This window comes from Dermochelys coriacea, chromosome 1 (genome assembly GCF_009764565.3).
Source record: "Dermochelys coriacea isolate rDerCor1 chromosome 1, rDerCor1.pri.v4, whole genome shotgun sequence".
NCBI classification, from domain to species: Eukaryota; Metazoa; Chordata; order Testudines; family Dermochelyidae; genus Dermochelys; species Dermochelys coriacea.
In genome coordinates this window covers 351,349,120-352,502,552 of record NC_050068.2, presented here as the reverse complement: position 1 = coordinate 352,502,552, position 1,153,433 = coordinate 351,349,120, and the positions used below count along the sequence as shown (strand labels likewise).

Sequence of the window (1,153,433 nt, the reverse complement as noted above, 5' to 3'; positions counted from 1 at the left end):
CATAGCTTCCTATGGAAGGAGACGCTGCTGAAAGAGAACGCCTGTGTTTTGAACAAGAACAGAGAATGGCATATATTCGATTGCAGGAACTAGAAGCTAAGGCAAAAGTGGACAGACTTAAGCTCCAATTCCAGAGAATGAAGGAACAGGAACTGTGTCATCATGGAAAACCAGCTCCTCCCAGCAGCAAAGATGGGGGTAGAATCTATCCAGTTTGTGACAATGTTGGTACGTTGTTTGACTCTCAGCAGTTAACTGTGTGGAACCAAATGTACCCCAACACTGCCAGCTTTTATGTAAAAAGAAAAGGAGAACTTGTGGCACCTTAGAGACTAACAAATTTATTAGAGCATTTATGCTTTTATGTAAATGCTTTTACTGTGGGCTTGGGTGAAGGTAACCCCATAACTTGTGCAGAGAATGTAAAAAGTCAATAACTATGCCTTGTAGGGGCGAAAAAGAATTGTTTCTATTGACTCTTACTGAGCCGTTGTTGATAGTAAACAGTCTCTCTTCTAAAAAAGAAAAGGAGAACTTGTGGCACCTTAGAGACTAATACATTTATTTGAGCATAAGCTTTCGTGAGCTACAGCTCACTTCATCGGATGAAGTGAGCTGTAGCTCATGAAAGCTTATGCTCAAATAAATTTGTTAGTCTCTAAGGTGCCACAAGTACTCCTTTTCTTTTTTGCGAATACAGACTAACACGGCTGCTACTCTGAAACCAGTCTCTCTTCTGAGGAAAGTGTATTGGTGCCTAGTGGTCAAAGTCTTTCAAATGAAAATGAATCCACTGAATTTGCTTTGAAAAAATCCAGTGTGGATAGCTTTGAGGAGATTTCAGATAGAATAAAAACTGTTAGGGAGTTTAAACAACCCTATAAGCTTAACCAGCTTGTCGGGGAGACAATGGTGTTGGGACAGGACTGTCTCCATGTTGGTTCTTTGAGTGAACAGTCTGTATCTCTGGTTCAGAGCGAGAGAAGACTGGGTAGCCGAGTCTGCAGAGCAGAACAGCTGGGCAGTTAATCTCTTGAGAGTGCAGGGGATGGCAGGTAAACTCTCATCTTTAGATACTTTGGATAGGACTTGGAGTCTCTCAGTTCACTTGACATCGGATTCCATGTGGAAGCCGAGGTTGGTAAGGGAAGGACAAAAGAACCTTGAGTCTAAAGTGCTCGTGAAAATGGACGGTATCTCTTTAAGACAGAGTCCACCCTTGGAATTGGTGAAGCTCGAGGATCTGAAAACTAGTAAAGAAGCTAGTTGGGGGGGGGGGGCACAGTCTGGGCTGGGTGGGTGGCGTGTGTGTGGGGGGGCGGGGTTCCTGACTCTTATCCACAGTGCTGACATAAGGCTTCTGTTGGCTCCCGTTGAGACATCCTGGGGTGCCTTCCCCTCCCCCCGCCCCAACTCTCAACACCCTGCTGCTGGGGCCAGCTGCCCAAAGGTGCTGTGGGGGGAGGGAACAGCAGCAAGACCCCTGGGGCTTTGCCTGTGGGCAGGGGCTAACTGGGGGTCTCTAAGTGAGGGGCTCCCCTTGTGCCCCTGGGTTCCATGTGGGTTGCTTTCCCCCCGGGTGAGCACCAGCCCTCTGGTCCTCCCCCTGCTAAAGTGTGGGGCTCAGAGAGCTGCATTACACTAGTGTGGTCTCTGGCTGGCTAGCTGGGACCATGGTCTCCAGCGGGGGCAGGGGGGAAGAGGCAGGTGATCTCCTTTGCTTTGAAACAGTGGAGCCAGGTGGCAAAAAGTGTGAGACCCCTTCCCCACTCCGGGCCAAGGGCGGGGCCAGAGGCAATTAGAGCTAGACTGGACAATGCACTTGGGACTGAAGAGAGAGCATCCTCCAGGGCCAGGGAGTGGCTGGGAAAGGGCCTAAACCTCTCCCATCTCTGATGTCCATAGGCCAGAACCCCAGCTGCTATTAATCCCTGCAGCTTCATTGACACCGACACCCATTCCCATCAGCAGAGGATCTGGCCCTATGGTTTTAACTACTTCCCAACAACAGCAGCTGGGGATCTGGCTCCTCTCCTGTGCTCCAGCAAGCCTGGGCTGTCAGATAGTGCTCTGGGGCTGGCGGCTGTTGGCACAAACTTGGAGCAGCCCTGCAGCTGCTCTGAACTGCCCCCCGGGACTGGCCCAGTGCTGAGGTGAGCCAAGATTGGGCAGAGGTAAAGATACCTGAAAGTCCACTTTGCCCGACCCCATCCTGAGCTGCACCAAGCACAGCTTGGGCTAAATTCTTTGCTGCTGTAAATGCATGTGGATCCACAGACACAGAGTGCGTCGGACGTGGCTGCAGAAAGCTTTCCAATTAGCTGCTTTTCCAATTGCTTTTCAGCAAAAGAAACAACTGATTTTGATTGATGGGAGGTGGGACAGGAGCGTGGAAGAGACTGAGAGAGGGCTGAGGGGCTGGGCTGTAACTCTGGCTGTCTCCTCTCTCCTAATCCATTAGCATTCTCCATGTCATCTCCTTGTTCCTTAGCTTTGGTGGGGAAACAGCTGATTCAAATTCTTACAGGAGTTTTTTCAAACCAACCAGGGCCTGTCTCGGCTCAGCCTCTCCCTGGGGATATACCCTGGGACCAACCCAATTTAGCACTGACACACCTGCTGCTGAGAGACAAGATGGAGAAGATCACAGCTTTTATTGGACCAGCTCCTGTGGGTGGAAGGGGAAGTTTTCAAGCTACGCAGAGCTCTTTGTCAGTTCTGTGCCGCTCGAAAGCTTGCACTGTCCACAGCCAGAAGCTGGGCCAATAAAGAATGTTACCTCGCCCACCTTGTCTCTGTCTCAGGGAGACTGTCACTGCTACAACAACACTGCAAAAGACGTCTCGGTGGGTATTAGTGTTCAGCACCCATGTATTTGTTATGGAGGCTGCAGCCATGATGGGCCGGACCCGGAACTGAGGTGTAAAGTGCCCGCTGTTAGAAGCCCTGGGCCAGACTCACTGCTGTGTCACTCCAGTTTGCCCCTGGCGGGCTCCGTCAAACTCAGAGCAGCGATGCTGGTGTCAAACTGGAGTGATGCAGGCCCAGGGCTGGCTGTGAGGGAGATAGTGTCACCTGGGCCCTAGTCACCCTTGCCTGGCACCTCGTGTGGTTATTCGCACCTGTGCAAATGGGTGCAGGGTGGGTGTCTAAGGGAGTGAAGAGTCCTGGCTGGGGGGGCACAGGTGTAAATGTCAACACAACAGGCCTGATTTTCATTTACACTACAGGCTTATCTACACGGTGCCTTGTCCTGCACCAGAGGAGTGTAACCTCTAGTGTGCACTATCGCGTCATACGCTAACGGGTCCATGCGGACCCTGCTGGCATGCACTAAAAGTTCCCTAGTATCCGTTAACATCTAGCTGCTTCAAACAGTGCTATGGCATCGCAGCCCAGGCACCTGTGTTAATGTAGGCCCGTTTGAAACAGGACTCTGTTAACACACACTACAGAACTTTTCGTGTGCATGCGTAGGGTTCAAAGGGGTCAGTTAGTGCGCAGGAAGATTGGCTCCACTCTGGTGTGGACGAATGCATCGTGTGGACAAGGCCTATGGCGGGGTGAAGTGCAAATAGACTCATAGACTTTAAGGTCAGAAGGGACCATTATGATAATCCAGTCTGACCTCCTGCACAATGCAGGCCACAGAATCTCACCCACCCATTCCTGCAATAAACCTCTCACCTATGTCTGAGCTATTGAAGTCCTCAAATCATGGTTTAAAGACTTCAAGGAGCAGAGAATCCTCCAGCAAGTGACCCGTGCCCCATGCTACAGAGGAAGGTGAAAACCCCCCAGGGTCTCTTCCAATCTGCCCTGGAGGAAAATTCCTTCCTAACCCCAAATATGGCGACCAGCTGAACCCTGAGCATGTGGACAAGACTCACCAGTCAGATACCCAGCAAAGAATTCTCTGTAGTAACTCAGATCCCACCCCATCTAACGTCCCATCACAGGCCATTGGGCATATTTACCATGAATATTTAAAGATCAATTAATTGCCAAAATCATGTTATCCCATCATACCATCTCCTCCATAAACTTATTAAGCTTAATCTTGAAGCCAAATAGGTCTTTTGCCCCCACTGCTTCCCTTGGAGGCTGTTCCAGAACTTCACTCCCCTGATGGTTAGAAACCTTCGTCTAATTTCAAGTCTAAACTTCCTGGTGGCCAGTTTATACCCATTTGTTCTTGAGTCCACATTGGTACTGACATTAAATAATTCCTCTCCCTCTTTGATATTTATCCCTCTGTTATATTTATAGAGAGCAATCATATCTCCCTTCAGCCTTCTTTTGGTTAGGCTAAACAAGCCAAGCTCCTTGAGCCTTCTTTCATAAGACAGGTTTTCCATTCCGTGGATCATCCTAGTAGCCCTTCTCTGTACCTGTTCCAGTTTGAATTCATCCTTCTTAAACCTGGGAGACCAGAACTGCACACAGTATTCTAGGTGAGGTCTCACCAGTGCCTTGTATAACGGTACTAAAACCTCCTTATCCTTACTGGAAATACCTCTCCTGATGCATCCCAAGACCGCATTAGCTTTTTTCACAGCCATATCACATTGGCAGCTCATAGTCATCCTATGATCAACCAATACTCCAAGGTCCTTCTCCTCTTCTGTTACTTCTAATTGATGCATCCCCAACTTATAACTAAAATTCTTGTTATTAATCCCTAAATGCATAACCTTACACTTCTCACTATTAAATTTCATCCTATTACTATTACTCCAGTTTACAAGGTCATCCAGATCTTCCTGTATGATATCCTGGACCCTCTCTAAATTGGCAATACCTCCCACCTTTGTGTCACCCGCAAACTTTATTAGCGCATTCCCACGTTTTGTGCCGAGGTTAGTAATAAAAAGATTAAATAAGATTGGTCCCAAAACCAATCCCTGAGGAACTCTACTGGTAACCTCCCTCCAGCCTGACAGTTCACCTTTCAGTATGACTCACTGTAGTCTCCCCTTTAACCAGTTCCTTATCCACCTTTCAATTTTCATATTGATCCCCATCTTTTCCAATTTAGCTAATAATTCCCCATGTGGCACCGTATCAAATGCCTTACTGAAATCGAGGTAAATTAGATCCACTGCGTTTCCTTTGTCTAAAAAATCTGTTACCTTCTCAAAGAAGGAGATCAGGTTGGTTTGGCACAATCTACCTTTTGTAAAACCATGTTGTATTTTGTCCCAATTACCATTAACCTCAATGTCCTTAACTACTTTCTCCTTCAAAATTTTTTCCAAGACTTTGCATACTACAAGATGTCAAACTAACAGGCCTGTAGTTACCCAGATCACGTTTTTTCCCTTTCTTAAAAATAGGAACTATGTTAGCACTTCTCCAGTCATACAGTACAACCCATGAGTTGACAGATTCATTAAAAATTCTTGCTAATGGGCTTGCAATTTCATGTGCCAATTCCTTTAGTGTTCTTGGATGAAGATTATCTGGGCCCCCTGATTTAGTCCCATTAAGCTGTTCGAGTTTGGCTTCTACTTCGGATATAGTAATATCTACTTCCATATCCTCCTTCCCATTTGTCATCCTGCCATTATCCCTAAGCTCCTCATTAGCCTAATTAAAGACTGAGGCAAAGTATTTGTTTAGATATTGGGCCATGCCTAGATTATGCCCATTAGGGCCAGTGTGTGATGAGACTCGGGGCCGTCATGCCCAGCAAGAGAGGGTCATGCTCGGGGATCGGGTTCAGAGGCGGATACAGGACGCCCCATCTGGAGTAGATCGGTGTAGTTCCCTTGCTTTGATGCTTTGCAGGCTGGGTGGCTCAGTGAGAAGGGCTGCCATGAGATTCACCTTTGAGCTCGGGCCGATCTATCCCACTGGATCTTTTATTTAACCCTTTGCATGCTACAGGGGTTGCTGCCAACTATGTTCTCTCCTCAGCAAGCAGCACTGGATACTGCAGGATTTGCCATCAGTTCCCCTCCCTGAGAGCATCTGACCTGCCACCCTTCCCGCTCTGAGCACCAGGGAGGGGTGGTTCAGAAATGCAGGTAACTCCCCCATTGATGTCAGTGGCAGTTTTGCCTGTCAAAAGACTGAGTGAGATTGTCGATTGACAATCTGCCAAACCCCCTGAAACGTCGGCCCCCTCCTGGCTGTGGCGCCACCCCCAGGACTTGAAAAGCTTCGCTCAAATTCAGCCAGAAGCCATGGGATCGAAGCAGAGGTCCTTGGCCCGTGGGATGCCGGAGGTCTGCCTAGATGATCATAATGGTCCCTTCTGGCTCTATCATCTGTGAATCTCTGAACCTATAAGTTGCCCCAGCCCAGCAGTGCTCCCCATACCCCTTGGGGTCTGCACCGGCGGAATGTACCCCCAGTTTCCTGCTCTCTCCTGTGCAGTTTGATTTGGGAGTCAGAGGGTTAATAAAGTCTGGTCCTGCCAAGGCCTGAGCCAAGCCTTGATTCCAGATTCCTTCATAACCTCCTGAGCCAGAGGCTAGAGTCAACTTTTCCACTGAGCCCCTTTGGGGGGTGTGAAAATGCTGTCGGGGGATGAACGATTGTCTGGCGCGGCCCCAAGGTGAGCTCAGCTGCTCAGCCATGCTGCTGTGGTGCAGCCTGTTTCCCTCGGCTGTTCCCAGGGCTGCCTGTACGTCACCTGCGGAGATTCCTTGGCACAGACTCGCTGCTCTGGCCTCCAGCGTCTTCTCCAGCTACATGAGGCTTTGTCTTCCCATCTGTGGGCCAGCAGCCAAACCCGGGCAGAGCCAGGGCAGAGGAGATGCTGCATTTCCCCGACTCCTCTTGCTGTTCCTGCTCTCTGCTTCTCCTTCTGGCTGGAACCAGCCACTATGGCCCCATCTCATGCGCATCTGGAGCTGACGCCGCCATGCTGGCTGGGACGGGAGGGCAGATCAGCAGCTCCCAGGACCTGGCTGCCCACAGACATTGCCCTGCTAGAAGTGATGCCAGCAGAGGGGCTAACTTTTGCAATTTTCATAGAATCATAGAAGTGTGGGGCTGGAAGGGACCTCGAGAGGCCACTTAGTGCAGCCCCCTGCGCTGAGGCAGGACCTAGACTATCCCTGGTGGGGGTTTGTCTAACCTGTTCTCAAAGCCCTCCAGTGACAGGGATTCCACAGCCTCCCTTGGGAACCTGTTCTGGAGCTTCACTGCCCAGAGTTAGAAAGTTTCTCCTAATATCTGACCTAACTCTCCCTTGCTGCACATTAAGCCCATTGCTGCTTGTCCTGCCTTCAGTGGGCACAGAGAATGATTGATCCCTGTCCTCTTTATACCAGCCCGTAGCAGATGTGAAGACTGGCCTGAACATAAGAATGGCCACACTGGGTGAGCCCAATGCTCCATCTAGCCAGTATCCTGTCTTCTGACAGTGGTCAGGGCCAGGTGCCCCAGAGGCAATGAACTGAACAGGGAATCACCAAGTGATCCATCTCCTGTCACTCATTCCCAGCTTCTGGCAAACAGAAGCTAGGGACACCATTCCTGCCAACCTTGCAAATAGCTATTGATGGACCTTCCCTAAGTCTTTCTGTCTCAGAACTAAACATGCCCCATTTTTTTAATCTTTCCTCACAGGTCAGATTTTCTAAACCTTTCATCATCTTTGTTGCTGTTCTCTGGACTCTCTCCAACATAACGACATCTTTCTGAAAGTGCAGCACTGTCATGGGGTAGGGACACCCTGTTGCCGGGTGCTGGGTCACGTGTGGTCAAAAGAAAGGGCAGAGGCTGCACTGCAGCCGTTAGGTCCTATGCTGATGACCCTTACCATAAAACATGGTAGTATTGCCTAGTGACTGGAGTCAATAGAGTGGCCCTTCCATGCAGGGCAGCATGGTCTAATGGCTGGAATCAATAAAGGCTCCCACTGCTGGGGTGCGGCGTGGCCTATTGACTTGTTGGGAAAGTGGGGCACCACGTAGTAGGTGTGTGGTGCCCAGGATAGGGGGCTTGGGTCCTCCCTGCTCTTCCAAGTCCCAGCTTGGGGCCCTGGCAGTGCTGGGGGTGCTCACCACCGAGTCAGCGGGGATCTCAAGAAAAGTCTAAGTCCCCGGGGCTGCTTCCTCCCCAGGCGAGGTGCTACCGGTCCCCCTGGTCTCTGAGGTCCTCCAGGGGTGAAGCTCCTGCCAGTGTGATCTCTTCTCCGGGCTCGTCAGGCAGCCTGCAGTCCGTCTGGGGCTCTGCGTCCCTGAGCTCCATAGTGGGGGCCTGTAGCCACTCCCTGGAGAGACCCTGCAGCCTGCATCCTCCCCCTTCAGCAGCCTGCTCAGGCTGAGCTGGGCTCCTTCCATTTATACTCAGTCTCCAGGCTGAGCAGAGTGTGTGGGGGGGGACAGGACTTCCTTAGCCTGCAAAGCACAGTTAACCCTTTGGGGGCTGGTGCGGGACAGGTAAACCCTGTCACAGGCACACAGACCTGGACACAGTATCCAGCTGGGGCCTCCCCAGCGCTGAGCAGAGCAGGGCAGGTGTCACGGAGTCCCCGGGTGATGCTCTGGGACTGCTCCCTACGAAGCCAGGCAGGACTCTGGGGGAGCCCCCTCTCTGGGAGCAGCCTGTCTGCAGGACCCACAGCTCACCCGGCTTCCCCTTTGTGTCTGACCTCGGAGCATTCAGCATCCTCTGCCCCTGCGTGCGCTTCCCACAGCGAGTCTGCCCAGGCGGGGTCCTGGGGAAGCCACAGGGTCCTGCCCCCCAACTCCACAGTCAGACGTGACTCTCAGTCAGCCAGGAAAACAGAAGGTTTATTAGATGACAGGAACATGGTCTAAACAGAGCTTATAGGTGTAGAGAACAGGACCCCTCAGCTGGGTCCATTTTGGGGGGCAGTGAGCCAGACAACCACGTCTGCACTTCACTCCATGTCCCCAGCCAGCCCCAGACTGAAACTCTATCCAGCCCCCCCCTCCTCTGGGCTTTGTCCCTTTCCCGGGCCAGGAGGTCACCAGATCCCTTTGTTCTCCAACCCTTTAGCTCTCACCTTGCAGGGGGGAAGGGCCCAGGCCATCAGGTGCCAGGAAACAGGGTGTCGGCCATTCTCTGTGTCCAGACCGCTGCACACACCTGCCCTCTGGGGCTCTGCAACGATCATACACCCTTATCCCACCCCCTAGATACTTAAGAACTGCATAGGGGAAACTGAGGCATCCCCACACTATTCAGAGGAAACATTAAGAACAGTCCTGCTTCGTCACATCTCTCCTCCCTTCGAGACCAAACTGAGCAGGGTCACTTTAGTTGGTGACCTGGGGAAGTTCGAAGCCACCAACGTTCCCATGGATGCCCCAGCATCTCTCTTGTTCCTTGGTGGGAGTTACACCAGGCCCTTCCATTTTCACGCCCTCCCTTAGGTCGGGGGTGGTCGACATCACTCGCATGCCGGAAGGTTTATGTGGCCTGTGCCCTTTTGCCACCCCAAAACCCCCGGGGGTCAAACTGGGATTGGGTCTTCTCCCAGAGCTCCAGTCTGGAGGGCTGCAATTCGGGCTCTCTTGGTTAAGAGCCCCCATCTTGACCTGGGCCACAGACTGTTCACTTACAGAACTAGCATGGAGACATCCCTTTCTCAACAACCTTGTCTCCCCAACAAGCTGGCCAAACACAGCCACTTGGTTAGAGGACGGTTTAACTTTCTTAACAGCTTTCACTCCATCTGAGACCTTCTCAAAGCTATCCACACTGGATCCTCCAACAGGAAAGTCAGTGGATCCATTCACAACAGAAAAGTTCTGGCTGTTAGGAACCAATACTTTCTTGATTAAATCACTTTCCCACCCTTCAGTGGCAGTAAACTGCTTGCAAAGACTCCATGAGGATTCCTTTCCCCAGGGGCTTTTCTATGCAACAATTCACCCTTCACAGAAATTCTGCCCTTACCCTCTTCACCTAGGGCTTGCTCTAGAGGAACACTTTCCTGAGCAACAACAGACTCTTTCTGGGTCTCACTTACATCCAGAATCACCTCTGGCCCATCAGGCAGATTCCTACACAATCCCCTTTCAGGCAAACTTTAGACTTCCTAGAGAAAAGGTTGGAAGTCTTCTCCTTCCCTTTGCCACACACAAGTTCAGGAATCTTTTCCTTCTTGCTACAGGTTTCCACACCCTCAGTAGGTAACAGGATCAAATCCCCTTTCTGCTCTCCTTGTGCCCTGGCTAGGAGATTAGACAGAGTTGCTACACTCTTTCCCAACAATACACTAGCAACAGGCAAAATACAAGCACCAGAATTGTCTGGTCTCTGGGATTTTACATAGAAACTAACTGGATGCGACCTAGTTACAGGGCCATTCTCCTGAGCAGACACAAACTTAGGACCATTCCCTTCCTGGGTTTTAGCTGAATCCAGAACCAGCTCCGAGACAACTGCACTATTCTCACCACCACAGGCTGAAAGGCCCCTTCTGTCTTCTCCACAGACAAAGAAGAGCCGGAGACACTTTCTCCTTTCCCAGACACACAGCTCGGGATCTCATTCCCCTGGTCCCAGCACACAGGGCTGTTCACAGACAACTGCTTGGAGACCGGGGTAGCTCCCTCCATAGGCGAGTCAATACCCCTGACAGACACAGGCACGTTTCCTTCCCTGTCCCAATTCTCCACCCAGCTAACAGGTAAGGTCCAGGGACACTCGTCTTCCGCTCTCCTCGCCTTCCCACCCTGCTGACTAGACACAGCCATCAGCTCACAGGGCTGCCTAGGCTCATCCAGACTTTCCTTACCAAGCACCTTGCCACTCGCAACAGATCCCCTGCCCTGCCTGTGTCTCCCCCCCTCAGCTGGGGTCTCAGCTCCTACTTTGCTCAGCGCTGCCCTTGCTGTCCCAGTGGGGGTAGGCAGCGAGCTCGCTGCTTTCCTCACTGCATTAGAGCCAGCGTGAGCTCCCTCTCTAGTGTGCAAGGGGGTGGGGAGCATCTCTCTGTCCCACCCAGCCCCAGGGGGCTGGTTACAGGCAGGCAGCCTGAGCGTAGCAGCTCCTCCCTGCTGCCAGCCAGATCAGCTGCATTTTCACTGACCATTTCCCTCTCCACCAATTGGTTCCCTGGATTCAAATTCAAACCCTCGGCCATTACAGGAGCAGGGCCTGGATCCTGTCCCAAAGAGACACAGTCACCCCCCAACAGGGTCTCACAGCTGGTATCCTGGAGAACCCCAACAACCAGCCAGTCCCACCCCTCCTGGGTCTGCACAGGGATTTGGGCCATAGGCAAGGTGAGGGGCTTCATCCCTGGGACCCTCACACAGCTCACACAGCCCCCCAGCATCTGAGGCTGCACCACCAGGGGCCTGACACCAGTTCTCTCTGTCCCAGGATCTCGACACCCCAGGAATGTCTCCCCATTGACCATCACCTTCCGCTCCCACTGGGGGTCTGAGGGGCCTGACCCCAGGAAACTCCACACAGACATATAGGTTGGGACCAGGAGTGGGAGCCTGTTCATCTCCCCACCCATCTGGCTGACGGAGTCCATGGCCTTGGGACCCAGCAAGGGAGCTGGACACCAGGGCTGTTCCGCAGGGTCCAGCTCGTTCAAATCGCCAGCCTGCTCAAAGGCGGTGAGGGGGGCATCTGCATCTCACCTCCCTTAACCAGGGGCAGCAATTTAGTCTCGAGGTTCCCTGCGGAACTGGCACCCCGGGGTCTATCCCCGCTCACCCCTGGGAGGTCCCCTCTGCCTCTCCACTCCACCATCGCCAGTTCATGCTGCTGCTGTGTCTGCAGCTCTTCCTCGGGCTCTCGCTGCCTCTCACAGTCCTCTTGCTCTCTCAGACTCGGCCCCAATCCCGTCCGTCTCCGATCCCCCAATGGGGAACCCAATCGTGAAGACCCTTGTCTGGTCGGGGACAGGAGTCTTGGGGGAGCCTGGCTACTACTCCAGCTGCTCCCAGATCCTGCTATAACCCCATTTGGGTCAGGAATCTGCTCCTTAGAGTGATCATCCTCCTCCAGCTGCACGATTAACTGTGCTTTGGGAAACTTTCCAATGCGCAACCCTCTCTTTTTGCACAGGGCTACAATGTCCTTTTTAAGGAGATGGTGACAGGCCCTCACTCCGCTGTCCCTAAGTTGCTGTGGACTCACAGGCCTGTGTGCTCTCAGCTCCCCATGGTTTCCAGGGAGAACCCCTCGTGTGCCAGCCCTTCTCGAGGTCACCACCTCTTTGCGAGGTGCAGACTCCTCCGCCCCTGGGACCACTCGCTGCAATCCCCAGGGGACCCCTGTTACTGCAAAAGACCTTCTCTCTCCCTGGGCCAAGCTGCAGGCTCCTCCTCCCTGGCAGCCCACCTCTGCCACCAGTTGTCAGGGAGTCCCCGGGCGATGCTCTGGAACTGCTCCCTATGAAGCCAGACAGGACTCTGGGGAAGTCTCCTCTCTGGGAGCAGCCTGTCTGCAGGACCCACAGCTCACCCGGCTTCCCCCTTCCTGGGTCTGACCTTGGAGCATTCGGCATCCTCTGCCCTCCGTGTGCTTCCCACAGTGAGTCTGCCCAGGCGGGGGAATCCTGGGGAAGCCAGAGGGTCCTGCCCCCCAACTCCACAGTTAGACGGGACTCTCAGCCAGCCAGTAAAACAGAAGGTTTATTAGATGACAGGAACATGGTCTAACACAGAGCTTGTAGGTGCGGAGAACAGGACCCCTCAGCTGGGTCCATTATGGGGGGCAGTGAGCCAGACAACCACATCTGCACTTCACTCCTTGTCCCCAGCCAGCCCCAAACTGAAACTCTATCCAGCCCCCCCCTCCCCCCGGGCTTTGTCCCTTTCCCGGGCCAGGAGGGCACCTGATTCCTTTGTTCTCCAACCCTTTAGCTTTCACCTTGCAGGGGGGAAGGGCCCAGGCCATCAGGTGCCAGGAAACAGGGTGTCGGCCATTCTCTGTGTCCAGACCCCTGCACACACCTGCCCTCTAGGGCTCTGCAAGGATCATACACCCTTATCCCAGCTCCTAGATACTTAAGAACTGCATAGGGGAAACTGAGGCACCCCCACACTATTCAGAGGAAACATTAAGAACAGTCCTGCTTCATCACAGGGAGAAATATAACTGACCACGGGTTATATGGTGAATGCAGAAGCGAGAACGGAAAGCCCGGGTCACCCCCGTTCTACGGGAACATTTGGAAAAGGTGCAGGAGGCCCAGCGAAGCTATTACAATCGCCAGGCAAAAGTCCGACAGCTCCAACCAGGGGATTGGGTGATGGTGACGGTGTTGGTATCTGCGGCAGAAAGCAAGCTTCTGGCCCAATGGCAATTATCACAGACCCTGGGGCAAAGGTCACTTTAAGGCCCTATCGGGTCCCAGCGGCAAAAAGGGAGGAGATCAAGGCAGAGGTAAAAAGGATGTTGGAGCTGAGAGTCATCGAAGAGTCCCGCAGTCACTGGTCAAGCCCGAGTGTGTTGGTGCCCAAACCCCATGGCACCACTAGGTTTTGTAATGACTTTCGCCGGCTGAATGAGATACCCAGATTCGATGCATACCCCATACCCTGTATTGATGAATTAGTTGACTGCCTGAGCAATGCCCGATTTTTGACCACCCTTGATTTAACAAAGGGATACTGACAGATTCCCCTTGCCAAAGATGCAAAAGAAAAGACGGCATTCTCTATCCCAGAGTGTCTGTTTCAATATACGGTTCTTCCATTTGGACTGCATGGGGCATCTGCCACCTTCCAGTGTCCTATGGACAAGCTCCTATGGCCCCATACCAGTTATGCAGCGGCATACCTGGATGATGTGATTATTCACACCCCCGAATGGGAAACCCACTTAGGAAAGGTGGAAGCGGTTCTGTACACGCTAAGACGGGTTGGCCTCACAGCCAACCCAGCCAAGTGTGCTATAGGGCTAGCCGAGGCTAAATACCTTGGCTATGTTGTAGGAAGGGGCAGGGTCAAGCCCCAACTAAACAAACTAGAGGCAATCCAAAATTGGCCCTGGCCGAATCGGAAAAAGCAAATCCGGGCATTCCTGGGTGTGGTGGGGTACTACCAACAATTTATTCCCCATTTTGCTACCAGAGCGAGTCCCCTGATAAAAGCCTGGGATCAAAACATGGTGAAGTGGACAGATGCCGCAGAGAAAGCATTCATGGATCTAAGGCCAGCCCTCTGCAGTAACCCCGTGCTTATAGCCCCTGACTTCAACAAAAAGAAAAGGAGTACTTGTGGCACCTTAGAGACTAACAAATTTATTAGAGCATAAGCTTTCGTGAGCTACAGCATGTAAATGTAAATGTAAATGCATGTAAATGCATCCGATGAAGTGAGCTGTAGCTCACGAAAGCTTATGCTCTAATAAATTTGTTAGTCTCTAAGGTGCCACAAGTACTCCTTTTCTTTTTGCGAATACAGACTAACACGGCTGCTACTCTGAAACCTGACTTCAACAAAGAATTCACTTTACAAACAGATGCATCTGAAGTAGGACTGGGAGCTGTCCTATCGCAGATGGTCAGAGATGAAGAACACCCAATCCTCTACCTCAGCAGGAAACTCCTCCCGGGATAGCAGAAGTATGCCGTGGTTGAAAGAGAGTGCCTCGCTGTGAAATGGGCCATGGAAACACTATATTATTTCCTTCTGGGACAACGGTTTACCCTTGTGACTGACCATGCACCCCTCCAGTGGATGCAGCAAAATAAAGAGAAGAATGCAAGGATGACCAGATGGTTCCTGTCCCTACAACCTTTCCAATTCACCATACGACACCAGGCTGGAAGCCACCATGGCAATGCAGATGGCTTGTCACGAGTACACTGCCTGACGTCCCAAGTTGCCCAACCTCGTAGTGTTGAGTGGGGGGCGGGGGGGAGGGGATATGTGACAGGGTCGGGCCAGATAGCTACAGGAGAGTAATAGAAGGCAGATATATTAGCCCCAGGTTAAGTAGGTTCCGTTTCCCTGGGTAAGGTAACAGGGAAGGTTCTAGAACAATCAGGAACCTTCTGGAGACAATTAAGACAGGCTGATTAGAACACCTGCAGCCAATCAAGAAGCTGCTAGAATCAATTAAGGCAGGCTAATCGGGGCACCTGGGCTTAAAAAGGAGATCACTTCAGTTTGTGGTGTGCGTGTGAGGAGTGGAGAGCAAGAGGCACTAGGAGCTAAGAGTGAGAACGCGGACTGTTGGAGGACTGAGGAGTACAAGCTTATCAGACACCAGGAGGAAGGTCCTGTGGTGAGGATAAAGAAGGTGTTGGGAGGAGGCCATGGGGAAGTAGCCCAGGGAGTTGTAGCTGTCGCACAGCTGTCCCAGGAGGCTCTCTAGACAGCTGCATTCCACAGGGCCCTGGGCTGGAACCTGGAGTAGAGGGTGGGCCCGAGTTCCCCCCAAATCCTCCCAACTCCTGGTCAGACGCAGGACAAGTTGACCTGGACTGTGGGTTCATGAAAATGGCCAAACTGAGGGCTGCTGTGAAGCTCCAAGGCGAGCAAATCCACCAATAAGCGCAAGACCCACCAAGGTAAAGCAGGAACTTTTTCACACTATCTACCCCCAGACAACCCCCAACCATCTACCCCCAGACACCCCCTATCCATCTACTCTTAGCACCCCTCTATCCATCTACCCCCAGAGACCCCCTATCTGTCTTCCCCCAGAGACCCCATCTATCTATCCCCAGACACCCCACATCTATCTATCTATCTATCTATCTATCTATCCACAGAGACCCCTCTATCTACCCATCTACCCCCAGAGACCCCTTTATCTATCCATCTACCCCCAGAGACCCATCTATCTACCCACCTCCAGACACTCCTCTAGCCATCTACCCCCAGCACCCCTCTATCCATCTACCCCCAGAGATCTATCTATCTATCTATCTACCTATCTAATCTATCTATCAACCCCCAGAGATCCCCTATCTATCTATCTATCTATCCCCAGACACCCCATATCTCTCTATCTATCCCCAGAGACCCCTCTATCTACCCAGCCCCAGACATCTATCTATCTATCCCCCTGAGACCCATCTATCTATCCCCCTGAGACCCATCTATCTATCCCCCCAAGACCCATCTATCTATCTATCTATCTATCTATCTATCTATCTATCTATCTATCTCACAGTCATCACTAGAGCATTTCTGTGCCTGACAAAACAGCTACAGCCATATGGGACCTACTTTCTTTCCTCGTTCCCCTGAAGCAGAGCAGGGGCATTTCTAAAATTCCTCTTCTGGCATCTTCCACATGGTCCCCCATGGCTGTGGGAAAGCTCCATCGACCGGAGTTGCCGCCTGTTGTCTGGAAGCAGGGAAGTTCATGGTCATTTGCGCCTCCCCCAGGGAGAGTTTCCCGGGGATTTGGCCCAAGGGCTCTGTGCCCTGGTCTCATTGAGTTTCCTTGTTCCTGAGGGACACAGCAGCCCGAGGGTATGATGGCCTGGGAGATTAGTCCCAGATTAGCCAAGCATTGGTGCGAATGCCAAGCCAGACTCTGGGGATGTCTTGAGTAGCAGCCTTACCGCATGCATGGCCCTCACAGCCATCTCCTGCACTATGGCAGGACGTGTGGGTCACCAGTTGGACTCCACGGCCATCAGCAGGTCAGAAGCCGTCCAGCTTGTGCTCTATATGATTAAATGCCAGTTCGCCTCAGCACTCAGACACCATGGTGACAGGGCCTTCAGAAAATCTGGACAAAGCCATTCCTGCGAGGGCAAGTCAGGTCACTGATATTCTTGATAAACCTTGCCTTCCCTTCGAACTGGGGATCTGCTACGGTGGGACACTGGACCAAACCCTCTGCTAGTGCCAGTCATGTAGCTTCGTTGGTGGAGGGAGGGAGGGAGGCCAGTGCGTGCCAGCTGAGCCTCTGGCCCAAAACCCAACAAAGTGAATAGAAGGGGACCTGGAAGGATGCAGAGGGAGAGATGGAAAGATAGAGGGAAACCGATCAGTCGAAAGGGCAAAGAGAGATGGGGAGAAAGAGGAAGAGATGAGAGAACCTACTGGAAAGAAGAGAGGAGACAGAGAGGAAGGGAAGAGGGAGAAAATGGTCTGAGAGAAGAAGAGAGACAATAGAGGGAAAGAAAGAAAGAAAGAAAGAAAGAAAGAAAGAAAGAAAGAAAGAAAGAAAGAAAGAAAGAAAGAAAGAAAAAAAGCAATGAATGAGACAGAAAATGTCTTGGACTGACACACACAGCAGCTCCGGGGGACAGGAGAACAGATTTCACATCTCAAGGAGAAGAACTTGTGAGTCCCCCTTGCAGACTCCACCATGAGCAGCTTACTGTTCACTTAAAAGAAAAGGAGGACTTGTGGCACCTTAGAGACTAACAAATTTATTTGAGCATAAGCTTTCGTGGGCTACAGCTCACTTCATCGGATGCATTCGACTGTTCACTGACAGCTAAAACCAGGGCTTGCCAGCGAAGGCACCACCTGGATGAAGAATGGGGTTCGTGCTGGCACTCAGCAAAACCGAATGCTCAGATGAGGTCTTCTGACTGCCCGGGGCTAGTGGGTGCCTCTCCAGGTGGACACATGACTGATGATGAATGTGGCCAGACTCAGTGCAGTTTTTCTGTTGGCTGGGTGAATGGCCATGACTCCAGAATCCGCCTCATCACCCCTGGGCCCTGCAGTTTGGATGGAGGGCACCTGATGTCAGCGCCCGCCCTGGGACGGGGAGCAGATGCGTGTTCTGTGGGGCGTCTGTGGAGGCTCAGAGAGCCGTCCCGGAACATTTCCCGCATGCAGCTCACACGCCAGCTGCAGAGGCAGACAAACGGCTGGCAGTGTTTCCGTAGAAGCATTCCACTAACAATGAGGCTACAAAGAATTCCAGGCTCCCGCAGAGGCTGATGCCCTAAGGATATATGACTGAGTCTGTTTGACCATGTTAGGCAGGATAAGAGAGTCCCATGATGCACTGAGGAGCTATTTCTAGCCATCTAGATGACAATCCGCTGCCAACAACAGCTGCCCTCTCTGATGAAACATGGCCACACCTTCTCCAAGCAGCTTCAGGGTCCAACAAGCGAGGACCAGACGGCTATTCCAGGGATACCTGATTTGTGCTTTTGACACACAGCAGCTGCTGCAAACATGTCCGAGTTGTGCTGTCATCATCCTAATCACACCACAGGCAGCAGCACCTGTCCCAGAGCGAGACTCGCGTTACTTCGGCCGTCAGGGCAGGCGGAATCCCAGAGCACGAGACTCTCCGCACATTGGCACCTGGACAAGACTTCAGCCGGAGATGGCAAAGGCACCTGTGATGGTCAAAGCATGTAGAGGAAGTGACTGCATTTACATAGTGGCATCTGGTGCCATTTAAAGAATAGCCATTTGCTGCACTTTTCTTCTGCCCCAGGGAACCATGCGCCAGGACATAGAGCCTGATATGATGGACAAGGTAGATGCAGTGGTTGGGTCTTCAGCAAATTGTCCAGATCAGAGAGCAAATCCGCAGCTAGCGTCGTGTGTCACAGCACCATTGGTTCCATGGCACAGCTTCTTCGACGCCAGTGCAGCCCTGACCATGCCCAGCAGTGGAGGAGCTGCCCCAGCGTCTGCCCAGGGGAGAAGTGGTTTGTCTGGGACAGTGGTCGCTGTTTTGCGGCAATACACTTTAAAGGCATCACACAGCCGAAAACCGGCCTGGTGGCTTGTAACATTATTTTGGAAACGGTGTGTGGTGAAGTAATGACCCCCAGGGGGGGCAGAACGAGCATCGCTCAGCAAGCTGAACTTTGATGCTTCCTTCCTTTTGAAGGCCAAACTGGGCACAGTGAACCTTTCGGAATGTTGCTTTTTCCCCCTGACACTGAAAAAAAAATTACAGAATTGGCCAATATTGGGCAAGACTCCACTGGAATCTTCCGGCCCACAAAGGGCCTGGGATGTTGTACAGGCACCCACTTCTGAGTTGTTCTTTCAGGCACTTTTGTTCCCTGATTTCTCTTGGTCAGAAGTCTTCCAGCTCCCCTTCCCCAAAGAGCAAAGCACCAGCCTGTGTCCTTACTAGAGCAGCTTCCTCAGAGTCTGAACTGAGAATTTCCCAAGAGATAGCGGATTCTGCAAATATTGACACACGAATCATTCATATCAGTTCCAGGAGAGCTAAAGGAGCGTATTGGACATGAGAAAATGGGTCCTCTTCTCGGTACCAGCCCTCTAGAGCTGATTGTTCCGCGGTCTTGTGCACTGGTTTTTGTAAGCAGCACAGAGGGAGCGTGCACATGTGAAGAGCTCTGCTACGCATCCCGACCAGAAGGGAGTGAATTTAAAAACAACCCAAGAGGAAAATCATACTTTTAAAAGTTAAAGTTGCAAATGGAAAAAGAGTCTTACCCCTTTTGACCTGAGCAGTTGGCCAAAGTTTGGGGTCCAGCAGGTTGCTTACATTAGACAGAGAAATTGATGATGGAGTCAGGAACCTTTGAGGCAATCCCGTTTATGTACAAAGAACATACAAAGTCCTGTTTCCCCAAACACAGGAAGAAGCAAACAGTGAAAGAGTTTCTTTGCTTACAGTTCCAAACCCTTTTCAGCCAGCACTCAGCTCAAAAGCTCTCTCTTGAGGCTTTTCTCAGCACCTGCTCAGTTCTTGTTCAGACAGTGCCTGGATTTCTGCTCCTTCCGTGTCTCTTGCATTTCTCTCCTGCTCTCCCTCACACACACCTCTACCAAGCAATAGCCAGTGAAAGCCCTTGTAACGATGCTGGTTCTGCTGGGACCCAATGGAGAGTGCCAATTCAGGATAAATTGCTTAAAGCAGGGCAGTTACAGTCCAAGGCTGGGGTTTCTGTGCACACCAAGGCAAACCAAACCAGCCAAACAGAGAAGACTTTGGTTTTACCCCACTGGCTAACCACAAGTCACACAAGCAATTCCCTTAGACGCTCCAGTTTCCCAGTATCACCACCAGGGCCACTTGTTATGGGGACAAATGGTTATGAAAACTGTTAGAGAGCTTATTCCTCCACTCTCCCACTTCCCTCGTCCTTCTCACATGAACAAAGAGCAACAATACCTGAAGTCCGGAGGTGCAAACAATTCGATGTTTATTGGGTTGAACTTCCAGCAAGCTTAAATCCAAGTTCCTTTTTCCTTATTTTCGAATCCCAACTTACTTTTTGTTTGCCCATAATTAATATAATATTCTTAGCTATACCTTAACCAATCATTCTACTGAAATTTAACTAACCAATCCTAACATATTGTAACATGATTAGCTAACCAATTATATCCCACCACCTTAATTAGTTTACACCCAGCAAAATTAATTATACAGCAGATAGAAACAATCACAGAACCAGACAGAGACCATGCCAATAAACAATAGCAAAGTGGGAACTATAATGACAAAACAATACAGAAGTGAGGATTTCACAACTACATCTATAACGACATAAGGGTTTCCCAGCTTTGTCTATTGATAAGTGAGTTCTTACCAGACAGAGAACTATCAACCTATATTTCCTTTTACATCTTCTAGGCTCTTCCCTTTCTCTGGAGGTGATAGATCGGATCCCCTTCCTGACAGCCCCATATTGACTAGTTTAGAATGTGAGGATGTGACCAAATGCAGAGGTCAAATACGTTCTCTGCTCCTAATTGAGATTGCCCTGTTCATGTGTCCCAGGATGGCATTAGCCCTTCTGGCCACAGCAGCACTCCAAGAGCTCCTGTTCAGCTGATTGTGCATTTTGAGCCCCAAATCTTGTTCAGAGTCACTGCTTTCCAGGAGAGAGTCCCCCATTCATGGAATCGTAGATTCATAGGGCTGGAAGGGCCCTTGAGAGGTCATCTAGTCCAGTTCCCTGCACTAATGGCAGGACTAAGTATTATCTAGACCAGGGGTTCTCAAACTTCATTGCACCATGACCCCCTTTTGACAACAAAAATTGCTACATGACCCCAGGATGGGGAACTGAAGCCTGAGCCCACCAGAGCCCTGCTGCCTCGGGTGAGGGGGCCAAAGCCCAAACTCCACTGCCCTGGGCGGGGGCAAAGTTCCCCAGGCAATGGGGCTTGGACTTGGGCTTTGGCCCTGGGCCCCAGAAAGTCTAAGCCAGGCCCTGTGACCCCATTAATACTGGGTCACTTTGGGGTCCCAACCCACAGTTTGAGAACCGCTGATCTATATCATCCCTGACAGGTGTTTGTCCAACCTGCTCTTAAACATCTCCAATGATGGAGATTCCACAACCTCCCTGGGCAATTTATCCCAGGGCTTAACCACCCTGACAGTTGGGACGTTTTTCCTAATGTCCAACCTAAACCTCCCTTGCTACAATTTAAGCCCATTGCTTCTTGTCCTGCCCTCTGGGGTTAAGAAGAACAATTTTTCTCCCTCTTCCTCGTAACAACCTTTTATGTACTTGAAAACTGTTATCATGTCCCCTCTCAGTCTTCCCTTCTCCAGACTAAACAAACCCAATTTTTTCAGTCTTCCCTCATAGGTCATGTTTTCTAGCCCTTTCATCATTGTTGTCACTCTGCATATGCATGGCCTGCGTTCTTTGGTTCTAGCTGTATGACTTTACATTTTATTGTACAGAAACGCACATTGTTTGCAATCCACCCAGCCCCCCACCACCCTCACCAGTGGGGTACCTCTTCTACCTGACCTTCAGGAGCCTGGAGCTGTTCTCGCCTGTGCATAACTGTGGCTCCCACAGGAACCAGGAACTCTCAGCCTCCTCCCCTGCCACCAACTTGGGAGAAACCACCCATGTACATGGACCGTCAGCCTCTCCAGCGCGGCCTGGTTGGGCAATGTTTTGGGTGTGCCCTGACGCACCCCTCCCCCTGCTACGGAGGCTCCCTGGCGCTGGTGTAAATCAGGAGTAACTCTGCCCGTCTCGGGGGCGTCACCCCGCTGGTGTCAAACTGGTGTGAGATCAGAATGGCCCAGGGTTAGCAACTCCCACCTCCAGCACCGCATGTAGGGTCTGAGAGTCTCTCCCACCCCCTGGCGCGAGGGGTGGGGATCTCCCCGGGTGTCCAGACCGGCTGCACTAACCCACTTTTCCCCACTTAGACATGGGGGGGCAGATCCTTAGCTGGTGTAAATTGGCCTCTGGTGCTACACTGATTTACCCCCACCAGGGACGTGCTCCACAGAAATGGGGTTGGGGGGCAGATTTCAGGGTTAAACCTGCTCCAGAGGTTCCCCGGGGCACCCTTCCCATTTGTTCTGTAAGCTCCTGGAGGCAGAGACCATGTGTGCTTGTGCCATGCAGAGCAGCCCACTTCGCAGGGCCACATTGGTGCCAGTTGATGGGTAACCCCCCAACCCCCAAACCATTTGGCATCACGGGGCATTTGCTGACAATGTGACACCAGCGGGCGTTGCCAAGTGTCATAAGGTATCTTGCCCTTTAAGGGGGAGACAGGCCACCCCACCTGGGATGCACTTAGCTCATCCCCCGCAGGTGAAGGAAATGAGCGCCCCAGCCCATAGAGACCCGGCCTGAGCACAGTGCTAGTGATCGTTGTTCTGGATTTGTGCAGACCCTGCCCCAAGCCACGCCAGGGGCCCTGCTCACACAATGACCAAGCCTCGCAACCAGCAAGCTAATAGCAAGGGCAACAACTGTTTGCTTGAAGCTTTTCCAAACCCCGGCGGGGAGGGATAGTTAATTGCCTGGATGCTAACATGCATGGGCCGGCCCCTCCCAAACATGGCATCGCTGCCTGTGCTCAGGGAGTGTCGATGCCACCAAGCCAGAGTGTGGGTCGTGCCCACCTGGCACAGGTATCAATGACCCACAAACTGCCAGGCACAGTGGAAGGATGGTGCAGTGGGTTGGCACTAGTCTGGGGCACTGACTGTGTTAGCTCCAGCCATGGCCAGGGAAGAGACCTAGAGCTCTTAGAAAAGAGATGAAGAAGGGGGGATACGATAAAGGCCTAGATAATCATGAACGATGTGGAGAAAGTGAACCAGGAAGTGTTATTTACGCCTACATGTAACACACGAATCAGGGGTCACACCATGACATTAATAGGCAGCAGGTTTAAAACAAACAGAAGGAAGTACTTCTTCACACAACAAACAGTCAACCTGTGGAACTCCTTGCCAGGGGATGTTGTGAAGGCCAGAAGTATAACTGGATTCAAAAAGAATTAGATAAGTTCATAGAAGATATGTCCAGCAATGGCTTTTAGCCAGGATGGTCAGGGATGCAACTCCGTGCTTTGGGTATCCCTAAACCTCTGGCTGCCAGATGCTGAGACTAGACGATAAATAAACTCGATAAATTGCCCTGTTCTGTTCATTCTGAAGTACCTGGCACTGGCCACTGTCAGAAGGCGGATACTGGACTAGATGGAGGCTCTTATGTGAGGCTCCCAAAGGCCTGCAGGACTTGCCCTCTCCAGGGCAGCCCTGATACCATCACCAGATCCCTGGCAGGATGTTACTCTCAATCTACAGCTGCTCTGAGCAGTGTCAGTCCCTGGCCTTAGAAGTCAGTAAATGACAGCTCTCCGGGGTGACTCACTTCCCTGTTCTCCCATGGCTTTTCCTCGCTCATGTGGCCCAACTCATTCTGATTCCAGGTCAACGGACTGCCAGTTGTAGGCCCTGCAAGGAGGAAACAAAGGCTAACTACAGACAAAGCCTGAATTCACAAGCGGCCTTGTAAATAACATGTAGATAGTAGATAAAGGAATAGCAAGCAAAAGAGCAATGTGTGATAAGTTTGCAGCTGCAGGTTCGCTTGCTAGAACATTTTGTAGCGCATGGATAGCTCATGATTTGTCTGCACAGGGACTGGGTCACAACATTAGGATCTGTCGATACTGGCACTTATGTCACTAAAACTTTTGTCACTCAGGGGTGTGAAAAAATGCCCCCGAACGACAAGCTTTCACGATGGAGGTGGGAGGGCTGGGAGTCGCGCTTCCGTCGCTGTAGGTGATTTGATTTTGTCGCCAGGAGAGCTCTCTCCCAGCAATGAAGAGTGGCCACACAGTGCATCTTACAATGGTGGAGCTGCAGGGGTACAGTGACACGGCCTTAGTGTGCCAATCACAACGCGGGAGATACAGCGTCAAATGTGATGCACACATGATAGTGTTCTTTGGAATGTAGATAATCGGGTTTATAATCATGTCCTTTGGGATTGCAATGCCCACTAACCCACCCCTCCCGGGGAGCCTGATCACCACAGCTGTAGCTTCATGAAATGCCAATAGAGAAACCTCTGGGACGAGTTTTGGACTCCAGAGAACTGGACGAAGAGTTTTCTCAGAACTGGATGTGGTGATCTGGAGAAGAAGAGTGGAAAAGGTCTCAGAGGGAATCCCAATGTTTTGGCGCCGTATCCAGCAGACAAAGTAACCTCAGTGAGGAGCCCGGAGTAAACATGGGATCCACTCGTCTGGAGCAGGCCTGGGGGTGAGGGTCGTGCTACTGAACAGTAAGGGAAATGGCGCTGAAAGGGTTTAAATATGGGGAATCCAGCCAGATTAAATCCAAGCGGGGACCCAATGGGGTCCCCAGTAAAGAACCAGAGAGAGACCAGTAATTGTAGTAAAAGAATAAGTTCAAAAAAGCACAATGATAAGCTCAGAGCTGCCGGAAACATTATCTGAGAAATGTGTCCTTGTGGGAGACATGTACATGATTTACGGAAAAGGAAGGTGCATTTAGTTGGGGATTGATTTAGTTGGGATTGGTCCTGCTTTGTGCAGGGGGTGGGACTAGATGACCTCCTGAGGTCCCTTCCAACCCTGATATTCTATGATTCTATGATTTCAAAGTCCCTTTTGCACAAATGAACACTGCTGAGCTAGGAGGGTCGAGAACTAACCAGTCAGAGTTTTGAAAGAGTTACAAAGTGGAAGGAGGTTTCAGAGTAGCAGCCGTGTTAGTCTGTATTCGCAAAAAGAAAAGAAGTACTTGTGGCACCTTAGAGACTAACAAATTTATTTGAGCATAAGCTTTCATGAGCTACAGGAGAAGTGTTAATGTGGGTGGCAAAGTGTTTAAAGCCTGGTTTAATACTGAAACCCACTTATGGCAGTACATTGGGTAGTCACGCCCAGTGGACTCCTGGCATTAGTCAGGTGGTGACTCCTGGCACCCGATGTTTGTGTCCCTAGGAGCCTTTACAGCCAGTCTGAAGGAAAATGGGTCCTTTGCCCAAAGAAATGCTCTATGAATAATCAATTGTAAATGGCTGCTGCAGGCAGAGGGACAATATCATTTGACTATGGACGATTCAGTCAAAATCACTGAAAAGGACAGAGGGATTTCTATGAGGTTGGACTGCTTCCCAATGTACCAGTGGGGATGTAACCTGGGTACAGTTATGCAGGCAAATTATTAAGTGCAACATGAGGGGCGTTGATCAGCTCAAAGAACAGATTGTAAGAAAAAAGGAGAAACCATCTAGTAAGTTACAAAAGAAATCCTGCCTGTCAGAACAAGACAAGGCTGAGTGTAACGATCAGCTCACTGACGTCTCCGATAGCTGAGACAGAGAGGGGAAATAAGGGAGGAAAAACAGCAGTAAAACAGAACACTGCTAGGATATAGCAATTACCAGTGCCCAGGCCAGAACAGTTCTTGCACCTGTGGAAAAACTTATTCAAAGCTTAAATCTCAAAATAAAATGGCAGGTTAGAAACGTGAGCAACTTCAGTGTGTCCTCAGCTCCTAACTAGCAATTTACAAAGGGAAAACTTGGGAGCATCAAAACGTTTTGGGAAAGAAGAATCAGCTAGTTTAAAATATTGATTTGGTCTCTCGTAATAAGATGTTTACAGCCCAGCGAGGAGCCGCAGGATTTAAAAAAACACCAACTGAAAAAGAAAACGTAAAATGTGTGTGTGAAATAAATTAGCTTTCAAAGCTTCCACTAAAAATGTAGCCAACTCTTTCATTCCAGGTTCGCAAAGCTGCCACAGGCACTCTTTGGGCAGCAGCCAATGTCTCCTGGCAGCCATAACTCGCTAGTTAACTCTTCGGGTATCTCCATGCTTTGAGAACATGGAACATTTTTTTAAATTAGGTTATAAATGTTAAATATAAATTAGTAAATGAAAAAATGGACTAAAAGGGTAGCAGCAGCCAGGATACTGGGGAGAGACCCTTGGTCCCTTTTTCAGTAATAAAAGAAATGTTACCAGATCATGCTACTTACTTAAAATCCTAGGAGGGCTCCAAAGAGGAGCCACGATAGGTTGTTTTCTTTTTCAGATGGCTGTGTGCTTGGAAAGCAGAAACCAACCCAGCACCAAGGAAAATCAATAAAGATAAGGAGTGAAGCCCAGCCACAGAAATCCTATTTGAAAGTGCCTCCAAATTTGAGGGTGCTGAGGGAATTGGCTGATGTGATTGCAGAGCCATTGGCCATTATCTTTAAAAATCATGGTGATCGGGGGAGGTCCTGGACGATAGTAAAAAGGCTAATGTAGTGCCCATCTTTAAAAAAGGGAAGAAGGAGAATCCAGGAAACTACCAACCAGTCAGCCTCACCTCAGTCCCTGGAAAAATCATGGAGCAGATCCTCAAGGAAACCATTTTGAACCACTTGGAGGAGAGGAAGGTGATCAGGAACAGTCAACATGCATTCACCAAGGGCAAGTCATGCCTGACCAACCTGATAGCCTTCTATGATGAGATAATTGGCTCTGTGGATATGGGGAAAGTGGTGGACGTGATATATCTTGACTTTAGCAAAGCTTTTGATACAGTCTCCACAGTATTCTTGCCAGCAAGTTAAAAAGTATGGATTGGATGAATGCACTATAAGATGGATAGAAAGCTGGCTAAATTGTCAGGCTCAACAGGTAGTGATCAGTGGCTCAATGTCTAGTTGGCAGCAGGTATCAAGAGGAGTGCCCCAGGAGTCAGTCCTGGGGCCAGTTTTGTTCAACATCTTTATTAATGATCTGGACAATGGGATGGATTGCACCCTCAGCAAGTTCACGGATGACACTAAGCTAGGGGGAGAGGTAGATATGATGGAAGGTCGGGATAGGGTCCAGAGTGATCTAGACAAATTGGAGGATTGGACCAAAACAAATCTGATAAGGTTCAACAAGGACAAGTGCAGAGTCTTGCACTTAGGACGGAAGAATCCCATGCACCGCTACAGACTGGGGACTGAGTGGCTAAGCAGCAGTTCTGTAGAAAAGGACCTGGGGTTCCAGTGGACGAGAAGCTGGATATGAGTCAGCAGTGTGCCCTTGTGGTGAAGAAGGCTAACGGCATATTGGGCTGCATTAATAGGAGCATTGCCAGCAGATCGAGGGAAGTGATTAGTCCCCTCTATTCGGCACTGGTGAGGCCACATCTGGAGTATTGCATCCAATTTTGGGCTCCCCACTACAGAAAGGATGTGGACAAATTGGAGAGAGTCCAGTGGAGGGCAACGGAAATTATCAGGGGGCTGGAGCACATGACTTATGAGGAGAGGCTGAGGGAACTGGACTTGTTTAGTTTGCAGAAGAGAAGAATGAGGGGGGATTTGATAGCAGCCTTCAACTACCTGAAGGGGGGTTCCAAAGAGGATGGAACTCGGCTGTTCTCAGTGGTGGCAGATGACAGAACAAGGAGTAATGGTCTCAAGTTGCAGTGGGGGAGGTCTAGGTTGGATATTAGGAAACACTATTTCACCAGAGGGTGGTGAAGCACTGGAATGGGTTCCCTAGGGAGGTGGTGGAATCTCCTTCCTTAGAAGTTTTTAAGGTCAGGCTTGCCAAAGCCCTGGCTGGGATGATTTAGTTGGGGATTGGTCCTGCTTTGAGCACAGGGTTGGACTAGATGACCTCCTGAGGTCTCTTCCAACCCTGATATTCTATGATTCTATTATTCTGTTTTCTTTCAATGGTTATTAATTGTGGATGATGGAGCCACTTTGGCCATTCAAAGACATGACAAAACTTGCTAGTGAAAAGTTTTGCTTAACTGTGGTGTCAGATAAATGCTACTAAGGGAGTAAAGACAAAAACTATACGGTGGAGTTTTGTAAATAATAATAATAGTTAAAGATTAAAATGTCCTAGACTGAAAACAGATCCAAATGGTTTAGAGTTAAAACCCACTGGGGCAAGATTGTCCAGAAACGTTCCATTTATTTCTGTGTCCGTGTTCTTGCGGAATGCGACCCGGGGCAGTTACCTGGAGGAATGAGCCCACTGAAGCTGGGTGGAAGATGGTTAGGAACTGTTGAAAGGACTTTCTGGATAACAATGTTTACGTTAGAATGGGTAAAACTAGCAGGGTGGAGAAGCAACTAGACCAGAGGAATCTGCCTAAGATTGGCACACGCCCTGGCCTGTTTCAAATGATGACTTATTGCAACAATATATAACCCACTCAGAACCTCCCTCCCCAGCCCCGCCATGCTATGCCCCCTCCTTTCCTTTCCCTCCATGACTGGAGGGGTGTTAACAGGCCACTTCACCTTGAATGGTCCCTTGAGATATGTGTTAACTCCTTATGCTGAATGGCCTGGCCCCCATTGTGTGACATTCTGAGTCAGTTTCCCAGAGCAGCAGACAAGCTCTGTGTGAGCTCCAAAGCTCGTCTCTCTCACCCCCAGAAGTTGGTCCAAGAAAAGACACCACCTCCCCAACCTTGTATCCTATTGGTATGTCACCCTGACACCAAGCTGACAGAGAGATGCGGTGGGAACATGACCAAGCATTTCAACAGAAGAGAGCAGCAAAAGTACTGCATCCACCCAATCAGCAAAGCCAGGGACTCATTCATAAAGCGTTGTTAACTGTAGATAACATGCATGCTGTTGTAATTGCTTTTAAGGGAGTACGGCATTAAGTCAATGTGCTCTAATAATCATGTGTAGTGTGTGGAGGATACATGTCATGCAAAGTTTCAGAGTAGCAGCCGTGTTAGTCTGTATTCGCAAAAAGAAAAGGAGGACTTGTGGCGCCTTAGAGACTAACAAATTTATATGAGCATAAACTTTCGTGAGCTACAGCTCACTTCATCCGATGCATCCGATGAAGTGAGCTGTAGCTCACGAAAGCTTATGTCATGCAAAGTAAATGCTGCCTTAAGTAACAGGGAGCAGGAAATCTTGCCCTGTTATCACCCCAGGAAAGTTAAAAATTTGATACAAGAGCGGTGACGCCCGGTCGGTGCCAAGTAGGGAAATGAACCAGGGTCCAGGACCAGGATGTTCGATGTGAAAGTACTGCACCCCACACGGTGGTTTTCCCTCCTCAAATACTGCTGCAAGACAACGCAGGGCCTGGGAAGCCCCAGGCTTGTCTGGCTGTTTGCACCTGCGGGACACTAATATGGGTAGGTTTCAGGTGCTACAGACAGAGTTGCTGGCATGTAGGTTTACTCTGGGGAACAGTCTGCAAATTGCACAGTGCGGAGGAGGTGCTGGGAAGCTGGTAACAAAAAACCTGCCTGAGCTGGGGCTGGCGAGTATCATGGAGTGGCACGAGAGGCCGGACCCAGGGAATGTGATCTGAATTGGCCTAGGTGCTGTTTCACACCAGTGCTGATAAATGAAAACGCTTATATCCCCTGCCAGTGTTTATAGTGTAATTGAAATACAGGGGAAGCTAAAGTTGCAGGACGCCCTCAAAGCAGTACCCAGGTCTGGGTATCCTATTCCTTCCTTAAGCCTGGGTCTTAAAGGCTTAATGGCCAGAACCTCTGAACATCTTATTAATAATAATGTGTTCAAGGCTATTGCAGCGATATAGCCATATATACAGACTCCAACGAGAAACTGCAAAACTGGAATTAATTTGCAAACTGGACACCATTAAATTAGGCTTGATAAAGACTGGGAGTGGATGGGTCATTACACAAAGTAATATTATTTCCTGCATCCGATGAAGTGAGCTGTAGCTCACGAAAGCTTATGCTCAAATAAATTTGTTAGTCTCTAAGGTGCCACAAGTACTCCTTTTCTTTTTGCGAATACAGACTAACACGGCTGCTACTCTGAAACCAGTCATTATTTCTCCATGTTTATCTTTTCCCCCTACTGTTATCAAACCTTCTCATCAACTGTTGGCAATGGGCCATCCTGATGATCACTACAAAAGGTTTTTTCCTCCTGCTGATAATAGCTCACTTTAACTGATCACTCTCCTTACAGTGGGTATGGCAACACCCATTGTTTCATGTTCTCTGTGTATATATATATATCTTTGTACTGTATTTTCCACTGCATGCATCCGATGAAGTGGGTTTTAGCCCACGAAAGCTTATGCTCAAATAAATTTGTTAGTCTCTAAGGTGCCACAAGTACCCCTCGTTCTTTTTGCTGATACAGACTAACATGGCTACCACTCTGAAAGTAATACACTTGTAACTCATTCGGTTTAGAGAATAGAAGAACTAAAACAAAAGGTTGACAGAATGCACTTTGATACCCATCTCCCAGCTCATATCCGAACAGAATAATGAGGTACATGCCACCCCTGCAAAAACAATCTACCCATGCAGTGCCATTCCAGAGGCAATAGGCCTCCAGCCTCCGGTTCAGACACTGTTTACTTTTAATTGCTGTACAACTAGTAACACCACTGCAGTTCTTGGAATGTGTTGCTGGTAATAAACCTTAAAAAACCCAGGCAAATAGAGAAAAGAATATGTCTGGCATGAAAAGACTGCACTGAAAAAATCAAAATGAGGAATGGAAGTGTAGACCTGCAGGAGCAGTGAAAGAAAAAAGAAGTGAGGAAACGGAGGTTCACCATGGACATAGCCCGAATTCAAAAGTGGCCTTGTAAATAACATGTAGCTAGAGTAAAAGGAATAGCAAGAAGAAGAGTAACGTGTGATAAGCTTGCAGCTGCAGGTTCCCTTGCTAGATAGAACACTTTGTAGCGCCTGAACGGTTTGTGATCTATACAGGAATTGGGTCACAAAATCTATGAGCCAACCACAAAGCGTGTGAGACAGTGTAGAATGTGACGCACACGGGCTAGTGTGCTTTGGAACATGTATATCGTCGGATTTATAATCATGTCCTTTGGAGTTGCAATGCTCACTAACCCACCCTCCACCTGAGCCTGATCACCACAGCTGTAGTTTCATGAAATGCCAAGAGAGAAACCTCAGGGACGAATCTGGATTTGCACTGAGTTCCCGGGTTCCAGAGAACTGGATAAAGCACTCTCCCAGAACTGGGCGAGGAGTTCTGGATAAGCCACGTGGAAAAGGTCTCGGAGGGAATCCCAGCACCAGTCGGGGGCTGAGCAGGCATTAGCTTCCCACTAACTGGTGCCTTTAATTCTCCAGCTCGTTAAGCATTCCTGGGAAAGCTGGCTGGAGCAGAGCAGTCTGCCAGGAATTAGCCAGCCAAACTGCTGGTCAGCCCAACATGACCCCCCTGCCCTCTTCTGCCCAACTTCTAGGAACTCTCCTCCCCCTCGGATCATGTTGGGCTGACCAGCAGAATCTGTGATCCCACGGCCGGAGAGGAAAGCCTTTAAACACGTCACGCTGGGATGTCACTGTTCATTTATTTGCATCCTTATGTCTCCTGTCACCCTCCTCCTGTTGAACTGACCTGCAGAACTCACTGCTGATGGCAGTGGCCACATGTCTGGGCTCTAATGCGCAATACAGGCTTGTGAAACACAGGCCTACGACAGAACATCAGCACCCCCAGCAAGGTGGTGAAGTGTTGTTATCCCCAGGGCACAGGTGGGGACCTCAGGTAGAGAAAAACTAAGTGACTTGCCCAGTGCCTCCCAGTGCATCTGTGGCAGAGCCTGACTGGAGCCTGGATCTCCTGTGCCATAACCCTTTGGAGCCAGCCCTGCTCAGATCCATCCCCTCGCCTTGCCACATGTCAAACCCAGGCTCTGGCAAACCAAGGCTGGAAGCAAGTTCCAGGGCCCCCTGCCAGAAAGCTGCCCCATTCTGTGTGTTGGCTCAAGCGCTTTTCACAGCTGCCAAGGTGCCATGATCAGAGCCTGAGGCATAGCCATGTGATTTGTGCTGCAAGCGTTTGGTTTAGAAAAGCGAACTCATCCCTACGGAAAGGGCCTGGACCCAGCTGCTGAGAGGCTTTACCTGGGCCAGGGCCCATCGCTCCCGGAATCCTTTTCCCATTGATTGAAGCCCTTTGGGACTGGCTTGGTTCTGGCCTTGCTCATGTATGTGTCAGGCCTCATGACAGCTTCCGACACCTCACTCCTGGCCGGGGGCACCCCAGCCCCGCTCTCCAGAAGCCACCGTAGTCGTCCAGCAGAGCAAACCCTGGATCAACCCCCTTGGAAATGGCACTTGAGGATGGCAGGACCCTGGGCTGGGCGGGACTCAGCAGCTCTGCCAGGCTGGAGGACACTTTGCCCAGTCCCAGTGACTGAGAAAGCTTCCAACTGTGCGTCCTCACCTGCTGCCAGCACCTGGCCTGGCTCTGCGGTCTGCCGGGAGGAGGACAGAGCCTTCTGCAGAGCTTGGGAGTGGCAGCATCTCCAGGACCCGGGCAGCGCCAAGGGACCAGCGATGGCTTGGCTGCGCCAGTGCTGGGATCCCCTGCGTGGCAGCCCTCAGAGTCCGTGCCAGGCCCCAAGGTGTCTCTGACTCAGAGCTGGGGGGAGGAGCATCCACAGAAGCAGGGCTGTCAAGTGAGACAGACAAGGACTGGGAAGTAAATACCCCTGGGGCGTAATCCTGGCTTAGGCACAGATGCCTGGGGCGAATCACTTCCCCTCTCTAGGGTGGGGCTAAGGAAGACTAGCCACCTGCACGCGCCCAGGGCAGCCATGGGACACGTGTACAGATGCTGGGTGCTCTCAGCTTCTCCACAATTGTCACCCCCAACCAGGCGGGAGCAGAGCAGCTGCCTCCAGCTGCAGCGTCCAGGGCTGCAGACAGGGAAGGGCTGCATTGCTGTCTTCTCCACGCGTGGGAGCAACAGACAGGCGTGGTGTCCCCTGGGGGCTCCCAGCTCTGGGGTGCCGACAGGAAGTATTCGGTGGAGCATGCTCTGGAGGTGGGCTGGTCTCCCTGCATGGCACCACTACCGCAAGCCATCCCAGCGGAGACGGGGAAGTGCTGTCAGCACTGTGTCTCCATTGCCTGCTGCTGCAGGGCCGTGGGGCCTCTGTGACCTATGACATCCGGGCTCTCTGTCCCATTCCTGCACCGGGAGGCTCGGCCCCTCTGTTCCGGGCATTGGCTGCTCTCGCCACTATCAGTAAAGTTCAGCCTGCCCCGGCTGCTCCTTTTGGGGCGCAGATCCAGTGGTGAGCCAAACAGCAAGCCAGGTGCAGCCCAGTCACCTCCCTGGCTCATCCTGCATCCCCCACAGCTGTAGGTAGCGCTCAGATTGGGAAGGTGGATTCTGGCCTCTCTCCTGCCCTGCTCACGGGCCACATGATCTTGCTTCCCCATTGCACTGGCCCAGATTGTAACCATCACCATGGGCGCAGTGCCAAAAACCTCCTCCCCTCACCCCCTGGCAGACTCAGTGTCCTGGTGTGAGCCCTGGCAGGGCTGGTGTGGAGCAGAATTTTATATTTGTACTATAAGAATTAATGTATGATTGGATCATCCTGCCAGCTACCCTTTTTGAATAGCAGAAAGGAATGACTCTCTGGGGCAGTGGTAGAAATGCATCTGACAGACTGCCAGTGCCCGTACTGATGTTAAGGCAGGGGCAGACCAGAATAATCCTTATGACTGATTATGTTTTACCCTTTTGTTTTAGAGTAGCAGCCATGTTAGTCTGTATTCGCAAAAAGCAAAGGAGGACTTGTGGCACCTTAGAGACTAACAAATTTATTTGAGCATAAGCTTTGCATCCGATGAAGTGAGCTGTAGCTCACGAAAGCTTATGCTCAAATAAATTTGTTAGTCTCCAAGGTGCCACAAGTACTCCTTTTCCTTTTGTTTTAGGATAAGTTATAAAGTCTACTATGGTTTCATATATGTATTATAAATTCGGCACTCTTGTTAAATATACATTTCTTTATTTTAAGGTTTAGTAAGTAAGTATTGTATTGTGTCTATGTTAAGGAGATTAGAAGAATGTTGAAGGCCTGGGCCACAATAATGTGAACTGTTTTGATTAGAAGATTTAGTAAGGTTTAATTTACAATGCCTTTCTTGCTCAGCATAAAAACTGCTGTGTGCCTTTGAAGGTCTCTGTGAAAGACTTTTTGTGTGAATGAGGAATGTATGCATCAGGAAAAGATAAGGTGTGAAGGCCATTGTTATAGCCAGATGGTCAAGGAAGAAGGAGTGAAGAGATTTAAGGACATCAGAGAACCATCAATGCGCATCCATAATGAAGGAAGAGCAGATTGACAACCCTGAGATGGAGGTTGGCACCCCTAAAGACAAGACAATTGATTAAATTGAAACCAGGACATGATGACCCTCTCAGAGGTGTTTTGGACCGTTAACATCAAAAGATAACACCAATTAAGAAGTAACCCAATCACAAACTGACACAGCAAAATCTATAGACTTCAATCCATAGAGAAAAAAGATTCTGGGCATGGCTACCCTTGCAGATGTAAAAAGAAAAGGAGTACTTGTGGCACCTTAGAGACTAACAAATTTATTAGAGCATAAGCTTTCGTGAGCTACAGCTCACTTCCTAATAAAATGAAGTTGACAGATTTCCACTCTATACGGCTAAATTCAGTGCCTTGCATAATGACAGGTTTCAGAGTAGCAGCCGTGTTAGTCTGTATTCGCAAAAAGAAAAGGGAGGACTTGTGGCACCTTAGAGACTAACAAATTTATTAGAGCATAAGCTTTGAAGTGAGCTGTAGCTCACGAAAGCTTATGCTCTAATAAATTTGTTAGTCTCTAAGGTGCCACAAGTACTCCTTCTGCTTGCAGATGTAGAGCGCTTTGAGTTAAACCAGCCTTCGTAGAGCGCAGTAGGGAAAGCTGCAGTCTGTCCACACTGACAGCTTCAAGTGCACTGGCGCAGCCACATTTGCCGCACCTGCAGCAGCATTGGGTGCAGTGCATTATGGGCAGCTATCCCAGCATTCAAGTGACTGCAAAGTGCTTTTCAAATGGGGTGGGGGGGGTGGAGTGTGACGGAGTGTGTTGTGTATGTGGGTGAGAGTGGGTTTTGGGGGGGCTGAGCGCATGTCAGCATGCCGTCTTGTAAGTTCAGACAGCAGCAGACCCCCCCCCCCACCGCCTCTCTCTCATACAGCATTCCACACTAATGGTTGCTGTGTATCAGAGCAGATAAGCAGCCGGCTGTCAGAAACGGAGCTTTCAAAGGGCATTTCCGCATTCCTACAGTGATTCAAAAACAATGACAAGAGTGGCCACTTGACTTAAGGGGATTATGGGATGTTTCCAGAGGCTGATCAGGGCGCAGTAATGCAACAGCTTGTCCACACTAACACTTGGGCATTTCAGCCAAGGTGCAGCAAGTGTTATTCCACTCGCTGAGGTGGAGTTCCAGCAGCGCTCTAGCCAAGGAGACAGAGCACTCTACGTGCCTTGCCAGTGTAGACGGGTAGTGAGTTAGTGTGCCCGGGGCTGCTTTAATGTGCTCTAACTCGCAAATGTAGCCAAGCCCTATAAGAACAGGGTGCTTGACCGTGGGACTTTGGGTTCATCTTGCCACACTCCAGGAGCATTGAGTCGCGACCGACAGAGCCCTGCTCCCCTCTGCGACCAATCTGGCTGGCCACTAGATTGATCCAGACTCTGGACTGGTAACTATAAACATCAACTGGCAAGACTGTGTGTGTGTGGGTGTGTGTGATTGAAAAGCATATGCTAACTGTTGTATTCTCAATAAATGCGGCATGCTGCCTTCTCCCCTATAAAGATCCTGTGTGCTTCTTATAGAGATAACACTGGGAGCTGGGTCTGTTCTCTGAACCGTCTCTCCACTGGTATCACTCTCCCCTCCTGTGTAGCTGGGGTGTACCCAGAAATAACCCCCCCATCTACAGGCAGGGTGGTCACGCTACCCAGGTGAGAGCCCTTGGCTTAGCATGAGTGCCCTTGCTCTTCTCACTGGCTCCCCCTAGAGCTGGAGCAGATAGCAGGAAACAGGAGGGTGGGAGAAGTCAATAGCTGTTAAAGACAGGAGGGACCAATACATCTAGTCTGACCTCCCGTACCCCCTGCCCCGTACCTCCCCCCGTACCCCCTCCCCTCGCTACCCCTGTGCTGAGCTGTGCATGGACCGGTGGAGTCAAAGAACCTGTGCTCTAGAGTCACTGTGGAAGCCCAGCTGAGCAGCTGTCTATTGTGGTTCTGGATCTGGCTGTGCCAGGGCTGGTGACTTCCTGGGGGCAGTGAGGCTGTTCCGGCTCCAGCTGATGTCCCTGCGCTGGGTGGGACCAGGACTAGGTGGCAGGTACGTGGGCAGGAATAACCGCCGTCCTCTGGGGCCTGACGAGGAGCGGGGAGAGAGAGGCCTGGCTGGCTGCTCCTTCATGGCGATGCTGCACCAGGGGCTGGGCATTCAGGGGAACATCTAGCTGGCTTTTTAGGGGAGCTGGGCTCAGCCTGGCCTGGCACCTGGCAACCCACTCAAGTAACCAGTGACCCCAGCTGAAGATGTCTGGGAGGTTTAATTATACTGACCAGCCCCAGCTGCAGGGAGGGACTCAGGAGCCGCAAAAGGCCAGTAGGGGGCACCGCAGAGCAGGCACGTACTACTCCCTGCGCCCCAGCCCAGCGCCAGGCTCCCTGCGCCCCAGCCAGCCCCTTCACCTCTCTCGTGCACATTCCCGCCCAGTCCTCCTGGTGTCAGGGCTTGGGAGGCCTGCCAGAGTCTCCAGCTCTCCTGCGCTGAGCCGTCGCTCCAACCTGTCACCCTGGCAGGGCCCCTGCGGGTCAGGATGGAGGCGTTTTAACAGGCCGAACCCCTCGTCCGTGGGGTGGGCTGCATCCCCCAGGGAACAGCCAGGCAGCTTTCATCTGGTGCCTACCCCAGATGGGCAGGGCCAGGCATCATTAAGGATGATCCCCACGTGAGCGCTGACCAGGGGCAGTTCTACAGGGACAGAGAAGGACACGTGCCAGACCCAGCCACATCACTTTGCCGGTGCCGCTGGCCCCTGGCAGGTGCTTGGCTTTCTGGCCTGCCCTGCCCTACAAATGCGGGTGGCACCGGGGCAGTGCTGGTAAAGTAGACAGTGGTCGCCTCTTCCAGCAGGGACCTGCAAACACCTGCCGATGCTTAGCAGCCTCCCAGTTGGGTGCCCGGCATGCGTCTCCTGAGGCTGCAGTGTGCAGGAGTCGTGGCTTTCTCCAAAGCCTGGGCATCGGGCACTGCCAGAGGCACCAGAGGGACCACGCGCCTGTAGAGCAATCCTGACATCCCTGCTTGTCCCTTAGCACTCCAGTGTCCTGGCTGGCAAACTCCACTGTGCCACCTTCAGAAGGGCCCAGCCACGCTTCCGGCTGGGATGGAGTCTTGCTGGAGGCCCCAGCGGGGGCAGGAATCTGGGCAGAGTCTGGCCTGGAAAAGATCTCATTCAAACAGCAGCTGGAGCAAGGCCAGCAGGAGCTGAGAGTCAGCCCAGCTCTGGCCTGGCTCATGGCTGACATGCTAAACGGCTGGTGGGCTGGATGCACTGGGAGACTCAGGGTTTCACTTCCCCAGCAGAGTGGATTTCCCTGGTGCCAGCAACTGGACAAGCTCAGAACAAGCCCTGAAATTACCAGTCTGTTGCTCTGAGCTCTCTCCTCCCTCCCTACTTGTGTCTGGACAGCATTGCAGCCTCAGCGACATGGATGGCACCATCACCTCCCTGGCCCAGATGTTGCCTCCTGCCTGACCTCAGGGCATTCTCCCTGGTTAGCCCAGCTGGGGCTGCAGTTCTCCAGTCATTTTCCCCGCATGGCCCTTGGTCCGAAGTCTCCAGATGTTGACCAGATGGAATCCTTCTCCACACCCCGTTCCCACTGCCAACAGATGGCTCCGGCTGCCTTCCAGGCTGCCTGCAGCTACCGCCTCCGCAAAGCCCCGAAATGCTCAGGCTGCCGGCTAGTGAGCTGGCCTGTGGAGAGAGGGGGACACACACAGGAGGGAGCCCGTCCCGTGGAACAGGAGTCTGAAGGCCAGGAGCTCTGGGGCCTGGATGGCCACTGGGACCCTCCCTCACATGCAGAGATGCTCCAAAGGGCTGCAGCTGTGGGATCTGAAAGAGGGAGTGGACAAACAGCTCACTGGGACGTGGGGCTGGGACACGCCTGTAACAATGCTGGTTCTGGCGGGACCCAACGGAGAGTGCCAATTCAGGACAAATTGCTTAAAGCAGGGCAGTTACAGCCCAAGGCTGGGGTTTCTGTTACACCAAGGCAAACCAAACCAGCCAAACAGAGAAGATTTTGGTCTCACCCCGCTGGCTAACCACAAGTCACTCAAGCAATTCCCTTAGACACCCAAGTTTCCCAGTATCACCACCAGGGCCACTTGTTATAGGGACAAATGGTTATGAAAACCAATACCCCAGTAAAAGAAAAAAGGTTCTCCCAATCCCAAAGGACCAAGCCCCAGACCCAGGCCAATATACAAATCAGATCTTACCCACAAATCACGCTGTTGCCAATCCTTTAGAATCTAAAATCTAAAGGTTTATTCATAAAAGGAAAAAGATATAGATGAGAGCTAGAATTGGTGAAATGGAATCAATTCCATCCAGTCATGGCAAAGTTCTTGGTTCAGGCTTGTAGCAGTGATGGAATAAACTGCAGGTTCAAATCAAGTCTCTGGAGAACATCCACAGCTGGGATGGGTCATTCAGTCCTTTGTACGGAGCTTCAGTTTGTAGCAAAGTCCCTCCAGAGGCAAGAAGCAGGATTGAAGACAAGATGGAGGGGTTTCCAGGGCTTTTTATATTCTCTGCCCTGTGGAAGGATGCCACTTTGTTCTTACTGTGGAAAAGCACAGCAGCAAGATGGAGTTTGGAGTCACCTGGAGAAGTCACATGTCCATGAATGATATCAGCTTTTTGAAGGCGGATGCCATTGTTTACATGTTAGTTTGAATGTTCCTAGGAAAGCTCACATGTGGATTGGCGTCTCCCAAAGTTCATTGTCAGTTAAGTGTTTCTTGATTGGGCACTTACTGAAAATTGTCCTTTCTCAAGAAGCTGACCAAATGTTTCACTGAGGCTACTTAGAATCAAAACACATTGAGACACAAGTACATAGCCAACATTCCTAACTTCAACTACAAAAACGATACACACATACAGACAGCACAATCATAACCAGCAAATCAAACCTTTCCAAACCAAAAAGACACCTTACTGGACCTCCTTTGTATAAGATTTGGTGCAACTATAGGACCTTGGTTCCAACAATGATCTATACGGTCACAATTCATGTTAATAACGTCACAATGCCATCTCAGCCCTGGGAGGAAGGGTTGAAGTTAGAGAGAAGCTGGTAACTCCTGAGATCCCCTTGAATGTCGAGAGCCCCCCTGACTCTGAATCACATGGGAGGAGGCTCCCAAGGTGTTCTTGTGGCCTGTGTGCAGGGCCTGGGGCTGGACAGAAAGGGGGCTCTCGCTGGGAAGGTGTCACGGCGTCCCCAGGCGATGCTCTGGAACTGCTCCCTACGAAGCCAGGCAGGACTCTGGGGAAGTCTCCTCTCTGGGAGCAGCCTGTCTGCAGGGGACACAGCTCACCCGGCTCCCCCCTTCCTGGGGCTGACCTCAGAGTATCCAGCATCCTCTGCCCCTCCGTGCGCTTCCCACAGCGAGTCCGCCCAGGCGGGGTCCTGGGGAAGCCAGAGGGCCCTGCCCCCCAACTCCGCAGTCAGACGAGACTCTCAGCCAGCCAGTAAAACAGAAGGTTTATTAGACGACAGGAACATGGTCTAACACAGAGCTTGTAGGTGCAGAGAACAGGACCCCTCAGCCGGGTCCATTTTGGGGGGCAGTGAGCCAGACAACCACGTCTGCACTTCACTCCACATCCCCAGCCAGCCCCAACTGACTCCCCATCCAGCCCCTCCTCCTCCGGGCTTTGTCCCTTTCCCGGGCCAGGAGGTCACCGGATTCCTTTGTTCTCTAATCCTTTAGCTCTCACCTTGCAGGGGGGAAGGGCCCAGGCCATCAGTTGCCAGGAAAGAGGGTGTTGGCCATTCTCTGTGTCCAGACCCCTGCACACACCTGCCCTCTAGGGCTCTGCAATGATCATACACCCTTATCCCACCCCCTAGATACTTAAGAACTGAATAGGGGAAACTGAGGCACCCCCACAATATTCAGAGGAAACATTAAGAACAGTCCTGCTTCGTCACAGAAGGTCTCTGGGTTTGCTGGTCAGAGAGAGGCCCAGGATAGCCAATAAACTCGTCATAGGGCACGCCACTAGCATTGGGACACCCAGCGTCTAGTGGCCAGACGCCCCACAGAGCGGAAGCTCATCCCCAGGAGACAGTGGCCCACAGTCCCAAGGACGGCGTCTAAGTTTGGGAACTCAGGAGAGTGATACTCATTGTGGTTGGGCCTCGGAAGAGCACCCGCCCATCCCTGCGCATCACCCCGCATTAGCCTGGAAACCCCATGGCATGATCCCTCTCCCTTCTTGGCCCTTACGCCCCGTGACATTATTGACATAAACTGTGACCAGATAGATCATCGTTGCAACCACTGTTATATATTTGCAGCAAATATTGTACAAAGGTTGTCGTATAAGATGTCTGTGGAAAAGTTATGATTTGCTGGTTATGATTGTATGTGTGTATCGTTTTTGTAGTTGAAGTTAGGAATGTTGGCTATGTACTTGTGTCTCAATGTGTTTTGATTCTAAGTAGCCTCAGTGAAACATTTGGTCAGCTTCTTGAGAAAGGACAATTCTCAGTAAGTGCCCAATCAAGAAACACTTAACTGACAATGAACTTTGGGAGACGCCAATCCACATGTGAGCTTTCCTAGGAACATTCAAACTAACATGTAAACAATGGCATCTGCCTTCAAAAAGCTGATATCATTCATGGACATGTGACTTCTCCAGGTGACTCCAAACTCCATCTTGCTGCTGTGCTTTTCCACAGTAAGAACAAAGTGGCTTCCTTCCACAGGGCAGAGAATATAAAAAGCCCTGGAAACCCCTCCATCTTGTCTTCAATCCTGCTTCTTGCCTCTGGAGGGACTTTGCTACAAACTGAAGCTCCGTACAAAGGACTGAATGACCCATCCCAGCTGTGGATGTTCTCCAGAGACTTGATTTGAACCTGCAGTTTATTCCATCACTGCTATAAGCCTGAACCAAGAACTTTGCCATGACTGGATGGAATTGATTCCATTTCACCAATTCTAGCTCTCATCTATATCTTTTTCCTTTTATGAATAAACCTTTAGATTTTAGATTCTAAAGGATTGGCAACAGCGTGATTTGTGGGTAAGATCTGATTTGTATATTGACCTGGGTCTGGGACTTGGTCCTTTGGGATCGGGAGAACCTTTTTTTTTTACTGGGGTATTGGTTTTCACAACCATTCATCCCCATAATGAGTGGCCCTGGTGGTGATACTGGGAAACTGGAGCGTCTAAGGGAATTGCTTGTGTGACTTGTGGTTAGCCAGTGGGGTAAGACCAAAATCTTCTCTGTTTGGCTGGTTTAGTTTGCTTTGGTGTAACAGAAACTCCAGCCTTGGGCTGTAACTGCCTTGCTCTAAGCCGTTTGCCCTGAATTGATACTCTCAGTTGTGTCCTGCCAAAGGCAGCATCATTACAGCCCCTCAGAATCTTGTGTCTATTTATCATGCCCGGAGCCAGCTTGACCGACTCAGGGTACATCTACAGTGCACACCCCCCGCAGCAGCCAGTCTCTGAGCTGGGGCAACTGACTCCAGCTCATGATATGGGCTCAAAATAGCAGTGTAGACATTCCCACATGGGCTGGGGCCTGGGCTCTGACACCCTTCCCCATGCTGCGTGTGACAGTGCTGCCTGTGGGAGCCAGCTGAGGTCCACTCAATCAGGGTGAAGTGCAAACAAAATGGGGCAAACAAACCCCAAAGGCTGGTGGCTATTCCAATACTCAGATTTACCCAGCCTGCCCAAAACAGCTTCTATAGCCCCTCCCTGGTTACTCAGACATCCAAATAATGCAGTTCCCTTAAAGTGCCCAGCCTCCGGCCTCCATCCACACACACCTGTCAAACACAGGATGATAAATTCTGAAAATCTTATTTCATCATAGAAAAGAAAAGGTTCTCCTGATCCCAAAGGACCAAGCCCCAGACCCAGGTCAAATGGTAACCCAGTTCTTAGCCAAAATACACGCTTACAGTCAATTCTTATTAACTAAGCTAACATGTATTAAAAAAGAAAAGAGAGAGAGCATTGGTTAAAAGATCAATACACAGACAGACTTGAATTCAATTCTTGAGGTTCAGATACAGAGCAGGGATGAGCTTGTAGTTGCCAAAAGTCCTTTTAGAAATGGACCATGGGTTATAGTCCAATGTCCATATTCAGGGTTCAGAGTAGCAGCTGTGTTAGTCTGTATTGGCAAAAAGAAAAGGAGGACTTGTGGCACCTCAGAGACTAACAAATTTATTTGAGCATAAGCTTTCGTGAGCTACAGCTCACTTCATGGGATGCATTCAGACTGGGGATCTCAATCCTTATGGCTTAAGGTTTCCCCCTCTTGAAATCCAAAGCAGATCTGAGATGAAGAAGGATCGTGTCCCAGAGTTTTTATACATTTCCTGCAGCCATTTGGCCTGAGAAAAAAATAGACTTAACTTTCCTTCTGCCAAACATCATGGCAATTAGCACAGGATAATTTATCCATTAAACAGTTCAGACACAGGTTACCACAACCTTCAAAGAGACAGAGACAATAATACTATTTCACTCAAGTATCTTCCTAAATGTTAATACTCCTTTTTTGATCTTCGAATCAAAGCTATAGCCATCGACAAGACTTGTTTGCTGACATCACAAGACCTGAGCAAACATCTACTCTTCTATCTCTCACAATACAGGCTGCATTTCAAAGCTCTGTTCATTTCCATCTCTTCCTAACCAGTCTCTAAAGTTCGGCCATGGGTCAGGTCAGTCTGTGAGTTAATTAACTCTTTCTGGGCCTGTCACCTTTCAATGAGATATTAATTTTATTAAGATAATGTTGAAGTAAAAAGAAAATGGTACAGAGTTTGAGCATAGAAGATTCTGGTTATCAGGGAATAAGTTACAGATTATCAAGGGGTGTGAAATTCGGTTTAGGAACAGGTGGCATAAGGAATACATAATCTGCAATCTCTCCGATTGGGGGTAAAAGTTTAACGGGTCAAAGTACAGACATTGAGATATGAGGGTATGTTGTCCATATAATGGCTATGTTCAGGTGTGGAGTATAATGAGTGGATACGATGATGAGGATGGATTTACCCTCATTTGGTGAGATGTAATGTTCTGTGAGTTTATGGTTCCAGTTCATATGTCCAATGGAAAAAGTCTCTCAGTCCCTTTCCCATAGTTGATGCACAATGTCGTATTGGTTCACACCTCCTGGTACTGTCGGTGGCCGGTGATGTGTTCGATGTAGATGTCCCTGGACCATCGGACTGTGTCCGAGACCATGAGGCACCGCATGAGCCGTGCGTAGTGTTGACCAATCCCGCAGGTCCGCAGCACACGCTCGTTGCAGAGGTCCCAAGAGCCCAGAGCTCTGACGATCAGGGCATCCATCTGCACCTCATAGCCCTTCGCGCTCAGGGTGTCGGCCATCACACTGGGTTCCAGAACCCAGGCTCCAGCCGGAGTGGAACGTCTACACAGCTATTTCTAGCCTTGTACATCTGAGACTAACTCATAGATTCATAGATACTAAGGTCAGAAGGGACCATTCTGATCATCTAGTCCGACCTCCTGCACAGCGCAGGCCACAGAATCTCACCCACCCACTCCTATGAAAAACCTCACCCATGTCTGAGCTATTGAAGTCCTTAAATCATGGTTTAAAGACTTCAAGGAACAGAGAAGCCTCCCTCAAGTCAACCATGCCCCATGCTACAGAGGAAGGCGAAAAACCTCCAGGGCCTCTAGAATCTGCCCTTGAGGAAAATTCCTTCCCGACCCCAAATATGAATCATAGAATCATAGAATCATAGAATATCAGGGTTGGAAGGGACCCCAGAAGGTCATCTAGTCCAACCCCCTGCTCAAAGCAGGACCAAGTCCCAGTTAAATCATCCTAGCCAGGGCTTTGTCAAGCCTGACCTTAAAAACCTCTAAGGAAGGAGATTCTACCACCTCCCTAGGTAACGCATTCCAGTGTTTCACCACCCTCTTAGTGAAAAAGTTTTTCCTAATATCCAATCTAAACCTCCCCCATTGCAACTTGAGACCATTACTCCTCGTTCTGTCATCTGCTACCATTGAGAACAGTCTAGAGCCATCCTCTTTGAAACCCCCTTTCAGGTAGTTGAAAGCAGCTATCAAATCCCCCCTCATTCTTCTCTTCTGCAGACTAAACAATCCCAGCTCCCTCAGCCTCTCCTCATAAGTCATGTGCTCTAGACCCCTAATCATTTTTGTTGCCCTTCGCTGTACTCTTTCCAATTTATCCACATCCTTCTTGTAGTGTGGGGCCCAAAACTGGACACAGTACTCCAGATGAGGCCTCACCAGTGTCGAATAGAGGGGAACGATCACGTCCCTCGATCTGCTCGCTATGCCCCTACTTATACATCCCAAAATGCCATTGGCCTTCTTGGCAACAAGGGCACACTGCTGACTCATATCCAGCTTCTCGTCCACTGTCACCCCTAGGTCCTTTTCCGCAGAACTGCTGCCGAGCCATTCGGTCCCTAGTCTGTAGCGGTGCATTGGATTCTTCCATCCTAAGTGCAGGACCCTGCATTTATCCTTATTGAACCCCATTAGATTTCTTTTGGCCCAATCCTCCAATTTGTCTAGGTCCTTCTGTATCCTATCCCTCCCCTCCAGCGTATCTACCACTCCTCCCAGTTTAGTATCATCCGCAAATTTGCTGAGAGTGCAATCCACACCATCCTCCAGATCATTTATGAAGATATTGAACAAAACGGGCCCCAGGACCGACCCCTGGGGCACTCCACTTGACACCGGCTGCCAACTAGACATGGAGCCATTGATCACTACCCGTTGAGCCCGACAATCTAGCCAGCTTTCTACCCACCTTATAGTGCATTCATCCAGCCCATACTTCCTTAACTTGCTGACAAGAATGCTGTGGGAGACCGTGTCAAAAGCTTTGCTAAAGTCAAGAAACAATACATCCACTGCTTTCCCTTCATCCACAGAACCAGTAATCTCATCATAAAAGGCGATTAGATTAGTCAGGCATGACCTTCCCTTGGTGAATCCATGCTGACTGTTCCTGATCACTTTCCTCTCCTCTAAGTGCTTCAGGATTGATTCTTTGAGGACCTGCTCCATGATTTTTCCAGGGACTGAGGTGAGGCTGACCGGCCTGTAGTTCCCAGGATCCTCCTTCTTCCCTTTTTTAAAGATGGGCACTACATTAGCCTTTTTCCAGTCATCCGGGACTTCCCCCGTTCGCCACGAGTTTTCAAAGATAATGGCCAAGGGCTCTGCAATCACAGCCGCCAATTCCTTCAGCACTCTCGGATGCAATTCGTCCGGCCCCATGGACTTGTGCACGTCCAGCTTTTCTAAATAGTCCCTAACCACCTCTATCTCTACAGAGGGCTGGCCATCTCTTCCCCATTTTGTGTTGCCCAGCACAGCAGTCTGGGAGCTGACCTTGTTAGTGAAAACAGAGGCAAAAAAAGCATTGAGTACATTAGCTTTTTCCACATCCTCTGTCACTAGCTTGCCTCCCTCATTCAGTAAGGGGCCCACACTTTCCTTGGCTTTCTTCTTGTTGCCAACATACCTGAAGAAACCCTTCTTGTTACTCTTGACATCTCTTGCTAGCTGCAGCTCCAGGTGCGATTTGGCCCTCCTGATATCTTTCCTACATGCCCGAGCAATATTTTTATACTCTTCCCTGGTCATATGTCCAACCTTCCACTTCTCGTAAGCTTCTTTTTTATGTTTAAGATCCGCTAGGATTTCACCTTTAAGCCAAGCTGGTCGCCTGCCATATTTACTATTCTTTCGACTCATCGGGATGGTTTGTCCCTGTAACCTCAACAGGGATTCCTTGAAATACAGCCAGCTCTCCTGGACTCCCTTCCCTTTCATGTTAGTCCCCCAGGGGATCCTGGCCATCTGTTCCCTGAGGGAGTCAAAGTCTGCTTTCCTGAAGTCCAGGGTCCGTATCCTGCTGCTTACCTTTCTTCCCTGCGTCAGGATCCTGAACTCAACCAACTCATGGTCACTGCCTCCCAGATTCCCATCCACTTTTGCTTCCCCCACTAATTCTACCCGGTTTGTGAGCAGCAGGTCAAGAAAAGCGCTCCCCCTAGTTGGCTCCCCTAGCACTTGCACCAGGAAATTGTCCCCTACGCTTTCCAAAAACTTCCTGGATTGTCTATGCACCGCTGTATTGCTCTCCCAGCAGATATCAGGAAAATTAAAGTCACCCATGAGAATCAGGGCATGCGATCTAGTAGCTTCCGTGAGTTGCCGGAAGAAAGCCTCATCCACCTCATCCCCCTGGTCCGGTGGTCTATAGCAGACTCCCACCATGACATCACTCTTGTTGCACACACTTCTAAACTTAATCCAGAGACACTCAGGTTTTTCCACAGTTTCGTACCGGAGCTCTGAGCAGTCATACTGCTCCCTTACATACAGTGCTACTCCCCCACCTTTTCTGCCCTGCCTGTCCTTCCTGAACAGTTTATAACCATCCATGACTGTACTCCAGTCATGTGAGTTATCCCACCAAGTCTCTGTTATTCCAATCACGTCATAATTCCTTGACATCACCAGGACCTCCAGTTCTCCCTGCTTGTTTCCAAGGCTTTGTGCATTTGTATATAAGCACTTGAGATAACCTGTTGATCGCCCCTCATTCCCAGTATGAGGCAGGAGCCCTCCCCTCACAGACATTCCTGCCTGTGCTTCCTCCCGGTATCCCGCTTTCCCACTTACCTCAGGGCTTTGGTCTCCTTCCCCCGGTGAACCTAGTTTAAAGCCCTCCTCACTAGGTTAGCCAGCCTGCTGGCAAAGATGTTCTTCCCTCTCTTCGTAAGATGGAGCCCGTCTCTGCCCAGCACTCCTCCTTCATGGAACACCATCCCATGGTCAAAGAATCCAAAGCCTTCTCTCCGACACCACCTGCGTAGCCATTCGTTGACCTCCACGATTCGACGGTCCCTACCCAGGCCTTTTCCTTCCACGGGGAGGATGGACGAGAACACCACTTGCGCCTCCAACTCCTTTATCCTTCTTCCCAGAGCCACGTAGTCCGCAGTGATCCGCTCAAGGTCATTCTTGGCAGTATCATTGGTGCCCACGTGGAGAAGCAGGAAGGGGTAGCGATCCGAGGGCTTGATGAGTCTCGGCAGTCTCTATGGCGACCAGCTAAACCCTGAGCGTACGGGCAAGATTCACCAGCCAGATACTACAGAAAATTCTTTCCTGGGTAACTCAGATCCCATCCATCTAATATCCCATCTCAGGGGATTTGGCCTATTTACCCTGAATATTTAAAGATCAATTACTTACCAAAATCCCATTATCCCATCACACCATCTCCTCCATAAACTTATCAAGTAGAATCTTAAAGCCAGATAGATCTTTTGCCCCCACTGCTTCCCTTGGAAGGTTATTCCAAAACTTCACTACTCTGATGGTTAAAAACCTTCGTCTGATTTCAAGTCTAAACTTCCTGGTGGCCAGTTTATACCCATTTGTTCTTGTGTCCACATTGGTGCTGAGCTTAAATAATTCCTCTCCCTCTCCTGTATTTATCCCTCTGATATATTTATAGAGAGCAATCATATCTCCCCTCAACCTTCTTTTAGTTAGGCTAAACAAGCCAAGCTCCTTGAGTCTCCTTTCATAAGACAAGTTTTCCATTCCTCGGATCATCCTAGTAGCCCTTCTCTGTACCTGTTCCAGTTTGAATTCATCCTTTTTAAACATGGGAGACCAGAACTGCACACAGTATTCTAGGTGAGGTCTCACCAGTGCCTTGTATAACGGTACTAAAACCTCCTTATTCCTACTGGAAATACCTCTCCTGATGCATCCCAAAACCGCATTAGCTTTTTTCACGGCCATATCACATTGGCAGCTCATAGTCATCCTATGATCAACTAATACTCCAAGGTCCTTCTCCTCTTCCGTTGCTTCTAATTGATGCGTCCCCAACTTATAACTAAAATTCTTGTTATTAATCCCTAAATGCATAACCTTACACTTCTCACTATTAAATCTCATCCTATTACTATTACTCCAGTTTACAAGGTCATCCAGATCCTCCTGTATAATATCCCGATCCTTCTCCGAATTGGCAATACCTCCCAGCTTTGTATCATCTGCAAACTTTATTAGCACACTCCCACTTTTTGTGCCAAGGTCAGTAATAAAAAGATTAAAAAGATCGGTCCCAAAACCGATCCCTGAGGAACTCCACTGGTAACCTCCCTCCAGCCTGACAGTTCGCCTTTCAGTAGGACCTGTTGCAGTCTCCCCTTTAACCAATTCCTTATCCACCTTTTGATGTTCATATTGATCCCCATCTTCTCCAATTTAACTAATAATTCCCCATGTGGCACGGTATCAAATGCCTTACTGAAATGTAGGTAAATTAGATCCACTGCATTTCCTTTATCTAAAAAATCTGTTACTTTATCAAAAAAGGAGATTAGGTTGGTTTGGCACGATCTACCTTTTGTAAAACCATGTTGTATTTTGTCCCATTTACCATTGACTTCAATGTCTTTAACTAATTTCTCCTTCAAAATTTTTTCCAGGACCTTGCATACTACAGATGTCAAACTAACTGGCCTGTAGTTACCCGGATCACTTTTTTTTCCTTTCTTAAAAATAGGAACTATATTAGCAATTCTCCAATCATTCGGTACTACTCCTGAGTTGACAGATTCATTAAAAATTTTTGCTAATGGGCTTGCAATTTCATGTGCCAATTCCTTTAATATTCTTGGATGAAGGTTATCTGGGCCCCCCGATTTAGTCCCATTAAGCTGTTTGAGTTTCGCTTCTACCTCAGATATGGTAATATCTGCCTCCATATCCTCATTCCCATTTGTCATGCTACCATTATCCCTAAGATCCTCTTTAGCCTTATTAAAGACTGAGGCAAAGTATTTGTTTAGATATTGGGCCATGCCTAGATTATCTTTAACCTCCACTCCATCCTCAGTGTTTAGCGGCCCCACTTCTTCTTTCTTAGTTTTCTTCTTATTTATATGGCTATAGAACCTTTTACTATTGGTTTTAATTCCCTTTGCAAGGTCCAACTCTACTCGACTTTTAGCCTGTCTCACTTTATCTCTACATGTTCTGACCTCAATTAGGTAGCTTTCCTTGCTAATCCCTCCCATCTTCCACTCCCTGTATGCTTTCTGCTTCTTCTTAATCACCTCTCTGAGATGCTTGCTCATCCAGCTTGGTCTACAACTCCTTCCTATGAATTTTTTCCCCTTTCTTGGGATACAGGCTTCCGATAGCTTCTGCAGCTTTGGTTTAAAGTAATCCCAGGCCTCCTCTACCTTTAGATCCATAAGTTCTTCAGTCCAATCCACTTCCCTAACTAATTTCCTTAGTTTTTGAAAGTCAGCCCTTTTGAAATCAAAAACCCTAGTTGCAGATTTATTTTTGTTAATACTTCCATTTAGTTTGAACTGAATTAGCTCATGATCACTTGAGCCAAGATTGTCCCCTACAACCGATGGAAAACTGATGCATTTTATTTTGTTTGTTGCTGTGTAAATGCACCTTCAGGGCCTGGTCTGACCCCCGTGATCCAAGGGGAGGGACTCTGCTGATTCATTGGAGCAGGCCTGTCGCATCTCCCCCCATAATCAACCCCGGATCTACCCAGACATTGTGGACTGAGCCAACAGCAAGAGGCAACTTCAAAGCAGGAGGAAGAGAGCCCCTGCCACGCCACTGCACTCAGTGCCCATGGGGCATCGGCAGAGCCCCTGCCACCCCACCGCACTTGGTGCCCATAGGGGTGTATGCAGAGCCCCTGCCACCCTACTGCACTCAGGGCCCTCGGGGGGGGGGTGCAGAGCCACCCCACTACACTTGGTGCCCATGGGGGCATCTACAGAGCTGCTGCCACCCCACTGCTCTCGTTGCCCACGGGGGGGGGGTGCAGAGCCCCTGCCACCCCACTGCAATCGGTGCCCTGCCCCATGGGGTGTCTGCAGAGCCGTTTGGAAAACAAGCCATCAGTCTCACAAAGAACTTTTTTCAGAGTATCAGCCGTGTTAGTCTGTATTCGCAAAAGAGAAAAGGAGAACTTGTGGCACCTTAGAGACTAACAAATTTATATGAGCATAAGATTTCGTGAGCTGCAGCTCACTTCACGAAAGCTTATGCTCAAATAAATTTGTTAGTCTCTAAGGTGCCACAAATACTCCTTTTCTTTTTTACAAAGAACTTTGATATCTTGACATTTGTTTCCATGTCCAGTATGGGACGAAGCCAACCCCTGAGAAATGTGTCATGGCGAGAGAGAGACAGACTGACACTCCGGGATAGCCAGTAACCTGGAGGTTAGGGATTTCAGTGTCTCTGGGAAAAATTATGGATGGGGGCAGGGTGGTGGAGGAAATACATGGTGGCCTCTTGTGGCATGAGATGCTCAGGGTCATTCATGCAGCTCTGGGACCCTCCCTTGCCTTTCTCCTGAGAGGAATGGAATCGTTAACTCTGCGCACACTGAAATTCTCGTTGCTGGGCGTCTGCGTTAAATCTTCCGTGAGCAGCATGGGGCCCTCACCCCCCTCCAAGCTCCTGCAGACTCCAGCATCTCTGCTTTGCTTACACTTGAGATGCGGTTCTAAGGATTTCTTCTCAGCTGACACCTGACTATCATCCCTGCTATCGCTGTCATGCTGGTCGTGGGCCAGGACCCCCATCTGCCAGGCCCTCGGCAGGCACAGAACAGAAAGCCGGGTGGTGCCCCACGCAGCCAGCAATCGAAGGGCTCAGCTACACATCAAATGCTGCGGCGGTGGCTCTGGAGCGCTCCAGTGTAGATATGACCTGTGCCGACGGACGGGGGTCTGCCATCGGCAGCGCTAACCCCGCTCCCCAGGGGTGCTCGCTGGGGTGACAGAAGAATTCTTCCCTTCACAGGGACTTGGGTCAGCTTAATAACGCCGGGGGGGGGGGATGGTTCAGAGCCCAGAGCAACGTAGTTAAACCGACCTCATTTTCTAGACCAGACCCAAGTGGGAGACAAGACGAGAGACAGGGAAGGAAGCCCTGGGACGAGACCGGTGATCGGCAGTGCTCGCAGCTCGGCTGAGGCTGGAGAGCGCGATGGTAACGTGGGAGAAGCGCGGCTATGACCCAGCCCAGTCCGAGCCCCCCGTGAAATTGCACAGAAGAGAACACGGGCGGAGCCCTGTCCCGTGGGGAGAGCTCAGAGACGGAGCAGCTGGCCAGGTCTCCCCGGGGAAGCTTTGCCGGTCGAGCTAGACTGATGGACTAGGGCAGCAAAGCGCTCCTGCTGTGGACGGCAGTTTAGAGCAGCAAAACAGGGCTTAAGCCCCAACCCCTCCCTGGCCCATCCCGAGCAAGCCAAGCTCTACCAGTCAGAGCACAGATCTGCCGGTGTAACTGTGTCTACACTGGGGACTTCTGCCACCCAGCAACCTCTCCCCCCTCCTCCCCTGTCTGGGGGGCTCGTTTGCCAGAGCTCTTTGTTTCCCCAAACAGTCATTTCCCCAGGCCTGCCCAGCTAGGGGGGAGGGATAGCTCAGTGGTTTGAGCATCCTCTGCCATGGGACGCTCACTCAGGCGACAAATTCCCCGCTCGTACGTAACCCAAGCTGCCACTCCGCGGCACAGAGCGAACCCTGACACGCTGTGTCAGCACACGGGGCCCACTCCCTCCAGCCCCTCCGGCTCAATTCCCCAGGAAGGCAGATTCAAGTGAAGTGCGCTGGGCGAGCAGGGATCCCTCAGCACAGGGAGGCTGTAATGGTCGAGGTGTCACCAGCGATCAGCTCAGTCCCGCTGGCAGTTTAACCAAGCCCCTCAAGGACTGAATCCAAGGCCAGACAATTTACGGTAACCTGAGCTCCGCAGCCCACGTTCACACACACTCAGGGCACTGATCCACCCTGACGGAGCTGAGGAAGAATTCAAACGGCACAGCCCCCACACATTCCCTTTGCTGCAAACCCCAGCGCTAGCCATGACGTCTGCCTCAGCACGGGGGACTGATGGATCCCTCCCCACATCACTCTAGTCGGGGCCCAGACACTACATAAAACATGAGGATAGGCAGCATAAAAGCCCTCCCTCATGCTGACCCAGCCAGCTTCTGGCTTAAAAAAAATTCTTCCACTGTGTTTTAGTCTGAAAGAACCATCTGCTGCCTTTCTCTGTAGAGTTGATTCTCCTCCGACGCGTACCAGCGTAGGTCTGGAGTGAAAGTGTTGTTACCGCTCTTTTGTGAGTGAAGGGCAGCCAAACTGTGCTTGGCATGCCCTGATGGAGGGCAGTCACTCTCAGCTGAACTGCACTCGCTAAGCAGCGGGTAGGGGTGCCAAAGGCCAGTGGGGGGAAAAAATGGGGGATATGTTTGGTGTCAGTGGTGGGGGTCCTGGCTAATGACCCTGGCTACTATTGATTACTTCTTCTCTTGATTGTTTAAGGGTAGCGCTGATTAAGAATCAATTGAAAGTCTTTTTTTGTGGATCAGTAGAGCTGAAATCATTAGTAACTAGCTCTATGGGATAGTGTCTCTGGGGACAGAGCCTGTGCTAGCTGGGAGGGTCCCTCGCTAACAGCTGAGATCACAGAGAGCTGCACCGAGTGATGGGACCACTCACGAGATGTCTCAGAGGCTGCAGTAAAGGGCAGTGGTGGACTGATGGCAGCGGAGGTGAGCAGCGAGTGGAGGAGCTGCAGATTGAGCCATTGCTTGATGCCTTCCCAACACACACCAGGGTTGGGGGTGAGCTCATGTGAATGCACTTCTGAATGCTGGGTCGTGGCTGACCAAGGACAGCAGCTGTGAGTGGGGTGCGGGGAAGGGAGAGGGGAGTGTGGATTAAAGGGACATTTGTTCACTGGACTTTCACACCGCAAGGGGAGAGATGGAAGGAAAAGATCCTGCCCAGTGTACTCTGGGGTGGGTGTTTTTCTCACGTCATATTTTCGAATAATGCTCGTGGGGTTTTCATGAGTTAATGCCAGGTTCCTTTCCCTTTTTTTAAAGGGATTTTTTTTCCATACGCGGACCCAGTGCTTGCGAGGGGAGAAGTATTGCCTCTCAGAAGCGCCCAGGGCTGTTGTGGAATTGTTCCAGGTCACTGGGTGGGGGCTGGAGCCAGCTCTAGGTTGCGTTGTTAAGAGGAACCCCTGAATATTGAACCCGGCCCTCATTGCTGCCGACTCCACCTGGCAGAAGGTTCCACAGACACCCCTTTGTGCTTTCACCCATGCTGCCCCCCATGTTTGCTGCTCCCCATAAACATCCACAGAGCCCCCCCCCATCATCCACCTTCAAATCCCACCTCGGAACGCTCCCTGACCTGAGACCTACAAACAGTGACAGTGGGGAGGCTGCGGGGTGCAGAGACCCCTGCCTGTCATGCTGCCCAGCCCTGGCTCATTGGTTCCTTCTACTCTCCCATCTGGTATCTCTTGTCTTATATGTACATTGTCAGCTCTTTGGGGTAGCGGCCATCAGATTGTACAGGGCCTAGCACCATGGGCCCTGGCCCCTGAATAGGGGTCCTAGGGGTCACAGGCTTAAAGTGCATCTCTGGGTGTAACTGAGCAGAAATACTTGTGTCTGGGTGTAGCAGGGCCAGGCAGGCTGCCAAGGCCTGGGGGTTGATGCTGAATGCGATGCAGTACGGGGATCTGGACACTGCAATTTCTCAGTATCCGAGTGCCGCTGGCAAACTAGAAACCGGCTGCCTTAACTCAGGGCATAATACTTAGTCCTGCCTTGAGTGCAGGGGACTGGGCTAGATGACCTCTCGTGGCCCCTTCCAGCCTTACCCTTCTATGATTTTCTGTTCTTGAAAAGTTCCCTGGCCAAGGAACTCTGGTGCAGGGAGAAGTTTCAATGTTAGAGCTGGGGAGGGTTGGCTTGGTACACGTGAATGAGTGTGCAATGCTGCTCTCTAATGGCTGGACCTGCAGAGAGGTTAAGAGACTTACTATTGCAGGCCGTTGCAGGTGTTTTGCTTTGGCTCAAGTGGGAAAGTGCTGGGCTCTACAGCCACAAGACCAGGGATCTAGACTCAGCGGTGTGTGTTGGACATATGGAGCCCTGGGGGCCCCAAGGAGCACTGTGAGTATACCCATGGGATGTCAATGGGACTGCTCCCAGGAGCAGGTCCACTCTGTAGCCAGCAGTGCCTGGGTTTGTTATGTGCTTGCTGATTCCATGAGCCACTGCAGCAGGGGCGAATGTGTGTGTTGGACAGTCTTCTAGCAGCCCACGGCAGGAGCCCTGGGGCAGCGATGGGGCTGTGGGCTTCAGCAGAGCCAGCCAGGTTGCGAGTCATGGCCTCAGATCAAGATGAGTCCCTGCTGGCCTCCCAAGCACCCTGTTGCTGAGAGTGTTTGGTCTCAGGATCGTGGGTGTGCTTTTGGGTGGGACGGTAGAGGACGGGGCCAAGGCACAATTCAGCTCAGTAAGATTTGGGTACGTACATCACGATGCCCTGATGACTTCATCATAAATCGGTATGTGCTGGAAATAATAGTCCAGGATGCAAAGGGTTCTGAGAAATGGGAGCGGGTCAGAGGAGAATCATGAAAATATTGGAAAATCTGCCTTATAATGATAGATTCAAAGAGCTCAATCTGCATAGCTCAGGGGTTCTCAAACGCCATTGCCCCACGATCCCTTTCTGACAACAAAAATTACTACATGACCCCAGGAAGGGGTCCGAAGCCTGATCCCACCCGATCCCCACTGCCCTGGGTGGGGAGGCTAAAGCCCAAGGACTTCAACCCCAGGCAGGGGGCCTGTAACCTGAGTCCTGCCCCCCAGGGCTGAAGCCATTGCGCTTCAAGTTCAGCCCTGGGCGGTGGAGCTCTGGCTTTGGCCCCGGGCCTCAGCACATCTAACACCAGCCCTGGTGACCCCATTAACTCACTTTAGGATCCTGACCCAGAGTTTAAGAACTGCTGGCCTTAGCTTAACAACGAGGAGGGTCAGGGGTGACTTGATCACAGTCTGTAAGTACCTACCTGGGGAGCCAGTCTCACAGAGGAAGGTCTAACATGATCCAATGGCTAGAAGTTGATGCGAGACAAATTCAGACTGGCTATAAGGTGTCAATTTTTAACAGTGAGAGTCATTAACCATTGAAATAACTTACCAAGAGTCAAGAATTCTCCAGCCCTGACAATGGTTAACTCAAGTCTGGATGTTTTTCTAACAGCTCTGCTCAGGGACTGATTGTGGGGCAGGTCTCTGGCCCGTGTGATGCTGGGGGTCAGACAAGATGATCCTGATGGTCCCTTCTGGCTGAATAGCATGATGCACAAGACACTTCAGCATATAAAGACATAAAGCCGGATTCTCAGCTGGTAGGAATTGATGTAACTCTGTTCTATTTTATGTGGGTTTTATACCCTGCTCATCACTGTCGAATCTGAGCATCTTTCAGTAGTGTTACTGAGCAGTGTGACTCCTATCTGTCTCTGGGGGGAGCAGGGTGCAGAGGCTATGTAAGTATGTTACCGTAGAGAAGGCAAGGCCAGAGAAATGCACTTTTCACTTAGAGCAGAAGGCAATGAGGTGTGTGATGGTTCTTAATTCCTGGGGCATCTATCCTGCAGGCTTCAGCTGGCTCCCCAGAAAGTTCTGTCTTCCACTGAAATCAACAGAGCTATGCTGACTGACACCTGATGAGGCTTTGGCTCCTTCTTTTATGTGCTATAATCCAATATTTGCAGGGGTCCATGCAGACTTCTAAACTCTGAAGGTGACCCAGTTATGGTCATGATATGCCTTATAGTTAAAAAGAAACAAGCAAGGAAATTCCCAGACAAAAACTTTGTTAACTTGTAAAGTTATGGTCGCTATAGTAAGAATTAAACATTAGAAGAAAAAAACAGGTTAAAAATCCTACCCATGAAAAAGTCTGGAGATAAGTTAATGTGCACATAGGCTGGGTTACACATGTACAGTTTTCTTTCTCTGATAGAAATCTAGACGTGAAAATTAGCATAGTTGTTCCAATAGCCATCTTCACTCTGTCCTTTTCCCTTGTGTTCTATGTCATACAATTGCTTGAGAATCTCTCTCATAACTATGGTATGGATTGGGGAACATCTGCATTAGGGCAATGAATATCACAATTATAGGGTGTCACCGCAGATATTATGGGCTTAATCTGGAGGAGGATGTTGGAAGATAGATCCCGGTGCCATCTCAGCATTAGCTACGAAGCAATGATCTCTGGGCAATGTCTGCTCACTGTAATCTGATAATTAAAATATCATTATTTGGCCGTTAGAAAACGCGTGTGCAACAGACCCTGACGGGTATCGTTTAGCTGCTCGACAAAAGATAGTTAAATGAATTGCAGCTCTCCATGGGCTTTCTATGCCGCTGCACAGGTGTGCAGGGAGTTTTTATCCTGTCTTGCTACTGCTCCAAGGCAGATGTCTGTGTTTCCTGGTAGGTTTGCCGTGGGGCTCGGCGTTGAGGATCCTACTGGGCTGCCAGGTGTCAGTGCCGGGTTTCTGTCCCCAGGCTGCGCGTACTGTCAGGGGGCTAGAAGCCATAGGACTGGGGCAATCAGACTTTATGCCAATCCACTCAGCCCTTTGCACACCTCTCATCTCCATCCGTGGGTTATTTCCATGCTTTTCAGAGGGTTTGACAGATTTTTAACTTCAGAGGTTCTCCAGTGTCCCCCCACTCACTGAAGCAGCCATCACTCTTGTTTCCCAGAGAGCTTTGTGGGAGAACGTCAGGCAGCACTTGAGCCCAGGGCAAGGCCGACTTGACCCATTATTGCTTTTAGGAGAGAAGTTTTTTGGGGGGAGGGGAACCTACAAGCTCTGGAGTTGAATGCAAGTGCAGCTCTGCCCCTCTGCCAGCAGGTGACGGGGAACAACGTGAACTAATGGAGATGGTGGACAGACAGAAGAGCAAATCCAGCTGGAGGGAAGAGCAAGGGAATGAGCTCATGCAAACAGGGGAGGCCAGGGTAGAATGGCTGTGGGGCTTTCCCTGTTAGTGCTTGGACTGATCCTAATGTCACCCTTCAGAGTATCTGGAGTGTACATGTGTGGGTGTGTGCATCCCTGTGTGTGCACGTGTGTGTGCGCATGTGTGTGTGTGTGTGTGTTTATGTGGATGTGTGTGGGTGGCCCCCCCATAGTCATAGGCAGAACCTGGCCCAGCAGAGGAATGCTACTGAAGTCCCTGGAACTATCCTCTGAGTGACTCAAGCAGGATTTGGCCTCATGCTTGCGCCTATCTTCTGATTCTGTTGCCCGGCCTGCTCTCTGTACAGGGGGGACCAGAACCCTTCCTTTCTGGTGTGGGGTGACGACCATACCTTCATTAGGAAGCTCTGATGAGACACGGAGACAGATGCACTGCTCGGAGCTGTCCGCTCTGAATTCAACCAGTTCTTCCCTGGCATGTTTAAGAGAGGGGTGTTCTGGTTACCTGTTAGAGGGGAACAAATACTCTCAGTGATTCTGTGTCTAGGCACCAGCCCAGCGGGGAAGAGAGTGGGGCGGTTTAAACCAGCTCGGCTCATTTCTCCCCAAGAGGGGAGAGGGGACAGCCGGCCCTCTCCTCCAGAACCCTCACTGGGCTGGTTCCTGCAGTCCCCTCCCGTGGACAGCCAGGGAACTGATCGGCTCTTGGGCATTTCGGTGGAAGGCAGAACCAGACCCTCTGTGAGCCCATTTTGTCGCAGAGCTCAGGGACCTCACAGCAGAAGACCCAGGAGTGCCCCAAGACCTCTCTGATTGTATCTCCATAAGCACAGGACCCCTAACCCTGTACCGAGGGGCTGGCTCACTCATTCAGAGGGAAGACTATGCCCATGGCAACCCTGCTGTCATAAGTCACCAGTGGGGTTTGAACTTGGGCCTTCAGCTCCATAGCAGAGATCTCTGCCATCTCAGCGACTCCATCGATTGGTAGCAGTAGTAGGCTGTGTCCACCAGGCAGGCACAGCAGGCCACAAACCTGGGAATTTCCCTTTGCAGGGACATTTTATCCTGTTCATAGAATCATAGAATCAGAGAATATCAGGGTTGGAAGGGACCTCAGGAGGTCATCTAGTCCAACCCCCTGCTCAAAGTAGGACCAATCCCCAACTAAATCATCCCAGTCAGGGCTTTGTCAAGCCTGACCTTAAAAACCTCTAAGGAAGGAGATTCCACCACCTCCCTAGGGAACCCATTCCAGTGCTTCACCACCCTCCTAGTGAAAAAGTTTTTCCTAATATCCAACCTAAACCTCCCCCCTGCAACTTGAGACCATTACTCCTCGTTCTGTCATCTGCTACCACTGAGAACAGTCTAGAGCCATCCTCTTTGAAACCCCCTTTCAGGTAGTTGAAAGCAGCTATCAAATCCCCCCTCCTTCTTCTCTTCTGCAGACTAAACAATCCCAGCTCCCTCAGCCTCTCCTCATAAGTCATGTGCTCTAGACCCCTAATCATTTTTGTTGCCCTTCGCTGTACTCTTTCCAATTTATCCACATCCTTCTTGTAGTGTGGGGCCCAAAACTGGACACAGTACTCCAGATGAGGCCTCACCAGTGTCGAATAGAGGGGAACGATCACGTCCCTCGATCTGCTCGCTATGCCCCTACTTATACATCCCAAAATGCCATTGGCCTTCTTGGCAACAAGGGCACACTGCTGACTCATATCCAGCTTCTCGTCCACTGTCACCCCTAGGTCCTTTTCCGCAGAACTGCTGCCGAGCCATTCGGTCCCTAGTCTGTAGCGGTGCATTGGATTCTTCCATCCTAAGTGCAGGACCCTGCACTTATCCTTATTGAACCTCATTAGATTTCTTTTGGCCCAATCTTCCAATTTGTCTAGGTCCTTCTGTATCCTATCCCTCCCCTCCAGCGTATCTACCACTCCTCCCAGTTTAGTATCATCCGCAAATTTGCTGAGAGTGCAATCCACACCATCCTCCAGATCATTAATGAAGATATTGAACAAAACCGGCCCCAGGACCGACCCTTGGGGCACTCCACTTGATACCGGCTGCCAACTAGACATGGAGCCATTGATCATCACCCGTTGAGCCCGACAATCTAGCCAACTTTCTATCCACCTTATCATCCATTCATCCAGCCCATACTACTTTAACTTGCTGGCAAGAATACTGTGGGAGACTGTGTCAAAAGCTTTGCTAAAGTCAAGGAACAACACATCCACTGCTTTCCCCTCATCCACAGAGCCAGTTATCTCGTCAGAGAAGGCAATTAGATTAGTCAGGCATGACTTGCCCTTGGTGAATCCATGCTGACGGTTCCTGATCACTTTCCTCTCTAAGTGCTTCAGAATTGATCCTTGAGGACCTGCTCCATGGTTTTTCCAGGGACTGAGGTGAGGCTGACTGGCCTGTAGTTCCCCGGATCCTCCTTCTTCCCTTTTTCAAAGATGGGCACTACATTACCCTTTTTCCAGTCATCCGGGACCTCCCCCGATCGCCATGAGTTTTCAAAGATAATGGCCAATGACTCTTCAATCACATCTGCCAACTCCTTTAGCACTCTTGGATGCAGCGCATCTGGCCCCATGGACTTGTGCTCGTCCAGCTTTTCTAAATAGTCCTGAACCACTTCTTTCTCCGCAGAGATCTGGTCACCTCCTCCCCATGCTGTGCTGCCCAGTGCAGCAGTCTGGGAGCTGACCTTGTTCGTTAAGACAGAGGCAAAAAAAGCATTGAGTACATTAGCTTTTTCCACATCCTCTGTCACTAGGTTGCCTCCCTCATTCAGTAAGGGGCCCACACTTTCCTTGACTTTCTTCTTGTTGCTCTTAACATCTCTTGCTAGCTGCAACTCCAGGTGTGATTTGGCCTGCCTGATTTCACTCCTGCATGCCCGAGCAAGATTTTTATATTCTTCCCTGGTCATTTGTCCAATCTTCCACTTCTTGTAAGCTTCTTTTTTGTGTTTAAGATCAGCAAGGATTTCACTCTTAAGCCAAGCTGGTCGCCTGCCATATTTACTATTCTTTCTGCACATTGGGATGGTTTGTCCCTGTAACCTCAATAAGGATTCTTTAAAATACAGCCAAGTCTCCTGGACTCCTTTCCCCCTCATGTTATTCTCCCAGGGGATCCTGCCCATCAGTTCCCTCAGGGAGTCAAAGTCTGCTTTTCTGAACTCCAGGGTCCATATTCTGCTGCTCTCCTTTCTTCCCTGTGTCAGGATCCTGAACTCGACCATCTCATGGTCACTGCCTCCCAGGTTCCCATCCACTTTTGCTTCCCCTACTAATTCTTCACGGTTTGTGAGCAGCAGGTCGAAAAGAGCTCTGCCCCTAGTTGGTTCCTCCAGCACTTGCACCAGGAAATTGTCCCCTACACTTCCAAAAAACATCCTGGATTATCTGTGCACTGCTGTATTGCTCTCCCAGAAGGTATCGGGGTGATTGAAGTCTCCCATGAGAACCAGGGCCTGCGATCTAGTAACTTCAGTTAGTTGCCGGAAGAAAGCCTCGTCCACCTCATCCCCCTGGTCTGGTGGTCTATAGCAGACTCCCACCATGACATCATCCTTGTTGCTCACGCTTCTAAACTTAACCCAGAGACTCTCAGGTTTTTCCTGCAGTTTCATACTGGAGCTCTGAGCAGTCGTACTGCTCCCTTACATACAATGCAACTCCCCCACCTTTTCTGCCCTGCCTGTCCTTCCTGAACAGTTTATATCCATCCATGACAGTACTCCAGTCATGTGAGTTATCCCACCAAGTCTCTGTTATTCCAATCACATCCTAATTCCTTCACTGTGCCAGGACTTCCAGTTCTCCCTGCTTGTTTCCCAGGCGTCTTGCATTTGTGTATAGGCACTTGAAATAACTTGCTGTTTCCCCGCTGGCTGCTCCTTTTTGTGGCGAATGTTCAACTCCTGCAGCCTCTGGCAGGAGCCGTGCCAGCTGTGGATGTGGGGCACCCTCTCCTCTGTGTTATGGGGAGATAGGCCTGATACAGGCCACTCAGGCACCCCAGCATCTCCCCACTCCCACAGCCTAGCAACTGCCTGCAAAGCTCAAGAGCTCTTCCATCAACTGGCCACTGGGTGTCGCTCTTCCACCGTGTTACTCCCACGCCTTGGCCATGGCTGGTTCATCGCCTGGAGAGCCCGGGGCTGCGACTGAGGACAGGGGCTGCTGTGGTCCAGGGCGGCCAGTGGATGCTGGGAAGCTCCCGCGCGGGGCTGAGGGGAAATGCACAGGGAATAAACCGCCTCAGTTGTGTGCAGAGGATAAGACTGTTTTACCCATCTGTCCGTCCATCCCCACAAACACACATCTGTTCGTCTGTCCAGCCAGCCATCTCCCCACCCCCAGACTCACGCTGTCCTGTGGCGGCTCATGAGCGTGGGTGCCAACCCCAGGGTGCAAACCCCAGATGGGGCCTGAGTTCCGTACTTCCATTCAGTGTGAACTGCTCAGACGCTGTAACAACCATGGAGTCACAGACAGTCCCCGTGGGTTTCGATCTACCTCCCCACCCCGGTGAGCCTCTACAGGGACTTTGGCAAACCAGTAAAGTGCCTGAAACCACTATGGCTTATTGCTAAAAGCAGCCAAGTCAGCAGGCTGTAAATTGGCCATTCAGCACTCTCAGTTTGACCGAGGCAGGAGAGGGGGGTGGGGGGAGTTTTGGGTGCCACAGAAAGGGCAGCTGGACCCCGCATCCTTCCTGATAAGAATTGTGTTGAAGTTGCAGATTACATGTATTTTCGAAGAGCAGGATGTGCCCCAGGAATGTCTGTTGGGGTCTCAAGGCTGCAAACTTTGGAAAAACCCACACCTGGTTAATCGATAATCAGAAGGAACCTCTTGCTTGACTATTGAAACTGCTTGCTTAACAAGTTTTCTCTAAGGGACATGTCATTCTATTACTAATGTATAAATAAGGGGGGAAAGTTTGAGGTAGTTGGATCTTTTTTTGGACTCTCCCTCTGGATACATCTTGCAGTCCCCATCGGCAGATGGAAGATTTGGCCACTGGAAGCCTGCCGCTGTGCCACACGAGAGCCACACTCTCAGCTTTGGTAATTATCAAGGGTTGAGGGTGTTTTACTAACCTTTTGCAGACATGTGTTAGTGCTTGAGACTAAGTAAAGTTTAGCTTTAAGTGAAAGCACTTTTGTGTTGTCCTGTTTGTGCCATCTATCGGTCGGACGGCTGTGTCTCCCCTGATTTATTTCCTGACACCACCTCGCACAGAATAAAAGTTACCAAGAGCTTTGGGTTGAAAGAACCCTGGGTAACAAGCCTGCCTGTGTGATAGTGGGGCCCTTATGCCAAGGATCACAGCAATAGTCAGGTTCCTCCCAGGCCCAAGGGACCAGATGCTTACCCCAGGTCAGTTGCACTGGAGAGCTCATGCCAAAGACGGCGCATGTAGCCAATAAGGATCTAGAGATGGACTGAGTAGGAAAAGGAAACCAGAGAGTCACTGACAAAGTTAAAGCAGATAAACATGGATGCACACAAATCAGTTCCACTCTGAAGTTTCAAAAAATAATAGAAGCTTCTATGATAAATAAGCTCGTGGGTACGTCTACACTGCAACTCCTAGGGGACATGGCTCAGTGGTCATGTTGCACTCCCTGTCAGTGCCCGGGCTGGCTGGGACAGCTACTGATCCAACCAGTGGATCAACTTCGGGGATGACTCCTGGCCACGTGGCACTGGAGGCACATGGCGCATGTGCTAAGAACCCTCAACTAACCACCCTCGGCTGCCCCAGGTCAGCTGATTTGGGCTAAGGGGCTCAGGCAAGGTGTAGACATTCAGGTTCATGCTGGAGTCTGGGCTCTGAGACCCTCCCCGCTCATGGGATTCCAGAGCTGGGGCATCAGCCCAAGCCGAAACGTCTAGACCACAATTAAACAGCACTGTGAGTCCAAGTCAACTAACTCGACATAGGTGAGGTTTTTCTTAGGAGTGGGTGGGTGAGATTCTGTGGCCTGTGCTGTGCAGGAGGTTGGACTAGATGATCAGAATGGTCCCTTCTGACCTTAGTATCTATGAATTTATAAACATGGGTCAGCCTCAGGTTTTTTATTGCAGTGTAGACATACCCCATGTCCTTTAGGGCTAACCCAGGCCAAGCGCTGGGGATCTTCTGCTTATGCCTAGAAATCCTTAACCCTCAGCGTCCAAGCAGAAAAAGACACAATTCCTCTTTGCTGGGGTTTATTATCTCTTCTCTCATTCTGCTTTGAACTGCAAACTCAGCTGAGGAGAGGAATTGACTTGCACGGCTCTGCTCCATTGGGAGGGGGAAGAGCAATCAGCAAAGGCTTGTGTCCTCTTCCATGTTCCACAATAGTTCGCCTAGTGCTGACAGGCCTTCCCTGTGGGGCAGGAGGGGACATCTTCTGTTGGAGGCAGCTTTTCCCACGAGTTAATGTGTCTCTCCTGTCCAGTAATTCACACAGTCACAGAGACTCACAATGCAAACGCTGAAATGTACCATACAAGGTAGGATTCAGCTGTTGTAAGTGAGATTAATACTGGCAGCAACTCACGAGTATTCAGTAAAGTCTGAACACTAACATTCGTATGACTCCAATGCCTGTTTTAACCATACTGACGCCCGGCTGAGCTGCACGGGTTCTAGCTGTCTATTTGTCAATGTTCAGCTGAGACATTTGGACCTTGGCATCAGCTGGCATCTGGTCTGCCAGCATCTCACACACATCCACCCACTAATCTACACACGCACACACACACACACATCCATACATCCTCCATCCATCCACCCAGGCATCTCGCCATGCACTGCACACATTCATCTTCCGTCCATCCATCCATCCCCACAAACACTCATCCATCCATCCATTCATCCATCCACCCACCCACCCCTCTCCCAACCCGAACATCCATCCATCCATCCAAAACAAAAGTTGCCTCTCTCTCCCTCTTTCTCATCCTCTCCCCCCATCTCTCCCACACACACCAGCCTGTCAGGGACAGAACTGGCTTAGTTAGCAGTTGTGAGTTGTGAGTATGTCGATCTCACTCTGTGTGTTTTTGGGAAGGCCTCATGGGAGAGCTGAGTGTGACATGTAGTTGTGAGTGTGGTGAAGCCTGTGGCAGTGAGTTCCAAAGTCTAGTCCCAGCTCCCAGGACACCTCCTTGTCTCACACTCACAAGCGTCCCCACTGGCTCAGTTTCCTGGCCCTGGTGGAAGGCAGCTGCCATGGGAGGCTGCAGTGAGGGGTGGGGGGCACTGCTCAGGGAGGCAGGGCAGAGAAGCCAGGGCAGGGAGGGCAGCACCAAACAGGTGATGTGCTCTCGCAGCCCTGCTGCCTTCAGTGCCCAGGCAGGCAGATCAGCCCTGGGTGGAATGAGCTGCAGGTACCAGGCAGGAGGCTGGCAGAGGTAGGTGTACATGGACAGGTCTGGGTTGGATCAGATGGGGCACAGTCCCCACAGTAGGGCTGGGAGTGGGTATTTTGCTGCCATGACTGTTTGGCCGGCAGAGCCGGCGGGGTGAGGCTCAGAGCAGGGCTGCTGTCGCGTACAGAGAGGCGGGTCATAGAAAGTGCTTCCTCCTCCCACCAGCATCCTGAGTCCAAGTGCCTTCCGCCCCCAAAGTCTGCAAACAGCTCTCTGCCCACGGCCCCCACCCTGCTCTGAAAGGCAGCCCAGCGCCCCCTAGCGCTGCGCTGGGGCATCGCGGCTGTGCTGACCCAGAGGGGAGAGCGCCCCTCGCGCCGCGCTGGGGCATTGATCCCATCCTGTACACGTCCACAGGGGACCCTGCACTCAGCCAGTGCTAATTGGCGACATTTAAATTAAAGGCTACTTCTAAGTAACAACAGTTTGCATTTCCCCAGCAGCGCTTGTCCCGCCCCACACAGAGCTTGCCTGCGGCCCTTGGTGTCAGCTCCACTTTGCAGACAGGGTAGGCAAAGCACAAGAGAAGCTGTGACTCCCCACGGCAGGGCCGGGAGTGAAATCCAGCTCTTCTGACTCCCAGCCCAGTGTCAGGTCTGAGGCCTTTGTCCGCAGCCACACTAGGACAGCAGCAGCCAGGAGCCTAGAAGCAGAGAGTCCCATCCTCACATGCCCTCTAAATTACATTAAAACCATGTACTATCCAGCTGTTAAAAAGGCTCCTGTGTGAACAGCACCCACAGTCACCAGATGCAGAAAAAAATCTTTGTGTGGCAGCATCCTGTCTGGCAAGAAATCACTTATCAACCATTGTGGTTGTGAAATCTCTGCTTCATTAGGGTTTTGCTTTTATGATCCCCACTTCTCTATTGTTTGTCTGTCTGTCCCATCTCTGTCTGGGTCTTTCACTGTTTCTGTCTGGTACAGAACTCATTTTGCTGGGTGTAAATTAACTAAGGTGGTGGGGTCTGATTGGGAAGAGAATTGTTTCACAATATGTTAGAATTGGTCAAAGAATTCTTTTGTAATATTTTAGTAAAATCATTGGTTATGGTAGAGCAAAGCAGGATGCAGGTTTCACTATATAAACTGGGGTCCAAGGAGGAGACCGGCTGGGAAGGAAAAAGAAAGGAAAAGAATAATAAGAAGGAAAGACCTGGAAGGAGAAAAACTCAACCCAAGACTCAGCCTAAGATCAGAGCTGCTAAGAATCCTCTGCACGACCATGACGTGCAACGACTAGGACCCAGACGAGACCAACCTTGCCTGGCCAACAAGGAAAGGCCGCCTGCCTGATCAGGACGGGTGAGCGTAGCATTGTATGCTTAGCGTGTGTATTCTGCTTGGTGATTGTTAATAGAAGATAAGGATATTACTGTGTGAGGCTTTTTCATTGGTAAAAAGATCCTGCAAACCCACAGAAGATTACGCCTTGAGCCCTAGGAACTGGGTCAGGGTGGGGGTGCCTAAATCAATTGGATTACGCCTTGACTCCTAGGATCTGTGTAAGGGTCGGGGTGCCTAAATCAATCAGGTTGCGCCTTGAGTCCTAGGAACTGGGTCAGGGTGGCGATGTGTGACGAAGCGGGACTGTTCTTAATGTTTCCTCTGAATAGTGTGGGGGTGCCTCAGTTTCCCCTATGCAATTCTTAAGTATCTAGGTGGTGGGATAAGGGTGTATGATCGTTGCAGGGCTCTAGAGGGCAGGTGTGTGCAGGGGTCTGGACACAGAGAATGGCCGACACCCTGTTTCCTGGCACCTGATGGCCTGGGCCCTTCCACCCTGCAAGGTGAGAGCTAAAGGGTTGGAGAACAAAGGAATCCGGTGACCTCCTGGCCCGGGAAAGGGACAAAGCCCAGAGGAGGGGGGGCTGGAGAGAGTTTCAGTCTGGGGCTGGCTGGGGACGTGGAGTGAAGTGCAGATGGGGTTGTCTGGCTCACTGCCCCCCAAAATGGACCCAGCTGAGGGGTCTTGTTCTCTGCACCTACAAGCTCTGTGTTAGACCATGTTCCTGTCATCTAATAAACCTTCTGTTTTACTGGCTGGCTGAGAGTCATGTCTGACTGCGGAGTTGGGGGGCAGGACCCTCTGGCTTCCCCAGGACCCCGCCTGGGTGGACTCGCTGTGGGAAGCGCACGGAGGGGCAGAGGATGCTGGATGCTCTGGGGTCAGACCCAGGAAGGGGGGAGCCGGGTGAGCTGTGGGTCCTGCAGACAGGCTGCTCCCAGAGAGGAGACTTCCCCAGAGTCCTGCCTGGCTTCGTAGGGAGCAGGTCCAGAGCATCGCCCGGGGACTCCATAACAGGTGCCTCAATCAATTGGATTATGCCTTGAACCCTAGGAACTGGGTAAGGGTCAGGGTGCCTAAAGCAATCGGGTTACGCCTTGAGCCCTAGGAACTGGGTAAAGGTGGATGCCCTACAGTGTGCAGGTAACAGGTGCTCTTGGCTGGGATGTTCAACCTCCTGCCTTAGAGCTCCGAAGGAGGCCTCCCCTTTCATGCCTCCCTGGATCCAAGCGCCCTGGTTAATTCCCTAAACGCCGGCTCCCCACAGCAGGCAGCTCTGCTTCCCAACCGGGGATTTATTATCGGAATAAATAATAATAATAAGTAATAATCAAATCTCAGGTTTCAATAACTGCACTGCCGGTTAGTCCTTAAACGTCCCTGGTTAGCCCTGGAGATCAAACCAGCACCCTGCCTGCTCCCCACCTTCGCCTCGCTGCTCAGGGTGGCACCTGCCTGCCCCGCTCCCCACAGGCGCTTGAGAGACTGGGGCATCAGGAGAGGGTTGTTTAGCTTCTCTCTTCTCCGCAAGGAGGTTCTGCATTTTCTGCTCTTCCCCAGCCAGCTATGGGAAGGGCATGCACCACGGGGAGGCTGTGGGAGAGAGATGGGGCGTGGGGAGGGGTGACTGGTCAGTGTCAGACCCAGATGCCCGCTCCCCCCACTTTGCTTGCTGCTGTGAAGGGTCTGCAGAGGGCAGAAGCCCCAGGCCTGGGGAGCCTGTCCCCAATTCTGCCAAGATCCCCCAGTTTGATGTTCTCACTTTGTGCCATGCTCTGGCAGCGGCTGGGCAGGTGTAGGAGAGTGACTGTGGTTGTGGTCCCTGGAGCAGGTGTTGCTTCTGGAAGTCCCCCTGGGGGCTCCATGGGGGTTAAAGAGTGAGCTCTTAGGGGCCAGGGGTGGGTGCGAGTGTATGTGTGTGTGCTCAGAGCCCTGGGCCTGACTGCAGGGGATGGGCCTGTGGGCTCGGCCATCGGAAGACTGGGGTTCTGTTCCTGGCTCCCTAATTTCACTGAGATGCCAAGTTCCCACAGCTCCCAGTGATTGCCCTGGGAGCCAGGCTCTGGACATCAGGGCTCTCTAAGGCTCAGAGCGCCCCGCCTCCCCAGCTGCAAGAGGGGCCTGGAGGAGTTGTTCCTTGGTTTGGGAAGGAGCCCAGATAACAGGGTGATGGGAGACACGGGCGCAGCTGCACAGGTGGGTGCTAGCGAAACACAAGAACCAGGTAACCAGAGTAAAAATGGGCTCAGCTCCACAAGAGATTCAGGCTGCAAGACGAGGGGGCCCAAGTCTTGTGGGGCCATCTGACCCTGTTCACAGTCCTGCCGCTCGGCCGCCCCACCGGTTAGCCCTTTCGGAGGCAGGCGCTGGAAAGTGGAAGGTCTGAATGGCCACCCAACTGGTTAATCTCCCAGTCCCCACGCACCGCCCCCTCATTTCCAGGGCAGGTTCTTCTGCCAGAGATGGCAGCCACCTTGGCAGATCTTTCCAGTTCTGCCTGTTTCCACGTTGCAGACAATTCCCAGGCCTGTTTGACTGGAGGCTGGCGACAGCGATTAGGGGTGGGAGAAAATGGTACATTTCCATGGAGGTCATCGTGCACAGTGGGGATGCTGCGAGAGATGCTGGTGCACTGGGTAGCCCTTACAAAGTCTGGTTTCAGAGTAGCAGCCGTGTTAGTCTGTATTCGCAAAAAGAAAAGGAGGACTTGTGGCACCTTAGAGACTAACAAATTTATTTGAGCATAAGCTTTCGTGAGCTACAGCTCACTTGTGATGAAGTGAGCTGTAGCTCACGAAAGCTTATGCTCAAATAAATTTGTTAGTCTCTAAGGTGCCACAAGTCCTCCTTTTCTTTTTGCGAATACAGACTAACACGGCTGCTACTCTGAAATTTGTGGAGCATGGCACAGATGGCCAGGCCTCAGCTGATACCGAGCCAATGGAACCTGGAAATAGGGAAGGAAACAGAGTCTTTTATACCCCACTTTGATGGGACCTGTTGGCTACCTAGCCATATTTGACTACCTTCCATGACCATAACAAAATCAATACCAGCCCCTTACCCATAGATTGCCTTCCAGGTGTCCATAACCAGGCCCCTGGTCATTAATATTAATAAGCTGCCTCACACATTTCTTAATGCTTCCTTTATGTAAATGCACTCAAACTGCCTAGCTACTGCATAGCAACCCAACTGCTGCAGCCCCCCCGCACCCCCCCAATCTTCCTTCTTGCAGAACCCTGCAGCTCTGTCCCTGCTTGTCTCTTGGGATAATCTCCTCAGGCCTAGCTCACAGCAGGTGTATTGACCCACTGAAATGTCACCCGCAAACCACCCCTGCTTCTGCCAGCCCGAAGACCTGGCTCCTCCAATCTGGAAGGACTCCCCACTTCAGCCATCCCCCCAATCAGTGGCTCCACCACAAAGACACAGGATGGTGGTTCAGTGGGCACCTCAGCATGTAGAGACACTGGCAGGGGGCCCCTGTTGCCGGCTGACCAGAGGAACACCGGCTGCGTGAACAGTCATGCACAACTTGGTCAAAGGTTTACTCAGACCCGTCCTGCGGACCTCGTGCCCTGGCACCAGACACTGCACAGAGATCCGCGAATGAGGCTGCAATTAGCCTGCCCATCCTGCACTCGCTGGCGCAGAATGGAGGGGAGCAGGTGGTCCTGGACCAAGCATTGGAAGCCACACCCTCGACAGGATTTTACATCTGTATGAAGCAAAGCGAGAGGCCTCCAGTTACCCAGGGGCAGTCTGTCCCGCACCGTGCCCACCAAGATGAGGACTCCTGTACTTAAGGATTCCATCAGTTCCCTTGTAATCGGAGTTTGACCGAACCCCCCAGTTGGCGTTCTAGCAAACGCGTCTGGGAAGGTCTGATACTGCTCACCTGTCAGACCGTCTGTGCCTGAAGAAACGAAACTGCCCCCACCCCTTCCAGACAGCTGATCGGGGCCCTCACACTGTCCTCTGGATCTGGAGTGACCCTTGGTAGCACCAGAGACCCCAGAACAAAGTTAATCTCCGCTCATCTCTCTTGCCTACTCTCTTGGCCTTTGATTCTTGTGATCCCCCTTCCCACTGTCCCATGGGCGCCTCCTTCCTTCCCCGTGGCTTGGAAAAGATCAGAGTAATACTCGAAAATGATTCTGAGCATCCCTTCTGGGACTGTCCTTAAGTGCCCCTTTAAGTCCCCCAAGCCCAGCATACCTGGGGTCCCCGCCTTTCCTTAGCATTATGCCAGGCAGCCCTACGCTGAGTTGCTGGGGCTGCCTGGCCCCCTGCGGAACCCAGAGTCTGGCTGCCCCCTTGCCACTGGACTTTTTCCTCCTTGGGCCCGTCCCATACATCATGACAGCCTTGGGCTTTAAACCTCTGGCTGTGAAATTCTCTCATAGCCGCCTTCAGGGCAGATTTCTCTTTTCCTACACTTCCTCCAATCATTGCTTGAAGAGAATTTGCACATTCGAGGTCTCTTCCTTCTCCCCTGGGATCCGCCTGTAGCATGTGAGAAACCTTCCCTAGCCTCTGGCTTCCCACCCTGCTGCCAAGGAAGGATAAAGTCCTGCAACACTTCCGCATCCCCAGCCGCAGAGAGAAAGGCAAATGGCCAGGCACGCTCCTGATTTCCCTCCCAGGGCTGGGGTTATCTTCCATGTACCAGTCCCAAAAGTGCTGGGTGAGACCATGTGCCAGGATGTACGACCCAGACAATGTCCGAGACATCTCTAGGCAGGGCAGAATAGCCTGCACGCTGTATCCCCTCCTTTACGTAGGTCGTAGCAATTCAGGCTCCTCGTCCCCCGTGAATACAGGTGAACCCTGTGAGCAGCACTCCTGCGATAAGGCCTGTCTCACTCCCCGGGCTGGGACTAGAACCGCCAGACAACGCTGCTGCCCTGCAAACAGATGGTCTTTTAGACTGCTGCAGTATCCAGCATCCTGTCTTTGCCGGCCTGCATCCCTCAGCCCTGCTCCTTCTGTTCCACCCTCCACTGGAAGTTAAATCCCCTCCCGCCCAGAAGCACCAGTGTCAATGTAAACACACAGGCACTCGCATCCTCAAACAATGAGACCCTTTCCTATGCATGACCAGGGCTCCCATAAATGTCTGCTAGTGAGTAAGAGACACCCCCCCACCCCATCCTCCACCAGCAGCTCTTCCAGGACAAATCCTATCCTAGGCGTGGCCACCTTACGCACACAGAAAATAATTTCCATGCTGTCTGTAGTGCCTTCACCAACTGACCAGAAAGAGCAGCCCCTCCTCTTCCCCGGGGATGTGTGTTCGCAGCCCTCTGCTGTCTGGAACCTCGTGGTAAAACCCCAAGGCCCTGCACGTGGCAAACGGCAGCCAACTTCCAGGGCCTGCCCTGCCACGTCTGGACACGGTGCATCTTCAGAGTCACTGTTACCAAAGAGACCTTCTGTTCCCTCCAGCAAATTCAATTCAGCCTGGGAAACTGAGGCCCTAGAGTCTGACATGGCTAACTCAGTCACACACATTAAATCCAGCCCCACTGGTGTGAAAGAAAAACCCATAACAACAATATCCCCTCCCCCAACTTGCCTGTCCCTCCCCCTTCTTCTGCATCGCTCCCCGTCCTGCAGACCCCATGGCAGCACACTCTGGGGGAAACCGGGTCATTCTTTGCACCCTAACTGGTTGCCACTATTCAAGGCAAGACCGCTTGCCCCCACTCAATTCCCCTTTGCAGCGCATACCTGCTGCACAGCCCCGCTGAGAGCCAGGCCACCCCTGATGCCCTCTGGTCCTGCCCGTCTGCCCCAGCAGAGGCTTCGAAGCCAGAGTCCCTGCGGCAAGGATTGCCCTGGCTCCGAGGGAACTGACACGTCCAGCCCTCGCCCTCCGCAGCCAAACCAGGGCAGGGCACCCGAGCCAGGTCAGAGCCCTGTGAGGCTGGTGCCCCCACTCACTGCCCTGATCTCCATCCCTTCCCCCTCCACCCCCACCTTCCCCGAAGGCCCGGGGGCCTTAGGAGCCTTGCCCTGGACCTCCACTGCCTTTCCCTTTCCTCCTTCTGCGTCAGCTGTGCCACCCCAAGACAGCTCCGTGCCCGTGCCAGGGGCACCCCTCTGCCCTGGCTCCCTCTCCCCTGTCCTGCCACTTCCCGCAGCTCCCCGCTCCTGCCCCCTACCTACCGCCGCTGTCCATGCAGCCCCCATCCAGAAGGGGAGCAGCGCCAGCAAGTTCATTCCCACCTCCTCAGCAGCGTGGGGGGGTGTGTGTGTGAGGGGGTAGCTGGGTGGTGACCCGCTCCGGGGCTGAAAGGGCTTGGACCCAGCCCTGGGAGAGGGCTGCTGCTGAGGAAAGCATCAGGCCTCCGCTGATTGGGGAAGCAGCCACGGCTGGGCCATGCCCCAAGCAGGGCGCAGCTGGGCCCCATGAACGGCTGAGAGCAGGTGCTCAGGTTGTCGCTGTAGGGAGGGAAGGACCTGGCTGCCTGGGGACTGAGCAAGCTACCAGAGTAGAGCAGCGCCGGGGAGCTCCAGCCTGGCAACCCCCCAGGCTGCAGGGCCTTGTGCGGAGCCTAAACAGGCTCTGAGGCTGTGAAGGGGCAGCCCGGGGCTAGTTGGTCCTACCCCCCTTGCCTATGATGACTGGCTCTTATACTGCAGTCTGCCCCAGGGAGCGGGGGCTGGATGACAACTGGCAGTAGCTGCTGAGGCAAGGTGAGGTTGGGAGTTCCCTGGAGAGGGGAGACTCTGAGAGTGGGGGGAAACTGCTGGGGCAGAACCCCCAGATAAAGGGGCACCGGGGTCCGGGAGGGACACGGGGGCTGGCAATAGCACTGGCCTTCAGAGGGTGCTCAGGAGCTGGTAAAAAGAGCTAATTCCCGGACAACCAGCAAGGTTGAGTCTTGCGCGGTTACGGGTGGGTGCGTGCACATGCATGAGGGAGTGTGTGTGTGTGTGTCTGTGTGTGGGGATGTGTGTGTGGGTGTGAGGGCTGTTTGTGAGAGGAGAGATGTGTGAGCATGTGTGTGCGGATGTGAGGGGAGAGTGTGTGCGTGTGTGCGTGCGTGTGTGTGCGTGCGTGTGTGAGGGGGTGTATCATTGCAGTAGGTTCGCCTGCCCCTCCTCTCTTTCCCAGATGCCATCTCTTGCCTTCCAGGAGCAATCTGCCATCCCCATGTCTCTGTTTCCCTGTTTCACCAGCCTCCCTGTGTTCCCTTGGCACATCCCTCCTCACTGTGCCCCCAGTTCCTACACCCTGTGCTCATGGCTGGTGTAACAGGGGCACTTGGCTGCTGAGTGGTTCAGCCCCCCACATTGTATCAGAGGGCAAGAAGCAGCAAACTGCTCAGCCATCCTGCATAACGGACCCCCTGCCCCATTCTGCTGCCATGAAAGAGCTGCGTATGTGCAGCACACCTGGCACTTGCACCAGGACGTGGCCAAGCGCACCGCAAAGGTGTAGCCCTTCCCCGGTGACTCAGGACTTTCCTGCCAGGGCCCGGGAGAGTTGCCTGTGCTCTCAGAGGGCACTGGAAACTAACGGAATGGTGGGGGGCCTTTATAATACCTGGTCTCATCACCCCCGCCACCCCTGCTGCCAGTCCCCACAGCCTGGCGAATGCCTCCAGACCCCTTCCGGTCGCCCATCTGACCAGCAGCACAGACCCATTTCCCTGGACTCAGGCAGCTGTGCACAGCTACACAGCCCTCTGGGGAGACATGTCCGAGCACTCCCCAGCACCTGCTGGCTGACACACCGCAGAGACTGTAACTGCACCATGGATTTCTCCCTCTGTTTGCCCCCTCACTCATGTCCCATTTGCCGGAGCAACCCCCCTACCCCTCGCTTCCTAGGCTACGTCCTTCCCTTACGTTGCCACCCACGGCGGCAGCATCGAATTCAAAGGGCTGTTTGCAGCCACCGCAGGTCCAGTGTGTAAGCCTGAAAGCGCTGGCCTCTCCTTCCTGGCAGCTGGGCCACTGGCAGCGTTTGCTTTTCCTGCTGCTGCTGAGGTTCTGGGTCAGGCAAAGACTCTACTGTACCCACACCAGCTGGGACTGCTGAGCTCCCTGTCAGTGTAACCGGGGCCGCTGCTATCCCTGTCCCATATCAGCTGCTCCTTTATCTTGCCTGGGATCAATGTCACACTGACAGGCCCATAATTCCCTGGGTCATCTTATTTACCTGTTTTAAATATCGCCACATTAGCTTTCTTCCCATGTTCTGGAACTTATTGAAAATGAACTTTAATAGTCCAGGCTTCAGAGTAGCAGCCGTGTTAGTCTGTATTCGCAAAAAAGAAAAGGAGTACTTGTGGCACCTTAGAGACTAACAAATTTATTAGAGCATAAGCTTTCGTGAGCTACATTGGATGCATCCGATGAAGTGAGCTGTAGCTCACGAAAGCTTATGCTCTAATAAATTTGTTAGTCTCTAAGGTGCCACAAGTACTCCTTTTCTTTTTTTAATAGTCCAGTGAGTTCCACAGCCAACTCTTTTAAAACTCTTAGATGGAAGTTATCTGAACCTGCTGATTTAAACATTTAGTAGCAAACTTCAGTACCTGCTATTTAGCATCCTCCTGAGATACCAGCAGACTGGGAGACTGGGGGCTGTTCGGATTCTTTATTGGGTTGGAGAGTGTCCCTCTGTATATCTAGGCCCTGTGGACTCAACACTCTGTCTTATTGCTGGGGGGGGAGGCTCCCCACTGAGGGCCTCCAAATGGTCGCGTGTACTATTGGAGGGTTAGTGTTGGTTTATAGCTGCGTGCAGCTTGTGTTTGTGGGGTTAATTTCTGCCTGCCCCCAGGCTGGGGAAAGGAAGCAGGGTGCTTGATCCTGGCCGGGGGGGGGGCACGCAAGATCCTCTCAGGCTTGTGGCTTAGGATCCACTGAACGAACCCAAGGTGCCCCCACCACATCACTTGCTGGGCCAGTGGCTCTGTTGCAGGCCAGAAGGAGGGGAGCAGAGGGGCCTGTTGTACCAGACCACTTGTGACGCAGCAGGGAGGGGGGAGTGTTGACCTGGGGATGTGGCAGGGGAGTTTCACTGGGGATGGGAGACCTGAGAACCTGTCACCTGAGCCGGGAGGGGGAGGGGGAGGTAACACCTCTGCCCTGGGAATGTGGACAAAGGCTGCAGGAGGGAGCCTGCTGGGGGGGGTTAGTTTCAGTTTGGGGCTGGGTGGTGGAACGCAGGGAACCCAAGGGCTGGGGTCTAAGCTCCCTGCTCCCCCAGAAGGACTTGACGGAGGGGTCCTGGTTGTACCCACAAGCTCTGATGTAGACTGTGTTCCTATTGTTCAATTTTACTGTTTGGCTTCCGTTTTATTGGCTGGCTGAGAGTCACAGTGAATCCCGGGAAGAGGGGTGCAGGCCCCGGACTCCCCCACACTCCGTGACAACAGTCCCCCCAGTGCAGGTAGTGCTGCTTTGACCTCTGCCCCCAAGGGGCCATTGCACCAACTGGGGATTGCCGCAATGCCCCAGCCGGCCCCGGGCGGAGCGCTCGGAGAAGGTGAGCGGCACAGGAGCCGCTGCTATGCATTTGGGTTTCCCTTGGTCCTCGCCCACCTCCTGCTCTCTCTGGCCTGGGATGTCCCAGGATGTCAGTCCGGTCCCTTCCCCAGGCTGAGCTAGGGCCAGATGGGCAGATCTGAAAGTTGCATGGGAATCGCAAGCTCTCCTCCCCTCCTGCCACGGGACTGGCCTGCCCCAGCTGCACCCAGCAACTCCTTTGTCTCCAGCTTCCGCAGGAGCACGGCCCAGCTCAGCACGGCCCCACCTGGCTCGGCCAGGGGAAGTTGCAACCTGGGCTGAGACCAGCCCGGGGGGAGGGGCCCCACTGCCCAGATTGGCCCCGCCCTGGGGAGCAGGACCCATAGCCAGAGCAGCTCAGCCCAGCTCCTACCCGCCCAGCCCACAGGAGAAGGGTCTCAGCTCGGCCCAGATTAGCACAGTTCCTCCGGCCTCTTCTCCCTTCTGCTGCCCCTCAGTCTCTCCGATGGTTGTGGCACAGCCAGTCACTCCCTCCTGCAGGCGAGAGCACTCCGATCCGTGGCCGGAGCCAGAACTGGGGTGGTGATGTAGACATGGCCTAATGGTGACACAGCAAACTCAACCCCCTGCACCCACAGCCCGCGGACCGGGGCAGCCTTTGGGCTGGGTAACCCACTGCTCGGGGCTATGGGTGCCTGATCCACACAGGAGGTGGCTTGGCACAGTTGCTAGGGAGGTGTCTCCATTGCACAGCTGGAGCCGTAGCAGCTCCTGGTCCAGCTTTGGGGGCCTGGGGTTGACGAGCGAGTGGGCGGTTGGGATACCTGAGGCTGACAAAGGCCCCGGGGCTTGGAGCAACATGCACCTGGATGAATCAGGGCCCACGCATGCTTCACTGAATACTTGTTCCTTTAGGACACCCCCCCCCCCGTGCCTAAGCAGTGCCCTCTGCTCATGGACGGGCATTGGCATCAGCCCAATTCATCCTGCTTTACGCTGGCAGGAGCCCGCTCAGAGCCAGACCTGCTACAGCCTGGGCAGCAGGAGCCTGATTCTGATTCACGCCGCACCAGTATAACCCCGCCCCAGCTACGGTCCTGAGCCAAAGCCCTGGGAAGTCATGGCGAGTCTCCACTGATGTGACCTGGCCTTGGTTGAGGCCTGCAGTGAGATCAGAATCAAACCCAGCAGGTGCCCATGCTCTGGTCCCTCACGACCCGGGATCCAGGCGCAATCCTTGTCTGCCCAGGGCAAGGGGGCACGTGGCCTTCCCTTACTGAGGGCCAGTCCAGCTTTACAAGCTGGGATTCCGTTCGCAGGTGCAGCTCTGGCAGTGGCTGCTGCAGGTGTTTGCCACCTGGCAGGTGCCCCGGTGCTTCTTGAGTGCTGCCAGCTGCACTGCGGCTCGCCAACATGCTGCAAAGCCAGGGGGCGAAGCCAGGGGACACCAGGAGCGAGCTGGGATTATTGGTAGCCCTGTAACCGGCCAGCAGACAGGCTGTACGCACACAGCAGCACGGGCTGGGGACAGAAATCCAGTGCAGGTATGTGGCAGCCAATCAGACTGCGCTTGAGAACGTTTATCCAACGTCTGATCTGAGCAGCCACATCTCGCGACCACACATGTGGCATCAAAACATGTATTAGGTGGGCACCATTCCACAATGAGGGGCGGGGATTGTTTGCAATGGATAATTCAGGCAGCTCTAAATGTAATGAGGGCCAGATGGACAAAGGGATTTAAGTGCACAAAGGCGCCTAGTGGTATGTTCACCTCCCAAGGGAGTTAGGCACCCAGGTGCTTCTGAAAATCCCTCTAGGTGCATATCCTGCTCCTTGGGTGCTGAAACCTTTGTCCAGCTGCCCCCGAGCACCTGGCTCACCTCTTGCTTGCACCAGCCTAGACCAGAGAGATCAGTGGGCTGATGGGCGCACAGGGTAAGTGAGGAGAGAACCAGCCTCTTCAGGGATATTCAAGGGACCCAAGTCAGCAGCGGTGTCATGTCGAATACACAGCAGTGCTTTCGGCCTGGCCCACACAGGGGCACAGCACGGTGCCAAGAGCCCCAGGGGAAAAGCTGATGAACAACACAGTGCAGCCCCATTAGCTTATAGCAATAGTAGGCTGTTATTTTTCACATTGGCCAGCCACTAGCTGACATGTGTGTGTGTGAACGGAACAGACAGCTGCTGGCTCTCAGGATCAAAGCCCTGGGTGCCAAATTGAGTGTAAGTGGCTGAGCATTGCAGTCAGTTTGCCATTGGGTATGGGGGGGAGGGGGCTGCAAAGTAAGTAGAACTGGGGTACCTGCCAAGGGGCCAAATTTAGCACGTGCAACGCCCATTGGCGTCAAAGGGAGAGGTACCCGCATGCATCAAGGTGGGACTTGTCCCTAGGGCACTGGGGAGGGTGTGAGAGTAAGCCAAGTGCACCAGTAAACTCTGACTCTTTGCACCGCTCCAGGAGGATGCAAACAGCCTCATGCCTGCAGTGTGTCTCCTGCAGTGCTGGGAGTGAACTGGTACATGTGGGTGAGTCAATGGGTGGGCGGCTAGCTGTCTTTCACTCCCCCCCACTCAATCAGCGCGGAAGTTATGCCCCCTTCAGCCAGCTCTCAGGCCCCATCAAATCAGCAGTTGCCATGGACTCACTTGGGCCCGGGGGGGGGCAGGGGAGGACCCCCTTTTGCACTGTCACTGACTCTGATTCTGGCCTGCCTGGCTCCCTGTACAAAGTGGGTGAATTCTGGGCCTAGTTTCCCCATGGCATTTGTTTGATCCAGTGCCACCCCACTGGTGTCAGCAGAGTTACATCGGTCCATCTGAGCTTGACTTATTGGCTGGGACAGACTGTGATCTCAGTTATGCTGGTGTAAATCCAGAGTCACTCTAGATCGCCTGTTGGTGTAAACGGGCATAGCTCTACTGAAGTCAGTGGTGCAAACTGGCATAGTTCCGCTGCAGTCAACAGAATCATATCCACACCAACTGAGGATCTGGCTCATTGACATCCCTGGAGTTACTTCAGATGTGTGCTGGTGTCACTGAAATCAGAATCAGGCCCAGCAGACTCAGTCCTCAGCAGGGCCCAGTACCCACCAGCTGGGCAGTAGGAGATCTCCCTCGGCTTTGATGGCGTTATCCCTGAGTTACGCTGGTAGGAGGACGCTCAGAATCTCACCTGACGTGAACATGAATCTGCTGAATTTGGCCCAGTGACTTCCCCATGAGTGGTTCCCACTTACCCAGGCTGCAATTGGCCCAGAAGCCTGTTGGCCCCGTGGGCTTGTTGGATGACGGCTCCATGGTAAAGCCCAAGCTGGGAAGAGGTCACTGTCCCCTGGCTGGGCCAGGAACCCATGGGAGCTTGGCTAGTGTCAGGTTTTCTCCCCTCCTCTGAATGGCTGCACATGGACTGGTGTGGGTTTTGTACTCTGCTCCAGTGGCGTCTTCCCCAGCCAAGTTCCCGAGCAGAGAGAACTGCTTGCCCAGGGAAATCTTCTCCACTTGAGCATCTCGCCAGCGTGTGTATGGAGATCACGCCAGCTCTTCTTCCCCCTCTCAGGCTCACGTTGCATTGCCTGGACTGCATGGCAGCCTCTGGGCCAATTTTCAAGCCAGGCTGCACTGGAGCAAGTTGCCTCCATGCCTCTGCCAACGTGGCGCTCCCTGTTCCCTGCTGCTCATTGCACAGCTTTGCTATGAGACATTCCAAAGCTTCCAGGGGGACGTCAGACCCTCGGAGAATGCCAGCCCCCACAGGCATTCCCAGGCGGCAGGGGGCTTTGCATAGTGCTGGATCACAGGCAAGGGAGAAGCTGATGGATGCCTTCAAGGGCAGTGATGTGACATTGGTCCGGCAAGGTCATCTGCCGGCAGAGGCTCAGACACCAGAGCCCATCTCGGGTGCCAACTGCTGGCCTTCACAGCTCCAATGGAAGGCAGGCCTGGGCTGGGCTGTCCGGATGCCTGCCAGACATCTGCTTCCAGGAGGGGAAACACAGTCATGTGAGGCTGGTGTTTTTAATCTGCTTGGCATCAAAATTTTAGCTAGCAAGTGAGAACTCGGCAGGATCTTGCCAGCCTGTGGGTAGCAGGGGCATGCAGGGGATGGGGTGTGTGTGGGAGGAGGGACACCACATGACCAGCTCTGTGTGGGACCCTGGGAGAGGCACCATGAGAATAGAGAGGAGCCATCTTGCAGGGCTGGAAGGAGGGTCTAGTGGTTACAGCTGGGACTGGAGAGGCCGGAGTTCCAGTCCCTGCTGTGGGTGGCAGAGGGAAAGTTACTTCAACCAGATCTTCCCCAAACACAACATGTGCCTGGCAGTCTGTTCTCCAGGCTTTGTGCAGTCATACGTGTCCCAGCAATGGGGCTCTTGTCTCTCCCCGTGGTTGCTGGTACGGTGGGCAGGGGGATACAGGGACTGGATGTGGTGGGGTGTCTGGCCCAGGATGTTATTTCTAGGGCGGGGGAGGGAACACCTGTGGCAGCGACTCAGAGCGGTCTTAGGGGTCATCAGAGCTCATGATGTCTACTTGCGTCGTTCTCAATGCCGTGCTGTGGCTTAAATGGTTTGTGAGGTGCTGGGCTGTATGAACAGGGAATAGCAAGCAGCAGGAGGGAAGTGGTCTCTGTACACAGCACGGGGGCGGCTGCTGGTCCAGTTCTGGGGTGCACACAGGCTGTGGAAGTGCTCGTCTTAAAGTCTGTGAAATGTTGGTCCTTGAGACCCCAAAATGGGGTGTTCCCACAGCACCCTGCCCTCCGGGGAGTGGCAGAGAGCACAGAGCCAGCTCCAGGCAGGGAGGGACGTCTCCTCGCAGCCCAGTCAGGTTCCCCAGCATCTGTCTAACCTTGCACCTCATTGCACGGTCCCACGTCTGGGTGCTGGCCAAGCCCTTCTCTGTGCCACACACAGTCCTGCTGGGGAGCGTGGGCGGCTCCGGTGCACCAGGCAGACAGATGCCTGCTGAGGTCTCTCGCTGCCTCGCATGCACTCCCTGGCTCCATCTTCCCCGCCCAGTGTTCCTGGGGCAAGTGCCTGTTCTGGCCACAGGGAGGCGCTACACAAGGAAAGCGGGAACATGGGCCAGGAGTCTGCGGTGCCGTTCTTTGGGGCTTACGTTTCCTTTTGGTTGGAGGAGCCGCTCTCCCACGCGTCTTCCTCAGCCGCCCGGTGCTAGGAGCAGGCAGGCCAGAGAGCAGCCGGGATGTATCATCGTCGCGGGGAGCCATTGGGCCCCAGCTCCGAGCCAGAGCAATCCCTGCAAGGAGGTAAGCGAAGCATCAGTGGGCAATAGGGCGAGAGCATCGCGTGCCCCCACAGCTCCCCTTTTCTGCCCCCCGTTCTGCAGCCCACCTTCCCGCTGGGGCAGGCTGCACCTGGGGCACTAGGAGGGGGCGCTTGAGAGGGGTACTGGTGAGCCGCACACTAAATGTGCCAGCCGCCCACGCAGGCTTCTGCAGTCCCCGTACTCGGGCTGCCGGCTAACGAGCGTGTTCAAACGCAGCTGGATCCCAAAGGCCGTCGGCATCCAGGGAGCCCTGGGCAGCCATGGCCAAATCCTGGTGTGACATTCTTAGTGTAATATAATAGCTCATTGAAAGGTGACAGGCCCAGAAAGAGTTAATTAACTCACAGACTGACCTGACCCAGGGCCGAACTTTAGAGACTGGTTAGGAAGAGATGGAAGAAACAGAGCTTTGAAATGCAGCCTGTATTGTGAGAGATAGAAGGGGAGATGTTTGCTCAGGTCTTGTGATGTCAGCAAACAAGTCTCGTCTATTGCTATAGCTTTGATTGAAAGATCAAAAAAAGGAGTATTAGTATTTAGGAAGATACTTGAGTGAAATAGTATTATTGTCTCTGTCTCTTTGAAGGTTGTGGTAACCTGTGTCTGAACTGTTTAATGGATAAATTACCCTGTGCTAATTGCCACGATGTCTGGAAGAAGGCAAGTTAAGCCTAGTTTTTTCTCAGGCCAAAAGGCTGCAGAAAATGTTTAAAAACCCTGGGACATGATCCTTCTTCATCTCAGATCTGCTTTGGGTTCAAGAAGGAGAAACCTTAAGCCATAAGGATTAAGATTCCCAGTCACTGACTGGAGTCACCCTGAATATGGACATTGGAGTATAACCCATGGACTATTTCTAAAAGGACTTTTGGCAACTACAAGCTCATCTCTGCCATGTATCTGAACCTCAAGAATTGAATTCAAGTCTGTCTGTATATTGATCTTTTAACCAATACTTTCTCTCTTTTCTTTTTTAATAAATTTTAGTTTAGTTAATAAGAATTGGCTATAAGCGTGTATAGATCTGAGTTATCATTTTACCTGGGTCTGGGGCTTGGTCCTTTGGGGTCAGGAGAACCTTTTCTTTTCTACGATGAAATAAGATTTTCAGAATTTATCATCATATCTGACAGGTGTGTGTGGAGGGAGGCCAGAGGCTGGGCACTTTAAGGGAACTGCATTATTTGGACGTCTGAGTAACCAGGGAGGGGCTATAGAAGCTGTTTTGGGCTGGCTGGGTAAATCTAAGTATTGGAATAGCCAGCAGCATTTGGGGTTTGTTTGTCCTGGTCTGTTTGCAGTTCACCCTGATTGAGTGACCTCCGCTGGCTCTCACAGGCAGCACCATCACACCTGGCCCTTCTGACAGCTGTGGGGTGGATCCCCGTGAAACCCGCTGGGGCAGGGGGAGCTGGGGGCTTAGGCCCAGGACAGACTGGGCTGACATTGGCCTGGGAGGTGTCCCTGCAAGGCCGCAGCGGGACGCGGGGAGGTGCTTGGAGGAAGCGCCTGCTGTTACCATACCTAGCCTGTGACTTCACGGAGGGCTCCGGGGTCCCTGCTTGGGCACTTTCCACCACCATGAGCTTCGCCTTTGAAGGAGGGGCAAGAAAACCGTGAGCAGGGAGTCCAGCCTGACTCGATTTCCCTCCTCCTTGGGGGGGGACGAATCTCTTCATCGGGAACCTGCCCAGAGGCCTGCCTGTGCCAGGGCTAGAGAGGGGTAAGTAAGAGTCCCGTTCCTGTGCCTACAGGCTCCCCGGGGGAGACCGCGTGCCTGAGGGGACAGGACTGGGCAGACAACCTGGTTTCTACTCCTCTCCCTGCCACTGAGCTTCGCAGAGTCCCTTCCCTGCCATGCCTCCATCTCCCCCCTGTAAAACGGGGATAGGGCTACAGAACTGCCCTACAGCGGGAGTGAGCCGGCGCAGAGGGGGCTGCTATCACCTGGCAGGCTCAGCGTGTGGGTTGGGAGCCCAGTCCTTTCCCTCTTTGTTTCCCCAGCTGAGGACAGTGACACTCGCCCAGCTGTGTGAGACCGTAGAAAGCGCTCGCGTGGCTAGACACTAAGATCCCAGGGCTGGCGCCTGTCTCTGTGTTGCCCTGAAGCCGAGGGTGTCTGCTGACAGCGTGAAGCAATGGAAGCAGCTCCAGGCATGGCGGAGAGCGCTCTGTGTCCAGAGCATCCCCAGGCTGTTACCAGCCACCTCTGAGTTCTGACTGTACGGATTGTCCTCGTGCGCTGCACGGCTAGTGTGAGCAGTGGCATTGGGTGTATGAGGGAGATTGGGTGTCTGAGCACTCCAGTGTAGACGCTACTGACGCCGACGGGAAGGGTTCTCCCATTGCTGTAGTTACTCTGCCTTCCCAAGAATCCTCCTGGAGCCCTAGCGCTGTCTACACCAGGGTTAAGTCAGGTTCACTCTGTCACTCTGACAGGTTTCAGAGTAGCAGCCGTGTTAGTCTGTATTCGCAAAAAGAAAAGGAGTACTTGTGGCACCTTAAATAAATAAATAAATTTGTTAGTCTCTAAGGTGCCACAAGTACTCCTTTTCTGTCATTCTGGGGCATGGAGTTTTCATCCCCTCCCCTCCCAGGCAATGTAGCTGGGTCAACCTAACTTTTTAGCATAGACCAGGCCTGAATGTATTACATCATGTCAAGTGCCACAGAAATGGAGCCACCTCTGAGTGGGAACAGAGCAGCTGTTTAATATCAGGGTTGGATGAAATATTCCAAACAAAACATTTTCCTGTCAGAAAATGGTGTTTCATCAAAATCAAATTTTTCCTCAGGAAAAGATCAGTTTTGGTGGAATCTTGTTTTGGTGGAATTTTGACCTCCTGAGGTCCCTTCCAACCCTGATAGTCTATGATTCTTCCAGTGGGACAAAGGAAGCATTTTGGGTCAGATCAACCTTAATTTCAGAGTCCCTCATGCTCCAGTTCTCCTCTGTGGGTCCTACTCCCTGCTGGACTATATTTCCCATGATGCACTCGTAGAACTGATAAATGAAATTGTTTTTAATTGTTCACTTTATTAATATAATTTCATAAGTAAAGTTTTATGAATGAGACTACATTCATTCATAAAACCAGGTACCCCAATAACTGGCTAATTGAGTTTCACTTTCAATCCAATTGCTGCTTAAATCGCTGAAACTTGCACTGCTTCAACATTCAGGTTTCAGAGTAGCAGCCGTGTTAGTCTGTATCCGCAAAAGAAAAGGAGGACTTGGGGCACCTTAGAGACTAAAATTTATTTGAGCATAAGCTTTCGTGAGCTACAGCTCACTTCATTGGATGCAATCAGTAGAAAATACAGTGGGGAGATTTATATACACAGAGAACATGAAACAATGGGTGTTACCATACACACTGTAAGGAGAGTGATCAGGTAAGGTGAGCTATTACTGGTAGGAGAGCGGGCGGGGGGGGGAGAGGGGACGGGACCTTTTGTAGTGATAATCAAGGTGAGCCATTTCCAGCAGTTGACAAGAACATGTGAGGAACAGTGGGGGGAGGGGGGAATAAACATGGGGAAATAATTTTACTTTGTGTAATGACCCATCCACTCCCAGTCTCCATTCAAGCCTAAGTTAATTGTATACAGTTTGCAAATTAATTCCAATTCAACAGTCTCTCCTTGGAGTCTGTTTTTGAAGTTTTTTTATTGAAGAATTGCCACTTTTAGGTCTGTAATTGAGTGACCAAAGATTCATAGACTCATAGATATTAAGGTCAGACGGGACCATTATGATCATCTAGTCTGACCTCCTGCACAATGCAGGCCACAGAATCTCACCCACCCACTCCTGCAATAAACTTCTCACCTATGCCTGAGCTATTGAAGTCCTCAAATCATGGTTTAAAGACTTCAAGGTGCAGAGAATCCTCCAGCAAGCGACCCGTGCCCCATGCTACAGAGGAAGGTGAAAAACCCCCAGGGCCTCTTCCAATCTGCCCTGGAGGAAAATTCCTTCCCGACTCCAAATATGGCGATCAGCTGAACCCTGAGCATAGAGATTGAAGTGTTCTCCGACTGGTTTTTGAATCTTATAATTCATGACATCTCATTTGTGTCCATTTATTCTTTTATGTAGAGACTGGCCAGTTTGGCCAATGTACATGGCAGAGGGGCGTTGCTGGCACATGATGGCATATATCACATTGGTAGATGCGCAGGTGAACGAGCCTCTGATAGTGTGGCTGATGTGATTAGGCCCTATGATGGGGTCCCCTGAATAGATATGTAGACAGAGTTGGCAATGGGCTTTGTTGCAACATTGTAACTTCTGCTCACTGTTTGTCATTCATTATACTTGTCTATATTGTAACTTCTATTCTCGGTTTGCCTTCCTTACACTTGTCCATATTGTAACTCAAACTCCATTTTAACTTGTCCTAAACTCCATTTTGAAATGCTCACTCCATTTGGTAAAAGCTTGCTGCAACCTTCATTTTTGGAAAACCCTGCTGTAATCTTATTAGTTTAGTTTAAATGTGTGCATGAGGTATGTATGGATAATGGAATCAAACTCCAGCACCAGCCTGTCCTGATGAAATAAAGTTCAAACACCAAGGGCTGAAGATGCAGACAACAGCCCTAACCAAGTAAGAAGGGTCCACCCTAAAAAGAAAAGAACAACAAAAGTACAATGGAAGGAAGATCAAAGTCAGGTTCCAGGCTGAAAGTCATGTCTGCAATTGACAGGTGATCAATCACACCCAACCCAGAGGCAGCATGACACAGCAAAACCTATAGACTTTGGATTCAAACTAAAAACCTGTAAAAAAGATGGGTGAGAATGAAGACTTTGGGTAACATTCTGCTTCCAGCATCAAGGGGTATCGGTGCGCGCCCGACAGAGTTAGTTAGTTAGCCACCATGAGCTATGATTCCAAGTTGCGAAATCAAGCCATGAACTCAACTGGTAACTATCTAGCAGCTGCAGAACATTGCGTGTGTGTGTGTGTGTGTGTGTGTGTGTGTGTGAGAGAGAGAGGGAGAGAGAATATATAGGTTTCAGAGTAGTAGCTGTGTTAGTCTGTATTCGCAAAAAGAAAAGGAGGACTTGTGGCACCTTAGAGACTAACTAATTTATTTGAGCATAAGCTTTCGTGAGCTACAGCTCACTTCACTTCCACATGCATTCAGTGGAAAATACAGTAGGGAGATGATTTATGTACATAGAGAACATTCCCCCCACCACCACCCCCCACTGTTCCTCAGACATTCTTGTCAACTGCTGGAAATGGCCCACCTTGATTATCACTACAAAAGGTTTTCTCCCCCCGCCCCCCCGCTGGTAATAGCTCATCTTAAGTGATCACTCTCCTTACAGTGTGTATGATAAAACCCATTGTTTCACGTTCTCTGTGTATATAAATCATCTTCCCACTGCATTTTCCACTGAATGCATCCGATGAAGTGAGCTGTAGCTCACGAAAGCTTATGCTCAAATAAATTTGTTAGTCTCTAAGTGCCACAAGTACTCCTTTTCTTTTTGTGAATATATAGATACTAGATATTAGTTATTGGTCTTAAATCAAATTGTGTTATTATAATAAACGTTTCAGAGTAGCAGCTGTGTTTGCATCCGATGAAGTGAGCTGTAGCTCACGAAAGCTTATGCTCTAATAAATTTGTTAGTCTCTAAGGTATAATAAACGTGACATCTTGTCTTGTCCCCTGAAACGATCCTGTATAGTTTTATCTGTGTAACACACTGTGGTCTCCCCCCCGGCTGAGCTGCCGCAGTGCACCATGGGAGTCCCCTGAAGCATCCAAGTGGCTCAGCCCTGGGGACAAACCGAAACCCAGTGGCTGGTTCCAGAATGTCGGAATTCTCCATTTCCTTGGGAAATGTCGAAATGCAACGCTTTGGAATTCTCCAGTCCAGGGAAAGCATCACTATTTTGATGTCTCATCCCCATCCAGAATGAAAACCAATGTGGACACATCAGACTCTTCTGGGCATGGAAATGGGGTTTTTCCATCAGCAAATCAAAGTGTCCAAGTGGAGCACGGAATGGGGAATCATCCATTCCTAGCTGAACCTGTAGGGTGATTTTAGGGAAGCGGAGAGTAAATTACCTACGCCTGGTCTTGGCACTGGGGCTAACTGCTCCTACTCATGGGGGGAAAAACACTAGAGGATCTTTAATGACGAGGGGTCGGGAATTCTTTTTTACACCTTCTCTGAAAAATGGCGCCTTCACCAGCACAGCGCCCCCTAGCGTTCCAGTGGAGGATTGCTCTTCTCCCCTATTTACAGCTGGGGCTCAGAATGCAGCATGGTAGCCTTCAAATCCCTGCTCTGCCCCGACTCCCTGCGTGACCTTGCTGGGGGACAGTACTGGGCCTGCCAGTTAGACTGCGTCAGCTTGTCTGTCTCCACGCCAACTGGGTCCCCTGCAAAGGGGCTGACTTGCTGCTGATCTGCACCTTGTGTTGCCATTTGCCCAGGTGCAAGGGGGGTGAAATGCTGCCCTCCAGTCTGACAGCATGTTACACTTGCTGGGCACTGGGGTGAGGGACAGCGGGAGCTCCCAGGGTTCTCCGCCATCCCAGGGCTTCACCCCAGGCAGGCCAGGTGGGTGCACTCAAAGAGCAGCAGAAAATGGCTCCAGAATGCCCCACCCAGCCTTTCCAAAACAGCCTCCCCAAAGGCCTGCAGTCTCACCGAGGACGAATGGCTAAAGCAGCTGCGACGTTTCTGGGCCAAACCACTTGTCAGACATTACAAAATAGAGAGGCACCGTGAGGAGACCTTGTTATCCACCTCTCCAATCTCCTGAATGCCCAGTCCGATGAGCCTCTCAGAGCCCTGCCTGGGTCCGTAGGCCGTGCGGGAGATGGCCGGGTGGCAAGGGGAATTGGTGGTCACTGGGGCAGAGGGAAGCTTTAGAGTAGCCCCACATCACACCCTGGCTATGTCAGCCTGAGGGCATTGTGTGGCCACCACGAGGCGACTGGCAAATAGGAGGTGGGAGCTGCTGCTGGTCTCCTTTGGGCCAAGCGGAAGTGTCTGCACAGCCGCTGCTGCCCAAGTGTGTAGCGAGCATCAGCCAGGATTGCCCCTCCCACCACGCACGGGTTCTACACCACCCCAGGAACAGTCGCCCCTTTTCCCAGCTCACCCGGCGTGTGCTGTGGTTCCCTGGTTCATAGCTCCCTACAAGCCATGTGCCACTCACTGTGTGCGTTCACTAGTGCACAGGGCAGTCTGCATTTTCAATGGCCCAAGCAATTGGGCTTCCACCCCTTCCCTGGGAGACAGCACCCTGGTCCCATAGATCTCACTACCAGGCTGGGTTTCCTGATCCTCCTCTTCCATTGTCCCTCCCTCGGTGTCCCTCCCAGCTCCCCTAAGCGAGCCCAACTTCCCCCTGGTGTGCTCAAACCCACCCCCACCCCACGTGGCACTGAGCAGGCCTCTCCCCCAATGCAGCCCATCAGTACCGGGCTGCACCAGGTGGGGTCAATCTGCCCCTAGCCCCTTCCTCCAGCTTCTTGAGCATTTCTGGGGCTCTTCTCTGAACTCCCCCAAGCTCCTCGTGTCTGTCAGGTAACGAGATGCCCAGTAGTGAACACAATGTGCCAGGTGCATTCCTACCAGAGACATATGGGGGGGGAGGGGCACTGTGACCTCCCAACTCTGTGATTCGATGCCCCTCTATCCATCTATCTATCCCCATCCACCCTCTCTATCTATCTAGGTTGCACACTCCCATCACTGCAGGATCTCAGCTCTTCCAGGGGTCTGTTGCTGCCGTATCCCCCGTCCGACTCCTTTCTAACAAACCTCTCGCTGTCCTGCTTGCTGCCAGTCTCCCCAGCCATTCCCACTGGGCTCTGCTCTCCCGTCCTGTGCCCAGGGAGTTCCCTCCTGATGCGCTCTCTGCATTTTCCCAAGTGGGGTCCCCAATCCCGCAGCCCCCATGTAGAGTCCACTGCAGGATCGGAGCCTGAATCTCTCCATTTAGTGTCTTTTGCTTGCTCCTTGCCTCCCCTGCTCCTTTGTGGGGTTTCCCTGGCCTCACTGTGGCTCCTCCCCATTTCTTGCCCTTTGCAGATGCCATAAGCATGCAGCTGTCTCCCTCTCCCAGGAGACTGGGCCTTCCTGAGACCCTGCTGCCACTTACCTTCGGCCTTGGGTCCCCCGGCCTTTCTTCCCTGCTGATTTTATCCCTCGCAAATACTTTTTGGGGTAAGGGCTTCCTGACTACTGATTGGAGGAACAGCAAGCCCAGACCGCAAAAAGATCCAAGAGAGAAAGAGACGGAGAAAGGTAGGATCTGTCATCTGTGCGCCCCGTTGAGGTGGATATGTTCCGGCACTGTGAGGTAGGAGGGACACCGCGGCTGAGAAGAGAAGAGAAGCAAAGGTGATGCACCGGCTGTCTGCGCCCTGGCATGTTGCTCTTCCCCCTGAGGGGAGATCACTCTTAATATTGTTGTTCTTGTGTATTATGGTAGGGCCTACAGGCTGTAACCAGGATCAGGACCCTGCCATGCTGAGTGCTGCTTAGACCCTAACCCAGGGGAGCTGGAACAATTTGTATAGTGGGGGTGCTGAGAGCCATTGAACCAGACTGTAAACCCTGGATAGGATGGAAACCATTTCAAGCCAGGGGGTGTGGCAGCTCCCCAGCACCCCTAGTTCCAGCACCTATGCCGTATCCAGGATCAGGGTCCCATTGTGCCAGGTGTGGCACAGACAGAGTATAGGGTTGCCAATTTTCTAATTGCACAAACCCAAACATCCTTGCCCCGCTCCTGACCTGAGGCCCCACCTCACCATACCCCCCTCTCTGAGGCCATGCCCCACTCACTCCATCCCCCTCCCTTTGTTGCTCACTCTCCTCCACCCTCGCTCACTTTCACCGGGCTGGGGCAAGAGATTGGGGTGCGGGAGCAGGTGAGGGGTGCAGGTTCTGGGAGGGAGTTTGGGTGCAGGAGGGGCTCAGGGCTGGGGCAGGGGGTTCTGGTTCAAGAGGCGGTGCGGGGTGCAGACTCCGGCCGGAAGGTGCTTACCTCGGGCTGCTCCTGGGCAGTGGAGCAGCGGGGCTAAGGCAGGCTCCCTGCCTGCTCTGGCCCTGCACTGCTCCCGGAAGCGGCCAGCCTGTCCCTGTGGCCTCTGGGCGTTCCCAGCCAATGAGAGCTGTGGAGTCGGCACTCAGGGCATGGGCAGCGTGTGGAGACCCCCCTGCCCCCACCAGGGGCCACAGACACATGCTGGCTGCTTCCAGGAGCAGCGCAGCGCCAGGGCAGGTAGTGAGCCTGCCTTAGCCCCGCTGCACCACCAGACTTTTAGCAGCCTAAAATCTCCTGGTTTGGCTTCGGTAGCCTCTGGGAGATTGAGCCCAATCCCGGGAGACTCCTGGCAAAACCAGGAAGGGTGGTAACTCTTACAGAGCGAGACAGGCAGGCTCAATAGACAAGACCGACAAAGGAAGGGCATACTGGACCCTTTAAGAGCAGGCACTAGCATCCCAACTGTACCTCTAGCTTGGCCCTTTAAGGTCAGGTATTTAGGGTGGGGCCTGGAGAGATCATGTGACCAAGACACCCATGTGACTGGAATGGCAGGACTATATAAAGAGCTGCCTGTAATTTTTTGGCCCTAGGTCATTGAGGTAGGTGGAGGGTTGTCTTGTCTCTGGGTTATCCCCTGTCTCTGGGTGGGGATGTCTTTGTTGTGTGGTTAGACTTATCTACCCTACTTGATCAGCAGGGAAACTGAGGCATAATTTGCCCTGCCATGAGAAGGGAGCTGCAGACAGGATCAGGAAGATGGAGGATGAGTCTGTGACTGGTGCTGGAGAGCTAAGGGAGTCTCTAACAGAAGGAAAGCTATCCTTGCTTCACAGGGGAAACTGAAGTACAAGGGGGTGATGCACTCAACGTGGCATCAAGCTGGAAATTGACCCCTGGGCTGCTGCAGTAGTTGGAGCCAGTACAGAAGAGAGTGAATAGCTGGAAATGCTTTTCACTCTGTGAGTGTGCGGAAGGGGGGAATTCCTGTGGAAAGTTAACCATTTGTGTTTGTAAGCAGTAATTCTTAAAATTAAAAATAAGAAAAACAAATTCAGCTGTGTGGCTAAACTGAGCCCTCTCCCCAGGGCCGTCCCTACCCATACGCAAAGTACGCAGCTGCATAGGGCACCAGGAAATTTGGGGCACCACATTTCCTGGTGCTGTGTGCTGCCCCACCCCTACTCCACCCCTTTTCCAAAGCTCCCACTCCCCTGAGGAGTGCAGCAGGGCTTGGCCTGCACTCACTGGGGGTGGGAAGTGCAGAGCTGCAGCCGGTGAGTGCTGCGGGGTGGTTCCTCCTGCCCCCCAAATTAGCCCTGCCCCCTCCCCCTGTGGAGGCCTGGGGCCCCACACTCCCCCCTGCAGGGGGGCTGTGTAGGGCCCCAGAATAGCTAGGGACAGCCCTGCCTCTTCCCCCCGCCCCCACACATGCAAAGAATTCAGATACTTGAAAAGCTGCCATAAAAAAGATGGAGAAAAGCTGATCTCTTGCCACAGAGGGCAGGACAAGGGGCGATGGGTTCAAACTCCAGCAGAGCAGATTGAGATTAAATCTCAGGAAAAACTTCCTAACTGCAAGAGCAGCAGGACGATGGAACAGACGCCTCGGGAGGTTGGGGAAGCTCCTTCCCTGGAAGTTTTCCAAAGGAGGCTGGAGCCATCTGTCCTGGGTGGGTCAGACCAGTGGTTCTCAAACTGTGTGTATGGGCAACCCCTTTCAGACAGCAAGCCTCTGTGTGCGACTCTCCCTTATAAATAAAAACACATTTTTGACATTAACACTATTTTCAATGCTAAATGTATAATAACCTGTTTAAAATGAATTGACTTTTTCTCACAGCTTTGAAATGGACTAAAACGCATTTTTATCAAATTATTGTTATAAGCAGAAAAGGTTGTTTGTTTTTTAAGCAGTTCCTGTTTAATACTGGAGGGTGTGCAAAGAAACTGTCCGTATCACTTTTCACAGCAGACCCAGCGCCACCCTTACTTGTGCTCTGGGTGGCCGGAGAGCAGTGGCTGCTGGCCAGGCACCCGGCTCTGAAGGCAGCTCCGCCACCAGCAGCTGCGCAGAACGTCAGAAGTTCGGGTGGCAATGCCATACTGAGCCACTCTTACTTCCGCATAATGTTTGACGTTTGTGCTGGGAGGGATGACTGGAGGGGGGGCTAAGGCAAATTTGGGATGGCTGTAGCCCCCCACAAGACACCCCCAGTGCTGCCCCTGCATGTGTGTCTGACTGTTAAATTATAAGTGATTTTTTTTGGGGGGGGCGAATCTCGGTGTTCTGATTGGTCTGTGGTTTAATGCACCGCTTCAGCTGCTGACCCATCGAGCCCTCTCGTGTTGTCTCAGTCCCAGATAACAAAACTGCACACACGATACAACAACCCCCGGGGTCCAGTTTCCTGAAAGAGGTACTAATACCAAGATACATTTTGTTTAGGAACAGCGATTGCTGCATTATCTGTTTACAATACATTTTGGAATAAATACACTCCATTGAGATGGAAAGGTGTGAGTCCTTTTCTAAAACACTAGATTGAAATGATATCTTCTAGAGCAGTTGCTCTCTGTTTTGTGCATTTACTCGCAACCTCCATGGAATATTCTCACAATCCCCAGTGTGAGAAGCCTTGGATTTGACACAACAAATCCTGCATCTTGGCCACCCTTGTGGTCCCTTCTAAACCCGGGTCTGTGGTTCTAAGATTAAACCAATGAATGGGGTGGAAAAAATGTTTCCATAAAATCCCTCAAATGGAGAATCTCAAGGGGATAGTCTTTGGGGGGGAGAAAAACCTTTCCATGCTCAGAGTCCAGCCTAGCTCTGTCCAAGGCTCATGGCATGACAAACTCCTGCCAGCTGTATCTTGCCCCGCATGTGTGTGAGCAGTGGCCAGAGGGAGGCTGAGCTGCTGGGGAAGTCAGTGGAGCCATGCCGGGCTGCCCCAGCCGAAGCTCTGGCCCATTGACCTGGGAGGGGGGTCTGCAGGGTGTGGGGAGCTGGAGCTCTCCTCTGAAGGGAGGGGTGTTGGCTGGGTGGGGTCCCCAGGTGCTTGTTTCTGTCCTCACTACAGAACTGGGGCAACCCTGCCCCCTTGCTTTGTGCTAATTAGCCCCATGGGTGCTGGTGGGGGCAAGAGGCTGACTCAGCTTCCCTAAGGCCAAGCACTGAGTGCCTCCACTCCCACCTGCCTGCCCTTTCCCCTGCCCCTTGCCAAAAATCAGGGGCTTTCGCTGTCCATGGATGGGTCGGCTGCACCTTCTGTGGAACTATGTCCCATGCTTTGCAGAGCCCTGGAGAGATGAGGGCCCCCCGGAGCTGGGCAGAGGCTTCCCTTCCAAAGTGCGGCACAACCCTGGATGGCTGTGGGCGGCTGGAGGAGAAGATTTGGGGATCCCCAATGAGCTGCTGTCCTGCCTCACCTCTGCAGTGATTGCAGCTCCCTTCCTGCCAGTGATGCTGCAGAGCCACTGCCTGCAGTGTCTGTTGCTGCAGTGCCTGCAGCATCTGGCCCAGCTTTCCTACTGCAGTCTGTCGTGACTGCAGTGCCTGCCTGTCCCTCCCCCAGCACCTGCCCTTTTCTCTGCAGTGATCCCCCCCTCCAGCTCTCTCCCATTTGCTGCATTTCCCTCTCTGGGAAATAATGCAGCTGCATTGCCATTATTTTCTCTGCATGGCCCAGCAGGGGAAGGGGCTGCTGGCTCTAGCACTCTCCCCGCTGGCTGAGCACCCACCCTCTCTTCCTGGTCTAGATCACCCTGTGCCACCACGGCTCTCCTGCCTGCCTTCCCTCTGGGGCTGTGCACACCCACTCATGCGGGCAGTGCTGCTGGCCAACGAAGCTGCCCATGCTGAGCGCCCTGTGTTGTTGCGATGAAGCCACGTGCACAAGGAAGTACTGCTGTGTCTGTGGACCCGTGCAGGGGTGGGTGGAGCAGCAAGTTCCCTGCCTCTCAAAGGCAATACCTCCCTTCCCTGCAGGCGCCGCATGGCACTCATGTTTAAATGAGTTTGGCAGGCCCTCCAGGGTCCCAGGGAGAATTGCTCCAACCTGGATTCACTCCAGTTTGACTCAAAGCTGGACCTCCCTCCATCCAAAGTGTCAGAGCTGGGGCGAAGACCCTGAACTGAGAAAAGGTAACAGATGGAGGAGACAAGATTAACGAAGCACAGCTGCCAAACGAAGGTGTGAAGTCTCCAGCCCTGCAAAGAGTAAAGCGTGAGTCACTCCGCCCATGCGAGCAGGCCGTCTGGCTTCAATAGGCTCCCTCACGTACACCAAGTTATGCAGGTGTCTGCAGGACTGGGGCCGTGCATGCCAGCAGGGGGGTTAATAAATGATGGTGCTTTACTTCATTGGACGACTGGGGTCGTGGAAGACTTAATGAAATCCACTAATGCAAGAATATCCTGGAGTCTTTGGAAAGGGAGGAGTTACTGGAAAGAATTCCCTGTCTGATTGATCCCCACACCGAGTGTGATGGTCCCTCGCCCCCAGGCCATACTCTGGAGCTAGGACAGGTATCTCTCAGCACCAGTCCAAAAACACACTTTAAAAATCCAGACAACTTCAGCACTTTTGAAGCTGGCGGGTTCTGCTGGGCTTTGGAATGGGACGAGATAGTTAAAAAACGGCCATGATTCTCTTTTTTCCATCAGACCGTTTGTTTGTTTATTTATTTTTATTTTATTTTTGGTAAAGTTTCTGTTTTGAAACGGACACATTTGAGTTTGACTCGCACCCGGTGTCTCACCCGACTGACCCAAGCCACCAGCGGAGCAGAGAGCCGCAGAGTGGCTGCAGCTGCTCGTCATTTCCCAAAACGTGACTTTTGTAATGACGTTTTTGCAAGTTCAAATTTTGATTTTTTGTTTGTTTGGGGGAGAGGGGAGACATTTCTAGGGACAAATGTTCCTGTTCTGCAGTGAGCTCTAAAAATGGCGAACAATGGGCCGGGCCTGGGGAGCCAGGCGTGACTTGCGGATAGGGCTGGGCCCGGGATCTTTCAGAGAGGTTGCTGAGCCATGCTGAAGATAAACTCTTAGTCTCTAAGGTGCCACAAGTACTCCTTTTCTTTTTGCGAATACAGACTAACACGGCTGCTACTCTGAAACCTCTCTTGAAATAGGCGTTGGTGACATTTAACTACCGCAGACGCACTGTTCCGGTGGGAGCCAGCAAGAGGCGATGTTACATGGAGTCTGATACCGTATTTTTCTTCGCATGTGTGAGATTTGGGGAACCTGTGTCCACCCTGTGAGTTCGGGCTGATCTTGTGAAGTTGCTGTGACACTGCACGTCATGGTGTCTGTGAGCCACCGAGATGCTGTCAGGGCTGTGTCATGTGTTCCCCAGACTAGGACAAGGGGACGGTCGCAGCCTGGGGAAATCAGCCTGACCTCGTTTGTGTGCAGGGCTGCGTGGTGTGATTTTGACACTGTTTTCCAAACAAGCTACCCCTTTAAATTAGGAGGGCTTTCCTGGTCCTGCTGGCAGGCTAGGGGGCTCTGCAGGAAGGCATGCCATCTGCAGTAAACCAGCCGAGAGTAAGGTGAGCTGAGTGACACTTCTCTGCCTTAGGGAGCAGCCTGCTTCGTCTCTCTCCTTTGGAGTTCTGGTGTATTATCATTCTGAATTCTAAGACATAAAGAGGCTGGGTGTTATCGCTGGGTCTTCACAGCCACAGAGCCAGAGAGACTCAAGGTGAATTCACAGGGACGCACACAAACAGAAAGCTTGGGGATTGGGGAGGAGTGTGGGGCTGGGGGGAGGAGGGCAGCAGCTTTGGTAACAGGGGATGGTCCTTTTTAACTGTGGGCCCCGCTGAGGAAGAAGGAAACTAGCAGCACAAGAAGAAATTCTCCATAATTTGGAAGAGAAGCCAGGGGAGGGGGATCTTGGACTCCTTAGAAGTCTCTGCCTTAAGCCAGAAAAACACTCACGAGTGGAGAGGACACTGAGACAGGTATTTTTATTGTTTTCTCTGGGTCTGTATATTTCTCAGGCTCTCTAAAGTGAAGAGTGATTGGGGTTTTGCGACCCATTAGCAAGCCTGAGTCTCAGCTTGCTTCACTATCACCTGTCCCCAGAGTGGGGACCTGTAACCAAGGGTGCCCACAAGGACGGGAAGTAGCTGTGCTTAAGCTACCGGGGATTCTGGGGGCTCAGCCCTGGGGGCCATGGGCTGCTAGGCCAGAGCGCCCCATTCCTGTGATGGAGCAACAGGCAGAGACTGTCCCCAGGAAATGTGCCCGTGAGGCCAAGGGAAGTTTAGCAGCACATGGGGCCCTGTGGGGTGGGACCTCCACACAGCAGCCCAGAAGAGGGAGAGCGACCAGGGCTGCAGCGTACAGCAGGGTGCAGCCTTAGAAGAAATGCTGCGTTGTTCAGTGCAAATTCTTTGGCAGGTGGGGGGCGGGAAGCTCTTGCAAAAGGCAAACTCTTGCTCTTTCTTAATCTCTCTAACGAGCATCTTGGGACAGTAGCTTCCTGGGAGCAGAGATGCCAACTCGTGAATGTATTGCCCGAGGCGCGATTTCCAAGTAAAATTCTGCCTCACTCAGGGTCTCACAGTAGAACCCTCACAGCAGGGGCTCCCCTGCCAGCCTAGGAAGTGGGAGGGGGACTCCACTGCAGTGTCCCCCCCCAGGCCTGGGAGGGCTGAACTATGGCCTGGGGGCTGAAGAGCGGGGGGGGGGGTTGATGGGGGGGCGGTATTGATGGTGGGTTCTGAGCAGATGGGGTGAGTGCTGGGAGGGAGAACTGAGGGCAGTGGGGGTTGATGAGGCAGGAGGGATGAACTGGTGGGGGCTGGGGGGGAGGATTAAATTCTGGGCAGGAGATGGGCAGATGTGGGCGTGCGAGCTCCTGCAGCAGGGGCCATAATCCCCTTGCCCAGTACTTGGGAGAGTGGGTGACACCAATTGTCACATGCCCACACCCTGGGGATGGGCAGTGGGAGAACAGTCTCATGATTTTTGGTCTCTTGGAGCTGGCGTGCCCGTGGGAGCCAGGCCCTGGCATTTGGGCTGCGGATTCTGCCCAAGGGGGATTGCCTGTGCAGTGTGTCCCCACTTCTGCCTTGTGCTGCTTTGGCAATTTGTGAGCAGCTACTTCCAGCCTTTGTGCAGATGCTCTGGGTTTCCCTTTCCCATCACTGCATATCATTCCTAGCTCCCACGGCCAGGAGGGATCACTGAGGTCACCTCGTCTGACCCCCGCACAGCCCAGGCCAGAGACCTGCCCCACAGTCACTCCTAGGGCAGAGCTGTTGGAACAGAACATCACCAGCGCTGGACTATCCACCCCGACCCTTGGCACGTTGTTCCAGAGGTTAATTATTGTCACTGTTACAAATGTACCCTCATTTCCAGTCTAGTGAACCGGTCTAGTGTCAACTTCCAGCCCTTGGATGGGGTTAGACCTTCTTCCTCTAGAGTGAAGAGCCCGTCATGAAATACTTCTTCCCCACGTAAGTACTTATAGACTGTGATCGAGTCACCCCCAAACCTGCTCTTTTTTAAACTAAACAAATTGAGCTCCTTAAATCCATCCCTACAAGGCAGGTTTTCTGATCCTTTAATCCTTCTCGTGGCTTTTCTCCAAACCCTCTCAATTTATCAACATCCTTCCTCAATGGCAGGCACCAGAGCTGGACACAGGATCCCAGCAGTGGTCGCACCAGTGCCCAAACCAGAGGAATCACTGCTTCTCTGAGATTCCCGTTTATTTTGTCTCAGGATCACGTTAGCCTTTTTTATCAGGGGGTAGCCGTGTTAGTCTGTATCTACAAAAACAACGAGGACACCGGACTCCTCATTGTTAGTCTTTTTGGCCACAGCGTTGCACTGGGAGCTCCTGTTCATCTGATCATCCACCTCCACCCCCAAATCTTTTCCAGAGTCTCTGTTTCCCACGAGAGAGTCCCCCATCCAGTAATGGCTATGTTCTTTTTTCCGAGCCATGCATATATTTACACTTAGCTGGATTAAAACACATATTGTTTGCTTTTGCCCAGTTTACCAAGCGATCCAGATCACTCTGAATCAGTGCCCGCTGCCCTATTTGCCACTCCCCCAACTCTTGTGTCATCTGCTAACCTGATCAGTGATGGGTTTATGTTTATTTCCAGGTCATTGAAGAAAATGTTAAATAGCGCAGAGCAGAGAACAGACTCCTGCTGGATCCCACCAGAAACACACCCATTTGATGATGCTTTCCCCCTTTACAATTACTTTGTGAGACCTATCCCTTAGCCAGCTTTGAATCCATTTAACATGTGCCATGTTCACTTTGTATCATTCTAGATTTTTAATCACAATGTCATATGGTGCCAAGTCAAATGCCTTACAGAAATCTGTTATGTCAACCCTATTGAATGCATCCAATGAAGGGAGCTGTAGCTCACAAAAGCTTATGCTCAAATAAATTTGTTAGTCTCTAAGGTGCCACAAGTACTCCTTTTCTTTTTGCGAATACAGACTAACACAGCTGCTACTCTGAAAACTATTACCATTATCAACCAAACTTGTAATCTCATCAAAAAAAGATATGAAGTTAGTTTGACAGGATCTATTTTCCATAAGCCATGTTGATTGACATTAATTATATTATCCTCCTTTAATTCTTTATTAATCGAGTCCCATATCTACTGCTCCATTATCTTGCCCAGGATCGATGTCACAGTCACAGCCCTCTAATTACCCTGGTCATCCCATTTACCCTTTTAAAATATTGGCACAACATTAGCTTTCCTCCTGTTTTACAGACCTTCTCCAATGTTCCAAGACTTAACGAAAATCATCATTAATGGTCCAGCGAGCTCCTCTGCCAGTTCTTTTTAAATTCTTCAATGTAAGTAATTTGGACCTACTGATATTAAAATGTCTAACTTTCGTAGCTGATATTTAACATACTCATGACATACTAGTAGAATGGAAAGAGTGTTATCGTATGATGAGACTATGTCATCTGTTTTTCCCACCAAGTGCATAATAGTAATAACTATTGAACATTTCTGCCTTTTCTGCATTATTATTGATAATTCTACCATTTCCATCTAGTAATGGACCATACCATTATCAGAATTCTTTTAGCTCCTTAGACTTTTAAAAATTTCTTCTTTTTGTCCTTAACTCTGCTGGCCATAGATTTCTCCTTGTTCCTTTGCTTCCCTTATCAATTTTCTACAATTCCTAGCTTTTGATTTATATTCATTACTATCAAATTACAGCGCCTCACCCTTCTGGTGAAGCATTACCTGTTGACAGTAAGGGCAATTCTAGATTAAAGTGCACCAACTCATTAGGATTTGTTCAGTTTGGAATTTCTACCAGGTGACTCAACTGTTCATAGAATCATAGAATCATAGAATATCAGGGTTGGAAGGGACCCCAGAAGGTCATCTAGTCCAACCCCCTGCTCAAAGCAGGACCAAGTCCCAGTTAAATCATCCCAGCCAGGGCTTTGTCAAGCCTGACCTTAAAAACCTCTAAGGAAGGAGATTCTACCACCTCCCTAGGTAACGCATTCCAGTGTTTCACCACCCTCTTAGTGAAAAAGTTTTTCCTAATATCCAATCTAAACCTCCCCCATTGCAACTTGAGACCATTACTCCTCGTTCTGTCATCTGCTACCATTGAGAACAGTCTAGAGCCATCCTCTTTGAAACCCCCTTTCAGGTAGTTGAAAGCAGCTATCAAATCCCCCCTCATTCTTCTCTTCTGCAGACTAAACAATCCCAGCTCCCTCAGCCTCTCCTCATAAGTCATGTGCTCTAGACCCCTAATCATTTTCGTTGCCCTTCGTTGTACTCTTTCCAATTTATCCACATCCTTCCTGTAGTGTGGGGCCCAAAACTGGACACAGTACTCCAGATGAGGCCTCACCAGTGTCGAATAGAGGGGAACGATCACGTCCCTCGATCTGCTCGCTATGCCCCTACTTATACATCCCAAAATGCCATTGGCCTTCTTGGCAACAAGGGCACACTGCTGACTCATATCCAGCTTCTCGTCCACTGTCACCCCTAGGTCCTTTTCCGCAGAACTGCTGCCGAGCCATTCGGTCCCTAGTCTGTAGCGGTGCATTGGATTCTTCCATCCTAAGTGCAGGACCCTGCACTTATCCTTATTGAACCTCATTAGATTTCTTTTGGCCCAATCCTCCAATTTGTCTAGGTCCTTCTGTATCCTATCCCTCCCCTCCAGCGTATCTACCACTCCTCCCAGTTTAGTATCATCCGCAAATTTGCTGAGAGTGCAATCCACACCATCCTCCAGATCATTTATGAAGATATTGAACAAAACGGGCCCCAGGACCGACCCCTGGGGCACTCCACTTGACACCGGCTGCCAACTAGACATGGAGCCATTGATCACTACCCGTTGAGCCCGACAATCTAGCCAGCTTTCTACCCACCTTATAGTGCATTCATCCAGCCCATACTTCCTTAACTTGCTGACAAGAATGCTGTGGGAGACCGTGTCAAAAGCTTTGCTAAAGTCAAGAAACAATACATCCACTGCTTTCCCTTCATCCACAGAACCAGTAATCTCATCATAAAAGGCGATTAGATTAGTCAGGCATGACCTTCCCTTGGTGAATCCATGCTGACTGTTCCTGATCACTTTCCTCTCCTCTAAGTGCTTCAGGATTGATTCTTTGAGGACCTGCTCCATGATTTTTCCAGGGACTGAGGTGAGGCTGACCGGCCTGTAGTTCCCAGGATCCTCCTTCTTCCCTTTTTAAAGATGGGCACTACATTAGCCTTTTTCCAGTCATCCGGGACTTCCCCCGTTCGCCACGAGTTTTCAAAGATAATGGCCAAGGGCTCTGCAATCACAGCCGCCAATTCCTTCAGCACTCTCGGATGCAATTCGTCCGGCCCCATGGACTTGTGCACGTCCAGCTTTTCTAAATAGTCCCTAACCACCTCTATCTCTACAGAGGGCTGGCCATCTCTTCCCCGTTTTGTGTTGCCCAGCACAGCAGTCTGGGAGCTGACCTTGTTAGTGAAAACAGAGGCAAAAAAAGCATTGAGTACATTAGCTTTTTCCACATCCTCTGTCACTAGCTTGCCTCCCTCATTCAGTAAGGGGCCCACACTTTCCTTGGCTTTCTTCTTGTTGCCAACATACCTGAAGAAACCCTTCTTGTTACTCTTGACATCTCTTGCTAGCTGCAGCTCCAGGTGCGATTTGGCCCTCCTGATATCTTTCCTACATGCCCGAGCAATATTTTTATACTCTTCCCTGGTCATATGTCCAACCTTCCACTTCTTGTAAGCTTCTTTTTTATGTTTAAGATCCGCTAGGATTTCACCATTAAGCCAAGCTGGTCGCCTGCCATATTTACTATTCTTTCGACTCATCGGGATGGTTTGTCCCTGTAACCTCAACAGGGATTCCTTGAAATACAGCCAGCTCTCCTGGACTCCCTTCCCTTTCATGTTAGTCCCCCAGGGGATCCTGGCCATCTGTTCCCTGAGGGAGTCAAAGTCTGCTTTCCCGAAGTCCAGGGTCCGTATCCTGCTGCTTACCTTTCTTCCCTGCATCAGGATCCTGAACTCAACCAACTCATGGTCACTGCCTCCCAGATTCCCATCCACTTTTGCTTCCCCCACTAATTCTACCCGGTTTGTGAGCAGCAGGTCAAGAAAAGCGCTCCCCCTAGTTGGCTCCCCTAGCACTTGCACCAGGAAATTGTCCCCTACGCTTTCCAAAAACTTCCTGTTCCTCTTTGTTAATGTCATTGTGGTAGCAAGCAGCAAAATACAAACCTTGGAGGACTTGATACATTAGTTTTTGGAATATGTCAGAAGCGTTAAGTATACCAAATGCCAATCTCTTACTCAGAAAGGTGGGTGAGGTAATAACTTTTATTGGATCAAGTGTCTCTGTTCAGTCCATGAATTGTAGTGTCTAGCAAAGTTATGAAATTAAGCTCCCAGGCTCGTCTTTTGCATGTGTTGTGCAGGTTTCCTTTGAGGATGAGGGCTGAGAGATCAGATATAGAGTGATCACTTTGTGAAAAATGTTCACCCATAGATGATATGGTGTTTTTGTCATTTATCCTTTTCCTGTGTGAGTTCATTCAAGAGCACAGTGATTGTCTGGTTTCACCCACATCGTTATTGAAGCATTTAATGTACAGGATGAGGTACCCCACATTTTGTGATTGGCATATGTAGGACTCATGGATCTTAAAAGGTGTGTTGTGGGGGGTGTTAATCATCATAGCAGTGGAGATATGTCAGCAGATTTTGCATCTGCAGGGTCTGCTGCCACTTTAAGTTGGTGTATTCTGGTCTGTGGGGAGCTTGCTTCTGATGCTGAGCTTGGAGAGGCTGAGGGGTGTTTGAAGGCTAGAAGAGGGGGTTCAGGAAAGATTTATTTCAGGATAGGGTCCCATTGAGTATGAGTTGTAGGTGTTTGATGGTACCCCATCTGAGTTCCCATGTGGGGTGCAGATGACAACTAGGGGTGTGCAGGGTGATGGGGTTATTTCTGTATTGAAGCAGGTTCTGTTCAGATATGTGGGTGGCCCATTCCATGATGTGATCTGCTCCTCTGGGGTAGAATCTTTGTTTGGTGAAAGCGGTTCTGAGTGTGTTATGCTGTATATCTCAGATGTTCTCCTCGAAGCGTGTTCTGGGGTATCTGAGGGCTGGCTGCAGAGCACAGATCTCTTGGGGTGTAGTTGTCTGTCGGGTTCCATTGTTGAAGCTGATCATGGTGTCCAGGAAGTTGATGCTGGCATGAAAGTGTCCCAAAGAAAGTTTAATGGACAGGTGGTGGTGGTGGTTGAAGTTGTGATGGGATTCTATGAGGAAGTGTAGGTTGTCTGTCCAGAGAATGAAAATATCATCAACGTATCTCAGGTAGATCACTGGTTTCATGGTGCATTTGTCCAGAAATTCTTCTTCAAGGTAGCCCATGAAGATGATGGCATACTGGGGAGCCATCCTAGTATCCGGGGCTGTTCCCAAGGTTTGGTCAAAGTGTTTGGTTTTGAATGTAAAATTGTGGTGGATGAGGATGAAGTGGAGGAGTTTGACGAAGTGTGTGGGTTGGATCTCTGAGGGTTGTCTGTTTTCTTGTAAATATTTGAGGTGGGCAGCCCTGCCGTCGTTGTGAAGGACGTTGGTGGATAGGGAAGTGACATTCATGGTGGGACGGATTGTGTTCTGAGAGAGGCTGTTAATGTTATGGAGTTTGGAGATGTGACAAAGTGGGGGATTTTCTTGGTTTTCCTATGGTTTGCATGCAGAGGGTGTGGGACTCAGTTTCCCTACGTGTTAAAGGTTTAACGAGGTGATGGGAGAGGGAGTTTGTTGTTACAGAGGACCGGCGAGAGAACTTGGGACCCCAGCGACGGGTGACCTGGTGACCCGGAGGCCCAGCTCAGGAGTCCCAGCCGGGTCTGGCCAGTGGGAGAACAACGGGGTGCGAAGAGAGGAGAGGGGGCCCAGGTGACCCTGTTTACCTGGAGAGAAGACAATGGACAGAGGCGGGGCTTCGGGCCAGTGATCTCAGATGCCCAGCTGGGAAGCAGGGGGGCTCAGGGCTGGAGGGAGGGGGCAGGCGGAACCCCTCTGGATGCAGGGGAGACTGGGATGGGCTGTGCTGAGGGAGGCCAGGCCTGAGGCCCTGAGAGTTTCCTGTGCTTTGTTCAACGCTCAATAAACCCTCCTGTGTTACGCTGGCTGAGAGTCGCTCCAGTCTAGAGAACAGGGGGGCATCATCCCCTTTGGAGGGTGGAGGCCCCGGGGGTCCAGAGCGAGGGGACTCCCTGAGGGGGCCCACAGCAAGAGACAGGCATGCTAAGGCTCAGAGAGGTGCGGCTCCAGGAGGTGGAGGGGCTGAACCCCGAGAGAGAGTGGCCCCCCCAGGAGAAGGGCTGTTTCACTGAAAGGGGCACCCCCCACGGACTACACAGGGCCAAGAGTGGGCACGACCTGTGAGTCCATGACAGGAGAGGAAGTCAGTTGTGCCCTGGAAGAAGCTGGCCCTTTGCGTGGTGAAGGGTGAGTGGGTTGAGGAGGGTTTTGGGGTCCCAATAGTGCTTCAGCAAGAGTGCTGTGGCCAGATGGGAGCCCAGGCAGATCCGTCCTCTGTTTGTGTATCTGGGGAAGCACGCAGAAGGCCCCTTGGTGAGTTCATGGGGGGTGAGTTTGCAGAAAGCTCGTCTCTCTCACCGACAGAAGTTGGTCCAATAAAAGATATCACCACGCTCAGCTTGTCTCTCTAATATCCCGGGACCAGCATGACTACAGCTACATCCCTTCCCCAGTCAGCTCTGAGTGGGTGTTTTCTGTAAGACTGGGTGCTCTGAATCTGGCTCAGTTCATACCCTGGGGGTGGGCTGCATTTTGTAAACTTCATCCCTCCAGTCAGTTCTGTAACTAATATTGTTACTCTGGAACTTAGCTGGACGTGAATCATTAGCCGAGATGTTATGGAAACTTGACAGTCCCACTGGATCTTTGTTCTCCAGCCATTCCAGGAATTCTCTCAATTGGATCATCCCAGTAACTAAATTCTACAGGTGAAATGATCCCTGGTTCTTCAGATTCCTCTGAGATCTGTAGGCACCAGATGAACCTCAAGCGATGTAGCTCTGGCCTTTTTAATTGCATGTCATTTGGCAGCTCTACCTTTCACTGCACCCCAATTGCTGACAAAATCAGATTTAATGTCACTAGTGGATCAAACGCATGACACCTGGTACCCCTGCCAACTCTACCTCGTTCAGCCAATTTTTATCAATTAGTGAAGGACCATTTCCTTTGTAACAATGAAATTTAACAGCGAAGGAGTCCCCTTGTCCTTTACATTGTCCTCATGCTAAAATCTTGGTCTCCCCTGTCTGTAGCTTTTCAATACTACATCCATTTCTGCTCAGCATTGCATTGGCGCATCTTTGTCTTGTACATTTCTACAGAAACTACAGATGCCGCATCTGCCCTATCAGTTGCCACCTTCTTGCTTATATTATTTAGAGGAACCCGAAACGGAGCATTGTGTCCCATTTATCCTGCAGGGCACACTTTTCTCAGAAGGGCTTTCTATCACAACCCTTTTTCTCATTGCTTATTTCCTTTTATAATGGCATTTTAAAAGACCCCCCCACACACACACACCCCGTCTGCTGCTCTGAGCATCTTTTGAATTAATTAATAAACAATACAACCCAAACAAAGGCTCCAACCATTCCCAGCACAACTCCAGCCCAGTATCATCCAACCTTTCCAACCAAATTCCACCCCACTAAACAACCACCTGCACCATTAGTGAGATACAGTATTCTTCCTCACTTCCTGTCCTAAACTGGTAAGCAGCTGCGATGTTCCACCCCAGAGATGGCTGCATTTCAGGGTCAGGCCAAATGAGCCATGTGTATTCTCTTTAGTTTGTAAAGTGAGAGATAACCCTGCAGGATACCTACAGAGAAAGGAGAGCTTTGTGATTCTGGCTCTGGATGGAGAGTTGGCAGTTCTGGACTCTGTTCCTTGTTCTACCAGAGTCTGAACAAATGACGTTGTCTCTCTGTGCCTGTGTTTAGTGAGGATGACCGTGCTCCTTTACATAATACTGGGCTGAAGAGGATCAAATGGCTGGTCTGTGAGGTGCTCAGACACTATGGTGATGGGGAAGCCTGGCAGGAGCACACAAATGTCAGCTATGGTTTTAGCATCGTACTACTCATGGAGGGAGAGTGCAGGCAAAGCTAATGTAAAAACTGTTTGTATGGGCCACTAACAGGGTTTGATCCTCGGTCCTTCAGCAGCAAAGCCCAGGAATCAAGCACTTGAGGTAAAGGATGAATTGCGCTTGCTGGTAGCAGTAGTAGGTTCTTATCTTATAGCAGGGGTTCTCAAACTGGGGGTTGGGACCCCTCAGGGGGTCGTGAGGTTATTACATGTGGGGTTGCAAGCTGTCAGCCTCCACCCCAAATCCCGCTTTGCCTCCAGAATTCATAATGGTATTAAATATATAAAAAAGTGTTTTTAATGTATGGGGGGGTCACACTCAGAGGCTTGCTATGTGAAAGGGGTCACCAGTATAAAGGTTTGAGAACCACTGTCTTATAGGTACCAGCCTGTGGCTCATTGATGGCTTGATGCAAGCATATCTCCTAATGGCTTGAAGCCAGTGTAGTGGATCTATTTGGTAATCAGCCCTCCTGACTGACAAGCAGCCTGATGACCCAGTCAGAGGGCATGGAGTTACCGATTCCCATTTCTCTTAAAGGGCCCACACTCCGCTCGGCTCTGTGGAATCTCCTTTTCGATACTGAAGAGCGGGTTTCCAGGAGCTCAGATCTGGCATCTCCATCAGAGGTGCCAGGAAAAATGGAATGGAACTTAAAGAGCCTCTGTCATCAATCTGCAAGGGCAGCACTGCAGCCCGAACAAGGCTCCGCTGCTCTGCCTTGGCCACGGCATTAGAGCTCATGGCATCATATTAGCACTTTCCCTCCTTTTCTCCAGGGCACCTCTGACCTCTGCCTCCAGGCAGGACTCCAGTCATTCAGGCAGGAGCATCGGTAGCTCAGACTTGGTGAAAGCTACCCCACCTGCCCAGCCCTCTGCTGGTGGCTGCATTTGTATCCCATGGCATGGGGATGTAATTGGTATCAAATATGCCCCCCCCCAACTCACATTGGCTCTGAGAATGGGACCTGCTGCCTGGAATGCATTTTTTGGGGGTGTGGCTTTGCTAACAGAGAACCCTTGTTTCATGTCAGGGGAACCCCCTGGCAGTGAGAGGAAGTGGCAGTCTGTGAATATGCCCGAAGGGGTGTGTTGTGAGGATCAAAGAATCATAGAATATCAGGGTTGGAAGGGACCTCAGGAGGTATCTAGTCCAACCCCCTGCTCAAAGCAGGACCAACCCCCAACTAAATCATCCCAGCCAGGGCTTTGGCAAGCCTGACCTTAAAAACTTCAAAGGAAGGAGATTCCACCACCTCCCTAGGTAACCCCTTCCAGTGCTTCACCACCCTCCTTGTGAAATAGTGTTTCCTAATATCCAACCTAGACCTCCCCCACTGCAACTTGAGACCATTGCTCCTTGTTCTGTCATCTGTCACCACTGAGAACAGCCGAGCTCCATCCTCTTTGGAACGCCCCCCCTTCAGGTAGTTGAAGGCTGCTATCAAATCCCCCCTCACTCTTCTCTTCTGCAGACTAAACAAGCCCAGTTCCCTCAGCCTCTCCTCATGAGTCATGTGCCCCAGCCCCCTAAACAATTTTGCTGCCCTCTGCTGGACTCTCTCCAATTTGTCCACATCCTTTCTGTGCTGGGGGGCCCAAAACTGGACGCAGTACTCCAGATGTGGCCTCACCAGTGCCGAATAGAGGGAAATAATCACTTCCCTCGATCTGCTGGCAACACTCCTACTAATGCAGCCCATTATGCCGTTAGCCTTCTTGGCAACAAGGGCACTCTGCTGACTCATATCCAGCTTTTCATCCACTGTAATCCCCAGGTCCTTTTCTGTAGAACCGCTGCTTAGCCATTCGGTCCCTAGTCTGTAGCGGTGCATGGGATTCTCCCGTCCTAAGTGCAGGACTCTGCACTTGTCCTTGTTGAACCTCGTCAGATTTCTTTTGGCCCAATCCTCCAATTTGTCTAGGTCACTCTGTATCCTATCCCTACCCTCCAACATATCTACCTGTCCCACCAGCTTAGTGTCATCTGCAATTGAATGCTCATCCTTTGCCTTCTCTATCGTTGGCTTGCTTTCCTGGCACTGGGATACCAAGGGGATGGCTGCCAGGCGATGGCTGCAGCCAGAGATGGGACCTGCCCCCGTTGAGAGTGTACAGCCACTTGCTGCTCGGTGCCACAGTCTTCTATGACGATTGTGGCTGATGTTGCCTTAAGAGGAGGCTGCAGGGATCAGTTGTAACAGCTCAGCTGGCTAAGTAAGAATTGAGGGCCAAACCCTGAAGCTCTTACTCAGCCAGGAATCCCACTGGCTCCAGTGGGCATGCTGCCAGAGCGACACGTCAGCACTTGGACCCCCCCTGTCTCTAGAGGTACCAATCAGGGCTGCACATGGTCTGGTGTCTCTGGGCTTGCTCATTCTTGGCAGGAACCCTGCTCTGCTGCCATCTGAGATGCCAAGACACAGCAGCAGCTGGGGTGAGTTATCATCCTTTGGTTTGGATTTTTTAGACCACTTAAAAAACAAAAACTCTGGAAAATACCTGCCCTCTTCTCAAATGCTGCAGCACTTCCCTGCCTCCAGCAGTGCCACAGGGCACTACACGCTGTCTCGGCTGCACTGCACCACGGGGGTCAGCGAGTGAGGAGGCAGAAGGGAATTACCACCTGCATCCAACCTCAGATGCCAGAGAGGTGACAGAGAAACCTCAGACACTGGAGGGCCCTGCCCAGGGGGCTGATCCTGGGCCAGTTTCAGGAGGGAGCTCCTAAGAGCTCAGCCAGCCTCCTGCCAGACCGGGTGTCTAGGAGTCCCCTGAACACAGAGCATGGGGTGACTTTAACAGCCATGTAGGTGAACCCTGGCCCCTCCCTCCCCAACCACCAGCAAACGATGGGGCAGAACCTCCTCTCCTCCTTGCCTGGGCCCCTCTCCTTAGTCCCAGCCTGGGGCTCACCCTCACTGCCCCGCTGCACTGTTACACTCCTCCCTGCCTAGAAACAGATCGGCCCCCAACCTGCCCCAGGCCGCCTCAGGTTTCCAAAACTCCCCTGCCGGAAACGCCGCCCTCCCTGAGGGCTGATGCTCTGTGAACACTCACCACCATCTGCCCACAGCAAAGGCCACTGCCCTCCTGAGAGCCCCTGCTGCACACACAGGCCTGGGCTATGAAGCTGGAGCGCTCCAGTCCCGACTGATGGAGGCATGAGATTGTCATGACTGCTAGGAGTTTGCAGGGTGCCACGCTGCAGCAGTGACCAAGCCCGGAGGAGCCCTCTCCTTGACTACGGTTCTCCAAGGCTGGCCAGAAGGAGCTGTTCTGACCTGTCAAGCTGGCCTGGCTGCCCCCCACCCCAGAAAGCACCCCTCCTGCTCCACTGACAGTGCTGTACATGACTCCACCTCTTTGGGCCACGACTCAGCAGAGAAGACCTGGACATTATCCCTGGCCCGTCCCCCAGGGAGAGGTGCTGTGACCTGAGCCTCACGGCTTGTCAAGGGATGCCTTGGCCAGCTGCTAATGGAAGCTGCAGCCACCTACTTCAGGGAGCCCCTCTGCCATGCAAGTGTGGGAGCCCCTTGTAACAATCCAGCAACGCATCCCCGCAGCCTCCAAGAGCCTGGTTCTTCATCGCCACTAGCGCGACCGCCAGGATGCAGACACCAAGGTGCGTGCCATGTGCCGCTCGAGTGGCTGGCCCTGCAGAGTATAACAACCTACTGCTGATACCCACTATGGGAGTCACTGCTTTAGCTCAAGTGGGAGGGGTCTGTGCTCTATTCAGCAGGGAGTCAAGAGGCTGTATGGCCACCCTATCTTTATAACAACTTGGTGAGCAGGTCAGCAGCAGAGTTCAAACCAGCACGGTCAGTGCTGCAAGGTGGACCTCTTCCACTTGAGTAACTCCAGCGGCTGATAGCAACAGTAGGCTGTTATGCTCTAAGTGAACCAGCCCTTATTGGATGTGTTGTGTATTTCACACTAGAGAAATACCGAGTACAAACTACCTGCATGGACCATTACAGCTTATGTCTCTTTATCGTGTTTAGTGATGTGTAAGGGGCGTTGTTACAGCTCCAGTGGAGAAGGACCCAAAGGACTCCCTCCTGTCCTAGCCTCCTGCCAATGGAGGGCCTCCTGGCCTCCTGCCAATGGAGGGCAGACTGCCTTAGTCTTGGATGTCCCTGTGACTGCCCAGAGTCAACCCTATTTGCTAGCAGTGGAGTCTCTTGGAGACATTCACCATCAGCTGTAGTGAAGACAGGTGGTCACGCCGTCAAGGATCTGCTCTGGGGCTCAAGCAATCTGCCTTCAGTTCCTGGCTCCGCTGGTATGGCAATGGCCACATTACTTAGTCAATTGCATTTTTACATCTGGGGAAACTGAGGCACTAGCTTCCTTTGCCTGTCTTGTCTATTTAGACTGTGAGCTCTTCAGGGATTCACTGACTATTTATACTGCACCAGGGGCCAGCTGCAAGTGAGGTCCTACAGTGCTACCCTACTACAGCTAAGGGCCCCTTTCACTGGTTACTGAATAGTTAATGAGCCAACCCTGACTTTCCTCGTTATTAATAATTATCCTTGAAATAGTTCCAGTAAAAGATCTCCGGCCCCTGCAATGTTTGCCCGCTGCTCGCGTCAACTCTGTAGGTCACATGGCTCTTGTTCCTGCTCCCCGATTGGTCGCCTGAAACACTTTGCGCAGGAGCCTAGCAAATAGCACCTCCTGCGTAAGGCCCTCGCTGGCTGGAATTCACAGCCGGCTGCCGCCTGCACCCAAGCACCTGAGGCTCTGGAGGGGCAGGTACCAGCTGCCTGTGCACATGGGCATGAGTAACCCCAGACGAGGACCTCCCTGGTTGGGGAACTGAGCCTGGCGCCTTGCCCTGCGGCTCTGTGATGGCTCACGGATGACCTGCTCTTCCCAAGACCACGCTTGCCCGGGAAGGGGGCTCCCGCCCTGCCAGCTGGGGGAGGCCATGCTGCCAGGCCAGGAGAGGACTCGCCCAGGCTGCATGTTCATTTTGCCGCAAATCAGGAACAATTGCCCCTCACTTGTGGTAACACCAAGCTCCTCCTCACACAAGCAGCTCCAGCTCCTGGAGCCGTCAGCATCTGTCAGTGGCCAGCACTAGCTGCTTCAGCAGAGGGGGCAAAACAAGCTAGGTGATCGGTTCTGCAATAACCTGCCTCTCCAGCAGATCTCTGCGTGGCCTCGCCACTTGGAGGTCTGGCCCATGTCCTTATAGCCCTCCCAGAGCAAGATGGAAGGAGCTGAGCCTAACGAATGTAATATGGATGGTCTGACTGTCCATGGAAATGAAGCTGTCACCGGCCACAATAGGAACAGGAGACAATCCAATCGAGTTACAAAAGTGACCCATCCATTCTGTGCAGGCCCTGGCTTCCCTGCGGGTGTCTGCAGGTCACACGAGAGGTCCGGGCTCATCTGTCCCCTTCCCCTGGCAGCTACTTCCGCAGCATGCATGTAACAAAGTGCAACACCTCTTTGACGTGCCGCTCAGCTGCTCTGCGCAAAGCACCGCAGTGGGGACAGAATTCGGTGGCGAGCGTGCCAGCCGTGATTCAAATAGCCCTGCGTGCTCCATTTGCAGGCCCAGCCATAGGGGAGTCCACTGCATAGACCTCCCAGCCATGGGGGAGCGAGGCAGGATGCTGACTTGGGAGGAGGAAGGAGGTGGCACAGTGTGAACTAGGAGCCCCAGGTTCCTTTGGGCAGATCAGGACACCTGGTCTCTTCCCATCACACCCCGACTTGCTGCGTGCCAGCTCTGAGCCTGGACCAGGGCTGGGGCTTGCACTGTGCTCAGCAGCTTGCGCAATCACTCAAACGGAGGAGGAGGGTTTGGTGTCATGGTGCTCTAGGTAAATTCTCAGAAGGGCTGAGGCCTGGCCTCTACCTTTGCAGATGCAATTCCCTGATTGACAGGCTTTGGTGAGGAGGAGCGTCCCACCTGAACTCTTCACAGACACTAATACATTTATCCTGACGTCTCCCCAAGAGCTATGGAAGGGTTTTTCAGTTGGAGGAAACTAAGGCAGAGCTAAAGCAACTTGCGCAGAGAGCCAGGAACTGACCCCAGATATGAGTCCCCAACACAAATCCGATAGTACCATCTGCTGCTGGCTTTTTACAGACACAAGAATTTGCTAATTTTGCAAAAATTTACCCCAGGGGTCTTTGCTGCTTCAATAATTCAGCTGACTTTCCTCTGCTACATAACTACTGTCCTTGGAGAGCACAGGCTGTCCTGAGTCACTGAGGCCCCTTATCCCTGAGAATCTCTCCTGTCCTCCCTCTCGCCTGATCCGAGAACCCTCTCGTGGAGAGTTCGAATGATCCTTAGCACGCAGGCAGCTCTCTTCCTGCCCCGAGCTTCCTGCAGGCATGAAGCGATTCCTTCACCCCACTGTTGGTGGAGGCAGTTCTGGGGAGAGCTGTTTCCCTGTGTCTCCTCGGCTCTCTCTAGGTCTCACTTCCTTCACATCCCCCTCCCACAAGTTTTTATTCATGTCATTCCTAAACATGACACACACACACACACACCCCGCCTCCTCTGAGGCCTAACCGGGGCAGTGAATAATTCTTGTTTGCTTTTACATTGGTAATAATCATAGAAGCCAAGCTGGCATTGGGTTGTCTGCAGCAGCACCCCATTGCTGACTGGCATTCAGTTCCGCATCCCCTTGAGCCCCATCTCATCCCCCACAGCTGACCATGGCGCATCCCCAGCCCCCTTGGCTGTATCTATGTATTTGACTCTCCCATTCTGTGCAAACCAGGTTCCATTTTGCCTCTCCTGGTATTGATTTCACACGGTTTCTCCAATCTATCAGGGTCATACCATATTATAATCCAGTTCTCCAGAGCCTCTCCCGGCTTCAGAGCCTGTCAATTTAATTAGCATGTTCTGTGATCTTTTTCAGAATCTGACATTCATTCTGTTAACCTCCGCTCTGCGCGCCAGGGCTGCAGCTGCCGGGAGGGAAGGGGCTGCACCCTGACACGTGCCTGAAGGGTCATGTTGGGATCTGAGGCTGGGACGTGGCCCAGCCATGGCACCTGGGCCAGAATCTTGCCTGAGTTTGTAAGGATTGGCCCAAGGGCGGTTTAATGGAGGCAGACGAGGGGCCTGTGTGCAACACTCCCCTCTGCCCCCCAATTTCCTGGGTGACCTTGGGCACCTTGCTGATCCCCTTTGAGTTCAGGGCGGCTTGCTGGGCTGAAAGGGGTTAATTTTATGGCTCTGTGACTGGCAAGAGTCCAGTTCTCAGCTGATCCGAATGAAGCAGCACCTGACTTCTGCTGTTGTTAAAGCGGCAAATGTCCCAGGCAGAGGAAGGACCACCTGGGCTGCCCCTGGTCCTGCGTGGAGCCAGCACAGGAAGGTCTGGCTCAGGGGGAGGGCCACCTACACCCCCCACCCCCCATTCACCAACCTGCCACCTTCTCCACATTCAGCTTCTAGAACGCAGCTCTCACCCAGTGACGAAGAATGAGAAGTCTCCCTACGTCTCCTGCCCTGGACCTGTCCCGCCTGTCTTTGTATTGTACACCACCGAGCACACTGTCCGTACTAACCAAATATGCATTATAGCACCTGGAAACGCATTGCAAGAGGCTTCTCTGAGCTGCCAGGTTCTTAGATACCCCACCCCACCCCACCCCACAGGGAGCATCTGAGTCCTCCCATACATTAATAAAGACTATCCCTATTTTGTGCATGGGGAAACCACCCCAAGTCTCACATGGAGTCTGTAGCAGAACCAGGAATTGCATCCAGACCTCCTCGGTCTTAAACCAGAGCCTTCCCCGTAAGCTCAGCCATCTGCCCCTACCGGCTGCAGAGGGGAGGGCCTGGAGGGGTGGATAAGAGAAGGTAATGTTGACCTTGAAACTCCTGAGCTAATGGTCACATACTGAGATGAAGGTCACGGGCTCTTCCAACATCAGACATGGGCTAAAAAATCAACACCTGGCCACTCTATTCTGAGTGCCTGGCCCGCAGCCAGCCAAACACAAGTCACTATCGTGGCGGGTAGCACCCCTGGGAGGGATGCACAGAAAGCGGTTCTAGGCCATGGCTGGGCCACCTCAAGGAAATGCCAGAGCTTACGGCTATAGCCATACAAACCTGGAGCAAGCTTCTCTTCCCTGAGCCCTCAGGTGGGTCTGCAGCACGGGATACACTTGTTCAATGCACTGAAGAAGTGTGATGGGCAACAGAGGCCCTGGCCGGAGCTAGGGCCCCACCCTATGACACAACGAAGAGGAGAATTTTGCGCATGGACTCGACAAATTGTCAATTGATTGCTAGCCCCTGAAATGTCCTAGTGGTCCTTCACCTTGCGCCAGCAGGCCAGAGACCCACAGTGAGAGGACACCAGCATGTCGCTTGTTCCTTAACCATAACTGTTGGTCTGTCTGGGTTCTAGCATCGCACCCATCCCCATGGTGTCTGAGCACAGGGGCATGGAGCATTTCCAATCACCTCAGCTTAACTAGTCCATGCTTCGGGTGGATTTACCTTGCAGCTGCTGAAGGGGGTGAGGAAGCCCGGGTCCGAGTGAGCCTGCAAGGAGGCCCCTGCTCAGCAAAACAGCCCCATCATTCAACACACTCAGCTGCACCACCATTGAATGAGTCTGCAGGTTTGAAAGCCAAGACAGCGGCAACATTTGCAGGCTGCAGCTCTGCTACAGCCAGGTCTCGGAGGGTGCTGGCAACTGGACATGGCCCATTCAACAGGGGCTCGGGGATTGGGACTGAGGACTGGATCCTGCTGTCATCAAGCCAGAGCAATCCCCCTGCAGCCAGTGGGTTTACACCGGCTGCAGGAATGGTCAGCCCCAAGTGTGGGTTAGCTCATTTTTTCTCTCTCACTCCTTCCTACGTGTTGGGCATTTCCTGGTGAGGTTTTAGTTTGATGCAGCTCAGCTTTGCCACCTATGAAAAACCAAGGCCTGTCTCGCCCTGTCCTTGGGCCGGACTGTGCCAGGCTCGTGGCGGTGATCATCCCTTTTCCCACCAAGAGCCCCATCGGGCGAAGGAAGTCAGGCCTGGCAGAACCTGCCCTGTAACAGCTCCATTCAGCCCCAGAGCCAGGCTTGTCCATGTGTGGCCTCAGGGAAGGAATTGGTTGGTCCCTCCGTAGATGTTGTGCCGTTTGATCCCAATGAGATCAAGCCTCACTACTGCTCTAAAAGCCATCAAATTCAGAAGAATTACACCCCAGGCATGACTCTGGCTTTCACAAAGCACAGCAGTGGCTCGCTATAGGTTTTGGCTGGATGACTTGTTTGTGTGTGTTCGTATAATCTTTCTAGATATCAGAGTAGCAGCCGTGTTAGTCTGTATTCGCAAAAAGAAAAGGAGTACTTGTGGCACCTTAGAGACTAACAAATTTATTAGAGCATAAGCTTTCGTGAGCTACAGCTCACTTCATCGGATGCATCGGATGCATCCGATGAAGTGAGCTGTAGCTCACGAAAGCTTATGCTCTAATAAATTTGTTAGTCTCTAAGGTGCCACAAGTACTCCTTTTCTTCTTTCTAGATAGAAGTCTCTGCATCTGAAAACATGGTGGTGTGTGCCCAGAATCATTCTCCAATGCCAAGGGACAGCGCGAAGGAATGTAAAGCATTGGTTGGACCCCATTACATCCCTGGCTGACTGGACAGACAGAGACATGCCTGGCTGGAGGCTAGGAGACTGGGGATGATTTTTTTTCATTCATCACTCAGACTCAGGGCTTTATCTGGGGAGCTTTTCCTTGCAGTGCTTGGGGTGCTGGGGAATCTAGTGGGCTTGGTTAACCTGCAATGTGATTGGTTTCCCGGTATAAAATAAGGGACCAGGCTTGGGTTAGACACCAGCGCCCATGCAGCTGGTAGTGCCTGCGGCTTGGCATGCCGCACCCTGCACCCTGGGGCACTTAGTGCTGGGGCAGAGCAGAGGGGCAGCTGGTTGCAATCCCCTTGTTCAGTGGCACCGATCCCTGGATCTGGGGAGCAGACCTTTGCCTGCACTTCCGGGCTTGCCCAGTGCCCCAGCCAGGGGGCTATGCGAAGCCCCGGGCCCCATTCCTGCTGGAAAGCCCAGCCTGGCCCTGTGGCTGCTTTAGCAGGGCAGGGCAGTGGGGCCAGGCGTGGCTTTGCACCGCCCGGCAGGGGGCTGGGAGCGGCCAGAGCGCAGGGCCAGGCGTGGAGGGCTGGAGCGGCCCTCGGCTGGGGAGGGGCTGAAATGGGGGGCCGCTGGCTGATCCCTGGAAAGCCCCGGGGCTGGGCGGGCGCGCCGCTCTGCAGCTACACCCGGCAAGGGGCGTGTGTCCCACCCGCGCTGCTCGCGGCCCGAGTGGGGCCGGCCTGGCTCCAGCCCGGGATTCGCCCGCCGCCCCGGGCGCCCGGCGCTTGGCGTGTGGCGGCCGCTGCCGGGAGTGTGGGAAGCTCCCACGGGCCCCGCTGCCGGAGCAACTTGGGAAAATCCTTCGCCGCTGGGCAAGGAACTTCGGCTGGGCTGGATGCTCCTTCCCCAGCCCTCCCCGGGGGCTGCGAGCTGCTTGGAGCGGGGCGGGGGGCGGGGGCAGGGCAGGCGGGACCTGCCGGGGAGCCGCTTGTGTCCCGGTCTCCCAGCTGCCGGGGAAGGGAAGGAAGCAGCGGCCGTCTGGGGGGAACCTCCCCTTGCTCCCGCTGCGTTTGCACCCAGAGGTGGGGCGGGGGGCGCCCTGTTGGAGGGACGGGGGGGCAGAGTAAAGGGTTTAGTGCACATCCCCCCCCCCCAACAGATACGGAGAGTGGAAACCCAGCCTGGCGATGGGAACAACAGGAGCCCCGCTCCAGATCAGATCCGGAGCCAGCCTCGAACAGCCCAACTCCAGCCCCAACCCCGGGCGGGGGAACTGGCCGCGGTGCTGAAAGCGGAGCTCGGGCTCGGCTGCCCGCAGTCCCGCGCGCAGAGCCAGTCCCAGCTGCGGGGGAGCCCGGCGGGGCGGGTTGGGGAGCGGCACCGTCCGAGGGAGGCAGCCGGGTTCTGGGGGACAAGGATCCTGCAGCCCCCACCCCCGTGCTTCCAGCATCTCCCTTCAGGCGGGGGCTGCGAGTCGGGGCTGCAGCTCTGTGGAGATAGCGGTGGGTGGCACGGAGCGCTCAACACGTCTCCACACACACACAGAGGGAGAGACCCAGAGAGACACACGCACACAGATACAGAGACACAGACACAGGGATACACACACGCAGAGACACGGACACACACTCAGTGTGGACGTGCAAGGAGACACACGGCTTTCCAGCGGATTCTCTCTCGATCCCGGAGCTTTCTGCCCAGGCATATGGCGGGGGGGGTCCCCAAAGTGGCTCTGCCTTGGGCACCGACCCTCTCTTTAAAGCCCCCGCCCCCCCGCCGGCTTGCGGAGCCCCCGCCCCCGGGCTCTGCAGCCCGAGCCGGGGCCCCGCAGGCAGTTTCCCCCGCCCCACATTTCCAGGCTGGGTGGGAAAGGGGCGACCCACATCAACCCCCCCGCCCCCCAGCCCCGAGGAACAGCGCCCAGGTGCCGCCTACCTTCGCCGGGCAGGTCTTCGCCCCCGTCCGGTCCGCTCCAGCCGGGGGAGCCCGCAGCCCGCGGGCGGCCGGGCGGAGCAGCCTCCTCGGGCGAGCCGGGAGCCGGGGCGCTCGCCAGCTCCGTCCCCCACGCTTGGGCCCCCCGGCTCCTTGCCCGGCCCGGCCCGGCTCGGCCCGGCGCTGCTCCCCCGGCGCGGCTCTCGCTGCCCCGAGCGTGCGGGGGACCCGCCAGCCCGAACCGGAGCCGCTCGGTTCCTCCGGCCGGCTAGTGACCTGCATTGACGTCATTGCGTCATTAGGGTTCCCCTGGAAACACTGGAGCGCCCAAAATAGTAACACACGGATCCCTCCCCCGAGGGCCGGAGCCAGGCTCGGGGCCCCTGCCTGAAACCCCCCCGCGTGCCCCTCCGGGCGGGCTGGAGAGCAAAGCAGGGAGCGGGAGATTGACCCCCCAATGCAGCTCTGCACCCCCAGCGCTCCCCAAGCCGCCCTCCTGCTCTGCCGGCCCGCCCGGTGCGTGTCTGTCACACGCGGAGCTGCAGAGTCGTGTCCTTCACACGCGCACACACACCAAAATGCGCCTTCCTCGCTGACACACCCTTGTCTGTCGCTCTCTCTCTCTCACACACACACTATTGGCCTTCACATTTACACACCGTTGATATAGTTTATTCTCTCTCTGGCTCACAGACACACAGGTGTAGGGTATCTGCACACACATGTGGCGTGCACACATCCATGTAGTACACACCTGCAGATTGTTTGCAGACACCACCCCCGGTGTTACATGCATGCACATCCCGATATAGCCTTTGTATATGTAGTTTATTCACACACCCACATCTTTGACATGCGCGCACACATGTGTCACACATGCACACACAGATGTGGACCATTCACACACATCTGTGTCACATGCACACACACCCAGCTATAGATTATTCACCCACACAGACACATGTATGTCACACGCAGACACAAAGATGTAGATTATTCACACACAGAGATTATTCATACATAGACACACCTGTGTATCACCCACAGATGTAGGTTATTCACACATACACATCTGTGTCAAATACACACATAGTTTAGTCACACACACACTCACAGATGTAGATATCCCTGCACACACACACACACCTGCACACACATGCACACATACAAGCACACACATACCCACACACAGACACATACAAGCACACACATACCCACACACAGACATGCATGCACGCACACATGTACACACACTCACACCAACACATACACACACATGTACACACCCAGACACACACATACACACCCACAGATGTACACACACGAACACATACACACACGTACGCACACATGAACACATATACACAGATACACACACACAGACACATACAAACACACACATACCCACGCACAGACATGCATGCACGCACATATGTACACACACTCACACCAACACGTACACACCCACAGACACACACACACAGGTAACTCTGTGGTGCTGCTCAAGGTCCCTGGCTGGGCTCTGTGCCAGGCTGGAGGAGGAGTGAGCAGCCTGTGGGCTAAAAATAGAAAGTGCTCAGCTGTCAGCCCAGAGACCCTGCAGTGGAAGGCGAGGCCGGCTCTGCCTGCTGCGGGATTCCTGGCCGTGTGCGTGGGCAGCTAATGACCGGCCAGGACCCTGCCTGCCTTCCCGCTGGGCCTGGGGCTGGCCCGGGCGTGTCTGCCATAGACCAGGCTGTGCCCGGTCTGGGGGATGCAGCCTGCCCCCTCCCTCCCCTTTCTCTCCCGTTCTGGAAGTGCAGGGAGGATAGCTTGGCCATCCAGCCTCCCTGTCTCTTTCCCATAGCAGCCACCTCCCTCCCCTCCCTGATGCAGCTGCCCAGGGGTCCTCCCACGCTCCCCCCATGCCCTGCCTAGATTTCCTCTGTGCCCCTTCGGCACGGGGCGCTAGCCCTCCCCAGGTCCCTTCCAGCCCTACATTTCTAGGATTCTGTGCTGAAGTCGCCCCAGGCGCAAGGTTCCCAGAGAAGCCGTTCACCAGGGTTCCTAGATTTAGCTCCTCTCCAGCTGGCATGGGTGAGATGAGGCATGGCCAGCGTTCGCCAAGCCAACTCCTGGCTGGCTCTGCACTATCTGGGCCCCACCGATGGCCAGCTTTGCATTCCCTGACTAGGGGTCAGGCCTTCCCTGTTGCCAGGTGCAGGTCCTGCCGGCAGCCCAGCATGGTGGTAGCTGGGGTGTGGACAGTGCAACAGAGAAGAGCAGCCTGCCTGCTGCTGTGTGTTGTCAATGACTCTTGTGCAAAGGGGTGGGAACATGTCACCTGGAAGCATCTGCTGCTCTGCCTTGCCCAGGCGGAAATGCTGATGTGACGAAGTGGGACTTTTCTTAATGTTTCCTCTGAATACTGTAGGGGTGCCTCAGTTTCCCCTAGGCATTTCTTAAATCTCTAGGTGTGGGATAAAGGAGTGTAATGGTTGCAGAGCAAAGGGCCAGGGTACATAAATGGCTGACACTCTGGCAACTGATGGCCTGGGCCCTTCCCCCCTGCAAGGTGAGAGCTAAAGGGTTGGAGAACAAAGGGATCAGGTGCCCTCCTGGCCCGGGAAAGGCACAAAGCCCAGAGGAGGAGGGGCTGGAGGGGGAGGCAGTTTGGGGCTGGCTGGGGACGAGGAGTGAAGTTTAGACGTGGTTGTCTGGCTCACTGCCCCCCAAAATGGACCCGACTGAGGGGTCCTGTTCTCTGTACCTACAAGCTCTGTGTTTGACCATGTTCCTCTCGTCTAATAAACCTTCTGTTTTCCTGGCTGGCTGAGAGTCACATCTGACTGTGAAGTTGGGGGATAGGACCCCCTGGCCCCACCAGGACCCTGCCTGGGCGGACTCGCTGTGGGAAGCGCACGGAGGGGCAGAGGATGCTGGATGCTCTGAGGTCAGGCCCAGGAAGGGGGGAGCCGGGTGAGCTGTGTGTCCTGCAGACAGGCTGCTCCCAGAGAGGAGACTTCCCCAGAGTCCTGCCTGGCTTCGTAGGGAGCAGCTCCAGAGCATCGCCTGGGGACTCTGTGACAATGAGAATGACCCAGGGTCTGGAAATAATCTTCTGTGAAGGGGCATAGGAGGAGTGGGCTTGTTACCGCAGAGCCGAGACAAAGGAGCGGGAATGTGTTAAAAGTCTATCAAATAATGCCTGAGCTACCTCAAGGAGATTGGGACCTTCTGCCCTTCCTGTCTCAGCAGAAGAACAAGGGGATGGGCAATGAAATGAATAGGTGGCAAATTCTACACTAAGAGAGGAAACGTTTTTTTTTCTTCTTCACACACTGTGCAATTTACCTGTGGAACTCACTGCCACTGGACAATGGTGAGGTCAAGAATTCAGCAAGATTCAAAAAGGGTCTGGACGTTTATAGGGCTGATGAGAGTAGGCAGGGTTAGAATAGCTAATGCTAACGAAAGCATTTTGGAATGGATATACAACCTGTTTCAGGGTTTAGGTCAATCTCTGTTTGGGGAGCAGATTACCCCACATCTGGTGCCATAGGATTCCCACATCTCTCATAAGCCATTGGGAATGGGCCCTGTCATAGGCAGGACCCCAGACTAGGTGGACCTCAGGGCTCCCCCAGCCTGCCCATTCCTGTGTTCCTCTTCCCCACTGCCCCTGGCCTCCTAGCACCAGCCCTCCCCTCCAGCCCCTTTTCCCACCTTCCCCATTGCTGCACGAGTCTTCTCCGCAGCAAGGGTGTGTGTGTGTGAGAGAGAGGGAGAAACGTGATGGGGCATCCTCCAGCTTTTGGTGCGGGTGCAGGTGCAGCTCCCTGGGGGGCTGGAGGTGGATTTGGCTGGGCTACGGGTTCTCAAGGAACACTGTTTGGAAAGACCTGCCCCCTCATGCTCAGCCTGGTGAGCCAGGGAGACAGGTGATGCCTCGTGATATGTGGGGCAGCCAGGCCTCTCCAGCCCTGGGCGGAGGAGGAGCTGCCCCTGGTGGCCATAGACACCAGCACAGATCAGAGAACGCTCTGGCCAACTCTTACCTTTACGCCCTGGTGCCGAGGCCTCCATGGAGAGGCTTTCTGCAGCCAGCCAGGCCTGCTTGGACTCAGTGCCCTGTGGGATGGCTTCTCCTCACCCCATTGAGTGCAGAAGGGGGGTGGCTCAGAATTCGGAGGGGTGGCTGAATTGGAGACCAGCAGCCCTGCAGGGAGCCATGGGCCCATCCCCTTGGCATAACTCCACAGCCCCGCTATGGCCTCCTGCATGGCCCAGGCCTCAGTGTCCAGGGGCCAGGAGGCTCCTGCTGGGCAGGCCTCATCAGCTCTGCTGTTCTCTTCCTTTCTCCCCGATGTACAGGGATCTCTTGCCCTCTCCCACCTGGCCCTGCTAATGCTGCCAGCACCCCAGTAACCCCCCCACACACACACACACACAACACACACACAGACTCTGGGAAGGTCACAGGAGAGGTCTGGGGATCCAGCAAAGGAGCCAAGGACCCACCTGGAGCCATGAGCCCCATCCTGGATTGATCATAAGGGAGCAGGATGCTCCACACACAGCAGCTGCTCTGTCCCTGGCTGAGGGGCTAATGGCAGCACCGTCAGTGGAGGGCTCAGCTGTGCCGAGGTCCAGGAGCTGCTCATCTGTCCCTCTGGTGAGATGCTGCTAGTGCTCCTCCCCACTGGTTACTTCCCACCCTTCACACACCCCAGGTGGGGTCCCAGCTCCTGCACGCTCCCTCCATCAACCAATAGCTAAATGACAAGCACCAGGAAGTCCTGTCTGAACCTTTCCACTGAGCTGGCCTAGCCCCAGGCTCCTCTCTCAAGGCTGCTCTGCCCACACCCTGCATCCTTGGGCCTTCACACTCAAGACCCAGTTCTGAAGCCTGCTGTGACCCAGACATGCCCTGGCAGGTACAGAACAGCCACCCTTTCAATATTTCACCATGTGGGGTCATGGGGAGCCTCTGTCTAAAGCTAAGAACTAGCTGGTTATCAAAGGATGTTTGGATTGGAAACATTTTTAGGGTGTTGTAACCTGTCTGTTTTCTATGGAGTATTGAGCTGTCAGTAATTCAGGCAGCATTATATAAAAACTAGCATGCCCCTCTGCAGCTAGTACGTCACATTCATCCCTGGTGTAACTTCAGTGAAGTCAGCAAAGTTATGCTGAGGAGGAATTTGGTGTCTAATTCCCTTTTCCTATGTGAGCCAAAAATGCGGATGCTACTATGATTATGACAGTAGGTCTATCCATGAATCACAGAAAAATTATACATAAGAACTAAAGTGCTGACCATAATCTAATCATCCTTGAGGTCAGGTTGAATGCAGACATTTAAAAATATATCAAGACGACTGAAACTTTGATGGGGCATATATAATGGAATAGGAGAGAAACAGGAAACAGCCCCAATCTCAAGCTTCCAACTTTCCTCCCTTAAATTAAATGTATCTCTTGGTCTCTGATCTGTTGGCTGATAGGGATCTAGCAGTCACTGTAGGGCCAACAATTCTTTTCAATCTAATGAGTATTAGGATCTCCCCAGGATGAGAATCCGGGGCAAACTATTCCGGGTGGGGGGTTGACAATGGGAGGCTCTAAAGTAGTGATACTCAGACCTCAGTGGTTCAGGAGCCAAATTAGCAATCAACATTACCCAAAAGAGCCACAGTCATGTGACTTCATTGGTTCATTTACTATTATATCTATATCTATATTATTGTCACTGCAAAATGACTGACCAAGTATCATTATTTTATCAACTCCAATTGGTTAGTAATATAGTAAAACCATCCTGATTGGTTAATAATTAAATCACACAGTGTTTTAATATCATGTACCCCAAAGAACCATGGGAGACATATTAAAGAGCCACTTGCAGCTCCCAAGCCTCAGTCTGAGTATTGTAGCTGCAGAGTGTGTAATATACAAAGACTGCTGCCAGCTGGAGCCCAGCTGACTGAATAGGAGGCAACCCTGGCCATTGTGATGTCACCAAAGGGTAGGCAGCCTGTGCCAGGAGAGGGAGTTGGGTGATGAGAGAGCTCATTGGGGTCAGAGAGAGAGATGCTTAGATGCTCACTTAGATGCTCCAGGGCAAAACATCCAGGAAATGAGGTTTATGCTCATGGAACAAAATCAGGTGGGTGAACACCAGCCAGACCCCTGGGGATGAAATGAGAATGGGGGGAATATAGCCTGGGCGCAACTCCCCCAGCAAAGGGGGAAACAGCCTGGCACCGTCCTCAGCAAAGCAGCCGTCCGGCTGGAGATGAGTGGGTTGGAGCTGGTGAAATTCGAAAAGGAAGAAGAGCATCGGAGGTGGATAGCGGAGCAAGCCTACAAGAAGGCAGTGGAAGAAAGAGCCTAGGAGAGAAGAAGGCAGTAACGGGCGAGAAACAGGAAGCAGAGGAAGTCGCCTATCAGAGATCGTTGGGGCTGGAAGAACAAAAGTGTGACGAGAGGGAGCGTGCGCACAAAAGGCTGGAAACACGAAATAGGAACCCACCAGTGACGGGGTGGACTCGGCCCTGTGGCCCCCTGCTGGAGGCCTTGTGACCCTGCCACGCCACACCCCAGAAAAGGGCAGAAGAGAGGTCCTCCGAGCTGCCTAGAACGGCTGTGTGGGAAGCAGCCAATCAGGGCCCAGCAGGGCAGTATAAGAAGAGCTGCAGGGCCAGCACGAGGTCAGTTCCTTGTTAGAGCTGGAGGAGGGTGGAAGGGGAGCCTGGCCGGCCGGCCGCTGGGACGCCACCAGGGCAAGGCACTGAGGTCCGTGTGAAGAATGTGTGGGAGCCACGGGGAAGCGGCCCAGGGAATTGTAGCAGCAACACAGTTTATTGAAGGGGACATGGCAGATGGCTGCTATCTATAGGGTCCCTGGGCTGGGACATGGAGTAGGGGGTGGGCCCTGGTTCCCCACACTAGCCACTGGGAAAGTGGCCTAGGCTTTGATTGTTTTTAGTGGCCCAACTGAAGAGCTGGGCCCAGAGAGGTGAAGAGTCTCCAGGGAGGGAGCCCTGGGGGATGTGGCCCCACCCCAGGGCCGGGATTGCTTGAAGAGCAGGGACAACTTGAGAGAGTCTGGAAGGAGCTGAGACGGTTCGAACCAGGGTACTGTGATGGCCCCTGCTGGACATATATCCTGAAGGGGGTTTTGCTTTTATCCCACATATAGACTGTGTGACTCGGCCAGAGGGCTGAGTCACCGAAAACCCACCACAAACAGAGAGAGAGTTCAGGCACAAACACTGAGACAGGGGCACTTGCAGGAGGTGAGTGCAGCCCATTACATCACCTCCCACAAGTGATCCTCCCCCGGGATAACCCAGCTAGGAATAACTAGGTCCATGCTGCCAGGACGAGATTGCATGAAGGAATGCCTGACAAGCTTTGAAAGGCCATGCGGAGTCCACCAGATTTCCGATGCACAGAGAAGGACCGTCTTGCTTCCCAAACTGTCTGGAAAAGCCCTGCATGGTTTTAATGATATGGATCTGGGCCAGGCTGTGATTTCTGTTCAGTTTAAGGAAATTGTGTTGAAAAGGTTCCACCCCAGAGGTTCCTCACCTAAAATGTAGAGACCTCCGCAGACATCATAAGATGACTCGGGAATGGGTTTATATGATGTTTATATGATGATACAATATTTAAGGAGCTGGATGAGGGGAAGGGGCAGAGGATGATGAAAAGCTGGTAGACCTCCTGTCCAAGAGCAGTTCTGTGATGCCAGCACTGATGAGGGAGAGGCAGCAGGCTGATCTGTGCGTGCAAGCCAGGCCATTCCTAGAGCGTAGGTCTCAGAGGGGTGGGCAACGCCCTGGTGTCACGGGGTGTCTTCATGTTGTGCTGAGGAAGGAGGAGGGCGAGGGTGGGTTTAAGCCCATAGCACCCAGAAATGGCCCCTCCTGGGAGCCCCAGTAACTAACTCCCGGCCCAGGGGGACGGCCCAAGGAGCTGTTACCTGTGTGGTTCCACTGAACCTGGAGGAAGCAATGTGCTTTGTGTGTGGAATCCAGACGCCAGCCCTGAACTGCCCTGGCTAATGTGGCTACTCCCCCAGGTCCCGGTTCACTTTGTCCAGGCTCACCTCCTGCAGCTGCGTCTGTTAAAGATGCCAAGGTCAATGGTAGGATGTGCCATGCGGGGAGGGACACAGACCCAGATCGCGCTTGGCAGGAAGGATCTGGCTAAGGAATCTGATCTGCTCCCAAAGGAGAGAGTAAAGCCCCTTGCCTGGGGGGAATCAACCCATCGGGCCTTTAGGTTGCATCCAGCTGGAAATGGCAGGTTGAAAAGGTACTTTGAAGGCGGGAGTTCTCCAGACTAGACCTGTGGATGCACTGGTGGGAAGGGATATTCCATCATTGCCTAGGGCTGTTAGTGTGAGCCACAGCCAGTGGGAGTGTGTCCCCAGGCCCCCAGCCAGACACCCCACAGAGGGGGAGCTGAGAGCTCTCCACCCTTAGCAGCAAAGAGTCGCGATATGCAGTACGAGCAGGAGCCGAGTGGAGTTTGCTGCTGAACAAAGTGCAGCCATCTCCCTGGAGAGCAGAAGGGAGAGTGCCCTGAGCAATGCCCCAGCAGAGAGAACAGGGGGAGATGCCTTCAGGAGGAGGGCAGAACACACAGGGAAGCCCCAGTGGGGAAAATAGATGTCCAGGTTAACCCTCCAGAGAGCTAATAGTGCCCACCAAACACCGTGCAGAGCTACAGCTGCCAGACCCCTGGGAACGGACAGAATATCCGAGCAGCTAACAAAAACTTTCATTGGCCAAATACCCAGAATGAAGCAGAGGAATGCAGCAAAGCTTGCCACTTAACTCACGAGCAGAAAGCGAACCCAGGTCTCTGCAAGGCTCCTTTACATCCATTACCAGGGATCAAGCCAGCATTTTGCAGGGTCGCCATGGATACTATAGGGCCATTAGAGGAAAAGATTTATATTCACAGCAGTGGATTTTGCCACCAGAGAGCCAGGAGCAGTTGTTCTGTCAAACGTGGAGGCTGGAACGGTGGCAGATGCCCTGTTTTCCATATTCAGCATGGTGGGCTTTCCAGAGGAGATCTTATCAGGCTATGGCTCAGATTTCATGTCCCAGCTGTCTAGGGAGTGATGGAGGATGTATGAGGTGAGATTGTTACAATCTGCCCCATTTCAGCCAGAAACAAATGGTGCAGTCGAGTGGTTCAAAGGGATCCTAAAGTCTGTTACAATGCATGTGAACAGAAGGGCAAGTGATTGGGGTGTAAGGTTGCCCTATTTGTTATTTGCTTACCAGAAGGCACCCCAAGAGTCCCTGGGGTTTGCCCCATTTGACATACTGGATCAACAGATTTGACCCACTAAATCAATAGAGTCAAAGATTCCAAGGCCAGATGGGACCACTGTGATCATCTTGTCTGAACCCCTGTGTAACCCAGGCCAGACACCTGCCCCACAATGATTCCTGGAGCAGAACTGTTAGAAAAACATCCAGTGTGGACTTAAAAATTGCCAGTGATGGAGAATCCACCATGACCCTGGATGAATTGTCCCAGTGGTTAATTACTGTCATTGTTAAAAATTTACACCTTATTTCCAGTCTGAATTTGTCTAACTTCAACTTCCAGCCATTGGCTCATGTTTGATCTTCCTCTGCTAGGCTGAAGAGCCTATTGTAAAATGTTTGTTTCCCATGTAGGTACTTACAGCCTGAGATCACCTCACCCCTTAGCCTTCTCTTTCTTAAGCTCTTGGACTCTATCACTACAAAACATGTTTTCTAATCCTTCAATCATTCTCGTGGCTCTTCTCTGACCCCTCTCTAACTCATCAGCATCCTTCTGGAACTGTGGGCACCAGAACTGGACACAGGATCCCGGCAGTGGTCGCACCAGTGCCAAGTTCAGAGGTCAAATAACCTCTCTGCTTCTACTCGAGATTCCACTGTTTATTCCCCAGGATCACATTAGCTCTTTTGGCCACAGCATCACACTGGGATATCAAGTTCAGCTGATTGTCCACCCTGACCCCCAAATCTTTTCCAGAGTGCCTGCTTCCCAGGACAGAGTCCCCCAGCCTGTAAGTATGGCCTGCATGCTTTGTTCCTAGACTTATATATTTACATTTAGCCACATTAAAACATATGTTTGCTTGCACCCATTTTACGAAGCAATCCAGATCACTTTGTATCCGTGACGGGTCCTCTTCACTATTTATCACTCCCCCAATTTTTGTGTCATTTGCAAACTTTATCAGCGATTATTTTGTTTTCTTCTAGGTCATTGTTAAAATGTTAAATAGCATAGGGTGAACAATGGATCCCTGTGAGACTCCACTGGAAACCGACCCACTCAGTGATGATTCTCTGTTTACAATTACATTTTGAGCCCTATCAATTAGCAAACAATAAATGGATTAAAAACTGGCTGTATCAATTTTATATCACATTAGTTTTTAATCAAAATGTCACACGATACCAAGTCAAATGTCCTACAGAAGTATAAGTACATTACACCACACTATTACCTTTATCAACAAAACTTTTAATCTCATCAAAAAAAGATATGAAGTTAGTTTCACAGATCTATTTTCCTTAAACCCATGTTGAGTTGTATTAATCACATTACCCTTCTTTAAACCTTTGTCAATCAAGTCCGTGTCAGCTGTTCCATTATCTTGCTTAGGATTAATATCAGGCGCACAGGCCTATAATTACCAGAATCATCCCATTTGCCCTTTTAAAAAATTGGCACAATATTAGCTTTCTTCTGGAACTTCTCCAGTGCTCCAAGACTTATTGAAAATCAACATTAATGGTCCAGCTAACTCCTTAGCCAGCTCTTTTAAAACTCTTGGATACAAGTTATCTGGAACTGCTGATTTAAAAATATCTGCTTTTAGTAGCTTCTGTTTTACATTCTCCAGAGCTACTAATGGAATGGAAAGAGTGTCATCACCACATGATGAGAGACTATCATCTGATTTTTTCCCCCAAGTACAGAACAGAAATATTTATTGAACACTTCTGCCTTTTCTGCATCATAATAGATCATTCTGCCATTTCCATCTAGAGAGCACTGATCTACATGAAGGGTTAAGCCCCATCTGAAAAGTCAGAAATTATGGCTGTGTGGCGAAGTCCTCTGCAGCTATTTTCCTCCCAGCCAGGCTTGACTAACAGAATGTTTCTTGACTTTAGCAAAGCTTTTGACACGGTCTCCCACAGCATTCTTGTCAGCAAGTTAAGGAAGTATGGGCTGGATGAATGCACTATAAGGTGGGTAGAAAGCTGGCTAGATTGTCGGGCTCAACGGGTAGTGATCAATGGCTCCATGTCTAGTTGGCAGCCGGTGTCAAGTGGAGTGCCCCAGGGGTCGGTCCTGGGGCCCGTTTTGTTCAATATCTCATAAATGATCTGGAGGATGGTGTGGATTGCACTCTCAGCAAATTTGCGGATGATACTAAACTGGGAGGAGTGGTAGATACGCTGGAGGGGAGGGATAGGATACAGAAGGACCTAGACAAATTGGAGGATTGGGCCAAAAGAAATCTAATGAGGTTCAATAAGGATAAGTGCAGGGTCCTGCACTTAGGATGGAAGAATCCAATGCACCGCTACAGACTAGGGACCGAATGGCTCGGCAGCAGTTCTGCGGAAAAGGACCTAGGGGTGACAGTGGACGAGAAGCTGGATATGAGTCAGCAGTGTGCCCTTGTTGCCAAGAAGGCCAATGGCATTTTGGGATGTATAAGTAGGGGCATAGCGAGCAGATCGAGGGACGTGATCGTTCCCCTCTATTCGACACTGGTGAGGCCTCATCTGGAGTACTGTGTCCAGTTTTGGGCCCCACACTACAGGAAGGATGTGGATAAATTGGAAAGAGTACAACGAAGGGCAACGAAAATGATTAGGGGTCTAGAGCACATGACTTATGAGGAGAGGCTGAGGGAGCTGGGATTGTTTAGTCTGCAGAAGAGAAGAATGAGGGGGGATTTGATAGCTGCTTTCAACTACCTGAAAGGGGGTTTCAAAGAGGATGGCTCTAGACTGTTCTCAATGGTAGCAGATGACAGAACGAGGAGTAATGGTCTCAAGTTGCAATGGGGGAGGTTTAGATTGGATATTAGGAAAAACTTTTTCACTAAGAGGGTGGTGAAACACTGGAATGCGTTACCTAGGGAGGTGGTAGAATCTCCTTCCTTAGAGGTTTTTAAGGTCAGGCTTGACAAAGCCCTGGCTGGGATGATTTAACTGGGACTTGGTCCTGCTTTGAGCAGGGGGTTGGACTAGATGACCTTCTGGGGTCCCTTCCAACCCTGATATTCTATGATTCTATGATTCTATGAATGGTCCATAAACTCAGCACTGAAAGACCACACCCTGCACCTAGCAGAGCCTATAGGACACCTGGCAGAATGGAGGAGCAAGTCCATAGGGAGATAGGAAGGATGCTGGAGATGGGAATAATGATAAAGTCCAATAGTCTTCCCCGGTCTTCATGGTCCCAAAAAGAATGGAACAATAAGATTTTGTGTTGACTACAGGAAACTTAACGCTATCCTGGTGCCTGATACACACCCCTTCTGGACACTTGAGGCAAGGCAAAGTCCCTGGACACTGTGGATTTAACCCAGGGGTATTGGCAAAGCCCCCTAGACAATGAGGTGGAGAAAAAATGCACCTTCATAACTGATTCGGGACTTTTGAGTTTCAGGTGTTACCATTTGGATTCATCAACGCCAGAGACACATTTCAGCAGCTTGTTAATCAAGTGTTGGCCTTTACTCATGCCTACATGGATGATAGTGCCATCTTCTGCCAGTCCAGGGCAGTTCATCAGGATCCCGTGGGAATTGTGCTGAAGAGACTCGGAGATGCAGGTCAAACCGTAAAAGTATAAAAATGTTAGATAGGGACAGCCCACATCTCTGATCTACTCAGCAGGGGCAGGTTTGCCTGGATCCCTTGAAGTGGAATCCATTGATAACTGGCCAATTCCCCAAACCAAAAAGCAAGTCCAGTCACTCACAGGCTTAGCAAATTCTCACTGCAGGTTTGTGAGGCTTTCAGCCCCCCTGTGGCTGCTATCACAGAGCTCTGCAGAAAGCCAGGCGTGGAGTTCAGCTCGTCAGGCAGGCTTTGAGGAAGGAAAGAGGATTCTGCCAGGAAAACCTATGTGGCCAGTCCAGGCTTTGACCAGGTGTTTGGACTCTGCACTGATGCATCCAGCACTGGCCTGGGACTGGTGCTGATGCAAGCAGGAGATGGTCACAAGAAGCATCCCGTCGCCTTTCTGTGTAAAACACTGACACCAAATGAAGGGAATGATTCGGTTACAGAACACGAATGCCATGCAGTCATGCGGGCTGTCACGCAGCTGAGCCCATGGGTCCCAGGTTCGGAGAGACCACTCCCCGTCTGCATGTCTTCCCAGAACAAAAGCCACCGACTCTGAGTTGTTATGCTCAGTACATCACTCCAAGAATATGGGGGTCAGATGAGGTGACCCTGGCAGTCCCTGCTAGCCCTACAGAGATTTTACAGACCAAAGGCAAGGAGAATGTAGTGGCAGATGCCCTGTCCAGGCAAGAGGGCCCAGAGCAGGTGCATGCAGAATAGCCAGTGGCTAACCCTATGGTGTCAATGTCAGGAGAGGGGGAAGGGGTGGACACGGACCTGCCCAGCATACCCTCGCTGCTCTCCAGTCATCTCAATGTTACACCGAAGGGGGTCATGTGGGGTCTCCGCCAAAAGCCAAGAACTAGCTGTTGTCACAGTTATTGCGAGAGGTTTGCACAGGAAACCCGTTTAGAGCCAAGTAACATGTCCAGTCCTGAGTTCCAAAGCTGGTGGAGGTGAAACTTGTCCCCTGAGGCAGGGCGGGGCTCCGAGCTGACTCAACCAACATGGAGAGCAATCCACGTCCCTCGACCCAGCCCCACCCTGCGCTTACAGTGTGGGGCACAAGCAGACTTGAGCACTGACAAAACCACAGGGCTGGGACTGTACTGGAAAGGGACCGAGGACACACACGCTCCATCCCGGGGGTGATATTCTGCCCGCAGGAACATCTGCTGAAACGTGGATCCCGTGTCCTGCTGTCCTACAGTAGTGCAAGAGCGTGAGTCCCAACCTGAGGGGAGACTGTTAAGAACTGGTTGTGAGGTCTATACCAACAAATTATCAAGCGTGAACCCCTCAGGCACCATAACAGCCTTAGCATGGAGTCCCTGACCGTCTCCCTGGGTACTCCGATCTGTCTTACCACTCAGGTGAGCCTGCCTTTGTCAGAGATGGTCCCTTACACCAAAACTCACAGTAATATTCAGTAATACTCCCGGACCCAAAGAACCAGTCATTTACGCCAGGTCAATTGCACTTTAGATCTCACACTAGAGATAATGCTTACAGCCAATCCTGTAAGAAACTACATACAGATTTATTAAATAGGAAAAGGAAACGAGAGTTACTTACAAGGTTAAAGTAGGCAAACCTAGGTACACACACTCAAGGGTCAGTCCTGGGGACAGTTTTTTTCAATATCTTCGTTAATGATCTGGAGGGTGGCGTGAATTGCACCCTCAGCAAGTTTGCAGATGACACTAAACTGGGAGGAGAGGTAGATACACTGGAGGGTAGGGATAGGATACAGAGGGACCTAGACCAATTAGAGGATTGGGCCAAAAAAAATCTGATGAGGTTCAACAAGGAGAAGTGCAGAGTCCTGCACTTAGGACGGAAGAATCCCATGCACCGCTACAGGTCCGCCACCGGGGACCGAGTGGCTAGACAGCAGTTCTGCAGAAAAGGACCTAGGGGTTACAGTGGACGAGAAGCTGGATATGAGTCATAGAATCATAGAATATCAGGGTTGGAAGGGACCCCAGAAGGTCATCTAGTCCAACCCCCTGCTCAAAGCAGGACCAAGTCCCAGTTAAATCATCCTAGCCAGGGCTTTGTCAAGCCTGACCTTAAAAACCTCTAAGGAAGGAGATTCTACCACCTCCCTAGGTAACGCATTCCAGTGTTTCACCACCCTCTTAGTGAAAAAGTTTTTCCTAATATCCAATCTAAACCTCCCCCATTGCAACTTGAGACCATTACTCCTCGTTCTGTCATCTGCTACCATTGAGAACAGTCTAGAGCCATCCTCTTTGAAACCCCCTTTCAGGTAGTTGAAAGCAGCTATCAAATCCCCCCTCATTCTTCTCTTCTGCAGACTAAACAATCCCAGCTCCCTCAGCCTCTCCTCATAAGTCATGTGCTCTAGACCCCTAATCATTTTTGTTGCCCTTCGCTGTACTCTTTCCAATTTATCCACATCCTTCTTGTAGTGTGGGGCCCAAAACTGGACACAGTACTCCAGATGAGGCCTCACCAGTGTCGAATAGAGGGGAACGATCACGTCCCTCGATCTGCTCGCTATGCCCCTACTTATACATCCCAAAATGCCATTGGCCTTCTTGGCAACAAGGGCACACTGCTGACTCATATCCAGCTTCTCGTCCACTGTCACCCCTAGGTCCTTTTCCGCAGAACTGCTGCCGAGCCATTCGGTCCCTAGTCTGTAGCGGTGCATTGGATTCTTCCATCCTAAGTGCAGGACCCTGCACTTATCCTTATTGAACCTCATTAGATTTCTTTTGGCCCAATCCTCCAGTGTGCCCTTGTTGCCAAGAAGGCTAACGGCATTTTGGGCTGTATAAGTAGGGGCATTGCCAGCAGATCGAGGGACGTGATCATTCCCCTCTATTCGACATTGGTGAGGCCTCATCTGGAGTACTGTGTCCAGTTTTGGGTCCCACACTACAAGAAGGATGTGGAAAAATTGGAAAGAGTCCAGCGGAGGGCAACAAAAATGATTAGGGGACTGGAACACATGACTTACGAGGAGAGGCTGAGGGAAGTGGGATTGTTTAGTCTGAGGAAGAGAAGAGTGAGGGGGGATTTGATAGCTGCTTTCAACTACCTGAAAGGGGGTTCCAAAGAGGATGGATCTAGACTGTTCTCAGTGGTGGCAGATGACAGAACAAGGAGCAATGGTCTCAAGTTGCAGTGGGGGAGGTTTCGGTTGGATATTAGGAAAAACTTTTTCACTAGGAGGGTGGTGAAACACTGGAATGGGTTCCCTAGGGAAGTGGTGGAATCTCCTTCCTTCGCGGCTTTTTAAGGTCAGGCTTGACAAAACCCTGGCTGGGATGATTTAGTTGGGGATTGGTCCTGCTTTGAGTAGGGGGTTGGACTAGATGAGCACCTGAGGTCCCTTCCAACCCTGATATTCTTAATAAAAAAGTTCTCTATGTCCTTAGGGCAAACCCAGGCTAAGCAGCTGGGGCTTCCTATGCCTAGAAACCTTTCCCCCCAGACTCCAAGCAGCACAGAGATCCAGTTCCTCTTTGTTAGGGGATTTAATTCCCTTTCCCCCTTGTGCTTTGAGCTGCAAACTCAGCTGATGGGAGGAATTCACTTGCACAGCTCATCTTCATGGGGGGAGAGCAATCAGCAAAGTCTTTTGTCCTCTTTAATCTTCCACAATAGCTTGTCTGGTGTTGAAGGGTCTTCCCTGTGGACCAGGATCTAACATTTTTTGTTGAGGTCAGCACTTTATACTAAATTCATGTCAGTTCAGCCAACATGAGGAGTCTCTGGCAGGACTCATCTTCCTGGGAGGAGGCAGAATAATAACAAAAGTCTGTTGTCCTCTTGTTGACAGTATGGAGGGAAACTCCAGGAGCAACGTCCCACAATGGTCTGTCTGGTGCCCATGGGCCATTCCTGCCCTTCCCACTAGTTCATGTCTCTTTCTGGGTGGGTGATTCACCATCCAACTGCTCAAATGTTACCGTACAATGTGGGATACAGATGTTCTAATTGAGATTAATGCCAGCTGCAACCCACAAGCTGCAGGAGAAAGAAAGAGCCCGAAGCATGGTCCCGGTGCAAGGCCTGAGGCCTGAACCAAAGTCAGCCAAAGTTATGTGATGAACAACAGTCAGGCCCTGTCAAAAGTAGACGCTCTCCTGGAAGCCAGTGTCTGGCACACAAACTCAGCACCGGTATTGCTAGCATTGCCAAAACACACTGAATATGTAAACACATCCCAGCAGGCCAGCACAAGAACTCCCCAACCGAGCACCCAATAAAAAGGTTTCACAAAAGTGATAACTAGGGATATTTTGTGTGAAACATCAGAAGGAAAGTCCAAGGGGAAGTAACAAACACGTCATGAAATGTGCAAGGGGCTACATAAGTTGTTTATCCCAGATTGTTTGTCTCAGTCTATAAATGTTGAGATACCTCACTTTAACCCTTCATCTGGCTTAGGGGGCATGTGATAAATAAAGGGGGGTAGTTCCCTTTGATGGACACCCAGCCAGCCAGTTAGCTATAAAATCCCGCTTGGTGGCTGTTCTCTACTTGCTTTACCTGTAAAGGGTTAAAAAGTCCCCCAGGTAAAGAAAAAAAGTGGGCACCTGACCAAAAGAGCCAATGGGAAGGCTAGAACTTTTTAAAATTGGGAAAGAAACTTTGCCTTTGTCTGTTGTTCTCTGGGCTGGAGGGACAGAGCAGCCATGCTGTAAGCAGCTGAAGCCAGGCATGATTATAAGTCATCAGATCACACCTAGAACTACTTATCTGAACTCCAATGGGTCCATAGACCCAAGTGTTTAGCTAGATGCGATCAGGGTTATTTCTTTTATTTCTTATTGGCTTGTGCTAACCCCTGATGCTTTTTTTTGCTTGTTACCTTTAAGCTGAACCCTCAAGGACGCTAGTTTGGGTGCTTGATTTTTGGAATTGCTCTTTTAAAATCTAGCAGAAGCCTAAGTTCCAGATGGATTTTTTCCTTTTTGTTTTTAATAAAATTTACCTTTTTTAAGAACAGGATTGGATTTTTGGTGTCCTCAGAGTTGTGTGCATGTTGTTAAATTAGCTGGTAGCAACAGCTGATTTCCTTTGTTTTCTTTCTCAGCTCTTTCCTGAAGGGGGGGTGAAAGGGCTTGAGGGTACCCCACAGGGAGGAATTCCCAAGTGCTCCTTCCTGGGTCCAAGGGGTTCTGGGTTTTTTGCATTTGGGTGGTGGCAACGTTTACCAAGCCAAGGTCAGAGAGAAGCTGTAACCTTGGGAGTTTAATACAAGCCTGGAGTGGCCAGTATTAATTTTTAAAATCCTTGCAGGCCCTCTCCTTCTGCACTCGGAGTGACAGAGTGGGGATTCAGCCTTGACAGGGGCAGTGGAAAGTCCGGCCACTGACTGATCTGGTCCATTGTCATGGGCATACATGTGTTAGTGTACCTGTAACCACTGAGCCGGGGCATTAGCACCCTGCTTTGTTGGCAATAAACCTGGCCGAGTGCCTTCACTACTAACGGGTCTGTGGTTATTGGGCCGTTCGGTCGGAGCCTGTTGGACAGGCTATCTGCGCAGAGCCAGTGCAGTAAGCAGAGACAACGGACGCACACAGCCGAACAGCTGATGACACAAGCATCCAATAAAATCTGAACACGGAGCCCATTTGTATAACTCTGATACCTGTTTGAACGATCCTATCACCCAGGTGAGCCAGGCGGATGCCAGTCGTGTATTTGTCAGCATTCCACTGAGGCCTGGGGACCTTGGCATGAGCTGGCGCCTGATCTGCCAACATCACCCGCCACCCTCTGGACTGGACAAGCGCTGTCAGAGAAACACGGAAAGTAATGTGTAAATCAGCACAGGCTGGAGATTGTGCGGTATATTCTTGGTTTGTCTGTAATCTTCTGTTTCCAAAGCTTTTCACTGGGACAGTGGGAGGAGGAGAGAAGCCCAGTGCCCTGCTCTCTCAGAGGCAGCTGATCTGGGTGCACTGCAGGTGGCCAGAAGACCAGAGAGTGGGTGCTCCAGTGTAACAAAGTGGGTGTGTGAGCTGCCAGCCTGCGGGGAGAGAGCAGGGCTGGCAGACCCCAGAGCAGAGCACTGCATCTGGGGGGATTTCCCCTGGAGGCACAGATGAGCAGGTGGGAGTGATTTACCCCGGACACCATGGGTAATCTCCCAAAGTGTCACACGTGCATCTTCCCTTTATAGTCCCTCCAGTGAGTGCACCCTGCCTCCAGCTTTGTTTGTGCTGGGCATGGCTGGCTTCAGACCTCTCTATAGGGCAGGCTATTAACCCCTTCCTGCCTCAGTCCAGGGTGCGGCTGTGATGTTCCTCTCTGGGGTTATCTGGATGGTGATCGGCTAGGTCACTCCAGTCCTTGACTCTGGGAGCCAGCGTGACCCTGCTGTGCTGTGAGAACCCCCACTCCTGGGCTGGTCACACACGGCCTCTGGCATGTCAGCTGCTCCTTGGTTGTGCAAGCGAATGACACTAGCCGATATCTCAGGTCCCAGACACAACCCTAGGAACCTCCATCTTGCAGTGTACAGTTATGTCCAGGTTTCAGAGTAGCAACCGTGTTAGTCTGTATTCGCAAAAAAGAAAAGGAGGACTTGTGGCACCTTAGAGACTAATAAATTTATTTGAGCATAACCTTAGAGACTAACAAATTTATTTGAGCTCACAAAAGCTTATGCTCAAATAAATTTATTAGTCTCTAAGGTGCCACAAGTCCTCCTTTTCTTTTTGCATTTATGTCCACTGAGTCAGGTGAGCATTACTTAATCGCAGTCCCAAACTGGCCAAAGGAAGGGGGGTGACTTACTCAGAGTCTAAGGATTAGTCTACACTGGCAAAGTAGCTACCAGTGCTGGTGCACTGTTTACACTGGCACTTTACAGCGTTGAAACTTGCTGCACTCAGGGCGGTGTTTTTTCACACCCCGGAGCGAGAAAGTTGCAGCACTGTAAATTGCCAGTGTACACGAGCCCTAACAGATTCTTTTGTTGTTGCCTAGATTTGATGCAGCAGGGACGGGGGAGTGTTGACCTGGAAATGTGGCAGGGGAGTTTCACTGGGGATGGGAAACCTGAGAGCCTGTCACCTGACCCAGGAGGGGAAGGGGAAGGTGACACCTCTGCCCTGGGAATGTGGACAAAAGGCTGCAGGAGAGAGCATGCTGGCGGAGGGTTAGTTTCAGTTTGGTGCTGGGTGGTGGAACGCAGGGAACCCCAAGGCTGGGGTCTAAGCTCCCTGCTCCCCCAGAAGGACTTGACGGAGGGGTCCTGGTTGTATCCCAAGCTCTGTTTTAGACTGTGTTCCTACTGTCCAATAAACCTCCCGTTTTACTGGCTGGCTGAGAGTCACAAATAATCCCAGGAAGAGGGGTGCAGGCCCCGGACTCCCCCACACTCCGTGACACTAGGCCAGCGTCCTTTGTTCCTGTGAAGCTGGGCTGGGTTTGTCCCATACATGCCCTGATGAGGTGTGAACTGCCCCTCTGTTTCTGGAGAGTTTTTGCATGAATCATTTTGCAATGAAAATTCACTTCCCCTCACTTTCCTCCCACAAGAAAACGGGGGGTGGGGGGTAAAATACAGGGGAGGTCAGTTCCCCCACAGAAATCACAATTTGACTTTCACCTGCGTTTTCATCGAGGAATGTAAAAGCCGACATTTTCCATTTTGGGGTGAAAACGTTTTGCAAAAGACATGGAGCTTTTCTTGACCAGTTCTCGTTGGACTATTTTGGCCCTAACAAGTCAGCCCAGTCGAGGGCGGGGGAGGAGTGGATCTGAAATATATGGGGAGGGCAGATGCAGGGTAAATCTGCATCCAGGAGTGATCGAATTAGACTTGCCTTAGGGCTAGAAGTGTGATTTTGTGGTAAGGGCACTGTGCTGCACTGGGACTCAGTGCTCCTGGGCACCATTCCCAGCTCTGCCACTGACCAGCTGGGGGACCTTGGGCAGGTTCCTTCCCCTCCCTGGGCCTCAGTCTCCCCTCACACCCTCTGTCTGTTCCGACCCTGAGCTCTTTGGGCAAGGTCTGTCTCTCGCTATGCATGCACAGCACCTGGCACAATAGTGCCCTGACCTTGGCTAGGTGCATTGATCTCATCAATATGACTAAAGGGAGCCAGGCTGCCCCTGGCTCCTTCTGTGGCAGCTTTGCCTCTGGGCGGAAAGGGCTGAGTTGCTCAGAGGGTCCTGAGCCGCGTGGTAGCTGCTGCCCTCCTGCAAAGCCAGCTGGCCAGGAACGCTCTGACTCCAGGAGAAGAGGAGGAACTGCCCCGGGGGTGTCGGGAGCCATAGCTAACGGGTCCATCTGGAGAGTTCTGCTAGGACACTGAGGAGGTGACATCCTGTGACGTTATTGAATTAATCTGGGACCGTATAGATCATCGTTGCAACCAAGATCCTGTAGTGGCGCCAAACCTTGTATAAAGGGGGTCAAATGAGGTGTCTAAGACAAGGTTATGGTTTGCTGGTTATGATTATGCTGTCTGTATATGTGTATCGTTTTTACAGTTGAAGTTATGAATATTGGCTCTGTACTGTCTGTATTTCAAACTTATGCTATGCTTCTGGGTGACACCCCAGACAAGTTGGTGTCAGCTCTGCCTAGCCTGCTGGATGGAGCATTAAGGACCATCAGCGACACAACTGACCCATTGAGAGAAGGCAGACACGCCTCGGGACTCAGCCAGGTGTGCAGGGACCTGCCTATGGACAGAACTCAAGAGGTTTTTCCAGACCATGTGATGAACAGCATGTCCTTGGGACAAAGAAAGAAAGACCACATGGCAAGAGACTATAAAAAGCTGCGGCAGCTCCTCCATCTTGTCTTCAATCCTGCTTCTGACCTCCAGAGGGACTTGGCTACACTGAAGCTCTGAACAAAGCACTGAATGACCCATCCCAGCTGTGGATGTTCTCCAGAGACTTGATTTGAACCTGCAGTTTATTCCATCACTGCTACAAGCCTGAACCAAGAACTTTGCCATGACTGGTTGGAATTGATTCCTTTGAACCAATTCTAGCTCTCATCTCTATCTTTTTCCTCTTATGAATAAAGATTTTAGATTCTAAAGGATTGGCAACAGCATGATTTGTGAGTAAGATCTGATTTGTATATTGACCTGGGTCTGGGGCTTGGTCCTTTGGGATCAAGAGAACCTTTTTTCCTTTACTGGGGGTATTGGTTTTCATAACCATTTGTCCCCATAACGAGTGGCCCTGGTGGTGATACTGGGAAACTGGAGCGTCTAAGGGAATTGCTTGTGTGACTTGTGGTTAGCCAGTAGGGTCTTCTCTGTCTGTCTGGTTGGGTTTGCCTTGGTGTGCATAGAAGCCCCAGCCTGGGGCTGTAACTGCCCTGCTCGAAGCCGTTTGTCCTGGACTGACGCTCTCCGTTGGGTCCCGCCAGAACCAGCATCGTTACACATCCCCAAGCTGACAGCTCAGACATGGAGCAGCTCACGGCCCTGCCCTCGCCTCACTGCAGACTCCGCTCAGCCGGGGGGCTCGAGCAGCCCCCAGTCCATGTCCCTGCCCCCAAAGTCCCCCGCCCAGTGTTCCTGTGGATATAAAGCGGATACTCGCAGGTTTTCAGGGCTCTGCCCATCACCATGGTATCTGAGCTGCTCCTGCTGGTACATTAAGTGATGTGGCACTCCCTTGATGCAGGTGGCACCTTCTCCTCTGCTACTGAGATTTCCGGTGGATCTGCACCAGGGTGGGTGGCTGGGACCTTGATGCCAACTGGCAAGGGCGGTTTACAGGACCCTCCTGGTTCTGGTTCCCCCAAAAACATCAGGGGAGGTTTCAAATGAAAGCCAGTGTCACGTTAGTCATTAATATGGTGGTGAAATGTACGTACAGGTATTGTGTAAGGAGTTAGATATATAGTGACTGAAGATACATTCTTAAAGTCTGTATCAGGGTGTTAGTCACCAGCAAAGGTGAAAAGCAGGTTTTCTGTTGGACAGGAGATGTCTGTCCATCTGCCTGTTCACATGTAAACTGAGTAGTGTCTTGTTCACAGGGGGTCCCCTAACTCCAGTCTGAACTGAATGCACATGAAGAATTGTGAGGACTTCAGAAAGAATCTAACGGGAATTGAAAACAGCAGAGGTGGAGGGAACCCTGTCTGGTGGGTGCCCATAAAAGGTTTGCCGGTGGCACCTTAGAGACTAACAAATTTATTAGAGCATAAGCTTTCGTGAGCTACAGCTCACTTCATCGGATGCATTTGGTGGAAAAAACAGAGCCTCTGTTTTTTCCACCAAATGCATCCGATGAAGTGAGCTGTAGCTCACGAAAGCTTATGCTCTAATAAATTTGTTAGTCTCTAAGGTGCCACCGGTACTCCTTTTCTTTTTGCGAATACAGACTAACACGGCTGCTACTCTGAAACCATAAAAGGTTTGCTTGACTATATTTGGGAAGCAAAGGAGACACCTTACCCCCCTTCACTGAGGAAAGAAAAGTACCACAAATTTGCTTCATGAAAAAGGGCATCTGAGACAGGCTTCGCTGAAAACCCTGGAGATACCTTTGGGTGAGATGAGCTTCTCTAGCCAGAGAGGTTTCAGAGTAGCAGCCATGTTAGTCTGTATTCGCAAAAAGAAAAGGAGTACTTGTGGCACTTAGAGACTAACAAATTTATTTGAGCATAAGCTTTCGTGAGCTACAGCTCACTTCATCGGATGCATTCAGTGGAAAATATAGTGGGGAGATTTATATACACAGAGAACATGAAATAACGTCCATTTATTCTTTGCAACAAAGCCTGTTGCCAACTGTGTCCACATATCTATTCAGGGGACCCCATCATAGGGCCTAATCACATCAGCCACACTATCAGAGGCTCGTTCACCTGCACATCTACCAATGTGATATATGCCGTCATGTGCCAGCAATGCCCCTCTGCCATGTACATTGGCCAAACTGGACAGTCTCTACGTAAAAGAATAAATGGACACAAATCAGACGTCCAGAATTAGAACATTCAAAAACCAGTTGGAGAACACTTCAATCTCTCTGGTCATTCGATTACAGACCTAAGAGTGGCTATCCTTCAACAAAAAAACTTCAAAAACAGACTCCAACGAGAGACTGCTGAATTGGAATTAATTTGCAAACTAGATACAATTAACTTAGGCTTGAATAGAGACTGGGAGTGGATGGGTCATTACACAAAGTAAAACTATTTCCCCATGTTATTCCCTCCCCACCCCCACTGTTCCTCAGACGTTCTTGTCAACTGCTGGAAATTGCCCACCTTGATTATCACTACAAAAGGTTTTCTTCCTCTCCCTCCCCCCCCACGCCCCCGCTCTCCTGCTGGTAATAGCTCATCTTAAGTGATCACTCTCCTTACAGTGTGTATGATAACACCCATTGTTTTGTGTTCTCTGTATATATAAATCTCCCCACTGTATTTTCCACTGAATGCATCCGACGAAGTGAGCTGTAGCTCACAAAAGCTTATGCTCAAATAAATTTGTTAGTCTCTAAAGTGCCACAAGTCCTCCTTTTCTTTTTGCGAATACAGACTAACACGGCTACTACTCTGAAACCTGTGAAGAGGTAAATAACACTTCCCTAGTCACTTTCTCCAACCAGTCATGATTTTATAGACTCACTTGATCATACCCCCTGATTCGTCTCTTTTCTAAGATGAACAGTGCCACTCTTTTTAATCTCTCCTCATATGAAAAAAGAACAGGAGGACTTGTGGCACCTTAGAGACTAACAAATTTATTTGAGCATAAGCTTTCGTGAGCTACACCTGTATAACCTCCCCAACATTGTTTGCTTTTTTGACGGCTGCTGCACATTGAGTGGATGTTTTCAGAGAACTATCCACAGTGACTCCAAGATCTCTTTCTTGCGTGGTAACAGCTAATATAGACCCCATCATATATAGTTAGGATTGTGTTTTGCCAAATGTGCATTACTTTGCATTTATCAACATTGAATTTCATCTGCCATTTTGTTGTCCAGTCACCCAGTTTTGTGAGATCCCTTTGTAGCTCTGTGCAGTCAGTTAAGTCCAAAGCTATCTGGAGTAATTTTGTATCATCTGCAAATTTTGCCACTTCATTGTTCACCCCTTTTCCAGATCATTTATGAATATGTTGAATAGGACTGGTCCCAGTAGAAATCCTTGGTGGACCCCACTGTTACCGCTCTCCATTCTGAAAACTGACCATTTATTCCTATCCTTTGTTTCCTATATTTTAACCAGTTACCAATCCATGAGAGAACCTTCCTTCTTACACCATGACTGCTCATTTTGCTTAAGAGCCTTTGGTGAGAGACCTTATCAATGGCTTTCTGAAAATCTAGGTACACTATATCCACTGGATCCCCGTTTTCCACATTTGTTGACCGCCTCAAAGAATTCTAGTAGATTGGTGAGGCATGATTTCCCTTTACAAAAGCCACATTGACTCTTCCCCAACAAATCATGTTAATCTATGTGTCTGATCATTCTGTTCTTTACTATAGTTTCAACCTATTTGCATGGTATGGAAGTTAGGGTTACTGGCCTGTAATTGCTGGGATCACCTGTGGAGCCTTTTAAAAAAGTCAGCATCACATTAGTGATCTTCCAGTCATCTGGTGCAGAGACTGTTTTAAGCAATAGGTTACATATCACAGTTAGTAGTTCTGCAATTTCATATTTGAGTTCCTTCAGAACTCTTGGGTGAATCCCATCTGGTCCTGGTGACTTATTACTGTTTAGTTTAGCAATTTGTTCCAAAACGTCCTCTAATGACACCTCAATCTGGGACAATTCCTCAGATTTGTCACCTAAAAAGAATGGCTCAGGTGTGGGAATCTCCCTCACATCCTCTGCAGTGAAGACGGATGCAAAGAATTCATTTAGCTTCTCTGCAACAACCTTGTCTTCCCTGAATGCTCTTGTGCACCTCAATCATCCAGTGGCCTCACTGATTGTCCGGCAGGCTTCCTGCTTCTGATGTACTTAAAAAAAATTGCAGTTAATTTTTGTGTCTTTAGCTAGTGCAGGCCTTGCATGAGCAATGAATGAAAACATAAGTAAGGGAACAGAGGTTAGCAGTGGGCAAAGCCTGAATTCACAACATATAGCTGGTAGTAGTAGGAATAGTAAGAAGAAGAAGAAGGTGTGATAAGCTTGCAGCTGCAGGTTCGCTTGTTAGGACACTTCATAGCACATGGACAACTCATGATCTGTACAGGGATTTGTTCACAAAATTAGTGAGCTAATCACAAAGCATATGATACAGTGTAGAATGTGATGCACACGGGCTAGTGTGCTTTGGTTGGAACATGTATATCATCAGGTTGATAACCATGTCCAGTGGAGTTGTAGTGCACGCTTACCCACCCTGCACCTGAGCCTGATCACCGCAGCTGTAGCTTCATGAAATGCCAAGAGAGAAACCTCAGGGACGAATCTGGATTCAAACAGAGTTTTTGGATTCCAGAAAAGCAGATAAAATGCTCTCCCAGAACTGGACCAGGTGTTCTGGATAAGCCAAGTGGAAAAGGACTTGAGGCAACTGCCAGTTATTCTTCAGATTCTTTTCTGGCTTACCTAATTATACTTTGGCACTAGACTTGTCAGTGTTTTTGTTCCTTTCTATTGTCCTCAGTAGGATTTGACTTCCCATTTTTAAAATACATCGTTTCAGTTCCCACTGCTCTTTTTCTCTTTTTTACTGGTTGACTCTCACTGGGTAACCAGGGTGCCATTGCTTTGGTCCTCTCACTGATTGGTTTATTTGAGAGACACATTTAGTTTAGACACACTCGGTTAGGGTGTCTTAAGTTTCCTTGCAACTTGCAGCCATTTCACCCTTGTGACTGTTCCTTTTAATTTCCATGTCATAGAACTACAGGCTTAGGATGGACCACAAGGGTCATCTAGTGACATGTACAAGTCAATAAGGGGATAGCTGAAATCCCCCGTTATTATTGGGTTTTCTGTTTTTGTAGCCTCTCTAATCTCCCAAGCATGTCACAGTCGTGGTCACCGTCCCAGTCAGGTGATCAGGAGAATGAGAAAAGCCCTTTTTCCTACAGCTCGAAGGGGTTACCACAGGTCAATTAGGGACCCGTGAGTCCACTTAAGGGCTGTCTGGGACCTTTAAAATCTCCTCCTCTGATGGGGGGAGAGACAAGCTGCTGCAGGGAGACAAACTTGGGGGTAAGGGGAAGAGGCTGCTCTTCTCCCTATAGGGGAAACAACCGGAGCTGAGTGCCTTTTTAGGGGAAGGACTGACACCTGGGGCCAACAACAGGCCAACACCCATCCCCACTGAGGGGGCAGGAAAGGTACCCTCTCTGGTTTGTGCATGTAAATTGTTTTTAATTTGTTTGGGGGAGGAGCGTGTTTTGGGGAGACAAACACAGTCTGGAGTGAGGCCCCACCACACTGGAGGGGGAAGTGCTAAGTCCAGCAAGCCAGAGGGGTGGCGTGCCACAAGTCCTACTGCGAAACTCTTATTATTCCAGCCAGGAATTTGTACCTAGAGAATCTATGGGGCTGTTGGAGTCACTGAAGATATTGGATTCTCTGCTTTCCTTCACTTGTTTCCACAGCTTCTGTACCCCGGTATTACCGTGTCCCACTGATTATCATCAGTCCACCATGTTCTGGTGATGCCTGATGTACCAATCTCTTCATTCAGTACCCAATTTAGTACTTAGACTTCTTGCATTTCTTTATGAGCCCTTATACAAGCTGTCAATATTTAGCTGTCTGCCTTCAGGTGATGTAGCTGAAGGGGACTCTTTCCTATGACTGTTTCTCTTCAGTTCCTACCTGTGCTTTAGCAACTTCTATCCTCTCCTTGATATAGAGTATCCCCTGAATAAATCCTCCCCTAAGGAATGTGTCTGTCCCAGCTGTGTGCTCCTCTGCACCTGTCAGCTTTCCCCAAGCTCTTAGTTTAAAAATACTTTTGTGACCTTCTTAATTTTACATGCCAGCAATCTGGTTCTGTTTTGGTTTAGATGGAGCCCATCCTTCCTGTATAGGTCCCTCATTCCCCAAAAGGTTCTCCCAGTTCCTAATAACGTAAACCCCTCCTCCCTACACCCTCAACCCTTCCACACATTGAGACCTTGCAGTTCTGCCTGTCTAACTGGCCCTGCATGTGGAACCGGAAGCTTTCAAAGGCAGTCCTGAACATTAATCTCTTACCTAGAAGCCTAAATTTGGCCTCCAGGATCTCTCTGCATTGGTACCTACATGCACCACGACCAGCAGTTCCTCCCCAGTTCTGCACATAAGCCTGTCTGGAAGTCTCAAGAGATCCACAACCTTCACACCTAGCAGGCAAATCTCTACTCTTTGATGATAAAGTTATGCTTGTTATCACTATAAATATATCTCAGTACTGTGGTGTGAAGCAAAGTGCTCATCTGGAATTGAATCTGCCAAGCTGGTGTGTTCAGCCCCTCTGGGAACAGCCGACCTAGCAGTTCTGAGAGTGCTCAGTGGAGAAGGGACTGAGCACCAGAGGGAATGCTAGGAGGACTTGGGGGTTGGCGTGTGCCTGGCGCTGCCTGTACAGAGAGAAGGAGGCCTGGCCTTTGATATCTCGATTTTAGCAAAGCTTTAGATACGGTCTCCCACAATATTCTTGCCAGCAAGTTAAAGAAGTATGGGCTGGATGAATGGACTATAAGGTGAATAGAAAGCTGGCTAGATTGTCGGGCTTAACAGGTAGTGATCAATGGCTCGATGTCTAGTTGGCAGCCGGTATCAAGCGGAGTGCCCCAAGGGTTGGTCCTGGGGCAGGTTTTGTTCAACATCTTTATTAATGATCTGGATGATGGGATTGATTGCACCCTCAGCAAGTTCACAGATGACACTAAGCTGTGGGGGAGAGGTAGATACGCTGGAGGGTATGGATAGGGTCCAGATTGACCTAGACAAATTGGAGGATTGGGCCAAAACAAATCTGATGAGGTTCAACAAGGACAAGTGCAGAGTCCTGCACTTAGGATGGAAGAATCACATGCACCGCCACAAAGGATGGGGACCGACTGGCTAAACAGCAGTTCTGCAGAAAAGGACCTGGGGATTACAGTGGTTAGAAGCTGGATACGAGTCAGCAGTGTGCCCTTTGTTGCCAAGAAGGCCAACGGCGTATTAGGCTGTATTAGTAGGAGCATTGCCAGCAGACCGAGGGAAGTGATTATTCCCCTCTATTCAGCACTGGTGAGCCCATGCGAGGAGTATTGTGTCCAGTTTTGGTCCCCACACTACAGAAGGGATGTGAACAAATTGGAAAGAGTCCAGCAGAGGACAACAAAAATGATCGGGGGCTGGGGCACATGACTTATGAGGAGAGGCTGAGGGAACTGGGGTTATTTAGTCTGCGGAAGAGAAGAGTGAGGGGAGATTTGATAGCAGCCTTCAACTACCTGAAAGGGGGGTTCCAAAGAGGATGAATCTAGACTGTTCTCAGTGGTGGCAGATGACAGAACAAGGAGCAATGGTCTCAAGTTGCAGTGGGGGAGGTCTAGGTTGGATATTAGGAAACACTATTTCATGAGGAGGGTGGTGAAGCACTGGAATGGGTTCCCTAGGGAGGTGGTGGAATCTCCATCCTTAGAGTTTTTTAAGGTCAGGCTTGACAAAGCCCTGACTGGGATGATTTAGTTGGGGATTGGTCCTGCTTTGAGCAGGGGGTGGGTCTAGGTGACCTCCTGAGGTCTCTTCCAACCCTGATCTTCTATGATTCTATGGAGGGCAGGGCTTGTGCTGCCAGAGGCTGGTGGTTTCAGGGAGCTGGTCCATAGCAGGCACAGACGAGGCTGATTCATGCAAAGGTGAGGTTTCTTGCAACCCTGGGGACCCCCGTTAAGCGTCCAAACATTCCCAGACCCATGGTTGTCTCCTCCCTGAGATCTCCTCTCAGACCTCAGTGGCAACTTCAACCCACTGGCAAAGCGCATGTTGTATCCTTGTTCATGGGCCATGGGCAATAAGAGCCTACTGCTGGCTAATGGGGTGGCAGAGGTGTGTGTTATGGTGCTGAATGTTCTGGGTTCAAACCCTGCTGGGGACCCCTCGGAGGTTCATTATGCAAATCTCTCTGAATTTCTCTCTCGTCCAGCTCTGTGGTTTACTGCCGCCCTGTGTTTGGGGACAGCGTGTATGAAGGGCAATACACAAGACAAAGCTGTCTTGCATTTTATGGAGAAGATTCTGTTCTTACAACTTACTAAATTACACATAATGGACCTCAAATAATTACCCAGGAAAGAATTCTCAATAGTAACTCAGATCCCACCGCATTTAACATCCCATCACAGGCCATTGGGCATATTTACTGCTAATAGTCAAAGATCAATTAATTGCCAAAATTAGGCTATCCCTTCATACCATCTCCTCCATAAACTTATCAAGCTTAATCTTGAAGCCAGATAGGTCTTTTGCCCCCACTGCTTCCCTTGGAAGGCTGTTCCAGAACTTCACTCCTCTGATGGTTAGAAACCTTCATCTAATTTCAAGTCTAAACTTCCTGATGGCTAGTTTATACCCATTTGTTCTTGTCTCCACATTGGTACTGAGCTTAAATAATTCCTCTCCCTCCCTGGTATTTATCTCTCTGATATATTTATAGAGAGCAATCATATCTCCCTTCAGCCTTCTTTTAGTTAGGCTAAACAAGCCAAGCTCCTTGAGTCTCCTTTCATAAGACAGGATTTCCATTCCGCGGATCATCCTAGTAGCCCTTCTCTGTACCTGCTCCAGTTTGAATTCATCCTTCTTAAACCTGGGAGACCAGAACTGCACACAGTATTCCAGGTGAGGTCTCACCAGGGCCTTGTATAACGGTACTAACACCTCCTTATCTCTATTGGAAATACCTCGCCTGATGCATCCCAAGACCACATTAGCTTTTTTCACAGCCATATCACATTGGCGGCTCATAGTCATCCTGTGATCAACCAATACTGCAAGGTCCTTCTCCTCCTCTGATACTTCCAAGTGATGCATCCCCAGTATATAAAAAAAAAATTCTTGTTGTTAATCCCTAAATGCCTGACCTTGCACTTTTCACTATTACATTTCATCCTATTGCTATTACTCCAGTTTACAAGGTCATCCAGATCTTCCTGTATGATATCCCGGTCTCTCTCTAAATTGGCAATACCTCCCAGCTTTGTGTCATCCGCAAACTTTATTAGCACATTCCCACACCTCACACACACACACACACACACACACACACACACACACACACACCTACTTGCTGGCACATACTAGCACATGGTGGGCCAGGGAGAGTGGGCAGTTGAGTACGGTGCAGCAGCAGGGTGAGCTCCTAGGCTGCCCAGGGGGCTGGGCCCTGCCCAGGGGAGGTGGCCCCAGCCACAGTGATCCTGATGTCTGACGATCAGCCTCAGCCAGCCCAATGCACGGGACCGGGGGCCTTGGGGAAGCGCCAAAGCCAGCTCCTCACCACGCTAGCCCCCCGAAAGGTTTAGCCCCCCTCTCCCTCCTCAGTCAGGACGTGCTGTGATGGCTGCAGGCATAGGAACTGGCGGGCTAACTGCTAGATCTCCAAATGTAACTGAAAACAGGGAGTCACCACTGAGCGGGCATGTTCCCAAGGGGGTCTCCAGGGCCCTGTGCTCGTTAACATTTGTGTTGCTAACAGGGAAGAAAATGTCAACTCATCCCTGATAAAGTTTGAGGATGACAAACATTTTGGGGGGTGGTAAGAGTGAAGTGGCCAGGTCCCTGATAGCGAGCGAGCTGGCTCGCTTGGGAAGCTGGGCGCAAGCAAACAGTTTGCCTTTTAACTCGGCTACAGGTAAACGTATCCATCTGGGCCCAAAGAATGCAGGCCACACATCCCGGGAGGGGGACTCTAACCTGGGAAGCAGCGACTCTGAGAGCGGTCTGGGAGCCATGGTGGACAATCAGCTGAACAGGAGCTCCCAGGGCGATGCTGTGCCCAAAGGGGCTAGTGCCAGCCTGGGATGCGTGAACAGGGTAATCTTGAGGAGGAGCAGAGAGGTTATTTTACCATATACTTGGCACTGGTGTGATGGCTGCTGGGATCCCGTATCCAATTCTGGTGTCACAATTCAAGAAGGATGCTGCTAAGTTGGAGAGGGGTCAGAGAAGAGCCGCGAGAAAGATTAAAGGGTTAGAAAACCTGCTTTATAGGGACAGATTTAAGAGCTCAATCTGTTCCTTGTAACACAGAGGAGGCTCGGGGGTGATTTGATCACAGTCTGTAAGTACCTACGTGGGGACAAGTATTTGATCACGGGCTCTTCAGCCTAGCAGAGGAAGCTCTAACCCAGCCCATGGCTGGAAGTTGAAGCGAGACCAATTCAGGCTGGCAATGAGGTTTAAAGTTTTAATGGTGATAGTCATTATCCAGTGCAACAAGGTACCAAAGGGCATGGTGGAGTCTCCATCATTGGCCATTTTTAAAGGAAGTCTAGCTGGTTTTCTAACAGGGTTTTCTGCCCTAGGAGTTACCGTGGGGCAGATCTCTGGCCTGGGTTACACAGAAGCTCAGACAAGATGCTCCTCATGGTTCCTCCTGGCCTGGGAATCTAGGAATCCACAACTGGGGGGAGGCTTGGAGCAGGGGCAGGTCCAGCAAGTTCCTGCAGGGCTCTCATCCAGAGCGATTGACCCCCTGCAGGGCACCACGACAGCCCCAGCACCCAGCTGCAGCCACCTCCCAGGGTGGGCACAGGGCCTGAGGGACAGCCCAGCTGGGATGGGAGGGGAAGGGAGCGCTGGAGGACACGTGAGAGGCTGGGAGGGACAGAGATCAGCTGCAGCTGATGGCTCAGGGCTCCTCAGTCTCCGTCTGGCCAGCGGGTGCCCCCCGCGAGCAGTGCGTCAGGCTGGGAGTATCCGGGGGGATGGATCGAACACTGAACCGCTCCTGGCTGGGCAGCCAGAGGCACCGGGTCAGTGCTTTGCCCTGTTCCCAGGATCCTGCACCGCAGCCACCTGTCCCTGCTGGGGATGGGTCCTGGGGTCTTCCACTGGGGCTCCTCCTGACTTATCTCAGAGGCAGAGAGGGAGAGCCTGGCTCGCTCTGGTGTCTCGAATATTGCGGTGATTCCCCCATCAGGTGGGCAGCTCCCCCAAGAGCGCCGGAGAGTCCAGGCTGGCACAGTGAGCAGGAGCACAGTGAGGGGCTAGCCTAGGGCAGGCCCTGGCTCTCAGCCCCGATGCCAGGAACTGGCAGGGAGAAGCCGAGGTGTTAACATCTCTCCCCCAAGGGGTCAGCAGTAGGATCGGAACCTGGCGCCAGCGACACAGACCTCTCTCACTTGCTGTAAAGGAGTGACTCCGTCAGTTGGCAGCAATGGAAGGCTGTTATCCTCCATGCAGACTAGCTAGGGATGGGACACTTACTTAGAGACAGATGCTAAAAATCATGCCTCTGGAGGTTTGGGGGGGGCATGTTTCTGCTTGGGGGAGGGGTTGTAGACGCAGTCTCTGCTCTGTCTGACTGAGCAATGTGACATCTGGGCACTTGAAGCATCACTGCACCTGGGGACAACCAGGTAAGGATGGTGGAGCTCTTCCCCGCCCCCCCCCCACCCCAAACACACCCAGCCAGGAGAGACCAGGAGCGGAATTCGGGACATACAGCACCGTGTACTTTTCAGTTACCTAGAAGCTCCAGGGATGGGCACCCCAGAAACAGCTAAGAAAGATCAGCTTATGGTGGAATCAGACCCTCTTCCTGCAATAGGCTTGGTCTCTGCCACCTGGGAATCTCCACCAGTTGTTAGCAGTATGGGGCCTATGACCTATAATTCTGACTGCACCCAGCAGTGCAGTGTTATAAGCCGACACTGACAAGGGGTCGTGGATCATCTGCCCACTCCCCAACCCTTTTCCTGCCCATGGAGATGGGGTTCAGGGACCCCCTTTTTCTGTCCATGGGGAGCTGCCTGAATTCACCCCTGTCCCTGGGGAGGTGGCTCAAGGCAGGATCCCAGCATGCCCCGCCCCCTCCTCCCTCCCCCACAGGGGCCAAGCTATCCACCCCCCAAAGCGGGTGGGTGCGTGACCCAGGGGCTGGGAGTGATGCTGCAGCTGCATTTCCCCCCTCCACCAGTGCTACCCCAGGCAGCCCCAGAACCTCTTTCCGGCAGGCAGAGTGTGGCAGGGATAGAGGGGTCACTGCTCCCTGGGTCTGGGCTCATGAGGGGCCGAGAGCCTGGTTGGGTCTCATGGACGCATCCCCGAAAAGAGGACAGGGAGAGCTCTGTGCCCAGGAGGGGCCCACACAGCCCTGTTAGCAGTGTGGCAGCTGCATTTATAGTGTGTAACAGTGAGGGGCATAGGCCAAGCTCCCCCCCGCCCCAGATCTGCCGGTGCCCCTCAACCCCTACCTGCAACCCCTGCTAGCCCCACCCTGGGCTCCCTACGCAAAGTTCTGCTGGTGTCCCTCGGTTGACTTGCAGTTCTCCCCAGCCTCGGTTTCCCTTTGGAGCAGTGGGGAGGCGGCGGTAGCTGCGTGCTGCACTCCATCACGGTGTCACTCCGTGAACTGCTCCCTGGATATTAACAGCCTAACACGCTGCAAACAGGGACAGCCTGTTGGCCTCAGCTGGCTCCAGGCAACACGGGAGCAAGACCGATCCCCGGCCAGGCCACTCCATGGACTTCTCGCCGCTGCCCGCAGGATTCACACTCGAGGCCACCAGCACCTGTTGCCACTTTGGGCACTGAAGAGCTGGTGTGCTGTGCGGGTTCTGGGCACTAGAGGGAGACAGGGCCCCACACTCTGCAGCCCCGCACACCAGCTCCAGCCGCTCCAGGCCCACGCACCAGCCTGGGGCAACGCAGCGCAGACGTGACACCCGCGTGGAGGCTGCGGGTGCAGGGAGCCTGCTCGGGGTCGCACTCAGGGGCCCAGGAGCGAGCGGACCCCAGCTCTACTGCCAGGCTCAGTAACAGCTGGAAGGGACAGGGCCCCTCTGGGATATGCCCCCACCCCTGAGGCTGGCTCCCAAGTCCTGAAGGGGCAGCAGGGCTTGACACCAGGGAGTGAGGCCCCCTGCCCACATCCTGCTGAGGCACTGGGCCAGGTGCAGCTTGTTAAATCTGCCCTGGTCCCAAGGGAGGCCAGAGGGAGGCGGCAAGCCTCAGCCTGGCTCACAGAGAAGACGCAGGGGCAGGTGACTGAGTTCCCAGGACAGCCGTGGGGGGAGCTGGGGCACCAACTTGGGGTGGGGTGGGGGGCTCTGGAGGGGGGGGTCGGACTCAGACCAGTCCCTATGAGGAAGCAGGATAAAGGAAGGCTGTGAGCTGCCTTGGGAGATCTGAAGGGTTATGCTGGAAGGTGGGTTTCCAAGCCCATGTGAGGTGCTCAGCCCGGGAGGGCAGGGACTGCGGGAGAGAAGGTCCAGAAGCCGAGTGGAGCCGGAGGTGGTGCAGGGCTGGTGGGGAAGGGGACAAGAGACAGGGGTCAGGGCACTAGCCTGGGGGGCAGGGACATGGCTCAGTTACTGTCTCTGCCACAGATGCCCTGTGCAACCTTGGCCAAGACACTCAGTCTGCGTGCCTCAGTTTTCCCATCTGCCCAACGGGGTTGATAGCCCTGCCCTGCCTCCTGGGGGGTGCGAGGGTAACTGCAGCACAGGTGGTGACGGGGGCCGGAGAAGGATCCTGGACGGATCTGCCTAGGCGGCAGGTTGAGAGCCTTCTTCCCTGCCCGAGGCAGAGGGATCTGCGATGCTTTGCTGAGGAACAGGGCTGCAGGCAGGGCCTGGGATAGATGCAGTCGCCAGCTGCTCACTGGCAGATCTGGAGGCCGCAGACGACTCTCTCCAGGCGCCAGCAGTTCCCCTTTCAAAACTGGTAGAGGCCACAACGAACACGGAGCAACGAGAGCCTGGGCGCAGCCGGAGCCCTGGCAGGAACATTTCATCAGAGCCAGATGGGGTGGGCTCCGGCTATGGCATGTCGGTGGCTCTGCTCTGAGGCCTTGTCTCCCTGCGGCTGCCGAGCTGCCCCCTCTGCCAGGCAGCCTGAGGAGACGTTGCCACAGCTGCAGCTTCTGCCCAGCCAGGCTGAAGCCGGCGTCTCCAGAGAGGTGGCGCTTTTCGTGCACAGAGCCGAGTGTCCGGTCTCCGTCCCTACACGGCAGGACTGCTGCCGACAGAACCTGCCACGTGCCTGCAGCAGAGCCAGGAACCGATCTGCTTTGTGACCTTAGGAGAGCCCCTTCCCCACCTGGTGCCTCAGTTTCCCCTCAGTACGCTGGCCAGCAGCACCACACGCTAAGGGCTGTGGACGTGAAGTGTCTATAGCCATACAGAGCGGTATTAACCTGCAGGGTGCCCCCCCCACAGCTGCTCGCTTACCCCAAGGCCAGGGGAGTTACCAAGTCCTGGCTCCTGCCTGGGCTAATCCCCATGGAAGGGGGTGCTCAGGAATAAATGGCTGGCATTGGAGGCTGAGGCTGACTCTGGATTTTACTTCATAGTACACACTGATCCCTCGTGCCCAGCATGCGCTAATCGATCCGCTCAATGGGCATCTCTCTATCTGCTTTGCAGGTGGGGAAATTGAGGCAGAAAGGCTCAGAAACTTACCCACAAAGGGAATGTGTGGGAGCCCAGGCCTGTCAGACTCCAGCTCACTGGCTGTCACTGGCATACCCTCTCATTAAAGCAAACCCTTCTGCACCTGTATTCAGTGTGCAAGACCCCATGGGGACGGCCGGGTGCCATCTAGTCCTCAAAGCCCAGCCTACACCGAGCCCCGGCTTTTGGATCTGCTGGGGCATTTCCTGCATTCCCATCCCATCTTGTGCTTTTGCTGCGTGTCCCCGGGTAACCGACTAATGCTTGAGCTTTGAACTGGGCTGGGAAGGGTCTGCAGATGCAGGAACGCAGGCAGGGGGCCAAACCGCTGCAGGGCCAGCTGGCTTTCCATCTGAAAAAACTGGCCTTTGAAAGCCTGAGACCAAGCCCTAGATCTGCCTGCCTGCAGCGATGCTGTCAGCTGCCTGGCATCTCTCGACCAGGCCAGTGCCAATATGTAGCCTGGGTCATTGGAGAATTGATGAGGCTAGAGGGGAGAATCCAGCTGGCCACCAAATGGCCCTGTGGCCTCATGCAGACACATGTATCTGCATTTCAGCCTGATACACCTTGCAGACCAGCAGGGAGCCTCTAGACTGGGGCATGTTCCTGGCCCTGGATAATGTGGACAGGGCCTTGGCATCATCCTCTAAAACTGACTGCACAATGCCCGTGCAAAGGGGGATTTTAACCAGCCATCAGCAGCTCTCTACCCAGGACAGCTGCTTCTGGGGCGCTGGCTGGGGCTAGCACAGGGGATGGACAGAGCACATGCAGAAACTCCCAGACAGGTGACCTGAATTCTCCATCCAGCTAATCATTGGGACTGTCTGCCGGGTGTCTAGCTCTGTGGGAGTGCAGGGGGCTGGGCTGGGAGCGGGGAGATGGGAATCCGGTTTCCCCAGAAACTTTGCCTTGATTCTTGAGTGCCCTCAGGTTTGGGGGTGTCTGTATGACTGAACCTAGGAACTCCAGGCTTGACCCTCTCCTGCCAGAGCTAATGGAGAGCTCCCTCAGCTGGCTGTAGTAGACCGGTAGCCGTTTTCTTGGAGCAGCCACTAGAGGGTGATGGAGAGGCATAGTGGGCTAGCATGGGCTATGTGCCATCCTGGAGTCTGAACTTCTAAATTCACACAACTCGGCTGCCTGGCCACGGCCCCTCGCCCTGCACACAGCTGCCCCCGCGCCTGCCGACGGGCCGTAAGGAGAGACGAGCTAGCTTTGCATTTCCAGGGCTGCCCAGACGGTGTGTGCCGGTCCTCTCCTTCCCCTGGCGCTCCTGGGCCTGACCCCTCCCCTCTCCCCCGGGACAAGCTCAGGCTGCTCTCCTGGCGCTGGGGAGAGGAGAACCCGGCCAGGACCGAAGAGCATGTCCCAGACAGTCGAAGGCAAACCCAGCAGCCACGGGCATGGCCACAAAGAGCCATAGGGCTACCCAGCACTACAGTGGCAGAAAAGCTGGGCCAGCCCTTCAGAGGGGTACGTCCTGGCTTTGGCCTGGGCCCCTGGCTGCTCAGTTGCTGAAGCAGATTAAAACTTGGGAACTTGGGAAGTTGACGTGGCCCCACATGTCTGCTGCTGCTGGGAAATATTCCGGCTCCTTTTTCCCTCCTCTGCACGAGTCTGATTGTACAGCTGGTAGTCAGGTAAATGGTAATTTCCGCCCTTGTTCATTGTTCGCCTTTCATCCCGGTGTTTTTGTTGTGTATAAACTGGCTAAATTTAGTTTAATTGTTCAGTCAATTAATTTCTTCATCTGCGAGACACCTGCGTGGCCCTCCTGCCTCTCGCAGAGCTCAGGGTTTCATCCTCCGCCAGGACCAGTTGCTCCCTGAGGCTGCCTCCTCTTAGCCCCACTTGGCTGAGGTCACTGACCCTGCCCAGGGGCCTTCAGCCCCACCTCTGCCACGTGAGCCAAAGCTCTACTGCCCACCAGCTGCCAGATGGAGCAAACACACGAGCGTCTGTGATTCAGCATCTGGGGGGGACGTGGTGCCCACTGAGCGTTGGGGGGCAGCGTCTCTCTGGCAGCCTTTGCTTGAAACACTCCACTCTCCTCAGCGGGTGGGGGGTGTCAGGCTGTGCTGACTCCCTGGGACAGTGGGTGCTATCCCTCACTCAGCTACAAGAGAGGTGGGAGTGGCTTTCTGGGCCAGCGAGGACCCAGGGTAGGGGCTGAGCAGACCTGAAGGAGGAGCCCTAGGAGTGGCCCAGTGTAGGAACTAGGTTCAGGGTGAACTGGTCTCTCATTCTTTTCTTTGTTACTAAAGCCAGTGCCCAGGAGAGGGGGAGTCTGAGCAGAACATACTGCACGGCCTGTGTCTGGGGAGCAGCCCAGCAAAGAGACCCCCAAACAGTCTGACCCCTCTCCCCAGAATCCCAGCCTCCAAGGCCTGGCATCCTGCAACCTCTCTTGCCTCTACTGGGGGATGGTCCCTGTGGGGCAGGGATTTGTGGATGTGCAATTGCTAGTGCTTGCGCTAGGCCTGCCCTGAGACCCAATAATCCCCTGCAGCTCCTTTCTGCAGCCTGAGATTCACACCCGCCTGACGGCGGAGCATGCTTGGGACGCTAAGGGGAGCGCTAACTGGCCCCGTCTCGAGGGGAGGGGCAGTACGTGTGCACGGCAGGGAAAGAGTCCAGCCAGGAAAGGCTGCTGTACTGGGTTCATCCGAGAGAGACCGAGCCTCCAACAGAGACATGCCGCTAGAAGTGGCCAGCGCCCGAGGCCTCTCCAGTCTCTGCGCTGCTCGCCGGGACACACGGACCTTCCTGGTGAGAACACCCAATACCTCCTGCATGGGAGCCGGCTAGGCCCTGCTGGGTCCGTAGGGCAGAACACGCTGTATTTCTCCTCAGCTGAACTGAGTGTGCAGCATGCTCCCTGGTAGGCATGGCACAGGGCAGGTGTGCCGGCCTCGTGGGAAAGGGCTGGGGACTTGGGAGCTCTGTGTTCAAGTCCTGCCTCCGTCACAGACTTGCTGTGAGATCTTGGGCAAGTTCCTTAGCCTCTTTGTGCCTCAGTTTCCCCATCTGTCCAATGGTTGGCATATTCTCCTTGGGAACTCTCTGGGGCAGGGACTGTCTCTCACTCTCTGTCCATGCAGTGCCGAGCACGACAGGGCCCTGAGTTCCGTTGAGGTCTCTGGTGCAGCCGTAATATATGTAATTAAAACAGATGTTTGTGCTCTCCAGTGCCTGAAATCAGGATCCTTGGCGCCTCAGTGAGTGGCCTGACGCACTGATCCTGGAGCTCAAGAGAAGTTCAGCACCTGCCTACCCTGCCGGTTTCCCTGCGGAGCCAGAGCCTTCAGGCCCCAGGTTCGAAGGCTGCGACTATTATTATTTGTGTTCAGATAGCACCGAGAGGCCTCCACTGAAATCAGAGTCCCCACTTCTGCACCCGTCTCTGAGAGGAACCCTCCAACCATTCCGCTGGAGTCTCGGGCGCCCAGCACCTCACACAATGCTGATGCCTTGTCTTGCCTCCGTTAGCTGGCATTGGCTTGTTCACCTGCTCTCAACATCCTCTCCGAATCTCCACCCTTGCTGGGACCCTGAACCTCCAGCTTTTTTGGCCTGGGCGCAGAGCTTGGCTGAGCCTGGGACCTACACACTGGGCTTTGGTGTGTAGGGCGGGAAGGCGGTGGGGGGGCTTGCCCTGCCCAGAGCTGAATCTGCCAGTTGATGGGACACAACTGGCTGAAGGAGTTAGACCAAATGATCAGGGAACGTTTCCTAATGGGGAGAACGGGGAGAGATCAGGCTCTTCTGGCCTCCTGGATCGCCCTGGCCACAGCCCCTCCCTCAGAGATTCCTGTTTCCAGCCCAGACCTCCTGGCACAGCTGTTAGCCCAAGATGTTCAGTGGTGAGGTGCAGACTTCAGGTGAGGAAGGAAGCCTCCATCATATCCCAGGTCAGCGCTGTCAGGCAGCAGAATTGCCTCCCCTGGGGAGCGGAGAGAAGCCCCATTGAATACTGGCCCCGACGCAGGACTGGAGAACAGAAGTTGGACCAATGCAGGATTGTCCCCCAATGGAAGGGACCTTGAGAGATCACTATTCCAGCCCCCTGTGCTGAGGCAGGACCACGTAACCCTAGACCATCCCTGGCAGATGTTTGTCCAACGTGTTCTTAAAAGCCTCCAGTGACAGGGGGGTTTAATGAGCATGGGTCTCACGGCTTCAGTGACTAGAGAGCAGCACAGGATCAAGTCCCAGGGCTGCTCCGTGCCAGCACCCAGCCTCCTTCCATCGCAGCAGGAGAAGCCGGGGGCTTTTGCAGCTCCGGTCTGGGTTCTGTCCCTTGTGCCGCATGCAGCTCAGCCAGCCAGTGTGACCTCTGTCTGTCCACTGCCCAGCTGGATGCACTGAAGCTGTGGGCCCCTTCCCTCCGATTCCGCTCCATCGCCGCTCGTCCTGTGTGTCCCGCACAGTCCGGCTGCAGGAAACGGCAGAGGAAGTGCGAGGAGTGGGTATGGGGCCACATCTGGCCCTCTGGATGCAGCTTAGTGGGCTGTAGCCCACGGAAGCTTATGCTCAAATAAATTTGTTCGTCTCTAAGGTGCCACAAGTCCTCCTGTTCTTTCAGCTTAAATGCAGATGCTCACCCCTTCATTCGCATCCGCCTGACGGTATCTATTGACACCAGTGGCCGTTGTGAATTGAACCTGGCTGCACATGGGGTTGGAGCGGCTTTGGGATCCCATTCATTAAATGTGTGTTTAATCACATGTTGAGAGCTCTGCTAGGATCCTGGCTTCAGTGATAGACTGTTAATGAAACATGCTAATTACCAGACACCTATTCCTCTGCATGTCATTTGAATGAGACACAATAATTTGGTCTGAGATGAGCTGCAGAAAGTTGCCAGTTTAATTTAATTTATTTCAACTTAATTTTAATTTAACTTTAATCTATTCTCCATTTGCTCCTTTGGCTGGGGTCTGAGGTTGTTAAATTGTTATTCTGTCTTGTCTTGGCTTTTTGTGTAATGGAAAAGGGGGACGTGTGCTGAGCAGCAGCTCTGCTGGGGTCACTGTACCTCCTCTCGTGCTATTGTGGGAACCGCCTATCTCCAGCTGTGCTGCTGGCCGCTCTGGCAGGTCGGGGAAGTCCTGGGACGAGATAGCTGTAGGAGCATTCAGGGCTGCAGGCCGTGGAAGCTCTGAGCCAGTAGATGGGACACTGTCTCGGAAATATGCATGGGGCAGAGGCGGGAGGGATGCCCCAGTGTGGGGTGAAGGCTGCCATCTTTCTGGCCCTGGCCACATGGCTCCTTTTTCCAAGAGTCAGTGTGTGAACCCCATGTCCTGGCTAAAGTCGGACACTGGGAATTCAGCATCCCTACAATTTCCCCTTTTCACTTTCAGTTACATTCAAGGGTTCTCCCTGCTTCCTGTTCTGAGCTGCTGTTCAGCATTTCTGTGCAGCTGTTAAATAGCTGCCAAGCTCAGCCCCAGAGGTGGCTGCATTTCAGTGGCTGATGAAGTGGTTAGGGATCCATATTAATGTGTAATAGCATTATTGCAGTAGTGTGCAGGGCTCTCAGTCAGGATCAGGGCCCTACTGTGCCAGGCACTGTCTAGATACCTAGAATCATAGAATCATAGAATCATAGAATATCAGGGTTGGAAGGGACCCCAGAAGGTCATCTAGTCCAACCCCCTGCTCAAAGCAGGACCAAGTCCCAGTTAAATCATCCCAGCCAGGGCTTTGTCAAGCCTGACCTTAAAAACCTCTAAGGAAGGAGATTCTACCACCTCCCTAGGTAACGCATTCCAGTGTTTCACCACCCTCTTAGTGAAAAAGTTTTTCCTAATATCCAATCTAAACCTCCCCCATTGCAACTTGAGACCATTACTCCTCGTTCTGTCATCTGCTACCATTGAGAACAGTCTAGAGCCATCCTCTTTGAAACCCCCTTTCAGGTAGTTGAAAGCAGCTATCAAATCCCCCCTCATTCTTCTCTTCTGCAGACTAAACAATCCCAGCTCCCTCAGCCTCTCCTCATAAGTCATGTGCTCTAGACCCCTAATCATTTTTGTTGCCCTTCGCTGTACTCTTTCCAATTTATCCACATCCTTCCTGTAGTGTGGGGCCCAAAACTGGACACAGTACTCCAGATGAGGCCTCACCAGTGTCGAATAGAGGGGAACGATCACGTCCCTCGATCTGCTCGCTATGCCCCTACTTATACATCCCAAAATGCCATTGGCCTTCTTGGCAACAAGGGCACACTGCTGACTCATATCCAGCTTCTCGTCCACTGTCACCCCTAGGTCCTTTTCCGCAGAACTGCTGCCGAGCCATTCGGTCCCTAGTCTGTAGCGGTGCATTGGATTCTTCCATCCTAAGTGCAGGACCCTGCATTTATCCTTATTGAACCTCATTAGATTTCTTTTGGCCCAATCCTCCAATTTGTCTAGGTCCTTCTGTATCCTATCCCTCCCCTCCAGCGTATCTACCACTCCTCCCAGTTTAGTATCATCCGCAAATTTGCTGAGAGTGCAATCCACACCATCCTCCAGATCATTTATGAAGATATTGAACAAAACGGGCCCCAGGACCAACCCCTGGGGCACTCCACTTGACACCGGCTGCCAACTAGACATGGAGCCATTGATCACTACCCGTTGAGCCCGACAATCTAGCCAGCTTTCTACCCACCTTATAGTGCATTCATCCAGCCCATACTTCCTTAACTTGCTGACAAGAATGCTGTGGGAGACCGTGTCAAAAGCTTTGCTAAAGTCAAGAAACAATACATCCACTGCTTTCCCTTCATCCACAGAACCAGTAATCTCATCATAAAAGGCGATTAGATTAGTCAGGCATGACCTTCCCTTGGTGAATCCATGCTGACTGTTCCTGATCACTTTCCTCTCCTCTAAGTGCTTCAGGATTGATTCTTTGAGGACCTGCTCCATGATTTTTCCAGGGACTGAGGTGAGGCTGACCGGCCTGTAGTTCCCAGGATCCTCCTTCTTCCCTTTTTTAAAGATGGGCACTACATTAGCCTTTTTCCAGTCATCCGGGACTTCCCCCGTTCGCCACGAGTTTTCAAAGATAATGGCCAAGGGCTCTGCAATCACAGCCGCCAATTCCTTCAGCACTCTCGGATGCAATTCGTCCGGCCCCATGGACTTGTGCACGTCCAGCTTTTCTAAATAGTCCCTAACCACCTCTATCTCTACAGAGGGCTGGCCATCTCTTCCCCGTTTTGTGTTGCCCAGCACAGCAGTCTGGGAGCTGACCTTGTTAGTGAAAACAGTGAAAACAGAGGCAAAAAAAGCATTGAGTACATTAGCTTTTTCCACATCCTCTGTCACTAGCTTGCCTCCCTCATTCAGTAAGGGGCCCACACTTTCCTTGGCTTTCTTCTTGTTGCCAACATACCTGAAGAAACCCTTCTTGTTACTCTTGACATCTCTTGCTAGCTGCAGCTCCAGGTGCGATTTGGCCCTCCTGATATCTTTCCTACATGCCCGAGCAATATTTTTATACTCTTCCCTGGTCATATGTCCAACCTTCCACTTCTTGTAAGCTTCTTTTTTATGTTTAAGATCCGCTAGGATTTCACCATTAAGCCAAGCTGGGTTAGGAAGACCTAGGAAGACCCAGCCCCTGCAATCGGCAGCACTAGTGAAATGCTGGCTGTTCTTCCACGGGGCACATGTTCTTTTAGTGTGGCGTGCTGTTGCAGGGGTCTGGGAGAGGGGGTGTTTTTGTGGGGGAGGCCACAGACCTCGCCCGCAGGACAGGAGGGCTTCATGGTGAAGCAGCTGGTGGAGCAAGTCAGAAAGTGCCTGAAGAAAGAAAAGCCGCAAGCTGCACCTGAGCAGGGAGGAGAGCACAGTGGCTGCGGACGGGCGCCTGGAGTGATTCTGGCCACACGCTGGACCAGGCCGATCTGCTCCCCGCTGGACCCTGCAGGGCAGGGATCGATAACCTGAACACGTGTAAATAACCAGTCCCATTTCAGATTCTGCTCTTATCTGGCCTTAGTCATAGCAACAGGCAGTAAAGTCTGTGCTGCCATGCCGGGGAATCCGTCAGCTTCAGGCCCTCGGATGGCTCTGAGTGAGAGCACTGAGTTATGAGCATCTCTGACCCCGGACCATCTCTGTTGCCGATCTTGCCTCACTTCTCCTGTTGCCTCTGTATTGATTTGGTCTCTCGTTGGCTTCTTTCTCCACCTGCCTGGATAATTCTGCACAGAGCCGTCCATCCCAGCTGTCTGCTGGGTCTCCCTGGCTCCTGGCCCCGTTGCATGGGGCCCCTCCAATAGCCGACACAGAAGCTAGGCATGGAGCAGGCTGCCAGCTCACTGTTCATCTTCAGGGCAGCTCTCACCCCGTGAGCTGTCCTCAGAGGGAGGCCAAGGATGGGGGGAGTGGGGGTCATGGACTCCCTTCACCTCACGCTGATTCCTTCCCTCTGTGCCTCTTCTCCCTGGTTGTGGGCAGAGCAGGTCATTCTCCAGCCTGTCACCCCTTCCCAGCTCCCCCGCAATGTGCCCCACGCCTGGCCTGGAGGAATGGCCTCTAGGCATGGACCCAGCCAGACATCAGCCTCCGTGCACAACTGCAGGGTGCAGCATGAGACCCAATGACTCGTACCACGGCGGCCGGGGTTAATAACGCCTCGCAGCCCTGACTTGGACGAGAGCTGGTGACTTTTAGGGCAGTGGATCCCTGTTGCATCCCTCTGAGCCCTGCTCCCCAGAGAGCAACAGCAAGGCCAGGGGGAAGGCAGTGTTGGGGCAGACAGGGGCCCTGGGGGTCAGCCGCAGGGGGGGAGATTCACTGCCTACTCACCTCTGCTTAGGAGGCAGCATCTTGGGGCCAGGAGGCTGCTATTGATCCCTCATTAGTGCGGCTTGTGGTTAATACAAATTGCCGCCTGCCAAAGGTTATGTTACTCGTCAGCGAAGCAGAGCGGCTGAGCAGGGCGGCGAGCTGGAGCTGTCAGCTTCAAGTGGAAATATGGATCTCGCCTGGGCAAGGGGACAGGGCAGCCGGGCAGGGGCTGAGCTAGAGAGAAACCACGTGGCATGAGCCGCAGGCTGAAGGGGGTGCTGCCGGGAATTGGTGGGAATGCGCAGGCGGGGAGGGGTTTTCAAACCTCCCCCTCCAGCTTCCCCGAAGCTGTTCCATCTCAGCTGGGGCGGGGGATTCTCCAGGGGGATTTGGAAGCAATCCCATCCCGTCAGTGCGTTCTGCCAATGGAGCGGCACTTCCCACCAGGAGCCTGTCCCGCGCTTTGCAGGGGTGTCATCGGGCACAGAGCTACCCCCCCCACACACACACACACACCAAGGGGCCTCCATCCACAGGAAATTCTCCTGCACAGGCTATCGGCAGGGTGACCTTCCTGCAGGATCTTTTCCCACCATGTCTTTCCGAGGCTGGCCCTTTGCATGGGACCGAGACCAGCAGCTGCAGCCCTTTCGCACGCTCCAGCTGGGAAGGGCCTTTTGTGATCCCCTTTCCTCCTGTAGGGAGCTGGGCCGTTCTGACACATGGCCCAGGGCCCCACATTGCTCTGGGGCGGGCGCTGTGACGGAGATGGGCCTTTCACTACTGCGGCTGGGCTGAAAGCTGCCTGTATGACTGTAGCCAGACCAGGGCCCCGCTGCGCCAGGCACTGCAGACACAGAGGGAGAAAGGGGGTCCCTGCCCCACAGACTGGCCAAGGGGTCTCAGGCCACAGCCGCTTCTCAGTGCTGACCGGCAGCCACACCACAGGGATCTCCATCAAGCAAGAACTGAGTCAGCCTAACGTGCGCTCTGCCCTGAGCCACCCGCGGGGCAGCTGCCCCCAGTGCAGCCCTCAGCTCTGTTGCCAGAGACAGGTCCAGCAATGGCGATTCGCCAGGGTGGTCAGGGATGTAGCCCCACGCTCCGGGTGTCCCTAAACCTCCCACCGCTGGACGCTGGGACTGGACAACGGGATGGATCACGCAGTAACCACCCTGTTCTGTTCATCCCCTCGGAAGAGTCTGACACCATCAGAAGACAGGACACTGGGCTCGATGGACCAGTGGTCTGACCCAGTCTTTACGCCACCGACAATTGTGGGGGGTTAACAGGGACAGTCCAGCCAGACCTTGCCATATTTCTCTAGTGCAGGCCAGGCCAGAGAGCCGGAGAGGAAACAGCTAAGAAGTGACTTGTCCAAGGTCCCACAGTAGCTCAGTGGCAGAGCCAGGATCTATACCCAAGTCTCCAGAGTCCCCGTGCAATACCCTCCCCACTGAGCTGCGCTGGCACACAGACTCTTGTCGCAGTGTGAATGAAATCGGTCGATGAACCATCTGTGTGCACAACTTTCTGTCCGGTCCCAGTATGGACTGTCTCGGTCCGACTGGTCCCAGTGTGAACTGTCCCAGTCCATTTGGACCCAGTGTGAACTATCCTGGTCCAACCAGTCCAGGTGTGAACTGTCCCAATTTGACCAGTCCCAGTGTGAACTGTACTGTCTGACCAGTCCCAGTGTGAACTGTCCTGGTCTGACCGGTCTCTGTGTGAACTGTCCTGGTCTGACTGGTCCTAGAGTGAACTGTACTGTCTAACCGGTCCCTGTGTGAACTGTCCTGTTCTGACCGGTCCCTGTGTGAACTGTACTGGTCTGACATGTTCTCTCTCATTCATGACTCTGATCCTTTGTAAAGTGTGAGTCGTGGGTTTTGCTGTTTCGCCTCCTTGCAGGAGTTGGAGATTGGGCAGGCTAGGGGATTGGGTTGTGCAGGATGGGACATCCCCACTGGCTCATGTCACCCTTTGCTGGGAGCACCTCACAAACATTTAACGCATGTATCCCCCCCAGCCCCCCGTGAGGCAGGGCCGGGCTGTTATCGCTGGGAAGCTGAAGCATTGAGCGGCTATGTGATTTACTCCCGGTCACACCTGGAATCTGTGACAGAGCATAGATTTGAGCCAGGCCAGTGCCAGACCAACGGACCATCCTTCCTCTCTACTCTGGGTGGAGTTAAAAGATAAAGGTTTCTCCCAGCTGACACTTTGGCTAGCCCAGCACGGTACACCAGAAACTTTCCCATGCTTACCATTGCTGACACCTTCCCGTTAGAAGCAGATTTTCAATGCTTTTCCCTAGCAGAAACTGGCCTTCCTAATATTCTGCCTGCCGCATCTCATCCCTGCCTCAAGCTTTTCTCTGGGGATCTTGGGAAAGCTCAGACTTGTGGGTCTAAAGTTGTAGCATTGTGGAAGAAGCAGCTGGATTCTGCAACTGCCCGGACAACCTTCACTTTGCTCCCTTTATATCGGGTGAAATTCACCCCTCTGCAGGGAGCCACAGCGCCAGTTAAGACTTTTTTGGTGGCCCAGGCCTGGGTCCGTACATGTGAAGTTAAGAGGAACATATTCATAGAACCATAGAATGTCAGGGTTGGAAGGGACCTCAGGAGGTAACTTGTCCAAGCCCCTGCTCAAAGCAGGACCGATCCCCAACTAAATCTATATTGCGAGGAGAGTGTGAGATCCTACTTCAGTCAGGCTACTTCCGCTCACCCCAGCTGAGGATGTGGTTTTATAGGTGAACCCACGCTACATTTGCTTCCATGCATGTAAGCAGCCTGCTCCATAAACCCAAAGATCACATCTTCCCTCTTATTCCTAAAAACAGCATCTTGCCGCTCCATCAACATATCACGCTAGCAGCAAGCATATGGAGCTGGGGCGCCTGGAGACTAAATTAGTTTGGAAACCTTTTTGTTCTGATTAAACAACATATTCTCGTCTGTAGATGCAGTGTTATTTCCAAAGGCAGCCATGGGAGCAAGGTTTGAGCTGGAGCAGAAGGGGCTGGCACTGGTGGTGGCAGGGGGTTAGATGGCTGGATGGCCTTCACTGTTTGCGTCCAGGATGTCTGAGTCCAGGATGTCATAGTTTGGGGAGGGTTTTACTGGGATAGAATTGTTTCCTAGGAAAGCAGACCAAGAAACAATCACTGGAAGCTGAAGCCAGACAGATTCCGGTGAGAAAGAAGGCACAAATCTTCACCAGTGCCAGTGATTAACCGTTGGAAGAAACTCCCCAGGACAGTGGTGGAATTATCATTTCTTGATGGCTTCAAATCCAGACTGGATGCTGTTCTGGAAGATGGGCTTAGATAGACTCAGGCCGTGGGGAACTGGGTGAGGTTCTCTGGCCTGGAGGAGATCAGACTACATGATCTGCTGGTCCCTGCTAGTGTGAAAGCTATGAAATCTGACCCTGATTTCCACAGCCCATCCCTATTCAGCAAAACACTTAAACACGTGCTAAGTCTCACTGCAAGTATGTCTACACTACACACTAAGCTTGGGCTCTGAATCAGGTTTGAACCCAAAGCCCCCCTTCCATGCATATACAAATCAGCCTGACTCGGGTCAGCAAGCGCTCAGGACTGGGGTCCTAGGACCCCGCTGGGTGGGTGAGTCAGAGCCTGACTCCCGCTATGATTAAGGTCCAACCCCTGTCTTTTTGCAGTGTGGATGCAGCTCAAACCACAGACCTGAGTCAGAAGGTCTGCACAGAGCAGTGTGGATGTGCTCGCATGGCTGTGAGACTGGGTCTAGGTTTACACATTGGAAATAGACCCTTTGGTAAGGAAATAGGGTCTTGCAATCTCCTAGCAGTAAGTGCTTCTTAAACCGTCACAGAAGAACTAGATAAGTTCATGGAGGATAGGTCCATCAATGGTTATTAGCCAGGAGGGGCAGGGATGGGGTCCCTAGGCTCTGTTTGCCAGAAGCTGAGAATGAGCAACATGGGATGGGTCACTTGCTGATTCCCTGCTCTGTTCATTCCCTCTGGGGCACTTGGCCCTGGCCACTGTCAGAAGACAGGATACTGGGCTAGATGGACCTTTGGTCTGACCCAGTGTGGCCGCTCTTGTGTTCTTATGTTCTTAACTCCAAAGGTGCAAAAATCATGCGTCAGGCTCAGAAAATATCCTGAGATTGACAATTTGGGCCCTTTCTCTTTGCCTTCTGGCTTTTGAGCCTTTAGGGTACATGGAGGTGGGGGGAGGCGGTGTCACGCTTTCATGCTGCGTTTGGCAACCGGGAGGGTTAGACATTTACTTTTTAAACAAAATGGAAGGTGAGATTTTCTTGTGTTCACCTGACTCTATGAGCTGAGGCTTTATGTGAAACACCATTGAGCGCAAGAGTTGGCAGCACTAGTATCTTCACATGTATACAGCCAGCCCCAGATTTAGGCATTACTTAACACAATAAGAACATAAGAACTGCCAAACTGGATCAGACCAAAGCTCCATCTTGCCCAGTATCCTGTCTTCTGACAGAGGCCAGTGCCAGATGCTTCAGAGGGAATGAACAGAACTGGGCAATTATCGAGTGATCCATCCCTGTCGTCCAGTCCCAGTAGCTGAAAGTTAGAGGTTTAGGGACACCTACAGCATGGGGTTATGTTCCTGACTATCTTGGCTAATAGCCATTGCTGGACCTATCCTCCATGAACTTAGTTAATTCTTTTTTGAACCCAGTAATGTTTCCAGCCTTCACAATATCCCCTGGCAATGAGTTCCACAGATTGACTGTGCATTGTGCAAAGAAGTACTTCCTTCTGTTTGTTTTAAACCTGCTGCCTGTTAATTTCATCGGGTGACCACTAGTTTGTGTGTTATGTGAAGCAGTAAATAACACTTCTCTAGTCACTGCCTCCACACCAGTCATGATTGTATAGACCTCTAGCCTACCCCCCACCCCTCCCTCATTGTCACTTTTCTAAGATGAACAGGCCCGGTCTTTTATCTCTCTCCTCACATGGAAGCTGTTCCAGACCCCTCGGCATTATTGTGTCCGATCTCTGAACCTTTTCCAGTTCCAATGTATCTTTTTTGAGATGGGGCAACAAGAACTGCATGCAGTATTCAAGATGTGGGCGTACCATGGATTTCTATACAGGCAGCATGATATTTTCTGTCTTATTATCTATTCCTTTCCTAATAGTTTGAAACATTCTGTTTGCTTTTTTGACTGCTGCAGCACATTGAGCAGATGCTTTCAGAGAACTATCCACAATGACGCCAAGATCTCTTTCTTGAGTGGTAACAGCTAATGTAGACCCCATCATTTCGTATATATAGCTAGGGTTATTTTTCCCAATGTGCATTACTTTGCACTAATCACCATTGAATTTCATCAGCTCTTTTGTTGTCCAGTCATCCAGTTTCATGAGATCCCTTTGTAACTCTTCACAGTCAGTTTTGGACTTAACTATCTGGAGTGTTTTATATTGTCTGCAGACTTTGTCCCCTCACTCTTTACCCACTTTTCCAGAACATTTATGAATATGTTGAACAGCACTGGGCCCACTACAAATCCCTGAGGGACCTCACTATTTACCTCTCTCCATTGTGAAAACTGACCATTGATTCCTACCATTTCCTTCCTGGCTTTTAACCAGTTACTGATCTATGAAAGGACTTCCCTTTTATCCCATGACAGCTTACTTTGCTTAAGAGCCTTTGGGGAGGGACCTTGTCAGAGACTTTCTGAAAATCCAAGTACACTATATCCACTGGATCCCCTTTGTCCACACGCTTGTTGACACCCCTCAGAGAATTCTAGTAGATTGGTGAGACATGATTTCCCTTTACAAAAACCTTGTTGACTCTTCTCCAATGAATCATATTCATCTATGTGCCTGATAATTCTTTTCTTCAGCCAATTTGCTTGGTACTGAAATCAGGTTTACCATCCTGTAATTGTCAGGATCACCTCTGGAGCCTTTTTAAAAAAATCAGCAATACATTAGCTATCCTCTGTCGCCTCATACAAAGTCTGATTTAAGTGATAGGTCACATACCACAGTTAGTAATTCTGCAGTTTCATATTTGAGTTTCTTCAGAACTCTTGGGTGAATCCCATTTGGTCCTGATGATTTTTGCTGCTTAATTTATCACTTTGTCCCAGATCAAGGTGTCAATAGAGGAGGTTTTGGAACAGCTCCTCAGATTTGTCACCTAAAAAGAATAGCTCAAGTCTGGGGATTTCCCCCATGTCCTGTGCAGTAAAGACAGATGCAAAGACCAAGGCTGTTGCAGAGAAGCTAAATTAATTGTCTTCCTTGATTGCTCTTTAGCACCTTGATCATCCATGGGCTCCACTGATGGCTTGGCAGGCTTCCTACTTCTGATGCACTTAAACAAATTTTGCTGTTAGTTTTTGTGTCTTTTACTAATTGCTCTTCAAATTATTTTTTTGCCTCTTAATTATACTTTTACACTTGACTTGCCAGAGTTTATGATCCTTTCTCTTGTCCTCAGTAGGATTTGACTTCCAATTTTTAAAGGATGCCTTTTTGCCTCTAACCTCCTCTTTCACTCGGCTATTGAGGCATTTTTTGGGGTCCTCTTACTGTTTTTTTTTAAATTTGGGGTATATATTTAGTTTGAGCCTCTAGTATGGTGTTTTTAAATAGTCTCCATGCAGCCTGCAGGCATTTCACCCTTGTGACAGTTCCTTTTAATTCCTGTTTAATTAGCTTCCTCATTTTGAGTAGTTCCCCTTTTTGAAGTTAAATGCTCCTGTGCGCGGTTTCTTTGGCATTCCGCCCTCCCACAAGGATGGTAAATGTAATTACATTATGGTCACTATTACTGAGTGGTTCGGCCATATTCACTTGTGTCCTCCAGGCGCCTCCCTGTATGAGGCACCAGTCCTCTCACACGCCAGCCCTCCCAGAATGAGACTGTGATTGCAAGGGTGGTGTGGGATTTTTTGGGGGGCCCAAAGGGAGGCTACTTAGAGGAGCCTTGTTTCTCAGAGGCTGGTTGCTCAGCACCTCCTGGAATCCAGGCCCCCTTTACCCGTTCCCCCCAGATGAAGGTGGCTGATATGGCCAGTCACCGCTGGCAATGGAGGGCTCCTGCTCTGGGCTGGGCTCCCAAGTGCTCGGATGGGGCTAGGTCCTGCAGGAGGCCCTCCATGCTGACATGGGGCACTCCTGGAGTCAGGGGGATCTGCTCAGGCAGGGTTGGGTGCAGGTGCAGGGCAAGCGGGCACATGGCCCTGATGCTGGCAGCTCTAGAGGGAGTGGACGGAGAGGAGGAAGGCAACATTGTGACTGGGCTGACGTGATTTCAAACTCCATCTCATGAGTAATGGGAACAGAAACACCTGCAGTTCACCCTGGGAAATGCATGAGCCCCAGCTCACCAGCAGGGCATAACATTAGCTTCTATTGCTACAAGGTCCTGGTCCTGGTCCCTAAGATCGGGCAAAAATACAAGCCATTTCTCGGTCTTCCCCAACCCCTCCAGATCCGCCTATCATGCCTTGAGTGACAGGCAAAGCTCAGAGGGTGCCGGGTTGGGCTTGGAGAAGGACCCAGAATTCTGGATGTTGGTGCCAGAGCCCCTTGGGCCCATGGCATGATTGGGATGCCCCTGGGAACTGGTTCCCTGCTGCATTTTGGCTCTCCCTGCCTGGGAGTGGGTTGGGGCATCATGGGAATGGAGACCCTCACTGTGCTTTGCCTTTGACACACACCAGTCAAACTGCAGGGGTGCCCCTGTGTACTGGACCAGCCTCCTCTCCATGCTACAGATGGGGAAACTGAGGCAGACAGGCAAAGTGACAGAGATGGGATTAGAACCTGGTGCTCCTGGTATCCTGTCCTGTGCTGTGATCATTAGAGCACCCTTAGTTCGGGGCAGAGAGTCAAGCAGGAGCTTATATGATTCTAACCGGGACCCTCTCCCTACCAAGACGTGGCCCTACAGCTGACCCGGTGCATTCACACCTACTTAGGTCTGATGGCAATGACTGCTCCCAAACCCAGGGCTGCACTAGGCCAGCTTAGCCATGGGAAGACCAGTGAATGGCTGGCTTGTGAAAGCTCCCAGGGCAGCACGTGTGGGCCTGCCCTCACGGCTAACCTTCTCTCCCACCTTCCTGCCTCCTTAATGCCGCAAGCCCTGGGGGGCCCTGGGCCCAATCCTGCCCTGAGGTTGGTGCACGTCAGGATGGGCACGACACTTCAGGCCGTGGAGTCCAGCATGTTCTGTAAGGCAGGAACGAGCAGCACCAGGACTGAACTCCCAGCTTTTCCCTGAGAACGGATGAGGTTTCACCAAAGCAGCCGAACACCCCCGGGGGGACGGCACAGAGCCCTGCTGCATGGGAGAGCTATCCATCAGCCGGGCCACGGCCTGCCTCAGCAGGATTTACAGGACTGTTTACCACTCTGATCCCGCAGGGGCTACATAGATCACACCACGAGGCCTTGTTAACACAGCTCAGTGGAAAGATTTGGGCAAACTTCTCTGAGCGACACAGAGGTTTTCATCCGCTGGGGCAGAGAACACGGCAATCAGCTATTGTACAAACAGACGGGAGCGACGGAAATGAAAAGACAGCAGCCAGCCGAGCAAACTGAACAGCTCCGGAGTCATGGCTCAGCTACGGGGCGCGCACCGGCCTCCCGCCCTCTGCTGTCAGGACACAGTGTGCCAATGGGTCTGGGGAGGGCCGTTAGCACAGCAGCCCCAAAATCAGGGCCCCACCTTAAAGGGCGCAGCATAGAGCCCAAAAGCTGAGAGTCTGAGCAGATAGGACGGGATTGGCATCTCCATGCCGCAGCTGGGACTTGGCCCAAAGAGGTCTGAGGTACGTCCGTACAGCCCACATCAGCGCTTGCTGGAGCATCGGGTCTGACCAACCCCCATCCCCAGGCTTCTGAGCCTGAGCCGCAACATGGACACGACCCTCCTTAGTGCACAGCCCAAGCCCCGCGAGCCCGGATCTCTCCAGCTGGGCTGGGCGGCCAAGCAGACGCCCTCGGGGACCTGCCCAGGGTCAGGCAGGGAGTGTGAGGCAAGGCAGGGCTAGAAACCAGATCTCCTAGGTCCTACCAGGGCACCCTTCCTCTCCAGCACGTTACACAGGGCTGAACCCAGGGGACAGCTGGAACTTGCACTTCATTAGGATAATTCTGACACCCCTCTGGGGGCAACTCCCCCCTTCCAGGGGCAACTCCACCCCAGCAATTCTTTTCCTCATGACATTTCCCTGGCCCGCTCTCCAGCCACGGGAGAGATGCTGCCTGTCAGCTCTTCCCTGCGAAGTTCTGTTGGGACAGACACACTGACCCCGAGCCAGGCAAACCACAGCCCTGCCTGACCTAGCTCTGCCTGCACCCCCCACCGCCGTGTAGACGCCGTGATGCCAGCACCAGATTGCTTCTACCGGCACAGCCCACGTCACTCGGGGAGCTGGAGTTACTATGGCAACTGAGGAACGCCTTCTGTCCCCGGAGCACTTGTCGGGTAGCCAAGGCCTTACATGCCATGGTGATGGGGAACCTGGGCAGTGCCAGGCGTCGCCGAGAGCAGGCAGGTGCCTTCAGCTTGTGACGGGAGGCCCGTGACAGTGTCCGCTCTGCCTCTCCTCCCTCGCGATTTTACTGTAACTCTTGGCTGGGGGGAGTCAATGGCACCCCAAGTCACAGCCACGGGGTGGGGGACTCAGCAGGGGGCGCTCTCCCCACACGGTCAGAGGTGGCACCAATGTCCCAGGGTGGCAGTGTGAGGGGGGGTGCTGTGCTGCAGGGGACCCAGCAGGGGGCGCTCTCCCCTGGCCATCAGTGCTGGCCCTCTGCTCAGCCACATGCCTGGGGGGCTCTGCACCCTCTGCTCAGCCACATGCCCGAGGGGGGCTGCACCCTCTGTTCAGCCACATGCCTGGGGGGGGCTGCACCCTCTGCTCAGCCACATGCCCGAGGGGGGCTGCACCCTCTGCTCAGCCACATGCCTGGGGGGCTCTGCACCCTCTGCTCAGCCACATGCCTGGGGGGGCTGCACCCTCTGTTCAGCCACATGCCTGGGGGGCTCTGCACCCTCTGCTCAGCCACATGCCTGGGGGGGGCTGCACCCTCTGCTCAGCCACATGCCCGAGGGGGGCTGCACCCTCTGCTCAGCCACATGCCTGGGGGGGGCTGCACCCTCTGTTCAGCCACATGCCTGGGGGGGCTGCACCCTCTGCTCAGCCACATGCCCGAGGGGGGCTGCACCCTCTGCTCAGCCACATGCCTGGGGGGCTCTGCACCCTCTGCTCAGCCACATGCCTGGGGGGGCTGCACCCTCTGTTCAGCCACATGCCTTGGGGGGGCCTGCACCCTCTGCTCAGCCACATGCCTGGGGGGGCTGCACCCTCTGCTCAGCCACATGCCTGGGGGGGCTGCACCCTCTGCTCAGCCACATGCCTGGGGGGGGCTGCACCCTCTGTGCAGCCACATGCCTGGGGGGGGCTGCACCCTCTGCTCAGCCACATGCCGGGGGGGGGCTGCACCCTCTGCTCAGCCACATGCCTGGGGGGGGCTGCACCCTCTGCTCAGCCACATGCCCGAGGGGGGCTGCACCCTCTGCTCAGCCACATGCCTGGGGGGGGCTGCACCCTCTGCTCAGCCACATGCCCGAGGGGGGCTGCACCCTCTGCTCAGCCACATGCCTGGGGGGCTCTGCACCCTCTGCTCAGCCACATGCCTGGGGGGGGCTGCACCCTCTGTTCAGCCACATGCCTGGGGGGCTCTGCACCCTCTGCTCAGCCACATGCCTGGGGGGGGCTGCACCCTCTGCTCAGCCACATGCCTGGGGGGGGCTGCACCCTCTGCTCAGCCACATGCCCGAGGGGGGCTGCACCCTCTGTTCAGCCACATGCCTGGGGGGGGCTGCACCATCTGCTCAGCCACATGCCTGGGGGGGCTGCACCCTCTGCTCAGCCACATGCCTGGGGGGGGGCTGCACCCTCTGTTCAGCCACATGCCCGAGGGGGGCTGCACCCTCTGTTCAGCCACATGCCCGAGGGGGGCTGCACCCTCTGCTCAGCCACATGCCTGGGGGGCTCTGCACCCTCTGTTCAGCCACATGCCTGGGGGGGGCTGCACCCTCTGCTCAGCCACATGCCTGGGGGGCTCTGCACCCTCTGCTCAGCCACATGCCTGGGGGGGGCTGCACCCTCTGCTCAGCCACATGCCTGGGGGGGGCTGCACCCTCTGCTCAGCCACATGCCTGGGGGGCTCTGCACCCTCTGTTCAGCCACATGCCCGAGGGGGGCTGCACCCTCTGCTCAGCCACATGCCCGAGGGGGGCTGCACCCTCTGTTCAGCCACATGCCTGGGGGGGGCTGCACCATCTGCTCAGCCACATGCCTGGGGGGGCTGCACCCTCTGCTCAGCCACATGCCTGGGGGGGGCTGCACCCTCTGTTCAGCCACATGCCCGAGGGGGGCTGCACCCTCTGTTCAGCCACATGCCCGAGGGGGGCTGCACCCTCTGCTCAGCCACATGCCTGGGGGGCTCTGCACCCTCTGCTCAGCCACATGCCTGGGGGGGGCTGCACCCTCTGCTCAGCCACATGCCTGGGGGGCTCTGCACCCTCTGCTCAGCCACATGCCTGGGGGGGGGCTGCACCCTCTGCTCAGCCACATGCCTGGGGGGCTCTGCACCCTCTGTTCAGCCACATGCCCGAGGGGGGCTGCACCCTCTGCTCAGCCACATGCCTGGGGGGGGGCTGCACCCTCTGCTCAGCCACATGCCTGGGGGGCTCTGCACCCTCTGCTCAGCCACATGCCTGGGGGGCTCTGCACCCTCTGTTCAGCCACATGCCTGGGGGGGGCTGCACCCTCTGTTCAGCCACATGCCTGGGGGGGGCTGCACCCTCTGCTCAGCCACATGCCTGGGGGGCTCTGCACCCTCTGTTCAGCCACATGCCCGAGGGGGGCTGCACCCTCTGCTCAGCCACATGCCCGAGGGGGGCTGCACCCTCTGCTCAGCCACATGCCCGGGGGGCTCTGCACCCTCTGTTCAGCCACATGCCTGGGGGGGGCTGCACCCTCTGCTCAGCCACATGCCTGGGGGGCTCTGCACCCTCTGCTCAGCCACATGCCCGGGGGGCTCTGCACCCTCTGTTCAGCCACATGCCTGGGGAGGGCTGCACCCTCTGCTCAGCCACATGCCTGGGGGGCTCTGCACCCTCTGCTCAGCCACATGCCCGGGGGGGGCTGCACCCTCTGCTCAGCCACATGCCCGGGGGGCTCTGCACCCTCTGCTCAGCCACATGCCCGGGGGGGGGCTCTGTACCCTCTGCTCAGCCACATGCCCGGAGGGGGGCTCTGTACCCTCTGCTCAGCCACATGCCTGGGGGGGCTCTGTACCCTCTGCTCAGCCACATGCCCGGGGGGGCAGCACCCTCTACTCTGCCACATGCCTGGGGGGGGGCTGCACCCTCTGCTCAGCCACATGCCTGGGGGGGGCTGCACCCTCTACTCTTTGCCCCGGAGCAAAGCACCATTTGCCAGGCGGGAGAGGGGCCGGACACTAGCCCCAGCTCTGCCACCCTCCCCGAGTCATTGCTTTGAGCCCCAGTGTCCCCTGGGTAAATGGGAATGATGCTGCTCCCTGTCCCCAGGAGCTGATGGGGTTCAGGGCCCTGAGGGCTAGAAGGCCATGGGGGGGCTCCCGCCCTGAGCAAGGTCTGGGCCTCAGAAGGGGACTGTTAGGGCCTCCACATCGCTGACCCTCACCCTCCCCAGGAGCTCAGCGCAGGCCAGCCCAGGCAGTGGGATGCACCAGCCAGCGGGAGCTACCCAGATCCCCAGGACAAATCCCCCCAGGCCCAAGGGGACCCCGCCGAGCCATCTTGGGGGGCTTGAGGCCAGCCAGTCTGACAGGGCTTTCCTCTGGCCATGCCCCTGCCAAGCCCCATTATCCTCCGGCTGGCCGGGGGGCAGCAACCGAGCACAGGGAAATGGAGGGGAAAGCCAGATGGCCTCCCCGGCACGGAGGTGGCACCACCAGACCCATCCATCATTGTCGGGGACCATTAGTCCCAGAAGGAGCAGGCAGGGGGGCCAGGCGCTGATCCACCCATGGGGCAAAGACCCAGCAAAGCGGGGACATGGAGTCCAGTCAGCAGCTGGGGGAAGGCACTGGGAGTTCCTGGGCTGCCCTGGCCTCCCCCAGCACAACACTGCCGGCACCCCGACCCACAGCTCCCCCCCACCCAGAGCTCCCCCCAGAACAACACTGCCGGCACCCCGACCCACAGCTCCCCCCCACCCAGAGCTCCCCCCACAACAACACTGCCGGCACCCCGACCCACAGTTCTCCCCCCCACCCAGAGCTCCCCCACCACAATACTGCCGGCACCCTTCCGGCCTGACCCACAACTCTCCCCCCGGGCTTCTCCCCACAGCTCTGCCAGCAACCCTCAGTCCTGACCCACAGCTTCCCCCCAACCCAGGGCTCCCCCCACCACAGCTCTGCCAGTGCCCATCTGGCCTGACCCCAGTTCCGGTCCTGAGTCTCACCTGAGCACAGCCTGACACTCCCTGCCCCAAACATAACTGACCTGTAATGTGGACACTCTGCTGGGGCTGCTGGACTCGCTGCACTGGTGAGTTTGCTGCCTGCAAGGTGGAGCTGAGCCAGCCCCTGGGGCAGGAGGCGGGTATTTCCCTGCTCGCCACCCTGGCCAGTGCAAGGAGTGGGGCAGCCCCCCCCGCAGCCATGGCCTCTTTCAGCTCCATGGCCCGGCACTGAGGTGGTTAAAGTGCTGCCTGTCTGAGCCATGGCTCAGTGAGCCCCTGTGGGGCCAGGGAGGGGGCCCCGGGTGTGCTGGGCAGGGGCGGGGGGTGCTTAGCCAGCCTCCTCTGGGCCATTCACTGAGCGAAGCACAGCTCAGTGTCTGGGGCTCGGAGAAAAATCCAGCCAGCCAAGTCCTCGCTGAGCCTCATCGATCCAGCAAGCAAAGCGAGCCCAATCAACGGCCCCCAGCCCCCTGCTCCTCTCCCTACTCCTCCTCCTCCCTTCCTGCTGCCCAGAACAAGCCAACCAGAGTGGGGTGGGAAGGCCAGGTTACGGGGGGAGGGCCCGGGCCCTGGCCAGAAAAGGGGTGCAGAGGACGGAAAGCCAAGGGCAGGTGTCTCCCTCGCCCTCTAGGGGTGGCTCAGAGCAGGTATAAAAGCCTTAGCACGAGTGCACCTAAGGGGGACGCTCCCATGGCTGGCGGCAGGGAACAGAGGGTGCTGGGGTCCTTTGCCGGTGCCCCCTGTATGCGGTGCAGCACCTTGGCGCAGGGCCCCCGGGGGAGAGATCAGGGTCACCCGCAGGAGGCCAGGGGAAGCTGTGCACAGGGGAGGCGCATCTGTCCCGGGAGCTCACAATGCAGAGGGGACACAGCGGGCCCCTGGGGCACTCTCTGACTCTAGTTCCCAGCCTGCGCTCTCGAGGCTGCCACCAGGGATCCCTCTGGCCCGGCCCGGGTCCCACCGGGGCCACTGCCAAGTGCACTGTAATTGATGTAAGATCTAGGGGAATAAGAGCAAGCGGCACCTGGAGCAGGCAGGATTTTATCTGAGTCAATATTATAAAGTCTGCTGGAGGGTTTTTAAACCTATTTAATCCAAAAATCCCTGGCAGATGCCATGCTGTGTTCATCCCTTTCTCAGCACATAAGCAAATCAATTCGCTATTCCACACACTTGCCAGGCTGAGCAAAATCCCTCCCCTCCCATCTTGCTTCTGGGGTTGGCCCTCAGGTGGCCCCTGGCCAACACCTTGGGCCAGAGCCACGGCCTGATCCTTACTGACTGGATCCTAGGAGCATCTCTCTGCCCCCAGCCATTTCACCTGATTCTCTCATCCCTCCAGCTCTCCTCCATCGTAAGAGTCCCTTGTGCTCTGCAGAAGGCAGGGACTGTGTGTGAAACATGTTCACCTGCAGTATATTATTCAGCCACTAAATGTCTCTGTGTGCTGTATGGAGTGCCAAATGTGGTGTGGTCCTGGTAAACACAGGGGACAAAGGTGGAACTGGAGCTATGCAGACACCTGTTTGTCTGTAGTGTGGAATGGCTCACACTTCCTGTTTAAGGAGGACTGATTCCAGACAACACGAATGGATGTGCCTATGTACACCCCTTGGGCACACCTTGCCAGGAGCAACTCGCCAGTGGAAGATCTTGCACCTTGGATTCCAGAGAGGAGCTACAGATATTTTAAATGCATGCAGAATTAACCTGTGGAACCCGCTGCTGCAGGGTCTTATGGAGACCATTAGCTTGATAAGATCTCAGTTCTTCAACTGTTGCACAGGGAGCACTGGCTGCAGGATTCTCAGGGGACCAAGCACTGGAGCAAGACCCTGATGGGCTGGAGATGGTCCCAGGTATCCCCCTCTCTTGCAAAGTAGTCAGCAGAATGGAAGAGTGTGGCCACTTCGGGCTGGGCACAGAGCCAGGCACCGCTCACAGTCCCTGCCCAAAGAGGCAGCCTAAATCCAGGGAGAGTGAGCCATTAGAGCAGCTCTCAGACCCGCGTGTAAAATCTCTGGAGGGGGTCACTCTGAGCGTGGGAGACACTGTCCCTGCATGGGGGGAGCGGGGGCTGGAGTTGGAGTAGCCGGACTGGCTGGGAGCTGCTGCAGAGAGACTCCTGGCCATTAGAGAGGGGAAGAGCTCTGTTCAGTCCCATCCGGACCATCTCCCTGGGGCAGGACTGTCCTGTACAGTCTGGTCTCCAGGGCTCTGTTCTGTCTCGTTTGGCGCAGCTCCAGTGACGGAGTCAGAGGGTGATGAGGCCTCGGGTGGGGCGGCCGGGAGCGAGGCTCCCAGAGATGCAGCCAGCCATGGGAAGGAGAAAATGCAGCTGCACTGCAGGCTCAGGCCCTGGAGGAATCTGCCCCGCCGCCGAGGAGACAGATCCTGTTTCCTTTAGCATGAATCACCCGGTGCCAAGCCGCAGATTCAGCTCTCAGCAGGGCCAGCGGGGCTGATTGGGAGCAGAATCGCTTCCGTGAAACAAACCCTGTTTCTCTAACAAGGCTGCGGAGAGTCCTGGGGGACCCCCCATCCCTAGCCCTGCCCAAGCGCAGGACAAATAGCCCGGCAACCGCTCCATAGCGCTCAGGCCCTGAATCATTAATAGCTCCATTCCTCTAGCCTCCCTCTGTATTCAGGGAAAGCCCCTGGGAGCCCTTAGCAGGACGTGCTCTGTATGCACACGCGGCGTCTGCAGCCCTGCCCGGCATCAGGGCAGCACAGAGGGGTCCTCGGCCAGGACGGTGTTGGGCTGGGAGACATTGCAGGGAGGATGGGGGGCTCCCCTTGGAGTTAGTGCTGACCCTCATCCCTGGGGCTAGGGGGCGCTGTGCTGCAGAGATCAGTCCAGCGTGGGTCCTGTGTTCCATTCCCCGGCCCTGCAGCTGCAATCAGAGCCCTGAGTGTGCAGATGTTAAACACCTCTGCTAAGTTCCACCCCAGAATTGGCTGCAATTGAGTGGACGGTGACAGGATCCCTGTGGGCGTTTCTTTGGAACGAGCTCTAGAAATGTAAGATCATAGTGACGCGCAGGGAGCTGGCCTGTGCTGGATGTGATCATTACGCACAGCAGAGACATGCCCTCTGGACACAGCAGTGTGGGACTACGTGCAGTGGTTTTTCACGGTGCTGCACGACAAGGCGTCCTCCCACAGTGCAGTGTCCAAAGAGCCCATCTCTGTTGTGCCTTTCCACCCCATCAGAGTTGGTTCCAAGGTGATTACTCTCAGCTCCTAGCAATTGTGGGAAAATCCAAGTCCAGCTGTTTCCACCCAAAACAAGGGTGATAGACAGCCAAACATCTGCCAGCCCCCTTTTTAGTGTATGCACTCACTCAGCCCCCCTGGACTGCTTGTCTGGGGCTTTACTGAAACAGGAACAAGTCACCGCTCGCACCTAGGGAACGGGGTTGCCCCCTGGGCCCTGGCTGGGCATGTCATTCCAGCAGCCCAGGGTTACATGGGCATGTCATTCCAGCAGCCCAGCTAGACAGGCAAGGGGGTAATCGTAAGCTAGCGCCTTCTAGCGCCCGGTGTGATTCACAAAGTCATGTGTAAAAACAGGCCAAAATGGCTGAGTGTTTACTCGCTGAGCGGTAACAGACTGGGAACCCCAGGGAGCGAACCCTGGGGACTCTTTGACCCCCCAGAGCACTCAGTCCTGCTCAGAGCTGTTCCCAACACTGCCCGCTTGCACAACAGATCCTGGGTCCAGAGCCACATGTGGGGTTATTGGGTGTGCAGGCTGGGTTGCGCGGGGGTGGCTGTGTTGCGCTGGGAGATTTGTGTTGATTTGTGTGCTGTTGAATAAGGGTGTCTGCTGCAGTGAAGGGCTGTGTGTTTGGGGTTACTGCGTGTGTTGGTTGTGTCAATTTGTGTCTGGGTGTGCTGGAAGAGTTGTGTGGATTTGTGCGGGTGTTGAATGAGAGTATGTGCTGCGGCATGGGGCTGTTTGTATGGGGTTATTGTCTGTGTTCGTTGTGTCATCCGTGTGGTGGTGTTGCGCTGGGAGAGTTGTGTTGATTTGTGTGGGTGTTGAATGAGGGTGTGTGCTGCGGTGAGGAGCTGTGTGTTTGAAGTTACTGCGTGTGCTGGTTGTGTCGTGTGGGTGGTCGTGTTGGTCTGTGTCTGGGGGTATGCTGGGAAAGTTGTGCTGATTTGTGCAGGTGGGGGATGAGGGTGTGTGCTGTGGTGAGGGACTGTGTGTTCTGGGTTATTGTCTGCGCTGGTTGTGTCATGCAGGTGGTTTTGTTGGTCTGTGTCAGTGCTGGGAGATGTGTTGATTTGTGCAGTTGGCAAATGAGAGGTGTGTGCTGGTTGTGTCATGCAGGTGGTTGTGTTGGTCTGTGTCTGGGGGCTGTGCTGAGAGAGTTGTGTTGATTTGTGGGGTGGCGAATGAGGGTGTGTGCTGTGTGAGGGGCTGTGTGTTTGGGGCTATTGTCTGTGCTGGTTGTGTCGTGCGGGTGGTTGTGTTGGTCTGTGTCTGGGGGCTGTGCTGGGAGAGTTGTGTTGATTTGTGCAGGTGGGAGCTGGGCACACGGGTGCGGCATTACAATCTCCGGTTTCAGAGTAGCAGCCGTGTTAGTCTGTATTCGCAAAAAGAAAAGGAGTACTTGTGGCACCTTAGAGACTCACAAATTTATTAGAGCATAAGCTTTCGTGAGCTACAGCTCACTTGAAGTGAGCTGTAGCTCACGAAAGCTTATGCTCTAATAAATTTGTGAGTCTCTAAGGTGCCACAAGTACTCCTTTTCTTATTACAATCTCCCTCACACTCCCAGTGCCGCTGCTCCACTAGCTGAGGTGTAAGGGTGGCGATGGGCTGAGCTAGCTGGGCTGTCCCAGGGCTCTAGGACGTCTGGTCTGGCACAGACACAAGCCTCACACTAGCCGTGCAGTGCACGAGGACAATCCGTACAGTCAGAACTCAGAGGTGGCCGGTAACAGCCTGGGGACGCTCTGGACACAGCGCTCTCCGCCATGCCTGGAGCTGCTTCCATCGCTGCAGAGGGGCACCTGGGCTCCGGCCACGGTCACATCAGCCACCTCCTGCAATGTCTGTGGAAACGTCTCCCCAGATCCATGCCAGGTTTGACGAGGTGCCGGCAGTGCTGCATGGGGTACCAAGGGGAGTAGGGGGGTGACAGAGTGTTGGGTGCTTTGCCATAGAGACTCAGCACTCTGGGGAAAGGACCCCACCCCTCCGCCCTCCCCTGGGCAGGCCGAAGGGGCTTAGCAGCCTGGCACAGCCCTGGGACCTTTTCACACCTAACAGCTATAGGAAGAGGCTGGGACACTTACCCAGGTAGCCGCAAGGCCCACCTGTACCATCCTCCCCAGCCCACCCTGGACACACGCGCAGCGGTAAGGACCCCCCAGAGCCCCAGCTCTGCCTGCTGGACCCACAGGGGGTTTGTTCTGTGCAGTGCGAAATGCACGCAGGGAGCAGAAATGCACTGGGATCACCGGTGAGCACTCCTGGTGCCGGGGCAGGGTGTGTGGCTGCATCACTAGCCCAGCCAGGTGCTGTTCGAACTGCCCAGCCCCGGCGGCAGGAGGGGACGGCGCGCTCTGGTACCTGGCAGGCTGTACACCCGAGCAGCAGCCCAGCCAGTCCCAGCCCAGCACTGATCACAGCTGACAACTGGCTTTCCCACCCCCAGGCACCTCGATCCCGGAGCAGGCCAGCCGTCACGCCACAGCGCGACCCAGTCCTCCAGAGCTGGCAGAGGCAGCGGGTCGGGAGTCAAACGCTGCAGCTGGGCTCTGAAAGGGACTGCATAATCGTATGGCCATTAATAACATTTGCGGCTGTGCAAGCATGGATAATGAGCCGGGTTTAATCACTGCTCCTGCCCCAGGGGCAGGGCCAAGCCCACTGCCTGCTGAGGACAGAATTTTAATGGATGAAGTTCTCACTTTCACGGAGGCGTTTAAGGGAGGGCGGGATCATGGCCCAAGCTGCCAGTCTGGGCAGCCGGCTGTGTGCTAGCAGGTCTGATCCGACACAGGGCGGGGAAAGGCTGAGCTAGTGGGCTCTGACCGGTGCTCTGACCCTGCCGAGCAGGGCCAAAGCAAGATCCCAGGCTAGAGAGCACGGTGCTGGTCTGTATCGCAGGAAGTAGATGCCGGACAAGAGGTGCTATGGCTGGAAGTCTGGGGTCTGTGCAGCGCCTGGCACAATGCGGGGCTCTGATCTCAGTCGGGGTCTGTGCAGCGCCTGGCACAATGCGGGGCTCTGATCTCAGTTGGGGTCTGTGCAGCGCCTGGCACAACGCAGGGCTCTGCAACCATAATATAAATAATAAATAATCGTTCTGATTGGCTGGGAGCCAGGCAGTTTGGTGTCCCTTGGCCAATCAGAATGTAGATGAGCTTTTAAAACCCAATCCACTCCTCCCCCAGAATCAGATGGGCTAGTATTTACCTCACTGAGCCAAGGGGCTGGGATGGATTCTCCGGCACTCCTGCTCCCTGCCTCCAGCAGCTGCCTGTGCTCCTGGTTCAGTGCAATGTCTGCAATATCTGGGCAGAGACCTGCCCCCCCCACCCCCCCGAAGGCCCCAGCAGAGCAGCAGGCCCCATTAAGGGTAGCCTTCCTGAGCGCTCACTGAAGTGCAGCCAGGACAGCCCCAAGCAGGACAGACATCCAGCAACAGACCATGCCCAGACTCACATTAGCTGGCCGGTGACATGCCCTGGCTGCCTGCTTGGGTATTATCCAGCTGTTAACACAAATGGAAAGATCAAGCAGGATGCCTGGGAGATGGGTGGCTGGAGCATTCAGGCCAGGGTCCCGTGTGTGCATGCAGGGAGCCTGGGGGTACGCATAGGAGGGTGAGAGGTTAGGCATGCAAATGTGTGCATAGACGGGTGGTGCACAGGCTGTGGGGATGTGTGCACGCGCAGAGGTATATGTATTACCACCCATTAGGTGGATAGCACCTAGGGCCCTGGAATCATCGCGCCAGGGGCTGGACACGTTCCCGTAGAACGCAGAGCCCCTGCCCCGGAGAGCTTCACCATCTCTGGGAACTTGTGGCTGTGTTAAGGTCTGTGCAGGGGGGGAAAGGGGGTGTAACAATGCTGGTTCTGGTGGGAGCTAACTGAGAGTGCTAATTTAGGACAAAAATGCTTAAAGCAGGGCAGTTACAGTCCAAGGCTGGGGTTTCTATGCACAGCAAGGCAAACCAAACCAGCCAAACAGAGAAGACTTTGGTTTTACCCCGCTGGCTAACCACAAGTCACACAAGCAATTCCCTTAGACACTCCAGTTTCCCAGTATCACCACCAGTGCCACTTGTTATGGGGACAAATGGTTATGAAAACCAATAGCCCAGTAAAAGAAAAACGGTTCTCTCGATCCCAAAGGACCAAGCCCCAGACCCAGATCAATATACAAATCAGATCTTACTCACAAATCACGCTGTTGCCAATCCTTTAGAATCTAAAACCTTTATTCATAAAAGGAAAAAGATAGAGATGAGAGCTAGAATTGGTTTAATGGAATCAGTGACATCCAGTCATGGCAAAGTTCTTGGTTCAGGCTTGTAGCAGTGATGGAATAAACTGCAGGTTCAAATCAAGTCTCTGGAGTCCATCTGCAGCTGGGATGGGTCATCAAGTCCCTCCAGAGCTCAGAAGCAGGATTGAAGACAAGATGGAGGAGCTGCAGCAGCTTTTTATAGTCTCTTGCCATGTGGTCTTTCTTTCTGTGTCCCAAGGACAGGATGTCCATCCCATGGCCTGGAAACCCTCAGAGTTCTGTCCCAAGGCGTGTCTGCCTTCTCTCAATGGGTCAGTTGTATAGTTGATTGTCCTTAATGGGCCATCAAGCAGGCTAGGCAGAGCTGACACCAACTTGTCTGGGGTGTCGCCCAGAAGCATAGCATAAATTTGAAATACAGACAGTATAGAGCCCATATTCATAACTTCAACTGTAAAAATGATACACATATACAGACAGCATAATCATAACCAGCAAACCATAACCTTGTCTTAGACACCTCATTTGACCCCCTTTATATGAGATTTGGTGCCAGTACAGGACCTTGGTTGAAACAATGATCTATATGGTCCCAGTTCAAGTCAATAATGTCACACCCCCAACGCAAAATTGATACAGGAAGGGATGACACAAACGTCACTGACTGCATCCCAAGAGCTCCCCATCCTTGGTTCTGTCTTACTACAGCAAGTATTCGGTTAAAAGCTGTACCAGTATATAACAGAAATGGTTTATCAAAGTCATGTTCAATAACATGATTGAATCTCTTTACAAACTCAAGGTAAAACTTGGTTAGAACAATAGAGGATTGGAACTGCTCTTGCAACAGGGTTCCTGTATGTCTTATATGCTCTTGCCAAGAGCTAAAGATAGCTCAGTGGTTTCAGCATTGGCCTGCTAAACCCAGGGTTGTGAGTTCAAGCTTTGAGGGGACCATTTAGGGATCTAGGGCAAAAATTGGGGATTGGTTTCCCCAATTTGGATTCCTCCTTGAGCAGGGAGTTGGACTAGATGACCTCCTGAGGTCCCTTCCAACCCTCATATTCTATGAATACCTACTTTATCCATACAAGCTCTGGCAAATGTTTGAAACCCAATTAACATCAAGTCAATGTAGATATTAATGTTGTCCATAGTATAGAAATCTTGGCATTTAGCTGTGAAAGCAATATGGTAGTGTACCTCAGTTTCCCTTTTCATACAACACATCGGGTTTGAAATGTCTTTTTCCCTGTGAAAAGTTTCAATACTGTTTACAGGCATTAACTTTGCATCATCAGTATAACAAGGCCTTTTAACATAAAATGTATTCTCGTGTATCGGTTTTAACATAGTCAAGGGTTTTTTCAAAAGATTAGGCACATTGTACATCTTTACAGTTCTTGGTAATAATAACACATTAGTTACAAGAATTACCATCAGCAATAATGACAGGTTCCAGAGTAGCAGCCGTGTTAGTCTGTATTCGCAAAAAGAAAAGGAGGACTTGTGGCACCTTAGAGACTAACACATTTATTTGAGCATAAGCTTTCGTGAGCTACAGCTCACTTCATCGGATGCTTTTGGTGGAAAATCCACATCCACATCCGATGAAGTGAGCTGTAGCTCAAGAAAGCTTATGCTCAAATAAATTTGTTAGTCTCTAAGGTGCCACAAGTACTCCTTTTCTTTTTGCCATCTACAGACATGTGTGTCTTGCCACACCTCTGGCTCAATACCATTGGAGTTTGGGCCTTTTCGGGTTAGCCTGTGCCTTCACTTTGCAAAATTAAGGTGTCTCTTTCCTTCCTGTCCTGAAGGATCAAGCCCTGATTTCCCTTGCTTAACAGAATTCACTGGCTGATTGGGTGTGCTCTCTCTGCTAAGAACTATTAGCAAGTCCTCTCCCTGCCAGCCAAATAATTTGCATTACCACAGACAGGAGCCAGTTCACCAGTTTTCAGATCCTTAACTGCTACCCACCCAGCAATATTGTTAATCTATCCAACTATACTCTTAGCCCAGCAGAAGAATCTGTCCTATCTCGGGGCCTCTCCTTTTGCCCCTCCACCCCCACGAACATGATACAGTTCTGTGGTGACCTAGAATCCTATTTTCGACGTCTCAGACTCAAGGAATATTTCCAACACACCTCTGACCAACATATTAACCCACAGAGATCTTCCTGCCAACACTACAAAAAGAAGGATTCTGGGTGGACTCCTCCTGAAGGTCGAAACAGCAGCCTGGATTTCTACATAGACTGCTTCCGCCGACGTGCACGAGCTGAAATTGTGGAAAAGCAGCATCGCTTACCCCATAACCTCAGCCATGCAGAACACAGTGCCATCCACAGCCTCAGAAACAACTCTGACATCATAATCAAAAAGGCTGACAAAGGAGGTGCTGTCGTCATCATGAATAGGTCGGAGTATGAACAAGAGGTTACTAGGCAGCTCTCCAACACCACTTTCTACAAGCCATTACCCTCTGATCCCACTGAGAGTTACCAAAAGAAACTACAGCATTTGCTCAAGAAACTCCCTGAAAAAGCACAAGAACAAATCCGCACAGACACACCCCTGGAGCCCCGACCTGGGGTATTCTATCTGCTACCCAAGATCCATAAACCTGGAAATCCTGGACGCCCCATCATCTCAGGCATTGGCACCCTGACAGCAGGATTGTCTGGCTATATAGACTCCCTCCTCAGGCCCTTCGTTACCAGCACTCCCAGCTATCTTCGAGACACCACTGACTTCCTGAGGAAACTACAGTCCATTGGTGATCTTCCTAAAAACACCATCCTAGCCACTATGGATGTAGAAGCCTCTACACCAACACTCCACACAAAGATGGACTACAAGCCGTCAGGAACAGTATCCCCGATACTGTCACGGCTAACCTGGTGGCAGAACTTTGTGACTTTGTCCTGACCCATAACTATTTCACATTTGGTGACAATGTATACCTTCAAATCAGCGGCACTGCGATGGGTACCCGCATGGCCCCACAGTATGCCAACATTTTTATGGCTGACTTAGAACAACGCTTCCTCAGCTCTCGTCCCCTAATGCCCCTACTCTACTTGCGCTACATTGATGACATCTTCATCATCTGGACCCATGGAAAAGAAGCTCTTGAGGAATTCCACCATGATTTCAACAATTTCCATCCCACCATCAACCTCAGCCTGGACCAGTCCACACAAGAGATCTACTTCCTGGACACTACGGTGCTAATAAGCGATGGTCACATAAACACCACCCTATATCGGAAACCTACTGACCGCTATTCCTACCTACATGCCTCTAGCTTTCATCCAGATCATACCACTCGATCCATTGTCTACAGCCAAGCGCTACGATATAACCGCATTTGCTCCAACCCCTCAGACAGAGACAAACACCTACAAGATCTCTATCATGCATTCCTACAACTACAATACCCACCTGCTGAAGTGAAGAAAGAGATGGACAGAGCCAGAAGAGTACCCAGAAGTCACCTACTACAGGACAGGCCCAACAAAGAAAACAACAGAACGCCACTAGCCATCACCTTCAGCCCCCAACTAAAACCTCTCCAACGCATCATCAAGGATCTACAACCTATCCTGAAGGACGAGCCATCGCTCTCTCAGATCTTGGGAGATAGACCAGTCCTTGCTTACAGACAGCCCCCCAATCTGAAGCAAATACTCACCAGCAACCACACACCACACAACAGAACCACTAACCCAGGAACCTATCCTTGCAACAAAGCCCGTTGCCAACTCTGTCCACATATCTATTCAGGGGATACCATCATAGGGCCTAATCACATCAGCCACACTATCAGAGGCTCGTTCACCTGCGCATCTACCAATGTGATATATGCCATCATGTGCCAGCAATGCCCCTCTGCCATGTACATTGGCCAAACTGGACAGTCTCTACGTAAAAGAATGAATGGACACAAATCAGACGTCAAGAATTATAACATTCAAAAACCAGTTGGAGAACACTTCAATCTCTCTGGTCACTCGATCACAGACCTAAGAGTGGCTATCCTTCAACAAAAAAGCTTCAAAAACAGACTCCAACGAGAGACTGCTGAATTGGAATTAATTTGCAAACTGGATACAATTAATTTAGGCTTGAATAGAGACTGGGAATGGATGAGTCATTACACAAAGTAAAACTATTTCCCCATGGTATTTCTCCCCCCCACCCCACCCCCCACTGTTCCTCTGATATTCTTGTTAACTGCTGGAATTAGCCTACCTGCTTGTCACCATGGAAGGTTTTCCTCCTTTCCCCCCCCTGCTGTGGGTGATGGCTTATCTTAAGTGATCACTCTCCTTACAGTGTGTATGATAAACCCATTGTTTCATGTTCTCTGTGTGTGTGTATATAAATCTCTCCTCTGTTTTTTCCACCAAATGCATCCGATGAAGTGAGCTGTAGCTCACGAAAGCTTATGCTCTAATAAATTTGTTAGTCTCTAAGGTGCCACAAGTACTCCTTTTCTTTTAACTGCTACCAATTCCAAGGCTGGACTCTGTTTTAAAGAGATACCATCCATTTTCACTAAAAAGCCAGACTCCAAGTTCTGTTGTCCTTCCCTTACCAACCTCTGCTTCTACATGGAATCAGATGTTAAATTCACTGAGAGACTCCCAAGACCTATCCAAAGTGTCTAGAGATGAGAGTAGACCTGCCATCCCCTGCACTCTCGAGAGATTAACTGCCCAGCTGTTCTGCTCTGCAGACTCAGCTCCTTAGTCTTGCCTCTGAACCTGAGACAGCGACTGTTCACTTACAGAGTCAGCATGGAGACATTCCTCTCAACAACCTTGTCTCCCCAACAAGCTGGCCAAACATAACCACTTGGTTAGAGGACTGTTTAACTTTCTTAACAGCTTTCACTCCATCTGAGACCTTCTCAAAGCTATCCACACTGGATCCTCCAACAGGAAAGTCAGTGGATCCATTCACAACAGAAAAGTTCTGGCTCTTAGGAACCGAAACTTTCTTGATTAAATCACTTTCCCACCCTTCAGTTGCAGTAAACTGCTTGCGAAGACTCCATGAGGATTCCTTTCCCCAGGGGCTTTTCTATGCAACAATTCACCCTTCACAGAAATTCTGCCCTTGCCCTCTTCACCTAGGGCTTGCTCTAGAGAAACACTTTCCTGAGCAACAATAGACACACAGCTTGGGATCTAGATTTGGTGCCACTACAGGACCTTGGTTGCAACAATGATCTATATGGTCCCAGTTCAAGTCAATAAGGTCACAGGGGGGTGCGTGTGAAGTGAGAGGGTGTTTGGGAGGGGGTCAGGGTTGTGCTGGTGTTGGGTGGTGAGGTGTTGCATCGCAGGGCTCCAGGCTGGAGCAGTTCGCGGAGCTGGCCCACTCGGAGGGCGTTGGCAGGGCTGTCGCCCCCCGTTGGCCCCCTGCGGCTGGAGAGGGCGTCGCAGGGTCTGGGCAGCAGCTCCCATGCAGAGGCGCTGAATGGCCTCGTCCCACCCCTCTGCACCCATTGCTAACCAGCCCCAGCAGGCTGGCTGCCCAGCACTAGGCGGTCCAGGGGTGACTGGAGGGCTTTCTGTGCTGGCCACATGCAGACCCCCGGAGCTGGCAGCTGGGACCAGCCCTGGCTCATGGCACCCGCTAGGACTGAGAGTCCCAACAAGGACATTAGCTTGTGGAAGACACGTCTGTTGGGAGAGCCCCATGCGGCCGCTGTAGGAGTGGAGGCAACCGAAGGCTGGGAGCGAGGGGCAGGGATACCAAGTGATCAAATATTTATCGTGAGCCATGGGGGAGATTATCCCAATCGCCCCAACCCACCCACTGCCACCACTGCCACTAGTGTCGCTACTGGCTGGCCAGAGCCACTGTATCCCAGCTGGGGCTTGGGGGTCCACTGGCAGAGCTCAGGGGTGCAGAGGGTTGGGATGCATTGGTGGAGTGGGGGTGCAGGGTGATGGGTGCATTGGCAGAGCTGGGGGTGCAGGGTGAAGGGGTGCACTGGCAGAGCTGGGGGGTGCAGGTTTGGGTGCACTGGCAGAGCTGTGGGTGCAGGGTGAAGGGGTGCACTGGCAGAGCTGGGGGTGCAGGGTTTGGGTGCATTGGCAGAGCTGGGGGTGCAGGGTGATGGGTGCACTGGCAGAGCTGGGGGATGCAGGTTTGGGTGCACTGGCAGAGCTGGGGGATGCAGGTTTGGGGTGCATTGGTAGAGCTGGGGGTGCAGAGTGATGGGTGCACTGGCAGAGCTGGGGAGTGCAGGGAGAAGGGGTGCATTGGCAGAGCTGGGAGTGCAGGTTTGGGGTGCATTGGCAGAGTTGGGGTGCAGGGTGAAGGGTGCATTGGCAGAGCTGGGGGTGCAGGTTTGGGGTGCATTGGCAGAGCTGGGGGTGCAGGGTGATGGGTGCACTGGCAGAGCTGGGGGTGCAGGGTGAAGGGGGTGCATTGGCAGAGCTGTGGGTGCAGGGTGATAGGTGCACTGGCAGAGCTGGGGGGTGCAGGGTGAAGGGGTGCACTGGCAGAGCTGAGAGTTCAGGTTTGGGGTGCATTGGCAGAGCTGGGGTGCAGGGCAATGGGTGCACTGGCAGAGCTGGGGACTGTAGGGTGAAGAGGTGCACTGGCAGAGCTGGGCGGTGCAGGTGAAGGGGTGCACTGGCAGAGCTGGAGGTGCAGGGTGATGGGTTCACTGGCAGAGCTGCGGGGTGCAGGGTGAAGGGGTGCACTGGCAGAGCTGGGGGTGCAGGGTGAAGGGGTGCACAGGCAGATCTGGGGGGTGCAGGGTGAAGGGGTGCATTGGCAGAGCTGGGGGTGCAGGGTGAAGGGGTGCACAGGCAGAGCTGGGGGTGGAGGTTTGGGGTGCACAGGCAGAGCTGGGGATGCGGGGTAAAGGGTGCATTGGCAGAGCTGGGGGGGTGCAGGGTGATGGGTGCACTGGCAGAGCTGGGGGGGTGCAGGTTTCGGGTGCACCAGCAGAGCTGGGGGTGCAGGGTGAAGGGTGCACTGGCAGAGCTGGGGGGGTTACCAGGGCTGGAATAGCAGCAAGTGAGTTAGCCTCAACCTTTGCATAGGGGAGAGCTGACAGCAGAGAGTTCACTGACAGGGGCGGGTCTCGTCGGCCTTGGCGCTGCTGACCTCAGAGGCTCCCCATGCTGTGCCCTCAGGGCCCTGGGGGGTCATTATGCCCCGGGAGGCTCCTGTGTGACATGGTGGCTCAGGTGCCCAGGGCATGTCCTCTGCGCACTCCGTGTGTGTTTGCACATTGCCATGCCCGCGGCGTGGTGCCAGCCCACTCCTACGCTGGCTGCTCCCAGGGGAGGCTGCCCTCGCTGACCATGCCACAGGCCCCTCTCCTGTCTGCAGCCCACGTCCCCTGTGGCAGGCGGGCAGCCGGGTCCCGGGCCTGTCCTCTGGCTGGGGCCTGTCGTTCTCTCCTGGGGGGACATGATCATATGATCAGCTGCTGTCCTGGGAGCCTGCAGACCTGCTCTGACAAGGAGACTTGGCTGCCTCTTGGGAGACTCCAGGCTGCGTGCCCTCCCACGGACACAGGCAAGATCGGCTGGGGGAGGCAGAGGGGCCCAGTCTGCAGAACTGAGATCAGACCCACAGCGGTGGCTAGTGCCAGGCTGACGGGAGGAGCTGGCTGTAGCTGAAGGGGCAGGAGCACAACTGCCGTCTGGCCTGACTCGCAGACCCTGCATCCCTTAAGGTGCTTCTCCGAGGGAGGGCGGTGGCCAGGGCGCTGGGTTCAACCCCCTGCCCTGCCACTGGCGCCCTGTGTGACCTGGGGTAACTCACCAGCCACAGCCCGGGCCTGCCTCGCGGGGGAAGGATTCCTGCATTGAAGACAGTGATGTACACAGATATGACAGCCATGGGGCTGCGTAAGGCTCTTGGATGAATACAGCCATCTTGAGTGGGAAGGGGTCATGGCCCCACTCGGCTATGGCCATTCACTGCACCCTGCGATGGAACCAAAAAGGGGCCAGAGACATAACAGCCCTGGAGGAAATGGCCCGGTGTCTCAGAGGAGATCGGCGGGAGAGCAGCCAGCCTGCCGCACTGAGACAATCGAATGCAGTGTTACTCTGTATGCAGCAAACCCTGCGGTTTGTCAGCAGGATTTGAACCCAGGCCCTGCAGAAGCAGAGCACACACATCTACTGCTTGAGCTACAGGAGCAGCTGTGAGAGCAGGCAGCACTAGGAGGCAGCTACGCTCCAGCGGACGCTGCACCCTCGGCTGCCGTGCTCCATGCCCACGCAACGTTTCTATCCCGACTCGCTGGGCCAGGAGTTAAAAGCTAGAATGGAGGAGAGAAAAACCAAGAGGCCTCTTCACTGAAGGTGAGACAAGGGGGCCCAGCTGAACATTGGGAAAGGTTCTTACGCCAACAGTGGGGAGAGGCAGAGGAAGCTGCTACCAGGCTCGAGGTGGGGGACATGTGAGCCCCCGCTGGACCAGAGGTCGAGAAGATGTGTGGCTTAGAGGCTGGAGAAGAAGCACTAGCCATGGAGCTGCTGCCAGGAGCCAGCCTGCAGGATCCAGGCTCATGATCGCTTGGACCCAGCAGTCTGTCAGGGTACAGAGGGACTCAGCCCCTTAAAGCTGAACATAGTGTAGGCAGGGGGGAGGCCTGGCTAGGGCAGGACTGGCCCATTCAGTCTATTCCCTGAGGCCTCCACCATGAGTGACAGACTCTGTATTAGCATCACCCCACGAGGGCCAGCTGGAAAAGCTGGTGGACTGGTGGGCCCCTGTGCAGCTGCGATGTCCAGCCCTGTGCTGGGCGGAATGTGTTCAACCTGCCTGGGAGCCTGCCACTTCCCGGGGGTGGGCGGCTGTGCCTGTGGGCGGATGGCTCTGGGCGTGGGCGGCTGTACCTGCATACAACTGTACCTGCAGGCGGAAGGCTGTGTACCCAGGCGGCTGTGCTTGCAGTCAGATGGCTGTGTATGTGGGTGGCTTTGCCTGCGGGCAGATGGCCGTGTGCCCAGGCGGCTGTGCCTGCGGGCGGATGGCCGTGTACTCGGACGGCTCTGCCTGCAGGCGTGCACATGACTGTAAGCACACAGCATTTGTAAGGCATGTGCATATCTGTGTGTGTGGATGCATGCACGCACTTCTGTGTAGCTGCATGCCTGTGTACTTGTGGGTCCATGGGCACACTCCCAAGTATGGGACACCCACCACGGTGCCTTCCACAGGATGGAATTCGTCAGTGCTGCGAACAGCTGTGTCGGTTCCCGCCCGTGGCTGAGCACCAGGCCAGTGACTCAGTCAGAGCCCCATGCTCCAGGGGTCCGGTTCACTCCCCAGTGCCACGCGTGAGGAGCACAGACACTCTGCATGGTGACCATGGATTGCTGACTCCTGCTGACTCCTGGGCCATTGGCAGGGGTGCATCTGGTGGTGAAGCCTGCCCAGTGGTGTTTGGGGCTCAGAGGACTGCAGTCAGGTACAATTCATCAGCACTGGCTGGGCAGCAGGGGCCGGGACCAATACAATCAGATCCTTTGTATTGAGGTTAACAGCAGTTTGTCTGGCCTCAGAGCCAGGCAGAGGGGAGTGGTTTCTGGGAGTGGTTCTAGTTTTCAGATTTAATTACATCAGGTGCTATGGGCCTGGAGGGAAGGGCAGCCCCCAGATGTGCATGTCAGGGTGGGGGTGCAGCAGGGCGTGGCCAGGTGGGGAAGTGAAGGGAATGCCCAAAGTGCTGGGGGCTGGGAACAGAAACAAGGCCTTGCAGGAGAGGAACAGGCCAGCTGGGGCATTGTGTCCTAGGTGAACGGTACCTGTCAGCTGTAACTGAAAGGTAGCGGGGTGCGTGTGCATTCACAATCTAATAATTTGTACCCCAAATCCAGCAGCCTCAGTGGAAAGGACTCTCGTGAAGAGGGCTCAAGTGTTTTACTACCATGCCATGAAAAGCAGCAGGTTTGTTCAGAGAGAGAGTGAAGGAGACCATGGAGAGACCATCCTCCAGCTGGCCAGCACCCCTGCTGAGCCCCCCACCCTGCTCCCTGCAGCACAGCGCCCCCTAGCACTGCACTGGAGCATGAGGGTCTGTGACGTGGTGGACTAGCCTCAGAGGCCCTCCTGATGGAGACCTCAGGGTCCTACCACACCTGTCCCAGAAAGGAGCAGTAGAGAAGTCCTCCAGACCTCTTAGAGTGGCTGTGCGGGAAGCGGCCAATCAGGGAGAGACAGCAGGGAGCCTCCAGTCAGGGCCCAGCAGGCCCATATAAAAGGAGTTGCATACCAGAAGACTGGTTTCAGAGTAGCAGCCGTGTTAGTCTGTATTCGCAAAAAAGAAAAGGAGGACTTGTGGCACCTTAGAGACTAACAAATTTATTTGAGCATAAGTTTTCGTGAGCTACAGCTCGCTTCATCGGATGCATTCGGTGGAAAATCAGATATGGAATACCAGAAGACAGTTGCTGCCTGGAGCTGGAAGATGGTGCTCCTGGCTGGCTGAAAGACTTGCAGGGATCATGGACTGAGCAGTTGCTGGCAGGGACTGGGGGAGCAAGAAGCAGCTCCTGGCTGACTGCCGGGACTGAGTACAAGACTTCAGCCCTACCGTAAGGGTGAAGTGTTTGAGAAGGTGCTGGGGCCATGGGGAAGTGGCCCAGGGAATGGAAGTGCAGGTTAATTAAAGGGATGCAGCAGGCAGTTGCTAATTTTAGGGTCCCTGGGTGGGACCCAGAGCACTGGGTGGGCCTGGGTCCCTACTCCCCCCACACCAGCTCCTAGGGAAGTGGCTTAAGCCCTAAGGAAAGGAGTAGAGAAGGGGCTGATTATTGAACTGTGAAACACCCCTGGAAAGGGATCAGACAGTTTAGTGACCCAGCTGGGACCAGAGCGGGTGAAGACGGTGTGTCTAGGGAGGAAGCCCTGGAGCTACGGCCCCATGCCAGTGCCGGGACTCTAAAGACGAGCCCTGGGAGGGCCACGGAGATACCAATGGAAGGTACGGGGATAGACCCCTGTTGGACGGGATACCCCAGATGGGATCTATTGGTTTCACATACAGACTATGTGAGTGACTCGGCGGAGTCATTGGCAATCGCTGGAGAAGCCACCGACAGAGGTCACTGCAGACGGACAGAGTGCAGGCACCTGGCCAGAGGGCACTGGGGAGAGGTGGGTGCCACCCTGTTACAGCCAGCACTGACTCAGCAGGCAGAGCGCCCCTACTGAGCCCCCAGCACCCTCCCTGCTGCCCCTGGGTTTCCCCATTCCGGTACTGACCCGGCCCCAAGCTTCTGGGCTTGTGAGCTGCAGCCAAAGCCACAGTGCCGAGCAATATTTCTGCTCCCGCGCCGCACAAGTCTCCTCGGCTCGCTCTCCAGCTCCCAGTGATATGGGGTCAGGTGCATGGCCGTGTTCCCTGCCACTGCCCTGGGGTGCTGTATGCCACCCTCAGCTCTCCCCAGATCCTGCCTGTGTCGGGGTGGTGGAGGCATTGGGGAGAACCACGCTCTTCCCAGGCTGCCTGCCCCATCCCGGCTGGTCTCTTCCTAGCTTCCCCCTGGGTCTGCGGCTTCCCCTCCCTCCCCTCACAGTGACAGGGAGGGAGGGACACCCTCCCACTCTGCCCCCACCTCGGCCCGGGGCCCGTGCACCCCAACTCATGGCCGTCTAGCAGCGCTGTGTGAGCCGGCTCCAGCATCCTGCCTAGGCTGATCACCTGTTGTGCGGGTACAGGCAGCAAGGGGACCTGCAGCAGGGGGTTGGGGGGGGTATTCTGGAGCCCGGGGGCCTGGGGTTAGCATCCCAGCCCTGGGGGGGGGGCTGCAGAGGAGGAGGGGCAGACACCCCACACGTGTACCAGGGTGAGGGCGGAGGGGACATGGTGTTTTTGCCCAGAGAAGCCAGGGGTTGGGAGAGTGAGGCCCAGCCAGAGGGGAAGTGGGGGAGTCACTTAGCACAGGACTGACACCTGCTCAGGTAAGTACCGGAGATCACAGTGAGGGGTCGTACGGGGGAGTCCCCTGATGGGAGGGGGGCGTTCTGCAGTGTCATTAGGGGGTTGAACCCGGGCCTGTTTGCATGTTTGCATGGCAGAACCATCCTTTGCTTCCTGGGCTAAAGGAATGCCTCTGGTAGCAGTAGTTGGCTATTATCTTCTAGTGGACGGGCCATAGCACATGCCTCTATTGCGGTCCGTGCTGATTGATGCCAGCTGAGCATCTGGCTCCCGCCCTTCCACTGGCATTAAATTCACAAAAGCAAAAACCTCCCTTCAAATAAAAAACGACTCCATGGAGATCTTCGGACAAAGCCAGGGCTGCCCCATCCACTCCTGCAGCCAGGCTGCTAAGGAAAGGTTGAAGCCAGACAGCAGAGCACATTTCCCGTGATGAGGTTTGAAAAGAAAAGGCCCTCTCTGGAAGGTCTAAAGAAATGGTTTTCAGATCCCATTAGCTTCCTGAAAAATAACTTGTCTGGGCTGATTTGTGGCTGTTGGCCAGTCCCCTGCCACACACACCCCATCCGTCCTCTGGCCCTAGAAGGACCTAGAAGCGGTTCCATAGGGTCAGCGCCTGAGGCCTCCCTGAGAAGGGGCAGGTAGTGGCAGAGGCAGAGAATGGGAAAGCTCCAGGTCTTGGAGGAAAGAGAAACAGAACAAGGAGAAAGTGTGACCTGGGGACTCAGGACTCCTGCTCAGGGAGGGGAGTGGGGTCTAGTTTATACAGCATATAGGTCTGTGTGATGAAGCGGGACTGTTCTTAATGTTTCCTCTGAATATTGTGGGGGTGCCTCAGTTTCCCCTAGGCAGTTCTGAAGTATCTAGGTGGTGGGATAAGGGTGTATGATCGTTGCAGAGCCTTAGAGGGCAGGTGTGTGCAGGGGTCTGGACACAGAGAATGGCCAACACCCTGTTTCCTGGCAACTGATGGCCTGGGCCCTTCCCCCTGCAAGGTGAGAGCTAAAGGGTTGGAGAACAAAGGAATCAGGTGCCCTCCTGGACCGGGAAAGGGACAAAGCCCAGAGGAGGAGGGGGCTGGAGAGAGTTTGTTTGGGGCTGGCTGGGGACATGGAGTGAAGTGCAGATGTGGTTGTCTGGCTCACTGCCCCCCAAAATGGACCCGGCTGAGGGGTCTTGTTCTCTGTACCTACAAGCTCTGTGTTAGACCATGTTCCTGTCGTCTAATAAACCTTCTGTTTTCCTGGCTGGCTGAGAGTCACGTCTGACTGGAGTTGGGGAGCAGGACCCTCTGGCTTCCCCAGGACCCCACCTGGGCGGACTCGCTGTGGGAAGCGCACGGAGGGGCAGAGGATGCTGGATGCTCCGAGGTCAGACCCAGGAAGGGAGGAGCCGGGTGAGCTGTGGGTCCTGCAGACAGGCTGCTCCCAGAGAGGAGATTTCCCCAGAGTCCTGCCTGGCTTCGTAGGGAGCAGCTCCAGAGCATTGCCCGGGGACTCGGTGACAGTCTGGGACTCAGGACTCCTGGGTTCTATGCCTGACTCTGGGAGGGGAGCAGGGTCCAGTGGTTAGAGCAGAGAACTGGGAGTCAGAACTCCAAGGTTCTGTTCCTAATTTTCCCACCGATATGCTGTATGGCCTTGGGAAGGTCATGCCCTCTCTCCAGCTCTTAGGTTCCCTATCTATAAGGGGAGACTGACGCTTCCCTTCTCCTGGATACAAACTCTCCCCACAGGATAGCTCATGACAGGCCTTAGCACCTTGCCCCAGGGACCTACCTCCCTTCCAGGAAATCCCACTTCTCACACCACCCATGTTCTGCTGCCATGAGTGCGGAGGAGTGAAAGACTCTAAAACCCCTCAGCAACCATCACAGGGTGCAACACACTGACTCCCTCTCATCTGGGAAGGCAGCACAGGCAGGAAGAAAGAGCTAAAATGCTCCCTTGCTAGTTGGCCACCCTGGTAGCTTGGCAGGTTTCTGGGGCCAGTTTCTGCGTGGTAACTGTGTGTGGCCAGGCCTGTGCGCGGGGGGTTGTAAGGTAGCACGATGAGGGTGTCTGTCACTATTTATGGGACTTGCAAATACATAAAGGTTATGAAACCCAAGCAGGCTGCACACAGAGTGACCCCCTCGGGCGCTGCACCTCAACCAGTCCTTTGCCACCCCCCCCACACTCCCATTCCTAATGGATAGCGTTTGACACCTGGTTTGCACACGTGTGCCCAGGAACACAACAGCCCGTCACCAAACCAAGTGGCAGCAAGCAACCAGGGTCAGAGCTATATAGAGAAGTGCTAGCTCCACCCCCTGGGGCGGGGCTTATGCGATATATAACCCGTTCTCCGTGTTGGATGCCTGTCACAGAGCAGCTGGTCAATGCCAGGGCTGCGCTGAGCAGGGAACGAAAGGAGGAGCCAGGCTCAGAGGCGGTGGCAGTGCTAGGGGAGAGCATGTGCCTCAGCCTAGCCTCCCCCCAGCGTGCACAGGGCAGGCACATGCTGAGCAGAGCCCGGTAACGTGTTGCTGGAGCTTTCCATTGTCCACGCCCTGCTCGGGCAAGACTTCAGCTGTGCTTCGCTCTGGGTGCATTCTGCTGGGCTGCACCCCAGAGCTGGGGCTGCTGCAAGGCACCAGGGACCACTCTGCTCATCTAGTCTGACCCCCTTGCTTGGCCCAGGTCCAAGACCCTTCCTGGGGACCCCAGCAGCCAGCCCAGAGCTTATGATAGAGCCAAAGCATGTCTGTTAGCAACAGCCCTTCAAACCCCAAGTGGCAAAAAACCCCTCACCTGCCCAGGTCAGCAGCCCTAGCGGGAGCGAGCGCATGGGGTGCCATGGGTGAGGGTCCCAGTTTTCGGCTTTCCAGTGCATCAGCAAAGTGGATTTCCGAGGGGCCAAGGGAGAGGCCGCCAGGCCTGGGGAATGGGGCTAACGAGCTGGTGTGTGCAGGGAGCGTGGAGAGGCTGCAGGGCACGAGGACCGGAGCGTGGGCTGGTCCATCGGGTGAGCAGGTGCATTGGGACTGTCACTGGCACGTTGCCAGCATGGGACCCAAGGAGTGGCTCACCTGGGCTCTACCCACACTAGTCCCCCCCACACACCTGCTAGCACCAGCTCAGCTCCACCAGGGTGTGCTCTAGTGGAGACAGGGCACCAGCAGCCTTTGGCAATGCCCTAGCCCCGCTCGGAGCAAGTACTCTGAGACCCACCAACTCATCCCACCGCGATGCCACCAGTGGACGGCAGCAGCTCCCAGTCGCTATGGCCCTGGGCCAGCTGAGCCCTCAGGGCAGGGATGGGAGCAGCTCTCCCTTGCTATGCTGGCCCAGAAGAATTGAGAGCCTCACGGCGCACCAGGGCAGGGCTGCTCCTGCCAGGGATTCGCACCCCTGGCAGCTGCAGCAGGCTCAGATTAGAGAAGTGGGTGCCAGCCCATGAACCCCCTGCTCTTTGCTTCGCACTGGCTGGGAGGGAAAAGCTTTAATCTATAAGGACACTCAGAGGCTGGGATCTGCTGTGCCAGCCCCCGTGACCCATTGGCCATGAGAGGAGGCCGCTGGCAGGACGTCTTTGCAATGCCTCGCTCCCTGCTTGGTCCCTCGCAGCCACAGAGTGCCCAGCCGGGAGGGCTAAGGGCATTTCAAAGCAGGCACCTCACGCCCTGCAACTCCTTCCAAAATCCACCCTCAGTAGAAGCTGGAGTGGCAGAGCTGACGGCCCAGGCTCCAGTCAGCAGCGCCGCCTGGTCACACCCTTTGCCTGCACATCCTCCGAGGAGAAGGAAAATGGCTCTCCTGCCTTTGAAAGACATCAGAGTAAATCCCTCCCCGCCGGATAGTCCCAGCTGAGCGCTAAGCTGGGGGCCAACTCCCCCGCAGCAGGAGGGGGCTGGCCATGGGCTAAGAAGCTCTCTGTAATCTCTCCATTTGCCTTGATCTCATGAGCCAGATTCCGAGGCGCTGCGTCTCCTCTCATTGCCGTGTGCCTGAGCTAATGTCGTGCATTGAAACAGGCCCACTCAGTGACTTCTCCCCTCTTCCCTCCCATGGCCGGCTAATGCCGGAATCTATTCCACACGCCGGAGAAGTGCAAACCTATTAGAGCTCTGCTACAGCTCAATTACACTCCCTGCGAAATGCAAATCTCTCATTTTCTCCTCCGCACCGAGTGCTGCAGGCATCTGACTTTCTTAATTAGACTGTTTCAAGTTATTAGCTTTGTGAAGGCGACTGTTTTAAAGGCAGAAACAAACATGCAGCTGGAATATTAATGACTTCCTTCCCCACGCCAGCCTGTGCTCTTTTCTCAGCCTTCATCCCGTGCAGCACACGGCCCCGTGGGGAGCCAGCCTGCGCCTTCTGGGAGAGACAGCATGTTCTGTGCCCATTGGCGGGGGGAGCAGAGAGTCTCTCTAACTACTCACATGGCCCCCCCTTGCTGCTATTTCTGTGACACCCAGACGTCCCAGCGACGGTCAGGGCCTCGTTGTGCTGGGCACTGCACTGAGTGAGAGACGGGCTCTGCCCTAAAGGGCCCACAGTCTAAACAAGACAAAGGAAACATCGCTGTCCTGATTTACAAATGGGGAAACCGAGGCACGGAGTAGCTTAAGGGACTTGCCCACAGTGATGCTGGGAATTGAGCCCAGGACTCCTAATTCCCAGTCCAGGCCTTGGTGGGGCCAGCCCTCCATTTGGGATGGGGTATCTTCCCATAGCCTAAACCCCTCTCCCCTTCCTCACAAAGCCTGGCTGAAGTGAAGCATGTTGCAGGTACAATGTGAGGGGGTTTGGTCCTCAAGCAAAGGCCACATGTCAGCCAAGCTGCCAGTCGGACCCTGCTGCTTTGCCCGTCCGTGCCCGGGTGCTATCATCGGCACGCTTGCTTGCTCAGCACCTAGCGGGCGACGGTGTTTTGAGCAATCTAGTCCCAGCTCGGTGCAGCACACGACTGGCACTGATCCAGCTGGGCAGGAATCCGAAATAGTCAAATTCCTGCAGCTGGCTGCCTTGCCAGCTGAGATTTTTTTTTTACTTCCGTAATTTGGATGCAGCCGGCTCTGTGCAGGGGGTTGTGTCAATCAGCAATCAAGACCTTGGCTTTTCTAGAAGAGGAGACAGGAACTCTGGCTGCCACCCCTTCAGATATGTTACAGGCCCTTCTGCCTGCCCTGGGCCCAGCCTGTGCCGGTGACACTGAGGGGCCAGCAGGTTGGCTCAGCAGCAGCGGGACCATTCTGCAGTGTCTCTGCATCATTTCTGTGGCTCCTGTTCTTTGTTGTGAATTAGATCGAGCCAGATTCCCCCTGAAACTGGAGTGTCTCCAGCAGCCTGTGCTCCGCCGAGTCCCTCAGAAACCTCCTTCAGCTGCTCTTGTGTGTTTAGTGCCTCTCAATGTGGAAAGTGTGGGCTGCGTTTCGAGTCCTCCTCCCACTCAGCACAGCTGCATGGACCCGTAGAGAGACGCTCCCCTGAGAGCCATCAGCAAGCTGGGGCATCCACTGTCTTTTTTTTCAGCCAATCTGCTGGGAAGCTGATGATCATAGAAATGTGGGGCTGGAAGGGCCCTCGGGAGGTCACCTGGTCCAGCCCTCTGCGCTGAGGCAGCACCAAGTAACCCGAGACCAGCCCTGACAGGATTGTCCAGCTGTTCTTAAATCCCTCCAGTGATGGGGATTCCACAGCCTCCCTTGGGAGCCTGTCCCAGGGCTCTTGGCTTTTCTCCACATGCCTTAGGGCTGTGTGAGGTGTTGCTTCTTCCTCAGTGAGAGGCAAACCCCTGGCGAGCTCACTGCCACATCTCAGAAGGACAGGACCCTCACACCGGAGCCACTTCCTTATCTTTTCATTCCACTTTTGCTGGCTCAGGAAGCGGCCAAGCCCATCTTGCCGGACCGTCCTCTACGTTCTGAGACAGCATCTGCAGTTACAGGTGTCCTGCATGGGGTGGAAATGCATTTCCCCCTCTCTGGATGCTTGTGGCCACCATCAGGTCACTTCTCGTCTTTGATTCACCATCTTGCCCAGCTATCAATGTTGATTCTTGAAATTCTCCCTCTCATTTGGGCTCTGTATGTTCCCTTGTGGCATCCAGTCATTCAGTGGCACAGTTGAGCTTGAGGAATCAGAAGAATCTAATTTTCTGCTCTTGCTGGAATGGGCGTAACCCCTTTCTCCATTGCCACTCGGCAGTTCGTGGCAAGGCATGCATTTCATTTGAGAAGGATTAACTGCTTTCCCTGCTGAATCCATCTATCTGGCCACTGGTTTCCTACTGCTTCCTCCAGCTTCAGGCAGGCTGAGTCAAATCAATTCATGCACTGATATTTGGTAATTACTGAGCGCTAATCACCCATCTGCAGGACTGATCGGCAGCTTCCACTTTTACTACAGCTGGAATTTGAAATAACCATGAGTGAATTCAGCTCTGCGAGGACAGAAAGCTGGCTAATGCCCCCTGTTTTTCAATGTAGCATCCTCGTCTGCTCTGACCACACCATACAATCTTCTATATCCCCCCAAAGAGTTCGTCATGCCATGTGCTGCTGTCACCAGTACCCAGGTACAGTTCATTCTACCCACTAGTGACTCCCTTCTTTCCAGTCACCAGTCCCCTTCCCATCTGGGACTGCAGACAATTCAGCACCATGCTTACCACTCCCCAGTACACGCTCATCCCATCCTTCTCGCTTTTCTTGCTTATGGGTCTTTGATTCCTTCCTCTGAGTGTTCCAGTGCCATGCACCTTTCAGTGTTGTTGGCGTGGTCCCTTCATTCAGCCTGGACAGTGACACCAGCCTGGTCAATCCCACTGTCTGGTGTTTACATGTAGGCACCATGCCATTGATCTTGGGAGCCCACCCAGCATAGGGGGCTGTCTAGACGGCAGAGTCGGTAGGCTAGCTTCTTTGGTAACCCTGTCAAGTGCTCAGACACTAAGCAGGGCCAGGCTGGGTCAGCCCTGCAATGGGAGACCTGCAGGAAATCCTGCTGGGAATCAATAGTAGCTTTATAGGCTCATCGATGTCAAGGCCAGAAGTGATGATTATTTAGTCTGAGCCCCTGTAAAACCCAGGCCACCGTGATCCCTGTAGGAGCCCAGAACTCCTGGCTGAGCAGAGCCTGCCTGTTAGAAAGAGATGCCTGATCTCGATTTAAAGACACCAGGTGATGGACAATCCACCATGTCCCCAGGCCAGCTGTTCCTGGGGTCCCTTGCCCTCATTGCAGGTTAATCTGAATCTCTCTAGGTTCACCTCCAGCCGCTGGATCTCACTCTGCCTTTGTCAGCCCGAAGGTGAGCTCTCTGCTCTCAGAAATCGTCACCCCATGGAGGACCTAACAGACCATGGTCAAGTCCCCTTGTAACCTTCTCCTGGATAAACTAAATAGCCCGAGCTCCTTCACTTGTTCACTGTCAGGCAGCTTTCCTGGATTTCGAGTTGTTCTTGCAGCTCTTTGCTGAACCCACTCCAATTTTTGTCAACATCCTTTTTGAGGTGTGGACTCTAGAATTGGACCCTGTCTCCAGAAATATCTCACTAATGCTGTAGACATAGGTAACACTACCTCCCATCTCCTACCTTATCCACCCCTGGTCATGTAGCCCAGATCACATTCAGCCCTCCAGTCCCAGCACTGCACTGGAGCTCATGTGCCGATGGTTTCTACCATGACCCCAAGTCTTTTTCGCTGCTTCCCAGGATCTAGGCCCCATCTTGTAAGTGTGACCTACATTCCTTGCTCCTAGGGGGATGACTTGGCATCTCGTTGTAGTTGTATGAAAACACATGTTGAAATGACCCCACCTCCCCCCCCGGGGATCCAGCTCGCTCCGTAGGACTGACTTGGCCCCCACATTATTTACCATTCCAACTGGTTTAGTGCCATCTGCAAATTTTGCTAGCAGTGATTTTCAATTTTCTTCCAGAGCATTGATTAAAAGAGATTGAAGAGAAGGGGGCTCAGAACAGATACCTGCAGGACCCTACTAGAAACACCCTCAGACGGGTTGCCCCCCTTCGAGGTGCCACCTGATGTGCTGAGATACCACCTGTTCTGCCAGCATGGGCCCCCTTTGGCCTGTCTTGTTGAGTCAAGCTCTAGCACACACACAGGCAGGGCCACACCCAGCTGCAGAAAGACACAGACACTGAGATCAGCTCTGGGAAGACTCAGCTTAAGGGATTTACCCCCAGCACTCAGGTGCCCACCTCCTTTGGAGCGCAGACCCAAAGGTATATTGTCTTGCACTGTATATGCACCCCTTCTTGCCCCCCACAGTTAGATATTGCACAAACTGGGTTTAATAATAAACAAAACAAATTTCTTAACTATAAAAGGCAGATTTTAAGTGATTATAAGGGACAGCAAACAGAACAAAGCAGATTACTAAGCACATTTTAAATACAAATACATGGTCAATATTCCTAACTTCAGATACAGGAATGATATAGGCACACAAATTGGATAATCACATTCAGTAAAGCATAACCTTTCCAATGGTATCTTATATGAGCCATCTTGCATAAAGTATATCTCCATTACGCCATATTTATATCATAAGCATATTTCCATAAAGTATATGGAGAGTAACGTCACACACCCCATTGACTGAACTGTTACCGTTCTCAACCAAATTTATGAAAATAACAAGTTTGTCTGACAAGACCTACTTGCCATAAAGCCATGCTGAGCGGCATGTATGTGCCCATCCATTAATCCTGTATTGGTTGCTTCCTATCTGAGGCTTCCCCTAATTTCAGCCTTTGATATCAATCCCAGCGTTCAGCCTGTAGCTTCCAAGATTGTCCCATTTACCTTTTTAAAACATTGGCACCATGTTAGCTTTTCCCCCAACCCTTTGGAACTTCCCCAACATTCCAAGACTTGCTAAAGATCCGAATCTATGACTCAGAGGGCTCCTTGGCTCTGGCTAGTCTTTGGATGTAAGTTACCGGGTCCTGCTGTTTTTAAAAGTGTTAAACGGTTGCTATATAACTCCCTCCCGAGTTACTGATGGAATACAGCATATGGCTTTATCTCTGGGAGAGATGAACAAGTTATCCTGTTTCTTTCCAAACACAGAACAGAAATATTTATGTAATACAGCAGACCCTCACTAGAAAGCGCATCTAGATAGTGCGAAGTCGCATATAATACGTGCGTGGTCATGGATCCCAAATTTAATTACTTTAATTGGAATTCATTTTAACGTGGTCCCCGCTATAACATGGTCCCCGCGTTAATGCAGTACCGCGCCTGGATCCTAAATCCCGCATTCTAGCAAGGGTCCGGTGTACCTCTGCCTGCTCTACATCATGACTGACAATCTTGTGGTCCTTATCTAGCATCGGCCTTCTGCCATTGCTAGGCTTTCCTTTGTTCCTGATAGATTTAAAGAATTCCTTCTTATTGTCCTTAGCCCTGCTGGCCGTAGATTTTTATAGATAATTTTAACTTCCCTTATTTCCCAACGGTTGATTTTCACTCATTGCTATCAACTTCCCTGGTTTTCTGCTTGTTGTTATTATTTGGGGGGGGGGAGGGGAGGCTAATTTCTACTTTCACTTCCCCTCTGACCCCAGGATGTCTTTTTAACCAAAGAGGCCGCCTTATACTCAATTGCTTTATTAGATGCCCAGCAAACCCACATTCTTAAAGAACACACAATTACCATTGACCCAGTCATGGTTGTGTGACATTTGTCCCTCTGAGTCAGTGGGTCTCAACCTATTTACCATTGTGGGCTGCATATGCAGCTCTCTGTGGGCTGCAGCCAGGCAATATATGCTGCCTGTATGGCTCTGAGGATGTCATATGGGCCGCAGCTGTGTGCTGATTGGGCCGCAGGTTGAGGACCACGGCAGTACTAAAGCAATAACTCCGATTGTTCTCAGGGGCACTGTGCTGAACACTGTGGGATGGGGGGCTCAGCAGGGGATGCTTTCCCCTCTCCCCCATGCCCCAGCACGCGGGTTCTGTGCCACTTTCGGCTGAGACGCACTGTCAGGATGTTGCCATTCTGTGCTCGTTAACAGTCTCAATGGCAGATTCCCTAAGAGGTGAATGTGAACAAGGTGTCCTGGCCAGATTCCAGTGTGGGTAATTCCATTTCACTCTCCTGAAACCCCCGCTTCCACCACAGTTTCTTCCCTTCCAGCCTTGAGCAGCGACGTGGCTTTGCTGTAGGTTGTTAAGCAGCTGCTGCATCCTGCCTCAGAGGTGGCTGCACTTGGTCCATTGAGGATTCCTGCCTAAACAGGTAAGAAAGGCAGCAAAGGGCTTGGAGCCCCATCAAGTGACCCCTCTCTTGGGGCGTAGATGGCCAAATCTCTCTTTAGTTACAGGCTGTGTAAGTCCTGCAAAAGCGGGTAGAGGGTGGAATTGCAAACAGCTTCAAAGAGCAGAGACCCGAATGTTACAGGCCAGCCACAGAGAGATTTTCCTGCAACTGCAACTGCTTCCCCAGCGAGTGTGACTCAGGGAGCTGCGTCACTCGTGATAGTAACAATCCTGCCAGACATCCCCAGCCACCTACTCCCTGCATCCTCCAGCTGCCAGCCTCGCCTATCCCCTCTGGAGCTGGCTTGTTTGGGTTGGTAGCTCTCCAGGGCAGACAACGCAAGTGCGTTATTATAATAATGCATCATTCATAGCTAACGGTCATTCATAGCTTTGCGGGGGCTTGGTGCCTGCACAGAATGCCCAGGTACAGACAAAGGGTGGGCAGCCTTGTGCTAAGGGCACAGTATTTGGGACTTGAGATGTGGGTTTGAATCCCTGCTCTGGCACAAACTCTGTGTGATGAGCTAGTCACTAAATCTCTGCGAAAGTCTGCCCGACAATTAAAAAACGATGGCTGGCCTGTGCCAGCTGACTTGGGCTTGGGCTAAGGGGAGGTTGGGTGATTGTGGGGCAGATTTTGGGATCAAATCTGGGACCCTCCTACTTCCCAGAGTCCCAGAGCCTGAGTCCAGTACAGCTACAGAGCAATTAACCAGCCCCTTAGCCCGAGCCAGGCAGCATGGCCCAGCCGTGGGTTTTACCTGCTGGGCCTTGGATCTCCCTCTGTCGCCGGGGATGATGCTCTTCCTTTGCTGTGTCTGTGCAGACAGGGGGTCCCCCAGGCAGGGGCTGTCTCTCCCTCTGGATCTGTGCCCGGCAGGGCCCTGTTCTCAGCTGGGGCCCCGATAGCCACTATAATGTACATACCAATAAAGGCTCATAATGACAAATGTGGGTGTCCCCCAATTCGCAGCCAGACAACACCGCGAACAACAGGTGAAGACGTGGTTGTGAGCCACAGGGCCTGGACAGTCTGGTTGTTACGGCTCAGGCTGGGAGGTCAGGACTCCTGGGCTCTCCCCCACAGACTCCCTCAGGCAAGTTGCTCTGTGTACAGCTCAACAGATCTCCCGCAACCCCTCTCCCCAGGCTTCATTCATTCAAATCTGTCCAGAGCCGGAAGGTGCTAGAGAAGGAGGAACACCCGCTCTGTGGCTGAGCTCGCCATCAGCACCGTGGCTGGGGATGGGCATCAGGCCATTGACTTGGATGGGAGTGGGACCAGCTGGAGAACCCAGCATTGCTGCGACATGCAGGATCAACTGAGGCTGCCTGATTGTGCAAAGGGCAGCGGTACAGGGTACGGAGCTGTCTGAACAGCGCTAGCGCCTGGGTCCCCTCTGCCCTGCAGACAGCTGCTGCCCACTTAGTTACAGATGGGGCCTGGCAGACAAGGACATCTTGGTATTTATTCCCTAAAGTTAATGTGAGTTTGTAAGACCTTGAGATCTATTCCCAGCCCTGGAAGGGAGGTGGGCTGGTTTGGTGCTTAGAGTAGGGGCAGACAGAGACAGGACTCAGGGCTCTATTCTTGGCTCTGGCAAGGGGATGGGGTCTCACAGTCAGATCTGAGGGGACCTGGGAATCCGGACTCCTGGATTCTCCCCCTGGCTCTGGGACATGCACCAATCCGCAAACTGGCGGCCATTTTGAAGTGGTTGTATTTTGGCCCCATGTGCAGTTTTGTTTGCTTGTGTGGGTGCAACCTGTAGGCAGCAGCTGCACCTCAGAGATAAATCAGCCAACGAGAGAAATTCAGGCAGAACAGATTTTCTGTGGTGTCAGCCCCACGTGGTTAAAAATCATGAACTAGGACACCAAAAAGCATGAGATATTTTTTGAACGGATTAGCAATGGGATTTGTCCTTCACCTTCTGGGTTTTCAGTCATTACGGGGTGCTTGCTTCCTGCTGCCAAGCTTTCATCCACAACCACTAAGTCCAGAAAGGTACTTTTGGTTTTAAATGAAAGCTGAGATTCTCATGAAATAGCATGATTCCAGCAGCTGAAACTTTAAGAAAAACCCTAAAAATGGGGAGAGTTGGCAACATTGTGATTGTCTCCATTTCCGAAAGGAACTGCACCGCAGCTGATAACAAGCATTCCCTTCCACGGCCGGCTGCCTTCTCTTGGAACACTGTCTGGGGCAGTGCCATCTGGTGACTCCCCGTAGTATTACAAGCTATGGTTCTCCCCTGGCACAGGCTGTGCTTTTTAAGCTCCTTTCCCTCTCCCACTCCAACTACTCAGCAGTCAGGACATCTGAAGTCTTCTGACACCTTTTTCTTTCCCCTGTTGCCTCTTGTGATGCTCTCAGAAGGCCGGGATATCCCTGAGCAGTGTGTCCTTCCACGTGTCTTTAGGGCCAGGTCTGAGGGCGACACACCTCTCCTGATTGTTTGCCTCGCTGTGGTGGTGAAAGACCAGCCAGGGGATACAGAAGTAGTTCTCCCATATTAGAGCTTGGGGGGCTAACTGCAGAAGAAGCTGCAGTCCAGCCCTGCTGTAGGAGGTGATAGACACATCTCTGTAATGGTGCATTTAGTGCAATAGGTTGCCAGGTCCTGGATCATTGTCTGTCTTAGCCACATGCCTCTTCCCTGCCCAGCACTGCTGCAGCCAGTCCCAAGCCAGCCAGAGAGCAGTGCCCTGGAGCGTGGCTGCCTGCCGACCCAGGCAGGGTGGCACTGGGGTGGCTCCCTTCGGGGATCTGTTCTGCAGACATGAGGGAAAGTCGGACGTTGGATGAAGTTTGGTTTTTAATTTGCATTTTGAAGGAGTCACTGACCCTGGTGCAGCGCCCGAGCCGCAGCTTTTGTATTTTCACTTTCTGCCTGTAACTGCTAACAAATTATGGAAATCCCTTTTAATTTTGATTAGAGTTATTTTTCCCCGGCTTCCCATGACATGATTCGTTCTTCTTTAGCAGCACTCGGATTAGAAGAGGGTTTGTGTTTTTTAACCAAAGCAGGTTATCAAACCTGCCAATCAGGAAAGCATCTGCTCAGGGAAGAAATTAAACAGAGAGAGCAAGAGCATACATGCCCACACGCACCATTCTGGGTGTGTGCGCGAACCCACCCACCCACCCACACACACACACACACACACATCCCTGCTTGTGTGTATACACACAGCTGCTTGGGTAGATATACACAGGGCTGGGTGTGTACGTTATCCATATTGTTAATCCATTTGATCTGAGCGGTTAGCCACAATGTGCAGTCTTGCTGGTGGTTTTCTAGCCAGCACTGTGCCCAAAGCTCTCCACTTTTTCTCAGGGTCATGCTACCAGTGCTTCTGTGGCTGTGTCCAGTGCTTCCATCCTGCCTTCGCTATGTGATATTTCTGGCTGTGTGTATGTACGTACATTTACATGCGCGGACACACTCACTTTCTCTCTCTCTCCCATAAACTATACCCAGAGAAACTTCTCCAATCTCTTCCTGACCAGCCCTAGGGCAGGGCAGCAACTCCTGTTATTTCAAGTCTATGCCGTAGAGGAGCTTGATTTGCACTTTCCTTCTTACATTTACCCTGAGTGAAGGGCGGCTGTGTCTCCCGCCAGTTTCACCAAGGTTTTGCCCAGCCCCCAGCATAACCTTACCCCCCTCCTGCCTAAGCTCTGCCCATCGCCCGATGGAGTCTAAGGGGTGACAACAGCCTTCGTGCCCCTGATTTCCCTTTTTCGTGATTCAGGGCCAGGACTCTGTGGCAGGAGGAAGCGTGGCATCTCCCCATCACCTGTGCCCCTCATGTCCGTGTGTGGTGCTGCAGAAGGGCCGTCCCTCGGTGCCGCAGTACCAGGGCACTCTGGGGCGACCCCAGGTATCCGAGCTCTGGCTGGGGGGATGCACGCGGGGGTGGGGCCATTCACCGCTGTGTGTCAGACCCAGCCCCACATAATTTGTTACAGCTGAGCCCTTCCACAGCCAGGTGGTTAGACAGCCTGCCCCTCCCACACTGCCCCACGCAGGGGATGGGAGGGAAGGACCGGCTCAGCACGCCTTGCCCTGGCCCAGCAGGGCCAGGCTCGGGCTAGACTGGTCCTAAATGAGTCCTGGGTTGTGTTCACCTTCCAGCCAGCTCAGACGCACACCCTGAATGTCACCATTAGTAATGAAAAGACGCTTTGGGCTCCTGCCCCCTCCCCACCCCACTCAGAAGCTATTTCCTGGCCTTGCCTGTCAGCTCCAGCCCTGCCCCAAACTATACTGGTGACTCTTTCCTGCAGGTTCAGCCAGTCGCCCAGGAGGGCTGCAGGGATCTCTAGGGCCAGCTTGGTAGTCTGCCTGGGGGGCAGTGGAGGGGTCTGGTGTGTCAATTTAGATGGCCCGGAGAGTGAAAGATGCTAACGTCTCCCTGTAACTGTGCAGCGTTCAACAGCGTTACACGAGCTCTGGGTTTGGTACGCAGAGACCTCCACCTGCTTCGCACCATGGCAAACGCACCGCTGAGCGTCCCGTTAACCTTTGTTAAAGACACGGAAAGGAGAAGACACAGGTAAGGCCTGTGAGATGTAAAGTATCAAGTGAGGCTTGCAGTGTAACAGCATCCAAAAAAAGCCCCTTGTTTGCCAGTCCCTGAGACGGTATCAGGTGATAACTGTCCTGTTGGGATCCAGAGATGTGAGTGGAGAATGGCTGGAGCTGACCCACGTTGCTGTTGTGGATAAAGTCCAATATTGGCTCCTGGAAGACAAAACAAGACGAACGCACCTGAGGGGGAGAGGAAAGACCAGCAAAGGCAGAAAATGCAGCGTCTGTCTCTGGTGCTGACTTTTACCTGAAGCCTGACTGCTGGAGAGAGACAGGCCTGACACGTGGTCGTCTCAGCCACGGCGAGACCCGGCAAACTTAAACCAGCATTGGCATGTTTGGGGCATTGCTTTTAATTGCCTCTCCCTGGTCACAGGCTCACAGCAGTGTTGCAAAATATTCCATCTTGGCTGGCTCAGCCAGACTCTTTCTAGACAGATGGGAAAAGGCGAGAGAGAGAAGAAAGAGAAGAAATCAGGTGGGGAAGGAAAAGAACACACTGGAGGAGGGAGAAAGGTGATATTCGGGATTTAGCTGGAGCCAGTGGAGGTGGTGGTGTGGTCTGGGTCCCACGCTCTGAACGGATCTGGTCAAGACATCTTTAAAGATGAGGCTGAAGGAGGTCTGGGGGCCCAGGCGACCGTGAGGGGGCAGCTCACTGCAGTAACCAATCCCCCATCAAGTCTCTCTCTTTAAGGCCCCCTCAAGAGAGTAGGGAGCGGAATAGCCCGTCCCCTCGTTACTGCGTCCACTAATGGGCTTGGTGTCTGACACACCAGTTTTGGTTCATTGATCTTTGGTCTCCCACTGTTGTTTACCAAGCATGTTTTTAACAGAGTGGAGTTCTCTCCGGAGGCCTTTGATCTGGGCTAATGCCGTCCGTCCATCCGTCCGTCCGTCTCCCGTTGGTGCCTTGGCCCATCGGCATTGATTGGCATAGGCTGTGGTGACCTTTGGCAGCTGGGTTCACAAGTCGGGTAAACGCGTGCCAGCTTCTCACCAGAGGGCTGCCCGGCTGGCACCGAGCCCTCCCCCTCCCCTGGCTGTCAGGGAGGAGGCGCCGAGCAGCTGAGTCAGACGCGGAGGAGAATGTCAGGCACTCGCTGGGAATTCGCAATGAGACGGCGCAATGGAAGCAGGCCATAAATCCCGCTCCCCCCGCTCCCTGCCCGCTGTGCCGCAGGAATCACCCCGCAGGCAGGGAGAGCAGCCCCACCAGAGCCCGCTGTGGGCCAGCACGTGCTCTTCCCCCGCCAGGGTTCTCCAGCCACAGCTGTAATGGGGCAGAGCCTGCAGCCCCGTTATACGGGCCAGGGGACGAGCTGTGGGGGCAGGGGCAGAATTTGGCCAGGGTCATACAGCAGTTAGTGCTGGGTTGGGAACCCCAAAGTCCTGGTGCTTTGTGCACTTTACGCAGCTGTCTCCTGGTGACGTCACCCATTAATCACTGCAGCTGAGCGGCCTGGCACCTCCAGGTGCGGCTGGGAGGTGGGTGCCCACCAGGCCTGGAGCACTGCAGATCGGAGCATCTGGGTGCGGTGCCCGCTGAGTGCCCTGGGTGCGGCATGGAGGCCCAGCCTGCAGGGCATTAACCTTGGCCTTCCAGTGGCTGTGAAGCGAGTCCACCCACTGGCACTGCCTGGAGGCTCCGTCTGGGCCCGAGGACGTGCTGCAAAGGCAGGCAGCCCAGCCATGAATTAGGCCGGGAGCAGCAGCCTGGGTTAGGGCCAGATGTCCCAATTTTATAGGGACAGTCCCGATGGTGGGGCTTTGTCTGGTGCAGGCACCTATTACCCACCACCCCCGTCCTGATTTTTCACAGGCGCTGTCTGGTCACCCAGGGCATGGAGCAGGCCCAGCAAACCCAGCTTGATCACCTCCGGGAGGGCGGCTGGGATTGGCCATGCCAAGCGGGTGGCAGCTGGTACCAGGATCCCAGTACATCCCTGCAGAGACGGGAGGTGAGCAGGCCCCAGGCCCTGCTGCCTCCATCCCAGTGCTTGGGAGCCTCCCGCGTCACCCAGTGAGACAGTCTCCCTTCCCCCTCTGAGATGGGCACTGGCCACGGGTAGGGATGGTCAACCCATCGGTCCAATGGACACCGGGGCGGTGAGGGGGGTTCAGACCTGGGCATCTCTGGGTGGCTCAGTCAAGGGGATGTTTAGAGGCAAGGTTTGAAGGAGAGGTGGGGTTCCCCGGCAGATGGGGGTAGGGTGGGGTTCCCAGGGAAAGTGTGGGGTTCCCCAGGAGACAGAGGAGGGCTGGGGCTCCCCGGGAGATGGAGGAAAGGGTGGGGCTCCCCAGGAGAGGGGGGAGGAGTGGGGGTTACCCAGGGTGACAGGGGAGGGGTGCGGTTCCTTGGGAGATGGAGGAGGGGTGGGGCTCCCCAGGAGATGGGGCAGGATTGGGGGTTCCCCAGGAGAGGGAGGAGAGGTGGGGCTCCCTGGGAGGTGCTGGGGAAGGGGTGTGGTTCCCCAGGAAAGGGAGAGGATTGGGGGTTCCCCAGGAGAGGGAGGAGAGGTGGGGCTCCCCGGGAGGTGCTGGGGAAGGGGTGGGGTTCCCAGGAGAGGGAGAGGATTGGGGGTTCCCCAGGAGACAGAGGAGGGGTGGGGCTCCCCGGGAGGCGCTGGGGGGAGGGAGGGGCGGAAGCAGCAGTGCTGGGAGCAGGCTGCAGGCAGGACCAGGAGCTTGGCCATGATCCTGAAAGGCAGGGGAGCGAACGAAGGATCTGGAGGAGGGGACCGATGTGCCGAGAGGAGGCCACAGCCACTGAGGCAGGAGATGGCCCTGCAGGGCTGCCTCTGAGCTGTGGAAATGGGCAGGGATGAGCCGAGATGCCAGCAGCTCCTTTGGCTTCCAAGAAGTCCCCCGTTTTTCCCCTGGGGAGCAGGGAGGTGGGGCCGGCAGCCCCAGTCACCACCTTTGCTCAGCGTGGGCTCTCCAGGGCTACCAGAGTTCCTTGTGGCCGGCTGCTGTTTGGATGCGGGGCTTAGCCCAAGAGCCGTGTCTTCCCACGTTGCCCTGCCAGTGGGCACCCTCCTCGAGGTTCCCCAGCGAGAGGGCAAGGTGCTTGGGTTGGCCCTGGGGGCTGCAGGGAGCCTTTTGCCTCTAGGGCACTGCATGGTGGATGGGGGGAAAGGAGGGTCTGTAACGATGCTGCCTCTGGCGGGACACTACAGAGAGTATCAATTCAGGACAAATTGCTTTGAGCAGGGCAGTCACAGCCCAAGGCTGGGGTCTCTCCACTTCTAAGGCAAACCTAACCAGCTAGACAGAGGACTTCAGTTTCACCCCACTGGCTAACCACAAGTCACACAAGCAATTCCCTTAGACCCTCCAGTTTCCCAGTATCACCACCAGGGCCACTCGTTATGGGGATGAATGGTTGTGAAAACCAATACTCCAGTAAAAGAAAAAAGGTTCTCCCGATCCCAAAGGACCAAGCCCCAGACCCAGGTCAATATACAAATCAGATCTTACGCTGTTGCCAATCCTTTAGAATCTAAAATCTAAAGGTTTATTCATAAAAAGAAAGAAATATAGATGAGCACTAGAATTGGTTCAATGGAATCAGTGACATACAGTCATGGCAAAGTTCTTGGTTCAGGCTTGTAGCAGTGATGGAATAAACTGCAGGTTCAAATCAAGTCTCTGGAGAACATCCCCAGCTGGGATGGTTTAGTCCTTTGTGTAGAGCTTCAGTTTGTAACAGTGTCCCTCCAGAGGTAAGAAGCAGGACTGAAGACAAAATGGAGATGCTGCTGCTGCCTTTTATGGTCTCTTGCCATGTGGCCTCTGCTTCCTTTGTTCCAACCACAAACCACGGAAAAACCTCAGCGTCCTATCCATAGGCAGGTCCCTGCTAGGCAGAGCTAACGCCTGGGGTGTCACCCAGAAGCACAGCACAAGTTTGAACTACAGACAGTATAGAGCCAATACTTATAGCTTTAACTACAAAAATGATACATGCAGACAGACAGCAGAATCATAACCAGCAAATCATACCCTCCTCGTAGACACCTTACTTAGCCTCCTTTGTACAAGATTTCATGCCACTACAGGACCTTGGTTGCAACAATGATCGATACGGTCCTAGTTCATGTCAATAATGTCACATGCCTCGATGGAGATACAGCGCCGCCTCTGCAGGGGGGTGAAGGGGGGAGCCATGTTTGGGGCACGGTCTGTGCTGGTCCTGCCCTGGGCCAGCCCGGTTGGCTGGCCTGGCTCCGGACAGCAGCCCAAATCCGCAGGATGGCAGAGCTCCGTCGGGGACAGCGTGGGTGTGGGGAGCTAGAGCTCCAGCCTGCTGCCCGGAGCTCACAGCTCCACCTTCTGGGGGGTGACACCCCCTTGCTCCTCTTTGGCTCAGTCCCCCTCCAGGTGCCTCCCTGCCATCGCTGCCCGGCTCCAGTTGCTATGACACTGACGGGACACGGGCCCAGTGCAGCTCTTTAGTCCCTAAGGGCTAATTAGCCAATTACCTCGGGCCCTGCTGGGCCTGTCAGGACAGGCTGTGAACCTGTTGAGTGGCATGTTGTTAGCGTGTCCGGAGGGGCTCTCCCACTGCCAGTGGTCAGGGTGCCCTGGCATGCCAGCCTGTGACAGGCAGAGCCTCATCTCTGCCACCAGCGCCCCAGGGAAGACAGGCTGCCCCAGCCAGTCCCAGGGAGACGCCATGGTGCCAGCCCAGATTTTATCTGCGCTGGGCAGAGGTGCCAACACTGCCCTCTGACTGACATCAGGGATCCCCGCCCAGAGCTGTTCTGCTCCCTGGGCCAAACATCTGGGTTGAGCCCAAGGCTGGGTGTGCCTGGCCGAGTTGAGCACCCCTGCAAGCTGGTGGATGGCCGGGCTAGGCACACAGAGCCAGGATTGCTAAATGTCAGCACAGTGCACAGGGAGCGCTGTTCCATCGGGCTGTGGCACAGCCCCCCCCCCCCACGGGTACCAGGCAGATCTAGTCCCCCAGCACCATTCTTGGTGACGCCTGCCGTGTGTCATGGCGTCTCAGGTGATGCTTTAAAAAAACCAAAGGGATTAAACTCCTCCAGGGAAACATCCCATCTGATGAGAATCCACCCACTCAGGAAAAGGAAGAGTTAAGAGAAGGAAACAAGGAGAGGAGAATAGCAAATACAGTGAGTTCAGGTGGGATATAATTAACAGCATCCTCCACCCCCATACTCCAGGGCACTTTCTGAGCCCCACTGTGGCCAGGAAGGAACAGTCCTGAAGGATTATTAGGTACTGTATGCCCCTTCCTCTGAACCATCCAGCCCTGGCTCACCAGAGACAGACTATAGAGGGATGCAACAGCTGTTCTGTTAATTCCCCATCTCCTGCCAGGTTGGGTCACTGAGCCAGCTGCACACAAGCCTCTCCCCTCACATGCCTCTGTGACCCAGTGGGAACTTTCTATATTAGTTTTGAGCCCTGTGTGTGCCTCAGTTTCCCCTATATGTTGCACAGCTGGACTCAGTTTGCTCTCATGGCAGGCTAAGAGACATGGGCGTGTCTCCTCCCTCTCTGGGTGGACGGAATAGTTGTCAGGACAGTGGCTGAAACCCATCCACAACACAGCCTCCAAGGACTGGATTTCCCCACCACTCACCAGGGAAGCTGAGCAGAGACCCCCAGCTCAAGAACAAAGGCCTGGGAAGCTGTGAGCTCTCATCCCGTGGGAACAGACTGGGGAGGTCAGACTGAGAGCCGCGACGCAGCCTGAAAATCTCAGGCATTGGCACTCTGACAGCAGGATTGTCTGGCTATGTAGACTCCCTCCTCAGACCCTACGCTACCAGCACTCCCAGCTATCTTCGAGACACCACTGACTTCCTGAGGAAACTACAATCCATCGGTGACCTTCCTGAAAACACCATCCTGGCCACCATGGATGTAGAAGCCTCTACACCGACATTCCACACAAAGATGGGCTACAAGCCATCAGGAACAGTATCCCCGATACTGTCACGGCTAACCTGGTGGCTGAACTTTGTGACTTTGTCCTTACCCATAACTATTTCACATTTGGTGACAATGTATACCTTCAAATCAGCGGCACTGCGATGGGTACCCGCATGGCCCCACAGTACGCCAACATTTTTATGGCCAACTTAGAACAACGCTTCCTCAGCTCTCATCCCCTAATGCCCCTACTCTACTTGCGCTACACTGATGACATCTTCATCATCTGGACCCACGGAAAAGAAGCCATGAATTTCACCATGATTTCAACAATTTCCGTCCCACCATCAACCTCAGCCTGGACCAGTCCACACAAGAGATCCACTTCCTGGACACTACGGTGCTAATACGCGATGGTCACATAAACACCACCCTATATCGGAAACCTACTGACCGCTATTCCTACCTACATGCCTCCAGCTTTCATCCAGATCACATCACATGATCCATCGTCTACAGCCAAGCTCTATGATACAACCGCATTTCCTCCAACCCCTCAGACAGAGACAAACATCTACAAGATCTCTATCATACATTCTTACAACTACAATACCCACCTGCTGAAGTGAAGAAACAGATTGACAGAGCCAGAAGAGTACCCAGAAGTCACCTACTACAGAACAGGCCCAACAAAGAAAATAACAGAACCCCACTAGCCATCACCTTCAGCCCCCAACTAAAACCTCTCCAACGCATCATCAGGGATCTACAACCTATCCTGAAGGACGACCCATCACTCTCATAGATCTTGGGAAACAGCCCCCCAACCTGAAGCAAATACTCACCAGCAACCACACCACACAACAGAACCACTAACCCAGGAACCTATCCTTGCAACAAAGCCGTTGCCAAATGTGTCCACATATCTATTCAGGGGACACCATCATAGGGCCTAATCACATTAGCCACACTATCAGAGGCTCGTTCACCTGCGCATCTACCAATGTGATATATGCCATCATGTGCCAGCAATGCCCCTCTGCCATGTACATTGGACAATCTCTATGTAAAAGAATAAATGGACACAAATCAGACGTCAAGAATTATAACATTCAAAAACCAGTCGGAGAACACTTCAATCTCTTTGGTCCCACTCGATTACAGACCTAAAAGTGGCAAGTCTTCAACAAAAAAACTTCAAAAACAGACTCCAACAAGAGACTGCTGAATTGGAATTAATTTGTAAACTGGATACAATTAATTTAGGCTTGAATAAAGACTGGGAGTGTATGTGTCATTACACAAAGTAAAACTATTTTGCCATGTTTATTCTCCCCCCTCCCCCCTGCCACTACTGTTCCTCACACACTCTTGTCAACTGCTGGAAATGGCCCACCTTGATTATCACTACTAAAGGTCGTCCCCCCCCCGCATTCTCCTGCAGGTAATAGAGCTACTAGAGTGATGAGGACATGGACACAGACTTCTCTCAAAGCACGTGCCCTGGCAATGTGGGCATCATGGTGCTAATGGGGCAGGTTCATGCTGTGGAACGCCGATTCTGGGCTCGGGAAACAAGCACAGACTGGTGGGACCGCATAGTGTTGCAGGTCTGGGACGATTCCCAGTGGCTGCAAAACTTTCGCATGCGTAAGGGCGCTTTCATGGAACTTTGTGACTTGCTTTCCCCTGCCCTGAGACACAAGAATACCAAGATGAGAGCAGCCCTCACAGTTGAGAAGCAAGTGGCAATAGCCCTGTGGAAGCTTGCAACGCCAGACAGCTACCGGTCAGTCAGGAATCAATGTGGAGTGGGCAAATCTACTGTGGGGCCTGCTGTGATGCAAGTAGCCAACGCAATCAAAGATCTGCTGATATCAAGGGTAGTGACCCTGGGAAATGTGCAGGTCATAGTGGATAGCTTTGCTGCAATGGGATTCCCTAACTGTGGTGGGGCCATAGAGGGAACCCATATCCCTATCTTGGCACCAGAGCACCAAGCCAGCGAGTACATAAACCGCAAGGGGTACTTTTCAATAGTGCTGCAAGCACTGGTGGATCACAAGGGACGTTTCACCAACATCAACGTGGGATGGCCAGGAAAGGTTCATGACGCTCGCATCTTCAGGAACTCTGGCCTGTTTCAAAAGCTGCAGGAAGGGACTTTCTTCCCAGACCAGAAAATAAATGTTGGGGATGTTGAAATGCCTATAGTTATCCTTGGGGACCCAGCCTACCTCTTAATGCCATGGCTAATGAAGCCATACATAGGCAGCCTGGAGAGTAGTCAGGAGCTGTTCAGTTACAGGCTGAGCAAGTGCAGAATGGTGGTAGAATGTGCATTTGGACGTTTAAAAGCACGTTGGTGCAGTTTACTGACTCGGTTAGACCTCAGCAAAACCAATATTTCCACTGTTATTACTGCTTGCTGTGCGCTCCACAATATCTGTGAGAGTAAGGGGGAGACATTTATGGTGGAGTGGAAGGTTGAGGCAAATCGTCTGGCTGCTGGTTATGCACAGCCAGACACCAGGGCGGTTAGAAGAGCACAGGAGGGTGCGGTGCGCATCAGAGAAGCTTTGAAAACCAGTTTCATGACTGGCCAGGCTACGGTGTGAAAGTTGTGTTTGTTTCTCCTTGATGAAATCCCCCGCCCCTTGGTTCACTCTACTTCCCTGTAAGCTAACCACCCTCCTCTCCTCCCTTCGATCACCGCTTGCAGAGGCAATAAAGTCATTGTTGCTTCACATTCATGCATTCTTTATTAATTCATCACACAAATAGGGGGATAATTACCAAGGTAGCCCAGGAGGGGTGGTGGAGGAGGGAAGGACAAGGCCACACAGCACTTTAAAAGTTTAAAACTTATTGAATTCCAGCCTTCTGTTACTTGGGCAATCCTCTGGGGTGGAGTGGCTGGGTGGCCGGAGGCCCCCCCCCACTGTGTTCTTGGGCGTCTGGGTGAGGAGGCTATGGAACTTGGGGAGGAGGGCGGTTGGTTACACAGGGGCTGTAGCGGTGGTCTGTGCTCCTGCTGCCTTTCCTGCAGCTCAACCATACGCTGGAGCATATTAGTTTGATCCTCCAGCAGCCTCAGCATTGAATCCTGCCTCCTCTCATCACGCTACCGCCACCTTTCAGCTTCAGCCCTCTCTTCAGCCCGCCACTTACTCTCTTCAGCCCGCCACCTCTCCTCCCGGTCATTTTGTGCTTTCCTGCACTCTGACATTGTCTGCCTCCATGCATTCGTCTGTGCTCTGTCAGTGTGGGAGGACAGCATGAGCTCAGAGAACATTTCATCGCGAGTGCCTTTTTTTCGCCTCCTAATCTTCGCTAGCCTCTGGGAAGTAGAAGATCCTGTGATCCTTGAAACACATGCAGCTGGTGGAGAAAAAAAAAGGGGGCAGTGGTATTTAAAAAGACACATTTTATAGAACAATGGGTACACTCTTTCACGGTAAACCTTGCTGTTAACATTACATACATAGCACATGTGCTTTCGTTACAAGGTCGCATTTTGCCTCCCCCCACCGCGTGGCTAACAGCGGGGAATATTTCTGTTCAGCCATAGGCAAACAGCCCAGCAGGAACGGACACCTCTGAATGTCCCCTTAAGAAAAGCACCCTATTTCAACCAGGTGACCATGAATGATATCACTCTCCTGAGGATAACACAGAGAGATAAAGAACGGATGTTTGAATGCCAGTAAACATACACTGCAATGCTTTGTTCTACAATGATTCCCGAATACGTGCTACTGGTCTGGAGTGGTGAAGTGTCCTACCATGGTGGATGGAATAAGGCTGCCCTCCCCAGAAACCTCTTGCAAAGGTTTTGGGAGTATATCCAGGAGAGCCACGAATGCCAGGGCAAATTAATCATTAAACATGCTGGCTTTTAAACCTTGTATAGAATTTTAAAAGGTACACTCGCCAGAGGTCCCTTCTCCGCCTGGCGGGTCCGGGAGGCAGCCTTGAGTGGGTTTGGGGGGTACTGGCTCCAGGTCCAGGGTGAGAAACAGTTCCTGGCTGTCAGGAAAACCGGTTTCTCTGCTTGTTTGCTGTAAGCTATCTACAACCTCATCATCAGCGTCTTCCTCGTCCCCAAAACCTGCTTCCGTGTTGCCTCCATCTCCATTGAAGGAGTCAAACAACATGGCTGGGGTAGTGGTGGCTGAACCCCCTAAAATGGCATGCAGCTCATCATACAAGCAGCATGTTTGGGGCTCTGACCCGGTGCGGCCATTTGCCTCTCTGGTTTCCTGGTAGGCTTGCCTCAGCTCCTTAAGTTTCACACGGCACTGCTTTGGGTTCCTGTTATGGCCTCTGTCCTTCATGCCCTGAGAGATTTTCACAAATGTTTTGGCATTTTGAAAACTGGAACATAGTTCTGATAGCACGGATTCCTCTCCCCATAGAGCGATCAGATCCCGTACCTCCTGTTCGGTCCATGCCGGAGCTCTTTTGCGATTCTGGGACTCCATCATGGTCACCTCTTCTGATGAGCTCTGCATGGTCACCTGCAGCTTGCCACACTGGCAAAACAGGAAATTGAAATTCAAAAGTTCGCGGGCCTTTTCCTGTCTTAATTTCCTTTTCCTGGTCAGTGCATCTGAGTTGAGAGTGCTGTCCAGAGCTGTCACAATGGAGCACTCTGGGATAGCTCCCAGAGGCCAACACCATCTAATTGTGTCCACAGTACCCCAAATTCGACCCAGCAAAACTGATTTCAGCGCTAATCCCCTTGTCGGGGGTAGAGTAAGGAAATCGATTTTAAGAGCCCTCTAAGTCGAAAAAAAGGGCTTTGTCATGTGGACGGGTGCAGGGTTACATCAATTTAACGCTGCTAAATTTGACCTCAACACTAGTGTAGACCAGGGCTAACAAATTTATTTGAGCATAAGCTTTCATGAGCTACAGCTCACTTCATCGGATCTCTCTCATTACAGTGTGTATGGTAACACCCCTTGTTTTATGTTCTCTGTGTATATAAATCTCCCCACTGTGTTTTCCACTGAATGCATCCGATGAAGTGAGCTGTAGCTCACGAAAGCTTATGCTCAAATAAATTTGTTAGTCTCTAGGGTGCCACAAGTACTCCTTTTCTTTTAGCCGGAAAAAGGCATTCACTGCAGCTTGGGCTCTGAGTCTGAGCGCACCAGGATGGGCCATGCTTTAACTTCCATTTCTCTGTGCTCAGGTCTTGTGCTGGGTTCCCCTTGACTGCTAAACTGGCTGTTCTGATCACGCTGTCTGGGGGAACCCTGCAAATACTCGGTGAGGTGCATTAACCTGGACATGTCTCTCCCAGGCATCTCTCTTAGTCGGACTCGCCGTGCAGAGCTCACAGTATGAAGCGGGAGGGCTGAGGCCCAGAGCCCTACCCTGGAGGAAGAGTGAGACCCCCAAGGGGGTCTGGCACCCTGAAGGGGGTCTTCCTACAGACTGTTCCAAAGCTGGGGGCGTAGCACTGATCTGGTGGATCTGGGACTCCCCTCCCTGGGGTCTAATCCGGCTCTTGTAGAAAGGGCGGCAGGCGGGATCCCTTCTCCCAGCTCTGCAGCGCGTGAGGAGTCTGGATGCATCTCTCTCTGTGTGCCTCTCCCAGACAGTGCATGGATGCCCGCAGCTCACCCCGCTTCAGGGCGCATGCAGCGCAATCAGGAGTTCCTGGGGAAGAGCTTTCACAGTGAGATGGGCCATTTGGAGGAGCAAGAACCGGCGGTTCCTTCTACCCTAGAGCATGCATCCCTACGGAGATGAATTAGTTCAGAGTTGCTGGCCATGTGTTAAAGTGTCTGGAAGGAAACAAAGTGCCACTAATGAGTCTGGAGGTGGGTGACGTTGCCTGGTTCTCTTCGCTGCCAGTGGCCGTACTAATCACTCTGCGATTTCCCTGCATTAACGGCTGACCTTTCCAGGCCTTTCCACATTTGGCAAGTGCAGGAGCCTTTGATGCATGGCATGGGCACGGAGGAAAAATGATGCAGAGAGAACAGCAGCCGCAGCAGCGTTGGAGAGAGCGAAGGGGAAGGCCAGTGAGCTCCTGGCTGGGCTACGGGGTTCCTGGCTAGCCACACACAAGCCCACATCTGCCCTCATAGGTCTCATTCTAGGAGCTACAGAGCAAATCCTGAGATTGGAACGCTGCAAAGAAGGTGAGCATCAGGGTCCGCTTGGCACCCAGGGATCTGACCTGGTGTCCATGCTCAGCTGGGGACATCCAGGTGGGATTCCCCAAGGAATAACGAATCTCACTGTGCAGGCAGCCCCTGTATCCTTCCACCTAGTGAGGCAATGATTTAACACAGCAAATTCCCCTCTTCTCAGGTCACTGACTGGAACAGATGAACACCCCCACCCCCACCCCCCCAACACACACACACAAAACCCACATGACCCCACTTGTCTGCCAGGTCCTGGCAAAACTGAGAAAACAGAAAAGGTCTCTAACATTCCAGTCTGAGGGGTCTGGGGTGCAGCCAGCGGGTGGCAGGGGACACTCGGATAATCCTTTTTCATACAGCCCTCGGGGCAGCGCTTACTTTTTGCCAAAGCTGAGCCCCAGCACCCCCGGGCCCAGCAGTTCAGAGCCCGGCACCTCTGGGCCTGGCAGTTCAGGGCCCCGGCACCTCCAGGTCCAGCAGATCAGAGCCCCGGCACCCCTGGGCCCGGCAGTTCAGGGCCCCGGCACCTCCGGGCCCAGCAGATCAGAGCCCCGGCACTCCTGGGACCGGCAGTTCAGGGCCCCGGCACCTCCGGGCCCAGCAGATCAGAGCCCCGGCACCCCTGGGCCCGGCAGTTCAGAGCCCCGGCACCCCCGGGCCCAGCTGTTCAGGGCCCCGGCACCTCTGGGCCCGGCAGCTCAGGGCCCCAGCACCGCTAACTAGGAGAACTAGCTGGCCTCCATCCCAACAGGTCAGCTCCCTGTGGGAACCGCCGCGAAGCCGTGCTGCCAGGTTCCGGGCGGAGGGGCTGGGGTGGGTCCGGGTCCCTGCGTCCTGCGACAGGAGGTCCTTCCTGAGAGGAGGTTGGAGGGGCTTTGCCGCAGAGCAGTGGAGGTGGCGTGAGGACCACACTGGCCTGGCCTGGTGTCCTTGGAGCGAGCTTTGGCGGATTAGCGGTAGCAAAGGGTAAGCGTATGGCAGGGTAGGGCCCGTGATGTTACCAGTGCGTCTCCCAGGGAGTCGCGGCCGTATCCTCCCCTGGTGTTGAAAAGACGGCATTCTGCGCTGGTCAGGCTGGCAAAGGGGCCTGCTTCTGTGGAACCCCAGGTCTGGGAAATATTGCGGAAGACATAAGCACAGAGCCCCCCATTGTGATCTCGAAGGACGTGTCTGCTCAGGGAGTCGGCCATGGCATTCTGGGGGCTGGAAGATGGGCGGCTGAGATGTCGCTGTCTGATGGGAAATGCAGCTCTGGGCATAACGACGGGGCTCTCGCTCCTCCATGTCAACTGATATAAGACATTGCAGCCCCGTGTCCAGCATGCCCCCGATGGCGTCGCCCAGTCTGGTGTGGAGGGAGTGTAGAAACATAGACTCATAGGGTTAGAAGGGACCACGAGGGTCATCTAGTCTAACCCCCTGCCACGGATTGGTACAGAGCACAACCTCATGTGTGACCCACTTGCCTTGGGCTGTGTCTCCTTGGAGGTGAGCCCCCCACCCATGCCAACAGGGAAGTGTCTGGTGTGAGGATCCTTGGGAGAATGGGGCTCCCCACTCAGACCTCCGCCCCCTGAGAGAGTCCAGACCTTTCTGAGGTACTATGATGGGTTTGGAGAGACTGTTTGTATGGGGTATACACAGATCTCAGCCATGTCTGTCATTTCTCCTCCTTCCCTGACTGCCTGCCTGGCCCTCCCTGAGCTCTGCCATGCCTGGACATGGCACGCCGGAGCCGGAGGATCCCTGTAATAGCGTAACCAGGGCGCAGCCTTCCCCAGAGACTCCACGGTTGTCAGCAGCTCTCCATGGCTGGAGCTCATGAGCCCCTGCACCAGAAGCACCAACCTTGTGCTACGGACCACTTAGTGTTCACTTAGTAGTCAGGTTTCAGAGTAGCAGCCGTGTTAGTCTGTATTCGCAAAAAGAAAAGGAGTACTTGTGGCACCTTAGAGACTAACAAATTTATTAGAGCATAAGCTTTCGTGAGCTACAGCTCACTTCATCGGATGCATTTGGTGGAAAAAACAGAGGAGAGATTTATATACACACACACAGAGAACATGAAACAATGGGTTTATCATACACACTGTAAGGAGAGTGATCACTTAAGATAAGCCATCACCAGCAGCAGGGGGGGGAAAGGAGGAAAACCTTTCATGGTGACAAGCAAGGTAGGCTAATTCCAGCAGTTAACAAGAATATCAGAGGAACAGTGGGGGGTGAGGTGGGAGGGAGAAATACCACGGGGAAATAGTTTTACTTTGTGTAATGACCCATCCATTCCCAGTCTCTATTCAAGCCTAAGTTAATTGTATCCAGTTTGCAAATTAATTCCAATTCAGCAGTCTCTCGTTGGAGTCTGTTTTTGAAGCCTTTTTGTTGAAGGATAGCCACTCTTAGGTCTGTAATCGAGTGACCAGAGAGATTGAAGTGTTCTCCAACTGGTTTTTGAATGTTATAATTCTTGACGTCTGATTTGTGTCCATTCATTCTTTTACGTAGAGACTGTCCAGTTTGGCCAATGTACATGGCAGAGGGGCATTGCTGGCACATGATGGCATAGATCACGTTGGTAGATGCGCAGGTGAACGAGCCTCTGATAGTGTGGCTGATGTGATTAGGCCCTATGATGGTGTCCCCTGAATAGATATGTGGACAGAGTTGGCAACGGGCTTTGTTGCAAGGATAGGTTCCTGGGTTAGTGGTTCTGTTGTGTGGTGTGTGGTTGCTGGTGAGTATTTGCTTCAGACTGGGGGGCTGTCTGTAAGCAAGGACTGGTCTGTCTCCCAAAATCTGTGAGAGTGATGGGTCGTCCTTCAGGATAGGTTGTAGATCCTTGATGATGCGTTGGAGAGGTTTTAGTTGGGGGCTGAAGGTGATGGCTAGTGGCGTTCTGTTGTTTTCTTTGTTGGGCCTGTCCTGTAGTAGGTGACTTTTGGGTACTCTTCTGGCTCTGTCAATCTGTTTCTTCAATCTGTTTTCTTGCAACAAAGCCCGTTGCCAACTCTGTCCACATATCTATTCAGGGGATACCATCATAGGGCCTAATCACATCAGCCACACTATCAGAGGCTCGTTCACCTGCGCATCTACCAATGTGAAATATGCCATCATGTGCCAGCAATGCCCCTCTGCCATGTACATTGGCCAAACTGGACAGTCTCTACGTAAAAGAATGAATGGACACAAATCAGACGTCAAGAATTATAACATTCAAAAACCAGTTGGAGAACACTTCAATCTCTCTGGTCACTCGATCACAGACCTAAGAGTGGCTATCCTTCAACAAAAAGGCTTCAAAAACAGACTCCAACGAGAGACTGCTGAATTGGAATTAATTTGCAAACTGGATACAATTAACTTAGGCTTGAATAGAGACTGGGAATGGATGAGTCATTACACAAAGTAAAACTATTTCCCCATGGTATTTCTCCCCCCACCCCACCCCCCCACTGTTCCTCTGATATTCTTAAAAAGAAAAGGAGTACTTGTGGCACCTTAGAGACTAACAAATTTATTAGAGCATAAGCTTTCGTGAGCTACAGCTCACTTCATCGGCTGCTACTCTGAAACCTCTGATATTCTTGTTAACTGCTGGAATTAGCCTACCTGCTTGTCACCATGAAAGGTTTTCCTCCTTTTCCCCCCCCTGCTGTTGGTGATGGCTTATCTTAAGTGATCACTCTCCTTACAGTGTGTATGATAAACCCATTGTTTCATGTTCTCTGTGTGTGTGTATATAAATCTCTCCTCTGTTTTTTCCACCAAATGCATCCGATGAAGTGAGCTGTAGCTCACGAAAGCTTATGCTCTAATAAATTTGTTAGTCTCTAAGGTGCCACAAGTACTCCTTTTCTTTTTACTTAGTAGTCAGCAGCATAGAGCATCTCACTCGGGGCTGAGGAGTTCTGCTTCCAGCCAGTAGGAGGCAGTGGCACATCTATGCGCCCACACCCACCTCATTGCACCCCGCTCTGTATTACAGCCTAGTTCTTTATTATTCTACCCAGGCTTCCTAATGATGTTAACGACGCAGCTTTGTGTTAATATAATGAGTAAATTACACACACGAGCACAAAGTCTGTAAACCTCATTTTTCATGCAGCATTTAATGAGGAGAGGAGGAGATGCGGCGTGACAGACACGTCACCCAGAAAGCTGGTGCCAGAGGAGACCGGTGCTGCGAGGACAAGCGGGTGTACGATGGAGGCGCTAGGAGAAGCAGTCTCCAGCTCTTCACCCCAGGGCGTGAGCTATGTGGGACCTGACAGGGCCTCGGCCTTCCATTTCTGGAATTCTCTAATGCAATTAAAAGGGAGCCAATCTGAAGTGGCTAAAAGGACTGACCTTTACTGCTGCAGCAGCAGCAGCACACAATTAACCTGTGGAACTCACTGCAACAGGATAGCATCGGGGCAAAAAGCTCAGTAAGCTTCAATGGACCCCTCCACAGCAATGCTGGCAGATTTCTCTCCTCAGCAAGGTTTATGCAGCGGCGACCAGCCTTACATTCAGTAAGGGGTCAGGGTGGGCTATGAGGTGGGGAGAACTGGGAGATGCTGCAGGGGTGGGGTGAAAGCAGGACACATCTCCAGTGACTGACCTCTGTCACTCACAGCGAGGGAGAGGTCAGTCTTGGGGAGAAGCGCTAGCTGCAAATCTCTTGTCCAAAATAAGTGTTTTGCATCAGAAAATGGCCTTTTTTGGAAGAATTAATGTTTTTATTTAAATGGCCTGAACCATTGTGGTTTTTTGGTGGAAAAATGTCATGCCCCCCCGCCCCCCCCAATTATTACCAAGAACTGTACTGAGAGAAATCCCAGGGTTTGGTAAATGAATAACGTTAGTAAAGACGTGGGGCTAGTCTTTAAAAAAATAATTCCAAAGAATGTGGCCCACCCAGTCTGGGCCCCGCCCACGCAGCCATGTGGCAGCCAGAGGGGGGGCCCAACGAGGGGCTCGTGGTCTGTCCAGGAGCTCCAGGGATCAGCATCTCACTAGTGCTGGCTCTGCTCTGGGGTCTGAGCGGCTCTATTCCAGTCCCCGTGGCAGGGAGAGGAGTGGGAGGAGGAGGGGTGCGGGGGTCACTGTTGCTGGGCGGGGGTGGCTGCAGGATTCCCGCAGTGTAGGACCCGGTTCAGACTCCCCCGCCATTTCACAGAGACCTTTCCACCGAGGGAGGGGAATGGGCAGAGCCCTCCAGAGCCTGGCCACGGGACACACATCCAAGGGATTCGGGCAAGTGGCCTCCAGGTAGCGAGCCCTGGGAAGTGAGGCTCGGCCCGGCTGCTCCCTGCAGGCGCCGGAGGCCGGGTTCTGGGCTGCTGTGGGGTTAAACGTGACGGATTCGCTGTTCGGGGCCCGGCAATCGCTGCAGATCCAGGTCACTTCAGCCTCGAATCACATCGCCGGCTTTGCAGCAGGCGCCCCGCCTGGAGGGCTGGGAATAACCATGCTGCGGGGATGACTTGCTGTCACGGCTCACTGCCGGGGGTGGGGGGAACGCCGCTCCCGGGGGCTGCAGCGGGCGCTGTCTCTCTGGCAGACACTGGCCTAGCTCCCGGCTAGGAGGGGAAGGAGCAGCCCCTGGCCATTCCCAAAGCACCTGGAGCACAGGGCAAAGGGCCGGGGATGGAGCAAGCCAAGAACCGGGGACTCAGGTGGGAGCAGAGCGGGTGGGGGGAACCAGCGAGCCCTTGGCCGGAGCATGGGGCTGGCACTGAGGACTCCTGTCTCACCCTGGCACCGTTCAGCTCTGCCCCGTGTGCTGCCTCCCTTCTTTCTCCTTTGCCTGGCCAGCCTAAGGCCGCTCCCCCACGTGCCTCCCTAGCCTGCGCTCCCCCCCGCCCTCTGTGCTCATCCTTGGGGTGCTGCATCTGACCGGGCGACTGGCTGGCACGGAGACCGTGACATGCCCCAGAGCAACGGGGCACAGCCAGCAGTGACTCGGCCAGGGCTGCTGGGTCATCGCCCCAAGAGCTGCCCGCATGGCTGTGCACTCCCCCCACCCTGGGCAGCATGGCAAGCCCCCCCACACACACACCCCAGGAGAAGGACAGGAACAGGGGCTGGGCTCCAGGCCTGCTGCAGAGAGAGCAGGTGTCCTGGCTGCCAGGGCCTTTCCCAGCATCTCCTGTGTGTGGGGTCGCAGCACTGCAGAGGAAAGTCCCTTTGGTTCATGTCATTGACCCCAGAGAGGGGCTGGGGGTCTCCCAGCAGCCAGCCAGAGCCCCCTGCAGGGGGAGGAGCCGCTCTCTGCCTTGGGACCCCACAGGTCACACCTCCCTCATGGGTATACACACACACACACACTGCACGCTCAGCTACACAACATGCATCACTCCCAGAAGCTGCTGACACGTCCCTCCGGTCCCTGGGAAGGGCAGGGGATCTCCGCATGCTGCCCATACCTACAGGCACCACCCTCAGAGATCCCACTGGCCACAGCTCCAGGCCAATGGGGGCTGCAAAGTTGGTGCTGGAGGAAGAGGCAGAATGCAGTGGCCCCTTGCCTTCCTGCTCCTCAGGGGCCGCAGGGACATGTCAGCAGCTTCTGGGAGCATCGTGGGGCCAGGGCAGGTAGGAAGCCTGCCTTAGCCCTGCTGCCACACTGGACAGTTAGCACCTAAAATCTCCCGGTTTGGCTGCAGCAGCCTCTGGGAGACAGAGCCCAATTCTGGGAGACTCCCAGCAAAACCGGGAGGGTTGGCAACCCTGTGACACACAGCAACTGTACCTAGACAACCGCAGAAAAATGCTCAAATAAGGCTATGCACAGACCCCCCGCACACAAACACACACACACACACACACAACCAGACCTTGTTCCACTCAGTTCCCCAAGAACTCAGGTCGACTCCACTCTCATCACTCAGGTGCCCAGACCTGGCAGGCAGCAAAGCTCCGCTGTGTTGCTTAGACTCAATACAGGGGGTGGGAGCAGGGCATACCCCACATCCAGAGTTACACAGCAAACCTCTGCCTTCAGCCACGTTCACACAGCTCGCTGCATGGACTGGCCATTGCACCACACGCTGGAGGACTGGCGTGGTCGCTGCGTAGGAACCGATCCTGTACAGCAGGCTCTGTCCATGCACGACTTCCTCTTTGCCTCTCTTGCGTTCCTGTCTTATGCTGCCCATTATTCTCTTGTGCATTGTCAGCGGTTCCCTGGGGGTCCCCCTCATCTTAGCTGGGACAGACTTTCTGTTTCCATTAAGCCTGGGCCCCAAGAAACAAGGCCTCCCCCATGTCCCATTACGCATGTCAAGCCAGGCCTACAACACAGCACATGATCCAACCCACAGCTACTGTACCCAGAGATGTACACGCCTGTGCACGCGCACACACACACACTCCTGCAGCGCTGCACTCTGAATGTGCACACACATGCACACACTCCTGCAGCACTGCACTGTATACACACACACACATGCACACACTCCTGCAGCGCTGCACTGTGCACACACACTCTCAGTCCAGCCTGTCTCTGCTGCATGCAGGTTGGCTGAATATACCTAGTGAGGCCGGGGACCGGGCGTCTGGGCAGAGGCATGGGTGCATTTGGTGTCTTTGCGGTTCTCCCGTCAGAGATGCCAGGGAGAGCCTGGGTGAGACACCAGAAGGCCCCGCTTTCCCAGCTCCAGCCTGTGTCCCAGACCCATCAGCCAGGGCCTGCTCCCACCCTGTGCAGTGCCGTGGCATCAGTGGCACCTTGCAGCCTGCGCACACTGCTGATCCAGGCTGCTCCCCAGTGCTCCCGTCCTGGCTCCCTGCCCGCTGGGCTGGGTGCCTGCCAGGTCTCACAAGGGCCGTGGCTGCAGGCCTGGGGAAGGTCTGGCAGGAGGGGTGCTTTGGGCATTGTTTGGCCATGCCGGTGCCTGTGCCATGAAGTAATGTGGGGGGCACAAGCAGCTCTTGGCTTGGGGGAACCTCTGTGTGTGTACACACATGCACCAATACTGCCTGGGAACAGAGGGATCCCGGTGGGTGTGTGCCTGTGCACACAAGCAAGCGAGCATGCATGCACCAATGCTGCTTGGCACACAGGACGTGTGCACGTGTGCCAGTGCTGCCTGGAAACGTGTCACTTTGCAATGCCTGCGTCATGGCTCCCACCCGCCTCTCCCTGGGAGAGCAACGAGCGCTGGCTGGGTCAGTGCCGCCCGCCGGCTTTTCTGAGCACAAAGCGCAGGGGGTGAGGGGGCTGCTCGCACGGTGGCTCGGCCACCAGGAACCATTGCCATGGCTTGCAGGAATCCTGCTGCCAAGGAGCATGGGAAGCCAGGCAGCCTCACCCAGCCACCGCAGCATGTCAGCCAGCAGCCTCTCCCACTCCTCTCTCGCTGCTTGAGCGCAGTGCTCCTGGAACAAGGGCCGGGGGCGCCGGGTCCTGCCCTGCCCGTGCCCAGGGTGTCCAACTCGCAGCCCAGGCAGGGAGCGTGGCCTGCGTCTGTTACACCTCAGGCATCATGCGCTCAGCAGGCGCCGTGTGTACACGAGCAGGGTGTTCCCTCGTGCCCTGGGTGAGGGCAGGGGCTGCTGGGCCTGCCTGAGAGGCACCTAGACACCATGGTGATAGACGTCAAAAGAAGAACCAGGAAGCCTCAGGTTTCCCACCCTGGCGGGCCCAGGCAATGGCCTGGCCACACCCCTGAGCCCCCTCCCAGCTCTGCAGCCATGGGGCAGGCAGCGTCCCCAAAGCTTGTGTAAATATTATTCCAATTACAGTAATTGCCTAGCATGAATTATTGAAACATGCCATACAGTGCACTATACTGTAATTATGTTCAAATTAAATTAGCATGGCCTCTAATTAGCACATCAATAACAACAGGCAAGAGGGGAGGCTCCCAAAATAGCCTCCAAGCAGCAGCAGGCGCAGCTCACCCAAGGGAATTCTCTGCTGCACCCGCCCTGCTCCCCCCAACAACAAAGTGAGCAACCCAATCAGTAAAACATCAGCTCCAGGGACAGGAACCAAAACCCACCCAGCCACCCTCCCGCTCAGCGCCGGGACTAATTGGCTAAGACTAGCTGGGGAAAGAAAGACATGAGAAGAGACGTTCCTCCCTCTGCCACAGACCTGTCCTAATGCGGGACAGATAGATAGGTAGATAGATAGATAGAACGGGTGTTCGGACATAGATAGATGGGGAGGGGGTTGGGGAAGGATAGACAGATAGAGTATATGAGGATAGATAGATAGATGGGGGGGCTGGGGATAGATAGATAGAGGGGGTGTTTGGCGATAAATAGATACACAGATAGATAGATGGGGTGTTTCAGGATAGATAGATAGATAGATAGATAGATAGATAGATAGATGGGGTGTATGGTGATAGATAGATAGATCAATCGATGGGATGTTTGGGGATAGATAGATAGATAGATAAGTGCACGGAGACCGGCCACCCTGGACCCTGCATCCCCCTGAAGCAAACGGCCCCCCAAAGCACGGGGCCCGGGGCCCGGGGCGGCTGCCCCGGTCTGTCCTATGCATGAGACGGCTCTGCTTGGAGCTGTTCTGGGCACCACCAGAAATTTTACATACCTGATGGCCTCCGTGGGCCCACCCACTATAGCGCAGCGCCTCTTCCAGACAGAAAGCCGGCGCGTTTCATAGGGCCCCACCCAGCGAATATGGGTAGCTGGGCTTTGGCATGGCCCTTGGAGTGCCCGAGAACCAGTCCAGCTGAGCAGGGGCCAGCAGCATCTGCCCCGTGGCTGGGGAACCGCCAGGCACCGACCTTGTGTGGTCAGAGACAGCTCGGCAGAGGCTCAGCGCTGGGTCTGGACGCCCTTGATGGGTTAGTGAGCTGCGGTGCCATGGACCGAGCGCCATCATGTTCCACGTCACCTTCATTAGCAGAGCCGGGACAGCCCCATTAACTGGGTCTGGGAGGAGCGGCTTAGTGCGTGGCTGGCAAAACAAGCCCTGCTCCCCATAGTGGGCCGCTCACCTGAGGAACTCCCTGCTGCGGGGGCCACCCAGCTAGAGCCCTGGGACGGGAGACATGTAACAGAACACCCCTGTCTTTGCAGCCTCTCTCTGCAAAGAGGGACCTCACTGCAGCCATCCTCGGCCTTCGGTCATGGCAACTCTGTCTGCTCAGGGCTACCCCGGTGAAGTACTCAGGGTCATGGGCTAGAGCAGCTTGCAGTGGCCAAACCCCAGACACCAGGACCAGCCCCGGCCTCCCACCAACCTCAGGCGCAGTGGGGTGCGGGGATGCTGGCCTGGAGTCTGATCTAACATGGCAAGAGGCAGGTTCCTGGAGCCTGTCTGCGCAGTAATGCAGGGCAGCGGACTAGCTGGCCCAGGGCTGGAGCAGGTGTGGTCTCCCTCTAACCTGTTACTTCTCGCCTCACACCCGCTGGTCCCGCAGGGCGCTTACCCCAGTGGTTCTAGCAGCAGGGTCATTTGCGCTAACTAACATTGGGCGTGTGGGGAGCTCCCAGGGGAGCAGGAGTGCAAGGGCTGGTGAGTAGCGTGAATCACAGAATATCCGGGTTGGAAGGGACCTCAGGAGGTCATCTAGTCCAACTCCCTGCTCAAAACAGCACCAATCCCCAACTAAATCATCCCAGCCAGGGCTTTGGCAAGCCTGACCTTAAAAACTTCTAAGGAAGGAGATTCCACCACCTTCCTAGGGAACCCCTTCCAGTGCTTCACCACCCTCCTCGTGCGTGAAATAGTGTTTCCTAATATCCAACCTAGACCTCCCCCACTGCAACTTGAGACCATTACTCCTTGTTCTGTCATCTGCTACCACTGAGAACAGCCGAGTTCCATCCTCTTTGGAACCCCCCTTCAGGTAGTTGAAGGCTGCTGTCAAATCCCCCCTCATTCTTCTCTTCTGCAGACTAAACAATCCCACTTCCCTCAGCCTCTCCTCGTAAGTCATGTGCCTAGGGCCGGCGCTAGGGTTTTGCCGCCGAAGCAAAAAAAAAAAAAAAGCCGGCGTGCCACCCCTTGAACTGTGCCGCCCATGGTACATGCTTGGTTTGCTGGTGCCTACAGCCAGCCTGCATGTGTTCCAGCCCCCTAATCATTTTTGTTGCCCTCCGCTGGATGCTTTCCACATCCTTCTTGTAGTGTGGGGCCCAAAACTGGACACAGTACTCCAGATGAGGCCTCACCAAGGTCGAATAGAGGGGAACGATCACATCCCTCAATCTGCTGGCAATGCCCCTACTTATACAGCCCAAAATGCCACTGGCCTTCTTGGCAACCAGGGCACACTGTTGACTCATATCCAGCTTCTCGTCCACTGTAACCCCTAGGCAGGGGTAAAAGTAAGTCTAGGGACTTATCAGTACGGAGCTGGGGTGGGGCTGGGGCTGGCTCTGGCTCCTGGAAGGGGCGGGGCTGGGGGAGGTCAGAGTCAGCCCCAGCCCACCCTGTACCTGCAAGTGCCTCCTTCCCCCTCCCTCGGGTAACAGCAGCAGTCGGGGGCTCCGGGGACGATTTAAAGGGCCCGGGGCAGTAGCAGTGGCCGGAGCCCTGGGCCCTTTAAATCGTCCCCGGAGCCCCACCACCGCTTCTCCAGGGCTCTGGCAGCAGGGTTCCGGGGATGGGGCTCCAGTCGCCACAACACCCCGGGCCCTTTAAATCGTCCCTGGAGCCTGCCGGAGCCCTGGGGAAGTGGCAGTGTGGCTCCGGGGACAATTTAAAGGGCCCAGGGCTCGGCCGCCATTACCGACCCGGGCCCTTTAAATCGCCGCCCCAGCCCCACCGCCACTACCCCAGGGCCCGGCAGCGGGACTCAGGCAGCAATTTAAAGGGCCAGGGGCTCCAGCTGCTTCTGGGAGCTGCAGGCCCTTTAAATTGTGCCTGGGGAAGCCGATCCACCCCAGTACGGTGCACCAGCTCTTCCCGGTATGCTGTACCAGGGCGTACCAGCTTACTTTCACCTCTGCCCCTAGGTCCTTTTCTGCAGAACTGCTGCCTAGCCACTCGGTCCCTAGTCTGTAGTGGTGCATGGGATTCTTCTGTCCTAAGTGCAGGACTCTGCACTTGTCCTTGTTGAAGCTCATCAGATTTCTTTTTGCCCAATCCTCCAATTTGTCTAGGTCACTCTGGACCTTATCCCTCCCCTCCAGCGTATCTACCTCTCCTCCCAGTTTAGTGTCATCTGCAAACTTGCTGAGGGTTGTCATGGAGTCCCCGGGCGATGCCCTGGAGCTGCTCCCTATGAAGCCAGGCAGGATTCTGGGGAAGTCTCCTCTTTGGGAGCAGCCTGTCTGCAGGGGACACAGCTCACCCGGCTCCCCCTTCCTGGGTCTGACCTCAGAGCATCCAGCATCCTCTGCCCCTCCCTGCACTTCCCACAGCGAGTCCCAGGCGGGGTCCTGGGGAAGCCAGAGGGTCCTGCCCCCCAACTCCGCAGTCAGACATGACTCTCAGCCAGCCAGGAAAATGGAGGGTTATTAGATGACAGGAACATGGTCTAACGCAGAGCTTGTAGGTACAGAGAACAGGACCCCTCAGCCGGGTCCATTTTGGGGGTCAGTGAGCCAGACAAGCACATCTGCACTTCACTTCACATTCCCAGCCAGCCCCCAATCTCTGGGCTTTGTCCCTTTCCCGGGCCAGGAGGGCACCTGATTCCTTTGTTCTCCAACCCTTTAGCTCTCACCTTGCAGGGGGGAAGGGTCCAGGCCATCAGGTGCCAGGAAACAGGGTGTCGGCCATTCTCTGTGTCCAGACCCCTGCACACACCTGCCCTCTAGGGCTCTGCAACGATCAGACCCTCTTATCCCACCACCTAGATACTTAAGAACTGCCTAGGGGAAACCGAGGCACCCCCCCACAATATTCAAAGGAAACATTAAGTACAGTCCCGCTTCATCACAAGGGTGCAGTCCATGCTATCCTCCAGATCATTAACAAAAATGTTGAACAAAACCGGCCCCAGGACCGACCCTTGGGGCACTCCACTTGATACCGGCTGCCAACTAGACATGGAGCCATTGATCACTACCCCTTGAGCCCGACAATCTAGCCAGCTTTCTATCCACCTTATAGTCCATTCATCCAGCCCATACTTCTTTAACTTGCTGGCAAGAATACTGTGGGAGACCGTATCAAAAGCTTTGCTAAAGTCAAGGAACACGTCCACTGCTTTCCCCTCATCCACAGAGCCAGTTATCTCGTCAGAGAAGGCAATTAGATTAGTCAGGCATGACTTGCCCTTGGTGACTCCGTGCTGACTGTTCTGTTCTGGAGTGGTGTCTCTCCAGCCTGCAGGGCAGCACAGGGCTGCCGGCACCTCTCCTGCCCTCTGGACAGGAGTGTGGGTCTTTTGCTCTGGGCACTAGCCTCTTCCTTCTAGTGGGCACAGTCTCGGTTGGCCAGGCCCCATCCTGTCTCCGCTTGGTGCGGCGGTCTCAACCTGCGAGCCTGGCGCAGCCCCAGGGCAGCATGAGCCAGAGGGGTACGGATCAGGATGAGGGGCACCAGCAGAGCTGTGGGGGGAGGATCCCAGGACTGGGCTAGCCAGGGGCTGCAGGTTGGGATTGAGAGGCTCCGGCAGGGCCATGTGGGGCGCGGGGAGCTCCCAGCCCCTCCCTGACTCTGCCGGTGCTATCGACCTCTCGCTCCCACGCACACCTTGGGGGCTGCAGGCCCAGCCCCGCCTCACACCAGCCATCAGTGGGGCAGCATCCCAGACGGGCCCATCCGGAGTGTGTCCAGCGGAGGCCACGGACCCTGCTCGCGGCAGTCACTGTCCCATCTCCCCCGGCACGGTGCCCGCTCCCACCCCAGCTGTGATTCCTGCCGCAGCCGGCTCCAGCCCACATCGCTCCAAGCCCAGGCTCCTCGCGCAGGTTGCCCTAGGGGAGGGACCGCGCTGGCTGCCAGTGCCGCTGGCCTGTGGGCGGGCTCGGAAGGCACCCAGCAAGGGGGGGTTAATTGGCACACACTGGGAGAAGGGGCAGGAGGGGCGGCCTGCGGGTGGGTGCGTCACCCTTCCCTCCCGGCCTCAGCACTCAGCCGCCAGAGCCAGTTCCCTCCCTAGCCTCCGGTCTGTCCAGCTTGGCCTTTTGGGCCTCTCTTCCCTGCAAGGCTCAGGCCCCCCTAGCCTTCCTGGCCTGTTACCCAGCTCCCCTTCCTGCCCTGCAGGCAGCCCGTCCCCTGGGGTGCATCAGCTCACCCCAGGCCAGCTGTTCCCTCCCCCCAGTATCCCAGCCCTTCTCCCCCACCATGGCCCATCTCGCCCTGCCTGGAGCTGGAGGACGCTCTGTGTTCCAGCACCGCTGAGCACTTCCCTGCGGGCACCGGCTGTCCATTGTGAGCCCAGGCCGGGGCCACGGGGCTGAGGTCTGCCCCGAGGGCGGCTGCGGCTGGACGCAGTGAGTTAGAGCCCCGGGAACTTGTGCCCTGCTCAGATTCTCCAGACTCGTTCCCCATCTCTCCTCCCCAAAGGGGCATTCACGCTGCGGTCGGCGGCTGTAAATCTCCCGGCGAAGGCAGCTGGACAGCTTTAGTGCCAGTGCTGCTGGGAGTGACAAGGCCAGCGGCTCCTCTGTGCCAAGGGCCACGCCTATGCTGAGCCATAAATCCCGAGTGGCTGTCGGCACTGGTGCCTGCAGCGGCCCTGCTTGCTGGTAATTGGCATTAAATAACCCTAATGGATGGCCTTACAGCGCCCATGGGGGGCTGGGTGCATTAATGCCCCATAAATCCCACAACAGCCATGCCAGAGCGTGTGCCCCTGGGGCTGTGCTTAACGAGGCTCAGCAATTAAATGATAATGTTTATGCCCCAGCCGCCAACACTGGGAATGGGAGGTGTCTGCTGCCCAGGAGATGGGGGTTAAGCCCCAGCTCTGCAGTAAGACTGACAGTTCTCCAGCTGGGGGGGGTGCAGGCTCATGGCTGCCCAGCCCACAGCAGAGAAGGGGCTGGGCTCCAGGACAGCTGGGTTATACACCTGGCTCTGCTGCCAGTGTCTACTACCTCAGTTTCCCCAGCTGTAACAGGGGCTAACCAGTATGGCCTGATTCCAGGAGGGGGCTGAGGTGGGACTGGGGAAGGGGCAACCATACAGTGGTGCCAGCAGCCTATGGATAAAGTATCCCATGTCCAGCAACACCTAGTGCCTGATGTTTGGGGGGGGGCAGCCCCCATAATACCCCTTGTGGTACCATGCTGCGACTGAGGGACATAACCCTGAGCTCACATCCCTGCACACCCCTCCTCATGCTCTCCCTCCCCCCCAGCAGCTTGGGTGTCGGGGGGGCAGCCTGCAGGAGTAGGGCTGGCAGGGTCCCCCAGAACAGTGGGGACTGGGAGTTAAAACCCACATAGAGCTGCACAGGGCAGCGTCCCCCTCTCAGAGCAATGGGCTCAGGCTCGCTACAGACTCAGCCAGTGTCCCTGCATCAATCACACCCAGGGCAGAGTTTTCCAGCTTTTCTCTCTAACTGAAGAGACTTCTTTTTAAAATGAAGATTGAAATCCCCTGACTCTGGGAGCTGGAGCTTAAAAATGGTTCCTTCCGACCCAGCAGGGAGGCCAAGGGCAAAGAGCCAAGAACACGACCCCCACTCCCTCACCCGGCTGGGTAGGGCTGGGACCCTGGGGAGCTTGTCCACTGGCTCGTCATCATGGTGATGGGCTCAAGGAGCTGGGGCCCATAAAGTCACACTCAGCCTGACTGCAGGCACTACCAGATACGCAGGCAGAGATGGGGGTGGGGGGCGGGCATTCCCCTCACAGCGAGGTCCCAGCTGTGTGTGTGAGAAGCGAAATCCTGGCATCAACCCCCTCACACCCAGCTGGCTCCCGATTCCCTTCAGCACAAGTGAGAATTTCTTCGTCACCAGCACTGCTGGGTTTCCATGGCACCGCTGGCTTCCGCCATCCCCCTGGCCCCAGACTCAAGCGTGTACCAGGCCTGTGTGACCCCATAATCCCAAAATGCCAACTGAGAGGGGTCACAGAAACCTCATGATTTTGGGGTGCACATTTCTAGTTCACCAGAGAACATCAGGCGAGGGGGCAAGTGGAAGCCGGAGTCGCACTGATTATTACTATCGTTGGGACAGATACTGTAGAAGGAGTTACACCTGAACATGCTGACAGTGTGTTTGCAAGTCGGTATCAAGGTGTTAGTCACCAGCAAAGGTGACAAAGAGGTTTTCCTCCAGCCTGGAGGTAAGGAAATGCAGTCCCAAGCGGGTGTCCATGACGCACTGGGGGCTAACACACCCAATGGCCATTTACACACAAAGTCCAATGGTAACAAAGAGAAGTGAAGTCAAGAGGAAAGGAGACCCAGGAAAGAACAAGCGCTAGAGGGGTTGGGGGGATTATCCCATCTCTGTGTGCAAAGACAATGAAGCTGGGGCACGGGGGGGTACTTCCAGAAGACACCCCGCATCCTGCACCTAGGAGGTCACTGGACAGTGCGTTTGCCTCCATGAAAATGGGGTGTCAACCAGCCTTGGTTGAAAACACTGAACAACTTTGAGTGAGTGTGACGTGGTGTACCAACCCCACACTGGTCAGGCAGGGCTTCACTTTGGGTCATGCCCCCTTGCCCTTGCTGAGCATGCTCCTGGTGGAGGGTGCAGATAAAAGGAAGCAGCTCCAGTCTGGGCTGGCCAAGGAGACAACCGGATGTGCATTGTGGGCTCCCGCCGAGGCGCCACTGAGACTTCAGAGGGCTGCAGCCGGGCACCCTGTCGTGCCACAGAGAACTGGTTGACCACGGGGATGCCGAGCTGCTGCCAGCTGGAGGGTAGGAAGCGACCCAGGGAATGACATGGAGCCTGGAGCTCTGCATGAGGATAACTGGTTTCATAGGGCCCTGGGTGGGAACCTGATGGAGCAGGGTGGGTCCAGGTTCCCCTCCCCTCCCCGCACCTACGTCTAGGCATTACTACCCGGGGGCTGCTGATACTAGGCGCTATTGCGGTGGACACTCACTGCCAGGCCTGGCTGCCCTGAAGGAAAGGACGGCTCTGGGAATCCTTAGCACTAGATGTCATGACCACAGCAGGGGGGGCACCCACCCCTGGAACTCGTCATCCCCCGTGACCGCGAGAGAACCTGTTAACGTGCAGTGAAATTTAGTCTCTAGCAAGCCCGTTACGATTTTGGTTTACATGTAACTTTTTGTTTCCAATAATCTTACTCACTATAACTTGAGTCTTTGATAACAACCCTATTCCTGTTTTCATTATAAATAGATCTCAGTGGTGTGGGGTGAAGCCAAGTGCAAGCCCTGAGCTGAATATTACAAGCTGTGTCGATAGACTGCCAGACTGGTAGGCCAGGAGCTATCCTGATCATCCAGCCTGACCTCCTGCACATTGCAGGCCACAGGACCTCGCCCACCCCCTCCCGTAACAGGCCGCTAACCTCTGGCTGAGCTACTGACCTCCTCAGATCTTGATTTAAAGACTTCAAGTTACAGAGAATCCACCATTTACTCTAGTTAAGAAATATTATCCCGTTCCTTCAGGAACAGCATGCCTGGTACATCTGTGAGCAGCCAGTGTCAGGGGCTGGATATCACATGGGTGCACTTACCGTTAACCTGCCTGGCAAAGTAAGGGCTGGCCTAGGCCTGAGGAGCTATGTGAGGGGCTAACAAGCTGGTGATAGCAGGGAGCTGGAGGCAAGGGGGTAACAAGGTGACACATCCTGGGTACCCCAAAAACCATGAGTGGGGCAGCCGGCAAGAGCTGCACAGTTTGCTGGTTAGCTGAGGCTCCAAAGCCAAGCGCTTGTAAACTAGATTCTAAGCAAGGAGGCTGGGAACAGACAAGATTACAGCTTGTTGTCTTCGGGTAAGGGAAATAGAACAAAAGGGTGAGGCGGCCAGATGGCCAAAAGATCCACCCCAAGGACTGGAGGGCAAAGGGGATGCAAGCTCAGAAAACCAGCCTAGCACATCCCCCAGCGAAGCAGCCCCACGGCGTGGAGACAAAGCGCTTGGAAAAGGAACGGGCACACCAGAGCTACAAGCTGCAAAGCAAGAGGCAGAGATGGCACCCCAGGAAGCAGCACCCCAGCAAGCCTGGAGCTGCGGAAGCAGACGTGTCCGGCCAAGGAGCATGTGTGCAAGGTACTGGAGATGCAGCTACAGAAGCCTCAGGCCCCAAGCTGCCCCCTCCGAGGGCCGCACGGCTGGGACAAACTGTGCCTAGTGACAAGGTAACTGGCTGGATTGAAGAGTAGTTAAAGGCTCTGCAGTGCACAGAACAGCCCTGGGGACTGGAAAACAGCCGTTCCACTCCCCAGGCTCATGGGTAAAGTGCTACAAGGGTTCTCACATTATGGCTGTAAATAGTTATGACCTACGATAGGTTGAATTTGTCTCTGTTGAAAAGGTTTCTGATGATGCCAGAAGCTCAGTGCCTCAAACTCGGGCTCCTCCTCCGGGGCAGTAAATGGTGTGGGGAATAGCTGCATAAAACGGTTCCATTTTCGGAAAAAATGAAGAGGAAAGAGGCAGCCCCATGACATGCTAGGGGAGCGGATGGCAAGCTCTCTTGGGGGTTTGCACAGAGGTAGTGTGACCCACTGCATGGGAGAAAGCACCCACTTGCCAGTGACAGAAAAGCCACCACCCTGGGCACATTGTTCCAATGGTTCATGTTACCGTTAAAATTTGTACCTTATTTTGAGTCTGAATTTGTCTGGCTTAAACTTCCAGCATTGGATCTTTTCAGACCCCTGGCTGCTCGATTGAAGAGCAATTCTGTTCCAATTTCTGTTCCCCAGATAGGTGCTTACAGTGATCAAGTCACCCCCTAACCATCTCTTTGCTAAACGAAATAGCTTGGAAAAGAGATGACTAAGGGGAGATATGATTGAGGTCTATAAATCATGGCTGGTGTGGAGAAAGTTGAGATGCTAATGACATGAACTGGGACCCGTACAGATCACGGTTGCAAGGTCCTGTAGTAGCACCAAATCTTGTATAAAGGGGGTCAAACAAGCATCCGATGAAATGAGCTGTAGCTCACGAAAGCTTATGCTCAAATAAATTTGTTAGTCTCTAAGGTGCCACAAGTCCTGCTTTTCTTTTTTTTAAGACAAGGTTATGATTTGCTGGTTATGATTATGCTGTCTGTATGCATGTATCATTTTTGTATTTAAAGTTATAAGTAGTGGCTCTATACTGTCTGTAGTTCAAACTTGGGCTATGTTTCTGGGCGACATCCCAGGTGTCAGCTCTGCCTAGCCTGCTGGATGGCCCATTAAGGACCATCAGCGACACAACTGACCCATTGAGAGAAGGCAGACACGCCTCGGGACTCAGCCAGGTGTGCAGGGACCTGCCTATGGACAGAACTCTCAGGTTTTTCCAGACCATGTGATGAGCAGCTTGTATTTGAGACAAAGGAAGCACAAACCACATGGCAGAGGATATAAAAGGCCCTGGAAACCCCTCCATTTTGTCTTCAGTCCTGCTTCTTACATCTGGAGGGACTTTGCTACAAACTGAAGCTCTGTACAAAGGACTGAAAGACCCATCCCAGCTGTGGATGTTCTCCAGAGACTTGATTTGAACCTGCAGTTTATTCCATCACTGCTACAAGCCTGAACCAAGAACTTTGCCATGACTGGATGGAATTGATTCTATTGAACCAATTCTAGCTCTCATCTCTATCTTTTCCTTTTATGAATAAACCTTTAGATTTTAGATTCTAAAGGATTGGCAACAGCGTGATTTGTGGGTAAGATCTGATTTGTATATTGACCTGGGTCTGGGGCTTGGTCCTTTGGGATCGGGAGAACCTGTTTTCTTTTACTGGGGTATTGGTTTTCACAACCATTCATCCCCATAACGAGTGGCACTGGTGGTGATACTGGGAAACTGGAGCGTCTAAGGGAATTGCTTGTGTGACTTGTGGTTAGCCAGCGGGGTGAGACCAAAATCTTCTCCGTTTGGCTGGTTTGATTTGCCTTGGTGTGCACAGAAACCCCAGCCTTGGGCTGCAACTGCCCTGCTTTGAGCAATTTGTCCTGAATTGGTACTCTCAGTTGGGTCCAACCAAAGCCAGCATCGTTACAAAAGTAAATAAGGAAGTGTTATTTACTCCTTCCCCAGTCCCAGCTCAGCCCCCTCCTCAAGTCAGTCCATGCTGGTTAGCCCTCCTCCTTCCCAGGGGTCACCACATGAAATTAATAGGCAGCAGGTTTAAAACAAAGAAAAGGAAGTATTTCTTCACAGAACTCAGTCAACCTGTGGAACTCCTTGCCATAGGATGAAGGCCAAGTCTATAACAGGGTTCAAAAAAGAACTAGATAACTTCATGGAGGATAGGTCCATCAATGGCGATTAGCCAGGAGGGGCAGGGATGGTGTCCCTAGTCTCTGTTTGCCATAAGCTGGGAATGGGCGACAGGGGGTGGATCACTGGATGATTCCCTGTTCTGTTCATTCCCTCTGGGGCACCTGGCATTGGCTGCTGTGGGAAGACAGGACACTGGCTAGATGGACGTTTGGTCTGACCCAGTGTGGCTGTTCTTTTGTTTGAGTCTATCACTCTATGGCAGGTTTTCCAACCCTTTAATCATTCTCATGGCTGAACTCTCTCATTTATCAACATCCTTCTCGACTCGTGGACACCAGAACTGGGCACAGGATCCGAGCAGCGGTCGCACCAGTGCCAAGCACAGAAGTAAAATCACCTCTCTGCTCTTACCTGAGATGCCTGTTCATGCATCCCAGGATCACATCAGCCCTTCTAGCCACAGCCTGACCTGGGAGCTCCTGTTCAGCTCATTATCCACCATGGCCCCCTAAATCTTTTCCAGAGTCCCCCATCCTGTAAGTGTGGCTGCACTCAGTGTTCCTAGATGTACATTGACATCAAAACACCCAGTTTGCTGATGCCCACTGTACCAAGCAGTGCGGATCATGCTGTAGCGGTGATCTGTCTCCTCCCCAATTACCACTCCTCCCATTTGTGTGTCATCTGCACACTTTACCAGTGATGAGTTGATGCTTTCTTCTAGATCATCGATAAAAGTGTTAACTAGCACAAGGCCAAGGACCAAGCCCTGTGGCCCCCCAGGCATGTGCCCGCTTGCTTGTAAGGGTCCCCTAACAGAAACCTGTCAGCCAGCATTTAACCTGGGCCAGGTTCATCGTTTATCATTCTAGTTTCCTAATGAAACGGTCATGTGATAGCAAGTCTGACATTGCATTACAGGTACCAACTACCATCACCTGCCGCTCCTGCCCCCGTAACCCCTCCAAAGAACAATGCCCAGCTCCATCCCCATACCCCCAAACTGATCTGCATTCATCGCATCACCCTCCCGTAATTCTTAATCCAGACCCCTACCAGCTGCTCCATTTCCGTGCCCAGGATCGACGTCAGACTGACAGGCCTGTAATTACCCGGGTCACGGCTTTGCCCTTTCTAACTTTGGGCATGGTGATGCCCAGCAGGGTGGGAGGGCCAGGGGAGCCGTGAGGCTCAGGGCCAGGCGATGGGTGGTGGGGTGCCTGGCCCTGGGGTGCAAAGTTGGGGACACAGGCAGGAGGAGGGCTCCTGTGTGGGATCAAGGCGCCCAGGGAGGAAGGGGGTCTGCGTTTCAGGAGAGCATAGCAGGGGCCGGACTAGTTCCCTTGTCCGTCCCAGCCCACGACCCCCTCGGCTGGGGCAGCTGCAGGAGACAGCTGGACTCGGGCTTCCCCTTGGCTCTGTTCTCCCGGTGTGTGGCACAGCCACCCCTGGGAGGAGGAGGGGAGGCAAATAAACCCCTGACTTCCCTGAATGAGGCCAAGCTCCTCAGGACATCTAGGGAGTTAGACCAGGGGGACCCCAATGGGCAAGGAGGGCCAGGGGTACTCACCGAAGGGGGATGGGTGCAGAGCCATGGCACAAGGGGAGGGCAGGAGAAATGGGGAGTCAGGCTTGGAGCCCTGCCCCACATTACAGCTGGGATCCCCCCCAGTCCACACAGGACCTGACCCCCTCCTGAATTGGTGTAAGCCTGGCATTTCCCAGCTCAAGGGCCTTTCTCCCCCAGACTCCTGGGTTCCATCCCTGGCTGCTCACAGGTGTGCCTGTGCAGCCTGTGGACGAGGCCGGCTGGCAGGGTAGGGGCCATGTGCCCTCAGCCCAGACCCTCCTGAGCCAGCCCCCCTCTCCACGCTGGGCCAGGCCGGGCAACCGGAAATGGCCCTTTGTACCTAACTGAGCCTCCAGCTCCTCCCCACGCCGGCGGGCCCTGGCCGCAAGGAGACAGGGTAGCACTCGACTACTTTATTGGGCCTCCAAAGCTTTAAATACAGGCCAGAGCCGGCTCCGCGCGGGACAGAGGCAAGAGCAGATCCCCCGTTGGTTGGACGGGGGCAAGGGGGACCAAGAGCCCCCCCCGACCCGCACCCCCAGAGGCTTGCTGCCCGGGTCGTGGAGCCGAGGCGAAGGGGGGCGGGGTGATGCAGAGCCGGGCCCCGGCCCTGCGGTGACGTGGCGGCTGGGGGCGCTGGGGAGGAGATGAAGGAGAGACGGCGGCATGGTGGCTGCGGTGGGGCTGGAGCCCGGGGCCTCCCCTAGCGGCTGTAGCCGAATTCATCTGCATCATCGGCCCGGAAGTCGCCGTAACGCCACAGATTCAGCTGCAGGGGAGAAGGGCAGAGGTGAGAGCCGTGGTGGGCCGGGGAGAGGCCTCCTGCTCCCACTCCGCCCTGCCCCACAGGCCCCTCTGCCTGGCTGCTCCCCCCAGACCCTCCCACTGTGTTCCCCACCCCCACAAACCTGACACCACCCCAACCAGCCCTCAGGCCTCCGCTGCTTCCCCCTTCCCCTGCAGAGCAGGAGCCAGCACCGGCCCCGCTCCGGCTCCCCTGGGGCTGGGAGACGGGCCGCTGCGAAGCCTGATCTGGGCCGGGTGCAGGGGCCTGGACTCACCCGATTGGTCTTGGCCAGCTCCTGCGCATTCAGGTACTCGGTGATCTGCACGAGACAAAGGCGGTCACGGAGGGTGGGGATGCTTCCCTCCCGCTGAGCCCAGCCCCACTCGAGCCATGCCCCCCAATTGCCCGCTGTGCCAGGTCACCTGGGGATTCCCTGGGCCGGGGAGCTCAGCAGCGACACAGAGCATGGGGGGCCTGAGTCAGTCAATTCCCATCACCCCCAGGTGAGTGAGTATGTGCGTATGTGGGGTGTCAGCAAGCAATCAAAGTCCGGGTCCGGCTCGAGTCGCGGTTCCCCCCCATTGGGCCAGAGCCGCAGGCCAAGCCCATGGACCCCCATCCTGCTCCCGCTCTGCAGGGGAGGGGTTCACTTACCACTTTCTGGAACTGCTTCTCCTTCCGTGCCTCCACCATGACCAGCCCTTCCTTGACCAGCCCCAGCCCCACGTCGCCCTTGGAGTCGGCGAACTGCAGGGTGACTTGGGGGCAGCTGGGCCCGAGGTGCTCCACGTTCAGCAGGCACTGGGTGTTCTGGATGTCCCGGACCACGCTGTCCACCGCGTCGGCACGCGCGTCATCCTGGAAGAGCCGGGAGAGAGACCGTCGCCGCACGGCTGGGCATGGATGACGTGCGTGGCCAGAGCAGTGAGCGGGAGCCGGGCCCTGTACTGAGCGCACGGGGCAGTGTGGAGTGTGCCGGAGGGGTGTGCGAAGCCGGACAGAGAAGGGGGAGACGGCTGGACAGAGATGGACACATGGAGAGAATGGCCGATGCGATCGGCCCCTCCCTGGAGTCGGGAAGAGATGCATTTTGCCTACTGTGGGCAGCAGGGCTCTGGGCAGGTTGGGTCCAGGCCCTGCGTCTATGGAGAGCCCCACCCCTGCCCCACCCCCCTGGGATCCCCACCCCTGCATACTTACATCCTGTGGCACCTGGATGAAGGCAAACTTGTACTCGATGGCCTGGGCGGGCAGGATGCGAGTGCTGAAGGCAGGTGGCAGTAAGCCAAGGCGTGTGGAGGGCAGGGTCTCCTTCTGCACAGAGAGCAAAGGGACAGCGGGTCAGGGGCCCCACAGGGTGGTGGGCGCTCCGGCATGGTGGGCAAGCTCTCCTGCTGCGTGTCGTGGCAGCGCAGACAGCGTGGCAGGGCCAGAGGATCTCACCCCCTCAGTGTGAACCGCGCCCGTGCAGTGCGCCGAGCACCTCGCCCGGCCGAGGCGGGGACCCGGGTGTGGCAGCGAGGGGACAGCCAAGCCGCGCCTGCCCCGGGCGATACACAACAGGGTGGGGGCAGGGAGACCAGTGCTGCTTTACACCCGGCCCGAGGATCTCAGAGCTTGGGTGCCAGGTGGGGTGGGCAGGTTCCTGACCCTCTGCACTGGAACTGTGTGATCCCCGCGCCCACGTTCCCTTCTCAGCCCGTCCGCCGGGGCCGCTGTGGCTTGGCCCTTCGTCAGCACGCTGCTGACACCCGCGCCCCTAAGCTCTCTGGTGATTGCTGGGGAGGGAAAGCCGCCGAGCCTAGACACTGAGTGGCAGATTGGCCCACGGCCCCCTGGGCCAGACACAGCCGCCGGGTGCAGGACTCAGCCTGGCCATCGTGCAATGACCCCGGGAACTGACAGCAGGGTGGGGGAGGGGAACCAAGCTTTGGCAACCGCCAGCCCAAGGCTGGGGCTGAGTGGGCAACGACGGGGCCTCCTGCGTACGGCTCTGCCCTGCGGATCTCAAAGCGCCCAGGTCCAGTCATGCTGGAGGCAGGCGGCCCTGCTGCTGGCTCTGCTTAGCCGGGCCGGCTGGGGTGGTGAACATGCCGGCAGCTTCCCAGCTGGCCACGGTGCCCCCATGGAGGGGCCAGGTACTCACGTTGCCGTAGTCGATGTAGAAGATGTGCACCCTGGCTGGCGACTCCACCTTCTCCACGCGGGCCCGGTACCTGGCCAGCAGGGAAGACGGGTGAGAACCAGCCCCACACGCCCCAGCCACGCAACAGACATGAGCAGGCAGATGGGACCGAGAGACCGACTGGGGCAGAGAGCCCCCTCGACAGACCCCCAGTGGGCTCCAGAAGTCCAGCCTGAACCCAGCCCTGCTCAGACCCCCCAGTGCTGCCCCTCCCCTGCTGTCCCTGCCCCCTGGTCAGGCTCCACGCCCAGATGAGCAGCCAGCTCAGCCACCGAGAGGGGAGGAACAGATTAATGGGCCCTTGGAGCATAAAGCACCGCGACTAATGAACAGATTGATGTGCGCTGCTTAAACCAACATGCTCGCCACGGCGGTAATTAGCCGGCAGATCCGGCTGGGGCTTCGCACTGACAGAGATGCCCGTGGTGGGACAGACACCTCAGCTTTGCCCTACCGCAGAGCCAGGCTGCCTCCCCCCAAGGCAGCGGGAGACAGAACCGAGAGCCTGGCAGCCACTGACTGTGTGCTGGGCCTGGCGTGACCCGCATGGCTCTCCGGGAGCCGGGCACGGAGTCCCTGCACAGAGCCCCCCGGGAGAGATCTGCACCCCAGTGCAGGCCACCAGAGCAGCAGCTGATTCCAGGGGGGCAGGCGCAGAGCCCCCCGCTGAGCGCCCCCTTCTCACCAGGCGGAGTCCTGGGACTGGCAGAGGGAACCCCCACTGGCCTTCCCTGGGTGTGAGAGCAAACAGCAGCCTCCACCCGAGCCCCTGCCAAGGCCCCAGCTTTGCTCAGTGCCCAGCAGGGAGTGATGCCCGCCAGAGGGGGCTGCAGGAGCTAGTGCAGATAGAATGGGGGCTGCCCTGCTGGAGCGGGGGGCAAGGACCCGTCCCGTGCTAGGAGCAGCAGGGTAAGACAGGTTGGAGCAGAGATGCCGCTGCTGGGGGTTCAGACCAAGGCACAGCTGAGCGCCCCCCCAGGCCTGTGCCCTGAAGCATTGGTGGGGAGGGGGTGCAGCTGGCTGGGACCCGCAGTGTCGAGATGTGAACAAAGCGTCAGCAACATCAACGCCACTCACAGCTGCCTAGGTGCTGGCACCCTCCCCGCCTCCCAGCACAGCCGCCACAGGCATTTCTGGCACCAGTTCAGTTCTACCCTCCCCCCGTCCCCGAGCTGCCCTGGCTCCTGCCTGCCAGTGATCCCCTGCTGGGCCTGGGGCCAGTGATTCCCGAACCCGCCCATCCTGCCCTGGGAGGCTGCAGGGTGAACAGACACGGCTGGGATGGGGACAGCCCTTCTCCTGTGCCCACCCCGCCCCGTAATACTGCACTGAGCCAGCGCCCCCTCCTGGGCTAAGGCCCCGCCCTGGCTCCCAGGCACTATTCTCAGGCATGGCATTCAGCAGGAGCTGGTGTATCCAGCGCATGCCCAGCAGCGCTGCAATCAGATCCCTGCCCCCGACGTCCATGGGAAGAGGACACCCCCCCGGCTGGCCATGTGGCTCCGTGCCCGGCCCAGGGACTGCTGTGAGGGCAGCTCTGTGGCTCACCATTCCCCATCCACAAACTTAGCGATGCAGTAGTCCCCGCGGCGCGGCACATAGGACCCTTCCACGGGCGGGTGGCTGGCGATCTCGCTCCTCATGTTCTCCATCAGCTTCTCCAGCTGGGTCCCTGCAGGGGGAGAGACCTGGTCAGGCAGGGGGCACCTGTCAGAGCCAGTCCAAGGGCCGGGCTGCCTGGGCACTGAGTGCAGAGCGAGCGGCCTGGCTGCGTTTAATTAGAACATAAGAACAGCCAGACGGGGTCAGACCAAAGGTCCATCCAGCCCAGTATCCTGTCTATTGACTGTGGCCAGTGCCAGGTGCCCCAGAGGGAGTGAACCTAACAGGTGATGATCTAGTGATCTCTCTCCTGCCATCCAGCTCCACCCTCTGACAAACAGAGGCTAGGGACACCATTCCTTCCCCATCCTGGCTAATAGCCATGAATGGACTTAACCTCCATGAATTTATCCAGTTCTCTTTTAAACCCTGTTACAGTCCTAGCCTTCACATCCTCCTCAGGCAAGGAGTTCCACAGGTTGACTGTGCGCTGTGTGAAGAAGAACTTCCTTTTATTTGTTTTAAACCTGCTACCCATTAATTTCATTTGGTGGCCCCTAGTTCTTATATTATGGGAACAGGTAAATAACTTTTCCTTATTCGCTTTCTCCACACCACTCATGATTCTATAGACCTCTATCCTATCCCCCCTTAGTGTCCTCTTTCCAAGCTGAAAAGTCCTAGCCTCTTTAATAGCTCCTCATATGAGACCCGTTCCAAACCCCGAATCATTTTAGTTGTCCTTTTCTGAACCTTTTCTAATGCCAGTATATCTTTTTTGAGATGAGGGGACCACATCTGTATGCAGTATTCATGATGTGGTCATACCATGGATTTATATAAGGACAATAAGATATTCTATGTCTTATTCTCTATCCCTTTTTTAATGATTCCTAACATCCTGTTTGCTTTTTTGACTGCCGCTGGACACTGCGTGGACGTCTTCAGAGAACTATCCACGATGACTCCAAGATCTTTTAAATTAGCCCCCATCATATTGTATGTATAGTTGGGGTTATTTTTTCCAATGTGCATTACTTTACATTTATCCACATTACATTTCATTTGCCATTTTGTTGCCCAATCACTTAGTTTTGTGAGATCTTTTTGAAGTTCTTCACAGTCTGCTTTGGTCTTAACTATCTTGAGCAGTTTAGTATCATCTGCAAACTTTGCCACCTCACTGTTTACCCCTTTCTCCAGATCATTTATGAATAGGTTGAATAGGGATAGGTCCTAGGACTGACCCTTGGGGAACATCACTAGTTACCCCACTCCATTCTGAAAATTTACCATTTATTCCTACCCTTTGTTCCCGGTCTTTTAACCAGTTCTCAATCCATGAAAGGATCTTCCCTCTTACGCCATGACAACTTAATTTATGTAAGAGGCTTTGGTGAGGGACCTTGTCAAAGGCTTTCTGGAAATCTAAGGACACTATGTCCACTGGATCCCCCTTGTCCACGTTTGTTGATCCCCTCAAAGAACTTGAATAGATCAGTAAGACACGATCTCCCTTTACAGAAACCATGTTGACTTTTGCGCAACAATTTATATTCTTCTGTGTTTGATAATTTTATTCTTTACTGTTGTTTCAACTAATTTGCCCGGTACTGATGTTAGACTTACTGGTCTGTAATTGCCAGGATCACCTCTAGAGCCCTTCTTAAATATTGGTGTTACATTAGCTATCTTCCAGTCATTGGGTACAGTAGCTGATTTAAAGGACAGGTTACAAACCATAGTTAATAGTTCCGCAATTTCACATTTGAGTTCTTTCAGAGTTCTTGGGTGAATACCATCTGGTCCCAGTGACTTGTTACTGTTAAGTTTCTCAATTAATTCCAACACGTCCTCTAGTGACACTTCAATCTGTGACAATTCCTCAGATTTGTCACCTACAAAAGATGGCTCAGGTTTGGGAATCTCTCTAACATCCTCAGCTGTGAAGACCGAAGCAAAGAATTCATTTAGTTTCTCTGCGATGACTATCGTCTTTATGTGCTCCTTTTGCATCTTGATCATCGAGGGGCCCCACTGGTTGTTTAGCAGGTTTCCTGCTTCTGACGTACTTCAAAAACATTTTGTTTTTACCTTTTGAGTTTTTGGCTAGCTGTTCTTCAAACTCCTTTTTGGCTTTTCTTATTTAATTTGGCAGTGTTTATGCTCCTTTCTATTTACCTCATTAGGATCTGACTGCCACTTTTTAAAAGATGCCTTTTTATCTCTCACTGCTTCTTTTACATGGTTGTTAAGCCACGGTGGCTCTTTTTTTAGTTCTTTTACTGTGTTTTTTAATTTGGGGTATACATTTAAGTTGAGCCTCTATTACGGTGTCTTTGAAAAGTGTCCATGCAGCTTGCAGGGATTTCACTCTAGTCACTGTACCTTTTAATTTCTGTTTAACTAACCTCCTCGTTTTTGTATAGTTCCTTTTCTGAAATTAAATGCCACAGTGTTGGGCTGTTGAGGTGTTCTTCCCACCACAGGAATGTTAAATGTTGCTATGTTATGGTCACTATTTCCAAGTGGTCCTGTTATAGTTACCTCTTGGACCAGATCCTGCGCTCCACTCAGGACTAGATCAAGAATTGCCTCTTCCCTTGTGGGTTCCTGTACCAGCTGCTCCAAGAAGCAGATATTTAAAGTATCAAGAAATTTTGTCTCTGCATTTTGTCCTGAGGTGACATGTATCCAGTCAAAATGGGGATAATTGAAATCCCCCACTATTATAGAGTTCTTTATTTTGGTAGCCTCTCTAATTTCCCTTAGCATTTCATCATCACTTCGCTGTCCTGGTCAGGTGGTCGATAATAGATCCCTACTGTTATATTCTTATTAGAGCCTGGAATTACTATCCATAGAGATTCTATGGAACATGTGGATTCATTTAAGATTTTTATTTCATTTGACTCTACATTTCTTTCACATATAGTGCCCCCCCCCCGCACAACCTGTTCTGTCCTTCCGATATATTTTGTACCCCGGAATGATTGTGTCCCATTGATTGTCCTCACTCCACTAGGTTTCTGTGATGCCTATTATATCAATATCCTCCTTTAACCAGGGAGGTTAATGACCAGGGAGAAGTATAAAAATATTGCTCAGGCATGCAGGAGCGAAATCAGGAAGGCCAAATCACACTTAGATTTGCAGCTAGCAAGGGATGTTAAGAGTAACAGAAAGGGTTTCTTCAGGTATGTTAGCAACAAGAAGGAAGTCAAGGAAAGTGTGGGCCCCTTACTGAATGGGGGAGGCAAGCTAGCGCAGAGGATGTGGAAAAAGCTGAAGTACTCAATGCTTTTTTTGCCTCTGTCTTCACGAACAAGGTCAGCTCCCAGACGGCTGCACTGGGCAGCACAGCATAGGGAGGAGGTGACCAGATCTCTGTGGAGAAAGAAGTGGTTCAGGACTATTTAGAAAAGCTGGATCAGATGGGGCTGGATGCGCTGCATCCGAGAGTGCTAAAGGAGTTGGTGGATGTGATTGCAGAGCCATTGGCCATTACCTTTGAAAACTCATGGCAATCGGGGGAAGTCCTGGACGACTGGAAAAAGGCTAACGTAGTGCCTATCTTTAAAAAAGGGAAGGAGGAGGATCCGGGGAACTACAGGCCAGTCAGCCTCATCTCAGTCCCTGGAAAAATCCTGGAGCAGGTCCTCAAGGAATCAATTCTGAAGCACTTAGAGGAGAGGAAAGTGATCAGGAACAGTCAGCATGGATTCACCAAGTCATGCCTGACTAATCTAATTGCCTTCTATGACGAGCTAATTGGCTCTGTGGATGAGGGGAAAGCAGTGGACGTGTTGTTCCTTGACTTTAGCAAAGCTTTTGTTATGGTCTCCCACAGTATTCTTGCCAGCAAGTTAAAGACGTATGGGCTGGATGAATGAACTATAAGGTGGACAGAAAGCTGGCTAGATTGTCGGGCTCAACGGGTAGTGATCAATGGCTCCATGTCTAGTTGGCAGCCGGTATCAAGTGGAGTGCCCCAAGGGTCGGTCCTGGGGCTGGTTTTGTTCAATATCTTCATTAATGATCTGGAGGATGGTGTGGATTGCACCCTCAGCAAGTTTGCAGATGACACTAAACTGGGAGGAGAGGTAGATACGCTGGAGGGTAGGGACAGGATACAGAAAGACCTAGACAAATTAGAGGACTGGGCCAAAAGAAATCTGATGAGGTTCAACAAGTGCAGAGTCCTGCACTTCGGACGGAAGAATCCCATGCACCGCTACAGACTAGGGACCGAATGGCTAAGCAGCAGTTCTGCAGAAAAGGACCTAGGGGTTACAGTGGACGAGAAGCTGGATATGAGTCAATAGTGTGCTGTTGTTGCCAAGAAAGCCAATGGCATTTTGGGCTGTATAAGTAGGGGCATTGCCAGCAGATCGAGGGACATGATCGTTCCCCTCTATTTGACATTGGTGAGGCCTCATCTGGAGTACTGTGTCCAGTTTTGGGCCCCACACTACAAGAAGGATGTGGAAAAATTGGAAAGCATCCAGTGGAGGGCAACAAAAATGATTAGGGGACTGGAACACACGACTTATGAGGAGAGGCTGAGGGAAGTGGGATTGTTTAGTCTGCGGAAGAGAAGAATGAGGGGGGATTTGATAGCTGCTTTCAACTACCTGAAGGGGGGTTTCAAAGAGGATGGATCTAGACTGTTCCCAATGGTGGCAATGACAGAACAAGGAGTAATGGTCTCAAGTTGCAGTGGGGGAGGTTTTGGTTGGATATTAGGAAAAACTTTTTCACTAGGAGGATGGTGAAGCACTGGAAGGGGTTACCTAGGGAGGTGGTGGAATCTCCTTCCTTAGAGGTTTTTAAGGTCAGGCTTGCCAAAGCCCTGGCTGGGATGATTTAGTTGGGGATTGGTCCTGCTTTGAGCAGGGGGTTGGACTAGATGACCTCCTGAGGTCCCTTCCAACCCTGATTATTCTATGACTCTATGATTAACACAAGGCACTCTAGTTCACCCATCTTATTATTTAGACTTCTAGCATTTGTGTACAAGCACTTTAAAAACTTGTCACTGTTTATTTGTCTGCCCTTTTCTGATGCGTCAGATTCTTTGTGTGAATGTTTCTCGTCTGATCTGGCCCATACTTTGTCCTCTTCCATCCTCTCATCCTGACTAAAACCTAGGGAATAGACTCTCCTCTAAGAGAAGTCTCTGTCTGATCCACGTGCGCCTTTGCAGCAATCAGCTTTCCCCCATCTCTTAGTTTAAAAACGGCTCTGCAACCTTTTTAATGTTAAGTGCCAGCAATCTGGATCCACTTTGGTTTAGGTGGAGCCCATCCTTCCTGTATAGACTCCCCCATCCCAAAAGTTTCCCCAATTCCTAATATATCTAAACCCCCTCCTCTCTACACCATCGTCTCATCCACGCATTGAGACTCTGAAGCTCTGCCTGCCTACCTGTCCCTGCGTGTGGAACTGGAAGCATTTCTGAGAATGCCACCATAGAGGTCCTGGATTTCAGTCTCTTTCCTAACAGCCTAAATTTGGCCTCCAGGACATCTCTCCTACCCTTCCCTATGTCATTGGTACCTACATGTACCACGACCACTGGCTCCTTCCCAGCACTACACATAAGTCTATCTAGATGCCTCGAGAGATCTGCAACCTTCGCACCAGGTAGGCAAGTCACCATATGGTTCTCCCGGTCATCACAAACCCAGCTAAAAGAAAAGGAGTACTTGTGGCACCTTAGCGACTAAGAAATTTATTAGAGCATAAGCTTTCGTGAGCTACAGCTCACTTCATCGGATGCATTTGGTGGAAAAAACAGAGGAGAGATTTATATACACACACACAGAGAACATGAAACAATGGGTTTATCATACACACTGTAAGGAGAGTGATCACTTAAGATAAGCCATCACCAACAGCAGGGGGGGGAAAGGAGGAAAACCTTTCATGGTGACAAGCAAGGTAGGCTAATTCCAGCAGTTAACAAGAATATCAGAGGAACAGTGGGGGGTGGGGTGGGAGGGAGAAATACCAGGGGGAAATAGTTTAAATTTATGTAATGACCCATCCATTCCCAGTCTCTATTCAAGCCTAAGTAATTGAAATGCATCCGATGAAGTGAGCTGTAGCTCACGAAAGCTTATGCTCTAATAAATTTGTTAGTCTCTAAGGTGCCACAAGTACTCCTTTTCTTTAATTGTATCCAGTTTGCAAATTAATTCCAATTCAGCAGTCTCTCGTTGGAGTCTGTTTTTGAAGCTTTTTTGTTGAAGGATAGCCACTCTTAGGTCTGTAATCGAGTGACCAGAGAGATTGAAGTGTTCTCCAACTGGTTTTTGAATGTTATAATTCTTGACGTCTGATTTGTGTCCATTTATTCTTTTACGTAGAGACTGTCCAGTTTGGCCAATGTACATGGCAGAGGGGCATTGCTGGCACATGATGGCATAGATCACATTGGTAGATGCGCAGGTGAACGAGCCTCTGATAGTGTGGCTGATGTGATTAGGCCCTATGATGGTATCCCCTGAATAGATATGTGGACAGAGTTGGCAACGGGCTTTGTTGCAAGGATAGGTTCCTGGGTTGGTGGTTCTGTTGTATGGTGTGTGGTTGCTGGCGAGTATTTGCTTCAGGTTGGGGGGCTGTCTGTAAGCAAGGACTGGCCTGTCTCCCAAGATCTGTGAGAGTGATGGGTCGTCCTTCAGGATAGGTTGTAGATCCTTGATGATGCGTTGGAGACACATATAGGGTGGTGCTTATGTGACCATCGCTTATTAGCACCGTAGTGTCCAGGAAGTGGATCTCTTGTGTGGACTGGTCCAGGCTGAGGTTGATGGTGGGATGGAAAACCCAGCTATCTCACATTTGGGGACAATGTATACCTTCAAATCAGAGGCACTGCGATGGGTACCCGCATGGCCCCACCGTATGCCAAACATTTTTATGGCTGACTTAGAACAACGCTTCCTCAGCTCTCGTCCCCTAATGCCCCTACTCTACTTGCGCTACATTGATGACATCTTCATCATCTGGATCCATGGAAAAGAAGCCCTTGAGGAATTCCACCAGGATTTCAACAATTTCCATCCTACCATCAACCTCAGCCTGGACCAGTCCACACAAGAGATCCACTTCCTGGACACTACGGTGCTAATAAGCAATGGTCACATAAACACCACCCTATATCGGAAAGCTACTGACCGCTATTCCTACCTACATGCCTCTAGCTTTCATCCAGATCATACCACTCAATCCATTGTCTACAGCCAAGCGCTACGATATAACCGCATTTGCTCCAACCCCTCAGACAGAGACAAACACCTACAAGATCTCTATCATGCATTCCTACAACTACAATACCCACCTGCTGAAGTGAAGAAACAGATTGACAGAGCCAGAAGAGTACCCAGAAGTCACCTACTACAGGACAGGCCCAACAAAGAAAATAACAGAACGCCACTAGCCATCACCTTCAGCCCCCAACTAAAACCTCTCCAACGCATCATCAAGGATCTACAACCTATCCTGAAAGACGACCCATCACTCTCACAGATCTTGGGAGACAGGCCAGTCCTTGCTTACAGACAGCCCCCCAATCTGAAGCAAATACTCACCAGCAACCACACACCACACAACAGAACCACTAACCCAGGAACCTATCCTTGCAACAAAGCCCGTTGCCAACTCTGTCCACGTATCTATTCAGGGGACAACATCATAGGGCCTAATCACATCAGCCACACTATCAGAGGGTCGTTCACTTGCCCATCTACCAATGTGATATATGCCATCATGTGCCAGCAATGCCCCTCTGCCATGTACATTGGCCAAACTGGACAGTCTCTACGTAAAAGAATGAATGGACACAAATCAGACATCAAGAATTATAACATTCAAAAACCAGTCGGAGAACACTTCAATCTCTCTGGTCACTCGATTACAGACCTAAGAGTGGCTATCCTTCAACAAAAAGGCTTCAAAAACAGACTCCAACGAGAGACTGCTGAATTGGAATTAATTTGCAAACTGGATACAATTAACTTAGGCTTGAATAGAGACTGGGAATGGATGGGTCATTACACAAAGTAAAACTATTTCCCCGTGGTATTTCTCCCTCCCACCCCACCCCCCACTGTTCCTCTGATATTCTTGTTAACTGCTGGAATTAGCCTACCTTGCTTGTCACCATGAAAGGTTTTCCTCCTCCCCCCCCCCCCGCTGCTGGTGATGGCTCATCTTAAGTGATCACTCTCCTTACAGTGTGTATGATAAACCCATTGTTTTATGTTCTCTCTGTGTGTATATCAATCTCCCCTCTGTTTTTTCCACCAAATGCATCCGATGAAGTGAGCTGTAGCTCACGAAAGCTTATGCTCTAATAAATTTCTTAGTCGCTAAGGTGCCACAAGTACTCCTTTTCTTTTTGCGAATACAGACTAACACGGCTGCTACTCTGAAACCAGCTATCTATGTTTCTAATGATCGAATCTCCCATTACTAACACCTGCCTTTTCCTAATGACTGGAGTTCCCTCCCCCGGAGAGGTAACCTCAGTGCGAGAGGATATCCCAACATCATCTGGAAGGAGGGTCCCAGCTATGGGAAGGTTTCCCTCTGCTCCCGTTAACTGCTCTCCTTCTCTGAGCCTTTCATCCTCCTTAACAGCGCAGGGGCTGTCTGACCGGAGGTGGGACAAATCTACAGTGTCCTGGAAAGCCTCATCAGCATACCTCTCTGCCTCCCTTAGGCCCTCCAGTTCCGCCCTCTGGCCTCCAAAGCCTGTACATGGTCTCTGAGGGCCAGGAGCTCCTTGCACCGAATGCACACATACGCCACCCGCCCACAGGGCAGGGAATCACACATGCTGCACTGAGTGCAATAAACAGGATAGCCCCCACTCCACTGCTGAGCTTCTGCCTGCATGCTCTCCTACAGCTACCTGAGTTAATGATAGGGGGTTTTGTTTAAATCAAGAAGTTTTGATTATAGTTTAGTGTATAGGTTTTAAAGAATGGCAAGTGTACCTCGCCCCCTTCCCACTCCCCTGCCAAAGTCCTTCTCGAAACTCCCTGTTACCAGCCCCTGGTCGCTTGCTCACTGCTTCATAAAGCCCTGGCCTCCTTGATAGCCCCACCCCTGACTAAGGCTCAGCCAGTGAACAGAGGCGTCTAGATTTCAAACCTTGTTTAGAAGCTCACGGCTTCCAACTGCCGGCCACAGCACACGGTCCTTCAGACAGACACACGCACACACACAAGCTCAGCACCCAGCCCGTAACCCCCAAACACAAACTGCAGACAGCTCGCGGCGCTTCCGGTAACCCCGGCCGCCTTGCACCGATACCGCGGCGGCGCCTTACAGGGCCAGACCCTCCCGTCTGATGCATGACACAGGCATGGCACTGCCCCGAACCAGAGCAGATCCACCCTTCATTTCCGAATAACACCCCCCGAGCCTCGGTACGTTATTCCACTGATTAATTACCCTCCCTGTTCAACTGACACGGTTCATTCCAGCCCAAATTGGTCTCGCTGCAGCTTCCTGCCGTGGGATCGCATTTGACCTCCCTCTGGTACGCCCACGAGCCCCTGAGCAAATACTTGTCCCCAGGTAGGTGCTGACAGACTGGGATCAGGTCATCCCTTCGCCGCGTCTCTGTGATGCTGAACAGCCTGAGCTCAAGTCTCTCACTCCAAGGCAGGTTTCGAAGCCTTTAATCCAGCGCTCCCCAAACTTTTCACAGTCACACCCCGCTTTACCCTAGTCTGTGCGCCCCCGCCCTCTTGGGAGCCAGGAGCAGGGACACTGCTTGGGGGGGAAGAAGGCGCAGACAGAAGTAAGGGGGCCAATGCTGGGGCTGTACCTGGGGGTGGGTCCGGGGCCAGGAATGGAACCATGGTCTGGTCCAAGGCTGGGACCAGGAATGGAGCCACAACTGGGGGCCGAGGCTGTGGGCAGGGCTGTGGCTGGGAATGGAGCTGCGGTCAGTGAGAGGCTGGGGCAGGGGGCACCGGGAGCAGAGCCGCAGCTGTGGGCCAAGGCTGGGCTGGGGCTGGAGCAGAGCTGGGGGTGGAGCAAGGCTGGATGCCACTCCCACCCCCCTGTGACGAAGTGGGACTCTTCTTAATGTTTCCTCTGAATAGTGTGGGGGTGCCTCAGTTTCCCCTATGCAGCTCTTAAGTATCTAGGGGGTGGGATAAGGGTGTATGATCGTTGCAGAGCCCTAGAGGGCAGATGTGTGCAGGGGTCTGGACACAGAGAATGGCCGACACCCTGTTTCCTGGCACCTGATGGCCTGGGCCCTTCCCCCCTGCAAGGTGAGAGCTAAAGGGCTGGAGAACAAAGGGATCAGGTGCCCTCCTGGCCCGGGAAAGGCACAAAGCCCAGAGGAGGAGGGGCTGGAGGGTAAGTCGGTTGGGGGCTGGCTGGGAACGTGGAGTGAAGCGCAGACATGGTTGTCTGGCTCACTGCCCCCCAAAATGGACTCAGCTGAGGGGTCCTGTTCTCTGTACCTACAAGCTCTGTGTTAGACCATGTTCCTGTCATCTAATAAACCTCTGTTTTCCTGGCTGGCTGAGAGTCACGTCTGACTGTGAAGTTAGGGGGCAGGACCCTCTGACCCCGCCAGGACCCTGCCTGGGCGGACTCGTGGTGGGAAGTGCATGGAGGGGCAGAGGATGCTGGATGCTCTGAGGTCAGACCCAGGAAGGGGGGAGCCGGGTGAGCTGTGGGTCCTGCAGACAGGCTGCTCCCAGAGAGGAGACTTCACCTGAGTCCTACTGGCTTCATAGGGCGCAGTTCCAGAGCATCACCCCTGGCTCTGGGGAGGGAAGCGGGGTCTAGTGCTTACAACAGGGAAGTCTGGGAGTCAGGACTCCTGGGTTCTATTCCCAGCTCTGCCAGCGGGTGAGCACACCTCTTGCAGGGCTGGGCCTGGCATCTATTAGCCGGGTATCAGGGTGGCACCGCAGGGCTCCATTGCTGCGCCAGGCCGGCCCCGGGCTCCCTACAATCATCACCTCGTAATTAAACAGGGGCGGGGAAGGAATAACTATACGGAGGAAGCAGAGCGGCAGCACCCAGGCTGCAGGGAGATGGAAGGAGAGACCGGGCAGCTTCTGGGGAGCTGGAGCCTCGCCCCTGCTGGCCAGAGGAGGGGAAATAGCCAAGCTACTCCCCGTGGCCCCAACCCCCAACCACCCTCCCCATGAGCCCGTCCTGCCCCACAGCCCTCCCCGTCTCTGCTGCACAGCCCCGTACATAGCCAGTGCCCAGGTGGGCCGAGCTGCAAGAGGAGCTGGTGCAGCTACAGGCGTGAGCGTGGGGAGAGACCCCCACCCAGGCCTTGCTTGGCGGCACCACTCGTTACCGAGGGCCTGGTGCTGCCCACACCCTGCTGGCCACATGGCCTCACCCGGCCCAGCCAGGCAGGGAGCAGTGGAGACGCTGGGCGGGGGGGGGCCCTCTGTGACTCAGCTCTGATTCCTCATGGCTGGTCCCTGAGCTCGTAGCTCCTAGCCAGATGGGAACAGCTGCCCACAGGCCGCAGAGGAAGGAAAGGGGAGTGGGGGCAATCCTGCCCCATTGGGGAATGGGTCCCCCTGCAGCCTTGTCCCACCTCACTGCGGTTACACGATCGACCCCCTTGCCCCAAGGCTGGGCTCGGGAGCCGCCCCGCACCTGTTTCCACGTCCTGCACGTAGAAGTGCAGCTCGTCGGTGATCTCCGTCACAAAGACAGGCTTGTAGCTGGTGGTTCGCGCCTTCTCCTCCAGCACCGGCATCACCTCCTCCGCCGGCACCTCCTCATACTGGGACCAGACCTGTCGGGGAGAGGAGACTGGGGCTGAGAGATGGAGCGGGCGAGGGGCACTGAAATGGGATCAGTGTCAACCCGAGTTGTTCTCCGCGGGACCCCCCGGCCCAGCGCTGACCCAGTGCACCGTGCAGCCTCCGCTCCCGGGAGCCCAGAGCTGGCACAGCTGGAGTCCCATGGGGCTCCCCACACAGCTATGCAACAGCCCTGCCTGGGACCCCACTGTGTTCTAGGTGGGAAAACTGAGGCACAGGGCAGGTGAAGGACCCTCTCCACAGGCACAGAGCGATGCTGCAGCAGCACCAGGAACTGAACCCAGGAGTCCTGACTCCCAGCCCTCCCGTCTAGCCACTAGACCGCAGTGGGCACCTGGAGAGCTGGTGCAGGGAAGGGAGCCAGCCACAACAACCGGTGCGGCTGACTCCCTCCCCACCCTGCTGGTACTAGGCGTGCATTCATTCCCCGGCAGGGCAGGGCAGGGCAGGGCCAGATACTGGGAGACACAGCCCTGCCTGCTACTCAGCCCCATGGGAGCCTGGGTTCCTGTCTTTTTTTCTGGCAGCAGATTTTCCCAGAGCTGACGGGTCACCCTGCCGCCTGCCAGGTGTCCCAGGCCTTTCACGCTGCAGCCCCGTGTGTGGAGAGCCCCACCTGTCTATTAACCCAAAGCCAACGCACTCCCCGCAAAAGATAGGGGCCATCCCTGGCTGGGGGCCAACTGGACCGGACCAACGTTGGTGCATGCTCGGGACTGTACAGGAACTGGCAGACTCAGGGCCGCCCGGGGAGCTTAGAGGGGAGGGCTCCTGGCACCAGTGTGTTATTAACCATCCAAAGCTCCCTTCCTCTGGGCCAGCTTCACCACCTGCCCCCGCTGACTCTGGATTCACACCAGGTGCAGCAGCCCATGGCCTGGAGCCACCGGGAGGGGGAAGGACCCTGGGCTGGCACAGACCAGATATACGGTGTGCAGCACGGGCCCCAGGGCTTGGCCAGGTGGCTGGGAGATGCCGGGATGGCAGTACCTCCCTACCAAACCCAGGTGGAGCCGGTGCGGCTCAGGTGCCCTGCAAGGGACTGCATCCCTTGGAATCGCCCCAGGTGGCAGTGCCCAGCCAGCCCAGCCCATGCCCACGTCCTGGGAAGGGCGCAGCTGTCGAGCGGTGACCTCTCCTTGCCCCGCCTGGCGCTCCCCTAGCCCGCGCGGAGCGGTACCGTCACCCCGGCGTTCAGGTGGCAGGAACGGCCCGGGACGCTGATTGGACGTGACAGCGTGTCAAGTCCAATCCAGACGCTCGGAGGCTGAACATGCAGCGGGGTCTGTCACAGGCGGCCAGCGACACAGGCCAGCCGAGTTTGCGGGCGCAGCAGAACGCACACACACCTGCTGCCACGGGGAGCAGAACCCCCCCCCCCATTTGTCTACGCAGCAGACAGGGTCGAGCAGCTGCCGGGGAGCAGACCCCAGCTATCCCGGCCCCACATCCAGCTGCCCTCGGGAACGGCACAGGCTGGCTCCCTGCAGAGAGCGGGTGTCCCCCCAGCCCTGGACGGGGCAGGCAGCCCCTGCCAGGTGAAGGGGGCACCCAGAGCCTGCAGGCCATGCAGCTGGGTTACCGGCACAGCCAAGCTGGATGGAGCTGCCCCGGCTCATGGCAGTGAAGAGGAAGGATCGGATCAGAACCAGCCTGAGCCACAAGAATGGATCAACCTGACACATTGACTGAACTTTCTCACCCCTGGCCGATCACTGGCCAGCCCAGACAGCTCCCCACAGGCTGGGGGCGCGCAACAGACACCAGAGACCAGGCTCGGGCAAAGCAAGAAGCCCAGTGAGCGAGCTGCAGCCCGGGGTGCCACCTGGGGCCACAGAAAGGGCATGGCTGGCGCAGCCCCCCTCAGACACCAGTGCTGGGGCAGGGGAGCAGCCAGGGAGACGAGGCGCCTGCTTCGGACCGGGACCTGCTCTGCTGAGCGCTGCGTCCCCGCGACGGGGCCTCTTTGGAGCCACCAAAGCGCTGCCCCTCCCATACCTTGACCCACAGCCACCACTGAGAACGGGGCCTGGAGTGACCTGCCACGGCCCCTCGCTGAGTCAGCTGCGGCACGAGGAACTCTCCCTCTCCAGCCAGCACCGGCAGGAGCCCTCCCCCTGGAAGCCACCGCAGGGCCCCTGCATGCGGACACCGTGGGGAGATGCCACTGGGCACAGGCAGGACAGGTCCCTGGGCTGAGTTCTCAGGGGCTCGCAGTGCCCTGGGCTGTGCACTTCCCTTCACTCAGCTCCCTCCAGCCCCCCAGGTCAGTGTCCCCCACCTCCGGCGCTGAAACATGGCACCCCCGGCAAGGCTCCCGGCACCCCCAAACCAGGGGTGGCCATGCTACGCTCACCCCACCCAGCCCCTGAACCCAATCCCTGGTCACCCCCCCCATCACTGCTGTGCTCAGAGAGACGTTGGACCCTGGCCACACATGTAACCGGGGACCCCTCGCAAGCCCTCTAATTCAACCGCCTTCCCATGAGCAGCCCGGGCCGGATCCAGGCTCAAGGCCTCCGTGGCTCAGTCACGTGGCGGGAGCTGCCGACTGGATGCGGAGCCTGGCACCCTGGAGAACTGGTCTGTGGGAAGGGGGGTTAACCAGGAGGGAGCAGGGACAGAGCACCCCCTTGCCAGCCACACCTCGGGACACAGTGACAGCAGGGAAAGAGGAGCTGCCGTATGGCAAGGAGGCAGCTGAGAACCAGGAGCCGTTGGCTCCCGCCATGTGGGCTCCCTGGTGCATGAACGTCCCAGCTCACGGACCAAGGCAGCCACCATCCTGGGGAGGAGCTGACAGCGGGGCGCCCAGCCAGGCCTTGCGTCCATGGCACCTGAACCACGGGGATGGCATGCCAGGGGAGCCAGCACCTCCCACACGACTGCCTGTCCTGCTGCCCCGTGCCAGACGGGGGGTCATTCCAAACTGCCCCTGGGTTGTGAGGGGCTCCAAGACGCAGGCTGGAGGAGCGACATGATCAGTGCTGGTGAGATACCGCGGTGACAGGCGGGCACCTCCCAGGACAGAGAAGAGGGCGTGGGCATCTGGGCGAGTGGCGCCCATCACAACCGAGTGCTGCGGGCTGCTGGAGCTACAGCCCCAGGGTCCCACGTCTCCTGCTGGCGTTGCGGCTGCTCAGGCCTGATTGCATGGGCAGCAGGGGACCCCAGCTCCACTCGCCCGCCTGGCATTGGGCTCTATCTGGCCGGGGGAGGAGCCCATCAGCCATCTCCCAAGGATGGAGCTGTGCTGCCCCAGCCCTGAGACCCTGCACACAGACACCGAGCCAGGGCTGCCCGCAGGGCACGACACATGCAGAATCCTAGAGACGAGGGACAGCAAAGCCTGACTTCTGTCTAGAGCCCATACCCTAGAGCACTCCCCGCAGTGCACAGCCCAGGGCTCTGTCAGTGGCACACCCTGGGCTAGAACCCAGGAGTCCCGACCCCATTTCCACACCCCCCCCAACCCACAGACCCCCGCCCTGGCCCAGAGTGAGGAACCCAGGAGTCCTGGCCCCACCCCCAACACACTAGAACCCACTCCCCTCCCAGACTGGGAGAGAACCCAGGAGTCCTGGTGCCTGCTCTAAGCACTGACCCGGGAACACAAACCTGACATGCACAGCCCGAAGGGCAGCCGAACAGCTGCTGTACATGGCTGCGTGAGGCAGCTTGGTACCAGGGGGCCTGGCCAGTCTGTCATCGCTAGGAAGGAGCTGGGGGGCTCAGAACAAACACCGTCTGCCCCGGACAAGAGTCAAGGCACTGGCAACGCAGGGCCCAGCCCCAGACAATGCCCATGGTTGGCACAGCTGCTGGTACTGGGGGGGGGCTTGTACTCGCAGTGCCAGCCAAACCCATTGCCAATCCCTCCGGCCCCATGCCAGCTGTAGCCATGGCTCTGCAGAGGGGGCTCTGCCACACACGATCCTGCTGGGACAGGATGGAGAGGGCTCTCCAGGGCACGCTGCCAAATGCAGACTCCAGCCTCGGCACATGGGGCTATGCCAGCCCAACGCAGGGTCTTACGGTGCTTACCGAGGGCCAGCACTGCAGTCCTATGGTTGGGGAGGAGACCGCCCCTCCCACATCCACGGGGGACGTTGCAGCCCATGGGAATGCACTTGCCAAGCTCAGCCCAGCCCAGCCCCGGGGAGCACAGGCCTCTGGGGACAGACGCCCGCTTGTGGAGCCCCTGGGCATCCCAGTCAGCGGCTGGAATGGCTCAAGCTGGGCCTGGATTCTCTGCAGTCCAAGCCGGGACGGAAAGGGGCCGGTGTCGAAGAGAAAGACTGAAAGGCACTGGGGGCAACTGGAGCTGAGACGGTAGCCGGACAGAACCCGGGCGCTGCCGGGACTCCAGTGGGGCTGGAACAGAGTCCCTGGGCTGAGCACAGTGCTGGATTAGCCTGGGCGGCCAGGCCTTCCGCTGGCGTACAATGGCAGGGCTCCACCAGCTGAGGATCTGGCCTGGACAATTTGGGGATTTGATTTACGGGACTCTCGCTGCCTGTGTGGGGCTGGTGGGACCGGGACTGCCCCTGAAGGTGGCTCTTCTCCCAGGGACAGGGTGGAGCAATGAGGGATGCCCACTCCAGGCCGACACTGATTGACATGAGCGCTGGCTAGGCTCTGCCCCTGCTGCGACTGGGCACTGCACCTCGGGCTGCTCCTTGTCTGGATCCTTGCCAGCCTGTAACCCAGCAGAGAGGCCCCTGGGCTGGGGCTGCAGCAAGCTGAGGGCGGCAGGGAACAGGACAGCCCTCTAGGATCATCCGGTCCGGGGGCCAGCACAGGGCTGCTCCCCCCCATGCATGCTCCAGCCCTTTGCCCTGTTACAAAGCATCCCAGGCATTGGGGAGACGATGCCCCAGCTCGGAGCATCTCGCTGCCAGGGGGTTTGCTGGTATCCAGGCTAAATCAACCGTCTCCACTCTCACCTCATGCTCCTTTTGCAAATCACAGCCGCCGTCAGTCACCAGTGGTACATTTAGGTGGATGGCACTGCTATGTGCTGCCCGGCGCTGCCAGCTCAGAGGGGCCAGGGGTCTGCCCGCAGCAAGCACCCAGGCGAGGGGGCAGAAACCGAGCAGGCCGGCCCTTCCCGGCCAGGGGAGCAGCTCACTCTGCCGGGTACTGTTCAGTGTCCCTCCGCCTGCCCCAGCCAGGGCTGCGGGAGCCTGGAGCTGGGACGCAGACAGTGGTGGCTGCAGGGACCCCGCAAAGGGACAGAGATCAAGCATAGGGAACATGCAGCACCACAGAGAGAAGAAAAGCAGCAGGTGGCAAGCCCAGGGCAGGGACACAACGTGCAGGATTCACTCGTTTGCTTTCTGACAAGTGAACTCCCAGCACGTGAGGTCTGCCAGCCTCTCCAGGGGGCCGGGAACCAGGGGGGGCAGCCAGACAACGCTGGGGACCAGGGGGGCACTCAGGAGGCAGCAGCCTCTGCCCGCTCCCCCAGCTGGGCTAGGGAGTGGTGGCACTCTGGGTTACCCACGCGATCCTACAGCAGCTAGCCTGTGCTGTGGGTCACTTGATCTCAAGCTCAGCTCTCACAGACATGAGGGGATAAAGAGGGACTTAAGCGCGCTGGCCCCTGCTTATCAGAGCACACACACTGTCATGTGAGCTCCCCGCATGCTCCCCCAGCTGCTGAATCAGCCCTGGATGTAATTAACGGAAGAATTAAGTGGACTGCTGGCTGGAGCCCCAGGGGCCCTGCACGCTGCTTGCGAAGCACTCCCAAAAGAGCACATTCAATTAAGCCTAGAAGACGGCTAGCTGGCTCCGTGCACCACGGGGGCTTCCCTTGAATGTGGGAGGCTCACTACCCGCTCCCTGAACCCCAGCGCGGGCTGGGTGTTCTGCAGAGAGGGTGTTTCGGAGGGGTTGAAGCTATGTACATCGATGTCACTTTCCACTTCCCATCAGCACCAGAATCTCGTCCGGTGCAGCGTTGGCTGCTGGCATCCCGCCGTTACAAGGCAGGCACTTGGGGATCCAAGCCAGCCATGGGATGTTCTTCTCCCCATTTGCAGAACGCCCTCCTCCACCCGGATCAGTCCTGCCAACGTCTGAGAGCACAAGGTGTCCCTTTTCAACTCACGGCTGTGGATTGCTCCGCGCCTGGCAGACCTAGAAGGTGCCGTACTGTGAGTGGCCTTTGCGATCGTAGGGTACGGCGTGGCTGGGGAGAGCGTGCGTATTCAGCCCCTCTGACCGGGTGGCTTTCGAGCCTGCCTGCTTGTTTGCGGCATGAGCAGTGCCTTGGCAGCATGGCAGCCAAGTGGATGGTGTCCAAAGGCAGCAGCCAGAGGTAGCGCAGCTCCTGTCGGCTTATAAACATTCCCTCAATCTCTGGATCAGACAGCTGCCCACTTGGTGGGGTTCATGAAACCCCGCTTGCTTGCTCCGAGTGGTAGCTGGTAAGTGACAAGGTTAGTTTAGGCCAAACTACATGGAATTCATTCACCCCCCATCAGCCCTGCAGTACAGGCCACGTGGTACTCTACGAAGGCCTGACGCTGGACTAGATGGGCCAATGGTCTAGAAGCAGTAGAGGAGGTGGGGACTCCAGACCTGAGCTGGGACAAACAGGTGACCTACTTTAAGCGGTAGGACTGTTTGGAAGATCTCTGTGATTCACATCTCACGGCTGCCCTGTCCCCCCTTCCTCTAACACGCCCCTCTCTGCTTATTAACTAAACCAACCCCAGACTCACTTGGCCAGGCACTCTGCCCTCTTGGGCTCCCCCTCCGGCTCTGTTCCAGCCGCTGTCTCCCACCTTCACCTGCCAATACCCACGATGGCGGATGGTATTTAAAACCTCAACCACGCAGCCCTGATCCACTCAGATCCAGGGCTGCAGCAGACGCCAATGCAGGAATCGGCCATATCCCCTGACTAGCCCGGAGGGGTGAAGGAGCTTGGTGCTGGGATGGACCTGCCAGGCCACTGGATCACCCTGGCCGAGATTCGTCTGGGGCTACCGGAGCGGCGCCAGGGCCGGAGGTGGCGCAGGATCTCCAGCTGGGGGCCACACAGGATTGTCCCAACGCCCCGGACGATCAATTCCAAACCACTGGCGGTGTTTGGGCACCATTGGCAGGACCCGACTGGTTTGGGGGGAGTGAGGGCTGAAAGGATCCCCTGGTGTCTGGTCAGCAGAGCCCCAGCCTCCGCCACTGCAAATTCTCTACGGATCCCAGCAGAGCCTCACCCCTTCCAGCACCCCCTATCTCATGCCACCTCCCAGTACAGCTTAAACATGCCGACACCTGGGGGGGTAGATAGGAAAGGAAGGCATTGGAGGGGTACATGGAGCCCCTGGCATGGGGGAGGTGAGAAACAGGGGGAGGGTAGGAACGCGGTGTGATGAAGTAGGACCGTTCTTGATGTTCCCTCTGAATACTGTAGAGATGCCTCAGTTTCCCCTATGCATTTCTTAACTCTCTAGGGGGTGGGATAAGGGGGTGTAATTGTTGCAGGGTACATAAATGGCCGACACTCTGTCTCCTGGCAATTGATGGCCTGGGCCCTTCCCCCCTGCAAGGTGAGAGCTAAAGGGTTGGAGAACAAAGGAATCCGGTGACCTCCTGGCCTGGGAAAGGGACAAAGCCCAGAGGAGGGGGGGCTGGAAAGAGTTTCAGTTTGGGGCTGGCTGGGGATGTGGAGTCAAGTTCAGACAGGGTTGTCTGGCTCACTGCCCCCCAAAATGGACCCAGCTGAGGGGTCCTGTTCTCTGCCCCTACAAGCTCTGTTTAGACCATGTTCCTGTCGTCTAATAAACCCTCTGTTTTCCTGGCTGGCTGAGAGTCCCGTCTGACTGCGGAGTTGGGGGGCAGGACCCTCTGGCTTCCCCAAGACCCCGCCTGGGCGGACTCGCTGTGGGAAGCGCACGGAGGGGCAGAGGATGCTGAATGCTCTGGGGTCAGACCCAGGAAGGGGGGAGCCGGGTGAGCTGTGTGTCCTGCAGACAGGCTGCTCCCAGAGAGGAGACTCCCCAGAGTCCTGCCTGGCTTCGTAGGGAGCAGTTCCAGAGCATCACCTTGGGACTCCGTGACACGGGGGGCACACAGAGCCCCTGGCATGGGGAAAGGGAGGGTGCACAGGGAGTTTGGGGTGGAGGGAGGGGTACAAAGCACCCTGGTGACTGCACTGAGCTCAGCTGCCAGGAGCAGCGGAGGGAGTGACGCCCCAGTTCGTCACCCCAGCCCAAGGGGAGTTAGGGGTGGGGAGAGGTGGTGATGTGGCCAGGCCTACCCGGAGAGGCAGCGCCGGAGCTGGGAACAGAACGTAGGAGCCTTGAGTGCCCCACTACCCCCCAGAGCCATCTGCCTGCTCACGCCCTAGCACCTGTCCTGCTAAGAAGGCACCACGCTGGGAGCAAAGGAGGTTTCCCCGGCTAGACCCTCCGGCGACCTCTCACCTTGCTGCTGTGTGGTGGAGCTGGGGGCACGGCCAGGCGGCCGGGGCAGAGGGCACGGTTTGCTGGGATCTCCAGGGATGCAGGGACCCCTCACCGGGGCCGCCCCAGGGGGGTGGGCAAGGGGTTGCCTTCCCCAGGGGGAGAAGGCAGCAGCAGATTGCCCACATCAGCCGGTCGAGGCAAACCCCAGGCTGCTCTCTAGTGCCCCCGGGCAGGCCCCTGAAGGCCGTGGCGGTGCAGCCGAGCGGGATCCCACCCCAGGCCAGGCGAGTGGGTATTGCTGGGCTTGGACCCATGTGGGCATTGCCAGCCGCCTGGTCTCCAGGAGTCGGAGGCAGGGATGTAGGGTAAGGAGCTAGGAGGACAGCTGGGGGGCTGGGCCGGCGGAGGCCCCCTTTGCCCTGGGACGCAGCGGGAGAGCCCCAGGCAGGGAAGGGACCACGCCCCCTCTGCCGCGGATCACACCCATCTCTTACCTTCTCCTTCTTCTGCTTGGCGGCCTCCTCCGCGGCCAGCAGCGCCTTGTAGTAGGAGCTGCGCTCGGCCGTGAAGTGCACCTTGGAGAGCGCGTGCTCCACCAGTGCCACCGACAGGTTCGCCCCCTCGATGTGCAGCCAGCCAATGAAGTTCCCGGCCTTGTCCATGCCCTCCACTTCCACCTCCACCTGTGGACAGACGGGCAGGCGGGTTAGTGTGCGGCTGGGGGGAGCACAGGGAGGGGCAGGGCCGGAGGAGCACAGGGGGGCGGTGCCAGTGGGCATGCAGCTGCAGGGCAAGGGGGGGCACGCCCCCAGCTGCAGCTCAGCCACTGGGGCTTCACAGCTGCTCCCCCAAGGGGCTCTCCAAAGCACTCCAGCTCCCGCCCAAGGGCTCGCGTTGACTGCTTGGGAAGTAAACCCTCTGCCCCACGGACAGCCACGTTCCAGCAAATTCTTTAAATCACTGGGCTCTGCGCTCAGCCCCACGCTGTCTCTGGGGCCGCCGTGGTTCAGCAAAGCGATCAGTGCCGACCCAAGCACCAAGCAGACAGCCGGGGGGACACCAGGGGCTGGCAAGGTACCCGCCACCAGCACAGCCTGAATGCTAGGCCAAAGTATTCCCAAAAGAGGGGCCAAAACGGCTGTCCCTAGGTTCCTGCTCTGGCACCAGGGTGAGCAGCCATGAAGGTTGGGGAGGGGAGGGGAACGTCTCCAAACACAGCCCCTGCCCGCCCCCCTCAGTCCCAGCCGGCCGAGAACCAAGGCGTGGAGCAGCTGCCGGGGCAGGCCTGGCGCACGAATCGGCGGGGCAGGCGGGCTGCTCGGGGACGAATGACATGCCCTTCCCTCGAACGCTGCGTAAGTCCCCACCCGCAGAGCCAACAGCGGGGGGAGGGGCTGGCGCCGAACCAATGGGGGGAGACGCAGGGCCCCCCTCTGGAGCACCCCCAAACTCTATGCTGGCTCCCACAGCTCCCTGCCCACCAGAAGGGAGGCTTCCAAGGCCCTGCCATCAGACGCTGCCACCGGCCCCTGCCCGCAACACCATGTGGGAGTTTTTCTGTTTAGAGCTGCTGCGTGCCTCAGTTTCCCTCTATGTGTTACAGGGCTCCCTGGGGAATCGGGGAAGGATTAAGCTTGCTCTCAGGGCAGACTAGGAGAAACAGGTGTGTCTGTGGCGCCCAGCTGGCTGAGTGCCCTGAATGGGTCATTAAAAGACCTGGCCAAGGCTGGCCTGTAACAACGGAAAATCCCAGAAGACCAACCACCAGGCCTGGACACCTGGCGAGCAACACCCCAGAGGGAGGGGGATTTCCCCACCACCCCGCAGGGAAGCTGGGCACAGACCACAGCTCGAGAACAAAGGCAGGAGGGTGGGGATGAGCGTGGGGGCTCTCACCTGGGAACGAAGGAAGGAGCCAGAGAGAGGGGGCCTGAACCTGGGAGTCACCACAGCTTGGCTGGGCTCTGGCCTCAAAGGCCCCTAGGCCATGGCCCGTTGGCTAATACACCCGGCTGTTGTGATAACGCTGCGTCAGCCTCCCTGCAAATGCGGCTGAGTGCACAGCTACCGGCACCATGGCCTTGTCTCTCCCAGGGCCCATCTCGGCCAGACTCGCCCAGCGGAGCAGAGCGGGAGGCTGGAGCCCCGAGTTCAGTCTCAGGTAGTGGTGAGGCCGCGCGACCTACCCTGGAGGAGGAGTTTCAGAGTAGCAGCAGTGTTAGTCTGTATTCGCAAAAAGAAAAGGCGGACTTGTGGCACCTTAGAGACTAACACATTTATTTGAGCATAAGCTTTCGTGAGCTACAGCTCACTTCATCGGATGCATTCATTTTCCACTGGATGCATCCGATGAAGTGAGCTGTAGCTCACGAAAGCTTATGCTCAAATAAATGTGTTAGTCTCTAAGGTGCCACAAGTCCTCCTTTTCTTTTTGGAGGAGAAGTGAGACCCCAGGGGGCTGGCACATTACAGAGGTTCTGCCCAAAGACTTGTCCAAAGCTGAGGGCCCAGCACCGATCCAGTGGCTCCGTGACACACGGGGCGGCTTCGGCTGAGAACGGAGCCATTGCTAAGGGCTTGTCTACACAGGGATATTCAGGAAAGTAAATCCGCATGAACTAAAGGTGCGAGTCAAAGCGGGTCAGTTAAATCGTATTAACCCCATGTGGATGTTCTTTATTCAGACTTAAAGTGGTCTAAGTTCAGTTTACTTCATTCACCCTCTGGTGCCCCACCCTGCTCTCCCCCCAGACAGCTACTCCCCGCACTGCACCCAGTCCCCTCCCGCAGCCGCGGGGAGCACAAGCCTTTAATCAACTCGTCTTTGCTTCACTGAGTCAGTTCTCTGGTGCCTCCTCCCCTGCACGGAGCTGTTGGCCTCCGAGATCCAGGAGCCAGGGTTTGAGGCTCCCGCACACACCTTACACGAGTGCTAGCAGATGGTGGCGCCCCGTCCATGGGCAGCTGGCCCCCTCTGGGTTAAGGGAGCTGGAGAAATCTCACCAGGCCGCACCGTCGCCTGGCACCTGCCAGCCCAAAGCCCTTCCCAGCAGCAGCCGCACGCCAGCATCCTGTCTCCAGCTGATCCTGCAGGATGTGGTTCCCCATGTCGGGGCGTGGCTGGGGCACCATGGCACATGCTCAGACGCTTGCAAACCGTGCAATGGGCCCCGGGGACCCCACGTAGCTGGTGCACAGTGCCTCCCGCAGCACTGCTCCCAATATTGTGCTCCCAGGGCCTCGTGATAGCAGCAGCCAGGGGGTCCCTGGCAGGTCGCCTAACCCCCGCTGACCTGGCTGGCGCCAGCGTCTCTTGGGAGATCTGATGAGCTGGCTAAATGAAGTGGCAAGGCTGTGAGCATCGAGAGAGTGGGAAGAGAGCTCAGCCAGCAGTCAAGCGCGCAGCACCGAGAGCGAGGCCCCGGGCACACTGCACCAGGGCCCTCTTCTCCTGCCAGTGCAGTGCCACAAAGCTTCCCATCCATTTGAGCTCCCCTTGTAAACACGGGAGACGCCAGCAAAGAGCAGCCCTTACAATACGGCGCTGGCCTCAGGGAGGCAACAAAAGTAAGCTTCAGCGCGCATAGTCCGAGCGGGGATGGCCGGAGACGCGGGTCTGTTAGGAAGCCTGGCATGATTTGCTTCCTGACCCTGATCTACTGCACAAGAGAGCTATGAGAGTGGGAACAACGCTTAGCTTTCAGCACTTCAAGGTACAATTACGGTTTGCCGTGCGGACGGACTTCCCGCCTGGTGCAATGCCATGTTAATCAATCACTCCCGCCACTCTGCACAATTGCAGAGTGCCCGCACCCCGCAGTAGGGCTGCCTGACACCCAGGCTCAGACACGGCGCCCGCCTCTGGGCACAGCCTGCGTGTCAGAACCCCTGCTAAAGTCACTGCCTTTCTTGGCAGCTCCCTGCTCTGGAGTTCACCAGCTGTCGGCAGCTGCCATCAGTGGCACGGACAGGACGGGCGATACCAGCTGCAGACTGGCGTTAATGCTGCGCAGAGGGTCTGGCTGGGATGGAGGCGGCGCCAGTGAATGGGTCACAAGCTGCTCCTGGCTCCCAGAGTGATGGGAGATCCCCCCCGTCCCAGCGCCTCGCTGCTAATACCCACGCTCTGCCCTGACACTCAGTCCCCTTGCCAGAGAACGCCTTGCGCTGCCTTGCAGCTCCTGACCCAGGCAGGTCGGGGCCTCCTGCCCTGCCTGCATCCCCCTAGCACCCCCTTCCTGCAGCATGGCATGGGCATGGCACGGGGGCTCCCCTGTGCCAGCCTCTCGGCCAGCGGTGCAGTGCTGGTGGACAGGTACCAGCAGCAGGGCCGTGCTTGGGACCTCAGTGCGGGGAACCTGCCCTGTGACATTATACTCCATATTCTTATGAAAATATGCTGTGGTAGGAATAGGACATTAAGATACGATCTATGCAAGACAACTCTTGCAAGGTGTCATTGGCAAGGGTCTGATTTACTGCATGTGATGACCCAACGTGTGCCTGTACCATTTCTGTATCCGAAGGTAGGAATACTGGCCATCTATCTGTATTTCAGCTATGCTTCTGTGGGTGACACCCCCTGCTAACACTGCAGGTATAACAATGGAAAAGCCCGACAGGGCCGATGGCCCATCAGCAAGAGACAGTGGGCTGTAAAAGAGCTTAGTCTGCCTGTGAAGGTGTGGATCAGCCTGGGAACAATGGCTCCAGGGGCCCTACAGAGGCATGAGACCATCACCTGAGAGAATCAGAGAGTATCAGGGCTGGAAGGGACCTCAGGAGGTCATCTAGTCCAACCCCCTGCTCAAAGCAGAACCAATCCCCAGTTTTTGCCCCAGATCCCTAAATGGCCCCCTCAAGGATTGAACTCACAACCCTGGGTTTAGCAGGCCAATGCTCAAATGTATCCGATGAAGGGAGCTGTAGCTCATGAAAGCTTATGCTCAAATAAATGTGTTAGTCTCTAAGGTGCCACAAGTCCTCCTTTTCTTTTTGCAAATACAGACTAACACGGCTGCTACTCTGAAACCTGTCAAATCACTGAGTTATCCCCCACCCCCCACCAGTACTGGAACCCATCTTGAATTCTGTACTTTTCCATAAGAAGCTGGGGGGGGGGTTTGAACTGGGAGAAAAAGTACTCCCGCCTTATGCAATCCTATTTAAGGGTGGGGAGTGAGGTAATCCCGTCCTGGTCAGTTCTCCCCTGCTGCCCTACCCAAGATGACTGCAGGGAAACAACTGAGGACTTGTCTACACTGGCAATTTACAGGACTGCAACTTTCTCACTCAGGGGTGTGAAAAAACACCCCCTGAGGGCAGCAAGTTTCAGGGCTGTAAAGCGCCAGCGTAGACGGTGCCCAGCGCTGAGAGCTGCGCCCCTCGTGGAGGTGGGTTTTTCAGAGCGCTGAGAGCTCTGTCCCAGCGCTGCACCGCGACCACACAAGCCACATTGAAGTGCTGCCGTGGCATCGCTTTACCGTTGCCAGTGTAGACAAGCCCTTAGACTGAACTAGGGGAAGAACTGGACCCAGGCTGGGGGGGGGGGTGACTGGCAGAGCACGGGGGTCGAGGGGGACGACAGGGGACTGGGGACAAGTGGAATGGGGGATGGGGACAGGCAGAATGCAGGGGCCGGGATGGGAGGACGGACTGGTGGAACACGGGGGCCGAGGGGGGCGACTGGCAGAGCACAGGGGCCGGGGACAGGCAGAATGCAGGGGCCGAGGGGAGCGACTGGTGGACTGTGGAGGGATGGGGACAGGCAGAATGCAAGGACCAGGGAGCGGGGGCAACTGGCAGGAGCGTGGGGGCTGAGGGGAGCAATGGGGGACTGGCAGAATGCAGGGACTGGGGATGGGGGGCATCTGGCGGAGCATGAGGGCAGAGGGGGACGACGGGGGACTGGGAGATCAGTGGAATGGGGGATTGGGACAGGCAGAATGCAGGGGCCGGGGGGTGGGGACGGACTGGTGGAGCATGGGGGCCAAGGGGGGTGACTGGTGGAATTGGGGACAGGCAGAACACAGGCTGCTCACGCTCTCCCATCCCCAGAGCAGGTGGTGACTGCATTCAGGAGGAGCGATTTGACAGATCACCCCCTTCCCCGGGGTCTCTGAGTAAATCCAAGCTGGACAGATGCCCAGAGGAACGTCCCCTCCTGCGCTCAGGGCTTTCTTTCCTACCTACCACGGAGTCATGACATGGCCAGCATCACGGCCTTCTACTGGACAAGTTCAGAACCACCAGCATACGGGTCATAGGTCCTATATGCTAACAGCTGCTGGGGAGTCTCCTGTAGCTCACGTGGTCAGAGCTGTTGCTTTGAGAGCAGAGGGGGCTGGGTCCTAACCTTGCTATTGTTGGGAAGTCCTGGGCCAGCCCAGGGGAGAACTGGAGTATTGTGGTTGTTTGCCAAGGGGTTAACGCCCCGCATGCGCTGTCACATCTCGCACACGGAACAAGCTGGCGCCTCAAGCAATGCCAGTCTCCAGGCCAATGGACGCTTGCTCAGGAAAATGCCTGGACCAGCCACGGTCTGCGGGGACCCCGAGAGGGGCTCACAAACCAGGGAGGGCTGCGGCGCTGGCATTGAGAAGGCGTTTGGAACAGGACAGAGCCAATCACTGCCCAGTGGTCTCGGCATTAGTGCTGGAACCAGGGGGCCTGCCACACCCCCGGTTTGAAGTGGTTTCCATCATATCCAGGCTTTACCGTTTGGTTCAATGGCTCTCAGCACCCCCACTATTCAAACTGTTCCAGCTCCCCTGGGTCCCTCCAGGTAACACCCCATCGTAGTCAGGTGAAGGCCGAGGGGCGCAGGCCACGCCCCGTATCAGAACGGAGGTCGTTTGCACCCCCCATGGCTGCCCCCCCTGCTGCAGAGCTCATCTGGGACTGGTGCACGGACGACAGCCCCCACCCATTTCAGCATCAGCCCCCCTGCATGCCAGCCACTGCCCGGTCGCTCTGGATCCACGGAGAGGAGCTTGGGAGCGCTGGCTGCGAGAGCTGCTGTTAAATATGCAAGGTCCCTCCCTCCCGCAATTACATGCCACAAGGATCTCAAAAGGGAACCGCAGATGGGGAAAATGACACTCAATGCAGCACAACTGATAAAAATTAGGTGTTCTATTCAGACAGCCGCACTGGCTGCCATGGCAACCAAAGTTCAACCGATGAAGTGTCCTGCACCTCGCTGTGTCCTCCAGCAAAGCCCACCCAGAGGCACATGGGCAGGGGAGCAAGGCCACCATGCTAAGCAGGCAGCAGGGCCCCCATGTCCGGAGCTTGCCTTGGGTTGGCAAAATAGGGGGCACTTTAGGGGCACTGCTAACACTCGGCTTGGGCACAAGGGAATCCTCCAAGATCAACCCTCCATCACAATCCACAAGGGCTTCCAATGCCCATGCTTCAGGGCTCCCACCTGATCCCCAGGCTGGGTCAGGAGGAGACTCGCCCCAGGCTATTGGATGAGCCACCACTAAGGCTGCTTCTCTGCCATGGCACAGGGCACTGGAGGGAAATGTATGCACCAGCCCTGCCGCCACAGGGGCAAGGCACGTCCCCGGCAGCAGCCCCGGCACACAGCTGTGCTGATGGGTGGTTTTGCACTAAGCGTTATTGGAGCCGGGGCCCCAAGGCAGACAGAGATTGAGAGTGGAGCAGGATGGCACTCAAGACACCCTGCCTGGTGCTGACCCTCTCTGGCTATTGTGCCATCTTTGGGTCTCCCCACAGCGTCCTCCCTGCAGCCCTTGGTCCAGGCGATCACAGGCTGAGCTCAGATCTCTGCCTCCTGCATTCACCTCTCCAGGCTGGACCAATGCCCTTTTTCACGCACATTAAGATACACCCTATACAAATCCTACAGCCGGCCACCACACTGCAGTTTCATGGTGTGACGCTGGGGGCCAGCTCAATCAGGGTCCCCGGGCCGCAGCTGAACACCGCCAGCTCCGTAGCTGGAACCCGTCTGGCTCAGCTGTGTGTTCGGATCGTTAGAACAGGTGTTAGCGCTACAGGAACGTGCTCATTGTTCAGGCTTTACTGGATGCTCGAGAGTCGCTGCTGGCATGAACCTCGCTTAGAGCATCTGTGTCCCGTATTGTATGGTAACATCCGAGAGCCTCTGTGGCTGTAAACCACCTGCCAGGAGAGAGACACTAACTTGTAGGAAGGGCTGAGCTCCAAGAAGGGGTCATGCCCTGCCCAACAGGAACAGTCCATCCACACCAGACAGACCATTGGGGGACGCTGCAGCTGGAACATCCCTAGGTATGGTCAACGAGAGGACACCAGACTTGTTATTCTGCCTGCTTCCAGCAGCTCAGCTTTGCAGCCCAAAGCACGTTGGGAGAAGAGACTAAACCCCCTAAGGAGGAGGAAAACATGGTTCCTCTTCTGTAACTTGTTCTTCGAGATGTGTTGCATGCGCCCATTACCCTGGAGATGTGCGGGCACCTCGTGCACAGTTGTTGGAGAACCTTCTTCCCCTCAGTGGTACCCATCGGGGTGGCCTCTGCTGTCTGATGCCACTGCACGCGGGGAGCAGAGCTGCTTCCGACCCCCTCAGCTCCTTCGCCCCAGACAGACTCCAACAGAGAGGGGAAGGCAGCGGGGCGTGCAAGGGACACGTGCTGAACATCTCGAAGCAGCACGGTTACAGGAAGGTAGGGAACCGTTTCGTCTTCTTGTGCTTGCACAGGGTCCATTCCACCGCGGGCGAGTTCCAAGCAGACCAACGCGGAGGAGGGCTTGGAGTCTGAAGAGCAACAACCCGTCTGAAACTGGCCTCGTTTGTGGGCTGGCAGGGAATGGCATCAGGAGAAGCAGAGGTGTGGACTGATGACCAAGTTGCTGCTTTGCAAATGTGTAAGATTGGCACTTATAGAACCATAGAGTTAGAAGAGACCTCCAAGGTCAGCTAGGTTAACCCCCTGCCAAAAGTGCAGGATTTGTTGTGTCTAAACCACCCAGGACAGATGGCTCCAGCCTCCTTTGGAAAACTTCCAGGGAAGGAGCTTCCCCAACCTCCCAAGGCGTCTGTTCCATTGTCCTGCTGCTCTGACAGTTAGGAAGTTTTTCCTGAGATTTAATCTCAATCTGCTCTGCTGGAGTTTGAACCTATCGCCTCTTGTCCTACCCTCTGTGGCAAGAGATCAGCTTTTCTCCATCTTTTTGTGGCAGCGTTTCATGTATCTGAAGACCACTATCACCTCCCCTCTTCATCTCTTTTCGAAGCTGAACATACTCCTTTCCTTCAGCCTTGGCGCTCATGGCTGGCGTTCCATCCCTTTGTGCACTTGCACCGAAAAGCTGCTGACGTTGCCTGGGCTCTAGTGGAACGGGCCGACGCTCTAGCTGGCAAGGCTGTATTAGCCACCCGGCAGCACAAACGGCTGCCCGGAGAGACCGGAGGAGTTTCTCCGAGTGGAAACTGGATCAGCCCTTAGCCCTGTCTGCAACCACCACGAAGTGTGTGGGGATCTAAGGGTTTGGCACACTCCAGGGAGGAAGCTAAAGCCATTCTCACACCCCATGAACCAAGTCTCTCCTCATCTTGCTGTGCAGGGGGGCTGGGAAGAATGGGAGAGGGTGGAAAGAAACGTCATCCTCCTGGAAAACCGTCTTGGGAGGCTCTGCCACTCCCCCACCCTCTGGTTGCAGGGATGGCCACCAGAAATGCTACCTTCACAGAGAGCCAGTGGCAAGGGGTTCCATGGGTGAAACCTAGTCACTTGGCTAGCCCAACGTTCAGATCCCAAGGTGCGTGCTCTGGGGACCGGATGGAGCAGTGCTTCCATTTAGCCAGGTTAGTGCCCCTAGTTGAGAGTTTTCTCCTATTCAGATGCATTTCCTGGACCCCGAGAACAGGCTCTCTCCAAAGGCGACAGCCACGAAGCAACCACACCGTCACAAGGAGGGCTCAGAGGCGGGGGTGGAGCAGATGGCCACAGTCCTGAGAAATCCCATCTGGATCCAGCCAGAGAGAGCGCGGAGATTTGACTGAAAGGTCAGTAGGGTCGAGGCCCCGCTGGTGCTACAAGGATGAGACCAGCATGATCTCATCTGACTTTGACCAAGACTTGGAGCAGGAGGCGAACCGGGGGAAGGTGTACTGGAGTCAGTCTCTCCAGGATAGCAGAGACGCATGTGTCAGGCAGCCTGGGCTGAGATCACCCCAGGAACGGAATCCAGGACGTTTTCGGTTGGACATGGCTGCAAACATGGGGAGTCCCCCAGCGCCAAGTGTGGATCTGGTGACGGGCGGTGATCGGAAAGCTCTGCGGATGCGTTCTGGGAGGTATGTAGCCCTGAGATGAATCGAGCTGGTTATGGACAAGTCCCAGAGGCAAATTGCCTCCTGATGTCTATGTAGAAGAGCCAGAGCAGCCGGTTCAAATGGACAGGCTCTTTCCTGCAGTGGGTGGAGGAAGGCCGAACAGGCAAATCCCACAGCTCTTAACTCCCTGACATTGACACGAGCCATTAGATCCTGAGGCGACCGGAGACCCACAGGAGCCCCCCAAGCCATGGCTGCTGCATCTGTGACTAGCGGGAGGGTTGGTAGCAGGGGACAACGGGGACCCCCCCAGACTTTCCATCCCCCAATCGAGAGGAGAAAACCGTCCCGGCACTTGAACCAGCTTGTCCAAATGGGGCCAAGTCAGGCACGTGCCAACACTGACCATGCCCGCAGCTCGCTGACGTGCGGCCCGGTGAGCTGAACACCTGGAGCCACATGAGCCAGGAGGCTGAGGCAGACCCGTGCCGCAGTGAGAGGATGCCCCCCCCCCCCTCGCAGGCTGCAGAACTGGTTTGTCCCCATTTCCCAGGCGCCCCAGTGCGCTGAATGTGGACAGGATGGCGGAGATGCTGGGGGACACCTGAGCCTCACATCGACCTCTGCTCAGTCCGGGCATGGGAACAAAGAGCGGGAACCAGGGAACGGGCATCCTGCCCTCGACCAGCACATCAGAGCGGCTGTTCGGACCAGGGAGCTGATGCTGTCTCCTGGAACTCCTGCCCTCTGGAGGCCTCCCTGCGTCTCTGCCCGGCTGAGCAAGGAACCCAGGGAGCCTGGCAGCCTCGGCCCCAGTCCCGGCACCAACATGGCTCCCATAATGAGACAGGCCAATTAACATAGGCCAGCCTATCATCCCGGGCTAACTCTCTGCACCACCAGGATCCAGTCTGGAGAACTGGTGACCGGTCAGCTGCTCCAGCCACATGGCAGAACCTGGCGAGAGTCTCGAGGTGCCGCCCCTCCCTTGGTCTGCCAGCTGATGCACCTGCTCTGCAGCACCCTGCTGGGCAAGACCCCGGGTGCCCCAGACAGACCCCAGCAGCACAGGCAGGCTGTACCCAGAGGGATACTGGCAAATTGGCAGGGGCGCAGAGAAGGGACAAGAATGGCCTGGGGAGAGCAGCGTGTGGGGAACGAGCAACAGATGCCACTTGGCTACGGGAGGAGTAAGCAGTGATCACAAGCGTCAGAGAGACAGCTGTGTGCAAAGCTGGGAGGGAAGGGAGCCCGCAGGAGGAGAGTATTCGATTGCTCGGGCCACTGGGGTGCCACTCACCAGGTCTCATCAGGAAAATTTACACTGACTATCCGAGGAGCTTCTGAGCTGCGGGATGTGCCAGGCTGGAAAATCTTTTCCCCAGGGATGGGGTGGGAGCCCCCACTGCTTGGGCCATTTACAATGGGACCACGCTCAGCCCAAGTGAATGCTCCTACATCAGCTGATCCCCGCATCTCCAAGGCCTGGGCTGAGGTGAGGGGAGCACGGGCATGGCTGGGTTTGGGATGGCGTTATCCAGCAAAGACACCGTGGTCTCACACAGCAGCGAGCCGCACCTTGAACTCACAGGCACCATCAGATTTTGGAAGCGATGAGCTTTTAAATCCTCAAGGGGATTTGAAGGCAGCTGCCCCGAGTAGACGGTGCCCCTGCCTCTGCAGACAGAGCTCTCCAGCTGACATGCACTGGGGGTACTTGTAGAGAGGAGGAAATAATTTCAAGGCAGCAAACTGCTCTTCCATGGCCCTGCATGTGCCACCTGCTGGCACCAGGGCAGAGGGTGTTGGCAAGCTTTTGGCAGTGGCTCAAAGTGCAGGTACACCAGTCTCGGGGCAGGCTTCAGGACCAGGGCACACACCTGACTGGCTATGAGTTCTAGACTTACATTTCACCAACTAGTCACCCAGTGTGAACTTCTCAGGCCCCGTAACAACCTGGAGCCACACACAGTCCCTTTGGGCACACCGCTCTGCCTTGCCACCCAGGTGAGCCTGCCTCCCTCTCAGCAATAGTCAGGTTACTGCCAGTCCCAAGGGACCAGTCTCTTACCTCTGGTCAACTGAACTTTAGATCTCACCCCAGAGACAACGCGTATAGCCAGTCCTGCAATCACCTATCTAACTACGAAAAGAGAAACAGAGAGCTATTTACAAGGTTAAAGTAAGTGACACACACCAATGAGTTACAGCCTTAAGTTTTGAAAGACACTAGAAGCATCTATACTAAGCAAGCCCTCTGTGTCCTTTAGGGTTAACCCAGGCCAAGCACCGGGGATCTCTTGCTTATGCCAGGAAAACCTTGCCCCTCAGACTCTAAGCAGCAATGAGACCCAATTCCTCCTCGTTTGGGGTTTTTATTCCCTTCCCTGCTTCTGCTCTGAGCTGCAAACTCAGCTGACAGAAGAATTTCACCTGCATGACTCATCTCCACTGGGCACAGGGTGAATAACAAAGTCTTTTGTCCTCATTAATGTCCCAAACTCGTGCGCCGGGTGTCCATGGGCCATCCCTGCCAGGCAGACGTCCCACCTCTGCTGGAGAGCAGCATGTCCCACTAGCTAATGGTTCTCTCCTGGCAGGTGGTTTACAGAAGCTCACAACACAAAACACTCCGATGTGCCCATACAATATGGGACACAGATGTTATCTGGGAGATTCATGCTGGCAGCCACTCAAGCATGCCATAAATTCTAAGCACTGAACACGTTCTCATATCTCCAGTCCCTGCATTACCAACCCTCATACCGAGCTCTGGGTGTCAGTGGCCAGCTGAGAGATGGGGATCTTGGCATGAGCTGGCACCTGGTCTCACAGGACACCTCTGTGCACCTGGCAGAGCTCATGCTGCTGTCTCGGAAGCACTGGCAAACTGCAACCCACCTTCCCAGGCTAGCGTGGGGCAGGGAGCCAGGGGCTGCCCCGTTCTAAAGGCATTCATGATGCTCCGGGCGATCCACACCCAGGATCATTACAGCAGAATTCCAGAGGCCAAGAGACCATTCCCACTACTCGAGCCTGGCCCATCTGCTCCCGTTGGCAGGAAGGGGCTGTGCAGACACGGCTGGGGTGCAGCAGGGAAGACCAAACCGCTCGGAGGGCAATGCAGAGCTGTGGTCCAGGCGTGCACTGGAGCAGGCACCCACGCGCCGTGCCAATGGAGGTGGCTCCCTGCCTTGTTTTCCAGAGTCGGGGACAGAGTGGGCACTGGCGGCGCCGGGCACAGTCGTGAGGGCTGCCGAGTGCAGCCCAGCTCTGGCTGCCTCGGCCGGGCACGCAGCACCCGCTACTGCGCTGGCCAAGGTACCGCCTCCACCAGCCAGTACCCCAGGCCTCCCACGGCTCTCCCAGAGCCGGCCACTTCCACAGGGAGCCTCAGCGGGCAGCGGAGGCTCCGAGTGAGCCAGTGGCTTCCAGGGAGGGTGCTGCGCCGGGCAGCAGGGATCAGGGTGTAGGGGGGAGTGGGAGCTGAGGAGACTGGCATGACCAAGGGGAGGCAAGGAGGTGGATGCAGGGGTCGGGGCATTTCTAACCTGGTGCCCGGGCTGTCCTGTCAGGAGGTGACAGAGTAGGGGATGGTGGTGCAGCCAGAGAGCAGAAGCTGCAGGAGACTGAGAGGGGGGTGACCCTGCTGCCAGCACCTAGCTGACGGGAGCTCGCATCCAGGCGTCCTGCACCTATGGGTGGCCAGCACAGTCACAGCTGTTCCTATCGGCCTCCAAGCCCCACGGTGGCTGGAAGGAACCGAGCATGGGGCAGGGTGGTCCCACGCCCTGGGCTGGAGAGAGGGAGAGGCCAGGCCAGGCTGGCGGCCCTGGAGTCGCTAGCCTTGCCGGATGGGCTGATGCGAGTGGCTTGGCTCTCCGTGAAGCGCGGCTGCTGTAATGGTGCGTTTTGCCCTCATGAACACTGAATGAGAGCTGCAGTGTGGTGCTGCGTGCGGGGACAGCCCCGCGTTCAGCCAGCACCCGGGAGCTGACGTTCACCAGACATTAGCACTAATGCGATACCATAAATAATGGCTCGCCGGGTGCTGGAAAATGCAGGTTTGTGTCAGCTGTGTGCGCGGCCCTGATTAACGCCGGGCCCACTGCGTGTGTGGAGCCAGCTGTGCCTCCGAAAGAGGAGCCCGTCATCTCACCATCACTCGCACGCAGGCAACACGGCACCGTGACATGCCCTGCCGGGGCCCTGCTCCTAAGCAGAGTCTGGGGTGTTGGAACATGGAGGGGCGCCCGAGTCGGGGCTGAACCACAGTGCCAGCAGCGAGGGCAGAGCCCGTGTATGTGCAGTGCCTAGTACCTGGGCTCTGCTCTCAGCTGCTGTACATTAATGAGGAGTGGGCTATGGTGTGGGGGGGGTGTACCAAGGTGCTCAGACCTGGGGCTTAACCCCATTGTCCCAGCCACACCCCAACCATCTGCCCTGCGGCATTCCTGGCTAATGCCAGCTGCAGGTGGGACTCCTCACGGCGCCGTATAACCAGATGTGGCGTCCCACCCCAGAGGTGGCCACACTGCAGCAGGGGCTAAGCGAGCCCTGGGGAGTTTAACTCCAAGCAGTGGGCTGGAGGCGCGTCAGGAAAGGCAGGAGGCTGTTCTGAAGGGGCTCGTGCTGGGAGACACGGACTCGCAGCCACGCCCGTGAGTAAGCAGCAGAGCCCCCCTTTCCCGGCCCAATCAGTGGGCCGTGGGGCCTGCAGGAGGGACACGCCCGTCCCTGAGCAGTGACTGAACCTACTGCCAACGCCCGCCCAATTCCTGAGCAGCAGCTCCTCTGTAAGAGGAACACAGGCCTGCGCGGTGCCAGGGGGCGGGCCGGCCGGCCGGCCATGGGGGAGCTGAAAGCGGCAGTGGATGGAAGGGGGGAAGTGACACATTTGGCTGGGCAGGGGCTGCGGTGAAGCCGAGCTGGTGTGCTGGGATGTGGGGGGGAGGAGAATACCAAACCCGCTGACGGAGGCAGCTCTGCAGCGACTGGGCCGTGAGGTGCCAGCATGTGATATGGGGAGCAGCCCGCTGGTCTTCACAGGGGACCCGTTGCTGCAGGCTACTGCCAGAGCTAAACCTGTCCCCACCGGGCACCTCTGCTGAGCCACCCACGGGCCAGGGAGGGCCAGCGCTGGGATCCCAGTCGTTTAGCACACTGCGGGAGTCCATATGGATGCAAAGGGTATTTAACCACAGAGGGGCCGAGTGCAGCTGCTGGAGCACCCAGCCTCACGTCGCTAGTGCCTTCTCAGAACCCTTCCCAAGCGCCCACCCTCCTAGAGGCTGGGCAAGCCTAAGGGGCAACTGAGGCACAGAGGGGGCAGTTACTGCCTGGACACATAGCGGGGCAGTGGCACCCAGGTGGTGGTCCCCTCGCCTTGATCCAGCCTTCTCCTGTGCTGCGTGACAGGCTGAGGATCCAGCACCTGACGCCGAGACACCCAAGACAAGGCTAGCACTGGGTCCTTCCAGCTCTTGCCACGGGAGCGAGAATCCATGGGAGCCACGGCTGGGGGATCAGGCTGGGGACCATCTGAGACCCGGTGGCTGGAGCTGAAGCTAGGGAGATTCAGATTCAAGTGCACAGTTCAGGTAAGCGGGTTCTGGAATGACAGGGCAGGGGATGTGGGGTATTCTCCTGTGAACCCAGCTTGGGTGGCTCTTTCCAAGGGCTCGCTGCAGGAGTCCCTGGGGGAGGGTCCCTGGCCTGGCCCCTGCTCTCCAGCTGCAGGAACATTTCACTGTGCACACAACACAATTCATCACGTGTCCCGACAGTGCCGGCTCCAGCCCACGGCTGCCCCAGGCCAGGCAGGGGCTGGCTCTTTGACTTTGTCATACCCCACTGCAGGAAGGGTCCTGCCAGCCCAGGCTGAACCTGCTGTCCAGACTCCTTGGCCTTTCCAAGCCAGCCAGATGGAGGAGACACAAACAGTTCCCACCAGCCTCACTCCCTGAGACAACCACTGCAGCCGGGGGAGAGTTGTCCTCTGCCAGGCCACGTGGCCCCGGCCACCCTACAGCTCCCCCCTTCTCCAGCACAGCAAGCTCAGACACTGCGATGCAACACAACGCCGGCTCACTGCCGCATCACCGCAGCTTGCAGGGGCCGGGGCCTTCCGTGCCCCACACGCTGTGGGTGTGCTGCACGTGCCACCCTCCCCTGCCTGCGCCGTGGGGCTCCGGCAGCCTGAGGCGGGAAGACGCCGGGCGCAGTGGCAGCCAGCAGAGCGGCACACCTCCCCCAGCCAGGCCAGATAAACGGCTGCTTTGATCGCCCAGCACATCTCCCCAAGTACTGGGCCTGGCAGCAGAGACACCCGCTCCCCGAGAACGTGTCGATTGCCGCTCGGGAAGATGCGGGGCTGTCTCTGCTGCGTGGTGATAAACGGGCAGGCGTGGCCTGTTCCAGAGAAAATGGGAGACTTGGCAGGCTGGGGACACGGCTGCTGCCGCTGCTCAGAGCTGGGTTTGGAGTCCTGGGAGGGAGGGGGGCTACCAATGCAGCCTCGCCTCTGGCAGCGATCCAGGCCCGTTCTTATCTCCGATGCCCAGCTCATGAAAGCTGTCCCCTGCTGCGCCGCAGACAGCTCTGGCTGGCGCGCCGGTCCCCTCGCACGGCCTTGGGGGACAGATGTGCACGGCAGGGGCTTCCACCTGAGTCAGTCATTCCCAGTCCGAGCACGGGGCCGGCCCCACGTCCCAGGCTTCCCCACTGCTGGCTGTCGCAGATAACGCAGCCGCAGCCCTGCTCCTCGGCAGGCCGGGAAGTAGCCATCTCAGCCCGCGGGCATCAGCGAAAGCCACAACCTGCCGAGGGCTGCCCTTTTGCCAGGCAGCGTGCCAGGGCCCGCGGGGGCTCCAGGGCAGGGCAGCACGCTTGCTGCCATTGAGACATTCGAAGCGGAGAGGAGATATCTGCCACCCGCAGCCTGTCCCCCCGAGACGCTGTGGAGAAGGCAGAAATCTCCAGAGTCCAAGTGCTCCCTGGTGCAGACTTGCTCAGCCAGGATCCGGGGAGGGGAGCTCCGGAGACACGGTCGTTCCCCCTCTTCTAGGCACATGCAGCTGCACTCCCTCTGCCCACCAAGGAGAGCCGACTTCCAAGCCCCATCCCTGGACCCCGCGGATTTATTGCTGCGCGGAGGAAATTTAAAACCCAGAACAAGGCCGCTGGCCGTCAGATCAGGGAGCTAGTTCCCCATTAGAATAACTGCACACTCCTCATATCCGACCTATGGAACTAAATGTTTAAAGGCGTATTCTCCTCCCCCCCCCCCGCAGACACTGCTCGTGGTTTTCTCCTCACCTGTCCGAGTACATTCATCACCCCATTCTCCTGCCCCGGTCGAGACGGGCTTTGCAGTGACAAACTGCTGAGCAGCGTCCAAGCTTTGCCTCGCGCATTCCGCGGTGCAGGCGACGGCTCGGAAGCCAGGGAGGCGAGATTTAGTGCTTCGGCTGCGGCTCATCAGTGAGGGAGGGGGGCAAGGCACAGGAGACAGGATGACGAATTTAAGAGCTGGCTGGGTCAGAGGCCCAGCCAGTCTGGCCGATAAAAGCAAAAGCTCCCGGGACCCAGCGTTGCTATTATTGTCACCCCTCATGCATACGAGATATTTATACACAAATAAATCCACGCCGCGGGACGCTGAGTGAGGACTTGTGCACACGAATTGGACATCATGAGCCAGAGCAAAGAGAGGAAAGACCCTAACTTCCCTACCCAGTGCGGCTCCCTTCCCAGGAATCCCGCAGGCCAATAGCTTCCTGCCAGAGAGCCAAGCTGTCACCGAGTCCCCGGGCGATGCTCTGGAGCTGCTCCCTAGGAAGCCAGGCAGGACTCTGGGGAAGTCTCCTCTCTGGGAGCAGCCTGTCTGCAGGACCCACAGCTCCCCCGGCTTCCCCCTTCCTGGGTCTGACCTCGGAGCATCCAGCATCCTCTGCCCCTCCGTGCGCTTCCCACAGCGAGTCTGCCCAGGCGAGGTCCTGGGGAAGCCAGAGGGTCCTGCCCCCCAACTCCGCAGTCAGACGTGACTCTCAGCCAGCCAGGAAAACAGAAGGTTTATTAGACGACAGGAACATGGTCTAACACAGAGCTTGTAGGTGCAGAGAACAGGACCCCTCAGCTGGGTCCATTTTGGGGGGCAGTGAGCCAGACAACCATGTCTACACTTCATTCCACGTCCCCAGCCAGCCCCAACTGACTCCCCGTCCAGCCCCCTCCTCCTCTGGGCTTTGTCCCTTTCCCGGGCCAGGAGGTCACAGGATTCCTTTGTTCTCCAGCCCTTTAGCTCTCACCTTGCAGGGGGGAAGGGCCAGGCCATCAGGTGCCAGGAAACAGGGTGTCGGCCATTCTCTGTGTCCAGACCCCTGCACACACCTGCCCTCTAGGGCTCTGCAACGATCATACACCCCTATCCCACCCCCTAGATACTTAAGAACTGCGTAGGGGAAACTGAGGCACCCCCACACTATTCAGAGAAAACATCAAGAACAGTCCCACTTCGTCACATCTCTACCCCCCTTCAAGACCTAATTGAACGAGGTCACTTTAGCCAGTGACCTGAGGAAGTTCGACCCCACCAACGTTTCCATGGATGCCCCAGCATCTCTCCCATTCCTTAGCATCGGCTTGCATCAGCCCCACCCTGTGTCTGAGGCATCGGTGAACTCTATAAAGGCCTTGGCAAAGTCAGGGTTTACCAGATTTACTGGGCCTCCTTCACCGCACAGAGAGCCCTCTGGCACTGCTTGGTCCAGACCAGCTCGTCTGGCTTCCCCTTCTTACATAGCTTAGTGATGGGGGCAGCTAGGGAGCTCAAGTGGGGTACAAACCTCCAGTAGTACCCCTCCATCCCAATAAAGGCCTGGACATGTTTCTTGGTCGGGGGAACAGGCCAATCTCTCATTATCTCCACCTTACACTTTTCAGCTTTTACCATCAGTCCTGCCTCCTTGAGGTAGCCCAGCACCCTCTTCACCTGGGACACAGACTGTTCACTTACAGAATTAGCATGGAGACATTCCTAGATAAAAGGTTGGAAGCCTTCTCCTTCCCTTTGCCACACACAAGTTCAGGAATCTTTTCATTCTTGCTACAGGTTTCCACACCCTCAGTAGGTAACAGGATCAAATCCCCTTTCTGCTCTCCTTGTGCCCTGGCTAGGATCTCACCCTGATTAGACAGAGTTGTGACACCCTTTCCCAGCCACACACTAGCAACAAGCAAAATACAAGCACCAGAATTGTCTGGTTTCTGGGATTTTACATAGACACTAACGGGATGCGACCTAGTTACAGGTTTCAGAGTAGCAGCCGTGTTAGTCTGTATTCGCAAAAAGAAAAGGAGGACTTGTGGCACCTTAGAGACTAACAAGTTTATTTGAGCATAAGCTTTCGTGAGCTACAGCTCACTTCATCGGATGCATTCGGTGGTTACAGGGCCATTCTCCCGAGCAGACACAAATTTAGGGCCATTCCCTTCCTGGGCTTTAGCTGACTCCAGAACCAACTCTGAGACAACTGCACTATTCTCACCATCACAGGCTGAAAGGCCCCTTCTGTCTGCTCCACAGACAAAGAAGAGCCGGAGACACTTTCTCCTTTCCCAGACACACAGCTCGGGATCTCATTCCCCTGGTCCCAGCACACAGGGCTGTTCACAGACAACTGCTTGGAGACCGGGGTAGCTCCCTCCATAGGCGAGTCAATACCCCTGACAGACACAGGCACGTTTCCTTCCCTGTCCCAATTCTCCACCCAGCTAACAGGTAAGGTGCAGGGACACTCGTCTTCCGCTCTCCTCGCCTTCCCACCCTGCTGACTAGACACAGCCATCAGCTCACAAGGCTGCCTAGGCTCATCCAGACTTTCCTTACCAAGCACCTTGCCACTCGCAACAGATAAACTGCTGGTCTTCTCATTACCCTGAGCTACTTCCAGCAAATCGTAATTACCCTTGTCAGGGTAGCTGAGCTGTGCTCTCAAAGCTGTTTTCCTTCCCTTACCAACCTCTGCTTCCACGAGGAACTAGATGTTAAATTCACTGAGAGACTACACGTCATATCCATAGTGTCTAGAGATGAGAGTAGACCTGCCATCCCCTGCACTCTCGAGAGATTAATTACCCAGCTGTTCTGCCCTGCAGACTCAGCTCCCCAGTCTTTCCTCTCGCTGGCTGGGGCTGGGGTCACAGCCCTGTCCCTGGTAGCTCCATCCCTGCCCTGGACTCACTTCCCAGCAGCACGTCTGGACCTGGCAAACCTGGTTGGTAGCCGACCTGCCCTGCCTCTGTCTCCCCCCCTCAGCTGGGGTCTCAGCTCCCACTGTGCTCAGCGCTGCTCTTGCTGTCCCAGTGGGGGTAGGCAGCGAGCTCCCTGCTTTCCTCACTGCATCAGAGCCAGCGTGAGCCCCCCCTCTAGTGTGCAAGGGGGTGGGGAGCATCTCTCTGTCCCACCCAGCCCCAGGGGGCTGGTTACAGGCAGGCAGCCTGAGCCTAGCAGCTCCTCCCTGCTGCCAGCCAGATCAGCTGCATTTTCACTGACCATTTCCCTCTCCGCCAGTTGGTTCCCTGGATTCAAATTCAAACCCTTGGCCATTACAGGAGCAGGGCCTGGATCCTGTCCCAAAGAGACACAGTCACCCCACAACAGGGTCTTGCAGCTGGTATCCTGGAGAACCCCAACGACCAGCCAGCCCCACCCCTCCTGGGTCTGCACAGGGATCAGGGCCATAGGCAGGACGAGGGGCTTCATCCCTGGGACCCTCACCCAGCTCACACAGCCCCTCAGCATCTGAGGCTGCACCACCAGGGGCCTGACACCAGTTCTCTCTGTCCCAGGATCTCGACATCCCAGGACTGTCTCCCCATTGACCATCACCTTCCGCTCCCACTGGGGGTCCAAGGGGCCTGAGCCCAGGAGACTCCACACAGACATATAGGTTAGGGTTTGGAGTGGGAACCTGTCCACCACCCCACCCATCTGGCTGACGGAGTCTGGCCTTGGGACCCAGCAAGAGAGCTGGACACCGGGGCTGTTCCGCAGGGTCCCCCTGGTTCAAATCGCCAGCCTGCTCAAAGGCGGTGAGGGGGGCATCCGCATCTCACCCCCCTTAACCAGGGGCAGCAATTTAATCTCGAGGTTCCCTGCGGAACTGGCACCCCGGGTCTATCCCCACTCACCCCTGGTCCCCTCTGCCTCTCCGCTCCACCATCGCCAGTTCATGCTGCTGCTGCGTCTGCAGCTTTTCCTCGGGCTCTCGCTGCCTCTCACAGTCCTCTTGCTCTCTCGGACTCGGCCCCAATCCCGTCCGTCTCCGATCCCCAGATGGGGAACCCGATCGTGAAGACCCCCGTCTGGTTGGGGACAGGAGTCTTGGGGATGCCTGGCTACCACTCCCGCTGCTCCCAGATCCTGCTATAGCCCCATTGGGGTCAGGAATCTGCTCCTTAGAGTGATCATCCTCCTCCAGCTGCACGATTAACTGGGCTTTGGGGAACTTTCCAGTGCGCAACCCTCTCTTTTTGCACAGGGTTACAATGTCCTTCTTAAGGAGACGGTGACAGGCCCTCACTCCGCTCTTCCCAAGTTGTTGTGGACTCACAGGCCTGTGTGCTCTCAGCTCCCCACGGTTTCCAGGGAGAACCCCTCGTGTGCCAGCCCTTCTCGAGGTCACCACCTCTTTGCCAGGGTCGAGCTGCAGACTCCTCCGCCCCTGGGACCGCTCGTTGCAATCCCCAGGGGAACCCTGTTACTGCAAAAATCCTTCTTTCTCCCAGGGCCAAGCTGCAGGCTCCTCTGCCCCTGAGACTGCTCCCCGCAGTACCCAGGGGGACCCCATTACTGCACAGTCCTTCTCGCTGGTCACACACTCCCAGGGGTTAACTGCCCCCCAAAACCGCTCCTCTTTGACCCTTCAGCACGCCAGGTCCTTGTCAATCCCCCTTCATTTTACTGCTCTCCAGTCACTTACTGCAGGAAGCGCCATCCACAGGGTGCAGTACATCCCACCGCTGCCACCAGTTGTCAGGGAGTCCCCGGGCAATGCTCTGGTACTGCTCCCCATGAAGCCAGGCAGGACTCTGGGGAAGTCTCCTCTCTGGGAGCAGCCTGTCTGCAGGACCCACAGCTCATCCGGCTTCCCCCTTCCTAGGTCTGACCTCGGAGTATCCAGCATCCTCTGCCCCTCCGTGCGCTTCCCACAGCGAGTCCGCCCAGGCGGGATCCTGGGGAAGCCAGAGGGTCCTGCCCCCCAACTCCACAATCAGACATGACTCTCAGCCAGCCAGGAAAACAGAAGGTTTATTAGACGACAGGAACATGGTCTAACACAGAGCTTGTAGGTGCAGAGAACAGGACCCCTCAGCTGGGTCCATTTTGGGGGGCAGGGAGCCAGACAACCCTTTCTGCACTTCACTCCATGTCCCCAGCCAGCCCCAAACTGCCTCCCCCTCCAGCCCCTCCTCCTCTGGGCTTTGTCCCTTTCCCAGGCCAGGAGGGCACCGGATTCCTTTGTTCTCCAACCCTTTAGCACCTTGCGGGGAGAAGGGCCCAGGCCATCAGTTGCCAGGAAACAGGGTGTCGGCCATTCTCTGTGTCCAGACCCCTGCACACACCTGCCCTCTAGGGCTCTGCAACGATCATACACCCTTATCCCACCACCTAGATACTTAAGAACTGCACAGGGGAAACTGAGGCACCCTCACAATATTCAGAGAAAACATTAAGAACACTTCGTCACACAAGCCAGGAGCTGCCTTCCTGCTCCCGGGCCACCAAACCAACCCCCAGCCCAAGTGGCAGGGAAGGCACTGGAGTCCCCACGCCTGCTCCACCTGGCGACGTGGCCCCCCCGCTTCCCACTCACCCGCATGCAGAGGCTAGGGCCTGGAGCACATGCAGCTGGTCAGGAGGTGTTGTAGGGGCAGCACACACGGGCCTGGACCAGGGGCTCGGCATCACATGGCAATGTGGGGCCTGGAGGACTAGGCCCAAGAGATCATAGAATCATAGAATATCAGGGTTGGAAGGGACCCCAGAAGGTCATCTAGTCCAACCCCCTGCTCAAAGCAGGACCAAGTCCCAGTTAAATCATCCTAGCCAGGGCTTTGTCAAGCCTGACCTTAAAAACCTCTAAGGAAGGAGATTAAGATTAACCAGGACGCAGGCCTGGTTGGGGCACCACGGGGCTGAAAACGGCAGGTGTTCCAACAGCCAGCAGAGGAGCTGGGCCCTGCCTTCCCCTCTCCCCAGACAGATTTGGGAGGGTGGGGGGGGGCAGAGAGTTCCCCACTAGATCTCATGCTGACTTGCCAGCAGCAAGTGCTGGCGAGAGTAGCCGGAGCGGAGTCCCCCGGTGCCCAGAACAGGACACGAGGGGGCAGCACACCCCCCCGGCTGGGGGGTCCCAGCCTCCCCTCCCGAGGCTGCCCTGAAGGAGACAGCAGGCATCTCAGTCTCTGCTCCACGGCTGATTCGGTCGTCAGCCCCTCCGCTGAGGCCACCAGCCAGTGCCAAGCATACCGCGTATTCACCATGTGGAATCGTTCGAAACTCGCTAGCTTGTCCTGCCCGAGTCGCCCTGCACCAGCTGGATTCGACCCTGCGCCCCCGAGATTGAATGCTGAGCACACACAGGCCATCTCCGTGATCCACCTAGTCTCCGGCGACAGCCTATTCCCTGCTTGTAAGCCGGGGATAAAAACACCCCGCTGGCCACGCTAGGGCCAACAGCGCTTGGCCATGGAGCCGGTCCCTCGCTCAGCACAACCCAGGAGCCACCAGCACCGGAACGGGGTCAGGTTTCTGCAGAGACTTGGCAGTGATCACTAGCTCCATGAAAATCCACGGCCAGTGCTTGCGCTGCCTTCCCCGGGGCCATGGTGGTGCACTGCTAATTCCCATCCCTTGGCTTCCTTTCATTCTGCTGCTGCCACGCGGCCCAGCCCATCCGCTCCGCTAGCGGTGTATTGCCAGGACCAGGACTCTCACTGGTCCGAAGGGGAAAGCGCACTGCGTGCAGCGGGCTGCTTAGCGGGGCCCGGCTCAGTGAGATCGCCGAAGTCAGCGGCACGTGGCTTGCATGGATGCAGCCCAAACAGGAGGCAGATGCCCTCCTTGGGGAGAAGCGCCCAGCTTTGCCTGGCTGAGGGGCAGGCTGCCACCCCTGGGAGTTTCACTGCTGCTCTCTGGTTAATGTGGAGCGTGAGATGCTTCCTGGGGATGGGCAGGGTTGAGAGACACTGGGCCACCAGCTCTCTGCAGTGAGAGAGCCTCAGGTCCCCGACACTCCCAGCCACAGGCTCTCAGTCCTCACGCAGGCTAGCGGCAGGTGCGCCCCGCTGCATCCAGCCTCGCACCCACTGGACGCTGCCAGACTTCCCAGGCCTGTGGTTCCCAAAGGCACCATTCACACCAGCTTGGGAGCGGCTCTGCTTAGCACCCAGCACTGTGCAATGACGAAGGGAAGCCAGGCTGCGGGTAACAAAGACCCTCTGCTCAGAGGGCAGAAAACACAAATATGGGACACAAAGGGTGACGTGTAAAATAAAATTGCAACCTGCACTATAGAGCCTAACCATTGCCAACATGCTGCCGTCTGGTCTCCTGGGTCCTACTCACCCCATGCCCTTCTCACAGCGCGATCAGAAGATCAAGTGTCCCCCTGATGCAGGGCGCCGGGGGGGGTGGGGGTCTGGCTGCACCTCCAGATAGATCAGCTCTGATGGGTGATCTTCACCTGAAAACAGCCCCCCCGCTCTTTATCTCTTCCCGTTCATTTCTTCTCCTGCAGTTCCTGCCAGCTCCTCCTCAGCAAGGGACTCCGGCCGAATATGCCAGTGGAAGACAGGGCACACACCGGGCAGCTGGGAAGTGAGCGTCTCTCTCGGCCTGTCTGGTGGGGCCTGGCAAAGGATACTTCACCTCTGGGGCCCTGCTGCTAACTGCCCCACGTAGGAACATGAGCTCCAGGGTACAGACCCCTCTCCCTGCACATGCGCTTCCCGAAGATCATGCTAACCAGTGCGACACGGGCTTTCGGCAGAGACCTCGCCCAGTGAACTAGAACAGACCCCAGACCTTGAGGGTCCCTTATGTACCTCTGTGTCCTCTGCCAGCAGGTCCCTGGGTCGGGGGGGTCCTGCCCCAGCAGGCAACAAACCCAAGAGTCTCTGTCTCTGCTCGAGATGGCACAGGCAGGCCAGAACCTGTCCCAGGCAGGGACTGAGGGGCACATGTAACCTGAGCTTTGGTCTTCTGGGAAGGCCTGGTGCTGCCAGGTATGTACGGGCAGGGATCCATGCAGCTGCTGCGTCACAAACACAACCAGGAGCACAGAGCCGGCCATTCACAGCAGTACGGGGACCGGATCAAGTTCCCCCGTCTGGCCTTGGCACAGCTTGGGGGTTACAGCTCCCCTGGCGCTTCTGGGACCGCCCAGAGATTGCCCCACCAATCTGCAGACAGGCGAGAGCCCGCTGCAGGCCAGCTCCGAGTCCTGCGTCTAGGACGACACAGCCCTGACATGCAGCTGCCATTGTCCCTCGGGAAGCAGCGCCGATCCCACTCTGCTGCAACACAGACTTCTCCCTGAGCCCCACTGCCCTCTGACCCCCAGGGGAGCAGGTCTGCAGCCCCTCATTAGCCCAGACTCCCCGCTGCAGTGGGTTCGGCAGGGCAGCAAGAGAGACAGCAACTCTTCTGCTAGGAGCACTGTCAGCTGTCATATCCGGCCAGGCCGGAAAGCTTCGCGGCTGAATGTTCGACAAGCCTTGTCAGGTAAACACGCGGGCACTTGCCTGTCATGCTAAACCTCTCCCCTGACAAGCCTCTACCAGCGCTGGGGCTTATCTCCAGAGCACGTCAACCTCCTGCCAGAGACAGACAGCTCCGGACCTGCCGCGGAACCATCACCGGGAAGCTAGGTCTTATCCCAGCCGGCAGAGCCGGCGCCCTCCCACCGCGCTCTCCCCAGCCCAGCCTGGCAACACGGGCACCCTCCCACCGCTCGCAGCACGCTCTCCCCAGCCCAGCCCAGCAACACGGGCACCCTTCCACCGTGCTCTCCCCAGCCCAGCCCGGCAACACGGGCACCCTCCCACCGCGCTCTCCCCAGCCCAGCCCGGCAACACGGGCACCCTCCCACCGCGCTCTCCCCAGCCCAGCCCAGCAACACGGGCACCCTCCCACCGCGCTCTCCCCAGCCCAGCCCAGCAACACGGGTAGCCTCCCACCGCGCTCTCCCCAGCCCAGCCCAGCAACACGGGCACCCTCCCACCGCGCTCTCCCCAGCCCAGCCCAGCAACACGGGCACCCTCCCACCGCGCTCTCCCCAGCCCAGCCCGGCAACACGAGCACCCTCCCACCGTGCTCTCCCCAGCCCAGCCCGGCAACACGGGCACCCTCCCACCGCGCTCTCCCCAGCCCAGCCCGGCAACACGAGCACCCTCCCACCGCGCTCTCCCCAGCCCAGCCTGGCAACACGGGCACCCTTCCACCATGCTCTCCCCAGCCCAGCCCAGCAACACGAGCACCCTCCCACCGCGCTCTCCCCAGCCCAGCCCAGCAACACGGGCACCCTTCCACCATGCTCTCCCCAGCCCAGCCTAGCAACACGGGCACCCTCCCACTGCTCGCAGCACACTCTCCCCAGCCCAACCTGGCAACACGGGCACCCTCCCACCGTGCTCTCCCCAGCCCAGCCTGGCAACACGGGCACCCTCCCACCGCTCGCAGCGCGCTCTCCCCAGCACAGCCTGGCAACACGGGCACCCTCCCACCGCTCGCAGCGCGCTCTCCCCAGCACAGCCTGGCAACACGGGCACCCTCCCACCGCTCGCAGCGCGCTCTCCCCAGCACAGCCTGGCATCATGGGCACCCTCCCACCGCTCGCAGCACGCTCTCCCCAGCCCAGCCCAGCAACACAGGCACCCTTCCACCGCGCTCTCCCCAGCCCAGCCTGGCAACACGGGCACCCTCCCACCGCTCGCAGCGTGCTCTCCCCAGCCCAGCCTGGCAACACGGGCACCCTCCCACCGCGCTCTCCCCAGCCCAGCCTGGCAACACGGGCACCCTCCCACCGCGCTCTCCCCAGCCCAGCCTGGCAACACGGGCACCCTTCCACCGCTCGCAGCGCGCTCTCCCCAGCCCAGTCTGGCAACACGGGCACCCTTCCACCGTGCTCTCCCCAGCGCAGCCTGGCACAGTGAGCGCCCTCCCCCAGCCCAGCCTGGCAACACGGGCACCCTCCCACCGCTCGCAGCGTGCTCTCCCCAGCCCAGAAACACGGGCACCCTCCCACCGCGCTCTCCCCAGCCCAGCCTGGCAACACGGGCACCCTCCCACTGCGCTCTCCCCAGCCCAGCCTGGCAACACGGGCACCCTCCCACTGCTCGCAGCGCGCTCTCCCCAGCCCAACCTGGCAACACGGGCACCCTCCCACCGTGCTCTCCCCAGCCCAGCCTGGCAACATGGGCACCCTCCCACCGCTCGCAGCGCGCTCTCCCCAGCACAGCCTGGCAACACGGGCACTCTCCTACCGCTCGCAGCGCGCTCTCCCCAGCCCAGCCTGGCAACATGGGCACCCTCCCACCGCTCGCAGCACGCTCTCCCCAGCCCAGCCCAGCAACACAGGCACCCTTCCACCGCGCTCTCCCCAGCCCAGCCCGGCAACACGGGCACCCTTCCACCATGCTCTCCCCAGCACAGCCTGGCAACACGGGCACCCTTCCACCGCGCTCTCCCCAGCCCAGCCTGGCAACACGGGCACCCTCCCACCGCTCGCAGCGTGCTCTCCCCAGCCCAGCCTGGCAACATGGGCACCCTCCCACCGCCCTCTCCCCAGCCCAGCCTGGCAACACGGGCACCCTCCCACCGCTCGCAGCGTGCTCTCCCCAGCCCAGCCTGGCAACACGGGCACCCTCCCACCGCTCGCAGCGTGCTCTCCCCAGCCCAGCCTGGCAACACGGGCACCCTCCCACCGCGCTCTCCCCAGCCCAGTCTGGCAACACGGGCACCCTTCCACCGTGCTCTCCCCAGCGCAGCCTGGCACAGTGAGCGCCCTCCCCCAGCCCAGCCTGGCAACATTGGCACCCTCCCACCACTCGCAGCGTGCTCTCCCCAGCCCAGCCTGGCAACACGGGCACCCTCCCACCATGCTCTCCCCAGCCCAGCCTGGCAACACGGGCACCCTTCCACCGTGCTCTCCCCAGCCCAGCCTGGCAACACGGGCACCCTTCCACCGTGCTCTCCCCAGCTCAGACTGGCACAGTGAGCGCCCTCCCCCAGCCCAGCCTGGCAACATTGGCACCCTCCCACCGCTCGCAGCACGCTCTCCCCAGCCCAGTCTGGCAACATGGGCACCCTCCCCCACTGCTTGCAACGCGCTCTCCCCAGCCCAGCCTGGCACAGTGAGTGTCCTCCCCCAGCTTGCAGCGCGCTCTCCCTGGCCTAGCCTGGCACAGTGCCCCACTCCTGGGACCTCCCGCTAACCAGCGAGCAGAAAGAACTACCCAGTGATTGAACAGAATCGCTGTTTGTAAGAGGTCATGACGACGCCCCAGTCTGACCTCCTGCACGGCACACGCCAGGGAACCACACCCAGCCCCTATCTTGTGGTTAAGCTAGCCCATGTCAGACCCCTCCATCTGTCTGTCACTGCCTCCTGCAATTATTGGCATGATCGGCATCACAAGGAGCTCCCCAAGTCCCCAGCCGTTCGAGGTCTGTTGTGCCAGGTGCTGCCTGGACAGCACGACACACTCTGACTAGCCAAAACAGATGGAAGGTGGGAGGGAAACAGGCCCAGTGAGGAGAAGAGACCTGACCAAGGTCATCCACAGAGCAGTGACAGAGCTGGGCTTGGAACCCATGTAAGCCAAGCCCCTGCCAGCGGCCTGCCCACGGGCCATGGTGCCTCTCTGTGGCCATGTGATCTGCTCCCCATCACCCTCCTGTCCTCCCGTCCTGCAAACTGTGTGCCAGTCCGTGCAGCACCCGCCACCTGCGGGGCCCTCCTCTGGATCCACAGGCCAAAAGGGACCCTGGGGATCAACCTCGTGTAACCCCCAGCACAGCCAGGCCAGAGACCTGCCCCACAGCCACTCCTGGAGCGGAGTGGTTAGAAAACCAGCCAATCTGCACTGGGTGAATTGTCCCAATGGTTAATTACTGTCACAGCTAACAAGTTACTCCTTGTGTCCAGCCTGAATTGGTCTCGCTTCAACTTCCAGCCATGGGCTGGGTTAGAGAGTTTCCTCTGCTAGGCTGAAGAGCCCGTGATCAAATACTTGTCCCCACGTAGGTACTTACAGTCTGATCAAATCATCCCCGAGTCTCCTCTGCGTTACATGCAACAGACTGTGCCTTGAGTCTATCCAAACACGGCAGTTTTCTAACCCTTTAATCATCCTCCAGGCTCTTCTCTGACACTTCTGCAATTTATCAGCATCCTTCTTGCTTTGTGGGACCAGAACTGGACACAGGATCCCAGCAGCCGTCGCACCGGCGCCAAGTATATGGTAAAATAACTTCTCTGCTGCTCCTCGAGATTCCCATTTATTGCCCAGGCTGGCACTAGCCCCTTTGGGCACAGCATCGCCCAGGGAGCTCCTGTTCAGCGGATTGTCCCCCACGGCCCCCAGACCGCTCTCAGTGTCACTGCTTCCCAGGCTGGAGTCCCCAGCCCCCCAGGTCCATACACCTTGGGGTGTTGCGGGAACAGAGACTGCTGTGCAAACTGCTCGCTGTGCAGGAGAAACGCCACGCCGCTGGAGCCCAGTGCCGGAGTGACAGCAGCACACGTCCAGCCAGGCCTCTCGAGAGCCGTGGGTACCAGGGCGCGCATGCCAGTGCCCTCCTGTGGGGCCGATGGGTTCCAGCATGCACTGCTCCACCTAGCCCGGCCTGCACAGCGCACCAGGACAGATCTCGGTGCCCCCTCCCATACCCACACCCCAGCTGGGGGCAGCAGCGGGACCCCCGATCGGGAAGCACAAGCCTCTACGGCTCGTCAGCCCTGTGGGAGGGGGACAGAGCGGCCCCGAGCTTGTGTGAGCGACCCCCGCACTGCAGCAATGCCAGGCACCGAGGCTCTTACTCTGCAGAATGCCGCAACCTTGGTGCTGCTCGGTGCCGTCAGCAGCCGAGGACAAGGCCAGTGGCATAGGCAGAGGACACTCGGTGGAGCCTCTCACGTGGCCCTGGCTCCGGAGCCAGCAGGTGACCAAGAAGCACCGCAAAGCACCGGGCGCAGCAAGGGGAGGGCTGCACGGCCACCACCCGGCGGGTATCTGGTGCAGCACGCGCTGCCTCTGGTGGGGAGGAAGGTCCGAAGTGCACCGTGACTTGCACGTGCTGCCTCTCCTGGGCCGGCCTCAGCGGTCTCACGGGAAGAGGGGCTTGCAAAGCAGGGCTGACCAGGACTCAGGGTGAGCTATTACTGGGGGGTGCACAGGAGCTGGCAGCATGAACCCTCGCCCCTGGGCAGCGGCTCGAGGCAGGAGAGGAACCCCTGTGGCTCCCAGACAGCTATAAGCGATCAGGCCAGCTAGAAGTGCGGTGACAGCTGCTGCCGATAGGGGAACAGCGGACCCTCTCCCTGGCCCCCGGGGACATGAGGCCCTGGCAGACCCCCCCAGCTAAGCTATGAAGAGGAGGTTGCAGAGCAGGATGGGAGCATGTGGAGAATTGGTCTCTGCACACCGACCCCAGCCTCTCCCCACTCCCCCTGCTGAGCGAGCGCGCGGGAGAACACTCCTTCAAAGCGCTGGGGAGAGCGTCTCATCAGCACGCCTGAGCCCACGCCCATTGCCAGGAAAGGGAACATGGCTCGGAGATTTGAAAGGTTCCCCTTTGGCCCGGGCTTTGAACGTCACGTGCTCCGGCTGCTTTCTGCTCTCCACCAACTGGGGCTTCTGGCAGCACTAGCTGGAGCTCACGTGGGGCCTTCTGCTGCCCGGGGGCAGGGAATCCCCCGGAGAGCAAGCCGGGGGGTGGAACCCAGCCCAAGAAAGGAAGCCCAGCTGTTTGGCCAGCAGCGGGGTGAGAGCGCGTGGGCAGGAATACTGGATGGGCGAATTCTCCAGCACCAGACCCTACCTTGGGATGTGCTGCCCTCCGAACTACAGAGCCCGTGAAAAATTCACACACAAGCAACCTAACTCAGCATGGGGGAGAACTCCGCCATCCCAGCACCACTGACCAACCTGCAATCTCCAGGGTCCCTGGCCCCCAGCAGCGGTGACCTCCCTGCAGCGTAATCATGCTGCCAATCCTGGCGAGCGGCTCTGTGCAGATCCCAGCAGCCACGAGGAGCTACCAATGGGCACCGCAGCCCCCAAAAGGTGTGGGGAAGGAGCCCTGCTCTGATGGCTGCAAGACTGACAGCCAGATGGGGTCGATGGAGCTGTTCTGCTGGGGGAAGGAGCAGACTTGGTTGATTTATAAACACCCCAGTGTGGAGGTTAAAGCCCCCCTGCGCCAGGCTCACCTGCCGTTCCCTGCAGCCACCTTTCCCAGTATTTACCCCCAGCAAACTGAACAGGCCACAGAAAAGGGACCCAAGCACCGTCCTTGTTGGGAAAATGCTGCGTTAGTGAGTGCCCGATGTCCCAGGAGACGCACAAGGGTGGGAATACGCCCTGATTAAGCCGGCTCAGTAGCCTTGCGAGGCTCTGGGAGGGGCTATACAAGCTTAACACAGCAAGTTCCAAACGGTAAGACGGCTTTCTTCACGCCGGTCGACTTTTGCCAAGCCACTGTGCGAGGAAGATTAGAGATCCCAGCCCTGCCCTGCCGCATGGGGGCTCCACGCCCCGGCACGGAGCCTGCAGCACAAACTCTGGCAGAGCATTACCGGCTTTCCTGGCCACGCTGCCTCAGGAGGTGGGGTTGGTCTGGTTATGGTGCTGGTGCCCTGCAGGGCGTCCATGCCACCCATCCCCATGCTCAGCATCCACAGTCAGAGCTGGACTTTCCAAAGAGCCCAGGTCCCATTTAGGCAGGCTAGTAAGCAACCAGATCTTGTGATGGGCTCAGAGGCGCCTCCCATAGGCATGGGAGAGAGAGTGGCAGAGAGAGTGGCATCCAGCCTGCCCAGCAGGACACTGGCTGTGCACATGCATCCTCCTCCAGCCATGCAGCCAAGCACTGGGATCTCACTCACGGAGCCACAGAGGGTCTGTCTACACCGCACGGTAAACCCGTGTCTGTGGGACTGGGCGCGTGCACTCGGTGTTTCCAAGCTCACGCCCGAGCGTGCGAACTGCATTGCAAACCCGAGTCTCCAGCAGCCGGACCCTGGTGTCTCAGCCATTGTAACGTCTGCACGGTGCCGACATTCTGAGTCGGGGCTGAGGCTTGAGTTGCGGCCACACTGCAAAATGACAGGGCTTGGATCTGAGTCGCAGAGGGACTAGACTCTGCCCCCAACCTGGCAGCATCCTAGGAGCCAGGCCCTGTACTTGCTAATCCCTCAGGTTGACTTGTGTGTGGACGGGAGTGGGGTTTGGGCTCAAACCTGAGTCAGAGCCCAGGCTAAGGGTGCAGAAGCAGACACACTCAGAGCTCAGGTGTGCTAATGGGGACACACCAGAGGCCAAAGCCCTGAGGAAGGAGACCAGGAAAGTTGCGGGGGTGGGGATGGGGGTATGGAGAGAGGCCCCCATTGGTGGAGAGCCCTGGGTGGATGAGATTCTGGGAAGCAGCAGCAGTTAAATCTGACCGCTGCAGGGGAACGGGGTGCAAGGTTGCTCCAGCAGCAGCCCCAGCCTAGGAAAGTCTGTCAGGCTACATTAGCACCACAGACTTTGCCCTCCCGGCAGCTGACTGGGAGGCGAAAGAACAGCACGTTCCCCCTCCTCGCACCCGCACTCGCCCCGGCTCCACAGGTCCCCCGGGGCAGCTCCAGTGGCACAGCCATGGCAGGAGTGCTAGGCTTGGTTCTGGGCGTGCATGCAGAGCGCGCCCAGCCAGCCCCACACCCCAGTGACACATCACCGCCACCCGGGCAGGCCCACCAACCTCCCATCCAACCCTGGCTGTTAAGAGCAGAGGAGAGCCAGGGCCAGCCCAGCGCCCTCCACGGGTCAAGCCGCACCGGCGGGCAGATTTCAGGGCCGGCCCAGTGCAGACACATCATGATATAAGCCCAGGGACAAAGCAGCCGCCAACGCCCACTGTGCCGCACGCTCTGCCCCGTGGGCAGTGCCCACGGGGGGAACCTGTCTGGGTGGGTGTTCGACCTCAGCTACTCTGCCCCTGCACTCGTGGGCTCTGAGACACCCTGGCAGGCAGGAGGCCGCGGTGTGCTCCAGAGCTACAGCAACGAAGAATGAAATTTACATGCGATGAACTAGGGGCCCAGACTACCCACTACCCAGGAAGCTACCCTGATCTGTAACCCTTGGCGCTGCTGGAGAGCACCGGCCACCTCCTCGCCTCTCCTGCACACACCAGCCTTCAGCGCGTGTCCCCTTTGGATGGGGGAACCAGCGCCCTCTGCCAGGGAACCCGCTCGCAGGACGGGTGGTCGCTGGTGTCTGGAACTGGCTCCTAGCTGGGCAGGAGAGGCGACCCCTTGCTCAGCACCCTGCCCCACTGCATTCAGACTCTGCATTTTCTCCAGCTCAGCCCAGTTAGCGGAAACTGAAACACTACAATATCCAGCGCATCAGCCCAGCTGAGCCTTCCTGCCAGAGCCCCACGCCCTGCCCCGCAAGCAGCACAAAGGGCAGGCTGTCTCCGGGACCTGCTCGGAGGGAAAAGGCCCACGGATCGGTAGCGTGGGGCATGCACTAGCTGAGTCAGGGACCCCAACTCCCTGCAGCCATAGCGACACCCTGGGATTTCCAACAGCAGCCTGCCTTTAAAGCAGAGTCTACAAACCCCTTCCTCGCTCAGCAGCAGAGCCTGGGTGTGCTAGTGATTATACTACACTGGTGCACAGCACGCAGCGGGACCAGGCCCCCATGGTGCCGGGCGCTGCACAGACACCTGGAGAGGCAGCCCGCCCCCCATAGCTCAGAGTCTGCACAGACAAGGAATGGGGGTTACTACCCCCTGAGCACTGAGACAGCCGATGACAGGCCCGGGGCAGTGGCGGAGCTGGGGAGCACGCCCCCGCCGGTGCCTTAGCCACCAGGCCCCTCGTCCCCTCCCAACAGGGTGCAAGCCACCCAGAATCACCGTCGCCCTCCACCACGGCCAGGGAGCTCACATGCCGCTGAGTTCTGCCCCGACTCCGAGTTCAGTTCAGAGCCCGGAGTTCCAGGGTACAGGCCCCTTCTTATACCAAGACTGATGGCCCCGTTCTTGGATGCACGACTTTCCGTTTGACTGGCTCAACACACGTTTGGAGATGAGGCCCCTGCCAGCCATCTGAGCGCTCTGGGGGATGCACTGGCCCCAGCATTATTTACTGTTCCAGTTGGTACTGGGTCATCTGCCACGTTTCCAGCAAGGACTCTACATTTCCTTGGGGACGACTGCTGAAGCTACTGAATAGCACTGGGCTGAGACCTGATCCTTGCAGGACCCCCAGTGGATACCCAGTCCCCATTTATAGTTACTTCTTCAGATCCAGCAGTTAGCCAGTTTTACCCCATTTGATACAGGACACAGGGTTTTTTATGGTGTGAATGTTTTTAATCAGAAAGTTGAGGAAGGCAAGTTAGATGCCATATAAAGTCCAAGTCGCCACAAACTCATGTCTCATCACAGACCCAATCACAGTTGTCCAAGACCCATTTCTTTAATGCCAGGCGGACTGGTATTGATTATGCTGCCATCCCTTAATTCAGCCAGTGCATATCAGCCTTTCCATGATTTTGCCCAGGATCGCGGTCAGGCTATCCAACTGATAGTTACCCAGTTCATTCCATTTGCCCCTTTCACACAGTGGCATGTTAGCTTTTCCCATCCCTCTGGGACTTCCCCAACGTTCCACGATTTGTTAAACACCAGCGGCTGAAAGAGCTCCTCAGCCGAATCTTTTAATACTCTTGGGAGCCAGTTATCTGGTCCAGCCTATCTAAAAACGTTTCATTTTAGTAGTTACTATTTAACACCCCACCTCGTTACTGGAGCGAGATGGGAGAGATGCATTCCTGTTCCTCCCTCCAACAGCCCTTCCAGATCAGTGATGGGGGCTTCCAATCTTGCTGCCCAGACTTTAAACATCTCAAACAATATCCTCGTTTCCAGAGGCCCCGCTGACTCAGAAGCATGGGGGAGAAGGCAGGATTTACCCAGCAGGAGCAACAGAATGGGATCTTCCAAGGCCACAGCAATCGCACCTCTGAGGGAATGGGGTACTGCACCCCCAGGGAGCACAGAAGCACCCCTATAAAGTACTGGCTGAGCAGCCAAGGGAATTGCTTACCCAGCAACAGAGTGCAGCTGCAGGAGCTGTTTATACAGGGACTCCTCACCCAGTGTCAAGACGCAGCCCCTCTGGGGTCCAGGTCCTACCCGATCACTCCAGTGGGGGGCTGAGGAGCAACTGGAGGCAACCAGAATGAGACCCGAGAAGGGACTCCCTGCTCCCTGGCAGGTGCAGGGTGGGGGTGGCAAAAGAAAGTCCACCCTGATCTGGGGCACAGGTTCACTTGCTCCCTGGGCATTTGTTTTAGCCCCTGGTCACCCCAACCCTCCTCACAACACGTCCCGAAAAGCAGAGCTTCTGCTCTTGCAAGCGACAGGAGAAGGCAGCCTCTCCCCCACCGCCACCCCGTCAGCCACCTCCTCCGCACACAGCGCAGACGTCAGCAGCGAGGGTGGGGGCACAGATAGGCAGCTCCTGAGAAAAGGGGTGGCGTGAGCAGCCCACCATGACACTTTGGGGCACAGGGGATGCCAGCACCAGGTGCGGGGGCGCCGGTACCTTGCAGCCCTATCCAGAGCCTGGCACGGCTGGCAGCCATCCCGCTGTGGCTGAGGAGCTCCAGCAGCTGGCTGGCAGTTCATTACGTGCGCTGGCTAGCCTCGTGGCAGGGTACAAGGAGAGACGGTGCATGTGCGGGCCCAATGGCCCCTGCTCCTGAAGTTCTCCACAAGCAGCAGCGCGGGGATGCAGACACTTCTGGTGGAGCACCCATAGAGATGCTACTGGGAGAACTCCCTGGTTCCCAGCCGCAGCCAGATCGTCGTCCTGTTAAAGAGCTCGGCGGGAGAAATGGAGCCGCCCTGCTAATCTCCGCTAATCCTGTAAGCGGGAGTAAAAGCCCCCGCACACAAGTGGATTTGCAGAATAAGGCTCCTTGCAAAGCAAATGACATTAGTCGGCTTTCAACTGAAAGAGGAGAGCGAGACGCGGAGCACGCGGCGATGTGGCAAACCGGCACCCTGGAGACTGCCCCCTCCTGGCCAGACGGGCACAGTGCAGGCCTTAGCACATGTGTAGAGTTTGGCTCTTCTGTAATCGGATTCGCCCTAGGCAAACTCTGAAATTTGCACCTATAAATAATTTGGCCCCCCTGTTACCCTGAGGCCAAGCCAAATACCCCCAACGGCAGAAATGTAACTGAGCCTCTCCAGGCCCCACCCCCTCTGGGCAAGGGGAGAGAGATGTCTGCGCAGTGCACAATGCAGCAAGCGAACTCCGGCTGCTACACAATCGTGCTCCAAAGGCTTTCGCTTGCATAGGTGCAGCAGCTTTTATACGCTGTGTACACGCACACGCCCCCCCCTTCCACCCTGATTACTACCAAGTGGCAACGCAACAGCAGCTCTACGTAACAGCTCAACTCTTCCACTGAAACCGCGGAGAGTTCGGGGAGGTGGATTTTACCCAGTCACATCACTTAATGCTCAGGACCTCAAGTCTGTCAGCACAAAAGCCAAAGCAAGCCCAGCGCCCCATAAAACCACACGGGGCACTGATGCAGGAAGACTCAGACGAGCGCGCCCTGCTCCCTGCAGCACTGGGGTCGGCACTCTGCCGTGCCGGGGTTTTCCTCGGAGGTCTCCTCTCCGCGGCCTCGCAGCGCACTTTCCCCAAGCGGCAGTGACATGAATCCGGAGTGTGGGTATTGTGTGTGTGAACTGTACATAGATCCAACACCACAAACTCAAGCCTCGGGGCCCAGGCTGCCAACCCAGACACAACTTGCTGTCAAAAGCGATGTCTTCCCTTCGCTGGGCTGAGCGCGGGGAGCCCTGTCCGGACTCCGGCCCACTCGGACGGTCAGAAGATGCTCAACATTCCTTGGCAGGAGCCCTCTCTCAAACCTCGCCAGCAAGGGACAGTGCGATGGGAGGGAGAGGGTTAACGGGAGAGCAGGCCTAGAGCAAGGGAGCCTGGAACACGCCCAACAGCTGGTGCTGAGGACACGGTTTCCCACCTCCAGGGAAGCTCCCGCGCCGAGCGCCAGGCCTGGGGCGAGGCATGACAGCAAACGGCCAAGAAGGTCCTTAAAGCAGCAGGATGCATGCAGGGCATTCCTACCCCTGGCGGGAAGGGACCACTTGGCTCCAAGGTGGGACGGGGCGTGCCAGCACCCTCCGTGGGTATGAACGACTGGCACCTCCTCTCCTGCCGCGCTGTCTCCTCCCCCAACACAGAACCCAGTGTCACCCGACTGGCGCTCCCGGACTGGGGGAGCTGCGGCACCGGGGCGAGGAGGGGTGTTTAGGGCAGGGGCAGTGGGTCATACTCTGCTGCAATGTCCTGCGATTAGGAGACGTTGGGCACAGCTCCAAGTGGAGGTTTCGGAGCCTCAGCCCCTCCCTGCCTGCAATTACATGCGCCTGGTTCCCGCCACCGAGCCTGGGACAATCGAACTCCTGCGCTCTGCCGTGACTGCAGCCGGTCACCACAGAAACACCCTCAGAGTGGCCAAGGCTATCCCTGAGCACCACACCACCGCGTCCCCCGGGAGACCCCACTCGGAGCCGCCCGATCCAAGGAGGCCAGAGCAGGAAGCCAGGCCTGGGGCTGAGGCATGGCTGTGGTGCTCAGGAGCTGCGTGTGACCCGGCTCACTCCGAGTCAGCAGAAGCAGAGAGGCTAAGAGTCCTGACTGCTCTAATTACTAGCCCACACTCCCCTCCCAGAGCCTGAACAGAACCCAGGAGTCCTGACTGCAGCCCTCCTTCCCTCTCCACAGAGTGGGGTGGAGCAGGGGAGCCCCAGAGGTCAGGGTGGGAGGCCGACAGGCAGTACATGCAGTGTGCGCCCCCAGGGGCCCCTGCACACCCAGAGGCCAATTTCCGAGCGAGCAGAGCGGGCTGGACGATCCCAACGGACAACGAGCCCCGCCGCACCTGGCACTTCACCGCTGCAGCCATGCAGAGGAGCATCCTGGCCCTGCCCTCCGGGGGCCGTCTGGGCATCTAGTGGCTGGTTCGGCGACGGAGAGACGGCTTGTCACGGAGTCCCCGGGCGATGCTCTTGAGCTGCTCCCTACCAAGCCAAGCAGGACTCTGGGGAAGTCTCCTCTCTGGGAGCAGCCTGTCTGCAGGACCCACAGCTCCCCCCTTCCTGGGTCTGACCCCGGAGCATCCAGCATCCTCTGCCCCTCCGTGCGCTTCCCACAGCCAGTCCGCCCAGACGGGGTCTTGGGGAAGCCAGAGGGTCCTGCCCCCCAACTCCGCAGTCAGACGTGACTCTCAGCCAGCCAGGAAAACAGAAGGTTTATTAGATGACAGGAACATGGTCTAACACAGAGCTTGTAGGTGCAGAGAACAGGACCCCTCAGCTGGGTCCATTTGGGGGGGCAGTGAGCCAGACAACCCCGTCTGCACTTCACTCCGTGTCCCCAGCCAGCCCCAAACTGAAACTCTCTCCAGCCCCCCCTCCTCTGGGCTTTGTCCCTTTCCCGGGCCAGGAGGTCACCGGATTCCTTTGTTCTCCAACCCTTTAGCTCTCACCTTGCAGGGGGGAAGGGCCCAGGCCATCAGGTGCCAGGAAACAGGGTGTCGGCCATTCTCTGTGTCCAGACCCCTGCACACACCTGCCCTCTAGGGCTCTGCAACGATCATACCCCGTTATCCCTCCACCTAGATACTTAAGAACTGCATCGGGGAAACTGAGGCACCTCCACAATATTCAGAGGAAACATTAAGAACAGTCCTGCTTCGTCACATCTCTCCCCCCTTCGAGACCAAACTGAGCAGGGTCACTTTAGCCGGTGACTTGGGGAAGTTCGAAGCCACCAACGTTCCCATGGATGCCCCAGCATCTCTCTTGTTCCTTGGTGGGAGTTACACCAGGCCCTTCCATTTTCACGCCCTCCCTTAGGTCGGGGGTGGTCGACATCACTCGCATGCCGGAAGGTTTATGTGGCCTGTGCCCTTTTGCCACCCCAAAACCCCCGGGGGTCAAACTGGGATTGGGTCTTCTCCCAGAGCTCCAGTCTGGAGGGCTGCAATTCGGGCTCTCTTGGTTAAGAGCCCCCATCTTGACCTGGGCCACAGACTGTTCACTTACAGAACTTGCATGGAGACATCCCTTTCTCAACAACCTTGTCCCCCCAACAAGCTGGCCAAACACAGCCACTTGGTTAGAGGACGGTTTAATTTTCTTAACAGCTTTCACTCCATCTGAGACCTTCTCAAAGCTATCCACACTGGATCCTCCAACAGGAAAGTCAGTGGATCCATTCACAACAGAAAAGTTCTGGCTCCTAGGAACCGAAACTTTCTTGATTAAATCACTTTCCCACCCTTCAGTTGCAGTAAACTGCTTGCAAAGACTCCAGGAGGATTCCTTTCCCCAGGGGCTTTTCTATGCAACAATTCACCCTTCACAGAAATTCTGCCCTTACCCTCTTCACCTAGGGCTTGCTCAGGAAAGTGTTCCTCTACAACAACAGACTCTTTCTGGGTCTCACTTACATCCAGCATCACCTCTGGCCCATCAGGCGGATTCCTACACAATCCCCTTTCAGGCAAACTTTAGACTTCCTAGAGAAAAGGTTGGAAGCCTTCTCCTTCCCTTTGCCACACACAAGTTCAGGAATCTTTTCCTTCTTGCTACAGGTTTCCACACCCTCAGTAGGTAACAGGATCAAATCCCCTTTCTGCTCTCCTTGTGCCCAGGCTAGGATCTCACCCCGATTAGACAGAGTTGCTACACCCTTTCCCAGCCACACACTAGCAACAGGCAAAATACAAGCACCAGAATTGTCTCGTTTCTGGGATTTTACATAGACACTAACGGGATGCGACTTAGTTACAGGTTTCAGAGTAGCAGCCGTGTTAGTCTGTAATCGCAAAAAGAAAAGGAGTACTTTTGGCACCGTAGAGACTAACAAATTTATTTGAGCATAAGCTTTCGTGAGCTACAGCTCACTTCATCGGATGCATTCGGTGGTTACAGGGCCATTCTCCCGAGCAGATACAAACTGAGGACCATTCCCTTCCTGGGCTTTAGCTGACTCCAGAACCAGCTCTGAGACAACTGCACTATTCTCACCATCACAGGCTGAAAGGCCCCTTCTGTCTGCTCCACAGACAAAGAAGAGCCGGAGACACTTTCTCCTTTCCCAGACACCCAGCTCGGGATCTCATTCCCCTGGTCCCAGCACACAGGGCTGTTCACAGACAACTGCTTGGAGACCGGGGTAGCTCCCTCCATAGGCGAGTCAATACCCCTGACAGACACAGGCACGTTTCCTTCCCTGTCCCAATTCTCCACCCAGCTAACAGGTAAGGTGCAGGGACACTCGTCTTCCGCTCTCCTCGCCTTCCCACCCTGCTGACTAGACACAGCCATCAGCTCACAAGGCTGCCTAGGCTCATCCAGACTTTCCTTACCAAGCACCTTGCCACTCCCAACGGATCCCCTGCCCTGCCTGTGTCTCCCCCCACTCAGCTGGGGTCTCAGCTCCTACTGTGCTCAGCGCTGCCCTTGCTGACCCAGACATAAAATCTATAAATATTAAATTTATATAAATATAAAAATAAAATAATACATTTTTTAGTCTCTAAGGTGCCACAAGTACTCCTCTTTTTTTGCGAATACAGACACAAAACCAGTGGGGGTAGGCAGCGAGCTCGCTGCTTTCCTCACTGCATTAGAGCCAGCGTGAGCTCCCTCTCTGGTGTGCAAGGGGGTGGGGAGCATCTCTCTGTCCCACCCAGCCCCAGGGGGCTGGTTACAGGCAGGCAGCCTGAGCCTAGCAGCTCCTCCCTGCTGCCAGCCAGGTCAGCTGCATTTTCACTGACCATTTCCCTCTCCACCAATTGGTTCCCTGGATTCAAATTCAAACCCTCGGCCATTACAGGATCAGGGCCTGGATCCTGTCCCAAAGAGACACAGTCACCCACCAACAGGGTCTCACAGCCAATATCCTGGAGAACCCCAACGACCAGCCAGTCCCACCCCTCCTGGGTCTGCACAGGGATCTGGGCCATAGGCAGGACAAGGGGCTTCATCCCTGGGACCCTCACCCAGCTCACACAGCCCCTCAGCATCTGAGGCTGCACCACCAGAGGCCTCACACCAGTTCTCTCTGTCCCAGGATCTCGACATCCCAGGACTGTCTCCCCATTGACCATCACCTTCCGCTCCCACTGGGGGTCCAAGGGGCCTGACCCCAGGTAACTCCACACAGACATATAGGTTTGGGTTAGGAGTGGGAACCTGTCCACCACCCCACCCATCTGGCTGACGGAGTCTGGCCTTGGGACCCAGCAAGGGAGCTGGACACCGGGGCTGTTCCGCAGGGTCCCCCTGGTTCAAATCGCCAGCCTGCTCAAAGGCATCCACATCCCCCCTCCTTAACCAGGGGCAGCAATTTAATCTCGAGGTTCCCTGCGGAACTGGCACCCCGGGGTCTATCCCCACTCACCCCTGGGAGGTCCCCTCTGCCTCTCCGCTCCACCATCGCCAGTTCATGCTGCTGCTGCTTCCGTAGCTCTGTCTTGGGCTCTCGCTGCCTCTCAGACTCGGCTCCAAACCCATCCATCTCCGATCCCCTGATGGGGAACCCGATTGTGAAGACCCTCGTCTGGTTGGGGACAGGAGTCTTGGGGATGCCTGGCTACCACTCCAGCTGCTCCCAGATCCTGTTATAGCCCCATTGGGGTCAGGAATCTGCTCCTTAGAGTGATCATCCTCCTCCAGCTGCACGATTAACTGTGCTTTGGGGAACTTTCCAATGCTCAGCCCTCTCTTTTTGCACAGGGTTACAATGTCCTTCTTAAGAAGACCAAGGTGACAGGCCCTCACTCCGCTGTTCCCAAGTTGTTGTGGACTCACAGGCCTGTGTGCTCTCAGCTCCCCACGGTTTCCAGGGAGAACCCCTCGTGCGCCAGCCCTTCTCGAAGTCTCCACCTCTTTGCCAGGGTCGAGCTGCAGACTCCTCCGCCCCTGGGACCACTCGCTGCAATCCCCAGGGGATCCCTGTTACTGCAAAAATCCTTCTCTCTCCCAGGGCCAAGACGCAGGCTCCTCCGTCCGTGAGACTGCTCACCGCAGTACCCAGGGGGACCCTATTACTGCACAGTCCTTCTCGCTGGTCACACACTCCCAGGGGTTAACCGCCCCCCAAAACTGCTCCTCTTTGACCCTTCAGCACGCCAGGTCCTTGTCAATCCCCCTTCATTTTACTGCTCTCCAGTCACTTACTGCAGGAAGCGCCATCCACGGGGTGCAGTACATCCCACCGCTGCCACCAGTTTTCAGGGAGTCCCCGGGCGATGCTCTGGTACTGCTCCCTATGAAGCCAGTCAGGATTCTGGGGAAGTCTCCTCTCTGGGAGCAGCCTGTCTGCAGGGGACACAGCTCACCCGGCTCCCCCTTCCTGGGTCTGACCCCAGAGCATCCAGCATCCTCTGCCCCTCCGTGCGCTTCCCACAGTGAGTCCGCCCAGGCGGGGTCCCGGGGAAGCCAGAGGGTCCTGCCCCCAACTCCGCAATCAGACGGGACTCTCAGCCAGCCAGGAAAACAGAAGGTTTATTAGACGACAGGAACATGGTCTAACACAGAGCTTGTAGGTGCAGAGAACAGGACCCCTCAGCTGGGTCCATTTTGGGGGGCAGTGAGCCAGACAACCACGTCTGCACTTCACTTCATGTCCCCAGCCAGCCCCAAACTGAAACTCTCTCCAGCCCCCCCTCCTCTGGGCTTTGTCCCTTTCCCGGGCCAGGAGGTCACCGGATTCCTTTGTTCTCCAACCCTTTAGCTCTCACCTTGCAGGGGGGAAGGGCCCAGGCCATCAGGTGCCAGGAAACAGGGTGTCGGCCATTCTCTGTGTCCAGACCCCTGCACACACCTGCCCTCTAGGGCTCTGCAACGATCATATCCCATTATCCCACCACCTAGATACTTAAGAATTGCATAGGGGAAACTGAGGCACCCAAACAGTATTCAGAGGAAACTTTAAGAACAGTCCTGCTTTGTCACACAGCTCTTAGAGCAGGCTCCAGGAGAAGGCACTGCAGGCAACATCTAAACCAGGAAGGGAAAATGGCCATGTCCTGACGCCCCTGGGGCCTGGCAGTGCCGCGGATGAGCCCAGGAGTGCTGTTGCATTAGAGCAGTGCCGAGATCGGGGGCTCCTGGGCAGAGCGCTGCAATGAGAGACCAGAACGGCCCTGCACAGCACACGGCCAAAGAGCTCAGACTGGAAAGAGGGAGCACCGCTCCGCAGGAAGACTGGTGACCTTCCCTGAAACTGACTCCCACCCCTGGCACCGCTAGGAACCAGCTCTGCGCCCACAGCAATGTCCAGTCACCCGCTCACCGCTCCAGCTGGGACACGCAGCTCTCAGCCCTGTGCCGATCCTAGCAAAGCCCCTGGGAAAGGGAGGGGAGCCTGCTTTTGCACTGGACCGCCCCGCAGCAGGCAGTGTTGCCAGGCTCTGGGGAAAGATGCGTCCAGCTTCCCCAGGCTGGCAGACTGCTATGCCACCCAGGGACCATGACTCAAACCCTTCGCTGCCCTGCATGAGAATGCGGGCTCTGGGCTCCCCACGGGGTGTGTGCTCTCCCCTCCAGAGACCACGGAGGAGTTAATGCTGCAGCATGCACAGCTAGCCTAGAGACAGCTGGGGGCTCAGACAACCTGAGCCCTTGGCCAGGCAGGACTTGGATGGGAGAGGTCAATGGGAGCCCCAGCTGTCCTCTGAGCCAGCCTGACCCCAGGCAGGGGGCACGGTGCTGCCAGAAGCACCTTCAAAACCAACAGCCTGACCACTCTGGGCCAAAGATCCCCGGCCATTTTCTGTAAAAGCCACCGTTGGTTTCCCTGGCCTGCCCACTTCCCACCTGGGGAAAGCGCTACCTCCGGGCCCTGTCCCCTGGAGAGAAGATCCATCACTTCCTGCCCCAGCTGGCCCTCCACCCTGCTGCAGTGTGGGGCTGATGACCAGCGGCTGGGTTCCACCCCAGAGTGGGTGCATTCCCGCGGTGAGTGCACAGGCCAGGCTGTAACCCTCGGGGATTTCCCAGGACCACTGGGCTCACTTGGGACACGCCGCATTTTGTGTGAGATCCAGCACACAGGGTGCATTGTTCGTTGGGCTGGTACCGGAGGTGGAGGCACCGTTCTTGTGGCTTCTCCATCCCAGCTGGCACCCCGAACCCTCAGAGTTCCCCAAGACAAAGAGATTCTGAACACTCAAACCTTCAGCAGCGCCTCCATCACCATGACTCGGGCGACTCTAAAGGGGCTGGCTGAGGCTGGGATCCAGCTCGGGAACTGTGGGGCCTTCCAAAGAGGGGCACGCTGGCTGCCAGGCACCCCGATCCCCCGCCTCCTCTCATGTGCATCCTGTTACATGAAGTAGCATCACCTGTTACAAAGCTAAAGGCAAACTGAGCCGTGATAAGATCTTTGCCTCCTTCCTAGACAGCACCACGATCTAGTCGTGCCTGACAGCCGTATCCCTGCCCCGGGTACGGGCCCGAACCTTCCACCGCAACGGAGGCGGTGCAGATGGGGCCTCACCTCACCCGCGTGCAGAGGGCAGATGGCAAAACTCCTGTCCAGACCCAGCTCCCGCCATGTCACAGGCTCCCTGGGTGACGTGGGGCAAGCCACAGGACCTCTCTGGGCCTCCGTTCCCAGCTCTATAACGGGACAGCCCTTCCTTTTGTCCTGCCCACTCTGACTGGGGCAGGGGCTGCCTCTCATTGTACAGCAGGGCAGCTCCTGGCTCAACGGGGGACCCCGGATCCTGGACTGGGTCCAGGCAACTCCCGGCTCAACGGGGGACCCCGGATCCTGGACTGGGTCCAGGCAACTCCCGGCTCAACGGGGGACCCCGGATCCTGGACAGGGTCTGGGCAGCTCCCGGCTCAACGGGGCTCATCACGGTGCTACCACAGTATAAACAATTAGCAATCATCCACCACATTCAGTTTCCACTGGTGCTCGCTCACAGGGTAATTTTTCTCCCACAATGCACAGGGGCTCTGCCAGCAACTCAGCGAACATCCGCCACGGACCTGCTCCCCCGCAGCCAGAAACCTCCCCCCTCGTGCCCCGGACCTGCTTCTGCGGGGCTTGGAGCTGGAGAACCCGCGATGGGGCATATCTGCAGGGCCCAGCTCTGGTGCGCGCTCATACACCGCCCAGCCCGGGGTGCTGGTCGGGGACCAGTTCTCCTTGGCGCTTCACCACCACAAACACCAGTAACCAGGGTGCAGCAAGGCAGGGACATGGCAGCACGGAGCCTGGCAGGGAGCGAATGAGCCGCTATCTAAGCCAGCCCAGCGCGAGCTCAATTCCTGCCCCACCACCTGCTCAGGGCTCAATTCACTCCTGCCCAGCTGCTTGCTGGGGCACTGTGGGCATCCCACAATGGCAGTGTATGAGCCGGCAGGGCTGAAATCAGGCAGAGCAGACACTTGCACAGAGTAAGGCGGAGCAGGGGAGAACGATTCCCATTAGGCCAGACAGAATTACATCCCATTACTCTCCACCCGACGTAGCCAGCCCAGCAAAATTAGCCCGATCTATCTTGGTGCCGGCAGGGCTCCCACCACCAAGGCGTCGAGTGGCACCAAGTATTTAAAAATAGCAACCCTAATCACCCCCCTCCCCCCGGCAGCCTGCCATCAGCGGAGCCGGCTGATCTCACAGACCCTCCCAATCCATTACAGGCACTAGGAGGGTCCCCGCCCTAGCCAACGGGCACCTCGCTCCACGCTCTGCTTCGGAGGGGAGCTCCAGCGGGCCTGGGGTGTTACAGGGGGGAGAGGAGGCCCACTCCTGCCGAGATCAGAGGAGATCCCGGGCTATTCCGCCGGCCTGGGGAGAGGCCAGGGAGGCACAAGGCCGACAGCCCCAGGGACCATTTATTTTGATTTATGGCACACGTTAGAAACGCAGTCCGGGACCCAGTGGCTGCTCCACCCTGAAGAGGCCATCAGCTGCCCACTCCTCCCCTAGCCCTAGCCCTCGCCAGGACCCTCCCTCCCCGCTGCTGTGCAGCATGACCAGAAGGTCCTCAGGTTGGGGCTACAGCAGACGGGGCGGGGCGAAGAGAGGGGGGCTTCTGGAGAATGCCCAGCTGGCAGCTCCTTCTCTGAGACCCACGAGAGGCTCCAGCTCCACCTCTGACCCCTGTCACAGCCGTGTGCCTCCGACAGGCCAGCCCCGAGCCACACAGGCCACATCCGGTGCAGTCGTGTCACTGGCTCACAGCTGCCCAATTCTGTGCCCGTTCCTTGGTGAATGTAAGAGGCAGCCCCGTGCGGCATGCACGACGGGAGCCTACGCCCCAGCTACAAAGGCCTGGCCGACAGGAGCGAGGCCCGGGGCCGATGGAACTGCTGTGCTCACCTAGCCGGGGGGAAGACGGGAAAGGCCCACTGAGAAGATGCTGCTGTGTGATGCCAGATAGCCGCTGGACTCCCCAGACCATGAATTCCGACAGCACATGCCCTCCGTACCAGGGACGGGCACAAACCTAGCTCTCCCCTGCCCACCAACAGCCCCCAGCACCAGACAACCACCACCTGTGCACCCAGCTCTGCCTGCCAACAGGACACAGAGCGACATGAGAAACCAGTGTGAGCTGCTGCATTCACACCGGGCATAGGTCCCCGCTAGCCAGTCAGCCCCTCCCGGAATTCACAGTCCATTTGGACCCGCTGCTCACACCGTTTTGGTGCGTACCTGCCTGAGAAATTTCCCCCTAGAGTGATCACAACTGTGCACCCAAGGGGGTCTAGCTAGCCATGGGAGGGCACAGTGACTGGATTTCTACACCGAGTCATAGTGATTGTGCATGGAACTGAGACTGCATCCTGCACACACAACTGTGGCTAAGGGCACAAAATCCACACCGCACCCATGTCTCATCGGCAGAGCAGAAGCGACAGCCTAGTGATGGGACCCGAGCACGTTCCATTACGTCTGGATAGAGCCTTTGTCCCAATACAACGGGCTCGCAGGTGCCGTACGTGCGACACGGCGTGCACGTCCTGACGGCAGCGGACAGATTTCAATGCTCATGCGTCTCAACCACAGCAGCACATGACAAGACAACCACAAGGTGCGACCGACCTGCCTCCAGGACACAGATGGAGCATATGGCAGCACTGGTCACTCCTCTCCAAACAAATCTAGCGTGGTCACAGGCATCTGCCCCTGCGCTCCAAGGGCGCCCCAGTTCAGGGTCCCCCAAAGATCCAGCTCACCTCCCCTGCTCTCTGGGAGCACTTGGAGAGGTGGTGCAGCCAGGCCGCCCTGCTTGTCAATATGGCTTCCCCACCCTCACCAACAGGCTGCCTGTTGCACGCAAATCATTACCCTAAAGGAGCGCGACGGCCAAGTGGAGCACTCAGAAGTCAGGAAAGGCCGGGAAGTCACCAGCCAGAGCGCTGCGCCCCTTTCTGCAGCATGAGATGGGCTGGGCACTGTCCCAGGCTGTTCCTTCCACAGGCCTCCCACCTCCGTCAGCGAGCGACCCAGGCCTGATTTCACATGCCCCAGGCTCCCCCGCACCGAGTGCACATTTATTTCTTTCCTCCTGGGCGTTTCCATGGTGCTCTCACCGCAGAATCCAAGCGCTTCACACGTTAGTGGATTTCTCACCACAATTCCCCGGTGAGATTAGGGGGAGATTATCATCCCTGTTTACAGCTGGGGGCTGAGATTTGCAGAGATTAAGGCCAAAATTGTCAAAAAACATCTGTTAATTTTTGGCACCCAACTCGAGACACCTATGGGCTGGTGTTCCAGTGTACCTAGCAAGTGCATAGCACTGTTCGAAGCACAGCTACCATTGACTGCCCTTCTCCAGGTCTGCCCCCGGGGTGCCCGGCTAGTGAGGAACCCCCAGCTCATGGCCAGCTGAGTATTTTCCTTTGTGACTTGTCCAGCGTCGCACAGAAACGCTGGGGCAGCGGGTGGGGGAGAATGCAGTTCTCCCGGGCAGCATTCGACTGTCTTTGCCGTGAGACCTTCCTTTCTCTTCCGGCATCCCCCGCCTCAGTCACTGCACACCCATGTCTGCAGCGGGGTTCTGCAGACCCCAGCCTCCTTCGCTGCCCCGCCCTCAGGCACCTCTGGGGCGGTGTGGAAAAACCAGCGTGTGATCGTGTCATTAAAGCCAGCATCATCGCGTCCGACGGCACAGAGCTCAGGTTGCACAAACAACCTCAATTGTGGCCTTCCCTGACTGCAGAGGGCTCCACTTCGCTCCCTTAACGTTCTTGTCCTAGGGTTTTTGGATGTAATGTCCAGTAACAGGCAGCAGCAGGTGCTGTGGAAACCCAGGGCGCTGTTCCAACTCCAAGACCACCCGTCCCGCTCATCATGCCATGTCTGCCCTGGGGGGAAAGGAATTAACCCCAAGGCTGCTTGGGGGACAACTTGCTCCCCTTCCCTGCTCTCCAGACTGGGCTAGGAGAAGCCAGACTGCCAGGCATGCTCGCCAGCCACGCAACAGGGTGCCATCCCGCGCCCATTGCATTGCTAAGCCAGCCCCGCCGCTTTCCCAGCCTCCCCTTGGGGGCGGTGGGGAGCTGGGCTTGGTCTGGTGTGACCCACAGGTGGGATGGGATGGGATGGGATGGGATGGGGTGGAGTGGGGTATGGCCTGGCCTGGCGGAGCCAGCTGTGGGCGCGAGAGACCTGCAGCCCTTTGGGATCCTGACCTAGCGTTGAGGTACCGATCAGCCACGTGGAACATCAGCTGAGAGCCCCCAGCTGGCAAGGCAGCGCACCTGGCCTCCCTGGCAGCCCCGGCCACAGAGAGATCCAGCCACGAAGGGCACAAAGGGGCCTCACAAACACCCCAGCCTGCTGCCCCCCAAGAAGGGAGCCAGGCTGCACACACCTCTCCTGGGGCATGGGGAGCCAAAGAGGGGCCGCAGGCAGCATCACAGCCCCCCCCCCACACTGCTCTCTCCCCTGCCCCTGCACACGAGGCTACAAGTGAGCTGCCCTTGCCCCTGAATACAGGTTAACTTCAGAGCTCCCAACCTTTCCCAGATCACGAGACGGGGGCAACTCCAGACACCCCCCACCCATCCCAGGTCACGGGACAGGGGCGATTCCAGACCCTCTCCCCTGGGACAGGGTGAATCCAGACACACACAAACACACACCCAGTCATGGAACAGGGCGACTCCAGACTCCCTCCACCCTAGGTCACAAGGCAGGGTGACTCCCCACTCCGAGTCAAGGGACAGGGCGACTCCAGACATGCCCCTGCCCATCCTGGGGTGACCCCACTCTCCGCCACCCAATCATAGGATGGGGCAACTCCAGATACCTCTCTCCCGCCAAGTTCAAGGGATGGTGCAGCTCCAGACCCCCCTACCCCTTGGGATCACAGGATGGGGGTGACTCCAGACACCTCCTGCCCATCCTGGGGTCAAGGAATGGGGTGACTCCAGATCCCACCCCCGGGACAGGGTGACTCCACACACACACACACACACACACGGGTCACGAGACAGGGCAACCTCCGCTACTTCCTCCCCCCACGGGGCCACTCTCCCCCCGATGATAGGATGGGGTGACTCCAGACACCTCCCTCCTCCCAAGTTGAAGGAATGGCACAACTCCAGACCCCCCTCTGCCCTTTGGGGTCACGGGATGGGGGTGACTCCAGACACACATACTGGGGGGGGAAGAGATGGGGTGACCCGACAACTGCCCCCCAGGGTCCTGGGACAGGGCAACTCCAGACACCTCCCCCCACCCATTCCAGGGTCACAGGATGGGGAGAATCCAGACACACACCCCCGGGTCACAGGACTGGGCGACCCCACTCCCCCGCCGGTCACGGGACGGGGCGACGCCTGACACCCCTCCTCCCCCGGGATCACGAGGTGGCGCAGCTCCAGCCACCCCTCAGTACCCAAAAGGGCTATGGGCCAACTAAATTCAGAGACCCCGAGCCCCGGGACATGGCCGTTCTACCCCCAAGCCGCCCAGCCGCACTCCCCTCCTCTGCGGATCGAGGGCACCTGGGAAACCCGGGGGCGGGCCGGAGCCCATGGGGGAGGCAGAGGAACGGGCTGAGCCCAGGCTTCCCGGCTGCCGCGCCGCCTGCGTCTGGCCCTGCGCCGCCCCCTCACCCGGGACCCCACGCGGGCCCCCGGACAGCAGCCCGCTCCGCGCTCGGCAGGGCGTCGCTGGGCCTTTCCCCCGGGAGCCGGGGGGCGGGGCGCGGCGGGGCGGGGGGCCGCCGGCGCCCCGTCCGCGGCCACCCTGCCTCCTGTTGCAGCACGGCCCGAAGCCGCTCGTCCCGGCGGCTCCCTGGCCCTCCTTGCAGGGAGCGAGGGAAGGCAGCCTGGCCGTTAACCCCTGGAGGGGAGGCGGAGGAGGGGGAGGCTGCGAGCCCTGCATCACGCTCCCGCTCTGCCCAGCACACGATGCGTCAGCAGCACATCCACGTTCCCACTGAAGGACAAAAGGATGAGAGAGCAGCCTGCACGGCTGCCGCCTGCACCAGCACCGCCGCGGGGAGCCCGGGCGCCGGGGGAGAGGGCTGCCGCCGGCACGGGTAGGAAGGGAAGATGTTACCGGGGTCCGGTGCGTCTCACGCCGCCGCCGCCGCCCCGCCTCCGCCTCCTCCCGCCGCAGTCGACGGGCAACCAAGACGTTAACGGCACCGGAAGGCTGGCGCCACAACTCACTACCTCAGAGCCGCGGGGGAGCCGGCCGGGGCCGCGGGAGGGGAGCCGGCCGCCCTGCCCATCCTGCGCCGGGGCTCGGCGCTAACGGGGGGCTCGGCGCTGGCGCGCTCCCCTCAGCAGGACAGCGGCACTCCAGAGCGGCCCCCCCTCCGCACGGCCGCGCGCCCCCCTCCCCGGAGAAGCCGCCGGGTCGCCGCGAAGCGTGAGGAAGCTGCAGCCGGGCCAGGCACCGCAGCCCCGCACAGGGAGGAAGGGGGGGCGTGCAGAGTGACCCCTTGGCACAGCTGCCAAAAGCGACCGACCGCGATGGGCTGCCGCTAGCCTCCGGCGATCCCCAGCCGAGCCCCCCGTGGGGAGGGGGGCGAGCACGGACCGAGCAGGGCCGGAGGAAGAGGCTGGCAAAGGGGCAGCGAGCAGAGAGCACGATTCTCTTTGGCTCCTTGTCTGGCTGTTCCCGGCGGGGGCGGGGGGACAGGGTGCATGCTCCAGCCATGGAGCAGCAGCCCCAGCAGCTGCTTGCAGCAGCCGGCGCTCGGAGCCAAGGACAAATTTGCAAAGCGCTGGCTGCGTTGCTCCCCGGGTCAGAAGGCAACTATGCACCTGCCTAGCCGAGCGGGCCTCACCTCCAGCCGGGCTCCTTCCACGCTGCTTTCCCGGCTCCTGCTCTGGATTTACTAGGAGCCATTTTGTCTTTCACCCCCCTTTCCCCTTCCCCCCTCCCCCTTCTTCCCCTTTGTTAATTCAAAACTGAACCGGAGAGGGGATGGGGAGGATGGAGCGGCGTCCTGCGGTGAGAGCTTAAAGAGCAGCTCACAGACCCCTTCCTCCCCAGACAGGTGCCAATTACAGAGCAGGGGGCTCGGCTGGGGGGGCTTGTGCTTTGCTTTGTTTCTTATTTTTTTTTAACCCCATTTTCCCCTGATCCCCCCAACCCCAGCTCCCTCCCCTCCCGCCCCTTTGTTAGCTGGCGAGAGGAATGAACAGCTGGTTTAAGCTGGGGGAATAGGGCCCCCTTCTCCTTTCTGTGCCAAATCCCGGACGATGGTGAATTATGTACGTGCCACATCATGAAGCTCTTGTGGCAGGTAACTGTGCACCACACCTGGAACGCTGCCCTGCTCTCGGTCGTCTACCTCACAGCGCAGGTGTGGGTTCTGTCTGCAGCAGCTGCCTGGGCCGGAGCCCCGAACTGCCCCTCCGTCTGTTCCTGCAGTAACCAGTTCAGCAAGGTGGTGTGCACACGCCGCGGCCTGGCGGAGGTCCCTCAGGGCATCCCTTCCAACACCCGCTATCTCAACCTCATGGAGAACAACATCCAGCTGATCCAAGCAGACACCTTCCGGCACCTGCATCACTTGGAGGTCTTGCAGCTGGGCAGGAACTCTATCCGCCAGATCGAGGTGGGTGCTTTCAATGGGCTAGCCAGTCTCAACACCCTGGAATTGTTTGACAACTGGCTGACCGTCATCCCGAGCGGGGCCTTTGAGTATTTGTCCAAGCTGCGGGAGCTGTGGCTCAGGAACAACCCCATCGAGAGCATCCCCTCGTATGCCTTCAACCGGGTCCCGTCCCTCATGCGCTTGGACCTGGGCGAGCTCAAGAAGCTGGAGTACATTTCTGAGGGGGCTTTTGAGGGATTATACAACCTGAAGTACCTTAATCTTGGGATGTGTAACATTAAAGACATGCCAAACCTCACGCCCCTGGTGGGGCTGGAGGAACTGGAGATGTCGGGGAATAACTTCCCTGACATCAAGCCAGGATCTTTCCATGGGTTAAAGTCTCTTAAGAAGTTGTGGATTATGAACTCCCAGATCAGCCTAATTGAGCGTAACGCATTCGACGACCTCACCTCGCTGGTGGAGCTCAACCTGGCCCACAATAACCTGACCTCGTTGCCGCACGACCTTTTTGCCCCCCTGAGATACCTGGTGGAGCTTCACTTGCACCACAACCCCTGGAGCTGCGACTGCGACATCCTGTGGCTCTCCTGGTGGCTGCGGGAGTACATCCCCACCAACTCCACCTGTTGCGGGCGCTGCCACGCCCCGATGCACATGAGGGGCAAGTTCCTGGTGGAGGTGGACCAGACCTCCTTCCAGTGCTCCGCACCCTTTATCATGGACGCCCCCATGGATCTAAACATCTCGGAAGGACGAGTGGCGGAGCTCAAGTGCCGGACTCCCTCCATGTCCTCTGTGAGGTGGTTGCTGCCTAACGGGACCGTTCTGAGCCACGCGTCTAACCACCCAAGGATATCTGTCCTCAATGATGGGACCTTGAACTTCTCCCATGTTTTGCTAACGGACACTGGGGTTTATACGTGCATGGTCACCAATGTGGCAGGGAACTCCAACGCCTCGGCCTACCTCAACGTGAGCACGGCCGAGCTCAACACTTCCAACTACAGCTTCTTCACCACCGTCACGGTGGAAACCACAGAGATCTCCCCCGAAGACATCTCCCCGAAATTCACTAAGCCAGTGCCAACGACTTCGACAGGGTACCAGCCGGCATACACCACCACCACGACAGTGCTGATCCAGACCACCAAAACGCCCAAGCAGGTGGTGGTGCCCACAGCGGACACCAACGACAAGATGCAGACCAGCCTGGACGAGGTGATGAAGACCACTAAGATCATCATCGGCTGCTTTGTGGCCGTGACGTTGCTGGCGGCGGCCATGCTGATTGTCTTTTACAAACTTCGCAAGCGGCACCAGCAGTGCAGCACGGTGACAGCCGCCCGGACCGTGGAGATCATTCAGGTGGATGAGGACATGCCGGCAGCACCAGCAGCTCCAACCAGTGTATCAGGTGAGGGGGCAGTTGTGCTGCCTACAATTCATGACCATATTAACTACAACACCTACAAATCGGCACACGGGGCCCACTGGACAGAAAACAGCCTGGGGAATTCGTTACACCCCACGGTAACCACTATCTCTGAACCTTATATAATTCAGACCCACACCAAGGACAAAGTACAGGAAACTCAAATATGACTTTTTTCAGAAATTATAAATGCAATAGAATGCACAAAACAAAACAAAAAAAAGTCAGCAACTTTTGTACAGAGTGGGGGAGAGACTTTTTTTTTTCTTGTATATGCTTATATATTAAATCTATGGGCTGATAAGAGAAGCAGATTATATTAAAATTAAAAAACCTATTTTCTAACTTGTAAGTTCTATTTAAAAAAAGAGGGGGGCGGGGGGGACAATCAAAATCTAAAACAAAAAAGAAGCTGGAATGACTTTCTGGAGTGAGGCTGAGAACACAACTAGCGAAGAGACAGGTGGGGAGCGGGGGAAGGAAGTATCAGTTTTTAGAAGCTGCTCCACAGAATGCGGTAACAAACCCGTTTCTATAAAGATCGTTTCTTAAAGCCCAACATTGATATTTACAGATTTATCTTATTTAAAAAAATAAGGAAAAAAACGCACCAAGAATTTGTACTGTGCCAAAATGTTACAAATGCAATAATGGGTTTTTTGTGTGGGTGGGTGGGGGAGAGATGAAGAGACCGTGGGGCTAAATATATATATGTATTAAAGAAAAAATGCCAACATTTGCCATGTATCTCAATAGGGCTGTGCGTGTGCCCGCGTGTACCGGCTCTGTGGGTATCATGTATCCCAACAGAGCTTCTACAGAAAGATCAGTGAAAGCGAGAGAGAGAGAGAGAGAGAGAGAGAGAGAAATTGGCGTCGCTCTCAGTCAAATGGTTCCACACTGCACCAGATTCCTGCAGTTCAGTTTAACCCGCGGTGCGCAGGGAGCGTGTGCGCGCCTTTGACTTTCCCAGGAGGGAAGGTTAGGTCAGGTTGACTAAAGGGGACATCCTAGCAGCATGTGTGTGTGAGAGAGAGAGTGTGTAGAGCTATGGTGCAGGAGAGCTGACAGATGATTGTAGACCATGCTCCAATTTTAAGATTTTTTTCCATCTTTTTTAAGGTGGCAAGAGATGAAGCTTTTCCCCCCTCCCCAATTGCTGGGGTTCCCCAATCAATTGAGGGCTCTTTAGATATCTGTCAACTGGTGGGGGTGGGAGAAAAACTGACCGGAGCTGCTGCAAGGCAGAAATACTCTCACTTGTTTATAGAAATACAACCAGATTACGCATGGGGGAATCGTCATATTGACAGAAAGTCTCTTGCTCACACGAGCATCTGGTGAACCCTAGAAGGGGGAAAAAGGCTCTCCTCCCTGTCACATTTACCCCCCAAAGCAGCCCGTGAAAGGTATTTAGGGAGCAGAGGAGCATTGTGGGGAGGTCGTGTGCATTTCCTTCTGGTCCATTTAAACAATGTAACTACTTTCCTTTCTTATCTGAGCTTTAAAAAACAAAGTGAAAGGATTCAAATCTAAAGGGTGAGAACAGAAAGAGCAACTTCAGAACAATCTGACTGTACTCTGAGAAACAAGTGTATTTTTGTATTTTAATAAACATTGTTCAAATTTTTAATGAAATGTCCCTAACGGATTAAATTGACCAGCTGACCCGAGGAGGAAATCAAACAGAATCAAATCCAAAGGGTTTTGACCTGGTACTGGTCAGAAAAGTGGGGGGATAGGGGAGAAAAACCAAAGAGGTTCATTTAAAAAAAAGTTCTGAACATTTTTAAAGCTGGCTGTAGCCTCTCCTCAAATTAAACAAAACCACTGCGAGCGCTAGCAACCGCAGCTGAGTCCAGTATCTTCCCGGCCGGTGCAGGGCCCTGGTCTGAGTGGGTGCACAGTGAGGAGTGACAAGGCCTGCTGAGCTGCCCGAGGAGAGGGGAGAAATAAATGCAACCTCATCAAACCGCCCCCCCACCAAGCAATAAGCCAGCTCCCCGCCCCCTTCCCCTGGCTTCGGGATTGCTGGGCAATTAACGCTTGCTCAGGGTTCCCAGCAGTTCTCTCCATCGCAGGGTATTAGATTACCTGCCTGTCTGAGTGCTATTTACACGCACATCCTAAACAAGTTAATGGTGCCCAGAGGGCTGGCTTCCTGAATGGGAGCCTGGTGGCTTAGCAAGGCGTGCGTTAGCATATTGGTGTCCTGGAGCAAGCCGGTGCGCGCAGGGAAACAGCTAGGATAGTGAGGAAGGCCAGACAGGTGCCTGGGTGAATGGACAGACAAGACAGCCAGTGCTTTCTCCCCAGCCTCACACATGTTAAGCTGCAGATGCTGAAAGCCCCTGGCCTGGGCTAGTTTACATGTTGGAATTAAATTGTACAAGAACTGGCAGGATCTTATTAAAAACAAGAAAAAGGCCAACCCGGCACAGGGCTAGCCGACGCCCTCCCTCACTCGGGTCCTGCTCCCTGAACCGGAGCCTCTGAACCAGGCCGACCCCCCCTGCAGGGAAAGTGCCCGGCTGTCAGCGCCGGACTGATCAGAAGTTACGCAAGGAATCCATGGGGCAGCGGAGGCCACCCGCTGATTGCATGGTGATCCCCTCAGCAAAAGCCAGAGCACGCAGCCATTGCGCGAGTCCATTAGCCGGCGTGAGTGCTGCACCTCAATAGACTCGGCCAGCAGAGAAATTGTACTGAAAGGAAATTCTCCCAGGGAGCACGGGCCGTTTGAAAAGCAGCTGGGAGGAAGAGCCCGTGCCTGGTGCGGGGGCTCTGCAGGCAGCGAGAGACGTGGGGGGCTGGAAGGAGAAGTGCAGAGGGACAAAGCCCATTAGCTGTGTGTGTGTGTCGGGGGAGGAGGGGACAGCCCTGCCGCCAGGAGCTGCAATGGTGGGTCTCCTGGCCAATGGTGGGGGGTCCTTCATTAGCCCTTTTCTCAGCTGCCCTCCCCCTAGCTCCAAAGCGAGCTCAGCAGCACAAGTGTCCAGCTCTGGGATGCTGGACCCTCCAGCTGCGTAGGGATTTCATCTTGTCCCCACACCAGGAGACGGGCTCTGGGAGAGGGCTGCTGAAGGGAATTTCAGCGCTACGGGGATTATTAAAGCGACAGTCTTTAGTCACCATAATGTGTCTCGGCTCGATCCTCCCCAAATCCGTCCCAACCACGATAGGCCAAAGCCCTCCAGACTCTGAGAATGAGATGTAAGGAGCAAGCTCCCCCCACCCCCGGTCACTTTCTTCGTGCCAGCTGATGCCAGCTCCTCATTGTGCACTGGCCAGACAGAGCCGCCACCTGAACACACAGTTCTTTTCCCAGGGACTCCTGCCAGCTGGGCATGGCCTGCACATGGGGGCTGGAAAGGCCTGTGTCACAGAATATCAGGGTTGGAAGGGACTTCAGGAGGTCATCTAGTCCAACCCCCTGCTCAAAGCAGGACCAACCCCAAGTAAATCATCCCAGCCAGGGCTTTCTCAAGCCTGACCTTAAAAACTTCTAAGGGTGGAGACTCCACCACTCCCTAGGTAACGCATTCCAGTGCTTCACCACCTGCCTAGTGAAAAAGTTTTTCCTAATATCCAACCGAAACCTCCCCCACTACAACTTGAGACCATTACTCCTCGTTCTGTCATCTGCTACCACTGAGAACAGTCTAGATCCATCGTCTTTGGAACCCCCTTTCAGGTAGTTGAAAGCAGCTATCAAATCCCCCCTCATTCTTCTCTTCCGCAGACTAAACAATCCCACTTCCCTCAGCCTCTCCTCATAAGTCATAGGTTTCAGAGTAGCAGCCGTGTTAGTCTGTATTCGCAAAAAGAAAAGGAGTACTTGTGGCACCTTAGAGACTAACAAATTTATTAGAGCATAAGCTTTCGTGAGCTACAGCTCACTTCATCGGATGCATCCGATGAAGTGAGCTGTAGCTCACGAAAGCTTATGCTCTAATAAATTTGTTAGTCTCTAAGGTGCCACAAGTACTCCTTTTCTTTTTGCTCATAAGTCATGTGTTCCAGTCCCCTAATCATTTTTGTTGCCCTCCACTGGATGCTTTCCAATTTTTCCACATCCTTCTTGTAGTATGGGGCCCAAAACTGGACACAGTACTCCAGATGAGGCCTCACCGATGTCGAATAGAGGGGAATGATCACGTCCCTCGATCTGCTGGCAATGCCCCTACTTATATATCCCAAAATGCCATTGGCCTTCTTGGCAACAAGGGCACACTGTTGATTCATATCCAGTTTCTCGTCCATGGTAACCCCTAGGTCCTTTTCTGCAGAACTGCTGCCTAGCCATTCGGTCCCTAATCTGTAGCGGGGCATGGGATTTTTTCATCCTAAGTGCAGGACTCTGCACTTTGTCCTTGTTGAAACCCATCAGATTTCTTTTGGCCCAATCCTCTAATTGGTCTAGGTCCCTCTATATCCTATCCCTACCCTCCAGTGTATCTACCTCTCCTCCCAGTTTAGTGTCATCTGCAAACTTGCTGAGGGTGCAATCCACACCATCCTCCAGATCATTAATGAAGATATTGAACAAAACTGGCGCCAGGACTGACCCTCGGGGCACTCCGCTTGATACCGGCTGCCAACTAGACATGGAGCCGTTGATCACTACCCGTTGAGCCCGATGATCTAGCCAGCTTTCCATCCACCTTATCGTCCATTCATCCAGCCCATACTTCTTTAACTTGCTGGCAAGAATACTGCGTGCACTGCGTTCTATGGGGCTGCACAGCCAGGCGCTCGGGCATGGCAGGCAGGATAGGGGCCAGGTCCCTAGCCAGGCACAGGTGAGGCAGTTAACGCTGTGATTTATAGGTTCCCCTGCTGTAAAATATTAATTTGTCATTAAACAAGAGAGGGGCTAAATCCACGAATGAATCACTCACAAGCTTGTTCCAGGGGAGGGTGCATGCTGCAGGTTGCCGTGCGCGGGGCTGGGCCGGTGCAAGAACGAGAAAACAGGCCAGCCAAAGCCAGACCTCACCTCTAGGCGGTCCCTGCCCTGATCCGACCCCAGACTACCCAGCGAGCCAGCTGCCTGCCCAAACACCCCTTAGGGCCACGCGCCAGGCAGGCAGCTGCAAGGAATGGGATCACTGAGCACCCTCATACCACCATGCAGTGGCCATCATCAACAGAGAAGTTCCCCATGATTGGGGGGAATGAGAGAACCATTGGTGCTGATCCAAGCCCAGAAAAAATTAAACCTGTCGCCACTTGCCCTGGGACGCTGCAGGGAGAGGAAGTCCAGCCAGACAACAATGGCCGCCAAACAAAAAAGGACTTGCCAGGCCACCACACCCTGCCAGGGGCTTGGGCATCGCAACCCCCAGAAACAGGGCAGTGGGTGGCTGGCTGTACCCAGAGGGTTCCTGCCTTCCTGACCTAGACACAACTTTTGCCAAGATACCACATCCAGGAGGAGCCATGAGCTAAACCCCAAATCAACCTGCAGCCCTGTCAACCCCCCAGACCCAGTGGAGCGAGAGGGATCCCCTCTCTCTAGGAGCCAGGGTGCTCTGGAGGAGGGGAGGGCTCATTTCCAATGTCCTGGCAAACGGCCCAACCCCCCCGCCAGCTGGAGGAAGCACAGCCAGGCAATCTCTAGGAGTCTCCTCCGGCAGGCGGGCACGGGGCACTGATACCCCAGTGAGACTTCTCACCGGACACCTGCTGGGGGGCAAGGCTCTGTCTGCAGGAAAAATGGCCTGCTGAACTCCAGGGGCGAGGATGGGGAGTCACGGCCCCCGAGACAGGATGGCACGAGGCTCAGCACAGACTGGCGAGCCTCCCCGTTTTCTATAATTAAAGAACAAATTGCTGAGTGTTTCCACCCACCCCAGCATTTCGGGGTCATGTGTCTGGGGAGCATGACTGTTGATTTTGGCTCTATGGCAGGAGCCTGCCAGGCACACGGCCAGGTCCAAAGGTCCGACTCTCAGGACAGGGGCCTGGGCCAAGTAGAAGACTGTGTCCTGGAAGCGAGCAGGGCGGGCTGCGTGTCGTGGGGGTGCCAGTACCTCGCAGTCCTGTAGCAAAGGCAGGAAGGTCATTAACCTCCCTGCCCCAGGCTGCAGAGACCCCAAACCACTGGGGGAGCCACCCACCCTTGTGACCTCTGCACCTTGCAGAGGCAAACGCTCCAACAATTCAGACTTTGACAGTGCCTGCAGGAGCTTCCCGCTGGGGTTCTGTACATTTAATTTCGTCCATTTATTTATTTATTTCATGGAAACTGGGAGTGTTTCTGTCAAAACATATGTCTGATTTTATCTTCCTGGCCAGCTTCTATCACTCCGACTGATCGGCTAATGAAAATGCTGCACCACTTCGCTCGGATTTCTGCTTCAGCTCAGCCACAAACTAGGTCTGTGCTCCGGGCTCTTCCTGCTCTGTGGTCTCCTCCCCCAGTCTCGCCTCCGCCCTCCTACTCCTGGGGGGATGGGGGGGGGAATCTCCCCCTAAACCCTTTAATACATCGGCAGACAGACAGGGATCGGGCTGGAGCCACATAGTGGTTTTATTTAAGCACTCAGTTTTAATTTGGGCTTTACATTAAAATACCAAAGCAAATAATGTTTCTGCTTATAGCAAAAAAAAATGACTTTAGAGGGAGAGCGAGAACAGCCGCCTCTTTCTTCAGGAACTCAGTTCTGTGGTGGAAAGCAAGTGTCTCAGCGCTCCGGCGAGGGGAGAGCTTTTGGCCGGGGCTGAGTTGCTGCCCGAGAGCACGGCTGCGGTAGAGCCCTACAGCTGTGAGAGGCAGCAGAGAGCAGAGAGATCGTTCGCTTCCCTTCCTCCCTGAGCACTGCCAAACTTTGCTCCCTGAATATCGTTCAGTAATAATTAAGGCTACAGGAGGCAGTTTATTCGGGGGCTGCAGAGACATGGCTGATCAGCCAACAGCCCAGGCCAGCTGGAGAAGCCAGAGGGGAGGTGTACGGGGATGGAGAGCAGGGCAATCTTTGCAGGGGATTCTGGGCAGAAGCCTTTACCATTGATTTCTCACAGACAAGCAGGCACTGGAATGGTTTTATGACTCCAGGGCTGGGCTCACCCTGGCATTTCCCCCCTCCCCCTAGCTTGTTTGGAAATCAGGGGGCTGAGTCAAGACTCAGAAGCTATTTTAGAAGGAATCCCAAAAAGCCAGCAATTCCTAGCAAAACTGGGCAGGTGTCCAGGGGAGATGCAGGAACACAGCCAACAGCCACAATGGGGTGGAAGCAGTTTCCATAATAGCCAGGACCCATTCCCTGCCCCCTGCGCCTACCAGCAGAGCCCCCTATCGAGGGGGCAGCTCGTGGATCACACGGACAAGGTGGGGAGGGAGAAGGGACAGGCAGAGCAATCTGAGCTATTCCTCTGCCATACCAGTCATGGCCTGCAGTACAGGACTCTGAGATAGGGAGCCAGGCCCCCGGGGAGGGCTGTGGGGAAAGGGGCTGCAGGAGGGGTGCATGGACAGCAGACGGAACATAGAACCTCCCAGGGCAGCGCTTGCTCTGACGACACCCGGGGTGGATTAGAGCAGCCTGGGAAGGGCACTCCCTCTGCGCCTCGCTCAGGAGCGAGGAGACCTCGCTGGGCCAGGCCCTGTGCATTGTTAGTGCTGCTGGCAGACAGTGCAAGGCCCTAACGCCGCATCCTGGAGTCCTTGTCAAAGCTGCTTTGAATACTCCTCCGTCGCCTCCAGCACGAGATAAACGGCGCCTCGAGGCCAGCACAACCTCCCAGACACACCCACTCCGGCTCCAGGCATACCCAGTGCCACGCATGCCAACCAAAGAGACCCCAGACACAGGTCCGGAAGCCAGCTCAGAACCTGGCCTGGATTCCTAAAATCCAGAGGTCAGGCACTCCCAGGGCGAGTTTATCAGATGATCACAGAGTCACAGAACGGCAAGGTTAGAAGGGACTGCAAAGGCCAGCGAGCCGAACCCCCTGCCACGATGCAGGCTGTGTTGTGTCTGTACCAATGGCATAATGACGCAGGCGCAGGCTTAGACCAACCTAGAACAGTGACTGGATTGTCCCACAAAAAGCGACAGGATTTTAGAGACATTTCCATACCACACCCCCGGGCTCTGCTATACTTGCAGTGTGAGCGCGCGCGAGGGAAACACTGCATAATACTAGCTCCTGCCCGTGGCTGAGAGACGGGCCACAGGGATGGGGAAATGACTTGTCCAAGGTGTCAGCGGGATTAGAACTCCTGGCTCTCAGGGGCAGGATGACAGCCAGGTTAGGTGGGTTCCCCAGCTCTGGACTCTCTCAATGAGTCACTGGTGAGGCCCGTCGCGCCCCTCCCGCCCCCGCCCCCCAGGTTGCACCAGGGAACGTGCAGCAATTAGCTGCAATGCCTGCAAAAGGCAAATATTTACTAACAAAGATGATGCATTTTCAAAAGAAGTACTTGTCGCAGCAACACGGAGAAATCCCCCCCCGGCACCGCAACCTCCCCATTCTGGGATGGCGCTGGCAGGGGTCTCGCCCACCACACTGCTGTGGGGAGCTGCTGGCACCTCCCAGAAGGAAGCTGGTTGGGACAGAGGCGGGAGGCTGTCAAGGCTGCCAGGGCCATCTATTGAGAGCAGGTATTCTCACCCTCTTCCTCTCCCAGCCATTCCAGGCTGAGGCTGCGTTTCTTGTGCCCGAGGGCTAGGGCATGTGTCGGGCACTGAGACAGATTGCCACGTGATTCTGGCTTTCAGTGCCACTCTCGTGGGCAATGAGAACCAGGCAGGGTGACTGGAGGGAGTCCCACTGGAAACATGACACCAGCCTCACACTGGGCCAGCTTTGTGGGTTCCCGTGAAGGGCTGGGTGGGACTAGCCCCAGTGGAGAGCACTTAGGACAAGCAGCTAGTTTTTCCAGGGTGGCCCGACTGACAAATAACTGTAAGCTCAGCAGATCTGCTCCCAGGGCGGATTCAGACTCCCAGCGGCTGCCCTTAATGACAACACCGTTGTCACTCCTTTTTACTCCCCTTCAGCCTGCAGAGCCAACACAGCCGAAGGGGAGGCTCTGTGCCTCTTCGAGCATCATCAAGACGTGCCAATCGCAGGGCTTCGGCTGAGCTCCTGCAGCCTGCACTGCAGACAATGGAGTTCCACAGATGTCATCAAGGACTGAATTTGGCTAGCAGGATTCTCTCTCACCGGTGATGATGCTAGAACAGGAAAGATCACAGCTTGCCTCCTACAGCCCAGGCAGAATCTGCAAGGCTGGCAGCTAGGGGAAAAACAAGCAGTCGTTTACTTTGAAACAGAGCAAATTTGTTATGGCATCAGTGTGACACAACCATGGAATCCAACGAGGAGACAGCACCAGTGACTTTTCAGAGTCAAACCATGCTTTGCCTAAGGAAAATCCTTCCCTTCGGTGCCGGTATCCCTGGGTGAAACCCTCTGGCTGCGTTACGCAGGAGCTCAAGCTAAAATAGTTCCCTTCCAGCCTTAAAACGGCCAATTGCTTTTGCAATGAAACTGATCAGAGGCAGCTGAACTACAGGAGTCCTTCCTTGGATTCGGTCACTTTCCCCTCTGAAAGAGCTTCCCAAATGGGCCCAGCCCAGCTGCCGTGGGGGACAGGGGGACAGGATTAGGGTGTCGCTATGTGGCAGTAATTATGGTTCCTGTCACAGAAATTGCATTCAGGAGTCTGGCCTTGATTCTGAGCAATTTCTCAATGGAACCCAGCAGGTACGCAGCGAGGGGCCGCTCGGTGCTCCAGTCCGTTCTAAGGAGCGCTCAAATGCCTTCCTCTGGGGACAGTCCCCACATATGGACAAGTCGATGCCAAAGTGCCCGGGCTGTTCAGACAGAGGGCTCAGAGACGTTCCACGCAGAACCCAGCTGGGGTTAACGTTAATTATTCTTTCTGCTGCAGATATTTTTGGCTTCGTTGCTGCGGATGTTTTTGCAGATCTGCATGAGTTTACAGTAGCAGCAGCCGACTGGCACGCACCCTTGTGGGGGGTCTCGTAGTCCCACCCCTTGGGGTTTTTCTACTTTGAAGAGGTGCCCATGTGTCGCAATGAGGGACACAAAAGATGCATTTAATTTAAAAAAAAAAAAAAAAGATTTTTTGTAATTAGAATCTCTTTATATCCCATGGTAGTTTTCCTGTAACCCACGAAAAATATACCATGTGCATATGGGTGCGTACACATTCATCAGATGGGTGGAAGCTACGCCAGCCAATTATGGAGAAGTTTAAAGAACTACAGTCCTGTATTTCACACTTTAATGATTACATTTAGTCTCCAGTTTTTACATATACATACACATATGCATACACACACACACACACACGTTTGTCATATATTAGTATGTATATATAAATGGTTCATGGTTTTACAGTGTATAGAGTTAAATGTCTCTATTCTGCATGTGTATTAGCCATATGCAATACAGATAATGCACATTTACATATATTGTGTGATTGTAATGTCCCTACTATATACTGTAGATTGCCTACAGCTTTGTACATTACATTGATATAGTTTAATATTTATGATGCGTAGAGATATCGCACAAAACTTTGTGTGTACTAGTGTGTGGGTGTGTGAGATCTGCAGTGGCGAGGTACGACGCACACACAAATTAGAAGATACTGTTTCCAATATGACTATAAAACCACAAGCCATTTATCCCCTTCCAGCACAACCAACTGCTAGAGGCCTGTTGTCAATCTGAATGTGATCCTTCCCCAAAATTAGCTAGCGCTGGGTTAGTCATAGGCTCGCTTGCTTCACCTGGCTGGTGAGTCAGCAGCAAGCCAGAGACAATATTTTAAAAATACATCCCCCTTCTCCTGCCAGACGAGGAAAATTAGAAGGTATTTGGTTTTCACTTCTCCCACCAAGACTCTCCTGTCCCCACTAGGTGGGTACGTCCACGCTCCCTCTGGCATCCCAACAACTCCCCTCCCCGGAGGGCTGAGGCCACGAACGGCTCTGCCCGCTCACCCTAGAGAGCCTAACGATTTCAAGAGAGCTCTTACGCTGTTCCCAGCCAGAGAGCAGGCTACAGCTCTGCCAGCGGTGTGGCCGGTGCTGGTGTCAAAGGAAACACCCACTAAGAGGTAAATGCTCAGACAGGACCACGGAGGCAGGACCCAATGCAGCCTATTTTCAACCCTGCTTGGCCCACGCCCCAGGGAGCAGTTACGAGCTGTAAGCTATTGCTCCTGCCAGGAGACAATTCCTGGATGTAAAGGAGCTGGAATAATACTTTATCCTATTAGCATCAGCCTCCCTGATTTCCCAATGGACTCCACTGCTGGTGACATGACAGCCTGTTTTCCCCAGTCAGTTGGCTTCCTCAAGGTTGGAGAAGGAAGGTGCCGCATGGCTGCAAGGTGGGGATGGGGGAGTGACTGAAGGGAACGGGGTGGGGGGAGGGGTGAAGATAAGCCGGAGCAAGAGCCGGTGGATGGACCATGCACACGTGCGAGCATGTCACACTTGGAGCAGTGCTGGGCTCTACAAGCGTGCAAACACACACACACGCACCTGAACCATCCGCGGGGTGGCCGTCCCGTGCCAGATTCTGAGCTCGCTCACTCCAGCGACCCTCCTGGAGTCAGAACTACTCCACACTTACAGTAGCCCGAGGAATCAGACGGTGGCCCTTCTGTAGCCCCTGGCTAGTGAGCCTCACAACCACAGCAACGCTTTCATTAGTCAGACTTCAGAGTAGCAGCCATGTTAGTCTGTATTCGCAAAAAGAAAAGGAGGACTTGTGGCACCTTAGAGACTAAAATTTATTAGAGCATAAGCTTTCGTGAGCTACAGCTCACTTCATCGGATGCATCTCCCCTCTGTTTTTTCCACCAAATGCATCCGATGAAGTGAGCTGTAGCTCACGAAAGCTTATGCTCTAATAAATTTGTTAGTCTCTAAGGTGCCACAAGTCCTCCTTTTCTTATTAGTCAGACTGATTTGCATTGTTTGGTTTCTGTTCCCCTGCTATGGTAGTAGAGAGAGAGAGAGAGAGAGAGAGAGAGAGAGGGAAAGTGTGTGTGTAACAACCCTCTTTAGGCGCACGCCGGAAGTTGAGGGAGCATTGCACCTCCCCCCCTTTCCTTTGTTGGCCGATCCCCCAGTCCCAACCCCTCTCTTCTTCCACACAGACAGTTACTCTTTAGAAGACTCTCAGCAGCTGGGTCCTTTTGCTGACATGGGTTTCCCTGAGCTCTCGCTCCTCTGAGGGGCAAGTTGTGGAGGGAACTCATCAAAGCCAGGCTGTCATTCCCCCAAAGCAAATGGCCTTGCTACAGGATGGGCTGTTATTCCAGCCACTCCAGCAGCAACAGCATCCCTGCTTTAACCCCGAACCTTCAGGGGCATGGCCAGTAAATCCTACCCCCTTCCCCAAGAGACCTGGAATTTGGGGGGATGGGGGTGGAGAGAGAGAGAGAGAGAGAGAGAGAGACTTATCCAGTCAGCTCTTCTCCACCAGCATTTCCTTTAAAGGAATATTTGGCCTTGCTGGTCCAGTTCTCTTTCATCCTCTCTGCAGACTGGGCTGGGGTAGCTGCAGCTTTGGTCTCAGGGGCCCAGTGGGCAGCAGCAGGGAAAGCGCTGGCCTAGGAAACCTACATTCAATTCCTGGCTCTGCCACTGACCAGCTGAGTGACCTTGGATAAGTCTCTTTGCTTCTTTGTGCCTTGTAGAGGACCGTGAGCTCTCTGAGGCAGCAGCGTGTCTGTGCTGCACTTAGCCCAGCCGGACTCAGCTCCCTAACGCTGGCTGCGAACAACAGATGCAGCTCCATTGATCCCAACATGGGAGCAGAGAACAGATGTGCTCGGGGAATAACCCGGACAAAGGACCCCAAGGGGCGGAAGAGTTCCTCTGGCCCTAGAGACCTGCCACCCCCCAACACCACTTCAAGAGGGTCAGAGCAGTGAGCAGGTGAGGGGAGGAACACTGCGTGGACAGGAAGGCAAATCCCCGTGCTCTGAGCTGGGGACCCCACCACTCAAGGATGAGTGGAGGAGGAGCATGGAGGCCATATGAGCCATGCAGCCAGGCCATATAGGTAGGTGGCACGGGCAGAGAACGCTGGTGCCAAAGGATGTCTCAGAGGCTGCTGGGAGAGAGCCTTTTGTCAGACTGGGCCGTGGCTGAGTCCAGCAGGCAGGGCCTCTGGACAGACGGCGACAACTCCTTGTGTTTTGGTTGCTGTCCTGGAGCGATCACAGACCCATGTGGAGATGGGATCCTGGACCCGCCCTGGCCTCGGGTAGATCTCCAGGGCTCTCCTGATGTCTAACACGTGCCAGAGGCTCTCTGGGCTGCGAGGCAGCCCTCAAGGAGCTACGAAGCACTGAGCTTCCAGCAGCTGTGAAATCTTCCAAGGAACACGAACCTCTCTATCTTGGGGCAGCACATGTGGGAGCTGCTAAGAACATCCCCAGCCCTCCAACTCCAAAGCCAGGCAGGCTGAAGCACTTGCCACCGAGGAGCTGCCCCTGGAGGTTACAAAGCAGGAGGCTGCTCATGCTGTAGAAATGGCTGCAGTGGGTGAGGACATGCAAGACCAGATGGATGGAATGAGGATTAAATAATGAGAGGGACAGAGATTGGGGCTCAGGAGCATCTGCTCAGCCTGGCTCCATTCAATATCAAATTCAAAACCAATCAAATTCTACACAAGGTGACGTTAGTCTGTGGAACTCCCTGACACTGGATGTCACTGAGGTCAAGACTTAGCAAGATTCAGAGAGGGAATGGACATTTTGGTGGATCACAAGAATTATCCAGAGTTGTTACAGCTAACGGAGTGGATATAAAACCTCCAGCTTCAGAGCTAAAGCCAATCTCTGCTGGGGGCTGAGGGTGGGTGGGTAAGAGACCTTCATGGGGGGCTGATCATCCCCTAGCTGCTACTGCACGGTTCTTGCATCTTCCTCGGAAGCAGTTGGTGCTGCCACTGTCAGAGACGGACGCGGGGCTGGATGGACTGGGGCGGGAGCCAGTGGATGTGCTGAATGTGAAGCGCTGGAGAGACGCTCTCTTTTCAGATGCCACATGGGTGTTTGGCACTGTAGACAGACTGTTTTCTGGCCAGCACATGCTCCAATGGCCCTGCAGGCCCCTCTTCTGGCTCTGCTCAGCCACCAGGCTCAGACCTCAGGATCTCAGCACCGTGGGTGCTGGCTGCAAGAGGATGCATCATTGCAGGGCGCGCCATCTCCGAGAGCAGCCAAGGCTTCTGGAGCCAGCGAGGAATCCTGGGGAAGGCACTGAACTGCTCCCTCTTGATCTCCCATGTCAGCCTCGTCAGCAGCAGAACCTGAGGGAAGGCGCCTGGAGAAATACTTCCCTGCCTTGCCATTTGCTGGCTCCTGCAAACTGCTCTCTGAGCAAGCTCTCGGGTGAGGCTCTGGCTTGGCGATCGCTCTCCAGGGTTCAGCATCCTCCTGCTCTCACATCTTGGAGACCTCCACGGTGGGCTGCTGGAACAGCACCAGACCATACAACGGCCAAGCTGTGTCAGAGCAACGATCTCTCTAGCCCAGTATCCTGTCTTCTGACAGTGGCCAATGCCAGGCGCCCCAGAGGGAAGGAACAGAACAGAGCAGGGAATCATCCAGTGATCCATCCCTGTCACCCATTCCCAGCTTCTGGCAAACAGAGGCTTAAGACCACCCAGAGCATGGGGTCGCATCCCTGACCAGCTTGGCTAATATCCCCTGATGGACTTATTGTCCAGGAACTTACCTACATCTTTTTTGAAACCAGTTATTCTTTTGGCCTTCACAGCATCCCCTGGCAATGAGTTCCACAGGGTGACTGCGCGCTGTGTGAAATACTTCTGTACGTTTGTTTTAAACAGCACCATTCACTGGCCCCTGGCTTTGCCTTGGTGGCTAATCCACGCCTCTGCTGTGCTGACTGGCCAGACGCACCATGGCCTGACTCCTTGCTCTTGATCCCCACGAGAGCGGTGGCCCTTTGGCCATCAGCCTTGTGCCAAGAGCTCTGATTTGGGGACCTCCCAGTCCCTCATGTTGACGTCAGTCTGGGAGCCCTCCCTGCGTGGCGCTCTCCACCTGGGCCTCTTGCAGGACGTCCCTACCACAGGGCATGTGCCCACCCAGGGCCATGAGTGCCCTGGACCCTGGTGCCGGGAGGAGATGCTACCGCTCCTTTCTTCTCTAGGGGCTTCAGGGCAGCCCCTCCACACCATCACCGAACAAGCCAAGGGAACTTGCCTCATTGCTCAGGTTGGCATGGGGCGCCCTGCAGCCTGGCTGGCCCAGACATTCAGCTCTTGCTTGGTGTGGACACGCTGACTCAGTCCCTAAAGGACACAAACCCTGTGCTCCTCAGAGCCTGGTCCCCGTTGCACCCGCTCAGCAGCCTGAATGGCTCCAACGTGGCCCACGTCACATGCAGCATGGCTGGTGACCGACTGGGCCAGGGGCCTGCAGGTGCTGGGACACAGTGCCGGGTTTAGGGTTGCCGCCCACGGGGTTACACAGCGTAGGCAGGGACTTTGGGTCCCCTGTGATGTGGTTACTGCAGCGACACTAAATCCCATAATCCCCACCTACCCCCAAGTGCCCAGCAGCAGGTAGCTGAGAGCGAGCTGCCCGCCCTGCGCTCCAGCACCATAGCCCTCTGCCCTAGACAGCAGCGCAGCCAGGCCCTGCCAGCTTTGCACTCTGAATTCACACGCTCCAGGGGTCAACGGGCTGCCCAGATACCAGACAGCAACGCCATCCTGGGCAAACACTCCCCTCTTCTACCCAAGTGCTTTACAATCAGCAGCATCCCAATACCAGAGACGGGGAAATTGAGTCACGGAACCTTGCCCAAGGTCACCCAATGAATGATTGCATAGCAGGGATGGGACCCAGGAGTCCAGACGGCCAACTCTCCACCCTGCTTTACAGAATACCCAGCACGGCCGTTTGAATTGCCGCTTCACTTCTGCAGGCCGGCTACTTGAGAACCAGAGCCTGCAAAGTGCCTCCCATGAGCACCGCCCGTCCTCTCCCACCCTCCATGTGCACCGCCCATCCTCTCCCGCCCCCCGTGAGCACCGCCCGTCCCACGAGCAACATGGCGCTGGGGTCAAGGGCTCGACCCAAAATCGCTTTTCAGTCCTGCAGCGTGACGACAATCCACCCCACGGGACCTGGAATGGCCTCCGCGATGATTTAATCACCTGCGTTTAATTAGAATCTCTCCCCGTCCTGACTGTTTCAAGCAAAATCCCCCAAGGTAGATTCTGATACAATGAACGTGCGGTGCAGCGCCATCTCCCTCCCAACCGCGTTCATTTCGCAGAAATCGGCCACCTTGCAGCCGGCAGAGCAGCTGCTTTTGCTGAACTCCAAAGCTGGGTGCGCACGCATCGGGGTGCGCGTGGGCCTGTCGTGTGGGGGAGGGGAAGAGGACGGGTTCCCAGGGTACCTTTCCATTATTAAAGAGAGGTCATTCCTCCCAGCGCCCCAGAAGGCAGGGCCCACCCTAATGGGCTGAACAGAGCTCGGTTCGGGTCCCTCCCACCTGGGATTAAGGCCCCCCTGCCAGGAACCCAGCCGTGGCCCGAGCCTCCGGCGCTGCGCAGAATCTGCCAAGAGCTATGCTGCCTCTCCAGCACCCCCCTCTGGGCAGCCCAGGGTTGCACTGACTGGCTCTGGAGCACTGGATTGGACCGGGGGTGGGGTGAGAGGCAGGACTCGGAGGGTGGGAGGAGTAAAGGGGAAATTCTCCAGGCCCCACGGAACAGAAACCACCGCCAAGGGCAGCTAAGGATGCAGTGGCCACCAAAATGCAGCCCCCCAGCTGGCGAGAGCACCAATGAGGGCAGCAGGAAGGGAGGCTGCTGGGGCTCATGGCGGTCACTGTGCTTAGCCCAGAGTTTCCAAGGCTGGGATTTTTTTAGCCCTATCTGTGCCTCCCCCGCACTCCTTGCAGCACGGCTCTGCCATAGCCGTGTCATCACTACAGCATGCTTGTAAGTTCCAGGCTCATCCTCCCCCCGGTGAACAGCCTCTCCCCAGCGTGGGGTCAATCCTTCACCTTGGAGGGGGGGGGGATTATTCAACTGGCTTTACGGACTGGGAACTGACTTGGGGAAGATCACGCAGCAAGTGGGTGCTGGAGCAGGGATAGAGCCCAGGTGCTGGCTCCCAGCCCCCGCCACCCTGCTCTCAGTGGGGCTCAGCATCTCCGGGGGAGGATGGGGTTACTCCATGCAGCCGCTGTGACTGATGAGCTAATCATTCCATGTCCTGCGACTCAGCGGACTTCATCAGCCGCGTTTCAAAGGCAGGCGCGAGGGGTCAGAGCATGGGTGGGCAAACGCCGGCCCACCAGCTGTTTTAATCTGGCCCTCGAGCACCCGCTGGGGAGCAGGGTCTGGGGCTTGCCCTGCTCCTGCGCTCCAGCCCGGGAGCAGGCTCCTGGAAGCAGTGGCATGGCCCCACTCCAGCTCCTATATGGAGCATACTCTGCATACTGCCCCCGCCCCAAGTGCCACCCCCACAGCTCCCATTGGCCAGGAACCACAGCCAATGGGAGCTGCAGGGGTGGTGTCTGCAGGCGGGGCAGCATGCAGAGCCGCCTGGCCGCATCTCTGCATAGAAGGGACATGCCACTGCTTCAGGGAGGTAATTGCCGCCCGGAGCCTGCACCCCTGAGCCTCTCCCCAGACCCCAACCCCAGCCTTAATCCCCCTCCCACCCTCTGAACCCCCTGGGCCCAGCCCAGAGCATCCTCTTACACCCCAAACTCATCTCCAGCCGCACCCCAGAGCCCGCACCCCCAACCAGAGCCCTCACCCCCTCCCACACCCCAACCCCAATTTTGTGAGCATTCATGGCCCGCCATACAATTTCTATTCCCAGATGTGGCCCTCGGGCCAAAAGGTTAGCCCACCCCGGATCAGAGGAAAGATGTCGTCTGCAAGAGTGATGGATGGCTGCTGCGTCTTGGTCACTGCAGGACCGGGTGCTGCCCCACTGCCAGGTGAGGGGCTTACCAGAGCGGCTTCCCCCCGCCACAGCGCTGGAGCAGCGGGCTGTCCGACGGGGAGCTCAGTCAATAAGCCTCTGTATCGGGGGTGGGAGCAGATGCCTGGGCTGGTGGCAGATCAGAGAGGAGCTTTCTGGCTGTAGCGCCCCTCTCTGGGGGGGGGGCCTGGCACGACAAGGGCGTCACGATGACGCCAACTTGCTCCCTTCCTGCTCTGGAACACACACACAGGGAAGAGGAGCTTAATTAAATTACGGCATAAACAATTACGGCGGTTCACGGCAATGTCTGAAACTGGGCTCACATTAACATGCGGATCAATCTGCACAAAGCCCCAATGCTTGCGCTCGCTCGGCCGTGGGCAGCTGAGTTCGATTGGCACCACCCGGCACGTGGGCTTGGAGCCGGTATCTTTGCTGCAGCCTGTCTGTACGAACAATGCCGCTCCAGAAAGCCACAGATAGTGCCAGTGATCTTTCCCTTCCCGATTAACCCTGGAGCACACGGATCCCCCTTCGCCCAGGGAAAACCCACCCTGTGATGTCCTGCCTGCCCAGCCAGCAGCCCCCAGGAGCAGGGATGGCAGAGGCCCACAGGTCCAGCTGCCCACCCCTCTCCTGGCACAGAGTGGATCCCGCAGCACAGACAGCAAGACAAGATGCTGGTGTAATTCAACATCAGCACTGCGCCGTGCGCCTGGCGTTGCCTCCCTCCCAGCCGGCAGGGGAGCAGCACCCCGGTCACGTTTGGGGCTCTTCTCTGAACTCCCTCCAGTCTGTGCCTCCCCCTCCCATGCCAGGGTGGCCCTAAAGCACAAGGCTTATTGCCGGGATCTGCGCGGAGCTGGCTTGGGCTACGACCCAGCGAACGACCCCAGGAGGCGCTGTAGGGACCTGTGCACCCGAGACAGAGGCCAGCACCGCCAACAGTTACCGGGCACTTCACGGGGTCACAGCGAAACTGACGCATCCCTGTACCCACTCGTCGGAGCGCCGGCAGGTGGAAGCGAAGGTGTAAGCAGTAGTGAGCGGGGAGTGCGCCGGCCTTTCCTGACATGGTACCACCAGGCAGCCTGGCGTGGCTCCCCGCCACATCTCTGCCCAACTGGCGAATACAAGCCATGCCCTGGAGCACCAGGCAAAGGTCAGAGACTGATTCATGCAGGCTCCCAGCCCACCCCAGGCAGGGCCAAGGCCTTCGGCAGCCCGGCCAGGGTATCTGAAAATCTTCACTAAAGCCTCTTTTGCTACAAAACACCCCATCCCAGCCCTGGGCTCCCCACCCACCCAGCTGTGCGAGTGCCCCTCACTCCCAACCCACAGTCCTTGCTAACCCAGCCCCGCCCTGGGCTCCCCACCCACCCTGCTATGCCGGTGCCCCTTGCTCCTGACCCGCAGCCCCTGCTAGCCCCGCCCTGGGCTCCCCACCCACCCCACTGTACCGGTGCCCCTTGCTCCTGACCCGCAGCCCCTGCTAGCCCCGCCCTGGGCTCCCCACACACAAAGCTCTGCTGGTGCCCCTCAGTCCTGACCCGCAGCCCCAGGCTCCCCACACTGCCCTGTTGTGTGTCTATAATTTAGACTCAGAAGTACAAAGCCTCCAATCTCCTTTCATGGGCTGAGCTTGGACCTGGCTCCCCGAACGGAAAGCCAGCGCTGCACCCGCAGCTTGCACACGACCGCCCCCACCCCTCCCCTTGTCTTGTGGGAGGTTCTGGAGCCCACGAAGGAAACTCACGTCAAGCCCCATCAGCCCAGTGCATGGGCAGGTGCCTAAGTGACAAACCTGACAAACGGGGTGGGGGGTCCACGAGGAGCTGCTGCCCTGGGAACCTCCAGAACCATCCCCTAAGCCTGACGCCAGAGCTCAGGGGATAGGTGCCACCCCATGGCCTGGGCACACCACAGAGAGAGGACAGACGTGTGCCAGTCCTCCTGAGGACCCAGCTGAGCACACGAGGTGCTGCTCTAGGCCATGCCAGTAACCACGGAATATACACAAAAGCCTGGCCAAGGCGCCACCCTGTCCTGCATCGGCCCCATGCGCTCTGGGGCTGGGGACGCACGCTGGCTGGGCCATGCTGGGCTGCAAGGGGAGGGTTATGCTAGTGGGTTTAACCCCCTTCCCAGCTCCACAGAGAGAGGATCGGCACCCAGGCCTGGCAACACCAAATGCCCCCTTCCCTCCACTTAAAGCCGCCGAGGATCTCGCTGGCATGGAACAAAGTCACCGGGGTCCTGCCAGGCTGGCGCTACTCGGCTCTGCTCTCCAGCCACATCAGGCTGCCGCCAGCTACACTCTCTCCATTACACACTATTACAGGTGCGAATCCCAGATGCCCGTAGAGCTGGTGCTACAAGTTCTCACGCCCGAGGCCGCCTTCCAGCGCAGGGAACAACAGCTGCGAGCTGTGGTCAAAGGAGCGGCCAAGCCAGCTTTCTCCTCTACCCTGCAGCCTGCTAAGCCAGGCTGGTGCGGGCAGGTGAACCAGCCCCAGCGGGGCTCACCAGGCAGCCGAGCGCTGAGCTAGTGAAACAAGCGCGTGCTGGAGGGCAGGAGCCAGCTGAGGTGGCGTGGCCGGGAGAGGGGGTTGGTCAGCTGTGTTTAAGTGATCACATAACATATTTAAGCGAGGAGAGAGGCAGCTCAGGAACTACATACCAAGGATTCGCGCTGGAGGAGGGAGGCTGTGGACTCCGGAATCGGTGCGAAGGCAGCAGAGTTGAGCACGCACCCGGTGCCTGGCAGCATCAGCTCACCAGAGCCAGCTCTTGGTGCTGTGTCAAAGCAGAAAGGCTCTCCTCGGGCCCAGGCCAACTCGCCCCCCATCCCCACATGCCAGGGGCAGCACTGCACGCAGAGGGCAATGTTTGCAGGGAGAAATGGAGCAGCCAGTTCCGGGATGGGAGCGGCTTGCAGAGCCAGAGGCAGCGGTGGGCGTGCAGGCAGCCGGACGTCCTCGCCAAGATTAAAAACATCCAGGAGCAACGACCACCAAGCTGCCCACGCGGAGATGAACAGCTAGTGCCAACACACAGGACCCCTGTGCTAAATCAGCAACCAATCGCAACCAATCTCTCACAACATTAACCCCTCCCTCCCCCACGTGCGAGGGACTGGCTGTGCCCGGCAGCGCCCTACAGACCCCGCTGTAAATGGAACGGGGGCAGATATTGGAGGGGATTTCCCCTCCCCGCCCAATGCCGCCAGCACGATTCCCCAGAGACGCCCACCACCTGAACAGAAGGGGTCGCCGTGCGTCGGGGGGGGGGGGGGGGCTGTGGGGAGGGAGCCAGGACTGGCACAGTAGGGGAGATCAGAAACTGCGGGTCAGGACTGAGGGGCACCGGTAGAACTCAAGTGGCGAGGATGGAATACCAGGGGGCTGCAAGTCAGGGCTGAGGGACACTAGCAGAACTGGGGGTGGGATTCAGGGGGGGACACCAGGGCCGGTGGTGGGGGCGAGCGGCCTCAGCGGTGGAAAGGAGTCTGCAGGGATCTGAAAACCCCTAATTTCCCTACGGGCCTAGGCTAGAGCCCACAAGCTGCTCCATGCCACCCCCACGCTGCCACCTCCTGCTAGTCCTGCCTCTCCCCGGGCTAAGGCTGGGGGGCTGGTGAGCTCCTGGTCAGCCAGGGCAGCCAAAGGCTTTGCTGTGGTGACCCTGGCTCTCTTGGCCAAGCAGCCTTGGCTTCCCCAGAGTGAGGCACTGCTAGAAAAGCAGGACTGGTAAGCCCTCGGCCCAAGGGCTAGCGAACCCGGCCAGCTCCCTGCGTGATGCCAGGGCCCCGGTCTGCATTAGGCCAGGAGGTGCCTCTCCCTCACGAAAGGGGAATTCACTGGGAAAAAAGCCCCGGAAAACCCCTCTCCAGCTAGGACACAGCCTCTGTGGCAGCACAGTGCCAGGCCGGGCCTGCAGCGTGGGGCCGGCTCACGCCAGGATTGCTGCTTGGAGACGTTTGCTGCACCTTTTGCCCCCTTTGCTGGGAGTTTTCCAAGCTGCTGCCATCTGCACTTCAAGTTTCTTTTGGGAGGGTGGGAGGCATTTCATGGCTGCTGCTTCCCGCTCCCCAAGCAATTCCCTGGCAGGAACACTGGCTGCTGCTGGGTACATCTGCATAAACCGTTTAGCAACTGTGCCGCCGCTAAGTGCTGTTTATTACCGGGATTGCTTTTCCGAATGTGGAGTTCCACCCACTCCGGACACCTGACGGGCCTGCAGAGCTTTGACCTTGGAAACTGGGTTAAAGCTGGAACCTGACGGCACAAGGCACCAGCCCGGGTGGAACATCTCAATTCCATGGGGGCACAGCCGGAGAAAACTGATGCTGGTTCATTTCTGCACCGTCTGTCTGTGCTGGGCAGGAGTGCGCCAGGTACGAGGACAGCTGGCAGAGTCATGCCAGGCCCAGCCCCCACCAGCCCCAGGCACCCTCGGCATCTGGTGCAGGCCGCAAAAGCTGGAGGGAAGGAAAGCTGCATGCGACTCAGGGGCCAGGCCTACGCCTGGCTATGCCCCTTCCTGCAGCCGAGGAAACCCGCTAGCATCTCAGCAATTCCTGCCCCTGCCCCACTCCCTGGCACAGTCACCTCCCCCTGCAAAGGGACCGTAGCACCTCGTGCACCGCTCAGGGTGTGGGCCCGGTTCGCCTGCCCCTGGATTGAAGCACAGAGAGGAGGAACACCGCCCCAACTCGACCCCTCTGCCCAGCCTGCCAGGCGGGCAAAGCACAGCTCACAAACCCACATGGCTTGCCAGGTGCTGGCACACTGCGGCTCCCCTGCACAGGCCCCAGTGCCTGCAGGGTCGTGCAGCTCCATGGGGGGACTGCTGCCTGGCGGGGAGAAGTTGAGACACAGGTCAAGAAGCATGACATCAAGGACAGGTGCGATGGCCCCAGTGCAAATATCACGTCCCCTCTCAGCTGCAGGCCCTGCCAGCTTCCCCAGCACCCAAATACTGCACCATCTCTGCGGCCACATCCCCCCGAGCGGGCCCAAGCCAGAGCCCCTTGCAGGTCAGTTCCAGAGAGGAGTGCCATCTGCAGGGGCAAGGCCAGTCCCTGACAGGGCGCTGTCCTTTCAGGCAGCTTGAGCAGTTCTGCCCGCCCAGCCAGGGGGTTCAGCACCAGGGCAGCTGCTTCCCAGGGGACCCCGGCAGACCCTAAGATCAAGACGGTCTGGCCAGTCTAACCACTGTCAGCATCACCCCTGGGGAGAGCACCCTGCAGGGCCCATCCTGCACTGGTCTGGTGAGGCCTGGACTGGCCACAGATCTCCTTCATCTTTACGTCTGTGGTGAATGTTATGACGGACAGGGCTGGGGCAGGACTACATAGAATCATAGAAGATTAGGGTTGGAAGAGCCCTCAGGAGGTCATCTAGTCCAACCCCCTGCTCAAAGCAGGACCAACACCAACTAAATCATCCCAGCTAGGGCTGCGTCAAGCTGGGCCTTAAAAACCTCAAAGGAAGGAGATTCCACCACCTGCCTAGGTAACCCATTCCAGTGCTTCACCACCCTCCTCGTGAAATAGTGTTTCCTAATATCCAACCTAGACCACCCCCACTGCAACTGGAGACCATTGCTCCTTGTTCTGTCATCTGCTACCACTGAGAACAGCCGAGCTCCATCCTCTTTGGAACCCCCCTTTCAGGTAGCTGAAGGCTGCTATCAAATCCCCCCTCACTCTTCTCTTCTGCAGACTAAACAATCCCAGTTCCCTCAGTCTCGCCTCATCAGTCATGTGCCCCAGCCCCCTAATCGTTTTTTTTGCCCTCCGCTGGACTTTCTCCAATTTGTCCACATCCCTCTGTAGTGGGGGGCCCAAAACTGGGCACAATACTCCAGATGTGGCCTCACCAGTGCCGAATAGAGGGGACTAATCACCTCCCTCTATCTGATGGAAACGCTCCTACTAATGCAGCCCAATATGCCATTGGCCTTCTTCACTCATATCCAGCTTCTCGTCCACTGTAACCCCTAGGTCCTTTTCTGCAGAACTGCTGCCGAGCCATTCGGTCCCTAGTCTGTAGCGGTGCATGGGATTCTTCCATCCGAAATGCAGGACTCTGCACTTGTCCTTGTTGAACCTCATCAGTTTTTTTTTTGGCCCAATTCTCCAATTTGTCTAGGGCCCTCTGTATCCTATCCCTACCCTCCAGCGTATCTACCTCTCCTCACAGTTTAGTGTCATCTGCGAACTTGCTGAGGGTACAATCCACACCATCCTCCAGATCATTAATGAAGATATTGAACAAAACCAGCCCCAGGACCGACTCTTGGGGCACTCTACTTGATACCGGCTGCCAACTAGACATGGAGCCATTGATCACTACCCATTGAGCCCAACGATCTAGCCAGCTTTCTATCCACCTTATAGTCCATTCATCCAGCCCATACTTTTTTAACTTGCTGGCAAGAATACTGTGGGAGCCAGCATCAAAAACTTTGCTAAAGTCAAGATATATCATGTTCAGCGCTTTTCCCTTAACCACAGTGCCTTCTATGATGAGATAACTGGCTATCAGGTTGGTCGGGCATGACTTGCCCTTGGTGAATCCATGTTGATTGTTCCTGATCACCTTCCTCTCCTCCAAGTGCTTCAAAATGGATTCCTTGAGGACCTGCTCCATGATTTTTCCAGGGACTGAAGTGAGGCTGACCAGTCTGTAATTGCCAGAGTTCTTTTTCTTCCCTTTTTGAAAGATGGGCACAATATTTGCCATTTTCTAAGCGTCCGGGACCTCCCCCGATCGCTACAAGTTTTCAGAAATAGCAGCCAATGGCTCTGCAATCACATTAGCCAATTCCCTCAGCACCCTCGGATGCATTAGATCTGGACCCATGGACTTGTGCACGTCCAGCTTTTCTAAATAGCCCTTAACCTATTCTTTCACCACTGAGGGCTGCTCACTCCTCCCCATGCTATGTTGCCCAGTGCAGCAGTCTGGGAGCTGACTGTCATGGAGTCCCCGGGCAATGCTCTGGAGCTGCTCCCTACGAAGCCAGGCAGGACTCTGGGGAGTCTCCTCTCTGGGAGCAGCCTGTCTGCAGGACACACAGCTCACCCGGCTTCCCCCTTCCTGGGTCTGACCCTGGAGCATCCAGCATCCTCTGCCCCTCCGTGCGCTTCCCACAGCCAGTCCGCCCAGGCGGGGTCCTGGGGAAGCCAGAGGGTCCTGCCCCCCAACTCTGCAGTCAGACGGGACTCTCAGCCAGCCAGTAAAACAGAGGGTTTATTAGACGACAGGAACATGGTCTAAACAGAGCTTGTAGGTGCAGAGAACAGGACCCCTTAAGCTGGGTCCATTTTGGGGGGCAGTGAGCCAGACAACCACGTCTGCACTTCACTCCATGTCCCCAGCCAGCCCCAACTGACTCCCCATCCAGCCCCTCCTCCGGGCTTTGTGCCTTTCCCGGGCCAAGAGGTCACCGGATTCCTTTGTTCTCCAACCCTTTAGCTCTCACCTTGCAGGGGGAAGGACCCAGGCCATCAATTGCCAGGAGACAGAGTGTCGGCCATTTATGTACCCTGGCGCTTTGCTCTGCAACAATTACACCCCCTTATCCCACCCCCTAGAGACTTAAGAAATGCATAGGGGAAACTGAGGCACCCACCACAGTATTCAGAGAGAACATTAAGAACAGTCCCACTTTGTCACACTGACCTTGTCTACAAGTACTTCAGTTTTTTCCACATCAGTCACTAGGTTGCCTCCCCCATTCAGTACGGGTCCCACACTTTCCCTCACCTTCTTCTTGCTGCTAACATACCTGTAGAAACCGTTCTTGTTACCCTTCACATCCCCTGCTAGCTGCAACTCCAATTGTGCCTTCACCTTCCTGATTACACCCCTGCATGCTCTAGCATTTTTATACTCCTGCCTAGTCATCTGTCCAAATTTCCACTTCTTGTAAGCTTCCTTTGAGTTTAAGCTCACCGAAGATTTCATTGTTAAACCATTTCCCATCATGCAGTGCTTTGGATGCATGGCATGACCCAGACGAGTGTGGCAGGGCTTGGGGAGGCTCAGCATGGCCGTTAAGTAACATCCCCGCTGCGGGCCAGGCCGCTGTGCCATGCAGGAGCTGGGGCACGCATGTAACACAGCTGGATTGCGACCCAGCTGGCAACAAAGCACTGAGGCAATGGCCCAGCAGACCTGCTCCGTCTGCTCTGGGAAGACGCGCAAGGGGTCGGCTGCAATAGGGACTGACGCCTTGTCCAGACCACCAAGGCCTTTCTGGAGCCAGATGCTCTTGCAAGGGAAAGAACTGGGGCCACAAGGTGGATTGTTCACAGGCCCTGGAAGGTGGCCACTGAGGAACCCACAACAACTGGAACAAAGGGATGTCTCCGGGAAGCCAATAAAGTAACCCAGAAAGCAGGACCATCTGCAACTGAAGTAGGGAGGGGGGGAGGCTGAGTGGCAGCCGCAGTCTGGGCACACTGGCGTTTAACAGAGATCTAACACCTCCTCTCAGCTCCTGGCTCCACCAGGGACCCATTTTCCTACTCATTGAGAAACTCAAGTGGGTAAATTGCTTCTTGAAGCTGGAGTGCAAAAACCCACAAGAGCTCTAATAATATCATCATTGGTGTCAGCACTCCTGAAGCTCTGCCTAACCAGGAGGCCTTTGGCACCCCGCCAGGCAAGCCGAGGCGTGCCCAGCTCAGTGACGTGGACAAGGTCACCCTGCAGCCCAGTGGCAGAGCCCAGTTTGGTGCCATGCCCACAGGGCCTTGCTGCACCCAGTGTCCAAAGATCGCTGCGTCTCAGGGCTAACAGGCAGGGCACACTCACGTCTTGGGCTGTGTCCACGGTGCTTGCCCCAGAGACTGAGCAGCCAACTCACCATCCTTCCGGGCTGCAATTAGCAGAGTCCAGGCACTTTCCGAGGCACGGGACATTCAAACAAGACTCAAATCCCACGTCCCGGATGTTAAAACCCCCCACCTGCCTCGTAAGAGCAGGACTTTGACTCTGAACTCCTGGGGCTGTGATTCCCCTCCCTGCTGTCTCCTTGCAGTGTGCCACGTGCCGGCTGGATGCCCCTCATCCCCAGAGCTGGATGCATGTTAGTGCCGGGTGAGCGAGCCCCCAGTGTTGTTTGCGAAGCACGTTGGGATCCTAAGGATGGATGACTCTGTATAAACGCAAAATATTATGCACCTTGGGAAAATACGGCAGCTTCTCTAACATAATTAAATCAGGCACCTTGTCAAAATAAGGCTGCTCATTTGCACAATGCGAGCGAGCAAGGGGAGGGGTGGGCAGGCCGGGACGCGCTCCAAAACTCTGCCTTTGTGCAGGCTGCATTAGGAGCTGGCGCCTTCACGTTTAACTCCCTGGCAGGACTGCAGAGACCGGCTGGCCTAGGTCGAGGACAGGCCAAGCTGCCCCTGACATGAAGTGACCCATTTGGGGACTGCAGCCAAGGGATCAGTTAATCCATACAAAAGAGAGACAGCCTCCCCCAGCCCTGTGACACCCTGAGGTGCTTTTAACTCTACGCTGTCTGGCCCTGCCGCAGAGATGCCGCTGGGGGACGGCAGCTTTTGGAGTTCTTTGGCTGTCTCTGACAGATGGGGGCATGTGCCCAGGAAGGGCAAGAACTACAGCAGGAGGTAACCAAAGCCCTTAAACCCCAAGGCTCACAATGCCATGGCTTCCTGGCGAGCCCCACGGCACATCCTCTGCTAGCACCTGTGAGATTGGGAGGCTGTCCCTCCCCCAAGCCTAGCACCCATAGCTCAAGGAAGTGCTGAGTTGGGTGTCCTGCATGCTGTGATATTTTGGGGTGATGATTGTCCCTCTCCTCCTGCTGGACTGGGGGCAATGACCCCACAGGGGAGGGAGGGAGAGTCAGACACCCGTGTTCTGTACCCTGCTTTGCTGCGCACCCTTAGGCACGTCCCTTGCCCTGCGTGTATCCCCATCCGTGCTTTGATGGCCCGGCAGTACCCGACGCCATCTCCTGCACCCCATTTATTACTCGCTGTAAAGCACCCTCGGCTGGAAGGCCCTATGGGAGTGTCGAGAATCACCACAGCCTACCAGAGCCCCCTGGACCTGTCCCGTGCCCCCTGCCACACATCGCAGGTGAGCTGCCCTGGAGGGGGAGGGGGTAACCAAAGCCCAGAGGGCCAAGCTCCCAAAGCGCAGTGCTGCCCAGAGATGCCAGGGTGTAGCATAATGTGCAGCAACACTGCTGATGCCAACTGGCCAGTCTGGTTTGTGCCTTGTTGGGACTCCCGCTGACACGGCTGGTCTCAGCCCCTGCAGGGCAGGGCTGTGCTGGGAGATCACGAGGACACGGCTCGCACAGATGGCCAATGGCTAGCCGTGCAAAGGCAAGGCACCTGGGCCAGCCCTTCCGGCTTGGCCTAGACCCTCTGAAGGAGGATATGTAGAGAACAGGGAATGCCAGCTCCTGTGCTGGCCGCCTGGTGAGAAAGACGCCAGCTTGCGGCAGAAAGCTGGCACCGAATGGGTCCCACAGGGCCGCTCTCTGATGGACAGACTGGCAAACGGCAGGAGACAGCAGCAATTTGCTCAGGAACATGCGTCACACACCTAGGTCGGCCAAAGGAGATAAACACTCGGGTCCCAGATCCTGTGCCCAGCCAGATGTGACGCAGCAGGGAGGGGGGAGTGTTGTCCTGGGAACCTGGCAAGGGAGTTTCACTCCCCGCCGATGGGAGACCTGAGAGCCTGTAACCTGACCCAGGAGGGGGAGGGGGAGGTAACACCTCTGCCCTGGGAATGTGGACAAAAGGCTGCAGGAGGGAGCCTGCTGGGGGGGGTTTAGTTTCAGTTTGGTGCTGGGTAGTGAAACGCAGGGAACCCCAGGGCTGGGGTCTAAGCTCCCTGCTCCCCCAGAAGGACTTGACTGAGGGGTGCTGGTTGTACCCCCAAGCTCTGTTTTAGACTGAACCTTCCGTTTTACCGGCTGGCTGAGAATCACAGTGAATCCCAGGAAGAGGGGTGCAGGCCCCGGACTCCCACAGTCTCCGTGACAACTGGTGGTAGCGATGGGATCTACCGCACCCCGTGAACGGCGCTTCCTGCAGTAAGTGACTGGGGAACAGTAAAATGAAGGGGGATTGATGGGGACCAGGCATGCTGAAGATTCAGAAAGAGACTGTTTCAGGGGGCGGTTAACCCCTGGGAGTGTGTGACCAGAGAGAGAGAGACTTTTGCAGTAACAGGGTTCCCCGGGGGATTGCAGCGAGCGGTCCTGGGGCGGAGGAGTCTGCAGCTCGACCCTGGCAAAGAGGTGGTGACCTGAAGAAGGGCTGGCACACAAGGGGTTCTCCCTGGAAACCGTGCAAAACTGCTGAGGCCTGCGAGTGGCCAGCAGGGAGATGTTTGCTAAACACCTTAAGAGCGACCTGGTGGAGCTGTGCAGGCAGAGGGGGCTGCGCATCGGGAGGTCCACCAAGGAACAGCTGATTGCCCAGTTGGAGAAGAGGGATCGCTTGGATGACCCGATCCCTGTCCCTGAGGGAAGCCGCCTGGTGGATGCAGCGTGGGCCCTCATCGGGCTGGGAGGGATCAGACTGCTGCCGAGGACATCCTGAGACCCTTCCTACCTATGCCTGGGGCAGAGGTTGGGGGAAGCCCAGCGAATAGTGAGGACACCCTGACCCTGGCAGCCAGCAGGGGATCCTCCCGGCGGAGCTCCCCATCCCTGGAGTGGAGGCGGCTGGAATAGGAGAAGGAGATGAAAATGAGGGAGCTGGAGGATCATGAAAAACAGTGTCAGCATGAGCAAAGAGAAACAGAGGCAGCATGAGCTGGAGCTGGCCAGGCTGAGGAGCACTGGGGCCCCGGCTGCGGTGAGTGAGGGGGGACCCAAGATTGCAAGGAGCTTTGATAAGTGCTTCCTGGCCCAGCGTAAGGACGGGGGGGACATAGATAACTTCCTGACGGCCTTTGAGAATGCCTGTGCGATGCACAGGGTTGACCCTGCAGACAGGCTCCAGTTTCTCACCCCCCTTACTGGACCCCAAAGCCGTGGAGGTGTACAGCCGAATGACAGGGGTGGAGGCAGGGGACTACGAACTGTTCAAAAAGGCCCTGCTCCGTGAGTTTGGGCTGACCCCCGAGATGTACCGGAAAAGGTTCCAGAGTCAGCGTAAAACACCTGAGGTCACATACCTACAACTGGTCAACCGAATGCAGGGATATGCCCGCAAGTGGACAGCTGGGGCCCAAGCTAAAGAGGACCTGCTTGACCTAATTGTACTGGAGCAACTGTATGAACAGTGCCCTTCCAACCTGAGGCTACGGTTGGTGGACAAAAAGCTAGAGAACCCACAGCACGCAGGGCAGCTGGCCGACGAGTTTGTGAACAGTCGGTCGGGGGTAGCAGGGAGGAGTCCCAAAGGAACAGGCCCCCCACGATGCAGAGAGAGAGGCACCATGGGACCTTCCAGCAGGGAAATATGGAGAACCCCCTCCCCAGGGGAACGCCTGGCATCAGGACCATCTGACCCGCTCAAGAGGGCCAACGTGACATGAGCTGCTATCCCTGTGGCCAGAGAGGCCACATACGGACCCAGTGCCCCAGGCTCAGGGACAGTCTGAGCAGACCTAACCTATCCAGGGTTAACTGGGTAGGGACCCAGTTGGATGAGGAGCAGATGGCCCAGGCAAGGGGGGCTGCCAGCTTACCACCTGCTCAGGAGGGGAGTACCCCAGGCCAGTTCTGCCAGAGGGCTGGAGACTCTGGACTCAGGGTTCTCAGGTTACAGGGTGGGCGCGGGGCTGTCCCTCCAGAGAGAGGGCCTTGTTCTCCTGGAGGTGGATGGGAGGAAGGTCAATGGATACTGGGATACAGGCGCAGAGGTGACGCTGGCCCGGCCCGAGGTGGTGGCCCCAGATTGGGTGGTGCCCAACACCTACCTGACCCTGACAGGGGTGGGTGGGACCCCATTCCAGGTGCCTGTGGCAAGGGTACACCTGAAATGGGGGCCCAAGGAGGGCCTCTAGGATGTGGGGGTTCACCACCATTTGCACACTGAGGTTTTGATGGGGGGGACCTAGAGGACTGGCCAAGCAATCCCCAGACCGCCCTGGTCGTGACCCGTAGCCAGAGCCGGCAAGGGGCACTGCGCCCCGACCTTGGGGAGGGTACCACACTGGAGGCACAGGACCCTACCCTGGTGGGGAGGGAACGCCGAGGGGCACAGCTCAGAGAGGCTGTGGCCTCAGACCCAGCCAATTAGCGGGAACCGGGCCCCATCCCTTCCCCAGCCACCGAGTTCCAGGCCGAGTTGCAGAAAGATCGCTCCTTGCAGAAGCTCCGGGACCTGGCCGACCTCAGTGTGGGACGGACCATGAGGAGAGGTTGCCAGGAGAGGCGCCTGTGGGAGGAGGGGTTCCTGTACCGAGAATGGGCTCCCCCAGGGGAAGTGGAGTCCTGTGGGGTCAGGAGGCAGCTGGTGGTACCCCAGAAGTATCGCCACAAGCTCCTGTACCTGGCCCATGACATCCCCCTCTCAGGGCACCAGGGAATCCGGTGCACCCGGCAGAGGCTGCTACAGAACTTTTACTGGCCTGGGGTCTTTACCACTGTCCGGCAGTATTGCCGATCCTGTGACCCCTGTCAGAGGGTGGGGAAGGCCCGGGACAAGGGGAAAGCGGCTTTGAGACCTTTGCCCATCATAGAGGAACCTTTCCAGAAGGTGGCCATGGACATAGTGGGGCCTCTCTGCAGGACGACCCGGTCGGAGAAGAAATACATTCTGGTGGTGGTAGATTTTGCCACCCGCTACCTCGAGGCAGAGCCCTGAGCTTCCATTGAAGCAGACACCGTGGCAGATGCGCTGCTGACCATTTTCATCCGAGTGGGTTTCCCCAAGGATGTCTTGACAGACCAAGCATCCAGCTTCATGTCAGCCCTGCTCTGGTGCTTGTGGGAGAAATGTGGGGTCTGGCACAACTGGGCCTCAGCATATATCACCCCCAGTCCAATGGGCTGGGAGAGGTTCAATGGGAAGCTAAAGATGATGCTGAAAACCTTTATGAACCAGCACCCGCAGGATTGGGACAAGTACTTACCTCACCTGCTGTTCGCGTACAGGGAGGTACCCCAGGAGTCTACCGGATTTTCGCCTTTCGAACTGTTATATGGAAGGAGGGTAAGGGGCCCCCTGGACCTGATGAGAGACGAATGGGAGGGGAAGGCCACTCCCGATGGAGAGTCAGTGGTGGAGTATGTCCTGATCTCCCAAGAGAGACTTGCTGAACTCATGGGCCTGGCCAGGGAGAATCTGGTCGGAGCCCAGAGGAAGCAGAAGGTCTGGTATGACCGCATGGCGCGGGCCCGCGTCTACGCCACCGGGGATCCGGTGATGGTTCTCATCTCTGTGAGAAAGAACAAACTACAGGCCGCCTGGGAAGGCCCTTTCAAGGTTGTCAAGCAGCTAAATGAGGTAAACTATGTGGTGGAGCTGTCGAACCGGGCGCACCACCGCCAGGTGTACCATGTGAATATGATAAAGCCATATTATGTCAGGCGGAATGTGGTGTTGGCCGTGTGTGGACATTGGGAGGAGCAGGGAGATGACCCTTTAGTAGATCTATTCCCTGGGACCAGAGCTGGTTCCCCCGTAGAAACAATTCCCCTCTCGGATCAGTTAACCCCTGCCCAGCAAGCTGAGGTCAGGGGGGTGCTGCATCCGTACCGACAGCTGTTTTCCAACCAGCCTGGACGCACTAATCTGACTGTCCACCGGGTGCAGACAGGATCGCACCCGCCGATAAGATGCCCCCCCTTCTGAGTTGCAAGGAAAATGGCTCGGGACCTGGAAAGAGAGGTCAGGGACATGCTGGCTTTGGGGGTGATCCAGCCATCGGGCCTCACTGGTGGTGCTGGTCCCCAAAAAGGATGGATCCATTCGGTTCTGTGTGGACTATCGGAAGCTCAATGCCATCACTGTAGCTGATGCCAACCCCATGCCCAGGCCTGATGAGCTTCTAGACCAATTGGGAGAAGCTCGGTACCTTACCACCATGGACCTTACAAAGGGCTACTGGCAAGTGCGGCTGGATGCAGATGCCCGGCTGAAATCGGCCTTTATCACCCCTCTGGGGCTCCGAGTTCCTGATCCTGCCTTTCGGCCTCAAGGGAGCATCGGCCACCTTCCAACGCCTGGTGGATCAGCTATTGAGGGGGATGGAGAGTTTTGCCGTGGCGTATATTGATGACATCTGTGTCTTTAGCCAGACCTGGGAGGACCACGTGTCCCAGGTTAGAGAAGTGCTGGACCGACTCCAGGAGGCTGGGTGAAGTATCTTACCTGGGCCATTGGGTGGGAAGCGGCCGCCTAAAGCCGGAACCAGCTAAGGTGGAGGTGATCAGAAACTGGCCCGCTCCCCACACCAAAAAGCAGGTCCAAGCCTTTATTGGGTTGGCAGGATACTACCGAAGGTTTGTGCCCCGCTTTAGTGCCATAGCCACCCCCATCACCGAGCTATGCAAGAAGGGGAAGCCAGACAAGGTGGTCTGGACCGAGCAGTGCCAGGAGGCTTTCTGGGTGCTGAAGGAGGTTCTGGCCAGTGGCCCAGTTCTGGCAAACCCAGACTTTGACAAGCCCTTTATGGTGTTCACCGACGCCTCAGACACGGGTCTGGGGGCGGTGTTAATGCAGGAGGATGAAAAGGGAGAGAGACACCCCATCATGTACCTGAGCAAGAAGTTGCTACCCCGGGAGCAACACTACGCGGCCATCGAGAAGGAGCGCCTGGCCATGGTGTGGGCCCTCAAGAAACTAGAGCCAGATCTCTTCAGGCGACGCTTCACCGTGTGCACCGACCACTCTCCCCGACCTGGCTGCACCGGATGAAAGGAGCCAACGCCAAACTCCTGAGGTGGAGCCTGCTCCTGCAGGACTATGACATGGACGTGGTCCATGTGAAGGGAAGTGCCAACATGATAGTGGATGCGTTGTCCCGGAGAGGGGGCCCTGAACTTCCCTAGGTCACTGGTCAGAGTGACCCTGCTCAGTTCAGTCTCGAAGGGGGGAGAGATGTGACGCAGCGGGGGGGGGGGGGGAGTGTTGACCTGGGAATGTGGCAGGGGAGTTTCACTGGGGATGGGAGACCTGAGAGCCTGTAACCTGAGCCGGGAGGGGGAGGTAACCTCTGCCCTGGGAATGTGGACAAAGGCTGCAGGAGGGAGCCTGCTGGGGGGGGTTAGTTTCAGTTTGGGGCTGGGTGGTGGAACGCAGGGAACCCCAGGGCTGGGGTCTGAGCTCCCTGCTCTCCCAGAAGGACTTGACTGAGGGGTCCTGGTTATATCCCCAAGCTCTGTTTCAGACTGTGTTCCTATTGTCCAATAAACCTTCTGTTTTACTGGCTGGCGGAGAATCCCAGTGAATCCCAGGAAGAGGGGTGCAGACCCCGGACTCCCCCACACTCTGTGACACCAGCCCCGCGCCAGCAGCCAGAGAGTGGGTCTGGCTGCCAGGAACAGGGCGTTGCTCGCTTCTCTGGAGGCAGTAGCCGGCTGCCTCCAGACGCAGCCCACCGTGTGGGAAAGAGCCCCTCCTGGGGCAGGAGGGGCAGGGGCTGGCCACTCTGGAGAGGGGAGCAAGTGAACGGGCTCTTCCAGAGAGACGGCACCAACTGACCAGGAGACTCGTCACACGCTGGACAGACCAACCGACACTGCACCTCCCATTCAGGCACCCACCTGGAAAGGGCTCCGCGGTCCATAGAGCCCCTGCCCCGGCCATTAACACACCCCCACCCCGCCCCAGCCATTCCCACTCCGCAAAGCCAGAACCCACCCCCCGGCCATTCCCACTGCCCCCACCGCAGCCATTCCCTCTCCGAGCCACCAGTCTGGGCCCCCCCCCATTCCCACTCAGAGCTGCCAGAGGCCCTCCCTCCCAGCCATTCCTGCACCCCACTTCCTAGCGACCTCGCTGCAGAGTTCCCCTGGGGATGAACAACCCCTCTTGGGGTGCAGTGGGGCTCTCACGCCATCTGCGGGTTCTTAGCTTCCAAATTTCCTTCCCTTCAGCCCATCCCTTCTGCGGCCACGCCCGATCCCTCCTCCAGGCCTTTGCACAGCCTGTCCTACTGCGGGCGAGGGGCTGCTCCCAAAGCCTCACCACTGGCCAGGGGGGAGCCCCACAGCACCCAGCTCCCTGCACTTCCCAGGCACTCAGATGCCAAGGCCAGACAGACAATAACGCTGCCTCCTCCCAGCTCAGAACAGAGCTCAGCGTCCCCACCCCATGTCTGTGTATTTCAGCCCAGCCAATCCTTCGGGGATGTCCCCGCCAGCAGACAATTAACTGGCTGGAAAACAGCAATCAGCCCTGTGACTCCAGAGGTGAGGAAGAGCCCAGCTGGTAACAAGGTGGATAATGAGCCAGTTAAAGACTAAAAGCAGCGTGGCCACTCTGGTCCCTCTGCTCCACACCCTGCAGTCTGTGAGCGGGGATGGGATCTCCTTTCCCAGGCCCCAGCCTTTCCCACGGGATCCAGCCACCCCCCGTGGGCACCCAGCTCCCACGCTTTTTAGAGCACCGATAAAAAAAAAAAAGGTGCCATGCAGGGAGCCATTTACCCTCCGCAGGCAGCTCGCAGCCCAGTGCAGCAAATCCCCGCAGTGACGTCTATCTCACTGTCTCATTAACAATAAAATACAGGCCAGCCATGGCTCAGCACGCCACGCGCGGGCTCTGCCGCAGGAAAGGCAGCCCTTTGCAGCGTGGCTGGTGCCCACCACAGCCCAAGGGAAAGGAACGGAAAACACCAGGTCCTTCTCTCTGCCCACTCCTACACAACTTTCTCCCCCAACTCTGCTCCGCTCTCGAGCCTTCGAGCTGCCAGCCTCAAGCAGGGAAAAGCTCCTACTTTAGGGCTCCCACGTCCACCCATCCCGCTGTCTGTCGGTTTCATCCCTGGCAGGCCCCGTCACAAACCAGCGTGTGAACTCTCGGGGGCAGCAGTTTGTACAGCCCGGGTGGAGGGGGGCCGGGGTGCTGCGGGAATACCAGGCATTCAGGACAAAGGCCTGAATTCTGCGTCCCATTCAGTGCAGCGCTGGTCTAGGGGGAGCGGGCTTTGGAGTGGGACCAAGGGCAAAGGGACAGACAGACGTTTCCTCCATCTGCAGGTCAGTCACCGAGGGCCATGCCCTTGCCACCGGACACAGCTTTGCTACCTGGCGCAGTAAAGTCCTCAGCTCATCGGCTCTGTGCACAGGGCCAAGGGCTGGCAGGGAATGAAGCTGGGGCCCTGCCCCGCATGTTTGCAGGGCTTAGCAACCAGCTCCCTCCCATACACCCATGCTGCTAGTGACGGCTTTCCTGGGATGCCCATCACCCTTGCGCGTAGGCTGCAGGAAACTCATTTGGCCCTGGTAGGAAGTTTTATGGAATCCACTTTCCCTGCAAAGCTCCAATGCCAGCTTCTAAGAGTGCAAACGCTGCAGGGATCTTCACCCCCGGCACTCGCTGGGCACGGGCAGGGGCAGGGGCCTGCTCCACGGGTCTGAAGCACGTGACATCACCAGGGGAGGGGGCTGAGCTGGACACTTTCCTTTGCTAGCAGGGTTTCGGGAGCTTTTACAGAGCACAGACCAGACCTAAAATCGAGAGGGGCTCTACTTCTTCTCCCCTCCCCCATTGCCCATCACTTGCCCTCCTCCCCACAGCACCTGGTGTCTAGCATCCCTGGGCCAGCTACAGCTGGGCCCAGGGGCACATCCCCGGGAGAGCAGCTCTGCTCTAGCCCGATGGGAGTGAGGCATATGTTCCACATCCCTCCCACCTGCCCCGGGCTTCCCTGCCCCTTCCCCTACCACCTGTGGACCTGGCCTAGCAACCTGGTCCCCAGCCCCCATCTGGCCTGGCTCACTCCCCCTTTCTCCCCAGCTGGCTGCCAGCTCCCTGTCCTCCCCTTCTCCTCCAGGGCAGGCTCAGTAACCTCCTGCCCCAGCTCCCTGCGTATCCTGCCGCGGACCCAGCACCAAGCGACCCGGCGGTTCTCCGCAGGCCCCCACCCGGCACCACCGGGGGAACCACTGCTCTGTGTGAACTTCTAAAAATGGAGACGCACTGGCTGGCCCACCAAACCTGGTAAACAGGAGCCGGGCAGAGAGCCAGATCCCAGTGACACCCCTTTCATGCAGTATCTCAAACCCACAACAGGTCGCTGCCCGCAGGAGCGTACAGAGCAGCGACAGCCCAATGCCGACTCCAGCTCCCCAGCATGGTCACAACGGCGCCTGGCAGATCGAGAGGGCGCTGATCTAGGCGGAGACAGTACAAGGGTTTCCGCTATCCCTCCTGTGATCTGAGAGATAATGTCAAATCAGTTTCCAAGCAGGACTTTGCTGTATGAAATGCAGGGACGCCTGCCCCTCCCCCCAGACTCCCCGCGCTCGCTCCCAACCAGCCAGCGTGAGGGCGAGTGGCATGTACGGGGATGGCAGGTGTGCCAGGGAGAAGACAGCCGCACTATGTTGCTCTCCAACAGGATACAATGCAAAGTCATGTTTTGCTCAGTGATTTGAAACCTAGAAACCCCCAGTGGTTGGGAATGTGGCGCCCTCAGGAATCGGGCGCTCAGCACGTGTTAGTGATCTCCATGCAGAGCACCGGCATCCTCCTCCGAATCCACCCGCCAGCAAGGAGTCAAATCCTCCGCTCACCCTCTCCAGCACGGCTACCACAGCAGCAGGTCAGAGCCAAGACAACTCAACAACCACAGAGTGGAGAAGAGCCCACAACGGGCCAAGGAGATCAGCGAGCCCCATCTAGACTAGCCTGTCTACATGCTTACGCCACGCTCACCACCCGGGCACAGTCCGGCCCTGCACTAGCCAACGGGCAGTAGCAGAGAGCCTGCGGCTGTGCGCCGAGCGACCACTGTTCCCTCCCCCGCTGCCCGCGGAAGGAGTGGGCGCAGCGTAGGCTCTGCTTTGCCGTTAGCCGGGCCAGGTCAAAGTCAGCACCTTGTGCTGCAAGAGGGGTTACTGGGGGGAACTGAACCACTTCCCACTGGAAAACGTGGATTCTACGACCAGACCAGTCTGGCAGGAAGCCGTGCTCCAGCCGAAACGAAAGGCGGCGTTCCGAGCTCAGCGAGGGGCCAGAAGCCAGCTTGCAGCATTTCCGCCCATGGGAAGCTGCGAGTTTCTGTCCCAATTCAAGATGAGAGGACGTTTCCCAATAAGGGGATTTCCCACAGACAGGAATCCCCCAATGCAATCAGCTCCGGGGGCAGATCTGGGATGATCCTTGGGGGGGATTCCAGCATCCACTGCAGGGACGGGGCTCAAACCCTGCACACACCCTTAGCGGCAGGGAGCGAGCTTGCGAAACCCCAGTGCCTCTCCCCCTCCTTGCTCCGCCAAGTGCTACAAGCTGCCTCTTGCTGGGAAGCCCTCAGCCACCCTCGGAGAACGCTGCTGGGAGCCAGCGCTGGGTTCCTGGTATACGTCTCTTCCCGTTCTCCACTGTCTGGCCAGGCTGCTGGCTCCCGGCAAGGCTAAGGCCACCGGACCTGCGGCGGCAGAAGGGCACGGGAGGGTTTATGGAGCTCTCAGCAGGCCCACACCGAACTCTTCACTCCCCACAGGATTCGGATTAAGCAACTTTCCCTCCGGCATTTTCCAGCATTTAATTCCTTAAAGGCATCTCAAGTTCTTGTCCCCAGGATGCTGCCCCCCCGCGGTGCCTGCGGTACAGAGTTTCAAGGGAACCGCTGTCGTGGGAGCTCCGGCATCATAAAAGAGGCTTTCAAGGGTATCAGGAATCAAGTGGCGCGCAGCCATTAAGTGGAGAGTTACGCCTCCCTATTAGAGCAAGGAAAATGTATCTGAGGCAGAGAATTACACCTTGACGGGGGGACATCGTGCCCACGGACTAAATGAATTGTTCTTTTTAGCCTGGCTATCAAACCCAAGCTGAACGCAGCACAAGACAGGGAGACAGGCCAGGCCACGGCACACTCCCAGAGCCTGGAGCAGAAAAGGCTTTTCAGGGGCTGCCTGCACCAGTGCCCTGGCTGGGCTCCAGCAGTGGGAGCTGGGGTGGGGAGCCCATGATGTGGGGGACTAGCTGGCTCAGATGGGATCGCTGGCTTCAGGATGGTCCCACCCCATCCAAGATCCCCATAGATCATCAGTCCCATAAGTGCCAAGGCCCGGAGCAATGGAGTTACTTATGTCTATCTTGGTCAGGGGCTGGTCTGTGCAGTGCCTGGCACAGCATAGACCCCAATCTCGGTGTGTGTCTGCAGGGGGAGGGGGCGGCTGTGAAATGCCTGGCACAGCATGGACCCCAATCTCAGTGGGGGGGTGGGGTGTCTGTGTAGCACCTGGCACAGCAGTAACCCCAGTCTTGGGGGGAGGGGGAGATCAGCCAGCACCAGGCCCCAGTCTCAGTCAGGACACCTGGGCACTCTTGTAACACATACGGGACAGTGCTGTGCGGCGTGGATGGGGACCCCAGCAAAGCAACATATTTCAGCACTGATTCTGCTCCCATTTCTCCTTGGAAGAACGCAGCTCCCTTTTAGCCCAGAGAAACCAGCAGCCTCCTGCTCCATTCACAAACCTTTGACATGCCAGCCAAAGCCTCTAATTAAAACCATAATCATAAAGCAGAAACGTGGGTTGCACAGTGAGTGCTAATGGAACAACACACTCCGGAGAAGGCCGGTTTGCTCGATCTCAGGTCCCATCAGGGCTCTGCAAAGCCATTACCCACATGGTCCCAGAGCAAGCTCATCGATTGCCCTGTTATCGGCCCGGGAGCATGGGGACAGGGCCGGCCCAGTCCATCGGCCCAGGGAGTGGGGAGGGAAGGCTGGCCCGCTGGCTGGGGATGGCACTGTGACGCAGCACGGAGGGGGGAGTGTTGACCTGGGAATGTGGCAGGAGAGTTTCCCTGGGGATGAGCAGCTGCGTTAGGCTGTATTCGCAAAAAGAAAAGGAGGACTTGTGGCACCTTAGAGACTAACAAATTTATTTGAGCATAAGCTTTGCATCCGATGAAGTGAGCTGTAGCTCATGAAAGCTTATACTCAAATTTGTTAGTCTCTAAGGTGCCACAAGTCCTCCTTTTCTTTTCACTGGGGATGGGAGACCTGAGAGCCTGTAACCTGAGCGGGGGGGGGGGGGGAAGGCAAGTTAAAACCTGTGCCCTGGGAATGTGGACAAAGGCTGCAGGAGGGAGCCTGCTGGGGGGGGGGGGGGGAGGTTAGTTTCAGTTTGGGGCTGGGTGGTGGAACGCAGTGAACTCCAGGGCTGGGGTCTAAGCTCCCTGCCCCCCAGAAGGACTAGATTAAGGGGTCCTGGTTGTACCCAAGCTCTGTTTTAGACTGTGTTCCTGTCGTCCAATAAACCTTCCGTTTTACCGGCTGGCTGAGAGTCACAGTGAATCCCAGGAAGAGGGGTGCAGGGCTCGAACTCCCCCACACTCCTTGACAGTAACAGAATATTTTATGATAAATGGCCTAGAGCTGCCAGATCTCTTTCACCCGCCATCTGAATCAATAAAGGGAAACGGTGAATTGCTATCGATCTTCCCGACTCCTCTCAGCATCGCTGTACAAGTTACGGGAACACTGGGCCAGAGAGAAAGAGCAGGGCCCTGCCACAGGCACCGTCTCCCCAGGACTGCTGCTCCTCAGCTCCATGTGCGTGCCAAGCACGGACACTGAATGTACATGTCGCTGGGCACAAGCCAATCGAGGACGCCTTTCCTGTGAAGCTTCAGAAAGAGTCCGGAGGTCAGACATGTGAAAGGGGGAGAGTCGTGGCAGAGAAGGCAGGCATGCTCCGGCACCGGCTGACAGAGAAGGGCCGGGGGCGGCGTCTGGCAACAGCACTAGCACTGAAATGCCAGGTACGGCAGGGCCTGCCTGGCTCCTGCAGACAAAAATTTGACCCACAGGAAGCCCTCTCAGGCGGGCGAGCCCAGGCACGTGCCTTGCAGAGGCTGGGGAGCATCTCTGGCCATGGGCCGGAGAGTTTGACCCGGAGTGCTGTGCACAGCCCACGCAGGCCCTGCCGACGCTGACCCATGTGGGCTGTGGCTGCATCGCCGACGCCTTCGTGCTCCGAAACAAAAGCTATACTGGGATTGCCGCGAGAGCCGGGACCGGTGCTGCGAGGCGCTGACTGACTCTGGAGCAGCCCGGCACCCGGCAATCTGAGCCGGATTCTGCCAGTGCCCAGACAGACACACCTGCTCTACGGGCGGGCGAGCGAGGGAACCGCCGGAGCAGAACCCTGCCTTAGCACACACGTGGCAGAACCTCTGTGTCCTGGTTTTAAACCCAGACAGGGTGGAGGAAGGAACAGGGTAGCCGAGGCCAGGAATCAACAGGAGTTTGCCTCTGCTCCTGGCAGAGCTGTGCCCAGGGCGCCTGGAGCTGGAATAGCAGCAGGGTTGCGGGTCAGGACTGAGGAGCATTCCCGGGGAGTCCAACACTGAATTGCAGGGAGGCGCGGGCTGAGGTGCGTGGCTTGCACAGCCCCGGTGCTCTATGCCCGGCTGCGCCCTGAGCTCTCCAGGGCTCCGGGTTGACACTGCTGACCAGAGCGCTCAACTCCATCGAGGAGCCCACGCAAGACAGGGGCCCTGGCGCGCTGCAGACTGACGTGCCAACAGGGCCAGAGGGCACCGGCACACCCGTACCAAGTCCCCAACAGGATACCATGGGGACTAAGGCCAGCAGGGAGAGGATGGAGCCCCCTGCTACCCGAGGCGACACCTGCACTGCAGCTGGGAGCAGCAATTCCCAGCCCGAGCCGCCATCCGGGAAGCTTCCTGCTACCCGTCCACACCAGCGCTTCAGGCCAGGAACTCCCCTTATGCAGCACCTGGCAACCCTCAGAACGCCCCCTGCAGAGACGCTTGCTCAAAGCCATGCCCGCCCCGCCCCCCACGCAGCCCGACCAACGACGCCATCATCCCCACTGCTAAACCGGGCTGCGCCCAGGACACCCACAGGACTGCAGACACCTCCCTTGCCCCCCACGCAATCCCCACCCGTGGCTATGTGAGAGCTCCCCCTCCACGGCTTTCCTCTTGCTCCTCACGGCAAAACCCAAAACCCTTTGGGAGTCCTCTGCCAACAGGGGCTGGATCCGGGCCTTGGGGAGCCCCCACAGCCACTCCCCCCACCTCGACCTATGGCACTGCCAGAGTCCCCAGGGGGCCGGTCCTCAGCCACGGCGCGCACCGGGCAGGACTCGCTGCAGCGTGCCACTGACAAATGGCCCACCAAGCTGTACAAGTCATGCATGGCCATTTCCATAGCCCAGATCCCCTCTGGCCCCGTTCTGGGGCCCAGACGATCCTCACTCGGCTGGATGGGAGCTCCTGCCGGGTAACATAGTCCAGTGGACAGGGCACCCAAATGGAGTCAGGGCTCTGGGGTTCTGTCCCCAGCTCTGCCACTGACTGGCTGGGTGACCTTGGGCAAGTCTCTTCCCCTCCCTGTGCCTCTCTCTCTCCCCTCCCCACATTGTCCATGCAGGGCCTGTCTCGCTGTGTCTGTGCAGCACCCGGGGGCTCTGATCTCAGCTGGGGTCTGTCCGTGCTACCGTAATACAAAATAATCATAAGGCAGGCCCCTAGCTTCCGGGGGTTTGCTGCGAAGTTCCCAGCTAGCCTGTGGGTGCGACAAAATAATAAATCAGCTCTGCCACAGGCCAGATGGCAGATTACACCTTGCAGAGGTCACCAAGGGAGCACTGTCATTAACACGGCTGAATCATTTCCATGGTATTCAGACCCCGAGAGCTGGCTGGAAAATTGACCTCTCCAGCTGGAATTCCCCAAGCCCGGTCTCTGCCTGAAAGTGCAGTGCTAAGTACACACGCCCATGAGAGCATGCTCTCTACACCCACACTTTCTCCACTGTAAATCTGGTACTTTTCCATTTAGAAGGAGGGGTGGGAACCCAGAGAGACAAAAGATTCCCGCCTTGTGCCAGAGCTATAAAAAGGGGGTGGAGCAGGACAAAGGGAGTCCCATTCATGAGAAAACCCCGGCTTCCCACCTGAGATGTCTGCTGGAACTAACAAGAACTGTGCCGGGGAAAGGATTGGGCCCGGACTAGGAAGGAGTCTAGTCTGTGAAAGAAGTTTATAGGAACATCTCTGAGGGTGAGATATTACCTGTATTCAGTTTCTTAATCTATTAGGCTTAGACTTGCGTGTTTTGTTTTATTTTGCTTTGTGATTTGCTTTGTTCTGTCTGTTATTACTTGAAACTATTTAAATCCTACCTTTTATACTTAATAAAATCATTTTTGTTTATTAATTAACCCAGAGTAAGTGATTAATACCCAGGGGGGCAAAGAGTTGTGCATCTCTCTCTATCAGCGATATAGAGGGCGGACAATTTATGAGTCTACCCTGTATAAGCTTTATACAGAGTAAGACGGATTTATTGGGGGTTTGGATCCCATCGAGAGCTGGGTGTCTGGGTGCTGGAGATAGGTGACCTGCTGAGCTGTTTTCAGTTAAGTCTGCAGCTTTGGGAGTGTGGATCATACCCTGGGGCTGGCCTGCAGCAGGCTAGTGTGTCTGGCTCAACAAGGCAGGGTTCTGGAGTCCCAAGCTGGCAGGGAAAGCAGGCTCAGAGTTAATTTCAGCAAATCAGGTGACAGTCCCAAGGGGGTCTCTGTGACCGAACCCATCACACCCTCCATCCTGGCTGGCCCTACTCAGTCTCCATGCCCACATCTTGGCCAAGACCGCACAGGCTGATGGGCCGCACCCCCTCGGGGCAGGGCTGATGCCTGTGAGCAGAGAAAGCTTTTGCCCCCACTGCCCGACTAAGGAGACCGCTGGGTCTCCAGGGCTCTGAACCTCCCGCTAAATCCACCTCCTCCAATAACTAACCAAAGGAAAGAGCCCTGCTCCCGCTCGGGCCCCGGAGGACTCCAGCGTTTAGCAAAAGAGTTTAAAGTTGCTGACCTGGCATGGGTTGAAGTGTTGAGATGATTATGAGAAAACCTTTAACTGTGCCCTAGGTATTTGGGGGGAAGCTGCAGAGCTGTAAGCTGCTAGAGGATTAAGTCCTGACGAGCCTGGCCAAGCGGTGTCGGTGCTGCGCTGGCGCTAGCCTCCAAGGAGGACATGTTAAATACGCACTAGATCCATCCTCCGGCCAATCTAAAAATACAGCCCTGACCCCGTTCTACAATTACCGTTTGACATGGGCAGCTGGCAGGCGAGCAGCCCAGAAATCCATCTCCAGCAGCAGCCAGGGACCGGCGGGTGCATTTCCATACCTGAGATTGCTGCAGCACTTCAGAGGTAGGGGCCTGGCCCTGCTCAGCAAGACAGAGGCTCTGCACTTTAATTAATGACTCACTTAGAACACCGTGGCAGGAGGGAAGACTGGCAGCAGGACCAGCAACACCTCGGCATAGGCCATTACCCATTCAGCTAACGGTGCAGCTCTCTTAGCTGACAGCAGTAGTAGGCTGTTTTCTTGCATTGACTGATGATGGGTTTGTGGCAGGGTGCTAGCAGGGGAGAACAGTGTTATCATTACACAGCTCACGACTGGCTGGAAAGAGGGCAGCCCTCACAGCAGCAACCACGACAACTCAGGGTAAGAGTGATGGGACCACATGTTGCCTCCACGGCTTGCAAGAGGGAGCCTGGTCGAGGGGGCTGATTTGGGGCAGAGACAAACCGGCCTGGAGTTGCTAGCCCTTCTCCACACATGGGCCAGCGTGGAAAGCCAGCCACTCCGGGATGCACCCAGCCCTGGTGCAATGGAGCACTCCAGCCCAGCTGTCCAAGCGAGCACCAACCCCGCTCAGCACACTCAGCAAGCAGCCCGCATCTCCCGCCTCCCCAAGTTATTTAAACAGACAAGTTCATTATCCCCTCTGACAATTTGTGGGGCGGCCTCAGTGCCGCCAGCGCACAGGGCTTAATTAGAGGCTCTCGCCATCTGGAGACGCATTCCAGGCAGAGCATACAGCCGCTTAATTAACAGCGCCTGACCCAGAGAGCACCAGCCTACCCACGGGAGCGCCAGCTGGGCTCCGCTGAGCACAGGACGCGCCCTGACGGGCCTGGCGTTAAGGCGGAGGCAGGCTGCGGGGAGGCCGCGCTTTGCTGGGGAAGGGGTGATAGTGAAATGCAAACAAGGGGAGACGGCGCCTCAGAGGTACTGGAGCAGCCCCAGCCTCGCCACAAGACCTGTGGGTGCAGATTGCCACCTCTCCGGGCGAGTCGAAGCACATGCTGCCCAGCTGGCACCGCGCTACCGAGAACGTGCTGCTGCTGCGTGCCCAGGATCAGAGCCCCCCTCTCAGACACAGGCCAGCTCCCCGCCACGCTGGGGCCCTCGGCTCCCAGATACAAGGCAGCCATGCTACGAGCCCAGAAGGGACCTGCATTGGGGCTAGTTTTGCCCTCCCGTCACACTGCCTCCTCTCCCGATGCAGCAGGGGAAACGCACTGGGAACATCCAAAGAATTAGATCTGGCAGGTTTCGGACAGCTGCAAGAACAGAGTCAGCAATGGAGCCTTCTGCTACACCCCCCACGTTGCCTTGCCGGTGGGGAGCAGCCCCGCAATCTCAGGCAACTCGCAGGAGAGGGGTCCCTCCCACCTGCAGCGAGAGCGGAGTTCCCCACACTGGCCCCTGGCTGATTCCTAGAGAGAAGCTGACACACCAGGGAGGTCTCATCTTATTTGCTCAGACGCACTAGGAGATCCCAGGGCAAACCCAGCCCCACACGGGGCAGCCAGATGTTCGTCCTTTACAACCAGCTCCTTCCACCCGACCCCTCCTTGCCAGAGAACCACCCACCCTGGGCCATGGAGTCCTGCAGAGGCAGCGCCACACACAGAGGGGAACAGTTTCTGGCATTGAAAACACCATGGCAATTCCCAAAATCTGCTGGCCTCTCAGCCTGCCGCTCCCTGCAGCTGGGGTTTGCTAGCCAAACGGCATCGCAGCTCTGGCTCTCATCACACGACAAGCCATGGGCATTGGGCCAGGGAAGGGGTGCAACAGGACACAGCCGAGCAGGGTGCTCAGGCAGGCCCGGGCACGGCTGTTTCACTGGACTGGGAATGTAACCCGGCCTCCTTCCTGTGGGGATGTGGGATGAGGAATCCTGCTCTGTCATGCTCCTGGGTCTATTTCTCTGGCTTCTCTCCCCAGGTCCCTCCTGCTGCTCCCCTCCCCAGCAGCATCCACTGAGCATCAGGAACAGACAGTGGGGCCAAAAGTGGGCACAAAGGGGAGCCTGGGAGGGAAGGACCCCTCCACAAACCCAGTCCCCAAATGCGGCTGTCAGCGGGGGCAGCGTGTGCTGGGCGTCTGGGAGAAACCGGGCACGTGGGCTCCAGAGTCTCAGCCGGCTGCAGCCCAGGGGCCAGATGGCCCAGAGGCTTCTGCTCCATCTCTTCCCCTCGCTCCGTTCCTGGGGGAAAAGGGGAGGCGGGGCTCTGCTGAGCCCTGACTGACAACTCACCCGCATGCCCATCGCCCCTCTCCCCTCATGCAGGCAGATCATCCCCCAGCATCTTCACTACCCTATTTCATGCGCCATCACGCCTCGCAACCTACCAGCGGACGCTCCATTCATCAAACCAACGGACGCTCAGCTGGCCAGCCATAGCCAGCCCGGGGGGATGTCACTGCTCCTACGGGAGAGCCAGGTGGCATGGGGGGCACAGCCTGTGATTGACATCAGCCCACCCCCGCATCTGGGTCTAGTGGCCCAGGGGAGGGCAGGCAGTGAGCCAGCGATTCCTGGGAACGCTACTGGACAAGTCCCACCTCTCCCCCTGCCAACGCAGCAGCCCAGTGTACGCTGGTGCTGGAGCTTGCTTTTCAGCCTCAAAGTGCCCAGCCGGACCGTGAAGCAGCCCTCGACTCTGCGTGGGAGAGTCCCAAGGGCCTGCCCCCGAAGCTCAGCCCCTCGGCTTCAGTGCACAGGGCCTGTAGTGCGAGGAGGAGCCAGTGACGTGCCAGCTCACGGCACCCAGGGGAAGCCCCAGCGCCAAACAGAACTGGCTGCTCCTGAAACCAATGTAACCATGGAAAACCCAGGACCACAGCGAACACCCCTGACCCATCCAGGCCAACGGGGCTGGGAATCCCTCTTTTCAAGAGCTGAGCTGAAAGGCAAACTTGCAATGCCCCAAAGAGACAGCACCCTGATCTCAGCTGGGGCCACTGGGCACCACCCTACTCGAGATCGGGCTGTAGCAGTGCCATCGGGCAAGGCACCAGGCACACCCTGGCTGGAAGCCTGCGTGCAGCTCTGGTCACCCATGTTCGAGAATGATGCAGAGAAGGACGACCTGGGGGATCAGGGCAATGGACGGCCTGGCTGAGCTTGGCTTGGGGAGCCTGGATTGCTCTATAAATACTATGTGGGAGCCACCAGGGAGGGAGAAGAGCTGGTGAAGATAAAGGACAGTACTGGCACAAGAGCCAATGGGCATAAACCTGCAGAAAAGGACCTGGGGTTACAGTGGACGAGAAGCTGGATATGAGTCAACAGTGTGTCCTTGTTGCCAAGAAGGCTAACGACATTTTGGGCTGTAGAAGTAGGGGCATTGCCAGCAGATCGAGGGACATGATCGTTCCCCTCTATTCGACATTGGGGAGGCCTCATCTGGAGTACTGTGTCCAGTTTTGGGACCCACACTACAAGAAGGATTTGGAAAAATCAGAAAGCGTCCAGCGGAGGGCAACAAAAATGATTAGGGGACTGGAGCACATGACTTATGAGGAGAGGCTGAGGGAACTGGGATTGTTTAGTCTGCAGAAGAGAAGAATGAGGGGGGATTTGATAGCTGCTTTCAGCTACCTGAAAGGGGGTTCCAAAGAGGATAGATCTAGACTGTTCCCAGTGGTAGCAGATGACAGCATAAGCAGTAATGGTCTCAAGTTGCAGTGGGGGAGGTTTAGGTTGCATGTTAGAAAACACTATTTCACTAGGAGGGTGGTGAAGCACTGGAATGGGTTACCTAGGGAGGTGGTGGAATCTCCTTCTTTTTAAGGTCAGGCTTGACAAAGCCCTGGCTGGGATGATTTAGTTGGGGATTGAGCAAGGGATTGGACTAGATACCTCCTGAGGTTCCTTCCAACCTGGATATTCTAGGAATCCCTGATAAACCAGCCAGGAGTAAACTTGGGCTGGAATGAGAAGCAGGTTTCTAACCCCCAGAGGACAGGCTCTGGCCCAGCCCCCGCCAGGAGGAGTGGGGCTAAGGACCCAGCTAGGTTTAAAACCGAGCTTGTTAAAGTTATGAATGGGACTCTAGACCCGGGGCTGCTTGCACTAGAAGCAGATGGGATTCACTGACCCAGGAGGTCCCTTCCAGTCCTATACACGTAATAAATAATTCAGGGCCACAAACTGGCTCCAGTCTCCAGAGCTCGTCAGAATTCAGTAGCCACAAATCTTCCCCCACACAGGCAGGCATACAGAAGGCGCCGGGTTTCTCCACCCAGCCTGGAAACGTGCATTTCAGATGAAGGAGACAGTGCTGAGAACCCTGCTCGAGTCTTCCTGCTTCTCCATGCCCAGCTCACAATGCCGCTGACAGATGCCTCCTGAGAACCCAGCATTGCAGCCCCCGGGAGCGAGGGGAGTGACTGGTGAGCCCAGATGAAAAAGGAGAGGCAGCAAATTACTAATAACCCAGGGTTTAGTTTTATGCAACCAACCTGCAGCTGGTTGACTGTCAAAGGAATTTCACGTGCCCTGACCTTTCGCCAGTCTTGCCCGACCTGCAAGGTTGGCAAACTACCAGCAAAACACAATCTGTCGTGCTCCGAGCAAGCCGAGACTTGGAGCGGAGACGGCTGTTTGCAAACAAAAGCATGAGAGGCATTTTCAGAGAATCATAGAACTGGAAGAGACCTTGAGAGGTCATCTAGTCCAGTCCCCTGCACTCATGGCAGGCCTCAGTATTATCTAGACCATCTCTGACAGGCGTTTGGAGATTTTTAAGAGCAGGTTGGACATTGATGGAGATTCCACAACCTCCCTGGGCAATTTATTCCAGTGTTTAACCACCCTGACAGTTTGGACATTTTCCCTAATGTCCAACTTAAACCACCCTTGCTGCAATTTAAGCCCCTTGCTTCTTGTCCTGTCCTCAAAGGTTAATAAAAACTATTTTCCTCCCTGCTCCTTGTAACAACTTTTTACATACTTGAAAACTGTTATGTCCTCTCTGTCTTCTCTTCTCCAGACGAAACAAACTCAATTTTTTCAAATTTCCCTCAATCTTTTTCAACCTTGTTCTCAACCTGCTGCACATGGGCCCCCCTGTTTAGCAGTAGGGGGTAGGATGGTCCAGCTGCCTGTCTGTGTCCCCACACCCCGAGGTGGAGGAGGAAGGTTTCTAGCCGTGCCAGGAAACGAGCTGGTAGCCATTGCTAATGTTGGGGTGATGCAGTACCTGGGAGACTCTTCCAGTCCACTCCAGGGCTGGCCAAATGCTGCTCTAAGGCTACCCTTGGCCTGGCTATGGCAGAGCGTCTGCGGAGACGAGGCTCCATTGCCCTCTGGATGTGGGGGTGCCATTAGCTCGATGCTATGGGCTGCCAACATGGCCCTCAGCTCCCAGTCCCCGCTCCTAGGCTAAACTCCTCTGCCCAAGCCAAGGGAACAGTCTGCTCCACATGCTAGCGCGCCGCTGGCCGCAGGAGCGATCACGCTGCGCGGCACGTACGAGCCTCCATCCTTCCTGGAGGAGTAAGGGATGGCTGGTACGTACCTAGGCAGCCTCAAAGGTCCCAGGCCCTCCTCAGCCCAGACAGCGCCCCTCGCGCTATTGCTGGCTCCTATGGCCATGCTGGGAAGGACCACTCCAATGCCTATTGCAAGGGGCAGGGCAGTCAGACCCAAGGGGTCAGTTCCACCGGGCGGCAGCTCAGCCCTGGCTGTTGACAGATCCAAGCAGCATGCAGACCTTAGCTAGAGTGTCCTGCTAACCGGGAAGTGCCTGGAGAGTAGAGGGGCCTTGCTCTGTTTGGGAAAACACTAGGCAGGCACTGGTACCACTACACCCTGTGGAGGGAGACGCAGAGACATCCCCACGCCAGGTGCCTTTTAAACACCTGTAACCACCGATACACGTTACACAGAACAAACTGCACCTAACCATACAGCTCTGGTTTATTCACAGGTCTCCCACAATGGCCATGCCAGCCTGCCTGACTACAGCCTGCGGACGACAGGACGACTGTCCCTTCCAGGAGTTGCCGTGCCTAGACACAGTGTGAACACACAATCCATGCTAGCAGAGTGCGGGGCAGGTCACGTCTCCTCCTAGCACCTGGCCCTCTGGAAGATAACAGCCTACAACTGCTGCCAGCTAATGCAGTTGCTCTTTAGCTCACGGGAGAGCCATGCTGGAGAGCTGAAGGCCCCAGTGGGTTCACACCCTGCTACGGATGCATGCCAGGAGAGAGGGGAAGTATGCCGAATGCCCACATTCCTTCTCTTGGCATCACAAGGGAGTTTAACTTCTGCCTTTGTTCTCTCTGCTAGTGCCCTGGGATGGGGGTGCATACCTATGCAGGGTGCGACTGCCACAAGGTTTGAAAGGGCCTGCTCCAGATGGAACTAGAAGCCCAAATATGCCACCAGAGCCATCAGTGGGATCCCACACTACCCTCAACAGTGCTAAGAAGGGCCAAGGGAACTACCTGCCACTAGAGCTGCTCCCCACCCCAGGGCAGAACTCAGATGCCTGCACCACCGCTGCCCGTGCTATCCCTGCTCTCCCGCGCTAAGAACCCAACGTTCACCCGGCTCCATCGCCCCAGAGAACGGCTGCAGCTTTGAGCACAGACAAAATGCAAAATCTCCCAATCGAAGTTCAACGAGCATCGAGACCAGATGGAAACAAGCGCTGAGGGGTCAATGCATGATAAAAACCTAACCTGGCGCCAACACTCCCTGCAAAAGCTGCTCTCCGCATGGCCACTCAGGCACAGATAGGTGGACAAGCTGCCTCAGAACGTCCCATTCATTTATTAGGTTTCTCTGCTCTGCGCCTGGCCAAGACGTGTTCTGCAAAGACACAGACTGTTCCTGGGAGCGAAGAGCCAGTCCCGCTCCCCACCCCTGCCCTCCTCGACCCACCCTGGGGGAGCTGGGCCTGGAAAGCCAGAGGGACCAAGGGGCAGGAGAAATTGCAGAGTCCACGGCCTGTCCCCAGCTCCTTCAGGCCTAATGCTGGCAGCTCTGTCCCAGCTGATTGCAGCTCTCCAGTAGCCAGGACCATTCCAGGCCACACAGGTCCAAACAAGCGTCACCAGCCCCACACAGCAGCCCCTGGAATGAACACCACAGAGCCGGCAACCGGCTCCTCTGACACCAGCAGCGACACGCCGCACTCTGACCTACCCTCCCAGAGGTGACATGGACCCAGCTGTGCCTAAAGATTTGTAGCCAGCAAGGCTCCCGCCCCTGCTCCCAGGGAGCGATCTACAGCTCACCCATTCCCAGGATCCAGCCCACCGCCTTGAAAGGGTTTTGCACTGACCTGCGCAACAGCCAGCAGCTGCTCTATCGAGGGGAACCTGCCTCTTCACCTTGTGTGGCAGAGCTTCCAGCTCTCATTGCTGCCACAGTAACCACCAGCTCGTACAAACCCCTCCCCACGTGGGCAGTCTGCTGGCTCCTCAGCCCCTCTGGGACATCACCCAACTCTGACCAGGCCAGGCAGAGGCTTGGACATGTGGATCAAGTGCTGGGCCCAGTGGGGTTTCACAGGAGTGGATGCAATTCTGTGCTCAGCTAGCCGTGAAAGCAATGAGCCGAGGAAAAGCCGAGCGTGCTGCAGATCGGAGCTGCACACAGGGAGCGGGAAGCAGCACATGCTCTCAGCCCTTCCTGCCCCGGGGCTGAGCACACCCCTCCAGATCAGACACAAGCTGGCATGGGGCTCAGCCACACGGCTACGCCCTAGACATGTCTGTCCGTCCGGGGGATACCAGAGGCCCTTTGTTCTCGATTTATGACCTCCCAGTAATGGGCCGTGTTGCTGCTGCCAGCCTACCCAGGGGTGACCGTTACTAGCACCCAGCGGCTGCCATCAGGAGAGGGACCTGCTGTGCCAGACTCTGCACACAAACTCGGGCCCTTTCCAATGGAGCCCACAGTCCACGCAGGCATCCAAAGTATCACGCAGAGCGGGGAGGAGATCCCAGGAGGTTCTCCTGCAGGTTGCTCCCGGGCACAGCTCATGGTACAGCAATGTCAGGACACGTACCATTAATTATGAGCATGACAGTAGTCCCTGGAGCCCCCAATGGGGGCAGAGCCCCATCGTGCCAGGCGCTGCTCACATGCAGTAATGAGAGGCCGTTCCTGCCCGAAGAACGCATGTAATTGAGGTTATATTTCACATTTACCTTTCCCTCCTCCCCACTAGTCCACTGAGACCGAATTCTGCCCACCCCAAATGCTATGTTCCAGGAAGTCATGCAGGGTCGCCTTGAGCTCTTGAACACCGGCCGGGTTCCACCCCAGAGGAGTGAAGAAATCCCTACCAATGGAGGCCCAGGAGAGATGGATACAAGCCCATCACAGGCTCGTTAGAGGCAGTTCATTGTCACCTGGTTAGTAACAGCTTGCTAACCCCCATAGCCCCCAAAGAAGTTAATCACTGAACTTCAGCACGTGCTAGGAAACGGCTTTCCTAGTTCAATCTGCAAAGTGAACAAAGTGGGGCACTACTGGGAGAAGGTGTCTTGGAGCAACCTCTATTTATAGCAAGCTAGTGCAAACACAAGACAAGGCGAGCGCCTCCTCCGTCTAATAACTGTAAAGCCTTTCCTCGAATGGCTCTGAACGGCACTCCGACCTCCCATTGAACAGCTGCTCTGCTACAGTCCACCCGCATGCAGGATCCTGCAGCAATTTCACACCCGCAGATTAACGGGAGTATAGTGTGCAGGCTGCCAACTGCCACTCCAGCCAAGGGAGCTGCAAAGAGTGTCTCAAAGAGCCACACACCAGGGTTCAAGCAGCAAAACGGGACCAACGGTAAGAGCTGAAATGGCAAACGTGATGGCTTCTGGCTACTGCGTTGGCTAAGCCCCAGCAAGGGGAGCATGCACGCGTGTGTGCATGAAGCATGTGTCAAACACGAAGCAGAAGGTATGGATTGTGCCCAGGGACGGCAGCAAATTTAAATGGAAAGGAGATTTAGCACTACCACCAATGCAACGGGGTAAACGCAGCCTGCAATGGAGGAAGGAGTGAGAGCATAAACTGTCTATTTTATCTTAATCATTCAGAGAGATGAGGGTAGGGAGAGCATCTTTCCCCTCCATTGAAAGGATGAATCACAGGGTAATGATACAAAACGGAACCAACGCTCTGGTGTGACACAGACGTTGCAATCAGGGACGTTGCACGAGTTAGCGAATTTTAATATCAAGAGACTTTAATGTGCTCTCATTAAGAACAGGGGGAGGCAGAGACAGGAGATGGGTTCTATGACAAATTCCTTCAAACTCTCCATGCTCTTCAAAGCCTTCAGTAAGGAACGGGCACCGGTTGTCTTTTGCCTTCCAGCAGACAAGCGCTCACGACTCCATCCGGGGCCACCTCTCCTCCCGTGAAACGAGCTTCAGCAAAGCAGCCCTCAGGGAATCTAGATGCTTGAACATTCACACCTAGGCTAGGAGATGGAGCAAACTCTTGGCATACAGGGGGGGCCGATCTTTCCAGCATGGGGCTAAACCCCCAGCTCTCATCTGCCTCTCCCTCCCAGGGCCTTGCAGCTGCTGATGCATCGCTAGCAGGAGAGCAGACATACGGAAGATGCTGGGTGGAGAAATAGCAAACGTCTGACCTTCCATTTCTCTTCAACAGCAATTTCTCACCTCTCCTTCTCCGCCCCCCCAGTCAGATGGGAAACCTCCACACGTGCACCTAAGCAGAGATCTGTTAGGTTGTTTAGACTGTTTCCCTTGGAAGATCAAAAGAAAAAGTAATTTAAATGTTCCTGTAAGAAGGGAGAGAAGCCCCTTCTGCAGGGTGACTTGTGTAATTAGAGCGAGCTGGGGCTAGCCAAGGCCAGGAAAATGCCATAAATTCGGTGAGTCACAAGCTCGCAGACAGAGCCTCGGAGAGTCCCTTCCCTCCGTCCCTCCTGTGTCTTAGCTAAGGTGCGGTTTCCGGCTCCGTGTCAGCCATGCATCCCTATGCAACCCCTGGCTCCTAGAGGAGGCTGCACAACCACTGGGAAAGATTCCGATAGCCTGGCCTATCTTCTCTAGATGGGAGGCCACAAACCCTGCACCCAGCCCTGCCCACCCCCATACTGCTTAGTGGGGGTTCTGCACCCCTGCAAGCAACTGCCTGGCTCTGCGCTGGGAGGCTCGTGTGGACTTCACCCACAGCGGGGCCAACACAAAAGCAGCTCCTGCTCCTCAGGCCTGAGTCTCCTTCCAGCGGCTCCACAGAAGGCTGGGGGTAGGACAGCACTGCCAGCTCTCCCTCCCTTGTCATCGAGAGGCCAAGGGTTATGGGGCATGCCACGCTACATGGGCATAGCAGGGCTGCACTAACGGGCAAAGCATACAAGAGGCAGGCTTCCCAATGGCTGCTTTACCAGGGGCCTGCTTGCCACCTTTCCACCTCCCGAAGTCCCTGGCCTTCATGTCCTCATGGAGCCCAAGATCTAAGTGGGCCGTCCGGAGTGAGCCCTGCAGATGGGCATCAGGATCCCAGCCCCAGAACCGCCACCACGTGCCAAGCCACCCCCAGCTGAGGAGTGAGGGGATCCGACCAGCTCTCCAAGGGCATGCATGGCCAGGGGCATCTGACAGGATGGGGGATTGTTCAGTCCTCCCACCACCCCTCCCAAACATCTGGTTAAGCAAAGGGAGTGGGCAAAGGGGATTTGAGAGCAAGGGCCAGCACAGCCCCAAGCAGTGCAGTTGCCAGGAGGTATTTGGTGCGGCCGGGCTTGGGGGAACTGGGGGCACAGCACACAGGAGGCCCAAAGGCATCCAGGCAATGTACTTTGTCCTGTGGCTCAGAAATGCATCCCAGCGACAGCCCCACCGCCTGTACTGCGTGGGACCGACGGACCGACAGGGACGTTCTTCGGGGGGTGAGAAGAGCTGCATCTCCCACACCGCTCCTACTGTGACATGGCACGGCACGCCGGGCACGTCGCCCGCTCGGCACCGTGACGGCACAGCACCCTACAGGCAGCAGCCTCTCTGCACTTAAGGTGAGGGCAATGCAGCCTTCAATGGCACACGATCTGGGCAACCCCTGGGTCCCTCCATCACCATCCACACTAGCATGGTGAGGAACTCCCTGGCCAGGTTCTGCAGGGTTTTATGCTCCTCACTGTGGCTGGCCTTAAAGGTCAGTGACAAAAGGTTCCTCATCTCTGCCCATCTCCCCAGCTCAGTGGAACTGACACACCCCATGGACTTAAAGGGCCAGCTCACCTATTCCTGTCTTACAGCTGAGTCCTTGTTCCACTTCGCAGTCTGGTCCAGGCACTGCCTTAGTCACTAGCCTGCGAGTCAGGCGCATGCAGCTGCAAGTGTGACATCTCCAGCCCTTGGCAGGACGCCCTCCCCACAGTGCAAGTGTTACGGAAAGCCATCTGTTCTCCTACCGCCCCAGACCCCTGACTGATCCCTACCACCACACCGCCACCTCCAGAGCATGGCAGGGCAGGGCAGCCAAGGGCCAAAATGGGCTTTTATTAATTAGTTTTAATTGCAGCAGAACCTCATTAGTTCACACTAACGAGCGGGAGACTCATGGTGAGGAACCGGATTTTCTGAGTGAGCCAATCGGCAAATACCCACACACGAGGGCAAGGATGAAGCATCACTGAGCGCACTGCGTCTGACAGGTGTAGCTCCAATTATTTGTAGTCCCCATTGGGCCAGCTAATAGGTGCTGTATGTTTCGGGAGCATATGCGAGTGTTGCGGGTGGAGGGAAGGGATGGATGGTGTTCCTGCTGGGATCAGCAAAGTGCTCAACGGCCCAGCACTGCTATCAGCTGAGGTAGGCACTGGACAAAATCCAGCTACGTTCCCAGGAAACTGACTCCAACCCACAGTTCAGCTGTCCACTGCCAAACTGCCTGTCCTCACTGCTTCACAGCACACCCTGAGGGTCAAGAGCCCAACCGGACTGGGGTAAGCAACCTCCAAGGTGGAATGCGCCCAGACCCTGGGGCCTACAGGGCATCACAGCTTCTCTTCCCGTGGTGCCGTTCACACTCAGCTACCAGCCGAAGGCTGCACGAGAGCGGGCTGGATCCCGTGCCAGGAGGCGAACGGAGCAGCCCACCCAGCCCTGCACACCAGCATGCTGCCTTTGCTCCCGCGACAGCACATCGAGCGGAGGTCTCAGCGGAGACGCTCACCATCCATTCAGAACCCAGCACTGTGTCTAATCACTTCAGCTCACTGCTTCCCTATGCGTCAGGCTGCCCATTCCCCAGCTCGGTCCCGCTGACATGCTCACAGTCTGCTCTAAAGAGCTGAGTCACTTGCAAGCCGGGGACTGGCCCCTTGGGAGCCTTTTGCTGGAACTTGACCTCTGACCCCAGTGTTTGCTGGCTCATCACCGGCTCCCAGCTCAGGGCCACGCTTTCCCTTTCGCACCAGGTTCCAGAGCTTCCTTCCTGCGCTCGCGGGAGGAGCTTTGGGGAAGGCACTTGGGACCCCAAACAAGCTGCACCGCCCGCTGCTCTCGACACGCTGTTCTATGGATGCGCACAAAGGCGCCCCAGCGATTTCCAAGGCAGGCTGTCATGGCACCGAAGCCAGGCGGGTCTGGCCTTACCGTACCTCGTTTGTCCAGGGGGTCTGTGACCCTCCAGTGATCATTTTCACCACCAGCTTGGCACGGAAATAAAGCTCACCAATTAAGCACCAGGTTTAGCCGTACTGGAGGGTGGGGCAGTGGGCAGGGCTCTAGCCTAGGACTTGAGAAACCTGGGCTCAAGTCCCTTCTCTGCTGCAGACTCCCTGTGTGATGCTGGGCCTGGTGTGCCTCAGTTTCCCAACGGCTAACAGCCCAGGGATAATAGCACAGATGTTGGGAGGGCAGATACATTCAAAGACTGTAAAGCACTCAGATACTACAGCGACAGGGGACACAGAAGCACCTAGATCTCTAGATATCTACCACCCCTTTTCATTGTACCTATTACGTGGGCTCTAGCCCTCCAGTGTGGTAGCCAATTAAAATGAGGGACGGCATCTATTTAATAGTGGCTTGGCCACTCCATCCTGCAGTCCCGTCAGAACTCCTGGGCTGGCTGGTTCTCTCAAAACGTTCATCTGCCCCCTGCTTTCAAGGCCCAAAGCGACCACTGCGATAACCCAGTTCTAGCCTAACCTCCCACATAGCTGGGCCAGAGAACTCCAGCTGGGCACCAAACCCAGCAGGTCGATGGCTGAGCTAGAGCAGCGCTCTGGAAAGCGACCCCTGATAGGAACATCACAAGCCCCCCACATCCCTTGGCCAGTTGTTCCAGCGCTGTCCCTTTTCACCTCAAATCTCTACAGCCTGAAAGCGACGGGCGGCAGGGAGCTCGTCTGGCTGGCTGCACGGACCCATGGGACTTCATGTCTCTACCGTTTATGCTCTAGAGCTGGAGAGCCCCAAGTGACAAATCTTCCATTGGCAGACTATTCCAGAGGCAAAGCATGCTGCACCTCCCGGCAGATTTTCCTCGCAGTCCTTCTATAGACTTCCTTCCTCAATTTCAATTTCCCCTAGCCCCACCAACAGCCTCGAGTTAACGCCACTCCCTTCCTTGGCGTTTACACCCTTAGGCAACACAAGCCCTCCCAGCTCCCTGGCTGAAGGATTTGGGGACACTCAGCGGTCCAGGCAGCCTCCCACAGAAATGAAAGCTGGCCAAGGACATGCTCATTGCTACCACAGACCCTGCAAAGCTGCCTGCACAGCCAAAGCACGGATCAGTTTCCCTGTGCTACAATGCTAGTTGCTCTTGAAAGTGCAATAGAGGAGCAGGAGTGCTTATCTACCGGAAAGAGCCCATAAATGCACAGCTGAGGAACACACACACACTTCTATCACACAGCAGACAGAGCAGGAAGGGAACGGCAACAGGAAGTTCTCTGGATGGCACTTGTAGTAATGGATTGAAGCAACTGAGATTGGACGGCTCTTTAACCCTGCCAAATGGGAAGGGCATTTCTTCCACAACGCCCGTTTGCAAACTGCTGTGTAGCTCGCCGGCAGGGAGAGAACCCACCCAAAGCGTATCCCAGTGCCAGCAAAACAGTGGGAGCACCCGTGATGTAAGTTAGTGATTTTACACAGCAGACCATCACCCTAGTATCGGGGCGCCCGCCACTTAAAATTGGCAGCAAGAGTGAAGTCCCTAGCGGACTTCATGGAGTCTCTGGAATAATTTTCCTTTCCAGGGTGAAATCTCAGCATGGGGGTAGGATGGGCTTTTAAAGATTTTATTAATTGCCTCGTTTTTGGTAGGCTTGTGGTAGAAGGGGACTAGATGGACCTTGGCTCTGATCCGGTCTGGCAATTCTTACGACCCTAACCAATTTCTCAGGGTAGCTATTCCACGGGGACATCCCCTCCACCCGAACTCCACCTCCAGTTCACTGCCATCCCGGTGCTGTCTGCCTGGACAAAGGCAGCTTGTTCAATCCCACAGGACGGTGGGGAGTGCCCAATCTCATTCCTGACGGGTAATTGTCTGTGGCTGATCAAACTGGCACCAGAATCATCTTCTCCGCGGGGTCGGAGTAATTGCATGCGTGTGGGGGAGGGGGAGAGGAGAGCTGTGTGTAGCTATTAGAGACTCACACACTGACTTTGATTTGAATTGCTGGTTTCCTGGACAGGGAAGGACAGAGGTGGGGAACCCCCGCAACTTGCCTATTACAGCAGCTTCTGTGCGACCCCAGAGAAGGCTCCCGCGCCGGACCGCAGTACACCATGGAGCCCAAGGAACTCTGCTCGCTGCAAGAAGTCTCAAGTCATTACTGTGTATTAGAAAGCTTGTGGAAGTGGCAGCTTTGCTGAATGCAAACGCAGCGGGGTTGTGCCGGGATAGGAGAGACCTCAGAAACTTGCCAAATGGAGACCTTTCCTTCTGAAAGGGAGCCGGGAAATGCAGCCGGGGCTGTGGAATAACTTGACAGTGAATGATGGCTGGAAATGTCAGCTTCTCAAAGCGGGCTGGCTTTATGCAGCGGATGCGGAAAACGAGTTTAAGGGGAATTGGGTTGACAGTTCTCGAGATAACCAGTTCTTAAATCAATTTAAACCGAACGGGTGGGAGTTAGAATACAGGGCAATGATGCAAAATTGATACAAATTTTCCTCATCTGAAGCGTGGATCCCTTGGAGGGGAATGTGCCAAATGAATAAAACAGAGCACACACGTCAGAGGGGGACAAAGCACAGCACTGTGGTGCTGTCCACACACCAGGACGCACCACCAGCGAGATCCACACACGTGACAGTACCGCCTGGCCTGCAATACACCCCGGCATTCTGCCTCCCCACCGCGCGCGAGCTATTCCCCACTCAAGAGTGGATTGACTCATCTCTGAAAGAGCCCCCTGCTCCCCTGCCCAGGGGCCAGCTCCCAGCCCCCTCCAAACACTGCAGTCAGCCTGATCTCAAGTGTTTGCCGCATCTTCTGTAGGGTTCACCCAGGGATCCCCATGGCTTGGGAAGAAGCTGCCAAGGTGAAGGGGCACGAGGGTGGGATTCGGAGAGGGGGAGGGGTCCTTCCTGGTGTTTTAAGATGCTAAGGTCTGATGAAAAGGTCACTGAGAATTCACGAGCGAGTCGCGGGCAGGAGCGGAAGCCTGATGGAAAAGCCCCGGCGTGCAGAGGTGCCCAAGGTCGAGGCAAAGATCTCTCTCAAAGAGAAAAGAGAAAGTGGCTCGGCGCCACATCTGGCAGCCCCTCTGACAATTGGGCGGGTGGGGGGCACACAGGGTGTCCCCCCGTCCACTCCTCACAGGCCACAAGGTGAAAGTGCTGCTAGCCCTGCAGGTCACTGTCCTGCCTTGGGCCTGTCCTGGGCCCAGCCAATGCCTGTCTGTGCAAGAGGAGAGTAAGCAGCACACGGTGCCCATCTGCCAGGGAGCTGGCACGCAGGAGCAGGGGGAGCTGGGCTGGCTTTCTGAGAGGTGAAAACGTTACATGCTCTGCGGCCGGGGAGCAGCCTGCTTTCTACTAGGATTAGTACGACTGTTAACAGTGCTCCATCCCCGGCACTGCCCGAGCAGAGCAAGTCCCCCAGAATTGCTCAGTCTCCATAGACAGGACACTCAGGGGGTGGGGGAGAGAGACTGGACACACAAGCAGAAGTGAGGACAGATGTGACAGCAGCAAACAGCATGGCAGTGCCAGGACGGGCAGGGATTCATTCGCTACTTAAATCCGAGGCTAGCAGGGGATTGGCTAGATGGAAAGACCAGGGCAGGACAGGGCAGGGACGGGAGCAGCAGGCACAGGGCGTGGAACATGCCATGAGAACATGGTACAAAGCAGGTGCAGGTCTCTGGCTGGCTCCTTCCCAAAGGCCCCGTGGCTGGGGGGCAGCCAGAGGGGGAGTCTCCCCTGCATGGTTCTAGGGCTGGGAGAAGAAGGGGCTGGGCTGGGCTCCTTTGAACCCCCTTCAACCTGGTGCAACAGGGCCTGCTCAGAGAGAGACGTCACAGCGTGGGGGTGAGCGGCCACACGCTCCCTGTGGAACAGAGCTGGTGCTTCACAGGGGTGAGAAACAGCCCCAGCCTGAGCCCAGCTGCAGGAGTCAGCCCGAGCGCTTTCAACTCAGCGCCAGCCAGACCCGACCCTCTGATCCACCTCCTGCAGAAACGCAGAGTCCCTTCCGCAAACCCAGAGTTAAACACCTGGTCATGCACCCCCACTGCCCCGCGCCCCCCAAAGGACTGCCGCCAGCACGCCCCGCGCCCCCCAAGGGACTGCTGCCAGCACACGCGCCGCCCCCACTGCCAGCATGCACCCCACCCCCGAGAGGTTGCCCCCTGCACATACAGCAACCCCGCCATTCTTACACACTTCCAGTTAGACCCCTTGATCTTTCCCAGCTGAGCTCTTCTGTCCCGGGAAATGGGTTCTCAATATTTTAACCAGCTCCCAGGTGCCTTCCAATTTCAACCAGCAGCACAGCCACCCTTGGGTGCTCTTCAGGCCTGTGCCAGTCAGCCCATGGAGCTCTCTCAGCTGCAAGCTTGCTAGGCCTATACACACTGACTCTAAGGTCGGAAGGGACCATCATGATCACCTAGTCTGACCTCCGGCACATCGCAGGCCACAGAACCTCACCCACCCACTCCTGTGACAGACCCCGACCTCTGGCTGAATTACTGACGTCCTCAAATCATCCGAGTGGCACCCTGCCCACGCTGCAGACCTGACGTCCCGGGCTGGTTTGGACCCCAGCAAAACAGAGCGAGGCCAGAACCGTGAGATGCAGATCTCAGAACAAGGTCCGAGGCCAGTTACCATGGGAGTCGGGGTTCAGGGGGGCTTGTCTGCCTGCCAGGGACCAATGTTGCAGCATCTACCCTTCCAGCCCACTTCCAGGCAGGTCAGCAGAACGCCGAGCAGCCGCAGGGCTCCATAGCTGGGGAACTCGACCAGCCAGCAATTGCTGTTCCTCTCCCGAATGGCACAAAGGGCACAGCTGGGCATTTCACCGGGGAACGGGCACAGCCCCACCGCCAACAGACCCTTCTAATCCCAAAGGCTGCTCCCTCTGCTTGAAAACGTTTCACTAACCCAAGCCTTACCGGTGAGGACGCTATGTTATAAACAAACTTCCCCACCGAGAGCAGGGAATAACGGCCAGGGAGAAGTGCGACTCCAGAGCACACCCCAGTGAGGTGCAGCAACCCAAATCAAATGCCGTCCACCGGGACCTTGCCAGCTAGGGCTCTGCTGACCACAACCGCGATGCTTCAGTGCAGCGAGCCACTCGACCCGCTCAGCAAGTCCCCAGCTGGAGCCCCGGGGTGCCCATGGAGCCCAGTCTCCGCTCAGGATCAACCAACACACTGCGGCACTGCTCATGGGGAGGCAGCGGCCCAACAGGGGAGCATGAGCACTCCCTACCGACCGACCGGGAGCCAGGGCCACAGCCCTCTACCTCGCCTACTTCAAGGCAGAGCCTCAAAGCCAGCCACGGTGGCCACTGCGTGCACGGGGAGGTGGGGGCACATATCCTACCTCACGCTGCAGCACCAGCTCCTTGGTGAAGGCAGTGGCTTCTTCGCTGAAGGGTTCTCCCTCCTGGACCAGGCCGGGAAGGTTTCGTGCTCCGCGGGGACACTCGATACCTGAGTGGGGCGATAAACACACCTTGGTGAGAAGACGAGCCTCCAAGGGCCTGGCGTGGTGTCACGGGTGCGAGGGCGGGGGCAGGTTCTCGCTGTGCTGAACCAGGCCCCTCATCTTCACCCGCTGTAAAGTTACCCGGACAGACATGACAGCACCAGATTTCCAAGCTCCAGACCCCTCAGCGTGAGAATCACCTGCTGCTGCAGGGAGGCTGGCACAGAACTTGGTACAGAAGGTTCCATCTCCACGCCTGGCCGGAAGACCACACAGAGATGTCGCTCTGCAAAGCCAAGAGGGAGCCTTTCACCCTGGGTGCCACGGTCCCTGCAGGCCCCGGAAACATGAGACCCACTGCACGCAAGCTGGGCACGGCTCCTGGTTAGCTGCCAGCAAAGCCTCGGGACGGGCACAGGAATATCTGTGCTGCCCTACGCGTTAAATCACTGGGGGCCTGACCCAAAGCTCACGGAGCCAGCGGGAGTCTCCAGCGACTTCAGGAGTCTCCTGATCAGGGCCAAAGGGCCTGGGATACCCGCGGGGGTTCAAGGAAAACATTTATGGACAGGGAAGGTGCCCAGACACTATGGTGATGGGCACTATAGAGATTCCACAGGAGCAGACAGCCAAGCCCTGGGAGGGGAAGGAGGGCTAGGCTCTTCCCAAAACTGGCAGAACGCATTGCCCACGTCCCCCCAGCAGAGAGGAGGGGGTGGCTGAGGAAAATGCTCTGCCAGGAGCCAGGTGCTTGAATTAATCTCTGAGCTTTGGGGGGCAGGGGGGAGAGAAGAGGAGGAGGAGAAAGATCTAAATAAGGTATCACAACTTCCGCCAGGATGATCAGGATAATTGTCAAGCGAAAGGCAACTGTGTGGACAGCCCTGAGCCTGATGCGAGGAACGCTTTTATTAACTCCTTTTACAGCGAGCGAGCGAGCAAGAAACCCCCACTCCCTTGCAAGGCGAGCGCTGGATTTCCTCTGAAGCTTGCAAGCTGAATGCTGATCAGCTCAGGCCCAGACCAGGAAGGGAAGTAGTTTAAAGTCGGGTGAAATCTACTAAGCTGGGGGAGGAGGGGGCTTCCATTCAACCCAGGAGCCCATTTCTGCAAAACAATTCTAAAAAGTAATAAAAGCTGGGAAAGCAAGCGCCAGGACGGAACCTGAAATAAATGTTTAGTGAAGGGAATGTGCTGTCAGCTGGAGAACAAGGGGACCACAGAGCATAAAGATACTTTATTACAGCCACCGCCGCATCTGTCAAAAGGCTCATTCACCGAGCGTGCGCGCTCTGCGAAATGTCAGCGCGGCTTCGCCAGCAGCGGGGAGCGCTCAGAGCTCCCTGCCCAAGCCGGCTCAGCTCCTCTGACCCCCAGCGACAGCCCCCCTCGCTCCTGACAGCCTGGATAGCCACCCACGAATCCAGTCAGAACGCACATCCGCCCTTCCTACCAAGGGTCGCTCGCTATGCTGGAGACCCGGGGGGGGAGAGCTCCAGAATGCACCCTCCTTCCCATTCATGCCGGGCAATGCCCGCATGGGCAGCTACACCGGGAGTGAAGGTGAGCGAGATGGGGATGCCCATGGATTCACAGTGTCAGAGACCCTTGCCCAGTGCCGCCTGCACTGGCACTCTGATTGGGCCCCGTCAGGCCTTAGAACCAATTCTATACATGCCGGGGTCTCCCGCTTCACCCACTCCATCCAGTCTGCCCCCCTGAAAAGCCCAACTCTAGGGAGAGCCCAGTCACCTGGGCCAGCGAACCCATTAACTCTTCCGTGAGCCAGCTGGACTCGCGTCACCAGGCTGGGAGGGGGGACACAGCGCAGAACCGAGTGTGGGTGGAGGCGAGAACCACGATGCTCCAGCGGGAAGGGAAGGGGGTTTCCTCTCTCAGGGAGCAGCGCAGACACTGCAACCTGCTGCCAGCAAATCCAGCTCCTGGGCTGGGGGAGGAAGGACCTGGCCGCTTGGTTTAGTGCCTCACAATTGCCACGCTGGGGAGGAGGGAAACCTCTGGGCTGCAAAGCGTGCCTTCGCAGGAAGAGATCTCTGCTATACCCGGGAGATGCCTGCTCAGGCCAGCACAGCCTATCCCAGCCCAGCTTCCTCCCACGGGCTAGGACCGCCTCGACCCACAGCACCCAGCACAGCAGGGCTCCAGGCCCAGCAGCAGCAACACCCCGAGCCAAACGCCCAGGGGCCGGAGTCACCCCTAGCGCTGGAGCTTCCCGACAAGCACACATGTCAACAGGGAAGCCATTCCCACTGGAGCCCCATGCCCTGCATAGCTCTTCCCCTGCTCTGGAGCATGCCCCGGTGCAGCCAGTTCAGGGGTGCTGCACCTTCACACCCAGGCCCCACCCTGCTCCTGGCAACTGAATAGACTTGGGGAAAAAAAAAAAAAAAAAAAAACAGGGCACCAGGGCGCCTGAGCCATAAGCAGTTGCAGCCGCACTTTGCCTTTCTGTAGCGCCTTACTCAATCTCCAGGTGCACCCAAGAGCTAAACGGGAGCAATCCCTGCAAGGATTTCCAGATGGGGAAACTGAGGTGCACAGAGGCAGCCAACATTCAAACCTGGCTGCCTACAGTTCGCCACCTCAACAAGCAGCCCGATTTTCCGAGGTGCTGCCCCATTGAAGCCAACAGGAATGGTGGGTGCTCAGCAGACTTAGTTGTCTACCCCTCGGCAGTCAAGAGCCCAATCCTGGGGAGCAGTTACACTGACCCAGTGGGCAGAGTTCTGGAGGAACAGAAATCGTTGCAGGCACGTGGCCCAATTTGAAAATGCTGCCCCTAGCAAGCAGCCCAAGGTCACCCAGTGTGGCAGCGACATAGCACAGGTAGGACTTGGACACCATCTCCTACACTCGGCTCTAAAGACAGAGGAGCGGCAGAAGCCCTACCGAGAGGCAGACAAAGCATAAAACATTACCCAGAGCCAGCTAAACATCTGAAGGGAGATACTGCTGGAGGTACAGACACTATCCCAAGCCAGTTTAATAAGCGCGCATAATTTTGGGTTGTGCTTATTACCTTTAATAGCTGCCTTTGCTGATAACTCCGACTGGGCACTGCCTGATAAGCAAGTATTAATTCTGCCATGTTATTACAGACACAGAAGCAGGTCAAGTGCTAGTCTTACCCCCCCATCCCCCATCATGCAAGTCATTACTAAAAATAAAAGAGGGCTAAAAGCTGGAACATTCACAATCCAGTTCCAAGCTGCGAGGGTGATTTCTAATGGAGATGCTGACAGCAAGAGGTAGCGTCCCTATGCTTTAAGTCTCAGCCAAGAGAGCGGAAGAGCCAAAGACGCTATGTGAGAATGCACCATGCTCCCAGTTTTGGGGATCTTCCTTCTGACAGTCACCCTGGCACCAGCCCTCAGCCGCATTACATTCACACAGCCTCAGTCACTCAGCTGGCCGGTCTGCAGTGGATTTAGCCATATGGGTTAGTGAGGGATGGAGTTTACCATGAAGCTAGGATTAGAGGGAGGTTGATGCAAGAATGTACTGATAATAACCCTCCAAAATGTACAGGGCTACTGACCCATGGAGACTCAATCACTTTAGGAAGAAGAGTAACACACACAGCACTGCAATGCGGCCACCTCTGGGGTGCAGCTGACTGACAGTCCACAGCACGCTAACCAACAGATTAGGGCAGGAAGGGAAAACCTAATAATGCAACTGAAGCTGCAAGGGGTATTTAGGGATTACAATTTCCTGTCTAGGCATTAGGATGCATGTCTCCCAACTGGCTGGCTGTGTTTCAATCCCACAAGAAGTGGCCAAAGCCACGTGCTGGCAATCCCAGGCATTGGCTGGATCCACATTAGGCTGCATCCTGGGGTGGGCGGAGGAGAGAAGTCTCAGCTCTGCTCAAAGAGAGGATGGAAACCAGGGCCCACCATGGTCAGCATTCATGGTACATGTGGTGTCAAAGCTCTCAGGAACAGAGCCCTAAGGGGTCTCCCCATGGGACTTGGGGAGCCTGGGCACGGGCCACATCACAACACCAGGTTGCACTTCCAGCCCTAACAAGCCACAGAGAGTGCACGTGAGGTTAACACCATTTATGCTTCAGAAGCCATGATGCTGCCACGCAAGAGAACCACCAGGAGCCAGTCCCAAGAGAGGAGTGAGCGCCCTGGAGCAGAGAAAGGGCAGAACTGTGTGGAAAGGGCAGAACTGCCATGAATTGGGAATGCGAGCAGCCGCAGGGCGGGGCCAGCTCTTCCATTTGAACTGGGGAAGGGGCAGCAGCTCCATTTGGAGAGAGGAAGCCTGCTGTCCTCTTCTGAAGGGCCTTTGTGCGGGGCTGACAGACCAGGGCTGGCTCTCACCTTCCTGCACTCTCACAGGTTTTAATGCTGAAGCTTTTGCACTCAGGTGGGAGGAGGAGATTTCCTGGCATGGGCAGGCATATGGGAACCCCCTTTGGAAAATCTCTGCTTTTGCCACTGCCTGGCATGCTCCCTACTCCACTGGCTGGGCAGAACTCTGGCCCAGCAAACGGGGGGCAGCGTGGCTCACTGGGGAGAGAACCTAGGAGACCTGCATTCTAGGCCTGGCTCAGAAGTCAAACTGTTGCGTGACCGTGTCCAAATCCAGGCCTCCCTCTGTGCCTCAGTTTCCCCCTCTGTAAATGAGGTGTCCTGAGTCCTCCTCCAGTCCTATTCTCTGGGCCACACTGCTGGTCATGCAGTCTCTCGCCTGCCACATGTTACCAGGGAAGCTGGACTCTGGAACAGCAGGGAGAAGGCAAGTTTCCAGATGTGACCGCAAAGGAGCCAGCAATTCAATGGGCCAGGCACACCCAGGGAGGCTGTTCTGCGGGGTGGGAGCTGCAGAGGAGAAGGCTCTTGCACCAGCAGCAGTGGGATGCTGGAGGGACACAGGGGAGGCTGCTGCTAACAAGCAGAGGGAAGCAGAGAGCAGGCCCATGAGAGCAAGTCCACAGAAAGCTCTAAATGCATGGAGGGTCACTTCAGGGGTCCCAGCTGTGCCTAAAGCAGAGGGCAGATACAGATCGAGGCAGGGCATTTCAGCTGAGGGTGACTTTTGCAACGAGGCGATGGCGGCGGCAGATAGAGGCATCTTACCCTGCCCTCGGCGCTAAGGTAGCTGCGTGCTTCCCACTCGTGCAGTGAGCGATGTGAGGCCCATTCTCTCCCGGGGGGGATGCTGGATGTGTAGGGGTGGGGTCTAGTCTTTTAATTCTCATGATTCGTCCACACTGCTCTGGACTCTCGCTGGGGAGGGTGGTAGCAGTGGGAGATCTGGGATGCTCCTGAGGAGGGGGCGGGTTTGTTCCCCAGTCGGGCTGGCTCCCCAGCGAGTGCCATCTCCATCACAGACAAGCTCTGCCCTTGCAGCAGGGAGCCCCGCTGTGCCCGAGGAGCGGAGCTGCTGACTGCAGTCCCTGTCCCACAGCATCACGCGATCTGGGGTAGCCTGAGCCCACGCCGTTGGCCGCCTTGAGACAGACTCTGAACTCTGCCAAAGGAAGCCAGTGCAGACAGCGGAAATGGGTCGGAGCCTTCTTTTTCCCACCAGGTTTACTATTGTATCCCAGCTGGCCCCATTTCCGGTTACCCAGAGCAGCCGACCCCTGGGCCAGCCTGGCCCATTTGAAGGCACTGCCTCCCCAACACCAGGGAAGGTGGGACAGATCGTGTGTTCCCGAGGACACTTGCTGCCAGCGAGGAAAAGCAGCAGGCTCGTGTGCAGTTTCCCATGCCTCCAGGGTGGGTTTTGCCAGCAGCTTGCTTCCATTCGGCTGCACAAGAGCGTGACCCGTCCAAGCCGGATGAGCCTGCTCCAGCAGATGGGACTGGCTCAGTGGATCGCGTCTGGGCCTCCACGTAACCTCTCCTCGCTGGTGATTTAAAAGCCCACACACTGATGGGTTGATGAATGCCGTCCTTCCCTGCATGTCGAATGCTAAGAGTGCGGCCATAAACCATCTGCACAGGCTGGGGATGTCTGGCGTGACAGGGTGTCTCGTTCCAGTACAGCTGTTCATCTTCAGCTTTGCTGTAAGCACTGGTTGCAATAATGTCGCTGTCAACAGCACAAGGCGGGAAGAGCCCGCACAGCTTGAGAGACAGGCGCAGAGTGAGTGACAGGAACCACCAAGTTCTAATCCTGCTCCGTGCCCCACACCCGGCCGCACAGACACATCTGGAGCAGGGTCAGTTCATTTCTCTGGTCTCGCGCACAGCGGGGACAACGCTGACCTCGCCAAGCAGACTGGGAGGACTGGTTAGTCCTTGCCATGAGTGAGTCTTAGCTCTGTTTTCACCTTCCAGAAGAACAGCCGTTTTGGGGCAGACCAAAGGTCCATCTAGCCCAGTATCCTGTCTTCTGACAATGGCCGATGCCAGGTGCCCCAGAGGGAATGAACAGAACAGGGAATCATCAAGTGATCCATCCCGTCACCCATTCCCAGCTTCTGGCAAACAAACAGAGGCTGGGGACCCCATCCTGGCTAATAGCCATTGATGGACCTATCCTCCATGAATTTATCTAGTTCTTTTTTGAACCCTGTTATAGTCTTGGCCTTCACAACATCCTCCAGCAAGGAGTTCCACATGTTCACTGTGCGTTGTGTGAAGAAATACTTCCTTTTGTTTGTTTTAAATATGTTGCCTATTCATTTCATTTGGTGACCCCTAGTTCTTACAGTATGAGGAGTAAACACCACCTCCTTATTCACTTTCTCCACATCAGTCATGATTTTACAGACCTCAATCATATCCCCCCTTAGTCTCTTTTCCAAGGTGAAAAGTCCCAGTCTTATTAATCTCTCCTCATACGGAAGTTGTTCCAGACCCCTAAGCATTTTTGTTGCCCTTTTCTGAACCCTTTCCAATTCCAATACATCTTCCGAGTGCGTAAGTGTCACCCCACCACCAGTAACATGGCAAATCGTACCACACCCCCGGCCCCGAGACATCGGCAGAGCCCTCCCGGTCTAAGGAAATGGCATGGACTCTTGCAGGAGGGAGGAAGAGGTCTGGTGGCCAGGGCCCTAGGTTGGGACTTGGGAGACACAGGGCCAATTCCCTGTTCTGCCACGGGTTCCTTTGTGTGACCTTGGCTGTGTCACATAGCCTCTGTGTCGGCCCTGCCTGCCACCCAGCTCTGACTGCAGTGAGGGCCAGATGAGTGCCACAGACCCCAACAGCTATGACTGCCAACTTCTGATCTTCCCCTCCCCACGTACACACGCTACGCTTCAGCGCCATGAATCTAAGAACCAACTTCCTCCCAGCGTGAGCGGCGCATTGCTCCTGGAGCGAGTATCTTGTCTCTGCTTCCCAACCCCCTTCAGCCTGCTTCTGGTTTTTAAGTCCAGTAATTACTATGGAAACTATGCTATCGTCCCTCTGAGCGGAGCTTGGCGACAGGGAAAGGCAGGCAAGGCTGTGGAGAGTGAAGGGCACTGTAGGAGCAGATGCTTAAAGCTGATGAAATAAAGGTGCGAGAGATTTGAGCGTGTTGGCTGAAATTGTTTTGTGCCTGGACCCGGTGGGGAACCTGCCCTTCCATGGCCAAGTAGTACATGGAGATGAATCTCTCCCCCTAGGGCCCAGGCGTTTGTTAAAACTGCACACGAAAGATACAGACGTCCTGCTCCAGGCCTTATTCCTGCACCTGTTGGATAGGAGCATTCCCCATATTTGTATGGCAGCTGCTCTCAGGCATGTTCAAGAACAACTAGAGAGATAGAATCAGGAAACAGAGCCAGGACTCTGCCCCCAGAGAAGAGTCAGAAGGAGGAAGTACAATGGGAGAGCGAGGAGGTGAAATGGAGTAAAGCAATGCGGTGACCATTGATAAAGACACAGTGGAAAAGGTCTGCACTGCAACAGAGCCTGGACAAGGCTGGGAACTCAGCACTGACCAGTACGTCTACACAAGAGACTCTCAGCACTGTTGCACTGGCTCAGGTCAGCTGGCTGGGGCTGCGGGCTATAGAATGGCAGTGTAGCTGTTCGGGCTCAGAGACCCTCTCCCTTTGTGGGGTCCCCGAATGTCTATCCTGCAATGCTATTGTGCTGAAGCCCTCCTCCCAGCCAGCTTTTACTGCAGTGTACACACCCCCTTAGCAAGAGGTGAGAATACCCCCAGGCTAGAGAACTGTACACCTCCACACTCTCAGAGGATTGTTCCCACAGATTCCCGCTGGATCCAGGGCCGGTATCAAGGAGAGCCATCTGCCCCAGCTCCTGAGGATCAGACCAGACAGTGACAGGAGGAACGGATCATATCTGTCTCCATCAAGCTGCTCTGCACCTGGTGCTAGGGACTGACACACGCACGGCCCTCGCTAAGCGTCCAGCCTGGCTGGAATGCACGTGGAGCGCTCGTGGCTGGCGGCATGCACAGGCTCTGGGGCTACAGTTTGCAGAAGAGAAATCACATGCGCTAACCCCTTAGATTGGAAAGAGGTGACTGCTGGGATAAATGCTGTTTGAGTAACTTACCTACTGCCCCATTACCTGTGTAACATAAAGCCTCTGCCTTGTAACCCTGTTAACTCGGCCCCTGATAATGCCAGTATTTGAACGGGAACATGCAGGGAGCCGGTGTTGGGGGCCTGGCCCCTTGTGGTCCTTTCTGCACCGTGCTGGATGCGGTTTGGCCTTTGATTTCTGGCTGCCACAGGGGCAGTCACAAAAGCAGGATCTGGGTAGAGGCCTGGGACCGGCCTCTGGGGACGGCGATCAAGCTGGGCTTCCCTTGAGACGGTTGGCCTCCCCAGAGAGCTGTGCGGGCGCTAAGCAGGAGTTTGTGTAGCTTGGTTTCCAGCGGCCCATGAGCCCCTCCAGCGTGCGTGGAGAGAGGGCGGGAACAGGCACATGCACACACTGTTACTGTCTGATAGAGAAAGGCAAAGCCAGGGCCGAGTACCCCTCAACTTCCATGGAGTCAAGGCATTCACAGGGCTTGGTACCTCTCAGAATCAGTCACAAGTTGCCAGCCGGGCACCTCCTCGCCCTCCAGCTACAAACCCCGGGGCCATCCCTCTGCTCTGAGCTGCAGCGACAAGTCCCATCTCGTCTGCGATTCAGACCTTCCCAACAGAAAGAGCCTGGCTCCCTTCAGAGTAAGTAAAACCCTCCTGGGTGTCGGGCTGTGCCACCAATCGGGGTATAAAGGAGAACTGGAGCGCAAGCTGACCTCAGAGGTAATAAGACTCGGGGACCAAAATGCATGAATCAAAATCCCAGAAGAGAAACACTTTGCAAGCATCCTTCACCTCGCTCAGAAAACTAACAGCGAAGTGGAGAAGCGATTCAAAGCACCGCCAGGAGAGAGATCAGCTCAGCAACATAAATACTGATCCGCTTTGATCTACACTCTCAGCCCGGCGCCGCTTGAAGGACTGGGCTCATTCTTTTGGTGATCATATTATGAAGAATGGTGGCACTTGAAAAAATTACAGGGAAGGGTCACAACGTTCAACTGCTCTTAGCCCTGGTGTCAGCAAAGGTGATAGGATTAAAATACGCACTACAGAGCTCTAAATCTGTGTGGCTCCCGCTGGTGGGTGAGATGAACAGCCAGAGGGAACAAGGGGAACTGCTGAAGTGTGCAGCTGCTTCCTGCATGCGAAACAGGAGCCAGGGAAATTAAATCTAGGGTGCAATTAAACCCCAATCTGAAGACAGATCTCTGTGGCACTGAACTTTACAAAGCCATCTCCAGAAAAGGAGAATTCTAGAGTGAGGGAGTGGTAAAGAATAAAGAGCAAGGATGGGACCATTGGGGAATCCAAAAGACACGCAGCCCAGTGGGTCCAGGTGATGTGAACCCAAGGCACTGAGGGAATAGCAACCATTATTTCTCATGTGTCCTGGAAAAAGGGCAGACCCAAAGAGCTGGAGGGAAACAAAGGGGATGCAGATTTTCAATTAAGGAAAGACTATCGATCCTGGCAATTACTCTTCTGCAAGTGGAACTGCTGCTGTCCCTAATAAGTGCTGGACCAAGTATAAAGAGGTTGCGGACCACCTAAGAGGAGCAGCTCACTCGAGAGGTCAAGATTAAATGGGTGGGCAGAGGAGTTAGCGCATGTTTCTGTAGGCATCATGGCAGGGGAGGGGAATCACAACCCACCTCGTCTGAGATGCGAGGCTCCCGGAGCACTTCTCCCTGCCTGCCCCCAGTGACGCATGTTTGACAAGTGGCGGAGCTAAACGGAGGCAAGAACAGAACCTCAGAGCGCCCGACTCCCTGCTCTCTCCCCTGGACCCTGCACCCTACAAAGGCAGATGGCCCGAGCAAAGGTGGGATTAGAACGCAGCTCCCTGCTGAGTTCTCTGCCAGTGGGATTAACGCGGCAGCCCTCCGCGCACACACGGGGCTGGCAAGGAAAGGGGGAACCCTCCCCACATCCGACCCCTCCCGCCCGCCAGGACCCTCCCCCAACACCTCCCCCCATTTCTACTGCACAATCCTAATTCACCTGCTTCCAGACTTTTCTGCCCAGTTTATCACAATCTGAGCAATCAAATCAGCTGCCAGCTTCTTTCTGAACAGCCATCCTCATGTCTTCCCAGGAGTGGGTCTGAGAGGAGACCCCAGACTCCATGGGTCCCACGCTTGGCCATGACCAACACTGCTCAGCCCCTTCAGTCCCCACATCCAGAGCAGCGGCCTCTCCCCCTTCACCCAACATCCACTTCAGCTCCCTTGGAAGCGACCGTCCGCAGAAGCAACACTCCCCATGATGCCAGCCCTGCCTGGCGGGCTTCTCTCTAGCGCAGGAGTTTCTTGGACCTGATCTCACAGCACAAAAAGCAACTGGAGGAAATAGGTGAATAAATCAGAAAGAAAGTGCTTTCTGCAGCAAAATCTCCCCCCAGCGCCTCCACATATTAATGACCCTGGGGAAGCTGGTGCAGGTTTGCTTTCGGTGGATGTTCCCTAGCATATCCATGTGACCCGCTTTGCAAGGCGAGTGAGTGGGGGGGCTGCACTCTGGAAGGAAACAACCCCGCTCGCATCCCAGCCAGCCTGGCCTGAAGGAGGCTCTGCTGAAGCCAGGCCACACTGGGCAAGGGCCAGGAGCACTGGAGAGTCACTGAGCTCCAGTTCTCCACGGCCAGGTCCCGGAGAACACCCTCTGGGATGCTACGCGCTGCCACCACCCCAATAGGTGCACCCACGCTGGGCCACACACAGAGGCACAGAAGGGCCCCGCTCGGCCGGGGGAGGGTTAAGGGCCAGGGCTGCAGGGGCAGGGTTTACACCTGGGAACGTGGAGGAAAATGAACGGGAGAGACCGGGTTGCTCTTGCGCCCACTCACAAGTCTCCACGCCAGGTGCCTGAGCAATCTCAGAGCTGCTGCCCTCGCTCCATCGGGGGGAGAAGCCAGCGCTGTGTCCAGAGCTGGCCTCCGCTCAGCTCCCTGTTACACCTCCTAACAGTCCATGGCCTAAGGCAGCTATCGAATCAGGAGCATCGCTAGGGGGCCTCTTCCCCCGCCCAGCCCCAGAAACCGCCTTCATTCCCTGCCCCGATGCTCCGCTAGCCTGGTCTCCTTGGCAGCTACAATGCTGCTTGGCCTCCCCCACTGCAGCCTGCCAGCCCCCTGCCCTCGACCCATCCGCTAGCTCCTCCGTCTGGCCGGCAGCACCACCCTTGGTGCTCCATTCTCCTTACCAGAGCTGCTCCTCTCCGCCCTAGAGGCCCCAGGCTCAGCGGCCCCTCCCTCTCCAGCGGACAGGGGACCATGTTGAGAGGCCAGGAAGCAGCGTGGTCCCACACCCTCCCCGCCAGCAACCATGGCAATGCAGGACCCAAGCTAGAGGTCTGTCTGGGGGAAGCCGAGCCTGCACTTGTGTCTGCTTCAATCCAGAACTCCGAACCTGGAATCCTGAGGGGGCAGGACTACCTGAGACTGGGACCCAAGCACCCCGACGGGGTCCTCTCCGCATGGCTCCAGCTACGCGGGCTAGATGGCACCGTCATCCCCTAGCCCATCCCCAGCTGTCCGTGAGGAGAGCAGGGGTTCGGGGCCTGGATAGCAGCAAGTTGCTTCTCTTCTCCTGCCCAGCCCAGAGAGGGGCAGGCGGGCAGAGTCTTGCACATTGCACCACTCGGACCTTCGGACACTTGCATCTGTCCAATGGGGATCGCGGCCTCCAGGAGCATCAAGCAAGTTACTAGGCGCTCAGCGAAAGCCCCTGGCCTCCCTTCCGCACCACCAGACACCTGCGGCTCCCTGCTGAGCGGATCCATGCCCACGCACGGTCCTGGGGGAGGCCGAACTTGTTTTTACCAGAATCGGGGATGTCTGAGCCATGGGCCGGGGTCCCAGCCCCGTTCCTCCGGAACTTGCCAGGGTCACACATGGCTATGCACCTCCCTTCCCATGGGTGCAAACCTGGAGAGGCAGCCCTCCCCGATTCCCTCGCCCCCCCCAGCCCACTGCCTTCCCCGCCAAGTGGGGACTGCAGAGCCGCGTAGCAGCGCTGGGCAGCAAAGCATTTTCTCCGCTGGGCTGGCTCCCAAAAAGCAAAATGTTTCAAGGGAGCCTGGCAGGAGTTTAACAAAACGTGAGACATGAGCTGCTTTCCAGACAGCTCAGCTGCCACCCCTGCCCTCCCCCCGGCCCAGGACTGTCTCCGGGACCTCCACCGGCATTGGGATTTCACAGACTTACACAGCACATGAATTGGAAACAGGCTCTGGAAACGGGACAGGCACCATGAGTGTTGCAGGGAGCGGTGACTTCCTGTAACCACATGCAGCCCTCAGCCTAGTTAGCAAAACCCACCCAGTTCTGAACAGGGTGGAGCTGCTAACGCCCGAGAGGGCAGAGAGATCAGCCGAAGGGGCTAGAGACATGGGCAGGAGCCCCTGCTTGGCAAACACGTGGCTAGCATGCCTCGGGGAAGCAATGCCCGGCGCAGGGGAGAGAGTTGGCCGCAAGAGTGCGGCTTTCAAAGTGCCGGTGCAGAGGCCGCGTGTCGGTGGGCAGGGAGTCCTGCAAGGCTCCACCCAGGGCCCCACGGCCCCAGAAAGGGATTGACAGACTGGAGGGGTGCAGAGAAGAGCAGCTGCAACAGCTGGAGGGACTGTGAGAGGAGGGACAGTCGAAGAGCAAGCCAGGAACAAACGAAGGGGCTGGCTCCTGACGGTGCCATGTGTCGGCCGATCTTAGGGAGCTCATGCTGCTCAGCGCTCCTCAGGGTCAGCCCCAAAACATCTCCGTGCTGCAGCTAGCAGGACATCTCGCACCTGATCAACTGCAGGGGCCTCCGCCCATCTGGAACACAACAGCCTGCTCTCCTGACATGCTCCAGTCTAACCCAATCCAGGTGTAACTGGGGCCTGTTACACGCAGGAGATCAGACGAGAGGAAGAGTTGGTCCCTCCTGGCTTCATCTGCTACGGAACAAAGGGAGGAATAAAGCCTTCAAGTGTCTGAAAGGGGCAAACACCCGGGGGGGGGGGGGAGCTATTCAGGGTGGGACAGAGGATCATTGGCAAAGGAGACTGGAAGAAACAGACAGAGATTGACCAAGGCTACAGGATCAGCTCATCCAGGAAAGCGAGGGAGCCCTGTCCCTTGGGACACAGAAGGTCAGCAGAACAGAACAGACAGGGCACTACGGGGATGGGCCCTGAGGAGGTGGATGGTGGAGCCGATGGGAATTCCCCATCTCTTAGCTTGGATTCCACAGCAACAACTCAACTTCCCCACAGCATCAGCGCAAAGCCAAGTGCTACATCCACAACACGCACCTCTGCCATGAGCCGCGGGCTCCTGCTCCCTTCCCATCAGGCACACCTGCACTCGAGTTACCTGACGTGACACCAGCGCTTGTTCCTGGGGCTGCAGCCGAGGGTTAAATACAATGATCAACAACTGCAGGCACGTGACCTGGCCATGCTGGAATTGACTCTAGTGGTAGGGGACACGTGGCAAGGCACAGCTCTGAGTTCAAGGGCGGAAAGATCTGGTCGGACTTTTTACAAACCTTTGATTAATTCCTAGGGGATAAAGAAAAGGAGTACTTGTGGCACCTTAGAGACTAAAATGTATTTGAGCATAAGCTTTTGTGAGCTACAGCTCACTTCATCGGATGCATTCAGTGGAAAATACAGTGGGGAGATTTATATACACACACAGAGAACGTGAAACAAAGGGTTTCATCATACACACTGTAAGGAGAGTGATCAAAGGTCGAAACAACAGACTGGACTTTTACATAGAGTGCTTCCGCCGACGTGCACGGGCTGAAATTGTGGAAAAGCAGCATCACTTGCCCCATAACCTCAGCCGTGCAGAACAGAATGCCATCCACAGCCTCAGAAACAACTCTGACATCATAATCAAAAAGGCTGACAAAGGAGGTGCTGTCGTCATCATGAATAGGTCGGAGTATGAACAAGAGGCTACTAGGCAGCTCTCCAACACCACTTTCGACAAGCCATTACCCTCTGATCCCACTGAGAGTTACCAAAAGAAACTACAGCATTTGCTCAAGAAACTCCCTGAAAAAGCACAAGAACAAATCCGCACAGACACACCCCTGGAGCCCCGACGTGGGGTATTCTATCTGCTACCCAAGATCCATAAACCTGGAAATCCTGGACGCCCCATCATCTCAGGCATTGGCACCCTGACAGCAGGATTGTCTGGCTATGTAGACTCCCTCCTCAGGCCCTTCGTTACCAGCACTCCCAGCTATCTTCGAGACACCACTGACTTCCTGAGGAAACTACAATCCATCGGTGACCTTCCTGAAAACACCATCCTAGCCACTATGGATGTAGAAGCCTCTACACCGACACTCCACACAAAGATGGGCTACAAGCCGTCAGGAACAGTATCCCCGATAATGTCACGGCTAACCTGGTGGCTGAATTTTGTGACTTTGTCCTCACCCATAACTATTTCACATTTGGGGACAATGTATACCTTCAAATCAGCGGCACTGCGATGGGTACCCGCATGGCCCCACAGTATGCCAACATTTTTATGGCTGACTTAGAACAACGCTTCCTCAGCTCTCATCCCCTAATGCCCCTACTCTACTTGCGCTACATTGATGACATCTTCATCATCTGGACCCATGGAAAAGAAGCTCTTGAGGAATTCCACCATGATTTCAACAATTTCCATCCCACCATCAACCTCAGCCTGGACCAGTCCACACAAGAGATCCACTTCCTGGACACGACGGTGCTAATAAGCAATGGTCACATAAACACCACCCTATATCGGAAACCTACTGACCGCTATTCCTACCTACATGCCTCTAGCTTTCATCCAGATCATACCACTCGATCCATTGTCTACAGCCAAGCGCTACGATATAACCGCATTTGCTCCAACCCCTCAGACAGAGACAAACACCTACAAGATCTCTATCATGCATTCCTACAACTACAATACCCACCTGCTGAAGTGAAGAAACAGATTGACAGAGCCAGAAGAGTACCCAGAAGTCACCTACTACAGGACAGGCCCAACAAAGAAAACAACAGAACGCCACTAGCCATCACCTTCAGCCCCCAGCTAAAACCTCTCCAACGCATCATCAAGGATCTACAACCTATCCTGAAGGACGACCCATCACTCTCACAGATCTTGGGAAACAGCCCCCCAACCTGAAGCAAATACTCACCAGCAACCACACACCACACAACAGAACCACTAACCCAGGAACCTATCCTTGCAACAAAGCCCGTTGCCAACTCTGTCTACATATCTATTCAGGGGACACCATCAGAGGGCCACGCTATCAGAGGCACCTGCACATCTACCAATGTGATCTATGCCATCATGTGCCAGCAATGCCCCTCTGCCATGTACATTGGCCAAACTGGACAGTCTCTACGTAAAAGAATAAATGGTCACAAATCAGACGTCAAGAATTATAACATTCAAAAACCAGTTGGAGAACACTTCAATCTCTCTCAGTCACTCGATTACAGACCTGAGGGTGGCTATCCTTCAACAAAAAAACTTCAGAAACAGACTCCAATGAGAGACTGCTGAATTGGAATTAATTTGCAAACTGGATACAATTAATTTAGGCTTGAATACAGACTGGGAGTGGATGGGTCATTACACAAAGTAAAACTATATCCCCATGTTATTCCCCCCGCCCTCCGAACTCCCACTGTTCCTCAGATGTTCTTGTCAACTGCTGGAAATGGCCCACCTTGATTATCACCACAAAAGGTTTTCTTCCTTTCCCCGCCCCCCTTCCTGCTGGTGATGGCTCATCTTAAGTGATCACTCTCCTTATAGTGTGTATGGTAACATCCATTGTTTCATGTTCTGTGTGTGTGTATATAAATCTCCCCACTGCATTTTCCACTGAATGTATTCGATGAAGTGAGCTGTAGCTCACGAAAACTTATGCTCATATAAATTTTAGTCGCTCAGGTGCCACAAGTCCTCCTTTTCTTTTTGCGGATACAGACTAACCCGGCTGCTACTCTGGTTCTTAGCGGATGGGAACAGATAAAGCACTCCTTTCCTCTTCCTGTCCCCCTTTCCCTTCTCCTGGTTTCTGTTCTCCCCAAGTTGGGGTGGGGGCAGGCCCATTACTCACAGCCCAGGCAGGTGCCTGGGGTCCTGCCTCCCTGACTCCAGGGCAGATGTGGCCCCAGCCATCAGATACAAGGCCTCCAGCCTTCTGCTCTGCAGGCCAAATCTGCTCATGCCCTCACTACTTGGGGCTCTTTAACACCAGAGCATGCAGAACAGAGGTGCTTGGAAGAGGTCAGTGGAGCGGGGTGGATAAAGAGGGATGCTCTCTAGGGCAGGCGCCTGGACACAGTAGCTCCCTTCCCCATGGTGTCCTGACCCATATTTGCATTCACTGGAGATTTTACCATTGAGATTTAGATGTGGAAAGTTCCCACCTAGCTCATCCACTGGGGCAGGACCATTCAGGTCGTTAGCACCCTTCCGACATGAAGGGGCCCGGAACCCAAGACGCCAGCTAGGACTGAGTAGCATTCAGGGGCCCAACTCGAGACACCTGACAGGAGTCTGGGCCAGCAGAGGCCTTGGCCCATCCTACAGATTAGGACCCTTTAAGGCATCTCTGCATAGGCCCCCCAAGAACCGCAGCATCCTCAATCAGCAGCCCAGCAGTAAGCCAAGGTTAGGATTTGTAAGTGCAGTCACCCCTGAGCCGCGCAGTGTGGGGTACCAGTGCTGCACAGGGACCAAGGCCCCGAGAGGACGCTGCATCACGCTGCAAACTCACCTAACTGCTGCTCACTCCCCAGCCAAGACACACGCTCCTGTACAGCTTAAAAATACCCCAGAAGTTCCTGGCACCCCATTACAGAGGAAGGATTCAGAACTGCCCGTTTTCGGGTCCGGGTCCCCAGGGATCAAAGTGGGCCTGGCTGAGGGAGAGCCTGTTTCTCCAGCGGGGAGGGGGAGGCTTGGCTGGTCTCCCAGGCTGCACCGGGACGGGATTCAGCAGCAACAGGCAGCACTTGAGGAACTAGAGAGGGCAGAAGGCTCTGTCCTGTCCCAAAGAGCCCCGGTCCCTTCTCTGCCCCCTCCACATCCTCCCCTCCTCCGCCTGCTGCATCCCCACACCCAGTGCCAGGGGCACGGCTACGCCACTCCTCTTCCTTTCCAGAGAACACGGATTGCGAGACTACAAGGCACACAGAGGGAGGGACACACACAACACACACCTTGTAGGTTCTGCTGAAGGGGCTACTTTGATGGCTTGGAAAGCCAGAGGCCAATGAAAGGAGGGTGCACATTGTCACCGAGTCCCTGGGCGATGCCCTGAAGCTGCTCCCTACGAAGCCAGGCAGGACTCTGGGGAGTCTCCTCTCTGGGAGCAGCCTGTCTGCAGGACCCACAGCTCCCCCGGCTTCCCCCTTCCTGGGTCTGACCTCAGAGCATTCAGCATCCTCTGCCCCTCCGTGCGCTTCCCACAGCGAGTCCGCCCAGGCAGGGTCCTGGGGAAGCCAGAGGGTCCTGCCCCCCAACTCCGCAGTCAGACGTGACTCTCAGCCAGCCAGGAAAACAGAAGGTTTATTAGACGACAGGAACGTGGTCTAACACAGAGCTTGTAGGTGTAGAGAACAGGACCCCTCAGCTGGGTCCATTTTGGGGGGCAGTGAGGCAGACAATCACATCTGCACTTCACTCCATGTCCCCAGCCAGCCCCAAACTGAAACCCCCTCCAGCCCCTCCTCCTCTGGGCTTTGTCCCTTTCCCGGGCCAGGAGGGCACCGGATTCCTTTGTTCTCCAACCCTTTAACTCTCACCTTGCACGGGGGGAAGGGCCAGGCCATCAGTGGCCAGGAGACAGAGTGTCGGCCATTTATGTACCCTGACCTTTTGCTCTGCAACAATTTCACTCCCTTATCCCACCCCCTAGAGACTTAAGAAATGCCTAGGGGAAACTGAGGCACCCCTACAGTATTCAGAGGAAACATTAAGAACAGTCCCGCTTCGTCACACACACACACACAGCCAGATTTTTTTATTTCCCACCAGCGCTTTCCTCCTTCCTCACCGCCATCGGCTGAGTGAGGCTGCCCACTCCTCACCGGTTTCACCCACTCCTGGAGATCTGCATTTCCAGAGCCCCATGGAAGGCCCAGGGCTCAGCCTGGGAGGGGAAGCTGGAGCCCGAGGCCAGCGCTGTGGGGAAAGCCCAACACCCAGATGAAGCGGGAGGGTTTCCAGGCTGCACGGTTACACGCCAAGGGAAAAGCTGCTTTTGCACCATTCTCCTGCTGGGCGGCTCCTGGCAGGCTCCCATGTGCCTCTGAAGAGTGCTCGCAAACTCAGCTCCTTAAAGCTGGTTTCAGAGTAGCAGCCATATTAGCCTGTATCCACAAAAAGAAAAGGAGGACTTGTGGCACCTTAGAGATTAACAAATTATGAAAGCTTCTGCTCAAATAAATTTGTTAGTCTCTAAGGTGCCCCAAGTCCTCCTGTTCTTTCTTCTTAAAGCTGGGATGTACCATCGAGGGAGGCTCCTCTGCAGCGTGGGGCATGCTGGAGAGAGCGGGAGGGGCAGCAGCACCCAGGCATCCTCCCGATGACCTGAATTAGAAAGAGGATTTCCCACTCTGCAGCCTTCATGCCTCAATGAGTCGCACCAAATTGAGCGGCAAACGGGCAGGAACCTCAGCGCTGAGACTCGGGCGTGTGGCTGGAAAGCCACCAGGCAGAGCGCTGGCACCGGGCACCCAGACCATGTCTGGCGCTCTGGGATGGCAGGAGAACACGGCTCACCGCAGGCAGGGCCCACTCCTGGGGTTACTCAAAGAGCCTGGAGCCGGCAGCCAAGGCCCCTGCCCCAGGGCACCAGGTGCTGCATAGGCACCGAGCTAGGGGCGGGCCCTGCACCAAAGAACTCGCCACCTAACCAGACCCGAGAAAGGAAGGAGCATCATCCCCACGATACAGCTAGACCTCAGGGCCCCAGAGAAACTGAGCGACTTGCCCAAGGTCACACAAAGTCTGGGGTAGAGCTAGGAAGCAAACCCAGAGAACCAGAGCCTCCTGCCTCAGTCACTGGGCTGTCCAGTGCCCTAACCGCACGAGCCCCTTTCTGGTCCAGGCCCCTGGCCCCCCAGCACTTTGCTCACCTCTGCCATGATGCCAAAGAACTCGGAGAGGCCACCTGAGACAGATGTCCTCCAGCCACGAGCCAGCAGGGGTGGCACAGACAGAGGGGCAGCAGCCTAGGATCAGGCCATGCTGGATACAGGGTTAGGATTCCTTCCTGGCCCTGATGGCCGCAGGCCTTGGAGTCCTCCCGTTTGGGGGTCAGGGGAGGCGAGGAAGATTTCTCCCTGGCTCTACACTGCCCCTCGTTAGCTACCAGCAAAATCTCAGCCCAGCCAGGAAGACTGTGGGCTCTGGCAGTGAACACAAGGGAAACGCACAGACTAGCTCTGCTGCCCCTGGCCAGAAACCAGGCTGGAATCACTGTGCATGGTACAACTACCCAACCTGCCTGTGATGGGAGGCAGAAAGAGCAGAGCTTGGCCCCACATCCCCCCCGAGCCACCCTTGCCCTGTAGAACCTGGCTGGCTCTTCTCTGGTTCTTGGTCAACAAGTCAGTCAGGGTTTCCACACGCGCCATCTGCTTCATTACAGGCTGGCTCCTGCTGCCTCATCTCCCCAGCAAGACCAGTTATCAGGCCATCAAGTGCGGCTGCCAGCCAGCAAGCTGCCCCCAAGGCCAGCTGTGTTCACGGGGGGAAAAGGGCTTTCCAACAACACTGCCCTGTTCGATCGCCCCCACGCCTGCCCCAGCCTGTGCCACCAGGCCCCAGCAGTTCTGAGAAGAGACGCAGGAGCAAAGGCAAGGGGGGCACTGGCTCTCCAGGCAGTGATACATGCAAAGCGAACAGATGGGCCCACATTTGGTAGCGGGGAGGAAATATGCTTTTTGCTGAAATCGAAACAATCAGAAATTTGCTTTTTGCTGCACATTTGCCTTCAGTCTGAACTGAGCAGACATACTAGCCAGGCTTTCCAACGTGACTGGCTCCGCTGGGCCCGCTCTGCAACATTAGGGCTGCAGCCATTGACCCGCGTTCAGGCTGTGCTGCCCTGCTTCAGCCTACGGAGCAAGGGACGCTGGGAAATAACACAGCCGGATTTGTAAACCATTCTCACCTGGAGGGGAGGTGCCTGGAGTCTTCTCACCCCCTGAAAGGCAGAGAAATTACAAACCACAGCAGATATTTTTGTAGGACTTGCAAACTTTCATGCTCCCTCTGCAGCAGCAATAAAAGGGGGGACATTATGCTGCTAATTGGCTCTAACAATAGTGAGTTTAAAAAAAAAGAATGTTTTTAAGAAGTAGCTGAGAGTGTCCAAGTTCTTAAATCAGCCCATGAAAAGTGCAGCATTTTTACAGTGCAGCTAATGCCTCCGAGCCTCAGGGCCAGACGGACGAAGGCGTTTGGGAAGGGGACTAACTCCAGTGGAGACAGCCCCATGAAGAAACCTCGAACCCTGAGCGAACTGTATAGCAATTCAAGGGGCTGCGTGGGATCCTCTCTCTGCCTCTGATGCCCCCTAAAAGTGCAAGGAGGAAGCTCGCTTTAAAACCATTTGGTTTTTTAAAGCACAAAATGAGCATGACCAACCCAAAATGCACCCTCTGACACACGGGAGGGGAGGGGGGCGCTCTGCCATCACCACCATCCAAGCGAGCCGGTCTGAGTTACCCGGCCCTGAACTAACTAAATAAAGGGACCCGAGAGCCTGTCTCTGTCGCTCTCCCCAGGAAGAGGTAATGCATTAATCTGGATAGATGAGTTATGCAGTTTAAAATACTGCAGTGTTTGGCTGCCATTTCTCTCCCGTGGGGTCTCTGCCACAAATCCCTTTTACCAAACACTTGCTCAGGGAGCATCTCTCCGCAGGAACACTGAGCTGATGTAAGCTGGGGAGCCCAGCGTGAGGCAAGGCAGGACAAAGGGTGACGCAGGAGAGCTTTCCCGTCAGCCCTCGGTGTGAAGACAAAGCAAACGGGGGATGGAGGGGCTCTGGGGAGATCACTCAGCCAGCCCAAGAGGGGCTGTCCCAGGAAGGCCTGGCCTGACTCAAGACACAGCTCCCAGGCAGGCCGCCACCCCAGGAGGGATGCCCAACCGCACCCAGACTGCCATGCAGGCAGTGCCTTGTCCCTCCCTTGGCTGCAGGTGCCAGATACCAGGCTGCAGCTGATGGGCAATCGGCCAGAGCTTCCATGATAAAAGGCACCTGGAAAAAACCTGCTTTGCATTTATCCCCAGCCCTTTGCGCATGGCTCCTGAGCACAGGAGCTGCCCGTGCCAAGGGCCACGTCTCAGAGGGACTGGCACCCCACGGTGGAAGCTGCCCATTTCTCAACGGAAAGACGCACCCTGCTGATAATGGCAGGCGGACTGCCACCTCCTCCACAGGCCATGCTCCTTCACAGGTACAGCTTGCCTGCCAGCTTCCCCCACCTGTTGACTGGCCAGCCCCATCTACCCCCCACCGCAGTTTGTCTCCTGCACCAGTGAGCTCGCAGCTAGACAGACATCATGTTCTTCGGGGACGGGGCTATCATTTATTATGGGTCTGTGCAGCACCCAGGGCAATGAGCCCAACCTGGGTGAGACCCTTCGGTGCTATCACAATACAAGGGCAAGAAGACGACAAAAAGAGCTGTTCTGAGCCCTCTGGGTCTGAGACAGTTATCACTTTTGTACAGCACCAAGCACCCAGGGTCCTGGCCCTTCACCGGAGCCCCGAGACATGAGGATAACAGAATAGTTACCTAGGGAGGGAAAGCATTCAACCCTTGGGTGGCAAGGAGTCTGTGCATCAGGTCACTGCATTCTTCTGTCCCTCCTAACACACTCACTGCTAACCTCTTGTCACGGAGTGTGGAAGAGTCTGGGGCCTGTAACCCTCTTCCTGGGATTCACTGAGACTCTCAGCCAGCCAGTAAAATGGAAGGTTTATTAGATGACAGGAACATGGTATAACACAGAGCTTGTAGGTGCAGAGACCAGGACCCCTCAGCCAGGTCCATTTTGGGGGGCAGTGAGCTAGACAACCACATCTAAACTTCACTCCATATCCCCAGCCAACCCCAAACTGACACCCCCTCCAACCCCTCCTCCTCTGGGCTTTGTCCCTTTCCGGGGCCAGGAGGTCACTGGATTCCTTTGTTCTCCAACCCTTTAGCTCTCACCTTGCAGGAGGGATGGGCCAGGCCATCAGTTGCCAGGAAACAGGGTGTCGGCCATTCTCTGTGTCCAGACCCCTGCACGCACCTGCCCTCTAGGGCTCTGCAATGATCATACACCCTTATCCCACCACCTAGATACTTAAGAACTGCATAGGGGAAACTGAGGCACCTCCACAATATTCAGAGGAAACATTAAGGGCAGTCCCGCTTCGTCACATCTCTCCCCCCTTTGAGACCGAACTGAGCAGGGTCACTTTACCGGTGACCTGGGGAAGTTCGAAGCCACCAACGTTCCCATGGATGCCCCAGCATCTCTCTTGTTCCTTGGTGGGAGTTACACCAGGCCCTTCCATTTTCACGTCCTCCCTTAGGTCGGGGATGGTCGACATCACTCGCATGCCGGAAGGTTTATGTGGCCTGTGCCCTTTTGCCACCCCAAAATCCCCGGGGGTCAAACTGGGATTGGGTCTTCTCCCAGAGCTCCAGTCTGGAGGGCTGCAATTCGGGCTCTCTTGGTTAAGAGCCCCCATCTTGACCTGGGCCACAGACTGTTCACTTACAGAACTTGCATGGAGACATCCCTTTCTCAACAACCTTGTCTCCCCAACAAGCTGGCCAAGCTCTAGCCATTTGGTTAGAGGACTGTTTAACTTTCTTAACAGCTTTCACTCCATCTGAGACCTTCTCAAAGCTATCCACACTGGATCCTCCAACAGGAAAGTGAGCGGATCCATTCACAACAGAAAAGTTCTGGCTCTTAGGAACCAAAACTTTCTTGATTAAATCACTTTCCCACCCTTCAGTTGCAGTAAACTGCTTGCAAAGACTCCATGAGGATACCTTTCCCCAGGGGCTTTTCTATGCAACAATTCACCCTTCACAGAAATTCTGCCCTTACCCTCTTCACCTAGGGCTTGCTCTAGAGGAACACTTTCCTGAGCAACAACAGACTCTTTCTGGGTCTCACTTACATCCAGCATCACCTCTGGCCCATCAGGCGGATTCCTACACAATCCCCTTTCAGGCAAACTTTAGACTTCCTAGAGAAAAGGTTGGAAGCCTTCTCCTTTCCTTTGCCACACACAAGTTCAGGAATCTTTTCCTTCTTGCTACAGGTTTCCACACCCTCAGTAGGTAACAATCAAATCCCCTTTCTGCTCTCCTTGTGCCCTGGCTAGGATCTCACCCTGATCAGACAGAGTTGCTACAGCCTTTCCCAGCCACACACTAGCAACAGGCAAAATACAAGCCCCAGAATTGTCTGGTCTCTGGGATTTTACATAGACACTAACTGGATGCGACCTAGTTACAGGGCCATTCTCCCGAGCAGACACAAACTTAGGACCATTCCCTTCCTGGGCTTTAGCTGACTCCAGAACCAACTCTGAGACAACTGCACTATTCTCAACCATCACAGGCTGAAAGGCCCCTTCTGTCTGCTCCACAGACAAAGAAGAGCCGGAGACACTTTCTCCTTTCCCAGACACACAGCTCGGGATCTCATTCCCCTGGTCCCAGCACACAGGGCTGTTCACAGACAACTGCTTGGAGACCGGGGTAGCTCCCTCCATAGGCGAGTCAATACCCCTGACAGACACAGGCACGTTTCCTTCCCTGTCCCAATTCTCCACCCAGCTAACAGGTAAGGTGCAGGGACACTTGTCTTCCGCTCTCCTCGCCTTCCCACCCTGCTGACTAGACAAAGCCATCAGCTCACAAGGCTGCCTAGGCTCATCCAGACTTTCCTTACCAAGCACCTTGCCACTCGCAACAGATCCCCTGCCCTGCCTGTGTCTCCCCCCACTCAGCTGGGGTCTCAGCTCCTACTGTGCTCAGCGCTGCCCTTGCTGTCCCAGTGGGGGTAGGCAGCGAGCTCCCTGCTTTCCTCACTGCATCAGAGCCAGCGTGAGCCCCCCCTCTAGTGTGCAAGGGGGTGGGGAGCATCTCTCTGTCCCACCCAGCCCCAGGGGGCTGGTTACAGGCAGGCAGCCTGAGCCTAGCAGCTCCTCCCTGCTGCCAGCCAGGTCAGCTGCATTTTCACTGACCATTTCCCTCTCCACCGATTGGTTCCCTGGATTCAAATTCAAACCCTCGGCAGTTGCAGGAGCAGGGCCTGGATCCTGTCCCAAAGAGAGACAGTCACCCCCCAACAGGATCTTGCAGCTGGTATCCTGGAGAACCCCAACGACCAGCCAGTCCCACCCCTCCTGGGTCTGCACAGTGATTTGGGCCGTAGGCAGGGCGAGGGGCTTTATCCCTGGGACCCTCACCCAGCTCACACAGCCCCCCAGCATCTGAGGCTGCACCACCAGAGGCCTGACACCAGTTCTCTCTGTCCCAGGATCTCGCCACCCCAGGAATGTCTCCCCATTGACCATCACCTTCCGCTCCCACTGGGGGTCTGAGGGGCCTGAGCTCAGGAGACTCCACACAGACGCATAGGTTGGAGCCAGGAGTGGGAGCCTGTTCATCTCCCCACCCATCTGGCTGACGGAGTCCATGACCTTGGGACCCAGCAAGAGGGCTGGACACCGGGGCTGTTCCGCAGGGTCCCCCTGGTTCAAATCTCCAGCCTGCTCAAAGGCGGTGAGGGGGGCATCCGCATCTCACCCCCCTTAACCAGGGGTAGCAATTTAGTCTCGAGGTTCCCTGCGGAACTGGCACCTGGAGTCTATCCCCGCTCACCCCTGGGAGGTCCCCTCTGCCTCTCCGCTCCACCATCGCCAGTTCATGCTGCTGCTCCTGCAGCTCTTTCTCGGGCTCTCGCTGCCTCTCACAGTCCTCTTGCTCTCTCGGACTCAGCTCCAATCCCGTCCGTCTCCGATCCCCGGATGGGGAACCCGATCGTGAAGACTCTCGTCTGGTCGGGGACAGGAGTCTTGGGGATGCCTGGCTACCACTCCAGCTGCTCCCAGATCCTGCTATAGCCTCATTAGGGTCAGGAATCTGCTCCTTAGAGTGATCATCCTCCTCCAGCTGCACGATTAACTGGGCTTTGGGGAACTTTCCAGTGCGCAACCCTCTCTTTTTGCACAGGGTTACAATGTCCTTCTTAAGGAGACGGTGACAGGCCCTCACTCCGCTCTTCCCAAGTTGTTGTGGACTCACAGGCCTGTGTGCTCTCAGCTCCCCACGGTTTCCAGGGAGAACCCCTCGTGTGCCAGCCCTTCTCGAGGTCACCACCTCTTTGCCAGGGTCGAGCTGCAGACTCCTCCGCCCCTGGGACCGCTCGTTGCAATCCCCAGGGGAACCCTGTTACTGCAAAAGTCCTTCTCTCTCCCAGGGCCAAGCCACAGGCTCCTCCATCCGTGAGACTGCTCACCACAGTCCCTAGGGGGACCCCATTACTGCACCGTCCTTCTCGCTGGTCACACTCTACCAGGGTTTAACCGCCCCCCCACCCGAAACCGCTCCTCTGAGCCTTCAGCACGCCAGGTCCTTGTCAATCCCCCTTCGTTTTACTGCTCTCCAGTCACTTACTGCAGGAAGCGCCGTTCACGGGGTGCAGTTCATCCCACCGCTCACACCAGTTGTCACAGAGTGTGGGGGAGTCCGAGGTCTGCACCCCTCTTCCTGGGATTCGCCGTGACTCTCAGCCAGCCAGCAAAACAGAAGGTTTATTGGACAATAGGAACACAGTCTAAAACAGAGCTTGTGGGTACAACCAGGACCCCTCCGTCAAGTCCTTCTGGGGGGCAGGGAGCTTAGACCCCAGCCCTGGGGTTCCCTGCGTTCCACCACCCAGCCCCAAACTGAAACTAACCCCCCCCAGCAGGCTCCCTCCTGCAGCCTTTGTCCACATTCCCAGGGCAGAGGTTACCTCCCCCTCCCGGCTCAGGTGACAGGCTCTCAGGTCTCCCATCCCCAGTGAAACTCCCCTGCCACATTCCCAGGTCAATACTCCCCGCTCCCTGCTGCATTACACCTCTTCCCCCAGTACGGCTCTCCTAGTTCCAACACACTCCGCAGATCACACAGTTACACTCCACGGATCAGACCTCCGAGCTGGAATGTTTTACTATCAGACACAGGCGCTGACTTTCTCATTTCCTCAAGGGTGCTCGACCCCTACTCTGCCCCTGCCCTCAATCCACCACTTCCCCCAATGCCCCACCCCTGCCCCGTGTCTTCCTGCCCCCTTCCGCCACCATCCTGCCTCTTCCCACCTCCTGCCCGCTGCTGAACAGCTGATCAGCACTGGGAGGGAGGGGGAAGAACTGATTGGCGGGGCCCCCGGGTGGGAGAGGGAGTGGCTGAAGGGCGGGGCGCATTGGGGGATGCTGAGCACCCATCTTTTTTTTGCCATGGGTGCTCCAGCCCCGGAGCACCCACACAGCCGGCACCTGTGCTCTCAGATGGACCATGGCTAGTGTGTGGAATTTTTAGACTTGTTTGTTTTAGATTTGTTTCTACTCATTCAGTTCCTCTCCCTTCCTTCCTCTCAGATCTGAAAAAGGATCCCAGAAAACAAACAAAAACTCACTAAAGCATTAAAAAAAAGCCTCCTCCCTTACCTCAGCGGCCTGCCAGAACACACAAGACTAAAGTGCAGAGTGGAGGTGTCAGTAAGAGCCAAACTAAGTGTGAGATGTGTCTATGGACAATGAGACCATCTGCAGTAGCATTAGATAGCAGGGCTATAAACCCTCATGCTTCAGGGCATGAGCCAACCTCTAACTGTAAGGGTCAGGAAGCAATGTCCCCTGGGGGCAGGTTCCGTAATTGTCCACTAGGTCTCCTCCTGCAACTTCCTCCAAAGCGGCCAGCTCCAGCCCTTGTCTGAAATGCAACGCTGGAAACCTGGGGCCTGGCCAAGGGTGGTAATTCCTAGGCTTTTGGTACGCCCTGACTTTCTCGACTAACACCGTACTCGTCACCATGCTCTCTGAGCGCCGCTGCATCCCTCACACACGGCTGGAACAATCGCAGCCTCGCACTGGCCCAAGCCATCTGGAATTTGTAGATTTATAATCTCTAGCCCTAGAATGCAGGTACCATGGAGATGAGCATGGCATGAAACCCAGAGGGGGACATCCTCACTGTCAGGTCCTACCCAAGCCTGGCATGCCTCACTGTCACAGCCACGCCCGACTCCCGGGTCTGGCTAAGGGGCTGACCCGGCAGCCCTACACACTCAGGGCTCCCTAAGGAAGCCTTGCAAGATTGGGCCGATAGGGCTGCCAGGCTGTGGGCATTTCTCTGGGAAACCATCCCAGAGGGAGCTATGCTCAGCACCCCCAACGGGACAGGAGAAGGATGTGGCCTGCAAAAAACGTTTGATGTGGCAAAGATCAGAAGCCCCACAGGAGACCCCCTCCCCACTCCGAGAAAGGCAGCTGCTGACAGACTCTCTGCTTGAGTGGGGGGAAGTGGTGTCCCCACCCCCGGCCGGGGATAAGAGTCATTCCCTGCAGGGCCTAGGAAGGGGCTGAGAGCGTTAGCCCAGCGAAATCTCGGCGCTCTCCAGACGTAAGCAGGCTCGAGCGATCTGGCTGCGATTACTGCCTCTGCGCTCCACCTCAGCGTCCATGCCGCCGGGACCTGCCCCCCCAGCCCCGGAGATCACTGGCAAGCCTCCCATGCACAAAGACTTCAATGGTGCACCATCAGGGCCCTGGAGAGAGCCAGTAGCTCACCACGGGGCGTCTCCAAGGACTCACCACTGCTTCCAGACTGCTGGCTGCCAGGCCCCCATGCCCTCGAGCACAGAGTGAGCCCAGCTCTACGTCAACGAAAGCTACACCAGCTGAGGACCTGGGCCGTGATGTAGCTGGGACCTTCCCTTCAGAGTAAGGCACACTAAGAAAGGCAAGTTCACCTCTTCCTAACAGCCCCCTCTTGCCGGGCAGGCCCCCCCCGCTCTACCATCTCAGCCAGGCCGGGCGAGCTGGGAACCACAACAGCATGCTGCAGCATTTAGCAGGGCCTCTGCAGATCTGGGGCATACCTTGCTGCATCCTGTCAGTTCAGCATAGGAACAGTTTTTCTTTAAGCACAGATTGCGAGCGCTGATTTCATATTTGTCATATGGATAAACTAAAGGGGGGGGGGGATACGACACTAATCTCTTTATTTCACACACAGCTGCTGTCAGATGAATGGGAATTTTCCAGCAAAGCAGTTAATAAACTTTTGAGCTAGCTGGCTTAACGGCTTCACCTGCAGAATATCCCAGAGATTCCAGCCACTATATTAAAGCCAGGCCATTTCTCATCAAAACTCCATCGGAGGCAATATTCACACTCACACACACACCAATTATCATACACTCCCATCTCCTTGAGAGGGTGCAGGAGGGATTTGCCGAGTGGCACAACAATGACTAGCGTCTGATGCATTTTCCCCTACAATTCAAAAAAACGTTATTCAAATTTCTCTAGAGAAAACCTCTCCTTGATTTCCCATTGACTACCCATCAGTGCACGGGAACTTCTCATCAAATGAAAACACTAAGCACCCAGAGGTCAGACCGTACTGATTTCTGGTCTGTGCCGTAGCCTTGAGAACATCCCTGGGCAGGGAGAGGAGATTACACCAGTGGCATTCGGTGGCTCGCCAGCACAATTCCCCTCCCTGGGGGCGTTTTGACAGTTGATGAATGGGGAATATTGATCTTTGGGGGAATTTACAGACTTTTTAAGAAATATAAAAACCAGCACGGGAGGACAACAGAGGTCCGGTAGCATCAGTCACTTGAATGGAGCCACCCGTTAATTACGGCCAATGCTCCAAGGCGAGACCTGAATGTTTAAGAACAGCATTAAATCCTGCTAGACACCCTCCAAAAGATAATGTGGATTCAAAGAGCCACCCAACCTCAGCAGCTACCTTCTCTGGGGGTTGGGCCCGGCTGCTGAAGGCTGGCAGGACTGTCCCCACAAATGCACACGGTTAATCATGGGGTGCGTTACAGCTGCCCCAAGGTGCAGCTAATGCAGTGTCCTGTCTGTGACAGCGGCCATGGGCTTCCAAGGAAGGCGCACGAACCCTGCAGTAGGCCAAGAGGCCTCAGTCAAGATCCAGGAGCTGCACAAGTCGGAGTCCCTGTCCCAAAGAGTTCACACTCAAAACAGACAAGACAACAGGGTGGGAAGGAGGGCAGAAAGGGGACACAGAAAGGGAAAGCAACCTCCCTCAGGTCACAGACCAGGTCACTGGCAAAGCAAGTGTCGGGCCCAGATGTCCTGAGACCCAGCACAGCACTCGCGGCTGCAAGAGGCAAGTTTGCTTGTATCCAAAGAGCAAGATCCTAGAGGGGCAAAACGGTGGAGGAGAGAAAAATCTCCAAAAGTTCTGGGGTGAGGAAGTGAGAGAAGGGTGTGGAGGCAGGGCAGCACACCAGCTCCTCTCCAGCAAGGGGAGCACAGCCTGGGGAAAGGCATCAGCTGCGAGCGGCTGGGATGCCAGCAGCCCCAGCTCTGCAGGAGAATTAAAGGGACTTTGCCAACTCCCCTCTCCTGATCTGGTCTGCTTCCCCTCAGCACCCTCACATGCCCTGTATGGCAGAGAGGCAGCCGGTGCCGCTGTGCATTCGCTTCCTCGTGCGGGCAGCAGCCTCCCTGGCGTTGGCACAAACTCATCCAACTCGCAAAGTCGTGATGGAAGCTTGGCTGCTGTCGCAGAGCCAGTGTGGGAGCGATGCATATTTTTAACATGGTCCCTACAAAAATAGAGGCTGCAGAGAACAGAGAACCAGACGGTGGCAGGAAGAAGTGAGGCTGGCCTACAGCCACTTGCTCTCCGAGCAGCCACGCGGCCTCCTGCCTACAGCCTCCAAACCTGCTTAGAATTTACAGGCCTAAAAGATAAACCATGTACAATATAAACAGAGATAAAATACCCCTAAGATACAAATTATAAAATAACTATACCTCCTGGGCAGTACCTTGGAGGCCCCAAACGAGATCAGGGCATCCTTGTGCCAGGTGCTGCACGGACACAGAGCAAGTCAAAGGGTGAGAGAGGAAACTGAGGCACAAAGGGGCCGTGACCTGACAAGGCTGTCCAGCCAGTTTGTGGCAGGGTTGGAGAGAGAACTCACAGCTCTGTGGACTCATAGTCCGGTGCCCTAGCCCTCCGACTTCAGCCCAGCCCAGTTCTCTCCCCCCATGTGACAGGCTGCTTTCAGCTCCCAGGCACATCCTGGCGCTGGCTGGGCTACAGGGCTCTGGCTTTCAACCCCATGCTCCAAGGGAAATCAATCAAACATGATAGAGGAACAAAAAAAGGCCAATCACTCTCTGAGCTGCATGGAGCTGGGAGAGGACAGCCTATCACCACAGCACCTGGAGCGCTGCGGTAAGCCCTGGACAGCTGCATAGAGTGGCCAGCTGGAGGGAATTCAGCTAGAGGATTTATTCGGGGCCGGAGGGACTCCAAATGAAGGGGCGAGTGCAAGGAAAGGGGCTGCAGGGGAGATGTAGCACACTGGAGGGGAAGAAGGATTTAGATGGAGGAAATGTCTACGCTACAGTGGTGCCATAGCGCAGACTCCTCTGTGGAAGGAAGCAAAAAAGAAAAGGAGGACTTGTGGCACCGTAGAGACTAACAAATTTGAGCATAAGCTTTCGTGAGCTATCTGATGAAGTGAGCTGTAACTCATGAAAGGTTATGCTCAAATAAATTTGTTAGTCTCTAAGGTGCCACAAGTCCTCCTTTTCTTTTTGCGAATACAGACTAACACGGCTGCTACTCTGAAACCTGTGGAAGGAAGGGGTTTCTCCCTCACGGAGGTTAACCCTCCTTCCGAGAGCGGTACCCAGGTTGACAGAAGAATTCGTCAATCAACTGCAACACATCTGCACCGGGTTAGGCCAAGCTAACTACGGTGCTCAGGGTGTGACGTTGTTCACAGCCTGAGCCATGCAGCTAGGGCGATCTGGCCAGGCCTGAGTTAGTGAGCTGGACGGGCTGCAGAACCAGCTCCCCATGGCGAAAGGCTGGCAGCCCATCATAACACTCGTATGCAGGCTGGACAAAGCCTCAGAAAGCACACACTGGGGAACCATCCTCCCTTGGACAGGGCAGCAGCTGGTGCTGGAAGGGGGGTTACATCTGGCGTAAGGCGCCTCTGCAAGCCTAGCCTGCACCGGAAGGGTGGGGCCCTCAAGCTTCGGGGAGGGGGTGGTGTGCAAGGCTCTCACAGGAGTAGTGCTTGGGGAGCTGGGGGTGCTATTCAGGGCCTGCCTTATAACTATCCATGCCCCAAAGGAGCAGGTGCCAGCGATCCAGCACCAGAGAGCCAGCCTTGCTTGCTGCCCCTGCTTCCAAAGCTGCAGGGCCCCTGGGGCACTTGGGTCCATCTCCCTCCCGCAGGGCGATTTCTCACGGTCCCCCTAGAGCAGGGGCTGCAGAGAGCACGAAGGAGAGGACAACAGGGAGAAGCCCAGCCTAGGAGCCGGCTCTGGCTGTTGGGACACCCTGGCAGCATCGTGGGGAGAGGGAGAATGAATATTCAGAAATATTCTTCTGAAAGCAGCGGGCCGCTAGCGATGCTGGGGAGCCACCTCCGCCCTGGGTCGGCAAAGGGGGAGCCGCTGCAGCTCAGCCCGAGCTAACCCGGTTTTCCATTCCTCGGGCATTGAACCAGTCTCCTGGGCTTGCTTTGCGGCCAGCCTGCGGCCCCAGCACTCTGCTGCTTGCAAGGCTTCCTTTCTTGGGGTGGGGTTTCTAATGCACAGCCCCTCCGTGGAGCCAGAACCCCGCTCACCCCTCCTCATGAGGCAGGGCTTTCTTTTCCTGCAGCGCTTGGAGGCAGGTCTGTGGAGCTATCAAACCCAGGAGCAGGCACCCCGGCTCCGGCAAAAGTGCTGGGATCACCATTACAGCCCAGTTGCCAGGGAGCGCAGGAGAGCAGCAAGCAGGCTCCACACACCTGGATCACTGCAGGGACAGTCCCCGTGGGCAGGCAGGATTCATAGCACAGCAGATGGGAGCCCAGGCTGTAGGAGCGGCTTATCTTCACGGGGGCTTGGACTCCTTTCTGCTTGGCAGTGACTCTGGCCTGTCCCCGGTCAGATCCCATGGTGAGAAGGGAGTATAAGGATCATCTAGCCTGACTCCCTGCATAGCACAGGCCAGAGGACTGTCTCGAATGAATTCCTAGAGCAGATCTCTTTGAAAAACAGCCACCATTGCCAGTGACCGAGAATCCACCATGACCCTTCGTGAATTGTCCCAGTTGTTAATGACTCTCACTTAAAAATTTACACCTTATGTCCAGTCTGAATTGGTTTCACTTCAACTTCCAGCCATGGGATCGTGTTAGACCTTCCTGTGCTAGAGTGAAAAGCCCATGATCAAATACTTGTCCCTGGGTAGGTACTTACAGACTGTGATCAAATCATCCTGACCCTCCTCTTTGTTAAGATAAATAGACTCAAGGAGCTCAATCTATCATTATAAGGCAGGTTTTCTAATTCTTTAATCATGCTTGTGGCTCTTCTCTGACCCCTTTCCAATTTATCAGCACCCTTCTTGAATTGTGACACCAGAATTGGATACGGGATCCCAGCAGCCGTCACACCAGTGCCAAGTATATGGTAAAATAACCTCTATGCTCCTCCTCAAGATTCCCCTGTTCATGCATCCCAGGCTGGCACTAGCCCCTTTGGGCACAACATCGCCCTGGGAGCTCCTGTTTGGCTGATTGAGAAAGGTCTGGGAGCCGTGGTGGGCTGTGTCACTGCTTCCGAAGCTAGAGTCTCCCATCCTGGCTTTACCAGATGGAGAGTCCAGATCTTAGAGCCCGCACACAGACCCAAAACTGCAGAGGCCAGAATGGACCGTTAGGATGGTCTCCCCTGAGCTCCTGCTTGGCACAGCAGACAACCTGACCCAGCAATGCTGGCACTGTTCTCTCCCGCTACGTACATGACCCAGAGCAGTCCCTCGGCAGCGTGGCTACTGGGCATTGCAGTTACACGCTGAAGGCAGGAAGAGGACCTCTCTCAGGCCAGGCCTACACTGCGATCACAGGGTGCGACCGTAGCTCACGTGGACAGAGCTGAGCTAGCTTTAATCTAGCCTCCTCAGGTCCTGGGGCAGTGCAGCCCCGGCAGCGCGCACTCCTCCCCAGCTCGGCCCCACCCTGCGAATTACCCAGGGTCATTCAGCCCTGCCTGCCCTGGTTAGTTTACAGCTAGCTGGTTATGTCTATCCAACCTGCAATCCCACACCTGCATGGATGTGTCTTCAGTCCATGACCCTGCTGGCTGGGGTCAAAGCTCAGACACTCTCTGCTCCAGCTCAGCAGAGACAGGCCACCCAGGAACCTGCTACGACAATAGCAAAGGGGGTGGGTGGAGCAAGCCCAGCAATGCAGCATCCTGGGCAAGCCCCTGTGAGCTGCAGCCAGGCTCCAGCAGCCGCCCTACCTGCCCGCCCACTCCTGGGAGGGGGAATTACTGGGCAGCAGCAGAGCCCTAGGTGCAAGGGGGACTTGAGAGGATCTGTGTGAGCTGAGACTTGGAGATGACCATGCACCAGGCTCGTGATGTCCATCGCCACATCGCCACAGTGAAAGGGAGAGGAACTGCCAGTTACTGAACTCTACCAATTGGAAGCAAGCCACCAAGGATGGAAAAGCAAAGAAAATATCCATAATGTGCTCCGCTCCTTTACTTTGACAATTGTCGTTTGGTTTAATGCTACATTGAAACGTATGAGTAAACATTCTCCAGGATACTGCACACACAGAACAAAGCGTTGGTAAGACAAGGCCTTAATCACCGCTATGCAAGTCTGGAGAGACCACAGATTTTTTGGCACAGATTAGTAAGGCTCTTCTATGTTACTTCTACAACATCTTCACTTCCAAAAGCTCGCAAGGTGCAGCCACCTCTGGGGTGGAACACAGTAGCTGATCAACAGCAACATTACGCAGCAGTTTAAGGCAGTAAGCCAAGAAAATCTGCTCCTTCGTAAGTGGAGTCAGACACACAATTCTTGGCAGGGGTGAGAAAGAGAACCACACGACAGACGCTAGTCACACCTGACTCCATTTCTGAACACGGCGGGTTGGCATCTTAGCGAGCTTCCCCCCAGCCTGAAGACACTGAGGCAACGACCAACCATACAGCTGAAGCACGGACTAGAGGCACAACTAGGAACTTCCAGCAGAGCTGGATGCCACAGGGCAGCAGCGCAGGTGGCTCTCCGGCAGCACACGAGGGGCAATAAAGACAAAGTGCCTCATCTCCCTTGAATCGACCAGCAGGGAGCTACTGCCTTAGGGTACATCTACACCTAGCGCTGGGGTGAGACTCCCAGCTCCAGGAGATGTACCCGCTTCCGTTCCCACTGAGCCAGCACACTGAAAATAGCGTAATCGTGGTGACGAGAACTCTGATGGGGACATACTGGGGAGACTAGAGCCTCCTGCTGCAGCTATGCTAGGTTTGAGAGCGAGCGTGAGCAGGTCTCCTCCAGCGGCAACTCGCACCCCCAGCTCCAAGTGCAGACATACCAGACTTGCCAACTCAGGATTTTACAGAGCTTTCTTAAAGCCCCAAGGCCTGGAGTCCCAGGAACTTAAAACCATGAGCAAAGTGCAGCCTAACAGCTCAGCAACAAAAAGAACCCGGCCGCTATTTATTTAAATCCCAGGCTGGGCAATTTTCAATGCATGGGGTTAAGCGGTCTGTGCCCAGCCCAGAACCAGGCCTCGGTGTGTGCGTGTCACACGCTTGCTGCAGGAGGCGGCAGAGAAAAGCTTCCCCAGCGCTGGAAGGAGCAGGAGGGGAAAGCCGCTTGGAGGAGTAAAACTGAAAGGAATGACCTTGAAGTCAGATTCTATCTTTTCCTCTTTCCATTTTTTTATTCTTCTTAGGCCCAGACGCGAGGGGCTGACGGCACCCAGCACACAGGCTCACCACACTTGAGGAGGCACTGCACAAAACTAAGAGCATAAATACTGCAAACAAACAGGTTTATGCTTCTGCATTAACACAGCCTGGCAAAGGGCAAACGAGCCGCAGGGATGAATGGGAAGAGGCATTGCCCCATCCACACGTCCCTCTGGCTCTCTTAGTCACCTGGCCATAAGGGTTTGATTGGCTGGTGGTGGGAAGGTGCAACCGTCTCCCGTGATCGATGGACAGACACAGCCTAAGCTGTCCGGCCATCCTGGCACCTTTATCACAAGCCCTGTGACCACAAGGCTCGCAGGGCATACTTGATGGCAAGAACTCAGCTTTGGAATCCAGGGACAAGCCCAGCCACATCTGCAGCAGGAAGCAAGACAGAGCTTTGCTAATTGGAGCTGGGAAAATCCCATTAGTAGGGAAGTTCCCAAAGGGGAAATGGTTTGGCCAGCAAAGGAAAGATGTGGGGTACACGCTTCCCACTTTGGGGGGACTTGGCTCCGCTCGTCAAGCCCATGGTGCCTAGCAAGGGCAGACAGCAGAGATGATGTGTCCGAACTAGAAATTCACTGATCCGCTCGACACCCCTGCTTCAGGCTGCTGCCTCCTGCTTAGTGAGAATCCCAACCCTGGAGCCACACCAGAGCACGGGCTCAAACCTGAGAAGCGGGAGCATATTGCAAATGCAGCTAGAGGGAAAAGGAGGCTGGCGTAGGCAGGGTCTGCAGCTTTGGCAACGTGCTCCAAATGTTCCTTGCCCCGTCCTCTAGAGACAGTGGCTGGTTCTAGAGAGACAAAGGGTCATTCCTGCGTTGGGGAGATGAATGGGGCCAATGCATACGGCAGGGACCTGGGGAAGGAAGACTGTGGAGGCAGGATAAAGGCCCACCCACTGCCCTCTGCGCGCAGCCAAACTCACAGTGGGCACGAACGCTTCCTGCTGCAATGGCGGAGCCCCGGGGACACAAGAACAGAGACAGCACTTGGTAATTCTCATCCATAATACCGACTCCAGCACCCTCCAGCTTTACGGACGCTCCGGAACCCCTGCTTGCCTCCCAAGAGGAGGATGAGGTGCAGAGCAGGGACGGGGCTCTTCCCAGGTTACGCAGACCATCAGAAACAGAACGCGGCCATCTTCTGTGGGGAGGTGGGTTGCAAGCAGCCCCCAGGGGAGCAGAGACATTCATCCCTTGGGAGGCAGCCAACACATGCAGCTCCCACTCTCACACGGACAGATAAAAGCAGGTGACCCTTTTCTGTGGCTGGCTAGGGCTGGTAAATTTCGACAGCGTACTTAATGCGTGGAGAGATGGACAGCAGCGGCCGGGCAGGACTCGGGCATTTTACAGCTGGATTCTAATCAAGAGAGCTAAGAAATTTGGAAAGCAAGCAGACGCCAGGCTCACAATTTGCCAGAGTAAGGCCTGCAGGCAAACAGCTTATCAGCTAAGCTGTCCCGCAGGCCCCGGAGTGCAGCCAGTGAGAGGCCCTCAAAGATTAGTTTAGGGATTGAGCAAGAACAGCCACATCGACAAGAGGCAGGCATCATGGCAGCCTGTCCCTCCAGCTCCTCTCCCGCTCGCCTGCCCAAAGTGCCTCGCTCAGCTCTGTTTCCGTGCTGAGCTGTGAAATGAACAGGAACAAGTTTCTCCCTGGTTTACTGACTCCATGCACCCCGCTCATTTAGGGCTGCTTTGCTAACAGCCTCGCCCCCTCCCCGGCAGAACAGCCAGAGGAAACCAGCCAGCTCTGCAGAGTTTATTTTGAAAAACGTATTTCAGAAAGGACCATGCAGCAGACACAGGGCAAGGCGCTGACAAACTGACTGCGGCTGGCCCTGATCTACGGCGAGACGCTGGCTTTTAAACATACCGGGGAAGGGGCTAAAGCCGGAGCACAACACTTGGGGGCTCTCTGGCTCCCATGCCAACATTACAAACATGGGGCCATTTAACATAAATTGCAGCTTGCAGAGCAGCCTGGCACTATCTCACTGGGATAAAGAGGCATCTCCCTCAGAGGGAGCGGTATCCCTTGCCTGCATTTCAGCCACTCTGCACGGCACAGAGCACGAGTCTGGAGCCATCGGAGAGCCGCGGTGCCCTCAGACAGGATGGCCTTTTACCTTAACTTGGAGTCATAAGAACAATGTGGGAAATAGAGCAAAAGTGTTGCGTTATCCAGTGTCTGGGGAGAAGTAGGCTGGGAGTCAGGACTCCTGGGTTCCCCTCCTAGTTCTGGGAGGGGAGTGGGGTCGAAAGGGTTGTGGAGGGCTGGGGGGTGGAGTCTGGACAGCAACACTAACATTACTGCATCATTCCCTGGAGACGCCCTACCTACCGCCCCCAGGAGCGCCCTAGCCAGGCCGAGGGGCACGCTGCCCGGGACAGCTTCCACTCCATCAGTCTCCGCACGGAAGCACCCAATGGAGGCGCTGGGAGAACAGCCTGGGCAGGGGAACATTCTGCTCCCGAGCCAGGAGTATCCATCACGGCGCCTATGGCTCCGAGGAGCTGAGCTCTGCTCCTTGACGGATGGCGCCAGAGCTGGAGACTGACGGGCCCCTCTGCTGCAGCGGCATTATGGCTCCTTATCATAGAATATCAGGGTTGGAAGGGACCTCAGGAGGTATCTAGTCCAACCTCCTGCTCAAAGCAGGACCAATCCCAACTAAATCATTCCAGCCAGGGCTTTGTCAAGCCTGACCTTAAAAACTTCAAAGGAAGGAGATTTCACCACCTCCCTAGATAACCCATTCCAGTGCTTCACCACCCTCCTAGTGAAAAAGTTTTTCCTAATATCCAACCGAAACCTCCCCCCTGCAACTTGAGACCATTACTCCTTGTTCTGTCATCTGCCACCACTGAGAACAAGTCTAGATCCATCCTCTTTGGAACCCCCCTTCAGGTAGTTGAAAGCAGCTATCAAATCCCCCCTCATTCTTCTCTTCTGCAGACTAAACAATCCCACTTCCCCCAGCCTCTCCTCATAAGTCATGTTTTCCAGTCCCCTAATCATTTTTGTTGCCCTCCACTGGATGTTTTCCAGTTTTCCCACATCCTTCTTGTAGTGTGGGGCCCAAACCTGGACACAGTTCTCCTGATGAGGCTTCACCAATGTCGAATAGAGGGGAACGATCACGTCCCTCGATCTGCTGTCAATGCCCCTACTTATACAGCCCAAAATACTATTGGCCTTCTTGGCAACAACAGCACACTGTTGACTCATATCCAGCTTCTCGTCCACTGTCACCCCTAGGTCCTTTTCCGCAGAACTGCTGCCGAGCCATTCAGTCCCTAGTCTGTAGCGGTGCATGGGATTCTTCCGTCCTAAGCGCAGGACTCTGCACTTGTCCTTGTTGAGCTTCATCAGATTTCTTTTGGCCCAATCCTCTAATTTGTCTAGGTCCCTCTGTATCCTATCCCTACCCTCCAGTGTATCTACCTCTCCTCCCAGTTTAGTATCATCTGCAAACTTGCTGAGGTTGCAATCCACACCATCCTCCAGATAATTTATGAAGATATTGAACAAAACCACCCCCAGGACCGACCCTTGGGGCACTCCACTTGATACCGGCTGCCAATTAGACATGGAGCCATTGATCACTACCCGTTGAGCCTGACAATCTAGCCAGCTTTCTATCCACCTTACAGTCCATTCATCCAGCCCATACTACTTTAACTTCCTGGCAAGAATACTGTGGGAGACCATGTCAAAAGCTTCGTTAAAGTCAGGGAACAACACGTCCACTGCTTCCCCCTCATCCACAGAGCCAGTTATCTCGTCAGAGAAGGCAATTAAACTAGTCAGGCATGACTTGCCTTTGGTGAATCCATGCTGACGGTTCCTGGTCACTTTCCTCTCCTCTAAGTGCTTCAGAATTGATTCCTTGAGGACCCGCTCCAGGATTTTTCCAGGGACTGAGGTGAGGCTGACTGGCCTGTAGTTCCCAGGATCCTCCTTCCCCTCCCCCCCGCCTTTTTTTTTTTTTTTTAAAAGATGGGCATTACATTAGCCTTTTTCCAGTCGTCCAGGATGTCCTCTGATCGCCATGAGTCTTCAAAGATAATGGCCAATGGCTCTGCAATCACATCTGCCAACTCCTTTAGCACTCTCGGATGCAGCGCATCCGGCCCCATGGACTTGTGCTCATCCAGCTTTTCTAAATAGTCCCAAATCACATTCTCTGTCACTAGGTTGCCTCCCTCATTCAGTAAGGGGCCCACACTTTCCTTGACTTTCTTCTTGTTGCTAACATATCTGAAGAAACCCTTCATGTTACTCTTAACATCTCTTGCTAGCTGCAACTCCAGGTGTGATTTGGCCTGCCTGATTTCACTCCTGCATGCCCAAGCAAGATTTTTATATTCTTCCCTGGTCATTTGTTCAATCTTCCACTTCTTGTAAGCTTCTTTTTTGTGTTTAAGATCAGCAAGGATTTCACTCTTAAGCCAAGCTGGTCGCCTGCCATATTTACTATTCTTTCTACACATTGGGATCGTTTGTCCCTGTAACCTCAATAAGGATTCTTTAAAATACACCCAGCTCTCCTGGACTCCTTTCCTCTTCATCTTATTCTCCCAGGGGATCCTGCCCATCAGTTCCCCGAGGTTGTCAAAGTCTGCTTTTCTGAAGTCCAGGGTCCATATTCTGCTGCTCTCCTTTCTTCCTTTTATCAGGATCCTGAACTCGACCATCTCATGGTCACTGCCTCCCAGGTTCCCATCCACTTTTGCTTCCCCTACAAATTCTTCACGGTTTGTGAGCAGCAGGTCGAAAAGAGCTCTGCCCCTAGTTGGTTCCTCCAGCACTTGCACCAGGAAATTGTCCCCTACACTTCCAAAAAACATCCTGGATTATCTGTGCACTGCTGTATTGCTCTCCCAGAAGGTATCAGGGTGATTGAAGTCTCCCATGAGAACCAGGGCCTGCGATCTAGTAACTTCCGTGAGTTGCCAAAAGAAAGTCTCGTCCACCTCATCCCCCTGCTCCACGGGTCCGTAGCAGACTCCCACCACGACATCACCCTTGTTGCTCATGCTACTAAACTTAATCCAGAGACTCAGGTTTTTCCTGCAGTTTCATACTGGAGCTCGGAGCAGTCGTACTGCTCCCGTACATACAATGCAACTCCCCCACCTTTTCTCCCCTGCCTGTCCTTCCTGAACAGTTTATATCCATCCATGACAGTACTCCAGTCATGTGAGTTATCCCACCAAGTCTCTGTTAGTCCAATCACATCCTAATTCCTTGAGTGTGCCAGGACTTCCACTTCTCCCTGCTTGTTTCCCAGGCTTCTTGCATTTGTGTATAGGCACTTGAGATAACTTGCTGTTTGTCCTGCTTTCTCAGTATGAGGCAGGAGCCCTGCCCTCTCGCACGCTCCTGCCTCCTCCTGGTATCCCACGTCCCCACTTACCTCAAGGCTTTGGTCTCCTTCCCCCGGTGAACCTAGTTTAAAGCCCTCCTCACTAGGTTAGCCAGCCTGCTTGTGAAGATGCTCTTCCCTCTCTTCGTTAGGTGGATCGCGTCTCTGCCTAGCACTCCTCCTCCTTGGAACACCATCCCATGGTCAAAGCCTTCTCTCCGACACCACCTGCGTAGCCATTCGTTGACTTCCACGATTCGACAGTCTCTACTGCTCTAAGGTACCAGGAGAGATGGGCCATTTCCCCTCCCGTACCATCACCATCCGCCTGCTTACCTCACCCCCACCTCGCCGGCTCTCTGCTGCCGCTTTAGCTAGGGCCCTCCCTAGCCAGCACCCTGGCATGAGGGACACGCAGTTCCCCCCACGACTGTGCTGCCCGTTCCCCCCATGGCGCTTGCTGCCATGCCGAGCTTGCACAGAGCCTGGGGAAGGCCCAGGCAGGCACAGAGGAGGCTGAGAGCTCCCGGCTGCACTGCCTGCCCCATGCTGCTGGTGGGGTGAGTGATGGCTGCTCTCCTGCCTCAGTCCATGAGCTGATCCCCAGCCTCCACCATGCAGATCAACCCCCCGGCATCCAGAGGGAGTTGCCGCAGCTCCCGACCCCACCTCACAGTTAGCGGGATCGGCCCTGTGCCAGGGCAGGGCTGTCCGGCCTTCTCAGCGGGGAGCGCAGCATGTCGGCAGCCCCAGCAAAGAGCCCAGCGGGCGCCCCAAAGCCCGTCGGCCAGGAGTTGGATTGCTTGGGCTGCTCCGTCAGAGCTCCCTGCCCTGTTTCCCACTCAGCCGGCCACTAAGGCCAGAGATAGGCTGTCACCACTGGGCTTCACTGCAGGATCGGGCCCCTGGCTTCCCCACCCCCCCAACCAACTTGTTACAGCTCTGCCTTCACAGCCATGCACCCCCTCTCCCCCATCACCACCACTCTCTGGCTAAGGCCTCCAGCCCCCCCAGCCATCCTTCCCCAGCTCCCTATGCCCTCCACTGTGCACACATACCCCCCAACGTGAGGCCTGGCCCAACCCCATTGCCCTCATTTCCCAGCTGACCCTTCTCATTGCCTTCCAACCCCTTGGGCCATCCATGCCAGCCCACCCCGTGCCCACACTGCCCTTTGTGCAAGCAATTCCTGGCTCACGTGGCCACCTTCTCTGCACCCCACTCTCCCTGCTGGGGAGTGGGACACCTGCAAGTCCCCCAAAGGTAACTGCACCGTGTCAGACAGGGCCCTCAGGGTACTGGGGTCTGATCTCAACCACATGCACCGTGCGATGCCCAGCACCCTGTCAGGGCTGGAGACATCACAGCGACGGGGGAGGAAGGCAGGCACTGGGATCCCACTGCGACAGACACTGCCAGCTGCCCCAGTCCCTTGGTGTTATTTCTTGTGCGTTCTCCCTCTGAACACACCAGCCGGCACCACTGCCATCCCTCGCTTGCTGCCTGAGAATACGGGATTCAGAATCATTCTGGGAGAATGAAACGAGCCAGTGAGATTCAATTATGACTCTATTTGCAAATATTTATAGCACCAGAATATATATATTTCAGCTGGAAAGACAGCATCAATCTCCACCGAGAAGATCCCTGAAGTCGTGTTACAATGGGCCTGGTTCCCCTGTATCAGGAACGTTTGCATGAGATGGGTTTTACTTTTCAGCATCAGTGATTACAATAAATAATTTTGTAAATAAAAAGGAAAATCGAAGAGCGCAAATGGACGTGCGGTGGCAGCGCGAACTGGGGGTGGCAGGAGCAGTTTGGTGATATGCTGGACAGAACACTACATCTCTGATCATTAGCAAAAGCCACGAAAAAGGAAACAGGCCCATGACTGATTTATGAGGAAAGAGCCAATGGAGTAAATCCAGACAGCATTTTGGCCAAGAGATGACTAGCGGGGGACATGAGGGGGGCAGCACCTAGCATGAGGGGGGAGGGCCGAAAGAGGGGAGATGCACAGGGCACAAGCTCTAAGAGGGGGGCTGGCAGAGGGAGAGGAAATTACTGAAAGGGAATAGGGTTGCAGAGCTTGAGCTTTGGTTTGCTCACAGGGACACAGGCAGGATATCGCCTGCCTCGGAGAAGCCCCTTCAACTGGGGCATCAGCAGCTGGCCTGAGCAAAGCCCTGGGGAACAGACCCGAGGGCTCCGGATGCCCAGGCCCTGCCTGCTCGCAGGGTAGATCTATCACCAGCTACAGGCACCAGGGCAGTGCCCAGGGCTGCACAAACTCCACCTGAGCACCTCCAGGTTTTCCTGTACCCAATTCACAGGCTGCCCCTCTCTCCCCAGACCCTGCTGTTGCCCTCTGCAGAGGGCTCTTACTTCCCTCCCTCCTGTCCCACTCTCCCCACTTCTCAGCAGCTGGCTGCACTAAGCCCAGGAGCCCCCATGTCCCCTGGGTGGAGTAGTGTGTGTTGGGGGGGATCTGGCAGCAGGGAGAGGGAAGCAGAGAGGGAGTGTGGGAAGGGGTGGAGGACTCATGGACTCCTTTCTGCTCCCACCAGCACAGACTCCCTGCAACACCACTCGCGATGGACACCATCAAACCGAGGCAGCAAGGCTGCCTCCAGCAGGCTCCCCAAGCGCTTAGCAGAGTGTGATGAAGCGGGACTATTCTTAATGTTTCCTCTGAATATAGTGGGGGTGCCTCAGTTTCCCCTACGCAGTTTTTAAGTATCTAGGTGGTGGGATAAGGGTGTATGATCGTTGCAGAGCCCTAGAGGGCAGGTGTGTGCAGGGGTCTGGACACATAGAATGGCCGACACCCTGTTTCCTGGCACCTGATGGCCTGGGCCCTTCCCCCCCGCAAGGTGAGAGCTAAAGGGTTGGAGAACAAAGGAATCTGGTGACCTCCTGGCCCGGGAAAGGCACAAAGCTGAGAGGAGAGGGGGGGCTGGAGAGAGTTTCAGTCTGGGGCTGGCTGGGGACGAGGAGTGAAGTTTAGACGTGGTTGTCTGGCTCACTGCCCCCCAAAATGGACCCAGCTGAGGGGTCCTGTTCTCTGTACCTACAAGCTCTGTGTTCATGTTCCTGGCGTCTAAAACTTTCTGTTTTACTGGCTGGCTGAGAGTCACGTCTGACTGCAGAGTTGGGGGGCAGGACCCACTGGCTTCCCCAGGTCCCCGCCTGGATGGACTGGCTGTGGGAAGCGCACGGAGGGGCAGAGGATGCTGGATGCTCTGGGGTCAGACCCAGGAAGGGGGGAGCCGGGTGAGCTGTGGGTCCTGCAGACAGGCTGCTCCCAGAGAGGAGACTTCCCCAGAGCCCTGCCTGGCTTCATGGGGAGCAGTTCCAGAGCATCGCCCGGGGACCCGTGACACAGGGTTGATCAGCATGTCCCCCTGCTTGGCCTCGCGTAGGGTCACCGCCAGCCGCTTCCCAGCCAGCTCTCTCTACGCACACCCCATGCTCCAGTCCACGTGGAAGCACTTGCTGCGGAGGGCTTGAGGCCTGGGTGCTGGCAGCTCCTGGTTTCTCTCACGCCTGGCTGAGATTTTAAAATCTTCTCTTCAAATTCCTAAACAAGCCACATCCCCTCTCTGGTTCTGATGGTACAGGCTTGCTTTAAAGGCGGGTGTGCAATCCCCACCAAGGGGGTGTCTGGCTGGCTTGGAGGAGGCTAGAGAGCAGCTCTGGATCAAGCAGTTCATAAGCCCAGGTTGGCCAAGCTCCTGGCAGGGAGGGGCTAGGATTACTTGGTCCTGCCTCAGCGCAGAGGGTTGGACTCAGTGACCTCTCAAGGTCCCGTCTCGCCCGACAAATCCATGGTTCGATGGCTTTGGCTTGCCTCCAAGAATCAATACAGCCCTAATGCTCCCAGCTCCTAGGCAAGCAGCAATTTAATATCAATCCTGCACATTATTCTAGATGATGTAATTATTTTGGCAATTAATCAATTAGCCAATTATCAACAATTGTTCTCCAGACACTGCCCCTCCTCAGCGGGCCATGGCACGAACACACAGGCTAGCATCAAAAACCATCGGATGAAAACCAGTCACGGGGCCGACTCCACGGAGCCCGCCAAGCTTTGGAAACAAAGGCCTCATTTCCAGAAACTAACCTGCTGGAGGAATACTCACCTTATGGCCAAGAGAGCACCCTGGGAGACCTGGGTTCTAGCCCGAGTGCTGCTACTGCCCCTTTGTGCCTCAGTTTCCCCACCTGGAACAAGTGGCTAATAACGCTGCCCTGCCCTGGTGTCTGTAAAATGCTTTAAGATCTGACTCAGTAACGAGAGGGTAGGTGGCCTCTCCCTGTGTCCCACAGCCATGGACTCAGGACACCAGCCACAGAGAAACTAGGAAAGCGACTGCTCCTGCAAGTTCCTCTCTCCTCCCACACCTAGCAATTGGGAAGTTCCTACACAGACCGTGACCCTTTCCTCACTTGCATCCGAGCTCCAACAGAACCCGCCATAAGTGGCTCCCGTCTCAGGTGCCTGAGCTCCTGCGAGGGGCTCTTCCACTCCATGTCACTGGAGCATGTAGCTCACCCTACCCATCTCCACAGCCTCTGTCGGAGGGGCTCCTCTGGGGCCAGAAGTCCCAATTGCCCAGGAATTAGAGCCTGGAACCAGAGGCATTGGCCAGGAAGTGCGGGGGGGGGGGGGAAGAGGGGGCTGTGAGTTTCCCTGGTCTGACCAGCAGGCCGCGATTGTAGCGCTATGGGACTTCTCATCCAACTAATGCGCCCCAGCAAATCAAACCCTCACCAAAGCACAGGGCAGCCCCGAGCAGGGGCCAGGAAGTTCTCCTCCCTGGGCAGGCTGTTCTGAGCTCCAACGGGCTGCCAGCCAGAGGAGGCCTGGGCCAACATGCCCTCCTCACCCCTGCCACAGAGGGGCCTAGCAGCCAGGGCTCCTGGAGTCCTCCCCTCCAGGCCCCCTGGTCCTCCAGGCTCTCCCCACCAGGCCACCTGGCCCCCTGCCCTGTTCCGTACTAAGCCCTAATTCTAACGGGCTTTGTCTCTGTCTTGCAAACCAGAGATTATTGACCTAGCATTCAATTTTGCTTTCAAACAAGGGAGAAGAAAAAAAAGACACCCAAGCAAGTTCCCATCTACTCAGCAGAAAACAAGCAAACCGCAAGAGAATAAGAGAAAGAAGTTGCCAAGTGAGATACATTAAACACAGCTGGTGATTAGAGCTGACAAAGGCTGAGGGAAGCACCTTTCCCTCCCCTAGGAGGGTTTAACCCACATTGAAAACCGCCCACTCCAGCAGTGCCTGCATCAGCACTTCCAGCCGGAGTGCTGCCCCCCAGCTCCCTGGACCTGGGGCGGGGGGACAAGGCCAGGCTGGAAGAGGGTGGTCAGGGTTATGGCCATTGATGCCCAGTGAGGATCAGCCCCAGCATGCCCAGCGTTGCCCAAACACAGGCATTGCTCCAAAGAGCTTACACAGCCCTATTGGAAGCCTGATGGATGGACTCGGAGCTGATGGCTGGATGGGTGAAGCAGGGATCACCAGGGTGGAGACATCAGGGCAGGGAACGCCCTAGGGAAAGGACAGGGCCCTTGGCAGTGGGCATTGACAGAGGGGAGCCAGGGGAAGTGGTCAGCAGGATGGGTCCGGAAGATGCTCCCAGCAAGAGAGGTGGGTGACCAAGGGACAGCTGAATGGGTGGAGAAAAGGGGAATGGTCATAGCACACTCAGGCCCTGCAGCAGGGTCCCGCTATCCAATCATTCAACGACCTCGAAAGGTGCCCACCAAGCAGGTAAGACAAGCTTGCGGCATGCCAAGCTGCAGTGAGAGGAGCAGGTAGGAGGGGAGGGTGCGGAGCAGTGTAAATCGCCAGTGACTCGAGTGGAGCTCAGTCAGTCCGTGCGAGATTCAGATCTGGCTCAGGATTGCCTCCTCCTCCAGACTGATCTGCAGAAACTGCTGGCGCTCAGAGAAATGACAGCAATAATAAATATCCCCTTTCCCTGCCACTAATTGCAGGGCTGGGAGCTGGATCAATTGCGTTAGCGCTAGCCCATGGCTAACACCTCCCTAGTCAGAGACTTAAAACACAAGGTATGTCAGCTAATTAGAGAGCGTTTATCTGAGGAGTGGAGTATTTGAAGGCAGCTCCCAGAGCCATCGGCTCCTGCCTACTCATCCCCTTCCTGGCTGGGGGACAAGTCCTGCATGCGACCAGGCCTGCAGGGAGCTCTGACTGCTCACCAGGTGACAGACCCATATCCCGCACCTTCGCCATGCAGTGCAGAGGGGCGGGGAGAACAAACCGGTGCCAGGACACGGCGAGAACTGCCGTCGCACACCCCTCCCGCAGCAACCTGGTCACCGGGGCAGGTGCTGATGCCACTCACGTGGGGCAGTCAGGCTGCTGAGCACTGGCAGGACCCCCAGGAAGCTCTGCTCCAGGGCTGTAGGCCTCCCTGTCCTGTCTGGGAGGGCATGACACACACTGCATCCCCCCATGATTCCCCACAGCACAGGGGCTCCCCACACCTTGCCCTGCCTTCTCCACTCACTCCATTCCGCACGTGGCAGGCCGGGCACAGGGAAGAATCAGACGGCAGAAGGGAGCTGCCCACACAGGGATGTGTCTCTGTTCCCAGCCTTGTCCCACCATCCAAGCCTGGGGCGGGGGAAAAAGACTGCTGCCTTGGAGAGCTCTGTCCAGGCAGCCTGCTCAACACTCAGCCCAGGATAAGGCAGCCACGCAATGCTCCCAGTGACAGTGTGATGGGTGCCTCCCTGCACCAAGGACAGGGCTGAGATCGGACTCATCCCACACAGGAAACGAGCAGCAGCGAGAGCTCCTGGCCCCAAATGACCCAGTCTGAGCCAGCAGCCTCCCGATTCGAGGCACTGCTGGCCCCCGCGCTCACCAGCCTGCCCCAGGAAAGAACGCCATCCCGCTAGCAATCACACAGACTTCGGCGTCCACGGAGACGGTCTAGCCTGCAAGAAAACAGAACTCACCTTTCTCTCCACTCTCCAGCTTGGAGTCCCCCATACTCAGCTCTGTACCCCACACCAAGAAGTGGGGGGAAGCCTCCTGCATCCCCAGCTCTCTCCTCCACTGGGATCAGGCCAGCCCAGGGACTCCTCCCTTCCCCACACAGGAGCATCTACATTTGGTTCCCAGTTGTGGGGCTGTGCTCTCCAGTAAGGACTCCGTCTGCTGCTAAGCCCCACTCGCAGGGAAGGCCCCATCACACTGTGGGGGTCTGAACTGCCTGCTGCACCCCACCTTCAGCAATTTCCAATAGCCCAGCTGTCCATACAGAGCCTCCCTCTCCTAGGCGAGATCCCCCCAGGCAGGTTGAACTGTGTAACTATCTACATCATAGAATATCAGTGTTGGAAGGGACCTCAGGAGGTAACCCCCTGCTCAAAGCAGGACCAATCCCCATCTAAATCATCCCAGCTAAGGCTTGGTCGAGGCTGACCTTAAAAACCTCTAAAGGTGGCAATTCCGCCACCTCCCTAGGGAACCCATTCCAGTGCTTCACCACCCTCCTCGTGAAATAGTGTTTCCTAACATCCAACCTAAACCTCCCCTACAACAACTTGAGACCACTGCTCCTTGTTCTGTCATCTGCCACCACTGAACAGTCTAGATCGGGGTAGGCAACCTATGGCACATGTGCCAAAGGCAGCACATGAGCTGATTTTCAGTGGCAGTCACACAGCCCGGATCTGGCCTCCAGTCCAGGGGGCTCTGCATTTTAATTTAATTTTAAATGAAGCTTCTTAAACATTTTTAAAACCTTATTTACTTTACAAAGAATAATTTAGTTACATATTATAGACTTATAGAAAGAGACCTTCTAAAAACGTTAAAATGTATGACTGGCACGCGAAACCTTAAATTAGAGCGAATAAATGAAGACTCAGCACACCACTTCTGAAAGGTTGCCAACCCTGGTGTAGATCCATCCTCTTTGGAACCCCCTTTCAGGTAGTTGAAAGCAACTATCCAATCCCAGTTCCCTCAGCATCTCCTCGTAAGTCATGTGCCCCAGCCCCCTGATCATTTTTGTTGCCCTCCGCTGGACGTTTTCCAATTTTTCCACATCCTTCTTGTCGTGTGGGGCCCAAAACTGGACACAGTATTCCAGATGAGGCCTCACCAATGTCGAATAGAGGGGAATGATCACGTCCCTCGATCTGCTGGCAATGCCCCTACTTATACAGCCCAAAATGTCGTTAGCCTTCTTGGCAACCAGGGCACACTGTTGACTCATATCCAACTTCTCGTCCACTGTAACTCCTAGGTCCTTTTCTGCAGAACTGCTGCCTAGCCACTCGGTCCCTAATCTGTAGCGGTGCATGGGATTCTTCCATCCTAAATGCAGGACTCTGAAGAGGTTCAACAAGGACAAGTGCAGATTTCTTTTGGCCCAATCCTCTAATTGGTCTAGGTCCCTTTGTATCCTATCCCTACCCTCCAGCGTATCTACCTCTCCTCCCAGTTTAGTGTCATCTGCAAACTTGCTGAGAGTGCAATCCACACCATCCTCCAGATCATTAATGAAGATGCTGAACAAAACCGGCCCCAGGACCGACCCTTGGGGCACTCCGCTTGATACCGGCTGCCAACTAGACATGGAGCCTTTGATTACTACCCATTGAGCCCAATGATCTAGCCAGCTTTCTATCCACCTTATAGTCCATTCATCCAGCCCATGCTACTTTAACTTCCTGACAAGAATACTGTGGGAGACTGTGTCAAAAGCTTTGCTAAAGTCAAGGAACAACAAGTCCACTGCTTTCCCCTCATCCACAGAGCCAGTTATCTCATCATATCATCACATCACCAGCCAGCTTGTGAGATCAACTCCAGCAGGGAAAACAACGCGGAGCAGGTGCATAGCACAGAAGCTCAGGGATCAAGATGGGGGCCCGATTCATTTTTGGTAACCTCTTCATGTTAATCAGCCTATGTTTCTATAGCACTTTCCATCCCAAAGCAGTTGGCAAATTATACTGCAGGGATTAAGTCACCCATGACCCACGTGCAGTCACCTCCAAAGTGGAACAGCTGCTGTTTAACAGCCACACAGCAACGCGGCACAACCAGGACAGCAAGGGGAATGCAAGGAGGCAGAAAATAACGACCAGGCCGGAAGATGCCCATCGCTACCCAAAATGCCCTGGAAGTTGACACTGGCAACGATTAGGATGTGGACTTCAACATCTTCGCGAGAACACCTAATCACATGCTGGGACGCTGGGGTCGGCACAGAACCGAAGGGAGAGATCCCTCTGCCCCTTGCCTCCTCCCTGCAGCACAGCGCCGCCTGCCAGCACACTGCCCCACTGGGGTGAGTCAGCATGACTCCAAGGGGATAGTGCCCCTCATTGAGTCCCCTTCCCCCCCAGCACAGCACCCCCTGGAGCCACACTGGGGTCAGCACGGACTCCCAGGGAGAGGGTCCCCGGTCCTCCTCCATGCAGGTGGTGCTCCATAGCATCCTACTGGGGTCGGCTCCGAGTCTTGGCTAGCCTCCAGTCTTCAAGCAGGGACGGTTCAGTCTCCAAGACCCAGCTCCACCCATGGCACTTCCCCAGCCGGATGCCTGTAGCTAGCCCTAACGCCCACCAGAATTAGGCCCAGCCTTCTGGACATGCAGCTGCTCGGCTCCCCTCGGCACAGAGTTGGAGGGGGGCAGGACAGAAGGTTTATCCCCTCCCCTGCCCCCCACAATACTGAGTTTACCCCCAGGGCCCTTCTGCCCAGGCAGAAGGCAGGCAGGGTTTGCCTTTGATTTCCTCTCTTCCCCAGGCCACAGGCCCAAAGAGCTGCCAGTCCCATGAACTCATCTGGCCTGTTAGTCGCAATTTTGCTGAATAATTCATATGGGCTGCCCAGGGCTCATTAGAGGGAAAGACGCTGCAGTGACCAAGTTAGGACTTTGCTCACTCAGGGCGAAAGTTTAATTTTCCAATAAATATGATGCCTGGAGCTAACAATGGCTTGGCCCTGCCTTCCCCACCCCTGCTCGGACCTGCTGCTGGGCTCCCGTCCTTGCTCCCTCTCGCACCTCCCCACCCTTCACCCTGTGAACGTTAATTAGCTCTTCTGCTTTGCGCCCTGAAATCCCAAAGCCCTTTGGATTGCAGCTCAGCCCTCCCCTGGCTCCCACTAGGGAGGCTGCTCTGGGCCGTCTGAGGTGGGCCAGACAGGGTGAGCTGGGAACTTGCTTTGATTCTGGGGCAGGTGACAGAAAGGGCCAGTTCACCCCACCCCAGTGCCCAGGCTGTCTGACGTGTAGCTGTCAGACTCTGTTCGAGCACCCAGCGCTGGCTCAGAGAGACAGGCTCTCTGCCTGTGGGAAGGACCAGATGAAGGGCCGGCAAGGGCTCCACGCTCCACTACGCTCAGCCTCCTTTCGTTGTGCCGAGCCACGGGCACGTCCAGCCACCCACGCTCGAGCAAGGAGCCGACCAAGCCACAGGCTACAGGGCAGAATTAAGGGGAGACCGTCTGTCTCTCTCACGCTCTCCTCTTCCTGTTTCTAGCAGCTGGCATCTCCTCTCAAAGCCACTAACAGCAGAACACCCGCCCCCCCTGCCAGCACGGGTCCCACGCTCACAGTGTACAGATCTGCCCTGACCCAAGCATACACCACCCCCTACAGCCTGGACCCTGGTCAGGAGAGTGAGGATGTGCTGGCCTGTTTTACCCAGGCTGGAGGAGGGGAACCTCAGGCCCACGCTCAGGGGTGGGACAGCCAGCAGGCCGTGGTCCGAGCTCGGGGCCAGCTCCTTGGATTCCCCAATCCTTCGTTAAAGGTTTCAGGACCAGCATCTGCCTGGGGTTCCACTGGACTCACAAGGCAGCACACTGCGGCACGTGGTGGCAGCATCTCCAGCCAGGGGTGAGCCCAGAGCTAGGGGGGTTTGAGTGGTTTGATGCTGAGGCACAATTCTGTGGCAGGCTACGGAGCTACGCCACCAGGTCCAAAGTGGGCCTGGGCTGCAGCATTACAATGAAGAGCAATATCATCTCCCGCGCCGCTACCTTAATGCGCTCTCTGTCTGGGAGCCCTGCAGGCACAGGGATTGCTTCGCCCGCCACCGAAACACAGCCACCTTTGGGGTGGCGCAAGGCAGCCATCCGACAGAGCACAGCAACACTGCACAACAGCTTCAGCCAGGAAGCGAAGAAAAATCCTGCGACAACCGGGGGCTGTGGGCAGAGCACTTGGACCCACCCGGGGCTCGTTAACCCTATCCAAGGAACGCTGATCCATGACCACTTTCGTGGGGGGAGAGCTGGAGAGGCCAGAAGAATGAGAGGTGACTTATTTGCTCAACCCATGACCTCGAGCCACTCACTGTGGCACCCCTGTGCCAACTGCTGCTCGCAGTTCTGGTCTGCACCCCTTTGCGTGGGCGCTGCATTTGGTTCAACCTGACAGCCGAGTGAATGACTGCAAAGGAAATTCTCCTCTCTAGTCAGCCCTCCTCAATAACAGAGCCATTGAATAAGTGACACAACAGTTGATTTCAAATAAAGGAGTGAAGGAAAGCGCACAATCCCCTCCATCCAGCCCCAGCCACTCATCAGTGGGCGAATGCCAATATTCCAGAGCAGGCAGCTCCATTCCTGCACTTTCTCCAACCTGAACCGGCTGCTTGTTACGCTAGTGGGCGGCTTCGCTGCTTATGCCGGTTTCCAATACACAGGGCTGGCGCCGGGCCAGAGACATTCCTGTACAGTTAGCAGCACGCTGGCTGAGGAGCTGCGTACAAAGGGCTCCCGTGGATGGCGGAGTGCGGGCCAGGAAGGCTCTCCATGCAGACAGCCCCAGCAGGTCACGCTAAGTCCACTCCAGTCCCGGTTTGTGCCAGACGACAACAAGTTCCATACAGTGGAAGCAACGCGCAGGGGACGGGGAATGGGCTATGCAGCCTTCCACGCACAGGGCGGCAGTTCAAATCCAGGACAAGGGGTCAGGCAACCAACCCCAGGGGAATTTCAATGGGGGTTCGGTGCTGAACTCCTTTGAAAATCCCCAGCCTATGGATCTTCTCCATGCTGTCTTGGCAACAACTCAGGGACCATGTGCAAGGAGCTGGGGGGTGGTCCTCACCCCGCCCCTCCACACAAACTCCCAGCTAGCCATCTCAGCACAGAGGCAAGCACCAAGAGTGGCTGAACAGCTCCACCCCACTACAGCTGGTGCCCTGCCCACATCTGCAAGCAGGAGGGATGGAGGAAGGGGAACCTTGCTAGGCCACTGCCTTGCCACGCCCACCTCAGAGGGCAGGGGGGCATCAGTCTCCAGGTTTGTCAGTCCAGCTCTGGAGTCTCTCAAAAATAATCAGCAACCCCAGATTTTCCAAATAGGAAGGCACAGAAAGGGCCAGCTGGAGACAGGGCTGCAACGCACCTTCCCGCAGACATGCAGGAGAGCAAGAGGATTTGGGGAGGAGCGGGTTTGCCTATCCAGCTTGTATCCCAGCCCCGCACCGCCTGATTCTCTCCAACAGCCTCCTAACCAGCGAGAGGCAGGGAGGGAGATGCAAGTCTCGAACCACGACCCACATCTCTCCTCTGCCTTGTTTTGTGTGTCTGGGATCTTTGCAGGGGGGTGCCATTCCTGGAAGCCTCCGCAGTAAGCTTCCCATAGAGAATGCGTTCGGTGTCGCATACAGATATAGTCAAGACCCCATGCAACCTGTTCTGCGCAGCATGCAGGATGCGTTGGGATTCCTCATGCTGCCGCTCTTCCCAAGACAGAGACGTTATTCAAATGACAAGCGTGATCAACACTCCAATTCATACATGAAAGGGAGAGGGACGCACACGCTGGCAGGTGACCACAGCGCCACTGATGCGCCAACCCACTCCTGCCACGATGTGAAGTCAGCGGCCAAGAGAGTCATCTGCGCTCAGAGGAGGGCCATGTGCAGCATGCAGGGCACTGCACGGCATGCTGACAGGCAGGCATCCCCGCACCGCGCCCACCCAAAGGCTCTCTTGGCACCTGGCTGACGCTCTGACCAGGGCTGAAGCAATGACAAGTTCCATGCAGCATCTTACCAAGATTCAACCACTCAAGCTTGGACTTGCCATCTCTGGAGGCTGTACCTGCATGTTACCAGGGGAGGGTCCCAAGCCGCACACAGCCCATGGCTAGGGGGTCAGGTCCCATCCCTGCTCCCCTGGAGAACAGGAGACCCAGTCTCTGACTGGATCACATTTGGCTTATTGTCCAGGGCCTGCCTTCGGCTCTGACCTACTTCAAAGAGTGGCCTTCCCCTTCTGACAGCACGGTGCAGTGCTAGGGCCACTGGTCAGGCCGCCTGCTGAGGGGTGGAGTATGGCAGAGCTCTGCAGTGAAGCTCCTTCTACTCCAGGAACAGCAGCAACCAAACCGTGGGCTGGAGTGAAGAACTGCTCATAGGCATGGGAACTAGGGCTGCTACAGCACCCCCAGGTTTTACATAGGTCTCAGCTGTCAGCCCCAAGTCTAAGGCTCTGCTCCTGACCCCACACCCAAGGCTCCACACCCATCCCCAGCTGTGGCCCCAGCCTTGGCCACCTTGTCCGTATCCCACCCTCATATCAGGGTTGGAAGGGACCTCGGGAGGTCATCTAGTCCAACTCCCTGTTCAAAACAGGACCAATCCCCAACTAAATCATCCCAGCTAAGGCTTGGTCAAGCCTGACCTTAAAAACCCCAAAGGAAGGAGATTCCACCACCTCCCTAGGGAACCCATTCCAGTGCTTCACCACCTTCCCTGTAAAAAAGTTCCAACCTAAACCTCCCCCACTGCAACTTGAGACCATTACTCCTCGTTCTGTCATCTGCCACCACTGAGAACAGTCTAGATCCATCCTCTTTGGAACCCCCTTCAGGTAGTTGAAAGCAGCTACCAAATCCCCTCTCATTCTTCTCTTCCGCAGACTAAACAATCCCACTTCCCCCAGCCTCTCCTCATAAGTCATGTGCTCTAGACCCCTAATCATTTTTGTTGCCCTTCGCTGTACTCTTTCCAATTTATCCACATCCTTCCTGTAGTGTGGGGCCCAAAACTGGACACAGTACTCCAGATGAGGCCTCACCAATGTCGAATAGAGGGGAATGATCACGTCCCTCGATCTGCTGGCAATGCCCCTACTTATACAGCCCAAAATGCCGTTAGCCTTCTTGGCAACCAGGGCACACTGTTGACTCATATCCAACTTCTCGTCCACTGTAACCCCTAGGTCCTTTTCTGCAGAACTGCTGCCGAGCCATTCGGTCCCTCGTCTGTAGCAGTGCATGGGATTCTTCCGTCCTAAGTGCAGGACTCTGCACTTGTCCTTGTTGAACCTCATCACCCCATAGCCCTGCTCCTGGCCCCAGCTCTAGGGGACAGCAGGAGGTACAGACAGGGGGAAAAGCGGGGGGGGCATGCACAGCTCCCGCACTCTAAAAGTTTTCCAGCGCCCCTTGAACTGCCCCCATTACCCAGCTCCTCCCGTCGCTGCCCATCATACACTTCATCCCATGACAGATGCATCACCACCATTCGGTCCACGCTACTCTGCTGCCACGGTGTAAGGTCACAGGCAGGTGTCCAAGCCCCGGTTCCTGCTGGGATAGATCCCTGGGCCTGCAGAGGACTCAATTCAGCACTGGCACATGCTGCACAAGCTCCATGCCCCACACGCCTTAGCAAGGCGTTCGGCTTGCTGGACGCACAGCAGGGAGTTAGGCTGCCAGTCTCCCTGGTTTCCCCACACGGCTCAGAACTAAAACCCCAAGAGAGGCAGCACCTGTTGCAATGATTCATCAACTTCAGCCTGTTCCTAGGAGCTAGCGAACAACAGGAGATCAGCAGCCCGAGACATACAGGTGGGGCCTGACGAGCACTGGGGCAGAGAAGGCCAAATCTCCCCAGGTTTACCCACGTTCATACATGGAGAAAATTAACCCTTGGGTTCTGGATTAACACCCACTTCACAAAACGATTAACAACACAGACAGGTCACGTTCCTAGCCGCAGTATCTGGATGCTTCACATCTAATTTACAGCTGGTAGATTACAGGACACCCCAGGCTGCTCAGATGGTAATTAGTGTGTCCGAGTGCCCGGGTGACTCTTCCCAATGCTCTGAGAATCACCCTCCCCTGGGAAGGGCCTGTAAAATCCCTCCTCAGCAACTGAGAGCATGGCAGCCCATATCCCCAGAACATGCGGCAGGGAGAGGCAGCAGCCCCGGCAGCTGGGACACCAGGCCATCCAGGAGCTTGGGTACAGGGATTTTCTGAAAGGAAGGGGACTGAACAGATCCTGACGGAGCCACTTCTGCATTCGCAGCACGCGCACCATCATGCACAACAAGGGGACGGTGCCACTACAGCAGAAATGTTGCCTTGTCATTTAGAATGCAAACTCTTACCAGCGAATGGGTGTATCAGTGGAGTTAATAAGCGCATGCATCACAAAAGGGAACAGCTTAAAACGCACAGAGCCCTCAGACACCATGTTCCAATTGAAAAATGAGAGAGAAAAATCCAATTTAAGCCCGGGAATAAAGATACCAACAGATGTACAGACTCCAAAACAAGGGAAGGCAGAAGCAACACTGCGTTTTCCATGCTAATTGGCATGTTACCTGCCTCTCAGTCCATAATTAACATATACAAATTGATTAGAGAGCCGGGGGCAGGTGGGGACTGAGGGCACGCTCCCAAGAGGGGAGCCAGGATGGCATGGAAAGAGCAGGTAATTCCCAGAATGATACAGGTGGGTTGCTGCATGCTATTTACATCCGCACCAAGGAGGAACAATGGCATTTGGGGGGGAAGAGCCAGCTCTCCCCGCTCTGGATCCCAGAGGCTGGCTGCTCAGCTGATGGGATATCCTGGGCAGCGCACGCTACACACTGGTTAAGGGGCATGCCCCTGGACCTGCCTTATTCTAAAAGACGGGAGGGGCAGCTGGCACTGTATTCTCAGTGAGGGCCTTGGGACTTTGCTACTCGCTCCTCCTGTACTCAGTGGTCCACAACAGCCCAAATGCAGCGACAAGCTAGGCCCCAGTCGCTGGGGCAGACGGACGATTTCTCATCCCGCCCCACACTCTGGGGGTGGCACAGAGCCTGTCTGTAGTTGGCACACTTTGGCTTCCTGCTGAGCATGTGATTTTTAATGCCACTGGTAGGCTGGCATGATGATAATTTTTCAGGGCACCTGCAGCTCTTGGAAAGGCAGATTTACCACCATTAGAATTTAAAATCAAGAGTAAGCTGTAGCCTCTCACCCCTGGCAGAGCCAGGGTGTGGGAGATCCCTTTTGCTGCATGCTATTTACATCCTCACCGAGGAGGAACAACAGAACTTGGGGGAAAGAGCCAGCCTTCCCAAAGGGCACCGCAAAGCTCCTGGCTTGCCTGGAGAGACTCCAGTGACAGAGCAGTGAGCCATGGAGGGGGTAAGGCCAATGCTGCAAGGAGAGCATGCAGAGATGCCAGCTGGGCAGCTGGAGCAGGCTAAGCCTGGGCTGGCCGGGGACACTCCAGCAGCAAGGCCGGAAAAGGCTGCCTTTGGGTTCCCAGGGAGAATGACTGCCCCAGGTCAGCATGTTAACTCCTTTGCACTGCCACGCTCCTGCACAGAGCCACGTCCCATGACAAGGGGACCAACGCCCCCACCTGGTCATTGTTCATTTAGCGAAGCGCCCGGGGCCTGGCCGGCCGGCCTGGCATTTCCCCAGGCACCAGACTAGCTTTCCTATTACTTTTAACCCACGACCAAGCCTCAAGGCTAACAGCAAGGTGCTGGAAAGCGAGGGTTGGGGTGGCTCAGACTGTCATTGGTCTACCAGGACGGGCAGAGGCCACGGGCAGGGTTTACGACAGCACAACTCCTGGACATATTTATAAATTTGAGAACGGGCTCTGTGGATGAGGGGAAAGCAGTGGACGTGTTGTTCCCTGACTTTAGCAAAGCTTTTGATACGTCTCCCACAGTATTCTTGCCAGCAAGTTAAAGACGTATGGGCTAGATGAATGGACAATAAAGTGGATAGAAAGCTGGCTAGATTGTCGGGCTCAAAGGGTAGTGATCAATGGCTCCATGTCTATTTGGCAGCCGGTATCAAGTGGAGTGCCCCAAGGGTTGGTCCTGGGGCCGGTTTTGTTCAATATCTTCATTAATGATCTAGAGGATGGTGTGGATTGCACCCTCAGCAAGTTTGCAGATGACACTAAACTGGAAGGAGAGGTAGATACGCTGGAGGGTAGGGATAGGATACAGAGGGACCTAGACCAATTAGAAGATTGGGCCAAAAGAAATCTGATGAAGTTCAACAAGGACAAGTGCAGAATCCTGCATTTAGGACAGAAGAATCCCATGCACTGCTACAGACCAGTGACCAAATGGCTCGGCAGCAGTTCTGCAGAAAAGGACCTAGGGGTTACAGTGGATGAGAAGCTGGATATGAGTCACCAGTGTGCCCTTGTTGCCAAGGCGGCCAAGGGCATTTTGGGCTGTATAAGTAGGGGCATTGCCAGCAGATCGAGGGACGTGATCGTTCCCCTCTATTTGACATTGGTGAGGCCTCATCTGGAGTACTGTGCCCAGTTTTGGGCCCCACTCTACGAGAAGGATGTGAAAAAATTGCAAAGCGTACAGCGGAGGGCAACAAAAATTATTAGGGGGCTGGAACACATGACTTATGAGGAGAGGCTGAGGGAACTGGGATTGTTTAGTCTGTGGAAGAAAAGAATGAGGGGGGATTTGATAGCTGCTTTCAACTACCTGAAGGGGGGTTTCAAAGAGGATGGCTCTAGACTGTTCTCAGTGGTAGCAGATGACAGAACAAGGAGCAATGGTCCCAAGTTGCAGGGGGGAGGTTTAGGTTGGATATTAGGAAACACTTTTTCACTAGGAGGGTGGTGAAGCACTGGAATGGGTTCCCTAGGGAGATGGTGGAATCTCCTTCCTTAGAAGTTTTTAAGGTCAGGCTTGACAAAGCCCTGGCTGGGATGATTTAGTTGGGGATTGGTCCTGCTTTGAGCAGGGGGTTGGACTAGGTGACCTCCCAAGGTCCCTTCCAACCCTGATAGTCTCTGATTCTATGAACTTTTCTCAGTGAAATCAAACCTCTGATAGGGCAACTGTCGGTTCCCATAGTAACAGGAATTAAATATAACTTCCAGCGAGTGCTGCACATCCTGGAACCATCCATTACCAGGGCTCAGAGCATCCCTCTTAACATCGAATGACCAAACTTAGAGCCGCCACCCAATGCCAGCGCCCGATCCCCGACCTCGCTGCTGCGCATCGGGGGCGGGGAACCGCCTGTGGGAAAGGACGGATATATTTAACCGCTGTTCCCAGGGGACAGCCAACAGGGCCTCCAGTCGCCTGGCACACGGGGGTGGGGCATCAGGTTAATGGTTATGACAGTGGGAAACCGTTTCAATTAAAACTGCCTTTGTAAAGGCACCACACGCTCATGCCAATCACCAGCCAGGCACTTGGCTGAACTATAAACGGAGGAGATAATTGTACGCTGCAGACTCTTTCGCCTGCTCCCACCAGCCTGATCGGCAGCAGACCCGGCTCTGTCTGGTGTTGATTACTGCCTGCAAGGAGGCCGGGTGACACAGCAGCCCTGCTACTGGGGGCACTGGGGGTGAGGCGGTTCCACCTGAACACAGCTCCCTCCAAAGCCTTAGGAACCTGAGCGGCCTGGAACACGCCATGCAGCTGATCTCCCCAGGTGTGGGACCCATGGCCTGTGCTGGAGGCCACATGCCATGCAGGGAACTGTAGGCTGCTGGGAACACGCTGCCTTGTGCTGGGGCCCTGGCTCTTAACAAGGGGGCTGTCTCTCAAGGAGAGCTAAATGCAAAAGTCCTACAAGCAGCCACGTTAACCAAGACAGGACCCAGCCCCCTGTGCTGGGTGTGTCTCCACACAGGGCCACATACCAGCCACCTGCCACAGTGACTTGCACCCTGCCAGGTATCTTGTGGGGCCTTGTGGCTAGAACACTCGGCTAGGACTCAGGAGATGTGGGTTCTGTTCCAAGCTCGTGTGCTGGCCTGCTGGGGGATGTTGGGCAAGTCACTGCTGTACTCTGTGCCTCAGTTTCCCCACCTGTGCAATGGGGATAATACTGATGCACTGAGAATTAGGAATCAGCATCGTACAGAGCTCTGTACAGGTTCTCCTATGGCACCCGTCATCCAGGTATCCCACTGAGGAACATAAATAACATGACCAACCTCTGCCCGATCTGGTCCCCTCCCACTCCCCCTAGGGTGGAGAAGCTCCATTTGTCACCATGTGTGACCACAGGACACTACATGCTCCCAGCGGGAGCCAGCGAGGTTTGGGGTGGTTCTTGGCTCCTGCAGGGGTTTGCTCCCCGGCCCTGAACTAGTCCCCCAGAAAGACCCCCACCTGCACGAACAAGCCCTACCTCGCGACAGGCAGCGCGTCCATTATCCCCTGGGATTGGTGCAGGGATGCTCCCGGAGCACAAGGCATCACTAAGGCCCCACATCATTCAGACAAGGACCTCGCCCCCGTGGGCTGGGGGGAGCCTGTGCAGTGACAGGGGGAGGTTCTGGTGTGCCTACACAGTGCTTTAGCCCAGCTGCCTCCTGGCCACTGTTACAGCCTTGCTGGCAACTACGACAACTGAGCCAAACGAACCCACACAGCTTCAGCAGCTGCTGCCCCAGACCTCTAAGCCAAACTCTCCCTGGCCACCACAGCACCCAGTGCTGGGCGAAGCCATTCTGGAAAGGAACGGTGGCTTTCTGCATGGAGAGAAAGTGGGGCGCTTGGGGGGAAGGACTGTCCCTTCCTGATTTCCATAAAATGGTAATTCAATTACAGAAAGCAAAGAGAATTCCGAAGTCTCAGCTGCCCCACTAATTGTCTCATTAAGGGCAGAAACGCAGGGAACAGAATTACACCCGCCATCTGAATCATTAATGCCCCTGCGACAGCCGTGCAGGATTCCACTCAGACGTAGAGAGGCCCTAGCAGTGGTGGTGTGCTGGGGGAGCATCTCGCCACCCTAATTCATTTGCACACCGTGCAGGGTTCAAACTTCCTTTCGCCCAGCTGTGCACTGCAGGGTGGAAAGTCCCTACGTTCCAGACAGTTTGCATAGGTGAGCTCTCCAGTCACTCGCGGGGAAGGAAGCCGCAGGATCACCATCGCAGTGGGAGTGCACCGTCTCCCCAGCACATGGGCAGTGCTGATGAAGCTGGTGCTCTGGTGGGCAGTGCCCCGCGAATGGATGAGGAGCGTGGACCCACAGCAGTTGATCCACAGTGAACTGGATAACAGGAGAAAAGGAGTACTTGTGGCACCTTAGGTGCCACAAGTATTCCTTTTCTTTTTGTGAATACAGACTAACACGGCTGCTACTCTGGAGGACAGGAGGCCGCTGCAAGGGGGCAAAGGAGCCGGGCACACAAACACGCAACTGCGCAGTGTTGAGACGGGGGATGAAAAGCTGCAAGTTCGCCCACCAGCGTGGGCAGCAGGCATCACTGCTGCAACACACCACTGGCCGTCTCTGCAGCAGCTGCCACGTCCAGTGCAGAACCCCACAACTGCTCTCTGACAGCACGTTCCATTTGTAGCTCTCAGGGCTTCTCCAAGGCAGGCACGCATCATCACTCCCTTTCACGTCTGGGAAAACTGAGGCATAGAGGGGCAGTGACTTGCCCAGGGTCAAACAGTGAGTCAGTGGCAGTGCTGGGAATAGAACCCAGGTCCCGGAGTTCCAGGACAGACCCTATCTGCTGGGCCTCTCGATCAGCTTTACCAGCTGCAAAACATCTACTCCAAATCCTGCAGCACATACAAGACGCAACCTGGGCTCTGCAGCCACGGAAGAACTGAGAGCCACAGACCTGCCCTCTCCAGCTACTGAACGACACTAACAGCACATGGCCCCCACCCCACTCCACCCTTCTGGAGCACAAAGGATCTACGAGAGATTCCCTTCACTGTCACGGTCCGAGCCACAAAAGGATGCTCTCCATCTCAACCCCTGAAGCCTGCCCATGGAACAGCAGTGCAGAACTCCAGCGTACTGCCCCACTCCACTCCCTGCACAATGGCAGCAGGAGGGGCCCTTCGTGCTGGTTCCAGTTCCTACTATCCTAGTAGCTCCAGGAGGCCCCAGCTGAGATCTGCTCAGCACAGCCCACCCGTGAGTGAGGCAGAATCCCTGCCCCACACTGCTCACAAGATGGGGGGGAAGTCAGCGTTGTTATCCACGCTGCACAGAAGGGGAGCTGAGGCCCAGAGAGAATCAGTGACATGCCCAAGGCCACCCCACACAGATCCCTGAGCTGCAGCCCAGTGCGTGTGCCAGCAGACCAGCCTTCTGTTCCTCGGGTTACCTGAGCCTCTCAGAGTGGGGTGGGTCTCTAGCCACCAGCTAATTTCAGAGGCCCAGGGAAGGAGCGAGGAGGCCAGGGGCAGCAGTGCGGGAGTTAGGAAGAAAGACCCTGCTCCTCTGTCAAGCGTCTCCTTTTCAAGGGCACAGATTGATCTCCATCTCCTGGATAAAAGGACTAAAAGCAGATTAAGGCCGTAGATTTAAATCTATCCTGAAAATTTCTTCCTCTGGTAGATGCGAGAGCCGGAGTCTACAGAACTCTCCTGTCTGTGTGACGCCTGTCTATTTATTTATGCACTTACTGAATTTTTCATAACTGAGTTAAGAACGATCAGTGTTCAGGGTTATCCTTTGTACACGGTTATCACCATAGAAACAAGAACAAGAGAGAGAAACACAGCCCCACATTGTCTCCCATTGATGGAGCCAAGAGAACACAGCAGGGGAGGTGGGAAGCTCTCTGCACAGGAACTTGCACAATAATCAAGTACCCTGAAGTCAACTGTGCCGGAGAGGAAGAGCTGGTCCCATCCACAGGGACAAAGGGCATGGCGACAGCCTCCTCTGGTTATTTGTACCTGCTGCCGCTACGCACCCTGCTAGTCCGTGAACACAGCCTGGTAGCTATTAATAAAGGCTCCATGGCATTTGGGAAGGGCTATATATGAACTAAGTATTCGTTCAGAAACGGACCAGTAATTGGAGTTCTTTAAAAAAAACCCACAACACTGTTCAGCGTTTTTGAAGGACCTACAGGAACAATAAAAACTCCACCCTACCTTTCCATGCAGATCCTGCAACATTAGTGAAGGCAATAGGTTCCAAGCTGTCAGTGATGCTGGTGCACAAGCTAGGAAATGAACCAGTTTTATCGGGGCAGGAACTGCTCTCTTCTAACTTCTGGAAGAGGGATGCGCACAAAACACACTGATGGTGTATCCGTAATTCACCAGGAAGCCCCCAGCCGATCAGAACTCAGTGCGGAGGGAACTCCGTGGTCATCCTATCCACAGGCCAGTTTTATGGAACCATTTCTCTCTGCCAATAGCCCTCCCCAGAAACTGGAGACTTAGTAACTGGGGGTGATGGAGGCTTTGTACCTGTTACAATAATTGGTCTACATATTTTGCCTCATTGTGAGCTCAGCTGCAACGAGTGCATGAAAGTTCCTAAGACATCACAATAACTTATAACACGTGTCGACGGGAGAAGGTACGAAAGGGCAAAAAACCCAAATTAGTCCAAACAAAACGGCCTCCAGATATGGCTCAAAGACTGAGTTACGTTAGAAATCAGTGAACTAAAACTGGGGTAGGAAACCAGGACTAACTGTCAGGGGATGGGCTGTTCCACCCATCACCCCTTTTCGGGTCCATACAGAGAGAGGCTTTGGGGGAAGCCATAGAAGAACAGAGGGAAGCTACAGAAATGAGTTCCATCATCCTGGCTGCCACCCCCACCATCTCCAGGGGCCCTGGACCTTCCTCCTTCTGGTCCTGAGAGGTGGTCAGAGAGAGGGACCCAGCTGACATCGCCACCCCTACTGGCTCCGGCTCAACCCCAACCACCATGCGGGATAAAGCAGGATTAGACTTTGCAGCAGCCCTGGATCATCTCAGCTAACTTCATCTCTTCTCCCCAAAGGGACAGTTATCACTGGCTTTCTACCACCTCAGAGACTTCCACAAACTCCCTCTGGCGAAAGGGAAAGGAGAGGCTATAACAGGAAAAGCTTTACTCAGCATTTTACATTCCACAGGCTGTAGTTGTTTTTCCTTGTTTTCTGTATCCTTAACAAAAGGTTAACGGGACACTCAGCGGTGCGTTTGCCATGGTGCGAAGCAGGTGGAGGTCTCTGGGTACCAAACCCAGAGCTCGAGTAATGCTGGGCAGCGACTGGGTTATGTTCACCCCTTAGCCCAGACATTCCCTCGAACACAACAGAGCCGATCAGTAGTTCTTCCGGAGACTCCATGCTGTTTCCACAGCTGGTGCAGTCAACTGGCAGGAGTGCTGGTGTAAACACGCTGGGTCACCAGCCCTGCTCTGAGCAGGGGCACAAGAGGTGGCTATGCCTGCCAGCCGCTGCTGTACGCAAGGGGAACATCTACACCCCACACTCCTTTCAGCAGCACCAACAGCGCGTACATTACACGCACCCCTAGAACAGTGTAGCGAGGCAGTGGCCTCCCTCCCCACTGGAGCGCGAGGGACCACTACACTCCCCTTGGTGGGCAGAGCCAAACCTGTCCCACCCCCTTGTACCGGGGCAGGGCAGGAAGCATAAAAGGAAGGCTCTGCAGCCCCTGACAACAAGGCAGAGTGGCCTCCCTCCCCACTGGAGAGCGAGGGACCACTACTTATGGGTGCAAACAGCGGTGTGGACAGGAAGAGCAAGGACATGCCTGAACCTTATGGGAACGTACTGGATAGATCCCTATAGGGCTCTGTACTCGCCCAACCAGGGCCTCCCATGTCTACTTGCTATTTTGAACAGCAGCGTCCCACTGCCGGAGCAGTTCCCCGCCGCAGTGAAAGACTCCAGCAGTGGGGAAAGGCTCTGGCAGGAGGCAGGCAGTGGGAAAGGTGCCAGCAGTGAGGAACTTGCCTTTCGCTGCGCCATGTAGCACACCTAGCCCTACATGCCGCCACTACTGATGCGCAGTGGCGAGAGTCTCTGGCACTCCCAGGCCGGGCTGCACCGGGGGAAATGGAACGGAAAGCCAGGCAATGTAGACGGCCTCAGAGTCTGGTGATGGGAGCAGTGTGTCCTGAAGGAGGAACTAATTGAATACCAGACTCTGTGTTGTAAGGAACCTGGGTGCTTAGCCCAGTCCCGCAACAGGCTGGAGACAGGCAGAGCCATACAGCTTGGCTCCACCGTCTCTTCCTGCCTCTCTGGGTAACATCTGTGGGGCCACCTACCTAAGTGCCAGGCTGGGGGTTCCTAGCCATGGGAGAGGTCTGGCTTCAGTCAGAAGGGGGGCAGAGGGATGAGGACAAGTGACCCGCACCAAAGCCAGATGGAAAATTCTGAATTATCCAGGTGGGAACATAACATGCTCCCTACCAAAAACGTAAGGAGCACAAATCACCCTCTGTACTCGGTGGTGAGGAAAAGCCACCTCGTCACAGAGAGTTTGTCCAGCCAGCCGTGTCCTCGGCCACAAGAACCTCAGGTCCAAGATGTATCCATGTGCAGCTGTCAGCCCAACAACTTGCAAACAGCAACACCACCCCCGGGACACCAAATACCTGTGAAGCCAGGAGCAGAGAAGGCTGGCAGAACAAGGCCCAGAGCTCCCGGCAGTGAGTCGCGAGCAGCTCAGACCCACTGCCTGATTTACAGAAGACTTTTAGAATACAAGGACCACAGCTGTTTTCCCAGCACTCCGCTGTCACTATCGGCTAATACATTTCACATCCGTTCAGTTCACTGCTCAGTGAGATTCAGGACCCGACTCTGGGAGGGGCTGCGGCAGACACACAGGAGACCACTGAGCGACCCCACTACCACTCAGACTCTGCCTGAGCTGCTCCGAAAGCTGGCTGGAGAATAACTTGGTTGCATGGAGCCAGTGACATTGGGGCACCCGAGAGGAGCAGACACCAGCGGGGCTTGGGCTACTCCACACTGGCCTGGCTGGGCACCATAAGGGAATCCCTCATCTGGAAGGGAGCCCCAGTTCAGATATGCCTTCCACAGCGAGCCTCGATCACAGGAAGCACCCAGATTTAGGCACCGGGCGGAGAAGTGTGGAGGGATAAATAGAAGTGTGAATAAAACAAGAAGAAAGCTGAACTGGAGCCAGCTGTGTTGCCTTCCTCCTCCACCATGACTCAAAGGCTCAGCTGCCCATGCCACGTGGGATCTCCCTGGGGCCCGGCGGAGGGAAGAAAGCCAAGGTCTGTTTGTAGGCCAATAGCCAGGACTCCATGACTGCCTGCCAGTGACCCCTCTCTGCACCCTGGCAGGAGGAAGGAGGATCTCCAGTGAGAGCAGAGATGTGCAAACAAGCACCGGGGCATGCGCGGCTGCAGTCCCAGCTGCTAATGTGGCCCCGGTGCCGGGATTCTGACAGCTCAGCACTCTCGCCTCAGCAGAGCCCGCAGACATTTCTGATTATGGCGCCCCAGCTCAATTAATCCCTCTGGAAGGCACAGCAAGTTGCAGAGTGATCATTAACTTCACACGCAATGAGAGAGACGCTCAACAAGAACTGACAGTGGGGGAAGTGGCTGTGATCTCGGGCCCCATACCCTCAGCAAGACGCACTGCGCCCTGAGACTCAGTCTACCTGCCGAAAGAAGGGTGGGAGGGGAAGGAAGGCAGTTCCCAGAGAGTCTGTCAGGGAGGAGGAGACCCGGGGCAGATGGCAAGCAGCTGCCAGCAAGCCCTGCTGCGGCCAGGCGAGACTCATCACCCGAGAGATCTGTGAGAACGAAGGGGCAGAGCAGACTTCAAGAGCTCTGCGCCGAGTGTGATGGGGAAAGGCGCCACCCCACCCATAACAACGCAGCTCCTCCAGGAGGCAGCAAGCACCAATAAAGTCACGTTTTACTGCTCGTCAGTGGCGCTTGGCTCCGAGTGCATAAACAAACATCGTTCCAAGCACACGGCTCGTGGCTGAGCTTTGCTGGGAGAGATGAAGATGCCGGACACAAGGAAAGGAGACAGAGCTCCATGTGTACGGAACAGAGCAGAGCACTGGGGCTGCCAGGGCCAGGGTTCAAACCTGGATCTCCCCCCGCAGGAGGCAGCGAGCCATGAGAGGTAGAAGAAAATGGCTCTGTGCTGGAGATAAGTCACGGTGGGGTACGGGGGGTCCTGTGTCAAAGCAGGCACTTTGGAAGAACCACCTCTCCCACCTAGAAGGGCGCCAGGCAGGTTTACACAGTGCAGGACACGCGGCCAAGGTGCAGTAAGGCACCAGACCTGGGTTAAGTGCTGCTCACTCCCCTGCACACAAAGGGCCAATGCTGGCAGAGCACCAGGGATAGAAGGTGCCTACAGCAGCATGGGGAGGGGAGACCCCGGAAGGAGAGCGCACTCTGTGCCCTTCCTGGCCTTAGGAGAAGCAGCCTCAGATCAGTTACAAAGGGAGCTGGGGCACTGGGATGGATAGACAGACTTAGGACCTTCCCCTGTTCCAAACACTTCTCACACTGTGGCATGGCAGGCCTGAGAGCTCCCGTGCGGTGAAGGGAGACAGCAAGCCGTGCCACCGCCGGGCGCCACAAATCGAGGGCAGGCTGAGCCGCTGTCCACCCAGCAAGGGACTGACGCAGCATGGTCCCACGCCCACAGACACGAGGACGGCTCACCTGCTAGCAGGAAGGTGATCAGGCAGGTTTCCTTTGGCATGTACAGCTTGAGCCGAGAGCCGCTGAAGACGTACTCCACCACCGCCTCGGAGCGGCCGGCCCGCTGCAGGAAGGGCAGGAACTGCTTGGCCTTCTGGGTGTCCTGGAGGGCAGGAAAGGAGAGAGGACATTAGAGACTGATGGTGAGAGGGGGAACCCACATCCCCATAGGACAAGGCACAGCACCCTCACACCAGCCAGTCACACGATCCCTGGCCTGGGCTGGCGAAGGATCGAACCCCAAGCCTTGGTCTCTGAGCACAGATCCCTGCCGCTCAGGCTGAAGCCTGCTGGCAGGGGGCAGAGGGGCTGACGAACCTGGGGCCACCAGCCAGAGGGGACAGCAACACTCGGCCCATAACGAGTCACCATTAACACAGTGCTGTACCTGGCTGGCTGGGAGACTCTCCCTGGGGAGCACTCCTGCCTCACACAGTGCTGCCCGGGGCTGGGAGGTGGAGAGTCTGCCCCAGGGAGCCAAGCCCTGCTCCCAGCCCCTGGCAGATGGCAGGGTCAGCCCCCGGCGTGTGAGGTAACATGGCAGGCACATTTGTGGTAGGAGCTCCTCCAGCTCTCACAAGACACTTGGGCAGGGAAGGGGAGAGCTGAGTTTCCTGGTAGGGCAACAATCGGGTACTCCTGCCCTGCACCCCACAGGCACATGGCAGCAAGTCACGGGTGTGGTACTCAGCCCTGCTGGGGAACACGGTCACTTGTATGCCCAGCTGCATGCAGGCTGCAAGCAGTGCTGTGGCCCAAGCTCCCTATTGGGCAGCAGCCACAGCCCAAACCACCCTAGCTAGGCATCAAATGCCACAAGGCCTTGCACTGCCCTGACCAGCCCCTTATCTCACTGACAGTGATTCGAGTCTCCAGCGTGACCACCTCTCCTCCACCCACTCGGCAGGACAGCCAGCAGGGAGCCAAGCTGATCTCGACACTGGGGTTTCCAAGGCCGTGTTTCCACGGACACTTTCATGGGGTAGCTGCCCTTCGCCATTCCCCCCATCCCCGGCCTGGGACTCTTCTATTTGGATCCTTCCGGCTTGGCTTAAATCCCTTCCCAAGCGACAAGCTGCATGGAGAAAGGGCAGCTCTTCCCCCAGACCGGGAGGGCTGGGACTACACTGGGGTAACTAAATGGTTCAAATGCACCCGAGTTTGTACGGAAAATCTTTCCTGCATAGATAAGGCCTGAATGCAGCCTTGGAGCTGGGCTCCTGTCGCCTCCTTCCCCAACTGACTAGGCTGCTTGGGTCAGGTCTCTGAAACTGCTCCGGCGAGCCAGGGCAATAGACCCGAGAAACACCCACATGTCCTGCCAGCTGCGAGGCAGCATCTGGGCACGAGTGGCCGATGGTCCTGGGGGAGTCCCTGCTGAATTCAGCCCCAGGAATCCTTAGGGAAACCAGCTGCTCAGACGATCCGTGGAGCCCACTGAATGCTGGGAGTGCACTCAGGACTGAGTAGATACCAGTACCGTCTCAGTGTTTCCAGGTGCTCCCCCATCTGTCTGTCTCCACCTGTCATCTCGTCTCATACTCCGATCGGGAGCTCTCTGGGATGGGGCCGGCTTTTCATCCTGTGTTTGTACAGCGCCTAGTGCAATACAGGCCTGGCTAATGGCTAGGCTCCCAGGCGCTACGCCAATACAAATAATCTCTAATAATGCTCAGTTATCTACCTGGCCCTACAGTCTGCGCACCTTGATCCAGACAGCTCCCCGTGACCTTGGCACAGCGCCTGGTCTTCCTCAAGGAAGGAGCTTGCATCTCAGGACCTCTGTGCCGCGAGAACACACTCTTCCTGTCAGGCTCAGAGCCACCCAAGGGTTCTCCTCCCCACCCATCACACAAGATGCCCTGTTTCATTTGTTTAAGACACCGCAGCAAGAACTCAAGTGCCAAAATCCTCTGCGGCCCCCTGCCCCGATTGGCTAGCTTCCCGCTAGTCATACTTTTGTATCTCTTTCCTGTCCTAGGTAGTTCCACGCCTACTTCAAGCACTGGTGCGGGCGGATAGGAGGGACGCCAGCTGGCCCAGAACACGCAACTCCAGCAACCTCTCACCCCCCTGTTAAACATAACCCAGTGCTGACGCAGCCCCCCCGTGGAGCAGCAACTGCTTCCCTTTCACAGGGAATCTTGCCTCAACTGAATACCGCACTTCGCTGCCTGCTCCACTCCTAGCAACAAGCCACTGTATACAAATTAATGCATATCGGTTAATGAAAAGTCAACGCGCCATGAGCAACCGTCAGTGGTGGTGGAGGGACTCAGAGTGCTTGGTAAAACACGTGACAGCACCACACTTCAATGCCTGGCACACTTTTATCTGACACGCCCAGACATTGAGGGAGGGCTCAGAACAATATTTACAGTAATGGAATTCAGTGTCCTTCCAAACGGACCCTCACAGCAGGAAGACAATCGCCTCCCAGATCACTGCTGCTTTCCTTGATAGAAGCCAGAGCAGACCTGCAGCCTAAGTCCATAGAAAACTCCCACATGCCCAACTTCCCTCCCCACCCCAGAACGGAGCAGAGGCAAACAGGACTAACACCCAACAGGTCAGAAAGCACCAACAGATTAAGAACATTTGCTAAACAGGCTTAAATCTCAGGCCATTATTCATAGGCTGGGCCTGTAATTTGGGAATGCATTACCTAATTGTTTATCTCAAATCACTAGATTAACAACTTATTTTGAACTGGAGGCCTTAGCCAAAAACTAAGCAAACCGTACATTTCAGATGCAAGACACTAAACGTCACAGGCTTCTGATTTATTTCACCCAGAAAAAAAAAAAGCTGTTCCTAAAATAAAATGCAGCCAGGTGGCTTTTCATTTCACTGTGTCCTTAATTTAGAAAAATGAACTGCGAAGGAAGGGAAGGGAGAAACTCGCTGCAGCCAAAAACTTTCTTCCCTTCAGTAACAGTTTGGATCTAGTTCACCGAAGGGCTGCCTGACCAGACTGCTAAAGCAGAGACGTGGATGGAAACTCACTAGATCACAGAAATAAAATCAATAGGATGTTCCCAAGATCCATCCCCACCGCTGAACGGCTTGCACTGCAGAAAAGGACTTACTGGGAAGGAGCCGGGGCATTCAAAATGCCATATTTTATGGCAAAGGTTAGAGCAGAGAGCTCGCTGCTCCAGCTATGGGACTTGAATGTAAATTGGAACCAGCTCCCCTACTCGGAAACTCATTATTTCCAACGCAGTCAGCACGCGAAAAGAAATGGCTATCTGCATACATTCCTTAGACCAAAGTGCAAGCCAGGCTGCAATTACAAGCCCGCATGTCACTCCAGGAAAATTAAGTGGCAAGGGGAGAGTGGGAGCAGAGCATACTTCGACAACAGCTGAATCCCGACTGACAACATGTGTCCGCACCTCTCAGACCCTCATTAACAAGACGCGACCTTCAGCATTTCAGATGTGACCAAAAAAGAAACCCAGGAGGGAAAGGGAGAGTGGAGGCAGCCATAAATTTTTGGAGCAGAGCCTCTGCCACAGGACAGCAAGAGGTGCTTTGGCAGCAGCATGGCAGATTAGCCTTGAAGATGGGAAAAAAGGAGAATATCGTGGCCTATCTGGATCTGCTGATCCCCGGGGGCACAAGAGAAGTGATGACAGCATCCCAGCATTAGCAGAAGGCAGCTGATGCCGAGCTAGGCAATAACAATGCTTTGCACTCCAACTGCACAGCAGGTCACCAGAGAGGAAGGACAGCCCAGCGGTTAGAGCGCTAGCCTGGGATCTGAGCGATCTGGTGTCAATTCCCTGCTCCACCACCGACTCCCTGTGAGGCCCTGGGTGAGTCACTTAATCTCCCTGGTATAATAGCACGAAAGGTAAATGCACTGAAGCTTGTGTGACACTCAACTGAAGGGGGCTAGAGAAATACCTGTGACGGGCCTTAGAGTGCTGTACAGACACTGAACCCCATGGGAGCCCAGCTCCCCTGCAAACCAGGCCAGCGGTCACACTGGGAGTCATTGACAGCCTGGATTAGAACCCAGGGGTCTTGACTCCCCATCCATTGTTTCCAGGCACTAGACTACACAGCCTATAAGCCGCCTCACGAGAAAGCCGCAGGGGGATGTGGAAGTTGTTCTGGCTCCCTCGACTCGGGTTGGAGTTCTTTAAGGATCTGACTCGGGATCATTCCCATTTAGATAGTTTCATTGATGGCCTTGGCACAAGAAGCAGGAGTGCGCTAAAGAAACGTACGGACAACCCCACGTTGGTAGGCATCGTTGATACAGAGGAGGATTGGAATATTGATGGGAAGGCCTTGAGACCTGGCATAACAGCAATGGGTGAAATGTAAGAGCACAAAGTGCAAGGGGCTAACAACAAGCGCTGGTGAGCCTTCCTTTGGAATACCATGAACGGTTCATCACCAACCGGAAAGGTCCAGCCAAGAGCTACTAGGATGATCCAGGGAAGGGAAGCCTGTCTTACGAGAGGAGACTGGAAGGGCTTGGCTTGTTTGGCCTAGCACAATGCAGGCTGAGAGGGGATCTGACTGCTCTCTACAAATGCACCCGGGATAGACACTGAAGCTAAAGGACAATGTTGGCACAAGATGAAACGGGGATAAACTGGCCAGGAATAAATTCAGGCTGGAAACGAGAAGCAGGTTTCTAACCACCAGAGGGAGGCAGGCTCTGGAACAGCCTGCACTAGGCATGGTGGGGGCTAACAACCCAGCTTGGTAAGTTCGTGAAGAGAACGATAAGCTGGGGCTGCCTATGATCACACGGAATGGACTTGATCCCTTCCAGCCCTACATTCCTAACTCTCCCCTTTACCCTCCCTGTAAAGGCCCCCCACATTGGACGAACCTCCCCTCCCAGCTTGGGCTGATGGAGACTGTACGTCGGCTTCCCTTTCTACTCATGGCAGTACCAGGAATTCGGAATGGGAGAGACTGACTAGACCACCCATTCCTCTCCGGCCCATGTGGAGCTTCCCCCTGCAGCACCTTTCTCAGCGCCCTGCCCTCCCAGCCACCTCTAGCCCATCACGGTAAATGCTGACCCAAGGTCAGCGCCACGGCTATTAGTGACACATCGCAGACAGCTTCCTTCAGCGGGGGGGCTCCCCATTTGCAGCCTGTGTGCACCACACTGGGCACATCAGGCAGGTGACAAGACCCCTCAGTGGGGGCGGCTTCTTTGGACCAGGTGACTGGGAAGTGCTTGTGTCAGGTGCTGTATCCCCCAAAAGCACCCATAGGAGGATGCTGGGCTCCTGATCAGTTACGAACTCAGGCTCCCTCAGGAAGCAGAGCAATACCGTTATGGAAATCAAGACGGCAGACTTTAGAAACCTCAGGGAGTTGGTCAGTGAGGGAAGTTATGTAACCACTCTGTGTTAGAGAGGTTCACAAACTAAATACGAGTCAACAGTGTAATGCTGTTGCAAAAAAAGCAAATATCAGTCTGGGATGTATTTGCAGGAGTGTTGTAAAGACAAGACAAGACACGGGAAGTAATTATTTTGCTCTGCTCCATGCTAATAAGGCCTCAATCGCAGTATTTTGTCCAGTTCTAGGTGCCACATTTCAGGAAAGATGTGGACAAATTGGAGAAAGTCTAGAGGAGAGAAACAAAAATGATTAAAGGTCTAGAAAACATGACCAATGAGGGCAGATTGAAAAAAATTGGGTTTGTTTAGTCTGGAGAAGGGAAGACAGAGAGGACATGATAACAGTTGTCAAGTACATAAAAGGCTGTTACAAGGAGGGGGGAGAAAAAATGTTCTCATTAACATCTGAGGATAGGACAAGAAGCAATGGGCTTAAATTGCAGCAAGAATAGTTTAGGTTGGATATTAGGAAAAACTTCCTAACTTGAGTGGTTAAGCACTGGAATAAATTGCCCAATGAAGTTGTGAAATCTCCATCACTGGAGGTTTTTAGGAGCAGGTTAGACAAACACTGCTCAGGAATGGTCCAGCTATTACATAGTCCTGCCTTGAGTGCAGGGGACTGGACAAGATGACCTCTCAAGGTCCCTTCCAGCCGTACACTTCTATGATTATCAGCCAAGAGACTCCTTATTTGCCCAAGAGGCTGAACCAGGGTGCAGCAGCTCTCAGGAAACACAAGAACAGAGTGGTTTGCGTTCGTTTCCCCCCAACAGCAAAGTGCCCACGCACACAGATGGAGCTGTTGGCTCAGTAGGTACCAATCTTGCCAATAGCCAAGGTGCTCCCAGGTGCTTTAAGTTTGAGATTCCAGCTGTGGAACCTGGCCCTCTTCCACATATCAAGCTCTCGCCACCCTCCGAGGGCTAGAGTGCTGGAGTTGCCATCCTTCAGATCAGGTGCCCTAAGAGAACAGTCTCATCTACACCCTTTACACTCTGCTCACCATGCACTCTGCAATGCTGGCCATCGCAATGGTTTTCTTCCACAGCTTGGGTCAGAGATGCAGAGAAGAGCAGCCGAGCAAGGCATTTAGAGGAGCCACCGACAGGGCCCCAGTTTCTTTGCCATCTGCCTGGCATGTAATTCTAATAGGAACCCGAGGCCGGACCAGGCGCACAGTCCGGTTAAAGCCCTCCCACTTTTCTGGGGCAGCACAGGTTTTATCATTTCTTGGTGCTGTAACAGAGGCTCAGACCACATCACTTCTCTCTGAGTAGCTCTTTTCATCCCGAGACAGCCTAGAGAGTTCAGTATTATGGACATGGAGAAACTTGCAAGAGAAGGTCAGAGAGACACTAAGGGAAAAGTGGAAGCAGCTGATGAGACAGAAGAATACTGGAGGCTACTCCAGGTGGCAGGAGCTGCAGAAAAGCCTCTTGTGCCATGCCGTGAGATTGACTCAGGGCAGAGAGAAGGGCCAGTACGCAGTGGAGCAGGATGGAGAAACACAGATAAGTTCTGCATGAGTTTAGAATCAGAGGCCCATTTGCGTCACCCCTGAACTCAGGGCCTAGGTCATGAACTTTGCAAGGGCTTTTCACAGGCTGCTGAGGCTTCATGAGCAAGCCCAGAGAGTTGCAATGCTTTCTGACTCTGCAGCGAGGACTGGCACGCCTCTGCCCCATCCTGGGAAACACACAACCTGCGCCTGGCACCCAGACAAATCTCCTCACCCAGGGGCACATCACACATCTGCTGGGAAAGGAGGGGGACCTGGTCTCCAAGAGTCACTTGCTCATTTTGTTCATACTTTGCACGCACAGAGCATCCGTTGGGCAGATGACACGGGAAGGTCGAGTGACCGGCCTGCTGTTGCATTAGGATAGCAGCCCGGGCGTCAATGCCCAGACCCCTGGTCTACCCACAAGGCGAATTCCAAAGTTTGGGAAGGGTAGTTCTACTCTACACTGTACGGAGACCAAGAGACGTAGGAGCCCAGATCCCAGACTGCCAATGGCACATTCCTAAACCTCTCTGCTACTTTGGAAAATCAACCCCCAACATAGTGACACAAAGTTCCTCCTCTACCTTGGTGGGTCTTGCGCTTATTGGCGGATTTGCTCGCCTTGGAGCTTCACAGCAGCCCTCAGTTTGGCCGTATTCATGAACCCACAGTCCAGGTCGACGACTCCTCTGTCTGACCATGAGTTGGGGGGAACCTGGGCCCGCCCTCTACTCCGGGTTCGAGCCCAGGGCCCTGTGGAATGCAGCTGTCTAGAGAGTCTCCTGGGACAGCTGTGCAACTTCCCCCTGGCCTCCTCCCAACACCTTCGTTATCCTCACCATAGGACTTTCCTCCTGGCGTCTGATAATGCTTGTACTCCTCAGTCCTCCAACAGTCCACGTTCTCACTCTCAGCTCCTAGCGCCTCTTGCTCCCAGCTCCTTATATGTGCACCACAAACTGAAGTGAGCTCCTTTTTAAACCCAGGTGCCCCAATTAGCCTGTCTTAATTGATTCTAGCAGCTTCTTGACTGGCTGCAGGTGTTCGAATCAGCCTGTCATCTTAATTGTCTTCAGAAGGTTTCTGATTGTTCTGGAACCTTCCCTGTTACCTTACCCAGGGAAAAGGGACCTACTTAGCCTGGGGCTAATATATATGCCTTCTATTACTCTCCTGTAGCCATCTGGCCCGACCCTGTCACAATACACAAATGACAATCTGGATCTGCCTTCCATCTTCTCTTAGGGTTTTATCCTGCAGCCCATCACCATAGTATCTGGGCAAAAGTTTTCAGCAAACAGTAAATATGTCAAAAAATGCATTTTTGAGGAGCGCTAAAACTATTCACAATTTTGGGTCAAGTTTATCAAAAACACTGAAAAAGATTCAGAAATGTCAATTCAAATCAACATTTTCGTTTTGAAATGTCATTTCGATTCACCATTCCACTCCAAATGCTTTGTTCAACACCAGCTAATTATTTTGGGGGTTTTATTTCAGGAAGAAAAAAACTTGAAAAAAACCTCAATTTTGGGTGAAGAAAACGGAATTTCCAGTTTGCAAAGACGCAAGTAAGTATTTGTTCAGCTCTAATCAGACCACCCAGATCATGCCTTTGAAAGAATGAAGCTTCACACAGGTATAACTAAAGCGCTCTGAAATCTGCTTTGAAGGACCCGGTGCTGGGAGTCACCTGTTTGACCCAGCAACACACAGAGGATGAGATGCTTAGATAACCCTAAAACACAGCTCCTTGTTGTTCTTGACTAGAGAGAGCCTCTGCTTCCACCTATGCCAGCCTTAAAACACATGCCTGGAAATTTATTTCACAGCTGTGCAGCCAAGAAGTTAATACAACCCAGTAACTATAATCTGCAAGCAAAGAAAAAAATTCATTACCCAACTATTAACCACTTAGGTTTAACATATGTAAATCTAAAACAGAAGCTGCTAATGAAGGCTACTAATTAGTAGTAATCGCTATACAGTCACAATTTGATTCATTTACAGAAAAAATGAGCAGCAAAACAGGAAAAAGCCCCACCCTGGGCTGAACTTTCCTGCTACTCCCCAAAAGTGAGGGGGATTATTAAAGTACCCACATTTCCCAGCTTCACCTAGCAGAGCGGTTATAGCAGCTCAGGCGAGCGAATCCTGGAACACAAGACACTGCTGACTGGCAAGCGCAAGCCAGCTGCCAACAACTAAAATAAGCAGCAGTGTTCAAATATTCGAGAATGACCTTAAAATCCACACGTATTTGCATAGCACAAAGCAGGCTCTTCTCCAAGAGGGGAAGAGACAGGCAAGTGCTGATCGTTAATGTGGAATATTAAGTGGAGAGTGGCAATTATTGCATGGTAAGCCATAGAGTCATCAGCAGCAGGCTGACACCAAAGTGACAGATTACGACTCACTTCCCAAAGCGTCCGTTAGGACAGCTTTCAAAGTTTTTTTTATTTTCAGCTTCGCGGTGCAGGCGCTAATGGAGAGGGAGCAGCGCTGTTCATAAATCGCACTCCAGTAAGGGAGCCAGGGACCCTAGAGGGCACACAAATAAAGGGCATTTTTAGCAGGCAGATTGTTAGCGGGGATTCAGGCTGGTTCGATTTCTTTAGGTCGAGGTTACAGCATGAGCAGCCGCAATCAAAGCTCCACATATCCTAAACCCAGCTGGGCTCCCGTTCTACAGCAAACCTTCCCCCGGGACCTGCAGCACTCACACAAATCTTGCAGCGCGCTGCACATTCTTCAGCAGCTGTCAGGTAATTCAAGAACAGTGGGACTGGTTTGTTTTTTTTAAAACCAAATTAGATATGAACGAGAGCAATGCTATCAGCACCACATTCCTGGGGTTATTTTAATATTAAACATCCACGTTACACTGGTCCCAGCTTTTCACTCTGCCACAGATTTGTATACTCATGGGGCTACTTGGAAAGAATAGCTGTCAAGGAAGGACACCAGCTCAGATGTGAGCCAAATGTACCTCTGATTGGGGTCTAAATTAATTGTATCCACTCAGGGAAATGACATGGCCATCACAGAAGGCAGATCAATGAAAACCTCTGCTCAGTGTGCAGTGGCAATCAAAAAAAAAAAAAAAAAAATCTAACAAGCAGTTCAGCTGGAGAAGGAACAGGACATAGACTATCCCAAGGCCTTTACATACATAATGGTGTAGTTCCAGTCACCCCACCTCCAAAACAACACTGCAGGGGGGCCAGAGATGGATGGGAATAATCAGAGAACTGAAATCTCTTCTCAGAAGGGAGACTGAAACAAACAGGAATGTTTATCTCAGAGAAGAGATAAATAAGGGGGTGGGGGATCTGATAATCCATAAAATAATGAATGGGAGAGAGAAGGGAGATCAGTACTTCCATCCACTCCATCTCATCACACAAGGACCAGGGGACTCTCAATAAATCAGAAAGGTGGCAAAATTCAAGTAGACTGATGAAGGGAAATACTTTTTCAGATCACAGAGCCTGTGGAACTCTCTGCCACAATATGTCACTGAAGCCAAGAAATTTGCAGGATTCAAAGGGACAAGACATGCATGAAGATACCAAGAACAGCCAGAGTTACCCAAGTTCGTTTACAAGAGCTTGGGAAGCGCTATAAACCCTCCTGCTTCATAGCAGGAGCCAAACTAAAGCCTGGTCTACACTGGGGAGGGGGGATCGATTTAAGTTACACAACTTCAGCTACGTGAATAGCATAGCTGAAGTCGACATACTTAGATCTACTTACCGCCGCATCTTCACTGCGGTTGGTCAACTGCTGATGCTCCCCTGTCAACTCCGCCTATGCTTCTCGTTCTGGTGGAATACCGAGTCGATGAGAGAACGCTCAGTGGTCGATTTATCGCGTCTTCACTAGACTTGATAAATCGACCCCTGCTGGATTGATTGCTCCGGAGGTAAGTGTAAGTATCCCCTAACTATTGGCGGTCAGGAAGAAACGTTCCCAGGGCAGGGTCTCATCACTGCCCACTCAGGGGCCTCTTGTACCCCTCTCTGAAGCTGCTGGCACTGGCCACTGGTTGAGCCAGGTGGCTGGGCTGGAGTACTGGCCTGACACCGTCGGGCACTTCCTATGCTTCTGTATATTGGAGGCAACCGTGACTAAGTCCACAGAAGGGGCCAATGATATGGAGGAGATCCCTATGCAAACACTGCACAGTGCCTACCATGCTGGGGTCTGAGGGGCTCACTGCAGGTCCGTCACCATGGGGGTGGGGGTCTCGATTGCTCCCCTCTGCCAGTCAGGACTGATGGAGGCCTCCCAGGGATAGACGGAGTTATGACGACACCACCACCACCACCACCAGTCCCAGGAGCACACTGCACATCCAGGCTGGTTTTACTGGCTGATCATGTCTTGATCACCCCTCCCAAGGCAGGGACACCTCTGCCCCTGAGGGAGCCGTAGCTGCTCCAGTGAACCCGATTTCCGGAGAATTCAGGAAGGCAGATTTCTCTTGGTTTACCCTTGGCTGGGAGCATAACTGAGGGTATGAGTGGGCCGGGGTGGGGGTGCTGATGCATCTGCACAGAGGGGTGGGGGATGGGAGGTGCACATGATCTGGCCTGCACTAAAGGAAAGGACTTTGAGCACTTTTCCCCCCCGCCCCGAAGAGTCTGACCCAGCTGTGCCCTACTCTCCAGGCCTGGGCAGCGGGGGTGTGTTCTCGCTGTGCGAGCCAGCTGACCCAGGAGGCAGACCCAGCTGCACACATAGCACTCGCCCTTCAAGGCGACCCCTGAGGCTGGCCTGGCCTGGTTCACGGGCACTGGAGACCAGGCATTCTGCGCAGGGGAGTGATGCCGAGAGCCAGGGTGAGCAGGGGATTGCCAGGGACTGAAATGCAGAGCACCAGGCATCCTCTCTGCCTGGAAACTCCCATGCCCGGGCTGCTGGTGACTGTGCGTTAAGTGATGCACTCCAATGGTTTTACTGCACCTTGTACAAGTCTCCTGTGTCCTCCCCCAGCAGGGACAGAGCCGCTCTGCAGCAAGGGCAGCCAGCCCTCTTCCAAGCACGGCTCAACCAGCAGCAGAACAGGCCAGGCTGCTCCAATGCCCATGCGTGGGCAGCAGCCCGGGGCCGCGGGAATTCCCCCTGCACCAGGAGGGAAGCAGCGTGATGGGAAAGCTGATGGCCAAACGTCCGCTGGGCACCAGTTTTAGCCATAGTGCCAGTTCAGCACAGGACCGCTCAAGGCTGGTGCTGATGGTTCAGCATTGTACTACCCAAAGCCTTTGAGAAGGGAGAAAGAGAGGAAGCTGCTCTAAGGATCCGCCCAACTTTCTAGCTAAATCTGTTCCCACGTGGCCCCATGCCAAGCCAGACACCGGGCTCCTCCTCTGGCATTGTGCTCTGCACCTTCTGAAAGAGACAAGCAAAGACGTTTCCTCCCAGTCAAATGCAAATGCATTTGCTCCCATGGGCCCTGTGGAAAAGCATGCTGCAGTGGCTTCCTTCTTAGGAAGAGAGGTATTCCCAGACTGGGTCAGAGCAGTCTCATCTCTGACAATACCCTGTACGAGATGCTTTAGAGGAAGGTGAACAATGACCAGACAGGCGATAATCTACCCCCGGGAGAGTCCCCCCCCAACCCTTTCAAAACTCGATTTGTATTGACCATTGTTACTCTATCTAGGCTTGGTACCCATATAATGTCCAACTCCCTTGGATTCTTGCCAAACTCTTGGCCTCAGTGATATCATGTGGCAGTGAGCTCCACAGGCTAGTCGCACATAGCGTGAAAAGAAAACCATGCCCTTTGATCTGTTCTGAATTTGCCCCCTTTCAGTTTCACTGCATGTTCCCTTGTTCTTGTGTCATGAGGTGGGGAGAAGAGACGCTCCCGATCTCCAGACCAGTAAGCATGTTATGGGCTTATGTCCCCTCTTATTCAACTCCTCTCTGAGGTAACAGCCTCCATCTTTTACTCCCTGTCAAGAGGAGAGCTTGGCCAGGCCCTTGATCACTCTGGTCACTGTTCTCTGAAGCCATCTAGCTCTGCACGATCCTTTGGAGATGGGGTGGCAAAGAATAGATGCACCACTGGCTTACAGAATGGCATAGTAGTGTCTCTATTCTCCATCCCATTCCTTACACGGGCTCTCCCCCTCCACAGCCTGTTCGCTCTACCTCTCCGCAACTCTCTGACACACCCGGGAACAGCTGCCACCCCTGGCTGAGGCCCCGGACTCAGAAATGGAAGTAGCTGGGGAAAGTGGGGGAGGAGAAAGAAAAGAAGGGCTCAAACCCAAGGACGCGTCAGCAGTGGGCTGGGAAAGCTCCTGCAGCCAATGCTGGGCTCGTTCCGGGGCACTGGAAGAGCAATCAGAGCTCCTAGATCACCGGAGAAGAAAGCTCCAGAAACCCCAGGAACTCTGAAGGATACTGGGGGTAGTAATGAGGAGTTTGGGAACCCCTCAGAGCTCAGTCTCCCCAGTGGCGCCTTCGCTAGCTCCCGCTGCTGGGGGTAGACTTGGGATTGAGGCACTGGACTGAGGACCGGCTCTCCTACAGCTTCCTTTGTGACCTTGGGCCAGTCACATCCCCTCTGGCCCTCGGCTTCACCATCTATATCACGGGGATAACAACCCTTCATCTGTCCAGTCTAGTTACACTGTAAGCGCTTTGGGGCATTTGTACTGCACCTACCACAGGGACTCTCCATCCCGCCCGAGGCCCCTAGTGCCATTTTGACACGAACAAACGACAGCAAGAGTGAATTCCAGACCAGACCTTGACATGCGGAGGGGAGTGCAAGAGGGTTTTGACCCAGGGCCGCTCCAGGTTCCATGCCTTGGGGTAGGTAACCCGTCAGTCGGACGGAGAAGTGATTAGGCAGAGCTCTGTTTTACACTGCTCCCCAGCGCTTAACTCAAGATTTGGTGACAAAACACATCCATCTCCGATAAGGACTTCATTCACAACCTCCTTGTGCCCCCCCAGACACGTTCAGCTGCATTGTTTCCTCAGACAAAGGTGGCTCACAACACAAGCCTACTCACGCTGGAGAAGCTACTGCAGAACAGAGCAAGAATCAAGGACATATAGATTTTCCAGAGCTGATGGCACTAATGCATGCCACCAAACGCAATTAAAATCAATGCATGTGCGCACACAGCCCCTCACACTGCAGGCCAGGAAACCAGGGGCACTGTGCTGGGATCCAGCTGCAGTCAGACCCCACGTAACTAACCCAGCCATAAGCAGCACTAATCATCTTGCATTGACACGGCGCCTTTCAGCCCCAAGGATCCCAAAGCACTTTGCAAATATCCATCCCCACCTGGATGGCAGCCACTTCTGGGGTGGGATACAGCAGATGTGTAAAAGCACAGTTTTAGGCTTGGATTTAAGGAAAACTCTTGAACCCAACTAAAATGCCAGGGGAAATGTAGAAGGACAGACTACCCCATGACTCATGCAGGAACATGACCAGGACTGTGGTGTTAAACCCACTCCCCTAGTTCCTAAGGAAAGGACTAGAGGATCCTCAACAGCACTGCGTTTTATGCTGCATCCAGAAAATGCAGCATAGCAACACAAAGCACCAGGCTCGGGTCAGCACTACCTCCGACTGGAAGGGTACAACCTACTGAGTCACCAGCTGCATATTGCTGAGAATGCTCCACGCCAGAGCTCATCCAACTGAGCGCCATCAGCACTGCTCCTCTACCATGTGAGATGGACCAGCCTGCCTGAGGCAGGGCTCCCCTCCCACTTTATGCACACAACTTGTGCACTTGGATTGTCAATATATCCCTAGCCCGGAGAGGCCAGGAGCAAAGATCCTGCTGTGACGGAAATCTCCACATCAGCCATTCAAACTGCTACAGGCACAGCATGAGCGCAGGATAGCCAGGCCCATGGCTGTCTGTACACTCCAGCCCCCAAACCAGCCTGGATGGGAGGGACCTAGAAATGTCAGGGTTAATCTCAGCTCATTTAAAGGAGTGTTTCGAGACCTTTTCTGTGCAGAGCACCTTGAAAATTATACAATCACAGACCAGCCAGACGAACTTCGATACCCGGAAAGATACTGAACAATCAATGACGGGTTTCAGAGTAGCAGCCATGTTAGTCTGTATTTGCAAAAAGAAAAGGAGGACTTGTGTAAACACCTGGCAGACAACATGGTGAGAAGGAACAGCCAGCATAGATTTGTCAAGAACAAATCATGCCAAACCAACCCAATTTCCTTTTCTGACAGGGTTACTGGCCTAGTGGATGTGGGGAGGGGGAAGCAATAGCAGTGATACAGCTTGATGTGGGTAAGGTTTGACGCTCTCATAAGCAAACTAGGGAAACGTGGTCTAGATGAAATGATAAGATGGGCGTACAAATGGTTGAAAGACCATACTCAAAGAGTAGCTATCACTGGCTCACTGTCAGAGGAGGTGTCTAGTGGGGTCCCACAGGGGTCAGTCCACAGTCTGGTACTATTCAGTATTTTCATTAATGACTTGGATAATGGAGTGGAGAGTGTGCTTATAAAATGTGCAGATGACACCAAGCTAGGTGGGGCTGCAAGCACTTTGCAGGGCGGATTAGAATTCAAAATGACTGACAAATTGGAGAATTGGTCTGAAAATCAACAAGAGGAAATTCAGTAAGGACAGATGCAAAGTATTACACTTAGGACGGAAAACTCAAATGCATGACTAGAAACTGGGGAGTAACTGGCTAGGTGGCAGCACTGCTGAAAAGGAGCTGGGGGTTCGAGTGGATCACAAATTCAAGGCGAGTCAACAATGTGATGCAGTTGGAAAAAAGGCTGGTGTCATTCTGGGGTGCGTTAACAAGAGTGTTGTATGTAAGACACAGGAGGTAACTGTCCCACTCTGCTCAACACAGGGGAGGCCTTAGCTGGATACGGTGTCCAGTTCCAGGTGAAACACTTTAGGAAAGATGGGGACAAATTGGAGAGAGTCCACAGGATGATCAAAGATTTAAAAAACCTGACCTACAAGGAGAGGTTAAACAAACTGGGCATGAAGAAAAGGAGGACTCGTGGCATCTTAGAGACTAACAAATTTGAGCATAAGCTTTCGTGAACTACAGCCCACTTCATCGGATGCATTCCAATGAACCTTCCGATGAAGTGAGCTGTAGCTCACGAAAGCTTATGCTCTAATAAATTTGTTAGTCTCTAAGGTGCCACAAGTCCTCCTTTTCTTTTTGCGAATACAGACTAACACAGCTGCTACTCTGAAAACTGGGCATGGTTAGTCTTGAGAAAAGACTGAGGGAGCCGGATACCAGTCTTCACTCGTTCCAGCCTGCTACGAAAAGGACGGCAATCTCGGTCTCCGCTAATGGCAGGACAAGCAGCAATGGGTTTAATCTGCTGCAAGGGAGAATTAGGGTCGATATTAGGAAAAACTTTCTAACTCTCTGGAACAAGCTCCCAAGGGAGGTTGTGGGTTCCCTGTCACTGGAGGTTTTTAAGAACAGGCTAGACAAACACCTGTCAGGTCTGGTCTAGGTTTACTTGGTGCTGCCTCAGCGCGGGGGGCTGGACTAGGTGACATCCCCGGGTCCCTTCCAGCCCCACATTTCTATGATTCTGTGAAAGTACGACCGAAACAAGAACACTGCTGGGACTGGGAACCGATCACAGGATTCTCTCCAGACATCATGGGTTCTTCATTGTTCACCCCACCCCAAAGGCACCCAACACCTGCCTTCGGGACCCAGGAAATCCAGACCCTCCATTCTGGGGTGTGACTTCCAGGCCAAGGAACGGGTGATGCCAGCGCAGCTACTGGGCTGCAGCTGATGTACTTGAGCCACCATAAGCTGTGTCCCAGCCACCGGCCAGCTGCTTGCAATCACACATGGCTCCCTTGCTAGCTGCCTGCAGACAGGAGAGGCAGCTTAGTCCTGCAGGCTTACAACAGCCTACTTCTGCATTTTGATACCAGCCTCCACAGTAACCCCCCCCGCCCCCCCGCCCCACGGTATCCGATTTAGGAATGGGATCTTGCCACTAGCGCAGAGCGCCAGGAGGAACAAGTCTTGGTCCTGCTAGGTTTGTTGCTAGACCACCACCATGACAGGATGGGGGTTTCCAGGGGCCTGGGAGAAGGGAGATTTTACTCACAGGGTTCCAGTGTTAACCCTTCGAACCCTCGCAGTCAGTACTGACTGCAGACTGGACCCTGGGGAAGGCATGAGGCTATTCTCCTCCTTCAGAGTGAGACGAGTTGCTCAGGAAAAGCCAAAGTTTTGTTTGAATGCTTGAGCACTAAAACAGAAGGCTCTGCAGGGAGTGAATCCATCCCGCTGTGCGCACTGCTGGTTCTTTAAGCTCCAGACCTACTGAGTTTCTCCAAAAAGAAAAGGAGTACTTGTGGCACCTTACAAATTTCATCGGATGTGAGCTGTAGCTCACGAAAGCTTATGCTCTAATAAATTTGTTAGTCTCTAAGGTGCCACAAGTCCTCCTTTTCTTTTTGCGAATACAGACTAACACGGCTGCTACTCTGAAACCTGTGAGTTTCTCCAAGAGACAGTTCAGAGGAGAGATGACCCCAAAGGACCTGGTCAGGGAAAGAAGATGATAGCAGAAGACTTTTCTATCCAGCAGACAAAGGTTCAGGAGCCAATGGCTGGAAGCTGTCCCTAGGCAAACACCCTGGAAATAAGGTGTAAATTCTTAGCCTGGAGGGGAATTGGCCAGTGGACAGTGGGAACAAGGGGATTCTCAAGCACCTAGTGTCTTGAAATGAAGATTGTGTCTTTCTTTATAAAAGGCGCTGGCTCATTCAGGAGTTCCCACGGCAAGGCTCTCTGATCTGTATGATGGAGGTGGTCACACTGGATGCTCAGAATGGTCCCTGCAGGCCTTAACATCCATGCCTTTAGGACCATGAAACCATTCCTCCCGGAACATACCACACTCCTTGGCAAGGTACACGGTCCCTCGCTGGGCAGGAGTCTCTGCTTTCCTAAACTGACTGCACCACTGGCCAGCTAGTTTGTGTGCAGCATCACAGCGGTGGGTTCAGTAAGTCCCCACATCAACACCCAGATGCTTTCCTGACTCAATGCCTCCCTGTCTCTCTTCCTCACCTCTTGCACTGCTGACCCTGCACTGATCTGTCAGCCCCTCTGCCTGGCATAGCAAGCTGCTCACCTCTACCTAGATCCATTTACATGGCCCATTATTGCAGGAGTCCCCTGAAGCAAGGCAGTGTGTTATCCCCATTGTATAGCTGGGAACCGAGAGGCCATGTGACTTGCCCAAAGTCTGGGGCAGAGCAGGGACTTGAACCCAGTTCTCCCGAGTCACAGGCTAATCCCCTAATCACTGGACCATTCTTCTTTCCTGGACACGCAGCAGGACTTCCGGAGTTCCATGCACCTGGAATGCACAGAGCCCCCAGGATGACATATTTGACCAGCCAAGGGCATGGGATGGGATCTACAAAGGGATGAATGGGTCTACTAGATGGAGGAAAGAGTAACTCAAACCAGAGCTGCATGCTGCGAGGCTACTTGGGGTTTGGGGACACAGACAGGAATCTGGCTAGTTATTCCACCTTTTCAGCTGGCCCAGAACCAGCCTTTACTGTAGCGCTGAGAGAAATGTCAGCGTAAGTGCCTGAGCAGGGCAGGAAAAAGCACCCTCTCCATTCCCTACCAATTACAGTGCTGTGAGCAGACAGCCACAGAGACGAGGCATTCTACTATCCAGACTTCCAGTTGCATCTCCAGAGAGGCAGCCACTACCTCCCAGCTGGCCAGCACCCTCCCTGCTCACCGCCAGGCCAGCATCATCCCATCTCCCATTACTAGCATGTTAACATTCCCAGCAGTTAATTATCTCTGATATGAAGGGAAATTATGCATAAATACAGTGAAGAAAAATATAATCACAACTTCCCTTTTATGTGAAACACTGCCAATTATGCAAAATTATGCAAGGACTTTTTGCAAGGACAGGTGGTTTTCAGTGGCTGGGCTTACAGGAGACTGCTCTTTGCCCTGTAATGGGCTGCACGCTGCTTAACGGGAGAAGTGAGCGAACACAGATTTGTCTTACACGATTTAAAATATTTAGTAAATTACTCCAGAGCTGAGGGACGGTGCTTCCGTCCCTCTCCTGAGAGGGATGGAACCAGAATGCCAGCCTGCTAGAAGAAAACAGCTAGCCCGTCTTCCCCACAACAGAGCTGGCTGGTGTGAAGACCAGATGGATGAGGGAAGAGAGGGACATTCATATGCAGCAGCACTAACAGGCGGCAACGCGGTTCCATCGGTTAGAAATCTTTCTTATGACCAACGGCTGCGTTTAACGAACGGAAGTCTGCTTCGGAGCTGCTGAGTGGTGTTGTCAAGGGGGCAGTGATGAATGCTCAGGTGCACAGCTCTGTAATGTGCTCATCTGAGTAGTGCCAGGTGACAACGCGCTCAGTCTAACCCCAGACCTGCTGGCGTGAGCCAAGAATTAAATCAGCTGCCCCTAGCCAGAGCAGCGCTGGGCTCACTGACAGTAGGGAAGCCCCCCGAAACACAAGCCAGGTACAGGAACAAGGAGTGAAGGTTTCATCTTTTGTTTAAAGGCTGCAGCGATTGTTTGACAAGCAGCTGCCGCATTCTGGGAAACTTGGACTGTTCTAGTTCTAGTCTGTTCTGCTGTTTTATTTATTTACTCCTCTCTGCTGACTAATATTGCCAGGGGGACCTGCCTCCGAACAGGATAGCTGGTGCAGAGTTCAGGCTACTGTGGGCACTGCTTTGCTCCTGTGGTCTCAGACTCCCGGGGCTCGGTGTTCAGGTGAGCAAATCCCAGCACAACCACCATCCCGTTGTCAGCAGTAAAAATGAGACAGCAGAAGGACTGAACAGCAGAAGACTGGGCATTGCTCTGAATCCCAGAGAGGCCTCCTGCAACCTTCCCCTAGGAGTCAGTTGCAAAGCCACAACTGTGGCTATCCAGAGTCAGGTCAGATCACAGGCAGCGGTGCCATGATCTCCCCAAGGCTCACTGGGAATGGTGCTCGGAAAACCTTCAGGCCGATTCCGAAGCATTCGCAATCTGATTTTCAGGAGCTTGGCTGTGCAAATTCACATCAAGTTTGTGAGTGTGCAATTACAACAACTGGGTTAATTGAACACCTGCAGGATCAGCTCCATCAATGGCTATTAGCCAAAATGGTCAGGGATGCAATCCCGTGCTCTGGGTGTCCCTAACTCTGACTGCCAGAAGCTGGGACTGGACAACAGGGGATGGAGCACTCAATAATTGCTAGGGTGACCGTATTTCCCTGTGCTGAATACGGGACACCTGGTAATTTTATATTCAGGCAAGTTCAATGGCAATCAGAGCTATGCAGTACAAACGTGCAAACAAACATCAAATTGACTGAGCCCTAATTAAAAAGAAACACTGCGTAGCTGGATTTTTATTTATCTTAAAGGCTTTAGGGTTCACCTGGGGAGAGGTCACACACACACACACACACACCCACCCACCCACACACCCGGGGGGGCGGGGCGGAAGAGAGAGAGAGACAGACTGACCCGACACCTCCTGCCTGGCGTCCTCCATGTCTGGCTGGGCTCCCGGGGCAGACCCACCTCTCCTAGTATCTGGTACCACATCCTCCCAAGGCAACACGTGGGGGAAGCATGCAAAGTCACATGCCCTTCCCCAGATTTCTGCCAGGGTTCACATCAGAATGTGGCCAGCAGCAGCCTTTTGGCACTGTGCGAGAGGGAAGGGACTGCTTTCAGCCGTGGGGGCTGGGGGGGCAGACCTCATCTCTTCCCCACTCCCCTGTGGCTGGAAGCAGCTTGTCCCTTCCTGCCCGCACAGTGTCAAAAGGCAGCTAATACCCCCAAGGTGCTGCTGGTCACTGACATAACCCAGCTGCCTCCTATCCGCCAGCTACAGCATGGGCAGGAAGGGGTTAAGCCCTAGGGATGCATTGTGCACCAGGGCACAGGGAACCTGACTGCAGGGGTGGGTGCCCAGGGGATGGAGCAGCATCACACTCCATGGGGGAAGGACCAAGTACGGGGGGCGAAGAGGGGGCTAAGCCCCTGGCCGGAAGGCTGCTGTGGAGCCTGCAGGATTGGGATGTGAACAGGCTGGAAATCGTTGCCCTCCACAGCTTAGCTAAGGGGCGGAGAAGCTTCCCTGTTTCTGCGCTGTATAGGGCTTTGGCACATGCAGGGCTTGGCTCCTCCTGGCCAGCACCCCGGGTTGGAGGGTCTTGGGCTTTCCCAGGGCACTGGCCCAGCCAGAGGCAGTGGGGGAAGAAAGGAGCCTGCTGGCCAGGCTGTTGGTGAGCTGAGCACTCTGATCAGGGGGTGGGTCTCCGCATAGCGCTGGGAGCAGGATGCAACCCACCCCAGGGGGGAGGGGAGAGCAGGGAGAGGACAGTGAGAGGGGGAGCACGTAAAGGGCCGATGGGTGGGCAGAAGAGGTGATACATAACCAGCACCGCCTGGCGCCTGCCTGTGCTCACCAACCACCACAGCTTGCAGAGTTTCAGAGTAGCAGCCGTGTTAGTCTGTATTCGCAAAAAGAAAAGGAGAACTTGTGGCACCTTAGAGACTAACAAATTTATTTGAGCATAAGCTTTCGTGAGCTACAGCTCACTTCATCAGATGCATTTGGTGCCACAAGTACTCCTTTTCTTTCAGCTTGCAGAGTGCAGCCCATGTCGGCTGGAAAAAGGCCAGAGCCCTGCTGGCCAAGGCCCAGCACACAGCAGGGGCTGCGCTGATGTACCAGCAGGGGGAGCAGCCAGCCCCGCATGCTGCAGCTTGGCCCCAACACTAGCCATGCACACCCGCCCCCATCGTCGGCCACTGGATCCCCCATACTCACCGCTGGCGGGCGAGCAGGGACCCAGCCAGCAGCAGGACCCACCACTACTGGTTGGGGCAGACAGGGAGAGAGAGAAAATATGGGACAATTTGCCTGTTTTTAAGAAAGAGTCAGGACACCTGCAGGAAGATTTAAATACGGGACTGTTCCTTTAAAAATGGGACATTTGGTGACCCGAATAATCGTCCTGTTCTACTCATTCCCTTTGAAGCACCTGGCACTGGCCACTGTTGGAACGTAGGACACTGGGCCATTGCCTGCCCTCTGCCTTTAGCCACGTACACACAGCTCGCTGCATGGACTGGCCATTGCACCACACGCTGGAGGACTGGCGTGGTCGCTGCGTAGGAACCGATCCTGTACAGCAGGCTCTGTCCATGCACGACTTCCTCTTTGCCCCTCTCGTGTTCCTGTCTTATGCTGCCCATTGTTCTCTTGTGCATTGTCAGCAGTTCCCTGGGGATCCCCCTCATCTTAGCTGGGATAGACTTTCCGTTTCCATTAAGCCTGGGCCCCAAGAAACGAGGCCTCCCCCATGTCCCATTACACACGTCAAGCCAGGCCCACATTCCTCCGCTTTTTATATTAGCGGACTTCATTTGCACTCCATCCCCCGCTTTCTGTGCTTTCCTTTTTAAGTTCACAACCCAGCAACACATTTGCAAGACCACAGGAGCTGTAATCATTTGAATCACCATTAATCCTAGACTCAGAATACAAACCCGAGGGTACCAGCTGACCTCCTACGGCATAGCCCATCAGACTATAACCCCACATTATGAGTTTGCTCTGCCTTTAAAAGAAAAGCAAAGGGAAAATAATTTAAGGATGCTTTAATGATGTATGAAAACTGGTAGAAAATATACAAGTCTTTCCATTCATCACCACAGGGAATGTGGGTGCAAAAACAGAACACAGACATTCCCTGCTCCTCACCGAAGTGGGCGTCTTCGGCTGCCACACAATACTGGTCACCACCTGCCTGGGCAGTTTTTCCTTAACCGCACTGTGCAATTCGGAGACTGTTCTCCAGAGCGAACCCACATGCTGGCCGCTCTAAGACATGACACCTGCGCAAGTTAGTGTCACTCAGGTGCAGGTCTTGGGTTTCCCAGGCCTTGTATTGTCTTGCAGCAGTATTTGAGGGAAAAATAACAACTTCCGCACCGTGTCGGGTGCAGTGCTTTTACATTCAACTTCCTGGTCCGGAACCCTGGTTAATTTCCTTATACGGCACCAAGTGGCATCACCGCTCTTGTACCAAATTTTTAACTTCCCTGAGGTGATAAGAGGGCAAGTTTTCGTGCTCGCTGGCACTTCTGGACTCTTACTTTGCCCAGCACGTATCCCCACAAATGCCGTACGATAGCACCATTAGAACACATCAACGCAGTGACGTACTTTTTAAAAAACAATTCTATCGTCATGTAACAGTTAAAGCTTCATTAATGAGTCCTTGTTTTTGCTTATTTAACAAATGCAGTACTCTTCTGTTGAAATGCTTGGTCATGTTCCCACAGCATGTCCAATTACTCTGGTCAAGTCGGGCCTAAAACTAATAGCGAAAAAATATAATATATGGGAAAATATTCCCATGCAGGATGACTGGGCCCGTGACAATATTAGCTCACCCACACTGCTATCTAACACTTTCTGCAGTCGCTGAGGTAGAGTTTAAATGCGGCATATCATTGTCCTATTAAAGGAGAGGCTCCTTGCACGGAGCACCTTCTGCTTTAGAACAAGGAACTGCCCATGTGTGTAACCGGGGCCTCTCCAGCTCGGAGGTGAGCGGGGTGCTGAGGGGCAAGGCTCCTGAAAAGCAAGCTCCTAAAGGAGAGTGTACAAAGCAAACCCTTGCACTGTATGAAGCTCAGCAATACAGACAATGCCAATGTCCCAACTGTAGGGTGCGAGCCACTGGGAGAGGGGAACTCAGTGGTGAGAATAAAGCTGGTCTCCTGGGCAAAGTCACCTGGCTAGCACACAGGAGAGCAGGGTTCATAGATCCTGAAGACAGAAGGGACCACTGTGATCATCTCTTCTGACCTCCTGTACAGCACAGGCCAGAGACCTGCCCCACAATAATCCCTAGAGCAGAACTTCACGAAAGCCACCCAATCTTGATCTAAACATTACCAGTAATGGAGAGTCCAGCACGACCCTACATCAGCTGAGTTGAGTTAGATGAGTTATCTTCGCTGACAAAAATCTGCACCTTATTTCCAGGCTAGCTTCAGCTTCCAGCCACTGAACTGTGCTCTGCAAAACCAAGGAGCATTGTGCTACCAAACTTCTGTTCCCCACGTAGGTACCTATAGACTGTGGCCAGGTCACCCTAACACCTTTTCCTTGCTAAGCTAAACAGACGGAGCTCCTTGAGTATGTCACACTCCGGCAGGTTTTCTAGTCCTTTAATCATTCTTGTGGCTCTCCTCTGAATCTGCTCCATGTATCAACGTCCTTCTTAAATTCTGGACACAGGATCCCAGTTGCGGTCACATCACCATCAAGTACAGAGGTAAAATAACCTCTCTGCTCCTACTTGAGATTCCCCTGTTCATACATCCCAGGATCACATCAGCCCTTTTGCCCACAGCATCACACTGGATGCTCATGTTCAGCTGATTACCCATCATGAGCCCCAAATTTTTTTTTAGAGCCCCCACTTCCCAGGTTAGAGTCTGCTGTCCTGTACATATGGCCTGCATGCTTTTTGCCCAGATGGATACCTTTACATTTAGCTGTGTTAATGGTTTGCTTGCACCCAGCTTACCAAGCGATCCAGCTCTGTATCAGTGACCTGGTCTCTTCATTCTTTACCACTTCCCCAATGCGCGTGTCCACTGCAAACTTTATCAGTGCTGATTTGATGTTTTCTCTCAGGTCACTGACGAAGTGTTAAATAAAGTAGGGCCTAGAACCATTCCCTGGTCAATAACCAGCCGTGCCACAGGCTCCCTGGCTGAGCCAGTTCACCTCTGCTGTGGCTCAGTTCCCTGTCAGTACATGTAGACCGGGGGGGAGGAGCGAGGAGATTGCTGGGAAGAGATGGCTTCCACTGGGCGCTCTTAAGGAGGATAGGGACCCAGCAAAGAGCAGAATGGGGGGCTCGTTGAGTGCCAGCAAGCTGGGCAGGACAGAAACGTCAAGACAGACCCTTTCCCCACGAGCCAGGCACAGTTGAGCCAAGATGCCCTGAGGGTCTGTCTCCCCTGCAAGCAGAAACCCACAGAGCCCAGGACTCTGGCTCCCGAGGACTGTACTACGGTGCTAAAAGCAGCTGTGTGGACATTCAGGCTCAGGCTCTGAAGCTGGGGGGAGAGCGTGCAGGGGGTGGGGGTTCAGAGCCCAAGCTCCAGCTCAAACCCGAACATCTTTAGTGCTGCAGCGTGAGTCTGTGTCTGACGACCTGGGCTCAGACTCACTGCCGTGGGTTTCTGCTTGCCATGGAGACATACCCTGGGAGACTCCCTCTTGGTCTAGAGGGCAATGGGCTGGTGCGGGTTAGTACGGAGCCTGTAAGAGGACAGAGGCGGCTGGTGCACTGGAAATAGGGCAGCAAGGAAAAGGCTGTAAGGGAGAAGAGATGAGAGACGCAAAGGAGGCATCAAGGGTGGCGTTGCAGGTGGTACAGGGTGGATAATGTGATACGAGAGACTTGGGCAGGGCTAGGCAGGGCCTTGAAGCTGCATATAATTGGGAAGAGGGAAGCAGGGTGGAATTGTACGCACCACCCCGTGGGAGGGCTACACACAACAGCGATTGCAGGAGCGGGGATCAGGAAGGCAGGTGGCCACTGAAGAACAGAGAGCCCCCGCCCTGTGCAGGCATCTGCAGCCATGAGTGCAAAATGCCACCCCCACCCCGTCAGCAATCGCATGGGTGGGAACTGTGGCACAGGGTGCCGGGAGATGCAGACCCAAGCAGCAGGGCTCTGTGGAAGACATGGGCCCCTAGTAAGAGGGTGAGGGAACGGCACGTGCCCAGAGAGGGGTGGCCGCAGCACTCTGCGTGGGCTGGAGTGGGGAGCCTCGTCACCTGCGGGAGGGAGCAGGTGCAGGAGCGAGTGATTCAGCAGCAGCCAATGCCTGCGATGTGGAGGTGACAGCAGGTGGCTCAGAGAACATAGCAATGGCAGGTGCAGAGGAGAACTCAAGGGCGGCAGGAGACTCCAAGGTTGACAGAAGGTCCAGCTTCTCTAACCCCACCACCCTACGAATTAAATCACTCCCTTGTTAGCACCAGGCTGGAATGAATTTGAGACACGCCCCGAGCCCAGAGGGGTTAGCCACTAGTCACTGCTCCAGTGTCCCCTTCCCACAGAGACATGGTGCCTGGCAGGCGGAGACAGACCCAGCCAACAGGACAGTGACTTGCACATTGCAGGGGAGAGAAGGGAATGGATCTGGAGCCAACAGTGCCCCTGTGCTAATGAGCAGGGTCCTCCTCTCCCCAGGGCCGGAATTCATTCATTCGTTTGGGTTGCCAGAGCAAGGTGGAGCTCCAGCAGCGTGGGCCCTGCACTGCCAGCTGTAGGCTGCGCATCTGCAGGGCCGACGCTGCAGGAGACATGGAGAGCAGCACTGCCGGTGGCCAGGGGACCGGAGCAGCAGCCAAGCGAGTGTGGGAAGAGCAGCGGGCACTGGCACCGCACAAAGCAATGCTGCCGCTCCCCATGCTGTGGGAAAGGCAGACGCTGCGCTGGCAGGGAAAAGCCCCAATCTCAGGGAGCCAGAAGGTGATGCAGATATTTCAGTAGCAACCACAGACCCGCCCAGGACAGCGCCACCAGCAAATAGCTTCCCTTGAAATAATCCTAGATTAAAAGGCAGCTCTAGAGTGGGGACGGGCTATTTATTCACGGCAGCGATTAGATGCCATGCACCATCTAAATCAGCACCTCCTGCTAGGGTGCTGGAAATGGGGGAGTGGGGAGGTGAGGGGTCTGATTGGGCTCTGCTAGGTCCCCACAGGCTCTGCAGATGCCACCAGCCTCTCCAGGCCACAGCCTGGTTCGCTGAGACAGCTCCCACGGCCTGGACAACTCAGAATAATGAGATCAGCAGCAAACATGGCATACGCCACTCTCCAGCAGGACAGCTTAAGACCCCTTGTGGAGTATTTACAGCCCCTGCTAAGGGATAGCCACTAACAGCACACACACCCCCTTCAGCCTCGTGTAGGAATCTTATGCGGACAAGAAACAGAACGGGAGGCTTTTGATGACCTCAACTGGAATGTGGAGCTGGCAATTTCTTGCAAGCAAATTAATGTGAGGGGGGATTTGAGTGCCACGCATGGACATCAGTGCAAGAGATGCAGAGCGAGGCAGGCAGTGCCAATGAGGAGACCACCACACTTTGTTTGACCCTCCTGCCGGTTTCCACACCAGAGCCGGCACGCGAGGACAGGCCCTGTTACATAACACTGCAGCTGATGGCGCAGCCAGCTAACCTAGCGTTATCACACAGGGCCTGCTGGGAGGCCAGCTTCCCGGGTAGCCTTGTTCCAAGTGCCAAGTTTGATTTCTTGAGAATTACCCCCAAGAGGGGGGAGGTGAAAGGGCAAAGAGACTGAAAAAGCAACTGTGCACTTGTCGTAAGGCTGCAAAACCAAACCAGCCCCAGCACCACTGTTCCCTCTAAGCTGTGCTTGTGCGCACACAGATCCTAAACCCCGAGCACACGGCAAACACCACGCGCACAACGATTTGCACAGAAGAAATTTTTTGTGCACACGGCCTGTCAAAAATTAGAGGGAACATTGTCTGGCACCCCTCCACAACGCCTCCCCTTGCGTCACCCCAATGCTGCTCATGTTGGCAAGAATCCTGCATGGCAAGGGGCTGGATGGAGTAAGGTCCCTGCAGTTCTCCACGCCACTAACGGGAAACGCCCCCAATGTCTTGTGTTACCTTCTGCGCGGGGAGGGGAAGCAGCATGTGCAATGCAGCTACAGGCTGGGTAAGCCGGGTGTGCACACAGCAGGGAATACTCCTGCACTGGCCAAAGGAACCCCACAGGCCCCCTCTCGCAGGCTGTAATATCATTTTGGGGGCGTGCGGCTACACAGGGCGCATGCCTATGCTGCCAGAGGAGAGCGCAGATGCAATTTCACATTAAATTATTTTGGCAGCAGTAGAGCACATGCTGTCAGCTCGGCACACACTAACATTCATCACGCCGTGCAACTGCTGACATTCAGCTAACTAAGAGCAGGATCAATTTAAGAAAAACTATTAAAGATTTAAAAAGATTAACAAAGCGTCATAACACGGTGATGTATGACCCTCATTTTATTTGTGGGGCCCCATCTTTTATCCACTGCGAAGCGGCTGCATGTTTTACCTATTAAGTTACAGGTGCTCCTTAGAATCCTGTCCACAGTAACAAGCACGGTGGGGGGGTGCAAGGGGGGTGCCTTAAGCCTAGCACTGACTGCACAAGGACCCCAGCGATGGACAGAGCGTGCCCAGAGGGAAGGAAAGCCACTAAATCTCCCTGCTTGGGAGGCAGCAAACAAGAGTTCAGCATTTTAAAAAGAGCCCTTTGTGATCCTGGCAGACAAGATCAAACTCGACAGCTCTCGGAACTGAAACGTTGGCCTCGCCTTATGTTTCAGGCTTTACTCTGGATTTTAAATTGATGTTGCTCCTGTGGGCAATTTAACCAACATTTATTTTTTAAACCGTCGAAGCCCAGCAGCCCTCCAGCACGTGCAGTTGCGGGATGCCTCTGCTCAGTAACGAAGGAGACGAAGAGCAGGCTGCACGGGGCCATGCTGTCCACACGCCCCCCTTGAGAGGGCCCTCTGGATTTTAGACCAGGCCCTTCTGTCCACATGGGGACCTGGATAAGAACTTGACTCCCCTCCTGTATGCAGGCTTACGCAGACAGCACTTGGACTGAACGCCCTCTCCCTCTCTGTTGGGGGGGATATGGGGGGAAGGCAGGTAGGGGGCTCTACAACCTGGGTAGTGAAGCACAGGGGCAGGCTGCATGGGGAAGGCTTTGATCTAAAGGGATAACTGGCCTAGGCTGAGGGATCTGACTTTAATGGTATTAACATACCTTTGGAGCCCTCAGCCATGATATTAAAGGGACCCCCCCCTTTCAAGGCCATGCCCTGGGATTTCAGTGACATTAAACCCAGGTAAACATATGGTTTAAACTCAACCATGGCAGCCCCTCGGGGGCCCTGCCCAGCTTCCCTGAGTTATTATGGGCTAGGCACATGGCATGCAGAGACCACTCTGTAGGACCAAGACAGGAATTGGGCTGGTTTATCAACATGGGCCAATGACACAATGGCCAGCGGCTTCAGGTTCCTGAGCCCTTCCTGACCGGCAAGGGGCTGCTGAGAATCACTTTGCTTTAGCGAGCTGCATAGCTACCCCAGGATGCCCCAGTGCAGGCTGACTCCCCACATTCTCCAATGGACAGCCAGCCTGGCGGCAGCACTGCTACGCCCCAGGATAGCAACGCCCCAGAGAACACTGTGCTCTGGAATCAGCTCCCGCCACACAACAGCGCCCCCACTGGCCAAGTAAGGAATTGTACCGACGGGCTCCCGAGATGCATCCTTGTGCTGTGTCGGAAGTACAGCTACTGTGCCCAGACCTCACAGGAGGCACCGCGCTGCAGGGCCAACCAGACCAAGGATTTCCTTGGCTCGCAGCCCTGTGACAATGCAGGGCCCATTTCCACATGGTCTACTTCGCCTAACAGTCCCCAGTGCGGCAGCAGCAATGTGCCGGGTTACATGCGCTTATCCTATTTGCCTTCTCATTCCCCTTTCCAGGCTGCAAGGGCTCCAAGCAATTCCAGCCCGAGGACGGCAAGAGGTGAGCTCTCCTACCGTGCCACCAGACAAAGAGCCCCAAGGAAAGCTCATTCCCTTTCTCTAGGCCTCGAACCTTTTGGTGCTGCTGCTCGCATTCCAACACCTCCCCCTCCCGCCTCAGCTGCAGGGCGAAGAGCGGAGCCAAGCACGCCGGTAAATCGGAAAAAATGTGCTTGCAACACACAAGGGAATTGAAAATGGCAAATTGTGTTTAAATCCGAGGGCTCTTTCCATTTCAACGACCATCATCAATCAGGCCAGGTTCTCACCTGTACCCCTTACTGGGGCTGCAGCACAAGTGCTGTCAGGGACCCTATGTTTCAGTCGCCACCCTCTCACCTTCTGCAACATAGCACGATGGGAAAGAGCCGGAGGCCCAGAAGCTACGGCACCCTGAGGATGTCTGAGTCAGCCTTCCAACAATAAAGCAGCAGTAAACATGTGGATTCAAGGCCCAGCAGAGAGCTCGGTGTGGAGACCACTGCCTGACACACTGTCTCCAGTCATCTCACTGCTCCCTTGGCATCCCCGCCGCTGTCTGCTATACCCACGTCGTCACATCTTACGAGGCTGTGAGCTCCCAATCCTGTATCGGGACCCCCAGGCTCTACCACAAGACAACTAATAATCATAATAATAATGTCACGCTGCATGGGCAGAACCAGTGGATCCTTACCCCAGAGATATCTGCCACCCGGTGTATTGGCACCTCTTTCTTGCTGTGCAATCCTTTGCCATTCTTGATGGCCCTGTTGGAGGGAAAACAAACAAAATATAATCAGCGTGGGAAAGCAAAGCAAGCTGTGCCATCTGCACGGCGCACGCCGGATGGCACCAACAGCATGGCACCGTGTGCGAGGGGAGCCCAGACACGCTCGTTAGCCTGCTAATCCCAATTACAGGTATTCAGCTACTCACCTGAGCCAAGCATGTACCTGATCAGAGAGAACATTTGTAGATGTTACCAAATTAAATGGTTTTGTTCCCCGCACAAGGAAAGGAATCAACAGGAAGAGCACACCAGGGAGAATCAAAAGTAATAAATGTTTCTTTCAGCACTTAATCACATGAAATATTTTAAATGCAAAATACGCAGCCAACGTTCCAATTCTAATGGAAATAAGTTCCTCCCAGGTAAAAAAGAAAAAAAGATAAGATAAGTAGCCTGAATGAAGCAGTACTGTACAAGGAAGTCATTTAACAGCCACAAAAATTAGCAAATGCTACAGAACTGACATGAAGCCTCATTTTCAATTCCATCTACAGCCATAACTATTAGAGCATATTAACAGGAAGAGAAGAATTGCCATGATAGATCATCTCAGTCCAGCCTGGGCAGCGCTCTTACTCTCCCCCTCAACTCTGGTATCCTGCCACCTTGCTGCCATCCTAGCGCCGAGCTCTAGTGAGCAGATTTCGTCTATGGGGTAGGGAGCTTTGCCCACAATTCTAAAGGAGTATGATGCACACCTAAAATGTAAGTAATTGCCTCCTTCTGACCCTACTGGGATAGGCATCTTTGAAACCTAAGACCCCAATATCCAGCCCCAAGCCGTGCCTGAACAAACCACCGATCGTGTGTCTGTACTGCACCTAGCACAATGGGGTGCTGCTCCATGACCGCGGCTCCTAATGCAAAATAATAATAAATGAAATAATAAAACTAACAACCACCACCAAGGGTCCCAGTCCAGTCTCCTGCTTGCAGCAACTGCCAGCATATAACAATGCAATTTGGCCAATTATTAGGGGCAGGGAAGAGATTCCTCTGTACACCAGCTTTCATCCAGAAGCAGGAGATACAGCTGTCCTTGGAGCCTGCATAACTGCAGTGTTATTAAATGACCAGATTCATCCAGCCATTCCTTTCCTTAAAGCCCAGATGCTATCCGACTCCCCCTACTGCGAGTCCCTTAGCTCAACTATGATGCATTAAAAATGGATTTAAAGGTGAGTTGCTGTGATATATTTTATAAATACTGAATGAAAGAGCTTCGGAGTCCGAATGGTCCAGCCCAGAGACAAGTTGTTCCCCTCCACCTCCACCAGTGTTGCAAGTCTTGCAATATTTGGGATTTTATGTAAAGACCCAGCTCCTGGAGTCATGGGAGAGTCTCACATAAGAAACTGCTAGCCCTTGCGGTTCCAGAGAAAAGCTTGAAAACTTGAGCCCCTGAAGGTTTGAACACCAGAAGGCAAATTTAAACAGTTTGTACAAGCCTGGAAGATAATAAGGTGATAAGTAACAGCCAATGCAGACTTGTCAAAAATAAATCATGTCAAACGAATCTAATTTCCTTTTTTGACAGCGTAACCATCCTAGTGGATGTAGGGAGGGGGAAGAGAAGGAAGCAGTAGCCTTGATACACAATGATGTGAGGCTTTTGACAGTGTCCCATATCACATGCTCATAAGCGACCTAGGGAAATGGGGTCTAGATGAAATTATAAGATGAGCGCACAACTAGTCGAAAGACCGTACTCAAAAAGTAGCTATCACTGGTTCACTGTCAGAGGATGCATCTAATGAGGTCCCACAGGGGTCAGTCCAGGGTCTGGTACTATTTGGTACTTTCATTAATGACTTGGATAATGGAGTGGAGAGTATGCTTATAGCATTCGCAGATGACACCAAACTGGAAGGGGCTGCAAGTACTTTGGACGACAGGATTAGAATTCAAAAAGAACTTGAGAAATTGGGGAATTGATCTGAAATCAGTCAGATGAAATTCAATACAGACAAAGTGCAAAGTACTTCACTTATTACTTATCTACATGGCACGTTACTGTGGTAAGCCAGGGTGTGCATCTACAAACACACCAGCTTACCTGCAGTAATGCCCCCTGAGTCCTTGATCTTGAATAATATCGAGAAAGATTTGTTCAGGCTATGTCTGTGGGGCAGGAAAACTGTTTGAAGCCATCCCTAGAGGCAATGCATATGCAATCTATCATGTTTTATCATGAATGTGGTTTCTGCCACATGACTGAGCAATTGCAGGCACGTTCTGATAGAGATCTGCGGGCTGGTTCAGATCTGCGGGCTGGTTCTCATGTTGGAAATTAGGTTGACTATCGTGGCAAATCTGTGGATTGGTAAAGCAGCTTTGGCCTCTATTATGTCTAACTGTGCCCCAATACATTCCAGTTGTATTACCTATGTCAGTATTGATTTTTGCCTCTATTTCAAGGTCCAATGTTGAGAAAAGATTCATTGTCCTTATGGCTTTGAGCATGTTGCCTTGGGACAGGGTCTTTATTAGAAAGTCATCTAGGTATGGGATTATTATAACCCCTTGTTTGCAGAGGTGCCCTACCACCACTGCTAGGACTTCGGAAAAAAAACTCTGGGTGCTGTGGAAAAGTCAAAGGGCAATCCCTGTACTGATAATGGTCTGATCCCAGGACAAATCTTAGGAATCTCCTGTGTGAAGGGTATATAGAGATGTGGAAATATGCATCTTGGAGGTCGAGGGCCAAACACCAGTCTCCCCATTCCAGTGCTGGAATTACTGTATTTAACATGACCATCTTAAACCACTGTAATTTGACAAACTTGTTGAGGTTCCTCAAATAGAGGAAAGGTCTCTATCATAAATATAAAGGAAAGGGTAACCACCTTTCTGTATACAGTGCTATAAAAAGAAAAGGAGTACTTGTGGCACCTTTAGAGCCTAGCGAATTTATCTGAGCATAAGCTTTTGTGAGCTACAGCTCACTTCATCGGATGCCTATAAAATCCCTCCTGGCCAGAGGCAACATCCTATTACCTGTAAAGGCTTAAGAAGCTCAGCTAACCTGGCTGGCACCTGACCCAAAAGGACCAATAAGGGGACACGATACTTTCAAATCTGGAGGGGCGGGGGAGGGAGGAGGCTTTTGTTTTGTGCTCTTTGTTTACGGGTTTGTTCTCTCTCGGGACAGAGAGGCCAGACAGAAATCCACCTTCTCCAACCCAACCTAATCCAAGTCTCCAATATTGCAACCAGTAGAGGTAAGCCAGGCAAGGCGGATTAGTTTATCTTTTGTTTTATGTGAATTTTCCCTGTGTTAAGAGAGAGGTTTATTCCTGTTTTCTGTAACTTTAAAGTTTTGCCCAGAGGGGGATCTTCTGTGTTTTGAATCTGAATACCTTGTAAAGTATTTTTCATCCTGAGTTTACAGAGATTATTTTTACCTCTTTTTTTTTTTTTAAATAAAATCCTTCTTTTAAGAACCTGACTGATTTTTCCATTGTTCCAAGATCCAGGAGTTTGGGTCTTTGATGATTTTGTAACCAATTGGTTAGGATATTATTCTCAAGCCTCCCCAGGAAAGGGGGTGTGTAGGGCTTGGAGGGATATTTTGGGGGAAAGATGTCTCCAAGAGGGCTCTTTCCCTGTTCTTCGTTTAAAACGCTTGGTGGTGGCAGCACACTATTCAAGGACAAGGCAAAGTTTGTACCTTGGGGAAGTTTTTAACCTAAGCTGGTAACAATAAGCTTAGGGGGTCTTTCATGCAGGTCCCCATATCTGTACCCTAGAGTTGACAGTCTCCATCACCACTGTTCTTTTGGATTATGAAGTAGTTGGGATAAAAGCTTTTCCCTCTTTGTTGGAACAGAACTGGCTCTATGGCACCCAGGAATAGAAGGTGCTGGTGGAAATTCCCAGGTATGCCTGAAGAGAGACGGGGAGGGAGAGGAACAGAATAGAATACCCCTTGTTTATAATTTCCAACACCTACTTATCGGAGGTGATCGTCTGCCACGTTGGGTAGAATGGGTTCAAACGGTTGCCAGACTGATGGAGTATTGTCGATGGTTGCAACACCTGTCCAGGGGGAAACATCTCATGGCCTTGACCGTATTTTCAAAACGGTTATTTCAAGGTAGATAGATGAGGCATCACTGACTGCATTGAGATCTGCCTGCGTTTCAGAGGGTGCCTCTGATGTCTGCATTGTGACTAGTAGGGACGTTGCAGGCCAAAAGATGGAGGTCGAGCTCTCAGGGTAGGTTGGTATCTATCTTGTCTTCTCTTGGCGCGAGTGTATAAATGCAAGTGGGCATAGCGCTGCCCCTGAATCCTTCAGTGAATGAAGGGACTCATGAGTCTGCTTGGCCAAGAGTTTGGGGCCTTCAAACAGGAGATCCTCCAGGGTAGTCTGCACTTCTCTGGGGAATCCTGATAGGTGAAGCCACGAAGCCAGTCTCATGACCACAAATGTCACTGTGTCAGCAACATCCAGGGATGCCTGCAACGCTGTACGAGCCAGTAGCTGTCTTTTAGTTACTAGTGTCTGGAACTGTTTATTCAATACATCCCAGAGGACAAGAAGTCATTGAATTTGGAGTCGTTTATGTGGTTATATTTTGATAAGAGTGCCTCGTAGTTAGTGTTCCTGAACTGGAGTGTGGCAGATGAGCATGCCTTGTGGCTGAAGAGGTCTAGCCTCTTCCATTTTGTGTTATATGGGGTCGTCCAGAAATAACGACGACATCTCCCCTTCTCATTCACTGCATTGACGACAAGGGAATTTGGAGTAAGGTGGGAGAATAAGAATTCCATGTCTTTTGCAGGGACGTAGAGTTTCTTATCCGCTCACTTGTACGTAGGTGGTGGAGATTCCCGGATGTGTCAGATTTCTGCCGATGTGGAGGTCTGCAATATGCCAAGTAATGTATGGTGCTGCTCTCAACCTTCCTTTAACGGGATCTGTAGAGAGGCTGCAATTCTGTGGAAGAGTTCATGAAATTGCCTAAAATCAGCCGCAGCCATGGGAGGAGGCGAGAGGATTGCCTCATTCAGGATTGGATGAATGGACTATAAGGTAGATAGAACATTGGCTAGATCATCAGGCTCAACGGGTAGTGATTAACAGCTTGATGTCTAGTTGGCAGCCGGTATCAAGAGTGCCCCTGGGGCCTGTTTTGTTCAACATCTTAATAAATGATCTGGATGATGGTGTGGGTTGCACCCTCAGCAAGTTCACGGATGACACTAAGCTGAGGGAAGAGGTAGATACACTAAAGGGTAGGGATAGGGTCCTGAGACCTAGACAAATTGAAGGACTGGGCCAAAAGAAATCTGACAAGGTTCAACTAGGACAAGTGCAAAGTCCCATGCACTGCTACAGGCTGGGGACCGACTGGCTAAGCAGCTGTTCTGCAGAAAAGGACCTGGGGATTACAGTGGATGAGAAGCTGGATATGAGTCAACAGTGTGCCCGTGTTGCCAGGAAGGCTAATGGCAAATTGGGCTGCATTAGTAGGAGCATTGACAGCGATTATTCCCTTCTATTCAGCACTGGCGAGGTCACATCTGGAGAACTGCGTCCAGTTTTGGGCCCCCTACTTCAGAAAGGATGTCGACAAATTGAAGAGAGAATCCAGCAGACGCAACAAAAATGATTAGCGGGCTGGGGCACATGACTTATGAGGAGAGGCTGAGGGAACTCGGCTTATTTAGTCTGCAGAAGAGAAGAGTGAGGGGGGATTTGATAGCAGCCTTCAACTACCTGAAGGGGGTTCCAACGAGGATGGAGCTTGGCTGTTCTCAGTGGTGGCAGATGACAGAACAAGAAGCAATGGGGGAGGTTTAGGTTGGATATTAGGACACACTATTTCACTAGGAGGGTGGTGAAGCACTGGAATGGGTTACCTAGGGAGGTGGTGGAATCTCAATCCTTAGAGGTTTTTAAGGCCCAGCTTGACAAACCCCCTGGGATAATTTAGTTGGTGTTGGTTGTGCTTTGAGTAGGGGGTTGGATTAAATGATCTCCTGAGGTTTCTTCCAACCCTTATCTTCTATGATTCTTCTATGATCTGGGGAGGATGAGATGTTGGCCGGTGGTGTGACATCTTCCTCGTGTTCCTGGAAAGGCTCTTTGGTTTGAGAGGCCTGGAGACCAAGGAGCATGGAGAGGGTGTGTGTCAGTCCCCGTGATCAGGGCTGGTTGAGGAAAGTGTTGCCTTTATGCCACCCACAGTTCCCACTACGGCCAGTACGGGGAAACAGGCATAAGCGGGGGCATCCATGGGTGCCTGTAACAAGGCCCTGGCTTGGTTCTAGTGTCCTGATATCGAGGGGGCGTAAAGGATTCAGGTTGTGCTCTCCCTTGATATGATGTGCAGTGTAACTGAGTAGTCCATCTCACTACAGAAGAGAGGGCAGCTCTAGGTGGTGAGGGCATGTGCGGTATCATTTGCATCTCTGAAGGAGAGACATGAATTGCTGGTAGTTTGCTATGGAGAAGTAGTGACTCCGTGGTTTCAGAAACAACCAGGTCTCTTGGGAACCTGAACTCTGTGGTACCAGCACGATCAGTATCGGTACCGCGTGATGTGAGAGCATTGGTGCCACAGGAAGTGTAGGCATCAGGACAGATAGTGTGGGTGCCAAGCTCAGCTGAAGTCTAACAAGTAGCCAACAGGTGGCACCAAGGGCTTCACCCATGCCAAGGGCTTTGCCAGTGCCGAGGCACTCAGAGCCATGTGTTTAGTTGGGGTAGTTGGTTCCAACTGAGATTTTTGATCCATCTTTGTCATACCCCCGCTATGTGATCCTGCCCTCTTAGGGGCCTTGGAACTACCAATAATGCTGGTACTAGAGGTACTCGGGTGATGAAAGGAGCTAGGTCTCACTCCAGAAGATGAGGGGGCCACTGACCTCAGAGGGTGTTTCTTGTCATCCTGATTAGAAACTGAAGACTCTCTCTTCACAGTGTGCAGTGAGCGTGGGGCAGCAGATGATGGTGCCAATGGAAACCGCTGCACAAGAGAGGTATTGGGGTCAGGGTCTGAGTCAGGCCACGAGCCTTCCATCATAATTAATTTTATTTTCAGTTCACAGGCCTTTTGGCCTGCATTTTCAATTTGAGGCAGCGGGTGCACTTCTGTGGTATGTGCTCCTCTCCCAGACAACAAATGCACTGTGAGCGTCCATCACTCATAGGGATGGCCTTGGGGCAGGAGAGGCACCTCTTAAACCCGGGGGAGCTGGGCATAATCCTGTGCAAGGAGAACTTTGCTGTAGGGAAGAATGTAAGAACCTACACTAAGCTAAAAGGTAATCGGAAGGAAAGAATAGAAAGAAAAGTTTGGGTTTGGTTGGCTTTTTGGGAGAAGAAAATAAAGGGAGGAAGCAACTACTATCTACTTTGAATGGTAACTTATTACCGCTAAAGGCACTAATGATGCTGTGAAGGGCTCTGCTAGGGATTCCATCCCAGACCCAGGGGAGCTGAGAAGGAAATAAGGGTGATTAGACCGCACAGTACTATAGACACCGCTCATGGTGCGAGATAGGGAGGAGCACATGGGCAGCCTGACAGGAGTGCTACCGAAGATCTCCAATCCCAGGGGCAGGGACACTAGCTCATCTAACATGGAGCACCCACAGGGACACACCTCAAAGAAGAACTCGGAGTTCTAGTGGATCACAAATTGAATGAGAGTCAACAGTGTGATGCAGTTGAGAAAAAGGCTGCTATCATCCTGGGGTGTGTTAACAGGAGCATCTTATGTAAGATGGGAAGTAACTGTCTGGATCTACTCGGCACTGGTGAGGCCTCAGCTGGATACTGTGTCCAGTTCTGAGCGCCACACATCAGGAAAGATGTAGATAAATTGGAGAGAGTCCAGAGGACAGCAACCAAAACAATGAAAGGTTAAGACCACTTGACCTATGAGGAAAGGTTAAAAAACTGGACATGTTTAGTTTTGAGACGAGAAGGCTGAATGGGGACTTGATAACAGTCTTCACATATGTAAAAGGTAGTTATAGAGAGACTGATCAGTTGCTCTCCATGTCCATACCAAGGGTAGGATAAGAAGTACCTGACTTACTCTGCAGCAAGAGAGATGTTGCTTAGATATTAGGAAAACTTTCTGGCGACAAGGAGAGTTAAGCATGGGGACCGTCACCCAGAGAGGTTGTGGAATCCCTAGTAGAGGTTTAAGAACAGGTTGGACTTAATCCTGCCTCAGAGCAGGGGCTGGACTAGATGACCTCTCAAAGTACCTCCCAGCCTCCAAATCTAACATTTCCATGGTTCTAAGACCCACCCAACATTGGCTTAAAAACCAGGACATTCAAAACAATTGAAATCAATCTTATAGATCCTCAGGCCAGAAGGGACCACTGTGATCACCTGCTCTGACCTCCTGTACAGCACAGGCCATGGGACTTCCCTGGATTAACTCCTGGTTGAACTGTACTTCAAGGACCTGTAAAAAGTGGTTAAAAGGATGGCAAGTTAAACAAGCGGGAGATGAAGTGCTCCTGACTTTCAGGGTACTACACTCGTAACACCAACGCTGCTCTGCCTTCTAGTCTATCACCTTTGTGGACTGCTTGCAAATGCAACTGCATGAGAAGCCATCCAGGCTATTTGTAAAGTTTTCATGTAATTTGTGGCTTGTCTCACTTGTTGGAGAGGAAAGAGGGAGAGAGATGCAAGCAATACCCCGGATAAGCTCACCAGAACTGAAAGATCTCTGAACACAGACGGCAGGTTAGAGGGTAACACACACATTTATTAAAGCCTGGAACAGCTCCTTCCCGACAGGTTTGTCCTTTTCCGTTTGCAAATGCCAAGTTTATTTTCCAGGTGTTTCTAGCAGAGCAAACGCTTATTATGGCTGCTGTTGGCCAGCCTCTTACTGCACCGGCCTCAGTGATGTCAGCAGAAAAGGAGCAGGGCTCTGTGGATCTGTTTATTGCTCCATGCAGCCCAGCAGGGGGAGCTCACCACACTTTTTAATGAGGCAAAGTGGGGTTTGTTTAATTTCCCAAACAGACGGATATTGTTATACAGCCATAGGTGTTACAATGCAGAGATACACCTTTCGTCCACAGGCCTGAAGTAAAGGAAATCAGCACTCTATTTTACAGATGGGGAAACTGAGGCATTCCCAGCCCTATGGTCTATGTACTCTGCCACACTGCCTCTGTCTCAGCAATGGGAGAATTAAGCAGGCATGTGGTGAACATCCCACTGGGTTAGACCAATCGGAGGGCAGCAAGGAATACAGCTATCAACCTGGCTCCAAGCTGCCCTTGCTGGATAACATTACTGCGATGGAGGCAAGACTCCTCCATCATCTTGGCCCACATAGTCCCCAGCCAGAGGAAGCAGCGAGACTGCACTTGTTCCATCCGTGCATCTCCTCACAATGGGAGGAGGCAGAGTTTCCCAGCTGTCATCTGGCCATGGGGTTCTGCTGACTTAGTCACAGGCTCCCAGCACAGGGTGGGGGAAACCACTCTGAAATGGACCTTTCCCATGCCGAGATCCCAGGGCATGGTGCAGGGCAGCGGCTCAGCCACCCTGGCCAGGGCTCTGCTGCAGGGTTCAGGGCACGTTCACCTTTCCCATTCAACACATGAGGCCGCTGTGAAAGACATCAGGGCTCCATGGGACTCTCTGCTATCAGCGTACTGACAGCACGCAGATGGCTCGGCACTTTTGCTTCTCCCAGGCGCTTGAATGAGACCGATCCTGCTGGTGGGTTGGGGAAGGACTTGGAGAGTCTGACAAGGGCAGTTGTTGGGTGACGAGTCACCCATTGCTTCCAGAGACCCAGGTGGCAAGGTGGGCAAAGTGCCCTTGCTCAGCGCGATTCCTCTTGGACCTGGGCCTTGCCGAATCTTGGAGACTTCCACAGACGATGGTGGCAACACATCCTGCCTGGGGCCACTCCTGAGGGGCACAACACAGCAACCTTCCCTGCCTGCAGGGACTAGCCATGGAGAACCCGCCAGGCCAGCACTCCAGCAAGCACGCTGGATCTCAGAGCGTCTCCGCGGGCAATTCGAGGGCTTGACTGTATGTGGCTGAAGTCCTCTACCATTGTTACTTTGTATGCTCTGCTCTCACTAACTTACCTGGCTTGGAATACCTGGGGGCAGCTCTGGAATCAACATCCCCAGTACTCATGCCCCAGAAGATTGCTTGACCTCACAGGTCCCATCTGCTCTCTCCAGCTGCTGGATACAGAGGATGGACTTCCTGGGTGGTGTGTTTTCAGAACTGCTAATGGACCGGAGATGAAGGGGATGTTACTCTTGTGTCTGTGGGTTATTGTCTATGCTGGAAATTTGCCTCAATTCCACCCACCACTGCAATGGCTTCAGTACAAGAGCTGACAAGGCAAGTCATGGCTCGCGTTTATCACTGCTTGAAACCGGGGTGAGCTGCAGCAGACCCAATCGCCGCTCCCCTTGACTGTGTGTGTCATCGATGGCTGGAATCAGGGCAAAGGCCGGTACAAACAAGGCCTCTGTTTCAATCATGGTGGAGCAATGGGCACAGTGTGGGGTCTGTTTAAAGAGGTTTCCTGCGTCGCCAGCAAGATGATCACATCTGCTTTAATGGTGTTTCACTCCCATAGCTGTCTGCCCAGACACCTAGGCACTCGATGGACATCTCTATACATTGGACTACCAAAGAGAAGCATTGCCAGATCAGTCCTGGTACTAAAAATCACATGTTCCCCCAGCTCTCCCCCTCTCTGGGTTTGGCCTTGATTTCTGCAGCCCTTAGATTCTCGCATTAGACTCAAAATAAAAGCTCCTGACTTTTCAAACTTCCCCTACTGAGCCCGCTAATGGCTGCTCCGAGACAAGCAGCATGCCTTTGTTCAGACTGGTCCGTGATCATCATAAATACAAGGGAAAGATTCACAGCCCTACGGAGGCTTTGTAGAGCAATCAGTCTGCTGAGGGGTATCATTTGGGAGCAGTGAAGAACAGGCAGACCTGTTAAATGGTAGGCATGGATTTTTAGAAATCAGAACCACTCAGTGATTCCAGGGATAAGTGGCTTGGCAGCAGATGGCTGTTTGCAGGAAAGCAGCTACCTGCTCCGTTTCTGAAAGGGAAGTTGTTAAACTTGCTAGCAGTGAGTTATTACAGCAAGCTGCCTATCGTGTTCCACCCAAACTCACTCCCTGATGCTTCAGGGTGGTAGAATTGTGCAGAGGAGCCAGACTCATCAGGGCTTCACACAATGAACTTGTGAGAGTCCTGCTAAGCTTTGGAGTGGAGCATCCCCACACAGTGAATTAGGCCCTAGATACTGACAGTAGCTTATTCCAGAAGAACTTGTTCTTCCAAATCAGAGGTCAATACGTCATGTGAAGAAGCATTTGTGTTTATGGCCCACAAGACGCGCCTGGGGGCTGTCATTTTGGGGATTCAGCTACCACCCCAGGGCGCAGCTGGCTCCCAGCGTGGGCTGAAGAGGTGGCCTTTTAGGGACACAGTTCTTCAAAGGAGCTGTTAAGTCACAATCCTTTCTGCCTTTGCCCCAAAAGATGCCCTGAGGGAAGTTCGGATTCTGAGCTCAGTTGCCCCACTGTCAATCCAGAGTAACTCACTTCAGTGGAGTTACTCTGGATTCACACCAGGGTAACAGAACATGGCCCTCATTTCCAAAGTCCCATGAGAGCTACTGCTGAATGCACACTTAAGGCATCCAAACCTCAACTCTCCCCGGTGGGGACATTGTGAAGCAAAGAACTGGGGCAGAGGTGTTTAAAAAGAAAAAAAAAAATCACTCGACTCTGGGATCACACCCGCCAGTACACATGCGTTATACGTGTCATTCTGGGGCAGAGTTAAGGTTGTTTGGGTGCCTAAGTGGCACACTGCCATGCTTCTACAGTTTTGGGTTTCTTTTAAGTTTAACCTCCACTCTGAACGTCTTGGGTTTATAAATGCTTGTTTTGGGGACAATTCCATCAGCCCTGGAAGGTATTTTACCCTAAAACACCAGGCTCAGCCCTAGCTCCAGTTCCTGTCATTTGTGCCTGGTAACGTCAAGTCTTGGTTCTCCCTTGTGGAGGAAAGCCTGCATTTGTAGGCCTGGCTTGTCTTCCTCAGTCCGACAGAAACCAGGGGCTGGATGTTCAGCGTGACACAGATTCTGACCTAGGTTCTATTCCTAGCTTGGACGCTCATTTCCTCATGATTTGGGGAAAGTGCTTTCCCCGCTCTGCGTCCCAGCTTCCTTGTCGGTAAAATGGTGATAAGACTCCTCTGAGAGTTATAAGGAAGATTTAGGTTTATAAAGATCTTAGAGACTCGACTGCCTGGGGAGCAGCACTTTGATATCTGCAGCTGGGAAACGTTCCACAAGTGCAAAGCATTGTAAACGCCCTCCCCTGAGCCTGGCCTTAGAGAGTGATCCCAAGCAAACAGCTCCCGCTCTAGCAGCAGATGCTACCTTCACTCCCTGCTGCATGGGGCATCTCATCCAGCTCCCTGAGCTGTCTGTACTGGGAAAGCCTCCAAAATCAGCAAGCCAAAGAGGAAAGACTCTGCTTTACCCCATCTCTAAGCAGTCAGAGCCAGCACAAACACGGCAGCAGTTTGCTTAACAGGAACACAGAGAGCTCACAGGTTAGTTCAGCCTCTAAGTTCCTTTCAGAGCAAACGAAAGAAACCAAAGTGGATTTCTCTGTCTTTATAGGGTCAAATGAAAAATGCAGGCCCAGAGAGCCACCAAGTATTTGCTCTTCAGAGCCTCTCTTCAAATCAGCTTCCCCAGGAGAAGAGATGTGTGATCCTTTCACCAGCCAGCCAGCCAGGGCCCTCCAGATCACTGTGCTGAGCTTGTGTCCCAGAGACCCTGGTAGCCCTATGTTTAAAACTGGTGACACATCAGAGAAAACAAGTGCCCTCTAGTCTAGAGACTGGAGCAGGGGATGGGGATATGTCAGCTGAGATGCACATGGGGTTCTGGATGCCAGCATAGCTGTAGCAGAAACAGAAACCCAACACTAATACTGCCAGCACCACTTAATGCCATCCAGGTGGGAGCTCATGTTCACCGCTGCTGCCAATGGATGCATAAAACTGCACACCTGGAATACCATGCTGGGGGTGGTGGGGCGCTGGTGGACGCGCACATGAGGGCAGGGGCCTGGATGGATTAACTTGTGCGGGTAGGCTAACGCTAGCTTGTGTAGCTTGGATAAGGGCAGACTAAGGGCGACAAAGGGTGCAGAAGAATGGAACAGGGTACAAGTATTTAATGGTGCGGTCACCAAGGAAGCAGAGGAATTGTTTAGTGCAGAGAAAGGGGATCTGACGTGGAGGGAAAGGAAAGGGAATGGCAAATCAGACTTCCCCATAGACTCTGGACTAGTCTCCCAAGGCAAGCCGTGTTTGATCTCCTCCCACACGCAGCTAGAGAGGACAGCACACTCGCATTACTACGGAGGCTCTAGCAGCTAGGACTCCACAGCTAAGGCTGAGCCCTCTAGGGCCTGAGGCCGCAGTAGCCGGGGAGGACTGTATGGGACCCAGTGGGGTCTCCCCATCTCTATCTTGCAGGATGCTATGGGAATCGACAAAAAGGTGGCTGAGCAGCCAGGCTAAGTCCTGACTGGTGGCGCATGAAGAACAACAGGCTTTAGAGAGAAATAATCGACCAGGAAACGTATAGGGAGCAGCAGGACCGGATGGTTCGGTGCCTGACTCCAAAACATCCCAAGGACCCCTGGAGAGAATACAGTCCCTAGAGCAGCAGAGGGCAAACTACGGCCCACGGGCCGGATCCAGCCCGTCAGGGCTTTCAATCCTGCCTGTGGGAGAGCCAGCCCTGTGGCGCAGCGCGGCTAAGACAGGCTCCCTGCGGCCCCTGGGGAACAGGGAGGCAGAGGGCTCTGTGCGCTGCCCTCGCCTGCAGGCTCTGCCCCCGCAGCTCCCATTGGCTGGGAATGGGAAACTGCGGCCAATGGGAGCTTCAGGAGTTGTACCCACAGGCCAGGGCAGCGCGCAGCAGAGCTGCCTGCCCCGCCTCACCCCCAGGAGCCACTGCCAGACATGCTGGCCATTCCAGGAGCAGAGTGGGGCCAGGGCAGGCAGAGAGCCTGCCTTAGGCCCGCTGCGCGCTGCTGCCACCCGGGAGCTGCTCGAGGTAAGTGGTGCTGGGCCAGAGCCACACCCCAAACTCCTCCTGCACACCCTGCCTTCAGCCCCCTGCTGCACTCTGCACCCCCAACCCCTGCCCTCAGCCCCCGCTGCCCCCCTCCTGCACCCCAAGCCCCTTCCCTAAGCCCCCTGCCGCACCCTGCGCTCCTCCTGCACCCCGCACCCCAACCACCTGCCCTACATTCATGGCCCTGCATACAACTGCCCCACCCAGCTGTGGCCCTCGAGCCAAGAAGTTTGCCGCGCCCCCCCCCGCCCTAGAGGGTTAAACTCAGCGCAGCCTTAGATGACAGAGCTACTAGAGCCTGCTGTGCTTCAGAGATACCAGCCTCCCCTATCCTCATTCTCCTTAACGCTGCCCCCGACACACCAGCCTCTTCTCCTCAACTCTGCCCCCAGAAATATCAGCCTCCCTGTTCTGTTCATCCTCTTTAACTCTGCCCCAGAGCAACAGCTCCTCCCCCTCCGCGCCATCCTTTGCTCCTTCAAGCAGGTCCAGCTGTGCCCGTTGTATTATTTCAGGTTCTAGGTCTTGCTTTCAGGGCTGGCAGAAGGCTGCAGACTATGGCTATGGACTGGAAGGACTCTGGTAAAGCCACTGTACTGATCCACGCCCCCATTCTCCCATCCGCCCATCATCCTTTGCATGCTGGGAGCGGTAAGAAGCCTGCATGTGTCTCAGAGCACTGGGTTGATAACTGGATTCATACACACAAGTCTCTGATACAGTGATGCTGCTTCACACCTCTGTGCTTGTCAAGCGTGTCAGTGCTGTAATTTTGTGGTGTGGACAGGCAGGCTCACCACCTCCCTCTGCCTCTCATGACACTTGTGTAATTGAGGGCCAGTAGGCTCTTAATGACCAGGGAGCAATCACTGTTAGCGTTCCATTTGCCTAGGCAAGCATCTGGAGCGGCTCTCTGGGTGGGCCGTGGTTTGCTGGCAAGGCGGCCTGAGCCGACCAAGCCACTGGATGCTTTAGCTCTGCGTGGAGTCTTGGCCCCAGGGGCTGCGACCCGCCGCGTGTTGCTCAGACCTGCGCCAGCCGTGCTGACAAGCTGTCTACACTACATCCCCTTCACACTTCCCTGGCAGTGGCACAGGCCTTACCATAGGTGTCAGCGTGATGTGTGCCGACTTCACAAGGGGCCTTGGCGCAATGGGAATCTGGTCCCTGGTGCAGACACCAGTCCTGGCACATGCGTGAGTGGGAGCCCAAGTGCCCGAGCTTTCCCTGGGCCAACAGGGGAGGCTGGGATTTGCTTCAGTTTGACCTTCACTATGGACTTCCCCACTTTCTAATAGTGCCTTTGATCGCCACAAGATTCCTACCTGGGTTTCCTGACATTCCCCAGCCTAACCATCGGGGCCCTGCTGTAGGTTCGTAACAGGTTTTGATTGTATGCCATGTATGGGGAGCCAGGGACCCCATGACATTGCAAAGCCAAGCAGGGTCCACCCAGCCCGAGCAAGCCCATTTCCCTCCACTCCCCAGCTCCCTCCTGCTCCCCACTTCGCTGCTGGTCGCCAGGGACTATCAAGGATGGACCCTGGATCCTGGCCAGACTTTACCTAGGCTGCAGGAAGAAAGGCACGTGGACCATCTCACAGCTTGGCAGAGCTCCAGTAAGCCTTTCTAAGGCATGGATCCATGCCCCAGCTCCCTAAAAGTCATTGGCATCTTCCTGTCTTAATTGGCCTCTCCTAGCTTCTCCCTTCCCTCTCTGCTCTTCCCACAATGATCCCATCAACCGTTCCAACACCTCCCCCCACTCGTCCCCCTGCTCCCAGGCCCTTCAGTGGAAGGACAAGACCCTGACGCTTGTACTGCCTCCACAAGCGGCTTCAGCTTGGCATTGCTTGGCTTTAAAGCACAATGGTCAATGCATCGGTCACCAGCCCTGAAACGCACGTGTCCCCAGGCTGGCCCGCAGCAGCTGTTCCACAGCCAAACAGCAAGGCAGCACAACAGCTGAGGGCCACAAGAGATGATGTCTCCTTTATCCAACCACAACAGAAGGGAGGAGTTGGGAAGCAGGTGCCCACAACAGCCTGTGACCAGGACACCCGGCTGATACCTCAACCCCACCACCCTGGCTGGAAGCAGAGTCACCCGCCAGTTCTCTGCTCGGAGACTGGGGGCAGCACAATGGACACCCCAGTGCATCACCACCAGGAGGCACAAGCAGGTGGAAGTGAACCCCCAAACAGCAGAGGGGACACTCACACTTTGATTTCAGGGGGACATTTCAGACTGATGGGGTTTGACTGGACCCCAGGCTTCACCACAAACTGCCTGCTTCTGTAGAGCTAGCCCAGTAACTCTACCACCGTGCCTCAGTTTCCCCAGGAGTTCTCAAGCTAGGGGGTCGGGACCCCTCAGAGGGTCGCAAGATTATTACATGGGGGGTTGTGCGCTCTCAGCCTCCATCCCAAACCCTGCTTTGCCTCCAGCATTTATAATGGTATTAAACACAAGTGTTTTTAATTTATAAAGGGGGGGTCACACTCAGAAGCTTTCTACGTGAAAGGGGTCACCAGTACAAAAGTTTGAGAACCACTGGGCTATCCCCAGTTGCACACCTACCAGGTGGCCTCTTGTAATGTTAGCAAAGTGCTCTGGGATCCCAGGATGAAGTAGCAATACAAACTAGGAGGTTCACTGAGCTGCCCGGGGCTGGGGGTGATGGGAGCTGCTCGGTCTGGCCTGCTATCGGTCAGAACAGGGAGGGGAGCTGCGTAATGAGCTCCGGGCCACAGGTGCCTCCTGCAGAGCTGCAGCTCGCCCTGCCAGAACAGAGGACAAATCAGGCAAAAGGAACATTTGCCTGCATTTCTCTCACCAAGATAACCCCAACCTAATTACATGAGCGCAGAATGTGTCTAAAGTACTTTGAATCGGCTCAGATGCTGTATTCTTTAAATGCAATTACTGCTCCTGCAGACAGGCTGGGGCAGGAAGCTCTTGATGCTTTCTGCTGTGTATGAGGCCCCAGGGAATGAAGCTCAGGCCTTTGAACTCCCCTCAGCCTGACCACCTGTTCAAGCTTGATACATGCAATGGGCTGGAAGAGTCAAACAATCTCCCAGGCATTTTTAAAATGTTATCTTCTTTAATCTGCCTGTTGGGAGCTCCAGAATTAACATGGAGAATCCAAATGCAATACACCATACCCACTGACTCACAGCACGCCTGGCACACTGCCAGCGCTACAGAGCCCTTTGCAGCACCAGACATTCGCTCTGCAATGCAAGGCACTGGGGGGTTTGCAGCACTCGCAGCCTTAGAGAGAGGCAGCTCAACAACAGAGAGGTGAGGCAGGATTTCAGATGAATGGGGCATGAGGAGCACCCCCGGCTAGGGCAACCCACACAGCTGGGGAGCAGGGGCAGAGTTTGGAAAAGCAAGAGGGTAACCGAGAACACAAGGTGGAGCCAGAAAGGTCAGCGGAAGCAATGGGGGAGGGGGCTTGTCACGGAGTGTGGGGGAGTCCGGGGCCTGCACCCCTCTTCCTGGGATTCACCATGACTCTCAGCCAGCCAATAAAAACGGGAGGTTTATTGGACAATAGGAACACAGTCTAAAAAACAGAACTTGTGGGTACAACCAGGACCCATCAGTCAAGTCCTTCTGGGGGGCAGGGAACTTAGACCCCAGCCCTGGGGTTCCCTGCGTTCCACCACCCAGCCCCAAACTGAAACTAACCCCTTTCCCCCAGCAGGCTCCCTCCTGCAGCGTTTGTCCAGTTTCCATGGCAGAGGTGTTACCTCCCCCTCCCGGCTCAGGTGACAGGCTCTCAGGTTTCCCATCCACAAGGAAACTCCCCTGCCACATTCCCAGGGCAACACTCCCCCCACCCCGCTGCGTCATATCTCTCCCCACTTTGAGACTGGTCAGAGTGCCCCGCTCAGTTCATTGACCCCTCTCCGGGACAACGCATCCGCTATCATGTTGGCACTTCCCTTCACGTGGACCACGTCCATGTCCTAATCCTGCAGGAGCAGGCTCCACCTCAGGAGTTTGGCGTTGGCTCCTTTCATCTGGTGCAGCCAGGTCAGGGGAGAGTGGTCGGTGCACACGGTGAAGCGTCGCCTGAAGAGATCTGGCTCTAGTTTCTTGAGGGCCCACACCATGGCCAGGCGCTCCTTCTCGATGGCCGCGTAGTGCTGCTCCCGGGGAAGCAACTTCTTGCTCAGGTACACGATGGGGTGTCTCTCCCCCTTTTCATCCTCCTGCATTAACACCGCCCCCAGTCCTGTGTCTGAGGCGTCGGTGAACACCATAAAGGGCTTGTCAAACTCTGGGTTTGCCAGAACTGGGCCACTGACCAGAGCCTCCTTCAGCCCCTGGAAAGCCTCGTGGCACTGCTCCGTCCAGACCACCTTGTCTGGCTTCCCCTTCTTGCATAGCTCGGTGATGGGGGTGGATGGGGTGCTAAAGTGGGGCTCAAACCTTCGTATCCTGCCAACCCAATAAAGGCTTGGACCTGCTTTTTGGTGTGGGGAGCGGGCCAGTCTCTGATCACCTCCACCGTAACTTGTTCTGGCTTTAGGTGGCCGCTCCCCACCCGATGGCCCAGGTAAGATCCTTCACCCATCCCCACCTTGCACTTCTCAGCTTTTATGGTCAGCCCAGCCTCATGGAGTCGGTCCAGCACTTGTCTAAACTGGGACACGTGGTCCTCCCAGGCCTGGCTAAAGACACAGATGTCATCAATATCTGCCATGGTAAAACTCTCCATCCCCCTCAGTAGCTGATCCACCAGGCGTTGGAAGGTGGCCGGTGCTCCCTTGAGGCCGAAAGGCAGGATCAGGAACGCAGAGCCCCAGAGGGGTGATAAAGGCTGATTTAAGCCGGGCATCTGAATCCAGCAGCACTTGCCAGTAGCCCTTTGTAAGGTGGTAAGGTATCGAGCTCCTCCCAATTTGTCTGGGAGCTCATCAGGCTTGGGCATGGGGTTGGCATCAGATACAGTGATGGCATTGAGCTTCCGATAGTCCACACAGAACCAGATTGACCCGTCCTTTTTGGGGACCAGCACCACCGGTGAGGCCCAAGGCCTGGATCACACCCAAAGCCAGCACGTCCCTGACCTCTTTCCAGGTCCTGAGCAGTTTTCCCTGCAACTCGGAAGGGGGAGCATCTTATTGGCGGGTGCGACCCTGTCTGCACCTGGTGGACAGTCAGATTAGTGAGTCCAGGCTGGTTGGAAAACAGCTGTCGGTACGGATGCTGCACCCCTCTGATCTCAGCTTGCTGGGCAGGGGTTAGCTGATCCGAGAGGGGAATTGTTTCTACGGGGGAACCAGCTCTGGTCCCAGGGAATAGATCTACTAAAGGGTCATCTCCCTGCTCCTCCCAATGTCCACACACGGCCAACACCACATTCCGCCTGACATAATATGGCTTTATCATATTCACATGGTACACCTGGCACTGGTGGGCCCGGTTCGACAGCTCCACCACATAGTTTACCTCATTTAGCTGCTTGACAACCTTGAAAGGGCCCTCCCAGGTGGCCCGTAGTTTGTTCTTTCTCACGGGGATGAGAACCATCACCGGATGCCCGATGGTATAGGCGTGGCCCCACGCCGTGCGGTCATACCAGACCTTCTGCTTCTTCTGGGCTCCGGCCAGATTCTCCCTGGCCAGGCCCATGAGTTCAGCAAGTCTCTCTCGGGAGATCAGGACATACTCCACCACTGACTCTCCATCGGGAGTAGCCTTCCCCTCCCATTCGTCTCTCATCAGGTCCAGGGGGCCCCTTACCCTCCTGCCATATAACAGTTTGAAAGGCGAAAATCCGGTAGACTCCTGGGGTACCTCCCTGTACGCGAACAGCAGATGAGGTAAGTACTTCTCCCAATCCTGCGGGTGCTGGTTCATAAAGGTTTTCAGCATCATCTTTAGCGTCCCATTGAACCGCTCCACCAGCCCATTGGACTGGGGGTGATATATGCTGAGGCCCAGTTGTGCTGGACCCCACATTTCTCCCACAAACACCGGAGCAGGGCTGACATGAAGTTGGATCCTTGGTCTGTCAAGACTTCCTTGGGGAACCCCATTTGGCTGAAAATGGTCAGCAGCGCATCTGCCACGGTGTCTGCTTCAGGGGAAGCTCAGGGCTCTGCCTCAGGGTAGCGGGTGGCGAAATCTACCACCACCAGAATGTATTTCTTCTCCGACCGGGTTGTCCTGCAGAGAGGCCCCACTATGTCCATGGCCACCTTCTGGAAAGGTTCCTCTATGATGGGCAAAGGTCTCAAAGCCGCTTTCCCCTGGTCCCGGGCCTTCCCCACCCTCTGACAGGGGTCACAGGATCGGCAATACTGCCGGACAGTGGTAAAGACCCCAGGCCAGTAAAAGTTCTGTAGCAGCCTCTGCCGGGTGCCCGGATTCCCTGGTGCCCTGAGAGGGGGAAGTCATGGGCCAGGTACAGGAGCTTGTGGCGATACTTCTGGGGTACCACTAGCTGCCTCCTGACCCCACAGGACTCCACTTCCCCTGGGGGAGCCCATTCTCGGTACAGGAACCCCTCCTCCCACAGGAACCTCTCCTGGCAACCTCTCCTCATGGTCCATACCACACTGAGGTCGGCCAGGTCCCTGAGCTTCCGCAAGGAGGGATCTTTCTGCAGCTCGGCCTGGAACTCAGCAGCTGGGGAAGGGATGGGGCCCGGTTCCCTCTCGCTGGCCGGGTCTGAGGCCACAGCCTCTCTGAGCCGTGCCCCTCGGTGCTCCCTCCCCACCAGGGTAGGGTCCTGTGCCTCCGGTGTGATACCCTCCCCAAGGTCGGGGCGCAGTGCCCCTCGCCGGCTCTGGCTATGGGTCACAACCAGGGCATTCTGAGGGTTGCTTGGCCAGTCCTCTAGGTCCCCCCCATCAAAACCTCAGTGGGCAAATGGTGGTGAACCCCCACGTACTTGGGGCCCTCCTTGGGCCCCATTTCAGGTGTACCCTTGCTACGGGCACCTGGAATGGGGTCCCACCCACCCCCGTCAGGGTCAGGTAGGTGTTGGGCACCACCCGATCTGGGGCCACCACCTCGGGCTGGGCCAACGTCACCTCCGTGCCCATATCCCAGTATCCATTGACCTTCCTCCCATCCACCTCCAGGGGAACAAGGCCCTCTCTCCGGAGGGACAGCCCTGCGCCCACCCTGTAACCTGAGAACCCCGAGTCCAGAGTCTCCAGCCCTCTGGCAGAACTGGCCTGGGGTACTCCCCTCCTGAGCAGGTGGTAAGCTGGCAGCCCCCCTTGCCTGGGCCATCTGCCCCTCGTCCAGCTGGGTCCCTACCCAGCTAACCCTGGATAGGTTGGGTCTGCTCAATCTGTCCCTGAGCCTGGGGCACTGGGTCCGTTCATGGCCTCTCTGGCCACAGGGATAGCAGCTCATGTCACGTTGGCCCCCTCGAGCGGGTCGGATGGTCCCGACGCCAGGCGTTCCCCTTGGGAGGGGGTTCTCCATATTTCCCCGCTTGGAGGTTCCATGGTGACACTCTCTCTGCATCGTGGGGAGCCTGTTCTTTTGGGACTCCTCCCTGCTACCCCCGACCGACTGTTCACAAGCTCATCGGCCAGCTGCCCTGCGTGCTGGGGGTTCTCTAGCTTTTTGTCCACCAACCGTAGCCTCAGGTCGGATGGGCACTGTTCATACAGTTGCTCCAGTACAATTAGGTCAAGCAGGTCCTCTTTAGCGTGGGCCCAGCTGTCCACTTGCAGGCATATCCCTGCATTCTGTTGACCAGTTGTAGGTATGTGACCTCAGGCGTTTTACGCTGACTCCGGAACCTTTTCCGGTACGTCTCGGGGGTCAGCCCAAACTCGCGGAGCAGGGCCTTTTTGAACAGTTCATAGTCTCCTGCCTCCGTCCCTGTCATTCGGCCGTACACCTCCACGGCTTTGGGGTCCAGTAAAGGGGTGAGAAACTGGAGCCTGTCTGCAGGGTCAACCTGTGCATCTCGCAGGCATTCTCAAAGGCTGTCAGGAAGTTATCTATGTCCCCCCCGTCCTTACGCTGGGCCAGGAAGCACTTATCAAAGCTCCTTGCAGTCTTGGGTCCCCCCTCACTTACTGTAGCCAGGGTCCCACTGTGCCTCAGCCTGGCCAGCTCCAGCTCATGCTGATGTTGCCTCTCCTCCTGCCGCTCATGCTGACGTCGCTTTTCATGATCCTCCAGCTCCATCATTTTCATCTCCCTTTCCCATTCCAGCCGCCTCCGCTTCAGGGATGGGGAGCTCCGCCGGGAGGATCCCCTGCTGGCTGCCGGGGTCAAGGAGCCCTCAGTATTCGCTGTGCTTCCCCTAACCCCTCCCCTAGGCATAGGTAGGAAGGGTCTCGGCAGCAGTCTGACCCCTCCCAGCCCGGTCAGGCCCCAGGGCCCACCCTGCATCCACTGGGTGGCTTCCCTCAGGGAGAGGGATCAGGTCATCCAAGCAATCCCTCTCCTCTAACTGGGCAATCAGCTGTTCCTTGGTGGACCTCCCAATGTGCAGCCCCCTCTGCCTGCACAGCTCCACCAGGTCGCTCTTAAGGTGTTTAGCAAACATCTCCCTGCTGGCCACTCGCAGGCCTCAGCAGCTTTCCACAGTTTCCAAGAAGAACCCTTAGGGTGCCAGTCCTTCTTGGTCAACACCTCTTTGCCAGGGTCAAGCTGCAATCCCCCGGGGGACCCTGTTACTGCAAAAGTCCTTCTCTCTGGTCACACACTCCCAGGGTTTAACTGTCCCCTGAAACCGTCTCTCTCTGAATCTTCAGCACGCCTGGTCCCCATCAATCCCCCTTCATTTTACTTCTCCTCAGTCACTTAGTGCAGGAAGCGCCATCTACGGGGTGCAGTAGATCCCTCTGCCACCAGTTGTCACGGAGTGTGGGAGAGTCCGGGTCCTGCACCCCTCTTCCTGGGATTCACCATGACTCTCAGCCAGCCAGCAAAACAAAGTTTATTGGACAACAGGAACAGTCTAAAACAGAGCTTGTGGGTACAACCAGGACCCCTCAGTCAAGTCCTTCTGGGGGGCAGGGAGCTTAGACCCCAGCTCTGGGGTTCCTTGTGTTCCACCATGCAGCACAAAACTGAAACCAAACACCCCCAGCAGGCTCTCTCCTGCAGCTTCTGTCCAGTTTCCCAGGCAGAGGTGTTACCTTCCCCCTCCCGGCTCAGGTTACAGGCTCTCAGGTATCCCATCCCCAGTGAAATTCCCCTGCCACATTCCCCCCTCCTGCTATGTCACAGGGCTACAGGGCATCACATGACATGGGACTCACTCCCCCCGGAAGTCAGCAATCTGGAGAAAGGGTGGAGCATGGGGTGGACAGGGACTGAAAGGTGGGGAGCTCAGCTAGGAAGTCCCTCCCCCTGTTTGCTGCCCGAGGAGGAGGAGGATGAAGCTGGAGGGGAGGTGCCTGCCCCATCCCTATGGGGGCTCTGCTGTGACCCTTCCCAGGCCTGGGAGAGCCGGGGCAGCAGTCAGGACGGCAGAATGGAGAACACCCAAGCATAGTCCATGGCGAGTGCCAGCACCTCAGCTCACCTCCCACCGCCCCCACCGGGCTAATGCTCCCTCCGCTTTCCCCCCACCCATGAAGTAGCCAAAGGAAGCGCCCTGTCCTTAGAGCTCACACACCAGGCTTGCTGCCCACCCTGTCGCATGGCACTCACACACCTCACTGCCTGGCATGCTCTCCTGCAGGCCCGCACCCACAATGCCCTTCACCCAGCAGCTATCCGGGCCCAGCAGTCACACCTCCTCCCCCGCTTTGTTTGCGAGGCAACCAGCCATGCCCACTCACCGTGCCTCCGCGGCCAGCAGCTCGTCGTAGTGCGAGGATCGCTGGTCGTCGTCCTGCCGGTAGCGGATGACCGTGGCAAGGCCCTTGCTCACTAGGGCCTCAGCGATGTTTCTGCAACACAAAGACACTGGGAACTCAGCCTGGGGGAAGGCAACGTAAGTCCTGGCAGCCCCCTCCACACACATACCCCTGTACTGGGCGTGGCTATGCCCTCTGCCATGTATGTAACATGTAACACCACACATGGGAGCAGCAGCAGCTCAGCAACAAGGCACAGCCCCAGTGCGGGTTCCAAAGAGGAGCCCAGCAGCTGGCACCCACCAGCTGAGAGCTGCAGCATCCCTTGGTCCCTAGTACCCAGAAGAAGCCCAGGCAGGGGAAGGAAGGAGCAGCTGCTTCCCTCGCCACCCCTCTCTTGCCCACAGCCCCACTGGAGAGCAGCTCCTCCCCCCACAGCTCTGACTCAGGGGGCCTCCTAAGAGCTATGGAGCTGGCTTCCTGGCTCCTTGGAGTTGCATGACTGGCCCTGGGTGGAAGTCGGGGGGTGGGGGGGGGGGGGAAAGCGAGCGGCTAAGGGCAGGGCACTTCTGGGGATTTAGCCAACACCAAGCCCTGTTCACGGTGACGTTGCACCTCATAATACTTTGAGAATATGCTCATTAATGTATATATGACATAACTGGAATATGTTTTATGCTACATATGCCATGTAACTTATCACGTAAAGGTTATGAGCTACTGAATAGATTCATCCTATTTGTATACGTGTCATTTTTGCATTCAGAGTTATGAATATTGGCCATGTACTTATTTATTTTTAAGTAGCCTCAGTGAAGCAGTTGGTCAGCTTCCTGAGAAAAGACTATTCTCTGTAAGTGCCCAATCAAAAAGCACTTAAGCCAACAATGAATTTGGAGACGCCAATCCATATCTGACCTTTCCCAGGAATGTGGCATGGCTGGTAAGGAACTCAGTCATGCATGGACATGTGACTTGCCCATGTGATTCTAAAACTCCATCTTGGAGCTGGGTTTTGCATAGGAGAGAGGATGCTCCACCCACAAGAGAAAGTCTATTTAAGCCTCTGGGAGACCCCTCCATTTTGTCTTCAGCTGGCTCAAGAGATAGGTATCCTTTGGGGGTGGAGAGTCTGAAAGAAACTGGAACAAAGGACAGTAACCATAGGGGTGTGAGTGATTGCTGGACTCAGACTAGAAGGAGACTAGTCTGTAAAAGGTTTCAGAGTAACAGCCGTGTTAATCTGTATCCGCAAAAAGAAAAGGAGGACTTGTGGCACCTTAGAGACTAAAATTTATTTGAGCACAACCTTTCATGAGCTATAGCTCACTTCATCAGATGCATTCAGTGAAAAATACAGTGGGAAGATTTATATATACAGAGAACATGAAACAAGGGGTGTTACCATACACACTGTAATGAGAGTGATCAGGTAAGGTGAGCTATTACCAGCAGGAGAGCGCCAGGGGGAAGGGGAGGAGGATGTTTTGTAGCGATAATCAAGGTGGGCCATTTCCAGCAGTTGACAAGAACGTCTGAGGAACCGCGGGAGAGGGGGGATAAACATGGGGAAATAGGCTTGAATAGAGACTGGGAGTGGATGGGTCATTACAAAGTAAAACCAAGTTAATTGTATCCAGTTTGCAAATTAATTCCAATTCAGCAGTCTCTCATTGGAGTCTGGTTTTGAAGTTTTTTTTTGTTGAAGAATTGCCACTTTTAGGTCTGTAATCGAGTGACCAGAGAGATTGAAGTGTTCTCCGACTGGTTTCTGAATGTTATAATTCTCGACGTCTGATTTGTGTCCATTCATTCTTTTACATAGAGCTTGTCCAGTTTGGCCAATGTACATGGCGGAGGGGCATTGCTGGCACATGATGGCATACATCACATTGGTAGATGTGCAGGTGAACAAGCCTCTGAAAGTGTGGCTGATGTGATTAGGCCCTATGATGGTGTCCCCTGAATAGATATGTGGACAGAGTTAGCAACGGGCTTTGTTGCAAGGATAGGTTCCTGGGTTAGTGGTTCTGGTGTGTGGTTGCTGGTGAGTATTCGCTTCAGGTTGGGGGGCTGTCTGTAAGCAAGGACTGGCCTGTCTCCCAAGATCTGTGAGAGTGATGGGTCGTCCTTCAGGATAGGTTGTAGATCCTTGATGATGCGTTGGAGAGGTTTTAGTTGGGGGCTGAAGGTGATGGCTAGTGGCGTTCTGTTATTTTCTTTGTTGGGCCTGTCCTGTAGTAGGTGACTTCTGGGTACTCTTCTGGCTCTGTCAATCTGTTTCTTCACTTCAGCAGGTGGGTATTGTAGTTGTAAGAATGCTTGATAGAGATCTTGTAGGTGTTTGTCTCTGTCTGAGGGGTTGGAGCAAATGCGGTTATATCGTAGAGCTTGGCTGTAGACAATGGATCGAGTGGTATGATCTGGATGAAAGCTAGAGGCATGTAGGTAGGAATAGCGGTCAGTAGGTTTCTGGTATAGGGTAGTGTTTATGTGACCATCGCTTATTAGCACCGTAGTGTCCAGGAAGTGGATCTCTTGTGTGGACTGGTCCAGGCTGAGGTTGATGGCGGGATGGAAATTGTTGAAATCATGGTGGAATTCCTCAAGGGCTTCTTTTCCATGGGTCCAGATGATGAAGATGTCATCAATGTAGCGCAAGTAGAGTAGGGGCATTAGGGGACGAGAGCTGAGGAAGCGTTGTTCTAACTCAGCCATAAAAATGTTGGCATCCTGTGGGGCCATGCAGGTACCCATCGCAGTGCCGCTGATTTGAAGGTATACATTGTCCCCAAATGTGAAATAGTTATGGGTGAGGACAAAGTCACAAAGTTCAGCCATCAGCTTAGCCGTGACATTATCGGGGATACTGTTCCTGACGGCTTGTAGTCCATCTTTGTGTGGAATGGTGGTGTAGAGGCTTTTACATCCATAGTGGCCAGGATGGTGTTTTCAGTAAGGTCACCGATGGATTGTAGTTTCCTCAGGAAGTCAGTGGTATCTCAAAGATAGCTGGGAGTGCTGGTAGCATAGCTTACTGGAACATCTCTGAGGGTGAGATTTCATCTGTAATCACTCTTACTGTATTAGTTTTAGACTTGCGTGTTTTATTTTATTTTGTTTGATAATTTACTTTGTTCAGTCTGTTATTACTTGGAACCACTTAAATCCTACTTTTTGAATTTAATAAAAATCACTTTTTACTTATTAATTAACCCAGAGTATGCATTAATACTGGGGGGGAGGGGAAGAACAGCTGTGCATCTATCAGCTTTAGAGAGGGCAAACAATTTATACAGGGTAAAACGGATTTATTTGGGGTTTGGACCCCACTGGGAGTTTGGCATCTGAGTATTGGAGACAGGTACACCACTGAAGCTATTTTCAGTTCTTAAGCTGTTTTCAGTTAAGCCTGCAGTTTCTGTTCAAACCTGGGTCTGTGTTTGTAGCGGGAAAGCGTGTCTGGCACCATTACCCAGGGTTCTTTCAACCCAATGCTCTTGGTAACTTTTACTCTGTGCGAGGTGGTGTCAGACTACAAATCAGCCATATGACCGATAGATGGCTGGCACAAACAGGACAACACAAGAGTGCTTTCACTTAAAGCTAAACTTTACTTAGTCTCAAGCACTTATGTCCGCAACAGGTTAGTAAAACACCCTCAACCCTCAATAATTACCGAAGCTGAGTGTGGGTCTCAAGTGGCACAGCAGCAGCATTTGCCGGTGGAGAACACAAGATGCATCCAGAGGGAGAGTCGAGTCTCGAAGAGTCCCACCACCTCAAACTTTTTCCCCTTATTTATACATTAGTAATAGAATGACATGTCGCTTAAAGAAAACTTGTTAAGCAAGCAGTTCCAATGGACAAGCAAGAAGCTCCTTCTGATTACTGATTAACCAGGTGTGGCTTTTTCCAGAGTTTGCAGCCTTGAGGCCCCAATAGACATTCCTGGGGCACATCCTGCTCTTCGAAAATACATGCATCAGCAACTTCAACACAATTCTTATCAGGAAGGATGCGGGGTCCAGCTGCCCTTTCTGTGGCACTCAAAACTGCCTCCCCTCCTGCCTTGGTCAAGCTGAGTTTGCTACATGGCCACTTTACAGCCTGCTGACTTGGCTGCTTTTAGCAATAAGCCATAGTGGCTTATTTCAGCACTTTACTGGTTTGCGGACATCTCCCCGTACAGCACAACCGGGCAGGGTTCTGAAGTCCCAAGCTGGCAGGGAAAGCAGGAGCAGAAGTAGTCTTGGCACATCAGTTAGCAGCCCCAAGGGGATTTCTGTGATCCAACCCGTCACACACGGTTCACCCAGGTGAGATGCATTGGGACCTGGACACAACAGCCAAACCTTCCCCTTGCAGCCAGCCTGACAAAGGCTGCCATCGCTCTCATACATTCAGGACTGTGTACGTTTTTCTCAGCTGTGAAGGAAAGGTCAGGGGGAAAAGATCCTCAGTGTGGGGAGTGGATGCGGTATGAAGCCTGCATGCCAATCAGGGTCCCAGCCAATCAAGGAGCACGATAAACTGGCTGCCATTGCATTATGCTGCTTTAAACAAATTCATGAATGGTACTAGGCTGAGTTCATCCGTAATTCTCCTCCAATTACACACAGGGCAGGCATCGATAATTCACAACTTACAAACCTAGGACTCATCCCTTTTCCAGCTTCCAACAAGCATCTCCCCACTCTGTGCCATGGGGAGGGGGTCAGGCTGGGCTGGTGCCGAAAGCTGAGATTAGGGCTCGCCTCGGGGGGGGGGGGGATCAGGGGATTGTAAGCGAGGAAATCAGCAGCAGCGGGAGGTAGCTGCAGAGGTAGCTCTCAAAATGCCAGGCAACCAGGAATAAGCACCTCAGCTCCTTTCCCAGGCACACTCGGGAAGGCGAACAGAAGGCTGTTTGCTACCAGCAGCCCACACACCCTTGCTTTCCTAGCCAAGCCAGGTGCTGCAGTGAGCCACCTCCACTCCACGCAATCCTCCCACACACATGCATGACAAAGCACTCTTTGCAAGCGTAGGTGCCCCTTCCCCCAACCCATGAAGGACTCCGGGTGACTGAACCCCTTTTAAGGGAACAGAGGCACGTGGTTAAATTATCTGCCCAGCACGTGCATCCTGCTTCACAAGGCAACATGGGTCCGCAGAGACTCTCCCCAAGACATTGGACCTGCTGCCCGGAGAGGCCACTGCAACAGGTCGAGGCCTTCCAGCCCACGCGCACAGCCCATCATGCCACAGGCTAGGGCAGAACAGCCACAGCCCGGATGTGGCACAGCACAAGGAGCCCTGCTCTGGCCATGGATCCCTCCCTGCCGCACTGGCAGCTGAAGTGCCAGGCCACAGCACTCCGCTAACCTCAGTGCCTCCTGCTGCCAACCACCTTCTGGCCTCTTGGGTCCCTGGGAACCACATGAGGGATGCAGAACACGCTGCCTTCCCTCTCTGGAGTCAGCTCATCCACTAAGCAGAAAACCCGAGGGGGGGGGGGGGGGAGACAGGCTCCACCCAGCAGGAGCGTTCAGAGCCTCCAGGAGCCCTGCCAACCGACACCAGTAACACCTCCGCCAATGGCACAACCTGCCGCCGTAAGCCAGTCCGTGAACCACATTTCAGCGCAACCTGCCTCTCCCAGCACTACCCAGATTGCCCTCCTGCTGCCCAGCAACCAACCGAACACACATCGCAACAGTACAGCCCGGAAGGGAGAGCACCAGCGGCCCTGCAGGATGTATGCCTCCTGGCCACAGCAAAGGTCATGCATCCTGGCTTCTATGGCAGAGCCCTTCCATTGCATTCATGCCACCCTGCTGGGCTCTCAGGCATGGCAGGGGCCAGGACAGGGCTGAAATGGCTGCAGTTGTCTCTCATGCTACACCCAGCGAGCTGTGATGGGCATCAGTATCCAGATCCCCTCCCTGGGGACTCACCATTCAGCTTCTGTACAAGGCCACAAGGGGAGTGAGCTTTCACCAGGCACGCAGCATCACACAGGTGTCTCCCACTTCTACCCCACCTTCCTGACACCCACGGTGCCAAATCCTGGCTTTCCAACAGATCGGATGAGATCAGCCTTGACCCTGGACAGAGCAGCAGCTGAAGCCGAGTGAGGAGAAAACCTCCCTGCCCTTAATCCTCCCTGTCCTTCACTGAGGACATCTGCCTTCAGAGCGCCAAGACAACCCGTAGCTTGTGTCTGGCTGGACTCCTGTGCCATGGCCATGAACCCAGCCCCTTTCCCACCTCCACCTGGACTACATGGCTCAGCCTGAGGGGTCCCAGCAAATCACACCATGATCCTCATCTGAGGCCCTAAAGGCCGATGCTAGGTGCATCAGCCTCCCTGGAGCCGGACGCTGTCCCAGACTGCTTGAAGGGCAGGGCTGGAGAAGGAGGGGGATCTGGAAGCAGAACTGGGCTCGTTTTCCAACAGCAGAGTTTTGCTAGGATTAGCAGTTAGCAACTTGTTTCCGTGACTTACTTGAGGCCTGTTAGTGCACCAGCTCAGCAGCCTGAGCACCTGGACGGCAGCCAGGGAGGCCGGGTTCAATCCCCAGGTAACTTATTTTCTCCTTTTCAGCAGAAAGCATCCCAGAAGCTTGCTTTTGAACTGTGTTTGCAGATCATGGTACAAAGCGAAGGGGGAAGGGCGCAAGAGAATGCCGAGTCTCCATTCCGGCTCTTAGCCAGTCAGCCAGCACATGCTGTTCGAATGCTGCTTGCTAAAGTTTGACACATTTCACATCTCTAAAGAAACGTCTGCGGCTTCTCGGCTCGTTGAGGTTCGTATTGTGTTTGTGCTGATGTTAAAAGCCGGAGCTTTGCAGCAGGGATGGGGATGGAACCAGAACAGCTGGTGCAAAGTGCCTTACGGAGAAGGTCTCGTCACGTTAGCCTAGATTTTGGATTCAATATTACAGAGACTACTGGGAGAGGAGCCCCGGCAGTGATTGGCACCTGACCTCCAGAAGGGCGGACTAGCATCCTGTCTCCTCAGCTGGAGTCGAAAAACTTAAGCATGAAATTAGCAACAGCAATGGCAACAAAGCTCCCAGCTCTGAACGGGGCTCATGGGATCCAGGCACCCAGCCCTCTGTGCCCCACAGGGAACGGGACACGACTCGGGAAAGGTGCAGAAGAGGGAGTGTAGCCAGTATTCACCTCCAGGCCCACTTCTGTGTGGGGAATAAAAGCGACTCTCATGGGACAATGCTTCTGGTTTCACTTCACACCACACGTCCCGGCACTAGGGCTACGCACCCTCCCTTGGGACAGGGAAAGCACGACACCTCAACCGGCAGGTTTCCAAGAACACCAAAAAAAGACAGGGCTACAGTACTGAAGAGCCAATACCGGGGCCTGGTGTACTGCAAGAAGTGCCCCAATGCAACGCCCATTCGAGACAGAGTTTGCAGGAATCCAGCTCTGCAGGACTCAAAAGCAAAGCCAAGTGGCTCAGGGAGCAGGCAACAGCAGGTCAAGCTGTCCTTAGAGGACAGGTACTGGAGGAAAATGGGGGCTAGAGCCTAGCTCTCCCAGGGGGAGATCTCTGACCCAGGCTGACTAACTGAGTCGCTGGCATTTGGCAGGTGTCTAGTAAACTCTTGGCAGGTCTCAGTCCCCAGAGGACAGGTGTCCCCCGTCACCCCCTTGTTACGAAACTCAGCAGAGAGGCCTTGCAGCCAGAGCTCCCCCCTCCACACCCCTCTCCTGGCAGTCAGGGCTCAGGGGGCAGGAGCTTGACCCTCGGCTGCTCAGGCGGTGCCTGTTCCGGAGACAGAAAGCAAGTTCCAGTCCCTGGGGCTTGTAAACCTGGTCCCATTCCCCAGCACAGTGTCCACACAAACACGCTCATACCCTGCTCAGCACTGGCCAAGGCAGACTGTGGGGCGATCACTGGCTCCACCGCGGGAGAGGCCAGATGCAATCCCAGGCAGACTCTTCTGTGCACAGGTATTATCTTTACTGACGCGCACAGGCCGGCTCTGGCAGTGAGGCCAAGCCGAATGGGAGGCCCGGAGCACTTCCTGGCAATCAGCAAGACCTGCCCAGAAGCTATGGGCGTGGCGATAGCTGGGCTCCTCCCCTCCATGTGCTGGGCAGCCCAAACCCCTGCTCCAGCCTGGCACGCTCAGAGCCATTGGGCTCTGGAGGCAACTTGCACAGGGGCAAGGGGCAGAGCTGACTTGAGACTCCATCCTCCCCTGCACATTTGGGAAGCAGACACACCGTCTTCAGCAAACTGAGGGGCCATTTGCCATTCTCCAATTTTACATTGCTTCAGTGCTTCTCATCCCCCAGTTCCTGCAGGAGCTGAAATGCAGCCAGCTCTGGGATGGATGGCAGTGCTCCAGGTGAGGGAATTCTCGCCAGGCATGCCAGGAGGAAAAAAAACAACAAAAAAACCCTCCATTTCAGAACAGCCTGTGGGATCTGGGTCTGTGGCACTGCTGCAGCCCCGGAGCACAGGGAAGGCTGGCAAAGGGAGGGCACTGCTGACAGGCGCAGCTCCAAGCCACTCACCCGCCTGATGCGTTTTCAGCCAGAGCAGAGAAATCTCATTGCCTCCCTCCAGAAGCTGAGGTACGTAACCAAGGTGATACTGTGCCATGGAGGTGCCACTCCAGGGGCACCAGAGCTGACCCAACTGATATCACTCGGAGGAAAGTCTTATGGCGACGGTGCACGCGATGGGCGCACACCTATACTGGAATAGACATGAAGAACAAGCACTGGAAGAAGAAGAGGGTAGTTGTTGAACCCCATGCTCACCATCCCCATTCGCTCCCCCAGAAAAGCCACTGCCATGCACAGAAGGGAGGGAGGGAGCTGGCACGTGAAACCCAAGAGTCCTGGTCTCCTGCACTATTCCCAGCCTCATCACTGACTCAGGGTGACTTGCCCAGGGTCCCTCATGGCAGCTTCCAGGCCTCAGCTTCCACTTCTGGCATATGGGGCTACGACTGACCAGCCTACAAGGGAAAGCACTGAAATCCTCTGGGGAATAAGCCAGAAAGCCATCACCAGGAGCCTGCCCCCCGCTCCCGTGCGCACCCAGCACAAGCTTCCATGTTTGGCCAGAAGGGCCCAACATACAGCAAAGACACCTCAGCTCCAGAGACTCATCTGCCTCTGGCAAAGAGCTGTACCCTGGGCCACTGCTTCCAGCCCACGGACCTGGGCAATAAGGGATGGGTGGGGAGCCACAGCCTCTCCTTGGACAGTCCTAATCCAAAGAAATCCAGAGCCCCCAGCCAGCCCCAGTTACTGATAATCAGCTCCCAACAAAGGGCTGATGCAGCTGGACAGCTCCACCACACCTGGCATCAGCACCTCCTGTGAGCTCTGCTCTGGGTGCAGCCTTGGAGAAAGCCGGCACTGAAGGTCCTGGCAAGGACATACGGACAGTGGTGTTCACTTGACCTAACAAGGGGCCCTCCCCTTGGCAGACCCTACCAGCCTGGCACAGCACAACAGCCTGGCACGTCACTCACAGTTCAGGATCTGAGCTTCCCAGGTCTGCAAGCAGCAGGTAAATGCCTGCGACACGCACTTGCATCCCGTGCCTCCATTCCCCTGGGCCATGGCCAACAGCGATAGGTATGCAGGACACTGTGCGCTCCAATCCCAGCCACTTCCCACCCCCATGCTCACAGAGTGGGGGATCCAGGCATTCCAGCTCAGGGTGCGGTCAGCCGGGGAGACCCTCAGCAGGAGGTGAGCAAGGGATCACAGGCTGCGACTCTGCAGTGGGGAAATCCGAATACACAGCTAGAGCTGCACCACAGGAACATGACAGAAGAGCTCTGGAAGGGCCCATCCACTGTCCTGGCTTCAGGGCCAGGCCACCCGCTAAGGGGGTCAGGAGGAAACAGTCGCTGGAAGCAGGTTACCCCATCACCACTATTGCAGAGAGCAGGGATGACCCCGGGGCCAGGACTCCACCACAGGCTGCTGGCGTGACCTTGGGCCAGCCACACAGCTACTCTGGGCCTCAGTTCTTGCCACAGTATGCGGCTGACCCCCTGCCTGACCACCCACGGGAGCTGGCAGGATATGGACATGAGGAGATTGTGATAGTACGGTAACAGCCAGGCAAGTATGGTACCTCAGACAGCGAGAGGCAGTTCTGGCACTCCCCACCCTTCTGGTACTGCCACGGGTGAAGGCGGGATACCAGGCCACATCTTCCCCAGTCCAGCAGCTCCTGTCCCCTCGGGATTGCTGCCATTGTGTGGAATTAGTGGGGACAGGGCAAGAATCAGCTCCCCACAGGGACGGAGAAATTGTGCATGGATCAGTTGAAATTTTAGTAACCCAGCGGCATTGTACGGGAATGCTCAGGCAGCAGGAGCAAGAGATCCTAGGGGAGGGAGTACGGATTAAAGAGTAAAGCGCTGAGGAAAACACAAGTCAGCATTCTGCTTTCTCTCCCCGCTTCCTAAACAGACCATTTCATCCTGCCCCCAGCATTTCTGGAGCACTGTAATCTTGTTGCCACTCCTAGCCGATGGCTTCATTTATTCAGTGAGATCACAGTTATGGCTTTTCTAAGACAAGTAAAGTAGCTGGCATTTTCTGCCATTGTGCAGGCTCCCTCAGGGAGCCGCGCGGAATCTCAAAGGTACGGGCAGCACCACCTGGGTTGTCCCAGCACAGCCGACTCCTCTGCAGGGGAGGCAGGGCCAGATGAGGGGAAGACCCCAACCAGCACAGCGCAGGGCAGCTTGGCTCCAGCCTGACTCACGTTTGAATCGAGTTTCACAGTTTAAGGTTAAAGGACCATCTCATCTGGCCTGACTTAAAATTTCAACCACCTACCCTTCTATTGAGACCAAAGCATTTCAGATCACAGGAGAGCAAACAGTGAGCCACAGGGAGAGAACAGGTGAGACCACGATGCCAGCAATGCGTGATGGCACAAAGCCATTAGATTATCCCTGCCCAGGTGACCCACGCCCCACACTGCAGAGGAAGGTGAAAACCCCTAAGGTCCCTGCCAGCCTGACCTGAGGGAAACCCCTTCCTGACCCAAAATCTGGGGGTCGGTTAGACCCTGAGCACGTGAGCAAAACCCACAAGCCAGGTATCTAAGCCAAAAGAAGCTCTGCATCACATCACAGCACTGGCCTACCCTGTCCGTGTCCCATATCTCCAGCCAATCTCTGATACTTCAGAGGATGGCAGGAAAAAAACCCAGAATACCCCTCGCCAATAATGCATGGGGGAGGGGGAGCGATTCCTTCCTGACCATTGTAGGCAGCCAGCTGAAGCCCTGAAGTATGATTAGAATCATTATCTTAAAGCAGAGCTGTGAGCCTTTTGAGCATGCTGAGGGCAATCCCGGTCTCCCTGCACCCCCGTGAAGGAGGGGGATGAACAGGGGGATTCACAGACTCCCAGGCCAGAAAGAACCACCATGACCATCCAGCCCAATGCTGGATTAAAGCAAAGCTTTTAGAAACATATCTAGTCTCTTCTTAAAGACTCCAAGTGACAGTAAGCCCACCACCGCCCCAGGGAACTGTTCCAATTAGCTTCGCTGCCAGGAAATGGCACCTTCTTTCAAGGCTGAATGTTCTGACCTCGAGTCCCAGCCACTGGATAAGACAGGTTTCAGAGTAGCAGCCGTGTTAGTCTGTATTCGCAAAAAGAAAAGGAGGACTTGTGGCACCTTAGAAACTAACACATTTATTTGAGCATAAGCTTTCAAGTGAGCTGTAGCTCACGAAAGCTTATGCTCAAATCAATTTGTTAGTCTCTAAGGTGCCACAAGTACTCCTTTCCTTTTTGGATAAGACAGTTACCTTTTCCGTAACTGGTGTTCCGCCTCCCTCTGCAAGGCTGTCAGATCTCCTTTCCATGGGCAAGTGCCTAGACACTGACCAAGTCCCACTGACCAAATCCCCCAAGACACTCCCACGCCAGTGAAGGCCCCCATTGGTCCCAGCAATGGAACCCGTCATCGCAGAATGGACAGTGCTGTCCAGCCCAGTTTGACACACATGCTCTCCCAGCCCTGGAGGGAAGAGCTCAGCTCCCCTGGTTCTCCGAGCCCTCCAGCTCTCTGCCAAGGTGCCTACAAAGGGGACCCGCCATAGCCAGCTGCACTTGGGATGTTGGCACCTCTCCTCTAGGACCCTGAGTTAGGGCTGCAAAAGCCCATCTGATAAGGACAACCTTCTGTGGTTACTGACCTGGCCTGGGTTCGATCCAGTGACCAGCTCTGAACCTCGCTGCTCACCACAGATCCATGGGGTTAGAAGGGACTGCAAGGGTCATCTAGTCAATCCCCTGCCAAGATGCAGGATTTGTTGCGTTTAACCCACACAGGGCAGATGGCTCCAGCCTCCTTTTGAAAATCTCCAGGGAAGGAGCTTCCCTGACCTCCTGAGGCACCTGTTCCATCGTCCTGCTGCTCTTGCAGTTAAGAAGTTTTTCCTGAGATTTAATCTCCATCTGCTCTGCTGTAGTTTGAACCCATCGCCTCTTGTCCTACCCTTTATGGCAAGAGATCAGCTTTTCTCCATTTTTATGGCAGCGTTTCAAGTATCTGAAGACCGCTATCACTTCCCCTCTTCATCTCCTCTTTTCCAAATTAAATATACCCCATTCCTTCAGCCTTTGCGCGTATGGCTGGTGTTTCAAGCCTCTGATCACCTTTGTCGCTTGCCTCTGGGTCCTTTCCCGTTTCTCTATATCCTTTCTAGACATTGGTGACCAAAACTGGATACCGTCCTCCAGCTGAGGCCTAACCAGCGCCGAGTAGAGTGGTACTATCGCCTCCCGTGACTTGTAGGCTGTGCCTCGGTTAATGTAACCTGAAATTCTGCAGCAGCATCGCATTGCTGACTCTTGTTGAGGTTGTGATCCACCACAACCCCCAGATCGTTCTCAGCCATGCTGCTGCCAAGCCAGTCCCCCATTCTGTATTTGTGAATTTCCTTCCCTAAGGGTGGCACCTTACATTTGTCTTGGTTGAATTTCATTGTGTTGTCTCAAGCCCAGTTCTCCAATTTATCAAGATCCCTCTGAATTTTAGCTCTACCCTCCAAAGTGTTTGCAACAGCCCCAGCTTTGTCTTGTCTGCAAATCTGATTGGTCTGCTCGCTAGTCCAATATCCAGGTCATTGATAAAGATGTTACCCAGCACCGGCCCCAGAACAGATCCCTGAGGAACCCCACCTGAGACCTCCTTCCAATCCATCATCAGTCCCTTAATAGTTACTGTTAAGTGGATACATAATTTAACCAATTATGTATCCACTTAACAGTAGTTCTGCCAAGCCCACATTTCTTCAGCTTTCTTACGAGAATGTTGTGGGACTGCGTCAAAAAAGTCTTGCTGAAGCCCTGCCCCTGGGCCAAAACCACAGGACCCTTCATCAGGGCTCCCTTTTCCCTGAAGAGCTTAAGGAAAAGCTAAAAGGGCATGTGTTGGCCACAGCTCACCTTCTCTGGGACAAGCATCTGTGTCCAATATCCATTGGTCTGTCTCTTTCAAGGCACCATGCACACCACCACCAGTCTGAAGCAAAGACCTACAGTGAGCACTGGACCTAGCCCCCCATCCATGCACAGTGCTGCGCAGCCAGGTGGGGTTCGAGTCTCACAGCCTGTGCCCACCCTCCATCCCATACCCCGCTCCTGAAACTCCAGCCCCATTTAAATTGGATGGTTTGAAAAATCAATTCCTGGTGCTGAGAGCAAGCTGGGCTGGAAGTGTGTCATAAACCTGGCCGTTAAACAATGAAGTCAGCATGATGTGCAATTCTCTCCTTCAGTGCTTGAGTGAATTCGGTGCCCATGAGCGTTTAGGGCTTACAACTCTGGGTCTAGGATCACGCAGGGTGTACTCAGATGCCATGCAAGGTACACACATGCAGCATTGTTGTTTTATCAGCAGAGCTAATTGGCAGCGACTCCTGCCATTCCAGGTCTGAACCCCCATCCACACAGCTCTGCCAGCACTCCGAGTCCTGCCCTGCAGCCCCCTGCTAGCTCAGTCCTGGGCTCCCCACATACACAGCTCTGCCACCACCCCTCTGTCCTGACCTACAGCCACCCTGCTAGCCCAGCCCTAGGTTTTCCCCACCACCACACACAGCTCTGCTAGTTCCAGTCAATCTTGACCAACAGCCTCCTGCTATCCCAGCCCAGGGCTCCCCACACAGAGCTCTACTGATGCCCCACAAACCCTACCTTCTGACGGCTCCTGCCTCTACTCTTGTGCTTCTCATTCCCTCATATGCAGCTGAAGGAGGCTGCCAGCTCTCCAGACTACCAGCACTGCGCTGCAGACTGCCCTTTAGCCACTGTTAATTCAGCACACCCAGAGGAAACAAGTGCTGAAGACTGTGGGTGTGAGGCTGCCCTTTTTGCCAGTCACCTCGTCCAGCACAGGACACAGGGAACTAAAACCAGGCTTCTTATCCTAGAGGGGACCTGCCAAATTGCAATAATGTCACGGCAAGGTCACATGTGGAGTCTGACCTGCTCGACAATGTCCCTTTAAATAACTCCCAGCCCTGTTCAATGAAGACACATCTGCTCGCTTTGTGCTTTATAAGGAAATTCTCTTGGATGAATAACCTGTTTAGAGCGAGCACCAGGGCTGTGCATTTGAAAGGAGCAGTTTGGATCCTGTGAAATATTGTGACCTCATCTTAGCTTAGGACCCAGATTCCAATTTCATCACCATAATTTACTCTGTGCTGATAGCACCTCTCAGCCAAGGAGCGACGAGTTCCTTACAAACACACTGCCCGGGAAGAAGCAGGCTTGGCATCCCCATTTGTCAAGCCGATAAACTGAGACAAGATGGTGAAAGCATTTTCCCAGGGGCACAGCCACTCCACAGCAGAACCCAGGAACCCCAAACCCATCCGCTGCTCTAGCCCTTCCCCGCATCAAGGGCTGGCGCTTTCCCATTCTGCTCTCCCAGTGCGGCATCAACTCACTTCAAGCGTCCCAGCACCCCTGAAGCATTGAGGCATCAGACAGCTTCTCTCAAGATCTCTCCTTCCAAACCCCCACAGCTCTGCTCTCTCCGGGGCAGAAAAGGAGCCCAGCACCCTGGCCTCAGAGCTCGGCTGGGAGCTTCGAGAGCCAGCCACACTTTCATGTGCAAACTCAACAGAGGCCTTGGAGGAGAGACCTGCATGGGCAGTGATCCACAACCCCAGAGTGGCACATGTAGTCCCTTCTCCTCTCCCACACCCTAGACCTCCAGCAGAGACCTCCCCGGATGACGGCAGGTGGCTGAATCACTGCAGCCACAGTGAGGGCAGGGAGGGAGACAGCTCTAGTTCCCTAGCCAGTCCCACCCTGCTAACCAATTCCCCCGCAGATCTGACTGGATGCCGGAATCTCCAGACCCGAGCCCTGGGGCAGAGCTGCTGTGCATTACTGAAAGGCTGTCAGGCTCCACTGCAGAAGTGGCTGCATCTTGGCAACAGCGTTCATCTCCCGTCCTCATTCGCCAAGAGTTTTAGGATCTATTGTTATTCCTAACTTTGCAGTGGCCTGAAGAGAATTAAGGGCACTTCACAGGAGTCCTGGAACAACATGGCCCCTCCCTCAAGGAGCCTGCAATACAAGCTTTAGACATGGCACACAGGAACAAAGCACGAGGGGGAGACAGGCCAAGAGCAGCACAGGGGAGGGGTTCATGGAGTCTACGCAGAGGCACTTCGGGGTGAGACGTTCTGGGGCAATACCAGATATCTGCTCTGGCTGTGAACAGCCATCTCACTGAGCCCTGTGCCACCCCTACCTGCCCAAACGCCAGGCCATGGCACGTGACCAGAAAATGCAGAAAAGCCAGTGAGGCTGTGGTTAAAACAATCCCCCGCCCCCAAGCTTCGAAGCAGGCCAAATGGCTCCTCTGGCTGGATTCCCAGTGCAGAATGGACCCGGTTCCTGGACTCCTTGGGGAAGAGTGCAACATCTTGTCGATGCAAACTCAGGGCAAAATAAAAACTTCCCCATGCATCCAAGAGCAGCAATATAAGGTACCAACAAAAACAAACCAAAAGAACTCCCACACACCAAGCAAGGGAGGTGAGCATATAACCACACATGCGGTCACCTCAGGCAAGGTGCTGTTAGACAAGAGGAGAACCCAGGACTGGCAATCAGAAAAAAGAAGCTGGCTTCAAAATTTTGACAAGGCTGCCATTATCTGCAGCTAAGGCTGAAATTCACCAGGGGATGCAGGAGGCCTAGTGCATCCTCAGGTCCGAAGCAAGACTTGTGGTGCATTAGGCCCTTTTGAAATTCAGGGGTGTCTATGGCCAAGTGCTGGCCCCTCTGCACAGGGGACAGATTTCACATTGGCACCCGCAGAGTGAAGCATCCTTCCTCAGAGACCCACCCTCTGGACTTCACTGGGGACAAAGGCAAGGATTTACTGATGGCAAACCTCAGACTTGCACAGTGCAGAAAGCTGTCAGGCCAGCTGGACAGAGTCACAGACAGGGAGGGGGCTCACGATACAAGAAGCCTGGAGCCAAAGCTTTAATAGACTTTTTGGATTATGGGAGAGCCTAGAGGACACCAGCTGAGACTGCCTCCACACACTGTGCACCGTCTCATCTGCCCAATGGAGACCTAGGGTCTCCACAGTGCCAGGCAGACTCTGTCCCGGCCATGATCCAGGCTCCCCATACTCTGCTGGGCACCCACACCCCACAGTGAGAGTTCCTCCCCCAAACATTGTCAGTGTAAGTAGACAAAGGGCAGGCGGGGAAAGCGAGGCACGGGAGAGGAAGGGACTGGTCCGAGGTCACGCAGCAGGGTGATGACAGAGCTGGGAAGAGAGCACAGGTGGCCTGAGCCCCAGACCAGCGACCTCAACAATGAGTCACAATTCCTGCGTATAACAGCAGCAGAGCAAAGGCAGTCACCCCTCCCTGGGAGCAGCAATCCCATCCCTTCTCTCCCCACCAACGCTTGCCTGGCTAGCGAGCCCCTCGCCCCCAGGGGCAGGACAGGGCTGTCTGGTGCTGCCCCCCAACACCCTCCCCAGGTTAACGGCCTTCTTTAGACACAGGCAGAGCCAGTGCTCCCCTTGTCCCAGCCCTCTCTGCAGGGCAGGAATCTCTCTTCACGGCCCACCCTGCCTCTGACTCTCCCAAGCCTGCCACGGAGAGCCCCAGTTTGCACTGGAAGCAGCGCTCATTCCACAGAGGCTCCTGCACCGCAATCCAATGGTGACCACTGACCCAAACTGGATTGGAGCCAGCGACGTGAGCGGAAAGGTTCCAACCCTCATTACCGCTCTCCTGAGCCCCCCTGCCCTCGGCTCAGGGACTGTAGCAGAGGAAGTGGGTGGGTATCCTGGGGGAGAGACCCAATCACCCAGGTACAGCAACTCAAAACTCGCCTGGCCAACAAAGAGGCTGCCCTGGCTCCGCGCAGGAGCCCTGCAAGACACCTGCAGCATGTGCACGTCATCTCCTCCCATCCTCCCGCACTTGAATCATATCCCTTCACAGGGGAGAACTTGCTCGCCCTGGTGCTGGCATCTGGCCAGATCCAATACGCATGAAATCAAAGTTCTCATCATTTCTATCGGTCAAAGGGCAGCGAGCATTAAATCCCAGAATACCAGGATTAATGGGGGAATCATTAAAAATCTGATGTTAAATCACCTCAGCAGCCAGCCCATGAGTGAGCTCTCGAATACGTTCTGGGGCTGATTAGAAGGAAACAAGTTCTAATTTAGAAAGAAGTTATCTGGCTTTGGAAGCAGGCAGGGAGCTTTAGCTGAGCAGGTGTTTCGGAGAGATTGGTTGGAGGCACAACCGGCGACTACAGCATGCGTTGAAGCGATTCATCCAGGCGCCGCAAAGCCAAAATTCAACACATGCTCATGCCATCCTGCCTGGACAGCCCAAGCAGCAGCTGCTGTGAGCCTAAGTCACCACCAGCGCTCTCGGGGGAAGTTGCTGACAATCCCACCTTAGGCACAAAGAGCAGCCTTGCCAAAAATTCACACTGTGCCAGCCATACCTGCTTCTCTCTGCCAGGCAGAGCCAGAGAAGACGCAGGGCACACTCCCCCCAGCCTCCAGTCAAAGCAACCTACTTCTTCATGCCCTGAGGCCTAGCAGAACTTCATAATCTTGCTCAGTCGGCAAGATGAGGCTGGAGCAAGAGGCACTGGGACCTGTGACATCTACGGTCCCTCCCTCCCCTAACCATCCCCCGCAGCACTGTACAGGCTGCATTTTGGCCAAAGGGAGGATCCATCCCCACCCCATCCGCAAGGTGTGTGCAGGCAGGGAGAAGTTGGCAGCCGTTGCCCTTCATCAGTCCATTCCCGGACAGACTAGTGGCTCCACCAAGCAGCCCTGAGGGCTGGGAGAGGAGCACAGTGTTGCCCAGTGGCCATCCTTGGAGAATGCTGATGTGACTTTATTTTGAGGGTTTGATTAAATTAAATCAGGACAAGCTTTTTAAAACAGCCTTACGTAAGGCTACAGATTTTCAATCAAACCTGCTCACTTCACAGCTAGCTGCCAAGACCGCCTGGGGAGTTGAGAGTTACAATTGCAAAAGCAGGCTGCCTGGCTCCAGAACAGTGCTCACAGAAACACGGAGCCAGGCTGCAGCACACACTGCTGAAGGCAGTCAAGGTCTGACCACCACTAGGGGCTGCGGGGATTGTCCCCAGGGCCAAAGGACCATTCTGCAGGGCATCGGCAGGCGTGTGGCAGTGACATGGATTCCCTGAAGAGGATCAGGTGCATGTGGTCCCGTATGCTCTGACTTCCAGGGGGTCAGGCAGATAGGCAGAGAGAACACAGCCATGCACTCTCTAGATACTCCCACAGCCCCATTACCACAGTAACCAAGTGACTCAACCATTTAAAACACACTACCCCACCCTCTTCCTGACCAGAAGCTGCTTTATGTCCAACAGGAAGCAAGCCAACACATCCTAACTGAGGTGCCCTGCCACGCACCAGCTTGGGGTGGCCAGCATGGGCAGCGCCCTTCACGCACCAGCTCACTAGTGGGAACAGGCAGCTGCCCTTGGGGAGAATGAGGCTTCGCCAGCTTCTACACAACTTCGGCTTTAATTTTCAATAAAAATTCCTAGCCCTTGTGGCTGCCGCGCTGCCTGCCTGAGTCTGCAGACACCCTGAAACAAAGGCTGCAAACTGCTGCCGTTCACCTCCTATGGGCTGTTCTCTCTGGCACATCTCCATGCTCCTCCATCAATCCAAGCTGTTCCCCTAAAAACTGTTCTATGCCTGGAAGTCTGTCCCCCATCCAAGGGCCAGCAGCAAGGAGGACATAAGATGCGTTTACGGAGAATAGATCCTGTGAAAATAACCTGGGATCTTTTTCAGATGAGGTTACCAGTTTAGCTGATAAAAGATAAGCGTGTTGATGTAGCAGACAGACTCCTGAGGCATTTGACTTGTTCTGCAAGACATTTTGATAAAGAAGCTAGAATGATACAAAACCAGCATGTAGGTGATTTAGAACGATTGTCTTTTTGTTCTGCGTTTGTATAGCCTCTAAGTGCTATAGTAATATAAACAACATAGCACACATTAAATGGACTAAAATAGGAAAACTGATCGGTCTCAAAATGTAATAAGTGGAAAACATCAAGCGAGTGTTTCTTGCGCAGGAGTGGGCAAACTTTTTGGCCCAAGGGCCACATCTGGGTATGGAAATTGTATGGTGGGCCATGAATGCTCACGAAATCGGAGGTTAGGGCACAGGAAGGGATGAGGTGCTGGGGGTGTAGGACGGTGCCCCGGGCTGGGACCGAGGGGTCCGGAGGGGGAATCAGGGCTAGGGGAGGGGCATAGGAAGGGGTCAGGGATACAGGCTCCGGGCGGCGCTAACCTCAAGCAGCTCCCAGAAACAGCAGCATGTCCCATCTCCAGCTCCTACACTGAGGTGCAGCCAGGGGGCTCTGCATGCTGCCCTGTCCACAGGCACTGCCCCTGCAGCTCCCATTGGCCGGCAACTGCAGGGGCAATGTGCAGAGCCTCCTGGCTGCCCCTTCGTGTAGGAGCAGAGAGGGCACATGCCGCTGCTTCCAGGACCTGCACGGAGCCTCAGCATGCAGGGAGCAGGGCAAGCCCCAGATCCCACTCCCCGGCTGGAGCGGAACAAGCCCCGGACCCCACTTGCTGGCTGGATCTAGAGGGCCGGACTAAAATGTCTGAAGGGCCGGATGTGGCCCCCGGACTGTAGTTTGCCCATCCCCGTTCTAGCAAGCTCCTGCAAGGATTCGTTCTTGGCCCTGTGCTATTTAACATTTTTATCACTGACCTGAAAGAAAACTAAATCATTACTGATGAATTTGCAGATGACACTAAGATTGGAGGAGAGGTAAATGATGAAAAGGACAGGTCACCGACAGAGCGACCTGGATCACTTGGTAAGCTGGGTGCAAGCCAACAATATATATTGTGATATCGCTGAATGTAAAGTCAAAGAATCACAGGACATAAAAATGAAGGGCTGGGAGGAACCTAGAGAAATCACCAAGTCCATCCCCCACATGCTGCAACAGGACCAAGTAAACCTACACCCTCCCGGACAGATGTTTGTCCAACCTGTTCTTAAAACCTCCAGCGATGGGGATTCCACGACCTCCCTTGGAAGCCTGTTCCAGAGCTTAACTACCCTGAGAGTTAGAAAGTTTTCCCTAATCTCTAACCTAAATCTGCCCTGCTGCAGATTACACCCATTCTCTGTACTAATCTAAGGACTTCCAGTGCTGTGTTCGAATTGACTAATAAACCCAACTGTTTTGACAATGCTGTCTGAGTGTCACCGCAAATACTGGGCAAGATGTTTCAATCCCTGAAGAGCATGCACGTCTTCCCCCAGGGGTGGTCTCTCAGCAGGACTCACTTAGAGCTCACAGGGCAGGGGGGCTGAGGTGGTGAGGCCACATGACCTACCCCGAAGGAAGAAGAGACCCTGGGGGATCTAGTACATTGAAGGGGTTCCTGCAAGGGACTGCTCCAGTCTGGGGGTGTAGCACCGATCCTGTTAATACACCTGTCACGGATCCACAAGAGTGTCCTATATAAGACATGGGAAGTGATTATCTTGCTCTACTCAGCATAGGTGAGGCTTCAGCAGGAGTACTGCGTCCAGATCTGGGTGCCACACTTCAGGAAAGACGGGGACAATTTGGAGAGAGTCCAGAGAAGAGCAAGAAAAATAAAAAGATTTAGAAAACCTGACCTATGAGGAAAGGTTAAAAAACCAGGCATATTTAGTCGTGAGAAAAGACGACTCAGGGGGACCTGATAAATCTTCAAATATGTTACGGGCTGTTATAAAGACAATAGTGACCAACAGCTCTCCGGGTCCACTGAAAGTAGGACAAGCAGCAAATATAGGTAACAGCACAGTCCATGCTGCTCAGCCCAGAGCAATTCACCAGCCGAGCTGTGGTGAGCCCTATTTTCAGGTCCTGTGCATCTCTGACTTCCTGAGTCAGTTCCCAGGTGACAGACCCTGGCCCCTTACAGAAGCCAACTCTTTATTCCTGCCATCCCCCAGTCCTTTCTTCTACTGCTGGCCTTTCTGCTCTGTGTGGAGAGGCTGGGAAATCCTGCTCCTCTAGGGTGCTAAAAGCCAGGTGTCCATGTCCTGCTGATTGGGTTTTGCATGGTACTCTCAGATTTTCAAGTGATATGGGATCTGCCTCAGCCAGTCCTTTTGAATGACCCATTCAGTCTGCTCAGACAGCTGGTTGACACAAATGCCTGTGTCTCGGTCTGCCCTTAGAGCAAATTCCAGCCTGGTCTACAATGCAGAGTTAGGTCAACATAAGGCAGCTTACATCGATTTAACTCTGTATGCGCCTACACTAAAATGTAACTCCCACAAATGTAACTCACCCACTACACCGACTTAACTCCACCTTTGCAAGAGGCATAGCACTTAAGCCAATGCAGTTGTGTCGACACAGTGTCAGTATAGACACTGCATTGCTTATATCCACTGTTGCTTCCCTTGAGAGAAAGTCCCACAATGCCCCATGCTGGCAGTAAAATTGGTGCAAGCACTCCTGGTGAGGACACACTCTGCCAACACAAGGAGTGTAGTGTGAACGTGTAAAAGCAATTCAATTACTGTGGTGGCTGTACGTCAACCTAACTTAGGTTGACTTAATTTTGTTCTGTAGATTTGCCCTCAATCCTTCCCCCCCACATATTGGGTAGCAATGCATAGTATATGGGAAACTGAGGCACAGAGAATTCATTAAAAAAATTACAAAAAATCCCCACTTTATCACAGCACCTCAGAATATTCACCTTTTTCACAACTGCATCACGTTGACTCATTCAGTTTGTGATCCACTGGAACCACCAGCTCCTTTTCAGCAGAACTACTGCCCAGCCAGTTGTTCCCCAGTTTATAATTGTGCTTTCGATTTTCCCTTAAGTGCAGTATTTTGCACTTGTCTATTGAATTTCATCTTGCTCTCAGACCCATTCTCCAATTTGTCAAGATTGTTTTGAATTCTAATCCCATTGCCCAACATGCTTGTAGCCTCTCCCAGCTTGGTGTCATCTGCAAATTTTATAAGCACACTCGCCGCTCCATTATCTGAGGACTGACTTCTGCGGGACACCACTAGATACATCCTCTCAGTTTGATGACTAATCTTTGGAATATGGTATTTCAACCGGTTGGGTACACACCTTGCAGTCATTTCAGCTAGACTGCATTTTCATAGTTTTCTGATGAGAACGACATGTGGGACTGTGTCAAAAGCCTTACTGAAATCAAGATGAAAAAAGAAAAGCAGTACTTGTGGCACCTTAGAGACTAACAAATTTATTAGAGCATAAGCTTTCGTGAGCTTCATCGGATGCATCCGATGAAGTGAGCTGTAGCTCAGGAAAGCTTATGCTCTAATAAATTTGTTAGTCTCTAAGGTGCCACAAGTACTGCTTTTCTTTTTGCGAATACAGACTAACACGGCTGCTACTCTGAAACCTGAAATCAAGATATATGTCTACTGCTCCCCCCAACCCCCCACATCCTACTAGCCCAGTAGTCTCTCAAAAGGAGGAAATTAAGTTGGTTTGGTATGTTTTGTTCTTGACAAATCCATGCTGGCTATTCCTTGTAACCGTAGTATCCTCTAGGTGCTTACAAACTGATTGCTCAATCATTTGTTCCAGTATCTTTCCAGGTATTGAAGTTAGGTTGACTGGTCTATAATTTTTCTGCATCCTCTTTGTTTCTCTTTCTAAAGATGGGTATTAGATTTGCCCTTCTTCAGTCCTCTGGGACCTTGCCCATCTTCCAGGAATTCTCAAAGATAATTACTAACAGTTCCAAGATTGCTTCAGCTAGTTCCTTAAGTACCCTAGGATGAATTTAATCAGGCCTCCTGACTTGAATACAACTAACTTGTCGGTATATTTTTTTATGTAATCTAGGAACAAAGAATGGAGGGCATACCTACAGGATGGGGGACTGTACCCTGGGAAGCAGGGACCCAGAAAAAGATTTGGGGGTCGTGTGGGATAATCAGCTGAACACGAGGTCCCAGAGCAAGGCTGTGGCCAAAAGGGCTATTGCAGGCCTTGAAGGCATACGCAGCGGAAACAGCAGAGAGGTTCTGTTATCTCTGTATTTGACACTAGTGCGATGGCTGCTGGAATCCTGTGTCCAGTTCTTGTGTCCACAAGGCAAGAAGGATGTTGATAAATTGGAGAGGGGTCAAGAGAAGAGCCACGAGGATGATAAAAGGATTAGAAAATGTTTTACAGTGACAGGCTCAAGGAGCTCAATCAATGCATCTTAACCAAGAGGTTACAGATGACTTGATCACAGTCGTACATGGGAAACAAATATTTAGTAACGGGCTCTTCAGCCTAGCAGAGAAAGGGCTACACAGGATCCAATGGCTGGAAGTTGACACGAGACAGTCAGACTGGAAATAAGGTATATTTTTAACAGTGAGTAATTAACCATTGGGTGATGGGGCGTACTTGCCCGGCACTGATCCTGCAGGGGTTAACTCCCCCTTGGCCCTGCCAGGCATGCGCCGGCTGGAGACAGAGGAGGGAGGACAGGTCAGGCACTCTAGCCCAGGAGCTAATGAAGCCCCAGACTGTGGAAGGCAGAGGCGCAGAGCCCCAGGTAGACACCCAAGGAGGGTTGGAGCTGCCGGGAGCTGCATAGGCCAAGGAGCCTAGAGATGCCCAGAGCAGCGCATCAGGGACAGCGTAGGAAGTCGTGCAGGAGGACTAGTCATTGTGCTGGGGGTGTCGGGGTGTTTTGGTTTGATCCCTGCTGACTCATTGACGAGCACATTTACCACTGTCAGGACCCAGCAGAGTAGGGAGGGCCTGGGTCCCCCTACCCCAGCCGCCACCCACCCCTAGGTGGTGGCCCAGTTCCCTGACCCTGGTCACTAGACCACACAGCCCTGCTGAGGAGGGCAGCTATATTGACTCTGGCCATTGGGCCACACAGCCCTGAGGGAAAGGGCAGCCATATTGACTTTGGCCCCTAGGCCACACTACACTGGGACTAAGGGTGATAGCTCAGGGCTAGAACAACCCTTACCCCACCCCAAAAGGGGACGGGGCGTGCTTTCCCTGCTACACACTGGAACAATTTACCAAAGGTCATGGTGGATTCTCCATCACTGAAAACCTGTAGATCAAGAATGAATGTTTTTCCAAGAGAGCTGCTTTAGTTCAAACAGGAATGACTTTGGGGAAGTGCTGACCTGTGCTATACAGGTCAGACCAGCAGGTCCCTCCTGGCCTTGGAACGTAGCAAACAAAATGCCACAGTGAGAACTCTACCTCCTCCTCCTTCCCCTGCAGCCTATAGTCCAGGCTGTGGGAATCCAGTGATTCTCAGCCTGTGGGACAGGATGCCCCATTTCAGGCCCAACCAGCAAGCTGATAGCAACGCCTTTAATGCAGCAAGAAATGGAAACTGAACAACTTCTGCCCGCATAGCTCCCTTTTTGACATAAAAGCATTTTGAATGGACTGCTGGAGCTGCGGCAAAGAGGAGATGCACCATAGTTAAACCCAGATTAAAGAAAGGGAATAGGAGAACACAGATGAAAAGCCGGTTGCTGTGGAAAAATCTTATTAGGCCATGAAATATAGTTTTTGCTGCTTAAAGAATGCCAAAGTGAAAAATAGCCGTTCTCAAGCTGCCTTTTTCTCTCCTCTTCTCTTTAATAACGTGAAACTCATTTTGCAATTTCTCCCCAGAAAATCTGGTAGGGAGGTTTTCAAAGGACTTTCCATCCACAGAAACTTTTTCTCCTCGCTGCTTAAGTTTCTCTTGACTTTGGATAGTGTTGTTCAGTCAGACTTGACCAGAATAATTTGCATCCTGGAACTACTGCCAGGGTGTGCTCTGGACCAGAGCAGGCCCATATGCCACACACAAAGACAGGGGAGAGCGATGGTCACAAGGAGTCAAGAAAAGAAGCCTCTGTAGACGGGGATAAGAGCAGTGTGCGGTGTGTGTCCCCGCAGAGCAGCTGTGGGTGGGGAGATCCATGCACCGGAGTCACTGGAAGGAACTCCAGGGCAGAGCATCCTTCAGTGTCAAAACGCTAACAGTGCTATGAATTTTGGGTGGGCAGGAGTTAATATAGAGGCCCCAACCAAACAGGAACCTCCTCCTTGGGGCATCATGCCAACAGGGGCAGGAGCTCCACAAGCTCCTCGGGAGAGGCTGCAAAGTCCTAAAGCAGTTGAGATCATTGGGAAACAATGAGCAAAGGTGCACGCTCAGGCCCTCTCCAGCCAAGAGCCCGCTGTGGCTGCCAAGCGGAGACCAGCCAGGGAGAGTTGCCCAGTGCTCTGGGAAGTTAAGCTCTGAAGCATTGTCATGAGAGAGATGAAGGCTCCAGATCAGTGTTTCTCAACCGTTTTGATACCAGGGAGCGGCCTGCTGCCTTCCTAAACTGTGTATGGAAGATTTACGGGATGAAAAAATACCCAAGAGGGGGCCCTTGCCCCCAGAGCTTCCAATCTAGATACAGACAAGAGATGCATAGACAGCCGATGGAGTCTACGAGGAAACAATGGAGTTCTCTCCCTGACCCCACCATGCCTGTAGCAGCCAGGGAGATCTCAGGAGCCAGGCAAAATCGGAGAGGCCTTGCCAGGCCTGTAATTAGAGCACCTGGGCCCCTCAATGGGGATAAAGCAAACATTTCCCTGCAGTCTCATTTAACAGCTGCCTGCTGTGCAGACAGGCCAGTCATTACAACAGGCCCCAGAGCTACAAGGAATCAACCTTTTGATCTGCAGCACTGACCCTGTAATCCAAGCCGGAGGACAGGCAGTTGCTGCTCTCAGCTGCAGACCAGGGTACAGGCCCAGCACACAGGAGGCAGGCTGAGCCCAGCAGAAGCCCAACAATGGAAGTGGGGAGAGGAGGGATACAGGGGCTAATTACAGGGGTACTTGCAAGGTGGGCAGCACCACTGTACAGCTAACAGCTCTCTGGCCTCTCAATGATTACAGTGTGAGACAAACTCCTCCCATGCTTGGCAAACATGATTTGCAGGCAGAAAGCTGCCCTTTCTAAAAACCATCCAAGTCCTCCCCGGCCCTGGCTGTCAGAGCGCCAGGGAGAAGTGAGCACCGTTGCCACTCAGGGCAAGTCTACACTACAGCACTACATCGGCACAGCTGCATCACTGTAGCACTCTCCCATCAGCAAAATTACTCCACCTCCACAAGAAGCAGAGGCTAGGTCAGCGGGAGAGCATCTCCTGCTCACATAGTGCCAGTGTGGACAGTGCTTAGGTCACCGTAACTTGCGTCGCTCAGGGGGATGTCGTTTTTCACGCCCGAGCGCAGCAAGTTACATCAACTTAAGCAGTAGTGTTGATCAGCCCTCAAATGTCCACTTGCCAGCTTAGAACACTGCTGTCGGGGGTTACTTTCAGACGCGATTTAACACTTTCAAAGAGAAATAAAGGCAGCAGCTTGGCCTGCACCAGCAGGTCCCAGACACGCTTCATGTGAACACAGCGCACGGGAAATGCAAACCCAGCTGGGCAGAGTAGAACATGGAAAGACAACAGCTCCAGTAAGGCCCAGTAATGCCACACACACACAGGTGCTCCCTGGGTTCCTGAACCCCATCTACATTGTCATTGTTTTCATGGGTGTTTGAATGGTTAACCGATAGTACTATTAAAACCATTCGGCTCACACCCCACCTCACACGCGCTCCATTCCAGTTAGCACACATGAGCGGCCCCCCCACTTCATCTCACAGGGTAACTGCTGCCCTGCTAAGGCTGCAAGTCCCTCCTGCAACCCTGGGTAGGATCTGGAGGAGGCAGGGGCATGGTTCATTCTCATTTCCTTGGATTTAATTTTCCGCAGGGTGACTCTCTCCTGTTGCAGAGTCGTGTTGTGACAGCAGAGTTTAAACCTCTGACCTTATCTGTGTTGAACAAACGAGAGCTGCTGCAGAGCAGTGGTGCTTGGTGACCAAAGCCATGTGGGGTCTAGTCTCTGCAAACTCCCCGTTGCACATACCTGCAGAGAGCTCATGGAGTTGCAAAGAGCTCCCCTTCTGTGTGCAAGCAGCACAGTGGCAAAGCGCGCTGCACTGCCCATACAGGGTAACGGCCTGCTACTGCCACCAACCAACATAGTCACTAAGCACAAACACCAGAAATCCGTATCTCAACTCCGGAGGTCCCAGGTTCAAAGCTCGTTAATGACCAATGTGTGGCTGGAGGTAAGGTGGAGGGTTCTTACAGTTACCCAAAGGTCTCAGTGGATGGCCAACCGCTCTGAAAGAAACGTGGGAGTTTGGGCGATGGGAGGGGCTAGGAGAAAAGTCCCTGAACTCAGAGCACAGAGAAGAGCGCACCAGGGCATTTGCTTCACAGTTGGGATCTCTGCCAAGCCAGCCTCCCCCCAGAGCACGGCATTTATACAACCCCAAGGGACAAGTGAGCTCCAGCTAATGAAGATAGTGCTGCTCTATTCTCCTATGCCACCCTGGGTTTGAAGCCAGGTGCCATCACTTAAAGGGATGCCCAGGGCTAGGAAGCTAGTAGTTCACCTTCCCTCACCCATGTGAGACAGAGGGTGGGCATCGCACCATTCTTCCACTCACATGACTGGGGGTGTTACAGGTCACAGCAGACTAGACAGAGCACCAAGAGGTCCCGACACTGGCCCCTCGGAGATGGGCTGAACACAACATCACCATCTCGAATTCCAGCACTGGAGGAGGATATGGCAGCAAGATGGGGGTGAGCCCCTAAAGATACTCAGCTGCCTGCAGGTGTTATTGTAGGGTCTCTGGTAGGAAAGAAGGTTATTTCCAATAAGGTGTTGTCTTGTTTTGGAGGGCGGGGTTTCCAGTATCAGAACAAGTTGGGAGGCAGTGTTGAAAGCAGGCAAAACTTGGGGTACTATTGGCCACAGCAGCCTCCCCAAGCAGGTCCACATGCTGAACAGGTGAGCAGGATGGGCTGCATTCACCGTGCATTCCCTGTGCTGACACAAGCACTGTCTATTGTCTCAACAAGTCCAGTCAAATCTTCTTAGATGCTCCCCACTTACATCTCCCAGCGCCTGCTGTTGGAATGCCATGTACAGCAGATGGTGTCACGGAGTCCCCGGGCGATGCTCTGGAGCTGCCCCTACGAAGCCAGTCAGGACTCTGGTGAAGTCTCCTTTCTGTGAGCAGACTGTCTGCAGGGCAAAAAGCTCACACAGTTTCCACCTTCCTGGGTCTGACCTCGGAGCATTCAGCATCCTCTGCCCCTCCGTGCACTTCCCACAACGAGTCCGCCCAGGCAGGGTCCTGGGGAAGCCAGAGGGTCCTGCACCCCAACTTCAGTCAGGCATGACTCTCAGCCAGCCAGTAAAACAGAAAGTTTATTAGATGACAGGAACATGGTCTAACACAGAGCTTGTAGGTGCAGAGAACAGGACCCCTCAGCCGGATCCATTTTGGGGGGCAGTGAGCCAGACAACCACATCTAAACTTCACTCCTCGTCCCCAGCCAGCCCCAGACTGAAACTCTCTCCAGCCCCCCCTCCTCTGGGCTTTGTCCCTTTCCCAGGCCAGGAGGGCACCTGATTCCTTTGTTCTCCAACCCTTTAGCTCTCACCTTGCAGGGGGGAAGGGCCAGGCCATCAGGTGCCAGGAAACAGGGTGTCTGCCATTCTCTGTGTCCAGACCCCTCCACGCACCTGCCCTCTAGGGCTCTGCAATGATCATACACCCTTATCCCACCACCTAGATACTTAAGAACTGCCCAGGGGAAACTGAGGCACCCCCACAATATTCAGAGAAAACATTAAGAACAGTCCCACTTCGTCACAGATGGCCACCATTCAAAGAGGGTTGATGAATTGAAGAGGGGTCAGCAAAGAACCACAAGAATGATCAAATGATTAGAAAACCTGCCTTACAGTGACAGACCCAAGGAGCTCAATCTATGTAGCTCAACAAAGAAGAGAAGGCTCAGTGGTGATTTGATCACAGTCTATAAGTACCTATGTAGCAGACTTTGACTCCCTCAGGGAACAGATGGCCAGGATCCCCTGGGGGACTAACATGAAAGGGAAGGGAGTCCAGGAGAGCTGGCTGTATTTCAAGGAATCCCTGTTGAGGTTACAGGGACAAACCATCCCGATGAGTCGAAAGAATAGTAAATATGGCAGGCGACCAGCTTGGCTTAATGGTGAAATCCTAGCGGATCTTAAACATAAAAAAGAAGCTTACAAGAAGTGGAAGGTTGGACATATGACCAGGGAAGAGTATAAAAATATTGCTCGGGCATGTAGGAAAGATATCAGGAGGGCCAAATCGCACCTGGAGCTGCAGCTAGCAAGAGATGTCAAGAGTAACAAGAAGGGTTTCTTCAGGTATGTTGGCAACAAGAAGAAAGCCAAGGAAAGTGTGGGCCCCTTACTGAATGAGGGAGGCAAGCTAGTGACAGAGGATGTGGAAAAAGCTAATGTACTCAATGCTTTTTTTGCCTCTGTTTTCACTAACAAGGTCAGCTCCCAGACTGCTGTGCTGGGCAACACAAAATGGGGAAGAGATGGCCAGCCCTCTGTAGAGATAGAGGTGGTTAGGGACTATTTAGAAAAGCTGGACGTGCACAAGTCCATGGGGCCGGACGAATTGCATCCGAGAGTGCTGAAGGAATTGGCGGCTGTGATTGCAGAGCCCTTGGCCATTATCTTTGAAAACTCGTGGCGAACGGGGGAAGTCCCGGATGACTGGAAAAAGGCTAATGTAGTGCCCATCTTTAAAAAAGGGAAGAAGGAGGATCCTGGGAACTACAGGCCGGTCAGCCTCACCTCAGTCCCTGGAAAAATCATGGAGCAGGTCCTCAAAGAATCAATCCTGAAGCACTTAGAGGAGAGGAAAGTGATCAGGAACAGTCAGCATGGATTCACCAAGGGAAGGTCATGCCTGACTAATCTAATCGCCTTTTATGATGAGATTACTGGTTCTGTGGATGAAGGGAAAGCAGTGGATGTATTGTTTCTTGACTTTAGCAAAGCTTTTGACACGGTCTCCCACAGCATTCTTGTCAGCAAGTTAAGGAAGTATGGGCTGGATGAATGCACTATAAGGTGGGTAGAAAGCTGGCTAGATTGTCGGGCTCAACGGGTAGTGATCAATGGCTCCATGTCTAGTTGGCAGCCGGTGTCAAGTGGAGTGCCCCAGGGGTCGGTCCTGGGGCCCGTTTTGTTCAATATCTTCATAAATGATCTGGAGGATGGTGTGGATTGCACTCTCAGCAAATTTGCGGATGATACCAAACTGGGAGGAGTGGTAGATACGCTGGAGGGGAGGGATAGGATACAGAAGGACCTAGACAAATTGGAGGATTGGGCCAAAAGAAATCTAATGAGGTTCAATAAGGATAAATGCAGGGTCCTGCACTTAGGATGGAAGAATCCAATGCACCGCTACAGACTAGGGACCGAATGGCTCGGCAGCAGTTCTGCGGAAAAGGACCTAGGGGTGACAGTGGACGAGAAGCTGGATATGAGTCAGCAGTGTGCCCTTGTTGCCAAGAAGGCCAATGGCATTTTGGGTTGTATAAGTAGGGGCATAGCGAGCAGATCGAGGGACGTGATCGTTCCCCTCTGTTCGACACTGGTGAGGCCTCATCTGGAGTACTGTGTCCAGTTTTGGGCCCCACACTACAGGAAGGATGTGGATAAATTGGAAAGAGTACAACGAAGGGCAACGAAAATGATTAGGGGTCTAGAGCACATGACTTATGAGGAGAGGCTGAGGGAGCTGGGATTGTTTAGTCTGCAGAAGAGAAGAATGAGGGGGGATTTGATAGCTGCTTTCAACTACCTGAAAGGGGGTTTCAAAGAGGATGGCTCTAGACTGTTCTCAATGGTAGCAGATGACAGAACGAGGAGTAATGGTCTCAAGTTGCAATGGGGGAGGTTTAGATTGGATATTAGGAAAAACTTTTTCACTAAGAGGGTGGTGAAACACTGGAATGCGTTACCTAGGGAGGTGGTAGAATCTCCTTCCTTAGAGGTTTTTAAGGTCAGGCTTGACAAAGCCCTAGCTGGGATGATTTAACTGGGACTTGGTCCTGCTTTGAGCAGGGGGTTGGACTAGATGACCTTCTGGGGTCCCTTCCAACCCTGATATTCTATGATTCTATGTGGGGACAAGTATTTGATCATGGGCTCTTCGGCCTAGCAGAGAAAGGTCTAACACAATCCAAAGACTGGCAATTGAAGCTAGACTAATTCATACCGGAAAGAAGATATACAATTTTAATAGCAAGAGTAATTAACCACTGGAACAATTCTCCAAGGGTCAAGGTGGATTCTCCATCACAAACAATTTTTAAATCAAGTTTGGATGGTTTTTCTAACAGCTCTGCTCTAGGAATTATTGTGGGACAGGTCTCCGGCCTGTGCTATATAGTGGTCAGACTAGGTGATCACAATGGTCCCTTCTGGCCTTGGAATTTACAAATTGTCAGTGATACAAACAGCCTCGCTCCTAGAGCTGGGTTTTCTTTTCTGCCCATACACCCCACCTACAATAAAGGGCCTAGAGGCCAAACTCCACAATCCTCATGCCCTCAAATTCTACCTTCAGTTACTGCGAGGAACCCCACTGTCCTCAGCAGGCTGCCCGGCAGAACACGACAATTCCACGCGGCCATTAGCTGCACCGAGGCTATGGGACCCAGCAGAGAATCCAGCCCAGGCTCTGGCATCTGCGTCGGCTCAGCAAACAGTTAATGAGAGTGAGGAGCAGTGAAGCTCTTCAGAGATGCTCGGTGGCTGTGCTAAGTGAGCACACACAGGGATCAGGCCCCATCAGCACCATGGTGCCATTTTTACCACGCAGATATGCACTTTCAAACCAACTCCTACCTTCAGCTCAACTCCCCTTACCATTCTCTGATTATACCACACAGGGCCAAAAGATCAGCGCAACCAGCAGCTCTGCAATTTCATGTCAGGTTCACTCCCAAAACGGGGATCAAACTCAGAAGTTATTTGAAAGCAATTTGCAGCTGGAGACACTAAGCGCAGGTGACAGCGCGCAGAGAAGTAGGCTTCCTTCCGACCCAGGATGAGCCGCCACAGAACATGCAGCCCGGCTGGGGAGCGCCCCAAGCAACAGGTGTCTGTACAGCTTACTCAGCCCCAGACATACTGGCAGACAATTGGGATGGAAGGGCTCTCTCGGATCTAAGTTCCTGCATATCTACGGACAGGCCTCCCCTGAGAATGGCTGGCTAGCAAGGCTGCTTTAGCTCTCCACTACCCTGGGCAGGGAGCTTTGTGCAGTCTGCTGCTGGGCCAGATCCCCAGCTGGCGGAAACCAGCACAGCCCCCTGGATTCCAGTGAGGTGCCCTTGATTTAGAGCAGCTGAGGATGAGCCCCCACCCCCCTGCCCTCCTCCTGTACCCACCCTGAGAGTCACTCCCACAAGCTCCAGCTGACTTGAGGGAACTGCAGGACTGGTGGGAAGAGATAAATATTTACTGACCCAGGAGTGGCTAGTCCTTCAGACTCCCCCCCACAGCCTGGCTGTCTCCGCAGCAGCAGATGGTGCTGCGTGGGGGTCGTATCTCCGAAGAGGAACGTCGTGTGATGATGCAGTTTGAGAGCGAGAGCATCTGAGGGCATGGGAGGCTCTGAGTGCTTGCAGGGGGAGTTCGGGTTCAGCAACTGTTGGGTTAGTTTCCATTCTCTTGTTCCTTCCCACTTTGTGGCTGCCCCCAAAGCCCCGCCCATGTGTCATCAATGCCCCAGAGCACCCCTGAGGCAGCACTCCCATCCTCAGTGGGGGGATGCTCCTGTATGCCAGCATAGCACCACCCTCCTGCTACCCCCTCCATCCTAGAGCTGCCTCCCCTCCCACTGCAGTGCTGTACTGACCCCAGATGCCCACCGTACAGGTCCCCTCCCTCACGGGTGCCACAGGCACCTTGCTGCTTTCAGATAATCCGAGTAACCCAGGGAAACTGCATCTCCCGGTAAGGAGTCCCATCACGCTCTCCCCCCTACCCAGACGCCTCTGAATCCTGAGCTGGGAAAAGGAGCAACCACCACACCTAGATCGGTACGACACTAAGGCCTTTCCAGCATTCTGTATCCCCAGCGGCTGGCCGCAGCCAGACATCCTCCCAGGAACGGCATCCCAGCACACGCTCTGCTTTGTGCCCAGATGAACAGCCACGGCTGTGGCACTGACTGGATAGACTAAGCTAGAGCTGTTCATTCTGCCTGGGTCCTGACCTCCTGTCCCTCCTCCCCGCCCCCAATATCCCTGCGGACAAACCATTCACATCCAAAGTACCCTGCTGCCTCCCTCTGTGCGCAGATAAAAGGCCTTGCGTTTAACACTCTGACGAAGACTCCATCCTATTTACATGGTCCCAGATGTCCTATTGCAAATGCGCCAAAATCCTTCCCAGCTAAATGATTAGATTTCCACACAGACACCACAATAATGAAGTCAGCTGGAACCAAGCTGCAGCGACTCCTGGCCAGGGGTCAGTAAGTTCTGGACGACACAGGGCTATGTGCTCCTGGGGCGAGGAGCACCCCACGCAGGGCAAACCAAGCTGCAATCAGAGTAGGCAGACATCGTGCTCTGTGGCGTGCCGAATCCGGCGCTGGGCCGGAATCATCTGACTCCTTCATTAGTGAGCAAGGAGAGGGTCGCATACGAATGAAATTCATAGGTACTGGACTGGGAGAACCCGTCTCCCACCCCCCACCATCCTGAGGAGGGCCAGGCAAGCAGTGACAGGAGCTAGGGTATGAAACAAATTGAGGATCACTCTGGAAAGATGCAAGCAGGCTGGGGGGGATGCCCTGGGACAGACACTCAGTGGGGAGAGGGGTCTATTCAGCTGCAAGGCCAGAGATAGTGGGAAGGGGGAGACGAGGCCAGACAGGAGTTTGCTCTGTGGTATAGCAGCCAGAAGAGAGGTCAGTGCAATTCACGTCCGCAGGCACATCACGCCATGGGGCAGGGCGGAGATGGCCCTTTCCTGTCAAGGAGCATGGGGAGTGCCAGGCCCAGGTCCATCCAGCCCAGTGTCCTGTCTCCCTCAGTAGCCAGCACCAGCCGTTTCAGAAGGCGGCGCAAGATCCCACAGTGGTGAGCAGCGACAGCCTTCCCGGGGCGGCTGTTCTGTGTCCTCAACCCACCCCTGCGTTCCGCTCAAGCCCTGATCCAGAGGCAGACAGTCCTTGGTGGTGGGGTATTTTTATCTTTCGTGTAACTCTGGATGTTCCCGCTACTTGCGTAAGTGCCCAATCCTGACCAGCGTCCCTCTGAGTCCTGGCACTGGTGCCCCGGGCCTGTAACACTCCATTCAGTCCAGAAGTATACTGAAGAGCTGGAGGGAGTTCAGAGAAGAGGCACAGAACGCAACTCAGGAACAGGGGAGAGATTAAAAGAGCTAAGCCTGTCCAGTGGGGCTAGAAACAGTTCAGGAGGGGCCAGCCCTGCAGCGGGGTGTGAACACCAAGGGAGGAGAGGAGCAGCTGGAGAGCTGCATAAGGCCATAGCTGGGAGCAATGTGATGGAATTACGGCAAGGAACAGCCCCGACTGCAAGCCAAAGCAATACAGGCCCCACCATTGGGATGATTTGAAGAGAGACCAGACAGCACGTGGGAGCTACTGTTGCCCAGCACCACGGGAGCTAGCTGGGCTTTTCCACCCATCTAACCTCCCCCATTCCAGCCAGGCCTCTGCAGTCAACATGTAAACACTATTTACCAACTGAGTGCTGTTGCTGGCTAGCGCACACAGTCAGCCTGGTAACTCAAGACTCACTCTGAGTCCCTCCTTCCCTTGCTGAGCCCAGCACAGGAGAAGCCCCTTTGCAGCCCCCCGTTCCAAACCGGCCGCACACACTTCATTCCCAGCACACAGCGCAAGCGATAAATCTCACTTTGACCGGCGCTCAAATGCACTTTATGTTAATGCCACCACGGTTGTATCAGAGCAAGTGGGACGGCCCTTTACATGTCACAGGCCGGCCCAGCTCGAGAGCTACCTTGGAGCTGCAGGAGTCAGGTGGGAGAGAAACAGTTGCCTGGACTGAGAGCCTCTGTCTGCAGCATGGCCACTGACCAGGAGAACGCCAGCCCTTCGCTCTCCCAGTCACCGGTACCCTGAGATGTGGGGCAAGGGGATTTGCCTCTACCTACCGTCCAGCGATGCTGCAGCTTATACTACGACTGCACCTCGTCAGAGGAGCGCCCCTTAAGGGATGCAGAGAGAAAAAGCTAGAAACCTGCAATGGGGAGTGCAGCAGAAGGGCGGCGGGTCACCACGGTGCTGAGCGTGGCACAGAGTGGCAGTAGGAGCCTCATGGACGGCACCACTACCTTCAGCAGCCCCACAGGGGTCAGGGTCTGAATGCCGGGCCATCACAGGTCAGCAGTTCCGATGCAGGAGAAAGCAAACGCCACCATCAGGCCAAGCTGCTATGAAACAATCTGCCGTCTTCCCCCGGGGAGGAGGGCTCACGGGACACCAACCTCTCCAGCCATCCCCATCGGCCCAAAGGGACACAGACACAGGCCAATTCTCCCCACTATATCTGATGAACGGTAACTCCTGCTCCCCCACTGTGACCCAGACAAACCCAAGGGGCAGGAACAAGGATAGCCACCCAGCACCCTCCTCCTGCCACCCAGCTCATCAGGCTGGGGACCACCCCGGCCCAACATCTGCGAAGCGCCTGGCACATCGCAGGCCCGACCACCAATGACGGACAGTAAGTGCCACACGAACGCTGCCCCCACGTCTCCCAAGAAACCAGACGCGGCCACCCCCGAGACAACACCTCCTCCTCCCAGCAGGTGGGCCCAGCCCTGACGAGTAGGCTCCCATCCCTGCTCTGCCTTGGGGAAAGCCACCCCCAGGGTGAAAAAGGAAATCAGTCTCTATGGCCCTTTCAACTTTGTCCCTCTGCCACTAAGGGGACTCAAGGGAGGCCCTGGCATGGGGCACTTTGACACCTGTGGAATTTTGTCCACTAGGAACTAGACTGAACCCTTCCACTCAGACCAGACAGCCCCAGAGCCGGCACACGGCAACAGGCACCTCCTGGGACAGATTCCAGCCAGCAAGCTGGAGGCACACGGCTTCATATCCCAATGTCAGCCCTCTGAGCCATCCTCTCCCCTGTCTGGTGCTGAGGTGCATGGGCTACCCATTGACAGCGCACCTTCCACACGCTGCTGCACCCAGGGCCGGCTGGAGCCCAGAGCAGGAATTACAAGCCTGGTTGAAGGCCACAAGTGCCCTCAGTAGACTCAAGCTCAATAACTAGCAGACTTCTGGCTTCCGCTCAGCAGGGCCCCCCAGGCACACACAGCTCCAGAGCTTAGGCCTTGGCCCTGGTCTGCACAATAAAATGACTTTGGTGTAACTATGTCACTTGGGGGTGTGAACAACCACACCCCCAGTGACACCGACCTCAGTGCCGGGGCAGACAGTGCTGTGTCGGCAGGAGAGCGTCTCCTGACAACATAGCTACAGCCTTTCACGGAGGGGGAGTAACTAAGCTGGCGGGAGAAGCTCTCCCCCTTGGCTTAGTGCGTCTCCATTACAGAGCTGCAGTGGCACAGCTGTGCAAGGCTGCATTTGAAGCGCAGACCTGCCCTCAGACTGAAAACCAAAAGGGCACACCCCAAAGCACGTGGCGTGCTTTCCAAACTAACCGCTGGGAAGAAAAGCCTAGGGCAAACCCTTAGTACAGCACCCCCAGACACACCGCCTTGGAGCGCAAACGGAGCCCAGCACGCTAAGGACATGGCCACACAAACAGCCAGAAGGAAGTTCTTTCCATCCTACAAGAGCCAGGTATTGGCCAGTCACCCTGCCATGGCTACCAGGGCTGGGGGGGAAGGGAACCTGTCCCAGATACACCCATCCCAAGCACAGACCAGAGCACGGGAGTCAGCGCAGGAAGGTTTTGGCTGCAGGCACTGAGTGCGTGTGTCGGTGCCTGGGGCCCTCCCGTGCCATCCAGAGGCTGCAGACACCTGCACTGACTGGCAGCAGCCTGCACTAGAAGGCTGCAAGCCACTCAGAGACGCATGGCAGCCACGTACTGTCAGCTCTGCCGGGGGGGGCTGATGGGCTAGCTGCTCTTGCGGGGCGGGGATAAGCCAAATCTCTCCAATAACCAGGCACTGCTGGGAATCCCAACAGTGCAGGGACCCACTGTGATCTGGTGCTTCCTGAGCACCCCCTGGTCAATAAATCCCAGAGCGACGGGCTCAGAACTGCCCTTGGAGTCTCTCCTCCTCCTGGTTCCCCCAGCGTCCCTAAGCTGTGTTGGGCTTCGAGCACTATACCTGCCTACGGGTATGGCAAGAGCCAGAGGAGGCAGCAGTCCCGGGGGTGTCTGCATCTGAGCAGTACCTCATACCTCAGCCACACAGGCAACACATGGGTCCCTGTCCCAAGGCCCTCAGAGCAGCCCAGCGAAGGGACATGGGTGAGCATGACAGACCCATGAGCCAGGATCTGGCTGCAGGCTCAGCCCACTCACAGCTGCCTGGCTCGGAAGCACTCGAGAAGCTGTTAAATAATGTGTAAATTACTTGATGGAAAGAAGAGTTGGAAAGAGCAGCATGAGACAGGGAGGAAGCCAGCCCATGCATCTGAGCACAGGGGACTCGGAGCTGCATGGCCCCTTGACATTGTTTGTAAAAACACTAGCAGTTTGGGCGGATGGCCAGTGTGCAGGATTGGGAGCCAGAAGCTCACAAGCTTTAACCCCAGCTGTGCCAGTGACCCCCTTAGGGATGGAGGGCAAGTCACATCTGCTTTCTCCCTGCGATTCCCTGTCTGAAATGGGTACGAGAACACTGAACCACCACAAGGCAGGGCAGAGAGGGGAAGTAATACATGCAAAGGGCTTTGCAGACTGACCATGCTAAGCATGGGCAGGAGATTCTTGCCAACAGTCACAGTCAGAAAAATGCAGAGCTGGGGCACATCCCCTGCTGTATTAGCACTCACCACAAGGGTAACAGCGCCTACTCCAATGAGGGCTATCGCCTGTGCAAGGCAGAAAGGCTAAAAGCCACAAGGACTTAGGGTTTGTCTACGTTTACCGCAAGGGTTAGGGGGTAGAACTGGGCTGCTCGGGGGTGTGAACACACGTGTGTCATGTAGACTTCGGCTTCCACACCGAAACATCCAAGCAGCAGCACTTAGTGCTGTCTGCAGCATAAAGCGAAAACCAGAAACGCAAAGGAGATGGGGCAGTTCTCTGGCCTGTATCACACAGAGAGGCAGACGAGCTCAGCGGTTCTCAAACTATGGGTCGCAAGTTTGTTTTAATGGGGGTGCCAGGGCTGGCCTTAGACTCACTGGAGCAGGGCAGAAAGCAGAAGCCTCAGCAACATAGCTTTGTGGGGGGGTGGCAATTGCCCTGCTTGCCACCCCCTAACGCTGGCCATGATTCTAGAGTAACGACAGGGCACTGGGGTTGGAGTCGCAATGCAATGAAGTTTGAGACCCGCTGGACTAGACAATCCCAACAGTCTCACCTGGCCTTGGGATCTACAACTGAGACTTGCTATAAAACCCCCATTGTGGTGCCCTGCGCATTAAACTGAGACACCGGGGCCAAAATGGTATCAGCGAGAGTGCCAGGTATGAACATCCCACTCAGCTGTGGCCGGAAATGCTGTCAACTCTGTGCCCATTCTCAGAGCTAGCCAGCCCGGGGTTCCCAGCCTGCATAGGGCGATACTCACATGCCTCCAATGGCAACGGTCGCACAGGTGCGCTCTGAGAAGGCAGGCACAGTCTCTGTGGCGGTGCTGGCTGGTCTGATATAGTCCACAGTGACGTTCACCTGCAAGAGAAGGCAGCCAGGTCTGAGACTTCATTAACCACCAGAGCACATGGTAACGACAGAATGAGCACAGGGTGAAGGGGCCTCTGCACCCATACTGCTCAGGGGCTCTCTGAATGCGACCCTCCCCAGACCCTCTCCTTTCACAAGAGAGCCCCCCTGCCCACACCCAGAACCAACTACAGGCTCCCAAATACCCCGTCAGATCAAAGCATGCAGTTCCCAGCTAACGCTAGCCAGGACAGCGAGTTACAAGTGTAGCATCTGACAGGCCAGCAGGAGACAATAGCAGAGAACATGTACACCAGGAGCCTTCCAGGTTTAACAAGCTGCACAGAACTTCACTGCGGCAGCCCTTGGCTCGGGGAGGGAAGCGCTGCTCCAGCGTTTGGACTGCGAGAGCAGGACTGACCCCACTTCGCTGCGTCTCGCTCCCACACGCGTACAAGACACAGCAGGGTGCCAGCAGCAGCATAGCACAACAAAAGGCCATGCCTATAATTTTATGCCAACTAGATAGAGCTCTTAGCCCTGCTGCTGCCAATGGCAGCCGTCATCAACACAGGTGGGCAGCTGGCAGAGATGGGGGCACATTGCTTATCAGTGGGGTGTTGAGAACCAGCTACAAATCGTCGTTTGGGAAAACACCCAACACGCCTTTGGATACCAATTAACTATATAAATCAGCATCCACCTTGGACAGTATCGTACTGTCATTAGCATTCAGGTCCCAAACCACTTGAGAGCCGTGCATCTGGAGTTAGCCAGCTAGTGTCTGTCCACACTACACAAGGGTGTTCGTAAAACAGAGCAAGTGGTAGCTTTAACATGTTAGCTGGGCAGTTTGTAATCTAAGCTCCCCACCAGGTCCACCTTGACAGCCGAGCTGTGTGAACTACAACTAGACCTGTCTACACTGGGCTTTGAATCGTGTTGGCTGTTAACACACACAATAGGTGAAACCCTGGCCCTGCAGCATCAGTGACAACATTGACTTTGACGGGGCCACACCTCCACCCTTAGTCTCCCACTACAGACAGGTCCAGACTGCCAACCTTGACTTCCCAGGGTCGAAGCTGCTGGCCATCGTCTCCTAGTGACTGCACGATACAAACCCCTCAGGGCTGAAGCAGCACTCACTCCTGTGCCAGCTCTCTGCACAGGGAAAACTTTTATCCTCCAGAGGCTCCTGTAGCCAGGGCAGGGGGAGCTGTTCCTGCCCCATTCGCCCTCCCTACAATCTAAGTCACCCTGCATAAAAATTCCCAGGGATGCCACTGAGCATGGTAAAGGGCTCAGATGGTCACATTCTATCCCTGTTCCCTTTCAAGAAGGCTACAGATGATGCACCAGCATGGAGGAGCCACAGCTGAGGAAATCAGCTAAACCTAATATGGTTTATACAGAGAGGAAAGCCCAAGTGGAAGGAACAGGTCGGAGATCCTGAATGCAGAGTTTAGCAGCCAACATTTTCAAGAGCGACTCTTGGCCTTGGCTGCCCAACTTTTATGCATTAAAGGAGCCTGCTCTTCCCAGGGGCTGTTCTCAGCACTTTCTGAAAAGCAGGCCCCATTCCACGGGAATTGCCAGATGGCCCATCTAGTCCTGCATCCTGTCCCTGACACAGAGAGAAAGGGACAAGAAGCCCAGTGGGGGACAGATGGGGGATAATCTGCCCTCCCCATGAAGGTTTCATCCCAAACCGAAATAGAAATTGGTTTGAACTCTGGAACAGGGGCTCTCCCCCTTCCAAATTTAGCTTTCACTCCTCTAGATGTTATCCAGATACTGTCCAAACCTCCTTTGAACCTCACTAACTTCTTGGATTTAGCTTCCTGTAGCAGGGAGTTCCACACTCCAAACAAACATTATATGAGAAAGCGTTTTCTTCTCAGTTTTGAACTGACCTCCCTTCAGTTGTGCTGAATGCCCCCTTGGCACTGTCTGATGAGACGGGGGAACAGAAGCTATACGGTATGATGTTAAATGGGCCCCTTTTGGTCAGTTTGACCATCAATTTTCAAACAAATGCAACAGAATTCCAACTCATCTGCTAGCTCTGCACGATGCAGTGGTACAGGCGTCCAATCCAGTAGCAGCGAGTTTGAACAACAATTCCCGACTGCAATAAAAAGGGCAGCACAAGAGAGGCTAGGGGAATTTCAACTGAAGGGCTGAAGTGTTTGAACAAAGCCTGCTACCTAATTCATGCCAACATCTACATTTCTATGCAAAACCAACTTAAACCAGCTGCTTTGCTTACTCCAAAAACTTACTTCCCAACATTTTAACTGCCACTTAATCCAGATAAAGCCAAGGTTATTCTAGTAATCGAGGGATGGAGATGGCAGAGGGTGTCAGCATCAAGCCATCTGCCTTGCCAGACTTGGAGGGGCTTGGATTTCCCAGCTACTGTGGGACTGTCTCCTGCTAGCAGAGTTCAGACCCATCATTTTCCAGCCGCTGTGGTGTGGGAATGGCACAGGAATGTCTGCCCCACCGAGCCTGCACCAGCGCTACCCCCCAGGGGAGAGCCAGACATACCCAGTGCAGACAAGGCCCTGGAGCTAGCACGAAACCCAGGCCTTTCACAGCCCAAGGCAGAATCGCTGCAGCCTCCTCAGAGAGATGCAGCCCCTCCTTACACACTGCAGCCCAGCTCTGGGGATGGGCTCCAGCCCACCCAGCCTCCCTCGGAAAGAGACAACAGCTATCAGCTGTAGGTAGTGCTTTTGGCAGCCCCCTAAATGCAATCAAGAGGCAGCAGGGGGATTCCAAGTTTCAGCCAAGGAACACGGGCCTGGACTGTGTTTTGTCACCTGCTGGGTTTGCAGCCTGGTAAATCGCGCTCTAAGGCGTGCTTTCCCAGGCCTGCTTTCTTGGGAGGGAAGGTGGAAGCAGCTGGTTTTAGGGAGGAAGAAAGTGTCAGTTGGAGGCACGGAGGGTGATTCTCCCCTGCTTGGAGGTAATCAGGCAGCAAAAAGGAGGAGATAGGTGCTGACGGGGCCCAGCACTACGTCTCCCTTGGTAGGTCACCAACCCGGGGAGCTTCAAGTGTCTCATATGCCCACAGGGCTAAGCCATCTCTCAGCCCCAGGGTTCCCTCACTGCAGCATCTGGGCACCTTGCACACAAAGAAGATCAGCAATAGCCGAGTCTCTAGTGGACTTCATGGAGCGTACAGCTCTTCTCCCTCGTCGGCGGGGGATAGAAAGCCTTGCTACTCACCCCGCCCACGCAACGGAGCTGCAAAGTGAGTGCTCCCACCAAGGAGATTTTGGAGAGCTGCTCCCACAGCTCAGCTCTGCTCTGCAGCCAGCCAGCCGGAGGAACTTTTTATTCATCACATTTCCCCCCCCCCCATAGGTAGCGTTTTTTCCTCTCCTTTACCCCTTGTACTTTGAGCTAGCACCTTCGTTCCGCTTTCAGCCTCGACTGATCAAGTCAAAAGGAAGCAGGAGACAGACAGGCATCAAGTTCATCAATGTTACACGAATGTCTCTAAAGCCCTTTCAACTGTCGGCTCTTTACAAGTCTTGCGTTTTAAAGGAGCATAAAAATGCAAAAAGGTACAACTCGCTCAAAGACTCCCGCCATCAGCTCACTCGCTCCTACAACACATCTAATCATGTTTGGGAAGCAACAAGAGGAAGCTCTGTCAGTTAAGGAGCCAATTAAGGGGAGAGGTTAAAGTAATTCCTTCTGGTGAAACTATTGTCATAACTATATGGAGGGAGGGAAGAGGAATGATTATTTGGAAAGGCAAGTTAGGAAATTCAAAATACCCCAGGGTTTCTCACACATCCATACAGCTCAGCAGCAAGGAGCAGCTCATTTAGGAGATGCCTTGACTAGAAGCAGGCAATAGCTTGTGGCTAAAGAGGGGACAGGCAGCTAACCCAAAGGCCTGCTCACCCGAGCAGCAGCTTGGATGGCTTCTCCCATTCACGCTCCAGCACACAGCCACGCATGGGGTGCTGTGCACGTACCAGGGGTATGGTCGTCAACAGCACAAAGGGTTGTTGCATTTCACACCTCAAGACACGGGTTCAAATTCCAAATGGAGGGCAAGGAGTACAGTGGCTTGAGTTGTGGACTGAGGTTCACTAGACATGCAAAGTATCACAACAAGTTGGCATGAATGGTAGCATCTGTCCTGGACAGCAGGTTCAGGTGCCCTGGCAAAGCTGACATGCCACCCACCTGTACTATGCCAGCGTGGTGAAATCCTTTGCTTCTCTTAGCAAAATCCACTCCCTCCGTACAAAACACCCCACAAATTCCCTACACATTCAATCTGACAGGACTCAAAACAGTTAGCATCCAGGCTGGCAACGCTTCCTTTTAGTTCCACTTTCAGAGGCAGGGATGTAACAATCTAATTCCCACTTTACTTGCCTGCTACAAAATGCAGCCAAAGCACTGAGATTAAAGGTGGAAAGGACCCACAGTTGCCACCTTTCACGTGGTAAACAAACACCCCGATTTTCACAATAAGCCAAAAATCAAGCTAATCCCATTTCAAAACAAGGCCAAAACAAGCCAGTCCCTAAGAACCCCAACACACTGTGACTAAAGCCTCCTGGAGTGCAGTCTGGACTGTGGTGGGCCCGCTGTGCACCCCTGCTTGCTGGGAGCCGTTCAAAACAAAGAAGCAACAAGCTACAAGCCACAAGCTAGCCAACAAGCAACTCACAAGCCAATTAAGCAAAAAAACAAGCCCAACTGCTGCTGCTGCTTTTTTTTTGCGCGCAGGTTTGGCATGTCTGAAAGGACCCTGTGGGCCTACACCACACAGCTGATATTAAGGAGGCTGACGTCATAGGCCAGCAAGTCATGGAGCACTCTTGGTGACCGCTGAAATGACCCCACTAACCCAACAGCACCCAAAGCAACAAGAAATTACTCACCTTGTGCAGTAACGATGGTTCTTCGAGGTGCGTGTCCCTAGGGTGCTCCCCTGTAGGTGTGTCTGCATCCCTCCAGTGGAGCACCATAGGGACACTACTTGAAGCAGCAACAGCTACGCCACTGCCACAGCAACAGGGTGGGGGAGAATTGCAGCACGGCGCGATCAGCGCGGTGGAGAAAAACATGGGCAAGACCCAGTGTGTGGTGAGCACAGTGGCTCGCAACCTTTCCAGACTGCCCCCCTTTCAGGAGGCGGATTTGTCCTGCATGCCCCAAGCTACACCTTACTTAAAAACTACTTGCTGACAAAATCAGACATAAAAATACACAAAGGTCACAGCGCACTAGTACTAAAAAAATCAGACTTTCTCCTCTTTGCCATAGAGCTATAAAACAATCAACTTGAATATAAATACTGTACTTACATTTCAGTGTTTAGTACACAGAGCCGTATAAACAAGTCATTGTCAGTCATTTTAGTTTGTACTGACTTTGCTAGTGTTTTTTATGCAGCCTGTTGTAAAACTAGGCAAGTCTCTATCTGAGCTGACGTACCCCCAGAAGCCCGCTGCGTACCCCTAGGGGTACACGCACCCCTGCTCGAGAACCACTGCTCTAGTAGACAGAGCCTCGGTTTAGCAGTCAGGAGAGTTGGGATAGCATTCTTGGCAGTCACTGATTTGCAGCGTGGCCTTTGGCAAATCACTGATGGTCTGATTTTCAGTGGCTCGCCATCAATGGGAGCAGTGGGTGCTGAAGGCCACTCAGACACACTGACAGAAACGGAGATTACACTATTATATTTACCTACTTCCCCGGGGCACTACGGGTTAGGGTTTGCAAAGCACCAGGCTCCGGAGAGAAAAGGTGCTAGGAAAGTGCCTATTATGCTATTATTGAACATACGTCTCTTCAGAACTGCAATGTTATTATGGTATCAAAGAACCCCAAAGGGGTTCCAAGAACAGCAGCTAGCAATGTTACAGCAGCAGGAGGCAGCTGCAAACCAGAAATTAAACCCTAAGTGTAATTAGCATTTTGGTCCCGTTCCTGTTAGTTCCCCACAACCAGGCCATAGATCTGCCTTCGTTCTCTCACCATCGGGGATTTTCACTTCTTGGCACCCAGGCAGGGGATGCCAGCTAATGGAAATGACACAGGGAACACAAATCTGTATGTCAGCCCTCAGCATCTGCCCTGTTCTCATTCACACCCAGTCCTAGAGGGACCCCATTGGACAACTGACAATAGCCAGGTTACCACTCAATCCCACCTGATCCTAATCCCACAACACCCCTGCTATCCCAGCTCTGCCAGTGCCCCTCAATCTCAGCCTGCCGCTTCCCTGCTAGTCCAGCCCTATGCACCTCCCAGTTTTGCAGATGTCCCTCAATCCTACCCAACAGCCCCCCAAGCCCTGAATCCCCCATGCATTTCCACCAACATGCCAGCCCCATGCAGCCTGCTGGCTACCCAAGGCCTCTCTAAAGCAGAGTCTGCTAGTGGTATGGGACTGTGAAAGACGCCGTGGGGCATGGCGGGACCTGTGGTTTGTAGTGCCTGTTACTGAGAAAGTCTGCACCTAGGTCTCCAAAGGGGAGGGGTCATGCATTGACCCATGGCACAGAGAACACAGCATGGTGTTAGATCAGCTGTGGCTGTGAACAGATCTTCCCTCCTTTCCAGCCCCTCTGGGGTGCACTTTGCTACACTCTCTAGGGATAGATGGGACTGAGTCACGCATATAACGTCCATTGAGCTAATGGCCTCGTTTACCTAGGCTGGCTGTTTAACCCGTGCCCTGAGTGGCGTTCCACTCCCTGCTTCCCCTCAGAAGGATCCTTCTAACTTCAGCCACATTCCCATCTCATCAATGGATCACCAGCTTGAGAGAGGTGCAGAAGTGCTCAGGCAGGGAGGATTCCTGCCTTCACAGTTCTGATCAGGCTGCATTTAAAGAACCCACCCGATCATTAGTAGTATCCTATAACAAACAGTTATAGCAAGGACATGGCCTCTGCCCTTAAGCGCTTACAAGCTGTCACAGAGTCCCTGGGCAATGCTCTGAAACTGCTCCCTGTGAAGCCAGGCAGGACTCTGGGGAAGTCTCCTCTCTGGGAGCAGCCTGTCTGCAGGACCCACAGCTCCCCCGGCTTCCCCCTTCCTGGGTCTGACCTCGGAGCATTCAGCATCCTCAGCCCCTCCGTGCGCTTCCCACAGCCAGTCTGCCCAGATGGGGTCTTGGGGAAGCCAGAGGGTCCTGCCCCCCAACTCCGCAGTCAGACGTGACTCTCAGCCAGCCAGTAAAACAGAAGGTTTATAAGACAACAGGAACATGGTCTAACACAGAGCTTGTAGGGGCAGAGAACAGGACCCCTCAGCTGGGTCCATTTTGGGGGGCAGTGAGCCAGACAACCACGTCTGCACTTCACTCCATGTCCCCAGCCAGCCCCAAACAAACTCTCTCCAGCCCCCCCCTCCTCTGGGCTTTGTCCCTTTCCCAGGCCAGGTGGTCACCGGATTCCTTTGTTCTCCAACCCTTTAGCTCTCATCTTGCAGGGGGCAAGGGCCCAGGCCTTCAGTTGCCAGGAAACAAATGCATCCGATGAAGTGAGCTGTAGCTCAAAAGCTTATGCTCAAATAAATTTGTTAGTCTCTAAGGTGCCACAAGTACTCCTTTTCTTTTTGCGAATACAGACTAACACGGCTGCTACTATGAAACTGGCCATTCTCTGCGTCCAGACCCCTGCACACACCTGCCCTCTAGGGCTCTGCAACGATCATACACCCTTATCCCACCCCCTAGATACTTAAGAACTGCCTAGGGGAAACTGAGGCACCCCCACACTATTCAGAGGAAACATTAAGAACAGTCCCGCTTCATCACACAAGCCAAAACAAGCAATGTAAGAGGGAACACGATCCACTGTGGACAGTTTTTAGACACACCCATCTGCAGTTCAAAGCAGAGGCCCAACTCTCTAGGTGCTTAGATAGCCTCCACCACTCACCATGGCCTCTGAGCACTCCATTTGTTTAGCTTTGCAACACACCAGTGTGGAGAGTTTAAATTCACTTCCTGCCATATTGTCCCCATTTTACAGATGAGGAAAGTGGCAGAGATGGATGGCTGCCTGTGGAGTCAGAGGCAGGTCCCATGAATCCCAGTGAGCCAAGTCCACACGGCACCTGCTCTCCCAAATTAACTCATAGAATATCAGGGTTGGAAGGGACCTCAGGAGATCATCTAGTCCAACCCCCTGCTCAAAGCAGGCACAATCCCCAATTTTTGCCCCAGATCCCTCAATGGCCCCCTCAAGGATTGAACTCACAACCCTGGGTTTAGCAGGCCAATGCTCAAACCACTGAGCTATAACTCATGCCATGCAACGGGGTGATGGTACAGTAGCGTCAGAAAGGGGCTGAGCGCACCGCTAGGAGAAGGGCCTATCTAAATGCAGAGCCTGTGGTAGCCCGAGCACAGGAGGCTGTCAGCTGGCTCCATCTGACACCAAGCACTCCCGTAAGTGGCCATTACCATCATCCAGCAGACCTGCGCCTTGCTAAATGTTTGATGGGGAGAAACACTTCATGGAAACAAAGGCCAACGTGCTGGTCCGTCCGAGCACCGGCACGTGGCCCGCTCCCCCGCAGCGGGCTTGGGCCTATGCACAGGGCACTTAAAGCAGAAGGATCAAAGAGATTCCAGAGGGGGAGACGCCATGCACAATCGGTGTCCTTCGAAGCAAGGGAAGGTCTTCACACACAGGTGTTCCCAGCTCGCTTCCCAGGACCTGACTGTGCATTCACCACGTCATAGCCAGTTCAACAAGTGGCCCATCAGCTCCACGCACTCAGCGCGTAGCCTGGTCACGTGCCACCTACACACACACACACACACACACACACGTTCCAAGACAAACACCTCTGGCCCAAGACTCCCTGCTAACAGAGCTGGTAGTCACGCCAAGGCATCAATTTACCATCCCCCTCTTCCCCTGCCCCAGATCCACCCCACCAACCAGCCCTGGACTTGCTCCGCTCTACAGCCAGTGTCGATAGTCATCTACCGGCAAGTTTCCAAGGTCAGCTGCAGTCAGTGTGAATTAAATCACTCGGGCAGTTCTCCCTGGAGGAGCTCCAGCCCCGAGAAGAATGGCACTACACAGAGATCGGTTTGCCTTCGTACAGCCTGCGCTCTAAGCATCACCCTCCCTTGCCTGGCGTCCAAGCACGCTACTGGGATCTTTACAAAAAAACAGACCCTCCCCCCCACAAAGGGAATTCGTGGTCCTGATTAATGAGCTGCCTGCACTCCTCCGGAGAAGGCTGAGAAGGAAGGAAAGGTGAGCAGGACTGGAGGAGGGGAGACATGTCCTCCAGCCTCTGCAGCGTGCTCCATCCCATCAGCTTTTTACAAGGACAGAGCGGGGGAATAATGCACCAAGAAGTTTAAATAATTAATTTCTGGCAGGGGACCCGAGCCACTGAATTAAAGTAAAGGGTCTTGCTAACACACTGTTACCAAGGGAGGGGGCATGTGTCCTGTTCAATGGCTGGGCCCTCATAAGGACAAGCCAAGCTAATTAACATAAGTTTATGAAGGAGATGGTATGATGGGATAACATGATTTTGGCAATTAATTGATCTTTAACTATTCATGGTAGATAGGTGCAATGGCCTGTGATGGGATGTTAGATGGGGTGGGATCTGAGTTACTACAGAGAATTCTTTGCTGGGTATCTGGCTGGTGAATCTTGCCCACATGCTCAGAGTTCAGCTGGTTGCCATATTTGGGGTCCGGAAGGAATTTTCCTCCAGGGCAGATTGGAAGAGGCCCTGGAAGTTTTTCGCCTTCCTCTGTAGCATGGGGCACGGGTCACTTGCTGGAGGATTCTCTGCATCTTGAAGTCTTTAAACCACGATTTGAGGACTTCAATAGCTCAGACATAGGTGAGAAGTTTATTGCAGGAGTGGGTGGGTGAGATTCTGTGGCCTGTGTTGTGCAGGAGGTCAGACTAGATGATCAGAATGGTCCCTTCTGATCTTACTGTCTATGAGTCTATGAACACGTGGCCATATTTCACCAGGTTGGGGTCACAGAGCCTTTGGGAGCTGCTCCCATTTCCAAGGCAGCTCGGGCCAAGTGCTGAATAGAGGGGAAGGAAGGAGGCAGCCCATTCCCCACACAGATGGGTTGTGTATTACTGGGCCTGCCAAAGCCGCAGCATCCCCACTCTGCACCAGCGACCTCTCCCCAAAACCTTTCTCCCATCCCAGCCTCCACCACGGCCATCCCCAGCTCAGCAATGCTGCTGTCAGAGCACAGCCCAACCACCAGCGGGGGGAGGAGTGACAATGTACCAGCAGCACGCTGACCACGGGGCCGGCTGGGGCTCACTCATGGCAGGGGTGGACACGCCAGAGAGCCCATTGGGCCCTGCAGCAGAGAAGAGAGCCCCAGCTCTCAGAGGGGCACCTCTCTCCTCTGACGAGCATTTTTAATGGGGAAGAATGAATAGTTGGTGGAAGTCTGAGGAAGAGAGGAGGGCTCACTGTCTACAGGCACCACCGTCAGTACTTACAGAGGAGCCGGTCTGGTGTGCCGGCCGCCTATCCACCCCCTACTATCCGCACCTCCTCCTACCCAGCCATCGTGGAACACGGCCCCTCCTCCCCACCCCAGTGCCGTTTCCTTGCTTCCAAGCCCACACACCCCTCACTGCGAACATGGGCTTCTCTCTGGGCCCCGGACTCAGCAAAGTCACTGAAGCTTGTGCCTTAGAGGCTGGAGAAATGGGGAACTCATCAAGAACTGGAGCCAAGCTGGAATATTTAATTTAGAAGACACCATCCTCTCCTCCTAGGAGCTGGGATCAGCAGTAGAGGGTGAGGGGCAGGGACAGAGCTGCTGGGGACCGCCCAGTGGTGAAAGGAGAGAGGTTGGGGTGATCTGGACTTGGCTGGACCAAAGAGGTAGCAAAGCTGAGCTACTGAGCACCCCTGGAATCGATGCACAAGGACTCTGCAGTCAAATATCAGCTGTAACAGCCACACTGCACAAGCATCTGCCCAGCACCTGAACACCCAGCCCTCCCCCACCGTGCACTGGGAGGAACGCAAGCCCTGGGTTGGGTTTGCTGGGGAGGGTGGAGTCTGAAGTCCCGCTCACGGGCCAGAAGGGGATCTTGCCAGCACACTGCATGCAGCAGGAGGCTGCGTTTCCCTGTCCTGGAACATCAGCAGGGAAGCCAGTGCCCGAGAGCCGCTGCATCCTCTGGCACTGCAGGAATGTTGCCATCAAAGCCCAGGTGCCCACCCCTTTCCAGGGCACTCTGACCTGCCAAGTCCTGAGTTCACCCTACAAAAGTGGACATCCCTGACACCCACAGCAGAGCCCGCTTGGCTAAACCACGACCAAGAGCGCCCCAGGAGCTCCGGCCCAGGCAGGTCTGGGCCAACGGCTGGGCCAGCAGTTTGCTGTGCAGCAGGCTGGTCGTTACCATGTCCACAAACTACCTCCTGCAGCAGCTTTTACAATCTCGCATGCTCAGGTTTTCAAGTCCCTCGTAGCTAGTCCCGCAGGACACCCCAGGGGGACAGCACATTCCCAGCAATGGGGCAAGCCTGTCGAAGCACGTCCCTGCTCTGACAACGGACAGCGTCACTCCAAGAGCAAGCATGCTTCATTCACAAGCAAGCTGGGCTCTTTGGCTGCTCTACAGATTCAACCAGAGATTACACTGGGCTCTTCTTTTCACATGGCAGCCCCAGTAACGAACATGCCCTGGGACAAACTTTGCTATGATTTATTAGGTACATAACTAACACCTGGGCACTCTAGTCCTGGACCAGGACCCCTCTGTGCTAGGCACTGTACAAACACCACAAAAACCACGATCCCTGCCCCTACGAGTTTACAGAGTAAGCACCTCTGCACTCTTCAGTGAGGAGGCCCCAGGGCAATAAGGTCACCAGCCTCCTTTGTACAGTGCTTTGGGAGCTACCGAGGAGCACTACAGAGAGTGAAGGGTTACTACTGGGGTTTACTCGCGAGCCCTGCAGCTGGAGGGCACGGAGATGTGTGTTGATGCAGGAGGCAGAACAGAATCCAGCTCGCTCCCAGCAGACAAGCCGGCTCTGCAGCAGTAACAGGAATAAGCAGTAGGAGGGATATTCCCCATCAGGCAAGTGGGCAACTCGGAACCTGAGCACGCAGAGAGCAGCAGGGAGAGAGAGGTCACTTTTACAGTCACTACAGGGAGTGTCCGGCCCCACCCCAAGGGCTGGCTGAGCAGACGGACGGTGCTGCCTACTGCCCTGGGGAAAGGCAGGACAGCCCAGAGCCAAGGCTCCATTAGAACAGATTCTCCCCATCACAACGCTGCTCAGGTGAGGCTTATTCATCATGACTAGAGCTCCGGGTCTCTCTATGAACAGGTGAGGAAACAGCCGCTTATGAGCCATCCAGGGAGCAATGGCTGAGCCAGGTTGACACTGCAGGCCACCTCTCTCTGCTCCGCTCTCTCCGAAACGGAGACGGTTAAGGATTTCCCTCTGTTTCTTGTCTGGTTTCATCTCGCAGGGCTGTGTAATATACAAGGCAGCAACCTGGTCTCTTTCAGCAGTAGCTGCACTGGGCACCAGGCATGAGGGCTCTTCCCATAAGCCGAGGGGGCAGTTCTGGCCCATTCTCAGTATTGCTCCTAATACCGGGCTCCTGTACAGGGACTGAAAAGGAGTACTTGTGGCACCTTAGAAACTAACAAGGTGCCACAAGTCCTCCTTTTCTTTTTGCGAATACAGACTAACACGGCTGCTACTCTGAAACCTGTACAGGGACTGGATCTCTGCATGAGAATGGCCATCCCTGTTTCACAGGTGGGGAAGCAGGCATGCGGAGGGGAACAGACTCACCCACAGTCAAAGGCAGAAGTGGGAACAGAACCCGGGTGGCCTGGGTAACAGTCTGGCACCCTACCCCCGCAGCCAATCTGGCACACCCAGTATGCACCATTCTCGGAGACATACAGCTATGGCAGCAAGATGGTTCTAGGAGGCAAAGGATGAGGATGGGACCAACCAAGACAGCTTGGAGCAGGATGTTTCAACACTGTTTTCCCTCATGCTCCTTCCATGCAGCATGACAACCCACGACACCCTGCCTCCGGCACTTCTTGGAGAGATGCGCAGTCCACCCCTTCGCTCCCTGGGGTTACCACTGTAAAGACACCACCTGCACTCCAGCCATGCCAGGATGTATGTGCAGACATTCCCCTCCCTCACCCGCACTCTCCTCTTCAACTCCCCCTTCCTGCACATCTGCAGAGCCTGACTAACCTCACGGCTCAAAGGACAGTTGAGATGGGGACAAGCCAAGCTCCCCTCTGCTTCGCTCTGCCAAACGCTAATGCCGCTCCAGCCTTCCTGCCCACAAGGAAGGGAACCACCTTCTGCAGGCTCAGAACTAGCTGCTTCGAGCCACTTAGGGTCCATCTGCACAGCTCATGCCAGCCTCCGAGCCCAGGTCACTAGACATGGCTTGCAATGCCGTGCTGAAAATAGCTGTGTAGATGTTGCGTCTGGGCTGGAGCTGAAGCCTAGGGAGGGGGTGGACTTCAGAGCCCAAGCTGCACCATGTATACAGCCACTTTTAACACGGCAGCACGAGCCTTGCTTGTTTGACCATGGCTCAGAGACTCGCTGCTGCTCGCTGTGTGGAGAATCCACAGTGCCCCAAGGACGCACGCCATGTAGCTCACACACGCTGCAGGAGGCACCAAGCAGAACAGCTAGGCAGCCCTCCTCTGATGAGGGTCTTTCAGGGGCCAGTCCCCTAAGCATTGCTCAGCACTTCTTTGGCCCAGCCACGTGCCAAGCACAGAGATCAGCGGCTTGGCAGAGCAAGGGGGAGGGAAGATTCCACCTGCCTGTATTAGGCTTATAGTTTCCACAGCTTCTACCTCAGCCAGGTCTCTGGCATCCGGCACCAACGTGGCCACGACGCCAGTGGCAGTATAGCCCTGGGAGCCAGTCTGCCTGCCCGGGGGTTTGCCAGAAGCCATCCCACCCACAACAAAGCCGAAATGACTGCCCAGAATCAGCAGCCATGCTGAGAGAAGACCACCTCTGCAAGCTGAGCCTCTCCACTGCCGCCCACACCCCCAGGAGCTGCACGCTGGCCCAGTGCCTTGCAGACAGATTGCCTGGAGATCGAAGCCAGGCAGGGCATGGAGACAAAGGAGTGGGGGTCCCACACTTCACCACCAGGCCACGCAGCCTCCAGACCGGGGGATAACGGGGGACATCACTTTCCTGCCATTGGGTCGCTGGGCCCCAATCTCACCCCTTCCCTCCCCAGAGCCGCTGGGAAGCATAACGGGAGAAGGCTGGGCTCCCTGCCGGCGCCCCAGCTCAGCCTGCTCTTCGGGAGGCTGGTCGGGGAAGCTGCACAGTCTTTGCCCTGGTTCTAGTTTTCCCAGCATGGGGGTGCAAACTTGGGCTTGCGTTAAATGAAGCTCAGTGATGTGCCTGGCTTTGCCCCACACGTGCCCCAGCTGAGGGGACAGGCGCCAGGGGCACGCGAGTACTTTGAGACCCCACCCCTTTAGCGGTGCCTGAAGTAGGATGCCCAGTGTTGCAGCTGAATGCTCAAAACGCAGAGCTAGAAGCCCTCCTCTAGCTTTCCAGGTTGGGAATGGGTTCTGCTCTGGGTTAAGCAAGTTTCCGACCTGACAGTGTCCTTTACCCCACAGCTGCCCAGCACTGGGGTTCTTGCGATTTCCTATGAAGCAGCTGGTCCTGGGTGCTGCTGCTGGAGACCAGGTTAGATGGACCCCCAGCCTGGCCTACCTAATTTCTATGTTCCTAGCTTTGGGGGCAACCTTATTAACAAGCTTCCTCTGCAAGGCTAGATGGACCTTTGGTTTGACCCAATATGGCCGTTCTTACGTTTCAATCCACCCACCATCTGGGCCTCAGCCTGCACAGCAAGCCGGCTCTCTGGCTCACCTTCACGAGCCAGGCATGGTCTCATTGGGTGCAGAGGGGCATCCAACCAGCCTATCCCTCCCCAGAGGGCTCCTGCTTTGGCATCTCCCTGTGTGCAGTACTAGGTGCTGCTGTAATCGTCCCTGCAGCCACCCTCCCCAAAGCCTGGGCGGATGGGGGGGCAATGGTGGGGGACAGGACTGTCAGCGGTACGGGGGAGGCTCTGCTCTTCCCTCCCACCCACAGGACAGGTATTAGAGCACTGAACAAAGGTGTCCTGCTGCAGATGCCAGCGGCTGTGACAGCCCCTCCCCCAGAGCACCCCTTCCACTCTCCCCGACGGCTTGTTCTGACAGATTAATTGAACTAGAACAGAACTCCAAGTTTCACGCTCCGAACATCCCATCCTGGCGCCCACATGCCATTCACCCGTCAATTGCCCAGAAACCGCCCGTCTCTTCAGTTTCAAATGGGGAAACATCTGCCTCCCCTCGCCCTTGGGACGGTTGCCTGTGGAGGATGCAGGGACACCTTGAGGAGGCTGGGGTGGGGGGCCAGGGATGCAGGAGCAGGCTACTGCAGCAGACACGTGCATTTACATAGAGCCAACTCCCCAGCTCGCTCTCCGCCTTGGTTCTCTGCTGAACAGCGATCCTGTTCTGTTTGACTGCTACGCTGGCATGCAAAGTCCAGGCTGCTCAGCCTGTTGCTTCCCACCTCTCCCCATCTGCCCACCAGCAGCAGCCAAACTGCAGTCCTTCCTCCACCATCTCTTTGAAGGTTAGGAGTCAGCCTTCTCAGTCACTAGGAAAGCTGCAACCTCTGCGCTCTCTTCTTCCCTGCACCCCTGCCATCCAGGAAGGTGCCCAAATTTCCTTTGGGGAAAGTCTGGTTACCCTACACCTGTCTCACTTGAGTACGAACACCTGGGACACTCCCCTTCTTCCATTGCTTTGGATTGACCACCCGGGCTGGTCAGTCAGTCACCATCAACTAGTTCTTCACTGACAGCACTAGGGGTTTCTCAATACCATACTCATTTCCAGGGGAAGGAGGACAGGGTTGGGGCCAGGTTTGCCATTTTTCTAACACTGCCCAGTGGGACAAACAGCTCCTTCATAACTCTGCAGCGCCTAACACGGTGAGAATCCAGGCCACGACCCGGCCTCCAAAAGCTGCCTCATTGCAAAGCAGTGTTGCAGAACAATAATAATGCACAGGCTTGAAATGAGATTTCAAGATTCATGAGCCACCTGTCAGCACCAGAGCTACAGAGACAGCAGGAGATGGTCACAGAAGCCTCAGTGTCTTTGTTCTTTGTTTGTTTCCTGTATCCCTTTTATACCTTACAGAGTGCTGCTGAGGGTGCAGGCACACAATCTGCCTCCAGCCCCACTTTCACATCTTATTTCCAGAGACGCTGCCCCCATTCCAAGGACTGTTTCTCTTTGTTCCACCCTTGTGCCTGTGTTTTTGCACGTTAATAGTCTAATTTGGAGATCGCCACCAGAATCCTGCTCATTCTGCTTTCAGTTTCCTACAGCTGGTTGTTCACGCCGTTCACCTCTAACGTGCACAACCTCTGGAGAGACTGACTAATGGTTCCCCCCTCAGCCCCCAAAATGCAGCCTTTGGTGGCTGCATGGGTGGAGTCAGTGACAAACCACACAAAACAGAAGAGCTGAGCCAAATACCTTTCACATCTTTGATTCACCCCCTAAAATGGGATGTGAGGAAAGCCAGTCACAAAGGGTATACCATAGTACTGCAAATGCCCTTAATTTTATGAACATCTCAAGGGACATCCCAAACCTCTGCAAAACCAGGGGTACTAATGACCAGGAGTTTTGGGATTTTGCATATAGTATCATTTCCGCAGTTTAGCTTCAGTCCCAATGGACTCTCTAGGATGAAGTCTGAAAGTACAGCCTCGCAGAGCAGAGGAGCTATGCATGAGCAGAGCCTCAGTGACGCCCCAGGATACAACTGACCTTGCTGAGCCAGGGCTTTGGTTAGCGCTCTGAGAAATCAGCACTGCAATGTACAAAGGGGAGTGCCAGCCGCTCCACAGGAGAAAACATCTGCCGGAAGAAAATGGATGCGGGGGAAGAAGGGGTAGAAGGGGGTAAGAATACCCCCAGATTCCCTTCTCACCCCTGTATCTCAAGCCATTTCAGCCCTCCACAAACAGTCTTCATCTAGATGGGGCTGGAGACCTCCCTGCTGGGCTTGCCACCTTCTCCCTTTCCATTCACTCACTGACCTCCTCCTGTATTGTTTGTTCCTAAAACTATTCAACTAAAGTTAGCAGAGACAAGATGGCTCCTGGGTTTATCTGACATCTCAGAAGGGTTTGAATAAAAGCCCATCTCCCCACCACGTCCAGACGTTGATATGAATTACGTGATCTGTATTACCGGGGTAACCCCATCAGCAGCTGCTCCACACCAGTGCTGCCCCAGCTGCTAGCATGGGCCTATTGGAAGTGGGGGAGGCCGTCACAACATGTTTGAGGTACACGTCTTGACACAAGGGGGTTTTGCACCAGCACAGATTCCAGCATAGATGCTCTGGACCACTGAAGGGCAGCTTATACTGGTGCACACTACCCTGGTCGGAAGCTGCTGCAGCACAAGCAGCTTTACACTGGCACATTTGGTGTGTTACACTGGTGCAAACACACACTCACACCAGCCAAACTGTTTATCTAGCACAGCAACTACAGCTACTGAAAGGATGTGTGTGGTCAAAAAGCAGAAGTCACTTATTCCCAATCTATGTTCTCCCGCCTGAGTCCTCAAGGCTTGCAGTAAACTCTTGGGCTTTTGGGAAGCTCCAACATGCTGCTTCTTCTGGTTCAGTCCAACCCTCTCTTTATTCTTAATAAAAGGGTTTTTTTCCACGAGGCCTGTCTGGTTTCAGATTGCGTTGATGCAATAGCAACATGGTGCAACCTCCCAGCCCCTTGTGGGGGGAAATCCAGGACAATCAGATGCCTCGCCTGGACCTCTCTGGTGAGGCTACACAGACGCTAGCTCCAGAAGAGGAATGGAAGGAGTGTGATGCCCTGGAGCTGTGTGTATGGAGACGATACAAAGAACTCTGGGACGTATCCCTTACAATTAACACTCCCTCCGGTCGATCATCTTTGGGTCTCACGGCTGATCAGCGCTGTAGAGGAAGGACAGCTTTACAGCTAACTCCAGTCTATTCCCACAGGTTTCCTGCAGGACCTTGGCCAAGCCAATCCATCTCACTTCCCCATCTGTAAAATGGGGATAATCCTTTCTTTCTTCTACCCCTTCTCTTGTCTATTTAGATTGTAAGCTCTTCAGGTCAGGGACCAACTCACAAGGCAGTTATACAGCGCCCAACACAATGGGGCTCTGATTCTAGAGAGGCCTCTGGGCATCACAACAACAAATAAAATGCAGACAACTCTATAAACAGATGTATTCCAGGCTAACCTGAAATCCACAATGCTCCATGAAAAATATAGGAGGATTTTATTTTATTTTATTTTTTTACATCAGAGAGAAAACACACCATCATTAAGTTACAAGCGATGCTTGCACCCCACGTTGCCAGCTGTCACTAAGTTTACAGACTTTCAGTAACAAAAACAGGGAAAACTGCCTGTCAGTAAAATATCCTCAAAAAAACTTATGTTGGTGGAAATGAAAGATTCTAGGAGGAAGGGTTTTCCTTATTCAAGCACCGTTCTCTGTATTTTCCAGCAGTGCGCTTAATACAAAGCCTGCTCTTGGAGACGATGTCAACTCTCATGCTGGGAATTTGCTCACCACACCCCCAAAGCGTACATTTCTGAAATATGTCTCAGACCAGAAGCAGAAGGCAGATGAATCAGAAACTGCTTAGAAGTCAAAAGCTCTAATTTTCAAGTCCATTTCTACATCTACATTCTACATCCATTCTTGCTGGTTTTTGGGAGAAGGCAGAGGTTCCAGCCCTTTGTCTGAATGCCAGCCCACCTCCCTCACGGCCTCAGTAACAATGCCAAGGCATTCCAAGAGGCAGGGCTCCAAAGGTAGATATGGGCTGGTATGTAGAGTCAGGACAAGGACACCCTACCGCCCCCAAAGGAACAAGCACTGGCACACTTTGGCTAAGTACTGCCCCACTGCATGCCAGCTTATTGCATACCGGTACTTCCAGTCTCCACAAATAGCAACTCCATATTAAAGACCTTGTTTCTTCCTAGCCCCAGAGTAATGCATTAGCCACATCAGGGCCCCACTGGATCAGGTGCTGCACAGACCTGAGGAGCTTACAGCCTGAACAGACAATGCGTGGGAGAAAGGAAGGCTAATTATCTCCATTTCGCAGTTAGAGAATGACAGCACAGAACAATTAAGGCCAAAATGTCAAGAGTGGCTAGTAATTTTGGGTGCCCAGCCAGAAGGTGCTCAGCACCCACTCTCTGAGAGTCAGGACCCTTTAAGGTGACTCCCCAAGTCAATAGTCACTTGAAAGCCTTGCCCTAAGGGACTTGCCAAGGTCATTCAGAGTCTGTAGCAGAGTGGGGTATTGGATCAATATTGCCAGAGTCCCAGCCCGGTGCCTTAATCCTCTCTGCCTCAAGGTGCCCCACTGTGTTAAGGGTTAGTTTGACAGACCAGCCCCTACCCCGAGGAGCTTCCATTCCAAATGCAGCCTAGGCATGGGTCCTCCACAGCTCCTGGGAAGTTCCCTGCAGCCATTCCTGGGAAATGCAGCCTCCTGCTCTGACTGCAAGGCAAAGCCTCCTGTGCCAGTCCTTCAGCACCACTGTCAGGACCGCTGGGCAAGTTCTTCTCAAGTACAAATCAAGCCCCACCTCCAGGGGCAGATCTACATGTACCATGCGCCAGTCTCCACACCCCGCCTCACCCGCCCTCCCGACTGACAACCCGCCCTCCAAGTGCACAGCCTGGCACAGTAAAGTACAAGGGTCGCCCACACACATGGCACTCACCTTCCCAGCCCCTCCCCGCACCCATTCACCCTACCTGTCCTCTGGCTAACAGGACAGGATGTGCCTGGGACTAACATGGGAACATGCCGTGACGAGGAACAATCGCGCATCCATCGAGGGGGATGGACCAGATCTGCGTGCTCTAATTTCAAGAACACTTCCTTTGGTCGCTTCAGCTACAGCCTGACCTCAGGGGTGCTTGGCATTGCACTTTCTACGGAGCCAGCTATGGAGGCTACCAGGCACTTTCATCTGCAGAGCCTGCATCCTCCCCGTGTCCCCCCCACCTAACACACATTCCCACCTCAATCCAGTCCATTACAGAAAGGACGACAGCAGTCTGAGATGCTACATGCCACACTGAGGAGAACAAAGAGCTACAACAGCTCAAACCCCAAATTGTGGAGCCATTACTGATTCAATCTACAGAAACAACAGCGACAGAGCGGTTCCCTGAAGCACAGGAAGGCTGGACAAGCTGCAAGCCTCACAGAATCCAGCCCCCGCTTCCCAAAGGCGGATGGAATGTGTCTCATGAACTGCAGGAGACTAATGGACGTTACTTGCAAGGGCGAGATGGAGGTGCCTGCTCCTTCAGACCTAGTCATTTGAGGGAGAAGCCAAAGCTGAACAAACAAGGCAGAACTGCCCCCCCCTTCAATCCCTGCAAGAGGAACAAGCAGCACTCTGTTCCAGAGGTGACTCCCCTCCTCTCTCGCCCAAACGCAGCCCTGGGCTCTCCCCCATGGAACCTGCAGCAGGGCTGTCAGGAGGGGTCAGGAAATACCTATTTCAAGGTTTGTGTATTGCAATGAGCATCTGCTTCAATGAATCTGTGGCACGCCCAGACAGGGGGAGGGTTTGCCAGGTCATACCCCAACGCCAGACTGCACCAGCCAAGGTTAGACAGGAACTTCAGAACTTCTCCCGCACGCCCGGCAATCCCTGTGATGCAAAGCCAGGCACACCTCCCCAGTCTCTGAATTTCCTTTAGCTGCCAGTGAGCTGGAGCTGCAGGGAATATGAGAGATGAGTAACATCCCCCCACCCTATCGCACATCCCATCAGAATTCAGCAAGATCCCTACAACAGGTGCCTGGATGGGCCTGCGGGACATGGCACTACCTGGCTCAGGCTAGCCAAGGGCTGCCCCCAGACAGTGGGGAGGGACTACCCTGCCGACACTATGGGGAGATGGCTGCAGACAGTGGCTGTCACAAAGATGGGAGGGAGGAGATACTGCAAATGACCCAGACACCAAGCTCCAGAGTCCAGAACTGTGCATCCCTAGACCGCAGCACTCCAGCTCCATGCTCTGCCATGGGAAGATCCTCCGCACAGCATGCCCTTCCTTCCTAGTCCCCAGCCTCGGCACATCCCCGCGGGCAGGGACATGGAGAACTATTCCGCACGGAGCTCTCTCATGCCATCTCTCTTCAGCCACATGATTAATCCCCACAGGCTAATTAGAGGAAAGGGCCAACAGCCTCCATTTAGACCCTATTCAACTGCTTGAACAACGGCATAATTAAAAAAGCTGCTTAACGGCCGTGCGTGCCCAACGCTAAAATCGGCGGGCAGTATCCGTGCGGAGAGAGTCATCCATGTTACTGACGTACACCAAAGATTTACTCCATTCCAGGAGCCTGCCTCCCACCACTCCACACTGTATCAGAGCCGCAGAGTGCCAGAAGGGCTGGACTGTGAAGGGGAAGGAGGGGGGAAACTCCACCGAGATGGGGCTCTTGGTTAACTACTTTTCAAAAGCTTGATAGCTCCTATATTACCTTAACCCGCGCAGTAAACTGCCAGAGCACTGCGGAGGAGGAGTGAGCACGTTACAGAGCAGTGGTTTCAACCTCTCGCAGCCTGGGATTGCCCTTCCCCAAGAGAGGTCTGGCTGGAACCCAGCTCTACTTCACCATACAGAAAGGGCAGGGTGCCTGCGACCCAAATACCTTTTCCCATCACCCACGTGGACAGCCCCCGTCATCGTGGACCAAGGATTGTCCATGTGACCCAGAACATCATTTATGCTCCAGGAATGATTGTGGGGCAGTTCTCTGGCTTGTGTTATACAGAAGTCAGATCAGATGGTCCCAATGGTCCAGTCAGGCCTTTGGATCTATGCTCTGCTACTAATCCCACACCAGGCATCCCTGGCTCCTGCCTTGGAGTATCAGGTGGTTACTATAGTGCCCTCCATTGCTTGACTGGCCAGGGGTACCGTAGGATGCCTTCCTTCAAATATGGGGTATGCAGCTATTGCCTGAGATAGGATATGGACTTAATGGACTGACAGCCCAAACAGGCATGGCAGAGGCTGCCAAGACAGTCAAGAAAAACAATGAGGTCTGTTTAAGGGAGAGCCAACACTCCATAAAAATCAGAGCTTCATAAAACTTTATGCTGCTTTGATGAAAGGACAAGACAGAAAATATATCATCCGCTATCTATCTTGAGGGCACTGGGGATTCGTATGTGGTTAACAGCAGCCCAGATCTATTCCTAACATGATAAGTATTCTACAAAACACAAAAGCAAACAGGCCAGCACAGGCACCGAGAGTACAGGAAATAAAACCACTTCCAGGGCAATATTTTTTAATCTTCTCCTTTAATGCTTCAGCAGTTTGGAGTTGCATCTGAAAATGGATTTTGTGCAGGGATCAGGGAGGGAGCTGGCTGTTAATTAGTATTACGGTAGCACCGTCCTAGAGGCCTCCAACTGCAATCCGAGCATCTCTCTGCTGAGTAATGCACAGACAATCTGTGTCCCATGGAATTTACCTTCTAAATAGAAGAGAAAAGCCAGAACTGAGCCCCAGAGAGATTCAGTGACTGACCTAAAGTCAGACTGGAAATACAGCCCACTGCTGGTAACTGACCATTGGAACAACTGACCCAGGGGCCCTGGGTGGCAGGTGCAGGGACTGGAGAGAGAGGCACTTGGAACAATCAAGGCTGCAGCCACATGTGCAGCCAAACTGAGCTGGGAAACCAAGTGAGGAAGAGAGGAAGCCCACAGAAGAGGAGAGAGGCAGAGAAGTGCATCCAAACCTGTAGAGCTTCAGGGGGCAGCCCATTTCATAGAATATCAGGCTTGGAAGGGACCTCGGGAGGTCACCTAGTCCAACCCCCTGCTCAAAGCAGCACCAATCCCCAATTTTTGCCCCAGATCCCTAAGTGGCTCCCTCAAGGATTGAACTCACAACCCTGGGTTTAGCAGGCCTATGCTCAAACCACTGAGCTATCCCTCCCCACCATTTCAACCAAGGCGGAGCGACTCTTTCTGAAGATCTGCAATAGCTTAACTGGAAGCAATGGGCTTGATGCAGGAGCCCCTGGGTGATGTCCCTGTCACGGAGTCCCCGGGCGATGCTCTGGAACTGCTCCCCACGAAGCCAGGCAGGACTCTGAACCCCAAACTGAAACACCCTCCAGCCCCTCCTCCTCTGGGCTTTGTCCCTTTCCCAGGCCAGGAGGGCACCGGATTCCTTTGTTCTCCAGCCCTTTAGCTCTCACCTTGCGGGGGGAAGGGCCAGGCCATCAGCTGCCTGGAAACAGGGTGTTGGCCATTCTGAGTGTCCAGACCCCTACACACACCTGCCCTCTAGGGCTCTGCAACGATCATACACCCTTATCCCACCACCTAGATACTTTAAAACTGCCTAGGGGAAACTGAGGCCCACCACAATATTCAGAGGAAACATTAAGAACAGTCCCGCTTCGTCACAGTCCCCAAGGCCTGTGCTATGCAGGAGGTCAGATTAGATCACCCTTCCAACCTTGAATCTAGAGTCGAACAGGAGGCCTGTGGTACAGATGGCAAATTAACCCCAATCTCCCAAATACCAGGCCAATGCCTTGTTCACCCAACCATCCATACACAGGTACCTGGCTTGGATTACTGTCAGACCTCAAGCCAGAGAAGGAGGGATCCTGGCTAGACAGCAATCCCATGGAGGAAGAACAAGATATGACACTCAGACAGGCAGATACAATATCGGGCCATAGCAAGCACAGGATCACATGCAGTGCCCACAAGGATTATCCCATGCTGGCAGGAAGAATGTGGTGCTTAGACTGAAATCCATTTCAGAGGAAATTTGTTACAGTGATGAATAATCAGACCAGGAAGAAGGGCCCATGCAGAAAAGTGAAGGGACCCAGTTGTATCCAAACTGGAGAAAAGCGGCAATCTTCCAATGCACGGGGCCCGGGGGGGGAGGGGGGGAAGAATCACTGCTTGCTAGTCAGCGGACACAGAACAGGGAAGTACGGACTCGTGCGGCAGGCAGGAAATCTCAGCGGGGGGTGGGAAGCAGGCAACTGAGCAAGTGCAGAGCAAGGGAAAGTTATGGAAATGCTCTTCTGAGAAGAGCCAGAGCTGAGACAAGAGCAGTCAGACTGGGAGAGGAGTCTGTCCTGCTGCTGTTCAGAGAGAACAAGTCCCTGAGGGGCCCTGACCAAGTCAGATGAGTCTCCTTCCTCTAGCCACCTACTCCTCGCTGTACTTTATACTGGACAAACGGCTGCTTCTAGCTTTCAACCACCCCCAACACAATCCCACGAACAAAAGATAACCCCATGGGGCAGCCCTTCCCCCCGGGTCAGCGCACGTCCTAGAGCGCCCCACAAGGCAGCCCTTCCCCCCGGGTCGGCGCACGTCCTAGAGCGCCCCACAAGGCAGCCCTTCCCCCCGGGTCGGCACGTGTTGATGATTGTCCCACTCCGGGACAGCGCACATCATAGCCTGGCTCATCCGCATGCTCCATTCTGCATCTCACCCAGCAGGGAGAGTAAGGCAGGGCATTCTCTTAGGAAAGAACATGCCACACAGAGGAGCAAACTGCACGACGACTTAGAGGAAAAGCTCTGCTCAGAGACCAGCTCCTTCTTGTAGCACATGGATGCACACCTTCCCTTCCCAGGAGGCCACGCTGGGGGCAGCACTCCAGAGATCGGGAGACGCCCAAATATCTGGGTGATGGACACAGTACAAGAGGTGGCGGCAGCCTGGAGGGGCTGATCCTCCTCCGTGTTGTCGTCATCTAGCCAGGATCCTGCTGTCTCCGAAGAGGCTGGTTTGGTTCTCTGGCACTAGGGCCCCAGCCACACAGGGGTTGGGGTGGGGGGGGGGGGAGAGAGGCAAGGGGAATTCAGGGTTCAAAGGCAGCACTAAGCTTTTACCGCTGTCACTTTGAGCTTCTCTTGCAGAGCAGCAGCAACTGGAAGCATTTTTGGAGAGATAAAGGAGAGGACTGAGTGATTTGATGTATCCCCCTTCTACAGACCCTACCTCAGGGTGGCTCTCCTTGGAGAGACAGAGAAGGCTTCTGCATCCATTGGCACTGCTGCTAGCTTGGCATTGGGGGGGGTGTCACTCCACGGTGATAAACCACACTGTCCTCTGCCCAGTGCTGGCTGGCAAACTCCGGGAATGCTGCTTACCAACAGCACTGGGCTTTGAGCCACTGCAGCTCTGTTCCATAAGAGGAAGGATGGCCCAGAGGGTACCGCACTAGCCAGGGACTTGAGACTTCAGCTCAAGTCCCTGATCTGTCACTGATTCCCGTGTCCTTGGGCAAGTCACTTACTCGTGCCTCAGTTTCCCCATCTGTACCTGGGGGGAGGAGAGAGGAATGGAAATAGCACTTCCCAGCCTCACAGGAGGGGCTGTGAGGATAAATACCATAAAGATGGTGAGGGGCTCAGTTCCTAGAGTGGTGGGGGCCAGATAAGTACTCACGATCGATCTATAGATCTCAAACTGGTGGAGACACCTGCTAAGGCACTGCCCTGCCAGACACCACACAGAGGCCTCCACATCAATAAATGGGATCCAGTTTTACTATTTAAACTTTGCCTTGCAGGAATACCCAATGGTCTTAGTCAGGAACAGGGCCCCATGTGTCAGGCACTGCACAAAACCATGCAAAGAGATGGGCCCTGCCCCAAGGAGTTTACAATCTAAATTAATCCAAAACCTCTCTGGTGGTTTTCCCAGGGAACACATCCAGCCAGGAGCTGGCACAACAGGACTCCAGATCTGACTCTGGATCAGAGGGCTGCACGTGCATATCACATCAGGGATATTTTCTCCTTCGAAAGGAAGAATGTGGACTTGTGGTTAAAGCATTAGGCTGGGACTCAGGAGATCTGGTTCAATTCCCAGCCCTACCACACTCACTGTGGGACCTTGGGAAGTCCAGGCCTCAGTCTCCACCAGTGGAATTTCTTCTCTCTAATCTTTGTCTCATCTGCTTGGATTATACATTTTTCAGCACAATCCAGCGCCTTGCATAAGGAAGCCCTCGATCGCCAGGTGCTAGTGAAACTTGAAAAATATGGGCTGAGACCAAATGAAACATTTCACAAGGGTGCCTCTTTCCCTAGCCTAGAAGGCAGCCCACGCCCAGAGCTAAGCACTTTACCTGCTCCACTAGAAGTTTCTTTCCCAGGCCCCACCATGAATCAATGCCAGGAAAGGAAGAGGCACCTAAGAAGAGCTGCATTAGCAGCAAGCTGCAGTTTAACAAGGAGTTCCATATATTGAAAGAGTAGTAAATAGTAGCAAGACACTGATGGATTTAGTTCCAATTCATTTCAGCAAAAAGAAAAGGAGTACTTGTGGCACCTTAGAGACTAACAAATTTGTTAGTCTCTAAGGTGCCACAAGTAGTCCTTTTCTTTTTGCGAATACAGACTAACACGGCTGCTACTCTGAAACAATTCATTTCAGCTATGTGGTGCTGGTGGGGATGGGGTAATCCATCTCCAAACGTGGGGGGAGGGGGGAAAAAGGGGAGCCAAAACAGCCACCATCCTGCCCTCATTTAGTGTTTAAAGAAATAATCAGAGGTTTCAAACAGAGAAATATTAATTTACTCCCTGCCAGCCTGATAAATCCCAGAGCTAAAGCGGTGTTTAAGCAGCACCCTTTGTAGGGCTGCCTGGTGCTTTCAGGAAGGAGGGGCGCAGGAGACAGCAGAGAATTTAGGTCGGCTCATTCCCAATGCACAGCAGTGAGCAAGCAGGCTAGACCGACAGATACAACCCACTGACAGCATTACAGTCAGGGACGCCCCTCTGTTGCTGCACAGGAAGGGGGTGGGATAGGAAGGGACTTAAAGGGCAGTGTTCGGGGGCCAGGTTGGGGACCCACTGGCAATAGCTTAATTCACTATCCAGTGTTAGCAGAGAACACACAGGAGGGGGCTAGAAAATGAATGCTTGGTGGTGGCTGCCTCCCAGAAAAAACCCAGGCTGCACGTCAAAATGGTCCAGTTGGCTCATTCCTTGTGTTTCTTCCAAACTGGTCAGGTCAAGTGACCTGACACGTCACAAGTGATGACCCACACAACTACACTGGTCACGAGAAAAGGGCTAGCCGCACAGTTAGAACAATGCTCTGGGACTCAGGAGACCTGGATTCAATTCCTGCTCCGCCACCGACTCCTTGCGTAACCCTGGACAAGTCACTTCTGGCCTCTCTGGATATGTCTACACAGCAGCTAGGCACCCACAGCTGGCCTGGGCCAGCGGTCAGGCTTGCAGGGCTGTTTTACTGCTGCAGAAACATCTGGGCTCAGACTGGAGCCTGGATTCTAGGACCTGTGAAGTGGGATAGTCCCAGAGCCTGGGCTCCAACCCAAGCCTGGAAGTTTACCCAGCAATACAACAGCCCCAAGGTCTGAGCCCTGTGAGCCCAAGTCCACTGGCACGGGCCAGCCACAGGGCGCTCTCTGCTGTGTAGACAGACCTTCTGCGCCTCTGTTCCTCATCTGAACATGGGGATAACGGCACTGTCGGGCCTCACAGGGCTGCCAAGGGCACGTGTTATAGATTGCAGGGCGCTCGGATACTACAGGGAAGAAAGGACTGTAAGTGGCTCAAGTGATCATGAGCTAATTCAGTTCAAACTAAATGGAAGGATTAACAAAAATAAATCTGCAACTAGGGTTTTTGATTTCAAAAGGGCTGACTTTCAAAAATTAAGGCAATTAGTTAGGGAAGTGGATTGGACTGAAGAACTTATGGATCTAAAGGTAGTTGAGGCCTGGGATTACTTTAAATCAAAACTGCAGAAGCTATCGGAAGCCTGTATCCCAAGAAAGGGGAAAAAATTCATAGGAAGGAGTTGTAGACCAAGCTGGATGAGCAAGCATCTTAGAGAGGTGATTATGAAGAAGCAGAAGGCATACAGGGAGTGGAAGATGGGAGGGATCAGCAAGGAAAGCTACCTAATTGAGGTCAGAACATGTAGGGATAAAGTCAGAGAGGCTAAAAGTCGAGTAGAGTTGGACCTTGCAAAGGGAATTAAAACCAATAGTAAAAGGTTCTATAGCCATATAAATAAGAAGAAAACTAAGAAGGAAGAAGTGGGGCCGCTTAACATGGAGGATGGAGCAGAGGTTAAAGATAATCTAGGCATGGCCCAATATCTAAACAAATACTTTGCCTCAGTCTTTAATAAGGCTAAAGAGGATCTTGGGGATAATGGTAGCATGACAAATGGGAAGGAGGATATAGAGGTAGATATTACCATATCAGAGGTAGAAGCGAAACTGAAACAGCTTAATGGGACTAAATCGGGGGCCCAGATAATCTTAATCCAAGAATATTAAAGGAATTGGCACCTGAAATTGCAAGCCCATTAGCAAGAATTTTTAATGAATCTGTAAACTCAGGAATAGTACCGAATGATTGGAGAATTGCTAATATAGTTCCTATTTTTAAGAAAGGAAAAAAAAGTGATCCGGGTAACTACAGGCCAGTTAGTTTGACATCTGTAGTATGCAAGGTCCTGGAAAAAATTTTGAAGGAGAAATTAGTTAAGGACATTGAAATCAATGGTAAATGGGACAAAATACAACATGGTTTTACAAAAGGTAGATCGTGCCAAACCAACCTAATCTCCTTTTTTGATAAAGTAACAGATTTTTTAGATAAAGGAAATGCAGTGGATCTAATTTACCTAGATTTCAGTAAGGCATTTGATACCGTGCCACATGGGGAATTATTAGTTAAATTGGAGAAGATGGGTATCAATATGAACATCAGAAGGTGGATAAGGAATTGGTTAAAGGGGAGACTGCAACAGGTCCTACTGAAAGGCGAACTGTCAGGTTGGAGGGAGGTTACCAGTGGAGTTCCTCAGGGATCGGTTTTGGGACCAATCTTATCTTTTTGTTACTGACCTTGGCACAAAAAGTGGGAGTGTGCTAATAAAGTTTGCAGATGATACAAAGCTGGGAGGTATTGCCAATTCGGAGAAGGATCGGGATATTATACAGGAGGATCTGGATGACCTTGTAAACTGGAGTAATAGTAATAGGATGAAATTTAATAGTGAGAAGTGTAAGGTTATGCATTTAGGGATTAATAACAAGAATTTTAGTTATAAATTGGGGATGCATCAATTAGAAGTAACGGAAGAGGAGAAGGACCTTGGAGTATTGGTTGATCATAGGATGACTATGAGCTGCCAATGTGATATGGCTGTGAAAAAAGCTAATGCGGTTTTGGGATGCATCAGGAGAGGCATTTCCAGTAGGGATAAGGAGGTTTTAGTACCGTTATACAAGGCACTGGTGAGACCTCACCTAGAATACTGTGTGCAGTTCTGGTCTCCCATGTTTAAAAAGGATGAATTCAAACTGGAGCAGGTACAGAGAAGGGCTACTAGGATGATCCGAGGAATGGAAAACTTGTCTTATGAAAGGAGACTTAAGGAGCTTGGCTTGTTTAGCCTAACTAAAAGAAGGTTGAGGGGAGATATGATTGCTCTCTATAAATATATCAGAGGGATAAATACAGGAGAGGGAGAGGAATTATTTAAGCTCAGCACCAATGTGGACACAAGAACAAATGGGTATAAACTGGCCACCAGGAAGTTTAGACCTGAAATCAGACGAAGGTTTTTAACCATCAGAGGAGTGAAGTTTTGGAATAACCTTCCAAGGGAAGCAGTGGGGGCAAAAGATCCATCTGGCTTTAAGATTCTACTCGATAAGTTTATGGAGGAGATGGTATGATGGGATAATGGGATTTTTGGTAAGTAATTGATCTTTAAATATTCAGGGTAAATAGGCCAAATCCCCTGAGATGGGATATTAGATGGATGGGATCTGATTTACTATAGAAAACTCTTTCCTGGGTATCTGGCTGGTGAATCTTGCCCATGTGCTCAGGGTTTGGCTGATTGCCATGTTTGGGGTCGGGAGGGAGTTTTCCTCCAGGGCAGATTGGAGAGGCCCTGGAGGTTTTTTTGCCTTCCTCTGTAGCATGGGGCATGGTTGATTGGAGGGAGGCTTCTCTGCTCCTTGAAGTTTTGAACCATGATTTGAGGACTTCAATAGCTCAGACATGGGTGAGGTTTTTCATAGGAGTGGTGGGTGACATTCTGTGGCCTGCGCTGTGCAGGAGGTCGGACTAGATGATCAGAGTGGTCCCTTCTGACCTTAGTATCTATGAATCTATGAATCTATAAGTATGACAGACATCTCATCTGTAATTACACAGAGAAATCATTTCCCCTGCCAAGGAAATGCAGCCCTCTCTGAGACTAGACATGGCAGCTGTTCACACATCCACACAGTAAATGCTGCACAATAAACCTCCTATCCAATTTCACCTGTTTTAGGGTTCTACTCTGCAGCCCATCACCACAGTATCTGAGTGCCTTCCACAGAAAATAAATAGCAATAGCGAAGTCCCTACTGGACTTTATGGCATCTCAGGAACGTCTCCCGCTTTGGAGGGAAACTCTGCTTGGGGTAGGGTTTTCAGGTTCGAGTTTTTAGATTTTAATTTAATGGGGGGGGGGGGGGGATTTTTGAAGTGAAAGCAGTGCTTAGGTCAGCACAACAGAAACCAGCGCTACTCCAAGAGTGGTGACTATTTCCAAGGCTCTGTGTAAAGACAGCCTGCACCCCCCACCACAAAGAAAGGAAAGCCACCAGCACTGGTTAGCCAGCACCCATGGCTGAGGCACACCCAGATAATACTGTCAGCACAGAAACCCATCAAGATGCTGACTGATTGTCTGATCATTTGCTTATCTGTTTGCCCGAGATCCAGGAAATCTCTGGCTGCGCTGGAGGGCTGTCACATCTCCCGATTGCATTGCAGCAGCACTCAGAACATGCTCTGTGCTTTCCAAAGCAACAGTGCAGCATTCCCTGTTCCAAACATCTTGTAATCTGCAGAGACTAAACAGGATGATGGCACAAAGGGACAACAGACAAAGCGATCAGAGGACTAGCACCCATGTCACGTTGATTCCATTTTTTTAACAACAGTCCTCACCAAAGGTCATCAGAAGGATCTGAACCTACCACTTCAGCTCCACAGCTGCCCAGACCTCTACCACCAAAAGCTAAAGGAAGAACTCCACTGGCTGGTAAGCAATAGTAGGTTATCACCCTCTATGGCCCAGCCACTAGAGAGGCAGGTTGTAAGCTCCTGGAGCAGAGATTGTTTTTATCATCAGCTTGTACAGCTGGTCCCTGGATCCATGAAAGTGCAGAGAACTGTCAGGAGAGGAGATGCATTTGTAGTTCTGGTCAGAGAAGGGAGCCAGGAGGGCATGAAATGCAACCTGGACAGAGACAGGAGCTGTAGGAGCACCAGGGAGAGCCTAGAAGCCAAGAGACAGGCTTGGTCTACACTAGGAACTTATGCCAGTATAACTACATCGCTCAAGCAGGTAGAAGATCCACGCCCGAGTGAGATGCTCTCCCATTGGCACAGAGCATCTTCTCAAAGGGCTGCAGTGCTGCCACGGCCCTGTATGTGTAGACTAACTGGGTGAGCAGTGTAGCGAGGAGCCCACGAAGCGACAAGAATGGGGTGGCATAGCTGGAAGGCCAAGTGAGAAAGGGGACTGGCTTGACAAAGCCCTGGCTGGGATGATTTAGTTGGGGATTGGTCCTGCTTTGAGCAGGGTGTTGGACTAGATGACCTCCCGATGTCCCTTCCAACCCTGATATTCTCTGATTCTATGACTTTGGCACATGCACTTCAGCAGGACTGGGGAAGGGCAAGGTCAGCATCAGACCAGTGGTGAACAGGAATGGGGAGCAGAAAGCAGGCCTTGAATTAGTGACCTGCCAGTCAGCAATAAGAAGGGCTGAATTATAGCAGCACTGTGGCTGAAAGAGCAATGGAATTCTACTTACAGCCTGGGCATGGAAAGAGGAGGAGGAAAAGATGACCGAGGGCACAGGAAGAAGGAAGGTGTTTGCATGATGGAGGAGGGGGCTGGCAGAGGGGATGGGAGGGGAGGTTAAGAGTTCAGCTTGGGAAGAGGGCGACACCCAGAATGAAACGGATCCAGGTGGACAACTCAGCGGGACACCACAAGTTCACTTTACAGAGCCACTCACTAGGTAGGCTTGTACATAATTTGAAAGAGCTTTAGTGCCAGCTAAGCGACTGTGGAGAAAAATAAATAATCCCCGACAATACCACCACATTTCACCCGTAGGGTCGTCAAGAACTTTACAAGCCATCGTATACCAACATAAGCGTCGCTCCTTAGGTGCCCACAGAACGCAGCCACCCCGATTCCCGCTGGGAATCTGCAGCTTTGTAACAGCGAACAGTATCACCATACAAAGATGTAGGGCAGACAGTAAAGAATCACATTACCAGAAGACGCTTTAAAGGGGATTTAAGGTACCCACAGCATAATTACCCCACTGGGAACTTGGCCAGGACATCAGAATTAAACACTGATTCCCACAGAACCAGTCACCTGAGCTTTAATCACAGCACAGGGTCAGAGCTCCGTTTTCAATGTCTGCAATTCCTGCTGCACAGTGCCCCCTCGTGCCGTGCTAGTGTACTGGTTCAGCATCCACTTAGGAGAGGAGAGAGCAACACCTACTGAATCAAGGCCACCGGGTGCAGTTTTCCTTGGAGGTCTCACATCCTGCATTAACCAAGAATCTTGCTTAACAGACATGGCTGCAAGGAAGCAGGGGGAATGTCAACTCTTGCAAGTTCACCCCGCATGTGAGATCTGGTGCATCAACTCTTCTGGGGTGAGAGGAATGCACGGTAAAGAAATTCTCGTCCCGAGCTGTAGAACCAGGCAGGCTCACTTGGAACGTGCAAGTAAAGAGTCTGCTGAAGAAATATAAACGGTAATACCGAAAGCAGAGCCTGGCCTAATTATTCCTAATATTCTATTCATCAATCTTGAATGGAATGGTCACATTCATCTGGAGCTGCTGCCAGGAGCCATCTCTCCTGGGATACGTCATGTTGGGAAGCCCTGCCAATTCCGTCCCAGCAACGAAAGTGTCAGAACGGCTCAGTGCTGCTCAGAGCGGAAGCCAGCCCATTATCCAGCCTCACCCTAGGAGGGAAGGGCACAGAGTCTATTGGATCAAGGTCATCTAATTCATCGTTTTCCTTGAGACCCGTTTTCCTCCCTACACTGGCACTAACACTCACTGAGGTGGGATGTTACACAGAGCTGCCTGCCCCCTCCCCAAACCACCAGGGGCCTGCTCAGCCTGGCAAGGGGGAGGAGGCTGCTGCAAAGACTGTAAGCCATGGGTCTGGATAAGCAGGGAGCATACGGAGCATCCATACTGCATGGAGGTAACAGCTGCCACTCGCTGTGCTCAGCCCTGCTCCAGAACAGCCACCAGATGGGAGGCGGCTCGGAGGGACATGGGTCTGAACAAGTGGGCAAGGGCCTCGCCCCACACTCCCACGGGGGGGCGGGGGGGAGAGAGCGCGCTCACAGCAATCTCCACCTTCCAGCACGGCAGAGTACCGCAAGGCCAGGGCTGTGGCAGGAGACAGGGCCCACTCCAGCACCACCCCTTCAAGGAGCACGGCTCCAAACAGAGATGGAGGAGGGAAATCATAGAAAGATCCCCCCACAAATGAACTGAGGAGGGTCTGAGCCTTCCTGGTCCAGAGACACACAGGGAACTAGTTTAACCTGCTCACAAACCCCACAGCCAGTCAGGGTCTTGGGGAAGCTCCCCCCCCACGCCAGCCCTTCTAGCCAGGGCAGGCCAGCGTGGGTGCCATTTCCAAAGGAAGACACAACCACCACCCCAGTCTGTGTCCACTTCCATGAGACAGACGGGAGAGAGAGAACATGCCCAGCTCCAGAGACTGGCCCCTTCCGGTTCAGGGGCCCAGATGCTCATTCAGCCATCCTGCTCCTTTGGCAGGCGCACAGGACCTCCGTTCCGTACACCCCTCACCTGAAAGCACCCTCAGAGGGGGATCACTTCCACAGCACCAAGACACAGCCAGCTCTGGGGTGCCACGGAGCAGCCTTTTGCTCCTGCAGCACCAGACTACCGACAGGGAGGGAAGGGAGGCATGAGGCTCGAGCCACGAAGAGCTTAGCGAGGTGCCACGCGATCGCTAGGACTAGCATCTGGCCAGTCAAACTGTCCCATGGGAACTTCAACTGCCACATGCTATCTAGCCCCTGGTTTTTTTCAGCTCCTAGCACCAGGCTGGGATGCCAGATTCAGCACTGGCTTGACACATGCAGCCCTTCTTCCCAAACCACTGACCTCACTCCCTAGCACGCACAGAGGCTCCAGACACTGCCCCTGAAGCAGTGGCCAGTCACATCCCCAGAGCTGCGGTAGCAGGGCTCAGCAGCTGGTGTGCTGTGATTGCTACTCATCATGATCTCAGCACCGCTGCGTGCCCATCTGCCACATCCAGCTGCTGGCTCACCTTAGACAGCCCAGGACCGTCTCCTGGTGACATGCATGGAGCCCAGTCAAGCCAGGCCAGAGGCCTCCCAGTGCTGTTACGCTAACCACCCACTCCTCTGGGGCTGAGAGGAATGCACGGTAAAGAAATTCTCAGAATGGCCTCCAGATGGACCCTGATAAAAGAGTGCACCAGGCCCTGGTTCCTCAAATGAAGCAGGTAGTCTAAGATCGACTGCACCGAAGAACGCGAAGGGGAGATGCCCCATTCGGCCGCCCAGCTGGAGAACCTCGTCCACTTTGCCAGGTAAGTCTGCCTAGTCGAGGGCTTTCTACTCTCGCGGAGGACCTTCCGGACCCCTTCCGAACAGGCCCGTTCCTCAGGGTTCAGCCACACAACATCCACGCCATGAGGTGGAGGGATGCAAGGTTGGGGTGCAAGAGTCAACCGTGATCCTATGACAGCAGGTCCAGTCGGTTCAGCAAGGGCCACGGAGGGATCACTGCAGGGCTCGACAGTGTCCCGAACCAGTGCTGGCGAGGCCACGCCGGGGCAATAACGATAACCTGAGCCTTGTCTCTCATTTTTGCTAGGATCGTGCTGATGAGCAGAATCAGAGGGAACATGTACATCAGGCTTCCTGCCCACGGCAGGAGGAAGGCATCAGAGAGGGAGCCCTTATCCAGACCCTGTCTGGAGCAAAACCTGTGGCACCTCCTGTTCTGCCTGGTGGCAAACAAATCCACTTGGGGAGTTCCCCACCTCTGGGGGATCATGCCGGCTACCTCCAGGTGGAGCACCCACTCATGGTGAGAGGAGACGTCCCTGCTTAGGTGATCTGCTAGGTTGTTCCTGGCACCCCGGAAGGCGACACGCTTCTAGGTGGATTCCATGGTCAATGCAGAAGTCCCAGAGACAGAGTGAGTCTTGGCAGAGGGCCAAGGATTGCGGTCCACCTTGTCTGTTGATGTAGAACATTGAGGCTGTGTTGTCCATCAAGACTCTGTCCACTCTGCCCAACAGGTGAGGTAGGAAGACCGCGCATGCTCTGTGCGCCACATACCCTGGGTCTGGAGAGTGCAGAGGTGCACCCCGCATCCAAGGTCCGAGCTGTCCAAAATCAACTTGACTGAGTGAGGAGTGCTAACGAAGGGAACTCCTTCCAGGACTTTCCCAGGGTCGGTCCACCATCACAGCAAGGTATCGCTGCAGGAATGGTTACAACTTTTTCCAGGTGGTCCCTGGACTGGGAGTAGACTGTCTCCACCCATTGCTGCAGGCGTCGCATCCGGAGCCTGGCATGGAACACCACGTATGTACACACTGCCATGTGACCTAGGAGGTGTAGGCAAACCCTAGCCAATGGTCAGGGGAAACGCGGAGACTTCCGCATTGAGGTCCGCTATTGCCCTGAACCTCACCAGTGGCAGGAACGCTGGAGCGCAAGTTGAGTTGAGCCCCACTCCGATGAACTCTATCCTCTGTACTGGAACTAACGTGGAATTTTTGTCGTTTACCAACAAGCCACGGTGACAGCCGGTGGCTAACAGCATTGTGACATCCCTTTGGACCTGGCGCTGCCCCTGACTAGCCAGTCATCGAGGTACAGGTAGATCTGGACACCACGACGGCTGAGGTAAGCAGCCCCCACCAACATGCACTTGGTAAATACCTGTGCCACTATTGCTAAACCAAAATGGGAGGACCACAAACTGATAGTGGTTGGGAGCTACCATAAACCGGAGGAAGCGTCTGTGTCCCTCGAAGATAGCGATGTGGAATTACGCATCCTTCAGATCGAGGGTGGCATACCAGTCTCCCAGATCCAGGGAGGGGATGATGGAGGCCAGGGAGACCATGCGGAACTTCAGCTTCACTAGGAAGTGTTTCAAGTCTTGCAGGTCCACAATAGGTCGCAGACCGCCTTTGGGATTAAAAAGTAACGGGAATAGAACCCTTTGTTCCTGTACTCCGGAGGAACGACCTCCACCGCACCTAGCTGCAGTAACCCCTCTACTTCCTGCACAAGGAGGCTCTCATGCGAAGAGTCCCTGAAGAGGGACGGGGAAGAGGGGTGGAGCGTTGCCCTGGCTACAGGCGTGCCCTCCTCTATGATTGCCCGGAATTCCTTCCTAGAAGCCTCAGGAAGGGAGCTCTTGAACTTGGCCATGGCTTGCCACATGTTAAAGTCATAGAATCATAGAATCATAGAATATCAGGGTTGGAAGGGACCCCAGAAGGTCATCTAGTCCAACCCCCTGCTCAAAGCAGGACCAAGTCCCAGTTAAATCATCCTAGCCAGGGCTTTGTCAAGCCTGACCTTAAAAACCTCTAAGGAAGGAGATTCTACCACCTCCCTAGGTAACGCATTCCAGTGTTTCACCACCCTCTTAGTGAAAAAGTTTTTCCTAATATCCAATCTAAACCTCCCCCATTGCAACTTGAGACCATTACTCCTCGTTCTGTCATCTGCTACCATTGAGAACAGTCTAGAGCCATCCTCTTTGAAACCCCCTTTCAGGTAGTTGAAAGCAGCTATCAAATCCCCCCTCATTCTTCTCTTCTGCAGACTAAACAATCCCAGCTCCCTCAGCCTCTCCTCATAAGTCATGTGCTCTAGACCCCTAATCATTTTCGTTGCCCTTCGTTGTACTCTTTCCAATTTATCCACATCCTTCCTGTAGTGTGGGGCCCAAAACTGGACACAGTACTCCAGATGAGGCCTCACCAGTGTCGAATAGAGGGGAACGATCACGTCCCTCGATCTGCTCGCTATGCCCCTACTTATACATCCCAAAATGCCATTGGCCTTCTTGGCAACAAGGGCACACTGCTGACTCATATCCAGCTTCTCGTCCACTGTCACCCCTAGGTCCTTTTCCGCAGAACTGCTGCCGAGCCATTCGGTCCCTAGTCTGTAGCGGTGCGTTGGATTCTTCCATCCTAAGTGCAGGACCCTGCACTTATCCTTATTGAACCTCATTGGATTTCTTTTGGCCCAATCCTCCAATTTGTCTAGGTCCTTCTGTATCCTATCCCTCCCCTCCAGCGTATCTACCACTCCTCCCAGTTTAGTATCATCCGCAAATTTGCTGAGAGTGCAATCCACACCATCCTCCAGATCATTTATGAAGATATTGAACAAAACGGGCCCCAGGACCGACCCCTGGGGCACTCCACTTGACACCGGCTGCCAACTAGACATGGAGCCATTGATCACTACCCGTTGAGCCCGACAATCTAGCCAGCTTTCTACCCACCTTATAGTGCATTCATCCAGCCCATACTTCCTTAACTTGCTGACAAGAATGCTGTGGGAGACCGTGTCAAAAGCTTTGCTAAAGTCAAGAAACAATACATCCACTGCTTTCCCTTCATCCACAGAACCAGTAATCTCATCATAAAAGGCGATTAGATTAGTCAGGCATGACCTTCCCTTGGTGAATCCATGCTGACTGTTCCTGATCACTTTCCTCTCCTCTAAGTGCTTCAGGATTGATTCTTTGAGGACCTGCTCCATGATTTTTCCAGGGACTGAGGTGAGGCTGACCGGCCTGTAGTTCCCAGGATCCTCCTCCTTCCCTTTTTTAAAGATGGGCACTACATTAGCCTTTTTCCAGTCATCCGGGACTTCCCCCGTTCGCCACGAGTTTTCAAAGATAATGGCCAAGGGCTCTGCAATCACAGCCGCCAATTCCTTCAGCACTCTCGGATGCAATTCGTCCGGCCCCATGGACTTGTGCACGTCCAGCTTTTCTAAATAGTCCCTAACCACCTCTATCTCTACAGAGGGCTGGCCATCTCTTCCCCATTTTGTGTTGCCCAGCACAGCAGTCTGGGAGCTGACCTTGTTAGTGAAAACAGAGGCAAAAAAAGCATCGAGTACATTAGCTTTTTCCACATCCTCTGTCACTAGCTTGCCTCCCTCATTCAGTAAGGGGCCCACACTTTCCTTGGCTTTCTTCTTGTTGCCAACATACCTGAAGAAACCCTTCTTGTTACTCTTGACATCTCTTGCTAGCTGCAGCTCCAGGTGCGATTTGGCCCTCCTGATATCTTTCCTACATGCCCGAGCAATATTTTTATACTCTTCCCTGGTCATATGTCCAACCTTCCACTTCTTGTAAGCTTCTTTTTTATGTTTAAGATCCGCTAGGATTTCACCATTAAGCCAAGCTGGTCGCCTGCCATATTTACTATTCTTTCGACTCATCGGGATGGTTTGTCCCTGTAACCTCAACAGGGATTCCTTGAAATACAGCCAGCTCTCCTGGACTCCCTTCCCTTTCATGTTAGTCCCCCAGGGGATCCTGGCCATCTGTTCCCTGAGGGAGTCAAAGTCTGCTTTCCTGAAGTCCAGGGTCCGTATCCTGCTGCTTACCTTTCTTCCCTGCGTCAGGATCCTGAACTCAACCAACTCATGGTCACTGCCTCCCAGATTCCCATCCACTTTTGCTTCCCCCACTAATTCTACCCGGTTTGTGAGCAGCAGGTCAAGAAAAGCGCTCCCCCTAGTTGGCTCCCCTAGCACTTGCACCAGGAAATTGTCCCCTACGCTTTCCAAAAACTTCCTGGATTGTCTATGCACCGCTGTATTGCTCTCCCAGCAGATATCAGGAAAATTAAAGTCACAGCGTCCCAGGAGGGCCTGACAGTTGGCCACCCTCAGCTGGAGACTAGACAACGAAAAAAGTTTACACCCAAACAAGTCTAGTCTCTTGGAGATTTTTTGTTCTTAGGGGTAGCCCCGGGTCAACCCTGTCGCTCCCTGTGGTTAACTGCTTCTACCACTAGGGAGTTGGAGCAGGGTGGGTGTATTGCACTCATGGCCTTTGGATGGCGCAAAGTATTTGCACTCAGCCCTCTTGGAGATGGGTGGCAGGGACTCGTCACAGGGCATTGGTGACCTTTGAGACCCCTTCATGAAGGGGCAGAGCCACCCTGGCTGATGCCCTGGAGCAGAGGACATCGAAGAGAGTCCGAGGGCTCCTCTAGCTGCTCCACCTGAAGGCCTGGGTTGACTGCAACCTCTTCAGTAGTTCCTGGTGCACTTTAGCATCATCCGGAGGAACCAGGGGAGGGGGCCCCGTTATAGCCTTGTCTGGCAATGACAAGGAAGATGCCGGTGCCGTAGGGTCCTCCACAACCATAGGTGGTCCAAAGGCTTGCTCCCTTGCTCCCTCTTGGACCTGTTGGGTCCTCGTGCCGGAGGCTTTATGCGCTGGAGGCGGGCGAGAGAGAGAGGCAGCTGGTCTCTCAGAGGCTCCTGACAGAGCGGGCAGCCTGGGAGGGCTGGGTGAACCCCCACAGGTTCCATGGGTACCACGGGGCCAGTTTCAGTGCCGACAATGTAATAGGTATTGCTGGTACCAAAGCCTGTCCCACCATCAGGGAACCTCACTGAACCATGCCTGGATCCTGAGTGGTCGCTCCCAGACAACCAGGACAAACTGGAAAGGTGGCTCTGCCCCAACCGGTGCCAGTCACTCTGCCTGGAGTCTGATCTGGAGTGGGGTCTTGGGGACTAATGGCGCTTGACAGATCCACAACAGCTTGGAGCCGGTGATCTACATCTGGTGCTTGACAAATGGTACTGGGATGAGAAACAGGACCAGAAGTTGGAACGGGCCTGGTACCGGGAAGTGTCCCCCCACAGTGATGCCCTCCTAGGGGGATCAGTGACTGTCCAAGGAATGGTGGAGTCCATCCCTCGATGGTCCCTGGAGCAGTACCATGGTCTTGGAGATACCGGGTGCGAGGATCAGTACTCCTGCCGGAGGCGCGTGCCTACAAAGATCTGCGCCCAGAGGCCGGCGAGTTGTGCCTCAAGCCTCTCTGCCAGTGCCCAAGGTCCGGGGACCAAAAGGGGCTGCACTGCCCCTGCCTTTCATGGTCAGAGGCGTGGCAGGTACGGGAGGATGAGCGCTAGTGAACAGTGCCGCTGAGGACGAGGACGCTGGGGACCGAGACTGTTCAAATGCAGGTTTACCCCGTGACTGGGGAACCGCAGGAGCCAGTGTGGGTGGCACTGGGAGGGACACAATCTCCTGTGCTGCCTGCAGGGCCCCCGGTGTGGGCAGTACCCGGAGCTGGCGGAGGCCTCTGCTGCTATCCAAGGTGGCCAGTGGAGAGCGGGCTGGGCTCCACGGTTCCACCAGAGCTAGGGCCCGAGATCCCGACAGGGGTGAAGAGCTTCCCAGCATGGGACCTTGCTTGCACCCAGTCTTATCCTTTCCCTTGCGGGAGGTTGGAGACCGACTTCACACCGTCTTCTTGGACTTCTTGGTTGGAGCCACTGATGGGGACTAGTGCTGGCCAGTGGATGGTCCCAGTGGGGCGCTGCGTACTGAGATCATGATGCTCAGTGCTGAGTCGGAGCGCTGCTCCGGTGCTGGGGTGAGGACAGCCTCCATAAGGAGCGCTCTTAAACGAATATTGTGCTCCTTCATAGTCCTTGGCTTGAAGGACTTGCAAATTTTGCCCTTTTCACTAACGTGCCCTTCGCCCAAGCAACGCAGACAGCTGCTGTGTAGATCACAGACAGGTATGGTCCTCTTGCAGCGATCACAGGGCTTAACTCCTGTGGACCGGGGCATGCCCCGTCCCGAGGCAAAGTCCTATTCGGGACCCACAAAGTCTCTAACTATAGCTAAGGGATTTACTGACACTAACAGAAAACTCTATACACTATAATATAAGGATTAAGAAGTTCATACGAATGAGAAAGTAACAGCGCTAGCTGAAGCTGCAACAGTTCCAGCACCGTCAGTGGCGGCAAGAAGGAATTGAGTGTGGGGGGAAGCGGGCAGCACCCTATGTACCATGGCATGTGTGTGTCACTGCACAGGGTGCTGGAGCTGGTCCCGGTCCCCTAGAGACACTGCTGAGGGAAAAACTTCCAGCACCAGTGCATGTGGCAAGCACACACCCCTCTAAGTTGAATGGCCATGAGCAAGCACTCAAAGAAGAGAAGGCTGCACTGGAGAGGTGGGGCTGCCTCCTGGAAAAAACACAGGTTGCAAGACAGAGTGATTCAGCTGGCTCATGCCATGTGTTGCTACCCAGCTGTCATGAGAGGAGGGATGGCCCAGTGGTTAGGGCGGTGCTCTGGACTTGGGATACCTGGATTCAATTCCTTGCTGCATCATAGATTTTCTCATGCAACCCTAGGGAAGTCACTTGTGTGTCTGAGCTCCTTCTCCTGCAATGGGGAGAATAGCCCTGCCCTGCCGCACCACATGTGGGGAGATAAATACACTAAAAACAGAGAGATGCTCGGATACTACAGTGAAAGGGGGATAAATACTGAAGATAGAAATATTCAGCTAAGAGGCAGCTTGCTTGAAAATACCCTACATTAGCCCAATCATCAACGAGGGCATTATTATGCAACCCAAAGCAAAGAGGAGTGAGCAGTCGAAATGCTGACCCACCTCGTTCCAGTTCATTTGGAAAGGAACAGCCTTCAAAAGCCACTAAATTCACTATCGGGGTTTGAGGGGTTTAATATGTTAAAAGAAAAGAAGGAATTTGCAGCAAAGATTGATCCCGACAGTGAGCCGTGTAAAGGCAAGGACGAGCTCCCTCATCTAAGCCTGTCATTTTAAATCAAAACGCATTTCCAACCTCTAGGGACTGTTTTGATCATTAACATAGAGGACTTTTTCATCACTTAACTCAATCAAATTAATCTGAAGTGAAAAACGTGGAGCTGACAAAGGAAATATTTAGAAAGCAAACTATGCAGCATCAAAGGCAATTGGAAACAAGATTCCCAAGGCTACCTAAATAGCAAAGCCAAGAGAGAAGGCTGGAGAATGCGGCAATGAAATGCACGGCCCAGGCAATGTGTAACAAGGTTATTGGGGGGGTTAAAAATGGAGGCCATTTTAACTTGCAACCAAATAGCTATTTGCTTTAATTTATGTAGGCCACTGCCTTCCTAACCACCACTTCGGGAGGGTGAAACACTGCCCTACTTATTGTCCTTCCTTGCGCCTTTCCTGCTGGGAGATTATGAAGCAAGCAAATATCACTAAGGGGAGCTGGGCGATTTGTTCCTCCCACCCTGGCCCCGTAGCAGCGCAGACTGAACCCATCTTCCCCCGAACACGCCTGGCTCAGACACCATGGATACACGATCCAGCACTGCAGCTTTAATCCAGTCCCAAAAGTACAGTTCAAAGGGCCCAGAAATGAACCGTGTGCAACTCTGCAGAGGAGGGGTTGGACGTGGCAGAGCAGCCACTGCAGGCCAAAGGGGCAGCGAGGTGGGAGCCGAGCCGTAATTCTGGGAGGCAGCAGCGCCTGCAGTAGCTGTGAAGGAAGGAGCGCAGCACCAGAGGCTGCGCTGAGGCCCAGCCCCATAGGAGGGAGGAGAAAGCCTTAACTTTTCCCAGGAGGGGGTCACTGTGCTACAACCAGAGGGCAGCCTGGGCACGCTGCAGAGCAGAAGGAAACCAGAACTGGGAGAAGAGGCTCTTGTCCTGTGCTCAGCTAGGGCAGGTTACTGAGGGTTGGGCTCAAAGCAGAGGATTTAGACTCAGACTTCAAGGCCAGAAGGGACCATCGTGATCACCTAGTCTGACCTCCTGCACATCGCAGGCCACAGAACCTCGCCCACCCCTCCCGTAACAGGCCCCTAACCTCTGGTTGAGCTACTGACCTCCTCAGATCTTGATTTAAAGACTTCCAAGTTACAGAGAATCCACCACTTACACTAGTTCAAACACCAGCAAGTGACCCAGGACCCATGCTACAGAGGAAGGTGAACCCCTCCCCCCAGGGATTTGTGAAGGTAAACTGCAGAGGTGAAAAAGTCTCAACCTTTTATTAATATAGGAAGGAGGCCTCTCAGCAACTCTTCAAAAGGGTTTTGCTGCTCAATTCTTACACCACAAATACAGGTCCTGCCAAGCTTGTTGTTCCTGAGGAACACCTCTGGACAACTGGAGAGCTAGACAACTGATGTCAGCACAAATACCAAGGCAGCGAGACCTAAGGATGACGGATTTCTGTTCAGGCTGGTTAAAGATCTGGGCTGTGTTTCATGCCTGCCACACAGCTTGGGGAGGGAGGGGGGCTAAAGCCTCAAAAGGTAGGAAAAGTGAAAAATCCACATCTGAGACCTTCAGGGTGGTTCCCAGTAAGAGACTTGACATGACCACTGTTTAAAAGGTAAACATGCAAAAAAGTGTATCTCTTTACAAGAGACTTCAGATACTGCCAAGAAAGCAGGAAGGGCTCAACACAAAGGAAGCATGGAGTGCCCCAGGGCTGAGCTCATGGAGCTGGGGAAGGTGGCATTGAGGTTATTTTACCTCTATTTGCCACTAGCGTGAGCACTGCTAGGATCCTGTGTCCGGTTCTGGTGTCAATTCCAGAAGGATGCTGATAAATTGGAAAGGGGTCAGAGAAGAGCCACGAGAATGACTTAGGATTGGAAAACATGCCTGAGTGTGACAAGTTTAAGGAGCTCAATCTATTTAGCTTAACAAAGAGAAGGTTATGGGGTGACTTGATCACAGTCTAAGTTCCCACCTGGGGAACAAGTATTTGATCCCGGGCTCACCAATCTAGCAGAGGAAGCTCTAACATGATCCATTGGCTGGAAGCTGAAGCCAGACAAATTCAGACTTGAGCTAAACAGTGACTAATTAACCATGGGAACGATTTACCAAGGACCATGATGGATTTTCCATCATTGGCAATTTTTAAAATCAAAATTGGACATTTTTCTAAAATCTGCTCTAGGAATTATTTGGGGGAAATTCTCTGACCTGTGTCATACAGGAGGTCAGACAAGATGATCACAATGGTCCCTTCTGACCCAAGAATCTATACTTAGCTCACTGGTTATTTATCCGATACTCACGGGCAAAACTTCATGACATTTAACATAGTTCTTCAGATTTGTTAGATTTGTAGAGTTCAAGAACAGAAGGGATGTTCCAATCACCGCATCCGACCTCCTGCATCGCAGAGGCCAGAGAACCTCACCTCACCTCACCCAGGGATTCTACATTTCTAGGATTTCTGAATCAAGACCATAGCTTAGATGAGCTATAGCTGACCTTTAAAAAAAAAAAAAAAAAAAAGGACAGAGTCTTTATTTAAAGAAGCGACCACGTCCCTACATCAATTGATCCAAGAGTTAATAACTAGAAGAGACTAGATGTGCTAGTTAGTGAAGAGAAAATTGGTGCTCAGTTTATGGGAAGCTCCCTAAAGCCATATGCACAGAGAAGTACAGTGAAGTTCCACCCTCTAGCAAGATGCACTTGACTAGGCCACTGCACAACACACCAAAAGGGTCATGCCGACTCATGTTCATCTTGCGTGTTTCGGTAGCTGAGCAGGAGGGGTTTGTAAAGTTGCTTATACGTCAAAACTCAAACAGCTGGAAAGAAGGGGGGAAGCTGGGAGCAAGGTGCACAGGCAGGAACACAGCGGCAGAGGGAAGGGAGTCACAAAGGAGCGTTTCTGAAGGAACTGGGTATCGGGGTACATCCCAGGGCAGAAGAGATGAAGGCGAGCAAACCAGTGGGGATGGGGAAGGTGTCTAAACCAGGAAAGGAGGGACTTAAAGGCATGGAAGACCAATGAGGATTACCAGCACCTTTGGCTTTGGAGCAGCCCCAAGACAGCTCTGCCCATTAGCTAATTCCACAGGGGAAAAGGAAACAGGGGACATGTCCCTGCATTGAGACACGGATGGGGAAAAGAGCTGTGGTCTGAGCATGACACAGCCAGCATCAGCGAGTGGCATGTTTCCCACAGCTGAGCATGCCCACATGCTCACCCCTGCTGCAGGGGCACTGAACTCCTCCTGTTCACTGCAATTCTCAGGGGACAGCAGATCTGCCGGGAGGCAGAGAACTGATTCCATGGGAAGCCGTTTCCAATCTAAGTAGAAGCTCCCAGACAAAGTATTTTGATTTCTAATTACAAGAGAGCACCTATTACAAATAGCCTTAAGTGCCCCATCAACAACTACAATCTAGCCCACCATACAAAGAGCTGTTACCATTGGCTGCCGAGGCATTTCTACCCATTACAGATTTCTACGTTCTGAACACCGCAGTCCTACTGGGGAGCTCCTGCCACCAGACACAGCAACAAACATCTCAGCAAACCCAGAGACTGTACAACAACTTTCACACACAAAATCATCTCCCCAGTGCCAAGCCCACCTCCAGTCTAAGCTCTGCTCAATACTGGTAACCAGCCCCATAAAGTGCACAGTTATTCTGAAGACTCACACTAACAGTCAGCTCAGATCAGGGTACTATTAGTTTCAACCCAGGATATAGAAGTGTTTCACCCTCTCAGACAGAGCCAGCTAGGGGCAGGGACAGAGAAGTTCTACCAGGAGCAAACTTTGGAACAAGCTCTAGCAGAAAGTTTGCCTAGATTAACATTGAAAGAATTCCCCTTATTCATCTTCTCTGAGGGCTCCTTCCCGTCCCCCCCAGCCTCTACCTGATCTACTCACTCCAAGATAAGCATGCAACATTCACACTCCCCTCGCACAGGAGGCCACTCCCAGGGACACACCCACTGGCACACACAATGTTCGCACTAATGCACTAGCCTTTCTTCACCGTGCACTCTGCTCACAAGCCACATGGTGCACAGGGATCTGAAAGACAAGCTTCCTGGCTTCCCCATAGCAGTTAGAGGCCAGGCAGGAATGGAACATACCTGTATGGAGCTAAACACAGGGGTTCTTAAGGATCTGGCTGACCTAGCTGGAAAGGACAACCGAGCTATTATCGGCAGTAAGTCTAACATGAGCAGTACTAACTCAAGAGCAACTTGAGCCAAGACAGACCTCAGGGGACACCCTACCCCCACCTCACCTTGCAGCCCGGCTGCATTACATGATCCAGGAAAACAGTGCAAGAATGTATCCATCCAATGCTACCTTGAAAGCATGAGGAGGATGTGTTTTGTCTGGCACCATCTAAATCATATGCAGCCCAGTCTTTCAAAGAGTGCATCCTGAAACCAGAGCTCCAGACCGACAGAGCCACCGAATTGCAGCCTTATGTTTCAGAGCTGCAGCCCTTAACCTCACACACAAGGACCAAAACACTACCAGACCTGCTTCCAAAACAAACCCCAGGCTCCACTCAATGAGGGATTGAGGTGCTTTTAAGCACATAATTAAGACTGCTTCAGTATATCGCGAGCTGCCTAAGTGCCACATTTTCATGTAAACACTTCTCGGAAGAACCTGCATTTGCCTAAATTAAAAATAAGCACACTAGTTGCTAATGAGCTCTGTGGAGACGGCAGCCCAGCCAGGGTCTCCAGCACACTGTCATGGGTGTAACCAGATGACACTGGAACAGGAAAAGGGCTCCTCTGAGGGAGAGGCTTGCACCCTCACAGAGAGACCTGTCTGGGGATCACTCTCTAAAGCAGGCATTAAAGACAGAGCCACAGGGCCCACACTCAAGTGTTATTGACATATTAACAACATGCTTTGGAGCCTGATTAGCTGAGCTTAGTATTTATCGTCATTCCACCTGCCCTGAAACAGGGAGCTGCAGGCGCTCCAAGAAATGGATTCAAAGGGTTTTGCCTGCTTTCATCATTTCTTCCCTACATGCCTCAGCACCTTGGCTGGAGCTCTGCCCAGCAAAGGACAAATTTCTTCCAACACCACCACCTTCTCCTCTCCAAAACCTCCTTGTGCAAGGTTATTCTATCTGTTCTGATGCCAGTGAAAGAACCCCACTGTGCTGCATCAAGGGGAGACTTTCTACACACCAGCCCATAGAGCCTGCCTGAAAAACCCCATGGGGCAGGGACTGTCTTCCTTTGCTTGATAGAGTACCAAGCCGTCAGCACCCTTATTACAGCAGGAACTAGGCCACAAACAGATAATCTTGCTAGACAATTCCCTTTAACACCCTATCGCCACCCCTTTCCAAATGCCAGTTACTGGATGAAACCTTCTTTTAGACTGATATTGGCCTAGAGAACTGGGTTCCTTAGGTCTATTCCCTACAGTCATTTCCTGAAGGCAAGTTACAGACTTTTCCCCATTTAAAATAAAACCACCACCCTGCAAAGCTCTGAAATGGAAAGATGCAATTAGGCATGGAAATAGTCCTCAATGAGCTGCCTTGCTATGGAGGAAATTGATTTATTTAACCATTTTATGTGCATTTGAAAATTGCATCCTGAGCACATGCATTGGTAGTAAAGCGCATATTATACTCTTCATACCCCAGAATGGCTCTAAACCAGCTCAGAAAAATAGGCCAGGAAAACAAGCAACTGGGGGGGCGGGGTGGGGGGGAGAGAAGAAGAAGAAGAATGAAGTTACATTGTACTGTAGAAACAGTACATACGAACACAACTGAGGACTGGATCGTAACACCACGCGGGGACAAAGGTAAGGTAGAGATATTCAGTTTTTGCTCTGGTGGTGGCTCTTGGAGCCCCCACATGGGATCAGGCCCCCACTGTGCTAGGCACTACACACGCACAGTAAGGAACAGTCCCTGCGCCGCAGACTACCATCTAAACAGGCAACGCAGAGAGGGGAGGAAAAACAGAAGCACAGAGAGAACTGACTTGCCGAAGGTCAGTGGCAGGGCTGAAAATAGAACCAATCTCTCTAGGCTGAATGCTGAGTCGTGAAACATTAACACGGCATGCGTCTTGTCACACCAAGCCAGGATAGCTTCCACCTTTCCAGCCCCATTCAGTCGCAGGGGTGGAGCCCTCTGATAGAGCCACGGATACTCCAGTGACATGTAAAGGACGTGTCCTGGGATTGTAGCCCAGACCTCTCAGTGTTCACTGCAGCAGATGGTTGAAAGCAAAACTCCAAGGACAGAAAGGACCATATTGCACAGCATGCAACCAGCCATGCAGGAACAGCAGGCTAGCTCTTCACCTGAGCGATGTAAAGACCCTTAGCGCCCAAAGCGAGCTTTGCTTGCTTCTGTTCAGCACTGGGGTCATTTCTTTGGCAAGAAGCCCTCTTCCTACCCCTAAAACAAAGGATAAACACTCCCGTATCTCTCGCCAGCACTTTTACTGCCAAGTGCTTATAGGGCTGAGATACTTCGCCATCCCCTAAGCACACACAGCCATGTCTGGAGTGGGAAAGCACCAACAACGGTAGCGCCAGGCAACTGGAGGAACAGGAATTCTATTCTGCTCCCTAAACTTCCCCTGGGATTCTCTCAGAACAAGGGGAGGATAAAGCTGCTGTGAAATCGAACCACAGCCACGGGCAGGTTCCCCTCTCATTCCCAGGAACAGCAGCTCCAGGAGCACAGCACGCCCGGCACCTCACGGAGGCATCAACTTTGTACAACATAATGGAGAGTGCTACCAGACGTATTTTCAGCACTTCTTCCAGTAGCAATTGGGTTTTCTTGGTCCGAGTCTGCTCGGCCCAGGAGGTCCAACAATATGGCAGCTCTAACCAGCTGGTCTGCAGGTTGCTCCAACAATTTCAAAATCCTGATCCAGTCTCTTACCTTCTTTCCAATGAGCTTCTTCCGCAGGAACTCCCGGGCCTCAAACATGTATGGAATGTCATAGAGTGGGCGCAGCTTCCGGTTCTTGTCCTGCAACAAAGAGGAAAACCCAAATAAACTTGGTAGCAGTGAAAAGTAAAGGTGCAGCCAGCCAATCAGTGAACTGCACAGGAGGCCCTGAGCAGCAAAAGGGACTGCACCCAGATAGCAACATGGAAAACAGGGGAGAGGCTGTCCCGTTGGGCTCTTATGTATTTATCCTTCAGGGCTTCTCTGGATCAAACGCTTGACTACACAGTGAATTTGACCAGAATAGCTACTGAGCAAGCACTACTCCAGAATAAGCTCCCCATGTGGACACGTGATTCTGGAATAAGTCACTTCATTCTGGAATAATTACTTCACTTCCAAAGTGGAGTAATTATGGAATAAAGTGATGGTATTCCAGAGCAGAGTGTCTGGGCAGAGCTATAGGGAGCTATTCTGGGCAATTTTATCATGTAGACAAGCCCCAAGAAGCAGATTTGAGGGATCAAAATTTACCCTCATCTTCTTCACTCCTCCAACCAGTATAGGACTGTCCCCAGCAGTACTTCTGCCAGTTTAGCTTTAAATTTTCTAGGCAACAGACACACACACCCCTCCACCCACCAAGAGGCTGCTCCTCAGCCTGGCTTATCTTTTTATCAGGAGGTTATTCTTGATATTCAGCCTCCATTTGCCTTTGCTCAGTTTTGTCCCATTCTGCCTAATTCCAGCCCCTCTCACCCTGGGGGCTCACCCCTGCAGATCACATGACTAGCCACCGCACCCTTCGATGATTGGTTGGTGGCTGGTAGCTTCCTCATTAATAGATCTTCTCCTACAGAGACGGGACCCTCCCATTTCACACCCATAGGCTGAGGCAGCCTAGATGCAGTGCCCGCTGCTGTTCAACACTCCGAGACCCTGCAAGAGGCCCTTCCGCATGGCGATGCATAGTGCAAGAGGCTGGAACGGGAATGAATGGCGATGCACCATGGCACCATCTGGGGCCCCCAGCCCACTAAAGCCCCATCAGTCCTGATCAACCCTGGCAGCTACCAGGGGTCACCCTTAGGCCTCTACCCACATCAGACTCAGATTCCAGCACTAGCAGTCACAGAGCAACTTGCCTTTTGGTGCAGCTGCTCAACGGAACGGCAGGTTCAACTGACTTCTCAGGAGAACTCAACAGCAGCTCAGTGATTAAAAGGGTGGGGGGCTGGGTTTTATTGCAGGAACCCATTGAATCGTACAAATTTTCACTCATTTGAAAGGCTGGAACCCACTGCCTCCCGGCTTTTCAGCCCAGCATGTCTCCGCTCCAGATTACACAGCACCCCGGGCATTTCCTACAGGAGGGGAAGGAACCGAAGGCTCTCATTACGAAGCCTTTGCACACAGCACCTTTGTTCCCACCCATACTGTTTCCTCCTCCCCACCAAAACACTAAAAAGGGCTCCTTAATTAAGATAACCTGGCAAGCTCAGTGCATGTCCTCTGCTCACACAGGCTCTGGCGGAAAAGTTGCTCATTAGGCAAGCTCATTATCGGCGAGTGATTAATAGCACTCATGGGATGCGACACCAATGAAAAGGAATTGCAGGGCATCTCACTGCATACCAGTTACCGCTGTCTACCAGCTGCTTAAGGCATCTTGTGGTGATAAAGACCCTTCAAAGGGCAAGAGGAAAAAAAAGTTTCCGGTAGAAATAGCTGCCACACCAGTAAGAGTGGGAAGGGCAGTCGGGAGTGTTAATAAGGGAAAAGCTAGAAATCTGAAGGCAAATACATCAGCGAGGCTAGTCAGCAACGAATGGGAGGGAGGCACTATTAATGCCCCCTTGCAACTGGACCTAGAAGTGTTCAGGGAGTGAATGACCGAGTACATGAACTTTCCTAAATCTTTGCTGTGAGAGCTACTCCCACAAGCTGAGACCCAGCAAACTCATCTCAGCTCCCAGGGGGCAAAACCTCCACTGACAGAATCCCACCAACACTGAGTCATGGACAGGCCCAGAAGCGGGGGTCAGGGAGAGTGCATGGCCCTCAGTTCTAGAGGGGATCTCACTCCTCGACCCACAGCTTAAAGCCGGCTAGTGGGTACACTTGGATTGGAACTGGCCACACCAGTCATCTTTTTACAGCCAGAAGGGACCATTATGATCATCTAGTCAGAGGAAGAGGGGTCCAGTCTCAGTGTGCCCTGAGCCTCAGTGACCATGTGGAAAATGGGGTGAGCATGGCCCTACCTCGCAGGGGTGTTGAGGGGATAAATGCAGTACAGAGTGTGAAGCACTCAGATACAGCAGCGATGGGCCAGACAACCTGACAGGCCACTGAGACCACTGTCTGCCATGCTGCCCACTACCGTCTCCTTGTACTCCTGTCTGTATCCATCCATTGCCTCATCTTAGGTGGACTATAAGCTCTGTGGTGCAGGGGCTGTCTGTGTACAGCCCCTAGAAGAATGGGGTCCTGTCCATGACTGGGTCCTGAGGTGCTATGGTAATATAAATAAAAATAAAGCTTTCCTGATCTACCTAGCACAGACTAAAGAATCACACTCAGGGATTCCTGAAGGAGGAAGGATTACTGGGGGCTCAAGACCAGAGCTGTGCACAGGAGGGCCCAATACTACCCACAAGCACCAGAATCCCTGGAAACATTAATGGATTTTAAGCCAGCAGTTCTCAAACTGTGGGTCAGGACCCCATTTTAATGGGCTTATCAGGGCCAGCATTAGACTTGCTGGGACCCATGGCTCAAGCACAAGTTCCACCCCCACCCAGGACGACGGGGCTCAGGCTGCAGCCTTGTCTCCCCCTACCTGGGGCAACAGGGCTTGCAGCTCTTCTCCTCCCCCCCCCCACCCCCATGCCAGGTAGTAACTTTGTTGTCAGAGGGGGAGTTGCGGGGCAATTAAGTTTGAGAACCCCTGGGGTAAACCAATGCAGCTCCCTTTTACAGACATTATAGCTCCTTAGGTTCAGTCTGCTCAGGACTTGATCCCTGCTGCAGGCTTCCCCTTACACTCAGAATTGTGGCTAGTTTGCATCAGAAACTTGCTTAAGACAATGTAAACGAATGGGAGCAGTTTGGGAGGCTGGAGCCTGCCCACTGCTCCCAGCCCGCAGCTCGGAGTTACAGAAAACCTCCAACTCGATGGAAAAGGCCTATTACGCCATCTATTTCATCCTAGAACATACAACCGAGACACTGGCCTCTGACCTCCTTAAGACTGCAATCTACCGCGGATGCCAGCTCATTAACAAGGATTTTCTGTTGCAGCCCAAGGAATAGACATTAAACACCAGAGAATGTCTCGCACAACAGAAGATGTAACCCCAGAAGCAAAATATTTAGGATCAGAGTCTCTCAACGGCTGGCTCAACAACTGCTTAGCATCTGCTGACAGTTTCAGAGTAGCAGCCGTGTTAGTCTATTCGCAAAAAGAAAAGGAGTACTTGTGGCAGCTTAGAGACTAACAAATTTATTAGAGCATAAGCTTTCATGAGTGAAGTGAGCTGTAGCTCATGAAAGCTTATGCTTGAATAAATTTGTTAGTCTCTAAGGTGCCACAAGTCCTCCTTTTCTTTTAGCACCTGCTGAGGAAGTCAAATGCATGGACAGAAACAGGCCAAAGTAGAGACAGAGGCAGAGGGTGAAACAAATGTCAAGGAAAAGAAGTGTTATTTGGTCGATCGAGTCGTGCACACAGCTCACCTGTAAAAGTGTGCAATCACTCCGCTCCTCCCATTGCTGTTATCTGCCACCCACACTTGTGTCTAGATTCCAGCCCCCAGTGTTACACTCACAGCGGGTAAGGCAGCGTCCATGGCTCTGGGATTCGTGGAGGGGTATTGCTCCCTACAACAATAACAGGGGCTACAGAAGTGAGTTTAATACATACTATCTAGGAACGTAGGGCAGAGACAAGGTGGTCACTTGTAACCAATACAGGCTGGGAACTGTCTCTAGCTGGAGCAGGCAACTGGGAATCAGAGCTCTTGGGTTTTATTCCTGACTCCACCATGGCCTTGGACCAGTCACTTCCCACATTGGTTCCCCAGAGCCCAAAGTGGTTTCCCTTAAGGTCTCAGTACAGAGTTACCTGCTCTCCTAGGCCCTCTTTGGTGAAGGGTGGGAGGGAAGGAGGATGAGTGGATGGCATGGTGTAGGTAGAACCTCATTTTCTTGTGGGGTGGGGGGACCATTAGGGGGAATCTAGAAGGGTTTTAGTCTGTGAGAATTGATCCCGTTTGCCATCATGTGGTTTTATTGCTACAGACTATATGCAGGTCCAGGCCATAGGATGGGGACATTGCAGCAAGTCTAACTAGAGCGCTGTATTGCCGGACTAGCCCATCTCTCTGCGCTCTGGTGTCCAACAGGCATAATCTACATTTAGGCCTCAAGCTACAGGGTCTGAGTAGGAGCGCCAATGTGGGACAGGCATCTCTGGGTCCTCGCCCGGGCCAATGCTCAGGGCAGCAGCAAACTGGCAGAACATTAGTCATGTCAGCCCTCAGCTGGGGCGGGAGGATTGGGGGAGAAAAGGGCATCCCAAAATTAAAGTCTTCTTATGTGATTCCAGCCACCAGAAGCAGCCTGGTAATGGGGTAACTCCAGAAAGAGTCCATTCCCCCTTGATCAGCTGTGGTTTACCAATCCTAATTCTGAGCACAAGACTGGTGCAAACTGCAGGCATCCTCACTCTGCACACGGCTGCTGCCCCAGGACCCTCTGCTCTTCTGGGCAATGCTCCCACCCTCTGCCCAGAGATTCCAGCACTAAGGGGTTGGTGCTGCTGGGGGGTGGGGGGGACACTAGCTGAGGGAGAGACGTTCATGCCAAGGCACATCAAGCTCAAGTACTTTTTGTTTATGAAGCTACTTGCAGAGGCAGACCAGGGCTTTATTTTACATGAAGGTCTTGCAGTAAAAGCCACACTTATGTTTACAAATAGGGACATTTCATAACCGCCAACAACCCAGGACTGTGATCTACTGTGACCCAGATTCAATTGTTCTATTGTTCTGCCCCTGAAGTACAAGCTCCTATGTTAGAAGACTCACTTCACTCATCCTGCCAGGACAGGTCTGTTTAGGTGGACTGGCGCCTGCATGCCCCTGGAACCCAAGCTACTCCCTGCCTGCCCCCTCTGCTGGGGAAGCAAGCTGCTGCTCCTTCCCCATGCCTCCCAACGTCACCAGCTGAGCGAATACAAGCTGCAGCCTTCTCACAGTGACCCATTGCCAAGAGCTTCCCCCAGAGCTAAAGGCAACATACTGCAGGAACAAGGCTCCCTCTGGCTGGCTGACTTCCAGGCTGTTAATGGCTTGGAACATCTTCCACACGCTGCCCAGCAGTGAGCTGCACGGCCATGCTGCATGGAAATGCCTAAGCAGGCATCCTATCGAACATGCACAGTGCGGCAGGCTTCACACCCCCACAATACACAGCTACTGCCCTCTGCCCCGCACAGCTCTTCTGACACAGACACCGTCATTTGGCCAAGAGAACACGGGCATGGGGCTGCCAAGGCTTTTGATGGGTTTCTAACTCCACCCTCAGGTCAGCAGCCCCATCAGGAGTTCAAGGCTGTAACGGAAGAAACAGGCCCCTCCTAACTTCAGTACCAGGCAAACTGGTTGACATTGAACAGAAATTATCAGACACAGGGATGAACACAATTTGACGGAGAAGAGTCAATACAACTTTTGAAAAAGGAAATGCCTCTCAAATCTATTAGAATTCCTTAGGGGGGGGAGGGTGTCAACAAACATGTGGACAAGGGTGACCCAGTGGATATAGTGTACTTGGACCTTCAGAAAGCCTTTGACAAGGTCCCACGCAGAAGGCCCTTAAGCAAAGTAAGGTGTCATGGGATAAGAGGGAAGATCCTCTCATGGATCAGTAACTAGTTAAAAAGGTAGGAAACAGAGTTGAAATAAATGCGGTTTTCACAGTGGAGAGGGGTAAATAGTGGGGTCCCCCCCAAGGATCTGTACTGGGACCAGTCCTATTCAACATATTCATAAATGATCTGGGAAAGGGGTGAACAGTGAGGTGGCAAAGTCTGCAGAGGATACAAAATTACTCAAGATAATTAAGTCCAAAGCTGACTGCGAAGAGTTTCAAATGGATCTCAGTAAAATGGGTGACTGAGCAACACAATGGCAGATGAAATTCAAATGTCGATAAATGCCAAGTAATGCATATTGGAAAACATCATCCCAACTATACAGAACCCATCACATTGTATAAATTAGTTCTTACCACTCCAGAAAGATTTTGGAGTCCTCATGGCTAGTTCTCTGAAAACATCCATTCAATGTGCAGCAGCAGTCAAAAAAGCTAACAGAACATTAGGAACGGGATAGATAAGACAAATACCACAACTACATAAATCCATGGTATACCACACCTCAAATACTGCATGCAGTTCTGGTCACCCCAGCTCAAAAAAAATTGGAATTAGAATTGAAAAAGTACAGAGCGGGGAAACAAATCTGATTAGCGGCATGAAACAGTTTCCACGTGAGGAGAGAGTAAAAAGATTAGGAATGTTCATCTTAGAAAAGAGACAACTGAGAAGGGATAGAATAGAAGGAACACCTTAGAGAATGCATAAGAAAGTGTTATTTACCCCTTCACTCAATGAAATTAACAGGCAGCAGCTTTAAAACAAACAGAAGGAAGTATTTCTTCACACAACTAACAGTCAACCTGTGGAACTCGTTGCCAGGGGATGTTGTGAAAGCCAAAAGTGTAACTGGGTTCAAAAAGAATTAGCTAAGTTCATGGAGAATAGGTCCAGCAATGGCTATTGGCCAGGATGGTCAGGGATGCAATCCCATGTTCTGGGTATCCCAAAGCCTCTGACTGCCAGATGCTGGGACTGTACAGCCGGGGATGGATCACTCGATAAATTGCCCTGTTCTGTTCACTTCGTCTGAAGCATCTGGCACTAGCCGCTGACGGAAGACAGGATACAGAGCTAGATGGACTATTGGTCTGACACAGTGCAGCCATTCTTATGTTATGTTCTTCCTCTCTTACAGGAAGGGGTAGGCCACAGCCGAGGTTCCCAAGAGCTGGTCGTGTGGCTGTGCAGAGTTCCCCCTAACAAAGGCCCATGGATTGTACAGTTAAGTAGAAAATGAAGACTGCACCAGAAACCACAGTTGTGTAGTCTCATGACAACATGGCCTCCCATCTCACAATATGGGATGGGAGAATGGCAGGCGACTGCTAGCTAGCGTCGCTTCCTTCCAGCCCCGGGACCATTGAAGGAAGGAAGGAAGAAGCAGGGCAGATCTTGAGACAGAGCAGTTTCCTCCCAGCAACGCCACAGATCTGAGGAAAGGGGCTTGGACTGGACGCAATGAGCACCCAACTGACTGGCAAGGCTTGATAGCTGAGGTGACCTTTTAAACACTGGAACCCATGGCAACAGCTATTCAGAACTGCTGGCCACATCTGGCTGGGTGATGCAAGATATCAACACAAAGGTCATATTTGCATTTAGAGAGCTCTATCAAAGCGCCTTACAGAACAATACCAAAACTAGGATCATTTTGCAGCCTGTGGAAATGCAGCCACCTCTGAGGTGGAATGCAGCAGCTGTTCACTTCCTACCCTTAGGTATCACACAGCACTGCCGCTGACTTTTGGACCCTGTGTCCAGTTTACAGCTGCAAGAAGAATGTAGAGCAGCTGATTTACCCATGCCAGAATTGGCTCTGACCCCATGCCCAAGGATTGGTGTGCTGAAGGAAGAGTCGCAGGAGGTCAAGAACGCTGGCTCATGTCTCACCCATAAGCTCAGTCCTGCAGCAGAGGGGCACGCCCCAGCATGATTTGGGGAGTCCGTTCAGTATCGACTCAGAGGGCCAATTACTGAAGCTCCACCATCACTTCCGCTGGCTCTCGTTGGAGCTCTCCCAAGAACATGTACGCTGAGCTGGCAAGACCAGACTGAGCTGCCAGGCAAGTGGAGGCAGCTAGAAAAACCCTCCCAATAGCAGCAGCTCTGAGCAGCAATTTTCATGCACTTTCCCACCAGGAGTCGAGCCCGGTTCCCTGGGCCAGGAGGCAGTGGCTGCACAAGTAGATTCCACCTTCCCTGGTGCATCTTACTCACTCATGGTGCCCACGACCGTGATTTTTTGACAGACTTACTGGTTCACTGCACAGTCATGGTTACAAATATTTGCTGGTGACTTGCCAATATTTGAACAGTTCCACTGTAGCAAAAAAAAAAAAACCACCCACACACACCAAAGCAAATGTAGGCACTTCACATCCTTGCAGGGACTCTGCCCGTTATCTCTAGCTCACAGCCTTTGATTCCGTTCTGCAAAAACTCACAAAAAATTAAACCACCATTTTCATGATCATCATGCAAGAAGGGGTTCTCTTTAGAGACTACTCTTCTACTCAATTACACCTTCAATCACAGACAGACCATTTCAAAAAGCATTTGCCATTGCTTGCAAGGATACTATTAGCAAAAAAAGGAACCAAACATTAGCTTTTAACTGTATGGATTTCAGCAGCAACTGAAGGGTTTGAAGGCTCACAAGACTCAAAAGCCATTATGAGTAGCTAGCCATGTGGTGTTCTCTCTCGCTCTCTACAAGAATTTTGCAGCTATAGCAAAAAGCAGCAGCACTGTCCTTTATGGACCTAACGCCGCAGGAAAACAGTCACTGTTACTGGGGGAAAAACAAGCTACTCTGCTAGGAGCAAAGAATGCTCCATCGCAGAGCTAAGACTTCAGGAAGCGAGACTCCTGCCAACCTCCCAACCCCAACATGCTGAGAATTTTGACTGTGGAGTAAAAACAAAATTTGAGCCAGCACACTGGTTGGAATTCTTGCACAGAAATCACTGGAGATGGCACGCTCGTTCTGCATTAGAGAAGGCTGATCAGACTGCCCAGAACACTGAGCCCAGCTGGAGACACCTCAGTCCCGTTGGCACTCAAACCCAGTGCTCAAATACCACCAGAGACAAAGTGAAGGGGACGCAGAGCAGAAGCGATGAAGTGGAAGGACTGACTTATTTAGGAAGACCGAAGAGGAGAGCGCTCAGCTAGGCACCTAGGGAGCATCAACTGCTGCTGAGCTGCAGCACTGACAAGCAGTAAATTAAGAACAGTACCAGAAGCAGATTCTGTTCCAATTCTCATGAGGTTCAGGATCTTATGACACTTAGAGGTTCTCTACTTCCCCACCACACCCTACTTTCTTCTCAGCTTCGACCAGCAGGGAAGTTTTGCATCTCAGACTGTTCCACAGGCAAAGACCAAATGCAGAAAGGCCTGGGCCTCCAGCTCCCCAGACTTTCAAACCTTGGTTATAGAAGAGAAACCCCAACAATCGCAGGGGACTCAGAAGGACATGGTGTTGGCCCCCAAATGAGCAGGTCAGTCCATTTAACGCTCAGAGCACCGATGCGATGCATTCTCAGCAGTGAGCCCTGCTCACAAAGGAAACTCCTGCACATCGGACCAGCTGGGGTTTGATTGGCCATGTCTGCCTGGCAACAGTCCAACACCTGCCATAGTGTGATCATTGGAGGGCAGACGCTGGGAGCAGCTGAGAGCCTGGCTACCTCTTCCAAGAACTCCCCTCTTCCTGCTGGCATCCCTGCCACCTTGCCCAAGCTGAGCCATAGCCAGGTCTTCAACCAAGCACTCCTCTTGCTAGCACCAGTGTCTGCAATGGGGGAATGCAGCTGGCCACTGTGCCTGCAGAGCAATGGCACAGACCTCATCCCCTGGGGCACTGAAACATGGGTAGGGCGCGGTGAACATGCTGCAGCTCCTGGAGGGATGAGCTGGGCCTCACTGCCTCCATCTATGACTGGCACAAAGCAGCGCAGTTCCCAGGAACAAGCACGGAGCAAGGTGGTGGCAGCAATCACAGGCTGCCAGCCTGAGGGCAGAAACCTGCTCCTCTTCAGAGACATGCCTTGAGAGGCTGGGCACATAGCCAATACAGCCAACTGCCTTCTCCCTCATTCCTCTGGGATGGAGGTGTTTTGGCCAATAGTGCTGGAGGACAGTCATGGGGCAGACACCTCCCAAGTCCTGTTCTGAGTGGGAGGACATCGGCCCGTAGCGTGAGGCCATTCTAACACAGCCAGGACGAGGATTTCTCTGAGGACCCCAGACAATGCTACCGATCAGCTATGGAAGGAGAGAAGAATGGCACGGTGAGTCACACCATTAGGTGAATGTCTTGCAACATGCAGCAGGGTACAGATCACCCAGGCTTGGAGCAGGAGTGACCTGACCACAGGGTAACAAACCAAGAGCTTTGCTTTGGCTGCTTTATGCCACAGGGGAGTGCAAAACTCAGCTAAGGGAGACAACAAATCCATGTCCACAGCAAGCAGGCACCCAGGTAGAGAGGGTTATCAGGAAAATGCGAAGGATGGAACTCATTTGATTGGGCTGAAGCCACACACCCCTAGAAATAACGCCAAGTGCTCGGTACGCGCTCTCTGTGCGTAGCAAATTAGGGCCCAGTCCTGGACTGGAGGCTCTAGACACTGCTGCAACACACATCTAGTAATCAGAGGAGTAGCCGTGTTAGTCAGGATCTGTAAAAGCAGCAAAGCGTCCTGTGGCACCTTATAGACTAACAGATGTATTGGACCATAAGCTTTTGTGGGTGAATACCCACTTCGTCAGGCCACAGGACTCTCTGCTGCTTTTACAGATCTAGTAATGAAGACCCAACATGGAAATCAGGAACAGAATGAACTTGTCCAGTGTTTGAAAGGGGCAGGGGCCAGAGCGCAAACCCAGAGGACGCTGAAAAGCGTCTCTTTGCTGCCAAAGCGAGGGAATCTAAGGGAAGAATAAATTGAAAAGAATGAGATAAGGCAAGAGCAGCAGGAAATGAAGGAAATGAATCAGAGGGGAGAGAGAGTGAACAAAGACGCAACAGCAATTTCATTCCACGTTTTTCCATAACGAATGAGCCTTTGATATGGTTTATTATTTTCTAGGCACGCTGCGCCCTCCATGCCTCGCCCTCCCCACCTCCCAGCTCACATCTCATTCAGAATGTCTGCCCACACCCAAGGCTACTGTGGGCAAGACGAGAAAAGGAGCTGGGAGTTAGGACCACAACTGCAATGCCTACAGATGTACCTAGAAAAGTCAGCACCCCAAGCCTCAACAGGACACTGCTATCTTCGCACTCCCCCACACTGGGCACTCAAGGACATGATGCCCGGGGGGACGATACGGATTAGTTCCATAGCTCCCGCTGGTTAGTTTGTCAATGGTTTTGAGCATTTACTCACACTGGGACTTGCCTTGCCCTTTTCCCACTCTCCATTCCTATTAAACTGAAGAGCAGGAGACTGAGAAAGCCAATCCTGTCCAGGTCAGTGGGCCACGGTTAAAACCAATGCTGCCAGCATGCACGGTATCTTTTTGCTTAATCAACTAAATCTACTACAAATCTCTATGTCAGGAAAGTGGCTCTTGCTTCTTACTCAAGCAATGTATCTGATGCCACCTCTAAATGCCAGGACAAGAGAATCTAGGACAAACTATTGGCACTTCACATTACCTAGTGAAAGAAATGGCTCTCTCTTTCAGGTGCTTTTAAAATAAGAAAGCAACAGCCACTTTCTGACACCACATGAAACCAGACACAAACAGGGAGGGTGAAAAGGGTCTTCAAGGAAGATGGGAGGGCTGCAGAGTCCTTTGTTCTGGAATAGCTAATCGATGATATAGATATTAAACTGACTCACAATTTGCTGAATGAAAGACAATGTGCAGCTCAAATAAGCAAATGAAAGCAAGAAGGAGAAAAATAAATTAGTGTTGCCAAACAGAAATCTCACTTTACCCCTCCAACCCCTTTCAAGCTCAGGCATAAACACAAATCTTTTGCACAAAGGGAAAACTCCTGCTTTCAAAAGAGACAATTTCCAAATATGAAACCAGAACTAATGGAGATCTGAACACAGGCTCCTCTGAATGGAGAGCAGTGAGACTGTAGAAGTCTCCAAGAGAATGGCACATGCTACTCTATTCCCTTCCGGAGTTTGAGTCTGGTCAACTGGATCTAAACCTGCAATTTCATAACTAACTAGCTGAACCCAAAAAAGTTTTCTAGCTATGTAGAGGGACCTTCCCCCGTCCCCAGGCTAAACGCAGTTGATATATTCAGATCAGACATTTGCATTATTTGAAATACAGGGTACTAGCCACATGAAAGCCTTCTGGTGCAGTGCACTGCCACATTCCCCACAGCTCTGGAGGCAATATGAAAATCTGACTCTCTCCCTGTCTCATGCACTGCAATCAATGCAGGCAGCCCAATTCACAAGGTAAATCCTTTTGCATGAGGGGACAATACATTATGCACATGTTCCTCCCTCTCCTTGGAGGTGGAAGGGGAGCTGTGAGGATGTAAGCGTCTCTATTATTTAGCTGGTGCCAAAAAAATGTCCATCCCTTGCCAGATCTCTAGTCAAGCCACGCGATAAATCCTGCAGCGCTTCAGAATGAATCTGAATTATGCTGTTGCAAGGCATGAAGTCTTCTCTCAGATGCTGCTTACTCGCCTTGCCAGCCTCGGTGCTCCAAGGTCTAAAATCAGGCTACCAGTGGCATATATTTTATCCTCTAAATCCAAGGGACTTTTGAGCTGTATTTGAAAATGCACTCAATTCACCTCTTCCCGTGGTGGCATTCCAGGGGCACTCTCATTTTAACCCTGCGGAGCAGAGATGACTAACTTTTATGTCATAGTCCTGTGCCATAAATCAGGGGATTACAGCAACATCCATCACACCTTGCTGAAACTTTGGGCAGAGCCAGCAAATGAAGTCAACGGAACAACAAATAGCCCAGACATCCTTCTGATACAGTACACTGCTTGCATTGTAATTTCAGAGCCGCTTCGCCCCTCGCTTTCCCTTTCCAGTCGAAACAGGACGGCAAGGATTTAACATTGATTGTCCTGCTAGCAAGAGGGTGGAGGTCGCTACTGAGAAGCTGAGAGATTCTGTCTAATTTTAAGAGCTATTCCCCATGTTCAGTCTGCGTAACACCACAGCAAGGCTGCTGGAAGTTATTGAGAACTGGGAGGCGGAGGTCAGGAGATTGGCACTTTCACACATAGGCACAGCGGACTATCCCAGAATTCCACTTTTGGGAACACATGCACTGATTGTTTCCACAGGATCCCGTTGCCCTGCACACGGCCCCAGATATGGCCAAACGGAAAAGGAAACACAAACATCCATTTACTGATGGCCCCTTGGTGCCAAATATTTATTTTTCTAATGTATACCGTGGCCTCGGCGTGCACCACGCACTATAGCAGACCCTGCCCTGAACATTTTATAGCCAGGTTGCCCCTGCTTTTCAGTTAATCCCAATGGGTTTCCAACTCCCCATTTCAAATTTTTTCTGAGGATGAAATGTCCCCATGGAATTTTGGGGGGAGAGGGGGGCAAGAAAAGCGATTACATGACACTTTGCCACAAGCAGACATTAATGACAGTGTCACATCACAAGGCAGCATGGTCCAGTGGACAGAGAGTCAAGAGACTGGAGTCTAGTGCATAGATTGCAAACACCTTGAGGCAGAGTCTTTGCACCAGTGCTGTATAGGGCTGAGCATGTCGTAAGCATTCAGCCAACTCTGAAAATCCCTTCTAGCCTAGACATGCGATCAGAGGCTACACTCCATCAGAGGCACCAGCTCAAGGGTCTGCACATTATCACAGCAAGGTAACCCTTTTCAGAGCCTCCAGAGGGCCGGTCCTGCATTTCATGGACTCGCTCAGCTTTGGGGCTTTACATCAGATCTTTAAGCACATGGAGACCATTTGTAATGTCATAGGACCCTGCGCTGCACGAGACCCTGCAGCTTCTCAAGAGGCTCTCAAAGCATGCAGCACAGAACTAACGCCGACACATCTCTGTAGTTTATTGCACCAAGGCCACCGGACAGCCTGCTCTAGAAGAGCACATGGCTGTATCAGAGATCATCCCCACTCAAAACCAAAGCTAAAGTAGTTCCTTTTTATGCTGGCTGCTCCCCTGCAAGACTGTATAGGTACAGGAAGCACAGAGCATGTCACCAACCCCTCCCACTGCTGCAGCTGAAGCTTTCCACTTCGCCGTAATAAGCTGTTTAAGATGCCACATCAGTGACAGTTTCTGTGCAGATGTGATCAAACTCTTTTTTCAACTACTGTATTTTTCCACATGTATCGATTCCCCTTTCACTTACCTGCAGAGTCTTCCTAGGTATTTATCTGTCGCCACTCAGATACTTACACGTCCCTCATCAAATCACCTCTGCACCTCCAATCATTAATGGACTTTAGCCTGCGATGTAGGGAAGGGGCATCCCTGTTTTACAGAGAGGAAACGGGGTACAGGGTAGATTCAAATGACTTGCCCCTCACCACAGAGGAAATGTGGCTAAGCCAGGAATTGAACAGACTCCTGAATCTCTGGCCAGTGCCTATTCACTGTAGCATCCTTCGTACCAGTCACCATCTATACGCCTTCACGGACCTGAGTCTCCCATTTAGAACCCTGCCTTCATCCCAGCACAGAGCTGGGTATTTTCCTTCACCTCCAAGGGCGTTATTGTAGGCACCAACTCCTGTATGGGAATACACATTCGGAACGCAGGCTCTGGCTACTTAAGCGAAACTGATTTTTAACTGTCTTCCTCAGAAAGAGCTTGCAATCAAGACTGAAAAGAACTGATTGTCTGAGGGTCTTTATGAAACTCAAACAAGTTCAGAGTATAAAGTGTCAAGGTAAGTATCACTTCAACCCTTGTCTTGCTCTCCACAAACACTAATTAATCCTCATGAACCAACTCCAAATGTATTGCTTATTTAAGTGTTAGTCTGGCACAGGCAGTGACAGTCTACATCCCACTGAGCACAAGGTTTGAGGAGGATGAAAAAAAGCAGTGTGGATGTTAAGAGGAAACGTAAGCCTAAGCCTCCCACCCAGGCCAGCATCAGCACAGCCTGGGGTTCCAAGATGCCAGTGTCAATTAAGGTGAACAGAGAAGTGATCAGATAAAGCCTCTCCTCCATTAGTTATCAAATAAATAACCCTTGCTAAGTTAAGAAACGTGCGAGCAGGGAGATCACAGCTGCCTTAATCCACTTTGCAGGCGACTACAGCAGGTGGCAGGACAAGATGTGCTTCCAGGGAGTCACTACTCCAAGAAACAAACCCCGCCACGCAGCTGCTTTATTACTCATCTGTACAGTGGCACATCACAATAGGGCCCTGATCCTTGACTGCAGTTGCTGGCACCCTTGCACTCTAAAGTCTCTGCCCAAGCTAAGAAAGGGATTTGGGCAAACTTTCCACTGAGCTGTTTGGTGGGGCAAACTATCATTCCTGGCATTTGATTAGTGATTGAGTTATGGTTCTTAAAGATTTTTATTGCCTGGAGAGGTGGAAACCCTCTCTGGAGCTGGAAGTGAAATGATGAAAACTCTTCTTAAAAGCAGCTGCTGCCACTATGGAAAAAAGACAATTCAAACCTTTGCCTTAAAAGGAAATTATCTCCAAAGCCATGCACACCTCCATTCAATTTATGCTTGGATCAGAGTTCAGCAGCTATACGCAGCCAAGCCTGGACAAGGTGCCAGGTCTGCCTTATTGCCTAGCTACACAGGTGCACATGCTCCACCCAGCCAAGCAGCACTGCTCTTGGCCTTGAGTGGAGGGAGGAAGGAGTCATGTATTCATCAGAACCAAGAATAGTCTAACGCAGTGTCCAGAGAGCTTCCATCCAGATGTCAGCCCAGCGCTGATCTCTGAAGAGTTTCACAAGATGAGACAGAACAGTCCAATTAGCACGCACAGGAGCAGAAGGAAGGAAGGAACCCTGGGACCCAACTGCCCAGCCTTTGCAGGATGTCTCCAAAGAACATACACAAGCCTTTTGTAATGTCCAGAACAACTAAAACTCAAGGATCTGTGCCAAGAGTCAGATAATAGAAACATTTAAGTGTCCAGTACATATTGCCCTTAAACACTATCCTGTCAGCCACCATTAAATACCACTTTGCTAGCTTGTAAAAATGATATTTCATATCAGAGGGAAATGCACAGCGGATCATTCTGGGAAGCTGTTCAAGAATATGGACACACATTTGAGGTTCTGCAAATAAACATTAAAAATCAATATAACAGCAAGGATGCTAACTAAATTCTATGACTATCAAACATCTCACAATTATATTCACACGTAAAGATACTGCTTTTTTAAATTACATTTTAGCCCAACAGTTTGAATGGCAATAGCTTCCCTAAAAGCCACCCTGACATTCCAGCTCACTGAAGGTTATGTCGCAGCCTTCCTCATCTCCCCTCCTACTTCTCCAACATACCAAGCCTTGGGGACATGACATCTTCAAGGTCAGCAACTTGTCCTGGCCTTGGGATGGTGTTTCAGGCATCATATTGGTGTCCATCTCTGATAAGATATCAGGCAAGCCAAGACAACAGATATTTACCCAAATCCCAGCATCCATCCTGAACCACGCGACCTTCCAAATCAGTTACCGAGGTCCAGATACATTATTTAAAACAAAGAACTGAACGAGCAAGAGACAGCCAACAGCTCAGGCCATTTTATTACATCCCCATCAAAGGAGCTGCTAAGCACTGGCTCTATTTGCTGCACATGGATTTACTGTAGGTCACAGGCCAAACAAAATGAGGCCAGAAGTGAAAAGGAACTTCCTGGACAGTAGCAATGTAAATTACCTCCACTGCACAAACACTCATGTGCCCCCTCCCTTTGTCCTATAACCCTATCTCTTGGGGTGGAAGCGGTGCAGAGAACCAAGTCCCCAAGCAGAGAGTGATTCTGGAGGCCTCTTGTGTTTTGGGTAAGAGCCAAGGGAGCTATAAACAAAGCAAAGGGTGCAGCCCTTGGACTATACCCACCACCACCATGCTCTTCACCTAGTCACACGGCTTCCATGAGGAGGAACTCAGAACTGCAGAATGCCGCTCCTAACATCTGTCGGCACTCCATGTGATACCATTGGGCCACGGCTGTGTCACTCTCAGATAGCCCCTGTCCCCTTTGGGTAACGATTGTTCATCTCTAATAAAGCTTCAGAGCTCTGAAAAGGCTGAAGGAGAAGAGGGAAAATTGGAGAGGTTAGGCAACAGCTGTCAGACTTCATTTCTGTAACAGCAGACACATCTGGCTTGCAGCCTCGTGGAAATTCTACCCGTAGCTCTAGATATTAAAATGTAAAGGGGTGCCTTCACAAACAGCCCCGTTATCTCACAAGGCTCAGATGAAGGACATTACATAATCTGCGCACACCCATTTGCTTCCCATATACTTGCATAGGGGCTTTCCCCCACCTGACAAGGAGAAAAGCAGTTACACACTACAAAAAAAATAAAAGCTACATTTAATTTAAGGTGCACAGTGGGAGGGGTAAAATATTTCATTAGCGGGAAGGGTCAATAGGTTTATTTTATATAGATAGTTGGGGATAGAAATTCTTACAGCCTCCCTCCAGGGAAGCAGAGACAGAGAACTGTAAACGAGAAATCAATAATGCTGTATTGTTTCCTGGCAGGCCAGCAGAAGGATCCATGCTCAGGAACCAGAAAAACAAGTGGGCTTTTTATTTAAAATGAACATGGAACATCTTGAATGTGGGTCGAGGCCAAAGCTACCTAAGGCTCTAAAAAGGCAGTCGTGTAACCCAGAGCCACAGATAGTCTCTTAACAGTCTCTGCAGAGAGACATTAAGTGCCAGGACTCAGGAGTTCGCCCACCCCCTCCTTCCTCCTCAAACACACGTACAGCTTTAAATACCTAATAGGCTGATTGAATTATTGCTCTCTTGTCAAATTAAAATTACACTGTACAGTAGCCAATTAAAGTCTATTTTCAGCAAACTAACAACCAATATCTGCCACGAAGGATTGTAACCTATTACAGAGAGAGTTTTAAATAGAAAATGCTTTCACTTCTCAAGCTGCCTTAAGACACCCTTCTCTCCAGCCAGCATGAGCCGCCGATGGGCTAGTGTCTCCAGTGGTGCCTCTCTTCTGAGCTGGCAGTACAGCTATTCAGCTTGCTTTTTGGCCTGCGTGCAATGCACGTAAATACTGCAGCCCTAGGCTACTCGCTCTACAAGTTGTGCACTTTCAGACCATTTGTCTTTACACTTCAATTGCACCTAATGAAAGCCGCTTTAAAATCCCTTTTTAATTAACTTTCCCCTCTAGAAAATAAAGGGAACTTCAGCCACAATCACCATCAGCCAAGTGAGCTGGGTTATCATGTATGCGAAGAATCATTCAAGCCACCACGCCCAGTCCACCACTGCCCTAAGAAAAACAAGCAAACAAGGGGTATTAGCAGAGAGACTGGCAGCGTGAGGGCATATGGCGCTTCTTACACCCCACCTGGGCTGGGGAATCGACCCTCTGGAAGGGGGAAACAGCCCTGTGGGGTGGGACAATAGAAAGCATCAAAGATTTACAAGCAGCGACTATAGGTGCTTCCAGAGGCAGCATACCACAGGCCTACCCCCCACCAGTCTAGTCTAGGTCTTACACCACAGAGCTCCCAGCATGATGAGGTCAATCTTGACTGCATTACAGTGGCACCCACAGGCTCTAACGTGACTCATGCCCTCCTTGGGTGGGACCTGGGGAGCAAACAACCATTTTAAGGTGAGCAGAGGCATCTCAAGCTTCCAGGAAGGAGCTGCTTCCCCACAGAGCAGCAGATACTATCAGAGTGGGGGGGGGGGGGAGGAGAAGATCTGGTTCTAGCTGCACGTGGGTGGTGCCCCAGAGAACATTATGGCTTCAGGATGCAGCAAGGGAAAAAATGGTTACCTACCCCTCGTAACTGTTGCTCAAGACATGTTGCTCATGCCCCTTCCAGGACCCGCCCACCTAACCCTCCGTAGGAGTCCTCCGACAAGGAGAAACTGAGGAGGTGGCAGGTTGGCAGGGACCTATATACACTACCATGAAGGCATGGCTCCAGGGGGCTCTACAGCTGACCCAACGGGTACCGCTAGGGGGAAACCTTCCGACGACTGCACACAGCATGCACACACCTACTTGTAATCAACATGAGCAACACATCTCAAAGAGTAGTTCTGAAAGGTTGGTAACCGTGTTTCCTTCGAGTGCTTGCTCATGTGACTCCCAAGTATCTCCTAGGAGGAAGGGGTCAGAGCTGAGCGGGTCGCACACTGCTGCATCATCTCTGGCCTGCTGCATAATGGCATAGTGGGATGTAAAGGTGTGGATCAACGACCACGTCACTGCCCTGTAGATGTCCCGAATGGGAACTTGTTCCAGGAACGCCACCAAAGAGCATGCCATCAGTGCAGGCGCAGGAATTTTTGCCAGGTTGTAGCATGCCCTGATGCAGGCTGTGATCCACAAAGGGATTCTTTGGGACGACACTGGAAGCCCCTTCATCCCCTCTGCAATCGCAATGAAGAGTTGTGATTTCTGAAACAGCCTCATTCTTTCAGTGTAAAAGGCTAACGCTCACCTGACATCCAGGGAGTGGAGCGTTCACTTCCAGTTGCTAGCATACGGCTTAGGAAAGAACACTGGGAGAAATACATGTCCTGGTTCACAAGGAATTGTGAAGCTATCTTGGGGAGAAAAGCCAGGTGTAAACAAGTCCTCTCTACCACCAAGATAAGAGCACATGGAAAACACACCTGCCCAGTGACTGCTTGGGGTTCAGCTACACCCGAGCCCCACAACGGGGTGAGAAGTTCTCAGGGAATATAGCATCCCCCTACAGTGAGAGGAGCTGTCGTCTCAGACTAGCACCATGTTCATTTCACTCCTGCATTACCATGGGCTCCAAGACAACCAGGCAAACAGTCTCGCTCCCCTTACTCACAGAGCCATTTGTACCCGGCTCTGGTGACAGCTGCATGGAAGAGTCTCCCCTACCCACAGCCTCCCACGAGCCATCACCAGACCCTCAGCTGGCTTCACCCAGCAGGCCTCACAAAAACCTGGTTTGCACAACCCCCATTCCCAAGGACAACAGCCTGCATCTGGCTCGTCAGGAGCCTGCTCCATATTGGGCAGCTGCAGCGAGTAAAGACTCTTTGGCTTACTGGGCACCTGCCTGCCAGACCTTCCTTCACACCCCTAGAGCAGGCCTGGCCCAGACACAGGGATTCTCAATAAAGCTTGACATGCTTGTAGGAGGCAACTCAACCTCAGCCAGTGTGGAGGGTGGCTGCTCAATCCACGGGAGAATGGCACATTCTGGTTCCAGAGGCTTCACTGAGTTTCCCTTCATTTCCGAGTGCAACATCAGCCCTGGCACTGGTCTGTACAGACCTGTATGGTCTGGCCCTGCAGGCCTTGGAGAACCACTTGTGTTCTAGCTCTGCAGAGATCACCAGATGGGATGCTCAAACAGACAAGGTAAGGAGAAAAACCTCTCAGTTGGAACTGACTGACTTAGCCAAACTGCGGAACCTCTGCTTCCCGGCTGCAGGGCTGAGCAGGGGCAACTGGGTTGAGTGTTTGGGCTTGTGAGAAGCTGGGGGACCTTTGCAAACCAACATTTCTCCTCTTTAAAGCTAGATCTGCACCCGTGGCTGTGTCTGAGCACTGGCTAGGTCTAAACAATGGAGCTTGGCCCAGGCACTGCCAGAGGTGTTTATCCATAGTTAAACCAATTTTCCATCCCCTGGAGCATCTAGGAGTGAAACCGAAACCATTTAGTTACTTAAACCTTCCTGATCACCCTGCAGTCAGAAAAGCACCCAAGACTACAGCTTAGGCATGAGGATAACACAGATGACTGCGAGGTGCTCAGACACTGCAGAAATGGGGACCATGGATAAGTGCCTTGGAGTATACATTAACCCCTTCCCCTAGTTCACACTTATACGTTCAAATTCCAAAGCCAGAAGGGACCACTGTGATCATCTCATCTGACCCCCTGTATAGCCCAGGCCAGAGACCTGCCCCACAATGATTCCTAGAGCAGAACTGTTAGACAAACTTCCAGCCTTGACTTAGAAATTGCCAGTGATAGAGAATCCACCACAACCCTTGGTGAATTGTTCCAACAGTTAATGACTCTCCCTGTTCACCACTCTGGATGTAGAAGCCTCTACACCAACATTCCACACAAAGATGGACTACAAGCCGCCAGGAACAGTATCCCCAATAATGTCACGGCAAACCTGGTGGCTGAACTTTGTGACTTTGTCCTCACCCATAACTATTTCACATTTGGGGACAATGTATACCTTCAAATCAGCGGCACTGCGATGGGTACCCACATGGCCCCACAGTATGCCAACATTTTTATGGCTGACTTAGAACAACGCTTCCTCAGCTCTCGTCCCCTAATGCCCCTACTCTACTTGCACTACATTGATGACATCATCTGGACCCATGGAAAAGAAGCTCTTGAGGAATTCCACCATGATTTCAACAATTTCCATCCCACCATCAACCTCAGCCTGGACCAGTCCACACAAGAGATCCACTTCCTGGACACTACGGTGCTAATAAGCGATGGTCACATAAACACCACCCTATATCGGAAACCTACTGACCGCTATTCCTACCTACATGCCTCTAGCTTTCATCCAGATCATACCACTCGATCCATTGTCTACAGCCAAGCGCTACGATATAACCGCATTTGCTCCAACCCCTCAGACAGAGACAAACACCTACAAGATCTCTATCATGCATTCCTACAACTACAATACCCACATGCTGAAGTGAAGAAACAGATTGACAGAGCCAGAAGAGTACCCAGAAGTCACCTACTACAGGACAGGCCCAACAAAGAAAATAACAGAACGCCACTAGCCATCACCTTCAGCCCCCAACTAAAACCTCTCCAACGCATCATCAAGGATCTACAACCTATCCTGAAGGACGACCCATCACTCTCACAGATCTTGGGAGACAGGCCAGTCCTTGCTTACAGACAGCCCCCCAATCTGAAGCAAATACTCACCAGCAACCACACATCACACAACAGAACCACTAACCCAGGAACCTATCCTTGCAACAAAGCCCGTTGCCAACTCTGTCCACATATCTATTCAGGGGACCCCATCATAGGGCCTAATCACATCAGCCACACTATCAGAGGCTCGTTCACCTGCACATCTACCAATGTGATATATGCCATCATGTGCCAGCAATGCCCCTCTGCCATGTACATTGGCCAAACTGGACAGTCTCTACGTAAAAGAATGAATGGACACAAATCAGACGTCAAGAATTATAACATTCAAAAACCAGTTGGAGAACACTTCAGTCTCTCTGGTCACTCTATTACAGACCTAAGAGTGGCTATCCTTCAACAAAAAGGCTTCAAAAACAGACTCCAACGAGAGACTGCTGAATTGGAATTAATTTGTAAACTGGATACAATTAACTTAGGCTTGAATAGAGACTAGGAATGGATGAGTCATTACACAAAGTAAAACTATTTCCCCATGTTATTTCTCCCCCACCACCCCACCCCCCACTGTTCCTCAGATATTCTTGTTAATTAGCCTACCTTGCTTGTCACCATGAAAGGTTTTCCTCCTTTCCCCCCCTGCTGCTGGTGATGGCTTATCTTAAGTGATCACTCTCCTTACAGTTTTCATAGTAGCAGCCCTGTTAGTCTGTATTCGCAAAAAGAAAAGGAGGACTTGTGGCACCTTAGAGACTAATTTATTAGAGCATAAGCTTTCGTGAGCTAATGCATCCGATGAAGTGAGCTGTAGCTCACGAAAGCTTATGCTCTAATAAATTTGTTAGTCTCTAAGGTGCCACAAGTACTCCTTTTCTTTTTGTTCAAAATTGTCACCTTATTGCCAATCTGAATTCGTATAGCTTCAACTCCCAGACATTGGATTGTGTTAGACCTTCCTCTGCGGGACTGAAGAGCCCGTTATCAAATACTTGTCCCCAGGTAGGTATTTACAGACTGTGAAGTCACCCATGAACCTCCTCTGTGTTAAGCTGAACAGTTTGAGCTCCTGGAGTCTATCGCTACACTTCCAAGACTTCTTTGTAGATGCTAGGCCCTAAACATTCCCCAAATCACCAGGAAATGGCATCTGACCTTTCTATCTCCCAGACATACCTAGAAAGGCACTGGGGTCTCCAGGAGCCCTGACCCCCTACATTCCCTCTGCCCAATCAATTCTTGAGACTCCAAGAAGTGCTTTCTGGATGCAAATAGAAAGTTAAAGCAGGCACTGGCCATACAGGTTAAACCGAACAAAGCGAAAGAAAGTGAGACAACTACCTTGATTTTGCAGCCCTGGCTAGTACAAAAAGAAAGGGAGTACTTGTGGCATCTTAGAGACTAACAAATTTATTAGAGCATAAGCTTTCGTGAGCTACAGCTCACTTCATCGGCTGCATTTGGTGGAAAATACAGAGGGGGACAATGTACCCCCGTGACGGTGCCCCCCCAAAGGACTATGGAAATATGTTTATGAATATATATGACGTAAATGGAATATGCCCTATGCTACATATGCCATGTAACATATCTATGCAAAGGTTATGATCTACTGAATCTATTAATCCTATTTGTATGTATGTATCATTTTTGTATTCAAAGTTATGAATATTGGCCATGTACTGGCTTGATTTCTAAATAACCTTAGAAGAGCATTTGGGCAGTTCCTGGAGAAAGGAATTTGCAAATTCCTAAGTGCCCAATCAAGAAGCACTTAAGGAACAATGCATCTTGGAATGCTCCAATCCACATAAGAAGTCTTCCTGGAGACAGTCAAGATACCATGTGGGCAATGGCTTCTGCCTGTAAAATCTGAGTCATGCATGAACATGTGATTTGCCCAGGTGACTCCAGAACTCCATCTTGGAGCTGGACTTTGCATAGGAGAGGGTCTCCACACAAGAGAAAAGAAAAAGGAGTACTTGCGGCACCTTAGAGACTAACAAATTTATATGAGCATAAGCTTTCGTGAGCTACAGCTCACTTCATTGGATGCTGTAGCTCACGAAAGCTTTTGCTCAAATAAATTTGTTAGTGTCTAAGGTGCCACAAGTCCTCCTTTTCTTTTTGCGCATACAGACTAACACGGCTGCTACTCTGACACAAGAGAAAGACTATTTAAGCCCATGTGGGACCCCTCCATTTGGTCTTCAGCTGCCTAAAGAGAGCCTCTCCACCCCCAAGAAACAAACAGGAACAAAAGGACAATAACTACAGGGAGCGTGAGTGATTGCTGGACCTGGACTAGAAGGAGATCAGCCTGTAAAAGGAAGTTTACTAGAACTGGTGAGGTTTTGTCTGTATTCAGTTTTATTAGCCAGACTTGCAGGTTTTATTTTGCTTGGTAATTCACTTTGTTCTGTCTGTTACTATTTGGAAACACTTAAATCCTACTTTCTGTATTTAATATTTTTAAATTTTAATTTAATACTTATAATATAAATAAATATAAATAAAATTTAATAATTTTAATACTTAAAATTTAAGTATTTAAAATTTTTAAATATTAATTAACCCAGAGTATGTATTAATACTTGGGGGGGAGGCAAATAGCTGTGTATCTCTTTCTATCAGTGTTATAGAGAGCAAACAATTTATGGAGTTTACCCTGTATAAGCTTTATACAGGGTAAAACTGATTTATTCAGGGTTTGGGCCCCATTGGGAGTTGGGCATCCGAGTGTCAAGGACAGGAATACTTCTGTAAGCTGCTTTTAGTTAAGCCTACAGCTGTCAGGGGACGTGGTTCATACCTGGGTCTGGGTTTGCAGCAGGCTAGCAGGTCTGGCTCAAACCAGCCAGGGCACTGAAGTCCTAAGCTGACAGGGCAGGAAAGCAGGAGCAGAAGTAGTCTTGGCACATCAGATGGCAGCTCCCAGGGGGTTTCTGTGATCTAACCCATCACAACCCCTTCACCTGCTCTGAAGCAAAGGCAGTCTGCTTCTAACCCTACAAACTTCTTACGAATGGCCACGCTAAGTCAGACCAGTGGGCCATCTAGCCCAGTATCCTGTCTTCAGACACTGGCTAGTGCTTGTCATGCTTCAGAGGGAATGAACGGAACATGGCAATCGAGTGATCCAGTCTTAGGTTCTAGCAGTCAAGAGGTTTAGAAACACCCTGACCATCCTGCCTAATAACCATATACCTGTCCTCCAGAAACATCGCATTCTTTTTTAATCCAGTTATACTTCTGGCCTTCACAACATCCCCTGGCAACGAGTTCCACAGGTTGACTGTGCATTGTGTGAAGAAGTACTTCCTTCTGTTTGTTCTACCTGTTAATTTTATTGGATGACCCCTGGTTTGTTTTATATGTAGCGGTAAGTAACAACTTCCTTATTCACTTCCTCTACACCATTTACAATTTTATAGACCTCTATCACATCCCCCCTTAATCATCTCTTTTATAATTTGAACAATTGAAGTCTTTTTCCATCTCTCCTCCTATGGAAGTTGTTCCATACCCCTAAAAATGTGTTGCCATTCTCTGTACTTTTTCCAATTCTAATACATCTTTATTGATGAGGCAACCAGAACTGCACGCAGTATTCAAGACGTGGGCATACCATGGATTTATGAAGTGGCATTATGATGCTTCCTGTCTTATTATCTGTCTTTTTCCTAATGGTTTCTAGCCTCATTAGCTTTTTTGACTGCTGCTGCAAATTGAGTGGATGTTTTCAGAGAACTATCCACCATGAGTCCAAGATCTCTTTCTTGAGCATTAACACTTAATTTAGATCTTCTCATTTTATATGTATAGTTGGGATTGTCTCTTCCATTGTGCATTACTTTGCATTTATCAACATTGAATCTCATCTGCCATTTTATTGCCCAGTCACCCAGTTTTGAGAGATCCCTTTGGAGCTCTTCACAGCCTGCTTTGGACTGAACTATCTGGAGTAATTTTGTATCTGCAAATTTTGCCATCTCACTGTTCATCCTCTTTGCCAGATTATTTATGAGTATGAACAGCACAGGTCCAAGTACAGACACCCCGCTATTTACCTCTCTCCACTGTGAAAACTGACCATTTAGTCCTACCCTTTGTTTCCTGTGTTTTAACCAATTACTGACCCAGGAGAAGACCTTCCCTCATCCCACAACTGCTTACTTTGCTTAAGAGCCATGGGGGGGAGGGGGCGCGAGGGTAAGGGAATCATCCTTGTGTACACCTTAGTTTGTCCTTCTTAGAGCATACCTGGCCAGCACAACCCAGAGGGAAAACCCTGTCAGGCCAGATAACTTCTATCAGAGAAAAGAACACAGGCTTTTTAATCAGAGAAGTCTGGAATCCCAGAAACTACATGGCAAGTACAGTTCATGGCCAGGCCAGGATCGCTCCCCTGCAACATGCTCCAGCACCTTGTCCAATCTTCAGTATTACAAGCAACAGTGGCTTCTACTACCCACAGTCTGCTTATCACTGCCCTCATATCTGTGACAATAGATTCATAGATACTACGGTCAGAAGGGACCATTCTGATCATCTAGTCCAACCTCCTGCACAGCGCAGGCCACAGAATCTCACCCACCCACTCCTATGAAAAACCTCACCTATGTCTGAGCTATTGAAGTCCTCAAATCATGGTTTAAAGACTTCAAGGAGCAGAGAAGCCTCCCTCAATGCCCCATGCTACAGAGGAAGGCGAAAAACCTCCAGGGCCTCTCCAATCTGCCCTGGAGGAAAATTCCTTCCAGACCCCATATATGGAGATCAGCTAAACCCTGAGCATATGGGCAAGAACAGATAGTCATCAAGTGATCCACTCCATCTCGTCCATTCCAAGCTTCTGGCAAACAGATGCTGAGGACACTTCAGAGCATGGTTTTGCATCCCTGCCCATCCTGACTAATAGCCATTGATGAACCAGGGCTACATGTCCCTGCTGCATGAGCTTGAGCCATGGTTCTTTGTATCTCGCAGTTGGCAGGTTGGATTGCGGGTGGGTAGCAATCCCTATTAGGTATGAATTAGGAAGTCCATTATTTGTTAAGTAATTCGCATAACAGCAACTCAAAGTGACACAAGAACAGACAATTCAAAATGAAAGTCAAGCTTAAGCAGCAAGATAACTGAAGTAACGTTCGGGGCAGCCAACCGCTCTCAGGGCATTAGGCTGCAAGTCGAGAGGCTAAGAGCCAGGCCTAGCAAATAGGGAGATAAGAAAGTGGGTGTCAGCAGTTCTCAGACTTATTTTTCTCCTGGGGTCTTTCTAGGCCTAAAATCCAGAGTCACAGTCATGGATGCACTGCAGTTGTGTGTCCAGAAGGCCCATAGAGGAGCAAAAAGGGTTACACTCATGGTAATAAGTAAAGGAGTACTTGTGGCACCTTAGAGACTAAAATTTATTAGAGCATAAGCTTTCGTGAGCTACAGCTCACTTCATCGGATGCATTTGGTGGAAAAAACAGAGGAGAGATTTATATACACACACACAGAGAACATGAAACAATGGGTTTATCATACACACTGTAAGGAGAGTGATCACTTAAGATAAGCCATCACCCACAGCAGGGGGGGGAAAAGGAGGAAAACCTTCCATGGTGACAAGCAGGTAGGCTAATTCCAGCAGTTAACAAGAATATCAGAGGAACAGTGGGGGGTGGGGTGGGAGGGAGAAATACCATGGGGAAATAGTTTTACTTTGTGTAATGACTCATCCATTCCCAGTCTCTATTCAAGCCTAAGTTAATTGTATCCAGTTTGCAAATTAATTCCAATTCAGCAGTCTCTCGTTGGAGTCTGTTTTTGAAGCTTTTTTGTTGAAGTATAGCCACTCTTAGGTCTGTGATCGAGTGACCAGAGAGATTGAAGTGTTCTCCAACTGGTTTTTGAATGTTATAATTCTTGACGTCTGATTTGTGTCCATTCATTCTTTTACGTAGAGACTGTCCAGTTTGGCCAATGTACATGGCAGAGGGGCATTGCTGGCTTGTCTCTCCAACGAGAGACTGCTGAATTGGAATTAATTTGCAAACTGGATACAATTAACTTAGGCTTGAATAGAGACTGGGAATGGATGAGTCATTACACAAAGTAAAACTATTTCCCCATGGTATTTCTCCCTCCCACCCCACCCCCCACTGTTCCTCTGATATTCTTGTTAACTGCTGGAATTAGCCTACCTGCTTGTCACCATGAAAGGTTTTCCTCCTTCCCCCCCCCTGCTGTTGGTGATGGCTTATCTTAAGTGATCACTCTCCTTACAGTGTGTATGATAAACCCATTGTTTCATGTTCTCTGTGTGTGTGTATATAAATCTCTCCTCTGTTTTTTCCACCAAATGCATCCGATGAAGTGAGCTGTAGCTCACGAAAGCTTATGCTCTAATAAATGTGTTAGTCTCTAAGGTGCCACAAGTACTCCTTTTCTTTTTGCGAATACAGACTAACACGGCTGCTACTCTGAAACCTAAGAATATCTCAGGAACAGTGGGGGGTGGGGTGGGAGGGAGAAATACCATGGGGAAATAGTTTTACTTTGTGTAATGACTCATCCATTCCCAGTCTCTATTCAAGCCTAAATTAATTGTATCCAGTTTGCAAATTAATTCCAATTCAGCAGTCTCTTGTTGGAGTCTGTTTTTGAAGCTTTTTTGTTGAAGGATAGCCACTCTTAGGTCTGTGATCGAGTGACCAGAGAGATTGAAGTGTTCTCCAACTGGTTTTTGAAGGTTATAATTCTTGAAGTCTGATTTGTGTCCATTCATTCTTTTACGTAGAGACTGTCCAGTTTGGCCAATGTACATGGCAGAGGGGCATTGCTGGCACATGATGGCATATATCACATTGGTAGATGTGCAGGTGAACGAGCCTCTGATAGTGTGGCTGATGTGATTAGGCCCTTGCTTGTCACCATCAAAGGTTTTCCTCCTTTCCCCCCCTGCTGCTGGTGATGGCTTATCTTAAGTGATCACTCTCCTTACAGTGTGTATGATAAACCCATTGTTTCATGTTCTCTGTGTGTGTGTATATAAATCTCTCCTGTTTTTTCCACCAAATGCATCCGATGAAGTGAGCTGTAGCTCACGAAAGCTTATGCTCTAATAAATTTGTTAGTCTCTAAGGTGCCACAAGTACTCCTTTTCTTTTTGCAAATACAGACTAACACAGCTGCTACCTTGAAACCACTCATGGTAATAGCGGCAAAACGTCCTGTGCCACCTTACAGACTAACAGACATATTGGAGCATAAGCTTTCGTAGGTGAATACCCACTTCCCCACAAAAGCTTATGCTCCAGTACGTCTGTTAGTCTATAAGGTGCCACAGGACTCTTTGCCACTATTACAGATCCAGACTAACACAGCTACCCCTCTGATATTCATGGTATTGTACCAGAGATGAATACACTCCAGACCACTTACTACAAAGGTGGTTTGAAGTTAGCTGAATTCCCTTTATCACTCAAACTACTCTTGCAGTGATGGGCTTTGCCACTGCGCAATCAACACTTTCCCTAAGTTACTTCATCCTCCTATGAAAATATCAGCTTTTCTAGAAATACTGGACACTGACCACCATGATCTCCTGCATTTCAAGCCCACGACCTACCCTTCCAGGTCACTTGTCATTTGCTGGGTTGTATGGTGCTGACAAAGTAGCCTGTGATCCTATGGGCTCTGTGTCTGCTCTCAGAGAACAAGACGTTTCAGGAGCGAAAGAAAGCGGGAAACGTAAGCCTTGTGCTTGATCTCAGACCTAACTTTTCTGCTCTTTCAGATCCCCCCCATCCCTTCCTTCAAAAGCCTGTGTCTCCAACTCATTTATAGAGCCTGTTCCCAACCCCTTCCCCAGCAGCTCCTTCCACCCGTCTAAACAGCACTGCCTCAGTCACTGATTCCCTGCACTTGCAGCATGTTCTTTAACACGCCCTTTCACAATGCTGGAGAGGCTGCCTGTTCCCAGCTCCTTTCAAATCCATTTTCCATCCAGTCCATTTCACCTCCTATTCCCAGCCGCATGCTCTCAGCCATTAACCTCTAATGGGACCCTCGTCAAACACTTTCCTGAAAATCTAAACATACTGCATCCCCTGCCAGCCCCTGATCTCTGCTGGCAGCAGTATCCCCCGAGAATTCCTGCTAGTTAGTTATGCATGGCCTCCTTCACTGCCTGAATCCACACTTGCTACCCCTTTAGTCAAACTCTGCTCTTCTAGCCGCTCTCCCAGCGCATCCTTTCCGATGCTTTCCATATTTTTCCATCCTGATCCTTCCCATAAATCTGTTTATTCCAAGGTTCTCGCAAACACTAATCCACCTCAGCATCCCCCTTGGCAATGTACCTTCACTCTCCAGATAGAAGGGCCACGAAACATTTTAATCTGACCTTTTTTAGGCAAGTTCCAAGGGCAGAGAGAGACTCATCCTGCACCAAGCACCCCATCAGCAATTCACCCCCACACAGCATCATCACATGCCAACTATCAGCAGGATTGCTCGTAAAGTGAGGTGATTTATCCATTTATCCTTTCTTCTGAGGATCTCAAAGGACTTTACACTCCAGCACAGACAGTCTCAGCACCTGTTTGAGACGTCAGGAACCTCACTCTCAAAACCAGGTACTCTGATGACCACCATTCGCTGCTCCACCCACTACACCGTGGACCTCATTCACACAGTAAGCCGAGTATGCCAGGGAACCAAAAGCTCAGAGTGAACCAAGTTTTGGAAGATAGAGTTAGCTCTGGCACACTGCGGGCAAGTTTTCAGTGAAGCTTGCAATAGGGGACAGGACCTTGGGAGATGCAGAGAGAGGGAGGACAGAGGCCTCCAGCAGACAGCTATCTGACAAATTCTCAAGGCAGCTGCCTGGTGACTTGAACTCCATGAAAACCCAGGTCATCTCAGGTTGCGTCTGGCTGCAGAGGAAACTTGAAGACTGAAGAGGATGGACCCAAGACAGTTAATAAAAAGAAAAGGAGTACTTGTGGCACCTTAGAGACTAACAAATTTATTAGAGCATAAGCTTTCGTGAGCTACAGCTCAATGCATCCGATGAAGTGAGCTGTAGCTCACGAAAGCTTATGCTCTAATAAATTTGTTAGTCTCTAAGGTGCCACAAGTCCTCCTTTTCTTTTTGCGAATACAGACTAACACGGCTGCTACTCTGAAACCAGTTAATTAATAGTGTCTCACACATTGTGTTCCCAGGCTCACCCTGATCCTCCCACAGACTCCACGCACTCTGCTAGAGGGGCTTAGCAGGAAATCCATTATGGAAAACAAATAGATCAGCCACAGCAAACGTGGCAGCAAACTCCCTTTCAGGATAATAAGCACTTCCCACGTAGAAGCTGGTGATGATGAGGGAAAATGAGGTGGGCCTGCAAAACGCAATGCCTCAATACACAGGGACACGTTTTCTCGCTGTGGCCTCCATTTTGCATGTTCTACTTTGCCCCGCACAAATACCAGAGCATTCTCGCATGTAGGCCTGGGTAACAACTCACTGGCAAGCACATCACCACTATATCTAGGTGAAGTATTTCTATGGCCCCTGTTAGTTTAGCATAGCTACACACCCCAGTCTGAGGTACGCATCCTCACAACCCCATTGTGCTGCAGGGCAATGCTACTGTCCCCATTGGACAAATGGGAAATAGAGGCACAGAGACATTGAGTGACTGGTCTGAGGTCATGCAGGAAGTCTATGGGAGAGCCAGGAACTGAGCTCAGGTCTCCCAAGGGGCTTGGGGACAGCAGCTGAAATAGTGTTAGACAAGGCTGATCCTGTCCAGCAGTCAAACCCACCTTTGACACACCTCTGCTGGGACATCTGTGCCCCAGGCCTTCCCCACAAAGCATGGGCAAGGCTATGTACACAGTACGGCATACGTTGGAATAAGTTATGTTGCTCAGGGGTGTGATCACATCTTGAATATTGAATCATAGAATATCAGGGTTGGAAGGGACCTCAGGAGGTCATCTAGTCCAACCCCCTGCTCAAAGCAGGACCAATCCCCAACTAAATCATCCCTGCCAGGGCTTTCTCAAGCCTGACCTTAAAAATCTCAAAGGAAGGAGATTCCACCACTTCTCTAGGTAATGCATTCCAGTGCTTCACCACCCTCCTAGTGAAAAAGATTTTCCTAATATCCAACCTAAATCTCCCCCACTGCAATTTGAGACCAATATTCCTTGTTCTGTCATCTGCTACAACTGAGAACAGTCTAGATCCATCATCTTTGGAACCCCCCCCTTCAGGTAGTTGAAAGCAGCTATCAAATCCCCTCTCATTCTTCTCTTCCGCAGACTAAACAATCTCAGTTCCCTCAGCCTCTCCTCATAAGTCATGTGCTCCAGCCCCCAATCATTTTTGTTGTCCTCCGCTGAACATTTTCCAATTTTTCCACATCCTTCTTGTAGTGTGGACAGTACTCCAGATGAGGCCTCACCAAATGTCGAATAGAGAGGAACGATCATGTCTCAATCTGCTGGCAATGCCCCTACTTATACAGCCCAAAATGCCATTGGCCTTCTTGGCAACAAGGACACACTGACTCATAATGCCATCCTTCAAACACTGATTCACACTGAGGAACTTCATTCACACAAGTAACCCCATGGAACCACTCCCCCTGAGTCAAGCTATGTAGGATCAACAGTGTTTGCAGGAGTGGCTCCTAATCCTGTTAGAAGGTGTTTGGCAGCAGCAAGAAGTGCCTCACATGCTCACAGGAGTTTGAAATTTAATGACAGCCAAAACAAAACCAAAATAATCCAGATCAGTAACAGATGCAGAAATGACATATTTGATCACTGCACTATTTAATAAACATTCATCTCCTAATATTTTGTTTTCAAACATCAACAAATGTATTGCAAAATTCCTTATGAGACACATTAGCACGCACATGAAAATGTTTAGTAGGCCTCTAGATGCTCGTTAGGGCCCCCATTCAGGAGAGCACTCAAGCACATATTTAAAGTTAAGCACTAGCTTATGTCCCATTGAAATCAAGCATGTTCTCAAGTGCTTTCCCTGAATCAGGACCTAAAAGTGGACCCAGAACTCTCTCTCCATGTTGGGTTTTTGGGGCAGTGACTGTTTCATGATGTGTTTGTACAGCTCCGAACACAATGGGGGCCTGATCCCTAATGGGGGCATCCTGGGGCTACTGTGATACAAGTATTGAACAGCATCACTATGGCGCCCATCACCATGAAACCTGGGATGTTAATTAACAACAGAACTCCCTCCCCCCCTTTCTGTAGAGAGATTTCAAGGCAACATTTGCCAGTTCCACATGTAATTAAAACCTGTGCAGGGGACCCAACACAAGGTCTGTCTATAACTTAAGTCTCACTTAAGGCCTCAAAATAGTCCTGACGTGGGAGCTAAGGGTACATCTACAGTGAAACAAAAGAGCTGCAGCATGGCCGTGGCTGGCCCATGTCAACCGAGGGGCTTGAGGGGCTCCGGTTGTGGGGATAAAAATTGCTTCAGGCTCGGGCTCCAGCCCAAGATCTGAGACCCTGGGAGGGAGGAAAATCCCAGAGCTCAGCTTCCAGCCCAAGCCTGAACGTCAATTTTTCAGCCCGAGCCCCCCAAGCCTGACTCAGCCGACCTGGGCCAGCCATGGGTGTTCAGTTGCTGTGTAGACATACCCTAAGTGGCCCTTGCACATGGGTGAGTTTCACTTACTAACCCTAGATTTAGTCATGCCAGTGGAACTGCACTCTTACAGTTAGCAGGATTTGGCTCACACATTGTAAAGGACTTTGAGATCCTTTGTACCTTTAAGTCCACGTATGCCCAGGTAGTCTATTATACCTGTATTTATTTTAAAAAGGAAATGTAACAGGACTCCTTGGCACTTGTTCAGGTACATAGATCTTCAGGAAGGGTCAGCAAAATGCTCTGGAAGAGCACAGAAATAGTTTCTACAAGTACCTAGAGGCAATAGTTAGTCTCCATGGCTGGCACACGTCATTCTGGGATAGGACGACAGGACCATACGTCAAGACAGTGGGTGAGAAGAGGACTGATGAGGCACTGTGAATGTTGCCGGGTACTCGGCAGTTTTGAAAATCAGACCAGTTATTTAGGCATCTAAATATGAATTAAGGAGCTTGACTTCAGTCATCTATATGTCAAAGCCTGGGCCCCAACAAAAATGTACTGAATTTGCAAATGAGCCTGGATAATGCCTTAATAATCTTCCTCCATCAGGGACACTTTACTCTTCCCCTACAGCCTGCATTAGTAGCAACTTAACGGAAGTCGACTCAAAATAACCACCAGCAACTCTCTCACCAAACAGAACTCTAAACACTTGCAGGGAGATCACCTTATGCACAACTGGGTGAAATTCTGAGGTGATCCAAGCTGATGGACCAATTTGAAATTTTGTGCTTGGATCTCTTCAAAGTGATCCAAAGCAAAACCTTCACACTTGGCTTGTTTGGAAGATTTAAGAGACTTGAAAAAAAAATCAAGTCACAGTAGAAGAAGTTCGTTTTCAGTCATTTTAAAGATATGAGTTTTGAAAGTTGCCAATTTGGGCCATGCATGGTAGGATTTTCCTCAGAGGTATAAGAAATTCCAGTTTCTATCGCATTTTATAAATTGTATTGTTTAACAGATGTATATACAGAGAGAACACAGGTTAAAAGCAATAGAGAACAGAGTTAAGGATGCACATCCAACCTTAACTCTGCCCTCCTAAGTATGCAATTTCTCAGATATTTTGGCAAGAGGGGCCACAGAGGAACCTGGAGAACCAGAATCCAAATGTTGCATTAACAACAGCTCTACTTTAAAAGAGGATGCTTTTCTTGCCACTAAGCATCATCTGCTAATGTTTTGACTCCTGTCTCACCTAAAGTTTGGTCTCCTGCCTATAACCCTGTCTTGATTGTTTGTAAAAGTACAGAGTCTCGAAAGTGCCTGGGTCACCCTGGCTGCCTCTAGGAACCAGTGAGAACCCCTAGGAACCTGTGTCACCTCTCAACCCTGCGTGCAGTAAGGTTCAGAAAAGAGCAACAAAAATTATTAGGGGTCTGGAACAGCTTCCGTATGAAGAGATTAACAACACTGGGACTTTTCAATTTGGAAAAGAGACTGGTGGGGGGGGGATATGATTGTGGTCTGTAAAATCATGACTGGTGTGGAGAAAGTGAATAAGGAAGTGTTATTTACTCCTAACAACAAGAACTAGTGGTCACGCAATGAAATTAATAGGCAGCAGGTTTAAAAACAAACAAAAGGAAGTATTTCTTCACACAACACATAGTCAACCTGTGGAAATCCTTGCCAGAGCATGTGGTGAAGGCCAAGACCATAACAGGGTTCAAAAAAGAACTAGATAAGTTCATGGAGGATAGGTCCATCAATGGCTATTAGCCAGGATGGGCAGGGATGGGGTCCCTAGTCTCTGTTTGCCAAAAGCTGGGAATGAGTGACGGGATGGATCACTTGATTACCTGTTCTGTTCATTCCCTCTAGGATGTCTGGCATTGGCCACTGTCGGAAGACAGGATTGTGGCTAGATGGACCTTTGATCTGACCCAGTATGGCCATGCTTATGTTCTTAAGAAAAAACAATGGTTACTCACTTTCTTGTAATTGTTGTTCTTTGAGATGTGTTGATCATGTCCATTCCAATCAGGTGTGCGTGCGCAGTGTGTATGGCAGCCGGAAACATTTTCCCCTAGCAGTATCTGTCAGGCTGGGCGTCACGCCTTCTGGCACTCAAAATAGGGCCTTGTTGACCCTCCACCCCCAGTTCCTTCTTACCGCCTGTGATGGCTACTCAGAGCATTCGTGGCTCTTGCTTTGCAAGCACACTCCCCTAGTTCTTCAACTCTCTGTGTACATAGTTCTAAGTAGTTTGTTTAGTTTACGTTTCCATGGGGGGGGTGCACGTTTAGCCCCCCCCACCACCACCACCATTCACCCGGTGCTGGAGCATGCCTCTGTCACCAGGGTTTAAGCCCTGTATAGACTGTCACCCACACACTTCTTGTTTGAAGTGTCTGGGTGAATGTCACCTCAAAGAACACTGCAAGATCTGCAGAAGTTTTCGGCCAAGAACCCGGAAGGAGAGGGAACAGCACCTCAGGTTGTTATTAATGGAGGCAGCATCGTGTCCACCTTCGGACCCTGGCACTGCAGAGCTCGCACAGAGCACCTTGGCACCAGGGCATGGTGCCCTGGCACCGCTAGGACATGACTCGGTGCCAAGAAAGGACTCAAGACGAGACTCTTGACGCTGGCAGGCGCAGAGCAGCACAGATCCCATTCCCCGGTCCCCCCGCAAGATGACAAGGCCCGAGAGGGGGCGCTCTCCCACTACTAGAGCAGCACCTTAATAGCCCACCACCGTGAGACCCGCTTCGGGCCTTGGGAGTTTAGCCTTTTCTGTAAAGGTCTCAATGACTCCTGCCCCTCCTCAGGACCAGTTGAGTCCAGACCCCCACCTCTCCCTGGTCCAGGAGGGCCGGGACTTACAAATGCCATGCACACCAGAGGCGTTTGAGGTAGCTCAGGACTTAATTGCCCCTATGGCACTACCCTCTCCCCCGAGACCAGACAGGGCACCTACATCTGTCTCGACAGCACCCGCGAGACCCGCAGTTCCTCACCCCCTGAGCGACGCAAGTTACAGCGACCTAAGCGCCAGTGTGGACAGTGCTATGCCAGCGGAAGAGCTTCTCCTCCTGCTGTTCGTGGGGGCTGGAGTTATTAGGTCAAGAAGAGAGCTCCTCCGTCGGCTTAGAGCGTCTGCACTAGCAGCTTTCAGAGTAGCAGCCGTGTTAGTCTGTATTCGCAAAAAGAAAAGATAAGAGCAAGATTCACACCCATTATAATCAGCTTGCCTTGGATTTTGTATCTGAGGAATGAGTGAAAACAGGTTTCAAATACTAAAGGCTTGAGCTGCAAGCCTGACAAGTCCACAGAGAATCTTAGTCAGCCTACTCCACCCCTGGTCTCATCAGCCTCAATCAGTATACCCCCTGGGTCCCATCCTCAGATAGCATTACACAAATTATCAATCAAATTTTACATTGATATAATTACGAGCCACGATTAATGTATTCATTGCCCCACAGACCTCTCAGCAGGGTAAATCAGGCACAATCTATGGCAATCGATCAATCAACACTTAATACCGCACCAGGGAGTTGCAGGTCTCAGATGGGGGTGGTCTGGAATCCTCATCATTGCTGCAGACAGCCCACTGCTAATGAGTTTGATTAAACATTTCCACTATTGCCCATCCCTCCCCTGGAGAACAGCTTGAAACCAGCTCCTCTGCAGCCTATTCAGGGAAGAAGTTAAAGAAAAGATTAAAGCATCTCAGTGAATATTCATGCAGGTAACAAGAACATTCAGAGTTAAAACAGAAAGAGGATTAAAACACCCACACTCTGGAAGACTATAAACCCTCATGCTTCAGGGCATTGTGTGCCCTCTAATTAATGGGGGCCAGGAAGAAGCTTGCCCTGAGAGCTGGTTATCCCACAGCTGCCATTGCAGAGTTTTCTGTATCTTCCTCCCAAGTATCTGGGTGCTGGCCTCTGTCAGAGACAAGAAATGGGGCTAGATGGATCACCTGTCTGACCCAGTATTGAAATTCCTATGATCTTCAGTGCACATGTGAATTCCAGTTAGATTTACACTTCAGCCAATCAGAAGCCACATGTTCATTAAAAAACACCATGTGCTAGTTTGACCGGCTATGCATTTCAGCAAACAAGCCCCAGTTCTCCAGCAGGGTGGTTAAAATGTGCATTTCATAGAATCATAGAATATTAGGGTTGGAAGAGACAGCTATCAAATCCCCCTCATTCTTCTCTGCTGCAGACTATCACTAATAACCTTAAAGAAGGATTAGATGAAGAATTCTCAAAGCCATGCAAGAATTGAACAGGGCATAGTTACTGCAGACTCTAAACTCAGGAAAGCAGCATCACCTACCCTCCCTGCTTCCCAAACACTCTGGACACTGCTTAGTGTCAAGTCAATGACAATCAAAGTGTACCAATTAGCATCTGGCACACTTCACAGCCTGCTGTAGGGCAAGGTGGGGCTTCCCTGCCTCCCGGTTGGCTAAGAGACTCGTAGCATAATGATGGAAATCAAAGGGGATGGCTTCTGTGCTTCCCTGGAATTCTGCCAGCGTAGCACAGAACCATCCCTGTCTGAGAAATTCAAAACACCTCCTTAATTCAGTACCACAGCAGCTTTGGAAGGGAAGCAGGGGACTGGGTACAGTACAGGCTGGAATGGAAAGTGGCAGGGCAGCATTCTGGCTGGGTCTCAGCAGCAGGAGATAGGAGGCCTGGGTATCTCTTCATACAAAGAACAGGAGGACTTGTGGCACCTTAGAGACAAATTTATTAGAGCATAAGCTTTCGTGAGTTACAGCTCACTTCATCGGATGCATAGAATGGAACATAGTAAGATATATAGCTATATACACACCCACACATACAGATAAGTTGGAAGTTATCATACAAACTGAGAGGTTAATTAGTTAAGATGAGCTATCAGCAGGAGAAAAAAACTTTTGTAGTGATCAAGATGGCCCATTTAGACAGTTGACAAGAAGGTGTGAGGATACTTAAAGAAATAGATTCAATATGTGTAATGACCCAGCCACTCCCAGTCTCTATTCAAATCCAAGTTAATGATATCTAGTTTGCATATTAATTCAAGCTCAGCAGTTTCTCATTGGAGTGTTTTTGAAGCTTTTCTGTTGCAAAATTGCCACCCTTAAATCTTTTACCGAGTGGCCAAAGAGATTGAAATGTTCTCCTACCGGTTTTTGAATGTCATGATTCCTGATGTCAGATTTTTGTCCATTTATTCTTTTATGTAGAGACTGTCCGGTTTGACCAATGTACATGGCAGAGGGGCATTGCTGGCACATGGTGGCAGATATCACATTGGTAGATGTGCAGGTGAATGAGCCCCTGATGGCGTGGCTCATGTGATTAAGTCCTATGATGGTGTCACTTGAATAAATATGTGGACAGAGTTGGCAATGGGCTTTGTTGCAAGGATTGGTTCCTGGGTTAGTGGTTCTGTTGTGTGGTTGCTGGTGAGTATTTGCTTCATGTTGGGGGGGCTGTCTGTAAGCCAGGACTGGCCTGCCTCCCAAGGTCTGTGAGAGTGAGGGATCCTTTTCCAGGATAGGTTGTAGATCCTTGATGATGCGTTGGAGAGGTTTTAGTTGGGGGCTGAAGGTGATGGCTAGTGGCGTTCTGTTTTCTTTGTTGGGCCTGTCCTGTAGTAGGCAACTTCTAGGTACTCTCCTGGCTCTGTCAATCTGCTTTTTCACTTCAGCAGGTGGGTATTGTAGTTTTAAGAATACTCGATAGAGATCTTGTGGATTTTTGTCTCTGAGGGATTGGAGCAAATGCAGTTGTATCTTAGAGCTTGGCTGTAGACAACGGATCATGTGGTGTGTCCTGGATGGAAGCTGGAGGCATGTAGGTAAGTATAGTGGTCAGTAGGCTTCCGATATAAGGTGGTGGTTCTGTGACCATCACTTAGCCGCTTGTGTGGATTGGTCTAGGCTGAGGTTGATAGTGGGATGGAAATTGTTGAAATCATGGTGGGATTCCTCAAGGGCTTCTTTTCCATGGGTCCAGATGATGTCATCAATGTTAGGGGACGAGAACTAAGGAAGCGTTGTTCTAAGTCAGCCATAAAAATGTTAGCATACTGTGGGGCCATGTGGGTACCCATAGCAGTATATATTGGTGTGTGTGTGTGTGTATATATACATACATATATACATACATATATATATATACATACACACACATATATATACACACATATATATACACACATATATATATACATATATATATATATATATATATATATATATATATATATATATACACACACACACATATACATATACACACACACACACATATACATATACACACACACACACACACACACACACACACACACACACACACACATATATGACTAAGGTATATATTGTCCCCAGTGTGAAACAGTTGTGGGTGAGGACAAGTACAAAGGAGATTAAGAAAGCCTGATAGCACAGGAGAGGTGTAATCGGAGCACGATGGGGCTGGGGAAACTGAGGTGGCCAGGAAGCACTTCAGAGCCGTACATGCCGAAAGGCAATTAAAATGGACTGGGCAAGAGATAGGGAGGGTGACAAAAAACAGGCTTCAAAGAGGGCTCCACAAGCTGGAAAATGCACTTCTGCCGAGTCAGGAAGAGAGCAGAGCAGCCCGGGGAACAGGCTACTGAGACACAGAGACAACACACAGGAGTGCCCCAGAGGGCAAAGGACATTCATCAGCCAAACCCCCCCTGCCGACCACATCCCCCTAGTTGTCACCTACCACCCACTAACAAAGGGAACCCATACAAGATCTCAAACAAGTACAACCCACACTGAATGGAGACCACATCCTGAAAGAAATTGTTCCTGACCTCCCTCTCCTGGCCTTCAAACACGCCTCCCTCCAACCTCATCAGAACCAGGCTCCCCACAGACCAGGACACACCAATTCAAAGCAGCACGAGACTCTGCCACAACACATGGGAAAACCTGCAGCCATGTCTTCACTGCTACCATGATCACCACCCCCTACAACACACCTTTCAAGATCCCTGGATCCTACACATGCCTATCAACATGTGGGGTACAATGCACTAATGTCCCAACAGCAACTACATGGGAGAAGCCAGGCAATCACCGCGCTCTCCAACGAGCTCTCAGAAAAATGATAAGGCAAAAACATCCCATCACCTCCCTGTGGGCAAACCTCTTTCACAAAATGATCACTCTGTATCTGGCCTCTCAGTCCTTGTGCTCAAAGGAAACCTGCACAGCACCTTGAAAAGACAAGTCTGGGAGCTTAAATTCATAAGCTTATGGAGCCCATGATCTCTGGTGTCTAGCAGACACCCTGGATATATGGCTTTTACCCTGGATATATGGCTTTATATAAAAAGCTGTATCCCACAACCCCCTTTTTGTCCTACAACCGCAAAGGTGTTAACAGGTCACTTCAGTCTGGTCTCTCACAATATGTGCTAACTACTTATGCTAAACATCTATTCCACCTGGTATTTAGGGCATGGCTACCCTTGCAGATGTAGAGCGCTTTGAGTTAAACCAGCCTTTGTAGAGCGCAGTAGGGAAAGCTGCAGTCTGTCCACACAGACAGCTTCAAGTGCACTGGCGCAGCAACATTTGCCGCACTTGCAGCAGCATTGGGTGCAGTGCATTATGGGCAGCTATCCCAGCATTCAAGTGACTGCAAAGTGCTTTTCAAATGGGGTGGGGGGGGTGGAGTGTGACGGAGTGTGTTTTGTGTATGTGGGTGAGAGTGGGTTTTGGGGGGGCTGAGCGCATGTCAGCATGCCGTCTTGTAAGTTCAGACAGCAGCAGACCCCCCCCCCCCACCGCCTCTCTCTCATACAGCATTCCACACTAATGGTTGCTGTGTATCAGAGCAGATAAGCAGCCGGCTGTCAGAAACGGAGCTTTCAAAGGGCATTTCCGCATTCCTACAGTGATTCAAAAACAATGACAAGAGTGGCCACTTGACTTAAGGGGATTATGGGACATTTCTGGAGGCTGATCAGGGCGCAGTAATGCAACACCTCGTCCACACTGGCGCCGCGGCACTCCAGGAGGGGTGCAGCAAACGTTATTCCACTTGCCAAGGTGGAGTACCAGCAGCTCTCTAGCCATGGAGACAGAGCGCTCTACGTGCCTTGCCAGCATGGACGGGTAGTGAGCTAGTGCACCTGGGGCTCCTTTATTGCGCTATAACTCGCAAGTGTAGTCAAGCCCTTAGCTATGACACTCTTAGAACCTTTCCCAGACCTGATGAACAAGCTTCTTCAAAGCTTGTGTCTCTCACCACCAGAACCTGGACTAAGAAGAGCTATGCCCTCAACCAGCTTGTGTCTCTAGCATCTCTACACCACCACTGCATGCATCAGGAAGCACAGGGAACAGCACCACATTTTGACTGTGGGCTCCTAGAGAAAAGCAAGGGGTCATGTATGACCACACGGGGGTCTGGAGCAACTCCACCTGCTAAGAGGAGGTAATGGTCAGAGCTAGGAGCCATAAATCTGTGTCTTAGTCCTGCCAGACAGTTACCAGTGCCGTGTGAATCCCCACTGCTTCGAAATGTTCCTGGCCCTTTTCAAGGTCAACATTATTTATTAGCCAGTAGAAACTGTCACCTCATACCAAAAGCTTAAGAACTGCCCCACATTCCAGTCTCCCCACAACTAAGCACCCCAGCATTCCCCACTTCCCCCTGTATCTGTCTTCATTTGCATTACCTCCATACATTCGGTAGCTCCTCATGGCAGAGATCTTGCTTTTATTTTCCACAGGTAAAGCACCATGCGCACCTACGAACCCAGGCAAACAGGCCAAACGCGTCCAACCCAACAGTATCTCTTGCAGCAATTCACAGTCATCCCCGCAGATACACCTACAGTCCCAGGGCAGAAGGAAGATATCTACCAGCATTGTAGGTAGTGTTGCAAGTTGCTCAACAACTCTTATATGCTTTACTCCTTCCCTTACCTTGGCCCGCTTTCCCCTTTGTGCCCAAAGAGAAAGCTGTCAGAACCCAGAATAAGCAGACGCCGGCCAGTCCCAGCTAGGTAAAGACAACTAAAGCTGTCAAGCGACAAGCCAAGAAAAGTAACAGCCCCATGAAGTACCAGGAAGAATCTTGCCTTCACCAGTTTTCTATTTGGAAAGCCAATGTTAGAGGCCAAGAACCAAAGAATGCTCCCAGAGCGAGGCGGTCTACAAAGCAGACCTAGATGCCGCACGCAGCAGCAGATGCTCCTCGTTTTCCTTTCCAAGTGGATCAAATAATGAACCACCCAGCTTTGTGGGTTTGCAGGGGGACAAAGCCATGCAGAGCAATTCTATCCAAGTCATGCTTTCCACCCACATCCCACCTTCCCCTCAATACCAGCCTCACCTAGCATCCAATATGCCTAGGCTCAGACTTCCCTCCCTCCAACAGATTGAGACATTTTAAGCAAATTTTCTACTCTTCATCCGGTCTGCCTGACACCAGGGGAACCACCTAGCCCAACAAGCACAGAGCTTAGCATTAGGGTGAGGTAACACAGCGAGAGGCCAGACCCATGGTCCATATAGTTCACTATGCTAGATATGACTGTGCCTATAAGCAGCTTGTGGCACCTTAGAGACTAACAAATTTATTTGAGTATAAGCTTTCGTGAGCTACAGCTCACTTCATCGGATGCATCCGATTATTATGCTCAAATAAATGTGTTAGTCTCTAAGGTGCCACAAGTCCTCCTTTTCTTTTTGCGGATACAGACTAACACGGCTGCTACTCTAGAACCTATAAGCAGCTTGAACCCCCTAGTGGACAGTCGTGGAATAACATTTCACCCTGCCCCATCCATTAGTTAGCTGAGGCCCTGGAGCATGAGGCTTTGCAGACCTTGTACTTTATATCCCACTAATATAATATAGCTGCAGATCTCATTATCCTTCTGTCTAATCCTTTTGAAGGTTGTGAGGACAGGGAGAGTGGGGAAACATCCCCTGCTGGAGTAATAGACAATGATACATTTGCTGCTCCTCGTGAAGCTGAGAGCTGCCTAATCATCCCAAAGCCTCCTTCCCTGCAAAGAGAATATTGGCAAGGGAGGGGAGGGGAACTGTTTTCCAGACAACCTACTCAGAAGCCAGGGGCATGCGCTCTTCTCCCAGGCCATGCCAGTGTCCGGTACTGATCACAGACACAGCAGAGAACGAATACATTTAACGGAGCCATGGCAGAACCCAGGAGTTAGAGCCTCATTAGCAGAGTCCAATTAAAAATGGAAAACCAAGCTACTTTCAAGCTGAATGCTTCTACCAAAAAAAGAAGCCACATCTTAATCACTTTCATTATCCAAACAGACTCCCCGCTGGAGCCTTGTAATTGGAAGTCTCTCATTTTAACGAGATTTGCATTTTATCCAAGTGCACTGACAGGGCTAAGAGCAGTGTTCTCACTCCTGGCTCCCTGAGCCCCACAAACAAGCACAGGCAGAGAAACAAGATAGGAGGGGCGGTGTCAGAAGCTGTGCCCCTGCCATGGGAGCATCTGTTTGGCAATTTCCAACCTACCGTGAGCTACAAAACAGACTCTCCCCTCCCTTCAACACTGCTGTATTCATGTATAGGAGGCCACGTCATAGAGAGGGGGCTAAGAGGGGTGGGGGATATAAAACATTCCACCCCCCAAAAAACAGTTTCAGAAGCTTTCATCCGTTCAAGCAACAAGATAATGCAGCAATACACCTGAAGAACGACATATCCTTGAACCAGCCAGAGCCCACACATGCAGCTATAACTGCAGCTACAGATTGTATCCATGCAGGACATGATTTTCCACCGAATGTATCCGATGAAGTGAGCTGTAGCTCACGAAAGCTTATGCTCAAATAAATTTGTTAGTCTCTAAGGTGCCACAAGTACTCTTTCCTTTTGCAAATACAGACTAACATGGCTGCTACTCTGAAAACAGCATGGCCAGTGGGTAGAGCACTGGATTGGTATTCAAGAGACCTGGGTTCTATTTGCAGCTTCGCCACTGACCTGGTGAGTGACCTTAGGCAAATCCCGTAACCAGTCTATTTCCCCTCCCCCTGATTTGTCTATTTAGAGACAAATGCTGTTCAGAGCTGTCTACACTTTGCTGTTATTTCAACAGGGCTCTGATCTTGGTTAGGGTGTTGCTGTAATACAAATATACACACAGCAGATTTTAAGCAGACATCTGTTAAATCAACAATTCTTTAAGCCTACCAAGGACACCAGGCACTCCAGTCCTTGTCCATACAGACTTTCCAAAGCAATATACAGCACAGTAATAAGGTTTTAGATTTTTTATGCTGCACTAGGTTCTCTCCATTTGTCTACAAGGGAGGGGGTGTGGGCTTTGTTCAAAGTCCCCAAAACATTCCCCTTCTGTGGGGCCAGAGAAACCTTCAGGTAACTGCTTTGGAGAGTTTCATTTTCATAAAAACTACCAGTTCAACCCTAAGCCAATACCAACGACCAGGTCAAGCCAAGCCTTTTGTCCATTACTACTCTCAACATAAAGGTACAAAAGAACAGATGACACTAAATGCAGGGAGAAGTCAGCTAAACCCAGTCTAGATGCCTGGCTGAGTAAGGACCAAGCACATCACAGCAAGATGCAATCAAATCCAGAGGGTATAAGACATACCATGCTCTCCCATTCCTATACCTCTGCAGGAAAAGCACCCTAGAGAGGAAAAGAACTATGGGAAGGGGACAAGTTGTCCCTGCAGCAAGGGACAGAACAGAGGCAGCTTCACGGAGAGGAAAACACTGGCCAGTCTGTTGGCCCTTTCCTACTTTGTCTTAAACGTGTTCTTCTCAGTCAGGCCTGTCACATCTCAGTCCAATCGCTCAACCACATTACTTGTGGCATCTCTAACCTATCTGACACACTGCTTCAATCCTCTCCCCAGGGATTTGGGTTCCTGTTTGCGATGTCCCCACATTCCTCCAGTCTGAGGTGCAGTGGCTAGGTGGTTCAGGCACTCAACTACAATCCTGAAGGTCACAGTTGAGAGTTGCTTGATCTCACTCTGAAAGGCCACCTCCAGTTCACCCAGCTGCAAAACGGGTACCTGACACATCGGTTAGGGCAGTCGTGATGCTGGCCACAACGCAATTTTGTGCATCACTGGCTGTGAAACAGATATGCCTTAACCACCTCCGACCGACGAGCCATTGGCCCAGAAGAACTTTCACTCCAGCCTTCCCCAGCGAGCTCTCAGTTCCTGCCAAATCCGAAAGGCCTATTAGATACATTAGAGCCAGGCCCTAATCTCAAACTCACTTGACCCTGAACCCCGGCCAGTGACTAGGCCTTTAGACAATTAAATGGAAGCTGTCTTTAATCACCCAATTTAACACTTTTTGAAAAGTGAAAAGCCAGCTACAGCTCAGAGCAGGGCTCCACCACATCAGCTCCTGCCAGAATTAACTCCTTCTATTTAAAAATTAAGTCTTACTAAGGAGCACCACTCAGAGCCAACAATGCCTTTGACTGGGTCTGAATCTCTGAGCATCTACACAATCCACCTAGGAAGCCCGAGGCAAAACCCACTTGGAGTCAGAGATCCATAGACTCCAAGGCCAGAAGGGGCCATTGTGACCATCTTGTCCGACCCCCTCTGTAACACAGGCCAGAGACCTGCCCCAAAGGAATTCCTAGAGCAGAGTTGTCAGAAAAACATCCAAGTTTTACTTTAAAATTGCCAGGGATGGAGAATCCACCACGACCCTTGGTGACTCGTTCCAATGGTTAATTACTGTTAAAAATGTATACCATATTTCAGTCTGAATTTGTCTAGCTTAAATTTCTAGCCATTGGACAATGTTAGACCTTTCTCAGAGAGACTGAAGAGCGCATTATTAAATATTTGTTCTCCATGATCAAGTCACCCCTTAACCTTTCTCCTTCTTAAGCTAAACAGTTTGATCTCCTTGAGTCAAATCACTCAGAGAAAACAGGAATAGATTCTGCACACCCCAAAATACCAAGGGGGCGATCTCACACAAAAACGAGGGGGTGTAGATGGTCTCACTCTGACAAGCTGCTGGATCACTACATGACTTAATGCACTGTTTCCCTGTCTGGGAGCTGAGGACTCATGGGGGGGGAGCAGAAGGGACCCATGTGAGTTGGGAAAGCTGCAGAACTCCAGCACCCCTGTTGTCTACGGGTAAAGCAAGAGGCAGCCAAGCCACCCCAGCCTTCTCGCCTGGCTCCTGTTGTGGCTGCTAATGCAGTTGGCTGCAGGAGTGACTCACATATGCAGAGCTGCAGGCTAGGTGGTGGGTCCCTGTGCTCCTGCTGAGCCTTGGGGTTACCAACGGACACTGGCTGGTCCAACTCCAGTGGGCTGTGGCCTTTTGGCCAGAAGGGACATGAAAACAAGAGTGAAAAAAATGAGCAAAGGGAGAAATTACACCAAAAAAGGAGAGAGAATTGACAATGGCAACTGGAGTGAGGCCACGATCCAAAGGGGACTCTGCCAAGCCATGCCCAAGGCACTCTGGCAAAGAAAGGCTTGGCAACTCAGCATTAACCAATACTAGGAAACAGGAGTCCCAGAGCACTGATGGCCAACACTCCAGGGTCCACACGACAGCTTTATCATGCCCAGCAGGAAGCAGGACATATTCCCCAGAGAGAAGTGGTAGAAGCGTATCTGGGGGCATCACTGCAACCTTGGCCAGGAACAGCCTTAGAGGACAGACTGCGGGGACTGTCACTGCTTTATGTTCCCAGCCATGCAGGGAGAATGGACAGGCTAGATGGGACCCAGTCCAGAGACTGGTTCATATTAGAAATTCTACAGGAGGGAGATAGAGAGACTCAATTTAATGCACGTTTCAGTTTGGGACTATCCAGGGATGCAAGGGTAGGGCACATACGCTGGGGGGAATAAAGCTAGAGCACTAACCAGGTCACCCATGCAGGTACAGGACAGTGATAGCTACAGCACAGCTTCCTTTCCCACGTGCCGCTATTCCCAGCTTCCAAACTAACAAACTAACCCAGCCCTGCTGTTCAAATGATGCCCCTTTACTGCCACTTCCTGCTGGATACTTGAAGTGACTCCGACTGCACCCCGTACAACAGGGTGATGGGCTTTGCCACTTCAGCCCCGGGCTGACAAGGGATGGCCCGAGCCCCTAGCTTTTCTACGCTTCCCCAGGTGTCAGTGGGGGAGATTTCCAGGGCAAAGGCATGATGCAGCATTCCACTTGGACTGCTCAAGGACAGCAGGAGTACAGACAGCGTGAATTCAGAGCCAGGCCTTTCCCATCCACCACACATCCCCTCCCTTGAAAAGAAACCTCCTCCTCCTCCCCCCTCCATATAGAGCACATGGCTTCATCCTCAAGGGGGAGAGCCTCCCCCTGCAGATCTGAGAGAGCTTCTATTACTGAAGTCATGCCCTCCCCAGGCCATCAGCACTATTTCCTATCTGCCCACTCACCCCACCCCAAGGGCTATTCGGCAGAGGAACACTGACTAGCACTTCTCCAGAGCCCTTTCGCTCAGCGCTCCCCCAAAACTCTGCAGAGGGCTGCGTCTCTCTGCTTTTAATCCCAATTCCCCATGGGGCATGCACCAGTGACAGGCAACTGCATTGTCAGTGCCAGGCCAATGTTCCTGTCAGTGTAATATACTAACTGCTTCCTGACTGGACACTAGGGTGTTGGTTACCAGGTTGCTGGATTTATTTATTCATGGAGCTGGAGCTCAATTCCCCTCCAACAGGTTCGTGTCCACACACTTCTCCTGCACTTGCACAGGGGGCCCAACTGGCAGGTCACCCTTCCTCTGGCACAATCCCAGCCTTTGCTAGTTTGCAGCCGCGATAGGCGAATAGTGGAAATTCGCACCAGGCTGGACTCTGAACCAAAAATAAATAGATGTATATATGAGGGCACCAGCTGGCAAGGGTGAAATGCAAGAGCTGCTTTATGACCAGCATGCCCAGCCCCAGCCACATTGCAAGGCAAAGCTGCCAACTGGCACCACCAGGGTAGAATCTTGTTGGCCTTAGTGCACTCCACCCCCAGGAGTGCTGCTCTGACATGTCCTAGACCAGATGGGGAAGTGGAAGCTTAGTGGGCAGGACTACTGGCTCTGTGGAATCCCCCACTGTGCACACTTAACTGCTGAATGACCTCATACTGCATAGCTCTAAGCACACGCACTCCCCACAAGGCCTTTTGAGGTGCTTACAGGACAATTCAGACAAATGTGGTTCAGTCACAGGGTGCATCTGGAATGGGGCTCCTTTCATGGGATTTAACAGACCAGCAGAGAAGGCAGGAAAGTGACTTTCCCCAGCAGTTCCATTTGTATAACCATTGCTCTCCCCTACCCCCCAGAGATCAGTCAGCAAACTCTGTGATGCATCACAAGGTGTTTTGCTTACATACATAATCTTAATCTCTTATTCAAACCCAGGAACCTCAAACACCAGGCCCAATCACTGAGTGAGACTAAGAAAAACGCCTGGATTGGAGAAGTGGCTGTACCAGCCTCCTGCAGGATCAGGCTGCTCTGGCCTACGGAGGCACTGCAGGATTCCTTGGGGCAGCTTCCTTCAAAAAAGGTGTGGGGGGGTGGGGGGAGGTGCACAGCAACACAAGAGACCACCCAGGCTGTCCCCTAACTAAATCCACTCCAGCAGAAGACACTGGACAGGATAGCAGCTGCTACCGCCCCTTGGGGTTCAGAAGTACAGTGCTGAAGGGTCCCTTCCTTCTTCATGCACTAAAACAAACCACTCCCTCAGTACTGAGCAGGGAAGAACCCAGACCCCCACCTGTATTCTCTAGAATACCTTCCTGAGGCCAGGTATCCAGAGAACTGGAGAAACAAGGGCAAAGGGGCAAAGTCTCCTCTAACAGCGACAATCAGCCCCCGACTCAAGCCACCTGCCACTCTTTGGGGCCCTACATACAGGTCACATTTGCTGTGTCCAAGCTCCTAGCAGGGAAAGAAGAGAGTCAGCTGCAGGAATGCTCACTCTGCAGCCTTATGCATGCACCAGCTAGCCCTATTGCTGCTATTCTAACAGATCACATGGGGAAAGCTTGCCTACCCTCTGAGGAGAAAGCAGCACCCACACAGAGAAGACAGGCCCTGCCCCTAGCACCCAGGCAAGAGGGAGGTGAGTATGTGCCTTGGAACGTTTTAACTCCATATTACGTCAGTGAAGCATCCCAGAGGCAAACCAGGATGATGCTGTGGCTCAAGGAGAGCAGCTCTCCTACTGTAACGACAGCCTTTGCAGCCTCTGCACTGGAAACCCAATCACTTCCCCATCCCTTCCTGACTCCAGATCAACTCCAGGCATTTTTAAGACAAAAGCAGTTCTATTTCTAATTGGTTTGCAAGAAGGGAGAGCTTATCTCCTGTCACCACTGTGAGCATCAATTCTAATTCCTCGAAAGCTGATACGAAGGCGCATTTTGTTTGGAGAATTACGAGCTGCAAACACTCCTAAACAGGCGCTTTGCTCCTTGTTTGTTAAGAATGTTGTTTTATTAAACAGGAACAAAACAGACAAACCCCCGCTTTAGAGCAGAGCCCGGCAGAACACAGTCATTAATGCAGTCACAAAAGGGCAAGGGCTGGTTGGGCCGGATCCTCCCGCATTCCTAGTCACAGCTCTGCAATCCCATTAGCGGCAAGATTAAATTAATAAAGTTGTTTGTCTTGTCAGCTTGTGTTACACGTTGTACAAACTTGTTAGATAATCGGCAGAGGCATGACAATTCATTATCCTACAGGGAGCCAGCCTGGAAACCAGCAGCTTCCACCTGCAAATTGAGACACCACATCAAATTAGACCGGCAGACGCAGTTCGCCTGCACACACTGCAGGGAAGACGCAGGCCCCATTGTTCCCAGGGGCTGCAGGAAAGTGCCTTCTGCTGCTTCCCGCAGCGGCTTGGTGTCCGTGGGATCTCTGCGGTGGTGGACATTGCAAAGCCTCGCACCCGGTGTTCCAGCCTTCTACTGTGTTGAGAGGGCGGGGAGCAGATTGCAGGCTGGAGGTGCATTGCACACTACTCACATCAGAATTTCTTATGCAGGAAGGCTCAGTGTGAGGCCTCTTTGCTTTCCGGCTTACTTGGCCAGAAAAGCTAACCCTTTCAAGGCCGGGGGCCACAGAGCATCGTTTCAGATCGGCCCCAGGGAGACAGCAGCTTTGAAACTGCACTGAAGCTGGCAAGCAAGTCTATTGGGTAGCTCAAACCACTGCCATTTTACTGCTACAGATGCCTCTAGGAGTGCAAACACCAAAAGTGAGAAACCACCCATCTGATTGCTCAGAGCAAGGCAGTGGGAACCAGGGCTGCTACTGGATCTGTCAGCAACTTGCTGTGACACCCTGGACAGGTCAAGGTTGACAAGCCAGCAGTCAGATGGGTAAAATACTTACCCACAGCACCCCAGGAGGGATGTCCTTGCCTAACTGTAAAGTGTCTGAAGATCGCTAGATGCTATGGAAATGCAGGTAACAAATTTAAAAAAAAAAAAAAAAGATAGTTGCCTGTTTACAGCAGGTCACAAAGCACTTTGCCGCCTAGATACCAGGGTATCAACAATTGATAAGATGCTGAAATTGAATTTCTACATGATGCGAGTGCCCCATTTTAGAGATGGAGAAACACACAGAGGGGAAGTGACTCTCCAAAGGTCACAGGAAGCCAGCAACATAACCCAGATCTCTCAACTCCTAGTCCTGCACCCAAATGTGATCACCCAGTTCTGCCACAGCATCATGTCATTACTTGACACACCTTTGCTTCTCATTTGGGGCACTGTTGGGAATAATTAGGAAAGGGACAAAAACAGAATATCATATTGCCTCTATATAAATCCAGGGTACGCTCACATCTTGAATACTGCATACAGATGTGTGGTTGCCCCATCTCAAAAAAGATGTATTGGAATTGGAAACGGTTTAGAAAAGGGCAACAAAAATGATTAGGGGCATGGAACAGCTGCCATATGCGGAGCGATTAAGACCAACTTTTCAGCTTGTAAAAGACAACTGAGAGGGGATATGACAGAGGACTATAAAAAATGACTGGTGTGGAGAAAGTAAATAAGTGCTATTTACTCCTTCTCATAACACAAACTAGGGTTCACCAAATGAAGCAGCCGAACCAACAGAATGAAGTATTTTTTCCCACACAACACCCAGTCAACCTGTGGAACTCTTGGCCTTCACAACATCCTCTGGCAAGGACTACAACAAGGTTCAAAAGAGAACTATATAAATTCATGGAGAATAGGTTCATTAATGGCTATTAGCCAGGATGGACAGAGATGGTGCCATTCTGTTTACCAGAAGCTAGGAATGGGAGACGGGACGGATCACTTGATGATTACCTGTTCTGTTTATTCCCTCTGGAGCACCTGCCACTGGCCACTGTCGGAAGACAGGATACTGGCTAGATGGACCTTGGTCTGACCATTCTATTATGTCAAGCCAATGGCTCTAGGGTGCCACACTCCCAGGTATATTTGCTTTACCACAGCATGAGCTGTGAGCCAGAACTCTCTCCTGCTGATCCCCCAGGGTAAGTGACATCCATATATAACGTACTCCCAGCTTGGAAATTGATTTCTTGCCCCTCTCTCAATTCAGCTGCTGCCAAATCTCTGCTCTGCAAAAGTCTGTTGTGAAATGATTGAGACTGGCCCCATTTACCAGCAGCAGCGACGAGCTCCTCTACAAACAGGACTCAACTGATCGGAGTGCTGGGGCACTCCCAGCTGGGAGCCTGTCCAGAGACTGAACTCGCGCACCAGGCAGCATTTCTGCACTGTGAAAACCAGAGAACCCATACCAGCAGCCCCGGTGAATTGCCGGGACAGAACACACCAGGCACTTAACGGAGAAGCTGCCAAGCCCAGTTTCCAGCTCCCAGCCCAGAGGGGAGTAAAAGATCCTAGCAAGACAATACTCAATGAATTGAACGGAAGCTTAATCAATACTATGTTTTTCTCTACACTGCAAAAATGAGCGGCAAACACTGGTTCAGCACAAAACTTCAGAAGATCAGAACCAGAGCTGTCTTTTACAGACAAAGCTGGAACACAGATTAGGAGAAAAAGCTACTAGGACAGCCGCCAGGGAACACCCATGGGGGGAAGCCAGCTCTAGCAGACAATCTACTGGGCAGTGTGGGGACAACAGGTGGGGCAGGAATCTGCGGGCATTCTAGAATTTCCAAGTCATAGCACAGCCGTTCGCCTCCAAGCTGGGTGCGGTTGGCACTCAGTGTTGGGTAGTGCTGCACATCAGCTGGTCTAAATGCCAAACTACACCAAGCCTCGTCTGCTGTGCAGTGGGGGTGCCCCATCCAATGCGACGCGGCTATAGCAACAGATTGCTCCACATGACTGGGAAGAAGAGAGGCATCAGAAAAAGGCCCATCAGGGCTCATGCAATGCTGGGACAGACTAATAGCAGAAAGGAAGACCACAATGAAACCCGCCAGGTACTGCAGGCAAGTGACACTAGCAATGCAGTAGGTGACAAAGCCCCAGTGTGGTACAAGGAGGCGCTGTGCTGCCAGGGGGCAACAGACTAGATGAGAAGGGGCAGCTCCCCACCTCCTGCACCCAAGAGGGACTTTCTGTGAGGACACACATGAATCCTGTCATCCTGGCCAAACTCAGGCTCTATCTGAATGCCCCCGGTGGTTCCAACAGGACACCGCACTCTTGTTTACACAGCAACCGCTGTGTGGTGTTCCACCCAGACCCCAGCAGTGTTCCACCCAGGAGGTGGCTGCACCTTGGCAGGGGATTAGCAACTGGTGCATGGTTTGGTTCTGCCAGGCGTGCTTATCTATCCCACGGACACAGAGTCTTTGACACACTAATCTGGGGTCATTCAGGCCAAGTGATCATAGAATCATAGAACCATAGAATATCCAAGTTGGAAGGGACCTCAGGAGGTCATCTAGTCCAACTCCCTGCTCAAAGCAGGACCAATCCCCAACTAAAGCATCCCAGTCAGGGCTTTGTCAAGCCTGACCTTAAAAACTTCTAAGGAAGGAGATTCTAGGTAACGCATTCCAGTGTTTCACCACCCTCCTAGTGAAAAAGTTTTTCCTAATATCCAACCGAAACCTCCCTCACTGCAACTTGAGACCATTACTCCTCGTTCTGTCATCTACCACCACTGAGAACAGTCTAGATCCATCCTCTTTGGAACCCCCTTTCAAGTAGTTGAAAGCAGCTATCAAATCCCCCCTCATTCTTCTCTTCCGCAGACTAAACAATCCCACTTCCCTCAGCCTCGCCTCATAAGTCACATGTTCCAGTCCCCTAATCATTTTTGTTGCCCTCCGCTGGACATTTTCCAATTTTTCCACATCCTTCTTCTAGTGTGGGACCCAAAACCGGACACAGTACTCCAGATGAGGCCTCACCAATGTCGAATAGAGGGGAACAATCACGTCCCTCGATCTGCTGGCAGTGCCTCTACTTATACATCCCAAAATGCCATTGGCCTTCTTGGCAACAAGGGCACACTGGTGACTCATATCCAGCTTCTCATCCACTGTAACCCCTAGGTCCTTTTCTGCAGAACTGCTGCTTAGCTATTTGGTCCCTAGTCTGTAGCGGTGCATGGGATTCTTCCATCCGAAATGCAGGACTCTGCACTTGTCCTTGTTGAACCTCATCAGTTTTTTTTTTTGGCCCAATCCTCTAATTTGTCTAGAGCCCTCTATATCCTATCCCTACCCTCCAGTGTATCTACCTCTCCTCCCAGTTAAGTGTCATCTGCAAACTTGCTGAGGGTGCAATCCACACCATCCTCCAGATCATTAATGAAGATATTGAACAAAAACGGCCCGAGGACCAACCCTTGGTGGACTCCACTTGATACCAGCTGCCAACTAGACATGGAGCCATTGAGCACTACCCATTGAGCCCGACAATCTAGCCAGCTTTCTATCCACCTTATAGTCCATTCATCCAGCCCATACTTTAATTTACTGGCAAGACTACTGTGGGAGACAGTGTCAAAAGCTTTGCTAAAGTCAAGGAACAACACGTCCACTGCTTTCCCCTCATCCACAGAGCCAGTTATCTCGTCATAGAAGGCAATTAGATTAGTCAGGCATGACTTGCCCTTGGTGAATCCATGCTGACTGTTTCTGATCACTTTCCTCCCCTCTAAGTGCTTCAGAATTCATTCCTTGAGGACCTGTTCCATGATTTTTCCAGGGATTGAGGTGAGGCTGACTGGCCTGTAGTTTGCAGGATGATCCTCCTTCCCCCCCCCTTTTTTTTTTTAATAAAGATGGACACTACATTAGCCTTTTTCCAGTCATCTGGGACCTCCCCCGATCACCATGCGTTTTCAAAGATAATGGCCAATGGCTCTGCAATCACATCTGCCAACTCCTTCAGCACTCTCGGATACAGCGCATCCAGCCCCATGGACTTGTGCTCGTCCAGTTTTTCTAAGTAGTCCTGAACCACTTCTTTCTCCACAGAGGGCTGGTCACCTCCTCCCCATGTAGTGCTGCCCAGTGCAGCAGTCTGGGAGCTGACCTTGCTCGTGAAGACAGAGGCAAAAAAAGCATTGAGTACATTAGCTTTTTCCACATCCTCTCTCGCTAGGTTGCCTCCCTCATTCAGTAAGGGGCCCACACTTTTCTTGACTTTCTTCTTGTTGCTAACATACCTGAAGAAACCCTTCATGTTACTCTTAACATCTCTTGCTAGCTGCAACTCCAGGTATGATTTGGCCTGCCTGATTTCACTCCTGCATGCCCAAGCAAGATTTTTATATTCTTCCCTGGTCATTTGTCCAATCTTCCACTTTTTGTAAGCTTTTTTGTGTTTAAGATCAGCAAGGATTTCACTGTTAAGCCAAGCTGGTCGCCTCCCATATTTACTATTCTTTCTACACATCGGGATGGTTTGTCCCTGTAACCTCAATAAGGATTCTTTAAAATACAGCCAAGTCTCCTGGACTCCTTTCCCCCTCATGTTATTCTCCCAAGGGATCCTGCCCATCAGTTCCCCGAGGTTGTCAAAGTCTGCTTTTCTGAAGTCCAGGGTCCGTATTCTGCTGCTCTCCTTTCTTCCTTGCGTCAGGATCCTGAATTCAACCATCTCATGGTCACTGCCTCCCAGGTTCCCATCCACTTTTGCTTCCCCTACTAATTCTTCCCGGTTTGTGAGCAGCAGGTCAAGAAGAGCTCTGCCCCTAGTTGGTTCCTCCAGCTTAAATCCAGGATACTAGCTGGGATCCTGAGATCCTGAGCCAACTAAGCGGGCTCCGGGCTGCTGTGACAGTGACTAGTGAGATGATTTATGGGCCTGTCACCCATGGGTGGACACATCCTAAGAGCACCCACCAAACGGTGCATTGCAGTTTGTATTAAAGCCAGGGTGCAATGTGCCAGCAAGAAATGGGAAATGGCTACCATGGCCCCAGTGCAGACAATTGGCATGGCTGCTTTCACTTCTCCAGGATCAAGTTCTCCTGCTTCACTGGCAGAACATGTTCCCAAGGCACTTGCAAGTGCTTGAAGGGAAAGCAGCTACATCTAACAATATGGCTGGCTAAGCTGGATTGTAGCCAATGTACAGACCCATCCATCAGGCATTCAAGAGAAAACTAGAAAGAAGGCAGAAGAATTCAGACACCTCCTCCCCAGTGCCTGTACTTCAAGGCTACTTAGGGACTTTTGAACCAAAAATCCTCTGGGCAACAGCTCGAGCAAAAGGCATTGAAAGTTATTCAGCTCCATGGTAGCCGGAGCTCCTGCTAGCATACCTGTGAAGAGAGAACACTGCTGTTCTGAGATCCACCAACGCTCCAAGGCTCACCCTCAATCAGTTCATCAGATTCAGCTAGCCTTTAAACAAAAGGCTGCCATTCCCATCACTCCCAGAGCACCAGGCAAACAGGAGGGACGTCCTCAGACCCATGCACATGTATCCATTAAAAGCAGGTTTCAGAGTAGCAGCCATGTTAGTCTGTATCCACAAAAAGAAAAGGAGGACTTGTGGCACCTTAGAGACATTTATTTGAGCATAAGCTTTCGTGAGCTATAGCATCCGATGAAGTGAGCTGTAGCTCACGAAAGCTTATGCTCAAATAAATTTGTTAGTTAGTCTCTAAGGTGCCACAAGTACTCTCTCTTTTTCCATTAAAAGCAAGCTCCTTCCTGAGCCCATCTTCCTTTCTCCAGGTACAAAAAGGGGCGGATAGCTAGTGCAGGCCAATTAAACATGTAAACAGTGCTCCCAGCCCTGGAATAAGAACTGGGAGGGTAAGGGGTTTCTCTTGAAAACTGGTTTCCCAAACGTGTGGCACTCTTGTACAGGATAGACCTGAATTTTAATGCAAAAGCAATTAAATTATTCATTCTTAAAGTTAGGTCATTATAAACTTGCCTGAGCTTTTATCAAACTTTAAGAAATATTTACAATTATACACAATACTTGTAGAATAAAACATAAGCTTATGTTTTTGATTGCTTACATCAGGCTAATTAAAGAAATTTCTAGGAACTCTGTTTTCTTTCAACTATTGACAGTTTGGGAGCCTGTCACAAGAAGATAACATTTAATACCCCAACTGTGTTTACACAGACTGCAGGAATGTTTAGGGGCGTTATCAAGAGCCATAAATGACATAGTAAAACTTTTCCTTACTCCCCTTTGGGGAAAAAAGCTTCAGTTTAAATCCTTAAAGAAATCCTATTGAAAATAATTTCTTTTATAAGCTCTCTGAAGTGCCTTCAAATGTGAAGAACATTTATGGTTGAAGACTGGTTTGTACAAGACCTCTCTTACTTCTAAATTAACGTCCCTTCTTAAAGGTGAAAATCTGTCTTAAATACTTCTTTTAAGATGTTATTTGTCAATATTACATATCTAAATGCAAGCATCTGATGTAGTAACTTCCTTCCTTTGTAAACAGTAAAATGTTTTGCTTACCAATACAGAATCCAAGGATCTTGCTACAAGTGGTTACTAATGTAAGAAGCCATTTGGGTATTGAATTATTTATGTTGATCAGAGAATGAATTAATTATCTTTCTGGCAATGCTTCAGCAACTTCATCCAAAAGGGAGGCAAGAACCATCTCACCAAAGGTGAAAGGAGATGATGCCTTCTTTAATGGCCAACCAAATTTAAAGACTATGACCAACTCAAGTTTAAAAAGACTAATTTGATAACTAAAAACTTATGCATAACAAAGGTGTCTGGATTCATTTAAAACAATGTTAACTCTTCTGAAAGGCTGATAAAACTAAATGACTTTCAGAAAATGGGTTGAATACCAAAAAAAGAGTTAGAACTCTGACTTGAAAGATGCTCTGAGAATTTCCCATCTCAAGAACACAAACAATTAAAACTGCTGCCAATATTAACAGATTGCATATTCATGAGCTTCAGCTGCTGCCTAGACCAATCCACAAAGCTCCTGAGCCAATGAGAGGAGGACAGCAGCTAATTTTTGAATCCAGCCAAGCCCTGGAAGAGTGGGAGGAGTATAAATCTCTCTGAAAGCAGCACAGTCTACTCAATTCTCTCAGCTTCAACAGCAATGCTCAATGCAACCGGCTCATCCCAGCTCTGTCTCTGTTCCAGCTGACACCTTTATAATAGCAACAAGGCAGCAAGAAGAACCAAGAGGCAGTAACTTTCCAGTCCAGCACTGTTCCTGCAATAGGACATTACCGGTACTGCAGCATCGTGAAGATGAAGTTTGCCAAAGCTCTGCCAAGACGTTAGATTTAAAGTTTCCTGTAATGATTTTAATGGGATATTGAAATGCTATTGTCACTTAAGATATTGACAGCTTCTCCTGTTAATTACCCAAGTGCTTAGACGAGGAAGAGTTAATAGACAGACCGTGGGCAAATTCCAGACCAAGAGATGCTTTTGAATGGACCGCAGAATCTTTTCATTTACTTCTTATAGTTACTGCAAAGTGAAAAACATTTCTCTGGAGTCTGGACCTTGACTATACCTTGACAGAGAAATTTAGACCTTGACAAAAAAATCTACTACTCCTGCCTTAGACCATCTATTCCTGGAGAGGAGACATTAGCTAATCATTGGCAAACAGAAAAAATATGCTTGTTTCAAGAAAGCTCCTTGAATGCATTCTTTTAAGTAACATTTAAATCCTTTTTTGGTTTCATAAGACAGTTAAGATCACTTATCTTTATCCATTTATAAACTGTTTAGGCTACCCAAGAGAAACCACACAGGACTCACCTACCCTTAAAGTAAGTTCTTCTGCCCATCCATAAACTGTTTTATTTATCTGTAATGTCCTAAGACAGGATTGACATTTGGGGGATTGCTTTGGTAACTTACCAAGAGAAAAATCCACACACCCCACCCGTAGCCGCAGGCCCACACTCAAAGGTGCAATCTCTGGTCCAAGATTTCAACAAAGATATGCAGAAGGGGTTGGAATACAAGCAACCATTGTTTGTGTGTGTTCTCTTTGGCTCCCCTCCTCCCCCCCAAAAAAACAGTTAATTGGAGTTATTTTGCTTGTCTTTCATCACTGTCCCCCCGTAAGGTAAAGAACCTCATCTGATTACAACATGGGGAGTCATATCCCTGAAGTGGAATTAAGAGAAAAATCAAGATTCGGGCTTCAATGTTTTGTTTCTCTAAAACTACACATACATAGTTTTCATTACTTGCTGCTCAACAATTTAAAATGCCCTTCCTACCCCCACACTCCCGCAATTTATGGTGGATTTTGTGTTGAAGTAGCTGCCGGACACCAAGAGCTGAGGAGGTCAAGCATTTGCCCTGATCCCAAGAGCAACAATGCCTGCGTGCAACTTTCATCTAAGCAATGAGCAGAATAACTTCCCACATACTGAGAGGAGCAGAGGATAAGCCATCTTTGTATGCAAGTTCTGCAGATCTCAGTTATGCTAATGACATGACAATACACTGACTAAGTAGACATGAAAGTGACCATAGCTGTGAAAGCCTTGAGGATGAAGAACACACATGGTGCAGATCAACCAAAACAGATCCATGCTCCCAGCAAGCAGCCCAGACCTCTGCCACTTGCAGGTTGGGAGTAATGGCACTTCACAGGTCCCCCAGATCTGGGCCGAAGGAAGGATGAAGAGTTCCACATGGGGAGGACCAAAGCAGCGTGGACAGGGACTAAATCTGCCTCTGACAGGAGGGAACTACATAAAAGCAGCCTCTACAACTAGGAGATTCACAGCTTCCTGCGTCACCCCAATCATCCTCCACCTTTACAGTGCAACAGCAGGAGGCCCCAGTCAGGATCAGGGCACCATTGTGCTAGGTGCGGCACAATCACACGACACTCCCCTTATCTAGGACAAGGAGATGCACGGGGAGGTGAGGAGAGGGGAAGGAGAAAGATCGGGACAATCATACACAATCGGTAAACATGCTTGGCCATCTTAGAGTAAAAAGAAAAGGAGTACTTGTGGCACCTTAGAGACTAACAAATTTATTAGAGCATAAGCTTTCGTGAGCTACAGCTCACTTCATCGGATGCATTTGGTGGAAATACAACCCCTCAGACAGAGACAAACACCTACAAGATCTCCATCATGCATTCCTACAACTACAATACCCACCTGCTGAAGTGAAGAAACAGATTGACAGAGCCAGAAGAGTACCCAGAAGTCACCTACTACAGGACAGGCCCAACAAAGAAAACAGAACGCCACTAGCCATCACCTTCAGCCCCCAACTAAAACCTCTCCAACGCATCATCAAGGATCTACAACCTATCCTGAAGGACGACCCATCACTCTCTCAGATCTTGGGAGATAGACCAGTCCTTGCTTACAGACAGCCCCCCAACCTGAAGCAAATACTCACCAGCAACCACACACCACACAACAGAACCACTAACCCAGGAACCTATCCTTGCAACAAAGCCCGTTGCCAACTCTGTCCACATATCTATTCAGGGGACCCCATCATAGGGCCTAATCACATCAGCCACACTATCAGAGGCTCGTTCACCTGCGCATCTACCAATGTGATCTATGCCATCATGTGCCAGCAATGCCCCTCTGCCATGTACATTGGCCAAACTGGACAGTCTCTACGTAAAAGAATGAATGGACACAAATCAGACGTCAAGAATTATAACATTCAAAAACCAGTTGGAGAACACTTCAGTCTCTCTGGTCACTCTATTACAGACCTAAGAGTGGCTATCCTTCAACAAAAAAGCTTCAAAAACAGACTCCAACGAGAGACTGCTGAATTGGAATTAATTTGCAAACTGGATACAATTAACTTAGGCTTGAATAGAGACTGGGAATGGATGAGTCATTACACAAAGTAAAACTATTTCCCCATGGTATTTCTCCCCCCCACCCCACCCCCCACTGTTCCTCTGATATTCTTGTTAACTGCTGGAATTAGCCTACCTGCTTGTCACCATGGAAGGTTTTCCTCCTTTTCCCCCCCCTGCTGTGGGTGATGGCTTATCTTAAGTGATCACTCTCCTTACAGTGTGTATGATAAACCCATTGTTTCATGTTCTCTGTGTGTGTGTATATAAATCTCTCCTCTGTTTTTTCCACCAAATGCATCCGATGAAGTGAGCTGTAGCTCACGAAAGCTTATGCTCTAATAAATTTGTTAGTCTCTAAGGTGCCACAAGTACTCCTTTTCTTTTTGCGAATACAGACTAACACGGCTGCTACTCTGAAACCTGTCATCTTAGAGTAGTTAAACAGCTCTACCCTTCACTGCTTCAGCCCAGCCGAGAGAGCGCCAAACCCTTACAAGCAAGGCAACAGCAATGGGCCTGAAGAGAGATTTGAAGACGACTGAACAGAATCCCGTCCTTGAACAAAGGCAGATCAGGTTGTCATTGTGCTAGGTGCTGCACAAACGCAGAGCTCCTTGGAGCAAGGACCGTCCTATCTAGACTAGTAGACTCATGATGGGGGGGAAGACTGGACCAATCAGAGTCTGAAAGGAGGGATTTTGAGGAGACTGAACAGAACCCTTTCCCTTAACAAGAGGACACAGTTTCTGTACAGGGAAAGGGGGTACTGCTGCCCCCAACCGTGGACTGCCCCATTCAACTCTGCAAGAGAGTTTCACACAACAGGAAATCCCCAGAGAATCCTGGGGCCTATGCTCTGCCAGTTCAGAGCTGGCAGATTCTCCCTGGATCTAACAGATGACTGCACAGGCTGATTCTGCATCCGCTTAGTGCTATTTGATTGACCTAATCCTCACACGACAGGGTTGGACATGGAGGGAAGAAAGTGAAGGCCCCAGTTATGTAGCTTTCAGCTCTCAGTACAAAGCCCCAGAAGGAAGCAGAACACGTCAGGCATGGTGCTCCAGCATGGAGCCAGGTCTCCACCTAAGACACAGGGAGCAGGCTGCTTTATGAAAAGGAGTACTTTTGGCACCTTAGAGACCAACGAAGTGAGCTGTAGCTCACAGAAGCTTATGCTCGAATAAATTTGTTAGTCTCTAAGGTGCCACAAGTACACTCTTTTTGCGAATACAGACTAACACGGCTGCTACTCTGAAAGGTTGCTTTATGAGATTGCAGGTGGGAGTGGACTCAACAGGGAAAAGGTGGGCGTTAGGAATGCTGTGATAGGTGGGTAAAGCTTTCACTCTCAGCTGCTGGCGAGTGAGGGCCAGGAAGAGGTCCATTGCTGCGTGCCCAGATTGGACTGAGGGAGGAAGCCAGGGCTGCCCTTTCGGGGTTAAGAAACATGGTTGTGTTAGCAATCCTAGAATAAAGGCCCTGCAGAGATCAGTCCAAAGCACCATTTCCCTCTCCCTGGAGAACTGGATCCATCTCTCCCCCGAGGGCAAGGAAAACCACTTCCAACAGAAGAGTGCAGTTGTTCAAACCCCTGCTCCCAGACAGCTCCAGACACCAAAAGTCCTGACTGCACTGGAGTTCATGTTGGGACCTCCCTCCCTGAGCCACCAAGAGGAGAGAAGGATGAGGTTTCTAGCCTGAGAAAGAGGACCTTTGTCCATGCGTCTCCCCGGCACCTCATAAGGGCAGAGACAAGGTGATGTAATGCTGCGAAGGGCACCTCTGCCACCCTCTCTTTGGTTGCACCATTTCCTCTCCTAGAAGCTGGGGTGGTAGGTCAGCTGCAAACTCATACTTGGAAACAGGTTCATTTGTACAACACGGAGGTGCACAAGAGCAAAGGTTGCAGTTCCTCAAGGGCTCTGCAATAGGACATGCAGCCTTTTCCCTCCAAATCAGAAACCTGAATCTGGCCCCAGATTTAAGGCCCCAAAGCCTCACTGCTCATTGGAAGTGAACGTTCCCCGTGCAGTTCCCAGCAAGCCAGTATCCATGTCACAGCCACCACAACTGGCACTGAGTCAGTCTCAGCAGAATGGCCACAGACTGAAGGATCACTGAGACTCTCCTGTTCACCCTAGCAGTTGTCTGGCCAGATCAAAGGTGAGGTATGTGGCCCTGCTGCCCGTGTTCTGGGGACAAACAGAACATCGGTGGACACCTTCCATGTGCACTTCATCCACAAAGTACTTTAAGGCCAGGGGTTGGCGCTAACCTGCTGTTAGCCTGGAAGTTAATTACCCGAGTCCCATTCTAGCCATTTCCGGTCACTGAGTCACGGACTAACTGGAAACAGTGCAGCAAGATAACATACGGCCATCTGCAAACAGAAAACCAGCTCCCAGTGCAAGACCTGCTCCATAAACGCATTCAACAGCGCGTAATGTGCTTTCTACATTATTCACTACTGAAAGGTAATTCACAGTCGAGGCCTCGCAGGGAAATGATTCAATATGTTAATTGGCCCAAGTGGAACAATTGCTGGTGATTCGCACGGCTGAGCTGCTATCAGAGAAATAATTCTAGCCCCATAATCCTCCTGGAGATGCAAGGAAGAGTGAAGGGCAGATGCTGTTAAACATTTCTCAAAAAAAGAAATGGCGCATACTCCCTGTTATTGCTGCCATAAGCCCATCCCCCAAATCAATAGGCTCCCATTGCCAAGGCAGCAGGAGAGCCCTGCCCCAGTGTGTGTCTCAGCCATACGGAACAGCACATGAGTTAGGCAGGACATCTGGTCTGTATGGTTTCAGAGTAGCAGCCGTGTTAGTCTGTATTCGCAAAAAGAAAAGGAGAACTTGTGGCACCTTAGAGGCTAACATTTATTTGAGCATAAGCTTTCGTGAGCTACAGCTCACTTCATCGGCTGCATCCGTCTGTATGGGTTTGTCCTATCGTACAGCGCAAGAAGCGTGGTTGGTGCCTAACAAAGCACAGACATTCCCTACCACAAAGATTACCAGCTAAGGGCAACATTTCACAAGCCTTAATAGATAGCTAATGGCTCAGTGCTAGCATCTTTCAAAGCAAGGAAGTATGTCACAGCAAAACCCATCAATAGTGCAGGGACAAGGGAAGAGGACAACTAACAATACAAGATCATGGTGTTGCTCACATTTGCTATATACATCCCCCTCCCGTCCATGTGAAGGGAAGTGCCAACATTATAGCGGATGCGTTGTCCCAGAGAGGGGGCCCTGAACTTCCCCAGGTCATTGGTCAGAGCGACTCCGCTCAGTTCAGTCTAGAAAGGGGGGAGAGATGTGACGCAGCAGGGACGGGGGAGTGTTGACCTGGGAATGTGGCAGGGGAGTTTCACTGGGGATGGGAGACCAGAGAGCCTGTAACCTGAGCCAGGAGGGGGAGGGGGAACTGGACAAAGGCTGGAGGAGAGAGGGGTTTGGTTTCGGTTTCAGTTTGGGTGGTGGAACACAGGGAACCTCAAGACTGAAGTCTAAGCTCCCTGCCGCCAGAAGGACTTGGGGATCCTGATTGTAACAAGCTGTGTTTTAGACTGTGTTCCTATTGTCCAATAAACCTTCCGTTTTACTGGCTGGCTGAGAGTCACAGTGAATCCCAGGAAGAGGGGTGCAGGCCCCGGACTCCCCCACATTCCGTGACAGACTGTTTTATACTTTGAATCAACAGAACAGAAATATTCCAGTTCTGGTTTCGCTTTCAGTAAAGTTCTCATTATAAGCAGCATTCACGTTGTAAACCTGTTTTTGCTCAGAAGCCACCATTGCAAAGTTGGGAAGTATTTTTAATAAGAAACCTGGGGAAAGACTGCTGGTGATGGGATACTGAGCCTCGCACCTCTAGGTCACTGGTTCAAATCGAGAGCCAATATCATCTACAAGTCATCATGACCAGCTGATAACAGCCTGAGAGAGAAGTCATAAGGTCTCCATTCTATTCCCAGCAGACAGGCACCTGTATCACATTCAGCGCTAATTAGCTCCTTCCCTGACAGTTTCCACTGAGACATAAAAGAACAAGTTTCAGAGTAGCAGCCGTGTTAGTCTGTATTCTCAAAAAGAAAAGGAGTACTTGTGGCACCTTAGAGACTAACAAATTTATTAGAGCATAAGCTTTCGTGAGCTACAGCTCACTTCATCCGATGAAGTGAGCTGTAGCTCACGAAAGCTTATGCTCTAATAAATTTGTTAGTCTCTAAGGTGCCACAAGTACTCCTTTTCTTTTTGATAAAAGAACAAGTATTCCAGAGATGCTGAACTCCCCTTTCACCCCAGGATGGCTCCCCCAGAGTCAGGAGTGAAATATGTTGGCAGGGGATAGTATGGAGGGAGCCCACACAGATGGATTCTTCAACTCTGGCAGCCCAGGGCCATTCACCACCAATTAAAATCTGTATGAAAACCTTGCATGCCTGCCAGGCTTTACTGCTGAATTGTGGGGGAAATCCTGTTAGAGACAAACTTTTTGCGAATACAGACTAACACGGCTGCTACTCTGAAGCCTAAAACTAGAGTAACATTTGGCAAAAGATCATTTGACAGCACCCAAAAAACAGGGGTCACCGGGGCCAGACTGGTCTATACAAAGGAGCACAGTTTCTGAATATCTTGTGTTTGTAGTAAGTTTGTGCTAACACAGGATCCTTTCTTTTAAAGAAAAGGTCAGATGGATTCCATCCCAAAGTTTAGCTAAAGGGTGTTCCGTAAAACCTATTACTTTTATCTTTGTGAACTCATTTTATGCTACGTTTACAACCCAAAAATTGCAGATGAACCGGAAAGTGAAACTGACTAGTCCACACAGAGGGAAAAAGAAAAAACCCAGCAATGAGATTAATAATCTCCAGTGATCACAGATTCATTGTCAAAATGTTAAACTTTAAATTGACCATTTCTCCAAGATTTCACCTGCTCAGCCCATTTATTCCCCCATTTTAAGGTAGTTTTCTGTAACATCTCGACTAGTTGTAATGGAAGTAATCTGTGTAACTTAAAGGATTTGACTGACTTTGCATGCAAAACCAGCAGCTAAAAATGAGGAGTTCTCCTTCCAATCTGATCATTTTCTCTTTGGCAAACAGGTTTCCTTCTTAGTTTATAATTCAACAAAGCAAAGCAAGATTTCTGTTTGATACACTGGAACTTCCTGTGAACATCAGAAAACTAAACACTAACTGCTACCCAGGCAGTGTCAGAACAAAGAAAAGGAGTACTTGTGGCACCTTAGAGACTAACTCTAAGGTGCCACAAGTACTCCTTTTCTTTTTGCGAATACAGACTAACACGGCTGCTACTCTGAAAAGTGTCAGAACAGTAACAGAGCAACACTTTTCAAACTTAACCCAGGACTTACTGCTACAATGCATCGCTCAGACCAAGAACTTAAATTTCTGAAAAACGGACCTCTGCACACAACACATGCTAGAGAGGTACAATTATTTTCAAAGGGACAGAAACTGTGTGTTTCAATGTATAAGCTAAACACCAAACAGGATTAAAAAAAGACACTTCCTCAGGGCAGGGTACCATCGTTGCCAGCTACAGAGGTCCTTGAACCTTCTTCAGAAGCATCTTGAGCTAGCCAGAATCAGTCAGGACACTGGGCTAGACTGATCATTTGTCTGAGCCAGACTGGCAATTCCTCCACTCTTCAGTAAACCTCAGTGAACTATTAGACCTTCCTGTGCTTTACAAATTGCTCCCAATTAAATATCGCTGCTTCCACTTTTATTACAACACTTGTCATCTAAGAACAGCAAAGCACTTCCCCAGTTGGTCAGATATTAATATCCATTCTCCACCATGGCAACTCAGGCACTCACAGGCACAGAAAGATTAAGCAACCGATCAAAGGTCACAAACCTGTTGCACAAGCATGGAGTGAACCCATGAGGCCTGACTTCTAGTACCCATCTCAAACTCTCAGAACAGTGTGGATCGGGAAAGCTGCACTCAGATGGGCTCCTAAAAATGCAAACCCCTGGCAACACACTGCAGGGAGAGTAAAGGAATTGGCTAACCAGCTGGGACATACAACACTTGAGGAGATCAGTGCCTAGCCACATTAAGATCTTCCATCAAAAAAGCTACAGCAAAAATACAAGATAATGCCAGCATGGGGTCCATGCAGCTGACTTCTAGTTTTCAAGCTGGTCTGCCATCAGCTCACTGCTCTGTCTTGTACAATTACATACATTTCTATGTAATTTTGCTTCTGAACAGTTTCCTAAGTAATAAAAAGTTTTAATAGTATTCAATCCAGGGTTACCTATTAAGCTGTCAAGCATCACCTCTCAAGAGTGCTCAGGAAAGTCGTATGGTACAACACACTGAACTGCGACACTGGAAACCCCAGCAGCCAAGGGAGAAGGAGAGGCGAGGTGATTCAATGGGGAGGGCTCAGGAGACCATTCCCAGGTCTGCCACGGACCTGCTGGGTGACACTTGGGCCAGTCTCTCCCCATCTCAGCTTCCCCCTCCCACACTAGAGGCTAAGCAGACAGAAGCTCTTTGGGGCAGACACTCACTGTATTTGTACAGCACCTAGCACAACTTCACTTCCATCTCTAAACACTTCTATAATAGAAACGACTCTACACTGTTTGCCAGGGCTGGACTTGAAAGTCCCACTAGCTTACATGGAACTCCTGACTCTGAAAACCCAGGGCCTATTGATCTTTGCAAGCTATTAGTAGCACCTTTCAAATGAAGATTTCAAAGCTGTTTGTCAGCTCCATTTTACTTAGTGCAGAAGGTTAAGATGACTTGCCCAAGTTCAAACAGCGAGTCAACAGGAGAATGGGGAATAACAGTGCTGAGACCATCAGACATTTTAACCCCCGCCCACACACACACACACACCCCCACCCACCCACCCTCCTACCTTTTAGGGAAATTCTAACTTTAAAAGCTGCAGAAAGCAAGCGGTAGAACTAGCGATCAGCTTCAACATTGCCCAGTGATTAGCCGCACACATCACCCTCTGAGTGACCTAGAGTGGTGTCTTCACAGTCAAGATCTATAATCAAATGCCTAGTGCCTGCTTGCTGACCGCAGAAAGCCAGGGAGGGTAGGGGAGAAGGAAATTGTTGAGTTATGCAAGCTAATCATTTTATACTAGTGTCAAATATAAAGGGAAGGGTAAACACCTTTAAAATCCCTCCTGGCCAGAGGAAAAACCCTTGCACCTGTAAAGGACTAAGAAGCTAGGATAACCTCACTGGCACCTGACCACAATGACCAATGAGGAGACAAGATACTTTCAAAGCTGGAGGGAGAGGACGGACAAAGGATCTGTGTCTGTCTGGGTGATGCTTTTGCCGGGGACAGAACAGGAATGGAGTCTTAGAATTTAGTAAGTAATCTAGCTAGATATGCGTTAGATTATGATTTCTTTAAATGGCTCAGAAAAATAAGCTGTGCTGAATGGAATGTATATTCCTGGTTTTGTGGGGGGGGTTTTTTGTAAATTAAGGTTTTGCCTAGAGGGATTCTCTATGTTTTGAATCTAATTACCCTGTAAGGTATTTACCATCCGATTTTACAGAGGCAATTCTTTTTACTTTTTTTCTTCAATTAAAATTCTTTAAGAAAAAAGACAAAAACAGGAATATACATTCCATTCAGCACAGCTTATTTTATCAGCCATTTAAACAAAACAGAATCTAAGACATATCTAGCTAGATTACTAAGTTCTAAGACTCCATTCCTTTTCTGTTCCCAGCAAATGCATCATACAGGCAGAGAGCCTGTATTTCTCCCCCCCCTCCAGCTTTGAAAGCATCTCGTCTCCTCATTGGTCATTTTGGTCAGGTGCCAGTGAGGTTATCCTAGCTTCTTAACCCTTCAAAGGGTTAAGTGAAAGGGCTTTTCCTCTGGCCAGGAGGGATTTTAAAAGGTGTTTACCCTTCCCTTTATATTTATGACAACTAGGAAAAGCATAATACCGCAAGGTCTGGGAAACAGGTTGTAAGAACATACTGACTTCACATGCTGACTTCCTGAAAGCTATTCCAGCGTCTATTAAATATTGATCAGGCCACTGTTTAGTTCCATTCACCCCTTCTGGCTCCCCTTAAACACTCCTCGCCGCAGCCAATACAGAGAATGCATTAAGAGCACATGCATCAGCACTTTGCATTACACACTGCGATGCTCTGCCAACTGAGCTGTGCCTTACATCCAAGCCTGTTACATGATACATGGATGAGTTACTGTGATCCTTGTAACTGTAATTTAGTGGAGATGAGACACTGATGAGTTCATGGCTTTGTTTCTCATTAATCTTTTATTGCTCTCCGAGTTGCATGCTTTTTGTACTACGGCTCCTGCTCAACAAATAGGGAAACAAGACACTCGCTCAGACAAGTGGGCCTCAGCCTCACAGACTATCCCTCTGCCATGAGAGAGGGACAGACATCAACCAAGCATCTGTCACACACAGGAGCCTTACTATGGGCTTAGATAAAGCAGCTAGGCTCATCAAAGAAGCTGTTTCAACTCCAACAGCCTTGAGCAAAGCTTGACTAAGAGGCTGTGAGAAAAAGACAACTAGCTTCTATCTAGGTACTATCTAGAGCACCTTGCATGTTTATCAGCATCCCTGAGAAGCAGGGGACGATCCCCATGTTGCAGATTGGGAACAGGGTAGCAAACTCACACAGGGGAGTCAGGAATCCAACCCAGGTGCCCAGAGTCCCAGTGCAATGCCCTAGCCCTGAGAAGGCTGTAATCACCAAGAGTGGCTCCAAAGAAATTAAACGGAAGCAAATGGTAGAAATTAACTGCAGAAAAATATGCTCATAATCTTCCTGATGAGTTTGTTTGCCATTGGTAGTGTCCCAAGGGAAACCCCCTCACTTGAGGCATTTAAAAATCAAGTGGAACAAAAGGTACAGTAGGGAACAATCCCAAACAGGAAGGCGTGAGGGGCTAGGTGCAAGTCAAGTGATGGTCTGCATCTAAGCTACATGCATGTGCACAATAAGGAGAACGGAGGACAATCCACCAGCACTGCACCCTGGAAACTATCAGAAGGGGGAAAATGAGTGCAGAGTTCCAGAGGCAGGCTTCTAATTTAATTTAATTACTGCTTCTGATAATTCCCCCCCTTCTGCACTCCACTTCGTAGACAAGTATTAAAAAACCTCAGCCTTGAGGACTGTCCAAATCAAAAGGCTGGATTTCTAGGGGGCAGATTAATGAGCTTCAGTCTGTCAGATCCAAGCACTTCCTTTCCTTACATAGCCATGAACATCCTTTCAAACAGCACTCTCAGCTCTTCCACGGATAGCCTGGGTTGGACCCAATACAGGAATTTACTTCATATATGAAGAAAGGAACAAAACTACCATTGACCCTTAAAGAGACAGGAGGAGGTAGTAAAAGGGATCAAGATAAAATGCAGCATCAAAGCCAAGCTGGGAAGCTCTAAGCCACAGGCAAAGAAAGCCGTTGGCTGCAATGAATTGTTACTGAGAATGTAAATAGTCTGGCTGTGGCTAGAGAAGAATATGCAGGGGAACTGGGGGTGACATCCAGGTGGGGGACCTTCAACAGCCAGCTTGCACTCCAGAGCAGGCCAACTCCCCCGGGGAAGATGAAGCTCAGAGGAAGGAAAAGGAGCACTTGGAGCTTTCAGGCCTGCAAGTTTTTCCAGAGGAGAGCTCCAAGGAATTCCCAGGCTGTCAGAAACTTGAGAAGCCAGCTGCACACGGAGATACAAGGGCAGTGCGAGGCATTCTGGGAACTGGTTACAGGGATGCGTGCAAAGTGAAGGTGCATGAGAAGATGTGAGCGGCGAGGAGGGGAGTACAGAGCAGCATTGTGGGAGGCCTAGCTTCGGCTCAGTGAAGATTAACAGGAGGTGGAGGCAAGGCTAAGGCCTGATCTACACTACAGAGTTAGGTCGAAGTAAGGCACTTCCGTCAACCTATTACACCAGCGTACACACTACAGCCTTGCTTCTGCCGATGTCAGTGTCCTGCTACACCGACATAACTCCACCTCCATGGGAGGTGTAGGGCTTATGTTGGTGTCATTTGGGCGACGCAGTGTGTCTGTAGGCACTGCAAGTTACTTACATTGGCTGTTGGCTATCCAAGCCGCTAGCAGCTCAGGCGGTCACCGGAGGCAAGGAGGGGATGCTCAGGCACCGGACTGCTCCCAGGAGCCTGGACAGCTGCCATGCTTCTGGTGGGGAGCAGGGCAGGAGAGGGGGTAGACAGTCTCCCAGCAGGGAGCTGCATGGAGCCGAGAGTCCAGGCTCTCAGCACCCCCCACTGCCCCTCCTAAGTTGGTTGAAGCGCTCCTGGTGAGGATGCACACTGACAGAAGGAGGGTAGTGTGGACATGAACCATTGTAGTAGCTAAAAGAAAAGGAGTACTTATGGCACCTTAGAGACTAACAAATTTATTTGAGCATAAGCTTTTGTGAGCTACAGCTCACTTCATCGGATGCTATAAATCGACTTAACATAGGTGGGCTTAAGTTTGTCATGTAGACATGCCCTAAGGCTAGGAATACCTCAGGCCACTTAAGAGATGCTTGGAGAGGCACTGAATGCTGCCATTCGCAACCAACTGAAGACAGAGGCCTAAATTAACTGGCCAGAGGAACCATTAACAGTTACTTGGTACATTTAAGTGCCAGATTCTATTTGCCATCTGACTTAGCCACAATTACTTTTACTGTCATCTCAACAACTCCTGAGGGTTTTGTAAAGCAAGCCAACCACTTAACTTGCAAGTCAACAACCTCAGAACAGCATACTTGAACCTTGCCTTACCAACAGGCTGCAGAGAACAGGAGCAAAACGTGATGAGCCCTTATTGTTCTGGGAAACAATCTTCTCCGAAAGAACCTGGCTTTGCACTAAGGTTTCAGGCTACTAGAAGCCCCAGTTAGGGTCAGGGCAGATTTAGGAAAAGCACTACAAATCGGATTGTTTAGAAATAACCAGGAAGTTCTCATGTTAATTTGGAAGAGGCCTGAGAATTAAGTGCAATCCTTTTTTCGGAAACAGTCTTAGATGGTTAAATAAAATCCAGAAATGGGGAGAATTTTAAAATGGTCACTGTCCCAGGACTAGTTCTGAACTGATTCTTGTGACCCAGATGCTTAAGACACCAAAAGGCATGAAGCTTCCGCACTTGTTAAATGGAATAAGGGCACTGCCAAGTGGCTGCTGCGCTGCCTAATGATTGCATGTTGTACAGAATTGATCCTCAGATGCTGTTAACAAGACCTTATTTGCAGGAACAAGTATTGTGAACTATCACATCACATCATATATCAGGTGTGTGTATATAAATCTCTCCTCTGTTTTTTCCACCAAATGCATCCGATGAAGTGAGCTGTAGCTCACAAAAGCTTATGCTCTAATAAATTTGTTAGTCTCTAAGGTGCCACAAGTACTCCTTTTCTTTTTTCGAATACAGACTAACACGGCTGCTACTCTGAAACCTATCATATCACAGGAAGAGAAGCTTGTTTCCTGAGGTAAACGTCTTGTAATTCTTAAAGCCAGGTGTGATCTGATCCTATCTGAATAGCTATTTTTAAACTTAAGAGGAGGATAAATCTGCAAGCTCTGAACATTTCAGGAGAGATGGAAGGGGGTGTGTTAGCTATCCCAGTCAGCTGGTTAGTGACCAAACTTTTCAAGTCCTCTAGTAAGCAGCCTCAACAGTGGTAAGATATATTAACCTATGAAGTTACATGGCATTTGAAATGGGAACTAATTTTACCATGAGTGTTAAATGGCATGCGAGATCCCAACGGATTCACTGCAAATAGAAACTTTCTGGTCCAATGTAGTCTAGTAACTCAGCACAAGTGGGTGGAACAGGACTCTGGGTTCTAGCCACAGCTCTTCCACTGATTGTGCCTGGTCCCAGGTGAGTCACCTGCTCACCCTGTGCTTCTGCTTCCCCTCTGTAAAGAAGGGATAATGCTACCCTGCCGTTAAAGATCCTCTGCCAGGTATTACCATGGGGGTGGAGTCCATGCTGCATTGTGGCACTGCTGAAGGAAGCCACCAGGAAAGATGCGCGCGCATATATATATATATATATATATATATATATATATATATATATATATAAAAAGCTTCTAGCTGCACATAAATATCTTCATAATCAGCAAGTGACAGCAAAGGGAACAGAGAGGAAGTACCGCAGTTTAATGGGGTTGGGTAAAATATTACTCTTTCTAAAATTTGCTCAAGTGTGGCAGAGACTATGGGCTGAAACTATAAAAAATGGCAGAGAAACTAATTCTTTTGCAAAACCACAGGGAAGCCGAATAAAGTAGATAAAACCACATGCAAGCAGAAGAGTGTGAAATATTTCAGTACCCACCCACCCTGTGCTGTTCAGGAGAAACTCACCTTGCCCCCAAATGCTGCTGCCTTTTACTCTGTCTTTCAGCAGCTAAGCAGCAAAAAGTAGGGAGCTGAGAAAAGTCAAAAGCAGGACACAAAGGTCATTCTACACTGAATGATGGGACAGAGGAGGAATTAGACAAAACCCGTCAGGACTAAATACCAACACCTTTGGGGCTGCATGTCTGCCACCATGCATCATGTGAGATGGGGAAGTCTAGCAGAATTTCACTGTGCATTAGCTTAATGCAGCTGCCCCTCAATCAACCTTGGGATCTCCTTGATCCCTTCTTGGAGCAGGATATAACCTGCTCAGCTAGAGGGTGGAAAGATGTGTTTTGTCAAGAAGCTGCCTAGATGTGGCATTGCCTTAGCACTGATCACTCAGTTTATGTACAATCAAGCCTCAATATTATTCCTGTTTTGCAGATGGAGAAGCTGACAATTGAAGACACTTGCCCAAGGTCACATAGCAAGTCAGTGGCAGAGGCAGGAACAACCTTGGAGTCTTGAATCCCCAATCCCCTGTTCCACAGCACCTCAAACAGTCTTCTTTTAGGTTTCAGAGTAGCAGCCGTGTTAGTCTGTATTCGCAAAAAGAAAAGGAGTACCCGTGGCACCTTAGAGACTAACAAATTTATTAGAGCATAAGCTTTCGTGAGCTACAGCTCACTTCATCGGATGCATCCGATGAAGTGAGCTGTAGCTCACGAAAGCTTATGCTCTAATAAATTTGTTAGTCTCTAAGGTGCCACGGGTACTCCTTTTCTTTTAGTCATCTTTTAGAGACTGTGGCAGGTGAGCTGGCCAGTCCACATCATATATAAAAGACGAGCCAGCATGCCAGCCAATAATCCACTGCTATTTACCCCTGCTGTTCTGCCACCATGCCAGCCAATAATCCACAGTTATTTATCCCTGCTGTTCTGCCCAGATCAAGTTCCCTGCCTTAGCGAGAGAAGAAAATATCCTAGTTTTAGATTGAAAAGGCAGTGGATGCTCCCCAACCGCACCTCAGGTTTTCCTTTTTACACCTGGGGCCCATGTGTTTGGCTTTTCCCCCCAAAGCATTACCAATTAAGATAACAATTTAGATAAATTGTGGCATCGGAGCAGGATTTGTATTGCTATTGCATCAATTGTGCAAATGTCACTTTCTAGAACATAAAACTGTTAACGAGATGCTATAATTTAGCTGTCCAAGGGAATGAGGATCTGATAAAAAAGTTGAATTAAAATCAAGTTTCTACTAAACATGACAGAGATAAGCAGGGTTTGGTTAAAAGAAACCTAAGAAAGGAATCCCAGCTCCCTAGGCTGGAAGCACATACAGGCACGGATACATCAAAATTATTTTATGCAGCATCACTATCAAATCTATTCCCCAGCCCACCTGCCCCTGCCCCTCCCCCACCCCGATACTTTGCGAGGTCAAGGGGAAGAAAATGAAGGATACAGAAGGACCTAGACAAATTGGAGGATTGGGCCAAAAGAAATCTAATGAGGTTCAATAAGGATAAGTGCAGGGTCCTGCACTTAGGATGGAAGAATCCAATGCACCGCTACAGACTAGGGACCGAATGGCTCGGCAGCAGTTCTGCGGAAAAGGACCTAGGGGTGACAGTGGACGAGAAGCTGGATATGAGTCAGCAGTGTGCCCTTGTTGCCAAGAAGGCCAATGGCATTTTGGGATGTATAAGTAGGGGCATAGCGAGCAGATCGAGGGACGTGATCGTTCCCCTCTATTCGACACTGGTGAGGCCTCATCTGGAGTACTGTGTCCAGTTTTGGGCCCCACACTACAAGAAGGATGTGGATAAATTGGAAAGAGTACAGCGAAGGGCAACAAAAATGATTAGGGGTCTAGAGCACATGACTTATGAGGAGAGGCTGAGGGAGCTGGGATTGTTTAGTCTGCAGAAGAGAAGAATGAGGGGGGATTTGATAGCTGCTTTCAACTACCTGAAAGGGGGTTTCAAAGAGGATGGCTCTAGACTGTTCTCAATGGTAGCAGATGACAGAACGAGGAGTAATGGTCTCAAGTTGCAATGGGGGAGGTTTAGATTGGATATTAGGAAAAACTTTTTCACTAAGAGGGTGGTGAAACACTGGAATGCGTTACCTAGGGAGGTGGTAGAATCTCCTTCCTTAGAGGTTTTTAAGGTCAGGCTTGACAAAGCCCTGGCTAGGATGATTTAACTGGGACTTGGTCCTGCTTTGAGCAGGGGGTTGGACTAGATGACCTTCTGGGGTCCCTTCCAACCCTGATATTCTATGATTCTATGAAGTCAGTGGGACAATACACATCGTCCCAGAATAGCTGCTAAGAGAGCGCTCTTCTGGGGTTTCCACCTCCCACCACTATGTCTATTAACTAGATCCAGCCATCTCATCATGCAGCATTAAGCGCTTATTTGTGTCCACTGGAAACAACTCCTTGAGCCACAGCCTAAGACTGAATCGAAAGTCAGTGTCCAAACTCTAAGGCTCTGCCTCATGCATGGCAAGTTTAGGGCTCAGTTCACCACTAGTGGGAGGAAGGAAACAGGGTGTAGCCTAAAGACAGCTCTGGCCTCCATCACCACCCATGGAGAATTACAGGTTCACATGCTGCTCGGGCTGCTAAAATCCTGGCCATACTATGGCCCCACCGACATAGGTACGAGCTCCCCTTGTGTTCGAGGATGGGGAGGTCCCTACACATTCCAACTAATGCACAAAAGTCTGCTCATTTTTCACTGCATGAATGGGTCCACTGGTCCCACGCTTCCACAGACAAAAGGCTTAAAACAGGTGGCTCTGAGTGGCCCCGACTGCCTGGCTGTTTCCAGGTAGGGTCTGATGTGTCAATTTTAACCTGTAAACCCCTAAATGCTTTGGGACTTTGCCACCCCCATGTGATACCATTGCAGCAGAGATGTCAGCCTCTTTCACATTAAAGGAAAGGGGGTGCTGTTATATAGTCCCCTCCAGGCTCGGTCCATCAGGGCTTTTATTGGTTCGCCACCGAGGTCTGCCTCGAACCCAGGGCTTTTTGAGAAAGCTGGTGGTCATATGGGGAGGCTGTCTGGGGTTTATCATAGATACTAAGGTCAGAAGGGACCATTCTGATCTAGTCTGACCCCCTGCACAATGCAGGCCACAGAATCTCACCCACCCCCTCCAGTATAGCAGGCGCACACATATAGCAAACAAGAGCATTCCTGGTATTTTCTCACCTCTAGATATTTGTAAGAGCAAATTGCAGGGAGAGACCCTACAATCATACATCGTAATACTTATACTGTAGCTAGTGAAGTGGCATCAACCCCAAGATGTCAGATTCTTCCCTGGTTGCCAAGGGGAAAAATATACTAGCAACCACCACCACACATATGCAAAGTGGGGACACGAGAGGTCGACATCTAGAGGCCACGATCCTATACCCGGTGATGCTGCTAGACAGCCTGCAGCTACTGAATCACGGACATACTCTTTCTAGAGGACTCTCCAAGCCCATGATCAGTCTCCCTGTGAAAATGAGGAGTGGGGCGGTGAGTTATGCATGACACTTGCTTCAGAGGAGAGCTCCTCTCACAAGGGAGACAGCTGCCCTACCAGGGCTTGTCACTGTCACTGTGCGCTCTGGCATCAGAGCTGCACCTGCGGACCCAGCATATGGGCAGTGTGGAGGGTGCACTTTCATCTGAATACATTATGTTCCTCGACAGACAGGCAATAGAGATATTAAATGCTATCAGCTCCCGTGCTCAGAATTCATTTCGCGCTGGGTGATGAAGGCAGAAGATGAAAAGCTGTAGGATTTTATTACACTGAATTTTCAGTTTGTCAGTTTCCATCTACTGTATCAGGTGCCTAGGGACCAATCTGCATTCTGCTGGATGCAGATCTCTCTCCTCAGTATGGCTCTACTAACTGTTCACCACCTACTCTGTTTTATGGAGCTCGAACAACAACAAGCCAGAAAAGCTGCTAGAATTGATGCTGCTGAAGGGTTCCTCGAGCAAGGGTGTCTGCATTTTGCTGAAGGGGCTTTTCAAGCATCGAAGCACTCAGTCCGACATCCACCCAGACGGCACTAGCTTTGCGCGTGTCTACAGAGACACTTCAGGGAGACTTTGAACTTGTGTGCATGGGCACAGCAGCCCACACTGAACTCTGCAGATGACACGCTACAGAATGAAGGTAGGGAGCAGCTCAGATTGCCGAGACTGGACCATTCTCAAGGGAGCTGCCAAGAGTAAGTACGGACTGCAAGAGGACTGCTGTGGCCCAGACAAGATGAGCCCTTTGGAATAAACCAACAACCAACCCCAAAAAAATCCACAATAAATTTAGCCTTAACCAGACCCTTCCCACCCGTCCTGAGCGCTTTTGCTTGTAGCTAGTATCCCCTACCCTTCCCCTGATTTTGGTTTTTCAGATTAAGCCGTTTGGTTCAGGGACTGCATATGCTGGTATGTAAATCGGATCCAGATCAGGAAATCGGTCCCACAACGGAAGTAACAAAACAAGCTCTCCAGAGCAGAATCTTCGCATATCTGGGCAGCACCCAGCACATTATAGGAGCTTCCACAATAGAAACATACTGCCCAAGAGTGCTAGCCAGCCTGTAGTTCCTGCCTACTCCAGAAGATGCAAGCCAGTAGCCTCTAGGACCTGCTCTGCAGGGAGGCCCTCCCAGCCAAAACTGAGCGTCTTGCATTTGCTGCCAAGTGAGATATGGAAGAGGTACCAAAGCTCTGCTCGGAGGGGACAGGGTATTCTGGTCAGCAGGCTGCATCACTGCAGGGGCAGGTCGCTAAGACTAACCACCAAGTGGAGATGGAGAGACAGAGGAAGTGTGTAGCCTGCAACAGCCCACCCCGGCACATGCATACTGGAGATGCCAGTTACCGTCAGTGGCTTTGAAAGCTTCCCCAGTCTTGAAAGCAAGAGCAACCCACCAACTTTTTAAAATGGAAAAGAAGCCAGAGTACCTCACCTGGCAAACTCATGGCAGGGCAAGTGCATTCACATCCTGTCAGAAAACACGCTAGCCCCAACACTGAAAGTTGCAGTCATCCCATAGAATAGATGGTTAGCAGCCACATCTGGGCCACATGTTGCCAGTTTATGTTGCAGACTCCTGCAGGCAGGGACCACGTGTTCTGTCCAGTGTAGAGCACCCTCTGAGCGCTTAAGAGAAACCGGATGCTGTTTGGAGAGAATTACTGAACTCCATTCCATTCAGGTTCTTCTACTGTGCCCGTCGCCAGGGAGGATTTAATGTCTAGATTCTAGCACAGCAACTACTACAGCATTATCTTAAAATGACATTTATGAGGGCTGGTCACATGGGCTGCATTCTGACTAAAGGGCTGAAAATGTAATGATAAAGGGCAACAGCCAATTAGTGTAGGTGACCAGAAGGGCACCACGAGGACCTGGCTGAGGTCCCACCTTATTTAGCATTAACCACCTGGAAGGAAGGGGTAAACACCCCATTAATTACATTCACAGGTAATTAGACAGCCATGCAAGCACCACAGAGGCTAGAGAAGTCAGAAACAAAAAAATATGGGTAGGAAATAAATTAGATTCAACCTGTGCAAATGCGAGCTAATACAGCTGGGGCAGAACTAACCCAAAGCACAGATGTGAGGGACACTTTCTGTGCAGTCACCTGATGTGCTGCTGCAAATTAGAGGTTACGCTGACAGAGACAGGGCCTAGAAGCCCATGCAATTTCAGCTGCATGAGCAGAAACTCCTCACAGGGCAGGGAGAATACTGGCTGTCACAGGGGCACTTGGCTCCTAAGCCAGCAGTCAGTTTGAAACACCACCGAGAGGCAGGCAAAGGGGAGTTCAGAGAATAGCAGTGGAGATAACCGAAGCTGGAGCAATTTAATAGAAACAGGGAGCTCAGCTAGACATGGCTCTGACCTTAGCAGGGAAGAAAGTGGTAACAGCCCAACCTGTAGTGGGAGCGGAACAGACACCCAAATCAGCACCACCAGGAGCTGCAGGATGAAATACCCAGGAAGTTTCCCTTACAGCAAGATACAGGAAGCTGTGGAGGGCCTCCAGGGATAAGCACTAAAGCCCCACTGCTCAAGGCACTTAAAACAATCAGATCAAAGCCTTGGAGAAGGCACCATGGAGAACTTTCCCAGCCCATGGGGATGGATGCATGGGCCAGACAGGTATTTCCCCCTCTCTAACTGCTATGACTGTCACTTTCCAGTAGGCTCCAGCAGGAGCCAGCACTGCAAGGCAGAGGAGGAGCAAAGTTATCTCAGAGGCCTCCCCTCAAAGAAAGCATCCAGGGAAGTGATAAGAAGCCACACACAACCCCCCCTCTGGGAAACGATCCCCCTTTGAAATGGCCATGTCTTTAAATGCAGCAACCACAATCAGAACCCTGCAGCCCAGGCTCAGAGTTATTGGAAATTAGTCATCTCCGTAGGCATGAGGCTCCCAGTGACATTGCGTAGAGAGCAAGCTGCTCCAGCGTTCACTCATTCTAGCCTCCTGCTCCCAGCCAGGTTTCAGAGTAGCAGCCGTGTTAGTCTGTATTCACAAAAAGAAAAGGAGGACTTGTGGCACCTTAGAGACTAACAAATTTATTTGAGCATACGCTTTCATGAGCTACAGCTCACTTCATCGGATGCATTCAGTGGAAAATACAATGGGGAGATTTATATACATACACAGAGAACATGAAACAATGGGTTTTTATCATACACACTGTAAGAAGAAGGATCAATTAAGATGAGCTATTACCAGCAAGGGGGGGGAGGAGGAAAACCTTTAATGGTGATAATCAAGGTGGGCCTTTTCCAGCAGTTAACAAGAAAATCTGAGGAACAATGGGGGGGGGGAGAAACAACATGGGGAAAGTTTTCTTGTGTAATGACCCACCCACTCCCAGTCTCTATTCAAGCCTAAGTTAATTGTATCCAGTTTACAAATTAATTCCAGTTCAGCAGTCTCTCGTTGGAGTCTGTATCTGAAGTTTTTTTTTTTGTTGAAGTATAGCCACTCTCAGGTCTGTAATCGAGTGACCGGAGAGATTGAAGTGTTCTCCAACTGGTTTTTGAATGTTATAATTCTTGACGTCTGATTTGTGTCCATTCATTCTTTTACGTAGAGACTGTCCAGTTTGGCCAATGTACATGGCAGAGGGGCATTGCTGGCACATGATGGCATATATCACATTGGTAGATGCGCAGGTGAACGAGCCTCTGATAGTGTGGCTGATGTGATTAGGCCCTATGATGGTATCCCCTGAATAGATATGTGGACAGAGTTGGCAACGGGCTTTGTTGCAAGGATAGGTTCCTGGGTTAGTGGTTCTGTTGTGTGGTGTGTGGTTGCTGGTGAGTATTTGCTTCAGATTGGGGGGCTGTCTGTAAGCAAGGACTGGTCTGTCTCCCAAGATCTGAGAGAGCGATGGCTCATCCTTCAGGATAGGTTGTAGATCCTTGATGATGCGTTGGAGAGGTTTTAGTTGGGGGCTGAAGGTGATGGCTAGTGGCGTTCTGTTGTTTTCTTTGTTGGGCCTGTCCTGTAGTAGGTGACTTCTGGGTACTCTTCTGGCTCTGTCAATCTGTTTCTTCACTTCAGCAGGTGGGTATTGTAGTTGTAGGAATGCATGATAGAGATCTTGTAAGTGTTTGTCTCTGTCTGAGGGGTTGGAGCAAATGCGGTTATATCGTAGCGCTTGGCTGTAGACAACGGATCGAGTGGTATGATCTGGATGAAAGCTAGAGGCATGTAGGTAGGAATAGCGGTCAGTAGGTTTCCGATATAGGGTGGTGTTTATGTGACCATCGCTTATTAGCACCGTAGTGTCCAGGAAGTGGATCTCTTGTGTGGACTGGTCCAGGCTGAGGTTGATGGTGGGATGGAAATTGTTGAAATCATGGTGAAATTCCTCAAGGGCTTCTTTTCCGTGGGTCCAGATGATGAAGATGTCATCAGTGTAGTACAAGTAGAGTAGGGGCATTAGGGGACAAGAGCTGAGGCAGCGTTGTTTTAAGTCAGCCATAAAAATGTTGGCATACTGTGAGGCCAGGCAGGTACCCATCGCAGTGCCGCTGATTTGAAGGTATACATTGTCCCCAAATGTGAAATAGTTATGCGTTAGTTAAGCTCCCAGCCAGGAACTGGATGTGCTGGCTTGCCCTGCACAGAGCTGGAGCTCAGATTTCACAGCTTCAGGATCAGTGATTTGAAAAGGCTAGATCAATTTCATTTACTTCTACTACAGGAGGCTCCCCAAACCCATCGGCTGCACAGAAGCCCCACTGACCTGGGAGCGCTACACACACTGAGCAATGGTTTCTGCCCCAAAGAGCCTATAGTCTATTAACAAATAATCCAGTTGAGCCATGAATGGCCCTAGGCCTTCCGACTGGAGCTGGACAACAGGAACATAAGAGCAGCCACACTGGGTCAGACCAGAGGTCCATCTGGCCCAGTATCCTGTCTGCCGACAGTGGCCAATGCCAGGTGCCCCAGAGGGAATGAACAGAACAGGCAATCAAGTGATCATCCCATCACCCATTCCCAGCTTCTGGCAAACAGGTGTGACCTGCAGCTTACACCAAGAACGAGAGGAGTTTCCTGAAAACCTGCTATTAACAGAGCACGCTGAAATGCTGCTCACTACGGCACACCACAGACTGAGCCCCAGCCCTTACACAGCAGTTCCCCTACAGTGGGCTGCAATCCCTCAAGTGCGGAGCACGTCCGTTTGCGCCACACCCCTTGACCTTGCATGTATGGTGCGTCTGAGGCCAGGATACATGGTGGGTGCCATTCTGCTCCATGAAATAGCATCCTCCACCCAGTGTGGTCTCACCATAACCATATATACAAGGTCATACTCTGGAGGAAATGGTGCTGTCCGTGCAGCGCGACCTCACTCGCACAGTGCATGCGAGGGCACCAGTTTTCTCTCCAAACTGGCACCCTCCATGCTGCCTAGGGTGCTAGCAAGTAATACTTCATTCAAATGGGGCAAAGAGTTTGGAAACCTCGGCCTGAGCAGCATGCCATTTAAACAAAGACATAGGCCTGGTGACCCAGAGGACGAGTCAGCTAACAGCCCTTTACGACATGGGTTAGCCCTTGCGGGCCTTGAAGGGAGTTTTACAGAGAGACCAAAGAAGGAGCACCAAATACAGGCTACCTGCTCTCAGCGGTCCAGGCCGGCATCAGAGGTAGGAAGAAGCAATAGGCCCAAGCAGATGGGAACCGATTAAAGTTCAAGGGCTACTTGGCTGCAGGTAAAGAATGTCAGTTGTGGAAAAGCAAAATCGGATGGACACGTAGGGGACTCAGCCGTGTCCTGGCTAGATGGCGATTCAGACCTGGACATTGGTTATACACACCTGGATGCAGTGATTAGAGTACAAGGGTCAAAACAGGTGTTTGCTCATGTGGACTTATCTCAGAATCCCATGGTCTACTCTGCAGTGATACAATGTATGAAGTCATACAGTTAGGGACTGACCTCTACCGCATTGCTGTCGGAAGCCAGGAAAGGGCCAGCACGTTGGGTGAGAGCAGGTGGTGGTTTCCGGTTCTTATGGCATGTTTTTAACCATACACACAGCACATAGATGTAACCTTTGTGATCATGTCAGCCCCTGTGCTTATTTCAAATGGAGCCTCCCATCTAAGAACAGTGCGTACTGCTGGCCCCAAACCCCTGTATCAGGCCAGCGCTCCAGAGATCAGCACACGTGTGCCACTGTGTACGACACTGCATTTCCCAAACACAGCCGGTTGCAACTCCAGCCTCTGTGGCTAAACAAAAAACACACCCAAGCACTTGGAAGGGAAGTGGCAGTATAATGCTGCCTGAAGGATAGGACAATTGTATCTGAATCCTGATGGTGGGGAGAGAACACTGCATTCGATCATGGACCTTGATTTCAGGGCTGCAAGGGGTACATTTAGAAGGTCACCTTAGCAGTAAACTTCAATCATCTGCAGACCAAGTAGAAATGAAGGAGGTGAGGACAGTGTCCCAGAAGAGTGGAAAGTCATTAACCCCGGTGCTCTGGAGGACATGGTACTTTAAGTGAGGAAATGTAATTTTCAAATTCATACAAAGGCAAAGCCTAGAGCTGGCAACACTGCCAGGATGTAACCGTTCTGCTGGTCTTCCGGGACGCCAAGGGAAAAGCAGGCTACTTAACAAGGACACTACACATTCTGCTCAGCGCAGCAGCGCTGGCTGCTCAGCAAGGCTGTGTGGCAGCCTCTCAGGGGCTACCACACAGGACAGTTCTGCAGGGCACTGGGGCTGTCATGATGCCACCTGTCACTAGTGCTACCCTGGGACAGGTCAACAAGGCAAGGCCAGCGTCAAGGGTCATGGTGAATTCTCCATCACTGACCATTTTTAAATCAAGGTTGGAAGCTTCTGAAAGAAACTGCTCTAGGAATTATCGTGAGGAAGTTCTATGGCCCGTGTCACACAGCAGGTCAGACATGCTGGCCAAAATGGGCCCTACTGGCTGTATGATCCGTGAAAAGTGAGCTCCCCCCGCCAGTCAGCTCCTGGCACTCTAAGCCCTCTAACCTGGCCACATTTCCCTCCTGCTCAATTCACCAGGGCGCTAAGGAAACAGCAGGAGGGACCACCTAATCTTGGAAGTTATTCACTATTCCATGCATACAAATTAATGCAACATTGCAAAAGTCAGGAATTTCCAAGTGCTGGTTCCCACAGCAACGCCGACTCCACCCACTAACCACATGTAGGATTTTGGATGTTGTTGCTTGTTTGCCTTTATATGTGTGTGGGTAACGAGGCCAGGTAGGGCTCCCCTAATTGCACCACGCAACAGTGACTTCACACCTCACAGATCAGTGAGCGTAGGCAGAGAAGAGGCTGCTACAGGAAAACAAAATCTTAACTTTCAAGCATGCAGCGTCTTAACCTTAATGCAGCATTATACTATGGAATAAACGCCCAAGAAAAATTCCTTGTGGGCTCGTCGCTAGAGAATCAGAACAGCCATATGACTAGGTGACCAAATTCAGCTACAAGCACTAAATGCATTTAGAAGTTAGAATTTACTGTGAGGCCCTTGGGAACTACTATAATATAAAAGACATGACCCTGCTCCCAGGAACTTACAGACCAATTGCAGATAAGATGCAACAAGGGGGAAACAGGGCAGAATCTAGGGCCCCCACCACCACAGCTCTTACATTTTACAGACAGGGAACAGAGTCAGTCTGCGCCAGAGGCAGGATCAGAACCAACTCCAGTGCCTTGAAACAGCATGGGTTAAGCAGCAAGCTCTGAGGAACGCCAAGCTGTTTGTGTGAACTTCAATGCCTTCACATTAATATTAAGTGCTACGGTTCAGTGCACAGTGTTCTAGATACAGTTCATGCTTACTTACAAGAGGCCTCAAATGGAGATAGGTTAAAATGAGTGGAAACCAGACTAGGTGTGCACAGTGTAACATTTAAAAATCCCGACACTGAGGTCTTTGGGAAATCAGAGATCAACACCTTGCTCTGATTAATGAGTCCACGCGAGTCTTATGTTTTAAGACATTCGATCAGAGAACGAGAGTTTGAAATCTGCCCAAGGTCTCAAAAAGCCTATCACTAAACCGGGGCCCTCTTGGAATTCTCAAAACCATTGGGCTGGGAACAATAAGAGACACTCCAGCCCAAGGGGAATTGTGGAGAGTTCCAAAACCTCATTTTCAGGCACTGATAATGAGCACTTTGCCAGCCCTAGCTACAGCACTATTCTTAAGCGTAATGCTTACACAGAGCTCCGTCTCTGTGGCACTTCACAGGCAACCTTCTGCAGTGCTAAAATCAAATCTAAGTATGGCTGTGGGTCCTGTAACCCTTTTACTGGAGAGAAGATCACAAAGAACACATACCAGAGCAGAGAAGAGGCTGCACAGGAAGGCCTAACTAGAACTGCACTGAAATGGGACTGTCTCAGTGGGGACATTTGTCCTATTCGCATTGGTATCTGTTTTATACTGCTCATCACTAGTACCTGAGCTCCTTCCAGTGGTGCATTAAGCCACACCACTACACATCTGTCACACAAGGTTCATTCTCTAATCCTCTCCAAGGGCAGAAGCATGTGCAATGGAGTGTCTGCTTTGATAGTTTGTTCTGGTTTTTGAAACGAGCATACCTGTTGCTGTGTTTGTATCAGAGAAGGCGAGTCAAAGAAATGAGCCTTGGATTGGAAGGTAGTGAAGTTTGTGATGGTCCATAGCTCCTGGGAAATTTCCTTTCAGTCTCAGACCACCCCAGGGAAGGTTCTGTCTCCCACACAGATGAGTTTTACTCGTATTGCAGAGTATTCCATTGGGCCAGAGAACCACAGTCAACCTCTTTTTCGGTATCCTGACCTCAGACCATGGAGCATTTTGAAGGTAATGACCAAGACCTTGCACTTGATTTGAAGTTCAGTGGAAGCCAGTGTAGAGCACACAAGACAGGTGATATACATTTGTGGTAGCATATGTCGCTGAGTTACTACTAGTTGGAGTTTCCTAAGTGTAAAAAGAAAAGGAGTACTTGTGGCACCTTAGAGACTAACAAATTTATTAGAGCATAAGCTTTCGTGAGCTACAGCTCACTTCATCGGATGCATTTGAAAGCTTATGCTCTAATAAATTTGTTAGTCTCTAAGGTGCCACAAGTACTCCTTTTCTTTTTGCGAATACAGACTAACACGGCTGCTACTATGACACTTTTCCTAAGTGTGGAAGGTTTCATGCCTTGCTGTAGTCCAGCTGAAGTGTGACAGGCATGAACAACTGAGCCAGGTTTTCACCTGCCAGGATGGGATGTGGGACTTCCAGCCAACCAGAGAGGATAGAAAGCATCACTCACAGCTGCTGCGATGTGAGAACTCAGCGTCAGCAAGGAATCCAAAAGAACTCCTAGACTACAGACTGAATTGAGCAAGTGGGGGTGTAACCCTTCAAAGGAGACTGCACCATGGCCAATGCCTCCAAATACTTTCCTCTTATCCCCCAGCATCACCTCTGTTTTGTTCAGGTTCAGCTTCAACCAGCTGTTCTTGAGACATGATCATCTTCCCCCAGTTAAGCAATAATCTCATCCCCGCCTCCCTCCCAGTTGAAGAAACTGTTTCCATAGCCCTGAAGACAAGCACCCTGCTGAGCAAGAGGAAGGAGGAAAAATCAGGAGGATTTAACATGTTCTCATTTCCCTCTCTGCAATCTTTTGTGTATTTCTCATCTTTCAATTAAGAAATATTAGAAACAGCAGTGGAATAAAAACTGGCCACTGAACTGATTGGGATTCTCTGGGTGCACCCATTGCTTGCATAGAACCCCTACAAACAAGCCATGCAATGAGCTAGGAACTTTGGAACAGCAGGGTCCATTGGAACTGTGCACACACCTGCTTACCACCACCAGGGGTATGTTTCTCTCAACATGAGGAGAACTCCAGGCTGCTTCCTGTTAATAGACACCATACCCTGGGCTAGTCCTTTAACACCATTCAAATAACACTTGGCAATTCTGTAGTATCTACCATCCCAGAGTCTCAAAGCACTTCACAAACCAAACTGACTCCGTGAGGTAGGCAGATCCCCTGTAGAGGTGTGCGGGGGGGGGACGACAACGGACACAGGCAGCAAGGGGCAATTGACTAACCCAAGGTCATGCAGAAAGCAACAGGGCTGGGATTGGAGCCCCCACTTGACTCCCAAGCCCTCTTGCTTTACCCTCTAGGCAGAGACCCTTCTCCATGAGAAAGAGGACGAAGCTGAGCAAAGGGAGACTTACATTGAATGTGATGGAAAACCTTGCCCCAGAGCAAGTGGGTATGGCACGCTGGAACCCCTTCCTGTGGGGGTTCTGCATCAGGTGCTCAGGAGACTACCTGCTTAGGTAAGTCGCATCTTCTGTACAGCATCTACCCCCCACACACACACACACACGGATACTAGCAGTCAGAACGGCAACACCCTCTCATAATGGATGTGCCAGGAGCTGCCAGAGTCTTTGCCCTGGGTCATAGGGAACTCAGAAGCCATCTCCTGTTCAGCAATTCATCTCCTCCCCAAGCCTCAGTCCTATTTTAAACTTGAAATAAGTTACCTCGCCTGCAAACAGGGCACAGGACCAAAGGAACCTCACCTGGGTGCCTTCTCCTTCCAGTCTAGGTGGTCGGATACTGGACAGATGAATGGTTTTGTAGTCTCCAGAGTTCAGCTTAACCACAATGGCATCTGCGTTTAGCACTTGCATCACCTAGAGATGAGGAGGAAGATACAGAGGTGAATATTGCTTGTGCACAAGCAAAGAGTCCAACATCCATCGCAGCTGCATCCAACCCCCAGGTGCAAGGCCAGCAGCCTGCAGGTCCCAGCACACATGTGAACCCACCAGGCACCCACCTCACCAGCACACCAAAACCAGCGCTGGCCTTCCTCAGCCCAGGCACTTCAGCCTGTAGGTGCTCAGCAACACAGTCCAGCCACTAAGCCTGGCGACGGTGATACTGGGCGTAATACAGTCCCCAAAGGCTTTGAGAAGCCCCACTAAACACTCGTTGCCACAGGGAACAAGATGAGTTAAAAAGGAAGTAGGTGGCCCTGCTGTTCAGTGTTCCTACCTGAGAGCCCTGAGGATTTGGCTGCACTATTGGTTCTACAGGACTGGAACTCGGCCAGCCTGTGGGTCTAGCATACGCAGACAGTCCTGGCACTTTAAAAGCATGACAATGCCAGGGTTGGCCAAGATCCTGCATAAACCTCTGCCACCTCGGTGACTGGCTCCTTCTCCTATTAATGCCGGACACCGGACTTCTCACCCACAGCAAGGCAATCGGGAGGAAGAACACTTTGCTCCAATCTACTGGGAGAGCATCAGGCACTGGTAACCTTTGAGTCTCTCAGCAGGCAATATGACACAGTAAATCCAAGCCGGCAGCCAAGATCCTACAGGACCCTGTGCTACTCCTCTCTCTGCATGTACAGTGCCTAGCACTGTACTGAAACAAAGCCCTGGGGTACCATGAGATCAATACAGGCAGAGAGCTCACATGAAGATACCAGTATTTGAGATGAGCTTACTTGTGGAGTGGTGGGGGCGCGGAATGCAGTCAGTGAGGCAAGGACCGTATCTTACGTACTTGTACAGTGGTTAATACATTGGGGCTCTCATCTGGGCTGGGGCTTCCAGGGATTACCAAAGCAAATTAACAAGCCAAACACTAGGAAGACTGGTGGCAAAGCGGAGCAGGATTCCAGCAGCCCAGAGTGGGGGACACATGCTGCAGGGCTTTTTATTTTAATTTTTTTTAGCTATTTTTATCATATGCAACATTACAGATCTGATCTGATCCAAACTGCAGCAAATTCAGGTGATTTTCATCAAGGCTAAGGCATGTCTAGATGGGATTTGCAGAACTGGCACAAATATTTACCAAGTTCCAGCATAAAAATCTACCCAGCCACCCCCACATCTTAATAAAAATGAACATTTTATTTATCAATTAAAGAAATCCAGGTGCCTTGGGCAAGTGTGCGAGCAGACATCTGAAGCCTGACAGACCCTTCTCACCCAGAATCTGGAGCTCTCCAAAGCCTTGCCACATCCACCACATATACACGGGGAATGGGAGAGAAATAAAAAGGAACAGACTTTCATAACTCACAGCCCTTTTGCCCCAGCAAGCACATCAATCTCTCAAAATATACTTAGTCAAAGGGATAACAAGATTATATGAATCAAAATTAAAAACAGACACTAAGGATTGTCTGGGCTTCCTTCAGCCAAGATAACAGCCCTCCAGGGAGCTTTACTACCAATGGTCTCAACCCCTTCTGGGACCTGGCTTTTTAGTTTTGCTGACAGAACCCTCCCCAAAGCAGGCCGCATGCTAAGATTAGAGTAATCAAGTCTCATGCTTCTGGGCATAAACATTGCTGTAGGGTCAGGAAGGTTCCCACTCTCTCTATACAACATTGCACAACAGACCAGGCACATACATGCATTTTCACCTTCCTCTGAAGCATCAGGAGAGGCCAGCATTGCAGGCAGGACCCCAAGCTGAGTGGGCTATAAGTCTGATCTAGCAGGGAGAATCCTGAGCTGCATTACTTTGTTGCCACACGCATTATTTCTACAGAGCCCAAAAGTATATGAGGAAGCTTAAAGAACAGCCAGATGAGCTGTACTTGACCTGACCTGACATGGGACATGCTGGCTGGAGTAGACGCAGTAAGGAAGGGACGTGATGAGGGTTATAGCAATATGATCATGCAGTTGCTTAGCTTAGGTATATGCAGCCCTTGATCATTAGAAGTACGTATCGTTAATATGCATGCTGACAGACTCTTGCATTACCGGCAGATTGGAGCAGTCAGATCAAACTCCTCCAGCCTTAGCATTCAGTTTTTGTCATAAGATACTATACAAGAGAACAAACAGCAGCTTTTAAATGACCCAGAAAGGAGGGACATGCAGGAGCTCCCCTGAACTCTGCGAGCTCCTTCCCAGGACAACTGCAGGGAGCTAGTGTTCTAATATACAACATGCAGCTTTCACATGGCAGCATGAAGGCCTTTGCAGGGAGCGACAGAAACTAGAGAACGGAGTGTTTAGAAGCAGAACATGGAGAGGAAACGATTTGGGGGCTTAGAGGGACTGGAGGAGTAGAGGGAGCAAAGGACCAGCTACACAGGGCAGCATGAGCAAGTGATGATTCCCCAAGTGTGCAGAGCTGCAGGAGATGGGGTCCAGAGGCCAGGATGGGAGGAGGAGAGCAAGGGGGATTCGAATGCAGAGCAGCAGAGTGGAATGAGTCCATGGAGAGTTCTGAGAGCCTGGCAAGGTGACGGAGGGTGGGAAGCAGAGGGCTAGGAAGCCAAGGAAGGCGTGGAGGACACACTCCAGCTTCCTGAAGCAAGAGAAATCTGACCCTAGCTCTCTGGATCCATGGAAACTTAGTGGAGTAGTTAAAGAGACTGTGCCAGGGAATTGCAGTAGCAGAAATGCTGATGGACTGAATTTATAGAAATTATATAGCAGCTCGCTGCCCTGTACCCCCACCCACCAGATTCAGTGCTTTAGGAGACTCTGCCTCCCTCTCACCATGGCTCCATCTGATGGCTTTATTCCCTACCCATCTCCATTCCCCCCCACCAACCCCTCTCGCTAGATCTCAGCTTCAGCAGCTGCTCGCTCCTCTGACCCTGCAGCTTCCAACCCGGCCACAACACTGCAGAACAGCCACCTATCGCTCCAGCCAACACACTCACCGTCCTCACCTGCCAGGCCTGCAGAGCTGAGCTGCCCTATACCTGAATCCCCCCTAGACCCGCTCTGCCAAGCCTCACCCCCTGCAGGAGACCCCTGCCCTTCCCTCCATTTATTGCAGACCCTTTCCAGGCACTGTGCTAACCAGAGCAGCCTGTGACCTTATTGCTTTACGTGTTTTCCCACTCACCCCCTCCTTCCCTCCCCCAGGTGCTCCACCCTGGTTATGTCAATCAGCACCAGTGTATCTGAGCACCACCCACCTTGGCCTGTTGGCTCCTGAGAGAGCAGAGCCTGTCAATCTAAAGCACAATGCACTACGTAACTGACCGACCAAGAGCTCCAAGACAGCATGGCCGCTGGGTACCTCTACACAGCAATTCATTCCTGGCGGCTGGCGCGGATCAGCTGACTCAAGCTCACAAGGCTGTAAAATCATCATCTAGACATTTGGGCTCCGTCTGAAGCCCGAGTCCTGGGATCCCATGAGGAGGAGGGTCCCAGAGCCCAGTTCCAGCCCAAGGCTAAATGGCTACACAGCCATTTTTACTCTCACATGGCGATCCTGGAGAGCCCAAGTCAGCTGACCTGGGCTAGCCATGGCTGTGCCACGAGTCTTATTCCAGTGCAGATGTACCCTGGGGGACCTTCCTGCTCAGAGCAGCAGCAGCACGGCTAGGACTCAGGAGGTCTGGGTTTACCGTCAGCTCTCCCACTAACTTGAGGACCTGGGGGCAAGTCCATCCTCTCTCTCTCTCTCACACACACACACACTCATCTCATCTGTTTGGACTGGGACAAGGACTGTCTCCTCAAGAGTGTGCCACGCGCACAGCACAGCAGGGCTCTGGGTGCAGCTGGTACTACAGTAATAAGATATGCCAGCGCATGACCCATGTCAGACAGATTTCCATGGCAATTGAGCTAGAATCTGTCAATGGCTCTTGCAGTGGTTAACAAAGGGTACTGGGGAACTCCCATTGCAAAAAGCTAAACAATATGCACTGAAGCGGGTGTCCTCCCCCGCGGCTGGATGAATGAACCCATGGCAATAGCACGGTTACCACGGTCAGCCATGCTAGGCGGGGGAGTCAGAGGCCCACGCTTTGTCTCCTGCTCCATGGCCAGTAGGGGCTGGGGTCACTGCACAGGTAGCAGTCCCTTTGGAAGGAGTCATGGGGCAGGCAGAAGAAACCTGGGAGTCCACCATTCAGCCACAGGCACAAGCACCATCACCGACTGGAGGAGACACCATCCATTCGGAGTGCCAGCTACTCTCTCTTGTGAAGGGTCGGGGGGAGGCAATTGGCAGGACAAAACAATTACCTGCCTACAAGTGTTGTTCTTCGAGAAGTGATAGAGCCATGTATTCTGCTTGGGGGTGTGCACTCAGCCAAAGAACTTTACCTAGCAGCCCGTAGGGGCAGCACTCCTGCCATGCGGTCCTAGCCCCTCCGCTGGTGATGTAAGGGCAGCGCTGTTCCCTCAGCACCAACCATGAGAAGCAGAGGGGCCAGAGGCTGGGTCATGGAATACATCCCAAAGAACACCAGTAACAGGTAGGTAGCATTTTGCTTCGAGTAGATACAACTGCGTATTTTACCTTACTGCCTCCCAAACAGTACTCCCAGAAAGTGGGGCTTGGAGTCTGTTTAAACAAGGACTGTGTTCCCAACATTTGCAGCTGCTCTGCACTCAGCAGGGATGGCACAGCAGTCTGTAAAAGTATGCACAGAGGACCAAGTGGCAGCCCTGCAAATGTCCCATGTAGGAATGTCACTTAAGAATGCCGTCAACACTGCCTGGGCTCTCGGGGCATGAGCTCCTACCCTTTGGGCTACTTTGTGTGTTGTCCTGGTACAGGAAGTTATCCTCCTGGAGAAAGGCTGTGACGGGACTGCTTAACCCTTCCTTGGGTCTGCATATGAGAAACAAAGGTTTGGTCCTATCCAGATAGGAAGCTAAAGTTCACCTGACATCCAGCATGTGAAGATGTTGTTCCTCTGGGGTAGAACGCAACAGAAAAGAACAATGGTAAATATATTCCTTGGTTCAAGTGAAATTGGGAAGCTACTTTAGATAAAAATGTAGAGTGCGGCCACAGGGTTACTTTGTCTTTGGAAAACTGCATGTAAGGGGCTTGTGCCATCAAAGCCTGCAACAAAGCCACCCTCCTTGCAAACATTGTTGCCACAGGGAAGGCAGTTTTCTGACACAAAGGAGAAGCATTGCCGGAGGCTCAAACGGAGGCCCCAGGAAAGCTGCTAAGACAGTATTAATGCCCCACAAAGGAATTAGCTCTACCTGGTGGGTGGAGACAAGTGACTCCTTTCAAGAACCTCATTGTCATGGGGTTTGAAAACACTGAAATTGCCAGGTGCATAGGTGCCAACTCTGTGTGTGCTCTGGGGGGCTGGAGCACCCATGGAGAAAAGTTAGTGGGTGCTCTACACCCATCAGCAGCCAAGCTTCCCTCCCCGCCGCCCAACCTCCTCCCACGCTGAGTGTGTCACGTCCCCACTCCTCCGCCCATCTCCCAGCGCTTCCCGTCCGACCGCCACCAAACAGCTGTATGGCCACTTTAGCATGCTCGGGGGGGGGGGGAGCAGCAAGAATGTGGTATGCTCAGAGGAAGAGGCAGGGATTTGGGGATGGAGTTGGAATATTGGCAGGGAGAGGGTGGAGTTGGGACAGGGACTTTGGGGAAGGGGTTGGAATGGGGGCAGGGAAGGGGTGGGGCTGAGCACTCACATGAAAGAGGGAAAGTCTGTGCCTATGGCCAGGTGGACTCAGTTAACTAATCAAGATCAGAAGACTAGGTGAAAGTGGTGTTTAGCTATGCTGGTCCCAGGATATTAGAGACAAGATGGGTAAGGTAACTTTTACTGGACCAACTTCTGTTGGAGAAAAAAAACTTTCAAGGCACACAGAGCTCTTCCTTGGGTCTGGGAAAGACACTCCCATCACTCTGTCTGAACCCATCATTCCTGATCCTCAAAGGAAACCTGTACAACATTCATAAGATGAGGTTGGGCGCATGAATTCATTACTCTGCTAGACACAAGTTCATGAATGGAACAGACACGCTGGATTTATGGCTTATTACAACAATCTGTAACCACTAATCCCCTCTTTTTGTCCTATGACTGCAGAGGTGTTAACAGGCCACTCTACCTAGAATGGTCCCTTACAATATGTGCTAACTACTTTTGCTCAACGCTGTTCCGTCTTGCATTTAGCTGTGATGCTCAGAATACCTTTCCCAGACCTGAAGAAAAGCAAGCTGATGGCCTCCACAGTTCCGCTCAAACCTTCACAACTGTTCTAACCCCTTTCTGGAAGCGTCACTTGGCAAGCTGACATTTCCCAGCCTGACAGTGAATTTTTGGTGGGGAGGGAGCATGTGCCCACAAGGACAGTTCAGCCATTTTGAGAGCAAACCAGAAAAGAAAAACAGAAAGCTGCCCTTTTGAACAGCTGTGACGCCAGACACAGAGCTGAGATGTGGCAGGGAAACAGACCATAGGGATATGTGACTTGGCAAGTTCCAAAAAAAGTTGGGTCAGATTTGGCCAAGGTCTGGAGGGTCTCCTTTGCAGATGGGCAGTTTTTTTTAAAACAGTTTTCATTCTGCAAAGGAAACGTGTGCATCCCTAGACGAACTGTTAGCGAAATCTAGAGCAAACTCGCATACTGAATGAGGCAGGGCTCCATGGGTGCACAATCAGTGGGGAACCTTGTCCCTTTGTAGTAGTAACTGTCATGCACTATGGTGTCACAGCGAGTGAGGCAAGGCTATTTAATGCACCTGTCTTTACTGTGCTATTGAACATGTGCTTTAGGAGATTAATGGTCGTATTAGGTTTATTTGGATCTACAATAGATCAATGTTAGAGCAGATTAAGATTGGCTTTAACAGATGTGCAGTGAAGGCGAAGTAACATCCCTTGTGCAGTAGCTAGAGTTCTTCAAGATGCAAATCCCTATGGGTGCTCCACGTCAGCTGCTTAGCACATGACTATAGCCATGGAGCATTCAGCTGATGTGGAGGACCCATAGGGACACGACTGAAAAAAGAGACCTCCATCAGAGCCCTGAGCACCTCAAATGAACTGCTGGTCTCGAAGTGAGCTGTAGCTCACGAAAGCTTATGCTCAAATAAATTTTAGTCTCTAAGGTGCCACAAGTCCTCCTTTTCTTTTTTATCTTATACCATTTCCCTTTTGAAACCCCAGGAACTTGCACATAAAAACTCCATTAACAGAAGGCTGCTGTTGCACATGCAAGCACTTAAAGCCAGGAAATGCAAACAGGCAGCATGCACAACCCAGATCAATCCTCAGGGCACCCCAAAATCTCAGCGCTGTGTGTTCAGTATAACAGCAATAGAGAAAACAGGGCTGGCAGATTTAGCCCCTCTACCTTTGCTGTGGAGCAAGTCTAGAAGCTCTCATCTCCTGAATGGCAACTAAAGGCAGCTGCCCTGAACATCCCAGCACAGCCAAGTTACCTTCGCACTTCGAAGTGAGAAGCAGCCTGCTCATGTGATTAAAGCTATCGCAGGGCACGTGCACAAGGAGCAGGAGGCAAGCTTCGCCTCAGCAACCTGAACTTTGCATTTCCCAACATGGGCACTTCAGTGCATAACCTTGGTAGCAAATACATTCCACACCAAAAACTAAGTGCTGATAACAGTCAGCTCTGTACAGGACATACCTCCAGTGAATTCAGGCTGTGAATTGAGTATATGCGCAGGGGCACTCAGAAGAAATAGCCTCTTTAATCCTTTAGAGATTATTTCCGCTACTTTTCCTTCCCACACCCCCCACTGTTTACCTGACAAATTAAAACTTATTATTTAGGGCCAGAATTCTTGACCGCTTCTCAAATGAAGCGAAAAAAATAATCAGGGCTCTCACTATCGTACCATCATCTGAACACGATGGCAGCAGGATCTGAAATTATCCAAAGCCAATTTGCATGGTCTGAAGAACTGCCTGCAACATGATACTACAGTGTCACTAAGCAAGGTTTTCTCCCCCAACCCCAAAACCCTTATGTGACATCATTATGGTCAGTGGAACAAGGGGCTCAACTGGCTGCCAAGCACAGAGATGGCGTAAGCAATCAAGCCATCAGCTTTTGCAGCACTGATCATGTCATGTTTTGTTCATGTGCTACACAGACATTGCAATGAACATTCAAATGTGAAAGTTCCATGCCAGGTGGAGGAGCATATGGTGTGGTCTGGCAGGTATAGCACAGGGTAGCCACTTGATTCTGTCCCCAGCTCAGTTCCCCCATCTGAGAGACAGTAAGTACTTAGCTACCTCTCCGGGGCATTGGGAGGATTGATGAGTGTTTATAAAGCACCTTCCATACGAGGGTCGCAAGGCGCAACACATCTGAAACATCCATTTAAGCTCCTGCACTTTAAAGCACTCAGACATTTGTCCTGATTTTCCTTGTCACTTACAATTCTTAGCGAGGAAAGAGGGACCAAAAATTGACACTGCAAAAATGGTGCTACTCAGGGGCTTCCCAGGGTTTGCTTCCGAAACGCTGACTGCACATTTCTGCTGAAGTGGCATGTTAGCAGAAGACAGAAGTCCGGTGTTACCAGTCAAGGACACAGGAAGACAACAGGGGCATATTGAGTTTAGGGGCCCGAGCTTCATGCTAAGCCAGGAGAAGCTGAAGTGCAGCTGACCAGATGCTGCCTGTGGAGTTCTACCATTAGCGCATCACTTAACAGATGTGGCCTGGGGAGACCCATTATTTGTGTGAGAGCCATGCCTACAGACCCCAGATAAGAGCAGGGCTCCATGTAGGGCACTGAGGCACAGTGAGACAGGCCCTGCTGCAGTGAGCTCAGTCTCAATCAAGACAGTGGGGGGAATGCCAGAGGGGAAGTGACTTGGCCAAGGTCACCAGCAGAGCAGGGATTGCAGTGTCCTAGCCAGCAATTTACAGTCTAACAGACAAGACAAGGCGGGGTGGGGAGGACATACCCCCATGTTACAGAGGGGCACGGAGGTCCAGGGAGCATTACCTACCTGTGGTCAACCTGTAGGTCAGCAACAGAGCTGGGAAAAACTCCCATCTCCTGAGTTCCAGCCCAGTGCTTTAAGATCACTCCAAGCCCCGATTACAGATGCCATCACTCAACCAGCCACCAGCATCTGGCTATGCAAGTTAAGCATAGCCCTTGGTTGGGGTGCTCCTGGATGAGGCCAGACTCCAGGGCCTTCCCAGCCCTCTGGACTGTTCTCATGGCATCAGAGCTGAGCTGTCGGTCATGCACACATTAAACCTTCTATAAGAACACCAGGCGAGTTCTTGGAATTGGCGCAGCGAGGGAGGGGAAGTCAGCCACACGCCCAGGGGACCATATGGTAAGAAACAGCAGTGATCAGCAGAAACACATGGGAAAGGCAGTAGAGCCAGCACACTGCTACAGGAAGCCAAGTTTCAAATGAAAGTTTCAGATGTGAAGTTAACGTGCTTTCCCCCTAACCCAAAGAGACAGGGAAAGCTCTCCCTCATCTTCCCTCCCCAGGGCTGCCAGCTAAGCAAGGATGGGCCAGCCCCTCCCGAGGGGAGCTCTCCTAGGCAAACTGGTGCTGGCACCCAAGAGCCTCTCAGAAGGCTGAAGGGCACAGGGGTGAGGCCCTAGCCAGAGTCACCCAACTCTAGTCCTGCCTGTGGCAGCTCACCCTGAGCCTCACCAGCTCTGACACACCAGGGAGCACCCCAGTAGAATTACACGGGTCTGACACTCTTCTCCGCTCGCCCCAGCCTGCCCCCAACCTCCCGAGATTCATTTGCTACAGACACCTGGAAACGTTCAGCAGAATTGGGGGGAGGAGAGAAGGAAGAGGGCCATTTCCGCTGCCCTCCCTACCTCTAGCCCTCTCAAGTCCTATGTCGGGCCAACCAATCCCTCCAAAGTTGGAGTCAACTCTCTGGAGTCAGCCCAAGCCACTAATGGGGCAGCCACGGACCAGACAATACCCTAAAAGGGACGTGCTGACAGGCCATGAGCAGGTTCTAACTGGACTTTCCTCTGCCTTCCAACTAAGAGCTTGGGATTCAGGGCAGCACTACGCTGCTATTTTTAATGCCACAGCCCAAGCCCAGACCAGTTGACCTGGGTTCCGAGACTCTGCCTTGGGTGTTTGTTTTTTTTAATCACAGTGTAGACGTACCCAGAGAACCTGCACGATATGGCTGTTCCAAGGTCTCTGTACGTGGGCATGGTCCTGCTGTTGCATGCAGATAACTAGGCAAAGGCTAGATGAACTCCCCTGGCCCCAAAGACCATCTGGGAGTGGCACGTAAGCAACGTGTAGTCTACATGGGAAAGGTCAGAGAGAGAAGAGAGGACCTCACCATAGGCTGGTTGCCTATTCCATTCCTGGCCCAACACATGGCCCTTGTATCTTCAAAACCCTAAATGGGGCTAGGGCCAGAGACGTTAGAGGCCATCTTCCCCTGGGACCTTGGGATGACAGCTGTCCCTAGGGCAGACTCAAGAGGCATTGCCCAGGGCAGAGCATTCCTGGCATGCCTTCAGCGGTGACATTCAGAGCTGCCAGAGATCGTGCCAAACCCAAGGCAGACATCTGTGTAGAAACCTGTTCCCAACTCAGTGGTGGTGTCAGTCCAGCCCCAGCTACAACTGTCCCAGACCAGGAGGCGGATCTGAGAAAGGAGGGGTGGGGACACTTGCCTTGGTTCATTTCATTCATTTCCAACTTAAAGGGCTCCCAGATCAGACAGTGATGGGCATCTTCCAAATGCAAGAAGTCAGCATCACCCCCTGGTAAAAAGGCACCTGCACTGGCCTAACCCAGGAGGACACTTCAACCATCTCAAGGAGGGCAAAGAGTCCAGTCATCTGCCAGGCAAGAGACCTTCAGTTAAAGAATTGGTGCCACATTCATACATCATGCCCAAAGTCAGTCGCCGCCAGGGGCAGAGGGGGACCTTTGCTGCTGAATTTTGATTCTTGGATCATTTTCTGGCACTGGGACCTATGGCCGTGCTCCAGTAGACCAGGTGGTGCATGGGCCAAAGGAACAGGTTAGATTCACCAACAAGGTGCCCTGTTTCCCAGCCTGGCAGGAGTTAATGCATTGAATATCCCCATGCTCACCCCAGAGGGCACGGCAACTGCAACACTAGACTATACCATTGGCACACTGAAGACAGACTCCTGCCAATATACCCAAGAACAAGAGCCAAACATGGTGCATTTGCATTGCTGCATTCCAATGCCCCTTGTTGCAAGACCTCCACTGCCCTGTGCCATGACCTGGGGTGACTACTCCACAAGCCCTGTGGGAAAGGGTCTGCAGGACCAGACGTTCCTCCTAGGCTCGGCAGCTGAAAGCCAGAGGATGGGAGCATGCACACGGCACTGTATTGGGGCAGATGGCAGGCCCAGCTCAACCTGAATGAAGCAGTATCTCCTCAAAGGCTTATGCACAATGAGCTGGGGAAAGGGGTCTGACCAGTTTTTTCTGAACAGGTGGTCCTCATCCCATGAGCCACCAGAAGCTAACTGCTCCGCTTGTCAGCGGCTATAGCAGGAGCACCAAGAACTATGTGGATCAAGCGAAGGTTCAGAAATTTAACAGCGAGGGCTGTTAACCATGTATAGTTTCAGGATTCGCATCAGGATCAATCTGAAGTTCTGTGCTGGAAGCAGGAATCACTGAGTAAGGGTCTCTGGCCAGTGCAACACATGAGGTCAGGCAACAGTCTGTTTGGCCTTCAAGTCTCAGTCCAACCTTCTCTGCTCCCCACCAGGTAAAGGTTGAACCATGGAAGAGTTTTGTGATTAGACCGCGAAAAGAGGACCTCAGTTTCCGAGGCTGAGAATCCAGCACGACATTTACTAACAAAGGTCTTGTACCCAGCTCTGTGAACTCACTCCAGCATTGCTCTGTCAGGTGGCCCCCGCACGCTGGGAATCTGTTTCCCTCCCTGCCTAAGCACACACTACCAGCAGTTTCTCAGCTAGCTGTGTCTAGTTATCAATGGTTCTGTCATGCTGGGAAGATGTACCTAGTGAGGTCCCACTGGGGTCAGTCCTGGCTCCGGTACTAAATATTTTCATTAATGAATTGGATAATGGAGTGGAGGGTGTGCTTATAAAATGTGCAGATGACACCAAGCTGGGCAGGGCTGCAGGCACTTTGGAGGAGAGGATTAGAACTCAAAAGGCCCTTGACCAATTAGAGAATGGGTCTGAAATCAACAAGGGGAAATTCAAAAGACAAAGTACTACACTAAGGAAGGCAGTAGCCGTGTTAGTCTGTATTCGCAAAAAAGAAAAAGGAGTACTTGTGGCACCTTAGAGACTAACAAATTTGAGCATAAGCTTTGCATCCGATGAAGTGAGCTGTAGCTCACGAAAGCTTATGCTCAAATAAATTTGTTAGTCTCTAAGGTGCCACAAGTCCTGCTTTCCTTTTTTTCTACGGAAGGAAAAATCAAATGCATGACTAGAAATTGGGGACTAACTGGCTAGGTGATAGCACTGCTGAAAAGGAGCTGGGGGTTTTAGTGGATCACAAACTGAACATGAGTCAATCTCATGCAGTTGTGAAAGAGGTGAATATTCTGGGATATACTGGAAGGAGCAATGTATGTAAAATATGGGAGGTAGTTGTCCCACGCTGCTCAGCACTGGCGAGGCCTCAACTGGAGTATTGTATCCAGTTCTGAGCACCACAATTTTGGGAAAGAGGTGGACAAATTGGAGAGAGTCCATAGGAGAGCAGCAAAAGTGATCAAAGGTTTAGCAAATCTGACCTATGAGGAAAGGTTAAACAAACTGGGCATGGTTAGTCTTGAGAAAAGTCAACTGAGTGGGGACTTGAGAACAGTCTTCAAATATATGAAGGGCTGATAAAGAGGACGAGATCAACTGTTTGCCATGGCCATTGTAGGCAGGACAAGCGGTAATGGTCTTAATCTGCAGCAAGGGAGAGTTAGGTTAGATATCAGGAAAAATATTCTTACTCTAAAGGTAGCTAAGCTCTGGAAGAGGCTTCCAAGAGAAGTTGCGGAATCCCCATCATTGGAAGTTTAAGATCAGGTTGACAAACCTGTCAGGGATCGTCTAGACTTCCTTGTGCAGGGGACTGGACTAGGGGATCGCTCAAGGTCCCTTCCAGACCTACATTTCTATGGTTTTTAGGACCTTATTGCCATGTCTAGGTGCCAGATACAAGGATTTAAAGCCTCCACATTATCCTGGGAGGACTTTGTGCAAGGATGCAATTCCAGAGCTGCTGTCTTTGGGTGGCTACATACCAACAGGATGGGAGAAGAGACTCAGCCACCAGAACATCTCTTGTGCTAATTAGGGTAGACCTGTGAAGTCAGACAAGTCTTGCATTGTGCTTTAGAGGTAGCAAGATATCAGATGACCCGTTGTAGTCTTAAGAAGCCAGCAGCTACGGGCATTAGCCTAACTCCAAAAGCTACTGAGTCCTCCTCTAGCCCTTCATGCTTAGCTGCTGCCCTAGGACTTTCCCTATGCCACAGATCTGCCCAAGGTACAGATGTCTAACAGATGCATGGGTAGGTATAATGCCCACGTATGGAGCAAGCGCTGGTGAGTGGCACCACCTGATCATTCCTGGCTCTTTGTTTCCTTTCCTCCAGCTGTGGGAGAGCAGAAGAGTGTTCCGATTGGTGACAGCCCAACCACTCCTGCATACAGCAGACTCCTCACCACCCAGTGCAGCCTCTCCTACAGATGCACAGGAGAACATCCTGCGGCTGATTGACATTCGAGGCTGATAATGAGGCTGTAATTCCATTTCCGTGACAGTTTACAGACACTGGAAACCTAGAGGCAGACTGCAAGGGGGAGAGGCAAGGAGGTTCCACCCAGAGGGGGCCGAGAACCACTGCTGGGACATTCCCAAAGAGTGGGGGAGGAACGGAGAGCAGGGGGTTATGTTTACTTTCCAAGAAATCAGACTGCCCATTTCTCAGGCATTTCCATCCAAATTAAACCTCCCCAGCTGCATGCATTTATACACAGCATATTTTCCCAGGGCCTAACTATACACCAACAGCACCATCTAGTGGCTTCCCACCATTTCCCAATCTCCAAGCAGCAGGCTGATGTGGTTACACAATATGAAATATTTACAGACGGCATTCAGCAGGTTACAGCCCTGTAGCACACACAGGAACTCGCAGGCAATGCTTTGCTAGCTCTAGAGACTCCAGCAGAGTAGGGCATGAAGGAAGAAGGTGAAAGGGCTTGGTTTTAACCTCAGTCAACACTGACCTGCTCTGTGACCTTAGACAACACAAGGTTTGGGGGGATGGGGGGGGAAGGACACTTGCCTATTTAGCCCATGAACTCCCTAGGGCAGGGGCCATCGCTCACGATGTCTGTGCAGCTCCTAGCACAATGGGGCTTTGATCTCAGCTGGGGCTGTTAGCAGTGACTGTAACAGACACAGGATGAACAAGGAATACAGGCCAGGTTCTGTCAGATCAGAGCCATGGCTAATCTCACTATGGGCAAGCTGACTCAGAGGAAGGTGCAAGAAATCCTGCAGCAGAGGCAGTCCTGGAATAATCTGCCCCCAAGGAAAACCTCCTGCCTGACCAGTCAATGGTTGGTTTATGCCCTGACTCAAAAGTGTTTAACCTCCCTTCCTCCAAACTCAGGGTTCCTCCATCTCTGACTACTGTAACATTGGAGTTCCATTATCCTCATGTCAAGGCAGCTCTGGAAAGGAAGGAGAGGGGGTGGCTGCAGGAGGGTTCACACTACAACGCAACCGAAGAGAATGAACTTTACCAAAATAAGCCTTACCATGAGCCCAGGCAGCCCTCTGCAGACCACAGCGCTGTAGGAGAAGCTGAAATGTCCCTGCACTACTCACCAATGGCCACATGGTGGAGCAAAACCCTCTATTTCAAGTCCAGAGGATTAAACTTTTCCACTTTCGCACACTCACCCACTAGTTCGGGCTATTCTCGATCAGATCCTCATGCATCTCGACCCCTTCCTCTCTCCTCAGTACCACCCCGCTCCAGCCAGTCCTGGAACTTTCCCATCAAGGGAGGTTTGAGCACAGAGGAGAAGCAACACAGGGAGGGGAAGACAGAGTATGGTGCATGCAGGAAGCAGGATGGAGGGCAGGTAACTGTAGGGGGGAGCTCCATGGGACAAATGCTTCCACATGCAAAGGGTCAAACAAGCACAGCTTGTTGGCTGCAGATTCAGCTCTTCCTTTGCATCTGAGGGGCAACCTGTGACGGGCACCACAGCATTGCTGTGGCTCAGGGCAGGCTTGAAAGGAAGCCTAACTCTGTTACCGTCTCACCATGATCAGCTGTGCTAGCAGCCCCGACCAGACCAACCATCCATCAGGTCCCATCCCCTGCTTCTGGCCATGACCACTGCACCATGAAACCAGCAGCAACACATGCTCTGTGGCTACCCCTCTTCCATGCTCCACTCAGGTCGTGAGAGCCTGAACAGGACATCTCCTCACCTGCAAGGCACTCACCTTGGCAACAAACTGCTTGTCCTTCTGGTCCAGATTAGCAGTGGGCGCCACATAGTCTCTCCAGATTCTCAGCTTGCGCTCCTTGGCATACCTAGCAACAGAAAGATGCACGTGACCATCCAGAGCTAGGGTTGCGGCGTGCATCTTGCCCTACTGAAGCTGGCATAGTCCCATTGCGGGAGACAGAGCCAAGCCCCTTGCAGACGATGACCCGCATCTAACCAAAGCCAGCATGGCATCCGTGCACCGGCAACTGCTCTGAGCACCAAGTCAGTCCTGATTCCGGGCACGAGGTCTCCCCAGCAGCCGAATGGGCCTTTGTAACCAAACTACAGTGAGAAAGTGGATCAGGACAGCAAGAAAAGTAAAGGCAACACAGGGAGCAGCTGAGTCAGTGCTCCTGGGAATCAGGCCACTTGCCTCTAAAGCCATGTGTAGGCCTCTGAGTATCAGGCCCCTACTACGAAAGCCATGGCCCAAACTAGTAGTGTATCCTGCCCATCTGCAGCTCCCAGCCCAGCCAGGCAAGTGCTGTGTTAGTCAGCAATGTCCAACTGAGCAGAGCAGGTGACGCCAGGCCTGAGCTGGCTGGAATCTATATGCAAGGGACCAGCCAAGCTCCTGCCTCTCCCTGGTCACCTTCCCCACTGCCCATGGCAGAGATTGCCTTCTTCCAAAGCTGCATGCAAGAGGCAGACTATGGCAGTGAGCAGTGCTCCAGGGGAAGGATGCCCCTAGATTTCAGCCGAGATAGGAGACAGTGGCAGAGGAGCACCACAGCTGCCAGCCACCCAGAGGAGGTAGCAGGCAGGGTCCCATCTGCTCTGCTTGGACACTAGCTGTGAGAAGGAGATGCACACCCAGCCTCCCACTTCAAAGAGCAGCTCTGGGATTCCCCAACAGACACCAAGGGGGAATGGAGAGAGGCCAGCCAGAGAGCTGGGAGATCACCTTCCTCTGAGCCTTTCCCAGCTGGCTGCAGCAGTCTCCCACCTCCACTGGAGCACAGCTAACCCCCCCCTCCCCTGCATGCAGAGCACACCACACAGCTGTCACCAGGTGCTGAGGGGGAGACAGATAATTGTCCTTCCCACAGCCAAGCAGCTGGGCCCAACTCTCTGATGCTGCCCCATTCAGGCAACTGCAGGCAGCCAATGGAAAAAAAGGATGCGATTTTCTTTAGCTCACGAAGCCCTCCCAGTGGAGGGCACTCTGGGCAAGTCCTTGGTTGGGGAGCCCTGTGCCCCGGAACCATTGCCACCCAGCATCAGCAGCCACCAGTTACCTTTCGGCCGCTCGCAGCTTCTCAGCCCCGCGAGTGTACACGGCAATGGACCAGTCCACGCAGCGCGCGAAGCCTTCCTTCAGCAGCAGCTCCGTGATGTTGCCATTCTGGAATTAGGAGGGGGAGACAACAGAGTCAGTCTAGACTCCTGGAGCTAGGAGGCTGACATCACTCCCTCGCCAGGCCCGAGACGGACACCCATCTCCTGGCCCACTAGTATGTGGGAGGAGTCGCAAGCCACTGAGGCCTTGTTGCTAAAGGAAGCAGCACTGTGCTAGGCACAGCCCTGGCTGAGACCCGACTGTGCTAGCTCTATGCTAGGCTCACTGGACAGCTGCAGCCAGCCCATGGAAGGCAGGGACCCATTCTGCACCCCAGGCTAGCAGGAGCCAAACTAGTGACTGTCCCCCCTACACAAGTAGGGATCTAGCCAACAGTAAAGCACTAAAACTGGCCCTCAACAGTGGGGGTTGTTAGGTGAGGTAGCGGCCATCTGACCATTGCCTGGGCTGCAGTCCTGCTGGGCCCCTTGGATACTGCATGCCCCTACAGCCAGACACCCCCTACTGCCATCAGTGACTGCCCAGTGTCTCCACCCTGGCCTGCTGTACCAACGGCCATGGTATCCCACTGCATTCATGAACTCCTACCCAGCAATAAAGCCACCTGCCCCGTAGAGCTCCTACCAGTGTAGAAGGCTGCAGGCTCTACAGTTTAATAAGCAACACGGGTTGCCATGAGCACTCCTCCCCAGCTAGCTATGCTCTCTGCACTGGCTCTCCACTGAACACTGAGTGCGCTCTGACACCTACCCTGAAACTCTAACATTCCTCCATTTCAGTGGCCATGCCATGCAGCTTTGAACCCCAAGCTCCAAAGATAAAGACTGTGAACCCACAGTGCCACTGGGACCATTGGTCGGATATGCCCAGCTTTGGCACATGAGCAAAAGGCCAAAAAAAAAAAACCACCACTTCTGCTCTCCCCGATGGTGGTAACCAGTCGCACTGGGATCTGCCCGGAGAACCCCTGCCCCACTTGCCGGATGGAGGATGGTGCCCAGGATGTTCTGATTGTGGCAGCTCTCCAGGACAATCTGCACGTCTCTCTGCAGCAGCCGTGACTCAGTGAAGAACTTTGCTTCCGCTGCAAATGACTCCGGTGTCTCTGTGCCATCTGCCTCCCGCTTGAACGTGGGGCACTGCAACATGGAGGCAAGGGCAGGTTAGGAGGGGGCGCATTGGTAAGACCTCTAGGACGGGGCAGACTGCTTGGCAAAAGTAATTCAAGAGCAGGGACGGATGGACCACCATCGCTCCTGCTCCTACTCCCACACCGCGGATTACGCAGAACAGAGTGCGCCTCCACCGCATTTACAATCACCAGCATCAGAGTGAAGGCACCTTGGCACTTGGCACATGGACCATGAACCGGAGCCATTAGTTCCCTGTGCTGGGATCCTGGAGTCCACTCCACAGGAACAGCCTCAGGCCCGTGCACTTGTTCAGTAAGTAGGGTGCCCAGATATAGTACTGTGAAATGTCGGGATGGGGGAATCAGAGGTCCTGTGGAAAACAGAGCCCCTAATATCGGGACAGTCCTGATAACATTGGGACATCTGGGCACCCTCTCAGTAAGTGCTATTAACCATGGGGGAAATGGCTGTGTAATTACATTACTCCTAGTATTCTGGGGGCCCCCAGACCCTGTACCAAGATACAGGCCAAGGCTCACTAGTAATTTTGGGTGCCCAACTGGAGACCTTAAAAAGGCCAGATCCTCAACACTTGATCGGAAATCAGGGCTCTCTGCCTGGAAGGACGTTCACCCTTCGAGGACTGAAATACGGATGAAGGGTGCAAAGGAGGGCAGCATGCAGGGGATGGGCACACTGCAGCCCCATTTCTTGCTCTACTTCATATCTTTTTATTGTTTAAATTAACCAAAAACTAAACTCAGGCTGGGGGGAGGGGGGGGAAGAGAAGAGAAAGAGGCACTTGGAAATGAAGTGGGGGAGAAGCAGTGATGGCTGGAGTAAGGGAGGGGAAGGAGAGAGGAGAAGGGGAAGTCCAATGGGCAGATGGAAGCGAGACGGGCAGCTATGGAGCAGGATGCTGGACTCTAACAGCCAATGGCAATGAGCAAGTCAGAGGGGAAAACAGGCAGAGTGCAAGCGAGAAGGCTGCTGCTTCCCGTGGAGGGGGAGCAGAGGGCAGTGACTCAAGGGCACATCCAGGAGGAGCAGGCCAGGAAGGCTGCTGCCCCCTGCACCCTTGGCTGCAGCTGCTGTTGGCTGTTTTGGGGGAGGAGCCCAGAGGACCATGAGGTTCCAACATTCTGCTTCCCCTGTACAGCTTCAGAGGGATACAAGGTCACTTCCTGTCCGGAAGACTTGAGGAGTGCTGCTGGACACTTAAAGAGCTGCCACATTGCATCCCAGAGCTGAGCAAAGCAATCCCAGCACACGGCAACTAGAACTCATTGGCTAGGTTGGGCCTGGAAAATACCACCCATGAGAGAGCAGAACGCCAGCACAGAGGTCCAGGTCAGTCTGGTTCCACTCTATTGTGGGTCCCTATTTGTATTCCACACATGGGATATGCATGCGCACTGCACACCTGAGTCCAGAATTTTTTTGCAGGGTCCACTGGCCCACACATGCCACAGCTCTCCTCATGCTCCCAACCCAGGGTATGAAAGACAGCACGGGCCAGTGCCTCTGCAGTTCCTTCTCTTATTGAATCCAGATAAGCTGCAGCAGAGGTGAGGGAGGGCAGGCAGTGGAATACAGAAAGGGGCCACACCTCAAAGAGCCTCCAGTACACGTAAGTAACCTCCACGTCTTCGCATGCTAGTCCCTATCTGTATACCACACATGGGAGAACAACAAGCAGTGCTCAGACAGGTGGGTGCGAGGACATGGAAGTGATAACTGACCCTAGTACTACTGTCCCCACAGCCATATCTACAGCAGAAGACTGGACCAAAGCAGTGTCTAGTGAAAGCATCTAAGGAGCTCTGAAAGAAAAGGAGTACTTGTGGCACCTTAGAGACTAACAAATTTATTTGAGCATAAGCTTTCGTGAGCTACAGCTCACTTCATCCGATGAAGTGAGCTGTAGCTCACGAAAGCTTATGCTCTAATAAATTTGTTAGTCTCTAAGGTGCCACAAGTACTCCTTTTCTTTTTGCGAATACAGACTAACACGGCTGCTACTCTGAAACCTAAGGAGCTCTGAGTCACTGCCATACAAATCTCTAGTAGACATACATCTCAGAGATGTAGCAGATGTTGCTTGCACTCTAGTGGAATAAGCTCTCACCCCCTACACAGGAGGGATGTGGGCTAGGTAATAAAGGATAATACAACCAGAGATCCATTTTGAAAGTCTCTGCACAGATATGGCTTGAGACCTTGAGATCTCTGCCCTGAAAACAGTTTAGGTGTCTTTGTAGATAAAAGGTCAGTACCCTTTGGACATCCAGAGAATGACACGCTCTCTCCATCTGAGGCAAATGGTTTAGGAAAAAATATCAGTAAGTGGATGGTTTGACTCAGGTGAAAAACTATGTTAGGAATGAATCTTGAGTGGGAGCACAGCTAGACCTTTCCTTTATGGAAGGAATATATGATGGGTTCGCTATGAGCACCCCCAGCTGGCTGGCTCTTCTGCCTGATGTTATGGCAATGAGAAAGGCCACTTTCATAGACAGATGGGCCACAGAACATGTGGCTTCAGGTTCAAAAGGACCTCTGGGAGACAAAAGAAACTGAGGTCCCACGGAAATACAAACTTCACCAGTAGTGGAAGGATCTACGAAGTCCCTTCAGAAATCAATGGATAACCAGATGATCGTCACTCACTTGGTCACAACTGAGATGAAAAGCACTGATCGCTGCTTTAAATGGCTATTCCAGGACAGCTGACCTGAACAGATTCCGGAGCTAGCCGGCATTGCTGAGCCCAAGATGAGAAAACTCCATTTTACTGAACAACTCCTAGCAGAGCCTTGGCACTACTGTGGAACATGAGCTCTCATTTATATAGAAGATTTGTCGTATTGTTCAATTCCATCTGGACATCGGGATTGGGTAAGTGGAAGGAAGGCATTGCCAGCTTGATCGACAGACCTGAGTTCTAGTAAATGGATATGCACTCTGGACTCCTGAGGGCCCAGATGCCTTGTGCCATATGACCTCCCATATGAGCGCTCCAGCCTTAGAGGGAGGCATCCGACTATAGTTGCACCTCAGGAGCCTGTGTGGGAAAAGGGATCTCCACCCAAACTTTCTCCAACTTTGTCCACCAGGTGAGAGTGTCTAAAACCTTGGACAGAATCAATCACCTTGTTGATGTTGCCCCTCTGGGGAGTGCCTGGGAAAGAAGCCAGGCCTGCAAACAAAGGTGGAGCTTGGCAAAAGGCATCATGTGTATGTGAGGCCATGTGGCCGAGGGGGGGGGGGGGAAGGCAAGTCCTGACTCAGGTCCAGGGTAGTTGGATAGTCTCAGAGCACTCATGGCAAGCCCTAGAACCTCTTAAGAGGTAGAGAAGCTCTTGCTGTGGATGAGTTCAACATCACCCCTATAAGGTTTATGGACCTTGTGGGGGTCAATGTGGATTTCTCACTATTGATGCAAACACCCAGGAAAGGCGATTGATGGAGCAAGAATCTGGTTGCCTGTTGGGCTTCTTTGTAGGATCTGTTCATCAGAATCCAATCATCAAGGTAGGGTAAGACTGAATTTCTTTCTCCCCACCTGTGCCTGGTACCAGACTCCTGAGCATCTTCTGACTCAGAAGAGGCTGGATCCCGATTGCCATCAGAACCAATAGTACCCATGGTTGCATAATGAGACTGGCAGGTGGGAAGGGAGAACGTATCTGCATCCAAGAATAGCCTCCTCCTCTGGAGCAACAATGTGCCAGAATAAAAACAGTCCGAATAAGAGGACTGAATGAGGACAGAGGAGAGCAAAAAAGCATCCTCCAGGGAGATGCAGGTCTCAGACCATCCTGGGGTGCAGGGAGTGTCCATTGGTCAAGCTGTTGGATCCAGAGCTTCCTTGGTCACAGTGGAAGTTGGATCCATCAAGGGCCATGTAGTTGTAGGTACCACATTGCTCTAGATGTAGAAGTGAACACCAGAGGGGGTTTGAACTTAGCCATCAGAATCTATACTGGAACCTGCAGATCCATACACTTGCATGCCACTTGCTCTTGCCAAGACAACTTACTCAGCCTTAAGTCTGTGGTCGCTGATATGACTGGCAGCAGCTGGCACTCAGCACCTCTGGTTTTGGGGCCACAAGCCATTAAGACATTGTGAACGCTCAAGAGGTCCAGGTTCAGTGTTTTCAAATTCTGGTGGCCGAAGTTTGGCACCTCAATTGCCCGATTTGCAGCGGTGCTGAGCACCTGCAGCCAGGGGCACCTCCAGAAACTTTTCCCATGTTATGCACTGTCAGTCAGATTCCTGTGGGGCCATCCCTATGACAGTCACTGGCCCCGGGCCTCACCTACTGAGTCTATGCCAAACTCAACCCCCGCCTTCCAACCTGGCCTGTCCAGGTGCAGCATCACGCCTCCATACCTGGGAGGGGACAGGGGCTGCTTGAAGCGGGGTGAGGCCAGGCAGGGCTCGGGGGGGACAGGGGGACGGACCCTGGCCCAGGTCCTGGCCCCATGGCAGCAGCAAGGAGCCACAGCACTGGCTGCCCCACTGCCCATGCAGGTTGGCCCTGTCAGCACTCCATGGTGAGAGAGGGGGCCATTGGGGCCAAACCTGAGTGGTGCTGGGACTCCCTGTGCACCAGGTCACAATGCCACTCATGCAATTTTGGCCCCACCTCCCCTCCATCGTGACAGAGGGCGGTTAGGGTCAAACCCGAGTGGGCAGTGAGACAGCCAGCACTGCTGCTCCTTGCCATTGCAACAAATCATGCAGACAGCCGCATACGCCACGGCCTGAGGCTCACACGGGGAAATGTGGGGCTCCAGACCACACAGGCACCTGAATGTCTACCCATGCCTCCATGATTCTGTAACATGCTCCTCACCACGATGTTCAAATGGACTAATGGCATGTGGGTGGAGAACATTGGGGCCCCAAGACTAAGCAATCCATGCATATCATGGCTAATAGCAATGGTAATAGCAGCGAATCCCTTTTGCCTGTCTAGGGCTCAGCTCAGCAAAGCAGGCCCTGGCAGCACGCACAAATAAATGAGAATGGGCGGGTTTCTCTGGGAAAGGCATTTGCACGGCCAGGCATTGTGTAAGGGAAGTCCGGCCCGGGCAGCAAGTGATATGCTGGCACCTCCTCAACTCTGCGGAACTGTTGACAGTCGCAGAAGAGGGAAAGATCTGGAATGCTCCTGGAATGGGAAGTACAGGACAGTTCCTGAATGGAGTACTGGCACCCCCACCCTTAGGATCTTCCATGACCACGAGGGTCAGGATATTAGGATTTGTGTGTGATCTGAAAAAGGCTCCCCTCCCCTCGATCAGCAACTGCTAAGCACCAGGCTGGGAGACTGAGTTCAGTGCTGGGTCTGAAGGGACTGTCTTCGCCTACTGAATTAGCACCACACTGGAAGTTTTATCCAAAAACCTGACAAGGCAGATCCGGCTTAGCCTGTGACAAGGCAAGATCATTGCCCTAAAGCTGCACTGGCTGCAGAATGCTTTCAAATCAGATTTCCCCATGGACTTGTCCCCCCTAAGCTTCTAAAAGACATGGACTTTAAGCCTTTGACTCTTAAGTAGCTAAGACCTCCTTTAACTCCCACCTTCTGCAGGAGACACGGAGATGAGCAGCCACTGTCTCCTTGTAAAGTCTAAAGGAGGGGTGTGGACACAGGTGCCTGACAGTTACCAAAGAGGCAGTCCTGAGACTGGGAACTCAATGGACCCTGTCCCAGGGAACATGACCAACTTAAAAGCTGTGAAGCTCCGGCTCAGGAGGTTTAATGGGGGTTACTGGTGAAAGCCCAGACTCTCCTCATTGAAAGCAGCCATGCATATTAGAGTAGGCACACCCAAATGGGCACTGCAGCTCAGCACAGGGGCTCAGCACAGAGCAGTGGAGGGTAGTGGCATGCCTGCATCAAGCCTGAAGGCCCAGCTGCAGCACAGGTCTGGCTGTGAACCTGGAGAGACCATTCCAAAAAAAAAAAAAAGGAAACAAGAGCCAAGCCTCACCTTGATCCCAGAGAGCATGACAGTGACCAGGTAGTAATCTGGGAGGAGCAGGGCTCTGACCACGCTGCCATCCCGGACGTGTTCTAGGATGGCTGCAGAACATGAACAAGTGAGGGTCAACTCTCAGGAAGGAGACAACAGCACCATCCTCACACTCCTCCCCACACAGCATTCAGTCAAACCCAGTCATGAGAAGAAACCCACACACAAGCAGCTCACACTGCAATCCCCCGCCCTGGCCATGAAAGGCCAATTCACTTCGGATATGCACCCAGCAGCCTACAATGAGGAGGACTGCAAACCATCTATGCCCCAAGGCCAGTCAGAGCTCAAAGAACAGTGCAAATGTAAGCGCCGGTAGGAGGTGAACATCCCAGAAACCTATCCCAGAGCTATGCGCTCACTGGTAACCCAACATGCCGCTTCACCTGCGGCGCATGCTTACCATTGACTGGCTTCTGGTGCATGGAGTCCACAAAGTGGCGCGGGTTTTCAATCGTGTATTTGAGATCCCGGACCGTGTGAGAGCCTGTTCCTTCACTCCACATTCCCTTTTTCGCAACCTTCGCCTGATCTTCCAGCTCAGCCAGTCTGTTCTGCTCAGGACTAGGAGAAAACACAGATCTACTGTAAGAGCATACAAGGGTCAGGGCAGAGGTGTGGGGGCTGAGCGTAGCAGGCAGTTGGATGCTGGGGCATTGCTATCTTGCATGTTTTACCAAGATGGTTTGCTCCAGGGAGCACACATTTGACTTGACATTTCACTTCTGAATGCTCTATCAAACCTCCACTCAGGGAGGACAGATCCAGGGGAAAGCCAGACTTCGCCTGGCTAATCGCAGTATACACCACACACTAGAGACTAGAGGAATCTTTTCTAGTATCTCACAGCTGAGGAAGTTAGTGATTTACAAGTAGAGCACTGAGGCCATCTCAGTAAGAGGATTAGCTGAATGAAAACTCAAGGATGGCAAGGCAGATGGGAGCCCTGTTTTCATACCACACAATCTATCCCCCAGTACAGTGGGAAAGACCCAACACTTTGCTACAACTTCCCCCAGTGGAGCTGCACCCAGGAAGAATTGTGGGTTCAAACTGTCTGTGCAGACACAACCTACACCACACAGCATCTGTGTCAGAAATAAATTCCTCCCTTTGTGGGACACAGCCAAAGATTAAGTGACTGGCCTAAGGTCCCTCAGCAAGTGAATGGCTCAGCCAGCAATCTAGTCCAAGAGCCCAGACTCCCTGCGTTAATGATTGGACTGCCACAGACTGGGGAACACTTGGACTGCAGAGGGAGTTGGTTTCACCAGCCTGGTTCCAGTAATTGCAGGCTTGTCTTCTGAAGCTTAGTAGAAGTGAACACCGCAGTCAACTTCCAACTAGGCTAGGAAGAGCCAGCATCCATGCCTGGATGCTAGAGCTAACCAAACAGAGTACCAAGCCATTGCTGTACACGCTGATACAGCATGATATAGACCTTGCCGCAATGAAAGCAAGTGTCTGAAGTGCATACTGGAAGCGCTCCCATAAGGCACAAGCCAGGAAGAGCAGTGACAGATCTCAGGTTCACTCACCCCCTTGAACAGTTACCATAATTAACAGGAGCCAACGGATATCAGCGCTGCAAATTGCACCACATTGTACTTCCACATCTCACTTCTCTCGCAAAATGGAGATAATCCGAAAGTGCATGGAAGCCTCTCAGCAAAGAGTTCATGAGCAGCTTCAGCTCTATTTAACATGAATGGAGGCAAAAGGAACCTTACCATGTCTGAACACAGGGATATCTAGCCTGTTAGCCACAGCTGTTCTGGATTCATTAGCCAATTTATTAATGCAATCATTTCATAACAAGAGCAGCTGTCAGCCAAGAGCACTGCCACTCCACTAACATGCTTGACACACTTCCAGCAAGACACTCAAAGAAACTCTCCTATACCAGTGCAACACCACATGGCTCTTCCTTCTGCGTGGGCACTGGGCTGCTGGCACTGTGCAAGCTGAAAGCCAGCCTCAGGAGTCGGAGGCCTTTTTTCCACAGCTTGGCAGTAAAGCCATGTACTGCTCCCACCAGAGGGCCAAAGGGTCCCTTTCCTGCATCAGGAGAGCAGCCTATTTCATAGCCTGAAATAGGCTATAGGACCCAGACACCCATTGCAAGCACTTCCACACACACTTAACTTTCATCACGAGTACTCCTCCTGAAGGAATTGTTCATGTGTGTGAAGTGAGTTACCTCCTTGTGTTTGCAGGATCAGGGCCTCCCTATCAGTATGTTCTTTGGCTCCAACAGTATTGTGTAATTAAATGAGGGACCCAGCCATAGTGTCATTTAAAAAAACCCTTTATTTTGTTTAGTATAAATTTTAAGGTTGCAATAGCAAACTTTCAAAATAGTTTTCCAAGCCCTCTCCCAACATTAAAACACAAACAAAAAAAATCAGTGATTTAAATTCCTTGATCCTGGTAAAGGACTGATCCTGAATTGGATGTGGTGAGATGATGGCTAAGGTGCTCCTTTATACCATATCTGCTTTCCCGACCCCTGAAACTGCCTTGGGGTCTAAACAGGAGCCAGCGATGAGGGAGGGGCTGTGAGTTCCAACTTCTCATGCAAAGTGCGATGTAGTCCATGTCTGGATCAGGTGGGAAGTGCTCATGGCACTTGTGCCATACCAAGCTCTCCCAGCCTCTCCCTTTGGCTCCGAGACATGCCACGCCACCTCTCACCTAGGCCTGATGAAATAGGAAAGACGACTCAAGGCAGCGTGTGATGTCTGTTGGCTTGAGTTGAACGCCCTGCCTTCCTGTTAGTGAAGGGGCAAGCAGCACACTGTTCTCCACAGTCTGTGGCAAGAAGTTGCCTAAGGCACAGAGGTTAAAAGAGGCTGTGTACCAGCTATTTACAATGAACTAAAAGCGGGTTTTTTTAAAATGCCACTTCTGGCTGGGTCCCTTCTTTAATTACACAAACACTGGTAGCGGCAAAGAACATATTGACAGGTAAGGCCCTGATCCCACAAACACAAGGAGGTAACTCACTTCACGCACATGAACCCTTCAGGATGAGTAAGCATGTGATGAAAGTTAAGCATGTGTGGAAGTGCTTGCAGCATCAGGGACTAAACTGTATTAAAAATGTTTAGTAGCAAAATCTTTGTCACTTCACAAGTAAACTGTTTTAGTGTTAAAAGTTTGGCCTTCAATACACTGAGTTATTGACATTTTTATTCACAGGCTAAAATGTTCAAAATACCCTGAAGTCTGGTTCCTAAGCCTATATTTAGGCACCCAAGTGTGTGACTTCAGAGCACAAGTCCCATTGCCTGAAAACAGCAACTCCTAATATAGGAGTACAGTCTGGTTGAGGCATTTCAGCTCTCAATTGAATCCGATGAAGTGAGCTGTAGCTCACGAAAGCTTATGCTCTAATAAATTTGTTAGTCTCTAAGGTGCCACAAGTCCTCCTTTTCTTTTTGCTAATACAGACTAACACGGCTGCTACTCTGAAAGCTCTCAATTGGTGGCTCAGAGGGTGGTGATAGTGGGCAAATAGCCTGTGATTTCCAAACAATGTTTGCATTCCTCTCTGAGCAAGGATATCAGTGAGGCTCTGGACTGGTCTTTCTCAGCACAGATGAGCATTTTAAGTGTGACACTCTAGCAGAATAAGTCTGCATAAAATTGGAATATAAGGCTGCATCTGCACCGCTTGTGGTGGGGAGACTAAACCACCGAGAGCTCTCCTGTCAGCTTATCTACAGCCTCCGCAAAAGGCGTAGCTATGTTATTGGGAGAAGTTCTCCCGCCAACATAGCGCAGTCTACACTGGTGTTGAGGTCAGGGTAATTTACAAAGCTCAGGGGGGTGGATTATTCACACCCCAGAACGACAAAGTTATTCCAGAGTAACCTATAGCGTAGACAAGATCTTAGTGAGGAATTCAAACATCCACTTTAGCAATGCAAGATGAGTATTATTAGGGGTATGTCTATAGCGCAACCAGGGCTGCGTGACTGACTGCAGTCGTGTAGCCACACCCACACTCGCTCTACTGGCTGGCTTGCTAAAAACAATGGGGAGGACATGGTGGCACATGCTAGCAATGCCAGTAGGTACCCAGGGGGCTTGTGCAGCTCACACTGAAGCCTGGGCGTCCTGTCCTCACTATTTTTAGTGAGCTAGCTAGATTAAGTAGTGCAGGTATGTCTACATGAGCGGCAATCGCACCCCCGGCTGCAGTGTAGGCATAGCCGATAGCATGGTAAGTAAAGAACTGCAACTTGGGAACCATTCAGATTTAAACAAAAGTTGGTTTGTTAGTTGATTCTGATTTGTATCCACCAGCCATTCTTCACTGGGATTGACCCTTACAGTCATTAAGGATCTCATAGCATGACCAAGAGGTGCATTAATCCTGGTGTCCTGGCCTTTCATTTCCCCTGCATTTTAATTGCACAGTATTTCACTTTGTGCTCTGAACAGCTATGCTGCTGGGTTCAGTTAAATAACTGCCTTATTCTTCCCAAAGCTTGGCAACAGAAAACTGCACTGTTGCAACTTTGTGTTGGTCTTGAGTCCAGCCTAACTCTCCTGTTTAAGGTGCACACACCATGCCATGTCCACAGGTAACATAGTGGGATTGCACTGGGAGAACTCAGGGCTCTGCTGCAGCTGCATCACTAGAATTTCATGCCGAAGCAGGAATTGCGTTGGTGCAATCACCCAGGATGGGATGCAGTGGTGCAGAGCCTTGCTCAGCGAAAGTGTAATCACAATGGTGATTCTTCCCCACTGGAAGATGTATGTGGGGGAGCTGATGCATTTTCAGGCCTGACGGGCATTTCGCACTTGTTCTAGCATAGAAAAGACTTCAGAAGGGGCTGTGTTTCAGTAGTGGGTGATGTGAGTTGTGTCTATAGCTTGGGAAGCCATTTGCAGCCTTTCAGGAAACAAGGCACTATCTAAATGCAAGTCTATATTTGACCAGTAGTTCTGGGGTGAGTCAGGCAATGAGGTCTGCACCACAGAGCTCAATGGATCCTGAGTGACAGCCCAGTCTAGTGGACCAAGCAGAAACTGGGCATCAGGCATTGCAGAGGTGCCGTGCTCATGGCACCGCCTTGCTGGAGGACGCTGGGGGAGTCATTACCTACTGCAGATAGGGAAACAATGGGGATTATACCTTCCTCCCCAGCAGGGGGATTGCAAAGCACTACTGTACACACCTCAAGTACTATCACTAGAAGAAAGCTTTTAGTGCCTTGGTTCCTGAAAGAGGGAACCAAGAGCAAGAGCAGCTTAATTCAGGGCCCCCAGCTCTCCTGGGAAATGCCTGGCACTGCAGAATTTTCTTTATTGGCAAGACTGGAGCTAAAATAGCCACATCCAGACCCTTGGCAATATGGGCAATGTTTACTCAACATACCTGTTTACAGACTGTACTATGAAAACCTTCAGTGGAAGATACCCAAGCGTGCCAGTAACTGTCTTGAGGAAATGATGCAGGCATGCTTCCAACCCGACAAAGGATAAAATAGCATCCAACAGCTACATATAGAACAGCTCCATAGACAATTCACACCCCATGTAATACAATAACCCACGCCTAGGGATGCAATGGGGAGATACTGGGATATCCTGTAGTTAAAATCCTGGGTCTCCCAACAGATGGCCAGTGAAAGAGCTACTCATGAAAGCTTTGGGGATATCACTTCCAGACATGGGACAGGGAAACTAGAAAGTTAACATGTCAACTTCAAGGCTCTAACATAAGTGTGCATCCTGGCAGACAGCAAGGGCTGCATGCATGTGGGCTGCGTGAGTGTTGCATCTATGGGGTACAGAGATGGGAAAATCTGTGTTAATTGCAGTGTTATCTTCCATTGCATCAGCACATTCTGACAGAGCAAACCCAGGACAGCCTCAAAGAGGCTGCTTTGCAGCTAGAGATGTGTGTCATTTTCAGAAGCTCTTGAGTATAGGAGAAGCCTGGGGGGGAAGAGATTTTTTGTTTACCCTCCCTTTGCCATGACCCCAAAGGAGGGGGGAGCTGCTATTTTGGAATGCCTGTTCCCAGCAAGCCAACCAGTTTAGTAGCAAAATGTTTCATACCTAAATCTTTGTCACTTCACAAATAAACTGCTTCAGAGTTACAAGTTTGGCCTTCCAATACATTAAGTTATTGACATTTTTAATCACAGGCTAAAATGTTTAAAAATACCCTAAAGTCTGGCTCCTAAGCCTATACTTAGGCACCCAAGGGTGTCACTTCGGAGCACAAGTCCCATTGACTTGCAGCTGGGAAGTTACTAGAATAGCCTGAGATAAAACACCCAACACCATACTTCATAAAGCCTAGAACTCAATCAACAGCTGGTCCCAGAACAGCAGTGAGGAAGTAATTCATCAACAGCTTTGTCCTGTCATCAACACAAAGCTGTTTGGGAAAGTCAAGTGCCACAAAACATCTGAACCCCAGGACAAGTTTAGAGGAGAGCAGAAAATATACGTACTTATTGGCTCGGATTCCTTCCCTGCGAGAGGCCAGGCCTTCCGCCACAAGAGACTCGGCAATGTTCTCCCCAGCCGTGTCTGGTAAGAGGGGAAGAAATGAAATCAGATTCACTGAGAGCAAAGTTCCGAGTGCTGTCACTGCATAGCATCTCTTTGGACGAGACAGTTATACAGGAGGCTTTTTATAGACAAAAGACTTGTGACCGAAATATCAATCAAGACAACCACTGGAAGCAACAAACAAGGAGGCAAAGGGAGGGCAAGGTTAAAGATACTTCGATGGAGAGTTAGCTTGTTATGTGCACACCTTGGCACCTCCGTTGTCCATCTACGCCAGTAGCTCTCAACCCGCAGCCCATGGGTTGCTTGCAGCCCAATCAGCACACAATTGCATCTCATGTGACATCCTCAGGGCCATACAGGTAGTATACACATTGTGTGGCTGCGGCCCACATAAAACAGAGACCTGCATATGCAGCCCACGATGGTAAATAGCTTGAGAACCACTGGCCTACACGTTAGTGGATTAGATGTTTACAAGGCACGATGTTAGTAGAACAGGCATAATGCTTCACTAATTTCAGAAGGAATTCACAGGCAAACTTGCTGGCATGGTGGCCACTAAGCAAGCATGGAACCTATAATGTTTTCTATTCAAATCCAGCCCCAGCTCAGTGAAGACTGGAAGGTATTACCAGCAACAGGCATCTGCACCTGGCAATTTTGGCTGAAAAGCCAAGGATTGAATGGGATAGTAAACGGAACAATATTGGCAAGGCAGGGAAGGGGGGGAGGACAGTAGAGTGAACTTTGCCCTGTGCCATCTGAGCTCTAGAGGGGCTTCTGTCCCCACAGCTACCATTAACAACTTTCACCATCACAAACCACCACCCCCACATGGAATATGGATCACTGCCCCCACAAAAAGCATGAAAAGCACTTTAGCATAAGTGAACCTCTGTTCACAGCTGACAGTTAATTCCCCAGCTAACCACTTTCACCCAGTCATTTTGGAGTTTGATACCCATCTCCTCCAAACCACCACCTTGACAATCCCTCCACATACTCAGAGGTGAAGGAGGGGTTGGCCAGAAAACAGGATCTAGCAGCTGCCACGTGGCCACTTCAGGCAGATTTCCTGGAAGTGCTGAAGTGATTCAGGAGCCCCAGTCTCACAGATCACCAATACCACTGTGTCACTTGTCCCAGGGAACACCTAGATCAAAAGTGCCAGTCTGGTGGCACCATGATACAACAGGCACTGGTTGTCAAGGAGGAGTTTGGTGTCAGCAAAGCACAAGGATAAAAATGTATGGGGCATGCCACTCTGACGACAATTAAGGCAGGGGAAGAGGGAAAGAATAAGGGAGAAAAATCTGACATAAGAGCTGCACATCAGTCTTGGAAAAAATATTTATACATGACCAGGCCATCCTCTGCAGCAGAAGCCATTGCATAGGATATGGAGGTAATTATATGCAACAGGATCAAAGGGGCTTTTGAAATGCCACCAGAAAAAAACAGAATTCTAATCAAACGCTGCTGTCCCAGGAAAGGGTGAGATCGTCAACTGCTACAACAAAACACAGCCGTACAAACACTGATTCTGTGCAGAATCAACAGCCAACTTTGTGGCTAACATGGCAGTGATGGGTCACACCTGACCACAACCATCCGAGGGCGTGTCTGACTGGCATCCACAGAACAGATACCGACTCAGACATGGGGTTCTCTCCAGTCTGAGAGGCTGGAACAGTTTGTTGGCAAGGAAGGGGGCAGATTAGTAACTGGCAGGAACTGACAACTTGGTGATCTGAAAGGGTAAGGTTTTTGCTTTGCTCTCCCCCCAAGTTCATGGCCTACCCAGATGAGGCTGCAGCAGCCTCTGGCTCTAGGTACATTCAGAATGAATCCATGTCAGATTTCCTCAGACATTTCTAGAACTGTAGCAATCCTTTTGCTCTTCATAATGGGGGAAAACTCTCCTGTAAGCCATCCAAAAGAAGAAATAAGTGATGCTACATCCTCAAAAGAGGACCAGAAGGGGAGGAAAAATCCATCTTGGTTCTAAGGTTACAGCTGGGGTGTTCCCAATTCATAAGGTGTGTGCTTTTCCCACTCTGCTCAGCCCAAAGCTAAGAACAAGTTACAAAAATTACAGGCTTCTGACCACTAATAAAGAGCTAGAATCCAGCTGGAGGAAGGCACCTGCCTGGTTAGGCTGTTTTGGCATTGTTAATTATATTGACATCTTGACAAACTTCATCAGGAAATATTTTATGCTTCATCTATTCATCTAAATCCTGTCCAGTCACACAGTTTAACAATAAGGGAGACACCTACACAGGAAGCCTGTCATAAAAATCTTTTGTGGCAGAGAACAAGGAGGAAGAACACTGAAACAGAGTACTTAAACCGATAGCAGTGTCACTTCAGAACAAAATCCTTTCAAGATTTATTTCCAGCAGACTATACACTCTGCTTCTGCCTTCTGATAATACACAAACACTCCAGGATTCCCGACAGAAGAATGGATTTGGTACAGAAACCAGGGAGTTAGAGACACAATGGTCCTCTCCCAAGGAGTCAGTCATAGCATCAGCTTTTCAAAAGGATTATGGGGGCAGATTATCCCACAACTGACTACTGAGGGGGTTCTCACACCTCCCTCTGAAGCATTTGGTGCTGGCCACTGTTGGAGACCAGGCCAAATGCACTATGGGTCTGATCCAGTCTGTCAATTCCTGTGTGATAGGCTGCATAGCTCAGACACTGGCAAGGCAGCATCTTATCTCTGTCACTGGTTCAACAGCAACCAATAGCAGTGACTGTTGGCAGGCTGGTAACAGGTTACATACAGCTGCAGCCCCTTATTGGAAGGCCTGGGAGAGACCAAAGAGTGAATGGTCCTTTGGTTTGTGGGGAAGGAGTTGAGCATGCTGGCAAGACAGGCGCTCCCTATACCCACTTCTGGCATTGTACCTGCCATGGCCTGGACTCAATTTCCAGGCCTCTCCTGAGCAGAAACTCAAGTTGGATCATACTGGTGTTAGCGAATTAGATAGGACTGACAGATGGGAGTTCAGGAAAGAGTAACAGAGTGGAGATCAGACATGGGCAGTGAGAGACCACACCACTACAGAGGAAAGCCCTGAAAACAGTGGGAATAGGTGACTACAAAGGGGTTACCATAGCCAAAGAGGAATAAGTAGGGGCGGCAGGAGGACATTAAGGAAGTCTACTTGAGCAGAGCACTGGTGAAGACTCCCAACCACAAGATGCAGGAGGCTATGCATTCAACCTTTAGGGAAGGGGTTGAAACCACAATGCTTGGGACTTGTAAGAACCTACAGTTCTTATCTGGCCCCCATGTCTCAGACTTTAATGCACTTATCCTCCCACGCCCCTGTAAGGTAGAACAGGAGGGGGAAATGAGGCCCAGAGACAGACTCGCCCAAGGCCATATGCAGTCTGTACCAGAGCACAGAACTGGTCTAGGTCTGCCAAGTGCTAGGCTAGTGCCCTAAACACGATACCCATCCTTCCCTCCTAAGGGCAGCATCAGCCAGACTGGATCAGATGAGCAGTCCATCTAGTGCCATGTCCTGTCACCAACTGCAAGCTGCTCCAGAGGCTGGGGCAATAGCAGTGATGGGACAACCTGACTCCAGGGAAAATTTCCTGCAAGTGCCCATTAGAGGTTGGTTCATGCCCTGTAGCATAAAACACACAGGTTTAGCAGGGAACAATCCCTTGCATGCAGAGAGATGGACAAGACTGAAGACTCACTAGTGACCCAGACACTCTGAAGGCTGATAAAAGTTATGCTCCTGTTAGTCTACAGCTAGGTTAGAACAGCACTGTATGTCTGGTTAGCATTATCCTTTCCCGCTTTGGACAGTGACCCAGCAGCTTACTGCACATTGGCTTGGGTTCAGCCTTCTCCCCTGGACACTTAAGATCCTTGTGCATTGGACTGACAGCTGAGGAGCAGGAACTAACTAATCCAGCATGGAGAGGGAGGGGAAGCAAAATGTATTTGCCCTATTTAGGCAACAAGAGATCAGTCCTATTTAGCTTCTTCAGCCACCTCCCTGCGTGAACCAGAACTCCTGTCCCCGCAGACACAGGGGCTGACTCCATGGCTGCTCTGGGGCTGGAGCACCCACAGAAAAAAAAGTAGGTGCTCAGAACCCACCAGCCATAGCTGTTCAGTGGCATCACTGCCAATCAGCAATTTGGTGTCACCCCCGATCAGCTAATCAGAGGCATCACCAAACAGCTGATTGGTGACTCAGGATAGGGCTTGGAGGAAGCGGGAGGGGGCGAAGTAGGGGCAGGAAGAGGTAGAGCGAGTGTGGGGCATTGGGGGAAGGGGTGGAGCACCCCTGGGGAAAACCAAAAGTCAGCGCCTCTGCCCACAGAGACCCAACAAGCAGTAAAGTCAAAGGGAATAAGCAAAACAGACAATAGTGAACGAAGAATGGAGAGAACAGAAGAAAGGAAGGGAAATGTAGCATGGAGAGGAAGGCATCCAGGGCTGTCCTTCCGTCAGTGCCCTTCATTTTTACTACTGATGTGCACCTGGAGTTCAGAGAAGAGGAAAGCGATAGTACCATGGGCATACCAGTGTGTTTCATTCCAGAGCATCCTCTAGGAGCTCTCTGAAGGTCTCCCATTCAAATGCTGACCTGGCCAACTATTACTTAGAGTCTGCAAGGTCTTTAACCCCACTGCACCATTTTGGAATAAGCCTTACTCAGATTCCAAGACCAGAAAGGACCATTGTGATCATTTAGTCTGGCCTCCTCTATAACATAGGCCAGAGACCTTCCCCTAAATAAGTCCTAGAGCAGAGCTTTCAGCAAAACTTCTAGGCTGGATTTAAGAATTGCCAGTGATGGAAAATCCATCGCAATCCTTGGTAAATTGTTCCAGTGGTTAATTACCCTCACTGTTAAATGTATGCCTCATTTCCATCATGCGTGTATATGCATTCTAAAGGGGTGCTTACACAAGAACGGGGCTAAAAAATTAGAAGCCTCTGAGTCATTGTGTAAAGTCCTCATGCCCCCCAGACTCCCTATCATTTTAAAAGAATAAATCAAGCTGTGCCCAACTTGTGCACTGCTTTTAACTGTGACCTGCTGACAATCAACTCTGTCAATGAAAAGCAAAATGTGACTTCCTATGCATCTGACTTTTGTTGGACACTCATTCTTGGCTTCTCTCCATGTCTTGTCAGTCTGTGGTCTCTCTGTTGGTTTGTGTCTGTTCCCTCTCCACCCAACACCTTATAGCCTCTTTCCTCACTTGCTTCTCTACCCAAGCTTTGCTCGAATTTCCTCCCCCCAGTTTAGTCTTAGCAAGGGTAAACCACCACTGGAGCCATTTACCAAGGGTTGCGGTGGATTCTCCATCACTAGCCATTTTTAAAAAAAAGGGTGTATGTTTTCCTAAAAGCTCTGTTCTAGGAATTATTTTGAAGTTCTACGGCTTGTGTTATACAGGAGATCAGATTAGAAGATCAGAGTGGTCCCTTCTGGCCTGGGAATCTTTGAAAGCACCCAAAGGCCCCCAGAAATCAGAATCAGGGTCCCATTATACTGGGAGCTGTGTGTGTATGACCATCTTTTCCCCCACCCTTTCAAAAACTCCTGGAGGGGGGGAAACACCACAGAGTTGGGTTTCTGACCCACTCCATAGCAAAGGACAAGGATGTACAAACTAAATTCTCAGCGATCAGCAGAACAGAAACAAGAGCCTGGACTGATGAATGCTCAGGGCATAAAATGTTTTCTAGTCGAGCTCAACTTCAGACCACACAACTTGCCTTCCTCTTCCTTGAGCCCCAGCCGCTCCTCACTGGAACTAGCCCCGCAGATATTTATGGCAGCTGGGCCACTTTTACAGCTCAGATCCTTTTCCCTTGCTCCGTAGGTAGCTTTGCCCTTTCTGCATGCTGGAATGACCCTAACAGACTCCATTTAAGCATGCTGTTCCAGCTCATTGCAAGCTGCTCAGTGACGCTTTGTATGAAGGAAGCTGTAAGTTACAGAACATTCAAAAGCTAAACTAAAGCAACGGCCTAAAAAGGGCAATGGGCGCATTCAAAGCGCTACTCCCATTTTATAAGTGCCAGATTACCCACTTCTGAGTTGCTGTTCTCAAGCAGCACCATGGGCAACAAACATCAATTCTCACTGTACTGACCAACACACAACAGTCCAAGGATGCTAACTAACGAAAAGGGAGCTAGGAGAACTCCCTTCCGTTGCCTGTCTCCGGTTGACTAAAGCCGCAAGATTTATAATGGCAATAAGGGCTGCAAAAGGAAATCTAAGGGAATTCAATTAGCATCATGACCTGAAGCAGCCTGGAGCCCAAACACATTCAACAATGACGGTCTGCAGCTCCAGCAAAGCAAACTGCACTATAGGAACCCAGCATCCAACTCCAGTGGGTGCCCGGAGGTCCAGTAAGAACCCACACCTGAATTTCCCTAGAATTAGTGAAAATGCTATAAATGGCAGCCTGAGGCCTGCACTATGGAAGATGCCACAATAGGAAGGGCAATGTACAGCTGGGTGTCAGGTTCACGAGGACTTGCAGCATCTCCAGACTGAGGTGCAGCACATCACCTCATCTACCTGCATGGCACACTTTGCCCTGTGTGTGTCTGGCAGCTCCCTAGCCACTACTCACCTTTCCCAAGGTACACCATGCCGTACTCCCGGCCTTGCGGGGTCTTGTACTCCACAGTGAAGCACACCTCCTTCCCAATGAGCTTCTTTCGCAGGAACTCACGAGCTGGAAATCCCCAGGGCTGGGGGAAAACAGAAAGCTTAGTCACTGGAGGTCAAAGTGGGCACCATCAGACCCTAAGGGTTCCCCTTCCACTGCTGGACACAGTACAGAGAGATCTCATAGGGAGGCAGCGTTGCCTAGTAAACAGAGCACTGGACTGGGACTCAGGAGATATGGGTCCTAGTCTCACCAACACCGGCCTACTGGGTAACCCTGGGCAAGTTACTCAGTTTCCCCATCTGTAAAATGGGGTCAATGATATTGACCTTCATACTGGGACCTGCTGATGAAAAGAGCTGCATAGGAGCTAGGTATTCTCTTGGCCAGACAGCATTTTGCTGCTCTTGCAGGAGACCCCCATGAGGCCACCTGCAGTTCGGTGGTTTGGAAGCCAAAGATACCTGGAGGCATCTAGGAGGAAAGTAGGTCTGTCCAGCACTGACAGGTCAGGAGCAGCCCCAGTTAGAAGACAACATTTAAACTATTGCTGTCCTCTTGATCTGCTCCAAAGTAGTCAGGATCACAACCACTCCACAGGCAACAAAGTATACTGTCCAGATCGTTTTCCCTGCTGAGACCGAGACCATGCCATAGGGCCTCAGGCTGGTGACTGCTCCTCCATACTCTCTCACTTGCATAAATTCAGCCAGAGGAAACTACAGATTGAAGTGCCTCACAGTAAGAATACAGCTGTGAAATCACCTCCCCAAGGCACAGGTGGAAGCCCCAACACTAGACAATGAAAGCTGAATCAAACAGCACTAGGAAACATACTAAGGAGCAATCCTGGCCTGGGGATGGGGGTCTAAATGAGCTAATTGCTATTTCCTGTCTAATGTTCTAGTTTGTATGCCCATACTGCCTCATCATGGGGATCTGAGCTCTTCCCCCCTCAGTCCTATGCTCCAGCCCGTGCTCCAACCCCAGAAAGGCTGCAAGGGCACAAACTCAGCATCACATCACCACTGCAGGATCAGGCGGGCAGAGAAAATGGGCTGGGGAGAACACTGTGCTAGCCACCAACAATTAGCTGAACTGACAGGTTGATTTTATAAAGCAGAAGACATTTATACATCTACGCAAGATGTTCAGGAAACGATCTCCCCAGGGAGAGTCTCATTGCAAGGAGACCTGCAGTTTAAGGGAGCTCTATACTGCACCTAACACAGGGAGAGTGGGTATCCCACGTTTGGCTTAGTTCTAACTCCACCACCTCTATCCAAAAGACGACATGGGGCAAGTTCATTACCCCTCAGTGAGCAATCAGCATATGCCGCATGCCGCCACCAGGAGCTTTTCTTGCAGCCACAGCCTCCTGGGCTGTTATTAGGGTGGAGCGGGGGGGCCAAAGTAACAGCCCCTTCCTGTTGCTCCTGGATTCACCATCTTGGTGTTGATTGCTGGGGCCACCAGCAGTGGTTGAGCCCTGCTCCCCCTGAGGAGATACCTGGGGCACAACACTGGAGGACCAGGTAGCCTGTGAGTTTCCCACCCAAGGGTGATGGGGTTCAGGCTTTGGGCCTGGCGTGGCAGGACAGCGGGGCAGCAGGCTTGGCCACAGGGCTTCGGACTCCAGCCCTCCACTGCCTCCCCAGTCCCCCCAATCTAGGCCTTAATTTGTCCCCAGGCTTGTTGACATTGAGTAAGTCTGCTGTGAAGAGTGATTCTTGTATGTTTGTTAATATCACTTTTCACAACAGACTTACTAGCTAGCAATAAATAAATTACAATCATTTGGCTGTGTCTATATGAATATTTGTTTTTCCTACAGCTAATTAAGTATTTTAGAAAAAAGTGTGAGAGCAGCCACCAGCAAGAGTTGGTAGCCGCACTCTGAGGCCACCAAAAGATTTGTTCAGAGAACCTCTGCATTAATGGAAGCAAGCTACTCATCCTAAAACTCTGATCGGTCACATGACCCCAAAAGCAAGTCCCTGAACCTTTGTTCTCTTCCCTGCAAATCAACACAACACGAAGTGCTTAGATCGGGACCTTACACATGCTGATATCCAACTGCTGCAAATACTCGCATTTCAGACCAGAAGGGACCATCATGATCCTCCAGTCTGATCTCCTGCACTACACAGACCAGAGAATCCACACAGGGATTCCTCTAGTGTAAGGAATGTCTCCCCTACTGGGGAAGAATACATTCTGGGCCCTTTACTGGTCAGATGGGTTATTTCAACAGGATGTGACCAGAAGTCCATCCTCAGAGCAGCTCACATATCAGAACCAGAAAGAGGAGAAGTCAGAAGTGAGACGTCTCTTAAAACTGGTTTAGGATAGCCCTTCATTCGTTATACACATTGGCTCGCAATGCCTACAAAAACATGGCCTGCTTAAGTGAACGTTGATCTGAAGGTGTCTTAACCACTAAGATGTTCTGGGCTAATTTTTCAGTATTATCCTCAGCCTCACCTCCCTATTTGCTTTGAAATGGGACATGTGGATACTCTGCCAAAATATTGTTCCCCAAGATGGTGCATCACAGGGGATCACAGGGAACACAAAGTCCTTGATTTTTAGAGCTGGGCAGGAAACTTTTCCTTTTCAATAAATGTGAAAAAAAATTCCCATCCCCACATTAGGACAATGTCAAAATCTAGACTCTTTGCAAGCCAAACATCCAAAAGAAATTCTGATCAGGTCAACTGTAATGTTTCATTTTGATTAAAGCTTAATTTTGAAGCTTCAAAAGTTTTTCAAAATTTTCTTATGCCTTGAAATTAACCCTTTCCCACAAAGTGTTTTGGTTTGAATGAATCGGCATTTTCCAACAATATCCATAAACTTAAAAATTCCCAAACAGCTCTATTTATTCTTCAAACAAGCACTAAAAGGTAAAGCACAGGTTAACAGTTGATCAGCATCTGAACTGGGAATAGAACCTAGTAACTACACTGAAAACACTGCACCTCACTCTGGACTGAAAAGTTCTAATTTCACCCTAGCTTCCACCCGTTACTGATGTGCCATCTGCAAGCACATAGCCAGCAATACCCAGCCTCAGACAAGAACACCATGTTCTGGAGGATAGGTGGGGAATTCCTTTCCCCCACTCTTCCAGCAGTGGAAGATCAGAGCTGTGGCAACTTCAGGCACTGACACCAATGCCCTGCAATTAATATGCAGGCCTGAGAGTGGTTAACTGCCCATGTAGAGTACCCTGCTAATTCACCCGCAGTGACATCTTCCAGTAGATATCCATTGTCTAAACTCCTTGCCAAACACTGGGCAGGATGTACCAGGCAACTGTATCCTAACAGTATCAGTTCAGACACCGAAGGGAACCCACAGCTGAGTAACTGTAGCCAGAACGCTACATAAAACCTCGAGTTACAGGACCCTCAATCTCAGGACAGAATGTAATGCAATATACGGCCCTGGATAATACACCCCTGACCTGGCCCTGTCTCTATGCTCCCTCCCTCGGCACTGAAAAAAATGCTCTGCACTCAAACATGGCCAGTCTGAGTGTCTAGAGCCAGAACAAGGGGTTGAGGGGAGGGTGTGCTGCATTAATACCTGCCCTTTGGAGTAGGTAGCAATAAGCCTGGTTTTGAGCAACTTTTAAATCCTCTATATTTAGTCCTCGAGCAAAGCAGTGAGTCCAAGGCAGCTCAGAGTCTGCTGGGTTGAGTTAGCATCCTGCAGCCTGTAGCTTGTGTTATGCTAAAGCTGAAGCAGGGGACTCTATGGTAATGAGACATCAGTCTTGCAGCTGAAATTTGCTTCTCAGCACAGCCCTGGGTAAGTTCTATAAACATTTTGTGCTGGTGATCCTGGTGGGCAAAAGGCGGCACCTGGAGTCCCATTTATCCTCCAATGGGGTGCTGCAGAGCCAGCACCTACTCCCATACCCACCTCCCATCCCATGGATGCATTTCCCTCCTCCAGTCTCCGCCTCCTTGGAAAAAAAACAAGGCTGTACATTAGCATGGAAGATTTACCTGGGGCACTGGAGGGGAAGCTCACTGCTACACTACACGATTACTCAAATACAGAATCTGTTCATTTTAAATTTCAGTAAATTTAGATGGAGAATGATGCCTGCCTGCCTAGCTAAAAAGGGATCTGAGCTGTGAGTAAAACCCTTTTGGGCTGGGTGATTGTGAATTAGTCTTTTCACACACCCTCTCAGATAATCATTTCCCTTCCCATCTCCAGCTGTGACCCATTTGACTCTTAAGCTAAGCAGGGCTGGGCCTGGTCACTACTTGGACAGCACAGAGGCTGTAGGAAGAAGCCCTGTGGTTTCAATAGATGGTGCTTTCCACTCCCTCTGAGCCAGCACTCAACAAGCAGAGTGACAACACAGCAACAGGTGAGGACAATTAAATGTGCTCTTCTGTTTCAGCTAAAGAAATGTAAAGACAAAACAAGGCTGAAACAAGAACCTGTCCAGGACTCTCTGCATGGCCCCCAATTCGCAGTGCCCCCTACAACCACACTGGGGCATGAGGTCAGCACCCAAGGGAGAGCTCTCTGCAGCACAGCAGTGGGACTTTGGGATCAGACTCAAGCCCACTCCCTGCAGCACAGCACCCCCATGTGCCACATCTGGGCATTGTGTCTGCACCAACCCCCCCAGCAAGGAGCGCCACCTCATGGATCAAGTTACACTGGTCCAAGACCAAGGACTTGCTCTACTGAGCTCTTGATCAGTGCAAAAGTCACTGCTGGCTTGAGGTTTACTTTTGGGCGATCTGCCAGGGCTAGGCAGTATTTGGATGGCAAGCACCTTAGGTTATCTCCCTGATTTATTCTAAATTAAGCTCCTGGCCACAGTACTAGGTGCTCTGAGCATGAGGAGTTAAATGCAATCCAGCCTTATGCACCAGCCCATTGGCCAGCAAGGAGACACCTACCTCATCAGAAAGAAAAGGAGTACTTGTGGCACCTTAGAGACTAACAAATTTATTAGAGCATAAGCTTTCGTGAGCTACAGCTCACTTCATCGGATGCATTCCTACCTCATCAGGGGTATCCTTGGCATCTGGCTGTCCTGCAGCAGCCCGGCGGGCAAGGTTTCCAGCACGGATATTGCTGAGGTTGATCTGCCGCTCAGGAGGGGGCCCCCCACGGGGCTGCCCTCGGACAATGATGGCGCAGCCTGAGAGGACCTGCAGGAAGGCAGACGGAGAACATTAGTACTCCAACAGCAAAATTAAACCCTTGAAGAAGCATCAAGCATGATATTTGGTTCCACCCCATCCCTGCCTCAGGCCTTGATCCCGCTTACAGATCTGGAGTTGCACTTCCGCTGTAATGGGCCCTTCATCATCAAATTTACTCCACTTAGTTCCTGTATCTAGACTGTATTCCTGGCACTCATTATGTCCAAGCATCACTCTCCCTGCTTCCTAACAGCACCTTAAAAATTTCCCCACTTAAACAGGGGTGTTTTCAGAACAGCCACTGCTGGCCCCAACTTCCATTCCCTCCCACACCCTTTCCTGGATGCACCCCCTCAAAGCTCGCAAACTGCAGCAGATAGAGTTCTGTCAACGCCAAACTCTTCAGACCCAACCTCACTGCGAGTTAGACACTTGAGTTCATCTACAGGTGGAATTTTGATAGAACTTTGCTCTTTTGCTGCAAAACTGGATTTTCAAGTCCACAGAAATGGACAATGTACCTGAGCCCCAAAGGACAGCAGTTTGGTTTTACTCTGCTGAACAGCACCCCGGGACCTTAGACTGGAGAGCTCCATGTGCATCCTAGCACTGGGCATCTGCACTACAGTCTGCTAAGCCCATTTCCAGCCACTGTGCAGGTAGCAAGAAGTGTCACTGCTGCAGAAGAGGGTGCCGGGCCCATCTGGAGAGATGCCAGTAGGCAGCTGGGAGTTAGCAGGCAGGAGAAAGTAGTACCCTTTCTGCAGAAGTAAAGCATGGCACAGCTGGCCCCGCTGTGACAAAGGAGTGGGCCAGAGGCGAGTTGCCAGACCCAGCACACTGCCAACCAGCAGAGATGCAGTGGAGTTTAGCCAAAAATCATATGACCAGCTTCACTGGAGCCACCAGGTCAGCCAGCTGCAGATGGATTAGATTCAGGAAAAAGAGCAGGAATGCCAGATTGAAGTGGAGGTAGCGAGCTGCTCTCCAAGCATTTACAGCCGTGAGCAAGCAGACATGCAGAGCAGCGAGGTGGTGGGTACAGACTGCCGGGGTGTGACATTAACAGGACTTCCTGCCCGTTCCCCAGGAAGGTACTGCATAAGAAGCTCTCACCACAGCCAGCAGCAGTGAGCACCCCAGCACCGAAGATTTGTTTGCAACTGGAGCTTTCTGTGGGCCAGGGAAATGAGCCCAAGTGGAAGGAGTTCAGCAGAGTTCAGTCCCTGGCCCTCCTGCTATCAAGTTACTCACACATGGCACTTGCAAGCCTTGCCTACAGTCAGGGATAGGTGGTCAGAGGCTGTGCAATCGCACCACTGCTGACCCCTAGGTGCAAACAAGGGCAAGGCAGGTTTTGCACTTCATGTTGCTGTCCCTTTATGCCTGTAAATCCCCAGAGCAATGCACCCAGCTCCCTCTTCTTCGCACCCTACTTCCAGCAGCCCTTCATGCTATCTCACTAGTAACCCCACGCCCTAATCACCCAAGATTAGGGTTTCCAGGTGTCCAGTTTTTCATTAAAAGTCTGGTTGACAGCGCTGCAGGACTAAGGCAGGTTCCCTGCCTGTCATGGCTCTGCGCAGCTCCCAAAAGCAGCAGCATGTCTCCCTCCAGCTCCTATGCATAGGGGCAGCCAAGGGGCTCCGCATACTGCCACCACCGCAAGCACCAGTTCTGCAGCTCCCATTGGCTGGGAGCCACAGCCAATAGGAGCTGCGGAGGTGGCACCTGCAGATGGGGCAGCACACAGAGCCGCCTGGCCATGCCTTCATGTAAGAGCCAGAGGGGGGGACATGACACTGCTTCTGGGAGCTTCTTGAGGTAAATGCTGCCCTGGACCCTGCACCACTAACCCACCCCCTGCCCCAGCCCTGATCCCACCCCCATCCTCCGAACCCCTTGATCCCAACCCAGAGAACCCTCCTACACCCCAGACTCCTCATCCCCAGCCCCACCCCAGAACCTGCACCCCCAGCTGGAATCCTCACAAACACCCCGCCCCATGCCCCAACCTCTGCCTTAGCCCTGATCCCCTTCCTGCACTCTGAATCAGTCAGCCCCAGCCCAGAGCCCCCTCTTGCATCCCAAATCCCCCAGCCCCAGCCCCACCCGAAGTCTGCACCCCCAGCCGGAGCCCTCACCACCCTGCACTGCAACCCCCTTACCCAGCTTGGAGCCTTCATTTCTGGCCCCACCCCAGAATCCACAACCCCAGCCCAGAGTCTGTACCCCACCCTGCACCCCAACCCCCTGACTCAGCCCAGATCCCCCTCCCATGCTCCACCCCCCAGCCTGGTGCGAGGCCTGGCCCCACCCCAGAACCCACACCCCCAGCCAGAGTCCTCATCCCCTCCTGCACCCCAGCCCCCCGAGCCAGGCCTGTGAAAATGAGCGAGTGAGGGTGAGGAGAGTGAGACAGAAGGGATGGAGTTAGGGGGGCGGGGCAGGGGTGTTCAATTTTGTAGCAGTAGAAAGCTGACAACCCTACCCAAGATCTGTTCCTAGTCTATTTCATCTGAAACTGCTGGCTCTCCCGGGGAGGGAAGAGGCTTATTCCAATGCACTGAGTAAAAGTCCACACCCCCAGGAGCTGCCCCCTGAACACATTAAAACACATTAGCAGGGCTGGGGGGTGTGCTAATGGGAGAATCCTCCCACTTGCAGCGAAGGCCCTGAAGCATCAGGACTGAGCCCTTGTGGCCAATCCCACTTAGAGAATCCATGCTGGACTTGGCACAGGAGGGTTTAACAGTCTCAGCTGGCTAGTTCTCCCCAAGCGCACATTCAAGAAACAACCCCCAGCATGCGTGCTAGATCACTCATTCACTGCAGCCAGACAAGCTCTCTTCTCCAGCTAGGAGGGACTGCAATGAGTGATGTTGGCTGAGACGTGTGTCTCCCTCTGCAGTTACACAGGAGAAACAGCGCAGTCTCGTGGGGCTGAGGAAAGCTGGGCTCTGTTCCCAGCTCTGCCACTGCCCTGCTGGGTGACCATGTGTGAGTTACTTCCCCCCCTCCCTGCCTTTGCTCCCAAGACCAGTGTTACGTGGTGATAGCCCCTGCTCCTAAGAGCATACAGTTACTAAATATTTGCACAGGGCTGAGCACAAGAGGCCCCGATCTCAGCTGGGGCCTCTCTATCCTATCCTAGATCAGTTCTTTTACCACACTCATCACCACAGTATCTAAGCACCATCCAGTCAAGCATTAAACAACATGACTCACATCTGCCACGTGTTTGTTCTTGGTGCCGCCGTAATCCAAATACAACAGCCTTCGCTGCTGGCTAATTGCAAGAGCAGTGCCATCACCACAGGTGGGGCCAACAAGCAGGATGGCTGTAGCAGGAGAACGGGAGAACCAACCAAAACGAACAGGTACCTTAATCACAGGCCAAAGCTTCCCAAGCAGATGTGAGGGGCAATGCAGGGGGAAGGCACTGGCAGCCACACTGACATTTAATACCCATGTTTCATCAGGAATATCCAGCAGAACACACAGCTGGTGGGGAGAGCAAACGCAGCATTTCGAGGGTTTTGCTCACTGAGCAGGGCCTGCTGGGAAGGACTGCTGACTTCACTAGACTCAGGGTCCAGATTTCCCCGATGTTGGATTTGTGGGGAGGCAGCATGATTAGCCCCAAGGGAAGGGAGCATCCCGGAGCAGTAACCCTGAGCCAGTAAGGAAAGCATGCCCCAAAGAGTACAGGCCACGCCGCCCTGTCTGAAGGATGACCAGGAAGCAAAGCTTGTGTGATACCAGAGGTCCCTGAATAGCTGGCATGAAGATCCACCCGTTCGTCTTGCCTGCCCCACTTGTTCAATCTCCCATTGGGTGCATGATGCAGTGCTACTGGGGGACTGGATTTCCGTACAATAGTCAGACTGGAAGGGCATTTCCAGACTTCAAAGGGAGCTGGATCTAGTCCTGCTTGGACCCAGGGAGAAGGATCACACAGGAATGACCCACAAATTCTGACTGATAGATGCGATCTGCTGCTTAATCTACAGTTTAATTCTCAGTACAGAAAAAACCCCAGGGGAAACCTGCCAACCAAGAAAGTAGGAGGAGCTAGGAGATAAGCATGCCCAGCTCCAGGCAATTAACTAGCATCCTACTCCTCATGCAGGGACAGGATTGGTAGAGCATCTAGACTAGGGCACTGCCTGACTGGATCCAGGACCTTAGAGTGCTGGAAATGTTAATATAATTTGTCTGCCCAGAGACCATGCCTTTTCAGCTGGCTGTGCATTTGGGACAGCTTTCATCATTTTGGCTGCGTGGGATCCTCCAGCACCAACACAAACTTGACCTTCAGACCCAAGATTGCTGGCTTTGGTTATCTCCCTCCTCAGCGTAACTGTGCACCTGCCTGTGTGGTGTATTCTGCTCAGAAGGCTCTTGTACCCACAACAAGCACAGCCCCCATCCAGCTGCAATCACAAGGGGTACAGTAGAGCCAAGGAGGGGGACCTGCACATCAGGCCACAGGGGACCCTTTTGGACACCATGGAACCTGGCTTGAAAGATTCACGACCTCTCCTACCAAGCTGGATGCCTAAGCCATCAGTTTCTGCAGGAACTAAGCTTTCATTCTAAGATACATTTTAGCCCATATGTTTGATCTGATACAATGCTGCCTTATCTAGTCTGCATGCACCTTTAGTGCCTCTGTCACTGCTCACTGCTTTGCTGAGGCTCTGGTCAGATTCACTGCCACTTTCTAGAATCCCGTGAAACTCTGTATAAAACACATTAGCGCAGCATCAGGGGAGAACTAAATGCAGAAGAGTCAGGAGCGTCACCTTCTGGTAAATGCTCACAAATGGGCAAGTTGCTGCAGACTCCATGACTCTGAACTGCCTGGTTTGGGTGTAATTTCTCCACCATCATATTGTATTAACAATGTCCTGTGCTAGATAAAATGCATGGAAATCTCAAGCTGAGTACGTTCTTAGGAGGTATATGTTCTCTAAACCACTAATCAGTTACTGGGACCAGTTACGAGTTGCGAATAGCGGGATCGAAGGAAACAGCCTGGTCTCTCGGATTCTCAGGAGCACTCTGATCCACTGTTGTATGTACAAGCAGTCTGGGAGCCAAATGCCCATGAGATGTACTGAACATTAGGAAGGCAAAGCTGCCAGCACCCTATAGGGAGAGAAGAGGAGTGATATCACCTCCCAAGAGCCCAGAGAGGACAGATCACAACTGGGCCAAGAAGGGTGTGCAGGAATATAGATACCTAGCCAGGTGAGGTGATGGAAGCAGCCTTGCCTGGTAACTCAGCTCTCTGGCTAGCAGATGGAGAATTTTTCAAGCCTATAGTTCAGAGAAAATTCCTTTGCCATGCAGGCACCAATAAACCAAATCCACTGCGCTCTACAGGAGAAGGTCCTGTTCTCCCAGCATGCTGGAGCACTGAGGACAGCTGCCATATTCGGATGAATTATAGCCCAAATATTCCAGTCACAGAACATCCAGTGCCCTGAACCCATGTAAAAAGTGGATGCTTTTAACCTTGTTTTCAAACTGCTCTTTGCCTTTCCCCAATTGCCTTGTATACAAATGCAAAAAGCAAACTCCAGCCCAGCCTCCTGGCTAATGAGAGACTACAGTCACTCAGGCAGGCTGCCAGGAAAGCAGAGCTCTAACCTAACAGGTGAGCTCTCCCCTCCTTCCAGGCCAGCTGGATGTACAGTGGCCTACAGAGCCATGTTCTTCCTATGGGATTGCTCCGAGTCTGTAAGGCGGTGGCTGTTTGGCAGCAAGCAGAGCAGATTGAGCCCAGACAGGGAGCGGAGATGTTCCCCGAAGGAGAACGCATACTCTCCAATGCTGGAGCACAGGCAGGCAGCATGAACCATTCAGTGCCATAGTTAGGGTCCAGGATAGGAGTGCGTCTATGGTGCAAGACATGCAGAGAATGCAGTTGCTTGCATCGTTCAGCACACTCTCCTCTGGGCTGCGTCAGACCCGGCAGAAAGAAGGAGGCGGCTATGGTGGGGCGGAATACTCCTGCCTCAAACAGGGACATATTCCCCTCCCCTCCCCCCAGGAATCACTCATCACAGCCAGAGCATTCATCCATCAAGTCCTGTGTCCCCACCCTCAGGCATTAGCCTTCCTCTGAAGCATCAGACAGGGCAACCTCCACACCTGTTCCAGTTCTGCCCCTGGCCAGGATCCTGCTGACACCAGCAAGGTCACCAGGACATCACCTGAAAGGGCTGCCATCCAAAAACAGGCATTTCCAGAGGCAACTTCAGTTTCTCCTTCCTGGAGTCCTCCAGACGCTTATCCATCCACCCCCCCCGTTCTGACCCACTCAAGCATGGGCACCGTCTTCTAGCCACAAATGACGATCCCTTCTCTCCCCCACCCCCTCAGTGGTGGGCATAACATGCCTCTGCAGCAAGTCCAGCCTTGGCAGCTGAGGGGCCCAGCTGGAGTCCTCAACTCAGTCCCAACCATGCATGGTCCCATATTATACAAATACTACCCAACACTCACTTGGCATGCTTAAACTACACCCCCACCTCCATCACCATTGCCAGGCTGGTGAGAAAAGCCATTTGGTCTCAGCTCTCTATTAGCAGGGAGGAAAGCTTTCCTCACCCATTACTCCGGATGGGAGCTGGAGTAACCAACACAGCTGCAGATACAGTGCCGCTACCCCACACACACACACACTTCCCCAAGGCTCCTATAAGATTCTGTGGGGATACAAGAGCTCATACCAGAATAGGCCTAGAGCATGTCTCCACCTGGATTATAAAAACCACCCCTCTCCTGCACAGGAAAAGAGAAGGTAAACCACACCGCAGTTATAAATAAGGAAGAACCCAGCCTCATATGGGCAGTGTTCCCTCTAATTTTGCCCACGCATGTGCAGAATGAATTTTGTTGTGCGACACATCACCTCCATATTGGTACACAACAAAATTCCTGTGGTGGGGTTGGGGCTGAGAGGTTTGGAGTGTGTGAGAGGAGCTCAGGGCTGAGGATTGGGGTGTGGGGGTGAGAGCTCTGGCTGGGGGGTGCAGGATGCTGGGGACTACAGCAGGTAGAGAGGACTCCCCCCAGCAGCACCTGGGCTGGGGGGGAGGCGCCTCTCCCCTGGCCACACCAGGTCCATGCCAGGGTTGGGGCAGGGCAGGTGGAGAGAGGCACCTCACCCCAACATGGCAGGTCAATGCTGGGGGAGAGGCATCTCTCTCCACCGCAGGGCTTAATAGGTAGCTTAGAGGGACTTGTCCTACAGGTACTTAGCTCCAAATACACGCTTGCCATGTGCCCCCACCCCACTCCCGCACAGTGATTTGAAATCAATGCACTAGCAAGGCTACGTCTCTGCTACACTGACCGGACTATCAGGAGACTGGGGAAGTTTGTTCTGCAACCCAGGCAGGGTCAGAGGTGTTTAAAGTGTGCTGCAGAACCATGCTGGTTCCTCACTCAAGTCCAAGGCTGAAACAGTTCAGAACTAATGGCAGAACATGGTTACACCCCCTCTACACTGCAAGATGAAGCCCACGGCTGCAGCCACGTCCTCCCACAGGGACAGAGCTAGTTCAGCAATTGCTTCCCACATGCTGTAATCTGGACACTCTCCACTCAGTGGTACTAGTGGAAGAATTAAAACCAAGGTCCTGAGCACATGGCATTGACTGTCTGTTGGAGCTGTTAACTGTTACACATTTTAAGATTAATAAACCACTCAAAGCAGAAATGTGCTGGGGGGATCCGCCAGTGAAAGAGGGAGAGGAAAAACAGAATGGCCCACAAGGCCAAGGGAAGAAAGACCCTCCCTCTCACGCATACATTGTTAGAAAACGTTGTCAGCTCCATAAATTACAGTAACAAGAACAATCTGACCAGCATGGACAGCAAACAAAAGGCTTTCCAGGGTTCTGGTCTAGTTAGTCTCAACCCAATTCTCCCCAAGGCTGTGACCAGCCCATTTATCACACTACTGTCTCTCCAGGGTAAATTAGCACTGGAGAACTAAATTTGGACCCTGCCAGCCCAGTCAGGGATTAGCTGGGATTCCAGGGGTTGCACATTTCCCATTTTCTAAAGGTTATTAGCTAGCTACCATGGTGATGGATGCTATTAAAAGCCACAATGCCCAAATCTTGTTTCAAGCTGGACAAGCATTACCTGCTTCCATAAAATTCCCACTGTGGCTTAAATTGGAGACAAAATTCCTTACTTCCTAACTGAAAGAGGTGAAGAGTTGCTGTGCTCTGTTAAACAGCTAATGTGTTCCATCCCAGACATGGTTGCAATGATCCTTGTGTATCCCTTTGCTAAGGGCTTTTGGGATCTAGCAGGAGAAAAAGTGATGCAATGTAATGAATTTACTGGGAACTGAATCCACATTGCACTCTGAGGGCTCAGTTCAGCTTTTAGCATTATACACAAGGTACCAGGGAAACTATGGCATGTGTCCCTGCACTGCAGAATGCTGCATCATGTGATCACTGTGCCCAGCTGAACAGCAGATAGATGGTACACACCAGATCACTGATCCCAAACACTCCTACCTGGAGATCATTTGTATTGCACATGGCACCAGGCATCACTACATGCCATTTGTTATTCACCATACAGCAGATCATACAAATGAAATACATTCACAATACAAACTACTGGAAAATGAGTCTCACTTTAAGCCTGAAATGATACATCCAGTGCAATCCTGCTACAAAGATCTCAGTGCTCAACAATTAAAGACTCAGGTTTCATAGTTGTAGTTACCCTTAATCTTCACCTTACAGGGCACAAGAAAAGTCAGATGCTGTTAACTGTTTTATCCAATTAACACCACCACCTAAGTGTTCTCAGAAATTATTAGTTCTCAGATGAGAGGAAGAGGCAGCTGCTGTTAGCAGGTGCAACCTTGAATCTGGTGGTTTGGGAGATTTCAGTATGAGGTCCAGATTGTACAGCCCCCCAAAAGCTGGCATATCTGGTCATAGGAGGATCACTCCAGCACAATCTAAGGGCAGCCAGCTGCCAGTGTAGGTGCCACCAGACTCCCCCTGCTGTGATGTTGGTCACTTGGAATGGTCAGCAGCTGCTGTCAATTTAAAACAGCTTTTAGGTGCCTCTAAACTTACACTAGGGACCAGCCCAGGATCAGAGCAGCACAGAGTGAGCTTTTGATCCCACCCTGTGCATTCCTTCATTACAGCCAGAGACCTCACCCAGAGATGTTATGGGACTGGTGCAAATTGGACCTGACAGCTCAGACTACACAGTCTTTGCTAGGGCAGCAATTCAGCTCTTTTCACTAGCACTGGAGATAGCAAGGTGTGTCTTTTCACACAGCATGCAATAAAATCCATACAACTGTCCCATACCCACCAGTTACCCTTACACTCACTCACACTTCTGACTTTAACCCTGGCACAAGGTCCAACTGTCAGGCAAACAGCTGAAACGTTCAGCAGGCTCAGAATGCCAAGAGCACAATGGGAAAGAAAGCCATGAAAGATATGGGCACAAAGGGGTATATGGAGATGGGAGGGGAAGCTAGCAAAGAGGCAAAGGAAACCCACATTGTAAAACAAGTCAAATGGTAGTTAATTTGCACCTCAGACAGGACCCTCATTTTGAGCCAGATTGTGGGTAGCTACAACTGCTCTGTAAACATGGAAAACATGGCAACTGGAGACACCTCTGCCTTCCCATGGTGTCCATTTGTAAATGCACCATCATTCCTATAGCTTTTCTATATATTTCTATGCACAGAGCTCAAAGAGACAAAGTTCCTGCCCCAAGTTGCTGATTTCACACATTTAGTGAGTTCAGCACCAGAAGGCTAGCCAGAATTTGCATTTAATTGTTTTCAAACTCCCAGACAGCCTCTCCCAAGGGGAACTGCCACTTAACCTGTTGCTAGAAATTAATAGTTGTCAGTTTGCCCTGACTGTTCATGTCTGCACATATAGCAAAAAGCGAAACCTGATTAGGTGGCTAGAAGTTGCTGAGACACATCATGTAGCACATGCTTGGACCTGTTAAAATTGACTATGTGCTTGGCAAGAAAGCAAGCCATGCACCACCTTGGCCATTTGGCTTCTCTTTCAGCACTGGATTGAAAGAGCAGCCAGAACTCAGCCATTTTCCAATGAATTGCAACATCCAGGACACAGTACTGGAATTACTGAGCAGAACAGGAGCAATCAAAGTCCTGAAAAGACCACTTGGCAGATGGGCTTGCCCTTCCCTAGGTGGGATCAGGACCAAGAATCCTCAGTTCAAACCAAGTATTCCAAGATGGAACAACTGACTTGTCTTTGGCAAGTCACCTCAACATTGCAAACATGCAAGACATTTTATAAGGGCTAGGGATGAATCAGCAGGCTGTTTCCGGCTGCATCACCTGTCATTTATGCAAAAAAGGCAACAAGAAAGAAACCAACCAGCAATCCTATCTGATCAGTGATGAATCATTAGATTTGAGCTATAAAACACAAGCCTCAAGCAACATTGTGCAGGATACAGACTCCAGTATCAGACAGTGCTTTAGAACATCAGCCAGCAACTCCATGAGGGTAATTACTCCCTTCAGGTTACAGCTTCACCACTGGGGGCTGGATTAAACTCAGGTTCCTTCCAGCTCTACACCAGACAGTGTCTGGGCACATAGTAATGATCCAACCACGTCCCCGGAATCTGTGTCTACCTGTACTGACCTGTGACAGCTGACCTCCAACAGCAACTAACAGGGAAGGTGACCCCTGAAGAACCCATTTGCGATGCTACTAGGTGAGACGTGTTAGAGATGGCAGCTCATCAACATGAGCTAAGGCAATTCCCTCAGTGATCCCAGCTCCCAGGTCCCTCACCTCAGGGGAAGACCTGCCCTGGACACCAGCCCTCCTTGCCCCAGGCAGCTCCTTAGAGAGAAAGCCCTAGGGAATGATTGCAAGAAGAGACCCATCAAGACTCAAGGGGCTGTGGCAGAGAGGAGAACACCCAAAGGTGACATGCAGGCTCAGACTAAGATGGAATGTGACTGAATTCAATAGAGTTCCTTCCAGAGGTTCATGGAATGGGAGTTTTCAGGCAGCAAGACAACATGGTAAAACAGAAGCACAGGAGAAAGGTCAGAAAACACCCCTGCAGTTCAGAACAAGATGCCAACTAGCTAAAGCGACTGATCACTGCAATGTGGCAAGCTAGCCTAGTCACCCCCTCACCTTCCTCATATGGTTTGATTAGCATCATTAGTCTTCTGAGTTACCAATCAAGGTGAAAGGGGCAGTTAAGGCCCAGCTATTTTTTCAGGCTGTGGGCACCATCAGTTACACTCCAATCACATTCATAACGTTTTCACTGCAGCCAGAAGTGCCAGGGTTTTACTCTTTAAAAAAGAAAGCAGCTTCCAAGGCAAGGTACGACAGCCTGCCTCCATCCAACTCAGCAGGATGCTCTGCAAGCACTGGAGTTGCTCTGAGATCAGGTCATTTTCTCAAGGAAGCATTGTTACCCACACACTCTAGGGCACCCCACCTTTAACCGGGTTACACCTTGAGACCCTAGGAACTGGATAATTTAGGCACCCCGACCCTTTCCCAGGGCTCTGGGCAAAAGGCACCTACCCTTACCCAGTTCCTAGGGTTCAGGGCATAATCTTCTGCAGATTTGTGGGGCCTTTTACCAGACAAAGAGACTTATACAGCAATATCCTTAATCACTATTTATTAAGTTACGAAAACAAAATACAAACACTAAGTATACATTGTGCATCACTTCCCATAAGGCAGACAAGCTTTTTCTTGGTGGCCAGTCAAGATTAGATTGTCCATGGCTGCAGTATTCTGCACCATGTGGTTGGCATGGTGTTGAGGTCTGGCAGCTCTGATCTTGGGGCCGTGTCCTGGAGTTGGTTCCAAAGAACTTCTTTTTGGACCCCAGTTTATACGGTGAGTCCTGCTTAGCTGTACCATAACCAAACATTGTAAACTAAAGTACAGTATTTTTCACCAATCCTAGCCCATTACAAAATAATTCTTTAACCAATCAGACCCCAGCACCTTAGCAGATTTAAATCTTGCAAGATTAGTTATGAAACAGACAAACAATCATAGAACCAGAGACCCTCCAGATAAATAGAGAAGTGGGGATCATAAAGACAAAATAAAGTGGGGATTTCACAATCACAACTGTTGATATGGTTCCTTGCCAGACAGAATGCCAAACAAGTTTTCTTTAAACATCTTAAGATCTGTTTCTTTACCTGGTGGGGGTGGGTACTGTTCGGAGAGGAGTACCTCCTTAACAGCCCGATAATACGTTGTTTTGATATAATTTAACGGGAATGTGAGTTTGTGACTTCTACCTAGCTCACGGCTGCTGTCTTTCCATCTGGCTACTGTTCACTGTAGAAAAAGGCCTCAGACTTCACAGCACAGTGGGCTTGCAGACAGGTGGACATGAGCACTGTTCCTAGCTGTGCCTGGACTCCCTTTGTTACCTGGGGTAAGACACTTCACTTCGGGGGCTCAGTTTCCCCATCTGCAAAGGGGACATGTTGACTCTCCTTTGTAAAGTGCTTTGCAATCATTGCGTGAGACATGCTGAGCATTATTACTGTGCATTTTGGGCTTGAGATTCCCATCACAAAAAGCTGAGATTCTAGTCATCATTCCCACAGCAGCCGTCCACAATCAACCTGATTGCAGTCTCTCAAACAGATTATCTTTGCTTAGTCCCCAAAACACACTTTTGCACCCTCTATTAGCTTCTAAACGCCCTCATTCAACCACAGGACCTTGTGCATTCTTGGTACCCCACACACATGGCAGAGCGCATCTCATACCCTCTGTATAGCTTCAGCCCACCCACTGCTCTGCCAGCACCTTCCTCCTTCAGGAATTGGTTCTTAGGAAGCATCTCCTCAAACATTTTCTCAGTTTGTCCCGATTAAAAAAAAGTGCTGTGATTTCCATGGTATTTCAGAGTAAGACCAGGTTCTCCTCCAAAGAAAGTCTAGGATCAGAGAGATCAAAGGGGGCAAGCCACAGAACAGCTCAGGTAGCGGAGGGCATGAAACAGGTAGGCCAGGCACATAACTGGAAACGGTGGCTTCAAGTAGGGATTTGGAGGCCAGAGGATGCTCAAAGAAGGAGACTGTCCCAAGGATAGGGCCAGGCTACAGTAGTCAGTCTTTGGAAGTATAAGGCTACCTGCCCATCATCCTGACACATCAAACTGAGTGAATGGCAGTTCACAATTCCTCTGACAGTATGTGGGACAGCTGCCCTACCTATAGCCCCCCAACCTCTTGGGGATCTGTGCTCCCCCAGTCACCCCACCTACCTCAGGTGTCTTGGGAATACCTACTATGTCCTCAGGATCTGACACCAGTGGTGGAAGGAGACATCCCGGGCTCCGTCTACGCAAACCCATGCCTGCAAAAGAGGGACTCTTCACCTATGTTCCTTTCAATGATCTTCTAGGTTCTCGTCACTGCAATAGTGCTGCTGCCTTCTCTGACTGGGTTTAGTAGCTAACTTCTACTTGTTCTATTATCTGTAGCGCTCAGCTCCAAAGATGCTAACAAGCCCTTGCACAGAACGGGGCTTGCTAAGTGCTCTACATACAGCTGCTTATTCTGCCCCATCTGCAGCTTCTCACAGGACTGTCTCTCTCCTGAGACTCCTGTTCCCTCCTCCCACAGCAATTGGCTAGCAGGCTGAATTACACCAGCATGACCCATCCCAATATGCTCTAGCCACATACTCACATGGCCCTAGCCACCATATCTGAGCCAGCAGTGTGCAGGGTTGGTTGCTATGTACCTTGTGCTCTCAGACCTGCTATTTCCATATACAGCCGGGGGGAGAGGGGTCCTCCCAAGGGAAGATTCATATAATCAGTTTCATTCACTTTCCATCTACTTATTTCATCTGCTTCTCCCTCCTGCCCTGCCAACTTCAGCCCTCCCATACCCCAGCCCCCATTCCTTTACCCTTCCCCAAGGGAGGTTGCATCCACCCAGGTAATACCACAGTAGCACTGCACCTCTTCAAGCAAGCATCCACAGAACCAGCTTTCTGCCCATTAACTGTGGCAGGATGAACAGTGCCTATCTCCCCTCATTTCAGCACAGCAGGGAGGAAAGTTCCCATGCTAATGCCTGGGGTCTTGGCTGGAAACAGTTCTCCAGAAGGAAATTAAATTTCAGCAGCTACTTCTTAAGAACTGGTCTAACAGGGTGAAAAATCTGATTACAGGACCCAAGGAACTGGCAGTGTGGAGATAGCAGCAGCCAGTGCCCATTCTACTCAGTGCCTACAATGGGCCAGACAAACTGCAACCTACCTCAGCTACCATACAAAGACATGACCACAGAGACTGCAGGGGTGGGAAGGTGATGATCCAGCTTGATCTAAGCAGGATGGAAACGAGAGCACTGGATGACAGGACATGCAGGTCTGACTCATGGGCATAACCCAAACTATTTCCAGCCTAGAACTCTTCCGATTAAGCTTGCTCCATTGCCATCAAGTGAAGTTTGGGATTCCTGATGGTTAAAGGCAGCGCTGGGGCTTCAAAACCTTACTGCAGCTAGTACCTGCAGCCCATGACCAACTGCAAGCTACTTTGAGCTTGAATCAACCACCAACTCCCACACATTAAAATGAGCTGCCATTTAGCCTATGACTGCAGCATGGACTGCATTTAACATGTATGTAATTATCCAGCCAGCTGGGAGAGCCAGGTGACCTAAGCCACAGAAAGGAACAGCCATTGCAGTGCACTCAGGGCAAAAAGACCTTGTGTGAGACATTTAAGCTTCTCTTTCCCTTTGTGCAGGGGCTCGGGGGCCCATTTCTCAGCTCCCCAAACTCCCCAGGTTTCCCCACATGTGTAGGAAAATGTACCCAAAAGGTGCAAAAACAAAATTAAGAGGGGTGCCAGAACATCTGTAAAGAAAAAACTGCAGGTCAGCGAGTTGGAAGTGTGACCTTTAGTGGAGAAATAATGCCCCAAGTCACCTTCCTGAGGGTCATTCCCACTAGGACTATGCCAGCCTGGACTCAGTTACATTGTAAGAGTGCCAACAATGTGCTAGGTATTTTCCTAACACAAGGAGGACACACTCCCTACCCTGAAGACACTAGAATGAGAAAGGCAAAAACAGGAAGAGTGGGGAAGAGTATAGCACACACAAGCAGAGCAACAGGCTGGTAGCTCTGCTTTTGGGGGACTGCATAAGCTATCCCCCCACTGCCCTCCTACATAGAAATTACTCCCTAGGTAATTTCTCGCAGACTTCATATGAACTTAAGAACGGCCACACTGGGTCAGACCAATGGTCCATCGAGCCCAGTATCCTGTCTTCCTACAATGGCCAGTGCCAGGTGTTTCAGAGAGAATAAACAGAACACAGCAATTTATCGACCGATCCATCCCGTTGTCCCATCCCAACCTTACAGCAATCGTGGCTCTAGAGGGTGTCCCATGCACAATGGATGGCACAGAAAACAGACTGCTATGGAAGAGGTGGACAGATGAGTCAACAAGGCTAGCACTGCTGTGGAGGGATAAGGATGATAAACATGGTCCACTAAGGAGAGTCAGAAACATGAAGGGCCTTGAATGCAAGAACAAAAAGCTTGATGCGGTGGAAAGGGGACCAGTGGAGGGATTCACTGCTGGGGAGCAAACAGGGTAATATGGTCAGGCAGGTGAGTTTGTGAACCAAAGAGAGTCAAGGCAGCCAGAAAGGAGGCTGCTGTAGAAATGGTCTTGAAGGGGAAGAGGTAGTGGCCAGACAGGGGACTGGTGAGCTGACCCAGTGCTGAAGGCTGAATGAGGAGTCCAGAGGTCAAATGGGCCATCAGAAAGGGAATTATCGAAGAAGAGAGTGGGATTTTGCAAAGAGGAAGGTGACTGGATGGGGCCCTGCAGGTGACAGCTACATGTAGAGAAGAGCACGACCACCATTCCAATGAAGCAGGAAGGCTTAGAAAAAGCCGCAGGAGGGATTCCCATCCCATCATCATCCTCAGTCTCAAAGAGGGAGGCAACAACTCTGAGGAACTGTCCCAATCTGAGGCATCAAGAGAGGAGGTTTTGGAACAAACTGATAAATAAAACAGCAATAAATCACCAAGGCCAGATAAGGTTCACCCAAGTTCTGAAGGAACTGAAATTGCAAAATTACTAACTGTAGTATGGAATCTCACTTAAATCAGCTGCTGTACCAGAAGACTAGAGGATAGATAATGTAAAGCCAATTTTAAAAAGGCTCCAGTGGTGATCTTGGCAATTACAGGCCGGTAAGCCTGACTTCAGTACCAGTCAAACTGCTTGAAACTATAGGAAAGAACAGAATTATCAGACACAGATGAACATAATTTGTCAGGGGAAGAGTCAACATGTCTTTTGTAAGGAAAATTATGTCTCACCCAGTCTATCAGAATTCTTTGAGGGGGTCAACACACACACACAAAGGTGATCCAGTGGATATACCACACTTGGACTTTCAAAAAGCCTTTGACAGGATCCCTCACCAAAGGCTCTTAAAGCAAAGTAAGCGGTCATGGAAGAAGAGGGAAGGTCTTCCCATGGATCAGTAACTGGTTAAAATATAGGAAACAAAGGGCATGAATAAATGGTCAGTTTTCAGAATAGAGAGAGGTAAATAGTGGGGTTCCCGAAAGATTTTTACTGGGACCAGTGCTGTTCAACATTTTCATAAATATTCTGGAAAAAGGGATAAACCGTGAAGTGGCAAAATTTGCAGATGATACAAAACTACTCAAGATAGTTAAGTCCAAAGCAATCTCACAGAACTGGATGACTGGGCAACAAATTGGCAGATGAAATTCAGTGCTGATAAATGCAAAGTAATGCATATTGGAAAACATAATTGGAAGTATTTCTTCACACAGTGCAGAGTCAACCTGTGGAACTCTTTGCCAGAGAATGTTGTGAAGGCCCAAACTATAACTGGGTTCACAAAAAGAACTAGATAAATTCATAAAGGAAAGGTCAAGTAACCAAGATAGTCAGGGATGCAACCCCATGCTCTGAGTGTCCCTAAACCTCTGACTGTCAGAAGCTGGGACTGGATAACAGGGGATGGTAACTTGGTAATTGCCCAGTTCTGTTCATTCCCTCTGAAGCACCTGGGATTGATCACTGTCAGAAGACAGGACACTGGGCTAGATGGACCATTGGTCTGATTCAGTATGGCTGTTATGTTCTTAAGGAGAGGCTACCCAGGAACTGGTGCCATACACACCCTGCTCCCACTTGATGAGCAAGTTGCAAGGCAACAGGTGGGTGAACAAAATACAAAGCATCACCCCATCTTCCATCCAATCCCCATCAAATCACCTCAGGATGGATGCACTTAACTCCCCACCCTTACCCCCTTTTGTCTCCCACAAGGGTCTGGCTCTCACTCTTCCCAGCAGTTCACCCCATAGGAGTGACCAGACAGCACATGTGAAAAATTGGGACGGGACGGGGGGGTAATGGGAGCCTATATAAGAAAAAGACCCAAAAATCAGAACTGTCCCTATAAAATCAGGACATCTGGTCACCCTATCATCCCCCACACAGGCAGCAGCATGCAGAGCTGCTGGATACAGGACTCCTGGGGTCTATTCCCAGTTCCACCCACTTGCTGCCTAACCTTAAGCTGGTCCACAGCACCTCAGAGTACAGCATCATGAGGCTTGTGTGTAAAGTGCCTTGAGCATACCTGGTGGAAGATACTATAGGGGTATGAAATCCAGACTCATCACCAAAGGGAAGCTTCTAACTGGCCCAGGGAACAGTCCTTCCCCAATTGCCACCAGGTACTCTTACATCTAGGCTGCATTTGCCAGATGCAAAATCCTTCGCTGTAAGAAAGTTTGACATTGCAACAGATTTACACTTTAGCATGAACAGGGAAGTGATTCATTGATTTTTAGAATGAGAAAGGGAGCAAAACTTAACTGGCTTTGCTTCAAACCAGTGCCAATCTCCGGCAGCCATCGCACAGCCTGCAACGACTTCACTTTACTATTTCCAGTGCACTTCCAGGAGCACAGGGAGGTCAGGTTTTACCGTTTTACAAGTTATCAATGCATTCCAGGGTGCACAGCTGCCGTGAAAGTCATTCAGGTGGCTTGAACCCCTGGGTCTCATCCCTCAACTCCTAGATCACACAGTTATAACCTCACATCAGGGAATGTGGGTTACTTGAAGAGAAGAGATAAAAATTTCAATAAAATAGGTGCATAAGCTGCCAAAAATGCTCCCTAAATCTCTATTCCTCAAAGCGAAGTTCCCAGCTCAAACATGAATTCCCCGAAGCAAAGATTCTGAACAATAGGAATTGGCCAGAGAGAAAAGTCTAAGGCTGCAAGATATGCTGGTGAAATCTCTCTTGGATATTTTTCTTACCCCCACATCACTGTAGTATCTAAGTTCTGCAATCTTTGATGTAGTTATCCTCCACCCTCCTGTGAAATAGAGCAATACTAGTATTCCCACTGGACATCTATGGAACTGAGAGAGAGTAAGTGACTTGCCCTGGGGCACAGAGGAGGTCTGAGGTAAAGCAGATATTGAACCCAGGTCTCCCACAGCCCAAACTAGCACTCTAGCCACTGGACCGTAGCCATCTAAAAAAAATTATATTATAAACACACACAAGTTTTTACTACCCTAAAGGCTGTTTAGCAAGCATTAGAAAATGCTTTGCATAATTGCAATTTGAAGAAAACTTCCAACTCAGCTGAGAAACAGCAGTTTAGCAAACTAAATCTAACTGAAAATTAAGCCAAATTCGCATAAAACTCCATCTGTAGCTCATGCTCACGCCCTGCTATTCTGCAACATTGTCTGTTTTAAGAAAGCATATGCCAGTCTCACTTGCTCTCCAAAGGAAGTGGCAGAAGAAACAAGCTTTGTACTTCTGACAACTACATTCACTTGTTCACGAAGCTGAGACATTTCAAATTTAACCTTCAATAATGCAGAGTTTCTCACAAGTGTTTAGCACATACCAGTTAATGCCCCCAAAGTCATGCCCTGATATAAACAGAAAGTTGAAAGAACTTTGTTTATAGGATTTGTTGCATTGGCTCAGGAGCCCAGGCCTAAGTTTTCCTATCTGGAATCCTAAAGTTAGGGAACTTAAACCTGCACCAAGGGACCTAAATAAAAATTACCTGATTTCCAACAAGCAGGACGCCTACAGTTCCCATTAACTTCAATGAGACACATAGGTGTTCAGTATTCCTAAAAAAATTAAGGTATTTTTAATTGAAGGTCAAGCCCTGAATTATGAGCCTAACTTTAGACATGATTAGACATGAACGAGCCTCAAATAGCGACCTAAGTCTGCTACTCCACAACACAACAAAAACCTGCGTGCACCCAACTGTACCATTCTGCTGATGGAAGAGTTCCTTCCTGACCCCTACATGCAATCAGTTTGTACCCTGAAGCAGGACACTTGATTTCCCCTTTAATCACAGCCTGCAAAGCTACAATTGTTAGGCCATAAAATTATCCAGTCACTGCACTCCTCTCGGTAACCTCCTGAGGCAATGGATGCCACAAGGATGATTATTCTGCATAAAGTAGCATTTATTTCTATTGGATCTAAATTCACTACCCTTCAATTTCCATCAAGTGACCTCCTGCAAAAAGAGCTGCTGGCCCCAAAGTGAAATTTAGAGTTTTAGTCTCATGTGCCCTGAGAGCAAAACTGCTGCAGAAGCTCCTTTAGCCTGCTCAAGCACCTTATACTGGGGGAAGGGAACAGAAGATAACAGGAAAGGGACAAAACATCCAAAGAGGAAGAAATGCTGGAAGGAAATAAAAGCACATGCTTCAATTTGGGGTGGAGACTAGATGAGTCTCCTCTGCCTGCTAATCTAGCAGGGATAGCAAGTAACAGCATCAGTAGTCCCCATCCCTGCCTTCAAAATTTGGAATCCCTTTCTGTGGGAGATTCAATACAGCTAAAGAACTGTTCTAAATATATACTCGCCCCTAATCCACATCTGGTTTAGAATGGTGCATCTTTTACTCTGTTGCACAGCACTCCCTCCTGACAGACCTCTTACCATCAATCACCTATCAGTTTGCCAACTGTATTTCATAGATTTTGTATATACAGTAGGACTAGAGACCTCAGTGCACTGGGTACCATATATACCTTTTTAACATTAGGGATGTACTTGTTTTCCACACAGACTACTCAGCTGATTTGCGTGAAAACTTATCTTGGAGCAGAGACTAAGCCTGAAAAATCTCTACTCTTTCGGGCTGAGAAGGGTCTAACCACAGACCTAGGGCCAACCCTAAATCCGACAGCATTCAGTCTGGCAGACGAATCAGGAAGTCCGATGCTCCAAATGCATCCGATGAAGTGAGCTGTAGCTCACGAAAGCTTATGCTCTAATAAATTTGTTAGTCTCTAAGGTGCCACAAGTCCTCCTTTTCTTTTCACATTCCCTAGGATCTCTAGCAGCAGTCTAGCAACTCGAAGCTGGTTAAAACTCTAGTTACATTTTTAAACCTACTATGTACATCCCCTTTGGGGAGCTTGTGAAAGAGCTAAACAAGGAGTAAACCTTTCCAGTTTCAGCCCTACAGGGCACACTGAAAGCTCTGGAAAGTCAGTGGGTTAAGCCCTCTGGTGGTAAAAAGCCCACATGAGCTGTGGTGAACAAGATGAGGGTCCCTTCTTGGAGGAAGGCTGAGGGGAGCAACAACTTCTGAACCACTCTGCAAGCAGAGATATGACCCCACCCCCGGCTCCCCAGAGCACCCCCTTGTGCTGCTGCCTTCCCTAGAAGACCGGTCCCTTCAGAGCATAGCATGGCACGGATCAGGGCCAATGCCCAGATCCCCCTAGGATTCTGTGCTGCACAAAAGTTGAAACTGTGCTAGCAATACTTGCATCACCTGCACAGATCCAGCACTGCTTCCCAGGCCAGCATGAACAGGGTTCTTTTTTCTGAACATGTTTAAAGTGGTGATAAGGACAAACTAGGAGAGAGTGAGGCATGACCACTGTAAAATCTCCTTGCCTCCATAGGTTTGGGCATGGCCCCCTGACCTGCTAGTAACAGTCTGACTTTAGGACAGGTGCTAGCACCGGTTAACAGGGCCTGTATGGAAACAACCCACCAGCTTCAGCTCCCCTCACACACCCCAACCCAACCAGAAAAAACAAGTCTCAGTTTCCACCAGCCCCTTCATTCTCTTCCCCCCTCCCCGCCAAATAACTGAGCTGTGTGTCTTGTACTCTCTCCTCTCCCACAGACGAGGTTCTCATCTGAAAAACCTAGCCTCCCCACAGACTCCCATCAGTCCAGACAACAGCAAAGAATTAGACTTTGTGGTTCCATAGTGGGGCTTGCTGCAAACACCACTGGCTGGGGCCAATACAGATGGAAGTGGAGGGCAATACACCAACCCCAAGCTAGATCTCTCCCACCAGCACACAGATCAATTCCAAAACAGAAAACACACTGCACTCCCACCTCATTAACTCTCTTAGCCCCCCAGACAAACGCAGACACCCCCACGGCAAGCAGCACGTGTCCATGTCCCTCCCCCACCATTCTGCACCCCGTTCGTGGCTCATCCCAAGCAGTCTCCCTCCAGACTCACCGAGGAGCGAGTTTTTTATCCAGCTACTGAAAACTTTGCTGCCCTGGAACCACTTGTGCAAAGCCAATGGAAAGCCTGCCCTGGACATAAGGGCCTGCCAATCCATCAGGGTAAAGTACATACCCACCAATCCTTGGGTTCAGGCCCCTCCCCGCAGGTACGGGGCATGCCCTCACCAACCCCGAGGAGGAACACATGCCCATCCACATGACAAGAGCAATCCCTGAGCCGCTTCCAGGTCTCCAGCTTTGTGGGAGGGCAGAGAACATGCCCCAGCCCCCAATCCCGGCAAGACTGGAGGACATGTCCAACCCCCGCCCCCGTAGGAAGGCCTCCTGGCCCGCAGGAAATCCACCGCCGTGGACAAGTCTCAGGCCCGACTAGACACAAGGCAGGACGTTGCCAGCCCCCTACTTAGCACCCCTCTGCCTTGAGACCTCGGCCCGGGATGAGCCGCCTGGGACCAGACCCACCGAGAGCACCTGGCTCATGCAGGGACGAGTCAGCAGCGGCCAGGCCTGGCAGCGACCGAGGGGCCAGGCAGCCTCCAGCCGCCTTGCCCAGGAGGAGCGGCGGGATGGCGGCTGCAACGCAGGGGAGCAGGGGGTGGTTAGAGCAAGGGCGGCCTGGTAGGGTAAGGCAGGGCAGGGCACAGGCCCGGGTGCCAGACGGGGGGTTCAAAGGCGGGGCAGGGGGCGATGAGAGCGAGGGCGGCCCGGCAGGACAGGGGCGGCCGCGCGGGGCACAGGCCCGGAGGGGGGGGGGGGCCGCGCGGGGCACAGGCCCGGAGGGGGGGGGGGGCGGCCGCGCGGGGCACAGGCCCGGAGGGGGGGGGGGGGCGGCCGCGCGGGGCACAGGCCCGGAGGGGGGGGGGGGCCGCCGCGCGGGGCACAGGCCCGGCAGGACAGGGGCGGCCGCGCGGGGCACAGGCCCGGAGGGGGGGGGCCCGCGCGGGGCACAGGCCCGGAGGGGGGGGGGGGCCGCGCTGCAGAGGCAGCGGGACGGAGCCGGGGGCCAGGCACCAGCGCGGGAGCCCCGGGCCGGAGCGTCCCGCTCGGCGAACGGGACACCAGACCCGGCCCCGGCCGGTCCCGGCTCTCACCATCTTGACGATGCCGCGCTGCAGCGCGAGGGGCGCGGCGGGGCCGCTCTGGCCGGGGACGGCGGAGGCCATGGCGAGCCGGGTCGGGCGCGCTGAGGCGAGGGGAGCGCGGAGCGGACGCAACCGACTCAGCCGGCGGTAACGTAGGGGGGAAGAGCGCTCACCGCCGCCGATATTTATGCCTCCCGCCACCCCGCGCAGGCGCGCTGAGCTCGGGACTCCCCCGGCCGACCAATCAACGACCCGTCCTCCAGGCCCCGCCCCTTTCTGCCAGGCCAATCCGCGCGCGGGGCCGCAACATGAGCCCGATAGACCTTAGTCGCAATGACGTCACCGGGGCGAGGGCGGGGCTTCCGGGGCACGCGGGGCGCGGACACGTCGGCAAAGGCTCGGCTGCCCTGGCCCCACGTGTGACTGTGCCCCGCCCCCTCTGATTTCCCCGCCCCGCGGCTTAGCCCGGAGTGACCCCCCCCGCACCTGCCCCCACCGCTCAGCCCCGGGACCCGGGAGTGACCCCCCCGCACCTGGCCCCACCCCCACTCAGCCCCCGGGATGGGGGGGACACCTGTAGTGACCCCCCGCCACATGGACCCCACCGCTCAGCCCTGTGACAGGGGGGACCCCAGAGTGACCCCCCCGCACCTGCCCCCACTGCTCAGCCCCTGGGACGGAGGGACCCCGGAGTGACCCCCCCCCGCACCTGCCCCCACCCCACCGCTCAGCCCCCGGGACAGGGGGCGGACCCGGAGTGACCCCCCGACACCTGACCCCCGCCGCTCACACCACTCAGCCCTGGGACTGGGGGGACCCCGGAGTGACCCCCCTCACCTGCCCCCAACCCATCGCTCAGCCCCCGGGATGGGGGGGACCCGGAGTGATCCCCCGACACCTGACCCCCATCGCTCACACCACTCAGCCCTGGGACTGGGGGGACCCCGGAGTGACCCCCCTCACCTGCCCCCACCCCATCGCTCAGCCCCCGGGGTGGGGGGGACCCGGAGTGATCCCCCGACACCTGACCCCCATCGCTCACACCACTCAGCCCTGGGACTGGGGGGACCCCGGAGTGACCCCACCGCACCTGCCCCCACCACTCAGCCCCGGGACGGGGGGACCCCGGAGTGACCCCCCCGCACCTGCCCCCACCCCATCGCTCAGCCCCCTGGATGTGGGGGGAGCTGGAGTGACCCCCCTGCCACCTGGCCCCCACCACTCACACCGCTCAGCCCTGGGACGGGGGGGACCCCGGAGTGACCCCCCCACACCCGCCCCCACCCCACCGCTCAGCCCCCGGGATGGGGGAACCCCGGAGTGACCCCCCCGCACCTGGCCCCACCCCACCGCTCTGCCCCCGGGACAGGGGGACCCCGGAATGACCCCCCCGCACCTGGCCCCCACCGCTGAGCCCCAGGACAGGGGGACCCCGGAGTGACCCCCCCACACCTGCCCCCACCCCAACTCTCAGCCCCCGGGACAGGGGGGGACCTGGAGTGACCCCCCGCCACCTGGACCCCACCACTCAGCCCTGGGACGGGGGGGACCCCAGAGTGACCTCCCCGCACCTGCCCCCACTGCTCAGCCCCTGGGATGGAGGGACCCCGGAGTTACCACCCCGCACCTGCCCCCATCCCATCGCTCAGCCATCGGGATGAGGGGGAACCCGGAGTTTACCCCTGACCCCACTGCTCAGCCCTGGGACAGGGGGGACCCCAGCATGACCCCCACACACCTGTCCCCACCGCTCGGCCCCGGGACGGGGGGGACCCCAGAGTGTCCCCCCGCACCTGCCCCCACTGCTCAGCCCCGGGACGGGGGGGACCCCAGAGTGACCCACACACACCTGCCCTCACCGCTCAGCCCCCAGGACGGGGGGGACCCCAGAGTGTCCCCCCACACCTGCCCCCACTGCTCAGCCCTGGGACGGGGGGACCCCAGAGTGACACCCCTGACCCCACTGCTCAGCCCCGGGATAGGGGGACCCCGGAGTTACCCCCACACACACCCTTCCCCCACCCCACCGTTCAGTGCTGCGACAGGGGGCCCTGGTGTGACCCCCTTGCACCCACCCCCACTATTCACCCCCTGGGACGGGGGACCCCGGAGTGACCCCCCAGCTCACTGCGCAGCCCCAGGACAGGGGGACCCCAGAGTGACCCCCCAGCACCTGCCCCCTACTCTACCGCTCAACCCCTGGGTTGGGGGGGCCAGAGTGACCCCACAAACATCTGCCCTCACCGCTCAGCCCATGGGACGGGAGGGACCCCAAAGTGATTCCCACCCAGCACCCGCCCCCCGGCCCACCACTTAGCCCCCGGGATGGGGGGACCAGAGTGACCTCCCCCAGCCCACCGCTCAACCCCCAGGACAAGGGACCCTGGAGTGACCCCCCCCCAGCACCTGTCCCCACCTCTCAGCCCCTGGGATGGGGAACCCTGGAGTGATCCCACCCAGGACAGGGGATCCCAGAGTGCCCCCCAGCACATGCCCCCCAGCCCACCATGTGGCTCAGCCCCCCACACAGGGGATCCCTGGTTTCACTCCCCCATCCCCCAAGCACCTGACTCTCAGCCCACCATTCAGTTCAGCCCCTGGGATGGGGGAACCCCAGAGTGGCACCCCACCCCGTGGTTCAGCCCCCAGGACAGGGGGACTCCAGTGTGATCCCCCACCACCTGCCTCCCAGCCCATCCCACAGCTCAGACCCGGAGACAGGGGAACCCCAATGTCACCCCACCACCACCTGACCCCCAACCCACCCCACCACTCAGCCCTCAGGACAGGGGTGACCCCACCAGCAGCTGGCCCTCAGCCCGCCCCATGGCTCAGCCCCCAGAAATGGGACCCCTGGAGTGACCCCCCTCCACAGCACCTATCCCCCCTGCAGGGGAAAAGACCTGCCCAACCCCAGCTCCCAAAATGACCCCCCCCCCAGCACCTGCCCTTCAGCCCACCGCATGCCTCAGCCCTTAGGATGGGGGGACCCTGGAGTGAGCCCCTACCACCATCTCCCCCCAGCCCACTCCATGGTTCAGGCCCTGGGTGACCCCACCCTACCAGCCATCCCCACAGGTTAGCACCCAGGACAGGGGACTCAGAGCACCCCCCTTCCATAGCACCTAGCCTCCCTGCAGGGGAAAGGACCTGCCCAACCCCTCTTCCACCACAGTTCATCATCTGGACAGGGAGGCCCCATAGTAAATCCCCTTCCTTTAGGGGAAAGGATCTGTCTGCCCAAATCTCCCACAACCCAGTCCATGACTCAGCACCCAGGGACAATTAGGAACCCCAAAGTAACACCTCCAACACCAAGCCCCCAGGAGGGTCAATGACCTCCCCAAATCCACTGACCTCCAATGCACCCCACCATTCAGCACCTGGGGACAAGGGGAGACCCCAGCATAACTGCCCCACACCAATAAGCCCCCATCCCTCACAAAGGGAAAGCACTTAATTATCGTGATGTGACGGAGAGACTGCCGAGACTCATCAAGCCCTCGGATCGCTACCCCTTCCTGCTTCTCCACGTGGGCACCAATGATACTGCCAAGAATGACCTTGAGCGGATCACTGCGGACTACGTGGCTCTGGGAAGAAGGATAAAGGAGTTGGAGGCGCAAGTGGTGTTCTCGTCCATCCTCCCCGTGGAAGGAAAAGGCCTGGGTAGGGACCGTCGAATCGTGGAGGTCAACGAATGGCTACGCAGGTGGTGTCGGAGAGAAGGCTTTGGATTCTTTGACCATGGGATGGTGTTCCATGAAGGAGGAGTGCTGGGCAGAGACGGGCTCCATCTTACGAAGAGAGGGAAGAACATCTTTGCCAGCAGGCTGGCTAACCTAGTGAGGAGGGCTTTAAACTAGGTTCACCGGGGGAAGGAGACCAAAGCCCTGAGGTAAGTGGGAAAGCGGGATACCGGGAGGAAGCACAGGCAGGAAGGTCTGTGAGGGGAGGGCTCCTGCCTCATACTGGGAATGAGGGGCGATCAACAGGTTATCTCAAGTGCTTATATACAAATGCACAAAGCCTTGGAAACAAGCAGGGAGAACTGGAGGTCCTGGTGATGTCAAGGAATTATGACGTGATTGGAATAACAGAGACTTGGTGGGATAACTCACATGACTGGAGTACAGTCATGGATGGTTATAAACTGTTCAGGAAGGACAGGCAGGGCAGAAAAGGTGGGGGAGTAGCACTGTATGTAAGGGAGCAGTATGACTGCTCAGAGCTCCGGTACGAAACTGTGGAAAAACCTGAGTGTCTCTGGATTAAGTTTAGAAGTGTGTGCAACAAGAGTGATGTCATGGTGGGAGTCTGCTATAGACCACCGGACCAGGGGGATGAGGTGGATGAGGCTTTCTTCCGGCAACTCACGGAAGCTACTAGATCGCATGCCCTGATTCTCATGGGTGACTTTAATTTTCCTGATATCTGCTGGGAGAGCAATACAGCGGTGCATAGACAATCCAGGAAGTTTTTGGAAAGCGTAGGGGACAATTTCCTGGTGCAAGTGCTAGGGGAGCCAACTAGGGGGAGCGCTTTTCTCGACCTGCTGCTCACAAACCGGGTAGAATTAGTGGGGGAAGCAAAAGTGGATGGGAATCTGGGAGGCAGTGACCATGAGTTGGTTGAGTTCAGGATCCTGACGCAGGGAAGAAAGGTAAGCAGCAGGATACGGACCCTGGACTTCAGGAAAGCAGACTTTGACTCCCTCAGGGAACAGATGGCCAGGATCCCCTGGGGGACTAACATGAAAGGGAAGGGAGTCCAGGAGAGCTGGCTGTATTTCAAGGAATCCCTGTTGAGGTTACAGGGACAAACCATCCCGATGAGTCGAAAGAATAGTAAATATGGCAGGCGACCAGCTTGGCTTAATGGTGAAATCCTAGCGGATCTTAAACATAAAAAAGAAGCTTACAAGAAGTGGAAGGTTGGACATATGACCAGGGAAGAGTATAAAAATATTGCTCGGGCATGTAGGAAAGATATCAGGAGGGCCAAATCGCACCTGGAGCTGCAGCTAGCAAGAGATGTCAAGAGTAACAAGAAGGGTTTCTTCAGGTATGTTGGCAACAAGAAGAAAGCCAAGGAAAGTGTGGGCCCCTTACTGAATGAGGGAGGCAAGCTAGTGACAGAGGATGTGGAAAAAGCTAATGTACTCAATGCTTTTTTTGCCTCTGTTTTCACTAACAAGGTCAGCTCCCAGACTGCTGTGCTGGGCAACACAAAACGGGGAAGAGATGGCCAGCCCTCTGTAGAGATAGAGGTGGTTAGGGACTATTTAGAAAAGCTGGACGTGCACAAGTCCATGGGGCCGGACGAATTGCATCCGAGAGTGCTGAAGGAATTGGCGGCTGTGATTGCAGAGCCCTTGGCCATTATCTTTGAAAACTCGTGGCGAACGGGGGAAGTCCCGGATGACTGGAAAAAGGCTAATGTAGTGCCCATCTTTAAAAAAGGGAAGAAGGAGGATCCTGGGAACTACAGGCCGGTCAGCCTCACCTCAGTCCCTGGAAAAATCATGGAGCAGGTCCTCAAAGAATCAATCCTGAAGCACTTAGAGGAGAGGAAAGTGATCAGGAACAGTCAGCATGGATTCACCAAGGGAAGGTCATGCCTGACTAATCTAATCGCCTTTTATGATGAGATTACTGGTTCTGTGGATGAAGGGAAAGCAGTGGATGTATTGTTTCTTGACTTTAGCAAAGCTTTTGACACGGTCTCCCACAGCATTCTTGTCAGCAAGTTAAGGAAGTATGGGCTGGATGAATGCACTATAAGGTGGGTAGAAAGCTGGCTAGATTGTCGGGCTCAACGGGTAGTGATCAATGGCTCCATGTCTAGTTGGCAGCCGGTGTCAAGTGGAGTGCCCCAGGGGTCGGTCCTGGGGCCCGTTTTGTTCAACATCTTCATAAATGATCTGGAGGATGGTGTGGATTGCACTCTCAGCAAATTTGCGGATGATACTAAACTGGGAGGAGTGGTAGATACGCTGGAGGGGAGGGATAGGATACAGAAGGACCTAGACAAATTGGAGGATTGGGCCAAAAGAAATCTAATGAGGTTCAATAAGGATAAATGCAGGGTCCTGCACTTAGGATGGAAGAATCCAATGCACCGCTACAGACTAGGGACCGAATGGCTCGGCAGCAGTTCTGCGGAAAAGGACCTAGGGGTGACAGTGGACGAGAAGCTGGATATGAGTCAGCAGTGTGCCCTTGTTGCCAAGAAGGCCAATGGCATTTTGGGATGTATAAGTAGGGGCATAGCGAGCAGATCGAGGGACGTGATCGTTCCCCTCTATTCGACACTGGTGAGGCCTCATCTGGAGTACTGTGTCCAGTTTTGGGCCCCACACTACAGGAAGGATGTGGATAAATTGGAAAGAGTACAGCGAAGGGCAACAAAAATGATTAGGGGTCTAGAGCACATGACTTATGAGGAGAGGCTGAGGGAACTGGGATTGTTTAGTCTGCAGAAGAGAAGAATGAGGGGGGATTTGATAGCTGCTTTCAACTACCTGAAAGGGGGTTTCAAAGAGGATGGCTCTAGACTGTTCTCAATGGTAGCAGATGACAGAACGAGGAGTAATGGTCTCAAGTTGCAATGGGGGAGGTTTAGATTGGATATTAGGAAAAACTTTTTCACTAAGAGGGTGGTGAAACACTGGAATGCGTTACCTAGGGAGGTGGTAGAATCTCCTTCCTTAGAGGTTTTTAAGGTCAGGCTTGACAAAGCCCTGGCTGGGATGATTTAACTGGGACTTGGTCCTGCTTTGAGCAGGGGGTTGGACTAGATGACCTTCTGGGGTCCCTTCCAACCCTGATATTCTATGATTCTATTCTATGATTCTATGATCTAGCATCCCCATCTCCTGCTGACCCCACTCAGCACCTGGTGAGAAGTGAGGGCCACAGAGTAACTCCCCTACCTTGCCCTACTCACTCCCTAAGAAGGGAAAGAACCTTCCCCCTCTGCCCTCACATTCCACCTACATCACAACACAGCACATGCTACGGGAAAGTGGGATTCCTCGCAGCCCAGGAGGGGAAAAGGACTAGCAATCCCCACCTCCAACCTGCCCCAGGTGAGACTCCTAGTTTCTCCCCCCAAAAAACCCCCAGGCCCCTGCAAAGGATCACCCTCTTCACAGCTCAGCAGAAGCAGGGATCCCAGATCAATTTCCCATCCCCACCTTCTGGATCCCACTTGCCAGGAGGGCACAGAACCCTACCTGAGGCCAAGCAGTGACAATGGAGATGGAGATGGGAGAAACTAGAGTGCCCTCAGTACACACCACAGAGCCATAGGCGCCGACTTCATGGGTGCTCCGGGGCTGGATCACAATGGGGAAAAATTGGTGGGTGCTCTACACCCACCAGCAGCTCCCTGCCCCACCCAGCTCACCTCCACCTCCGCTCCGCCTCCTCCCCTGAGTATGCCGTGTGCCCACTTTTCCCCCTAGTTCCCAGTGCTTGCGCTGCAAAACAGCTGTTTCGCGCAGCTGGCAGGGGGGAACGCAGAATCCTTGGGGAAGAGGCGGGGCCAGGGCAGGGATTTGAGGAAGGGGTCCAATAGGGGCACGGAGGGGACAGAGTTGGGGCGGGGACTTTGGGGAAGGGGTTGGAATGGGGGCGGGGCACAGGTGGGGGGGCGCCAGCACCCAGTGGGGCCAGGGAAAGTTGGCGCCAATGCACTGAGCAGCTGTCTCTCATCCAGCCAAAATCAGTCTCCCTTACCCCTGTCTAACATTCCCCATACGAGACATTGTTGCTCATCTTAGGTGGGGACTGCAGAAGGAGGGGAGCTTAAACAGCAACAATCCCCACCCAGTGCCCCAACCCCTAACCGGTTTCAGTTCCCATTCCGTTCCTACCTAGTCCCTTCTGAGGGAGTGAACAGAACAGGGCACTTCAACATATTCATAAATGATCTGGAAAAGGGGTGAACAGTGAGGTGGCAAAATTTGCAGATGATACAAAATTACTCAAGATAGTTAAGTCCAAAGCTGACTGCGAAGAGCTACAAAGGAATCTCACAAAACTGGGTGACTGGGCAACAAAATGGCAGATGAAATTCAATGTTGATAAGTGCCAAGTAATGCCTGGGGATACTGAACAGCTTCCATAAGCAGAGGGATTAAAAACAGTGGGACTGTGAAGTTTAGAAAAGAGATGACTAAGGGGGGTAGGATAGAGGTCTATAAAATCATGTCTGGTGTGGAGACAGTGAATAAGGAAGGGTTATTTACCCCTTCACATAACATATGACCCAGGGGTCACCCAATGAAATTAACAAGCAGCAGGTTTAATACAAAGAAAAGGAAATACTTCTTCACACAACACACAGTCAAACTGTGGAACTTATTACCAGTGGATGTTGTGAAGGCCAAAACTGTACTGGGTTCAAAAAATAACTAGATAAGTTCATGGAGGATAGGTTCATCAATGGTTATTAGCCAAGATGGTCAGGGATGCAACCCCATGCTCTGGCTACCAGAAGCTAGGACTGGGCGACGGGACGGATCACTCGATAATTGCCCTGTTCTGATTGTTCCCTCTGAGGCATCTGGCACTGGCCACTGTCAAAAGACAGGACACTGGGCTAGATGGACCATTGATCTGATCCAGTCGGTCATTCTTAAGTTCTTATGTGCGGCTCACCCTCCCAATTCTCAGAGACAGGCTCAGGAAGAGGAGAAAGGAAATGAGAGAGATTAAATATTCCCAACTACTGATCCATGGCCCAGGCAACATAATTCAGGTTTGGGTGGCTGGTACCGTCCAGACCTTGGTGATGAGTTCTTGCCAACCTCCCCATTCATTCCCAGCCAAGAGCATCCACTACTCGCTTATCACAAGACAGGGCAGGAGAGTTGAAGTAGTCCAGGTTCTACAGCAAGCTGGAATGAAATCAGAAGCTGTGGCCACTGGCTGTTGAAACAGAAGTGTTACACTGCTACAACCTATCCTGAAGGACGACCCATCACTCTCACAGATCTTGGGAGACAGGCCAGTCCTTGCTTACAGACAGCCCCCCAACCTGAAGCAAATACTCACCAGCAACCACATACTACACAACAGAACCACTAACCCAGGAACCTATCCTTGCAACAAAGCCCGTTGCCAACTCTGTCCACATATCTATTCAGGGGATACCATCATAGGGCCTAATCACATCAGCCACACTATCAGAGGCTCGTTCACCTGCGCATCTACCAATGTGATCTATGCCATCATGTGCCAGCAATGCCCCTCTGCCATGTACATTGGCCAAACTGGACAGTCTCTACGTAAAAGAATAAATGGACACAAATCAGATGTCAAGAATTATAACATTCAAAAAACAGTCGGAGAACACTTCAATCTCTCTGGTCACTCGATCACAGACCTAAGAGTGGCTATCCTTCAACAAAAAAGCTTCAAAAACAGACTCCAACGAGAGACTGCTGAATTGGAATTAATTTGCAAACTGGGTACAATTAACTTAGGCTTGAATAGAGACTGGGAATGGATGAGTCATTACACAAAGTAAAACTATTTCCCCATGGTATTTCTTCCCCCCACCCCACCCCACCCCCCACTGTTCCTCTGATATTCTTGTTAACTGCTGGAATTAGCCTACCTTGCTTGTCACCATGAAAGGTTTTCCTCCTTTCCCCACCCCCCCCCCACCCCCGCTGCTGGTGATGGCTTATCTTAAGTGATCACTCTCCTTACAGTGTGTATGATAAACCCATTGTTTCATGTTCTCTGTGTGTGTGTATATAAATCTCTCCTCTGTTTTTTCCACCAAATGCATCCGATGAAGTGAGCTGTAGCTCACGAAAGCTTATGCTCTAATAAATTTGTTAGTCTCTAAGGTGCCACAAGTACTTTTCTTTTTGCGAATACAGACTAACACGGCTGCTACTCTGAAAACTGCGGAGCTAGTCCAGGTGTCCAGACTGCTGTACTATGGATACTTTTTAGAGATCAAAGAGAAATAACACCCTGCCTGCTCCCATCCAGTCCTATCATCTTTATCCTCAAGCACCTTCTGTTGCAGGAAGAAGCTGCACTTCCTTACCTTTGTCAAGTTTGTACATGTTCGCATCCATACACCATTATTTGCACTAGAGTAGCATCTAGAAGCCCCTCCTGAGAACAGGGCCCCACTGTGCTAGGTGCGGTACAAACACATAGGAAGAGAAAGTCTCTGCCCCTAAATCGACAAGACAAACAAAAGGTGGGAAGGGAAACAGAGGGGAAGCGACTTGCACAGGGTTGCTCAGTAGAACTGTGAACAAAGCCCAGATCTCCTGACTCCCAGTCCGGCAATCTGTCCAGCAGGGAGTGACTTGCATTCCTCATGGGTGACATCCAACATTTGCCCAGTCAGTATCTACACTGGCAACTCTCACTCACTTTGCACAAAAATAACACAAACTGGGAGACCTTCTTATCTTGATTCGAGTTGCAGCACATAAAAACTACAGTTCCCAGCATGCTATGTTCTACCTTGTCACATTTGGATCAAGTGGCTTCGTTAGGATCCAGAGGGAGTATTTGCATGCTGGGATTTGTAGTCTCCACAAGTCACATCTCTGTATTCAAGACAAGTGATGAGTAGGGCCAAATTATTGAACTCTACAAGGTGTGCATTTGGCACACCTGGTTTAGTTACACTCAGGATAGATGAAATCTGTGCTTTAACTTCCTTTTGAATTCAGAATCATTTCCCATGCTGTATGTTCACTACTGGGCATTTTCTCAAAGGAGTTACTACTGATACTGCATTTCTAGATTCTGGGTAGATATTGTGGCATCCAAAGAGTTGAATCTGAGGAAGGAAATTTCCTCCTTTGGGGTCCTACCCTGTACCCCATTCCCTGGGGCAGCCGCTGCATCACCTCAGAGACTAATTGCAGACAGCTGTAAGTTTAGAACATTGTAACACTCAGCCACGTTTGCCAGAGTGACCGTTAAAATCCCTATGCAAATTGCCATGTAAAAATAGAAACCTGTGCCTGTTTTAACCCTGCAAGGTGGAGCAAGAGGGAATCCGAGTAACAGAGTGGTTACAACTCAACTGATCTGAGAGCAGCTATTTTCAGAAACTGGTTTCAGGCTGGGGGTGGTAACCTCGGTTTCATCTTAGTTTATCTTGCAGAAAGGGCTGCAGAAGGAGTCCTCATTTTCACATTAATGGCGCTGGTCTTTTTCCATGCTGTCCCCTATGCCTGGAATTTCTCCCCAGAACCCATTAGTCCAGTCACCACCTTGACATCATTTCACTCCTGCCTATAAACTCACTTCACTTCCACTTCAACCTGTGTAACTCCTTGCCAGAGGATGTTGTGAAGGCCAAAGACTATAATAAGGTTAAAAAAAGAACTAGATAAGTTCATGGAGGATAGGTCCATTGATGGTTATTAGCCAGGATGGGGAGGGATGGTGTCCCTAGCCTCTGTTTGCCAGAAGCTGGGAATGGGCAACAGGGGTTGGGTCACTTGCTGATTCCCTGCTCTGTTCATTCCCTCTGGGGCACCTGCCATTGGCCACTGTCAGAAGACAGGATACTGGGCTAGATGGACCTTTGGTCTCACCCAGTATGGCCATTCTTATGGTCTGCCAGGCACTCTATGAGAGGAAGGATGGTCTTATGGTTAAGGCACTGGACTGGAACTCAGGAGCTTTGGGTTCAATTTGCTGCTCTGGACCTTGGCCAAGTTGTTTGTGTTTTTTTCTGTGTCTTAATTCCCCATCTGTTAGAGAGGGAGAAATTCTTGCTTTGTCTAACTTGTCTGTTTACATTATAAACCTCAATGGGGCAGGGACTGTTTCTTACTGTCTGTATGTACAGCACCCAGCACAATAAATTCTCAGTCTCACTCAGGTCTCCAGGTGCTCCTGTAACATCAAAAATGAAGAAGTAGTGAACAGCATCTAAAACAATAAATAAACAAACAGTGTCCATGGACCAACCGCATGAACACAGGATCTCACACCCACTTGTGTCATGTCTAAATCCTAGATGGTAAGTGCCTGAAGACAGGAGCTGTTTCTGCCCTGGGAGGCTGACAGCATATACCTCTGGGCTCAGTACAAGCAATAAAGAAAAAGGAGATCCCGAGGGATGCTAGTTTATAACCTGAGTGGCTTCAGCCTCCTCAAGGTCAAGGTTTCCACATGTGCTCTATATCTAAAATATGAAGCGAGAGAGAGTTCCATATGCATTAAAAAAGAGAGCTCAATTTTTTCCCAGCTGGCCTTTGTTATTGGAAGCTGCCCTTCATCATGTACCGGCAATGGAATGTCAAAGTAAGCTCACAGCTTAATGCAGCTCCTGGAGATGTTTGCCCTTCTCATTGCACGCATTCAAGCTGGAGTTATATGACTAGTCTCATCAGTAAGAATTGCTATTTCTTCAAGTTGCTATAAAACCTCCAGAACAGAGAGGGGCAGTGTGGACCAGTGGATAGGATACAGGAATGAGATTCAGGACAGTTGGGTTCTAAGCCCTGTTTGGCCACTAGCCACACCTCTGTGTGTTTTGATTTCCCTCTGTCTATATTGTATATTTACATTGTAAGCTCTTTGAGGGCAGGGACTGTGTCTGTACAGCCCCTTGCACAATAAGGCTGTGACTGCCACTGGGGCTATTGCAATAATAACAAAGCAGTTCTCCCTTCCTCCTTATCAGCGTACAATGCTCAGAGGCATTTTAAACTGGAGTTCAGTGGCTCCATCCTCCAGCAAATGACCCCTAGTCCATTCCGTCCTTCAAGGACAAGCACATAGGCCCTTAGCTAATGTTTGTTAAATGCTTTGGAAATTAGAAGGCGCTGTAGGAATGCCAAGCATTGTTATCCCATTGGAGCTGTGAGCATTACTCCTTGCTGTTGACCAGCGCTGTGGCTTGGTTCTGTGACCGGTACAGAGTTGTCCCTCAGAGCAGTTAATAACATTTAATGCTTGATTTAAAGCATCCCACATCCCCTGCCACAGTGCTCGGGTGATGCGCCATGAAGAAGGAAAATGCATTCCTATAGTTAAATCAGTGGCTCAGATCAGCAATCGCATTCTCTTTTTAACAGATATCAAGTCTTGGAAGCTGTCAGGCTAATACTGAATCGTGTCATTTGTGGGTGGTAGAAAACTATCATCTTCTCTCTGGTAAGTGATTACACAGAAAACCTAGGCAATTTTATAGCTGAGCGTAATGCCGATGACATGTTCTTTCCTTCGGTAGCTAGGACAGAGTGGCACCTACTCTAATGATCAGGGGTGTCAAAGTGACTGATTACGGCAGCCATTATTACTTCCATGACAGTAGCAGCCAGAGTCTCCAGTCAGGATCAGGACCCCATTCTGCTGGGTGCGGCACAAACACCCTGGAAGGCTCCAGTCGTGTCCTGTGCCTGAGTTACTGAAGTAACAATAGTGGCAGGGCCTGGTTATTCCTGGATGCCACAGAGGACAGTTTGCTTCATCAAACAGCCATTGAACCAAGAGGCGATGCCGTCTTAGAGTCGGTTCTGTGAGAAGCGAGGACATGGTAGAAGAGCTGGTTGTGTGATCATGAGTTAATTCAGTTTAAACTAAACCGAAGGATAATCAAAATCAGGTCACCAACTATGGGCAGGGCCGGCTCTAGGCACCAGCAAAGCAAACAGGTGCTTGGGGCGGCACATTTGCAGGGGCGGCATTGGGGCCATCCTTTTTTTTTGCTTGCTTGCTTGAGGGCTGGCCCTGTGGGCACTCACCCAAGTAGACGCTGTCCCGGCCCCCAAGCTGACGCCGAAGTCCAAGTGGAAGGGCCACAGTGGGTGGCCAAAGCTGGCCCTGGGACTGGGGCGCCCCAGGGCCACTGTGGTTCACGCCGCCAGCCACGGCCAAGCCATCCGGAGGACTCCGACACGTGAAGTGTGGGACACTCAGGCCGGGGGCCGCCCCACGGGGTGCACGGAGCCGCCTGCAGGTGCCGCAGGGCGGCCACCCCCCAGCGCCGCAGCCGGGGCTGGGTGAAGCAGCCTGAGCCGCCCAGGGGCTGTGGCAGGGCAGCCAGGAGCAGCAGCAGCAGCGGGGCCATAGAGGGGACCGGTGCCCAGGGCGCTGCCATGCAGGGCCTGTGTCCCGCTCTCCGGGGCTCCGCTCCCTGCCGGCCGCTCCCTCTGGGGCTGCCCTGCCCCGGCTCCTCAGCCCCCTGCCGGGGCGGTCCCCCCAGCTCTGCCCTCCCGATTCCTGGCTGGTCCTGGAGGCAGGAACCCCGGCTGGAGGGACTGTGGGCTGAGGCGTGGCCAAGGAGCCCCGCTGCTTACCTCAGCCCTGCCAGCGCTGGACTGGCTGGAGGCAAGGGGGGAGCGGGCGGAGTCAGGGCCCCCTGGGCGCCGGGGAGGAGTCGGGTGGAGGCAGCCTCGGTCCCTGCTAGTGTCATGAGCGGGATGCTGATGACCCGCCCTGGGAGCGAGCGACCAGTGACCCAGGGCTGGGGCGGCAGGGGTGCGGGTGAGGGGGGTGAGAGCCAAGGGCTGGGGCAGCAGGGGAGAAGGGGGGGAGCCCAGGGTTAGGGTGGGGGGCAGTCAAATTTTTTTTTTGCTTGAGGTGGCAAAAAACCTAGAGCCGGCCCTGACTATGGGGTTTTATTACAAAGGAAGATGAAGGGAATTAGTTAGCAAAGTCAACTGGACTGAAGAGTTCAAGGACATAAATGTGGAGGAGGCTTGGAACGTCTTTAAATTGATAGTACAAAAACTATCTGCAACTTGCATCCCTAGTAAAGGGAGAACTTGTAGGGAAAGTCTCCTGAACCAGATGCCTGAATAACCACTTCAGAAGGCTTATTAGGAATAAGCAGAGAGCCTATAAGGAATGAGAAACGGGATGGATCAGCAAAGAAAGCTACATTTTAGAGGTCAGAAAATGTAGGAATACAGTGAAAATTGCTAACAGTCATGTAGGATTAGCTCTTGCCAAGGGAATTAAAATAAAAGTTTTAGTTATATAAATAAAAAGAGAATTTGGAAGGATGAGTTTGGGCCACCAAACAGCATGGATGGAGAGGAGTTTAAAGATAATCTGGATATGGCTCAAAAATTAAATGAGTATTTTGTCTTGGTTTTCAGCAGGGACGACAATATAGAACATGGGCGAGTGCAGAGAAATAGAAATGACCATGTCTGAAGTGAAAGAACTTTTGCAGACAAAATACTTCCAGCCCCATGAGCGGCAGTAGCTTTGTCGGCAGGCAGAGCTGCTTTCACACTGCCACTTGTATCAGCAAAACTTTTGTCTTTCACGGGGGGCTTTTTAAAGTACCCGTGAAATACAAAAGTTTTGTTGACAACGTCCCAGTGTAGACAAGCCCTTTGAGGTTAATGTGATTAAATCATGGGGACTAGATAATTTCCAGCCCAGAGTACTGAAAGAACTGGCACATGAGATTGCTAGTCCAGTAGCAAGGAGTTTTAACACATTTACCTATTCAAGGATGATACCATATGACTGGGGACTAGCTAACATTGCATCTATATATGTAACCCTTCTGCTCGTCAGAGTTGGCAGCAACAAGGGCCGGGTTCAGTATCTAGGGGTTCCATTCCAATAACACAATGCAAAACCGGCTCGAGCCCCCACTCAGTGACCTGGGACAAATATATACCACCCCTGCTGGGTGCCTCCAAGAGGCAATACTTCCCCTCTCGCAAGCACAGAGTCTGAGTGTAACAGAAAGCCTTTTAATAACAGAGAGAAACAATGTGGCATTATGTTGGGGAAACACCACCAACCGGATTCATAACACAACCCATGAACAAAAAAACCCACCCCAAGCAAATTGGGGCATGTCCTTTCCCTTTGGTCTGTGAGTCCAGCAACCCAAAATCACCCAAAGTCCCAAATGTCCAATGGCCCAAAAGTCTCTGTCCCTGGTCAGGGCAGCCCCAGAGTTCAAAAGTTTATCTGCAGAGTTTTACCTCCCAACCTGGGTGGAGATGGGGGGGAGGGTTTAAGAGGCACCTTATGCGGTCCAAAGCTGATTGCCTCACCTCCCCATGGGGCTCCGCTCTGCCAGCCGCCCCAGGCATCCGACAAACTGCTCCACTCCACCAGCCACTCTGCTCCACTAGCCATCCCGCAAACTGCTCCACAATATATCTTCAGGCTCCCCCACTGTTTAACAGAACGCTCAGTGATTTCAGCTTTTAATAAGTTTAGCTCTTTTGTGACTTCAGCTTGTAGTAGGGGAGCTTCAGTGCTAGTGCACCATTAGCCCAAAGTGAATTCAGCTCAGCAGCCTATAACTAGACTCCTAATAGAATCAAAATTGGCTCTGATGTTCCACAGTGGAGCAAGGAGAAAGTGCAATTAGCATGTAAGGCCCTCACCAGAGAGCCCATACTACCAAGTATTAATACCTATCCCCAGCCTCCCTCCATTTACTGGGTTTTGGAACCCTTGCCTAGTGAGTGCTGCAGAGTTGATGGTGAGTCCCTCCATCATAACAAAAGGCCAAGTACAGTTCCACTGTCTTTGAGTCACATAATCAGGATAAAGAAAAGGAGTACTTGTGGCACCTTAGAGACTAACAAATTTATTAGAGCATAAGCTTTCGTGAGCTACCTTTTCTTTTTGCGAATACAGACTAACACGGCTGCTACTCTATAATCAGGATAATAACAGTTTATTCCTGCCCCAATAACAGAGAAACTGGGGCTCCTACAGCAGCCAAAGTGACCACCTAGGCTGGGGGTTGTGCCTATGCAAATGAGATCAGCCCCTGAAGTTCTTTTCCACAACCCACCATGACTTGCCACCAGATGTCAGGGTAGAGCCCGTCCTGACTCTGCTTACATCTATAAGAAAGGGGAAAAAGGGGGTCTGGGCAATTGCAGACTGGTTAGTCTGACCTTGTTCGTATGAAAGGCTTTAGAACAAACACTGGAGGGAAAGAAGTAAATTCCTGGAGGTAAACAGGAAAGGGGATGTAATGCAGCATGGGTTTACCAAAGATAGATTCTGCCAGACTAACCTGCTTTCCTTCTTTGAGAAGACAACTGATTTCTTTAGATAGGGAAATGCAGTAAATTTAATATACTTGGACTTCAGTAAAGCATTTGAGATGATACTACATGGGAAGCTGTTAGTTAAATGAGAGAAGATGGGGATTAGTACTGGCATTGTAAGGTGGGTAGACAACTGGTTAAAAAGGAAGATGGCGGCAATCGGTTGTGCTGAAAGGGGAACTATCAGAGTGCAGGGAGGTTGCCAGTGTCATTCCTCAAAGATCAGTCTTGGGACCAATCTTATTTAACATTTTTATTAATGATCTTGGCACAAGCAGGAGTGCGCTAACAAAATGTGTTCACGACCCCATGTTGGGAGACATCGTCGATACAGAGGAGGATCAGAATGTTGTACAAGAAGGGCTGGCTGACCTTGAAAACTGGAGTAACAGAAATGGGATGAAGTTTTATAGTACAAAGTCCAAGATCCTATACTTGGCATGGGAACAGTGGAGGGCCAGCACCCCCACAATGGAAATATTGCAGGAACTGATCCGTGTTTCCATCCACAGCACATCATTCCCTGTAAACTGCGCATGAATACTGGCAGGGGAGAGAGGGGAGGTGAGAGTGGAACCCAGAGGGCTAGAAATGCTGCCAGACTGCATGTAGGAACTGCTCCCCCTTTGGTCCCTGACCCCCAACTGTCCCCTGCAGAGCATCTCCAGTCCCCATTCACAGCGAGCTTCCGCCGCTTCTGCATTTAGGGCCTGACAGTAAGAATTTCTGCTATGAGCTCAGGGCTCATCGGTTAGTAGTGACAAAGGAGGAGAGAGACCTGGGTGTGTGGGTCAATCACAGAACGATTTAAGCCACAGGTGCAATGCGGCTATGAAAAAGGCAAATAAGATCCCAGGATACATCAGGCAAGGCACTATCCAGTACAATATTAATGCCATTGTTACAAAGCATTGCTCAGACCCCTCTGGGATGCCGGGTGCAATTCTGGTCACCCACATTCCAGGAAGATGAGTTGAAACTGGAACGTGGGCAAAGAAGAGCAGGGGAAGAGAGGCTGATCACACGAGAGAAGACAAAGAGCTTGGCTCATCTAACTTGGCAAAACGCAGGCTGGGAGGGGATCTGATAGTCGGGGAGAAATCCCCGGGAGAGGGAACGCCTATTTAAGCTAAAGAACAATGTTGGCACAAGAGCAAACGGGGATAAACTGGCCACAGCCACATTTAGGATGGAAGTGAGAAGCCGGTTTCTATCCATCAGAGGAAAGAGGCTCTGGAACAGCCTCCATTAGGAGTTGTGGGGCTGTCAAGGCTGATTCCCCACTCTGACACTCTGAATGCAGAAGGGGAGGGCCTGCAAGGATTCTAAAAATTAATACTGGCCACTCCAGGCTTGTATTAAACTTCCAACTGCTATTAAACAGTTTCTCTCTGGCCTTTATGGTAGATGCTGCCCCACCCAAACGCAAAAAAACCCTTTGAAACCAGAAAGGGGCACTTGGGAATTCCTTCCTGTGGGGTACCCTCAAGGCCTTTCTCTCACACACACACGCACACACACACACCGGGGAAGAGCTGAGAAAGAAAAAAACAAAGGAAATCAGCTGTTGTCACCAGCTAATTTAACAACATGTGCAAACCTCTTAGGACACCAAAAATCCAATCCTGTTCTTAAAAAAGGTAGATTTTATTAAAAACAAAAAGAAAGAAAATACATCTGGAACTTTGGCTTTTGCTAGATTTTAAAAGAGCAATTCCAAAAATTCATACTATACTAAGCACGCACACACACAGCCCTGTAGGGTTTAATACACTTTACTTTGTATCTGTGCAACCTCTTGAATCCAAGTATCTCAGAGCACTCCCTGCTAACCCAGGAGGTACAACAATCACAGTATTTCCATACTACATCCAGGGGAACTGAGGCACAGAGAGGGTGAAAGAACTTGCCCAAGGCCACATACAGAGTCAATGGCAGAGTGAATAATAAAAGCTAGCAGTCCTGACTTTCAGTTTATCCCCACCTGGGATAGAACCCAGAAGTCCTGAGCCCCCAGCCCTGCGTGCTGACCTCTCAACATCACTTCGCTCCCAGAGCTGGGTCCAGAACGCAGCAGTCCTGACTCCCAGCCCTGTGCTTTGACCACTAGACATCACTCTCCTCCCACATAATTGTATGGTGGGATTTTTCAGTGATGTGCACCCCTGTTCACCAGGGATTTTGCTGAAGGACAGCCTGGTTCTCCCCCACTTGTGAGCCAGTCTGGATTTGAACTCAGGCCTCCAGACAGAGAAAGCTTTCTGTGTTTACCCCCCCACACACACACACATCCTCTTCCCCATATCCCTGCAGCCCCCACTAGCCTCTTGCTTGCCCTATGGGCTATGGAACTCTCCTGCCCCAAATGCCCACCCCAGTGGCAGATCAAGCCCTTGCAGATGTCACCGTCGATAAGCACATTCTTCTTCATGGGACCTTGCAGAGCTGGAGGTGAGCTGTCGCTGCGTCCAGTGTCCTTTATATGCTGGGTAATACGTGACACTTGTTTATGAGGCTTCATTTCAGCACGTTACTAAACCAGGGGCATAAATATGATTGAGGTCTATAAAATCATTACTGGTGTGGAGAAAATAAATAAGTGTTATTTACTCCTTCTCATAACACAAGAACTAGGGGTCACCCAATGAAATTAATAAGTTTAAAACAAACAAAAGGAAGTATTTCTTCATACAATGCACAGTCAACCTGTGGAACTGTTTGCCAGAGGATGTTGTGTAGGCCAAGACTATAACAGGGTTCCAAACAAGATAAATTCATGGAGGATTGGTCCATCAATGGCTATTAGCCAGGACAGACAGGGATGGTGTCCCTAGCCTCTGTTTGCCAGAAGCTGGGAATAGGCGACATTCTCTCTGGTCACTTGGTGATTACCTGTTCTGTTCATTCCCTTTGCAGCACCTGGCATGGCCATTGTTGGAAAACAGCATACGGGGCTAGATGGGCCATTACTCTGACCCAGTGTGGCCATTCTTATGTTCTTATGAGAATCTGGATTTCTGTTGGGCAGAAAACTGGCATCTTTTCCTGAGATCTGCCAACGATCCTGGCAGAAACAAAGATGCATCTTCAGGTCTTTATAGTGGAAAGAGGGGTGAGCTCTGTGGTGACTGGGGATAGGAGTGAAGAGGTGGAACCGAGCAATGGACAACAGAAACTGAATATCAGGAGCCATTTCCTAATGGTGAGACCTGCTGGGCTGTGGAATCACATGCAGGGGTATGATGGGACCCCCCTTGCTAGAGTAACTGCAGTGCACTGGGAAAGGAGGTGCTGTAAATACACCTGCACTGGTTTTGGGGGATGGGTGGGGAAGGACTCTAGACCTGATTCACAGATGCCCTGCACCTTGCACCATCATTTACACCTGTATAAAGTGGGTGTGAAACTATCAAATCAGAACGGTAGCATTTTACAGACGTTGCTCTGCTGCAAGTGATGCAAAGCAATAGGGCATCAGATTTGCATCCCCACCGCCACGCCCCCAACACACTTCATGTCTGATCCATGCATCTGCGGGGTGTACCAAGCAGGGATGATACGGTTTTGAGAAGGCTATTTGTTCTCTTCTGGAAAGTGAAGCTTTGAATTCCCGATCATATCCCCATTCAGAAGCACCACGATATAGATGACCACGATATAGAATATCAGAGTTGGAAGGGACCTCAGGAGATCATCTAGTCCAACCCTCTGCTCAAAGCAGGACCAATCCCCAATTTTTGCCCCAGATCCCTAAATGGCCCCCTCAAGGATTGAACTCACAATCCTGGGTTTAGCAGGCCAATGCTCAAACCACACCAGAGATGGTTCTGGGGAGAATTCTTCCTGCAGGGCAAGGAGGAAGCTTTAGGACTACAGAAGCATCTCCTGTTTGCAAGAGAATTCAGAAAATCCCTTAAAAATCACTCCCCATCCCCTCTCCAGTGCAAAGGAGAGGAGACTGCAGTGATTGGTAACAGCACCCAAGGGAGCTAAAGAAATAGCTGCTCACCCTGAATTCAGCCCATGCCCTGGGATGGTGGCTTGGAGCAGTGAGACTCCCATGGGCTCCCCCCAGTGTAGGCACAATTTGTCATGGAAAAAGCTCTCCCCAGGAATCAAATCCCATTCCACAAACACAGAGCCAGTGACCCCTTTGGTGGCTTTATCAAAGAAACTCAATTAAAAGGAGCAGACGCTCTCTTCCTAGGCCCATGCGTATCAGAGGCCCTGGATTCTGTTATTGTGTCTGGCACAATGGAGTCTGAATAGCTGGCAATCTGCAACAGGGGGAAGAGTTGTACTGCCTGCGCTCAGGTGCCCTGCACCAGAGCAGCCAACTCCGGAGCTCTGAGCTTGCTGAATTGCTACATCGAACAAGCTTCTTGCCCAAGCGGGATGCATAAGGCTGGATTGCACTGGCCTCGCTCACGCAGAATACAACCCTGAACCTGGAGTCAAATCCCTTGGAAGTCGACGGACATGCAGGAGCAAGTCCTTATCCCGCATGAGGATCACCATCTGCCCTGCCGTGAAGGGGTTGGGCCCGATCTACTGCGGACGCATTTCAGCACAGCTACAGACAAATCAGTGGAGCTCCGCCAGTTTGCACCAGGGGAGGATCTGGGCCTGGGTTCTAATTTTTCCCTTTCGAATTGCAGTAGCCACCTCTGGCCTGAGGAAGGGGTTGCCTGTGTCGTTCTTGCTGGTTACCACTGTTACTGTTCTGCGCCTAGCATCTTGGGTTCTGACCCACAGCCACAGTACAAATATTTCATATTAATAACAGTGTAGTTCATGTGCCATCATTTGATTGTTGAATGAGTGCCCAGGTGCCCAGCTCATCCTGTTCCCGCACTCACTGAGCGGAGGCATCATTCACCTTTTCTCCAACAGTCAAACTGTGGGTGGGTTGTGGGGGGAAGAACATGATTCCTTATCTCTCTGTTCACACCTGGACCCTGAGCTAGCTGGACCCCTGGTCCTACCCAGTGTGGCCATTCTTATGTCTTTGTGTTCCTGCTTCAGTGCATTGCAAAAAGGCTCTGCACCTACACAACTTCAATGTAGGCAATGCTCATGGACCACAGAGATTGTTGTGGTAGGGAAAGGTTTGTGGGGAAGGGAGAATATATAATGATTCCACCTCCTGGGTCATCAGCAGGGTTTGAACTGACCTAGAGCACAGTTCTCTTCCATTTGAGCTAAAGGAGACAGGCCCACAGCCTCACAGGTATTTAAGATCCTCACTTCCACTAAAATCAGGGGAAGAGGCGTTGAGGATCTGGTCATAACTTAGCTGGCAGGAATAGTAAGCTGTTATCCTTAAGTGAACCAGCCACTAGAGGGATGCGTGTGCAATACACCCATCACCCGTGCATTACAAATGCTCCCTTTCCAACCCTAGCATGGCCTTGCCAAGCCTTCCAGTGGGGGTGTTGGAATAGCACTTTATTCATTTTCAAAGATCTCCAATGGAGGGCAATTGTTTCTAGCTGTGATCTCACACACACACACACACACACACACTAATGAGAAACATGTTTACTAAAATGCAGAAGCATCTAAATGACTGAATTTTTTTCAGAGTAGCAGCCGTGTTAGTCTGTATTCGCAAAAAGAAAAGGAGTACTTGTGGCACCTTAGAGACTAACACATTTATTAGAGCATAAGCTTTCGTGAGCTACAGCTCACTTCATCGGATGCATTTGGTGGAAAAAACAGAGGAGAGATTTATATACACACACACAGAGAACATGAAACAATGGGTTTATCATACACACTGTAAGGAGAGTGATCACTTAAGATAAGCCATCACCAACAGCAGGGGGGGGAAGGAGGAAAACCTTTCATGGTGACAAGCAAGGTAGGCTAATTCCAGCAGTTAACAAGAATATCAGAGGAACAGTGGGGGGTGGGGTGGGCTGGGGGGGAAGAAATACCATGGGGAAATAGTTTTACTTTCTGTAATGACTCATCCATTCCCAGTCTCTATTCAAGCCTAAGTTAATTGTATCCAGTTTGCAAATTAATTCCAATTCAACAGTCTCTCGTTGGAGTCTGTTTTTGAAGCTTTTTTGTTGAAGGATAGCCACTCTTAGGTCTGTGATCGAGTGACCAGAGAGATTGAAGTGTTCTCCAACTGGTTTTTGAATGTTATAATTCTTGACGTCTGATTTGTGTCCATTCATTCTTTTACGTAGAGACAGTCCAGTTTGGCCAATGTACATGGCAGAGGGGCATTGCTGGCACATGATGGCATATATCACATTGGTAGATGCGCAGGTGAACGAGCCTCTGATAGTGTGGCTGATGTGATTAGGCCCTATGATGGTATCCCCTGAATAGATACGTGGACAGAGTTGGCAACGGGCTTTGTTGCAAGGATAGGTTCTTGGGTTAGTGGTTCTGTTGTGTGGTGTGTGGAGGTGCTGTCGTCATCATGAATAGGTCAGAGTATGAACAAGAGGCTACTAGGCAGCTCTCCAACACCACTTTCTACAAGCCATTACCTTCTGATCCCACTGAGAGTTACCAAAAGAAACTACAGCATTTGCTCAAGAAACTCCCTGAAAAAGCACAAGAACAAATCCGCACAGACACACCCCTGGAGCCAGGACCTGGGGTATTCTATCTGCTACCCAAGATCCATAAACCTGGAAATCCTGGACGCCCCATCATCTCAGGCATTGGCACCCTGACAGCAGGATTGTCTGGCTATGTAGACTCCCTCCTCAGGCCCTTCGTTACCAGCACTCCCAGCTATCTTCGAGACACCACCGATTTCCTGAGGAAACTACAGTCCATTGGTGATCTTCCTAAAAACACCATCCTAGCCACTATGGATGTAGAAGCCTCTACACCAACATTCCACACAAAGATGGACTACAAGCCGTTAGGAACAGTATCCCCAATACTGTCACGGCTAACCTTGTGACTGAACTTTGTGACTTTGTCCTCACCCATAACTATTTCACATTTGGTGACAATGTATACCTTCAAATCAGCGGCACTGCGATGGGTACCCGCATGGCCCCACAGTATGCCAACATTTTTATGGCTGACTTAGAACAACGCTTCCTCAGCTCTCGTCCCCTAATTTCCCTACTCTACTTGCGCTACATTGATGACATCTTCATCATCTGGACCCATGGAAAAGAAGCTCTTGAGGAATTCCACCATGATTTCAACAATTTCCATCCCACCATCAACCTCAGCCTGGACCAGTCCACACAAGAGATCCACTTCCTGGACACTACGGTGCTGACACTACGGTGCAGACTTTGACTCCCTCAGGGAACAGATGGCCAGGATCCCCTGGGGGACTAACATGAAAGGGAAGGGAGTCCAGGAGAGCTGGCTGTATTTCAAGGAATCCCTGTTGAGGTTACAGGGACAAACCATCCCGATGAGTCGAAAGAATAGTAAATATGGCAGGCGACCAGCTTGGCTTAATGGTGAAATCCTAGCGGATCTTAAACATAAAAAAGAAGCTTACAAGAAGTGGAAGGTTGGACATATGACCAGGGAAGAGTATAAAAATATTGCTCGGGCATGTAGGAAAGATATCAGGAGGGCCAAATCGCACCTGGAGCTGCAGCTAGCAAGAGATGTCAAGAGTAACAAGAAGGGTTTCTTCAGGTATGTTGGCAACAAGAAGAAAGCCAAGGAAAGTGTGGGCCCCTTACTGAATGAGGGAGGCAAGCTAGTGACAGAGGATGTGGAAAAAGCTAATGTACTCAATGCTTTTTTTGCCTCTGTTTTCACTAACAAGGTCAGCTCCCAGACTGCTGTGCTGGGCAACACAAAATGGGGAAGAGATGGCCAGCCCTCTGTAGAGATAGAGGTGGTTAGGGACTATTTAGAAAAGCTGGACGTGCACAAGTCCATGGGGCCGGACGAATTGCATCCGAGAGTGCTGAAGGAATTGGCGGCTGTGATTGCAGAGCCCTTGGCCATTATCTTTGAAAACTCGTGGCGAACGGGGGAAGTCCCGGATGACTGGAAAAAGGCTAATGTAGTGCCCATCTTTAAAAAAGGGAAGAAGGAGGATCCTGGGAACTACAGGCCGGTCAGCCTCACCTCAGTCCCTGGAAAAATCATGGAGCAGGTCCTCAAAGAATCAATCCTGAAGCACTTAGAGGAGAGGAAAGTGATCAGGAACAGTCAGCATGGATTCACCAAGGGAAGGTCATGCCTGACTAATCTAATCGCCTTTTATGATGAGATTACTGGTTCTGTGGATGAAGGGAAAGCAGTGGATGTATTGTTTCTTGACTTTAGCAAAGCTTTTGACACGGTCTCCCACAGCATTCTTGTCAGCAAGTTAAGGAAGTATGGGCTGGATGAATGCACTATAAGGTGGGTAGAAAGCTGGCTAGATTGTCGGGCTCAACGGGTAGTGATCAATGGCTCCATGTCTAGTTGGCAGCCGGTGTCAAGTGGAGTGCCCCAGGGGTCGGTCCTGGGGCCCGTTTTGTTCAATATCTTCATAAATGATCTGGAGGATGGTGTGGATTGCACTCTCAGCAAATTTGCGGATGATACTAAACTGGGAGGAGTGGTAGATACGCTGGAGGGGAGGGATAGGATACAGAAGGACCTAGACAAATTGGAGGATTGGGCCAAAAGAAATCTAATGAGGTTCAATAAGGATAAGTGCAGGGTCCTGCACTTAGGATGGAAGAATCCAATGCACCGCTACAGACTAGGGACCGAATGGCTCGGCAGCAGTTCTGCGGAAAAGGACCTAGGGGTGACAGTGGACGAGAAGCTGGATATGAGTCAGCAGTGTGCCCTTGTTGCCAAGAAGGCCAATGGCATTTTGGGATGTATAAGTAGGGGCATAGCGAGCAGATCGAGGGACGTGATCGTTCCCCTCTATTCGACACTGGTGAGGCCTCATCTGGAGTACTGTGTCCAGTTTTGGGCCCCACACTACAGGAAGGATGTGGATAAATTGGAAAGAGTACAACGAAGGGCAACAAAAATGATTAGGGGTCTAGAGCACATGACTTATGAGGAGAGGCTGAGGGAGCTGGGATTGTTTAGTCTGCAGAAGAGAAGAATGAGGGGGGATTTGATAGCTGCTTTCAACTACCTGAAAGGGGGTTTCAAAGAGGATGGCTCTAGACTGTTCTCAATGGTAGCAGATGACAGAACGAGGAGTAATGGTCTCAAGTTGCAATGGGGGACGTTTAGATTGGATATTAGGAAAAACTTTTTCACTAAGAGGGTGGTGAAACACTGGAATGCGTTACCTAGGGAGGTGGTAGAATCTCCTTCCTTAGAGGTTTTTAAGGTCAGGCTTGACAAAGCCCTGGCTGGGATGATTTAACTGGGACTTGGTCCTGCTTTGAGCAGGGGGTTGGACTAGATGACCTTCTGGGGTCCCTTCCAACCCTGATATTCTATGATTCTATGATTCTATGATAAGCGATGGTCACATAAACACCACCCTATATCGGAAACCTACTGACTGCTATTCCTACCTACATGCCTCTAGCTTTCATCCAGATCATACCACTCGATCCATTGTCTACAGCCAAGCGCTACGATACAACCGCATTTGCTCCAACCCCTCAGACAGAGACAAACACCTACAAGATCTCTATCATGCATTCCTACAACTACAATACCCACCTGCTGAAGTGAAGAAACAGATTGAAAGAGCCAGAAGAGTACCCAGAAGTCACCTACTACAGGACAGGCCCAACAAAGAAAATAACTGAACGCCACTAGCCATCACCTTCAGCCCCCAACTAAAACCTCTCCAACGCATCATCAAGGATCTACAACCTATCCTGAAGGACGACCCATCACTCTCACCGATCTTGGGAGACAGGCCAGTCCTTGTTTACAGACAGCCCCCCAATCTGAAGCAAATACTCTCCAGCAACCACACACCACACAACAGAACCACCAACCCAGGAACCTATCCTTGCAACAAAGCCCGTTGCCAACTCTGTCCACATATCTATTCAGGGGACACCATCATAGGGCCTAATCACATCAGCCACACTATCAGAGGCTCATTCACCTGCACATCTACCAATGTGATATATGCCATCATGTGCCAGCAATGCCCCTCTGCCATGTACATTGGCCAAACTGGACTGTCTCTACGTAAAAGAATGAATGGACACAAATCAGACGTCAAGAATTATAACATTCAAAAACCAGTTGGAGAACACTTCAATCTCTCTGGTCACTCGATCACAGACCTAAGAGTGGCTATCCTTCAACAAAAAAGCTTCAAAAACAGACTCCAACGAGAGACTGCTGAATTGGAATTAATTTGCAAACTGGATACAATTAACTTGGGCTTGAATAGAGACTGGGAATGGATGAGTCATTACAGAAAGTAAAACTATTTCCCCATGGTATTTCTTCCCCCCACCCCACCCCACCCCCCACTGTTCCTCTGATATTCTTGTTAACTGCTGGAATTAGCCTACCTTGCTTGTCACCATGAAAGGTTTTCCTCCTTTCCCCCCCCTGCTGCTGGTGATGGCTTATCTTAAGTGATCACACTTCTTACAGTGTGTATGATAAACCCATTGTTTCATGTTCTCTGTGTGTGTATATAAATCTCTCCTCTGTTTTTTCCACCAAATGCATCTGATGAAGTGAGCTGTAGCTCACGAAAGCTTATGCTCTAATAAATTTGTTAGTCTCTAAGGTGCCACAAGTACTCCTTTTCTAAATGACTGAACAAGCCCTTTGTCTTTGATGGGAGCCTGCTTTTAGTTTTCCATTCCCCATTCAGAGCTCTCCTTTGTCCTATGCTCACTTATTCTGTTCTTTAGCCACCGAGGATCCCACTTAGCAAGGTTGCTAAATCTGTGACTTAGCTTCTGGCGCTGCAGCACTTGTACATGGGGCTAGGAAAAGGCTTGGTTTCCCACGGGCATCACTGACGTTTTCCTGTCTAGTTCATGGGCCACACGTCCCAGGAGACTTACGGCCAAGTTCATCCCCATGGAACCGGGTTCGGCAGCACGGCGCCCCTGGGAGAAAGAAAAGGAACATGATTTAGAAAGTGCTGGGCAGGTGGCAGTTAAATTACAGGAATAGGCAGAAAGACGTCAGACTTACAAGCGGGTTTATTCGCAGCTGGGCTGCTCCACCAGTTGAGAGGCCCCTGAGGAGCATATTATTTTGGAGCTTTGTACCACCCAGCACCTTACACATGCAGTGGAGTGTATAGAACAGCAAGGGGGAAATAGCGAGTTGGACTTTCCAGCCGCAACTTCATATCCCGGATTTGGAGGAAAATCATCTGCTCCTGCTTCTTCACTCAGGAGCATTGCTGATCTATTTAAAAGGTGGGGAGGGGAAGAAACAGACAAGCAGATATATTTCCCAGATCACTTATACAGCATGCAGAAACAGTCTCTTTCAGTAATAAGGATGCTTTACTAGCATCTCAAATACACTATATAAATGATAGCAAGGTCCCAGCATATGCCATGGAGTTCACCCCAATCCCCAGAATTCTGCTTCAGGATCTCAGCGTTCCATAGATATCTATTTCCAGGCCCTCCTGGGTGCTGCAGGAACTTTGAGAGACTGGACCAAGTGTAACCAATGCAGCAGTGGCTTCCTGACTCCGTGCACAGCCTGAAACAATTAGCTGGGAGGCGTGAACAGCCCCATTAATCAGAATGGATTGTTGACTCTGAAATCCAAGGAGGACAAACTGGAATTTATCAAAAACTGAAACTGGAGTCAGCCTAAAATGACCTGCATGTAAGAGCAACAGAAACAATGCTGGGAATGTGGCGCTTGGCTGTGTCACTGATGGCCACATTTCACTCAATAAAAACCTGGGTTTTCTACATCTCTATGGTATTGCCACAGAATCCTCTAATGGAGGCTACAGGTAGGACTGCTAAGCAGAGATGGGGTCCATCTATTGAGGAAGGGGAAGAGCATATTTGGCTACAGAATGGCTAAGCTAGTGAGGAGGATTTTAAACTAGGTTCAACGGGGGCAGGTGACCAAAGCCCACAGGTAAGTCAAAAACATGGAGACCTGGCAGAAGAGTCGGAACCTGGAGGGAGCATGGGCTGTTATAGCAGGGATAAAAGAGAGACAAGACAGAACTGGAGGTGGGGGAAATCAAATCAGTATCTTAGATGTCTGTATGCTAATGCAAGAAGTATGGGGAATAAGCAGGAGGAACTCAAAATGCTAGTAAATGAACACAACTATGACATATTTCAGAGTAGCAGCCGTGTTAGTCTGTATTTGCAAAAAAGAAAAGGAATACTTGTGGCGCCTTAGAGACTAACAATGCTCACATAAATTTGTTAGTCTCTAAGGTGCCACAAGTACTCATTTTCTTTTTTAACTATGACATATTTGGCATCAGAGACTTGGTAGGACAATACACATGATGGAATATTGGTACAGAAGGGTACAGCTTGCTCAGAAAGGACAGGCAGGGAAAAAAAGGGAGGAGGTGTTGCCTTATATATTAAAAATGTATATACTTGGACTGAGATTGTGATGGAAATAGGAGACAGACTTGTTGAAAGTCTCTGGATAAGGATAAAAGGGGTAAAAAGCAAGGGTGATGTCATGGTAGGGGTCTACTACAGACCACCTAACCAGGAAGAAGAGATGGATGAGGCTTTTTTTAAAAAAAACTAACAAAATCATCCAAAGCACAGGTCTTGGTGGTGATGGGGGACTTCAGCTACCCAGACATCTGTTGGGAAAATAACACAGCAGGGCACAGATTATCCAACAAGTTATTGGAATGTATTAGAGACAATTTTTTATTTCAGTAGATGGAGACAGTTAGTAGGGGGAAGGCTGGTGCTGGCCAGGAGGTCCTGAGCCAGGCCCCTGTTAGCCCAGCTCCAATTAAGAAGTATTAATTGGGGCTGGCTGTGTATGCCATGCCTAATTGCTAGAAGAGAAGCACCTGTGGGCCTTATTAGCCAGGGGGCTATGTAAGGCTGTCAAGAAGGAAGAGAAGGGAGGAGCCAAAGGCTGTGCATCCTTGCTAGCTGGGGAAGTGAGCTGTCCCCCAGGTTGCTGGTTTGGAGCAGACTGTAAATAGAAAGTGGTGGGAGTTGACACTGAAAATAAAAGGCACTGGTGATTGCACTCAGAAGGGGTCCCTGGCTGGTTTGTTGCAAGGGCAAGCGAAGGCCTTACTACAGTTGGACATTAGGAAAAACTTCCTAATTGTCAGAGTGTTTAAGCATGAGAATAAATTATCCAGAGAGGTTGTGGAATCTCCATCAGTGGGGATTTTTAAGAGCAGGTTGGACAAACATCTGTCAGGGATGGACTAGCTAATACTTAGTCCTGCCTTGAGTGCAGGGGACTGGACTAGATGACCTGTTGAGGTCCCTTCCAGTTCTATGATTCTAGGAACCTGGCCATGGGATTTAGGTCTAGCCTGAGTATGCAGGAGCCTTAACTATTGGGGTAATTTGCATCTAACGCAATGTGGGTCTATACAGGTAAAGAAAGGCAAACCCACTCCCCTGTGCAGGGAACCCAGAACACAAGGACCAGGGAAAACTAGCACCACATGGGAGCTGATCAGCCATATTGTGCTTGTCCGGCAAGATAGGCAGGTCAGAAGAAACCCTGCATGGAAGCAGCGCCTAACAGCTCAGGTGGTAGCTATCTCATTACCTGTCTCTCCTTTGGATTTTAGAGCAATGGAAGAAAGGTGGGGGGGAAGGAAAGGATGTGGAAACCATAGCTGGAGAGGGAGAGCAAATGGGGTCATGGGAGGGAGAAAATAAGTGGATTAAAGGGAAGGGGGAAAGTGATTATTCAGAGGGGAGGGGAAATACTGTAGGGCAGGGCAGGGCTTAAATTCAACCACAGCTGTCTGGAGTGGCATTCTGGTAACTATTTTCTCACACATGGGGCAGAAGCCCTGAACCCCCACCGAGCCCGCTCCACAGCTGAAGCCCCGAATGGGTGGGGACATGGGGGGCTCTGGGAAATACTATGTGAGAATTTAAGCCCAGCTGCAGGGGGTCAGGAAGAGAGATGGGTTGAGTGCAGTGAGAGGGAGAAGAGATTACTTGGAGGGGGAAAAGGGGAAGCCAGATATTCAGGGGTGAAATGAGGTTGTATGGAGACAGAGAAGGTGAAGGGGGGGGTGTATGAAGCTATAGAAGAAGGGGCTATAGCAAGATGGGGTGGGGGAAGGGAGTTATATGGAGGCAGAGCAGGGGTTGGGAGTTATTTGGAGGCACAGGGGGAAGGGCTGTGAGGAGGCAGGGCAGGGGGTTATATGGAGGCAGAGGGGGGAAGGGCTGTGAGGGGGCAGGCCAGGGGGTATATGGAGGCAGAGGGGAAGAGGAAGAGGATTCCATGCAGGTACAGAGGTGGTAGGAGTCGGGGAGGAAGCCAGGCAGAGGGGAAATCGGGTTGCGTAGTGGGGAGGGGAGGGAACTCTGCAGCGTGCCTGGGGCTCTGGCTTGGTCCAATGCTTGGCTGGCCGCAGGGCACGATGCACGCGGAGGAGGCTGGTGAGCTCATGGACAGACCATTCCTGTCTCCAGAGAAATGGGTCCTCCAGGCACCGTACAACACGAGGCTTTGACAGCCCGGGCACACTGGGCCTGCATGTCGTAGGGGAGGCAGTGTCATCAGGAGAATTACATTTTCTGCTCCACTCTGAAGGCATCTTGGGAAGTGGGGGGGCTCCCCCGAGCGTAGGAATACCCTGGAGGGGTGGGGATGACAGCAGCTGCCTGGCTGAGGTATCTCTGTGGCCCCCATCCCTGCAATAATGGAGCCCCTCACAACCATCAGTGCCTTAATCCTCCTTCTGTCCCCAAAACCCCATGAGGCAGTGCAGGGCTATTAAGCCCATTACACAGATGGGGACCTCAGGCCCACTGAGCCTCTGGCCCTGATCTACAAGGGTGGCTGGGCTCCTCATTCCACTGACGTCCATGGAGCTGAGATCCCCTGGAGGGGCCGGGCCTATGGGACTTGGTCACATGGGGGTTCAGCGGCAGAGTGGGGCTCAAATGTTGATCTCCCAAGTCTGAGGCAAGTGCCCGGCCCCTGGACCCTCAAGGCAGCTCTGTCCCCAGTCTTCAGGGTGGATGCGCGGAGGAGCCGAGTACAGCACCAACTGGCTCCTTAGCCCTAGGGAAGGGACGGGGCAGGGACAGAAGTTCCCCTCAGAAATTCATGTGAATTCACCCAGTTCCTTTCCCACACCCGCCAAGATCCTCCCCATCTGACTTGCAGCTGAGCTCAGCATCTGCTCCCCGGGGACTTCCATGTGGCAGGGCATTGGGGGGTGAGCTGCAGGGGTACTGGGACGGCTCAGGGAGGAGAGGGCTTGGCTGACCAAAGGAGCCAATCTGGCATATTCCGTCCAGTAGGGGGTGGTGTGGGTGTGCATGTGTTTGTGAGACACACACACACACACACACGCTGTGTGTCGCTCTCACACAGATTTTTCCCAAATGCCCCAGGCTCTTTCCTCTGAGCAGCGCCCTGTGGCAGGCCAGCCTTCCCCCTTCATTGCTGCAGGACCTGCCCCTTCTCCCCACTCCCTGAAGGCTGTCACAGGGGGGGTAGAGTGAAGCTAATGACACCTAAAGACCCCAGGGCCCCTGCCCTGGCTGAGAGCTGGGAAAAAGCCCCTCAGGATTGATCACTGGAAGGCCCACGGGGCGGGCTGGCTTCCATACCTGGGGATGAACTGCAGAAGAGTCTGTAGGTAGAACCCAAAACATTGGCCTCCAGGAAAATTAACCTGAGCTTGGGGCTCTGACAGGTTCTAGATGGGACAGAATTAAAGCCTGCAATGGCCAAGGGAAGGATCCTCACAGCAGCTGAGAAATGAGGCCCTGCCCCTCCACACCAGGGGTGCATCCCTGTAGGAGACTCTTAGCAGAGCGGTCTGTCCATGTGACCCTGATGTCGGGCCCAGAGATCAGAGTATGGGAGCTGCCGCTGCAGGGCCTTGCCATCAGGGTTCTTCCTGTGCCCACGCAGCCCCTATGGGTACCCTCAGCATCACGGTGCAGGGAGCACCTTCACCTGCGTGACATGGGAGCATGTGACCAGGGTAGGGAACAGACAGAGCACCACAGGAATGACTGCACATCAGACCAGTGGTCTGTATAGTCCAGTATCTCTGCTTCCTGCTGTACCAAATCAAACTATTGGTCCACATAGTCCAGTGTCCCCACCTCCTACTGTATCGGATCAGACCATTGGCCATATAATCTGGTATCCCTGCCTTTACATATGACCACACCACCACCACCTAGATGGCCCAGTGCTTTGATGAGAGCAGCTCTGGGATGAAGAGCAGCTGGCTGAACCTGAACAAGGCAGAGGGGATGCTGGTGGGCAGAGGACAGTGTCTTGAAGAGTTCCCAGCCATGGTACAGCCTCCATTGGTTGACGCTACACACCCCCAGTCAATGAACTCAGTCCATAGTCTAGGAGTTCTCTTGGATTCCTTGCTGATGCTGAGCTCTCACATCACAAGTGCTGCTTGCTACCAGCTCTGGTCAGCTAGGAGACTCCATCCCATCCTGGCAGATGAAGGCCTGGCCTCAGTTAGTCGTGCTTTCATCACCTTGCAGCTGGCCTACAGCAACGCTACATAGCTGGGCAGGAGAACTTCCACACTCACTTGGTCAGAATACTGCAGCGCCTGTCTTCAGCAACACAGGCTACCGTGAACATATCAAACGGCTCCCTGCTTGCTATACCGGCTTTGAATAGATTTTTGAAGCAAGGTCTCAGTCCTTATCTTCAAAGCTCTCCCTGGCCTGAGCCCAGGACATCTGAAAGACCATCTAAAGCTCTGGGGTGAAGACAGGAGTCAACTTCACTCCTCTGGCCCATGGAATTCTCAACAGTAAGAATGAGGCTTGTCTGGGCTGGAGACAACCTGCTCTGGGAGCAGTCCCAGACTGTGGAATAAACACCCCCAGGAACTAAGACCATCACAAACCTCATCCCCTGCCACTCCATGTACAAGGCATGGTTTGTTTGCCCTGACTTCTCTAACACAAACACAGAGCAACAGGTACATGTATATGAAATCACACACACAAGACACTCCTGTACACGCTTCTCCCTGTGGGGAGAGGATGGGCGAACAAACACCATGTGGCAGACGAGTGGTCACATTGCCTTCCAGCAGCAGGTTTAGCACTCAGATGTGGTGGTAATGAATGCAGTATGGAAACCGATCTAGACTAGACTATTCCTGCCTTATGCTGTATCAGATCAGACTCCTGGTCCATGTAGTAAATTATCATAAAATTATGCTTTGCACTTACATTACACCTTCTGGCCCAGGATCTCAAGCGGTTTTACAGAAGTGGGTAAGGAACATCCATGGGTTACAGAGGGGAAACTGAGGCACAGGGAGGGAAAAGTACTTACCTGGAATCACATAGTGAGTCAGTGGCAGAGCCAGTTAAGGACCCCGGCATCCTGATCCTGCAGCCTCTCCCCTAGACACCTATTCCCAGAGACGAGAATGAAACTTATGTTCTTAGGCCCTGCTGATCTAACCACCAGACCTCCCTCCCTCCAGAAGGGACCCATGCTCTGACCACTAGAAAACACTCCCCTCCCAGACATAGAACCCAGGAGTGCTGGCTGCCAGTGCCTTAGGCTAAGTACTAGGCCCACCTCCTCCCATGCCAATGGAGCTCATGCCTCCTGACACAAAGTGCCATGAACTAACCACTAGTCTACACCATCTCCCCTGGCAGGGGATGCTTTTTCCTTTCTGTTCAGATCCAGTCTCAGGGAAGCGGGGGAGGGGGGGTTCATTTATCTTGGCCATGTTTCCCCAAGTCTGCAAATGGGAGCTGCTGTTGCCAAGCCAAGTTCCCCCCTGCAGGCCTGATGGAGCTCAGGAAGTCATCTATCACGGCGGAGGATGGCAGGGGATTGATGGTGGCTTGCAGCAGGTGAAAGACACTGGGGAGAGGGGCAGCTTGTAGAGAGGAAAGAGGCCCCAACACTCAGCCCTGGGGCTGCATGAGCCCCTAAAGGAGTCCATTGTGCAGCAGGAATGCAGTGCACAGAGGTTTTCCTGAGTCTTACTGAGCAGACACCGGAGTGTCACAGAAAGGCTCTAATGGTCATGGACCCAGACAGGTCACCTAGGGCTCAGGGACATCACCCAGGGCACCCTCAGAACCCTTTGCTGGCACATGGCCCTTAGCTGAAGTCTGGGCAAAAGCCCAAAGCAGAAATGTTGTCAATTTTTGCTCGAGGGGGGAAAAAAAATCTATTCCTGGCAAAATGATGTTAATCACGTGTCACTGGGTAAGGAAAATAAAAATGGGGCCTGACTGAAGAATGCATGATTTGAGATTTATTTAATGTTTTGCTGGGGGAACCAATTATTTCCCTCCAAGCTCTTCTGGGTCCCCTCGACTTTCCTGCGTGTGCCAGGACGACAGAGACATTGGATCAGGGAGGCGGCCTTCGAGAGTCTGCTGCCAGGCAAGAACCCAGCTCTGGCAGAGATGGGGTGGGTGACTCGGTAGGAGGCGTTCTGCCTCCCAAGTCCATTCCAATGCCAGTGCCCCAAGCAGGGCTGGGTGCGGGCAGCCGGCACCAGAGGATGCTGTGCTGTGCTGGGGGAGCGACTCATTCTTAGAGGAGACGTAAAACCAAGGTTCTGGCCACGTGCGCCTGTAATAGTCCTCACACGGGGTCTGATAGGGAAGCATGGCCTAGGGGTCACAGCCACAACCCCAGACTGCCAAGGGGGTTGGTGGGGGGGGAAGCCTGGACCCTCCCACTCCACCAGGCTGCAACCCAGGGCCCTTCAGGCTACCAGTAACCTGGCAACCAAGGCTGCCCTCCCAGGGCCTCTTCCTCTCGTACCCCCAGGTCAGCTCAGTCCAAGGCCTTCTCCTGGTGGGGAAATCCAAAGCAAACTAAATAAGAGGAGATGACCAATGTCCAAGGTCACAGGATACTTCCCTCTCCACGATGGGTCCTCCCTTCCCTCAAGGAGGACCCCTTTGAGCAGCGGTGTCAGAGCCGTGCCGTGCCGTGCCGTTAGGCTAGGCTAGGCTCGGCTCGGCTCGGCTCACCTCCAGTTCTGCCACCTAAATGAGCTGATTCCCTGTCTTTTAATTCCTCCAGCAGACGGAGCATTTGCTGCGGGTGTGGTGGGGTGGGGCTGGCTGAGCCCAAAATGATCCTTTAACCCCCTGTTGCCTAGTGTGGGGTTTGTACACTTCATCACAGTGCCCATTTCAGGCTCTGTTTGTAAACCCTGGGGTCCAGGCTTGCTGGCGATCTGGAATGTGCTTCTGCATTGCAGCACAGGGCAGTCTCAGAGACAGCTCTGGGCCTGCCCAAGAAGAGGCTGTATTATCAGGCACTCCATCTTCTCTGCCTTTTTCTCCCCCTTACGTGGTGTTTCAGCTTTCCTCCTTGGCCTTCTCTCCCCAACCTCCTCCCTGTGGCTTGGCCTGGGGTGGGGTTAGGGAAAGGAGATGCTGCACTTACATCTCAGCACAGCCAGGCTTGGCCTCCATCGACTTCCCTCTGGAGGAAAGTGGTCTGCAGCCAGGGTTCTGCCTCCAGAGATGCTCTAACCCTCAGGGGGCTGTGGTCTCCCCATGCAGCATGGCTCTCTCAGTGGTTCGTGGCCAGGCTGGTGGCATATGAGCTCACCTGGTCGGCACCCATCTTTGGCCATATGCCATTGGAACCAGGGCTGTGTATTTGCTCTGGGAATGGAGAGACAGCCAGAGAGGTCAGCAGGCCACCAGGAACCGTGCCGGGCTCAGCCAGCCACCTGCCTTGTGCTAGAAAAGATGTCATTTCAGGCTCGTGTTCACAGTCACCCCAAGACAGCAGGAGTTGTAGTGGGAGGAGAAAACCCCCCAGAGCCTAATTCTGTTCTTGTTTACACCAGTTTCACTCCATAGACTTTAATGGAGTAGCTCCTGATTTACCCTGATGTCCGGAGCGGGGACTCAGATCCATGGATTGCAATGGCAGGATCCTCACTGCAGAGGCCAATAGCCTCCCAGAGAGATGACCACAGTACACAGCCTGTGTGTCCATGAGCAGCAAGGAGTCCAGCAAGTCCCTGCCCCTTTATCCCTCATTGACAATCAGCAGGCGGAGACCCCTAATTGAGGTTCCCACAGGCATCTCCATTTTCCCTTCTATTCCTAGCAGCATCAGCTCTGTCTTGCCTGTTTCTTCTGGGCACGGGGCCACTTTGGACAGCAGAGGCTGCAGAGGTGGAGCAGATGCTGAGCCAGATTCTGGGCTGGGGTACACTGGCAGCCGAACACTGGTCTACACCTGCAGAGAATGTGACCCGTAGCGTTGCCATTGTCATGCTCTTGACACAGGAGTCCAAGGGGCCTTGTTCCCTCTTTGATGGTTCTCTGTGCTGACAAGACGGGGTGACAATCAGGCATCTAGCTGGACTGCTTTGGGGTTGGAGGGCTTTTGACCTCCAAGCTGATCGGTCAGTGCTGTCTGTGAATGGCAAGCATTTGGGGTGGGGGCATGGGGGGGAGATCTGAGTGTGTGCCTTCACATCTCTATCAACTGCTACTCTCTTCACCCTCTCTAATCCATCTGCCTGGGAAATAAGGAGAGATCAATAAAGTATGTTCCAGGCAAAACACCTGGAAGTGTCATCCTGTGATAAAAGTCCTGAACCCGCTCAGGCTGAAGTGAACTGTAGTTTGCTCAAATATAAAGTTCCCACTTGGAGAAACAATAATTATGTGGTGAGAATAAACAGCTGAGCCTCTGACACAGCTGATGCCATGAGGAATAACAATTATTTATCCCACTGCAGGCTGGAAATATAAAAATAAATGCCATCTTCATGTTTTGAGGGCTCCGTGGGATGGGATTTTCAACCAATGCAATAATATTGCATTACACTGTCACGCCAAAGGATCCCAGCGCAAGAGACTGAAATCATGACTCCTCACTCTGCTGGAACGCAGGGGGAGAAATAGGGCCTGACCCAAAGCTCGGGGAAGCAGGTGGGAGTCATTGGCTGTGGAGCTGGTCCACAGAGAATGCAGCCCTGGACTGGACGGCTACAGTGGAGAGGCTGGTGTGTTGGCAAATGCAGCACTGATTCTGGGCAGGGCAACAGAGAATGTGGCGCTCGTTGCGGGGTGGACTTTGATGCAACAGAGAATGAAACACTGGTTCTGACCTGGGCATTTTGTAGGGCTAAACTGGAGTCCTGGTCAGATTCTAATCTGGTGGATTGTAGTCAGCCTAGCTACACTCTCCTGCAGTTACAATTAACTGACACATTCTTCTCCAGCTGCTGTTCCAGACTGTTCCACAGTGTTGCTGTTCACTGTATATCTCACCAAGAACCATAGGAATTGTATTGCACGGAAGCACTAAGACCCTGGTCCTGCAAGAGGATCCACATGAGTGCAAAGGTTATCTGACATGAATCTGAGTTTGGGATTGGCTAGTCAGGGTTGTGGGGCATCTGTAAATGTGTCTCCTGTGTTTTGGGTCCATAACTGGCAGGCTCAAGCATCAATTCAAGGATATTTCACAGCTCGGTGGAGCGGCGCCCTTGCTTTGTTTAGTGTTTGTACGGTGTTGAGCATGTTGTGAGCCCTGTAGTAAATAATCACCACAATGCAGTGTAGTTATTCTGTTTTTATCTAGGACCATGGGAGTGTGCGGCACTTTCCCAGGGAGTGTCTGCAGGAGAAAGCTCCATTCATGAAGCTACATGGTGTAGAAAGGGTTAAACATTCTTTGTTTTTAAAATCCCCTTGTTTGTTGGGCTGGCTGTGAGCTTGGGCAGAGAGGTTTTAACTGCTCAGGTAACCCTTGCTGTCTTCCCATGTTAGTCCGACAGGCTGTATAATGTCCCAGGGCTGGAAGATCAGGGGGCTGGGGGCCAGGACTGAGGTGCATCGGCCGAGCTGGCAGAGTGTGAGGCAGGGGGGAATGCTCAGGACAAGCATAACAGGAGGAGACTCTGGGATGGGACTGAGGGGCATTGGGAGAGCTGGGGGAGGCTTCGAATAGTGGGATGGGGGAATGCAGGTCAAATCTGAGGAGCTGTTAGGGGTGGGGAGCCCAGGGCTGAGCTAGCAGGGGGCTGCAGGTCAGGAGTGAGGGGCACTGCCACAGCTGGATGTGGGGAGCCCAGGGCTGGGATAGCAGGGGGCGGCAAGTTGGGATTGAGGGGCACTGGCAGAGCTGTTGCGGGGTGGGGAGCCCAGGGCTGGATAGCAGGCGGCTGTGGGTCGGGATTGAGAGGCACCAGCAGAGTCGGGGGGTGGGGAACCCAGAGCTGGGAGAGCAGGGCTGCAGTTGGGATTGAGGGGCACTGGCAGAGCTGTTGTTGGGTAGGGAGCCCAGGGCTGGGATACCAGGGGGCTGCGGGTCAGGATTCGGGAATGACGGGCATGTGGCAGAGCTGTTGGGGGGTGGGGAGCCCAGGGCTGGGAGAGCAGGGGGCTGTGGGTCAGGATTGCACCAGCAGAGCCGGGGGGGGCCCTATGAGAGGAATAGTGGCAGAGGCTAGGGGAGGACTGCACAGTGCCTGCCCTCTCCTTGTCTGACTCCAGCGCTACAGCTCACTCCCTTTGAAGGGCATGACGAGGGTTGCCAACCCTCCAGGATTGTCCTGGATTCTCCAGGAATCAAGGACCAATCTTTAATTAAAGATTATGTCATGTGATGAAACCTCCAGAAATACGTCCAAGCTAAATTGGCAACCCCAGGTCTGACACTCCCTCCCTCCCTGAGAAGCCTTTGGATTTATTAGTTGTTAACCCCCCTTCTTGATAATGACCAATAACAGCAGGCTTTGCTATCCTCTAAGGGGCACCTGGTGCTGACTCTGCCAGTGGGCTCCAGGGAGCAGTGGACCCAGGGAAATTGGATGTTTACATAAGAATGGCGCTACTGAGTCAGGCCAGTAGCCCATATAGCCCAATATCCTGTCCTCTGACCGTGGCTGGTCCCAGGTGCTTCAGAGGGAATGAACAGAACAGGGCAATTTATCGAGTGATCCAGCCTATCAACCAGTCCCAGCTTCTGGCAGTTGGAGCTTTAGGGACACCCAGAGCACAGGGTTGTGTCCCTGACCATCTTGGCTGACAGCCATCGATGGACCCTATCCTGCAGGAACTTTTCCAAACCCAGTTATAATTTTGGCCTTCACAGCGTCCCCTGGCAGTGAGTTCCACAGGTTGACTGTGTGTTGTGTGAAGAAGTACTTCCTTCTGTTTGTTTTAAACCTGCTGCCAATTAATGTAATTGGGTGAACAGATGAACAGGTACAATCTTTTTAATCTCTCCTCATACGGAAGCTGTTCCAGACCCCTAATCATTTCTGTTGCCCTTTTCTGTATTTTTTCCAGTTCTAATGTATCTTTTGTGAAATGGGGCAATCAGAGCTGCATGCTGTGTTCAGAGTATGGGTGTCACATGGATTTATATAGAGGCATTATGATATGTTCTATTTTATTATCTATCCCTTTCCTAATAGTCCCTAACATTCTGTTAGCTCTTTTTACAGCCATGGCACATTGAGCAGATGTTTGCAGATAACTCTCCATGGTGACTCCAAGATTTTTCTGGAATGATAACAGCTAGCTTAGCTCCCATCATTTTGTATGTAGAGTTGGGACCATGTTTTCTAATGTGCATTACTTTGCACTGATCAACATGGAATTTCATCTGCCACTTTGTTGCCCAGTCACCCAGTTTAATGAGCTCTCTTTGTAACTCGGATCGCTACCCCTTCCTGCTTTTCCACATGGGCACCAATGATACTGCTAAGAATGACCTTGAGCGGATCACTGCAGACTATGTGGCTCTAGGAAGAAGGATAAGGGAGTTTGAGGTGCAAGTGGTGTTCTCATCCATCCTCCCCGTGGAAGGAAAAGGCCCGGGTAGAGACTGTCGAATCGTGGAAGTCAACGAATGGCTACGCAGGTGGTGTCGGAGAGAAGGCTTTGAATTCTTTGACCATGGGATGGTGTTCCAAGAAGGAGGAGTGCTAGGCAGAGACGCGATCCACCTAACAAAGAGAGGGAAGACCATCTTCACAAGCAGGCTGGCTAACCTAGTGAGGAGGGCTTTAAACTAGGTTCACCGGGGGAAGGAGACCAAAGCCCTGAGGTAAGTGGGGACGTGGGATACCAGGAGGAAGCATGAGCAGGAGAGCGCAAGAGGGGAAGGCTCCTGCCTCATACTAAGAAAGCAGGACAAACAACAAGTTATCTCAAGTGCCTATACACAAATGCAAGAAGCCTGGGAAACACGCAGGGAGAACTGGAAGTCCTGGCATACTCAAGGAATTAGGATGTGATTGGAATAACAGAGACTTGGTGGGATAACTCACATGACTGGATTACTGTCATGGATGGATATAAACTATTCAGGAAGGACAAGCAGGGCAGAGAAGGTGGGGGAGTTGCATTGTATGTAAGGGAGCAGTATGATTGCTCAGAGCTCCAATATGAAACTGCAGGAAAACCTGAGAGTCTCTGGATTAAATTTAGAAGTGTGAGCAACAAGGGTGATGTCGTGGTGGGCGTCTGCTATAGACCATCGGACCAGGGGGATGCGGTGGACGAGGCTTTCTTCCGGCAACTAACAGAAGTTACTAGATCGCAGGCCCTGGTTCTCATGGGAGACTTCAATCACCCTGATATCAGCTGGGAGAGCAATACAGCAGTGCACAGACAATCCAGGAAGTTTTTGGAAAGTGTAGAGGACAATTTCCTGGTGCAAGTGCTGGAGGAACCAACTAGGGGCAGAGCTCTTCTTGACCTGCTGCTCACAAACCGGGAAGAATTAGTAGGGGAAGCAAAAGTGGTTGGGAACCTGGGAGGCAGTGACCATGAGATGGTCAAGTTCAGGATCCTGATAAAAGGAAGAAAGGAGAGCAGCAGAATACGGACCCTGGATTTCAGAAAAGCAGACTTTGACAACCTCGGGGAACTGATGGGCAGGATCCCCTGGGAGAATAACATGAAGGGGAGAAAAGAAAAGGAGTACTTGTGGCACCTTAGAGACTAACAAATTTATTTGAGCATAAGCTTTCATGAGTTACAGCTGAATGCATCCGATGAAGTGAGCTGTAGCTTATCCTCAAATAAATTTGTTAGTCTCTAAGGTGCCACAAGTACTCCTTTCCTTTTTGTGAATACAGACTAACACGGCTGCTACTCTGAAACCTAGTGACAGAGGATGTGGAAATAGCTAATGTACTCAATGCTTTTTTTGCCTCTGTCTTCACGAACAAGGTCAGCTCCCAGACTACTGCACTGGGCAGCACAGCATGGGGAGGAGGTGACTAGCCCTCTGTGGAGAATGAAGTGGTTCAGGACTATTTAGAAAAGCTGGACGAGCACAAGTCCATGGGGCTGGATGCGCTGCATCTGAGAGTGCTAAAGGAGTTGGCGGATGTGATGGCAGAGCCTTTGGCCATTATCTTTGAAAAATCATGGCGATCGGGGGAAGTCCCGGATGACTGGAAAAAGGCTAATGTAGTGCCTATCTTTAAAAAAGGGAAGAAGGAGGATCCTGGGAACTAAAAGGCCTCACCTTTTAAAAGGCCTCACCTCACCTGAGCCTCACCTCAGTCCCTGGAAAAATCTTGGAGCAGGTCCTCAAGGAATCAATTTTGAAGCACTTAGAGGAGAGGAAAGAGATCTGAACAGTCAACATGGATTCACCAAGGGCAAGTCATGCCTGACTAATCTAATTGCCTTCTATGACGAGATAACTAGCTCTGTGGATGTGGATGAGGAGAAAGCAGTGGACGTGTTGTTCCTTGACTTTAGCAAAGCTTTTGATACGGTCTCCCACAGTATTCTTGCCAGCAAGTTAAAGAAGTATGGGCTGGATGAATGGACTATAAGGTGGATAGAAAGCTGGCTAGATTGTCGGGCTCAACGGGTAGTGATCAATGGCTCCATGTCTAGTTGGCAGCTGGTATCAAGTGGAGTCCACCAAGGGTTGGTCCTCGGGCTGGTTTTGTTCAATATCTTCATAAATGATCTGGAGGATGGTGTGGATTGCACCCTCAGCAAGTTTGGAGATAATGATAAACTGGGAGGAGAGGTAGATACACTGGAGGGTAGGGATAGGATACAGAAGGACGTAGACAAATTAGAGGACTGGGCCAAAAGAAATCTGATGAGGTTCAACAAGGACAAGTGCAGAATCCTGCACTTAGGATGGAAGAATCCCATGCACTGCTACAGACTAGGGACCGAATGGCTCGGCAGCAGTTCTGCAGAAAAGGATCTAGGGGTTACAGTGGACGAGAAGCTGGATATGAATCAACAGTGTGCCCTTGTTGCCAAGAAGGACAATGGTATTTTGGGATGTATAAGTAGGAGCATTGCCAGCAGATCGAGGGACGTGATCATTCCCCTCTATTCGACATTGGTGAGGCCTCATCTGGAGTACTGTGTCCAGTTTTGGGCCCCATACTACAAGAAGGATGTGGAAAAATTGGAAAGCATCCAGTGGAGGGCAACAAAAATGATTAGGGGACTGGAACACATGACTTATGAGGAGAGGCTGAGGGAAGTGGGATTGTTTAGTCTGCGGAAGAGAAGAATGAGGGGGGATTTGGTAGCTGCTTTCAACTACCTGAAAGGGGGTTCCAAAGAGGATGGATCTAGACTGTTTTCAGTGGTAGCAAATGATAGAATAAGGAGTAATGGTCTCAAGTTGCAGTGGGGGAGGTTTCGGTTGGATATTAGGAAAAACTTTTTCACGAGGAGGGTGGTGAAACACTGGAATGGGTTACCTAGGGAGGTGGTGGAATCTCCTTCCTTAGAAGTTTTTAAGGTCAGGCTTGACAAAGCCCTGGCTGGGATGCTTTAGTTGGGGTTGGTCCTGCTTTGAGCAGGGGGTTGGACTAGATGACCTCCTGAGGTCCCTTCCAACCCTGATAGTCTATGATTCTATGAACCCTTCACAGTCAGCTTTGGACTTAGAATCATAGACCCCTAGGGTTAGAAGGAACCTCAAGGTTCATCTAGTCTAACTCTCTGCCAAGGTTCAGGATTTGTTGTGTCTAAACCATCCAAGACTGATGGCTCCAGCCTGCTTTTGAAAACCTCCAGTGAAGGAGCTTCCTTGACCTCCCGAGGCATCTGTTCCATTGTCCTGCTGGTCTTACAGTTAGGAAGTTTTTCCTGAGATTTAATCTAAATCTTTTCTGCTGTAGTTTGAACCCATCGAGAGAACAACTTTTCTCCATCTTTTATGGCAGCGTTTCAAGTATCTGAAGATGGCTATCACCTTCCGTCTTCATCTCCTCTTTTCCAAACTAAATATACCCTGTTCCTTTGCTCATATGGCTGGTGTTCCATCCCTCTGATCAGCTTGACTTAACTAACTTGAGTATTTTGTGTCATCTGCAAACTTTGCCACCTCACTGTTTACCCCTTTTTCCAGATAATTTATGAATATGTTGAACAGCACTGGGCCCAGTACAGACCCCCTGGGGGGACACTACTATTTACCTCTCTCCATTCTGAAAACTGACCATTTTTTCCTATCTTTTAACCAGTTACCAATCCATGAGAGAACCTTCCCTCTTATCCCATGACTGCTTATTTTGCTTAAGAGCCTTTGGTGAGGGACCTTGTCAAAGGCTTTTTGAACATCTAAATACACTGTATCCACTGGATCTCCTTTGTCTGCACGCTTGTTAACCCCCTCAAAGAATTCTAGTAGATTGGTGAGGCATGATTTCCCTTTACAAAACCCGTTTTGACTCTTCCCTAATAAATTGTGTTCATCTGTGTCTGATAATTCTGTTCTTTACTAGAGTTTCAATCAGTTTCCTGGTACTGAAGTCAGGCTAACCGGCCTGTACTTGCCAGGATCACCTCTGGAGCCTTTTTTTAAAAAATTGGCTTCACATTCACTATTCTTCAGTTGTCTGGAGTAGAGGCTCATTTAAGTGATAGATTTCACACCATGGCTAGTAGTTCTGCAGTTTCATATTTGAATTCCTTCAGAACCCTTGGGTGAATCCCATCTGGTCCTGGAGACTTATTACTGTTTAGTTTAGCAATTGGTGCCCAAAGCCCCTCTATTGACACCTCAATCTGGAACAGTTCCTCAGATTTGTCACCTAAAAAGAATGTCTTAGGTGAGTGAATCTCCCGCACTTCTCATTTTGAAATGATGCTTCCTCCCTTCCCCCAGCAGCATTCTGTACTCTGTTTAGACATGGTGGTGGATTTTTGGTCCTCGTTCTGTGGGTTTTTTAAAATTTTTATTACATTTAATACATTTACTTTGAGCCTCTCACCTTCTTGCCCCTTTCTTGGCTTTTCCCTCCTTTGTATTTTCTGAAGCCAGCATTATAAATAAACCCTGCCCTCCTCCCCACAGGCTGCCCCAGCGAGGGACCCAGCCCATCTCATTCTGGATCTGGGGAATAGATGCAACAGGATCTGACTCCCATGGGTACAGGAGTCAAGATACCCACTGATGCCAGCACTAAGATGCCCATAGATACTAGGGCCAAGATAGCCATTGGTGCCAATGCCAAGATGCCCCTGCCTCCTTCCAGTGCCAGCGGATGGTAAGTTGTGGCCCGCACACACCACAGGATTTGCCCATAAAGCAACCCCGGCTTCCTTAGAGGCAAATCCAGGGGGCTGTTCCCAGACCACTGCCGAGACAAGGGGGCGGGGGACACTAATCAGCCGCTGGAGACCTGGAATGAGGCTCCCAGCCCCTGGCAGCCCGCGTGGGGAGGGCCTGGGAACTGGACGCAGGGCCCAGGGGAAGGCAGCTGCTCCGCGGGGCTAGCCCGGGAGCCGGAGCAGCCGGCAATGCCCTCCCGCAGCCCGCCGGGGTACAGGGCTCCGCAGCGGTCAGCAGGCAGCCCCTGGCCCCGGCCCCATCGGACTGAGGGCGAGCGCTGGCCCCAGGGCGCCCCTCTCCTCAGCACCGCCAGCTGCTGCCGGGCGGGAGCTCCAGCCCCTGCGCACCGCATCCTCCCGCTGCTGGGCCCGGGCGGGGCTGGGGAAGGGACCGAGCCCTCTTGTCTTTGGGGGTGCCGGGTGGCAGGGGAGGGCAGAGCCCGGGGGCCGCGCTGGAGAGCTGCTCCTGTGCGCTCCCCCCGGCTCCGGGCCCTGGAGTCCGCGGGGGCGGTGCCCCCCTGGGCAGCTGGCCACCCTGGGCAGCAGGAGGCTAGTCTGGGGCAGCGTGGCCCGGGGACCCCCGGCTTCTCCAGGGGAGGGAGGCAGGGAAGCAGGGTGGGCAGCCTCCTCCATCACCCAGCCCCAACCCCCCGTCTCCCCGCCTTACGCGCGGGTCTCCCTCGGCGGCGGGGACCCCCCCGGCTCCCCGTTGCAGGGGGCAGCTCAGGGGGGTCCGTGGCTTGCAGAGCTGCCCGTGCCAGACGTGGGGTCGGGGCTCCCCGCTCTGCCCCGCCCGCGGGGTGCCCGGGGAGACGCTCAGGCCCGGAGGCGGGGGAGGGGGAGGGGGGGCGCGGTGGCTGCTCGGGGCTGGGGCTGGGGAGCGAAGGACCGTGGTTAATGTATAATTGGGAGCATATGGTATTGAAAAGGCAGCCTGTTCTCTCGGGAGCGCTCGGGGCTGGGAGGGCTCCGCTAATGATGGTCAATTACTCACCAGGCTGGGCCAGCAGGGATGCCACTCCGGGCTCCTCGCTGGCTAATATTTGCTCTTCAAATATTTTACTTGAAAGGTTTACAGCGTGTGTTTATCTGCAGCCCCCGGCATAGGGGGCCATCTGCGCCGGGGCCTCGGGATTTATAGAGACATCGCCCCCCCCCGCCCCCCCACCCAGGGTCCTCCAGCCGGGCCTGCCTTCTATTTGTTCAATGCAGGAAAGAAGGGGGGGGACACACACAACAACCCCGTAATAAAACAGAACCTGGGCTGGGTTTATGATTGAATCCGAAGCACTTTGCCATCTGGCAGGTGCCTGCCCTGTTTGCTCAAAAAGCGCCAGAAAGCCCGGCACCCGCCGAGCCTGCGGGCCCAGCTCGGAGAGGGATGCTGCGGACACGTGGCCGGCCGGTCCCGCCACCCCCGGGATGCAGGAATCCACGGGGGAGGCCGAGAAAGACCCCCCTGCCCCGCCCCCAGCCAGCCACCCGCCGGGGATGCTGCGGGCTCGGGATGCTGCGGCTCCTGCAGCTGGGAGGATGCAGGCGGGATGCAGGCGGGGTGCGGCGGGGCAGGCGCTGGGCTGTGCTGTCCACCCCGAGCTAGTGCTGAAATCCCTCTTCCCGCAGGCGCTGCCTTCGGGGAGCGGCTCCTCCCGAGGCGGGTGTCAGCTCCGAGCCAGGCTCCGCTTCCCACGGCCGCCCCCCGGGGAGGGCCCGGAGCCCAAGGAGCGGGGAGGGGGGCCGGGAGGGGACAATCAGAGCCATGGGGTGGCCTCCCGGCCCGGGAGATTGGGCCCCTGCACCCTCCATTGCGGGCCAGTGTCCCCGGTGCAAAGCCACAGGCAACGGCGCCGGGCCCTGCTCCCGCAAACCCGGGAGTCCCTCTGCTTCCCACGGGACAGGGCCAGCTGAGAGCAGCCCCTGCCTGGCCCAGAGCCAGCCCGGCCCGGCCACGACCCCGGAACGGCCCCCAGGAGAGCCAGTGCGCCCAGCCCGCGGGTTCAGCCCCCTCGCCCCGGCGCTGGGTGAGTCACTTAGCCCCCGCCCGCAGCCACCGGACCCCAGCGCCCGCCCGGCCTAGGCTTGTCTGGGGAGCCTCTGTCCCAGGAGCAAGGGCTGGAGAATCCCCCTCAGCGGGGCCGGTGCTGCCCTGGGCAGAGGGGAGACAGCCCGGCACCGGCGGGGAGGCGGGGGCGGGACATTTCGGGGGGTGGAAAGCAGCCTTTGGTGGGGGGGGGGACTAGCTCAGATTAATTTAGCCTGCACAAGAGTGTGAGTGCGCGTGTGAGTGTGTGCGCACGTGTGAGTGTGTGCGCACGTGTGAATGTGTGTGTGTTTTATAACCCTGCCTGTCTGGAAGCTCTGCACACAAGGCAGGTGATTTCTCTCCTCCTCCGCCTGCCCCTGCCCTGTGACATCACCGCCTGCTACCCCCTTGCACCTCTGCCTGGAGTCACATTCATCCTGGGCTCCCCGGGAAGGGACTCCAGCTTCTCCGGTGCCCGGAGCGGGAGAGGGCGGCTGAGCTCTCCCGGGCGGAGCTGACAGCCCAGGAGGGACAGAGAAAGTTCCCCGAGACTTCCAGCAGAAGACGTCGCCTCCAGGGCCAGCCCCCCCCCTTTGCTCCAGACAGGTAGCCGGGCTTTACAGGCTCCTTTAACCATGGGGGGCGGGGGCTATTTTCTATTTAGCTTCACTTTGCTGCTTCTGCTTCTTTGTACCCCCCAGCCCAAGGCACCTGTGCATCCCCCTCCGGCCTCCTTCCTACCCGCCTGAATAACAGGAGAAGCAGCCTTCACATTGGACGGAGGCTTTTGGGTTTATTCCTTAGCCAGACAGATCCCATGGTCTTGTCTGAGCTGCCCCAGAACAACGATTCTTTAGCGAACGGGAAAGTTTCAGGCTTCCTCCCCGACCATCCTCCTTCCCCTTCCAGCCTGTTCTAATCTTCCCCTGCGCCCATCACTCTCCTACATGAACCCAAGGCCAGACCCTGCCGTCCTTCCTCAGGCACAACGCCCACGGGCTGCAGCAGGGGCTCGACCTAAGCGAGGGCTGCAGGGTTGGAGGTCTGGAGGTGTATTCTTCCCCCCAGCATGGCAGGTGAATTCGCAGGGAAGGGCCCCCTGCCTATCGAGGAGCAGGTTCTCCGGCCACTGGAAATCCGTGCGGCTTGGTTCGCGTCCCCTCTGATTGCGCCAGTTGATGCTCTGGCCCAGGGACGGCGGTGGAAGGGGATACAACGCCAAGTATCCTGTGAGTTACACCCGCAGGCAATCCGCAACGTGTGTGTGTGGGAATTGCCATTGTTCAGCTCCAGGAAATGTAGGGGACCCTTTCCCCTTTGTTTAGTTCCTTGGGTTTGCGTTTTATTGGAGTTAATAAGCACAGTCAATCACCCCAGACAACTTCCCCAAGCTGTGGGGTGGGTGTACCCCAGGGAGTGAAATCGGCACACGCCTCTGAGCGAACCAGCAAGTCACAAGACACCGGTGAGCTTTCTTGGGTGATCGCTTGCACCGGGAGATCAAAACCCTTATGTCAAAAATCCCGGCCAGGATTCTGCACGCCAGTGATTCTGGGGAGGCCTCTGGGAATCAGGCTGCCGGCAGTGGTAAGGGTATTGTGGGGGAGCCTGCAGGAGACGGCAGGGCCGAGCTAGGCACTATACAAACACAACAAAGAGAAGAAACCAGCCAGGTAGCTGCCTCATGTGGATTTAGGGGTGGAATTTTAGGTACACAAGTTGGAAAAGTTGAGTTTATTCATTTCAGGTGGACTTTTCAAAACCACCCAAAGTTAGGCACTCCTCTTCCATTGACTTCCCAAGGGAACTGGGTGCCTGTCTCCTCTCTAAAATCTCTGAAAATCTTCCCTTTCTTCTTTCAACAGTTTTTGATTGTGTGGTTTTTATATGTGTGTGGGTGAGGGGAGAGAAGGTGGCAACAAATATATAATATTGTGTTAGCTGTTGTGGTTGATTGTTATAAAGATGCAGAAGTATACATGCCTTATTTTAGGCTCTCAGTTACAACTGAAGAAAGAAAGAAAGAAAGAAAGAAAGAAAGAAAGAAAGAAAGAAAGAAAGAAAGAAAGAAAGAAAGAAAGAAAGAAAGAAAGAAAGAAAGAAACTGTTTGGGGATAGATAGATAGATGGAGTGTATGTAGATCAATAGACAGAGAGACAGATGGGGTGTAGATAGATAGATAGATAGGTAGATAGAGGGGGGTGTATGAGGATAGATACATATATAGATAGAGAGATAGAGAGATAGAGAGAGGGGGTATATGAGGATAGATAGATAGATAGCCAGCCATTTTCATATAAGACCTGAAAAACTAAGGTCCACACAGACATTAAGATCACATGCCATTTTTCCTAAGACCAAGGCTGGCCTCAGTACCCTTGGCCAAAGTTTCTTCTTGCCATATGCAGAGTGATGTCTGGTAGTTGCTCTCCCACCCAGCAATGGCTGCATTTTCTTGGGGCTGGGTGTCTGTACTTGCAAAGCACTGTCGGATCCCTTCTGTCTCCCCGAAAGATGAGACATTCGTTGATATTCGATACGCACATTAAATGTGGCACAATGAGCGCGTCTTTAGTTCTCGCTCCACATAAGCTGCCGGGACGTTGGCAGGTGGTAACATTTGGTCATTAACACTCCGAGGGAGAGTCCGGCCATAACCTAGCAGTGAAAAGCTCCGTGTCCTGGCAGGACCCCCGCCCCTCAATGTCAAAACTTGCCCCGGCATTTCAGAGGCGTTCTGACTAGGATTTGACTGGGCTTTGCAAGCCATCATTCTGCAGAGACACTGACAGGCAGGACCTGCTTTGGGTTGCAGTGCAGGTGTCAAGTGAATCTCTGGGGCTGGGGAGGGTGGCATCCGTCCAGCACACAAACAAGAACGCTGGAAATTGATTGGAAAGTTGTCCGGGTTTTCTCTTCATGGTATAATTATCCAGCCTAAACAATTCAGTCTCTGAAACACAATGTGCAAGACCGCATTTGGCATGGGGGCAGTTTGCGCTACTGGAGCCTTGCCCCCAGGGAGGTTGTGCTCGTCTGTGCCAAAGGCCAGGTGTTGCGGCCATGGCATTGAAAACCGGTTGGTTGGAACATGCAGCTCCCAGGGGACAGGTGCAGGGTGTGTGGCATAGGCCAGAGGGCAGAAACACCCAGGGCCCAAGAGGAGTCTTCACTTGGCACAAGAGCAGAACCTAGAAAAACACATTTTGCACTTTCAAAGTGTAAGACAGGGCAGGGAAGAATGCAGCGCTGGGCCCTGGGGTCACTGTGCACTAGCCAGATCCAGGGGTGAGCAAGAGAGACTCTGAATCAGCCCCCAAAAGCTGCCACACAAAAGACAGCATAGCCTGTCCCTGCTCTTCCTTGCGCTGCGATAAATCCGGAGCAGTTCCGCTGGCCCCAATGCAGTTCCACCAATGGGCGTCGGGGGGACAGTCAGACCTTGTGCATTCAGAGTTGGGCTTTCCAGGCCAAAGGCTGGTCTCATGTGTCGTGGTGTAAACCTGGAGTGAGTGTGCTGAAGTCATCGGAGTGACTCAGGAATGCCAGCAGGACCGGGGCTGCCCCTCGGTTTAAAACGAACAGAAGATTGAGAGGCGGGCACAGAATTGGAGACGCGGTTTGGAAAATAAGCCCGGTAGGAGAAAGTTGGCACCTAGTCAGGTCCCAGCTGGAGAAGAGGGCTTGGCAGAGCCGGGAGAAAGCTCTGCCGGTAGAAGCAGAGGTGTTAGATGGGCAAGGGGCCAATCAGTCACCCCAGCTGCTAAGGATGAGGCTGTCGGGGCAGGCCACACCGCCCGCAGGACACCGAACACCTAACATGCACCAGTAACTTCCAGGGGCCGGGTGACCCAGCGCCGAGCCTCATCATCGAACCTGCCCCAAAATCAACGGCACCCCCAAGCCCCCTGGAGCAGAGGCATCCAGGGCCAAGGACTGACCTCCAGCCTCTGCCAAGAGCAGGCGCTTGTGCCTCAGTGACGAGCCACGCCGCTGGGAGCAGCCTGTCTGCAGGACCCACAGCTCACCCGGCTCCCCCTTCCTGGGTCTGACCTCGGAGCATTCAGCATCCTCTGCCCCCTGTGCACTTCCCACAGCGAGTCCGCCCAGGCGGGGTCCTGGGGAAGCCAGAGGGTCCTGCCCCCAACTCCGCAGTCAGACGTGACTCTCAGCCAGCCAGTAAAACAGAAGGTTTATTAGACGACAGGAACATGGTCTAACACAGAGCTTGTAGGTACAGAGAACAGGACCCCTCAGCCGGATCCATTTTGGGGGGCAGTGAGCCAGACAACCCCGTCTGCACTTCACGCCACTACACTTCACTCCTCGTCCCCAGCCAGGCCCAAACTGAAAAACTCTCTCCAGCCCTCCCTCCTCTGGGCTTTGTCCCTTTCCCAGCCCAGGAGGTCACCTGATTCCTTTGTTCTCCAACCCTTTAGCTCTCACCTTGCAGGGGGGAAGGGCCCAGGCCATCAGGTGTCAGGAAACGGGGTGTTGGCCATTCTGTGTGTCCAGACCCCTGCACACACCTGCCCTCTAGGGCTCTGCAACGATCAAACACCCTTATCCCACCACCTAGATACTTAAGAGCTGCATAGGGGAAACTGAGGCACCCCCACACTATTCAGAGGAAACATTAAGAACAGTCCCACTTCGTCACACCTTGGTTAGACTGTGGCAGACTGTGGAAACTCCTGGGGAAAGGCGCCTGAAACCCCCCTGCCAAGCCCCCCAGCTTGGGTGGTGGAGCAAGACCTCGAGGGAGGCTGAGGAATTGTTGTCAGGAGAGAAATTCGCGGATACGCTAGATACTCATGTATCAAGTGTGGTCCAGGGATCATGGAACCATCCTGCCAAAGGAGAGAACCAGACAACCTATGAGATCTCCCACCCCAGCCAAGCCAAATTGTCCATGATTATCATCACATTCACAGAGCAGACCCATAGTATCTGGGCTGGCGTTTCCTAGGTCACCCCCCACCCAGGCCCCTCTCCTCCTGCTCCTATCTGGTGTGGTTCCTTTCTGCTGCCTTCCCAGCATCCCACTTGCTGCCTCCTGTGGTAACCAGAGCCTACAGCAACCCATGGGAGCAGACCCCACGGGGATGGGCAGCAGTATAAACCCCTAACAGCGATGTCGTTGCCAAAGGATCGGATTCATTAGAAGCAGTTGTATTGTCTCACCTCTAGTGGGGTGCTTCTAACACTCTGGACATGGCAAGCAGCTGCCTGCACACCTGTCTCCGGCCCCCTAACCGCTGACTATAACCCAAGGGCAGGTGAGTACATTCTGTGTGCCCAGCGCCTAGGGCAGTGGGTGCAAGGGGGAAGCAGGCGGTGTGCCATCGAGAGGCTACGGCTGTACAGGTGAATGGATACTACGAGGATGGCCTGTATTCTGGCCTGGGGTCGTGGGCTCTCCTGGCCACGTCTGCAGCCCGAGAACATCCTGTGCGGGACACCTGGGCTCACCACATGGCAAGGGGGAGGGACAGCATTTTCAGAAGCTTCCAAGTGACTTGGGGGCCTAAGTCCTATTTCCAAAAGTGACTTAGGCACTCGGAAGTCTAAAGCCCCATTGACTTTTCATGAGACGGAGGCTCCTATGTCACTTGGGTGCTTTTGAAAATGTGACCCTATCATTGTATGTCTCTGACCCTCTGGTCTCAGGTCCCCCCTGCAGCAGGGGAGGTGTCTGGAATTGCCTCCCCATCACTCACGTATCCTGGCCTGATTGGAACGACCCTCTGGAGGTGGCCCAGGCACTGAGACGCAGCCACCTGAAACCTGAGACATGCAGCACCAAGGTAAGAGATGCTTCCACACTGAGGCAGCCACCAGACAGTGCTGCTCCAGCTTGCAGCCCCCCAGGGTGATTCGGGGTTCGCTGCAGCAAGCCACAGGGCTGGTATTATGGCTGATGTAGGTTGGTGCAAAGAGGGTGAAAGAGGCATGAAGGAGGGAATCCAGTCAACTCGCTTTGGCTCGAGAGGGTGGGCGAGTCCTTAGTGCACAGGAGACCCCAGCTCTGCCACTGGTTCTCTGAGCCAGGCCCCGTGTTGGGGGCAAAGGGGACTCCTTGGATTGAGAACAGAGCAGGATTCAACACGGCCCACAGCGGACCTCAGAGCAGCCTTGGGAAGGGGGTGCGTCCCCTTGGCTCCCCCAGTGCAGACAGGATGTATCCTGGGGGTGGCAGATCGCATGGTTAAGGTCACCCCTAATGCCACTCTCCACCTACATCAGGCTGCTGCTTCCCTCAGCACAGGGCAAGGCCAACCCTTTCATTGTGGTAAACAATTATCCAGGCCCCAGCCATCTCCCCCTCCATTACTGCAGTCACCCTAACACCCACGTCGCTCCCCTCCAGCCCGTCCAACACTGTCTGCCTTTCCCACCAGCCACACACCCTCCCTCCCTGTCACACCGAGTGTCAACAATGCCTCATTGCCCTGCCCTGCCCTGCTGGCACGTGAGGGCTCGTTTTGTGCCAGGGTCCTGCTCGCCCTTTTCTCAGAGAGGCCGTAACCCGCACACCCTACCCTCTCCCTGTTCAGCCCCTTCTACCATGATGCGCACATACACCGGCTCTAGCCCATCCCAGCTCTTCCCAAGCTGAGTTTACTCCCTTCACTGGGGCTCCCTGTTTGCCCGAGTTTCTCTTGGCCTGTCTTCAGACAGGCACCTCATCTGAGCGGGGGCTGTCTTTGAACTGGTGCCTTGTACAGCACCTGGCATATTGCCGACGCTACACAATTAATGACAATGCAATCATCACTCCTGCTCTCTCAGGGGCCAGAGACCAGCTCTTGGCCATGAGCTAATTCCCGAGGTGGTTTTTTTAAAGCTGCATAGAAAGGCACCAGTGGGAACAGAACTGGACCTGCACCCTGCTGCAGTGGTCTGGGGTGCTCAGCGGAGTGAATTGAGATTACAAGGAGACACACACGTAGATTCATAGATCACTGAGATCATCCAGTCTGATCTCCAGCCTAGCACAAGCCAGAGAATGTCCCCTAGTGATTCCTGCACCAAGCCCATATCTTGTGGTTGGGCTAGAATTTAGGGGTTGGTTTAGAAAGCAAACATCCAAGCTAGGTTTGAGGATACCAAGTGGCAGAGAAGCCACCATGTCCCCCGTTCCATTGTTCCAGGGGTTTCCCTCCTTATTAACACTTCTCATCTTATTTCTAGCCTGAATTTACCTGGCCCATCATCCCCCCAACCCACCAGCAGAAACCTTCTCTCAATGGACTGGAGACAACATGCTCCTGAAATAGTCACGTAGACGTCCCACTGCACCTTCCTCTCCCCTTCCCCAGCCCTGCCCGGCACAAGAGCCCCCTTGTCTCCTGTTAGGCAGCCTGTGGGTGGAAGGGGTCACCTCTCTGCTTGCGGGAGCCCCACATCACCCGCCTGCCCGGGCTTTTCCATAGGGGCTGGCGGCGTGAACCAGCTGGGGGGACTCTTTGTGAACGGCCGCCCACTGCCCCCTTGCAAGAGGAAGCGGATCATCGAGCTGGCGGCAAGTGGGGTGCGCGCCTGTGACATCTCACGGAGCCTGAAGGTGGGAATCGGACCAGGATGAGGGGTGGCTGGAGGGGGGAGGAGATGCATTTATTACTGTTCCCACACATGGGTGGAGGGTATAATAGGCCAGGGGAGGCTGAGCCTCTCCAAACAGTCAGGCTGTGGCCTGCCAATCTTCCACCCTGAGGCCTTGCTCCCACATCCTGCTCTTCCCTTGTGGCCCCACCCATGCTGCTCCTCTTCCAGCCCTCACTCCCCGATGCCTGCAGGGGCTTGGGCTGGTCGGCCAGCAGGCCAGGGCTTGGAGTGGCTGGCGGGCTGGGGCTTCGGGCAGGCAGCTCAGCTGGGCGGCCAGGGCTCCTCCTGCCACGGTTGGGGGCTCAGGGCTCCTCTGGCTCTGGTGGGTGTGAGGAGGGCAGAAGGGGCGGGACACCTCCCATGTCCCGGCAAATATACAGATACCAGCAAAAAACAAGGGGTGGGCCTGGGTCAGCTGAGAGGAGACAAGCAGAGGCCGAGGAGCAGAAGCCATGCAGGGAAGGGCCAGGGGGAGCCTGAGCAGCAGGCTGCGAAGGGAGGCTGGTAGGGAGGGTGCAGCTTTATGGTTCTTAATCCCCTATTTCTCCCATCTCCTTATGCCCCCGAGTCCCCACCCAGAGCCCGTGCCTCAGTGTCTCTCTCTGTACCACAGGTATCCAATGGCTGCGTGAGCAAGATCCTGGGCCGCTACTACCAGACAGGCGCTGTGGAGCCGAAGGCCATCGGTGGCAGCAAGCCCCGCATGGCCACCCCAGAGGTGGTAGCCCGAATCACGCAGCTGAAGCTGGAGCACCCGTCCATCTTCGCGTGGGAGATCAGGAGGAAGCTGCACTCTGAAGGCATCTGCGCCAGTGACCGGACACCCAGCGTAAGCCACCGCTTGGAGAAGTCACAGAGCCAGTCCAGGGATCTACGACGATCTGCCACCACTGAGGGCCTGACCCTCTGCTTCCATCCCAGGCTATGCACAGCCCACGCACAATCAGCCGGGAGCTGCTTTACTCTTGTTACTATCTCGGGCAAGCCAAGGGTGTGAGGAGGGGGCTATCACTACCCTGACTGCCCATCTCCAGACTCGCCATCCATCGGCACTTTCTCAAAGGCTCCACGGTGAAGAGTACCGGAGGAGGGGTTAGGAGGAGATGGGATATGGCCTGCCAGATGGTTCAGCAAGGGCCTCCCACGCAGAGGGAAAGGAAGCGTTGGGGCAGTGGGGGGAGAAGCGAACAGCGGGGGAATGATGGGGAACTGCCCTGAGAGCAGCAGGGGGTTAGAGCTCATGCCAGGGGTGTTGTTACTGCACCCGACAGACAGTGGGGATGGTTCTGTTGAAGATCCAAGTGGAACCACCCATCTGCATTTCATGTCAATGGAATCAACTGTGCAAAGACAGAGCCTGGCAGTTCCCAAGGCCAAGTCTCTACCTGGGACCCAGTGAGACCACTGTGCTCAGTGGGAGCCCATGGTGAAAGCCAGGCTGTTTTCTGGAGAGGGTCCCCCACAATGGAGCAAATTCCCGGGGGAAATCGGAACGCACCTCACCTGAGTGTTCCCAGAGGGAGAGAAGTACTTGTGGCACCTTAGAGACTAACAAATTTATTTGAGCATAAGCTTTCGTGAGCTACAGCTCACTTCATCAGATGCATTTGGTGGAAAATACAGAGCGGAGATTTATATACACAGAGAACATGAAACAATGGGTTTTATCATACACACTGTAAGGAGAGGGATCACTTAAGATGAGCCATCACCAGTGGGAGGGGGGGGGAGGAGGAAAACCTTTCATGGTGACAAGCAGGTAGGCTATTTCCAGCAGTTAACAAGAACATCCGAGGAACAGTGGGGGGGTGGGGTGGGGGGAGAAATAACATGGGGAAATAGTTTTACTTTGTGTAATGACTCATCCATTCCCAGTCTCTATTCAAGCCTAAGTTAATTGTATCCAGTTTGCAAATTAATTCCAATTCAGCTGTGTCTCGTTGGAGTCTGTTTTTGAAGTTTTTTTGTTGCAGGATAGCCACCCTCAGATCTGTAATCGAGTGACCGGAGAGATTGAAGTGTTCTCCGACTGGTTTTTGAATGTTATAATTCTTGACGTCTGATTTGTGTCCATTTATTCTTTTACGTAGAGACTGTCCAGTTTGACCAATGTACATGGCAGAGAGGCATTGCTGGCACATGATGGCATATATCACATTGGTAGATGCGCAGATGAACAAGCCTTTGATAGTGTGGCTGATGTGATTAGGCCCTATGATGGTATCCCCTGAATAGATATGTGGACAGAGATGGCAACGGGCTTTGTTGCAAGGATAGGTTCCTGGGTTGGTGGTTCTGTTGTGTGGTGTGTGGTTGCTGGTGAGTATTTGCTTCAGATTGGGGGGCTGTCTGTAAGCAAGGACTGGCCTGTCTCCCAAGATCTGTGAGAGTGATGGGTCATCCTTCAGGATAGGTTGTAGATCCTTGATGATGCGTTGGAGAGGTTTTAGTTGGGGGCTGAAGGTGATGGCTAGTGGCGTTCTGTTATTTTCTTTGTTGGGCCTGTCCTGTAGTAGGTGACTTCTGGGTACTCTTCTGGCTCTGTCAATCTGTTTCTTCACTTCAGCAGGTGGGTACTGTAGTTGTAGGAATGCATGATAGAGATCTTGTAGGTGTTTGTCTCTGTCTGAGGGGTTGGAGCAAATGTGATTATATAGTAGAGCTTGGCTGTAGACAATGGATCGAGTGGTATGATCTGGATGAAAGTTAGAGGCATGTAGGTAGGAATTGCGGTCAGTAGTTTTCCGATATAGGGTGGTGTTTATGTGACCATCGCTTATTAGCACCGTAGTGTCCAGGAAGTGGATCTCTTGTGTGGACTGGTCCAGGCTAGGTTGATGGTGGGAGAGGCAAGACCTGCTCCTGCTCACTAGCTTTCCCTCAGTAACATCCGGTACTATTCCCCGGGGCAGACCACAGCGCCGAATCTATTAGCAGGGCCCCGGACAGAAAGAAAGAGAGAATAAAATGTCACCTCCTCCAATGTCACAGCATAGGGTTAGATTTTCTAATCACAGAGTCTCTGCTATAAATCTTCAGTTTCCATCTCTGATTTGCAGATTGTCTCACTGCAAATATTATTATTCCATTGAAATTAAAGGGCTTTCCAGCTCATCAGGCATTAGGAGCAGATGGGCGCCATCCCTTGGAGTGGCCATGCCACAGCATGAATACAAGAGCAGTCAGGGAAGGCTCAGGAGCATCGGTACTTTTGGAGGTTCGGCTCGGAGACTGGAGCTTCGAGACTTCCACAACTCCAGGCCTGCCTGCATTTTGACCCTAGCTGCCCCACTTCTCCATCTACATGCCCTGAGCCAAATCCTTCTTCATCTACATGATCCAGAGCCAAATTAAGTCAATAGAGAGACTCCTGTTGACTTCACTCCCCATTCTCTGCTCATTCAGTGTGCAAGAGCTGCTTAGCTCCAGGGCTGTGGGTAAGTCTGACTGGGTGACAGACTCTGACCCCAAGCAACTCCCTGCATCTTCTTTGCCCAGGTGTCCTCTATCAACCGGGTGCTGAGGAACCTGCAAGGGGACTTGCGGCTCACAGCTGACTTCGGTTTCATGATGGAGCTGTCACCACCAGGTGAGACACGCCATGGAAAGTCCCCAGGAGCAAAGACCCTTGGGACAACTTCAGCCAGCATGTAACAGGAACACACTCATAACATACATACATGGGGAGACACTTATGTGTACCCTACCTCCCGACCACACACAGATTGCTACCTCTGCAGATATCCCCTCCCGAGTCCTCAGTGCAGTGGTGATGCTGACGTGTCCCCCTGTGATAGCGTCTGTACAACCGGAGCCCGCTCCAAGGCCCCGCTAACACCAAACTGCTGGGTAACAGCTCCCTCCACTATGGAAAATGCATCAGAACGACCCACTTCTTGCAGACCCCGATTTTAATCCTATTCACACCAATTCCTTCCCTCCTGCCAAGGGAAACCCCGGAGAGCAGGCGCAGGTGGCGTGGGACAGTATCAGCTGCTCAGAGTCAGACTCTTGGGGGTCTGAGACCTTCTCCCCCTGGGGCTGGCAAGCACAGCACACACGCTCCCCAAGGGGCAGGGAGAATCTCCCATCACTCGCCCAAGCCCCCTTCGACTGGCTGGTCAGAGCGGCAGTGACTTGGGGAATACCATGGCCAGGCCTTCGTGGGTGGAGAGAGAGGTTCTTCAAAGGGCAGGGATCAAAGCGGAGTAAAGAAGGGGCAATTCCAAAGGGCCCCATTGTCCATCCCCTCCAGAATGCTCCTACGGAGACATTTATTATTATTAGCACCATAAATGGGCATGCCGTTATATTAGTGAATAGCTAGGGGTTCTGCTTCTAGATACCAGCCCCATTGCTGGCTTCACCTCCCCACCACCACCAAGGAGACTACCCCTCCCAGAATCCCTGGAGAAAGTTTGAGTGGCCACCCTAAAGAAAAGTGCCTAGAATTTACCACTCCACCCAGCATGCTTCACTCCCCTCTCCCCCGCGCTGCAGGTTTCCCCTGGCCAGGAGAAGCTGGCAGCAAGGTCTCAGTGGAGGCACCCGCATCCCAATGGCAACCTGGGAGGAGCTCCGCATCGGCCAGGGGGCCCCCGCCGGGCATCCAGCACAGGAACAGGACAATCTTCTCAAGCCAGCAGTCAGTGGCCTTGGAGAGAGGTGATTGGCTCGAGGGCTGTGAGGATGAAGCCATGATCTGATTCTCAGACCCCCATGTACACTCAGGCCAGGCCTTGAGCAACATCATTGACTTTCCAGCTTCAGAGCGTGACCCAAGCACAGATGGACAGGGTCAGGAGGGAACGTCCCCTAGGGGCAGGTTATGCCATAATTGTCATTTAAATCATCCTCTGAAGCAGCTGATGCTAGTTACAGTGTGACCCCGGCTCTGAATCATTCGAGCCATTCTCATAATCCTAAATAGATTCCCTATTGAAATCAATGGGGAGTAAGCAATGATGGCAGGGTGTGGCCCTGTATTATGGGGGAGGTGTTGACCTAGCTGTTCATCTCTGGGGTGGTAACTGTGGTCCAAAGCAGGATGACTTTGCTCCAAACTCCCTTCCAGAATTCCAGAGAGGGCAGTACCCCGACTCCGCTACCCGGGAGAAACTGGCCTCAGCCACCCAGCTCCCCGACACCACCATCAGGGTAAGTGGGAACAGCTGCTGACCCCCCACCCCCATGCTGGCTCTGCACATGCAAACCCAGGATGGTGGCAGCTGTGTTTGCACACCTGTGTGAGTGCAAGAGCACGTGTATGTGCTGAGCAGTGTCTGATAGTGAGCAGACCTGGGCAACGCCTTTTGGCTGAGACTTTTTTCAGCAAAAGATGCAGATTTGGTGACACCAAAACTTTTCACAAATTCATGTCAGGTTCACCAAATAGTTCACTTCAAAAATGTAAAAAAAAAACAAAACAAAAACCACCCTCCCCAATGAAAATGTGTCATTTTGACATTTTCAAAACAAAATATTTGGATTGTTTGGTTGGAAATGACTTGTCGTTTCAAAATTTCCTTTACTGTTTTTTAAATTTCAAAAGCATGACAAATGGCCAAAATCAAAACAAAGCCACTCATTCAACCCAAAATTATTTTTTTCAACTTTTCTATTTGCCGAATATATGGAATTTTTATTGTCAGTCTGACCCCAAATTATATTTTTTCCAACTTTTCGAAATCGCCAGGGAACCCAAACATCTGTAATTCATGCAGCTGTCTTAGGGGGAGCGATTGTCAATGAGCAAATGAGCGTGCAACGAGAGTGCAGCTGAGTCTGTCTATAAAGGGACCATGCATGCACACCTGTGAACGGCTGTGTCTCGGCGTGTGCATGTGAGTCCGAGTGAGGGGTGCATTAGTGGCTGTGCATCTGTGAGTGTGGCTAAATTAGTGAGTGTGTCCCAGTGTGGGTGTGTGAGAGCGGCCCAGCTGGTCGAGGAGCCAGAGGAAGACTCTATCCCTTTGTGCGTCTCCCCAGCACCTTGGCCAGCTACCAGGTGCACATTATGTGAGAGGCAGAGTTGCAGGGAGCTCAGATTTCATTGCCCTCTTTGTGTCACTTGCATTCATGCCTATGCTGCTGTGTCTAGACCGGTGCCAGGACGCCACCCAGAGGAGACTGTAGGTGACAGCAGCTAACTTCTGAGTCTGAAGCTCTGGATATTTTTGTCCCCCCCCTTTGCTGAACCAACAGGCCCCAGGCTAGGGCTGATTGCGCTCTTTGCTGGCATGAGGACTGTGGCTCTGCAGGCACGTATCGGCCCTGCCATGGGGGTGTCAGATCATGAGACGACAGTCACACACACATTCACAGACACACACCAGCAGGCACAGCCAGGTAGAGCACACCCTGGAAAAATAAATCCCACACACACATTCTCATATGTATTCTGGACACACTTTGTAATGCCAGGTATAAATCACGGTGTCATTGGGAATATTGAGAAAGGTGACCTCGCTGAGGACCAGGCGCTGGGGCCTACTGCTGCTCACTCGCCAAGCTACGAAGCATTGGCTTTGTTTGGAATAGCTCTGACAAACGACACCATCATCGTATTACACCAGCCTGCTAAGACAGCATTGCCCCTACACACTGCCCAGGCTGTCATGTGACACACTCACAAACCCCTGGGAAACACACACACACGCTGGGGCAAACTCTCCTGGGCCATGTGCCTCCAATAGTCATTTACCGCTATGCAAAGTGGAGGCGAAGTGCTTCCAATCTGGGCTTGTTTAGCACACGCTTTGCGCAATGGTAAAAGACCCCACCAGTGGCAAGGCAGAGATGCCAGGCCCACCCCCTTGTTCTCTCTTTCACACGCAGCGAGACGTGTCTCATCTATGCCCCACTGCGGAAGGTGAGCAGCCAGCCCTGGCTTAGGAAAGACATTCCAAAGGGGCAGAGTTTTGCCCTGGTACCCAGGTTCATGGACATTAATGCATTAGAGACAGAGCAGAACAAAGCTCAGGAGCGAGGTGTGAGGATTTAGGGCTGTCGTCTTGGGGATGCCCTATCTCCAACCCCAAATGTTCCAAAAATCACGAGTATGGCTCCAAAAAAAAGCAGGAGATTGAAAAATGTAACTAGTTACTACAGACAATCTTTCCCAGGTGTCTGGCTGCTGGGTCTTGCCCGCATGCTCAGGATCCAACTGATCGCCAGCTTTAGGGTTGAGAAGGAATTTTTCCCTGGGTCAGATTGTCAGAGACCCTGGGGGATTTTCGCCATCCTCTTCAGCATGGGGCACAGGTCACTTGCAGATGCAAACTAGTGTAAATGGGGGATTCTCTGTAACTTGATGTCTTTAAACCATGGTTTGAGGACTGCAGTAACTCAGCCAGAGGTTAGGGGTCTGTCACAGCAGTGGGTGTGGCCTGCGTTGTGCGGGAGGTAAGACTACATGATCATGATGGTGCCTTCTGGCCTTAACGTCTGTGAGTCTATGAAAACAACAAGGAGTCCAGTGGCACATTAAAGACTAGTCTATGAGTTTCCTTTTTTGTTGCCTTCTGGGTTTGGAGCCTTTAGGGGTCACGTTGTCCAGCTTTTCATGAGTGTTTGGGTGCACTCTGCCAGAAAGGGTGCAGCGGATCATTGGGGGATTGGGGCAGGTCACTGACCGTCTCCCTTCTCCTGTGCTAGGTTTGGTTTTCAAACCGAAGAGCCAAATGGAGACGAGAGGCAAAGCTGAAGCTGGAGACTGACTGTGCAGGTGACAATCTACGTGCATTGCTGCGCCGTGACGCTCCCAAGGGAGTTTTGACAGTCCTGTCCCCTCAGTGCACCATCTCCTTCCCACAGCCAAATGCTCTGGCCCGTTGGCCAGCTGCTCACAGCAGATGTTTCCCTATAAGTAGGGTATACAGCCGCCTTGGACAGCTTCCCAGACACTCCTGGCAGTCTCCGATGGGCGGCAATGTCATTATATCGTCTGTCCGTCCCATCTCCCCCGCCCATGCAATTCAGCCCTTCACTGCCACTGGCATCCGGGACGGGTTCAGCTAACACATTGTCATTTCACTTGCAATCTCTAGGAAAACCTTCTCCCCTTCAAATTCTTGGGCAGCTGCATGGGCTGGGTTCAGTACAGATGCCACCTTCACAGTGGCCCCCGGGCTGCCAATACCAGCTCTCCACGGATGCCCAAGCTCTGTGTTAGACATTAGAGAAGACTTTCTAAGTATTCTAAGGCTAAATAAGCACAGAATATCTCCCCGAGGGAGGCTGTGCAATCCCCGTTTGTAGAACAGATCAGCCAAACACCTGTCAGGGATGAGCTAGGTTAATTTGGGGCTGCCTCAGTGTGTGGGGGGGAAAGGGGTGGACTTAATGATTCCTTAAGGTCCCTTCCAACCGTTTGTAGGATTCATACCTACGAAGATTGTTCTATGATGCTGTATGAGATTCTTGCCCGGGAAGTTGTTAGAGAGACGCCAAAATCATTTTTAATAAGGAAGTCGGAGAAGGGATCCAGGAGTCAGGGCGCTTGGGTTCTATTCCCAGCTCCGGGAAGGAGTGTGAGCTAGTGGCTGAACAAGGGCCTGGAAATCAGGACACCTGGGTTCTGTTCACTGTTCTGTGCGGTGCTGTGTGACCTTGGGCAAGTCCCTTCACTTCTCTGCGCCCCAGTTATAAAATGGACGTGATGACTTTCTCCGGTGGACTGGTGGCTGTGAGGCTTGTGAATGTTTGTAAAGCGTCTGGTGGCCGTCGCTAGAGAAGCATCCGTATGATTTTCTCTTCCTTGCCTTGCCCAGGGTCGTGGTGTGACCGGATTCTATCCCCGTTTGCACCAGCTCTGCAGGCCTTTACTGCTTTCCATCCATCCTCAATGACCGACACCATCTCCACACAGGTAGGCAGTGTGCCCAGATCTCTCCTGGGCCGGCTCTGTTGGGGAGGCTTATCCTAAACCCAGGGTTTTTCCTGTTTCAACTGTAATCCCCAGGCTGCCCCTCTGCCTGCCAGATCCACCCTGTCAGCCAGCAATGGGGCGCTGGCCCTTCTCCCTGGGGATGATCCCGGCTGGATCCAGGCCGGTGGATTAAATCATAGCAAACTAAGGCCCCTTGACTTCTGAATGGGCGTGTCCACACAGGGGTTTAATGCACTTCAGCGTCACAGCATTAGTTAATGCCTTGTAACTCTCCGGAGTGATCCCATGTAGACGAGTCCTGAAGGAGCAAAGCAGCGGGATTCCTGTGGGAGAGGCGCTGGCCCGGAGCAGACTGGGGCCTTGAGTCTGGAGTGTCCCATCAAGCGTGGTCTTGCTCCTAGTGGGGTGTCTGGGTGTCCTTCCCAGTGGGTGACATCTCTCTCCTTTCTGCTCCCATCACAGCACCTGGCTGCCTCCCCGGCACCCTTATCATGCCCAGACGCCCCCAGCTTCACTGTCTACCTGGGGACCTCCCAGCCGCTGCATCTGAGCTCCTCTCCGCCGTGTGCCTGGGAAGAGCCTTGCTGCGGTAAGTGGGGCTGGACAACTTGAGGTCTGGCTCCCCCACTGCTTGGTTTCCACAGTATCCCCAGGCTCAGCCCATGGGGTAATAGGGCCAGGGACATCTGTCCTCCACTGCTCTGTGGGCGGGGGGTAGCCCAGAGAGGGCACAGATGAGTAACCCAGAGGGAGAGCACCCTACGTCTCTGTCTCCAACAAGGCTCCAGTGACAGGGGAGGAGGAGGGAAGTCCCCCCTCTTTCCTGCCCCTGGAGACTCCATTTCAGGCAGAAAGGAGACCTCAGGGGTGGGGAGGAGACAGGCAGGGCCCCTGCGGGAGGGGATCCCAGGACAGCCCCCACCCATCACTGCCATGCGCATCGAGCTCTGAAGGCCTCTCCTCCAGGGATGCCCCCAGGTTCAGGCCCGCTGAGGATTCACCCATCCCCAGTTAGAAGGGGAGGAACCGAATCATATGGCCCTGGTTGATCCTTTGTTCTTTCACTGCAGGCCTGGCTCCCAGGGCCACTCTGCCTCCAGCTTCTTGGAGGCCAGCTCTGGCACTCCCCCACTTGGATGCCTCGCCCTTTGCTCTCCTTGGTGGTGCCCCGCAAGTCTCCTCTCTGCCGCCCAGTGCCACAGCGATGCCCCCCTTGCATCCTTCTACTCCCAGTTCCTCGCTGAGGATCGGACTCCTGGGTTCCACCCCAGCAATCCCGGCTCAGCAGCAGCCTTTGGACACTTCCACTCCCGGCTTCAGTGCTTATGATGTTTCCCTGGAGTGCCAGAAAGGCAGGAGGCTGTCCTGCCCCTTGTTCACTCCCAGCAGGGCTGGAGCCCAAATAAGCCCATTGTCTAAACCATTCCCTAAGGGGAAATCTGGCGCTGAACCCTGGGCTCAAGGCAACTAAGCAAGTTCATGGCCCCGATGCTGCAGATTAGCATTAGAGATGGACCTCCGCATTGCTGAGTGGGTGAACAGAGCTGCCCGCTACCCCGGAGAACACTCAGATGTTAGACCTCTCCCCGTCAGCACGCACTCCCGCAGGCTTGGGAGGATGGGCTGCAGCCCCTGGAGCTCTTGGCCTGGCTCTCCAATGGTGCCCAAGCACAGAGATAGGGTTATTCTAAATGAACCACACGCCTTGGGAGCAGCCTGTGAGGCAGTCATGAAATGTGGAAGAGAGCACCCATGGCACATGCTGGGACATAGCAAGCTGGACTTGATTTTTCACAAAGTTTTCTCAGAGTGGGGGAAAACTGGGACCTGGAGCAAGGCAGCCCGCAGTCAGTGGGACTTGTGGGTGCAGGAGAACAGCAGGATGAGGACCCTGGTCTGCATTTTCTGCCGGTGCATGGGGTGTGAGTAGTTTGCGTATTCAGTCTCCTCTTCGCCACTTCCCTGACCTTGGGCACAGCTTCCAGAACGGGGCCAGAAGGGCAAAAAACCAACAGTCTCCTGAATGGAGTGCGATGCAGCTCATCACCTCCTAGCACCCTCCTGCTCCTCAGCCAGGATGCATCCCCACCCTCACCAGTCCTTGTAGCTATTCCCTTGGGAGTCTGTCAGCCAGGCATACCCCAGCGCCTCGTCAGCTGGTTCTCTAAAGCTACCAGTGCCACAGCCACAAGCTGCAGTGTGCCCCAGGTTGGCTGAGGCAGAACACATTAGGGTACAGACGCCTGCACTCCTCCATGGCTTCACTGGCCCTTGTGATGTGCTGGGGGGACCAAATGAATGTCTCAGAGACATCTAGACACACTGCTAATGAGCTGGCTCTTTGATACCTCCGGAGACCCTGGCTTGAGTTTTCCCTCCTATTCTCTGAGCAGATCCACACTTGTCCTCTTTCAAACCACAGGAAGGTAGGAATCTCCACACCAGATCAGACTGGGGTCCAGCCCGCCTATACCCTCGCTCTGTCAGAGACCAGCACCAGCTGCTTCAGAGGAAGGTGCAAAGATCCCAGTGGGCCATGAGGCTGGGATTTCCTATTTGTTTATCTGTACCTCATCTCTGTGAGGTAGGGCAGTGCTATTATCCTCATGGCACAGATGGGAAATTGAGGCACAGAGAGACTAAGTGACTTGCCCATGGCCATACAGGATCATAGAATCATAGAAGATTAGGGTTGGAAGAGACCTCAGGAGGTCATCTAGTCCCACCCCCTGCTCAAAGCAGGATGTCTGCTGTGGAGCAGGGAATTGTCCTAGACTAGTATCCTAGCCACTGGCCCATCCTCCCTCTTGTTGGGGTTTCCAGATGTTTGCAGCATTGGTCTAACTGCTAATACTAGAGTTTTACCCTTGACTTCAACCACAGCAGTTAGGCAAGCACCAAGCACTTTTGGAAACCCCATTTACAGATTATCCAGCACATGGGAAGTTTCTTCCCAGCCCCCATTAGTTAGGGCCTGCCCTGATGCATGAGAGTCTATATCCTTGATAAATGTTTTATCCTCTCTGGGAAGGGCCTTCTTTAGCCATACGAATGTCTGATCCTTTTGTTACTAATCTTGCTAAGCCCCGTTCTAAGCTGTTATTCAATGTACTGGAGACAATAAATTGTGAAGTAGGTTTGATAATCACTTGCCGTGACCCACCGCACTGACATCAGAACCGCAGGTTACTCATCACATTCCAGGAACTCTAGTTTCAACCGCTGAAGGCTGGCTCCTATGCAGCCCCTAGGTCTCGATGGATTCCCGGCAGCCCTTGTACTTCCCCAGAGGAAGACCAGTTTTCCCCTTCCCTCCCACTCCAGATCTGAAGGCTGGGTGCACCAAGCACCCCCCACGTCTGGCAGCTCCTCCAGCCCTTTGCCATGGCATGATAGCCAGTGCTGTCCCAGCATGATTTATTACTTGTTTCCAGGACAAAGGCAGGAAAAGAAAGAGAAAGTTTCGGAGATGGATAAACATGCACCTTAAAAGGCACCTGACTTGTGAATGGGAACCTGCCCTGGTGGCCAGTACCACACATCTGGGGAGGGGACAGAGCCTAGAAGTAGTTTGGCTTGATGAAGATATTATTGAGATTCTCTGGCATGTGCTATGCAGGAGGTCAGACCAGGTGATCACAATGGCCCCTTCCGGCCCGTACAATAGGTGATTCTATGAAATCCAGGGACAGAAGCACACAAAGATTATTAAAGAACAAAAAGCACCTTGTGACCATAGCACCTTCCACCCAACAATCCCAACCGTTAATGGTTGGTCCCCCTGGAACAGTGGAAATTCCTGCCATGTTACAGGTGGAGAAAAAGAAAGAACAAAGAAAAAACAACGAGGAGTCCTTGTGACACCTTAGAGACTAACAAAGTTATTTGGGCATAAGCTTCCGTGGGCTAAAACCCACTTCATCAGATGTATGGAGTGGAAAATACAGAGGCTGATATAAATATACAGCACATGAAAAGATGGGAGTTGCCTTACCAAGTGGGGGGTCAGTGCTAACGAGCCAATTCAATTAAGGTGGAAGTGGGCTATTCTCAACAGTTGATAAGAAGGGGTGAATACCAAGCGAGGGGAAAAAAATCACTTTTGTAGTGCTAATGAGGCCAATGTAATCAAGGTGGCCCATTTCAAACAGTTGACAAGAAGGTGAGAGTATCAGCAGGGGGAAATTAGTTTGTATAATAACCCATCCACTCCCAGTCTTTATTCAGGCCTAATTTGATGGTGTCCAGTTTGCAAATTAATTCCAGTTCTGCAGTTTCTCAAGGCACAAAGAGCGGATGTGAGTGGATGAGGTCAGACAGGAAGCCAGGACTAGAACTCCATTCTCCTGAGCATGTACCTCAGCCATGAGACCCTCCTCTCCCTCCCTCACCACTCAAACTCCATTCTCCTGACTCCGAACCTGGTACCTCAGCATGTTCAGTGACAGTTGGGGAGCTGAGAAGGCCTCCATGTTACAGTATCACTTGGCCAGGAATCAGAGACGCTGCAATGCCACAGATCGTAGGGGCTCGAGTTCTGCCATGCAGGAGATCCAGGTTCAGTTTCTGGGTGGGTCAGCAGGCGCTGGGCATGCAGAAAGACCTGCCCACTGTACTGTGTTGGGGCTCTGTAATGCCATGGGGGAGTCCTGGGTTTAGTTTCTGATCTAATGTGGTCTGATTTGCAGAAGGGCTGAGGACACTCTATCTCACTAAAGCCAATGGAAGCTGTAGGTGCTCAGCACCTGGGACAATCAGACCTTAGAGGTCTGGGCTGGCAGGGAGAGAAAGTTATTGAGGCCCAGAGGGAAGGGACTAGACAAGTGTCATGTGACCTTTACAGTAACCCCTCTGGATGATGAAAGAGCAGCACCAATAAGGATGGGAAAGGTCAGCGCACCTCCAAGCCCCTCCCAGCCAGGTGCAGTGCATGGCTCATTGTTACACCTTGAAGGTTGAAGCACATGGGTTGGTTTCTTTTGCTGGGGGCAAAGAAACCCCCTGCTGCCCTGCCATGGCACTTAACAGATACCTCTTCTCCCCATTGGAGGACCAAGAGACCCACACAATGGCCTGCCGCCATCCCCATCTTCCATATGAAGATGATGTCCACGGAGATTACAGGTCCCTGGATCCTTTCTACATGCTGGGACCTGCAGCCTCTGTGGGCCGCACCTCAGGGTATCATTAAAGAGGGGGGCAGCTGCCATCTGCTCTGTTTCATACAGGTCAGGCCAGTCCATGGGCTCCTGACAGGTTGTCTAGGCAGCCCTCAGCCGTGCAGCTTGGCTCACTCTCGCTCTCCCATTGCTTTTGGTTTCTGAGCTATGCTGCTAACCCAAGTGCAGAGAGAGTCACGTCCAGTGTGAACAAGCTGCTGAGTATTATTGCGCAATCCCAGAGCCGCAGGGAATGGTGACGTACTGGATGGAGTTTTTCATCCCACACAGCGCTCAGCCGCACCGATGCCACGCCCTCACTCTTCCCAGAGGGCTTCAGTGCCCAGCGGCCTCCTCCCCACCTAGCAGGAGGCAAAATGAATCCATCAGCCCCCCTAAACTCTAGTACATAGAAGAAGAGATGAAAAACCAGAGGTGGGGGCCCTTAGCCAGCCAGAATACGGAAAGTATTTGACTCAGACAACATGTTGCGTTAGCAAAAGTGGAGCATGTTCCTCTGTAGATGGAAGCAAAGATCTTGGTGTAAGTTAGAACCATTCCACTGAAGTCAATGGTGCTGGGTTGATTTATGGCAGATGAAGGAATGGCCCCCCAGGGGATGACTCCGTTAGAAGTTAAAGCTAGAAGAGCCCATCCACTCCACCAGCCCAAGGGCCATGGCTGGACAGCCCCACGTTCCCGTGCTTTTGTGCCAGGCTGGTTTTAAATGCCCCCAACTGGAGCGAGTTGAATTTTTTCCAAACAAAAAGATTTTTCATAGGAGGGAAAAACCATCCTTTTATCAAAAACAAACATTTTCACAACAAACAGGCAGCCAACATCATCCACATTTGTCACCGTTTGCAGAAAGTTTTGCTCCATTTTTAAAAAAATCATCAAAGAGGGTGTTATTGAAAGATTTTGTTTATCAAAAATCACCCAGCTGGGTATCCCCGGAGAGAGCAGAAGGGGTCAAGTGGGATCTTAGGGGAGAGAAGTGGAAGTGCTGGAATTGGCACAAAGGGGCTGATGGAGACATTAGCCAGCAGAGCGTAGTGCCGGTGCCAGGTGCCAGACAGACAGTACCTGTGAATTGACATGCTTCATCCACGAACAAAATGACAGCACAGGCATGAAGGAGCCACCCCTAGCAGCATTCAGCCTTTGGCTTCCCCATGGACCCTGGTAGCTTTTGTGACGTGGAGATGAAAACTCATGCCAGGCACAGAATAGTTGTAATTTTCAATCTTTACTAACCCAGCCTGGATTAGAACCAGCCATTTAGCACTGGAATCAGAGTAGCAGCCGTGTTAGTCTGTATTCGCAAAAAGAAAAGGAGTACTTGTGGCACCTTAGAGACTAACAAATTTATTAGAGCATAAGCTTTCGTGAGCTACAGCTCACTTCATCGGATGCATTTGGTGGAAAAAACAGAGGAGAGATTTATATACACACACACAGAGAACATGAAACAATGGGTTTATCATACACACTGTAAGGAGAGTGATCACTTAAGATAAGCCATCACCAACAGCAGGGGGGGGAAAGGAGGAAAACCTTTCATGGTGACAAGCAGGTAGGCTAATTCCAGCAGTTAACAAGAATATCAGAGGAACAGTGGGGGGTGGGGTGGGAGGGAGAAATACCATGGGGAAATAGTTTTACTTTGTGTAATGACTCATCCATTCCCAGTCTCTATTCAAGCCTAAGTTAATTGTATCCAGTTTGCAAATTAATTCCAATTCAGCAGTCTCTCGTTGGAGTCTGTTTTTGAAGCTTTTTTGTTGAAGGATAGCCACTCTTAGGTCTGTGATCGAGTGACCAGAGAGATTGAAGTGTTCTCCGACAGGTTTTTGAATGTTATAATTCTTGACGTCTGATTTGTGTCCATTCATTCTTTTACGTAGAGACTGTCCAGTTTGCCCAATGTACATGGCAGAGGGGCATTGCTGGCACATGATGTCATATCTGCTGCAATTAGCCTACCTGCTTGTCACCATGAAAGGTTTTCCTCCTTCCCCCCCCTGCTGTTGGTGATGGCTTATCTTAAGTGATCACTCTCCTTACAGTGTGTATGATAAACCCATTGTTTCATGTTCTCTGTGTGTGTGTATATAAATCTCTCCTCTGTTTTTTCCACCAAATGCATCCGATGAAGTGAGCTGTAGCTCACGAAAGCTTATGCTCTAATAAATTTGTTAGTCTCTAAGGTGCCACAAGTACTCCTTTTCTTTTAGCACTGGAAGACTCTCTAGGGCATTCCCCGTTCGCTGAGCCACCCCTTCATTTGGGCCACTCTGCTAAGACTTAGCAGAAGTGTTTGTGGCAGGTGGGGTGAAGAAGTGGGTGTCCTGTCCTCTGAGACCTACCAGACTCTGGCTGAATATTATTTAATATTTGTATTAGCACTTAGGAGCCCCGGTGATGGATCAGAAACCCACTGTGTTAGGCGCTGTACAGACACACAACAAGACAGCCCTTGCCTCTAAGCACTTACAATATAAGAGAAGAAATAAGAGGTGGAGACAGATGGGGGGAGCACAAGGAAATGGTGAGACCATACTGGTCAGCATTATAGGACATGGTCTTTGCACGCCTAGACAATGGCATAGTGGCTACCCAGCAGCCAGTCCAGCAAGACATGGGAAAGGAGAGACTCTTCTGTACCTTCCTCCATCTAGAATTCCCAGAGGCACTCGCTAGTGACTTCCTCGCTATCTGCCAGGAGGGTGCCGCTCCGGTCTCCTCGCATGTAGTACCCATTGGGGGCTAACACGGCCAGGATGTTACTCCCTTGGATCTCCAGGCAAAAGTTCAAGGCAAACTTCCCCCAGGTTCTGAAGGTGCCATCTGAGCTCAGAGACCAAAAGCTCCTGCCGTGGGCTGGGGAAGGAAGGAGAGCTGGTAATAGCTCAGGGGAGCGCAAGCAGGTCCTTGCTACCGTTTCACACCCCAGCCATGCAGACCCTGGGCGAGGATTCGCCAAAGGGGCCAAGGGACTCTCCTGATTACACCAGGTTTGCAGGTTAGAGCAAGGTCACCAAACTCACATTCACGCCCCAACAAACCTGGAAACTCAATGCTCATCTTCACCAGCAAATCCCATTTATTCTTGGCTAAGCTATGCACTTTTCTCCTCCCGCTGGGTCTCATCTCAGAGCCCTGGGCAGCAGCCCAGAGCCTACAGGCTCATTGGCTTAATCACCAACATTTCCATGCGGCGCCTGATGCCCCTGCAATGGCTCGAGTGAGGTCTGCTCGCTCCACCCTCCCATGATGAGCCAAACGTGCTGACTCTGCATCCCCTGCCAGGCCGAAGAGTAAGGACCCAAACTCCACCCCTCTACTTGGTAAAGCGCTGGTGCCACCCATCTGCCTCCAGCTGGGGGGGGGGGGGCCTGCATCTAATCTCAACCCAAGAAGGTGCATGGAGGCGAATACCCTCCACCCTGCACTCTGGCTTTCCCAGCGCTTTCTGCCTCCGGGGTTGCAGATCTGGTGAGACAGGGAGGGGGTAAGACACCCCTTGAGACCTGGGAGTGGGCAGCTGGAGCATATGGCAATAGGACCATACAGCTTGCTTCCCTCCCCAGCCGGCATGCCCCACCCTGGCTGCTGCTGTGGCACCCCCTACCGTGCCGCCCTGACCTGCTCTGCCCTCATGGCTGGTTCAGGACTTGAGCTGGAGAGCAGAGATGGGTGGGGCTGAGGTCAGGTTCATGTGGGCCCCATTTGCCCCGAGGCAGAGCTGGGCTCAGCACCAAGTGACCAGGACTCCCAGGGCTCCCTTACCTTGGAAGTGATAAATGCCCGGCTTGCAGGGCAGCAGCTCAATGCAGTCGGGGTCCACCAGATTACACTGCAGGATGTCATGGCAGGCCAAGGTCCCCACGTAGCCATACCTGCCACGCAGCACCAGGAAGGAGCGGTTGGCCAGGCGCACCCCAAAGGCCTCGCCAGGCCCTGCAGGAAGGGAGAGGTGACAGAGGCAGGTCGATGGTGTGACGTTACACCCCATACTCTTAATAGAAAGATGGTTATGAGAGGAATAAGGCATAACTAAGATGTGTTTTATGCAAGATGGGTCATGTGAGGTATCATTGGAAAGTTTCTGATGTAATGACTGTGATTATCCAATTTGTAGGCATGTATCTTTTCTGTATCTAAAGTGAGGAATATGGACTATGTAACCATTACAACTGGGTGTGTCCTTGAAAGACACCCACCAGACGACAGGCCTTCAGATTTGATGGGCCATTAGGAAGAAACAAGACTGTGAAAATACTAATGTCTCTCCCTCCTGGGAGGCATACGGGGATGTAGCTGTGACATTACTAGGTCAGGTGGTCTTGTCACCTGATACCAAACATTACCGGGGACTTCTTGTAACTTTCCACTAAAAGGAGGGCGGGGGGGTCAAGTTTGGGAAACAAAAGATTCCCACCTTCTGTAAATCTTATTTCAGGGTGGGGAGGAGGGCGAACGGGGCTCCACTCCATGGCCTGTCTGCCCAAGAAGAAAGACACTTAAAGACACCTGAAGGGAAGGCAAGGGGGGAGTCCAGGCTGAGACAGAGGTCTAGTCTGTAAAGAGAAATAACTGGAACTCTAAGCTATAGAAACTTTGCAATCTGCCTAAAATAACATGTAGGGTAAGAAATTACATTTCGTAACTGTTTCTTGAGTGTATTAAGCTTAGCTTGGGTATTTTGTTTTATTTGCTCAGTAATCTGCTTTATTTTGTTTTTTTGTTATCTCTTATACTCACTTAAAATCTGCCTTTTATAGTTAATAAATTTGCTTGGTTTACTATTAAACCCAGCTTGTGCAATTTCTAACTGAGGTGGGATTGGCAAGAAGTTATGCATCTCTCTCTTCACATTGAGGGAGAGAGAATTTTATGAGTCTGCGCTGGGCAGATCTTTCTATACAGTGCAAGACAGTATTATTTTGGGTTTACTCCCCAAAAGGGGTGTGTACATGCGTGCTGGGGGAGTCCTCTCACACAGAGCTGACTTCAGTCTGTGTCCGCAGCTGGGTGTGGCCCTACCTGTGTATGTGTGTTGCAAGAAGCCAGAGAACCTAATTCAGCAAAACAGGGAGAGGGACCCCAGGCTGGTGGAGCAGGATGAGTGGCTCAGTGAAACCCCAGTACATCAGGTGGCATCCCAAAGGGGATCTAACCCGCCACAAGCGACTCTGACATACAAGCTCTTCCTTGTCTTCCCGTGCAGTGGGAGAGGCCTGGGGCTGGTGCCGTGGGCTGGGAGGTGAGTTGAGGAGAGTATCAGCCACTTGAGCTGTTGCAGCCCAGATGTTTCATGTGGGAGGGGGGATGAAGGGAGAGGGCTACAGTCACTTGTTACATGAGCGCCTCCTGCTGGCAGAGCCACAGAGGAGAGCTGGCATCAGCTGGCCATACAAGGCTGCCCAAGCGTGGAGACACGGAATTAGCGGGGTGGGGTCTCAGACCAGGGACAAGGAGCTCTGGATGTTGATTTATGGGGCTTGTCCTCCTAGTTAAGGCCTCTGAACCCAAATTTCACTCACTAAGAATTAAGAGTTCTCCTTGCAATGGTCTCTCTTGCTCCCTGAGGTTCTGGGAGCACGGCGGAGGCAGCACACTGAGCCCCTAGGAAGGGATCTGTGACCGCTCCCAGTGTGGGGGCGAAGGGCCCCTCAGAGAAATGCCACCCACTCTCAGAGCAAGGTGTGTGTGGGGGGCGCATATCGGGTCCTTGAGAGACCAAGGGGAATGTTAGTGTGAGTGCAGCCGGGTGGGTCCACAAGCTCCAGGCAGGGAGGCCTAAGAACGTGCACCTCTCCCCACAACAAGTCCTGAGGTTTCAGTCAAGTGCCACAGAGATGCCAGGGAGCTGCACTGCTCAGTTGCTGGCAGGTTCCTAGGGGCCCCCCCACCCATTCGCCTTACCTGGGTGCACAGCACTGGCCACCACCAGCCCAATGGGCATGGTGCCCAGGTACCGGCCATTGAAAGCTTGCAGGAAGATTTTCCCACAATGCCACAGGACACGGAAGTTGGTCTCTGGTTCCATGCGTCTCCCATTTGCCACTATGCTCTTGAATTTTCTCTGCGGGGAAGGGAAGGAAAGAGGTCAGCTCCTGCCAGCTGTTGCCAGGGTGCCCTTCCTACCAGTGCCCTGCACCGGGAAGTCAGGAGATCCAGGGCTCAACTCTCAACAAGAGCAGCCCTGCGCCATGAAAGGGAGGAGGTTCCCTGGGGATCTGGTGGGGGTAGTTTACATCTTAAAGAAACAGCATGAATCCTGGGGATACTGCTTTGTATATCCATGTCTCTATTACATAGAATTATCCCTTGTGGTTCATTAAGAGACTAGTATAATAATGTGTAAATCAATGGGACACCCTCCCCTGGAATAGTGTTTTCAGTTCTGGTCACCTAGAAATAGAAGGGGTCCAGAGACAAGCACTAAAATGGTGAGCGAAGCGCCCACAGATTCAGTGGCAGGCTCAGACTGTCTGGGCTGACAGCATCCCTCCACGAGCCAGGAGGGGGTCACTCACCTGGGCCAGGTAACGGTTGTTAACTGTTTTTAGCTGCACCGCGCTGGTGTCTGGATCGAATTCGTAGTGGAACACAGACTTTGGGGTCACTTTGTCTGAGCCGGCATACACTTCCGTGTCTGCGCAGAAGGGGAGAAAATCAGGCAATCTCAAGCCAAACACACTCAGACAGGGCGCTGTGGGTTGGCTCAGGGTTGATTTGAGATTCGGTCCCCAAATTATAGCAGCTCCTAGAGCTCCCAGTCAGGGACTGGGGCCCCAGCAGTTTATACTCTTATTATTGTATCTTGCTTGATTTTTAAAAACATGAACGAGTTTATCCTCCCAACACCCCAGGGAGGGAAGAGGGTGGTGGGATCCCCATTTCACATGTGGGCAACTGAGGCATGGAAATTAAAGCCCAAAGTGTCAACTAATTGTGGGTGCCCAAACTGCAATGCCGTGGGCCTGATTCTTCAGAGCACTTTGGTCTCCAGCTGCTGTGAGGGCTCAACACTTGTGCATATCAGACCCCTGGTGTCTTAAGCGGGGAACGCAGAAAATGACAAACACGTGGCGGCTGCCTGAAAAACCCTTGGTTTAAGTGACTTGCCCAGCATCACATAGGAACTCTGTGTCAAGGCAGGGTTGGAAACCAACCCTCCAGAGTGGCATTCAGCTCTGCCTTAATCCTGAGAGCACCCTTTCCCATCTTTCAGTCCCTGGCCTTACAAACCTACACACCTTCCCACAGAGACGACCCGGGCCTGCCGAGAGTGGGGGGGCAGAGTGAGGGCAGCGGCTTCAGTAGTGTTACTGAGCATGTTCAGACTGTGTGAGCATGCTCAGTACAAGCCAAGCAGCAAATCGGGGGGGGGGGAAGTGACCCCGCGTGCCCCCCCTTCAACCATTGCCTCTGCCTTCCAATGTCTGCAGCAAATGAGGGAAGGGGCCTACAGACAACTACCTACTGCACTGATTAACCCCAGAGCATAAGCCATGCTATGCACTGAATGAGGCAGAGGTCCTGTGGGGGAAAAAAGTATGTGACCATGTAATTAAAGACTATCATAAGAATATAAGAATGGCCATGCTGGGTCAGACCAAAGGTCCATCTAGCCCAGTGGCCAATGCCAGGTGCTTAAGAAGGAATGAAGAGAACAGGTAATCATCAAGTGATTATCATATCCCATATGCACACAGGAGGTCGAATTATGGTTGCACAAGCAATCTCAGTTCTGGCGTTTCCTAACTTTTGAGTGCTCGATTTTGTTCAACCTTCATGTTCTTTAATGTAGGTTTTTTGGATGCAAGTTCCCACGTTTAAGAAAATAGCATAAAAAATTTCAAAACAAACATTCCATCATGTAGAAATAAGTTGATCTCCAGGGTTGGGAATCTTCAGATCCACAGCACAGACCTCCAATTGCACTAGCTGAGTGATGACTGAGAAAACAGCAGTGATAGGCTGTTATCTTCAATATGGACCTGCCACTCTAGGGGCTGGAGACACAGTTGGCCCCTGGGTTTCTCAGCTATATGCTGACATCAGAGGCATGTTGACCCTCAGGAATAATGGATTCATCTCCAGGTTCCATAGGGGAAAGTGCTCCAGTGACCACAGACCCTTCTGCCCCTGTCCCCACCACTCTCTTTCTGTCCTCTGCTGCTCCATCCCCTCCCTCCCCAGCTCCTGTCTCTCTCCCCCTAGCTTCTATCCCACACCCCCAGACTCTTCTTCTGCATACCTGTCCCACACTGCTCCTATTTTCCCTTCCTGCCCCTGCACCTCCCAACCCTGCAACTCTTCCTTCCCCTGCCCCCGATCCCTCTGCATTTGAGTCAGGCAGCTTCCTCCTTCTCCTCCTGCTCACTGCCAGGTCCCCAACTGGGTGGGATTTGAGAGCAAAGGGGAGACATTCTCTCTGCTCACAGTTCCAGTGCCCAGTTGCACAGCAGCCTCCAGCACTGAGGAGCAGCAAATGGCAGGAAAAGTTCTGCTCAGGCTGTAGCCCATAAGCTAAATTCATTAATAGACTAACCTATAGGATAAGGGCACGCTCAGTCATTCTGTGCAGGTCTGGTCACACACAGGAGTTGTGAGGGGCTGGAGCATGCTCAGTGTAGCTGGAATATTCAGAGAATTTAGCTGCCAAACTCTAACAAGTCTCTACGGGCATGCATGAACTGAGATATTTCGGAGGGTCAGAATTTGTCCAAATTTGGGCATATTTTTACAGGGACAGCAAAAGGCACCTCCCTGACAACCAGGTGAAGCCTTCTGTCAATTTTCAAGTCCCTGCTCCAAAGCATGGAAGTGGTGGAGCAGTACTGCCCACCTCAAGTGTTCAAAGAGGGTTGGACCTTGAAAAATCATAACATTGGCTGTAAAATCATGAGACTTTTAAAAATAACAACATATAGATTATTTTTACTTGCCTACCAATGTCATCATCTTTAGGGTTCACATTTTAACCAGGTGGGCTAAAAACTTCCTTAAAAAAAAAAAAAAGAAAGCAAGCTGAGATTTTCCCCAATCACACATCTCCAGGAGCTGGGGCTTTAAGAAAAGCAGCAAAAATTGCAAAACTCACAGTTAAGATGCAGGAGTTGCAACCTTGCAAGAGCTTCTCAACGAAGCAGTTTTAAGGATTTTTGCAACGTTGGCAAAACAACGCATTTCCCCCTAGCCTGGGTCACAGAAACAGCGGAGCCAATTTAGCTGCAACTTACCAGAATAAGAGTTTTGCCTGAGGCAGACTCCTGGCATGGGAAATCTCAGCACAGACACTGTAAGTGTGGTGCGGTTATAATACCCTGCTAGCCGTTGCTTAGAGTGGAGAGTGTTAGACAGCTTTCGCTGTAAGTGTCACGTGAACCACTGTCTCTGCTCTGCCTATTACTGTCTTTTGAAGTGTTGAGTGCTGGCTACCCTACTGCTAGCTCTGACGAGCAAGCCCTGTATGTATCCTCCTAACAGGTATCACATGGGCAGTGGCCAGACAAGCTCCCCCCACACTGCTCTGCCAACATATAGCAGCCCTGTCCTGGAGAGATTGCTGTAGAGATGAGCAGGGAGATCCCTTCCCATGGCTTATTCAATCCTGCGCCCCCTGCTAAGAACAGCAATGGGGGTGCCACTGATGCTGGTGGGTTTTTGTGATGTAGGCACACATCCCATTCTGAGACATCCCCCTGCCGATCACTCCCTCCCGCCCACCCCATTTCATACGATACCCTCTCATGGGTTTTTGGCTTCTTGTGACAGCTTTGCCATGGTCGGGATGTGAACTGTGTCTGGACTCTCCCTCTGTGGCACCGTACCCCAGCTATCCTGCACCCTGAAATAATCCTATTAAAAAGTGAACCACCTACATTCTACCCCAGCTTGCCCTCTGTGCAACCTCACTGCAGTCAGGGGTGGGCTTCACAGGGCAAAGGCAGGGCAGGACTTGTCCATAGAACTGTCGACCCGGGTGGTGACTTAGGTCAAGGGGGCATGTCCTGGCATCCTTCAGCTGGGCCCTCCACACACGCTCAGATTGGAAAATGAAATTTACTTGCCACATATGATGGACACGTATCTCTTGGCCTTAGTTTTCAGACTGACCCATTGTGGACACCTCTTTATAACAAACCACTCTTCCTCCTCTTTGGGGTTGTCACCAAGGCACAAACGCCTCCGCTTGCCTTGAGGGTACAGGACACACCCATCTTGGTCACTCAGGAAAGCCAGGCACCTGGGCTTGAGGTTTAAGTTGAAAGCCGTCTGTGCAGAGGGTTTCTTGGCTAGCTTCTCCACTCTGGAGACATACTTGTGGCTGGAGGTCTCCAGGTGGTACATCCCATTCCTGAACCGTAGCACGAAGCCGCACTCTTCCAGGTAAGGCGCTGGGGTGTCGACCCACACCCTGTCCAGGTCTGCGTCGGCTCGGGCGTAGCATTGGTGGGTGGGGTTGTACAGCACGATGTGGACATGCATGGCCAGCTGGGGCAGCCACTTATGGTAGGAGGATGGGCTCTGGGAAACGCAGAAAACATCCTCCCCGTCAGACTCCAGGTACTTCTTGCTGTCCAACAACTGGAGAGTCCACTTGCCACTGCGATGGAGCTCCAACAGGAACTGGCTTTGCTGGATGGATGCTGGCTGCCCACATCGGACTGATCCGTCAGGATCCACTAGGAGGTAGTGGCCCTGATGGCCTAGCAGTTCCACCACGGTCTGCTTCCCCTGATTCATGGTGACCTGCAGCTCCCAGGTCTGTGAGGAAGCAATGAGCCAGAGTCAGCTGATTAGCTCTTAGAGAAACCCCTCTGGCCATGAGCTGGGATCTGACATGCCCGCTGTTTCTAACTTGTCTTCTGGTGTCTGCAGTGCCAGTGACCCACCAGGGTCATCCCACTGCCCTGATTGCTAAGTGTTCTTCCTAGAACCCAGTGCAAACGTCGCCTTCCACAGCTCCATGCCACTCGCTCCTTGCCCCACCGTCACCAGAGGCAGTGAGCAATCCCCTCCTTTGGAGATGCAAGCCCCGTCACTCCCAGAACACAAATACAGCTCCCTCTGCCTCTCTCTCTCTCTCACACACACACACACACACACTCACACACATGTACGCACAGCACCATGAATCTCCTCCCTGGGAGGCTGCTGGTGGCTTCTCCTTTCTATATGATAAAAACCACTCTGCATCTCCCAGGCCCTTCACAGCTAGGACCCCAAATAGCTCCCAGATCTCACTGTGCCCTATAACCCTCCCTACACACACACACACCCTGCCCTGCCAAAACAGCCAGTTCCTTCCATGGTCTAACTCCCTCCCAGCACTCTGTCTGTTCTCCCCCACCCCTCAGGGAAACGTTGGCCCCTCGCTGCCTCTGGAACTGTCTGTCTGCTGCACTCCCAGTCTGACGCCCAGCTGGGCAGTCAGCCAGCTCCCTCCTCACCCTTCCCTGTCTCCCTCCCTCCACGGCATGTTCCCAACACCAGAGCTTGGGATGCTGTGAGCCAGCTGTATCTACATTGCCCCATTTAAAATTGAACGGCATTGTCCTGGACCATCGGCTTCCCCATGCTAGTAGCTGGGCTTTCCTGGGAGACTCCTGGATTAATTGCCGTGAAACGGAAAGTGGCAAAGGGGACGCAGATCAATGGCAATGCAGATTGCTGGGGGGAGGCGTGTAGTGGATGTCCCCAGGATCAGGGTAAGTCCCATCTTATTGAACAGGCTCATTAATAATCCGGAGAAGGCCACGGACCATGAAAGACGTTAGCCAAGGTCAGTAAATTCAGAGCTCAGGACAGAGCTAAAATACAAAGGGCCCTAATGAGGCAGAAGCCCGGGCAGGATTCACGTAACCTGGGAAGACGAAGCTAATCCAAAATCCAGCCACGCCATGGGAGAGGGGAACCTGGGAAACAGCGCTGTCTGAAAGAGACCTGGGGGGATAGGAAGGAGCAAACTAGGCCTGAGTTTCCCATGTTACAGCAAAAAAAGGCCAGTGCAGTTTGTGGGCTGCCAGTGGAGAGACATGGGACAGGGACAGGACAGTTCCTCTCTGCTCAGCTGGGGTCCAGCCACTCCTGGAATACCGAGCGCGGTCCTTGACACTCGTGAGGTAACTCCCTTCTTTTCATGTGTCAGTATATTTATGTCTGCATCTGTAACTTTCACTCCATGCATCTGAAGAAGTGAGGTTTTGACCCACGAAAGCTTATGCTCAAATAAATCTGTTAGTCTTTAAGATGCCACTGGACTCCTTGTTGTTTTTGTGGATAGAGACTAACATGGCTACCCCCTGATACAGAAGAGGCCTCACCAGTGCCGAATAGAGGGGAATGATCATGTCCCTTGATCTGCTGGCAATGCCCCTACTTATACAGCCCAATATGCCGTTAGCCTTCTTGGCAACAAGGGCACACTGTCAACTCATATCCAGCTTCTCATCCACTGTAATCCCCAGGTCCTTTTCTGCAGAATTGCTGCCTAGCCACTCGGTCCCTAGTCTGTAGCGGTGCATGGGATTCAACCATCCTAAGTGCAGGACTCTGCACTTTGTCCTTGTTGAACCTCATCAGATTTCTTTTGGCCCAATCCTCTAATTTGTCTAGGGCCCTCTGTATCCTATCCCTACCCTCCAGTGTATCTACCTCTCCCCCCAGCTTAGTGTCATCTGCGAATTTGCTGAGGGTGCAATCCATCCCATCATCCAGATCATTAATGAACAAGTTGAACGAAACTGGCCCCAGGACAGATCCCTGGGGCACTCCGCTTGATACTGGCTGCCAACTAAACATCGAGCCAGTGATCACTACCCATTGAGCCCGCTGATCTAGCCAGCTTTCTAATCACCTTATAGTCCATTCATCCAATCCATACTTTTTTAACTTGCTGGCAAGAATACTGTGGAAGACCATATCAAAAGCTTTCCTAAAGTCAAGATATATCTCGTCCACTGCTTTTCCACAGAGCCAGTGAGCTCATCATAGAAGTCAATTAGGTTGGTCAGGCATGACTTGCCATTGGTGAATCCATGGTCTCTTAGAGTTGGAGACGGGCTTAAACCCTGAAACACAAGGTTTAATATACCCTACCAGAATTATTATTGTCATTAATTATGATAACTCTGGATAATCTTGTTATCCATATAAATGTCCAATCCATTTTGGAATCTTAAGTTATTGGCCTCAAGAAATTTCTGTGGCAGTGAGTGCCACAAGTTAATGACCCCTGGCATGAAAAGTATTTCCCTTTATCAGTTTTGAAATTCCCATCTTTGAATTTCATTGAGTGTCCCCTTGACCTTGTGTTATGAGACAGAGAGAACAGAAACTTCCACTCCATCTTCTCTAGACCAGAGGTTCTGAAACTGGGGGGGGGGGGCACAGAATGTATTTTGGGGGAAGGGGGCATGAGAAGCTTTAGGAACGTGGAGGCTACTAGCCAGGCACCCAGTTCTGAAGGCAGCGCTGCCACCAGCAGCAGTGAAGAAGTAAGAGTGGCAATGCCACACCTTGCCACCCTTACTTCTATGCTGCTGCTGGCGGCAGCGCTGCCTTCAGAGCTGGGTGGCAGTATATGTACTTGTGTAGTGGGAGCAAGGGGGATTAGGGAGCATCAAAGAAAGACACAAACACAGACACAAAGAAATGGGGGCATGACCACATATGCTGGAGAGCCACTGCTTTAGACCATTCATGATTTGATACGTTTTTATCATGGCCCCTCTGACTTGTCTCCTTTCTAAGTAGTAATCGTAGCCTTTTCAATCTCTCTTCCTTGGAATGTGTTTCCAGGCCTTGGATAATTCTGGTCACACTTCTCTGAATACCCTCCAGTTCTGCAATATCCTTTTGGAGATGGGGGTGACCTGAACTGCACACAGTACCTAGGTGAGGCCACACCCTTCATTTATTATAAAGGCATTATTGTGATTTCAATATTATTCTCCATCCCTTTCCTCATAGATTCAAACATCTGGCTTCCTTCTCTGACTGCAGCTGCGCTTTGAACAGAGGGCTCCACTGATCTGTCTACAGTGACACCCAAATCCCTTTCTGAAGCTCAGACAGTTAATTTAGACTCCTAGGAGGTGTGTGAGTAATTTATATGGTTCCCTCCAATATGCATTCCTTTCGATTTAATTTTCCATCATGTTGTCCACTCTCCTAGCTGGGTTAGGTCTCTCTAAATTTCCTCACAGTGTTCTCTGATTCTGACTAACCTAAATAATGTAAAAGACTAACAAAGGTATTTGGGCATAAGCTTTCACAGACTAAAACCCACTTCATCAGATGCATGGAGTGGAAAATACAGTAGGCAGATATATATACACAGTACATGAAAAGATGGGAGTCGCCTTACCCACTGTGGGGGGTTCGGTCCTAATGAGACAATTCAATTAAAGTGGAAGTGGGCTGTTATCAACAGGAGGAAAAATAGGACCTAACCACATCAGCCATGCCATCAGGGGCTCATTCACCTGCACATTTACCAATGTGATATATGCCATCATGTGCCAGCAATGCCCCTCTGCCATGTACATTGGCCAAACCGGACAGTCTCTACGCAAAAGAATAAATGGACACAAATCAGATATCAAGAATTATAACATTCAAAAACCAGTCGGAGAACACTTCAATCTCTCTGGTCACTCGATTACAGACTTAAAAGTGGCCGTTCATCAACAAAAAAACTTCAAAAACAGACTCCAATGAGAAATTGCAGAACTGGAATTATTTTGCAAATTAGACACCATCAAATTAGGCCTGAATAAAGACTGGGAGTGGATGAGTCACTACAAAAACTAAAAACAAATTTCCCCATGCTAATTTCCCCCTACTGTTACTCACACCCTCTTGTCAACTGTTTGAAATGGGCCACCCCCATTACCACTACAAAAGTGATTTTTCCTCCTGTTGATAATAGCCCACTTCCACTTTAATTGAATTGTCTTGTTAGAACTGACCCCCCAACTTGGTAAGGCAACTCCCATCTTTTCATGTACTGTGTATATATATCTGCCTAATGTCTTTTCCACTCCATGCATCTGATGAAGTGAGTTTTAGCCCAGGAAAGCTCATGCCCAAATACCTTTGTTTGTCTCTAAGGTGCCACAAGGACTCCTCGTTGTTTTTGCTGTTACAGACTAACACAGTTACCACTCTGAAACCTAAATAATGTTGTGTCATCTGCAAATTTTGCCCTTTCACTCTTCACCCCCCTCCCTTTTCCAGAGCATTAATAAATATATAAACACAAAACCTAGTACGGAACCCTGAGGCGCTGCTGTTAACCTGCTGTCATGGTGAAAATGGACCACTGAATCCTAGTCTTTGCTGTTTGTCTCCTAGCCAGTTTTTGATCCAAGACAATACTTTGCCTCTCACCCATGATTACTTAGCTCCTTAAGGATCCTCTTGGGCAGGACCTTGTCCAAGGCCTTTTGAAAGTCTAAATAAATTGTCGCATGGTTCTCCGTTATCCTATAGCTTATTGACATGCTCAAAGAATTCTCAGTGTTTAGTGAGACACAATTTTCTTCTGCTGAATCAAATTTGATTCCTTGAGGACCTGCTCCCTGACTTTTCCAAGGACTGAGGTGAGGCTGACTGGCCTGTAGTTCCCCAGATCCTCCTCCTTTCCTTTTTTAAAGATGGGCACTACATTAACCTTTTTCCAGTCGTCTGGGACCTCAAAGATAATGGCCAATGGTTCTGCAATCACATCTGCCAACTCCTTTAGCACTCTTGGATGCAGCGCATCCGGCCCCATGGACTTGTGCTCGTCCAGCTTTTCTAAATAGTCCCGAACCACTTCTTTCTCCACAGTGGGCTGGTCACCTCCTCCCCATGCTATGCTGCCCGGGGCAGTAGTCTGGGAGCTGACCTTGTTCGTGAAGACAGAGGCAAAAAAAGCATGGAGTACATTAGCTTTTTCCACATCCTCTGTCACTAGGTTGCCTCCCTCATTCAGTAAGGGGCCCAAACTTTCCTTGACCACCTTCTTGTTGCTAACATACCTGTAGAAACCCTTCCTGTTACCCTTCACATCTCTTGCTAGCTGCAACTCCAGGTGTGATTTGGCCTTCCTGATTTCACTCCTGCAATATTTTTATACTCTTCCCTGGTCATTTGTCCAGCCTTCCACACAGACGACCCTTTTCCACAAAAAGTTTTAGTTTTGGCGAATCAGTGTTTTGTGACAAAAAAAAGTTTCCTTGACCAAGTCCCTACTAGCTTTACTTGAGGCCACAGTTCAACTTCATATTTAAGATTCCTTCCGGAGCACCAGCACGTATCTGTCCCGATCCCACCTTCTCCACTGAGCTAGCACCTTCACAAGGTGAGCTCTGGCTGCATATGAATGCACCTCCCTCTTGCACAGAGGCAGGATCTGTGCCTTGCATATGCACACCCCCCACTCACGGACAGGGGCCCAGCCGGCTTTCCGCTGACTTGCTGGCACAAGACTAGTGAATATTGGAGGTGCTCCCTGTCTGAGGAGCAGGTGTGTGCAGAGTGAACGTGCTGCCCACGGTAGGAAGTTAAATGTGGCTTGATCCACTGGAATTAACTGTTCCTTGGGAACTGTCACTGTGTTATGCTCTTATGGAGAACCAGGATTCTAGGGGATGCCCCAGCCACTGCATGTGTCCCCATCTCAATCTAGGCAGTGCCCCGCTGGGTGAGTGCACTATGAGAAACCTGCTCTGGAAAGCTATATCCCATAGGGCATCATTTCTCAAATGTGGCCACCATGGCCACATGCAGCCACCAGGGAGTTTTCCTGTGGCCATGACAGCCTCTTGTGCAGAGAGGGGGGAAAGTGGCAAAGCAGCAGCCCTTTCCTAGAGCGCCCAGGGGCTCCAAGGGCAGGCTTCAGCCCCCCCCTCCCCCGTTCAGCCATGGGACTCCAGCAACAGGCTTCAGCCCTCCCCTCCACCCCTCCTAGCTTCAGCTGCAGGGCTCCAGTCTCTGGGTTTCGGCCACCCCCCGGGGTGGCAGGGCTCTGGGCCTCAGCCCACCCCCTCCCGTCTCAAGCTGTGGGGCTCTGGCTCTGGGCCTTACCAGGCTCCATGGTCAAGAGGCAAGGAGTAGGGTGAGCCTGGGGTGCGAGGCCATGGAAGGGATACTGAGGCAATGGTGGGGGACCAGGGAGGCAGCGGGGGCCAGGGGCACTGAAATACAGCTGTACATTATTTTTATTATTGAGTCTGCAAAAAAACCCAAACCCTGCATAAATCAATTACAATGATTTGGATATGTCTATGTGCATAATTATTTGTTTTTCCTAAAGTTACTTCAGAATTTTAGGGAAATTTGTCAGAGCGGCCGCCAGCAAGAGTTGGTGGCTGCACTCTGAGGCCACCAAACAAGGTGTTGTGAGAATCCCCGATGTAGGGAGTGCAAAGGAATGCTCACCTGTATTGGACGTTCGGCCACTAGAGGGTGCAGCATGCAACGTCCTTACCTGAGCTAACCTCAGGCACACCTGGCAGCCCATTAAAGGATCCTATAGCGACCGGGTTTGTCTCTCGCTACATTGGGAGCTCTGTGGCCAGGCCGTGTCTGGTTCAAGAGCCTGCCCTGAAGCCTACCTTGCACCAGCAATACATGACATGGTGTCAGAAGTACCAGCAGCCCAACTGGTGCCCGAGGACAATAGAAACCAGTAACAAAGGATGCAAACAGAAGAACAAAAAAACAACAACAGTTGCAGGTGTCAGTGGCCGTACTGGGTCTAGAATCTTGGGGGGTCTCCTGGATCCCACAGTTCTTGGCTCCTCCAACAGCCTATGTGACATCACAATCCCTCAGCGGTGACAGCCAGAAGCCCTGGGAGCAGTGGGGCCTCTCTGCCACCTTAATTCCCTGCTCTGGGAGCAGCCGGGGTGGTGAGGGACAAAAACATCCAGACGCACTGTGAACACCTCCCTGAATGAGGGTTCTTGGCTTGTCTGCTCCTGTGCCTGGCACCTCTCCCAGCCCCTGGCCATCATCTGCTGAGAACTGACTAATTCCAATCCATACAGCTGGAGAGCTCTGCAGAGCTGGCCAGTGGAACGCAGGGACCTGCTGGGAGAGAAAGCGACGGACAATGGGCCTAGCTCAGGTTGTTCAGTGGTGGGGCAAGAGGCTGACGCAAACCGTCACGGAATGGCAGCTACCAGAAGCTGCTAGTGATGTGTTTGGCAGCTGATGGTGCACCCAAACAGAGAGACTGAGGAGCGTATAACGTCCTGGTAAGAGACAAGGGCTGGCCCTAGATAAAACGGTGCCCCAGGTGAGGCATGTCTTCAGCGCTCCCCCTCCATTTATTCAACTTTTGAATACCTCATTTTTTATTGACTTTGTAGCCCATTTCATGACTCTGATGCACAATTTGCATGCATGGTTTATCCCTGTCATATAAGACGATACATTTGCAGGCTAGGATCTGTAAATCTGTATTTATTCATGTCATGTATAAGCAAATTTTTAAAAATAGTTTCTGCTAAGTTTATAGAAACTTTTTAATTTTAAGAATAAGTGAAAGGTACTAACATCAAGAAATGGAACCGTGCACCCACATTGGGCGGACCAGCATTAAATAATTTTACAGTAGGTGACAGCCTGGTCTACTGTAGCAGCGTTAAATGGATGTAACTCTGCATCCGTCCACATGCCGAAGCCCTTTTTTTCGACTTAAAGGGCTCTTAAAATCGATTTCCTTACTCCACCTCCAAAAAGGGGATTAGTGCTGAAATCAGTTTTGCTGGGTCGAATTTGGGGTACTGTGGACGCAATTAGATGGTATTGGCCTCTGGGAGCTATCCCAGAGTGCTCCATAGTGACCGCTCTGGACAGCACTCTCAACTCAGATGCACTGACCAGGTAGACAGGAAAAGGCCCTCAAACTTTTGAATTTCAATTTCCTGTTTGGCCAGTGTGGCAAGCTGCAGGTGACCATGCAGAGCTCATCAGCAGAGGTGACCATGATGGAGTCCCAGAATCGCAAAAGAGCTCCAGCATGGACGGAACGGGAGGTATGGGATCTGATCGCTGTATGGGGAGAAGAATCCGTGCTATCAGAACTATGTTCCAGTTTTCAAAATGCCAAAACATTTGTGAAAATCTCTCAGGGCACGAAGGACAGAGGCCATAACAGGGACCCGAAGCAATGCAGCGTGAAACTTAAGGAGCTGAGGCAAGCTTACCAGAAAACCAGAGAGGTGAACGGCCGCTCCGGGTCAGAGCCCCAAACATGCCGCTTCTATGATGAGCTGCATGCCATTTTAGGCGGTTCAGCCACCACTACCCCAGCCGTGTTGTTTGACTCCTTCAATGGAGATGGAGGCAACACGAAAGCAGGTTTTGGGGACAAGGAAGACTATGATGATAGCTCACAGCAAACAAGCGGAGAAACCGGTTTTTCCAACAGCCAGGAACTGTTTCTCCCCCTGGACCTGGAGCCAGTACCCTCTGAACCCACCCAAGGCTGCCTCCCGGACCCACCAGGTGGAGAAGGGACCTCTGGTGAGTGTACCTTTTAAAATACTATACAAGGTTTAAAAGCCAGCATGTTTAATGATTAATTTGCCCTGGCATTCGTGGCTCTCCTGGATATACTCCCAAAACCTTTGCAAAAGGTTTCTGGGGAGGGCAGCCTTATTCCATCCACCATGGTAGAACACTTTACCACTCCAGGCCAGTAGCACGTACTCGGGAATCATTGTAGAACAAAGCATTGCAGTGTATGTTTACTGGCATTCAAACATCTGTTCTTTATCTCTCTGTGTTATCCTCAGGAGAGTGATATCATTCATGGTCACCTGGTTGAAATAGGGTGTTTTTCTTAAGGGGACATTCAGAGGTGTCCGTTCCTGCTGGGCTGTTTGCCTATGGCTGAACAGAAATGTTCCCCGCTGTTAGCCACGCGGTGGGGGGAGGCAAAATGCGACCTTGTAACGAAAGCACATGTGCTATGTATGTAATGTTAACAGCAAGGTTTACCGTGAAAGAATGTACCCATTGTTCTATAAAATGTGTCTTTTCAAATACCAGGTTTCAGAGTAGCAGCCGTGTTAGTCTGTATTCGCAAAAAGAAAAGGAGTACTTGTGGCACCTTAGAGACTAACAAATTTATTAGAGCATAAGCTTTCGTGAGCTACAGCTCACTTCATCGGATGCATTTGGTGGAAAAAACAGAGGAGAGATTTATATACACACACACAGAGAACATGAAACAATGGGTTTATCATACACACTGTAAGGAGAGTGATCACTTAAGATAAGCCATCACCAACAGCAGGGGGGGGAAGGAGGAAAACCTTTCATGGTGACAAGCAAGGTAGGCTAATTCCAGCAGTTAACAAGAATATCAGAGGAACAGTGGGGGGTGGGGTGGGAGGGAGAAATACCATGGGGAAATAGTTTTACTTTGTGTAATGACTCATCCATTCCCAGTCTCTATTCAAGCCTAAATTAATTGTATCCAGTTTGCAAATTAATTCCAATTCAGCAGTCTCTCGTTGGAGTCTGTTTTTGAAGCTTTTTTGTTGAAGTATAGCCACTCTTAGGTCTGTGATCGAGTGACCAGAGAGATTGAAGTGTTCTCCAACTGGTTTTTGAATGTTATAATTCTTGACGTCTGATTTGTGTCCATTCATTCTTTTACGTAGAGACTGTCCAGTTTGGCCAATGTACATGGCAGAGGGGCATTGCTGGCACATGATGGCATATATCACATTGGTAGATGCGCAGGTGAACGAGCCTCTGATAGTGTGGCTGATGTGATTAGGCCCTATGATGGTATCCCCTGAATAGATATGTGGACAGAGTTGGCAACGGGCTTTGTTGCAAGGATAGGTTCCTGGGTTAGTGGTTCTGTTGTGTGGTGTGTGGTTGCTGGTGAGTATTTGCTTCAGATTGGGGGGCTGTCTGTAAGCAAGGACTGGTCTGTCTCCCAAGATCTGAGAGAGCAATGGCTCGTCCTTCAGGATAGGTTGTAGATCCTTGATGATGCGTTGGAGAGGTTTTAGTTGGGGGCTGAAGGTGATGGCTAGTGGCGTTCTGTTGTTTTCTTTGTTGGGCCTGTCCTGTAGTAGGTTTTCCTCCTTCCCCCCCCTGCTGTTGGTGATGGCTTATCTTAAGTGATCACTCTCCTTACAGTGTGTATGATAAACCCATTGTTTCATGTTCTCTGTGTGTGTGTATATAAATCTCTCCTCTGTTTTTTCCACCAAATGCATCCGATGAAGTGAGCTGTAGCTCACGAAAGCTTATGCTCTAATAAATTTGTTAGTCTCTAAGGTGCCACAAGTACTCCTTTTCTTTTTTCAAATACCACTGTCCCTTTTTTTTTCTCCACCAGCTGCATTTGTTTCAAGGATCACAGGATTTTCTCCTTCCCAGAGGCTAGCGAAGATTAGAAGGTGAAAAAAATGCACTCGCGATGAAATGTTCTCTGAACTCATGCTGTCCTCCCACACTGACAGAGCACAGACGAATGCATGGAGGCAGACAATGTCAGAGTGCAGGAAAGCACAAAATGACCGGGAGGAGAGGTGGTGGACTGAAGAGAGTAAGTGGCGGGCTGAAGAGAGGGCTGAAGCTGAAAGGTGGCGGCAGCGTGATGAGAGGAGGCAGGTTTCAATGCTGAGGCTGCTGGAGGATCAAACTAATATGCTCCAACATGTGGTTGAGCTGAAGGAAAGGCAGCAGGAGCACAGACCACCGCTACAGCCCCTGTGTAACCAACTGCCCTCCTCCCCAAGTTCCATAGCCTCCTCACCCAGACGCCCAAGAACGCGGTGGGGGGGCCTCTGGCCACCCAGCCACTCCACCCCAGAGCATTGCCCAAGTAACAGAAGGCTGGCATTCAATAAGTTTTAAACTTTCAAAGTGCTGTGTGGCCTTGTCCTTCCCTCCTCCACCACCCCTCCTGGGCTACCTTGGTAATTATCCCCCTATTTGTGTGATGAATTAATAAAGAATGCATGAATGTGAAGCAACAATGACTTTATTGCCTCTGCAAGCGGTGATCGAAGGGAGGAGAGGAGGGTGGTTAGCTTAAAGGGAAGTAGAGTGAACCAAGGGGCGAGGGGTTTCACCAAGGAGAAACAAACACAACTTTCACACCGTAGCCTGGCCAGTCATGAAACTGGTTTTCAAAGCTTCTCTGATGCGCACCGCACCCTCCTGTGCTCTTCTAACCGCCCTGGTGTCTAGCTGTGCATAACCAACAGCCAGGCGATTTGCCTCAACCTCCCACCCCACCATAAACATGTCCCCCTTACTCTCACAGATATTGTGGAGTGCACAGCAAGCAGTAATAACAGTGGGAATATTGGTTTCGCTGAGGTCTAACCGAGTCAGTAAACTGCACCAGTGCACTTTTAAACGTCCAAATGCACATTCTACCACCATTCTGCGCTTGCTCAGCCTGTAGTTGAACAGCTCCTGACTACTCTCCAGGCTGCCTATGTATGGCTTCATGAGCCATGGCATTAAGGGGTAGGCTGGGTCCCCAAGGATAACTATAGGCATTTCAACATCCCCAACGATTATTTTCTGGTCTGGGAAGAAAGTCCCTTCCTGCAGCTTTTGAAACAGACTGGAGTTCCTGAAGATGCAAGCGTCATGTACCTTTCCCGGTCATCCCACGTTGATGTTGGTGAAACGTCCTTTGTGATCCACAAGTGCTTGCAGCACTACTGAAAAGTACCCCTTGCGGTTTATGTACTCGCTGGCTTGGTGCTCCGGTGCCAAGATAGGGATATGGGTTCCCTCTGTGGCCCCACCACAGATAGGGAATCCCATTGCAGCAAAGCCAGCCACTATGACCTGTACATTTCCCAGGGTCACTACCCTTGATATCAGCAGATCTTTGATTGCATTGGCTACTTGCATCACAGCAGCCCCCACAGAAGATTTGCCCACTCCACATTGATTCCCGACTGACCGGTAGCTGTCTGGCGTTACAAGCTTCCACAGGGCTATTGCCACTCACTTCTCAACTGTGAGGGCTACTCTCATCTTGGTATTCTTGCGCCTCAGGACAGGGGAAAACAAGTCACAAAGTTCCATGAAAGCGCCCTTACGCATGCGAAAGTTTTGCAGCCACTGGGAATCGTCCCAGACCTGCAACACTATGCGGTCCCACCAGTCTGTGCTTGTTTCCCAGGCCCAGAATCGGCGTTCCACCGCATGAACCTGCCCCATTAGCACCATGATGCCCACATTGGCAGGGCCCGTGCTTTGAGAGAAGTCTGTGTCCATGTCCTCATCACTCTCGTCACCGTGCTGACATCGCCTGCTTGCCTGGTTTCGCTTTGCCAAGTTCTGGTGCTGCATATACTGCTGGATAATGCGTGTGGTGTTTAACGTGCTCCTAATTGCCAAAGTGATCTGAGCGGACTCCATGCTTGCCATGGTATGGCATCTGCACAGAAAAAAGGCGCAGAATGATTGTCTGCTGTTGCCCTGATGGAGGGAGGGGCAACTGACGACATGGCTTACAGGGAATTAAAATCAACAAAGGGGGTGGCTTTGCGAGAAACTGAATGGTCGTCTCAAGGATAGAACTCAAAACCTCAAAGATAGAACTCAAAACTGGGTTTAGCAGGCCGTTGATTTCACAGAGGGTGGGAGGAGAAAATGAATACAGAACAAATCTGGTCTATTTCTTGTTTTGAGCCACTTCATCTATCTTTATACATCATGCTGGCAGCAGACTGTGCAGTACGACCGCTAGCCATCGTCACCTCCTGGGTGCTCGGCAGAAGACGGTGCAGTATGACTGCTGGCCATCGTCTTCTGCTGGCTGCAAATTAAAAGACAGTGCACTGGTGGTAGGACTCAATCGCCATGAGACGAAACAAGGGAAATGACCTGGCTGAGTCACTCTCATGTTTGCCCAAGCGCCTGGCTAAAAGAGCACCCAGGACTACGTCGACGACGGCTACCAGTCATACTGCACTGTCTGCTGCCAAAAGGCAATAAACTGCTGCTATGTAGCAATGCAGTACCACGTCCGCCAGCACCCAGGAGACATACGGTGACGGTTAGCTGAGCAGGCTCCATGCTTGCCGTGGTATGGCGTCTGCACAGGTAACTCAGAAAAAAGGTGCAAAACGATTGTCTGCCCTTGCTTTTACGGAGGGAGGGAGGGAACGGGGGGGGCCTGACGATATGTACCCAGAATTCAAATGGGCGGTGGAGACTGCGGGAACTGTGGGATAGCTACCCACAGTGCAAAGCTCCGGAAGTAGACTGTTGCCTCGGTACTGTGGACACACTACGCCGACTACATGCACTTAGAGCGTTTGTGTGGGGACACACACACTCGACTGTATAAAAATGTTTTCTACAAAACTAACTGCTAATAAATTCGACCTAATTTCGTAGTGTAGACATACCCTTAGAACGTTACCCTAGTGCTTTAGTTCAAAAAGTCGCTTTTCTCACCTTTGCCCTCGTGAACTGAAGCACATCATCGGAGAGACACTACTTACACTGTTCAAGGCTTAAAACACAAGTACACTTTCACAATTACACAACAAAATAAGGTTCACAATATGGCAGCTGGGCTCTCACTTCACTTCGTTCTTATATCTCACTGACTGACGGGCGACACCCTGCCCCTTAGATACCCACCAGGGCTTGGCTGACAACATTCTGGCGGGTCCGAGGAGAAGATAGTTCTCAGAAAGTCTGGAAGGTTCCACGAGATTCTACAAAGGTCCGGAACATTCTAAGCGGTTAGTGAAAAATGAATCCACCTACGGCATACCTGAAACATGTTACCTCAGACACTCTAGTTTCCCTTTTGTCACTAACAATGGGCAGTCGCTGCCCTTAAATCTGGCCCTGAGAGAGAGGGCTGCAGGCGCTGTTTGCATCATTGTGAGAAGAATGCTTGAGGGAGTGATTTGTGATGGCCAGTGTTAAGAAATAGGGCCCTGAGCTGAGCCCCAGCCAAGCCACAGGGATCCTCTTACCGCCAATGAACCCTAGGCATGCCCAGCGCAGCTCGGCTGATGGGGGGAGGTGAGAAATATTCAACACCCCACCTCCTCCTGTTCTCCCTTCTCCACTACATCAAGTTCAAGCTGCTTATCCTCCCCTTCCGGCCCATCGCAGCTCTGCCGCTCCTACCTATCACACGGCCCTGCTGCTCTGCCCAGGACGCCAACCCGCTCCCCTGCATCTCCTGCAACCGCATTTCCCTTCCATGTGGGACCCACGCCCTGAGCTGGCGTGCAAAGCCACCACCCTCCCCTCTGCAGAGTCCGTGTAACCCTGCTAGCCCATTGATGTTACCTCCGTGTGCTCCCCTTTCCACCCCAATGCCCCCTCCACAGGTCACCTCTGGAATTTGTCTGTAAACCTCCCAGGGAATGATGGTGGCTCTCTACTTATCCTGTGAGGGGTTTAGCACCCCCTTGGGAGTGAATAACATTTAGGGGCTGGGAGCAGTTAGCACTGGGGGAATGGGGGGGCACACTACAGCAGGGTCCCGCCCCACCCCTTTGAGGGCACATCTCTGCTCTGGGGTGGATTATAACCACACTGCAATGGTCCACAGTGCCTATCCAGTGTGAAGTTTGGCCATCCTGGCCCGCAGGGCGGGGAACGCTCATCTCTGCAGATGGAAGGCAGCGTCTCTGTCTGGCCAGTGCTGGGAACGGTGCTCTCAGCAGCAATGCGCTCAGGCAGGAAGCAAAGCTTCCCAGTGCGCTCTGCTAGGAGGGGAGATGCACCCCCAGAAAAACCCCATTCCTTGGGGAATCAAGATTCATGCAGGGGTGAGGAATAGAGGCTGAACCTCAACTTCTTACGTGTCACATCATGGGCCACCCCGATAGGGGCGGCACCAAACCTGCGGGGAGTGCGGCTAGTTCTGCTCCAGAGACAGGTTGCAAACCTTTGGCATCACGGTGGATTTCTAGCATCACTCACCTGCTTTCTGCCCAGTGAGTTTCCCAGGACAGTGATGCCATCCCCGTAGCATTCGCTGGTGAGGTAACTCCCGGCACAGTTAATTAGCCCAACCTTCATGGCTACGGAGCAGGGCAGCAGCTGGCGACTCCCTGGTCCTGTGGGACATCAGTCCCGAATGCACCCCTGGCTGGATGACTCCGTCAGGCCCGGTTCAGCCCTAAGTTTGCCTTCACAGGCCATCAGATCCCTCCCAAAGGCAGCCAGGAAGCAGGGAGAGCCATTGCACCCCAGTGGGCCACCTGGGCAGGGATCCCTGCCTATGTTCTGCCCCTGCAGGCCTGGCCTTTGTGACACACACCTTACATCATGCCAGCTGGTGAGAGACTGCAAGTCCTGCCTAATAATGGGTTGGACCCCATGTCTGCTGGAGTCAAGAGGGGGACTTTCCATTGACTTCAGTAAGCACTGGGTCAGGTCCAACATACACCCTTCACGGGTGACAGTCCCACTCCCTTCCAAATCCGCCTTTCCCCTGGAGAAAACTAGCGATGCAACCCCACTGAGCACCTGCACTTCCCCAGGCAACATCCCCCCCAAGGCCAGCCCCAGGCCCTCGGTCTCCCCACCACCTGGGCACCCAACCCCCCAGGTGACGGAGTTATTGCAATGAGAGTGAAATGCTGGCAGATGACAGCACGTTTCTCCTCTTCCTTTTCAGTGGGGCCAGGAGCTCCCAGAGTCTGGCCACTCCCCCCGGGAGATGGACAGAGCATGTCGAAAGCCGCTGTAACCTCCTCGCTACCTGGCAGATAAAATGCCTGCTCGAAGGGCCGGGGAGAGGGGAGTGGCAGCAAGATCTTTTTAAAACTTTATTACTGTTTCTGACATGCATTACGGTAACGTCCACAGGCCCCGCCTCAGATCGGGGCCTCTCATGCTAGGCACTGTCCAGGCACCACCTACAAACCCCTTGTCCCCCATGGCTCCCCCACAGCGCTCAGAGCCCTGTGGATGCACAAAAGTGCCTCTGGGGCAGGTAGGAATTTTCCTAATAGAGCATGGCCCAGCTAACTCAATAGCCTCAGCCTGGCCCTGACAGCGGCCAGCACCAGAAGGACCAAGAAATCCCCTAGACCTAGAGGACTATTATGGAATAACCTGCACATGGGGGAAGCTTCTGGGGAACCTGTCTCAGTTAGAGAGCATTAAAAAAAACACCAACTCTCCCCTAACTCTAGCTCCATTCACACTGTCGCCTCCTCCTTGTATCGTGAGCCAGGATGAAGAGCAGCCTTGGCTGGGCCTGCCCCCACACATGCAGGTTCCTCACATTCATCCCACCCCATCCACCTGCTCTCCTTACACAAGTCACTCCAGGTCTCGGTTCCACCCACCCCCGTCTCTGACCCTGCCTAGATCCCTTGCTTCAGCGGCATCCCCTACGGCCCCTGCTACTGTTTTTGTGGTGGCTGCTTTCACAGAGCTGCCCACGTGCCTGTCTTTTGCCTGAGTGGTTACAGTTCACTTAGGAGGTGTCTACGCTGCAACTAAACACCCACAGCTGACCCAGGCTCACAAGGTTCAGGCTCCCAGGCTGTAAAACTGCAGGGCAGATGTTCAGGCTTGGGCTCCAGCCCGCCTCAGGGACCGCACAAGCAGGGGGAAGGTTACAGGACCAGGGCTCCAGCCTGAGACTGAACACCTACGCTACAATTTTACAGTGAAACTGACACCCACAAGCCCCAAGAGCCTGAGTCAGATGACCTGGGCCAGCTGCAGGTGTTTAACAGCAGCGTAGCTCTGCCTGGAGAGCCCTGCCCAGTCCACAGCTCTTTCATATGATTCTCCCCAATCTCTCTCTATTGCATTTCACCTGCTCTCCTGCTGCCTCTCAGCTTCGCTTTCTTATATATATGACCTCCACATTTTGCCAGCTTGCTGCTCACACCATGGAACAGACCAGAGGCTGTCCCAGCTCGCTCACGGGTGCAAGAGAAAAAGCACTTTCACCCAGGGTTCCTTTCAAACCACCGTCTCTTCTCTACCCTGGCTCCTTCCCTCCCACGCCCAGTGGGTCGCTGCCACTCTCATGCAAAGCACCTGCAACTCAGCCCTCTGAGCAGCTCCAGGTTGACGAAAAGCATCTCCTAGCAATGAGCTTCCTTCCCAGAAACAGAAACCCAAGGGATTCTGGCCCCGCCCCATCCCTCTCTCTAACTGCTGTCCTGGAGTCTAGGAACCAGAGCGTGCAGATAAGTCAGATGGGATCAGCCTTCACCTCACCTCCATCCCATCCCTAGTCCATGCAGCCCCCGCTGCCCCAGCAAGAGGAAAGACACAGCCACAAGGACAAGCCAAGGGGTTTTATTGCGATCCCAGCAGCAGCACCTAGGAGTTACTATCTGGGCAATGCATTTCAGCATTGCGGCAAGCACAGCGGGTCGGCTTAGAGGCCTCCAGAATACGAACACTCACAGGAGAGAAGCTAAGTGGGGCACATCCACCACTAGTCAGAACCACAGAGCTCATTCCCCTGAGGGCAGCCCAGCTTCATTCCCGCCACTGTTATCCTGGGCGCTATCCTCTCTGCTCCTAAATGACTAGTGCTTGAGTTTCCATCACTTCTCTAGAGACTAACCCAGCCTAAGCCATCGCTCTGCAGGGGGCACTCTCTGATACCACTTTGTCTAAGGCAGCGGCCAGGCACCTCTGGCAAGAATAGCACATGGGTACTCAGTGTTCTCTAAGCGTTCTCTGTCCCAGCTTCATACTGTTACACTAGTTTGACCCACCTGGACCACCCTCAAATGTAAGTGTCTGTATGTACAGGAACCAGACAGGCAAACTCCAAGTCTCCAGGTCCCCACTCCCATCCGCCTGACAGAGCCTTGTCCAGCTGTGTTGACAATGGGCAGGTTGTCTCCATTAGTCACTACATTACACTGGACAGTCACATCACCAGCCCATGCTCCCCAAGGGAACCCCAGCAGAGCTCTCCAGTGGCCTGGGGAAGGCAGCAGACACAGCCCTTGCTCCACTTTCCTTCCCCATGAGCCAGGCCCCCGCCAGGACGAAACTGACATGCAGGAAGCCAAGGGGCCAGGTAACATCATTGGCACTAGCAAGGAGCTTTACCAACATAACTCCGTGACCTGAGGAAGCGGCTGTTATTCCGGGTAGAGGGGGGAGATGTGGGAGGGCAGGTATTGAGATGAAGGAGACTAAAATTTATCACCAGCCTTCCCCTGAATCATGGGGACGGGACGGGACGGAATCTTCAAGCCCAGATGCCTGGAGTTAGCACTGCCCCATCCCCCTCGAGTTTTAAGCTACCCAATGGAAGTTACCCAGTTTTCAGGGAGTGCTTCACTAACTGCAGCTATCTACCAGAATGGGATTGGGGAGAGAAATCAAGACGTGCACAACGCTCCCCCAGCACTGGTCTGGGAAGTACCTCACCACTTGGCGAGAAGGGGAGAGTCGAGCAGAGCTCCACTGAGCCCAGCTGCCAAGTACATGCCAACAGGTCGCTGCGTTAAGCTCCTGCTCTGACATGTAGCTGGATCCCACCAGCTGTTTCCACATCTGGCACAGCTGGCTGCTTACACCCAAGCCTACAGGATGGGACGTCAGTGCCACACCTGGGCAGGTCACTCAGGTGATGACCTCAGAAACGGGGAGCAACAGTCAGCAATAAACCCTGCTTTGCCAAGCACCCACAGCCCAGAATCCTTGTGGCACCTGCATTCAGGGTGCACCCAGCCCCCTCCTTTCCAAACCGGGGCCAGGCACACAGCACGCTGGGGACTTTAGCTTTCCACTCCAGAGCCCAGAGGCTGACAGGGGCTTTTGGGCAGGCATCTCTGTACATTTAATCCTCTGGTTTTCCACCCCACAGGGTGGCCCTGCAGCTCCCCACGTTCACCTCCTTAGTTACCCCGACCCTCACACACAAAAGCCCAGATCATCTGGTGGCGAGAAAGAGGTAGGGCACAGGATACAAACTGGTGGAGTTTTATTACTCGATATACAATAGCACATTACACAGTCAGAGTCCCAGCCCTGCCCTGCCTTGCCCTGCCCCCCACCCTCCCCAAGAGAAACAATTATAAAGTTCGTGGAAGGATAAAAAGGAGAAATGGTTCTGTTCTGCAGTGTTGTGATGGCCAAAGCAGTTACCTACGGCTTTCCTCACAAGCTGCCAGTGGAGGTAACTGGAACGCCGCCACCAGCTCAGTGCTTAGACACACCCTGCCCTCACCCGCTAGATGCAAGTGAATGCCACTTCCCTCCCTCCCTCCCAACAGGCCCCACTGGGACATGGCACAGGCTCCACCTCACAAGAACACATGCAGTTGGGTAGGATGGTTAACATGAAAGTGCCGTCTGGGCAGCGGAAGGCAGGAGCATGACTAGTGCAGTGCCTGAAAAGTCCTCAAGGTTCAAGTTCTACCAGATAAACACACAGATCATTTAAGACGAGGTCACAGTGGGGAGGAAAAAAACAACCCAAAAAAACTAAACTAATCCCGGCACGGAGATCCCAGGTGGGCATGACGCTCGTCTGGTCTGTAAGCCGGCTGGCCACCCACCTAGCGCTTGGAGAGCTCATGCGATAGCCAGTCCAGTCCGTCATAGAGACCAGTGCCCTGGGTTGCACAAGTTGCCTGCACATACCACTGAAAAACAAGGGAAGGGAAGGAAATCAGGCAGCAGGCAAGAGCTAATGCCAAGAGGTAGCATTTAGAGGGCCGGAAGCCAAGCACCACCAAACTCTAATCCAACTTCAGCTTGCGGTGTGACCTGGGTGCCTCAGTTTTGCCCTTTGTAAAATGGAGATCATGATCCCACCCTACTGCACTTGGGAAATGAGGATGGATGGGCTAGTTTGTAACACGCCATTTATCATTGTCAGCAAGCAAGGTCTCCAGTTCTCTTCAACCCTATAGGAGACAATTGCTGGAGAACCTGCTAGGGATGGGAAAGGGAAGCAAGACAGAGTCTGATGCTGATCGGAGAGAGATGCACTGTGCCAGCTAGGGCCAGGCAGAGTGCAAGCTCCATGCACACCGCTCTGCCAAGTCACCTCGCAATCCCGCAGTAGCCCTTGCGACCCGCACTCCAGGCTCCCTGCTCACAGCTCTGCTTCAGCTTCACAAGCCCATGAGGCTGAGACAGAGAAGAGGCAGTCAGAATGGAGCAGTCAGACTACAATCCCTCCCGCAATCTCAGGACAGCCTCTCCTGGCAATCGCGGGACCCTGTATACACTTACAGTTCTGCTGCGGAGCGTCTGCAGGCCCAACTTGTCTGTCAGCTCGCTCACTGCCATGGCATTGGGCATATCCTGCTTGTTAGCAAACACCAGCAAGACCGCATCCCGCAGCTCATCCTCCTGCAGCTGGAATGGAGGAGGCAAAGCCAGCTTAGCCAAGGCAGAGTGGGAAGGCAGCCTGTGAAACCAGCTGGCTTGCTCCATCACGAGATTCAGCCCGCTCTAGCCTACCGCAGTCTCCTAGGGACCAATCCAGAGTGATGAGAGGACAGCTCAGTGATAGGGCACTGAACCAGGATGCAGGAAATCTGGTTCAATTCACACCTCTCCCATAGACACCATGGGTCACCTTGGGCAAGACACTTCTCTCAGTGCTTCAGCTCCCCAGCTGCTCCAATCGGGGTAAACCCTGCCTCCCTCCCCCCATTTTCACCTGACTTGTGTATTTGACCTGTGAGCTCCATGGGGCAGAGTGTCTGAGCAGCACACACTGCAGTGGGGCCCTGACCTCACATACAATCAAGTTCTGGTCACAGGACAGAGACAATTAGCATGTTACAGCTCTAGCGTGAGGGGCTGACTGCTCCAATTTAAAGCTTTTTTAGCTCACCTAGCCACCTCCTCCTGAACCCTCTGCTGGGGCCCCCCACATCCCTCAGGGTCTTTTCTTGGTCCCCTTCCTCAGCTCCCCTGCGTTTCAGTCATTACCTCTCCATCCCTCCCAGCTTATCCAACAACTCATCCTCACGTCACACCACACCATTCCCCAGAGCCACGGCAAAAACTCAACCCCTCTTTCTCCAGCTCCACTCGAACATGTTCCTTCCTCCCAACTCCGCAGCTCACACCCAGGCTCTCGGCCTTCTCTCTCTGACAGTGTAAACACCTCAGACTCCCAAGGCCACTGGGTGCACACACATGCCATGTAGCCATAAGGCAAATATTCATGTATTCTGCACCCCAGGCAGCTCCCACTGTGGCTAGTCTCATGCTGGTCTGTTCCCCAACAAATACACGTTTGAGCTATTGCTCTGAACCCATGCGAGGTTCTCTTGGATTCAGGAGAGAAGGATTTTCTAACTGAATGGCTTTTCTTTAAGTTCAGGTACTAACCGAGCAACCCACTCCCTCAGTCTGTGTGCGTCCTCAGCCTATTTTCATGCTATATGCTACGCCTGGAACAGCTCCCTTTTCTTCCATGCACCCTCTCCTTTGGGTTTGCCAGGCAGTGCTCTAGCCACACCCACTCCTTTGGAGACCACAGTCAGGCAAGTCAGAACCAACCAGCTGCATATGGCATAACATCGAGCTCAGGCACCCTGCGTCTTCCTTCCCCCTCGCCTTCACGGCATATCTCAATCAGCCTGTGAGCTCATTAGGGCTGGGACCGAGTCTCCTCTTTCCCAGGCACCCGCTTTGCCCCAGCCCCTTGTTGTAATGCTTTGAGTGCATGTAGTGCTCCTGCCACCTGCCGGATGAAAAAAAGACACGCAGCAAGGGCGGGGCGCACTGCACCAAAGCCCTGCTCCAGAGCACCTCTGCTGGGTTGGGGCAGGGGGAGTTCACTGCAGTGTCTGCCGGCCAAAGAGCCTGAAGGTTCTGGTGGAGCTCCCACTCTCATCCTGCCTCTGCAGCTGCCAAGCAGCCCCAACCCCCCTGCTTTGGGCCTGGGATTTGCCTATGATCAGGCTCGGCCCAAAGGGAATTTCCTTTTCTCACAGTTGAAGAAAAGCTGGCTCAGCTGCTCGAGTTGTGGGCGTGATCTCCTGTTGCCCCACGCAGGCCAGAGGGGCCACTGGCACCCAGTTCAGAACAGCAGACACTGGGCAGCTTTTCAACCTCAGTTTGTTTTCCCATGGATGGAAGAGTCAAGTAGGAAGAGAAGGGGGTCTGTGGTTTTAGGGTGAGGGGTGCCCGAAGCCTGCGTTCTTCTGAGACTGGCTCAGAGCAGTAGGCACACAGCTCAGGATGCAGCTCCACAGAAAGGGAGCAGTGCTCCGAGGAAATCACATACAAAAATGAGCATTAACAGAGGAACCAAGCACTCAAGAGTCCAGGTTTCTCCAGCGATGTTACCTAGGATGTACTGTCCGTTCCTGATGGTCTTGTTAACAGGAACACTAGGGGAGTCTATCCATGGGATACACACCAGGCCTGCATTGGAGCCCCATTGACCTTTCAGTAGAAATCTTCACTTTTCGAGTTGCTTGACCGAACACCTGGATTCTTAGCCTTAATGCTGCATTCGAGCCAGTTTTTGGTTATTACCCATGGGCGAGACCTTCCAGGAAAGCTCAGCATTTTCGTGCACACCAGCAGCCAAATGCTTGTGACACTTATGATCAGATTTTCAAAGTGAGAGCTGCATGTGTATTTCACCATGGGTGCACATAGCACTGTATGGAATAGATCCGTCTAGGGGTCTTATAATCCAACAGTAGATGAGGGAGTGAGACAGGCAGCAAAGATAGGAATGGGATACAGCTGTAGAGAAGTAGTATTTTAAGAAGCAGGTGATCTAGCTGGTTTTTATATTTTTTATAGGGGGGTCACAGTGGGCATAGGACCCACTGCCCCAGAACAGAGATTACTGGTTGAAATACATACTTTCTATCAGAAAAATGAATTGCATCCCCCTGCAAATGTAGGAGAGGACTGGCAGTTTACAGCTGGAATGGGACACTAATTAGCAAGCCCTCTGCACATGATAAAGTGGTAATGGTTGTACATTTTAGGGGTAGATGAGCTGGCCTTTTTAGCACACTGATAGAACTGCCACATGGTAAATGTGTCTATTGGATCTACATGAAACAGCTTCCCTGTAACACCAATATTCAACATACACTGAGGAAGATCAGCTGTGGCGGGAACAGTTCCAAGCCTCCACTTACTTGCAGGCTGATTTTGTTAGCCCTTGGTAAGAAACAGTATTTCTAGAAGCCATCCTGTATCGATGCATTCCATGGTTTCCACTAAATATGTCCATTCAACCCACTCAAAGGCCTTCTCTGCATCCAGAGAGAAAAATGGACTGGGGCTAACACAAAGACACTTTCTATATGTGGCTCTGGTTAATTTTGTTTTGTTTTAGTAAATGAGTTTAACGTGTCTCATCTATGGTTTTATGGAACATTTCTGGCAGATGCTGGTTTAGTCTAAACGGATGGCATAGGTAATGTATGCAATTTTGATTTCTGAAACTAGCTGTTAGTGCATTTCACCTTGTAGTGGTGAACACAGTAAGATTACCAGGGCCCATGTTACAGAGATGCTGAGCACTAAGTTCCTACTGACTTCATTTCTCAGAACCCGAAGAGTCAGAGTGTCAGTGAGTCAATAGACAGTAGGCATGGCTATGGAAGAAGCAGTATCGTTAAATTTACTCCAAACACAAGGGATTTTGAGGACCATATAAGTGACCTCTGCATGCACATGTGTCCGTTGCAATAGCATCGAGACTCCTAGTCTTAGGGATAAGCAAATTTGGGGAGCAGGCTCAGCTCATTTTGTGCTCCTGCTCCACACATGCCAACTTACCTTGAGATATGTTCTAGCAGAGCCTCGGCCACCCGAGATACACATCCTACTAGCCCTGTTAGTTCCTAGGCTTTCACACCAGAAAGATCCCACCTGGTATTCTCCACCTTCCCAGTCACCCCAAGCCTGAAAACCTACAGAGACAACACGCAGCCTCTTTCCAAACCACACCCACCATCTTCTGTAGCTCATCTGCAGACTCCTGCACTCTCTCTCGGTCATTGCTGTCCACAACAAATATGAGGCCCTGTAGAAGAAAGCAGACAGGCATGAGACAGTTCGCACAGTGCAGACACTGATGCCACAGTGAGGGGAACACTACACAAATCCAGAGGAACAAGCCTCTTTCCAACACCATGGAATGGCAACTGAGATCACTGCCAATGTGGCAACCACTTCCCACCCTACCTCCAACCACATATCTTTTCCAAAGCTATTCTATAGATCAGCAACAAGGGCTTGCATGCGTCTTCATTCAGAGGAAAACCCCACATCTTTTATTGCCGCTTCCGCTCGCACAGAGGCCAGGGGGTGGGAAATGCCCTGGGGTAGTTTTCAGAAGCCCCACTTTCAGCATCGCGCTGCGCTGAGCAAAGGAAGTTACTCATGGCTCAGAGCAGAGATGCCTTCCCTGCCTTATTCTGAAAGAGCCTGACTCAGGGGCAGTGTCACTGTGCCAGCTTGGTGCAGTGAAGGTGCAGGCAATTCCTGTAATCCCAATGCATGCTGCTGCATGGGGGAAGCCAGGAGCTGCCTTCCAGCCAAGCTCCCTGGTTAAATCATCTCAGGAAGAGGACAACCTGCCGGTACCAATGCACAATCAAGCCTTATCCATCTCTTTACCAATGTGACACTGCTACTGCCCTTCCCCCACAAGAAGGGAGAGGGATCAGAGGGTCACCCAGAACTGCTGGGAAGGCCAAAGCAACCTAGCTCCTATGACCAGGGCAGGAGCAGCATCCATGGGACTAGGTCCATGTCTCATCCCAGGTTCTTTGCCATTGAAGCAGTTGCTATCTCCTATTCCTAACCAGAGGCAGGCAGGCGAGGGGAGGCCTTAGGGGATCCCTGTACAACAATCACGTCCAGAGGGCTCTTTCCCAGTGCCTCTGCAGCTCCTCCCACCTGTGTGTTCTGGAAGTAGTGTCTCCACAGGGGTCGGATTTTGTCCTGGCCACCTACATCCCAGACGGTGAAGCAGATGTTCTTGTATTCCACCGTCTCAACATTGAATCCTGCAAGGGCGACAGGAGGAGTGAGAGGAGACAGGGTTTAAGAAAAAGCACAAGCGAGTCTCTGCTGAAGATAGTTAATCACCATGGCAGCCTGAAACCTGGCAGACCACAGACGTGCACTACAGGAAACACCAGCCGCTGCCGGCAGAGACGCCACAAGGTTTCAGGGGATTTTTGAGTTGGGGGAGGGAGGATTCATGGGGTGACAAGTGTCACAGGGGTGTGTTAAGTAAGATGAAGGTGCAGTGCAGCATCCTTCTCCTCCCACCAGCACTCCTGGGGATGGGTAATGGATTATCCCCACCCAGACAGCACAACCATCCACAGCATAATTCTGCTCTGCAATGGGACTGAAAAGGGCATAGTACAGCTCCATATTACCATCTGCTCCCTCAGCAAGCTGCTTCCCAGCCACTATCAGTAAATGCACCCAGGTTGTGTGGGCCAAGCTGGTGTTCCTTCCAGCTTATGCTTTACCGCTAGCAGAGGATTCTGCATGACGAATTCTGACCTAGCAACCCTAGAACTCGCTAAGTAGTTCTATCCAGCGGTGCACAAGTCACATCTACCTACTATGTCTCTCAAGCAGGTAGACAAATACAGATGGTGAGCAGATGTCAAGAACCATCAGATGGAGACATTTTCATACAGCTTCATCTCAGACTATAATTGCACTAAGGTAACTGCTGTTCAGCTTTAATCTATAGCCTTGTCTGCTGACCTCATTTCCCATTATCAGAAATAAGCAACCCACAAGCACCCCCATTCTAAAAATTCACCTAGAAAGACATTTACCACAGTCAGTAGAGTGCTGCACAGCTAAGAAATACAAGCTCTGCTGGACTCACTGTGAAGGCCAAATCAAGGTCAGACAATGTTTACAGAGTCAGACACAGCCCTTCCCATGTGACCCAATGGTCCGGCCCAGCAACCCAATCATCTGCTCTTCTAATGTGAGCCTGTGCACATGCCACCATCACTGGCACCTCTAAAGTCACTGCAGACCTGGCAGCTCTCAGACTTACAAGCATGAGTGACAGCAACATGGGGGTGGGCTGACAGGGAACAAAATACCGGGGGGCCAGCAGGTTGGGACTGTGGGGCATCAGAAGAGCTGTGTATGGGGAGCTCAGGGCTCAGACGGTAGGGGGCTGCAGGCAGTGGAGAATCAGGGGAGCTTGGCAAGGAGCCCAGGACAACAACAGCAGAGAAATGAGGTCTACTGACAGAGTTGCGTGGGGGCGTTTGCACAGCATCAGCCTTTGCTGTGCCTTGCCCAGGCAAGTCCATCACTTTCAACACTAGTATCACGTAAAACATTTAAAACAAACACCACAGAGATGAACCGACAGGAAGCCTCTTTCTTCTGCTGCAGTCACGCTACCCGTCAGACCAGCTCCTCGTATGCTGGATCCGAAGTGAGCAGGGCTGAGACAGCAAAACATGGGTGGTTAGGAACATACGGACAATGAACGCGCTTGCATGTGGTCTGAACTTGTACAGCTGCTCCGGCACAGCCAGCGTGCAGGACCGACCGCCCCAGCTTTGGAGACACCGGGATGGCTCCATTTTATCAGGCGATTGGATTGTCAGCTCTTCAGGCCGGGACTCTGCAAGGACCTTGGCTTGGGTCTCACTTGTTGACCTGTTGGGAAGTCTAGGGAAGTCTCACGAGCGGAGACGACTCTGGGGAGCCCTGGCTACCCCCACAAGTCAAGCCGGAGCCCAGAAAGGCACACAAGCCGCACTGCAGTTTATAGGCCCTTCCAGTGGCACAGCTCAGCAATGCGACAGGAGCCATCGTGAAACACCCCTGCTGACTTCAGAAACCGTTCTGATTCCAATGTCACGATACAGCCCCAGCTCAGACATGGCCCCCAGCTAACCAGCAAGAGAGCTGAAGGGAAGCACAACCCAACTGCTGACTCAGCCCGAGAGATGGGGGTCACTTTACAAAGCTTGTGAACCTCAGCACATTACCTCCTCCCAGCCTTGGAAGCAAACCTGAGCTGGGGCACGGCTTTTCGCCACTTACCAATGGTGGGGATGGTGGTGACGATCTCGCCCAGCTTTAGCTTGTACAGGATGGTGGTTTTACCAGCAGCGTCCAAGCCGACTGAAATGGCAAGAGAGAGAAGAGAGGCCAGTGTCACTTGCCAGCATGGGGGTGCAGAAAAGCACATGGCTCCTGCCTAAAGCCCCCATAACCTGTTTCACTGATGAGTAGGACCACCCCAGTATATAGCATCCCCTCTTTATAGCAGATGCTGCAGACAAGTCTAACCGCTTCAAGAGCCAAGTGTATGCTCCCAGAGGCTCAGACAGAGCCATTCTAGCAAGGCAGCTTTACAAAGGGCTACCAAGTTTACAACCTACAAACCCACCCACGGCCTCTTGTGTACAGCCTACCCCCAAAAGAGCCACAGCTCATTCATTCAGGAGAAGCAAGCGAGAGGTCTGCCCAGAATAAAACCCACTGCCCCGCCCTGCATTCTCCAGCTTTCAAAGCCTAAATTATCCCAGAGAACACCAAGCAAATCAATACGCTGTGGGGCAGAGATCTAACAGCAGTTTTCCCCTCCACAAAGCTCTCTGTGGAGATCAGTTCTGAGCACCAGGAGGGGAGAATCAGGTGAGATTCCCAAATGTTCCACTCCCTCCAACACCGCTCTGATCAGTCCTAGGCAGCTGGTATCAGTTGTGGAGGAGTCACTTCAGTCTGCCCTTGACATGATACCCAGGGCAGGAATTGCTAGCATATGCCAGCTCTGTACATCCCCATTACAGAAAAGCAGATGTCTCTAGAGCCCTGTCTACAAGTGTCATTTCCAGTTAGGAGGCAGAGTCCAGTGCAGGGCAGAACATGCGAGCACCCCTACAGTTTAGAGTTTCCCCCTCAGGAAAGACAAGGTGCTTGTCACAGAACAGCTGCATCCTACAGAGACAATAGGAAGTTATGGGGAAATCATCAAGCCTAGGGAATTCTGCTTCCCTTTTCTCTTCTGCTTGATCTGACCGACATTGTAGTCCCAAATTTTACAAGGAGGGTGGTTCAGAAGAGCACTACCCGGGGAGCAGAGTGGCCCAGAGTACCAGCAACAGGCTAAGGAGAGACACGCTCCCAAGGCACTGTTCTGATCCGGGCTAGGTCAGTATTGGCCAAGAGCCATTATCACTCAACGGCTCTTCTTTGACTCCTATAAGTAGCGAGCTGGAGTCTCTGTCCACCTCGCAGAACTACAAGCACAAGGTGCCCTGCCTTGCTGGCCCTCGACTGGCTCATGGAGACCGAACACCCTTCAAAGTCAGAAGCAGGGCACAAGGAGGTAGAAAGGAGCTTGCACAGACACTGCCTGGGCTGCACCTTGCATGCAATTGGAGAACTCCAGTCAGCGTGCCTGTCAAAAAGCTAGGACCTTCTGCTCATTAAAAGGGGTTAGGGCCCTGCCACTGAGCCGAGGAACCACTGTATCTTGCAGAACCCACCCCAAAATCCTCCATTATTGTTAGTTGTTTACACTGCAACTGGGCTGAGAGATCCCAGCTCAGGTCAAGCCCCTGCTCGGACAGTCTCTGTAAACCCCCTTGCTTTATGCTGACAGGGTTCACAGGCATCTGTTTGTGTTATGCACTGCAAAGTGATCAGCCAGAAGTGCCTCAGTAAACTCAAACCAAGAAGAGCTGACCAGAAAACTGTCAGCATCTTTCACAGGCAGAGTTTTCACCTGGTGGCACTTCGCTTCCAACAACGTTTAAAATGCACTAGACGGAGGCTGGGAAACACATTGGAGGCAACAGTCCTGCTGACCCCAGCTGAGCGGCTCATATCCCATCTCTGAACTCCAGCGTGTCTCGATGACACAGGCGCACCCAGCCACACAAGAAGAGACCGTTGGCTGGAGGTGCCCAGCTGCCACAAGGATGAGTATATGCTCCAGTGCCCAACCAGAATTACGTTTCAGAGTAAACACCCTATTTTGGGGACTGACAGTTACGTGGTCCAAGCCCCTCTCCTAGGACAGTCCAATACTCTCCAGAGCCTTCTCTCAAGGCTGTTGGCTCAGCCAACCCAGACAGGCTCAAGGACATGAGTCTGGCCCTTTTGTCATCAAGGGCTCACCGAGCAGACCCAGAAGGTACAATCTTGAACCCCGTTACCACCTGCAGCGGGATGTGCAGGGACCCTATGCCCACAGCTCCCCATCGCCCAGCCTACGAGTCACTGAAGTTTTTCTACAGCCCTTTCCATGAGAATTGCTCTGCTGGTTGGACTAGCTCGATAAACCCTGCAGCAGAGACCAATGCCCCATTAGGGAACAGGGTACAGGATCCCTCCTTCCTATAGGTCTAAAGGTCCAGGGTGGGACACGTCTGCAATCCTCCTGGGAGAGGGCAAGAGACAGTCACCCCAGCGACGCAGGGAGGGCAGGTGCCCACGCCCGGCAGGGCTGCTCAGCTCCACAGGACCAAGGCAGGGCAATTCTCCGGCAGGGACCGATGCTCTCCACGATTCTCTAGGATAAGGGCTAACGCTGGCAGCACAGGGGCAGGGACCCGGCATGGGGCAAGGGCGGGACTCCCCCTACCCTGCTCTCCGGCAGCGGCAGCCAGCCTGCCAACCACAATGCCCATGGCAGGAGAGGCTGGTTACCTGGCCCAGCTACCCCAGAGGGATTGATTGGCCATGGGGGTGGGTTACCACCACCTCCCCCGCCAGCCAACCCCACTCCTTGGGGGGGGGCTCTCCACTCACTCCCATCCCCCAGCCCCTGCAGCCCAACCCACTTCTCCAGGGGGGACCCTATCTCTCCCCCAGCCCCTGCAGCCCAACCCCTCTGCCCCTGTGGGGGCCCCCTGCCCCGGGGCCCTGCGGCCCAACCCCTCCCCCTGGGGCTCGGCAGCCCGGGGCTACGGGGCGGCAGCCGCCCAGCGGGGAGCGGGCTCGGGGCCCCCCGGCCCGGCCTCACCCATGAGAATCCGCATCTGCTTCTTGCCGAAGATCCGAGAGAAGATGGCGGAGACCGCGAGGCCCATGGCGGCGGGACGGGGAGGCCGCGCTGCGAGCCCCGAGGCTGCCGCTGCCGCCGCTGCGATCAGGCCTGGCCGGAACCAGCCGCAGCCCCGCCCCCCGGCCGCCTTAGCCCCGCCCCCCGACAGAGCCCCGCCCCCCGGCCGCCTTAGCCCCGCCTCCCGACAGAGCCCCGCCCCCTGGCCGCCTTAGCCCCGCCTCCCGACAGAGCCCCGCCCCCCGGCCGCCTTAGCCCCGCCTCCCGACAGAGCCCCGCCCCCCGGCCGCCTTAGCCCCGCCTCCCGACAGAGCCCCGCCCCCTGGCCGCCTTAGCCCCGCCTCCCGACAGAGCCCCGCCCCCCGGCCGCCTTAGCCCCGCCTCCCGACAGAGCCCCGCCCCCCGGCCGCCTTAGCCCCGCCTCCCGACAGAGCCCCACCCCCTGGCCGCCTTAGCCCCGCCTCCCCACAGAGCCCCGCCCCCCGGCCGCCTTAGCCCCGCCTCCCGACAGAGCCCCGCCCCCCGGCCGCCTTAGCCCTGCCTCCCGACAGAGCCCCGCCCCCTGGCCGCCTTAGCCCCGCCTCCCGACAGAGCCCCGCCCCCTGGCCGCCTTAGCCCCGCCTCCCGACAGAGCCCCGCCCCCTGGCCGCCTTAGCCCCGCCTTCTGACAGAGCCCCGCCCCCTCGTTGCCTTAGCCCCGCCTTCCGACAGAGCCCCGCCTCCTGGCCACCTTTGCTTCGCCTCCTGATCTCCTTAGCCCTGCCTCACCAACAAAGCCCCGCCTCGCGGCCGCCTTAGCCCCGCCCCCCGACAGAGCCCCGCCCCCTGGCCGCCTTAGCCCCGCCTCCTGACAGAGCCCCACCCCCGCCCGCCTTAGTCCTGCCTCCCGACAGAGCCCCGCCCCCTGGCCTCCTTAGCCCCGCCTCCCGACAGAGCCCCGCCCCCTGGCCGCCTTAGCCCCGCCTTCTGACAGAGCCCCGCCTCCTGGCCACCTTTGCTTCGCCTCCTGATCTCCTTAGCCCTGCCTCACCAACAAAGCCCCGCCCCCTGGCCACCTTAGCCCCGCCCCCTGGCCGCCTTAGCCCCGCCTTCTGACAGAGCCCCGCCCCCACGTTGCCTTAGCCCCGCCTTCCGACAGAGCCCCGCCTCCTGGCCGCCTTTGCTTCGCCTCCTGATCTCCTTAGCCCTGCCTCACCAACAAAGCCCCGCCTCATGGCCGCCTTAGCTCCACCTCCTGACACAGCCCCGCCCCCGGCTCCCGGGAGTCTTAGCCCCGCCTCCTGACAGAGCCCCACCCCCGCCCGCCTTAGCCCCGCCTCTCGGCAGAGCCCCACCCCCTCATGCCCACCTTAGCCCAGCCTCCTGACAGACCCCTGCCCCGCCCACCTTAGCCCAGCCTCCTGAAAAAGCCCCGAGCCCAGCAACAGCCCGATCCCTGGCACAACGAGCCCCGCCCATTGGCAATAGCCCTGGCCCGGCACCATTAGTCACGCCCCCTGAGAGAGCCACGCACCCCCCAGCAACACAAGCTCCGCCTCCTGAAGTGCCAACCCCCCAAGGAGCCGTCCCGCCTCCTGAAAGAGCCCTATCTCTGTAGCCTTAAATCCCGCCAGACCCCCACTTCCCAAGAGAGTCCCGCCCCCGCCCTCCGAAACTTCGGCTTCCTGCAGCTCTAGGCTCCGCTCAAGGTCCCCCCCCACCCCAGGCCATGGCCCTGCCACGTAGTCCTGTCCTTTGGACGCGGCGCCCGGTTTCGAAGTTAAGCTGAATGGGATAGTCACGCCTTTTGGAACTACTGTTGCAGGGTGTCTACCAGCCCGCTGGTGCACCTGGCCTGCATTTTGCATTTCAAGGTTTTTTAAAATGAAACCTAAGCTTCCGCTCACAAGTGGCTCCAGGGACGGGGACCAACCTCCCTAAGGCGAGTGCTTTAATCCACCCACGACAGATGAAGTGGGTGAGGTAATAGTAGCTTTTATGGTACCAACTTCTGCTGGCCCCGAGGAAGAGCTCTGGGTAAGCTGGAAAGCTTGTCTTCTTCACCAGCAGGTAAAACATTACCTCCTCCACCTAGTCTCTCATATCCTGGGGCTGACACGACTACAGCTACACAAGTCATCCCCCCCAGCTACTGACCCGAATTCTAGAAGGGAACCCTATCAAGCTATCGCTATCGATAACAGTTCTGGGCATCCTGCCTGAGAAACACGTGAGCCTGTTAAGGAGTAAGAGGCAGACTCGGGTTCCCCTGATGAGCTGGAGGGAACAAGCCTTCTGCCCGAAAAGGGGGTTCCTTCTACGGCGAGACAGTCCCCTCTGCAAGAAAGGTCCCTAGAAAGGAAGGAGTCACGTTCATCTCGGCTTTCAAACACGTCTACACGCCGCCGCCCGAGCATCTGGGCCCCGCCCCCGGGATCGGCTACTCAGGGTCTCCAGCAAATGCAGCTTCCCCTCGTGGGCTCTCTGCTCCGGGCCCCCCTCGTGCCCACCGCCAGGAGACCGGCCGCTAGCGAGGCGTGCGCCCCGCGCCGCCATGCGCCAGACACAGCTACTGACCAAGCGGCCCCGCCCCTGCCCTAGGCGTGCGCCTGCGCACGAGGCCCCGCCGGGGCCTGCCTGCGGGCAGCGCAGCGAAAGTTTATGGCCATCAGCACATGCGCAGTGAGAGACAGCGGCGGAGAGAGCGGAGCGCGCGCTCGCGCATTTACCGGAGAACGGGGCCAACAGGCGCATGCGCGTCGACTGTCGGAGGGGAGCTATGGGATTGGCGCAGGCGCGGCCAGCTTTGGACGGGGATTACGGGACACGCGTAGCGAGCGCTAGTAGGGATTGGCGCATGAGCAGCAAGCTTCGCCTGGTGAGCTGCGTCCTTAGGCGCACGCGCTCTGAGAGGAAGCGGCGCGGTACGCGCAGGCGCGAGGCGCGAGGGCCGGGAGCAATGGGATACGCGCAGGCGCCAGGGCCGGGAACGTTGGGATACGCGCAGGCGCGAGGCGCGAGGGCCGGGAACGTTGGGATACGCGCAGGCGCGAGGCGCCAGGGCCGGGAACGTTGGGATACGCGCAGGCGTGGTGAGGGTCGGAGGGGAGCCGGAGCTCCGGGTGAGTGGAAACGCCCTTGCTGGGGTGTGAGGTGGGCCCGGGGCCCGACGGCGCGGGAGGGGGCTCCGCCCGCCCCCCCTGCGAGGCCGGGGCGGGGTGAGGGCCGGGTGGGGGCGCGGGCCTGAGCCGGAGCCGTCCCCCGGGCCCGCAGCCCCTCGAGAGGTGCGTGTGCGCCCCCTTTTGCAGATGGGTAAAGTAAGGCACGCGGGGCTTTGCCATGGCGTCAGTGACAGAACTGGGGTCACTCCGGAGCCCCTGAAGTTCCCAGTCCCGAGATTCGGCTGCGCCCTGTTCCTGGGGGTGGGTCGGTCTCTGGCGTTCCGCATCTTCCGATGTGTGTGGTTGGGCCTCAGACTGTCATGAGGCCCTGGGCCGCTGCTCTACAGATTTGTTAGCCCATGAGCTCTGTGTGGCCGGAGTGAGATCAGCCTTGTGGCCTCATAGCGTAAGCCTGCACTCCTCTGTTTTAAGACTTGCTAGGGCTATTTATGTAGCCTTCGCTCACGTTTTTTTCTCCCTCTCCTTTCAGGTTGCATGAGCAGCAAAGTTGAACAGCCGCTGAGGAGTCATGGAGAAGTTCGGCATGAACTTTGGGGGTGGTTCTAGTAAAAAAGATCTTCTGGAGACTATTGAAACTCAGAAGAAACAGCTTCTTCAGTACCAGACTCGCTTGAAGGATGTTGTGAGAGCCTACAAGAGCCTGCTCAAGGAAAAAGAAGCCTTGGAAGCTAGCTTAAAAGCGTTATCTGTGTCTCATGAGACAGGCGTTGGCCTGAGTGGAGCTCACCTTGCAGACATTGCCAGCTCCAGTATTTCCTTTGCTGACTTTGCTGATGACAGGAGTTCTGTCCAGAGTGAAGACAGCATGGGGACAGCTACAAGTGTGGACGCTGCTGCCAGCTTGACCAGTGCCAAGGGTGAACTGGGGTCAGAAGATGAGAGAACAGCAGTTGGGGCCTCCCTTCTGAAATCGGAGGAGGTGAGTGGGTCGGAGAGCAGCATCAGCACTGGCAGTGGGGATGTGCCAGTCGCTGCTAATGAGGCAGACAAAAGAGTGCTCCAGCTGAAGACTCAGCTGGCCACCTTGACCAGCTCCCTGGCTACAGTCACCCAGGAGAAATCCCGCATGGAAGCCTCATACCTAGCAGACAAGAAAAAAATGAAGCAGGACCTGGATGAGGCCAATAAAAAGGCTGAAGAAGACAGGAGCAAGTTGGAGGCAGAAATGAAGTGTGTCCAGGAACAGCTGGCAGAAACCAAAGCTCGTCTAATCACACAGCAACATGACCGGGCCCAGGAACAGAGTGACCATGCCGTTATGCTGCGGGAGCTACAGAAGCTGCTGCAAGGTGAGAGGACCTTGCGCCAGGATGTGGAGCTAAAGCTGGAGGAGACCAGGGAAGCGCTGGCTGGAAGGGTGTATGTGGCTGATCGTGTGGAAGAGTCTGAACTGCAGACCAAGCAGCTGAGCAGGGTGGTGGAGGAGCTGAAGAGAGAACTGCAGGCTGTGCAGGAAGAGAACAGCAAGCCAGATCCCCGGCTGCAGGAGCTTCAGGATGAGATTGGCAGCCTCAAGAGTCACTTTCAAGCACAGTTGCTGCAAGAGATGAAAAAGGTAATTCTCTGTTTGTACACCAGGGTGCACTAGCCAACATGCTGTATAGGAAGAGCGCAGTAGCGAATACACAGAGATTTGTAGTGAGTTTGGGTTGACATAAATCCTGCATCTTCATAGAACCATAAATAAGAGAGAGTAAAAAAAAAAAAAAATCTACTGTTCTATTAGAAGGAATAACTTCTTAATAAGGATACAAACTGCCATGCTTCAGGGCAAAAGTCAACCACTAACCAATGGGAGTAGGAAGAAACTTCTTTTATGAACAGGTATGCCATGATCGTCCATTATAGAGTTTCTTACACCACCTTCTGAAGCATGTTATCCTGGCCACTGTCCGAGACCAGATACTGGAGTGGATAGTGCACTGTTCTGAGCCATTGTGGCAGTTCCTATGATTTTACCTTTGTAAAACTTTTCAAGAGCCTGCAATGAAAGAGCAGTGTAAATTGAAATTATTATAGAAATAATTTTAATGTAGTGTTTTGTAAATCAACAGAAAATGGATGCTGAGGTAAATAACTCAGTACGATGAGGTGAAATGAGAAGGGCTTTTAATCCTCCAGCTTCAGGGGCTGAGCTGGTCACCAGCTGGGGTCATGAAAAAATCTTTCCTCTTTTCCTGGAGGAATGAGATGCATTTTGACAGTTTCACACCTTCCTTGGCAGCCAGATATCAGACTACAAGGACCATTATCTGTTCCATTGAGAAAGATCTTATGCTGCCATTGGCAATTGCTCCTCAATGTTGGTGGGAGCAACATGAAACTGTTGTGTCTTGTGCCGTCCTTGTAAGTGTCATGATATTCCTGGGGAAGCTCTGCTGTTGAGGCCCTTCGTGATCACACTCTGTCAAGTTTGGCCTGCTTGGGGGGTGGGTAAACAACAGGGCAAAAGCCTCTCATGTGCAGGTGGGGAGAGAAAAGGGCAGAAACCAGGGATATGGAGGAAGAGAGTGATGAGTAGGTGAACCCAGATTAAAGAGAATAGAAATCATCTCCAGTAATTGGATTTGCTGCTAAAAAAATTCCAGAATAAAATCTCCAACTCCTGCTGTTAACATTCTAGAATTCTTTCTTCCCCTCTGGATTTGGAAATGTTTAGAAAATTCCTTCCACCAGATAACACATGGGCATTAATTTCATTTTATCTCTGGTCTCGCACTCCTCTGTGGGCTTGTCCTTGGAAAATGGCCTCTAAAAAGAGGATTTCCCAGGGGAGTCTGACCAGTGGAGAAGATTACTTGTATTTGGCTATGATACTAGCTCCACAATATACTGCAGTTGTACCCAGTGCAGTTAGGAGTACTGCACCCTTTAGAGAACACACAGGTTTTAAGAAATCCCATAAGAAAAACAAGGCCTTAAGTGCTGGCGTGCCTCTCATTGCCAGTGCTAGTCTGGCATAGCAGCACTTCTTGCTTGAGAATGGGGAATGCAAATAGAAAATTGTTTTTCATTTGATCCTTTGTTTATTTATCCTTTAAATATGGGCCAGACAAGCTGCGTAATGGCCCAGAATTGATTGTGAGAGAGGAAGGATGGTGGCTAGGGTGCAAGCCTGGGATTCAGGAGACCAAGATCAATTCCTGCCACAAATTTCCAGTATAAAACAAAACAGAAGTGTAACCTGTCTGTGCTCCTTTTGTTGCCAGACTGCGCAGGCCGAAGAGCAACTCCGTCAGCATGCCCAGATGGAGGAGCGTCGAGTGGCCAGCTTGGAGAGCCAGGTCGCTGAGGTGTCAGAGCTGCTTGGCACTTACGAAAAAGCCAAACAAAAAGACCAAATGACTATTCAGAAATTAAAGGACCGCATTGTGCAGCTAGACCTGGAAAACAAGACTCTGGCCATCGCTGCTTCCAGCCGATCCCCAATGGACATTCACATTGAAGAAGCCAGCCTGGATGTTAATGTTCTGAAAGACAAAATGGAGAAGCTGAAGAAGCTGCTGCAGATGGCAGCCAAGAAGAGCCAGCCTGCCCTGGACATAGAGAAGCTCTGTGAGTTGGAGCTGCCAAAGGGCACCGAGGCTGGGGATGGGGAGAAGGCTATTGCTCTGTATTACCAACAAGAGCTGAAGCAACTGAAGGAGGAATTTGAAAGGTACAAGATGAGAGCACAAGTGGTTCTCAAGAACAAGTCAGCCAAAGATGTCAACTTGGCCAAAGAGCTAGAGGACACCCAGGAACAGCTGGCTGAGCTGAAAGAGAAATACATTGCACTTCGGCTCTCCTGTGAAGAGATGGAGAAGCAACACAAGCAAGAAATGGAAGCCAAGAAGCAAGAGGTGTCCCACCTGCAGCAGGTCCACAGACAGGACCTAGAGAAATGCGAGCTGGATTACAGGGAAAGGGCACTAAAGCTGGAGGAAGAGATGCACAAGCAGCGGGACAGAGCACTGGCTGTGCTGTCAGAAAAGGACCAAGAGCTAGAGCAGTTGAGGTCTCTAGCCATACCTTATGGGCTTCAAGGATCCAAAAATTACCTAGCACCAGGGAGTGACATTAGCAGTGATGATTTAATGGGTGCAATCTCTTCTGAGAATCTCACCCAGGCTCTGCACCTTGCTGCTGCCAATGAGCCCACTTTCTTTCTGTATGCAGAGCAGCTGGCCCGTAAAGAGGTAGAAATTGTAGCCTTAAGGAAGCAGAAGCACAAACTGGAGAAGGAAGTTCACCAGCTCCAGGAGAGACTTTTGGTTGAGGAAGAGAAGCGTAGAGAAGAGGTATCCACCCTTCAAGACCATATCCAGAAGAACTTAAGGGATAAGAGCAGAGAGGGAGCCAACCTGGAATATCTCAAGAACATTGTCTATCGGTTCTTGACCTTGCCAGACTCACTGGGCCGTCAGCAAACTCTAACTGCCATATTGACTATACTGCACTTCAGTCCAGAGGAGAAGCAGGTTATTATGAGACATTCAGCCAACAGCAGTTGGTGGCTTCCTGGGAAGAGATGAGAACCCGGGTCCTGTTCATAACTACTTTACTTTTACGGTGACATGTTCCTGTTTTCTAACTGTATAAGAAGAATTAACCATGTGTCCCAGGATCTCTGCACTTAATTATTTGTGTCCATCATGTGTCAAGGGCATGGGAGCCTTCAGCAAAGTACTGAGCTTTTAGACTAATGCAATTAGTGCTAGGCCACAAAACAAGTTGTCATCTCAGTAATTCCCCTAGGACCACAACTTTCTATGCCACAAGAATTCACTCTGGGTTAAGACTACATAAAAGGAGGTCCCCACTGAGGACATCAGTATTTTTTGAATCAAATGTTCCTTTTTTTTTTTTAACCTGTCAAGTATAGAGTGGGGAAAACTTACTAAGTTAGGTCACTTGCTTGGGTCTTAAAACTCCAAATGGGTTCATGTCCTAAAAATAAAAGGAAAAGCACTTAACAGATTGGGCAACACTGTGATCTAATCACTTCACATTTTAAAAAACTCTGAAAACCAGGGAGAGATGAGTCTTAATGACCAGCTACTATCCAGATATAAAAAAGTCCTCAGAGACTTCTGAAGGCTGCTAGTGAGTATGTGCAACAGCCAAATGTACACGAGAGATCAGAATAGCTCCTCAGATTGCTTGGAACAGTGCTAGACATTGGAGAGAGCTAAATTCTATTGGGGGTAAAAGTACATCTAAAAAAATTTTCTTACTCCAGATTGGGAATTTTCCACATACCCAACATGTGCACTTATTAAGCACGAGGGTAGGAGGAGAAGCATATGGTGGTGTGGGGGGGGGGGGAGGATTGCTTTGTCAAGTATTGGAGCCAAAGGGCTGAGTAATGGCTTCATGCCATTTCTAAAACAAAAAGGACAAAGTACCCATCTCATCAAGTTAGATCTGAGTTTTCTAACCTTCTTGGGCCAAGGGGAATCCAGTGTTAAATGTGTTAGATCGCAGGAAGGTGGTGATGAAAGCCTGGGATTGCAATGGCGAGCTGACCTCCAGCAACCATTTTAGGCTTTATGGGGCTTGTCCAACATTCTGGATATTCTTAAATCTAGCCTTTTGCTCAGAATTTTTGAGGGGCAGCACAACTATTGAAGAAGTTGGAAGAAGCAGTGAAAGGTATGGGGAAAAACAAGTCTGTTGAGCAGAGAGAGCCCAATAGCTTACTGGGGAAATATGGTTTCAGTAAAGTGTGTGTGTGTGAGGGCTTGGCCCACTATCACTTTAATCCAGAAATTCTGCCAAAATTTCTTCAGGATTAAATGAGATTGGCAGACAGAGGCCTGAAATAGTTTGAAATACCATTCTTCAGTGGACCACTGCAAATATCGCACTGGAAATGATGGCATTACTATTCTTCCTGGCTGTGCCCAGGAACCCTTTGGCAAGACTGATGGCTGCTACACCGCCCAATGTAAGGCTTTGACTCACCCGAGAAGACAGTAGCACTACTCATTTCAAGAAGGACTGCAGGACTGGCCTCTAACACAAGCCAGGCAGGGAAGGGGTTGGGCAGAAGATCAGGCTGTGGGTTCTGAGCATTGGAGTCTGCTGGCTGGGTGAGAAGGCTAGTCTGATGTGAAGTGTATGTGTACCATTGCTTCCTCATGTACATCTCTGCACCTTCTGATCCCATTTGTGTTATATAACATGCACAAGCCTAGAGCTGCAACACTACCGAGGGGGCTGGGTCCTGGTCTATCCTGTCTGTGGAAAACACCTGTCTTTCTGGATTGCTATGGAAAGTGGAGTCAGAGTGTGGAAAAACCCCTGCTTTCCATGGTGCATATCCAGTGGGAATGTGACCCAGTCCTTTTTCCTTGCCTGAGTGTGCGTAGAGGCTGAGCTATTGAACGGGACATCTTTGGCTCTCACTTGGGAGTAAGGGACAACTGCCCTGTGGTCAGGAAGTAGAATCCTCTTCACCTGCAAGTCCCACATTGTCAAGCCTGTATTTCTCTGTGCTGAACTAGCAGGGGAGCAGATTGCCCTAACCCCATCTCTTCTCGTTCTCCTCTCTCCACCCCTGGCAACGGATACCGACGTGACAGGGCTCGAGCTTTCAACACGTTCCCTTTCCTTTTCCTGTGGGTAACTTTGCCTTTCTGGGGAGAAAGCATAGAGGCTGTCTGAGTACCCAAATGCATGAAGCTAACCCTTTCCTTTCCGTAGTGCATTGGCACGCCCAGACCACAAGGTGACAGCCTCTAGTCTGTGTGTCTAACATGGCTAAAATTATAGCTTCTCTTCCCATCATTCTGCTTTGAATTTAACCATTGATGTCCTTGTTGTGTAGGTATATCAGAGCCTGTCTCAGTTTGCACACAGGGCTGGGGTATAATTATTGGCCTCAAATGCTGAATCATTATACTGAGTTTTGATCAGGTTACACAAGGGTCAGTCTTGAGAGTCAGGGATTTGGGGCCTGTTGCCAGATCAACACTGGGATCAGACTCTCCTATCTCACAGGAGCTTTTGTAAAGCACTTGGACGTCCCCAGCCAAGGCTGTGTGAGTGTAAAACACTGGCTTGGTTATAAACAACTCCCAACAAGCTGGCCCTAAGGTGCCAGGGCTCTGTGGCAGCCTCATTTAAATTTAAAAATGGAGGGTTTTAACAATTTAAATACAAAAATTATAAATCTGTTTAGTAAGTCCCCACCTGCAAAACTGTGAGGAGGAAGTTTGGGCCTGTGATAATCATGCTTGCTGGATCTTTTGCTAAAATGCTCAGTAGTAAAATAGGATTGATGTTTAAATTCCCATTACGTTTTGGCATCACCAGCACCACATTGAAACAAACAGGGCAGTTCATGCCTTTCAGAGCTGCTGTTCGAGACTGTTTGCAGACTCTGGAACCCAGCAGTGTACTCAATACACTCTGTTCTCGTTTTCAGGGTTTTCTCACCCAGGTGGGCAAGAAATTTGTTTGCTTGTAATGACAGCTGAGATTTTAATGACCCAGTTTTGCAGCCACAGACTAGACAGGGACCTGTTTGTAAGCACATTTGGCCTTGTTTTAAGCTTCCTTCCTGGTACTTTGTCATGTTGTGTTCCTGCTGGGTTTCCATTCCACTTGTGAGCCCTGGAACTGGGTTAGAAAATAGATGATTTAATTTAATCAGCTGGAGTTGTGATGCTCTGCAGCCTTGGGGAAGACTTCTTTCCTTGGCACACAACCTGTGCAGTGCTGCAGGGATGTGTTGCTGAGTATCTAGGCGGTCATGTTTGCCCTTGCAGGCTGGCAGCATGAGGGAGCAACCCTTAATGCTTCCAGGCCACAGTTGCCAAGTGGACTCAATTGCGTCAGCATGGCACACAGGCTGTTTGCTCGCGTGCTGAAGAAGATGATGTTCTTTGCTAGGGCTCCTAAGCACTTTCGTTGGAATCAGCACAATGCTGCATTGTGATCTTCCTTGAGGAAGTGATTCTAATCAGGCCCTCGAGTTATGCAGGGCTTTCCAGCCACAGTCATATGGGAGCAGTGTCTCAGCAAAGATTTCTTGGGAGCAAAAGCTTTGAGTGACAGCTGTAACTGGAGAGTGGGGGAGTTATGGAGAGCATGAGCGGTGAAATTTAATAGCCTCCTGTACATAGTGTTTTACACTTTCAAAGTGCTGTGCAAGCAACCCCTCTCCTCCATGGTAGTTGCTTGTGATAAATTGTGTAGTCAATTGCTGGACCACACTTTGCTTTATTTTGTTTGAAATATACTTGAGACCAAAGGATCAACGTCAGTCGGGTTTATTGATGCACTACACGAATAATTTGTATAGAATACCAGTCTCCAAAGAGCGGTTGCATGCAGTGATGGTACCTCATCTTATGCAGAAGTTGTGCTCCCTAAGTTACAGGTTTCGGTTGTTATTATTTACGTGATTTTACAAGTTATCCATTTCTTTACACGTCACTGAAATCCAACCCATCAGCTTGTTCCAGTTCCCTAACTTGTTCTTCTGTTCCTTCCTTAGCTTTGTTCTGGACATTAGCATTCCTCGTACTGATCCATGAAGGTCCTTCCCTAGCTTGTACCATGACAGAGAACAAATGTGTCTTGATTTTGACAAGTTTCCTATCCGCTTGTGCCAAAGGCTGACTTCAGCAAATTCCAAATATCCTAGGCATAAGTGAACAGGATTATGGTATAGACCAGGTTAAATTCTATCACTGTTACATTATTGGTGCTTTGTGTATTTTTTATATATATATATATATATATATATATATATATATATATATATACACACACACACACACACACACACACACACACACACACACACACATATTAACACCATATACAATATGTATATGTGTGCAGATAATACATATTATGAATACGATATATATTTGTATGCTAACCGGCATATATTAGTCAACATCAGGCTGGCCGGTGAATAACAGATGCTGGCAAATTGCTGTTGTGGTGATCCCTTTGCCAACCCCAAAGGGAAGCACCCTGATTGGGTGACCCATAAGGGTCTCTCCATTCCATTTCAGAAACTGACTATTAAATGGAAAACCTCTGTGCTCAGCTGCCATTTGCTCCCCCAGCAAACTCACAGAAAAAATGAAAATTCCACAGGCAGATTCTGTGCCTGCTGGAAACCTTGGAAAGGGACCAAAAAATCAAGGAGTAAACACTTCATCAGATGGTGCCAGGAGAAGAAGGGCTGGGTACCTACACTTCGTTGGATGTTGGGCTGCTGGGAACATAAGCGGAAAGGATGGGGCCTGAGTGAGTTTCTTCAATAAAGTGTGGGATCAGACTTTTGCTATTGTGTTGAAGTCTAGTGGAGTCGCTCTAGGTCGCTAGCAGTGTAATGGGGAGCAGAATTTGGCCTTGTGTGTCTCACCTCTCTAAGAAGTGCAGGTAGTTACTGCTATGGACCCTGCTGAGAGGTCTAAAGGAGGAGTCAGTTTCTCCTACACTCCGTGGTCCCACTTTGGCCAACCTTCCGTTGAGTAGCACCTTTGAAACCAATGGGACTGTTCACAAAGTCAGGTTCTACTCAGCATGTCTGGCAGAATAAGGCCCAGAATTAGAATGGACGAGGGTGGTCTCCAGGCTGGTAATTTTACTGCTCTGGCTGCCATTGACCAGAGCCGTTCTGACCGTCACTGAGCTTACTCCTATGGGTGTGTTTCCACAGACTGTTAGAAGATGGGCCATGTTTTGCCTCTGCTTGATGCTTCACTACCAAGATGGGAGGGGTTACAAGTGCTTTGGAGGATAGGATTATAATTTAAAATGATCTGGACAAACTGGAGAAATGGTCTGAAGTAGATAGGATAAAATTCAATGTGGACAAATGCAAAGTACTCAACTTAGGAAGGAACAATCAGTTGCAAACATACAAAATGGAAAATGACTGCCTAGGAAGGAGTACTGCAGAAAGGGATCTGGAGTCAACAGTGAAACGTTGGGGGAAAAAAGTGAACATCATTCTCGGATGTGTTAGCAGGAGTGTTGTAAGCAAGACACAAGAAGTAATTCTTCCGCACTGATACGGCCTCAACTGGAGTATTGTGTCCAGTTCTGAGTGCTACATTTCAGGAAAGATGTGGACAAATTGGAGAAAGTCCAGAGAAGAGCGACAAAAATGACTGAAGGTCTACAAAACATGACCTATGAGGAGACACTGAAAAAACTGTGTTTGTTTAGTCTGGAGAAGAGAAGACCGAGAGGGGTCATAACAGTTTTCAAGTACTTAAAATGTTACAAGGGGGAGGGAGAAAAATTGTTGTTCTTAACCTCTGAGAATAGGACAAGAAGCAATGGGCTGAAATTGCAGCAAGGGAGGTTTAGGTTGGACATTAGGAAAAACTTCCTAACTGTCAGGATGGTTAAGCACTGGAATAAATTGCCCAGGGAGGTTGTGGAATCTCCGTCATTGGAGATTTTTAAGAGCAGGTTGGACAAACACCCATCAGGAATGGTCTGGATTAGGGGTTCTCAAACGGGGGGTTGGGACCCCTCAGGATTGCGAGGTTATTACATGGGGTCATGAGCTGTGAGCCTCTGCCCTAAACCGCACTTTGCCTCAGCATTTATAATGGTGTTAAATATATAAAAAGGTGTTTTTAATTTATAAGATAATCTGATCTAGATAATACTTAGTCCTGCCTTGAGTGCAGGGCACTGGACTAGAAGACCTATTGAGGTCCCTTCCAGTCCTATGATTCTAAGCTTTGGTGACTAGTACTCATGGCCCCGCAGCACTGAGCCTGGGTGCTGGCCCCTGCTATTCAGCTGTGCATGCTCTAATCTGCAGTGGAACAAGGGCTGCTCTCAGAATCACGAGCAAGCCGCCAGCCAGCGCTTACAGATCAGACAGAATCAAAGCTAAAATTCTTCCTGGCTCTGCAACGGTGCCAACCGCTCCGAGTTTGAATTGATCTAAACCCAGAAGTTTCAACTTACTGACTTGAAATGTTCATAACTTTAACACTCCGAAACTGATTTTCTTCAATCTTGGCTTATTTTGACTTAAAAATAGAAGTATGTCTGACAGTGTGAGCTGCAGCGTACTGAGCATGAGGGTCTGTGAGAAGTTGGTGTTGTATAGGGTGTTAACCAACAGTCTGGTGCAATGAGGCCATATGTTAATACATAAGTAAAAGGGAGTAGCAGAGTTGAGTAGATTGAGTCTTCTGCCTTCAGTGCTGGTCCTGACTTCATCATCTTACTGCTGGGTGAATGGTGTCTTTCTGCATGGACTTGCTGTGTGGACTCAATGGAGCTGCCACTGCTCTGCTATGGCTGAGAAGCAACAGGTTACCTGGAAGTGGGAAAGCCCTGCCCTGCTGCTGGAAATGCTCTGTCTTAGGTTTCATTTGTTCTCCTCTCAAATATACATAATCCAGCTGCCCCCCCCCCCCAATGTCCCTTTCCTGGGGTCAGCAGCACGGCAAGGGAGTTTTGTACTGAGAACGTGGCCGCTGGTGAACAGACAGGCTCTGAGCCCAAACCATTCCATGTAGCGGTGTTGCTGCTCTGGAAGCCCTCTGGGGCTCCTCAGCCGGGTTGACGGAAGTTATGACAAGTTAGCACAGACTGCCAGGAGGCAGAAGGTGGCTTTCAAACTTCAATAATGATCCCACTAGATTCATAGATACTAAGGTCAGAAGGTTTCAGAGTAGCAGCCATGTTAGTCTGTATTCGCAAAAAATACTTGTAGCACCTTAGAGACGAACAAATTTATTAGAGCATAAGCTTTCGTGAGCTACAGCTCACTTCATCGGAAGGGACCATTATGATCATCTACTCCGACCTCCTGCACAACACACCACAGAATCTCTCACACCCACTCCTGTGAAAAACCTCTCACCTATGTCTGAGCTATAGAAGTCCTCAAATCGTGGTTTAAAGACTTCAAGGTGCAGAGAATCCTCCAGCAAGAGACCCGTGCCCCATGCTACAGAGGAAGGCAAAAAACTTCCAGGGCCTCTTCCAATCTGCCCTGGAGGAAAATTCCTTCCCAACCTCAAATATGGTGACCAGCTGAACCCTGAACATATGGGCAAGATTCACCAGCCAGATACCCGGAAAGAATTTTCTGTAGTAACTCAGATCCCACCCCATCTAGCTTCCCCTTTTCTGCAGTGTGGTGCTTTACATCCCTTAAAGCACTGCCCAGAAGAGAAGGATTATTCCATCTCCCAACCGGGGGAGATTTGAGGCAGAGAGCCTGGGACCTGCCCAAATCTGCAAAGGGAGGTGGTATCAGAAGAGATCAGGTTCTTGGGTGTTCCTGGCTCCCAATCCTGTGATTGGGCCAGTAAGTGACTCAGCATAAGTCTCTGCCCTCCTCCCACTTGGAGAGCTGCAGCTGGGTGGGGCTTTGCACAGACATCCTTCGCCACGCACCATTGGGGATGTTTTTATTGAAGGGTTTGTGTGTGTGTATGAAGTCATGTGCCAACTGTTGTGAAACACGGGCCTCATTAAACATGCAGTCTTTTCCTTTGCATTATCGTGTGAATTTCCTTCTGCATGTTCCTGGCCAACACGGCCAGATTTGCCTTTCCTACGTTCGTAACATCCGCTTGCTGCCTGGCCTCCGTCCTGTCCTCGAAGGCCTCTTCTCTCAGCTGCCCTCCTCCGACTGGTCCAATTTCAGTCATGTTCAGACTGATTCTGCTGGCATGTCCTGACAGCACAGAGCCCCACTCAGCCTGCACACACTGTTCCTGTTCACAGCTGTGGCCACGCCCACGAGGAGCCAATGAAACCGTCTCTGGAGGCAGCCTGGTGTCCTGTGCCTTGGGGCCGGGAGCTGAGACTCCCTTCCTCGCTCTGGCCTTCGTTCCTGCTGCTGTAGCGTGGAGATCATGTTCACCCATGGCAGGGAAGTGGGGCGCCGGCTGTAAAGTGCTGTATGTGACGTGTTGTCACCAGCCCTGCGACAAACCCCAGCCTGAGCCACAAGAGCAGGGGAAGTTGAGTGGCACTGAAACGGGGTTAAATTCAGAGCAGTTGTGAGAGGTGTTGTAAGACTTGCACCCACGCATTGGGCTGAGCGGCTGTGCGGTGCATGCTCGGGAACTGGGGAAGGTGTGAGTGAAAGGAAGCGGGGGAGGGGCGGCTAGTGTTGAATTTTGCACCTTTTACACGGTCTTAGGGTTGTTGTTTTTTGGGGGGGGGTGTTGGCAGTGTTCCTCTCTGGCCCCTCATCTTGTGAGTTATCTCAGCCCCCGCCTCCTCCCTGGGTGATGTAGAGGGGACGTGGGTGGGAGTCTGGGGTGCTGCGACATGCACAGAGAGATGTGACTTGTCCCCTCTTGCAATCCCTGTGGACTCAGCGGCTTGGGCCTGGTGTCTAATCCCCACCTTGATCCAGCCATGGTGGCTCCGGGTTGCTCTGGGAGGCCGCTGGGCATCAAGGGAAGGCTTCTGCCTCTGCCCCTTTGTGAGCCAGTGGAAGGCTGGCTGGGCAGGTTACTCCAGCCACACTCTCCAGGCACTACCCCCTCCCCGTGACAGGGGTGTGGAACAAACCAAACAAGCAAAGGTTACAGCAGCAGTTCAGTCAACAGCAACCTGCGAGGGAGAGAGGCCCCTCGGTGCTGAGCACCACCACCGCCTGCAGGAGCCCAGCCCAGGAGGAGGAGCTGGGAGGCTTTTTGCTCTGGAATCAACAGAAGAGGCTACAATCGGCATGGAGGCAGCGAGTCGAGGGGACAGTGCAGCAGCGCTGTCCAACGACAAGGTACCAACCTACACGCACGAACCAGAGCTGTAGAGACCCCAGCAAAACGACATGGGCTCTGCAAAGGTGCCCTTCAGAGCCCATGTTGCCCACTCACTGGCTCAGTAGAAGCCAGCAGGTCACCTCCCCATGCACTGAACAGTATGTCCAATGTAGATGGGCTCAGGGGACACTCCTGCATCCACCTGAGAACTGACAGCCTGCAGGGAGGTGGATCTGATGTATTTCCCGGCTGCAAAGTGCCTGCTGTAGGGCTCCTGCTTGTGCTGTGCAGAAGATGATGGATTGTGTTTTCTCTCTGGAACTGAGCTGCATTTCTCAGAGCTTGTAGCTTCTGCTTTGTGCCTGTCAACCTAGCTCTTTCTTACCAGGATTCAGTGTCTCTGTCCTCCAAAGGGGTTGTAGGATGGCCTGTCTCTCCGGGAGCTTTAGTTGTGTCTGTCTGAGTCATTCAACCCTCTCTGTCCCTTCATGGCTCATTTTCTCTCCATCTGTAAATGGGGGAAAGCTGCACTGTTCTGGGGGCCACACCATGCCAAACACAGAATTTCAGAGACGAGATGTAGCAAAAAAGAAAAGGAGTACTTGTGGCACCTTAGAGACTAACAAAGGTACCACAAGTACTCCTTTTCTTTTTTGCGAATACAGACTAACACAGCTGCTACTCTGAAACCTGTTGTTATGATGTAGCAAAAAGCTGCTCTCGGGAACTCCCCATTCCCAGGCTGCTGTGACCCACACAAGGCAGAGGGAAAGGATTCTGCATGATTCAGCGATGCTGGCAGGAGAACATCCCATGAATTCCACATGGGCTGAGGCTAAAGCGAGGCTGCTCCTTGCCTTACAGCAATCAGCCATGTCCGCTGTTAGCAGGGGAGGAGGGGGCTGCACCCCGGTCTGGGAATGAGGGGGAGCAAACTCCAGAGCAGGAGTTCTTGCTGGTCTCCCAGAGACACTGAAGGGGGAATCGAGCAACTTTTGCTCCTCTCTCTCACCCTGGAAACCTCTTTGTGCTGTTCTCCTGAGCTAGCCCAGCAGAAGCTGGGGAAACCCCACCTAGAATACTGGTAGGACAGGGTACCAGAGCCAAGTCACCACCCACCACCTACTCCTCTTCATGCACACACAGTGATTGCAGAGGATTAAGACCTTCTCTGTCCAAGCTCCAGAGGCCAGGGCAGGATTGTTCTCTATTCCGGCCCTTTATCCTGCTTCATTTGGAATGTCCCTTTGCTGGGAGACTATCACGCACCAGGATCTTTGTGACGTTATTGACACGAATCGTGACCGTATAGGCCATTGTTGCAACCAAGATCCTGTAGTGGTACCAAATCTTGTACAAAGATGGTCAAGTAAGGCGTCTATGAGGACGGTATGATTTGCTTGTTTTGATTTTGCTATCTGTATGCATGTATCATTTTTGTATTTAAAGTTATAAGTATTGGCTCTATACTGTCTGTAGTTCAAACTTGGGCTATGTTTCTGGGTGGCACCCCAGACAACTTGGCATCAGCACTGCCTAGCCTGCTGGATGGCCCATTAAGGACCATCAACTATACAACTGACCCATTGAGAGACATGCCTTGTTACTCAGCAAGGCATGCAGGGACATGCCTATGGACAAAACTCTAAGGTTTTCAAGCCATGGCTGGGCAGCTTGTATTTGAGACAAAGGAAGCACAAACCACATGGCAGAGGATATAAAAGGCCCTGGAAACCCCTCCATTTTGTCTTTAGTCCCGCTTCTTACATCTGGAGGAACCTTGTTACAAACTGAAGCTCTGAACAAAGCACTGAATGACCCATCCCAGCTGTGGATGTTCTCCAGAGACTTGATTTGAACCTGCCGTTTATTCCATCACTGCTACAAGCCTGAACCAAGAACTTTGCCATTACTGTATGTAATTGATTCCATTTCACCAATTTTAGCTCTCATCTACATTTCTTTCTTTTATGAGTAACCTTTAGATTTTAGATTCTAAAGGATTGGCAACAGCGTGATTTGTGGGTAAGATCTGACTTGTATATTGACCTAGGTCAGGGGCTTGGTCCTTTGGGATCGAGAGAATTTTTTCTTTTCTTTTTTTTTTCCCCCCCCACTGGGGTATTGGTTTTCATAATCATTCATCCCCATAACGAGTGGCACTGGTGGTGATACTGGGAAACTGGAGTGTCTAAGGGAATTGCTTGTGTGAATTCTGATTAGCCAGTGGGGTGAGACCGAAGTCCTCTCTGTTTGGCTGGTTTGGTGCCTTAGTTAATAAGGACACCCAGCCTTGGGCTGTGACTGCCCTACTCTAAGTAATTTGTCCTGAATCAATACTCTCAGTTGTGTCCCACCAGAGCCAGCATCGTTACAGTAGCATAGTCATGCTTGGATTCACAGAACCAGTTCAGTTAAGCTTTTGGTCCATACCCCACACTATCCAAATTTGAATTTTGGTATTGAGAGTTTTGTTGGTTAAAGAGCAGTTGCAATGGGTGAGCAAAGAGCATAGGAGGGTCTTGACAAAAAAAGCCCTGAAAGATGTGTTCAGAAAAGGGGATAAGCTTTAAAAATAAAGCTACAAATTAAGAACTGAAAGATCTGTTAATGGCCAGTGATCAGAAGGCAGGAGCACAGCCCATATCTGATGCTGCAGAAGCAATAATAATGCAAAACAGCAAGTAAACTGAAACTTGAGCATGAACAGAGATGAGCAGACATTCGATTGCTGGAATAGCAAAAGAATGCTGAATTAGAAAAAGAAGCTAAGGAAAGGAATGCTGAATTGGAAAGAAAAGCTGCTGAAAGACTGAAGGAGGCTGATGAGAGGAAAGGGCTCGTAGAAGGCAAATGGCTGCTGAGGAAACGGTTGCCAGACTTAGGCTCCAAGTCAAAAAAGCAAGGGAAGAACAGCAGAAACTGTATCCTCTTGAAAGTCCAGTTTATAACAATGTTGGTATGTTGTATGACTCTGAGCAGTTGTCTGGGTGTAACCAAATGTACCCCAACACTGCCACCTTTTATGTAAATGCTGTTACTGTAAGTTCAGTAGAAGGTGACTCCATAAATTGTGCCAGTGCTATATATGGAAGTGGTAATGGAAAATTCATAGAGAGTGTAGAAGTCAATGATAAAAGCTGTTTAGGAAAAATTATAGCTTCTAACATCACCCTTGTTAAAGCAGATCTTGTCAAGAGGAAGATTACTTACCAAATCAGAGTGTGAATGTTGGAGTCCTCTGAGTTTACTGTAAGCCTGCCTTTAGCCAGAATCCACCTTGAATGGGATGGTAGTAAGCATGAAGTTCTAGCTGGTGTAAGGAAGTTATTGCCTAAGGATCTTTTGATTGGGGAAGATATTAAAGCTGTGTTCAGTTCAGGTAGCTAGTCACAGGAAAGGAATGATCTTAAACCTCTGTCTATTATGGGCAATGATTTGCCTGGGGAGGGTTTCTCCAAATGTTTGCCTGTGCAAAAAAGCAGTTTGTCTGTGAATGAAGTTTCTAAACATCTGTCTAATGACTTAGAAGTGAATCTGGAATTAGATCAAGCACAGAAAGATCTCATTGGTCAGGAAAATGTTTCTCAGGAGCAGATTAAAGTGAATGGTCCTAGTTAAAGCCCTAGTTGAGGAAGGCAAAGAACTTTTGGATGAGCCTAGGCAGCCTTGTGAGCTGATGGCTTTGTCTAGTCAGCAGTTTGAGAAGGCGAGGAGAGTGGAAGATGAGTATTGCCTGTGTGGAGAAGTGTGACAGTGAAGGAAATGTGCCACTGTCTATGGGGGTATTGACTTGCCTATGGAGGGAGCTACCCCGGTCTCCAAGCAGTTGTCTGTGAACAGCCCTGTGTGCTGGGACCAGGGGAATGAGATCCCAAGCTGTGTGTCTGTTAAAGGGGAAGGTTTCTTCATCTCTTCTTCGTGTGTGGCACAGATAGAAGGTGTCTTTCAGCCTGTGATGGTTGAGAATAGTGCAGTTGTCTCAGAGCTGGTTCTGGATTCAACTAAAGCCCAGGAAGGGAATGGCCCTAAGTTTGTGTCTACTCGGGAGAATGGCCCTGTAACTAGGTCGCATCCAGTTAGTGTCCTAGCAAAATCCCAGAGACCAGACAATTCTGGTGCTTGTATTTTGCCTGTTGCTAATGTGTGGCTGGAAAAGGGTTTAGTGACACTGTCTGACCAGGGTGATACCCTAGCTGGGGCACAAGGAGAGCAGAAAGGTGATTTGATTGTGTTATCTACTGACAGTTTGGAAACTTGTAGCAAGAAGGAAAAGATTCCTGAGCTTGTGTGTGGCAAGGAGAAGGAGAATGCTTCTGACTTTTTGACTATGAAATCTAGCAGTTTGCCTGAAAGGGGATTCAGAGTAGCAGCCGTGTTAGTCTGTATTCACAAAAAGAAAAGGAGGACTTGCGGCACCTTAGAGACTAACAGATTTATTTGAGCATAAGCTTTCGTGAGCTACGTCCGATGAAGTGAGCTGTAGCTCACGAAAGCTTATGCTCAAATAAATGTTAGTCTCTAATGTGCCACAAGTTCTCCTTTTCTTTTTGAAAGGGGATTGTGTAGGAATCCACCTGATGAGCCAAAGGTGATTCTGGATGCAAGTGAGACCCAGCAAGAGTCTGTTGTCACTCAGGGGAATGTTCCTGTAGAGCAAGCTCTAGGTGAAGAGGGTAAGGGCAGAATTTCTGCGAGGGGTGAATTGTTGCTTAAAGAAGCCCCTAGGGAAAAGAATCCTCATGGGTAGTAGTTGCAAGCAGTTTACGGCAACTGAAGGGTGGGAAAGTGATTTAATCATGAAAGTTTAGGTTCCTAACAGCCAGACATTTTCTGTGGTGAATGGATCCACTGACTTTCCTGTTGAAAGATCCAGTGAGGATAGGTTTCAGAGTAGCAGTCGTGTTAGTCTGTATTCGCAAAAAGAAAAGGAGGACTTGTGGCACCTTAGAGACTAACAAATTTATGTGAGCATAAGCTTTCGTGAGCTACAGCTCACTTCATCGGATCAACTATCCAGTGAGGATAGTTTCCAAAAGGTCTGTGCTTCAGGGTCTGAGGACAGGTTTGGTTCCTGGTGTTTCTGAGCAGAACAGGGTTAGAGCTGAATGCTTGAGGGTGCAGGAGAGAGCAAGCAAACACTCACCCTCATGCTTTGGATTTATGCCATATCTCTGTAAGACAGAGTACAGCCGTATGGAATTGGTAGCAGTTAAGGATCTGAAAACTGGTGAACAGGCTCCTGTCTGTGTTGATGCAAATTACCTGACTGACCGGGAGAAGAAAGACTTGCTCATGAAAGCTTATGCTCAAATAAATTTGTTAGTCTCCAAGGTGCCACAAGTACTCCTGTTCTTTTCGCAGATACAGACTAACACGGCTGCTATTCTGAAACTTGCTCATTGCTGTTCGCACAGAGAGCACACCCAATCAGCCAGTGAATTCTGTTAAGCAAGAGAAATCAGGGTTTGATCTTTCAGGACAAGGAGGAAAGAGAGACCTTAATTTTGCAAAGGAAAGCCACAGGTTAACCCTAAAATCCCAAATCCCTAATGGTATTGAGCCAGAGGTGTGGCATGACAAAAATGATTGTAAATGGACACTTGCAATGAATGTGTTGTTATTGCTAATGTTGATTTTTTGTAACTAATGTGTTGCTAATACCAAGAATTGTAAAAATATAAAATGTGCCTAATATTTTGGAAAACCCCTTAAGAGTGATACCTAAGAACACACTTTGTTAAAAGACCTTGTGATGCAGATGCATCTGAAGAAGTGAGGTTTTTACCCATGAAAGCTTATGCTCAAATAAATCTATTAGTCTTTAAGGTGCCACCAGATTCCTAGATGTTTCACAGTTAGTGGCTGTAACCAGTCTTGGAACTTTTCACAGGAGAAAAGACATTCCAGACTTGAAGTACTGTGCAAAAAGGGAAACTGAGGCACGCTGCCATATTGCTTTCACGGGTAAATACTAAGATTCCTGTACTATGAACAACATTAATATCTTCATTAACTTGATATTAATTGTGTTCCAAACATTTACCAGAGCTTGTATGGATAAAGTAGCTATGTTCTTTAGCTCTTGGCAAGAGACATACAGGAACCCTGCTGCAATCCAATATTGTTCTAACCAAGTTTTACCTTGAGTTTGTAAAGAGATTCAATCATGTTATTGAACATGACTTTGATAAACCATTTCCGTTATACACCAATACTTGCTGTAGTGAGACAGAACACAGGATGGGGAGCTCTTGGGATGCAATCAGTGATGTTTGTCATCCGTTCCTGCATCAATTTTGCATGGGGGGGGTGATGTTATTGAGGTGAACTATGACCATATAGGCCATTGTTGTGACCAGGATCCTGTAGTGGCACCAAATCTTGTACAAAGGAGGTCAAGTAAGGTTATGATGATGCTATCTGTATGCATGTATCATTTTTGTATTTAAAGTTATAAGTAGTGGCTCTATACTGTCTGTATACAAAGTTGTGCTATGCTTCTGGGTGACACCCCAGACAAGTTGGCGTCAGCACTGTCTAGCCTGCTTGATGGCCCATTAAGGACCATCAGCTATACAACTGCCTGACCCATTGATAGAAGGCAGATACACCTTGTGACTCAGCAAGGAAAGCAGGGACATGCCTATGGACAGAACTCTGAGGCTTTCAAGCCATGGCTGGGCAGCTTGTATTTGAGACAAAGAAAGCACAAGCCACATGCCAGAGGATATAAAAGGCCCTGGAAACCCCTCCATTTTGTCTTCAATCCTGCTTCTTACTTCTGGAGGAACCTTGCTACAAACTGAAGCTCTGAACAAAGGACTGAACGACCCATCCCAGCTGGGGATGTTCTCCAGAGACTTGATTTGAACCTGCAGTTTATTCCATCACTGCTACAAGCCTGAACCAAGAACTTTGCCATTCCTGTATGGAATTGATTCCATTTCACCAATTCTAGCTCTCATCTATATTTTTTTCTTTTTTAAAATCTAAAGGTTTATTTATATTCTAAAGGATTGGCAACAGCGTGATTTGTGAGTAAGATCTGACTTGTATATTGACCTGGGTCTGGAGCTTGGTCCTTTGGGATCAAGAGAACCTTTTTTCTTTTACTGGGGCATTGGTTTTCATAATCATTCATCCCCATAACGAGTGGCACTGGTGGTGATATTGGGAAACTGGAGTGTCTAAGGGAATTGCTTATGTGACGTATGGGTAGCCAGTGGGGTGAAACTGAAGTCCTCTGTCTAGCTGGTTTGGTTTGCCTTAGAAGTGGAGAGACCCCAGCCTTAGGCTGTGATTGCCCTGCTCAAAGCAGTTTGTCCTGAATTGATATTCTCCATCGTGTCCTGCCAGAGGCAGCATCGTTACAATCATCAGATCGGTTTTTCCCAGGCCTGCTGATAATAGCAAAGCATCAGGCACCAATACTATCTATTCCTCCTTGTGCTGTGTCCAAGGAGAGTCTGGGAGAAGTCACCATGTTTCTCTCAAACAGCTCCTGGAGCTGGTTGAAAAATACCAAATGATGCCTTGTGTGAGCTCCAGATTTAAAAATCAACCCTACAAAAGCCTTGTTTTCTAAGCCATTATTGGTGTAAAACAAACCAAACCCCCAAACAAAACCAGTTCTTCCTCTTCCGCCCCCCCCCCCAAACCATCAGGTTTATTTTTATGCCAAGAACTCAAGGCTTTATTGAAAAAAAAAATTGATTCTACCCACCCAACCAGAATTGGTTTTTTAATTCTGTCTGAAAACCCATTTTCCATCAGATACCTTAGCCTGCTCCATGGGCAGCATTGCAAGCCAGCTGGTGAGCGTCCTTGCCCGCAGCAACGCATGCCCTAGCATGGGCTCTTTGCACGCAGCTTGTAACACGCACTGCTCCCTGCCTGTGCTGTTAAACCAAGGTCTTTCCTGCTTAATTTCTAGTGTGTCCCTGATGGAAGTTAGAGCCCCTTCCTCCCCTCCCCGCACTTCCCTGTCTCCGGCTGTTTACACTGCTGAGCTGAATGGAGCCTGCCCAGGGTTCAATGTCTTGCTCTGTTCCACTGACAAACAGCTGGCTCAGCTGGGGCAAGTTCCCTGCTGGTAACCTGGCAGGGAGGGTGGAGGGCCCTCGGGCGGGGATGTGCTGTTGCCAGGCTCAGGCAGGGCCCCCACGGAGCAGTGGGGGGCAGAGCCTCCGCTTGCATTGGGGAGGAATTGAATCAAGACCACGGGACTCCTGATTAACCCTTTGTCATCTCCCTTTCTCCTTTTAGATCTTTGTGCTGACTTGCGTCTACCTGGTGGCCTTATCTCTGAGGTGGGTCCAGTTACCTGAGGTCTGTCCCAAGACCTGCTGGGGTCAGGATAGACAGAGGCCAATGTGGATGTGCTTTGCTCATGGTCAGTTGCCAAGCTCTTTCCCCTGGTAGCCCCATGCAGCTGCTGCCTCCCTTCTGTAGGAAGATAACGTAAGAGCTCTGATATCTGTGTCATCAAGGCCTCTGCTCTTATCCCTACACTAGGGACGCATGCAGGACAGAGCCAATTCTGGGGGGTGCTCTCAGGTAGCCAGGCAGTGCCAGTGTAGGTCCCAGGCCACAGTGATACCTGGGGTCTGACCGCAGGGTACCACCAGAGCAGACCCTGGGTGCTCCTGCATCCAGCTTGCAAAGGTCATTGGGGATGCATTATCCCCAGCCCCAGGGTTTTGCCCTTCATCCTGTCCACAGCGGGAGGGAACTGTGGAATCCACCTTTCCTTCTGGAGACCACCATGTCCCCTAACATCCCAGGGCCCCTCTCTCCGGTAAGTGAGCAGCCTACACAGTCATGAGCTGCCAAAATCTTAACAACCAGTTCCCTCCTCACCCCACGAGGGGGTCGTGGCCCGCCCCTGCCCCCCGGGACTCCTGCCCTGCCCCCACCCTTGGGACTCCTTCCCCATGCAACCTCCCACATTCCTTGACCCCCTCCCCCCCCAGAACCCCTGCCTCATCCAGCCCTGTCCCCTGACTGCCCCCAGAATCGGCAACCCACCTCACCCTGCCCCTAAGAGCCAGAGGGACTTGCCGGGGGGCGAGGTGGGGAATCCCAGTGGTGCTTACCTGGGGCAGCTCCCAGGAAGCATCCGGCAGGTCCCTCTGGCTCCTAGGGGTGGGGTAGCTTAGCTAGGGGGGCAGCAGGGGGAGCGGCCGCTCCCCCACTGATCACATCAAAAGAGGCGCCTTAGGCACCGACTCCCTGGGTGCTCCGGGGCTGGAGCACCCACGGGTAGAATTTGGTGGGTGCAGAGCCCACACCGGCAGCTCCCCACCCCACGCTCGGCCCCAGCTCACCTCACCTCCGCTCCGCCTCCACCTCCTCCCCTGAACGCGCCGACCCGCTCTGCTTCCCCGCCCGCCCCCCCGGCTTCCCGTGGATCAGCTGATTCGTGGGAAGCCGGCGGGGGGCGGAAAAGCAGAGTGGGGCGGCGCGTTCATGGGAGGAGGTGGAGGCGGAGCGGAGGTGAGCTGGAGTGGGGAGCTGCCGATGGGTGCTCTGCACCCACCAAATTTTCCCTGTGGGTGCTCCAGCCCCAGAGCACCGACGGAGTCGGCGCCTAAGGGGCTACTTTTGGCCCATTGTTAAATTTAGAAGCCCTTTTAGAACCGGTTGTCCCTTGTGGGACAACAACCGGCTCCCGCGAACCCGTGCAAACTGGCTCCAGCTCACCACTGAGCCTACAGCAGGGCTCGTGTCAAGGCTGCTGGGGCATGAATCCACTAGCAGGAGGCAGCAGGAAGCCACCCCCCTCAGTGCTTTTCCGTTGCCACACACCAGCTCCTTTCCAATCCCCACTGTCCTGTGGCTCTTCTCTGTGCAGTCTAGGAACCAGCGTGAGCCCCACTGCAACAGGGAGCGCTGGCACCCGGACTCCGGCACCCCAGGGTGACCAGGATGGAGAGACGATGGGATGTTACGGGCTGGGAGGCAGGAGGGTTTGGGACTCCGATCCTTTTCCCAGCTCGGAAACCAGCTGCTGGTGACTCACACAAGTGCCTTGCACTTCAGATATCCCAGCTGGGAGACTGGATGCAAAGCGGGGACCTCCCCAAGACCCAGATCCTGTGTCTGAGCCCAGGCTCAAGGAGAGATTACAGGGGATGTTAGCTGTGCTGTGTGCAGATTAATGGGTAGATACCATGCACGGCTGGCCGTGTGCAACGGAGACTAACAGTTGCCTGTATTTCCATTTCAGCCTCGTCGGCAGCAGCTCGGTCCTTGCTGTATCCACCCTCAGGAGGAGATGCTTCCATAGCCAGGTCTGTTGCAGACTTGAGACTCCCTGGATTTTTAGAGAATTGGAGAGTGTGCGATCTCACGGAGCTTTTCAGCCCAAGGGTTTTTAATCCTGCCCCATAATAGTCTATCCTAATCCTGTGGCCAGGTCACCACAGCCCTGGCCAACCCAGGAATACCCATTTCTTTAGTTCTGTGTTTCTTGGTGTTTAGCTGGAGCAGCTGTGGGTCATGGGAAAACCCCATAATTCATGGGGTTTTCAGTGCCCCTGCTGCCCAGCTACATGGGTACATCCTGACACCAGACAGAAGCTGGTCTGATGTATCTCTGCAGGGGACTCAGTTAGGTGGCAGCTTCTAAGGACAGTCTTCAGAGATCAGTAATGGCCCCATCATACACCCAGTCCGTTTGAGTCAGGGAAAGGAGGAGTGGGGCAACAACTGCACTAGGCTGGCCCTGCCCCATGGCCTGGTTTGCTTTGAGTGCTCATTGGTTGCTGGAATTACGGTTTGGCTGCAGCACCTAATCCATGCCAGCTCTCCTTGGCCTGTTCCTCCCCCCTCCAGGCACAGGGGTGGCATGAGGATGGGGCACAAGTGGGAAGAGACGGGGTTTTAGGAAGAGTGTTGCATGTATTGGTGGCAGTGGGGATATGGGAGGAGGCAGGGCTGAGCTGTGCGGAGGGAGACTCATGCAGCAGCAGCCATGTTTGAGGAGCCTCCTCTCGCTTGGCAGCAGCACTTCTGTATTGGAGATACTGGATGGGTGGGCTGCAGGGAGGCCGCAGATCCTCTGGTGACAGCAGGCAGGGCGGAGGCCGAGTGAGATGGGGCAGCCTCTTGGTGACGTGCCTCCATCACCGTCGAACGGGCGCATGGATGCAGCAGCAAAGCTCAGCTCACCTCACTGTTTCCAAAGGCTCTCCGTTCTTATCCTGCTCCCTGACTGGAGAGGAGCCCCCCTCCCACGCCTCCAGGCCCTGCCTCCATCTCTGGGCTCTGGGTGCCCCAGTGCTCTTCTCAGGCCAGGAGGACATCCCATTCAGGGGAGGGCAGAGGAGCGTGTCCATGCTGCTCTGGGCCACACACCATGCAGAACAAAGGAGACCAATGGGTGCGGAGGGGGAGGGGGAGGGAGGCAGGCGTGTACCAGAGGGGGCTGGGGAAAAGAGGGCTACTCCCTGCTGGTAGCATCTTCCCTAACTAACCTTGTTGCCCCCCCACAGCTGCTCCCCCTCTTCCTGCTCTCCCTGGCAGACTTCCTGGCTGCTTTGGTGCTGATCATCACGGCTGCCATCCAGCTCCTTCCAGCCCAACTCTTTGTCCTGGCTTACGAGTTCTGCCCCTACGGCCTGATGCTGGCCATGGTGAGCACAGACGAGGTGCGATTGCACGTGGGCAGACATGCAGGCTGGGCTGGTGGTGATTGTGCCCTGCTTGAAAGTTGCTGCTGCAGCTGTTTCTCTGGAAGCTGCACCCTCCAGTATAGCTGCAGATTGCGACTGTTCGCGCAGATGAGCCCTGGAGTGGGTGGGTGGGTGTGTCATGCTGTCTATGCACGTGGTGTGGTGAGCTGTGCTCTCTACTCTGGGGATATTTGAGCCCTAACAGGTCCCTCTTTCAGGGGCCAGTCCAGGATTGTTCCCAGGTAGGGGTCACAAGGATGGAGATTCAGCCCCTGCCCTGAGGAGATGCAGCCTCATGCTTCTTACTGCCAGGGAGCCATTCCTGATATTTAGCCTGATCCTTCCCTCTCTGGGTTCCTCTCATCACACCTCGCTCCATGCTCACATCACACTAAATAACCGCTCGGACCCTGGGGCCTGAACTGGAGAGCCCAACTCCACCGCTGTGGGTCTGGCTTTTCAGAAGGTGCCGCATGCCTGCGCCCTCCACTGACTTCCTTGGGCACCGAGCACTCGGCAGCTCTGGAAATTTGGCCCCAGGTGCCTGAGCTCGAGCACCCTGGAACTGAACTATCCTTGGACTTTGTGCCCTTCAGTTGCCTGCAGGTTACATCCCTTGTCCCCAGTCATTGCTTGGCCAAGCAAAACCGATTCCACTTCTGATCTCCCCACATGAGTCCATCCCTCCTGCCTCCATCGGTTTCTGCTTCTCTTCCCTGAACTCCCTCCAGCTGATGTCCCTTGCTAGCGACATGGCGCTCAGCATTGAAAGTGCTCCTCCACGTGGGTGTAGCCCTCCCTTCTCTGGGAGGCGAGGCCTCGGGCTCCCCAGCCCAGACATTCATCAGTTTCTGCTGCCATGTCGCACTATGGCTTCAGTCTGATTCACTGGCTATTAGCACACACCCCCACTAAGAAGTGTTAGGCCCTAGGACAAACCTGTTAGCCAGACCCCCTTTCAGCCAGAGCTGCTTCCTCCATTTCTCTCTCCAGGGATCTGGGTTTGGTGTTATGTTGCCCAGGCAGATTTGAGGCATTTTCATCCCCCAGCAGAATCTCATGTGCTTTTCTGCCCATGTCTCACCCCTCTCCCAAATCTTGGTTGTGGTTTCTCTGTCCTCACTGGGACTTACAAGTCCTCCCTGTTTAATACAAGCTGCAGCTTTAATGAACATGTAGCTTACTCGCCATCCCAGCTCACTGGGGTAGATGTGAAATGAGAGAATAGCAGTCCCTGTAGAACTCACTTGCCATCTTGATACACAACCATTTATTGTTACCCTTTTGTAACAGGTTCTTACCTGCTTGAGAGCAGATTACTGCCTCACTTTCCCCTCTCTTGCCCCTGGCCTGCAGTCTCCCTCGGTGGATGGGGTGATTTGGTGCTTTTGACCATCTGGACAACACAAGAAGTCCTCCTGGGTGGGAAGACAAGTCTAAACACACCTCAGCCCTTCACCCTTCCCGGGTGGAGCACTCACCTGTGTCCCAGGGTGATATAGCTGAGCTCCCTCCCTGGGCTTTACGGCTCCAGAGCCCTGCCCTGTTGATGCCAGTAGATGTGGGGTTTCCTTCTGCCTTTATTGACAACACTGGCCTGGGGCCCGGGCCTCTTTCACAGCCCCTCCTGTGTGGTGTGTCCAGCCCCTTGCTTGCTCTCTCCTACTCCACCTGCCTGCAGGGCCTCTGGCTTTGAGTCCCATTCAGCTCTTTATAGAGCCCTGGCATGCCAGCCACAAGATCCCCCTGGGACCCAACAACCACCCAAAACGCCTTAACGGGCCAGCTCCAGTAATGGCGACTGATGGGCCCGGCTCTCAAAGGGGCCAGCCTGCTCTGGTCCTGGGTTGAAGGTCTTCCGGACAGTTTTGAGTGACCATTGTAACGATGCTGGCTCTGATGGGGCACAACTGAGAGTGCCAATTCAGGCCAAATTACTTAAAGCAGGGCAGTTACAGCCCCAGGCTGGGGTTCCTTTGCACACCAAGGCAAACCAAACCAGCCAAACAGAGAAGACTTTGGTTTTACCCCACTGGCTAACCACAAGTCACACAAGCAATTCCCTTAGACGCTCCAGTTTCACCACCAGTACCATTCATTATGGGGATGAATGGTTATAACAACCAATACCCCAGTAAAAGAAAAAGGGTTCTCTCAATCCCAAAGGACCAAGCCCCAGACCCAGGTCAATATACAAATCGGATCTTACCCACAAATCACGCTGTTGCCAATCCTTTAGAATCTAAAATCTAAAGGTTTATTCATAAAAGGAAAAAAATATAGATGAGAGCTAGAAGTGGAGAAATGGAATCAGTGACATACAGTCATGGCAAAGTTCTTGGTTCAGGCTTGTAGCAGTGATGGAATAAACTGCAGGTTCAAATCAAGTCTCTGGAGAACAGCTGGGATGGGTCATTCAGTCCTTTGTTCAGAGCTTCAGTTTGTAGCAGTGTCTCTCCAGAGGCAGGAAGCAGGATTGAAGCCCAGATGGAAATGAGGCATTAGCCTTTTATAGTCTCTTGCCATGTAGTCTCTGCTTTCTTTGTCCCAAGGACAGGATGTCCAGCACATGGCCTGGAAAACCCTCATAGTTCTGTCCATAGGCAGGTCCCTGCACACCTTGCTGAGTCCCAAGGCGTGTCTGCCTTCTCTCAATGGATCAATTGTATAGTTGATGGTCCTTAATGGGCCAGGGCCATCAAGCCAGCTAGGCAGAGCTGACACCAGCTTGTCTGGGGTGTCACCCAGAAGCATAGCATAAGTTTGAAATACAGACAGCATAGAACCAATATTCATAACTTCAATACAAAAATGATATACATATACAGATAGCATAATTATAACCAGCCAATCATAACCTTGTCTTATACACCTCACACGACAACCTCTGTACAATATTTGCTGCAAATATATAACAGTGATTGCAAGAGTGATCTATATGGTTACAAATTCTGTCAATAACATTACAGCCATGTCTTTTCCAAGCCAGTTTGAGCCAATTGCTCAATTAACATTTCAGGAGACACGGTCGCATATGGGTTACTACAGTCCAGACACGTGACACTTGCTGCACTACTGCCCTTTGCACCGGGGTGGTAGCGATCAGCCCCCACTGCTCCCATAGATCCGGGGGAAGAACTGTGTTTTCTGAGCCAGTTGTGAATGCTAAGCCTGAGCCCACCTGGATCCTCTTAGCTAACCTGTGGGCGGGGGACTTGGGTACATGGTCATGGGTTATTAGAGTAGCCAGGGACCACTGAGTGGCTCTGCCTGTTGGCTACTGGAGGAATGTTCTGTGCCACTGCCTGCCACGATCCAGCTCTGCAACTGTGAGCGTGTGTAACCCGCTCGTCAGAGCGTCATGTGGCCGCGTCTTGCCTGGGCCGCGCTGGACAGGAATCTCCTATGGGCCCAGTTCCGGAGCCTGGCTGTTTGGGGTGGGTGGCAGTGACTCGTGCTTTCAGCTCTGGATGGCCCCGGTTCGAACCCATGTGTGTCAGCCCAGATGGCCACCATCAGGCCCTGCTGTGCAGTATGGCTGGAAAGCCACGAGGGAGGCCCCAGTAAGTGGCGGGAGCCTTTGCAGGGGTGGATGTGGTGAGGGAGGGGGGCGCAAGGTTCATGCCCACGTGCTGGTTCCTTTCCCTGCCTCACGCTGGAACTGTGGTGGTGTCGTTACCAGGCTGGTTCATGCTCAGATCCCCTGGGGTTACTGGGGGCAGCGCTGATAGCAGGACCCTGGGCCTGGGGACGCAGGACAGGCTAGTGGGAATGAGGGCCCAGCGGGGTGCCTGGCTCGCCCAGAAGCCAGCAGGTGGGATTGTCGCTGGGTCTGACCCTCAGCTTCTCTCTTGCCCAGATGTTCTATGCTATCTCCTTCCTGATGGTCATTGTCTATGCCTACGAGGTGAACCGCACCATCCGTGGCTGGAGAGTGACGCACATGACAGCTCTGCAGGTAGGGGCTGACCAGGCCTTCCTCCCCCATCCTGCTGGAATGCCGGAGGCGGTCCTCTCCCACCGGGCACAACCAGGCCAGGGGCCAGCTGGAGCTGCTGGTGCCAGCTTCTCAGAAGAACAGACAGACACCACAGGGGGGTCAGAGAGACAGATGGGCGGGAGAGTTACACCACATGCATCCAGGCAGGAACAGGCCATGCTGTGAGCATCCCTCAGACTTGCCAGCCCCTGGCCCTGGCCTGAGGAGATTGGGGGATGGTGCTGTGGTCACCCCACCCACACCTTGGCAGGGGAGGAAAGGGAGCAGGATGGGCCACAAGTTCCCAGCCAGGTTGATCAGCAGCGAGTAGGTCTCAGTGTTCTCTAGCTGGCAGCGGGTTACCTTGGAGCCCTGGCTAGTAGTGGGTGTTGTGTCAATGGGACGCTAATGGTGGCAAGAGGATGTCTGGGGCAGCCTGTTCCCTATTCTACCATATGTGTATTGTGAATGTGATGCCCACATCCCCGTGCCCAGCACCCGGCTAGCCCTCTGGGCACATGGGAGCCTGGGCTGCTCTGAGAATGGCCAGCCTGAGAGCGAGTGATTCAGAAATGCACCCACACGAGTGCAGAGCTGCAGCTTTTGGGATCCCCGCTCGTCCCCTCCGACGTGGTTTGAACGCCACTGTTGAGGGCTGCACGTTCCTGCGAGTCCCATGGGACATTGGGCCACGTCCCTGGACCTGGCGCAGCGCTAAACACTCCCGTTTCAGTACCCAGAACCCACCTCTAGCCCTGTGGCGAGGCTGCAGCCCTTCCTGACCCAGCTCTTCTTCGCTGCAGGAGAGGCGCAGGTGCGCGGAGAGGGTGCAGCACTGCCTGCCCTACACCCTGGCCTGGTAGGTGCTGCCCCACTGGGTTTCTGTGCCTGTGGGGTTGGGTTGGTCCAAAGCTGCTCGCCCTAAGCCCCCTCACGGCCCATCAGTCCGGTGAGTGGTGACCACTGCGGGGCAATGGCAGAGCCTGCGTGACACCTGCCCGCGCTGTCTGGCTCTGGCCAGGATCACCTGCCTCGGGGAGGCAGCAGGCTGTCCTGGCTTTCAGCTCCAGGCTAGGGAGTCCTGCATTCCCGTCCTGGCTCTGCCATGGCCATGCAGCCTGGCCTGGGGAAAGGGACCAGCATAAGCCAGCTCCAGTCTGACTAGTAACTGCAGCAATCTGGGCCCCCGGGTACCCATCGCTACCGTGGGGTCAGAAGTGCTGCCCTGGCTCAGGGTGGGGAGCCCCAGCTGGGATGTGCTGCCACCTTTGCAACCCGGAGGCAGGCAGAGCCTTCCCAATGCACGGGGTGACTCCCTGCAGCAAGTCTAGGCTCTCGCGTTTTCCGTTCCCCTCCCCGTTTGTCTCTGGCAAGGCTGCTCCCCGCTCTCATGTTCCTGGGCCAGCTGCTGCGGAGAGACGTCGCTCCCACGGCCGTTGAACCCAGCGTGCCCCGTACGGCCAACCGCTCCCGAGGGGCCTACAGCCTGTACTGCTCCAGGTAGCGCTTCGGTCCATTCACAGCAGCCGCCGGCCCCTTCTCCCCTCCAGCAGCCTGAGCCTCCCCCAGGAGGAGTTGGGCTGCCTCTTGTGCGGAACTAGGCCGTGCTCTCTGGGGCCGGGACGGTTACCCCGGCTGCGTGCAGAAGTGAGCAGGCCCAGTTGATAATGATCCTGAGCCAAGGGTGGTGACGCTAGCCCCGAGTCCTGCCCTGCCAGCAAATGCAGGGCTCCCTGAGTCCCATCCCACAGCCCTGTGGGGTGGAGCCCAGCAGCAGGGCGCCCAACTCCCCTGGGCCTGCTGCGACAGCTGCCGGAAGAGCTGGTCAGCTGCTGGCGCCGAACTTGGCCAGCCAGCGGCTCCTGGCAGCATCAGCAAGTGCCCTGGCGAGAGGTGCCCGGAACCCAGGAGCTGAGCAAGGCCCTGCTCTCTGGGGCACGGTGCCAGCACACGGTCTCCACCACTGTGATGTGAGCTCCCCCTTGCCGAGGGGAACATGCGAGATAAGGTGCTGGGAGCGGCGCCACTGACACCGCAACGTTCTTTCAGCTGCCTGGTCCTCATCCACCGCGCGCAGGACGTCTGCTATACGGTGAGAGCTCCCCGGCCTCTGCTTCCTCCACCGCCCTTTTCCTGGGCAGCTCCCAGCGGCCCCAAAGCTTTAGCCTGGCTCAAAAGCTCTCCCAAGCAGCAGCTGCCCTCCAATCTCCCGTTTCCAGCCACGGGCACCATTGCTCGTGGCTGTTACCCTCCTGCCAGGGCTGGGGCTTGCTGGGTAACCAATACACATTGCTTCTCCTCCCGTCCGCCCCGCCATGATACCCCTGGGGCAGCTCCCGCTACCCCGGCTGCCACCTAGGAATAAAGGGAAGATGGAGCTGAGAGTCTGTCTGGAACGGCCGCTGAGCAATGGCTGGGGACCAGGGAGGATGGAGGGCGGAAGGGGCCAGGGCTAATGCCCCAGCAGGGTTCTCTGTTAAGAACTGAAACTTCAGCTCCTATACGAGAGGGTGCCCTGCTTTGTGTCTGCAAAGCACCTGGTGCAGCCTGGAGCCGTGCAGGCTCAAGTACCCACCGCTCGCGGCCACAAACAGTAAAACAAGGTGCCTGGGCGGGGGAGGGACTGCTGGGGGGGGCAGCATCCTGCCCCAAGCAGCCACCTCACGTCGCTTTTCCTTTGTCTCCCAGTACACAGGAGGGAAGGACACTGGCCTGGAGATGAAAATCATCTTCTTCCTGTACCTGCTGCTGGTGCTCACCTGCTGCACAGTGAGCACACAAGCGGGTTGGGGCCTGGAGTGGCAGCAAGTGGCCTGGGGTTCACAGCCCAGAGCCCCCGGGCAGGGGTGGGGAGTGAGGGGGCGGGCATGTAGTGAACAGCGCCGGGGCAGGCGGCGAGGGGGCAAGCGCGTGGTGAACGGCGCCGGGGCGGGCGGCGAGGGGGCGAGCGTGTGGTGAACGGCGCCGAGGTGGGCGGTGAGCGCATGGTGAACGGGGCGGGGAGCGAGGAGGTGTGCGCGTGGTGAACGGGGCGGGGAGCGAGGGGGTGTGCGCGTGGTGAACACTCTGGGGGCGGGTGGCAAAGGGCGTGTGCGTGGTGAACGGAGCCGGGGCGGGTGGCAAGGGGCGTGTGCGTGGTGAACGGAGCCGAGGCGTGCGGTGAGGGGGCATGCACATGGTGAACGGTGCCGAGGCGGGCGGCGAGGGGGCACGTGTGTGGTGAATGGCGAGGGGGCGAGCGCGTGGTGAATGCTGTGGGGGCGGAGAGCGAGGGGGCGTGCGCGTGGTGAACGGTGCCGGGGCGGGTGGCATGGGGGCGTGCGCGTGGTGAACGCCGTGGGGGTGGGTGGCGAGGGAGTGTGCCATGGTGAATGGTGCCGGGGCGGGTGGCGAGGGAGCGTGCACGTGGTGAACGCCGTGGGGGCAGGTGGCGAGGGGGTGGGCATGTGGTGAACGGTGCCGGGGCGTGCGGCGAGGGGGCGTGCACATGGTTAGCACCGTGGGGGTGGGTGGCGAGGGGGTGTGCACGTGGTGAATGGCGCCAGGGTGGGAGGCGAGAGGGTGTGCGAGTGGTGAACGCTGTGGGGGCGGGCGGCGAGGGGGTGTGCGCGTGGTGAGCGCCATGGGGGTAGGGGACGTGCGTATTGTGAATGCCGTGGGGGCGGGTGGCGAGCGCATGGTGAACGGCGCCGGGGCGTGCGCGTGGTGAATGGCGCCGGGGCATGTAGCGAGGGCGCGTGCGCGTGGTGAACGCTGTGGTGGTGTGCGGCGAGGGCGTGTGCACGTGGTGAACGGCGCCAGGGCATGTAGCGAGGGCGCGTGCACGTGGTGAACGGCGCCGGGGCATGTAGCGAGGGCGCGGGCACGTGGTGAACGCTGTGGTGGTGTGCGGCGAGGGCATGTGCGCGTGGTGAACGGCGCCGGGGCGGGCGGCGAGGGGGCGTGCGCGTGGTGAACGGCGCCGGGGCGGGCGCGTGGTGAACGGCGCTGTCTCTGTCAGTTTTTGTACTGCCGGGTGAAACTCTGGTGCAGGAGGAACAATGAGGGGCGGTTGCTGAACATGGAGAACGGCGGCTTCGCCCGCAGGAACATCCAAAGCGTTTGCAAAATTTCTCGCTCCTTCCAGCTGGTTTTCCTGATCTGCTGGACGCCAGGTGAGTGGCTGCTACTGGAGCAAGAGTGGTGTCTGGCCCTCTCTTCTTTCAGCACCATGATCCCTTCACACTGCAATCAAGTGCCAACACACGGCTTCCCCCACCGCCCTCCTGGCCAACATTCGGTCCCAGCCTTTTCTCCGCTGCCCTGTGGGATCCCGGCGTCGGGACAGATGTGTGTCCGGGGACAGGCTGAGCAGCAGGAGTCAGGCTGGCTATAGCAACGTGCTCGCAGTGATCCTGGGTCTGGCTGAGCCAGGCTGGGGGGAGGAGGAGGAGGAGGAGGGTCAGGCCTCCAGGTATGGCCTCTGTGCCTGTGTTGTTTTGTGCTTTAAGCATCACGTTTGAAGTCTCTGGCTCCCCTAGAAGCACAGAACTCCAACTCCTGGGTTGGCTCGGCTCCTCCTCCCCTGCTAGACCAGTTGAATCCCATACGTCAGCGGGTGTGACTCTTTCAGAAGAGCCCTTAGAGGCCAATGTTTCCTCTCCCCACTGCAGGCTGCCTGGCTCCCGCGTTGGAAGGGGCTGCATGTTGGCAGTGAAGCTGTTTGTGTACAGAAGTGCTGGTAGAGCACATGGGGACCCATCCTCGGGGGAAAGGGGCTGGACAAACATCAGATGAGGCTTAGGGCCTGGCCAGCAGGGGCAAAGGCAGCAGCACTTTGAGGGCTGAGCATTAAAGGCAGGGGCAAAAGTAAATGGCAAGAGAAACTAGGGATGAAATGTGGGTGAGAGGGACGAGCAGCATAAAGCCGGGATGCCACATTCCTTTTCTGTCCACAGCCTTCCTGCTCAGCATCCTCTCCTTCACCAGCATCAAGCCCGCCTCCATCTTTGCACTTCATGTTGCCATGGTAAGGATCGGAAGTCTCTTCAGCCTGACAGGCAGGTGCTGCCGCTACTTAGATGGCGAGCTCGTTAGGGAAAGGACGGTCTTTGGATTAGTTTTGAACAGGCCTAGCATGATGGGGCTGTGACTGGGGACCTCTGAATGCTACCACCAGACAAGTACTGGGAGTGCAGAATGATCAATGGCCAGACTAAAGGGAGGGAAGTCAAACAGCATGCAGACGGCAGGGGTGGGTTCGGTTTCAGCTCCCTTGATGCCTGTGCACTCACTGGGTGGGTATGTGCTTCCTCTGTGTGCGTGTGTAGCACTCAGGAGCAGACGAGGCAGGGTCTTCTCTGCTAGTGTAACCCACACACCTCCTGGGTGTGGTGTTCTGTCCCATCTAGTGGCACCAAGACCACTTAGAGAGAGTGAAATGAGTCTGTTCTACTGCCTTAGGTAACAGGCAGTTGGCTTTTAGCTTATGCTGTAGAGGCTCATGCGCTAAGCTCCAGAGGTCCCCGGTTCGATCCTGCCCGCTGACGACTGGGTCTGTCGGTGTCACCCTAGGCAGTGCGTGGGTGGAGGGGGGAGGTATTGGTCCATGAAATAAACCATCTCCAAGGGTCAGACAAGCTCTGCTGGTGCTGCCAAAATGTAAATAAATGGCCTCGGGAAATACAGGCCACCGGCTCGAGGGGCGTGATTCCATGCCCATCTCAGCTCAGCACCTTTGCTCTTTCCTGCTGCAGGGCTGGTGGCTGCGCTGCCTCTCGTCTGCCAGAGCTAGGCAGAGCTTTTTCTCCTGGCTTTCAATGGAAAGTCTTTTGCTAACCCTGCCCGTGGGAGGCCGTGTCAGTCTTGCTCTCCTTGGAATCCTGCCTGTGACAGGAGGAGGCTCGTCTGTTTCCATCTCCCCATTGTCAGTTGGTTACGCAGTCATCTAACTTCCCACTTTCCGTCATCGACTCCATGTTTGGAGAGGAGCTGCCTGTCTCTCCCCAGACAGGGAGGCTGCAGAGCAGAGGGCAATGGCCCTGCTGTGCAGACATGGCACAGTTGCAGGTGGTGTTGATGAAAGCGCTGCTCTCACTTCTCCCTCTCTTGCAGGCCCTGACCATGTCCCTCCAAGGGCTCCTGCACAGTTTGGTCTATGGCTGGCTGCGGCAGAACTTCCGCCAGGAGGCTCTGGGGGAGACACTCCCCTTGAGATACTACTCCGGCCTCAAAGCCTTCTACGATGAATCGTTTGGTGTTGAGTGCTAGGAGAGTGCCTGCATTGTTCTCTGCTGTTCACTGGGCCCCAAGTCTGCAGCAGCTGCTGTGCGTTTCATAGGAGCACTACACATCCTCTCTCCTCACAGGGGTCTGTTCCCCATGGACATTGCACCAGGCAATGTTTAGGTAATAAGGAATCAGCCCTGTACTGAGTCTGTGGTGCAGCCTTCCTGGAAAACAGGGACCTGTTGCAGTAGGGTCTGCCCTGATTGCACCACCCTTCTGGATTATGAGAAATGACTTTGCAAACACAGACTTATAGCCACACCTGTGTCTGGCAGCAACCCAGGCGGGAGAGGCCCCTGCTTAGTCAAAGCAGCAAAATCATTAGCAACTGTTGTGTGACCAACTGTGGTTTGCTTAAGGGCAGTTAACGGCTCCAAGGGAGAAGAAGCCAAGACCTCACTTAAATTCCCTCCCCTATACCCTGCTGTCCTTCCCTCATCTCCAAAGTAGCTTCTGCAAAAGGCTGGGAGCGTCAGCCTCCCCCATGGGGACCGTGGGGCTGCTGCAGGTCTCCATGAGAGGGAAGGGAGCTTGAAGGAACCATGTCTATCACTACTATAAGGCCATAGGATTTAGGATAGAAGCTCTGTGGAGCAGGGACTCCCTTCTCTTGCAGAATTGATTTATTCTGGCGCTTAGGAGCCCCGGCCATAGAGCAGGCCCTTGTCTGTGCCAGGCACTGTACCCCAGGTCTGTGTGTGGTCACAGCCTGGGCACTCTCAGGATCTGTATTAATCTTAATTGTGGCTGGCCAGAGGAGGCAGTAGACCTTGCTTGGCCCTCAATTGCCATCTCTTGAGAATAAAAAACCTTACCCTTTCTTCCCAAGCTGGCTTCACCTGTATTACCTCCCCCAGCTCCCTCTGAATGCTCCACGTGTAATGTGGAGCATTGCTTTTTATGGCAGAGCACCTCTGGAGCCTCACCAGGGTCCAAAGGCGGATGCTTAGCCACTCCTCATCCTTCCTGCTACTGGGTAAAACAAAACCCATGCCAAGAGCCTTTTCTGCCGGGGTGAAGGGGTTCTTGCCTAATGCCCCAGAATGAAAACAGCTGGAGCAGCTGTAACCTCTCTGAACGCTACAGCCACATCTGGCTTTGAAGGAGTCAGGCCTAACCCACATAGCAAACCAGCCCCATTTGCCCAAATATTTATCTGTGTGCTGTAATGCCACCTTTCCATTAATTTCCACCCAAACCCCTAGAACCTGTAATGCAGACAAGTTTACTCATGGGGGAATTCTGCACCACTGCACATGCCCAGAATTTATGTCCCCCGCCCCCCACAGATTTCTTTGCTTCCCTGCAGAAAAATTTTTCTTTGTGATGGGAAAGCAAAGAGAAGCCACAAGAGCAGTCATGTGACCCTCCCCAGCAGTATGTTGTGGATGCCCAGGGCAGCCAGCAGAGAATTAAATCACTGTGGGTCAGAGGGTGGGACTGGGGAAGACTGGGCCAGGCTCAGCTGCTAGTCCCAGCTGGGGTGGGGAGGACAGGACTTCCTCTTCCCCTGCACAGCATCCAGGGCTAGGTCAGACCCACCCCCAGATTTCTCCCCTGGCTGCAGGAAGTTCTGTAAACCCCCCCTTCTTTCCCCCTACTTCCTGCACCCATCACTCCTCAGCTGCAGGGGGATGGATCCCTGTACAGGGAACTACTCCCGCTTGAATCCTCACCCCCCTGCTGAGCCCCACTCCACCTGCACCTAGACCCCCATCCCACTGAGCCCCAACCACCTTCATCTGGACCCCCCTGCAGAGTCCCATTACCATTGCACAGAGAAGCCCTCCAACAAGCCCCTGTGCAACCAGATTCTCCCCTGAGATGCCCCCACCCAGAACCCACATCTGGATCCCTTCGAACTTGGACCCTGCCTTGCTGAGCCAGTGAGCCCACACTTTGCATGGAGGGTCAGGGCCCTAAGGTGTTTCTGGGGCAGGCCTAGTCCTTGTGTTGTCAGGGTTGGGTGCAGCCTTGCTGCTGAGTCTGTCCCCCAGGGGTGGGGTGATCTGCCACCTCTGTGCAGCCAGTGGCCTGTGTTCCCCAATACCATAGTGGAGCCTCCACATTTATTTGACAAGTAAAATCTGGAGAATTTTAAAATATCCTGCGCCGAATGCCCTCAGGAGAAAGACAAGGGAGGACAAAATGAATTGTAAGAGCCAGAGACACAATCCAACCCTTTGCAGCATGCGAAGGCACAGAATCCAGGCTGCTCTTCAGCGGAGGGGGAAGAAGCTGAGTTCTCTAGGTGTCTCGCCGTTCCCCTGGGCAATTTCATGCTGGCTTACGAGAAGAGGCTAGCTGGAGATGACAAGAGAGCTAGCGCCCGGGGTTATTCTTACTCCAAGCACAGTGTGCAGAAAATGCCCATTTCTTTTCAGAACAAAGCTCAGCCCATCCCACTGAGACTCCAAGACAAGAGGCCGTTTTTTAAGCTAACATTTACTACTATATGGCAGCGATTTAAGTCCCTCATGTGGGCACTGCACAGTTACCACACACACATCTCTATATAGAGCATACACTATACAGACTGGGCTTTGTCACTAAGGAGCAGTTTACAGAGTAACTTACTGCATGGGGGGCCCTGCCCACCTGCTTCTCCAGCCAGGGAGCCAGGGCAGGGCAGCGCAGCCACGAAGGAGGGCTAAGGGCTGCAGCTAACGCTCACTACCAGGACTACTGCTGCCCTGCTTTCTTCTAGAGTACGTGCAGCAGGGGATGGAGAAACCATCCCCCCAGACGCGGGGGCAGAGAGAGATGGGAGGATTCCGGCATTTGTACTTTACTGACCCCTCCATGTAAATGAGAGACAGCTCAATGGAGGGCAGAGTGTGCTGCAGAAAACACCACCTCCTCCCCATCACTGCCCCCCTTGTCCCCGCTCCCTGTACACACAGCTCACAGGACGCCTTTGTGCAAGGTCTTGGCTGACACCCAGACTATCCCTACTGTGCAAGAGGTTCCATTCTAGGCCTGTACTGGGGAAGCAGCGCAGGGGCCCCACCTGCCAGGTTTTCCCCAAGGCCCATTGAGCCTGGGGCACACTTAGTCCATGAGAAGAATGCTCCAGGCCCTGCTCAGAGTGGCAGAGGGTGAAGCACGAGGGCCTGGTACTGGCTCTCAGAGGGCAGCCCTGGGGGTGAGTTAAATCAGCGTTCAGAGAGCCTGGAGAAACACTGCTCTGAAAAGAGGGGGAGGCTGCAGTCAGTTGTTTTAGCGCTGGTAGAAAAGCCAGCCCATCATTCATTCATCCTTACAAGTGTGTGCAGCCCTTCCCCTTTTGCTCCTCACCGCCCCCCAGAACTAACAGAGACAGCAGTACCAGAGTCCTCTGATGCTGTGGGTAATGAGAGCACAATGGATTCCAGGCTGCCTGTACAAGTATATGCACCAAGCTCCATACCCACAAGGGAGCCAGCGCTGTGCCAGCGCCCATTAGGGTGGGTAATGCAGGCTCTAAGCAGTGGTGCACTGTGTCCTGCCTGATGGGCAAGGGAGCTGAGATTCTGTAGGACAGAAACGCTCCTCATTAGACATTCTCTGGTCAGATCCCTCCCTGCACAGGAGAATGCTCCCTTCTCTCTCACACTCCGAGCTCCAGAACCCCAGCAGGGTGTGCTCAGAGCTCCAGCCTGTCCAACACACACTGCTCTGGAGAGGTCCGCTCCTTCCAGCAGCCACTTCTCCCCTTTATCTTGCCTTCAGCTCCACTAACAATTCACTAGGTCCTTGACTGCTCTCTCCAGTAATGGGTCAGCCCAGTGCGGGGATAGTGGTGGATTTTCCACATCCCCTGTGGGAAGGGGGCTGGAATCACAAGATTAGCGAGAGCGTCAGGTTTCTCCTGCAGGCTCTGTGCATAAACCCCATACACAGAGTGTTCCTGTCTCTACAGCTGGGACCATGACAAGTGGGCATGATGGACATGTACATATCAATGGGCCTAGCATGAGGCAAGGATGGGGATTTCTGTGTTGGTTCTACACAGCCTTCCATATGGGACTGGACCCTGGCTGCCTCCCTCTGCCACACTGATGGCCACACAGAGCTCTCCTCCTCCAGCTCCTCCGGGAGAGCAGGGCTGGACAGAAAACATTTGTGCACAGAAAGAGTTCACCTTCCTGCCATCAATTCCACCCTGTGCTCAGGACTCGAACTCAGGTGCACTGGCAGGCAGAATCCAGGTCATCGTGATGCTGGATCAAGGCAGAAGTTTCTTCCTCAAATCTGACTGCAGCTACCTGCAGCTCTGAAGGAGACGCTGTGAATGGGGAGTCCCTTCCCAGCAGAGCCCTGGTGCTGGGTGGTTCAGTGATGGTGCAGCACAGTCTGGAGATCCTCAGGTAGGGAACCAATAATGGTCTCAATGTAAAGGCCCACTCGCTGCAGCGTTTCCTCCTTCACAGGGAGGTGATGACACCTGGCTCTGATCTGGGGGGAGGGAAGGAGAGGAGGGGAAACTTTTAATACAGACTCCAAGTATCCCCCTTCTGCTTGTGCCATTAACTCGCCTTACCCGGGAAGATATAGCAGTGCCCTGAGCAGTGCTGCCCTGTGGAGATGGTTTGAGATCCAAGGGTGGGGGTGAGAAGAGCAGGACTGTAGGGTCCTTTTTCTAGCATATTAAGAGAGGCTCACACCTTCCTGGCTGACTTTGTACACCATTCAGCAGAGTGGAACAGCAGGAATACACAGTCTCCTATACACTGCGTGTGATCCACTCAGCACCAGAAGGGACCATGCCCCTAGCAACCAAAGCAGTAGGAGAGAAGAAACTCACCAGCTTCTCGCGAAGTTTCAGAACCAAGTCTACGATCTCCACCTCGGACTTGTCTTTCATCCAGGCCACAATGTTCTATAGCAAGAGAAGAAAAGTTTTCCTAAGGGAATCTCCTTCCGTACAGCAGCTCACCTCAGAGCTATCTCCCAAACAAAGCCTAGTACTGAGGCGGGGTGGGGACAGAAGGTCCTGCTCCTCTGCGCAGCTGTGTCCAAGTCTAGGTATTTGCATGTGCTGAATGCAGCACAATGGATTCCAGGCTGCCTGAACAGGACGATGTCCTCCCAGCTCTCTGCCTGTAGCAACGCTATCCGCTCCCAGCCAAGCGTAGAGTCCAGAAAGGATGTGGCAATACGCAGGCTTTGCATGGGTCTCTGTCTTCTTGCTCCCGGTCACTGCCAGGATTCCTGCACATTACTCTTGCCATGTGCTCAGAGTCCACATGTAGCTGCCAAAAGGAGATGGTTGTGGCATTTCTGCACTGGGGCACTGCACTCAGACCATGCACTCGGCAGGAGCCAGAGGCACCTCAGGCCTTGCAATTTGAGTAGCTCACGAAAGCTTATGCTCTAATAAATTTGTTAGTCTCTAAGGTGCCACAAGTACTCCTTTTCTTTGTGCTCTAGGGAGTTGCTGTCGGAACTCCTGTCTATTTCAGTTCCCAGGAAGGAATCAAGCAAGAGGAGAGGCATCTGATCAGGAACTCAGCTGGCTCTGGAAGGGCCTGAAGAATTAAAATGGCTGACAGCAGGAGGCAGAGCAGGGTTTGTGCTGGCTCTGGGAAGGTTGGTCTGACCCCAAACTGGACTCCCATGCACTGAGAGTCAGGCAGTGACTGGGATGTAGAGTGCAGTCCCCCCTCCAGAAGTGCTGAATCAGGACGTGCCCGTGGGCATCCCATCACCAGTAATGACACCCAGGCATAGCGATCCCTGCATTTGCTTTCACCCCCTTTAGTCGGAACGTACCGCCTCGCAGATCGCCTCCAGGTGAAGGGCCTCCAGCTTCTGGGTCATTTCCTTATGTCTCTGACGGTACCAGCCATCAAAGTTGGGAGACTTGAAGAAACGTCTGCAGGAAGAGACGTGAAGCTGAGATGGGGAAGGAGAGCGGACAGGGCTCTGGAGAATGGTACTTGCTGTCTGGTTTCTTCACTATCCATAGGGATTTCCCATCCATTGAAAAGGTGGTTCCAACACAGAGACTTTGGAGGGGGGACAGAATCCTTGATTCAGTGTAATTAGGGACGTGGATAGGTTAGAACATAAGAACAGCCACACTGGGTCAGACCAAAGGTCCATCTAGCCCAGTATCCTGTCTTCTAACAGTGGTCAATGCCAGGTGCCCCAGAGGGAATGAACCAAACAGGTAATCATCAAATAATCCATCCCCTGTCACTCATTCCCAGCTTCTGGCAAACAGAGGCTAGGGACACCATCCCTGCTCATCCTGGCTAATAGCCATTGATGGACCTATCCTCCATGAAGTTATCTAGTTCTTTTTTGAATCCTGTTATAGTCTTGAACCTTGTTATAGTCACGTATAGGTTGCTAGGGAGAAGGCACCTTTCTGACCTCACCCTCTCTAACCTCTCATATCAATGGCCCGATTTATTCTTAGTCTCAGAAGTTAGCTTCTCATACAATACGCAGGTGCTGATGTCCAGCGAGTTGGCTGCCCTGAGGCAGGCAATGATGAATGTTTCCCACCTCTGGGCAGGCAGCATGGTCTGATGGTTAAGGCACTGGACTAGAACACAGAAGATTTGGGTTCTATTCTTGGCCCTGCCACAGACTCCTTGTGTTCATTTTCTAGAATTCTGCCCAATCCAGTTTCCAGCAAGTCAGGAAATGGTGCTCCTAGCCTTTCCATGGGGAAATAACTCCACAGCCACATCCAGGGCAGTGCTATTGTGTGTTTTCTAATCATCTTAAACTTGCTCTCTCAGTTTAACAGTCTTAGCTCCATCCCCCTGCACTGCAATTCCCCTCCCTCCTTGGTGTTTACACTGAACACTTATTGTTGTCACTGAGCTAAACTCCACACATTTAGGTCTTTTTCTCTCTTTAAAAACAAGGGCTTGTGTACACTGCAGCCAGGGGCCTGGAGGCTGCAGCTCTCCACAGTGCAGCCGATGGGTGATTCTGCGGCAGCTTCATTTACAAATGGAGGTTTTTACTGAATGAAATACGGAAATGAAGCATTAGCATAGCTCATTAGTTTTACACAGCCCCATCATTTTTAATTTTCAGGGTGCTGCAGAATTTCAGACTGGGAATGAAAAATGACATGGAGAAATCACCAGAGGGAAGCTGGCAGCTGGCAAAGGACATCTGAGAAGGCGTAGATGGTAGGAGGCAGTTTGGGATTATGGGTTATGCAGAGTAGGTGGATATTCATGCTAAAGTAAAGTAATCAGCTAACACTGTTGAGATCTACACGGTCATGTTTCAGAGTTTATCCCTGGTTAAGAATGGAGAATTTCAGATCTTCATTATAGCCTGATAAAAATCGCTATTTGCAGATTCAAGCAGACAGCACTTTATCAGTGGCACTCAGTTCATGCTTTTAAAGGTTTCTTTGTAACCATATAAAGGCTCAGTGCCCCAGCACAATGGGCCCCAATCTCAACTGAGGCCTTTAAGTGCTGCCATAAAACAAATCTTTTTTTTTTAAATTCAAGCTTAGATTTTGGAGCACAATTCTGTGCCGAGAGATGGATTATGCAGAAAGTTCCATAGTTAAGAACTGCAGAGCACACAAGGTTGTCCCATAGACCCTGGTCACGTTCTCTGAACTCCCTCCTATTTGCCAATATTTTTCTGGTAAGTAAGTAATTGAATATTGCAGTTATTGTCACACCAAAGCTGCAGAGAGAGGAGCTATTCACTTTTCTGCTGCTTGATTTAACCTACAATTGCACTGACTTTATCTGCAGCCTTATGTTCCAAATCCATATGTAATGTGCCTGTCCACTTTCTGGATCTCTTTCAGCACCAGGTTCAGATTTTTAAAAGTATTTAGGTGCCTAACTCCTTGATTTCAAAGGGCCTAAATAGCTCTGAAAATCTGGACCCCAATGCTTTCCATATTTCTCCTATCCACTGAGTATCTGGTTTCAGTTTCCCCCTCAGATTTTGGTGAAGGTTTGCTCTGTTCTGTTTGCAACTCTCTAATTTTTCATTAGAATAATAATAGGGGGAGCCCTCATACAAGTCATCTTAAACTTTATCCTAAAGACCCTCTATTATTATCTATAATAAGGTAGCACCTACAGGCCCCAATCAGCATCAGGGTCCGATTGTGCTGGGTGCTGTACAAACACATACGGATTTTCATTCTGGATCAGAACCATGGTCTCTCTAGGCCAGTACCTCGTCTCTGATGGTGGCAAGAACCAGCTGCTTCAGGAGCAAGGTGTACATGGAACTCCCTAGTTGACAATGATGGAATAATGTGCCTCTGGAGGAAGTTTCTCCCCAAACCTATCACACTCAGGGACAGGCTATCACCCTGAAACAGGAGAGTTTATAGTCCTACTAAAGCCTGACAGTTCCATGTCATGTATAAATATTATTTATACAAAAGCAGGAATAACTCTGTTTGCTGTTCCTCCCAGCCCTTATAACCTGGCCAGTTCCTTGTTGGCGCCAAGCTTTTCAAAGGGCATGGTATCTCCCTTGAAACTGCTCACTTCTCCTGATGAGTCTAAGCCAGGATTTGGTAGGTAGGGTCGTTATACCCTTTACCTGCTGATGATGAGACAAGACAACCAAACACCACATTCTTACCTGTACAGGCCTAACCAGTCACCCCTAAGTACACAGGTGAGTTGGGGACCAGCATGTTCAAGGATCTTCATGAAATCCTCCTGTCGGAAAGGACGGATCTGGGGAGGATTCTGTGCAACAAAAAGAACATATCGCAATGCAGCCCCAAGTACTGGGAATGAAGCTCAGAGTTCCTAGGAAGAGTCTATGCAGGATACACCGAGAACCTAAGAGAACCACCAACTGCCTGAGACTGCACATCTCAAACAATTCTGCTAGGAGAGTTTACGTTACAGATCTCTAACAGCCTTGCTCAGCTGAAAACTCCTGTAAAGAGGAAGCATCTGTCCCAGTGTTTATTCTATCTCCCTTTTCAGGGGGAACAATCCTGTCCCTGCAATAAGGGCAGTTTGAGAGTGGGCCATAGTATTTCACAGATTTCTACATCTTTCCTAACAGTCCTGCCTGGGGGATGAGAGAGAAGGGATGAGCTCCTTGTGGCTGGGCACTCTTGGATTGTCCTATGATCCAGTGTGACAGTCTGTACCCCCCTGTTCTCCCTTTTATAAGACTATGTTAAATTTTGTACAAAGCATAAGGTATAATTTGAAAACTCCTGATTTGCTGATCATTATTGTCCTGTAAAATGTTTGGCAACATTGTATGTAAAGAGATAAGATTCCATTGTATAATATTACCAAGACATGGTCCAGAATGTTCTGGAGGGCAGTCACAGACAAGTTCCCCAGAGACAAAAGGCTAGCCAATGCCTCACCCAGGTGTCAATGAGATCAAATGGACCATCACCTGATTAAGTGGCCACTCTTGGGCAGAAGAGAGGGTATGGGCAAAAAAATCTACATTTTGACAAAGAAGCACCATAAGGTTCCTGACCCCATAGACTTTCTGTCTCTTGAACATCAGCTGGAGATGATTCTTGTGCAAGAGAAAGGGCTAGAAGTGGACAGGACAGACACTCCAAAACATCTCTCCCTGCTATCTACCCACAGCATCCATCAACACCTGAAGAACAAGGAAGCAGCATTGGACTGGGGTGGAGACCCTGACTGAGAAAGGTTCAGCCAGTAAGACTGCTGGAACATGTGGTGAGAGAGATTTTTGCTTTGTATTCACTCAGGTTGTTAAGTTAGGTGTTAGTTAATTCTGACTTGTATGCCTCATTACTTGTAGTTACTTAAAATCTATCTGCAGTTAATACTTTATTGTTTTATCTAAACCAGTGTGTTCAGGAAACTCCATTTGGGATAACAGGATTTGTGCATATAATTTTCTATTAGTAAATGACAGATGTCATATGAGCTTGTGTTTTCCAGGAGGATTCTGAGTAGTACAAGAGGCACATTTCTGGGACTGGGAGTTTGCTGGTGTTGCCCTGAAATGTAATTCAGGAATGGATAGCTATAGCACTCATACAGTATAGGTGGGAGTGATTTACATGCTGGAGGCTGTGTGTGGACAGACCAGGAGTGGTTGCTTTCACCACAAAGCAGGGTAAAAGGCACACTAGGTTGGAGAATTGAGGGGACACAGCTTCATCATTCTAGATTGTATCCTGGATAATGTCACACCCAGATCCAAGTGCTGGAGGGCCTGGGCACTCTTGTGACCCAGATCTAGGAGCTCTAGAGGGCCTGCGCCTTGGGCACTTTCCCCACATCTGAGCAGTCTGTTGCATTCGGGAACATTGGGACAATTTCCCAAGAGAATGATCAGTATAAAAGTGTAACTATTCCAAATCTCTATAAGGAAATCAAATGAAAACAGACATACCTTCCATGGAGTAATGGCCCTCTGTAGAGGCATCAGACTCGCAATGTAATGCTCCTATGGAGTAGCAGTGAAAACAGAACTTAGACTAATTAGAGAGCCCTTCCCAAGGTCATTAGGTGTCAAGCTGTGCTTCAAGAGACACCAACATGCCATGCAGTGAACAACCTTTCATTCTCTTTTCCCCTTCTTTGTTGTGTAGATTTCCACAAGTCCAAATGCTCATTTGCTTATCTACCCCATCCCCACCGCGCGGGGGGGGGGGGGAGGGAGGGAGAAGAGAAGACATTAGAACCAGCTGCCGTTAAGTTTTAAGAATGCCACACAGAATGAGATCTGATGGGAGGGAATGAACAGCAGGAGTTGAGTGGGACTCAGAAAATACTGTTATCACAACTCCCCTCTTTGGAACAAATTAGAGGGAGAAGCCAATGCGATTCTAACTGGAATATCTACCATCGGTGCAAGTCGCTCTCTAACAGAGCAGGAACAGAAGAGGGGTTGAAAAAAAACAACTATTACCATGACTAGGAACAGACATCCAGACAGAGCTCTTAACAAATATTATGGTAGGGCACGAACCCTGAAGAACTAAATACTGGGGCTGTCGATTAATCGCAGTTAATTCATGCGATTAACTCAAAAAAATTAATCAAGATTAAAAAAATTAATCGTGATTAATCGCAGTTTTAATTGCACTTTTAAACAGTAGAATACCAATTGAAATGTATTAAATATTTTTGGATGCTTTTTTACATTTTTAAATATATTGATTTCAATTACAACACAGAATACAAAGTGTACAGTGCTCACTTGATATATTTTTGATTACAAATAATTGCACTGTAAAAGTGATAAAAGAAATAGTATTTTTCAGTTCACCTCATACAAGTACTGTAGTGCGAGCTCTTTATCGTGAAAGTGCAACTTACAAATGTAGATTCTTTTTTGTTACATAACTGAACTCAAAATCAAAACAATGTAAAATTTTAGAGCCTACAAGTCCACTCAGTCCTAATTCTTGTTCAGCTAATCACTAAATGAAACAAGTTTGTTTACATTTATGGGAGATAATGCTGCCCACTTCTTATTTACAATGTCACCTGAAAGTGAGACACCTCAAAACATCTCTTTCATACGGCATTTGTATGGCACTTTTGTAGCCGGCATTGCAAGGTATTTACATGCCAGACATGCTAAACACGTGTATGCCCCTTCATGCTTCAGCCATTATTCCAGAGGACATGCTTCCATGCTGATGATACTTGATAAAAAAAAATATGTTAATTAAATGAAATTACATTAGTGACTGAACTCCTTGGGGGAGAACTGTACGTCTCCTGCTCTGTTTTACCCACATTCTGCCATATATTTCATGTTAAAGCAGTCTCGGATGATGACCCAGCACATGTTCATTTTAAGAACACTTTCACTGCAGATTTGACAAAATACAAAGGTACCAATGTGAGATTTACAAAGATAGCTACAGTATTTGAACCAAGGTTTAGGAATCTGAAGTGCCTTCCAAAATCTGAAAGGGACAAGGTGTAGAGCATGCTTTCAAAAGTCCTAAAAGAGCAACACTCTGATGCGAAAACTACAGAAACCAAACCACCAGAAAAAAAAAACAAAAACAAAAAAACACAACAACAGAAAACCTTCTGCTGGTGGCATCTGACTCCGATGATGAAAATGAACATGCCTCAATCCGCACCGCTTTGGATTGTTATCGAGCAGAACCCATCATCAGCATGGACGCATGTCCTCTGGAACGGTGGTTGAAGCATGAAGGGACATACGAATCTTTGGCGCATCTGGCACATAAATACCTTGCGATGCCGGCTACAACAGTGCCATGAGAATGCCTGTTCTCACTTTCAGGTGACAGTGTAAACAAGAAGCGGGCAGCATTATCTCCTGCAAATGTAAACAAACTTGTTTGTCTGAGTGATTGGCTGAACAAGAAGTAGGACTAAGTGGACTTGTAAGAGCTAAAGTTTTACACTGTTTTGTTTTTTCGTGCAGCTTTTTTTGTACGTAGTTCTACAATTGTAAGTTCAACTTTCATGATAAAGAGATTGCACTACAGTACTTGTATTAGGTGAACTGAAAAATACCATTTCTTTTGTTTTATACAGTGCAAATATTTGTAATCAAAAATAAATATAAAGTGAGCACTGCACACTTTGTATTCTGTGTTGTAATTGAAATCAGTATGTTTGAAAATGTAGAAAACATTCAAAAATATTTAAATAAATGGTATTCTATTATTAACAGTGCGATTAATCACAATTAATTTTTTAATTGCTTGACAGCCCTACTAAATACTAGATACAGCAGGAAGAAAAGGAAGACTTGTGGCACCTTAGAGACTAACACATTTATTTGAGCATAAGCTTTCGTGAGCTACAGCTCACTTCATCGGATGCATACAGATACAGCAGGGGAAGTTTTCAAATTGTGTGCGGGACTTAAGTCCATTGTTCCAATCAAAGTTGATGGGAACCCTGGGGTTAGCTTTCCATTCGCTTCTGTAAACATCTCCCTTGCCATCTCTTACCTGGATACAGGCTAAGATAGCAGAATAGGTGTCAGAGACCAATCAGAGGGGAAGTTAATTCTTGTGCAGGAGAAAAGGTTTGTTCCCATTATAGACATTGTGCTGGGTGTCAGGACTGCAGAGCCAAGCACAGTACCAGTCAAACCTGCTAGAACCTGCCAATTAGAAGACAAGTTTATTCTTCTCTAAGAAGAATTCAAATGTCTATGATGGTGTTCAGGCCTCTGGCATAGAGCCTGTCTTTGTGGAATAATCTAGAGGGCAGGGTGGAACCCAGCATTCCGTCATATGCTGTTCATCCCCCCCCATATTCCTTCACCACACAGATCAACCACCCCCCTACTCACCAGGGGGATAATGAAACTCTGTGTGAGCTCCAGCAGGTGGCGCCTCAAAAGGGCACTTTGGACTTCAGATGGGCGCTTCCTCTGAACCCCCTGCAGGTAGAGAGTGACGTTACAGCACAGGGGCGCTCATGAAGAAACCATTTAACAGCCAGCGGCTTTAGTAGGCAAGAGCTGAGGTTATACATGTGTGTGCAGTTCTCGGCAAAAGATGGCAGCTGCTTGCAGCCAGTCAAGGGGCAGACTGGAAAAGAATAATTTTGTGCACTCTCCCTAGCTTGGCCCAGAATTCAAGCTCCACTCACTAAAGTGAGATGCCACTCACCTAGACAAGATTGTTTAGATCGCCTAATATGATCATCCCTCTCCTTTCTTGCTAACAATGCTAACGCTAGGCTCCAGAGCTCAACCAAGTGAAATAATCTTCTGAGAAGAGCGTCCCACTAATTTTAACCCACTCTCGGATAGCCTGGACTAAACCATGACTGGGGTCAGGGTGAAGTCAAAGACCTCGGGCCAAAGGGAAAACCAGTATTATTTCTCCTTTGGGCTTCAATAGTTTAATCCAGACTTTAGCACTGCTTTCCTGCAGCACTTTACAGGATGGGGAATAGGGATAGGAAATGCTCACCTTTAACAATCTCTTTATCAGGGTTTTGTCTTTGTGCAGAAATGTCTTGTAAGAGGTGTAGATTCCTAGATTAAAAACACAGAAATGCTTAAAAACAAATCACACCCCACTGCCAGTTTCTGAAGGTCACATCATTGTGCAGTAAAGCCTTGTTCACAAGCAGGGGAGGTGAATTTCCCAATCTCAACTCTGGCTAGTTAGAGAAAAAGCTCTGACGACAGAACCCTCCTAAAATGTCAAGAGTTGCTGCCACAACAGCACTCACAGTAGGATTAACCTTAGAGACCTTCCAACTGCCCTAAGGCACCCCCCCACCCCCAAAAGAAAATATCACAGAAAAAGACATGTAACCAGCAGCATTAGCTCAGGACTAGACTTGAGTTGAATAGCTCAGTGGTGTTAGATGGCTGTATCTACCTATCTAGGTACTTACAGGTCCCTTCACCATATTCGATAGCCTCCCAAATACTCAATAGAAGTGATAGGTAAATTTCTCTCCACTCCCAACCTGCAGATTAAATAGCCTGATTAATATCTGAGAGGGAGAGGATGTGTTGCGTGTCTGTGACAAGAACATATTGAAAGTCTCAGCATGAGTTCTGAGCATGGTGAGGCCTGTGGCCCCATCTCCTGCAGAAATGAATTCATAAGAATAGCCATACTGGGCCAGACCAATGGTCCACCTAGCCCAGTAACCTGTCTCTGGCAGTGGCCAGTGCCAGCTGCTTCCAAGGGAATGAACAGTACAGGGCAATTTTGAGTGATCCATCTCCGGTCACAGAGTCTGGCAGTTGGAGATTAGGAATACATGGGGTTGCATCCCTGATCATCTTGGCTAATAGTCATTGATGGACCTATTCTCCAAGTCTAGACTCAGCTCCCCTGAAAGTTCTGTCTCTCCCCTCACAAGCCTCTCCTTATTAGCCAACAGCTTCATTTCCCAAATGGAACAAAACTGTCCTGGGAGGTTATGGCAGGAGAGCCAACCGCTCAGATAGTTAGGGTCAGTTCCAGAGAGGGGACTACGAACTGGACTGTCAGTGGGGAGCCAGTGCAGAGCGTAGAGCACCATCACGATGTATTCATGTGATCTTGCTAAGCGGGCAGGCTGTGCATTTTTCAGAGCGAGAGGCTTTGTTAGTGTATTATGTATAGAGAGTTTATCACCTACGCATGGATCACTGTGACCAAGTCGGTGGCTGAAAGAATGAGGCAGAGTCTTCTGGCTAGGTGCAGATGGACATGGGTGCTTTTTGCCATTTTCAGGACTCGTTTGGCCTGAGGCAGGCCAAGCCAACCAGCACCCATAGTGGGTTTAACCAGATGTGACAATTAAAGGAAACTTATAAACAAGTCAAACATTCCGATGCGACACTCCCCAGCATGTGTTTTTACACCTCTCTTCCCACCAACTGATGTTTCCTTAGAAATGTTAACTCACTGCAAAGGGGCTAGAGCCCCAGACTTCATGCAAATCTGTGAAGACTCAGGGTAAGTCTATGCTGCAAATAAAGACCCGTGGCAGCAAGTCTCTGAGCCCAAGTCAACTGACTCAGGCTTGTGCTATGGGGCTAAAAATAGCAGTGTAGACATTCCCACTCAGGCTGGAGCCTGGGCTCTGAAACCCATCAGCGGCAGGTCTCAGAGCCCAAGCGTCTACACTACTATTTTTAGCCCCGAAGGGCAAGCCCCACAAGCTCATGTCAGTTGACCTGGGCTCTGAGTCTCATTGTTGCTGATATAGCTCCTGTGTCTGGGGCCTGGGGCCCTCTTATTTCATGCGAGTTGCAATGCCTAGGCACAATGGGGTGAGTTAAGGAAAGCAGAAGTGAAGCTTGAGTTGTATCACTGCAATGCAGAGATAAGAGTAGACACGCTGAGGGAGGGGGAACAGACCGGTGATTCAGTCCAGTCACAGACCCCTGAAGACAGAACAGCCCCGCAAAACACTGCTAAACCCCACCTTCTTCAGCCGGTCAGAGCTATAAAGCTACACATCGGGCTACACAAGTACTTCCCAACAACCACTGGGAGAAACCTCTAATAAGGCTTCTACCATCTCCAAGGCTTCTCTTTCTTCACACAGAGTTGCCTAAGGGGGTTTTCTAAAACCAGGTGGGGGGGCCGCCTTCCACATTTTCTGTGATTTTTTCCTGTATCAGAAGCCTTTAGATGGCCCAGTAATAACAATGGAGACCTCAGGAGAGCGCAAGTCAGGAAGGACACTCACATAACCGTAAAGAATTACTGCACAGCAGCAGAGGAGCTGGAAGAAGTTACAGCCCTGGAGTTGCTCTCAGTTGAGGCAGAGGACAATGCTCACAACAAACACATTGCTGCAAAGCCTTCAAACTCAGCAAAGAGGAAGGATAAACGCAATTAAACCAAAATTGAAGTTAAATGGAATTACCCGGCTTAGTGTCCAGAGTTTTCAGTTTGGTTAGTTTCTTCACCTTGACTTGTTTGGGTAAGTCACCTGTGGAAAGACACACAGTGTCTAGTAACAGGTTATAAAGGCTGCAGTTTTAGCCTCATAGCCACAGCACATACGTGGGAGGACTCACACTTTAGACCATCCATGCCAAACTTGCAAAACTTAAACCGTATCCTCCTGTGATATGAATACTAAGCTAGTGCTGGTATCCCACCTGCTACAGGGAGCTTTCAGATCTGCCTCTGCCAGCCCATGGTGGTGACAGGAAAAAAGGTAATAAGAGTCGTGTAGAGAAGAACTCCTCAGCCCAACCTACAGCAGCACTCTTTGTTTTTCAGAAAATAAAAACGGTGTCTCTCTACCAAGCATTTCTCTCCTATTTCCTTCTATCTTCTATTTCCTTAAAGCTTAGAAGAAAAAAAAACTAACTTTGTTGTAATTTTCTTAAGACTTTGTCTTAACTTCTGTGACCTCAGCACCCAGGCTAGCAGCCTGAACTACCCTCTATGAGTCCCCAATCCTCAGAGGGGTGGAGATGTGCACATGTAACTGTTGCTGAGACACCCCACTGCATGGGCCAGCTCACTGTCAACCTCTGAGTCTAATGCAGAAAGACAAGCTTCGGTTAGAGCTTTACCTGACATTTTGAGCTCCCCGATCCGAAGAAGGTGAGGCCAGTGCTGGAGTGTTTTGATAAAGAAAGGATTTGTGACTCCCACAACAATGTTCGGCCTAGAGAGAGAAGGTTGAGACTAAAGTGGAAGCCAGAGCAACAATGCCCCCAAAGTTCCTTCATGCAGCTTGTGCTGATTCGAGGTTCCTTTCACACAGGACAACCAGGGTACTTACGGGGCTTGTGTCCTGGTGGTGTACTCCTTAAACTCGCTGTCATGGATAGTGAAATATGGACGGTAGTCACAGTAGTACTTAAGAGGGGTGAGACAACTGAAAGAATAATACAGGAGTATTGTAGTCATCATGAAAGACAGCTCACGCTGGAGAGGAACAATTTTGGGACAGGTCAGTTTCCTAGTGGTCACTGCTTTGCACTGCCAGATGAAACACACAGGAGGATTTCCCCTCCCTCCTTCCCTCTCTAAACTGGCGGATGTCTACCCTTCGAGCTGGAGGTGTCATTACCAGATTGAGGAGTCACGCTCACACGAGCTGTGACAGAGCCAGCATGCTGAAAGTAGAGCGTAGCCATGGCAGCACAAGTGGCAGGGAGTGCCTAGGGTCTCCCATGGGTACATACTCAGGGCAACTAGCCCCTGCTGTGGCTTGCACTGGCATGGCTACGCTCTATGTTTAGTGAGTTGGCTCTATGAGAGCTAGCGCAAGTATGTCTCCTTGAGGCGGGGATCACACTCTAGCTCCAAGAGTAGATACAGGCTCAGAGTGCTGCTGACAGGGCCCTCCCTAGGGGGGTGCGGAGCCCAGGACAAACCAGTCCCCCTGGCTTGCGGCCCCCGCTCTGCATCGGCAGCTGGGCTGGCAGGATGGATCTGGCCTGGTGCTGAGCTGCCTGCTCCTGCTGGTGCCTTCTGCGGGGCTTTTGTTAGCCATAGCGCCATGGCAGCTCAGGGCTCCAGTTGGGGCAGGGGACTTGCTGCACCAAAACGCGGGTGACCAAGCCAGGCGCTGTATCTGCTAAATGCCAACAAGATGGCAGGCCCTGCGAAAGTGACAGATTTGTCTTCCGGCAGTGGTGCTGGAATATTTTTAATAGTGGGGGTGCTGAAAGCCAGCCCCCTTACCCCTGTTCCCCTCCCTCACCACCACCCGAGCTGAGGCCGGGAGCAAAGCCCCAGGCACGTGGGGTGGCAGCCAGAAGCCCGCACCCCACAGTTCTGACACCTATGTCTTCCGGGAACAACCGCACCAGCCGATCACACCAGCCCACGGGGCCTGGAGTGGTCACCCCAATTCGCCCTACCCAAGGGACAGCTCTGGCTGCTGAGGCAGCATACAAAACTAGGGAGAGGAAATTTTGGTTTACAAACTACCAACCCTGTCAAGTTGGAGATTTTCACCATTCTCTTCCTGGTTCAGGTGGAATAACAGCAGAACTCTTTTAAATACTGTAGTAATTATGCGGTTTCTTATTTTACACATATACAGTAACTCCTCGCTTAACGTTGTATTTATGTTCCTGAAAAATGCTATTTTAAGCAAAACGATGTTAAACGAATCCAAGTTCCCCATAAGAATTAACGTAAATGGGGGGAGTTAGGTTCCAGAGAAATTTTTTTCGCTCAACAAAAGACTCTCTCTCTCTCTATAGATATATACACACACACACACACACACACACACAGTATAAGTTTTAAACAAACAATTTAATACTGTACACAGCAATGATGATTGTGAAGCTTGGTTGAGGTGGTGAAGTCAGAGGGTGGAAGAGGGTGGGATATTTCCCAGGGAATGCCTTACTGCTAAACGATGAACTAGCACTCAGCTGAGCCCTCAAGGGTTAACACATTGTTGTTAACATAGCCTCACACTCTACAAGGCAGCACGAATGGAGGGAGGGGACACAGCATGGCATAGAGAGACAAAGACACACATTCTGCATGCGAGAGAGATGCGCATTGCTCCTTTTAGTACGCTGACCCCATTCTAAGTACATTGCCTTTTTAAGTAGATCAGCAAATTGAGACAGCAGCTGCTGCCAGCAAGCTCCCTCTGTCCTGAGCCCTGTCGTGTCCCCCCACTGCTCTGTGGAAATGGGGTACATGAGCGGGGGAGGGGGACACCCTGACATTAGCACCCCTCTTTCCCCCCCATCCCCACACAGCAAGCTGGAGGCTTGGGGAGCTGCTCTGAGGCAGAAGGCAGGAGCAGCACATGGCAGTGGAGGGGAGGGACAGCTGAACTGCCAGCAATTGATAGTCTGCTGGGTGGCTGCCCCATAGGGAACTTAGGGGAGCTGATAGGGGGGCTGCCAGTCCACCCTGGTTCCAAGCCCCCACCAGCTCCAACGGGCTGCTCTTCCTGCAAGCAGTGGACAAAGCAGGCGACTGCGAAACAAGAGAGCATTGCACAACTTTAAACAAGCATGTTCTCTAATTGATCAGCAACATAACAACAAAACCACCTTAATCAGGACAATGTTAAGTGAGGAGTTACTATACTTGCATATACAAATTAGATCAGATGCAATTCACTGGACAGAGCAGTGGTTCTAAAGGGAGGAGAATTAATAGTATCCTCTGACAATCACCGGCGATTCAAACAAATTACCTGGTAAGTGCCAGAACCATTTCTGAGGAAATTGTAGGGGATGGCGCCATTACAACTATTGGCTCCCCCAGTAGCATCAGCTCCCACAGCATCTGGATATGAATTAGCACTGGCTGGAAACATCTGTTAGTGAAAGAGAGAGTAACAGGGTAAGGCTACAAATGGAATTCCTGAAAGAACAGACTCCGGTATTAAGCACATTCAGCTGCTCATCTGCACATTTAAGGTCTAGGATGGGTTTCTAATATCCTGTAGCAGTGAGTTCCACAAGGTAACTACACACACACACACACACACACACACACACACACACTTCCTGTAAATCATTTCAAATCTGTTAAAAGGAAACATTTTAAGCAATATATAGTTACCCTGTGGATTTCACTGCTCACTGGATATATTTTAAGCAAAATAAGATACATGTAAAAGGGAATAGGATCTACAGTAGATTCGTAACATTAAAAATTTCAAGGGTAACCAATCTGCCAGGACATAGGATGATTCCCAGCCAAAGTCAGGAAGAAATTCCTGTCTCTATGGTCCAGGTGGTTGTGCATACAAAAAGCCCATACATGCACTGCATAGCTCCCTAATGCCCTTAAGCATTGTGCGGCTCCCATCAACCCAACATTCAGACTGATGCACTATAGCGACAAGAAGTATCAAAATCACGCTCAATACCCACAACCTCCTATTCAGTTAAAGAACATTGTGAGCAGAGAGGAAGGAGGTAGAATGGGAAGAGTGTGTTGAGAGAAGCTAACTCCCACCTGAAGAGATCCAGTTCATGAACACTGGGGAGAACTAACGGGGCAGGTAACAAATTCTGAATGGGAGAGAGGAGAAAGGTAGTTAATGAATGGAAATGTCCTGAGCACAAACTACTGTCACTCTAAAAAGAAAAGGAGTACTTGTGGCACCTTAGAGACTAACAAATTTGAGCATAAGCTTTCGTGAGCTACAGCTCACTTCATCGGATGCACCCAATGCTGTAGCTCACGAAAGCTTATGCTCAAATAAATTTGTTAGTCTCTAAGGTGCCACAAGTCCTCCTTTTCTTTTTTGCGAATACAGACTAACACAGCTGCTACTCTGAATACTGTCGCTCTGAGTTGCCCACCTCAGTCACAGAAAGACATTCCATCTACAGTAAGTACCAAAGCATCAAAAAGCTTAGACAAAGATAATGTTTGGAGATTCAAGCTAGGAGCAAACGTGGACAGCACTAACGGGGTAAACTGCTGAGCCAGTCAAGGTGTAAGAATTTCACTTCTTACCTCAGGAGCCAGCCAAAAAACCCGTCTTCCAAGCTTGAGAAACCTTCCCACTGCATCCCGAGCTTGGGAAAATGATAATCAGGGAAGGTGGTGGATGCTAAGAGTCCAGAAATGCGTGAAAGGTAATAACACAAAGGAGGAAAGGAGAAGGGATTATTGGCAGGGGTTAAGATGGCAGAACAAGGAGCAATGATGTGCAATTATCCAGGAGGCTGAAGCAGCATCACTCAGGGATTTCTCTGCCTAGGCAGGGGTTAGTGTCATTCTTATTCGGTGGGAGTTTGAAGAGTTTAGTGAAAACACTTGAGAGGAATATTTAGGAAGCTGTTGTTCCAGGCAGCACATTGGACAAATTCCAAAGAGCTCCAATTCTACAGCACCCTTCTCTTACTCAATGATCTAGACTCTGCTTGCTATTGGGCCATTTTACACCACTCTCTTCTCCATCTCACCTCTTGATTGAACTGCTTCAAGGGACTTGATCCGGGTTTATCCACCCTGGATGGGATTCGCACCTGGGTTACAAACAGGAACACAGAGAGGTTATTTGGGGAGATGGGCTCAGCTGGCAGGCATGAAAACTTCCTGTTTATGTCTAAATGTGCAGAGACTAGGAACAAAGGGAAAGAATTTAGAGCCGTCAGGAACATTAACATCCAAAGGAGTATAAAAGAAATATCCACCTTTCTGGTTCAGTGTCCATCCATGCCTGTGGCTTGAGCGTTTGTGAGTGAAATATCAGTAGCATGTACCTGAATGACAATTCCCATCACAGGAAGGTTCAGTGTCTGTCCTGGCACCGGTGGTGGCCACTGATCAATCTCATTGCACACTGCAAAACATGGACAAAGGCAAAACTTTAACCTGAGAGACAACTGCAGCCAATTTAGGTAGTCTCTGAATCCTGCTGTGAACATATCACCACTGCTGCTGGTCTTTATTACAGGACAAGGTATCTAACTCTGCTTGCTAGTAAGAGAACCAAAAAAAGAGCCTCCGTGGCTAAACAACGAAGTAAAAGAAGCAGTGAGAGGCAAAAAGGCATTCTTTAAAAAGGGGAAGTTAAATACTAATGAGGAAAATAGGAAGGAGCATAAACTCTGGCAAATGAAGTGTAAAAATATAATTAGGAAGGCCAAAAAAGAATTTGAAGAATAGCTAGCCAAAGACTCCAAAAGTAATAGCAAAAAATTTTTTAAGTACATCAGAAGCAGGAAGCCTGCTAAACAACCAGTGGGGCCACTGGACAATCAAGATGATAAAGGAGCACTCAAGGCCACTGCGGAGAAACTACATGAATTCTTTGCATCAGTCTTCATGATTGAGGATGTGAGGGAGATTCCCAAACCTGAGCTTTTCTTTTTACGTGACAAGTCTGAGGAACTGTCCCTGATTGAGGTGTCATTAGAGCAGGTTTTGGAACAAACTCATGAACTCAACAGTAATAAGTCATCAGGATCAGATGGTGATTCACCCAAGAGTTCAGAACGAACTCAAATGTGAAATTGCAGGACTACTAACTGTTGTCAGTAACCTATCAATCATTTAAATCAGCTTCTGTACTAAATGAATGGAGGTTAGCTAATGTGACACCAATTTTTAAAAAGGGCTCCAGAGAAGTCCCCGGCAATTACAGGCCAGTAAGCCTGACTTCAGTACTGGACAAACTGGTTGAAACTATAGTAAAGAACAAAATTGTCTGACACATAGATGAACATAATTTGTTGGGGAATAGTCACCATGGTTTTTGTAAAGGGAAATCATGCCTCACCAATCTATTAGAATTCTTTGAGGGGGTCAACAAGCATGTTGCGGAAAAGGACCTAGGGGTGACAGTGGACGAGAAGCTGGATATGAGTCAGCAGTGTGCCCTTGTTGCCAAGAAGGCCAATGGCATTTTGGGATGTATAAGTAGGGGCATAGCGAGCAGATCGAGGGACGTGATCGTTCCCCTCTATTCGACACTGGTGAGGCCTCATCTGGAGTACTGTGTCCAGTTTTGGGCCCCACACTACAGGAAGGATGTGGATAAATTGGAAAGAGTACAACGAAGGGCAACGAAAATGATTAGGGGTCTAGAGCACATGACTTATGAGGAGAGGCTGAGGGAGCTGGGATTGTTTAGTCTGCAGAAGAGAAGAATGAGGGGGGATTTGATAGCTGCTTTCAACTACCTGAAAGGGGGTTTCAAAGAGGATGGCTCTAGACTGTTCTCAATGGTAGCAGATGACAGAACGAGGAGTAATGGTCTCAAGTTGCAATGGGGGAGGTTTAGATTGGATATTAGGAAAAACTTTTTCACTAAGAGGGTGGTGAAACACTGGAATGCGTTACCTAGGGAGGTGGTAGAATCTCCTTCCTTAGAGGTTTTTAAGGTCAGGCTTGACAAAGCCCTGGCTGGGATGATTTAACTGGGACTTGGTCCTGCTTTGAGCAGGGGGTTGGACTAGATGACCTTCTGGGGTCCCTTCCAACCCTGATATTCTATGATTCTATGATTCTATGATATGATTCTATGTGGACAAGGGGGATCCAGTGGATATAGTGTATTTATATTTTCAGAAAGCCTTTGACAAGGTCCCTATAGCGGAAAACAGCTGTGGGAAGCTGAGTGAGTAGCTGACCACAGGTGTGGCCAGCTCAATCAGGGCCCAGCTGGCCCTGAAAAAGGTGCTGTGAGCCAGGAGCTGAAGGAGGAGTCTCACTCTAGCCTGGAGTGGGAAGGGTTAGCTGCCTGAGCGGAAGGTACTTAAGGTAGAGCTCTGTTAGGGAAGGGCAAAGGGAGCTGGGGAGCTCCAGCCTGGCAAACCCCCAGGCTGCAGGCCTTGGTGAAGGCCTACAGAGGTACTGGGGCTGCGGAGGGGCAGCCTGAGGATAGGCAAAGGCAGCAGGTCCTAACCTCTTACTAATGATGAGTGGCCATTACAGACTGCAGTCTGCCCCAGTGATCGGAGGCTAGATGATGACTGGCAGTAGCCACTGAGGCAAGGTGGGCTTAGAGGATGGGGGATCCCCTGGGAGAGAAGACCCAGAGAGTGGGGGTACTATGGTGGGCAGAACCCCGAGGTAAAGGGCACTGGGGTCCAGAAGGGACACGGGGCCAGCGGCAGGAGAGACACTGGCCTGCAGAGGGTGCTCCATACACTGAGGAGCTAGTTCCCAAGATGACCAGCAAGAGGCGCCGCACCGGTGAGTCTTCGCTTTGGTACAGTCCCTCACCAAAGGCTCTTAAGCAAAGTAAGCTGCCATGGGATAAGGGGAAAGGTTCTCTCATTGATTGGTAACTGGTTAAAAGATAGGAAACAGAGTTGGAATAAATGGTCAGTTTTCAGAATGGAGAGTGGTAAATAATGGTGTCCCTCAGGGATCTGTACTGGGCCCTGTCCTATTTAACATATTCATAAGTGATCTGGAAAAAGGGGTTAACAGTGAGGTGGCAAAATTTGCAGATGATACAAAACTACTCAAGATAGTTAAGTCCCAGGCAGACTGTGAAGAGCTACAAAAGGGTCTCTCAAAACTAGGTGACTGGGCAACAAAATGACAGATGAAATTCAGTGTTGATAAATGCAAAGTGATGCACATTGGAAAACATAATCCCAACTATACGTATAAAATGATGGGGTCTAAATTAGTCTTACCACTCAAGAAACATATCTTGGAGTCATTGTGGATAGTTCTCTGAAAACATCCACGCAATGTGCAGCGGCCATCAAAAAAGCAAACAGAATGCTGGGAATCATTAAGAAAGGGATAGATAATAAGAGAAAATATCATATTGCCTCTATATAAATCTATGGTATGCCCACATCTGAATACTACATGCAGATGTGTCGCCCCAGCTCAAAAAAGATATATTGGACTTGGAAAAGGTTCAGAAAAGGGTAACAAAAAGTATTAGGGGTATTGAACAGCTGCTGTATGAGGAGAGATTAATGGGACTGGGACTTTTCAGCTTGGAAAAGAGACAACTGAGGGGGGAATAAGATAGAGATCTATGAAATCATGACTGGTGTGGAGAGAGTAAATAAGGAAATGTTGTTTACTCCTTCTCATAACACAAGAACTAGGGGCCACCAAATGAAATTAAGAGGTAGCAGGTTTAAAACAAACAAAAGAAAGTCTTTTTTTTCACATAATGCACAGTCAACCTGTGGAACTCCTTGCCAGAGGATGTTGTGAAGGCCAAGGCTATATAAGAGGGTTCAAAGAAGAACTAGATAAATTCATGGAGGATAGGTTATTGGTATATAGGTCAATGGCTATTAGCCAGGATGGGCAGGGATGGTGTCCCTAGCCTCTGTTTGCCAGAAGCTGGGAATGGGTGACAGGGCATGGATTATTTAATGATTACCTGTTCGGTTCATTCCCTCTGGGCACCTGGCATTGGCCCCTGTCGGACGACAGGATACTGGGCTACACTGACCTTTGGTCTGACCCGCTCTTACGTTCTTATGCATAGCAGCTCTGGGCTCCTAGGGGCTAGCTAGTTCCAGGGACAATAACTGAGAGCTGGGAGACTGTCATTTCTGTGCTCTCACAATAGCAAATGAAGTCAATGGGAGCTGTGCTTTGAATACACAAAGTGATATATAACACTAAGTACTCTGATTAAATTAGGTCCTAGGTTTCTCAAACTAGATGCCGAAATTAAGTGGATACTTTTGACCTTATTCTCTCTGTGCCTCAGGGAGAATGTGGAAAAAATAGTATATAATCATGTGATTAAAGACTATATCATAATTTGTGCACACAAGGGATCCAAATTAAGGTTGCACAGACCACCTTAATTCTTGCACGTCCTAACTTTTGAGCATTTGACTTTCCAGCCTTAATGGTCTTAACAGCTGTGCGTGTGTAATGTATAGATTTGTGTAATGGAACTAATTTATGTTTCTCCCTACCAGTAACGTGCAGCTCTGCAACACTTTGCTTATCCATGGTTTTTCCCATTTTCCATGGCATACATCTCTCGCTTGCCTCCACATTTACTAATATTAGATTTTTATCCCTGTTACAAAACCCTCCTGTCCACCCATTCCGCTTACCTGCCTCCAGGCATGGCTCCAGCTTGTCAAAGTATTCAGGAGCAATCAGCTGCAGCAGAGACTGGAACAGGTTCACATAAGGCAAGCGTGACACCAGCACTAGAGACTGAAATAGATACACATCATCAGCGCTTCTAGCACGCCATCTGCAAGAGGTATCCAGACACTGCCCACCGGAGGTCCACAATGGACTCTTGCCAGGAGCCCAGAAGCTGAACCTATTTTGCCCAAAATGATGTTTCCAGTGCACTTGCTCACAGTCTGTGGAACATTTGATGGTTATTTTGTGCTGGATTCTCCAGCCCTCCACACTCAGGGAAGAGCCCGGATGGCTGTAGAAGCATCTGTAAGGTGGAAGGAGCCAGTCTAGCAGCCTCCACTAGGGACCACTGCAACCATAAGAGACGGGTCTGCAGCGCAGCAGGAAAAAGATCACCAGTGTAAAGAGCCATTAATTGCCAGTAGGTCCAAAGCTGCCAGTGCAAGCACACCAGGAGCTACCTGAGGGAGTAGGGTACCAGTAGAGCTAGAGCCCAGGTGCAGAGGAGCAAACCAGCAGAGCAAGCATCAGGGAAATGACAGATCATTTTTCCAAGTTAATGTCAACTTTGCTTTTTCTGCTCATGTTTCTGATCTCCCTGTCATTAGTTTTTACACCACCTTCCAATTCAGTATCCCCTCAGTGTGCTGCTTACTCCGCTTTTCAAATTATTCACAAAGATCCAACTCAAATCTTTTCAATAACCACTTTCTCCAATTCAGTACTTTGCCATTTGGTCTAGCCCTTCATTTTACTCCCATCTAAGGACTTCTCTACACTACCACTTAAGTCAATGCAACTTACCTCGCTCAAGGGTGTGAAAAACCATCCCCCCAGGCAACGCAATTTACAGTGACTTAAAGCAACATCCACCCCATGCTGTTGGCAGGAGACGCTCTCCCACTGGCATAGATTCCGCCTCTCATTGAGGTGGAGTAATTATGCAGACAGGAAAGCGCTCTCCCATCAGCATAGCATGTCTTCGCCAGATGCACTACAGTGGCGCAAGTGCATTGGTGCAGCTGTACTGATGTAGTGCAGAGTAGCCCTTAGTGTGACAGTGTATTATATCCAATGCTTTCACATTACCCTCTACTGTTGTACTTCTATCACAAAAGCCTGGCAAGAGCTGTTGTACATAAACTCTCCAGTGCTGTCCCATTTTCCATTATCCTCCTGATTTTAAGTGTTGTTTTTCTCTGTGACTGATCCATTATTCTACTGGGGATACAAGTTGATGAGTGTGTTAAGAGTGCTCTTTGGAAGATACTCCAGGATATGAGCTCAGAGCAGGATAGAAGAGGAGTAAGTGCACAAAACAATTACAGGGGCAAAACACACACACACACACACACACACACACACACACACAAGAGTACTTGTGGCACCTTCGAGACGAACAAATTTATTTCAGCATAAGCTTTCGTGAGCTACAGCTCACTTCATCAGATGTCAGGGGCAAAACAGCCTCACTCTTCTGTCAAATTATCAGACTGACCTATTGCAAAGCATATTCATTCCCCTTTGGTTCAAACTCTTTTACAGGAGGTCATTTTAGTTTTGATGGGAAGATCAAAATAAAACTAGTAATTCAATGGATAAAGATAAAAGAAAGAGAAATGGATGCCTGCAATGAACTGGAAAATCTTCCTTCTCTAGACTTGAGAAAAAGAACTAGTCTGAAATTCCATGCTCCTTGAGGCACCAATTGTGTATTCCCCTACATTTGGATAGTGTCCAACACATTGTGGATGCCACCATCATACAAACAACAAAATACACCTTCTCTGAGCTCCTGAAGCTGGAGTGTATGGGAAGGGAGGTGTTCCTTCAGGGATTTCTCAGGAATTTATGGCACTGACGGCTTGTAAATCGCTAGTTACATGATTTATCTAGCATGGCAGCCTCTTGCAGGTTTGTTTTGGACTATACTTTCCACGTAATCCAGCTGTAGCAGCTTTTTTCCCCGTGGCCCTTCCTGTTTCCTTGAGGAACATTTCTGGTGTCTTTGAAGGGAATGGTGAGATTAAGAACTATGGATAGATGCCATTTTACAGCTATATACTGCTTTAAAGTAGCAAGCTACCTAGTTTCAATACTCACCTTCTGGAAATAACCTCTCTTCATTGAGCAGTCCTTGACTTGTCTGAAGTACACATAGCCAAAGTAATGAGCTGACTCCCGCTGCAAGAAAGAGGTCAACAATACCATTGTCAAGGAACCTGCTACCTCCGCCACCAGTCTTAAGCCTCCCTCTAGTCCAGTGGTGGGCAACCTGTGGCCTGTGTGCCACACGCAGCCCATTATGGTAAACTGATTACAGGCTGCAAGACATTTTGCTGACATTGACCGTCTGCAGGCACAGCTCCCTGCAGCTCCCAGTGGCCATGGTTCACCGTTCCCGACTAATGGGAGCTGTGGCCAGCACATCCCTGTGGCCTGCCGCTTCCTGCAGCTCCCATTGGTCAGGAACAGCGAACTGCAGCCTCTGGGAGCTGCAGGGGGCCATGCTTGCAGACGGTCAACGTCAGCAAAATGTCTTGTGGCCCACAATCAGATTGCCCACCACTGCTCGTCTCAGAGATCTGGAAGTACACTTCAGCCCTGAACTACAGCACCCTCCACTACTCCAGGCCTGGTCTTCGCTTTGAGGCAACTATCAATGACAAACTGTATGGCAGATTTTATTAAATGGGCATGTAGGGATGAGACTGGGCCCACTGAACACACAATTGCAGCATAAGGAGTTGAACTCCAGGATGTCACCCAGCCCCTTGTACTATACCCACTACTGTAATTTCATCTGTGGCCCTTATTAAAAGCATTACTTGCTGTTCCCATTGAAATAAACCAGTTGGGCTTGCCCAGTGATCTAATCCTGGTAACTCCCTGTTGCTATGTACCAAGTTCTTATCTGATTTTTTTCAGCTTCACTCTCTGGATAGAGAAGGGCTTGGAGTGCTGTGGGGGCAACACATCTCCTGAGAGGAAGAAATGCCTGCCCTCCACTGCTCAATAGCGCTCTCTTCAGACAAACTCTTGAGTCAATACCATTCTGGCTTTAGCCAGGACAGTAGCTTTAATGAAGGACCTGAAGGACAGAACTGGTAAGGAAAAAACAAAACAAAAAACCCACAGGATTTGATAAAAATCCGTCACAGCTATCTGGCATTTACAACATCCTTAAATTCTAACAACTGGCACGGGGGGCAGAGATGGAGTCCAATTACCAGCACAGTGGACCAGGCCTACTATTCCTTGGCGTGTCAAAATTCTATTGATCTAGGCAGTTCTAACACATCAGGCATTACTTTCCCAGGAGCAGCATCTAGTTTTTTAGCAGTCTTGCTCCCCTGGCAGTTCTTTAGCACCACTTGGTACAATCTCTGAGCTGGCCCCCTCCCCTTGCTGACTGGAGAGCAATGCGACTGTGTGTGTTGTGAGAGCACTAAGTGATGAGAGAGTCCAGAATATTCTCAGAATTCCTTCTCTGCGCAGCAGTCACCATGAGTCACTCCCCAGGGCATATGATGGCTGGCGTTAAGAAACTTTACACAGGCACCTGAGGGACCCTGACACCAAACAGGAGAAGGAAGAGAAAACAAGGACAAATTCCTGCTCTAGTAGGAGAATCAGTACCTGATCACACTTACCTTCTCTGTGTGAAATGGACTAACCAGTACAAGAGAGAGAATCACAGACCAGAATTCCAGGGCTAGAAAGTTATTCTAGGTCACCAAGGCTTTAACTTTCGTCCTCTGTTCGAGCGGAGCAATAACACTCCTTCAGCCTGGTTCATCCCAACACATCACATCTTGATCTTTATTTCCACAGAGAGGTTAAATCCTTGGCAGTACGTCCCTCTACTCACATTAAGATGAATGGGAATCCCTATGCTGAACATTTACCCCTTTGTGATTATTCCCATGGCCTCAGGCAAAATTCAGACAAACAGGACATTTACAGAAAAAAGACATCCATGTTCACATTTTGTTTTTACACACATTAATGCTACTGTTCATTTCGCAGGTGCAAGCTGCATTCTGAGCAATAACTGACCTGTAATGTTAGGGGGGCTTCTCTGTTATATTCGCCATCATCCCCAAAATGAGTGTTTCTCTGCCCCCCAGACTGACGGACACGGAAGCTAAATTGAGTATCTCCTAGGCTACCTGAGACAGAGACAAGATCACACACACTCAAGAAGAAATTTCAGTAAAGAAAGGACTAGGGACTTAAATATTTTTGATAATCAAAGGAAGTAAAAAACACGTTAAAATAAATCAAACTCAAATTAGCAGTGAGAGTACCAGCAAAACAGTAGGTTCAATTAGGAATGAGATGCAGCACATCACAAGAATTTGTACTGATGTATTTATTATGCACTCATTTGCCGGGAACTTTAAAGATATCAACCAGTACTACCCACACTGAGCAGCTGCAGCCCTCCCCCGTATCATCCACCAGATTGGAAACCTACACATATATAGTTTTAATCCAAAACTGCATAAAGGCTTGGCTGAAAAGACAGCCAGTGCATCATAGCCCGAGAGCCAGGATGTATTTGTTCTGGCAAATGGCCAAGCTGAGTGAGTTCCACAGCTGGGAACCCCTACACTGAGAACACTTTGCACATGGTACAAGAGCATGAAATTCTCTCCAGAGATACCCCAGATTGGATGGGACAGGCAGAAACACACACAGACAGAATATGTGCAAAGTGAGTTCACATAATTTTAGGCTCCAAATCATCATCATGCATGTGAAAGGACAGCCAATCTGGGACTGATATTCAGGACTCTGGAAAACTGACTAGACAGTCCAAGGATGGGCAAAATGCCACCCACAGAGTTCTACCATGCTGCCATTCTCATCTCTAATATACACGTGCAGCCCACAGCAACCTCAGCAGGAAGCTAGGAGTACTGATTTATGATGAAAGTTACATATGTAAAACTTGGCTAAATAATAATTTAGGCTAATCAATGACTAATGCACTACATAGGAGTGAGACGTGACACACTCTTTACATTTTGGTTGATGTTTAAGCCCCAAGGAAGGAACAGGATTATTTTGTGTGTTATGAAGGAGCACAGCTAGAAATAAAGGGATATCACTAAGAACAGAAAAATTTAGGATGGACAGCAGAAGTAGAAAGGGCTCAGAAAGGAAGTGGTGGAAGCACCATCTCTAAAGACAATTAAAACTCAACTGGCCAAAGCCCTGGAGAGCAGATGTAGGAAACAATCATGGAGGGATTTACTGGAAGTGGCCTAATACAGCTTTCCATCTCATATCTTTCTGATTTGCAAACAGAGATTTTGAATTTGTTTTGTTCTGAGAGAACCCCTTCCACAGAAAAGCTAAGTACATTTCTCTCTGTGCTGAGCCCTCTTCTGCATGGACAGCTGCAAGTCCGGGGAAATTTAGCCCTCATTACTATTTTTAATGCTTTTTCTGGCACCTGAAAAGCATGAGTAAAGCTTGCACATAGTGAAATTCTCCAGTCAGCCTCTAGATCATAGGTTCTGCATCTATTTAGATACGGATCAAAATTCAACTGGCAACCTCTCCAGGCAGCCCTGATGCCGGAGCGCTCTCTGACGTCTTCATTCTGGAAGATACAGCCCATTGTTCTCTCTGCTACATTACAGGTGCTGACTCACTCTTTCTAATATGAACCTTAATGTCTCTTTCACAACAACAGGAACCAATACCATTCTCCATGCAGAGCCCACAGATGCCACCTACCTGAATAGGAGTCTGGGAAGGACAAGTAACAGATGCTGGTTTTCTGTAACAAAGAACAACACATTGTAAGACACCCTCTACCATACCTACCGATCTTTAAGACAGAAGAAATGATCCTACCTCTTTTTCGGTCAGTCTGAAGTCATAAGGATACACCAACTACAAAGCAAACAAGAGATGACAAGCTGTAGACTCCGGCCACTGCTATGTTCCCCCAAACTCACCCCCACCAGGCCAATATTTTTAATGTACATTGCTTCCTGGCCGGAAGAAAAAATCAGGTCATATAATCCATAGACTCCAGCTCACACTATTAACAGGTAAACATACCCATTTAGAACCTCTTAGTACAGTGAGTTATCAAAAGGCAGCCTGTGGCAGAAGCCACATTTATGAGATAAACTGATCTGTAAACAGAAAGAATCGTTCACATTTTAATTCTGACATCCCTGGTTTAAAAACTAGCAGTTCTTGTGAACTTTAAAAACTAATTACTACTAAGTAACCTGAAACTTAAACCTGATAGCAGAGATTGCTGACTTGATGACTGTGCTCTCTAGAGCAAGCCAGACAGAATTATCCTCATTCAGCCTGAAATTGTTTCTAAGTCCCTTTCTCTTTATGGCCCCAATTCAGGAAAGTATCTCCATTAAGGACAGCACTTAAGCATGGGCCTATATCTATAGGGTTTTTTTTTTTTCTGCTTTTGAACCTGGCTAAGGCAGCACCTATGTTTCTTTAAAATGTTCCAATTGTTCAGAAGGCTGCAGAGGGGACCATATCTTGTGACCACTGCAATGGAATAGCAAACGTATAAGAACGACCACACTGGGTCAGACCAGTGGTCCACTTAGCCCAGTTATCCTGTCTTCTGACAATGGCCAGTGCCTTCATTTCAGAGGAATGAACAGAACATGACAATTTTGAGTAATCCAAGCCCTGCCAGCCAGTCCCAGCTTCTGACAGTTGGAGGTTTAGGGACACCTGGAGCATGGGATTCCATCCATGACCATCTTGGCTAATAGCCATTTATGGACCTGTCCTTCATGAACGTATCTAATTCTTTTCTGAATGCAGTTATACTTTTAGCCTTCACAACATCCCATAGCAACAAGTTCCACAGGTTGACCGTGTGTTGTGTGAAGTAGTATTTATTTTTGTTTGATTTAAACCTGCTGCCTATTAATTTGATCAGGTGACAGGTTTCTTGTGTTGCATAAAGGGGTAAATAACACTTCCCTATTCACTTTTTCCACACCAGTCATTATTTATAGATCTCTTTCATACACGCCCCCATTAGCTGTCTCTTTTCTAAACTGAACAGTCCCAATCTTCTTCTCCTTCTCATACAGAAGTCATTCCATGCCCTTACTCATTTTTGTTGCCCATCTCTGTACATTTTCCAATTCTAATACATCTTTTTGAGATGGGGCAACCGGAAACACAGGCAGTATTCAAGGTGTGGGCGTACCATGGATTTATGTAGTGACATTGTGATATTTTCTGTTTTATTATCTATCCCTTTCCCATTGGTTCCAAACATTAGCAGCTTTTTTTGACGGCCGCTGCACATCGAGCAGATGTTTTCAGAGAACTATGCACAATGACACCAAGATCTCTTTCTTGAGTGGTAACAGCTAATGTAGATCCCATCATTTTATGTTCAGATGGGATTATTTTTTCCAATATGCATTCATTTGCACTTTCAACATTGAATTTCATCTTATATTTTGTTGCCCAGTCACCCAGTTTTGTGAGATTCCTTTGTAAATCTTTGCAGTCAGCTTTGGGTTTAAGTATCTTGAGTAGTTTTGTATCACCTGCAAATTTTGCTACCTCACTGTTCACCCCTTTTCCAGATCATTTAAGAATATGTTGAACACCACAGGTCCCAGTACAGACCCCTGGAGGACACCACTATTTACCTCTCCCTATTGTAAGAGCTGACCCTTTATTCTTACCCTGTCTTTCACCAGTTACTGATTCAGAAAAGAACCTCCCCTCTTATCCCATGACTTGCTTAAGAGCCTGTAGTGAGGGACCTTATCAAAGGCCTTCTGAAAGTCCAAGTCCACTATATCGACTGGTTTCAGAGTAGCAGCCATGTTAGTCTGTATTCGCAAAAAGAAAAGGAGTACTTGTGGCACCTTAGAGACTAACAAATTTATCTGAGCATAAGTTTTCCGACGAAGTGAGCTGTAGCTCACAAAAGCTTATGCTCAAATAAATTTGTTAGTCTCTAAGGTGCCACAAGTACTCCTTTTCTTTATATCAACTGGATCACCCTTGTCCACAAGCTTGTTGACACCCTCAAAGAATTCTAATAGATTGGTGAGGCATGTTGTATGTTTGACTCCAACCTCAAATGCCTAAAGAATTATGCTATAAGGTCAATGGGATTTGTCACCTAATGCTTCAAATGCAAAAGAACCTAGACTGATTCTATGTATCTAAATTTAAAACAAATTCTATTTTGTTCTTTGGTTTCAGAGTAGCAGCCGTGTTAGTCTGTATTCGCAAAAAGAAAAGGAGTACTTGTGGCACCTTAGAGACTAACAAATTTATTAGAGCATAAGCTTTCGTGAGCTACAGCTCACTTCATCGGATGCATTCGAAGTGAGCTGTAGCTCACGAAAGCTTATGCTCTAATATTTTGTTCTTGAAATATTTAAGTGCTGCTAGCATTGCATCTATGTGCCTCTAGACAGTGTAACCAACTAAGGAGAAGTAAACTCATTCAGCATTTCTCAGTTCAGCGGCAAGTACAGAAATCTGTGTGCAACTGACATACACCAGCAAGGTTCTTTCCAGAACAATAATCTCAACCACAAATACAAAAGGGAAGTGAGGAATTCTGACACAGCAATAATGATATTAAGCTTTATATCCCACCTTTTACCTAGATGGATCTTAAAGTATTTACAACACTTTATTAATAAACCATACAGCAGCTGCCCCAAACAGCCCTTCTGGACAGAAAATGAAGAATAATGTAGCCAAGTGAAATTGCAGGTGGGGAATTTTAGAGAGGCAGGTTACTGGCACTTAGAAAGCAACTAGCACTGGATGACCTGAAAGACAGGGATTTTCTAGGCACAGTCTAATTCTGAGTGTCTCAGGAGGTAGTTCTGTTTCAAGACAGTTTGAGAACCACCTGGTATGCAAATCAGAAGCTGTTTTCAAAACTTGGCTTCTCCTACCTGTCTATTAATAGCTACTCTGGGCTCCAAGCCAGAGCTTTGAAGGTTCACAGGATCAAGCCTGTCCTAGCTCTAGTAATTTCTCATAGCTTCTTTGGCAGGCTGGCCTAATCAGCTTCTGAAAATGAGTCAAGTTAACTATTAGAGACTATGCTTACAGTACAGCCTCACCACACAAAAAAGGCATAAGCTATAAAACACCAGGAGTGAAGTTATGACAGGTACAGTGCAGCGGTGAAGGGGCAGATGTGTGATTAAAAACAAGGCCAAAGAACCTATGCTTTTAGACCCCAAGATGTGATGCATTAGAACTGCACAGGAGGAGCATAATTATTTTCATAAAATGCTTGATGCATTTTTGCAATGAGCAGCTGACTTCAAACTCATATGGCTATGACAAATTTGATCTTCAGTCCAATTTTTCTTTCTGTAACTTTATCACACAGAGCAAAGGGTGCCACAGGAGTGGAGTCCTGCATGCCTGAAGTCTACTCGTTCTCAAATGATCAGCCAAACGAGCAGTTCATGAATCCAGTACAACCACTCTTTCTGGAAGACTTACTACTTGTGTTCTGAGTGCTGGACTGGAAGACAGGAACAGAATTCTAATTCTGACATCACCTCTTTTCTAGCCTCGGGCAAGCCATTCAAACCAAAATTCTCAAATGTGGACACTGAGCTTGGCCCCCCTTATTTGAAACACTTTGGGCCTGATTTTCAGAGATGTTAAGCATTTATTTCAATTGGAGCTGCAGGCGATCAGCAGTTTGGAAGGCCCAAATGTCTCAGGCAGACTACCCAAACGTTGAGGCACTCAGGAATCAAAGGTCACTTTTGGAAGTCTGATCCTTAACCTTTATACCTCTGCTTCCCTAGTAAAATGAGCTAAGAATACTTATCCACCCAGGAGGAGGTTGGGAATAAGTTAATACTAATTAAATACCTTGTCAATGAAAAAAAATCCAGAATATTTAGGATACAGCACTTTTCAATTGCAAAAATGTACTGCATATAAAAAGGCACTTTTCATTGTAAAGATCCCTTGAAATCTAAACAGGAGCCCCAATTGGCTGAAGCCACTCAGTAATTTTTGTGAAGTAGGAGCTCTCCCACCAAAGCTAAATTAACAGTGTGCAGCCTGCTTGTACTGTTCAGAACAGGCCATTCCACTACGGCTCCCCCATTAAAATCTACAAGGGCCCCGAGTGCTCTGCTGCTGCCATAGCAATACAAACTGTATCCCTGAATATGGAGTTTGGTAGTTTAAAATAGCCCCTGCTGCACAAAGCGCCTGTGTTTGGAGGGGTTTAGCTTTTGTGAAATGAGTTATTTTAAACTACCAGACCCCATTTTCAGCACTCCACTGTCTGTTTCTATGACAGCACAGCCGAGCAGTCAGGCCCTTGTAGAGCTCCATAGCAGTGTGCTAGTAAGATCCGTTCCCAACAGCACCTACAGACTCCAAACTGTTAACTGGAGGGAGAAAAACAAAAAAAGATAGGAAAACATTTTGAAATTTTCCCTGCTATTTTTGTTGTCAGGGTGACAGACTGACAATATCCTGAACAAGCCCTTATGAAATTAAGATAAATTTGCTAGGGTTTATATCTTTGGGGTACATTGTATTAGCAATGCAACTGTGTACGTTTTGTGACATTGTACATATCTTCTCTAGTAGGAAGGGGGGATGCTCATGAACTTCATTCTTTATCAGGCTTGGAACCCTCCCCTACAGGGAGATATACATATACTAGTTCAGACTGAATTCTCCAGAGACCAAGAGACAAAGAAGAGACTTTTGGATAAAAAGCCTGGGTTTAAAGTGCCTCAGGGCCCTCTTCCTCATACAGCAAACAGACAGGACCTCTGGTCCACGCACGGCCCCAATCCCTAGGGAAGGATTGGAGGGACTTCACCTATTGAGGCCTCATAAGACTGGGGGCTTGTTCCGAGCTCGAGTTGTGATGAAATGGTAACCACAGGGTCTCCTCTAGAGTGAAGGATTGAAGGGCTCATCTGCCAGAATCCATGTTAGGAATTGGGAAGTTCCAGATAAGCTTATTAGCATGTGTGTAAGTTCTTTTATTGTTTTAATGTGTCTTCTCTGTAATGCTTTTTACCTTATGTTTGGCTTGCTTAGAAAGAACTGTCCAGTAACTTATAACTGTTGACAATCATTGTTATCAGTCTTTGAACAGAAAGCAAGCAGGTTGTTTAGGCAGACTATCTGTGCTGGAAATACAGCGAAGGCCTGGAACTGTTCCACCTGGACATACCCTGGTCAGAAGGGAGTGAGTTGCCGTTCTCCACCTAAGAGAGGCAACAGCTGCGGAACTGGAAGTCTAAGAGTGGGTGCCCTTGCTGGACCACTGAGGGGAAATACAGGTGCAGTTGCCCTGAACTGAGATAGCCTATGAAGTGACTATTTGAGGAAACATGCTGGTGCATGACTCATAACCAGTGTAATTATATCTGATTCCTGCATCAGCTGATGTCTCCTTTCGTAGCACCTATTATAGTTCATAATACCTATTATATGTTTGAACACCACCAAGGCCCTGACTTAAGCCAATGGAACACTTTATGTTCAAGACTGATTGAATATCAGCATACAAATCATGCAACATTTGGAAAGGTGCAATCCCTAGGCTATACTGACAGCTTGTAAAGGTGTATAAAGAGTTCCCATTCCATTTGATGGATCCACAATACAAACTAGGCTTGCCTTTATGCATATTGTTGTTAAAGGACAAGAACTGAATACCAGTGAAAATGAGATAGGATCACAGTCTAAAATAGGGAAAGAACAAGTCAAAAATTACTTAGACAAGTTAGATGTCTTTAGTTCACCAGGACCTGATGAAATGCATCTTAGAATACTCAAGGAGCTGACTGGGGAGATATCTAAGCCATTAGCAATTATCTTTGAAAAGTCATGGAAAATGGGAGACATTCCAGAAGACTGGAAAAGGACAAATATAGTGCCCATCTATAAAGAGGGAAATAAGGACAACCCGGGGAATTACAGACCAGTCAGCTTAACTTCTGTACCTGGAAAGATAATGGAGCAAATAATTAAGCAATCAATTTGCAAACGCCTAGAAGATAATAAGGTGATAAATAATAGTCAGCATGGATTTGTCAAGAACAAATCGTGTCAAACCAACCTGATAGCTTTCTTTGACAGGATATCAAGCCTTGTGGATAGGGTAGAAGCCGTAGAAGTGGTTTTGGGATGCATCAGGCGAGGCATTTCCAGTAGGGATAAGGAGGTTTTAGTACCATTATACAAGGCACTGGTGAGATCTCACCTAGAATACTATGTGCAGTTCTGGTCTCCCATGTTTAAAAAGAATGAATTCAAACTGGAGCAGGTACAGAGAAGGGCTACTAGGCTGATCCGAGGAATGGAAAACTTGTCTTATGAAAGGAGACTTAAGGAGCTTGGCTTGTTTAGCCTAACTAAAAGAAGGTTGAGGGGAGATATGATTGCTCTCTATAAATATATCAGAGGGATAAATACAGGAAAGGGAGAGGAATTATTTCAGCTCAGCACCAATGTGGACACAAGAACAAATGGGTATAAACTGGCCACCAGGAAGTTTAGACTTGAAATTAGACGAAGGTTTCTAACCATCAGAGGAGTGAAGTTTTGGAATAGTCTTCCAAGGGAAGCAGTGGGGACAAAAGATCTATTTGGCTTTAAGATTCTACTGGATAAGTTTATGGAGGAGATGGTATGATGGGATAATGTGATTTTGGTAATTAATTGATCTTTAAATATTCAGGGTAAATAGGCCTAATCCCCTGAGATTAGATATTAGATGGATGGGATCTGAGTTATCCAGGAAAGAATTTTCTGTAGTATCTGGCTGGTGAATCTTGCCCATATGCTCAGGGTTTAGCTGATCGCCGTATTTGGGGTCAGGAAGGAATTTTCCTCCAGGGCAGATTGGAAGAGGCCCTGGAGGTTTTTCGCCTTCCTCTGTAGCATGGGGCACGTGTCACTTGAGGGAGGATTCTCTGCTCCTTGAAGTCTTTAAACCACGATTTGAGGACTTCAATAGCTCAGACATAGGTGAGGTTTTTCGTAGGAGTGGGTGGGTGAGATTCTGTGGCCTGCGTTGTGCAGGAGGTCGGACTAGATGATCAGAATGGTCCCTTCTTACCTTAGTATCTATGAATCTATATCTTGACTTTAGTAAGGCTTTTGATAGTGTCTCACATGACCTTCTCATAAACAAACTAGGGAAATACAACCTAGATGGAGCTACTATAAAGTGGGTGCATAACTGGTTGGAAAATTATTCCCAGAGAACAGTTATCAGTGGTTCACAGTCATGCTGGAAGGGCATAACGAGTGGGGTCCCGCAGGGATCGGTTCTGGGTCCGGTTCTGTTCAATATCTTCATCAATTATTTAGATAATGGCAAGAGAGTACACTTATAAAGTTTGCAGACCATACCAAGCTGGGAGGGGTTGCAAGAGCTTTGGAGGATAGGATTAAAATTCAAAATTATCTGGACAAACTGGAGAACTGGTCTGAAGTAAACAGGATGAAGTTAAATCAGGGGACAAATGTAAAGTACTCCCCTGAGGAAGGAACAATCAACTGCACACATACAAAGTGGGAAATGACTGCCTCGGAAGTAATACTGCGGAAAGGGATCTGGGGGTCAGAGGGGATCACAAGCTAAATATGAGTCAACAGTGTAATGCTGTTGCAAAAAAAGCAAATATAATTCTGGGATATATTAGCAGGAGTATTGTAAGCAAGACACAAGAAGCAATTCTTCTGCTCTACTCTCCGCTGATTAGGCCTCAACTGGAGCTTTGTGTCCAGTTCTGGGCTCCACATTTCAGGAAAGATGTGGACAAATTGGAGAAAGTCCAGAGAAGAGCAACAAAAATGATTAAAGGTCTAGAAAACATGACCTATGAGGGAAGACTGAAAATTTGGGTTTGTTTAGTCTGGAGAAGAGAAGACAGAGGGGACATGATAACAGTTTTCAAGTACCTAAGAGGTTGTTACAAGAATCATGGAGTATCAGGGTTGGAAGGGACCTCAGGAGGTCATCTAGTCCAACCCCCTGCTCAAAGCAGGACCAATCACCAACTAAATCATCCTAGCCAGGGCTTTGTCAAGCCTGACCTTAAAAACTTCTAAGGAAGGAGATTCCACCACCTCCCTAGGTAACCCATTCCAGTGTTTCACCACTCTCCTAGTGAAAAAGTTTTTCCTAATATCCAACTGAAACCTCCAGCACTGCAACTTGAGACCATTACTCCTTGTTCTGTCATCTGCTACCACTGAGAACAGTCTAGATGCATCCTCTTTTGAACCCCCTTTTAGGTAGTTGAAAGCAGCTATCAAATCCCCTCTTATTCTTCTCTTCCGCAGACTAAACAATCCCAGTTCCCTCAGCCTCTGCTCATAAGTCATGTGTTCAAGTCCCCTAATCATTTTTGTTGCCCTCCGCTGGACGTTTTCCAATTTTTCCACATACCTCTTGTGGTGTGGGGCCCAAAACTGGACACAATACTCCAGATGAGGCCTCACCAATGTCGAATAGAGGGGAACGATCATGTCCCTCGATCTGCTGGCAGTGCCCCTACTTCTACAGCCCAAAATATGGTTAGCTTTCTTGGCAACAAGGACACACTGTTGACTCATATCCAGCTTCTCGTCCACTGTAACCCCTAGGTCCTTTTCTGCAGAACTGCTGCCTAGCCATTCAGTCCCTCGTCTGTAGCGGTGCATGAGATTCTTCCGTCCTAAGTGCAGGACTCTGCACTTGTCCTTGTTGAACCTCATCAGATTTCTTTTGGCCCAATCCTCTAATTTGTCTAGGGCCCTCTGTATCCTATCCCTACCCTCCAGCATATCTACCTCTCCTCCCTTCCATGCCCCAACCCTCTGCCCCAGCCCAGTGTCCCCTCCTGCACCCTGAACCCCTCATTTCTGGGTCCACCCCAGAGCCCTCACCCCCAGCCGGATCCCTCACCCCCTCCCACCCCCCAACCCCCTGCCCAAGCCCAGAGTCCCCTCCTGCACCCTGAAGGAGGGAGAAAAAATGTTCTTCTTAACCTCTGAGGATAGGACAAGAAGCAATGGGCTGAAATTGCAGCAAGGGCAGTTCTCAGTGGTGGCAGATGACAGAACAAGGAGTAATGGTCTCAAGTTGCAGTGGGGGAGGTTTAGGTTGGACATTAGGAAAAACTTCCTGTTAGAGTGGTTAAGCATTGGAATAAATTGCCTAGGGAGGTGGTGCAATCTCCATCATTAGGGATTTTTAAGAGCAGGTTGGACAAACACTGTTCAGGGATCAGAGTAGCAGCCGTGTTAGTCTGTATTCGCAAAAAGAAAAGGAGTACTTGTGGCACCTTAGAGACTAACAAATTTATTAGAGCATAAGCTTTCGTGAGCTACAGCTCACTTCATCGGATGCATTACGAATTATGCATTATCGAATGCATCCGATGAAGTGAGCTGTAGCTCACGAAAGCTTATGCTCTAATAAATTTGTTAGTCTCTAAGGTGCCACAAGTACTCCTTTTCTTTTTGTTCAGGGATGGTCTAGATAATACTTAGTCCTGCCTTGAGTGCAGGGGACTGGACTAGATGACCTCTCAAGGTCCCTTCCAGTTAGAATCATAGAATATCAGGGTTGGAAGGGACCTCAGGAGGTCATCTAGTGAAACCCCCTGCTCAAAGCAGGACCTATCCCCAATTAAATCATCCCAGCCAGGGCTTTGACAAGCCTGACCTTAAAAACTTCTAAGGAAGGAGATTCCACCACCTCCCTAGATAACCCATTCCAGTGCTTCACCACCATCCTAGTGAAAAAGTTTTTCCTAATATCCAACCTAAACCTCCCCCACTGCAACTTGAGACCATTGCTCCTTGTTCTGTCATCTGCTACCACTGAAAACTGCTCTTGCTGCAATTTAAGCCTCTCCTCATAAGTCATGTGCTCCAGCCCCCTAATCATTTTTGACAGGTTTCAGAGTAGCAGCTGTGTTAGTCTGTATTCGCAAAAAGAAAAGGAGTACTTGTGGCACCTTAGAGACTAACAAATTTATTAGAGCATAAGCTTTCGTGAGCTACAGCTCACTTCATCGGATGCATTTGGTGGAAAAAACAGAGGAGAGATTTATATACACACACACAGAGAACATGAAACAATGGGTTTATCATACACACTGTAAGGAGAGTGATCACTTAAGATAAGCCATCACCAGCGCAGGGGGGGGAAGGAGGAAAACCTTTCATCGTGACAAGCAAGGTAGGCTAATTCCAGCAGTAACAAGAATATCAGAGGAACAGTGGGGGGGGGGGGTGGGAAGGAGAAATACCATGGGGAAATAGTTTTACTTTGTGTAATGACTCATCCATTCCCAGTCTCTATTCAAGCCTAAGTTAATTGTATCCAGTTTGCAAATTAATTCCAATTCAGCAGTCTCTCGTTGGAGTCTGTTTTTGAAGCTTTTTTGTTGAAGGATAGCCACTCTTAGGTCTGTAATCAAGTGACCAGAGAGATTGAAGTGTTCTCCAACTGGTTTTTGAATGTTATAATTCTTGACGTCTGATTTGTGTCCATTCATTCTTTACGTAGAGACTGTCCAGTTTGGCCAATGTACATGGCAGAGGGGCATTGCTGGCACATGATGGCATATATCACATTGGTAGATGCGCAGGTGAACGAGCCTCGATAGTGTGGCTGATGTGATTAGGCCCTATGATGGTATCCCCTGAATAGATATGTGGACAGAGTTGGCAACGGGCTTTGTTGCAAGGATAGGTTCCTGGGTTAGTGGTTCTGTTGTGTGGTGCTGGTGAGTATTTGCTTCAGATTGGGGGCTGTCTGTAAGCAAGGACTGGTCTGTCTCCCAAGATCTGAGAGAGCGATGGCTCGTCCTCAGGATAGGTTGTAGATCCTTGATGATGCGTTGGAGAGGTTTTAGTTGGGGGCTGAAGGTGATGGCTAGTGGCGTTCTGTTGTTTTCTTTGTGGGCCTGTCCTGTAGTAGGTGACTTCTGGGTACTCTTCTGGCTCTGTCAATCTGTTTCTTCACTCAGCAGGTGGGTATTGTAGTTGTAGGAATGCATGATAGAGATCTTGTAGGTGTTTGTCTCTGTCTGAGGGGTTGGAGCAAATGCGGTTATATCGTAGCGCTTGGCTGTAGACAATGGATCGAGTGGTATGATCTGGATGAAAGCTAGAGGCATGTAGGTAGGAATAGCGGTCAGTAGGTTTCCGATATAGGGTGGTGTTTATGTGACCATCACTTATTAGCACCGTAGTGTCCCAGTAAGTGGATCTCTTGTGTGGACTGGTCCAGGCTGAGGTTGATGGTGGGATGGAAATTGTTGAAATCATGGTGGAATTCCTCAAGAGCTTCTTTTCCATGCTCCATCGAATGCATCCGATGAAGTGAGCTGTAGCTCACGAAGCTTATGCTCAAATAAATTTGTTAGTCTCCTAAGGTGCCACAAGTCTCCTTTTCTTTTTGCGAGTATTTAGAATGAATGTGTCCAGGATGACTGTGCATCTACAAAGTACATAGAAGGAATAATCTTTCACTCTCCTGTCTCAGAGGTGGAAGGCAAAGTCTGAAGAGTTGGAGGGGTGAAGGGGGGTTTGAAACAATGTCAGTGCCCATTATGTATTGAGAGACCAAACAGGCAGTGCCAAGAGAGGCAATGGTAAGGCGCACGCTAAGAATTCTCAAACTTAGTCTCAATCTAGGCTATAGGCAATTGGCAGGAACCAGTGCCCTTCACCTAATTTGTATCCAAAGGGGCACAAAGCAGCTTCTCTGTTGCTTAATACACAGGTGCAGCCCACAATAATTACAGGTCTCAGAAAGCAAATCTGGCTCCAACCAGATCTACCTATACTGCAGAACTGTGGTGGCCATATGTGGAATACACCTACTCTGGAATAAGACACATCACTGCTGTTTCATGGATTTCCACTAACATGCAAAACGAAGTCTTTTTTGGCACCAGTGCATCTTCATGCACAGACTGCCAGAGGGTGCTGGAAAGAAGTATGGCATACACCAACCTGAGCAAAGCGGAAAAAGCTGTTCTCCCCACCTCTATATCCATTTTGCAATGTCGTTGGCAAAGGAAAAAATTCTTCTTCTAAGTATTTATGAAATGTCAGTCCAAGGGTGTGCCCAGCAGCTGGCAGTGTGCTTCCGGCATGGTAGACAGGAGCGTGTTAGCTCTGTTAGCAGGCTAAAAACACCTGTGTGGCCACCAGTGACACAGGCCACAACTCAGGATAGACACACCCAGTGGGGGGTGGGGATTGTGCTCAGCCAGCCAGCCCGAGCTGCCCCTGCCTGTGCCACCCGTAGCCACACTGCTATTTTTTTGCACACAAGCTTGAGCTGAGCTCATGTGGTCCGTCTACCCCCGCTGGGGAACCACCCTTCTCAGCTGCATGTAGACATACCATAACTAATAAACCTCTCTCTAGAACCATACTGGGCTACATATAGACACACATTTCTCTTTAACGGCTTGATCTCAATGGTGCGGCATTACAGTAGTGTCCAAAGACCCCAGTCAGGACTGAGGTCCCATCACACCAGATGCTATACAAACATACTGTAAGACATTCTCCCTGCCCCAAAGAGCTTACAGTCTAAGGTTCTGACCCTGTAACTGACCTTGTGTGGATGCAATGATCTGCCCGAGTGGAGTCAATCACAAGATCAGGACCTAATTTAAGACCAATGAGATAATAGGGGGGAAATGGATGTGTATGTGGAAGGATTAGGGAAATGATGATAACATCACAGGATTAAAGACACTAACTAGCATATATCTTGATGGTTCAAAACCATTTAAGATTTTTTTTTAAATTACCTTCTTACAATTCTCTACCAAAACACAACAGCTTGAGCCCCTCTAATCATTTGCTTCCTTTCCCACCCAGGAAACACTCTGAGTTTCCATGCTTAATTCCACCCACATCCCTCCTCTTCCCCAAACTCTCTCCCTTGCTGCAGATAATACTGGGGGTTCCCCTTCTACTCCCTCACAAGGATGTGGCCTATCCTAGACAGTGTGGCCTATCCTAGATATAAACTGGTAAAAAGAGGATGTGGCATTACCAAGGTCCTGAGATGGCCCCACTGTGTTCCAGGCAGCTGATGCTGTCAGATAAGTGCTTCTCCAGCCCCTTACACCAAACAGAAAGAAACCATCCCGTTTTGAGATGATTTGCTGCATTGCCAAATCACCATATGCAAGTTCAGGTCCCACTTCTATCTAACAATGGACAAGTAGTGAAGGTGTGAGAGTTCAACTTCTTTCAGATTAAGTATTCATTAGGTTCTGTGAAATACTTATGCTAACAATTATCCTAATATGCCACCACAACCCCCAGATTGCATGTGCTCTCCAGAATTAGCAGACCTGGCTGTGAAGAAACAAGTCCACTATAATATAAAACTGACTGAATTGTGGGGTGGAATTTTTATTTTATTTTTATCTGTATTTTATTTTCAAACTGCATAGAAAGTAAAAATAAATGTAAATGTCCAGGGAACAAAAGCAAAAAACTCTCCCAAGCTATTCCTAGGCAGGGATGCGCTAGTTTGACCTCTAGCTCCTCCTATCTAGGGACCTCAGAATGCTATAAAAATAATCAAGCCTCAGTTCCTTAGGAGTCAGATGTCAGTATCATCCCTGTTTTACTGGCTGTAAATAAACGGCACAGAGAGGGGTAGTTCCTGCGATCACACAGAGAGTTACAGGCAGGAGATGGGGTTAGAACAGAGGTGGGCAAACTACAGCCCGAGGGACCCTCCTGCCAGGCCCCTGAGCCCCTGGCCTGGGAGGCTAGTCCCCGGCCCCTCCCCGGCAGCCTCAGCGCACCGCGCCGCCAGCACAACACTCTGGGTGGCCAGGCAGTGCAGTTGCAGAGCCGCGGCCTGACCCGGTGCTCTGGGCGGCACGGCTGCAGCGCTGTCAGCCACTGGTTCTCCAGGCAGCGCTACAGTAAGGGGGCTGGGAGGGGGGTTGGATAGAGGGCAGGAGAGTTGGGGGGTGTGGGTCAGAAATGTGGATGGGGTCGGGGCTGTCCACAGGGTGGGGAAACAGGGTGGTTGGATTGGGGTAGGGGTTCTGGGGGGGCAGTCAGGAATGAGGGGGCAGGGTTGGATGGGGCAGCAGGGGGCAGTCAGGGGTGGGGAGGTCCAGGAGTGATCAGAGGATGGAGAGTTGGATGGGGCAGGAGTCCTAGGGGAGCCGTCAGTGGGCAAGAAGCAGGGGGGGTCGGATAGAAGGGTCAGCTGGGCCACGCTGCCTCCCCTAACCAGCCCTCCATACAATTCTGGAAACCCGATGTGGCCCTCAGGCCAAAAAGTTTGCCCGCCCCTGGATTAGAACCTGGGGTTCAGTGCAATCAGTGGAAATGTCTGTTAATCCTATACTGCAAGAACCTTTCTTATGATGGGGACCTCAAGCTCTCCTCCTGAGCAGGTAGGCTTCAAGCTTTCAGCTGCCTCACATGTCCCATACACCTAGCTCCCTTTGTGTATCTTTCAATTCCCTTCCTCCACAGGGTCCCCTCTCAGCTCCATGTTCTCCCAAGGAGGCAACTCAAGCCCTTTCAGTTAATTGTTTGGGGATGGAGGAACACTTCTCTCCATCCCTTATGGGGAATTCCTTATGGGGTCCAGGTGGGGGGCCCAAAGTTTACCCTTGTTCATCCCCACCCCCATGGCCTCCCCTCCTCAGCTCCCCCATCGCCCCATTGCAGGGTCTCCCTGCGCGTGTGGGGCCCAGGATAAATCAGCCTGTATGGGCCTCTTTAACATTTTTTTATACAGGTGAAATTTGATGTGGGGAGTGAGTCCTGGGAGGCAAGAGATGATGGAGGAGTCACAGGGTGGCACCCTGTGCTAGGGATGAGGGGGCACCTGTCCTGGGGGTCCCAGAAAAGGGAAGGGTCCAGGGCAGAAGGGATCAGCCTGGCAAATTCCAAAGGTGCTAAGATGGTGGCGGCAGGTGAGTAAGAAAAAGAAAAACAACGCACCGGTGAGTGCGGGCTTGACCCCTGCTGCTGGCACCAGGCCCCCTGCTAAGCCCCGGGCCAGCCTGGCCCTCCAAACCGCTAACCTCACCCCCCAGGCTGGTCTGGACCCCCAGGCACCCCTAACCCCAGCCCCCCTGGCCTGCCTAGCGCCCTCCCCCGCATGGCAGACGCACACTGAAGCATGAGACCCCTCAAAGCATGGGGCCCAAAGTGGTTGCCCTAATTTGCCATACCCAAGAGATGGCTCTGACCCCGTGGCCCCCCATACTTGCCTCCATGGACCCCCTTGGCCTCCACCCCCTCACCTTGCTTGCTCCCCCCTTTAGGCCTCCCTCCATAGCTCCATCTCCCACCCACCTCGCACCCCGAGACCCTCCTCACCCATCCAGGGTGATGGGGGTATTTCCCAACTCTCCTCACCCCATGGCTTCCTCCCCTCAGGTCCCCCATACTCACCTCCATGGCCCCCCTTTGCCCATGCATGTCCTCTCCACCACATACCCCTTGGCCTTCTCCATCCCCTCATCCTGTACCCCACAGCCCCTAGCGCCCCCTCATCCCATCCCTTCCATGTCCCTAGAGCCCCCCTCACCCTGTACCCCATGACTGTCCCTGCGCCCCATGGCCCTAGAGCCCCCCTTAGCCCATGCCCCCCACCCTGTTCTCTCCAGTGTCCCCCTCACCCCATGCCCCCCTCTCTATGGCCCGAGCCCCCCTCACCTTGTACCCCCATGACCCTCCCTCTTCCCCATGGCCCTAGAGCCCCCCTCAGCCCCCCCCGTTCTCTCCCGTGTCCCCCTCACCCCATACCCTCAGCCCCAGAGCTCCCCTCACCTTGTACCCCCATGACCCCCTGCCCCCAGAGCCCCGCTGTCCTCTCCAGGGTCCCCCTCACCCCCCCCAAAACCCCGCCCCCCGCCGCTCGCCCCTATGGCCCCCGAGCCCGCTGGCCCTCCCCTGCTCACCCCCATGGCCCCCGAGCCCCCCCTCACCCCCATAGCCCCCCGCCCGCTCACCCATGGCCCCGACCCCCCCAGCCCCCCCTCACCTCCATAGCCCCGCCCCCCACCCCCATGGCCCCCGAGCCCCCCCTCACCTCCATAGCCCCCCGCCCCCCGCCGCTCACCCCCATGGCCCCCGAGCCCCCCCTCACCTCCATAGCCCCCGCCCCCCGCCGCTCACCCCCATGGCCCCCGAGCCCCCCCTCACCTCCATGGCCTGCCCCAGCTCCAGGTCGAAGGTGACCACGCAGACACACTCGAGCCAGGCGGAGAAGCGGGCCCAGGGCAGCGGGGAGGCCCCCAGGCCCGGCTCCGGGCAGGAGCCCAGGGGCGGCGGGCCGCGGGGCCGGGGGTCGGCGCTGCACAGCGCGTCCATGGCAGCCAGCGGCAGCCGCCCCGCCCCGCCCCGCCCCGCAGCGCCCCCTGCCGCCCGGGAGGACCCGCTCCGCGCGCGCGGCCCATAGAGACAGCCTCCAGCTAGCTAGAGCGGCCGCCCCCGGCCTCTCCGGAACGCTGGGAGCCAGCGAGTCTGGCAGGGCAGCACGTGGGGCGGGCTGGGGTTGTAACGGGGGGGGGGGAATGTGATATAGCAGGAAAGGGGGCGCGTCCTGCCCCTCCCCTGTGGGAGCTCGGACTCCTGGGTTCCACCCCCCCCCTTGCTGTATGACCTGACCACGCCACCCTTCTGTGCCTCAGTTTACCGTGGGCTAACAGTGCTGCTCCTGAACACAGGGAACTGCCCCTTTCGTGGACGGCCTCAGGTACAGGATAAGTACCAAGCCTTCCTTTGCGCCATTAACCTTTGTAAAGGATCCCACCGCTGCTCCAGAATTTACCGCCTCGCTCCCTAGTCCAGGCAAACTAAGTCAAAATTAACCATGGAGAGGGGAGAGACTTCTGCCTGAACAATGCTGCAGCGTTGCGTTACGACAGCAGCACCTCTTCTCGTTCCACAGGACAAACTTAACAAAGGCATCCACCAACCTGCGTGGGGGCCCAGGACTGGAATATCAGGCTGTAGAAGTGCAGCTCTGGTCAGAATTAATATGAATCGGCAGAATGGTGTGGGGAACCCAGGCCTGGAACAGCTCTGCAGGCGTGCTATTAAATTGCGGGGGGGGGGGGGGGGGTGCCAAACTGAGTGTCGGAGGCTTTCACTGCGCTTGCCTCTTCGGTACTGTGGTTGGTTGCCTCATATTTAATAAAAAAAAAATCCAGAAACAAGAAACCACCTAACATTCCTAGTTAAATTGAAAATAATTTGGAAAAGATCATTTCAGGGAAGATTCTCAAACATGCTAATAAAAGAGACTTCAACACTCAAGAGTTAGTGTAGCGCAGGAGATCCTCTCAATAAGATCAATTTCATCACAGACATAACAGCTGGTAACATCTTCTGTCCACCCAACTGCTGTTATATGCATTCTTCAGTGGATGGCAGTTAAGGAGGGAGTCTGAAGATCGAAATAGTCACCACTCAGTATCCCAGTAATAAACGTGGTATCTCACAATACATCCTCTTTTAAACTAAGCCTATTCCTGAATCTCTGCATACAGCATGTGTTACTGTATGAGAAGAAAAGACTGAAACTGACTATGCACAGAAAATGGCCAGTCTATTTCCACTAAGTGAAGTAAAATACATAACTTGCACTAGCCTCTATATATCACTTAAAGGTTTAAGTGAAATTTAAGTGGTGCATAGGCCTTGTGAGACCCAGCGCCTGCATGCACTTCATGCAAAGTGTTCAAGGAATGGATGACGAAGAGTAAATTAGATATTTTTGATTCTTTCAGCTTAGTAATCTAAGATATTATTAGTAGAAATTTTTAAAAATATAAATTCTATGGGGTAGACACTGTCTCTCTTATATGTTTGTACAGTTCTTAATACACAGTGGGGCTATGGCTTCTAGGTGCTACTGCAGTATAAAAAATAATCATTTTATCTTGCAATGGGGCCTGCACTTTTGTATGACTGTGAAAGAGATGAAGCAGATCTTTAATATGGTTGAAATTAAAAGGAATGCTCAGAGATACAAGGATGAACTATATTTGACACGAACAAATCAGGGGGAAAGGTGGTACCAATTATAGAAAAGTTGAGGTAGTCCAGGCTTAGATGGTTTGGGCATGTGACAAGAAGAAACATGACATTACACTTAACACAGTAGTGTAGACATGGCCTAAGTCAACTTATGTTCTTTGACATAACTTAAGTCGGTTTAATAACATCGGTTATGCACATCTGCACAACACTCCTTGTGTCAGCAGAGTGCATCCATGGTGTTTGTTCTTGCTTCGACAGAGAGAGCATTACAGCATTGATAGTTATCCCACTGTGTAACTCACCATCCTTTGTCACCCTCTGCCTCTGGCAGTTCTGAGAATGGATCGTGGTGCCTCAGGGGGACATGCTCACCATCCCATGATGAAATTCTTTCCATCCCATCATTCCATGAGCTTTCTACTTGTTTTGCGCCATTTTTCAATTACCGTTGTAAATTGTGTGCCCACCACCTCTGCCTGACAGCATGGATTCTGAGCTGCTAACCAGCCTGGTGATGAGCTTTATGAACACGTGGCTGGTCCTGCAGTATTTCGTGAGTTGCGAAAGAGAGCGAATCGGTGATGCCTGTCTTGCTGTCTGCCAAACAAATAATTCAAGATTGCTGCTGGCATTCACAGAGCAGCTTGCCAGGCTGGACTGTTGATACTAGGCTAAGGAAACAAGCCCTGGGTGGCGGGATCGTATTGTGATGCATGTATGGGATGGCAAGCAGTAACTGCAGAACTTTTGGATGCACAAACCCACCTTCATGGAACCGTGTGCATAGCTCATCCCAGCACTGCAGTGCAAGGAGGGCAGAATGAAAGCTTCCCTCAGTGGGGAAGAGCAAGTGGAGATCACCGTGTGGAAGCTGGCAACTCCAGACTGCTATCTATCAATCACAAATCACTCTGGGGTTGGAAAGTCCATCATGGGAGTTGCACTCATGTAAGTGTGCAGGGCCATTAATTGTCTCCTGCTGCGAAGGACTGTGATGTTTGGTAATGTGCAGGAAATACTTGATGACTTTGAGGCAATGGTTTCAGAGTAGCAGCCGTGTTAGTCTGTATTCGCAAAAAGAAAAAGGAGTACTTGTGGCACCTTAGAGACTAACAAATTTATTAGAGCATAAGCTTTCGTGAGCTACAGCTCACTTCATCGGATGCATTTCGATGAAGTGAGCTGTAGCTCACGAAAGCTTATGCTCTAATAAATTTGTTAGTCTCTAAGGTGCCACAAGTACTCCTTTTTCTTTTTGAGGCAATGGGATTCCCTAATTGCAGTGGGGCAATAGATGGAACACATATCCCACTGTTGGTCCCTAACCATCTTGCGATGGAGTAGAACAACTGAAAAGACGACATCTCCATGGTCTTGCAGGTGCTGGTGGATCACCAGGGCCATGCCACTGACATCAGTGCAGGGTGGTCAGGGAAGGTGCATGATGCAGTCCCGTAGAGAGAACAGCAGGCTGGGACTTTCTCTCCAGACCAGAAGATTAAGAATGTAAGAGCAGCCAGACCGGGTCAGACCAAAGGTCCATCCAGCCCAGCATCCTGTCTGCCGACAGGGGCCAGTGCCAGGTGCCCTAGAGGGAGGGAACCTAACAGGTAATGATCTAGTGATGTCTCTCCTGCCATCCATCTCCATCCTCTGACAAACAGAGGCTAGGGACACCATTCCTTACCCAGCCACGTAGCCAGGTGGAAGGAACAGGGGGAGCGAGCCAAAAAGCCACCTGCTGCAACACTTTGGCCCCCAGTGCACATGAGGGCCCCGCTGCCTGAAGACCCCCCCAGCACGCCGCCCAGGTGAGTAGAAGCGCTGCAGCAGGTGGCGCCTCTTTTTTGGATCACTCCTCCTCTTCCCTCAACGGGAAAATTTAAAAGGCGCCAAGACATTGACAAGGCGCCACTTGTGCTCAGTGGGGGAGTGGCCACTACCCCACTCCCCCCCCCCCCCAGCTACACCACTGTCCTTACCCATCCTGGCTAATAATAACTGCCATGAATTTATCTAGATCTCTTATAAATCCCGTTATAGTCTTAGGCTTCACAACCTCCTCAAGCAAGGAGTTCCACAGGTTGACTATGCACTGAGTGAAGAAGAACCTCCTTTTATTTGTTTTAAACCTGCTGCCCATTAATTTCATTTGGTGGCCCCTAGTTCTTATATTATGGGAACAGGTAAATAGCTTTTCCTTATTCACTTTCTCCACACCACTCATGATTTTATATACCTCTATCCTATCCCCCCCTTAGTGTCCTCTTTTTCAAGCTGTAAAGTCCTAGCCTCTTTAATCTCTCCTCATATGGGACCTGTTCCAAATCCTTAAACGTTTTAGTTGCCCCTTTTCTAATTCCATCCTTCCAATGGAGGATGTGCAAATGCCCATAGTGATCCTTGGAGGCCCCACCTACCTCTTGCTTCCATGGCTCGTGAAGCCTTACACTGGGAACCTAGGCAGCAGGAAGGAGTGCTTCAACAACAGGCTCAGCAGGTGCTGAATAACATTTGCCGTAAGGTCAAAGACTCACCAATGCAGCACCTCGTGCTAGTCATCCTGGGAATTAGCTCAACTCCAGCATACAGAGCACCCTCTGCCAGCCAGTGTCTCACCTGCCTCAGGCCACATGTCCCTCCCAGACCCCGGTACCCCTTTACCTCAGGGTTCTGCCCCAGCAGTACCCCCCCACGCTCTGGGTCTCCCCTCCCAAGGGAACCCCCAACCCTCTATCCCCACCTTGCCTCAGTGGCTACTGCCAGTCATCATCTAGCTCACTCTCACTGGGGCAGACTGCAGTCTGTAAAGGCCACTCATGATTGGCAAGGGGTTAGGACCTACTACCTCTGTCTAACTCTGGGCTGCCCCAGTACCTTTTTGGGCCTTTAACAAGGCCTCACCCTGGGGAGTTACCAGGCTGGAGCTTCCTAGCTCCTCTTGCCCTTTTCCCCAGTACTGTCTGCTTCACGTACCTTGCTCTCCAGTAGTTAGGCCCTCTCTCTCCAGGGCTGGAGAGAGACTGCTCTCAACTCCTAGACCCCTAGCCCTCTTATCAGGGCCAGCTGGGCCCTGATTGAGCTGGCCACACCTGTGGTCAGCTACTCCCTCAGCTGCTTTCACTCTTTTTCCCAGCTGCAGCCCTCTCCAGGGCTGCTTTCAACCCCTGTTCTCCAGGAGTGGGGCAGGCACCTAACTACACCATTGAATGGGCCTCTGGCTGATTAAAAGCTTGCTGGCGCTGTCTTTTTGGCCGGTTAGACCTCAGTGAGGAAAATATTCCAATGGTCATTGCAGCCTGCTGTACTGTACATAATATTTGCAAAGTGAAGGAGGAAACATTTGGTTGGCTGGCTGCTGATTTTGAGCAGCCAGATACAAGGGCAATTAGAGGGGTGCAGCAGGAAGCTATTCCAATCAGGGAGACTTTGAAGGAGTATTTTGACAATGGTTTCCAGTAATGTGTTCTTATGTGAGGCATTTGACCAGGCAGTGATTACTTGCTGCCTTAAATTACACCATTAATTGCAGTGAGCAAATAGTCCTACCTATTGCCACTGTGTTTCAATGTTAGCACTAATTGATGTATGTATGTCACAAATAAAGAATCACTTTATTTCAAAGACTCAAGTTTAGTAATAGGACAAAACACAAATTTTTAGTCAAACTGATGACATGACAATGAGGAACAGTCTCGCGGTTAGGGCTTTCACAGCTGTGTGTAACTTCAGCTTTCACTGGGAAACCAGACCCCACGTGTGGAGTGCACAGGGTGCTGTGGGGAATTGGGAACTCGCAAGGACTTCAGTGTTGGAGTTTTGAGAGGGCATGGACCAGAGTTCTGTAGTGGGTGCAGGGTGAGTCATGCATGGGTGTGGTCAGATTGCAGGGTAATGAGGGACTTAATCATCTCTGTCTGGCTCTCCACTCCTTCCCCCAGTCCTTTCCAGGCTATCCAGCCTCAGTCTTTCATTGTCTCCCTCCATGCTCTTGTTTCACTGTGCTGCATCTGTACTGCAGCACTTCATGAAACATATCTTCCTTACTCCTCCTGATTCACCGCCTTACTTGACGGAGGCGTTCTGTTGGAGGAGTGGGTCCTCAAGGGCACATCTACAGAAGCCAAAGAAACAATGAACAGAGACAGTATTATGAGTGCACTCACAGTTGTGAATCACAAAAGTTACACACACCTCTTTCTCACTGTCCCTGGGCTAGCATACAGGTTGGCATGAGGCCCAAATATGGTGAGTTTGTGGGGAAGAGAGGTGGCAAGGGTGAACAGGCAAGGAGGTATAAAGGTGGTTTGCAAAGGGGGTCACTACAAGTGGCTAGGGAAACTATTCTGAATATTGGCACCCTTTTCCACATGTTAGAATAATCAAACTCGATATCTCATTCCTGAGGGTAACCCAGAATTCAAGGGTGCATCTCCTGAATACATGCTGCTTCAGACCAGCTCCGTATGCTGCTCATCTGTGTGCCACTCTGGTCCCTGCAGAAATAATTGCCAGGTGGCATGGCAAAGTCTCCTACAGTGGGGGGAGAAATAAGGCAGCTCTACCAAGGAACTTTTGGCAGAGGATTGCAGAATACCTAGAGGAAAGTTTCCTAGAGATCACTGTGGAGGATTCCAGGGACATCCCTGTGTACATTAACAAACTTTTCCACCATGGACTCATTGCATAGCTGCATAGGCTCTGTTGTTAATGTCTGTCCCTTATCCCTCCTCTGCCATATAAAAGAATACATGAGAGTGCACTCTCCTGTCACCATGCGGTATCAAAGCAAAATGAGCACTTACTGGAGCTTGCCTCTCCTGCATCCTGTGCGCCAGAGTTGGAGTGCTGGGACTGGCTAGACCCCTCCAGAGTGGAAAGAGGTTCTGACTTGCCACACAACTGGACGGTCTTGCCATTTGCTCCATATTGTCCTCCAGCTCCACTTCCTCGTCCACCACTTTGTCATTGGGGTTGAATCTGATGACCACTGCCTCCAGTCCCCCTGAAGTATCCATGGGGCTCTTAGCAGTGGAGGTGGTGTTGCTGCTGAGGATGGCATGCAGCTCCTTTTAGAAGCAATGTGTCTTTGGCGCCACACTGGAATGATGGTTGGCCTCCGTTGCCCTCTGGTAGGCCTGCCTCAGCTCCTTGCTATTGGCACAGCACTGCTGCATGTCACTTTCATACCCATTCCCCTGCATGCCACTAGCAATCAGCCCATAGGTATAAAAGTTCCTGTGGCTGGAATGAGGCTGCGACTGCACAGCCTCCTCTCCCCCATAGACTCAGCAGATCCAACAGCTCTGGTGTGCTCCATGCAGGAGAGCGTCTGCTGAGGAAACCCAGAATGGTCAGCCGAGATGCTGTGTGAACTGTGCACGCTGAGCAAACAGAAAGAGGAATTTCAAAACTCCTGGGCCTTTAAATGGAGGAGGGGTGAATACCTGTGTACCTTCAGGGTAGCGGAATTCAAAGTGCTGAACCGAGTGGTCAGGGTGGGCATTGTGGGGTACCTCCTGGAGGTCAATAAGGGCAACATAAGCAAGTGCAATGTCTACACTGATGCTGCGTCACTCTAACTACTTTGCAAAAAGCTCTACGCCGTTCATCAAGGTGGTTTTATGATGTCAGCATAGGAGGGGAGTTACATCAGCGAGAGGAGCATTTCAGTGTGTACTCCTCCATTGTTTGTCAATGAAAGCTGACTTTTGTCGACAAAACTGCGTAGAGTAGACAAGGCCTTAGAAGTATAAGAGAAGGGCTGGAAAACCCAAAACTAGATGGATGGATGTCATACAAAAGGATTTGCTTAGCGGTGGAGTTTCTGAGGAACTGCTTCTAGATCAACTGGAATGGGGAAGAAGAACTCAAAAAGCCAACCCCACATAGATGGTAGTAAGGCTAGAAGAAAAAGATTTGATTTTGTGTTAATAAACTGACATATCCCCTGCATGAAAAGCTAAAAGTGTAAATTTGGAGACAGTGGAGTTACTCCAGATTTACACCATTGTAACCTAGAGCAGAATCTGGCTCATTGACTAGAAACTATTAAAAATATTAAATAACAAGTTTATCTGTCCAGATAGAGAGAAATCCCTTTACCAATACAGAAGAAATTTGGTGTCCTTTCCCTGGTACCTGTGTGTCCATCATTAGGCTTTAAATCTGAGCTTGACTATTTGTCTGCCCTGTAATCTGAGGATATGCCTACACTACAAAATTAGGTCGATCTTATTTAAGTCGACATTGAGCCTCCGATTTAAGCAAGTCAGTTCTGGATGTCCCCACTATACACATTGTGTCGGTGGAGCACATCCTCACTAGCAGGGCTTGCATTGACTCATGAAGCATTGCACTGTGGGTAGCTATCCCACAGTGCATGGAGATGAGTGGAATTTTAGATTTGGCTTGCAATGCCTCATGGGACCAAAACATTTGCGTGGGTGATTATGGGAAAATGGCATTAGCCTCCCATGATACACTTACTTCCCTCCCTCCCTCCCTCCTTCCCTGAAACCAACGGCAAATAAACCAAGCTCTTTTCCCGCCTTTTTCCTGAGCCTCGGTTACCCATGCAAATGCCATAGCACGGCAAGCATGGACCCTGCTCAGCTGTACACTGTTGTTGTGAGCATTACAAACACTTTGCACCTTATTCTGCAACATTTGCTCAGCCGAAGCAGGAGCCACCATGCAGAACAATGTGTTGCCATGCAAGCAGCCCTGCTGGAAGCCATGGAGCGGAGCAATTTGCAGATCCTGGCGACAGTCATGCATCACCTTGACACAGTGGAGCCCCACTTTTGGGCTCGGGAACAAGCACTGACTGGTGGGACTGCACAGTTAGGCAGCTATGGGATGATGAGCGGTGGCTGAAGAACTTTCGAATGCATAAGGCCAATTTCATGGAACTGTGTGAAGAGCTTTCCCCTGCTGTGAAGCGCAGCAATACCTAAATGAGAGCTGCTCTGACAGTTGAGAAGCGAGCGGTGATAGTGTTAGGATATAGATATTCAGGCCTGTCTGCAAAGGCCTGTACTCTAAGAATTTAGGTGTATTCTTATCACTTAGCTAGTTCTAGAGGTATAAAATAATCAAAATCACTATCTGCCTGTGTAAGGGCCTTCTCTCCCCGCGACAGTCTGAGGCCCTGTGTTTAGGCTAAGACCTTTGGCTAAGCTGCAGAGGCAGCCATAAGCTGGGAAGCGACCGGACACCTCCTCACATTCCAAACTAGTCACATTGAAATCAGGTGCTATTGGGCTGTTAGGATACAATCCTGTCCTGATAATGCCTATCGCCTCCAGAGAAAGGGAAGTGCCTAGAAGATGTAAAAGGAAACTTAGTTTGATAGCATCCTGTCTGGCAAGCACTCACTTATCAATAGCTGGGATGTGAAATCCTCATTTCTGTGTTTGTTCTATCACTGCAGTCCCCACTTCCCTATTGTTTGTCTGTATAATCTCTGTCTAGTTCTGTGATTGTTTCTGTCTGCTGTATAATTAATTTTGCTGGGTGTAAACTGATTAAGGTGGTGGGATATAACTGGTTAAATAATCATGTTACAATAAGTTAGGATTGGTTAGTTAAATTTCAGTAAAATGATTGGTTAAGATGTAGCTAAGCAGAACTCAAGTTTTACTATATAGTCAGCAGTCAATCAGGAAGAAATTTTCTTTGTTGTCTCTCAGTATTGGTGAGCATAATAAAAATTAATGGATTGAGGAGAAAAGGCTCTTTATTCATTCAGCACACTGTAGGGGGTATAGTTTACAGGGGAGTACATGCAATGAAGGGAATACCTTGGTAAGGAACAACACACATATAGGGGGTATAGTTTACAGGGGAGTACATGCAATGAAGGGAACACCTTGGTAAGGAACAACACACATAAAGTGTCACATTACTGTGGATCATTGATTAAACTAGTTTTCAAAGCTCAATGTGCTCTTTTTATTGCCCTGGTGTCTGGCTGCTCAAAATTGGCTGCCAGGTGATCTGCCTCCACCCCCACCCCGCCAGAAACTTTTCTCCCTTTGTTTCACAGATATTATGGAGCACACAGCAACAACAATGGGAATATTGCTTTCACTAAGGTCTAACCTAGTAAGCAAACTACACCAGCAGGCTTTTAAACGTCCAAAGGCACAGTCCACCACCATTCTGTACTTGCTCAGCCTATGATTGAACCACTCCTTACTGCTGTCCAGGCTGCCTGTGTATGCCTTCATGAGCCATGGGAGCAATGGGTAGGCTGGCTCTCCTAGGATCATGATTAGCATTTCAACAGCACCAACGGTTATTTCGCAGTCTGGAAAGAAAGTTCCTGCTTGCATCTTTATGAACAGACTGGAGTTCCTAAAGATGCAGGCAGCATGCACCTTTCCCGACCATCCCATGTTGATATTGGTGAAACAGCCCGTTATCCACCAGTGCTTGCAACACCATTGAGAAGTACCCCTTGCAGTTTATGTACTCTTTGGCAACATCGTCTGGTGCCAAGATAGGGATGTGCATTCTGTTTATCGCCCCACCACAGTTAGGGAACTCCATCGCGGCAAAACCATCCACTATGTCCTGCACATTTCCTAGAGTCACTACCCTTCTTAGCAGAAGTCTATTCATGGCCCTGGCAACTTGGATCACAGCAGACCCCACTGTAGATTTACCCACTCCAAATTGATTCCCCACTGACCAGTAGGAGTCTGGTATTGCAAGCTTCCATAGAGCTATCTGTTTGGGGACTTATTCCTTCACCTGCTCACTTCCCTGGTCCTTCTCGCATGAACAGAGAGCAACAATACCCAAAGTCCAAAGGTGCAAACAATTCAATGTTTATTGGGGTGAACTTCCAGCAAGCAATGATTCCAATTTCCTTCCTTAGTGTCCCCCTTCCCAGCTCTGACACCACAGAGCCTTACCTGTGTCCCTGTTCCCATTCCCCCCCTTAGCAAAACATGATTCCAATTCCCCCACCCCCATTCCCTGTTCCCATTCCCCCCTTTCTTCCTGAGGAGCCTTTTCTCCTCAATCCATTAATTTTTATTATGCTCACAAATACTGAGAGACAGCAAAGAAAAGTAAGATAATCTGAGGCTCAGAGGCTGATAACACTCGGGGAGAGGGATGAAACAAGGACAGCTTGCTTACAATTGCACTGCAGTAACAATCAAAGTTGTGGGAATGAGTGCCTTCTGGTCCTTGTACCTTCCCCTGGAATTGAGTACAAGGGATACCAGACTTCCCCCCACCCCCGCAGCCTAGGATTTCTGGGAGAGGAGGATGTGGAACTTGGCAACGACAGCAGCAGGTTCAGCATAGGCTGCAGTGGGCCTCCAGTGTCCAGCTGCCTTTCTTGAACCTCAACCAGACACACCAACATATGTTTGCTCCCTCATAATCTGCACCATCTTGTCCTGCATGTCACGCTCGTGTTCCCTGCATACTCTCCTGTCCTCACTGTCCTTGTGCAGGCTGTTGGACTGTGCAATCCTGTGCTGAGCTCCATTTTGTCACTCTCTGAGGTGAGCACTAACTCATTGGACATGTCCTCCCGAGTTTTCTTTTTCCACCTTCTAATCTGGGAAAGCCTCTGTCCCAGCGTAGAGGATGTGCCTATGGACAAGGTTTCATCTGCAAAGAATGCAAAGCACAAGGGTAGCATTGACAGTGCATACATTGTTTCTGGTGCAAGGTTAATTCTTTTTATAAAAGAAACACCCCTCAATGCACTTCCCTGCAAGCCACAACATAATCACAACCGCTGGCTATTGCAAGAGTCGGTTTGCTACTCCAGCCATAGTGAGTAAGGCCACGAGGCATTGGCGAGAGGTCTTGTGCTGCAGATTTTGTGAAGACATCCCTGGGCTCAGTGGTTCCAAGCTCAGAAAAGCCCCCTTTCCCATAGCAACCTGGATGGTGCTTGAGGATAAGCACAAGCATAAAGCCCCACAAATAGTTTGATTGTTGGAAAAGCGGAACCGGGTTGGGGTGGAAGGGAGACAAACAGGAAGCATGGCCCCCCCCTTTTATAAATACTGGCTGCAATACAGGCTGATCCCTTCCAACCACAACCAGGGCACGCTCGGGAAAGTGTGGTTGTGTGACCCAGAATTCACCAAACGGGGTGGATTACTTGTTGAATTGTTTGCGGTTTAAGGGCTAGCATTTAAAACTTCCCCCATTTCTCCTAGGTGACCCTATGCGATATCACTCTCCTGAGGGTTACAGCGGCAGAAAGGGAGCAGATGCTGCAATCCTCTGGGTACAGACCTGGTCCTTATGCTGCAATGCTGTGTGCTGCAATGATGCCAGCAGAGTTAATACTGCAGTGGCGTGGGAAAGTGTTTTACCGTGGTGGACAAAATAAGGCAGCCCTTCCCAGAAACCTGCAAAGGTTTGCAGAGTCCCTCCATGAAACCTTCCTCGAGATCTCCAGGGAGGATTCCCGGGCCACCCCCAGGCACATAAATAGTCTTTTTTAGAGAGCACCCTCTGCATAGCTGGAGTGGCCGCCGATAACTACTATCCCAATTTTTTAATTCAGATTCAACATTAAAAATAATAGCATGTAACCCCTCCAGTTTGATTGAAAATGTGTACGCCCCAGAGGTGCGTTCCCAGGCATCATGCTCTGCAGACAATTGGTCCTGTGAGGGATGGGCTCCAGAGTTTAAAAAAGTTATTGGCTGTCAGGGAGAATGGATCTTCTGCTTGCTTGCCTCACATTCTCCTCCTCTCCCTCTTCTTCAACAGTGTCCTCTTCATTGTTGCCCAAGGTCGCCCGGGGCTCCTGGGACGTATCCACAGAGCATTTTGGGGTAGTGGTGGGGTTGGCGTCTAGAATCGCATGCAACTCCTCATAGAAATGGCATGTCTGTGGCCCAGAACCAGAGTGACTGTTTGCCTCCCTTGTCTTCTGGTTCGCTTGCCGAAGCTCCTTTATTTTCACACGGCACTGCTGTGTGTCTCTGGTGTAGGCAGCCCTTCTCCCCCATGCCCTACATGATTTTGGCATAGATGTCAGCATTTCTTCTGCTGGTTCTGCCTGCACAGACTCTTCTCCCCACACAGCAATAAGATCCACTACCTCCTGTGTGCTCCATGCTGGAGCACGTTTGCGGCCTTGAGCATCCATGGTCAGCTGTGCTGACAAGCTGCTCTCTATGCCAAACAAACAGGAAATGAAAATTCAAAAGTTCCCGGGACTTTAACAGGAGGGCAGCTGTTTCCTGTGTACCTGGCTGAAGTGCAGTGCTCTCCAGAGCAGCCACAGTGGAGCACTATGCGACATCTCCTGGAGGCCAATTCATTCTAATTACACAGCGCAGTGTCTACACTATCCCCATGTTGACGTGTGGATGTCGACTGAAGCACTGAGCCTCTCGTGGAGGTGAAGTACGGAAGTTGACTTTACAAGCCCTTTAGGTTGGCGGAAGAGACTTAGTAGTGTAGACACATACATTATTAACTCGACCTAACGCAGCATATGTTAACCTAACTTTATAGTGTAGAGCAGGCCTGAGTCTTAGAAGGTGTAACTGCCAAGGGAGACAACTGGAGATCTCCCGGGATCCGTGCTGGCTTCATGCCTATTATTGATCCGGTTTGAAGTGACAGTGCATATTTCTATATTAATTATGGCTATCTATTGTTTGTATGCATCTCAGATGTTATTAGAACTATCATTGCCATTCTTATTCACAGTAATATTTTTGGTGAACAGCAGCCCAGATATAATATATGTGTGGTGGCTACAGCTGTATGAGTTTCTTTGATAATAAGAGCAGAAGGCATTTTAAAAGATGGGAAAAAGCAGTCTGGCTAAATTTGCTGGTATTTTTGTTCATGTTGACTCCACTTTAATATTTTTCATCAGGCCCCCTCAAGCCCTTTCTCTAGAAATAAACAGGGATTTTAATTTTCTTAAAGTCCTTTTTAATCTATGCTTCATTTTTCTTCCTCAATAACTTATCCTATATAGTTATCAAGGGAGAAATTCAGTCCTGTCTAGGGGGCCAACATCATGTTAATGCTATTTTGTGGTTTTAAGTGGGACTTAAATGGTACATAGGCCTTACGGTGGACCTCTGCAGAATAGTGATTTAATTCAATTTTCTTACAATTATATTAATGCAGTGGGTTGGGTTGAACAGGTTAACACCTCAACAATATGAAGAATAAAGAACCTTATCTGGCACCTTGCATTTCTATATTACAACAGAGTCATTAATTGTGTGGTTGCATACTACAGTACTTCTCAGATTATAGCGTACCATAATACAATTTTTTCTGCAACCTTAGATGCAGGTGTATCTGAGATCCTGGAATCAACAAATTAAAAATTTCATTGTAATATTGTGGTGTTTGAGAAACAGTTTGTGATCTCATGGTTAAAGTCTGTACCAGACTGCACATCAACGAGAACTGACGTAGGATTTGACATTAATTCTCAACATTGACATTTCCTGACTTTTGAGTGGTTCTGACAATTCTGAGGCTCAGCCCCTGAGCATTTCACTTTAATGTTTTATTAACATAGAGCTTTTACACTTAATTCACAGGTTTTGTTAAGGAAAATAAGAAGGTGAGGGGTTTACATGGAAATTAGCATCAGAGCTTCCACGTAACAACAGACTTAAGCTTCCCAAGAGTTCTGGGCCTGTGGCATTTAGGAATTCTGCAGGAGAGAGATGCAAAGAGCTCCTTTCCTGCAGTGAAGGTAAGCTCCTATACTCTACAGGGCTAGGCCTCCCAAGAGTTCAGTTCTTGTGAAGCATCCAAGTACCACAGGTCCAGAGTTTCAGTCCTATGAAGTTCCTAAATTGTGCTGGACCAGATTTTTGCACCTAAGGTCCTACAGAATTGAAGAGCATTACAGGACCGATCCTCACCAGAGCTCTAGCTTTGTTGAGCTACTGTGCTTGTGACATTCCAGGGTGCAATCCAGAGCAGTGAGTTATTAGTTTTCAAATATCTCACACGACATACTTTGTACAAAGATTATTACAATAGTGTGTAGGGTGTGAATACAGGGGTGCACTCAGTCACACCTCCCCCCTTACAAAGCTGCAGGAGGGTTAGCCACTGGCTGACGCAGAGGCAGCAGGTCAAGGGTGTCTGCCATCATGCTCTCTTTTCCCTGTATATGCACAATTTCCATATCATATTCCTGGAGTGTTAGACTCCATCGCAGTAATTTGGAATGGGAGCAGTGATGAGCTGCCAAAATCTTAACAGGTTCCCTCCTCACCTCATGAGGGGGTTGTTGCCCACCCCTGCCCCCCAGGACTCCTGCCCCATCCAACCCCCCTGCGTTCCTTGATGCCGCCCCCCCAGGACCCTTGCGCCATCCTCCCCCATCCCCTGACTGCCCCCAGAACTGGGCAGGAGGGTCTTGTGGGCCACCTAGTGAGTGCTCACCCCACCCCTAAGAGCCAGAGGCACCTGTTGGGGGGGGCGAGGTGGGGAGTCCTGGAGTGCTTACCGGGGCAGCTCCCAGGAAGCATCCGGCAGGTCCCTCTGGCTTCTAGGGGCGGGGGAGCGTAGCTATGGAGGAAGCAGGGGGAGTGGCCGCTCCTCCACTGATCACATCAAAAGTGGCGCTTTAGGTGCTTACTCCCTGGGTCCCAGGGTTGGTGGGAACAGCCACTGTTGGCGGCCCCTGGCAGCTGGTGCTGCTGCCCCCCCACATCCCCCAAGCAGCAAACCCCACCCGAAGGCATCTCCCCAGCAGTGACCCCCTCCCCCAAGATTTAGTCGGGGTATTTATAGTATAAGTCATGGACAGATCATAGGCCCTAAGCCTCCCTCCCTCCCCCCCACAGCTGGAGGAGCCCCAACAGAACCGCCCGCCCACTCCAGCTGCCCCGGGGCCACCAGCCAGCCTGCACCAGCTGGCCCAGTACCAGCCCACCCGCCCTACCCACCCCGAGCCCTGGGGCTCTGGCTGGCCCACCTCAGCTGTGCCGGCCTCCCCGACCCCAGGCCGCCTGTCAGCCCACCCCAGCTATGCCAGCTGCCCCAACCCCTGGGCTGCCAGCCGGTCTGAGCACTGGCCTGACTCCCGGGCCGCCAGTCAGCCCGAGCACCAGCCCAAGCCACCTAAGGCTGCTGGCTGAATCCCAAGCTCCAGGACACCGGCCTGAGCTGAGCCCCCGACGGCTTCAGGGGAGGAGGGACCGAGGGCGGGGCCTTGGGCGGAGTATGGGTGGGGCCACAGCCTGGGATATCGGAGGTTTAGCTTCCCCTAGCCTATTATACCCACTGCCCATGTGTTTAACAAAGGAGAAATAATAATAATTAATACAATAAAAAGTTTCATTTTCTCCAGCAAGTAATTCTTGTCTCTCAAATGGTAACAATGTAGTTCTAACGAAGTAGAAAGGTTTCAAAGGTGATGCTTCTTATTGTGAAATATTTGTGGGGCATGTTGTGGGCAGTTATAGCTGTATCTTTTTAACTAAAAGTTCAGGGGACTAAACTGACTGTTCTCCATTAGTCTGATTACACAAAACGAAAGGCTCCCATTCAGTGGTGAGCTGGAGCTGGTTCGCACCGGTTCACTAGAACCGGTTGTTAAATTTAGAAGCCCTTTTAGAACCGGTTGTTCTGCGAGGGAGAACCGGTTCTAAAAGGGCTTCAAAATTTAACCGGCAAAAAGTGGTGCCTTAGGCCTCCTCCCCTGAACGCGCCGCCCTGCCCTGCTTCTCCGCCCCCCCCCCCAGGCTTCCCGCGAATCAGCTGTTTGCGCAAGAAGCTGGGGGGGGCTGAGAAGCAGGCCATGGCTTCCCGCTCAGGCCCAGGGAGGCGGAGGTGAGCTGGGGCGTGGGGTGCTTGGGTGGTCCCTGGGGCCAGCAGTCCAAGCAGTGGCCAGTGCAGCTGGCCCCTGGGCCACTCCAGCAGCAGCCGGTGCGTCTAGCTGTGGGGCTGCCCAAGAAGCTGGCTGCAGAGCTGCTCCAGCAGTAACCGGTAGGGCTCTCCCTGGGGCCATGTGAGCAGGTGGCCCTGGGGTCAGCCACACTGGCTGCTGTAGAAGTCACGGAGGTCATGGAAAGTCACAGAATCCGTGACTTTTGCAACCTCCATGAAAGACACGGGCCCTATGTATAAGTTATACTAGCAAAAGCACTTTTTTGCCCATATAAGCTGTGTCTGCATTAGGGTTGGGTGCCAGTATAGTGTTACCAGAAAACCTTTTCTATTGAAGACCTGGCCATAGGCTCCAAACTTGCAAACACTCACACGTGAATAACTTTACACATGTGAGTAGCCCCTTTGACTTCAATGAAACTACACAAATGCTAAAAATTAAGTTTGTTCGTAAGTATTCGCATGATGAGGGCCTAAATATAACAGGCAAAGAGATGACAAGACACATTCAGAGACTAGGGGAAGTGATCCAATGTGACATTTTCAAATCTCAATTAATCCTTTTCTTCTACAGTGTTGGAATATAGAGGGCAATTGAGCTGATTTTTAAAAGGGTCTTCAGAGGAGATCCTGGCAATTATAGGTTGGTGAGTCTAATTTCAGCACCTAGCACATTGGTAGATACTACAATAAAGAACAGAATAATCAGACACATAGATAATGTGTTATGTTGGGGAAGAGTCTACATAACTTTGTAAAGAGAAGTGATGCCTCACCCATCTATTAGGATTTCTGAGAGTGTCAACAAGCATGTGGATAAGGGTGATTCAGTCAATACAGTTTTCAGAGTAGCAGCCGTGTTAGTCTGTATTCGCAAAAACAAAAGGAGTACTTGTGGCACCTTAGAGACTAACAAATTTATTAGAGCATAAGCTTTTGTGAGCTACAGCTCACTTCATCAGATGCATTTGGTGGAAAAAACATCCGATGAAGTGGGCTGTAGCTCACGAAAGCTTATGCTCTAATAAATTTGTTAGTCTCTAAGGTGCCACAAGTACTCCTTTTCTTTTAGTCAATACAGTGTACTTGGCTTTTCAGAAAGCCTTTGACAAGGACCTTCACCAGACTTACAAAATTAAGTAGCTGTTCCATCCCTCGCCAAACGCCATTCCTGCTTCCACGGATTTTTCCTACCCCCCATTCCATCCTTGCCAAACACCATTCCTGTCTGCCACGGAACCTTCCCATCCCCCATCAAACGCCATTCCCGGCTCCATGCATCCTTCCTACCCCCCCGTTCCATCATTGCCAAACATCATTCCTGTCTGCCACGGAACCTTCCCATCCCCCATTCCATTTCCGGCTCCACGGATCCTTCCTACCCCCCCATTGCATCCCCCACCAAACGCCATTCCCGTCTGTCATGGAACCTTCCCATGTCCATGGAACCTTCCCCCTCCCCTGGCCCAATGAAACCTCCCCCCTCCCCTGAAACCTTCCCATCCCCATTTCACTCCTTGCCGAATGCTATTCCCACCTGCCATAGAACCTTCCCCCGTTCCCAGGCCCAATGGAACCTTCCCCTCCCCAGGCCCCCCCTTCGCATAAAATCTCCCCCCCCGCCCATGGAACCTTCCCCCTCCCTTCCCCCGTTCCCAGGCCCAATGGAACCTTCCCCTCCCCAGGCCCCCCCCTTCGCATAAAATCTCCCCCCCCGCCCATGGAACCTTCCCCCTTCCTTCCCCCGTTCCCAGGCCCAATGGAACCTTCCCCTCCCCAGGCCCCCCCCTTCGCATAAAATCTCCCCCCCCCGCCAATGGAACCTTCCCCCGTTCCCAGGCCCAATGGAACCTTCCCCTCCCCAAGCCCCCCCTTCGCATAAAATCTCCCCCCCCGCCCAATGGAACCTTCCCCCGTTCCCAGGCCCCCCCTTCGCATAAAATCTCCCCCCCCGCCCAATGGAACCTTCCCCCGTTCCCAGGCCCCCCCTTCGCATAAAATCTCCCCCCCCCGCCAATGGAACCTTCCCCTCCCCAGGCCCCCCCTTCGCATAAAATCTCCCCCCCGCCAATGGAACCTTCCCCCGTTCCCAGGCCCAATGGAACCTTCCCCTCCCCAAGCCCCCCCTTCGCATAAAATCTCCCCCCCCCGCCCAATGGAACCTTCCCCTCCCCAGGCCCCCCCCTTCGCATAAAATCTCCCCCCCCCGCCAATGGAACCTTCCCCCGTTCCCAGGCCCAATGGAACCTTCCCCTCCCCAAGCCCCCCCTTCGCATAAAATCTCCCCCCCCCCGCCCAATGGAACCTTCCCCTCCCCAGGCCCCCCCCTTCGCATAAAATCTCCCCCCCCCCGCCAATGGAACCTTCCCCCGTTCCCAGGCCCAATGGAACCTTCCCCTCCCCAAGCCCCCCCCTTCGCATAAATCTCCCCCCCCCGCCCAATGGAACCTTCCCCTCCCCCGGCCCCCCCCTTCGCATAAAATCTCCCCCCCCCCCCGGCCATGGAACCTTCCTGGAGCTTTCCCATCCTCCCTCGCGGCTGCGCGGAGCCCTCCAGCTTCACGTGCCCCGCGCTCACTCCGGTGCCGCCCTGGGCCCGGCCCAGTCCCTGCGGCAGGCCCCGCCCCTCTCCTCCCTCCGCCCCGCCCCCTTCCCGGGTCTGGGCAGGCCGCTCCCGCCGCCATTTTGGAGCGAGCGAGCCTGTGGTGGCCGAGCCCTGAGGCCCGGCGCTCGGTGACAGCGCAGCCCGGCCGGGGAGCGAGACGCTGCCAGGCCCGGGGACGTGTCCCATGTCCGCGGCCTCGCCGGCCTCTGCAGCCCAGGGAGCAGCGGGAGCGGAGCCTCGGGCCCGCCGCCGCCGCCGGGGAAGGCCGGGCCCGGAGCAGGTGAGACCCGCGGCTGGGGCTGCCTCCGGCTCTCTGCGGCCGAGCCCCTGCGGGCGGCCCCCCGAGCCCCGCCGCTGAGCCCGCCCCGCTGAGCCCCCCGGCCGCGGAGCTGTCTGAGCGCCCCGGCGGTGTCTGGCCCCCCCGACGCTCCTGAGCCCTCGCGGAAGTGCCTGGGCCCCCTCCCCAGGTGTCTTTCCCCCGGGATGTGCCTCCCTTCGTGAGCCTCCCCTGAGCTGTCTGAGCCCCCCCGGTCGAGCTGCCTGTGCCCCTTGGATGTCCCGGCCATCCTGAGGCCCCCCCACATCCAAGGTGTCTGTCCCCCCAGAGGGGTCTGAGCCATCCTGAGCCCTCCCCCCCCCAGCTTCTAATGAGAGTCTTGAGCCCCCCCTCCCCCAGGTGTCTGAGTCCGGCCCATGGTGTCTGCCCCTTTTGGATGTGTCTGCCTTCCCCAGCTCCCCCGCCCCAGATGTGTCTGAGCCCCCCTCAGATAAGCCTGTGCCTCTGGATGTGCCTGCCTGCCTCCCCCCCCCCCCCGACATCCCTGAGCCCCTTCCCCTGGATGCGTCAGCCCCACTGCTTGCCTCCCTGTGACACCCTGAGCTCTGGAGGTGTCTGCTCGCCTGCCCCCCTGCCTGCCCCACCGTGACACTCCTAGGCTCCCCTCAGTGTGTATGCCCCCGAGTTCCCCCCGAATGTCTATCCCCCAGCCTACCTTCCTGCAACTCCTGTGACCCCTCCTCCCCCAAATGTGTCTGCCTCCACAGCACACCCCGATCCTCCCTAGCTATGTCAGCCTCCTGACCTGCCCACCTGGATATGCCCACCTCTCCCAGATCCCTCCTACCCCCTGGATCTGTCAGCCCGCTGCGCCCCCCCACCCGCCCCACACGTTCTCAGCACAGTGTCTGCCTCCCACTTGCAACACCACTGACTCTTCCTGGATGTGTCAGGCCCCCAACCTGCCACCCTATGACACTCTGAGCCCTAGATGTGTCTGCTTGCCAGGTCCCCAGAATCTGACAGTATTTTTCTTCCATCCCTAGCTGAAAGGCACATATCTTCCCTGAAGGGGTTCCAGTCTGTGGATGCTGGGGAGGCCTAGTGTCTTGAAAGGCCTCTCTTTCTGCCTCCCCCTTCTCCTGTCCTGAGGATCCTGATCCCCAGCCTCAGCCCCAACAATATGCCTCCTCCTGTGCATTCTTTCTGCCACACCATCCTGCTTTTCCCTTGGGCTTTTTAGCTGTATTAGCTGCTCCTTTGATCCTTCACAAGTTTTGCTTATCTCAAGTTCACAGCCTAGATTTCATCTTTCAGAAGAACTTCCCAAGGCAAAGTATTCTCGCCCCCAATATTTGAGGGTGCATAATAAAAGATCTATATTGCTTTACTACATCCTGTAGATTTGTCCCTTTGAACAGAAATCAGTTTTTTAATGACTGAAACTCGCTCTTAATCGTCAAACCACAATTAACTACATGCTGCTAAATTGTTTTTGTTACTGTTTTATTTTAAAAAGAGCCAGCTGGTTCAGAAATTCGAAGTACTTTTAATTATGAAATTCCTTTTTTAGGGGTCTTATTTTATCAGAAGTTTTGGGTCTTTCTTTATTCTTTTAATATAGGATTTGGGTGAATAATTCTAAGTTTCAGGGTCTCGTTGTATAAAGAGTTTGTTTAAATTTCACTTTCTTCTTGTATTGGAGACGTTGAAACTTGCTTTTCTGGGCGTCTGTAACAGGCGGTGAGGAAGAGTGAGAGAGAATATTACAGCCTAGCCTTTTCTGAGTCATTCATAACAGTTGGCTAAACACTGAAACTGGCAGAGGAGATCATGTTGGCAAGGTCATGTGGAGTCCATGGTCAGTTTGATTAGGAGGAATGAGTGACTTTGAATCTGTATGGCCTAGATTTGAATTAGGGAAGCCATTGGGCTTTGGTACATATTGTACATGTGAAATAACAGTAATACACTGCTTCTATGATTATATAGAAATTGTGGTGGGAATTGTAGCAAGTCCATTTGTGACTTCAGCCTTGGAACTTTCTTGCAGGAAGATTGTATTTCTTGACAGATCTAGTGAAAGCTTCTTTCTTGATTTGAAGGTCTTGTTTCGTACTAGCTAGAGAAAATTAGGAAGTGAAAAAGGAGAAATTAAGACAAGTTTAAAAGGCTTTGAGGTATTTTTCATAATCTTGAAATATTGTATTCATTTTGTTAATGTAGTAAAAGTTGAAACTGAAGCTTATTTCCTTAGTGAAACCTTTTCCCTCTCAAGAAGGGAGAAAATTTGTGTTGCATATTTAGGCCACAGTCCTGTAATAAATTATGTGTGTGCTTGAAGTTAAGCATGTGAGTAAACATTTGCAGACCTGGGGTCTTATTAGGGTAGTTTGTCTGAGTTATAGAAAAAAATGGATAAAAATCTCTGATTTTTTTGCCAACGTTTTTCTTGCGACTCTTGTGATTTAAAAAAAAAACAACCCCAAACTATCATGGCAACTTTGGCTGTCTTAGTGGTGGCAATTTGTGGTGGTGATATAGTAATTTACATAGCAACTGATTGTGATACCATGTCAAATTGACATAAGTTTTGGAATGTGGAAAAGAAGCAGATAAGGATCATGTCTTCATTGAAACATCCCTAATAATAAACATTGGTGCATCAGAATGGCGGAAGATTGGATATGAGCAGAATTGTTTTGAAGTTGACTGTTTTTTTCCATGTTTCTGGTGTGTTGGATTTTTTCCTCATGACTACTGTACTTTATTGTTGTAGAATATGATGATTCATATTCAAAAGTTAGATAGTTGGTGGGGCTTTTGTTTGGGGACCCAAGACAGTATCTGGCCTGAATTACGGGAAGTCTTATTAGGCATCGAAGAAACTTTTTAGTGAAGGGAGAGCCTGTAACAGAAGGGATAGGCTCCACTTTAACCAACAGAGAAACAGACTGCTGGCATAGAAAACTTGTAATATTTTGGGGGAGTCACTAATAAGTGGGGGAGCCTAATAAGATTTCCCGTGATTCAGGCCAGGATGCTGTCTTGGGTCCCCAAACAGAAGCCCCATCAGCTATTTAATTTTTGAATATGTATTACTTTAGGAAAAGTTAAGAGCAGCCATCATTACTTGTTTAGGGGCATAGTTTCTGCCCTTTTGTGGTCCCTGTGAGAAGAGAGCAGAAAATACCCTCAGGTCCCCCCAGCTGAGGATTCCTCTGGCAGAGAGATGCCCCAAGTGAATATAGAGCTGGCAAAGACACCTCTTTTCCTGCATCGTGTGGTGCATCGGTTGCATTGGGTGAGGAACTAGCTGGCATGAGTTGCACACCAGCTTTCCCCAGCTCTTGTAAACTGTTCTAACTTGGGCTAAGAGAGGGAATCACATGGTTCTGTACCTATTCTCTTCCCTTCTGATGGCTGTGTGTGGGAGGGGAGTCATCCTTTCTATGGATTGCTCTGTGTTCAGGCATAGCCAGTCGAGTACTACCTTGCTGTTCCTGGAGTGCTCGCAGTCTGGCAGGTAAGCATGCAATAAACCCAACCAGAACTTCTCACCTTCCCTGGTGATGCAGCAGGTGGCGAGTGGGAGATCTGCGGAGCAGCTTCACCAGGGAATGGAGAGCATCTGCTTAGAGCTCTCCTGGCTCTCGCTGTTGTGGAAGCTAAGCTCTTTTACATTCTATCCATAATGACTGGGCTGATTAAAACACATTCAAAACCGGCAGGTCATGGCTCAGGGAAAACATTAAAAATTCATAGTTAACTATACATTTTCTTAACACAATTGAAGCCTCAAGAGCCATGGATGGGACACTACTCTATTTATTGATGTGAGAAGCTTAACACAAATAGGTGAACTAGAATGTTTGTTTGAAAATGGAAGAGGATCTTGATATTATAGGCACTTCTGAAACATGGTAGAATGCCAGCATCCTGGGGGTGCTTGTGTATAAACTATATAAGACGGACAGATTGAGTCAAAGAGCTGGGAGAGTAGTACTATAACTAAAAGATTCCATATAATTTTCTAAGATGAAATTTCTGAGTGAAGAGACTTGGAGGGATACAAATTCCAAGTCATAAGAATACAAATATACTCGCAGAGTTTCTCTACCAGTCTCTAAATCAGGAATTTGAAAGATTGTTGAATGCTGAGAGCTCTCAGAGCAAATACAGCTGAATTAATGAGTGACTTCAGCTATCTGTATAAACTAATCAAATGTTTGAGACGCATTTTAAAATATAGTTTGTGCGCATCTTACCCTTAACAGGGGTCTCCTCCTTATTCTGTGGAGAGGGCAGAGTTCTGTATTTGATTATGGTCTGTGGGCTAGGTTACAAACGTAAGACAACATGCTACCCTTCTCTCCATGGTGAATCTTTCTTTGATATCAGTAGATTTAAACAAAGATCAAGGACAGTATATGGCCCCTAGGGGATAACTGAATTTCTAGTTATTATTATTATTATTATTATTATTTAAATGCCTTGGTTTTTTTTCAATATCACTTAACAGGAAAAGATGCAATCTTTTATGACCACCACTCTAAGCCTCTTGTTTCTCTTTCTTCCTTATTGCCCCTTCCCTGTCTTTGTGTGTCCTCCTTTCTTCCCTCTGCAGTTCCCCCTGCCATAGGCTTCTCTCTTCCATTTGACCTGCTAAAATAATCAGCAATGAAATAGTTAATGTTGACATAACATGTTGTCATAAGGCTTTAGAATTAACACCTTAGTGAGAGATGGAAGTTGACACACACAGCAGTTGTTTCAGGCATTGTCTGTTTGCAGACTCTGGAAGACATCACTGTATCGGTTACATTCACTCCACAAAAAGAAAAGGAGTACTTGTGGCACCTTGGAGACTAACAAAATTATTTGAGCATAAGCTTTCGTGAGCTACAGTTCACTTCATCGAATGTAGCTCACGAAAGCTTATGCTTAAATAAATTTGTTAGTTTCTAAGGTGCCACAAGTACTCCTTTTCTTTTTGTGAATACAGACTAACACGGCTGCTACTTTGAAACCTGTCATTCACTCCACAGTTGAAGATGATCTTTCAAAACCAGGGATAGAACCAAAACTAAAAACAAACAAACCCCCAAACAGATTTTTCAGAATTTGAGTTTGTCGTGCAGACCACATAAATGCATTAAAAGGCCAGATCTGGCCTGCAGGCTGGGAATTTGACACAATTGCCTTAAACGATTGCTCTTTTGAATAGTTAGTTTTACAAACAAGAGAACCTACTCTAATGTTAGTCCTAAGTAATGCACAAGTTGGTGCACGAAGTAACTCTAGTAGAAACACTACATAGCCATGAATAGAGTATAACTAAGGTCAACATCTGTTTGGGAGGGATTATACCAAAAATGAAGTGTGCGGGGAGTTGAGAAAAATGAAGATGCTAGTTCAAAAGAACCTGAAGTGAAAAATAAGGAAATCAAAATCTTTAGTCTGAGCATGGAGATGGTAGACAGCTGTTGACAACTAACTAGTATTGTCTCACTGGTTCCTTGTGCTCCCCTGTCATTGTTGTACCTATTCTCTCTCATTTTATACTTAGATAATAAGCTCTTTGTGGCAGGGCCATCTCCGTGTTGTGTTTGTAGAGGGCCTAGTACAATGGGCCCTGATCCATGACTGGGGTTCCCAGGTGAACTGCAATACAAATAATAAGTGATAATCTTAGGCAGTCATGAACTCATCCATACCCCTACACAAAAAGGAAACAGGAAGGCAAGAGAAAAGAACATTATGGTTAAGTGGCAAAGTTCAGTAGGTTATTTAAGCCATACGGATAGGGCTTGAAAAATCTACTGGGCTGTGCAAATAGGAAGCTTTTTCAAGCAAGCACTATTAGATTCTATGGAAGTTAAGCTTTTATTATGAAACAAAACAAAACTGAGTTTCTAACCTTTATGGTTGCAAGCAAGCAAGCAAACAACCCACCCTTTCAAACATGAAACAAAAGTAACCTGTGGAGTGCTGTCTTAAGCTTGGAGACAGATTGCTTCATACCTCTGCTTCTGCTCCTGTCTTTGCCTGGTTAAAGCAGAGTAAAAATATTGATCAGTCTTGTCAGTTTTCATTGCTTCTGTCAGAACCCTGTGGACAGCAGTGAAATTGACAAGTATTAGGTCAAAGTGATTCTGGTTTTGTTTAGCAAAGCCAGGAGTAGCAGCAGCAATAGAGGCAGATACTGGAGCTATTTTCTGAAAGAAGGATTAAAAAATGGATGTTGGGGCGTGGGGTTCAGTAGTGGAGATCCTCCTACTCACCCTCAAAACGCCCCAGGAGACTGAGGGAGGGAACAGCAGTGAAATTTTCAATGTGTTCGGGCCCTGCCTCCTTTGACTCCTCTGTCTTTGGCGGTCTTATCTGTATTGGCTGAAAAAATACATCTGAGGTAACTATATCCCCAATACGTTCTAATGAAAACAAGTTCAGATCAATATTTTAGCTTCTCTTCAATGGCTTTATCCTTTTTCCTTGTTATTTATTGTCTTTAGCTATTGCTCTTCCTCAGACATTTTAGCTACTATTATTTGTTCCTTTCTGTTGGTCTCATTTTGGCCAATCTTCCACTTTTTGGAAGGATACCTGTTAGCAGGTTTAAACTTTAGCCAGCACCTACTAGCCCAGGAGTTAAGCCTACTAACTCTCCATAGTCTGAAAGACCACTTTCCAAAGTCGTACTCCATGCAATTTAAAATAGTTATTTGCCATTTACTCGGAACTTTATTAATATTCTCAATCACCTTTCTGTTTAATAATTTTTAAAGAAGTGACTTTTGCATCTTGACTTGGTTTTGTTGTATCTGTTTTCCCTTCTTGTCTTTTCCTTTTTTTTTTCTATTTTCCAGTAACAGATCAAGCTGAATCTTTTCCAGAGTTGGTTCTGTGTGTTCTTCTCTTCCTTTGCTCTCCCTCAACCCTTTTACACATCTTTCTTTAAATTATGCCCTCCACCATTTCCCCATGTTGTTATATTTTCTGTCTCCCTTTTCTTGTACTTCTCCCCTTCAAATCAATCTTTCCCAATACCTTACTTTTTTTAAACATATTCCATCTGTATCACACCTTCACCTTCATCCAGAGGGCATAGTAATTTCACTAAATGCCAATAGCCAGAGAACTAAATTTACTATCCAAAGATTCATATGGAAGATGAGGACCCCATTGTCCAAGTGTGATAAGATAATTTGGAATCCTAGCTACTAGAAAAGATAATATGGGGAGTCCTGCTAGAATGATGTCTGAACTCTGCTCAGTGGCTTTCATCTTTTCACTTCAGTTTCTTGCTAGGTGCTGGATAAATTTGAATGCCTACAAGAAATTGGCCAATTGATGAAAGCCATGTTGAGCTTCAATCAAGAATATCCCATATTTATGTATAACTTTTTTATATGATTCAGTACAATTAAGTTGTGCACTGCTTACATTGTAAGCTTTCTTGCATATATGTGTGTACAGCATGTTTGGATTCCTGTGTTTTCCACCAAATGCATCCGATGAAGTGAGCTGTAGCTCACGAAAGCTTATGCTCAAATAAATTTGTTAGTCTCTAAGGTGCCACAAGTACTCCTTTTCTTTTTGCGAATACAGACTAACACAGCTGCTACTCTGAAACCTGATGCTGACTGAGACCTCTAGGTATTGTTAAAATTAGGGCTGTCAAGCAAATTTAAAAAAAATTGTGATTAATCGCACTGTTAAACTGTAATAGAATACCATTTATTTAAATATTTTTGGATGTTTTCTACATTTTCAAATGTATTGATTTCAGTTAAAACACAGACTACAAAATGTGCAGTGCTCACTATATTTATTTCTGGTTACAAGTATTTGCACTGTAAAAAAAAATAGTATTTTTCAAATCACTTAATACAAGTACTGTAGTGCAATCTCTTTATCATGAAAGTTGAACGTCCACATGTACAATTATGTAAAAAAACTAAACCTGCACTCGAAACCAAAACAATGTAAAATTTTAGAGCCTGTAAGTCCACTCAGTCCTACTTCTTATTCAGACAGTAGCTCAGACAAACAAGTTTGTTTATATTTGCAGGAAATAATTCTGCCCGCATCTTGCTAACAGTGTCACCTAAAAGTGCATGGCACTTTTGTGGCCGGCATTGCAAGGTATTTACAGGCCAGGTATGCTAAATACTTGTATACCCCTTCATGCTTCAGCCACCATTCCAAGGGACATGCGTCCATGCTGATGACAGGTTCTGCTCAATAACAATCCAAAGCAGTGCATACTGATGCATGTTCATTTTCATTATCTGAGTCAGATGCCACCAGCAGAAGGTTGATTTTCTTTTTTGGTGGTTTGGGTTCTGTAGTTTCCACATTGTAGAGTTGTTCTTCTGTGACTTCAGAAAGCATGCTCCACACCACGTCCCTCTCAGATTTTGGAAGGCACTTCAGATTCTTAAACCTTGGGTCGAGTGCTGTAGCTCTCTTTAGAAATTTACATTGGTACCTTCTTTGTGTTTTGTCAAATCTGAAAGTGTTCTTAAAAGGAACGACTTGCTGGGTCATCATCCGAGACTGCTATAACATGAAATATATGGCAGAATGCTGATAAAACATAGCAGGAGACGTACAATTCTCCTCCAAGGAATTCAGTCACAAATTCAGTTAATGCATTATTTTTTTTAATGAGCATCATCAGCATGGAAGCATGTCCTCTGGAATAGTGGCTGAAGTATGAAGGGGCATACCAATGTTCAGCATACCTGGCATGTAAATACCTTGCAATGCTGGCCACAAAAGTGCCATGCAAATGCCTGTTCTCACTTTCAGGTAACATTGTAAATAAGAAGGTGGCAGCATTATCTCCCATAAATGTAAACAAACTTGTTTATCTTAGCAATTGTCTGAACAAGAAGTAGGACTGGGTGGACTTGTGGGCTCTAAAGTTTGACATTTTGTTTGAGTGCGGTTATGTAACAAAAAAATCTACATTTGTAAATTGCACTTTCACGACAAAGATTGCACTGTAGTTCTTGTTTGAGGTGAATTGAAAAAACTTGTCATTTTTATAGTGTAAATGTTTATAATCTAAAATAATATACACTTTGATTTCAGTTACAACACAGAATACAATATATATGAAAAGATAGAAAAACATCCCAAATATTTAATACATTTCAATTGGTATTCTATTGTTTAACAGTGCAATTAAAACTGCTATTAATCGAGATTCATTTTTTTAATCGAGATTCATTTTTTTGAGTTAATCGCTTTAGTTAACTGCGATTAATCGACAGCTCTAGCTAAAATATAAATAAATAAGTAATCCGTGTGACAAAGTTCCTCCTCTGCCTTGGTGGGTCCAGCGCTTATTGTCGAATTTGCTCGCCTCAGAAGTTCACGGCAGCCCTCAGTTTGACGACTTCTGTGGCTCAAATCTGCCATTCACTCAGTTAGCCTCATCACTGGCCAGTATGGGTAAAAGGAAGAAGAACACTGCCCGCAGTCTCTGCTGATTCACCTAGTGGATTGGGGAACAGGCCAGAGACCTTTCTTTCTGGTGGAACCCACAGACCAGGTCAACTCCTCCGGTATCAAGTAGGGAGTTGAGGGAATGGAAGGATGGGGGGAACCCGGGCCCGCCCTCTACTCCGGGTTCCAGCCCAGGGTCCTGTGGATTGCAGCTGTCTACCGTGGCTCCTGTAACAGCTGTGTGACAGCTACAACTCCCTGGGCTGCTTCCCCATGGCCTCCTACCAACACCTTCTTTGTTCTCACCACAGGAGAATATTCCTCCTGGTGTCTGATATTGCTTGTACTTCTCAGTCTTCTAGTAGTACGCCTTCTCACTCTCAGTTTCTTGCACCTCTTGCTCCCAGCTCCTTGCATGCACCACAGACTGAAGTGAGCTCCTTTTTAAACCCAGGTGCCCTGATTAGCCTGCCTTAATTGATTCTAGCAGCTTCTTGATTGGCTGCAGATGTTGTAATCAGCTTGTCTGCCTTAATTGTTTCCAGAAAGTTCCTGATTGTTCTGGAACCTTCCCTGTTACCTTACCCAGGGAAAAGGGACCTACTTAATCTGGGGCTAATATATCTGCCTTCTGTCACTCTCCTGTAGCTATCTGGCCCGACCCTGTCACATCTGTGAAATCTTAGTCTTATTTTCCCCCTTATCCTCCCTTCCTCTTGCTGTCATGCTGTTTTTGGCAATCACTTATTGCACCTTTATTTCAAATTAGATTGTAAACGTGTTAGGTCAGGATCCATATGTCTTTCTTTAAGTTTGTGCAGTGCCTAGCACAGTAGGGCCCTGATCCTTATCCTGACAAGGGCCTATGGGCATTACCATAATACAAATGCCTAATAATAATAGAAGCCCCAACTTCACCCTGCTCTGCTGCTGGGAGAAAGAGCACTAAATATTGACAAGTCACCAGGACCAGATGATGCACATCCATGAATTCTGTGGGAACTGAAGTAGCTGAGTTGTTGTTAAAAATATGAGATTACAATAACTCCTCGCTACTTTATGCTAAAAATGCTACTTTAAGCGAAATGATGTTAAGCGAATCCAATTTCCCCATAAGAATTAATGTAAATAGGGGGTTAGGTTCCAGGGAAATGTTTTTTTGAAAACTGGATCAAGTTCAGAAGTGTGAGCAACAAGGGTGATGTTGTGGTGGAAGTCTGCTATAGACCACCGGACCAGAGGGATGAGGTGGACGAGGCTTTCTTCCGGCAACTAACAGAAGTTACTAGATCACGGGCCCTGGTTCTCATGGAAGATTTCAATCACCCTGATATCTGCTGGGAGAGCAATACAGCGGTGCACAGACAATCCAGGAAGTTTTTGGAAAGCATAGGGGGCAATTTCCTTGTGCAAGTGCTGGAGGAACCAACTAGGGGCAAACCGGGAAGAATTAGTAGGGGAAGCAAAAGTGGATGGGAACCTGGGAGGCAGTGACCATGAGATGGTTGAGTTCAGAATCCTGACACAAGGAAGAAAGGAGAGCAGCAGAATACGGACCCTGGACTTCAGAAAAGCCGTCTTGACTCCCTCAGGGAACTGATGGGCAGGATCCCCTGGGAGAATAACATGACGGGGAAAGGAGTTCAGGAGAGCTGGGTGTATTTTAAAGAATCCTTATTGAGGTTACAGGGACAAACCATCCCGATGTGTAGAAAGAATAGTAAATATGGCAGGCAACCAGCTTGGCTTAACAATGAAATCCTTGCTGATCTTAAACACAAAAAAGCAGCTTACAAGAACTGGAGGATTGGACGAATGACCAGGGAGGAGTATAAAAATATTCCTCAGGCATGCAGGAGTGAAATCGGGAAGGCCAAATCGCACCTGGAGTTGCAGCTAGCAAGAGATGTTAAGAGTAACAAGAAGGGTTTCTTCAGGTATGTTAGCAACAAGAAGAAAGTCAAGGCAAGTGTGGGCCCCTTACTGATTGAGGGAGGCAACCTAGTGACAGAGGATGTGGAAAAAGCTAATGTACTCCATGCTTTTTTTGCCTCTGTCTTCACGAACAAGGTCAGCTCCCAGACTACTGCACTGGGCAGCACAGCATGGGGAGGAGGTGACCAGCTCTCTGTGGAGAAAGAAGTGGTTTGGGATTATTTAGAAAAGCTGGATGAGCAAAAGTCCATGGGGCCGGATGCGCTGCATCCGAGAGTGCTAAAGGAGTTGGTGGATGTGATTGCAAAGCCATTGGCCATTATCTTTGAAAACTCATGGTGATCGGGGGAAGTCCCGGACGACTGGAAAAAGGCTAATGTAGTGCCCATCTTTAAAAAAGGGAAGGAGGAGGATCCTGGGAACTACAGGCCAGTTAGCCTCACCTCAGTCCCTGGAAAAATCATGGAGGAGGTCCTCAAGGAATCAATTCTGAAGCACTTAGAGGAGAGGAAAGTGATCAGGAACAGTCAGCATGGATTCACCAAGTCGTGCCTGACTAATCTAATTGCCTTCTATGACGAGCTAATTGGCTCTGTGGATGAGGGGAAAGCAGTGGACGTGTTATTCCTTGACTTTAGCAAAGCTTTTGACACGGTCTCCCACGGTATTCTTGCCAGGAAGTTTCATAGATTCATAGATACTAAGGTCAGAAGGGACCATTCTGATCATCTAGTCCGACCTGCACAACGCAGGCCACAGAATCTGACCCACCTACTCCTATGAAAAACCTCACCTATGTCTGAGCTATTGAAGTCCTCAAATCGTGGTTTAAAGACTTCAAGGAGCAGAGAATCCTCCCTCAAGTGACCCGTGCCCCATGCTACAGAGGAAGGCGAAAGTTAAAGTAGTTTAGGCTGGATGAATGGACTATAAGGTGGATAGTAAGCTGGCTAGATCGTCAGACTCAATGGGTAGTGATCAACGGCTCCGTGTCTAGTTAGCAGCCGGTATCAAGCGGAGTGCCCCAAGGGTCGCTCCTGGGGCTGGTTTTGTTCGATGTCTTCATTAGTGATCTGGAGGATGGTGTGGATTGCACCCTCAACAAGTTTGCAGATGACACTAAACTGGGAGGAGTGGTAGATTCACTGGAAGGTAGGAATAGAATACAGAGGGATCTAGACCAATTAGAGGATTGGGCCAAAAGAAATCTGATGAGGTTCAACAAGGACAAGTGCAGAGTCCTATACGTAGGACGGAAGAATCCCATGCACCGCTACAGACTAGCAGGGCCAGTGCAAGGAGGTTTCACACCCTAGGCGAAACTTCCACCTTGCGCTGCCCCCCCGCCCGAGGAGCCCCCCCTTGCGGCAGCTCCCTGCTGTCCCCTCCCTCTCCTTGGCTCGGGGAGCCCCCCCTGTGGCAGCTCCCTGCCGCCCCCTCCCTACCTCCCTTCGGCCTGGGGAGTCCCCCCTGCGGCAGCTCCCCGCCCCAGCTCATGTCTGCTTCACCTCCTCCCTGAGCATGCCGCTGCTTCTCCCGCCTACCAGGCTTGCGGCGCCAATCAGCTGTTTGGTGCGCAAGCCTGGGAGGGAGAGAAGCAGAGTGGGGCGGTGCTCAGGGGAGGAGGTGGAGCAAACGTGAGCTGGGGCGGGGAGCGGTTCCCCTGTGTGCCGCCCCCCCATTACTTGCTGCAGGCAGCCCTCCCTGCGCCCCCCTGCCCCAGCTCATATTTGCTCCACCGCCGCCCCCAACCACTAGGTTCACTTAGTGGTTGCACCGGCCCTGCAGACTAGGGACCGAATGGCTCGGCAGCAATTCTGCAGAAAAGGACCTAGGGGTTGCAGTGGATGAGAAGCTGGATATGAGTTGCAGCGTGCCCTTGTTGCCAAGAAGGCCAACGGCATTTTGGGATGTATAAGTAGGGGCATTGCCAGCAGATTGAGGGATCTGATCGTTCCCCTCTATTTGACGTTGGTGAGGCCTCATCTGGAGTACTGTGTCCAGTTTTGGACCCCACACTACAAGAAGGACGTGGAAAAATTGGAAAACATCCAACGGAGGGCAACAAAAGTGATTAGGGGACTGGAAAACAGGACTTATGAGGAGAGGCTGAGGGAACTGGGATTGTTTAGTCTACGGAAGAGAAGAATGTGAGGGGATTTGATAGCTGCTTTCAACTATCTGAAAGGGGGTTCCAAAGAGGATGGATCTAGACTGTTCTCAGTGGTAGCAGATGACAGAACAAGGAGTAATGATCTCAAGTTGCAGTGAGGGAGGTTTAGGTTGGATATTAGGAAAAACTTTTTCACTAGGAGGGCGGTGAAGCACTGAAATGCGTTACCTAGGGAGGTGGTTGAATCTCCTTCCTTAGAAGTTTTTAAGGTCAGGCTTGACAAAGCCCTGACTGGGATGGTTTAGTTGGGATTGGTCCTGCTTTGAGTAGGGGGTTGGACTAGATGACCTCCTGAGGTCCCTTCCAACCCTGATATTCAATGATTTTTTGAAGCTTGGCTGAGGTGGTGAAGTCAGAGGGTGGGATATTTTCCAGGGAATGCCTTTCTGCTAAACGATGAACTAAAACTTGGCTGAGCCCTCAAGGGTTAACACGTTGTTAATATAGCCTCACGCTCCACAAGCCAGCGCAAATGGAGGGTAGGGAGACAGCATGGCAGATAGAGACACACACCGTATGTTTGTGAGAGAGAGATGCACATTGCCCCTTTATGACCCCACTCTATGTACACTGCCTTTTTTAAAAAAGAAAAGGAGTACTTGTGGCACCTTAGAGACTAACCAATTTATTTGAGCATAATCCTTTTCTTTTTGTGAATACAGACTAACTCAGCTACTACTCTGAAAACTGTCTTTTTAAGTAGATCAGTAAGTTGAGACAGCAGCTGCGGCCAGCGAGCTCCTTCTGTCCTGAGCCCTGTCGTATTCTCCCCCGCCCCCACCCCTCTGGAGATGGGGTAAAAGAGTGGGGTGGAAGGAGACACCCTGACATTAGTTCCCCCCCTACAGCAAGGAGGAGGTTCCCAGGAGCAGATCCAAGGCAGGGCAGAAGCAGCACATGGCAGTGGAGGGAGGGACAGCTGAACTGCCAGCAGTTGGTAGCCTTTTGGGCAGCTGCTGCACGGGGAACTTAGGGGAATGGGGAGCTGATGGGGGGGGGCTGCCAGTCCCTCGTTCCAAGTCCCCACCAGCTTGCTCCCATGGGCTGCTCTTTCTGCAAGCAGTGGACAAAGCAGGCGGCTGCCAAACAAGGTTATAAGGGAGCATTGCAAAACTTTAAACAAACGTGTTCTCTAATGGATCAGCAACGAAACAACATTAACCAGGGGCATCCGATGAAGTGAGCTGTAGCTCACGAAAGCTTATGCTCAAATAAATTTTAGTCTCTAAGGTGCCACAAGTCCTCCTTTCTTTAAGTGAGGAGTTACTGTACTTATTAATGTTAGCTTCTATACCAGAGAATTGGAGGATAGCAACTCTTACATAAAGGCATTAGGTGTGATCCTGGTAGTTACAATCCAGTGAGGCTTGCTATAGGGGAGGGTGAGATAAATTTATGGAAACAATAATTAAAATAGTTAGAAACATAGCTTGAAAAATTTTCCTGACATCTGCTTGTCCAGAAATTAAATCTACTAAGCCTGTTGAGGAAACTTGTGGTATAGTGTCCTCAGAATGTGCATATTTGATTTCCATTGGCACTTCTGCATTCTCCTCCCCCCAATGTCCCCTTAAGAGGTCAATTGTTCTTTCCAATGTATCATTTTTATTTCCTGATCAATTTTGTCACATTTCATTTCAATCAGTTATGATCCCTACAAAAAATAAATTTCATCTCCTAATCAATCAGTAGCCAGGCGTGTGGGTGGTACTGCCACCCTCCCATCCTGGGTGTATTAGTGGCCCATGGCCTCCTAGCTTCTGCTTCTCACTCCATTTCTTAAAGTAGTAGCATCTCAGAGGTCACTCTACTCCCTTCCTTCTTCTTAAAACAGCAATACCTGGGCTGCTCTTCTCCTGCCTCCACAGGAGGGGACCACTCTTTGATTCCACTTGCCTGGACAAAGTTTCTATTCACTTTTGAGTAAGTGGATTTTTCAAGCACTTCATATAAAACACTTGAAGGAACATAATATAGGGGTGAACGAGCACAGCATCTGTGCAGGAAGATTATCTCCAATTCATCTGAATCCTTTGAATGTGTCAGTAAAATAGTGACTAAAAGAGAAGCAATTGACGTGTTTGGACTTTCAATAAATGTTTGACAGAGGGCATCACAAGAATTTGTTAAGGTAACTTAGTCATAGGGTGAGAATTTAGTACTGTCATGGATTGGAAATGGACTACTAGACAAAAACAGCTTTCAGCATGGCAAAAGGTTATCAGTGGGAAACACTGATCTGTAAAGGCATTAGTGGCATTTCATATATTTATGATCAGGAAAGGGAGTTAATGATTTGGTAATTTTTGCAAATGGCAAAAATTATTTACATCAGTAAAATGAGAGGAACTCATAAGGACCTAATGAAACTAGGTGAATGGGCAGCATAATGGCACAAGAATTCAGCGTTGACAAATATAAGGTAATGTATATAGGAAGGAAAAAAATTACTAATCATGTGTGTTATTGGGTTTGAAATTAACTGTAACCAGTTGAGGTGGGAAAAAGATGGGCAGCTTTATGAATATATGTTCTTAATGTGTGGAAGCAAAACACAATGTTGAGATATATAAAGAGAGAGTGGGGTGGAAAATAAGTCTGAAAATAGCAAAGCTGTCCTTATATAAATCGGTGGTATGCTCTCACAGTGTTAGGTTCTTCTGTTTCAAAAAGATGTAGTTGAAATAGAAGGGATCCAGAGATGAGTAGTGAAAATTACTTGAAACATAGAAAGACTTGTATGTGAAGAGATACTGAAAAGAGTTGGACTGTTTAGTTTAAAGAGGAGACAAATTAAAGAGGCATGATAGAGGTATATAAAATGTATGTTAGAGAGTTGTAGGTTACATGATTGGTTCCTGTGTACCATCCTTTTTAATACAAGAACAAAGGGACATCTGATGAAACTGAAAGGTGACGAATTTAAAACTACCAATGGAACTGCCTTTACATGGTTGTAGCTAGTCTGTGGAACTCATTGCCACAATATATGATTTAGGCCAACAGTTAGTAGGATTCAAAAAAGGATGAGATATTTATAGCAGAACCTCAGAGTTACAAACACCAGAGTTTTGAACTGCCCAGTCATCCACATACCTTATTTGGAACGGGAAGTACACTATCAGGAAGCAGAGCGCGCACATACACAAAAGCAAATACAGTATGGCACTGTTTTACATGTAAACTACTTTAAAAAAAAAAGGAAAGCAGCATTTTTCTTCTGAATAGTAAAGTTTCAAAACTGTATTAAGTTAATGTTCAGTTGCAAACTTTTGATAGAACCATAACGTTTCATTCAGAATAACGAACATTTCAGAGTTATGAACAACCTCCGTTCCCGAGGTGTTCGTAACTCTGAGTTTCTATTCTATTAGGGTAATGAGACCATCCACGTATTAGATAAGATAAAATGTGGCATAAAACGGCCACTTGGAGATGCTCAGACACTAAGTTAATGGTGGCCAAGTTATTCCATCATGGTTCACTGGGGATTCATGCACCTAATTCTGAAGCAACTGGTACTGGCCACTCTCAGAGATAGGATACTGGACATAGTGGACCATTGGTCTGCTGTTTATAGCAGTAGATTGAAACGTGCAGTCTTAAGATTCTGAGGAGCAGTAATGATATTAACCGGATTCTTTAAACTGTCACTTGGAGATTCTGTGGTCAGTTGTTGCGACAGGGGACTCAAGGCATGTCTACGCTACTGGAGTCATTTGGTGAAGACGCGCTATGCCGATGGGAGAGCGCTCTCCTACTGGCATAATTACTGCATCTCTGCAAGAGGCAGAAGTTAGGCCGGCGAGAGAGCATCTCCCATGGACATAGTGCCGTGTGGTAAGCCCTTTAAGTCGATATTAATTATGTCACTTAGGGAGGTGTCTTTTTCACACCCCTGGGCAATGTAAGTTACATCGACTTAAACGGTAGTGTAGCCCAGCCATCAGTCTTCAGTTTGCTCAAACCCTTCAGTGAGTTTGAGTTAATTGTACTTGGTAACTCCAAGGATCAAAGAGCATGTTCCACTGACAGCATTTGGATAAACATGGGTCTGTCTGTCACTGAAAAAATGCTTTGAAAATTATTTTTAGTTTCAGGTATTGGTATACAACAGTGATATACTCTTAACAATACATACAAATCAATAACCTGAGCTTTTTTCTATTTTTTAAAACATGGCAGTTAAAACTTAAATTCAGACAAGATTGAGATTATAATTGGGGTTTTATGACAATAAAATTTTTGATAGCCTTTGAATTACTATTGCTCTTTGAACATTATATTGTGTACTCTTTCTCTCTAAGGTATTTATAGCGGCTCAGTTACCAGAGTAAGTACTGCCTATATTTTATGGGAAGTTCACGTTCTTGTGTATATAATCTATTAGAGTCCTTTATTAAATCTTGTATAAAAGACACCAGCCTCAAAGAGGCCCCTTTGCTTCCTACGAATTTGAAGTCCTAATATTTTCTGTTCCAGAGTACATTGATTTGTTTTTTTGGCCATTGATAGCCTTAACAGCAATTTTAATGTGAACTTGTTCCAGGAGTTTGTGCCTAAAATGTGTTGAACTGTAATGAGTGTAAACTTTATATTAATAAAATCCAGAACAAACTGAGCTATAGAAGATGTGCAAGGATTGCAAATTCTGTGTATTTGAAGGATATTGCCCACATAGTTGTGAAGCTTCCTGGTGATCAATATTTAGCACCAAGACATGCTATGGAAAAAAAACTTAAAATCATAGGCTTATTTACTCGTGTACAATGTGCTACTTTCATGCCTCTAAAGATTAAAGAACTAAAACTGATTTTTTTAATATTTTGTTTAAAGTGGTATTGTTTTATCAAAAAGAAAAGGAGGACTTGTGACACCTTAGAGACTAACAAATTTATTTGAGCATAAGCTTTCGTGAACTACAGCTCACTTCATCGGATGCATACAGTTGAAAATACAGTGGGGAGATTTTATATACACAGAGAACATGAAACAGTGGGTGTTACCATACACACTGTAATGAGAGTGATCAGGTAAGGTGAGCTACTACCAGCAGGAGAGGGGAAAAAAAACTTTTTGTAGTGATGATCAAGATGGGCCATTTCCAGCAGTTGACAAGAACATCTGAGGAACAGTAGGGGGGGAAATAAACATGGGGAAATATTTTTACTTTGTGTAATGAAACATCCACTCCCAGTCTTTATTCAAGTCTAATGTAATGGTGACAAGTTTGCAAATTAATTCCAATTCAGCAGTCTCTAGTTGGAGTCTGTTTTTGAAGTTTTTTTGTTGAAGAATTACTACTTTTAGGTCTGTAATTGAGTGACCAGAGTGATTGTTGAAGTGTTTTGAAGTGTTTTCCGACTGGTTTTTGAAAGTTATAATTCGTCTGACGTCTGATTTGTGTCCATTTATTCTTTTATGTAGAGACTGTCCGGTTTGGCCAATGTTCATGGCAGAAGGGCATTGCTGGCACATGATGGCATATATCACATTGGTAGATGTGCAGGTGAATGAGCTTCTGATAGTGTGGCTGATGTGATTAGGCACTATGATGGTGTCCCCCGAATAGATAGATACGTGGACAGAGTTGGCAACAGGCTTTGCTGCAAGGATAGGTTCCTGGGTTAGTGTTTTTGTTGTGTCGTTGTTGGTGAGTATTTGCTTCAGGTTGAGGGCTGTCTGTAAGCAAGGACTGGCCTGTCTTCCAAGATCTGTGAGATGGGTCGTCCTTCAGGATAGGTTGTAGATCCTTGATGATGCGCTGGAGAGGTTTTAGTTGGGGGCTGAAGGTGATGGCTAGTGGCGTTCTGTTATTTTCTTTGTTGGGCCTGTCCTCTAGTAGGTGACTTCTGGGTACTCTTCTGGCTCCATCAGTCTGTTTCTTCAGTTCAGCAGGTGGGTATTGTAGTTGTAAGAATGCTTGATAGAGATCTTGTAGGAGTTTGTCTCTGTCTGAGAGGTTGGAGCAAATGCGGTTGTATCGTAGAGCTTGGCTGTAGACAATGGATCGTGTGGTCCACGATCACTGTCCGGTTTGGCCAATGTACATGGCAGAGGGACATTGCTGGCACGTGATGGCATATATTATGAATGAGGACAAAGTCACAAAGTTCAGCCACCTGGTTTGCTGGGACATTATTGGGGATATTGTTCCTGACGTCTTATAGTCCATCTCTGTGTGGAATGTTGGTGTAGAGGGCTACAAGATGGTGTTTTCAGGAAGATCACAGATGGATTGTAGTTTCCTTAGGAAGTCAGTGGTGTCTCGAAGATAGCTGGGAGTGCTGGTAACGTAGGGCCTGAGGAGGGAGTCTACATAGCCAGACAGTCTTGCTGTCAGGGTGCCAATGTCTGAGATGATGGGGCGTCCAGGATTTCCAGGTTTATGGATCTTGGGTAGCAGATAGAATACCCCAGGTCGGGGCTCCAGGGGTGTGTCTGTGCGGATTTGTTCTTGTGCTTTTTCAGGGAGTTTCTTGAGCAAATGCTGTTGTTTCTTTTGGTAACTCTCAGTGGGATCAGAGGGTAATGGCTTGTAGAAAGTGGTGTTGGAGAGCTGCCTAGTAGCCTCTTGTTCATACTCCGACTTATTCATGATGACGACAGCACCTCCTTTGTCAGCCTTTTTGATTATGATGTCAGAATTGTTTCTGAGGCTGTGGATGGCATTGTGTTCTGCACGGCTGAGGTTATGCGGCAAGTGATGCTGCTTTTCCACAATTTTAGCCCGTGCACGTCGGCGGAAGCATTCTATGTAGAAGTCCAGTCCAGTTTTATCAGCATTGTAATAACAGAACATGTAGGTAAATTGATAGCATCATTGTGTTCTGAGGTCAAATTGGTTCTGATCACAGTATTCCAAAGAATGTAAGCTTTTAACATGTATATGGTATTGTAGTAGAATGGTTGTAGATGTGATTTTATTTTTTAATGTTTGGAACTATTTTACAATTTATATAGATTCACAGATACTAAGGTCAGAAGGGACCATTCTGATCATCTAGTCCCACCTCCTGCACAACGCAGGCCACAGAATCTCACCCACCCACTCCTACGAAAAACCTAACCTATGTCTGAGCTATTGAAGTCCTCAAATCGTGGTTTAAAGACTTCAAGGAGCAGAGCATCCTCCCTCAAGTGACCCGTGCCCAATGCTACAGAGGAAGGCGAAAAACCTCCAGGGCCTCTTCCAATCTGCCCTGGAGGAAAATTCCTTCCTGACCCCAAATATGGCGATCAGCTAAACCCATACCAGCCAGATACTACAGAAAATTCTTTCCTGGGTAACTCAGATCCCATCCATCTAATATCCCATCTCAGGGGATTAGGCCTATTTACCCTGAATATTTAAAGATCAATTAATTACCAAAATCACATTATCACATCCCATCATACCATCTCCTCCATAAACTTATCGAGTAGAATCTTAAAGCCAGATAGATCTTTTGCCCCCACTGCTTCCCTTGGAAGGCTATTCCAAAACTTCACTCCTCTGATGGTTAGAAACCTTTGTCTAATTTCAAGTCTAAACTTCCCCATTTTTCTTGTGTCCACATTGGTGCTGAGCTTAAATAATTCCTCTCCTGTATTTATCCCTCTGATATATTTATAGAGAGCAATCATATCTCCCCTCAACCTTCTTTTAGTTAGGCTAAACAAGCCGAGCTCCTTAAGCCTCCTTTCATAAGACAAGTTTTCCATTCCTCGGATCATCCTAGTAGCCCTTCTCTGTACCTGCTCCAGTTTGAATTCATCCTTTTTCAACATGGGAGACCAGAACTGCACACACTATTCCAGGTGAGGTCTCACCAGTGCCTTGTATAATGGTACTAAAACCTCCTCATCCCTACTGGAAATATCTCTCCTGATGCATCCCAAAACCGTATTAGCTTTTTTCACAGCCATATCACATTGGCAGCTCATAGTCATCCTATGATCAACCAATACTCCAAGGTCCTTCTCCTCTTCCGTTACTTCTAATTGATGCGTCCCCAGCTTATAACTAAAATTCTTGTTATTAATCCCTAAATGCATAACCTTACACTTCTCACTATTAAATTTCATCCTATTACTATTACTCCAGTTTACAAGGTCATCCAGATCCTTCTGTATAATATCCCGATCCTTCTCCGAATTGGCAATACCTCCCAGCTTTGTATCATCTGCAAACTTTATTAGCACACTCCCACTTTTTGTGCCAAGGTCAGTAATAAAAAGATTAAATAAGATTGGTCCCAAAACGATCCCTGAAGAACTCCACTGGTAACCTCCCTCCAGCCTGACAGTTAGCCTTTCAGTAGGACCCGTTGCAGTCTCCCCTTTAACCAATTCCTTATCCACCTTTTGATGTTCATATTGATCCCCATCTTCTCCAATTTAACTAATAATTCCTCATGTGGCACGGTATCAAACGCCTTACTGAAATCTAGGTAAATTAGATCCACTGCGTTTCCTTTATGTAAAAAATCTATTACTTTTTCAAAAAAGGAGATCAGGTTGGTTTGGCACGATCTACCTTTTGTAAAACCATGTTGTATTTTGTCCTATTTACCATTGACTTCAATGTCCTTAACTAATAGCGCCTTCAAAATTTTTTCCAGGACCTTGCATACTACAGATGTCAAACTAACTACCTGGATCACTTTTTTTTCCTTTTTAAAAAATAGGAACTATATTAGCAATTCTCCAATCATTCGGTACAACTCCTGAGTTTTCAGATTCATTAAAAATTCTTGCTAATGGTCTTGCAATTTCAGGTGCCAATTCCTTTAATATTCTTGGATGAAGATTATCTGGGCCGCCCAATTAGTCCCATTAAGCTGTTTGAGTTTCGCTTCTACCTCAGATATGGTAATATCTACCTCCATATCCTCATTCCCATTTGTCATGCTTCCATTATCCCTAAGATCCTCTTTAGCCTTATTAAAGACTGAGGCAAAGTATTTGTTTAGATATTGGGCCATGCCTAGATTATCTTTAACCTCCACTCCATCCTCAGTGTTTAGCGGCCCCACTTCATATATCTTGCATGATATATTGTTAAAGGAATACTCTCAAACTTTGATTTTTTTTGTTTGCTCCATTATGATGATATGGTACTGACCATATAGGTGAAGTTGATTTATAATACTTTACCTTCCAAGAGAGTGCAACAGGAATTTTCAGTCTGCAGATACTGTTTCCTAATTGTTCAGCAGGGTCTGATGTAATTGCAGCATTCTCTAGCTCTCATCTGCAGTAAAGAGATGAAGTCCAGAATCAAGTATCTGCATGTCAAATGACTTATTACCAGAGTGGATTTGCTATGAAATAATATTTAAGTGTCCCACCAGGATGGTCTAAAACATTTATTTGGATCATAATTGCCAATTTATTAGTTTAGCCTATGTCTGGAAGAATTTATAGTTGGCTGTGAAGTTTCAATATGTTTCAATTTTCCTGGCCTAAACAAGTTTTAAACCTAAAATATAGTTGACATCAAAGTCTTGTTCAGCAATGTGAGAAATATATGTGGACAGAGAAAATTGTTTAACGGAATATTTGAAGAATGCTGTTGGAGGGTAAATCAATATTAAAATTGAAATCTAGTATTCTGTTACATTTCTTTACATTTTTAAAATTAATTAGTCTTTAACAAGATGGCTTAAAATTTTGTTTTATATTGAAAATATTTAACTGTTAAATCTGTGCACATATTCATATGGTAATTGAGATTAAAATATAGATTAGATTTTTAACTCCATTATGAAAAGGTAAGCTTACTTTCTGAAAATCACAGGCCATAGAATTTCTTCCATTGATTCCCTGTGTCTAGCTGAATAATTTGTGGCTGCACTAGAACAGAGAGCATATCCTTTTGTTTATTTTATAACTATGTTGCAATTCACCATTAGCACAAAATAAATTTACTGCTCGTTACGTGCTTTATGATTATTTACTCATAACTCTTGCCAATTCAGGAACTGTATCTCACATTTAGTAAAAATAATTAAAATATAGATCTAAACCCCTGTAAATTCAGTTCTTAAAATAGCCTTGGGCATTAGCTGGAAGTTTGATTGGATGGCTAGTGGGTATGGATAACGTTAGTCATTGAATCAGGGAAATCTTTGATATTTTTTAATTTGGGGATTTCATAGCCACAGAATAGCTGGAATTAATTCTTTCTGTGGGTTGCATATTGGATTACTATGGCACGTTGAATCTTCGTGTTTTCCTGAAGTAATTTTCTAATAGAAAATCCCTTAGTCTCTGCTGTTTCAGACTGAATCTTTTGCAGCACACATAGTTAGGTTAATGTGTGCCTATTTAAACACAGACCTTTTCATTTTCAAGTAATGTTTGTTGAGTAGGAGACATCTTGGTGTCAAGAAAAATTACTTAAAAGAAAGCACAGCACTCATCCAGAAGAGGGAAACAAAGGCAGACTCCTCTATTTGCTATTTGGCCAAAGAATCTTTTGATGGACAAAAAGAAAAGGAAGACTTGTGGCACCTTTGAGACTAACAAATTTATTTGAGCATAAGCTTTCATGAGCTACAGCTCAGTTCATCGGATGCGTTCAGTAGAAAATACAGTGGGGAGATTTATATACATAGGGGACATGAAACAGTGGGTGTTACCATACACACTGTAGCGAGAGTGATCACTTAAGGTGAGCTACTACCAGCAGGAGAGCGGGATGGGGGGAACCTTTTGTAGTGATGATCAAGGTGGGTCATTTTCAGCAGTAGACAAGAACATCTGAGGAACAGTGGGGGGTGGAGGGGGGAATTAACATGGGGAAATAGTTTATTTTGTGTAATGACCCATCCACTCCCAGTCTCTATTCAAGCCTAAGTTAATTGTATCCATTTTGCAAATTAATTCCAATTCAGCAGTCTCTCATTGGAGTCTGTTTTGAAGTTTTTTTGTTGAAGAATTGCAACTTTTAGGTCTGTAATCGAGTGACCAAAGAGATTGAAGTGTTCTCCAACTGGTTTTTGAATGTTATAATTCTTGACGTCTGATTTGTATCCATTTATTCTTTTACGTAGAGACTGTCCAGTTTGATCAATGTACATGGCAGAAGGGCATTGCTGGCACATGATGGCATATATTACATTGGTAGATGTGCAGGTGAATGAGCCTATGATAGTATGGCTGATGTGATTAGGCCCTATGATGTATCCCCTGAATAGATCGGGCTTTGTTGGAAGGAGAGGTTCCTGGGTTAGTGGTTCTGTTGTGTCGTGTATGGTTGCTAGTGAGTATTTGCTTCAGGCTGGGGGGCTGTCTGTAAGCAAGGACTGGCCTGTCTCCCAAGATCTGTGAGAGTGATGGGTCGTCCTTCAGGATAGGTTGTAGATCCTTGATGATGCGTTGGAGAGGTTTTAGTTGGGGGCTGAAGGTAATGGCTAGTGGGGTTCTGTAATTTTCTTTGTTGGGCCTGTCCTGTAGTAGGTGACTTCTGGGTACTATTCTGGCTCTTTTTCAATCTATTTCTTCAGTTCAGCAGGTGGGTATTGTAGTTGTAAGAATGCTTGATAGAGATCTTGTAGGTGTTTGTCTCTGTCTGAGGGGTTGGAGCAAATGTGGTTGTATCGTAGAGCTTGGCTGTAGACAATGGATTGTGTGGTGTGGTCTGGATGAAAGCTAGAGGCATGTAGGTAGGAATAACGGTCAGTAGGTTTCCGATATAGGGTGACGTTTATGTGACCATCGCTTATTAGCACCGTAGTGTCCAGGAAGTGGATCTCATGTGTGGCCTGGTCCAGCCTGAGGTTGAAGGTGGGATGAAAATTGTTGAAATCATGGTGGAATTCCTCAAGGGTGGCTTTTTCCATGGGTCCAGATGATGAAGATGTCATCAATGTAGACTAGGGACATTAGGGGACGAGAGCTGAGGAAGCGTTGTTCTAAGTCAGCCATAAAAATGTTGGCATACTGTGGGGCCATGGGGGTACCCATGGCAGTGCCACTGATTTGAAGGTATACATTGTCCCCAAATGTGAAATAGTTATGGGTGAGGACAAAGTCACAAAGTTCAGCCACCAGGTTAGCCCTGACATTATCGGGGATACTGTTCCTGACGGCTTGTAGCCCATCTTTGTGTAGAAGGTTGGTGTAGAGGGCTTCTACATCCATAGTGGCAAGGATGGTGTTTTCAGGAAGGTCACCGATGGATTGTAGTTTCCTCAGGAAGTCAGTGGTGTCTCGAAGATAGCTGGGAGTGCTGGTAGCGTAGGGCCTGAGGAGGGAGTCTACATAGCCAGACAATCCTGCTGTCAGGGTGCCAATGCCTGAGATGATGGGGCGTCCAGGATTTCCAGGTTTATGGATCTTGGGTAGCAGATAGAATACCCCAGGTCGGGGTTCTAGAGGTGTGTCTGTGCGGATTTGTTCTTGTGCTTTTTCAGGGAGTTTCTTGAGCAAATGCTGTAGTTTCTTTTGGTAACCCTCAGTGCGATCAGAGGGTAATGGCTTGTAGAAAGTGGTGTTGGAGAGCTGCCTAGCAGCCTCTTACTCATATTCCGACCTATTCATGATGATGACAGCACCTCCTTTGTCAGCCTTTTTGATTATGATGTCAGAATTGTTTCTGAGGCTGTGGATGGCATTGTGTTCTGCACAGCTGAGGTTATGGGGCAAGTGATTTTGCTTTTCCACAATTTCAGCCCGTGCACGTTGGCGGAAGCACTCTATGTAGAAGTCCGGTTTGTTGTTTCGACCTTCAGGAGGAGTCCACCCAGAATCCTTCTTTTTGTAGTGTTAGTAGGAAGGTCTCTGTGGGTTAGTATGTTGTTCAGAGGTGTGTTGGAAATATTCCTTGAGTCGGAGATGTCGAAAATAGGATTCTAGGTCACCACAGAACTGTATCATGTTCATGGGGGTGGAGGGGCAGAAGGAGAGGCTCTGATATAGGACAGATTCTTCAGCTGGGGTAAGAGTATAGTTGGATAGATTAACAATATTGCTGGGTGGGTTAAGGGAACCACTGTTGTGGCCCCTTGTGGCATGTAGTAGTTTAGATAGTTTAGTGTCACTTTTCTTTTGTAGAGAAGCAAAGTGTGTGTTGTAAATGATTTGTCTAGTTTTTGTAAAGTTCAGCCATGAGGAAGTTTGTGTGAAAGGTTGGTTTTTTATGAGACAGTTTTGATGGACAGTTATGCAATTTAGTTCACTTTTACCTTCAGTTTGTGACCATTCTTATATCAGTATCTCATTACAGTTTGCAGGTGGGGTGGAGATGTGCCTTCCTACCTGACAAACTGCAGTCCATGTCTATAGCTGTTAAGGATGATTCTGTTAATGTTTAAGAATTATGGTAACTCTCGTATTCAGGAATCCATTGTCTTGTGTGATCCTGTAGGACTTTCTGTCTGTTCCTTTCCTAATCTATAAAATGGAATTGTCTGTCACAAGAGTTGTGTGAAAATTAGTACAACAGTATGAAAATGTAAAGTGATATTTAAGTGTTATGTTCTCTTAACCTTGAAGTCTGAAGAGAGTTCCAAACTGCAAATAGATACTGGTGGAGTGAGCTCCATGAGCCACATGAGTAGAGTCCCTAATTATCATATTTATAACAGTTGTTAGAGGAGCCACTGCAGTGCTGCTTAGTTTGTATGAAATCTTGAAATGGGAGGAAGCTTTGCAGTTGTAAAGTAAAGGAGGCCTAAGGGGTATTCTTTAATTTAAAAAAAAAAAAATCATATAGGTATTTACTGTTTTGCTGTGATAACTTTAGAGGTCAGTAGCAAATACATTTTTCCATCCACAGAATTTCTATAGGTAAGACTAATAGTTGAAGTCTTCCATTTAATTTCCTTGTGTTGATAAAACGGACACTAGTAATGATTGTGTTAAATAGGATTTAGGACTTGAGTGCTTAGACCTGTAGTATGAAATCAAATTTCCAGTGTGCTCTTGGGCTATGGATGAATCTACCATCTTCTAAGTTTTTGTTTTTCTTATTTCAAATATTTCTTCCACTCTACTCTGAAATATTTTTTGTTTTTTTCTTGCCACAGTTACTAAAAACACACTAGCAAATATTCAGATGAATATCACAGTTATTCTGTATCCTCTGTATTAGCGTTGGAGAAAAATGTGCCAGAGCTGCTATCTAAAACTATCAGCTCTGAAGCCTTTTAATAGAGTTTAAAGCCAGAAGGGACTATTAGATCATCTAGTCTGACCTATATATCACAGACAATTAAATTGTATCATGTTACCCCATACTGAACTCATTTGTTTGACTAAAGCATATTTTGTGTTTGGCTAAAGCATATTTTCTAGAGTGGCATCATCTTGATTTGAAGACTCAGAGATGGAGAATCTACCACTTCCCTTGGTAGTTTGTTCCAATGATTAATCATCCTCACTGTTAAAAAAAATTTGTGCCTAATTTCTAATTTGAATTTGTCTGGCTTCATTTTGCAGCCATTGGTTCTTGTGAGGCCTTTCTCCGCTGTATTAAAGAGCTCTTTCATACTTGTTCATATCCCAAGGTACTTATACATCATAATCAAGTCATTTCTCAATCTTCTGTTGATAAACTAGAGATTGAGCTTTTTAAAAATCTCTCAGTTTAAGGCATTTTCTCCAGTCCTCCGATAATTTTTGTGCCTTTTTTCTTCACGCTCTCCAATTTTCCAATATCCCTTTGAAAATGTGGACACAAAACCTACATGTATGTATTCAGGGTCACAAGTTTCAAGTTTTAACAGGAGTACCTGTTCTCTTCTATGGTATGGAAGAGGATGCACATCATAAACATTCATTGTCAAAGGGGGTCACTTTAGAAGTGTTATATATTGTGACAGGGTCAAACCAGGTGGCTACAGGAGAGTGATAGAAGGCAGATATATTAGCCCCAGGTTAAGCAGGTCCTTTTTCCCTGGGTAAGATAACAGGCAGTTCCATAACAATCAGGAATTTGCTGGAACCAATTAAGGCAGACAGGCTAATTAGGACACCTGTAGCCAATTAAGAAGCTGCTAGAATCAATTAAGACAGGCAGGCTAATTGTTTAAAAAGGACCTCACTTCAGTCAGTGTGGGGCGTGCAAGGATCTGAGAGTGAGAGGACGTGCTGCTGGAGAACTGAGGAATACAAACGCTATCTGGCATCAGGAGGAAGATTCTGTGGTGAGGATACAGAAGGTGTTGGGAGGAGGCTATGGGGAAGTAGCCCAGGGAGTTGTAGCTATCACACAAGTGTTACATGAAACACTGTGGACAGTTGTGATCCACAGGGCCCTGGGCTGGAACCCGGAGTAGAGGGTGGACCTGGGTTCCCCCCCATTCTCCCAACTCCCTATTGGATACAGGAGGAGTTGACCTTGTCTGTGGGTCCTTGGCCTATTCCCCGACCCACTAGGTGGACTAGCAGAGACTGCGGGGATTGTTCTCCTTCCTTTTCCCCATGCTGGCTAGTGATGAGGTTAGCTGAGTGAATGGCAGGTTTGAGCCACAAGCAAAAGTGGCCAAACTGAGGGCTGCTGTGAATCTCTGAGGCGAGCAAATCCGCCAATAAGCGCAGGACCCACCAAGGCAGAGGAGGAACTTTGTCGCTATATCAATACACTTGAAGGAGGCAGTGTGTTTCCAACAATGTATAAGAACATAAGAATGGTCATACTGGTCCATCTAGCCCAGTATCCTGTCTTCTAACAGTGGCCAATGCCAGGTGCTTCAGAGGGAATGAACTGAACAAGTAATCATCAAGTGGTCTATCTATTCCCTGTTGCTCATTCCCAGTTTCTGGCAAACGGAGACTAGGAACGCTTCGCAGCATGGTTTTGCATCCCGGCTCATCTCGGCTAATAGACATTGATGGACCTATCCTCCATAGAATCCTAGAATATCTGGATTGGAGGGGACCATAGGAGGTCATCAAGTCCACCCCCCTGCTCAAAGCAGGACCAAACCCCAACTAAATCATCCCAGCCAGGGCTTTGTCAAGCCTGACCTTAAAAACTTGTAAGGAAGGAGGTTCCACCACCTCCCTAGATAACGCATTCCAGTGCTTCACCACCCTGCTAGTGAAAAAGTTTTTCCTAATAGCCAACCGAAACCTCCCTCACTGCAACTTGAGACCATTACTCCTCGTTCTGTCATCTGTTACCACTGAGAACAGTCTAGATCCGTCCTCTTTGGAACTCCCTTTCAGGTAGTTGAAAGCAGCTATCAAATCCCCTCTCATTCTTCTCTTTCACAGACTAAACAATCCCAGTTCCCTCAGCCTCTCCTCATAAGTCCTGTGTTCCAGTCCCCTAATCATTTTTGTTGCCCTCCGCTGGACGTTTTCCAATTTTTCCATATCCTTTTTGTAGCGTGGGGCCCCAAACTGGACACAGTACTCCAGACGAGGCCTCACCAATGTCGAATAGAGGGGAACAATCACGTCCCTCGATCTGCTGGCAATGCCCCTACTTATACATCCCAAAATGCCGTTGCCCTTTTTGGCAACAAGGGCACACTGTCAACTCGTATCCAGCTTCTCGTCCACTGTAACCCCTAGGTCCTTTTCCGCAGAACTGCTGCCGAGCCACTCGGTCCCTAGTCTGTAGCAGTGCATGGGATTCTTCCATCCTAAATGCAGGACTCTGCACTTGTCCTTGTTGAACCTCATCAGATCATGAACTTACTTTGTTTTTGAATCCTGTTATAATCTTTGCCTTTACAAAATGCATCCGATGAAGTGAGCTGTAGCTCACGAAAGCTTATGCTCTAATAAATTTGTTAGTCTCTAAGGTGCCACAAGTACTTCTTTTCTTTTTGCGAATACAGACTAACACGGCTGCTACTCTGAAACATCCTCTGAGAGAGAGTTCTATAAGTTGACTGTGCATTGTGTGAAGAGGAACCTTATGTTCAGTTTTTATCAAGATTGAATTCATAATTCATATTCATAATTCAAATTCATAATCAACACTGAGCTGTATTTTTTTTGAAGATTATACATCTTGTGTAAACATAACTGGAACAGATGAATATTGCAGCATTGCTCTCCAATGTGAAACAGATTTTAAAGAAAAGTGTGCTTTCATTCATTTATGTTTATCAATGATTCTGCTGTGCTTCATGAATTATATTTGATTTTACCTCATTAACTATGATTTTAAAAACAGATTAGATCTCCTAGCACAAACCAATGCAAGGAATATGGTTCAACAGTTCTAGTAGATGCCTTTACAAATAGGTTTTGATAGCAAACTTACAGTACTTTATATATTGCCTAGTGGAGCACCTAAGTGGCTACTCCCATTACTGTTCTTCCTAATCCCTCCACACTTTCTACCCATCAAAACCATCCTGGTGCTGCTTTGCCTGCTTCCTACTTAGATGCTCTTGGCAAGCAGATACAGACAGACTCAGTTGCCTGACTGAGCGATGACTCATGAGCTAAAGACAGCAGTCTGCCGTGCAAACTAATTGCATTTCCTGGGGACCTTTTAGGTTTCAACCTTTTTGTAGTCATTCGTAAGAGGTTCTTAATGAACAATACTATGATTTAAAATATGCCAGTGGTCAGCTCCATTCTTCATCGTGATAAGGTCCACAGATCCATTTTGATGGGTATTTTAATTAATTTGCATCTTGGGACAGAACCAAATCTGTTGGTCCCTGGCAGCAGGCCAGTGTCCTGATCCTTGAAGTTCCCACCAGTTTTATCTGCCTCCCCATCAGCAGATGGCTCTCTGAACCCTCCCTGCTACAGAGCTCTTCTGAGGGAAATTTCAATTCTTTATTTCAAATTTCTGGTTACCATTTGGGCTCAGTAGTGACTAATTCCTGGCTATGTCGCAGGGCTGCATTTGCTTACTGGGGAGATTTTTCCCTTTTTGAGGAGTCTGTGTGGCTAGTGCCTCTGCAGGCATCAGGGAGAGAGCTAGACGGAGAAAACCAAAGGCAAAAGGAAGGGTGAGTGCCTCCTTCACACATTGTCAGTTGTCTTGTTGGGAAGCTCAGCCATCTCTGTTCCTGCCTCAGCCTGGTCTGGTAGGGTTGCCTCAGTCCTGTTGTGTCAGTACGTCTCCCCCTTCCCCTGCAGAAAAGGAGTCAGACAGGACTGGAATGGCAAGCAACCCCCACATCCAATTTCCATGAGAGGAGCGGTGCCAGAAGGTCATTGTACCAGATGAAATATTGTGCCCTAGATCCTTAAGTCCGCACCAAAGCTGTTCCTTATCTGCACAGCGCGGTCTTTTTTTCCCCTCCGATTCCTCTTGGGACATGGATGGAGAGCATTACACACAGCACAGACACTGGCAAAACTAGTTCCTCCCCCTGCTTCGTTCTCTATAACAGGCCTCCCAGGGGATAATTACGGATATCCCAGACCATCTGGCCTATGTGGACCCCCTATAACAGAAAAGGGGTGAGCTTCTGGGGAATCCATTCTTCAACCCCAGTAACTTCCCTGAGAGACCCAGATGGGTCCCCTGTTGAGGAGGGAGGACAATAAGCAAAGCCTCTGTGAGGGCAGTAACTTGCTACCACTTGAAATATTTTTGGAGCCATATCTGAACCCAAGTTTGCTCCTCCTTTTGAATCAGGATCACAAGGAGAAATTCCCAAAGGGGATATAAATATGCAAGATCAGTGCCCAGTTCCCCTTCTTACCTTCACAGAGTACATGCAGCTTGACAGATTTAGCACAGATCTGTGGCTTGATCTTTGCTGAATTATTCTTCTGGGTTCATGCATGCAGAAAGTGGGATGGGAAAGGGAATTCTTCCTCAGGGGATGCCAGCTGCCTGAATCAGAGATGGGGATCAAATAATAAAAGATAATCCCAGGAAGAGTATTAAGTACTGTGAATCTATACTTAGGAGGTCTGCAGGTGCCCTAGACAAACTATGATGAAGGGTGGGGATTTCCTGCCCAACCTAAAAGACTAGGAAAGTATTGGAGTGTTGTCCCAGATGCTGGTGTAGGTTGCTACACTCTAACTATTAGGCTGTTGACCCTGGCTGTCACTGCAGGTTGCCTTGCCTTGCCACGCCACAGCTGGTCCATGGTAGCTGTCCATGGAGTGATGAGGGCAGCCCGTATGTGGAAGAGCAGCATGCAGTAAGGAGCCTCTTGGCCCATCATTTACTTTTTTCTAGCCCCCCCCCACCTCAATTTTATAAGGCCATAAAGTTCCTCCATGTGTTCAGTCCAAATTCAAGCTGGTGTTACTACCAAGGGGAAATGGTTATCTTCCCTGGTGATCAGCGACTCAGCGTTTCTAACTGAGTGAGACTTTTTGTAAAATCTGAAAGGATAGCCTCCTCACTCTGCAGGTCCTCTGCAGGTAGCCACGTCTGGGCAGATGTCACCTCAGTCTCTTCCCTGGGCGTGAAAGCTCTCATGTCACATGAGCCCAACAAAAACAGAATTAAAAATTATGAAGTGTTGTTGTTTGACGCTCTTCACATGCTTTCACAGGCAATACTAGCATGAGTGGACAGTATTGCTCATATGGTTGTTATAACTTAAAGGCCTAAGGGGTTTTCTGCGCAAAAGTTAGCGGGACCTAAATCTTTGCATGCAGGTGTACAGGGCCTTCTCAAGCAAATTGGTTTCCAGCTTGTAATTCTATAGTGGGAAACTTTTTGGAAAGCCAAAGCTATGCAGAGCTGTCAGAGAAGTAGATTTATAATCCTGGCTCCTGCCAGACACGACTGAAAGATCACATGGCAAGTTAAAACAGTCCCTAAAGTACAGGAGAGTACCATTTTGCAAGTGGTGGGAGGAACAAATTGAGGGAGCTGAGGCAAGGTCAGTACCATAGAAACCCAGAGCTACAAACACCAGAGTTATGAACTGACCAGTCAACCAAACACCTCATTTGGAACTGGAAGTATGGAATCGGGCAGCAGCAGAGACCAAAAGAAAAAAAAAAAAAAAAGCAAATACAGTACAGTGCTGTGTTAAATGTAAATTACTTAAAGAAATAAAGGGAAAACCTTTTTCTTCTGCATAATAAAGTTTCAAAGCTGTATTAAGACAATGTTCAGTTGTAAACTTTTGAAAGAACAACCATAATATTTTGTTGAGAGTTACGAACGACCTCCATTCCCAAGGAGTTCGTAACTCTTGAGGTTTTACCGTAGTTGCCCTCAGTTGCCTCAGAGTAATTCACATGACTTGCAACCAGCCCTATTTAGAGTTAGACCTCTGAATGGTGCCAAGATCTTTCAATTGGGGAACCTACAACTTTGGCCAGAGTGAGGTCACTGGGCATTGTCTGGAGAGGGATACTCTCTGGAGCGTTGCAAGAATCACAGGCACAATTTTGTCTCATTTATAAACTCAGGCAGCCCGTTGAAATGACAGGATGTGAATGTAACCCTACATTATCTACTTCAGATAAGAGTGATATAACCCATCCTGTTTCTAAGGCAGGTCTATGTTACGGGGTTAACATAGCTGGAGTCGATGTAGCTTAAGTCAACTTACTGCGGTGTCTACAGTACACTGGGTCGACGGGAGAAACTCTCCTGTCGACTTACCTTACACTTCTCATCTGGTGGAATACTGGAGTTGACGGGAGCGTGATCTGCGGTCGATTTAGCGGGTCTTCACTAAGTCGACCCCTGGTGCATCAATTGCCGCAGCTTCAGTCCCCAGTAAGTGCTGACATACCCCTAAACTTAGAGAATAGGGAACTAACAGGTCTTTCTATGAAACATCCCAATGAGTTCCTAAAGGAGGCTTATATTCTCATGGCCATTGTACCGTTCCATAGTCAATACTCCCAGTTTGCATATGGATTGGTGTGTCCCCCCCCCCCCCCCCGCAAGTTCCATTCACTACTATTTAGACTGACAGATTCTTTCAGGGTCTCTTGAAATCACAGTGGTATTAATATGGGCTTCTGGGAAAATTCTGCTGATCATGGCTATGAATCTTGTATTCATGGTAAACAGATGCATGATTCCAAGGAAATCAATCATAGCTCTGAGCTGAAGATGAATCCTATTGGGTAAAAGGCCTCAGCTCAGAAGAATGATAACTGAAAATAAAGATGACCATAAAGGGGAAAAAAAAGTGGAGTCAAACAAAAATCCAGTTCTTACTAAATCCTATTAGGAATGTTGCTCTCATGCACAGACATACTTCAGTGAACAGGAGTTCATATGAGCCTTATCCAGTAATTCGTATTATCCCTCCACATTTTAACCTATCATATCTATTGATAGGGGCCCAATTATCTATTTTCTGTTCCCTCAACTGGTGAATACAAAAATCAGATTTTTCAAAGCCAACCAATCATTAATGAGCCAGATTGTCACAGTCACAAGGCTAGCTGCATCTCCATCCCCTTTCTGGTCTCTGAGAGCACCGTATTGGGCATCATGTCTTTGCCTGTCTCGGGGTGGAACCCTAGTTGGCTGTGCCTAGTCTATGCTTGACGACTTTGCCTACTCTACACAAACCACCGTAGACTTGGCAGATATTTATCATCTCTTGACCCTTGTTACAAGGATTCCTTCTGGAACAGTGCCCAGGGGAAAAAAAGAAATACAATTTGTACTATTTTGAATGTACATATTTAAAGAATGATCCTACTTCCCACCGTGTAGCCTACTGCTATGAAAATCCTAATGTAATACATATCTATATCTTAGCATAATGAAGAATAGGAACATTTTTCTGCACTTACCTGCATGTTTCCTTTCCTTGAAACAATTTCCACAGATCTCGCTTCTCCTAGAGACAAGTGGGATCATCTGGAATTGAGATGGAAATGGACAACCAAACATTTAGGTTTATTTCATCAGGGGAAATTGTCCCTATGCTCTACAGTAGGATAAATTGTTCTTTTTCTTCAGTGTATATTTAATGCAGTCTCTAATTTTGGAAAGTAGAATGAAATTACCCTGGCTGTTGAAGTTGTTTCAATTGGAGGAAATTTAAGGGGGCAGGGCTTCCGTGCTGCCAGTGACTGACAAGTATGGCTCTGTTTTTAACCTGCGAGCAGGCTGAAATACCCATTGTAACAGATCTATGGACTTCATTAACTCAAAGAAAGGAAATGTTCAGGTAAGCAGACAAATGTTTCTCTTCAAAGGTCTTGGTGGTGCTGTGTGGTTCACATCTGTGCATAATGATCTTTTTAAAGTGGGGAATAGTAATTTATAAACAAGGACACATAATGAGAGGGTGAAAGAAGGAAACAGAAATGAGAGAACAAGCATCTTTCAGTTAGCAGTCTTTATTTTTTTTGCTGTTTCTTCCTGTCAAGTTAAGGTTACCTGGCAGGCTGCCCAGAGAATCTGTAGCATTTTTTTTTCTTGTTGCTGTTGGTGCAGAGGAAGATGTTGCTGTAGGAACTAGCCAGACATATTTCTGCTGCTGGTAAGCCTATAACTCTGATAATGGGCACCAAGCAATTTAGCAATGCGGCTTTTTTTAGCTATTCATGGATCATAAGACCCAGAGTGTGCTACTTTATAGCAATAGGCTGCCAAGGCTTTCTTGAAGGATTTGGAACCAACCCCTTTTTCCATTTACTCTGCAAAATTGTTTCTCTGATGGTACAAAGAGAAATGCTCCAGAGCCTTTCAGGTGTAAATTGAATTAGAGAGAAGATGCTATGAAAATTAACATCAAGATAACTGTGAAGTTGCTTTTTTAAAAACACTATCTTCTAGAATAAAAGTATAAAATCATTTTCAGGTCACTATTAGTATGAGCTGTAAGTCAGGAGGCCAAGTGTGTTTCATCAGTTCACCACTGTGTCAAAAAACAAATGCTCTTGCCACATCAGCAGAACTTATCTAGATGAAGAGTTAAAAGTCCTCCTTCTACATGCACATGGGTTCAGTGTGTTTTCCATTTGGGATCTCTATAATCTGTATATATCACACCTTTTATTTTGCATAGAATCTTCTTTACAAACTGTCCTAAACATGCTTTTATAGAGGTCAATAATACAGTGACACAGGTGTAAATAGGTGTACTTAAAATTAACAAATATAGGGAAGGTAGAACAGAGATATTCCTATAGTCAGAAAATGTGTATGTATGGCTCTTTCTCCCCTTTCAGTTTTCTGCAAGTTTAGAAGAAATACTGTTCACAGCAGTTCATAATAAGTGGATACTCAAAGCAGTTTCCTAAGGAGCTTTCATCACATCATAGTGTGACTTAAGTTTGACTATGGTGCTTTTTTGTTTCAGTTACAGATTTGCTCGTTAAATTCATACTTACTCCACACTATAAACTGGCCTGAAAGCAGTGAAGCACTCAGCTGAAAAGTATCTGAGTTTCTCAGTGTAAATACTGGAATGCTAATACACTGGACTACAAAGTAAACACACATATAGACAGAAACCGCACCATTTTTATATACCTTGTCAGAGTTGTATCTAGAGCTTGAAAAGTTTAGTTGGATAATCTTAATATTAGCAAAGTAGAATTGACTTATGTGCAGGTTGCTTTCAGTATTCAAATAACATTACTTATGGGCAGGTGTGACAAACTGACATCAACATAGGTGAGTATGGGAAAATCAGCCAGAAGTATAGAAAGTCCATTAATAATCCTCCTGAGGTTCTAAGGCTGCATGCTCTGGGTGACCCTAAACCTCTGACTACCAGAAGATGGGTGGATCCACTCCATAATTTTGCTTTTGTTTACGCTCCCCCTTAAGGTGTGGTATATGCCACCATTGGAGATAGGATATGGGGAAAGATGGACCAAGGTCTGACCCAGTATGGCAGTTCTTATGACTCTTGTTGGTGTCTATTCATTTGATTAAATCTAGAGGCACCCCAGCTTAGTCAGGGCAAGTAGTGATTGTATGCTTTGTCTGTTTTTAGGCATATTGTGTGATATGGGTATTGAGTGGAAGCTATGCTGACAAATGTGAGGCACCACATATAATGTTGAGAAAATGTACTGGACCCAGTGGGATTCCTCCATTTTTCTGCAAGCAGCTGGGAATTAAGAGATGCAGAGAAAAAAGAGAAACACCTCAATTTTTCCTAGCAGCTAACGGAACTAAAGCATTGGAGAGAGGAAAAATGGGTGATAAAGTGCCAAACGGAGTATGAGATCTGCAAATAATTATGGTGTCCTGTGCTTATGTTACTTTACAATGTTTGTAATAGGTTTCAGAGTGGTAGCCATGTTAATCTGTATCAGCAAAAACAAGGAGGAGTCCTTGTGGCACCTTAGAGACTAACAAACTTATTTATGCATAAGCTTTCAAAACTTATGAAACTCACTTCATCAGATGCATGGAGTGGAAAATACAGAGGCAGGTATAAATACACAGCACATGAAAAGATGGGAGTTGCCTTACCAAGTGGGGGATCAGTGTTAACGAGCCAATTCAATTAAAGTGGAAGTGGGCTATTCTCAATAGTTGACAAGAAGGGGTGAATACCAAGGGAGGAAAAAAAATCACTTTTGTAGTGCTAATGAGGCCAGTGTAATCAAGATGGCCCATTTCAAACAGTTGACAAGAAGATGAGAGTATCAGCAGGGGGAAATAGGTTTTTGTACTGACCCACCCATTTTTTTTTTAAATGTTTTTGTAACCTATCACAGGATTTGTAAGGCATTTATCAACTTGATGTGTGTATATATCTCTCTATATCTATATATAGTGAACAAATTTATGACCAAATACAAAAAATGATGGGCTTTCCCTTGAGTCTTTCGAGTACAGGAATGTACAAAGGTAAGTGTGATATTTATTTTTAGAGGAGCTTCTCTGTGAAGGAGGCAAAATTGGAAAGAAGTCTTTCATTTAACTCTAAATCAGGGGTCTCAGACTCAATTTACCTTAGTGCCAGTCCTCAAATCCTCCCAGTGGGCCAATAATGTCACTGTAAGATGGTGTTCAGAAAAGAAAACGTTTCTATTGTATTTTTTATTTCAAATTTCTTAGAAATAATAAAACTGTCATACAACGCGATACAATTCTTCACGTGCCAGAGAGTTTTTAGTGTTTGCCAGACACCTGGCAGTGCTTCGGTTCCGTTAGTTGATGTTTGGCCTCAGTGACTGAGCAGTTGAAACCTTCAGGAGCGCAGCAAGGTGGGTACAGAGAGTTGTGTTTGGTCCACTTTCCCACACTCCATGCTCTGCTGGCAGAGGACCTTGCTGGGGTGGGCCTCGGCCTCCTTGGGCACAAAAGCGGCTGAGGAGGAGGCACAGTCATGGTCTGCCCATTGGTCAGATGCAGGGGGCGAGGCCCATGGCTGCTGCCCTCAAGAGACGGGGCAGTAGGTGGGTCTAACCCTCTCTGTGTGGCTGGGATTAGGCTCCCATCAGGTTCAGTGCCTCCTGGTGGTCCTGCTGAGATGGCCCTCTGCTACACACCCTGCCCACATGACACGGGACAGTGGATAAAAAAGTAAATAAAAGGCCCCATTTCATTACACAGACCCGCAGTGCCAACAGCTAGAAATAACCTTTTTCCTCCTTATCTTCACCTTATCTTATCTACAGGCACCAGACACATTGCCTCCGTGCAAGCGCTCCAGAGCTCCCATTGGCCACAAAGTCCGCGCTTGGGGTGGGGGGATGGAGGCAGTGTGCCCCCTCGTGCTGTCCTTGGAGCCTCACGAGTCATGCCACCTCCTAGCCTGTTTCCCACCCTTTTCCCTCTCTCCCTTGGCCTTATGCCGCCCTGGCTGACTCTGCCCAGTGACTAGTGACACTGCTTCCATGGCTGACTCTGCCTGGCAACTAATGATGCTGCCTCCATGGCTGATTCTGCTCGGCAACTAGTGATGGTATCTCTGTCCCTCTTCCCTAGCTAGTGGGAGCTGCGGGGGGCAGTACCTGCAGCAGACAGCTGGCAGCATAGCTGCATCTCTCTTGCCTGCCCCCCCCCCGCCCTCCCAGGCCGGCAGCCACGAGGGCTGGGTGAACGTTTCCGCAGGCCGCAGTGTGGAGGTTCTCGGGCCATAGATGGCCCGCGGGCCTGAACTTTGAGACCCCTGCTCTAAATGCTCTCAGGGTTGGGCTTTGATTTCTTCTTGCAAAAAATTTTATAGTCAGTTTCCTGACACTGAGAACTCTCTGTGGCATCTTCCTCAATAGTTTAAAGTAGGGCCTCTCTATTTTCATTGTTTTTGTGGCACATTACTTTCTTTGGAGGATCATGGAGGGCGAGGCAGTCTGAAAGAACTAGGTTCCATCTAGTAAATGTTTTGTATATTACGACCAGAACTTTGTGAGTGTGGGGTTTGAGAGTACAAATATAACTATTTTGATCGCTGATGATGGGTGTTGTACTAACTTAAAATGCTTGCATTCAATCCCATGTAGAGAAATTTGAGGTAGTCTAACCTGGAGGAGTCAAAATTGTAGATCATGATGTTTGTCTTTGGAAGGAAGGGACATAGTCTGGTCAGTGAAAGATGGATAAAAGTGTTGTTGCCATATCCAGAAATAGTATGAGTCCAGCATGACCTGATGCTTGGCAACACCTTGATAATCGATAGTCTGGTGACTTTGAATGTTGGTGAAGTCAGGATATGGCCAATTTCTCAAAGTATTTTCCCTGTTCTGCCAGCGTAATTCTGTTGTTGGTTGAGTTTTAACTCGTATAATAAGAGCAATTAGTTTAAGGGGAAGAGAGAGAGTATTGAGATGTACAGGATTCTTTAGTAAAGGAGCATGGGTGGTAAGAAGTATGTGTCCATCAAGAGTCTCTGGGATTTGTCTGGGAATGACTGGATCCCGGGCAGTGTTAATTCACTGATCTCCCACCAGATCGGTGAAAAATCTAATAGTTTAATAGTTTTATCCCAAGGTTTTTAATAGATTGCCCCAAGATTTTCAGAAGTCTAGAAGGGGCTAGTGATTTGGGGTGATTTAGTTTTGGAGTAGCCAACTTGAGACACCTGAGATTCTGATTTTCAGTGTGGGTGTTGAGCACTTTCTGAAAATCAGACCCCCTTAGGCATCGCAAGTTGGGCAAACCAAAAATTCAAGGTACCCTGAGTCACTAATGATCTTTGAAAATTTTGGATCTAGGGCCTTATCATCTAATGTGATTCTATTCCTGGTAGAGATTACAACATGGTGTCATGTTGAGAGTCTACAGTTATTCTGTTTTTTCCTGTTCTACATGTGATGACCAAATGGCAAAGTAGACTGATTTAAATCTGAGTGATTTAAATCATCATTTTAATAGTGATTTAAGTGAGCAAGCAAGGAATCTGACATTTAAAAAATTGATTTTAATAGTTTTCGTTTGTGCTTTTTACATCTTTTCCTAAAGAAAAGTTTATTCTTATTAGTTGGTTACCGTTAAAACATGTTGATTTGCAACTAAATATACACTAATTTTGGTGCTTCTGTTTGCTAACCAGGAAGATACTTGCTAGCTGTCCAAGACTGAGTATAGCTGAGTTACATCATCAGTTTGATTGGATATTTGTGAGTGCAGCCATTGCAGATGGTAAGATGAGAAATAGTGACATTTCAATTAATATGTATCCTGTTTTGTAGATCGTTATGGCTTAGTGTGACATCACATTGTTAGTGTTGTTTGATCTGTGCAATTGGGCATTATTCAGGGTTGTATCTGTTAGAAGGAGAAAGTGATAATTAAGTCAGGTATTTCTTTGATGCAGTCTGGTTTATTTACAAAGAATTGCACACTAAGTCCCATTTCTCTGCATATAATTATGAGCAAACGTAATCAAACGGGAGGCAGTTTCTTTGCTCACAGTTCCTATCCTCATTCCAGCTAGCACTCTGCGTCAAAAGATCTTTCTAGGCTTTCTCTCAAGGCCACCGCCATAGTGCTTTTCTAGCTGTCTCCTTGGCTTTCTGTGTCCTGCTGCACATAGATGCAAGGATTTTCACCAAACAGTACCTAGCTCCCTGCATTTGCATTCATTCATCAGCGTCTGACTGGCCATGCATGTGGCCTGTGTTTTTGGCAGTGGTTACTGTTGTTTCAGCTTACTCCAAAAAGGAGATTAAATTCTTACATTTATCCTGAATGGTGCTTTCATGCCCACCAGCTTCAAAGAGGTTTCACCCACCTTCATCATAATATGTTTTTTTATATATAGATTAGCTTATATGTGAGACTTTATGATAGTAAGCTAAAGACTGAAAATACTAACTGAGAATTGCGTTGTACGTCAAAATGTAAGTCAAAACCACTTTTCCCATAGGAATCAATGGTATGAAGGCGGGATTGGTTCTTGAACCAAAGCTTGATGCACTATTTTCACCACAATAACCCAGATTTCTGTACTAAATGAATTATAGATGAGAAATGTTGCAACATCGGTGTATTTACTGCACACTGTATTTTGTAAACAGCATGCAAATAAACGTATAAACTCACATATGGCTGCTCAGAATGCCAGCAACACAGACTCAGAAAGCCAGGGAGAATGGTACACATGCTCAGCCTCAGCCAATCACTCAAGCTTTCTGATTGGCTGAGCCCAGGCCGGGAGCCAATCAAAAACAAGCAGCAATCCTACCTGGCAACAAGCTGCCCTGCTGCCTCCAAGCCAATGAGAAGCGATCCCTTCCTGCTCTATACCAGAATAACACAACCAGGAAGTGATTTCAAGCAAACTTTATGCAAATTGAGCATTGTAAGGGCAAAACAAATGTCTTGGGGGAGGGGGGGGGAACGGGCAGTCAATTGAAAAGCGTTGTAAGTGGTGTCCAACCTAAGTCAGGCGTCGTAAGTCTGAGGACTCCCTGTACTTCTGTGAAAACAACGAGGCATCCTTGTGGCACCTTAGAGATTAAAAAACTTATTTGGGCATAAGTTTTCATGGGCTATAACCCACTTCGTCAGAATTATTAAAATTCCTGAATTCATAGGTAACTCAGGATGAGGAAGGTGAGAAAGTATAATACTTTTTCCTTGAGTGCTATACGAGTTGTAGACTCCTCATGCTTTCCATAGATTTTGAAATTCTAGTTTGAAATACTGTCTAGATGTTAGAATACTTGTCTAATGCTTCTATCTAATGCCCATTTTTCATGGGTGTGGTACTGAAGGGGGGAATATATACATAAAGTTTCTTAAGGCATGTTCATTGCTAATGTTGCGCTTCAATTTAGTCTTAAACACAAGATTGGAAACTTACTTCAGGATCTGATGAGAAGACCATGTATTGTGTAAAAATATCTTGTTAAAACTAAGGTTGTCAAGCGATTAAAAAAAATTAATCTTGATTGAAAAAATTAATTGCAATTAAGCGCACTGTTAAACAATAATAGAATACCATTTATTTAAATATTTTTGGATGTTTTCTACATTTTCAAATATATTGATTTTAACTATAACACAACACAAAGTGTACAGTGCTCACTTTATATTTATTTTTAATTACAAATATTTGTGCTATAAAACCAAAATAAATAGTATTTTTCAATTCAGCTCATACAAGTACTGCAGTGCAATCTCTTTATTATGAAAGTGCAACTTACAAATGTAGATTTCTTTTTGTTACATAACTGCACTCAAAAATAAAACCATGTAAAATTTTAGAGCCTACAAGTCCACTCAGTCCTACTTCCTGTTCATTCAGTCACTCAAAGAAGTTTATTTACATTTGTAGGAGATAATGCTGCCCGCTTAAGAAGCCAGCAGCATTATCTCCTGTAAATGTACACAAACTTGTTTGTCTTAGTGGTTGGCTGCACAAGGAGTAGGAGTGAGTGGACTTGTAGGCTCTAAAATTTTACATTTTTTTATTTTTGAGTGCAGTTATGTAACAAAAAGAAATCATCTACGTTTGTAAGTTGCACTTTCACAATAAAGAGATTGCACTGCAGTACTTGTATGAACTGAATTGAAAAATACTACTTTGATTTTTATTTTTACAGTGCAAATATTTGTAATAAAAATAAGTGGATGGGTCATTACACAAAATACTATTTCCCCATGAAAAAAAGGAGTACTTGTGGCACCCCATGCTTATTCTCCCCCCTCCCCCACCTTCTTATCAACTGTTGGAAATGGGCCATCCTGATTATCACTACAAAAGGTTTTTTTCTCCTGCTGATAATAGTTCACCTTAATTGATCACTCTCTTTATAGTGTATGGCAACACTCATTTTTTCATGGTGTGTGTGTGTGTGTGTGTGTGTGTGTGTGTGTATATGTATGTATGTATGTATGTGTGTATATGTGTATATAATCTTCCTACTATATTTTCCACTGCATGCATCGGATGAAGTGGGTTTTGGCCCACGAAAGCTTATTCTCAGATAAATTTGTTAGTCTCTAAGTAAGCCACAGGTACTCCTTATTCTTTATGTTGATAGACTAGCACAGCTACCACTCTGAAAAGTGTATACTTTGTATTCTGTGTTGTAATTGAAATCAGTATATTTGAAAATGTAGAAGAACATCCAAAACTATTTAATAAATTTCAGTTGGTATTCTACTGTTTAACAGTGTGATTAAAACTGTGCTTAATCCCAATTAATTTTTTAATTGCGATTAATATTTTTAAGTTAATCACCTGAGTTAACTGCGATTAATCGAGAGCCCTAGTTAAAACACAACTTCACTAAAAGCAAAGGGAAGCTAAGGAAAGTACAGCTCCCTCACAGTTTTTCCTCAGTGTGAGTCTCCTTTTCAATGTATTGTATATTCAGTTTGGGGCTTCAGTGTCTTGCTGTCCCTTCAAAGTAATAGGGGCCTCAGACTGAATATGTAATACATGTATTCTGTTGTAATTATTCTTGGAACAAGGAAAATGACCTTTTGGTTTCCTTGGCAACTTAGAACTTTCTTTTAGAGTAATGTCAGAAAAACAAAGTGTGTTCCTGAATGAAGTACTGTAGGTATTTCACAAGCTGAGTCTAAGGACTGCAGAGGGAGGGACTGTTAACCGTTGTGCTTCCGGAAACCAGAATAAATGTTCATATTTGTCTACAGTATTAAATGGTAAAGTTGCAGGTAGCGTGATAGAAGGGAGTATATTCATATGTGATAATGATTTTACAAAAAACTTGGCATCTACAATAAGTTCCATTTTTCTTTATTCTAACTTAAATTTGCCATTAGGTGAGGTTACATGTAAAAGATACTTCATGCCACAGTAGCCTTTCAAGGGCTTTCCTTGGTGAATAGTAACACTATTTTCTTTTTCTTTAATTCTCAGGAAAAAGAGACTGGAGCGAAACTTCACATTGAAAGAAAGGTGTTTTGTTTTTTTAAAGATGAATACACCCCAGGAACTGTAACCCAAATGTTTCTCTGTCCGTGGAGATTTCATTTTTGAAACGATTTCTACGGAAGGTATGAATATTTACTCTTCCTCTTTAAGGCTCATTTGTTTCATAATAAATTCTTACAACTGTGCAATGCATCTCAGTATTCAGAACTTGAAAATTTTACTTGGCATTTTATACTGGGAGGTAGCTAAGATGAGAGTGATGATGATGGGAGGGCTCTAACAATGTGGTTCAGTTGCCAGAACATCCCGGTGGGAAGCCCAGCTCCTCTGCCACCATTTGAGGCATGTGATATACAGGAGCTCAGTTTCTAGCTAATCTAATGATTGCTTTTGCCCTGAAACTCTATAAGTCTGTGACCCATCGATAACAACATCAAGAGGTACCACTGTGATAATCTGACTTCCATAGAACACATCCCGTAAGACATCCCTGAACTCTTTGAACTAGAACATCTCTTTTAGAAAAGCTTCTAGTCTTGAGTTAAAAATTTCCGATGACAGAGATGCCATCACAACCCTTGCTAAGCTGTTCCAGTGGTTCCTTGCCCTCCCTCTTGAAAATTCGCATCTTATTTCCATTCTGAGTTTGTTTAGCTTCAACTTCCAGTCATTGAATCATGTTAGACCTTTGTCTACTTGATTTGAAAAGCATATTATCACATTTTTATTCCCCATGTAGGTACTTATAGACTGTCATCAGGTCAGAGAAGTTAAGCTAGGTAGACTCAAGGAGCTCAGTCACCATAATGCATGTTTCTTCTTTGAGTGATTGCACGTCTATTCCTTCTGAGGTGTGATGCATGTCCCCTTAGCATCCTTGGGCTGCTGCACAATGGTATGAAGGGCAGGGCTGACACTGCCCTTGCCCCAAAGTTCCTTCTTATTGCCCTTGATTAATAGAGTGTGTAGGCTTGCTGCTGTGATTATTTTCTCCCACTCCAGGGGATTTAACTCCCTTCTGACCAGCATTTGCTTGGTCTTGCTAGTATTTAATCTGAGCCAGCTGATCTGTCTTGTCTAGTCTATATAGGTTGTATATAGACTAGACCATAGTGTCTGAGCATTCCAGTAGTGCATTAAGCAATGTAACTACACATCTGTCCTGTGTTGTTCTTTTATCCTTTACCCAGAAGGAGAGTTATGTGCAGTGGAATGTCTTGTTTTGGTAGTGTTTTTTTTTTTTAAATGTACCTGTTGCTGTGTGTTCACGTTAGAGAAAGCAACATCAAAGAAACCTGGAGCAGAAAGTTATGAGGTTCTGATGGCCCTTTGTTCCTGGGGAGGTTCATTCCACAGTCTCAGACGTCTCCCAGAGAAGGTTCTCTCTTTTGCATAGATAAGCTTTGCTCTTTATTGTTGAGAATTCCATTGTACGAGAGAACCATAGTTGTTTCCCCCAGTCTTCATCCTAGTGCTTTAGATGGTCTTTTAGAAGTCCTGGGCTCAGGCCATGGAGTATTTTTGAAGATTAGGACTGAGACCTTGAACATAATTTGAAAATCTATTGGAAGCCAGTATAGAGAGCAGAGGGCAGTTGGATATGTTTATGGTAGTTTGTATTGCTGAGGAGATGGGCTGCAGTGTTCTGAACTAGTTCGGGTTTCCTAAGAGCTGAAGGCTTCATGCCCAGGTATATTATCTTGCTGTAATCCAGCCGAGAGGCGATCAAGGCATGAATATCTGAAACCAGGTGGTCTTCCACCAGGATGGGATGGAGTTTCCTAACCAAGCAGAGGGGTAGCAAGCAGTACTTGTGGATTCTGCCATGTGAGAGTTCAGCATCAGTGAGGAATCCAAGAATACTTCTATACTATGGACTGACTGGACTAATTGTGGGTGTCTCTCTTCAACCAACGGAGAGTGCACTGAAGCTGCAAGCTGTTCAAAATACTTTCTTCTGCCCACAAGCATCACCTCTGGTTTGCTTGGGTTCAGCTTCAGCCAGCTGTTCTTCTCCAAGTACTGGGCAATCTTGGTGGTAGTGGTTTGGTGAAGGATAGATAGAGCTCTGTGTCAGCTGTGTATTACTGGCATTTGAGTCCATGTTGTCTGACAAGTTCAACTGGTGGTTCCATGTAGATAGTGAAAAGGAGCAGATTGAAAATTGATCCTTACAAGCGAGGGGACTAGTGGTGATGCTGCAGTTCCCTATTACTACTCACTGGGTTCATCCCTCCAGGAAGGACTCAGACCATTTTAGCACATTATCCTGGACCTATGTCACCTCTCAGGTGAGACAGCAGAACCTCATGACCAACATCAAATGCTGCCTATCTGTTGTAGGCATTGTGATATTCTGGTGATGGCACTGGTTACATCTGTGGAAAAGTAGATGATCAACTTGGTTTAATTAGCGTAGGTTTGGCATTGGAACCTGTGGTGACTTACCACCTCTTCAAGTGGTCTCATGCAGATTTTGAAGAGGAAGCAAACTAAAATGGATACCTCTGGGACACGCGCGAATGTGCTCTTGGTAAGGAGAAACCTATCACCACTCTGTAGGTTTGCTTGAAGAGGACTGATTGTATTGCCATAGACAACAAATACTTTGACAGAGTATTACAGCATTCAGAACTAAGTGGAAAACCCATCTCACATTAGATAGTCTCTCTTACAAGCACCCCTGCCTGTTATCTTTCAAGTGATCCTCACACACAAAGAAAGAGGAAAGTTTAGTTTTTGTTACATGTTTTAATTAGAAGGTGCTCAGATACAAGAGTAATGAAAATCATAGAAGAAGAATCCCGCGTATTTCATGATTTCATAAGCATGGAATTTGTCTTGGAAATCAGCCCTTGAGGGATAATTGTGCTCCTGAATCTCGGCTTTCATTTCAAAATTTTTTTAGCCCATATAATTGCGGAGATGGTTTTGAAAATGTGAAGAGTGCATCCAGTGTTGATTCAAGAATAGTCAGGGATGGAGAATGCGCCAGAACCCTTGGTAATTTGTTCCAATGGTTAATTACACTCACTGTTAAAAATTTACGCCTTATTTCTAATCTGACTTTGTCTACTTCAACTTTCAGCCATTTGATTGTGTTAGACCTTTCTCTGCTAGACTGAAGAGCTCATCATTAAATATTTGTTCCTCATGTAGATTCTTACAGACTGTTATCAAGTCCCCCTCTTAACCTTTACTTTAAGCTAAATAAATTGAGTTCTTTGAGCCTGTCACTGTACGGCAGGTTTTCTGTTCCTTTAATCATTCTCAGTGACTCTTCTCTGAACCCTCTCCAATTTATCATTTGCTGAAAACTGCCCACTTCTCTTGTGTACTTCTGGGGAAGGAGGTTCTGAGCTAGGTTATTTGGAGTCACAGCCTGGGAAGCTGGGCTACCTGAAGAGCATAGGGGAGGGGGAAGCCTCAGAAATTATAATTTTTAGCAATCAGTAAGAACATAACAATGGCCATGCTGGGTCAGACCAAAGATCCATCTAGCCCAGTATCCTGTCTTCTGATAGTGGCCAATGCCAGGTGCCCCAGAAGGAATGAACAGAACAAGTAATCATCAAGTGATCCTTTCCCTGTCGCTCATTCCCAGCTTCTGGCAGACAGAAGCTAGAGGCACCATCCCTGCCCATCCTGGCTAATAGCCATTGATGGACCTATCCTCCATGAACTTACCTAGTTCTTTTCTGAACCCTGTAATAATCTTGGCCTTCACAATATCCTCTGGCAAAGAGTTCCACAGGTTGACTGTGCCTTTTGCGTAGAAATACTTCCTTTTGTTCGTTTTAAAGCTGCTGCCTATTCATTTCATTTGGTGACCCCTAGTTCTTGTGTTATGAGAAGGAGTAAATAACACATCCTGATTTAGTTTCTCCACACCAGTCATGATTTTATAGACCTCGATCCTATCCCCCTGTAGTCGTCTCTTTTCCATGCTGAATAGTCCCAGTCTTATTAATCTCTCCTTATACGGCAGCCGTTCCAGACCCCTCATCATTTTTGTTGCCCTTTTCTGAACCGTTTCCAATTCCAATGTATCTTTTTTGAGAAGGGGCGACCACATCTGCACGCAGTATTCAAGATGTTGGTGTACTATGGATTTATATAGAGACAATATGATATTTTCTGTCTTACTATCCCTTTCCTAATGATGCCCAACATTCTGTTTGCTTTTTTGACGGCCGCTGCACATTGAGTGGATGTTTTCAGAGAACTCTCCACCATGACTCCAAGAGCTCTTTCTTAAGTGGTAACAGCTAATTCAGACCCCATCATTTTATATATATAGTTGGGATGATGTTTTCCAAAGTGCATTACTTTGCATTTATCAACATTAAAAGTCATCTGCCATTTTGTTGCCCAGTCACCCAGTTTTGTGAGATCCTTTTGTAACTCTTCGTAGTCTACCTGGGACTTAACTATCTTGAGTAGTTTTGTATCATCTGCAAATTTTGCCACCTCACTGTTTACCCCTTTTTCCAGATCATTCAAGAATACGTTGATTAGGACTTGGCCCAGTACAGAACCCTGCGGGACACCGTTGTTTAACTCTCTCCATTCTGAAAATTGACCATTTATTCCTACTCTTTGTTTCCTATCTTTTAAGCAATTACCAGTCCATGAGAGGACCTTCCCTCTTATCCCATGGCAGCTTACTTTGCTTAAGAGCCTTTGGTGAGGGACCTTGTCAAAGGTTTTCTGAAAATCTAAGTACACAATATCTACTTATCATGCTTATTAATATCATACTTGTTGCCCCCCTCAAAGAGTTCTAGTAGATTGGTGAGGCATGATTTCCCTTTACAAAAACCATATTGACTTTTCCCCAATAAATTATGTTCATCTGTGTCTGAAAATTTTGTTCTTTGCTATAGTTTCAGTAAGTTTTATATCAATGAGTGCTTTCACCTGAGTTGCAAATGTGTGTTTGGAAGAAAAAAAGGGAGAGGATGAAACGTATTTTATGGCAATAAAATAGATCAATGTTGCCAGAGAATTTAGGAGTGGTTGTTTATAATTCACAGAAGTACACACCTATAGATAGATAAGGTGTTGCAAACAATATTCTGAAGAATGACTTTTTAATTAAATAACTGTTTTGTCAAGTGCAATTCATTTGAAAAATTCTTCTGACCATTTGAACACTGAGTTCTATACAAAATGTTTGCAGCATTCTTTTACAGTTAAATGAAGACTAATCGTTGTAACAGTGCTAATATACAAGCTTTCAAATAAATGCAGTTAGTCAGTCTTGCATCTTCTATTAGATCACACTGACTAAATGATTCGTCTAGCGGTTGGCATTTTAGTAGCTCATAGTGGTAAACACTGTGTCCTTTCTCTGGCTCTGCTCCCCCCCCAGCCCTCACCAAAAAAAAGAAGCCCATAGATATTTTGATTCATTTAAGGCTTGTCTGTCTTCACTGGATCAGTTAGCTCAAGTTAACATGCTTGAATTACTGCACTTGAGCTACTCTAGCTAGAGCAGGGGTTCTCAAACTGTGGGTCGGGACCCCTTAGGGGGTCATGAGGTTATTAAATGGGGGGGGTCACAAGCTGTCAGCCTCCACTCCAAACCCCGCTTTGCCTCTAGCATTTATAATGGTGTTATAAAAAAAAATTAAATTATAAGGGAGGGGGGTCAAACTCAGAGGCATGCTATGTGAAAGGGGTCACCAGTACAGAAGTTTGAGAACCACTAAGCTAAAGTGAGTGACCATACTTCAGAAAAACACTGGAGTTTCAAAACTACACTGGAGTTATACAGAGTGATTTGATTTAAATGCATTAGGAGCAAGAGAGCACAGAAAGTAAATGTCCTTTACTTAGCAGAGAAGGAGAACTAATAACTGGTGACATTGAGAAGGCTCAGGTGTTTAATGCCTATTTTGCTTGTCTTCACTAAAAAGGTTAATGGTGAGCAGATACACCACACAATTAATATTAACAAGGGGGAAAGGTGTTAAAGCCAAAATAGGGAAAGAACAGATTAAAGAATATTTAGATCATTTAGGTAATTTAGATGTATTCAATTTAGCAGTACTTGCTGAAATTCATCTAGGGTATTTAAGGAACTAGCTGAAGTATTCTTGGAACCGTTAGCAATTGTCTTTGAGAACTCATGAAGGATAGGTAAGGTCCCAGAGGACTGGAGAAGGCAAACATAGTACAGTACCTGTTTTTAAAAAAGGGGAACAAAAGACCAGAGGTATTACAGACCAGTGAGCCTAACTTTGATACCTGGAAAAATAGTGGAACAAATTATTAAACAATCAGTTGGTAAGTAAGATAACAGGTTAAAAGTAATAGCCAACATGAATTTTTCAAGAGCAAATGACTGAAAACAACACCATTTTCTTCTTTGACTATGGCTACAGTTGGCTTAGTGGATAGGAAGGAAGTAGTAGACGTGACATATCTTGTTTTTAGTAAGGCTTTGGACATAGTCTCGTAAACATTCTCATAAGCAAACTAGGGAAATGTGGTATAAATGAAATTACTATAAATTGTGTGCAGAGTTGGTTGAAAGATCCCATTCAAAGAGTAGGTTTCAGAGTAGCAGCTGTGTTAGTCTGTATTCGCAAAAAGAAAAGGAGTACTTGTGGCACCTTAGAGACAAATTTATTTGAGCATAAGCTTTCATGAGCTACAGCTCACTTCATCGGATGCATTCAGTGGGGAGATTTATATACATAGAGAACATGAAACAATGGGTGTTACCATATACACTGTAAGGAGCGTGATCACTTAAGGTGAGCTATTACCAGCAGGAGAGCGGGGGGGGGACCTTTTGTAGTGATAATCAAGGTGGGCCATTTCCAGCAGTTGACAAGAACGTCTGAGGAACGGTGGGGGTGGGGAATAAACATGGGGAAATAGTTTTACTTTGTGTAATGACCCATCCACTCCCAGTCTCTATTCAAGCCTTAGTTAATTGTATCCATTTTGCAAATTAATTCCAATTCAGCAGTCTCTCGTTGGAGTCTGTCAAAGAGTAGTTATCAGTGGTTTGCTGTCAAATGAAAAGGTCCTGCAGGAGGTTTGTTCTTGGTCCGGTATGTTTTTAGTATTTTCATTAATGACTTGGATAATGGAGTGGAGAATATGCTTATCAAGTTGATAGATGACAGCAAGCTGGGAGGGTTTGCAAAGGGTTTGTCTTTGGTGAACAGGATAAGAATTTAAAACAACCTTGTCAAATTGGAGAACTGGTCTGCAATCAGTAAGATGAAATTATAAAGACAAGGGCAAAATACTATGCTTAAGAAGGAAAAATGAAATGTATAACTACAGAATGGGGAATAATTTGCTAGGTGGTAGTACTGTTGAAAGGAATCTGGAGTCTATAGTGCATCACAAATTGAATATGAGCCAACAATATGATGGAGTTGTGAAAAAGGCTAATAACGTTCTGGGGTGTGTTGTGTTATATGTAAGACATGAGAAGTAAGTGTCTTGCTGTATTTGGCACTGCTGAGGCCTCAGCTAGAGTACCGTGTCCATTTCTGGGTGTCAGACTTCAGGAAACGTGGACAAATTGGAGAGAGTTTTTAAAAGAGAACAACAAAAATGATTACAAGTTTAGAAAACCTGACTTATGAGGAAAGGTTAAAAACCCTGGGCATGTTTAGTCTTGAGAAAAGAAGTATGAGGGAAGATCTCATAACAGCCTTCAAATATGTTAAAGGCTATTATAAAGGGATGGTGATCAACAGCTCTCTATCTTCTGGGTCACCACATTTCAGGAAAGATGTGGACAAATTGGAGAAAGTCTAGAGAAGAGCAACAAAACTGATAAAAGGTCTAGGAAATATGACCTTTTCATGAGGAAAGATTGAAAAAATTGGGTTTGTTTAATCTGGAAAAGAAAAGACTGAGAGGGGACATGATAGCAGTTTTCAAGTACATAAAAGGTCCTTACAAGGAGGAGGGAGAAAAATTATTCTCCTTAACCTCTGAGGATAGGACAAGAAGCTCTGGGCTTAAATTACAGCGGGGAGGTTTAAGCTGGGCATTAGGAAAAACTTCCTAAATGTCAAGGTGGGTAAGCACCTGAATAAATTGCCTAGGGATGTTATGGAATCTCCATCATTGCAGATTTTTAAGAGCAGGTTAGACAAACACCTGTCAGGGATGATCTAGATAATACTTAATCCTGCCATGAGGGTAGGAGCTGGGCTAGATCAATGGTTCTCGACCAGGGGTACACAGAGATCTTCCAGGGGGAGCATCAACTCATCTAGATATTTGCCTAGTTTTACAACAGGCTACATAAAAAGAACTATCGAAGTCAGAACAAACTAAAATTTCATACAGACAATGACTTCTTTATGTTGCTCTATGTACTAAATACTGAAATGTAAATAAAATATTTATATTCCAGTTGATTTATTTTATTATCATATGGTCAAAATGAGAAAGTTAAGCAATTTTTCAGTAATAGTGTGCTGTGACACTGTCTGATTTTGTAAGCAAGTAGTTTTTAAGTGAGGTGCAACTTGGGGGTATGCAAGATAAATCAGTTTCCTAAAAGGGGTACAGTAGCCTGCAAAGGATGAGAGCCACTGGACTAGATGACCTCCTGAGGTCTGTTCCAGTCCTATGATTCTATGTCCACTGAAAGTAGGACAAAAAATAAAGCACTTATGCCGGGTCAACACTCTAGAGTTAGGTCGATGCAGGGCACCTTATATTGACCAAGCTATGGAAGCATCTAAAATTTTGCTTCCACCAACCACCCTACTGTGCAGACTTAATAACTCTACCTCCATGAGAAATGCAAAGCCAATGTCGATGTAGTTAGGTCGGTGCAGTGTCGGTGTAGACGCTATGTTGCTTATGTCAACTGTTTTGGCTTTCAGAAGCAGTTTCACAAGGCCCCACACTGACAGTACAATTGATATAAGCACTCCTAGTGACGTGCACCACAAGGAGTTAAGTGAAGACATGCTCAAGAGATGTAATTACTGCGGCGGCTGTATGCTGACGTAGGTTAGTTCAACTTAATTTTGTAGTGTGGACATGCCCTAAGCAAGGGAGATTTAGGTTAGATATTAGGAGGAACTTTCTAAGGCCAGGCCTACACTACAAACTTACATTGCTATATGTACATCGCTCGGGGTGTGAAAAATCCACACCCTGAGTGACGCGGTTATATTGGCCTAATCCCCAGTGTAGAAAGCACTATGTGGATAAGAGAGCTTCTCCCTTCAACATAGCTACTGCCTTTCATGGAGGTGTATTAACTATGCCCACTGGAGAAGCTGTCCCATCAGCTTAGCAGCATCTTCACTAAAGCATTGTAGTGGCACAGCTGCAGCTTTCGAAGTGTACACCTGCCCAAACTATAAGGTTAGTTGAATTCTGGAATAGGCTTCCACTGGAGGCTATGGAATCCCCATCCTTGGAGGTTTTTCAGAGCAGGTTAGACAAACACCTGTCAGGGATGATCTACGTTTGCTTGGTTCTGCCTTAGTGCAGGGGGTTGGACTTGATGGCCTCTCGAGGACCCTTGCAGCCCCGCATTTCTATGATTCAGTGATTAGCAAGCAGCACAGAGTAATTGGATTAGAAGAACAATGAGTCCGGTGGCATCTTAAAAACTAACGGATTTATTTGGGCATAAGCTTTTGTGGATAAAAACCCACTTCTTCAGATGCTTTAAGGTGCCACCGGACTCCTTGTTGTTTTTGTGGATACAGACTAACATGACTACTCCCTGATACTTGGATTAGAAGAGAGAGTGGATTAGCTGCTCAGTTGTTTAAACTGATCTATTGCAGTGCAGCTGCATTACTAGTTCAAGCATCAGCATCACTAGCAAGCACTATACATTTTAATACAGATAAATGTAAATGTATACATGTAGGAACAAAGAATGCAGGCCATACTTAAAGGATGGGGGAATCTATCCTGGGAAGCTGTGACTCTGAAAAAGATTTGCGGGACATGGTGGATAATCAGCTGCATATGAGCATCCAGTGTGATGCTGTGGCCAGAAGAGCTGATGTTTTCCTGAGATGCATAAATGGGAACCTCAAGTAGGAGCGGAGAGGTTATTTTACCTCTTTGTTTGGCAGTGGTGCTACCGCTGCAGGAATACTCTGTTCAGTTCTGCTGCTCACAGTTCACAAAGGATGTTGATAAACTGGAGAGGGTTCAGAGAAAAGCTGAGAGAATGATTAAAGGATTTTAGGAAACATATTTTATAGTTTCAGAGTAGCAGCCGTGTTAGTCTATATTCGCAAAAAGAAAAGGAGTACTTGTGGCACCTTAGAGACTAACAAATTTATTTGAGCATAAGCTTTCGTGAGCTACAGCTCACTTCATCGGATGAAGTGAGCTGTAGCTCACGAAAGCTTATGCTCTAATAAATTTGTTAGTCTCTAAGGTGTCACAAGTACTCCTTTTCTTTTTATATTTTATAGTGATAGACTCAAAGAGCTCAGTCTAGTTAGCTTAACAAAGAGAAGGCAAAGGGGTGACTTGATTACAATCTATAAATATCTACGTGGGAAACAAATATATAACAGTGGAACCTTCAGTCTAGTAGAGAAAGGTATTGAGAAAGTTGAATCTAGACAAGTCATACTGGAAATGAGATTAAATTTTTAACAGGGAGAATGATTAACCACTGGAAAAATTTACCAAGGGTTGTGGTGGATTCTCTATCCCCGACCATTCTTAAGTCAAGATTGGATGCTTTTCTAAAAGATCTGTTCTAGGAATTCTTTTGGGGAGGGTCTGCGACGTGTGTTATATAGGAAGTTAGATTAGATGATCACTGCGATCCCTTCTGGTCTTGAATCTATGAACAACATCACCTTCTACCCCCCACGGGCCAGTGAACTGTAGTTTACAGCATCATTTAACTAGAGATATTTGTGTGGGGATGGGAGTCAGGTGAGGGATAACACTTGAGCTGTAACTAGAACTAACTGAGCTGTGACACCCTTACTGTAGTAAAAGTAGTCAGTTTGCTTCACATCTGCCATAGGTCATCTTAATTTAGGTTTTTATTCTTACCAGTCTGAGGAGTTGCACTGAATTCTGATGTGCGATGCAAAAAGCTTCCTCTTTTTTTTTTGTGGGTTTTATTGACTAAGGCATTTGTTGACAACTTACATTTCTCTAATTATTTTTCGTTTTCATCAAAATAACATGTAAATCAATTTTGAAGCAAAAATCTTTCAAATTATGCGTCATCTTCAAAGAATTCTTACAATATAATTTTCACCAAATAGTGTAGATAGTAAACTCACTGAGAAAAGGACTGTTGTTCTTTTTCTGTATAGAGACTAAGAGATTGGGTTCTGAGCCTCGATTGGCATTGTTGAGCATCTCTATAATACAAAAAAAAAGAAAGAAAATGAAGTAAAATTACTTGTAAATGAATGATTAATAGTTCACTTGTGAAAGACAGATAACTTCACATGCCGTATGTATGGAATTACAATTTCTCGAGTACTTCCCCTTGAATCACTTTAAGTGATATAAAAGTATAGTATTAGGACATTACACTTAGCCTAAATAATGCTTCACTTAATCCTGCCCTTTCTGGGGAAACCCTTCAGATTTTCTCTTACTTAACCCAATGAATGATCCATTAAAGAGTAATTAGAAAAAGATTTCTGAAGTATATAAAAGAAAATGGCATCACCCCTTTAATCTACATATCTGTGTAACTTTAAAGCTAAAATGTTGCAAGTAGGATGTCTTGTGCATGCAAGCTCTAAAAGTTTCTCAGTTCTAAGACTTACTCTTTTCTCAAGAGAGCAAAAATATTAGGTTCCAAATCTGGTGCCTTTTACATGTATGATTCATATTTATTGTGGTAGCACCCAAAATGTGCTGCTTTATGTATAGACATATAGAAAAAAGCTTATAATTGGAAAGACCTTGCCATGCCGGGAAAAAAAATGACGGGGGAATGGGATACAAAATACAAGAAGGATGGTCAGCACGATGGCTGGAATGTATATTCTTAGTTTCACTTTTGTTAGGGGTTTTCTGTATGCACAATTGATCCCTAACTGCAAATGGACCCATCAATAATTAGATGGCGCATTTCACGTACACCTCACAGTAGAAGAGGGTGCGAAGAAGGAATTTGAATGAGACTAATTTTATTAGTATTACTGTAGAGCGTAGGAGCTCTAGTCATGGCCCAGGACCCCATTGTGCTAGTCACTGTACATATACAGAACAAAAAAAGATTGTCCCTGCCCCCCCAAAAAGCTTACAGCCTTGTGGATCATTGAGTTCATTCCAAGTGTAAGCGGGACATGGAAGAAGGCAGGAACATGGTTGTGGAAGAAGGAAACCAACACACTGCTGAAGCTGGCAGCATTGATAGAAAGGTCATAGAAACAATTTTTCCAAACACCAGACATTTCTTTAATTAAGAGAACAAACAATAATACCTTAATATGTTTCCAGCTATATGCACTTGCAACCTCTCCTTTAGAAATTAATCATGGAATCATAGAGTGTGGGACTGGAAAGGATTTTGAGAGGTCAGTTACTTTATTTACCAATCTCTTGCTGTAAACCTTGGGCAGAGAATACTGGTACTCTCTCAAGCTCTGCCCACTTGAGACAGCTCATGGTAGATTGTGCAGATATTCAAAATATAAACTTGTTCACTGTGCTGGGCTTCTCAGGTTGGGCTCTTCTTCACTGGAGTTCTGATGCATCTGGGAGCAGGGTCAAATTAAGGCATAAGCACAATAGGCACATATTTGGCGCTCTTGCTTCCCAGAATCAGGTGATGACATCAGATTCTTAATGTTCATTTATTTAAAAAAAATTTGTCTGGATCTTAGGGTTGGGAAGAAGAACTTGAAAATATGACCTGAATGTAAATGGTGCAGTGACATCTGCCTGAATCTGTAAACAGCCTCTGGCAGAAAGAGAAGCTACATTCACTAGATCAGTGCTTGACATTCTGTGCCTCGTGGGAATACCCTGCACCCCCATGTTCATCCTTATAATATGATTATGTGGTATCTAATGCAAAGTTTGTCATGTCGGGTGTCTTCGGAATGCTAATGATGCACTGAGCATTGTTGTTATAGTAAAATTATAGGTTTTAATTTCATGTATATAGTTATGAGGCTGAAAATGTGTCCTCATGGCTTAAAATAAGCCCAGAAAATACTTTCCAAAAGCAGAGGGGTAGTTCACACCTCATCAGGGCATGTATGGGACAAACCCAGCCCAGCCTCACAGGAATAAAGGCACTGGCCTAGGCAGCAACAAAGGATCTGTCAGACTCTACTGAGTCACCACCCTTCCCTTGGTCAGTCAGGGACTATGATGAGGTGATGCTCACCTGACCCCGAAGGGGGCCGGGGGGGGGGCAAAGCCAAAAGGGAAGAAAGAACATGCTAAAAGGGAGAGTCGTTTTGCCATGCTCTTCCTCTCTTCCACCTACATCTACAGACACCACCAGCACCAAGCAACTGAAGCGCTGATCAAAGGGGAGAGCCTCACTGAAGGGCAACCAGCCAGCCTGTAGTGCGAAGCATCTAAGTTTGTAAGGGCACTGAAAGTGTTAAGATCAGCTTAGAATGCGTTTTGTTTTTATTTCATTTGACCAAATCCAACTTGTTGTGCTTTGACTTATAATCACTTAAAATCTATCTTTGTAGTTAATAAATTTGTTTGTTTGTTCTATCTGAAGCAGTGCATTTGGTTTGAAGCATGTCAGAGATTGCCCTTGGGATAACAAGCCTGGTACCTATCAATTTCTTTGTTAAATTGACAAACTCATATAAGCTTGCAGTGTCCAGCAGGCACAACTGGACACTGCAAGATAGAGGTTCCTAGAGTTGTGTCAGGGAGCGGAGATATTGGCTAGTGTCATTTGGTTGCACAATCCAAGGAGTAGCTTACACGCCAGAAGCTGTGTGTGAACAGCCCAGGAGTTGGGGGTTCTCACAGCAGAGCAGGGTAAGGCTGGCTCCCAGAGTTGAGGATTGGAGTGACCTAGCAGATCACCAGTCCAGATAACACCAGGGGAACATCGCATAGTGGTTCTCAACATATTTACCACTGTGGGCTGCATATGCAGCTCTCTATGTCTTGTGGGCCACATCCACACAATATGTATATTACCTGTACATCTACCAAAAAAAACATTTTGTATTTGTTTTATGACAGCAATAGGATTCAAATTGATATAGTACTTTTCATATCAACAGTGGCAAATATCTACCCAAGAGCATTTTAAATTGTCAAAACATTAACTATTAAAATTAATTAATTTAATGTAAGGGTGGCATGGCATGGTGTTGCCATTCTCATTTCCACGCTGCTGGTGGTGGTGTGGCTGGGCTGAGTGCCTGGAGAGTGCGGCTGCAGAGCCTGGCTGCTGAGCCTACCTGCAAAGACGAGGAGCCCTGCTCTCTGCCCCTCTTCAGATTGCTCACCAGTCAGGGACTGTCCCCCATCATCCAGCCCCACTGGGACTGTCACCCCATCATCCAGACCTCCGCAACACTGGGCTGGCACATGTGTCTGGCCTGCAGAGACAGGGTGCCCTGTCCAGGACAGGGTGCCCTGTCCAGGGCAGAATGCCTCCCCTGCCCAGGGACTGCCTCCCCCATGCATTCAGGCCCCCCCACTCCCCCCCATGCTAGGAATTGCCCCCAGCACCCAGCTTCCCCAAGGACTCCCTCCCAGCACTCAACCATCCTCCATCCAGGGACACTGCCCCAGTTTCTAACCTCCCATCCAGGGACTGCCTCCAGCCACCAGTCTCTCCCACTCCCCAAGTATTGCCCCCACGCATCAGATTCCTCCTCTCTCCACACCTACTAGTCTCCTACCTCGGCTGCACAGAGCTGAACCTTGCAGCCCATCTGCTGCTGTAGTCCTAGTGCTGGGGAGCCTGCTTCATCTGGGATCACTGGACCTGCAATCCTGTGGGATAGGGTGGGGGCACTGAGGGCCCTGGCTTTCTTCTGATGCTGCTGGACCCGAACTTGCCAAGGGCTGGACTGATGCCACTGGGCCTAATGGTGCCGGGGGGGGATGATGATGCAGGGTGATCCTGTGCCACCCCACTTTTGCACCCCCCTCTGCCGCCTCTGTGCTCAGTGCAGGTGCCACTACTGCTCCACCCTAGTTACGGCCATGAGGATGTCTCATGGTCCGCAGCTGTGTGTTGATTGGGCTGCAAGTGGGATGCGGGTTGAGAACCACTGCACTAGAGCCAGGGAAGAAGTTTCCTATCCCTACATCCATCACAAGAGAAGAAAAGGCCCCTGCTGCTGTCAGGTTGGTCAGGGGAGGGGCTTGAAAGCCTTGTGGTATTGTTCACCTTTAATGATGGTCGGATACTCTCTTGGTTCCATGGAACAGATTGGAATGGGGGAAGAAATAGGAAAGCAACTCTCACTCTGAATAATAGAGATGGGGTAGAGAATGCTTAAATGCATGGAAAGATTTCCATATAAGGAGACATCAGAAAGAGTGATTCTTTACTTTAGAGGGGTCATGATAAAAGCACGTATAATAATCAGAGATATAGAGAAGGTAGATCAGGTGCTCCTGGTCACACTTTCTCATAATACAAGAACCGAGTGACACTCAGTGAAAAGTAGCTAATTCAAAAGTGCTAAAAGAAATACTTTTTCATACAATGTACAACTAGCCTATGGCACTCATTGTTACAAGATGTTGTCAAGGCCAAGAGCCCAGTTGGATTTAAAAAAAGGTCTGTTTTTATGGATAACAATAACTTCTATAGTTGCATTAGTAAGTATTTAAAAAAGAAAAGTTGGGAAGGGATATAAACCTTCATCGTTTCAGAGCATACACCAACCTCTAACTAATGGGTGTTAGAAAGAAGCTTCCCCTAGTGGGCAGTGTATTCCATAACTGCCTACTGCAGGATTCCTTGAACCTTCTTCTAAAACATTTGTTTGTGGCCACTGTCAGAGACAGAATACTGGACAAGATGAATTACTGATCTGATCCAGTATGGCAAATCATATGAATTGTGAAGATAAGTTAACTATGGCATATTGTACATAATAACAAAAGAACCGCCAGACAGTCAGATCAATAGTCCATTTAGCTCCAGTATCCTGTCTTTGACAGTGGCCAGTACCAGAGTCTTCAGGCAGTCAGAGGTTTAGGGTGGCTCCAAGCATCGGATTACATCCTTGACCATCATGGCTATAGTAATTGATGGACCTATCCTCTATGAACTTGTAAAGTTCTGTTTTGAACCCAGTTATACTTTTGGCCATCACAATATCTGTGGCATATGTTTTCCATGTGTTAATTGTGCGTTGTGTGGAAAAGCGCTTCCTCTTGTTTGTATTAAACTTGCTGCCTGTTCATTTCATTGGGTGACCCCTGGTTTTTGAATTATGGGAAATGGTAAATAACATTCCTCTATTCATTTTTTTCTTCACCATTCATGATTTTATAGACCTCTATCATATTCCCTCCCTTGTCATCTCTTTTCTAAGATGAATAACCCTAATCTTTTTAGTCTCTCCTCATATGGAAGCTGTTTCATACCCTTGATCATCTTTGTTGCCCTTCTATGAATCTTTTTCAGTTCTACTATATCCTATTTGAGATATGGTAACCAGAACTGAACACAGTATTCAAGTGAGGGCACACCATGGATTTATATAATACCATTATGATATTTTCTGTCGTCTTATTTATCCCTTTCCTAATAGTTTATAACATTCTGTTAGCCTTTTGACTGCTGCTGCGCATTGAGCTGAAGTTTTCAGAGAACTATCCACAATGACTCCAAGATCTCTTTCTTGAGTGGTAACAACTAATTTAGAACCCATCTTTATATATGTGCAGTTGGGATTATGTTTCCAATGTGCATTACTTCGCAGTTATCAACACTGAATTTCATCACCCAATCACCCATTTTGTGAGATCCCCCTTTAATTCTTCACATTCAGTTTTGGATTTACTGGTCTTGAATAATTTTTACTCCTGGGGGGATTCTGCGCCAAAAAATTCAAAGTTCTGCATACTTTATTTGTCAAAATAATGCAATATAATCACATCATTTCAATTGTTTTGGTAACTAATACCCTGCGTTCCAGTTATAATCCTGGATTTTCATTTAAATTACATTACAGAACACCAAACAGGTCCCCCCCCCCAAAAAAGTCATTTTAAATTGCTCAGACTTTCACACATGAAAGTCGTACATTTTTGCTAATCATTGTCCTGGACCTGGCTGGGTACTTTGGGAAGTGCTTGGTTCTGATTGTCCTGATGTTTTATTTGCCCTCAAAGTCTCTCTTTTTTTTCAATGGGTAAGTAAAATAAATCCTGAGCTGTAATCTAACCCCATTGTGCCACTTTGGGACAGGAAAAAAGTGAGAAAGCACATAGATCTTCCTAGCTGAGGATTCCCTTCCTGTCATTTATAATAAGTCTCCTTTACATCAATCTGGCAACATAGGGGCCTTAAAACTTTCACAGGTTTTATGAGCCTGGGGCAATTGACTGGGAATGGGAACAGTTAACTAACAATAGGAACATTAACAATGTTACTACATAGGTAGGCTGCTACGTTTGTGCCTCAGAGAATGAGATCAATTAACTCAGGTAGGCTGCTACATTTCTGCCTCTAGCCTGCCTCGTGCATAATAAAAAACCCTACCCTTGCATGCCAGCAAGCTGCAGTCACGGAAGAGAGAGAGACAGATTCTCTCTCTCTCTCTCTCTCTCTCTCTCCTTGTTGGCATGCATGTACGCCCGCCTCCCCTCCCCCTGACAGTGATCAAACGCGCAGGCACGCACGACCAGCCCTCCATCCCCGTCTCTGAGGCTGCGCCAGGCACGCTGGAACAGATATGCTGCCTGGACTGCTGTGGAAGAGGCGCGTGTCCCCCGGCAGATTCTTTTTTTGCATTTTTCTGTGTGTGTGGGGGCACAGAAAAATGCAGGCCATATGCATTCTGCACCCCCGTAGGGGTGCAGAATTCTGCCAGGAGTAAATTTTGTATCATCTGCAGATTTTGCCACTTCATCGTTCACTCCCTTTTCCAGATCATTTATTAATACGTTAAACTGCACAGGTCCGAGTACAGTTCCTTGGGGGCCACCCACTATTTACCTCTCCACTATGAAAACTGACCATTTATTCCTATCTTCGCTTTCTATCTTTTAACCAGTCACTGATCCATGAGAAGACCTTCCCTCTAATACTCATAGATTCATAGATACTAAGGTCAGAAGGGACCATTCTGATCATCTAGTCCGACCTCCTGCACAACGCAGGCCACAGAATCTCACCCACCCACTCCTACGAAAAACCTCACCTAAGTCTGAGCTATTGAAGTCCTCAAATCGTGGTTTAAAGTTTTCAAGGAGCAGAGAATCCTCCCTCAAGTGACCCGTGCCCCATGCTACAGAGGAAGACGACTACTCATGACTACTTACTTTGGTTAAAAGAGTCTTTGGTGAGCGACCTTGTCAAAGGCTTTCTGGAAATCTGAGTACACTGTCTCAGCTGGATCACCCGTATCCATATGCTTGATGATACCCTCAAAGAATTCTAGTAGATTGGTGAGGCATAATTTCCCTTAAGAAAAGCTGTGTAGGCTCTTTCCCAGCAAATCATGTTCATCTATGTGTTCGATAATTCTGTCTTTACTACAGTTTCTACCAGTTTTCTTGGTACTGAAGGTAAGTTCACCAGCCTCTGGAGTCCTTTTAAAAAATAGTCATTACATTAACTAATTTCCAGTCATCTGGTACACAGGCTTGTTTCAGTGATAGGTTGCATTCTACAATTTGTAGTTCTACAATTTCATATTTGAGTTTCATCAGAACTCTTGGGTGAAGACCATCTGGTCCTGGTGACTTAATACTGTTTAGTTTATCAATTTGTTCCCAAACCTCTTCTGTTGGACAGTACTGCAAATTTGTCACTGAGAAAGGTTAGGTTTCACATGGGTATCTCCCCCACATCCTCTGCAGTGAAGACTGATGCAAAGAATATGTTTAGCTTCTTTGCATTTAGCGTTGTCTTCTCTGAGTGTTCCTTTAACACTTTGGTTAAAGGGTTTAGGGTATGTCTGTATGTCTGTATTTCAATGAAAAACCCTCAGCATGGAGTCTCAGAGCCCGGGTCAGTTGACTAGGGCTTGTGGGACTCAAAAGAACAGTGTAGACGTTTGGGCTAGGTTGGAACCTGGGCTTTGAAACTTGGTATTCAGAGATGGGGCTCCAACCCTAGCTCAAACCGTCTACACAGCTCTTTTGAGCCCCAGGAGTCTGAGTCATTTGACCACGGCTCTGAGACTTGGTGCTGCAGTATTTTTTTTGCAGTATAGAGATACTACTAATAGACCCATTGCCTGTTCAGCAGGCTTCCTGCTTCTGAAGTACTTAAAAAAAAAAAAAAATTCTTACTGTTAGGTTTTGCATCTTGGGCAAGTTGCTTCTTAGATTCTTTCTTGGCCTCCTTATTATGCTTGTACACTTAACCTGTGAAATTTTGCACTTTCCTGTTATCCTCACTAGGATTTGACTTCCGAATGATAAAGGATGCTTTTTTGCCACTGATGGTGTCCATTACTCTTTTGTTTAGTCATGTTGGCATTCTTTCGGTCCTCTTATTGTCTTTTCTGGTTTAGGATATACATTTATTCTTAGTCTGTATTATGTTTTTTTAAAATAGACCTGCTGCTGCTTTCAGGCATTTAACCCTTGAGCCAGTATTTTTAATTTCCATCTAACAAGCGTCCTTATTTTTGTATAGTTCATCTTTTTAAAGTTAAATGTTACCATGTTGGGTTTTTATTTTGGTATTATCCCCTACAAGGATATTAAATTTAATTACATTATAGTCCAGGGCTATCAAGCAATTGAGGTTACCACTTGGGCCAGATCCTGTGCTCTGCTTAGGGCTAAATCATGAATTGCCTGTCTCCCTTTACACAGAGTAACTTTCTTCTTGAGATTGTGTTGATGTATTCTTTTTTGTTGCTTTATAGTTGCTTTTATTTCTCACTGGCTGCATGGTATCCCTGTATGATCTGTTTCCTAGTCTTCCAGTTTCTGCTCTTTTAGGTTGTTTGAGCCATTTGCACTTGAACTGGTTTAAGGACCAATAGTTCTGTGTGTTAAATTTCCCTTTGCCTTTCCAGATCTTCCTTCTTACAGAGTTTTGGAACTCAAAGATGCTGTGAAGCTGAAGGCCTCCATGCTGGCTTCTAGCTCCCTCTCCGCTGCATGTTCTGTTCTCTCTGTGACCACAGCCTATGTCCTTACTAGCCTTTTTAACTTGCTGAACAACTGTTCTTCACAGCCAATCAAGTTCCTTTTGTTGAACTCTCTCCAGTAGAGTTTAGTTACTACATTTAATTTTACTTTATTTTTATTTTCCCCCTCACTCTCCTCAATGGGGATGTGACATTCTGTGCCTCGGGGGAACACCCTGCAGCCCCATGTTCATCCACTGCAAAGTTTGTCATGTCGGGTATCTTCAGAAGGCTCATGATGCACTGAGCATTGTTGTTATAGTAATGTTACAGGTTGTAATTTCATGTATATAGTTATGAGGCTGAAAAATGTGTCCTCATGGCTTAAAACAAGACCAGGCAAAACTCTCCAGAAACAGAGGGGCAGTTCACACCTCATCAGGGTATATATGGGACAAACCCAGCCAAGCCTCACAGGAACAAAGGACACTGGCCTAGCCAGCAACAAAGGATCTGTCAGACTTTAGTGAGTCACCCCCCTTCCCTTGGTCGGTCAGGGACTGTGATGAGGTAATGCTCACCTGTCATAAATATAAAGGGAAGGGTAATAACCTTTATGTATGCAGTAATATAAAATCCCTCTTGGTCAGAGGTACAGAATCCCCTTACCTGTAAAGGATTAATCAGTTCAGTTAACCTAGTTGGCATCTGACCAGAAGGACCAATGTAGAAAGAAGTTACTTTCAAATCTGGGGGAGGGGGGTGGTGGCGGCTTTGTTTTGGTGTTGTGTGCATGGTGTTTTCTCGGGAGACAGAGAGAGACCAAGCAAGTAATCCAGCTCCTACTGAATGATACCTCTAATATTACAGAAATAGTAAGTAATAGCAAGGAAATGCGTTAGAGTATCTTTTGTTTGAGCTTGTGAATTTTCCCTGTGCTAAGAGGGAGGTTTATCCCTATTTTTTGTAACTTTAAAGTTTTGCCTAGAGGGGACTCCTCTGTGTTTTGATTCTGATTACCCTGTAAAATTACCCTTCCATCCTGATTTTACAGAGGTGCTGCTTTTATTTTGTTTTTATAATAAAATTCTGTTTTTAAGAACCACATTGGTTGTTAGGGTCCTTAAAAACCCAAGGGTCTAGTCTGTGCTCACCTTGTTTACCTATCTGGTTGGTAGATTATTCTCAAGCCTCCCCAGGAAAGGGAGTGAAGGGCTTGGGGGGATATTTTAGGGAAACAGGAACTCCAAGTAGTCCTTTTCCAGAATCTTTGTTTAACTCACTTGGAGGTGGCAGCAGTACCCATCCAAGGACAAGGAAGGATTTGTGACTTGGGGAAGTTTTTAATCCAAGCTGGTAGAAATAAGGTTAGGGGGTCTTTCATGCGGGTCCCCACACCTGTACCCCAGAGTTCAGAGTGCGGGAGGGAACTCTGACTTCACCTGACCCTGAATGGGGGAGGAGGGCAAAGACAAGAAGGAAGAAAGAAAATGATAAAAGGGAGAGATGTTTGCCATGCTCTTCCTCTATCTTCCACCTACACCTACAGACACCACTACCACCAAGCGACTGAAGCGCTGATCAAAGGGGAGAGCCTCACTGAAGGGCAACCAGCCAGCTTGTGGTGAGAAGCATCTAAGTTTGTAAGGACACTGAAAGTGTTAAGATCAGCTTAGAATGTGTTTTGTTTTTATTTCATTTGACCAAATCCAACTTGTTGTGCTTTGACTTATAATCACTTAAAATCTATCTTTGTAGTTAATAAATTTGTTTGTTTGTTCTACCTGAAGCAGTGCATTTGGTCTGAAGCGTGTCAGAGATTTCCCTTGGGATAACAAGCCTGGTACCTATCAATTTCTTTGTTAAATTGACAAACTCATATAAGCTTGCAGTGTCCAGCAGGCATAACTGGACACTGCAAGATGGAGGTTCCTAGAGTTGTGTCAGGGAGCGGAAATATTGGCTAGTGTCATTTGGTTGCACAATCCAAGGAGCAGCTTACATGCCAAAGGCTGTGTGTGAACAGCCCAGGAGTGGGGGTTCTCACAGCAGAGCAGGGTAAGGCTGGCTCCCAGAGTCGAGGATTGGAATGACCTAACAGTTCACCAGTCCAGATAACACCAGGGGAATGCCACAGGGGCAATAATCACTTTGATTTAAACCAACAGTATTAAAGTCTCTGTAGGGACTCAAATTTCAGCTGCCCCTTCTGTGTACCATCTAGTGTCACATCTCACTGACCCCTGTGTGGGAGGGCCTCTCCTCTTTGAAAAGCTTAATTTCCCCATATTAGCCCTCTTCCAAACATAGTAGACATCCTCATTCAAAATTCTGAAGAGGTAATGTCTGAGGAGGAATCCAGCCTGAGAGAGCTGGTCAAAGCCAGAAATGGAAAATTCTGTACACAAGTTCTCATTAGTTTAAAAAAAAAACAGCTTTACTGTATTTTACAATCAGAACATCTATTACTGAGGGAATAAAGTAATATCTGTATTTTATAAAAAAGCTTGGAGAAGGTGAAGTCCCTGTTTTGGCTTCCTAGAGGCGTGTATCCTAATGAAGACCAGAGAAGGGAGTTCTCCATGTATCACTGGAGGGAAACAGAAAAATTGAATTGAAAATGTGACCTTGGGTAGCTTTTACTGGCTGACGTGTTGTTAAATATAGCCCCTGGGGTACCAAAGAAACTCCCAGAGAGAGCCAAAATAATTTTGAGGAAGAATTTGGTTCAGATGTGTTGTCAGTAGCTACCGGTGTGGTGTTCCGCTCTTGTTCGATGATAACAGTCGGCTGCGTGCGTGTTCCCTCTGTGTGCTGCCCCAGCTCTGCGCAGATAGCTAACACAGCAGACCCCGAGAGAACCCCCCAAAATCTAGTAAGGTACGAAGGAACCCAAGCCAAGTTTGTCAAACGAAACACAGTAATAGTTCCCTATAGACTCTACAGGGCATACTATGAATTTGTGCTCCCTGGCAATGGACACAGCTCAGTCAGTGGCGGGACACTCCACTGTCCCCTAGGCTGGACAAAGATATGCGCTCCGGGACCTACTTTTATGCTGTTGCAGGATAGATTACTCATCATAATTCAAACGAATCTATCCATCATGTTGTCCTTTTGACCCTGTCTTTAAGATGCACCTGCCTGTTCCTTGTTATGTCTATGGAGTGTCTTGCCGCCGTCTTGGCACAAGTTCCTCTCATTAGCCCTTATGTGTATGTGCGCACATGCCTCTAACAACCTTTTCTTGCCAACTTCTGTGAGTGGGACCTGCCTCTGGCTCACAGCCCAGCTTTGCTTATCACTGCCTGGAGGTACTTTGGTTCAGGCTTCACTTTGGTTCAGGCTTCAGGCCTCAGATTGCGCCTCTGATGCAAGAATTTATGTTTCAGGGCTTACGCTTACTACAAGATGTATTTCCATTGCACTCTCTGATTGAACCACTGATTAATTCCCTCTAGAAAACCCAGATTTCAAATTCTATCTGTTTCCGCTCTCTCTCTGCCTCTCTTGAGACTGCACAAGTTACCGAAAGATGAACCATTTGGGGATGGTCTGTCAAGGGTGGATCTGTTATCTCAAGCTTAGGAAAGTACCGTAATCTCTTCTCCCTGAAGCACTATGACAAAGGGAAGTAAAAGCCCTTTGGGGAAGATGGGCTGGGGGGGAATCTTTGATTATATTGCTTTTATTACAGCCTTGATAGTCCATCGATCAATTGTTGCTTTTGAAATGAATAGCTCAACTCTAAAATGTGTCACTTCAGGTGCAAAATTTAGCTTAGAATTCTCCTCCTCCTATTATTTGTGCCAGTGAAAGAGAATGAAAATGCAGTTATGTGATTCTTTCACAATTTAACATAAGCTCTTCCTTTATTCGTATAACTTGCCACAGTTAGAGCAATTAATTTGGGAAAAGGACAGTTAAATCCTTGCTTAAGACTCATGTCTTCTGAAGTGCCTATAAAATTGATAACATGGCAAGTATTATCTTAAAATAAACAAAATTCTTAAGTGAAACTCCAAGATTTTTTCATACCTAGCTGAGTAACTCTCTGATGATATCGCTGTAACCCTCATCTTTTCTCAGTGTCACAGGGCAGGTTGTCACTGTGGAATAAGTAAAGTGTCTCTGGGTAGGACAACTTACTGCTTAATAATAAGCTAGACTTGGCCCTGGTCTACACTAGGCGTTGAGGTCGAATTTAGCCGCGTTAAATCGATGTAACCCTGCACCAGTCCACATGACGAAGCCCTTTTTTTCGACTTAAAGGGCTCTTAAAATCGATTTCCTTACTCCACCCCAGAAAAGGGGATTAGCGCTGAAATCGGTTTTGCTGGGTCGAATTTGGGGTACTGTGGACCCAATTAGATGGTATTGGCCTCCGGGAGCTATCCCAGAGTGCTCCATTGTGACCGCTCTGGACAGCACTCTCAACTCAGATGCACTGACCAGGTAGACAGGAAATGGCCCGCGAACTTTTGAATTTCAATTTCCTGTTTGGCCAGTGTGGCAAGCTGCGGGTGACCATGCAGAGCTCATCAGCAGAGGTGACCATGATGGAGTCCCAGAATTGCAAAAGAGCTCCAGCATGGACGGAACGGATGGTACGGGATCTGATCGCTGTATGGGGAGAGGAATCCGTGCTATCAGAACTCCGTTCCAGTTTTCGAAATGCCAAAACATTTGTGAAAATCTCCCAGGACATGAAGGACAGAGGCCATAACAGGGACCCGAAGCAGCGCCGCATGAAACTTAAGGAGCTGAGGCAAGCCTACCAGAAAACCAGAGAGGCGAATGGCCGCTCCGGGTCAGAGCCCCAAACATGCCGCTTGTATGATGAGCTGCATGCCATTTTAGGGGGTTCAGCCACCACTACCCCAGCCATGTTGTTTGACTCCTTCAATGGAGATGGAGACAACACAGAAGCAGGTTTTGGGGACAAGGAAGACGCTGATGATGAGGCTGTAGATATCTCACAGCAAACAAGCGGAGAAAGCAGTTTTCCCAACAGCCAGGAACTGTTTCTCACCCTGGACCTGGAGCCAGTACCCCCCGAACCCACCCAAGGCTGCCTCCCGGACCCAGCAGGCAGAGAAGGGACCTCTGGTGAGTGTACCTTTTAAAATACTATACAAGGTTTAAAAGCCAGCATGTTTAATGATTAATTTGCCCTGGCATTCGTGGCTCTCCTGGATATACTCCCAAAGCCTTTGCAAGAGGTTTCTGGGGAGGGTAGCCTTATTCCATCCACCATGGTAGGACACTTTACCACTCCAGGCCAGTAGCACGTATTTGGGAATCATTGTAGAACAAAGCATTGCAGTGTGTTTGCTGGTGTTCAAACAACATCCGTTTTTTATCTCTCTGTGTTATCCTCAGGAGAGTGATATCATTCATGGTCACCTGGTTGAAATAGGGTGCTTTTCTTAAGGGGACATTCAGAGGTGTCCATTCCTGCTGGGCTGTTTGCCTATGGCTGAACAGAAATGTTCCCCGCTGTTAGCCACGCGGTGGTGGGGGGGGGAGGCAAAATGCGACCTTGTAACGAAAGCACATGTGCTATGTATGTAACGTTAACAGCAAGGTTTACTGTGAAAGAGTGTACCCATTGTTCTATAAAATGTGTCTTTTTCAAATACCACTGTCCCTTTTTTTTTTCCTCCACCAGCTGCATGTGTTTCAAGGATCACAGGATTTTCTCCTTCCCAGAGGCTAGAGAAGATTAGAAGGCGAAAAAAAGGCACTTGCGATGAAATGTTCTCTGAGCTTATGCTGTCCTCCCACACTGACAGAGCACAGACGAAAGCATGGAGGCAGACAATGTCAGAGTGCAGGAAAGCACAAAATGACCGGGAGGAGAGGTGGTGGACTGAAGAGAGTAAGTGGCGGACTGAAGAGAGGGCTGAAGCTGAAAGGTGGCGGCAGCGTGATGAGAGGAGGCAGGATTCAATAGTGAGGCTGCTGGAGGATCAAACTAATATGCTCCAACGTATGGCTGAGCTGCAGGAAAAGCAGCAGGAGCACAGACCACCGCTACAGCCCCTGTGTAACCAACCGCCCTCCTCCCCAAGTTCCATAGCCTCCTCACCCAGACGCCCAAGAACACGGTGGGGGGGCCTCCGGCCACCCAGCCACTCCACCCCAGAGGATTGCCCAAGTAACAGAAGGCTGGCATTCAATAAGTTTTAAACTTTTAAAGTGCTGTGTGGCCTTGTCCTTCCCTCCTCCACCACCCCTCCTGGGCTACCTTGGTAATTATCCCCCTATTTGTGTGATGAATTAATAAAGAATGCATGAATGTGAAGCAACAATGACTTTATTGCCTCTGCAAGTGGTGATCAAAGGGAGGTGGGGAGGGTGGTTAGCTTACAGGGAAGTAGAGTGAACCAAGGGGCGGGGGATTTCATCAAGGAGAAACAAACAGAACTTTCACACTGTAGCCTGGCCAGTCATGAAACTGGTTTTCAAAGCTTCTCTGATGCGCACCGCACCCTCCTGTGCTCTTCTAACCGCCCTGGTGTCTGGCTGTGTGTAACCAGCAGCCAGGCAATTTGTCTCAATCTCCCACCCCGCCATAAACGTCTCCCCCTTACTCTCACAGATATTGTGGAGCACGCAGCAAGCAGTAATAACAGTGGGAATATTGGTTTCGCTGAGGTCTAACCGAGTCAGTAAACTGTGCCAACGCGCTTTTAAACGTCCAAATGCACATTCTACCACCGTTCTGCACTTGCTCAGCCTGTAGTTGAACAGCTCCTGACTACTCTCCAGGCTGCCTGTGTATGAGCCATGTCATTAAGGAGTAGGCTGGGTCCCCAAGGATAACTGTAGGTATTTCAACATCCCTTATGGTTATTTTCTGATCTGGGAAGAAAGTCCCTTCCTGCAGCTTTTGAAACAGACTGGAGTTCCTGAAGATGCGAGCATCATGTACCTTTCCCGGTCATTCCACGTTGATGTTGGTGAAACGTCCCTTGTGATCCACCAGTGCTTGCAGCACTATTGAAAAGTACCCCTTGCGGTTTATGTACTCGCTGGCTTGGTGCTCTGGTACCAAGATAGGGATATGGGTTCCCTCTATGGCCCCACCACAGTTAGGGAATCCCATTGCAGCAAAGCCAGCCACTATGACCTGCACATTTCCCAGGGTCACTACCCTTGATATCAGCAGATCTTTGATTGCATTGGCTACTTGCATCACAGCAGCCCCCACAGTAGATTTGCCCACTCCACATTGATTCCCGACTGACCGGTAGCTGTCTGGCGTTACAAGCTTCCACAGGGCTATTGCCACTCGCTTCTCAACTGTGAGGGCTACTCTCATCTTGGTATTCTTGCGCCTCAGGACAGGGGAAAGCAAGTCACAAAGTTCCATGAAAGCGCCCTTACGCATGCGAAAGTTTTGCAGCCACTGGGAATCGTCCCAGACCTGCAACACTATGCGGTCCCACCAGTTTGTGCTTGTTTCCCGAGCCCAGAATCGGCGTTCCACCGCATGAACCTGCCCCATTAGCACCATGATGCCCACATTGGCAGGGCCCGTGCTTTGAGAGAAGTCTGTGTCCATGTACTCATCACTCTCGTCACCGCGCTGATGTCGCCTACTCGCCCTGTTTCGCTTTGCCAGGTTCTGGTGCTGCATATACTGTTGGATAATGCGTGTGGTGTTTAATGTGCTCCTAATTGCAAAAGTGATCTGAGCGGGATCCATGCTTGCCGTGATATGGCGTCTGCACAGAAAAAAGGCGCGGAACGATGGTCTGCTGTTGCCCTGACGGAGGGAGGGGCAACTGACGACATGGCTTATAGGGTTGGCTTACAGGGAATTAAAATCAACAAAGGGGGTGGCTTTGTGAGAAACTGAATGGCCGCCTCAAGGATAGAACTCAAAACCTCAAGGATAGAACTCAAAACTGGGTTTAGCAGGCCGTTGATTTCACAGAGGAGGGAGGAGAAAATGAATACAAAACAAATCTGGTCTATTTCTTGTTTTGAGCCACTTCATCTATCTTTATACATCATGCTGGCAGCAGACTGTGCAGTACGACCGCTAGCCATCGTCACCTCCTGGGTGCTCGGCAGAAGACGGTGCAGTATGACTACTGGCCATCGTCTTCTGCTGGCTGCAAATTAAAAGACAGTGCACTGGTGGTAGGACTCAATCGCCATGAGACGAAACAAGGGAAATGACCTGGCTGAGTAACTCCCATGTTTGCCCAGGTGCCCGGCTAAAAGAGCACCCAGGACTACGTCGACGACGGCTACCAGTCATACTGCACTGTCTGCTGCCAAAAGGCAATAAACTGCTGCTATGTAGCAATGCAGTACCACGTCCGCCAGCACCCAGGAGACATACGGTAACGGTTAGCTGAGCGGGCTCCATGCTTGCCATGGTATGGCGTCTGCACAGCTAACTCAAGAAAAAAGGTGCAAAACTATTGTCTGCCCTTACTTTTACGGAGGGAGGGAGGGAGGGAACGGGGGCCTGACGATATGTACCCAGAACCACCTGTGACAATGTTTTAGCCCCATCAGGCACTGGGATTTCTAACCAGAATTCAAATGGGCGGTGGAGATTGCGGGAACTGTTGGATAGCTACCCACAGTGCAAAGCTCCGGAAGTCGACTGTTGCCTCGGTACTGTGGACACAGTCCACCGACTACATGCACTTAGAGCATTTGTGTGGGTACACACACACTCGACTGTATAAAAACGCTTTCTACAAAACTGACTTCTATAAATTCGACCTAATTTCGTAGTGTAGACATACCCTTGATTTCTCTCTGTTTTCCTAGGGCCTGGAGATTGGAGCCTTGAGTGAAAGGTGGCTCAGAACTCTTTCCTTCAATGTTAGAAAACTGGTTTATCCATTTCTATGGATTGAGGGGCAACCAGGAAGCAAATCCTGAAGTTTGTTTGTTTCTCTTACTTCAACGATGGGCTTGAGATATGATGCAGAATAGGCTGGTTCTGGAACAGAGGAAAGAGCCAGTTGAGGCTGATCTGAGCCACTAATTCAGAATGGCATGAGGTAGGAATATCAGGAGGCTTGGCTGTTGCTTGTTTTATAGCAGACAGGAGAGCAACAGGAAAGGCAAGTAATATGAGGCCATTAAAATACTGCCCTTTCAGAGCAGTTGAGAGCACAGAAGAAATAGGTGGTAATCATGTAGCTGAAATTGTTTGTGGGAGGCAGGGCCAGTCCGGGGGAACAGGTTTCCAAACAGCTTTTTAGCATATATCTTGAATGTGGAGGGTACTCTTTGGATGCTTATTAATCTGCACTTTTGAAGACTGGTATGTATGTTAGCCCTGTGTTTTATGGCAAACATATTGTTTTCTTCAAAAATCCCATCCCTTTTTTTTTCCTGTCCTTTATTTCACCATTTCTGTGGTGGGCCAGGGCATCTTGGCTCACTGTTGCAGTCATGCCATACCCATGCTATATTTGTAACTCCAACTTACTGTATTATGTTTTAATATTATGGAGGCTTTGGTCACAACTCAATAGTTAAGGTTGATTCAAAATGTTCAGTATAACAAGCATGTGTAAACGTTTATTTTGTGGCATTTTTTTTAAAATCTAATTAAAAAAGGCAAAAAATAAACACAGGCTGTAAACGTTAAGTATTATTAGAATTTGTCATGGTGGTTTGATGAAAATTTGGGTTGATATACATAGACTGATGAGTTCCCAAATAGCCCTTTATGAAGTTGTCACTAGATTGTGTCCCCTTTCTTTGGGTATCTATTGCAAGAAATCTAAAATGCTCTGGATCTGTGCAATTTTCCCTGTGTGGCTTTTCACATGCTGCTTAATCAGTTACAAATAGGTAGCGTGGTTTTTGTGTGTCAGTTTTTCTTGATAATTAGTAAAGAACTATGCCAAAACAAATAGGTTGTAGTTAGTAGTGAAGATGTAACGTATCTACTTACATAAAAACCTCCATCAGGGGCTTGGTAGTGATGGACAGACACACTCTTCCACCAAAACTTCTTGTAGACTAGGGGAAAGTTCCCTGAGCTGCAAACAGAGACCATGAGTTCAGATTTCATCTCTAACTGTGGTTTACATTCTCATGCACATCACCAGTTGTTATTGACAAAGGTGATAAACCCTAACTGTAAAAGGCAGTCAAATCTGAGGTTCCACCCCATTTTACAAATAAATGAATGAAGGTTACACAGAATCATAACATGGTAGACCCAAATCTCAGCTACTCAGTTGACCTGCATTTCAGATAATATAACCAAAGAACATTCAATCTCTAACCACTAAACCCCACACTTTCCCCCAGAGTCAGGAATAGAATCCAGTATTCCTAATCTCTGTGATGCTACTGCTCTCTAGCAACCAATTTTGTAAGTCAGTGGGAAAATGTGTCAAGTCCTCCTCTAGGGGCTGAGCTAAATAGAGGTCATCAATTACTGCTGTACAGCTCAAGTGGTGTAGAGCTGAGTTGTCACTCTGATGGTTGAGGGTTTAAACCCTGCTGTTGACTAAATTGCATGTGACAGATTTTGATAAAGGTTTTTTTTAAACTGCTTAGTTAATTCATAGAATGAGAAAACATCCTGTAAGGACTTTTGTAACTTGAACTATTATAATCTTTAAATTATGGTAAATTTCAGTCATTTATCTGCCCCACTGTGACCCTGGAAGACTGTGTGTGTGTGAGAAAAACTTTTGAAAAACCCCACCTAGGAAATAAACACATCCACACTTAGTTCAGTGACAATTAAGGCTGCATTAACACTCCTTATCAACTCAAAACCTTAAAAGTAGAGGTAATGGCAAATTAAGGATCATCTGCTGCCTTGCCACTTCACATTGCCGACAACACTGTTTATAGCACACTCCAGTGCTCTGTAAGGCTTTCACTTCTGTCTCTATGTTCTAAACCTCTGACTGCCAGAAAGGATCACTTGAAAATTGCCCTGTTCTGTTCCCTCCCTCAGAAGCATCTGCACTGTTCACTGTTGGAAGACAGGAAACTGGACTAGATGGGCCATTGGTCTGACCCAGTATGGCTGTGCTTATGTTTTTATGTCCAACAGATACTGAAAGGAGATACATACCCCAACTTCATGAAACTTACCCTCTCGCATAGAGCCTTAACGGTGACCTCAACAGAATGTTAAGGCAGAATAACATCCCAAATGTATGGCATCTGTGCCTGATGTGCTGATCTGAGAGTGTGTGTGTTCATTCTGGAATCCCTTTGGAAGGAAAGGGAACAGACAGACTTCACCGGTGCTGGTTCTGTCCAGGCTGATTGATGGTGTTCAAGGGCTGATTCTTCATGAAGTGCTGGTCTTTCTGATAGAGAATTCTCCTCAGGATTTTCATTGTCCTACAACGAAGACTGTATGCATGTGCTAGTTTGCCTGTAGTACCGAAGCTACCTGCACTTTGTAACATTGTGGCCCCATTTCAATTCCAGGCCTTCACTTCTCTCCCATTCCTTGTTTTCTCATCAGTCTGATGGTGTCTCTGATGGGCAGTCGAAAACAGGATGATCATAGAAAACTTGTTTATAGCCCATCCTTATGAAATAGTATCTGCACATATTGATGCATTTGGCATCCGATGAAGTGAGCTGTAGCTCACGAAAGCTTATGCTCAAATAAATTTGTTAGTCTCTAAGGTGCCACAAGTACTCCTTTTCTTTTTTGCAAATACAGACTAACACGGCTGCTACTCTGAAACCTGCTCATATTGATGAGGTCTTTCAGCTGCATTGCGTCCTTCACTTCTTTATATATTTTTCAGAGGAATTCCTTAGTGCCCTCTCAGGATCTGGCCCACCTCTAGGAATTCTGTGAGACATTTGTGGTTCTAAACCAGTTGCCCAGAAGGATGTTACAATTGATATTTCTTCTGGGAACTCTTCGAGATCGTGCTATTCAGAGGCTCTAGTTACTTTGTTATGACAGTTGCTGGATTTGGAAACTGTTCCATGGTGGTGATGCATTTTTGTACTCTACAAAATATCCTGATTATGTTCAGAATCAGGTATCAGATTATTTTCTGCGCTCCTGAATAAGCTCAAGTTGGCTCTATACAATTCTATCCCAGGAAGCTGATCCCAATAATGTCCTAGGGCAGGGGTGGGCAAACTTTTTGGCCTGAGGGCCACATCTGGGTATGGAAATTGTATGGCGGGCCATAAATGCTCACAAAATTTGGGGTTGGGGTGCAGGGGGGGTGCAGTGTCTGGCTGGGGGTGCGGGATCTGGGGTGGGGCTGGGAATGCGGGATTGGGGATGCAGGAGGGAACTCCAGGCTGGGACCAAGGGGTTTGGAGGGCAGGAGGGGATCAGGACTGGGGCAGGGGGTTGGGGGTGCAGGAGGAGGTCAGGGGTGAAGGCTCCAGGTGGCGCTTACCTCAAGCAGGTCCCAGAAGCAGCGGCATGACCTCTCTCTGGCTCCTATGTGGAGGCGCGGCCAGGCGTCTCTGCGCGCTGTCCTGTCTGCAGGCGCCATCCCTGCAGCTCTGATTGGCAGCGGTTCCCATCCAATGGGAGCTGTGGGACCCGTGTGTGGAGCCCTTTGCCTGCCTCTATGCGTAGGAGCCCGAGGGGGGACATTCCACTGCTTTTGGGAGCTGCGCGGGACAAGCCCTGGACCCCGTTCCCCGGCTGGAGCTCAAGGGCTGGATTAAAATGTCTGGAGGGCCATAGTTTGTCCTCCCCTGTCCTAGGGGTTTAAGCAGTTAAGAAGTTGTTTTTCTCTCTACTCATGAAATTTCCACTGGACTTGATTGCGATTCATATGAGAAACAACAGACATCTATTGCATACTAGCACTTCCAGGCTGGAGCAAGAAAATAGAAGTTAAAAATTCTGAATGAAGCAAGGGGAAATTCTCTTGCTCCTGAGGCCAAAGGTTTTGTTGACTTGTTACTTAGATGGTTTGTTTACAGTAGTACCCACTGGGTGCTTTTTAAAGCCTCATTTAGGTCTGTTCTGGGGAGCTCACAACTTGGGGCATCTCAGTTAAAATCACCTACATTTTAGCAAAGGAGAAACCTATAGGTCAGCTGACTAAGCATATGCCACTTGGGCACATGAGAATGGGAACTAAATAATTTAGTCTCCAAGTGGTTAACAGAAGTGTAGTGGTGCAGAGACCCATAGTCTCTCAGACTCCTGCATATGTCAGTTCAGCATTCTTGAACGCCCTGGACTGGGAAAAATTCAATTCCAGGATCCTCTTAAACTCCCAGATTTAAAGCACTTTGAGACTCTTGGCTTGGAACCTGAGGGGTTTTGTCTGTTAGAGTGATGAATATTAAGAACATAAGAATGGCCATACTGGGTCAGACCAAAGGTACATCCAGCCCGGTATCCTGTCTACCGACAGTGGCCAATGCCAGGTGCCCTAGAGGGAGTGAACCTAATAGGTGGTGGTCTAGTGATGTCTCTCCTGCCATCCATCTCCACTCTCTGACAAACAGAGGCTAGGGACACCATTTCTTACCTATCCTGGCTAATAGCCATTAATGCACTTAACCTCCATGAATTTATCCAGTTCTCTTTTAAACCCTGTTATAGTCCTAGCCTTCACATCCTCCTCAGGCAAGGAGTTCCACAGGTTGCCTGTGTGCTGAGTGAAGAAGAACTTCCTTTTATTTGTTTTAAACCAGCTACCCATTAATTTCATTTGGTGGCCCCTAGTTTTTATATTATGGGAACAAGTAAATAACGTTTCCTTATTCATTTTCTCCACACCACTCATGATTTTATATACCTCTATCCTGTCCCCCCCCCCTTAGTGTCCTCTTTTCCAAGCTGAAAAATCCTAGCCTCTTTAATCTCTCCTCATGTGGGACCCGTTCCAAACCCCTAATCATTTTAGTTGCCCTTTTCTGAATCTTTTCTAATGCCAGTATATCTTTTTTGAGATGAGGGGACCACATCTGTACGCAGTATTCAAGATGTGGGAGTACCATGGATTTATATAAGGGCAATAAAATATTCTCTGTCTTATTCTCTATCCCTTTTTTAATGATTCCTAACATCCCATTTGCTTTTTTTGACTGCCGCTGCACACTGCATGGATGTCTTTAGAGAACTAGCCATGATGACTCCAAGATCTTTCTCCTGATTAGTTGTAGCTAAATTAGCCCCCGTCATATTGTATGTATAGTTGGGGTTATTTTTTCCAATGTGAGTGACTTTACATTTATCCACATTAAATTTCATTTGCCATTTTGTTGCCCAATCACTTAGTTTTGTGAGATCTTTTTGAAGTTCTTCACAGTCTGCTTTGGTCTTAACTATCTTGAGCAGTTTAGTATCATCTGCAGACTTTGCCACCTCGCTGTTTACCCCTTTCTCCAGATCATTTATGAATAGGTTGAATAGGATAGGTCCTAAGACCGACCCTTCGGGAACACCACTAGTTACTCCTCTCCATTCTGAAAATTTACCATTCATTCCTACCCTTTGTTCCCTGTCTTTTAACCAGTTCTCAATCCATGAAAGGATCTTCCCTCTTATCACATGACAACTTAATTTACATAAGAGCCTTTGGTGAGGGACCTTGTCAAAGACTTTCTGGAAATCTAAGTACACTTTGTCCACTAGATCCCTCTTGTCCGCATGTTTGTTGACCCCCTCAAAGAACTCTATTAGATTAGTAAGACATGATCTCCCTTTACAGAAACCATGTTGATTTTTGCGCAACTATTTATGTTCTTCTGTGTCTGACAATTTTATTCTTTACTGTTGTTTCAACTAATTTGCCTGGTACTGACGTTAGACTTACTGGTCTGTAATTGCCAGGATCACCTCTAGAGCCCTTCTTAAATATTGGCATTACATTAGCTATAAACTAACACGGCTGTTACTCTGAAACCTGTCATTGGGTACAGTAGCTGATTTAAAGGACAGGTTACAAACTATAGTTAATAGTTCTGCAATTTCAGAACTCTTGGGTGAATGCCATCTGGTCCCGGTGACTTGTTACTGTTAAATTTCTCAATTAATTCCAGATTAATTTTATTCAGGAGAGCTTGTAAACTTAGAAACTGTCCCCAAATCTAGACATTTCAAGAGATTCTGAAAATTTGATCCGCATGGTGATCTTTAAAGGACAAAAATCCCATGTGGCCTCACAACCAGGGATATATTGAAATTCCTTCTCTTAAACTGGGATCTTGATTGGGTCTGATTCCCAGCTTCCTGAAGGTCCAAGACTCAGTGTTAGGAGTCTTGGAGCATATTGGTTCCATGTCTAACCTGTTTTGGCAGAAACTTCACATTTTCAAATTCCTGAAAGCTGTGGTCTCTGTAGAGACGCCATCTTGAGATGACTGTGGTTTGATGTAATCTCTGAACCTTCATTTACAGAGAGGAGCTTCCCTGTAGGTTTCCATTAAAATATTGTTTTTCCTGTTAGCAATTATGTTGACCAGAAGTTAGTAAAATCAGGTGCCTTACCTATCTGGAATACTTACAATTTTTTCCAGATGAGAATTTTGTCCTCCAGAATAAATGGTTTTAACTTGATCCAGTCTGTTTGCCTTCTTTTAATCAGTTGTGGACTTTAATTATGGTCAGGATATTCAAATTCTGTTTATTCTTAACTAATCCTTGCAGGAAATTAGATGCAAGTTCAGGAGTAGATGTGTGACCTAAGAAAGGGTGCAAAGCAACCATATCTGCTGTTTCCAGATGGATAAATTCAGGGGTTTCTCAGGCCTACAAAATATCATAAAAGATCCCATCTCCTTCTGTGACAGCTTACTCACTCAAACAAACTTGGACAAAAGGTTCTTAGTCTTTCCATTTCCATTTTGTAGCTAGAAAGAAGGTTTTTAAGGAGCCTCTCTCAGTGCTTGGAAGATGAGAAAACAATAAACCAATTATAATGGAGCAGAAGGTGCTCATTTCAGAGTAGAAAAAAATACTGATTAGTAAATTTCACCTATTTAACTTCTTTGATTGTGATCCTTATAACTAATGTCCTGAAAAATTAACCTTATATTTACAATGAAAGCGCTTAATTCTGCAAGATAGAGAGCACTTTAAGCACAGCAAAACATTTAAGCACTTTCTTAACTTGAGCACTCACATTGACTTCAGTGGGACTATTTTGCTTAAAATTAAGCACATGCTTAAATACTTTACTTTATTGGGGTCAGAATGCTTAGTACCTTGCAGGATTGAACCTTGAGGCAGACAGATATAGAGTGGAGGGTGCTGATTAATTTTTTTAGTCACAGAAATGTGTATTTAATTTTGCTTAAATAATTTAACTCATTTTTATTTTAACTCATTTATTTAACTCATTTCATTTTATTACTTTTCAGAGACAGGATAAGGAACCCTGAAAAGACCCTTATTGTATCTTCACAATATGGGAAGAAGTAGCTGAGGATTGACTTGTGGAGGCTGAGTATTAACACTTACTCTCTTGCATTGCAGCTGGGTGTGTTCCATCATCATGTTCTGGAAGTTTGACTTGAACACAACATCACATGTGGACAAGCTGCTGGATAAGGAGGATGTGACACTGCACGAGCTGATGGATGAAGATGACATCCTACAGGAGTGCAAGGCACAGAACCGCAAACTGCTGGACTTTATCTGCCAGCAGCACTGCATGGAAGAGCTGGTTAGCCTCATCACACATGAGCCCCCTGTGGACATGGATGAGAAGGTCCGCTTCAAGTACGTACACAGATTCTTTCTTTTATGGGAAGAAAAATGAATTGAAGAATTGGCTTCAGAAATTCTTCTCTGGTGCAAGGCTGATGAAACCTCCTGCCTTGGAAAAAGGCCTTGAGGTTCAGGCTGATTTGATTATTTTGTGATTCACAGTGAATATTACAATATTATATCACAATATTCTGTTTCTTGCTATGTTTTTCATATTACTCCATTGACTTTGTATGCAATGTTTTATCTAAAAATTCATCTCTTGTTTTTTTTAATTGGAAACTCTGGCAGCAGAGAGATCAGTTGTGTTTCAGAATCTCTCCTAGGCCATCATTCTGCAGTCAGAATCCCAGAAATGACATTAATGATGCTCCTTGAGGTATAGGTTCATTGAGGACCATTGACTTAAAATCGATACAGTCTGTAAAATATAGGGACCTCTCCCAGGAATAAAGTCTTCAAATTTGTGAAGTTCTGCATACATAGAAATTGCAGAATTATTGGAGGGTGCACTAAAATAGTGACAGGTTTCAGAGTAGCGGCCGTGTTAGTCTGTATTCGCAAAAAGAAAAGGAGTACTTGTGGCACCTTAGAGACTAACAAATTTATTAGAGCATAAGCTTTCGTGAGCTACAGCTCACTTCATCGGATGCATTACTAAAATAGTGAATGCATTTTTGGATTAGGGTGTGTGGAAAGAGCTTGTTCCTTTTTGTAGTGTTTGCTTAAAATTTGTGTTTGGTTATTGTATTGAATTGTATTTAAACATGCATGCTTGACTTATTGCTCTTGTAATAAAAAGAAAAGGAGAACTTGTGGCACCTTAGAGACTAACAAATTTATTAGAGCATAAGCTTTCGTGAGCTACAGCTCACTTCATCGGATGCATTTGGTGGAAAAAAAACCTTATAATGTGACCAAACTCCTTTGTTTTGAAGTTGGGGAATTTGCTGTTTTTTTTCTTTAACGTTTATTTCAGAAATCTTGATGTACATCTGCAAGTGTATGTGACTGTGCTCCTGGGGTTTGATCAAGGGTTGGTTATTACCATTGTCACTAGAAATCTATTTCTCACTATCTTACATACGTATTAAGTTAACAACACTGTCTATAGTGACTGTGTTGTTAACTTAATGTGTGTGTAAGATAGTGAAATATATTTTTGTGTGAATATATTCAGGCATGTGAATGTCCTGAAACAATGTGAAAAGTTACCATGTTGTAACTACTGTTGTAATATTTCTGCTATAAAATCTGTGAAGTCAGAAGGGACCAGGAATGCATTATTAGATTGTCATTATTTTACGAATGAAGATTTATATCAAATAACTTGTAGTACCAAAGTTTAACAGGCAACATTATTATGGCTTTCTCCATTGTTCTTTTACATTCCAGAATAATATGCACTGGTGAGGCTAATCTTCAGAGTCCTTAATGGAGCCCTCTACCCATTTTTCCCCTTTCTGGCTGAAGGAGGACTGGGCAGAATTTGCTTTAGGAGTCTGTTAGTGCTACTGCTTAATGAGATGGAATGATGTTGAGCAATGGGAGGCAAACTAGGGTCTAAGCATGTTCTGGGGATATGAGTAATCAGTGCCAAGAAAATAAATCCATGAGTTTCATGTGTCAGTGCAGAGCACTGTAATTGCTCCATTTAACCAGACCTAGTTCTTTTTCTTTTCATTTTGTTGTGGTTGTCATCAGCATCACTACTCAGCATTGTCACCAGACACTTAGTACGTCTAATCTTTTTGCTGAGAGATGGAAGAGAAAACCTCTTCTTAGATCTGCACCTTGTTTGCAAAGCAATCTGTAGAATTTTAAGGTTTATTTAAACCGTGCCATTAAATGTGCATGACGTTTCACAGACAAAACAATGGCAGGTTACTATCCCAAGGAATTTATAGTCTAAACTAGATGTAACAGCCTGGGATGACTCTAAACTGAGGGTGAAGAGAGTGAGAGTTACAAATAAGAAAGATCATGATATATGCTCATTGTTGTCTACTCATCTTAAACTGTTTGCATGAAGTCTTATGAGTTTTAGATTGTGTGCATTTGCCTTTGTGTAGTGTGGTTTGCCTTCCAACCTCCGAACCATTCCCATACTTTCTGAAAGCGCATCGTTCAACATGGGTGAAGTGCATATATAATACAGTCTTTGTGTTAGTGCAAACTTGGGTGAAGTGTGTATATCAGACAGTCTTTGTCTTATGACAGGTTTCGGAGTAGCAGCCATGTTAGTCTGTATCCAGAAAAAGAACAGGAAAAAAAAAGTACTCCTGTTCTTTGTCTTAGTGCAAAGTTATCAGCTAATCTGAGAGCTATTTAGTAAACTTCCTCTCTCCTTTCTCTCTGGGTGATTTATTCCTGAAGCTAAATTTAGTATAATGGTTTGTCTACACACAAAAGTTGTATTACTTTAACTATACCAGTATAATTAAAGTGTTGCAACCCCCTTATTGCGGATACAGTTATACCAGTATTAAGATGCTTTATACCTGCATAGCGATTCCCATATCATTGTGTTCACATTAGGGGTTGCTTCAGCATAAAACTATTTTAGTAAAAAATCATCCCCCCCCCCCCCAACCAAAATAGCTTTACTGATACAAGAACTGCCAGAAGACCAGGCCGAAGGGAGCAGCAGCATACCTGGCTAAAGTCATCTGAGAAGCAAATGCTACTTGGAGTTTTCACAGAGCCTCACCTAGGTGGAAGTGGAACTGCTCAGCAGTTTGTGGGGTTTTTTTTTTGAGAGCTTGCAGATGTTTTCCACTTAACATGCCCAGAGCTAGAGAACTTTGCCTATCAGAACCCATAGGGGTGGTGCTCACCTCCTCTCTCCCAATAGCCCCTTCCCTGGCAATTTAAGGACAATGCCACCCCGACCCTTCTTAGTTCATTCTCACAGTCTGTAGCTAGAGTTGGAGTGTTCTATGTAGTAATGCACCTCACAGTTCTCTATCTCAGTCTTTCTAGGACTTTGTTGTATATAGTTAATAGTATAGTTTAGTAGTACCCTTAGCTTTAGTGAATAGTAGTTAGTTAAGATAGATAGTTATCTGGTGTCACGCTGTCACAAGGTGCCTCTGTCACTGCCCAGTGAACCTCTCTGCTTAGCCAGTTCAGATGGTTTTGCAGTCACAAATTCACACCAGGCCATTTAGCTTTCACCAAGGTGTGCATTTATTCCCCTCTTACATACTGTGCAACAGGCTTATAGTCAAGACAGGCTTCCCTGCAGCCCTCACTCCCCAGCCCAGGCTCACCCTTTGCGTTTTCTTCTGAGCACTTCTTGAGCTCCCTCTTACTTCCTGTTTTCTCCTTGTATTCTCCCCAGTTACCTTGTTAGCCCTGTGAGTGTCACCCAGGTGCTCACAATCCCGCACCAGAAAGCGTGTAATTGCCCTCAGCTGGGTCTGCAACCTTCTCCAGGGTGCAGCACTGTAAGTGACTAGGGTGCTGCTGATAGCATGCTGTCACAGATGCCCACATTGTCCATTGTGTGGAGTGGTTATCCCCACTAGTGAACCCTACATGCAATGTTTGTTGTGCCTGGGAGAAGGGCACGTTAAAGAAAGGTTCTCCATCTGCAGATCATTCAAGAAAAGAACCCAGCTGGCAAGGGACTTGTTTGTAGCAGCACCTTCTGGAGCAGGCCATGAGGCCCACTGTGCTACTGGCGACCTTCACAGATTGTCAGCTGCCCCTTGAGGATGTCCGAGCTGGCACTGGCAGCTGTTTGGCCAGATTCAGATTTCTGTCCTAGGAGGAAGAGAGACTGTTCTCCTTTCTCTGGTCCTCCTAGACAAAGATCTCATAAAATGGACTAGGGCCATTCCAGAGCTAGGAGGTATTCTTCCTTCCCATCTAAGAGGAGTGTAGACCAGTACCATGATTCATCCAGTACATGAGATAGAGCAGGGCCAAGGTGAGAGCAAGTGGACTCAGTATCGTTGATACTGGTACCGTTAGTGGGGCATCTGTTGAGCCCAGTACTGATGATGTCGGTGTTGGCACCAACGGTTTCCACACCACCAGTGGACTTACTTTGCCTCTCTGTTCCTGATTCTCCTCTAATTCAGGAAAGTTTGGCTGTAGTTGCTGCTGCTTTGGTTTCCTCAGTGCTGTCTGAACTGATTGCACACCTGCCGTTATTGTTGGTGCCATCTTCTGGGCCTCTCCCTGTTAACCTCAATTCAGCACTGTGGCTGCCTTTTCTGTACTGAGGGTCAGTGCAGGTATAATCTTCAGTGCCGATGTTGACTCCAGTGCACACTTCATGTGTGGGAATGTGCCGGTTTCGACTTTGGTGCTGACATCTGCTCCAGTGTCGAGTGCGAGGCCTTTATCAGTGTTTCAGGCACCGTCTACTTTATCTTTGTCAGAATTGAGGTGTCCTTTGTGCTGCACTTTGGAACCTCCATTGCTGCAACCACAGTTTAGCGGTTGCTCCTGCGGAACTGGTTCAGCCTGAACTGTTACGGGCACCACTGGAGGTTCCATTGGCTCCGCTTCTTTTCTCTCTTTCATCAGGAGATGACTTTGTAATGCCAGACTCTTCCTCCCCTGTACCGTGGGATTTTAAATCATACCAGGACCTTCTGAGATGCATGGCTTCAGCCTTGGGTATTCAGGCTAAGTTTGTTCAGGAGAACACACACAAGTTGCTGGATATTCTGCAATCCTCAGATCCAGGGCGGATAAATGAAGTGATCTTGGAACTGGCAAAAACATTTTGGAACATCCCAGTGCCCTTAACATCCACAGCAAAGCATACCGATAAGAAATACTATGTGCCTCTGCATGGTTTCAAGTGCTTCCACTTGTATCTGGCATCGAACTCTCTTGCCGTAATGGTGGCTAATGAGAGGTTGATACAGGGGAGATATAAATTGACACCAAGGACAAGAATTCTAAAAGATTGGACTTGGGGAGGAAAATTTATCCTACCTTATTCTTACAAATGCATGTTACCAATAAGCAAGCACTCTTATCAAAGTATGACTTTGTAAATTGGAAATCAATGGCAAAATTTACAGGTAAGTTGCCAGAATCATCTAGGAAAGAGTTTTAAGGCTTTCATTGCAGAAGGCCATCTAGTGGTGAGGACATCACTGCAGTCAGTTTTGGACATGGGGACCCTTCCTCTAGAATTACAGCCTCTGCTATAACAAGAAGAAGGTTTTCATGGTTGCAGAACTCTGGTATAGTTTCTGAGGTCCAACAGATGATTGAGAACCCTACCCTTTGACGTCCAATTTCAGTTTTCAGAGATAACTGACCAAACATTACATTCCTATAAGTCCTTTCAAGCTATGGTGTATTCATTGTGGGGTTTTACACTGGTAATGGAGGCATTACTTCTTGGGGTGACAACAGCAATATTGCCTTCAGCGTTTCCTTAGCTCATATTATCCCGCTAGACATCAGGCTTTCTCCAGAAAGGGACAGAAGTCTCATAGGAGAAGGTCTTTTGATGCCAATTTTATTCAGTCAGCCCATCCTTCACCAGCTTCAGACAAGCAGCCAATCTGACTCTCCAGTGTGAGCATTCCAGTCGTTGTGTTTCAAGCCGTTTCCCCTCAGTCTGGGGATAGATTGTCCCACTTCCACAAGCCTTGGGAGTCGATAACTATGGACAAGTGGGTCCAAAGCACTGTGAGACTGGGTTATGTCATTCAATTCCTGTTCATTCCCCTTCCCACCATCCTGCCTGTAACGGGGCGAGACTCACCCCTGCGGCGTCTCCTGTTGATCATCTTGGAAATTAGTTCTTTTGACCCGGAGCGCCCTCTGTGGCTGGTGCCTCACTGTTGCTGGTCCCTGTGTTCCTCCCGGACCCGGTGCCCCTTGTCCTCGGGCGCTTCCCCCTGGCAGTACACCCGCTGTCTGGGTCTCCCCACCCATGGGAAACCCTACCCACTGTCCCCACCTCGCTTCAGTGGCTACTGCCAGTCACCATCTGGCTCCCTTTCACTGGGGCCGACTGCAGTCTGTATAAGCCAATCATCACAGGCAAGGGGGTTTTGAACCGGCTGCCTCTGCCTACCCTGGGCTGCACCCTTGCACCTTAGTACCTTTCTCGCCTTTGACAAGGCCACAGCCTGGGACTTTCCTGGCCAGGAGCGCCCCAGCTCCCTTGCCCTATTCCCCAGCCCTGCTCCCCTCAGGTACTCTGTTCAGCTTCCCAGCAGCCAGGCCCTTCTCCCTCTAGAGACAGAGAGAGACTGTCTGCTCCTGGCCCACTGCCCTCTTATAAGGGCCAGCTGGGCCCTGGTTGGGGCATGGCCACATCTGAGGCTGCTTCTTCATTCAGCCTTCCCCAGCCACAGCCCTCCCCCGGGCCTGCTTTTAAACCCTCTGACAGGAGCGGGGTGCCCGTTACACTGCCCCATCCCTTTTCAGGGCCTCCCCTCTCAAGTCCCTGCTTCTTCACCAGGTGCAGGCCCTCCAGGCTTCAGGGGCCATAGAGGAAGTTCCTCTTCAGAACTGGGGAAAGGGATTCTACTCTCAGTACTTCCTCATTCCTTAAATCCCAGAGAGGGATGAGACCTATCCTCAATCTCCACAGTCTTAACAAGTATATCAAATATATGAGATTTCTCATGGTTATTACCCTAGCGACTATTTTTCCCTCTTTGAATCACAACAGCTGATTTGCTGCCCTCAATCTTCAGGATGCTTACTTCCATGAGGTAATTTTCCTAAACCATAGGAGGTTTGAGATTTCTAGAGGGAGATGAGCATTATCCATACACTTTGCTTCCTTTTGGCCTGTCCTCTGCTTTCTGGGTATTTACCAAATGCATGATAGTAGCAGAATATCTCAGAAAAAGAGGGATTCACGTCCTTCCATCCCTGGATGATTGGTTAGTGAGAGACAAGTCCAGAGAACAATTCTTCTGTCAATTCTTCTTCTTCTGCCAGATCACACTATGTCTCTTTGATTATCTGGGCCTGATTTTGAACAAACAAAAGTTCATGTTAATACCAATTCAAAACATTGAGTTCATTGGTGCCCTACTAGACTCTTGAGTTCGAGAGCATTTCTGCTGAATGACTGATTTCAAGCAATTTGTCTCCTATGTCTAAAGAAAAGGAGTACTTGTGGCACCTTAGAGACTAACAAATTTATTAGAGCATAAGCTTTCGTGAGCTACAGCTCACTTCATCGGATGCATTTGGTGGAAAAAACAGAGGAGAGATTTATATACACACACACAGAGAACATGAAACAATGGGTTTATCATACACACTGTAAGGAGAGTGATCACTTAAGATAAGCCATCACCCACAGCAGGGGGGGGAAAGGAGGAAAACCTTCCATGGTGACAAGCAGGTAGGCTAATTCCAGCAGTTAACAAGAATATCAGAGGAACAGTGGGGGGTGGGGTGGGGGGGGAGAAATACCATGGGGAAATAGTTTTACTTTGTGTAATGACTCATCCATTCCCAGTCTCTATTCAAGCCTAAGTTAATTGTATCCAGTTTGCAAATTAATTCCAATTCAGCAGTCTCTCGTTGGAGTCTGTTTTTGAAGCTTTTTTGTTGAAGTATAGCCACTCTTAGGTCTGTGATCGAGTGACCAGAGAGATTGAAGTGTTCTCCAACTGGTTTTTGAATGTTATAATTCTTGACGTCTGATTTGTGTCCATTCATTCTTTTACTCCTATGTCTGGCACTCCAGTCTCAACCTTCAACTATGGTCCATGTATTACTGAAGTTACTAGGCCAAATGGCTGCATGCACTTACGTAGTCCAGCATGTGAGATTGCTCTATCATCCTCTTCAAGTGTGGTTGAAGTTAGTCTGTCGCCCGAGACAATCAAAGTGATGACATATGAAATAGCTCAGACCACATCTCTGTAGAGGTTACAGGCACACTCAGTGAGGGCCCAGGTGACATCAATAGCATTCTTCAGTGATGATCTGATATTGGGCATTTGCAAGGCTGCTACCAGGTCTTCTGTGCATTTACCAAGCACATGCTGTTACTACTGCATCTGACCTAGAAGCAGTAGTATAGTTTTGGAAAGGCAGTTCTGCAGTCATTTCTTTAAGTAACCTCCGAGCCCCACCCCTTGTGAATCACCTGAGTGAAGTACATGTCTGCAGCCACTCGAAGAAGAAAAAAAGACTGTTGCCTACCTGTACAGTAATTGTTGTTCTTCGAGATGTGGGTGCAGACATGTATTCCTCCAGCCCTACTGCATTAGAGCCCCAACTCTTGACATTCGCTGTGAAGGAACTGTGTGGGTTGGAGCCTGTGCTGCCCTTAAATATCTAGGGGAGGGGTTATTGGGCAAGAGGGCACAAGCGCTGCCCTGTGGATACTGCTGGGCAAAGTTCTCCAGCTTTTGTGCTCTGGGCACATGCACACCTGAGCAGAATACATGTCTGCACCCACATCTCAAAGAACAATAGTTACTGTACAGGTAGGTAACTGTCTTTTGTCTTCTAAATTGGAGACACACAGGCCACTGACTTGGAAGGGCTGACATTTTTCTTTTATTCTCCCAGTGTCACCACTGATTTACTGGGCTCTGTCTTAGTGTCTGGAGAATCATAGCCTGTAAAGGTAATTGGGGCAGTAACAATTGTGACCTGTATCTGTTATGCCTGTTGGAGCTTAAATTGAATAATTAACCCTCCTCTGAAGCTACCAATGTTCCACAAAGGGCCCAGTGGAATTTTTATAAGACATTAAATCACACACAGAAGAACAATCTTGGAGCCCTTTATCCTGGCTTGTAAAGGATGCTGAGCTGCATTTTTGGTTAAATATTTTCAGTGGAAGCTGTAATGTAAGATAATATCTATTATAGTTGTCTTGAAATAGAAGTCTACAGATAAATTTGCAATAGTGTGCACACACAGTCAGCACCAGCAGTGACTGTCACTCCCTTATCTGCAGACAGTATACTTTACACACAAACTAACACAATTCTTGAGGAGTACATGCTTAGAAGATAGTCAATGGGTGTTGCATATATAAAATATATATATATTTTAACGAAACTGTTTTAATAGAAAATGTTCTATCTGTTTTAAGAACATAACAGCGGCCATACTGGGTCAGATCAAAGATGCATCTAGCCCAGTATCCTGTCTTCCAATCATTGCCAATGCCAGGTGCCCCAGAGGGAATGAACAGAACAAGTAATCAGCAAGTGATCCATCACTTGTCGCTCATTCCCAGCTTCTGGTTTCATTGGATTTTTTCCCCCTCCCCTCTCTTCTTCCACTGGAAAGCAGATAGTTTTGTTAGATTTTAAGAGAACCATATACCTGCCCAGCGTACTGATCATTAATTCATTTTTTGTATTTTTTTTTTTTTAGATTTTTCATTAGATAGCATATTTGGATTGGTTTGGTCAAAACTTTGTAATAGGCTAGGTGCTGATAAAGCAAGTAATTTGGCAAAAGTTGGTCAATATCTATTGGTACAAAAGAGTGATAGGCCTTGTTTAACTAACAGACTGTGAGGATTTTATTATCCTGTTCTTGTATTTTACTTACAGAATTGCAGGGGCATCCTTTGGATGATGTATGTACCATTTTGTATTTGAGGAATGAACATACATACTTACAAAGTGAGAGTGTGTTCTGTTTCTTTTCCAAAACTTATTGGTTTGTTTCACAGTATATTCTCAGGAAAAAATAAACTCAATTTATTGAGTGTGGAGAGGGGGTTGGGAAAGAAAAACTTGCCAACTCTGCTAGTAGTGGAAAGAGGGTTCAGATAGAAAACCCACAGGATCTGTTTCTTCTCCCTTTCTTGTGACCACAGAGTTCCATTGGAAGTGGTATGAGATGGGCTGGTAGCTCTGCAGGGATCTCAGCCTTCAGCGCTGTCTTTACTGTAACTGGCCTATTCATCTCCTCAAGAGCGCTCCCACCTCTCCATTTTCAGGCCATCTCTCCCCCCTTTTTTGGGGAAGGAGAATCATTCTCATGCTGCCCTAAATGCAGCTACAGATATTTGTCAGGGATGGGTGTTGCTGTCCCCTTTTCCCCAGCTCTCAGTGTGTGGGTCCACTCTTGGGATCTCGAACCTCTGTGGGTCACTTGTAGGTGGGCAGATTGGGCTGGACATTGCTTGGGGATACCCATCCAAAGCTGGAGTTCTGAAGTGAGTTCTTGTATCATAAATGGACTGAGGTATTTGTGTTGTGGCTTTATTTCATAGGAATTATTATTTCAACTGTCTTCTAAGAATTTGTAGAAGGCTGTAATCTCACCTTCAGTTGCTGCTTTGATTCCGTCTCTCTAGATATCCGAATACAGCCTGTGAACTCCTGACCTCTGATGTGCCACAGATCAATGACAAGCTAGGAGGGGATGAAACTTTATTGAATATCCTGTATGACTTCTTGGATCATGAGCCGCCTTTGAACCCTTTGCTTGCCAGTTTCTTCAGCAAGACTATTGGGAATCTCATTGCAAGAAAAACTGAACAGGTAGTGATTGAGTCTGATTTGATACAAACACACTGATTACTAGTGATGTGGTTGTATGAGCACTGAATTGGCAATTTCTTCCCTCCTCCCCAGAGGAGGAAAATGCTGAGCTTTGTAGATCTGGTGTGGATTGCTGGAACTGGAAATGGAGTATGTATTTTGTAAGGCATCTTGTCAACCCTACCTATTTGATGTGTGTGAATTGTTTGTGCACCAAGTAAATAGTATATAGCTTTCGCTTTTGCTTCAGAGGGGCAGTTGTGTCTTGGGTATTGCACGGTGTGCCCATCCTTTGGCATTTTAATGTATAAACTTGTCATACATGTATTGTGCGTACAACTAAGAGGCTTGAAATATTTGCATACAGTATTATGGGGATGAGTTAACTCCATTCTAAATTTTACTTCCTTTTAACATGGAGATATTTTATACAAAGGAGCCTCAGTGGGATTAAAAATTTTTCAGCTTCACCAGTGTCCTCAATCTTCATATATCTCAGTGGAATAGGATTTCTTTGGGACATGACAAAGGACTTTTAATGGAGCTCTGTTCGGCATTTCTTTGCAGTCAGATATTCCTTTGCATCCCTATTCTCTCTCAAGAAGAATACTTTATCCTCCTAGCTGTTTCTTATTGTTTGGTTGATTGAAACACAAATTTTGGGAGTACTGAGAGCTCTGTGATGTCACCTCCATGTATTGTACAGAAAACTCATGTTGCTTTTTTTTTTTTAAAGGTGGTTGCATTTTTGAGAAGAAAAGACCAATTTATTAGCCTGGTACTAAAGCATATTGATACATCTGCAATGATGGACCTGCTGCTTCGTCTGATCAGCTGCGTGGAACCAGCACCTCTACGGCAGGAAGTATTAAACGTGAGGCTTGCTTAACATTTCTCTGTGGTTTGGTGCAAGGGGAGAGGGGAGAATTTCTGAGGAGATATTACTCAGTTTCAAGTAATACGAGAGTAAATTCACTCCTCTTCTAAAAACATATTTTTCTTGCTTGTTCTAAGATCCACTGATCTGGTGCAATGGGTACGTCACCTTGCTTGTAGCTTGGAAGCAGAATTAGTCCTATCAGTCACTGGCAACAAGAATGCCCAACGTCCTGAAGTTCCCTTCGTTTATTCCTGAGCCCCCAGTGAGCGGCAGGCTCAGCAAGACCTCTTGCTGCCGAGCTTTTCTGAGGGGAATTTCCAAACTTTATTTCAGACTAGCTGTTTGTCTCAATGTCAGGCTCCTTGGGGATCCCTACTCATATTCCTGGTTGAGACCTCCATGGGAAAAACAGACCTATCTGGCCCATGTGGATCCTATGCACAGAGAGGGCTAGAGTTTCTGGGAAGCCCATCAGTAAACCCCAGGCCAGTACACTTCTTGAGAGACCCATAAAGGGCCCATGTGGAAGAAAGGAAACGAACAAGCCCAGCCTCTTCAAGGACAGGGAGATTGATAAACTTATGAAATATTTCTGGAGCAATCTCTGAACCCACTTTTGCTCCCCCCTCAGAAGCAGGCTCATGGGGACAAGCTTCTAAAGGGGAAATAAATGAATACTAAAATCAACGCTTGGCCCACTGCTCACCTTCATGAAGTGCAGCATGGTAGATCAGCCAGAAAATATCAGACCATGGACGTTTGCTGATTCCTCTAGGCATGAATATGCCCCACCTCCCAAAAAAGGGAGCTATTTCTTCCTTTTTAGGGAGGAAGGCTAACAGCCCAAATCAGAGATAGGGAATCAAATAGTCAAAAACCAACCAAACAAACAAAAAAACATTAGAGGATAAATTCTCCGAGGTAAGAGTGTACTGAGTATTGTGAAACAGGGCTTAGGAACTGCCCTAGACAAGCTATGACTCTATATCCCTCTTCATGCAGAGTGTAATAGAGGGATAGGGATTTCCTGCCACATCAAAAAGATTGGTAAAATATGAGGCTATTATCCCAAGCTGCAACTTTGGGTTGTCATGTGCCATACAAGGCATATGTGCTAGAGAGAGTGGAGGTATGTGTAGGACAAGCAAACAAACAGGAGATGGATGCTGGCATCCTTTGTGGAATAGAGAGGGAGGAACTATGTGTTTAAAATACAAGATCAGATAAGTTGGGAGCACCTAAATTGGGATGGGCCTTGAAGGGAAGGACCAGAAGTTGGATTTTGACACAATGGGGAAAGGGAAGCTAATGGAGGGATGTAAAGAAGGGAGAGTGACTTGATTAAAATGACAGGTTAGTCATTTGGCTAACCAAAGCATTTTGGTTGGGCTTGTTTGTGTGATGTGTGTGTCAGGTAGGCCAGAGAGAAAAGGTTAAGACAGGAAATAAGGACTTGAATGGTAGTTTTAGATGTCTGCACAAAGAGAATAGGCTGTTTCTCTGAAATGTTAGGGCAACAAAAATAGCAACATTTAGATATGGCCAGGATATGTGGGTCTAAAGAGAGAGAGTGAAGTCAAAGCTGCCCATATTATGAGCTTGAATAGGAGGATAATGGTAATATCAATAGCAAGAAAGGGAGTTCAGTTTTTTGCCATGCTGAGTTTAAGATGATTGCCAGACTTACACAAGGAGATATTGAAGAGACTGGCTAAGATGTGGGATTTGGATAGGTAGTGACAGATCTGAGGTACAGAGATAAATTTGAGTCATCAGCATGAAGACGGTATTTGAAGCCACGTGAGTAGATAAGATCCTCTGGAAAGTGGGTGTAGATGGAGGAGGAGGAGGGGGGACCCCCACTGATAAAGGGAAATGGATGGAGGAGGGAGACTCTAAATGAGACACAAGGAATGAACAGAGAGGTAGGAGGACAATTAGGAGCAGATGGGATTGTACAAACTAATGGAGGACAGGATTTTGAACACTTAGGGAATGGTCAGTGGCATTCAGAGCAGCTAAGAGATCAAAAAGGATGGGCTAGAGGTCATAAGATTTGATTAGGAAGAAGTCACTAGAAGCTTTAGTAAGAAGGGTTTCAGAGGAGTGGAGAGGGCAGAAGCCAAGTTGGAGATGAAGTTGGAGGAGAGGAACTTGGGTATAATGGTTATAGATGGCATGGTTTGGAGGTTTGGGAGGCAAAGAGAATAAGAGGAGATAGGGCAATAGTTGGAGAGGTAGGAGGAGGTAAAGGGTTGGACCAAGGTCCCAGACCAAAGGAGGACTACTTTTATGAAAGTGGGAGGACCAAGTTTACTCTAGCAGCACTGTTGTGGCATCTGAAAATTTTAACTGTTTTCTGTAATGTAAACAGAGCTTCAGGACCATCTTTAAACACTTTGTAATCCACCTGCTCACCTCTTACTTCCTTTCTGGTTGTTGATGGTGGCTGAGACCCTTCTGGGAGAGAAGGGGCTTTGTAAAAGTCTGTCCTAATAAAGGTTCAGCTGGTGTTAATGGGGAATGATGCCTCCTGGAGAGGGGAGCAGGTTGCTGGGATCTAGTGTCCCTAGAACAGCTCCCACACTGGGCTGAAGAGGAAAGAGAAAGAAAGCACATGTTAAAACCCAAATTAATAAGTTCAGTTTGAGTATAAACATAGTTAAAATTCAGATAGGGAACCACATTCTTGACTAACTTGCTCAGTGTTTTCTGAAGATGTTACTTCCTTGTCTGCTTATATCTTGATCTTCACTCCAACAGTCTGGAAGTTGAAATTGGACAAATTCAGACTGGAAATAATTACCATCACTGTTAAAAATTTGCATCTTAACCACTGCAATAGCTTACCGAGGGTCATGGTGGATTCTCTATTATTGCCAACTTTTAAATCAAGAGAGGGTGTTTTTCTAAAAGATCTGGTGTAGTTCAAACAGGAATTAATTTAGGGAAGTTCTCTGGCCTGTGTTATGCAGGAGGTCAGGCTAGATGATCACAGTGGTCCCCCTTCATGCCTTACAATCTATAAATCTATGGGCACAATATGTTAGGTGGTATTGGCACAGGTATCCTTTGTGGTTGAGGTCAGGTCACAAAAACTACTATACCCATTGCTTGAGACATTAGACTTAATTAAGGTGTTTGACTTGGTACTGTATGACATTTTGATTAAAAAACAAATTTAGATGGTATAAAATTAACATAGGACACATTAAATGGATTAAAATCTGGATCATGGATAAGTCTCAAAATGTAATTGTAAACTGCCAATCATCATCGAAGAGGTGTGTTTCTAGTGGGGTGCCACAGGGATTGGTTCTTAGCCCCCTACACTATTTAACATTTTTATCAATGATCTGGAAGAAAACAAAATCATCACTGATAAAGTTTGCAGATGACGCACGATTTGGGAGTGGTAAATAATGAAGGGGACCGGTCACTTCTCTGATCACAGAGTGGTCTAGATTGCTTAGTAAATTGGGCACAAACAAAATATGCATCTTAATACAGCTAAATATAAATGTGTACATCTAGGAACAAAGAATGTAGGCCATATTTAGAGAACAGGGGACTCTATCCTGGGAACCAGTGACTGTGAAAAAAGATTGGGAGTTCTGGTGGTTAAGCAGCTGAACATGGCATGCTGTAGCCAGAAGGGCAAATGCAATTCTTAAATGCATAAATAAGGGAATCTGAAGCAGGAATAGAGAGCTTATTTTACCACTGTATTTGGCACTGGTGCAACCAGTGCTGCATTACTGTGTCCATTTCTGGTGCCCATAATTCAAGAAGAATGTTGATAAATTGGAGAGGGTTCAGAGAAGAGCCACGAGAATGAATGAAGGACTCAAAAACATGCCTTATTGTAATAGATTCAAAGCTCTGAATCTATCTAGCTTAACAAAGAGAAGGTTATGGGGTGACTTGATTACCTACATGGGGAACAAATATTTAATAATGAGCTCTTCAATCTAGCAGATAAAGGTCTAACACTATTCAATGGCTGGGAGTTGAAGTTAGACAAATTCAGATTGGTGTGTAAGTAAGGTGTAAATTTTTAGCAGTGAAAGTAATTAACCATTGGAACAATTCATCAACGGTTGTGGTGGTTTCTCCAACACCTGACAATTTTAAAATCGAGATTGGATATTGTTATGTAAAATATCTGCTCTGTGAATTATTGTGGGGAAGTTTATGGTCTGTTATACAGGAGGTTAGATTAGATTATCAGAGTGGTTCCTTTTGGTTTTGGAATCTATTTATATATAAAACTAGAGAATTAAAACAAGACACATTGTAGGAAAAAATTATGCATTGGTCAGGAAATGGATCTGATGACTTAATAGGTCTTACTCATCTCTATTTTCTGTGATTCCATAATATTTATTTGTATTAAGAAACATAGTGAATCCATCTCAGTTGGCTTCAACTCCCATTAAATTTACTGATTTGGTCTGGCAGTTGTTGCAGGGACAATACGTAGCAAAGGTTTGATGTTATTTGGTCAGTGCAAATTAACATACAACAATTTCTAGCCCTGAGGAAGTGGAGTGTAGTGCTTATGTCTTGTGGACTGTGAAATAGAGGGAAACTAATTTTCCTTACTATATGTATCCCTTGCTAAGCAGTGCTTGCCGTAAGTAGCGACTGACCGAGTTATGTGATCTCAAACCAGGGACTCTTTCCTTTCTCCTTAGTGGCTTAATGAAGCAAAAGTAATTCAGAGACTTGTGGAGCTGATCCATTCGAGCCAGGATGAGGATGTGAGTGTGACATCATTTATTTTTTGTCTGATTTTGTAAACTTAATAAGAGGTCTATAAGCATGGGCACTTGAGAGCACTCTTTCTCTAACTTTTGATTTTGTCTGATTTTGTAAACTTAATAAGAGGCCTATAAGCATGAGCACTTGAGAGTACTCTTTCTCTAACTCTTGGAAGAATGCCCATCTTGCTAATGGGAAGAGAATAGTAATGGAGAGTATGTGTGACAGTGCTGGCCTTCTTTTGAGTACCCAGCCTGACATCAATTAATAGGGTTTTCTCTAGTTATTTGAGTACTAGTTTCCTGATTATTCAAAGTCAAGCTCTGTATGGTATGAATTTAGATGGAATCCTTACAATCAATGATGATTCAATGGGGTTTATTGAGAACATGCTTCTTGGAGTATGCTATTGAAGACTTTTTGACAACTGGCTAGTAGTGGTCTTTAGCTAATTTTTAAGCCAAAAACAATGTTTTTGTTTTAATATCCTACTAAAATCTACAGGATGCACTTAAGGGAATTGGAGCCTGTGCAAAAAATGTGCCAAGTATTAGATTATACAGATAAAAAAGGACAGCTCAAATACTGCAACTAAAGTAACATGAACCAGTGATATTTAAGGAATTTTGTCAAAGAACTCTTTCATGTGTTTCATATTTTTAAGGAAGTAAGAAATATTACTGAGTAGAGATAAGCAAAGATGAAAATCTGCAGTAACAGTCTTGACCGAAAAACGAAAGAAAAAAACCCTCATTTTGAAATTTTACAGTTTATTTTAGTTTACGAGTTAAAGAAAACCCTTTCTTTGATTCTAAAATCTTTCTGTTAATTATGTTGCTGATATGAATGATGCTTTCAATCTAAGCTTATATCTTCATAGCTAGTTAATTAAGGCGAATATATCTGATCTTCCATCTTATCTTTGAGTACTGCTGGCTTTGAGCTGAGGGATTCTTGTTTGCTTAGTTCCATGCATTGCTGGCTACTATTCTCTCTTCTGTCCCAATTGCTTTACATTTCCTCTGAAGGCCATGATGAACCCAGCTGTGCAGTTAGTACTTAAATGTGACCTTTGACATTGTTTACAGAGGCAATCAAATGCTTCCCAGACCTTGTGTGATATCATAAGACTGAGCAGAGACCAGGGAAACCAGCTACAGGAGATACCTGAGCCTGATCCGCTTCTCACAGCACTGGAATCGTAAGTATATGTCAGAGGAGTATTACAAAACTAAAATGACTGTTGCTGGTAATGTTATTTCCTGATACATCTTCTGGGGCATGAACCGTGCAGTAAATAATCTCAGACCTTTGCCACACTCCTCACAATTGTTCTAACTAATGATATTTATTGTTGCTACATTATGGTAACACTCAAAGGCCCCAATCAAGCTTTACTATACTTTTGCATTGTACAAAGACACAGGAAAACTTGGTCTCTGCCCTGAAAAGCCTACACTAATAAAAAAGACACCACCATTGAGAGTGACAAACAGAAGGGAACGGGGAAGACGGTAATGGTGGTAATGCTCTCACCATAGTGTCTGACTACTTCATAAATATTAATTTGTTTCCACAACTCCCCTGTGAGAGGTTGATGTTAGCACCCTAGTCCATATAAGGGAATTCATAACCTTAACTGCTTCAGTTCGTTAGCTGCTGCTGTAGGGAGCAAACTGAACTTTCCCTCATGCCCTCAGACTAGATCCTCTCTTAGCCTAGCTTAATGTTTTCTTGTCAATAGTTAGTTTAGAGCATTATAGGACAGCTCCTTATATATAGCGTCCCTCATCCTGAGGGCCTTCAGTTCCTCACCAGCACTGTGTGTTGGACACTGAATCTTGTATGGGCTTCCAGAGATGTGCTCTCTTGCCTGATGATCGTACCAGGAATGAACACCTACATCTGGTGCTCTCTATGTCTGGGTGGGATCCACCTGGTAACCCAGTGCATGGTTTGCTGTGTCTTCACTGCCTGTGCTAGAAGAGATTGATGCCTGAGGTTCCAGGCTCTAACTCCCTACAGCCTGATATTCAGAGAGGCCCATCAAAGGTACCAAGACCAGCCTTCATGCCAAGGTAAATTTTTCTGTTATGGCTTTACCTCTGTGCTTTATCATGGGCTTGAGATCTGAATTTTTTTTGCCCACTACTGGGAGCAAATCCTTTACTTAGCACCATCTGACTCCACTGGTGCCAGTTTAATCTAAATACATACTGACACCACCTATTAAGGCTTCAGTAGCCTTTAGTGATGATAGAGGAAGCACCGACTTTGGTGTCCGCTCTTTACATGCACTGTTGCTCTTGGAACTGACTCTGGACTTGTCTTCCAATGCTGATGCCTCTGTTTTGGAACCAAAAGTCCACATGGATGCTGCTCCAGGTAAAGGGAAAGAGAAGAGGAAGCATATCTTCCCACAAGAGGGGCTCAAGCAGAAGAAAAAGGAAGTGCCATCTCTCTCTCCTCCTTTGTGCTTTCTGATGTACGAGTTCTTTGAAGATGCTCAAATGGTACTGCTGTCACCTCCTCTCTACGCTCCTCTGGAGTGGGATGTCTCTGGACTGACTAATTTAGACTCCTTTTATTTTGGATACTGATAACACCTTTAGTCTCTCTTTGACCAAGGAGCGTCCACTATTGAGGCTACTAGCCACCTGTCTGCATGCTTTTCCATTGCTTCGCTTGGAACCTGCATAGACTTTCTCTGGTCTCAGTCCGGAATCACCTCAGAATAGCTTCATCCCTTTCAGAAATTAACGTGGAGGGTCCCCTACTTCGAGATTCCAGTCTTCTTCCCTCATCTCAGATCCAGGCATCATGCAAGGCCCTCTTCAGCTCCTTATGTGGCCCTTATACAGGACTCCATGAAAGCCGTGCTAGAGGCTGTGAGAACAACTACAGCATTAACTGCCCTGCTGATACCTTTTTTGGCACTATTGCCTCCCTCAGCACCAATCCCCTCGTCAGCACCTATTCCTCACTCAGCACCAACACAACCTTCCTTGCCAGCACCAATGCCTGCACCAGACCCCTCAGATCCACAGAAAGGGTCTACCTATTTTTGAAGAATGGAATGAGTCTCCCTCAGAGAGACCATACAAATTTTCTTTTGAGGAGCATTTAGGTGGCACCTCAGCAGAATATCATATTAGTGCTTCATCTGTTTTCTCTCCTGACTGACAGAGGTAGTTTCATACAAGGTCCACTCATCTTTATATAGAAGCTGTCAATCTCTGGAATTGATGCATTTGTCACTAGGTCACCCGCTCAGCAGTGCACCTTCCAGGGGAGTAGAACACTTTCTCAGACTGCCTCGGCAGGCATTTCTCTAGAGACTGTGAGTAGGAACTGAGTGACTCAGTAGTGCAGAGCATCTTTCAGTAATGGAGATTCTTATTGGGAGGATTTCTTTGTAACTTTGTAACTGTTCCTGAGCAGCTAAAGGCCACAATTCCAGAGGAGATACATTTCTAGTACAGTGTTCGGAACCACTGATGTACTCATTCCCATTCTTTCCTTTTGCCCTGAGTCCTGAGAGAGTTCAAACAAGATGAAGTGTTAGTGATCCTAGTGGCCATTCAGTTTCACCAGCTTTCTCCAGATGTCCTCATACCTTGACCCAGGACAAGGGCAAGATCCTCTGTCCCAATCCAACATCTCTCCAGCTAGCAGCTTTGTATTTGGATGGACACTGAGCTTAGAAAGGGTTTGCTCAGTGGCCATACCATTCCTCATTAGCAATAACAGAAAAGACTTGAGGAGAAAATGAAATGGAAAACATTCTGTTCCTGGTGCCAGCATCGTTGGATACCCACAGAAAGTTCCAGAATCCCTTCTTATTCTGACTGTCACCTATCTCTAAATATTTCAGGGCTGTCCCTCAGCACCATGCAAGTACACATAGTAGCTATTAGTGTTTTTCACTCTCCAGTGGACAATCATTCAGTCTTTGCCCATCTGACTACAGTAAGATTTCAGAAGGGGCTTGTCACAATCTTTCTTCAGTGCTGAAATCTACTGTGATATGGGACCTCACTTCAGTTCTTTCATCATGAACAAATCCCCCATTCGAGCCTTTATCTTCATGTACCTTCACTCATCTGTGAAGATTGCCTTTCTGGCTGCAGTGATTGCAAGCAGAAAAGCAGGTGACTGGGGCTCTTATGGTGGACTTTACCTATATGGTCTTCCACGAGGATAAAAATTCGTTAACATTACATCCAAAGTCGATTCCTAAAGTAATCTTGGAATTCCATCTGAGCCAGGTCATCCATCTACCCATCTTCTATTCAAAACCCCACGCCTCCAGAGAACACAGGAAGCTCCACCCTTTGGATGTCCGTCAAGCATTGGCATTCTTCCCGCAGAGGACAAAACCCTTCAGGAAATCTCCCAAACTATTTGTATCTTTCACCAACCTATGAGAAGGGGAATCTCAGACTGCATCCTGGTTTGTTATGAATTAATGGTGGCCGCTCCCACAAGGTGTTAGAGCCCACTTGATCAGAGACCAGGTTGCATCATTAGCTTCTCTCTGTGATGGATCTGTGGCGCAGCCACATATGACTCTGTGTATAACTTTTGTGAGACAGTACACAGTTGTACAAGATTCTACAACAGATGCATCCTTTGGGAGAACAGTCATCTGTTCTGTGGTATACAGGGCGCCTTCCTCCTCCTCAGTGAATACTGCTTGTGAGTCATCGCAAGTAGAGTACACACAGGGATCATCACTTGAAGAAGCAAAAGAGATAACTGGAGTTCTTCCAGATCTGTACATAGTTGTAGTCCACTACTCACCTTCCTCCTCTGCTCTGGATCCTTATTGTAAAGTTATTTGGGATAGAGAAGGCACTGCAGAGGTGATTGACCTTCACTGGTCCTTTAAACCCTTGGTTTGGAGCATGAGGAGGAGAAGGATGCAGGCCTGGACCAACAGACACACTGCTAGTGAAAAATCTTCCTGTCTCAGGTGCATGGTGCATATGTGCACCTTGAATGGAATACACAGTGGGTACCACACAGCTCAGAGAACTCCAGTGACTGTTTAGGGTAAGTAACCTCTCTTTGTGGAAACCAGTGGAAGCAGTGAGAGTTAGGGATTAACAACTGAAGTGCATAGACTTGGAAATCATTGCTTGTAGCCCTATCTATGATTTGCAAAGTGGGAAATGTCCTTTGTACTGGTTTTTGGAGGAATGTTCAAAACATATTTGTAGAACCACTTTGGGAAAAATAGATTTGGTCACAGATGAGGAACTAGAGATTGCATTCAAAGTGAGTGAGAGAGTGCACAGTGTCAACGAAAACCTTGTCTTGATGCTGTCTTTTGTTTACTGTACACATTAGACTACAGTGACATAAAATGGGCAATCAAGGATTACCTGTTTGCCACACACTAAGCAAGTAGAGATACTACCTGCCTACATTTGTGCTGATCAGTCCCTAAACCTGAGTTGGAGAGTCACATCTGTGTATTTATAATTTTTAAAGCCAGAGATGACTGTTAATGATCATCTAGTCTGAACTACAACACAAAACAGGCCACCAGCTTTCCCCCAGTGATTTGTGCATGTAACCCAATAACTTGTGATGGGGCTAGGGCATATTGCTTAGGAAGACATTCAATCTTTACTTAAAGACACCTTGAGGTGGAGATTCTACCCTTTTTCTTGGTGATAATTTGTTCCAGTAGATAATTACCACCACTGTTGAAAATTTGCATCTTATTTACAGTTTGAGCTCTACTGACTTCAATTTTCAGTCATTTGATCTTATTATGCCTTTGATAGATAGATTAGAGTGCAGTAGCATTTGATATGTTCTCCATGGGATCTGTACAGGTACTTATAGACAGTGATCAAGTTACCTTTTAACCTTCTCTTTGATAAGTTAAATAGATGGAGTGCATGGCGTTGGCCTGCTATCAATTCATAATGTAGAGGCATTCCTCTGCTCATGTGAGATGGAGCCACTTTTTGCCTTAGAGAGTCAGTGGTGTAATCAGGTACATGCCCAAACCATAGATAAGCAGACTCCTAGACCTGACATAGTCCATCCCAGTATATCTGCCACTGAGAGGGGAGTTCCCCTCATCTGTCTTCCAAAGAACTGCTGTTTCTTTATTTCAGAAATAGAGTGGTTAGTTTTAAAATTAAAACAATTAATACTGCAAACTATTTTTATCTCTGATGCTTTTCTTTAACTCCCATGTGTCATTTAACAGGCAGGAATGCGTGGAGCAGCTTTTGAAAAACATGTTTGATGGAGACCAGACTGAAAACTGCATCGTGAATGGAACTCAGATTTTATTAACGTTATTGGAGACAAGGCGCTCTGGGTAGGTTTACTCTCTTTAGCAAGAAAATGTTACAGCTCAAAATCTAGTTTGACTTTGTTCAGAAAATAAGTACCTGGCATACTTTCAGGGGCTGCCTAAAAATAAATACAAGAAAAGCTGTTTTTAAATGCAGTAGTTTTGCTTCCAGGTAGCATCTCAGGGTTGTAGCCGCATTGTGCTAGTGGCAAACACATAGGAAAGCACATCTTTACACCAGGGAACTTACAATCTAAATAAAAACAGAAGGTGGGAGAAAGAGGTATAACTAAGGGGAGGCATTCTTCACTGTTTGTAGGCCAAGCTCATTGCATACACTAGGAACTCCTAGCATCCCTCCACCCCCCACAATCTCCCTGTGTGCCCTCAACCTCTGTCCCCCATGCCAGGGGCTCTTTGCATCTTCATACCCTCCTCCCCCCGTACAAGAGTGACCCATTCCCTTCATGTCAGGGCCTATGGCATATCTCTGTTCCCCCATACTCAAGTCATCCATTCTCCCTCATGTCAGGGACTCTGTGTGCCTCTTGCCCAAATGCCTTTCCATTCCCCTTTCTTCCTCTCTGTCTCCTTCATTCCCTTCATGTCAGGGCCTATGGCATATCTCTGTTCCACCATACTCAAGTCATCCATTCTCCCTCATGTCAGGGACTCTGTGTGCCTCTTGCCCAAATGCCTTTCCATTCCCCTTTCTTCCTCTCTGTCTCCTTCATTCCCTTCATGTCAGGGCCTATGGCATATCTCTGTTCCACCATACTCAAGTCATCCATTCTCCCTCATGTCAGGGACTCTGTGTGCCTCTTCCCCAAATGCCTTTCCATTCCCCTTTCTTCCTCTCTGTCTCCTTCAGTCTGTCAGAGAGAGGTATTGTTATGCTGGAATATGCTAATTTCTGCCATCAGCAGGTTCTTTGATCTGTAGAAAAATTAGAAGTGACTGAAACTGTGGCTGTGTTAATCAGATGCCTTGGGCTCCCTGCCCCCATTTGCCCCTTTTGTTTTTTCTGTTATTTACCATAATCAATAGGGCTCTGATCATTCCCTGACAGTTTGATCCGATGAGGTGTTCAAAACTTATCAAGTTACATCCAGACAGAAAATGCCACCAAGCTGAGTGCAAGGGCCTCACAAGGTTGGCCAATAACTCTCCAAACAATAAATGGGGACTGGAATCCTAGAAATGTAGAGCTGGAAGAAACCTCAAGACGTGATCCTATGTAGCCCTCTGTGCTGAGGCAGGACCAAGTAAACCTAGACCATCCCTGACAGGTGTTTGTCCAGCCTGTTCTTAAAAACCTCCAATGATGGGGATTCCACAGCCTTCCTTGGAAGCCTGTTCCAGAGTTTAACTACCCTTGTAATTAGAATATTTTTTCTAATATCTAATCTAAATCTCCGTTGCTGCAGATTAAGCCCATGACTTCTTGTCCTACATTCAGTAGACATGAAGAACAATTGATCACCATCCTCTTTATAACAGCCCTTGACATATTTGAGGACCGTGATCAGGTTGTCCCTGAGTCGTCTTTTCTTAAGACTAAACATGCTCAGTTTTTTTAACCTTTCCTTGTAGGTTAGGTGTCCTAAACCTTTTATCATTTTTGTTGCTCTTCTCTGGACTGTTTCCAGTTTATCCACCTCTTTCCCAAAAGTGTGATGCCCAGAATTGGACACTACTTCAGCTGAGGCCTCACCAATCCTGAGAAGAACAGGACAATTGCCTTCTTTGTCTTACATGCAACACTCCGGTTAATACACCCCAGATTGGTGATAGCCTTTTTCACAACTACATCACGTTGTTGACTTGACTCTGTTTGTGATTGACTAGAACCCCGATCCTTTTCAGCTGAACTGCTTGTCTACCGGAAACTCCTTCCTGTTTGCTCAGAACAGACGGAAGGAAGTATAGGTTTGCAAGGCCATCAGGAGGCTTGCGAAGCAAGAATTATTTTGTGGTTACGCCACTGGCAGTGACTTGACATCTGGATTCAGTTTCCAGCTCTGCCACGGATTGCTTGTCGGGGCTGAGGGAAAATCACTTAATTTCTCTGTAGTTCACTTCTTCATGTGTAAAAGGAAGATAATGCTTCCCTGCCTCTCCAGGGTACATTAATGTTTGTTGTGCACTCAAAAATACTAAAGTGATCGGGGCTATATCAGCTAGCGTATTTGCTTTATTCTTGCTAAACATGTCTTGAAGTTTTGTTATAGTGTTTAACAGTTGTGTACAAGATTAACACTTCCAGATACATCTTTAATGCTTAAATATTTCAGAAATATTAAACACAAGGACATATTTTAATTCTTTTTCCTTGCTGTCCTCAGTCTGATGAGTAAACAGTAATTTACTCTGTCATCACACTCTGCTTCATGGATTTGTATTTACCTAGTATTTAAAACTTCAAACAGCAGTAAATAGTTTCTCTTGGAAAATAGCTGTGAATTTGAAGAGGGAATTACAAGGCCAGATAATAGGGCTGGGATGGGTTTCTGATGAAGTCAAGCATGGCAATTTTTGGTGGTTTTGTCCAAGTTTTGAATATTATATTTTATCTTTCTCCCTACAGAGTGGAGGGACTGATGGACTCATTCTCTCAGGGATTTGAAAGGTCTTACACTGTCAATAGCAGCATCTTACATGGTATTGAACCACGGCTAAAGGATTTTCACCACCTTCTACTCAATCCCCCCCAGGTAAAGCATCTCAGCCCTTCCTGGGTTCACAATAGCTGACAACATGCACTTCAGAGGTTTTCTTTCCTCTCTGTGTAAGATCATTTACCTCCTGGATATTTTCAGTTTTGCTCACCTAAAAGCATCATGTACTAAAAAACCAAAATCCTACAATAAATTAACTTAAACCCTCAAAGAGAAATTCAGAGTTCAGTTTTAGACTTTAGATGTCTAGCTACCAAGTGGTGGGATTTGGCGGCTGCGTTGCTGTATTTGAGTAACATTAAGGATATTGTTTTATTGTAACTAGGGTTTTGGAGAGGTGTGTGTGGAAAGGAAGCATTTCCAAATATAGACTGTTGGAATTCATGAATGTTCTGATTGGCATGCAAGTCTGCTATTAATCCCGTGGGATAGTTATATTATCAACAGATGGCTATGTCTCCCATAGGGCAGGATTTCTGTCCTGTCATGAGCCCTTTATAATAAAGATTCATATTTACTCATTAGTGGTTGTAGCTTTCTGAAATTTGATATAGAAAATACTATCTGAATATTGTTCGTTTTGATTCAGAAGTTCTTTAATTTCACTTACTGTATGGTCCCTGGACATGACTCAGTGGCTAGAAGGAAAGGGTGACTTAGGTATCAAACAGTTTCTTTAGCAGAGGAGGTTTACATGAAGCTGAACTGAATGTAAAATCAGACTAATGTCTGATTAGAATAATGACATTTTGACTTATGTAGAGATGGACTCAAAATCTGGTTCTTTTTTCTGTTTGTGGTAGAAAACGTCAATCCTGACTACAATTGGTGTCTTGGAGGAGCCATTGGGGAATGCTCGTCTTCATGGAGCTCGACTAATAGCTGCTCTGCTTCACACAAACACTCCCAGTATTAACTATGAACTATGCAGACTCAATACCATGGATTTATTACTTGTGAGTAATACAGTGTGACATATTGTGGAAGAATATGCTGTTTAAACAGAGAACATTATCTGTGATCCATACAATACAAAGACAGTACACTGTATTTAATGTATGCCTGTTTGGAGTGTCTAATTAATTGCTTGATCTCCTGAAAGTAGGAATACAGGAACTCCTCACTTAAAGTCGTACCAGACGTTGTTATGTTGCTGATCAGTTAGGGAACATGCTCGTTTAAAGTTGTGCAATGCTCCCTCTAACGTCCTTTGGCAGCCACCTGCTTTGTCCACTGCTTGCAGGAAGAGCAGCCCGTTGCAGCTAGCTGGTGGGTGGTTGGAATCAGGGTGGACCGGCAGCCCCCCATCAGCTCCCCTCTATCAGCTCCCCGCTCCCCTAAGTGCCCTGTGCAGCAGCTGCTCAGCAGGCTATCAATTGCCAGCAGTTCAGTTGTCCCTCCCCCCCACTGCCATGTGCTGCTCCTGCCCTCTGCCTTGGAGCTGCTCCCTGAGACGCCTGCTTGCTGTGTGGGGGGGAGGGGAAGAAGAGGGGGGCTAATGTCAGGGTGTCCCCCTCCCCCCGGCTCCTGCACCCTGCTTACCCCATTTTCCATAGAGCAGGGGGGACACATGGATGGAGGGAGCTGCTGCCTTAGGCTGCAGCTGCAATCCCTCTCAGCTTGCTGATCTAATTAACAAGGCAGTGTACTTCTGACCCCACTCTTCATACTTAAAGGGGAAATGCGCATCTCTGTGTCTCAAACACACACAGGGTGTGTGTCTCTGTCTCTGTCTGCCCTCCCTCCTTTCCTGTTGCCTTGTAGAGTGTGAGAGTTAACCCTTGAGGGCTCAGGCAATTACTAGTTCATTTAGCAGTAAGGCATTCCCTGGGAAATATCCCACCCTCTGACTCCTCCACCTCAACCAAGCTTCACAATCTTCATCACTGAATACCAGTATTAAATTGTTTGTTTAAAACTTATGCTCTGTGTGTGTGTGTGTGTGTGTGTGTGTGTGTGTATATATATATATATATATATGTATGTGTATATATATATATATATGTATGTATATATATATATGTAGTCTGGTGAAAAAAAAATTCCCTGGAACCTAACCCCCTCATTTACATTAAGTCTTATGGGGAAATTGGATTTGCTTAACATCGTTTTGCTTAAAGTCGCATTTTTCAGGAACATAACTACAATGTTAAGTGAGGAGTTCCTCTATCTATTCTCAAACTAGTCTTTATAACATAATTATAGTTGGTTAATGTGTTGAAACCGACCTCAAACTTTCAAGATAGGAAGCAAGACTAAAAAGTATGGTAAGAGGGCCACCTTGGCTTAACTAGGAGATCTTCTCTTGCTTCTTGTAAACCAGAGAAATATAGCCTAGACCAGGGGTTCTCAGGACAAATTTTTTGGTGGCCTCAGAGTGTGCCGCTCTCACACTTTTCCCTAAAATATTTAATTAGCTTTAGGAAAAACAAATAAATATGCATATATATACGCGGCCAAATCATTGTAATTTATTTATTGCTAGCTAGTAAGTCTGTTGTGAAAAATGACATTAACAAACATACAAGTATCACTTTTCACAGCAGTCTTACTCAGCCCTGCCAAGTCTGGGGACAAATTAAGCCTTGGATGGGGGGTCGGGGAAGCAGCAGGGGCCAGGGACAATGGGGGTTAGAGGGTGGAGGGCTGGGGGAGTCAGCGGGGCACTGGAGCCTAAAGCCCTGGGGCCGGAGCCTGAAACCCTGAAGCCTGGGGCCTACCGCTGCACAGCCAGACCCCGGAGCTGGAGTCTGAAACCCCTCAGCCAGAACCTGCCTCTCCGCCACCCCAGAACTGAGGCCCAAAGCCTGATCCCCACCACCCCATGGAAAATGGGGAATTCACCAGCTGTCTGCTCCTCCAGCTTTGTACCCAGGTGTCTCCAGAGGGGTGCAGAGCCCAACCCTGGCTGGCAGTCCCAGCAATCAACACTGAGGCCTTGTCTACACTGCCACTTTACAGCGCTGCAACTTTCTCACTCAGGGTGTGAAAAAAACACCCCCCTGAGTGCTGCAAGTTTCAGCACTGTAAAGTGGCAGTGTAGACAGTGCACCAGCGATGGGAGCCACGCTCCCGGCACCGGGAGCTACTCCCTTCTTGGAGATGTTTTTTTTTATAGTGCTGGTAGAACTCTCCCAGTGCTGGTGCTGTGACTACACAGCCACATTAAAGCCCAGCCTTGTCGCTTTAACGTTGCTAGTGAAGACATAAGCTAAAGCTATGACCACACTGGCAATTGCATGACAAAACTTCTGTCTTTCTGAGGTATTAATCCTCCCCACCGCTCAAAAGACAAAAATTTTGCTGTGACAAGTGGCAGTGTGAACAGCGCGTTGTCGGCAGGAGCACTCTCCTGCTGACAACACAAACACCACTTGTTGGGGGTGGAAGTTTTTTTGTCAGCAGGAGAGCCGACAAACAGCTACTGCACGACTTTTGTGGCACAGCTGTAGTGACACAGCCATGTCGTTAAAAGCAGTGTAGTGTAGACATAGCCTAAGGTGGTACATCCAGGAGCAATAGGGAAGTGGAGTGGCCACTATTTCCCCTCCCCCCCCCCCACACGCCCACCCACCATCACAGCCATGAAGGCTGTCGCCGCAAGAAACCCCCTGGTGGCCGCATGCAGTCACGGTGGCTGCATTTGAGAAATGCTGACCTGGACGAATCTACCATAAGGTGGGTACCCAGGTGGCTGGAAAACCATACTCAGGGAGCACTTATCATTGGTTCACAGTCAAGCTGGAAAGGCATGTAGAATGGGATCCTGCAGGGATCTGTCTTGGGTTCAGTTCTATTCAGTATCTTCATAAATGATTTGGATAATGTCATAGAGATTACACTTACAAAGTTTACAGATGATACCAAGCTCAGAGGAGTGCACTTTGGAGGACAGGATTAAAACTCAAAATGATCTTGACAAGCTGGAGAAATGGTCTGAATTAAATAGGATGAAATTCAATAAGGACAAATGCAAAGTACTAAACTTAGGAAGGAATAGTCAACTGTACAAATACAAAATGGGAAATGACTGCCTAGGAAGGAGTGTTGCAGAAAAGGATCTGGGGTTTTTAGTGCATCACAAACTAAATACAAGCTAACAATGTAATATTGTCAGAAAAAAAGCAAATATCCTTCTGGGATGTATTAGCAGGAGTGTTATGAGCAAGATACGAGAAGTCATTTTTCTACTCTACTCAGATTGATAAGGCCTCAACTGGAGTATTGAATCCAGTTCTGAGCACCACACTTAAGGAAAGATGGGGACTAATTGGAGAAAGTCCAGAGGAGAGCCACGAAAATGATGAAAGGTCTAGAAAACATGACCTACAAGGAAAGATTGAAAAAATTGGGTTTGTTTAGTCTGGAGAAGAGAAGACTGAGGGGGCACATAACAGTCTTCAGGTACAGAAAAGGTTGTTACAAGGAGGAGGGTGATAAATTGTTCTCCTTATCCACTGAGGATAGGACAAAACATAATGGGATTAAATTACAGCAAGGGAGATTTTGGTTACAAGTTAAGAAAAGCTTCCTAACTGTCAGGGTGGTTAAACACTGGCATAGATTGCCTAGGGAGGTGGTGGAATCTCCATCACTGGAGTTGTTGGAGAACAGATTAGACAAACATCTGTTAGGGATGGTTTAGATAATAGTGGGCACTGGATTAGGTGACCTATCAGTGTCGCTATGATTCTGTGATTCTTTCAACATTAACTGTTAAAGTAACTTAACAGAATGTCTGTAAAATAGCCTAGTTACATATTGTGAAGTCTCAGATGTTTAATGGGACGGACTCCAGATCTCCAAGAAGAGATTTTTTATCCTTTGCTCAGCCTTACCCTGGGGTATAAACCAAATAAATTCCACAATAACTAAGAAAATGGCTTAGGAAAAATTATTTCTGATATTTTCTGAGTGGTACAGTTAAGTTATTGTCAGTGATTATTTTTCATCATAGCCAATCAAGCCATAGGATAGAGAATATATCTTAATTTAGTTGTGCTATGAATCAGAGTTCTGTTTGTGTATGATTTAGAGGAACTAGAGTGCATTATGTTTGGCTATAACTTATGCGTTGGAAGAGTTTGTTGTGGAGGTGAGATAACTGTGACTGCATTTTAGTGTAATGCTGTTTAGATGTTACACTCCTGGGGGAATTCTGCACCAAAAAATTAAAAATTATGTGCACAATGCTTTAAAATTCTGCAAAATTATTCATATTTTGTCAAAATAACACAATATAATCACACCAGTTTTAATTATTTTGGTAATTTATTTCAAAATACTTTTTAGCAAGTATGTCTGTAACAATAAAAACAAAAAAAAGATTCAGGAATATTTTTTTGACAAATGAACTTGTTACTAGGCATATTAATACAGAACTTTGAGTAATTCATTTAAACTACAATACAGAATGGTATTTCCCTCACCCTGCAGAAGCACTGTAAAGGCTTGGGGGAGTCAGGGGTAACGGAGGAGTTGAGAGAGAGAGAAGGAGTCTAGGAGTGAACATGAAGGGTTGTTGGGTGTAGATGGGAGAAGTATGGAACAGTTTCTTTTGGGGGAGGGGGGAGGGATTGCTAGGGAGTTGGGGAGCCTCCCCCATGCAGACCTTGGCTGACCCTGAGCCTCACCCATTCAGTCAGGCACATCTGCCCTTATCCCCACACTTCCCATCCCCATGTGGTCCTGCACCTCCCTACTCCCTGTCCCCATATGGCCCTGGAGCCCCTTCCCATTCAGCCCCTGGCTTAATGCTAGCTCCTGAGCCCATGCCCCAGTCTGTTGCCCCCCCCCCCACTAGCCCTTATGAAACCCTGTCTGTGATTCCCCCAAGCAGCCCTGTGTGCCCCACGCTGCCTCCTAACCTGGCTCCACAGGTAGGCTGCTGTGATGAAAGCAGATTGCTGCTAGCTAGCTGTTACTGCTGATCAGCTGGCTGTTCTGGCACCACTTCTTGGGCTGAATGTATTTTCTGCAGGGAAAAACAATTTTTTGCGCCAGACATGAATTCTGCTCGTGTATAGTGGCACAGAATTCCCCCAGGAGTAATGATGTTAAGGCATATGAATGAAGATTGCCTTAACTGTTGTTTTCCTTATTTTTAGTGATTATCTTGGTGGAATTAGTACTTGAGCAAGTATAACCCTTATGTTAACAAAGTTTTTGTTTGGGCAAATTAGATAACACTTTTGCAGTCTTGGGGCCTCAGTTTTCGGAGTGAAGCCTGCATAGAAACCAAGCTGCATTATAACACTGACTATCTTATGTTGAGTGTAGTACCTTACTCCACAAGTGATTCCACTGATCGAATTTTCACTGTCTTGCTCTCAGGAAATATGCTCTGTAAATTGGGCTGACTGACAGTGTGTTTCCACTTTGTCCCTCTTGTAAGTTTGTGTGTGTGTATAAAGGTCTGATCAGATATGTGTCCTAAGTGGATTTTTTCTATCCTTTATTTTGTTCCAGGACTTATTTTTTAAATACACATGGAATAACTTTTTGCACTTCCAAGTAGAACTGTGCATAGCAGCTATTCTCTCGCACTCTGTGCATGAAGGGAAATCAGCAACAAATGACCTGGAAAATAAAGAGGAGGTGCTGAATGGGAATGTGACCACAGAGAACTTGAAGACTTCAGACCACAGTCCAGAGAATATTATGGTGACACATGTAAGTCTAGTCATGTCACTTCAGAGTTTTAGATGGATGGATTCAACACGGGTCTTGGTTAACAAGAGAGTAGCCTGACAAAGTGCTTAAGAAGAGAGGTAATGCTTATCAAGGTGTCCAGACATGGTTTTGGTCTTCCAGTTCTGGATGGAAATGTACTTGCCTTTGTACAGATAATTTATTCTTTCAACCATAGAGGAAAAATATCACCCCTCTTAATGAGTTTAGAGATCACTTTTCCTTTTAATAAAGATGCACTGACACTTTGGATCAAAAAAACCCCAAACCAATTGTCATGATTACAGATTCCCGACTCTTTCATGTTCTCTGTGTGTGTATATAAATCTCACCACTGTATTTTCCACCATATGCATCCGATGAAGTGAGCTGTAGCTCACGAAAGCTTATGCTCAAATAAATTTGTTAGTCTCTAAGGTGCCACAAGTCCTCCTTTTCTTTTTGCGAATACAGACTAACACGACTGCTAGTCTGACACCAACTCTTTCTGTGCCTGTGCTTCTAATGCTGAGAATATTCTGTGCTGTTGTCTTAAAACCATGGTAGCTCTCTTCATTAAGATTATGATGAACCCTCTAAGGGTAAAGTGAAGAATCTTACAGGAATCACCGTCTCTCCCCTCCTCTAAGAGAAGGGAAATTCTGTGACATAGAGGAAGATTGAACCACTTAAGGAAAACTTGAGAGGATTGCTGGACCTTTTCAGAGTTCTTGTCCCGTTTGTTCCATCCAGATGAATCCATTTAAAATTTGTCTTAAAGTAATTTTAAGTGGTAGAAGGTGTAAAGAGATTAATGAAAGTGATCCCTGATCTGATATAGGCTACTTGGGCCACTGGATTTCTGTTAACCTCTGAAATGTTCTCACTATCTCTCCCTCTAGCTGTTCCAGAAGTGCTGCCTGTTGCAAAGGATATTGGATGCCTGGGAAGTCAATGACAAAATACAGTAAGGGTGTTTTTGGTTGTATGGAGGGCCCAATTTGAGGGCTGGAAATTTTGACTAGTGCGTTGAATATTCTTTCAATTATTTGGATAATAGAGAAGTTAGCTAATGTGCTAGAAAATCAGAATGCATAGTGTTCAGATGTTAAAAATCAAATGCATGCTAGGTAAACACCTACTTAGACCCCTATGGACAGGTAAGGGCCCTTCAGTGCTCCAGTAGACATGCAAAGCACACTTCATTCTTGCTTTCCCAAAGAACACTACATAGCACATTAGCTTGCTTTTTTTTAAAAAAAATAACCTATGTACTTTCCCCCCCACTTTTGGGAGAAGAATGTCTGGGAAATCCTATTTGAGATTAGATTCCTTGTGTAATTTTCTAACTCTGGAAGCCATTCAGGTAATGTGGTGATTGGTATGAAATACGACTCTAAAAATAAAGAAAATAGATTGAAGTGAAAGAAAATTATCTGGGTTTCCGTTTCCTTGCTTGCCTAAACATTTTGCTGCTATTTATAGCACTTTGCAACTTCAATGTGCTGTGGAGGCAATTTGCTAATTTCTCTTGACAATCCCCCTGCATGGTAGATAATGCACTGACAACCATAATTGTGTCTGTCGATATTACTTGAATTTTGTTTTATAGATTTAAATGATTGGGGGTGATGAAACTTACTTAGAGTGTCACAGCTAAACACAAGGTAGAACAAAAAGAAAAGCAGTACTTGTGGCACCTTAGAGACTAACAAATTTATTAGAGCATAAGCTTTCGTGAGCTACAGCTCACTTCATTGGATGCATTCGATGAAGTGAGCTGTAGCTCACGAAAGCTTATGCTCTAATAAATTTGTTAGTCTCTAAGGTGCCACAAGTACTGCTTTTCTTTTTGCGAATACAGACTAACAGGGCTGCTACTCTGAAACAAGGTAGAACAGATTGTTTAGCCTAAGTAGTTAACACATATTTCAAGGTGAAGTGACCCATTAACACCTCTTCCTTTCCTCCTTATGACTTGTCTCTCTCACCAACAGAAGCTTGTCCAATAAAAGATGTTACCTTGCCTCTCTGTCATCTCTGTTTGTGCTTTGACTTCTGTCACTCATTGAGATTCAGGAGACACTTGTGGAGCTCTTGATTTAGCTCATAGTTAATGCTCAAATTTTTTAGGCACAACTGCATGTTGTTAAAAGGAACATTCTGATTAGGGGGTTTGTATAAAGCCTGTCATCTTATTATCTAATACTGATTTTTTTAGTAACATCATGAGCAAAACAGGGAAGTCCTGCGGCTGGTGTTATGAAAGTCAATCTGGACGATCAAAGTGGTCCTTTCTGGCCCTAAAATCAATCAGTCTATGAAAACTCCAAAGTATTTATGGGGAATTGACATTAGAACAGCAAACCATCACAAAATTAACTTTTGATATATTCCAGTTACTCCAAAATATAAAGTGAAAAGTTTTACGTGTCACTAAAGTAATGTATGCTTTTATCATCAACATCTCCTCCAGGAGTTCAGATAAGAGGTGGTTTTCTTTTTACAGTATTTTGTCTAGGGTTCAGTAGTGGGTGGTATGGAGACTTCTTTTACATCCTGTTTCTATGGTGTTTTTAATGTGCTTTGATTTGGACCAGCCTCCACAATATTCAGCAGGGCTGCCTGTGTCAACCTTGCGCACAGTTAGTGCTGTGGAAATAATACTTGCCTCAAACCTGAATATTTGATGAGATACTCTGTAATGTGAATGAAGTGTTGAAATGAATAATTAGGTTACTTGTGTGAGTTCTATCCATTCTTTTGATTGTCAGCACCTGCCAGTTTGAAAGCAGATCTGCTATATTAGATAAGTCGTTCTGGTCTGAGCTGTGTAAGTGCCACCTGCTGACCTGCCATCAAAGCTAATATATTTTGATTCCTGACTCACTTCAGTCCTTTTCTGCATAGTGTGGATAGGAAGATTGGCTCAGCCATTTCATTTTTTTTTCCACCAAATGCATCCGATGAAGTGAGCTGTAGTTCACGAAAGCTTATGCTCTAATAAATTTGTTAGTCTCTAAGGTGCCACAAGTACTCCTTTTCTTTCAGCCATTTCATTCACTGATCGATTTTGAGATTGACATTTTTCTTGGATAGCATCAGAGCAAAGAAAATACAGGGGCAATGTGACTTTGTTATTATTTAACTTAATTTTGATTATTTTTCAAAAATTCTCTTTGAGGAAAATATGTCATTATAGATTAGGATCTCTTTTGTTCTCTCTTACCTTCAAATACAATTCCAATGCTTTTTCAATACAGCAATGATTCGAACCTTTCTCTGTTGCTATGTCTTTTTTTCAGGGAAATTATGATTAAAAAATTATCTAGTTCTGTGCTAGTATCTCATAGCTGCTTTTATAGATGTCTGATATACCCAGTGCAATAGGAGTTCTCTCTTCCCTGTCTGCCTGAGAGGATATGAACTGGCTCCTCTGTTGTGAGACAGCTCATCCCCTTCAGCCTATTCTGTGTTGATGCAGCATCTTTACATATGCTACAGTGGTAGTAATTACTGTTTACACATGTTAATTGTGGCAGCATCTGGTGACTCTTAAGAATTTGTTGGTGAGTGTTTTGTTGAACTGGTACTGACTGTTGCTGTTTTCAGGGCAGAAGGTGGAATGAGGCGAGGGAATATGGGCCACCTTACCCGAATAGCCAATGCTGTGGTACAGAATATGGAGAAGGGCCCCATGCAGACCCAGACCAGTGAATTCATTAAAGGTACATGGTCTAGTCCCTGTTCCATCATGTGTTTTTCTGATTGAATAGCTCTTTCTGAAACACTTTATTTTGCCTTGTTTTACATGCTGGTAAGATCCCATTTTACAGTTTTAAAAAAAAGATTTCTGGCTGAATGTTTATATTTGATTCTTATGGAAGCTTTTGGCCACATTCTGCTCTCTCTTACATGTACACTGCCATGTCGAAGTCTGTGGGCTTGTGTCTGCATAACTATGTGCAGAGTTTGACTCATTTTGTCCTACAGGGTGCCTTGCTCAACAGGAGGTTATACATTTTTGCAGTACCTTAGATTTACAGGGGAGAACGGGGCCCTGTCCTAGGAAGCTGACACTCTAGTTTAGACATAACATATCAAGAAATGACAATAAATAAAGTGCGGGTGTTGGGGCTTGAGAGGTGTTATGGGGAAAATGTGGTTTCCATTAGTAAATTATCACTAAGACTTGATTCTCTGTTTGAGAGATATACAGGGGCAGATGATGTTCTTCTGACCCCACTTGACTTTGGCCTACATTTTGAAAACCACTGTGTAGCCCACTTAACCCTTTGTTTGTCTAGGAGGAGATAAGGATACCCAATTAAGTATATTAATAGAAAACATGCTGGTGCAGATGGGAGGAATCGTTCACATTTCTTGGCTTCTTACATGCTTATCAAACACTAATGTTAGCAACTTGAGAGGTTGCATTGTGCAAGAATTTCTAAGTGTTGTCTTGTAGTTCCCTTGGCCATTTAGGGGCTACACTGGCTTAAGAATTTGCCTTATTGCTATTCTCTTTAGCTCTCTAACCAGGCTCATTGCATGGGAGAATAGCATGTTAAACACTGAGCGAGGCCCAGAACTGAAGTGGTACATTATAATGCGTGGGCAGAACTAGTAGTTACAGTACATAGTATCCAAGGAATATGAAATGGCATGAGTTAACTTTGCTTAGGAGGTCCTTAGGGCTGGAATCTCTCCATGCCAATGCCCTCTCCGCTCTTTGCACCTCAAATATACCTCTCTTCCTCAGGTGTATACTTCAGTCTTGGCCCCATATTTTTGTTTTGTCTTCTGTTTGCTTTGTTGGATTCTCCATTGACTTTCCGTGCTGTGGGTCATAGGAGTGTTTTTAATCTTTTTAAATATCACCATGTTTTTGTTGTACAAGTGCTGAGGGATTAAAAACATGTTATATAAAATATTGCATCAGCTATTGAGATGCATATACCCCAGAACACTGTTCCTTACTTGTCTGGGGATCTGAACATTGTCCAATATATGGGAGAGAGTGGGATCGATGTGTTCCATTGATTGGCACTGGTCCTTTGTTCCTTGAGCTAGGAGGTAATTATGGTGGTGACCCCTTTGTTACAGAGCTATCTGAGGATTGCAGAGGGAGGTGGGAGAGCTTTGTAGAAGAGACGCTGAGAGAGACAAACCGGAAGAATACAGTGGATTTGGTAAGGACAGTGCTAAACCCTTCTGCATATTTCAAATGGGTCTGGTGCTTTCTAGCACCTATTTTATTTGAAAATTGTTGGCTTTATACAACCTTTTCTGTGATATTTTCCTCGATCATACACAGCGGGTATACAGTGGCCGGAGTGGGAGTGGAGAGTTATAGTTAACCTCTCCTCTGTAGTGCTGAGTGTGAGGGATTTCTCTCTGACCTAGCAGCAGTACTGCTGTAGCTTGGCAACCTCTCTGATGTGTATTGTGTCTCATGATGTTGCCCTCTGAAGGCAAATAATTCCTACTAGACCGCTTTGGTCTCTGGCTGTGATAGATTTTTAATAAGACAAGATTATACTGTGACCTCTCTTGGTTTTCCCTAACATTCATTTTGATCTTTGTTTCAGGTTAGCACCCACCATCTGCATTCTTCCAGTGAGGACGAGGACATCGAGAGCGCTTTCCCCAATGAACTCTCCCTCCAACAGGTGACAGACTCTGTGCTTCGTACTGTTGCCAAGAAGCACACTACATCTGGCTTCATCTTTAATCCTTCTCACTATGGTGCAGCTTCCTGACTTCTTACGAGGGTCTAAAGCTGCTTGTGTGTCTGTCTAATCCGTTAACAGTAGAGATGTTTTTACAAGAAGAGAAGGACAATTTGGCCAGTATTTGAACCTTCTTACCCTAAAGTTTTTGTGCCGTGTAGAAAATGTCACTCACTCACTGCAGCAGAGGGTAGAGCTGTCCATTGGTGAAGACTGCTCTCCTGCTGAGGTGCCCATGGGGAAGACATTTTGTTAGAAAGAGGCAGTGTGACCCATTAGATTGAGTGCCCAACTGGGAGACCTGGATTCTGTTCCCAGCTCTCCCAGAGCTCTGTGGTATGATCTCTCTGTGCCTTAGTTTCCACGGCTCTAAAATGGGGATATAGTGATATTTGCCTCTTTTGTAAAGCTCATTGAGATCTATGGGTTAAAATGGTATTATTTATAAAGGAAAGGGAAGGCAATTGAATAGGTATTCTCTTATAAAAACGAGAGAGACAAGTGAAGGGGGTGAATTTTGCTTTCTTGTGTTTGGAGGCAAATGTTTGAAATCTCCTAATGGTTACTGGTAAAGTCAGGTTGGACATCAGCAGGGCTGGATTTAACCCATCATTGGGCCTCAAGCAGACATACACTATGGGCCCCTACCTACGCTGATGGAGGTGTGGCTGGGCCTAATTTGAAAGAGCAGTCTTGTGACCTGGTGTACAGGGTCACAGCACCACTCAGGTTTGGCCTGCCTGCGCTTCCATAAGTGAGCAGGGCCCTGAGTAGTGGCAGGATGAGCAGCTGGTCCTGGCGGATCTGTAGTATGGCAACCCTGACCACAGTACTTGTACTGCATGGCGGGCCCTGGACTCCCCCTCGAAAGAATTTTGGCCCAAGGTGCCTAGTTTTCCTGTGTAAGCACTCTCTGAGGGCTGCTGAAGGGTGTATTTGCATAGTGATTGTTAGGTGAGAGTAGAATGGGAGAAGTGTCTCCATGACTCTGGAGACAGTAGAGGTACAGTTTAAGAAAGGGCAGGGCAGATTAGATCCAGCAAAGGCATTTTAGGTAGTTCAGATTTAGCTAGTCATATAAAAAATGAGTGTCAGGTTACTTACCCCTTCACCTGAGTCCCCCAGCCAACTTCTGTGGTTTTGCAAATACACTCCCCCCCCCCCCCCCGCCCAATGTGTTTGTTTACCTAGTTGCTATGTTAAACCCCCCCATAAAAACAAGGGAAATTAACTGACTTCTCTCTACAAGGGAAATTGGAATTTCCCCCTTGCACTGGTGGGATGGGAGTTTCAACAGCAGTGCTAACAGGAGGACTTCAATATATTGACCGTCAGAAAAACAGGTGTTTGCTGGCTACTGCAGCAAAGTCCTAACAAACAACAGTGGTGGAAATACCTAGCCTGGAAAATTGAACTACTATTATTATATAGTTCAGTTTATTATAGTAGTGGCTAAGGGCCAACCAAGAATGGGGCCCCATTGTGCTAGGCACCATACAAACTCAAGGAGTAGACCGTAGGTGGGATGGGCTTGATTAGCAGCATCTTCTTGTAATGTTTATTTTAAACTCCTTGAATTGCCTTATAACCAGTCTCTGGTTGCATCCCTCAGGCATTCTCAGAATACCAAATCCAACAGATGACAGCCAACTTTGTAGATCAGTTTGGCTTCAATGATGAAGAGTTTGCAGACCAGGATGACAATATCAAGTGAGTTCATTTTTCCAGTTTTGTCATGTCTACAGTTGAAGATTGGCAGTCAGATGAAGTCCCCGAGGAAATCTTCCTCATGTACAAGGAAGCATGCAAGTGTTGAGGCAATTCCAAAAACATTAAGAAGGGAGAGGTGGATGGATTTCATGTTACAGAATCTGAGGGTACGTCTACACTGCAAAAAAAAACAAAAACAAAAAAAAAAAACCCAAAACAAAAAAATCCAACCCTCGGTGGTGAATCTCAGAACCCGGACTTGTGTTTGCAGCCTCAATTTACAAGGCTAAAAGTAGCAGCATATATGTTCCCGCTTGGGCTCTCAAGTGGCGGGGGTCTCGGAGCCGAAGCCTGAACATCTACATGGCAATTTTATAGCCCTGCGAGGCCAAGTCTGCTGACAAGCCGCAGGTGTTTTATTGCAGCGTAAACAAACCCCACAGCATGAGTCTACTACAAATCAATAGAGCTTGAATGCTGGGTCCTGCCTTAAGTCAGGCTTGGCTCCTCCACCCTGTGGGGTCCTGCGACCCTGGGTCTGAGCCCTCAGTTAGTATGAGTTGTTTGTAGCTAGAAGGGGGGGGGGGGATAGGCTCTCACAGAATATATCAGGGTTGGAAGAGACCTCAGGAGGTCATCTAGTCCAACCCCCTGCTCAAAGCAGGACCAATCCCCCACTAAATCATTCCAGCCAGGGCTTTGTCAAGCCTGACCTTAAAAACCTCAAAGGAAGGAGATTCCATCACCTCCCTAGGTAACGCATTCCAGTGCTTCACCACCCTTCTGGTGAAAAAGTTTTTCCTAATATCCAATTAGGCTATGCCTGAGTTTGAACCCGGTGCTTACATCGCACTGTAGATAAGTGATAATTCTCTAAGTGATAATGACTCTGCAGCTGTTATGTAAGAGATGCTAATCTCATTAAAAACACCTCCCCATCCCCATCTCCTGAGATTGTTATCACCTTTATAGGTTTCTGTCATTAAAAATAAATAATAACATCTTATAACTGTATTTCATATAGCGTTAAAAGGTTAGAGGTCTCCTTCCATTTTGTGAGACTTAATTTCAAATAGAAAAATGCTAGAGGCTGATGGACTTAGTGACCTGGTGATCAATGGAAAGGGGCAGTTTTTAGCCTGGAAAGCTCTGTGGTAGCACATTGACTCTGAGTCTTTTGCAGCTTCTGATGAATCTGAGTTATTGGGAAGTTCATTGTTTGTTCTCTCCATAGCAGAGCTTAAGTCACTACCAAGACCTGAGTAAAATAACTCTTTTCAAATTGCCATTTCATGTTGTATGTCAGCTTCAGATGAGTTTGTGGCATCTTCATAGTCACCCTCAAGAAAGTATGTCCTGAAAGCTGTGAATACTACCTTGCTCGGAAGGTCTCGGTATCTTCAAAGTTCTAGGGTCTCCATTAGAATGATATTCAAATAAATGGAAGCTACTTTTCAGTGTGAAGGGAGAATCGTAGATATTCTCTAGCCTTTTTCTTGAGCATTGTGGTCATAAGGACTGTTAATAGGGTCAAGAAGTTCCAATCCAGCATGCAATTGACTGATTATGGGGTAATTTGATTGTTTTTCCCATTTTTATAATAAAATAGAAATTAAATCAGTTATTGGGGAAAAAGCAGCATAAGTTCTATTGGGAGTCATGTAGAGACCGTTAATGTAAAACTGAAGCTGATGGAGAAATGTAGCTGGATCATACTATCCATTCCCATGAGGATGAATAGGAAAGAAAAAGAAAAGGAGAGAATAAAACAAAAACTGTTCCAGTGTAGGATATTTGTTGGTGAAACCTATGAAAGAAGTGACTTAAGATATAATTAAAAATGACCCTTTTTTTAGTGGGATGGTCATTTGAATATTTTTTAATCTTTTACAACAGATGCACTAACTTAATAGCTTTAATTGATAACATTTGAGACATAAATAACAGTGCTGGTTCTAGTAATGGTCTCTCTTAACCTAATTGCCAGTGTGAGCTGTTTGATGGTTTTTGTGATTTGCATTATTATCCACTAGGGACTTAGAGCTGCTACATAAGTGATCGGTAAGGACGGAACATGATTATATGAGACGCTCTTAGAGGTTTGTGATCAGCTGGAATTAACTTTATCTTTGGGAGCTTTGTCTCTGACTCAGTTGAAGGAACTGACTGAAACCTTTGCAGGCAGCATTTATACTCTGCAGGAGTTCGCATGTGACAGCCAGTAGGGGCTTGGTTTGTTCTCTGTCCTGCTACATTGCTATATACGGTCAAAATACCTTATGAGCTAGGATAGTCCCACTGGTCTCATGCTAAGGAGTGGAACAAGATCTACAAGTGATACCTGCAAAGAAGCAGAAATACAAGTTTACGTTATTTTTCCCTCAAGGACTAGAGTAAAGAAATCATTGGGTTGGAATAATACAGCAGTGTGTGTGCAGAGAACAGTAGAGAAGTTGGGTTGCAAAGTGTCTTTCTATGTTTAGTTGTCTTTGTACCTGTTGCTCCAAGCCCTTATGCAGATTTCTCTTTGCAGTGCACCTTTTGACAGGATTGCAGAGATAAACTTCAACATAGATGCGGATGATGACAGTGTAAGTGGGGTTTTTGGATATTTATTGAACAGGACTGACTCCAGCAGGTCAGTCTATGCTTGAATCAGATGCAGCCATTTGCATCTTCAAGAAAAGGGGTGCTGTATTTTATTTATGTAGTAAAGAAAGAGATGCCTCTGTGCCTATCTCCAAGCAAGGGAATCAGGGCACTGAAATCACCTTACTATACAATTCTCTTGCTCTTTCAATCTGCTGTTGCATCGTCTAGCTCTAAGGCTCCGTTACAGGAGTGGCCACTGGAGCTGGACGGTGCGCTTCTGTCTTCGCTAGGAAATGCCCTATGAACCTGCTGTAGCCCGTTGTCTCTCCCTTCTACCCTTTTTATCTGTTGAATAGGATTAGAAGTTGGTGAATAAAAATATTAGAAAATTGGTTCCTTACAGATCTGAGTATTGCCATCCCATCCTTTGTCCCTCCACCATACTGTCCTGAGTATGTCCTCAGTACTGTCCTCAGCACCAGTTGTGGAGCAAGTGAAGAGTCCCCTACATCTGTTTCCTGACAAAACCTGTTCTGTTCAGAACTGAGGACATTCAATTTCCTTGGTCTTAAAACGACTTCTTTTAACAACTTCCCTTACACTGCTCAGGGAAAAATTAGTTCCTTCTCCCCTTTTCTCTCTTCACATCACAGGCAACATTTCTGATATGCAAAAATTCATTATGTTTTGCTTGAAACTGCAAACTAAAATCTGCAGTCCCGGGTAGCATTTAATATGCTTAGCTGTGTTTTCCTAACTAGGGAGGGGGTTTTTTGGTAGTGAAATTTCACTACAGCTCTTGGTTGTAACAGTACATCATCTCATAATTGACACATACTTAGAACCTTTTATCCAAAGATCCCAAAGCACTCAACGAACTTGGCAAACTGATCACAAATTGTATATGTTCAGCAATATGCGACTTTACCAGTCACAGAAATGCAGCCATTGCTGGGATGGAAAGTGCTATATGTTGGACAGAGCAAGAGTTCAGGAATAGCACACAGTTAACATTAGAGGGTGCTTTAAGCAGGAAGAATGTAATTACTCAGTTGAAATTTAGCCTGAATGCCGAGATTATGCTGTGGGAAGTTCATTTGTCTATGTGGAGTGGACTGTATTCATGACATCGTCTCCTTCTTCTCAAAATTCCAAACTGGAAAATTTGTGAGTGAATGCTTTACTTTGTCTGAAATATCTCTGAGGCAACCCCCCATGGCAGAGAAGCTCCCTACCACAGTGGGTGAAGTGGAGAGATTTGTATGACAGGATGACTATGAAGCAGCAAGCAGGGACACCTTTTATTTCAGACGCAAGCCAGGCTGTGACAGCCGTATTTCTTATTTGGTCTCTTCTGGGCTTCCTGCCTTCAGGCTTACCAAACCTCTTTCTGACTCTTGGCCCTTCCACTTCTGTATATTGCCTGTTCCTTATCCTGGGTGAAAGTAAAGTGAAAAGTGTACATATACCGTCAGGGGGACTAGATGTATATAGACACTGTGCTTTGTGAACTCTGCTCTGCACCAGCAGTCTTGTTGCTTCCTCCCCCAGAAATCCACAGAACCTGATTTCTGTTGAAATTTATTTTAGCCAAATGCATCCCTCTTCGAGGCCTGCTGCAATGAACGAATACAACAGTTTGATGATAAAGAGGAGGAGGAAGATATCTGGGAGGAGAAGGAAATAACCTATGCAACCCAAGTCAAATCAAGAACACGGTAAGGTGAAAGCAAAAGCTCTGTCTTTTTTTTTCTCTGAATACTGTCAGGTTGTATATTCCAGTTCATCATTCCTTATAAATATATGCTTTGGAGCCTGTTGCTTGTGTAAAACAGAATGGTTTTATATGAACTGCTCCTACAAAGAGATAATTGCTTGTCTTAAACTTAGAGCAAGACACCGGTCATGTACAAATGAGGCCAGGCTTGAGGGCATGTAACAATGGGGGGAACACTAGGATACACAACCAGTTGTGGAGGAGAGAAACTGCCTTTATTTGAAGAATTTTTTAGAAGCCATTCCTTTTCTCACCTCTGGGAAACTGAGTGTAAAGCCCATGTCTTGTTCCAGAGGAAGAGGTAGAGAGAACAATGATTAGTTTGTTTAATAAGGGAGGAGGTATAGGGTTCTTTTTAAAATTGTGAAAACAAGAAAAATTTGGTTTTGGTCAGAATTTAGCACCCTTATATGTTGTATAGCTGGTACTGTAATGAATTTGCAATCCATCCCTTAGATTTATTAATTATTTAATAATAAATTCTTCTATAATAGCAGTTTTAAAAGATGTGGATAAACTGGACAATAGAAACAACCAAGAGGCTGAAATTGAATTGGAATGTGTTACCTAGGGAGGTGGTGGAATCTCCTTCCTTTGAGGTTTTTAAGGTCAGGCTTGACAAAGCCCTGGCTGGGATGCTTTAGTTGGGGATTGGTCCTGCTTTGAGCAGGGGGTTGGACTAGATGACCTCCTGAGGTCCCTTCCAACCCTGATATTCTATGATTTTATGAATTGTGTGAAATGTATTAATATTATCAGTCCAGTTGCTAATGGACAATTATCTGCATCACACAAACCACCAGGCCAGGTGGCACTAACTTGCCTGCTGTTTTCATTCTGAATCTCGATTGAGATTGAACTCACTTCCCTGGCCTAGAAATGATTCTTCTAGGACAGGTGTTAGGTACTGTAGAGGGGTTGTGTGGGGAAGCTTGCCCTGCTGCTGCCTATGCGCTATATTTTGGAAATAAATACTTTAGAGGACTTCAGTCTCCAAGGCAGTCAGTTCCAGCACCTTTATCATCTGCAAATTAATAAATCCTAACGGGATGGGTGTGACAGTTCTCGGTGCCAATGAGAATTAGCCCTTCAGTTAAAATCAGTGGTGCACACTGTAACACCAGCTAGTTTGATAACTTTAACTTTCTTGGATGTAGAAGGGGACAACTTCCAAATCGAATTTTTGTTTTTATTAAAGATCATTTGTAATGTCAATTTTGTTTATCCTTTGATGACTTGTTCTGATGCTTCTTTCTTGTTGTTCTGGACTTTCTTGTTGTTCTGATCACTCATCTCACCTTTTCAACCATAGCAGTATGGAAAATGTAATTGAGTAGAAACTGTGTTTTAGTCAGTTTCCATTTGATGTGTGTAAAAGGGGAAAGATTTGTTTACTATCCTGTGTAACTTTTGTTTATAAATAACAAATACACTCCCTCCTGTCCAACTCTTCTTTTCCCCAAAATCTAAGTGAAGAAAGTATCTTATGCCACCGAAGATGGACCTATATTAATTGAATTAGGCTTTCTGTCTCCTTTTTGTATACAAGGTTGAATGAAAGGTCAGAAATATGTAGCTGCTGCTAGTAGGAATGAAAATTGTGGGTGCAATAAAGTCATAATTCACATTTGATTGGAAATGTAAGTCAGACTTTTAGTGATCACATGAAAATTGATTTTTCTATTCAGATTCAATTATCTTGAAAATGCTTGTGTGTGTGTAAATTAGAATATGGAAGACAGTTTGCATTCATAGTGTTTTATATCCACAGAGTCCAATACACACATTAGCAAATTTAGCCCTCCTATCCACCCCCATTTTACAAGTGCGGAAACTATGAAAGAGTAATTTAGTGACTTCAGTTGTAATTAAAAAGAAATCTATAAACCATACTGTACAATGTATGCTGTGATCTCCATGAAAAATCTGCCCTCCCTTGCGTTCTGTATTCTTCCTCTTTCCTTCCCACCCACTTCTGTACTTCGGTCTCTTGCCTTGTTTGTTATGTTTAGTTTAGAGTGAATGCTCCTTAGGGAAAGACTGTCTTTTGATGTGCATGTAAAGTGCTGTGCACACCTGTGATACTATTGTGAATAATAATAATTGACTTATGAGAAATGATTAAGAATTGTTTGTAAATTTTACTTAGTGATGGCTCAGGGAGAATTTCTGAAGGGTGTAGTAAATACAGCAGGGATTCTGTAGGGGTTTACTGGGAATATAAATGGGAAATTATGGGAAGAAACTACAAAACAGAAAATTTAGGTTTCAGAGTAGCAGCCGTGTTAGTCTGTATTCGCAAAAAGAAAAGGAGTACTTGTGTAGTCTCTAAGGTGCCACAAGTACTCCTTTTCTTTTTAGAAAATTTAGGCTGAATGTTAGGCCGAAATTCCTGAAGGACATTTATTAAACTGAGGAATATCTCCTGTAGGAAGCCCTGTCATTTACGATATCAAAAACTACATTGATCAAAGCATTAAAAGACACACATTAAGGAAGCATCCACACTGCCCCTTTCTTCTCCCTCCTGATGGGACTAGCAAGTAGGGGGTGGACTACATGGCCTAATAGGTCTTTCTAACTCTGGTTTCTACGATTCAGGTTTGGAGTGTCTCAGACCTCAGAGAGTTCCTCAAAAAGTGATCTAGAGAATGGGGATCATGGCAGTGTGGACTCGGAAGAAGAGGAGGAACCAGAAGAACAAACAACACCTCTCACTGGGAACACCAACAAGAATAATCCTTCTGAGCAGAAAGACTCTGACTCTACTGAAGGTAAAAAGTTCAACATAGCATCTTAATTAAGTCTCCAGAAACATCAATGGCTCCATGTCTAGTTGTCAGCCGGTATCAAATGGAGTGCTCCAAGGGTCGTTCCTCGGGCCGGTTTTGTTCAGTATCTTCATAAATGATCTGGAGGATGATGTGGATTGCACCCTCAGCAAGTTTGCAAATGACACTAAACAGGGAGGAGAGGTAGATACACTGGAGGGTAGGGATAGGATACAGAGGGCCCTAGACAAATTAGAGGATTGGGCCAAAAGAAATCTGATGAGGTTCAACAAGGACAAAGTACAGAGTCCTGCACTTAGGACGAAAGAATCCCATGCACCGCTACAGACTAGGAACCGAATGGCTAGGCAGCAGTTGTGCAAAAAAGGACCTAGGGGTTACAGTGGACGAGAAGCTGGATATGAGTCAACAGTGTGCCCTTGTTGCCAAGAAGGCCAATGGCATTTTGGGCTGTATAAGTAGGGGCATTGCCAGCAGATCGAGGGACGTGATCGTTCCCCTCTATTTGACATTGGTGAGGCCTCATCAGGAGAACTGTGTCCAGTTTTGGGCCCCACACTACAAGAAGTATGAGGAAAAATTGGAAAACGTCCAGCGGAGGGCAACAAAAATGATGAGGGGACTGGAACACATGACTTACGAGGAGAGGCTGAGGGAACTGGGATTGTTTAGTCTGCGGAAGAGAAGAATGAGGGGGGGATTTGATAGCTGTGTTCAACTACTTGAAAGGGGGTTCCAAAGAGGATGGATCTAGACTGTTCTCAGTGGTGGTAGATGACAGAACGAGGAGTAATGGTCTCAAGTTGCAGTGAGGGAGGTTTCGGTTGGATATTAGGAAAAACTTTTTCACTAGGAGGGTGGTGAAACACTGGAATGTGTTACCTAGGGAGGTGGTGGAATCTCCTTCCTTAGAAGTTTTTAAGGTCAGGCTTGACAAGCCCTGGCTGGGATGATTTAGTTGGGGTTGGTCCTGCTTTGAGCAGGGGGTTGGACTAGATGACCTCCTGAGGTCCCTTCCAACCCTGATACTCAATGATTCTATGTCTCAGGCAGTCTTTCCTGGAGGTTTACCACTTGGAATATGTATAGCCACCTGCAAGCCACATGAATACTGAGGCTACTCAGTAATGTAGCCTCAGCAGCTGGGAAGTAAAATGCCCATTGTGAATTTGCATTTGCATATTCCTGCCTTAAAAATGTTGAAGGGATTGGATCCTGCAGGTGCAGAGAGCTAGAGCTCTGCAAGATTGCAGTGTGCTGTTTCAGTTATGCTCCTGGACCCAAGCAGGGTGTAATTACTATAACAGTATCAATTTTTATTACAAATCAACAAAGAAGATATTAAGTGAGAGGACTAAGGCGCTGTTATTTTTTTTTCAAGTGATGTTGCTACAGAAGAACTGATAGCATTGCGCAAGTCTGCTCCTTTAAAAAACAAAAACTTTCTACTGCCATTACCTACTGTTCGTGTTACAAAAACACAGATATTTTTCAGACCATCATCTGAGGGACATCTACATCCAGGCCAATTAAATTAAGAATATTTATACAACAGGCATTTTCTGTGGACAGTGTAATTGGTGCAATTGTCTTTGTCTAGAAACTAAGTTGAGATATTAGTACAATTTATGAGTGAATATCAGTTTGGTGAATCACCTCCTAATTTATGTGTGCTTCTCAACCACTGATGTATTTGACACAATACACATTGTATTAAGAGAGGTACTGCATTGCAGGTCAGGAAACAAATCACTGTTAGAACTGTGTGTCTGAAACTGATGAGTTAGAAGGATGTTTTAGTAGATAAGGCAGTGGACTGGGACTCAGCAGATTTGGATTTAATCACTGGCTCTGTTGTTTGACCACCTGTGTGACCTTGGAAAATCTACCCTGTACATCAGTTCCCCCCTGTAAAAATCGGGATAATAGCACTTCCCTACTTCATAACAACATTGAGAGGATGAAATCCAGTAATGATTGACACATTCAGATAGTATAGTGATGAGGGCCATATCAGTACTGTGACAGGGTCAGGCCAGATGGCTACAAAAGAGTGGTTGAAGGTAGATACATTAGTTCCAGGTTAAGCAGGTCCCTATTCCCTGGGTAAAATAACAGGGACTATTCCAGAACACTCAGGCAGTTTCTTGAACTAATTAAGGCAGGCAGGCTAATTAGGACACCTGTAGCAAATTGGGAAGCTGCCATAATTAATTAAGGCTAATCAGGACACCTGGTTTAAAAAGGCCCTCACTCCAGTTAGTGAGGTGCGCACAAGGAGCTGAGAGTGAGAGGGCATGCTGCTGGAGGACTGAGGAGTACAACAAGTATCTGGCATCAGGAGAAAGGTCCTGTGGTGAGGATACAGAAGGTGTTGGGAGGAGGCCATGGGGAAGTAGCCCAGGGAGTTGTAGCTGTCACACAGGTTTTGCACAAAACACTGTAGACAGCTGTGATCCACAGGGCCTTGAGCTGGAACCTGGAGTAGAGGGCGGCCCGGGTTCCCCCCATGCCTCCAACTCCCTATTGGATACAGGAGGAATTGATTGGAACTGTGGGTCCCACCAGAGGGGAAGGTCCCTGGCCTGTCCCCCGACCCACTAGATGGACCAGTGGAGACTGTGGGGATTGTTCTCCTTTTCCCCAGGCTGGCCAGTGATGAGGTTAGCTGAGTGAACGGCAGATTTGAGCCACGGAAGTGGCCAAACTGAGGGCTACTGTGAATCTCTGAGGCGAGCAAAATCCGCCAATAAGCGCAGGACCCTCCACCAAGGTAGAGGAGGAACTTTGTCACAGTACCTAGATGGATAGAAAGGTGCCCAGATCTTGCCTGCAGTACACTCTGTGCCTGCAGCTAGTGCATTGCAGTTACAGAATTTATATATTTATGCATCCGATGAAGTGAGCTGTAGCTCACGAAAGCTTATGCTCTAATAAATTTGTTAGTCTCTAAGGTGCCACAAGTACTCCTTTTCTTTTTGCGAATACAGACTAACATGGCTGCTACTCTGAAACCTGTCAGAATTTATAAGTTTCAGAGTAGCAGCCGTGTTAGTCTGTATGCGCAAAAAGAAAAGGAGTACTTGTGGCACCTTAGAGACTAACAAATTTATTAGAGCATAAGCTTTCGTGAGCTACAGCTCACTTCATCGGATGCATTTGGTGGAAAAAACAGAGGAGAGATTTATATACACACACACAGAGAACATGAAACAATGGGTTTATCATACACACTGTAAGGAGAGTGATCACTTAAGATAAGCCATCACCAACAGCAGGGGGGGAAGGAGGAAAACCTTTCATGGTGACAAGCAGGTAGGCTAATTCCAGCAGTTAACAAGAATATCAGAGGAACAGTGGGGGGTGGGGTGGGAGGGAGAAATACCATGGGGAAATAGTTTTACTTTGTGTAATGACTCATCCATTCCCAGTCTCTATTCAAGCCTAAGTTAATTGTATCCAGTTTGCAAAATAATTCCAATTCAACAGTCTCTCGTTGGAGTCTGTTTTTGAAGCTTTATGCATCCGATGAAGTGAGCTGTAGCTCACGAAAGCTTATGCTCTAATAAATTTGTTAGTCTCTAAGGTGCCACAAGTACTCCTTTTCTTTTAGCCACTCTTAGGTCTGTGATCGAGTGACCAGAGAGATTGAAGTGTTCTCCAACTGGTTTTTGAATGTTATAATTCTTGACGTCTGATTTGTGTCCATTCATTCTTTTACGTAGAGACTGTCCAGTTTGGCCAATGTACATGGCAGAGGGGCATTGCTGGCACATGATGGCATATATCACATTGGTAGATGCGCAGGTGAACGAGCCTCTGATAAAGGCCATCTTTCTTAATGAGTGCTCCCCTATTGTGGGGTCACAATATTTGTCAGAAAAACCAATTTTCAGATAATCAGTAAATGGCCTGATTTCTTTCAACAGTCCTCCTATAGATTCCCACAAGGATTCCCACTGCACAATCTTTGTTTTTACCTCTGAGAATCCCTCCGCCCCTTGACTTTTTTTGTGAAGGCATAAGGTTGTACAAAATCTGTTTTGTCTTTGTACCTTCAGGATCTGGGTGGACAGCTGTGTTTGAGCCAGTGAATTCAAAACCCCCAGCACCCTGTGTGGCCATGGATGTTGGATCAAGTGTATGGGATTCAGCAGCACCAGAGACAGCCACCCCTGAGGAGAAAGGATGGGCAAAATTTACAGACTTTCAACCTTTTTGTTGGTAAATGAAGCATAAATGCCAATAACGTCTCCACAAATTCTGTGTGAAAGAATGTTTGAAGTGTGGTTGTATGGAATAACTGGTTAGGGGTCTGTGCTGTAATCTTTCTTTTCTTTTCTCTAAATATTGTCTGTGTGGATCTGGATCAATACTCACACCTCTGTGTTTGCACTGATTGAAATCAGTGGTATCCATATCTCATACTATGATTCTGTATATATTGTCATTATTGCAAGGCTCTGACTATACTGCAAGTTATTAAGGTGCTTGTAATAACTTCTTTTTTAGGAGTTATTTCTAAGTATCCTATATCAGGACCAGAGCAGCTGTGGTTCATTCTTGGGTCTTTTCTTTTCTAGCTCAGAATCAGGTCCCAGATGTAGTTCTCCTGTTGATACAGAAAGCAGTGACTCAGAGGGAAACCCCAAGCAGGGTCAGGACAAGAACTGTAAGTGGAAATAATATTATGAAATGTGAAGGGATTCATTTGCATCTGTAACCATTTTGAGTATTGCCTAACATCCCAGGTTTGTGGGACAAAGTTCCTGTCCAGTGCTTCCTCACAGATGTTACCTGATAGATCCATGTAGACATATTAGAGCTCCTGAATGTGGGTTCAGCCCCCTAATGAAACAGTAAGAAATGCTGCTACTTTGCATGGGTTACATGCTCCTCGGTAATGAAGTAAAAAGAACAGGAGAACTTGTGGCACCCTAGAGACTAACAAATTTATTTGAGCATAAGCTTTCGTGAGCTACAGCTCACTTCATCGGATGCATTCAATAGAAAATACAGTGGGGAGATTTATATACACAGAGAACATGAAACAATGGGTGTTACCATACACACTGTAACGAGAGTGATCAGGTTCCACTGAATGCATCCGATGAAGTGAGCTGTAGCTCATGAAAGCTTATGCTCCAATAAATTTGTTAGTCTCTAAGGTACCACAAGTGCTCCTTTTCTTTTTGCGGATACAGACTAACATGGCTGCTACTCTGAAACCAGTAATGAAGTAGTAACTTGTATGTTTATAGGACATGGTTAAATTGCGGAGGCCCCACATTTACACCTTGTAAGCACTGTGCTGTAGTAGCAAATTCCTTCCTGTTTCTTTCCAAATGTACCTTTATACAATCAGTTACTAAAAATTGTAATACCACAAAAAGTGATCTTTGGAATCTGGATTCCAGTAGAAGTCAGAGAATGAAAGTAGTGACAGAAGAGACCAGAAAGTACTGGATAGCTAGTGAGATTTTTCTGTCTAAATTCTTGACCCCCTAAAAAAGGGGTGGGAGGGCAGGGGGAATAAGCATTTAAACCTCAGAATTTTTTATAGTTCACTCAGTGCTAGTTTAGAGCTTGATTCTTCTGTTAACCTAGAAGATTCCCTCTGGTGCTTTGGTTTTCAAGTCCTCAAACTGATCTTACTGGTATCAGACAAACAAATCTCCAGACATTTAATAAACGCCAGAACATCAAATCAAGAAACTCCTGGTTGCATTTTCACCCATCTTAGATCAAACCAGAATCAGTAGTAGAGACACAAATTTGCCCCAATCTTGTCACAGTTCAGAACATTAAGATTATTGAAGGTACCTATGAAAATCAGGGTAGATTCCCGGTGCAGCTTATTTCCACACATGCTTCTAAATGTGTGGTAGCACAATCTTCCTAACCCTCCTATGACAGGTCTCTTTTTTGAGTATGGGTCAGTGTGGAGCCCATTGTGGGTGTACCTGTGCATGAGACTGGATTCTTTTGAATAGCTGTGTTAGTCAGCGCCATGCTCGCACCCTATGCTCCTCACGTTTCGCATGAGAGGGCATAAAGGGTGGAATGGCTGCAAACCTCCCTTAGATCCCCCTTCCCACCTGTGGCAGTGAAACGGAACCCAGCAAGTGCCTGACTGGTACTCTGTTCAGTTCTTTCAACCCAGTTAGTGGAAAGTTCTGTCTTCACACCTGTTTTCTCCGAAAGATGTTGCTTTAAAAAAAAATTGATAGACAACTCCCCAGTATAGTGGGACAAGGCACTTCGTGCCAAGCTCCGTGTCTCACGGTGAAGTCCAAGCTCTCAGGGTTCAAACCCTGCCTTCCTGCAATGGACTGATCTCCATCAAGGATGAACACAGCTGATGCCATTTCTAACTAGGAGATTGCCACATCCTGGATAAGTGCTCTTTGTGTGAGTCCTTTTCTGCCAGGACCCACAAGTCCAGGGACACATGGCTGAAGCGGCATCTATTTGAGCAGTCTGTGCAGGTCACTTTGGACCTAGAGGTAAATGGTTACAACCAGAGCGAGGCTGGATAAACCAGCATCAGACACTATCAAACACGCTTCATGTTCCGAGATAGGCTTGTGGAAAGAGAGTGAAAAGGACACCATCAGAGTCAACACATCTGATGCTGACCACCTCCTCATCAGTGAAATCTCCAGTGTGTAAGACCTCAGTGTTGACAGCCGTGGTGCTGAGCATCTCTGCACCAGTAGTTCTGGTACTTACAACTCCGGCTCCTCTATTGACTGCCCCAACTCAGGTAGAAAAGCTGGCACCTGTGCCTGCTCAAAACCGGACACTGGATTGCATAGCTGGTCCGAACATAAGCACAGCTCCAAGGCCAAGGGAAGCTTCTGGAGGGAAGACATGGGACGCTACTCCAAGAACAAAGCCCCTAAGCAGATGGGCAGAGCAGGAGGCCTGGCTTTGATGCCAGTACTGATCCCCATGACGGAGTTGAGCAAGGACTTCAGATGTCCATATCACCTTTGGAGATGTTCCTTATACCAAAGAGGTGGCTGGCAAGCAATACCCTTCAATTAAGAGAGAGATTCCTCCTTACCATTGTTCCTTCTCGCCAGCATTGAGCAGAGATTCCTCTCCCCGTCATTGGAGAATGGCCATAAGGAGGGTATTAACATGCTCCCATTCAGAGTGCTGCCCCAATTGGCATGGGAGTGGCACTGGGCCAGCCAGCCACAGCTTGGTCAATACTCATACAATAGGTCCCTTTGGCCATATTAGTCTTACTGGGGGCTGTCCTTCCACATGCTGAGGAGCAGCAGCTCTTCTTCCTACATTCTAGAAAAAGATGATCATGTTTCTCAACGGCTTTTCTGTCTAGGTCACCACAGGAACAGGAGACGATAAAGGGACAACAACAATCCCCATGTCCCACCAAGGAATCCTCCTCTTTGCTGGATGAGGCAGTAACACCAGCAATAGATGACTTTAGATGCAATAGATGACTATGCCAGCAATAGATGACTTTAAAGCCTTCCAAGACCTCCTGCCCTGAACCGTGGAGATCCTGGACATAAGACTATTTCTACAGGAAGTCTCATAAACTCTTTGGTATCCTGGGTGTCACTGTGATGACACTGGCCAGAATTGCTCTCCCTAGTAATGAAGGTATCCTGCAAACAGCCAAAAGGCTCTGGCAGACCCCACTATTCTTATTCTCACCTCAGAGAAAAGGGATCAAATGCCACCAGAAGGTTTTGAATACTTTTATGCCTGCCCAAACACAGGGTTCTTGGTCTTCTCTGCAGCTCAAGAGAAATCCACAGTCCATGAAAGGCCCTTCTAAAGACTATAAGAAGTTAGACCTGCTTGGGCAAAGGTACAAGGTACTGCCATTTGGACTGTCAGTGGTGCTGAGAGTCTTGCCAAATGCCTACTGGTGGTAGCAACACATATCAGAAGAATATGGGCATTCATGTCTTTCCCTGCTTGGACAATTGTCTATTGGGTCATAACCCAGCAGGAGGCTGCCATGCACCTAAAAGTTCATCCTCTCTGTTCCCTCAGCTGAGCCTGCTAGTGAACTCCAAAAAAAATCATTTCTTATCCCATCACAGATGATCGAGTTTGAGGAGTCCTGGTCAGTTCTGGTTCAATGAGAGTATCCTTACCTAGAGACAGGTTTCTGAGCTGCAACTGCTAGTGTGTGTGTGGGATAGAATCAAACCTGACAATGGTATAGATATGTCTGTGGCTGGTAGGCCATGGGTGAGTGTGCAAGTATGTGCACTACTTGCCAAACTTCACCTGAAATCACTCCATTCTGGCTCAGGTTAGTCTATCCCCCAGCAAAGTACCAGATGAACAAGAAGGTGGTGATCCCACCTCACTTTGTCACAGACCTGAGCTGGTGGAGGAAACTCAGAACTGTGCATTGAGTGCTGTTCTCCACCTCCTCCCCAACAAAAACTTTTAATTGTAGATGTGACAGGTACAGACTGACAAGCCTGAACTACCTACTAATACAAGGGACTTACTCCCCAGATGACACCAGATCCACCAGGCCTTCCTACCTGTTCTTCAGAACTCCACAGTGCAGATCCTGATGGTCTACACGAACAGATAAAGAGGTGCATGCTCATCTCTCCTCTGTCTGGATGCTGTCAGACTCTGGACATGGTGCCAGCGGCATGGGATAAACGTGATAGCTCTTTGTGACACACAGACCTCTCACTTAAGACCTGACAAATTCATTATACCAAACACGTCTGACAGGTCTTTATCCATAAAGAGTAATGTACCTACAGAAATCTTGTAAATTGTCAAGATTCATAATCAATGTGAGTTGTATGTACAGAAAATATTTAAGGAATAATATATTTGTATTGAAAGTTAGCTTTATGGACTTGGAGTAGAAATTAGTCACCAGGAGTTAATGTGTCTCGGTGGTGGCCCATTCGGGGAAGGAGGAGTTTGGCTGATGAGGTAATGTAAGGCTCAGTTGTTTAGCCTGGTACAAGGGGAAACCGCCAGAGGCAACGACAAAGACAAACTATTGAAGTGACTTAAAGATAGAAAAGAAACTTTACACCAAGATAGGGGTTTTCCCAGTCTGTGAATGGAAACAAACGACTGTTTTCAGTATAACACAGAGGAAGGAGAAGCACTCTTTATCCATTCACTGAGGAAAACCCCTTGCGGACAGAGCTGCTTTCACAAACGTTTGGATCCTAGTTCTTGAGAAACCAGCCAGCACTGCAACAGGTTGATCAGGGCGGGGGGAGAAGGATCCATTTTATTAAGTAGGAAAGGTGACTAGATAAGTGTAGACCCCGGTTCACGTTTTACTGTTTTATTTTATGTTGTCACTCTTTTTCCCACCACTCTCTTATTTCTGGTTAAGTTCTTATTCTTTCTCAAACCTTCTCGGGTTTTATTATAAGTGCTCACAAGTGCTGTGTGGTTTACAATAGGAGCAATAATTTAAGATAGAACTGGTATATTGGGATACACTGCACCTTGGAAGCAAGGATCCGGAATTTCTGTGGGTAGCCAGTGAGAGGGGCTGGGTATCACAGGGGAACGATTCAAAGGGACCTGAGAATTGGGATGCACCGACTGTTAACCTGCAAGGTGAAATTAGGGCTGGCATAAGCCCGGAGAAGAGTGCTTGAGTGGCCGAAAGTCTAGTGGTGTCAGGATGCTAACATCTTGCTACCACAAGAAAGGCTCCCTCTTGCTAGAGGCAGGAGGGATAACAAGGTGACTCTCAGTCCTGGGTGCCTTGAGAACTGTCACACTTTTCACCTGCTGGGTGTCAATAACAACATGATAGATTTTCTGAGCAAAGAACTGATCTGTGGAAATCCGTCATAGCACTGATGTTCCTGTGTTGAGGAAACCCAGTGATTGACATGTTTGCTGTAGTCATCAATGCCAAGTGCCAGAAATTTTGTTCCAAAGTGAGCATGAATCTGAGGTTGTTACGGGACACCTTCTTTCTGCAGTAGTCCCAAGTATTCTTGTATGTCTTTCCACTGACTTCTCTGAGTCCCAGGGAGGCTTCCAAAATCAAGAGACAAGGCCATAATTGTTCTGGTGGCTTCGTATTGGCTAAGACAGTTTTGGCTGATGGTCTGCTGCAAATATGTATTCGGCCTTTCATTCAGCTCCGACCCTGTCCAGACCTGTTCTCATAACAACATGGCCAGGTACTCCATCCAGACCTGAAGTCACTGTACCCGATGTCATGGCTGCTGGCTGGTTGAGTACAGTGGACAGAGTCTGCTTCCTACAGATCCAAGAAATTTAATATAGAGCAGGAAAGCATGTATCAGAAGAACACACATTCATATAAATGAAAAAGGTTTTACAAAATGGGCTGCCCACCATAGTCTAGACCCAGTCCAGCTCCCTCGATACTATATATCATCAGCTACTTATTGCACTTCAGACTGGCCAGACTCTCAGTTAGCTCTATTAAGGTCCATCTTGTGGTGATTTCAGTTTGTCATCTGCCTGTATGGTCAGGCTTGGTCTTCTCTCACCCCATGATATCGGAGTTTCTCAAAGGGTCAATATGCATTTGCCTACAGTCAGAGAACCTAGCTCTCCTGAGATCTGAGTCTAGTCCTGGGACTCATGGCCTCCATTTGAACCTGTGTCAGCCTGTGCCCTGCATCACCTCGCTCTGAAAGCAGTCTTCCTAGTGTCTGTTACTTTGGCCAGGAGAATGACTGAGCTTCAGACACTTATGGCTGAACCCTTCTCCCACCCTCAGTATGACATTCCATAGAGTCATGGTGATACTGCAACTGCACCCGAATTTCATTCCTAGGGTGGTCTCAGAATGTCATCTAAATCTGTCAGTCATCCTGCCTCTTTTCTTCCCAGAACCATGCTTGCCACATGGAGGAAGGAAATGACACACACTAGATGTATCCAGGACTATGCTTTGTTACACTGACAGGATCAGATCATTCACACTATCTCCCTACCTGTCTAGAGTGGCAGCTGGGTATTCTAATGGTCAAGTCACCCCCTCACAGAGGGTATCAAAATGATTAACACAGTGTAGCTAGCTGGTGTACCTCTCCCACCGAATATCAGGTTTATTCCACCAGAGCTCCAATAACATCCTCTGCTTGCTTCACAAATGTGCCCATTAACTTTTGTCAAGCCTTATGCATTGAACTCAGTTGCTAGAGCAGATGCCATGTTCGAGAAAGGAGTACTACAATCTGTGTCACTGATGCAGCTGTAACTCCTCATTCCCACCATTCCGAGGGGATACCGCTTGCCAGTCACCAAAAAGAGTTCCACACAGATGCATACTTGAAGAGAGAACGGTTACTTACTCTACAGAAACTGTGTTTCTTTGAGATGCTGATGTCAGTGTGGATCCCACAACTCATCCTCCATCCCCGCTTTGGGAGACCTCCGCTACACGGGCTTTGAATTGTGAGGGATCTGAAGGAGGGTTGTGACTGCTCCATTCTTTGTCATTGCATGGGAGCATAAGGAGGCACAGGGTCAGTGTGCAGCCCCGATGGATGCTATCATTTAAAACAAACAAACAAACAAAAAAAACCACCTCACATATGTGAGGCACATATCAGCCTATGGTGGGATCCGTACTGATAACATTTCAAAGAACCACAGCTGCTGTAGGGTAAGTAACCGTTCTGTTTTACTGCAAGTATTTGGGATATATTTGAGAGTTTTAGCAGTTCTTCCTGTGTTTCTGTTCGTTTTTTTCCATGTGAATTATTTACTCTTTCTTTTCAGTCAGCACTGCCTCACCCTGTGTTTGGAATGTCTGTGTTGCAAGGAAGGCACCTCTTGTGGCTTCAGACAGCAGCTCATCTGGAGGTTCAGACAGTGAGGAAGAGGAGGATAAAGCTGATATCGTCACAGAAACCATCCGTACAGGTTCAGGCCAGGAAACCATCAAACTCACTATGGATGCTAAGAACGAGAAGGCTGTGTTCACCAGGTGCGAAAGAAATCAGCTGGGGATGGGGTAGATATGGCCATTAGGGTTTGTAAAGTGTAATCTGAATCCAAATATGGCATAAGACAATTGGCAACTCACCTCCGGTTTAAAATCAAGTGTAAATCACTCATAGGATGCGAGACCTATTCATGAAAACAAGGTAAAAATGTAAATGCAAGGGAACATCCCACCACCAGCTTTTTATTTTCTGAGACCTGGGTTCTGAATGTGGACTGTAGGCAGTTTTGTTAAGGTGCTCTGTGGCCTTGCTGGGTGCTGATAAATTAAAGTATTTATTACTGTTACACAAATGCTGTCTCAGTTCACAAATGAAAACGTGGGTCTTGCTCGCTACTGAGTCATATTGCAAAACTACCACAGAATGGGCAGTATCAGCTGACATGAGATGTAGGAGTGGAATAGTAGTGCGGAATGCAAGCCAAGAGTGAGACCCGCTAGCAGAGCCATGTGAGGCTTCCTGTCATGACTAACACATGGTGTTACGGATCAGCATTGAGATCGGCATCCCACAGAACTGCTGGGGGTGAGGGGTTGAAATGGCTCAAGTTATTGCTATTTCCTCATTTTCGGAAATTCACTCCTAAATTGGAAGAAGCACAGACCCCCCCAGAATTAGACGTTACAAGTCCCAAGGTTTATGGTAACTAATGAACAGCATCTTTGTAAGAGCCCTGAAATATACATCCTCCATAAGGTTTTACCATAAGACACCTCAGGTGAGAGGGTACATTTCACAAGTTCACAGTTCTTAAAAGGGGACTAGACCAAGCATGGGGGGAGGGGTAACATTTTGATAAGTGACTTCGGCTCCAAAGTGCCAAAATCACTTTTGAAAATGGGCAACTTTGATACTTTCTGAAATTTTACACAAGATCTAGTTTTCCCACCACATGCTTGTAGGATATGAGCCAATTAACTGGGGGACCCAATATTTTGGAAAGCTTGCTAGGAGCAGATATTCACCCAGTGTATATAATATAACGATTCATTGCCTTTTGGGGATGGTCAGTTTGAGGTCCCTGGTACACCTTATTACTCCAGTGAACACTTTCTGGGGATAAAGAAAAGTGGCTTATAAAATGGTGTGCTGAAGTAACATGACTGTAAAACAAAGCAAAATTGCTGGAGAAAATAAACCAGTGACACATTCTGGTTGATCCAATCTGTGTTGAGTTTTTTATATTCTGAAAATTTTTGAATTTCTGTGTCAGTACAGGCTGCCTTTTCTGCAGCAGACTTGAAATAAAAATCTGATGCATAAAATTTCATTGCTGACAAGCAGTTTGGTTCAGGAGAGCTATTTGGATAAATGGGGCAAATTTCTATGCACAGAGATGACATGGCCCAAAAGACTGTGCTTTCAGAGACCAGGCTGAAGAAATTAAAGGTGGTCAATGTTGCTGACTGGGGCATCTGGGTTAATAGCCCTCTCTGGTGTTCATAATACACTTGGCTCCTTTTCTCATGTCCATTGATCCTTGAATTTTAACAAAATAAAACATTTGGACATATAGTGGTGGCCAACACTGTCTTCCAAATGTGTTTTTTCATCTCTGAACCTATGGCATTTACAGCCGGAGTTGTGCTCTAAATTTAACTGTCTGTCTTTGTTCAGTTTAACACAACAGCAGTTTAAATCCTGTTTGACATTTTGCATGACTTTTACATTAGCTTCACCGCAGATTGGGAAAAGGGTATTCTTACCTGGATTAGCTACATATGTCGTTGCCCATGACGCTGCTAAATCTAAGCACTGCATTTTTAAATTAATGTATTTTAGTAATAAGGATCTCTCTCAGGTAAGTTCAGTTGTAACTTAAGAACCAAAACTACAAAGTTTCCAGAACCTGCTTTGTTTTGCAGGATTGTGGCTGTGTTCAACTAATTCTGCTTTTGTAATGCAAGCAAATACTCAGATAACCACAGTCTCCACTATAAAGGTGTGATATCGTAACACAGCCATAATCTCAACCAGAAATTAAAACAAATGGCTGCTGAAACCTTTAATTCAGTTTGTGGTCTCGGACATATTTAGCTGTTTCAGAACTACCTAGCTAGATGAAACTTCTCATACAGTGTGGAATATCTTATTGGCCAGTGATTATCGTTGAGGCTTCCCCAGTTTCTGAAAGTCATTCTCCTTTTCCCTTCCATTTCCCAGACAAAGACAAATAAACTAGAAATGCACAATTCTGGGTTAAACAGTTTCTTCCCAGTTTCTTGATGATTACAAATAAATCAACCGCACTGATCATTTAAAAACGTTTTGGGTCTAGTACAAACTTTATGATGAAGTTTCCTAAATTCACAATCCCAGTAGGCCCCTGTTGTTTTATAGCCTAATGCTGTCAGAACTCAGAACTCGATACAGCCAGGATTAAAACTCAACTCTTTCTTTGGCTTTGGCACATTACTTTACTTAACATTTTTGTATTTAGGTGCCTAAAATTAGGCATCTAAATATATATTTAGGCACTAATTAAAAGTGAGCTGATTTTTCAGAAGTGCTAAGCTCCTTTGGCTCCCATTGCCATAAGGGGAAGTTGGGGCTGCCGTTATCACTGAAAATCGGGCCTCTTAAGTCCATAAATATGAATTTAGGTGCCTAACTTTAGATGAGATTGGTGAAGGAATATCTTTTGTTAAATCAACTTCTGTTGGTGACAGAGACAAGCTTTTGAGCTACACAGAGCTCTTCTTCCGGTCTTGGAAATGTACTTAGTGTCACAGCTAAATACAAGGTGAAAAAGATTGTTTAGCTTAATCAGTTAACACTTTTCAAGGGACCATTTAAGGTGAAGTGGCCTGTTAACACCCCTCCAGTCATGGGGTTGGGGGAGAGGAAAAAATGCCACAGCACTCTTACTGAAGGAATATTGGGACTCATAATAACCATCTGCACACCACTCACCACACAAAGGACCAGCTTCCTCCAGGGTTCCAGCTGACTTCCTATAGAAACTGCAAACCTCAGAAAACTATGGATGTCACTTCCCTGTACACTAACCTCCCTCACAATGAATGGCATTGCAGTCTGCCTTAGATATTTACAAGATAATGGACAATCCTCAGATATCCATCCCAAAGATATTGCCAAACTCATCCATAACACTTTTACATTCAGCAACAAACACTTTGTTGAAACTATGGGAACAACCATTGGTACTAGGATGGCTCCCCTATATGCCAACCTCTTTGTGGGCCACCTTGAAGAAGAATTTCTGGGCAAATGCACCATGAAACCAGTGATATATCTGAGATGCATCAATTATATTTTCATTCTCTGGACAGACAACCTACACTCCCTCATAGGTTCCCACCACATCTTCTATGACTGCCCACCCATCCATTAAACTCTCACTAGAACACTTCCACACTAGCTCAACTCCCTGGACACCACAGACAATTATATACAAGAAACCGAGGGATCACCACACCTACCTTCCCAGACCACTAACCATCCCAAATGCAGCAAGAAATCTGTTAACTACAGCCAGGCACTCGGATAACACAGAATATGCAGGGTCACAGACAGCTGCAGTGGCACAGGAGCTAGCAAACAGAGATGTAAACAGGGGAGTTTGTATTGTGGTGCTTGTTTGGGGTTTGTTTTTGCTGGGGGGGGTGGTCTTTTTGGTGTGGCTTGTGTTTCCCAGATTAACAGGACTTAGATAGGAAGGCTATGATGGATACGGGGGCAGCTGTGGGAGTGACTCCTGTAGTGGAAGACACATTGAGGATGACTGGATGTGGAAGCTGTGGTATGTACATGATCCTGGAGGGGGGACCTGGTAAGAGTTTTTTCTGCATGAAATGCCGTCTGATAGAGCTGATGGAGGAAAAGATCTGAGGTTTGGAGATGCAGGTGGAAAGTCTGGTTGAGTTTAGGAAGGGGTTTGAGCAGATGATGGAGCAAAGACATGAGGTATCTGAAGGGAAAAGCTCAGACTTACAGATGGAAGCAGGGCTGGGGAATTTTGAGGGGAGACTGGGTGAGGAAAGTGGTCAGTGGAAGCATGTGACTAAAAGAACCAGGCAGAGGAAAAGATGGGCTAGTGAAGGAGAAATAGAGCTTAGGAACAGGTTTGCAGAGTTGGAAAATGAAGAAGGGGCTCAGCAGATAGTTGCTGAAGGTGGAAGGGCAAGGAAGAAGAGAAGAGAGGCTAGTCCTATAGGAAAAGGGGAAGAGTCAAGGGAGACTACACCAAATATGAGCCCCAGGAGGATACAGGGTGGGTTGAAGAGGATTATAAGGGAAAATAGGAATGGAAAGAACTTGCAGCCAGAGGGAACAGGGGAGAAACTGGAGAATAGCACCGTCACCAGGAAAAGGCAGGTCTATGTGATAGGGGACTCTTTATTGAGAAGAATAGACAGGCCTGTAACTAGAGCTGATCCAGAGAATAGAAGGGTGTGCTGTCTTCTGGGTGCTAAGATACGGGATATAGACCTGAGGTTGAAAAGGATCCTAAAGGGAGCGGGAAAGAATCGCCTAATTGGGGTTGTGCCTGCTTTGAGCAGGGGGTTGGACTAGATGATCTCCTGAGGTCCCTACCAACCCTGATATTCTATGATTCTATGATTCTGATTATCCTTCATGTGGGAACAAATGATACGGCTAGATTCTTGCTGGTAAGTATTAAGGGAGACTATTCTAGGCTGGGGAAGACGCTTAAGGAAATTGAAGCTCAGGTGATCTTTAGTGGCATCCTAGAGAAGGGCAACAAAGGTGTGACAAGATTATGACTGTCAACAGATGGCTTAGGCAGTGGTGCTATAAGGAGGGCTTTGGGATGTCTGGCCACTGGGAGGCATTCACAGACAGAGGACAGTTCTCTCAGGATGGACTTCATCTGAGTAGGGAAGGAAATAGGCTTCTAGGATGGAGGCTGGCACAACTGATAAAGAGAGCTTTAAACTAGGAATTTGGGGGAGATGGTTGGGAGATGTCCAGGTAATCTCCATGCCAGATTTTAGCATTGAGAGGGAAGAAGATGAAGTAAGAAAGGATACAGCCATGGGTAGGAGAATGTATATAAAGAGCGAGGGCAGTGTGGATACTAGTCTAATAGGTTATACTGACTGTAGAATAACTGTGCCTAATAGGGTACAAAATGTGAGCGAGGCCAAACAGCAAAAATTAAGATGTTTGTACACCAATGCGAGGAGCCTAGGTAACAAAATGGAGGAACTAGAGCTACTGGTGCAGGAAGTGAAACCAGATATTATAGGGACTACAGGTATTGAAGGGTATGTGCTGTTTAGGAAAGACAGAAATAAAGGTAAAGGTGGTGGAGTAGCATTGTATATCAATGATGAGATAGAATGTAAAGAAATAGGAAGCGATGCAATGGATAAGACAGAGTCCGTCTGGGCAAAAATTACATTGGGGAAGATAACTAGTAGAGCCTCTCCTACGATAGTGCTTGGGGTGTGCTATAAACCTCCGGGATCTAATTTGGATATGGATAGAGCCCTTTTTAATGTTTTAAATAAAGTAAATACTAATGGAAACTGCGTGATCATGGGAGACTTTAACTTCCCAGATATAGACTGGAGGACCAGTGCTAGTAATAATAATAGGGCTCAGATTTTCCTAAATGCGATAGCTGATGGATTCCTTCATCAAATATTTGCTGAACCGACTAGAGGGGATACCATTTTAGATTTCATTTTGGTGAGTAGCGAGGACCTCATAGAAGAAATGGTTGTACGGGATAATCTTGGCTCAAGTGATCATGAGCTAATTCAGTTCAAACTGAACGGAAGGATTAACAAAAATAAATCTGCAACTAGAGTTTTTGATTTCAAAAGGGCTGACTTTCAAAAATTAAGGAAATTAGTTAGGGAAGTGGATTGGACTGAAGAATTTATGGATCTAAAGGTAGAGGAGGCCTGGGATTACTTTAAATCAAAGCTGCAGAAGCAATCGAAAGCCTGTATCCCAAGAAAGGGGAAAAAATTCATAGGCAGGAGTTGTAGACCAAGCTGGATGAGCAAGCATCTTAGAGAGGTGATTAAGAAGAAGCAGAAAGCATACAGGGAGTGGAAGATGGGAGGGATCAGCAAGGAAAGCTACCTTATTGAGGTCAGAACATGTAGGGATAAAGTGAGACAGGCTAAAAGTCGAGTGGAGTTGGACCTTGCAAAGGGAATTAAAACCAACAGTAAAAGGTTCTATAGCCAAAGAAATAAGAAGTGGGGCCGCTAAACACTGAGGATGGAGTGGAGGTTAAAGATAATCTAGGCATGGCCCAATATCTAAACAAATACTTTGCCTCAGTCTTTAATAAGGCTAAAGAGGATCTTAGGGATAATGGTAGCATGACAAATGGGAATGAGGATATGGAGGTAGATATTACCATATCTGAGGTAGAAGCGAAACTGAAACATCTTAATGGGACTAATCGGGTGGCCCAGATAATCTTCATCCAAGAATATTAAAGGATTGGCACCTGAAATTGCAAGCCCATTAGCAAGAATTTTTAATGAATCTGTAAACGAATGATTGGAGAATTGCTAATATAGTTCCTATTTTTAAGAAAGGGGGAAAAAAGTGATCCGGGTAACTACAGGCCAGTTAGTTTGACATCTGTAGTATGCAAGGTCCTGGAAAAAATTTTGAAGGAGAAATTAGTTAAGGATATTGAAGTCAATGGTAAATGGGACAAAATACAACCTGGTTTTACAAAAGGTAGATCGTGCCAAACCAACCTGATCTCCTTTTTTGAAAAAGTAACAGATTTTTTAGATAAAGGAAACGCAGTGGATCTAATTTACCTAGATTTCAATAAGGCGTTTGATACCGTGCCACATGAGGAATTATTAGTTAAATTGGAGAAGATGGGGATCAATATGAACATCAAAAGGTGGATAAGGAATTGGTTAAAGGGGAGACTGCAACGGGTCCTACTGAAAGGCAAACTGTCAGGCTGGAGGGAGGTTTCCAGTGGAGTTCCTCAGGGATCGGTTTTGGGACCAATCTTATTTAATCTTTTTATTACTGACCTTGGCACAAAAAGTGGGAGTGTGCTAATAAAGTTTGCTGATGATACAAAGCTGGGAGGTATTGCCAATTCAGAGACGGATCGGGATATTATACAGGAGGATCTGGATGACCTTGTAAACTGGAGTAATAGTAATAGGATGAAATTTAATAGTGAGAAGTGTAAGGTTATGCATTTAGGGATTAATAACAAGAATTTTAGTTATAAGTTGGGGACGCATCAATTAGAAGTAACGGAAGAGGAGAAGGACCTTGGAGTATTGGTTGATCATAGGATGACTATGAGCTGCCAATGTGATATGGCTGTGAAAAAAGCTAATGCGGTTTTGGGATGCATCAGGAGAGGCATTTCCAGTAGGGATAAGGAGGTTTTAGTACCATTATACAAGGCACTGGTGAGACCTCACCTAGAATAGTGTGTGCAGTTCTGGTCTCCCATGTTTAAAAAGGATGAATTCAAACTGGAGCAGGTACAGAAAAGGGCTACTAGGCTGATCCGAGGAATGGAAAACTTGTCTTATGAAAGGAGACTTAAGGAGCTTGGCTTGTTTAGCCTAACTCAAAGAAGGTTGAGGGGAGATATGATTGCTCTCTATAAATATATCAGAGGGATAAATACAGGAAAGGGAGAGGAATTATTTCAGCTCAGCACCAGTGTGGACACAAGAACAAATGGGTATAAACTGGCCACCAGGAAGTTTAGACTTGAAATTAGACGAAGGTTTCTAACCATCAGAGGAATGAAGTTTTGGAATAGCCTACCAAGGGAAGCAGTGGGGGCAAAAGATCTATCTGGCTTTAAGATTCTACTTTGATAAGTTTATGGAGGAGATGGTATGATGGGATAATGTGATTTTTGGTAAGTAATTGATCTTTAAATAGGCCTAATCCCCTGAGATGGGATATTAGATGGATGGGATCTGAGTTACCCAGGAAAGAATTTTCTGTAGTATCTGGCTGGTGAATCTTGCCCATATGCTCAGGGTTTAGCTGATCGCCATATTTGGGGTCAGGAAGGAATTTTCCTCCAGGGCAGATTGGAAGAGGCCCTGGAGGTTTTTCGCCTTCCTCTGTAGCATGGGACACGGGTCACTTGAGGGAGGATTCTCTGCTCCTTGAAGTCTTTAAACCACGATTTGAGGACTTCAATAGCTCAGACATAGGTGAGGTTTTTCGTAGGAGTGGGTGGGTGAGATTCTGTGGCCTGCGTTGTGCAGGAGGTCAGACTAGATGATCAGAATGGTCCCTTCTGACCTTAGTATCTATGAATCTATGCTTTGAAGAGAAAGTCTGGGATATATACCTTAACACACTTAAAACCACCTTCGCCTAACAAGGACTCTCCACCAGAGAAGTAGAACGCATCATGGAACAGGCCACCCAAATACCCTGGGAGAACCTGCTTCCATACAGAAATAAACCCCCTCTGACCACATACCTCTAGTTAACACCTACTACCTCACACTGGAACCCGTATGGGGTAGTATCAAACATTTATAACCCATGCTCAATGAGAACCCCCTTTTCTGGCCTTCAGACAACCCTCCTCTCCCAGCCAATTTCAAGGTCATTATTAGAAGCAAGCTCCCCACAGGCCAGGACACACCATCTCAGAGCAGCACCTGGGTGACCAGATGTCCCGAAATTAGGGGTACAACCTGGAACTGTTGCACCGCTGTGCTTCCTTAACTCCCCAGCTTCTCACAATGCTATGCCAGTGATGAGCAGCAAACCCCTACAGGTGCTGAGATCGCTAAGCCATCAGCACGTGGAGCCCCACACCAGCTAAATTGTATGAATGCTCCTTGAGTCACTCATGAATCATACAGGGAGAGGTACCAGCCAATCCCCCCAAAGTTCAGCTTTGCACCCCAGAAATATATTGTCTTACGCTGCTCAAGACTCCCTTGGACAGTGCAAGCTCATTAGTTAGTTTGCCACTTCTTCAAAGGAAAGTGGACCCTCACCAGCCTTTGAAATCTGAGTTGAGATTCCCCAAGCACTTAAATCAGTGTGTTTTTGGTTGATGCAAAACATAAAACAGATTTATTAACTACAGAAAGATAGATTTTAAGTGACTATAAATAGCAGGCATGGAGGTCAAAGTTGGTTACCTAAGAAATAAAAATAAATTCATAGTCTAAACGCTAACTTTAACACACTAAGCAAGATTTGAATTAAGCAGTGTCTCACCCTAACGGAAGTTATAGGCAGTTCACAGTTCCAAATACAGAGACTGAACTCCCTTCCAGCCTGGAACGGGTCTCCCCAGTTCAATACCTTCCAGACGATCTTCCAGGTATTGAGAAGTGCATGCATATGGGGGGAGGGTGGAGGTGGGGCTAAGTGATGATGTCACTTTCCTTCTTTTATACTTTCTTCCAGCTGCTAGAAAGATCCTTGCTGTGATGGTGGGTTAGGCTGCCCTTGTGGCCTATGTGCCCTCTCTGAGAGGCCTCTGGGAGAGTGGATTATTCTTGATAGGCCATCAATGCCTGTCTGGCCATTGAAACATATGTTAACAATTTATGCTAAACAATCTGTCCCACCTTGTATTTTGCTGTGACGCTCTGAGTACATATCCCAGACCTGCAGAAGAGCTCTCTGTAAGCTCAAAAGCCTGTCTTTCTCACCAAGAGAAGTTGGTCACCCACCTTGTCTCTAATATCCTGGGACAGTAATAACATTGTATATAACTTTAGATGCTCAGTTGTAAAGATGTTGGTGTGAGCTTCTGTGCCTTAGTTTGCCCATCCATAAAATGTAGCTAATATTTATTCCACAGGGATGCAGATGATTAATGAATTAATGTGTGTAGTAAAGTCCTAAGAGGATGTCAAGTGCTAAAGAAATGTTTACTATTAGGGTTTAAAACTCATCTGTCATCATTGTGCTACATAATAGATAATTTCACAGTATATGTTAACATTTAGTAAATCAGTACTGTGGTATGCCAGAGATTTTGAAGACATGAATGATTGTCAGTAATCACCAAAGGGATTACCTGGAGACAAACTGAAGTTTTTTCCCATATGCACCCAATACATTTTGTCTTTCCTGATCTCCTCCAAAGGAGTTGCAAAACATGGAGAAATGGTTCTCAGTAATTGAGAGGGAAAAGTGGCCTGAGATGGAGCTAATATAGGAGATGTATAATGAGATGAAATTGAATTCAACAAGACGAAATTCAGTAAAAGCAAGTGCAAAGTACTACACTTGGGAAGGAAAAATCAAATGCATCATTTCACAATGACAAATAAGTGGCTAGGTGATAGTACTGCTGAAAAGGATCTGGGAGTTAGTGGATCACAATTTGAATATGAGTCAACAACGGGGTGCAGTTGCGAAAAAGATTAGTTTCATTCTAATGTATTAACAAGAGTGTCAATTGTAAGAGACGGGAAGTAATTGTCACACTCTTTTGGCACTGATGAGGCCTCAGCTGGAGTCCTGTGTCCAGTTCTGAGCACCACATTTCCGGAAGGATGTGGACAAGTTGGAGAGATTCCAGAGGAGAGCCACAAAAATGATCAAAGATCATTTAAAAAATCTGACCTACGAGGAAAGGTTAAAAAAACTTGGCATGTTTAGTCTTGAGAAAATACGACTGGTGGCGGGGGACCTGATAAGTATTCACACGTTAAGGCCTGTTATAAAGAGAATGTTGATCAATTGTTGTTCATGTCCGCTGAAGGTAGGACAAGAAGTAATAGCCTTAATCTGCAGCAAGGGAGACTTAGATTAGATATTTCTAACTGTGAGGGTAGTTAACTTCTGAAATAGGCTTCAAAGGAAGGATGTGGAATCCCCATCTCTGGTGGTTTCTGAAATCAGGTTGGACCAAACACTAGTCAGAGATGGTCTAGGTTGACTTGATGACCTCTTGAAGTCCCTTCAGGTCCTATATTTCTGTGATTCTGACATCATCACTATGATGATGATTAAAAAAGCTTTTAAATACTAATAGAGGAAACAGACCTGGAAGTATTTTGCGTGAGTGAACTTCGATAATCTCTGAGAGTTTTCCCCACCTGCATTGTATGTCATTGTGTTTCTTGTAGGACTCCCTCATGGAATAACAGCTGTGATCTGTTTAATGATCACTAGAGTGGCAGCCATATGAATTTTAATCCTCCTTGGCTTGTGCAACAGATGCACAAAAGGATATTTAGGATACCAAAATCCTATTTCTTTTAATGAAAGGTTTGCGGTGCACTTTTTAGCATCAAAAGAGGACTCTAATAAATATGAGGTTGATTAGTTTTTCTCTCTTTACTCCTACATGCTGTAATAATACATAACATTTGTTCTTCAAATATATGCCCCTATGGGTACTCCACATTCTGTATGTGCATGCTCATGCGCCTTCTCCCAAAGATTTTTTCCTGAGCAGTGTCTGTCCTACACATCTGCGCCCTACACATCCGCTTGCTCTGGACAGTGGGTATGTGGGGAGGGGCAGATCTGCCAGTGCTCCAGTTCCTTTTCAACCACCTGAGGTTGGAGACAGAATATTGTGGTGTCCACTACTTGCCTGCATAATATGTACCTTTTTTATTTTTATCCCCTTATTTTATCTTTTTGTAACCTTGATTTTTATTTTAGTGCTCTACCTTAGCACAAGTTTCCAATTTTCTTTGTGCTCTCACCTGTCCCTGTGTTTGGCCATGGCTAGGGCTCCCAGCCTGGGCCTTTCTTCAGCTGCGGTTTATTCCTTGTCTGACTGTGCTCCAAACCCAAGGTTTCAAACCCTGCCAGACCTGCCACAACTATTTCCCCTCAGCAACAGGAATTCCAGCTGCCTTGGAGAGTCCCACGTCCCGTCTAAGAGCAAGGTCTACATCAGGTTTAAAAGCTGACTTTGCAAGCTGAGGTGAGGTAGACTAAAGCTCCGTTTTGGTGGGTGATCTCTGAGGCCTGCAAGGATAGATTCTCCCCTGTACATCTGCTGCAGCCTCTTTGACTTACGCTGCAGCTCCAAGGAGCAAAGAGCAGGGGACATCTTCAAAGGCCTCCAAACACTCTAAGAAGACGCGATCCCAGTCCCTTGATTGGGGCTTGAAGCACTGTGAGGGGGTCTCCCCAAAGATCAGGGTCTAAGAGACTTTGCATCCCGCTCCGGGTACTGCTGAGGCTCCTGCTTTTTTTGGCACTGAAGGCTCAGTACTGCTGAAGAGATCAGTATTGCTGAAGAGATCTACCGCCCACGTAAAGAGAAGTCTCTCAGCAAACAGACACACTCAACAACGTTCTCTGTACCTTTGGAGCCCTCCAGATGCAGGGACTCAAAGAAACCACTGACCCTGACTTCGGCACCCCCTAAGGGCCATGGGAGTATGCAGGCCTGTTCATCCACACAGTCTCCAGTATCGCTTGATCCTCTTCAGCTGAAGGAGTACTGCCCCAGATCACCAGTGCCGAGTTTGTTCTTTCCCACCAGGACCTCTGCATGACAGAGGAGCCAGATTCCACTCTCTTGAGAGGTGCAGAGAGGATGCCTTTTTCAGTACTTCAGGCACCCACCGATACTGACCTACTGATTGGTACCGCCACATCTTGCTACAAAACGTTGGCCACCTGTACTGACTTGGATGCCATTTCCCACCCAGCTGCCAGTACCTATCCAACCCCCAGTACATACTCAGCTGCCAGTACCAACACCCTTAGCTTCCCCATTGGACACAAGGGATTACATATCTTCTGAACTGGACATCTCTGTCCAGGATTCAACCACCCTTCCCTTCCCTCTTCCATCCCCTGAGTGTACCCTAAGGAGACTCTGGGATCTGGCCATCTCCCTCCCCGCCAACCTTGGCAGGAGCACCCCTGAGGTCCTACTCACTTTCCATATGCCTTGCCACACTGAGCATTCTGGAAACCTTAGGCTTCCTACAGCAACCAGTCTTACAGGGTGCCTTCCCATAGAAAGGTATGCCAAAAGGAACAGCCCTCTGGACTCGGGGAGCATTTTGCACAGGAAGCACCACCTCTGCGGGAAGGCTTCGTGGAACACCAAGAGTCAAACTCCTTCTGCCAACAAATCCTCTTCATGACCCTTCCGCCATTCTACACAGCCGACTTCAAAGTTTTTCAGGACTTGATGAAGAAGGCAGCCGAGACTTTACAGCTCCCCCTGGAGCAGGTGCAGAAATCCCAACATTCCCTGATGGATATCCTCCATGCTATATCACAAGGCAAGATAGAACTGCCTATTGATAAGGTTACGATTTTGTCATGGATATTTTTAGTAAAAGTCAGGGACAGGTCATGAATTCCATGAATTTTTGTTAATTGCCCATGACCTGTCCATGACTTTTACTAAAAATACCCCTTACAAAATGGGGAGGCAGGAGGGTCCAGCACCCTTCAGGAGCTGCTCCCTTCCCCCTGGGGCTCCCTCCTACCACCTGCAGTGACTGGGAGCTGGGTGGTTCCCCCACTGCTGGTGGTGGCTGGGCTGCTGCAGGGCACCCAATATCATGGAGGTTGTGGAAAGTCAGGGAATCCGTGACTTCCATGACATACTTGTAGCCCTATCTATTGATGATGCACTATTGTCACCAGCCCATAACATCTGGCAGACACCTGCCACCATTCTGCCTGTGTGCAAGATGGTGGGCAAAAAATACCATCATCCGCCCAAGGGCTCTGAATATTTTTTGTTCTCATCCCAACGAGAGGAACGGGCAGCCCCTGCGGAGAGCTACTTCTCAGCAGCATTACAATTTAGGGAAGCAAAATTATCATGCCCTGCTGGCAAAATAGAATTACAGCATCTACTCAAAGTTCTTTCAACTTGCTGATAGTCTGCCACAGGACCAAAGGGACCAATTTGAAGCCTTTACATATGGCTCTCAGTAGTTGGTACTCACCTCTGTCAGATGGGAATAGTCGTCTTCCCCGACTTGGACAGCTGGCTTCTCAAGGGCCACTTCTTCTCAGAAGTCAGGTCAGACACAAAAGTCTCTAGCTCTGTTTGTTTCTTTCCCTGGGCCTTCACCTCAGTGCAGAGAAGTCCAACCTAATACCCGTTCAGCATAGAGACTTAATGAGGGCCATGCTGGACTCAGTAACCAATAGGGAATAACTAACCACAGACAGGTGTGATACCATGTCCAGCCTCATATTTATGATACAACAGAGCCCTCAGACCACAGAGGGGTCTTGCCTACAACTCTTAGGTCATGGTGCCCTGCACATTTATGGTGCCCCTTGCAAGGTTCCACTCCAGATGCCTTCAAACCTGTCTCAGAACCTTTTACATACCAAATAGACACAGCCTGTCCAAACAAGCGTTCATTCCCCACGGGGTCCTTGACACTCTTGATTGGTTGAAGGACCCCTACAGGGAATGTGTTGGGATGCCCTTCTCACATTGACCTCCCACCAAGACAGCCACCAAGGATGCCCCTATGTTAGGTTGAGGAACACACCTGCAGAAGTTTACAGCACAGGGCAAGTGGACCCTCAAGAATTGTTTCTTCACATTAATGTCCTCAAGCTACGGGTAATCTACAATGCATGCCACCATTTCCTACCCAAGGTCAAGGGTCACTCCATGAGAATTATGACACAACAGAGCAACATTGTAGAATGCCAGCTGCCAATGAGGAGCAAAATCTTCAAGATTGAGAAGGGTGTTAAAGAGCTACAGTAGACTTCAATACTATAGTGATGGATACTATGTTTAATAAATAGTTCTGGTGAGTGTGTAATCACTATGCTTATTACTTTCCTAAAAGCCCCCGCTGTTAGAGGGCCACGTGTAGTCTCCTCATTTCTACTCCAGTCTACTGCCACTATACCTTTTCCAAATTCTGTGAACCTCTTTAAATCATCTCCAGGATTCTGCTTCCTGTTGACCTTCCCTCCACCCCAAATAAATAAATACAAACAGGTAGCAGTCATGACTGGTGATACTTATTCTCTTGTGAATCCACAGGTTGGCACTGTGTCATTGATGGATCTGACATCTGCATTTAGGCTTTTTACATGATGGTATGGTTGAGACACACCTGAGTTAATCATCTCCTTGCATTGCACAGCAAAACGTTACCTATGGCTGTTTTTGTTCAGGTGTGCCATATTCTTAGCAGCAGTTTTAAAGGGTCGTACGCAAGTGATAGGCTATTTCAGCTATCGTCAGCAGATAAATTTTTCCCCCTGAAAGATCCATAGTAAATTTAACATAGTAGATTAATTGGAAAAAATGTGCAAAGGGACCTTGTAGAGTTCTCTAGTGATGACTAGAAAGTTTTCTGTTACTGCCATACTTTGCTATTTGATAATCTAGAATTTGTATTTTAAGTGTCAACTTTGAGCAGGATGTTCTTTATGGTGTATTGATTCATCTACTTTTGTGTATATTGGGGACAGTTTTTTACATGGCGGTTCCAGTGCACAACATTCAACTACTGCATATGATTAGAAAAGCTTTTAAACATCCCTTGCCTTGTCATTTTTACAGGAAAGGAAACCGTCCGAGAATAGCAATGCAAACTTAATTCTTTTGTCTGTTTTTGGACTAATCTTTACTGTTTTCTTTTTCTTTCTCTCTTCTTTGCTTTCTGCCTATCTCTGTCTCTCTTGCTGCCTTTCTATCTTGCTGTGGGTATTGCTCAGAATATTTAGACCTTCAGTCAGAGGGTATGTATAATTGTGACGTTTTCAGGGTTCCAAACATCCACCTGACAAGTAGTCTCTTCTTTTATTAGGCTACTTCCTTCTGATTTCCAAGTCCTTGATGCTGGATTGGGAACAGAGCTGCTGTATTATTGAACTGGCAAATTACACTAGAAAACTCACTCTTCCACTATCAGTTAAACGTGTGCCTAGAAGCAGTACTTTGAAATGCCTAACTGGAAGTTGTGTGGAGTCCTGTGTGAAAAATACATGCAGAGGCCGCACACCTGTTAAAGAACCCTTTAAAATAATTACAGTTTCATGTATCTCATTTTGTCCTTGAGCTTCTGCCATTCCACCTGTTCACGAGCTCTTTCTGCAAATAGGAATAGGTTTTAAAAATTTTATAAGGGAAGGGTCGGTTTATGTTCAAGTAGACTTAACAGTGACGCCTTGTTAACTGCCCTTTGTTTATGCACAGTTCTAATGAAATCAGTTATTTCTGCTATCAAAGTGGGGGGACAGTGCTGTAGTGATGTCTCCGTACTTGAGACTTTAATGAATTAATTTAGCAAAACACTTACTAGTATGTTACAAAATATTATCAGTAAAAAAAACTAAATTACATTTGTCAAATCACAAGACATTTTGAGCTGTATTGTCTTTAATTTTTTAAAATTGTGTTTTTACTCATTTTCAATAATTCATCAATTCACACTGGGTGTCCTAGTCATTTAGTGCAAATTAGCAAGGCTCTGCTGTAATTATTTCCTTGTTAGATCAGGGATTAAAAGAAAGCTCCAGTATAATATAAGTGATATCCTAATAATTATGCCTAATTTGAAAGAAGAGTTAAATCACTTTAGAAAATCATTTAACCTGTCATAACATAATGAAGCATAGTTATCAGTCACACGAGGCCACCATTCTAACATACTATATTACGAGACATTGAAAATGCAGACTGGCATTAAATGCCCCTGAGATTCAGGCAGGTTTAAAAGTTGTGGATGAATGTTATTTAAAGATATTTTTGGACCACTTGTGCTTATTTTAATCATTTTCTAATAAATATTACCACTTTACACATCTTTGACACTTTCCTGTCTTTCTCAAGCATTCAAAGGCTGAGCTGCATTTCCTTTGTCTCAAACTTGTGCTGTCAGTCTAGACTTCCTGGCAGGAAGTGTCAGTGAAATTGAAGTCCTTGTTCAGAGAGACACCAGCAGTACTCAGTATTGAGATATTTGAAATAGTGACAGGTAAAAGAATTTCTCTAAATTATATTTAAAGTGAACATGAGATCTTAAAAACTAATATTAACGCATTGCTAAGGATGTAGAATTAAGTATATGAGCCAGGAAAGCAGAAGGTTAAGGTTCCCTCAGTGGTGGTAACTCAGCCGTGTTTCACATCTTGTATATTTATGGTATATGATTAACACATAAACAGTAATAAGATTTGACATTGAACAAGTAAAGCAGCAAAAGTGAATTTTACATATGTGCAGTGTGGTACCTGTTTTTTGTGGGAAACACCTTGAATTTCCATGTTCTATGTGATTAATTTTTCAACTTCACCATTATTATCAACATAAGCTTTTGAATTGTATTTCCCTGTTATTTAAAGGGTGTAAAAAGTGTTTCACTGCTGAGTTCCCCTTACATGATGAACTTAAATGGCTCCTTTTAAAGCTGAGGCACACTAAAAAGTAGCAGATATTTTGTTGTGTATTCTTAGATGAGCATTTTAAAAAATTAAAATACTTTTTCTCCACACGTGGCTGTTGTTTTTGTTGATGTTGGTTTTTTTTACCTTTCCTTGGTGACAACTAAAATGTTGCCGAGTTTGCAGTCTATCACGTTAGATGTTTTCAAGTTAGGGACTAATGTTTTCTTTACACTCGGTGTTCTGAAAAGTGGTCATATCAGTTTAGATTTAGTATCTCTCCCATCCAGAAAAATTCAACTCTGAGCTGAGGCAAAGCATGAAAATTTTATCCCCAAAGGAGATGTTTTAATGAGCAACAAAAAAAGTGAGGTTAGAATGGAGGCTGGAATTTAGTCTAAACCATAATGTTTGCTATCTATGAAAACTATTTTTTCTGATCTCTAAATAATGCTCATTCTTATTTAGTAAATGCCTTAGGTACAGTGGCTATGTATCACAAGTAAGCACTGCAGTAGTTTTTTTTAAGTCTGAAGTAAGAAGGAGGTGATGCTAGCAAATTCCAAATTTTAGCTACATTAAGGGAGCTCCTGTAGAGCAGGAACTCCCTTCTTTTGTGTTCAATGATAGCTTAGTTCTAGGGCGAGACTGTTTAGCTTACATATGTGTTAGCAGCGGTGAAAACCTTAAATTCCTTCTTCTGAAATAGCTCTGAAATAACAGCTGGAAATGGTTGTTCCCATTGCTTTGGGCATGAACTCCTACATGGAGCTGGTATTCTCTCCATTGCATGAAGGATCCAGAAAGGAGTGTGTCTTTGATGGTACTTGTACAGTATGACCAAACAGTGGGTACCAGGCTATCTCACAATTTTCTTTTTTGCTGCTGATGAGCAAGGAAACTGGTGTAGCATCCACTTACATGCAGCAGAGAAAATAACCCCCCCAGTTTCCCAGACTGAATGGAGTTATATTGTCACAGTGGATGTTTTGAGCTCTCCCATTTTGGGATACATTTTTCTTTTCTGTGCCTCCTGATTCTTCATCCTGCATGAGCTGTGGACTTCTCATTTTTTTTGAGAAAGCATGAAAAAAATAAGCAGATGAATCAGTTGTCTTGCTAGCATTTAGTTATGCCCTTAACATGGCACGTCTGCTGGAATGCATTAAATGAATTATTCAGAAGCTAAGCATGCTGTGTAAAATTAGGCATGTAACATTTATCCATCTTTTTTTATAGAAATTGGTTAAATATCAATTTACATGTATTTAAAAAGCAAAAAACAAATAAAGGCACAGTGCCCAAACTGCAGTCACACATTTCACTGTAAAAATTGATGTTTTGTAATCAAAGATGGAAGTTTAGTGCAATTAATTATCATAGACTGGATCTTCTGTGCTGATGTACCTGTTGGCTTTTACAACATAAAATGGCGTTATGTAATTCTGGAACTATTCATTGAGCCCTTCTGTGTTCCGTGACCTTGTTTAATTACTAGCCAGCAGATAGTTTCAACAGCCTGTTGAGAAGTATGTAATTTAGCATGATTGCCATTGCATCCCCTTTTGGTTTTGTCCTTGATTAACTGTTGCAGAATTTGGCTTTAAAGGGCTTGTTTATGGTCTCAGCATGGGGCTTATATTATTTAGGTATGTTGTTTATACTACTTTTGTGTATCCATTTGTAGTGTCACCATCCTTCCTAGTCTGTCTTACAATGTTTTGATGTCTATGATACTTATTAACTGTTTACCAAAGAGAGACTAGAGGATAACTAAAGTATATCCCTGGAGCCATAATAGTAAGCTTCAGAGAATTGGATTCTAAGGTTGCTTTATTTAGTATCAAATCCATATTTTCCTGAAATACTTTAAGTCCTTGGATCATTGACTGTTTCAGACTGACTTCTTTACTGGTCTTTGACAATGAGATACATTTTATCAATGGGCTCATCATCATGAGAAGCTATGTTAGGTGCCGTGGTTTGTGGATTCTCTAGGCCTGGTCGTATGAATGAGAGTCCATCTGACATGTATGAATTCCCAGTGAAGTCATGGGAATTAAATTTGTTTTGCTAGCCTTGGTGCTTCTCAATAAGCTCATCAGTGGAAGGATGAGGCGGGCAAGGCTGTTTGATTACAGTGATCCTCATGAACATTAGAGTTAATTGTTGAGTTTACATAGTCAAATTGGTAGGCAGGGAGGAATAGCAACAAAAGATATAGCAGCATTAAAATATTTTACATTAATCTGTGGGAAAGACATTTTGGAAATAAAAAGGTAAATATTTCCTATGCACAGAAGCATCACAGTAAAGCTGCCAAAAGGAGTTTTCTTTATTAGCTGGACAGCCTAGCACTGCATTTTAACAATATAACATTTTCATTACAGGATGCTTTTATGAGACCTACAGTAACTGCAAAATGAGAACTAAAATCTTGTTCACTGCTGAGGAAGAAATAACCGTTTCAGAATACACAGTTGTATTATCAGAGTGAGAAAGCCACATGCTGCAGGAATGCTGTATAAGAGAAAAGAAAGCTAAATTTCTGGCTCCAAATAGTATCGAAGTATCAAATACCAAATAGTATCAATGATGTATATTATTCCTTATATAAGTACATACAATAAAAGATGAAAACTCAAACAAGGTGTGCACTAGATCTGCCCCTGAGGAACAAGTTTAGGGAAGTTCTTTGGCCTGTGTGATACAGGAGGTCGGACTAGGTGATCACAATGGTCCCTTCTGGCCTTGGAATCTATGAATCTATGTTTGAAATTGTTCACCAGAGAGAGAGAGAGAGAGTGGGATTCATACAGCTTCCCGAAAGGCAAATCTCTGAGAGGAATTACTCTAAGAACAAGATGACAAAGACACATTTCCAGTATGGGAGCTTCCTAAAAAATTCTCCAAAGGCGGCTAGGAGCCAGTGTGCATTTTTCAAACCTCCCACTTAACATGTGCATGTAATCAATGCATGTGTCTTGAAAAGTTTTTTAAAACGTGCTTGAAACCAGGGTAAGCTCCAAAACATGATTTTATTTGTCTATTTTAGGGGTTTGCACTGATGGCTTGCAATTGGGGCTAATTCCAAGTGTAGATGGGGTTTTCATTTTTTTTTTAATCCCATGATTTCTGTTTTTTAGGTAGCTAAACAGGGAATTTAGAAGCCTAACATGAGGCACCCTGATTATAAAATATTAGGCTTAATTTCTGCTGTTTTCTGTTTAAAAAAAAAATGGGGGCTTAATTTATTGTATTCAAAATGCCGTAGATCCCTAGATGAAGTGTGCTAAATAAGTGCCAATTATTTATTTTTCAAATATATCAATCCACTTCTCTTAGATCTGAATTCTGATCTTTGCTGGAAATGGTAAACCTAAAAAAGTGTTTTTTACGAGCTGTGAGGCGCGGTGCATCCATCAATCTATCTGATCTGTCTCTTTGAAACTTCAACCAGTGGCGTTTTGGAAGCTGCCTAACTCTAACATACAGGAGATACCTAACAAATGATGACAACTTTTGGAAGAAGTTCTATTGCAAGTAATTCCTCTTTTTCTGGAGAGACCATTGCTATGTTAATAATTATTGTATTGTGCCTGCCCTGAGGAACTTACAGTCTAAAAAGACAGACAATATGTAAGTTAGAAAAAAGCATTAGTTTAGCAAGAAAAGCAGACCACAGTGGTACAACAGATTTTTTAAAAGGGGGATGAGGGGGCATTTCAGTGGGTGACAAATTAACACTGACAAGCTTCGTGGCAGATCTCCACTCTTGAGTACATGCTCCTACAAGTAACTGAGGCAGAAAATCCCCAGACTCAAAGTTTTAAAGTTGGTTCTGGAAGGCGGCATCTCCTGCCAGCACCTCAAAGGCTCCAATCACCAGCTCCTGTCTTAAAGGAGTCAGTGTTGGCCTTAGATCTTAGTCCATCGCATGCTGTCCTGCACATTTGGCTACCCACATTTTTCATTCTTGCTCGTCAACGGCCCTGCGCTCCAAATCTTCCCATGCCATGTTGGGGTGCTTGATGTTGATCAGAACTGTTTGTTTCCATGTTACTTGCGGTCTTCCTTTCTTTCGTCTTGCGTTTTCTGGCTTCCATTCAAGGGCAGTATTTGGTAAGCATTCTTTTTCCTTCTCAGCACATGTCCCAGCCACTGATGTCCTATTTTGTAGATTGTTTGGGACAGGGTGCCTTGTCCAGTCGTTTTTCTGACTTCTTCTTTTGTCTTCCTCTCTCTCTGTTATTCCAAAAAGAAAAGGAGTACTTGTGGCACCTTAGAGACTAACAAATTTATTAGAGCATAAGCTTTCGTGAGCTACAGCTCACTTCATCGGAACATCTGTTATTCCAAACGTTCTTCTCAGACATTTGTGATGAAATACATCCAGCTTTTGAGTATCTTTCTTGTTAAGTTGCCATGTCTCACTGCTATATGTTGTGATGGTGATAACAATTGCTTTGTACACATTCAGTTTTGTCTTGAGGGAGATGTTTTTGAGTCTTCCAAATGCAGTATTTGCCTTCCTGATACTACTACTTATTTCCCCAGAACTAGTACCATCTTGGCTGATGGTACTTACAAGATATGTAAAATTGTCCACCTTCTCCAGTTTCTCTTCTTCAAGTTTTATTTCTGTCCCTGTAGTCCCCATAAACATGACTTTACATTTCTTTGCATTGTATCTCAAACCTATCTTCTCCATTACTACTTTGACTTGCTTTGTGCATTTTTGTAGTCCGTTGACATCTTCACTGAGAATAGCAATGTCATTAGCAAAGTCTAGATCAAATAGCCTTGAATTGTACCATTTTAGGCCATATGTATCACTGTTGCATTGTTTTAGTCAGTGTAGGAGCTTCCCTTTATTTTCTGTACATAGCTACTTCAGGCTTCATGGCTGCCAGCTCACATGGACACCTCATCAGTACCAACGATATCACAGAGTACACTTTTTCCAGACTCTGGCACGTCAATCGTTGCATTATTCCACCATCCCAAAAAAGATTATTGGGATTATTTGGGATGCATTATTCCACTGTCCCAAAAAAGGGGGCTTTCAAATTCCAGTGATCCGAAGGTAGTAATCATGGATGAGCTCTGACAGGGATGAGGCATGTGTGCAGACAGATTTTATGTTCAGTATCTTCAGGACCATCCTGACTGGGAGACAAGCATCCCAAAAGTTGGTCCTAATACATATGAACAATTAGGCCATAATGTTTTACATTAACAAGCAAGAGAGGAGGATATGCTTCCTTGTATTAGAAAACTTTGCAAGTGTGGAAACGGAGTGTCCCACAAGACATGCTTAACTGGCCACTTATCCATTGGGAAGGAAGACGCAATCACAGACCAAGTTGAGCCTGTTGATAGAGGACTCACATGAGTGGCCTAGATCAGGAGGCAGGTGATTGAGACTATACTGGGAACAGACTGCTTTGTTAAGAGATGCCATCTCAGTCTACTGCTCAGACACCTCTGTTCCGCAACTTCTGTCCTAACCAGGCTCATGAGAGAGAAGTGTTTCATGGTTGTAACATTTCCATACAGATTGTGTTCTTAAACCTGTCTGGGATTTTGCGTGGTCAGTGTCATTGTGAGTGTCTGATCCTATCTGATAATGCTGAACCAGACCAATTAGTGATAGCTTGCATTGTCAGTGTGGCTGCTGAGTGTAGAAATAAAAAGACTGGTGTTTGAGACGGCATCTCAACCATTCCTAGTTGCTTAGAATGAGGCTACCAGAAGGTTACAACTTGACAATGGTAAGGCTGCTGGTGAGCTGAGACCACAGCCAATCATGCTGACAAATACTCTCTCATTGTTTCCTTGTACTCCCCTGTCTCTGTGTCCATCTGTCATCTCTTGTCTTATACTAAGATGGTAAATTCTTTGGTCCAGGGAGCTTCTGTTTGTTCTGTGCTCCCTAACCCTGTGGGATCTTGGTCCATAAATAGGTGCTTTGATAATACAAATAATAACAGGCGTTAGTTTCTTATCCATCTCATGCAAATTCTTTTAAGATAGTACAACATTTTGCATTTACTGTATTTAGCTCCTTTCAGAGGATCTTAGAGCACCTTATAAAAGTCTATTTTTACAACTGTGGAAGTTTGAGGCAAAGAGTCAGTGAATTGTCCAAGACCACAGAGCAAGGCAGTGGCAGAGGTAGGAATAGAACCCAAATCAGATTGCCTATGCCATGTTTTAACCACCAGACTATGGTGATATGGACACATCCTAGATTCCTCCATAATGTGGTGACAGAATTTCTACTTAATCAGAAAAGGAGTACTTGCGGCAGCTTAGAGACTAACAAATTTATTTGAGCATAAGCTTTCGTGAGCTACAGCTCACTTCATCGGATGTATCCTCAAATAAATTCGTTAGTCTCTAAGGTGCCACAAGTACTCTTTTTCTTTTTGCGAATACGGACAAACTCGGCTGCTACTCTGAAATCTACTTAATCAGTCACTCATCCTGCTATCTTTCCTCCCATACCTATATGCTCATTTCAGAAAAGCCCTTCTCCAGAAGCTGGATATCAGAAGATCACTAAGGTTTAATCTGGTAGACTAAAATCCTCAGGATGTGTACTCAGAGTTTTGCTTTGTTTTCACTGTTTCCGAAAGAAGCAGGTGTAAGTGGCTGGCTGGTTGGCTGCCTGCCTGCCTCCCTCCCTCCCGCCCTCATATTAATAACCTGGCAGCAGTACAGGTTTGTCACATCAAAGCCCATTCTGTACGAAGCAAGTTTTACTCTGGTGGCAAAATTCTAACCACTGCAATATACGTATTAAATAATTTGAGATCTGCAGTACAGTCATATGGTGTATGTCATCATGGTATGTTCCCAAAGCATTGTAACTTAGATTCATCCTTTAGGCTGGAGTCGAGCTCTGGTCTGTCAGTGTCACAGAATCGCTGTCTCCAGTTTAGGGGCAGACAAACTCTCCTAACTTGGAGCAAACTTTCTTTATTTTTAGGCTCTCTCTATTTTAAACTCCTCTTGCCTGTTTTTAGAGGTATTTTATCTCACTGTGTTAAAGAACAAAACACACCAAATTTTATAGAAATATCTTATTTCTCCACTCGGAAAAGTGTTTTTAGTGTTAATGTCCAAGTACCTGGCCTGAAGCTTTACTGCATTTTGTTTTGTTGTATTTTTTCATTTTATTATGTTGTATTTGGTTTATAGAGACATCCTTGGAACTGTTAATGTCCAAGTGTGGGGATCAGTTCTCTTAGGTATCTTTACAGGGGTGAGAATTTTCTTACCTGTAACTGTGGTCTGAAATTACGCATCATAAAATATCACCTCTTGTCCACCTTCCTCCCTATAGAGCTCCAGGTTCTGTACTTCTTAAATGAAACTTTTAAAAAAACACACATGGGAGTGACTTCACTTGCCAGCTGTAGGTTGGAGCAGAAGGGGTACCCGTGTGACCATTTGAAATGTGCTCTGCTAGAACTAACATTTAAGAACTCTGGGCTTGGGGATTTCCAGCCTTGATTGGGTGCAGGAGCACAGCCCTGAGAATAGTGATGGATAATCTCCAACCACTAGATAGGGGAATCATTTTTGTTCATCCAGCAGGGATCTTGGCCTGCTAATCTGTAAGGTTCTCATTTGAAGGCACCTCATTTGTTGGGTCCCTTCTGCTGATGACTTAGCAGGCTGGCAGTATTTGTTCTCCATTCTCCATCACAGGACAACATGCTATTAGTAGCGTTTGCATCTAGGAGAATGCTAATGCGTCTTCCTCCCAGATAATGAGAATGTACGGAAGCTCATGGACTTGTTTCTGTGGCATTGATTGGACACGTCCTTGGAGGGAATCACTGGTTTTGTGTGTTTTCAGTGTCTTGATGTTAGGAAACGGCCTCCAGGATAAGCAGAATGCTTTAATTCCAGTTTGATTTTACTGTTCATTTAAATTCATTCATTACATGACTCCACTTGTGGGAATGGTGTATTCTGTTAGACGAGGAAGAGAATCCATTTTTCTCCATTGTAATTTAACACCCCTCAGTTGCCAGTTTGACTTGAGCTTGAGTTCTCCTCACACAGTGATGCTGACTGCCTGGTTATTGACAAGCTGACCATCACCGACATGGGAACGACAAAGGTGTCCAAACCACTAAGGAGCATGCCCCAGCGTTCTGAGGAGCTCCAGAATGCTGCAGCTGTCGGCATGGCTGCCACAGAAAGCACAACAAAAGACAGGTGAGCGGGTCGAAGTTTTCTAACCACCATGGGTCAGACAAAAATGGTAATTTATTCTGTACCAGACCATTGAATCCCTCAGCTTAGCACTAGCACACAGTGGAAGGCATGCTGGTCTGCCTTGGGTGCCTAGTGACACATGAGGCTGAAAGCACAGTGTGTTAGACTATTACAATATAATGCACACATCCTACTGTTTCTTATGGATTTTATCAAATCTTTGATGCCATGAAAATAAATCATAGGTCTTTGATGTTTAATATTCACTCTGCATAAGGAAACGGTCTAGCTTTTTTTTTAAAGACCCTTAGAAGCTTTATTGATTTTTTTTTTTTTTTTTTTTTTTTTTTTTAAAAAATGAAATCATGTGGGAAAGGAAATTTGGAGGATAGTTTTGGTGACTGAGACTGGGAGTCAGGGAGGTAAAGGGAAGTGCTTATTATGAAGTCTTTGGAATGTCACTTTTTAGGGTTTTTTATGTGGCTTGGTCCTTGGGGATTTCCAGTTCTGTCATCCTCAAAGGCCCTGCTGTCATGGGGGCATTCTGCACCGTGTCTCAGCCAGAGAGCTGTCCCTCAATAATGAGGCGCTTCCTCCATCCCTGGGGCCAGGCACACACCTCTATAGCACTTCCTGGTCCTTGCTCTCAGACTCCTGACTCCCATGTAGCAGTGCTTGGCTGCAGTTAGAACACTTCTAGGTGGAGAGACAAAGCACCTTCAGAATTATGTTAATTTTGATGCATCTTTTGTTGTTTGGTGTCCTTAATACACAGGATCACAAAATGCTTTGTCGAAAGAATAAATTGTAAGCAGAAGGCAAAGACACTCTGGGACTGGAGGAGGAGAGTACCAGGCAGAAGGGTCTAACACAAGTGAGATTGGTTCTCCACCCCAACATAAGGACATTCTTTTTAACTTCCTAACTCTCCCGTGCTCCTTCTGCCATTTGTTCACCCAGCTAGCCCATCAAGGGATCAGGGGTTTTTATAGAGAGTTGGCATTGTAGTATGAGAGAAGTCCTTTGATGAAAGAGAGTGAGTTGGGTGTTGGGTTAGGTAGGGTGTGTGTAGCTTGGTTTGTTGTCATTTTGTTCCTTTTTTATTAAGTTTTTCTGCAGCCAGCCCTAAGGGTCACTGTTTGGGCACTCAGCTGCAGCCCCTTTGATGGCCACTGTCAAGTAGCTGAGAGGGTGGAATAATGCTGCCATTCCCAGGAATATGGAGGTCCAGGAAAGGGCATGGTTGTGGGGACTTGGAGTCTCAGGTCCCTGTGGTAGGTAGCAGGGGGAGACAAGGTGGTAATAAATTTTTAAGGAGATGGTATTAGCCAGGAACAAGACGTTTAATTTCTGTTTCTTTGGTTTCACCTCCTTGGGAGGCTGAATTTTCAGGAGCCTTTGGTTCGTGATGCTTAATGCTTACTTGGAAAATAGATAAACCTTCTGTGATCTCATAATAGACGAACCCCCTGACTTTGCGTATATTAACGTTCTCTGGTTGATTGCTGCTGCTTGGCCAGTTTTGTTACAGTTTTCCCCAGCTGGGTATTTAATATGTCATGAATTGAGGTCGGGGGAGGAGTCAGTGGGGAGTAGGTGTGGCCATGCTCACTGCATCCATTGTGAGGTATAGGAGGTAGTCTTCTCCAAAACTGTCTCTGATGACACGTCCATTTAGTATGAGAGTCCCAGGATAGGAGTAAGATGGACTGATTTTAATATACCGCTTGCCCTGAGTTTGCTGCCAAGTCACTTCACAGACTAACTGAATTCCTAACTACAGTGACATTGGAAATGCAGAGCATGTTATGGGCAACTTCAGTCTGCATGTAGATAAATTATCAGCTCAGGATTTCCTGGCCACCCTGATGACCATGGGTCTGTCCCTGGTAGCTGCTGTCTCAACTCACACATTGGCTGGGATTGTAGGTTAGGTAACTGGACCTTCAGATCTGTCATAGACTAACTATTACCTCCTGTGCTTTGAGGTTGGGGCTCATCTGTCTTGTCGGGAAGGGACCTGTTTAGATGGTCTACCCTTGGAGAGTCATGGAACTAGAAATGTTCTAGAGGGTTCTGAGGGAGAATCTTGCTTCACTGACCGACCACTCCCTCGACAGGTTGGTAGAGCTCTGTCATGGTCTCCTCCCACCCCATCCCCACCGTTGATAAGATGGCCCCTGGGTGCCCTCTTTGCTGGCTTTGTTCTTATAGGACATGCTAATTGCCTTCTATGACGAGATAACGGGCTCTGTGGATGAGGGGAAAGCAGTGGACGTGTTGTTCCTTGACTTTAGCAAAGCTTTTGACACGGTCTCCCACAGTATTCTTGCCAGCAAGTTAAAGACGTATGGGCTGGATGAATGGACTATAAGGTGGATAGAAAGTTGGCTAGATTGTCGGGCTCAACGGGTAGTGATCAATGGCTCCATGTCTAGTTGGCAGCCGGTATCAAATGGAGTGCTCCAAGGGTCGTTCCTCGGGCCGGTTTTGTTCAATATCTTCATAAATGATCTGGAGGATGATGTGGATTGCACCCTCAGCAAGTTTGCAAATGACACTAAACAGGGAGGAGAGGTAGATAACTGGAGGGTAGGGATAGGATACAGAGGGCCCTAGACAAATTAGAGGATTGGGCCAAAAGAAATCTGATGAGGTTCAACAAGAACAAAGTGCAGAGTCCTGCACTTAGGACGAAAGAATCCCATGCACCGCTACAGATTAGGGACCGAATGGCTAGGCAGCAGTTCTGCAGAAAAGGACCTAGGGGTTACAGTGGACGAGAAGCTGGATATGAGTCAACAGTGTGCCCTTGTTGCCAAGAAGGTCAATGGCATTTTGGGATGTATAAATAGGGGCATTGCCAGCAGATCGAGGGACGTGATCGTTCCCCTCTATTTGACATTGGTGAGGCCTCATCTGGAGTACTGTGTCCAGTTTTGGGCCCCACACTACAAGAAATATGTGGAAAAATTGGAAAACGTCCAGCGGAGGGCAACAAAAATGATTAGGGGACTGGAACACATGACTTATGAGGAGAGGGAACTGGGATTGTTTAGTCTGCGGAAGAGAAGAGTGAGGGGGGATTTGATAGCTGTGTTCAACTACCTGAAAGGGGGGTTCCAAAGAGGATGGATCTAGACTGTTCTCATTGGTAGCAGATGACAGAACAAGGAGTAATGGTCTCAAGTTGCAGTGGGGGAGGTTTCAGTTGGATATTAGGAAAACTTTTTCACGAGGAGGGTGGTGAAACACTGGAATGTGTTACCTAGGGAGGTGGTGGAATCTCCTTCCTTAGAAGTTTTTAAGGTCAGGCTTGACAAAGCTCTGGCTGGGATGATTTAGTTGAGGTTGGTCCTGCTTTGAGCAGGGGGTTGGACTAGATGACCTCCTGAGGTCCCTTCCAACCCTGATACTCTATGATTCTATGCTATGTTACAGATGATCTCTGACAAATGAGGCGAGAGGGAAGTTTTGTGCTGGGGCTGAAAAGTTGCAGCATAAAGATTTTCTTTAAATTCTTGTGCTGTGGTTCTGTGGGAGGCAAAGAAAAATCTCAGACATCAGATTTGTTTTGGACAGTAAGTAGTCTGGCCAACCTGGACTGTCTAAGTTGTTTAGCAGGTTGGAGTTCCACCAGCTGTGAGGAAGTTGTTTGCCCTTTTGTGGACACAGTAGATCAGATTAGCAATGGGCTGTCTACCTCTGGTGGCAGAGCAGGGTCTTGAGGGAACATGGGCCTCATCTTCTCTGAGAGCGTTTCAACCAGTGATGTTCCCTGAACTAACAGAGGTATTGGGAGAACTTTGTCCCACAACCTGTGCTTTGGATCCACATCCTTCCTGTCTGGTGAAGGCCACTTGGGAAATAACAGGTCACCTTACCTTTGAAGATTGTCAATGCATCTTTTTAGAGAGGGCAGGCTGCCCATAGCTTTGAAGGAAGCAGTAGTCTGGTCAAGAAGTCGTCAGTTCGCACCGACAATTTATTGTCCAGTATCACATCTTCCCGTGTGGAGAAGGCTGGTATAAGACAACTGTCCAAGTATCTGGATGCCTTTGATCTCCTTGATCCTTATCACTCTGGATATAGATTTGGCTACAGCACCAAGACTTCATTAGGTCGCATTGGTTGATGATGTGCTGGTGATGAATGAAGACCAAGTCCCCATGTTGGTGGTATTTTATGCCTTCAGTACAGTTAATCAAGAGGTGATACCCTGGCAGGGGCTGCACTTAGTGCCTTCATGCTTTCCTCTCTCAGATCTCAACAGGTAGTTGCTGGCAGTTGCCCCTGTTCCCAAAGAGCTCTCAAGTCTGGAGTGCCATAGGGTGCCATTCTGTCACTCCTCCTGTTCAACATGTGGGTGGAGCTTTTAGGAGGGTTAGTGAGGAGGCATGGGGTGCAGTGGGCTGCTGACACCCAGCTACATGCGTCTGTCTCATCTGATTCAGTTCCTCACCCAGTGTCTAGTTAAGATTGGGGCTGGCTGAGACTCTGCCCAGACAAGAGTGAGAGTGATGCTAGTGGGTTGGGGGAAGCAGTCAGAGGAGAGGGTACAGGTAATATCAGCCCCTTTGACTGAAGGTGTACAGCCATCATTAATTAATACTGTTCACGGCTTAAGGGTGATTTTAGACACCTCCCTCAGCTGCTGTTTGATGTATTATAGGAGAAAACCCAGTTTTCAAGTAGTTCTACTCCATTAGCACGGCCATCAGTCAGTCTGACTGTACAGTATCCAGTGCATTTTACATGTGCATACCTGAGAACCAGGAGCATATGACTTCTAATCCTTGTTTTGACATTTATTCTTCTGTTGGCCTTGGATACCTTTACTGCAAGTTCTCCATATGTAAAATGGGGTGGTCCAGTGCCATACAAGTGCTAAGTTATTAATGTTGTGGCTATTGAAAAAACTATATTCTGGAAGGATGACTTCAGCGTCACAGAAAAGGTGATTTGTCCAGGTGAATTCCTGGATCAGTGTAAGGTTGAAAGGAGATGGGTGGGTGGCACAGTTGTCTTAATTCTTTAATGCTTACTATAATACTGTTCGTTTTTCTTTTAGGAAAGAGGAGGTCTTGCCATGTGCTGAAGCCACATTAAATGGCCCTGCTTGATGAAGCAAATGCAATGGGACTTGTCTGATACAGGCCAGGCTGCTACCTGGTGATGCAATTTGTCAGTTTTTTTCATTTTAATTTTATTTTTTAATAAATGCTGCATTGATGAGAGAGCTGGCATTCAGGACCAGACACACGATTTCAACACCAACAATCTGTTCCGGAAGACACTTGTATTGTCTACATGTAGCATTGATAAGTTAGTCATCACAGGAGTGACTCAGTCCTGCCCAAGGAAGCCTTCTGCCTAATTTTAGTACCTTGTCCCCCTTCCTCCTCTTCCCTTGTTTTTGTTTTCTATTCGGGGTTCAGTCCTGTTTTCTTAGTGTTATTGCACACAGTATTCAGCTTCTCTTCAGAAAGATAGCAGGTCTAACGCTGGGACTTGCACGGTGCACAATAAGTCCTGCAGTCGTGTGACCAAAGTTCCTGATGGAGCTGTCTTTGGGCAGCGTTTGCACCGCTTTTGTATAGCAATAAAGCCTTATCAGAAACATTTCATAGGAGATAAAGATAAAACAAACACTTTAATTGGGATGAGGCAGGGAGGGCTGGGGATTTTTTTGCGGGGGCGGGAGGGGGTGAAAGGGAAGGCAATGACATTGTGTCCCAAGCCAGAGGCCAGATAGCAGAGTTAGTGTAACACTGAACTGTCTTGAGCAGTGGGCTGTCTCTGCATTCCAGTGAGTTGCACAGTGCTCTGTTCCTGGGGCATGACAGTTCACTGCAGGATCTTGGAACATTTAGCAACTGGTTATTTCCGTCCACACCATCAAAACTCAACCCTATTGATGTCGTCGTCCTACGTTGGGCTGGAGAGCGTGCAAAGACAGTAGCATGTTGTGTTTGCCATCTGAGAGGACAGTCACCCCAGGACTGCTGCCACGCAGGGACAGGAGCTGATGTGGCACAAACAGGTTATCAGGTGCTTGCTGGCTTTTTGGAGACTAATGTATTTTCACATTGATATGGAAATCTTTTTGTTCTGTTTTTAAAGTTTTTAATGGATGCAGGAACAGCAACACTTTTGCACTTTGTACCTAGTGACAGCATTGGAGAATGATGTGGCCCCAGCACAGGGCTCCTGCTGTTACGCCTCATTTAGATGGTTGTGGAGGGGACTGGGGAGGCACACTGCTCCCAGGAACTGTGAGGTAGAACAGTGCAGGGAAAAGGACGATACCTAGAACTGCCCAGGAGCAAGGTCATGTAAGGTTGTGTACTTGATCCTGGAACAAAGGAGTCTCTGCATAAGCATGAAGTACCCAGCCTGTGCTGGCCTCAGCAATGAGCTTGTTCCCAGCCTGGACTTGTGCCCTAGGTAATACGGGTGTAGAAGAGGGGCCACTTTTAGTACTGGGCTCAGGGTCATAACAGCAGACTGCCATAAGCTCTGCTCAGTCTATACCCCTGTAGGCTTTAGACACGGAGCTGGGCTTGCTTTTGTGTGTAAGTTGTGTGTTGAAACCCGCCTGGTCACATTTGAAACGCCGCTTATTTTACTAGTCCAAGATCTAAGCTGGAAAATCATTCACTCTGGAATAAAAGCATGAGGGTTGGCACATAGGTAGCCAGCTTACTTTCAGCTGTATTCTCATCAGTGTGAATCTGAAGGCCTTCACCTTGTGAGTATGAAAAATAGCCCTGACACAGATCTGTTACCGTGAGCAAAAGCACCACACCCATATTTCAGTTTGTTTTTTTAAACATTTTATTTTGAAATGCATGATGTGGAGGTACATTATGCTGCATATTAAATGTTCTTAGAAGTATATTGGTATAGAAAAGTGAAGAATGAAACGTTCCCTCTTGTCTCAGCAGAACAGACCGACTCAGTGTCAGTATCTGGAAGTGAGGTGCCCACAACACAAGGCGCTCATTTATTTGTCCAAAGATACACGTTTTGGTTTGTTCTTAGGCTAGACTGAGGATTGGAGTATCAGAAATGAAGTCCAGAGCACAGGAAGCAAAATGAAATTACACTCAGTAGCCCTGTGTACTTGCAAGTTGTTGTTGAGGGAATTTATTGCAGCCGATACAGCTATGTTGTCTCCCAACTGCAGTTATTTTGGTAAGCCATTGTTCTGGAGGCCCTCTCTCCCTCCTTCATGCAATTGAAAAGAAATAATTGAAAGATGCATTGTGCTGGGAGGGAAGCCTCACACTCACTGTTGATTGCTCCCCAGGCTGTTCAGAAGCCAGTTTCACTTCACAGCCAAGATTTTCAAAAACAATTAAAAGATTAGTAACTTTGAGTGCCCAGTTAGAGACGTCTTAGCAGAGTCTGATTTTCAGAGAGTTGAGGTTCAGCAGTTCGTAAAAATCAGGCCTCTTCAAGATCCCTTAAGGTGGGCACTCAAAAAGTTAACTATGTCAAAGCAGAAATGTTGTTAACCAAATACAACAGAACTGCAGCTGTTCCAGCAGTTACTTGAAATCCATGGTTGGGTGTGTTAGCCCCCGTAAGTACCTGGTGAGGCCAATAGCTTGTTCCCAATCTCTTCTCAGTTGCAGTTCTTGGCCTTCAGGGGCTGCATTTCCAGCTGGTATAGTTCTGTGACAAAGTGCAGCCTGCTTGGGATCTCATTGAGAGGAGAAGGGGAAATGTCCATAGGAATCTGGTCTTTCTCTTGGCTTGATGCCATTTCAGCCACTGCAATAGGGTAAGTTGCATCAAGTCTTCAGTGTGTTAGTAGCAGATTTTAACCTTTTATGTTTCATGTTCATTAGCTTTGAGCATTGACTTCAGGTGAAAGCTTTAAAATTTTGTTTAAAACATATCCAATAAGCAGCTCTAAATGGCCCAGAATATGTGAGGAGTGAGCCCCAACCTTCACTGCACCGTGTGAATTTGGAGGGACTCTATCTGAAAAGACAATAGTGAACTTGGTCTCTCGTGCCTAATTAGTGATTAGGCATCTTTTAAATAGTTAGATAAACTTGTAGAAATGACCAAGATTTCTTGCTTTTAAGACAGTGAATGATTCCTCCATATTCTGGGGTTTAGGTTCTGAATTATACCTCATTGGCTCCACAGCATTGTCCTTCCTATCAGCCAGTGGACTGAGATGGAAAGTAGCTTTTATATGTTTTCACCCTTAGTATCTTGGAGGTTGTAACTTAGCACAGAACCTGTCAGGTGGTGGTGTCCCTGCCTGACCCAAATGATTTTATTAGTAAGCTACGCACAAAACTCTGGTTGTCTGTATATTGAACCCCCTGCTATCTAAAGTCACGTACAGTATGTATAAATTAAGGTTGCTTTGTCTCCAGTTCATGTGGCATGCAATTTTTCCATTTGGTCCTCATTGCTATCTGAACTTTCTTCCTACAATCTAGTGCTCTTGTTGTGTGGCAGTCCGGACATTTGATTGCTGTACTGTATTCGGATGACCTTTCATGGTTATTTTCTTTTAAGGGTTCACAATGACTTAATAGGCAATTAAGTTAACCCTTTCCTAGGCTGTGCTATGCCTTGTGCAATCTCCCAGTTGCAACCAAGATGTTTCCATTGTTTACGATGACAGATTGGGACTTACTTTGACCATTGGAGGTGTTCTTCGTCGGATGTATGCTATACATCTTGGTCCTTCCATAAAGAAAGCAATGTATCCTGGGGAGGAATTGTTGCACAAGGGTGGAAGCAAGGCATATTCTCTACCAAAGATGGATTTATTTGCACCCAGCTGTATCCTTCAAAAATAATTTTACACTGGGGCAAAATTATGATCAGATCATGATCAGAAAGCAATGAAGACTGAACAGTAACTATATTCAGCTCTCTTCTTCCCCATCTACATGCAGTATTTAAATCTGATCATATCTATATGGTATGTATAATTTGTTTAGTTTTGAGTGAGTGTGTGAGTGTGTGTGTGTATATATATTGATGTGTGTATATAAATAGCATAATACAGATTTTTTTATATATATATATATATATATATATATATATATATATATATATATATATATATATATGTATATGTATGTATGTATGTTTATATACACACACAATTGGAAATTGTATGAAACTTAGTGAAATGGAGACTCAATGCAAAAAGAACTTGATTTACATATGTATGTACAGGTACATGTAAAACTCCAAGACATGCACAGCCGTATTTGTTGGTTAAGACTGAGGCTGATAGAGCATAGCTTGTGGTGGGAAAATCTGTCTTATATAATCTAGTTTAATAATTTTACCCAGCAGGGCATTGAAATAAATGGATTACAAAAGTGCATTGGCTGCAAAATGACTGATTTATATCATTGCTCGTGACATCAGTGCTGCTGTACAATACTTCATCTGCCAATGTGCTTTTGTACTGGAACAGGCGGAGGAGTTGGTTGCACACTTCGTAGAGAAACGTATACAAATCACCTGTCATTAAAAAGTTCTTATGTTGTAATGACATCTCACCTTGAAACTGGTAGGACTGTGAAAAAATCCTTCATCCTTTCAGGCATCATAATACGATCTCTGGACTTTTGGTGAGTCCTGTCTTGTGATGTCAGTTGATCATTATCAAGTGTGTACAACCACTCTGTTGAAAACCAGGGTATATTACGTTTGCAAAAAAATTAAGTATGTGAAAGGCAAATCTATGGTAATTGCTGTCAGGCCATCCCATTGTAGAGATGTATCAGAGATAACTGGTTAGGGGGCATGGGAACTCAAGTTGTTCTGTTAGACTCTTTTGCCTTGCTTTTGTGTAGACCTGTTTGTCTGAATTCTCTTTCACGTTGGTCTGTTCAGGATTTGGAGAATGTAGGTACTGCTGCTAGCAGGGAGACCTATTCTTACAGATGGAATGGGACTTGGAATTGCTTTCTTGGGTGTGAATTTCCCTGCTGCTAACGTAAAAGTATGGTTCACTTCAAAATTGTCCATCGTAAAAACAAAGGATACTTGAACCAAGGATATTTGGTTTTGTTCAGCACAGCCGTCTGGAAAGCACATGAAAAGCTGGTGAAGTTTTTTCTTTACTCTGGCTTGACTGAACACCCAGTTGATGGCAGCCATCTTAGTCAAAATGTCTGGGACACAGGTATAAAATTTGCAGGCCGAGGGAGAGGAAAAGGAGAGCCGAGGCCTGAAGTTGAAATTGTAAAGGTGGCAGTACAGTTTGCCCCCATTATCTGCTGGTGTCCGAAAATGAGGTTCATCAAGATGGCCAGCCAGTTGTAATTGAAAGCTTCATCTAGCTTATTTAACAGGTTGTACCTGGCCAGAAGTTCTGGCTGATAGATAGCTATCCATGGGCTGCTCACTGACATCTACTCCAGAATTGTTTTCCTATGTTTCTTTCTAATGTTTCACTTTCCCTCTAGTTCCCCTGGGCAGAAGCCTCTTGATTTCCTTCTGCCTTTTTAGAAGTTTGAGCCTTTGTTGTTAGTACAGTGCTCTGATGTGTGGTTTCAGGATCCACAGCCCTCTGCAGGGATATCACAGATTTTGCTTCCCTTCCTCATATTGTGCAACTTCCCCTGCATTTTTAACTCCTCTCCCTTTGTACTTTTAATTGTGGCTCCATCTTCCAGGATAATGAGCCACTTCTACTCCAGCTGTAATCGCGTTTAAATGAAAGCATCCCCATTTCCCTCACTTGTCCAGCAGTTCTAACAGAGAAACAATTGCGTTCAGCAGAATTGACAGTGGTTAAGGTGCGTGGTGGATTGTCAGTGTTGATGTTAAAAGAGGGGGCCCAGTGGAAGTGGAGGCAGAACAAGTCTTCATTGCTTTGTGTATTCTGATAGTCAGACATGCAGCTCAGTGTCACATGAGACTCGTGGAGTTCTTGTTGTTTCAGTTTAATTTTAAGAAAAAATACAGCAGCTCATCTTGTAATTTTTAACCATTGTTCCAAAGAATAGGTTTCCTTCTCCTGTTCATCTTCCCATAACAGTGACCTCACTCTGAACGGCTGAACTATGTTCCAATCAGTTGATTTAGTCTCTAGCTATTAAGACAGATTTTGCTGTGATTTTTTTTTAAAGTGTCTATAAAACAAAATGAAACCTGGTGTTCACAATGGTTTGTTGTTTTTTGTTTGCCCCAGCAAGTCAGTTCTCTGTGAAATCCTAATCAAGCACTTCATTATTGTTCTAAAAACATGTTTTTTTCTGGTTATAGGCTCTCACAAGGCAAGTGTACTGCACAGATTTATTCTTTCACCAGGGCCAGCTTTAAAATAAAATATTTTGGTTGGGTTCTCTCCCCAGAGTGAAAGTGAATTTCTTAAGTAACCTTTTCCCTTTCCCTTTTACCAGGGGAGGAGGGCTTTTAACAGGGGGATGTGTTGCAAAGGTTGTGTCTCACGTTTGTCTGCTATTTAGAGGATACAGTACAGACTCTCCCCGGGTTACGCAAACCCGACTTAGGCAAATCCACACTCCTGGGTTGAAAATACTATGGTTTTCAGAACAAATAGCAGAGGGCCATTTCTGTGGGTTTTTTTCCCACAAGAAACCATGCACAGTCTGCGGGAAACAGCTGAAGTAGAGAGAGAGAGAGGTGAACTCGGGGGCGGGGGGGGGAGGTAATACATGTTAGTATAATCTAATCTAAGGGTTTACTGCTACTAATTGGTTTAAGCGGGGTCAAATGACAAAAAAGCTTACCCACAACATGGTCAATAGCCTAAAAACTAAGTTGGTGACACCATAATACTTTTCCAAAATGCTGTATTGCTGTTGATGTTCATAGGAAAATGCATTTCACATTATTGGTAGTTTCTGTCGTCTTGGTGAAGGTAGGATCGCTTCTTCCTTTTCCAGGGATGGCCTTCTCTGAGTCTTAGCACTTGCATGGTTTCCCTAATCAACTTGTAAAGGGATTTTTTAAAAACCATGATACTCAAGCTGCCTAGTAATCAATAGCCAGGTTTCGTAACATGGCTACAGGTAGGTTGGGAAGGATTTAGACAATAATTAGTAAACGTTCATAACAGGGCTTTGGAGCAGAGCCCGGACCTGGAGCGCAGAATAGCTCTGGAGCAGTGGAGCTGCAGGTTTTTGCCTGGAGCTGGAGCACAGCTCCAAAGCCCTGGTTCATAATTCCCTTGGTCTGACTGCTCAGTGATCAGGTAGCATCCATGGCATTTCCCCAGCTGTGTCTGATCAAAAGGTTGCAACCCTTTGGTTCAAAAATGGACCTTGCTCATATGATTTATGCCTTTGCCACCTTGAGATAATACTGGTGCAGAGAACTCTGCATGGGGCTACACCTTCAATTGATTCAGAAACAGGCTAGTGCAGAACACAGCCACCCTTTGTTACCAGCACATGACGACACACATCTGCATATTGTAGGAAAAAAGCCAGAGTGAGCCTAGCATTTGCATGGTGTACATATTATATTTGCTCTGTGATCTGCACTGGACTGGCTGCCTGCTAATTTCCAACACAGTGCTACATTGCTGGAGGACTAAGGGTCCCAGCATAATGTGCATTGAGGAAGAGTAGAAATTCAAAGGCAGGTTACTTCCTTGGGGCATGATGGTCCATTCGGTGCACATGTTTGCTTACTCTAAGAAAGTGATGCTTGTAAGTCAAAAACTATTCATAACTAGCGCTCAGACTTTTCTAAGCCTCCCTGTGCCAGGTAAATTCCAGTCTCCATTTATCAGGAAAACCATGTCAACATTGCCTTCATTGTGGATGGTGTCTTAATCAAAACCCAGAATGATGCTGTGAGAGTGATTTTGTGTAGCCCTTAGATACCCCTTAGAAGGATCTATGCATGGGTGTCACAGGTTTTTAAATTTAAATTGAGCAGATGTTTCTAAAAAGATTTTTTTTCAAAACAGGCAGGGCCAATCCAACTTTCATTGACTTTATAGTGACTAAAGTTTCTGACTTTTTATGGGGGAAACTGGAGTTGTGGGTTGAGAGAGAGAGAGAGAGATTTTCGCTAGGATCTGACCTCCACCTGCAGCTTCAGGCAGAATGCCTATGGTTACGACATTTCCTAGTAAACCTCAGTAGATACAATATCACATACTTAAACAAACACTTTCTCTGATAAAGTGAGTCACAAAAATAAGCTGTTTGACTGGCTCCTGGTTGTGCAGTTACCATATTATGGCCATTTAGGCTAGAACTCATTTACCTCATTACTGGCAGGGCAGTGTGTTAATAAGCCTGACCTAAAAGTAAAAACCTCCCAATCCATTTTATAAAAGAATTGAATTATATTTTAGAATGACCTTTTCCTTATTTTCAACTTTTTTTAAATGGACTATAAAAATGCCGGAAAACAAGCATTTTTGTAAAATGTATTTTTATATTTGCTCAGGAAAGAGGATTTTTCCTGAAATAGTATGGCTTTTTGTAAAGGGCAGGGTCTCCCTCAGCTGTTTTTAATTTGACAGTTGTGTGCATGTAAATGATCAAAAACATTTTTCATGTGGTTCTAATGATTGAGTAGAACTTTTTAAAGATTCTGGTAATCATAATAATTAGTTTGTATTAGTGCATTCCCCACTTCATTGGGTTTTAGGTAATTGTGTTTCATGCATCAAGACAGTCTGTTGCCAGGTATTGAGAAAATTTCTCCTAAATTAGACCACTAATGGATTCAAACTTGGGATATAACTAAATCACATCAAATGTTAATAAAACTTGAACAGAATTTGAAATCATGATTATTTGTATTGATAAATTGGTGACTCCCTGCGATTACTTCGGTTGAGTTTTGAACATAGGTCCTCAACCTGCAAACACTTAATTTAGTTCAACAAGTCTACTCACATTAATAAAGTTATACATGTGTTTAAATGTTTGCAGATCAGGGTCATAGGAAGTACCAGGAAAATAGAGAGGGTTTTAACTTAAGATATATATTAGACAAAATATAACTAGGTCCCCAAGGGCCTCTGATGTTTTCTTTTATACAGTATGTACGGATCACTTCTCTGTGCGAGTACTATTATGTACTCGGAGTTATTTTTAAAGTGATCACCATTTTTCTCTGATGCTACAAGCCCTGGGTCTGCAGCCTCAGTATTCAATGGTGGTTTTATAAAGTGATAACGATCCCTCCCTAAGATTTTAACCCTTTAAGTGCCCATCTCATTTTTGTGGTAAGGTTTAAATACCGAACTGTGACTGGGGCCTGGCATATATTTAAAACTTAGATTGACAAAGCTACAGGCCTCTGGAGTATGTGAAAAGTCCACGCTCCTAAGTGCTGTTGGTATGCCGACCTGCAGCCCCAGCGTAGATGTGGTTAAGTTGAGGGAAGAATGCTTCAGTCAATGTAACTACCCTCGCTCATGGAGGTGGAGTCACTATCGCAAAGGAAGAACCCCCTCTGTTGCTGGAGTGTGTATCTACACACAGGGTTACAGGGGCTTAGGGACAAGAATGTCCTTGTTAACTGCTGGAAATGACCCACCTTGCTTGTCACCATGAAAGGTTTTCCAAAGTAAAACTATTTCTCCATGTTATTTCTCCCCCCACCCCACCTCACCCCCCACTGTTCCTCAGATGTTCTTGTTAACTGCTGGAAACGGCCCACCTAGCTTGTCACCATGAAAGGTTTTCCTCCTTCCTCCCCCCCCCCCCCCGCTAGTGATGGCTCATCTTAAGTGATCACTCTCCTTACAGTGTGTATGATAAAACCCATTGTTTCATGTTCTCTGTGTGTGTATATCAATCTCCCCTCTGTATTTTCCACCAAATGCATCCGATGAAGTGAGCTGTAGCTCACGAAAGCTTATGCTCAAATAAATTTGTTAGTCTCTAAGATGCCACAAGTACTCCTTTTCTTTTTGCGAATACAGACTAACATGGCTGCTACTCTGAAACCTTTTTCAGTGGAGTCTTATCCCACCCCCATGCAGCTGACAGCTTTAGCACCTTGAAAGGAATTGATAGTCTGACTGTCCAGAGGTCCAGACTAACGTATTAGCAACAACGTCCCTGCCATATAATTCCCCTCCCCTCCATGCCTTTATTTTATATAAAAGGATTGATTTCATCTCCATCCTGGCCTTGGCACCAACCTGTTTCTACTACACAGATGTCCAGAAAGAGAGGAAAAGAGATCCTGTCACCCAGCACAATCCCAGACAATAATAAAAAGAAAAATAGCCCCATGGGTGTTCCATGTGTCCCTTATCCCCATACAAGGCTCAGCCCCTCCACACTGACTTGTTACTCTACTCATGGTGTCATACCTGAAATTAGCTCGTCAAGTCCACAGGGCAGGGATCTTGTCTTTCTACCAAGGGTTGCAAAATGGGCTAGGAGAGTCACAACCATCCTCCCGTCTTCATGACTAAACGTGAGGGCTGTGCCAATGTAGGGTCATGATATTGAAGTGGTTGAGAACCACTGATGTAAAATAATAAACCTCATCAATACATGGAGAATTAGGGAACAGGGAGAAATTTCTAAAGGTCTGAGTCACTCATTGCTGCTCACAATTCTTTGTGAGTGATCCTAAACACTTTTACAATGACAGGTTTCAGAGTAGCAGCCGTGTTAGTCCGTATTTGCAAAAAGAAAAGGACTTGTGGCACCTTAGAGACTAACAAATTTATTTTTACAATGAAAGTGAGTAGTAGCAGCACACGGAGAACCCAGAACACTGTCTCTGCATATCAAGACATTGATGAGTGACTCTCTCTATGTAGAAGGGTGGTGGATAGCTCCTGCTACTTGTGAGTACAAGTGATAAGGAGGGAGAACCAGGTGCTTCTGAAGGGACAAAAAATCATGTAATGTGCTTAGATGCCATAGCGACAAGAGCTTTAAAAATACATATAATGAAAGGTGCATTTTACCTGCATACTGTCATTATGGCAAATCCTGCTTCACTGTCATTAATCGGCAGAATTCTTTACCCGTATACTCTAAACTGAAAATAAAATAGTGCTCGTTTCAACACTTAAAACTGATGAAAGGTGATTTAAAACTCATGCCTAAGAAAACGAACGATCATGGCTTTGCCTTTAGCTGTAATAACATTTAAATCTTTAATGATGATTAATTTAACATTTACATTAAAATAACATTCCATTGCCAGTATGGAATTAAAATATTTTTCCACTTATTAAGCACTTCTCTTCTGCCTCTTGCTTCTGGGAGGTCGGAATCAGAGCCACTGGTAAGGCCTGCACACCCTGTTTTATTTCCTAAAGTTTTCTTCTGTCTTTAAGCACAGCAGAACACCAACATTATTGAACATTAATGGAAAAGTACAAAGATCCTGTTTAAATTATTCTGAACTTTACACTCAAAAGCAAAGTCTGACACAAGTCACAAGGCCCGACCCTGCAATTTGATCTGTCGTCTGTGGATCTGTATTCCCACGAGAAATGCCATTTATAGCACAACGGCTCCTGACAGAAGCGCAAATCAGATTTCAAGATGGGGGTCACCATGAAGTAGGGTTGTTTTAGATTATTGAATGTTCCTGCTTGTTCCTAATACAAATATACAAGATGTAAACATGTAATATATTAACGAAACAATTCTAACCGGAATCTTTATCTTAAAGTTATTTTAGCACAAGACATTAGCATTATCTATAAAATTACTTCATTGATGATTTGTATCACAGTAACCCCCGGTGTACTGACCTGTGTACTGTACAAACACATTTTAAAAGACATGCCTTTGCCCAATTCCAGTGCTGCTGAAAAAATTACCTTGTCAACATATACCACATACAGACAAGAGAACATTGAATATAACACAAAATAAACATTACCGAGGGCACTGAAATATGTCACCCGGTCCTGTCCCTGCAGTAGTTCTAAGTGCTAGAATCTGGTCCTTGATAATTAACAAACCATTACCATAGATTCAGAATTAGACATCACTTGCAGCAAAATAGTGACTCCCGCCCCTCCCTCTGTGTCACACACCTTCCCACCCCACCTCCTGTGGCCACCAACCTTGAATGAACACGTCTGCAGCCCCTCTCTGATATGTGCAGCCTGGCACTTGGTTACGTGAGAAGGAAGGTGTTTGCTAACACAGCTGTAGGAAACCTCCATGCATGTCCCATACTGAATGTAGAATGCCAATGAACCCGCTGCATCCTTGTAAGGTGACACCAGGGAATAGGTTCTGTTTGTAGAACTGTAGAGAGCAGTAGGCCCCGATTGTGTATTTACACTAGAACTGAAGGCTTGTACACTGTGTGCGTCTATTTCAACTCTCTCTTAATTGCATACGATGTTTCAAATAATAAATATATGATCAGCTCTTAAAATTGGGCTTCCAAAGCCAGTGGTTGAAGTACATTTTCACTGGAATAGGAGATCTAAATGTGATTTTTGTAGTTCTATTCCAAAGAATTTATTGTATGGGGAAACCAGCCTCTGAAAATTACATGCTCAGTGGCACTGCAGTGATGGTGGGAGAGTGCTGGTGTGGGTGTGAGAGAGTGTGAAGGATCGCTAATTACAAATTTGTAAATATTTAATCAAGTTTCCCCATTTTTAGTATTTTTTTTATCGTGAGAGTGTCCAACATCAAAAAAAAGTGGATGTTTTAATACAATGAAGTTGTCGGGGTTTTAAGAAGGAAACTCATTTCTATGCCTAGCAATTTTGGTAATGAAAATACAGATCTTGAGGAAAGAAAATAGTTTAATTTCTTCAGTGTCTTAAATATTTGAATACATCTTCACAACTCCTCCAAATGATCCATTCTCCTATCTCCTCTTGCAGACAGTCATGCCCAAAAAAGGAAAGAAAAGTGTTGTTTACTAGCTAGCTGGTGAGATCAGGCTGTATAATGCTGTCAGGTATGTTAATAGGCTCAGTGGTGGCAGCTCTGGCTACGGTATGAGATGGGGGCTATATGCGATAGCTTAGATGGGGGAAAGAATTAAACATTTTAAGGAAATGCTGACCTAGATGAGTTGTTTGTGGCTTTCTGTGGTGTGCTAGCGATGTTAGTTTCAGATGGAGCTCATAAGTATCAGTTATCAATGTATATAGGGATTATTTATATTTTTTAAACTTGGTTCTACAACCTACACTTAAAAGAAATGCCAGATTTTCATGACAGTTCCTACTCTCACACACACGATCAGAGGTACAGAAAGAAACACAGAGGTACTCACACACCCAGCCATGAAGGGGCACGAATGTCTTTTTGACTCAGCAGAATACCAGGTGTCCAAACACACTCCTGTAGAGTTGGAGTGGGATAAATAACTATTCCTAAGGGTTAGTCAATCTGAGAGGCAACATCCTTATTTTCCTGCCACATTACACCCCTTTTGACCACCTTCTCCTGGAAGGTAAAGTTGTATTAAAGGGATATTATCAGGTTGAAAAAATAAACGTACTTAGCAGTATTCACATCTTAGATCATTGTAACTGAAATGTTTTTTAAAAAAATCCAGCTCACTTTTCTCATCGATTCTGTGTGTTCACTTTTGACTTTTCTTGGCTTGGTTGATGAAAATAAGCTTTTCAGTTTCATTTTGGTTTCTGATTGGTTTTGTGGTTTGGTGTTCATCTACTAACTGAAGGCTGCAGTTTGGGGGTTGCCAGAATTTAAATCGAAACGAGCCGTTTCCATTGAAATATAAAAAGCTGCAGAAACATTTATCTTGAGCTGAAGTTTTGTAAAACTGTTCTAAGACATCCCAAATGTTGGCGCTAAACCAACTGGACAGCACCTCTTTACCAAGGCAGTATCATGTTCCTTTTCGTAAATGTTGGCAGTGGATGGCATCCGTATGTTGAGGCAGAAAATACCCATGATGCCAGTGAAATGTTCCCTATACTAGGGTGTATCTGCTCAGGCACACAGAGGAGCTTCCTCCTTCAGGCCATGATATTATTAGTGAAGAGACACTTAGTTCTTTATGACAAATCAGTTAGCTCACAGCTGGCATAATTAAAGCAATTTGAATAGCTGATCGCTCCTAACTGCTTAATTTTTTGAACAGCGTTTGCCTCATGCAGCGGAACTTCTGAGTTGCTTCTGTGGGGAGCGCGTCGTAACCTCATTGTGTTCTCTTTTCCACCATTGTGGCAGCTAGGTAACAGTTTAGACATTAGGCTACTGGAAGTGCTTGGGTTTGCAGGCTGATCGCACACTATCTGAGATCTGTCTACACTAGGGAATCCAGTGTCATTGCAACATGAAATACTTGAAATGCTGGTAAAAACCATTGTTTTCCTGAAGGAAACTGTTTGATTTCAGCTATAACTGGAAAGGTGTAATCCTTGCTGAAACGCCATTGAGGTTCTGTAATCATTTGCTAATTTTGCAAAAACATCAGTTGCAGAGAGAACTGTGCTGGGACCTAAGGACTAACTGCTCCTGCAGCCTGGTACAGCTGCACTCTGGGTGGATGGACGGGGCTGTTCTAGAAGACCCAGTGTGGTGAGGTTGGCTGCATTGGTTCTGGTTCTGGTTCTGCTTCTGCAGAGCCGGTTCCGGCTGTGTTGAGTTGAGCCACACAGTTTCACCATGAAACAACCCCTTGTGCTAGTGTAGACGGGTCTTTGGTGGGTAGTTGCTGATATTAAAGGGGAAACTGAGACAGGCTCCTTTCCCGCCCTTGTCACAGTTGGCAGCTGACAATGCTCAAGTTCTGTGTTTGTGACGTGTGGGTGTTGAGCTGTTTCTGTCTCCATAAGGGTATGTGAAAAAAGTCCCTTTAGATACCCTGGGAGAACTCTGCTAGCTCCTGCCATGGAAACAGTGTGGACAGGGCTTTGATGTATTGATTTAGGGCCAGATTTTCAAAACAGCTCAGCATGCAGCATGCACAGTTCTTCTGAAACCCGTGTCACTTACGTGGCTGTCTACAGAGGAGCTGAAAATCTGCCTCTGGGTGCTGAGCACTTCTGAAACCCTGCCCCTTGTGCATTAGGGCCAGAGCTTGTTTGTGAGATTTTGCCACCTCATGCAGAGGGACTAGAAGTCAGGACTAGGAGGATGAGTCTGCATAAAAATGAACCCACCCTAAAATACCGCTGTTCTCTCTGAGACGCACTCCAAATAGCAATAAAACTCTTGCCTGCAGAGAGGAGGAGTTGGGAGAATAGCAAACTGAGGTAATTGGTACAGGCTGGGTAACCAGAACATGGCTGGGTTAAGGGTCCCTTAACCAGTTACTGGGGATACCCAGCTCATTTTTAATTTCAAGTGGCCTTTCCTCTATTTGGGGGAGGGGGTGGCAAAGGGAGGGGTCTGACGTGTGCGGATTAAATTAGTGCAATGACATAAGGGAGCCCTTTTGTTTCTCATGCCTACTGCCCTTAAATGTTGAAACTGGGTCTTTGTAAGCAATGTTTGTGTATTTATGTGTATATCTGAGGTACAAAGTTTTAAAAAGACTGCCTTTTCCTCCCTGCTGTTTTTCTGAGTAATTCCGGGTGTACTGTCATCTCTCTACTGTCAAAACTTTTATATTGTAAAACTGATGCTGGTGGGTTTTGGTTATTTTGTTTGGGGGTTTTTTTGGTAAAAAAAAAAAAAAAAAAAGAAACAAGAAAAAACCACATCTGCATCTCTCTCTGTTGTCAGTTTTAGGTTGTAAATTCCAACTATCAATAAAAACTCAAAATTCTCACTGAGCGCGGTGGATTTCTCAAGCCCCAGGCGCGCTCTCTGTTCTCTTGACCTTCTCCCATTGCACGTTTTGCATCCAGATTTACCGGTAATCTCTCCAGTCCTGGCCTCCTGTTGTTTGTTAGTGTAAACTGATGGCTTTGGAAACTCTGAATCTGACCAAGGAAATGATGCAGAACAGAGTTTCATAGTAGCAGCCGTGTTAGTCTGTATTCGCAAAAAGAAAAGGAGGACTTGTGGCACCTTAGAGACTAACAAATTTATTAGAGCATAAGCTTTCGTGAGCTACAGCTCACGAAATGCATCCGATGAAGTGAGCTGTAGCTCACGAAAGCTTATGCTCTAATAAATTTGTTAGTCTCTAAGGTGCCACAAGACCAGAGAGTGTTCATCAGGCAGTGGCACTATTCTCTGTATTGTGTTTTTATCCTAGGGGGTCTCCGGTGATGGGTTGGGGAGCTCTGCGATCAACTGACCTCACTGGCTGTGAACAAATCAGCTGCATTCCCACCCTCCCATGCAGCATGGAGAGTTGCATGGTATTATTAGCTGGTGCAGAAGTGCTTAAAGGTGTAAAATCTGTGACACTACTCTTAGAGTTCCTGGTCTCAATACACACCATTGGCTTGGTGCATTGTTAAATGCATGGCTTAGACAGTTTAGAAATCAGTTTACCACCACTTGCTGGGTCTGGTCATACACCCAGCGGCTTTCAACCTTTTTTCATTTGTGGCCCCCTTTGGAATGCTTAGGCAGGCTGGAAACCACTGCTGTAGTGTGTGTGTGGGGGGGTGTTAATACTGTTGGTGTGAAATGAATGGCCTAGAGCAGGTAAAGGTGAGGGGAATTGTTTAACACATGCATAACCACTTTCTAGAGCTCAGCTGCACTGAGAGTTAGTAGAATTTTTTTTTTTAAAGAATCAGACATGAAAACTTACAATCACATATTTTTACAACCAATAACCCCCATTGGTTAGTGATTGGATGACAAAAAACTTCTCTGTGGAACAGGTTACTCCTCACTATTTTTCAGTTCCTCACCCTCTAAACTGTTACATCAGGGTTGATTTTATCTGCAATTTTGGCTTATACTCCTGCCAAGAAACCCAGGAATTGCCAGGCTGGGTCAGCCTTCGACAGTGCTTCAACCAGTGAATCCATGAACTCCGACCCTGCCTGCAAGGTTCTGGCTTGGGAGTCACCTAATTGGAATCGACATGAGCAAGCACTCAAAGAAGAAAAACGATTGCCTACCTTTCATAACTTGTTCTTTAAGATGTGTTGCTCACGTCCCTTCCAAGAGCCAACTACCTCCCCTCTGTCAGAACAAAACCAGCAAGAAGGAATTGAAGTGGTGGTGGGTTGGCAGGGGCCTATATATGGTGCCATGAAGGCATGACTCCAGGGGGTGCCTGGACCAACCTGACTTGTACTGCTAGGGGAAGAAACCTTCTGGCAGCTGTGTGC

At 50.9% G+C, this 1,153,433-nt stretch overlaps 7 protein-coding genes and 4 long non-coding RNA genes across 35 annotated transcripts; 6 read left to right on the top strand and 5 right to left on the bottom strand.

The window, feature by feature from the left end:
* Nucleotides 1-144,238: 144,238 nt before the first annotated feature.
* Nucleotides 144,239-165,871, top strand: LOC122457098. Its single transcript, XR_006276428.1, has 3 exons — nucleotides 144,239-144,250; nucleotides 146,406-146,412; nucleotides 165,744-165,871. It is a non-coding gene; the product is annotated as an uncharacterized LOC122457098 (long non-coding RNA).
* Nucleotides 165,872-244,412: 78,541 nt separating this feature from the next.
* On the bottom strand, nucleotides 244,413-749,279 carry SND1 (staphylococcal nuclease and tudor domain containing 1). 3 transcript variants are annotated; one of them, XM_038374172.2, is made up of 24 exons: nucleotides 748,911-749,279; nucleotides 726,008-726,157; nucleotides 720,930-721,050; nucleotides 714,224-714,302; nucleotides 708,148-708,308; nucleotides 707,703-707,794; nucleotides 701,542-701,700; nucleotides 700,500-700,606; nucleotides 699,215-699,305; nucleotides 683,535-683,648; nucleotides 595,950-596,039; nucleotides 546,761-546,861; nucleotides 507,448-507,558; nucleotides 483,412-483,484; nucleotides 453,092-453,233; nucleotides 385,298-385,407; nucleotides 269,337-269,525; nucleotides 260,253-260,394; nucleotides 248,535-248,658; nucleotides 246,948-247,017; nucleotides 246,002-246,115; nucleotides 245,456-245,659; nucleotides 245,076-245,120; nucleotides 244,413-244,783 (listed from the first exon to the last, which is right to left on the bottom strand). In XM_038374172.2, the coding sequence occupies exons 1-24, from the start codon at nucleotides 748,980-748,982 to the stop codon at nucleotides 244,718-244,720; spliced, it is 2,727 nt and encodes a 908-aa protein (XP_038230100.1). In that variant the 5' UTR covers nucleotides 748,983-749,279; the 3' UTR covers nucleotides 244,413-244,717. The 3 variants fall into 3 exon arrangements, with proteins under 3 accessions (XP_038230100.1, XP_038230107.1, XP_043356103.1); XM_038374179.1 differs by lacking the exon at nucleotides 748,911-749,279 and adding an exon at nucleotides 745,351-745,401; XM_043500168.1 differs by lacking the exon at nucleotides 748,911-749,279 and adding an exon at nucleotides 732,224-732,256.
* LRRC4 (leucine rich repeat containing 4) lies at nucleotides 321,151-323,672 on the top strand. The gene has a single exon (XM_038374261.2). It carries the CDS (start codon nucleotides 321,254-321,256, stop codon nucleotides 323,189-323,191), a length of 1,938 nt encoding a protein of 645 aa, XP_038230189.1. The 5' UTR covers nucleotides 321,151-321,253; the 3' UTR covers nucleotides 323,192-323,672.
* Nucleotides 530,024-553,975, top strand: LOC122457096. Its single transcript, XR_006276426.1, has 3 exons — nucleotides 530,024-530,034; nucleotides 542,484-542,489; nucleotides 553,811-553,975. It is a non-coding gene; the product is annotated as an uncharacterized LOC122457096 (long non-coding RNA).
* A 71,246-nt stretch (nucleotides 749,280-820,525) lies between the features above and the next one.
* FSCN3 (fascin actin-bundling protein 3) lies at nucleotides 820,526-844,345 on the bottom strand. Its single transcript, XM_038415771.2, has 6 exons — nucleotides 844,247-844,345; nucleotides 828,367-829,063; nucleotides 824,824-824,942; nucleotides 824,210-824,369; nucleotides 822,071-822,241; nucleotides 820,526-821,161 (listed from the first exon to the last, which is right to left on the bottom strand). The coding sequence occupies exons 1-6, from the start codon at nucleotides 844,343-844,345 to the stop codon at nucleotides 820,956-820,958; spliced, it is 1,452 nt and encodes a 483-aa protein (XP_038271699.1). The 3' UTR covers nucleotides 820,526-820,955.
* A 3,883-nt stretch (nucleotides 844,346-848,228) lies between these two features.
* ARF5 (ADP ribosylation factor 5) lies at nucleotides 848,229-859,415 on the bottom strand. The gene is made up of 7 exons (XM_043500123.1): nucleotides 859,242-859,415; nucleotides 856,310-856,390; nucleotides 854,165-854,274; nucleotides 853,215-853,286; nucleotides 849,503-849,628; nucleotides 848,821-848,907; nucleotides 848,229-848,677 (listed from the first exon to the last, which is right to left on the bottom strand). Exons 1-6 carry the CDS (start codon nucleotides 859,306-859,308, stop codon nucleotides 848,821-848,823), a joined length of 543 nt encoding a protein of 180 aa, XP_043356058.1. The 5' UTR covers nucleotides 859,309-859,415; the 3' UTR covers nucleotides 848,229-848,677.
* Nucleotides 859,416-861,905: 2,490 nt separating this feature from the next.
* GCC1 (GRIP and coiled-coil domain containing 1) lies at nucleotides 861,906-914,748 on the top strand. Of its 16 annotated transcripts, XR_006276405.1 has the most exons (14): nucleotides 874,419-876,167; nucleotides 884,419-884,462; nucleotides 886,382-886,445; nucleotides 887,649-887,789; nucleotides 891,688-891,786; nucleotides 892,611-892,666; nucleotides 893,182-893,307; nucleotides 893,857-893,899; nucleotides 894,496-894,576; nucleotides 895,808-895,961; nucleotides 896,745-896,815; nucleotides 905,113-905,210; nucleotides 907,641-907,736; nucleotides 908,621-914,748. XR_006276405.1 is itself a non-coding variant. In XM_043500047.1 (13 exons), the coding sequence occupies exons 2-13, from the start codon at nucleotides 862,950-862,952 to the stop codon at nucleotides 898,054-898,056; spliced, it is 2,097 nt and encodes a 698-aa protein (XP_043355982.1). In that variant the 5' UTR covers nucleotides 862,221-862,381; nucleotides 862,911-862,949; the 3' UTR covers nucleotides 898,057-899,414. The 16 variants fall into 16 exon arrangements, 12 of the variants coding, with proteins under 12 accessions (XP_038230133.1, XP_043355992.1, XP_043355982.1 ...); XM_043500047.1 differs by lacking the exons at nucleotides 874,419-876,167; nucleotides 905,113-905,210; nucleotides 907,641-907,736; nucleotides 908,621-914,748 and adding exons at nucleotides 862,221-862,381; nucleotides 862,911-863,996; nucleotides 897,901-899,414 and having other exon boundaries at nucleotides 887,649-887,804; XM_043500062.1 differs by lacking the exons at nucleotides 874,419-876,167; nucleotides 905,113-905,210; nucleotides 907,641-907,736; nucleotides 908,621-914,748 and adding exons at nucleotides 862,221-862,381; nucleotides 862,911-863,996; nucleotides 897,901-899,413.
* Nucleotides 900,125-946,485, bottom strand: DENND6B (DENN domain containing 6B). Of its 5 annotated transcripts, none has more exons than XM_038374271.2 (20): nucleotides 946,217-946,423; nucleotides 929,870-929,908; nucleotides 929,750-929,792; nucleotides 928,058-928,170; nucleotides 926,102-926,182; nucleotides 923,959-924,064; nucleotides 919,663-919,742; nucleotides 919,363-919,425; nucleotides 918,404-918,459; nucleotides 917,634-917,756; nucleotides 915,237-915,332; nucleotides 915,025-915,119; nucleotides 914,364-914,429; nucleotides 911,954-912,018; nucleotides 911,326-911,415; nucleotides 908,422-908,475; nucleotides 906,652-906,761; nucleotides 903,829-903,931; nucleotides 902,861-902,935; nucleotides 900,125-902,511 (listed from the first exon to the last, which is right to left on the bottom strand). In XM_038374271.2, exons 1-20 carry the CDS (start codon nucleotides 946,382-946,384, stop codon nucleotides 902,389-902,391), a joined length of 1,749 nt encoding a protein of 582 aa, XP_038230199.1. In that variant the 5' UTR covers nucleotides 946,385-946,423; the 3' UTR covers nucleotides 900,125-902,388. The 5 variants fall into 5 exon arrangements, with proteins under 5 accessions (XP_038230199.1, XP_038230207.1, XP_043356048.1 ...); XM_038374279.2 differs by having other exon boundaries at nucleotides 926,102-926,179; XM_043500113.1 differs by lacking the exon at nucleotides 929,870-929,908.
* Nucleotides 946,486-965,529: 19,044 nt separating this feature from the next.
* On the top strand, nucleotides 965,530-1,136,545 carry PPP6R2 (protein phosphatase 6 regulatory subunit 2). 4 transcript variants are annotated; one of them, XM_043500019.1, is made up of 25 exons: nucleotides 965,581-965,817; nucleotides 1,010,482-1,010,618; nucleotides 1,047,151-1,047,396; nucleotides 1,057,664-1,057,850; nucleotides 1,058,587-1,058,724; nucleotides 1,063,428-1,063,493; nucleotides 1,064,583-1,064,695; nucleotides 1,069,724-1,069,837; nucleotides 1,072,401-1,072,527; nucleotides 1,073,295-1,073,447; nucleotides 1,078,960-1,079,163; nucleotides 1,080,063-1,080,127; nucleotides 1,082,773-1,082,888; nucleotides 1,084,267-1,084,352; nucleotides 1,084,752-1,084,832; nucleotides 1,086,505-1,086,602; nucleotides 1,089,136-1,089,193; nucleotides 1,090,785-1,090,912; nucleotides 1,093,573-1,093,745; nucleotides 1,097,825-1,097,987; nucleotides 1,098,347-1,098,435; nucleotides 1,105,521-1,105,728; nucleotides 1,121,387-1,121,401; nucleotides 1,131,125-1,131,280; nucleotides 1,136,352-1,136,545. In XM_043500019.1, exons 3-25 carry the CDS (start codon nucleotides 1,047,170-1,047,172, stop codon nucleotides 1,136,401-1,136,403), a joined length of 2,817 nt encoding a protein of 938 aa, XP_043355954.1. In that variant the 5' UTR covers nucleotides 965,581-965,817; nucleotides 1,010,482-1,010,618; nucleotides 1,047,151-1,047,169; the 3' UTR covers nucleotides 1,136,404-1,136,545. The 4 variants fall into 4 exon arrangements, with proteins under 4 accessions (XP_038252494.1, XP_043355954.1, XP_043355951.1 ...); XM_043500016.1 differs by having other exon boundaries at nucleotides 1,121,378-1,121,401; XM_038396566.2 differs by lacking the exon at nucleotides 1,121,387-1,121,401 and having other exon boundaries at nucleotides 965,530-965,817.
* On the bottom strand, nucleotides 967,324-1,000,362 carry LOC122457076. Its single transcript, XR_006276385.1, has 3 exons — nucleotides 1,000,174-1,000,362; nucleotides 997,996-998,129; nucleotides 967,324-970,479 (listed from the first exon to the last, which is right to left on the bottom strand). It is a non-coding gene; the product is annotated as an uncharacterized LOC122457076 (long non-coding RNA).
* Nucleotides 1,136,546-1,146,111: 9,566 nt separating the features above from the next.
* Nucleotides 1,146,112-1,151,965, top strand: LOC122457073. The gene is made up of 2 exons (XR_006276371.1): nucleotides 1,146,112-1,146,877; nucleotides 1,146,971-1,151,965. It is a non-coding gene; the product is annotated as an uncharacterized LOC122457073 (long non-coding RNA).
* The last annotated feature ends 1,468 nt before the right edge of the window (nucleotides 1,151,966-1,153,433 follow it).

What these genes read in the sequence shown, in the direction of transcription:
- GCC1 (XM_038374205.2), top strand. Translation starts at nt 862,950, where the DNA reads ATGGAGAAGTTCGGCATGAACTTTGGGGGTGGTTCTAGTAAAAAAGAT. An exon ending in TGCTGCAAGAGATGAAAAAG is followed by an intron (nt 863,997 to 865,650) that starts GTAATTCTCTGT and finishes TTTTGTTGCCAG; the next exon opens with ACTGCGCAGGCCGAAGAGCA.
- ARF5 (XM_043500123.1), bottom strand. Translation starts at nt 859,308, where the DNA reads ATGGGCCTCGCGGTCTCCGCCATCTTCTCTCGGATCTTCGGCAAGAAG. An exon ending in CACCACCATCCCCACCATTG is followed by an intron (nt 854,275 to 856,309) that starts GTAAGTGGCGAA and finishes TCGCCCTTGCAG; the next exon opens with GATTCAATGTTGAGACGGTG. An exon ending in AGACGCTCCGCAGCAGAACT is followed by an intron (nt 848,908 to 849,502) that starts GTAAGTGTATAC and finishes CTTGTTTTTCAG; the next exon opens with TGGTATGTGCAGGCAACTTG.
- PPP6R2 (XM_043500016.1), top strand. Translation starts at nt 1,047,170, where the DNA reads ATGTTCTGGAAGTTTGACTTGAACACAACATCACATGTGGACAAGCTG. An exon ending in TAGATGCGGATGATGACAGT is followed by an intron (nt 1,089,194 to 1,090,784) that starts GTAAGTGGGGTT and finishes AATTTATTTTAG; the next exon opens with CCAAATGCATCCCTCTTCGA. An exon ending in AGACTCTGACTCTACTGAAG is followed by an intron (nt 1,093,746 to 1,097,824) that starts GTAAAAAGTTCA and finishes TTGTACCTTCAG; the next exon opens with GATCTGGGTGGACAGCTGTG.
- LRRC4 (XM_038374261.2), top strand. Translation starts at nt 321,254, where the DNA reads ATGAAGCTCTTGTGGCAGGTAACTGTGCACCACACCTGGAACGCTGCC.
- DENND6B (XM_038374271.2), bottom strand. Translation starts at nt 946,384, where the DNA reads ATGGACGCGCTGTGCAGCGCCGACCCCCGGCCCCGCGGCCCGCCGCCC. An exon ending in AGAGAGGTTATTTCCAGAAG is followed by an intron (nt 924,065 to 926,101) that starts GTGAGTATTGAA and finishes TATCTATTTCAG; the next exon opens with TCTCTAGTGCTGGTGTCACG. An exon ending in ATGGTTCTGGCACTTACCAG is followed by an intron (nt 915,333 to 917,633) that starts GTAATTTGTTTG and finishes TTATTCTTTCAG; the next exon opens with TTGTCTCACCCCTCTTAAGT.
- SND1 (XM_038374172.2), bottom strand. Translation starts at nt 748,982, where the DNA reads ATGGCCTCCGCCGTCCCCGGCCAGAGCGGCCCCGCCGCGCCCCTCGCG. An exon ending in CATGGTGTACCTTGGGAAAG is followed by an intron (nt 714,303 to 720,929) that starts GTGAGTAGTGGC and finishes CCCTCTTACCAG; the next exon opens with ACACGGCTGGGGAGAACATT. An exon ending in CCAAGCAGAAGAAGGAGAAG is followed by an intron (nt 260,395 to 269,336) that starts GTAAGAGATGGG and finishes TCTCCCCGACAG; the next exon opens with GTCTGGTCCCAGTATGAGGA.
- FSCN3 (XM_038415771.2), bottom strand. Translation starts at nt 844,345, where the DNA reads ATGAAGGTTGGGCTAATTAACTGTGCCGGGAGTTACCTCACCAGCGAA. An exon ending in GGCCAGTGCTGTGCACCCAG is followed by an intron (nt 822,242 to 824,209) that starts GTAAGGCGAATG and finishes CCCTTCCTGCAG; the next exon opens with GGCCTGGCGAGGCCTTTGGG. An exon ending in GGGCATTTATCACTTCCAAG is followed by an intron (nt 821,162 to 822,070) that starts GTAAGGGAGCCC and finishes TTCCTTCCCCAG; the next exon opens with CCCACGGCAGGAGCTTTTGG.